Raw genomic sequence first — 1,110,431 nt, 5'->3', positions numbered from 1 at the left:
GGCTTCAAATAATCTCAACTCCAAAATTATATTAAAACCTTAAAGAAAGAAAAAGCTGATCATTCATTTGAAACTGTGCAATATGAAGACCAGCAGCTGAAGCATAAATATTCTTCACCTGTCTTCAGTAACTAGCAAAGTGACTGCTTATTATTTTTCAGTGAGTTATCAGGTCAGTCCATTCCTGGGATACAAGTATACTAGAGCTTTTCATAATGTATCCCAATTTAGGCATATCTTTGGTAGTCATACTTTGACAGGCCCCAAGATGTATTACTTTTTGACATCGGATCTTCAGTATTAAGATATGTTAATTGTGAATTATGCTGGACAGTTACTCTTGTATATTTATTATGTTGAGAATACTTCACGGGGTATCAGTTTTAATGCATAATTTATTACATAAAGGGTTTAAACAATTTCAAGTGCAACATATTTGGAAGAGGTGTGAGTATTCTGCTCAAACCATAGTAAATAAATAAGAATCACCTACAATTACTGCAGATTTAAATTCTGTTGGAGCACCAAAATTTGGAAAGCACTTTGATAGCCCCATATCTTTATAAAGTAGCATTGTTCTGTACAGATTTAATTTCCAATCTTGAAAAACAAGGATTAAAGTTAGAATTTATATATAAATACATATTTTAATAAATGGTCATGAATCTTGCTCAAATTCCTACCTTCCAGGCTCTGACATTACATATTGGCATAAAGCAAAACCTCAACAGTGCCAAGAGTCTTTGAACCATCAGTGGCAGTCAAGATTAACCAATTTTAAAATGTGTTATCTTTTCAGTGGCAAAAGTCAGAGACAGAAATTTGGAAGAGCAACAACATTAAGTTATTAAAACATACGTGGGGCACCTCAAAGGCTCCGTGGGCAAATTGCGCCATATTGGATGGTTCTGTACAAGATATATATTCAAGAAAGATCCCTTAATGCTGATGAGTTAACTGATCTCAGTGAGAATGGTGATGCAGAAGCAGCTGGTCTCCACTTGACATGTTCATATTATGACAGTGAACATCCAAACACAGTGTGTGATAAATTACAGAAGCAAATCATGACCTACAACCCCATGGTGCATTATATGTTGAAGGGAGTCACATTGGGCCATTGTGCACCCTTAGCAGCATCTTAAAGATTGTTAATAAAATGTTAATGCTTTGTAACTTATGCTAAACAGTGTAAAAAGTGTACATAAATACATACACTAACATAGACAATCACTCTAAAACAAAGAAAGAAACTTACTTGTAGCTGAAATGATTGACAGTTTACAGCCATGTCTAAAACCAGGATCAATCCCCATCAGAACCCGACCACGAACAGGATTAATTAAAAGAAGCTGCCGAAGGTTTCTCCCAAACATTGCAATAGATTCCTTCTCAGCATCTGAAGTTAAACGGGATCTTAAAAGAAAAGAGCAGAAAAGTGTTAAATCCATTAGTCACCCAAATAACACAGAATTCACATGAACATGATATTATGCATTTGTTTATAATTAACAGCTCAACGTAATTTCAGTATTTATCTTCATCCATCCAGATAGCGTCCAAAGAATGTCTGCGGGAAGAATTCCAATCACACAAGTACAATTTCAAACACTTTAAAGCAAGCTCTTTTGTTGGTTTAACGGGTAAAGGCATTAAATTGGTTAACACTAGTTGGGTAGCTAGAATTGGTCATTACAAGTTTCAGATTTGCACGAGGGGTTAGGTTTAATGTCACCAGTCCCTCATGTAATCAGACTCTGCATTACTTATGATCAACAATTTAACATTACTGCCCCACAACTAGGCAAACAATAATGTGACCTAGGAATGGTAATAATTAAAACAACTTGGGTAAACTGGTTACTGCACTCTCACATGGGCCCCCATGCACGTTCTTCCCATCCACTGGAAAATGGATTGATAAACACACTGAGGCAAGATACACTATATTTCACGGAAAATGTAGGACTGAACAGAATACAATTTTTAGTGAAATTCAATATCATTTCTATTGTTCCTCATAAAAGTGAAAATAAATTACACCAACAGCCCCATAATAAGCCTAGCTTCACTTTCATAAGTCATCATTCAGGGAGCTAATGTGCTCTAACTCAGTATTTCGGAAGGAGAGGCAGGAAGGAAAAGGAGGTGGTGTAGCTTTGTTAGTAAAGGAAGAGATCAGTGCTGTAGTGAGAAATGATATAGGCACTGGAGATCAAGACATAGAATCAGTTTGGGTAGAAATAAGAAATAGCAAGGGAAAGACCACCCTGGTGGGAGTAATCTATAGGTCCCCAAACAGTAGTTCCGCAGTGGGGCACAGTACATAACAGGAAATACTGGGGGCTTGTAAGAAAGGTACGGCCATAATCATGGGTGATTTAAATATGCATATAGATTGGATTAATCATATTGGCAAGGGTAGCCTCGAGGCAGAGTTCATTGAATGTATTAGAGATTGTTTTTTGGAGCAAGATGTTGTGGAACTAACCAGGGAGCAGGCTATTCTAGATTTGGTATTGTGTAATGAGGTGGGATTAATTAATGATCTCATAGTTAAGGATCCTCTAGGGAACAGTGATCATAGCATGCTCGAATTTCAATTTCAGTTTGAGGGCGAGACACTGGAGTCCCACACTAGCATTCTGGAGTTAAACAAAGGTAATTACATCGGCATGATAACAGATGTGGCCCTTGTGGACTGGGCAGGAAGGCTAAAAGGTAGGACAGTTGATGAGCAGCGGCAGATGTTGAAGGAGATATTCAATACCTCCCAACTAAAATATATTCCAGAGAGGAAGAAAGATTCTAAGAGGGGGAAAGAACATCTACGGCTAAGCAAGGAAGTTAAGGATAACATAAAGACAAAAACTAAGGCGTACCATACTGCAAAGGCCAGTGGCAGGCTGGAAGATTAGGAAACTTTTAAAGATCAACAAAGGGTTACTAAAAAAGTAATAAAAAAAGAGCAAAGGTAAATTATGAAAGAAAACTAGCACAAAATATCAAAATGGATAGCAAAAGCTTCTATAAGTATATTAAAGGGAAGAGAGTAGCTAAAGTGAAGGTTGGTCCCTTTTAGGATGAGACTGGGGAGTTAATTGTGGGGAACACAGAAATGGGGGAGACACTAAATCAGCATTTTGCCTCAGTTTTCACAGTGGAGTACACTAGTACCATCCCAATAGGAACAAGTATTGCAGAGGTTATAGAAAGGGAGGAACTTAGAACAATCATCACTAGGGAAAAAGTACTGAGCAAACTATTGGGATTGAAGGCAGACAAGTCCCCAAGGCCTGATGGCCTACATCCTAGGGTCTTAAAGGAAGTGGCAGAGGAGATAGCGGATCCATTGGTTATAATATTCCAAAATTCCCTGGATGCGGGAAAGGTTCCAGTGGATTGGAAAAATGCTAATATAACACCCTTAATCAAAAAAGGAGGGAGGCAGAAAGTAGGAAACTATAGACCAGATAGTTTAACCTCTGTTGTTGGCAAATTGTTAAAATCCATTATTAAGGAAGCAATAACAGGACATTTAGAAAGTCAAAACGCAATCCATCAGAGTCAGCATGGTTTTATGAAGGATAAATCGTGTTTGACTAATTTGCTAGAGTTCTTCGAAGCTGTAACAAGTAAAGTGGATAATGCGGATCTTGCAGATGTAGTATATCTGGACTTCCAGAAGGCATTCGATAAGCTGCCGCACAAAAGGTTAATACACAAGGTAAGATCACATGGGGTTAGGGGCAATTTATTAGCTTGGATAGAGAATTGGCTAACCAACAGAAAACAGAGAGTTGGGATAAATGAGTCCTTTTCTGGTTGGCAGGATGTAACTAGTGGGGTGCCACACGGTTCGGTCCTCGGGCCCCAACTATATACAATCTATATTAATGACTTGGATGCAGGGATAGAAGGTACTATAACCAAATTTGCAGATAACACTAAAATAGGTGGGATAGTAAGCTGCAATAAAGAAATAAGAAATTTACAAATGGATATGGATAGGTTAGGTGAATGGGCCAAAATTTGGCAGATGGAATTTAACATGGCTAAGTGAGAGGTTATCCATTTTGGTTGGAAGAATAGAAAGGCAAATTATCTAAACGGGGAGAAACTTCAGAGTGCTTCGGTGCAGAGGGATCTGGGTGTCCTTGTGCATGAATTGCAGAAAACTTGTATGCAGGTGCTGCAGGTAAGCAAATGGAAGGCAAATGGAATTTTGGCATTTATTGCTAAAGGAATAGAGTATAAAAGTACAGAAGTGTTGCTGCAACTGTACAAGGCATTAGAGAGACCGCATCAGGAGTATTAGGTACAGTTTTGGTCCCCTTACTTGAGGAGGGATGTAGCTGCATTGGCGGCAGTTCAGAGGAGGTTCACTAGATTGATTCCAGAGATGAGTGGTTTGTCTTATGAAGAGAGATTCAGCAGTTTAGGCCTTTACTCTCTAGAGTTTAGAAGAATGAGAGGAGATCTAATTGAGGTATCTAAGATGATTAAGGGGATTGACAAAGTAGACATAGAGAGGATGTTTCTACTTGTGGGAAATCTAGAATGAGAGGTCATAGTTTTAGGATTAGGGGTAGCAGATTTAAAACAGAGATGAGGAGAAATTACTTCTCTCAAAGGGTCATGAGTCTGGAATTCACTACCCCAGAGTCCGGTGGATGCCAGGACATTGGGTAAATTTGAGGAGATAGACAGATTTTTAATTAGTAATGGGTTGAAGGGTTATGGAGAATGGGCAGGAAAATGGAGTTCGGGCCGAGATGAGATCAGCCATGATCGTATTGAATGGCGGAACAGGCTCGGGGGGCTGAATTGCCTACTCCTGCTCCTAGTACTTATGTTCTAATCTTAAAAAGAGGAATATCACCTCATCTTTGCTTTCACTCCAATTTCCAGTATACTGTGCATGTGCTTGCTGAAATGGACAGGAAGTCAAATGCTTCACCTCTGACCTTCCTCCAATTCTCCATATCCAGGTATTGGCCAGTTAGGCTGTCAATCAGAACTAGTACTTTGGATCAGAAACTTCCCCACACATTGGCACCTGCACATCCATTCAGTTGAGTGAAAAGAGCCAGTCAGATGCAGTGGGTGAAAGTTAATTAAAATGACTTTAAACTTCCATTACCTGGAGCTGTTGTGGTATGTGGGAAGCATAATTTATCCAGCCAGCTGGTCGGGGATCTAATCCTTTTTCACAGAATCATAAAACAATACAGAACAGAAGGAGGCCACCCAATTCATCCCACTCCCCTGCTCTTTCCCCACAGCCCTCCAAATTTTTCCACTTCAAGTATTGAGCCAATTCCTTTCTGAAAGTTGCTATTTAATCTGCTTCCACCACCCTTTCAGGTAGTGCAATCAGATCATAACAACTCCTTGCGTAAAAGATTTTCTCATGTTGCCTCTGGTCCTTTTACCAATTACCTTAAATCTGCATCCTCTGGTTACCAACTCCTATTTCTCCATTACAAGTTTCAAAAGCCTTCATGATTTTGAACACCTCTATCAAATCTTCCCTTAAACTTCTGTGCTACAAGGAGAGCAACCCTAGTTTCTCTGATCTCTCCACGTAACTGAAGTGTTTCATCCCTGATTCCATTCCGGTAAATCTCCTCTGCATCCTCTCTAAGACCTTGACTTCCTTTCTAAAGTGTGCTGCCCAAAACTGATCACAATACTTCAGCTGGGGCTCAGCTAATGTTCCACTAAGCTGCACGGCAGCAAACTGAAAGTTATCACGCAGGCTGTGCACAAACCATCCCTTTCAAGCTCCAACATATGCGGCCATGCAAAATAATTTAAAGGTACAGTACTCTTAAATGAATTGGCTGCGCACAAAGAGATTAGAGGGGACACTGGGCCTAATCAATGTTTTATAAAGGTTAAACATTACTTCTTTGCTTTTGTATTCTCTGCTTCTATTTATAAAGCCAAGGATCCTGTGCACCTTCTAAAAGCCTCCTTTACATGCTGAATACTAATCCACATTCTCAAAAAACAGTATGTTGCGGTTTTAATCTTTAAGCAGAGCTTAACTTAACAGCAAGATCATATAAATTACTCAAAATTACTAAATTAGTCAAAAATACTAAAATATGACATTGCGCTTAGTGTCCATGAGAAAAGAAAATATGGCTAGATTTTCTGCCTGTTAACTCTACAGTGCCTCCTGCTGGAAAATGCATGTGTAGAAGTTAGAGGAGTGCATACTCAGCTTAGCTCTGATTCATTTCCTTACCAAAGGTCTACTGATACTGAAGCAACTCGGTGCACATCTGAAAATTACCTTCAGCAAGGTACCAAAAGGTTGCAAGTGCCGATTACATTGTGCTCAGTAAGATTTAATGTTTTTAGGAAAGAAAAATTGAAAATATTTTTAAAACAGCTGTCACCTGAATTCTCTGCACAGAAGTGGATAAATAAGACGTTTATGTGAATCTTCAGCAGAATCCTTTAAGAGTTTCATGAATTCAGGCCTTGCAAAGTAGCGTGGTCTCCATCTAGATTAGGGTTCAAACATGTAGTTTAGCACAAGCATTTGATAATGATTTTCCTTTCAAATGTTTTATTTTTTTCTCTTGGACAGCAAGGTATGAAATAAAACTGCCAACTTTATGACTCCTTAGTGACGGAGGATATCTGCAGTTCAAGAGACTACTCCATGGAGTTTCAACAGTTTCGATCATGTATCTAGCACTGAAGACAAAGGAATGAAAGTGACGATGAATCTACATTTAGTTTTTGCACCCAATTATAGAACGAATATTGAAGTCATGGAAAAGGTGCAACATGTTCTAAATACAGCATGCTTGGGAAGAAAAAGGTAACTTCAGATCCACAGTTCCCAAAGCTCTCCACAAGGTTCTCCTTGTGTTGTTGCTGGATCTATTGCAGACTGATTGCTTTGATTAGTCAACAACTCCATTAAAATTGTATCATGCGACTATGAGGATGACAGAAGACAAATTCAATCTTGATGGACTTTGGTCTTTCATCAACTAACGATTCCTATGTTCCTGCGTAGATTCACTAGTGGTGACACCAGGGAGGACACCATTGAGTTTTAATAAGAACCTTGAAAAAACTGCAGCTGCATTCACTAGAGCATGTAAGTCTAGAGGAGATACAGCAGAAAAGCTCGCCACTATTCAAGTTTTTCATGAAATTAAATATGGATGTATTACCATAATGGAACACTTAAGCTCAGTCAATTATAACATTTAAGTTGGAATTAGATAAACGCAAAAGTAAAAGTATTTAAAAGGTATGGGAAAAGAGCAAAGGAATGGATTTAAAGACCTCTTGATATGGAGCCCTCTTAGTCTTTTCTTGTTCTAAAATGTCTTTAGAAATCTGCGCCAGGCATAAATGCAAACTTAAAAGATTTCAGTTCAGCTCGTGCACACGACTGTCTCTGCGAGTTTAAACAATTAAGTGTCAATTGTGGCTTAGTTGGTAGCACTCCTGCCCAAGTCAGAAGGTTGTAGTTTCAAGTCCCAATACAGAACTTGAGCACAAAAATCAAGTATTGAGGAAGGGCTGAACTGCTGGAGGTGCCGTCTTTCAGATGAGACATTAAATCTAGGCCCTGCCTGCCCTCTCAGATGGACGTAAAACATCCCACAGCACTACTTTGAAGAGGAGCAGGGAGATATTCCCGGTGTCCTGGCCAAACATCACAAAACAGACTATCTGGTTATCAAATTGCTGTTCATGGGAGCTTGCTGTGCACAAATTGGCAGCTGCATTTTCTACATCATAGCAGTGACTAAACTTCAAAAGTTCTTCATTGGCTGTAAAACGTTTTGGAATGCCCAGTTGTCGTGAAAAGTGCTATAGTGGAATTTATAACAGCAAAGATATCCAAAGGATGAACAAAATGGATTACTGAATTCCTGTTCAGTTTCCAAGAGTGAAATCAATAGCTGGATACATTTTGATACATGTAAGAAAAGTACAGAACTCAATCTTTGGCTGCTGCATTTGGTGTGCGAATGCAGATTCACCCATGTAATTTTCTTATATAATGACTCCCTGTCAACTGCATCCTACAGCAGTATAAGGCACTTCCCAACTGGCAGTTAAGGTAGAAAGAAAAGGTGAATCAATCTGCACACTTACTAGTGCCTGGCATTTGCAGATGCCCAGAAACAAGTCAGGTATACTCACATTCAAAAGACATCTCCTACCTAGCATTTTTTGCGAGCAAGGGGAAAGAGAGAAACAAACTGAAGAGATAACTAATTTCCCAAGGATTGTATACAAAGTACGTTTGAACATTAAGCTTTATTAGCGTATAGACAGACCTTTCATTGACGCACCATCTACAGAACTCATTTTTCACTCTGTCAGGAATGCTGACCTTCACTGTCAGGATCTTCAATTTTTCCCCTCGGTTAATGGCCAGAATCTGAGTGCAAACATAAATAGCATAGACAGATGACACATAAAATACCCAAAAGACAAACTTATCAAGTCTCCTTACATGTGAGCATTCGCTTGATGTTTTATAATAATTGATTATATGCAGTATGATTTAAGAAAGGTACTTTTATGGATAGTTAAGGTCAGAGACATGGACTCGATAGAAATAGATAAGGAAATGGCAAATACAGAAAGGTTGAGCTCAGTCAGCTAGTGCTAAGACAGCTAAATATATTTTAACAGTTGATGCTGCACAACATCCTGTGATAAATTCCACAAATTTATATTCTTATTGCAGAAAGTGTAACTTACTGCCCAAATACCACTATTTTGCATTAAACACTGCAGGGGCAGTAAAAATGCAGTTTTCTTGAGTGCATCTGAGTGATAAACTATTTACTGCCACCAATCACTTATCGAATCATCAAGCATCATGCAAACCTCTGAGATCTTTTAGTTTGTGAGTCAATACTTAACAAATAATACTACAGTGCTATGAAAAATCATCCCACTTTTCCTAACGCCAAAAACAAAGTTATTTGTTCCTAAAAGCTGTCTATTTAGTTACTTTTATATCTGCAATAAAGTACTTGTTTCAAGTTTTAAAAAAACATCTTACAGTAGCACACCCACAACTGACCTGCCCTGCTGGATTTCTGTACTTGCCTTGCGTCAGATATGGCAATGAGCCTGTTCACGCAGTCACTCGCAGATGTTGCCAAAGAACCAGGTCAAGTTGCAAGGCAAGAATCCATAATTGCAACTCCCAATATTGGTTCAGTTGCAAGACAACAATCCTGAAGTGCTACTCAGGGATACAATCGTCTATGTGCAGGACAGGGAACCGGATACCTGCCTCATCAGCTTGGACAAGAAGGTCTTTAACAGAATATCACACGTACATGATGAATGTACTCTCTAAAATGGGGTTTGGGGTGGGAATTCCCAGTTAGATTCAACTGCTCTACATAAACATTAGTATTGCAGTTTCAATCAACGGGTGGGAATCAGAAAGCTTTCTGATCAAATCGGGAGTCAGGGAGGGCTGTCTCCTCTCTCCTGTCTTGGACTTGGATACAGAACACGAGCATCAGGAAGGATGCAGGCTTAAGAGGGGTGCCAATCCCAGGTAGCAGAGGCAGTCAGGTCAAAGCCTCCCTGTACATGGGCAACGTCGCTGTCTTCTGCTCAGATCCGCTGTCAATCCGCAGACTGATGACCATCTGTGACCAGTTCGAACTGGCCTCGGAAGCCAAAGTAAATCACAGCAAGAGCAAGGCCATGTTCTTTGGGAACTGGGCTGACCAACCCTTTGTCCCCTAGACCATCAGGTCAGACTACCTGACGGTGCTGGGGATATGGCTCAGAAGGGCCGGAACATAGGCCAAAAACTGAAAGAAGTGTACAGTCAAGGTGAAACAGAAACTGGGCACGTGGGAGCTATGCTCCCTCTCCATTGCGGGCAAGAACCTGGTCATCAGATGCGAGACACTCTCGGTGTTGCTCTACATGGCACAGTCTGGCCCATATCCCGCTCCTGCACCGTGGCAGTCAACCGAACTATCTTTATTTGGAGATCAAAAATGGACAGTTGCACAGGGATACAATGTTCAAACCTCTAGACAGAGGGGGAAAAACCATACCCAACATCACCCGCATCCTGATGGCCTCAGTATGCAAACACCAAGTGGCACCACGTGTTGAGTTTCTATCTGTCCACGTTGTTGCAAAGGATGGGTCTGGCTATATTGCCACGGAACACTCCATTCAGTTGAACTGTGTTGTACCACCAGTCCCTCGTGAAAAAAGTATTTGAAGAACTCCTTTGATCACAAGTCCATCAGGCCATGGTCCACACATAATATCTTCAAGGCCCTGCCGGATGGTTCCCCGAGCAGAAGGTCAAACTCATTTGGCAGAATGCCTCATCGCCAGAACTTTCAAACAAGCACAAGATGTAGCTTGGTTGGTGGCGAGAAGAGCCCTTCCCCGTTAGATCCTTCCTGCACTTCCGGAGTCTCTCTGCCTCCGCACGCTGCCCTCGAGGCAGCTGCGGTGGGGAACACACCATCGCCACTTCCTTCTGGAATGTGCCTTTGCAATGCAGGTCTGGAAAGAGATGCAGTGGTTTTTGTCGAGGTTCATCCTGAGCAGCGCCATAACAGAGGACTCAGTGCTCTACAGGCTTTTCCCAGGGATGCACACAGAGATAAATATCAACTGCTGCTGGAGGATCATCCACTCAATGAAAGATACGCTTTGGTCTTCCAGTACAAAGAGTTATCGACGACAGAGTGTTGCAGACTGGCACATTCCAAGGTCCAGGACTACGTGCTGAGGGACACACTAAAACTTGGGGCAGCCGCCACAAAGGTTCAATGGGGAAAGAACACTGTCTAAGGCCCTCCCACCATAGTATACCGAAGGGCTAAAAACAATGTAAAAGCCCTCGGGTTGTATGCACCAGAGAATATTTGACAACTGTAAATGTACATTGTAAATATAACCTGTAATGGCAAGTGCAGTGAGGCACCTACTGTACTGTATTGAAAGAAACTGATCTGTATTGTACTTTATGTAATGTCAAATTTGAACTGTTATGTAAAGTACTTTTACAAATTTTATGAAGAAAGTATATTTTTGGAAAAAATAATGATCCTCCTGTAAGAAGTAATTCTCAAATGATGAAAGACATTGAGCTTTTAATATATATAAATATATCTTTTAAAAAAGCCACATCTTTGACAGTCTACATTAAAGTGGTATCTGCTATTTAGTTGACAAATTAATCTTATGGGGACAACCATTTTCATGAAGACCACACATAGGTATAATAAACTGGAGATTTCTTCTCAGTACATCTGCAGTAATGACATCACAATTGTTAATGCTTGTGAATGTCAACACACACTGAAGGCATGGCTTGTACTGACAGATGATGTCTATAGACACAGCCATGTCAGCACAACAACTGAATGAAATCTGCACAAAGGAAATTGAAACATTGGGCTGAATATTACGCCCCCCCCCCACCCCTCCCAAGAGCGGGAAGGTGGCCGGGAGGGGGCGTAAAATTGAGCACGAGGCTCGGGGAGCCCTTCCCGAACCCACTGCCACTTTATGCAGGGTGATGGCGGAGAAAAGCGGCCCACCCGTCCCAGGCCAATCCAGGCCCTCAAGTGGCAAAAGGGCGTCCCAGGCCCGAGAAAAGCCGCCTGACAAAAGCAGGTGGCTTGGACGGCCCGGGGGGAAGCCCTAAAGATCGGGCAACCTGTGCCGATGGAGGGCCACCCCCGGTGCCCCAACCACCCCCAACACCCACCCACCCCCCCCTCCCCGCTCCCCCCAATCGACCACCCTTGCCTCGCCAGGGCTCGACCAATCACCCCCGACGAGGCAACAAAAACCTACCTTGGTTCCGGGGCTCCCCGACATCATCTTCTATAGGCTGGGCTGTGGCCCCAACAGTGGCCACCGCACCTGGTGGCGCTGCTGGGACTTAGAGCTGCCGGCCCGCTGATTGGCGGGACTTCCTGCCTCAAGTGGGTGGAAGTCATGCCTCAGAACGCTTAAAGGCCAGGGACCCGCAAAATACAGGTCGGATCCCCAGTCCAGGCGGAAGCGGGTTCGCCACAGACTTTTCAGTCGGCGGCCGGCTCCTTTCCGCCAAGGGTAAAATCCCGGCCATTAATATATTAAACAAATATCAGGGAGCTATTTCAAGATTCAAATCTAATCTCAAGGACTTGATTTGTATGTTACTCTCGTATCATTGAGGATGCCATCCGACCCTCTTGATGTGACTTGTAATCACTCTTTACTCAGGTTAGGTACATTTACATTATTAAAAAGTAGCACGGTTTAATTGTACAAATATTTACTACATCCAGGCATCCAAATAGCACCTAGCAACAGTATGAATCTAGAATATATTCCCCAAAAGCTAGCACAAATGAATGAAATGTAGCTTAGCGATATCTTAAGTAACCTGTATAAAAGAAAGCAAATGATCAATAACAATTTGCATTCATATAGCACCTTTAAGCTAGTAAAACAAGGCACTTCAAAGAAGCATTAGCAGACAAAATTTGACACCAAGTCACAAAGAGATATCAGAACAGGTGGTCAAAAGCTTGTCAAAGCAGTAGGTTCTAAGAGGCAATTTAAAAGGAGAGAGAAGTGGAGAGATCTAGAGAGCGAATTACAGAGCTTACAGCCTACACAGCTGAAGGCACAGTTGCGATGGTTACGGACATGCGAATTAGGAGCAGGAGTAGGCCACTCAGCCCGTCGGGTCTGCTCCACCATTCAATAAGTTAATGGCTGAACTGATTACTCCACATTTCCACCTACCCTCGATAACCTTCCACCCCCTTGCTTATCAAGAATCTATCTACCTCTGCCTTAAAAATATTAATAGACTCTGCTTCTACTGCCTTTTGAGGAAGAGAATTCCAAAGACTCTCAACCCTCTAAGAGAAAAAAATTCTCATCTGTCTTAAATGGGTGACCCCTTATTTTTAAACAGTGACCCTGAGTTCTAGATTTTCTCACAAAGGGAAACATCCTTTCCACATCCACCCTGTCAAGACCCCTCAGGATCTTATATGTTTATATTTTGTAGGGCAGGAGGAGGTTACAGAGATAGAGAGAGGCTATGCCATGGAGAGATTTGAACAAAAGAATGAGAATGCGCCAGACAGGCAGCCAATGTTGGTCAGTAAACCAAAAGGTGATTGATGAGCGGGACTTTGAGCTAAGCATGTGGGCAGCAGAGCTTTGGATGAGCTTAAGACTACGGAAGGTTTTAAACATGGAGTTGCACAAAAAATGGGCATGGATTTGGAAGGCAATAACATGCTTAAGGACTCTGGAGAAGAAAGGGTGGTTGAAGACAGAGCAGTCATGTGCAAGGACAGAGGGATCAGGTATGGGTTTTATTTTTAAAGAGAATTATTATGATAGCAGGTTTGAAAGGGAGGAGGCAGTACCTTCGGAAAGGGAATCAATAAGAATACCAGCTAACATGGGGTCCAGGAAAGGAAGTTAGGCGGTCAGCAGTTTGGTGGGTCAAGGGTCGAGGGAACAGGTGGTTGATCTCATCTTGTCCATGAGAGAGCATAAGCAGAGATAGGAGAGAAACTAGGAAAAATGGGAGTTCAGGGCTAGGGCAGGGGTAATCTTGAGAGAAATTTAACTTGGTGGGCTAAGGGAAAGGAGCGAATTGGCAGAAGCAGCTGAACGGACGGTTCGAATTGTCGCAGCAAAGAAGTCAATGAGATCCCCGCACTTATTGTTGGAGGTGATGGAGGGGACAGGGAAGATGGGGTTTAAAAGACAGCTGGTAGCGGAGATGACAAGCCAGGGATGACCTTTTCATTCCAGTATGATCCAGAGCGACCACTCTCTGGCATGCTCAAACCAAAGATGAGCTGGGCGAACAGCCAACAAAATCAGAACTCAGCGATGCCACTGATTCTCTAGCCAGTGGAAAAGTTCCTGGAAAGGACGGCATTACCCCTGAAATAATCAAGAGTGCCAAGCCTGCTATACTCTCAGCACTCCATGAACTGCTTTGCCAGTGCTGGGACGAGGGAGCAGTGCCACAGGACATGCGCGATGCCAATATCATCACCCTCTATAAGAACAAGGGTGACCGCGGTGACTGCAATAACTACCGTGGAATTTCCCTGCTCAGCATAGTGGGGAAAGTCTTTGCTCGAGTCGCTTTAACCAGACTCCAGAAGCTGGTTGAGTGTGTCTACCCTGAGGCACAGTGCGGCCTTCGAGCAGAGAGATCCACCATTGACATGCTGTTCTCCCTTCGCCAGCTACAGGAGAAATGCCACGAACGGATGCCCCTCTACGTTGGCTTCATAGATCTCACCAAAGCCTGTGACCTCGTCAGCAGAAGTGGTCTCTTCAGACTACTAGAAAAGATTGGATGCCCACCAAAGCTACTACGTATCATCATCTCAATCCATGACAATATGAAAGGCACAATTCAGCATAGCGGCACCTCATCAGACCCCTTTCCTATCCTGAGTGGCGTGAAACAGAGCTGTGTTCTCACACCTACACTGTTTGGGATCTTCTTCTCACTGCTGCTCTCACATGCGTCCAAGTCTTCAGAAGAAGGAATTTTCCTCCACACAAGATCAGATGGCAGGTTGTTCAACCTTGCCCGTCTTAGAGCGAAGACCAAAGTACAGAAAGTCCTCATCAGGGAACTCCTCTTTGCTGACGATGCTGCATTAACATCGCACATGGAAGAGTATCTGCAGAGACTCATCGACAGGATTGCGGCTGCCTGCAACGAATTTGGCCTAACCATCAGCCTCAAGAAAACGATCATGGGACAGGACGTCAGAAATGCTCCATCCATCAATATCGGCGAGCACAATCTGGAAGTGGTTCAAGAGTTCACCTACCTAGGCTCAACTATCAATGCAGAAATCAACATTGGCATGGAAAAGGCACCTGCTGCTATGTCCAGACTGGCCAAGAGGATGTGGGAAAATGGCATCCTGACACGGAACACAAAAGTCCGCGTATTTCAAGCCTGTGCCCTCAGTACCTTGCTCTACGGCAGCAAGGCCTGGACAACGTAGGTCAGCCAAGAGCGACATCTCAACGCATTCCATCTTTGCTGCCTCCGGAGAATCCGTGGCATCAGGTGGCTGGACCGTACCTCCAACACAGAAGTCCTCGAGGTGGCCAACATCCCCAGCATATACACCCTACTGAGCCAGCGGCGCTTGAGATGGCTTGGCCATGTGAGCCGCATGGAAGATGGCAGGATCTCCAAGGACTCATTGTACAGCGAGCTCGTCACTGGTATCAGACCCACCGGTCGTCCATGTCTCCGCTTTAAAGACATCTGCAAACGCGACATGAAGTCCAGCGACATTGACCACAAGTCGTGGGAGTCAGTTGCCAGCGATCGCCAGAGCTGGCAGACAGCTATAATGGCGGGGCTAAAGAGAGGCAAGTGGAAGAGATTTAGCAGTTGGCAGGAAAAGAGACAGAAGTGTAAGGACAGAGCCAACTGTGTAACAGCCCCGACAACCCATTTTATCTGCAGTGCCTGTGGAAGAGTCTGTCACTCTAGAAATAGCCTTTATAGCCACTCCAGGTGCTGCTCCTCAAACCACTGACCACCTCTAGGCGTTTACCCATTGTATCTCGAGACAAGGAGGCCGAAGGAGGAGGAGGAGGGGGACATGATGATCCTGGAGGAGTGAGGAGTTTTGGCAAAGGATAGCAGGATCTCATAGTACTTTATTTGGTACAACCAGATCTAGCAATGAATAGCTAAACCGGTTGTCTGCCATAAATGTTTAAGTCTGCATTCTTTGGACTTAATGGAATGGAAATGAGGCCCATACCAGGGTAAGAGAGTGAGTAAAGGTTCTACCGCGGACAAGAGTCTCAAAATATGGAGGTCAGAGTGTGATTCAGCAGCAGATCAGTAGCGGCAGAAATTTCAAGGCAAATGGGGGACAAAGAATAGGCATTTGGGAATTTAAAAGTGGCGGTGTGCTGTTGCCAGCACACCAAACTTCATGCATCTAGCTAGATTAACCAACCTTTTTGAAAGCCAAAAGGAACAAAAGTGAACATAAAATAATTCAACCCAACCATGCTAAAACAAATTTCTATTACTGCATGAAGTAACAAAAATTTCAGAAACTCAACTTACATATTTGAAACAAATGATACTCTTCACCTCCAGGTTCTACTAGTACCTGGCATAACATCAAGTGGGTAGAGGACAAAACAGTGCCATAAATACACATGCTGCATATTTCCAGGAAAGAAGTGACAGAAAATAAAAATATTTTAAAAATAGATTTCAGCAGGAAGATAACATTTTAACATGGCCTCTTCAGCTGATTCCTCCAGTCAGGAAGCCATGATTTGTGTAATCGCAAGCTTATTGATTAAGGCAAGCATAGAAAAATGCAACAGAAACAATGTTGCCAGGACTGGAGTTGCTGCAGCACTTGAAAAACTGTGCAAGGCTAAGTTACCGAAACTAAAATGTGATAGTGCTTTTGTTATATACTTTGACTTCTGTTGGTCAAATACCAGAAAGACTGATTTTACAATACTAATGAACCCAGATGTGAAGAAATGCTCATATATTGAAAACTCAATAGCTGAATTAGCTTCAGATGCATGAGTTGTCCTGTAAACGCTGTTTTGCTTTATTTTGGTAAATATAAATAAAATAAATTGGTCCAGAAAAATCATGAATTAAAACACACTTTTCTAGCAATCTATCGTGTAATTCTATCAGAAGACAATCTGACATATGTAAACTACCAAGGCTAGAATCTGGAAAGAGGAATGAATTTTACATATCGAATGTAACCACGCAAAGTTACAATTGTTAGGACGTAGGTCTTAAAGTATCATCAGTAACTTCACAGCAGTTGCTGATAATGTTTGAAAATATCGATATCAATTGTATGCATATGGGAGGGTGGTGGCAGCAGCCTCGGGGGACAGTACTGGAGGTGAGAACACTTCAGAACCTAGTAGAGTCTGCTTTAATTAGAATCAAGTGCTATTTCTAATTTTGGTGAGTACTCTTAGGATAAAAACAGAGGTCATGCAGCTTTAAAAAGCCTTGCCATAAAAAGGAAACATATGGTTTAAATACAACTCATACACGTGTTTTTCAAAGACATGCCTGAATAAGTAATGTTTTCACCAAATGGAGCTTTTGTTTTTACTGCCACAGTACTCAAGTAGGGATTCCATAACTGACTATACAAAATTACAACGTTAAGCTACATCCAATATAGTCAAAAAATGCTTTATAAATGCTTTTAGAAAGGCAGATGACTTAATACACCAAATGCAACTAGTTACATAACAATGCATATTTTGGAGAAAACAAAGATTTCTCCAATTGTTTCGCCAGGTGTGGACTTTTTATTATATAAGAAATTTCTAAAACCTTTAAGTTTGATGCAGCTTTGATGGTAGGCAAAAGTATTGGACAGTCAAGTATGTTTTCAGTATTATTACTCATAACATATGGATCTATCTGCTGCAGATGCGTGAGGAGTTGTGTCTAATTTTCACTTGGCTGCTACATTGCACACCTTATGGAAGTGGAGAATCTTACCCTGAAAGAGATGAAATTGACAGTATGTCTTATCCTTAAAAGAACTGTAACATTTAAGGCAAGGAAAATTGTAATAATGTGCTCTTATTTTGGATTTTTCAACAAAAACTCCATTTTTAAAATACATTATAAATTCAGATTATGGCCATCAAATGGCAGTGATGGTAATATAATTTGATACTGTATTCTTTCTTCTACAGTATAACATATTACACTGTCCGTAGTACAATAGATTCCACTATCCATAATTCCACACGCTATTACTTTGCACTGAAGCCAAAAATATTGCAGTTAACTCTTTCTTGCAGTAACCTATTATTATTTATTGTATTTCCTTCATCAGGTCCAATATGGATTCACATGTTATACAGCACAATCTACAATCATAATGTTATGGAGCAAACATTTTAAATATTATGTTATCAGTTCTTAAAATCTTTGCTCCTAATCTTTAAAAAAAAAAGTTCCAATAGTCTCTGAAAATCAAAATGCTTTGGATTGATTTTTTAATGTTATTGCAAGCTTATAATTTAACACTTAAATATGTAATACTACTTGTACAAGTCAGAAACTAAACATGATGCATGGTTGGAACATAAGATAGGAACAGGAGTAAGCCAGTTTACCATTCTATTAGGTCATGGCTGATCTGTACGTCAACACTATTTACCCACCTTTGCTGCATATCCCTCACCCAACAAGTATCTATTGATCTCAGCTTGAACTGATCCAGCATCCACAGTTTTTTTTTTCCAAGGAGAGACAGTCCAGACTTTCATATTTAACAAATATATTTTCTTGACAACAATAGCCATGTTGTGTGCAAGTTATGGGATCTATAACTCAGGACAGAGTGACTGAACACCTAGAGAAATATGAGCTGATTAAGACAGCCAACATGGATTTGTAAAGGGTAGGTCATGTTCCACAAACCTAAATGAATTTTTTTAAGGAAGCAACTAAAGTAGTAGACACAGAAATGTCTACTGACTTCCAGAAGGCATTTGATAAAATCCCATAAAAGTGCTAAAATTAAAGCTCATGGATTTGAAGACAAATTATTGGCCTGTCAGGAGTTTAGTTAGGTGATAGAAGGCAGAGAGTAGGGATAATGGGTATGCACTCCAATTGGAAAGAAGTGACTAATGATGTCGATACTGGGACTTCAACGAATCACTATATGTACTGATGACTTAGATAACACAATAGGGAGCTGTATCTCCAAGTTTGCCAATGACAATGAGACTGGTGGCATAGTAAATAGTATAGATGGGAGCATAAAATTACAAAGGAACATTGATAGATTGAGTGAGTAAAACTGTGGCAGGTAGATTTCAGTACAGATAAATGTGATGTCATCGATGTGGAACCAAAAAGGATAAAAAGATTTAAAAATGAAAAGCTGGGTCCAACAAGATCTAGGGGTCCATGTGCACAGATCACTAAAATGTAGTAGTCGGGTACAAAAAAAACAAAAAGGCTAATGGAATGTTGACATTAGTTAGAAGGTTAGAATGCATAGGGGAGAAAGTTTTGCTACAGTTGTAGAAAGCCCTGGTTAGACGACATCTGGAGTAGAGTGTACAGTTCTGAGCACTGCACCTTGGAAAGGATATATTGGTCTTGGAAGGAACAGGCTGAAAAGAACAGGGGTAGGCCTATGTTCCATTAAAACTAGTCAAACAAAAGGTTTCAAAAATTTATTTTAAAAATCCGCAGTTGGAGAAAACTGTGTCATACAGCAAGTTAGATCAGGTCTATTATGTAATCTCATCTTGCAGAAACACTCTTTTAATGCAAGTATTATAAATGTAAAAAAGGAAATGGTTAAGAGTACAGTACGTAAAATGATTTCTTCAAACCCTGTGCTTGTAGATTTGACACCCAGCACTGTGAGAATCCACCTGTCACAAACTTGATGAGTTTTGTCCAATCTTCAATTGGCTGCTACATTGCACGCATTATGGAAGTGGAGAATCTCACCTTGAAAGAGGTAAAACTGACAGCGTGTCTCACCCTGCAGCAACCACAATTTCTACTAGCTATTACAGAGAATGACTCGTTCAAGAGGTGAAAACGTTTAGTAAGTGACGGTAATATCAGAATTTTAAAAAAAAAAATACAAATTGAATTGGAAATTAAAAACAAGGTGTTCAAAATATGACCAAGTGAATCTTAGATAAATAAAACTTAAATCTCAACTTTTTTTTGACATCTCTTACTTGTTAGATGCTGAAAGCACTGTCACAACTGCACACACTGTGTCATTAAGACAGCTTTAATTCAATTATAGGCAAACTCAGACATGTCACATATGTTAAACGCAATGGTTTTATATGGCTGCAAGGCACTATACTGATTTACGGACATCAGCATCACCATACCAGTGACAGAAATGGCTTGACATTTTACAGGACAAAAAAGTAACAAAAACAGTTATGTGCATCACATTTAAGTGAACAGAACAGAAAGTACAGCATACTGCCAAAGTAGATGTTTCTCTCGTAAATGTATGGAAAATAAAAGTGACAAAATTCATTATTTGTTCTCTCAGAATCTTCAAAAGGCATTTGGTGCCATGACAGGCAACAACATTGTTAGCCCCACAACTCAGTGCTTTGTGCCTATGACAACACCATGCTGAAGTTTGGACTATGATTGACAAGCTGCCAAATAAGGTCAAAATTGAATGCATGTTTGTTGTCAGTGGTTGAGTTAATATACCAAATTCTGAAGTTGTAAGGAAATTCAACTTCCTTTTGTAGGAAAAAAATCTAGTCCTGCTGAAATACAACCAGAAAGGTTCTTTGATAATCAAAAGTAAACTTTCAATTGTCATAATTATCATACACACCAGTGAGATTCCAAAACCAATTTTGAGCAGTATAAGTGGGCAGTGCCAGATTATCCGGTACCATTCATACATTCTCCATCTAAAAATAAGAGTTATGTGCACATGTATATAAAAACATTTGCAGCTTCCACTAATCTCCAAATAGCAGTTACATTTTTTGTGCAGAGCTAGCTATACCAGCAGCTATTCTTTGAACATTAAAAAAGTCAATTTCACGGACTTCATAGAGTCATAACGGCACAGTAGGAGGTTATTCAGCCCATCATGTCCACGCCAGCTCTCTGCAGAACAATCCAATCAGTCCCATTTGCTGCTGAAACCCTTAGCAAAGCCATGCCTTTATCATCTCCAAACTCAACTATTCCAATGCTCTTTTGGTTGACCTCCCACTCTTCACCCTCCATAAACTTCAGTTCCATCTAAAATCTGCTGCTCAAAAGCTATCCTGTACCATTCTACTTATCTATCACGGCTGTCCTGACTAACCTACATTAGCATGGAAAATCCCTTTGGGGTCTTGTCCCTCCTCATCTTCCCTATTTCTGTGACCTCCAGCAGTCAGACAATGCCTCCATTCCTCAGGCTTGAGTCTCTTGTGCATCCTCCCCCACCACCACCTGCCCCCACCCTGATAACTTCACTCGACAGTTGATGCCCATGCCTTCAGCAGACCAGGCTCCGCACTTTAGAATTCTCTCTTGAACCTCTACACCCATCTCACCTCCTTGAAGATCATCCCTAAAACCCAGATTTTTGTGCAAGCTATTGGTCACCTATGCTTCTTTGACACAGTATCCTTCTTTGTTTCATTACACCTCTGAAACATCTTTAGATGTTTTTCTACAATAAAAGCTCTATATAAATACACATTCTTGTTGTCAAGAAATAATAGATGTCAGTATATTATGTATTTTTGATTCTGAAAACATAAAATACTGAAGTTTGAGCTCAACAAATGCTGTATCAGCAATGGTCATTCAGACGTATCAATTGTGATTCTAGTATTGTGAAGAAAAAAAAATAAAGACTGAGAATTTCTGTGGAGCTGCTCCTGTTTTGGCACTCACTAGAAAACATGGCAGAGACACAGTTTCCATGCATAAATGGGTTTCCGCTGCACTTCCGGTGAAGTTACTAGAACAGAGCAAGAGCAGCTTCATGAAAATTCCAGGGCAAAATTTGAAATCTAAACAATATTTATTAAAATTTGTGATACCATGGTAACATTTCTACTTTATCCAAATAATAAAACTGCTTTGTAAAACTTGACAATATTCCTTACCTGATGATGATGGATGTTTCCGACACTGCTGCTGAAGTTATGGTACAGGCGGAATTTCTCAGTATCTTTTTTGTTTCCATCCTTTTCTTTTGCAGTTGCTTTTGTCAAAGTTGACTGAATAAGAACAATATTTGGTTCACACCTATAAACACACATCAGAATATAAATATCAATTCTTTTTTTTTACAAGCAGGTCAGACTTTATTTCTAATAAATATATACTTTAAGAAAGTATTACTCATTGTCAATAATTTGTAAATTTCAAGGAGAGAAATAGAGGTTTCGAAAATGATGAAAGGAACAGATTCTTTGGGTAGATAGATTATTTGAGCCAGACAGCAACTGGAGAACTAGGGCACACACATAAAATATAAAAGGTTAGATGCAAAAAGTAATTTTTTTTTCAACAAAGCCTGTGAAACAGATTACCAGAACATGCTGCAAGAATGGGCTCACTATAGCCCTTCAAACAGCAATGGATAAGTTCCCAAGAATGGTGAATCTTAAGGTATAGTAGGTACAGAACAAAGAGAAACTTTTGCAGGACGTCTCAAAGCTTTTTCTGGTCAATGAGGTACTTTTGAAATGTAGTCACTGATAAGCAGGCAAATAGAACAGCCTAACTGCAGAGCAAGTGTCCACAAATAGCAATGAGATAAAAGATCAGCTGTCTTTTTTTGGTAGCATTAATTGAGAGATAAACGTTGGCTAGGATACTTCTTCAAATTGTGACATCTTTTACCTCCACTTAGACAGGGAAAAGGGGCCTTGATTTAACATCTCATCTAAAACAGAGTACCTCTGACAATACAGCACACCTTCAATACTGCACTGAAATGTCAGCCTGAATTGTTTATTCATGTCCTGTAGTGGTGAAAGTGTCACCAGTGAGCCAAGCTGACACTTATAAAGGTAGGTGAAGAGTAACAGAGATTATGAGTTCCAGACCTTTTTGAGGTAGTCTGCAATCAATGAAAAAATATATTACATCAACTAAAATAGTCAACGGTGGTGGGGGGAGGATGGGTGCAGAAAGGAGGATTATTCCTTCAGCATTTTTGTGTATTGCATCAAGAATCAAATAAATGTGAGCAATGCATTATCAGAGCAGCAGAGCACCAGGCAGGAGAAAGCAAAAAGGCAAGGCCAGGCATCCCCCCATAGGAAGAGGAAAATCAAAAGGAACATTGGTGATCACTAGGTCATTGTTAAGAGCTGGACTGGAGATGCCCTAAAAAGTGGTCAGGTTGCCACCTTGATGTAACAGTTGAATGGACAAAGAGACCACAAGAGAAAGAACTTGGGTGATTGCAGGGGTGGTCAGGGAGTGGGGGAAGGCGAGATCAGACAGAGAGAATAAAGTAACATGTTCATTCGAAATCAGATTAGATCATCTCCCTTAACTCCTTTTATTAGAGAAGACTTTTTCCCTTGAAAAGAGCCAGTACACCCTTGGGCTTTTGTTGGAAATATGCTAAATGTTCTATCAGTTCATGTAATCTCTGTTGCTAATGGTTCAATAAAGAGTTTTTATTTGGACTAGAACAAAAGTTACTCATGAAAATATAAACAGATTTAAAAATTTGAACTATAATTGTAGAGAGTGTGCTCACTTTCTAAGAACAATATTGGCATAAATCTGGGAGTAGATTGCTGCTTGCCCTTGTATTCCAGAAATGCAGTTGAAGAAATATCCTCTCCTCCCACACTTATACATTTCACACACCAAACAAATGGCACAGCTTCCTATTAAACATATTGAGCAGTGAGAAGAATACAAGAATGTAAGAATGCTCAAAAGGTAGTCCAGGTCAATTGACCTGCAAGAAATACAAAAATGATATGCATGGGAGGAAGGTTTAAAATGGGTTTTCAAAATTGAACAGATTTGAAGCTTTGTTCTGGCCTATTTCAATTTCTTTACGCACTTGCACTGACTCGAGTCCTTAACACCAGCCCTTATTTTTGGTTTTGCTTCTGTGGTAATCGGGTGTTCCTGTTTCCCACTTTTTTTCCAGCTTCAACATATATTGCATTCAGTAATAGCTAATTCTTTACATTCAAGTTAGACTCAAGAAAGCTACTGTATAAATTGCACAATTTTCTCAGTTTACAACCATGGTTCCAAGTTTACAATCTTGTAAAAAACAAGCTGACAGATAAAAATAAATAACCCTCTAAATTGTACATTTTTTCAGTGTACCATTTTACCTAATTAAATATCCAATTTTAAAATCTGCATTAACATGGATTGCAATATTAGTGCAGCTGGTTCAATTGTGTAATAGAGATCAGAAACTTGGAAATGTAATCAGTATTAGGATAAATCAGCCACTTGATTACAATATCCAATTTTGGTCACCAAAGCACAACATTCGGGCCCTGAGACAGTTTAGAAGAACCAGAAGGCTCATTCCCATCACCAAAAAACTGAGATTAGATTAGAAAACTGGGACTGTTCAGCCTTGAAAGGAAATGACTGAGGGTAGGGCCTTGTACACAATATTAAAAAAGTGAAACCCAGAGCATAATCCAAAACAGCAGGACGGGGGGGGGGGGGGGGGGGGGGGTAAGGGGAGGGGTATTAGTTCAAATTGGTGTGTTGTCTGGAAAGTCTTCACACACACAGTAATCAACATTTGGAAAAGGCTTCCGCAAGAGCAGTGGAAGTGAAAAATTAGGGAGTCATTCGAAAGCCCATTAAATGGCATGATGGAGGGATTACAGATTTTTTCCATTTTTGGAAGGAACAGCTAAAACAGGACAAAATGGCTTTTCTTAATCTCAGTTCAATACATCAAATGGCTCCAATGAGTGATGATTATGGTTTAATATTAAACCATAGATCGTTTAGATTAAGGACTAGAGTTAATGCAAGTACTGAAATAAAGCACAACAGACCAAAAAGGAACTTCAAACTTCAATTTTGAAGAGTGATACTAAAAATATGTACAGCAGAGGGTTTGAGTAGCAACAAATAAAATACACATGTGAAATAGGACAAACAACAGAAAGCACCCCCTCCCACACCACCCCCATCACTTAATTAGTCAAAACTGCACTGGCAAAAGATGATCATTGCTCGGGTTTCCACTGCTTCTTCATGTACAACCACAGTACCAGTTATGGCACTGGCTTGCTGACTGTAAAGAATTCAAACCCTTCCAGGTTCAATCATTGAGCCAAACTGGCTGGTCAATCATTAACAATGCCTTGTATTCTGCAGATCTGCATGGTTTAGATACCACATTATCCAGTTTTCAAACATCATCGTGTGTCAACGTGGAGTTAGTTTGACCTCAGAGACCTGATTATGAAAGCTGCGCAGAGCAGTAGTCCGGATGAGGAATAGCTACACTGTGCCAGAGCCAAAACTTTACAGCAGAGATATAATATTTCCACTTACGTAGTGCCGTATTAGGACAAAATATCTTGTTATTCAAACAAATTACTTTTGAAGTGTACTGTTATGGAGACAAACACTTACAGGAGATCTTGTTGGACTGCCACTACCAGTATAAGATTGCAACCAAAGCAAAACCAAAAGGCATTAATATTCCTAAGCCAGACTTCTATGTTTATGACATTGAACAGAATAGCTGATGCAGCTGTATCTTAACATTATATAAAAGTCAGCAAACTACAGCAGTACACCTCACCATATTCCATTCATGCATTACTTTTGTTGTTCGTTAATAACTAGGCCTTCCTCACCTACGGCTGAATTTTAAAGGCCCCCCTGAAACGAGTTCAGAGGCGGGCGGACCATAGAACTGCAATGGGAGGCGGGGAGGCAGAGGGCCCGTCGTCTTCCTGTCGCAATGCAATTTTGTCAGTGTAATAGGCGGGATAGGCTGACAACAGCCTTCCCACCCAGGGGCCAATTGAGGCCCTTAAGTGGCCTTTCATAATCAGGTCTCTGAGGTCAAACTAACTCCACGTTGACACACGATGTTTGAAAACTGGGTAATCTGGTATCTAAACCATGCAGATCTCCTCTGAGAAGAATCTGTGGCTGACGGAGGGCCCCCGCCGGGAAAACCTGCACCAACCTGAACTCCTGTCCCCCTGCACTAAACACGCACCCTCTCCCTCCCTGCCCTGCCCTCACTTACCTTAGATCCAGGATCCAGCACTGGGCCCGTGTCCAAAGCCTCCTGCAGTACCAGCAGTGGCCACCGCTGCCGATACTGCTGAGCTGCCAGCTCTGAGATTGACCGGCAGCTCTTGGAGGCAGGATCCACGATTTTAAAGGGATAGGGATCCCGACACAGAGCTGATAATTGGCCCGGTGCTGTAGAATCACTCCAGCGGGGCTCCAGCTGGCCAAGGCGAGATTCCACCCCCCCCACCCCACCATTTCGGCCCAGTGCCGGGAGCCCCGCCATGGGCGCAAAATTCAGCCCCTAGTGTACATACCCTCCACTTACTATAGAGAGCAGTTTTAAATTAATACTTACAATTTCCGGATACAGTTCAATGTTTCTCTGTCTTTAGACATCATATCTGCTAAAATGTGCTGTATTCCTGTCTCTATTTCTGCCACACTTGAAAGACCTGAGAATTTGCAAGCACAAAGTTAAAATCATTCATTACAATTGACCATTTTCTCTCCTCAACACCACTCCTCCTCTCCTGACTCATTAACTCCTCTTGCTCTGAGATTGAGCACCTCAGTCAAGTGATAACACTCCATGTACAGGCCCAGATAGTGGTTATTAGTTGGCTATTCAATCATGGATGGCACACCAGCCATAACCAATTCTATCTACCTAATATCCACACAATGCAGGGATGACTGAAAAGTGATCAAACTTGAGTACCAAGGGTGCGTTACCCAAGATACTGAGGCTAACTATAGCAACTCTGTCACCTGGATCACATCAGCTAACAGCAAAGATTGAGAAATGAACTTGGGACCTTTGGTCAGTGGCCCTTATCAAGTGAATTACAAATCTTTAGATTTTAAATTTACTGAGTGACCATCACTATTTGAAACAGAAAAGTGATTTTAATTAAAAACCTGTTTTCAGTAATTTGGGTAGAACAAAATAGCATAGCAATTAAGAAAACTAAAGTTCAATAAAATTTATTAATTGCAATGCATTTTCAAGCCCAGAATGGCAAATCTGCCTTATAAATAAAATCCCGTTTCAACACAGTTACATAGTTCTAAAAAAAAAAATCAGTCGGCCAAAAGGCCTCCTTCAGTGTTGTAAACTTATTTTGGTTCATAGGAAGATATATGCCATCAGAATACGTGCAGAACAGTGATTTGGTTTGGAATGCTCGAGCAAAGAGCAGGCACAGACAGGATGGACCAAATGGCCCCCCTCCTGTTATAAATTTGTAATTAACTTATAAATTCAAAATAACAAATCACATTACATAATTCATAATGAAGAAAACTATCTATACTTACTGATAAAAAAAAACAATGATTTATAATTCGCTGTCAAAATAATGGTAAGACTAATGGATATTGCTGTTATTTACGCACAACTGCTTCATGCGAAGACCAGATGGGAGGTTAAATACAGAAATCCAAAAGTTGCTGTCTCAGATGTGCTGTACCAGCATCAGCTACGCAAAAACAGAGCCTTGGCATCTGCTTCATCATTGCAAAGAACTGAATGGTATGAAGTTGCTGTCGTTGCATGGTAGATGCAAACTAAACTCACCACAGAAAATTAAACCTGGTCCATGTTAGTACAAGTACCCATTTAACAAATTGATAAATAGTCATTTGGTAGTACAGAACTTGAGCACTGCTGAAAATAGAGACATGTTGTCGAAACTTTTTGTCTTGCAGTCATCAGGACGATACGCAAGAATAACCAATGTAGGGGAAACCAACAACTTATACTGCATGAGAACAGAGAGTGCTGATTGTTTGGGAAATGAACTCTGATTGGTAGAGGCATTGCCATGGAGAATGTACCAGTTTACAGTGACTGCCAGTTAACTGCCAAGCTTTGTTTGAAATTTAAACCAGGCAGCTTGACTCTAATTGGTCAAGGCATTGCCCTGAGGAATGAAACAGCAAATGGCTGTCACTTATTTTGTTCAGCTGAAACAGGTGCAATGTGTGTACATGTTCTTTTTATCTACAAATACCAGGGCCCCGTGTATTAATACATGTAGCTTCCAATACGCGCAATTGCGCCACACTGAGAGCCCTACTGACAATCTTAAATTGGTGGTCTGCGTAATTCTTAGCACACTTCGGATTATTTAGCAAATGTTGTCCAATCGCGGAATCACATCTAATGTTGGACACTGTGTTTTGAGTTTTGCACGCACAGGGTGGTTGGGTACGGGCTGTACCTTGCCCATTGTGAACAGCGGAAGGGACATGTTGTTTGATACGATCTGCCAATCTTTGAGACATACGGCCTATATACCTAGCATCACACTGGCATTGAAATTCATATATCACATTACTCATTTGTGGGATAGGCAGGACGTCCTTTTGGCTTGACTGCAAAATCCTGTTAGTGGCGAACACCACACGTGTTGCTACTGCATAGTAGCAGCGTGAAACAGCTAGCTTTACCCGTTGCTCAAATTTTTGGTGTACATTACCCTTCCAGGGTAATTTGAGGTAGACTGGGCACTTTTCAGGGCCGAAAATGACGGCCTTAGTTTGCGCTATATACAGCGAGAAATGATCTGATCAGGGTAGCTGTTGTCAAGCAGGATGACTTTAATTCGCCCTATTTCAGCATCAGGTTTGCATGGTGAGCAAATAGCTTGGGCCCTATTTATGGGATTGCCGATAAGGCCAATCTTATAGCGTGTGGAACTGTAAGAATCCCAACGTGTATAATGACCAGTGAAGGAAGGTTTGCAGTAGAGTGTGGTAGAGAACCCCTTAACAGATTTTTCAACTAGTACGTCAAGGAAAAGGAGCTCATTTGACTGCTCCATTTCAAAGGTGAATTTGAGCGCAGGATGGAGCCCATTAAGACATGCAAGGAAATTATTTCATGTAGCTGCGGATTCAAATATAGCAAACGTATCATCTACATATCAGAAATATGCAAGAGGTAGGAGGTTAGGGGGTCATTCCCTCAAAGACACATTTCTCATGGAACCCAACAAAGATGTTTGCGAGAGCTGGGCCTAGAGGGGATCCCATGGCAACACCATCATTTTGGGCATACATGGTGTCATTAAAACTGAACTCAACTGCCCGAGTTGCTGAGTTCACAAGTTCAATGAATTCACGCAATGGTGGTGGGTCTAGATCGCCATGATATAGTGCTGTAGCACAAATATCTATGGCTTCCTTAAGTGGTACATTGGTGAATATGCTAGCAATGTCAAATGAGCACATGGACACGGCATTGCTATCGATATGCAAGTCCTGTATGGTTGTTACAAATTACTCTGGAAGGGTAATGTATCCCAAAAATTTGAGCAACAGGTAAAGCTAGCTGTTTCACGCTGCTACTATGCAGTAGCAACACGTATGGTGTTCGCCACTAACAGGATGCTGCCGTCAAGCCAAAAAGTCCTGCTTATCACACAAATGAGTAATGTGATATATGAATTTCAATGCCAGTGTGATGCTAGGTATATAGGCCGTACGTCCCAAAGACTGGCGGATCGTATCAAACATGTCCCTTCCGCTGTTCACAACGGGCAAGGTACAGGCCGTACCCAACCAGCCCATGCGGGCAAAACTCAAAATACAGCGTCCAACATTAGATGTGATCCGCGATTGGACAGCATTTGCCAAATAATCTGAAGTGTGCTAAGAATTACGCTGACCACCAATTTAAGATCGTCAGTAGGGCTCGCAGTGTGGCGCAATTGTGCGTACTGGAAGCTACATATATTAACACATGGGTCCCTGGTCTTTGTAGATAGAAAGACCATGTACACGCATTGCGCCTATTTCAGCTGAACAAAATAAGTGACAGCCATTCGCTGGTTCATTCCTCAGGGCAATGCCTTGATCAGAGTCAAGCTGCCTGATTTAAATTTCATACAAAGCTTGGCAGTTAACTGGCAGTCACCGTAAACTGGTGCATTCTCTATGGCAACGCCTCTACCAATCAGAGTTCACTTCCGAACCAATCAGCACTCTCTTCTCATGCAGTATAAGTTGTTGGTTTCCCCCACGTTGGTTATTCTTGCGTATTGTCCTGATGAATGCAAGACGAAAAGCTTCAACAACATGTCTCTATTTTCAGCAATTCTCAAATTGATAAGTGTTAATTACTAGCAATCAACACCTCTGGCACTGAAATTTAACAGCATGGAGTCTTATTCTTTCAAGTTTTAATTCGAAATATTTTAATGCAAAATGTTAAAAAATCCTTTTCCTCTCACTGTTAATCCAGTCTCCATTTCCCCCTCCTTCTATACCTGATTTGATATTAAACTCTAATCTACACTTCCTTCCAAGTGCTTGGTTAAGGAGAAATACAGTTGGTTGCCCTGTTCACTCAGGTCCCAGATCTGCTATAAGCTTGCACTTTCAGCAACTTGCCAGGCAAGATTTCTAAAAATCTAAACGTGCAAGGACAAGTCTAACAATCAGCTCCATTAGATGCCCTGCTATAGCAAATTGGGCCCAATGTAGAGTTGTTAATATTCATCAACATTCCTTTTTTTTTAAATCACATTGATATAGATATTAGTTTTCCAGAATTTTTGGAGCAAATAGAAAAGGATAGAATAAAAACATATTTTGATCATGCATTATATTCTGCCGAGAAAAAGCATATGGAGTTAATTTTTTACACACACAAATGCATACACTCTTCAGATCAACCAGATTTTTGTTCCATCTAATGGAGGTAGATATTATGCACTGCACTGTGAACTCTGAAATGGAAATCTACAGGGAGGAAAAAGTTTCACTCAACCATTTTATAGATTGAAATACTAACTGGATATGAAATGCTTAAAAAATGTCCTATGTACATTTAAGTTAATACCACATTGAAACTACCTTCTACTTGGAACATTATACTATGCAAAACAGTTATTGCAAAGGCAAAAAAACAGCATGGACACACAGCTCATTGGTATTCCAACACACTATGTGAAGAAGAAGCAACACATAGATTTACAATGACAAGCACAAAGTAAAATCGTGATGATGCTCCAGAAAGACCAAGTAATTCCCAAAATAATGAAAATTTGGGAGGTTCAGTCACTTTCATACACTGATGCAGGCTAATTAATAGCAGAATCGCAGGGATCAGTTAGAAAGTTCCTTGTCGCCCACCAGCGCCATCACCTTTGATCCCTGCCACAAACTCTGTACCCTTGTCACGGATTCCAAACCCCTTCTAGACTCCGGTCTCAAGTTGAACATTATTGTACACAGCCTCGTCAGCCTATTCAACCCTGAACTCAGCTTTTAATTCTATATGCTCTCTAATACAAAGAATGGCTGCTTCCACCTTCATACCCCGCAATCCCTCCTCCCCACCCTGCATCCACCACTCCCCAGAACACTCTAATCCTCTAAATTTGGAGTTTTTTGTATTTCTCCTTCTTCCTTTAGCCCCAACATTGGAAATGATCAAACCCCACGTTCTATAGTTCTGGCCATAAACCCCTCCACCTCTTTATCCTTTTTAAGCCACCTCTTTGACACTACCTTTGGCTTTATCCATTTTTGTCTAACTGCACCTTCATGAGCACATTGGTATGTTTTTATACGTTAAAGGCACTTTACACACGTATATTATTGTTGCTGGAAAAAAAGTTCATAACAGTGGCGCAGTGGCTAGCACCGCAGCCTCACAGCTCCAGCGACCCGGGTTCAGTTCTGGGTACTGCCTGTGCGGAGTTTGCAAATTCTCCCTGTGTCTGCGTGGGTTTCCGCCGGGTGCTCCGGTTTCCTCCCACAGCCAAAGACTTGCAGGCTGATAGGTAAATTGGCCATTGTAAATTGCCCCTAGTGTAGGTAAGTGGTAGGAGAATGGTGGGGATGTGGGAGAGAATATGGGGTTAATGTAGGATTAGTATAAATGGGTGGTTGTTGGTCAGCACAGACTCAGTGGGCCGAAGGGCCTGCTTCAATGCTGCATCTCTAAATAAATAAATAAAGATAACAGAATAGGAAGCATGGTAGGTCACAAGCAGAAGAGGAAAAAGAATTGCTCTTCTCACAAAGGGAAGTTAAAATATAGCACGTTATATCAGACAAACATTGACCAGATGAGATTGCGAACACTTTTCAGTGCCCGAAGTTGATGGCATTTTTGAGTATTCCAAACAGAATAACACTTTAAGAAACTACAAAACTGCAGCCATTATATTTCCTTGGAATAAATCAATGTCAAAAGAAATACTTTCATCACAGCCTCTGCACTCCGAGATAAACAAACAGTCTAAGTTTTAAATTACTTACTGAAGACAATTGCTCAATTTCAATTATCAAGCTGTTCTGCCTAATTCAAGTTCCCAACTTTTGATGAAACGATGGTAACAACAACTTGGATTTACATACTGCCGTTAACATAGTAAAACATTCCAAGGCGCTGCACAGGAATGCCACAGACTCATAACAGCACAGGAGGCCGCCGCTTGGCCCATCGAGTCCATGCCAGCTGTCTGTAGAGCAATCCAGTCAGTCCCATTCCCTTCTCTATCTCTATAGCCCTGCAAGTTTATTTCCCTCAAGTGCCCATTCAATTTCTTTTTGAAATCATTGAATGTCTCTTCTTCCACCATCCTTGTAGGCAGCAAGATCCAGGTCATTACCACTCACTGCGTAAAAAAGTTCCTCCTCGCATCCACCCTGCATTTCTTGCCCAAAACCTTAAATCTCTGTCCTTTAGACCTTGTACCATCAGCTAATTGGAACAGCTTCTCTTTGTTTACCTTATCTAAACTGTTAATAACCTTGCACACTTCTATGAAATCTCCCCTCAAACTCTTTGCTCCAAGGAGAATATCATCAGTTTCTCCAACCTAACCTTGCAGCTAAAATCCCTCATCCCTGGAACTATTCTGGTAAATTTCTTCTGCACCTTCTCAAGGACCCCCACATCATTCCAAAAGCATGGCAACCAGAACTGGATGCAAAACTCTAGTTGCGGCCTAACCAAAGCTTTACAAAGATTCAGCATAACTTGGCGATTTCGTATCACTACTTCTATTTATGAAGCTCAAAATCCCATAAGCTTTGCTAACTACTCTCTCAATATGTCCTGCCACCTTCAAAGATCTATGCACATGAACCCACAGGTCCCTCTGTCCCTATACACTCTTAAGAACTGTGCCAGTAGGTCTACACTGCCTCTCCCTTCTGCCAAAATGCATCACCTCACACTTCTCTGTATTAAATTCCATCTACGACTTGTCTGCCCATTCTGTTAGCCCATGTTAAAGCCTGGCTACCCAACCCGAACCCGACTCTACTACATGTGTCGGGTTCGGGTCGTGTCGAAATTCCGAGTCCAGCATTCGGGCTTGGGTCGGGTCGGACGGTGCTGCTTCCGAGAAGTCACGGAATCAGGCTTACCCATGATTCCCCACAACTCCAGTTGCAGGAATAGCCTGCTGCCGGAACGGATGAAGGATATTCATGTCGGGTTGGGTCGGGCATGAAGAAAAAATTAAAGGACACAGGCTCAGGTTGGCTGTGGTCATACAGTCATAGAGAGATACAGCACCGAAACAGGCCCTTTGGCCCACCGACTCTGTGCTGACCGTCAACCACCCATTTGTACTAATCCTATATTAATCCCATTTTTCCCTCTCACATCCCCACCTTCCCTCAATTCCCCACCACCTACCTACACTAGGGGCATATTTTTTACAATGACCAATTTACCTATTAAACCGCAAGTCTTTGGCATGTGGGAGGAAACCGGAGCACCCGGAGGAAACCCACGCAGTCACAGGGAGAACTTGCAAACTCCGCACAGGCAGTACCCAGAATTGAACCCGGGTCACTGAAGCTGTGAGGCTGCAGTGCTAGCCACTGCGCCACTGTGTAACTTTATACATGAGCCAGGCTTTAGCCTGTGTCCTGTTGCAGTCGATTGGTATCACACTCATTGTTTGTCACACCTCCAAGTTTGGCATCATCGGTAAATTCTGGAATTTTACTCTATTCCAATATCCAAGTCATTTATATATATCAAATAAAATTTGACTAGAGTCACATAAGACGATATTAGGACAGGTGACCAAAAACTTGGTCTAACAGGTAGGTTTAAGGAGCATCTTAAAAGAAGACAGGTGGACAGGTTTAGGGAGGGAATTCCAAAGCTTAGGGCCTCGGCAGCTGAAGGCATGGCTGCCAAGGGTGGGGCGAGTGAAAAAGGGGCTACACAAGACGCCAGTATTGGAGAGATATCAACAATAACTTTTATTTATGTAGCACCGTTAAAGTAATAGAATGTCACAGTGCACTTCCCAGAGGTATTATGAAACAAAATCTGACACTGAGCCATGTAAGGAGCTATTAGGGCAGATGATCCAAAGCTTGGTCAAAGAGGTAGGTTTTAAGGAGTGTCTTAAAGGAGGAAAGCAAAATGGAGGGGCGTAGAGGTTTCGGGAGGGAATTTCAGAGTTTAGAGTCTAGACAGTTGAAAGCACAGTCACCAATGTTGGAGCGATGAAAATCAGGGATGCCAAGAAGCCTGTGAAGCACCTTAGGATATTTTATGTTAAATTCACGGAGAAGACTCGGAGGGCGGAGTTCCAGACTGGTAAGTATAAAAAAACTTACCTCGGGGATTCGCGGCCTACATTCACGGAGAAGACTCGGAGGGCGGAGTTCCAGACCGGTAAGTATAAAAGTATAAAAAACTTACCTCTAGTAAAAAAAAACTGAAAAGTGACGTCACAGGAAAGCTGTGACCTGATTGGCTGGTAGGGAATTTGTACTGAATTTGAAAATAAAACATTGGTAAAAATTGATTAAAACCCTAATTAACTAATTAATAAGTAGAGTAACTAAACCAGAGGGAGGAGATTACTGTATTTAGTTAGCATTTAATATTTATAGTAGAAATCTAGCACTTGGGACCATATAGTTAATTATAACAATTTAGTAAGGATTTAATAAGTATTTATTTATTTTATATTAATTAACTAATTAGTGCTAGAAATGACAGTTAGAGGGGTGAAGTGCTTCACCTGTGAGATGTGGGAAGTCTGTGACGCTTCCAGCGTTCCGGACGACTACATCTGCAGGAAGTGTACCCAGTTGCAGCTCCTCACAGACCACATGGATCGGTTCGAGTGGCAACTGGATGCACTTAGAAGCATGCAAGTGGCAGAAAGTGGCAGACAGGAGTTTTAGAGAAGTGGTTACACCCAAGGTGCAGGCAGATAGATGGGTGACCACTCAAAGGGGCAGGCAGTCAGTGCAGGAATCCCCTGTGGCTATCCCCCTCTCTAACAAGTATACCGTTTTGGATACTGTTGGGGGGGATGGCCTATCAGGGGAAAACAGCAGCAGCCAGAGCAGTGGCACCACGGTTGGCACTGTTGTTCAGCAGGGAGGGACAAAGCGCAGAAGAGCAATAGTTACAGGGGACCCTACAGTCAGGGGCACAGATAGGCACTTCTGTGGACGTGAAAGAAACTCCAGGATGGTATGTTGCCTTCCTGGTGCCAGGGTCAAGGAGGTCTCTGAACGGACAGGGGTCATTCTGAAGGGGGAGAGTGAACAGCCAGAGGTTGTTGTACACATCGATACCAACGACATAGGCAGGAAGAGTGACGAGGTCCTGCAGGGGGAGTTTAGGGAGTTAGGTAGAAAGTTAAAAAAACAGGACCTCTAGGGTTGTAATCTCGGGATTACTCCCTGTGCCACGTGTCAGTGAAGCTAGAAATAGGAAGATAGTGCAGCTAAATACGTGGCTGAACAGCTGGTGTAGAAGGGAGGGTTTCAGATATCTGGACCATTGGGATCTCTTCAGGGACAGATGGGACCTGTACAAGAAGGACGGGTTGCATCTAAACTGGAGGGGCACAAATATCCTGGCTGCGAGGTTTGCTAGCGTCACTCGGGAGGGTTTAAACAAGTGTGGCAGGGGGGTGGGAACCAGAGCAGTAGGACAGCAAGTGCAATAAATGAAGGGGAACTAGTAAATAAGGCCAGTAAGACTAAGAGGAAGAGCAGGCAGGGAGATGTTGCGGAGAACAGCGGGACTGGTGGTCTGAATTGCATTTGTTTCAATGCAAGAAGTATAACAGGTAAGGCAGATGAACTTAAGAGCTTGGATTAGTACTTGGAACTATGATATTGTTGCTATTACAGAGACTTGGTTGAGGGAAGGACAGGATTGGCAGCTAAATGTTCCAGGATTTAGAAGCTTCAGGCGGGATAGAGGGGGATGTAAAAGGGGTGGGGGAGTTGCATTACTGGTTAAGGAGAATATCACAGCTGTACTGCAGGAGGACACCTCGGAGGGGTCATGCAGCGAGGCAATATGGGTGGAGCTCAGGAATAGGAAGGGTGCAGTCACGATGTTGGGGGTTTACTACAGGCCTCCCAACAGCCAGCAGGAGGTAGAGGAGCAGATATGTAGACAGATTTTGGAAAGATGTAAAGGTAACAGGGTTGTAGTGGTGGGTGATTTTAACTTCCCCTATATTGACTGGGACTCACTTAGTGCTAGGGGCTTGGATGGGGCAGAATTTGTAAGGAGCATCCAGGAGGGCTTCTTGAAACAATACGTAGATAGTCCAACTAGGGATGGGGCCGTACTGGACCTGGTATTGGGAAATGAGCCCGGTCAGGTGGTCGAAGTTTCAGTAGGGAAGCATTTCGGGAACAGTGACCATGATTCCATAAGTTTTAAGGTACTTGAGGATAAGGATAAGAGTGGTCCTCGGGTGAAGGTGCTAAATTGGGGGAAGGCTAATTATAACAATATTAGGCAGGAACTGAAGAATTTAGATTGGGGGTGGCTGTTTGAGGGTAAATCAACATCTGACATGTGGGAGTCTTTCAAACGTCATTGATTAGAATCCAGGACCAGCATGTTCCTGTCAGGAAGAAGGATAAGTTTGGCAAGTTTCGGGAACCTTGGATAACGCGGGATATTGTGAGCCTCGTCAAAAAGAAAAAGGAAGCATTTGTAAGGCCTGGAAGGCTAGGAACAGATGAATCCCTTGAGGAATATAAAGACAGTAGGAAGGAACTTAAGCAAGGAGTCAGGAGGGCTAAAAGGGGTTATGAGAAGTCACTGGCAAACAGGATTAAGGAAAATCCCAAGGCTTTTTATACGTTGATAAAGAGCAAGAGGGTAACCAGGGAAAGGGTTGGCCTACTCAAGGACAGAGATGGGAATCTATGTGTGGAGCCAGAGGAAATGGGCGAGGTGCTAAATGAGTACTTTGCATCAGTATTCACCAAGGAGAAGGACTTGGTGGATTTTGAGCCAAGGGAAGGGAGTGTAGATAGTCTCAGTCATCTCATTATCAAAAAGGAGGTGGTGTTGGGTGTCTTGCAAAGCATTAAGGTAGATAAGTCCCCAGGGCCTGATGGGATCTACCCCAGAATACTGAGGGAGGCAAGGGAAGAAATTACTGGGGCCTTGACAGAAATCTTTGCATCCTCATTGGCGAAAGGTGAGTTCCCAGAGGACTGGAGAATAGCCAATGTTGTTCCTTTGTTTAAGAAGGGTAGCAAGGATAATCCAGGAAATTATAGGCCGGTGAGCCTTATGTCAGTGGTAGGGAAATTATTAGAGAGGATTCTTCGGGACAGGATTTACTCCCATTTGGAAACAAATGGACTTATTAGCGAGAGGCAGCATGGTTTTGTGAAGGGGAGGTCACGTCTCACTAATATGATTGAGTTTTTTGAGGAAGTGACAAAGATGATTGATGAAGGAAGGGCAGTGGATGTTATCTATGTGGACTGCAGTAAAGCCTTTGACAGGGTCCCTCATGGCAGACTGGTACAAAAGGTGAAGTCACATGGGATCAGAGGGGAGCTGGCAAGAGGGATACAGAACTAGCTCGGTCATAGAAAACAGAGGGTAGCAGTGGAAGGGTGCTTTTCTGAATGGAGGGATGTGACTAGTGGTGTTCCGCAGGGATCAGTGCTGGGATCAGTGCTGTTTGTAGTATATATAAATGATTTGGAGGAAAATGTAGCTGGTCTGATTAGTAAGTTTGCGGACGACACAAAGGTTGGTGGAGTTGCGGACAGCGATGAGGATTGTCAGAGGAAATAGCAGGATATAGATCGGTTGGAGACTTGGGCGGAGAAATGGCAGATGGAGTTTAATTCGGACAAATGTGAGGTAATGCATTTTGGAAGGTCTAATGCAGGTGGGAGGTATACAGTAAATGGCAGAACCCTTAGGAGTATTGACAGGCAGAGAGATCTGGGCGTACAGGTCCACAGGTCACTGGAAGTGGCAACACAGGTGGATAAGGTAGTTAAGAAGGCAGACGGCATGCTTGCCTTCATCGGTCGGGGCATAGAGTATAAAAATAGGCAAGTCATGCTGCAGCTGTACAGAACCTTAGTTAGGCCACACTTAGAATATTGCGTGCAATTCTGGTCGCCACACTACCAGAAGAGCGTGGAGGCTTTGGAGAGGGTACAGAAGAGGTTTACCAGGATGTTGCCTGGTCTGGAGGGCATTAGCTATGAGGAGAGGTTGGATAAACTCGGATTGTTTTCACTGGAACGACGGAGGTGGAGGGGCGACATGATAGAGGTTTACAAAGTTATGAGCGGCATGGACAGAGTGGATAGTCAGAAGCTTTTTCCCAGGGTGGAAGAGTCAGTTACTAGGGGACATAAGTTTAAGGTGAGAGGAGCAAAGTTTAGAGGGCATGGGCGAGGCAAGTTCTTTACACAGAGGGTGGTGAGTGCCTGGAACTTGTTGCCGGGGGAGGTGGTGGATGCAGGTACCATAGAGACGTTTAAGAGGCATCTTGACAAATACATGAATAGGATGGGAATCGAGGAATACAGACCCCTGAAGTGCAGAAGGTTTTAGTTTAGGCAGGCATCAAGATCGGCGTAGGCTTGGAGGGCCGAATGGCCTGTTCCTGTGCTGCACTGTTCTTTGATTACATTAATACAAGTTGTTGTTGTTCGAGACCGTGCTTTCCCTAATCTTGGAGATGATTTCCAATACTTTGGAGGTCATTTCTACTACCTCAGAGTGTTGTTCATCTCATCTACACTTCCCATTTGTCAAACATCAGTGCAGCATGGGTGCCGCTTAGGCAGCTTTACCTTGGACCCCAGATGAGTACCAAGACAAGCAGCAGCAGCATCTTCTGTAATGAGGTAGGATTAATAAGAGATCTCGTAGTTAAGGATCCTCGAGGCGGAAGCGATCATAACATGGTAGAATTTCAAATTCAATTTGAGGGCAAGCAACACTGGTCTCAAACCAGTGTCTTCAACTTAAACAAGGGCAATTATAGAGGTATGAAGAAAGAGTTGTCTGAAGTGGGCTGGGAAAATAGATTAAAGGGAAAGTCAGTAGAGGAGCAGTGGCAGACCTTTAAGCAGATACATCATAACACTCAGCAAACATTTATTCCGGTCAGAAGGAAGGCCTCGATGAGAACGATGAACCACCCACGGATAACAAAGGAAGTTAAGGAGAGTATCAAACCAAAAACAAAGGCATACAAAGCGGCGAAAGATAGTGGTAGGCCAGAGGATTGGGAATTTTTTTTAGAAACCAGCAGCGGATGACTAAAAAACTAAGAAGGAGAAAACTGATTCTGAGAGTAAATTGGCAAGAAATATAAAAGCAAACAGTAAGAGCTTCTAAGGGTATATAAAAAGGAAGAGAGTATCTCAAGTAAGTGTGGTACCCTTAGAGGATGAGATTGGGGAATTAATAACAGGGAACAGGGAAATGGCAGATAATTTTGCATCGGTCTTCACGGTGGAGGTCACTATAAACATCTCAACAATAATAGATGAGCAAGGTGTAAATGGAAGGGAGGAACTTGCAATAATCTCTATCATGAGGAAAAAAGTGCTGAACAAACTGATGGAACTAAAGGCAGACAAGTTGCCAGGACCTGATGGCCTGCATCCAAACATTTTAAAAGTGGCTGCAGAGATAATGGAGGCATTAGTCATAATATACCAAGTCTCACTGGATTCCTGTAGGGTACCAGCGGATTGGAAAACCGCTAATGTGACGTCCCCATTCAAGAAAGGAGGGAGACAGAAAGCAGGAAACTATAGACCAGTTAGCTTAACATCTGTCATTGGGAAAATGAAGACAGAAGGCAGAGAGTTGTGATTAATGGGTCTTTTTCAGGTTGGAAAGCCGTAACTAGTGGGGTGCCACAAGGGTCGGTCCTAGGACCTCAACTAATTACTATCTATATTAATGACTTGGAAGAAGGGACAGAGTGCAGTGTATCCAAATTTGCTGACAGTACAAAAATAGGTGTGAAGGCATGTTGTGATGAGGACACAAAGAATTTACAAAGGAATATAGATAGGTTAAGTGAGTGGGCAAAAACTTGGCAGATGGAGTTCAATGTGGGAAAGTGTGAGGTCATCCACTTTAGTAGGAAGAACAAAAAGCAGATTATTTAGATGGAGAAAAACTACAAAATACTGCAGTAAAGAGCGATCTTGGTGTTCTTGCACATGAAACACAAAGTTAGCATGCAGGTGCAGCAAGTAATTAGGAAGGCAAATGAAATTTTGGCCTTTATTGCTAGGGGGTTAGAGTTTAAAAATAGGGAAGTCTTGTTACAACTGTACAGGGTGTTGCTGAGGCCACACCTGGAGTACTGCGTACAGTTTTGGTCCCCGTATTTAAGGAAGGATATACTAGCATTAGAGGCAGTTCAGAAAAGGATCACTAGGCTGATTCCTGGGATGAAGGGGTTTTCTTATCAAGAAAAGCTAAACAGGTTAGGCCTTTATTCATTGGAGTTTAGAAGAATGAGAGGTGATCTTATTGAAACATATAAGATTCTAATGGGCTTGACAGGGTAGAAGTTGAGAATATGTTTCCACTGGTGGGGGAATCTTGAACTAGGGGACATAGTTACAGAATAAGGGGGCACACATTTAAAACTGAGATGCGAAGGAATTTCTTCTCTCAGAGGATGGTGAATCTCTGGAATTCTCTACCTCAGAGAGTTGTAGAGTCTAGGTCACTAAATGTATTTGAGGAGGAGGTAGATAGATTTTTGAAATCTCGGGGAGTCGAAGGTTATGTGGAGCAGGCCCGAAAGAGGAGTCGAGGCCAGGGACAGACTTGAGGGGCTGAATGGCCTACTCCTGCTCCTATTTCTTATGCTATGTTACCCACCCACTGCTTGATAGTAGAGAGAGGATGAGCACAGAGTTCTTGCTCAAAGGAAGCAATATCCCCAAGGTAGAATTTATGGGCAGAGAATCAGCTTCCTGGACATGTCCAAACAATATCATGTCAGGTGGTCACTGACATTTGCAGCCTCCTGGAAAAAGGCCTCCTGCCAAATGGACCAGATGGTGACACATTGTTAATGGCTAGACAGATCCCTTCAACATGCACCAGCCCAGGTATCGAGAATGATAGTGGTGTGCTGCGTCTTGTACGACTGAGCATAGCAGCAAGACCGGAGTTCCAGGGGGAAGAAAGTGCTAAGTGTACTGTCGCTTTGGAGGAGGAGGGACTCGATGTGACAAGGGTACAAGCATCGGTCCACACAGCTGCCCAGGATGGCCGAATTCAGGCATGGTTCCTTAGATTGAAACAGTGAACTCATCTGGCCGCCAAATTCTGAACCCATGTGGTCATCCCCCAACATAAAACAGTCCTACAATCAAGAAAACATCCCGATCATGGACACACATTGTTCATCTTTAACGCTTGTCTTACCATTCATCACAATGAGAAGTGACAAATCAGAGACAATGGAGGAGTTGAAAGGCTGTGGTGAGGTCGAGCTCGGTATCATCAGTGTACACATGGAACCAGACGTTTTCAGATGATGCCACCATAAGGCAGCATATACTGTGATCTATCATGCTGTTTGTCCAATATTCAGTACTAGATGAGCAGAAATTTTCTCCAACTGAACAGAAAGGCCAAAGCCGTTGGTCTTGATCTTAACCATTCAACGCAATGGCAGCAGAAGTTTCAGCAGCAGATTTGTCAGTGGCTTTTTAACCCAGCCAGTACATGAGCATCTGACTTCCAGGTTTCCTGACCAATTAGCATGTAAATGAGTAACAGGAGGGGGCTAAGAATAGATCCTTGAGGGACATCAGAGGTGACAGTTCAGGAGCAGGAAGATAAACCATTGCAGGTGATTCTCTGGCTACATCTGGTTGGATAGAAATGGAACCAAATGATGGCGGTTCCACCCAGCTGGATAATGGAGGAGAGGTTTTTGGAGCAGGATGGTGTAATCAAACATGTCAAAAGCTGCAGACAGGTCGGGAAGGACAAGAGGTGATATCCTATGTGATTCCTACAAAGATAAGTTGTCATCTGCGACTGTGATAAGGGCCATTAGTGCTGTGGCTGGGCGGGAACCTTTTTGGAGGGTTTCAAGCATGAAGTTGTGGGAAAGGTAGTCACGAATGTAATGAGAAAGGGCTAATTAATAACCTTGCTGTAAAGGAGCCATTAGGAAATAGTGACCACAATATGATAATGTAGAATTCTAAGTTTGGAAGAGATAAAGTTCATTCCAAAAGTAGGGTCCTAAGTCTGAAGAAAGGAAACTATGAAGGAATGAGGGGTGAGTTGGCTATGGTGGATTGGGAAAATACATTAAAAGATTTGACAGTAGACAGTCAATGGCTAGTATGTAAAGTGGTATCACATGGTTTACAACAAACATACATTCCTCTGAGACACAAAAACTCAACAGGAAAGGTGAATCAACCGTGGCTAACAAAAGAAGTTAAGGATTGCACTAGGTCACCAGAAAAAGTGGTAAGCCCAAGGATTGGGAGCAATTTAGAGTCCAACAAAGGAGGACCAAGAAACTGATAAAGGGAAAACAAATTATGAATGTAAGCTAACTGGAAACAAAGGTGGACTATAAAAACTTCTTTAGGTATGTGAAAAGGAAACGACTAGCAAGGACGAATGAAGGTCCATTGCAGGCAGACAGGAGAGTTTGTGGTGGAGAATGAGGAAATAGTGGGGTGACTAAACAATTACTTTGTGTCTGTCTTCATGGAGATCTTCCAGAAGATCTTCCAGAAATACAAGGGAACCAAGGAACTTGTAAAAATGAGGAACTGAAAGTAATTAGTATCAATTAAGAGGTAGTACTCAAATTATTAATTGGATAGAAAGTTGAGAAATCCCCTTGACCAGATGAGCTACATCGCAGAGTATTGAAGGAGTTAGCTACAGAGATGGTGGATGCATTGGTGGCTATCTTTCAAAATTCTGTAGATTCTTGAAGGGCTCCTGCAGCCTGGAAAGTAGCAAATGTAACCCCACTATTTAAGAAGGGAGCGAGAGAGAAAACAGAGAACTACAAACCTATTAGTTTGACGTCAGTAGTCAGGAAAATGTTAGAATCTATTATAAAGGATGAGATATTTGGACACAATGACATGACTAGGCTGCGTCAACATGGATTTGTGAAAGGGAAATCATATTTGACAAACCTTTTGGGAATTTGTTGAGGAGGTTACTTACAGCAGAAAGGAGAACCAGTGGATGTGGTGTATTTGGATTTTCAGAAAGCTTTTGATAAGGTCCCACACAGGAGGTTAGTAAAACAATTAGAGCACATGGGATTGGGGATAATATACTGGTATGGATTGAGAATTGGTTAACAGACAGAAAGCAGAGAGTAGGAATAAATGGGTCATTTTCAGGATGGCAGGCTGTTACTAGTGGGGTACTGCATGGATCAGTGCTTAGGCTGCAGCTGTTTACAATCTATATAAATGATTTGGATATGGGGACCAATTGCAATATTTCCAAATTTGACGATGACACAAAACTAGGTGGGAATGTAAGTTGTGAGGAGAATGCAAGGAGGCTTCAAGGGGATTTGGACAGGCTAAGTTTTTTTATTCGTTCATGGGATGTGGCCGTCGCTGACTAGGCCAGCATTTATTGCCTATCCCTAATTGCCTTTGCGAAGGTGGTGGTGAGCTTCCTTCTTGAACTACTGCAGTCCTTGGAGTGTTGGTACATCCACAGTGCTGTTAGGAAGGGAGTTCCAGGGTTTTAACCCAGCGACAGTGAAGGAACGGCGATATAGTTCCAAGTCAGGATGGTGTGCCGCTTGGAGGGGAACTTGCTGGTGGTGGTGTTCCCATGCATCTGCTGCCTTTGTCCTTTTAGATGGTAGAGGTCACGGGTTTGGAAGGTGCTGTCGAAGGAGGCTTGGTGAGTTGCTGCAGTGCATCCTGTAGATGGTACACACTGCTGCCACTGTGCGTCGATGGTGAAGGGAGTGAATGTTTAAAATGGTGGATGGGATGCCGATCAAGCGGGCTGCTTTGTCCTGGATGGTGGCAAGCTTCGACTGTTGTTGGAGCTGCACCCATCCAGGCAAGTGGAGAGTATTCCATCACACTCCTGACGTGTGCCTTGGAGATGGTGCACAGGCATTGGGAAGTCAAGAGGTGGGTTACACACCACAGAATTCCCAGCCTCCGACCTGCTCTTGTAGCCACAGTATTTATGTGGCTGGTCCAGTTCAGTTTCTGGTCAATGGTAACCCCCAGGATGTTGATAATGGGGGATTCATCAATGGTAATACCATTGAACATTAAGGGGAGATGGTTAGATTCTCTCTTGTTTGAGATGGTCATTGCCTGGCACTTGCGTGGCGGAAATGTTACTTGCCACTTATCAGCCCAAGCCGGGATGTTGTCCAGGTCTTGCTGTATCTGGACGCTGGCTGCTTCATTATCAAGGAGTCGTGAGTGGTAAACATTGTGCAATCATAAGCAAACATCCTCACTTCTGACCTTATGATGGAGGGAAGGTCATTGATGAAGCAGCTGAAGATGGTTGGACCTAGGACACTCCCATGAGGAACTCCTGCAGTGATGTCCTGGGACTGAGATGATTGACCTCCAACAACCACAACCATCTTCCTTTGTGCTAGATATGACTCCAATCAGCAGAGAGTTTTCTCCTTGATTCCCATTGCCTCCAGTTTCGCTAGGGTGCCTTGGTCAAATGCTGCCTTGATATCAAGGGCAGTCACTCTCACCTCATCTCGAGTTCAGTCTTTTTCTCCATGTTTGATCAGCCAAGATCTGTTTGAATGGCAAAGCAGGCTCGACGGGCCAAATGGCCTACTCCTGCTTCTACTTCCCATGATTCTATTCCTGGTTAGCACCGCAGCCTCACAGCTCCAGCGACCCGGGTTCAATTCTGGGTACTGCCTGTGTGGAGTTTGCAAGTTCTCCCTGTGTCTGCGTGGGTTTCCTCCAGGTGCTCCGGTTTCCTCCCACATGCCAAAGACTTGCTGGTTGATAGGTTAATTGGACATTATAAATTGCCCCTAGTATAGGTAGGTGGTAGGGAAATATAGGGACAGGTGGGGATGTGGTAGGAATATGGGATTAATATAGGATTAGTATAAATGGTTGGTTGATGGTCGGAACAGACTCGGTGGGCCGAAGGGCCTGTTTCAGTGCTGTATCTCTAAACTAAACTAAACTATGATCCTATGAATCTGGGAAGTAACAACAGGTTCAGGGACTTTGCAGAGGGTAGCGTGGTAAAGCTGTAGGGTGGTAAAGCTGTAAAGACAGAGGGGTCAGGGTCGGTCTTTTGAGGAGGGAACAATGATGGCAGATTTGATGGGGTGGGGGACAGTACCTGATGAGAGGGAACCATTAATATCAGCAACACGGGGCCGGGAAGGTATGGTGGTTAGCAGTTTGGTAGGGAAAGCATCGAGGGAGCAGGAGATGGGTCTCATTGATAAGATGAGCTTGGAGAGTGCATGAGGAGAGATAGGAGAGAAACTAGAGAAAGATATTTCAGGTGCTCTGGCAGGGAATAACTTTAGGGAAAGTGTGGCTTGGTGGGCTAGGGAAGGGAATGAAGCAGCAGAGACAAGCTAACCGAAGGTCTCAGTCTTGACGTCCATAAGCTCCACGCACTTGTTAGAGGTGAGGGTGGAGGAGGCATGGAGGAAGCAGGGCTTAATAAGACAGTTTGTAGTGGAGAAGAAAAGCCAGGGGTTATCTTTGCAATTCAGGATGATCCTGGAATAGTGAGCAATTCTGGCAGACAAGAGCAGAACCACAGCGATTTACATGATCCTGCAAGATCAGCCAATGAATAGCTAAACCAGCTTCCATGTTTGCATTCCTTTGGCCTTTAGGGAGCAGAAGTGAGAGCTGTAGCAGGATGGGCGAGAGTAACGGTTTTAATTAGGACAAGGGCATCAAAGATGTAGATGAGAGTGCGATTGAGCAGTTTGTTGACTTGGGGAGAGTATTTTTTCCCCTGGTGTTGTGTGTGGGGGAAGGCATAGAGGAATAAAGTTAATTTATATTTGAAATAAAAGCTGAAATTGGTCACCAATTGCCTTAACTTAGAAACAGTCCACAGAAGGAGGTGGGTGGAGAAGAATTTTTTTTAAAAGTTGAAGACAAGAACAGAAGTTGCAAAATGTTGCCAATCGGCAATGTTTTAGATCAGGGTATGGGATCAAATTCACAATTCTGCATGTAACAAAAGAGCTTGCAAATACAAAGCAACACCCATCTCCACCACCCCCACCCCAAAAGTAGTTTCAAATTAACTTTTAAAATGTTATTGCACAAAAAGGCAAGTAGCAACTTGTACCAAGCCAAGTCAAACATTCTTCATATACCAAAAGAAATAAACAGAATTCCATTATTTCTCCCCACCAACGTGCTCTTGTGTTATACAGCGGCCAACACATCCCTGTTGATGAAAGAATGGTACTTTTGGAAGGATCCTCACACTCTGTACAGTCACTGTGACAAAATGGCAGCCAAATTTCCATGAACCTGTCTAATTGGATCAATGTATCATGAAAACATTTTTGAAATATCACCTTACCACAACAGACAGTCAAAACTGGGCAGGGTGAACAATCAGTCAAATTCAACTTTAGTACATTTGGCTCATCATAAATAACAGCTGTTCTGAACTACACAGACCTTTATTGGCTCGAGACTGTAATCCTGGCAGTAATGCCAAAGACTAAATTAACTACGTTCAGAGCCAAAAAATCTTTAAATACAAATGCAACTTTGGATATATATCAACTTCCTTTTTCTAAAGTAAGTGTTAATCTTTTCTTCCAAGTCATAAACCTTGACCCCTATTTATGTGCTATTGCATTAGCAAAGTAAATCCTTGAGCTCCTATATTCCCTTATTTTCTTTCACAAATTTTACAGATTAGACCTACAGCTGACTGATAACAGTTAACCTTTATTCTGTGCCTCAACCGGATTTGTTATCCAAGACTGTCCCCTAGAGTGCGAAAAGAGTAACTACATAACAGTAGTTTGAATATGAATTGCTTTAAAATGGACACTAACATCATTATTTCACAAAATAAAAATAACAATCACAGTTGAAATAGCACCAATTGGAGGCACCCACCCAACCACTATATAAGAAACAAGAGGAGTGGGCCATACCTACACCACCGTTCAATACGAAAGAAATATGAAGAAAGCAGGAAGAACTACTTGTATTAGTACTACTACTGATATTTATTTAGCGCATTTAACATAGTAAAACATTCCAAAGCATTTCACAGGAACATTATCAAACAAACTTTGACAGAAGCCACATAAGGCGATATTAGGACAGATGATCAAAAGTTTTGCCCAAGACACAGGTTTTAAGGAATGCCTTAATGGAGGAAAGAGGGGTAGAGAGGCCAACAGGTTCGGGAGGGAACACCAGAGCTTAGAGGCTTGGTAGCTGAAGGCACGGCTGTCAAAGGTGGAGCAATTAACATCTAGGATGCTTAAGAGGCTGGAAATGGAGGAGCACAGATATCTGAGGGTTATAGGGCTGGAGGAGAGAGAGATAGATAGATAGGGGTGAGGCCATGCAGGGATTTGAAAACAAGCTTGAGAATTTTAAAATCGAGCCAGTGTAGATCAGCGAGCACACAGGTGATGGGTGAATGGGATTTGATGCAAGTTAAGACACAGGCATCAGAGTTTTGGATGGCCTCAAGTTTACAGCGGGTAGAACGTGGGATGCAGGAGTACGTTTGAATAATCAAGTCCAGAGGTAACAAAAGCAGGTTGAGGGTTTCAACAGCAGGTAATCTTAGGCAGGGGTGGAGTCAGTTGGTATTACAGAAGTGGAAATATCCTTACCTTAAAATAGTACTTTATCAAATCTCTCAAATGCTCCTAAACCCTTCCTAAACAATGAATGATTTTTGAGCAGTGACTATTGCATTGGCAAATGTAGCAGCCTACTAGTGCAGAGCAAAATCCCAAAAACGTCAATTAGATGGATAATACATAATCTGTTTTTGTTGCCATCTATTGATAAAGGAAGATCAGCCAGGAGAACTCCTCATATTCTTCTTTGAAAAGTGCCTTGGGAATAACATCCATCTCACTCACAAAACAAAATATCCAGTGTTCATGGTGGCATGAATGCGAGATTAGAAACTCATCTCAGGGTTAAATAGGACAGCAAGGCTGCAAAAAGTCTGGTTCAGTCTCCCAGAAGACAGTTGCTTAGGAGAGGGATGGAGTCGGTGGCTAGGGAATGGAGGTTGTGGAGGGGACCGAAGACAATGACTTTGGTTGTCCCAATATTTAGTTGAGGAAATTTCTACTCATTCAGTACTGGATGTCAGGCAAGCAATCTAACAGACAGTGGAAGGATTGAGAGAGGTGGTGGTGGGGTGAGATAAAGCTAGATGTTATCAGCCTCCATGTGGAAATCAAAACTGCATTTTCAGATAATGTTGTCAAGAGGCAGCAACTATATTAGGAGAGGATACCAGAGGTAACAGTGCGGGAGTAGGAGGAGAAGCCATTACAGGTGACTCTCCGGCTACATCTCGATAGACAAGAATGGAACCAGGTGAGTGCAATCCCACCTAGTTAGATGACGATGGAGAGGCATTGGAGGAGGATGGTGTCATCAATCGTGGCAAAGGTTGTTGACAAGTCGCGGAGGATGAGGAGTAATAACTTACCTTTGTCACAATCACATAGGATGTCATCTAAGACCCATTGTGGTACTGTGGCAGGAAAACCTGACTGGGGAGATTCAAACATGGGCATTCCAGGGAAAATGGGCAGAGATTTGGAAGGCGAAAGCATGTTCAAGGATTTGAAAAGGAAAGGGAGGTTGGAGATGGGGGAGGATTTTTTTTGTGAGGTGATGGGTGATAACGGTAGATTTGAAGGAGGGGTAGTCCTTGAGGAGAAAGAACTGTTAACAATATCAGCTAACATGAGAGCCAGGAAGGGAAGTTGGGCCGAGGGAGCAGGAGGGGAGTCTTGTGGACAAGATGAGGTCAGAGAGGGCAAGAGAGGAGATCGGAGAGAAACTGAAAGAAAAATGCGAGTTCAAGGCTAGAGCAAGGGGAACTTTCGGGGACACTTGGCCCAATGGGCTACGGGAAGGGAGGGAATTGACAGCAGCAGCTGCTCAGATGGTCTCAATCTTAAATGACTAAGAAGTCCATGAGCTCCTCACACTTGTTGAAGACGAGGGTGGACAAAAGTGGGGCAAGGGGTTTAAGAAGATGTTTAACAGAAAAGAAGTTGGGGATTATCTTTGCATTCCAAGATGCATTTTCGGCAGACAAGACCAGGGCCCAGTAGTGTTTTTTGTGTCATAGAGAGATACAGCACCGAAACAGGCCCTTCGGCCCAACAAGTCCGTGCCGACAGTCAACCACCCATTTATACTAATCCTACATTAATCCCATTTTCCCTCTCACATCCCCACCTTCTCTCAATTCTCCTACCACCTACCTACACTAGGGGCAATTTTTTTTTTTTTTTACAATGGCCAATTTACCTATCAATCCGCAAGTCTTTGGCATGTGGGAGGAAACCAGAGCACCCGGAGGAAACCCATGCAGTCACAGGGAGAACTTGCAAACTCCGCACAAGCAGTACCCAGAACCGAACCCAGGTCACTGGAGCTGTGAGGCTGAACTACCCTAAACGTTGCTATTTAACTATGAATAAGCAAAATTGAAGGTATTTAATTAAAAATAAGGATTATTAAAATCTTTAAAATCAGGACTACATCCATAGTTTTGGTCCAATTACCCTCACCCTTCAAGCACTACATCTGAGGTACACGTTAGCTCAACTCACTGTGTGTAATGCCATGGGAAATCGACTAGTATACTAAAATGACTTCATAACAAACAACTTTTACACAATTTCCATGCCTGCATTAGAGCTGGAAAAAAATAATGACATTACAATAAGGGTCTATAGATAATCGTTCCTACTATGATTTTTCACTTTTTCTGCCATTCCCCACCCCCAACCCAAAGTGGAAGATAAAATAATAAACACGAATCTGAAGTTGACAACTTACCTTTCACATTTCCCTTTATATAGTTATTTAGATTAAGTTCTCCTGGACGGTCAATCAATAGATTTGCTGCAGGTTCTAGGCCAAGCTGACGTGCCTGCTGAGCTTTTGTCTTCTTACTTCCACTTTTATAAGGAGCAAACTGAAAAGAGTCAAACAATTACTTAGATTACAAATGCAAAAGGTAATCCTTATAAGTAAATTAGAAGCTATGTAAAAGTGTGGAATACTTGGTAACAAACAAAAAATATAAAAAGGCAAATAAAACACAGGGTTGTGTTAGCAGAATACAGAGTACAAACTTAATTGGAGCTATATAATTATATTACACATAAGTATTGATCAGTTCCCATTTGGAGTTCTGACCACAAACTATAGGAAAGTCAAGATTCAGGAATGTAAACTGGGAAAAAAAAGTTATGGAAATTAGGTTTGCAATTTTGGTAGGGTGGCGGGGGTGGGGTGTTGTAGTTTGAGGTGATTTAATTGAAGCACAATTGTAATCAAGCAAATGTAATCCAGCCAAATTGCTTTGATACCAGAGGATAACAAGTTAAAATTAATCAGGAATAACAAAGGAAGTTAGACAAACTTTTATTTCTTACAAGATTATAAACAATATTACTTTAGTAATGTGTGTTAAAAACCAAGCATTTTACTAACCACATGTTCTACTTCTTCTGCAGTCTGGCAATTCAGCAAAGCTGTTTTTAAAAATGGTGTAAGTTTTTCTTCTTTTGCTAGTTTCTGTACGGCAGTGTGTGCTTTCTTTATAACTGTGCTAAAAAGGGAGAAAGAAAAATAAACACCTGGATTATAATTTGTCTTTTAGGACTTCACACAAAGAATATGCTGTGCAATTGATTCCCGCAAAACAAGTGACTTAAAAATAACACAACTTGACCTTACAGTTTTTGGGAGCACAAAAGATTTGCTGTTAATGTTGAAACCCTTAAATGTCCAAGACCTTCAAAATGCTCTGCTGGCAGAAATGGGTTGATCAGATAAATTGGGAGGTCGGGTGTGGGCAGGAGGGTGGTGGAAGAAGGTAAGAGGAAAAAGATTGTGCAGGGTGCCATCTTCTGGCACAAGATGAAACAACTACAGTGCACAGAAAACAGCAGTCAGCTATTAAAGAAGAATGTTAATACTGGATTCATCCTCTGTCTTACGGGTCCTGCCTTCCCTTTCCTCAACATATACTCACTCCCTCAGTTTAATAAAACCAAATGCTTTCAACTTATGATCACAAAGTGTTTTTTATTTAAATTATTTTAGTCAAGTACAAACTACACTTGCATTGTAGGCATCATCAACTCCTATGGATTACGAATACAAATTCTGACTTTGCTAATCATCGTGAATTAAAACAACTTTCATTTAACTTTTTAAATTTTTGTTACGACTGAGGTGGGAGGTCACAACATATATTTTTTTAAATGTTTACCCAGTTACTGATGTAGTCAATCATATACTCTAATCTTTATCCCAGAATGAAATCACCAATCAGGTTTCTTTAATAAACAACAAAATTATCAGTTTATTATAAAACAAGACTTAACCAGTAACAAAGTAAAGCATTAACACACAGATTGAAATATGAAAGTTCCCATTTTTAAACTCCCCACACACAAACTCACACACACACTGAAAAAAATACTAAAATTCTCTCTGCAGAGGTCTGTTTCAAAAAAAGACAATACAGAATACTTTGGCCAAATACTTGCTAATTCTTGAAGAAAATAGTGAAGAGATGGAAAGATGGCAGTTGTCCCTTTTCAGTCTGGCATCCCAAATATGCATAGACAGCCGTCACTGGGATCTTTCTAGAGCAGTTCTATTCAGGCGACGTTTAGGAACAATTTGACAGGCTTTCCAGTTCCAGGAGAAATGTGGCATTCGGAGTATCTGGCAGGTTTTTCAGGAGAAATGCGGCGTCAGTCTCTCTATTTCTTATACTTGATTCTCAGGAAGTTCTCAAAGAGACAGAAGAGGGTAAGCTGATGGCGGCTGCTCTCTTGGCTGGTTTTCTCCAACTGTCTTCAAAGCAGTTAATACCCCAACACACTCTCCAAAGCGAAACCAAAAACAATATCTCAGGAGTCAAGCCTCCTGACCCCTATAAATCTTGACCCCTGTCACTTCTCTGTAAACATCTTCCCAGGTCACCAAGGTTTCTGTTGTTTATTGCTTAAAGCACATGACTTTCAGCAAGGCTCTTTTTAAACAACATCTCAGTGTTCTTTCAATGGACTGTCAATAACAAAGGAAAGTCCAGCTTCTATGAAATCTTCAGCCTTCCAATGAATCCATCTTCACAATTTAAATATAAGACCTCAAAAATAAATATTGAAGCACTTTCGTAACATTTTACAGATCAACCCATCTATCGTAACATACAATTAAAACCAGCAAATACATAATTAATTTACTATGAAAGCATAAGGAAAATGAAGCTAAAAATCAGTTCAGTATTACAACATTTTTACACATAATTAGATCTAAACCTTTACTACTAGCCTATAGTGATAGCTTCATTAGTTCATGTAAACAGAAAGATTGGTGCAAATATATTTCATACTTGTAAACCCATTTAATACCAGCTTTTTCAATTACATCTGCAACTATAGATAACTATATCCCAAACAGTTCTCAGACAAGGCAGCACAGTGGCGCAGTGGTTAGCACCGCAGCCTCACAGCTCCAGCGACCCGGGTTCAATTCTGGGTACTGCCTGTGTGGAGTTTGCAGTTCTCCCTGTGTCTGCGTGGGTTTCCTCCGGGTGCTCCGGTTTCCTCCCACAAGCCAAAAGACTTGCAGGTTGGTAGGTAAATTGGCCATTATAAATTGCCCCTAGTATAGGTAGGTGGTAGGGAAATATAGGGACAGGTGGGGATGTGGTAGGAATATGGGATTAGTGTAGGCTTAGTATAAATGGGTGGTTGATAGTCGGCACAGACTCAGTGGGCCGAAGGGCCTGTTTCAGTGCTGTATCTCTAAACTAAACTAAAACTAAGACGGTTGTTCCATGCAGAATAAAAGATATCAAAGTTTTGCACAAAGGGGGAACATAGTACATTCTTTTTTATTGCTTAGGTTTCTTACGTCAGTTCTTCAAGCGTCTGTTGTACTTCTCGCAAAGTATCAGCATCCATGTTATTGGTAAGTTCCTTTCGATAACGGGCTATAAATGGAATAGTGTTTTCTTCTTTGAAGAGGCGAATGAGGTTGGCACAAGCCCATGCTTCTGTATTCGTCCTCTCAGACAAAACCTACAGGTACAACAGGTTTTATTAAAGCACTTGCAAGGTTGAAGTAACAATGGGATTCACATTTGAACTTTCACTCTTGTTTTCTTAGCTTAAAAAATTATTGAAAACAAAAGAATTTTCCATGGTATTGCTCATGGTAAATTAGAGGAACTCCCCAACCACTTCCACTGCATGCATCTTTCTGGCTCATCCCAAACTCTCTCTCTCCCCCTGGCCCAACTCACCCTCTGACATGAGGACAGCAGTAAAAAAAAAAAAAAACTACCAGTAGCTCAATGGTTAATGAACCAGGTGACATGTACCAAACCCTACAGACTTAAGAAAGTTGAGGGCAGAGTTTGGACGTTTCTTTAAAATGATCGCAAAGGGATTGCCAATAAGAGCACTACACTTGACCCAAACATCCTTATTCTGGAACCACACAAAGCAAGGATTACCGCTCCTAACCACTGTCTAACATGTGGTAGCATACCAGAAACATACAAACTGGGGGCATTGGGAAGAGCTGTGAGAATGCTCTTGAACTGAATAAGCTGCCAAAATTCACTGGGTTTGAATGCACAAGAGACCAGAATTAGAACAAATGAGTTTGGGGGAGATGCAACAGCATATTCACATCACCACAAAGACAGTCTATTTCCACCTCCGTAACATTACCGGACTCCACCCCTGCCTCAGCTCAGCTGCTGCTGAAACCCTCATACATGCCTTTGCTCCCTCTAGACTTGACTATTCCAATGCACTCCTGACCAGCCTCCTACATTCTACTCTCCATACACTTGAGGTCATCCAGAATTCTGCTGCCTGTGTCCTTGCTCATGCCAAGTCCTGTTCACCCATCACCCATGTGAGGTCACTGAACTTCTTGCGAACATGCATCCAGGTCCTTGGGGCTTGGCATTGACCAGCATGGCTATCTGTTCCCACTGCCTTCTGAGAATTTGAATGGAGAGCACTCTAGCTCCGTAGATAACTAAGCACATTTCTCCTCCTTTGCACCTCCCTGATGAAGGCCTCCAGTGCAGCATTGGAAAACCTTAGAGTCTGCTCCCATCCATATTGTGCTATTATTGATTATTTCCTCGGTCAAAATCAGTTGTAAATGACTTCCAGCAAATGATCCAGCCACAAATCACCTCTTCTTTAAGAACTGCAGGCTGCATTACACTAGTGCTAGCATCTCAAGATTTTGGGACCCCACTGAGGTGTTGAGCCACTCACCAGTGCAGTTAGCACTAGCTGCATGCTACAATCCTGTTAATTAGCAGGTATGCCTGATACCTGGATTGGTAGCAACGGGCAAGGATTAATCCAGTATAGTAATCCACTGTAGGAGACGGTGGCATAGCTGCAATGTCACTGGACTAGTAATCCGGAGACCCAGGCTGATACTCTGGGGACAAGGGTTCAAATCCCATCACGGCAGCTGGTGGAATTTAAATTCAATTAATTAATTTTTAAAAATATGGAATCTCCATAATGGTGACCATGAAACTACCATTGATAGAAAAAAAATCCATCTGGTTCACTAATGTCCTTTACGGAAGGAAATCTGCCATCCTTACCTGGTCTGGCCGGCATGTGACACCAGACCCAAAGCAATATGGTCAACTCTTAACTGCCCGCTGAAATAACCTAGTAAGCCATTCAGTTATACAAAACCTCTAAACAAAAGTTGAAAAAGAATAAAACAGGATGGAACATCCAGCATCGACCTAGGCACCAGAAACGACAAAGGCAAACCCAATGCTATCGACCCAGCAAAGTTCTCCTTACTAACATCAGGGGGTTGGTGCCAGAATTGGGAGAGCTGTCCCACAGACTAGTAAAGCAATGGCCTCAGGAACATACTTTACATCCAATGTCCTAGACACGACAATCACCATTCCTGGATGTGTCCTGTCCCACCAGCAGGACAGATTCAACAGAGGTGGCGACACAGTGGTACACAGCTGGGAGGGAGCTGCCCTGGGAGTCTTAACATTGACTCCAGACACCATGAAGTCTCATGGCATCAGGTCAAACATGGGTAGGGAAATCTCCTGATTACCAGCTACCGCCCTCCCTCAGCTAATAAATCAGCACTCCTCCACGTTGAACACCACTTGAAAGAAGCACTGAGGTTGGCAAGGGCACAGAATGTTACTCTAGGTGAGGGACTTCAAAGTCCATCACCAAGAGTGGCTTGGTAGCACCACTACTGGCCAAGCCCTGAAGGCCATATCTGCCAAACTGGGCCTGTGGCAGGTAGTGAGGGAACCAAAAAGGAGGGAAAAACCTACTAGATCTTGTCCTTACCAATCTACCTGTTGCAGGACTGGGTGTTAAATATTCCTGGATACAAGGCGTTCAGGAAAGATAGGAAAAAAGGGGGAGGGGTGGTAGTATTGATTAAGGAGAACATTGCAGTGCTGGAGAGAAAAGATATCCCAGAACAGTCAATGACAGAAATCTATTTGGCTACAGCTATGGAACAAAAAAAACTGCAGTTACATTACTCGTTGTTGTCTATAGGCCACCAACTAGTCAGAAGGATGTAAAGGAACAAATTTGCAAGGAAATTACAGAGGTGCAAAACTATAGGGTAGTTATAATGGGGGACTTTAGTTATCCAAATATAGACTGGGATAGTAGTAGTGTAAAGGGCGGTGAGGGGCAAGAATTCCTAGAGCGTGTTCAAGATAATTTTCTAAGCAGTATGTTCCCAGTCCAACAAGAAAGGAGGCACTGCTAGACCTGGTTCTTGGGAATGAGGTGGGCCAAGTTGATCAAGTGTCAGTAGGAGAACATTTTAGGGAACAGTGCTCATTGTCTTTATCCATAATCAGCCTAAACCTTATGATACAAAGAAGAATCTGGGGGAAAGTCAACTTCAATGGAGTAAGAACAGATCTGGGACAAATAAATTGGAGCCGAAGGTGGCAGGAAAAACGGTAGCTGAACAATGGTGTGCCTTCAAAGAGGAGATATTTCGGGCACGGTCAAGGTATATTTTCTCAAAAGGGAAAAGGTAGGGTAAACAAAACCAGAGCTCCCTGGACAACAAAAGAGATAGAAATTAAGATAAAGAAGAAAAGGTGTGCTTATGACAGATGTCAGGTAGAAAATAGGCTGAATATAGAAGGTTCAGAAGGGAAGTGAAAAAGCAAATAACAGAAACAAAGACAGCGCGTGAAAAGAGACTGACAGCTAATATAAAATGAATCCCAAAGTCTTCTATAGGCATCTTAACAGTAAATGGGTGGCAAGAGGAGGAGTGGGGTTGATTAGGCACCAAAAAGGGGATTTATGCATAGAGGCAGAGGGCATAGCTGAGGTATTAAATGAGCACTTTGCATCTGCCTTTACCAAGCAAGATGCAGCAACCCAGGCAATGGTGACAGAGAAGGCAATTCAGACACTAGAATGGTTTAAAATTGATAAAGGAGGTGGTATTGGATAGGTTGTCTGTACTTAAAAGTGGATAAGATACCAGGACCAGATGAGATGCATCCAAGGATACTGAGCGAAGTGCGAGTGGAAATTGTAGAGGCACTGGCCATAATTTGTCAGTCTTCCTTAGACGCGGGGGTGGTGCCAGAGGACTGGAGAATTGCAAATGCTACACCCTGTTCAAAAAGGGTGTAAAGATAAGCCCAGCAACTACAGGCCAGTCAGTTTAACTTCAGTGGTGGGGAAACTTCTAGAAACAATAATTCGGGACAAAATTCATGGTCACATGGACAAATCGGGTTAATTAAAGAAAGCCAGCATAGATTTCTTCAGGGAAAATCATGTTTAACTAATTTGGAGTTTTTTGAAGGGGTAACAGAGAGGGTTGATGAGGGCAATGCAGTTATTGTGGTGTACATGGACTTCCAAAGGCGCTTGATACACTGCCACACAACAGTCTTGAGTAAAGTTATAGCTCATGGAATAAAAGAGACAGTAACAACATGGATAAGGAATTGGTCAAGGGACAGGAAACAAAGAGTAGTGGTTAATGGATGTTTTTTGGGCTGGAGAAAGGTTTGTAGTGAAGTTCCACAGAGGTCAGTGTTGGGACCCTTGCTTTTTCTGATGCATATTAATGACCTACACCTTGGTGTACAGGGCACAATTTCAAAATTTGTGGATGGTACGGTCATGGTCCTGTAGTTTTTTTTTCGGGAAGATGCGGGTTGCAAAGGATCAGTATTGCTTTAAGAACCAGCAAGCCTCAGGAGTTATAGGAAGGTGCATTTTTGTTGCCTTAGAAACAGCCATTTGGAGACTGCGATTCAAAGGGTGCATTCTCGTTACCATAGATACAGCCACTGGGAGTGAGTATGAAGCGATACATCTGTTACAATTCAATTTTGAACTGGCTTTTTAGCTGAAGACAGTTTGTTCTAACAGAACACAGACACAGAGGACACACAGACAGTTTAGTACCTGAAAAAAAGAGCTCTCAACTATTTAAACTGAAGGAGTTAGACTATGGCCTGTACTACTGTGGAAGAACCTTTTTTCCACATCAGACGACTGTGAGGACTTCAAGCAACATTGGACTGTAAATTTGCAAGGACTCTAATTTTTCTATTTTAAATGTTGTTTATATCTTCATAGTGTTTAAGAATTGATGAAGGAAGAGCAGTGGATGTGGTGTATATGGATTTTAGCAAGGCATTTGATAAGGTTCCCCATGGTAGGCTCATTCAGAAAGTAAGGAGGCATGGGATACAGGGAAAGTTGGCTGTCTGGATACAAAATTGGTTGGCCCATAGAAGTCAGAGGGTGGTAGTAGATGGAAAGTATTCAGCATGGAGCTCGGTGACCAGTGGTGTTCCACAAGGATCTGTTCTGGGACCTCTGCTCTTTGTGATTTTTATAAATGACTTGGATGAGGAAGTGGAAGGCTGGGTTAGCAAGTTTGCCGAAGACACGAAGGTTGCTGGAGTTGTGGATAGTGTGGAAGGCTGTTGTAGGTTGCAACGAGACATTGACAGGATGCAGAGCTGGGCTGAGAAGTGGCAGATGGAGTTCAACCTGGAAAAGTGTGAAGTGATTCATTTTGGAAGGTCGAATTTGAATGCGGAATACAGGCTTAAAGACAGGATTCTTGGTAGCGTGGAGGAACAGAGGGATCTTGGGGTCCATGTCCATAGATCGCTCAAAGTTGCCACCCAAGTTGATAGGGTTGTTAAGAAGGCGTATGGTGTGTTGGCTTTCATTAACAGGGGGATTGAGTTTAAGAGCCGCGAGGTTATGCTGCAGCTCTATAAGGCCCTGGTTCGACCACACTTGGAATATTGTGTTCAGTTCTGGTCGCCTCATTATAGGAAGGATGTGGAAGCTTTAGAGAGGGTGCAGAGGAGGTTTACCAGGATGCTGCCTGGACTGGAGGGCATGTCCTATGAAGAAAGATTGAGGGAGCTCGGGCTTTTCTCATTGGAGCGAAGAAGGATGAGAGGTGACTTGATAGAGGGGTACAAGATGATGAGAAGCATAGAGTGGATAGTCAGAGACTTTTTCCCAGGGTGGAAAGGGCTATCATCAGGGGGCATAATTTTAAGGTGATTGGAGGAAGGTTTCGGGGAGATGTCAGAGATAGGTTCTTTACACAGAGTGGTGGGTGCGTGGAATGCGCTGCCAGCGGTGGTAGTAGAAGCAGATACGTTAGGGGCATTTAAGCGACTCTTGGATAGGTACATGGATGATAGTAGAATGAAGGGTAGGTAGTTAGTTTGATCTTAGAGTAGGTTAAAGGTTCGGCACAACATCGTGGGCCGAAGGGCCTGTACTGTGCTGTACTGTTCTATGTTCTCTAATTAAAGAGTTCATTTTTTGATTTAAAGACACCTTGTTTGGTTAGCCTCATTCAGGGGTTAATAGATGGTACAATTTGGCTGGGTCTTTCTTTAATTTGGAAAGTTTTAAATGATATGTTAGGCGATCTGTGGAGCGATGGGATTGAATTAACAGTGCGTTTCTCCCACCACAATGAGAAGCGTATATTTTGATTGGGGGCTTTGACTGGAGCGGTCGGTCGTAACAATAGAAAGCTTGGAAGCATTGTGAACTGTGAGGAGGATAGTGTAGAACTTCAAAAGGACAGAGACAAGTTGGTGGAATGGGCAGACAGGTGGCAGAAGGAGTGTAATGTGGAGAAATGTGAAGTGATTCATTTTGGTAGGAAGAACATGGAGAGACTATATAAAATAAAGAGTACAACTGTAAAGGGGATGCAGGAGCATGTATATGCGTATGTCTTTTAAAGGTGGCAGGACAGGTTGAGAGAGCAGTTAATAAAGGATACAGCATCCTGGGCTTCATTAATAGGGGCATAGAGTACAAGAGCAAGGAGGTTATGTTGAACTTGTATAAGACACTCGTTCGGTCTCAGCTGGAGTACTGCGTCCAGTTCTGGGCACTGCATTTTAGGAAGGATGTGAAGGCATTGGATAGTGTGCAGGAAAGATTCACAAGAATGGTTCCAGGGATGAGGAACGTCAGTTATGAAGATAGATTGGAGAAGTTAGGACTGTTATCCTTGGAGAAAAGGCAGAGAGGAGATTTGATAGAGGTATTCAAAATCATGAGGGGTCTGGACAGAGTAGATAGAAAGAACCTGTTTCCACTCGTGAAAGGATCGAGAACGGGAGGGCATAGATTTAACATAATTGGTAAAAAAAAAGCTAAAGCTACAGGAAGAAAAATGTTTTCACACAGCGAGTGGTTAAGGTCTAGAATGCACTGCCTGAGAGTGTGGTGGAGGCAAATTCAATTGAAGCATTAAGGGAATTAGACTGTTGTCTGAAAAGGAAGAATGTGCAGGGTTACAGGGATAAAGCAGGAGAATGGCACTAAGTGACATGCTCATTCAGAGAGCCAGTGCAAACATGATGGCTTCCTTCTGCACTGTAACAATTTTGTGGGATGCATCTGTCTTTGACAGTATTGATAGTGTCACGGAACTGTGTCATTTTCTTCTCTGTTTAAAACAGTGTGCCTTTAAGACACTGTCTAATAAGTGTACCTTTAAGACAGAGAGAAGTTTTAGATTTCTGAGAACAGTGTGCCATAGCTGCACCTGTTACCTAGGCTACAGCAGGAGAGAGGTGTCACATGGTGTAATGTTTCTATTTAACTGTGTATAAAAACCAGCTAAAACCAGTTTTGAGAGATACCAGTGAGGCATGCTTGCCTTGAAAGAAGAGAATTCTCTCAGCAGAAATTCTACAATGAGCTGCAGGCTGTGTTAATTACCCAAGGAAAAAAAATCCCTTTTGAAGAGAATATTCGTGTTGCTGGAGGCAGTATTCTGTACTTTAAATCTACGGAGTCTTTGCTTCAAGATTGACTCTCTCTTGACTGATTGTGTTTTCTGAAATTCGCAGTAAAGCTGTGACTGAAATCTTCCAATCTTAAAATTCAAACACAGACCTGTCATTATACCCAGTGTTGAAAGAACTGTTTGATGCCTGCTGCAGCTGAAGTGCTTTGAATGCCTATCCAGAAAAGACTTTCATCAAATTCACGTGGCGGCTTCGAGTGGCATCTGATTATCTTTACACTAGGATACCTCACCCATCAAGAACGTAACCCACAAAGACTTATAACCCAGTTATTTATTTATTCTTAAGAAACAGCTAATTTTTTTAAAAATCATTTCTTTTTTTTTTAAAAAGGTCTATAGTCATAGGTTTATCTTGATGGTGTTTAAGATTTAGTTTTAATAAATAGTTAATTTGTTGTCTAAAGATACCTGGTTTGATTAGTTTTATTCTGGGGGTTACTAGAGTGTTCAATTTGGCTGCTTTCCGGATGGGTGGGAAAACTTTAATGATATGCTGCAATCTGTGGAGTGATGGGACTGAATTGACAGTGTATTGCTTCCACCTAGATTGAAACAATAGGAGTAACCACTGCACAATCCTTGAGAAAGCCAAGGCCCGTCTTCACACTGAATACCCTCCACCGTGTTGTGTGGCAATACCACTGTGCTAAATGGGATAGGTTCAGAACAGATCTGGCAGCTCAAAATTGGGCAGCCGCTGTGGACCATCAGCAACATAATTGTATTCAACCACCATCTGTAACCTCACAATTCAGTATATCCCTCACTCTATCATTACAATCATGCCAAGGGATCAACCCTGGTTCAATAAAGAATGCAGGAGAGCACGCCAGGAACAGCACCAAGCATACCAAAAAATGAGATGTCAACCTGGTGAAGCTACAGCACAGGACTACTTGCATGCCAAAACAGCAGAAACAGCATGCACTGGACAGAGCTAAGTGATCCCACAACCAAAGGATCAGATTCAAGCCCTGCAATCCTGCCACATCCAGTTGTGAATGGCGGTGGACAGTTAAACAACTAACAGAAGGAGGCTGCTTTTCAAATATCACCATCAGTGCAAAAGAAAAGGCTGAAGCATTTGCGACCATCTTCAGTGGCTGAGTGAATGATCCATCTCGGCCTCATCCTGAGCTCTTACATGCCAATTCGATTCATTCCACATGCTATCAAGAAATGACTGAAAGCACTGGATACTGCAAAGTCTATGGGTCCTGACTACATCCCGGCTGTGGTACTGAAAATTTGTGTTGCAGAACTAGCCGCACCCCTTGTAGCTGTACTGGAACAGCTTGACAACACTGATATCTACCCAACAATTGGAAAATTGCCCAGGTATGTCCTGTCCACAAGAAAACAGGAGAAATTCAATCTGGCCAATTATCACCCCATCAGTCTACTCTCGATCATCAGCAAAGTGATGCAAGATGTCAACAGTGCTATCAAGCGCCACTTAAACAGTAACACCCTGCTCACTGATACTCAGTTTGGACTCCACCAGGGATACTCAGCTCCTGACCTCATTACAGCCTTGTTCCAAACATGGATAAAAGAACTGAACTCCAGAGGTGAGGTGAGAGTGTTTGCCCTCGATATCAAGGCAGCATTTGACTGAGTGTGGCAACATGGAACCCTAGCCAAACAGAAGCCACTAGGAATCAAGGGAAAACTCTCCACTGGTTGGAGTCACACCCACCACAAAGGAAGATGGTTGTGGTTGCGATTGTTGGAGACCAATCATCTAGGCAAACGGACATTGCTGCAGGAGTTCCTCAGGGTAGTGCCCTAGCCCCAATCACCTTCAGCTGCTTCATCAATGACCTTCCCTCCATCATAAGGTCAGAAGTGTTATGATGTTCAGCACCATTCGCAACTCCTCACATACTGAAATAAAAACAAGAAATGCTGGAAATACTCAGCAGGTCTGGCAGCATCTGTGGAGAGAGAAGCAGAGTTAACATTTCAGGTCAGTGACCCTTCTTCAGAACCTCACATACTGAAGCAGCTTGTGTTCACGAGCAACAAGACCTGCACAACATTCAGGCTAGGGCTGATAAGTGGCAAGTAACATTCACTCCACACAAGTGCCAGGGAATGACAATCTCCAACAAGGACAGAATCTAACCATCTCTCCTTAATGTTCAATGGCATTACCATTGCTGAACCCCTCACTATCAACATCCTGGGGCTTACCATTGACCAGAAATTGAACTGGACCAGCCACATAAATACTGTGGGAACAAGAGCAGGTCAGAGGCTGGGAATTCTGTGGTGAGTTACCCACCTCCTGACTCCACCAAAGCCGGTCCACCACCCACAAGGCACAAGTCAGGAGTGTGATGGAATACTCTACACTTGCCTAGATGAGCGCGACTCCAACAACACTCAGGAAACCTGACACCATCCAGGACAAAGCAGCCCGCTTGATCAGCACCCCATCCACCACCTTAAACAGTTCCGAAGAAGGGTCACTGACCCGAAACGTTAACTCTGCTTCTCTTTCCACAGATGCTGCCAGACCTGCTGAGTGATTCCAACAATTCTTGTTTTTGTTTCAGATTTCCAGCATCCGCAGTATTTTGCTTTTATTAAACATTCACTCCCTCCACCACCGATGCAGTGCCAGCAGAGTGTACCATATACAAGATGCACGGCAGCAACTCACTATGCCTCCTTCGATCGCACCTTCCAAACCAGTGACCTCTTTCATCCAAAAGGACAAAGGCAGCAGCCACGTGGGATCACCACCATCTGCAAGTTCCCCTCCAAGCCATACACCATTCTGACTTGGAAATGTATCATTGTCCCTTCACAGTCACTGGGTCAAATTCAGTGAACTCCCTCCCTAACAGTACTGTGGGTGTACCTGTACCAGATGGACTGCAGCTGTTCAAGAAAGCAGCTCACCACCACGTGCTCAAGGGCAATTAGAGATGGGCAACAAATGCTGGCCTTGCCACTGACGCCCACATCCCATGAAATTAATTTTTTTTAAAACCCATTTTCGGGGGCTATATTTAGCCCCATATATCTTTAGTCATTAAGGGAGCTCTAGCTTTGGATGTTCCACCTTTCAGCCTCACGAGAATATGTCTACTGCTTCCAATCTACTGAGCCAGATCCTGCCTAGCTTACCTACATTGACTTCCTGTAGCAAGCAACACCTCAGTTTTAAAATTTTTATCCTTGTTTTTAAATCCCTCCAGGGCATCGTCCCCTCCCCATCTCTGTAATTTCCTCCAGCCCCACAGCCTTCCAAGATATCTGTACTCCTTCTCTTGAGCACTCCCAATTTAATTGCTTCACCAATGGTTACCAGGCCTTCGTCTACCTAGGCATCAAGATCTGGAATTCTCTCCCTAAACCTCTCCATTTCTCTAACTCTTTTACCTCCCTCAAGACGTTCCTTAAAACATACCCCTCTGAACAAACTTTTGGCCATCTGAGCTAATATTCCCTTATATGACTTGACCTCCAATTGTGCTTCATAACACTCCTGTGAAGCACCTTGGGACGTTTTATTACATTAAAGGTGCTAAATAAAAGTTGTTGTTGAATGTAGTTCATAACAGAAAGTAAATGAATCACAAGGAAACAGGACCAGGACAGATTAAATTGCAGTAATGAGAAGTACTGTGAGAACCAATACAGAAACAGCGTGGTATAAAGTATGGAAACTTTCACCATTCACGTTTTTTATTGCTGTGTTCACACACAGTGTATACCCAAAATCAGAAATACAAAGAAAAAACACAGGATAAAAAATGTCATATGCAGGAAACATTGGACTGTAATGAGACCACTGAGACAACAAATTTCATTTACATAGTGCCTTTAACCTCAAGAAACATCCCAAGAAATTTCATGTAGGCAAAAATCAAGATGAAAATTGATGCCAAGGCAAAGAACTAAATATTAGGAGTTGTGACCAGAAGTTTGATCAGAGGTGGGTTTAAACAAGGCTCTTAAACGAACAGAGGGAGATGGAGAGGCAGAGGGTTTTAGGAAGGGAATTTCAGTGTGGTGGGCACAAATGTATAAAGAAATGGTCGTTGATGGTAAAGGGAGATGCACAGAAGACCAGAGTCGGACAAAGGGAGAGTTCTGGTAATGTTAGAGGTGAAGTAGAATATGTGGTCAGCAGCTAAGCTAAGGGTTGAAAAGGGCACCAAGGTTACTAATACACTATAATAAAAACAAGAAATGCTGGAAATAGTTAGCAGGTCTGGCAGATCTGTGAGAGAGAAGCAGAGTTAATGTTATCAGGTCACTGACTTGAAACGTTAACTCTGCTTCTCTCTCCACAGATGCTGCCAGACCTGCTGAGTATTTCCAACATTTCTTGTTTTTATTTCAGATTTCCAGCATCTGCAGTATTTTGCTTTTACTAATAGACTAATTCAACCTGTGACAATGGCCAGGGAGGAGGATGGAATCAGTGGCAGGAGTAAGACAACGGCTTCTGTCTTGTTAATGTTCAACTGGACTCCCCCAAGATTGGATATCCAGAAATCAATCTGACAACGCAGAGGCAGTGGAGGGGTTGAGTGAGGTGGTGGAGAGATATGGCTGAGTTTCAGCAACAGAAGTGTGGAAGATTCTCCCATATCTTCAGATGATGCTGCAAAGCGTCAACATGTAGTTGAGAAAGAGGAGTGCACCAAGTAGTGGGGAGCGATGTTGAGGTTAGGCTTGGTGGGCAAGGGGTAAAGCAACACAGACAGCTGAATGGGTGGTCTCACTTTTAATTACACAGACAGAAGTTGATGAGCTCCCCACAAATTACTAGAGGTAAGGGAGTACAAGGCAGGGAGTGTGACCTAAAGAGTTGGTTGGTTGGTTGAAGAAAAAAGGGGGCTATGTGCACTCACCATGGTGATCTAGGAGTAGTAGCCGATTTTGGCAGAGGAGAATGCAGGCCATTATCACTGAGGTGATCCAGGCAGATCTGACAATGGATGGTTAAATCAATTGCATGCCAGATATGCTCAAGTCTCAACACTTTGGATTAGAGATATCAAGTTGAAGGCCATACCGGGGATTGACCAGGATGAGGGAGTAAAGGCTATACTGGGATCAAGGACATCAAAGGTAAAAGCGAATAGGTAGTTGAGTAGATTGGCAGCTGCAAGTATTGTGGCAAATGGAAGGCCATGGATTAGGCAGTAGGCAGCTTAAAAGTGCAATTGTTAGTCATTTGAGGAAGAGGTTTGTTCCCATGTGCAGAAACAGAATGGAGGTAGAATTCACAGGACAGTAGTGTTATGCAGGTGGTGAAGGATACATAGAAATGGTCGGAGATGCCTTGTTTATCAAAACCATGGAGTAGAGGTTATCGGAGATGGCAATATCAAAGGGGGAGCCATCATATAGATAGGAAAGCTTATATGGAGGGAGGACAATGAGAAAACAAATTGAGTTGGGAGAGAGACTGTAGTCACTGAGGACAGGAAGCAGTCAGTGGAGACACTAAAGACGGAGGGAGGATATCTGAGAGAGAAATGAGATAGCGGCTTGGAGAGCAGCGGAGAATGAATATTTTAAAAGGAGGCGAGAAGGGTAGAGAGTGAGGTGCTTGAAGGAGATGATGTAAGTGAGAAAGGAACAGTTGTGGTGACATGAGATCAGGAGCAGAAGCTTGAGGAACCAGTCCAGCAAAGGGTAGGGAAATCATTCTCATTCCAGTATATCCACGGCAATTTGCAGAAAACAAGTTAACACTAGAGAGAAAAAATAGAAATTTTCACAAGCTTACTTGTCCTCTATAGGGTGCATTAAACTGTTGAGTGTACTAGTACAGCAGGCAACTCCTACGCTGCAAAATTTACATTAAATAGCAAAAATATGATGCATGAGGAAAGACTGGAGAAATTTGGGCTTTTAGCCTAGAAGGAAGGACTTTGAGAGGGGTTTTTATACAGGTAAATAAGTTAATGAAGGGACAAGGATAGATAAATTGCAATATGACATTCAAGTGTAAGAGTAGGACAAGGAAATATAACTTCAAATTAGTAAAAGGTAAACTGAGGACCAATATCAGGAAGTTAGTCACAGAGTGATCAACACATGGAATGAACTTCCAAACTGAGTCGTTGAGGCAATGAGGTGACTTTAGGGTCTTCCTGGTTGGATGAGAGGAGATGCAACGAATGGCCTTCCTAATCTTTAATTACCTTATGAATTGATAACACTAAATGCTAAAGAATTTGAGTGCACAAAATAAATTACTGTTATCATTTTTTTTAAATAACCATCTTCAAAACTCAAACTATTTATAACAGTGTTGTATACCACTTAACACAAACACCAATCCTTGTGTGTTGTAACTGAACATAAGAACTAGGAGCAACAGTAGGCTATTCAGTCCTTCAAGCCTGCTCCACCATTTAATAAGATCAAATTAAGAGCACATACTTGGGTTATATTCCAATTCATCTGTGTGTCCCCAATCTCTACACATCCTCTTTGTAGTTTTACTGGTTTCCCATCAGGGTGATTCTCAGTTTTCTGCTTCTTCAAAGCAGGCTCCTCCCATGTAAAACTTATATCCGCTTCCTCCTTGATTTTCCTCTCACTCAAATGTGCGCTTGTTGAGGGTTGTTCAACTTTAACCCCACAATGATCCATTTCTTTCTTTACTTGCAATGCAGTTTGTTGAGGTACTTCTTGTTTCATGTTTCTTAAATTCTGCTCACTTTGTGAAGATAACTTATCTTCATTACTGTTCAAAACTGGTGAGAGTCCCTGTCGGATAAATAGCATTATGATACATGTATATATAAACCAATCATTTTAAAACATTAACTTTTTGGGCTTTTTTCTTCAAATCTTCTGTCAGTTTCACTACTTCCATAGTTAAAATCAAATGGAGCAAAATGACAATTTTAGTTCCATGCATTTAGTTAAGAATGTCAATAATGATTTGCAGCAGTACAAATGACTCCCACTCCCTGTTATTTTACTCTCCCTTGCAATTTCTGACTCAGGAAAGCACTGGTGCATTGTTGGATTTCTAGTCATAATCCAGTACTTCATTCTAGTGCCCATGATTCATGTGTGAGCCTATTCAACTGTGGTGGAAAGGGCATAGGAATATCGCAGTTATCTCCAATCATATTCTCACTCAGCGTCCACATACACCCTTCCAACAGGGATCACTAAGCAGCACTCAGGTGAGGGAATCACACAAATTTTCTCCTTCGTAATCTAGGGTACCGGCTGAGATCAACTAACTTGATGCAGACTGGAAATCAAATCAGGATCGCTATATCACTAACTGGATAAACAGCAAGTCAGTGAGGGAGCTTCCACAAGAACATTATAAAAGATATTCATCAAATTTGCATCATCCTACAATTTGGCTCTCCTCACTCAGCATTCTCACTTGCTCTTCATGTATGAATGGAGCCAATTTTAAATTATAAAAAGGTTTCAAGATTGTGATGCTTTGGAACTTATATCATTTACAAACCATGTTGGGATAGAAAGCTCGGTGCATTATTTAAGCATCAACTGAGTAAAGAAATGACTGAAAGGTGGCCTGGAGGTCTAATATGCTTGTGTGCATACAAACGAACATCATGGGGCAGGATGTCAGAAATGCTCCATCCATCAATATTGGCGACCACGCTCTGGAAGTGGTTCAAGAGTTCACCTACCTAGGCTCAACTATCACCAGTAACCTGTCTCTAGATGCAGAAATCAACAAGCGCATGGGTAAGGCTTCCACTGCTATGTTCAGACTGGCCAAGAGAGTGTGGGAAAATGGCGCACTGACACGGAACACAAAAGTCCGAGTGTATCAGGCCTGTGTCCTCAGTACCTTGCTCTACGGCAGCGAGGCCTGGACAACATATGCCAGCCAAGAGCGACGTCTCAATTCATTCCATCTTCGCTGCCTTCGGAGAATACTTGGCATCAGGTGGCAGGACTATATCTCCAACACAGAAGTCCTTGAAGCGGCCAACATCCCCAGCTTATACACACTACTGAGTCAGCGGCGCTTGAGATGGCTTGGCCATGTGAGCCGCATGGAAGATGGCAGGATCCCCAAAGACACATTGTACAGCGAGCTCGCCACTGGTATCAGACCCACCGGCCGTCCATGTCTCCGTTATAAAGACGTCTGCAAACGCGACATGAAATCGTGTGACATTGATCACAAGTCGTGGGAGTCAGTTGCCAGCATTCGCCAGAGCTGGCGGGCAGCCATAAAGACAGGGCTAAATTGTGGCGAGTCGAAGAGACTTAGTAGTTGGCAGGAAAAAAGACAGAGGCGCAAGGGGAGAGCCAACTGTGCAACAGCCCCAACAAACAAATTTCTCTGCAGCACCTGTGGAAGAGCCTGTCACTCCAGAATTGGCCTTTATAGCCACTCCAGGCGCTGCTTCACAAACCACTGACCACCTCCAGGCGTGTATCCATTGTCTCTCGAGATAAGGAGGCCCAAAAGAAGCATACAAATATCCTGTGGCACATATTTCCCTGAAGAGATAGGCAATGTTAATGCTTAACTTTGCCAGCTTTCTTCTTCAAAATCCATGATGGTTCATTGTTTAGTATTGGACTATATAAACCAGCAGTCAGAGATTTTGATCCTTGGCTGTGTTTGATCAGCCAATTTCGGCAAAAAAATTCTGCATCCCCAAGCTAGTGAAGGAAAAGGAGATGTCGGAGGTAGAGGGGAATACATGTCCAGGGCTCCCAATTATAATTTCTATCCAGCAACTCTGGTATACTGGGTTTAGGCAGCCTGTAATATGACCAATATTTGTTTATTCCACTCACTTTCCCCACACCACCATTATTTCAAGTCTCTTTGCACAAGTCGTTGACCAACAGCTTGGCCTGGTCACCTCAGGCTTAGTGACAGGCATTACGTAGCAAGCTGGTAGGAATTGCATTCAGGAGAGCTGGTCTCAGGTTTTCCCTGTTCTGTCTTTTGTGAGAAGCATCCTCAATCTCTCATAGATGGCACAGCCAAGATGAGAAACTTGGTTGCATATAAACCCACATCTTATTACTCCATGCCACAATAAGTCAGTGCGCCACCATCATCTTCTATACTAAATACTTAGACTATTCTTTTAAAACCGGATCTCGTGCAACTTTCTTACCATTACATTGTGGTCCACAGTGGTCTTTTTTGGTGTTTTTTTACTGTTCTTTTTAACAGCTGTCTTTATTGTAGATCTTTTCACTGATGCTTTTTTTGTTCCAGTATTCTGTGCTTCAGATTTAACTTGCTTTTTTACAGTTACTGGTTTTGCTACAGTCGATTTTTTTGGCTTCCTCGCAATTTTACTTTTTGGAACCCATTCTTCTTCTTCTTCAGAATCAGATTCAGAAGTTCTACACAATGACAATCATAGGCAATTCAATAGAAAATAAAGTAATATAAAAGGATAGTTTCCACTCCATTCTCTTTCTTTACCAAATGCTGTGACTCAAGCTGCAATACAGTTCCATAGACAGCTTCTATATTCTGCTAATGCTCCCTCACGCATGTGACCCATGGCTCTAGAAAGCGACTGTCAGAATTATGAAAGTAGTTACTTGACATCCCTAGACTAGCATTTCCAGCAAGGGTTACTGTATCTGGAACTGAGGCCTTGCCAAAGATTTCCTCTTGATAACCCAGAGTAATCAAGATATTTACTGCCACCTCAGTTGATATTGTCTAAATCAGACAATGAGCCATTGGCAAACAATTTCTTGCTGCCCAGAAAACATGCATATTTATCTTTGAACATGGCTGTGCAACACAATATTGAAAATCTGATTTTTTTCTTCCAAGTAGTATTGGAAAAGGTGCAAAAGAATGAACCTTACATTGATATCAACAGTAATTCTTGGGTAATGCTGCAAAAATTCTACTGCATTCTGGAACTGGACAATCTATCAATCTTCTGATTGCGGCACGCCACCACAACCCAGTTCTTTGGCAGGCAGCAATCCATCTCATTGTCAGGAAGGAGCAAATATGGAAGCTAGTTCAAAGAGTTACGTGCTTCTTTCATTTGGGCTCTACAGGCTGCCACTAATTAATCAGTGCCCAACATGAGCATTCCCAGCCTCTCCAAACTCACAAAGATTGGTCCCAAATTCTGCCAGACAGGCCCTGGGCTTTGACCACCAGCTGGTCCCAATCCGTCACTCTCAAGTCTCTACAAATGTATACTCACAATTTATTTATGTAAGCAGAAGAGACTCCTGTCCGTTAATCCACGTACATGAACTGTCTGTCGCTCAGGACTTAATACTCTACTGCCCGCAATCACCTATCTCCCAGTTTGCCCAGATTGCATTGTTCTGGCGCTGACTTCCCCTCCCCCTTCCTGATCTGTCACTCAACTTCTCATTCCCCACCTTTTCTAGAACATGCCCATTCAATACTATTGTCACATGGAGGGGCTTGGGCATCAAAGTCTCATGGAATCCCTTTCATCCAACTTGGAAAGGAGATGGGGCTTTGGGAGTATTGAGAGGAACGGAGTCATATCAGTTTTGGGGTAGCAGGGTCCAATAGCCTTATGAAAGTAGCCCTGGACAATGGGATCCAAACTGGCCTTTTTCAGACCATCAGATGTCTCAGAGTTCCCAAACATCACCCCACACGTCCAGTCTCTTTTGCACCATCAGGCATCTCTTCTCCTACCACCCCCCAGAAAAACTTTCTTTCCCCTTGAAAGCCAGCTCTGGTCTTAATGTTTCAACTTTAAAACATTAGGACATTAGTAGTGTTTGTTGAATTATATGGGGTGATTTTAACCCCATCCGCCCTGTGGACCGCAGGGTGAGGCTGTCAGGCCAGAGGAGGCTCAAATAGGTACATTGTCTTTTAAATATATATATTCCTGTAGAGCCAGGAGGAGCAAGACTGCCCTGGGCTCTCCATTCCAGCTCATGAGAATCTATTGAACCCATATCCCCACAAATTACCTGACTGCTGGTGACTGTTCCTTTCGTGGCAGCATACTCCCGCCAACCACCAGCCAGATGCTACTTTCTGCCCAGTACAGCAAGCAGTTGACCAGCAATTCAAAGGGGAGACCCAGGAGTTAAAAATTGCCCAGGCCTCACACTGCCAAGCTCAGTGGGAGTGGGGGGAAATGGCACTCACCTTGTCATACCTGTCCCCACCAGCCCAATTCCCATTCCCACGCCTAGTTAAAAACAGGGTTATGTTCTTTGAATTTCTGCAAAATAAAAATGACCTCAAAAATTGATCATTGATGCAACTTCCATATACTTTCGCTAAAAAAATTACCCTTTAAGCACTAAAATGCAGAATAAAAAATGTTCAACTGAAATAAAGGGGAATGGCTTGCCACGACTGATATGAATTACAGCCTATCAGGAGGAATGCAATAACCCTGAATCTTCCAGATGGATTCTACTGGAAAACAAGCTGAAACTGCAAGAAAAATACACGCAAAACAATTTTGGCTTTACTTTTCATCTGTCAATAAACATAGCATAATAGAAAAGGAGCACATATTCAGACTGGTGCTGAATGGGTCTTGTAAATATGTGCAATTCAATTTTGTGATAAAGTAAGGCAAAAGATTTGAATGCACTCAAGATCACAAACGCATCGTAAACTAACAGGAAGAATATTCAGTACTTTTAAAAATTTTAACTGGTTTTGAAGAACTTCACTTACATATTAAGAAATGGATCATCATCATCTTCTGACAATGGTCGTTTTTGACATGATGTTAATTTTGTTATTCCCGACATCTGTAAATTAATTTGAATCAATATCATTTTAATCTTGAAAAAGAAATTCAGTTCACTAGAATAGTGCCTGTTGCCTAACCGACTAGGACTTCACCCACACTCGTCAGTTGTCTAACATCAGCTTGACAATACTCCCAGGAGGAAGCTAAGCAGTAATGTATTAAAGTAGCTGCAAGATGGCAAGCTTTGCAATGAAAGTAAGCAAGTTAACACTCTGTCACAGTAGTACCTGATTAGTAGCTCAATTCCATTTACTTGCCTTTGCTCCAATATATCTTGAAACCTATATCCAACAAAAAGACATTGCTCACATCTGGAAAGTTTCAATTGACAGCATCCAGTCTCAAGAGAAGAGAGTTCCAATTTTCTATTATTGTGTGGGAAAAAAAAATGTTTACCGATTTCACTCCTAAATGGCCTGCCTCTAACTTTGCGATTATTTTCCCCCCTATTCTCTATTCTCCCACCACAGAAATTATTCCTCGATATCTATCCATCAAATCCCTTTATCATATTGAACGACTCAATTGGAACATCCCTCAACATTCCAAAGTCAAGGGAACACAAACTACGTAAATGCAATTTGTTCTTGTAATTAACCCTTTAAGCAGAGGTATCACTCTGATGAATTCACTTCAAAGGTACATCTATGCTGTACCTCCTCTAAGACCAATATACTATGGATTAGATGTAGTGTCCAAAACTGAATGCAGTACACCAAATAAGATCTGACCAAGGCTCTATACAACTGAAGCCCCACTTCCTAATTATACCCTCCTTAAATAAAGACCAACATTCCATTAGGGCTGTTTACTTTTTATAACTGTGCACTAAATTTTAGTGATTTGCATACGTGGACGCCTAAAACTCATTGCTCCTCCAAAGTTCCAATCTCTTACCATTAAGAAAACATTGATTTTTTTTCTGCTCAGATCCAAACTGGATGACCTCACACTTCCCCACATTAAACTCCATATGCCATAGTTTTGTCCACTCACTTAGTCTTCTGATGTTCCTTTGTACTCTCCTCCACCAATCTACACAATTTATAAAGCCTCCTAACTTTGCACCCTCTGCAAACTTACATAGACAACTCCCTATTTCTTCTTTCAAGTCATGAATATATATGGTGAAAAGTCAAGGCTCCAGTACAGATCCTTGGGTAACATAAGATGGCATATCCCTGCCAATCTGAGAATATTGCCTTTATCCTGGGATCACCATGAAGCAGACCGAGATCACCAAAGTGAGAGGGAAAAAATAATCAAATTATGACATCACAGGAAGGCCGTGAGTTGATAAACTGGTGAGTATTGTAGCTTTGTTTCCCTTTCTACAAAGTTAGAAAGTTAGTCAAAGGAGCTAGGAAATTTTTTTGATAAGAGTTAGCTTCCCTATATTTAAGAGACACCAAAAGGAGGGAAGTGAGTAGTTGGAGAATCTTCTCTTATTTTTAAGTAGCAAGGTTTATTAGCAGTAGCAAGGTTTATTACCTAATAGAGGAACTGCAGGGCTGATCCATCTCTCGAGTGCACATCTGCTATGTGGGAACTTTGGAACACTTCTCGTGTCCTGGATAACCATATGTGCAGGAAGCGTCGTCAGTTGCAGCAGTTTGACCTCCAGGTATCAAACCTTGAGCAGCAGCTGGCGTCACTGCAGTGCACCAATGAGATTGAGAACTTTGTAGATAGCATGTTTATAGATGTAGTCATCCCACAGCTTACGAGTACGCAGAGAGATAGGGAATGGGTAGCCACCAGACGGTCAAGAAGAAACAGGCAGGTAGTGCAGGAGTCCCCTGAGTGCATCTCACTCTCCAACTCGTATTCAGGTCTGAATACTGATGAAAATGATGGTTCACCTGGGGAGTGCAGCCAAAGCCAAGTCCATGGCACCACGGTTGGCTCAGCTGCACAGGGGGGACACAAAGAAGACTGGAAGAGCAACAGCGATGAGATTCGATAGGGGAAAAGACAGGCATTTCTGCAGCCACAGACATGAATCCAGGATAGTATGTTCCTCCCTGGTCCCAGAGTCCAGGATGTCACTGAACGGCTGCCGAACACCCCGAGGAGAGAGGGTGAACAGCCAGCAGTCATGGTCCACATTCACATACAACATAAGCAGAAAGAGGGATGTGGTCCAGCAGTCGGAATTTAGGGAGCTAGATAGAAAATTAGCAAACAAGACCTCAAAAGTAGTACTATCCAGATTACTCCCGGTACCACACACGAGTGAGTATACAAATAGGAGGATAACATAGATGAATGCATGGCTGGAGGGAGGGCTTTAAATTCCTGGGACATTGGGTCTAGTTCTGGGGGAGATAGGCCGAACAGGTTGCATCTAAACAGAGCCAGGACCAATTTCCTTGTAGGGCAATCTGCTAGTGCTAGAGGGGAGGGTTTAAACTAATTTGGCAGGGATCTGGGAACCAGGAGGAAATATCAGAGAGAAATACCAAGGTGCACACAATACTGGGAGAGACAGATAGCACTAGAGTAGGAAATAGTAAGTTATTAGGTGAGTTCAGGATTTGGGAGAAAATATTAAATCTAAATTAGGGTTACTACGCATGTATGTGAATGCAAGGAGTGCGGTAAATAATACCAGTGAGTTACAGGCGCAGATTGCCATGTGGAAATATGATCTTGCGGCTATAACAGATACCTGGTTCAAAGGGCAGCACTGGGTATTAAAATATTCCTGGATACAAGGTGCTCAGGATAGATACGAAAGAGGGAGGGGTGGCAGTTTTGATTAAGGAGAACATTGCAGTGCTGGAGAGAGAGGATGTCCCAGAGGGGTTAAGGACAGAATCTATTTGGCTACAGCTAAGGAACAAAATGGGTGCAATTACATTGCTCGGTGAAGTCTATAGGCCACCAATTAGTGGGAAGGATAGAGAGGAACAAATTTGCAAGGAAATTACAGAGAGGTGCAAGAGTTATAGAGTAGTTATAATGGGGGACTTTAATATAGACTGGGATAGTAGTAGTGTAAAGGGCAGAGAGGGTTAAGAGTTCCTAGAATGTGTTCGGGAAAATTTTCTACAGCAGTATGTTTTCAGTCCAACAAGAAAGGAGGCACTGCTGGACCTGGCTCTTGGGAATGAGGTGGGCCAAATGGATCACATGTCAGGAACAGAACAGTTAGGGGATAGTCATTGTCTCATAAGGTTTAGGTTGGCTATGGAAAAGGAGTAGGAACCATCCAGAGTACGAATAATTAACTAGGGGAAAGCCAACTTCAATGGGTTAAGAATGGATCTGACCCAGATAAATTGGAATCAAAGGTTGGCAGGCAAAATGGTAACTGAACAATGGGCTGCCTTTAAAGAAGAAATAGTTCGGGCACAGTCAAGGTATATTCTCATGAAGGGGAAAGGTAGGGCAAACAAATCCAGAGCTCCCTGGATGATAAAAGAGATAAAAAGAAAAAGTGTGCTTATGACGGATGTCAGATGCATAATACAATTGAGAACCAGGATGGATATAGAACGTTTAGAGGGGAAGTGAAAAAGCAAATAAAAGAGACTGGCAGCTAACATAAAAGGGAATCCAAAAGTGTTCTATAGGCATATAAATAGCAAAACGGTGGTAAAAGGAGGAGTGGGACCAATTAGGGACGAAAAATGGGAGGAGGCACAGAGCATGACTGAGGTATTAAATGAATACTTTGCATCTGCCTTTACCAAGGAAGATGCTGCACAGGTCACAGTGAAAGAGCTGGTAATTCATACATTAGAAAGCTTTAAAATTGATAAGGAGGAGTACCGAATGAGATACATCCAAGGATACTGAGGGAAGTGTAAGTGGAAATTGCAGAGGCACTGGCCATAATTTTCCAATCTTCCTTAGATTCAGAGGTGGTACCGGAGGACTGGAGAATTGCAAAGGTTACACATTTGTTCAAAAAAGGGTGTAAAGATAAGCCCAGTAACTACAGGCCAGTCAGTTTAACCTCAATGGTGTGGAAGCTACTAGAAACAATAATTCAGGACAAAATTAATCATTACTTGGGAAAATGTGGGTTAATTAAGGAAAGCCAGCACGGATTTATAAAGGGCAATAAAAACAAAAATGCTGGAAATACTCAGCATGCCTGGCAGCAACTATGGAGAGAGAAACGGAGTTAAAGTTTCAGGTTTCATCAGAACATGAAACATTAACTCTGTTTCTCTCTGCCAGAACGGCTGAGTATTTCCAGCACTTTGTTTTTATTTCAGATTTCCAACATTCACAGTATTTTGCTTTTATTTGTTATGGGCAAATCGTGTTTAACTAACTTGCTGAGATTTTTGATGAGGTAACAGAGAAGGTTGATGAGGATAATGGTGTTGTTGTGTTTTCCATGGTTTCCAAAAGGCATATGATAAGTGCCACACAACAGACTTGTGAGCAAAGTTACAGCTCATGAAATAAAAGGGACAGTAGCGACATGGATAGGAAAGTGGCTGAGTGACAGGAAAGAGAGCCGTGGTTAATGGATGTTTTTCAGACTGGAGGAAGGTTTGTAGTCGAGTTCCCCAGGGGTTGTTGTTAGGACCCTTGTTCTTCCTGATACATATTAATGACCTAGACCTTGGCATACAGGGCACAATTTCAAAATTTGCGGATGATTGTGAACTGTGAGGAGGATAGTGTAGAACTTCAAAAGGACATAGGTTGGTGGAATGGGCGGACAAGTGGCAGATGAAATTTAATGCAGAGAAGTGTGAAGTGATTAATTTTGGTAGGAAGAAGGGAGAGACAATATAAAAATAAAAGTGTACAATTCTAAAGGGGGTGCAGGAGCAGAGGGACCTGGGGGTATGTGCATAAATCATTGAAGGTGGCAGGACAGGTTGAGAGTGGAATTAATAAAGCATACAGCATCCTAGGCTTTATTTTTGGCACATAGAGTGCAAAAACAAGGAAATTATGTTAAACTTGTATAGAACACTGGTTCAGCCTCAACTGGAGTAATGCATCCAGTTCTAGGCGCCACAATTTAGGAAAGATGTGAAAGCATTAGAGAAAGTGCAGAAAAGATTCATGAGAATGGTTTCAGGGAGGAGGAACTTCATTTACGCAGACAGATTGGAAAAGTTTGGAGAAGAGAAGATTGAGAGGAGATTTGATAGAGGTATTCAAAATATTAAGGGGTCTGGAGAGATTAGATAGGGAAAAACCATTCCCATTAGTGGCAGGATTGAGAACAAGGCGGCACAGATTTAAAGGTCATTGGCAAAAGAAACAATTGTGACATGAGGAAAGGTGAGTGGTTAAGATCTTAGAGTGTGGTGGAGGCAGATTCAATCGAGGCATTCAAGAGGGAATTGGATTGTTAACTGAAAAGGAAGAATGTACAGGGCTACGGGGAGAAGGTGGGGGAGTGAGATTAGATTAGATTAGAGATACAGCACTGAGTGGCATTAGGTAAACTGCTCCTTCAGAGAGCCAGCGCAGGCATGACAGGCCGAATGGCCTCCTTCTGTGCTGTAACAATTCTGTCATTCTGATCCCTACTCTCTCTCTCCTACATCCAAACCAGTTGCTAATCCTTGTCACATAGTTATATCTAATTCCACATGCTTTCATTTTTGATGATAATCTCTTGTGCGGAACCTCATATGGACACCTAAAAGGCATTTTGTAAACAACCAGACAATCCCCCACCTATCATGGCACTGTGGCACTGACCTCAAAAAAAATTAGATGGGAAAGAAATGACCACCCCTTCATGAATCCATGCTGAATCTCTGATCGTCTCACACTTGTCCAAATGCAGAATCCATTTCTGATAACAGATGCTAGTAACTTCACAACAACTGACAATTCTGTATTTACCTGGTTTCTCTCCCCCCTCCCTTCTTAAACAATGGAGTGATATCAGCAATTTTCTAATTCAAAGGCACAATTCCTGAATAGCGCACTTAGGAAAAGTATCTGCAATTTCCTCACCTCCACTGAATAGTAGCTGCTTCTCCTCCCATCATTTCCTTGTGTCACTTGCCCAGTTTTTTTTTTAAAGTATCCTTAATATGAATTATGTTAGAAATTACCAAATACAATCACAATCAAGATCAAAATATTAAGTGCAGAGGTAAATTATCAAACTTTTTCCCCAGACACACAGCACTTAATATTTCAGTAATGATTACCCACATTGTTTCCCCTGCAGATCCACTTAGACCATGAACCACTGGCACTGAGGCAGAAAGTGGGTGATGAGCATACCATCAGAATTTTTTTTTTAATTTCAGGGATTTTTTTTAAGCCAATCAGTAAAAGAAAAACTTATAGAGAGAGATGTGAGTTAACCATGGGGACAAGGTAAAATAGCAGGGAGGTGACAATCATATTTTCACCTGCTTACCAGCTCTAAAAGATGGCTGCTGTAGGAGCATTTTCGTGCCAACATTGAGGTGTCAGATTAAAAAGAAAACCTATAGCAAAGTAAATAAATTTACAGGGTGATATGCTAACAGAGCCATATTGTCCAGGATTAATCCTTGCGCAGCACCAAGGTAACTAGCCTCAAACAAGGCAATAGTGATCCAGGGCAGGGGAGCGGGTTCATTTGCTTCAACAAGGAGGGAGAAAAATCAGCAGGCTGGAATATATCAAAATTCAACAGTTCAGTGAATCTGGTGGAACTAAGTGAAGACTGGATGAAATGACGACTCAACTATGACGTCTCCGACCCCTCCTCTGTCACAGTTAAATTGTCTGCCACTACTCAACATCCATGCTTACAGCTGAAGGATGGTCAATGGAGTGAGATACCCAAGAATCAACAACACCCATAGACACCACAGTGAGATATCAACTTCAGAAGGCAAAGAATTGCAGGTAAAAAGGAAAAACATACAATTCTGACAATGTTAATGCTAATGAGATATACATTACACAAAATATCTCCATATTGGAAGAATTCATACATCAAGACTTTTGGTGCTCCCAAATCAGTCGCCTTTGTACTGTTCAGCAAATGGCAGAGCACCAGAAGTCAGATAAATACCTGCACCAGCAACTTTAGTTTCTGACCTGGTTGAGAAAGGTCCACACACACCAGAAGTGCAAGAACTGGACTACTAGCCTATGCAAGCAGGCTGAACACCTCACTCACTCACAATCAAGAAAAAAATTACATGTTAGTATCCATTTAATTTGCCACTCAGAAGGAATAGGAAAGTGCTTCCCACTGCTGGAATCAGTGACAATGCCTCACATACCTTCAGTGTCACCACCAAAAATCAGGAAGCAGCGCAAAATGAGACAATAAGTAGATTCCCAAGCCATCCCATCAGTTGCTAAGAGTTTTATAGTAAATAACATTCATGCACATAAACTGATTTCTAATTTTAACAGATTGACACTCGCTGGCATCCTGTGCAGGTCCTTCCATCTTCTACCAGCATGTTCAATACTGTTATAGCAGAGATAAGGCAGTTGCAACATTGTTACCTAAACTGTATGACAAACAGTATTTTTTTTTAAATTCTTTCATGGATGAGTGTGTTTCTGGCAAGGCCAACATTTACTGCCCATCCCTAATTGCGTTTGAGAAGTACTATTAGGAAGGGAGCTCCAGGATTTTGACTCAGCGACAGTGAAGGAATGGCAATATAGTGCCAAGACAGGATGGCATGTGGCTTGGAGCGGAATGTGGAGGTGGTGGTGTTCCCATGCATCTGCTGCCCTTGTCCTTCTAGGTGGTAGAGGTCGCGGGTTTGGAAGGTGCTGGCGAAGGAGCCTTAAGAGTTGCTACAGTGCATCTTATAGATGGTTCACACTGCTGCCACTGTGCGTCGGTGGTGAAGGGTGTGAATGTTGAACATGCTGGATGGGGTGCCAATCAAGTGGGCTGTTTTGTCCTGGATGGTGTCGAGCTTCGAGTGTTGCTGGAGCTGCACCCATCCAGGCAACTGGAGAGTATTCCATCACACCCCTGACTTGTGACTTGTAGATGCTGGACAGGCTTTGGAGTGTCAGAAGTGCCAGCCTCTTGCAGCCATACTATTTATATGGCCTGTCCAGTTCAGTTTCTGGTCAATGTAATCCTCAGGATGTTGATGGTGTGAGATTCAGTAATTTGAATGACAAGGGGAGATGGTTAGATTCCCTCTTGTTGGAGATGGTCATTGCCTGGCACTTAGGTGACACGAACGTTACTCGCCACTTATCAGCCCAAGCCTGAATGTTATCCAGGTCCTGTTGCCTCCTGTTGTGGGCACGGACTGCTTCAGTATCTGAGGAGTTGTGAATGGTACTGAACACTGTGCAATCATCAGCGAGCATTCCCACTTCTGACCTTATGAGGGAGGGAAGGTCATTGATGAACCAGCTGAAGATGGTTGGGCCGAGGACGCTACCCTGAAGAACTCTTGCAGCAATGTCTGAGGGCTCAGATGTGGTACTGGACCTTAGGACTTATTATTTTTGTAGATAAGTAAACACTGTAACTATTTCTCATTCTGTTTCCTTTCGTGTATTCTTAGTTGTATTCAACTTTTGGCTTGGCAATTTGGACTTGCATACCAACAGGTTTAACTTAACTTCAATTACTTAAATGTTTACTAACTTGTCTAAAATGTCATGTACGTACCATTGTTAAACACTTGAATTCAATGTCTTTCACCACCTTCAATAAAGAGGAAAAAAACTGGGTCAAACATATGCAAGAGTAATTTAGAATAATCTTAACTACAATTGAAGTATTACTGTTATGTTTTTGGGTTTTACGTTAGATATTATAACTAGCTTCAGTGTCACTAACCACTTGTGTACAGCATTTGCCTTTAACTTCCCAATATCTTGGTAAACAACAGCAAGAGCTAGTGATGGACAGACAACCATACTTGTGTGCACCATCTGACTGCATCAAAAAAACTAAGAAATAGAAAAACTGTAAAATTAAATGTTAACAGACATAACTCAAGAAAATTCTTTGCAGGATTACAATCTGCCTGCATCGAGGAAAACAGTGAGATGGAACAACAGGAAAACAAATTCATATCCTCTCTGAAAAACTAGGTAAAAACCTCGACAACTAGCAACTTGATTGTCAACTCACTTGGCAGATCTCCAGATTGAACAAATTCTCCACAGCATCATTCAGATAATTGCAAATTTATTTTTCTGTGGTATAAGTGATAAATTTATTTGAAATTCTAATATTAGGTACTCTATATAATTCAAAGTTATTAAAATAATAGCTCCTCCTCCAAATCAGGACAACAATAACTTTGATTCTATTTGTAGTCTCTGATTTTCCAATTGACTTCAGTAAGGTTCCATTCGTTGGTTCTCAAACCTTAGCAGTGGTTTCAGCATTGGCTACAAACTTTTCTTGCATTTCATACAATACAGACATACTATGCGTGTGTGTGCACCTGTGATTGATTGTGCAAACATACTGCATGTTAACAGTTCATGTTTTAATGCAGTATACTGTATGGAGACACAACACATCGACCATGCATATACAGGCTAACATCAATTATATCCATGTGTAAGAAGGATGTCTACCTTCACCGCTCATTTCTGCATACCCTTGCATCTGCACCAGTGTTCTCACAGAGCATTTCCAGAGCATCTGCGTCCACCATACACACTGATCATACATGACAACCTAGAAAATCAGTAAAAGCCATCCAGCAGCTTTAAAAGAAAACTATTAATCTCCCCAACTCCAAAAAAGGAAGCAACGAAATACTGTGGATGCCGAAAATCTGAAATAAAAACAGAAAGTGACGGAAATACTCAGCAGGTCCGGCAGCATCCGTAGAGAGAGAAACAGAGCCAGCCAATGTTTCGAGTCAAATATAACTCTTCTTCAGAATCGAAGGAAGGTAGAAATGTGATGGGTTTTATGCTGTTGAAACAGTGATGGGGGTGACGGAAGGAAGAAAAAAAGGGAAGGTTTGTGATAGGGTAGAGAGTGGGAGAGATTAAATGACAAAGGTGTCATGGAACAAAAGACAAAGTGTGGTAATAGTTGTAGTAAAAGACAAAGCATTTGTCCAGACATTGTTAATGACAGCTCTAAACAAAACCAAAAACATGAAAAAAAAAGTTTAAGACCAGCACATGATTAAAAAAATCAAATTGGGGGGTCATGGTCTGAAATAGTTGAACTTAACATAATGTTGAGTCCAGAAGACTGTAAATGAGGTGCCGTTCCTTGAGTTTGTGTTGAGCTTCAGTAGAATGCTGCAGTAGGCAAAGGACAGAAATGTGGGCGACAGCAAGATGGTGAATTAAAGTGGCAAGCAACCGGAAGCACGGGGTCATGCCTGCAGACTGAGTGCAGGTATTCCGCAAAGCTGTCACCCAATCTGCGTTTGGTCTCCCCAATGTAGGAGACCGCATTGAGAGCAGCAAATACAGCATACTAAATTGAAAGTAGTACAAGAAAATCGCTGCTTCACCTGGAAGTAGTGTTTGGGGCCTTGGATGGTCAGGAGAGAGGAGGTAAAAGGGGAGGTGTTGCACCTCCTGCGATTGCATGGGTAGGTCCCGTGGGAAGGGGAGGTGTTGGGGATGATGGAGGAATGGACCAAGGTGTTGCAGAGGGAATAGTCCCTTCGGAATGCTGACAGGGGAGGGGAAGATTTGTTTGGTGGTGGCATCATGTTGGAGGTGGCAGAAATGGCACAGGATGATCTTTTGGATATGGAGGCTGGTGGGGTGGAAAGTGAGGGAAAGGGGAACCCTATTATGGTTCTGGGAGGGAGAGGAAGGGGTGAGCGCAGAAATGCAAGAAATGGTCGGACACGGTCGAGGGCCCTGTCTACCACAGTGAGGTGGAATCCTCAGTTGAGGTAAAAAGGAAGACATATCAGAAGTGCTGTTGTAGAAGGTTGCACCATCAGAACAGAGGTGACAGAGATGGAGAAACTGGGAGAGCGGAATGGAGGCCCTGCAGGAGCAGAGTGTGAGTAAGTGAAGTCAAGGTAGCTGTGGGAGTCAGCAGGCCAATAATGAATATTGGTAGTCAGCCTATCCAGGAAGTGCGAGAGATGGACCATGTGGAAAGTAAGAGAAGGGTGGAAACTGGAAGGAAAGTTGATGAACTTTTCCAGTTTCAGCCAGGAGCAGGAAAAGGCACCAGTACAGTCATCAATGTACTGGGGAAAAAAAAAAAAAGAGTTGGGAGAGGTGGCCCAAATAGGACTGGAACAAGGAATGTTCAACATACCCCACAAAAAGACAGACATAACTTGGACCCATGCGAGTACTCATAGCAACACCTTTTATTTGGAGGAAGTGGATGGAGTTGAAGGAGAAGTTGTTCCACATATGAACAAGTTCAGCCAGGCAGAAGAGGGTGGTGGTGGATGGGACTGATTGGGCCTCTGTTCAAGGAAGAAGCAGAGAGCCCTCAGACCATCCTGGTGGGGAATGGAGGTATAGAGAGATTGGACGTTCATAGAAAAGAGGAGGCGGTCAGATCCAGGAAACTGGAAATTGTTGAAATGACGTAGGGCATCAGAAGAGTCATGGATGTACGTGGGAAGAGCTGGATGAGGGGAGGAAAAAAAAGTCAAGAAAGGAAGAAATAACTTCAGTGGGGCAGGAACAGGCTGAAGCAATGGGTCTACCAGGACACCTTGTTTCTCAGCAACTGTCTCCAGCTCAGATTTATACCATGTGGATTCCAACTGAAGTTCCATCCTTCACATTTCGAATCCACCAAGGATTACATGAATTTCCAAGACATACGATGTTCCTCGGACTGCTGTTCTTGCTGCTTTCCGAGATCTACACTCAGTGCCATGAGCTGTCACACGTACACACTCAACTTCTCTCAAGCAGCACCGACTCACCCTATCTCAAAGCTATCCTGCTCTGCAGTTTATTTCATCCTTTGTCTTATCCGACACTTTAACAAAAAACTTTTTCTCTTCTTTTCAGGTGTTAAGGCACACAAGCTCCAACAACTCATGGGTACCAATGCCCCTCCAGATCTTTCTTTCCCTTCACTTCCCTGACCCCATCTCTTCTAATCTCAAGCCTTGCTGTGCATTCACAATACCCTCTGACCTTTTCCTCTCTGACACTGAACGATCTGTACTTAGCAAAGGACTCAGCTTTATCTCCTTACACTCCCACCTCAATTAATTTCACACTCGGCATGACGTTGAGCTCTTCTTCCATTGACTTCACTCCAAGCTCACTTCTTTGGCCAGGACTAGCGGACCCATTCACCCACCTCCAGTATTCTCCTTCCACCTGGAACCCTCCCTCTCGCCTCTTACCCACTCTTGACCTTTTCAGAGAGTACTGTCGGCATAACACGGCCGTCACTCACTCTAACCTGTCTCCCTATGAACGAACTACACTCCATTCTCTCAGATCTAACTCCGACATTGTAATTAAGCCTGCTGACAAGGGTGGTGCTGTTGTCTGACATACCAACCTCTACCTTGCAGAGGCTGAGTGCCAACTCTCTGACACTTCTTGCTACCTCCCCCTAGACCATGACCCCACCACCAAACATCAAGCCACTGTCTCCAGGACTCTCATTGACCTCATCTCCTCTGGAGATCGTCCCTCTCCAGCTTCCCACCTCGTAGTCCCACAATCCCAAACAGCCCACTTCTACTTCCTTCCCAAAATCCACAAATAGGACAGTCCTGTTAGATCCACTATTCCAGCCTGTTCCGCTCCACCATTCAACAAGATCAAGGCTGATCTGATTGTAACCTCAACTCCACATTCCCGCCTATCCCAGATAACCTTTCATCCCCTTGCTTAGCAAGAATCTAACTACTTCTGCCTTAAAAATATTTAAAGACTCTGCTTCCACCGCCTTTCAAGGAAGAGAGGTCCAAAGACTCATGACCTCAAAGAAAAAAAATTTCTCCTCATCCCTTATTTTTAAACAGTGACCCCTAGTTCTAGATTTTCCCAAAAGGGAAACATCCTTTCCACATCCACCCTGTCAAAACTCTTCAGGATCTTGTATGTTTCAATCAAGTCACCTCTTCCTCTTCTAAACTCCAGCAGATACAAGCCTACCCTGTCCAACATTTCTTCATAAGACAACCTGCCCATTCCCGGTATTAGTCTTCTAAACTTCTCTGAACTGCTTCCAACACAGGTGTAGAATTGGAAAACATAAACTTTCCTTCCAGCTTCCACCCTTCTCTTACCTTCACATGGTCCATCTTCAACACTTCCTTCCCCTTCCTCCACTTCTCTGTCTCCAATTCTGGGGTTGGGTTGTCCACTAATATTCATTATAAGCCCACCAATTCCTACAGCTACCTCAAACTGCACCTCCACATACCCTGCTTCCTGCAAGGACTCCATTCCATTTTCCCAGTTTCTCCGTCTCTGTTGCATCTGTTCTGATGATGCAACCTACTACAACAGCACTTCTGATATGTCTTCCTTTTCCTCAACTGAGGATTCCACCCCAATGTGGCTGACAGGGCCCTCGACTGTATCTGACCCATTTCCCGCACTTCTGCTCTCACCCCTTCCCCTCCCTCCCAGAACCATGATAGGGTTGGTTCTCTTGACATCATTTTCCACCCTACCAGCCTCCACATCCAAAGAGTCATCCTATGTCATTTCCATCACCTCCAACATGATACCACCACCACACATCTTCCCTTCCAGTCAGCATTCCGAATGGACTGTTCCCTCCGCAACACCCTGATCCACTCCTCCATCACCCCTGACACCTCATCCCCTTCTCATTCAATCGCAGAAGATGTAACGCCTGCCCTTTTACCTCCTCAGCAGCCAAGCCCCAAACACTCCTTCAAGGTGAAACATTGATTTACTTGTACTTTCAATTTAGTATACTGTACTCATTACTCTCAATGTGGTCTCCTCTACACTGGGGAGACCAAACGCAGATTGGGTTACTGCTTCGCAGAATACCTCCGCTCAGTCTGCAAGCATGACCCCGAGCTTCCTGTTGCTTGCCACTTTAATTCACCACCTTGCTCTCGCCTGCAATTCTGTCCTCGGCCTGCTGCAGCGTTCCAGCGAAGCACCATGCAAACTCGAGGAACAGCCCCTCATTGTCTGATTAGGCACCTTACAGCCTTCTGGACTCAAGTTCAACAGTTACAGACCATGATCCCCATTTTGATTTTTTTTAAAACCAGGTGCGGTCTTAAACTTGTTTTTCATATTTTTGCTTACGACAGAGATGCTCATTATTCTACCATTAACACTCTCTTCGGACAAATGCTTTGTCTTTTACTACAACTATTGCCACTCCTTTTGCCTTTTGTTTCATGACATCTTTGTCATTTAACCTCTCCTACCTGCTATCCTATCACAGGCCTTACCTTTTGTTCTTCCTCCCCCTCCCCTCTTTCAATGGTATAAAACCCATCACATTTCTACCTTCCTTCGGTTCTGAAGAGTCACATCCAACATGAAACGTCAGCTGTTTCTCTCTCTACAGATGCTGCCTGACTTGCTCAGTATTTCCAGCATTTGTGTTTATTCCAAAAACGTTAGCTTATAAACAGCCACTAAACAGAAGCCTTATGACATGTGAAGACATAGAACACACGAGCAGAACTTCAACCATTGGTGGGTTTAAAGCAACAGCGTGTCTGCTGAAGGCATGGGATTTATTTTAAAGGTATTATAGACTCACAACGTGACTTCTGGAAAAGGTTATGACTCACCAACCATTTGAGATTTCGAAGTTGGTGGCTGAAGTTAACTCAGTACACATAGTAAAAACAAGATAAAAGCAAAATACTGCAAATGCTGGAAATCTGAAATAAAAACAAGAAATGCTGGAACCACTCAGCAGGTCTGGCAGCATCTGTGGAAAGGGAAGCAGAGTTAACGTTTCGGGTCAGTGACCCTTCTTCTGAAACATTAACTCTGCTTCCCTTTCGACAGATGCTGCCAGACCTGCTGTGTAGTTCCAGCATTTCTTGTTTTTATTTCAGATTTCCAGCATCCGCAGTATTTTGCTTTTATTTCAGTACACATAGTATACTTGGATTTTCAAAAAGCTTTTGACAAGGTGGTACAAGAACAGCTTGCATTTATATAGTGCCTTTAACAAAGTAAAAGGTCCCAAGGCACTTCAAGGGGACGTTACCAGATACATTTTGACACCGCACCACACAAGGAGCTATTAGGACAGGTGACCAAAAGCTTGGTCAAAGATGTTAAGTTTTAAAGAGGGTCTTAAAAGAGGAGAGGTAGAGAAGAGGAAATGCTTAGGAACGGAATTCCAGAGCTTCGGGCCTAGACAGCTAAGGACCGATGAAATGCAGGATGCAGAAAAGGTCAGAATTGGATGAAAGCAAAGTTCTCCAGAAGTTGTATGGCTGGAGGAGATTAACCGGAGCATAAATGTGGATTTCCTTTAGCGTGGGGAGATGGAGCACGAAGAGGAATTCTTTAGGGAGGATCAGAAGCAGGTGCAACTGCATTGCAGCAGGGCAAAGCAGAAGCAGGCATATATCAGAACTTGTGGGTATAGGGAATAATCAGAGAAGCTAATACCAGGAGGGCAGCAGCCGAATCCTTCAATCCTGCAACCAACCTCTAATTCTCCGTCATTACAAACATGTTGAACACTTATGTCACTGGCTCTTTTCAGGGGGAGCATATACCAAATCACGTATTTTACAGTGCACTTCTGGATGCAGTCAATAGATGAAAGGGCCAACAAATCCATCATTCTACAGCAAACCTCAGTGCCTAACACAATTAAGCTTCATTCTGACAGACCTCCCCATCAGAGACAAAGGAGTCTGCCTCCTTTCAGATCGACCAGGATCAAGTGTCCATCTCTTGAGGCAGACAGAAGAATCCATTTCCCAAAGATATGCCTCAATTAACTGGAGAGGGAGGGACAGAAAAACCTAGCCTCATCTGCACAAAGGACGAGCAGCAACAAAAGCATAGTAGCATTCCTGAAAGTTCAATGTCTTGTTATGTCACCCATGTAGCTATACACACTCCTCCCAACAATGCAATGACATACAGAAACAAAAAGCATCGTGGTTGTCTATGACCATCACTCCACTATACAAGTACTCTGAAAACAGCCAAGATTGATTAATTCATCTTCCCTCAGTCAAACAGTTCCAACTCGATTTCAAGTCTGCTCCATCTGGATAGATTTTGATACCAGTGAGCAATCTCAGAATAGTAAAAAGAAAAAGTAGAGAACTAATTTTCAGTTTGAACACAGGCAGAAAACTGGCAGTTGCTGACAGGCTGACCATTATACACTCTACCCAATTTTGTGTTTCATTGACATCAGTGGGAGGAGCTAGGCCATGCAGGGATTTGAAAACAAGGACATGAATTTTTTAAAAATCCAGGCATTGCATAACCAGGAGCAAATATAGATCAGCAAGGACAGAGTCATAGAGTTATACAGCACAGAAACAGGCCCTTCAGCCCACCGTGTCCATGCTGGCCATCAAACCCATCTATTCTAATCTAATCTAATTCAGAGGTGATAGGTAAATGGGAACTTGGCAAGCATTAGCACACACACAGGTTTAGAGAGTAGAACATGGGAGCCCAGCCAGCAGTGTGTTGTAATAGTCAAATATAGAGGTAACAAAGACACAGATGAGGGTTTCAGCAGCAGATGAGCTGAGGCAAGGCAGAGTCAAGCAATGTTCTGAAGATGGAAATAGGCAGGCTTAATGATGGTGTGGATATGTGGTTGGAAGCTCATCTCAGGGTCAAATAGGACATCAAAGTTGCAGTCTGGTTCAATTTCAGACAGTTGCCAGGAAGAGAGATGGAGTCAATAGCTAATGAATGTAGGTTGCGTCAGGAACCAAAGACAATGGCTTTGGCCTTCCCAATATTCTAAGCAATGGAAATTTATCACATTCAGGATGTCAGGCAGGCAGACTGATAATTTAATTATAGCGGAAGTGAGGTAAAGCTGGGTACCATTCAGCATACATGTGAAAACTGTGTTTTCAGATGCTGGTGCTAAGGAACAGCAAGTAGATCAGAATTATGAAGCAGGGCAAGGATGGATCCTTGGAGTAACAGTGTGGAAGCAGGAAGAGAAGCCACTGCAGCTGATTCTCTGGCTATAAGCATCAATGAAGAATACATGTTGCCGTTGGTTTATGCTGTGGGTTGGTTGGAGTCGGGTTACACAACACCTGAACCATAAACCGCATCCCGACATACACAGGGCTTATGTCTTTGAACACAAGAGAATATTGACCCTCCCCCCCCAAATAGACACCATTACACTCCACCATGTGCTCTTTTACCAGATGCTACCGGTCATTGAAGGAGACACCAGCACATTTCAAATTTACCAAGGATTTTTTTTCCACAAAGCCTCAGTAGCTCCGCGCCGCCGCCTATCGGGACGCTATTCTTCCAGTAGCAGCCGCTCCCTTCAAGCCAGCTCGCGCCACAATGCCGGCTTCCCGTGACGTCACCGCTGTCCACTGGACTGCCTCACCAGCATTCGCAATCAGGGGTGTAATCTGCATTTTATTACAAAACTTTTCGTTTTCTAAAACATACATTGCACATACTCTCTGACAATAACGTATAAAGTATTAATTATTTCTTTACAAAGTTTATTGAACAAAATTTCATTTTGAGCGTTCCTAAAATAAAGAATAAATTCAATCACACCCCCCTCCCTATCCTGCGTGAATTCTTCTGGTGACCTCTCACCCCACCCCGGAAATTGCGCAGGCGCATTGGGGGAGCTGTTTGTTGGTGTTCTGCGGGAGTTATGGAGATTGTGTTCGTTGGTTTCATCTCTGTTTCGCTGCTGTGTAAGAGCACAAATACTCTTCGGGATGACTTGCTGAACTAATTCGCAATTTGACTGTTGCAATGCACTTCTGCCTGGTTTCCCATATGTTATGGTCCCGCAACTTGAGCTCATCTAAAGTTCGGCTGCCTGTGTTTTAATTTGCGTCATGTCCAATTCACCTATTACCGTTGTGCTTGTTGACCTACATTGACTCTGGGTTAAGCATCACTGGATTTTAAAATTCTCAGCTTTGTTTTAAAATCCTTCCATGGCCTCCCCCCTCCCTCCTCCCTATCTCTAATCTATTCCAGCCCATAACCATCTGAGATTTCTGCACTCCAATTCTGGCCTCTTGAGCATCCCCTAGTTTAATTGCTCCAACATTGGTGGCTGTGCCTTCAGCTGCCTAGGCCTTAAACTTTGGAATGCTTTACCTCTTTGACCTAGCTTTTGGTCATCCACTCTAATATTTTCTTTTGTAGCTTCTGTCAAATTTTGTTTGATAATGGCCCTGTGAAGTGCTTTGGAACATTTTACTACATTAAAGGAACATAGGAAGATAGGAACAGGAGTAGGCCGTTCAGCCCTTGAGTCTGTCCCACCATTCAATGAGATCATAGCTGATCTGTGGCCTAACTCCATATACCTCCCTTAATATCTTTGTTTAATGAAAATCTATCTATTCTCAGATTTAAAATTAACAACTGTTCTAGCTTCAACTGCTGTTTGTGGGAGAGAGTTCCAAACCTCTACCACCCTTTGCGTGAAGAAGTGCTTCCTAACATCTCTCCTGAACGGTCTGGCCCTAATTTTTAGACTATGCCCCCTAGTTTTAGAATCTCCAACCAGTGGAAATAGTTTATCTTTATCTAGCCTGTCTTTTCCTGTTAATATCTTGAAGACTTTGATTAGATCACCTCTTAACCTTCTAAATTCTAGTGAAAACATGCCTAACTTGTGTAATCTCTCTTCGTAACTTAACCCCTGTAGTCCAGGTATCATTCTTGTAAACCTATTTTGCACTCCGTCCAAGACCAATATATCCTTCCTAAGGTGTGGTGCCCAGAATTGCTCACAGTACTCCAAGTGGGGTCTAACCAGGGTTTTGTACAGCTGCAGCATAACGTCTGTGTCTTTATACTCCAATCCTCTAGAAGGGCGGCGCAGTGGTTAGCACCGCAGCCTCACAGCTCCAGGGACCCGGGTTCGATTCTGGGTACTGCCTGTGTGGAGTTTGCAAGTTCTCCCTGTGTCTGCGTGGGTTTTCTCCGGGTGCTCCGGTTTCCTCCCACAAGCCAAAAGACTTGCAGGTTGATAGGTAAATTGGCCATTATAAATTGTCACTAGCATAGGTAGGTGGTAGGGAAATATAGGGACAGGTGGGGATGTTTGGTAGGAATATGGGATTAGTGTAGGATTAGTATAAATGGGTGGTTGATGTTCGGCACAGACTCGGTGGGCCGAAGGGCCTGTTTCAGTGCTGTATTTCTAATCTAATCTAATATAAAGGCTAGCATTCCATTACCCTTTTTGATTATTTTCTGCACTTGCTCTTGGCATTTTAAAGATCTATGCACCTGAATCCCCAAGTCTCTTTGGACATCCACTGTACTTAATCTCTTCCCATTTAGAAAGTACCCTGCTCTATCCTTTTTTTGGTCCAAAATGGATAATCTCACGCTTGCCCGCATTGAAATCCATCTGCCACAGTTTTGCCCACTCACCTAGTGTGTCAATATCTCTTTGCAATTTTATGCTATCATCTAGACTGTCTACAATGCCGCCTAACTTTGTATCGTCAGCAAATTTGGATATATGACTTACTATACCATCATCCAAGTCGTTCATGAATAATTGAGGCCCCAACACAGATCCCTGCGGGACACCACTAGTCACATCCTGCCAATCGGAGTACTTACCCATTATCCCCACTCTCTGTCGCCTACCACTCAACCAACTTCCTAACCATGTCAATAATTTACCCTCAACTCCATGGGCTTCTACTTTAGTTAACAGTCTTTTTTGTGGGACTTTATCAAATGCTTTCTGGAAGTCCATATAAATAACATCCATAGACATTCCCCTGTCCACTACCTTAGTCACTTCTTCAAAAAACTCAATGAGATTTGTCAGGCATGACCTTCCCGTCATGAATCCATGCTGACTGTCCCTGATTAACTGAAATTTTTCACAGTGTTCAGCCACCCTATCCTTGATTATAGATTCCAGCAACTTGCCCACCACAGATGTCAGGCTAACAGGTCTGTAATTTCCTTTGTTCCCCCTTTCACCCTTCTTAAAAAGTGGAGCGACATGTGCAACTTTCCAATCCAGAGGGACCACTCCTGAATCTAGGGAACTCTGAAAGACTATAGTTAGTGCATCTACAATGTGCTCCCCTACTTCCTTTAACACCCTTGGATTGAAACCGTCAGGTCCTGGGAATTTCTCTCTCTTTAGTTCCATTAATTTCCTTGTTACTGATGTTTTACTTACGTTAATTGTATTAAGTCCCTGTCCCCTATCGGCTATTAATTTTTTCGGGACTTCTGGCAGGTTACCCTCCTTTTCAACTGTAAATACTGAGGCAAAGTAATTGTTCAACATATTTGCCATTTCCCCATTATCAATGACAATATCTCCATTTTCAGCTTTTAGTGGGCCTACATTGCTCTTGACCACCCGCTTTCCCTTTATGTAAATATAAAATTTCTTCTTATTGATTTTGATGTCCCTTGCAAGTTTCCTTTCATAATCTGTTTTAGTAGCTCTTATAAGCTGCTTTGTGAACCTTTGCTCGTCTTTGTATCAATCCCATTCGGCTGGATCTGTGCTGCGCTTTGCATTTTTGTAAGCCCTTTCTTTTAGTTTTATGCTATCCCTAATCTCTTTAGTTGTCCATGCTGTTTTTTCTGTGAAGTGGAGCTTTTTCCTCTCCAGGGTATATACTCGCTCTATTTTTCATTAAATGTTTCTTTAAATATTCTCCACTGTTCTTCAGTCGTTTGACCCATTAACAGATCTACCCAGTTTACCGTGGACAGTCTCTGTCTCATCCAATAAAGTCAGCCTTACCCAAGTCTAAAATTCAAGTAGCTGATTTGTGCTTTTCACTTTCAAACGCTACCTTGAATTCGATCATGTTGTGATCACTATTTGATAAAAGTTCACACACAGGCTACTAATTAAATTTGGCTCATTACTCAGAACTAAATCTAATATTGCCTGTCCCCTTGTTACATCTAGGACATATTGCTGTCGGAAACTATCCTGGACACATTCCAGAAATTCACTTTCTTTCTGACAGGTGCTAGTCTGCCTCTCCCAATCTCAATCTATGTGTAAGTTAAAATCCCCCATTAGTACTACTCTGCCTTTGTTACACACTTGCCTAATTTGTGCATTTATACAATCTAACACCTCAGAACTACTACCAGGGGGTCTATACACAATACCTTAGATCCTTTTCTGTTCCTCAATTCCACCCACTGGATGCTTTCCCCTCATTATATCCTCCCTCACCAATGAGGTAATATTTCTAATCAGTAAAGCTACTCCACCCCCTCTGCCATTTTCTCTGTCCCTCCTGTAAACTTTATAACCAGGTATATTTAGTTCCCAGTCCCGACCATCCTGCAGCCACGTCTCCGCAATGGCCACCACATCATAATTTTCCATTTGAATTTGCGCCTGCAGCTCATCTAGTTTATTCCTTACACTCCGTGCATTTGTATATAGAACTTTTATTTGGGCTATACCCCCTAACCTGCCCCTCAGCACTGATGCTTTATTCGCCTGTTTATTATTTCTCTCTCCTGGTTTAACCAGTATACTTCTTGCAGTTTGGTAACAATCAGCCTCACCACTAACCTGCACTCCTACCTTCTCCTTTAACTTCCTGTTTTTCCAGGCAACTGAACCCCCCCCCCCCCCCCACTATTTAGTTTAAAGCCCTATCTACAGCCCTGGTTATACGATTCGCCAGGACTCTGGTCCCAGCATGGTTCAGGCAGAGCCCGTCCCATCGGAACAGCTCCCTCCTTCCCCAGTACTGGTGCCAATGTCCCATGAAAACCCATTTCTCCCACACCAATCTTTGAGCCACACACTTACCTCTTTAATCTTATTGACCATTTGCTCGTGGCTCAGTTAGTAATCCGGAGATTATTACCTTTTTCGTTCTGGTTTTTAATTTAGCCCCTAGATGCTCATATTCCCTCAGCAGAACCTCTAACCTCGTTCTATCGATATCTTTGGTGCCTACGTGGACCACGACAACTGGATCTTTCCCCTCCTACTCCAAGTTCCTCTGCAGCCCAGATGAGATATCCTGTCCCAGGTAGGCAATAGAGCCTTCGGGACTCTCGATCCTGGCCACAGAGAACAGTGACTATGCCCTAACTATACTATCCCTGATTACAACTACATTTCTCTTTTCTCCCCCCACTTGAATGGCTCCCTGTACCACAGTGCTGTGGTCAGTTTGCTCATCCTCCTTACAGTCCCTGCTTTCATCCACACAGGGAGCAAGAATCTCGAACCTGTTGGACAAGGACAATGGCTGAGGCTCCTGCAGCACTATCTCCTGGATCCCTCTACCTGCCTAACTCATAGTCACATCCTCCTGTCCCTGGCCACTGGCCGAATTCAAGGTAGTTAATCTAAGGGGTGTGACTGCCTCCTGAAACACAGCTTCCAGGTAACTCTCCCCCTCCCTGATGTGTCGCAGTGTCCAAAGCTCAGACTCCAGCTCATCAACTCTGAGCCGGAGTTCCTCGAGCAGCCAACACTTGCTACAGATGTGTTCACCGGGAGCCACAATGGGGTCCACCAGCTCCCACATCATGCAGGTACAACACATCACCTGGCCCTGCATCTCTAATTCATATAGTTAGATTTTAATTTGTTATTTAAATTTCTGACTGGTCTTTAGTTTTTTTTTAAAACCCCTTTAGTCATTAGTTTATATACTTAAAAATCAATCAAGTCTTACTCTATGTTGATTCAATTAAATTAAATAAAAAACTTACCTGAATACTGACCCCAGCTGCTCTCTGTTTCCCTGCTCTCACTGTTCAATGTGACGTCACTCTGATGTCACTTTTTGATTTTTTTTTTTCCTCCACTCCTCGGGCTCCGCTCCTCTCTGTCTCTCTCCCACACGGATTTTGGCGCGCTTTTTCAAACCTGGTAACAGAACGATGGGTGATTTTTAAGGAGGAGATGATTCAGGTACAGGCTAGGTATATTCCAAAAACAGCAAAAGATAGGAACCAAAGCCAGGACTCCTTGGATGACTGGGGAGATATTGAATATGATGAAACAAAAAGAGTGTATGATGCATGTCAGGTGAATTCTTCAAATGAGAACTAGGCCAAATAAGGGCATCCAGGGCAATTAAGGATGGGCAACAAATACTGGCCTTGCCAGTGATTCCCTCATCCCATGAAATGAATAAAAAAAGTTAACAAAAAAGGTAATCCAAAATTCTTCCACCGGAATGTAAATAGTAAGAGGCAGGGCGGGATCTATTAGGGACAGATAAGGTGATATATGGTTAGAGTCTCAGGACAAGGCAAGAATACTTAAGAGTACTTGTACTGGTGTTTACTAAGGAAGAGGATGCTGATAAAAAGCAATAGAAGTGGAGATGGTAGAGGTAATAGGTGGGGTGAAAACTGATAGGCAGGATGTATTGGAAAAGTCTGGCTATGCTTAGAGTGAATATGTTGCCTGGTCCAGATGGCTTGCATCCCAGGTTGCTAATGGAAGTGGGAGTGGAGATAACAGAAGGGCTTGCCATAATCTTAAATCTTCCCTAGATATGGGGAGTTGCCAGAGGATTGGAGATTGCAAGTGTGACATCCTTATTGAACGAAGGGTGTGAGGACATTCCTAGTAACTACAGGCTGGTCAGTTTAACAGAGTGCTGGGTAAGGTTTTAGAAACAATAAGCAGGGAAAAAATCAACAGGCACTTGAGGATGTTTGAGTAAATTAAGGAGAGCCAGCACGGTTTTGTAAAAGACAGATCATACTTGACTAATCTAATGCATTTTTTGATGAAGTAACAGAGAATATTGATGAAGGGAATGCAATGGATGTTGTTCATATGGATTTTAAGAATATGTTTGACAAAGAACCACATAAAAGGCTGGTTATTAAAATTGAGGCCCATGGAATAGGAGGGTTAGTGTCAGGTTGGATAAAAAATTGACCTAAGGACAGAATACAGCAAGTCGTGGTAAATGGTTGTTTTTCAGAATGGAGGATATTGGACAGTGGTGTTCCCCAAGGTTCAGTGCTAGGACCGCTGCTTTTTTCAATATATATAAATGACTTGGATATTGGGATACAGAGTAAAATGTAAAAATTATCGTTGATACGACAAACAGGATGATACTAATCGACTGCAACAGGATATAAATATGCTAGCAGAATGGGCATACAATTGGTAGATGGAATTTAATACAGAGAAGTGTGATGTAGTGCAATTTGGCAGAAGGGATAGGGAAAGGCAATTTAGACTTAATGGCACAGTTCAAAGGAGTGTGCAGGGACAGAGGGATCTTGGGGTTCATATGCACAGATCCTTGAAAATGGCAGGACATATTGAGAGAGTAGTTAGCAATGCATATGGGATCTTCAGTTTCATAAAGAGAGGTATTAAGTACAAAATCAGGGACGTTATGCTGAACATTTATAAAGCTCTGGTTAGGCCACAACTAGAGTATTATGTCCAGTTCTGTCACCACAATTTAGGAAGGATGTGAGGGTCCTTGAGAGTGTGCAGAGGAGATTTACCAGAATGGTTCCAGAGATGGGGGATTTCAACGACAAGGTTAGGCTGGAGAAGCTGGGATTGTTCTCCTTGGAGCAAAGGAAATTGAGGGGAGATTTGATGGAGGAGTACAAGATTATGACAGGTTTAGATAAGGTAAACAAAGAAAAACTGTTCCCATTAGCTGATAGTACAAGGACTAGAGGACACAGATTTAAGATCTTGGGCAAGAGATGCAGGGGGGATATGAGGAAGAACTTTTTGATGCAGTGAGTGATAATGACCTGGAACTCATTGCCTATGAGGGCAATGAAAGTGTAGATGATCAATGCTTTCAAAAGGAAATTGGATAGGCACTTGAGGGAAATAAACTTGCAGGGCTACAGGAATAGAGTTGGGGAATGGGACTGACTGGACTGCTCTCCAGAGAGCCGGCATGGACTCGATGGCCCGATTGGCCTCCTTCTGTGCCGTAATGATTCCATGACTAATTGGCTTGGTGTGTAAGTATTACATTACTCTCACTTGGTTTTGTAAGATGGTTCAGAGCAAGCTGAATTGGCATCTTTAAAACCTTATGGGGTGGACATTTGTCAGTGTGTGGATTAAGGATGGAGGTGACATTACGGCTAAAATGATTGCCCGAGCCAGGAGGCCCAAGGTTCACCGAAATTGGGCCTTGAGCCTCCGCTAAAAAACATGGGCATGCAACTGGTGTCTGTTGCACCCTTCTGCTGCTTCAAATTTCAGATCACTTGCCATGCTAGCAATGACTGTCAGGTGAGTGCTGGTGGAAGGGGGTTGGAAAGGAAAATGAAAAGGGGACTGATCATGACCCAGCTACTGCCATTTGGAAGATGAGTTGACAGCCTGAGATGAATCTTCCTGGGTGCTTCGAGGGGCCAGTGGCATAGATGTTCAGAGCACTGAACCAGCATGCACAGGCAGCTCAAGGGTTGGCAGGGTGGTAATTCTGGTGGCTCCTCTGCAGAGCCAAGCCAGAAGTTACTTGTTTAATGGAGAAGCAATCACATGGTGTGGATGGGGCCATGGATAGGCCAGCATAGGCTAGGTGGTGTTTGTGGAGCTAGGAGGAGCATGAAAGCTGCTTCTGGTGCCACAAGGATCCTGAACATAACCTTCACTTACCTTTTTCTGGAGCAGCCAGCAGCAGTTCTTTTAAGGATCGCTGCCTAGGCCACTCAACATGAGTTTCACAACTGACGTTGGACCCAAATTTACATATTAAAGTAGGGTCTCACCAAAACAAGTGGGCACCTTGGCCGTCCATTTCCACCATGGATCATAAATGGAGGAGGCTGTATCGGGAGTAGGAATGAGTTAGTAAATGGTGCACTGCCACTTTGGCCCACTTCCATCCCATTCCTGGTGGTTGAAGGTGCTGAAAATTGCTGCCCATGACTTTCAGAAGAAAGCAGAGTTTGGACCAGAAAAACAGTGGGATGACCAAACTACAAAATCTTACATATTGTGTTCTACTAACCGTTGTACAGTTTCACATCTGCTTAGAAATTAACTACAGCTCTGACTAAATTAAACAGCTGTCCTATGTGATTTGTTTCTACCTTGACAAAATTATCAACTTTTTTCTAAGCAAAAAACAATTAGCAATCTCAGACACTAACAAACAGCTAACAAATTCTTAAAAGGCTTTTATTTTATAGTAAATCTTAATGCTTTACAGAAGGAAAATTGCCCAAAGGCAAGATTAATGCAGTTTCCAATGCAATTTACATATATTTCTTGTAATGGTTTACATCATGAGAAATTGTATAACATTTCAGGTATAAACAAGGTACAATTAAAAACTAACTGATTTAATAAAAGCTATTTACACTACAGGGTGAAATGTGAAACCTCACAGTGCAGGTGAGGCCTTGCATACACTCACTTCATGCTGTGCAAGTGGCAGTAATGGAAAATCATAGGCAAAGCTCTTGCAGTACTGAGATTCTTACTGGCTGTGTGCAAGAGGCTGCTAGTGCTGGCATGTTTGTGAAAAATTTACCCCTAAGTTTTGTATTTGTAGTCTTATACGGACACAGGAATAGAGGTTGACTTTATGTGATGTGTAAATTTAGTGATGGCGAGTCAGTAGCATGTTTTAAATTTCTCCATTGGCTTGAAATTGAACAAAATCAAAATCTATCCACTGTCTTATATTTGAGTTTTATAGTTTTCCTTTTTTTTTCTAATTGTGGGAAAAAGTTTTTGTCTTGTGACAAATAGAGAACATTTCTATCATTTATGCCATACTGTTTCAAAAATTATTTTAAAATTGAGTTGCTGCAACCTCCCTTTAAGATATGCATTCACACTTTAAATAGTGGCCCAAGACTCCTGCTTACAATTGCAGTCTAGGTGGGTGGGCAGCCTACTGCAAAACAAAAATCACAGATCCTATTATAATGAGGCCTGCCAATTAAAATCATTCAGGCCACACCTTGTTACTGGCTTCCGGGTGTGGTCTGTGCTTTGAATCCTCCATAAATTTATCCTGCATCCCAGTAAAATCAATCCCATGTTATCTGAGGCAAAGCAGGACATAGTGATTGATCTGGCAATTAAACAACTAAGAGAGCTTTGTTCTAGAAGTTCAAACTGTAAGGCTGGAATTTTATGGCCCCCCAACAAGCGGGCTGGTGGCGGGGGGGCGGCATATAATTGAGTGGGAGGTGGGGAGGGGGTGTTCGCGACCCCTCCCGCTGCAATTTTACGCGGGGTGGCGGCGGCAAAAAATGGCCTGTCCACCCCAGGCCAATCAAGGCCCTTAAGTGGCCAATTAATTGCCACTTAAGAGCCTCCTCCTGCCGCCGTGGGTATTTTACCCAGTTGCCTTGCTAGTCAAATATGCAAAAAAGTACTTGAGAAAGACAGAAAGCTGTCAGAGCTGCTGGAGTTAGCAAGATCACTATCCCTTTCAGAGTCCAGAGCTGCTGAATTTGAGGCTACCAACAGCAACAGTCACACTTCAAGCTCAACTCCTATGAAAAGTGTTCACCGCTCATGTGCCAGGAAACCACCTGCAAAGCAATGACAGCAATCTCGCAAACAGAATCGTGACTTGTCCAAGCAATGCTGCCACTGTGGTGGGTACATATCCACACCAGACATTATGCCCTCCTGCTGGCAAGCAGTGTAAGGCTTGTGGGAAAGTCAATCATTTTGCTTGTGTTTGCTGCTCATTGGCAAAATCGACTGTTAAGACCAATACTACCAAAAGGTTGCCACCTACGCATGCCACACCAAAAGGGTGAGAGAATGTAGCCAGTGTAGAGATAGATGACCCTGAATATACTTTTGTGCTCTCTTCCAGACGTAGCAACCAACCATGTGTGACAGTGAGCATTGGCTGCTCAAATGTAAATGCTTTCATAGATAGAGGAGCATCTGTCAACATTATGGGAGATAAAACATTCAACAAACCTCAGGACTGACTTATCCTTTGCAAACCAGGGAATACAAAAATCTTCCCCCACAACAGTAACTTGGGACTTTTGAAATACCAGACACATTCAAAGACACCAGAATGAATGCTGTATTCTATGTCATATCTGGAAGAAGTGACACGCTCACTACTTTCCACATAGCTCTGCCCATGATTGCAGTTAAATACACAGTTCCTACGCTTACCAACAATGTTCTTGAACTGTATGCTGACCACTTCATGAGTATCAGTAATCTGAAGGGTGTTAAATGCAAGCTGCACGTAGATCCCTAGGTGTGTCCAGTCGTGCGTTAACATGTTCCATGTCAGAAAGCAGAGAAGGAACTTCTCTGGAACTGCTGGACCTGGACATCATTGAGAGTGTTAGGGACGAACCAACCCCTTGGGTCTCACCCATACAAGTTGTCAAGAAATTCAACAGCGAGAACAAGATCAGAATCTGCGTTGATATGCGACCACCAAACCAAGTAATACAATGAGAAAGACATTTGACACTGACAATTAACAATATCATAGAAAAAGTGAATGATGCCAAACATTTTGCCAAACTTGATCTCAATGCAGGCTACCATCAAATCAAGCTTGCAGAATAATCAAGGTATCTTACAGTGTTCTCCAATCACATTGGGCTTTTTCAGTACAAGAGGCTCAAATTTGGGGTCATCTGAGCAGCTGAGATATTTCAGCACATGATTTAGTCTGCACTGCAAGGACTTGATGGCATGCTGAATATCAGCGATGACATTTGCATCTATGGTTGCACTGAAAGTGAACTTGAAACCTGCATACCAACAATGTCTTAGCGAATGCAACCTCAACAACAACATGAAAAAAGACAAGTGCCTGTTCAATTAAAGCAGAATCAAATTCTTTGGTCATGTATTCAGCAGTGGAGGAGTATCACCTGATCCACAGAAAGTCAAAGCCATTGCAAACACTGCAGATCCTATGAACAAGCATGAAGTCTGGAATCTGCTTGGGCTCACACATACTGTAGTCATTTCGTTCCTGACCTTGCTACTCTGCCTGCCCCTTACACAATCTGACAAAAGAGACCACTAAGTGAGAGTGGACTAAATCACACACACAGGCTGTACACCAAATCAAACAACAGTTGTCAGTAAGTTGCACAAATGCCTACTTTGATCCCGAGAAAACTACCCAGCTAGTGGTGGATGCGAGCCCGGTTGGCTGAGGTGCAGTTCTCGTGCAGAAAGACATAGCAGGTCACCCAAGAATCGTTGCGATGGCAAGCAAATTGTTAATGCCCATAGAGCATTGATATTCGCCAACAAAGACGTACTCTCAATCACATGGAGCTTCTCTACTTGTATGGAAGCGTGTTTGAAGTGAAAACTGATCATAGGCCGCTAGTGAGCCTGTTCAAAAATCTGAATAGCAAGCCACCTACCTGAATAGAGCTTTGGATACTCAAACTACAAGAGTACAAGTTCTGTGTTAAGTATCAGCCAGGCAAGCTTAACTCAACAGAGTACCTTTCACCCCATCCTTTGCTGACAATCAGTTCTACTAGTCGCAAAGAACAAACTGCTGAAGTCACTCGTGCTACAAGGTCTTCACAGTGTTCAAAATGAGCTCACATTTGCAACCACTTCTGATCTTGTGTTACATGGCAACTGCATTGTCATTCTACAGTTATTGAGAGAATATGTTGTAGAATTAGCATGTGAGGGTCACCAGGGAAATGTCAAAACCAAGCAACTTCTTCAGGAAAAGGCGGGATTCCCGGGAATTGATCACATAGTGGAGCACAAAATCAATCAGTGTTTGCCATATCAAGCAACCATAATGTCAAATCTTTGTGATCTGAACATGTCTGAGCTACCTGCAGTCCCATGAACTGACGTTAGCACAGACTTTCCAGACTTGCTCACTGACGAACATTTGTTTGTTGCAACTGACGACTACAGGAGATTCCCAGTCATAGAAATACTTACGTCAATCTCAGTGAAAGCAGTTGTCCCAAAGCTTGACCAAATTTTTGCTTTGTTTAGAGTTTCTCAAATGATGAGAAGCAACAATCGACACCCATTCAACAGCAATGAGTTCAGTAAATTCATCAACTACCTGGGCTTCACTCAATGAAAAATCACACCCCTTTTGGCTAATGGAGAAGTTGAGAAATTCATGCGTACCATGAAAAACGTGATCCATACAGTTACTGCTGAAAGCAAATTGTGGAAGCAGGAGTTGTATCGATTTATTACGTAGCAAATCCTCACTTGACCACTGGAAAGCGTCCAGTTATGCTCAGCTTAGCACATCCTATGTGCACACATCTTCCTGAGCTGCCCCACAAAGCTAGTGATCAACACGTACGCGAGCATTTTCGAGGACAGAAAGATTGCATGATAGCAAACACAGAGTGAAACATGAAATTCAGAACTGTACCCCTAAAGCCAGGAGACAAAATGCTTGTGAAACGTGATGGTTATGTTGGAAAGCAAACAACCTCCGATGACATCCAGCTATTTGTTGTGACCAACATAAAAGGATCACTGATCACTGCTAAGTGTGGTTTGCAAATCAGCACACATAGCGTGTTATTCTTCAAAGTGTTATGAACACCATCCGCAAGTGTTGCATCCAATCCAGACATCAACACTTCAGATGAACCACGAGTTAGGTGAGACAACACCTGACGTCACATGTCGATATGCTACTCATGAGCGGAAACGTCTGCCATACTTAAGCGATTATGTTACAAACTGAAGTAATATCCAAACAGAACAATGTAAGCAAATCATTGAAACTCTCATTTACAAAGAAGGGGAGGGATGTAGTGTGTTGTTCATTTATTGTTCATTTGATATGTAGTGATTGGTTCATTTGAGGCCCCGGTACATGCTTGGTGTAGCATGCGCAGTGTGCCATTAAAGGGAGTCGATAATAAAGTTTCAGGTTTACAGCAGCAATCCAGAATGTAGAGCCATGTGTTTCTTCCAGAAATTTACAACAGCAGATCTACAATATGAGATTTTACTCTTCTTCAAATTGTGCCATTTCTTTTATGTCCATCTGAGTGGGCAGACGGGACCTTGGTTTTACATCTCATCTGAGGAGGCACTACCCTCAAAATACTTGTGTGATTGAAAGATTGTTTCATCCAAAAGCCTTTCGATAATAAATGCTGCAAGAAACATTTAAGAAAAAAAGAGCATTTTGACCTATTGCAGACTAATCCTATGGGCTCGATTTCGCAGTCAGTGGTGAATCAATGGCATTCGGTATTGACTTTGAAGAAAACTGCCCACAAAGATCTAGCCACCCCTGTAGCATGGAAATCAAAACAGAAAATGCTGGTAATACTCAGTAGATATTAGCAGCATCTGTGGTGAGAGAAACAGAGTTAATGTTTTAGGTCTCTGTAATACGGTCTTCCCCTTTCCTGGCGTCAATTTGAATCTGCTGCCAAGTCAAGAGACTCACCAGGTGTCCAGCAACAGTGATGCAATCAAGCAGGGTAAAGAGCCAATCACAGGATATAAAAGTCACTGAATCCTTTCACATTTAATCTTTAAATTTACAGATCATGAAATAAATGATTGGGACATACACATGGGATTAAGGTAGAAGCTAAAATATCATAAACTTTTAAAGAAATTGGAGAAGTATGTGGAATTTCTCATTTTATTTTTATTCTTTCATGGGAGGTGAGTATCGCTGGAAAGGCCAGTATTTGTTGCCCATCCCTAGTTGCCCCTGAGATGTTGGTGGGGAGCCACCTTCTTGAACCGCTGCAGGCCATCAGTTGTAGATACACCCACAGAGCTGTTAGGGAGGGAGTTCCAGGTTTTTAACCAAGCGACTGTGAAGGAACGGCGATATAGTTCCATGTCAGGATGGTCTATGTGTGGCTTGGAGGGGAATTTGCAGGTGATGGTGTTCCCAACTGGAGACATTTGACAGTTGACATTCAACAAACATAAAAATACTCTTTCAGGGTCAGTCAGGATCTTTAGCAGTAATTGTGAACTTAGTACACCATTAAAAACCCAGTTATACCTCATTCAATAAGATGTAATTTTCTCAAGGCTTTTTACAGGGAGGCTAAGAGTATTTCTAATTGATTGCATTTACGAGGACTTCAACAGTGCACCCTCTGGAGAACTGCAGAATCACAAATAGCATCTTCCAGATTTCCACATTTAACTGAAAATGTGTGGACTCCAGAAGTTGCTGTCAGTTTCAGAGGAATAATGACAACAAATGCTGACAGCTATGCCATCACTACTACTGCAAAATCCAAGCCAATTTTTATTGTCTTCTGTGGAATTATAATATCCAGAGTGCACCATGGTCAACTGTCTACATGGCAACTGCACAGAAGAATCCTTCAAGTGGGCTGAAAGGTTATAGCTTCTGAGAGCTACATTATGGGAGTTTAGTTACCCCTTGCTCCTCTGGGACTAGAATACCGAGTACACTAAAACACTCCCATGTCACATTACAAATAACTATGAAGTACAAGCAGAATAAAAACATTATACATTAATTAAATTGTCTTCAAACTTTAAGTAACTTAAGTCATTATATAACATGCCTCACCTCAGGTTACTTGCATTTTGTTGTAGCACTTAAGGGATTAATTTTTCACTGGGGCTGGAAAAGAATACTTGTGATATACTTTGATGCTGCGTATGAACATTGCAGCTGGAGTTGAGGTGGGAATATGGGAAATGATTACATGTTCAAGGTACTGATCACCAGAGATTCGATGCAAATGCTGCAAACCCTTCCTGTAAGGTAAGATTTTAAAAAGCTTGCAATGTAAATAACTGAGAAGAAATTCTGGAGAACAAAGTTACTTGTATATTAAGCAAGTTTTGTAAAGTGGGAGGCAAGTATTATAATAGATTATTTTGGTGGAGCTCTATAACCATTCTTCTTCTTTGGCCTCCTTGTCTCGAGAGACAATGGATAAGCGCCTGGAGGTGGTCAGTGGTTTGTGAAGCAGCGCCTGGAGTGGCTATAAAGGCCAATTCTAGAGTGACAGACTCTTCCACAGGTGCTGCAGATAAAATTGATTGTCAGGGCTGTTACACAGTTGGCTCTCCCCTTGCGCTTCTGTCTTTTTTCCTGCCAACTGCGAAGACTCTTCGACTCGTCACACTTTAGCCCCGCCTTTATGGCTGCCCACCAGCTCTGGCAATCACTGGCAACTGACTCCCACGATTTGTGATCAATGTTACAGGACTTCATGTCGCGTTTGCAGATGTCTTTAAAGCGGAGACATGGAAGGCCAGTGGGTCTGATACCAGTGACGAGCTCGCTGTACAATGTGTCCTTGGGGATCCTGCCAGCTTCCATGCGGCTCACATGGCCAAGCCATCTCAAGTGCCGCTGGCTCAGTAGGGTGTATATTCTGGGGATGTTGGCCGCCTCAAGGACTTCTGTGTTGGAGATACGGTTCTGCCACCTGATGCCAAGGATTCTCCGGAGGCAGCAAAGTTGGAATGAATTGAGACGTCGCTCTTGGCTGACATATGTTGTCCAGGCCTCGCTGCTGTAGAGCAAGGTACTGAGGATACAGGCTTGATACACTCGGACTTTTGTGTTCCGTGTCAGTACGCCATTTTGCCACACTCACTTGGCCAGTCTGGACTTAGCAGTGGAAGCCTTTCCCATGCGCTTGTTGATTTCTGCATCGAGGGACAGGTTACTGGTGATAGTTGAGCCTGGGTAGGTGAACACTTGAACAACTTCCAGAGCATGGTCACCGATATTGATGGATGGAGCATTTCTGACGTCCTGTCCCATGATTTATTTTATTTAGAGATACAGCACTGAAACAGACCCTTCGGCCCACCGAGTCTATGCCGACCATCAACCACCCATTATACTAATCCTACATTAATCTCATTTTCCTACCCCATCCCCACCTTCCCTCAATACCCTACCACCTACCTATACTAGGGGCAATTTATAATGGCCAATTTACCTATCAACCTGCAAGTCTTTGGCTGTGGGAGGAAACCGTAGCACCTGGCGAAAACCCATGCGGTCACAGGGAGAACTTGCAAACTCCGCACAGACAGTACCCAGAATTGAACCCGGATCGCTGGAGCTGTGAGGCTGCGGTGGTAACCACTGCGCCACTGTGTTCATTTTCTTGAGGCTGATGGTTAGGCCAAATTTGTTGCAGGCAGCCGCAATCCTGTCGATGAGTCTCTGCAGACACTCTTCAGTGTGAGATGTTAATGCAGCATCGTCAGCAAAGAGGAGTTCCCTGATGAGGACTTTCCGTACTTTGGTCTTTGCTCTTAGACGGGCAAGTTGAACAACCTGCCACCTGATCTTGGGTGGAGGAAAATTCCTTCTTCTGAAGACATGTACGCATGTGAGAGCAGCAGGGAGAAGATCCCAAACACTGTAGGTGTGAGAACACAGCTCTGTTTCACGCCACTCAGGATAAGGAAAGGGGTCTGATGAGGCGCCGCTATGCTAAATTGTGCCTTTCATATTGTCATGGAATGAGTTGATGATATTTAGTAGCTTTGGTGGACATCGATCTTTTCTAGTAGTCTGAAGAGACCATGTCTACTGACGAGGTCAAAGGCTTTGGTGAAATCAATGAAAGCAACATAGAGGGGCATCTGTTGTTCACAGCATTTCTCCTGTAGCTGGTGAAGGGAGAACAGCATGTCAATGGTGGTTCTCTCTGCTCGAAAGCCACACTGTGCCTCAGGATAGACACACTCAGCCAGCATCTGGAGCCTGTTTAAAGCGACTTGAGCGAAGACCTTCCCCACTATGCTGAGCAGGGAGATTCCACGGTAGTTGTTGCAGTCATCGCGGTCACCCTTGTTCTTATAGAGGGTGATGATATTGGCATCACGTATGTCCTGTGGTACTGCTCCCTCGTCCCAGCACAGGCAAAGCAGTTCATAGAGTGCTGAAAGTATAGCAGGCTTGGCACTCTTGATTATTTCAGGGGTAATGCCGTCCTTCCCAGGGGCTTTTCCCAGGAGTACAGTTCCAGATACTGCTCCATCCAGTGGTCCATTTGCTTGCGTTGGTCAGTGATTGTGTGCCCTGATTTAGATTTGAGGGGGGCGATCTTCTTGATGGTTGGCCCAAAAGCTCTCTTAATGCCATCATACATTCCTCTGATGTTTCCAGTGTCGGAGGCCAGCTGAATATGACTGCATAGGTGTTGCTAGTGGTCATTTGCGCAGCGCATGGCTGTTCTTTGTGCAGCGTTTCTGGCTGCTTTAAGTGCGACGGATGTTAACTCGCTGGGGGCTTTCTTGTAGTTCAGCAGTGCAATGTGCTCAGCGGCTATGACAGGTTCCAGCTCTTCAAAGTGAGATTGAAACCTCCCAGCTCACCCCCTTGCACCCCCTTTCCCCCCCCTTCGCACCATCTTCCCCTCGCACCCCCTTCCCCTGCACCCCCTCCCCTACCCCCGGCAGCCCCCTTCCCAGCTCCCCCTCGCACCCCCTTCCTTCCACCCCTTCTCACTGCACCCCTCCCCCTTGCACCCCCTCCCCCTCGCACCCCCTCCCCCCTCGCACCCCCTCCCCCCTCACACTCCCTTCCCCCCAGCTCCTCCCACCAGCATCCACCTATCCCTGAGCAGGGGCCCTAACAACCCCGCTTCCTTGTGGACGTCTCAGGAGAGATCAAGGCTAAGGGAGTAAACCCTAACAGAAAATCCGTAGCGGAACCCCGAATGCGGTCATGTGTCACCTCTGGCATGTTTCCGGCAGTTCCTGCAGCCATACCGGTGCCAAACGTCATGGTCTGCACTCCTTTGGACCCCACCAGGATGGCCGAGAGGGGGGTTTTGATGCTTGGGCAACTCACAACCTCCATACATCCACCCAGGCATGCGCCATGGAGAGGTCACTCCATAGTCACCTCACAGCGACCAAAACAACACGGAAGGCAGCAGTTACGGGTGATAAGTCCAGCTCAATTGGCATAGAGATTGGACACCACAGGTTGCCTTTGTTGGGGGAAGAGGTCATTGCATCTCACTGGATAGCTACTGCCCGCCTCAAACCGGGCAGACCCCGGTCAGTAAGGTTCTGTCCCGCCACAGTCCACCTGCTTCAATGGGTGCTTGGAGCTCAAGGTCATTGCCCAAAAAGTGGACTGCAACACCGCATCAAACAGCACGACCAATAAAAGAAAGAAGGTACCAGCCCTTCGTTTTGCAAGCTGGAACGTCAGAACTATGTGTCCTGGCCTGTCGAAAGACCTTACACAAATCAACAATTCTCGGAAGACCGCCATCATTAACAACGAGCTCAGTAGACTCAAAGTGGACATTGCAGCACTTCACGTGACACGCCTCCCTGCGAGCGGATCTCTAAGAGAGCAAGGCTACACCTTCTTCTGGCAGGGTAGGGATCCTGAAGAACCAAGACAGCACGGAATGGGCTTTGCCATCAGAAACTCTTTGCTCAGCATGGTAGAGCCACCCTCAAATGGCTCGGAACGCATATTGTCCATCCGACTGCTCACCGCCTCTGGTCCAGTACACCTACTCAGCATCTATGCTCCAACACTCTGCTCCCCACCTGAAGATAAAGACCAGTTCTACGAGGAACTCCATAATATCATTAGTAGCATCCCCAATACCGAACATCTGTTCCTGCTGGGGGACTTTAATGCCAGGGTTGGGGCCGACCATGACTCATGGCCCTCCTGCCTTGGGCGCTATGGTATTGGAAGGATGAATGAGAATGGACAGAGACTGCTTGAGTTGTGTACCTATCATAATCTCTGCATCACCAACTCGTTCTTTCATACTAAACCCTGTCACCAGGTTTCTTGGAGGCACCCAAGATCACGTCGTTGGCACCTGCTGGACCTCATCGTCACAAGGCGAGTCTCTTTAAACAGTGTTCAAATCACACGCAGCTTCCACTGTGCGGACTGCGACACCAACCACTCCCTGGTGTGCAGCAAGGTTAGACTCAAACCAAAGAAGCTGCATCACTCCAAGCAGAAGGGCCGCCCGCGCATCAACACTAGCAGAATTTCTTATCCACAGCTGTTACATAAGTTTCTAAGTTCACTTGAAAAAGCCCTTCAAAACACTCCTACAGGGGATGCAGAGACCAAGTGGGCCCACATCAGAGATGCCATCTATGACTCAGCAATGGCCACTTATGGCAAATCTGTGAAGCAGAATGCAGCCTGGTTTATAACCATTAAGTATTGTAATATTACCATTGTTGGCAGGTATGGTCAGTTCCTCCCCTTTTCCACTCTCGTATCACTGTTAGAAACTAAAGGCTTGCTCGGGTCTGTAAAAAACCCCAAGCCCGACCCAGCCCGAGTCCTTCCATTTTTTCCTGCTTCCTACCCGACCCAACCATTAGTTAACTTACCTTCCATTTTTCAATTTGTTGCTGATCTGCACAAGCTTAAAATAAGTGTAACAAAACCACCTTTCTAGTCCAAAAAGTAAATTAACATTGGAACGACTTACCTGTGAGAGAGTGTGTCCGAGCTGACCTGACCCGAGCCCAAATGCCGGACCTGGAAGTGCAACCCGACCCAACCCGCACCCGACACATGTCGTCAGGTCCCGTCGGGTTCGGGTAGGCGGCCTTTATTAGAAACCCCACAAAAACTTATACCTTGTTCAGTTAGGAGCAACTCCGTTTTTAATGGTGATCTGAGTAATAACGATTGCTGCACAACAGTTCTGGCCCTGAAAAAATAATTCTGTATTTGTGGAGTGTTGTTAAATGTCTCCATTATAATTAATTTCTAGATTTTTTGAAGTAAATTTAAAAAAAATATTTTTTCATGTTTTTTCATGGCATTTTAGCTTCTATCTTCACCCCTCGTCTATGTCTGAATTTTTATTTTTCTTTATGTAATTTTTTTTTAAAAGTGACTTGATTTTAGTCTTTTTCATTTCCTGCTTGACTGTCTGTGATAATTCTTTAATGTGATTGGCTGCTTGAGCAGCTTGATGACACCACTGCAGTTCCACACTGGAAATCCCCATTAATGAACGCTACAATTCACTACACAGCAAGAGATGTAAAGCTCTCTTCACGGATATTGCTACATCTCTCAGCAAGGCTTTCTTCGAGGTCAGCGATGAGAGCCCTTCCTTTGCTGCTGATAGCAAAATCCAGGCCAATAACTTTCCATCAGGAAATTTTGTGACCTCCCAACAAGTTTGTAATCTTTATATACTTAAGACTTATTTAAGGTTTAAGTTATACAGTGTGAAATGGATAGTACTTTCCCCCTTTAATACTAGGAATTGCTTGATTATTTTTATATAATTGCATGTTTCTCAATTCCTATTTCTTGCTGCTTTTGCAGACACCGGGGACCTTTTGATCTGGATTGCTGAGCACAACACTGAACTATCAAGAAAGCAGTTCATCAGCAACTTAGCATACTGTGCATGGTAAAACAAACATCAGCTGTGAATTTGCTGTTTAACATAAAGTTTCAATGGCTATGCCTAGCAGGGCTAAGTCAATGTGTGCACAGCAGAATTTACATTGCAGACAGGATATTTTGATTCTGTTCTATGCTGTGGGAAATATATTGAATATTACTACTAAAAGAAATTGTATTTCATGTCCTCAGGATGTGGCAAACTCCTTTACTGCCTATTAATTAGTTTTGAAGTATAATCACTATTTTGTAAACAAACACAGTAGCCAATAAGGTCCCACAAACATCAATGAGATACAAAACTAGTTAAGCTGTTTGATGGTGATCTTTGAGTGATGAAGAGCAGGCAGAACTGCCTGCCATTCTTTAAAAAATACCAGGATTTCTTTTACATCCTAACAGCAATGTGATTAATGTCACATCTGAAAGACAGGTTCTCTGACAATGCAACACTCCTTCATTGAATTTTAGCCTTAGAGTGGGATTGGAACTTACAACCTCATTCAAAGGCGAAAGTATTACTACCATATAGTCTGACATACACTATATAGTTTAATCTGGGATACCCTAGTTAACTTTTCCACCACTCCAATTTCCAGATATCCTTTCCATAGTACTTTCCCATACAACTACAGCACATCCAACACCTGTCCATTTATCTCCTCCCATATGATAGTTCAAGGCTCTAAACCCTTCTTCTGTTACAATGGTGGGAGGTGGAGTATTTCTGGAATCTGACCCTGTGATAATGAAGGAACGGTGATGAATGTCCATCTTAGAATGGTGTGTTATTTGGAGGGGAACTTGGAGACAATAGGTTTTCCCACAGCATTACTATTCTTGCTCTTGGTGGTGGTAGAGATCACAGGAGATGGAAGTGCTGTTGAAATAACCTCGGTGAGTTGTTATATTGAAACCTGTTGATCAAATGTACTACAGCCACAGTGCAAAGGGTGGATACTGGCAGGGGCACAAGGAAACTGCTCCTTTCTGGATGCTGTCAAGATTCTTGATTGTTGCTGCAGTGTTGTCAACGCCAGTCCCACAGCCCGAACATTTCACTGCATTAGAACATCAGGAAAGCGTCCTTGGTCCAATTATCTTCAGCTGCTTTATTAATGACCTTTCCTCCATTATAAGGTCAGGAGTGGGGTTGTTCACTGAGGATTTCAATGTTCACATGCATTCTCAGCTTCTCCAAAAATTAAGCAGCCCATAGCAGCCTACAACGGGACATGGAAAACACCTAGACTTGTCTGACAAGTGACAAGCAACATTCGCACAACTTCAGTGCCAGGTAATGACCATCTCGAAAAACTAAAAGATCAGCCACATATCCTTGAAAGTCCCTGACACCACGTTCACTGAAATCCATTGGGCCAGTCATATCAACATGGCTACACGTGCAGGTCAGAGGCTGGGCACTCAGTGATGAGTGACTTACCACCTTAGCCCTCAAATCCTATCCATCATTCACAAGGCTCAACGCAGGTATATAAAGGAACATCCAAGATTTGACATTTATGGGTGTAGCAGCAGCACTCAAGATGCTCGCTACTGGCCAGAAAAAAAGTTTTCTTGATTTGCACACATCATCAGGCTCAATATCTGCCCCCACCATCACAAGTGCACAGCGGCCGCAGACCATGTGAACCACAGGATGCACTGCACACTGCACAAGATTGCTTTAACAGCACCTCCCTCTCCTGTGATCTGTGCCATCAAAAAGGACAGGAGCAGCAATGTTATAGGAACACCTTCACCTCCATGTTGCACATCATCCCAACTTAAACATATGTCTTTCTAAATCCAGGAATTCCCTAACATCGTGAGAGCCCCAATAAGAAAGAATTTGCCTTTATATAGTGCCTTTCAGGACATCCTAAAGAGCTTTACAGCCAATTAAGTACTTTTGAAGTGTAGACACTATTGTAATGTAAGAAAAGTAACAGCCAATTTTGCACATGGCAAGCTTTCACAAACAGCAATGTGATAATGATGTGTATCTGTTTTTAGTGATTTTTTTGAGGGATAAATATTGGCCAGCACACTGGGGATAACTCTCCTGTTCTTCTTCACAATAATATAATGGGATTTTTTATGCCTACTTGACAGAGCAGACAGGACTTTGGTTTAACATCTTAACAGAAAGACGGTGTAGCACTCCCTCAATACTGCACTGGAATATCAGCCTGGATTTTGTGCTCAAGTCTCTGGAGTCAGAAGTTTCCTTCTGACTCAGATGAGAGTGCCACCAACTGAGCCACAGCTGACAATTATTAGAACACAGCAAGATCCCAGTATCAAATAAATGATCAGATGTGTGTCTCAATTATTCATTAATGACTTGGATGATGGCATAATAAGTCATATATCCAAATTTGCTGATGATACAAAGTTAGGCGGCATTGTAGACAGTCTAGATGATAGCATAAAATTGCAAAGAGATATTGACAGACTCGGTGAGTGGGCAAAACTGTGGCAGATGGATTTCAATACGGGCAAGTGTGAGATTATTCATTTTGGACCAAAAAAGAATAGAGCAGGGTACTTTCTAAATGGGAAGAGGTTAAGTACAGTGGATGACCAAAGAGACTTGGGGGTTTAGGTGCATAGATCTTTAAAATGCCAACAGCAAGTGCAGAAGATAATCAAAAAGGCTAATGGAATGCTAGCTTTTATATCTAGAGGATTGGAGTATAAAGACACAGATGTTATGCTGCAGCTGTACAAAACCCTGGTTAGACCCCACTTGGAGTACTGTGAGCAGTTCTGGAAGGAGTTTTTAGAATTAGAATTAGAATTATAATTTTTTTTTTAGAATTAGAACATTACAGCGCAGTACAGGCCCTTCGGCCCTCGATGTTGCGCCAACCTGTGAAACCATCTGACCTACACTATTCCATTTTCATCCATATGTCTATCCAATGACCACTTAAATGCCCTTAAAGTTGGCGAGTCTACTACTGTTGCAGGCAGGGCGTTCCACGCCCCTACTACTCTCTGAGTAAAGAAACTACCTCTGACATCTGTCCTATATCTATCACCCCTCAACTTAAAGCTATGTCCCCTCGTGTTTGCCATCACCATCCGAGGAAAAAGACTCTCACTATCCACCCTATCCAACCCTCTGATTATCTTATATGTCTCTATTAAGTCACCTCTCCTCCTCCTTCTCTCCAACGAAAACAACCTCAAGTCCCTCAGCCTTTCCTCGTAGGACCTTCCCTCCATACCAGGCAACATCCTAGTAAATCTCCTCTGCACCCTTTCCATAGCTTCCACATCCTTCCTATAATGCGGTGACCAGAATTGCACGCAATACTCCAGGTTTACTCCACAGGCAATAGGCAACTGCAGGCAATACGCCACACAATTTATTTTACATAGCACGTTGCTGTGAACTGGAACGTGCTGCCTGAAAGAGTGGTGGCAGCAGATTCAATAGTAACTTTCAATAGGGAATTGGATAAATACTCGGAAGGGCTATGGGAAGAGAGCAGGGACTAACTGAAAAGATCTTTGAAAGAGCTAGCAATGGGTGGAATGGCCTCCTTCTGTGCTGTGTCATTCTAAACCCCTATAAAACAGCTTTGTCCAACAACACTGAAACGATTTTCACAAAACAGGCAGAGCAGCAGCACCGTGTTTGGACTCAGTACCCTCCTGGGCCCTCACACCCCCGCCGCCTCCAGGGTCTGTTTACAGCGGCCTGACTCTCGTCGGAGTGAGTCCCTCAACCATGAGCCCAGCCAGAGCGATAACTGCCCCTGACCTCGGCCTGGGATATATTGGCCTTGGACGGAGTGCAACGTAGGTTTACAAGAATGATACTTGGACTACAGGGGGTTAGGTTACGTGGAGAGATTACACAACTTAGGCCTGTTTTCACTAGAATTTAGAAAGGTTAAGGAGTGATCTGATCGAAGTCTTCAAGATATTAACAGGAAAAGACAGGCTAGATAAAGATAAACTATTTCCACTGGTTGGAGATTCCAAAACTAGGGGGCATAGTCTAAAAATTAGGACCAGACCGTTCAGGAGAGATGTTAGGAAGCACTTCTTCATGCAAAGGGTGGTAGAGATTTGGAACTCTCTCCCACAAACAGCAGTTGAAGCTAGAACAGTTGTTAATTTTAAATCTGAGATAGATAGATTTTTGTTGAGCAAAGATATTAAGGGATATGGGCCAAAGGCAGGTATATGGAGTTAGGCCATGGATCAGCCATGATCTCATTGAATGGCGGGACAGGCTCGAGGGGCTGAATGGCCTACTCCTGTTCCTACCTTCCTATGTACCATTTTTCCTGTCAGTCTTTGGTTCCAGTGTACCCCGGCTAGATCCCTTCTCATCCCATTGAAGATAGTCCCCTTCCAACTTAGAAGTTATACTTTAGGTTTTTCCTTGCTCTTCTCCATTACTAATTTAAACCTTACAATATGATGATCACTCCTACCCAAGTGTTCCCCTCAAGACACATGGTCCACTGAGCTCACTTCACTTCCCAGCACCAAATTTAGCAATGCCTCCAACCTAGTTGGACTGAAAACATACTGGTCAGGGAAATTCTCCTGAACATATTTCAGAAATTCCTCTCCTTCCTTATCCTTTACTCTAACATTATCCCAATCAATATTTGGGTAATTAAAGTCTCCCAATATCACCAATCTATTTCTACTCTCACTAGTATGTGGCACTGGGGGTAATCCAGAGATTACTTCCTCCAAGGTTCTACTTAACTCTTCCCTAGCTCATGAAAGTCTGACCATAGGACCTCAGTACTTGCCCTCTCTACGTCGTTAGTACCGACATGTATCACAACTCCTAGCTTACTCCCTTCCCCCTGCAGAATGTTCTACATATTCTGTACCCTCTCTTTGATGTCCTTTGCCCTGGCACCAAGGAGGCAACGCACCATACGGGACTCACAATGACAGTTACAGAAATGCCTGTCTGTTCCCCTAACTAGGAAATCTCCGAAAATGACTTAATTCCTACTCTTTGCAGGTGCCTCCTGTGCAGTCCCTTGCCCATTTGCAGACTGCACTCCTTGAAGGAGACGTCATTCCTAGCAGTCTCCAATGCTGAGTACCGGTTTGAGTGTGGCACACAGCCTGAAAACTGCTGCACTTGCAGCTCTTCCTCCTCTTATGGATGGCCACCCATCTACTCTCCTGAACTCTCATTGCCTGTAGAGTGACCACCTCCTGGAACGTATGATCCAGGAAACTGTTACTCTCCCTGATGCTCTGCAGTGACTTCAGCTGCCCCTCAAGCTTGGAAATCCTGAGCATGAGCTGAAGCAGCTGGAGACACTTCCTACAGGCATGGTTCTCCAAGTCACATGATGTGCCCTGAAGTTCCCACATGGCGCTGGAATTGCAAGCAACAATTCTCAGCTGAACAGCCATGGTCTTAAAAAAAAATCTCTATTCCCTCTTTTAGAATCTAGTTAGTACCTTGTTTAAACTATTAATTTTAATTAACTCCTCTGGACCTGCACTGTGCTAACATTGTTATTAATTCACTTACTGTTATACTTACCCCAATTGAAAGTTTTAATTTCCCAGCTCCTAGTTTAAACAAATGCCCTAGAGAAAAAGAGGAATAGTCACAACCAATCACTGAACCTGCTTTCTTGTGATGTCACATTTTGAATTTTATTTTTCTCTTATTTTCGAAAATGCTCACTTTGACTCCTGCTGACTCCCCACCGTCACTTTTTCTTTAGCATAGACCAACAGTACAATCCATGTGAAACAGTTAAATTTCTCTTGCCAGAGTTATCAAAGACAGAGGCACTCACAGACATTATAACTATACTAAATTTAATCACCATCAATGTTAACACAACTAACATTCTCATAAGATAAAACATTGATATTACAACAGATATGAAAGCGAAATACTGCAGATGCTGGAAATCTGAAATAAAAACAAAAAATGCTGGAAATACTATGCAGGTCTGGCAGTATCTGTGGAGAAAGAAGCAAAGTTAACGTTTCAGGTCAGTGACCCTTCATCAGAACTGACAAATATTAGAAATGTAAAATGCTTTAAGCAAGTAAAGCGGGGGTGGGGCAAGAGATAACAAAAGAGGTGTTGATAGTTCTAGTTCCTTTCCACAACTGTGTGTAGATTATAGAAAATCATATATATGCTTATTAGAATGCCTTGTATATTAATTTCATATATAATTGAATTATGCAGGTAGTAATTTCTCATGCTTCACTTTTCGCTGCTTACAATGTAGATTTCATCCTTTGTATTTTAACTAATCTACAACCCTTGTAAACCCTTATCTCATTCATTCTGTTCAGTAATGTGCTTCTGCTTGTAATCTGGGCCAACTGAATGGCAGCTTTTAAAAAAAAAGAGAATTCTTTGAACATTGAAATTCATTGTTCAGGATTGGAGTAACTATGGACAGTTGCCAACATAAGGAGTGGGTGACATAATAAACATGGGAGGACAAAACACAATGTGACAAACAGCAAAGTTCATTATTTCAGAAGTAATACATGCAATACCAAATATCATTCCTTTTCAGTGAACTACTGTTCGTTAACAGAGCTTAAATAAATATTGTATTTGCAATCCAGCATTTCCTGCACAGTCCTATGGCAATTAGAATGATATGTTTATATAATATATATAAATATATATATATATCAGTTTTATACATATATATATAGAATTGAATTGAGAAAATCAGAGGTACAGCATTGCCTAGCTGCTTTTGTGTGCTTTTAGTGGCCAGCTGAAGAACAGAATTGATGGATGTCTGCAGGAAGGTCATCTGTCTAACCTCTGGGCTGCAGGATGTGCATGAAACTGCAAGGCGTTTGCAGGGAGAAAGTCGTTGACAATTGTAGGCAACTTTGCAGCTATTTACAACAATGATTCATCCTTCTAATGATGTTGGCCCATGCATTAGCACAGCTATCTGGCATGGATGGAATGAATGCCTTTACTGCCTAGCAAAGATTATTTTTCTCTTCAGTGTTCAGTAACAAGCATTTAAAATTCCATTTCATTGTAGTATGGCCTCCTGTGTAATTGCTTGCCGGTGATTTTGTGTGTTTCCCAACATCAAGGTACGAGGTAACATCACTGGCATATGTCAAGTGGCTCATTTGTTTTAATGATTGTGGTAACTCCATGTGATGTTAGCTAACATATATATAGCTATCAATTGTAACATTTGACTTTCAGCAGGCAGACTGGCAAAATCCAGGCGAATTGATCAATTTCCGATAAAATAAATACAACTAGTGTCTTCATACCTGGCACAAATAAATTCCACGATACAGCCAGCATGGAGAAGTTTGTTGGATCTCAGAGACATGGAATAGGTTGTGAGGTCTCAAAAATGAGACAGCATATTGAAGGCACAGAAATAAGAACAGGATTTTGAAGTTTTGAGCAAGGAAGACAGGTGATCTCAGTAGTATATTGCAAATGACATGGGGGGGGGCGGGTGGCAGTATGGGCCGTGTGTATAGGTGTCAAATGCCTATTGCAATCGATCCATATAATTCTCAAGCTTCTGAATTATTAAGCTTACTCACACGGAAATGAAAATGAAGGAAAAAAGAAAACTGTAGTTGGACTTGGGCAGATCCTCCACAGTGCTACCTAGAGGCAGGAAATCTGTAACTACATCTTGACAGCAACTGTTTACATAGGGTAATGCTCATTCTAAATGTTTGCATGGGTAGTTTCAATTGTAAATATTAACATTAAAGCATTTTTAGAATCTTGCTGTGCAAAATTGGCTGTTGGACTTGCCTATGTAACACTTCAAGAGTAATCCATTGCTTATACAGCACTGAGAGATCCTGAAGATGTGATAAGTCGATATATCAATGATTTTATTTGCTTTGCAGTGTATTTTTATGAGTAATATGTTTGTTTTGTTACTTGGTTTACACGATGTGTGTCAAGTCTTTTGTGCTATGTGAAATGATTCTCTATAATTTTAAATCAAGATAAAGAAATTTCTGACACGGTCATAATAATTATCTTGATTTTGTTATTCAATCTGTTCAGAATACAGTTGCATCTATCATTTGGGCAGGGGGAGTAGAATTCATAAAGTTAGTGTAGCTGATCTTGTATTTATTTACTGCAGATATACAGGTGCTCAACTTAATGCTATTGAATATAAAGTGCAATGAATATCGATTCTTCAGCTAATAGATTTTGCATATCTGCAATTATCATAATGACGCTGTAGTAAAATTAAAAAATGCTGGGCATATTGTTCTGACGATGAATACCCACCTTAAAACATCAGAATCAATGTTTTTCTGTTACCCTTGGGTTGTTGGTAGCACTATTGTCCCTGAGCCAGTCAATTGTGAGTTCAAGTCCCACTCCTGAGCACATAATCCAAGCTGACACTTCAGTGCAACAGTGAAGGAGTGCTACACTGTTAGAGGTGTTGTCTTTAGGATAAGTTATTAAACTGAAGTGCTGTCTGCCTCTCAAGTGAACATCAAATATCTCATGGCACTGTTTGAAGGAGAGCAGCAGAGTTCTCCTTGTTTTGCTCAACCAAAAACAGATTAGCTGGTCAATTATTTCATTTTTGTTTGTGGGCAGCAAATTAGTGAACATGTTCCCTCATTACAACAGTGACTACACTTCTACTGCACTTTGTTGGTTGTGCAGTGCTTTGGGATGTCATGAAAGGAGCTATTAAGTACAAGTTCTTCTTTTGCCAATAATTATAACAATTAGAAGTTCGGCAAGAAATGCAAGTATTTGGAAGGTTTTTAATAATGTGCATGTAGATATATAAACATAGACTTTTGGTCTGATCTGGTCTTGGTTGAAGCCTACAGTGCGATATGAACGCTGGTTCATTGATTAGTTTAACATGATGGTATTCTAATTCCTATATTGTGTTACAATGTGTTACTTGTAGGACAGTTTAATTAAATATAACTTTTGAACAAGCAGCCCTGAGTAACAGTGTTACTGACTGATGGTGCTGTTTTAGTCACTTCTCCAGAATGCTCATTTTCCTCACTAAAATAAGGACTCTAACATTTTGGAAAATGCACTTAGTAACGCGCCATATTCAAAGTTTTCTGAGACTGTATGTCTGCAGACCTCTCTAGGATGTGAATCCTGTATGTTTAACCCTTGTATCCATCTTCATCAATCTCGAGATCTTCACTGCCCTCAAGTATCTCACCCAAAAGGTCAATTATTATGTGTCGACTTACATATTGATTGTGTCTACTCAACCTGTGGGAATGTGTGGCATCAAAAGGCAGACTAGCCTCCCTGAAAATTCATAGGTACATTTTCCAATAGGGATCACTAAATCATGATTTGAAGCAGAAATGCTAGGTGATTTTTAACCTCCCTTGCCAAAAATGTCAGGATCAACAGCAGACCCCAATACTATCCTGACTGACATCAGCAAATGTATACAGACTGTTTAAAGATTGAATTTGGGGGTAATTCCCATGAAATACTTTAACAGAGGGAATAATCCTAGAATCATACATGAAACAATTGAATGCTGCCATGAAAGGAGTTTAGAGTCTTTTAGAATGGACGAATTAAGATGGACCAGAAGGTCTTCCACATCCTATATTGTGATCACAATTGAGAACAGGCAGCATTGTGGGGAAGAAGTCACATCTAGAACGTATACATACAAACAGTTACTGCAAGAGCCACTGCTAAACACAGCTCACTCTGTCAGGCGAGACCTACTAAAGTCTGGCTCGGGTATAAAATTAAAATCCGACCCGGGCCTGACCCGACAACAGCCAGCCCAAACCCAACCTGGGCCCAAGTCCTTTAATTTTGTTAAATGCCAGATCTGACCCAAAAATAACAAGCATATTAATGAAACAGAAAAAAATCATAGATTAAAACGAAAACAATACGAAACAAAACGGTAAAGACCAGCCCGAACCAACCCGAGCCCGAATGCTGGATGCAGAATACAGACCCGACCTGACCCGAGCCCGACACCTGTGGTTGGATTCTGCAACTTTGCCCTTTTTTCCAAACATAAAAACATATATACAACATACATGTTGTGATTCGGACTAACTATACATGATTAAAACAAAACGTTATTTACAGGTGAGTAAGTTTAACACTCTCTAAAATGTAGAGGAGGCTTGCTTATTCGTCCCGACCTTGTTATCGCAACCTCTTCCGAGAGCTGAGATCATCTTGATGACTCCCATGAGTCATAGAGTTATACAGCACAGAAACGGGCCCTTCGGCCATCATGTCCGTGCTGGCCATCAAGCACCTATCTATTCTAATCCCATTTTCCAGCACTTGGCCTGTAGCCTTGTATGCTATGATGTTTCAAGTGCTCATCTAGATACTTATGAAATGTTGTGAGGGTTCCTGCCTCTACCACCCCTCCAGGCAGTGTGTTCCACATTCCAACCACCCTCTGGGTGAAATTTTTTTTCCTCAAATCCCCTCTAAACCTCCTGCCCCTTACCTTAAATCTATGCCCCTTGGTTATCGACACCTCCGCAAAGGGAAAAAGTTTCTTCCTATCTACCCTATCTCCCCCTCATAATTTTGGATACCTCTATCAGGTCTCCCCTCAGCCTTCTCTGCTCTAAGGAAAACAACCCTAGCCTATCCAGTCTCTCTTCATAACTGAAATGCTCCAGCCCAGGCAACATCCGGTGAAGCTCCACTGCACCCTCTCCAGTGCAATCACATCCTTTCTATAAGTGTGACAACCAGAACTGTACACAGTGCTCCAGCTGTGGCCAAACTAGTGTTTTATACAACCCTATCATAATCTCCCTGCTCTTATATTCTATGCCTTGGCTAATAAAGGCAAGTATCCAATCTGCTTTCCTAACCACCTTATCTAAGAGTGCTGCCTTCAGTGATCTCTGGACAAGGACACCAAGGTCCTTCTGACCCTCTATACTTCCTAGGGTCCTACCACCCATTGTATATTCCCTTGCCTTGTTAGTCCTCCCAAAATGTTGATCATGGCAAATGCCTCCGATTGCATAATTACATTGACATGTTGATCAGGATTATATGTTCACAGAAAAAGTGGCAAGCATAGCTCAAAGTAAAAATTGATACCGGAGCAAGTGCAAATATTCTACCCATCCGTATGCTGAAGAAATGGGAATCTATGGTATGACCCACCACAACTAGGTTGACTGCCTACAATCGTTTTCCCGATCAAGTGCTTTGGAACGATAATCTTGCATTGCAGCTATGGTAGCTCCAAATGGCTACCAGAAATGTTGCCTTTGCCAATAGGTCATAAGCTCAAGCCTATGTACTTGGAAATTTACCTTCACCTTGATTTGCTGCTCCAGGAATGTCCATAGCTTGCTAGGGTCCTTCTGATCCTCAGCTGAAAATCCTGATCTATTGATCCGTTGCAGCCCCTTGTTCCCCAGTGCGATCTTGCTTTTTATAGTTTGTTTCTCAGGTTCACTCACTTCTTGATCCAGGAAACACAGTTTCATTTGCTGGCAAAACTGTTTAAATTCAGACGCAATTTCTGAAGCCCTCCAATCTATAACTGGATGTCTGAAAGCCATTGTCTTAATGACCCTGCTTTTTTATAAATATAGGACTTGTTACAGGTTTTCCTTTTCACAGGCACACTTCCTTTTTCCTTGTTGAGGCAGATTTGTTTTCTGCAGGCCTGCTCCTTTAAGAATGAGACAGCACAGCTGCTTTCTGTTTGCACAGCTTGTTTTTTTTAAACTGTGAGACAGGTTTGTTCTCTGCAGCCAGTTGCACCTTGCAGTACTAGCAGCTACCACAATCATCCTTTCTCACTGTGCTGTGGACCTCCAGTGGCGCTGTTGAATTCTTCCCTCTCTTTTGGTTTAGGCCCCACCCATGAAGCAAAAAATCAGGAAAACTAAAACAGGAATGGCTGTAATTCCTGCTTTTCAAATTTTTCGACCCATTGCCAGACTGGTTGAAAGCTCTAATCCCCTGACAAATTGCCTGCTGTACTCACAGAGTTTCAACATCTCCCAGGGTCCTGTCTGTGGTCCTGGCTTGCTGCATGGTTGTGGGGTCTTCTGCCAGCTGCTCTCCAGGATCTTCAGCCACTCCAGGTAAGCACCCTGCTGCTCTTTGATCTCTTCTGGTGTGTTCTTCAGAAAAAATCAAACATCGCTACAATGTAATTCTTGGTGGTCTCCAGAAAAATATATCCCTAACATTGCCACCATGTAATATTACTTGCTCCTTTGGAATGTGAACTATTGTAACACTCACAGGACTACAATATCCAAAAAAAAAACGTGCATTTTTAATTATACTTTAAACTGAAACATATATATATATATATATATATATTTATATATATACAAATAGTTACTGCACGAGCCACATCTAAACCCATCTCACTCTGTTGGGCTACACCCACAACCCCCTGGTCGTGTGTGACGCGACATCATTTCCTCTGGTGACTTTCACTTACAGCTTTTTAAGTGGTCCTCTTAAGGTTGTCCCACAAGAGTTCCTTCTGAAGAAGGAATTTTCCTCCACACAAGATCAGGGGGCAGGTTGTTCAACCTTGCCCGTCTAAGAGCGAAGTCCAAAGTACGGAAAGTCCTCATCAGAGAACTCCTCTTTGCTGACGATGCTGCTTTAACATCTCACACTGAAGAATGCCTGCAGAGTCTCATCGACAGGTTTGCGTCTGCCTGCAATGAATTTGGCCTAACCATCAGCCTCAAGAAAACGAACATCATGGGGCAGGATGTCAGAAATGCTCCATCCATCAATATTGGCGACCACGCTCTGGAAGTGGTTCAAGAGTTCACCTACCTAGGCTCAACTATCACCAGTAACCTGTCTCTAGATGCAGAAATCAACAAGCGCATGGGTAAGGCTTCCACTGCTATGTCCAGACTGGCCAAGAGAGTGTGGGAAAATGGCGCACTGACACGGAACACAAAAGTCCGAGTGTATCAGGCCTGTGTCCTCAGTACCTTGCTCTATGGCAGCGAGGCCTGGACAACGTATGCCAGCCAAGAGCGACGTCTCAATTCATTCCATCTTCGCTGCCTTCGGAGAATACTTGGCATCAGGTGGCAGGACTATATCTCCAACACAGAAGTCCTTGAAGCGGCCAACACCCCCAGCTTATACACACTACTGAGTCAGCGGCGCTTGAGATGGCTTGGCCATGTGAGCCGCATGGAAGATGGCAGGATCCCCAAAGACACATTGTACAGCGAGCTCGCCACTGGTATCAGACCCACCGGCCGTCCATGTCTCCGTTATAAAGACGTCTGCAAACGCGACATGAAATCGTGTGACATTGATCACAAGTCGTGGGAGTCAGTTGCCAGCATTCGCCAGAGCTGGCGGGCAGCCATAAAGACAGGGCTAAATTGTGGCGAGTCGAAGAGACTTAGTAGTTGGCAGGAAAAAAGACAGAGGCGCAAGGGGAGAGCCAACTGTGCAACAGCCCCAACAAACAAATTTCTCTGCAGCACCTGTGGAAGAGCCTGTCACTCCAGAATTGGCCTTTATAGCCACTCCAGGCGCTGCTTCACAAACCACTGACCACCTCCAGGCGCGTATCCATTGTCTCTCGAGATAAGGAGGCCCAAAAGAAAAAAAAAGAAAAGAAAGAACAAGAGTTGCCATTTCATATCATAATTTGCAGCTAACTTTTATTGTTTAATTTCCTAATGTATATTATAAACAGTAAGGGTCCAAAATTCAGATCCGTAGCACCACTGGAGATGGCATACTGCACCACCAGCTGCATGCGGTGCTGCGTACCCTCTTGAGAAAGGTACTCGTGCAGGCACTCCCTGCATGCACCAGAAGCTTCTGAACTCATCCTATCATGGTGTCACTCAACCCTACCACTGATGTGATGCACAAATGCTAAATTTGGACCACACATGTCCACTGGACGATTTTGTTTGTCACTCACCAAAGATCAAGCCTTCAACTCTAAGAGGGACCCAGCACTAATGTTACCCAAAAGAAAAGAAAGAAGAAGAATTCAACCTGCAGGTAAGGTAATTTTGAGTAACCTCTACTATCACAAAGTCTCTGAGACAACTTTGGAGTGTTTTTGTAGATGTTGTAGTGAGTTCCTGGATTTGACATGGCATGTTGCTGCATCCTCACAGGAGAGCAGAGGACTTAATGACCTGTCCACACAAAGGATGCAACAAGTATGGGCGCTACAGCTGCAGTGTCTCTGAATCTGCGGGATGACAGGGAGATACAGCAGAGGCTGTGGAGAGGGCAAGCTCTGCATGATGCCCTCTGCCAACGTGGCACCGAACACCTCTATGCTCTTTAATAGTGACAGGAGGGCATCCGACAGACCAGTCAATGCATCCAGCATGTCGACATGCATGTCCATCAATGTCTCTCCTGCCCACATCGAGGACCTCATCCAAGTCCTCTGCAGCAGTACTTGTATGCCACCTCACCCTCTGGTGAACTGGCACACTAATCATCCTTTATCACTGGCCTGGCAGGAGCCCAATTGTGCCCAGTGATGCATTGCTTGTTGATCCCAACTCTATTCTAGCCTTTAAGGTAGGTGGCAGCGCCAATATCTGCGCTGATAGTTGTGGGTGCCAGGTCAGTAACAGGGCCTTTTCATCAGTGCAGCACTGTTGTTCTTTGTCCTCCTCCTGGGGCTGTTGAGCCTGGGCAGGTGGCAGTTCCTGAGTGTCTGAAAGCAGAAAAAGTTGAGGGAAGGGGAAATTAAAGGCATGCTCGGTCTGCAAATGAAACCCGACCTGAGCCCAACAGAACCACATCCAACCCGAGCCCGACCCGGCCCGAGTCCTTTCATTTTTTCCCGCGCCCGACCCGACCCGACCACCAGAATAAAGTTGCTTATATTAAAGAGGTTGTGCTCTACTTTCGATGGAATTGCTCACTGCAGACTAACGTGGAATGTTTCCCGCCTTGACATCCTGGCTGTCACTGTGTCCGACCCGACCTGAGCCCAAATGCCGGACCCAGAAGAGCAACCTGACCCGAACCCGACACATGTCATCAGGTCCTGTCGAGTTCAGGTCAGGTAGCCATGCTCCAAGGGGGATGGGGTGGAAAGCACGAGGTCCATGGTCACACCAGCTGCAACTTGCTCATTATGCCAGAGAGCAGGATAAGAGTGAGGTGGGAATTGAGAAGAGGCATAAGGCAGGAAAATACCGGCATCCTGAATGTTTTTAGCAACGTCAGATGCCATGGGCTCTGTCGCAGCCAGCCCCGTGATACGAAGAACATCTCCTCCATAGGGCTCAGGAGATGCAGGCATCCTTGTCCCCCACTGGTTCAGCTCTACTCCCTCCTATTGTGTGCCACTTTTTCTTACCAAAGAGAAAGAAGAAAATTGGTGATTGTATAGCACTGTGTTTGGGTGATGTTCCTGGCATAGCTGAATAGCTGGAGTTATGTGGAAGCAGTAAGAGGTGGGTGTAAGGGTGAAGTGGAGTATCTTGGATGTTATGCATGAGTTCAGAGTGTAAGGGATCAGTTCTGGATAAGTGATGGGGATGTGGTGCATCAAAAAGCATGAGAGGCTGTTGGAGCAGTGGGTAGGAGATATCATGTGAAGGTGCATTCACAGACTTTGACCATCTCTGTGAAGTTGTTAGACTTCTAGTGGCACTACTACCAGGCCATCAGGTCCAGGCACTGGGAATTGACATCCCTGACCACCTGCTCCCAATCCATTTTGAGGGTTGTTCTTGAGAGCCTCCTGACCCCACAGAGCCATGCCATCTCTCCTCCTGTCCACCTCCAGCAATAAGGCCTGCAGGCACCACCTCCGTGGCCCTGGAGCTCTCTCTCTACCCTGGTGTTCCATATTCTTTTTTTTTTTAGAACATTACAGCGCAGTACAGGCCCTTCGGCCCTCGATGTTGCGCCGACCTGTGAAACCATCTGACCTACACTATTCCATTTTCATCCATGTGTCTATCCAATGTCCACTTAAATGCCCTTAAAGTTGGCGAATCTACTATTGCTGCAGGCAGGGCGTTCCACGCCCTTCCTTGTCCAGAATCGTGGCAATAGTATTCAGTAGCAGGCTCCTGTCATTCAGTGCAACTTCCCTTCAAGAGGGAGGGACTGCCTTTAAGAACAGAAGGCTTGCTGCATCACATGCCAGTCGCACATGCTGCTTGGCTCCCTGCTAAGCACAATGGCAGATGCTCGGCCCTGCACTACAATTAGGCAAATGAGGTGGAAGCACCAATCTTGCTTGCTGACAACCTCCACTGGGATTGGTACAGGCAGGTCATTTGCCTAATTGTTGTGCAGGGCCGAGTAACAGATCATTTCTTAGCCCTTTAGATGATGATTACCCATCCTAATTTAATCCTGGTTTAAAGTGTGTCTACTTCAACGCCAGGAGCATCTGGAATAAGGTGGGTGAGCTTGCAGCATGGGTTGGTACCGGGGATCTCGATGTAGTGGCCATTTCGGAGACATGGGTAGAGCAGGGGCAGGAATGGATGTTGCAGGTTCCGGGATTTAGATGTTTCAGTAAGAACAGAGAAGATGGTAAAAGAGGGGGGGGGTGTGGCATTGTTAATCAAGGAGAGTATTACAGCGACAGAAAGGACGTTTGAGGACTCATCTACTGAGGTAGTATGGGCCGAGGTTAGAAACAGGAGAGGAGAGGTCACCCTGTTGGGAGTCTTCTATAGACCTCCGAATAGTTCCAGAGATGTAGAGGAAAGGATAGCGAAGATGATTCTCGACAGGGGCGAGAGTAACAGGGTAGTTGTTATGGGGGACTTTAACTTTCCAAATATTGACTGGAAATACTATAGTTCGAGTACTTTAGATGGGTCAGTTTTTGTCCAGTGTGTGCAAGAGGGTTTTCTGACACAGTATGTAGACAGGCCAACCAGGGGCGATGCCACATTGGATTTGGTACTGGGTAATGAACCCGGCCAGGTGTTAGATTTAGATGTAGGTGAGCACTTTGGTGATAGTGATCACAATTCGGTTAGGTTTACCTTAGCGATGGGCAGGGACAGGTATATACCGCAGGGCAAAAATTATAGCTGGGGGAAAGGAAATTATGATGCGATTAGGCAAGATTTAGGATGCGTAGGATGGGGATGGAAACTGCAGGGGATGGGAACAATCGAAATGTGGAGCTTATTCAAGGAGCAGCTACTGCGTGTCCTTGATAAGTATGTACCTGTGAGGCAGGGAGGAAGTTGTCGAGCGAGGGAGCCGTGGTTTACTAAAGAAGTTGAAGCGCTTGTCAAGAGGAAGAAGGCGGCTTATGTTAGGATGAGACGTGAAGGCTCAGTTAGGGCGCTTGAGAGTTACAAGCTGGCCAGGAAGGATCTAAAGGGAGAGCTAAGAAGAGCAAGGAGAGGACACGAGATAGGATCAGGGAAAACCCTAAGGCTTTCTATAGGTATATCAGGAATAAAAGAATGACTAGAGTTAGATTAGGGCCAATCAAGGATAGTAGTGGGAAGTTGTGTGTGGGATCAGAGGAGATAGGGGAAGTGTTAAATGAATATTTTGCGTCAGTATTTACAGTAGAGAAAGAAAATGTTGTCGAGGAGAATACTGAGATTCAGGCTACTAGGCTAGATGGGATTGAGGTTCACAAGGAGGAGGTGTTATCAATTTTGGAAAGTGTGAAAATAGATAAGTCCCCTGGGCCAGATGGGATTTATCCTAGGATTCTCTGGGAAGCTAGGGAGGAGATTGCAGAGCCTTTGTCCTTGATCTTTATGTCGTCATTGTCGACAGGAATAGTGCCGGAAGACTGGAGGATAGCAAATGTTGTCCCCTTGTTCAAGAAGGGGAGTAGAGACAGCCCTGGTAATTATAGACCTGTGAGCCTTACTTCAGTTGTGGGTAAAATGTTGGAAAAGGTTATAAGAGACAGGATTTATAATCATCTTGAAAAGAATAAGTTCATTAGAGATAGTCAGCACGGTTTTGTGACGGGTAGGTCGTGCCTCACAAACCTTATTGAGTTTTTTGAGAAGGTGACCAAACAGGTGGATGAGGGTAAAGCAGTGGATGTGGTGTATATGGATTTCAGTAAGGCGTTTGATAAGGTTCCCCACGGTAGACTATTGCAGAAAATACGGAAGTATGGGGTTGAAGGTGATTTAGAGCTTTGGATCAGAAATTGGCTAGCTGAAAGAAGACAGAGGGTGGTGGTTGATGGCAAATGTTCATCCTGGAGTTTAGTTACTAGTGGTGTACCGCAAGGATCTGTTTTGGGGCCACTGCTGTTTGTCATTTTTATAAATGACCTGGAAGAGGGTGTAGAAGGGTGGGTTAGTAAATTTGCGGATGACACTAAGGTCAGTGGAGTTGTGGATAGTGCCGAAGGATGTTGTAGGTTACAGAGGGACATAGATAGACTGCAGAGCTGGGCTGAGAGATGGCAAATGGAGTTTAATGCGGAAAAGTGCGAGGTGATTCACTTTGGAAGGAGTAACAGGAATGCAGAGTACTGGGCTAATGGGAAGATTCTTGGTAGTGTAGATGAACAGAGAGATCTTGGTGTCCAGGTGCATAAATCCCTGAAGGTTGCTACCCAGGTTAATAGGGCTGTTAAGAAGGCATATGGTGTGTTAGCTTTTATTAGTAGGGGGATCGAGTTTCGGAGCCACGACCTCATGCTGCAGCTGTACAAAACTCTGGTGAGACTGCACCTGGAGTATTGCGTGCAGTTCTGGTCACCGCATTGTAGGAAGGATGTGGAAGCTATGGAAAGGGTGCAGAGGAGATTTACTAGGATGTTGCCTGGTATGGAGGGAAGGTCTTACGAGGAAAGGCTGAGGGACTTGAGGTTGTTTTCGTTGGAGAGAAGGAGGAGGAGAGGTGACTTAATAGAGACATATAAGATAATCAGAGGGTTAGATAGGGTGGATAGTGAGAGTCTTTTTCCTCGGATGGTGATGGCAAACACGAGGGGACATAGCTTTAAGTTGAGGGGTGATAGATATAGGACAGATGTTAGAGGTAGTTTCTTTACACAGAGAGTAGTAGGGGCGTGGAACGCCCTGCCTGCAACAGTAGTAGACTCGCCAACTTTAAGGGCATTTAAGTGGTCATTGGATAGACATATGGATGAAAATGGAATAGTGTAGGTCAGATGGTTTCACAGGTCGGCGCAACATCGAGGGCCGAAGGGCCTGTGCTGCGCTGTAATGTTCTAATTCTAATTCTAAAACAAATTCTAATTTGGGCTCATGTCGATTTTCTTCTGTGTTTGGGTGATGTGCTTGCCATAGCTGAAAGCTGGAGGTATGTGGAGGCAGCGAGAGGTAGGTGTGAGGGTGGAGTATCTGGATGTGTCCCTACCTTAAATGCACAATACAAATGTAGTTATCTTCCTGCTTAAAACAGGTGCACTGGAAGAATTTATCCGGCTTAGTGTAGTTGTACTTTCGTAAGAATCACTCGAAGGGAATTGCACTTCTCTCGGGAGGGGTAAACATTTTCACAATAAACAACCACCTCGCTAAACAATTGATTTATGTAAGATGATAAGAGAAAATATCGACAAAATCCTAATATACGAGGTCCGGATTTATTCCAGAATTCATACGGTAAAATACTAATCTAATCCTGACTAATTTGGTTCCCATTGTTGGAACCAGAGACACCAGATTTCTGGGGTGTAAGGCTCCCTCTCAAAACTACCAATTCTTCCCTAAGTTTTGGCTCCCTTTTACTGTTGCCCAGAGACAGATCTGCTGAATGCAGTATCAGGTTACTATGTTACTGTGTATCTGTGTCTGTGGCGACCGCATTCATAAAGACCCCGCTTCGCGTTGGAAACCGCTGGTGGGCGCTGCTTATCCACAAACTTCACCAGACTGGGTACCCGGCTCCCGGTCCTGGAAGGACAGACTGTAAATTGTTTATGAACAGAAACCGTTTTCAAACTGAACTGGAAGGATCCGCATTTAGCCACTTTGCTGTGTCCAAGCGTATAATCTTCATGCTTTATATTTCACACTGGTTTGTGAGAGAATTATGTGATTTACAAATAAACGCTGGTGTTCTCAGTAGAGTGGTAAAATATATTTACTAAATCAAACATTATACTTAATTTAAAAAAAAAAGCTCGCATTATATTTTACATCAAATAGTAGATTGAACAATTTGAATATATTCGAATTTGAATATATAAGTTTACAGTCCTTGTTTTGACCCCATGGTATAGTTATAGTCTTGTATATGTGTTTTTTTCTAGTTCACTTTGATATCCCCACTAAACCATGCAATTTTTAAAGAATGTACACTAATCAATTTCCAATGGCGTTGGACTGGACATACGGAATCAAAACCAAGTGTAGTTTTCAAGTCAAATGGGGTCAGCAGCCCCTATAGTAATTACATAGAATTTACAGCATAGAAACAGGCCATTTGGCCCAACTGGTCTATGCTGCTGTTTGTGCTTCACCCGAGCATGTTCATTCTTTATTTTATATTTCCATTATAACTCATATCTCCACATAATGTAAATTGACTATGTAAACTTGACGCTCTGTAAGTACACCCTTCTACCATTGGTGGTGCTCTGACAGCTCTGCTGGGGAGGCAGTGTCAGTTCAGTGTAATAAGTTTACATAGGTAGTTGCCATTATAAATGTGGACGTAGGAATTAGAAATGGGAAAAGTTGGCAGGAAGTTGGCACATATTTACTATATTATGTTCTATGCCCATATCTATAATGGAAATTATCTATGTAAACGTGCCACACCCTAATTCCATCCTCCCACCAATGGAGGCACTGCAGTGCCACCACTGGCAAGAAGCTGTAATGACAGCATGATCCGTTTACATAGTAATTTTCCATTATAAATGTGGACATCGAAACTTGTGAGGGAAATATGAAAGAAAATGAGGACTGTATTACACCTGTGCATCCTGATTCAAGTATCCTATGCCCTTTAACTCTACTTCACCAGAGGTCTACATTTAGTTTTCACTCCTCATGTGCAACACATATCTATATAAAAAGAGATCAATTACACAATGGAGGTGCAATAACTAGGATACAATGAGGTCTGTTGCATTTCTGATGCTGAACATAAACAGCAGCTGAGAAAGTCTCACTTGAAAAATCAAGATTCCCAGCCTGTTGTATTCAAGATCCACTATTCAATCTGGGAATGCCTATTCCTCGCAAAAGTCGGTCTCATCAGTCATCAAAGAACTCACTGCAAAAAAAAATGAAATGACATTCTAGTTGTCTTCAATATTGAACAACGATCGGCAATGACAACAGATGTTTGTACATTTTTAAAGCTTATTGCAAGCCACCCCAAAGAACTAATTTCATTACTTTGGGATGTAATGCTAATGTTAGAGGAGCTCCAAAAATGTGAATTGTTATTCCTTAAATGATTTAAATATTTAACTCGCTGAGTTTTTTCTGGATAAAATTTTAAAACGTCCTGCCTTGAATAAATTCAAGTTGAAATAATTAAGCTTTCTCAATCCCTTCTAGTACATTAGTGAATCAATATATATGTTTATACTAACTACAATGAGCTCACATTGATAGATGTGCAGGGGATGGGGGTAATCAAAAAGAAGCACAACTTCATTAAAAATAAGATTACCAGTGAAACAATAATAACAGTGATTAGTTGCTGAAAAGTGACAAACTCTCAGTATACTCATGTAGAATATCTATTTTGAATTTTAAATTGTTCTTTTGCAACTCTTACTCCCAATGTTGCTGCAAGTAACTGTCATTTCCAGCTTTAAATGTTTACTAAAACAAGTGCAACAAAATATTGTTAAGAAACCTAATGTCTTATTGTCAGTAATAAACTCTAAAGGCTACATATGTCAAAATATTTTTAATCACATAAGCAATTGCTTTCATTTGTGTCAATTAAGTTTAGAAGTGGTTAAATCCTGATGTACATATGCCTCATCGTCTATGATGAAAAAAATGAGTTCTCCAATAGCTCAGTGAGCAAAAACACCACAGGGTGTTATATGACCTATGAAGTCTCAACCCAGGAAGGTGTGGGTAAAAATTCTAGTTCTGTGTCAGGAACATATACCGCAAAACTGCACAACCATAATTGATGATCTAACATCCATTCAAATTAATGGAAGAAAGTCATGCTTTTGGTGTATTCCAGGTGCACAGAAGGGGAAGTTTTACCACATGGTTCCCTGATTTTTGCTTAGTTAGCTGATATCAATAGGAATGGAACTAGCAGTACTACAATCAGTGTTTTTGCTTTTGGTTAGGGAGTGAAAAATCATCCATTGTTCTTGAAGCTATTTGCTATCTAGTCATTCCAACTGGAATTGCAGATGTGTGGATGATGACAGAATTTAGCTTGACTGTCATTCTCCTCCTACTCCCGCCACCCCCCACCCCCCAAACCATTTTATTTCAAGTAACCTGGCAACCCAAACTGCCTAGGCTGAAGTAAAAAGATTAGACACTTGGCAGAAGAACTGATGACTTGTAATACTTTTACAGGTAACCTCAGGAGAGAAGAGGCAATGGAAGAAAAACAGGAAAACTGGAGGAAGAAAAAATGTCTAGTGTAAGAACAGAGTATACATTGGTGTGAAATACTCAATTTATTGTCCGTGATAAAGAAAAAAACTAGATATTCCACATTAATTTATTTTCGCCACCTGCCTTTCTGTGTTTCCACAGTCAGTCTGCTCCAACAATGAAGTGGCTAAGAGAAGACTTCATTGAAGCAAAATGATACAGATAGGCAAACTCAATTGTTTCTTCAATGGTACCAAAGAATATGAATATGAATTAATAAGGATTATACACCAGGGTAATTCTGTTTATTCAATCTGTGATAAATATTTGTATATTGCAGTTATTCATAATACAATTTGATACCCTGATGTTACTATTGTAGCAGGATGAATATTGAAGGTCTGAATGGCCTTTGCTCATCTCTGAATTTTCTTAATTTCTTACACAGTCCATTGCCTACTCAGACTATATAAGAACATAGAAATATAGGGACAGAAGCAGACCATTTAGCACCTCAAGCCTCTTCCACCTAAGTTCATATAGAGTTTGTTGCTTTATCTGCACTTTAACTGAGGAACAAATGAACAGCGAACAGACCAAAATTTTTCTGCATCAGTCTGTAAGTCATAAATGCTCTACTAATACAATGTTATTGCATTTGTATAATGTCAATCTATTCCTTAAAATCCTGCATGTGGATTAAGACCATTTGGGTAGAGTCCACATCTATGTGACTGCCAGCTATTAGGCATTGAATGTGTTTTAATGCTTTCTGCAGCTACATCTTGTACCTAAATCATCCAGGCCTTGGGATGTGAGCTCCTTTTGCACATCCAACTATTAGGCTCTCTCTGTATCCCTGGCAATATGCCACAGTGTCAATGTTATTTTGGGACAGAAATTGACCTTGAAGTGCTGCAAATTTGTACAGGCCATGATCATAATGAACACCAAGGCAACTGTACATCTCCATGCCAGAGATTTTATTGCATTAGAAATTGTTTACCACTATGCTTTGGCTTATGGCAAAAATAATCTTCCATATTGCAACCCTTTCCTCACCAAGTCCTATTATGTCTCACGGATGTAGTGCAAAAACATTATTAAACCTAACATGGCCTGAAGGTGCAATGACAGAGATGCAATCAACCAGCTGAGCTGTGAACTAGGTGCTAGAATTTGTATCTTTTTCTTGCAGTTCCCCACACAGTGACTTCCTGAATTCAGTAAGAGTATGGGTGGAAATGCTTTATGGAGATATTCTTCTACAGGGAGGGATATGGAAGGTATGGCGAGTGACTCAGAACTCTAAAGCATAACTCCTAGCAGCTAGTTACCGAGCGGTCATAGCAGAAATCTTTGAGCAGGTTGCCTTCATACCTCCTTTGTTGATGAAGGGTGATGGTGGTGGTAGATAGAATTTAAAGAAAGAAATTGGTTACAACAATTGTTGTAAATTAAAATAGAAATGTTGATATTTAACCAGAACTTGGATTGTCCAGTCTGCACACATAAATTGCATTCAAAATGTGCTACTGAAACAAATTTATATGGCTATTAAACTTTTACATTTAGAGCATGCAGTTTATGAATCAGCTATATTTCAATTGGTATCTCTATGAGTTGACTTCCTTCCTGCCAATACTGTAAGGAGAATGGGAAATCCCACAAAATATCTTGCACAAAAAAGATCTATCTGCGCCTACCCTCTCAGGAATGCAGTAGGATTTCGACACCAACATAAAAAATGAGATTACAATGCTTGGCTTTATTTCAACAATACTGTGCATGAAGGAATACCCAGTTATTCTCTATATTCCCCAAATGTCCTATATAACACTTAATCTTTAGATAGTATGTATTTCAGATGTTATATATGTAATGCAACATGTACGTAGTTTGTTCGGGAAACTGAAATGATCTTTCGGGCTCCAAAAGAAGAATGTAATTCCTCTGTGCTATCAAAACCAAATCGAAAGGAGGAATTTTTTGCGATAATTTGGTTAATTACTATTTGGCGGGGCGTGGTTTGTACACCTCAATCAAAAACCTAACTGCTGTAAATGTAGTTAGTTACTACTGTTTGCACCATGTAGATACTGAATATATAAACTTGAGTTCATTCACTAAAATTAATGAATATACCCGGAACCGATACAGAAAACGCATCGCTAAGATATGATAGAAGGAAAAGCAGATTAGACTCGCGGTTGTGCGCGATTGTTTAGTTGGCAGACTGTGCCTAGTTGCTGCTTGCTAGTGTAGTAATGGCACAGCACTCTGTTGATCAGCCCTGGAGCCCGGGAGGACTTTCTGACGTCTTTTGCGCATTTCCTGCATCAAGGCCAACAGAGAAGGAGGGGGCGGGGTAGGAAAGGAGAGACACCGACACACTGTGTGTGAGAGAGAGAGAGAGAGAGTAGGAAATCACCGCAGCCACCAAATACAGGCTGTGCAGTTTGGCTCCGCGAGTTGCCAACAGTAGCCAGCAAACAACAACAAAAACAGGTAGTGGCGAGGATCCCATTTCTCTATGTCTCTCTCTCTCTCTTATTCCTGTACTAAAAACCCAAATCGAATTTGTTTTTGACACAAACCAAAAAAAAAGTCGGTTTCCTGCATGAAAATCCCTCATGCCCGGTGTAGCCAGTGTGTGGATCTGATCTCGGCGAAAGGAGGAAGAGACGCTATGCGGACCGCTAGATGAGGAGCGGGAGAGCTTTCATTTGTTTTTATTGGGCTGTTTTAATTAGTTTAAGGAACAATTCTCTCTGCTTTCTCCACCTCCCTTCTCCCCTCATCCTCCCCATTTTCCAACCTCCCTCCAAAGGTTTCACTGAAGAGTTGTTTTGTGCTCAGGGGGGCTGAGTTATCTTTTTGTGTTGCTGTCCCTTTTTCCTGGGTCAAGTTGTGCCGCAGCTCCGGCGAAAGGTTCGCCGCCAAAGAAGTCTGCCGACTGGGTGTCGCGAGAGCAAGAAGAAGGGGATAAAAAAAAACAATCACATCCACTCACACTTACACACATACAAAGATTGCTTTCCTCTCTTTGCCTTTCTGAAGTAAAATAAGGGCAGATCCGTGAGGGAGCGGCTGGCGGGGCTGGATTGTGTGGCGAGCAATCGGCGGATTTTCTTCCTCCTCTGCCTCTGTCTGTCCGCACAGCCGGAGCGATGGTCGTCTTCAATGGATTACTGAAGATCAAGATCACCGAGGCTGTCGATTTGAAACCCACCCCCTGGTCCCTGCGACATGCCGTGGGCTCCAGGCCCCAGACTTTTTTGCTGGACCCTTACATCGCCCTGAACGTTGACGACTCGAGGATCGGACAGACTTCGACCAAGCAGAAAACTAACAGCCCCGCCTGGAACGATGAGTTCGTTACCGACGTGTGCAACGGCAGGAAAATCGAGCTGGCCGTCTTCCACGATTCACCCATCGGTTACGACGATTTTGTGGCCAATTGCACCATTCAGTTCGAGGATCTGTTGCAGAATGGCAGCAGACACTTCGAAGACTGGGTAAGATGCTTCTAATTTATAAACACTTAAAACAGACAAATCATTCCCACCACAGCACAATTTATGTGACCGTCATGCTGCCATGTAGTGTTTTGCTTGTGTTTTTGAGAAGTGCTCCCTTCTCCACATCCCTCTCTGAACAACGTGTGGCCCCAGTCTGTCATTGACAGGAGAGTTGCAGTTTATTGAGCATACAGTGCATGTATACTGTTTTGACCGTTTATTCCCGATCCAGCAATATGTGGGGCAACAGGATGCGGCAAATACTATTTTGCGTCTGTTAACATTCTATAGTATATTATTTGTGGAAGATTTGAATGTTTCTATCCATATTTTATTGTATGAGTGCATTGCAAGTGTGTGTGCATGTTCTCAGTGACACTAATTTCAATTAGTTCACATCTCCAATAACCCGTTAGTTAAACCTAAATACGCATAGAATCTGTGCTAATGCACATTGTATAGATTTCGACACAACTGGTGGTTGAAATGATGATTTTCTTCCTATCTGATTGGAGTGCACTCTGCCTAGTCACTATTGTATTGTCCCCATATAAATAACTCAGCAGTTTTTTTCATTATTATAATAAGCAATCACGATTTCAGACTTTTCAGTGACCTTGACTCTGCATTTATTTTTCGGTGGTGACTTTTCTTCCTTAAAAAACGCTTTCTTAAAATAAAACGCACAAATATAAATAGATATGAATGCAGGTCATGGTTGTGTGAGGAAGATTTGACCTGAGAATGTAGTGAGCATCTTAAGGGAAATAGGAGAAGAAAAAAAATGGGTTAGATACAGAGTAAAGCTCCCTGACACTGTCCCATCAAACACTCCCAGGGCAGGTACAGCACGGGGACCCGGTGCGGTGGGGCTTGGGCCGGGAGGAGGATCTCCTCGTCGGTCTGCTCCTGGGCCTGGCCAAGGTGGCAATTCACAGGTCCAGGTTGCGGGCCGTCGGGGGTTCCGTCCTCCCCGATTGCCTGCCCCTCTTCCGCGGTTACGTTCGCGCCCGGGTGTCCCTGGAAAAGGAGCATGCGGTGTCAGCCGGTACGCTTGAGGCCTTCCGCGACCGGTGGGCACCGCAGGGACTGGAGTGCATCGTCGACGCCGAGAATGGCATTTTAATTTGAGTTTTTTGTTTATTTATCTGTTTTAATAAAGTTATTTTAAAACTGTAAATATGTACATAAAGGGGGCCTGAGGGAAAAAAAAAAAAAAACGGGGACCCGGTGCGGTGGGGCTTGGGCCGGGAGGAGGATCTCCTCGTCGGTCTGCTCCTGGGCCTGGCCAAGGTGGCAATTCACAGGTCCAGGTTGCGGGCCGTCGGGGGGTCCGTCCTCCCCGATTGCCTGCCCCTCTTCCGCGGTAACGTTCGCGCCCGGGTGTCCCTGGAAAAGGAGCATGCGGTGTCCGCCTGTATGCTTGAGGCCTTTCGCGACCGGTGGGCACCGCAGGGACTGGAGTGCATTGTCGACGCCGAGAATGGCATTTTAATTTGAGTTTTTTGTTTATTTATCTGGTTTTAATAGTTATTTTAAAAAGAAAAAAAAAGAGAAAAAAAAAACGGGGTTAGATACAGAGTAAAGCTCCCTCTACACTGTCCCCATCAAACACTCCCAGGACATGTACAGCACGGGGTTAGATACAGAGTAAAGCTCCCTCTACACTGTCCCCATCAAACACTCCCAGGACAGGTACAGCACGGGGTTAGATACAGAGTAAAGCTCCCTCTACACTGTCCCCATCAAACACTCCCAGGACAGGTACAGAAAAAAAAAAAGAAAAAAAACAAAAGATGGGGTTAGATACAGTGTAAAGCTCCCTGAACACTATCCCATCAAACACTCCCAGGGCAGTTACAGCACGGGCCCGGTGTACAGTCAGCCCTGAGAGCTCTGGCTCGATCTGGGATGAAAATTGGCCGAATTGAGGATGTTACTCCCATTCTGTCGGACAGCACTCGCAGAAAGGGAGGTCGCAGAGGTCGTCGTTTGTAAATGTTTTCTGTATGTACCAGTACAACTAATAAAAGAGTTCTACTGAAAAAAAAACGGGGTTAGATACAGAGTAAGGCTCCCTCTACACTCTCCCATCAAACACTCCCAGGACAGGTACAGCACGGGGTTAGATACAGAGTAAAGTGCCATCTACACTGTCCCCATCAATCACTCCCAGGGGAGCTACAGCACAGGGTTAGGAAAGAAAAAAAAACGGGGGTTAGATACAGAGTAAATCTCCCTCTACACTGTCCACATCAAACACTCCCAGGGGAGCTACAGCACAGGGTTAAGAAAGAAGAAAAAAAGAAAAAATAACGGGGGTTAGATACAGAGTAAAGCTCCCTCTACACTCTCCCATCAAACACTCCCAGGTTAGGTACAGCACGAAAAAAAAACTGGGGTTGGCTGTTGCTTAATTGGGACCACTGACCTGGGTGCACAATGAGTCTCAGCTGACTGCTGATGGAGGACTGTGAGTTGGAGACTGTGAAACTGCTGCAGGGAGAGAAAAAAAAAATCAGTGGCAGCATGGGGCAAATTTAAATTTAGACGGTGTACCCTGGCTTTTAAAACATTCTCCATTGTTTATATTGTTTGTTCAAGGTACTAGATATAATGGTGACATGACACAGATATATAATGGTGACATGACACATTATTTTGTAGTATGAATTTGAGTGCAGGTGCAAATGGTTACAGATAATGCAGAGAATGTGTAGCTTTTTAAAAATAAAGTAATAGCTCTTGGATTCTGCAAGATATAAAGTGTGCCATTTTCATAGATATGGGGGGGGGGGGGGGGAGAATTCCTCTGTGTGTTACATGTAACACAATTTTGAGACTGTTTATAAAGAATATGTTTATAGTTTTACTACACATGGTGTACAAAGGAAATCATCTCCCTCCCCACCCTCAATTTTCAGTTTACGCAAAGGACAACAGCATGGATCAGAGCCGTGACCTAGGCCCACAATAGTGTCTGTCATTGAACTAATTTAAGAGTGTGAATTATTCATTTTAATATATTCTCCTCAGTTTTCACTGTGTATTGGGGGGAGGGGGATGATGGAAATGATTTTGACGAATAATGCACCTTAAATGATCATCTTTCCCCAGCAAAGCCATTTGTGTATTAGAATGGATGGATATTGCAGTGAAGCATATAAGTTTTTCAAAGCAGGAATTCCTTCTTTGTCCAAGCTCACTTCTCAGAGTTATTGGAACATGGGAATAGGAGTAAGCCATTTAGCCCCTCTGGCCTGTTCTGCCATTCAGTTAGATCACAGCTGGTCTGTACCTCAACTCCGTTTACCTGCCAATGTTCCATATCCCTTGATACCCTTTGTTAACAAAAATCTAACAACAACCTATATTTATATAGTACCTTTAGAGTAATAAAATGCTCCAAGGCACTTCGCAGGAGCACAATATATGACACTGAGCCACATAAGGATCTATTAGGTCAGATGACCAAAAGCTTGGTCAAAGAGGTCAGATTTAAGGAGTGTCGGAAAGGAGGGTATTCCAGAGCTTAGTTACTAGGCAATTGTAGGCACATCCATCAATGGTAGAGCAATTAAACCTGGGGATGTTCAAGAGGCCAGAATTAGATGAGTGCAGTTAACAAAAAGACAAGACTAAAGGCTCTGTATCTGAATGCATGTAGCATTCATAACAAAGTAGACAACTGATAGCGCACATAAGTAAATAAATATGATCTGATAGCCGTTACAAAGACATGGCTGCAGGATGACAAGGATTGGGTCCTGAATATTGAGGGGTATATGACATTCAAGAAGAATAGGAAGCTAGGTAAAGGTGGAAGAGTAACACTGTTAATCAGGGATGGCATTGGTGCCTTAGGTAGAGATGACCTTGGTTCAGGAGATCAGGATGTAGAATCGATTTGAGTGGAGATGAGGAATAGTAAGGGAAAGAAGTCACTAGTGGGATTAGTCTACAGGCCTCCTAACAGTAACTACAATGTAGGACGAAGTATACATAAAGAAATATTGGGTGCTTGTGATAAAGGGATGGCAATAATCATGGGTGATTTTAATCTACATATAAACTGGAAAAATTTGATTGGCAATAATAGCCTGGATGAGCAGATCATAGAATGCTTTCGAGATAGTTTCTTAGAGCAGCACATTCTGTAACCAACCAGAGAGCAGATTATTTCAGACTTGGCATTGTGTAATGTGACAGGATTAATTAATGACCTCAGAGTAAAGGCACCTCTAGGTAGCAGCAACCAATATATGATTGCATTTTACATCCAGTTTGAAAGAGAGAAGAGTGGGTCTAAGATTAGTATTTTAAACTTAAATAAGGGCAACAATGTGGGCATGAAAGCTGAGTAGCTGAAGTGAACTGGGTTACTAGGCTAGGAGATAGATCAATAGAGAAGCAGTGGCAGACAGATAAGGGGATATTTCAGAATGCTCAGATTAAGTATATTCCTACTATAAAGAAAAATTCTAAGGGGAGGACCCACCATCCATGATTCAATAAAGAAGTTAAGGAAAGCATCAAACTTAAGGAAAAAACAGATGAGTGGCAGGTCAGATAATTAGTCAGAATATAAAGAACGGCAGAGAATAACTAAAAGGTTAAGCAGGAGAAAGAAATTAGAGTATGAGAGGAAGCTAGATACTTATGTAAAAATGGATAGCAAGAGTTTTGACAGGTATTTAAAAAGGAAAAGAGTAAATAAAGTGAGTATTGGTCCTCTAGAGAATGAGAATGGGGAGTTAATAGATAATAAGGAAATGGTGGATGAAATGAACAAATATTTTGCTTCTGTCTTCTCTAAAGAGGGTACAAAAATATTCCAGTAATAGCTGTAAATCAGGAGGTGGAAGGAAGAGAGGAACTTGGTGAAATTCCAATCACCAGGGAAGCGGTACTGAGCAAACTGATTGATGTGTGTTGACAAGTCCACAGATCCTGATGGACTTCATCCAAGGGTCTTAAAAGAGGTGGCTAATGAGGCAGTAGATGTGTTGGTGTTAATTCTTCAAAATTCGCTCGATTTTGGAAAGGTTCCATCAGACTGGAAAGCAGCAAATATAACCTCTCTATTCAAGAAGTGGGGAGACAGAAAACAGGTAGCTATAGGCTTGACATCTGTTGTGGGGAAGATGTTAGAATCAATCCTTAAGGACGTTCTAGCTGGGCACTTAGATAAAATGAAGGTAATGGGGAATATTCAGCATGGTTTTGTGAAAGGGAGATCATGTTTAACCAATTGATTGGCGTTCATTGAAGGAGTAACATGTGCTGTGGATAAAGGGGAGCCCGATGACGTACTGTACTTGGATCTCCAGAAGGCAGTTGACAACGTGCCACATAAAAGGTAATGGCGCAAAGTAGGAGCTCATGGTGTCGGGGGTAACATATTAGCATGGATAGAAGATTGGCTGGCTGGCAGAAAACAGAGTATGTATAAATGGGTCCTTTACTGAATTGAAGGATATGATGAGAGGAGTCCTGCAGGGGTCTGTGATGGGGTTTCAACTTTTTACAATTTATATCAATGACTTAGATGAGGGGAGCGAGAGCATGGTAGCTAAATTTGCAGATAACACAAAGAGAGGTAGGAAAGTATGTTGTGAAGAGGACATAGGAGGTTGCAGTCCAATGAGTGAGTAGGCAAAAATCTGGCAGATGGAGTATAATGTTGGAAAATGTGAAATTGTTCACTTCGGCAGGAAGAATAAAAGAGCAGAGTATTACTTAAATGGAGAACGACTGCAGAATTCTGAGGTGCAGAAGGGTCTAGTTGTTCCACAGCATGAGTCACAAAAAGTTAGTATGCAGGTACAGCAAGTAATAAAGGAGGCTAATAGAATGCTATCCTTTATTATGAGTGGAATTGAAAATAGAAGTAAGGATGTTATGTGTCAGTTATACTGGGCATTGGTGAGACCACATCTCAAATACTGTGTGCAGTTTTGGTGTCTATATTTAAGGAAGGATTTAAATGCATTGGAGGCAGTTCAGAGGAGGTTTACTAGATTGATACCTAGAATGAGCAGGTTGTCTTATGAGGAAAGGTTGGACAGACTAGGCTTGTTTTCGCTGGAGCTTAGAAAAGTGAGGGGAGACTTGATTGAAGTATATAAGATCCTGAATGGTCTTGACAAGGTGGATATGTAAAGGATGTTTTCTCTGGTGGAGACGGAGTTATTGAATATTTGTAAGGCGGAGGTAGATAGATTCTTGTTTGGCAAGGGAATCAAAGGTTATTGGAGGTAGATGGGAGTGTGGAATTCGTGACACAAACACATCCGCCATGATCTTATTAAATGGCGGAGCAGGCTGAAGGGGCCATATGGCCTACTTCTGCTCCTAATTCGTACGTTCGTATGCATGTTCTTGGAGGGTTGTGGGGCAGGAGGAGTTTACAGAGATAGGGAGAGGCTAACAAGATTACAGATTTTTTAGTGTCCTTGACTCTGCATTTATTTTTTGTAGTGATTTTTCTTACTAAAAAATCATTTTTTAAAAAACACATAAGTAATTGTGAATGCAGGTCGATAGTGTGAGGTGACTGGAAGATGTAGTGAACATCTTAAGGGAAACAGAAACATCAGAGGCAGCGTGGGGCAAATTTAAATTTAGACGATGTACTCTGGCTTTTTAAAAATTCTCCACTGTTTATATTGTCTGCTCAAGGTTGTAGATATAATGGTGACATGATACTTATTATCTTGTAGTATTATTTTGAGTGCAGGTGCAAAATGGTTACAGATAATGTGGAGAATGTGCAGCTTTTTAAAAATAAAATAATAACTCTTGGATACTGCAAGATATAAAGTTTGCCATTTTCATAGATATCCTGGGGAAAAAATTCCTCTATGTTACGTGTAACAATTTTGAGGCTGTTTATAAAGAATGTGTTTACAGTTTTACATAATGTACAAAGGAGATGTTGGAAAACAAGGATGAGAATTTTAAAATCAAGACTTTGCTTAACTGGGAGCCAGTGTAGTTCAGCGAGCACTGGGGTGATGGGTGAATGGGCTTGGTGCGAGTTAGGACACGGCAGCAGAGTTTTGGATGGCCTCAAGTTTACAGAGGGTAGAATGTGGGAGACTGGCCAGGAGTGCATTGGAAAAGTCTAAAGGCATGAATGAGGGTTTCAGCAGCAGATGAACTGAGACTGGCAAATTCAGGCAATGTTGCGGAAGTGGAAATAGGCGGTCTTAGTGATGGCGCGAACATGTGCTCCTCTCGGGGTCAAATATGACACCAAGGTTGCGAGCAGCCTGTTTTAGTCTCAGACTGTTGCCAGGGTGAGGGATGGAGTTGGTAGCTAGGGAAGTGAGTGTGGAGCAGGGACCAGTAAATGGAGCGAACGTTGCAGAGATGGAAGCTGTGTGGAAAGTGAGGAGGACGGGGAGGACTTTCCACAGAAGGCAGTATCCACCATTGCTTTCTTCTACCTCCACCATATCAATCTAGGTCTTGAAAGCTTCAAATGACTCAGCATCCACAGCCTCTTGGGAGAGTAAGTTCCAGAATTCTGTGACCCTTTCTGTGAAGAAGTGCTTCCTGATTTCAATCCTGGTTGTCCTGGCTGCAATTTTAAGATCAGGGCTGTGAAACTGGGCTCCGTGGAGCTGCTGATGCTACAGAAGCCCTGAAGGCCTAAAATGGCACTGGCCACTTCAGGAATGGCACCCCATGCTGCGAAGGGCACATGTGCGGGCGTGCAATGTGTGCTCCAGAAGCATTAGAAGAGATCCTTTCGTGAGGTCAAACTGCCATTCCAGATGTTTTGACACCCATTTCACTAACCTGGTCTGCACATGTGCACTGAACGCCTGTATTAGTCACTCACAACTGAACAGGTGTTCAGCAGCACGAAGGAATCCCCCTCCCCTCCCCTCCCCTCCCCACCGCTACCATTATTTAGAGGGCCAGCCAACAACTTGCAGGTGAGGTGCTTTTGACTTACTTTTACTTAAGCAAAGTTCGAGGAAATACTGTGGATTGAGTTTGGAGGTGTTTTGGAGAGCTTCTGCATATATTCAGGGAGGCAACATGATTTGGTGACCCAACTCTGCACGAGGTATGGGGGCTATTGTTGCAGTGCCTCTGCGTTTGCAACGTGACCAGCAAATGCTGCAGAGAGGGTAAGCTCTGCAAAGAGTGAAGAGAAGGAGGAAGAGGGCTCTCCACAGAAGGCTCTACCCATCACCTGTTTTTTGAGACCGCTTTTCCTACCCCCACCTAATCCAGGAGCCAAGCCTGAGGCGACTCAGGTTCAACAAGGAGGTGGTGACGGAACTGTGTCACCTCCTTCAATCTGACCTGGAGCTTTGCAACAGGGCGAGGATGGCACAGCCAGTGGCCATAAAGGTCACAGTGGGATTGAATTTTTATGTGTCGGATCTTTCCAGGCGAGAGCGGGCAACATTTCCAGCATCTTCTGGTATTGTGTCCATCAATGCACTCGGAAGGTGAAGTGGGCCAAATGTGTCAAGAAAGCGGAATACATTGTTTTCTCCCTCAGAATAGAGAAACAGGAAACAGAAGCTTTACCAGAATTGCAGGATTCCTCATGATAAAGGGCACCATTGACTGTACACATATGGCTCTGTGCGCCACCCATACCAACAGGGAGAGGTATAGGAACTGCAAGGACTACCATTCTCTCAACGTGCACAATACATCATGTCAGCGAATACCCCACTCTCCTGGCAGCAGACACAATGCCTTCATCTGTGGCAGTCTCCCACAGCCACCATCTTCGGCCTTTCGTGGAGAACTAGAGGATGGCTGTTTGGGGCAAAGGCTACTGCCTTACAAGTGGCTGATGACCCCCTCCATCACCCGACCAAATGAGGACACTGCGAGAAGCCCTATGCCAAGTTTGAGCCGGACTCCTCCAAGCTCCTTGACAGTAACAAGAGGCTCCGTGGTAGGCTTGCCATTGCACCAGGCATCTCTGTGTGCATGTCCATCAGTGTTCTCCGCCCATCTAAGTCCTCACCTGAGTCCTCTGCAGCAGAACTCGCCTGCGACCTTGTCCTCTGGTGAGCTGGCAGGCAAGCTATCCTTTCCCCCTGACCTGGCTGCAGACCACTTATGTCCGGTGACTCACCATGTGCAGATTCCGACTCGATACTAACCCCTAAAGTTTGCAGTGCCGGTATCTGAGCTGGTGGCTACGAGTGTCAAATCGAGTGATGGTGCTTCTTCCTCGGAGGTCTGATGCAGATCTCTCTCTTCTTCCTGGGGCTGCAGTGGCTGGCACGGCAGCAGTCCATGGGTATCTGAAAACATAAAATCATAATGGGAGGACTAGGGTGTAAAGCAAAAGGTCCATGGTCACACCATCTGCACATCATGTCAGATAGCAGAATGTGGGAATTGAGAAGGGGCATAAGGCAGTAACATGCATTCATCCTGAATGCTCTGGCAATGCCGGATGCAACAGGCTCTGTCATAGCCGGCCCTATGATGCTCAGTGCCATCTCCTCCGTCGGGCTCGGGGAATGACGTCATGCCTGTCTCCCGTTGGTTTTGGCTTTACTCTCTTCTATTGTCCAGCAAGAGAGAGGGCAGAATATCAGTGATTGTGTTGCAATCTGTTTAGTTGATGTGCCTGCCATAGCTGAATATCTGGATTTATGTTGAGGCAGTGAGAGGTGGGTGTGAGGCTGGCAGCACTGGAAGCTGTGCGAGGGTGAAGTGGAATATCTGAATGTTATATGTAAGTCCTGAGTGGTAGGGACTGTTGGTGGGTGAGTGACGGGGGTGTCGTGTATTGAGCAGTGTGAGAGGTTGGTTGTGTGGCGGGCAGGAGCTGCCATGTGAAGATGCATTCACTGGCTTTGACCACCTGCATGAGATCATTGAACCTCTTGCGACACGGCTGCCAGGGACCAGATTCTGAGAGTTGATCCACGGGCCACCTGCTTACATTCCCTTTGCAGGGCAGTCCTTGAGGGCCTCTTGGCACTTGGTAGAAAGAAGGCATCTCTCCTCTTGTTCACTTCCATAACTAAGGCCTCCAGCACTGAATCTGTGAATCCCTGAGCCCTATCTCTGCCCTGGTGTTCCATTTCCATTCTCTCCATTTGCCACAGTGACAGTCAGCAGCATCCTCCTTTCAGTCAGTGCAGCTTCTCTATGAGAGGGATAGACTGCTTGTAAGAGCCGGAGGCTAGTTTGTACATGTGCTAGCCTCGCACGCTGATAGGCCCCCTGTTGTGTGCAGTGAGCCACTAGCGCGTGTTACACCTGACAGCACGTTGGCATCATGGAAATGAGAATGCAGCACGAAGTTTTCATGCTGCCTGCCTCAACGGGAATGGGCACGAGCAGATCGTGAATCACTTGACCCTCATTGCCTGAAAGCGGGCATTAACAAATTTGTGCCCCATGTCCCTTAGTTCTGGATTCCCCTACTGGAGCAAATAGTTTTTGTATCTATCCTTATCCATTCCATTTATCAATTTAAACACCTCAATATTCTATACTCAAATGAATATGAGCCAGGTTTATGCAAACTGTCTTCATAATTTAACCCTTTGAGGCCTAATATCTGAGTCTGCTTCCATCATGCCCTATATATATATAGAAATTAATAGGTTTGACCAATAGCCTTACAGAGACGCGGTTGCAAAATGACCAAGGTTGGGAACTAAATGTTCCAGGATAGTTAACTTTTAGAAGAGGTTGGCAAAATTGAAAAGGAGGAGGGGAAGCCCTGATAATAAAGGATGGGATAACCATAGTAGAGGGAAAGGATCCTAGCTCAGAAAATAAAGAAGTTGAATCAGTTTGGGTGGAGCTAAGAAACAGCAAGGGGCAGAAAACATTGGTGGGATTTGTTTATAGGCCCCCTAACAGTCATTGCAGTTTAGAGCAGAGTACAAATGAGGAAATTAGAGGTGTATGTATTAAGGATAATTATGGGGGACTTTAATCTTCATATAGACTGGGAAAATAAAATTTGCAGTAATAGTATGGAGGACATTCATGGAACATATACACAAGATTTTAAGAAATAGGAGCAGGAGTTGGCCACTTGGCCCCTTGGCTGATCTGATGGTGGCCGAAACTCCGCTTTCCCTCCTTCCCCCCCCATAACCCTTGACTCCCTTGTAGATCAAAAATCTGTCTAACTCAGCCTTGACTATATTCAGTGACCCAGCCTCCATTGCTTTCTGGGTTAGAGAAGTCCAAGTATCAATGACCCTCTGAGAGAAGAATTTTTGTCTCATTTCCATCTTAAATGGGAGACCCCTTATTCTGAAACTGTGCCCCCTAGATCTCGATTCCCCCATGAGGGGAAACATCCTCTCAGCATCTACCCTGTCAAGCCCCCTCAGAATCTTATATGTTTCAATAAGATCACCTCTCATTCTTCTAAACTCTAATGGGTATAGACCCAACCTGCTCAACCTTTTTTCATAAAGACAACCCCTTCATCCCAGGAATCAACCTAGAGAACTTTCTCTGAACTGCCTCCAATACAAATATACCCCTCCTTAATTAACGAGACCAAAACTGTACACAGCACTCAAGGTGTGATCTCACCAACATCCTGTACAGTTGTAGCAAGACTTCTCTACTTTTATACACCATCCCTGTTGCAATAAAGGCTAAAATTCCATTTACCTTCCTAATTACTTGTACCTGCATGTTAACTTTTTGTGATTCATGGACGAGGATAGCTGGATTCCTCTGTATGCAGCGTTCTGTAGTCTCTCTCCATTGAAATAATATTTTGCTTTTCTATTCTTCTTACCAAAGTGGATAACCTCACATTTTCCCACATTATACTCCATCTGCCAAGTCTTTGCTCACTCACTTAACTTTTCTATGTCCCTTTGCAGGCTCATTTTGCCTTCCTCACAACTTGCTTTGTATCATCAGCAAATTTGGCTACAGTAAACTCGGTTCCTTCATCCAAGTCATTAATATAGATTGTAAGTAGTTGAGGCCCCAGCTCTGATCTATGTGGCATCCCACTGGATACAGTTAGCCAATTTGAAAATGACGCATTTATCCCAACTCTCTGTCCAAAAAACAACTGTTCACCACTACTTTCTGTTTCCTCTCACTCAGCTATCTTTGTATCCATGCTGCCACTGTCCCTTTTATTACGTGGGCTTCAGCATTGTTGGCAAGTCTATTATGTGGCACTTCATCAAATGCCTTTGGCAAGTCCATAACCACATCAACCACTTTACCCTCATCAACCCTCTCGGATGGCTCATCAAAAAAACTCAAGCAAGTTAGTTAAACACACTTTTCCATTAAGAATTCCATGCTGGCTTTTCCTAATTAATCTGCATTTGTCGAAGTGTCTGGTCATTTTGCCCCAGATTATTGTCTCTAGAAGCTTTCCCAGCACCAAGGTTAAACTGACTGGCCTGTAGTTTCTGGATTTATCCTTACATCCTTTTTTGAGTAAGGATATAACATTTGCACATCTCCAGTCCTCTGGCTCTGTATCTAAGGAGGATTTGAAGATTATGGCCAGTATCTCCTCAATTTCCAACCTTGCATCCGTCAGCATTTTCAGATGCATCTCATCCGGTCCTGGTGATTTATAACTTTTAAGTACAGCTGGCCTTTCTATCACATGCTCTTTATCAATTTTTAGCCCCTCCAATATCTCAACGTCCTCCTCTTTCACTGTGACTTGGGCAGCATCTTCCTTGGTCAAGACAGATGAAACGTGTTCATTTAATACCCCTGCCATGTCCTCTGCCTCCATGTATAGATCCCCATTTAGGTCTTTAATCGGCCTTAATCCTCCGCTTACTACCTTTTTACTATTTATATACTTATAGAAGACTTTTGGATTCCCTTTTATGCTAGCTGCCAATCTCTTTTCATACTCTCTCTCTTTGTCTCTCTGATTTCCTTTTCCACTTCCCATCTGAACTTTCTATATTCAGCCTGGTTTTCATTTGTATTATCCACCTAACATCTGCTATATGCCCTCTTTTTCTGCTTCATCTTACTCTGTATCTCTCTCGTTATCCAGGGAGTTCTGACTTTGTTTGCCCTACCTTTCCCCTTCACGGGAATGTACCTCAACTGTACCTAAACCATCTCCTCATTAAAGGCAGACCATTATAGTATTGCTTGCCAATCTTTGATTCCAATTTACCTGGGACAGTTCCATTCTCACCTCACTGAAATTGGCCTCTTCCAATCCAGTATGTTTATTTTAGATTGCTCCTTGCCCTTTTCCATGACTAACATAAACGTTATGATTCAATGATCACTGTTGCCTGAAAGTTCCCTGACTGACTCTTGATCCAGTTGACCCACCTCATTCCCCAGAACCAGATCAGCAATGCCATCTTCCTCATTGGGCCGGAAGCATACTGACCAAGAAAATTCTCCTGAACACACTTCAGAAACTCTTCCCGCTCTCTGCCCTTTACACAACTATTATCCCAGTCCATAAGGATAATTGAATTCCCCCATTATCACTATTCTATAGTTTCTGCACCTCTCTATAATTTTCCTGCAAATTTGCCCCATTCTATCTTCCCCACTGTTTGGTTCCCTATAGAATACATCCAGTGGTGTAATGGCACCTCTTTTTTCTTAACCCTAACCAAATAGAGTCATTCAATCCTTGACCCCTCTAGGACATCCTCTCTCTCCAGCACCGTAATATTCTCCTTAATTATTACAGCTACCTCTCCTCCTTTCTTTTCTTCCCTATCTTTACTGAACACTTGTACCCAGGAATATGTAGTACCCAGTCCTGACCTTTTTTGAGCCAGGGTATCCGTGATTGTCATGACATCATATTCTCATGTCTGCTTCTGCAGCTCACCACCCTTATTTACCACACCTCGTGCATTTACATACATGCACTGTAAACCTGCAAGGGGAGAGCCAACTGTGCAACAGCCCCAACAAACAAATTTCTCTGCAGCACCTGTGGAAGAGCCTGTCACTCCAGAATTGGCCTTTATAGCCACTCCAGGCGCTGCTTCACAAACCACTGACCACCTCCAGGCGCGTATCCATTGTCTCTCGAGATAAGGAGGCCCAAAAGAAACTGTAAACCTAATTTAGACCTTATTGCATTACCTCTTACTCTGACCCCACATAATACCTTACAATTTCTCACTCAAATGCTATCTCCTTTTATTTTTAAGGCAGAGGTAGATAGATTCTTGATAAGCAAGGGGGTGCAAGGTTATCGGGGGTAGGTGGAAATGTGGAGTAATCAGCTCAGCCATGAACTTATTGAATGGCGGAGCAGGTTCGAAGGGCCGAGTGGCCTACTCCTGCTCCTAACACAGTCTGGTGTTCATCCATTCCCTCTGTGCTTGCACACCCTTAAGCTGCTTAGGAACCTTCCAGAAATGTGCTATCCATAAAACTCTTGGTCTAGCGAATGCACCGCAGTAAGTTCAGTTGCCACTCAAGCTCCGAAACCCAGAGACCTGACTCTTCCTGCATATGTGCTTGTTCCAGGACACAACAGGATGTGCATCAAACAGGACTGAGGTGCCCTTAGACTCCCAACTAAATTTATGAGAAATAAAACTTAAGACTTTGAGAACAAATTTAAAATTGAAGACCCTGCTAATTTTTCTAGTTCCTTATTTTACATATTAGATCCTTCCCTCAATACTTACCGGCCATACTGAAAAGTAGTTGCGTTCTATAAAAGCTGGTGAATTGTCCACCAGATTATTGCCCAGGTGCTAAAGACAGAAATCTACCCCATTGACTCTATGTGTGATTCCTGCTATAATGTCTTTCTACCAATACATTAAAGAAGTCTCATAGTGACATTGCTAATGCAGTTTTGGCATATTTGTTAATGAAAATTTACAGAACTGTTGTGTTCTCATAGCTGGTATTTTCACATACTTGTAGTGAAATGTAATTCATTATTCATTACAGGGTAGGCGGTGGCGTAGTGGTATTATCACTGGACTTGTAACCCAGAGACCCAGGGTATTCCTCTGGGGACATGGGTTCGAATCCCACCACAGCAGAAGGTGGAATTTGAATTTCATTAATAAATCTGGAATTAAAACTAGTCTAATGATGGCCGTGAAACCATTGTCGATTGTTGTAAAAACCCATCTGGTTCACTAATTTCCTTTAGGGAAGGAAATCTGCTGTCCTTACCTGGTCTGGCCTATATGTGACTCCAGACCCACAGCAATGTGGTTAACTCTTACTTGCCCTCTGAAATGGCCTAGCAAGCCACTCAGTTGTACCTAACCGCTACAAAGTCTATAAAAAGGAATGAAACCAGACGGACCACCCGGCATCGACCAAGGCACTGGAAACGACAACAGCAAACCCAGCCCTGTTGACCCTGCAAAGTCCTCCTCACTAACATCTGGGGGCTTGTGCCAAAGTTGGGAGAGCTGTCCCACAGACTAGTCAAGCAACAGCCTGACATAGTCATACTCACGGAATCATACCTTACAGACAATGTCCCAGACACTGCCATCACCATCCCCGGGTACGTCCTGTCCCACCGGTAGGAGAGACCCAGCAGAGGTGGTGGCACAGTGGTATACAGTAGGGAGGGAGTTGCCCTGGGAGTCCTCAACATCGACTCCAGACCCAATGAAGTCTCATGGCATCAGGTCAAACATGGGCAAGGTAACCTCCTACTGATTACCACCTACCGCCCTCCCTCAGCTGATGACAGTACTCCTCCATGTTGAACATCACTTGGAGGAAGCACTGAGGGTGACAAGGGCACAAGATGTACTCTGGGTGGGGGACTTCAATGTCCACCACCAAGAGTGGCTCGGTAGCACCACTACTGACCAAGCTGGCCGTCCTAAAGGACATGGCTGCTAGACTGGGTCTGCGGCAGGTGGTGGGGGAACCAACACGAGGGAAGAACATACTCGACCTCGTCCTCACCAACCTGCCTGCCGCAGATGCATCTATCCATGACAGTATTGGTAGGAGTGACCACTGCACAGTCCTTGTGGAGACAAAGTCCCGCCTTTACATTGAGGATACCGTCCATCGTGTTGTGTGGCACTATCACCGCGCTGAATGGGATAGATTTCGAACAGATCTAGCAATGCAAAACTGGGCATCCATGAGGCGCTGTGGGCCATCAGCAGCAGCAGAATTGTACTCAACCACAATCTGTAACCTCATGGCCCGGCATATCCCCCAATCTACCATTATCATCAAGCCAGGAGACCAACCCTGGTTCAATGAAGAGTGCAGGAGGGCATGCCAGGAGCAGCACCAGGCATACCTCAAAATGAGGTGTCAACCTGGTGAAGCTACAACCCAGGACTACTTGCATGCCAAACTGTGTAAGCAGCATGCGATAGACAGAGCTAAGCGATCCCATAACCAACGGATCAGATCTAAGCTCTGCAGTCCTGCAATATCCAGTCATGAGTGGTGGTGGACAATTAAACAACTAACTGGAGGGGGTGGCTCCACAAATATCCCCATCCTCAATGATGAGGGAGCCCAGCACATCTGTGTGAAAGATAAGGCTGAAACATTTGCAACAATCTTCAGCCAGAATTGCCGAGTTGATGATCCATCTCGGCCTCCTCCTGAAGTCCCCAGCATCACAGATACCAGACTTCAGCCAATTCTATTCACTCCGCGTGATATCAAGAAACGACTGAAGGCACTGGATACTGCAAAAGCTATGGGCCCTGACAATATTCCGGCAATAGTACTGAAGACCTGTGCTCCAGAACTTGCCGCGCCCCTAGCCAAGCTGTTCCTGTACAGCTACAACACTAGCATCTACCCTGCAATGTGGAAAATTGCCCAGGTATGTCCTGTACACAAAAAGCAGGACAAATCCAACCCGGCCAACTACTGCCCCATTAGCCTACTCTCAATCATCAGTAAAGTGATGGAAGGTGTCATCAACAGTGCCATCAAGCGGCACTTGCTTAGCAACAACCTGCTCAGTGATGCTCAGTTTGGGTTCCGCCAGGGCCACTCAGCTCCTGACCTCATTACAGCCTTGGTTCAAACCTGGACAAAAGAGCTGAACTCAAGAGGTGAGGTGAGAGTGACTGCCCTTGACATCAAGGCAGCATTTGACCGAGTATGACATCAAGGAGCCCGAGCAAAACTGAGGTCAATGGGAATCAGGGGGAAAACCCTCCGCTGGCTGGAGACATACCGAGCACAAAGGAAGATGGTTGTAGTTGTTGGAGGTCAATCATCTGAGCTCCAGGACATCACTGCAGGAGTTCCTCAGGGTAGTGTCCTAGGCCCACCCATCTTCAGCTGCTTCATCAATGACCTTTCTTCAATCATAAGGTCAGAAGTGGGGATGTTCGCTGATGATTGCACAATGTTCAGCACCATTCGTGACTCCTCAGATACTGAAGTAGTCCGTGTAGAAATGCAGCAAGACCTGGACAATATCCAGGCTTGGGCTGATAAGTAGCAAGTAACATTCGCGCCACACAAGTGCCAGGCAATGACCATCTCCAACAGGAGAGAATCTAATCATCTCCCTTGACATTCAAGGGCATAACCATCGCTGAATCCCTCACTATCAACATCCTCAGGGCTACCATTGACCAGAAACTGAACTGGAGTAGCCACATAAATACCGTGGCTGCAAGAGCAGGTCAGAGGTTAGGAATCCTGAGGCCAGTAACTCACCTCCTGACTCCCCAAAGCCTGTCCACCATCTACAAGGCACAAGTCAGGAGTGTGATGGAATACTCTCCACTTGCCTGGATGGGTGCAGTCCAACAACACTCAAGAAGCTCGACACCATCCAGGACAAAGCAGCCCGCTTGATTGGCACCCCATCTACAAACATTCACTCCTCCACCACCGACGCACAGTAGCAGCAGTGTGTACCATCTACAAGATGCACTGCAGCAATGCACCAAGGCTCCTGAGACAGCACCTTCCAAACCTGCAACCTCTACCAACTAGAAGGACAAGGGCAGCACATACATTGGAACACCACCACCTGCAAGTTCCCCTCCAAGTCACACACCATCCTGACTTGGAACTATATCGCCGTTCCTTCACTGTCGCTGGGTCAAAATCCTGGAACTCCCTTCCTAACAGCACTGTGGGGGTACCTACCCCCCCATGGACTGCAGCGGTTCAAGAAGGCAGCTCACCACCACCTTCTCAAGGGCAATTAGGGATGGGCAATAAATGCTGGCCTGGCCAGCGACACCCACATCCCATGAATGAATTTTAAAAAAATTAACAGAAGTAGGGAAGGCTAGTCTTGGGAGGCTAGTGGGCATTGGTGTTCCTTGTGTGATGTAAGCAGGCAGTGGAGCAGAGACTATTTCCAGCTTCTATCACAAAGCACTTAATCTTTACAAAAACAGGTTTCCTATTTAAAAAATACTTAAGTGGAAGACAAAAGAGTAAAAGCAGTCAGCTTTTCCCTGCAGGTGTAGTCAATATAATTATACTGTGTCAATGTAGTCAATCTTGTTATATAAAGTTTGGTTATAAATGGCTTGGTTGCATATCCTGCAATGGGTTTCGCTGTAGGACAACATTTAAACCATTGGCACAGGAACTTCTACACATACCACATGCCCGTTTAAAAAAATTGCTCTACTTTGTGTTACTACAGCTGCATTTGCAACACCATCTCAGTGTTGCTCCTTTGGTAATATATTGTAACTACTCCTGGCAATACATTAAAAAACAATGATGGAGCCGGCACACTGATGAAGTTAAATACTTATTCAGTACAATGTATGCAAGTTAAATGAAATAAATATGGCGCTTTCACCATAACAGCATTGCAATGATTCTTGATTCTTGATGGTGGGGTGGATGTTACACGATTGCAGAATGCATGTGATAGTGAGATACAAGTGAGGATGATCTGATCTGTGTTCTCCCATGAAAATATTTCCGAGTCAGTACGGGTGCAACATTCAAGTGGGTTTTATTCTATACCAGCCAGTGTGAATTTTCTATTCACAGTTGCAAATAAAAAATGCATATGCAAGAAACATTTTTTTGATGGTGTGTAATTTAGTTATGAGGGGGAGATATACTCTCTACACACCTTCCCTCCCCTCCCCTCCACAGCGCCCCCCCCGCTGCCCCAGTTTTCTCCTCACACTCCTTTATATTAGGTCACGTATTTCCTGTAACTGAGAGGACGGGTTATCCAATTTACTGTCAAGCTGGTGCTTTTTGCCAGCTGACAGGAGGCCTAATGGGATTCGCCATCTGCCTTTTTCCCGCAGACAAACCTGGCTTCTGCACAATAACTCACTAAAGAGTACCATGGAGATTGGGAACTGAGAGATAACTTGAGTGGGAGGAGGCTTGTGTGAAGTATAAACAACAGCAATGACCAGTTTGCTGGGAATGGCCTGCTTCTGTGCTATAGATTCTATGTAATTTGGTGTAATAATTGAGGATGGAATCTGCACCCACCACTCTTATGTTGTTCATTGGTGCTCCAAAGCACTTTCCCACTGTGTAGCTTAGCATTTTTGACAGTTGGGGACGGAATGGGAGAAGAAGTGTGTTAACCCACTGGCATGATTTTGTATTCTGACAGTCTATGATAAATGTAAGCTCTTTTTCTGTGAACTATCGAGCTGTTCCCAGATTTACATTGAGATTTACTGAAATTAATGAACAGTATAGGCTTATGTCAAAATGTGCCAGTTTATTCAGTAGTTTGATCTCTGGTGACAAATAACAACTTTCTGTTATCACCCGTAATGCCACCTGACCATGCTTCTTTATCACTAGTTTTCTTGCTTGAACAATTACCTTCCAATAGTGAACATAAGTAATAATTGGGCAGAAATTAAATTACAGGTATGTAATGTGGTCTCCTGTTGTTTTTCTGAACTTGCATGGGCATTCATAACTGCAGTACTGCACCAAACCCAAAATGGGACTGCATTGCTTTCTTTAATTCATCCCATGTTATGTGGTGTTGTATATTTGATGTGCTCTGCAAATACTGTTTTGTAAGAGAATTACTCTTGTGATTTTAATGTTCTGACATCACAGCATGCACAAGAATAAACCTGTAATTTTTGCCATCTTAAGTCATTCATTCACAGTTTTTAATTACAGATGCTGTCACTATGTAGTTGTATGGTTACTTTTATAGTACATTTCTTTTGTGTAGCTGCTTACTTTGACAATCCATTCATGCACTGCATAGAATCATAGAAGGATAAAGTACAGAAGGAGGCCATTCAGCCCAATGTGCCTTTGCTGGTTGTTTGAAAGAGGTATCCAATTAGTCCCACACCCCTGTCCTGTCCTCAAAGCACCGAATTTCAGATCATAACAACTCGCTGTATACATTTCTTCATGCCGCCTCTGATTCTTTTGCCAAATACCTTAAATCTGTGTGTTCTCTGGTTGCTGACCCTTCTGCCACTGGAAACAATTTCTCCTTATTTATTCTATCAAAACCCTTCAAAATTTTGAACACCACTATCAAACTTTTTCTGCTCTAAGGAGAACAACCCCATTTTCTCTAGTCTCTCTATGTAACTGAAGTCTTTAATCCCTGGTACCATTCTGGTAATTATAGTAAATATTCCTCTGTACCTTCTCCAAGGCCATAACAGTCCTCCTAAAGTATGGTGCCTAGACCCAATCATTTATAATGGGTCCATGTCTCTATGACACGAAGGATTGTGTGTGCCATTTTAACAGCATTCTCAGCTTGTCCTGCTATCTTCAAAGACTTGAGTACATACACCCCAGTCTGTCTGTTCCTGCACCCCCTTTGAAATAATACCATTTAATTTATATTGCCTCTTCTCATTCTGGCTACCAAAATGAATTATTTCCCACTTCTCTGTTTCATTTGTCATGTGCCTGCTCATTTCAACAGTCTGACTGTGTGCTACTGAAGTCTGTCACTTTCCTCCTCACTGTTGACTACATTTCTGAGTTTCATGTCATCTTCAAACTTTGAAGTTATGCCTTGTATACCCAAGCCCAGATAATTAATATACATCAAAAAGAGCACTGGTGCTAATACTGATGGTTGCGATATATAACTGCACATTTATTTCCAGTCTACAACACAATCTAACGCTCTTTACATTTTGTCCCTCAGCAAATTTTGTATCTTTTAATCCCATGAGCTTCAATTTTGCTAACATCTCAATAAGACATGACTCTTTGTCAAAATAGATATTTACACATAATAGAAAAAATAACAGTCATAAAATGTGCAAGAAATCTTTTTCCTCCTGTCAATTTTCTACCTCTCCTTCTTTCCTGATGGTGACTGCTTGCAGTTCCACTGTTGGGAGGTGCTCTCCACTGGCTAGCCCAAGTGACTGTTACTCATGCATGAGGCTTGAAAATAAATGTCAACAAGCTACTCAATCAATTGCTCCTCTAAAACCCACAAAAATAATTCAACATTTACTTTTAGCAGGCCTCTTCAACTTCATTGCTAGTGCAGACTCCAAACAGTTCTGACCAAAGATGGCAATTGGAGACCTACTTATGTCATATGACCATGATTTCGATATTAAAAGAGGCCTATGCAGACAGATATTTTGGCTGGTGTTAATGGGGCACGAAGGATTCCGACCCCATTTTGAGGCTGTTGCCACCTCATTCATGCCCTGTGGAAGCTAGTGAAAATTGACTGCAAGGAATCAAGAAGGAGTGCAGTATTCAAGCTAAACAAGCTCAGAAAGCGGGATATAATTGAACTGGACCAAGATGCGGTGGGCTGACAGGGTGTGGGGTGGAGGCAGATGGAAAGGTAGAGGAAAGTTGGGGGGATGAGGAGAGATGTTGAGAGAGGGAAGGAAGAGATGGGGAGAGAAGTGGGTAGAGGGGAAAAAGGAAGGAGTAGAAAGCTGAGGGAAGGCTGTAATCTTTCCGGATCACTAGTGGGGACAGGATGGGTTTAATTCTTGTTTTTGTTGGGAGTTGGGTTGGGGTTAGGATTGGGTTTCCTGCCCTTTGCCAGAATTTCTTTCCACTGGTGATGAATCCATGTCTGACTTGTGATTTTAGATGAACGTTTTTCAATTGCAGGTTTGAAAGATGGTGCAGTCACAATACCTTGTTTTTTTGCCTCAAGATATTTTGGTGTCCTTCTGCAAATCGATATGCGATGATTCTGTCTGTGCTTTTGCCTTTCTGTTGGGGAGCCCATGTCAGTTGAAGCTTTTGGGACAGTGGTTTGTATGATGGGTGCACCAAGTGCTCAGTAGGTGGGGAGGGACGGTGTTGTGGTCCATGTGCACACTTTGATCTGATGTTTTGAGGGACTCTTTTGTCCCTTGTCAGTTTAATTTACATTATGCTAATTAAATATTACATCTACTGTTTAGCACCACTAACAATTTCAGAGAATACATTCTTCACCTCTGGTTCTAAATACAGTTCCTTGTTTCTTGACTGACATTATGTTTCCAGGTGTACATTGATTGGATTTTCAACATTTCTAATGTTTGCAGGGACCACCTTCACAACATTTGTGGAAAGACTCTAACAGAGATGCCTTTGATTTCACACATTTGTTTTCATCCATACATTTATCCTCATAGCTTGTGTTAAATAATTGCCTGCTTGGTTTCTGGAAGACAGCAAACACAGTTTTTGAAGAAAGCAGTACCAGTTGATTGCTGAAGGTTTGGTAGGGGGCTGACAGGTAACATTAGGTGCCATCCTGTTGTTTTCCTTTAATTATATTATGTTATATTCACAGTAAGGAAAAGAAAGGCTGGCATTTATATAGCAGCTTTCATGACCTCAGGTGCTCCAAATCGCTTTACACCCAATGAAGTACTTTTGAAGTGTAGTCACTGTTGTCACATGGGCAACATGGCAGCCAATTTTCTGTTAAGTCCTCCAGAAAAAATTCTCATTAATCATGTTTTTTTGCTGTTCCAGTTTTTCCTCAGCTTTCATCCCTTTCGTGTCCCGTTTTGAAGGTAGTAGTCAGGTCAATTGCCTCAATTACTATTTTTCTGATGTGAGCTTGGATAATAAGAATCAGTGGGACTTTATTGATGAGAGTGTCTTAGCTGAGGCATCCTTCCCTCCGCTGATGTTGATATACGGACATTTTCAACAAGGATGAAAATTATTGATTTTCTTGCCCCCACCTCCCTTCACAACCCAAGGCAGGGATGTTGAGGTAATTTGTAGGCAGGGATGTTCAGGTAATTTGTAGTGCCCTAACTGAACACAGAGCACAAATTGAACTTGATATGTATGGATAAGGATGAGACTATATTTATTCATTGACCATTCTGAGGGAGGGGGTGGGCCCTTTACCTCCGTTTAAAAAAAGCTTCTTCTCCCCTGCTTTAGCTTTCCTTCTCCCATAGCACACGTCACCCCCAGTGTCCTTCGGAAATTCTGCCAGTCACTTCTGAAACAGTTGTACTGCAGTGAGAATGTTCACTTGATTTCAGATTTTCTTTTCCTTTTTGAATTTGAACCATATTGTCACTTCACAATATTTTTCTTCATGATCTAGCCAGAATCAGGAACTCACTGTCAGAGAATAGGACAGAGTAGAGAAAAACCCTAGTCCTACCATTCCTCTAACCTTTGTACTACTAAAGTGTCTTCTGGGAAAAAAACCCAGAATTTTTATGTAATTATATTATAAAATACTCCCTTTTATTTTGATACCCAGAATTACTCTGTATACTGATGAGATATAAAAAAATTGCCATGAATTTCATCTGATCATAAGATAACAGCATAATTTTTACAGAACTGTTGTTCCTTATGCAGACAGTTCAGAATGAGCTGAAATTTTAAACTGAGAGCAGCTGTTTTCTCTTTCATCCCTGTTGCAGAAAATGGTGTTAAACAACCACTGTTCCCTGAGCAACAACATAAGGACCAAAGAGCATGCTGCGAACAGGAGGCCTAAAATGACCGAGGGACACATTCACCGTAGTCAGTCTTAAGAACTGTAGTGGTAATTTTAACCTAACCCGCCCAGTGGGACACCAAAGGAGTTGGATTAGCTATCTTCAATAGAAAGTAAAGTCTGGCGGGGTGTAAATTGGGTGGCCGATCTGATGTCATCAGTTTCTTGCCGTGTGGTTCAGGTTTAAAATTACCCCACATTTCAGTTTGCATTGACATACATCACACGCTGCAGCTACATTACGCCACCTTTAGTTTCATTCATATTTTCTTTCATTCATAGATACTCACTGTTTCTTCTAGTGTTGGTGCTGGCTGCATTCAGAAAAACTAGGTTTTCATGCGGCCTAACAGGCAGTCCTTAAAAGCTGTCACCAAAAAGGTAATTTTGTAAAAATACCTAAATGTGGACTGCAGTTGGCCACCGCCTGCACCTTCTCTGACCTCAACCCTTCTGATCCTCCAGAATCTTCTCCTGGTCGTCTCCACTTTTGGTCGCACTTCTCCCAGTTCCCTTTAAGGACTTACCTGAGGACAGCTGCCAATTAAGCAGTGGCCTGATCTTCAAGGCCTCTTCTTTGGCGAGCCACCAGAGGATGACTATTAGGTATCCACAGCTTGCCAATTTGATGATAATGAGGCCCAAAGCCTAATGTTAGGTACACATCCGACCTATGCATTTATTGTTCCCTGCATGCCCATTTTTGGGCACAAAAGAAGTTTTACCCCATGGTTTAGTTACATAACCGTGTGCAATTGAGCAGAGAGTTGTTGCATAAAAAAATTGTGAAGTACGTGGGAACTTTAGACTTAAATAAATTATGTTGCTAAACATTCTGCAGTGTGAAATATGTAAAGGAAGATTGTATAATTAGCACCTCAAATGATTTTGTTAGTTAAAAGGCAATAAGATACTCTTGTTTTCTTATTTCAATACTTATTTATTGCTCATTGTAGAAAAAATTCATAGCTATCTATTCTGATGATCATTTTTGTTAGGGTTCCCGCATCATACTTATATTATTGACTATTGTTTCACAAAAGCCAAAGGTGACTAAAAGGTATATAAGGTCAGATGTAGAATAACATTAAAATTACACTTATTCTTAACTATACAGAGTAAAATAGAGAAGGTCTATCAGTAGGGCATACCCTCATTGCAGTCATGATGTGTCGTTGACCCCTTTAGAACCAGAAAATCACTCTGCTTAAAAGTCCTAAGGTTGTATAATTTTGTGGATGCTTAGAATTCAATATCTAATAAAAGGTTATGGTCTGTAGAGTCAGGTTTTTATGATCAGATGCTTGCTTTCAGACATGGTAAGATGAAGCACCAGTTCTTGTCTGTCCTGTGCTCATTTGCATAAGGGTAATTTTAATATTTGGAGAAGGTATGTTGAAGTTTTAATGTAGCCACTACAAGGCACAGTGGTGCAGTGGTTAGCACCGCAGCCTCACAGCTCCAGCGAGTTCGATTCTGGGTACTGCCTGTGCGAAGTTTGCAAGTTCTCCCTGTGACTGCGTGGGTTTCCACTGGGTGCTTCGGTTTTCTACCACAGCCGAAGACTTGTAGGTTGATAGGTAAATTGGCCATTGTAAATTACCCCGAGTGTAGGTAGGTGGTAGGAGAATTGTGGGGATGTGGTAGGGAATATGGGATTCATGTAGGATTTAGTATAAATGGGTGGTTGATGGTCGGCACAGACTTGGTGGGCCAAAGGGCCTGTTTCCGTGCTGTATCTCTCTATGACTCTAAGGCAACTCACATGATAGATCAGAATATTGTTACGACTGAGGCAGGAGGAGTGCACTGCCTTTACTAGTTCCACTTTATATGTTAAATGTTGCCCCAGTTACTGATATGGTCAATCATATACTCTATTCTTTATCCCAGAATAAAATACACCAACCAGGTTTCTTGAATAAACAACAAAATTGTCAGTTTATTATAAAATAAGACTTATCCAGTAACGAAGCAAAGCATTAACACACAGATTGAAATATGAAAATTCCCTTTTTAAATACTGCCTCGCACCCTGGAAAAAAAAAAGAAATTCTATCTGCAGAGGTCTTTTACAAAAAAAAAGACAAAAAGAAATACTTTTTCCAAATACATGCTAATTCTTGAAGGAAAAAAGAGATGTGGAAGGATGTGGGTTGTCCCTTTTGGTCTGGCGTCCGGATATATGGAGATGGGTCACTGGGATCTTTTCAGAAGCAGTTCGTTCTGGAGATGTCAAAAAATAGTCTGGTGGGCTTTCCAGGAGAAATGTGGCATCAGGTGTTTCAGTTATCATACTCTGGATTCACAGGGTTTTTTCAAAAAGGTAGGCAAAAAGGAGCTGACACACTGGATTTCTCAGGATCTCTTAGAGAGGTGCAGGAAAGGTGAGGTGGGGTTTCTTTTCAGCAGGCTATAAAACCAACAGCTTTTCAACACTGTCCACACCCCAACTGAACCAAAACAATATCTCAGAAGCAAAACCACCTCTTGACCCTTATAAATCTTGACATGTCACTAATCTGTAAAGATCTCCCCCAGGTCACCAAGGTTTCTGTTGCTTATTGAGCTTAAGGCACGTGGTATCCAGTAAAGGTTGTTTTCAAACAAGACCTCCCAGTGTCCTTTCAGTGAAACCTCAACAAAAAAACAAAGTCCAGCATCTATGAAATCTTCAGTCTTTCAAAATGAAGCCATTTCCACACTTCAAATATGAATCCTCCAAAAATATTTAACAAAAAATGGAAACACTTTCATAACACCTCCATCCTTGGAGGAATGAAATGCCATCTTTAAATGCATTTCATGACAAAGGGTGGAAAAACAGAAGATGAAAAATAAATTAAAACACATTTACACACACATTCACTCTTTACCTGCAGCTAATACAGTTCTGCTTTGTACCATCTTTGCACTCAGATAAGTCAAAACAGATTTAAATCCGAGACAAAACATCTGCAATTACGTTGTGTTGCCCCGCAATGTGGATAATCTTTAAGTGATAAGGTTGCAATAGTAAACTTCATTGGAATAGTCTAGCATTCTGGTTTTTGAATTTTTCCACAAAGGCTTTGGGGTTATAATCTCTCCGTAGTCATGGCAGACATAGACTTCAAAATGATTAAGAGCTAGTAATAAGCCCAGGTTTCTTTTTCCACTGTTGAGTATCTCTTGGTGTCGATTTAGCTTTTTGGAAAAGTATCCCACTGGCCTTTCTATGCCTGATTCATCATCTTGTAACAGGACTGCACTGACCCACAGGTCACTAGCATCAATTGCCACCTTTAAGGGCTTAGTGAAATTTGGGGAAGCCAACACTGGTTCATTAATCAAAATAGTTTTCAGCCTCTAAAAAGATGTTTGGCACTCCCCTGACCACACTACCTTGGTTTTCTTTTTTTGAAGCAAATCCCTCACTGGAGCAGCTATAGTACTAAAATTTGGTAAAAACTGTGGTAGAAACCACACATCCTCAAAAACCTCATGATTTCTCGCTTAGTCTTAGGGATAGGGAACTCCACCAATGCTTGTACTTTTGCTGTTCTGGGCACCACTAGTCCTTGCCCTACTGTATGCCTGAGGTAGGTTACTCTGGCTTTTGCAAATTCACTTTTGGCAAGATTTTCACTAAATCAACCAATTGTAATTTTCTAAACAGAGCTTCTAGTTGTTCCATGTGGTCCTTCCAAGTGTCATTGTATACCAGCACATCATCAAGGTAAACACAATTGGGAATACTGACTACCACTTGGTTTATTAGTTTCTGAAAAGTGGCTGGGGCATTTTATACCGATTGGCATCACATGGCATTGGAAAAGACCGCCTGGTGTGACAAAGGCCGATATTTATTTAGCTCAGGGTGTTAAAGGAACCTGCCAGTATCCCTTTAACAAATCTATTTTTGTAAGAAACGTGGCACTGTCCACTCTGTCAATCCAGTCTTCCAAGTGAGGAATTGGGTGGGAGTCTGCCTTTGTTACTGCATTAACCTGTAGTCCATGCAGAATCTAGTTGAATCCCTAGTGACAAACAAAAGAAATTCTAGCCCTTTATCCCAATCATGGGGATATTCATGACAGTATGCTCTGATCATCGATTTGAGGATCTGATGGTACCTCTCTAAAGTCCCTTGTGTCTGTGGATGGTATGCTTAGGTCTTTAACAGTGTTATACCCAAATTACCATAACGTCCTGAAAGAATTTTATACATAAAATTGGAACCTTGATCCAACTGAATCTCGATCGATAATCCATATCTAGTGAAGAACTGGGTTAATTTCTCTGCCACTACCTTAGCAGAAATTGTTCTCAAGGGAATGACCTCTGGGAACCGAGTAGCCATATCCATGATAGTATATATTGATGTCCCGCTTTTGTTTTTGGTAAGAGTCCTACACAGTCTACCAATACCCTACTAAATGGTTCCCCGAAAACTGGTATGGGAATTAGAGGTGATGGTTTTATGGCAGGTTGCGGTTTTCCCATAATCTGGCACGTATGGCACATTTTACAAAACTGCACCACGTCCTTGGAAAGACCTGGCCAGTAAAAATGTTGACCTATACATGATTGGGTCTTCCGGATCACCACATGTCCCGCCATAGGAATTGCATGCGCTTTCCTTAATATTTCCCGATGATACTTGGGCGGTACCACTCCCTGGTAAACAGCCACCTATTCTTTGTCCGCAGATCTATGAGGAGGTCTCCACTTGCTCATCAGAATCCCATCTTTAATCCCATCTGGAACTCCCTTTGCCTCAGCTTCAGTTAGAGCCGCTTGTCCCACTTTATTTAACTCTGGATCAGCTTGCTGAGCCTTGATCAGAGAAGATTTATTAAACATTTCCTTTGGATTATCCAAATCCCCAAAGCACGTTTCAGATATTCGACTATCTGTGGTGCCAATTTTGCCTCTGACAATGGAACTTGTTTAGCCATTGCTCGGGTCACTACACATGATCCTTTTCCTGCAACTTTTCTGTCTCTTTGACTTCACTTGGTCTTTCCGTGACTACTGGAGAAGCTACTACCTTCGCTGCAGCCAAATCATTCCCCAAAAATAGGTCAACTCTGTCTACAGGCAAACTATGGACAACTCCTATAGTTACCGTTTCAGACATTAGGTCACACTCCAGGTGCATCCGATACAAAGGTACGGGTATATTCTCTCCACCGATACCATTCACTAAAACCTTGGCATTCAGTGCATTCTCTGGTGGAAAGGTTATGCCTTTCCCCAGCAAAAGAGTTTGGGTGGCTCCTGTATCCCTAAATATAACTATAGGTTTACCTGCCTCACTTGAGGTGTAAGGAGTTACTTTTCCTTTTAACAAGAATTCCCTGTAACTGTCAGGTATCTTGTTCACGTTCCCCGCACTCACAGCAGTTTTTGTACTTCACCTTACAGCTGCAGTCAGAGCTACAGCCTGATCTGTCGTACTCTTGGTAAGGGCCCCTTTCTCTATATTGGCTTTGTGTACCTCAATAAGCCTCATGGATTTACCCTGCAACTTCCAGCATTCTGCACTAAGGTGTCCCACCTTGTGGCACTGGTAACACTTAGGCTTGCAGACCTCACTTCCACCCTCAGCATCTTCCTTTCTGACCTGAGGAGGAGATCCCAGGGCATTCCCAGCTGTCCCTCCATGTCCTTGGCTAATTGCCTTCCTTTCACCCTCGCACCTTCTATGCTTCTCGGGTTTGTGCAGTTAACAGTCGAAGTGTTTCGGCTTGTAAACAAGCTTGTAATCATCAGTGATCTGAGCTGCCTGTCTGGCTGTTGAAACCTTCTGGTTCTCTACATGGGTTCGTACTAACGGAGGGAGTGAATTTTTAAATTCTTCCAGGAGAATTATTTCTCGAAGGTTCTCATACGTGGCCTCTACCTTTAGTGCCCACATCCAATGATCAAAATTAATTTGCTTTAACCTCTCAAATTCTCTATAAGTCTGCCCTGGCTGTCTCCAGAGGTTGTGAAATTTCTGCCCGTAAGCTTTAGGGACTAACTCATAAGCAGCAAGAATATCCTTTTCTGCCATTTCATAATCTGCAGAAACCTGCTCAGTAAGCATAGCATAAACTTTCATGAGCTCTGCCTTTCAATCTGCTTTGCATGAGCAGTGTCCAGCTTTCCTACGGCCACTTCATCTGGCTATCTTTTCAGAAGAAATTTAAAATGACTCTACGTCCCTTTCCTCAAATTTCGGGAGGGCTTGCACAAATTTAAACAGCTTTCCACTGGGTCCTGGGCTGGAGTCAGTTCTCTCCTCACCAACATTTTCACTGGAGTCAAGGCCACCCCTTTGTCTTAGTTCCAACTTTTTGAATTTGAATTCCCTTCCTTCTCATTTTCTCTTTCCTTTTCTCATTCTCTTTCCTGCCACTCTGTATGCTCCCTTTGAAATTGTAGTTTAAATTTTTTAAATTTATTTTCCTGTTCAAGCTCAAGTTTTTTCGTTTCTCGTTGCAACTGAATCCTAGCTGATTCAACTGAGCTACCATCTGGATTAAAAACAAAAATTGCTGGAAATACTCAGCAGGTCTGGCAGCATCTGTGGAGAGAGAAGCAAAGTTAATGTTTCAGGTCTGTGACTTTTCATCAGCTCTTTGCTTCTCTTTCCACAGATGCTGCCAGATCTGCTGAGTATTTCCAGCACTTTTTGTTTTTATTTCAGATTTCCAGCATCTGTAGTATTTTGCTTTTACTTCTTTCTTTTTCCAATTTCAAATGCTGTGCTATTACTCCAATTATTTCTGCTTTCTTAGCTCCTGGCTTTAACACTAATGCCAACATTTCTGCCAATTCCTTTAGCCTAGCCTTGCTTAAGTTTGTCAAATCACTTAGGTATAAACCTTTCTTCCCCTGAAAGGTCGTAGCAACAAAGACATTCCGGTAGTGTAAACTTTACTCTAATACACAAGAAAGCTTTTCCCTTTTCAATTATTATTGACCCACTTACAATTACATGTTGTCAGAGAAGATATGGAAGGATGTTAGTTGTCCCCTTTGGTCTGGCGTCTGGGTATACGGAGATGGGTCACTGGGATCTTTTCAGAAGCAGTTCGTTCTGGAGATGTCGAGAAATAGTCTGGTAGGCTTTTCAGGAGAAATGTGGCATCAGGGGTTTCAGTTTTCTCACTCCGGATTCGCAGGGTTTTTTCAAAGATGTAGAGAATGAGGAGCTGACACATTGGATCTCTCAGGGTCTCTTGGAGAGATGCAGGAAAGATGAGGTGGGGTCTCTTTTCAGCAGGCTACAAAACCAATTGCTTTACAACACTGTTTTCACCCCAACTGAACCAAAACAATATCTCAGAAGCGAAACCTCCTCCTGACTCATAAATCTTGACATGTCACTTCTCTGTAAACATCTCCCCCAAGTCACCAAGGTTTCTGTTGAGCTTAAGGCATGTGATATCCATCAAAGGTTGTTTTCAAACAAGACCTCTTAGTGTCCTTTCAGTGAACTTTCAACAAAAAACAAAGTTCAACATCTATGAAATTTTCAGTCTTCCAAAATGAATCCATTTCCATACGTTAAATATGAGTCCTCCAAAAATATTTAACAAAAAATGGAAGCACTTCCACAACAACAGAGATAAAAGAGCAGACTGTTTAAAATTGAATGTATGACTTTTTTTCCTATATTCCTATCCTAATTTCCAGGGTACTCCTGTCTGAGACAGAATTTGTGCAGTTTCCTCCAAAAACAGATTAGGCGACTGCTTTGTTAAACATCTCCATTCCATCCCTCAGTGTGACCCTGAGCTCCCTGTGATTTGCCACTTTACCAGCTCCTCCCAGTCCTATCCCCATCTTTCTTATCTGTGGTCTCCTACAGTGTTCCAGTTAGGCTTAGTGCAAGCTTCTGATTTCTAGCATTTGGAGCCTTTTCATTTTATTTAAGAGCTCAGTCTTTCAGAGCTACAGAACGAACTATTCTAATGCCAACCATTGAAATTTACAGCAATGCTTTTTTAAAGAGACTTCTGCATTCTGCAGGAGATTCATGACTCAGGAATGTGAATAAATTGTTTTGCTGAGTAATTTATTATGGCACATGCCTGTTTTGTTTCTTTCTTCACTTAAAAAAACCAGGAGTGAAATTGTGAAACACTTCACACAAAATGTGGTAGATGTTTGGAACTCTCTTCTGCAACTGATGCTTATTCAATTCTTAATTTTGTTACGACCAAGGCGGGAGGAGTGCACTGTTTATACGAGTTCCACTTCTTCACAGGTCACAACATATTTTTAAATTTTTTCCCACTTACTGATATGGTCAATCTATTCTTATTCCAGAATAAAACACACCAACCAGGTTTCTTTAATAAACAACAAAATTATCAGTTTATTATAAAACAAGTCTTAATCAGTAACGAATCAAAGCATAAACACACAGATCGAATTATAAAAATTCCCTTTTTATCTTAGCTCCTCACACACACAGATAGGGCTGGATTTTACAGACCCCACCCAACGCCGGTGTTCATGGTGGGGGGTGGGTGGAAGGGGAGAAGAAAATGCCTTCAGGAGAGGGCCGCCACGCAGCCTGCGCCAGGAGGGCCTGGCCCGATATTGCTGGTGGCGGCGAGGCCTCGTGGAGGCCCCTATGCTGATCAGCGACAGGACTCCCATTTACATTTTTAAATAAATGGGAATGAATACATTAATCAAACTTACTCCGCTGTCTGTCCCGCTCCGATCTTCCTGCCGCTGGCCGGCACTCCTGCGCCTTTGGATCCCTGTCTAGGGAAATGAGGCAGAACACTTGTGGTGAAGAGGGAGGAGGTAAGTTTCTCAGTGTTTGGGCGGGTGGGGGAGAGCGTGGGAATGGGGGTCACAGTAACATCATTGGTGTAGGGGATGGTGCGAAGGGTTTTAGGTTAAAGTTTATACACTTTGGTGGGGGGGAAAGGTCATGTGGACAAGGTAAGTGTTTTGTGGGGGAGAGGGCAAGTATTTAATTTAATTATTATTGGGGGTGGGAGAGGGGCAAAATAAATGTATGCAACTTTAATTCATTCACTTTAGCTTTAAATATTTAAATTTCATGGTAGGGCTCAAAGCTCTTTAAAAATGGCATCAGCGCCTGCGCACAGGCAGCTGACTCCATTGCTGGGGATGGACAGCCCGCCTCCTACACATGATTGCGGGGGGTGGGGTGGGGGGGGGGGGGGGGGGGGGTGGCCCGTCCCGGCTATTTAAATGAGCCACCGTGCTTAGGATTATGGTGGCTCCACAACGTGTGGCCCGCACAGGCGGGCCACCATCGTTTTTGCCTGCCGCCGATTTCGGTGGCGTGATTGTAAAATTCAGGCAATATACAGGTTAACCAAAAAAAAAAGAGATTTATTCTTTAGAGCTCTATTACAAAAGAACCCAAAAAAGAATATATTGGCCAAAATACTTACGTTGTCTTGTCGGAAAAAAGAGAAAATGTGAAAAGATGTCAGGAGTCCTTTTCTGGTTTGGCATCCCAAACACATACACTGTCACTGGGATCTTCCGGGAACGGTTCTTGACAGGTAACATTGAAGATCAGTTTGGATAGGCTTTCCAGGGAAAATGCAGCAACAGGGTTTTCAGGCAGTTTCTTACACTTGCTTCTCAGCTTCTCAAGAGATGGTAAACTGGCAGGCTTTTTCAAAGAGCTGGAACAGACTGAGCTAGGGTTTTGCTCCCTTGGCAAGTTTTCTGTAACTGTCTTTTCAAACCATTGACCATATCCCAACTCACTGTCCAAAGCGAAACCAAAACCAATGTCACAAGAATCAAACCTCCTGACCCCTTTAAATCTTGACCTGTCATTTCTTTGTAAACACCTTTCCCCAAGTCAAAAACAACCTGACTGGATAATTATTTGAAGACGGGTACCTTCCAGTAACTGATTACAATCCAGACCTCTCAGTGATCCTTGTAAAAAAAAAATCCATGGATTCCTTTTCAGTTTTAAAATGAAAATCTTCAAAATTTAACAAACAAAAATCGATGCACTCGTAACAATTTTAAAACTGAGATTTGATAGGTTTTTGGCATCCAAAGGTATTAAGGGATATGGAGCAAAGGCGGGTATTTGGAGTTAGGTTGCAGATCACCCGTGATCTCATTGAATGGCAGAACAGGCTCGAGGAGCGAAATGACCTACTCCTGTTCCTGCATTCCTATAATCATATATTATTGCAAATTTTGATTCTGAGAATTTTTTTTCTCCAAATGGGGAGGACAATTCAGAATCTTGCATTTTTCTCCACAACTGGCCAACAACAGCTTTGGTGGAGGTCTAAGATCAGGTCTGTTTTCTTGGTTTGAAGACGAAACGAGAAGAATTTGGGAGGATGAAGGTTCATCCTCCACTTAACCATATTCTATATGCCTTATATTTATAATAGGATCCATTGCTATTGTGCTGCTCCCTTACTTGGGGGTGGGGTAAGATTTGCTGCAGAGCATGGACATATCTATTTTGCCTTCAGCCAATAGCAGATATACCTGTAACAAATGTGAGTGCTACTACAAGTGTTGCATTCCCTCAAGATGAAAGTAGTCCATCTGAGATCTAACTTCCTAGAAAACTGCACTGGAATGGTGGTGAAGGCAGTGAATTACATGTAGGGGGCTCTCCAAGTTTGAGTCCAGCACCGTATTGCACAAGATTTCTTTCCTTTATTCTGATCAGCAGCTTTCATCCTAAGCTACTGTCATGTAGACGAGTTCAGAATTTTCACGTTTTGAAATAACTAGCAAGTTTGGGCATTTGTGCAAATACTGCAAAGGAATTAAGGGGTACTAGCAGTTTGTGAGTTACACTGGCTGCTTTGGATATGATTACAGCACTGCTCTGGGCTTAGCAGAGCACCACTTGCTAATGAGATGTTGAACTTTTGGAATTGGAATTCCTGATTAACAGCACTGGCAGCCTTGCTTGTCTTGACTCTACCTCAGTTCAGTATTTCAAAATTTGAGTACAGAAATCTTGCATGCTCCAGTAAGTAATAAAATATTGAATAATATCACAATTGGTGTGGCAAGTTGCACACTGTCTCTTTTTCATAAACGAAGGTGTTGCTCTAATACTGACCTGTTTAAGTATATGTTGCACAACTGGAAGACTGCAGTTATACTGCCAACTGTGCTTCATGTTGAGCTCTGTTTCCCATTGGACCATAAGGCTCTTTTGAAGATGATTTTGACCTGATCTGTAGTTTTATTGTACCCATTGTGAAGTCCAAGTTTAGGGCAGCCACCCAGTTGAGCTGGTCTCAGAGCTTCTGGCTTCAGTGTGCTCAAACTCGAGATGTAAGCTGACTCTCACGTTACATTGCTGCTTTTGCATCAATGCACAGCTGAAATCACTTTGAATTAATGTGAAACTATAAGTAAGTTAAAAATATTTAAAAGGAAAGTAATGAGTCTCTGTGGATAGGTTCTAAAAACGTTGTTGTGAAGCCAATTCTGTTTTTAATATGTAGTTGGAGCTGGCATAGTGTTTCAGGACATTGGAATGCCAGCATGCTGCTCCACAGCATATTAGGGCTTGGACTGGCACCCTTAATCTTCACATTGTTTTTTTATTTAAGATAGATTTAGGTTTTGCTTATTTTTAGAAATTAGGTCCCAAGTGCAGAGTACCAATCTGGGAAATATGGGAGAACAGTGTAGCCTTGTCTTCCTTAGTTAGGGAAAGGATCTCCCCTTTATCAGTACGTCCCCTACATGGTTCTGTGATTATGAGCAAAGTCCTGGAATTATGGGCATGAAGCCATTCCCCAATTACACTGAGCTAACTCTTTGCAAACCCACTAACAGTTTTCAAAAGAGAAGATGTTGTATAATAGACCAGATTGAAAAGTCTTTTATTAAAATTGTTTTACATAAAATGTTAGAGGGAACTGAAGAAATTATTCAATAAGTTAAATAATAAAATTCAAACCAAATCAAGCTTTCTGAGGAAGCAAATTCACTTTTGAAGTTAACATTTTATTTAAAAATTTTATTTGTCTTTTTCTTTTTGATAGTTTGGTATTATAGTTGAGGCAAGACATGTGAAACTGATGCAGTTTCTTTCATAAATGGTTTTTGTTGTCGGTCGTGAGGCAGAACATTGGAGCTATGAACTAGGTTTATATTACAGTTCCAGAATCAAATGTCAAAGGCAGAAACAATAGTGAATACCTTGGGTTGATTAAATAGAGAATAAATGATGGCTGGGAGTATGTTCATTCAAGGCAGACATACATTTGTGAGATTTGTATGATGCCTCCTTAAATCATAGAGATTGAAGCACAAGTGGTTTCTGAATGTGGACCAAACCTCGAGAGTGTTAACAGTATTTCTCACATGCCCAAATGTTGTATCTTTTTCGATATGCACCATTTCCTGTCATTTACCTTTTGGGCAATTTCCAATCTGCGGTTTAGTGTCAAAGTTTATACTTTCTGTTGTGTTATTTCCATTACACTAAAATATGCTTCAATATAATACTGTCTACTGCAGCCATAATAATATTATGCTATGTGAGGCATGTAGGTTATAGTGACAATCGGCTTGGCGGATGTGTCATCTATTTGGACCTCAGTGAGGAGCAATGTGTAAGCAAGTTATGCTTCTCCGACCTGTGTCATTTCCTGGAAACAGACCTGCAGCAATGGAGCAATATCCATGTGACCCGCAGTGAGAGTGAAAATAACAAGTGCTCTCAATTGATGCACCACAAGGTAATTGCAGGCACCAACAGGAGGCATCGCTGAGACAGGTCAGTGTGCAGATCAGCACCGTAGCAATGAGGTAACATGCTTTTCTTCCACTGGAAATAATAATCTTGATAGTCATAATAGATTGAGGGAAGAATGTTTCAGAAGCTCTTATGACTCTATAAGCTGGCCTAATAGAGTAGAAATTGGTAGAGTAATGATCAGAGACCTTCAAACGTGACCTTCAAATGTGACGCTCTCATCAGAGCAGCTGAGCAGAGCATTCTACCTCCTCAGGACCACAAGATGAAAGAAACTGCATAAACAAGAGAGAAATAAAATTATTCTCCTAGCTATAAGTACATCTCCTGTCAAAAACCATTAACAATAGTTATGAGGTAATTAAGAACCTTGACTGCCATAACCATCCTGACTGAGGTAGGTGCATAGTAACTCGTAAGACAACGGATTAAGAAAACTGCAACTTATTTGGATGGCGAATATTGCAGCATTTCCAGGAGACAACTGGTTGGGGATATATCTGTATTGTGAATACAAAATGCCATAAATCACACTTCTATTTACAAAATATACCACGTTAATTAGGGGGACCAGGTAGCTCAGTTGTCTAGCGTGTTGTTCAGAACTGTGTCAACAGCCCGGATTCAATTTCCATTCTGGTCTGAGGAAGGCAACATGAAACCACCTAATCTGCCCTCTTCCCGAGCCATGCTCATCTCTCTTCTGCATGGAGAAAAAGATCAGAAGGAACTACCCTTGGGCAGACCACTGCCACGGCACCACTTTCATTAATCTGTAAAATTTAAAGCTTTTCACATAGTCGGGGAGAAATTGGTAAAGGCCTGTTTGCATGCAAGGTAAGTGGGCCCTGGAGTGCATGGCAGAGGCCAGAAGCTTGTCCCAAATTGGGTCTCGGGTATTATCTGAGTGATTCCAGTGAGATGCAGACGTCAATCAGGCATCCAGTGGCTGCTTGCTGACTTTCTGCAGACCAGTTTGGACCAACTGTGATGGCAGCAGTGGCCCTTAAGTTAGTCCTGGGGAGGGAGATGGACCTAAACTGCAGTGCCTGCAGGATTGTTGTGGAGCCAGGAGGGGCACTCCTGGTGGTCCGAGCCACACATCAAGATGCTAAAAACTAAAAAGTCACCATTTAGTTAACACATTCCAATGGTCCAATTTTGCCTCCAGTATTTCCATTAGGCACCTCAAAGGAAGCAGACTTGAAAAGAGTGCATCACACTTTTTTCATTGTCTCAAATAGGCACTATGCTACGTTAACCATGCTGATTTACTCATGTAGGAAAAGCAAACAGTCAGAAACTAATAAAATACTCAATCAAATGATTCAATCCTTTTTTTTTTGCCAACTTTTCTTCCAAGAGCTGTGAGAAGCCTGTGGATTGTGAGAAACCAGCTGTGACATGCGATTGGGTAGGAGTTTTTTCTGTAATTAATAATTGAGATGTCCTTAAAATAATGTCACTATTGTCAACTGCTCAGTAAGCACCAGGTCTGCTTTTCTGCTATAAGTGTCTGAGGCCTGCAACACCCATTTTCTCCCTTTTGAGATTGGCTTACCAGCATGGGTGGGAATTCTGCCAAGAGCTCAGCAAAATTGAATAAGTGAAGTTGGTGAGAGTCAGAGTTGCAGGCTAATAGGGCGGCACAGTGGCTAGCATCGCAACCTCACAGCTCCAGCGACCCGGGTTCAATTCCGGGTACTGCCTGTGTGGAGTTTGCAAATTCTCCATGTGTCTGCGTGGGTTTCCTCCGGGTGCTCCGGTTTCCTCCCACATGCCAGAGACTTGCAGGTTGATAGGTAAATTGGCCATTAGAAATTGCCCCTAGTATAGGTAGGTGGTAGGGGAAATATAGGGACTGGTGGGGATGTGGTAGGAATATGGAATTAGTGTAGGATTAGTATAAATGGGTGGTTGATGGTCGGCACAGACTCGGTGGGCCGAAGGGCCTGTTTCAGTGATGTATCTCTAAACTAAACTATTTCCATTTTTCTACATCAGAAACAAGGAAACTTTGTGATGTATATGGAGTACCGTATGTGGATCATCATTGGAATATCACTTAATCTAGAGGAAGCAATATTGAAAAATTGAAATTCTGGAGAAGTGGGTTATGGAGTCGAGCAGCAAATGGCCACGTTCCACAACACTGGAGAGGATCAGGGGTTTATAGATTGTTACTCTAGAATGTGGTCACCCAAGAGGCAGTGCTAGACAGTTCAGGATACAGGGATAGTGTTAAAATCAAGAAATGGGTGACCATCTGCAGGGGCAGCAAAGGAATAGGATTCACTGGTGCAAGGAATCCCTGAGTTACTGCAAATGCCCAATAGATACTTTGGGCTGATTTTTACATGAAGCAAGAAAGTCCTGCTGCCGGGACTGAAAGCAGGTCTCAAGCCCATGTGGATGGATGGCGAGACCATGGGAGGGGTTTTACCGGTAACGGTCGATTAAGAGACCGTCACTGAAGCTGCTGGCCTGTCTCTCGAGCTGCCAGCCCATTCAGAGGACTGGCAGCTTGGCAGTCTCGGCAGCACAACCAAAAGAGGTGGCTACTGCTGAACCTGCAGGGTGAAGGAGATGGTGCCTCCATGTTGAGGCGCCCTCGAAGGGCAGTAAGGATTTTTTTTTATGTGCCGGGGGCCTCTCCATGTAGCACCCATGGGAAGCCACCGTTATATATCTGGCTCCCATGTGGCAGGGGCCCAGCCCGACACCGGTAAAATGTCGGTGCGTGCGTAAAGTGGCCCTTAATTGGCAGGTGGCCATGCCCGCTTCTGGGAATATCCTGTGGCAGTGGGAAGATGTCGGTCTTCCCCTCCAGATGCCTTCAACTGCCATTTTATGGGTGCTCTGGCCTCCCAGCCTGTCTGCAGAGGGCTGGTAAAATTTAGCCCTTCGTGTTGCACAGATATGAGGTGGATTGTGACAACAACACTGAGAAGGGTAATCCGAAGGATTACTTTGCCACCATGGAACAAGGGACTATCCAAGGGGATGAGATGCAGGACTGCGAGAATAGAGGATTGGTAGTAGTGGGGATTCAGTAGTTAGGGGTATATAAGTAGCCCTTTTTGCAGTCGTGGCTGGGAGTCCTGGATGTTATGTTGTTTCACTGATGCCAGGGTGAAGGACATCACAAAACAGATGGAAAAACTTCTGCAAAGGGAGTTGAACAGCCAAAAATTATAGTCAGTGATGGAACAAAAAAGAAAGAACTTGGCATTCATAGAGTGCCTCTCACATCCTCAGGATAGCCAAAGTGGGTAACATCCAACGGATTACTGTAGTTTTGTAGGCATTGGCACAGACCGAATATACTTGAGATTTTGCACAGAAGGGTTCAATCTAACCGAGATTGAAAAACAAGACCTCAAGTGTTATAATCTCTTGACCGCTTCCTGTTCCGTGTGCTGGACAGGTTAACATGGGGAGGTTAGAAATGTTGGCATTTTGCTTCAGGAGTGGTGCAGGACGGAAAGGCTCCTATTCGTGGGTCATTGGAGTGAGTTCTGGAAAAAGGGAAGGCGGTACCAAAGAAATGTCCTTAACCTCATGGCACTATTGTCAGCTGCTCAGTTAGCACCTCGCCCTGCTTTGTTGCTACAAGAGTCTGAAGCCTGCACCATCCATTTTCTCCCTCCTGTGGTTGGCTGCTCAGCACAAGTAGGAATCCCACCAGGAGTCCAGCAAAATTATGTAAATTAGGATAACCCCAGAAAATTTGTCAGGATCAGCAGTAGACAAATCGTGCAAGTGCAAACTAACATATCTCCACCAAAGCAGAGAACTCCTCTTCGTGTGTTATATATTATGTCATTTTAAATCTAAAAAGGTCAAATGGAGGGACAATAGCCAATAAATGTCACAGTTCTAATGGTTCCCCTGATGATCTAATGGGTACTGAGCCATACAAGGCTGTTAAGTCCCAAGTTGAGCTTGCTGATCTAAGTTGGGGCAACAAGTTGGTTCAGTGCTCTGAGGCTAGGGAGGTGTTCATAGCTACACTCTTCTACTGTGTTCATAGTTCCCACTTCTGAATGCCATCCATTGAGCTCTGCTAGAAACTGTGTGTGTGTCTGCAATTGGATACCCTGCTGATGCTGTGCAAGCTGAAGAATTAAAGAATGGTTACTTGACTTGAGGTACTGAAGTGTGACTGACAGGCATGGAACTATGCCCAGCAAGATTCATTGCCTTCAGGAGATTAATGGAGAATATGGGACTGGGAAGAAACTTAATTTAATTGTTTCATCATTCAATTGTGGTGAAACCATGTTTGCATATATTTTAAGTCTGATGTACCAATGTGATAACAGAAAGATTTCATTTTTAGACAGTGGCATAATGTAACCCTAGTCAGAGCTGAGATAATGTCAATATTTGCTGGTCTTAATCTAAAAACAGCAGATCCTTGGCCTAGGACCAATGATAGTTTTTTTTGTTACCTCTGGTGGATCTTATTAATACCAAGAAACAATCATAATTACAGAGTTCCTGTTGCTGAAAACTTTAAAAACCTTTATGTAGAGTAGCTTTGAACCATATAAAGCATAAGGAAAGCCATAGTAAGTGATGCTGATTGAAGATTATTGTATTTTTGCATTCATTGTTTTCCAATGTGTTTGTTGTGTCAGACAGGAACAGATGGTAAACTCCTATGGCAGAATTGCATGATGTGGCAAGAGATGATAAAATTATTTACTATTATTTTGCAGGGCAATATCACAGCTTCTGCATATTGTTCTGAAATGAACTTTGCAGCTGAGTGACTGTAATAGAATACTACAGGGGAAACTACCCTACTTCTATGGGTTATCCTGGATCTTATATGCTACTGGTACTTTAATTATGTAGCAAGTATTGTTTAAATTTACAGCATACCATCATCTCTGTCAATTTGTCAATTAAAAATCAGTTTTTCTTTAGTACTTTTGACTAATGAAAAAGCTACAAAAATATTCACAGTTTCATTAATTGTGTAAATCTTTCTCCCAAATAAAAGGAACTTGCTTTATAATTTCACTATACATAGCAATCAGTGGGATTGTCCCCTATTCTCAATCTTAGGTGAGCGTAAAAAAGTATTAACAATCACACCAGAATCACTGCAAAGGTTGACCCTCAAGTATATTACTGAGTGAAACATGAAGTAAATCTGTGGAATATTAAATAAGGAACAATGTTTGGCTATCAAAGCAGATTCTTCACGTTAACTACAGCAACAGATTAGCAATCCATGTGAACTATTGCAGGGCTCCACCATTAAAATAATGATTTAAAATCTAGGAATCCCATGAGTGGTGCATTCCTTGGAGAATTGTGGGAATGATTATCATGCAGCAATCTTCCTGGGAGTTGAGCAGCTTGAGTCAGACATCGGAACCCTGAAATGCAAGTCCAACGATGCTGCTAGCAATAAAAAGAAAAAGTGCTGGAAATACGAAGCAGGTCTGACAGCATCTGTGGAGAGAGAGCAGAGTTAATGCTTCAGGTCTGTGACCTTTCATCAGAACTAGCAATTTGTCTAGGTCTACAATCCAAACTAATGTTTTGATGGAGAGCTGTTCTCAAACAATCTGCCTCTTGGAGTCATGAGATGCAGGTCATCTCATACAATTCCCCACACAATGAGTTCGATCAGTCTATCCATTGATCAAACATTCTGTCTGTCTGTCTTTCCATTTTAATCATGCCTTGTGTAGGACAGCAAAAGTAAACTATAATGTCAAAGAGTTCTGTTTCAGCAGAACACTTTTGAATTATGTATATAGGTGGAGTACAGCCAGAACTCATACCTGTACTATCTATTATTTTCATAATGTACACTGGGGAGTTCATAGCTTTTCAATTTTGCAGCAGTCATTCCGCTGGCTGTGGCATATGTGGTTCCCAATGGTGAGTTTGCTCCATTTGCTCCATACAATTGTAAGGGTATGCCAGGCCCACACCTGAAGCTTCTTCATATTGGGCGGCACAGTGGCCCAGTGGTTAGCACCGTGGCCTCACAGCTCCAGGGACCCGGGTTAGATTCTGGGTACTGCCTGTGCGGAGTTTGTAAGTTCTCCCTGTGACTGCGTGGGTTTTCGCCGGGTGCTCCGGTTTCCTCCCACAGCCAAAGACTTGCAGGTTGGTAGGTAAATTGGCCATTGTAAATTGCCCCTAGTGTAGGTGGCAGGGAATATGGGATTAGTGCAGGGTTAGTATAAATGGCTGGTTGTTGGTCGGCACAGACTCGGTGGGCCGAAGGGCCTGTTTCAGTGCTGTATCTCTAAATAAATAAATATGAAGGCATTGGAGGGGCGTTAAGGAAGCGAGTTCATTGCTACTCTTGGAGAAGGCGACATCTCCTTTCAGTCTGTGGCTGCTGGTCTCAATTTCTGAGATACTGCTGGTCAGTTTCATTACACACTAAATAGTTCCAGTGAAGTCTTGGAAGCTTTGTGCAAGTGTGCTGTCCAGGCTGATCCTCAAGGCATCTAGTGAAACGTTAGCAGCTGCCACACCGACAGTCACCACTGCCCGAAAAGCTCTTCCCTGCTTCTTAGTGCAGCTGAAATCTCCGGGGCTCTCACAATATCTAGTTTGTGAGAAACGTTCTGCAATGTGCTTCATCGTCTGCACCATATACGTGGAAATTGTCTCCACTGCCTCCACATGAGATTGATGCCTCTGAATCATTGTTCTTTGGAAGACTTGAGCCCTGAGATCTGGGTCCCTAGGCTTGTCAGTTCTCTTTGGAATCATAACATGCAATGGTCTCTTTGCTGTGAAGAGATTGCACATTTATTTTCCAGTAATATTTTCCTTCTGACATTGAATTTTGACTTTGTTGAAAACAATCTTTTCCTGTCAAGGATTGAAAAAATCAACACTATAAACATAGCAAATAATAGCTTCAATATAAGAAACATTGTAGCTCGAACACGAAGGCTTTTGTGAAATGCGTAATACAATGCTAGGATTCAGCTGATTTCATAAAGTACTCAGGCTTCAGTGTGGCTATCTTGCATCCTGCAGTTTTGCAGCACACTCTCATCCATTGTTTATTTTCTGCTGGGGTAAAATTGGGCTGCATGATGGCAGTATACTAATCTGTTAACCCATTTGCATGCTATAGTTGCATAGTATCATATTGCTTCATATGCAAAACAAATGTTCATTTTTTAGGCTTTGCGAATGCAAAAGCTGCAGTACCAATTTTTTTCATTATATCTCTTGGATAACTTTCAGATCATTTTACAGGCTAATTAAAATGTTGAATAATTTATGATTTTTTTTTGCTGGAAAAGATGTACTTGCAAAAAGTACATTCAATAAATATTTTAAATTGGTGATCCCATTTGTACAAAACTAGAGAAATGTTGGCCTGATTGGGATTATATCAGGTGAACATCAGAGATCCAATGTGCTGTCAAATCAGTATTTGGATGTGAAAGTTTGAGGGGGCAGTGCTTTAATCCCATTCACCATCGTACCACAAATTTTTCAAGTCTGTCTAATGTAGCTGTTCGTAAATTCTCATTGAAACAGTTGTATATTTGTAAACTATGCCCTATTTTTCTGTTTGGTTATTCAGGTCTAGTTTATAAAATGGTATTTTTAGAAGCTATTGCTAAAATGACTCCCCAAAATGTGTCAGTGTTGACTTTTACCACCCATCCTCTGGTAACCAGTTTGAGGAGTGAAGATGAAGTTGATTGATGATGTGCAGTAATTTTAATTTGTAACTGGTCAAGCCAGGCACCTTGCATCTGTGGGGAAAAAATGATGCCAAAGCATTGGACTTTTGGCACAGTAGGTTAAACAACAGTCATACTGTGTTCTTCTTTACCTATATAAAAACAGTGACTATATTTCAGAAGATACTCCAAAAGAGTTGAAAGATGCAATAAGATCCAGTCCTACAGATATTAGTTTATATACTGGTTTTACATAGGTATATAAAATGAGCTTTACTGTGAAGTCTTGCATCTTAGATGTATAGGATGCTTCCCCAAAGTTGTTTTGACAAGAAAATCTATTCTAAGACTATTTATGTAGGAGGTTTCAATGATCAGTGCTAAATGTTTAGTCTTCTCAAATTGAAAAATCTGGAATGTAAGTAGATTCAAGTAGCTACAGTTGAGCTGAGCAGGCTACAACACAGAGCTGAGGTTTTCTGCTTAATGCAGAGTAACACAATAAATGTGCAGCCTGTATGAACATCAGGAGATGTATGTGCAATGGAAGTAATTTTTGAATGCATGGTGGCGGCAGGAAACTCGGATTGTTTTCACTGGAACGACGGAGGTGGAGGGGCGACATGATAAGAGGTTTACAAAGTTATGAGTGGCATGGACAGAGTGGATAGTCAGAAGCTTTTTCCCAGGGTGAAAGAGTCAGTTACTAGGGGACATAGGTGTGAGGGGCAAAGTTTAGAGGGGATGTGCGAGGCAAGTTCTTTACACACAGGTTGGTGAGTGCCTGGAACTTGCTGCCGGGGGAGGTGGTGGAAGCAGGTATGATAGCGACGTTTAAGAGGCATCTTGACAAATACATGAATAGGATGGGAATAGAGGGATACGGTCCCCGGAAGTGCAGAAGGTTTTAGTTTAGGCAGGCATCAAGATCGGCGCAGGCTTGGAGGGCCGAATGGCCTGTTCCTGTGCTGTACTGTTCTTTGTTCTTTGAAACCTCACCTGCCAGCAGCGTATATTGGAAAATTATTCCACTGTTATGCGTCATGTCCTGTGATATTACAAGTTAAAGCAGAAATTGGAGAACTAATTACTGGTGGTAGAATAATGCTGCTGGAATTAGTGAGGCAGCTTTGTTTAATAAACCTCACTCCACTGCTCCTTTATATAATGGTATATTGATACCATTCTTTCAAGTGGTTTAAACATAAAGAGTGTGAAAATGGTGCTGTTGGAGAAAGTTATGTGAACTTTTGTGTACAAACTTCAACTCAGCTGTCATATCTCACGTACTTATGTAGCTTGTTTGTTTTATTTTAGTAGTTTCTCCCCTTGTCTTCTGAAAATCACGAGTCATGCAGCAGTACATCGACAGGTGCTTGCAGCCCTCCATTGCCTGTCCAAGTAGTGATTCTTTACATGTGGATCTAGTGAACGATATCAGGTTGCTTGATCACTGAGCTGTCACAGCCAAGTCTAATACTATCCTCAGCCAATATTCACACCCACACACTTTTCAGCAGTGATTATTGGACAAAGATCAGGAGTGGAAACATTTGCTGATTTTCTCTAGCTCTTTGAGTAGCATCCCTAACACCACTTTGCTGAGCTCAGCTATCTTAACACTGACTTAGAGCAAATTTGGAACCATCGTGCCCTTCCTGAACCTCCAGGGATTTTGTTTATTTAAAAAAAGAGATTTTTTTAAGCTGCTAGTGTTGTTGGAATAAATTTAAAACAATTGCAATCCTTAAACTTGATCCTGATGGTAGTGCTGAAACTTGTAAAGAAGGTCATAATTGTTAACTTCACCGTTGGCATTCTCAAGGAAAAATGTTTGTACTACAGTTCAGGATATGGCAGTATAGGGGCTCAAAGTTCTTTTCATACTAACCTCAGTATGAACCAGGCAAAATTAAGAAATACCGTTTTGGATACTGTTGGGGGGGACGACTTACCAGGGGTAAGCAATGGGGTGCAGGTCTCTGGCACAGAGTCTGTCCCTGTTGCTCAGAAGGGAAAAGGGAAGAGGAGCAGAGCATTAGTCATTGGGGACTCCATAGTTAGGGGAACAGATAGGAGGTTCTGTGGGAACGAGAGAGACTCACGGTTGGTGTGTTGCCTCCCAGGGGCCAGGGTACGTGATGTCTCCGATCGTGTTTTTGGGATCCTTAAGGGGGAGGGGGAGAACCCCCAAGTCGTGGTCCACATAGGCACCAACGACATAGGTAGGAAGAGAGATGGGGATTTAAGGCAGAAATTCAGGGAGCTAGGGTGGAAGCTTAGAGCGAGAACAACCAGAGTTGTTATCTCTGGGTTGTTGCCTGTGCCACGTGCTAGCGAAGAGAGGAATAGGGAGAGAGAGGAGTTGAACACGTGGCTGCAGGGATGGTGTAGGAGGGAGGGTTTTGGTTTCCTGGATAATTGGGGCTCTTTCTGGGGTAGGTGGGACCTCTACAAACAGGATGGTCTTCACCTGAACCAGAGGGGTACCAATATCCTGGGGGGGAGATTTGTTAGTGCTCTTCGGGGGGGTTTAAACTAAATCAGCAGGGGAATGGGAACCTAAATTGTAGTTCCAGTGTACAGGCTGTTGAGAGTAGTGAGGTAGGGGATAAGGTTACAGGGACGCAAGAGGGCACTGGCAAGCAAGAACTTGGTTTAAAGTGTGTCTACTTCAACGCCAGGAGCATCCGGAATAAGGTGGGTGAGCTTGCAGCATGGGTTGGTACCTGGGATCCTGATGTTGTGGCCATTTCGGAGACATGGGTAGAGCAGGGGCAGAAATGGATGTTGCAGGTTCCGGGATTTAGATGTTTCAGAAAGAACAGAGAAGAGGGTAAAAGAGGGGGGGGTGTGGCATTGTTAATCAAGGAAAGTATTACAGCGGCAGAAAGGACGTTTGAGGACTCGTCTACTGAGGTAGTATGGGCCGAGGTTAGAAACAGGAGAGGAGAGGTCACCCTGTTGGGAGTTTTCTATAGACCTCCGAATAGTTCCAGAGATGTAGAGGAAAGGATAGCGAAGATGATTCTCGACAGGAGCGAGAGTAACAGGGTAGTGGTTATGGGGGACTTTAACTTTCCAAATATTGACTGGAAATACTATAGTTCGAGTACTTTAGATGGGTCTGTTTTTGTCCAGTGTGTGCAGGAGGGTTTTCTGACACAGTATGTGGACAGGCCAACCAGGGGCGATGCCACATTGGATTTGGTACTGGGTAATGAACCCGGCCAGGTGTTTGATTTAGATGTAGGTGAGCACTTTGGCGATAGTGATCACAATTCGGTTAGGTTTACCTTAGCGATGGGCAGGGACAGGTATATACCGCAGGGCAAGAATTATAGCTGGGGGAAAGGAAATTATGACGCGATTAGGCAAGATTTAGGATGTGTAGGATGGGGAAGGAAACTGCAGGGGATGGGCACAAACGAAATGTGGAGCTTATTCAAGGAGCAGCTAATGCGTGTCCTTGATAAGTATGTACCTGTCAGGCAGGGAGGAAGTTGTCGAGCAAGGGAGCCGTGGTTTACTCAAGAAGTTGAAGCGCTTGTCAAGAGGAAGAGGGCGGCTTATGTTAGGATGAGACGTGAAGGCTCAGTTAGGGCGCTTGAGAGTTACAAGCTAGCCAGGAAGGATCTAAAGGGAGGGCTAAGAAGAGCAAGGAGAGGACACGAGAAGTCATTGGCGGATAGGATCAAAGAAAACCCTAAGGCTTTCTATAGGTATATCAGGAATAAACGAATGATAAGAGTTAGAACAGGGCCAATCAAGGATAGTAGTGGGAAGTTGTGTGCGGAATCAGAGGAGATAGGGGAAGCGTTAAATGAATATTTTTCGTCAGTATTTACAGTAGAGAAAGAAAATGTTGCCGAGGAGATTACTGAGATACAGCCTACTAGGCTAGATGGGATTGAGATTCACAAGGAGGAGGTGTTAGCAATTTTGGAAAGAGTGAAAATAGATAAGTCCCCTGGGCCAGATGGGATTTGTCCTAGGATTCTCTGGGAAGCCAGGGAGGAGATTGCAGAGCCGTTGTTGTTGATCTTTAAGTCGTCATTGTCGACAGGAGTAGTGCCGGAGGACTGGAGGATAGCAAATGTTGTCCCCTTGTTCAAGAAGGGGAGTAGAGACAGCCCTGGTAATTATAGACCTGTGAGCCTTACTTCGGTTGTGGGTAAAATGTTGGAAAAGGTTATAAGAGACAGGATTTATAATCATCTTGAAAAGAATAAGTTCATTTGCGATAGTCAGCACGGTTTTGTGAAAGGTAGGTCGTGCCTCACAAACCTTATTGAGTTTTTCGAGAAGGTGACCAAACAGGTGGATGAGGGTAAAGCCGTGGATGTGGTGTATATGGATTTCAGTAAGGCGTTTGATAAGGTTCCCCACGGTAGGCTATTGCAGAAAATACGCAAGTATGGGGTTGAAGGTGATTTAGAGCTTTGGATCAGAAATTGGCTAGCTGAAAGAAGACAGAGGGTGGTGGTTGATGGCAAATGTTCATCCTGGAGTTTACCGCAAGGTTCTGTTTTGGGGCCACTGCTGTTTGTCATTTTTATAAACGACCTGGATGAGGGTGTAGAAGGGTGGGTTAGTAAATTTGCGGATGACACGAAGGTCGGTGGAGTTGTGGATAGTGTCGAAGGGTGTTGTAGGGTACAGAGGGACATAGATAGGCTGCAGAGCTGGGCTGAGAGATGGCAAATGGAGTTTAATGCGGAGAAGTGTGAGGTGATTCACTTTGGAAGGAGTAACAGCAATGCAGAGTACTGGGCTAATGGGAAGATTCTTGGTAGTGTAGATGAGCAGAGAGATCTTGGTATCCAGGTACATAAATCCCTGAAAGTTGCTACCCAGGTTAATAGGGCTGTTAAGAAGGCATATGGTGTGTTAGCCTTTATTAGTAGGGGGATCGAGTTTCAGAGCCACGGGGTCATGATGCAGCTGTACAAAACTCTGGTGAGGCCGCACCTGGAGTATTGCGTGCAGTTCTGGTCACCGCATTATAGGAAGGATGTCGAAGCTTTGGAAAGGGTGCAGAGGAGATTTACTAGGATGTTGCCTGGTATGGAAGGAAGGTCTTACGAGGAAAGGCTGAGGGACTTGGGGTTGTTTTCGTTAGAGAGAAGGAGGAGGAGAGGTGACTTAATAGAGACATACAAGATAATCAGAGGGTTAGATAGGGTGGATAGTGAGAGTCTTTTTCCTCGGATGAGGATGGCAAACACGAGGGGACATAGCTTTAAGTTGAGGGGTGAAAGATATAGGACAGATGTCAGAGGTAGTTTCTTTACGCAGAGAGTAGTAGGGGCGTGGAACGCCCTGCCTGCAACAGTAGTAGACTCGCCAACTTTAAGGGCATTTAAGTGGTCATTGGATAGACATATGGATGTAAATGGAATAGTGTAGGTCAGATGATCGGCGCAACATCGAGGGCCGAAGGGCCTGTACTGCGCTGTAATATTCTAATTCTAATTCTAAAAAAAATGTTGTGTTGTTGGAACATACTATCAATGGATGATTTGTAAATGGTTACTGGTCACCTCAGCATTTGAATTCTTCCAAAAATGAAGTAAGAAAGACTGGGGGTCGGGGGGAGAAGCATTAAATTAGAGTTTACTGTTGTGCAAAATAGTGATAGTGAATGTACAGCTGGTTTTACAAGCTGTTCAATATTGGGCGGGGTGTCAAATGGGCTGCTGATTTTCTGTTACCCCATGTACCCGTGTGCCGTTGTCAACGTCAAATTTCATCCTCTTGTGTACTTTATGAAAGGGAAAATTTTGAAGCATCTGCGCAGTAGTGAAAGAAATGAATAGTCAAGATGAATTTCTGTATTGGGGCATTTATGTATTTGGTGCCATTGATGATTGCTTTTCAGTCAAGCATGAGGAGGAGAGGGATGACTTAGGAGGACCAGGATTTGTAATAAATGTTCCCAAGGTGGCAGATGCACTGCAATAGAGGCAGCTACCTTGAGATAGTTGAGAGAGGACATAAGTCATGGAGCAATACATGAGAGGCTCAGTCTCTCCAAGAAGGCTATGATTAAAGTGTGTCATCTGGGCTGGGAATTGTCAACTATCTGCCACTGAGTGGGGAAGATGATATCTTGTCTCAATGCAAGTGCTATAGGAGCCTTACAATCACCCAGTTTGTTTGCTTTTTAGACAACTGATGCTTTGTTTTTCACACAGTGGAAGTATGACAGACTGCATTGGTTTCCTCTATTTATGTGTGTTCAATAAAAGAGTGTTACTATCAAGACTTGACTGAAGATAGATGGTAGCTTGATGAAAAGGATGAAAATGGGGTCTTTGATGCCATCCGGTCTTTGAAACCACCAGCCTATTACCAGAGAATGTCATGAATGCTTGGAGGACTGCATGCCTGGCATCACCAGCGCTCGTTAGCATAAATGTGTTTTATTAATGCTTGAACTTGTGGAAATGTTTGGGTACTTTTTGGTCATTAAGTTCACTTCTAGACAATAATTTTGTGTACATGTTGATGTAATATATCATGAAAACAAGGAATATGATTAATATGGCACACACCAGTAGTTTTCCTTCCTGACGCTTAAGCTTTCTGCACCTTCCCTCCTGAATAAGTCAGTGATTGTTTCTCCATATGGAGTGAGTTGCTTAATGTTACGGTGTCTACTGCTTGTTTCATGCTGATGCTTCCTGTTATCTGCTAATTTTTCCTTTAAAACTAAGTGCAGTGGAGATTGAAACATTATGTTTTAACTCTTGGAAAGTATCTCCTGTTTTATTATGTAGCTTGCATTCCTTCCTTTTGGCCTCCTTGTCTCAAGAGACAATGGGTAAGCGCCTAGAGGTGGTCAGTGGTTTGTGGAGCAACGCCTGGAGTGGCTATAACGGCCAGTTCTAGAGTGACAGACCCTTCCGTAGGTGCTGCAGGTGAAGTTGGTTGTCGGGGCTGTTACACAGCTGGCTCTCTTCTTACACTTCTGTCTCTTTTCTTACACTTCTGTCTCTTTTCCTGCCAACTGCTGAGTCTCTTCGACTCGCCTCTCTTCAGCCTCGCCTTTATTGCTGTCCGCCAGCTCTGGCGATCGGTGGCAACTGGCTCCCACGACTTATGGTCAATGTCACAAGACGTCGTGTCGCCTTTGGAAATGTCTTTAAAGCGGAGACATGGATGGCTGATGGTCTGATACCAGTGACGAACTCGCTGTACAATATGTCCTAGGGGATCCTTCCATCTTCCGTGCGGCTCACATGGCCAAGCCATCTCAAACGCCACTGGCTCAGTAGGGCATATGTGCTGGGGATAAAAACAAGAAATGCTGGAACAACTCGGCAGGTCTGGCAGCATCTGTGGAAAGAGAAGCAGAGTTAACATTTCAGGTTAGTGACCCTTCTTCGGAACCGAAGTTCCGTGTCAGTGAGCCATTTTCCCACACTCTCTTGGCCAGTCTGGACATAGCAGCAGACGCCTTTCCCATGCGCCTGTTGATTTCTGCATTGAGAGACAGGTTACTGGTAATGGTTGAGCCCAGATAGGTGAACTCTTGAACCACTTCCAGAGTGTGGTCGCCGATATTGATGGATGGACCATTTCTGACGTGATTCTGTGATGTTCGTTTTCTTGAGGCTGATGGTTAGGTAGCTTGCATAATCCTATTATTTTTACTTCTTGTGATTTACCTGCTACGTCATAACTAACAATTCTTAGTCAGTTCATTATTTCTTATCGAAATCTGTAATATCAACTACCAGTCCATGTTACGTTCAGATGTGCCCTGTGCTGCTGCCTTGCAGTTATTTTTATTCCTTATCTTTGTGCTTTTCTTTAAATTGTTTGTTTTCTTGGATCTCCAGCCAGGTCCTCCAGGTTGTCGTGCCAGTGTTCACTCTATCACTCACGTTGCCACACAAAGCACCTTTTTGTATATTTGGAGATTGTCCTCCCCCTTGAAATTTGTGCCAGCATCATTCCATTATTAAGCTTACCAGCACTCGTGCCTTGTTACTCCATTGACTTGTTCTAATTTATGATGCAGACATTTTCACTAACAGTTGTGCACTCCACAGCTGGATTAAAGGAATTCTTGAATTATTTATTGTTAAGTGGCCTTTTAGCTAGTTGAAAAGAATTAAAGGATCGTTATCACTGGTGTGTTATGTAGTGGATGTTATTTTTCGAACAAATCTCATTTTCAATTCTGCAAACCTACATTATTTTAATTCTGCAGAGAAATATACATTTCTATGTTTTCATGAAAAAGGCAGTTTAAGCACCAGTTTGGGATGCTGAATGGAGACCATAGCAAGGGACTGTCAACTTCCGTATTTCTTGAACACTGCTTTCCGACCAACTTAACAGGTGGATTGGTAGAGGCTTTGCAAGTAGGGTGCCTCTGCATTACCTGAGAAGTGCATTTATGCATTGAACAAGAGATAAACCTGTTAAAATGCACGATCAAAATTTGGTGTTACATCAAATTTTATTGTGGCATCCAATGTACCTTGTGATCCTATTTCACAAAAATTAGGATTGAACATTGTCTCTGTCAGTATTAGCACTTCCACTTTCAAATGGTATTGGAAAATTTCAGTTAGCAAACAACTGAAGTGCAATGGTAGAAAATCAATTTAATATTCATCCTTCGCAAAATTTACCTCTGTAGTGCCACTGGAGCAGCTGAAAATGGCAGGCACACTGCTTCCATCCACTTCTGGTGCGGCCTGCTGAGTGTGCCATGCTTGTAAGGAGGCTAGCGTGGGCATGCTGTGCGTGTGCCGGAAGCATGCAGAGTGGGCAGATTATGACTTCAAACAACCTCTAAGACTGAATTGATGCACATTCTGCCATTTTGGATCATGCAGGTCCAGTTAACGCCTTCCCATATTCACTCCCACATGTTTAGCTGCACGGCGGCATCCCCACCCCCCCAACTCCCCACCGCCAACTAGGGTTATTTTAAGGGCAGACATCCAATTTGCAGGTGATTTGCTTTTGACTTGCATTTGCTGTTGCAAAAGTTTGTGGAAGTACTGTGGTGTGTTCCACGAGCAGTTTTGGTAATTTACTGGATTTTGGAGGGAGTGCTGCTTCATCATGACAAGGAGGTCAGAGGAGGTTTCTGCCCTGTCAACAACCCTGCCTGATCGAGTTTGAGGACTATAGTTGCAGTCCCTCTTGGGCTGCGGCAGCAGAGAGGGGAAGCTGCGCGTAGAGGGGGGAGGAGGAAGGTTCTCAATAGAAGGCCATACTCAACAAATGTCTTCAGGGAGCACTTCTCCTGCCTCCTCCTCAGCCAGGGGCAGTGTGCAAGGCACCTAAAATTCACCAAGGAGATGGTCTGTGAACTGTGCCACGTCCTCCAACAAGGCCTACAGCCATATAGCACAGTGAGAATGGTACTGCCAGTGGCCATCAAGGTCACTGTCACCCTCAATTTCTATACAAGAAGTTCCTTCCAGGCAGAAGTAGGCGACATTGTCGACATTTCACATTTCATTCTGCATCAGGGAGATGACAGAGGTCCTGTATGCTGGAGACGGGACTTAGTCATTTTCTCTCATACCAGAGAGAAGCAAGAAGAGAGCACATGGCTTTGCCAGGAAGCGATTGACTGCATGCAGGTGGCTCTGCGGGCCCCAGTGTGCAAACGGGGAAATGTAACGGAACCACAAGGGCTACCACTCTATCAGTGTGATTGTGCAGAGAGCCTCCTGTCGGTGAATGCCCACTATCCTGTCAGCAGCCATGACATCTTCATCCTGAGGCCATTTTTTGGTCACCATGACGAGCCAGAGGCTGGTTGTTAGGTAACAAAGAACACCCGCTGTATACCAGGCTCATGACTCCACTTTGCCACCAACCATGCTGAGACACCACACCTATAATAAGAGCCAAAGGGAACATCGCAGAACAAACCACTGGTGTTCTGAAGCAACTGTTCCAATGCCTGGACCGCTTGGTGAGGGGCCCTCCAGTACTCACCAGAGCAAGTGTCCAAGCTTGTGGTGGTCTGCTGAGTCCTCCACAACCTCGCTATCAGGAGGGTGCAGTCCTTGCCACAAGGCATTTGGAGGCCCCTTCAAGAGGAAGAGGAGTATGGAGGAGGCTTCTGGGACCGCTTTGCTCTGCAGAGGCTGTTTGCGAGCAACTACGGAAACTCCAGTTCCCCTAAGACATCATCCCATCATCACCATTGCTCTACAGTCCCCCACCTTTCCATCCATATGCTACATACCATCTTGAGTCTTATTGGTCAAAATCCTGAAATAAAAGCCACCAGCAAAAAACATTTCCATAACAACTTTGTCCAACAACATATCAATAATACATAAAAAATTGAACTATTCATCCTTGTGCATACCATTGATACTTTTCTTGTGGGTGCCTTTGCCTGTTCTAGTGCTCCTGTGCAGCACTACCCGAGTGGCTGCAGCTTGGCTGGTGGAATGCTGCTGACTTTCGCTGGCGGAGACTGCAGATGTCTTTGCAGGTCCAGCTTGAGTTTTCTGGACCTTGAGGGTCTGGCTTTGGTCTGTGACAGGCAACAGCAGTCTGGGCTGGCTGGCTGAGAGGCAACAACAAAGGTACTGGCGGAGTGGCAGTGGTGTGAGCAGGAATGCTGTCATCCTGAGAGAGGACAGTAGGTTTATGCTCCGTGTGGAGCCACTAATACTCCCCGGGGGCAGTGCCTCAGCAATCCAGTAATCTGTTAGAGGACAGATTGCTGGACTGCTGTGAGAGTCGGCCTGCTGCTTTCAGCACTGAGATCCACAGCCATCCGCAGCAATCTGAGACTGCATGGCAGCAAGCATGGATTCCATGACCTCATTCTGAGCTTCCACTGTAGCACTGAGACGTTCAGTGGCTGCCACCTTTGCTGCAATGGAATCTGAGACACCTGCCACCAGACGCTGCATTACGTTTGGGTCCACAAGTGCTTTCATGGAACTGGACACCATTTCCATGCTGGCAAGGATGGGCTCCAAATTCTGCGTGAAGCCCTGTGCCAAGTTGGAACCAGACTCCTTCAGGCTGCTTGACAGTGACAACAGGCTGTCTGTCATGCCTGCCAAAGTGCCAAGAAACTCAGTGTGCACGCTCATCAGCGTTTCCCTGTATGTCGCATCAGAGTCTGCATCTGAGATCAAATGATGGTGCCTCTTCATCAGAGATATGGTGTAGCTCTTGTCCTTCCTCATGAGGCTGCACTGTCTTGCAAGGCAGCAATTCTTGGGTATAAGAAAGCAGAAATGCAGAAAGGTAGGATTAGTGTGAGGGGGTGCAGTGGAAAACAAGAGGCCCATGATCACACTATCTTCAGCTTTCACCATGCCAATTAGCAGGGTGCGTTGGGATTTGAGAAGGGACTTATGTTAGGAACATACCATCATCCTGAATGTTTTTGTGATGTTGGCTGTGTTGCAGCTGTCCCCATGATGCTGAGCACCATCTCCTCCAGCGGGCTTAGTTGATGCAGGTGTGCCTGTCCCCCTCCAGTTCTGCTCTGCTCCTTCCTGTTATGGGCCACCTTGTCCTGCAAGAGAGAGGGAAGAATTTCAGTGATTGTATTGCAATGTGTTTGGGTGATGTGCCTTCCGTGGTTGACTAGCTGGAGGCATGTGGAAGCAGTGAGAGGTGGGTGTTATTGGTAACATTCTGGTATCAATGGAAGGTATATGAGGGTGAGGTGGAGTATCTGTATATTAGGTCTGAGTCCTGATTGCTAGAGATTGCTGATGGATGAATGATGGGGGTGTGGTGCGTTGGGTAGGAGATGTCATTTAAAGATTCATTCACTGACCTTAACCACTTGCTTGAGGTGATTGAATGTCTTGCAGCACAGCTGCCAGCTCTTCGGGGCCAGACTCTGGGAGTTGATCTGCTGGCTGCCTGCTCCCATTCCCTTCTCAAGATGTGCCTTGAGGGTTCCTTGGCCCCTTGCGGAGGCATTGCTTCTTTCCTCCTTTTCATCTCTCCTCATGCCTTCAGTGCCACATCAGAAGATCTGGGAGCCCTCTCTCTTGCCTTTTGCTTCATTTGGTGTACTTCACCTTGTTGCCAACTCCTCCACAGTCAGTAGTGGCTTCTGGATAGATAATAAGTGCAGCTCCCCACTAACACGTGCTTTTAAGATATGCAGGCTAGCTGAAACATGTGCTAGCCATATACGCTGCTCGGCCCCCTGTCGAACATGCAGCCGTCAGCAGCGTGTTCCTCATTGGGCTGCATGCTGCAATTATTGAAATGAGGTGGCAGCGCGAAGTTTGCACGCTGTCTGCTTCAACAGGATCTCAACCCCCATGCCCGAAAGCAGGCCTAATCCAGTTTCTCCCCGTTTGTCTCAGTAATGGTTAGCAGTAAGAGGCTGGTGTTTCGGCATCTCTGGAAATTGGTTTGAATCCAGCTGAGACTGAGGTTGAATGATTCCTGTTTTGCAAACTGCAAGTATTCTACATTAAATGAGTTTTAGCAGGGTCATTTAACAAAATTATTAGTTCATTATTATGCAATTCTATTTCCCCTCAGGCTTGCTTTCTCCACTCTCACTGACTGTGCCGCCGCTTTTACCTGTTGGCCTCTTGCACTGCTTCCCCTCAGGCTCCCACTCTTTGCTCTTTCTGACTCTCTGCTGCCACTTTTATCCATTGGTCCTTCATACTGTTCCTTCTCAGACCTGCTCTCTCCGCCCTCTCCCTATACTTACCTTGATGTTGACTTGAATTGGTTACAGATGGAGAAATGTTCCATCACTGGCATTGCTCACCCTGATCAGTACAAAACATATTCCCCTCCTCAAATATATATGTGTATAGGTAGGAATAAGTGTGAACTAGTTTAGGAGATGCAGTCTACTCCTGTTTTTTTTATTCTTGGGATGTGAGTATCACTGGCAAGGCCATCATTTATTACCTGTCCCGAATTGCCCTTGAGAATGAGGTGGTGAGCTACCTTCTTGAACCACTGTAGTCCATCTGGTGTAGGTAAACCCACAGTGCTTTCTGTCGTGGTTTGATACAACTGAGTGGCTTGCTAGACCATTTCAGAGGTCAGTTAAGAGTCAGCCACATTGCTGTGAGTCTGGGGTCACGTGTCGGCCAGACCAGGTCAGGACAGCAGATTTCCTTCCCTAAAAGACATTAGTGAACCCGATGGGTTTTTACGACAATCCAGTAGTTTCATTGTCAATATTAATGAGACTAGCATTTATTATTTAGATTTATTAATTGCATTTAAATTCCCCCAGCTACCTTGGTGGGATTTGAACTGGTCTCTGCCTTATTAGTTGAGGCCTCTGGACTACTAGCCCAGTAATATTACCACTATGCTACTGTCCTATAAATTTTAAGTTCCTTTGTTAAAGCTACTGGATAATCTCAATTGTTTTATTGCTTTAAAGAAAACTTCCTAAGTATCATGTTATTTCTATTGCCTATTTCAAATTGCTGGAAATTTCAAATTTTTAGTCCAAAAATGACTTTGAATTATTTGGAATAGCGTGCAATCAATTTTGGGATTAAGACAATGCTCCACAGCTGTGGTTCACAATGTTATATGAACTTTTCGACTGAATTGTCTTGCAGTGAATTTTATATATTACCCTGCTTGTAATCTGGATGATACTTTGAGATATTTGAAATTCAGTTAGCACATTGTGTAGAATAACTTTCACTTTTTCTTCTTGTCACATTATACTCTCTGTCTTAGTTGTCCTACATTATAGTGCCTCTCTCTACCCATGACATGTGCCATTCTATCATTCTGGTGGTCATATTAAGTGATGATGATTGACAATAGAAATTTGATTCCAGAAATGGAAAATTTAAATCCACCAGAGCAAAACTGAAAATAAGAAACCAAACATCCACATTTTACAAGAGAAGCAGAGATTCCAAACCCACACAACAAAATTCAATAGCACAAAATATAAATCCGTGTGACAACACTGCGTGAATATGAAATGGAACAGGAAATTATGTGTATTCTACAGAGAAAATAATGGATATGTGGGAGTGATTATAAGGCAGTAATTATATTGAGAGGTGGAAAGCAAACTTAAGTGGTTTATAACTATCAACTGAAATCGAAAATGAAATTACATCCTTGAAATGACTCCCACATAACTATTTTATTAAATATATGTTAGGTTCCAAAGGCAGTTTTATTAAATTTTTGGTCTTTTTAAATGCTGGTGACAAGTGTTATGGCAGGTGTTGACACCCTCTACACTCCTTGTATTTGTTGCGTGATAATGTTCGCACTTCAGGATTAATGACTGTGATTTAATCACTGAAGTTTCTTCAATATTAGGTGATATCATAGCAGGGTGTGGCTGGAGACAACTGTAAAGAGCACAGACCTCTCACAGAGAACCCCAAGTATTGCACAGGAGGACTTGACAGAATTATACTGGCCGATCAAAGGGCAAATCATAGGTTTCCTGTAATTTAATGCAACCCTGTTTTAGCAAGCAATCATTCAGATTTTCCATATACAAAAGAATTCCAGGTGAATGCCAGGGAAAGAACTGCACAGGCAGGAGAAGTTGTGTTCAATGCTTAATTACTGGACATTCTTTATGGACTATAGCTGCAGTGGCTCTTGTATTCATGGCATCATCGAGGAAGTCTGGCTTTAGTGCTAAAATACATACTGCTCTCGCCATAGTCATGTAGACGGCTGACAGCTCTGCCACATCTGTTTGATTGGATTCAGGTATTGAATAGGCCATTAACATGAAGTCTGCAGTCGACAGCATACCTATTGGTCAATGCTAAGTCAGGTTTCTTATGACTTTTGCCAAACAGGGCCTCAGCGCTCCATCAGTTATGGACTTTGTAGAATACTGAAATTGACAGTAGTGACCAGATTTCCTTTGTGTTCCCATTATTTATAAAGTGGCAATATACTTTGTATAATACAAAAGCTGGAAATGTATGTTAGAGGCTGCAGTGCAGTCTCAGGAATGGAATACTAAACCACTTGTGTTTTGCTTTTGTGGTTTATGGTAGTGTGTTGCTGCTTTTTACTTTAAACAGGGATGCTGTACCCCTATTTAAAAAAAAAAATGCAGCATCAGTCATGAAATTCACTCTGTCAGTTGAATCCATGATAATAGTTTTGTGCTTTAATGTTGAAAACACCCATCCTGCCACATGACATAGAGCAATATGGAACAAGTCAATGGCTATAATGCCGAAGATTAGTGACAGTAATGGAAAGTACCTACTCCAACAGGAAAGCTTCAGCAACTTTATCAAATTTAAACTGGAAACTTGTTCAAAGCTGTTGTGATTTATGATGCCACTTAAACTTTTCAAGTGTCTTAGTGCAGTATAATAAACCCCGAGCTATTGGTTCTTCTGTGAGAAATATGCTGTAGGCTTGGTGTTCTTCAATATTTGTCCTTTAAGAATCATTTGTAGTCTAGATGCACTTCATGCAATGATATTGTTTGATGCACGTTCCTAAGTCTGCCCTGTTTATACTGTGTGCCAGATTTTACAGTACCAGAACAAATGCAATCATGCATGCAATGTTGTTGTCTATCATGGTTTGTGACTTTGTTTTTGGCTGGTCATTGGATGGTATATACTGGTCAGTAAGCAGAAAGCCACATCATTGAGCTGGAAGAGTGTTAGAATAAGTAGCTCAACCTGCCAATGGCAAGAAAAGTTGGCGACCTCTGAATCCAGCAGCAGCATATTGCCAGGAACAACAGTGTTTGCAGAAACACTGGTAAAACGTATAACTTTGTGTGGATCTTAGAGCATAAGAAGCATCAGGGCTATCTTGTTTTCTGCACAGTAGCTGTGATGAAGCAAATGAGACCTTGAGCCATTTCGAACGGTTTGCAGGTTCCATACGAAGAAATCAGAGAAATAAAGTTCTTAAGTTTTAGTTTTTGTTGCTGTTTGATCCAGTGGAACACATAATATATAAACCATAAAAATCCATGGCAATTCCGTTGAACTTCTATCGTAGCTTTGGCGGGATTCCATTGGAAACGAGGCCAGAATCAGATATGCGGGGTCCAAATCTCGTGTCCCAAGTTTCCAGAATGGCCAGTTTAGCATCTCATTTGAAAGACAGCATCCTTCAGTACTGCATTGATGTGTGTCGACTTAGATTATGTGCTCATGTCTTGGAATGGGGCTTGAACCCATGAGTTGCTGACTCAGAGGCAAGAGTACTAACAAGCTGACTCATTAACCACAGGCAAAAGGGGCTGGATTTTTGGTACAGGGGCAGGAAACAGGATCAGGGTCTGGTTTTGGGTGAGAAAACTGTCTCTGGTGGGAAACTGATTCAGGTTCAGATTTTCAAATGGGTCAGCACTTAATTGGTATGGAGATGGATTTCCTGTCCAGTTAGAGCCAATGGGGCTGGGAATGGAGGTGAGTCAGATCAATGTGACAACAATGTGGTTGACTCTTAAATGCCCTCTAGAATGGCCTAGCAAACCACTCAGTTCAAGGGAAATTAGGGATGGGCTATAAATGCTGGCCTAGCCAGTGACACCCACATCCCACAAAATGAATAAAAAGAAGTGTGGGACTCATATAGACTCCCACGGCAGCCATCGCTGAGGCTGCTGGTTTCCCTGAGGGAGAGATCTGCCTTCCACAGCAACAGAGGGAAGCAAGATGGCACAGGGGAGCTGGAGGTCTGGCACTAGGGGCAGGGCAGACCCTTGCTTCATTGATGTCCACCTGGATCTAATGCTGCAGGTCCTAAGGGAGAGGAGGGAGGTTTTCTTCCCAGAGAGTGGCAGGAGGAGGCCAACTTGTCGTGCAGCAGGGGCAGCTCTCTGTTCATTGTTATCCCCTTCCGCCATCTCTTCCTCCTCCTCTCTTACCTCACACTCCTCCCCCGATGAGCTGTCACCTTCCAGGGCCTCACTATCTCCAAGGTCAACATCTCTCTGGAGGGCCATTTTATGAAAAGCACAGCAGACCACCACAGTGACTGAGACCCTTGCAGGAGATCCTTCAAGGCACCGGAATTGTATCTTCAGAAGCCTGATGGCCTGCTCAATGCTAAGCAGGAGGCATTGGTTGTATTGCCTCTGTTCTTCTGTCTTGGGCTCCCATAGAGGGGTCAGTAGCCATCTCTTAAGAGGATTTCCCTTGTCTCCTTGGATCCATCCATGCACTTTGTGCAGAGTGAAGATCTGAGGAAGCCTGGACTGGTGGAGGATGAAGGAGTCATAGCAGCTGCCGGAAAAGCTAGCGTACACATGGAGGAAGCTCTTGTGGTTGCAGACCAGTTGGACGTTGAGGGAGTAGAAGCCCTTCCTGTTGATGGATCTCACTGTCCATGAGAGGGGTGCCTCGATGGCCACATGGGCGCAATCGATGATGCCCCGTACCTGGGGGAACCCCAATGCCTCTGTGCCTGCGCCGTCCCACCTGTGTCAAAGTAGATGTAATCCCCAGTCCTCCTAAATATGGCATCCGTGACTTGTCTGATGGCGTGGTAGCTGCCAACTGCGAGATGCCACCTTTGTCTGCAGCTGATCCCTGGAATGACCTGGTTGCATAGAAATTCAGGCGACGATGATCTTGAGGCTGTAGGTAAGGGACTGCCATGGGGGACGCGAGGCCACAAGCCATTGTGGATCAGAGCACAAAGGTCTGAGACCATCTGCCTGGATAGGTATGGCCTTTCACACCGCTGGTGCTCTGTCATTTGAAGGGAGCTGACTCTAGGGTGTTAGACCCGATGTCTAGGTAGTGCCTTCTTTCCCTTGCAGATCCTGCTGTGCTCCTCTAACTTCCTGCTGTCCAGAAGTTTGTATCTGCTGCAGCTCATCCTGGTTGTTCCGTTTAATGTCAGAGTAGCCTGTTCCCCTATGACCTCCCTCATCTGGGCTTTGTGCATTCACCAGGCCAACCCCAGCTGCTCAAGTGATGCCAACAGGCTCACGTCCTTCACCAGATTCCTACCACTCACCACTAAGAAAAGCAAGTGTTTAAGACATGGTGTTTCCTCCCCCCACCCCCGTATTCTTCCTTGAAAAATTCAAAACTGCTGCTGACAATCCTGTTAATGAGCTCAACAGGAACTTAATTGGAGGTGTGTGGGATTGCCGTTCCTTCCGTCCCTGTGTCCCTTTAAAGGTGCGACTCATTCCAGAGATGGCAGAATGCAGTGCCACCTCCAAGAACGTGATCTTCAAATCGTGCTTGCACCCAGCCCTGCACCCAGTTGGCTTCAAAAATCTGGCGTGCCATGTCTGAAACTCGGCAGGCTGTACAAGTCATGAACACTGTGAGGGGCCATGAGGGCTAAGGGAAGAGCTGATTAAAATAATGCAGAGGCACAAAATAAAGCTCCAAAAGTGCCACAGAGTAGGCATTGCTGCAGCAAGACTTGGTTTTCCTGGTGAGTGGTAGGAATCTGGAGTCTGAACCTTTGTGCTCTGATTCACAATGAAGTGAGTACTCGCGGCCCCCATGGGCCTGCCTTACCTGCATCCGTCAAGGTCACCATCGTCTGCATTTCTATGCAGCCAGGTCGTTCCAGGGATCAGCTACGGACCTAGGCGGCATCCTGCAGTCGACAGCTTATCACGTCGTCAGGCAGGTCATGGATGTCCTTTTCGGGAGGGCAAAGACTGAATTCACTTTGACACAGATGGGCCTGTGCAGGCACAGAGGGCATTGGGCTTCGCTATCATAGCTGGATTCCCCAAGGTGCAGGGCATCATCGATTGCGCCCATGTAGTCATCAAGGCACCCAGTGACAGGCCAGTGAGATCCATCACCAGGAAGGGCTTCCACTTCCTCCACGTCTAACTTGTCGGCGTACTACAATAAGAGCTTCCTCCATGTGTGTGCTTGCTTTCCTGGCAGCTACCATCACTCCAGCAGGCTGCCTCGGATCTTCACTCCATCCTTCAAAGTGCGTGGATGCATCCAAGGGGACAAGGGGAATCCTTTGAAGAGATGGCTACAGATCCCTCTATGGAAGTCCCAGACAGAGGCATAGAGGGAATACAACTAATGCTACCTGCTCAGCAGGCCATCGGGCTTCTGAAGATTCAATTCAGGTGCCTGGACCCACTGGGTGGTGTACCCCAATACCCTTCTACAAGGGTCTTGATCATTGTTGCAGTCTGCTGCATTCTGCATTCATGGTCCTCTTGAGGACAGTGAGGCCCTGGAAGGAGACAGCTCATGGGGGGAGGAGCAGGAGGCAAGAGAGGAGGAGGAAGAAGAGGCAGAGGGTGATAACATTGAACAGAGAGTTGCTGCTGCTGCATGAAGAGGTGGCCTCCTCCGCCACCCTCTGGGAAGAGAACCTCCCTCCTGTCCCTCACAGCATGCAGCATGAGATCCAGGTAGGCATTGATGAAGCGAGCGTCTGCCCTTCCCCCAGTGCCAGGCCTCCAGCTCCCCTGTGATATCTTGCTTCCCTCTGGTGCTGTGGAAGGCAGATCTATCCCTCAAGACAACTAATGAGAATCTACATGAGTCCTACACTTAATCTGACTCACCTCTGTTCTCAGCCCCACTGGCTCTAAGTGGACAAGAAATTTGTCTCCATACCAATTAAGTGTTTACCCATTTGAAAATTTGAACCCGAATCAATTTCCCACTGGAGGCAGGTTTCTGACCCAAAACCAGACCTGAATCCTGTTTCCTGCCTTCGTAACCAAAATCCAGCCTGTGTTTTCCATATTCCCTTCCTTTAAAAATTGTAAACTGCCACTGACAAGCCTGATAATAAGCTCCTCAATGAGCTCAAAAGGCACTTAATTGGAGACTTGTGGGCTTGCTGTTTCCTCCCTCCCTGCGACCCTTTAAAAATGACGTCGCCTTCCAGAGGCGTTGGACCCAGTGCTGACCTCCGAGAATGCAATCTTAAAATTGCGCGCGCACCCACCCCCAGCGAGCTTTTAAAATCCAGGCCCAGATTTCTCAATTTGCAGGAATAGGTTTGTGATGTCAATGCAGCACAAGAATAATATGTTAGAAGATATACAATAGAATGCAATGCATTTAATCTTGATTTCTGGGAAAGATGAATTACAATGGGAGGTGGTGCATTTAGCCTTGATTTCAACACAATGGTGATGTATGAATAAGGGTGGGTGTGCTTAGGACAATGAGGCAAGTTGGGAATTCAGTGACCTCCCTATTGGTAAAACAGAGAAAGTTCAATAAGATTGGGAAGTAGGTTGGAAGCTGCAGCTGAGAGAACCATCTCTCGGATGATTAATGCTTTCTTTTCCAGGAATGTGATGGAAGTCGAAATGGAGCCTTCTCCAGAAATGGGAACAGCATTCAATTCTAGTACTGACTTAGGCTTTAAGAGAATGTAAAGTTATTAAAGGGGAAAGAAGAGGCAAATGAACGTCCTGGAGAGTGCTTCAGAAATAGGGGTTAGAGGAGTTAATGTATGAAAATAATTCACTAGCTGCTCCAGCTGCTGCAACCCTTTCCGAACACAATTATGGATCATTTATGGGTTTAGTATATTGTTGTATTGGTTGTCTGAACGCTAAGTATTCAAACTGTGCAGCTGTTTGATCCAGCTTTTCTAACATATTATTCTTGTGTTGCTCTGACATCACAAACCTGTTCCTGCAGATATTTGTGTTCATTTGTAGTCATTGAGAAATTTGAGGCTGTTGTCTCTGGTTAAACTTGTTTCAATGGGAGCACTCTGCATCTGAAACTCAAGGGCTTGAGCCCCATTCCAAAACTTGAGCATATAATTTAAGCAATATCAATGCAGTACAGAGGGATGCTGTCTTTGAAATGTGATGTTAAACTCAGGCTGCTTCTGCCTGTTTAGGTGATGTAAATGATCCCACAGCTCTCTTTGAAGAAGAGCGGTAAGTTCTTCGAGTGTCCCCGCCAACAAATTCCTCTCAATCAACAGCACCAAAACAGATTCACTGATCATAATTTCATTGTTTTTGGAGGGGCCTAATTATGTGCAAATTGTCTGCTGTGTTTGCCTATGTAAATACAAATGGGGGATCTGACTTCTGTCTAAAATGGGTGTAAAGCCCTTGGATGGCAATGTCACTTGCTGGAAGCCATCATTAGGAGGCCCAAACATTATTGAGTTTGGGCCTCACTGCGTGCTGTTGATGAGCCGTGGGTGCCAAGTGAGTATCTCACTGCAACCCGCCAGTTATGGGAGGGTGGGAAATTGGCTGGCTTCCACTCAGAGCTTAATGTCAGTTTGTCCTTGTGGGTTGAGCGCTCTTGCTGCTCCTGGCCCCACAAAAATTCTGTCAAAAAATTCTTGGCTTTTGCAGCCAACAGCAATCCCTTTATAAAACTCAGGGCAGGCTGCTCACCTCATGGTACAATTAGGGAGAGTGTGCCAGGCATGTGCTTTGCTCAATTATATCTGAAAATTGCAATCAGCATCCAGCAACTGGTGTGGGACCCCAACTTGAATATTCAAGCAGCCTCCTGTGTAAAACAGGCTGATGTAATGCTTGCCCATTTAGGAGCCTTGGGCGTCAATGAAGTAGCCTCAGTGCTCCTTCCCCCTGCCCCCCAATTTCTCCCCCTCCCCCCTCAATTTGCAGCCACTGGCTGCTCAATGTTCAGGTGAGAAACAGGTACTTGATAAAAGTAGTTCATTGGCTGTGAAGCAATTTGGAATGTCCTGAGGGCATGGAAGTTGCAATATAAATGTAAGTTCTTCAAATTTCTAACATTTGTAAAAATCATAATATATTTGAATTACTAAAGGTTTTTTTCTTATATGAGGGTCTTCTGACTTGACTGAGCTTAGGTAACAGGTTTGAATGTATTTATGATATTTTGATTTGCACTAAATGTATAAAATCAAACAAAATCTTTTCCAAAATAGCTTATGGTCATGAATTTATGCAGCAGATCTGTACTTCCTTAAAAGCTTAAGATGTGCAGCACATTTGTTGAACAAAACATTGCTTTTTACTGATAGGAAACTGTCAGATCATAGATCACAACAAAACCCTGCCATCCTACTAATAACGTCTCCACCCACACACATTATAATTCGGAGGAATTTAGCACTGATTTGATTGTTCTTCTGGACATTATACAAAATATCACATTATCCAGCTGAGAACTAACATTGATGGGCATTTTGGAAAATAAAAACAGTTAAAACAAAAATTGTTGAATTTTCATATTTACCAGAGTGAGGGGCGTCTGCTGGGTATGCTATTTTTATCACAAGGTTAGGTCTACAATGGGTTTGATACAGAATAACGCTTTTTTTTGCCCTGTCTGATGATGGGCCTTTACCCCAACTTTACAAGAGCATCTCCTTCTTGTCTAGTATGAATTTTCCAACTGCACACACAAGCCATATTAATAGCCTTTCTAAATTACATTGCCGAGTCACCAAAGTAGCTGAGCGCTCACACTGACTCGGAATGGGGTTGAGAAAGTCTGAAACAGATTTCATTAAGGAGTAAGGAGACTTAATTCTCATAAATGTTGCCTGGCTTCAAACCCAAAGGTGAAAGGGCAATGTGCAAAGCCAGTGTACCACCCTGCTTCTCCCCCAACCATCAACATGTTTTTAATAAAATGGAAGCAGTGCCGTGGAGTTGAAAATGTGAGCGCCTGCTCTTGGCTCTGCTTTCAAATGAAGATTTCGGTGGTAATTTTGTCAAGCCGGCATTTGGAGAGATGTAAAATGGGCGGATGACTTGATGACACCCATTTTACAGTGTTATCTAAAGTCAAAATTACCCCGGTGACTTTTTGAGGTTACTGTTCCTGCTGTGTTGATTTTGAAATTTGGACAAGTAGTCTTCTCTGTGAAATGATCCTGCAGAAATATTATTTTCTAATAGACATTTGTGCTGCTAGAAAACGTGATGCATTTGATTGAAGCAAGAATTAGCAGCACAACAATATTGAGAGGCATGTTTTATAGGTTCATATCCATGCCCATGCTGCTGAGTTGTTATCAGCCGCACCACTGTGAGAAGGAGAAGCCAAATGAAAAATTTCCAATGTACTTCTATTACTCATCTCCGAATATCTGCCTTAATATTGCATTGGTGCCAGTCTGGGAGTAAGATGCTCATTTCTTCCCCCAGCTGCAGGGAATGGATGGCACAATGGATTTGGAAGAACATAGAAATACATGAACTGAAGTAAACCATTCGGCTTCTTGAGCCCGTTCTGCCATTCAGTCGAATCACGGCTGATCTGTGTGCAAACTCCATGTACCAGTCTTTTTAGATTAGAGATACAGCACTGAAACAGGCCCTTCGGCCCACCGAGTCTGTGCCGAACATCAACCACCCATTTATACTAATCCTACACTAATCCCATATTCCTACCAAACATCCCCACCTGTCCCTATATTTCCCTACCACCTACCTATACTAGTGACAATTTATAATGGCCAATTTACCTATCAACCTGCAAGTCTTTTGGCTTGTGGGAGGAAACCGGAGCACTCGGAGAAAACCCACACAGACACAGGGAGAACTTGCAAACTCCACACAAGCAGTACCCGGAATCGAACCCGGGTCCCTGGAGCTATGAGGCTGCGGTGCTAACCACTGCGCCACTGTGACGCAGTTCCATATCTCTTGATATCCTTACAAAACAAAAGTCAATCGATCTTAGTCTTGAAAATTTCACTTGATACAGCATCCATTATGCCCTTGCACAAAATTAAAATAATCTTAAATGTTAGCACGAGGGAATAAAAGTAAAGCAGAAAACAAAGCAATGTTACAATGAGAATTGAAACTCATGGAAATGCACAGTATATAGGCTAGCATCAGAACGATTAACATTTTAGGTGTACTGCTTCATTAGAATTTTTTTCTCTTTAGGTTTATTAATAAAGATTCTTTAAGCATTAAAATAGTTTTTTTCCTTATATATACATTATATAAATAGGAAACTTTACACAGGAACTGAAATGGTCCCAGTGCTGTTGTCACACTTGTACAGTATGTAACAGTACTTCAACATGGTCTGTTTAAATGAACAGAAATTCGGTGAGAGATATTTACAATTTTTTCAGCAATGAAACTCAATCAGAGCTTGCACTTCATTTAAGTAGAATATCCAAGTCTAATCTGTTGCATGGAAACGATTTGTTTTGATTTTCTTTCCATGATATTCTGTTGGAGATAGCTTAGAAGTAATTGGAAAAGCTATATTCCCACCATGACTAAAAGATGCTGAGAGTTGCACTAATCATGACAACGCTACTGGTGCTAATTACATTTTTTGAAAAGCAAACTTTCAAATCTACACCACCTTCCTCCTTGGATGTAGTACTGGATGTATTGGCCTGTTTCATCCTTTCCTTTTTTTATTCATTCCTGGAATGTGAGCATCACTAACAGGGCCAGCATTTGTTGCCCATCCTTAATTGCCCTTGAGAAGGTAGTGGTGAGCCGCCTTCTTGAATCGCTGCAGTCCATGTTACAGAGGGCTGGCACGGACATGACTGGCCGAATGGCCTCCTTTTCTGCTGTAACCATTCTGTGATTCTATGTGGTGCAAGCACACCCACACTGCTGTCAGGGAGGGCGTTCCAGCATGTTGACCCAGCGACAGAGAAGGAAAGTTGATATAGTTCTAAGTTAGGATGGTGTGTGGTTTTGATCAGAGCTTGCAGGTGGTGGTGTTCCCATGTGTCTGCTGCCTTTGTTCTTCTAGGTGGTAGAGGTCACGGGTTTAAAAGGTGCTGTTGAAGGAGACTTGGCGAGTTGCTGCAGTGAATCTCTTATACACTGCTGCCACTGTGCGCCAGTGGTGGAGTGAGTGAATGTTTAATGTGGTAGATGGGGTGCCAATCAAGCGGGGTGCTTTGTTCTGGATGGTGTTGGGATTGAGTGTTGTTGGAGTCGTGCTCATCCAATCAAGTATTCTATCACATTGCTGATTTTTGCCGTGTAGATGGCAGACAGACTTTGGGAATTCAGGAGGTAAGTTACTTGCCACAGAATTTCCAGCCCCTGACCAGTTCTTGTAGCCACAGTATTTATATGACTGGTCCAGTGAAATTTCTGGTCCTGGCAGGCCCCCAGGATGTTGATGGTGGGGGAATCTGCAATGGTTTTTGCTGTTCAACAACAAGGGGAGATGTTGAGATTCTGTTTTTTTGGAGATGGCCATTGCCTGGAACTAGTGTGGCATGAATGTTTCCAGTGCCTAGGTTCATGCAGGGTGCTCTATCTGGCTTTTCTGTAGCTGTTTGGTACAACTGAGTGGCTTGCTAGATTATTTCAGAGGGCAGTTAGGAGTTTTTTTTATTCGTTCATGGGATCTGGGCATCGCTTGCTAGGCCAGCATTTATTGTCCATCCTTGACTGCCCTCGAGAAGGTGGTGGTGAGGTGCCTTCTTGAACTGCTGCAGTCCTTGGGCTGTAGGTACATCCACAGTGTTATTAGGTAGGGAGTTCCAGGATTTTGACCCAGGGACAATGAAGGAACAGCGATATAGTTCCAAGTGAGGATGGTGTGTGGCTTGGAGGGGAACTTGCAACTTGGTGTGTTCCCATGCATCTAATGCCCTTGTCCTTCTAGCTGGCAGAGGTCATGGGTTTTTAGTTTAGAGATACAGCACTGAAACAGGCCCTTCGGCCCACCGAGTCTGTGCCGACCATCAACCACCCATCTATACTAATCCTACACTAATCCCATATTCCTACCACATCCCCACCTGTCCCTATATTCCCCTACCACCTACCTATACTAGGGGCAATTTATGATGGCCAATTAACCTATCAACCTGCAAGTCTTTGGCATGGTGCTGCCGAAGAAGCCTTGGTAATTTGCTGCGGTGAATCTTGTAGATGGTACACACTGCTGCCACTGTGCGTTGGTGGTGGAGAGAGTGAATGTTGAAGGTGGTGGATGGGGTGCCAATCAAGCGGGCTGCATTGTCCTGGATGGTGTCGAGCTTCTTGAGTGTTGTTGGAGCTGCACCCTTCCAGGCAAGTGGAGAGTATTCCATCACACTCCTGACTTGTGCCTTGTGCACAGGCATTGGGGAGTCAGGACATGGATTACTCACTGCAGACTTCCCAGCCTCTGATCTGCTATTGTAGCCACAGTATTTATGTGGCTGGTCCAGTTCAGTTTCTGGTCCAAGGTAACCCCCAGGATGTTGACAGTGGGGGGATTCAACGATGGTAATGCCATTGAACATTAAGGGGAGATGGATTAGATTTTCTCTTGTTTGAGATGGTCATTGTCTGGCACTTATGTGGCGCAAATGTTACTTGCCACTTATCAGTCCAAGCCTGGATGTTGTCCAGGTCTTGCTGCATCTGGACATGGGATGCTTCATTATCTGAGGAGTCACGAATGGTGCTGTACTTTGTGCAATCATCAGTGACCATCCCCACTTCTGACCTTATGATGGAGGGAAGGTCATTGATGAAGCAGCTGAAGATGCTTGGGCCTAGGACACTTCCCTAAGGAACTCCCACAGTGATGTCCTGGGACTGAGTTGATTGACCTCCAACAACCACAACCATCTTCTTTTGTGCTAGATATGACTCCAACCAGCAGAGAGTTTTCCCCCGATTCCCATTGTCTCCAGTTTTTCCAGGGCTTCTTGATGCCACACTCGGTCAAATCCTGCCTTGATATCAAGGGCAGTCACTCTCACCTCACCTCTTGAGTTTAGCTCTTTTGTCTATGTTTGGACAAAGGCTGTAATGAAGTCAGGAGCTGAGTGGCCCTGGCGGAACCCAAACTGAGCATCAGTGAGCAGGGTATTGCTGAGCAAGTGCCACTTGATAGCACTGTCGACGACCCCTTCCATTACTTTGCTGATGATCGGGAGCTAATTAGCTGGGTTGGACTTGTCCTGCTTTTTGTGTACAGGACATGCTTGGGCAATTTTCCACATTGTCAGGTAGATGCAAGTGTTGTAGCTGTACTGGAACGGTTTGACTAGGGGCGCGGCTAGTTCTGGAGCACAAGTCTTCAGTACAATTGCCGGAATGTTGTCAGGGCTCATAGCTGTTGCAGTATCCAGTGTCTTCAGCTGTTCCTTTGTATCACGTGGAGTTAATTGGATTGGCTGAAGACTGGCATCTGTGAGGCTGCGGACTTCAGGAGGAGGCCGAAATAGATCACACATTGAGGATGGGATATTTGTGGAGCCTCCTCCCCCTGTTAGTTATTTAATTGTCCACCACCATTCACGACTGGGTGTGGCAGGACTACAGAGCTTAGATCTGATCCGTTGGTTTTTGGGATTGCTTAGCCTTGTCTATCGCATGCTGCTTCCGTTGTTTGGCTTGCAAGTAGTCCTGTGTTGTAGCTTCATCAGATTGACACCTCATTTTGAGGTATGACTGGTGCTGCTCCTGGCACGCTCTCCTGCACTCTTCATTTAGCCAGGGTTGGTCCCCCAGCTTGATGGTGATGGTAATGGTAGAGTGGGGGATATGCCGCGCCACAAGGTTACAGATTGTGGTTGAATACAGTTCTCCTGCTGCTGATGGCCCACGGCGCCTTATGGAAGCCCAGTTTTGAGTTGCTAGAGTCAGCCACATTACTATGTGTCTGGAATCACATAGGCCAGACCAGGTAAGGATGGCAGATTTCCGTCCCTAAAGGTCATTAGTGAATCAGATGGATTTTTACGACAATCCAGTAATATCGTGGTCACCATTACTAAGACTAGATTTTTATTCCAGGATTATTAATTAATTGAATTTAAATTAATCCAATTACTATGGTGGGATTTGAACTTGTGTCTTTGGAGCATTAGTTGATGCCTATGAATTTCCTAGTCCAGTAACATAACCGCTATGCTACTGTTCGCTTCAGTTGTTAAGTGCATATTTTAGCTCAAACACCTTGAAAAGTTGTTCAGATATTCAAACCCTTGCAGTGGAGTGCTCAACAGGGAATTCTAAGATTCACAGGCACTAATCTGTGAACTCTTGGTTATGCTCACTAAAGTCAAAAAATAACTTTTCTTTGTGTTTGGTACTTTTGAAATGCATTGTGGGTCAACAGAAAGAGTACTTCATGTACTCCTAAAATATGTGGAAAATGTTGACTAACCACTCGAATTATATTTATAATCAAAGATCTGCTTAACAGGCTGAAACTGATAAAAGTTGAAACCAAATATATGCCTTTTATTTTAAGGAAGGAAATGTTTTTGTAATTTTCTATTGAGGTTCAATCAGTAATACTAACAATATAGTGGGATTGTTTCTGTACTTTATGCTAATTATATTTAGTCATCTTGCATTAGGAGTGTTAATATTTGCTTCGATCTGAATGGTAGCTTCACAAGTTTTATGAGTTCCACCAGTCTGGGTAAGCATGATGTTATCTAATCTACTTTAGCATGTTTGCATTCAGATAATAAGTGGCTGGTAAGGAAGATACTACATTTATATAATGCCTTATCATATTCTCAAGATGTTTGAAAATGCTTCACATCCAATGAATTTTTCTTTGAAGTGTAACCACTGTTATTATATGGGCAAGCCAATAAGATGAATGAGCTGTTCATCTGTTTTTGGTGGTTTTGGTTGAGAGGGGAACATTGACCAGGACACGGCAGAGATCCTGTTCTTCCTTCAGTAGTGTAGTGGGATCTTTTACATTTACTTGAAACTGAAGAACAGGCAGACAGAGCATTGGTTTGATGTCCTTTCTGAAAGATGGAGTGAGTTACAAAGGAATAATGTAGTTGAGCTATTCTGATGATGTCATAACTTATGAGTGAGTATCCATCATCATTTATTTGCAGTTTTTTTTATTGACTTTTCTTGAATGCCATGCAGCAGTTGTGGTGAATCTGGCCAAGTCATTTGAAGATCAGTGAAAGATTAATAATAGTAAAAATGTTATTGGCATAGACTTGAATGTATATGGACTAACACATGTCTACAAACCTATACCCTATGTTTTACCTCCTATTTTAAAATTCGTTCCAGGGATGTGAGCATCACTGGCTGGGCCAGCATTTATTGCCCATCCCTAATTGCCCTTGAGAAGGTGGTGGTGAGCTGCCTTCTTGAACCGCTGCAGTCCATATGGAGTAGGTACACCTACAGTACTGTTGGGAAGCTAGTTTCAGGATATTGACCCAGCAACAGTGAAGAAACGGCAATATAGTTCCAAGTCAGGATGGTGTGTGGCTTGGAGAGGAACTTGCAGGTGGTGGTGTTCCCATGCATCTGCTGCTTTGTCCTTCTAGGTGGTAGAGGTCGTGAGTTTGTAAGGTGCTGTCTAAGGAGCCTTTGGCAGTGCATCTTGTAGATGATACATATTGCTACCACTTTGTGTCAGTGGTGGAGGGAGTGAATGTTTGGATGGGGTGCCAATCAAGTGGGCTGCATTGTCCTGGATGGTGTCGAGCTTTTTGAGAGTTGTTGGAGCTGCACTCATCCAGGCAAGTGGAGAGTATTCCATCACACTCCTGACTTGTGCCTTGTAGATGGTGGACAGGCTTTGGGGAGTGAGGAGGTGAGTTACTCGCCGCAGGATTCCTAGCGTCTGACCTGTTCTGGTAGCCACGGTATTTCTATGGCTACTCCAGTTCAGTTTGTAGTCAATGGTAACCCGCAGGATGTTGATAGTAGGGGATTCAGCAATTGTAATGCAATTGACTGTCAAGGGGAGGTGTTACAATATAGTATAGCTAGTAGTTGTGTGAATTATCAGAAATCTTCCTAAATGTGATGTATTCATGTTAACAGCCCTTACACCTGAAGTGGGAGAACTAAATACATTTGAGATTCATGTTCCCGGTGTACCTGTATGCTGCTGCAGATTTGTGACTGCAGTGTATTTTCAAATCATCATTTTCTAAGGCATGTGGCAAAACATGTATAAATGTTTTCTTCAAACCACAATGGGAGTCTCATGGCTGATGTCTCGATCATCCACTCCCTTATGCTATGAACGGAAACAGTTTTCATTTGTATCTCCCAGAGAGGGGACAAAATCACTTAACAGCTTTCCAGTGTCCTAACGTAGTTGGAAAACTAAATGATAACAGGATCATCAGATACTTATAACATTCCCAGGTTATAATGTTTTCCATTTTTACAGATTTTTGCAGTCACAATGCTGTTGGAGAAGGCATACATTTCTGTTAACATTTTGAGGATATGTTCTCTCCCCACACTCAAGAGAATTGGCAGGATAAACAAAATAATTCATGAGCTGTGGTGACAACTCTCTTATAGAGGCTGATAGAAGTGAGTAATTTATTTTACCCATGTGAATTGTAACTGTATGTAGGAAGAGCAATTAGATGGAGATAATGTGCAAATTATCCTTGTATCTAGCTATGTTTGAAATATTTATGCAGTTTTCCATTGTAAGTGGCACATAGTCACTGCTTCCACCATTGCCTGTGGAAAAGCATTTCATGCTGTAACAATCTTCGGTGTAAAGAAATTTCACCTGAACCCTGTCGTCACTTAGTGATGATTTTAAATTGATATCCCCCTGTCAGTGACTCAGTAACCAGAGGGAAAAGTCATTCCCAATTCAATCTATTCAATGTTTTCAAAATTTTAAAAACCCCTATTAACCAGTGGAGGAGGAATTCAACTTGGGTCTAAAATTGGTGTAAAGTCAGTGGAGTGATAGTTCCATGCTGCCTGAGGTCTGAGCCAAATTCATATTTGGACCTCATTTCAATGCTGCCAATGAATTGCAGGCATTAAATGGATATCAATGAGTGTGAAATGGGTGCCCTGCTGGCACTCACTAGTCCGTGAGGGTGGGAAATCATCTGGCTCCTACTTAGAGCGGGCCTGTGGATCGGGCTAGGGGCAGATGGGAGGTAATCCCCTGGAGGGTTTCATATGGGCAACTACAGTGAATTCTCTAAAGTCTCCAGCAGTGATGTTTCAAGCTGGCAGCTGGGATATCTGCAAGACTTTCTGCCACTTTTTGGGCTTCTATTCAATGGCTTTTCACAATGAAACAGCTGAGGTTTGAAACTCAATGGAATGGAAATTTCTATCACAGAGTGCACTCGTGGCAGATGTAATTTCATTCTGTGTTCTATAGTGACTACTGTACTTTGTGAAATTCATTGCTTTGTGGGGAAAGGATATTTGTAAAAGAAGTAATAACATTGATTAAGAGATGATGCTCCTTGAAATGAAACAGAAACATTGCTGCCAGTAAATCATAAACTTTAAATGGTCAATTTACATTTTTTTTTTAACTCTTATAATAAATGATTTACAGTTAGCTCCACTACTTGTCTTGTCAATCAAATTAAGGTGTGTGTTATTACATGTCTGTTCCCTGTGAAGAAGCCTTGGGGAAATTAATAACACATTTTGAAAATCATAAACACCTATGAATATTTGAAGTGGCTTCTAATGGCTTATGGGTAAAAGCACTGATGTACTCCCGAGCTGTAGCTATGCAGACCAGAAGGTCCCACATTTGATTCTCGATCTGTATTAAGTTAACTGATCCCAGCTCTGGTAGCAGCTGAGACCTTACATGTTGGCTGTCAGCATCACTGGACTAGAGAGTGGAAGGAAAAATCAGCAAGTGAAACCTTGTTGAAACATACCCACGTTTGGACCCTGGGTGAGAAGAAAATCAGGCTCGGCTGTGATGCCATCCCCTATCTAGACCTACAAATGATCACTTTGTGAGTAGTAAAGGGTGGAACGTGCCACTGGATTGCAAGATGGAGTAGCAGCCAAGCAGAGGTTTAATCTGAAAAATAGCATAGAAGAGGCAAGCTTAATTTGTTGGCCACGAAACAACACGAACATGTTCCTTGGAAAGTAAGAGTCTAAATGAGGTAGAGGTGCAAAGGGATCTAGGGTCATAGATACACAAATTACTAAAAGTACTGCTGTAGGTTAATAAGGTCTTAAAAAAGCAAACTAAGTACTGAGGGCCGTCCGCCACGTGGCTAATTTCAGCTGCGGCAGGAAGAGGCCCTTAATTGGACTAAATTTTGGTGGAGGCGGGGTGGTGGCGGGACCCCTCCTCCCCCCATCCCGGCCACCATACCAACTGATTTTATGCTCCCCCCACCTCCAAAACCACCGCAGGGGAGATAATAACATTACCCCCATAGGGTCATTGGCAAAGGTGCAAAAAAGATTTACAAGAATGATATCAGAACTGAGAGGTTATTCCTATCAGGAAAGATTGAACAAGCTGGGGCTCTTTTCCCTGGAAAAGGGAAGGCTGAGTACTGACCTGACAGAGGATTTTAAGATTATGGAATATTTGCAAGGGTAGATATAGACAAGTTGTTTCCACTTTTTGGGGAGACCCTAAATATAAGTCGGTCACTAATGAATCTATTAGGGAATTCAGGAGAAACTCTTTACCCAGATATTGATTGGAATATGGAACTTGCTACCACAAGGTATATTTGAGCTGAATAGCCTGAATACTTTTAAGGGGAAGCTGGATAAACACATAAGGGAGAAAGGAATAGAAGTTTGATAGGGTTAGATGAAGAGGGTGGGAGAAGGCTTATTTGGATCATAAACATCAGCATGGACCAGTTGTTCCGAATGGCCTGTCGTTGTATATTCTATGTATTTCTATGTAATATAATTTAAATAGGCCACTTACATGAGAATATGGGGGCAGAGGTAAGAGTTCTTCCAATTGTACATACTACGACTCAGTCTTATGGAAAATGTTACATTTTGGATTGTTCATTTATGTCAGTAAACAGGTGAATTCAGAGAGGATACGTGAGTGCATTGTAGGTTTAGATACATCAGAGGTCATTACTGAGCCCCTTCCTCCAAAACTGAACTTATCAGTACGCTAAACTGGATAGAGTCTGCACTCCACAATACAAAGAGCTAGGAATGATTTGTTTTGATGCAATACTGCACTTAGAAACCTGAATGTTTTTTTTCTGACCGTTTTAAGTATTGTCTACAGTGCTCTGGTTGTTGCATAAGAAAACTGCTTGATGATGAAGAAAAAAATACAAACAGTAAATTTTATTGAGCGATTAAAGCCAAATCTTAACTCATAAATCTTTTGAGTGTTGAATCTTGTAGTACTACTGTCCTTGGAGCTTGCTGATGAGCTATATTTGTATTCAGTTTATTTATGGTCACCAAGGACTTTTCTCTGGCAAGAAGAATAGTATAAACTTTCTTTTTAGTACTTTCCATCCCAGCAAATCACATAAGTTTAATTCCTTAAGGGTTTAAAAGGCACTGTTAAAAGTCCTGTTGCTTCCTATGTAAATATAACTTGCTTAATATGCTTACGTGGACCAAATATGCTTAGTTTTGGTGAGGGAGGGTTGCCATTGTTGATGCTGCAGCTGTCTGCAAAACACTATTGTGGTTATCCACGCAGTTTTGAATTCCATTTGATTCCTGTTCATCTACCTAGATATTTATCTTGATCTATCCAATCAAAATCAGCATCAGTATCCCACTGAGTTGAAAGACAGTGATGGTATAGCTATTTAGATTGTGAGTGAAGAATTCAGAAATATAATGATATGAAAATTACGCCACCGAGGATTGGGTGATGCAATAGGTTAGAACTTTTTTTAAACTCTGGAATGTGAATTTTATTGCAGCTTAGACTAGGGGGATAAAAGTCTTTTTTCTCCAAAGGCCGTGAGATTACAACATGATGTTAATTGTGACAGTCTCAACCCAGTTCCCATTGCTGTCCTTTCTGGTTCAGCTCATCAAATTTTGTTCCAACAGCTTTAGGAGACATAAAACCATTCAATTTGTTCATTAAGTTTCATTTTATCAGAACTATCAGATCCTCAAATTTATGGACTCTAATAACACCACGTTTGTGACAGATGTATCACGTGTTTAAGAATCTCAGAAGCAAGCGAATGAGACATTCGACAGGGAGAGTGTCTGTTTGCCTGATATGATATTCATGCTCTGCTCATAGGGACACGCTTCCATGGAGCTTAGGTGTAAGAGAGGAGCAGGAGTGCCAAGAGTGGGCCAATATCCAAACATGTAAACAATGATTTTAAAGGAAAAAGAACCCTGAAACATTGGTGTTGGATAAAACAGGAGTATGTGATATCAGCTGAAGGATAAATGTTGATAAGGGCAAGCTCTTGGGCTGGTCAGGTGTGGTGGATGGGGATGTGGTGTGCTGGGGGAGGGGAGGTGATGGGAGCGGAGGGAAGGATGTAAATTTTCAGAAGGGGTGGATAACCACAATAGTGTTTTGCAGAAAGCTGCAGCATCAACAATGGCAACCCTCCCTCACCAAAACAAAGACACTGGATAGAATTTTCCCAGCCAGGTGGAGGCAGGTTTCAATGAGTACAGTGTAGAAACTTCCAGAAAATGACGTGCGCCGAGATTCTGATGTGATCCGGCCCTTTCATGGATTTAAAAGCAAAATACTGCAGATTCTGGAAATCTGAAACAAAAAGTGCTGGAAATACTCAGCATGTCCGGCAGCATCTGTGGAGAAAGACGTAAAGTTAACATTTCAGGTCTGTGACCTTTCATCAGAACTAATTCACTGCCACTTCTGTTCCAGGAATGCCTACCTTGAAGAAGTTCTGCTCTTCTCTCCGACGGGATTTTCGTTTCTCTCTTTTAGCCCTTTCATGGATTTCCCCGGGGCAAGTTCTAAGTCTTGCAGGTACCTCCCCTGAGTCTGGCAGGAGGCCAATTGAGGGATTAAAAAGGCAATTAAGAGCCTTTTTAACCATGAATTCCTTCTTTCCTAACAGCCCACAACTTCCACACTGTTTCTGCACAGGTTCACCGAGGCAAGTGCACAGCAGGAAGAGCTTCTTCAGTGTAACTGACAATCTGGAAAGGCTTTGATCAGTTACACTGAAGAACTCAAGCCATGGCCATTGAGACAATGCCGTACAAAGTACTTCTACTCCTAGAGAGTGCTTTCTGTGCTTGAAAAGGCACTTCACCTGTCTCATACCTCACTCACCTTCGGCTGCACTTCTCCGCTGCCAGTCTTCAACATGCAATGGGAGCAGCTAATGTAGCTGTACCTTCCACATCTGCTGAGGGGCAAGGGCAGAAAACACACCACTGCTAACAGCTCCAGCAGCAGCACCAACTGTTTTCTCCTCAGCCTCAACAGGGTAAATGTATGGACACTGAGATCCAGCTGGAAGGAGGCAAGACCCTCAACACAGGGTCTACAGTCAGAGGATCAATGCTTTCGAAATGTCTGAGCACCAGTGCCTTGGGAGGCTCAGGCTCTCATGGCAGGTCACTGCTGACATCTGCAGCCTCCTGGAGCAAGACCTTCTTCCCTGTGGATCAAGTGAGAATACATTGCCAGTGCCTGTCGCTGGAGAGCAACCACCTCACCCCCAAGGTCCTGCCTTTTGCCACGTTGTGTGCCCTGTTTCTCCTGCAGAGAGGTATGAGTGTTCGTAATGGCTTGTGTGGAGAGGAGGGAAGGACACCGTTCATGGAGGGTGACTGTGAGACATGGGTGCGAGAGGACAATAAATAGGATGAGGGTGAGTCTGCATGTTGCTTTTTGGAAATGAGGTGCCTGGAGAGAGAGGAATGAGTGGAACTGCATGTTATATTGTTCTGAGGAGTGCTTAACAGGAGAATGCTGGGCAAGTCAGAGTGTGGGGCTTGGCACCTGAAAGTGTTACCCAGCTCACCTTTCCTGCCCTCCTGAGATCCTGGATCCTCTTGATGCACTGTCTCCAGGTTGGAGGGAGCACACTCCTGTTGCTGACTTCCTCGGCCATTTCCATCCATGCCTGCTTGGTTGGAGAGGTTGTCCTCTACTGCCCGTCCTTGGGAAAGATCACCTCATTGCAGCCCCTTGAATCCTACAGCAGGACCTCCCAGCTAAGAGTGAGAGACCCCAGGAGGAACCTTCCCAGCTCTCCATTTCTGTTGTTGCTGCAGCCTCAAAAATCCAGGTGCTAGTGAGCCCTTGTGGCACATGCCATGGTCCCTTTAATTAGAAATACTTCCTTTGACAGAATGGACACGTCAGTTCCCCCCCCACCCCCAATTGGACAGGGAGCCCGGAGGCGGGATGCTCTGGGAAAGAGTCTTGGCATTTTGGCAGGGAATAACTAGAGGACACCAATTTAAGGCAATTATCAAAAGAACCAGAGGCAACATGAGGAAAAACATTTTTACGCAGCAAGTGGTTAGGTTCTGGAATGCACTGCCTGACAATGTGGAAGAGGCAGATTCAATCATGGCTTCCAAAAGGGAATTGCATAATTAAAGAGAAAGAAATTGCAGGTCAACGGGGAAAAGACAGGGGAATGGGACTAGGTGAGTAGCAGTCACAGAGAGTCAGCATGGACAGAATGGGCCTAATAGCCTCCTTCTGTGCTGTAACCATTCTATGATTCTAAGTGGACAAGATTCCATCCACTGACTCCAAGATTGAAAGAATAGTTTCAGGCCATTTATGTAATCTAAATCAGAGTTGAAGGATAAAGAAACATAGAAATTATGAGCAGAGGGAGTTATTCGGTTCTTCTTAGAACCATAGAAAAATTACAGTACAGAAGGAGGCCATTCAGTCCATCGTGTCTGTGCCGGCCGAACAAACTAGCAGCCCAATCTAATCCCACCTTCCAGCACCTGGTCTGTAGCCTTGCACGTTACAGAACTTCAGCTGCACGTCCAGGTACCTTTTAAAAGAATTGAGGGTTTCTGCCTCCACCACCATTCCTGGCAGTGAATTCCAGACACCCACCACCCTCTGGGTGAAAAAGCTTTTCCTCATGTCCCCGCTAATCCTTCTACCAATCGCCTTAAATCTGTTCCCCCTTGTAATTGACCTCTCTGCTAGGGAAAACAGGTTCTCCCTGTCTACTCTAGGCTGCTCATAACATTGTATACCTCAATTAAATCACCCCTCAGCCTCCTCTGTTCTAAGGAAAACAGCCCTAGCCTATCAAATCTTTCCTCATAGCTGCAACTTTCAAGCACTGGCAACATTTTTGTAAATCTCTTCTGTACTCTCTCCAGACCAATTATGTCCTTCCTGTAACGTGGTTACCAGAACTATACGCAATACTCCAGCTGTGGCCTAACCAGCGTTTTATACAGTTCCAGCATTACATCCCTGCTTTTGTATTCTATACCTCGGCCAATAAAGGAAAGCATTCCATATGCCTTGTTCAGCATGCTATCTACCTGTCCTGCCACCTTCAGGGACCTGTGGACATGCACTCCAAGGTATCTCACTTCTTCTACCCCTCTCAATATCCTCCCGTTTATTGTGTATTCCCTTGCTTTGTTTGCCCTCCCCAAGTGCATTATTCTGGATTGAATTCCATTTGCCATTTTTCTGCCCACTCAACCAAACCATTGATATTCTGGAGTCTACAACTGTCCTCTTCATTATCAACTACATGGCCAATTTTTGTGCCTCCCACATTTAAGTCCAATCATTAATATATACCACAAATAGCAAGGGACCCAACACTGAGCCCTGTGGAACGCCACTGGAAACCGCTTTCCATTCCCAAAAACATCCGTCGACTACTACTCTTTGTTAACTGTCACTGAGCCAATTTTGGGTCCAACCTGCTACATTCCCCTGTATCCCATGGGCTTTCATTTTACTGACCAGTCTGCCATGCAGGACCGTGTCAAATGCATTACAAAAATCCATGTAGACCACATCCACTGCACTACCCTCATCAATCCTCTTGTTACTTCCTCAAAAACTCAATCACGTTAGTAAGACATGACCTTCCTTTAACAAATCCATGCTGAATATCCATGATTAATCCGTGCCTTTCTAAGTGGCAGTTTATCCTGTCCCTCAGATTAGATTAGATTAGAGATACAGCACTGAAACAGGCCCTTCGGCCCACCGAGTCTGTGCCGAACATCAACCACCCATTTATACTAATCCTACACTAATCCCATATTCCTACCAAACATCCCCACCTGTCCCTATATTTCCCTACTACCTACCTATACTAGTGACAATTTATAATGGCCAATTTACCTATCAACCTGCAAGTCTTTTGGCTTGTGGGAGGAAACCGGAGCACCCGGAGAAAACCCACGCAGACACAGGGAGAACTTGCAAACTCCACACAGGCAGTACCCGGAATCGAACCCAGGTCCCTGGAGCTGTGAGGCTGCGGTGCTAACCACTGCGCCACTGTGCCGCCCAGAATTGATTCTAATAATTTACCCACCACCGAGGTGAGACTGACCGACCTATAATAATTTGGCCTATCCCTCACACCCTTTTTAAACAATGGTACAACGCTCGCAGACCTCCAATCGTCAGGTACCTTGCCTTTATCAAGTGAGAATTTGAAGATGATCCTCAACGTATCTGCTATTTCCTCCCTGGCTTCCTTTATCAAACTGGGATGCAATCCATCCGGCCCTGGTGATTTATTCACTTTCAAGGATGTCAGACCCTCTAGTATTTCTTCTCTCATTCTGCTTATCGTATCTAATATTTCACACTCCTCTTTAACTACAATGTCTGCATCAACCCTCTCCTTTGTGAAGACAGAGACAAAAAACTCATTAAGAACCCTGCCCACATCTTCTGCATCCAAGCATAAGTTCCCTTGTACACTTCTGATAGGCCCTACCCTTTCCTTAGTTATCCTCTTGCTCTTAATGTACTGATAAAACATCTTTGGGTTTTCCTTGATTTTACCTGCCAATAATTTTTCATATCCTCTCTTGGCTTTTCTAATTTCCTCTTTTAGTTCACCTCTGCACTTTCTATACTCCTGTAGGCTTTCAAAAGTATTAAATTATCTTGATCGTCATAAGCTTTCTTTTTCTGCTTTATCTTACCATGTATGCTTCTACATAACCAGGGGGCAGTACCACCCCTTTTTTTTTGAGGGACATGTCTACACTGTGCCCGTAGAATCTCGCTTTTGAATGCCTCCCACTGGTTTGCTACTGATTTTCCTTCAAGTAGCTGTATCCACTATCACCAGGTCACCTCTCAGTTTTGTAAAATTTGCCTTCTCCCAATTTAGAACTTTTACTAAAAGCAAAATACTGCGGATGCTGGAAATCTGAAATAAAAACAAGAAATGCCGGAACCGCTCAGCAGGTCTGGCAGCATCTGTGGAAAGAGAAGCAGAGTTAACATTTCGGGTCAGTGACCCTTCTCCGAAACATTAACTCTGCTTCTCTTAGAACTTTTACTCTTGTTTTATCTTTGTCCTTTTCCATGATTATGCTAAAACTAACTGTATTATGGTCACTATCTCCAAAATGGTCACCCACTGTTACTTCATCCACTTGCTCAGCTTCATTACCAAAGACTAAATCTAGAATTGTGCCCCCTCTCGTTGGACTTGTTATGTGCTGGTTAAAAAATTCCTCTTGACTGTAGTTCAAGAATTTTCTGCCCTCTGTGCCCTTCACACTGTTTGTATCCCAATTGATATTGGGATAGTCGAAATTCCCAATTATTATTGCCCTACAGTTTTGCACTAAGAAATTTGCCTACATATTTGTTCTTCTATCTCCCTTTCACTATTTGGGCGTAAAGAGTACACTCCTAGTAGTGTGGCTGCCCTGTTTTTGTTTCTGAGCTCCGCCCATATGGCCTCGTTTGATGATTCATTTAGCATATCATCCCTCCTCAAAGCTGTTAGTGATTCCTTAACTGATAATTCTTGGCTGCACACTATTTGTACTCCTCTCAGAGCTAATTTTGTATAGTGCCCAATTTTCAACCTTCTCCCCGAACAGATCCCATTTTCCCCTATTCCCTTAGACTCCTTTGTATTTCTCTAAGTAATTGCTCATATTCCATTAACACATTGCATGGATAAGTTTCTTCCAATCTCCTCCTTTATGTACCTGGTGCTTATCTTGAGATCATGGTCTGCAGTCTTCAATTTACCAATCATGTATCAATGTTTACCTCGTTTATTGCTTTGATTATCATACATAGTTAACCAGAGGCAGAATTTAACTTCAATCTAGTACTGAAGCAAATGCATTTAATGTTGAGCCTTGCAATGAACGTCTTACAGTGCATCGTTTTTTGTGCCAACTGGAAAAAAAATGAGACAGGACATGTGAGATGTTGCCACACCCTGGCAATTATTCAGCTGCACCGTTTTAGGGCTGTGCATCTGATCAGGGCCCATGCATGTACAGCAGTTTCCTACTCTTGTCAAGCAGTCCTTTGTCTTGAAATAAATGTTGCAACGTCTGTCCACATATTTAAATACAATTGCGTAATATGAGAAAATAAATCTCGGCTAGAGATGTAAGTTTTCCTTAGTCGTTTTATGTTTAGGGAGTAGCTTTTTGTGTAAAGTTTGAAAATATGTTAGTAGAATTATAGAAGGACATCTATTAAAAGTAAATCTGGATCATGTTTTTAGATAACAGGTACACAATATATAAATAGAAAGTCATAAGGTCAAGCAAGGTGATGCAATTTGCAATTTTAATATAAATTTAATGTACTCTCAAGCTCAGTTTGTGCATTTACTGTCCTTAACACTGTCACAATCATTCCAATGCCTGATTCTAAGCACATACTTTGACAGCTTCCAACTGTTTCTATGACTATGTGATTGCACTGGAGAGGGTACAGAGGAGATTCACCAGGATGTTGCCTGGGTTGGAGCATTTCAGCTATGAAGAGAGACTGAAAAGGCTAGGGTTGTTTTCCTTAGAGCAGAAAAGGCTGAGGGGCGATATGATTGAGGTATACAAAATTATGAGGGGCATTGATAGGTTAGATAGGAAGAAACTTTTTCCCTTAGTGGAGGGGTCAATAACCAGGGGGCATAGATTTAAGATAAGGGGCAGGAGGTTTAGAGGGGATTTGAGGAAAATTGTTTTCACCCAGAGGATGGTTGGAATCTGGAACGCACTGCCTGTAGGGGTAGTAGAGGCAGGAACCCTCACAACATTTAAGAAGTATTTAGATGAGCACTTGAAATGCCATAGCATACAAGACTATGGGCCAAGTGCAGGAAAATGGGATTAGAATAGTTAGGTGCTTGATGGCTGGGACAGACATGATCTGACATACATTGTCTGAAAGGGTGGTGGAAGCAGATTCATCATAACTTTCCAAAGGGAATTGGATAAATTCTTCAAGGGGAAATATTTGCAGGGCTATGAGAAAAGCGGTGGGGAAGGGGACTAATTGGATAGCTGTTTCAAAGAGCTGACACAAGCATGATGGGCTGACTAGCCTCCTGTGCTGTATCATTCTGTGATTCTAAGAGTGGGCTCTTTAAAGCATCTGTGATGTCTCTAAAGTAAAAATGGCCTGTCTTTCGTTATTATCTAGGCTGGTAGATAAAGAATGTCTCCTTGAGTGAAGCATTGAAGAACATTCACTGTCCTGCAACTGTATTTCAGGTTCAGTAAGCCTTTTCAGGAGAAGAGAAAATTAAACAAAAAATGAAGGGTTTGTTTCTTTGTGATATTCTGCCCTACACTTTATTGCAGAGTGGAAGCATGTTAGTATGTGCCTGCAATTCCCAGCAAAAGGATTTTCAGTCTCTTTTCATGGTGTTGGGAAGATTTTGAATAGAGATTGTGTAATTATTCTTGCAGAATGCAAAGGATGAGTTGGCTGATAAGTCCCCTTGGTTTGTTCATGCAGCAGCGAATGACATCAGGTGAGAAGTTGGAGCAGGTTTAGGTACTGTCTCTGTGGGTCAGGAACAGTCTGTGCTGCACAGGACCAAAAGAACTGAAAGGAGGGGAGCAAGATAAATAAAACTAGCTTGGCCTGGATAAGGATAGGTAGCGAAAGAGAAACTAAAAAACAAATACTATCAATTTTTATGTGGGCCTTATTTTCACAACAGGCCTTCCATCGCAAAAATTAAGCCATTGATTGTTAATTAAAAACTGGCATCCAGACAGACAGAAATGAAATTAAAGTGTGTTGTTGTGTTCCCTCGTGAAATTATAACCATGTTTAACTTAACCAATTTTCAGTAGTTTTCTGAATACTATTTGTTCTGAAGGCCTAATCACTAATGCTATACTGTATACTGTTGTGAAGCTGGGAAGTGTTTTTTTTATATGATTCAGCACTGACTGCTCTTGTGTCAAGAGGTCTAGATGAACAGGGCAAGAGGATGCAGTAAGCATCTGTGTCTAAAAATAAAGAAATCATGGATACAGAAGGATCTGTTTCCTGTTTGTAACAATAATCCTGAGGCTGCACAGGGATGTGATTTTTTGAGGTTAAGGTTTGGGCTGAGGCAGTGTTAAGAATTTGAACAGCTATGATCACCTTCAGCTCTGATAAAATGCTGAAGTGAATTACATTTTATTGATTGTGACTGTGATTACTGGAGGGCTACTTTAGTTTTTATTGGATCAATTAAAAGACTAATCTTTGTAGTAGTGATATTTCTGCCAATTAAAAAAACATCTTGGCAAAGTAGATAACATAGATATATTACACTGGGGCCAAAAATAGACAGCCCTTCCAGTGTACTCACACTGTAACTCTGACAAGGAGTGTGATAGAAGGGCCACAGATTAGGTTGAGACCCAGATACTACTTCGCCCCTGAGTACCAATTGACCTTTGGGGGCAAAGTCTTCACCTAACCAGATACAAGGCTATTGATCAAGCATATCAGGCCTCAAATACTGGTTGTAGGGCCCACACTAGCGGGGCAGGATCCAGGTTCAGCCCATGGTCTAGACCTCTGAATATGGAGCAAATATTTGTGTGTTTCAGTTCAACAGGAAAGGCGGATGAGGAGGCAAGACTCATTTCTTCCTTGGGAAGGCAGCAGCCAGCAGACTGCACATTTTTGCTGTACTTTCTGGACTTGGGAAAGATGACTACCTGACATGTACCACTAGTGACACAAGACCCCCCAGAGTACCATAGGAAGAGGAGCAGGTCATTGAGCCCATCGAGCCTGTTCTAACATTCACTGAGATCATGGCTTATCTGTGACCTGACTCCATCTGCACCTGCCCCATATCCCTTAATAACTTTGATCAACACAAATCTATCAATCTCAGCTTTAAAATTAACAATTGATCCAGCATCAGCTGCTGTTTGCAGAAGCAAGTTCCCAACTTCTACTAACCTTTGCATGTAGAAGTGTTTGCTAATTTCACACCTGATTTTTAGGATATGTCCACTGGTCCTAGATTCCCCAATCAGAGGAACTAGTTTCACCATGTGGATGAGATGACCTTCCACTGACCCTGAAAACTCCAGCAGGATCAGTGCAGGGTGTCACCAGCAGGCAAGTCCCGACATTTAAACCAGAATGTTTGTCCCTGGGCGCTCAGCTCCATGAACCCTCCAATATACCAAATTTTAAAATTGAATACCTAGATGCAAGTCTTCAGTAGTATCGCTCTTAGACTTATCTTTCACTCCACAGCAATTCAGTAGCATTTGGGAAACAGTTCACTAAATAACCATGCATTAATGGTGGAATACTGCAGCAGTTAGTCTTAATGCTGATAGCAATTTCCAGGCTTAAAATGGATAAATCAGGAAGTAGTGATTAATGATGCTAAGCATACACTTATAAAGTTTGAAGATTGCTGAAGCAGGTGATTAAGGGAAAATAATAAGAGAATAAGCAAAGGTTCTGGTAAACACCTCAGGGTGCTGCACCATCCTTGTGGGCTTTAACTGTCTCAGTGAGAGGTATTGGTGATGCAGATAATCCAAGAGATCCATCAACAATAAACATATATGGGGCAGACATTTGACATTCTGCAGGTGAATTTCCGCAGGGATTTTCCTGCTATTCTGCCGTAACCTTAGCAGCAGAGCTGGCAAAACCCTGGGAAAAGTCACTTTTCTGGGAGTTCAAGAGCCTTTTCACCTAACTTATGGCAGACAAATGAGAAAACTCATGCATAAATTCATGCCTCTGGTGTACAGTTGTAAGAGTTCAGTGGATAACCTTAGTAATTTGTGTCACAGTTTGTTGGATTATGCTGAAATAGTCAAAACCTTATGTTAGTATTAGGGAAGCAATGAATTTTAAGTAAGCTTTGAATTTGTTTTTGAAAATGATAGTGGTAATAGATCTTTAAAAAAAGAGTTACCAGTCCATATTGTATTACCTCTAAACATGTCCTTCAGGCTATCTTGATTAATCTGGCTCCTATGAGGATGCAGTGTATAATGTACCGCTCATGTTCTTTGTGGTGAAAGTATTAGGATTTGGGTTTATACCTGCGATTCCTCACATAGTGATTTTCTGATCTCACTTTCTGTGACTGGATGCCAAGAGCAAGAAAGTCACTCCTGGTGAGTGATTACAGAGCAGCATTGGCAAAGGTATGACATTCGGCCAGCTTCCAATCTGCTATTGGCTAAAAATGTGCTGTAAGAATGGAGGAGGGAGAAAAGAAGAAAAAAGCTTAAAAATCAATTCAAAAAGAAAAGAAACCAAGACTCTGACTTAAAGGAGGAAGTATGTGCTCAGACAGATTTTTGATATGTCTTCTTAGATTACCTAAATATTTCTCCTCATAGCTAGAGGTTTTTTTGTTTTTATTTGAAGGTAACTCCCTTGTGTATTGGCCCTTTTTTCTCTCCTAGTCCCCTTTGACCTATCGCATTTGTATTTGAGGGGTCAGATGGGTGATCTGCTCTTAGGCCTCTGCGAATATCTATCTGAGCTCATTGCTAAAGATGATTTCAGTACCTTTCTGCAATGATCCATTGGCGAAAGGAACGAGAGAGACTGCATTTGTATAAGCGCCTTTCATGCCAACCAATTGTCCCAAAGCACTTTATAGCCAATGAAGTACTTCTGAAGTATAGTCACTGTTGTAATGTCGGAAACAAGGCATTAGTGACATGGTGGAATTAAGTTTGCACAATCCCACTCTTTTTATAACGGCTCCACTGCTTGTACTACTGACCTACATCAGGTGGAATACTTTTGATGGAAAATGTATCCTTTATCAGTTTAATAGTAGGAGGCACTTTTGCTTTGAAAGCATTTCCCCTACAGTACTATTCTCCTTTAAACAGAATTTGTAGCATCACTGTGACAACTAGTGGGTTGCTGAGACACTAGTGAAAGTGAAAGCCTAATAAATAAAATAGAATAAAATCCTGTTAACATCAACAAACTTTTATTGCAAACCTCATGAAGATAAAGCTTTCTCTGGCTTGTATTTTGAATTCAAGAGAACAGCTCAAGCCTTGACAGGATGAGCTGAGATGAAGAGTGACTTTTGACAGGTCCCTTTGGTGTGCAGTAAAGTTATCTACTGTGCCATAAAAGCCTGTCTTTCTTTCCCATTATTCTTTTCAGCCAGAGTTAGCTGCATTAGATGGAACTGATCGTAAACAGCCAGGATGAGTCATTTAAACATAAATGGAGCAAGCATCTCACTTAAGCAGCCTGGAGATTGCTGTATATGCCTGAGTATACAACCAGGTATTGACCTTATGGCTTCACAGTTAATATAAGACTGGATCCTCTCTATCAGCATAAAAGGGACCAGTTGAACGCTGTTTGGCTCTTTTGCCAAAATAAAGCTATCTGATCTTGAAAAAAAATGTTTCCAAAGGCAATATTGCAGCAGTGAAATTGGTGTACACCAGCAGAGCGAAACCAAGCCCGTAATGAATTGGCGCCCAGTTATATAGAGTCATAGACTCGTACCGCATAGAAACAGGCCCTTCGGCCCACCGCGTCCATGCCGATCATAATGCCTATCGATACTAATCCCACCTGCGCTACTGTTCCTGCCTCCACCACCTCCTCTGGCAGCTCATTCCAGATACCCGCTATTCTTTGTGTGAAAAATTTACCCCTTTGATCCCCTTTAAACCTCCTCCCTCTCACCTTAAATCTATGCCCTCTAGTTTTAGTCACCCACATCATGGGAAACAGACTCTGGCTATCTACCCTATCTATGCCTCTCATAATTTTATATACCTCTATCATGTCCCCTCTCAGCCTCCTTCGCTCCAGGGAAAACAGACCCAGCCTATCCAATTTCTGTTTATAACTCAAGCCCTCCAAACCAGGCAACATCCTTGTGAATCTTTTCTGCACCCTCTCTAGCTTAATCACATCTTTCCTGTATTGCGGCGACCAGAACTGCACACAGTACTCCAAATGAGGCCTAACCAACGTTATGTACAACTGAAACATGATGTCCCAACTCTTGTACTCAATGCCTCGGCCGATGAAGGCAAGCATGCCATACGCCTTCTTCACCACCCTGTCCACCGGTGTTGCCACTTTCAGGGAACTATGTACTTGCACCCCAAGGTCTCTCTGGTCAAGAACACTCCCCAGGGCCCTGCCATTCACTGTATATGTCCTGCCCTGGTTTAACTTCCCAAAATGTATCACTTCACACTTGGCTGCGTTAAATTCCATTTGCCACTCCCTTGCCCACTTTCCCAGTTGATCTATATCCTGTTGTAACCTGAGACAACCTTCTTCACTGTCCATTATACCACCATTTTTGGTGTCATCTGCAAACTTACTAATCATGCCCCCTACATTCACATACAAGTCATTAATATATATGACAAACAACACAGGGCCCAGTACCGATCCCTGCGGCACACCACTGGTCACTGGCCTCCAATCTAAAAAACGACCCTCCACTACCACCCTCTGCCTCCTATCACCAAGCCAATCTTGTATCCAATTTGCTAGCTCACCCTGGATCCCATGTGTTCGAACCTTCTGGACCAGCCTACCATGCGGGACCTTGTCAAAGGCCTTGCTAAAGTCCATGTAGACAACGTCCATCGCCCTGCCCTCGTCAATCCTCTTGGTCACCTCCTCGAAAAACTCAATCAAATTCGTGAGACATGAGTTCCCACTCACAAAGCCATGCTGACTATCCCTAATCAGACCATGCCTTTCCAGATGCATATAAATCCTGTCTCTCAGAATCCCTTCCAATAACTTTCCCACCACTGATGTAAGGCTCTCTGGCCTGTGGTTCCCTGGCTTATCCCTGCTGCCCTTCTTAAATAAAGGCACAACATTAGCTATCCTCCAGTCTTCCGGTATCTCACCCATGGCTAACGATGATACAGAAATCTCTGCCAGGGCCCCAGCAATCTCCTCCCTTGCTTCCCATTGCATCCCAGGATACACCTGGTCAGGCCCTGGGGATTTATGCGCTTAATGCGCATCAAAACCTCCTGCACCTGTTTTTATTTGCTGTTGACTTGGAAAATATTTTCAAGGTTTTTAATTTCAAATCAAGTGAAAGCAACAGTGAGACTAGGAAACAAGTCTCCAAAAAGAGTTCTGTAAACTTTAGTGGAAAAAAGATTGGGTACGGTCTAAATTTGGCTGTGAATTCACTACGAACCCATTTCGCACCACTGGCATTGATGAATTCCACCCCCGACATGTTTTTTTTTAGAGATACAGCACTGAAACAGGTCCTTCGGCCCACCGAGTCTGTGCCGACCATCAACCACCCATTTATACTAATCCTATACTAATTCCATATTCCTACCACATCCCCACCAGTCCCTATATTTCCCTACCACCTACCTATCCTAGGGGTAATTTATAATGGCCAATTTACCTATCAACCTGCAAGTCTTTGGCATGCGGGAGGAAACCGGAGCACCCGGAGGAAACCCACGCAGACACAGGGAGAACTTACAAACTCCACACAGGCAGTACCCGGAATTGAACCCGGGTTGCTGGAGCTGTGAGGCTGCGGTGCTAACCACTGTGCCGCCCCACTATTTTGATTTTATTGTGGAATCAACGTTAAAGTGCATTGTGTAGAGAAGATGCCAATCCTATAGTAGCCGCTAATGCTAGTGCTAGAAATAAGGTGGAAGGGTTTAGAGTCAACCTGCAGTATCACATAATATCAGGACCAGAATGGTCAAAATTTGCTACCTTGTAGTGAAATTCAGTGGTCTACTAAGGGAATAGAAACTAAAAGTGCACCCTTGGTATTTTATGTATCTACTGATGTTTGGTGGAGTCTAGTGCTAAAGCCAAACACTGCACATACAGTATGTGTCTGAATATAATGAGCAAGTATTGGCAGTGAAATTAATTCACCGGAGCAGTCATATTTGCACCATCAGTGTCCCATTATTCTGTGTACCAGGCATGCTTACACACATTAAGATTGGTATGTTAGTGATTCAGAGTGACAGGTGCACAACATTTTGTTGTAATTGTGTTTGGAAAATTAAAATCCAATAGCGAGAACAAAAGCAAACCAGCCAATCATGACCCATCTATAATAACACTCCTTTCACACTTCTCAAATAACTCCTTAATGGGTATAAATGGCAAAATATCTGTAATTCAGCTGTGGAAAGCACAAACCTTGAGAACTGACAAGACAAAAATGTAGAAAATCCTGAAGTACCCACAGGAAATTGCAGGTATAAATGACACAATGGGGCGGCGCAGTGGTTAGCACCGCAGCCTCACAGCTCCAGCGACCCGGGTTCAATTCTGGGTACTGCCTGTGTGGAGTTTGCAAGTTCTCCCTGTGTCTGCGTGGGTTTTCTCCGGGTGCTCCGGTTTCCTCCCACAAGCCAAAAGACTTGCAGGTTGGTAGGTAAATTGGCCATTATAAATTGCCCTAGTATAGGTAGGTGGTAGGGAAATATAGGGACAGGTGGGGATGTGGTAGGGAACATGGGATTAGTGTAGGATTAGTATAAATGGGTGGTTGATGGTCGGCACAGACTCGGTGGGCCGAAGGGCCTGTTTCAGTGCTGTATCTCTAAACTAAACTAAACTAAGACACCAGTCATGAAATATTGTGTGGTGCTGATGATGCACATTAAGGGCTGAATTTTGTGGCTCCTAACGCCAGGCCGAAAAGGCGGGGGAATCCCGCCTTGGCTATTTGGAGATTCCCCCCACCTGGCGTGATTCTACGGCGCCAAGCCAATTAACGGCCTGGTGCTGAAATCCCAGCCCCTTTAAAGACAGGGATCCCGCCTCCAAGAGCTGCCGGCCAATCAGAGGGCTGGCAGCTAAATAGTATCAGCAGCGCCACCAGGAGCCACTGTCGGTACTGCACGAGGCATGGAGGAGGCCTCCGCCGTCACCCCCCAAGCCAGCAGGGAGGTCACCTTGTTTACTGGACAACCCTCTCGGTGTGACGGAGGTTCGCCCCCCACCCCCTAAGGGCCTCAGTTGGCCTCTGAGCAGGAAGGCTCTCTTCAGATTATCCTAACCAAATTGTGGTGCGACGGGAAAGCGATGGGCCCTTTGTACCCCCCCCCCCCCATCCCCGCCTCTCGTCACAATTCTATCAGATCCCCCTCCATCTCCTCGCCTGTCCCTGAGGTGCCCATAAAATTCAGCCCCAATAGTACACATTTAATAACTTCAAATCTGCCACAGTAAATACAGCAAGATTTCATATCCTTTTAACATACTTCCTTAGAACTTACTTCTTTGACCAAGCTTTTGGGCACCAGTCGTAATGTTTCTTTTTGTGGCTTTTGATGATCAATAACGCTCCTGTGATGTGCCTTGGGACATTTCACTATGTTAAAGGTGCTATATAATGCAAGTTTTTGTTATAACATAGAAAAAGTCTCAAACTGCTTCACAAAGAGTAAGATACCGTGCAGTAGTTAGAAGGTAGCTTAGGGGAGGTCGGTTTTTAGGAGGCTTTTGAAAGTGTAGAGATTTCTGCTTAGGTGCACCAGTTTGGGAAGAGAGTTTCGTAGTATTGGGCCATGATGATTATAGACTCTGCCACCGAAAATTGTAACATTAGAGTGTGAGCTGAGACATAGGGCGAAAGAGGTAGTGTTGTGTAAGGGTTGGCAGGATTTGCAGACAAGGAGAAATATTTTGAAATTAATTGGCTTAATTTTATCATAGAGTGAAAAGCTGGTGATAGTGAATTAGCCACCCATTTTACACCATGGCTGATTTGCTTTTCCATTGACTTAATTGCAAAAGAATATTGGATGCAGTGTAAAAATGGGCAACCAATTTGCTATTGAGGGTATTTTGCCATGCTATTAAAGTTAAATGACCCCCAATATGCTGAGAGGTGGGAATCTAGTGCATGTTCGCAAGGACTGGTTAATAGCTGAATGGAACTTGGAATGAGATGAAAAGCAGGTCATGGAGTTCTTTATGAGCTGGAGCATTGCTGGACCTTGGGAAGCCAGCAAAGAAAACCTTAGGGAAGTTGAACATGGAGGCAACTAAGTGCTGGATCTGGATTTTGGCAGCAGTGGAAATAAGGCTTTGGCAAAGACCTACAATATTGCAGAGGTGGAAATCAGTGTGTTTGTTGATGGAATGGATGCAAAATTTAAAGCTCAGTTTGGGCTCAGACAGGACAGTGAAGTTAGGCACCTTAGATTCATCGTGAGGAAACAGCTGGGAGCAAGGATAGGATCGAGTGTTGAAATTTGAAGGTTTTCGCAAGGACCAAAGAGGGTTACTTCCGTCATGCCAGTGTTGAGCTGGACAAATGTCCGAATTTTACGATTAAATTATTGTTATGGGAAGACATGGATTGATCATGTAGGGAGATTATGATAGCAGGATTCTATGGTGCAAAATGATCAGAAATATTTGTAAATTCAGTTTTTATTATTACATTCTCAGGATGTAGACATCACTGGCAATCCTAGTTGCTCTGGTAAGGGGATGCTGCACCTTCTTGAACTTCTTGTAAATGGAAGCATAAAATTACAAAGAGATATTAATAGATTTAGTGAGTGTGAATGGACTAATGTGTGGCAAATGGATTTCAGTAGAGGCAAGTATGAGATCATCCAATTTGAACCTAAAAAAAATAGTACTTTCAAAATGGTGAAAAGCAGGAAATAGTGGAGGTCCAAAGATACTTAGAGGTCCACTTACATATATCATTAAAATGTCATGGACAGATGCAAAAAATAATCAAAAACGCCAATGGAATGCTGTCCTTTATATCTAGAGGACAAGGGGTTAGAAATCATGTTTCACCTATACAAAGCTCTGGTTAGACCACACATGGAGAACTGTGTTTATTTCTGGGTCCTGTACCTTAGGAAGTATATATTGACCTTGGAGGGAGTGCAGTGTAGATTTACCAAAATGATACCTGGACTCCAAGGGTTAAAGTACAAGGAGAGATTGCACAAACTAGGGTTGTATGCAACAGCCCCTGTCATTTTTTTTGTTGTTTAGTTTAGAGATACAGCACTGAAACAGGCCCTTCGGCCCACCGAGTCTGTGCCGACCATCAACCACCCATTTATACTAATCCTACACTAATCCCATATTCCTACCACATCCCCACCTGTCCCTATATTTCCCTACCACCTACCTATACTAGGGGCAATTTATAATGGCCAATTAACCTATCAACCTGCAAGTCTTTGGCATGTGGGAGGAAACCGGAGCACCCGGAGGAAACCCACGCAGACACAGGGAGAACTTGCAAACTCCACACAGGCAGTACCTAGAATTGAACCCGGGTCACTGGAGCTGTGAGGCTGCGGTGCTAACCACTGCGCCACTGTGCCACCCCTGTGCCTATTCATTTAAGTCTTTGGGATTTTTAATTTTTTTGCATGGCTGCCCATGCATGGTAACTTAAAGGGGCCAACTTGTGCTTGGCTTCCGTGGAAACTTCTGGATTAGAGGGAGCATTGGAATTTAGAAGGTTAAGGGGTGATTTGATCAAAGTATTGAAGATTTTAGGGGGACAAATAGGGTAGATAGAGAGAAACTGTTTCCACTGGTTGGGAAGTCTAGGACTAGGGGACATTGTCTAAAAATTAAAGCCAGATCTTTAATTGTGATGTTAGGAAGTACTTCTGCATGAAAAGGGTGGTAGAGGTTTTGAACACCCTTCCGCAAATGGCAGTTGGTGCTAGGTCACTTGTTCTGAGATTGATAGATTTCTGTTAACCAAAGACGGTGTTATGGCCAAGTGAAGAGGGTGGTCATCATGCTCTTCCACTTATTTGACCGCAAAGGGGTTTATTTCTTTTAAACAGTTGTCCTTACCACCTCTGTGAGTGTTTTACCTTTGACCTTTACTGTGATCGTGAAAGAACCAATCAGACAGGTTTCCTTGAGTTTAAACCAGAAAGAGGTAAGTTTATTATACTTAAGAATCTAACCCCGATTTGAAAATAATAAAAAATGTTATACATTCACACGAGAATTATACACACACAAATAGATTACAGAGGGAAAATTAGATTTGGTGGTTGGAATAGAGTCCAGAATAAATGGAACTTAAATACACAGTCTGTGAAGTGGATGATCTGGTAGTCTTCCGGATGAAGCTGTATTCTTGAAGTCCTTGGCTGGTCAAAGTGCACTTTGTGGTTGGCTCGCTTGGCTCAACGCTTTCTTGGAGGCAGACTTGTTGTTGGTTCTCTTCCCCTGGTCTCTGTCTGCAGCAACCTGTAGGCTTGGAGGGATTCACAGTCGCAATTTTCAAACTTGTGTTATCTGGGGAAAGAGAGAGAGAGAGGGAGGCATGCAGCCTTTTGCTGCTGCAGCCTGCGTTACTGCTTGTCTCTTTGTCCAGGGGAAAAAAAACAGCTTCCCCTGAGTTGGACAGACGGTCACATGGCTACTTCAGGTTTTCTGGAACCTTCTAATGAAATTCAAGGTTAGGAATTGGCTCCACAGGCCCCAGGAGGCCAATTTACACTTGGAGGGGGTTTTTCTCTTTCAAAGTCAATGTGTTAGAATTGCCTTGACTGCTATGCTAATGAAGCCATTTTAGGTAATTCAATCACTTAGAGTAAGCCATTGTCCTGGGTCCATGCTGCTCAAACCTCTGGCTCCAGGTGGATCTTTTAAATATGAAAATGTGTTTCAGAAGCAGATTGCGGTGGCCATCTTGGCTACCAGTTTTTTTTTTAAAGTTAATTGCAGGGGTTTTCCCATTAAAAGTTTAATGTAAGTTTTCTACTGATGAATTAAAAATTCCTCATTTGGTATATGTGAGAGAAATCTCCAAGCCTGTTTGTGAAGAAGACACTGAGACTAGGATGCTTTGGTGTAGATTGTTTATTGCTTGTCACAGAGCTTACTTCTGCTCTCCAAACAACACCACCAGCAAGTGCTAACTGACTCGTCTTTCTATATACACATGTGAATACAATTAACTAATTAACACCCAACACCTGTTCACCCTGTTCTCTTGAACTACCAGATATTTATCATCCATTAACAGAACTTCAGACCCTAACAGCGGGTATACGGAGTTAGGTTACAGATCAGCCATGATCTCATTGAATGGCAGAACAGGCTTGAGCGGCTAAATGGCCTTCTCCACTTCCTTTGTTAATATATGTTCCTAACCACTGCAGTGTTCTTTGTAGGCTTTTGATATAACTAAGTGCTTTGCTAGGCCATTTCAGAAGACCTGAAAGGTCAAATACGTTGATGTGGAACTCAAGTTGTATAAAGGACATTAGTGAATCAGTTGGGTTTTTGCAACAATCCAATAACTCCATGCCCACTTTTATTTCCAGATTTTTTAATATTAAATTCAAATTCTCAAATGAAACCTTGGACTGTTTATGAAATGTTAGAATCACAGATTTTAATTTGAAGTACTCCAGTGTAATAATGAAAAACACTAAGAGCATAAATTTGACAAACAGAACTGATGGTGTACCTCAATTGTCCAATCCTTCCCCATATTTACTGTTTCCTGCCAGAGTAGCACAAATTCTGTGAATAGGAGGAGCTCTGTAGACAGACTAAACAGAAGGTAAGATTTCTAAAATAACAAGGACAAGTAGGTATTATGAAAGCTGGTAGATTCTTTGAATGAAATTTGAGAATGTAGGATAAGTGGTTGTACTTTCAGTATTAAGAGGGTTCAGCCCATCTGAAAAAGTCAGAAAATAAATTCTGACTGAATGAACTAACAACTTGTGGAATAAGCTGCCACCTGCTGCAGTGAACATGTAACCTGTGGATTTTTATAAATGGAAACTTGACGGATATTTGCTGTAAGAGGTTGTGAGTGCAAGAGACTTAAAGTGAGGCCAATATGACATTAGGTTAGCAAAGACTAAAGCGATAGAGGACCGGAAAATATGATTTAGGATGCACTGTCCAGATTGGACAGAATAAGTTTGTTTGCCTCTTCCTGTTCCACACATTTTCTTTTGTTCATTATATCTTTTACTTCACTTAGAATGTTGTTTTATTCTTACCGAAAAAACCACAAATATTCAGATAATGAAAATGCCACATCTTTTTGCATAGGATTCTTCCCAACATTGTCCTGTTAATAATTTAAGAAAACAATCATACTTGTATATATAGGCTCACCAGAATGTGAAGAGAATAGTTACTGTAACTTCATTTTCTACGAGAATAGCTGCATTTATTTTAATAAAAGAAATTCTTACACAACTATGGGTGTTTGCGACATATGACAGCCTGGCTAGAGATAAAAAGAGTAATGAATGTGGGAAGTCTGATATTAAAGACAGTAAAGGTCAGTCAGCATCTGACAAGATAGGGTAATGTTTCAGATGTGGGAGTGGGGATACAAAACTATACCTTATAAGTCTTTGATATAATTATTGTGAGGTAGAGTTAAATTAATTCCACTAGTTGAGTCAATTTATGTTGAATAATTTAAAAGCTGGATGTGGCATCATATGTAAAATTATTGATGATAGATGGGGTGAAATTGTGCTTGTCAGTTTTCATGTACAAATGTTCAGTAGATTCATGTGAAATTCCTCTTTTGAGTTACTTGTTTAGACCTTAGCCTGTTTACTTTGAATTCCTCTTTGCTACTTGTCACCATGGTTAGAATCATGTCATTCATTGGATAGGACTCCAGTTATTTGAAATTTTGGTAATGGTGAGGGGGTTTGGATGGAGGGGTTATGTGCAACGTTCCCTCTAAGCTGCACTGGTGCGCAGCCACACAGCAGTGTTGTTCCATTCCAGAAAGCCCGGCGGTGAAGGATAGAGTGGGTGCCAATCTTTGCACACTTTTATATGTTTTTATTTACAGAAATACACATTATAAATGTGTACCTTCTAACCCAAAAACCCCAGTTATAGTTGGCTTCTATTTATAGGAGCACAAGTGAATCCCCAGTAAATGCCCACCACCTCCATACAATTAAACACAATTGGTATACAATTAACACATACCGCGCAGGCCGCAGGACTAACAGGCCGCTTGCAAAAAGCAGTCCCTTTAAGACGTGCGACCGCGCAGCAATTTTAAAGGGACTGCACAGTGCAACAAACGAGCTGTGCACAGTGAAGGGAAATTGGAGGGAATATTGGTTCTGTGAATTAGTTAGTATTTCTGGCACAACTTAAAATCACAACAGCTGTTTGGTTTTGGGGAGATGTCCATTTTAGCCTAATAACTGGCGATAGTATGGACTTTTTCTGCTAAAACACTTGAATGGTATTGGGATAACAATGTGTAACTTAAATCATGTTGTTACTGCCAGAAGAAAAAAATCTCTGGAAATCAATGATTAGTCAAAATATTTACCCATATGAACATTTTAATAAGTGGTTATTAACTGAGGATGCTTCACTGATCTTGTCATTCTGATTTTGCTAAATCAGCTCTTTTATACTGTTGGGCTCAGTATTTTATCCTGGCTGAAAACCCAACACCCTGAAAGGCACATCAGAGAGTCTCTAACAAACCTTGCTGAGAAGCACTCTGACCTGCTTTTGATTCCAATGTCAACATTACCCAACTTAAGTCTCAGGCTATTATAGTGCATGAGTGTAATCCAGAACCTAATTGATTTACAGCACTACACATGAGCTCAATTTAGTAACAAATGCAGAGTGCATGGCTCAACTTAATTTTAATGTAATTGGTTTCACTTAACTTATTATTTCATATTTTCTGCTCTCCTCCCTTGTATCCCCGGACCGGTGTAACATTCGCTGACTGAGAAGGCAGGCAGTTGGTGTGCTCCCATCCCTGTAGCAATACTGTTCTGTTATGTGGCACTTTGGGGTGAGTCGGGCTGGCACGATTCTAACTATGAGCAGGTCTTGAGTGAATGGGTAGTGGGGTGAGTTGCATACCCACTTGGTGCTCCAGAGATGAGGCTCAAGCTATTTAAGCCCCTGGCCACATTTAAATCCTGACTTCCCACACAAAATGGCAAAAAATTGGTGGACAACCAATTAACGGGCCACCTCTGCATTTACTGTCTTTAATTGGATGGGGGTAGCAACATAGGGTAGCGCTGGATGGCTGGCAGTCCCACCAGGAGAGGTGGAAACTGCTGAGGCAGGTAGGGGAGCACGAGGGCGCCCCAAAATGGAGATGCTCTTGGATGGCTGTGGAACATTTTAAAAAATGAAGACTCAGAGCTGTTAGGGTCATCAATGTGGAGGGAGAACCTCGCCACAAGAATGATTGTGGCCATGGCTGTGGCTGTTTTATCCTTGCGGCTCTGTCATTGGGGGTTTGAGAGGAGGCTCGTTTGCCCTTCTACCTGCTGCTGGGATACTGCCTCCAAGAAGTTGCTGGGCTCCGGACTCAGCGGGGTGTCCATCTGGCGCAGGGAAAGTTCCTTTGGTGTGGGACAGTAGCCCTTGGTTGGGGCCTTGATTGGATCGATTGGTTGCTCGCCTCCGTGGAGCAGGCTGCTGATTCCCTTGGTAGCCTGCCCCTGGGAAACTGGCCCGGAGGCGGGACAGTGTTGAGGAGTTGTCCCAATGGGGTATTCCGATACTTTCCTGGCTCCCATACCTCAAAAGCCTCCTCCAAGGGGCCATGAAGATTCCACCCAATATGGACTCTGCTGGAAGAGGATGGTTGCTGGGCGGGGGCCAGAGTTGGGTTTATCAATGATCTGTTCAGCCTCACACACGAAGCAGCGAGGCATCCGGAGCAGAAATCAACCTCTTCAGGAGAGAAGGGCCAAGAAAAGATTTGAGGAACAAAATATGTTTCTACTGTGGAAGCCTACAAAGTAGCAGCATTCTGAAACTAACCTTAACTTTCTGCACGCTGCTTCCTCCTCAAGTGCTTGAAAATGTGGTCCCTCCAGCAGCAGCTACAAACACAGATTGACGTAAGATTTACTTGGCTTGATATTTCTGACAAAACTGTAAATGTGTTCTTGATATTGGTTTTTATAATTTTATCACAAGTAGTGAACAGAGGAACTTACCTATGACCTCTTTGAAAATGGCCAATTATTCAGAAGCAGCCTGAACACAGCCACTCTCTACCTTTCTGTTACTTGACCAGTAAGTCCTGGCATTGTTGACCTGGATAGTGCCTGTGATATCCCTCTCCCATCCAACCCCTCCTTGTCTCCTAGCCTGCCACCTGCAATTCAGAAATTGCTTTTTTCTCACATGTAACAAGGCTGTCAGTCTGATCACTGCCTGTAAAGTTAGAGCAAGACTGAGGGAAAGGGAGGATGGAATAAAATAAGTTTATAACGGGCTTGCTTTCCAAGTGAGCACGAAATAGAGCACAAATGAGCTCATATGAGTGGTGGCACGGAGATTACACAGAATCATGGCAGATCCATCTCAGTAGGTAGTTTCTTCCAGTTTATTTTAGGGCAAAAAACTTAATGCACAGTTATATGCTATTCAATCATGATAGCCACATCACCCAGACAAATTGCACCACACTCACTGATACACTTTCCTGTCTCTTGCAGGAAAAGGTGGAGCACTACCAGAGGCAGCAGGAGCTAACCAGAGGAGGACAAGTGTGCCTGCATGTCCTATCCCCCATGGAGGAGATAGCGCTGGCCATTATTGGGATGTCCATTGCTGAGGCCATGGCCAGCAGAGGGGTTGAAGCCATTGAAAAAGAGGGTATCTTCATACCTAATCCTGCTTCTCACATCCGACTTGCCCCTCATTCTGCAGTTGTTTTCTGAGTTACAATCTGTAGATGATGTAAGCGTGCACTTCTTAGTTTCTCCCCCTACCTGTACCACAACCTTACCCTTTACTTTTCCCTTTCAGATAGCCAAGAGGTGTAACCAGGTCATGCAGTGGTGGAGCAGCAAGAAGGGGGTGATGGTGAAGACAAAGCATCATCACTAATTTCACACTCACAACCACCCGCTCAAATACTGACACTGTTCGTATCTTGGAGGATAGATTAGAGGCGGAATCTGTGCATTTTGAGGCACTGGGCATGAGTGCGCTGCAACCAGGCCAGGGAACAAGGATAGTGCAGGTACCAGCTCGCCAGAGGGGAAGGTAGGTCACGGACTCTGCTGCAGAGGGCTCGGATGAGCACTTTGATGTGGAAGCCTACAGAAGAATGCTGATGACAATGCACAATGAAATGCTTGGTGCATTTGGGAACTCTGAGGTCAATGTCAAGGAACATGGAGGAGTCCAGCACCAGCTTGGCAAAGGGCTTTGCGCAGAGCTTGGGAGGCCATCCTTTCCAGCATGGAAGTGGTGGCCAACTCCTTTTGCACATCTGTGTACCTAACAATGATGCAACACCTGATGGCTGATGTCACGGCTGCCATTGTAGCTCAAGCAGCAGCCACCCAATGAATGAGAGCGGGTGTGGAAGCTCAGACTGCTGTCATGCAAGGTTAGATGCTGTCACTGCAAGCTGTGACTTCTACCATCGTAACTGTGGATGACAGTGAGCAAAGGGGGCTTGCAGGATGTCACAGCATCCAGCAATCTGTCCTCCAACAGGTTACTGGGACTGCTGAGGCACCGCCCTAGGGAAGTGGCAGTGGCTCCATGGAGCACGTACCTGCTGTCCTTCTACCCCTGCTACCCTGCCTGTGCCCTTGCTGTTGCCTGTCAGCCAGCTAGCCCAGACTGATGTCATCCGTGCCGAGATGATGCAGATGATAGCCCGGCCTTCTAGGACCAGAGCTCAAGGTTATCCTCCAAGGCTATTTGCAGTCTCCTCCAGTGAAAGACAGCAGATTTCCACCAGCCATACTGCGGCCACTGGGATAGCTCTGTGTGGGAGCACTAGGAGAGGCAAAGGCACATGGAAGCCAGATACTACGGGAAACAAGGATGATTAGTTGACGTTGGTATGAATATGGCATGATTTCATTTACAAATTTGGTTTGGAATCTCTATTTTGTGTCGGCTTTTATTTTTACATAGTGGTCAGTGACAGAGTGAAGGCAAGGTGTGTGGCTGTTGGTGAAAGGGGAATTCGGTTGCATTGCTGATGTCATGCTCAGATGAGTTCTTCATGGACAGTCTAGGCAGAAGGGGGCTGTTTAGGCTGCCTCCTCTTCTTAAGCGTCCTCTACCTTCTCCTGCTCATGTTCCTGCTCCTAAGTTGCTCTCCGTATAGCTGGTGGCAAGGGCAGTATCCTCATGATGGTGAGGTTGTGCAGCACTCACAAAAGATGGACTAAAGAGCTGAACTCCAAAGGTGAGGTGAGAGCGACTGCTCTTGACATCAAGGCAGCATTTGACTGAGTAAGGCATCAAGGAGCCCAAGCAAAACTATCGTCAATGGGAGTCAGGGGGAAATCTCTGCGCTGGCTGGAGTCGTACCTAGCACAAAGGAAGGTGGTTGTGGTTGTTGGAGGTCAATCATCTCAGTCCCAGGACATCACTGCAGGAGTTCCTCTGGGTAGTGTCCTAGGTACAACCATCTTTAGCCGCTTCATCAATGATCTTCCCTCCATCAAAAGGTCAGAAGTGGGTATGTTTGCTGATGATTGCACAATGTTCAGCACCATTCATGACTCCTCAGACAACGAAGCAGTCCATGTCCAGATGCAGCAAGACCTGGACAGCATCCAGCCTTGGGCTGTTAAGTGGCAAGTAACATTCGCGCCACAAGTGCCCGGCAATGACCATCTCAAACGAGATAATCTAACCGTCTCCTCTTGATGTTCAATGGCATTGCCATCACTGAATCCCCCACTACCAACATGCTGGGGGTTACCATTGACCAGAAACTGAACTGGACCAGCCACATAAATGCTGTGGCTACAAGAGCAGGTCAGAGGCTGGGAATTTTGCAGCAAGTAACTCACCTCCTGACTCCCCAAAGCCTGTCCACCATCTACAAGGCACAATCCAGGAGTGTGATGGAATATTCTCCACTTACCTGGATGAGTGCAGTTCCAACAACACTCAAGAAGCTCAACACCATCCAGGACAAAGCAGCCCTCTTGATTGGCACCCCATCCACCACCTTAAACATTCACTCCCTCCACCACCGATGCACAGTGGCAGGAGTGTGTACCATATACAAGCTGCACTGCAGCAATTCACGAAGCCTCCTTTTACAGTACCTTCCAAACCCGTGACCTCTTCCATGTGGAAGGACAAGGGCAGCAAACGCATGGGAACACCACCATCTGCAAATTCCCCTCCAAGCCGCACACCATCCTGAATTGGAAATATATCGCCATTCCTTCACGGACTCTGGATCAACATCTTAGAACTCCCTCCCTAACAGTACTGTGGGTGTACCTGCACTGGATGGACTGCAGAAGTTCAAGAAGGCGGCTCACCACCACCTTCTCAAGGGCGATTAGGGATGGGCAACAAATGCTGGCCTTGCCAGCAACGCCCACATCCCATGAAAGCAAATTAAAAAAAACTGATGGAAGATGTCCCAGGGGATGCCAGAAAACCTGATTATACCACTGCTTATACTATATACTCAGCCTATGAGGAATAAGAAGGAGGTGCAATGGCAGTGGTTGCTAGACAGCTGTGCGACAGACTCAATAATGTTGTGCTAGACCCCCACCTGCCAAAATGAGGCTTATTAATTTCGCCACATGACATTAAATTTCAAATTGTTGCTGGGAAGAAGAGAAGACCTGTTACAAGGGCTGCCAGACACTTGGCTGGAAGACATTTACTTACCAATAGGGACAAGAGAGGTTACTCCCCTTATCCATTTAACCCACAATAGACTTTGAGCACTAAACATTGAAGGCAGGGAAGCACATTCCAGGCCCTGCTAAGATGGTACAATTCACAGAGCCAAGACGTGTTCAGATCAGTTAGTCACATGACTAACCTTGGCAACCTGGGGTTTTCTGAATGGTACAAACAGTTTGAACTCAGGAAGTGTCTGTTTGCTCCTGGACTGAGAAGATCTCTCCGGTCTGCTCCCATCTCTTTCACACAAGCCTCTGAATCCACTGAAGACACATGAACCCCAAGAGAGAAAAGTCTCCTACAGTGAACAAGGTTTAAGAAGAATACTGGGCCCCAACGAAAAGCAAGATTTACCTACAATCAAGGACTTTACAGTGAGTTCAAAGATCCAAAACAAAAACTTTTCAGATATTGCCTCAAATTTTTCCACTTTATTTTTCTTCTGCTCTTTTCTGACGCTATTTGCATGTCTGTATCACATATGCATGCTCGTGTGGGTGTGTCGTGTATCCTAGGCGCCAACTGAATTAGAGTTTAAGTTCAATTTATTTTATTTATTTAGAAATACAGCACTGAAACAGGCCCTTCGGCCCACCGAGTCTGTGCCGACCATCAGCCACCCATTTATACTAATCCTACATTCCTACCACATCCCCACCTATCCCTATATTTCCCTACCATCTACCTATACTAGGGGCAATTTATTATGGCCAATTTACCTACCAACCTGCAGGTCTTTTGGCTGTGGGAGGAAACCGGAGCACCCGGCGAAAACCCACGCAGATACAGGGAGAACTTGCAAACTCCACACAGGCAGTACCCAGAATTGAACCCGGGTCGCTGGAGCTGTGAGGCTGCGGTGCTAACCACTGCACCACTGTGCCGCCCAGCACAGTTTAATAAATTTAAACTTTTCTTCTTTAAACCTAAGAAAACCTGTTTCTGCTGGTTTCTTTGCCTTATAATTGAAAAGCGGTGGACAAGGATTCACCGAGGGGGAGCTAAAAACACGGTGTGTTTAAAATTAAACTCTGTTACGGTAAGACCAGGTGAAGGCTGAGAGGGACCCCTAGACACCTTTCTCACCTGGACGTAACAATAGGCATACCTTCACAGATGAATAGAGTATTATTATTTGGAACCTCAGCTCATCAAAGATTTGTCTCCTCTGGCTAAATGCTCAATGGCCTATGTAAAATGTTGCTCTTCACAGATAGTCATCACATCCTAATACTAAGCCTCAGCATTACCTGTTCCTTACATCCTTATTCCTTATCTGGGCAATCCTTTCGTTAAATAGTCTAGTGACTTTTTGTAGCTATTTATAAATAGTCTGGTGATTCATTGTAACTATTTGCAAAAAACATCATTTGGTTACTTGTAATCAGTGGTAGAGCAGACATCGCAGAATCGGAAAGATCCTTATCGTTTTGGGAAAAAGCCATCTGAAGGTTCTTTGATTCCTCCAAGGTGTTGTTCTTTTAGTTGAAATCTGATTGATAATAGCCTTCCATACTGTCCCCCAAGACTTACAGTCTTTCATTCATGCCTCCACATTGAATTGAGTGACTAGCTTGGATCTCATGTGAAATATGGGGAGGTTTGCAATGAGTCCACTCATAGTGCATTGGAGTCCACTATTAGTCAATTGTCACAAATCTTGGGAGTGCCCTTTTAGAGCCGCCATATGTGTCTGATGCATTGCTAACATCCTTCTCTTCATGGCTGGACCCCGAGATATCAACCTTTTGGTCTGCCTCTAGGAGATCCATATAACTACATTAGGCTCCACTTCAACATCTGCATTCTGTGACTTTCTTCATTCTCTGTGTCTCACTGTGTATCCATTCCCCAGCTACAGGAATTGAATTTCCTTGACTAAGTGGAAAGAGAGGATGAATAATGAGATGGATGAGTGGTCGTCAATATTGCTATCGTAGAGGGACTGCAAGGTCTTGCTGTCCAGCATTGTTCTCTGCTGTCACTTGGGCTTGTGCTTAAGCAGAATTTATCAGCTACTTTGTGAATTTCTTATGAGGCAAATGGTAAAAGTGAAGAGACTGAAGAATGTATAGAAACTTTAAAAATAAAAAGGTTCTTGTGAACCAATTGAAAACAGAAACTTCCACATCTCCACCCCCAACTGCCAGGCTAGAGTGGAAGCCAATTATGGCCATTGATTCCTCTTCACCTGGTGTCTAATGCCTGATGTTGGCACATCCTCCTCTGGTTGTCTAGTGTTAATGGCATTGTATGCTGTTTTCTTTTGCAGGGGTAATGTATAGATCAGGAATTGTGGCATGCATGGTAATAAGGGTAGGTGTCAAGGAGCAAAGACCTAGGCTATGAGACTTCATTGGCTGAGAATGCATTTCGTGATCTGAGACACTTAACCTAAGTGTTGTCGTGACTTTGCTTCTAGGACAAGAGACATAGTGCCATGTAAATAAAAGCAAAATACTACGGATGCTGGAAATCTGAAATAAAAACAAGAAATGCTGGGAATGCTCAGCAGATCTGGCAGCATCTGTGGAGAGAGAAGCAGAGTTAACGTTTCGGGTCAAGAGACCCTTCTTCGGAACCCGGGTTGAGACCTGCTGAGTATTTCCAGCATTTCTTGTTTTTATTTATGGTGCCATGTAATGCAGGTCTCACTCGCGTCTTTCAGATGAAACATTAAACTGAGGCCTCTTCTGCCCTCTCAGGTGGGTGGTAAAATCTCCCATGACACTGTTTGAAGAAGGTTCTCCCAGTGTGGTCGCAAATATTTATCCTTCACATTATCTGATCATTATCTCATAGCTACCTTCTGGGCTGTTCGTGGAACCTTGCTTGTTCAATTTGGCAGTCCCATTTCATACATTATAGCAGTGACTACACTTCAGAAATACTTCATTGACTGTAAATCAGTCTTTAAAGATCATGAAACGCATTATATAAATGCAAGATCTTTTTCTTTAAAATGCAATACTTGACTTGTGTTTAGGGAAAGCCCATGTGTTTCTCTGTGATTCAGTTAGCTGCTCTGTTATTCATCTGGAAATGCTGTTACCTTGCTCACTTATTGTGGTCTTTAAACTTCCTCTGACGCTACGACTGGATCCTTCAAATTATGAAGGTCCCACACATAGTCGCATCTACCTTCTGGGGCAGTATATTCCACATTCTCACAGCCCTTTTAATTAACTTAGCTTGTAATTTGATTTTGTTTCCTTATTTTGGACTCTTTTATAAACGGAAACAGCCATTTGCTATCTATCTGTCTGCTTCCTTCAATATTTTAAATGCCTTGATCAGGTCATCCTTTAACCTCTGCACTTTCTTCCAATATAACAATGATTACACTTTAGAAGCAATAAATTGGCTATGAAGCCCTTTGGAATGTCCTGAGGATGTGAAAGGTGCAATATAAATACAAGTTCTTTCCTTCTTTCTCTATTTTTCTCTCTCTCTCTCTTATTTCTGTGGAATAGAAGTTTATCCAGTCTTTCATCATAAATCAGGACGTTAAGCCCAGCGATCACTGTACTAAATTGTTGATGGACTATCTCCAAGACAGTGTATCCTTCCTAAGGTAGGCTACCCAAAGCTGAACATAATGAGGGAGAAATTCTTTGTGTGCTTCATGCGGCACTATGCAGATAAACATCGTGCAGGTTTCTTCATTAATATACTTGAGTAACACAGTGTGGGCCTTGCAGGTAGGAGCCTGCCTCACTGCTTTGCATTGCGCCAAGCGAAGTGACACTATGCGAACACATTTTTCTCCCAATATTCTAAAAGAGGTCTAAACAACTTTCTACATATTTATAGTAACATTTTCTTAATCTGTAGATTTAATGGCTTGGAAATTCAGCTGCATTTTTCATGCGATATACTCCCTCCTAAGTGACCAACATGTCAGCCAGGAAGCGCATACGAGCCGGAAATACAATACCCGCTGTAAAGGCCAAAAAAATCAGTGTGCGGTGTCGACGCTTGAAACAATTATTAGGCCCTTTGCACTTGCAAATAAGGGACCTAACCCCACTGCAAGAGAGGTTTGCCTTGAGGTAGCTGCACTCAGGAAAACCAGGCCCACATGCACACAACAGATGGTCGTTAAAGGGGCAGCATGTTAGGCCGCAACCAACAAGGTAAGATTTCAAAATATATTTAACCTGAATGTGGAGCCAAGAGCCATGTGCTCCACCTGATCCCATAGTAAAAGAACGCAGGTTGTGGCTGACCATTGGACCCCCACCACCCAGTCACTGCTGCAATCTCCCCACCCAGCCACCACTACCTTCCTTTCTGATGTGATAGTAATGAGCCCCAAGGCCCGAGATCTGGTGGAGTTCCGGCCTAGGGCACACTCATTTTCCAGGCCAACCTTTTTTCCATCCTATGCCAGCCACTTACCTTCTCATCCATTACCTTGTTGAAATCTATACGAAGAATAACGATTTGGGTGTCAGCACCTGTAGAACTGTACTGGAACAACAAACAGCTCCTTCTGGTGACGAGAAAAGGAAAGGGAAAGACAATAACATCTTATTGTTCCTGATGGTGGTTGCAGGAAAAAGCCACTACTGGCACATGAGAGTCGATTTGACAGAAGAGCATTTTGCTCTTTGATTTCAACTGAAAAGGAGAGGGATGTGGTGGTGGGGGGTGAGGGTTCACTTTTTGAGAAGTAGCAGCATTCTTCTAAGACCACCAAAGTTACATCTTCCCTAAATTGCTGAATGGCCCAGAAAGTCTGGAACTAGCTTACTTGTAAGTTATTTTCCCACAGAATCATCTCCCACAACAAAGTGTCTGCTTCTCATCAACATGGGCATCCCTTGAGTCTCATTAAAGGTCATCAGCTCCAGAAGATCTTGGTGTCACTATTCCAAGAAGTGTTCACCCTGTTCATGTGCCTCACACGCAACACATGAAATGTCTGAAGAAGGTGAATTGTAGCTCTTCCAAATAATAATGTTATAATTGTAGGGTTTTGAGTGATAACTGATATACTAAGAGCTCCATCTCTGTAATGTCACTGTCTGTTATTATTCCACAGATAAACATGCAAACACAGAACATATGAATTAGGAGCAGGAGTAGAACACTTGAGCCTACTCCGCCAATCAATAAGATCATGGCTGATCTGATTGTGACCTCAACTCCACATTCCCACCTACCCCAATAACATTTCACCCCCTTGCTTATCAAGAATGTATCTACCTCTGCCTTAAAAATATTTAAAGACTGCCTTTTGAGGAAGAGAATTCCAAAGATTCACAACCCTCAGAGAAAAAATTTCTCACAAGAGGAAACATCCTTTCCACATCCACCCTGTCAAGACCCCTCAGAATCTTATATGTTTCAATCAAGTCGCCTCTTACTCCTCTAAACTCCAGCAGATACAAAGCATAGCCTGTCCAACCTTTCCTCATAAGACAACCTGCCCATTCCCGGTATTAGTCTAGTAAACCTTCTCTGAACTGCTTCCAATGCATTTACATCCTTCCTTAAATAAGGAGACCAATACTGCACATAGTACTCCAGATGGGATCTCACCAATACCCTGTATAACTGAAGCATGAGCTCTCTACTTTTGTATTTGATTCCTGTCACAATGAATGATAACATTCTATTAGCTTTCCTAATTACTTGCTGTACCTGCATACTAACTTTTTGCAATTCATGTACTAGGACACCCATATCCCGGACCCTCTGAATCTCAGAGCTCTGCAATCTCTCACCATTTAGATGGACAATTTCACATCTTCCCACATTATACTCTATTTGCTAGATCTTTGCCCACTCACTTAATGTATCTATATCACTTTGTAGCCTCCTTATGTCCTCTTCACAACTTACTTTCCTACCCATCTTTGTATCATCAGAAAATTTAGCAACCATACCTTCAGTCCCTTCATCCAAGTCATTTATATAAATTGTAAAAAGTTGAGGCCCCGACACTGATCCTTGTGGCACACTACTCATTACATTTTGACCCATTAATGCCTACCCTCTGTTTCCTGTTAGCTAGCCAATCTTCTATCCATGCCAATATGTTACCCCCTACACGATGAGCTTTTATTTTCTGCAATAACATTTGATGTGGCATCATATTAAATGCCTTCTGGAAATCTAAGTACAATACATCTCCTTTATCTACAGCACATGTTACTTCTTTAAAAAACTCCAATAAATTGGTTCAACATGATTTCCCTTTCACAAAACCATGTTGACTCTGCCTGATTACCTTGAATTTTTTTTAAGTGCCCTGCTATAACGTCTTTAATGATAGCTTCTAACATTTTCCCTCTGACAGATGTTAAGTTAACTGGCCTATAGTTTCCTGCTTTCTGTCTCCCTCCATTTTTGAATAAAGGAGTTATATTGGCTATTTTCCAGTCTAATGGAACCTTCCCCGAATCTAGGGAATTTTGGAAAATTAAAACCAACGCATCAACTATCTCACGAGCCACTTCTTTTAACACCCTAGGATGATGTCCATCAGGACCTGGGGACCTGTCAGCCCGCAGCTCCAACAATTTGCTTAGTACCACTTCCCTGGTGATTGTAATTTTCTTGAGTCCCTCCCTCCCTCCCATTTTCTGCTTTACAGCTATTTCTGGAATGTTACTTGTATACTCTGTGGTGAAGACCGATGCAAAATACCTGTTCAATTCATCTTACATCTCCTTATTTTCACTTATTAATTTCCCAGACTCACTTTCTATAGGACTAACGCTCAGTTTGTTAACTCTTTGCTTTTTTAATTATAGAAACTCTTAACATCTGTTTTTGTTTTTATATTTCTCACCAGCTTTCTCTCATACTCTAATTTTTCCCTCTTATTAATCTTTTAGTTGTTCTTTGCTGCTTTTTATATTCTGTGCAATCTTCTGACCAGCCACCCATCTTTGCGCAATTATATGCTTTTTCTTTAAGTTTGATACCATCTTTAACTGTTTTAGTTAACCACGAATGGTGGGTCCTCCCCTTGAAATCTTTCTTTCTCATTGGAATGTATCTATTCTGTGTATTCTGAAATATCCCCTTAAATGTCTGCCACTGCATTTCTATTGACCTATCCCTTAACCTGCTTTGCCAGTTCACCTTTGCTAGCTTTGCTTTCATGCCCTCATAATTGCCCTTATTTATGTTTAAAATACTAGTCTTAGACCCACTCTTCTCTCCCTCAAACTGAATGTAAAATTCAATCATATTATGATCACTGCTGCCGAAGGGCACCTTCACTATGAGGTCGTTAATTAATCCTATCTCATTGCACAATTCCAGGTCTAGTATAGCCTGCTCTCTGGTTAGCTCCAGAATATGCTGTTCTAAGAAACTATCCCAAAAACATTCTATGAACGCCTCATCTAAGATACCTTTGTCCATCTGATGTTATGAGTCTATATGTAGATTAAAATCCCCCATGATTATGGCTGTACCTTTCTGACAAGCACCCATTATTTCTTACTTTATACCCCATCCTACCATGTGGTTACTGTTTGGGGGTCTGTACACCACTCCCACATGTAACTTCTTGCTGTTATCATTTCTCATCTCGACCCAAACTGCTTCTACATCCTGGTTTCCTGAACTTAGGTCATCCCTCTCTACTGTGCTAATATCATCATTAATTAACAGAGGCACCCCTGCACCTTTTCCGAGCTTTCTGTCCTTGCTAAATGTCATGTAGCCTTCAATATTCAAGTCCCACCTAGGTCATCCTGCAGCCATGTCTCTGTAATGGCTGTCAAATCGTACTTATTTATTTCTATTTGCGCTATCAGTTCATCTGTTTTGTTTCGAATGCTACGTGCATAAACAAGAAAATACTTTTGTTAGAAAATACTTATGTTTTAGTTAAATTCTATCTGATCTAGGCGCAGTTAAACTGCTGTCACATGTGACCTCCCTTTCGAGGATTAGACTCTTAAACAGCTAAGTTTGGAATTTTGAAACTACCCAATATGCGTATGAATGTTTTCTGTGCATGTTTACTCAGTTAATTGATGCTTTTCTTGATCCTGATGAAATTGCTTCAGTGCTGCTTTTGTATCGTCAGTCTGCTACCAACAATAGTTGCTGTCAGCGAGTCAAGGTTGCTACCAATGGAGCACCACCAAAAGAGGAGAGTGCCTCTGGTGATAGCAGGCCTTCTGGTATCTGCATAAACTGAGTACATGCTTCCTGCACAATTTTTTGTTTAAAATAGGCCAATGGATGGTTATTTCAATTCGCTCCGTATGGTAGGTATCCACATGTAGGTGTGTTTGCATATATAGGTGCAATTTTATTCTTTTGTTGTAGCATTCCAAAATGTACATGAACAGATGGCCTGAGATGTTTGTGAGAAGACTACAACAGTTTAATGTTTAATAGCAGGTTATGCCTCAGTTAGCTTATTTTATAATTTTCTCGCCTTAGGCTAATACATTCCTGTTTCTTTTACAGCTCCTTATTTTCTGCTTAGTGTCGATTTAGACACTGGCTTATCTTAACTGATTGCTTTGTCAGTTGTTTGCTGTTCAGCAGCTGGAGCCCAGCAGCAGGCCCCATCTGGCTGACAGGACAGAGGCTGTTAACTGAGATCCATTTTTGTCTGTGGCGTCAGAATGCCATGGTTTCAGTGCACTTTGTTTGAATGTCTTCTGCAGAAGTACCTTTTGTTTATTTTTCTTCTGCTTTTCAAGTGTTTTGTGACGTTCTGTTACAACAACCAGGGATATCATTACCGATTGCTAACCAGTGACTGCAAGTAGAAGGTGCATGTGCATGGTCATTCAGTAAGAGCAGGGTCAGGTCTGGCTGTTATGCTCTCCCATGTTTGACTAGCTGGCTGACATTATGACAGCTCATACAGGAAGAAAACCCAGTTAAACAAGGTATCAGAGGGCTGCTGGCGTTAGTGGAAGAAATATTGAAAACTAGATTTGGAAGCAGTGCGTGGTTGAGAAGGATGGGTGGGGGCTGGGGATGTGGGTGGGGGGGGGGTGGGGTGCGGTGGTGGGGGTGGGTTGGCAACGTCCGGCTACTTGATTAGCATTGAGAATTGCTTTTTATTCTGTTCCTTCCTCTCCCCTGCCTCATGTAAGCCGTAAATTTGTACTTCCCTAAATAGCTTCACCAATTAGGGATCTTGGTTGAGAACCCGAGTCCTCTGGTTCCTTCGCAAAACACACTGGTGTTCTTGCTGTCCCATTTTGATGGACAGCTGGAGAAATGTTGTAATTGAGCAAGCTGAAATAGACCTGAATTTTCTAACTATTATAAAAATCCATAAACAGACCATTATTATTTTCATAATTTTGACCACACAGAACTAAATCAGTTTTAGGAAGGGAACATCAAAACTTTTTATCTTCACATTGCTGTAGTCTTCATTATGTCTGCACTGCTCTACAGTTATATTTATTTTCTGTACCTCATGTAAAAACTCTAAAAATATCCTCTACAGAAAGTACACAGTTTAGTCATTCATTCCCTGGATTGCTATTTCTTTGCATTGATTTTGTAAATTAAACTGTATTTAATTGTCTATTGACAGAGCATATAATATTTGGTATGCACCTCTTTGGAAAATAACTGTGGTGAATTATACTTGCATACACTTTCTATTACCCAGTACTGGCATCCTTTATTTTTATGTGCACATTTATCATTTGTTTTTAAAGTAGAATGAAATTGCTAACTGGATTTTAACCAAAAATCATTGGTGAATCCTCTCATTAGATATTACCTGTTGTGTAAAGGAAGCTGGCTATTTCGGTACTGATCATTATTGGCTAAATTACCATGGAGAAGGGAAAACAAAATACATTGTTATAGTTAGAACAAAAAAGACATGAATTCTATAGTATGACAGTGTATGGATTTTTTGCATAGATTTTATATATTTGCTAACAAAAAGCTGAACTGAACTAATGTTACAAATATCTCCTACTCCTGTGTGACTGAAGAATATCTTTCAATGCTGCATGGTGTTAGATCTGTTTGAATCCAGACTGATGGGATAAATATTTCCTTTTTTGCTGGATTTCAATACAGTCGGTTGGGCTTTCTCAAACCAGTATATAATGGGCTGGACTTGCTATATTTGGTATCTTTTTTCTGGTTACACTGTTACACTGTGTGTGCAATTTATAAGATCTGATATGCTCCTGCTTCTCACCATGCAAGAGCTCCCTGAACCACACATTTCTGTGTCCAAGAGGGCAAACAGTCAACTGCATTTAAGTCACGGGCAATTCTGCTCTTAGTTGCAAACAGGGAGATCAGAAATCAGTATGCTCTCTCCAGTTCCCCTTATCCCATAGGGAGCCATTTGTCCTCTGCCTGGTATTGCCAGCATAGCATAACTGAACAAGGGAGGTCAATAACAACTACAATAACAAAAACAGCAACAACAACTTGCTCTTATATAGGCCCAACCCCTGGGGCATTTTGAATGAGGGTGGCGGACAACCAATTAAGGCCAAATATTGTTAATTAAGAGGCCTGTTAATGCCTTGTTCCGGGCAGTCCCCTGGAGGGGTTGCCCCTCCAGGATCATGGCCAGACAGCTGTGGCTTATTGAAAAATAAAATTACCTCCACTTGTCCCTCGCTGTCTGTGTGTTCAAATCGGCAGCTCCCACCTTGGCTTGTGGGGCTGCTGATCTCTGAGTGCCGGAGGGCCTCCCATTGGCCTCTCCAGCGTTGGGAGCCCACCTGCTGTCCCTGATTGGATGGTGAGCTCACTCCCTTCCCTTTAATTGGCTGGAGCATTGATGATTGTGGTGGGCATGCCTAAAGCATGGCATGCGGAATCAGGATCCAAAACTAACCCCCATATCCGATTCGCACCCTGGTTGAAAATCCAGCCCATAGCATCTCTAAAATAGTAAAATATCCCAAGGCGCTTCATAGGAGCATTATGAAACAAAATTTGACATGAGCCACATAAGCAGATATTAGAACAAGTAACTTGGTAAAAGAGGTAGGTTTTAAGGAGTGTCTTAAAGGAGGAGAGGTAGAGAGGTTTAGTTAGGGATTTCCAGAGCTTAGGCCTAGGTAGCTGAAGGTACGGCTACCATTGTTGGAATGTTTAAAATTGAGAATGTGCAAGAAACCAGAATTGGAAGAGTGCAGAGATCTGAGGGTTTCAGGGCTGGAGGAAGTTCCAGCGATAGGGAGGGGTGAAGCCATAGAGGGATTTGAAAACAAGGATGAGAATTTTAAAATTGAGGCATTGTTTGATGTAATGCCAGTGTAGGTCAGCAAGCACAGGGAACTGCATAATTGGAGCTCCAAAACCATGACCCTCTGCCATTGCATATTGATGTTATCTTCCTCGTTTTTCAATAAAGGTGCAGACTCTCACTGGTAGATTGTAAGTGTATTTTCATTTTAACTCCTACTTTGTCACATTCAGATACTTAAAGTAAACCTGATATATCAAAATATATTTATTTATTTAGAGATACAGCACTGAAACTGGCCCTTCGGCCCACCGAGTCTGTGCCGACCAACAACCACCCATTTATACTAACCCTACAGTAATCCCATATTCCCTACCACCTACCTACACCGGGTGCAATTTACAACGGCCAATTTACCTATCACCTGCAAGACTTTGGCTGTGGGAGGAAACCGGAGCACCTGTCGAAAACCCACGCGGTCACAGGGAGAACTTGCAAACTCCGCACAGGCAGTACCCAGAATCGAACCCAGGTCCCTGGAGTGCGCGTGTTCTTAGTTTATCAAAACAGTATTTATAAAAATTTCAAAGGCTTTTTAGAAATATTGTTATATAGGTTGATTCTTTTCAGAAACCTTGCTCACTTTCCTGGTGCAAATACAAAGCTAAACATTGGAAATCTGAAACAAGAAACAAAAAACTGGAGATAGATGGCATGTCAGTCAGTTTCTGTAGAATGATAGGGCAGGTTTGGGCAGGTGTGTAGACCCTTTATCAGAACTGAACATTGAATGAGATAAAAGTTCTTTTGTAGGGTGGAAAAGAAAAGGTAAGTGATGGGTTGGAGGGGCACAGTGGAGAAGAGAGAAAATTGATACTGCAGTCACCGAAAGGAAGTTAATGGATTCAATGATCTCCAAACTGTTAAGTGAAGAAACAGCAACCCGTTAAATGATTTAAAAGATTATCTCAGGCAGGCAATGAAACGACATTGGAAAATATAAAGATACGTAAATAACTCAAGTGGTGCAATGGTCAGGGAAACCTCGTGCAAGGAAAAGTCAAGAAAATGTGAATAATTAAGGCAAAAGTGTGTCTTTAGTTCAGAATTAGGAGAAAAGCCAGTGTAACTTTAACCCCTGAAGAAACCAATTGCTATAGGGATAGCAACACAGGCAGGAAAGGAACAAATAAAACTCCATTTGTCTGGGAATAGTGTAGTGCAGACATGAGGGAAATACCTGGTAATATTGCATAGTAGTTTCGCTTTATTTTACTGCTGTTTTTGATATGCAACCTGTTTGAATTCAGAAATGATAACATTTCAATAAAGCAACAGGGAATGGCATCCTAACATTGTTTTAATATAATCAACAGCTCTCAAGCATGTGTGCAGATGAATGTTACTGTTGCAGCTTGTCATAATTTATTAATCCATAGAAACATTTTAAATGAATTGACGTAAGCTCCCACTAACAACATTGTAATTGCTTTGGCTATTATTTGCCACTTTTGTGGTGTAGTTTCAAATAAGCTAATCCAAAATTAAATGAATTTCTCAGTCTTAAAGTAAAAATAAAATTGAGACTTATTAAATTGACCTTTCAGTAATTCTTGAATTGACTTGTGGTACAAATGGTTTGTAGTTAACTGTGACACTGAGCTAGATGTACTTTTTAACTGTTTTGAGGGTTTCTGCCTCTACCACCTTTTCAGGCAGTGAGTTCCAGATCCCAGCCACCCTCTGGGTGAAAGAATTTCCCCTTGAATCCGCTCTAAACTTCCTACCTCTTACCCTAAATCTATGCTCTCTGGTTATGGACCCCTCAACCTATGGGAATAGGGTATTTCCATGCACTCTGTCTAGACCCCTCATAATTTTATCCACTTCAATTAGGCCTCCCCTCAGCCTTCTGTGTACCAAAGAAAACAACCCTAAGTCTATCCAGTCTTTCTTCATAACAAAAATTCTCCAGTCCAGGCAACATCCTCGTAAATCTCCTCTGTACATTCTCCAATGCAAACGCACCTTTCCTAAAGTACGGTGATCAGAACTAGCCAGTCTCTCATACAATTCCAGCATAATCTCCCTGCTTTTATTTTCTATGTCTCGGCTAACAAAGGCAAGTGTCCCATATGCATTGTCGACCACCATATCTACCTGTCCAGCCACCTTCAGGGATTTGTGGACAAGCACTCCAAGGTCCCTCTGTTCCTCTACACTTCTCAGTATCCTACTGTTTATTGTGTATTCCCTTGCCTTATTAGCCTTCCCCAAATGTATTACCTCACACTTGTCCAGATTGAACTCCATTTGCCACTGTTCCGCCCACCTGACTAGTCCATTGATATCTTGCTGCAATTTAAAGGTTGTTTCTTCATTATCAACCACACAGCAAATTTTTGTAACATCTGCAAACTTCTGAATCATAACCCTTACATTCAAATCCAAATCGTTGATATAAACCACAAAAAGCAAGGGACCTACTACTGAGTCCTACGGAACCCCACTGGAAACAGCCTTCCAGTCATGGAACACCTTTGATTCCTGCCCGTAAACCAATTTTGGACCCAACTTGCCTTGGATCCCGTGGGCTATTACTTTTGTGACCAGTCTGCCATGTGGGACCTTATCAAAAGCCTTGCTAAATTCCATATAGGCTGCATCAATTGCACTACGCTCATCGACCCTTCTTGTTACCTCCTCAAAAATTCAATCATGTTAGTCAGACATGACCTTTCCTTAACAAATCCGTGCTGACTGTCTTTGATGAATCTATGTCTTTCTAAATAAAGACTTTCCTGTCGCTCAGAATTTTTTCCAAAAATTTTCCCACGGCCGAGGTTAGGCTGTAATACTCGGTCTATCCCTTTCTCCCTTTTTAAAGAATGGTACAAGGTTAGCTAACCTCCCATCCTCTAGCATCATGCCTGTAGCCAGAGAGGTTTGGAAAATGATGGTCAGAGCCTCCGTTGTTTCTTCTGTTGCTTCCCTTAAAAGCCTAGGATACATTTCAAAGATGTTAAATCCTTTAATACTGCCTCTCTCACTTTGTTAATTTAATCTACTATTTCACACTCCTCCTCCCTGATTGCAAGGTCTGCATCGTCTGTCTACTTTGTGAAAACAGGTGCCAAGTATTCATTAAGAACCATACCCACGCCCTCTGCCTCCACACACAGATTACCCTTATGGTTCATAATAAGTTCTACTCTTCAGTTATTCTCTTGCTCTTTATGTATTTGTAAAAAATCTTTGGGTTTTCCTTGATTTTACTTGCCAATATTTTTTCATGGCCTCTCTTTGCTTTTGTAATTTCCTTTTTAAATTTCTCTCCTACACTTTTTATACTCCTCTAGTTTTCTGCAGTATTAAGCCCCCAGCCTATCTGTCATAAGCATTCCTTTTTTTTTATCCTCTCCTTTAAGACCCTTGACATCCAGGGTGCTCTGTATTTTAAGTTCCAGCCTTTTTATTTAAGGAACATACTTACTCTGTGTTTGTTAACGCAGTAAGTCCCATTCCCCTATCACCCTTTTGCTTGTTGACCTACATTGGCTCCTGGTCAAGCAATGTCTTGATTTTAAAATTCTCATCTTTGTTTTCAGATCCCTCCATGGCCTCACCCCTCCTTACCTCTGTAATCTCCTCCAGCCCCACGACCCTCCAAAATATCTGCATTCCTCTAATTCTGCCTTTTGTGCATCCCGGATTGCAATTGTTCCATCATTTGTAGCTGCGCCTTCAGTTGCCTAGGCCCAAGCTCCAGAATACCCTCCCTAAATCTCTCCACCTCTCTCCCTCACTTTCCTGGTTTAAGACACTTCTTAAAACCTACCTTTTTCACCAAGCTTTTGGTCATCTGACCTAATATCTCCTTTTTTGGCTCAGTGTCATACTTTGTTTTCTAATGTTCCTGTAAAACACCTTGGGATGTTTTATTACATTAAAGGCACTATATAAATGTAAGCTGTTGTTGTTGAAAACTCACTATCTCTTCCTTGAATGCCTCCAACTGATCTGCCACTGATTTACCTTTAAGTAGCTGTTTCCAATCCACTTTAGCTAAATCACATCTCAGCTCAGTAAAATTAACTTTTCCCCAATTGACAACTTTTATCCCTGGTCTGTCTTGGTCCTTTTCCATAACTACCCCAAATCTAACTGAATTATGATCACTTCCACCAAAGTGCTTCCCAACTGATATCCTTCCACCTGCCCAGCTTCATTTCCTAACACTAAGTTCAGAACCACCCCTTTTCTTGGACTTGCTTCATACTGGCTAAAAAAGTTCTCTTGAATGCTCCCTCCGTGCCTTTCACACTAATTCTATCCTTGTTAGTATTAGGGTAGTTGAAATCCCCCATTATTACTGCCCTATTGTTTTTGCACTTCTCATTGTTTTACTGACATATTTGCTCTTCTATCTTCCTCTGACTCTTTGGGGATCTATAGTACACTCCCAGTAGTGTGATTGCCCCTTTTTTGTTCTTCAGTTCAATCCATATGGCCTCACTTGATGATCCTTCTGTCATATCGTCACTCCTCACAGCTATAATTATTTCTTTCAGCAATATTGTGACCCCCTCCTTTTTTAATTCCCCCTCTCTATCTCATCTGAAAACCCTGTAACCAGGAATGTTGAGCTGCCAATCCTGCCCTTTCAGCCATGTCTCAGTAATAGCTATAATATTAGCTATTTCATATATCAATCTGTGCTCTCAGTTCATCTGCCTTATTCCCTAGACTTCTTGCATTGAATTATATACCATTCAGCACTATTTTCTAGCCTTTGTTTCCTTTGCCTTCCAAACAGATCTACTAATTTTCTGCCTTCCATTTCCAAATTTTTTTTTCTCCCTTCTGAAACTACTCTCAGATTCCCATCCATCTGCCAAACTCATTTAAACCCATTCCAACAGCATTAGCAGAACCTCCTGTGAGGATATTTGTCCCAGCCCTGTTAAGATGCATCCCGTCTGGCTTGTATGGGTCCCACCTCTCGCTGAAGTGGTCACAATGCCTCCGGAGTCTGCAGTCCTTCCACTTGAACCATCACTCCAGCCATGTATCTCCAACTCTATCTTCCTATTTCTGTATTCACTAGCACATGGCATTGGGAGTAATCTACCTTTGAGGTCCTGCTTTTCATTTCCTCTCCTAGCTCTTTAAACTGCCTGCCGGACCTCATCTCTCTTTTTGTCCATGTTATTGGCGCCAATATGGACCATGACCTCTGGCTGTTCACCCTCCCATCTCAGAAAGTCCTGTAGTTGCTTAGTGACATCTTTGACCCTGGCACCAGGGAGGCAATGTAACATCCTGGAGTCACGTCTGCAGCGACAGAAATGCCTGTGATCCCCTCATTATTGAATCTGCTATCACTATTGCTGTTCCTCACCTCTTGTGCAGCTGAGCCACCCATGGTGCTGCGGACCTGGCTCTGCCTGCACTCCCCCGAGGAACCATCGCTCTCACCAGTAATCAGAATACTGGTTGGAGCATGACATGTACTTGGGGGACTCCTGCACTACCTGCCTGGTCCTGCTTACTGTCTGGCAGTCAAACATCCCCTCTCTGCCTGCACTCTCTTAAGCTGCAGGGTGACCACATCCAGAAACATGTAATCCGTGAAACTCTTAACCTTGCGGATGCACCCTAGTGACTCCAGCCACTGCACAAGCTACGAATCCCAGACCCCGAGCTGCTCTTCCTGGTGACACTTGGTCATTCAGGCCATGAGAAACATCCAGGATTTCCCACAAGGCACAGGATGTGCATTCCACGGGGCTAAGGTGTCCTGCCATGCCTTCAGTTTCTAGAATATTAATTGGAGACACTTATAGCTACTCACCATTTATTTGGCTCCTTTCCTGGTTGTGACATCAACTATAGCTGTTTTGCAGATGTTGCTTTTGTTGTTGGTGATATTGCTGGAGGCTCTCTCCCCCACTTTAACTCCTCAGTAGCTGGGCTCATTGCACAGCCGCCCCTGGTGCTCATGAGTCTCTCTCTATTCGCCTGCATAGTCACCAAGAACTTAACGTTCCCTTCTGTTTTGGCAAGTATGAGGGACAGACTATTATTATAACTTGTAGCTCTTTCATTCGCTGCTATTTTGTGTTTCACTTGTTTTGCAAGTTTGTTCAATTCAGCAGTTCTTTGTTTCCATTTTATTTATGCAGGGAAGGAGAGAGTTACCTGGATACTTTGTTCGAGGAGGCAGTCATACTTTAGAGTTGGTCAGTGGTCAGGGACAGGAGCGTGTGACTGTGCGTCAGGCAGGTATGGGGCTCCAAGATGTAGTGATGGAGAATCTATGGCCCTTGACTTTCACCAACAGGTACAAGATACTTGCTAGCTGTGTGGATGAAAACAAAGATTGCAAGGTGGATGGGCAAACTGACTATTGCACCATGATGCAGGAAGCCATTCAAATGGGGGGAGCAAAAAGGAAGGTGGTAGTGATATTGGACAGTATAGTTGGGGGGATAGATATTGTTCTTTGTAATCATGACTGACAGTTCCGAAGGTTGTGTTGCCTGCCTACTGCCAGAGTTAAAGATATTTCCTCGTGGCTGGAGATGAACTTGGAGTGGGAGGGTGAGGATGCAGTCGTTGTGATTCGCGTAGGAACCAATGACATAGGTAATACTAGGAATGATGTTCTGCTGAGAAAGTTTGAAGAGTTAGGGTCCAAATTAAATCGCAGAATCCCAAAGGTAATAATCTCTGGATTGTTATCTGAGCCATGTGCCAATTGTCATAGGGTCAAGCAGATTAGAGAATTAAACATGTGGCTTGGAGAGTCATGTGGGAAGACGGGGTTTCAATTCATGGGGCGCTAGAACCAACTGGGAAAGAGGGTCCTTTGGAATGGGCTTCACTTAAACCAGGCTGGGATCAGTGTTCTGGTGAATTGTATTACCAGGGCTGTGGATAGGGCTTTAAACTAATTGCACAACACCTCAGTCTGGGGCACAATGAATTTTTCCTGCTATCTCATCTCTACATCATTACTCAGTGAGTGCTGGGAGGTCCTAAAGGAGAAAATATTACTTCCAAAACCTGGTTATGATTGTTCTACATTTGTAACCTATCTGAATATTGTTGCCAATACAACTATAATCATCATAAACTTTGTAGTAATCTAACCACAGTGAGTCTTTCTTTGCATATAGATTTTAGTATTGTTGCTCTTTGGAAAGACAACATTGTCAGGGCATTGCGTCATGGTTGCCTGAACCTAAGTACATTGTCAACAGGAAAAAGGCAGCATGTTTAGAAAGAAACAGTTATATAAATTCTTTGATCAAATGCTCAACATACCACAGTCTACAATTGAACTGAAAAATAAACAATATTAACCTGCTTCAGGTTAACGGGCAGCACCTCCTGGGATACATTGGAACCCTGACCTTATGTTGTACTGCCATTAGTTGAAGGAAAGTCATCAACAATTTTGATGCAGCTGCAGTCTGTGGAGTTCAGACTGGTCCACACATCAATTGCAAGTTTCAGCTGGTCATAAATAAAACATAGGCAGGACGTTTAGGAGATTGTAGATTTTTATTAACTGTAAAACTTATTTCCGTCTAAAGGGAAGTGCAAGAGCAGTGATTGGTATTATCATCCTGTCAGCAATCCATTGACTTTAAATTGTGCACTTCATGCACAGGCTAAATACTGAGAATGAAAACCAATAAGTGCTGGTTGATAGTTATCTGGAAAAGACACAGCTGTGGTTTTGTGTGTTTATGGCAGAGAGGGTGGTACATCCATAATTCTTCATATTGGCAGGTTGCTGATATTGACCAGATTTAATGGGGAAGGGAAGAGGCTAAGTAGATGCCATGTGTTTTTCAATATGGAGGAGACCAGTAGGTGAGTTAGCTCTTCACTCAATTGCCGGCATGGACTCGATGAGCTGAATGCCGCCTTCTGTGCTGTAAATGACTACTTGACTACATATTTCCACCTTTACTTTCCTGAATCATGCCACACAACAATTCCAAAGGACAGGAAAGTGAAAAACAAAAGGAATTGCAAATATTGGAAAAACTGAAATAAAAAAGTAAAATCCTGGAAAATGCAACAGATATGGATTTATAATGACCAAAAAAAATTAACATTTCTGGTAGACATCCTTCATCAGAACTGAGTGTCAATCCAAATTCATTAGCTTACGTGTTGTCTTTCAACTGTTGATGGACCTGCTGTTCATTTTCAGTGTCTTCTGCCTTGGTTTGCAATTCCACAGTTGCCAGCTGAGCCTCAGTATCTCAGTCAGACGATCCTTCTTCTGTGTGAGAAAAATAGTTGTTTTAGAGTTTGTAACAGTTTATGCATTACAAAAAACACTTTCATTAATGTTAAAGGAAAAGTCTTGACAGTGGTTTCAGCTGAAGGCACTCAGTCTCCACCCATTTTGCAATATTAATCAATTTTTGTTTTCCCTTCTGAAAATATTGTGGTTTACAACTTCAGCCATACATCTCTTCAGTGTTTGTTTAAACTTGGATGCCGCAATGCTACTGTATAGCTGTACGAATGAACACTGTGCTCAGTGGACAGTCCCATTTGTGTCTGGTTCTCGAAAACCTAAATCCAGCTCTGGGCAGAAATCTGAGCTTGCAACAGTTTCTTTGATCAATAAGTGCATCAACGTCTTCCACTGTTTACCTGAGACAGGATATGTAGGCTATGTCTGTAGAGGGTATTCTGGAAAAGGGACACCCAAAAGACACCACAACAAAGTATTCACAACCCTCATGTTTTAAATTAGCAAATGTGTCGAATCATCTTAATTATTATGAGCTGGAATGTCTCTTCAGAGGGACAATACCAATGTTTGTTAGATACTGAGTTGCACAACAACAAGTTTGTATTCATATAGCACCTTTAACATAATAAACCATCCCAAGGTGTTTCACAGGAGCGTTATGTAGCAAAATTTGATACCGAGCCACATAAGGCGATATTAGGGCCGATGGTCAAAAGCTTGTTAGAAAAAATATGTTTTAAGGAGCGACTTAAAGGAGGAAAGAGATATAAGTGGGAATTTTCCCAGGCAAGGGGTGGTGGGTTTACAATTGCGTGGGGAGTTAACTCCCCTAAAAGTGACTTTGGGTCAGGATCCTGGGGTCATCCCACCCTCTTCTGGCTTTCCCTGGGGCCAGTCGGCAACTCCGTTGGATCTGGTAGGAAATCAATTAAGAAAATTTAAAAGACAATTGAGAGCTTCTTGAACCCTGCATTCTGACTTTCCCAGCCAGTCCACGGGCTCCACGCTGTTTGAAAGTTCCTGCCAGGTTGGAGGAGGCAAGTACACAGCAGGAAGTCATTGGTGACTGAAACTGACCTGCTAGCAACAAGTATAAAGGCTGAAATTGACAAGCCTGTGGTTAGCTACTGTGAAAGGCCAGTGCTGACAGCAGCAGTTCTTTCAACCTTAATTCACTGATTTCTTTGGGAACAACAACTTTGTCCAGTAACTTTCAAGTACCTTGGAATCCACTGAGTTGCATCTCAACTTCTTGCCTGTGAGATTTAACTGCAACATTCTGCAGGAGCTTGGACCTCTGAGGAACTGCAGTTTGCTCCAGCCCAGCAGCCACAGCGACAGGAGCAGCAACTCCAGCAACAACAGGAGCTGCCTTCTCCACAGCCACATGTAGCTCCATGAGACAGAGGGGATGGACACAGAACTGCACCTTGAAGGAGGTGATACCCCCAGCTCAGGGCCTATAAGCCAAGGATCAGCTTCCTGGACTTGTCCGAACAGCAGTTCCGCAGGAGGCTCAGGCTCTCGTGGCAGGTAGTCACAGACATCTGCAGCCTTTCGGAAGAAGATCTCCGCCCACGAGGAGCAGATAGCCACGCATTGCCTGTGGCTGTCAAGGTCACCACAGCCCTTAATTTCTTCACATCCGGCCCCTTCCAGGGATCTGCTGGTGACATCTGCAGGATTTTACCATCTGCTGCCCACAACTGCATCACCCAGGTTGTCGTGTTTGCCAAAGCCGCAAACTGTATTCACTTTAATGTGCATAAGACCAGTCAAACCCAAAAGGCTGTCGATTGTATTTCACTCACACGATTTCCACGGGTCCAGGAGGTGATTGATTGCAATCATCTGGTAATCGAGGCACCATCAGATCAGCCAGGCACGTTTGTTAATCGGAAGAGCTTCCATTCCCTTTATGAGCAACCCGGTCTGTGACGACTGCAAGAACATCATACCAAGTCTGTGACAGATATCCAGTGAGCTGACATGATTCTTTAGTCCTTCGACGGTGTCATGTACCACAGGTCTTCTCCCCACCAAGCCTCGGTGGTTGGCTGCTGGGAGACAAGGGATACCTACTGAAGACCTGACTGCTGACCCAGGGAGGAACTTACCACAGAGGCACAGGAGAGGTACAACAGGAGCCATGTCACTAACAGGGCAACAATAGAGGAAGCCGTTGGCTTGCTCAAGATGAGATTGCATTGCCTTGACAGATCTGGATGCTCCCTTCAATATGCCCCAGCATCCGTCTCCATGATTCCTGTGCCCTTCACAACATGAGACTGCAGAGAGGAATGGAGCTGGCACAAGAGGAAGGTGGAGAATGCCCGGCATCCTCAGAGAAGGAGGAGCCTAATGTGCCATTGGTGCCTGCGGTCGCAGACCTGGCTGCCAGAGTAGCCTGCCACAGACTCATTCAGGCACACTTTACTTGAAAAATATGCTTGCAGCATTTTAAGCTTTACATCAAGACCCCTGTGCAACTTGCTGCTGCCTGCAACAAACCTCCTTCCTACAGTCACCCAGCCAACCATTACAGTCACGCCCTTTCCTACTCATCAAGGCTGATCATTGGAATGAAACTGACCAGGGTCAATGGGGGATGCAACAGAGTCGAGGCCTTGACAATGACAGGTTCACATAAACTCATTCTTTCATTCAAATAAAGAGCATTAATGAAATGGTAACATGTAATAAGCACCTAAGTGAATCAATTTGTGCAACTAACATGTCTTCCTTATGCTTTCTATTCTACATGGTGCTACCCCTGTGGCTTCAGCAGACAGGCTGCTTGTTACCCTGCTCTGACACATGAGATGCCAGTGGTGGACATCCTCTGGGTTTTGGAGCCCATGAAGGCCCCACCAAAGATTCCTCATCTGCACCTGTGCAGCGGCTGACTCAGTCATCGGGGCAGGAGGTAGCTTGTGTGGCTCTGTCTGATGGGGGAGGGCAAGGACCGAGAAGTGGGGGCACCTTTGAGAAGAGCCCCTACTGCCATGAGATCTTTCTCCATCCATCCTCTCAGGGCACCAGTGGTTTCCTGCAAACCAAGAGAAGGAGAGCACTTGGCTGCATGTTAGTGTGGCGTTTAGCGAACAAGGCGATAATTTGCTCGATCCTCTGTAAACTGGCAGCCAGAGTGTGCAGGCCATTGGTGTGGGCCAGCATGCACTCGGTGGCCTGCTGCATCTTATTCGCCTTGAGGTTGGCTACTCTTTCAATGGAGGTGATCATCAGCGCAAATGCCTGAGACATCATGACCCTCATGCAAGAGATGGACCCCGCCATTTCCATGCAAGAGTGTGCACTGCCTCTGGAAATGCTGCCAGAAACACATATGCGTCCTGTTGCTGTTTCACAATGACCCATTTTCATTGATTACCCCCAAGGCTCAGCATCTATGTCCAGCTAAGCAGAGCTTGGATTATCCTACACCCTGCGACATGGACTCCCCCCTGCTGTCCCTGTCTCCAGCACTTGCCCCTGCTCAAATGTTATGTGCTCCTCACCATGTGCCACCCTGTCTAACTATGAGAATGGACCCATCGAAGTGTGTGTATCTGCACTGGTGGAGGGTGCACAGTCATGTGACAGTGCATCCTCAGAGTGCTGATCCTCCTCTGAGGACTCCTCAGGCTCCTCCCTCATCTCCTCCCTCAGGACACGCAGTGCACCTGAGGGAGATGAAAGACATGAGTTAGTGTTGAAAATAGGTGAACTAGGGTTTCCAAGTTAGTACAGTGCAGGTCATGACATTTCATGTATTGGTGCCATCAATTCAACATGAGTGACAGTGCCATGTGACAGTGCTTCATCTACTGTTGTCACCAGGTCTCTGGGCCACCCACATCTCTGCATCTCCAATGGCCAGTACTAATGCCAGCCTTCTGATCTCCAGGGCTTCCTTCTCCATCATGGCCACCCCGAGTTCTCTGCCACTCCCTGGAATTGTGGGCTCTCTATTCCTGCAATGAGAAAAGGCAGAGTTTTGAGGGTAAGGAGTGAACTGATTGCTGAGGATGGAGGGTGAACATTTGAGCGGGGTGATTGTGTGGAATGGGTGCGAGAGGGCAATAGGATGAGGGTGAATTTGAACGTTGTCTGTTAAGATGGAGATTTGAGGAGGATGCTAAAGAGAAATGAATGTGCATGACAGCAAGGTGTGTTGGTCAGAGGAGTACCGTACAGGAGAATGCTAGGAAGGTAAGAGAGTGATGATGCCAGCTGAGAGTTGTAGGACACTCACCTTGATGGACTAAATGAGGTCATTAAACATTTTGCAACACTGGATCAGGTCCCGGGCATCACATGCCTGCTGCTCACTGCCTCTGCTACTTGGTAAGGCAGGCTGTCCTCAGGGAAAAGGACTTCTCTTCTTGTCCTCACGACATTCAACACGACCTCCAGGGATGAATCTGAGAATCGGCAGGTGCCAGCATTTTGTAAATTGTCACAGTCCTTGCAGTGGGGTGGTGAAATTACTAAATTGTTTTATTTTGTCTGCAGAGTATAACTAACTCACTGTGGTAAATTTTTGTCTTTACTTCATGGATGGTAATCTGACAGAGTGGATCGCCTGCCTCTTATAAAACCCATTTAACTTTCATTCCATTGATTAATACTCAGTACAGTGGAGTACAAGTATGGTATATCTTGAATATTATGTCTAGGTTTAGTCACTGAGACACAAGCCCTAGGGGGGTGCAGTGGTAGTGAGCTACAGAGAAGATGCACAAGTCTAATCCTCCACATAAGAAGACTGAATTATGAGCAAATACTGGAGAAATTTGAACATTTAAACCTTAAAAGGAGTGAGTGAAAGAGAACTTGGTTGTGTTGTTTAATATAATGAATGGTACAAAAGAGGGAAAACTGGAACACTGAAATCAAACCACGACAGTAAGAGAAGGAACTTACAGCCTTTCTTTTTAATCAGTGTTGCTTATATTTGGTCGGCTGGCCAGACAGGTTGGAGGACCTCCTGTGGGTCTGTTCCAGGGCTTGGCGTTATCTGCCACACATGGATCCAGGATGGGCAAAATCACTAGGGAGGGTGTCTGTCAGCTAGCCCACGTGGATTATGATAAAGCAGTGTCCTCCAGTTTGCTAGAAGCTTTCCAGGACAGGTGGGCACCACAGGATATTGAATGTTTTAGCAATTCAAATTTCACAGTTGTTGTATAATGTCTTAGTTAATGGATGTCTTGTTTGAAAAGGTTGCCAGGCCTCCCCCTTGCCTTGGTGGTGAAGTGGCTGGTGAGGCGGCAAGGGTGGGGTGGGCAAGGGAGGTGGGTGGGGGGGCAAGTATTTGTATGGTTTTTCAGTGATATTGGGCTTGCCAAATGCCTGTACAAGATAGGAAAGAAGGACAAGAAACACAAGTTCAAGCTAGTACAAGGTAAATGTACAAATTATGTCAGGAGAATGTTCACACAATGAGTGATCAACACTTTCAATGGCCGTCTGGATAAGGTGATGGAAGCAAAAAATGGAATCAGTTCAGAACCTGGTGGATGCTATGATGGGGATGATAGGTGCTGTATTGGTGATTGAGCTAGAATGGCCCATTGGCCTTCCACATCTATATCTCTCTTAAATTCACAGGGCACAAGTTATTTTCTTCAACCTGACAGTCATCATCTCAGTCCAATTCCTCTTGATCTATATCTATACTAAGAAAACAAGCAAGTCTTTAATGAAGCTTCATGCAAATCTCAACAATCCCTAAAATGAGCCAAATTCAGAAGCAAAAGCATCAGCAGCATACCACGTCATGTTATTCCTTGAAAAATAACTTGCAATCATTTGGGGCCAATAAAATATATTTTTTAAAAAACTTGATATTAATTATGCCCAATCTGTAATCAAAGCTACTTACTGGCAAGTTATATCTCAACATTATATTGATATGTTAAATTGCTTCATATTACATACAAATTGTTTAGTTATTTACTGTGCAGCGGTCACACAGTAATTTAAATGCTAGTTGTTAACAAACACTTAACATATGGTACGACAATTCATTGTCTGTAGTTTTAATGCTGACATTAACCTGATTTCTGAATGGCTTGCCACTTCCACTTAGTTAGTGTACAAAGGAATATCATACAAATCTGTCAAGCATTCACCCACTAATACCACCAACTGTAATTTCTTGGCTCACCAGATGTGTTTTTCCCTATGTTGCCAACACAGCACCGTCAACTGTAAACATAAAATGGTGGCTTAACATAATGTGAGATGGCACAGGCATTGCATTGCTTTCCTCATCTAACGTCTGCACTCGCACACTTTATGCTGGATGGATTAGGAGCGTGAAGATGGTTGACTTTTTTTTTACTTAACTTAGGGTTCTGAGGTTAATTATTGTGCCTCCCACCACCCCTGCACCACCCCACACCTGCTGCCCTAGATGAGATCAGCCGCTTCAGTACTGATCTGTGATGAAACATGAGCATTCCTGCTCTTTTTGGCTCAGTTACACACTAGGTGATGACCTAAGCAACTGAGCAAAGAGGGGACTCTTGGATATTTTTAAAAATCTCCTAAGCATTTATAGTAACAAAGAGAAGAGGGATCAGCTGCAGAAGGAAAATATAAATACAAAATCTGGTCCGAATAATGTTTGGATACTTAAACAGTAATAATTCCTTCTGGAGTCTTTTTAGTTTATATTTACAAACTAGAATAGGCAGAGAAATATGGTTAACAATGCAGGTTAATATGATGTCGTCAAGCTTGTCACTTCATTGTCATTTTTATCAATCATTTTACAAAACAATACTGATTAACCTGCATTGGTATGAAAGAAAATAAGTTAAAAAGGAGCACTGACTGGAAACACACCATCTGAGTTGTGGTTGGTTGTTGTAAAAAGTGCTTTTCAAGATAGGGTGGCGCAGTGGTTAGCACCGCAGCCTCACAGCTCCAGCGACCCGGGTTCAATTCTGGGTACTGCCTGTGTGGAGTTTGCAAGTTCTCCCTGTATCTGCGTGGGTTTTCTCCGGGTGCTCCGGTTTCCTCCCACAAGCCAAAAGACTTGCAGGTTGGTAGGTAAATTGGCCATTACAAATTGTCCCTAGTATAGGTAGGTGGTAGGGAAATATAGGGACAGGTGGGGATGTGGTAGGAATATGGGATTACTGTAGGATTAGTATAAATGTGTGGTTGATGGTTGGCACAGACTCGGTGGGCCGAAGGGCCTGTTTCAGTGCTGTATCTCTCTCTCTCATAGGGTCGGTGAAGGAATTCACCTCAGTTTTTTTTGTAAAATCATTGATAAAAAAATGACAATGAAGTGACAAGCTTGACGACATCTGGCAACAGTTTTCACATTCCTTTTGTGATCGCACCAGCCAAATGGAAACATATTAATTTCGTAATATGGGACATTACTGGAACCCTTTTACTGGACATTGCACATAACTTGTTTTAAAAAAAAAACAACAGAGCTAACCAGATGAAAACATGGTTACACATTTGCATTCTCAGAGACAGTTGAATAGAGAGACAATGAGAGTGCTCACTGATTCAATTAACAAGATTGGTCTGGGCAATCATGATAATCAACATTCTTTGTCTGTGTAAGAGCCAGAACTCCACAGCCAACTGAGTGTGTCTGGAAAGTTTTGAAATCAACAACCCTGGCAGAAGATGCTGTCTCAAACAAAGAGATGGTCACATGACTTACCTGCTGGCCAGACTGGGGACTGTTTGAATTGTACCTCACAGAAAGGTAACAGACTGCAAGTTGAGAACCAAGGAGGAAGGTCTCCCTCTCTCTCTCTCTCATCTCAAGCAAAGTCGCAGTGACCATTGGTAGCAGCGTAAGCCTCAAGACAGAGCACCTATTCAGCCTTCTGGTACCAGAGAAGCACGCTTGAAGCTCCAAGACCTCAACTTCAACCAAGGACCTTACATCAAAGATAAAAGACAGTAACTATATTCCATTTGTTGCCAACTCTACTTCACCCCCACCCCCCCCCCACTAATTCTTTCTCCCCCTCTGTATCTATTTGTGTGTGTGTTTCTCTCGCATGCATGCTAGCATGGTTGCATCATGTATTTAGTAGTTTTAATTGAGTTAGAGTGATAAGGCTAATTAACTTATATCTTTTTTGTTTAAACCTGTCTGATTGGTTCATTTGCAATTATAATAAGAGAGCAGTGAGCAAAGACTCACTGAGGTAGTAAGCTAAAAATCACTGTGTTTTAAAAGATAAACCCCGTTATGGCCAATCCAGAAAAGGGGCGAGAGGGGAGCCTGAGACCCCCTCCTCACCCACTCGTAACACTTTGAATACTGTTTTTTTAACCTTTCTTAATCTTTTTTGCTCATTTATGGGATGTGGGCATCGCTAGCTAGGACAGCATTTATTGCCCATCCTTAATTGCCCTTGAGAAGATGCTGGTGAGCCACCTTGAACAGCTGCAGTCCATGTGGGGTAGGTACAGCAGGATTTTGACCCAGCAACGGTGAAGGAATGGCAATATAGTTCCAAGTCAGGATGGTGTGTGGCTTGGAGGGAAACTTGCAGGTGGTGGTGTTCCCATGCATTTGCTGCCCTTGTCCTTTTAGTTGGTAGAGGTCATGGGTTTGGAAGGTGCTGTTGAAGGAGCCTTGGTGAGTTGTTGCAGTGCATCTTGTAGATGGTACCCACTGCTGCCACTGTGTGTCAGTGGTGGAGGGAGCAAATGTTTGTGGATGGGGTGCCAATTAAGCGGGCATTGTCCTGGATGGTATTGAGCTTCTTGAGTGTTATTGGAGCTGCACCCATTCAGGCAAGTGGAGAGTATTCCATTACACTCTTGACTTGTGCCTTGTAGATGGTGGACAGGCTTTGGGGAGTCAGGAGGTGAGTTACCCGCCGCAGAAATCCTAGCCTCTGACCTGCTTTTGTAGCCACGGTATTTATATGGCTACTCCAGTTCAGTTTGTCGTCAATGGTAACCCCCAGGATGTTGATAGTGGGGGATTCAGCAATGGTAATACCATTGAGCATCAAGGGGAGGTGGTTAGATTCTCTCTTGTTGGAGATAGTTATTGCCTGGCACTTGTGTGGTGTGAATGTTACTTGCCACTTATCAGCCCAAACCTGGATATTGTCCAGGTCTTGCTGCATTTCTACACGGACTTCTTCAGTATCTGAGGAGTCGCGAATGGTGCTGAACATTGTGCAATCATCAGCAAACATCCCCATTTCTGACCTTATTTTGGAAGAAAGGTCATTGATGAAACAGCTGAAGATGGTTGGGCCTAGGACATTATGGGATTACATATGTTTCAATGGTTTGTTTTTCTTTCTCTTCATTCAGTCGAACACCAACCATTTGGAAAACTAGGACTAGATTGGAATCTGTAAATGTTATTGAGTATTAATTAGTACTGGGGTTTAAACTGAGGTCAGATTACATGGGACTAAAAGCGCTTGTAACTTCTGACACTGGTCAGTAATGTATAACTAAGACCAATGAAAGTATTTGTATGTGGGAGTAAGTAATTGTATATATTGTACTGTATCTTTTTACATGATTTTCTTGGCTTCACCACTCTTATAAATTACTGTTAGAGTCAGAAGATGAGTTGAGTTTGCTTCCTAATTAGGATTCCAAGAATGTCAGGAAAAAAACCTGCGGATACTGCTGAGCTGCCGGCGCTGTGATTGGCCGGCAGCTCTTGGGGGCGGAATCCCCATCCCTATTAAGTCTTTAAAGGGACAGGGATCCTGCCTCCTTAAAGTTTCACCCCAAAAGATCGGAGGATCACTCCGGGGGACTGAAAAAATGCAGAGGCGGGGTTCACCCCAACTTTTTGACTCGGCGCAGGAAGCCCCACCTCCTTCATAAAAGCCAGCCCTTTATTTCTGTTCACTACACTAGGAAAAGTGTCATTCCCACTTCAAATTATGATGTAATCCTCAGGCAGTTTGAATGTTCTATCAATTGAACTGTGTTTTTTGAAGTATGGCGTATGTTATCAGAATAGTTGATTTTTCATAAGCACTTATTGTCAGCTTGATTTGTAAATATAGCTGTAAAGCTAACTTTATGAAATTGCTGGGTTAGCAGTCACTTGTGGAAACAAACTACTCATGTATGCAATTTGTCATCTGAAGATTCTCACTTTCAGTGAACTCTTCAATAACAAAAGGGAGACAAAAACAATAAAAAAAAGGTGAGGAGATATAGTTCACACTTGAGAGAGGAAGTCTCCAGTAATGAAGTTTAAAAAAATAAGCACCAGCATATTATGGGTGAGTGGAAGGTTAAACTAATCCCTGGCTCCTTTTCTTGAGAATATTTACTGCCTTATCACTCAGGTCCGTTTCATGAAGGGAATGCTGTGGCCTCACACCGCCGGCCTTAATACTATTTGCTGTCAAATTATGATGTAACAATGGTACATAAATATGCTGGTAATTTCCAAAGAGAATTTCCATTATTTGGTAAGAAATAATTCAAACTCTTCCAGTAAGTCCACAGATAATGCCGCGATCTCCCAAATAGACAAAAAGTAACATCATAGTAAAGCCTAAGGATGAAATCTGTGGGACAGTTTCTTTCGCAATCTCAGAGCATGAGGCACCTGTTCCCCCATCCAAAGAAAAACACACTGGAGGAGAAGATTCTGCACCAATAGAGAAAAAAGGAGAGTTTGGGAATCGGTGTCGTCAGATAACAACACAACAGCAGCTCGTATTTATAAAGAACCTTTCTCACAGAAAATAATTTCCAAGGCACTTCACAGGATCATAACCGGACGAAGCTGAAAGCGCCGATTGTGGTTTAAAGGAAATGTAGGGGTTGGGAGGGTGGTGTTTGGGGGGTGGTGGTGGTGCAGGTGGGGACGGTTCAGGGGTTGGACAAGAGTCCAGAGTTGGAGAAACTAAAAAAAAATGGTTTGCACTTTTATGGGAAAGCACTCCTTTAAAATTAGGAGATTACATATAGTTCTTCCTGTTAGAAATTCTTATCAAATTGATTCACACATGAAAACTCCAGACACTAGACTATGAGATACTCATTTATATCACATCCTTCTGTCCCTGACCATGGACCAAATCTGAAGATTTTAACCTAAGTCGTGTGATTACCTCCTGAAACAAAGTGTCCAGATAACGTTCTCGCTCCCTGATGCATCGCAGTGTCCAAAGCTCGGACTCCAGCCCATCAACTCTGAGCTGAAGTTGCTCCAGCTGCATACACTTACTGCAGATGTGGTTGCTGTTGATCACACTAGTGTCCACCAACTCTCACATTCTACAGCTGAAACACATCACCTGCCCTGCCATCTCTACTGTCTTTTGTTTAACTAATTAGGATATCAAGTTTTGAAATATCACTCAATTGTCTATTTATAGTTTTTAATTTGGGTAATAATCTTGTTTAATTTATTGTATTTAGTTATAATCAGGAATCATTTTTCCATACAAGTAGTGGAAATGTGGAATTCTCTCTCCAAAAGGCGTGGATACTGGATTAATTGAATTTACAAGAATGAGATCAACAATTTTTTATTTGGTTAGCATAACAAGGAATTTGGATCAAATATAAGCAAATTAAGTTGAACTACAAATCAGCCATGGTATAACTGAATGGTGGAACAGGGGCTCAAAGAGATGTATGGCCTCCTTCTGTCCCTATATTCTTCTGAGTCATTACCATAGGTCTGTCCTGTTTATCATTTATTGTTCTGCTTTGTGGCAGTTGTTTCATAGCCGAGTATGTTGGTCGCCACTTCAGAGAGCAGAAACTTCAAAAGGAGAAATGCAAACTGTCTATACTGGTAGTCATTCATGCATTATACCCATGAGATTGCAAAGCACTGAACTTAACACAGCTGCTTGCTTTCATACAGACAGTGGAGATAGGTGCAGGACAAAAATTTATGATAAATTTCCTGTTAGTAGTAATGATAAACGTTTACCACGGAGGGTGGCATGACATGTCTGTACCTTGATATTTAAGAGCATAATCCCAGGAAAGAGATTGGAAAACCAGACCTACACAGTTTCAGCCTTTATCTAACTGGGCCTCTGTAAGTCTGGAGACGTCCCAGCTGGGCACACACCACGTCACTATTATCACGGGACCCAACTTTCAAACCAGTCCAGGTTTAGTTTGACTATTACGAAAGTGGGGTGCGGGTGTTGCCGCAATTTATTTTGGGTATCCAAGGAATAGTTGACACCATTGCAGTCAGACTGCAGAACTAAAACCCAACACCAATGGGGGGAGTTGAGAGCAGTAACCAGTTTTTGTGTTTTATCTGCCAGATTGTTTTTGGACTTTTGAGCTGAGTCTGTTGGAATAGTAATCACTTTAAATACAGATCCATAGATTAACTAGTGTGGTGGAGTCTGCTTTGACAATATCTGCTCAGTAATGGAAAAACAACCAATCTTCTGTTAGGTGTTAGAGTACAACAGTTACCACTTTCTCTTACACTTTCTCTAAATGCCAGGGGAGTACCTCAGGGGAACAGATATGTACGGGGCTCATTAGTGGCTCAAAAATAAATTGGAATTGAGGTTAATCTGGTTTGTCTTCCTGCCATAGATACATACATAGGACTGAAAGCATCCTGGATTCACAGTGTGCTTCTTGGAATTACTGCCTGGTGCCCGTCCCTGTTCTGCAAATGTGGATATTAGGCAATTGCTGAGCTACCTGACTATCACTCTTACTGAGTCCCTTTCTTTAACTGTTATCTGCCACTGCTTGCTCTTTTTTTGGCTTCTCTGTTCAAATTAGTGTAAACGCAAATTGTCCATACTCTGTAGTTGTGTTAAAATAGTGACGTTTATAATAAATAATTGATGCTTTCCACAGCATAACTAACACAAAGAGAGCGAGAGAGAATGGATTGAATAGTGATAAGGACAAAGACGAAGGGTAGGATCGTGAGCCACAGTCGGGGTTGGGGACGGAGGTGGGCGGGATCCAAAACTAGCCATGCCAGCTAGTGTGCTGGTTCTCTGGCTCCACCTTGCCTCCTGGCCATTTGTGGGAAAGCAGGCTGGGGGGATGTGTGGGAGTGGTAGGGCTACCTGCCTGCAAGTGGTGGGTAGCCGAAATGGCTTGTAAAGAGCCTATTGATACCAATTAAAGGAAGCCGATTGGGATTTTCCAGTCAGTCTCCAGGTCCCTGCCCGCTGTGGATGCAGTTTAGGTGTCTGAAGGTGGTGTCTGAAGGTGGCCTCCCACTGGCAGACCTGGGGGTCCAGCTCTCCAGCCAGGCCCAAAGGTTCTCCCTGCCTGCCTGGGTGCAGCAGCAGCCACGGGCAGCCCTGTAGAGGGGATTCCCCATGCCCCCCCCCCCAACAGCGGTGGCCTGGCTCAAGTTCCATTTTTCAATCTAAGATGAAGAAAGTTGGAGGGAGGGCGTCTCCATTTTGAAGCACCTTCTCCCTTTGTCCCCTCTATTGCAGCCTGCAGTTCCTTTCAAGCTGGAAAGCCTCTGATTGGCCCTCCAGCTTCGAGCCCGCCCACTGTCATTTTTTGGACAAGGAGCCTGGCTGCAGGCCAATTAAGGGGACGTCCCCGTGAAAATAGGGGCTGGTGACTCTTTCCCCCGGAGGTGGGTTCATGACCGGGAATTGGTCTCGACCTCTGTTTCCTGTCCTTGGAGAGAAATTCCTACCCTAGGGAAGTAGAGTGTGGACCAGTGACTAGTAAGAAGGGAGTAGGAACAGTACTACAATGAGGTCTGTTTTTAGTTTCCTTTATCCAACCCCTAAATACCATTAATGACATAGATATGAAGTGTAAATATTTAGTGGTATGCAAACCTGTCTTTACTGACATCTTTCTCTTTTCCCTTGCTGCTCAGATCCCATCACTCCCATTACAAACTTTGTTCACACTGCTGCTATGCGTGGGCAAAGACAATGCGTGGAACAACATTACTTAAAAGATAACAATGCAGATTTGGCCCATTTTAACTCATCCATGCAGAAAAACCTTGAAGTATCCTTAATTTAAAAAAATTATTCCAGTGTTTTCATTTCCATTACTCTGTCCAAGTATCTAATCCATGTGTTGATCACTCTTTGTAGGAAGAAGAATTTCCCCATATCAGTTTGCCTTTCCCTTTTACTGATAGGAACTTTGCTCCTTGTTGCTCTCGCACTTTAATGTAATTTCCTGTTGCACCTTGTCCATCATGTTTGCTATCTTATTGCCTTTGCAGAGATCATGGCTGGAATTTTACTTTGGGCGAGGGGCACCACCAACCTGCCAAAAAGTCAGGGGCGCGCCCGCCTCCGCCGGACCTGGGGAGCCATGCCAGGATTTTACACTCCCCAGGCCCTTAATTGGCCTTGAGCGGGACTTACACCTCTCTGAGGCAGGATGTTCTGCCTAATGGAGCTGCTGGCCAATCAGTGGGCCAGCAGCTCTCAGTCCTAGCAGCACCACTGGGAGCGGTGGCCACTGCTGGGTCTACAACCCAGCCACAGCAGCAAGAGAGACAATGGCCTCAGAAGACAGGTACGTTTTTGGGGCCTTGCCGGGAACAATTGGCTGGGCCCTGGCAAGGCAAGGGTAGCGGATGTCGGTTGGGGGGAGGGGGACTTTCCTTCAGTGGGGCAGTTGGGGCTTCAGGGGTGGCCCTCCGTGGGGCACAGGGTGCCCGATCCAGCCCACTGGTGGCGTTCTGGGGGCATAAGCCTTCCGCCCGCCGCTGGTAAATAACAGCAGTGGCTGGTGGATGCCCTTAAGCAGCAGCTAATTGGCTGCCTAAGGGCCTTGATTGGCCTGGGGTGGGTGAGCCGTATCTTGCCGCCACCCCCCATAAAATTGCAGTGGGGGTGGGACGATGTCAGGCATGGCACCCCCAGCCTGCCACTCAATTTTATGGCAATCCCCTGCCACCAGCCCACTTCTGTGGGGGTATGTAAAATTCCGGCCCACCTCTTGAGTTGCTCTGTTCAAGGTTGAAAAGCCTAAGATTCTCCAGTGTTTCCTCATAACTCATAGTTTTGACATTAGGGGCAGAATCTCCACTAAATTGACCTGCACACAGCAGGGAAGCCAGTAGCAGGTCGAGAACCCGTTTACAATTGAAGCGGACTTTGCCTTTGCTCTTTAACTCAGCCATGGAATTACCATCTTGCTTCCCAGCCAATCAGAGATGGCACATGGGATGTGCCCCAAATCTATTCAAGGAAGGATTTCTTGTTAGAGACCCCAATATGTGTCAGAATGGCTGAACTGTTTATTGATTCCTGTGGCTTTAGCGGCAACAAGAATGGAAAGGAAACCTGGAAAGACTGACCTCCGGGTCTCAGACTCTTAGCTGGACATCCTGCTGCAGGATCCGAAGGACTGAAGTTGCCAAGGCCACAAGGAAGAGGCCAACCTCTCAGACTAAGCAGACATGGATGGAAGTGGTTGAGGAACTGAACCTGGAGAGAGTGCCCCAAAAGGATCAAGAACCCCAGGAGGGCAGGAAAGGTAAGGGGCATAACACTTTCAGGTGCCAAGCTGACAGTCTGATTCTCCCAGCATTTTCCTGCACAACACTCCTCAGACCAATGCACCTTGCAGCTCCACTCATTCCTCTCTGTCCAGGAACGTCCTCATGTCCCCAACTAAACAGCCAACACTCACACTGAGCCTCATTTTTGTGCCAATTCACATCCATGCCTCTCAGCCACCCTCCACAAGTGTTGTCCTTCTCTCCTCTCCACGCAATCCATTTCTCACATTCACTCTGCTTTCGCTCCTTGCAGAAGAGAGTGCAAAACTCCAGGGAAAGGCAGGGAACCAATAATAGTCACCTTCACGGCCACTGGCTGTGAGTGCCCTTGTGATGCACTGGGATGGTGGTCCTGTTCCAGGAGCCTGCAGATGTCAGCAATGACTTGCTCTGAAAGCCTGAGCCTCATGAGCCGCTGTTGCTCACATATGTCGAGAGTGCTGATCGTTTGCCTGTGGACCCTGTGTTGGAGGTCTCACCTCCTTGGAGCTGGATCTCTGTATGCATCCCCTTTGTCCTGTGTAACAGCATGTGCCTGAGGAGGAGGCAGCTGCTGCTGCTGCTGGTAATGGTCCTGCTGCTCCTGGTCCAGTTGCAGAGGAGTCATTGCTCTTCTTGTTCCTCAACAGAGGTCCAAAGTAGAACTGCATAAACTACTCCAATGCCATGGTGAAGGCTGACAGCAGGGAAGTGCAGAGCAAAGTGAGTGAAGGACAAGATAGGTGAACTGACTTCCAAGAATTTGCAGATCACTTGTCAAGCAATGAAAGCACACTCTCAGAAGAAGTGCTGTGAGCAGCAGTCTCTCACCTGGCCAGGACTGGAGTGCTTCAGTTTCACTGTTCAAAGGCTTCCCAGCCTGTCACTGAAGAAGCACTCCCCACTGTGCACACGCCTTGGTGACCCTGGCGAGTTCCAGACACCTCAGGAAACCTGTGCACTGGCTTTTAAACAGAATGCTGGCTTAAATTCAGAGTTGTTTGCCTGTTTGCATATTGTAATGACTTACCCAGCAGCTGAAAGGGTTTTCCCTGCTTGCCTGCATACCCGCTCAGGTTAAACCTGAAAGTGGGAGAGGTCATGTCAGGTTCCTGATCCAAGGCAGCTTTTCAAGGATTTAATGTCCCACCTGCTCCTGAATCCATCTCCCCTTGGCTGTTAAAATTCTGCCCCTGGGGATCAGTCTCATGGCTCTTTGCAATATCCACCAGAGCTCGACACAATACTCAAGACATAGTCTGACCGCAGCACTATATAGTTTGACTGATTTCTTATGACGTGCATTCAAATGTTTTGGTACATAATTCAATATTCTGTTGGCTTTTTTGATTGCTGCTCTGCATTGGATGGTCTGGTTGAACACTGAGTCTGTCAACTTCATCCTTAGTTATTTCAAAATCATTCATGGAGTTTGGTATCATCTGCAAATATGACAAGTTGAATTGGGTTTTTAAATTTATCACCTCGATTTTAACTCAGGGAATGACTCGAGGGCTGAAGCAGGCAATTCGGCCTTCCAGAGTGTGAGGTCTCTGCCTAAAGCTGGTGGGATGACCTTAACGCTGGGGAGGCAAGAGTCATAATTATGGGGAGCCAAGCCAGCAAGGTCAGTGGAGAGGGGGGTAACCTGGGACAGAGGAGGCCCAAGGTATCCATGTAAAGCCAGAAGGAGAATTCCTGTTCCTCCTGACCCACAAGAAACCTTTAAAAACATTTAAAATTGAACCTGGACCTCCTGTCTGTAGGATGCTGACTGCCGCTAGCTTTTGCTGGATTTGAGAACACACGATCCTTACTCGGGCCCACGGTTAAAATGGCATGCATATCCTTATGAGGTCATCGACATGACTGCCAATTAAATAAGGCCGCTATTGGTCTATACAGGCAGCATTTCCATGCCTGATTTCTGGCTAGTTAAGATAGTGGGGGTGGGAACATGTCATGAACGTGGTACAGATGGCCTCCTTCATCTTAGTTGACATCCTGCACAGTTGCTGACGATTTAAGATTCGCCTTTAAGTCATTGATGTAAATGAGAAACAGTAGTAGTCCCAACACAGATCACTGAGTCACTTCAGTTGTCACTTCTCCATCCTGACAAATCTCATCTAGCAATTACTTGCAGCTTTCTACCCTTCAGCCAATTTGTTACTAATACCCAACATATACCCTGAATCCCCACAGCTTTGAGTTAAGTAATAAATAGCCTTTCATGCTGAACTTTTGTCAAATGTGTTACGGTCAAGTGAGGAAGAGTTGAAGGGCTTCCCTCTTTTCCCTCTCCTTGTTTAACCACAACAGGTTTATATCTTTCTTAAAGTGGATGTACTGGCCAATTCAGTAGGTGTTTGATTACTTACTTACACTGATCAGAACCAGAACCAGTCGGACAAGTTTTCTTGAGTTTAACAAAGAAAGAGGTTAACTTTGTTTTACCTAAACCAAACTAATAAAATAATAAACAATGCGCCAACATTCAGTCAGACGCACACACACACTGAAGGTTTGCACGTGCACAAATAGGTTACAGAGTGAGGAAAGGTAGATTGGTTGAATTAGAGTCCATAGAAAGAAAAAGGTGTTTTCAGTCTGTGGAGTTTGGTGATTTGGCTGGCTTCTTGCTGAATTCAGTGGTCCTGAGGCTTTTAGTTTGAGTTTGAAGAGGTGGATGACAGGTTCGGTGAGTCTCTTGGAGATAGCAATGCAGATGATTTCCTCCAATGGAGTTTCTGATTGTAGCTGGAGTTTGCAAAGGTGGTCAGTCAACAAGCAGGATTTGAAAGCTTTCATGCTGGAATGGAGAAAGAAGGACTGCCACTTCGGGTCTGCTTATGTCAGAGTCCAGTTGCTTCTCCTCTGCTGCAGAGAAAAACACCAGCTTAAAACCACATATAAGTAGGGGCTTGTCACATGACAGTCACTCAGTGATTCAAACATAGCAGTTAGACTATTGCTTCTTGCTAGAGAACCGGTAGTTCTTCTAAATTTCCTGGGTCTTGGATCTTGCTGGGGACTTAGCAGACATTTTGTCTCTCTCCTCACAAGCACTGCATTGTAAGATCTTCTCTTCTTTGGCCTCCTTGTCTCGGGAGGCAATGGGTAAGCACCTGCAGGTGGTCAGTGGTTTGTGGAGCAGCGCCTGGAGTGGCTATAAAGGCCAATACTAGAGTGACAGACTCTTCCACAGGTGCTGCAGATAAAATTGGTTGTCGGGGCTGTTACACAGTTGGCTCTCTCCTGGCGCTTCTGTCTTTTTTCCTGCCAACTGCGAAGTTTCTTAGACTCGCCACACTTTAGCCCTGCCTTTATGGCTGTCCGCCAGCTCTGGTGATCGCTGGCAACTGACTCCCACGACTTGTGATCAATGTCACAGGACTTCATGTTGCGTTTGCAGACGTCTTTAAAGCGGAGACAAGGACGGCTGGTGGGTCTGATACCAGCGGCGAGCTCGCTGTACAATGTGTCCTTGGGGATCCTGCCATCTTCCATGCGGCTCACATGGCCAAGCCATCTCAAGCGCCGCTGACTCAGTAGGGTGTATAAGCTGGGGATGTTGGCCGCCTCGAGGACTTCTGTGTTGGAGATATGGTTCTGCCACCTGATGCCAAGGATTTTCCAGAGGCAGCGAAGATGGAATGAATTGAGACGTCGCTCTTGGCTGACATATGTTGTCCAGGCCTCGCTGCTGTAGAGCAAGGTACTGAGGAGTGCAGCAAACTAGGTGATCATCTTAAGCTGAAAGGATGACTTTGCTGGGAGCTTGTCTTTTTAAAAAAATATAAATTCAGTTCTCCAGTCAGTGGATTAAAGAAAATTATCATTCAACAAAACACATTGGCGTAACAAATGCCTTTTGAAAGTCTTTGTCTAACATTTCATAGAACCATGGTTCACTTAGGATATTATTTCCTCCAAAAAGCTGAGAGGCATGGCTCAATATTATCTTCTTCTGAATCCACATTGACAACTTCAAGGGCCACACTTGAAATGTCTTTTTCTTTGTGCTTGACCTATTTTTTTTTGATAGTTCAAGCATTTACAGCTTTTTAAAAAATCTCTGCTTGGTTATCTTGGTGTTGCACCTAGGTGACAGCGAAGGGCAAGTGACCTAGGGTGCTTGCCTGTGTTGTGGAGTTCTGGGAGGACTGTTCAGCAGCTGGCATCACCAATACCTGTGAATGGACAGCTTGATCTTGTATTTTGTCAACTACATGAGGAGGCACCTGAGGGGGCTACCTAGAAAGATTGAATAAGCTGTACCAGAACAGAAGCCAGAATCATGAGCAGAGTCTGAGCACCCAAGTTGCGCTAAGTCCTGAGTGTTCACTGAGGGCAAACCTGATGGTATCACTTCAATCTTGCAGACCACGAGAAATGTTCCTTTCATTGTTATCACTCAATGCTTGAAGGCACTAACTGGTCTGGACTGCTATCAAATGTGTGGATGTTGATTTTCATCTATCTACTCTCCTTCCCAGGGAGTGCTGCATTTTACTGAATCCTTCCCCAGTATTCACACTGAGGATATCGTTGAACTTTGCTGTCTCCTCCCCATTTCTCTCAGATCTGATCCTCTATGATGGTCCTCAGTACCTCCATGTGAGCATCTTTCTTTTAGAGCAGGACCACTGACACCTCAATCTGTAACCTCAAGATTCTGGACTGACTTTTTCAGAGACTCCACACTTCCTGAGGAAATCTGATACCAATATATTCAAAGTTTTAAGTTTCCAGATAAACTCAAAACTTTAATACCAAGTTTATGGTAATGTATTTTATATGGACGCTTCTACTAATACCATCATCATTGAGTCTCAAACATGTAATAAGTGTTCAACCAATTGTGTAATATGGCTGAACAACTGAAATAAAGAGAGGCAAGCTAAATGATGGCCATAAAATTGGTCTTTTAATAACCCTTTTAAATTTTAAAAGTGCATGGTTATATGGATATCCATGGAACTCCTTTCCTTCCTCAAGACACCCCTTCCTCCTACAAACTTCAGGTTTTTAAAAAACCTAAACATGGCATCACCTAACCACAACTCCTAACCACTACTTCCTGATTTGCTTTGCTTTTTATCCAAATCTTTTCAACCTTGTTGGTGTCCTGCATTGTGGGTCTTGCAATTTGCCTTGATTTCTCAATCTTTTTAAAAAAAAACTTTTTTTTTAACAAATTGAGAAGAAATGTAAGGAAGTAGTGGTTATAAAGTTGAAAAGGGCGATTGTAAGTATGCAGTCGATGGAGCAGATACTGGGTGGTTTGTACAAAACACAAATGAGAAACAAAAATGCCTTGGGTGGAGGTTAAAGAATGATTGTTGTTGTTTATTTTCTTTTGGTTCAAAAAAAATTAAAACATGTGTTGAATGTACTGTAAGAACTTATTGATTTTCCTTCTGTGTTATGTGTTCGCATTTTGGTGTTCCAATGAGACATTTTGCCAGCAGGGAACATTCCCTCTTTGCATTATATGTAGTGAAATCACAAACACATTTATAAATAATGTGGTTATGATTTTGCTGCTGTTAATGCAACAATTAAATCTTGCTTGTAGGATGCTTAATTGCATCTTTGTGAGTGATGCAGAGAGCTGGTTCAGTGATAGCACAGTCCTTAATGATATTTAGAAAGGAGGAAAATGTAATTGAAATTTTTTTGTGGTTTAGAAGGACCAGCAGCATAGTTTATTCTGTGTGATCAATAATTAAAAGTTTTGTATTTGCCAGTTAATAGACAAGTAAACAAAAAACTCAAAAACTGATTTAGTAAAGCTTGAAATGAGGTCTAAGAGGATTTTCATCCTGTCTCTGAATTTGTGTGAGTACAACCATACCTGAGCAAGGGGGTTAACACATTAGCGACCTAAGATAAAGGGAGGAGATTGACAAAAAAAAAGATTCCAGCTGAAATACTGAGCAGAATCATAATCCACAAGGTATTGTAATGGTTAGCTAATTCTTTGCAATGCTTTTTCTTGAATTTTAAAATAGTACTTGCCACATTTTGAATGCAGTTTAGGTTACATTTCAAACTATGAAAATGATGCATTCAAAAGCTGACAACATTATGTTATTTTATGGAATTAAATGCTTGAAGCTTTACTATCAGTACTCCTTTTAAAATAGGCATCTGTTAGAAAAGACACTTTTTCTATCTGTCAGTTATTTTTAATGGACTATTTATATTGAACTGTAACTAATTGGAGATACAGCTATCAAGGAGAAAGATAAATTATCGCAGTAGTGGTAGCAGGATGGGGGAAATGAACATATATTTCTGTAGCTCACAGTTTTATCATCTCCAAACACAGATTTTACGTATTTTATCTACGTTGTGGCTTTCACTAATTTATCTAATTTCACTAACAATCTTCCATTAATTGACACAGTTAATTTTATGTGCTTTCAAGAATTTACATTTATAGCAATATTTTATGAAGTGATTGTACATTTTGAATGCAAACTCTGTGCTAGAGAAGCACACTCAGAATGCCTGGTTGCGAGTAACGCATCTTGAAGGAATTTTAAGCAATTTTGATGGTCCTCAATCTTTGGGTTCATTTGGGTCCTCTGCCAGGCACCAATCCATGGCAGAGATGTGACTAAGTGATCTAATCTTTTCTGTCAGTGCAAAGTATGCAACACCAAAAGGCTTTGACTAACTCATTGAATTTCCTTCCTTCACTTCTAACTGGAAACTCCTGGCCTGCACTTAATGCTGTTTTCTCACCACCACCTGCACCCCACTCCTCCACTTCCATTTTCTCCATTCCACTTCTGAAGGCAAGACTCTACAGTATTTTCTCCAAATGGCCATTCTGCAGTTATGAGTCTACAAAATGACAATCAGGAAACCACATGCTCCCATCACAGCGGAGTCTGATCCTCTACTCAGCTGATGTCAAGAGACACATATGTTCTAGCAAGAATCACATTTTATTACCTCAATTTTGCCTGCAGCCATCCTGAAGACTCTGGCTCTTGTTGACTCACAGTTCAAACAGATGTATCTTGTCCAAGCATTCATGCTTCAAGAATTATCCTAGATCGAGAGTGTTAGCATGAAGGGCATCACAGACAAGCCCCACCTGACTGTCGTCTACCATTCACAAATTCACTTTCCGAGGGTCATTGGAAAGCTATCAGGAGGGGGGAGCACAGATTAATTTCCCCTTCTCCCTACGCCCAGGCCCATTGAGTCCAGTTATAGCATTGGCACGGCTATCTGCTATCTCACACAGAGCAGGAATTTAACTTTGGACATATTTGCTTTATATGGCTCTTTTCTACAGTAAAATCTTCCTTTTTTCTTTTTGTTAAGAACCTGGTGTAGTCCTATTCAACACCAGGACACCTTTCTTCCATCGCTGTGGCATTGCTTACTTCTGGTGTTACCTCAACCCCACTGCCACTGAAACCCTTACCCACACTTTTGTCAGCTCTTGACTCAATGGTGGTAATTTTGGTGACTTTGAGTAATTTGGCTTCAATGGAAATGAAAATGAGAAATGCATAACGGGTAGCTAAATCAATATCATCTATTTTACACAATCACTCATAGTCAGAATTACCACCAGTTTCTCTAATGTCCTTCTTTCTAACTTCACATCCTGCACCTTTCATAAATACCAGCTTGTTGTAACCTTAACTAACTTGCCCTAAGTCTTGCTCACTCATTGCCCCTGCCTACAATGAGCTACATTGGCACCCTATCCTCTAGCACATTGAATTTAAAATCCTCATCCTTGTCTTCAATCATTCCATGGCCTCACTCAGCTCTTACAATTTTCTACATCTTTATTCTCCATCCCACATCTTTCAATCCTGTAGCTCTAGTTTTTTGTGCATCTGCTGCTCCCCTCACCATTGGCGGTAAAGCTTCAAGTGCTTTGGCCCTACTTTCGAGAACTCCCTCGCTAAATCTCTCTGCTTCTCCATTTCCAAAAGCCTTTTCAAAACCTATCGTTTTGACTAAGCTTTCAGTCACCTCTCTGGTCTCGAACTATGGAAAGTATCACTTTCTTTGTCCCCATCTATCTTATTTCCCTGCCCCCGCCTCCCCTCCCCAGTAAAATTCAATGGGATATTTACTACACTGAAGGAACTACCTAAATGCATATTGTTCTTCCTCCTTTACTTCCTGCTCCTTTTTAGTTGTCCAGTCTAGAAAGTGCAAGATTACAGACATCGCTCTTAAAGGTATTTAACTCGAATTACCACAAATTAATTATTATGCCCATGAGTCATTCTTTGTAGTGCCTGGACATGTATTGCAACTTTGGATGTTGCTGGTAACTCTGTTTACCAGTTATTATCATTATTTGAGAGTAATTCGTAAATATAGTGCATGAGAAAAAAAAACCTCTCTCAGCTAATCTGATCTCTCATGCTGCATTATAATTGCATCATGCTTTTCAGTTAGAACATGTTTGATCTTTTTATTGTAGGATACTTGGAAGCACCTTTTTTGGTTAAAATAAGGTTTGATGGATGTGGGACATCCTTGTTTGAAATGATAGTGAACTCTTTAACCTGTCAGTTAAATGAAAAAGCAGCTATGTGTGATTATTATGTACCTGCTGGGATGAAGTAGTGAGGAAGCAGTTATTGGGCCTACTCAGAAACATCACAGTGGCAGATTCTAATACATTTCAGTCTTTTTAAAGATCATTCCAACTCATATAATTAAGTTGCGATAAGTAATGGATCTTATTAATAATATTGTAATGTGCAGTGGTTAAAATCATTAGCAATGGGAAAAGGCTCCTTCATTCATTGATTGAGCTGTTCTGATTACTCCTCGTTCAATTGTTTCTCTCTTCCAGAAATCCACCTAATTGTCTCTTGAATCCATTTATACTCTCCATTTTAATGGCCTTCCCTTAATTTGTACCTGCAGTTTATTGTCCAATTTAAAGTTGCTCATCTGATTATGAGGGTTGAATTTCTGTCATGCTGTTCTGTACAGTCAATGACTTCATCCAGTGGAATAGACATTATAAGAGTTGTGTTCATGTTAATTACAAGAATAAACTTCAAGATCTAACTTCGAAGATTTTAATTAGCTATCGGGATGTTAATAGGTACACACTTAGTTTGGGGATTTACTAAAAATAACTCTAACCTGGAGAGTTTTTATCCTGCATCACAATTTTATCTGATGCCTAGCAACCCTCCCTGATTTGAACACTCATTTGCATCTCGTTATTAAGGAATCTTAAGTTGTAATGAGGTTTTTCAAGGGAATATACAGGAGATAACTTATTAGTTTAGAAGAGGTGTCAATCACAATTCTATCATCCTATCCAAATAAATATGGATTAATTTTTACATTTTCTCGAATTTAAAAACCTGCTTTATAAAAGCTGATGCTGTAACATGTATACTGGCAACTATTCTAAGAGTAGAATCTGCCTCAAAGCTCCATGTGGTGGTAACTTTGAACAGACAGCAGATTTCAGCCGTGTATTTAAATAGCTGACAAAGCACTTAATGTCTCCATCAGCAGATTAATGGTCTCACTAACAGATTCCCAGTTGTGTGGTCACATAGTTTGTTGAAAGTTTATGATCTCCATTAACAAGTTCGGAGATAGGTCTCCATTCTACAGATTGATTTGGAGTGAATAGGAAAACATATAAATCAGAGTCCGTGTGGCGTATGCAGAATTTAATCCTTAATCCAAATTTATTGCCTGTTATCAAATTGTGAGTTCAGGAACTTAATAAACTGTCTACTTGTGTAAGTAGAGCTATGTCCTAAGATGTATGTATGGCAGCAGGATAACTCTGGAGAATCCAGATATTGTAAGAAAATTCAGGCAAAATGTAAATGGTAGTTCGGTAGGTTAATGCAATCTGTCACATGAGACGTACTTGTTCTTAGTGCAGCTAATTGCTGCATTAATTAAAACTGTTAAGAGAGTTAATTTAGCCCCTGCTCAAACCAGCCTTTTCAAGGACTATAATGTGTATTCAGTCGAGATTTTTCCGTGTGCACTTGCCTGCCTGCAGTTCTCCTGCTACTAAAATAAATGAGGAAGTTCAGTGGTTGGCAAGTGAACAAGTTGAAGACCCTGGCTAATACGTATAGATCAATTCTGAGGGAAACTATTGGAGAAAATTCTGAAGGAGAGAATCTATCACCACTTGGGGAGGCAAAATTTGATTAGGAATAGTCAGCATGGCTTTGTCAGGGGGAGGTCATGCCTAACAAATTTGATTGAATTTTTTGAGCATGTGACCAGGTGTGTAGATGAGGGTAGTGCAGTTGATGTAGTTTACATGGATTTCAGCAAAGCATTTGACAAGGTCCCACATGAGAGACTTATCAAGAAAGCAAATGCACATGGGATACAAGGTAACTTGATAAGGTGGATTCAAAATTGGCTTAGCTGTAGGAGACAGAGAGTGATGACAGACGGCTGTTTTAGTGATTGGAAGCCAGTGTCCAGTGGCGTACCACAGGGATCTGTGCTGGGTCCCCTATTGTTTGTCATTTATATAAATGACATAGATGACTATGTGGGGGGTTGGATCAGTAAGTTCGCGGATGACACAAAGATTGGCTGAGTGGTTAACAGTGAGGTGGAGTGTCTTAGGTTACAGGAAGATATAGATGGGATGGTCAAATGGGCAGAAAAGTGGCAGATGGAATTTAACGCTGAAAAGTGTGAGGTGATACACTTTGGAAGGAGTAATATGACACGGAAGTATTCAGTGAATGGCCTGACACTGGGAAGTTCCGAGGAACAAAGGGACCTTGGCGTGTTTGTCCATAGATCTCTGAAGGCAGAAGGGCAGGTTAATAGGGTGGTGAAAAAGGCACCTGTGGAAGAGCCTGTCACTCTAGAATTGGCCTTTATAGCCACTCCAGGCGCTGCTTCACAAACCACTGACCACCTCCAGGCGCTTATCCATTGTCTCTCGAGATAAGGAGGCCAAAGAAGAAGAAAAAGGCATATGGGACACTTGCCTTTATCAATCGAGGCACAGATTACAAAAGCAGGGAGGTCATGTTGGAGTTGTACAGAACTTTGGTAAGGCCACAGCTGGAGTACTGTGTGCAATTCTGGTCGCCACATTATAGGAAGGATGTGATTGCATTGGAGGGGGTGCAGAGGCGATTCACCAGGATGTTGCCTGGGATGGAACATTTAAGCAATGAAGAGAGATTGGATAGGCTTGGGTTGTTTTCACTGGAGCAGAGAAGACTGAGGGGTGACCTGATCGAGGTGTACAAGATTATGAGGGGCATGGACAGGGTGGATAGGGAGCAGCTGTTCCCCTTAGTTGAAGGGTCAGTTACGAGGGGTCACATGTTTAAGGTGAGGGGCGGGAGGTTTAAGGGGGATTTGAGGAAGAACTTTTTTACCCAAAGGAATGCCCTACCTGGGAGGGTGGTAGAGGCAGGTTGCCTCACATACTTTCAAAAGTACCTGGATGAGCACTTGGCACGTCATAACATTCAAGGCTATGGGCCAAGTGCTGGCAAATGGGATTAGGTAGACAGGTCAGGTGTTTTAATGCATCGGTGCAGACTCGATGGGCTGAAGGGCCTCTTCTGCACTGTATTATTCTGTGATTCTGTGAGCTTCTAAAGAAACAAAAGGCAAGGCCTTCCCTTTGTTGTATGATTGCCTTTAAGAGTGATGTCCCTTTAAGATCATAGTGCACGAATGAGCTAAGTACCAGGACACCATCATGTGACTTGGAGCCAGAGTCACTCTGCAACTGTAACACCCCGAGTAAGGTTCTGAAATAGTTAGCTCTGTGTTGTATGTAATAGTCTAGCTGTAATAAACCTGTTTGAGATCTTCAACCAGCTGGAATCCACGCATCTTATTTATGTTGCATCAGACAACATAAAGAACTCATTACATGGTGGCAGCTGTAGTGAGAAGACAAAGTCTGAGGTTGAAGACCACGGTTAAACAGCTCTGAAAACGACCCTTCCTATAGCCAGTAGAGAGAAAGTTCAAGAAAAATACTGGCTCAAACAATGAAAAAAGACCTTACCTCAAGCTATAGAAGACAGAGCACAGAACGACAAGCTGTAAGTAAATAGGGTGAATCATTGTGCCAACGGGTGAGGGATACTGCTTTAAAAAAAAAGTTTTGAAGTCCTTCAAAAGATCTTTTTTTTCAAAAGCTCCGTGTAGAAAAAAAAGACTCGACTCCTTTCCCGAGCTGATCGAGGTTGGCGCCATTACAAGTGGCGTCCATTAGAAAAAAGGTGGGAAATCTCAGATCACTGCAGAGCTCTCATCCATGCAACCAAAGTTTAAAAAACCCATTAAATTACTTGAGCCTGAATAAGAGCTTCCATTCATGAAGCCACAGTAAAAACAACCATTAAAACCACTCGAGTGTGAAGAACATAAAAAAATGTTTAAAACCCATTGAACTGCCTATTGAGCAGCTGTGTAAACAGAACAGGCTTAGCAAGATAAACACACAACACTAGTAAACACCTGCTCCTGTCAATCAAAGCAGCCAGTATAAATAACAAGAGTGTCTCTTAAAGGGGAAACAGTGCAGAGTCATAGAAAAAGTCTTAAAGCTTTAAAGCAAAAGAACAGCAGAAATATGCATACCAAATTTCCCAGTATGAACTGGAAGGCCATGGATATTCTATCCGAGTTCCAACTTTTCAAATAGAGAATGCAGTTATGCTTCACAGACCAGGTAGTTGTAGAACCAGAAAACGAGGCTGTGAAAATCCTAATTGCAGTTGGAAATGAGAATCAATACCTCAGGCTTATGCGAAGAGGGCCAGAAAGATCTTACAAAGATTTTAAAAAGTGCTGCAATATCAACTCTGATTAAGAGTGCATTTTAGAATTCACTGCCTGGAATTGATGTCCAACAGGCAACAGCCACAGGAATCAATAGACCAGTTCATTAGTAGGTGCCGTAGTAAGGGCAACAAATGCAACTTCTCAGAACCTGAGCTGTCAGATGGAATAATGGAGCTAGTGATTGTATCGACACCCATTGAAACTTTTCAGGAAGAGCTCAAGGGAAAAAAGTAAGGTCACAGCATTGATGCACTGCTTGAAGATGGCAGGAAATATGAAGCCATTGTAGCTGGACAGCAGCACCTGGAAGCACTAGGTGCAGCGAACAATATCGGCACCATAACTAGGTCAAAAAGAGTAAGCAAGCTGTGTGGTAAGTGTGGTCTGTGACACCCACAGTGAAATTGCCCTTCGTGTCCTGTGCAAGCCATGTGGTGCAAAAGGACATTGGGGCCCGCCTGTGCAAGAAATCTGGCTCCAAAGACATGGCCAGAAGCCGCAGCAGGGCACAGACTAACAGAAGACAGGCGCGCAACAGGGCAGTAGCAGGAAGGAGAGTGCATGAGACCTGCATAAATGCAAGCTGATACATGAAGTCCACAGCAAAACAGACCTAAGTCAAGACTCAACGAGGAGTAATTCTTAGCCAAAAGATGAACAGGCGTTCCACATTGTGAACCTGACACATCACGTTGATGAAGTCAAACAACTGGAAGCTTTCGCCACGATTAACATCATGTGCCCAAAGAAAGCTGGCAAACTTACACTCAGGGTCAAGATAGACACTGGCGCTAATGCAAGTATCCTACCAGTCCGAATACTCAAAGATATTTACCAGAGTCATTTGGAAATCAATGTTACAACCTACAATTGCCAAGTCATTTACGTACAATGGGTCACCCATTCCTTGCAGTGGCACACTAACAATGCAGTGCAGCTATGGCAAGTCGGCATGAAAACTGCAAACATTCTACCTTGTAGACACGGGTGGACCAGCAACGGCCGGACTACCAGCATGTACGGACCTGAACATCGTGACAATCCATGAGGTCACCAGGGTACTCATTACAGCAGAAGAGACCAACGGTACCTGCATTGAGTCAGTCCACGACCTACAACAGCTGTACCCGGACAAGTTCGACGCCATAGGAGATTTCAAAGACGATGCCCTACTGCACCTCAGAGAGGATGCAATTCCGTCAGTCGACCCCCCCCCCCCCCACCGTCCCCCCTAGAATGTGCATGCTGCACTTACAAGAAAAGCTTAAGTGTGAGTTAGATGACATGGAATGCAATGGCATCATCCGTCGTGTGCATCATCACACAGAATGGTGCAGTTCAATCATGTGCATACTGAAGAAGGATGGAGCAATCAGGATGTGTCTAGATCCGAGGTGTCTAACGCTCTCCCTGAAGAGATGCCCCCACTAGATTCCGACATTAGAGGAATCGAATCCCAAGTTCACAGGATCCAAATGCTTCTCCAAGTTGGATGCTAAACATGTACATTGGTCAGTACATCTAGCTAAGGAATCTCATGAAGTCACCATCTTAGGACACCATTTGGACAATACTGCTACCAGGCACTACCCTTTGGCTTGTCTGTCAGTCAAGATCTATTTCAACAGGAAATGGACAGAATTATAGAAAAGGTGCCTGGCTGCCTTGGCATTGCCGATGATATTGTGGTAATGGGCAAAACCAAAGAACATGATCGAAATCTCCATTCACTGATGCAGTAGCTCGGCATGAAGGGCTCATTTCTAACAGAAAGAAGTGCCAGGTGAATGTAAGTTAGATCAATTTCTTTGGATCCATCTGTTCAGGTTGCGGAATCCATCCTGACCCAGCCAAGTCAAAGATATAAGGCGTACGCTCACCCCACAAGACAAGAAAGACCTCCAGAGATGTCTTGGATTTTTCAACTTTTTGGCACCATGCATTCCAAATTTCTCTGACAAAGCAACATCACTGAGAGAGCTCTTAAAGAAAGACGTACCATTTGTATGGCAGGAGGACCATCAGCATATGTTTGAGTCTCTCAAACAAGCATTGTCAGCAGAAACCTGTACCTTGCAGTACTACTTCCCAAGGAAGAAGATAATCCTGGAAGTCGACGCCTCACAGAAAGGACTAGGAGCGTCATCCTGCAGGATGGCAAACCAATTGCGTTCAGGTCCAAATATTTATCCCCAGCACAATCCAGTTACTCAAACATAGAGTGTGAAACACTTGCTCTGGTGTTTGGGATCATAAGGATCCGCACCTACCTGTTTGGCAAGCATTTCATGGTGGAAACTGACCAGAAACCACTGGAGATGACGTGGCACAAACCATTGACAAGGGCACCACTTCGACTACAGTGGCTCTTAGTGAAAATGCAGGGGTATGACTTCGACGTCTGCTACAAACCGGATACTAAAATGGCCACCTCAGATATGCTGAGCAGATTGCCAAACCCAAGCAAGAATGAAGAAGTTCCACTGGATCTACAAGTGGACAGCATGGACATCGAGGTGGAAAATGTGCTCAAAACCGATTTATTGCATTTTGGTCAGCACAAATGTGACCAACTACGATCAGAAACAGCAAATGACCCACAACTGAAGGTACCGTGGAGTGTCATCATAGAAGGCTGGCCTAACACTAAAAGAGGTGCCAGAAACCCTCTGATGCTTTTGGCCTTATAGAGATGAGCTCGCTATCTCGAGAGGCATCACCTTCAAAGGAAAACAAGTGATTGTACCCAGTGCTGTCCGACAGGACATCTTGTCACAACTTCACCAAGATCATATGTGCATAGAGCGAACGAGATGACTGGTACAAGACACCATTTATTTGCCAGGGAATAACAGTGACATCGAAAGGTTCGTGAGGATGTGCAAGGCATTCCAGAGCCACCAGCCCCAACAACGCAAAGAACCTCTACAGCCTCACGAGATTCCATCAGTGCCTTGGTCCAAAATTGCCACTGACTTGTCTGTTAATAGAGACGGCTTTATCTTAGTCACTGATTATTTCTCCAAATATCCAATTATCAGACAAGTAAAATACACTTCAAGCGTGGTTGTTGCAGACACATTGAGTGTCATATTTAGTCTATTCGATGCACCTGAAGAAATCATTTCAGACAATGAGCCACAGTATACGGGCAACCCTTTCAAGGATATGTGTGCCAAATGGGGCATAAACCACGTGATATCTTCACCACAGTACCCTAGATCTAATGGTCTTGCCGAGTGAATGGTTCACAGTCAAGTCACTTATCCTGAAGTGTAGGACAACGAAACAAGATTTTCGTGTTGCCATGTTACACCTCAGAGCTACACCTATGGATATGGGTTTACCCTCACCAGCAGAGATCATGTTTGGCAGACAAGTACGGACGACTCTGCCAAGCCACCATCTGTCTAAATTCTCTGAGATGCAGGAGACACTGCTCCAAAAACAGGGGAGAGTGAAGATGGGGCATGACCAACACGCAGCTACACGTAGGAGAAAAGGTCAGGGTCATAGCCCCCGCAATGTGAACATGGCTATCCGCAGAGGTGTCCAAAATTTACAGTGAGCCGAGGTCCTACAAGATTACAACACCTAGTGGAGCGGTGTTGAGAAGGAACCGTAGCCAACTGAGAGAAGTGTGAAATACCCCAATTGCGCACAGCAGACTCGAAAGAACACACTCCAACGATGAGGGTGTGATGGACAACAGGACAACAACCAGCACAGTGACAACATGCCTGCAAACCCAAAACAGCCAAGGATGACATCCCCAGAAGGTTATACCATAACCAGATTTGGAAGAGTTGACAAACCACTGGAATGATATGTGGACTATTAAGCTTCTGCACGTGTAAGGTTCATAATCTGTGTAAATAATTTTGATATCTAATTTTATATTGTTTTACTTATAGCATACGAGACTTATCCTTGGAAAGAAGGGGGATGTTGTATGATTGCCTTTACGAGTGATGTCCCTTTAATATTTTAGTATGCTAATAAGCTAAGTATCAGGATGCAATCATGTGAATCAGAGCCAGAGTCACTCTGCAAATGTAACACCTAGAGTAAGGTTCTGTAAATAGTTAGCTCTGTGTATAATAGTCTAGCTGTAATAAACTTGTTTGAGATCTTCAACCAACTAGTCTCCACACATCTCATTTATGTTGCATCAGACAACATAAAGAACTCATTACACTCTTTGCTGCCATTCTGCTTATCATATTTCTGAATTCACAGGTACTATAAATCAGGGTTGTCCAACATATGGCCCACGGGCCAGAATTTGGCTCGTGGATGTAAACTGCACTCGGCCGTTCCTCCTCCTTGTTGCGCGTTTTTTGAACTCGGTTGTTTGCATTCAGCTTCAGGGATAAGAAATTTCTTCCAGCCCGCCAAAGATTTCTATGACTGACAATCCGCCGCCCCAGCTGTTTTCGATGAGTGAGCGCCTGCTGGGAAATGTAGTCCCCCTGCTCCCCAGTCCCTATAGGCAGAACTGTAATCTGGGACTACAACTCCCAGAGAGCACTGAGGGTGATTGGCTGTGGCCCAATGGCGTGACCTCAGAGGTTAATGAGCGGAGCGGGTCATGATGGAGACGGTAGTCGCGGTCAGCCAGAGGAATCGACAACATGCTGGTTAAAGTGAAAGTGAGCCCGAGGCTTGGGGCATCGGCTCAGTGGGAGGGACGGAGAGAGACAGACATAGGGATAGGGATAGAGAAACAGAGACAGAGGGAGGTGGAGAGACAGACACATAGAGAGGGAGACAGACAGTCACTGAGAGAGGGGGGAGAGAGAGACGGAGAGAGACAGACGGAAAGAAGGGGGGAGAGAGAGACAGATAGACAGAGAGAGGTGGTGGAGAGGGACAGACAGAGAGCGGAAGAGAGAGACAGACACATAGAGGGGGAGACAGAGAGAGGGGGGAGAAAGAGAGACAGAGAGAGGGGGGTGAAAGAGAGACAGAGAGAGGGGGGTGAAAGAGAGACAGAGGGGGTTGAAAGAGAGACAGACAGAGAGGGAGGATAGAGATTGACACAGAGGGAGATAGAGACAGACAGAAAGAGGGGGTGAGAGAGAGGGTGAGAGAAAGACAGAGACAGACAAAGAGAAGGGGAGAGGGGGCAAGAGAGAGGCAGACACAAGGAGGGAGAGACAGACAGACAGATAGAAAGAGGGAGAGACAAATAAATAGAGGGGGGAGAGAGACAGTTAGAGAGAGGGGGAGAGAGACAGTTAGAGAGAGGGGGAAAGAGACAGATAGAGAGAGAGAGGGGGAAAGAGACAGATAGAGAGAGAGAGGGGGAAAGTGACAGATATAGAGAGAGGGAAAGAAAGACAGACAGAGAGATGGAGAGAGAGACAAAGAGGGAGAGACAGACAGAGAGGGGGGAGAGAGAGATACAGAAAGAGAGAGGGAGAGAGATACAGAAAGAGAGAGGGGGAGAGATACAGAAAGAGAGAGGGGGAGAGAGAGATACAGAAAGAGAGAGGGGGAGAGAGAGAGGCTGATACAGAGAGGGGGAGAGAGAGTAATTGCGATCACTCCTGACAAATGGACATCAATCTGGAATACTCTGCATTGCTACATCACGTGTGCGGGTAGACATTGAATACTTGTGCAAGCAAAAACATTGCTATGTATCCCATTAAATCAGTGTTTTTTAAAAATTTGTTTGGGGAATGTGGGAGTCGCTGGCTAGGCCAGTGTTTATTGCCCATCCCTATTTGCCCTTGAGAAGGTGGTGGTGAGCTGCCTTCTTGAACCGCTGCTGTCCTTAGGGTGTAGGTACACCCATAGTGCTGTTGGGGGCGGGGGGGGAGGTAGTTCCAGGATTTTGGCCCAGTGACAGTGAAGGAATGGCGATATAGTTCCAAGTCAGGATGGTGTGTGGCTTGGAGGGGAACTTGCAGGTGGTGGTGTTCTCATGCATCTGCTGTCCTTGTTCTTCTAGACGGTAGAGCTTGCAGGTTTGGAAGATGCTGTCGAAAGAGCCTTTGTGAGTTGCTGCAGTGCATCTTGTAGATGGTGGAGAGAATGATTGTTGAAGGTGGTGGATGGGTGCCAATCAAGCGGACTGCTTTGTCCTTGATGGTTTTGAGCTTCTTGAGTGTTGTTGGACCTGCACCCATCCAGGCAAGTGGAGAGTATTCCATCACACTCCTGACTTGTGCCTTGTAGATAGTGGACAGGCTTTGGGGAGTCAGGAGGAGAGTTACTCGCCTCAGGATTCCTAGCCTCTGACCTGCTTTTGTAGCCACAGCATTTATGTGGCTGGTCCAGTTCAGTTTCTGGTCAATGGTAACCCCCAGGATGTTGATCGTGGGGGATTCAGTGATGGTAATGCCATTGAATATCAAGGGGAAATGGTTAGATTCTCTTTGTTTGAGATGGTCATTGCCTGGCACTTCTGTGGCGCGAATGTTACTTTCAAAATAGTAAATTAATAAATTAGTCTTCTCATCTGAAACTTGTTCACAAAAATGCATATTTTTTGTTGTTTTGATTATAAGTAAAATACATTTCTAATGCCTTTATCCTTCTGAAATGTGCTCACTGGCCCCCCATGTACAAAATTTGTAATGTGGCCTCTCACGTGAAAAGGTTGGACACTCCTGCTATAAATCTTCTATTAGGTAGTAACACTAACCTCTGATACTGCACATGCCTTGGCCTTAATATTTTTAACTTGGCTTGGAAATGTTTTTCGGAGCCAACTGTTTCCAGGAAAACCAGTTTGCTTTGAGGGCAGTGGGTGACATCCTCATACACCTTAGAAAATATATTAACATACTTGGACATAGCCTTTCTCATGCTGTGCAATGTTTATCCCAAGCTTAAATACAGATCAAAGATGAGATGCAAAAGAAGCATAACAGAAGAGGAGTGATGGAACAATTTTTTAAAAATCTGAACAAAGGATTAGAGGAAGAAATGATTAAAAACTAATAAAAGAAAAACTATTGAAGGAAAAGGAATTAAAATAGAAGTAAGAAACAAAAGAACTTAATAAAATACACTCATTAAAACATGAAGGAACAAACCAATTCACAAAAACAGAGAAAAGCTTGGAATGAGATGATGAGGCGAAATTAAAAGATCACTGCTCCCCACAGAAACAAACCTGATTCTCAAAACCTCTGTACATCAGCCTCACACACAATTTAAAACTGGAACAACCTGCAGTTTTCATTCTACCCAAATCTTTAGATCTCATTTGGAATTTAATTTTTTACCATGTCCAATTTGAAATTTGAAACTGCTACGTTATTACACGTTTACATTTTACACAAATTTTTGTTATGATTTTAATCACATTTTATGTCAAGTATCACAAATGGTTATGTTTTGAATCTCTGAATCATCAAGTAAATCGTGAAGAAATTGCATAGAGGATAATGTATTTTCCACGAGTGTTCTCAATTAACAAAGTAAAGAGTATTACATTTTTGTAAAAAAAAGCCCCTCTACAGAAAGTGCTGGTTCATGCTGGTATACGATTCCACAAGTGCCACTCACTCTCCACTACTCCATTTAAGTGGGTATTTTTCGTATGTGGGCCCAGGCAATGAGCATTAAAAGGCTCTTCTCTGCAGAGTGCATCACAGTCAGCTTTATCCTGCCCGCAACCAATACCCAGACTCAACACTTTTCAGCAGGAGTCACTGAATAGTAATCTAAAGTGGGATTCCCCTCCCAGAAGGCAATTGAGACAATTGTAGCACCGCACTGTCTCCATACTCAGAATAACTCAGAATAACCAACAAACTCAGAATACATTGAGATTCGAATCTGTGACATTCTAGTATGCTTGACTGAGTTGCATGTTTCCATTGCTAGTTGAGCAAATAAAGTGAATTTGTATGATTTAGTATAGAGCTTTGATCTTTGTGATTGCATTAGGTACTGTGGCTGCCAACCACCTCCTGTTATTCCTTTAGTTTCTCAGCTAAACTAACAGGAACATCTCAGTTGGTTATCACAGCTCAAAGTGTAAAAGAAAAAAGATAACACATGGGCTTACTGAGTACTTGTGATCTGTGGTTGTGGTCAATGTACTGGACTTCCAACCAAAACGTTACAGGTTTGAGCCCCAAGAATTCTGTGACAGAATTTTCCTGTCTCACCCAGGTGAAACCTGTCTCCTTGCTGTTGGGCCGCGGTGTGCAGTGCTCAGCAACAGTGAGAAACTCAATCAGGGTTGGATGGGGAGACAGCGAAGGAGAGAGGGGTGATTGAGGAAAAACTCAGTATAAGTCAACTTATCCTTTTTGAGTCACATCTTGGCCAGTTAATCTTTTGAGTTGCCATAGTGTCCCAGAGAAATTTGTGGTTCAGAATGCTATGTGTGTTGTTTACATTTTTCTTCATGCTTGGCATCTTCTTATACTTTATAGTATATCCTTCCATGCTGAGAGGATGAGTTGGACTTGAATTCAGGCCACAGTTAAGACTGCCCTTCAAGTAGTTGTCAGTAAGCCAGTGAGATGTCCTAAAGGAGGCTGCAGCTGAGATTATAAAGTTCGCTATAAAGTCATGAACATATACTTTGGGTTCTCTGCTTTTTATTTGAAAACATGATGCCTAATACATATTGGATAATGAGGAGATTGGCTGTAATTTAATTAAATTGTATTTATAGTTCTTTTTAATTCATTCATGGGATGTGGGCGACGCTGGCCAGGCCAGCATTTATTGCCCATCCCTGATTGCCCTTGAGAAGGTGGTGGTGAGCTGCCTTCTTGAACCGCTGCAGTCCATTTGGGGTAGGTGTACCCACAGTGCTGTTGGGAAGGGAGTTCCAGGATTTTGACCCAGCGACAGTGAAGGAACAGCGATATAGTTCCAAGTCAGGATGGTGTGTGCCTTAAACTCACTGCAGACCCTCTGTGATTGTTGTAAGAATTTATCACATTGTCAGTTCTTCAGTTTATTTTTGATCTGTTTTTTTGAACTGTGGTAGGGTGCAGTAGAGGCAGTACAGTTTAGGTGAAAGGGTGGCAAATGTTAAAGGAGACAAAGATACTTGGGCATCAGCTGATTTGCACTTTGTGATGTTAGTTTTATTCCTGTAGCAAAACACAGGAAATGCACTGAACATATTGAGCATCATATTTTGTAGGCAAGGAAAGTGGAATTCTATTCTGAGTGTTTTTGTCTTGCTGGGTATATACTAATGTAGCTATTTATATTTGTTTTGGCAGGATTTCTCATTGGCGCGTTAGCGTTATAGTGGGATGACAGGGAAGACGTAACCTGACAAGCACATTAACAAGAATGAGACCCTTTGTTTACCAAGGTGCAGGAATCAAAACCAAAAACCACTAAGTGAATCATCACAGACTTCATGGTCCCAATATGTACTGGGAGACGGGGAGGAAGCCAGGGTGTGTGTCAGCGGCTGGGAAACCCGGAAATCCAAATTTAGCGGTAGGGCCTTTTTAACGGCCTGCTGGCTGCCGGGCAGGAATGCCAGTGGTAGAAGTAAACAGCCAGGGATCGTTAGGGATAGTCTGGGAATCAAGATCAGAGGTCTGTGGGTGGTGGGTGGGAAGGTGTTCAGAATGCAAGACGGAGGGAGAGATTGGATTGTGGGGGAAGGATCGGATTGCAAGAGGGGAGATCAGATCGCTGGTGAGAGATTGGATAGCTGGGGTAGAGATCCGATTGGGGGAGAGAGATCAGATTGCGTGGGGAGGGTTCAGATCGCAGGGGGAGAGAATGTGGCAAGTTTGCAGAAGGGGCCAGGATAAAGCACTCCTGCTCCTTTCTGGCTCACAGACAGTGCTGGAAAAGTACTTAACTGCTAGATCAGGCTAGTTCTTGCCTCCCTTCAGCTGCCGAATTTTCTGAGCCCAGGGAAACATGGCCAGCAGCCGTTAAATTAAGTGGCTGCCAAAATCTGAGGAATACAGCCTCATTAACACATTAAAATCACTGACTTACCTCTCTGGAACAGGTTACTTGGATGTCCCCACACCTGCTGCTGTTAAACCAGAAGTAGGCAATTTCATGGCTGGTTGTGGTCGGGTTTCACAGATCTTCTGATTTAACCACATTGTAGAAAGTAGAATGTTCAACCAGATACTATAAGCATAAAATATTTTACAGAACCATCTGCATTCTTTTTCAATGTTCACTGGGACCCATACCTAAAAACTAACACTAAGCACTGTGTTTAAATAGGAATGTACTTTTAAACAACCAAGTGCTGCCTGGAAATGATGAATGATAAAGGATTGTTTAGTCTGTTCACAGTGTTTATGGCATTCTACATATTATTGAATAATTTTTCAATCTCTCACATGCTATGTAATTCAGAACAAAAGTAGTGATTTCATAACAGATGGGATCAAGTAATGAAATTAAAAGTGTTTCACTTCATTGTCTTCGCCAAGGCTACACACACTCCCACCTTTGTGCTGGGTGGGTTAAAAGGAAGTAGTAATTGCTAGCTGCTTCTCTGGATAGCTGGAGCTATTAGCAGATCACCACTCTAGTTCCTGAATTTGAGATTCAAGATTGTTTGCTCTTTGACTATATGTTTTAACTTGAGATTTTGATTTCCTTTATTCTGCTTTAGTCTATTAAGGTAAACTTAAACTCCATGCATAGGAAAGGTGCCAAGATTCAGAAAATGTTTTTTTCAAATTCATTCACTGGATGTGGGCATCTCTGGTAAAGCCAGCATTTATTGCCCACCACCTCATTGTCCTTGAAAAGGTGGTGGTTAGTCAGCTTCTTGAATACAATTGTGTGGCTTGCTAGACCCTTTCAGAGGGCAGTTAATTGTGTCAACCACATTGTTGTGGGTCTGCAGTCACATATAGACCAGACTGGGTAAGGATAGCAGATTTCCTTCCATAAAGGGCGTTAATGAACCAGACCCACTTGGTCGTTTTATGGTCACCATTACTGATATGAGCCTTTTATTCCAGATTTATTTAATTAATTGAATTAGATTTCCCAATCAGTAATCCAGGTCTCTGGATTATTAATCCGGTAACATAGCCACTATAAGAACATAAAGATATGAGCATAAGAAATAGGAGCAGGAGTAGGCCATTTGACCCCTTGAGCATGCTTGATGATGGCTGATCTGAACTTGATTTCAACTCCACTTTCCTGCCTGTTTCCCGTAACCCTTGACTCCCCGTAGTGCAAAGATCTGCCTATCTCAGCCTTAAATATATTCAATGACTTTGCCTCCACAGCCCTCTGGGGTAAGGAATTCCAAAGATTCAGGCCCCCTTATTCTGAAACAGTGCTCCTTAGTTCAAGATTCCACCACGAGAAGAACTATACTCTCTGCATCTACCCTGTCAATCCCCGGTAGAATCTTATCTGTATCAATAGATCATGCCTCATTCTTCTAAACTCCAGTGAGTATGGGCCCAACCTGGTCCACCTTTCTTCATAAGACAACCCCTTCATTCCAGGAATCAAGTTAGTAAACCTCTGTACTGCCAACAATGCAAGTATATTCCTCTTTAAATAAGGAGACCAAAACTGTATGCAGTACTCTAGGTGTGGTCTCCCAAATGCCTTCTACAGTTGTAGTAAGACTTCCTAACTTTTTTACTCTATCCCCCTTGCAAAAAAGGCCACCATTCCAATTGCCTTCCTAATTACTTGCTGTATCTGCGTGCTAATCTTTTGTGTTTTATATACGAGGACACCCTTATCCCTTTGTACTGCAGCATTCTGTAGTCTCTCGCCATTTAAATAATATTTTGCTTTTCTATTCTTTCTACCAAAGTGAATAACCTTACGTTTTCTCACATTATACTCCATCTGCCAAATTTTTTCCCACTCAGTTAACCTATTTATGTCTCTTTGCAGACTCATTGTGTCCTCTTCACAACTCGTTTTCCTACCTATCTTTGTATCATTAGCAAATTTGGCTACAATACACTCGGTCCCTTCATCCAAGCCATTAATACAGATTGTAAATAGTTGAGGCCCCAGCAGTGGTTCCTGTTGCACCCCACTAGTTACAGTTTGCCAACCTGAAAATGACCCATTTGTCTCGACGCTGTTTCCTGTTAGTGAGCCAATCCTCTATCCATGCTAATATAATACTCCAACAGTCTGCACTCTTGTCTTTTGTAGCAACCTTTTATGCGGCACCTTATCGAATGCCTTTTGGAAATCAAAAAATACACCACATCTACAGGTTCCCCTTTATCCACCCTGCTTATTACATCCTCAAAGAACTCTAATAAATTTGTCAAACACGATTTCCCTTTCATAAACCATGTTGACTCTGCTTGATTCTATTATTATTTTCTAAATGTCTTTCTACTTCTTTTTAATGATGGATTTCAGCATTTTCCCCAAATGACAAATGTTAGGCTAACTGAATTATAGTTTCCTGCTGTCTGTCTGCCTCCTTTCTTGAACAGAGGGATGACATTTGCGGTTTTCCAAATCACGGGGACCTTTCCAGAATCTAGGGAATTTTGGAAGATTACAATCTCTGCAGCTTTTATGACCCTAGGATTCAGGCCGTCAGGTCCAGGGGCTTGTCAGCTTTTAGTCCTATTAGTTTGCCTAGTGCTAATTCTCTGGTGATAGTGATTGTTTTAAGGTCCTCCCTCCCTTTTGCCCTTTCATTATCTACCATTATTGGGATGCTTTTAGTGTCTTCTTCCATGAAGACAGATACAAAATATTTGTTCAAAGTCTCTGCTGTTTCCTTGTTTCCCATTATTAATTCCCCTGTCTCATTCTCTAAGGGCCCAGTGTTTACTTTAGCTACTATTCCAGACAGGTAAGTGATGTGGGTGGTTTCCACTTTTCACCTCTCAACTGATTGCAGATAGTGTTTTGATAAAAATGGTGTGTCAGTCCCTGAATGTTTATTCGGGTCAAATAAACAGACAAATGACAGGTTTTCTCATAGGTTAATAAAAAAGGTTTAATTTTTATTTAAAAGGCAAAACCCGAATTGTTCGCAACCTTCAGCCCCTCACACATTCACACACACATGCATACATAAAGATAGAAAGAAGGGAAGCTGTAAGATGCAATTAAAGGCCCAAGTGATGTAAGAGTTCGTGGTTCACAGAAACATGTTAAATCTTCTTGGAGGAAAGTATTTTCAAAGATGTAGGCCTGGATGTTTGCAGTTGTGAACTTTCTGAGGTGTTGTAGATTTCTGGTGGTTAAAACTTCAGTCAAGAGCTGGTAGTCACCTCTGTTAAGTTCTCTGCTGCACAAGTTATAGCATCAGCAAAAGGGCTTCTTCCTTAGCTGGACCAATCTCACAGCCTTTGGCTGGAGCTGACTTTCTGTGGTCTTTGCTTGATCTCAGCTGTCTCTCCAGAGGGCTACCTTTTTAAGGTAAAAAATCCATCACATTTGAGTCTGTCAGGTGACACAGGGCACTGTCCCTTAGTGTGACCACACAATGGCCCAGGATTGATGAAGAAACAAAAGACAGGAAACAAAAAGGCAAAAGTGGAAAGCATAGAAATTAAGGGCAAGAAACAAATAGGGCCAGAGTGCAAACTAATGCTAAGATGACTAAGAATGTTAAAAAGACCAGCCTAAAGGCATTGTGTCTCAATGCGCGGAGTATTTGCAATAAGGTAGGTGAATTAACTGCGCAAATAGATGTAAATGGATACGATATAGTTGCGATTACAGAGAGTTGGCTGCAGGGTGACCAAGGATGGGAACTGAACATCCAAGAATATTCAGTATTTAGGAAGGACAGGCAAAAAGGGAAAGGAGGTGGAGTAGCATTGTTAGTAAAAGAGAAAATTAATACAATAGTGAGGAAGGATATTAGCTCAGAGATTCCTGATGTGGAATCTGTATGGGTGGAGCTAAGAAACACCAAGGGGCAGAAAACGTTGTTGGGGGTTGTATATCGACCCCTAAACAGCAGTGGCGATGTAGATGATGGCATGAAACAGGAAATTAGAGATGCATGCAATAAGGGTGTAACTGTAATTATGGGTGACTTTAATCTACATATAGATTGGGCAAACCAAATTAGCAATAATACTGTGGAGGAGGAATTCCTGGAGTGCATACTTTGGACCAGTAGGTTGAGGAACCAACTCGAGAACAGGCCAGCCTAGACTGGGTATTGTGTAATGAGAAAGGATTAGTTAACAGTCTTGTTGTGCGGGTCCCTTGGGGAAGAGCGACCATAACATGAGAGAATTCTTCATTAAGATGGAGAGTGAGAGAGTTAGTTCCGAGACTAGGGTCCTGAATCTGAATAAAGCAAACTATGAGGGTATGAGGTGCAAGTCGGCTATGATAGATTGGGGAACGTTATTTAAAGGATTCCATCGCGGAACGGCTCCTCGGCCACAACTTCAAAGCGCCCGCGGGAGATGTGCGGCTCGTAGCGCATCTGCAGCGCAATGTCGACAAATTTCTGCTGATACTGGCGCCCGAGGCTGTCGCCCAACTCCCGGAGGACGCGGATGAGCTGTGACTCCTAGCTGCAAAGTTTTTATGAAGATATGAAACAGGTTGCAAAGCAGACCCCTGTGGGACTCCACTGGTAACATTCTCCCAGGCTGATGACAATTGATGTGCGGCAGTGGTTTTGTGCTGGGTTATGAACCATTCCCCTTTGTCATCTCCATTAGTAATCCTTCTGAGGAATCCTGTTAAACACAGCAGCAACCAACACACCAGGCACAGCGAGGTCTTCTGGGATGGTGGGAACTGATGAAATGTTTTATTACCTGCACCCCCTTCCCCCTCCCCCCTCCCAGCTCCTCCCTCGCAACCTATTCCCCCACCCCCTCCCCCCCTCGCAACCCCTTCCTAGCTCCCCCCCCGCACCATCTTCCCCCCGCACCCCCTTCCCATGCACCCCCCCACCCCCCTGCAGCCCCCTTCCCAGCTCCCCCTCGCACCCCCTTCTCTCCACCCCTCCCCCTCGCACCCCCTCCTCCCACCGGCATCCACCTATGCCTGAGCAGGGGCCCGAACGACCCCACTGCCTTGTGGGCGTCTCGGGAGAGTCCAAGGCTAAGGGAGTAAACCCTAACAGAAAATCCGGAGCGGAACCCTGTAGGCGGTCATCTGTCACCTTTGGTATGTTTCCGGCAGTTCCTGCAGCCATACTGGTGCCAAATGTCGTGCTCTGCACTCCTTTGGACTCCACCAGAAAGGCCGAGAGGGGGGTTTTGACGCTTGAGCAACGCACAACCCCCATACATTCGCCCAGGCATGCGCCATGGAGAGGTCACTCCATAGTCGCCGCACAGCGACCGAAACAACACGGAAGGCAGCAGTTACGCCATAGGGATAGGGCGCCATGGGTTGCCTTTGTCGGTGGGAGAGGTCATCGCACCTCACTGGACAGCTACCGCCCGCCTCAAACTGGGCAGCCCCCGGTCAATAAGGTTCTGTCCCGCCACAGTCCACTTGATTCAATGGGTGCTTGGAGCTCAGGGTCGTTCCCCGAAATGCGGACTGCAACACCGCACCAAACAGCACGATAAAAAAAGGAAAGATGGTACCAGCCCTTCGTTTTGCAAGCTGGACCGTCAGAATTATGTGTCCTGGCCTGTCGGAAGACCTTACACAAATCAACGATTCTCGGAAGACCGCCATCATTAAGTACGAGCTCAGCAGACTCAATGTAGACATTGCAGCACTTCAGGAGACACGACTCCCTGCGAGCGGATCAATAAGAGAGCAAGACTACACCTTCTTCTGGCAGGGTAGGGATCCTGAAGAACCAAGACAGCATGGAGTGGGCTTCGCCATCAGAAACTCTTTGCTCAGCATGATAGAGCCACCTTCAAATGGCTCACAACCCATTTTGTCCATCCGACTGCTCACCGCCTCTGGTCCAGTACACCTCCTCAGCATCTATGCTCCAACAATCTGCTCCCCACCTGAAGCTAAAGACCAGTTCTCCGAGGAACTCCATAATATCATTAGTAGCATCCCCTACATCGAACACCTGTTCCTGCTGGGGGACTTTAATGCCAGGGTTGGGGCCGACCATGACTCATGGCCCTCCTGCCTTGGGCGCTATGGCGTTGGAAGGATGAATGAGAATGGACAGAGACTGCTTGAGTTGTGTACCTATCATAACCTCTGCATCACCAACTCGTTCTTTCACAATAAACCCTGTCACCAGGTTTCTTGGAGGCACCCGAGATCACGTCGTTGGCACCAGCTGGACCTCATTGTCACAAGGCGAGCCTCTTTAAACAGCATTCAAACCACACGCAGCTTCCACAGTGCGGACTGCGACACCGACCACTCCCTGGTGTGCAGCAAGGTTAGACTCAAACCAAAGAAGCTGCATCACTCCATGCAGAAGTGCCACCCGCGCATCAACACGAGCAGAATTTCTTATCCACAGCTGTTACAAAAATTTGTAAATTCACTTGAAAAAGCCCTTCAAAACACTCCCACAGGGGATGCAGAGACCAAGTGGGCCCACATCAGAGATGCCATCTATGAGTCAGCTATGACCACCTATGGCAAACGTGTGAAGTGGAATGCAGACTGGTTTCAATCTCACATTGAAGAGCTGGAACCTGTCATAGCCGCTAAGCGCATTGCACTGCTGAACTACAAGAAAGCCCTAGGCGAGTTAACATCCGTAGCACTTAAAGCAGCCAGAAGCGCTGCACAAAGAACAGCCAGGCGCTGCTCAAATGACTACTGGCACCACCTATGCAGTCATATTCAGCTGGCCTCAGACACCGGAAACATCAGAGGAATATATGATGGCATTAAGAGAGCTTTTGGGCCAACCATTAAGAAGATCGTCCCCCTCAAATCTAAATCAGGGGACACAATCACTGACCAACGCTAGCAAATGGACCGCTGGGTTGAGCACTACCTCGAACTGTATTCCAGGGAGAATATTGTCACTGAGACTGCCCTCAATGCAGCCCAGCCTCTGCCAGTCATGGAAGAGCTGGACGTACAGCCAACAAAATCGGAACTCAGTGATGCCATTGATTCTCTAGCCAGCGGAAAAGCCCCTGGGAAGGACGGCATTACCCCTGAAATAATTAAGAGTGCTAAGCCTGCTATACTCTCAGCACTCTACGAACTGCTTTGCCTGTGCTGGGATGAGGGAGCAGTACCACAGGACATGCGCGATGCCAATATTATCACCCCCTATAAAAACAAAGGTGACCGCGGTGACTGCAACAACTACCGTGGAATCTCCCTGCTCAGCATAGTGGGGAAAGTCTTCGCTCGAGTCGCTTTAAACAGGCTCCAGAAGCTGGCCGAGCATGTCTACCCTGGGGCACAGACTTGAACGCATGTGAGAGCAGCAGGGAGAAGAAAATCCCAAACAGTGTGGGTGCGAGAACACAGCCCTGTTTCACGCCACTCAGGATAGGAAAGGGGTCTGATGAGGTGCCGCTATGCTGAATTGTGCCTTTCATATTGTCATGGAATGAGGTGATGATAGTTAGTAGCTTTGGTGGATATCCGATCTTTTCTAGTAGTCTGAAGAGACCACGTCTGTTGACGAGGTCAAAGGCTTTGGTGAGATCAGTGAAAGCAACGTAGAGGGGCATCTGTTGTTCGCGACATTTCTCCTGTATCTGACGAAGGGAGAACAGCATGTCAATGGTCGATCTCTTTGCACGAAAGCCACACTGTGCCTCAGGGTTGACGCGCTCGGCCAGCTTCTGGAGCCTGTTTAAAGCGACTTGAGCAAAGACTTTCCCCACAATGCTGATCAGGGAGATTCCACGGTAGTTGTTGCAGTCACCGCGGTCACCTTTGTTTTTATAGAGGGTGATGATATTGGCATCGCGCATGCCCTGAGGTACTGCTCCCTCGTCCCAGCACAGGCAAAGCAGTTCATGTAGTGCTGAGAGTATCGCAGGCTTGGCCCTCTTGATTATTTCAGGGGTAATGCTGTCCTTCCCAGGGGCTTTTCCGCTGGCTAGAGAATCAATGGCATCACTGAGTTCCGATTTTGTTGGCTGTACGTCCAGCTCTTCCATGACTGGCAGAGGCTGGGCTGCATTGAGGGCAGTCTCAGTGACAACGTTCTCCCTGGAGTACAGTTCTTGGTCATGCTCAACCCAGCGGTCCATTTGTTTGCGTTGGTCAGTGATTATGTCCCCTGATTTAGATTTGAGGGGGGCGATCTTCTTGATGGTTGGCCCAAAAGCTCTCTTAATGCCATCATACATTCCTCTGATGTTTCCGGTGTCTGAGGCCAGCTGAATATGACTGCATAGGTGTTGCCAGTAGTCATTTGCGCAGCGCCTGGCTGTTCTTTGTGCAGTGCTTCTGGCTGCTTTAAGTGCTACGGATGTTAAATCGCTGGGGGCTTTCTTGTCGTTCAACAGTGCAATGCACTTAGCAGCTATGACAGGTTCCAGCTCTTCAATATGAGATTGAAACCAGTCTGCATTCCTCTTCGCACGTTTGCCATAGGTGGTCAAAGCTGACTCATAGATGGCGTCTCTGATGTGGGCCCACTTGGTCTCAGCATCCCCTGTGGGAGTGTTTTGAAGGGCTTTTACAAGTGAATTTACAAATTTTTGTAACAGCTGTGGATGAGAAATTCTGCTCGTGTTGATGCGCGGGTGGCCCTTCTGCTTGGAGTGATGCAACTTCTTTGGTCTGAGTCTAACCTTGCTGCACACCAGGGAGTGGTCGGTGTCGCAGTCCGCACTGTGGAAGCTGCGTGTGATTTGAACACTGTTGAAGGAGGCTCGCCTTGTGACGATGAGGTCTAGCTGGTGCCAATGACGCGATCTTGGGTGCCTCCATGAAACCTGGTGACAGGGTTTAGTGTGAAAGAACGAGTTGGTGATGCAGAGGTTATGATAGGTACACAACTCATGCAGTCTCTGTCCATTCTCATTCATCCTTCCAATGCCATAGCGCCCAAGGCAGGAGGGCCATGAGTCATGGTCGGCCCCAACCCTGGCATTAAAGTCCCCCAGCAGGAACAGGTGTTCGGTGTTGGGGATGCTACTAATGATATTATGGAGTTCCTCGGAGAACTGGTCTTTAGCTTCAGGTGGGGAGCAGAGTGTTGGAGCATAGATGCTGAGTAGGTGTACTGGACCAGAGGCGGTGAGCAGTCGGATGGACAGTATGCGTTCCGAGCCATTTGAGGGAGGCGCTATCATGCTGAACAAGGAGTTTCTGATGGCGAAGCCCACTCCATGCTGTCTTGGTTCTTCAGGATCCCTACCCTGCCAGAAGAAGGTGTAGGTCTTGCTCTGTTACAGATCCACTCGCAGGGAGTCGTGTCTCCTGAAGTGCTGCAATGTCTGCATTGAGTCTGCTGAGCTCATGCTTAATGATGGCGGTCTTCCGACAATCGTTGATTTGTGTAAGGTGTTCCGACATGCCAGGACACATAGTTCTGACATTCCAGCTTGCAAAGTGAAGGGCTGGTACCTTCTTTCCTTTTTTCATGTTGTTTGGTGCGGTGTTGCAGTCCATTTTTCGGGCAATGACCCTGAGCTCCAAGCACCCATTGAAGCAGGTGGACTGTGGCGGGACAGAACCTTCCTGACCGGGGGCTGCCCGGTTTGAGGCGGGCAGTAGCTGTCCAGTGAGGTGCGATGACCTCTGCCACCGACAAAGGCAACCCGTGGCGCCCAATCTCTACGCCAATTGAGCTGGACTTATAACCCGTAACTGCTGCCTTCCGTGTTGTTTCAGTCGCTGTGAGGCGACTATGGAGTGACCTTTCCATGGCGCATGCCTGGGCGAATGTATGGAGGTTGAGAGTTGCCCAAGTTGCCCAAATGACGCTTGACAAATCTACTAGAATTTTTTGAAGATGTAACTAGTAGAATAGATAAGGGAGAACCAGTGGATGTGGGTGTATTTGGACTTTCAGAAAGCTTTCGATAAAGTCCCACATAAGAGATTAGCACGCAAAATTAAAGCACATGGAATTGGGGGTAAGGTACTGACATGGATAGAGAACTGGTTGGCAGACAGTAAAAAAAAAAGAGTAGGAATAAACGGGTCTTTTCCAAGTGGCAGACAGTGACTAGTGGGGTACCGCATGGATCAGTGCTAGGACCCCAGCTTTTCACAGCATATATTAATGATATAGACGAGAGAATTAAATGTAATATATCCAAGTTTGCAGATGACACAAAGCTGGGTGGGAGTGTGATCTGTGAGGAGGATGCAGAGAAGTTCCAGTGTGATTCGGACAAGTTGAGTGAGTGGGCAAATACATGGCAGATGCAGTATAATGTGGATAAATGTGAAATTATCCACTTTGGTGGCAAAAACAGAAAGGCAGGTTATTATCTGCATGGTGATAGATTGGGAAAGGGGTGGTGCAGTGAGACCTGGGTGCACTTGTGCACCAGTCGCTGAAGGTAAGCATGCAGGTGCTGCAGGCAGTTAAGAAGGCAAATGGTATGTTGGCCATCATAGCGAGAGGATTTGAGTACAGAAGTAGGGATGTCTTGCTGCAATTATACAGAGCCTTGGTGAGGCCACACCTGGAATATTGTTTGCCGTTTTGGTCTCCTTATCTAAGGAAGGATGTTCTTGCTATGGAGGGAGTGCAGCGAAGGTTCACCAGACTGATTCCTGGGATGGCAGGACTGACGTATGAAGAGAGTCAATTAGGCTTGTATTTGCTAGAGTTTAGAAGAATGAGAGGGCATCTTATATAAACAATCTCATACCATTTAAGAAATACTCTGCATTTCTGTTTTTCCAACCAAAGTGATAACTTCACATTTTTCCATATTGTATTCCATCTGCTATGTTCTTGTCCACTCACTTAGCCATTGTTTTCGATTGCGAATAGCTGGGGCCCAAGCACTGATCCTTGCGGTACCCAACTAGTCACAGCTTCCCAATCTGAGAATGACCTGTTTATTCCTACTTTTGGTTTTCTGTCTGTTAACCAATTCTCAATCCATGCAAGTATATTACCTCCAATCCCGTGTGCTCTTACTTTATTTACTAACCTCTTGTGTGGGACCTTATTGAATGCCTTCTGAAAATCCAAATGCACCACATCCACTGGTTCCCTCTTATCTATTCTGCTAGTTATATCCTCAAAAAACTCCAGCAAGTTTGTCAAACATGATTTCCCTCTCATAAATCTATGTTGACTCTACCCAATCCGACCATTATTTTCGAACTGTCCAATTATCACATCCTTTATAATAGATTCTAGCATTTCCCCTGCGATTGATGTGAGGCTAACGGGTTTTTAGTTCCCTGTTTTCTGTCTCTCTCTTCTTAAATAGTGGGGTTACATTGCTTCCTTCCAATCTGCAGGAACTCTTCCAAAATCTATAGAATTTTGGAAGATGATAACCAATGCATCCACTATCTCTGCAGCCAACTCTTTCAACACTCTGGGATGTAGATCATCAGGTCTTCTGGTCTAACACTAATTTTTGCAGAACTGTATGCCTTTCCTTTCAATTTGATACCATCCTTAATTTTCTTAGTCACAGATGGTTCACCTTCTCATAGAGTCTTTCTTTCTCAATGGTATATATTTTTGAGAATTATGAAATATCACCTTACATATTTGCCACAGCTTAATGACCATTTTACTTTTTAATCTGTTTTCCCAGTCCACGTTAGCCAACTCTATCTTCATACCTTTGTAATTTCCTTTATTTAAGTTTAAAACACTAGTTTTAGACCCAAGTTTCTCACCCTCAAACCGAATGTGAAATTAAATTATGTTATGATCACTCTTCCCTAGAGGATCTTCAAGTAAGGCTTCAAAAAAACAGGGGCTGCTCTCACACAGGGCTCTCCCTGCCCACTGCCCTCTGCTCAGCTTCTTCTTCCATCATTGAGACGAATGGCAACCACGGTTATGACAGCTGCTCGCCCTTTAAATCAGGCCCGCAGCTTCCTGTGTCCCACCTCCTTCCTGTGCCCTCTGCCACTAATTGGATGACGAATGCGACTCTGGGCCAATTAAATTGATTTTCAATTAAAATAGGAGTGCAGGTGTGTTGGCGAAGCGGTGCAGGGACCCGGAAATGAATGCAACACTGGGGTCCCGACCCTGGAATTTCCACCCAGTGTGTGGATCAGCATGTGTGTGTGTCTGTGTGTTCTTCTGGCACCTCCATTGTAGATCAGAGTTCAGATCAGTTGAAAGAAGTTTTAAATTGTTTCCTGTGGAGACTGAAAACAAGTCAGATTGTGTCTCATTTTTATTACATGTGTTTGGTCAGCATGCATCGTGAGCAAGTCTGCACTACAGTTCCCCAAACTGTAATCACTTGATCCACACTTACCTCTACAGTCACTTACTGGTCACACTTTTTTTTATTCTTTCATGGGATGTGAGCATCGCTGGCAGGCCAGCCTTTGTTGCCCATCCCTAATTGCCCTTGAACAGAGTGGCTTGCAAGGCCATTTCAGAGGCCGGTCAACCACATTGCTGTGGGTCTGGAGTCGCACGTAAGCCAGACCAGGTAAGGATGGCAGATTTCCTTCCCTAAAGGACATTAATGAACCAGATGGGTTTTTACAGCAATCGATGATAGTTTCATGGCACCATTACTGAGATTAACTTTCATTTCCGGATTTTTATTGAATTTAAATTCCACCAGCTGCCTTGGTGAAATTTAAACCCGTGTCCCCTGGGGATTAACCTGGGCCTCTGGATTACTGGCCCATTGACATTACCACTACGCCACCGTCTCCCCTTATTGTCATGAGTGTGGCATGACAAATTGAAGCAGTGGTGAAGTAATAAATGTGCAAAAGAATTTGAGAGTGTATGTGGAGTTGCATGCGTGAACAGAGGAGCAACATGTAGATGAGTGAGGTAGTGGTCTGTGTAATTGAGGGCGGGATGAGTGTGTGAGCAACTGTGTAGGAAACACTGTACGTGGCACAGCCAATGCACAGACTGGGGGTAATGAGTGGGGGGGGGAGGTTGGGCATTGGGCGAAAAGCTACAATTAAAAAAATGTCAAATCCTACTTGTACACACCCACGTCTGCTTTTAATGGAGGCAGTGTTGGGAGGGCTGAGCGTGAGACCAATCTGCTCTCAGGAAGCCAGTCAGTTGTTAAAACCTTGTAAGGAAGACTGCATGCCTCCATTTAACGATTTTTTATTTCTAACTCATGTTGGCCGGATTTCCCTGATCTTGGAAAACCGGCACGTAAAAGAAGTTAGAAGGGTTGGAACCATAAGCTAAATGCCTTTACAGCACTGCATGTGGGCCTGGAGGAACAGGAGTGCTTCCTCCAGACCAAACAAGGTTCAAATTTGCTAGGGCTCCTTGATGCCACACTCGGTCAAATGCTGCCTTGGTGTCATGGGCAGTCACTCTCACCTCACCTCTGGAATTAAGCTCTTTTATCCATGTTTGGCCCAAGGCTGTCATGAGCTCTGGAGTGGTCCTGATGTAACCCAAACTGAGCATTGGTGAGCAGCTTATTGATGTGCGAGAGCCAATTGATAGCACTGTCAATGACACCTTCCATCACTTTGCTGATGATCGAGAGTTGACTGATGGGGCGGTAACTGGCCGTATTGGATATGTCCTGCTTTTTGTGTACAGGACACACCTGGGTAATTTTCTGCATTGTCTGGTAGATGCCAGTGTTGTAGCTATACTGGAACTTCTTGGCCAGGGGCATGGCTAGTTCTGCAGCACACACCTTCAGCACTGCAGCCAGGATGTTCTGCATCCAGTGTGTTTATCCATTTTTTTGATCTCACTTGCAGTGAATCGAATTGGTAAGGACTGGCATCTGTGATGCTCGGGACTTCAGGAGGAGGCTGAGATGAATCATCCACTCAGCACCTCTGGCTGGAAATAGTTACAAATGCTTCAGCCTTGTTGCACTGATGTGCTAGGCTCCTGCATCACTGAGTAGGGGAATATTTGTGCAGCCTCCTCTTCCTGTTTGTTGTATAATTGCCCATCACTATTTATGACTGGATCTGACAGGACTGCAGAGCTTTGATCTAATCCATTGGTTGTGAGATCACTTAGCTCTCCCCTCATTGCCATCTTCACTCCCCACCATCTGTCCTCTGATCACCATCTCCACGCACCCATACCTCTCCCACTGACCACCATCACCACTGCTCCCATGATTTCTCCCACTTCACACTACTTCGCCCTGAAAGCAATCTCTCCCTACCTGCTCCTCTACTGTGTCCTTCTACTGCAGGCCTTTCCATCTGACAGGCAGACGGCCAGTCAGTCAGGCCGGCTGCAGGGCAGGAGATCTGGAGAAACTGTTTAAAAGATGTCCTGCAGTTGGAAACTGCATTAAGAAGAAAGAAAGACTTGCATTTATATAGCATTTTTCACAACCTCAGGATATCCCAAATTGAAGTCCAGTCACTGTTTTAATATAGGAAATGCAGCAGCCAATTTGTGTATGTTCAGAAAACCTGTACTTCTAGGTTTCCTGTCCATAACTTCTCCTCCTGCCGGCTCCGAATGCCCAGCCCTGTAAATAGCCAGGCCACTGTCTTCCAGTTGCTCGTTTCTCTCATTTCTTTGCTTCATCGTCCATTTTAATTTTCCCTGTTCAATTTCTTCTTGTAATCTTCCATATCTTGTTAATAACCTTTCAGTTTTATTTTGGAGTAGCCTTTTCATGATTTTTTGAACTAAATTTAGCTGATGTTTTCCACATTCCTCTGTTGGACCTTTTTAAAAAATGGAATCTGAAAAAAGATATGAAAAAAAACCTGAATCTGATTTATCAGTTTTACCTTTTCCTTAAGCTTTTTGTTGTAATTGTCTATGCCTGATGGAACATGCCAGCTGATAAGTAGAATACCTCTATATTATATATGTATATATATATCAATGGCAGATTTAGCATGCATTTTGTCTGTAACGTTTATCTGCAAGCAAATTTCTGCATCACAACAGAAATTTAAAAGGTTAATAAAGTCAATCATTTGGAATGCACAGGACAATTACCCAGGAGCAGAAAGTACCTTATTCATACAGGAGGCACAATAGGGGTGATGTTATGCCTGTGCTGCTGGTAGGGAGCCTTATCTGCCAGCAGTGCATATCAGTAATTCATGCATTTTCTGCCCATCATTTTCTGACCATTTATTGACTGTGGCAGCATGGGGTCAGAAAACTGCTGCTAATGTCTGTACCCTCGGACTGACCTTAGCTATTGCATTTTTTTTTTAAAAAGCCAGACATTTTATCCAGGGCTCTGGCCAGAAATTTGCAACAAGCCTCCAGTCTGCCAACTTCCCTCACTAAGGAACAGCTATCTTGGATTAACTTCACTCTGTGTTTACTTAACAGCAAATTAGACTTTGCACCTTAAGGAACACAGTTTCTCATTGGCAACTGAATAAATTGTACATTATGTGGTGCAATACTCCTGTCCTTAGAAAACAGCACCTTATGTTACTTATTGCGAATGTCACAGGAGAACCTTTGGTTTATTTCAAACGTTATACGTCTGTAGTGGAAATTGTGACTGCATTAACTGTCCTTGAATATAATTTTTTGAATGTCTGCCAATTTTCTTTTTCATCGTTGACAAAGTCTTTAATTCTCCCCTCATTAATTGGTTATTTTTGACTTTTCATGTACGTCAACTGTACTGCAGAAAACTTTTCTTCCTCAGATAAATTTCTTCACAATCACAAATTGTAAAAATGACTTGCACTTAAATAGCGTCTTTCATAAGCTCAGGACGTCCCAAAGTGCTTTACAGCCAATGAGGTGCTTTTGTAGTCATTGTTATAATGTAGCAGAAAGATACAGCTGCCATGACAGTTCCTCACTCACCCTATCATGTGCTCATAAATAAGAAATTGTATCATGTAATTTACACACATACAATAATTCAGGATAAGTCACAAACTTACCCAAAAATTGGCCCATAACACTTTCCAATCACCCTGACATGACCTTTCCCCCCACAAGAGCAAAAACGGGAGTGTCAAACCTATGTTCCTTCTTCCTTGCTGGCAGACTGCTAACCCCTGTCTACTCCAGGGCTTAGCTCCATTCAGCTGACATCCTAAGGTTCAATGTGAAGAATACATCCATGTGCAACATACTAAAGGTGTGTAAGTACTGACAACTCTTTCTAACCCTGCCGTCTGGTGCCACTTTGGGTTATACTATGTTCTTCCACGCACACAGTGCAGTGTTGTTACCTTTGGTACTGGAAGGGGCAACAGTTGGCAGAGACTCTTTGGTGGAACAGAGAAAGTATTGGGACAAGTGAGAGAGTAACAGAGGTAAACAGACTGATTAATGGAGACATAATCTAAACATAAGGACAAAAGCTGAGAGTAACAGTGAGAGGAGAGTAGCATGATGGGAGAGGAAAATGTACACCTGATCTTCAAAAATTCTGCAAAGTTCTTGATGTAGCTATGGTGGGTGTCTCCAACATGGACACATAACCGGCAACAACCTACAAATATTCACTGTTCTGCAGACTTCAAGTACTTCACTGAAAGTGTTAGCGGAACCATTTGAACCTCAGTCTATCACAGACCTAACATCTAAACTCAGTTGCTTCCAATCCACTGCTATATATAAAACAAACTCTCAAGATATGACTGCATGATCAATTTGAGAAACAAAGTGGTAACACGAGCAATGCACAGGCAACAAATGCAAAACATCACGTACACAATCTACCTGCAAGCAACGCCACATGAGATTTTGTTAGATTTTATTAATAAATATAAAAACAAATTACTGTAAATGCTAGAAATCTGAAATAAAAACAGAAAATGCTGGAAATACTCAGCAATATATGATGAATAAATATATAATGTGAAATTCAAACTAGAGACACATTTATTTCTTTGTTTCTTTAACATCAGAGGACACCTGCTTCTGGGTGCTATGGTGCAGTTATGTATTGCATTATTCCTGATGTAATGAGCTGCTAATCTCAGCCATCCTGTCAGAATAAGATGCTGAGTAAGGCTTTCCTCCACTGGGGGAGATGGCGAGAAAATCAAATAGTGTCTTTCTGGACTACTCATAAACCTCCTTGTGGCCTTTAACAGAGCTGCAATAACAGGTGTGGAAACTGTTTTTGCTGTTATCAGAAAACAGCATTTGATGTAGACAGAATGAGAAGAGGGTGCTTTAAATTTGTGGGTGAAATGGGGAACACAATACCTATGCAATACAAAATAAAACAAAGTGTTACTGTTAATTCTTTTGAGCTTTAATAAGTAAGATGTACAGTCCTAAAGCAGGGAAATCACATACTAAAGTTGTTTAGTGTACCTTCATCAACTTTAATGGTTGGAATTAAGCATGCAATATGTTTAGACAGCCCTAGCTGAGCAGGAAATCTGACCTTTCCTGGTCGATAACAACAGTTGGATTAAATCCAAAGACATTACTGTTCTGAAATATTTCAAATATTTTACATGTAGTATGGTAATTAGTTGTCAGGAATGTAATCACTGGAAAGAACAGGAGGAATGGATGTAGTTTTTTCCTTTCTGATCTGAGAACATATCATGGCATGTGCCAAGATGATTGTTAATGGAGTTGTAGAAGTGGTCTTCCCAGATATATTAATAATTGTCTTCTGATTGTCATGAAATTGGCTGAATTAAGATTTATTTTTAAAATTTATGTAGAGATACAGCACTGAAACAGGCCCTTCGGCCCACCGAGTCTGTGCCGACCATCAATCACCCATTTATACTAATCCTACATTAATCCCATATTCCTACCCCATCCCCACCTTTCCTCAATTCCCCTGCCACCTACCTATACCAGGGGCAATTTATAATGGCCAATTTACCTGTCAACCTGCAAGTCTTTGGCTGTGCGAGGAAATCGGAGCACCCAGGCGAAAACCCACACGGTCACAGGGAGAACTTGCAAACTCTGCACAGGCAGTACCCAGAATTGAACCCGGGTCGCTGGAGTTGTGAGGCTGCGGTGCTAACCACTGCGCCACGCTATTCCAACAAAATGTAAGGATCAAAAAAGTTCTTCCAACTGCACTTTTTTTCAAAGATGAAAAGTAAAATAAAGCAATGAACAGATAAATAGTTTTCAACTGTGTATGGGTATTTCCCAGTTTACACAGGCCAGAGTTTCAGTTGCCTATTTTTCTGCACAGGAGCATATGGACTCACCAGTTAACCATGTTGTCTGAGCCTCTTATTGTACAGTATTGCTCTTTCACCACCAATTTTAAAAATATGTTAATTTGGGAATGGGTGTAAAGCATTTAATAAAAAGATTTAATCTTTTATAAACATTATAAAGATCCAATTCTTCTTGAAAAATATAGTTTGCTTCTGGTGTGTATTCAATTCCTGTCAGAACTGTATTAACAGCACTAGAAAAATGCAGTTTCCACCTTTTGAGGGACATGGCTTGGTGTAACTGGAGCTTTTTAATCCTCACTGTGTTGAAGGTTGTTGATAGAGTTGTAGCAAATAAGTCATACAAAATGCCCTTTCCACTTTATTCTATTCCTATAACATGCTGCATGTATGACATTATTGACAAGCCTATATATATATTTTTAACATCAGGGTCATCTCTGAAATCAAGTATTGTGCAGGCTTAATTTAAGGTAAATACAGATGCTCGGTCTGTCTATCAGCATCTAGAAAGAAAAAAAAGACGTAAGTGTTTTGGCTAGAGACTGTTAGAACTCAGCCTCTTGCAGATGCTGACAGACCAGCTGTGTATTTCCAGCGTTCTCTATTGCGTTTGCACTTTCAGTCAAAAATTTGAGTTGGCATAGTGTGGAAAGATGCTGGGTAAATGAATAAACCATTTAAGTGAAACATTAAATTATGGTTATTTATAAAACATCCCTTTGGGATTGATAAAAAGCAGGGTTACACTTATGGTGACTGTCAAATTTGTTTTGGTCTGGAAGTATGCAAAAGATGTAAGGAAAATAAATTCAAGAATTATCTAAATTTGAAATCCTATGGTGATAGCTAATTTAAGCAGCAGTTTAAATATGTTGGTGCCTGTTTTAAGCTTGGCATTTCTTTGTAGTCTAGATACTGGTTGGTGCTATACCTAAACACAAAACTTTGATTATAAGACAGTCTATTTTAAACCTAATCTTTTCTAGGGAATCAATGTTCACATTTTAAACACAATAACAAAAGTATAAATTGATAGGATACACAATAGGTTTGAATCCTCTCCTTCACCTCTTATACCTGTTCCTTTGGAGTGTTCCAAATTTCCTAATCAGTCTGATTTGCAAACGTCAATGAAGAGTTTAGTGTTTCGTGAAATGGCGTCAAATCTGTGCAAACCACAGTTGGTTGGTGGTCTGCTGGCAGATTGCAAACAAATTAGGTTCAGTGGCAATGCTGGCCAATTTCTCCATGCTGGTTACAGTCCTTTGCATAAGATATATTTATGTGTTGATGTCCCTTTACATAGGGCGATATTGCCATTCTGTGTGAAGTTCTTATTCTCTTTATTCCGGTAGCTAGATTATGCACATTACAGACGTGCGAGAGTACAGCTGGTAAATGACTGTAAATTAAGCAAATTGATTTGGATGATCTGGGACAAATCTGATTTCCAGATCACCCAATCATAGTCATTATGCTGAGGGATTAAGCTTGCTTTCCGCTCAGCTCAGCCAGATGGAGATGAAAGTTGTGTATCTCTGATGACTATTAAGTGAAGGGAGTTTGGGCGATTTCCATGCACTTCCTAGTGGGTGTGAATTAACACTACAAAACATGCCCATAATTTTCTGCTAATTGGGCAGTCTCATTCAGTGAGGCTATATGGACGGCTGGTGTGATTGACGCAAATTTCACACTGGTGCTTGCTACTTGTCCTGGGGCAGTAACGTGAGAGCTTTTGCTTAAGCAAACCTAACTTTTGTTGTATTTCTAACTATGCAGTGTTTGATTTTATCTTCTCTTCTTTGGCCTCCTTGTCTCGAGAGACAATGGGTAAGCGCCTGGAGGTGGTTAATGGTTTGTGAAGCAGCTATAAAGACCAATTCTAGAGTGACAGACTCTTCCACGGGTGCTGCAGATAAAATTGGTTGTCGGGGCAGTTCCACAGTTTGTTGATTTTATCACCAGGAGGAAAAAGGGGAAGGGACTGATTCCCCACAGTCACTCCACACTTTGAAAAAGTTGCAAAATCCTCAGCGGACCTATTCCCAAAAAAATTCACCCATTCTTTTCTCATTATATATAGCAATATAGCTATATATAGTAATAGCAATATATAGCAATAAAGTGCTGAGGCACTTTAATATGTCATTTTTCTTTCTCTGTATGTGATACACATATTGTATGCTTTATGATCACTGTAGTTGAATAGGGAAGTTGCTTGTATAGTGTGTAAATATTACAAAAACATATTGTAACTATCAAACTAAAAAATGGAATTGTGTTGGAAGGTTTACTTAAAAATCTCCTTTGCATATTTTCTGTGCTATCGGAGATTTGGGCTTATGTCAACAAGCAAATTCTGGAGTCTTGATAAGAGGACTGGGAGTGGACATTCTGTCCCACTTATTTGACAGGGAAATGGTATATGATGAGAATGTTTTTTAAAAATCCTAAAAACAGGTTGGAAAAATGTTTTTTGTTTAATCACAATGAAAATGTCATTTGTGTGTCTTTTTGAAGGTGAAGCACAATGTTAGTCTAAGTAGGTGTGTGTAATACAACATTTTTGTATTGTCAGAAGGATTAACAGTTTGTTGCTAAACAGACTTGAAATGATTTACTGATAGTGTCTGTCAGGTTATATATCATGTTCGTTGTCGTGAATCACTCATGCCTTTCCTATATACAGGAAAAAAAGACCTTGTCTAATCTAATAATGTCCTTGTTATTGTACAGGTGCCGGTGCAAATGAGCCACATTAAACAATGTTGCCCTGCTTGCTCTGGCAGGATTATCTGTACTTCCTTTGAAATTCAGATGTCACTCCGTTTGCAGAGATATGTATGCACTGTTGCATCTTTCTATCAGAGCAGTGCTTAGTGCTGCCTCAAGTGTAAGACATGCACACTTCAAAAGTACCTGTTTTTCAGGGTCATTTGGCACGTGGCCTGCTCACGCTCATTCCGTGCCAGGTACTCGCCACACGCCATATTGGTGTTTGGTCCATTGCTGAGATAACAGTGATCCTCCTCCCACCAACGCCATTTCCAAGTCCTTTACATTGATGCTGTATTTGATTTTGTAACCAGTCTCTTATGATAACTTCAATCCTCAAAAAAGATTGTTGACGTGAAATTGACATTTTCATTGAATTATACTTATCTCGGTTGCACATGCTTGTCCAGTGATCGTGAGAGGGCATTGCTGGTTTTTTAGCTCTATTCCATCCTGTATTGATGAGCTGGATGCTACACCTCTGCTGTATGACATAATTCACACCTAATTTGCATATTGATTAGCTGACAGGTTGGAACTGGTTTAAAGTTGGTATTTCTCCATTCATCATAATGCATTTGTGTAAAATCCCATATTTTGGCCCGATTTGAGAAAGAAGAAATTAATTTGAGACAAATTTGAGAATTTTGAACATTTGGTCTGTCTTATGTGCCTCCATTATATTTGACTCTTGGTTTTATTTATTAATTGCAGATAGACCTGGAGCCAGAAGGAAGAGTGTATGTTGTCATCGATCTCTCAGGGTCATCAAGTGAAGGTAATGTTTCATTAAACAATTAGTCCCAGTATGACATCCACTCTGCTGTATTTGATTTAGCAACTCAAGTATCATTTAGTATTTCCTTTTCACTGTCATCATTAACTTTTCCTCTCAATGACAGTATGTTAGTTGGTTAGCACCCAGAGTACCATGACTTCCTCAAGTATCAATCAGAATAATTGTAAGATAACACACTACTCAGTCATTATTTCATGAAGGTTTAAATGTGTAAAGGTTTAAAGTGTTTTCAGCTGTTCTGATGCAATTCAGATCATTTAAAGTGAGCTGTAAGATCAATGCCTGCTTAAGATCCAACATCTTTATATTGCTTTTTTTTCCTACTCAGCATTTGTGATCAAGCCCTTTACCGTTCTAGCAGATCTCTGAGTGAACAGTCTTCATGGTTGAAAGTGAAGGATCTGAATTTGTAAATGTTTTAATGATTTACACCATATTGTGCAGCTAGTGCTGAGTGTTACTTTGAACTGTGTTTGGATATGGTGCAATTTATCTGTGCTATAAATAAAACACAATTAAGCATAGTGGGATTATGCTTTCTGGGCCATGTATATAAATTTTTAAGATTATGTTAGTAATATTCTTGGAATACTTGTGAACATTTTACTTGGTTGCTTTTATTTCAGGAGCACTGTGCACTGCTTTATTTGCAATTAATTGAAAATATTTGTGGAGGAATAAAAATGAAAATGTACTACATTGCAGATGAAATGAAGTTTGGAGTTGCCAGGGATTAAATCCAGGATCACACATATACTGACTGTGTGTGCTATCACTGAGCTGTATCCCTAAGGCTTTGCATTGCATATGGAGAGAGGTTCTGCTAAAATATACTAAAAGCCACAAATACATAAGCAGTAGCAATGTGGTGTTGTAATGCAGTAGGGTATTTGTCGCTTCTGAGACATGCATGATGAATGTCAGTTTGCACCATACAATGTGTGTAGTTATTCTATTTTTTTAAACAAAACAGCATATGTATTTCTCTTGTGCAATTTTTGAAGTATTAATAGACCTTCTGATATTTGTGTCCTTGTGGAACAATTCTGCTTCAATAAGGGAATAGGGTGGTTTACTGTACCCCTCACTCACATTATTCATATCACCACTGGGAAGGTGTGTTTGCTGCAAGCTTGTGATATTGCAACGTGCTGACTGGAAAGATTTGAAGTTTGAAAGCATTTTAACAATGACTTGAAACAGGCTGGTAAAAACCTGTGGAAAGTAATAATAAACCAAGTTCAAATTGATCTTTAAAAAAAAACCCAGAAGTGTTCTGATGCTGTCCAGCCAGTAAAACATTGCAATAACAAGGCAGAAATCTACTTGCAGGCACAAGCATTTTTAAAACATTTAAACAATATCTCCCCTCCCCTCCCACTTAGTGAGACTCCAACAAATTGGTATAAACTAAGCAGGCCTCTCTGTAGATAAATCTGAAACGATGACCTTACGAGATAAGTGTGTTCACTAATAGCCCTGCAGAGATGCCACGATTTTACTGCCCCCACACCCGGGGCGGGGGGGCAGAATTTAAACATTTAAAATCTCGTAATGAGACTAGCCTGCCAGGTGTGCACCTGCTGCTATTTTTATGGCAATGTGTTGGATGGTGTATCTCTGTCCTGCTCTCGAGAGGTGGACCAGGTCATTAGAAGATTTAAGTCATGTTTCCACACTGCATTTGGCAGCCTGATTTGAACGGAATTCTGGTCGGTTGGGCTTTTCAGGGTTTGGAAAACCTGGTAGCTAAAGGGAGGCAGAAAAGCTGTATCCAGCACAGCTTGTGAGCTAGGAGGAGCAGGAATGCATCACCCCCAGCAAAGCTACCTATGATCTGTCTCTTTCCCTCTGATGTTCCCTCCTCTAAACTAGTTATCTTTCCCTCCCTCCCTCTTTGCTGGCATGCTCTGAGCCCCCTCTACAATGCCCTGATCTTTTCTGAGTGTTGGAGTCCATCTCTGGAGCCAGTCCCTGGCTGCGGCCTTCTACTGCTAGCTTTGCAGCCCAGCAGCTGACCAGCCTCTCTGGCTGGCTGCTAGGTGGGAAATATGAAAAAATAATAATGAGCTCTTGCCATTAAATTCAGCTGGATCTGTGCCCTCTTGGGATTTCTGGGTTCCCCCAAACGCCACAAAATGCCCCTGCTTCTTCACGGCCTCCCTGTAAATATTGGGGCCGGAAACTCTTAAGTTGTCTAATCATCTAAAGTCACAAAAAGGAATCTAAACAAGAGCTTTCAGATTGTCCAAAAATTGTGCAGTGTTTCACTCCAGTCTGATAAGGAAAATAAAATGTACACCGTGTATTTATTGTTATTTTAATTGCAGCTTGAAATGACAGCCATTGCACCAGTGACAAGTGATGTTTTTGAAGAAATCAGCAACCACAGTTGCTCAGACCAGAATATTCTAATCAAGACATAACCAGTAAAATCATTCCTGCGCACTTCTCAAATGTTTTGAAACTATGGACACTGGCATCAGTTAATTAAAAAGGAAGAAAATAAATAGTTTGCTCTTTGAAATGGGTCATTTTGAGCTAATTTTGGATACAATCTGGAGCAGAATGTGTATTAATTAAAAGAATGATATCTGGATCGGGATTTTGCTGGCAGCAATGAAGTCCCAACATTGAAACTTAAAGTGGGTGGTGGAAGTGAGAGTGCGGTATTGTCAGGGTTGTCCAGTTAACAAACGGTAGGTGTGAAAGCTGGCCAGTTAAGAGGCTTGGGCCTGAGGAAGTACTGGTGCTATCTTTAAAAGGCATCCAGCAGTAGTTTTAAAGGCAGCAGCCCTGGAGGAAACTAAGAAGGAGCCCTGGCAACTGGAGTAATCGGGAATTGGCAGAAAGCAAAGCAAGGGTGGCACTCAGGTTTTCTGATGCCTCCTTGGCAGTGCTTATCCAGGCGGCATGGGCTCGGAGTGAAGTCCTTTTCCCTCAGGGCGGGAGGAGGTAACGAAAAGGGCATATCGGAAAAATGGGCATGGATGGAGATAAGGGACAAGGTGAGCAGCCCTGGACCATAGGAACATAGGAGCAGGAGTAGGCTATTCAACCTATCGAGCCTGCTCCGTCATTCAATATGCTCTTGGCTGATCATCCACTTCAATGCCTTTTTCCTACGCTATCCCCATATCCCTTTATGTCATTGGTATTTAGAAATCTGTCAATCTCTGCTTCAAGCATACTCAATGACAACTTCCACAGCTCTCTGGGGTGGAGAATTCCAATGACTCACAACCCTCTGAGTAAAGAAATTTCTCCTCATCTCGGTCCTAAGTGGTGAACCTTCATTGCACTCCCTCTACGGAAATAATATCCTTCCTCAGGCAAGGGGACCAAAACTGTACACAGTACTCCAAGTGCGGTCTAACCAAGGTTTTATACAATTGAAGCAAGACTTCACTACTCCTGTACTCAAATCCTCTTGCGATAGTGGCAAACATACAATTAGCCTTCCTAATTGCTTGCTGCACCTCGATGTTAGCTTTCAGTGACTTATTGACGAGGACACCCAGGTAGGTCCCTTTGTACATCTACACTTTCTAATCTCTTACCATTTAAGAAATACTCTGCATATCTGTACCTCCTACCAAAGTGGATAACCTCACATTTTTCCACATTATATTCCATCTGCCATGTTCTTGTCCATTCAACTAGCCTGTCCAAATCCCCTTGAAGCCACTTTGCATCTTCCTCTTCCTCACAACGCACATTCCCACCTAGTTTTGTGTCATCCGCGACCTTGGAAATATTACATTTGGTCCCCACATCCAAATCATTGATATATATTGTGAACAGCTGAGGCCCAAGTACTGATACTTGCGTTAACCCACTAGTCACAGCCTGTCAACATGAGAATGACCCATTTATTCCTACTGTCTATTTTCTGTCTGTTAACCAATCCTTAATCCATGCCAATATATTACCTCCTATCCCATGTGCTTTAATTTTGCTAACCAACCTCCTGTGGGGGATTTTATCAAAAGTCTTCTGGAAATCCAAGTATACCACATCCACCGACTCCCCTTTGTCAATTCTGTTAGTAACATCCTCAAAAATCTCCAACAAGTTTGTCAAACATGATTTCTCATTCATAAATCCATGTTGGCTATGCCCAATCAGATCATTATTATCCAAGTGTCCATTTATCACATCTTTTAGAATAGATTCTAGCTTTTTCCCTACTACTAACGGGTCTGCAGTTACCTGTTTTCTCTCTCCCTCCCTTCTTAAATATTGGGGTGACATTTGCTACCTTCCAATCTGCAGGAACCATTCCAGAAGCTGGAGAATTTTGGAAAATGTTCACCAATCCATCCACTATCTCCATAGCTACCTCTTTCAACACTCTGGGATGTAGCATATCAGGTCCCGGGGACTTATCAACCTTCAGTCCCATTAATTTCTCCAATACAGCCTTCTTACTAATACTGATTTCCTTCAATTCCTCATTCTCCCTCGTCCCTTGGATCTCTAATTCTGGGAGGTTTCTTGGATCTTACTCAGTGAAGACAAACACAAAGTAATCATTTAGCTTCTCTGCCATTTCTCAATTCCCCATTATAAATCCTTCTGACTCTGCCTGTAATGGACCCACATTTGTCTTAGCCAAACATTTCCTTTTTATGTACTGTCCATTTTAATGTTTTTTGTTAGTTTACATTCATATTCTATTCTCCCTTTATCAGTCTCTTGGTCCTCCTTTGCTGTATTCTAAAATCCTCCCAATCCTCAAGTTTATTACTATTTCTGGCAACTTTGTAGGCCTTTCCTTTTAATCTTATATAATCCTTAACTTCCTTTGTTAGCCATGGTTGACTACCTTCTCTTTTAGGGTTTTTCTGCCTTGAAAAAATGTATAGTTGTTGTAAACTATGTAATTTTTTAAAAAGACTATCCATTGCCTATGGACTATCATTCCTTTTAATGTATTTTCCCAACCCACCCCAATTTGTCCCTCATACCTTCATAATTTCCTTTGTTCAAATTTAACACCCTGGCGTCAGATTGAATTACCTCAATTTCAAACATAATGTAAAATTCTATCATATTATGGTCACTCATCCCTAATGGTTTTTTTACAACAAGATTATTGATTAGCCCTTTCTCATTACATTATATTTGATATAAAATAGCCTGTTCTCCAGTAGGTTTCTCAACACACTGCTCTAGAATACCATCCCTAACACACTCCAGAAACTCGTCCTCCATAGCATTAGTGTTCATTAGGTTTACCCAGTTTATATGCAGATTTAATTCACCCATGATTAGGGTATTACCCATGCTACATGCTTCTCTAATCTCCTGAGTAATACCATGCCCGCACTACCACTACTGTTTGGTAGCCAATAAACAACTCCTACCAATGTTTGCTGCCCCTTGCTGTTTCTTAGCTCCACCCAAACAGACTCCACATTTTGTTCTTCTGATCGGAGACCCTCCCTTACTAATGTACTGATCCCATCCCTTATTATCAGTGCAAACCACCTCCTTTTCCTTTTTGCCTGTCCTTCCTAAATGTTGAATATCCTTGAATATTCAGTTCCCAGTCTTGGTCACCTTGTAGCCACCATTTCCATAATGGCAATTAGATCATACCCAATTACCTCTATATGTGCCTTTAAATCATCTACCTTGTTGCGAATGCTGCATGCATTCAGGTCGAGTGCCCATAACCTTGTCTTCTTGGCATTATTCTGCATTCTAAGCATAGTTGATGCTCGCCTTTGTTTTGCCTGTCTTCTAATGTCGCTTGTTACTTTTCTACCTCCTGTTACCAGCATTACTTCCTTCCAATTTTAGCTACCCCTAAGCTTCCCTTCCCCCGACAAGCTAGTTTAAACCCTCCCCAATAGTACTAGCAAATCTCCCTGCGAGGATAATAGTTCCGCTCCTGTTAGGAGTAGCCTGTCTATCTTGTACAGGTCCCACCTGCCCCAGAACCGGTCCCAATGCCTCAGAATCTGATGCAGTCCCTCCTATACCAGTTCTCCAGCCATGTGTTCAGTCGATCAATCCCCCTATTCCTAGCACGTGGCACTGGGGTAATCCTGGGATTACTGCTGTTGAGGTCCTGCTTTTTAATTTCCTTCCTAACTCCCTAAAATCATCTTTCAGAATCTCATCCCTCTTCCTACCTATGTCATTGGTACCAACGTGGACCATGACTTCTGGCTGTTCACCGTCCCCCAGAAGGGTGTCCTGCAGCCGCTCTGTGACATCCTTGACCCTGGCACGGGGGGCAACACACCTTCCTGGAGTCACGTTTAGTTCCGCAGAAACGCCTGTCTGATCCCCTGACTATCGAATCCCCTATCACTATTGTTCTTCCACTCTTCTTCCTCCCTTCCTGTGCAGCTGAGCCACATGTGGTGCCATGGACTTTGCTCTGGCTGCACTCCCCTGAGGAACTATCATCCTCACCAGTATCCAAAATGGAAAACCGAAGAGCAAGCAAGATTGACTCAGGGGACTCCTACACTGCCTGCCTGGTTCTCTTAGACTGCCTGGCTGTCAGCCATTCCCTCTCTGCCTGCATGCTCCTAACCTGCGTAGTCCTCTGCCTCGTGGATGCAGAACAGGAATCCAGCTGCCGCTCCAGTTCAGAAATCTAGAGCTCAAGCTTCTATAGCCAGTGACACATCCTACAGATGTGCTCGTCGAGGACAGTGGTGTGTCCATGACTTCCACATACCGCAGGATGTACATTCCACTTGGTTGAGCTGACCTGCCATACCGTAACTTTAAAAGCTATTTATTACAATTAGAAAAAGTAGAATAACTGACCAGTTACTCACTAATCAGCTTCTTCCCCTGCACATGGGCGGCACAGTGGCGCAGTGGTTAGCACCGCAGCCTCACAGCTCCAGGGACTCGGGTTCAATTCTGGGTACTGTCTGTGCGGAGTTTGCAAGTTCTCCCTGTGACCGCATGGGTTTTCGCCGGGTGCTCCGGTTTCCTCCCACCGCCAAAGACTTGCAGGTGATAGGTAAATTGCCCCTAGTGTAGGTAGGTGGTAGGGAATATGGGATTACTGTAGGGTTAGTATAAATGGGTGGTTCTTGGTCAGCACAGACTCGGTGGGCTGAAGGGCCTGTTTCAGTGCTGTATCTCTAAATAAATAAAAAGCCAGCTACTGGAGGCTGAAAAAAGATAGGAAAAGAAAGAAAGGAGCCCCTCCCTCACCGAACTCCCTCAACTCGCCAAACTCCCACTTTACACTCTGTGCACTCGAAGCAGAACACGTACGTGGCTGCAGAGTAGAAAGAGGTTCAATGGCCAGGTGCGTTCTGGCAAAGTAAGTGTGCACATAACATTAAGCTCGCAGCCTTAGATGTGACTAAAGATGAGTATGAATTTGGAGAAAGGGGCACCCATCCAGTCAGTGGCAATGCCCAAGCAACAGCATTGGCTGCCACATGCAGGGGAGTGTCTCTGTGAAGGACACTGGTCAGTCAGAGTTAAACCCTGCAATGCCGGTTCTGAATGGTCGCATGCAGGCGGCATCCCTTTGGCACCATGATAGACAATTAGGCTGCCATCAATATGGGCGTGATGCGTGTCTATGATGGGCGAGTAACAATATAAATTTATATGCTTGCAAGCGAAGAGAGCTTACAATGCGCAAGAAAGAGCAAGAACAGGAGACGGCGTTCCGTATCTGGTGATCCTCACACAAATGAAAGAAGAGGCATTAGAGTTGGGAGGCAGGGCAGGCAATTGCTGATGGTGAGACGGGTATGGAGCCCCGAGAGAGTGCGTGACCTAATGCAAGAGACCCTCTGGTGAGCACAAAGCATGGGCTCATGTGTCCACCACTGGACACTTGGAGCTCCAGATGATGAGTAGTCAGAAGCACATGTTGGAACGTGCATTGCCCTCTCATCACTCTTCTCTCTCTCACAGGTCACGTACAAGAACAGACAGCAGCAGAGCCTGTGGGAGGCCTTTCCACCTTTGAGGAGGAGGAGAAAACCTCAGAGAATGCCGTGTTATATCATTCCTCCACCAATGCAGATATTCTCCTGTTGCGGGGTGGGGGAGGCTAGTTGCACGCCATCTGTAAAGGGGTCACAATCTGGTGAGCGCAGATGCGCCCAAGCAGCTGACGGAGACAATGACAGTTGTGGCCACTCACACTTGGAGGACTGTAGGAGAGCATAGTGATGCTCAGCTTCAGGATGATGACATGCCTCTGGAGTACAACAAGATGGCAGATGCTGGAGCTGCAACTTGAGGTAAGTGAACATCTGATGGAGTTTCCTGAGGCTTTGAGCACCCATGCACGAATGACAGAGGATTCCAGCCAGGACTGAGAGTAGCCATGCCTCTGGCATGTGCGCACATGGCATCCTCCATTGAGAGAGTGGCCACCTTCATGGAGAACCACAGCTAGCAAACCACACAATGGATTCTGGAGATGCATGCAGACCTGTGCACCATTGTCTCCTCCATGAACTCTGTGGAGCAATGGCTGGTCGAGAGAGGGGAGAGATGCCTGGAGTCATCAGCAGGTGCTCAAACTCCTCAGTGAGCCGGGAGGGACAAGTGTGTCCTGAAGAGGTAGAAGAGTGGCTCTCTGAAGCACCTGGGAGCTCCTCTCAGGGCAATCCTGGTATGGACAGCAGGTCCTCATCCCCTCTGACGATGACAAATGCCTTAGGAAGCTGCGATGACAGAGGCGGCTCCTCCACCTGTGTAGGAAGCCCCCAATATGTCTGGGCCCTGAAGGCCTCAGGGAACTAGAAGACGATCGCCACAGCCACCAAAAGCCACGGAGCAGAAAAGTCAGCAGCCTGCCTCCAGCGCAGAGGGTGCACCCGCAAGCGCATGAGAAAGTCCACCCAGCTGCACTTGAGTTTCACAGGGTTATATTATGTAGTTTGATGTCACCTTGATGTTGATTTGGTTTAGACGGCATCTGATATGTTCCACCACAAAAAGAATCCTTTACTCATTTATCCACTAGCGGGGCTTTAGTTCTATGGCAGTTGAAAAGGATGTGATGGGAAGGAACACACCACATGAGGTTGTTGCATTTTCCATGCCATGGTGAGATGTCATGATGGGTCCAGTGAGATGGTAAGGGCATTCAAGGAAAGGGCAACAGGACTATAGCAGGTGGAAGATGAATTTGCTGGCATGGGTGTATAAGGAAGGCTCAAGAAAAACATGTCTGTGTTAGTGAGTCGCAAGCATCTCTTCCATATATCTCATTGTGTCTTGCCTGCGCTTCCTCGGGGTCATTATCATAGTCCACCTGGTCAGCAGCCCCCTCTAGATTCTCATCGTTGGAGGAGGCATCATGCTGCAGGATGTCCCCATTGTTCAAAGCTTCTTTCTCTAGCACCATGTTGTGCAGAGCAAAGATCACAACAATATGCAAGTCCCTTGCTGGGCACATTGAAGGGCTCCAGCAGATCTATCAAGGCATCTGTACCGCATCTTCAGAAGCAATATGGCCTGCTCGATGGTTGCTCAAGTCGTCCCATTTGTTAGGACCGGCCGCTCCAGTCAAAGCCCCCAATCAAAATATACGATTTTGATTGTGGTGGGAGAAACGTACTGTTAATTCAATCCTGTCGCTCCACAAATCGCCTAACATATCATTTAAAACTTTCCAAATTAAAGAAAGACCCAGCCAAATTGTACCATCTATTAACCCCCGAATGAGGCTAACCAAACCAGGTGTCTTTAAATCAATAAATTAACTCTTTAATTAGAAGAACTAAATTCTTAAACACTATGAAAATATAAGTCTGAATGTTCTCCAGCTCTTGCTGCATGAGGGCACGGACTGCTTCAGTATCTGAGGAGTTGTGAATGGTACTGAACACTGTGCAATCATCAGTGAACATCCCCACTTCTGACCTTGTGATGGAGAGAAGGTCAAAGCACTGGAGAAATACCACCTCAGGTGCCTCCGCAAGATTCTCCAAATCCAGTGGCAAGAAAGATGGTTCGACAGCAACGTCCTCTCCCAAGCCAACCTGCCCAGCATCAGGGCACTAATCATCCAAAACCAGCTTCCCTGGGTGGGACATGTCGTTCGCATGCCTCAGATCAGAGCAACTCTTCTACTCAGAACTTGGTCGCAGCAGGAAAGTCCCAGGAGGATGGTGGAAACACTTTAGGAATGTGCTCAAAGCATCCTTGAAGAGATCAAACATCTCTGTCGACTAGTGGGAGTCCCTGGCTCGGGACTGTCCTAGATGGAGAAAGCTCATTTGGGAAGGCATCGTCAATGTTGAGGGGCTTCATCGGGAACATGGGGAGGTGAAGTCGAGGCACCAGAGGAAGTGCACATACCTTCAAACTACTTATCTACCTGATCCTTCAAGCACCACCTGCCTCTCATGTGACAGAGTCTGCAGATCACTCATTGGACTTATCAGCCATCTCAGAACCCATCAAACTGGAGTGCAAGCAAGTCATCCTCAGTCCCGAGGGACTGCCTAAGAAGAAGAATTGATGAATCAGCTGAAAATAGTTGGGTCTCGGATGCTGCTCTGAGGAACAACTGCATCGATGTCTTGGGGCTGTGAAGATTGGCCTCCAAGAACCACAGCCATCTTCCTTTGTGCTAGATATGACTCGAGCCAGTAGAGATTTTTTCCCCTGACTCACATTGACTTCAATTTTGCTAGGGTTCCTTGATGCCACATTCGGTCAAATGCTGCCTTGATGACAAGGGCAGTCACTCTCACTTAAATCTGACAATATATTCCTTGTATATGTAAATGAGGCTGCATAATGGCTGTTTTAGGCTCCCTTACGGAAATTGTTCTGTGTCGAATGGGGCACGTGTTGGGCGTGCTCAGGAGTCTTCAGTGGCTGTTGCAGCCTAAGCAGCAGCTGCCAGCTAAAGGCTAGCTTTTTTAAAATTCCAAACATGTTGCTGTAGTGTAGAGCCAGGAGTTCTGCTCGATTTTGTAGTATTTAAGATTTCCCGCTCCCCCGCAATCGCTAACAGGGTGTTGGTGAGGCCACACCTGGAGTACTGCGTACAGTTTTGGTCCCCATATTTAAGGAAGGATACAATAGCATTGGAAGCAGTTCAGAAAAAGTTCACTAGGCTGATTCCTTGGATGAAGGGGTTTTCTTATCAAGAAAGGCTAAACAGGTTAGGCCTTTATTCATTGGAGTTTAGAAGAATGAGAGGTGATCTTATTGAAACATATAAGATTTAGAGGGGGCTTGACAGGGTAGATGTTGAGAATATGTTTCCACTGGTGGGAGAATCTTGAACCAGGGGACATAGTTACAGAATAAGGGGGCACACATTTAAAACTGAGATGTGAAGGAATTTCTTCTCTCAGAAGGTGGTGAATCTCTGGAATTCTCTACCTCAGAGAGTTGTGGAGGCTAGGTCACTAAATGCATTTAAGGAGGAGCTAGATAGATTTTTGAAATCTCAGGGAGTCGAGAGTTATGCGAAGCAGGCCCGAAAGAGGAGTTGATGCCAGGAACTGATCAGCCATGATCTTATTGAATGGCAGCGGGGCAGGCTTGAGAGGCTGAATGGCCTACACCTGCTCCTATTTATTATGTTCTTATAACTCTCCTACCCCGGCAATCACCGACTGCCCCAGTCCAGTGATTTCCAACACCCCCGCCACCATCTCTGACTCCACCCCATACTTGTGATCTTGACAGCCCCCCTTCCCTATCTCCGACCCGCCCCCCCGCCCATCCTCTGACCTCCCCACGATGTCTAACCGCCATGACCCCCGTGATATTGACATCCCCATTCCATTCTCTGACCTCCCCGTGATCTTTGACACTCCCACTCTGTGATGTTCAGACCCCTATCCTGTTGTCTGACGTCCCTGTGATTTCTGACACCCCCATCCCAGCAATGTCCATCATCCCCATCTCGATCTCCGACACCCCCATCCACTGCGATATCCAACACCCCAGCTCGATCTCCAGAACCCCTACCCTGCTCTCTGACACTCCCAACCTGCGACTTCTGACTCTCCTATCCCCATGATCTCGACCACCTCTGGCCCGATCTCCGAACCCCCCCCCCCCACCCGCCCTCAAGCACGCAATCTCCCATTTCCTCTTCCACTATGATCTCGACATCCCCGCCCCAATCTCCAACTCCCACCCCCATCCCTGCGATCTCTGACTCCCCACGCTTACCTGGTGGGGAGTCGGTTCCCCGGCTGCTATCCCACCCAACAGGTATCCAGCTGTCAATCAGCTTGGCTGTCAGGCAGGAAACCTGCTGGAAAATTTGATGCATTGACCTGCAGGTCATTTGGCATATCTTTACTTCTGGGTTTCCCATCCAAAAATCCTCCTCTGCCCCATCGCTCTCTTCACGTAGATATCGGGGCCAGTGTCTTAGGGTAACTAAGTAAACACACTTGAATTTAAACTAGAATAATATCAAGTTATAATGTAAGAATAAGGAACACAGAGAGAGCAAGTGAAATTCCAAATGAAAGTTTTGCTTGAGCCTACAGAGCACAGTGTGTAATTACTCTTGTTTCAGCAGTGATCGTTTGTGATCGTTTGTCACAGAGAAACACTTGAAGATTTTTTTTGTCAGATTAGCATGTCGACATGGATGCTTTAGTGCATGTGAGCACCAGTACAACCTAATTTCTTTTTCTTGTGCATTCCCTGGAAAAGACCCAATGCTATAATTTGTCAAATGCTCAGAAAAAATTGTAGGGTGATGAGACAGTGAAGTGGAATAAAATACCTTTAAAAATTGCCTTTTATATTCAAAATATTGAAAAGATACTAAGAATATTCCAAGATCACTTCAGAACATGCTTCCCATCTGAATACTGCTGTAATTACAGTTGACACAAATTGCAAAGATACCAGTTAAAACTCTGAGAAGACATCTTAATTAAATTGCTGTAATTATTTGCAGAATGTATGACTAAGGTTGAAGCTAACCAGCAAAGGAATAGCAAGGATGAAGACAAACAAACTTTTGTGGTTAGCATCAGCTTAATGCCCATCTAATTATTGTAAACTGGAGGTTTGGTGCAGCAACCCAGCCCATCGATTCCAATTAGGTGACTACTTTGTTTGTACTCTTTATGGCCTTATCAACTTGCATTGTTATTTTTAGCGATTAATGTGTTTATATTCCCAGATCTCTTAGCTCTTCTATCCCATTTAAATTTTTATCTTCCCAGGAATGGGCGGCTTTCTTACACTATCTACAAAAATTAACTATCTCACACATTGCTTTAATGACCTTAATTTCCCATCTATCTCCTGACTTTTCAAGCTTGTTTATGTTTTCCTGTATTTGGGGGCAATCTTGGACATTATTAGCTATAACCCCCACATTATTAGCTATACCCCCAACCCCCACCAATTTGGTATTATCTCTGAGGCTCATTGCTAGAGGAATAGAATGCAAAAGCGGGAAAGTAATGTTAAATTTATATAGAGCCTTGGTTATACCACATTGTGTGCAATTCTGGTCTCCATAAAAAAGTGTGGAGAATAAACATTGGCATAGATCATTTAGGCCAGATGGTTAGTTTCTGTGTTGTAGATTCTATGTAATATCTAATACCATAATACATTTGTATCAAGTTCTTCTCTCTAAATGGAAGCATTAATGTCTTTATTTTAATGGATTAATAATCCATTTAAACAACACAATGTGGGACCCGAGCCCGCAAAGACAGACGACAGGACCCTGGGCAGCATTTTACTAGCGGCAGCCTCTTAATTGGTTGCCACCGGGGCAGCCATACAATTGAGGATGGCGGCCTTCTTCCCAGAGCTGCTGGCCCAATTAGAGCAATGTCAGCCTCGGCAGCGCCACTGATAAAGGTGGTCACTGATGAGGCTGCATGAAGAAGAAGAGAGTGCCTCCATGTTGAGGCACCCTCAAAAGCCAGGTAATTTTTTTAATTTAATGTGCCGGGGCCATCCAGGCAGGCCCCGGCGATCACAGGGGTGCACCCTCCAGTGGTGGCACCATAGTTACAGGGTTAGGGCTAGGGCCATTGGGAGGCCTCGGAGCAGCCATAAATGAGGAACTCCCCGGGAACCCGCTGGTAGGGCGCCACAGCTTATTTGGCTGTTTTCCCACGCCGTGGTGGCCACGCTCAGTAAAATGCTGGCAAGGGTGGAAAGTGGCCGATAATTGACCAATTAATTGCTTTAATTGGCGGCCTGCTTCTGATCGTCAGGTGGCTACACTGCTGAGGTTCCTGCTGTTGAGAGAGTCCCGTAGCAGCACAAAGTCATCGGGCTCCCCTCTGACACTTTCCGCCGCCATTTTATGAGGCCTCCCGTTTCCCAGCTTGTCTCCAGAGAGCTGGTAAAATCCATCCCTAATGGTGAGGCTTGAACACTTTTTGGGCATCGTTTGAACTCTGGCTTTTAACTCACTGTTTGTCCTCTAGAATTTTTATAAATATGTGATATATATTATAGCTTGACTGCTTTACCACAGGAGTGGAGGCTGGAACAATTTTATTTTATAAGGAAGATGCGGATCTATGGGAAAAGAGCAGGACAGTGGGATTAGTTTTGAATTGCTTTAACAAAGAGCTAGCACTGACACAATGAATTGAATGGCCTTATGAACATTTGAATTAGGAGCAGGAGTAGGCCACTCGGCCCTTCGAGCCTGCACCGCCATTCAGTAAGTTCATGGCAGAACTGTTTCCACCTACCCCTGATAACCTTCCACCCCCTTGCTTATCAAGAATCTATCTACCGCTGCCTTAAAAATATTCAAAGACTCTGCTTCCACCGCCTTTTGAGAAAGAGAATTCCAAAGACTCACAACCCTCTGAGAGAAAAAAATTCTCCTCATCTCTGTCTTAAATGGGCAACCCCTTATTTTTAAACAGTGACCCCTAGTTCTAGATTCTCCCACAAAGGGAAACATCCTTTCCACATCCACTCTGTCAAGACATCTCAGGATCTTATATTCAATCAAGTCGCCTCCTACTCTTCTAAATTCCAGCGGATGCATGCCTAGCCTGTGCAATCTTTCCTCGTAAGAAAGCCTGCCTATTCCAGGTATTAGTCCAGTAAACCTTCTCTGCACTGCCTTCAACACATTTACATCCTTCCTTAAATAAGGAGACCAGTACTGTACACAGTACCGCAGATGTGGTCTCACCAATGCCCTGTATGGCTGAAGCATAACCTCCCTACTTTTGTATTCAACTCCCTTTCTTTGCTAGATAGATTGATGGCTCATGGTTCTAATAAAATTGAATAAAAGAGAACTAATCTAAAACTTTCAAGACTCAGGTGTCTTTTTAAAATTCTTTCATGGGATGTGGGAGTCACTGGCAAGGCCAACATTTGTTGCCCATCCCGAATTGCCCTCGAGAAGGTGGTGTTGAGCTGCCTCTTGAACCGCTGCAGTTCATCTGGTGCAAGTACACCCACAGTGTTGTTAGGGAGGGAGTTCCAGGATTTTAATCCAGCAACAGTGAGGGAACAGCGATATGTTTCCAGGATGGTGTGTGGCTTGGGGGGAACTTGCAGATGTTGGTGTTCCCATGCATTTACTGTCCTTGTTCTGCTGGGTGGAAGAGGTCGCGGGTTTGGAAGGTGCTGTCGAAGGAGACGTGCTGAGTTGCTGCAGTGCATCCTGTAGATGGTGCGTACACTGCTGTCACTGTGCGTTGGTGGTGGAGGGAGTGAATGTTGAAGGTTGTGGATGGGGTGCCGATCAAGTGGCTGCTTTGTCCTGGTTGGTATCGAGCATCTTGAGTGTTGTTGGAGCTGCACCCATCCAGGCAAGTGGAGATTATTCTGGCGCATTCCCGTCTTGAGACTTGTAGATGGCGGACAGGGTTTGGGGAGTCAGGAGGTAAAGCGTGGCTACCCGACCCGAACCCGACTAGACCCGACGACATGTGTTGAGTTCGGGTCAGGTTGGGTCTCTCTTCCGAGTCCAGCATTCAGGCTTGGGTTGGGTCGGGCTGGACATGGACAGTGCTGCCCTGCTCCGGGAAGTAATCTTCAATTGAACATTCAGGTCAAGGTGGGAAACATGCAGTCCAGACTCCACACTCTGCAGTGAGCGAGTGAGCATCTCTATGTCATTGTGCTCATGCTGCAGCTTCCATGCATCGAAAAGTGATTCAACACTATAGTGCACTATGGATGCTCGTGTGTGAAAGTTGTGGTGGGGAGGGGGCCTGTCGTTGGTTCCTGTTGACAAGATCAAGCTCAGGTTCCCAACTCCATCTGCACGATTCTGCAAGAATAGTCTGCTGCTGGAATGGATGAACAGGATCACAACATTTGGACAAGCTGGAGCACAATAACCTGTTTGATATCATTAACCTTATTATGGTAGTCGGGTCGGGTCGGTCGCGGAAAAAAGAAATGAAAGGACTCGGGCCTGGGTCAGGTTTGGGTTGGATGTGGTTGGGTCGGGCCCGGGTCGGGTTTCAATTTTATACCTGAGCAGGCCTTTATCAGGAGGTGGGTTACTCGCCGCAGAATTCCCAGCCTCTGACCTGCTCTTGTGGCCACAGCATGGGCGGCACAGTGGCGCTGTGGTTAGCACTGCAGCCTCACAACTCCAGCGACCCGGGTTCAGTTCTGGGTACTGTCTGTGTGGAGTTTGCAAGTTCTCCCTGTGACTGCGTGGGTTTCCGCCAGGTGCTCTGGTTTTCTGCCACAGCCAAAGACTTGCAGGTTGCTAGGTAAATTGGCTATTGTAATTAGCCCTTAGTGTAGGTAGGTGGTAGGAGACTGGTGGGGATGTGGTAGGGAATATGGGATTAATGTAGGATTAGTATAAATGGGTGGTTGTTGGTCGGCACAGACTCGGTGGGCTGAAGGGCCTGTTTCAGTGCTGTATCTCTCTGTGACATCTATCTATGAGTATTTATGTGGCTGTTCCAGTTCAGGATGTTGATAGGATTCAGGATTCAGTGAAAGTAATGCCATTGAATGTCAAGGGGAGATGGTTAGATTCTCTCTTGTTGGAGATGGTCATTGTCTGGCACTTGTGGGGCTTAAATGTTACTTGCCACTTATCGGAACACAAGCTTGAATGTTGTCCAGGTCTTGCTGCATATGGACATGGACTGCTTTAATATCTGAGGAGTTGCGAATTGTACGATGTTCAGTGCCATCATCAGTGAATATCCCCTCTTCTGTCCTTATGATGGAGGGAAGGTCATTGATGAAACAGTGAAGATGATTGCGCCGAGGACACTACCCTGAGGAACTCCTGCAGCAATGTCCTGGGGCTGGAGATGATTGGCCTCCAACAACCACAACCATCTTACTTTGTGCTATGAATAACTCCAACTGGTGGAGAGTTTTCCCTTTGATTCCCAATGACTTCATTTTGGCTAGGGCTCCTTGATGCCACACTCAGTCAAATGCTGCCTTGGTATCCAGGGCAATCACCTTCACCTCAACTCATTGTCTTGGTTCACACATGAAGGGCTATTGTCACACAGGCCAGTGTTATTGAACACCTGAAGGAACCGGGTGGAGAAAATCATTGGGGAAAAAGTACATAAAATTATTTAGCAGCAGCATTGAATGATGATGGAATAGCGAGGGTTCTATTATCCTGCTATTGCAAAATAACATTGTCACATTTATTTAGAGATACATCACTGAAACAGGCCCTTCGGCCCACCGATTCTGTGCCGACCATCAACCACCCATTTATACTAATCCTACATTAATCCCATTACCCTCTCACATCCCCACCTTCCCATACTTGGGGAAATTTATAATGGCCAATTTACCTATCAACCTGCAAGTCTTTGGCTGTGGGAGGAAACCGGAGCACCCGGCAAAAGCCCACAAGGTCACAGGGAGAACTTGCAAACTCCACACAGACAGTACCCAGAATCAAACCCAGGTCACTGGAGCTGTGAGGCTGCGGTGCTAACCACTGCACCACTGTGCCGCCCATGATTCACAGGCCTGCCCAAAAATGGAATTAGTTGCAGTTTTAAATCAGAATTAGACAGAATTGAGAGCTCTAATTTATATTGATAATACTATTGCTTTACTTTAAAAACAGCATGAATACTTATAACCAAATAATGTGACAGAAGAACACTATTGTATCCTTTTTTCCAAATTAACATTTTGTTCAGTAAATAGGGTGTTTGGTAATTTCAACAAACATTGTTTGGTGCTGTTTTGGCAGTCTGCATTGTGTTATATAATTTCAATAGCAACTGAGGACTAAAGAAATATCTTTCTACACTTAAAATCCAGTGAGTAAACTTAAAAGCCTGTCCAGTTGAGATTCTGTGTTGCAAACACCTTTTGCTCTTTGTTACTGGTTTATGCCAACAATAGTCACTATTCTCTGGTGCTAATACAGGTTTTATTTGAGATGGGTTCATTTCCACCCCTCCCTATATTCTTTAAAAGAACTTGGCATAGAAGTTAAAGTTTCAATTTTTGCTGTGTTTCCAAAAGCTCCATTTTAAGTGCCTTTTTCTTTCCTCCTGTTTGGTAGCTCTGTAACACGCACCATTTCCCGACCAATGGGAATGTAACTTTTGACCTGGGTGGTTGGAGGGGGCAAGAGACACAGGAACAGGAGTAGCTCCTCGAGTTTATTATGCTATTCAGTGAGGTCATGGCTGCTCTGTGACCTAACTCCATATACCTGCCTTTGCCTGTGGCTCAGTTGGTAGCACTTGTGCTTCTGAGTCACAATGTTCTAGATTCAAGTCCCACTCTAGGGCTTGAACACACAAATTAATGTTCCTGACACTCCACTGCAGTACTGAGGGAGTTCAGCATTATTGAAGGTGCTGTCTTTTGAATGAGACAATAAACCAAGGTCCCATCTGCCAGCTTGGGTGGATGTAAAAGATCCCATGGCATTATTTCGAAGAAGAGCAGGGGAATTTACCCCGATGTCCTAGCCAATATATATATCCCTCAATAAACATCAGAAAAACAGATTATCTGGTCATTATCACACTGCCGTTTGTGAGAGTTTGCTGTGTCCAAATTGGCTGCCGTGTTTCCTACATTACAGCAGTAACTACACTTCAAAATACTTCATTTGCTGTAAAGTGTTTTGAGACGTACGGTGGTTGTGAAAAGCGCTATATAAATGCAAGTCTTTTTTTCTTTTTATCCCTTAATACCTTTGGTTAATAAAAACCCATCAATCTCAGACTTAAAATTAACAATTGATCTGTTTGCAGAAGAGACTTGCCAACTTCCTGTATTACTGGCACTAGAGGTGACACTAATTGTTAAAGAATCTCTTCCTATGTCTTTGTAATAACAATACTTCATGAAGGAGATTTAATGATGCTTATCACTAACTTATATTGATGAGAAATAACTTGTAATTATGCAGCACCTTTCAATTCCTCAGGCTGTCCCAAAGCACTTCATAGCCAATGAATTGCTTTTGAAGCATAGTCACTTTTGTTATACGAATGTGACAGCCAAATATCAGACAGCAAACAAACAAGTGCGATAAATGACCAGTTCATCTGCTTTTGATATTATTGATAAGGCCTGGACAACGTATGTCAGCCAAGAGCGACGTCTCAATTCATTCCATCTTCGCTGCCTCCGGAGAATCTTTGGCATCAGGTGGCAGGACCGTATCTCCAACGCAGAAGTCCTCGAGGCGGCCAACATCCCCAGCATATACACCCAACTGAGCCAGCGGTGCTTGAGATGGCTTGGCCATGTGAGCCGCATGGAAGTTGGCAGGATCCCCAAGGACACATTGTACAGCGAGCTTGTCACTGTATCAGACCGACCGGCCGTCCATGTCTCCGCTTTAAAGACGTCTGCAAACGCGACATGAAGTCCTGTGACATTGATCACAAGTCGTGGGAGTCAGTTGCCAGTGATCGCCAGAGCTGGTGGACAACCATAAAGGCAGGGCTAAAGTGTGGCGGGTCGAAGAGACTTAGCAGTTGGCAGGAAAAAAGACAGAAGTGCAAGGAGAGAGCCAACTGTGTAACAGCCCCGACAACCAATTTTGTCTGCAGCGCCTGTGGAAGAGTCTGTCACTCTAGAATTGGCCTTCATAGCCACTCCAGGCACTGCTTCACAAACCACTGTTCACCTGCAGGCACACCCATTGTCTCTCGAGACAAGGAGACCAAAGAAGAAGAAGAAAGAAGATGATAAGGCATAAAGGAGGAGAAGCGATAGTCTGCAGCTCTCCCCTCTGAATGGAACTCTTGAGAAGTATTCTCTATTTCTAGGCCTCATTTATTCAAGTTTCTCAATTTTGTTAGGGAAGTGCCTGTTGCCCTTGTTGTGTCTTCTGTTTGTATTGGGGAACTTGCTTCATGCCTGCTCCCTGTTTGAATTAGTCAGGTACTGCTGAATTCTAATCTAGAAGCACTGGTCTATGGCCTTGCGGAGATTAGTAGCCGACCACAGCTCTGTAATAATACATGATGTACAGTGGATTTTAACTGGGAGCAATGTTCAGGTGGGTGGGGACCAGAGCTAGTGTCAAACCCACTTGACATCATCTATTTGAGGTCCGGGCTATTTCAACTCTCAGGCCCCATTTATATCCCACCAACCATCTGCCTGTCCGAAACATGGAAAACAAAGTAACTGACTGGCTTTGACAGGTCAAAACACGCAACTCAGAGGCATCCCACCAGCACAAGATCTAATTGGGGCCGTCTCACAGATGAACCCAAGATTTCCTTGTGCAACCCAGAGGACCACTTGTTGCACTCTTGCTTCTCCTGGCCCCTTTACGGAAGGTTTTCGAAGAGGACAACCTCTCCTCCTCTTAGGTGGCTGTTAAAATGCCATCTTGGTCCTAATTATATCATAGTATCCTGATTTGCATGTATTAATTAGGCTTCCATTTGAAACATGCAGGCGCCTTGGCTGCTTAAAATAAGGGCCCAGGTGGTGGCAGGTGGGAATCAAGTTGGAACAGTGCAGTAGGTTTTTAGAGGCGAGGTAGTTGGAAGTTGAACACTGGGGAAAGCAAGTGGATTTGAAAGAGGATGGGGGATATGGGTGGTGAGCTATACAAGGAAGTAGTGAGGGATGACATGGTCTGTGATCAAAACTATGTCAGTATAGAGGCCTTGGGAGATGTTGAGTGGACGGCCATAAAAGAGTTTACATCGAGGGTGTGGTTTAGAGAGGACAGGAGCATGGTGGAATCAGAGGAGAGGGTAAAGTGAGTTGAAATGGAGTTTGAAATTATCAAATATGAGAAGTCACTCTACAGAGGCTGAGAGATGAAAGAAGGGAAGATTTCTTCAAGAGGAACTTAAGGGGTGGCAAGGCTTGGAAGAGGGTGAAGTGCTGAAAGGAAGAGAAGGTACCAGAGGAGTGAAGGGAAGAAGTCAAGATGTAACTTGATGTTCAGGGTCATATTAGCCAAGGCAGTGGTTTGGGTGGGGCAGGTGGTCTGAAGTATAGACAAATAGGGATGCTTTGGTAAGGGGCATAGTGTCACTAAGTTTGAGTGAAAGCCAGGATATCAGTGCAATCATCTACGATAAAGTTGCTGATAGCAAATGCCTTGATTGCAAGTGTCTGGACATTCAGGAGGGAAATACAGAGAGGGGCAGTGATTGTTGATTTATTAGCAGAGTCCCTGGGAGACAGTGGTGTGTGAGGTGAGCAGGACAGAAGGAGATCAAGAAGGTTAGCCCCTAATGGGTTGCTAGACAGGATGGTCGATGAGAGGAAAGAAAGGGGCAGTTGGGGTTACTGCGTTTTAAGGAGGTAGTGACGGATGGAACAATGGGCCTGTCAAAGAATGCAAAAAGACAGAAAGAGCTGAGAGGGGCTGAAAATACACAGGGGAAAAAAGAAATAATGTATTCGGGAAACAAGAGGAAAGCATTAAGTAGTAAAGTAATGGGAAAATTACTGAGACCCAGCATTTGTTGAATAAGCTGAACACATGCAGCTATTTAAAAAAAAACTGATTTCAACTTGGCCCTTGAATGTTATGGATAATTGACAATCAATATAAAGATATTGTATGTTTGCTTTGTGTATCAAGTCCTCATGTCTGAATAAACAAAAATGAATAAAGAACAATTTAGTGCGTAGGATGTTTGGTGTCAGCCAATATAGACAGGGCTGTCACATCATAACACAGCACAGTTTTGATTATGCTCCTTCCTTCTGCTTCAACCTCCTGTTATTAAATTACAATTGTCAACTCTGCATCTTTATTGGTAATTACCAGCAGCAAATTGCTGGCCTGCCTGCAACAGTTTACAGAGTCAGGCTCAGTGAAGGTTGTAATCCTGCTCTTTGCTTTCATGCATTGTGTTGCAGTCTGTATTTTTGGCTTTTATTTTTAACTTTTTTTTAACCCCAAGAGGGAAAAAGGGATTTCTTTCTCCCCTTTTGTCTTCCGAAGCTATCCACTGTGTTCTGACTTAAGAAGTTAGGCTCCCAAGCTACTGTCGGTGGCCCTTTTCTGAATCCATGAATGCAGGCTGTATTGGCTTATATCTCCTATTTTCTCTTCCTCCACGTATTGAAGCATGTGACTTCTTGAGAGCATGATTGAAATCAGGATAGATTTGGTTTATAGTTATTGATATTTCACTTAAACATTAATAGCTGGGGAATATGAATAAGATAGGAGACTAACACAGACAATGAGGAGAAAGGCAAATTGAAGGAAACTTAAGGAAGAAATATGGACAATGCAAAGCAACTTGTATAACTATGCAATTCTGTGTCATTCTGTACAAAATAAAATGCTGACGCGGCTCGGCTATATTAAACAACCAGACATGTTTACTGTTCTGTTGTGCCCTAATGCTCCTTTTAAGCAAACTGAATTGGATTGTCTTCGTACTGTTATTTAAATCACTCTTATATGTGTAAGAGAGCAGGCCACAATCCGAGTGACTGCCAATAATCATTGCTCTGATTCTGATCAGCTGATTCTTCTATTTGGGTAGTGGCGGAGATAGTTATGTGAATTATTACTTTGTGATGAGAGCTTCCAAAGAGCCTCTTTTTCCTCCCCTGAGCTGTGCACTTCAAAGGAGATGCAGATTTATGAAGATGCCTCTTTCCCCCTTTCCCACCCATACCAAGAATTGGGCTTTTCATCTGAACTTCACAGTGTTGCTATAATCTGATTGAAATATGGTTCATTTTCAAAAGCAGTACAGGGGCAGTTTTAGTCACTTAACTGCCATAGCTTCTGTGATCTTGCATGCAGTTTTCCTTTTCACTGAGCTATGAGGTTTCATTGAAGTAAGTCCATCATTACTATTAACTCTGGAGGTCCATTTTAACCCCCTCTTTCTGAGAGGAGCGGGATGTGCGGTGGTTAAAATAGTGGTAGATTGCTTACCACTGTATTCCCAATGTGCTTTTCCCAACATGCTTTCCCCCACTGCAATTTGAACCATGCATTATTAGGGGCAACCGCGACCAATATTTATTTTGAAATTTAGTTGTTGTGCGCAGCCTTTTTTTTCAGTGTGCGGTCCCTTTAAATTTTTTGGTGTGGCTGTACACAAATTATTTATCACAGAGCAAGGGCTGCGCAGTACCTTCCAGGCCGCTGTGCAGCTGCACTCCTGTGTAGCTTAGTGGGAATGAAGACCGAGACAGCTACCATAGACAGGCATCATAAATATATTTAATTTGGGAGCCTTTGATGCAATTAGAACATTAATGCCATTTTAACACAAAATCACGGAAGAACTGCCATGTGCAGGGCCTGTCACTAAAACACTGAAGCAGTACTTAAAGGGGCACTTACCTACAGCGAATTGACTCATATAATCTTTCTGTTATTTGACTTGCCAGGAAAATTTCTAGTTTCCTGATTGCTCGTGATAGGAAGGAAATACAAGTTTGTTTTGCCTTATTGACCTCAGTAAGCTTGCCCTGCTTTTAATGGTTCTGCGCTTGCTAGTTTCATTTGGATAGAGGTACACTTGGGGAGAGAGAGGAGCAGCAGCTGCCTCAGCAACTACGGCCCCAGCAGCAACTGCACCCATTACATGAGGTTGCTGTTGGTAGTAAGCTGTTCCCAGCAAATAAAATGCCGACGTAGAGGCCAAGCATCACTTTCTTGGATCTATCAGAAGTGCAGAGCACCAGGGGACTGCATTCTGCTGTGCAGATTCCAGCAACAGGACCTGCTGCCTTCTGGACCAGGGGGTGATTCTTTGCCAGTGACTCCTTTCAGTCTGCTTTAGGGGACATCAGTTGCTTATCAAGGTTTGCAATACAAAGCTGCATTAAGCAGTTCACTGGCACGCTGTTCGTCAGTACATCATCTTCGCTATTGACCTCAACAGTAAACATAAGGGAGCTCTGGGATTTGCATGCCCCCACCATACAGAGAAACCTGCATTTTGAGGAGTCGTGCGCACTTGAAAAAAGATGCAGGTTTATGAAGACCTGTCTTTCCCCTTTCACACTCAAACCAAGAAATTGGCCTTTTCATCTAAACTTCACATTGTTGCTATATCAAAGAATCATAGAATAGTACAACACAGAAGGAGGCCTTTTGGCCCATCGAGTCTGTGCAGCCCCTTTTGAAGACTGCTGCTCTGCTCTTTCTCCATATCTCTGCAATATTTTTATACTTTTAGTATTTATCTAATTCCCTTTTGAAAGTTACTATTAAATTTCTATTCACCACACTCAAAGTCATAGGGCTGGATTTTATTTCGACGACGGGGGTCCTGGCAACAGGCCAGAAGGTCCTGCAGACGATCCTGCCTCAGCCCTATATTGGACGCCTGGTGGAATTCAACGGTGGGCATGTAATTAATTGCCCTCCATCAGGAATGTCATCCGCTTTAAGGGACAATAACTGCCGGCCAATTAGAAGGCCAGCAGCTCAGTAGTGCCAGCAGTGCCACCCAGAGCGGTGGCCACTGCTGGTACTGTAGGAGACTTGGAGCAGTGAAGATGGAGGAAGCCCTGAGACCAAGGTAAGTGGGGTCAGGATCACCAGGGCCAGTCAGGCAGGCCCCAGTAAGGGGGTGGAGGAGATGGTGGTTGTTGAGGGCAGGGGGCTCCTTGCTGCGGGGGCAGCCATCACCACTGGTGGTCCCTCTGTGGGCCATGGATTACCCCTAGAAGAGAGCCCCCTGCTCCCCGCCTGTAAGCCCAATAGGAGGCCGCCAGGTCTTACCTGGTGGTGTCTCCAGGTGGCAGTGGGCCTCGCTGACGTTGGCTAAATGCCAACAGAGATGGGAGCTGGCCCTTAACAGGTTACTTGAGTGACTTAATTGGCCTCCCAGCAGCCAAGGTACCCACTTCAAACAAAATGGCATGGGGGCGGGACAACGTCGGGCACGCCGCCAGACACCACCCAATGCTATTTTGCTTGTCCCCCCTGCTTCCAGGCCCCTCTCCAGGGGCTGGATAAAATCCAGCCCATAAAGTCGTAGCATCATAATCTGTAATCTGATTGAAATATGGTTCCTTTTCATAAGCAGTACAGGGGCACTTTTAGTCACTTAACATCCATAGCTCCTGTGATCTTGCATGCAGTTTTCCTTTCACTGAGCTATGAGGTTTCATTGAAATAAGTCCATCATTACTATTAACTCCGGAGACCCATTTTAATCATTCTTTCTGAGAGAAACGGGTTGGGCGGGTGGCTAAAATAGTGGTAATTTCTCACAGCAATCCTCGTTGGAAGAGGAAGACCAGGAGGAAGGTGAGGAAGCAGCAGAAGGAGGAGGAGAACCTCAACATCTTGCAGCAAGACATGTGAGAGCTTGGCTAATTGCTCAGCAGTTTTGCTGATCGGCTCATTCCCTTGCCCTGCAATGTACACAGAGCCCTTCTGTTCCCATGAATGACCCAAATCTCAGGGAAGCCTATTTGTAGTAGTTATAGTGGCTTATTGAGGCTCCTCACTCTATGGAATTGGTCACTGTTTAGTCAGGGCACCACTCATCCAATGTATGTATTTTTGATATGTCAATTTATTATGTGAATTCTTGAGACTATTGGAGCTAATATTCATGTAGTTCTGTGTTTTGCTTAAAAGAAAAAAACCTTAAATAAAAAGTAAAAACAAAATCCCTAGGTAGCTCATAGGTCCTTGTTACAAACTTCGGCACTCCCTTCATCCTGCGCTGAAGAATATTCAAACCATTCACCCAACTTCTATGTCTATGATGTACTGACAATGCAGATTCAGAACCTGCTATTAAATCACACTGCAGATCAAAGTGTGAAAATGTGATAAACATGATTAAAATTTAGTGAGCCTTGGGAGTCAAAATGAGCCAAGCCTCATGCTCAGTATGTCATGGGGACTTGGCACCCACCCCCCAACACGCCCGATTCACGCCCCTAGTTAAAATGGGAGTTTAAAATTTTATAAGTGGGAGATTGAATGAAACGCACATGACCTCCATTTATTAAGCTTTGATATCATTGAAGCCCTTTAAACTGAATGAAAATTGTGCAGAGCTATAATGGTAGAATTAAATCTAGGTCACAGCTGCAGGTATGACAGCTAAATCCATCATACTGAACCTGGGAAGATCGAAATAACTTAATGAAAATGTAGGGCAACAAAAGGAAATTAGTTTTTAAAAAGACCCTTATCTTTCCTCTTTTTAAAATTCCTTTTATGACAGACAAAAATTCAATGTGTAACTTCAAAAGCCATACTTGCTGTTTTAGATTTAAGTGCAAATATCAGTTCTTCCCAATTGGCAGCCAAATAAATTACTGATAAAATGTTAATGGTTCTACCAAGTAGCAGCAGACTCAGCCTGTTGCAGTTATTTTAGTGTGAGCTCACTGACCCAGATCTTGGGGAAGCCTATTTAGAGTAGTTACACTGGCTAATTGAGGCTCCTCACTCTACAGATTTGGTCAGTCTTTAATCAGGGGGCCATTCACACAATGTATGTATTTTTGATATGTCATTTTGATATGTGATTTCTTATTATCATTGGAGTTAATACAGTTATTTGTGTTTTGCTTAAAAGAAAAAAACTTAAATAAAAAGCAAAATAAAACCAAGGTAGTTCAGAAAAATGTATTTAACCTTCTCTAATGCTTCCTTGAAGAGGGAATTCTCATTTTGATTTATACGTTGTACCATTTCTGTGCTCTAAGACTAGGTTTTCATTCATAGGAACATAAGCAAACCATTCAGCCCATTCCGAAGAAGGGTCACTGACCCGAAACGTTAACTCTGCTTCTCTTTCCACAGATGCTGCCAGACCTGCTGAGTGATTCCAGCATTTCTTGTTTTTGTTTCAGATTTCCAGCATCCGCAGTATTTTGCTTTCATTCAGCCCATTGAGCCTGTTCTATTAAATCATGGCTGATTACCTAATAAAAAAGTATCAATCTCAGTCTTGAAAATTTCAATTGAGTCAGCATCCACAGCCTTTTAGAGGAGAGTTCCAGATTTCCACTAAACTCAGTGCTTCCCGATTTCAATCCTAAATGACCTAGCTCTAATTTTCAGATTATGCCCCCTTGTTCTACTTCCTCCATTAGAGGAAGTACTTTCGCTGCAGCTACTTTAATGAACCCCTTTATCATTTTAAAGACCTTGATTAGATTACCCACAATCTTCTAAACTTGAGGGAATACAAACCAAGTTTATGCCTTCATGATTTAACCCTTCAAGCACTGGTATCATTTTGTTGAATCTACGTTGTGCCCCCTTCCATGACAATGCATCCTTTCTGATGTTCAGTGCCCATAACGGAATGCACTTCTCCAAATGGGGTCTGACTACGGGCCTGTACATTTATCATCTTGATGCAGCATTGAAATCTACTCTCACTCTGACAGAAAAAGAGGTAAATTTTATCATCATTTGCAGGGCTATAAGCTGGGGATTGGAATTAATTGAATAGCTCTTTCAAAGAGCAGGCACAGGGACAATGTGCCATAATCATGATCATCCCATATCGATCCTAACCACCACATTCTTGTGATCAGTCAAACTATTACTAACCTGGGACTGTGCTGGGAGGCGAAGAATACTATTGGGTATTTTCTCCCCCCCCCCCCCCCCCTCCCCCTCAATTGGCCTTGGATTTTTTGGTTTGGTTTTTCACCTTTCTCAGGAGGCTAAATGGCAGTAAGGAGTTTCTTAACATGAATTATTAGGCATCACAACTATTTGGGATAATCTAGAAAACCCAGCCGTGTGTTCCTGTCTGATGTTTTTGTGTGTTCTTATGTAAGTATCATGTACTCGAAACACTCTTTTCAATACTGTGGACGATCCAGAGTTAAACCATAAGGGAGTCAACTCAGAATCATTTTACGTACTGGTTAAGGAATGGGTGTTTACCACATTTTTAAAATTGCTGTAAGGGGGATTTGGTTGGTTTAAATTCTGAAAATAAAAATATTTTTTAATATTAAGGCATACATTGTCCAGTTTTTGATAATGTTAGTGGCAATTTAACGTACTTAGCAGTGTGGCTAAATGCATTTTATACATAGAGTAGAATGGCCATTAGTGCCCACTTAATGGATATCGCATATGGTTATTTTGCTACTTTTGCTGTTATTCTCACTAAATCACATTGTAGGATATTAATTAATCATAGGTATAATGCATTACTACATAAGTATTAAACTAACAGTGAAACAAATAATTAAAGGACAGATCTGACTAAAGGAAGACCAATTATTTTAAATTAAACTGTGAGAGTAGAAGAAAAGATCACAGGTTTAAACTAGCAAAATGAGAAGTTTGGATTTATATCAAGAATTCTTTCTTCACTGAAAGAATAAATGATACACATGGCATGGACTTCCAAATAGAGTATTGAAGGTTACAGTCCTGCAATCATTTAAGAACCATATTGATGTTATAGTGGGGGGCTTTAGGGTCATTCTGGATCAATGAGCTGAGATGGACCGAATGGCTTCCCTCATCCATAAATACCTTGTGAAATTATTCTGTATATGAAATATTAGGATTATACACATACTCTTAAAGTTTAAGTGTCAGTTTGGTTCATTTGGTACCACTTTTGCCTTGGGTTTAAGCCCTATTCTAGGATTTCAGTGCGTAATCTAGGTTAACACTTTGGTGCATCACAGAGGGAGTGCTGCACTGTCATTGGTGCCGTCTTTCAGATGAGATGTAAGACAGAGGCCCTGTGTGCCCTCTCAGAGGGATGTAAAATAATCCTTGGCACTATTCAAATGGTGTTCACCAGTGTCCTGACCAACATTCCTATTTCAGCAAACAAAGTATTTGAGATTAATAATGAAGTTGGTGCCATTTCAAGCTCAGCAGAGACCTTCTCTGATTTTAGTTGCTTTACTTTAAATACTGAAGATCACTGCTCCCATGAACTTCTGTGCTCCTGGCTATGTGCAGGCATGAATCATACAAACAACCATGCTTGACTGCACCCATGAGTTTGCTGATTCAGTGATCATGAAATTTTCTTAGTACATTAGCCTAAAACAGAGAGGAATTAACACATATATTATGTATAACTAGTTTTCTAAGGGTAATTTCTGTTGTCAGCTGCACTTGTGGAGATATATTACCAGTATATAATGTCTTTATACCTGTGACGAAGTAGGTGGTTTGTAATGCTCAGAATATCATCACCCATGCCAGGCTCAGTAATGATTCATGCAATCTGTTTCAGTCTGCTGTGCATAAATTTGAGGCAGATGATGGATTACATGGAAAGTTTTTGGTTGGCCTCCAATATGGCATTAAATGACGGCACATAATCTAGATACATAAATCCAGATGGTCATCTCGTTTAAAAAAAAAATTGGAATTCTGAAAATACTTTCAACTAATTGGGGTGCTATTCAGTATTTCTCACAAACTTTTATGCTCTTTATTCCAGTTTGGCCACATCTGCCAAGAAAGAATGCATGTCTTAGCTTTTGAGAGTGCTAAGTTAGCAACTTGTTGATGTAGGTGAGTCAGTTACCATGCCAGAGAAATAAGGGCAAACCTTATCTAGTGATCAGAAAAAAAAAGTAAAATCTGATTTAACTTGGTGGCTTATTTTGCCTTCCATTAGTAATGAGTTATGTTTGGTGATTGAAGATAATGCCACATATTTATTATCTGAGAAGATTTAGGGTTGCAGATAGGGCTACCCAACGAGCAAGTTGAAACTATATGGTCTGGTGACTTTAGCCTTTTGCCATTAATTTCATCATTTACATCTGATTCTGTTTGGCTGATTCCTTGACCAAAAAACCCTGTACAGGGTAGAAGGGATTTTGGGAAATGAATCATTCTTCCCCAATCTGGATCATCGCCTGACACTAATTGTGCTGAAGTATGGCAGGGGTTAGGGATTCGTGTTGGTCAAAGAATGTTAGGAAAACAAGAAAAATAGCAAAAGGCACAGAATAAAGGAAATCTGTAATCCCTATTCTAATCAGTATCTATGGAAGCCTATACTATTCATGAGGTAAACCCCATTGCAAAGTTAGCATCACTGTTAGATGTGCATTTCTTTGGTTGGTGGCAGGACAGTTGTGAAGTAGTTTCACAATGCAATAGATTATCCAGACTGAGAGGGTGGGTAGAACAAATGGGCATTTCCCAAAAGCATTTCTGGTGTTAAGCGTAACAACTCGAAGGATTTTTATCCATAATGTTATAGCTCTATACAGATTTATAATCTGCCCCAAATGGAAGACATTTTGCAACTAGTGGATGGTGGAAAGTCGAAGAATCCCAAAGATGATGTTTCTTGTCTCCCTGTGGCGAAGTTGAATTTCTGGTAGCCATCATTAATGTGTGAATGTTTGCAGGCATCAGTCGATACCACTACTCTGGCCCTTTGTGTGTATTATTTATTGTCAGCACAGATATGATTGGAGACAGGGAGCTGGTTAGTTGTTCACATGGACTGTAAATCCCATCATTTTGAGCACAAGCACCCTCTGGTGGTCAATGACACACACACGATTAAGAAGTAAAAGTCGGAAATGCTGGAAATTACACAAAGTCAGTCAGAAACTTTAAAGGGATAAGAAAAGTTAATCTTTTGGATCTAAACCATTGGCCAGTGAATATTAGTGCTCAACAGTCTATGCCTTCTATCCTTCTCATTACCTGCTGTGTATTTTCAACATGTTCTATTTTTATTTCATATCTGCAGTCTTTCTGTTTATCTTTACATAATTACTTTCGATTTAAATATGCTTGCTAAAATGAGTGTTGTACACTTATGCATGAGGGAAATAACTTATGACCCCTGATCTGCCTCTACCAGCATGTTAACGACAGCTAATACACGTTAGTGAGATAACTTTCATTTGACAAAATAACCACACAGAAGGTTATGGCCTGGTCCCGAGTTAGATACATCTCGGAAGCCTCTCTCATGTTGAATGGTGAAAGAATTTCTACCACTGAAAAAAACTATGTACAGACAATGTAGTTCTTTTTTTCGATTTCATCCCTTTTATATATTAAGCATTCATTATTTCATAGTGTCTTTTGCATTCTGTAATGGCTGCATTTCTTAACCATCTCGGTGCTGGTTAAACTGTCTCATAGGCACATTGAATTGGTTTGTATTACGAAGAGTTTTCCCGTTTTGCAGGAACTATTGACTGATTCTGGGGCCTCTTTCGTGGTTCTGGAACAGCTTACACGTTAATTTCACCTGTTGTAAACAGCATTGGTCAAAAAAATGTCAGAAATTGAGGTGCAATAGTATATCGATTAGTAAAGTTCAACTGGACATGATCTAACTTCATAGAAGCATAGGGGCTTTGTAACTTCAACATATATTCCATCCCTTACATGAGCAATGTATTTCCTCGTGTTTGCAAGAAAAATTCAAAAAGTAAATGCAAGTCAAAGTGCTTTTATTTGAAAAAAAAAATTTGTGCCTGCAAATAGGAAAAATTGACAGTGCTGAATGCATAATTTTCAATGACATTAAAGTTCACAGTGGCATCATGACAGATTGACTGAAGTTCAGCTGTGACAGTCAAAGAGAACAACAAACCCAAGACTGTCTCCGGCTAATACTGATACAGTGAAGTGAAAAGAGCCAGCATTATTACCTCAGGAACAACACACAAGTTGTAGGAAAAGGAACAATAACAAGGGATGGTAATGTATGGGAACCATAATAATGCATTAGGAAAATGAGCAATTAAAAAAGGATGGTAATATATGTGAGCCACAAAGTCGTTGACTGAATAAATAGGAAATGATATCATCAGTCTTTGAAACTGCAAATGAAATAATTACAATTTCAAAGTCTGTTTGTATGAAAAAACATTGGTTGCCATAAAAATCCTTTGATCTTTCATCACCATTGTTTAGTCACTGTGTTTAATTATCAACAGATTGAATATATCAGATTAAAGGATCCAAGGAAACAAACCAAACAATGTTTGAAGAGGTTTCAGAATGATTGCAGTTGAGGGATTCAGTTTAAAGAATATTATGCAAATCATGTAGCAGACTTGTTTCTGGACATATTGGAGGAGAAATTCAGCAATGTCATGTCTGATTTTGGGGGCGTGAAATGAGTGCAGTGGGCCTGAATATTGGGTGGTGGTTTGGCGATGGCAATATTGGACTGACCAACTTTTAGTTGCCCAGATGCCTGCCTGAACGGACTGCTGAGGCAATTAAAAAATATAAATATGTAAATACAAACATACCACAGACAGAATGGAAATGACAGGAAAATAACCCCTGGCCCATCCAGCAGCCTGCCTCACAAAATTGTGATGCGTTATGCATCACAATACATACACTTCCCACCTACCCGGAGGGTTATTAGAGCCTGGAATGCTTTGCCACTGGGGGTAGTTGAAGCAGAGAAAATTGCACCTTTTAAGAGAAAAGTATGCAAACTTTTGAAGATAAAGGGTATGGGCGAGAGAGAGTGCAGTGTAATGGAACTAGTTTTAGATTACTCTGGCAAAGATCCTGCACAGACATGATGGGCCAACTAACAGGTTTTAAGGACTTGCCTACTCTTCCCTATGTTGTGGACCCAATATGGATCAGAATGACTGAATCTTCCCCCTCCCCCTCCCTCTCCAATATCCTTTCAAGCTGGCTTGAGATGTTCCTTACCCTGGCACCAGGTGGACAACATACTATGTGGGACTCTCAATCATGCTTACAAAGGATGCTGTCCGACCCCTAATTATTGAATCCCCGATAATTACCACATTATGCTTCCCCTCCTCCTCCTCCCATTGGACAGCCTCCTGCTCCATGGTGCCATGGTCAGCATTCTGGTTGTCCTTCAGACAGTCTTTCTCCTTTTCTCACAGGTTGCAAGTACATTGTACCTGTTGAATAGGATTAGTTTCTGCAGATCCTCGTTCTCTATCTCACCTGGGATCCCCTTACTCTGTACACTATCGGTCACACCAACCCCATTCAAACCTGCATCTAACAATGAAATATGGCCAAGGTCTGGATCAAACTGTCCAGATACTCCTCCTTGTGTGTCAGAGTGGCTCAGTGACTCTGAGCCAGAGAGATTTGAGGCCAAGACATCTACTGCAGATTTGTTCGCTCCAGACAGTCTTGCTGTCCACAAACTCCCACATACTACAGTCCAGACATCCAACTTGCTCTCCATATCTTAATCTAGATTTTTTATATCATTTAGATTTTCTACTTAGTTTGTTGTAAATTGTTTTCTTTTTCTATAAACTAACTTGCACATTTTTAAATACTTACTGCCTCAAGCTTACACAAACTTTTACAAGTATTGGAGGCAAAAAAAAGCACCTCCTTCCCCCTCTGCACTGAATTTTCACTTTCGCCATATCCTCAACTTTTACATTCTTCTTACAATGCACTCCATTGACGAACACTCTGTACGACCACACTTGTGAACATTTCTGGGCATCACACTTTAGGAAGGATATATTGGCCTCGGAGGGAGTGCAGCGTAGATTTACCAGAATGATAACTGGGTTAAATTACAAGGAGAGATTACACAAACTAGGGTATGTCTTCTTCTTCTTTGGCCTCCTTGTCTCGGGAGACAGTGGGTAAGCGCCTGGAGGTGGTCAGTGGTTTGTGGAGCAGCGCCTGGAGTGGCTATAAAGGCCAATACTAGAGTGACATACTCTTCCACAGGTGCTGCAGATAAAATTGGTTGTCAGGGCTGTTTCGCAGTTGGCTCTCCCCTTGCGCTTCTGTCTTTTTTTCTGCCAACTGCTAAGTCTCTTCAACTCGCCACACTTTAGCCCCGCCTTTATGGCTGCCCGCCAGCTCTGGCGATCACTGGCAACTGACTCCCACGACTTGTGATCAATGTCACAGGACTTCATGTCACGTTTGCAGACGTCTTTAAAGCGGAGACATGGACGGGCGGTGGGTCTGATACCAGTGGCGATCTCGCTGTACAATGTGTCCTTGAGGATCCTGCCATCTTCCATGCGGCTCACATGGCCAAGCCATCTCAAGCGCCGCTGACTCAGTAGGGTGTATAAGCTGGGGATGTTGGCCGCCTCGAGGACTTCTGTGTTGGAGATACGGTCCTGCCACCTGATGCCAAGGATTCTCCAGAGGCAGCGAAGATGGAATGAATTGAGACGTCGCTCTTGACTGACATACGTTGTCCAGGCCTCGCTGCCCTAGAGCAAGGTACTGAGGACACAGGCTTGATACACATGGACTTTTGTGTTCAGGGTATGTAGAGAGGAACTATTTCTGCTGGTTGGGGAGTCTAGGACTAGGGGGTATAGTCTAAAAATAGGAGCTAGATCTTTCAGGAGTGAAATTAGGAAACATTTCTATGCAGAAACTGTGGTAGAAGTTTGGAACTCTTCTGTAAACAGCAGTTGCTGCTAGATCAATTGTTAATTTTAAATCTGAGATTGATAGATTTTTGTGAATCAAAGATATTAATGAATATATGGCAAAGGTGTGCATGTAGAGTTCAGTCGCAGATTAGCCACGATCTCATTGAATGATATATTGAGCTCAAGGGGCAAAATGGCCGACTCTTGTTCCGATGTTCCGAATGGCCTACTTTTGTGCTGTAAATGTTTGGGATTCATTATTCGCACTGTTAGATTATTCATCCATGGTACGTGAATTCAATTGGGCCTGCGCTCTTCTAATGGGAATAAAATCAAGTCTCATTTGCAACTTATAATTAATTGATTTTAATGTATTTAAGGTATATGTAACTTCTCCAAAATTAATTATTTTAGGCTTCAGAGTTAGGATAGACTCCACAAATATTGGTAAGTGCACCAAAAAATTGTGTAAAATGTTTTTTAGAAAAACAAAATTTCACAGGTCATAGCCAAGGTCTTTAGGGGTGAAACTAGTCTTCGGCTATAGCGCAAAATGGGCAATAGAGGATCGGCAGCCACTTTTACACCAGGCTCGATTTTCTTTTCCATCACTGAAGACCAATTCCCTCTCCTTAAGTTCCAATTTTCACTTAAAAATAGGTGAACTGTGAAATTTCATCCTCAAAATAGTGAACTCATATGTAATAAAAACAGAATTTAATTTGTTTTGATATCCTAAAGCAGTGAATTTAGCATCCGAAAATTTTGGAATTTTTAATTTAGGATGCTCCTCTAGAGGAGCAAAGTATTTGAAAAAGCCAACATGGCTTTCAGAAGGGTAGATTGTGGTTTGATGAACCTAATGAAGTTCTTTGAGGAGATGGTGGAGGAGGGAAATGCAGTGATGTGGTGTACACAGACCAGCAAGCCATTGACAGGACAATATTGGAGAAGTTTAAAGAATATGGAATTGGAAGGAGTGACAACTGGGATTAACAATTCGTTATAAGGAAGGAAACAAAGTGGGGGCTAAGGTCAGTTTCCCAGCGTAATTGGACATGGGTAGTGGTATCCAACAGGGTTCTGTTCTGGGACTGTGTCTGTTTACTGTGAAGATCAGTGATTTGGATATAGGGCTAGAGGGAGTGGTGTCCAAATTTGCATGTCATACTAAAATAGGCATAATTAATAATTGGGAGAAGGAAGTTGAAAGGGGATATTGATAAGATGGTGGAATGGGCAAAAAATGTGTTAGATCAAATTTAATGTCAGTAACTATGAACCAGAATCACAGAATTGTTACAGCACAGAAGGAAGCCATTCAGTCATTCGTGTCTGCACTGGCTCTGCGAAACAGCAGTTTTTTCATTCATGGGATGTGGGTGTCGCTGGCCAGGCAGCATTGCCCATCCCTAATTGCCCTTGAGAAGGTGGTGGCGAGCTGCCTTCTTGAACCGCTGCAGTCCATGTGAGGTAGGTACACCCACATGCTGTTAGGAAGGGAGTTCCAGGATTTTGACCCAGCGACAGTGAAGGAACGGCGATATAGTTCCAAGTCAGGATGGTGTGTGACTTGGATGGGAACTTGCAGGTGGTGGTGTTCTCATGCGTCTGTTGCTCTTGTCCTTCGAGGTGGTAGAGGTCGCAGGTTTGGAAGGTGCTGTTGAAGGAGCCTTGGTGCATTGCTGCAGTGCATCTTGTAGATGGTACACACTGCTGCCACTGTGCGTCGGTGGTGGAGGGAGTGAATGTTTGTGGTTGGTGTGCCAATCAAGCGGGCTGCTTTGTGCTGGATGGTGTCGAGCTTCTTGAGTGGTGTTGGAGCTGCACCCATGCAGGCAAGTGGAGAGTATTCCATCACACTCATGACTTGTGACTTGTAGATGGTGGACAGACTTTGGGGAGTCAGGAGGTGAGTTATTCGCCGCAGGATTCCTCGCTTCTGACCTGCTCTTGTAGCCACGGTATTTATATGGCTACTCCAGTTCAGTTTCTGGTCAATGGTAGCCCCTAGGATGTTGATAGTGGGGGATTCAGCGATGGTTAGATTCTCTCTTGTTGGAGATGGTCATTGCCTGGCACTTGTGTGGCGCAAATGTTACTTGCCACTTATCAGCCCAAGCCTGGATATTGTCCAGGTCTTGCTGCATTTCTACACGGACTGCTTCAGTATCTGAGGAATCGCTAATGGTGCTGAACATTGTGCAATCATCAGTGAACATCCCCACTTCTGACCTTCTGATTGATGGAAGGTCATTGATGAAACAGCTGAAGATGGTTGGGCCCAGGACACTACCCTGAGGAACTCCTGCAGTGATGTCCTGGAGCTCAGATGATTGACCTCCAACAACCACAGCCATCTTCCTTTGCGCTAGGTATGACTCCAACCAGCAGAGAGTTTTCCCCCTGATTCCCATTGACCTCAGTTTTGCTAGGGCTCCTTGATGCCATACTCGGTCAAGTGCTGCCTTGATGTCAAGGGCAGTCACTCTCACCTCACCTCTTGAGTTCAGCTCTTTTGTCCATGTTTGAACCAAGGCTGTAATTAGGTCAGGAGCTGAGTGGCCCTGGCGGAACCCAAACTGAGCATCACTGAGCAGGTTATTGCTAATCAAGTGCTGCTTGATGGCACTGTTGATGACACCTTCCATCACTTTACTGATGATTGAGAGTAGGCTGATGGGGCGGTAATTGGTCAGGTTGGATTTGTCCTGCTTTTTGTGTACAGGACATACCTGGGCAATTTTCCACATTGCAGGGTAGATGCCAGTGTTGTAGCTATACTGGAACAGCTTGGCCAGGGGTGCAGCAAGTTCTGGAGCACAGGTCATCAGTAGTATTGCCGGAATATTGTCAGGACCCATAGCCTTTGCAGTATCAGTGCCTTCAGTCGTTTCTTGATATCACGCGAAGTGAATCAAATTGGCTCAAGTCTGGCATCTGTGATGCTGGGGACTTCAGGAGGGGGCCGAGTTGGATCATCAACTCGGCACTTCTGGCTGAAGATTGTTCTAAATGCTTCAGTCTTATCTTTACCTACGCCATTCTCCGACCTTCTCCCCATGGCCCTGCACATTCTTCCTTTTCAGATAACAATCCAATTCCCTCTTGTGTGCCTCGATTGAAACTGCCTCCACCACACTCTCAGGCAGTGCATTCCAGATCTGAACCACTAGCTATGTGAAAAAGCTTTTCCTCATGTCGCTATTGCTTTTTTTTGCCAATCATCTTAAATCTGTTCCCTCTTGTTCTCGATCCCTCCACCAATGGGAACAGTTTTTCCCTATCTACCCTGTCCAGACCCCTCATGCTTTTGAATACCTCTATCAAATCTCCTCTTAACCTCTTCTCCAAAGAAAACAGTCCCAACTTCTCCAATCTATCCATATAACTGAAGTTCCTCATCCCTGGAACCATTCTCGTGAACCTTTTCTGCACTGTCTGCAATGCCTCACATCTTTCCTAAAGTGTGGCACCCAGAACTGGATACAGTACTCCAGTTGAGGCCAAACCAGTGTTCTGTACAAGCTAAACATAACTTCCTTCCTTTTGTACTCTATGTCCCTATTAATGAAGCCTTGTATGCTCTATTGGCCACTCTCTCAGCCTGCCCTGCCACCTTCAATGATTTATGCCCATATAACCCCGGTCTCTCTGCTCATGCACCCCCTTTAGAATTGCACCCTTTATTGCATATCGTCTTTCTGCATTTTTCCTACCAAAACAAATCACACTTCTCTGCATTAAATTTCATCTGCCACTTGTCCGCCCATTCCACCAACTCGTTTCTGTTTTTTGACGTTCTACACGATCCTCCTCACAATTCACAATGTTTCCAAGTTTTGTATCATCAGCACATTTTGAAATTGTGCCCTGTACACCAAGGTCTAGGTCATTTTGGTTAAGAAAAAGTAATAATTATACTTTGAATAGGGAATAGCTGAGTGATGTGGATAAGCAGTGAAATTTTGGGGTTCGGGCTCACAAGAGATTAAAAGCAGAACCTCGAATAGATAGGAGTATAAAAAAGCTAATGGAATATTAGTTTTATAGCAAGAAGTATAGAATATAAAAGTCGAGATGTGTTGGTGAATCTATATAAAATCTTAGTAAAACAGTTGTAGTGTTGTGGGTGGTTTTGGGCTTCACGCGACTAGAAGGAAATGGAGTGCAGTTTCACCAGAATGCTGCCTGGTATAAGGAAATAAAACTACAAAGACTTGGAAAAATTGGGGTTGTTTTCATTAGAACAGAAGAGAAATTGGGTTGATTAATATAGGTGTTTAAAATTATGAATAAATGAGATAGAGCAGATTATTTCCAGTGATTGAGTGGTCACAAGGGACAGATATCAAGTAAGGTTAAATGGAAGAGATTTAGAACAGAAAGGAAGAGATGGTTCTTACAGATGTGGAATGCACTGTTAGAATTAGTGGTTGAAGCAGAGACCAAGAACCACCACCTTCTCAAGGGCAATTAGGGATGGGCAATAAATGCTGGCCCTGGCCAGTGAAGCCCACATCCACATAAAAATGAATTAAAAAATGCCAACATTTAAGGATTAGTTAAATAGGTGGTTGAAGGAAAAATGAATAAAGGGAACAGAGTGGGCATATGGGACTGCTTGTGTGGAGAATGAGCAGCAACATGGTCTGGTTGGGCTGAATGGCCTGTTTCTCTGCAAATACATGTGATAGGTCAAAATTGTGAGTTGCTTTTTGGATAGTCAGCTTTTTTTGAAGCTGTCAGGCAACTTTTGCCAGTTTTCCAGATTGGCATTTATGGAAACCAGCCAGGAATTCAGGAAAGAAAGAAGATTGTACTAGTTAGCTGATTTAGAAACACCGTGAAGGAGTATAAATCAAGCTAATACTGATGTAAAGGTTTTACATGAAATTAGTTTGCATAGTCTCAATCTAGTTCCCAGTAGCACAGACCTAAAGGTACAAAACTGGTCAATTTCACTCAGGTCACATGGGTGGACGTTGTAGGAAATCAAAATGTCACATTATTTCAGTAAAGGAGGGGAATTATTCTGCAGCCTCTATGCTATGACTCACATGGAAATCGTTAATCTTCAATGGGTACATAAAATGGAAAATATATTTCATTCCATAGCATGATAATCCTTGCCCTGGAAAGCACAAAAATTCACCAAAAACAGGGCATATCACTCACTAGTGATATCTCTCCTTCCTGGCAAGGTGCTGACTCTTTTTAAAGTGAGCATAATTAGTAAATATAGACAAAAACCAGGCCATCTAAAATCTTAATAGAAGTACATTTTGACACTTTATAGGAAGGCTTAATCTATAAATGGTACAGGGTTTATAATAAACAGTGGTCGGGGAGAGAATATTACAATTAGGAACAGTCCCAGGTGATTGAAATACTCAAACAACTAACTCAATTTGAGTAGGCTCAAACTCAGCTTCTAGTGAGCACATGTACACATCATAAAGTGGCAGTAAAATTGGCAATCCCACGTAGGTGGCTATTCTGAAAAGTAAAAAGTGTGATCCAAATGGTATGCTTCCAGGTATAGTAAACCATTTCCAATAGGTGGCTATTAGTGTCTATGATTCAATGAAGCCCTTGTACAAAGAACAAAGAACAGTACAGCACAGGAACAGGCCATTCGGCCCTCCAAGCCTGCGCCGATCTTGATGCCTGCCGAAACTAACACCTTCTGCACTTCCGGGGCCCATATCCCTCTATTCCCTTCCTATTCATGTATTTGTCAAGATGTCTGTTAAACGTCGTTATCGTATCTGCTTCCACCACCTCCTCTGGCAGCAAGTTCCAGGCACTCACCACCCTCTGTGTAAAAAACTTGCCTCGCACATCCCCTCTAAACTTTGCCCCTTGCACCTTAAACCTATGTCCCCTAGTAACTGACTCTTCCACCCTGGGAAAAAGCTTCTGACTATCCACTCTGTCCATGCCGCTCATAACTTTGTAAACCTCTATCATGTCACCCCTCCACCTCCGTCGTTCCAGTGAAAACAATCCAAGTGGCGCAGTGGTTAGCACCGCAGCCTCACAGCTCCAGCGACCCGGGTTCAATTCCGGGTACTGCCTGTGTGGAGTTTGCAAGTTCTCCCTGTGTCTGCGTGGGTTTCCTCCGGGTGCTCCGGTTTCCTCCCACATGCCAAAGACTTGCAGGTTGATAGGTAAATTGGCCATTAGACATTGCCCCTAGTATAGGTAGGTGGTAGGGAAAATATAGGGACTGGTGGGGATGTGGTAGGAATATGGGATTAGTATTGGATTAGTATAAATGGGTGGTTGATGGTCGGCACAGACTCGATGGGCCGAAGGGCCTGTTTCAGTGCTGTATCTCTAAACTAAACTAAACTAAACAACCTCTCCTCATAGCTAATGCCCTCCAGACCAGGCAACATCCTGGTAGTTTCTGAGATGTTGCTGGCCAGTCTTTCTTTATTGAAGATTAGTGGTTATTTTATCTTAACTACAGGCTGTTTGATCTGCATTGTTTGGATTCCCATATTGCCCATTTGTTCTTCCTCACTCTCCCTAGTAACTGATCATGCAGTGACATTGGCTGCAATTGGAGCAAGCGACACCATGTCCATCCTCCTGGTATGCTGTCCAGAGGAGAATGTGTAGCATTATGTCTTTTGGGGAAGAAGGGAAATGAAAATTAAAAGCAAAATTGCATGTGTATGAGTCCATTGGTTCTGTGAAGTAACCCTCCTCATATTGTAGGGTAATTCAGACCATCAATGACCGCAATCAAACAAACACACAAGCATGATCTTGGGCACATGCATTCATGATTACATTTGTGGCCACTGACCTTCCCCCAGTGTGGGAACTCATCCCACCCATGATGAAAAAAGTAACAGCTAGCAGCGCTAGTCATTTATGATTTTGTCATTATGTCATTTGTGGTCAGGATATGGCAGAGCTACTTCTTTTATGTCCATCTGAATAGGGAGATGGGCCTCATCCAAAAGACACTCCCTCAGTACTGCATTGAAATGTCAGCCTAATGTTTGCTAAAGTCTGAGGTGGGGGTCACGTTTCAAACACAATGGGGTATTTTGACTTTGGCCGATAGTGTTAAACTGGCAATATCGGCTTGGCCACGCATTGAACATCTCCTCCTACTTTCATTCCCAGTGAATATGATCCACCACCAACCCCCCCCCCCCACCTTGGCCTAGACAGCATATGTAAACATCTGTTTTCTTTCTCCTTGTGAATTGAATTTGAGGGTTTAAAATCAGTCTGTAATTAAGAGAAGTGTCTTATTGTGACTGTGAGAGAAACAGCTACTGATGAGTTTCTGTATGTGAATTAGCAGATGTCTGAAAGAATTGTTTTTGCGTTTTTGCTTGCTAAGCAGATCTTGCATCTTGGGATACTAAGTGGAATTTTATTTATGATGTGAGAGTGGTTCGGCAGGATTTCTGCCAAGATGTTTAACTTTCAAATAACTGAGCTGTCTGTAATTGAACTGACCGTGTTGATGCTGAAGGGAGCCTAGGTTTATATAGTTTAGGGCTTTCAGAACTCAGCCCTACTGTCAACACAGTGAGCATCCAACACATTTGCATGGCTGTTATCCTACATTTAATGGTTTGAGACCAGTACTTGCTTAGATTGTAGTGGAGCCAGCATTACAGAGCTACCTGTTGGCATTCCATCACTCTCTGGAAAGGTAAAGTGAAACTCCCCTCACAGATGTCCATAAGCTAGTAGAAAGCTTAATGTTAGTGAAGGGCCATTGGGTCAGTTTGTTCCTTAAATTCCATCTGAAAACCTTTTAAAGTTTATTTTGCTGCAGTTGAGGTTAAACTTGGCAGAAGTTGTCAGAATTAGATATGTTGTCATTTTAGTGACTTCAGTCCCTAGTTATATTGCAGATATTGTTGGTAGATTTGGTATTATTGTGATCCTGCCATCAAAATTGCCAAATAAAAGTCTATGGGGGAAAAATTTGTTCGTGTGGTGCTGCCTGTAGCGGTGCGACACAGGTTATGTTGATTCTTGGGGGTAGGCAGCACCGCGAGATGCAACATGCGCTGCTCGCAGGGCATTCTTCAATAATATCAATGCATTTACTGGAAGCAGCACTAGGTGAATGTATTTCTGCCCCTATATATGTGATAGGACATCTGAACTGTGCAGTTAGGAGAATTTCTGACCATGAGAGAGGTTGGACAGAGTAGAATCCAGATCACTCTGAGTTGCGTGTGGGGGATTTTGCTGGCTGCGGGGGGAGGTGCTTTTTGGTCTCTTTCTTTTCTGCCTTTTGAGCCTTCATGGTGCAAGGGATAAAGCTGATTGCAAATAACTGATAAGTTATTACACTTATTGCACTAGCAGTAATTGATTGTAAAGCTAAGTAATGGCAGGGCAGCTTGGTCAAGTGGAATGTGCCTCCTGTGGTATGTGGGAAGTTGTGGATGCTCCATGTGTCCTTGACAAACACATCCGCAGGAAGTATCTCCGGCTGCAGAAGCTTGAGCTTCGGGTTTCGGAGCTCGACCGGCGGCTGGAGTCACTGTGGCGCATCTGCGAGGCAGAGGACTACGTGGATAGCATGTTTTAGGAGGTAGTCAACCCAGTGCTTAAGAGAGCACAGTCAGAGAGGAAGTGGATAGCTGCCAGACAGACAAGAAGGTCAGGCCTGGTAGTGCAGGAGTGCCCGGAGGGCATCCCACTTTCTAACCAGTATTCAGTTCTGAGTACCAATGGGAAGTATTCCTCTGTAAAGTGCAGTGAGAGTCATGATTGGAACACCATGGGTGACTCAGCTGTGCAGGGAGGGAGGAAAAAGGACAAGAGAGCAATAATGGTAGGGGATTCTATGGTTAGAGGAACAGATAGGCGTTGTTGTGGTCGCAGATGTGATTCCAGGATGGTATGTTGCCTTCCTGGAGCAAGGGTCATGGATATCACTGAGCGGCTACAGAACATTCTGGAGGGCGAGGGTGAACAGACGGAGGTCGTGGTCCACATTGGTACCAACGATATAGTAAGTAAGAGGGATAGGGTCCTGCAGGATGAGTTTTGGGAGTTAGGAAGGAGATTAGCAAGCAGGACCACAAGGGTAGTAATCTCTGGATCACTCCCAAGGCCATGTGCTAGTGCGTATAGCAATAGGAAAATACACCCGAGGAATGCCTGGCTGGAGAGATGGTGCAGGAGGGAGGGCTTCAGATTTCTGGAACATTGGGACCGATTCTGGCAAGGTGGGACCTGTACTAGCCGGACGGTCTGCACCTGAACAGAACTGGGACAAATATCCTTGCAGGAAGGTTTGCCAGTGCAGTTGGGGATGGTTTAAACTAGATTGGCAGGGGGATGGGAACCTGAGCGCAGTCTTAGATAGGACAATTTCAGGGCAGGGAACAGGGCGCAGAAAATTAGCAAAATTAGCGAGTGACTCTGAAAGGCAGAAGAAGCAGAGGTTAAAACGTGTGCAACACAGGAATTTGGCAGTGTTAAAGGGTATTTATTTAAATGCAAAGAGTATAGTAAATAAAGTCGATGAGTTGAGGGCACAGATAGACAAATGGCAACACAATATCGTTGCTATAACGGAAATTTGGCTTAAAGAGGGGCAAGAATGGCAGCTCAACATCCCTGGATATAGAGTTTTCAGGCGTGATAGAGATGGAGATAAAAAATGAAGTGGTGTAGAATTATTATTTTCTTTTTCTTTTGGGCCTCCTTATCTCGAGAGACAGTGGATACGCGCCTGGAGGTGGTCAGTGGTTTGTGAAGCAGCGCCTGGAGTGGCTATAAAGGCCAATTCTGGAGTGACAGGCTCTTCCACAGGTGCTGCAGAGAAATTTGTTTGTTGGGGCTGTTGCACAGTAGGCTCTCCCCTTGCGCCTCTGTCTTTTTTCCTGCCAACTACTAAGTCTCTTCGACTCGCCACAATTTAGCCCTGTCTTTATGGCTGCCCGCCAGCTCTGGCGAATGCTGGCAACTGACTCCCACGACTTGTGATCAATGTCACACGATTTCATGTCGCGTTTGCAGACGTCTTTATAACGGAGACATGGACGGCCGGTGGGTCTGATACCAGTGGCGAGCTCGCTGTACAATGTGTCTTTGGGGATCCTGCCATCTTCCATGCGGCTCACATGGCCAAGCCATCTCAAGCGCCGCTGACTCAGTAGTGTGTATAAGCTGGGGGTGTTGGCCGCTTCAAGGACTTCTGTGTTGGAGATATAGTCCTGCCACCTGATGCCAAGTATTCTCCGAAGGCAGCGAAGATGGAATGAATTGAGACGTCGCTCTTGGCTGGCATACGTTGTCCAGGCCTCGCTGCCGTAGAGCAAGGTACTGAGGACACAGGCCTGATACACTCGGACTTTTGTGTTCCGTGTCAGTGCGCCATTTTCCCACACTCTCTTGGCCAGTCTGGACATAGCAGTGGAAGCCTTACCCATGCGCTTGTTGATTTCTGCATCTAGAGACAGGTTACTGGTGATAGTTGAGCCTAGGTAGGTGAACTCTTGAACCACTTCCAGAGCGTGGTCGCCAATATTGATGGATGGAGCATTTCTGACATCCTGCCCCATGATGTTCGTTTTCTTGAGGCTGATGGTTAGGCCAAATTCATTGCAGGCAGACGCAAACCTGTCGATGAGACTCTGCAGGCATTCTTCAGTGTGAGATGTTAAAGCAGCATCGTCAGCAAAGAGGAGTTCTCTGATGAGGACTTTCCGTACTTTGGACTTCGCTCTTAGACGGGCAAGGTTGAACAACCTGCCCCCTGATCTTGTGTGGAGGAAAATTCCTTCTTCAGAGGATTTGAACGCATGTGAAAGCAGCAGGGAGAAGAAAATCCCAAAAAGTGTGGGTGCGAGAACACAGCCCTGTTTCACACCACTCAGGATAGGAAAGGGCTCTGATGAGGAGCCACCATGTTGAATTGGAACACCATGGGTGACTCAGCTGTGCAGGGAGGGAGGAAAAAGGACAAGAGAGCAATAATGGTAGGGGATTCTATGGTTAGAGGAACAGATAGGCGTTGTTGTGGTCGCAGATGTGATTCCAGGATGGTATGTTGCCTTCCTGGAGCAAGGGTCATGGATATCACTGAGCGGCTACAGAACATTCTGGAGGGCGAGGGTGAACAGACGGAGGTCGTGGTCCACATTGGTACCAACGATATAGCAAGTAAGAGGGATAGGGTCCTGCAGGATGAGTTTTGGGAGTTAGGAAGGAGATTAGCAAGCAGGACCACAAGGGTAGTAATCTCTGGATCACTCCCAAGGCCATGTGCTAGTGCGTATAGCAATAGGAAAATACACCCGAGGAATGCCTGGCTGGAGAGATGGTGCAGGAGGGAGGGCTTCAGATTTCTGGAACATTGGGACCGATTCTGGCAAGGTGGGACCTGTACTAGCCGGACGGTCTGCACCTGAACAGAACTGGGACAAATATCCTTGCAGGAAGGTTTGCCAGTGCAGTTGGGGATGGTTTAAACTAGATTGGCAGGGGGATGGGAACCTGAGCGCAGTCTTAGATAGGACAATTTCAGGGCAGGGAACAGGGCGCAGAAAATTAGCAAAATTAGCGAGTGACTCTGAAAGGCAGAAGAAGCAGAGGTTAAAACGTGTGCAACACAGGAATTTGGCAGTGTTAAAGGGTATTTATTTAAATGCAAAGAGTATAGTAAATAAAGTCGATGAGTTGAGGGCACAGATAGACAAATGGCAACACAATATCGTTGCTATAACGGAAATTTGGCTTAAAGAGGGGCAAGAATGGCAGCTCAACATCCCTGGATATAGAGTTTTCAGGCGTGATAGAGATGGAGATAAAAAATGAAGTGGTGTAGAATTATTATTTAAGGTATCAATAACAGCTTTGAGGAGGGATGATATGCTAAATGAATCATCAAACGAGGCCATATGCGTGGAGCTCAGAAATAAAAAGGAGGAAGCTACATTACTGGGAGTGTACTATAGTCCCCCAAAGAGTGAGAGGGAGATTGAAGAACAAATATGTAGGCAGATTTCTGAGTGCAAAAACTTTAGGGCATTAACATTTGGGGATTTCAACGACCCCAATATCAACTGGGATACAAACAGTGTGAAGGGCAGAGAAAGCACAAAATTCTTGAACTGCAGTCAAGAGGAATTTTTTAGCTAGCATGTAACAAGTCCAACGAGAGGGGACGCAATTCTAGATTTAGTCTTCAGTGATGCAATTGTAGATTTAGTCTTCGGTGATGAAGTTGGGCAAGTGGATGAAGTAACAGTGGGTGACCATTTTGGAGATAATGACCATAATAGTTAGTTTTAGCATAACCATGGAAAAGGACTAAGATAAAACAGAAGCAAAGATTCTAAATTGGGGGAAGGCAAATTTTATGAACCTGAGAGGTGACCTGGCAAAAGTGGACTGGATACAGCTACTTGAAGGAAAATCCGTGGCAAACCAGTGGGAGACATTCAAGAGCGAGATACTACGGGAACAGTGTAGGCATGTCCCCACAAAAATTAAGGGTGGTACTGCCAAATTTAGAGCCCCCCGGTTATCTAAAAACTTACAGGGTAAGTAAAAGCAAAAAAAGAAAGCTTATGAATCGCAAATATCTTAATACTTTAGAAAGCCTAGGAGAGTATAGAAAGTACAGGGGTGAAGTAAAAAAGGAAATTAGAAAAACAAAGAGAGGATATGAAAAATTATTGGCTGGTAAAATCAAGGAAACCCCGAAGATGTTTTATCAGTACATTAAGAGCAAGAGGATAACTAAGGAAAGGGTAGGGCCTACCAGAGATGTACAGGGGAACTTATGCATGGATGCAGAAGATGTGGGCAGGGTTCTTAATGAGTTTTTGTCTCTGTTTTCACAAAGGAGAGGGTTGATGCAGACATTGTAGTTAAAGAGGAGGAGTGTGAAATATTAGATACAATAAGCATAATGAGAGAGGAAGTGCTTGAGGATCTGACATCCCTGAAAGTGGATAAATCGCCAGGGCCAGATGGATTGCATTCCAGGTTGTTAAGGGAAGCCAGGGAGGAAATAGCAGATGCGCTGAGGGTCATCTTCAAATCCTCTCTTGATACAGGCAAGGTACCAGATGATTGGAGGTCTGTGAATGTTGTACCATTGTTTAAAAAGGGTGTGAGGGATAAGCCAGGTAATTATAGGCCAGTCAGTCTGACCTTGGTCATGGGTAAATTGTTAGAATCTATTCTGAGGGACAGGATAAACTGTCACTTAGAAAGACATGGATTAATCAGGGATAGTCAGCATGGATTTGTTATGGGAAGGTCATGTCCGACTAATTTGATTAAGTTTTTTGAGGAAGTAACAAGGAAGATTGATGAAGGTAGTGCAGTGGATGTGGTTTACATGGATTTTAATAAGGCATTTGACAATGTCCCGCATGGCAGATTAGTCAGTAAAATGAAAGTCCATGGGATACAGTGGAATGTGGCAAGTTGGATCCAGAATTGGCTCAGTGACAGGAAACAAAGGGTAGTAGTCAGCAGATGTTTTTGTGAATGGAAAGCGGTTTCCACTGGTGTTCCACAGGGTTGAGTGTTGGGTCCCTTGCTGTTTGTGGTATATATTAATGATTTGGACTTAAATGTGGGTGGCATGATTGGGAACTTTGCTGATGACACAAAAATTGGCCGTGTAGTTAATAGTGAGGAGGAAAGCCGTGGACTCCAGAAAGATATCAATGTTTTGGTTGAGTAGATGGAAAAGTGGCAAATGGAATTCAATCCAGAGAAGTGTGAGGTATTGCATTTGGGGAGGGCAAATAAAGTGAGGAAATATACAATAATCGGGAGGATATTGCGAGGGATAGAAGAAGTGAGAGACCTTGGAGTGCATGTCCACAGGTCCCAGAAGGTGGCAGGACATGTGGATAGAGTGGTGAAGAAGGCATATGGAATGCTTTCCTTTATTGGCCAAGATATAGAATACAAAAGCAGGGATGTGATGCTGGAACTGTATAGAGCGTTGGTTAGGCCACATCTGGAGTATTGCGCGCAGTTCTAGTCACCACATTACAGAAAGGACATAATTGTTCTGGAGAGAGTACAGAGGAGATTTACAAGAATGTTGCCAGTGCTTGAAAGTTACAGCTATGAGGAAAGATTGAATTGGCTAGGGTTGTTTTCATGAGAACAGAGGAGGCTGAGGGGTGACTTAATTGAGGTGTGCAAAATTATGAGAGGACTAGATAGAGTGGACAGGAAGGACCTGTTTCCCCTGTTGGGGAGGTCAGTTACCAGGGGGCACAGATTTAAGGTGATTGGGGAAGGACTAGAGGGGACATGAGGGGAAACTTTTTCATCCAGAGGGTGGTGGATGTCTGGAATTTGCTGTCAGGAATGATGGTGGAGGCAGAGACCCTCAATTCTTTTAAAAGGTACCTGGACACGTACCTGAGGTGCTATAACCTGCAGAGCTATGGACCAGGTGCTGGAAGGTAGGATTAGTTTCGGCCGGCGCAGACACAATGGGCTAAATGGTCTCCTTCTGTGCTGTACTCTTTCTATGGTTCTGTCCCATTTTTAAGAACATGCCAAATTATAATTGGGGATCGGCAGGCACCTCTTCTGCCCACACCCTTATATTCTGACACCTTTTTAGTTAGATCTGTGTTTGCGGATATCTTTGGTCTACCCTAGCATCCTGCCATACGTGCGCTGATAGACACAGCAATGCCTACTGAGAACCAAATGTAGGTCCCACAAAAAAGAAATTCAATGCTTGCTGGTCTTTTAACTGCCAGTGTGGGATTGGGTCCCTTAGCTTAGAGAGTGAGATGAAAACTCTGAAATTTGTAGGTTCCTATAGATCTTTGGCCTAACTGGCCAGTAGAATCCCTGGATGGTATTTAAAGGGGGCAACGGGGGTTTCGCCCGCCAACGAAAACTGCACGTCGCCTCTTTTTGGGAAGGCCCACTGCATCACATGCCAATCAAGCATGTAAATAGGCAGCAGCGGGCCATAACCGGAATTAAGGACCCTGGCAACAGAAGTCCCGCCCAATGAGCTGTCGGCCAGTCAGAGGCTGGCAGCTGTTTTACTCAGCAGCGCCGCCATGGAGGTGGTGGCTGCTGCCGATAATGCACCCGCTCGAGGCCCAGGATCGTTGATGGACCCAGGCCACAGCTGAGTGATGGCAGGAGGGGTGTCACGGAGAGGGGGTTTTAGTGGTGTCGGCAGCAAGGGTTGGCTCTCAAAGGGACCCTCTTCCCAATGCTAGGACCCTCGATCAGGCACTGAGTGCCTTTAAATGAGGGGCCCCCTCCCCCACCCTCCTCGGGAGCCGGCAAGCAACCTGCACAGATTTTGAACGCCTCTACCAAATCTCTTCTTCATCCCCCTGCTCTAAGGAGAATAACCATTGCTTCTCTAATCTCTTCTCATAACTGCATTCTTTCATCATGTTACCATTCTGGCAAATCTGCTCTGCATCCTCTCCAGGGCTTGGGCATTGTTCCCAAAGTGTGGTGTCCAGAATTTGCCACAATACTCCAGCTGAGGCCTACTGAGTGTTTTATAAAGGTCCTTGCTTTTGTACTCCATGCCTTAATTTATCAAACCATGGATTCCATACTCCTTTTTAGATATGGAAACATGTTTATTTTTGCAATTGATTTAGTCTGACAATAACAGGTTGAGGGTCAGATGTTGGCCATGAAACGGGGAGAATTCCCCAGCTGTTCTTCAAAAAATAATATTAGATGATGGGATCTTTTATGTCAGGCTTCAGTTTAACATCGTATCTGCAGTTTGGCTCTTCTCATGATGTTGTACTCCCTCATTCTGCAGGGAAGTGCAACCTTTTTGTCAATGCTTGCACTCACAAAACTGTTGTATCATTCTCCAAAATGCTTCATTATATTGTATCACAGAATGAAGGAATGTGGGTTAGCACCTGCAATTTCACGTATGGTGAGCTCCGGATTTCAATCATGACATTGTGAGCAATCATCAAGTGGTCCTTTCACTTGTGTTAGGTTAGTTTGATAGTCCTGCCCCTTAATAATACTCCTACATTTTCTCTTACTTGACTGTGAGAGAGAACAGTGCTGAATCACAGGTTACATCATTATCCCACAGCTAAACAGGCTGTGAGGAGAGGCCCAGAGACGTATGTTCAGGTAAGGAGAAGGTAAGCGGTAAGTGACTACCTGACTCTATTATGACTACCATTGATGCAAAGTACAGTGTGAACTACTTATAGCAGACTGATCCTTGCTGACCTGATTTGCTTGAATTACCTAATGTCATTTGTAACCAGGGAAGATCTATTTGGCCTGTAACCCGAAGCAATGCAGTATAAGTATCATTAGTGATGTTTGCAGGCAATAGAAAAAATTAGAGCAAAAAGAGAGTAACCATGAGAAATTGCCAAGATAGTTGCACGCTGACTCCTGCTCCAACTCTACGTGTCTAGGCAGTTAGCTGCCAAATTCTGAGTCTTGCTCATCTGGGATGGGAGAATATTCTAGAGGTTCCTCGAATTGACACGTGTAAGATTGGTAATACCAATAAAATCTTTAATAACATAATATAAAAACAAGAAATGCTGGAAATACTCAGCAAGTCTGACAGCATCTGTGGAGCGAGAAGCAGAGTTAACGTTTCAGGTCAGTGACCCTTCTTTGGAACTCAGGAGATGTGGCTGTGAAAACGAGTTTGGGTAGACACTTTATCAAACACCAGGAGGGAAATAGAAAGAAATGAAGGTGAACAAGGTAAAAGAGACAAACGAAAATCCCGTTGGAGAGAAGTGCAGAACTTCTTCAAGGTAGGCATTCCTGGAAGAGAAGTGGCAGTGAATTAAACACTAAAATAAAAGCAAAATACTGCGGATGCTGGAATTTAATAAATCTTTGCCAGTTTACCGATAATGTTTCAGGCAGCAGTGCTTCATTGATTTTTGCAGTGGTTTGACTCATTAGTTTCCAACTTGTGGCAGTAAATGGTATAGGTTTGCAAGCATACTCCCCAATATAGTAAGGTGAATAGGGAGATGTAACACTTCATCCCAAATTCAGTCTTGCAAAGCAGTGATTGCCAACTCAGGTGCAGCACCAGAAAGGTCTGAGGTTGCGCAATGTGTCTGCTTTCAGCGATCAGCAATGGGGCATAACTTGGGACGATCTAATGAAAAAGACAGAAAATATTTTAAAGGTGGAAGAAGGAGGAAGTTTATTTTGCATTACGTAACTTCACACAGTTAAAATGTTAATGTTGTTGATCTACCTTTACCAGATGCAAATGGGAAAGCAGGAAATCTTTTGATTTACCTCGGTTACCTCATGTTACGTAGCATGCCTTAGTTGTAAAGACTTTGTTTGCCTGTTTTCTTACTTTCAAGCAGTAAAGTGAATGTGTAAATGCTAAGGCAGTGAGGTATTTGGTGATAAAACAGCATGTGCAATGCTGTCAAATCTGCTGTATACCTCCATACTTTCAAGCAGGTTCTTATAATTTGCAAACCTGGGTCTGAGGGTTATGAGCCTGGATTTTTACTTAACTGACTCGCCGGGAATGGGGTGATCAGAAAGGAGTGCTGAATCTGGAAGTCAGGATTCCTCACACACCACAGCAGGTCAGTGATGTCAGCAATCGATCCACCATCTAGAAGACAACCTGACTACAGACTTGACTCCCAGTCAGATGGGAAACTGGTCAGTGAAGGCTGCAGAGCAAGCTAGATTGGCACCCGTGGCAGGTGCGGGGGGGGGGGGGGGGGAAGTGGGGCAATCTTAGGGGAAAGAGGGGTTGATCTGAGGGGTGGGGAGGGGGGGGGAGATGAAGGGGGCCAATTGTTGCGGGGAGGGAGGGTGTTGATCTCGGTGGGGGTTGGTGATGGCTGCTGGTTATGGGGTGGGGAGAGGTTGGAGTCCTGGCGTGGCCGGTGGGGGGGGGGGGGTGCGAGCCGTTGCATCAGAAATCTGGGAAAGAGGTTGGAGGCCCTGGGGTGGTGTGGCCTCAACTGGCCGTTAGCGGGGTAGATGAAAGATGCCTGATTGTGGGTGTTGCCCAGGCAGGCATGCCGCACCCAGCAGGTAGGTGTAAAGGTGCTCACCTCCTGGAAATGGCAACCCTCGCCTGGATGTAGCTGCCGTGTTTCCTGAGGCTCGGAGGACCCGGCTGCTCACAGTTGAAAAGCTGAATAACAATGAGGCTGACAGCCTCATTATAATATTTCAAATGCCAACCCACCTCCTTGGTGTGCGTTGGTCACCCAGCCACCTTCCAACCTCAGTTAAAGCCAGTAGTGTGCAGGTCAGAGGCAGGTTGGGTTGGGAATCTATGTTTTAAGACATTAACCACCTCCCCACCCAAGCCAGACCCACCCTTTTTTTTGGTTAAAACTCCCCCCAGGATTTGAATTTTACTGACTTAAGTTACTAGTGTTAAAATATCCAAATGAATAATGTACTGGATTTTACAATTGACATGTTTTAAAAGGCACTTGTCATTTGATTAGAAGGAATTATATGATAAGTACACTTTCATTTGTGTCAACTTTAATTGGAAGAAGTGAGTCCAAAAAAAAAATGGCTTTGGTATAAACAAAGATCCACTCAGTGGGGGTAGAGAGGAACTGGAACAGACCAGAAAAAATCAGAGGTAGCAGACAGCAGAGAGCGAATGAGTGAGGAGCTGCAAATGGTAACTTGACATGGCTGTGCATTGACTAAGAAGTTTCAGTAAAGGTGGCGGCAGACAGATTAAGTCCAACTTCACATCACAATAAATGCTGTTTTGGACTAATTCAGTAGCTCTTTCTGCGTGATAATCTGTTTAGATGAAGAGTCCATTCAGAGTGGTGTTTATTATAAAATGGCATCTGGAGTCAATCTCTCTGGCATAATGTTTACTGTTGCAAAAATCTGTGCTTCTTTCCTACCATGAACAATAACTGTTGTCAGCTACTGCTCCTCGTGTCTCTTAATCCATAAAGACTGGCTATAATGCAAAATTTTAAGTCCACTGTATTATGAAAAGGAGCATAAACACCGTCATTGAACAGCCGGGCTGAATGGCCTGTTTTTGTGCTGTAAATTGGATACAATATCAGCTAGAAAGTGGCTTAATTCAGTTTGAAAATCCATGAGTTCCATTTTTCTTCTGTTCTCCCCCTCAGTTTTTTTTCACTCCTCTGCTAAAGATGTGGAATATTGTTCCATGATCCGTGGAATCGTTCTTCATATTTTCAGCCTAGATAATGAATGCCGACTGAGGGAATGGAGATCATGGCTGGGCTGAATCTTGACCTCACCGGACATTCACAAGCAGGCTCTTGATAGTAGGGCTCACTGGAGAGCAATCTGTAATGGGAACTCGGCTGATTTTTTTTTTTCCTTCCTGCATCTGTGGACAGTGATGTTAATTGCTCCCACCAATGCCATAGATGAGATCAGCTTACTCAGCATGGGACTTACAGATGAGGTGTTTTTGACTTTCTTTTGCTGCTGCAGAGTTAGTAGAAGTACTGTGATGTTAGCGGTGCTCTCAAAAGTTGTTGGAGTCAGAAAGAAGTGGGGCTGGACTTTTCCGAGGAGTGCAGTGGAGTTTGAAGGGCTAAGAGCAGAAAGCCTATTATTACTCATGGGGGCTATGGTTCCAGCCCCTCTTGGATTGCAGCAGTTAGGGAGATGGAGAACAGGCAGAAGGGGAGAAAACTGTGCCCACTGCTATGACGGTGCTTCTATATTTTTTGTTAAGTATTTTTTATTGACGACTCATGTATTTTAGAATTATGGACATTGTTTTATTTGGGAAAACTGAAAAGGATTCCAATGATGTTTTTCACTGGGATCATCAAAAGAGATCATCGGAAGGTCTTTTGGATTTGGTTTGTAAATGACTCTTACTGGAAGTCACCTGTCTTCAGCAGGGGCTTTTTGACTTGGAGAAGATGTTTACACAGAAGTGGCAGGTCAAGATTTATAGGGGTCAGGAGGATTGACTCTTGAGATATTGTTTTTGGTTTTGCTTTGGACAGTGCCTTGGGTTGTGAACTGTTTTGAAGGCAGTTGAAGAAAACCAGCCAAGAGAGCAATCACTATCAGCACCCTCTGCCATCTCTTTGAGAATCGAGTGTAAGAAATTGATGCTGCTTTCCTCCTGAAAAGCCTGCCAGAAACCCCTGTTGTTGCGTTTCTCCTGGAAAGCCTGTCAAACTGATCTTCAATGTCACCTGAAAAGAATTGTTCTAGAAAGATCCCAGTGGCCGCTGTCTACGTGTATTTGGGACGCCAAACCAAAAAGGGACAACTGACATCTTTCCTCTTTTTTTCAAAAATTAGCAAGTATCTGGCCAAAGAATTATTTTTTTGTCATTTTTTGTAACAGAGCTCTAAAGAGAAAACCTCTTTAAAGAACAAAGAACAGTACAGCACAGGAACAGGCCATTCAGCCCTCCAAGCCTGTGCCGATCTTGATGCCTGCCTAAACTAAAACCTTCTGCACTTCTGGGGACCGTATCCCTCTATTCCCATCCTATTCATGTATTTGTCAAGATGCCTCTTAAACGTCGCTATCGTACCTGCTTCCACCACCTCCCCCGGCCGCAAGTTCCAGGCACTCACCACCCTCTGTGTAAAGAACTTGCCTCGCACATCCCCTCTAAACTTTGCCCCTCTCACCTTAAACCTTTCCATCCCATGCTACAGACTGTTACAATGACCTCTACTCCAAAATCCTGAAATAAAAGATGCCACAAAAAAAACATTACTTTATCAAATAACATTTCCAGTAATACATACAAAAGTGAACTATTCACCCTTGTGCTTTCCCTTCATGCCTGTCTTGTAGGTGACTTTGGCCTAGTGCTCCAGCATGGCTCATGGAAGATTACTGCCATTTATTGGGGAAAGCTGCAGATGGCCTTGCAGGACTCCCTCAAGCAACTCTGAGCCTTGAGGACCTGGCTTTGGACTGCACCATCTTAGTATGGGCGGTGGCAATCTCGACTGGCTGGCTGACACAACAGTAGGGGCATTGGCAGATGAACAGTACTGGGAGCAAAAATAATGTTCTTCTGAGAGACGATACAGGTTTGTGCACCACGGAGCCACTGCCACTCCCCCGGGAGAGCTGGAGCACAAATTGCTAGGCTTCTGGGAGAGCCTGCATGCACCTTTTGAGCAGCAGTCTGGACTTGCATGGCAACAAGCAGAGATCTCATGACCTCAATCTGCTTTTCCACTGCAACACTGAAATATTGGGTGGCTTCTACCTTTGCTTCAATGGAAGTTGAGACAATGACCATGAGATACTGCATCACCATTGGGTCTGCAAGTGCAGTCAGGGAGTTGGTCACCACTTCCATGCTGGAAAGGATGGGCTCCAAGCTCTGCAAGAAGCCTTGTGCCACGTTGAAGCTAGACTCCTCCATGTACCTTGATAGTGCCAACAATTTCTGTAGCAGGCCCGCCAATGCACCAAGCATCCCTGTGTGTGCACCCATCAGCGTTCTCCTGTATGCTGCCCCATTGAAGTCCTAATCTGAGTCCTCTGCAGCAGAACCCATCTGTAACCTTGCCCTTCACTGAGCTGGCACTTGTGCTATCCTTTCCCCTTGGCCTGGTTGCAGCCCACTTGTGCCTGGTGGCTCACCACAAGCTGATCCCGCCTCTATACTACCTTCTAAAGTGCATACAGTGCCAGCATCAGAGCTGGTGGCCCAACTGTCAGATCAATTGATGGTGCTTCTTCATCAGACGTGTGCTCTTGCTCACGCCCTTCATCATGAAGCTGCACTGGTTGGCCATCGGGCAGTTCTAGTGTATCTGAACACATAAATGCAGAAAGAGAGGGTTGGGGTGAAGGAAGCGGGTTTGGGTGGAAAGCAAGAGGTCCATAGTCACAACATCTGCAACTTGCACTCGTGCCACATAGCCAGATGAGTGTGAAGTGGGATTTGAGAACGTGCTTAAAGCAGGAATATGCTGTCATCCTGAATGTTGTTGCAACAGTATTTGCAATGGCCTCAGTTAGTGCTGGCCCAATAATTTGCAGCACCGTTTCCTCCAGGGCGATCAGGAGATGCAGGTGTGCCTGTCTCCAGCCACTTCTCTGCTGCTGCCTCCTTTTATGTGGTAGTGCTGCAAGAGAGAGGGAGGAATATCAATGAATGTGTTGCGAAGGTGTTTGGGTGATGTGCCTGTCATAGCTGAATAACTGGCAGTACGTGGAAACTGAGATGTGGGTGTGAGGCTTGCATTAGTGGTTAAGTGTGTGAGGGTGTTAGGCATGAACCCTGAGTGCTAGAAGTTGTTGATGGGTGAGTGATGGGGATGTGGTTTATTGAGTGCATGTGAGGTTGGTGATGTATGAATAGAAGATGCATTCACTGACCTTGACCACTCATGTGAGGTCATTGAACTTTGAACGTAGGTCCGAAGGGCCACACTCCTTGAATTGAGCTACTGCCTTTAGGGCCTCCTACCCCTCTCTCCTCATTTCCACCTCCTGGACTTAAGGACACCAATATTGTATCAGAGAGCCTTGGATCCTTCTCTCTGACCTGCTGCTGCACTGTTACTCATTTCTTTGCTGAAATAATTTTTGTTACATTTTCACCACCGGAAGCATCCAGAATGCTCTTCCCCTTTAAGAGATGTAGGTTGCTGTTACGTAGTGCAGGCTAGCTGTAACTCACGCTAGCCACGGATGCACCAGGGCCACTTGCTGAGCGTGCAGCCTTTCAGCAGTGTGTTTAGCACTGGGCTAATCATTGAGATGAGTAAGCAGCACGAAGTTTGTGTGCTGCCTGCATCACCTTGACCTGGTGTGGGGTACAACAACAACTTATGTTTATATCACGCATCACAATCCCCACACCCAAAAACTGATGCATGGTCAGATTTTTAGCCCTGAGTTTTTTCCCCAGTGTCCTTGCTGGTATTTATACCTCAGCCAACATGACTTAAAAACGTTATATATAGTTAGTGTCACATTCCTGTTTGTGGAACCTTGCTGTGTACAAGTTGGCTGCCACTTTTCCTACATTGTAACCGTGACTACATGTCAAAAATGTATTCTTAAGTGCTTTATGACACCCTGATATCATGAAAGATGATATATAAATGTAACTCGTTTTCTTTTCTATGGGTAGACTTTGAGGTCATTCTGGATGGATGAACTGAGATGAATTGACAGGCCTCCATAATCCATAATTATCTTGTGATCTTGTGACCTTTACAGGGATAAGTTCTTTACTTGTAGGTTACCTTGCAGGAGGTGAACTTATTACAGAGGCATTCATACCCTGACACAATACTGGAGTGGAACCATTCCAGCACTCAGCTGTCCTTAAGAACCCAAGCACCTGTTAAAATGAGGGCCCTGTCAAGAAAACACTATATGCCAAATGAGAAATATTAATTAATCGGTTGGAAACTTATAATAGACTTTTAATGGAGAAAATCCTACAGTTAACTTTAACAAATAACCAGCAGCCAAGATGGCCACCACAATTTGCATCTGAATACCTCACATTCTGGAACATCGAATTGGAGACACAAGTCTAACAAAAAGCCCAGCCAGGACAATGCTTTGGCTAAATGAGGAGATTATCCGGATCACCTTCGTTGGCGGGACATTCAAAGCCATCTTGAGGCATTCATGAACGGAGATGTCCCTCCAGGGTGTTGCACTGACAATACTACCTGAGAGAGGTTTCGGGCTTTTAGACTTGGAACCTCAATAAAGGCAGAGGGAATTGAGAGAACCATGTCACTGTTTCCCCAGGCTGTGTAAAACTGGAAGTCTGAATCTTCTGTGCCCACCACTGATGTCGAAGAGAACGGTGGACCACCCATGCGGCTGCATGCCGCGGAGCCGCCGCAATCTTCCGTGTGGCGGCTATTTAAACAGCTGGGACGGGCCACCATCACCCCCCCGATCACATGGAGAGGGATGGCTGTCCATCCCTGGCAATGGCATCAGCGCCTCTGTGCAGCCGCTGATGCCATTTTTAAAGCGCAAGTAAATAAAAATAAAGACATTTCTTCTGCACCCTCCCACCCCCCAATCACGATGTAATTAATTATTTGCCCTCTCCCCCCAAAGCACTTACCTTGACCACCTGACTTTCCCCACCCCAAACTGCATAAACTTTGAACTATAACCCTTCCCGCCATCCCCTACACCACTGATGTTACTTCAAATACTATTCTCATATTTATCCTTAGATTAATTGACTGTGTCAGGCTTGTTACACTTTGAGCTTCATTGCAAACTTCAGCTGTCATAATTAATTATAACCACTGTTGATTGAGGCACTGATGATTTTGTGTTATGTACTGAATGACAACTGACAGCTGGTGACTAGCGTACAAATGGTGCTCAAAGGAAATAACAAAATGTGAAAGAAACATTCCCAGTTGTTAGAGAGCAATGAGTAGAGAGGGGAATGTGGGTGGAAGAGAGAACTAACAGTGATAAAGGCCATTGACGTCTGCTTTCAAATGTCATTTCTGCTGTGGAGGTGAGTGTTACATACCAGTGGTAGTGAGTGGCAAAAGAAACAGTTTCTTGTGTAGATGTCAAATCATGCTGAGCTACATTTTACAAGTGCTGACTTGCTTCTAAATCCTCTGAGATATCTGTGTTCCTCTAATTCAGGCCTCTTGAACATCCCTGATTTTAATTGCTCCATCATTGGTGTCCTTGCCTTCATCTGCGTAGGTCCTAAGCTTTGGAATTCCCTCCCTAAACACCTCTGCCTCTCCACCTTGAAGACGCTATTTAAAACCTATGTTTTTGACCCAGCTTTTGGTCATCTTTCCTAATATCTCCTTATGTGGCTAGGTGTCGTATTTTGTTCTATAACGTCTCTGTGAAGTGCCTTGGTACGTTTTATTACATTAAAGGTGCTATATAAATACACAAGTTGTTGTTGTGTGAACCCAAGCAGTAAGTATTAGCAGGCTATTTGACCATGATGAGCATCACAGCTCTGCCTGAGGCTATTCAGCCATGAACAGCATTACGGCTCTGCCTGATCCTGTCGTCAGCTGGCATTTACACATAGACAGCAAGGGTGGAATTCTCCAGTGGGTGTTGGAACCCTGAGACTAGGCCCATATGGCAGTGTGACCAACACTGCAATCTACCGGGAGGCAACCTTTTAATTGGCTGCTTCCGCACTCGCCATCCTATTAAGGATGGTGGGCGGGCTCCTGATGCTACAGGTTCATTCACAGGGCCCGCAGCTCTAGAGCCTCGGCAACCACTCCGGGAGAGGTGGGTGCTGCTGAGGCAGGTTGGGGACCGCTAGGGCACCTCAACATAGAGGTGATCTCAGTAACTTCCCACAGAATACAGAAACTAAAGATTCCCGAAATCGGTAAGGCTATCGGGATGAAGGGGGAACCCCTCTGCAGGATCAGATGGCCCTCCCCCACCCCCCCCCCCCCCCCAAACTGGCCTGCAACAGGGAGGTCACCTCCAAGGAACTGGTGGTCTCTACATGCAGCAGGGGGCCTCTCCGCCCGTGGGAAAACTTCCAGCGACGCCGCAAAATCGCCCCTAATTGGACCCTTAGCCACCCTAATTGTCTGCCCGCCTTTGTTGAGTAGGCAGCCAATTCTGTTATGAGCCTGACCCTGGAAAAGTTCACCAGCAGTGGGAAAGGTGTCATGCAGCCATTCCAACATGGCTTCCCCCTATTTTCCTGCCCATCCCCTGCCCCCACAACTGCCTCCACGGGGCTGGGAATATCCAGCCCTAAAAGTCGTTGAATTGGGAGTATTCAGTGTCTTTCCCTAGCCCAGGAGCATTGAGGAGATTTGTATCACCCCTTTTACGACTCTGACTGAATTTCGGAGATCAAACATGGGAGCTCTCTGGTCTCAGTACCTCCCTAGCTGTTGAAATCTTTTCATAAAGAACTGAGCAGAAAGAATATTCAAGCGACTGGAAGCAGAATTACTGCAAGACAAATTTTTCTTTTGATGATGCTGTTAGCAGCATATAGATTAGCTCTCCATGCATGACAATAGATAAACTAAGTCACAAATGCATTGAAAGATAAACATTAGAGCTCCAGTAGTTGCAACCATAGCAGCCTCTATTATGGTATAGCAAGCAGCAATTATTCAAGTACAACTGATATCAACATGCATTCAAGTCTGGTTATCAGATCGAAATATGTTTCCTTTTTTTTTTGCACAGATACATTATGAAAAGGTTAAGTTTTAATTCTGAACTCAGAGTGCTTAAAATCAGCATTGTATGAGGACAGTCTTTGCCATGACCTTGAAATACTTGCTGTGGGCTAATGACTGGGTCAATTGTTACTCAAATGGGTTGATTTTTCATGAGCATTTCACACTTAATTGCATCAGTTGATCACCATACACACTGTGGCCGGGATTTTATGCTGCCCCAGCGGGTTGGATGGTGGCGTGGGGGCAGCATAAAATTGAGCAGCAGGCTCCGGGAGGCCTACCCACCCCGATTCCACCTCTGGACAAGTTTACCAAGGTCAGGCGGGGGGGGGGGTGGGAAACGGCCCGCCCACCCAAGGCCAATCAAGACCCTTAAGTGGCCACTTAACGGCCACTTTAGGGCCCTCGCCCACCTCCACAGGTATTTTACCATGGCAAGCGGGTGTGCTCGGGACGTGAAAGGCTGCCTAGCGATAGCTGCCGGTCTTTCCGCGCCCCGAGGGGAGGCATGGCAGTCGGGCACAGGATGCCTGATTGAGGTCCGCCCCCGCTTCCCAACCCACCCCAAGGGCCCAAGACACCCCCCCCTCCCTCCAAAGGACCACTCCAGCCTCACCAGGGAAGGACCGATCCCCCTGGTGAGGCATGCCCCTACTTACCTTCCCTCCTCGATCCATGGCGTCAGCTTGGCTGCAGTCCCAGCAGTAGCCACCGCTCCCAGTGACGCTGCTGGGACTAAGCGTGCCGGCCCACTGATTGGCCGGCAGCTCACTGAGGCGGGACCTCCTCCCACAAGTGGGTGGAAGTCCCGCCTCGGGACAATTAAAGCCAGGGCATTCGTAAAATACGGGACAGATCCCCAGGCTAGGCGGAAGCAGGTTCGCCACCGACGTTCACGTCGGAGTCCGGATCCTGTCCATCCACCGTAAAATTCCAGCCTGTGTCAAAGTATTAGAAACCTTTCCTCTGAGGAAGCACCTGGCCACTGTTCAACATCTATCCAGATTGAGGATCATGAGAATAAATATCTATGTCTTTTTGTCCTTATCTCATTGAGAAAGTATCTATTTTATTCCTGTTCCCTGCTGTGTGTCTCCTGGCGAGATGAAGTTGGGAACTCACTGAGAGAAGATTTTGATAATACACAGCGGAAATCCTCTCCCATGTGTGGAGAGCCCAGACACAAAGTGAACTCTGTGAGGCAGCGCATTAGTGCACCAGCACATTGTGCTTTCCTGGTGTTGTTTTGGATTACAAGACTATTAAATATGAGGACGGCAGATCACCACATGCTCGTTCTTCCATCCAGAAGAACCCTTCAATCCTCCTGTGCTGGCAACCAGCTACTTGTTTCCCAGACCTTTGCTTTGACTACCCAAGGCAAAATTCCATTCAAAGTGTTGACCATTTTTTGTGTGAAGAAGATTTTCTTGCCATCCGTGCTCAGTTCATCTTTTACTCGTTTAAAACTGAAGCCCATGTCTTATTATCATAGTTTATTTTGAAGTAATGTTCCAGATCAATCCTTTCTATATCATTTACTGTTTTACATAAGGCCACTTGCCATTTCAAGGATGAAATATTAAGTTTCTCCAGTCTGCCCTCGTAACTCAGCCTTCTGACAAGAGGAATCAGTCTTTGTGGATCTTTGCCTTGGCTCCAGAGGTTGAATGTCTCTCACATGTGTTTCAATGACAAGAACTGGAAAAATTATTCAAGGTGTGGCGTGGTGTAACAACAGCATTATGCGGTTTAAGTATGACTTCCTCCAATCTCCATTCCACAATATTGGCTATACACATTAGCATTCTATTTGCCTTGCTGATTGCTGCTGCACAGTGCCTGGAAATGGAGAGTTGAATGTGCCAAATTCTCTACATCCCCTTCAGTTTCACTTTAACTATTATGACACCATTCATGGAATATGTGGGCCATATTTTTTTAATCCTATGTTTAAAATTTACACTTGTCCATGTTAAGATTCATCTGCCATAAATGGTAAATTTTTTTGCATTGACCAGATTATTGATACTGAAGCTACAGTATTAGAGATCTTCCTGCTAAAAGCATATTCAGGGCTATGGCTCCTTAATTTAATATATTTAAATGAATTAAAGAAAATTTTACGATATGTCAAAGAACAAACTTGACTTACTCCCATTCTCAGATTCTGGTGTCACAATCCCTCATTATGCTTGGAAGTTCACTGAGTGTGAGAATTCAGTGAATATACTTGAAGAGAAACTGGAAAAATCAGCAGTATAACCTTGCAGAAAGAGCATGTACTACACAAAAGGCTGTGCCAACTGTAGCTTTTTGATCACTATCTGACTGCTGATGCTTGGTGACATTATAGTATCTGGAGAGCTGTCTGCCTTGTTTGCCTGTCTGTGCAGTGAAGATTGGCAGATGGAAAAGAAACTACCCAGACAGTTACTGTAATGTAAGCCACTCAGCTGGGTCACCTCAGGGAGCTTTGAGGAACTGTTCTGGTGAATTGAAGCCATGTATCCAGCTGGGTCTGTTAAAATGTAGCATTAACAGATACTTAAAGTTGGGAATTGATTCCATGGATGCTCTCTGAAGAGCTGTAACAAGTATTTGAAATATGATGCACTTTCGCAATGATTTCCAAATCTCAGAGCTTGTCATGAAACATTTAAAAATGTAGACAAGGCACGCTTGAATGAAAACTGTATCCTATTCAACATTTAAAGTCCCCAGGATTTGTGTAACTTGTGGGATATGCAAAATTGCAGGGATGTTTCCCTTTGTTTGATGATCATGTTTCTGGTGCTCTGTCCTGGCCTGCATGGTTCTAATCAAGCTCGATCAATACGTATTCAGCCTTGTGTTATGAACTAGACAAGGGCAGCCATCATCAGTCAGACCAAATTTTAACATGACTTCATCAATTTAGGAGAAAAAATCTAGAATCTAAAATAAAAGCAAAATACTGCAGATGCTGGAAATCTGAAATAAAAACAGAAAGTGCTGGAAATACTCACTTTCTATTTTAATCTAGAATCTAAACTGTCATTGCTTTCAATGCCTCTTACAAAAAAGCAGACACAAATAAGGGTATGTATTAATCCATATCATAATATCTCACAAAGAAAGGCAGAACTTCTTTTTATAAAGCACTTTCATATCCCAAAGTGCCACAGAATAATTTTCAAAGTTTGTTCCATAGACAAGTATGGCAGCCAGTTTGCAAACAGCAATCACCAAGGAGATAAATGACCAGTTAATTTGTTTTAGTAACTTTGTGTGATGGCCAGGATGTAGGAGAATTTTGTGGTCTTCAGTTGGTGCCATGAAATGGTTTACATTCACCAGGACAGGCAGGCAGAGCCTCACTTTAATATCTCAGCTGAAGGAAGGACCTCTGCCAATGCAGTACTCTCTTCAGTACTGTGCCAAAATATCAGCCTAGACTATGTGATCAAATGTATAAGAGGACTTGAAGCCAAAACCTTATTACTGAGAGGCAAGAGGGCTACTAACTGAGATAAACTGATACTGTGGTTGAACTGTGTGCTGCACACAAATACAAACATGGGAAACAATAAAGGGGTTTTGCTGTTCGTATTTAGTTTAAGCAGAGATTATATACAGTGACTATTTTGTCAATTTTAGTTTCTATACCTTTTTTTGGGATACGATAATTATTTACGTCGGTTGCTGTGTTGTAACCTCAAATGAGCATCTGTCCATTTCATTCCAGAATTTTATGTTCATCACTTCAGGGTATGTTGGGACATTTCATGTTGATGGGATTACTGTGGATCTAACTGGATTGGCGGTGGGGGGGGGGGGGGGTGGGGGGTGGCATTGGAGCACTTAAGAGAGGAAGAAAGTAAATTCACATAAAGAAATAAAATAAATGCAGCTCCATTGCCTACATAAGAGAAATGTGGAATTTTTCAAAATTAATTGTTACAGAAGTTGATATAACATCCTCATCCAGAGAGACACAAGACAGGTTCTGGTTATGGAAAAGATGCACTGTGGACTTAGAGTCATGACTTTTTGTTTGTCTGTGATTAATGACTGCACAGTGCTGTTTTGATGTTCACAACACTTTGGCTACTTGGATTTATGCAGCACCATATCATATCTCTCAGAAGCATTTTGCATACAGTGAATTATTTCAAAGTGCAGTGACTGACTGTATTAGTGAGTTTGTTCTAGCCATAGTCCCAATGGGCCATAGGCATCTCTCCCCATTAGAGAGAGACAGTTGGTGATGTATAGCTTGAGGGTCACCACTCCTCAATCATGGGGCAGGGCAAGGCAAGGAGGCAGCCCTTCATGAACTACCAAAGCTGGTTCGGGATCAAACCCACGCTGTTGGTGTCTTTCTGCATCACACTCTAGCCATATGAGCTAACTGACTAACCCCCCCCCCCCCCCCCCCCCCACCCCATTAATGAGTTAGAAGAGCACATTAGTGATTTTCTGATTGATTATCTGTCTCTTTGTCTGGGTCATTTGGGAAAGGGGAAACAAAAAAACCTGCAGTAAATTTCTAAGTTTTCTTGTTGCTGGGCTTGATAACATTTAATAGACCTTAACATCTAATGCGTGTTGACTGTATATTGATGTCAGTCTGTCGTAAGCTAAAATTGCTGGACAGGAACAATTGAGCTGCAAAAGCAGGATCTCATGGGTAATCTTTGTTGTGCTGTCCGCGCCATTTGTGATGTACAGGTCCACAGATAGATTGCATGTTACTTTGTTTTGTCTTACGATATTTTCCTGCCTCATCCTGCACCCCAAAAACAGTGTTGTGCCAACTTATGAGGATTTTGTGTAAAGGTGGGACCTGCTGTGAGACCATGAAAAATGTCATTATAGCTCAACATAAAAATAGAGAGAAAAATTGACAGAGATTTTGAGTCATTGATTCTGGCTTCTTGAATTTTGGAAATATTTTCATTCCTTTTTTTATTCATTCCTGAGGTGTGGATGTCACTGGCAAGGGCGGCATTTATTGCCCATCCCTAATTGCCCTTGAGAAAGTGGTGGTGAACTGCATCTTTGCACCACTGCGGTCTGTAATATTTCCAATTCAGGATGATGTGTGACTTATAGGAGAACTGGCAGGTGGTGGTGTTTCCATGTGTCTGCAACCCTTGTTCTTTGAGTTGGTAGAGGTGACGGGGTTGGGAGGTGTTGAAGAAGAAGCCTTGATGGTTTGCTGCAGTGCATCTTATGGATGCTACCATGGTACACCAGTGGTGAAAGGAGTGAATGTTTAATGTGGTGGATGGGGCTCCAACCAGGTGGTCTGCTTTGTTCTGGATGGTGTCGAGCTTCCTGAGTGGTGTTGTTGGAGCTGCACTCATCCAGGCAAGTGGAGAGTATTCCATCACACTCCTGACTTGTGCCTTGTAGATGGTGAAAAGGCTTTGGGGAGTCAGGAGGTGAGTTACTTGTTGCAGAGTTCCCAGCCTCTGACCTGTGCTTTTAGCCACAGTATTTATGTGGCTGGTCCAGTTAAGTTTCTGGTCAGTGGTGATCCCCAGGATACCGATAGCGGGGGGTTTCAGTGAGGGTATGCTGTTGAATGTCGAGGGCAGGTGGTTAGAATTGCTCTTGTTGGAGATGGTCATTGACTGGCACTTGCGTGGTGCGAATGTTACATGCCGCTTATCTGCCCAAGCCTGGATGTTTTCCAGGTCTCGCTGCATATTTCATGGACTGATTCACTATCTGCTTTATTATCTGAAAAAATGTGAATGGAAAGCAAATACAAAATAAAATCTGTGGTAAATCTACTTTACAAAAAATGAGACCTCTCCCTTGTACAAATGGCATTCAGTCATTTGTATTTCCTATACAAGTAATGATTTTGGAGGTAAACACAGTAACATAAGTGTACTGGAGCTCTACTGCAGTATGTTGTAAAGATGTTGAACAAGGATTCCTTCTTGTGATGCCTCAAATGATGGCTTAACTATTTCAGCCACTCCAAGTAGAGGTTAGGTGCATAATTGCACCTAGAAAATGGGAGCCAGAATCTCGCTGAACTGCTCTTGCATGCCTCCCATTGCCAGTCAGGAACAAAAACAGCATAATTATATACCACGCTAATGTAGTAAAACATCCCAAGGCTCTTTACAGGAGCATTGTCAAACAAAATATAACATTGAGCCACATTAGGAGATATTCTGATAGGAAAGAGGCAGGTTTTAAGGAGCATTTGAAAGGAAGATAGAGGTTTAGGGAGGGAATTTCAGAGCCAAGGGCCTATAGGCAGCTGAAGGCAAAGCCACCAGGGATGGAGTGATTATAATCTGGGATGTGCAGGAGGCCAGAATTGGAAGAGATCTCTAAGGATTGTAGGGCTGTAGGAGGTTACAGATTTAGGGAGGGCCGAGGCCATGGAGGGATTTGAAAACAAGGATGAGATTTCTAAAATTGAAGCTTTCCTGGATCAGGAGCCAATATAGGTCAGTGATCATTGGGATGATGAGTGAACAGGACTTGGTACAAGTTAGGATATGGGCAGCAGAATTTTGAATGAGCTCAAATTTATAAAAGATGCAAGATGGCCAGGAGAGCATTGGTATAGTTGTGTTTAGAGGTAACTAAGACATGGGATGAGGGATTCAGAAGCAGATGAGCTGAGGAAAGCGGCTTTGACAGAGGCCTTAGTCACATAACTGGCACTAAGTTCATTCTTATGGCAGCATATAGTCTGCACACTTAGCTCTTGGCACGCTCACATTTGTCATTTCTGTAAGGGTTGTTTACCAATCCTTTCGAAACCATGCTGCAGGGAAGTGCTGTAAAAAAAAAACACATTTCATTGGAGTAGGCCCAGGACTGGAAAATGATGTGGAAAGCAGGAGGCAATCAGACTGGGAATTGGATGACATGGCTATCTTTTCCTCTCTCCTGTTTGTGCAGTAGGAGAAAGAAATTGAATATATAATCAGACCCTGTTCTTACATAACCTTTTCTGGATTCAGCAAAGGAGTTCCTATTAAAGGTTAAACTTCTAAGTAATGGCGATGCCCAATTTCTGTCATTCTGCACGCTACTTACTTAGAGCATTTTAAAAAAGAAAGGGTCCAGGGAAGATTTGATCCAGCTTACTGTTATCTCTCTTAACTTTTGCCTGCATGACACGTCGGTCACAGCAGGGATAAATTGACGAGTTCCAAAAGTGCTGTGGGGTTTTTTCTTTTGAGCTGAGCTCAATGTCAATTGGCCCAACCTAAATTGTTTGCACAATGTGGTTTAACTTATCTGTTCAACACTTTTCAATGGCTTTTATATTGCCCCCTTATATCTATCAGTTAGGTAACCTAGTGGTTTTGAACTAGCGACTGAGAGGTTGTGAGTTCAAATCCCACCTTAGCAAATAGTGAAATTAAATAAATTATCAGAAAAGAAAGGTTTCATTTCTGAATTAATCCATTCAGTGAAAGGAGCCTGCCACTCCCAAGAAGTCATGGCTTTACATAACTCCAGCCCAATATTATATGGTTGTTATGGGCAGGTGAGGAGGGGGTCACAGGCTCCCCTTTCACCCTTTCTGTTATTTAACCACAACAAGGTTTATTCCTTTTTAAAACAGTGGTTGTGCTTACCACCTCAGTGGGTATTTTTACCTTTTTCCTCCAACGTGATTGCAAAAGAACCAATCGGACAAGTTTTCTTGAGTTTAAACAAGAAAGAGGTAAGTTTATTATACTTACCACTGTAACCCAATTTAGAAATACGCTTCACATTCAGGCACACATGCACACGAGAATCACACACACACAAATAGATTACAGAGGGAAACAGATTTAGTGGTTGGGTTAAAGTCCAGAATAAATGGAACTTTCAATACAGTCTGTGAATCCAGTAGTCCTTGGCTGAAGCTATAGTCTTGAAGTCCTCGCTGGCCAAAGTGCACTTTGGTTGGCTTGCTTTGTTCAAAGCTTTCCTGAAAGCAGAATTGGTAGTTGATTCTCTTCCCCTGGTTGCTGGCTATAGCGGTCTGTAAATCTGGAGGGTCCCCAATCACGGCCCGTTCTTTCCTTGATATTTTCTGGGGAGAGAGAGAGACACACACACACACGGGAGTAGCCACCTGCTTTGTTGCTGTATACTCAGTTACTGCCTGTTTTGCGTGACAAAAATTCCAGTTTCTTCGGAGATGCGCAAGCAGTCACATGATTCTATCAATCCCTTTTGTTTTTAATGAGGTCCAAAGTCTAAAACCCAAAACTCCTCTTGGGTGGGGTTGCCAGTGTATACCCTCTGGAGGGACGTCTCCACTTATGAATGCCTCAGGATGACTTTGAATGGCTCGCTAACGAGGATCATCTGGCTAATCTACTCAGTAAGCCAAAGCATTGTTGTGGCTGAGCTTCTTGTTAGAGTCTTTGTCTCCAGTCCAATCTCCTGGTGTTTTAAATGTAAATTGCAGTGGCCGTGTTGGCTGCTAGTTCTTTTTTAAAGTTAACTTGTAGGATTTTTCCCATTAAAAGTCTAAGGTAAGTTTCCAACTGATGAAATTAATATGTCCTGTTTGGCATATATAGTTTTCCTGATAATGGCCAATGAGAAAACAGTTACTTTGTCTGATTTCTTCCTTATTTTTGAATTTATCAGCAACAACCCAGACACTTGACAATACATCACCCAGTCAACTCTGCAAAGTACTCATGGACATCTGGGTCCTGAGGTTGGGAGGACTATCCCACAGACTAATCCAGCAACAGCCTGTCTGAGTTGTACTCACACAATTATATATGTATCTCAATATTCCAGACTTCAGATCCATCAGCAGTGAGTCCTGAACATTGACTCCCATGAAATCTCTTGTCTGCAGGTCAAATAGGATGAAGGAAACCTCTTGCTAATCAGTACCTTTTACCCACACGACGCTCACTGTTCGATGGCTGTGCCCCACCGCTAGCCACGGTCTCAGCAATGGCAGTCCCAGTAGTAGCCAACACTGCCTCATCCATGGAGGTTAGGACATATAGTCGCCATGTTCCCATCCAGTTAACCCCTGCTGCCTCTGGATGTGTGCCACCTTTTCCTGCAAGAGAGAGGGAAGTATGTCAGTGTGTGTCATGCAATGTTTTTGTGTGATGTGGCTGTCATGGTTGAAAAGCTGGCTGTGTGTGAAAGCTGTGCAACGTGGGCGTGAGGATTGCAGCAGTGCTAAGCGTGTGAGGGTGAGGTGAAGCTATGAATGTCAGATATAAGGCCTGATTGATAAAGATTGTTGGCAGGTGAGTAATGGGAATGTGATGATTTGAGCAGTGTCTGAGTCTGGTGGTGCAGTTGGTAGGATATGGCATTTGAAGATATATTCACCGGCCGTGACAGCTTGTGTGAGGCCATTGAACTTCGTGCAGCATTGCATCCAGGTCCCCAGGGCTTGACTCTGGCATTGACCTCCATGGCTTCTGGGCATATGTCTGGAGTGCTTCCTGGCTCGCTGCCGAGGCAGGGCATTTCTCCTCTTCTCCACCTCATCTACCAAGGTCTCTGGTGCAGAGTCTGAAAACTTTGGAGCCTGCTCTGTCCCATGTTGTGCGATTTTTCAATGTTTCACAGGTCAGATTCACTTCCTGCCTAACTGCCAGTACCTGCTCTAGCCACGATACACCTTCCCTTTAAGAGGTGCAGGCTTGCTTTAATTGGTGCTAGCCTTTCACAACATTGGCCTCTTGCTGATGCATCCAGCCAGTCAGCAGCGCTGACAGGTCACTGAAGTCATTTATATGAACAGGCAGCACAAAGTTTGATACCATTCCTGTGAAGTGCCTTGGGACGTTTTAGAATGTTAAAGGCTCTATATAAATACCAGTTGTCGTTGATTCGGGGGAAGGGGAGAGTGGGGGTGGGGTGTAGGGGGTTGGGCATCATTCATGCTCCTCACAAGATGTAGAAGACCACACAGATTACTATTTAAAACAGATACCTTTTTTTATACTACACTTTGGGTAAAACTCAATGGTGATAGAAAGCCAGCTCAGTCACCACAGTGGGAGTTCCCCATCTCAGGTATACATTTTTTTTATTCGTTCATGAGATGTGGGCGTCGCTGGCCAGGCCAGCATTTATTGCCCATCCCTAATTGCCCTTGAGAAGGTGGTGGTGAGCTGCCTCTTGAGATACACCCACAGTACTGTTAGGAAGGGAACTCCAGGATTTTGACCCAGTGACAATGAAGGAATGGCAATATAGTTGCAAGTCAGGATGGTGTGTGGCTTGGAGGGGAGCTTGCAGATGGTGGTGTTCCCATATGTCTGCTGCCCTTGACCTTCTAGGTGATAGATGTCATGGGTTTGGAGGTTGCTGTCGAAGGAGCCTTGCTGAGATGCTGAAGTGCATCTTGTAGATGGTACACACTGCTGCCACTGTGCGTCATTGGTGAAGGGAGTGAATATTGAAGGTGGTGGATGGGGTGCCAGTCAAGTGGGTTGCTTTATCCTGGATGGTGTCAAGCTTCTTGAGTGTTGTTGGAGCTGCACCCATCCAGGCAAGTGGAGAGTATTCCATCACACTCCTGACTTGTGCCTTGTAGATGGTGGACAGGCATTGGGGAGTCAGGAGGTGAGTTACACGCCGCAGAATTCCCAGCCTCTGATAGCCACAACATTTATGTGGCTGCTCCTGTTCAGTTTGTAGACAATGGTAACCCCAGGATGTTGATAGTGGGGGATTCAGCGATGATAATGCCATTGAACATCAAGGGGTGATGGTTAGATTCTCTCTTGTTTGAGATGATCATTGCCGAGCACTTGTGTGGCACAAATTTTACTTGCCACTTATCAGCCCAAGCCTGAATGTTGTCCAGATCTTGTGCATCTGGACATGGGCTGCTTCAGTGAGGAGTCACGAATGGTACTGAACATTGTGCAATCATCAATGAACATCCCCACTTCTGACCTTATGATGGAGGGAAGGTCATTAATGAAGCAGGTGAATATGGTTGGGCCTAGAACACTATTCTGAGGAACGCCTGCAGTGACATCCTGCGACTGAAATGCGACCTCCAACAACCACACCATCTTCCTTTGTGCTAGGTACAACTCCAACCAGTGGAGAGTTTTCCCCCTGATTCCCATTGACTCCAATTTGGCTAGGGCTCCTTGATGCCATATTGAGTCAAATGTTGTCTTGATGTCAAGGGCAGTCACTCTCACCTCACCTCTGGAGTTCAGCTCTTTTGTCCATGTTTGGACAAAGGCTGTAATGAGGTCAGGAGCCGAGTGGCCCTGGCGGAACCCAAACTGAGAGTAAGTGAGCAGGTTATTACTGAGCAAGTGACACTTGATTACACTGTCGGCGACCCCTTCCATCACTTTGCTTGATATCACGTGGAGTGAATTAGATTTGCTGAAGACAGGCCTCTGTGATGCTGAGGACCTCAGGAGGAGGCCGAGATGGATTATCCACTCGGCACTTCTGGCTGAAGATGGATGAAAATGCTTCAGCCTTGTCTTTTGCACTGATGTGCATTGCCCCCCCCCATCTTTGAGGATGGGGATATTTATGGAGCCTCCTCCTCCTGTTAGTTGTTTTATTGTCCACCAACATTCACGACTGGATGTGGCAGGACTGCAGAGCTTAGACCTGATCCATTGGTTTTGGGATTGCTTAGCTCTGTCTATTGCATGCTGCTTACACTGTTTGACATGCAATTAGTCCTGTGTTGCAGCTTCACCAGGCTGGCACCTCATTTTTAGGTATGCTTGGCGCTGCTCCTAGCATGCCCTACTGTACTCTGTATTGAACCAGGGTTGGTCCCCTGAATTGATGGTAATGGTCGAGTGGGGCATATGCCAGGCCATGAGGTTACAGATTGTGGATGAGGTTGAATACTATACTGCTGTTAGCCCACTACACCTCATGGATGCCTAGTTTTGAGTTGCTAGGTCTATTCGAAATCTTTCTTTTTCTTTATTCTTTCATAGGATGTGGGCGTCGCTGGCAAGGCCAGCATTTGTTGTCTATCCCTAATTGCCCTTGACAACCAAGTGGCATGCTAGGCCACTTCCGAGGACAGTTAAGAGTCAACCAAATTGCTGTGGGTCTGGAGTAACATATAGACCAGACCATGTAAGGACAGCAGATTTCCTTCCCTAAAGGGTATTAGTGAACCAGATGGGTTTTTACAACAATCGACAATGGTTTTGTGGTCACCATTAGACTAGCTTTTTTTTAAATTTCAGATTTATTAATTGAATTCAAATTTCACCATCTGCTGTGGTGGGATTCGAACCCATTTTCCCAGTGCCTTAGCATCTAGATTACTAGTCCAGTGACATTACCACTACCCCACCGCCTCCCCTTTAGCACAGTGGTAGTGCCACACAACACAGTGGGTTTCCTCAATGTGAAGATGGGGCTTCATCTTCACGAGAACTTTGCGGTGGTCACTCCTACCACTACTGTCATGGACAGATGCATCTAAGACAGGTAGATTGGTGAGGACAAGATCAATTAGGTTTTTCCCTCACCACCTGCCGCCCACCCAGTCGAGCAGCTATGTCCTTTAGTGATACTACCGAGCCACTCCTGGTGTTGGACTTTGAGATCCCCCACCCAGAGTACATTCTGTGCCTTGCTAACCTCAGTACCTCTTCCAGTGGTATTCGACATGGAGAAGCACTGATTCATCAGCCGAGGGAAGCGGTAAGTGGTAATCAGTAGGAGGTTTCCTTGCCCGTGTTTGACCTGATGCCATGAGACTTCATGGGGGTCTGGAGTCAATGTTGAGGGCTCCTAGCATAACTCCCTCCCGACTGTATACCACTGTGCCGGTGGAACAGGACATACCCAGGGATGATTCCATGAGTATGACTTTGTCAGGCTGTTGCTTGACTAGTCTGTGGTACAGCTGTCCCAATTTTGGCACAAGCCCCCTAGATGTTTGTAAGGAGGACTTTGCAGGGTTGATAGGGCTGGGTTTGCCGTTCTCATTTCCAGTGCCTAGGTTGATGCCAGGTGGTCCGTCCGATTTCATTCCTTTTATTATTTGTAGCAGTTTGATCCAACTGAGTGGCTTGCTAGGCCATTATCAGGAGTCACATGCAGACCAGGTAAGGACAGCAGATTTCTTTCCCTAAAGGGCATTCGTGAACGAGATGGTTTCCTGACAACAATCGACAATGGTTTCATGGTCACCATTAGACTAGCTTTTTTAATTCCAGATTCATTAATTGAATTCAAATATCACCATCTGCCATGGTGGGATTCAAACCCATGTCCCCAGAACATTAGCCTAGGCCTCTGGTTATTAGTCCAGTGACATTACCACTATACCACCACCTCCCTACTATTAAAAACAAAGAGAAAATGAGGCAGGTGACACAGATATCAGTAAGGCCTGTGAAGCAAGGTTTAAATCATTCACACTGTGAGCACTGAAGCTTTATAAAGACAGTGAATAGGGTGTCCTCGCATGCCTGTTTTACATTCTTCAATGCTAATAGATTCACTTTAACCAATAGTGTAACTTTCTGATGTATTTTTGTGCTCAGCAAAGTGGGGGATGATTGTGCTGGGGAGTGGAACACTTTTCTGCTTTTAGTACCAACTGTCAGCATCAAGCACTTAGGTTATCAGGAGTTAAGAGAGTAAACAGCTCTGCTTATTAATATGCCTTACGTGCTTATAAAACTATGATTTTCGTGCCAAATATATGTCTGTAAATGCCAGTGTAAATGCAACACAAAAATGGTAGTATAAAGCAGATGAATCTTGTTCTAGTTTGGCTTCTTCTTGACTGAGACCCACTGAAGCAGTCCATTCTGTGGTAGGAAGCTCCATGTTGCCTGTTGTCTTATGTTTTTACCAGTTTTTTTCCCCTTTTCCTCTTGATGACACCCAATTTTGCTTTGTCGAGTTCCCCAGGCACCCTCTAGTATCTCATCCAAATAGTTTTTTTATTGTGTCAATATAGTCAGCGTGTTTCAGCATGTTATCCAACTTTTTTTTTATCCATTCATGGGAAGTGGGCGTCACTGGCCAGGCCAGCATTTATTGCCCATCCCTAATTGCCCTTGAGAAGGTGGTGGTGAGCTACCTTCTTGAACCGCAGCAGTCCATGTGGGGTAGGTACACCCACAATGCTGTTAGGAAGGGAATTCCAGGATTTTGACCCAGCGACAGTGAAGGAACGACGATATAGTTCCAAGTCAGGATGGTGTGTGACTTGGACGGGAACTTGCAGGTGGTGATGTTCCCATGCATCTGCTGCTCTTGTCCTTCGAGGTGGTAGAGGTCGCGGGTTTGGAAGGTGCTGTCTAAGGAGCCTTGGTGCGTTGCTGCAGTGCATCTTGCAGATGATACACACTGCTGCCACTGTGTGTCAGTGGTGGAGGGAGTGAATGTTTGTGGATGGTGTGCCAATCAAGTGGGCTGCTTTGTCCTGGATGGTGTCGAGCTTCTTGAGTGTTGTTGGAGCTGCACCCATGCAGGCAAGTGGAGAGTATTCCATCACACTCCTGACTTGTGCCTTGGAGATGGCGGTTAACTCAGCCAAGTCTCGTCCAGTCCTCATTAACACTGCAACCAAACTTAGTTTCTTTGGATAAAATGACAGATGTGTCAACCTACTGTACCCTCCCTCACTGTTCCCAAATGCACTGTACCACCCAGTGTCCAACCTATTGTGCTCCTGTCCTTAACTCTACCGCTCCACTTGGGCCCTGAACCCACTGCACCATTCAGCGCACATTGTTCTGCACTTTGGTGTTTTCCATAAATTGTCAAATGGGGGTGGGAATTTATAGTAACACTCGAGTTAGATTCAGATAATCCAGCAATCTGTCTTTGGCTTTAACATAGTTTCAACATAGAGAATTCATGTAAATCTGTCAATGTTGCTAGGCATCGAATCAAACATAACAGATTTTTAGATAGTGATCTTGTACTTTTTAAGTTGAATGACTTTAACCAACTGGCTTCAAGTTTCAGTTACAAATACTTGGAGTTGTGCTGCATAAGGAATGTCCATTTTGTAAAATATAAAATAACAAAGTACTGAAGATTTTGCATGCTTTGGGATTTCAATCAAAAAAATAATTTCCTACATTGTGTTTTTGACTTACTGAAAAAAACATTTTCCCTACCCCCTTTCCTGAAAAGTAGCTAGCTAGCTACCTACATGTTCATGTAAGGAGACACTGATCATCCGGCCTGCAGACAGAACACACACAGCAGCATGGGCAAGACTTGGACCTGAGTAACGTGTCGAGCTTATACAATGTACCTTCATTCATGGATGCTTGGTATACATTCTCTTACTGCTTTTTCTACCATTTTGTCAATTCTAGGGTACCATATCTTTTCTTGCAGAAGGCTTTTTGTCTTTATGTTTCCTTGATGTGTTGCATGCGTGATCACCCCACATCGATTTAATGCACTGAGGTATAATAGAAGAAAAACAGTAATTTTCTGTTGATTTTTCTGGCCTTGATAACCTGGCCTCTCCACAAGAACAGAAGCCCAAGTGATTTATGAATAGCTTGCCAATTTATAGAAACCTCACTCAACAACTTGCTTACTTCAAGCTTCCTCGCTACAGGACCTGGCCCAAAACTGACTAGCTTGCCTCCCCTGGAGGAAGCAGAAATGAAACATGCTAGCTGAACTTTGTCATTTGAACTATAGCCAGGAGGATAATTATAGCTCTTCGCACCCGTGCAAACTCAATTTGATTAACAATTTTAAGTATAACCCAGTAAATGGCTGTTATCAGTTGTGATGTTATTGCTTAAGGAATATGGAACTGAAGATTGGAGTGGTTTCAGTAAAATGCTGTGCTGGTGAATACAGCAGATGTCAATGATGCAGTAGTTGGCATCACTGATGGCTTAGTGTACACTGCTGGGGCTAATGAATGTAGAGCATTTACTGGGGTGATATACTCGATGACACCCGGTACCTGTGGAACTTCACTCCACAAGAAATAAATATATTGAGGAGTGGAGAAGAACATGACAAAACAAAAAGAATTGATATTACATCCTGCTGAGGTAAAACTCCCAAAGATGGGTGATCGGGGTGGGTGGGAAAGTTAATATTTAAAAATTCTCAAACCCGCCTCTAACCTGCCCACTTCCAGTTTTAACATAGGTGGGTTGCGGGGTGGGGGCGGGGTGTTGGGTGGGCCAATCCGCTGTTACGAAGCAGCTTGGTTACTAAAATATTTTAAAGAGGCTGTCTCTCCATTTTAACTGCATTTTTGTTTTAATTCACAAAGGCCGGATGTCACAGGCCTCGGGAATCCCAGAAGGTAAAAGGAGGAGCAGAAATGTTTTGCCCCCTCCGGCCCGCGAAGCTTACCTCCATGCGATTGGGCGACCCTCCATCCTCCCTTTACCGTGATGTTAGACTTACCTGACACCTGCTGCCCAGCTGCTTGCCTCCTTAGCAGACAGACCAGCTTTCAATCTGGCTGGCTATTGTGTGGGAAATGGAAGGGTTGTGAAGAAACTCATGATAGTATTGAAGGAAACTGATCTCCCTTGCAATGTTTGTATTTTTTGGTGCTGTTTGAAACTGGCAATGTAATTTTTGCAGATTTTTATGAATAAAGTATATTTTGGAAATAAAAAAATTGTGTGGGAAACCTGCTGACAAAAGTTTTAAAACTGTCCTGCTGTTAAATTTGTGCAGGAAATCTATACTTCCAGGTTTTCTATCTGAAAATCCTCCCCTCGCCCTGCTGTCTTCAAAGCCCAGGCTAAATATCAGGGTCAATGTCTCTACTAATATTGCACTCTGTTAGTACACTGACTAGTACAGCTGTGGGCTGGCCCGCTCGCCAGGGTTAGGACCCCTGCTGGACGCCTCCCCCCTTCTCCCCCACAGCACCTTCCCCCCAGTACCCCCTTCCCCCCTCGCACCCCCTTCACCCTCCCCCCTAGAACCGCCTTCCCCTCACCCTGCACCCCCATACCCCTCGCACCCCCTTCTCAGCTCACCCCCCGTACCCCCTTCCAAGCTCCCCCTCGCACCCCCTTCCCAGCTCCCCCCTCGCACCCCCTTCCCCTGCACACCTTCCGCATCGCACCATCTTCCCTTCGCACCCCCTTCCCCTGCACCTTCTCCCCAACCCCTCTGCACCCCCCCCCTTCCCAGCTCCCCCTCACACCCCCTTCCCCCACCCCCTCCCCCCGCACCCCTCCCTGTCATATCCCCTTCCCCCTCGCACCCCTTCCCCCACTTCCTCCCCCTAGCATCCCCCGCACCCCGTCCTCCCTTCCCTCTCCCTCCATGAAATCACAGCTTACTTGTTAGGGCCCTTGCTCAGGGATAGGAGCTAACAACCCCACAGCTTTGTGGGTGTCTCAGGAGATACCAAGGCTAAAAGAGTAAACCCTATCAGAAAATCCGGAGCGGAACCCCAAAGGTTGTCATGTGTCACCTTTGGCATGTTTCCGGTAGTTCCTGCAGCCAAACCGGTGCCAAACGTCATGCTCTGCATTCCTTTGGACCCCACTAGGAAGGTTGAGAGGGGGGTTTTGATGCTTGGGCAACTCACAACCTCCATACATCCACCCAGGCATGCGCCATGGAGAGGTCACTCCATAGTTACCTCACAGCGACCAAAACCACACGGAAGGCAGCTGTTACGGGTTATAAGTCCAGCTCAATTGGCGTAGAGATTGGGCGCCACGGGTTGCCTTTATTGTGGGAGAGGTCATCGCATCTCACTGGACAGCTACCGCCCGCCTCAAACCGGGCAGCCCCCAGTCAGTAAGGTTCTGTCCCGCCACAGTCCACCTGCTTCAATGGGTGCTTGGAGCTTAGGGTGATTGCCCGACAAGTGGACTGTAACATCGCACCAAACAGCATGAAGAAAAAGGAAAGAAGGTACCAGCCCTTCGTTTTGCAAGCTGGAACGTCAGAACTATGTGTCCTGGCTTGTCGGAAGACCTTACACAAATCAACAATTCTCGGAAGACCGCCATCATCAACAACGAGCTCAGTAGAGTCAATGTGGACATTGCAGCACTTCAGGTGACACACCTCCTTGCGAGCGGATCTCTAAGAGAGCAAGACTACACCTTCTTCTGGCAGGGTAGGGATCCTGAAGAACCAAGACAGCATGGAGTGGGCTTTGCCATCAGAAACTCTTTGCTCAGCATGATAGAGCCACCTTCAAATGGCTCAGAATGCATACTGTCCACCCGACTGCTCACCGCCTCTGGTCCAGTACACCTACTCAGCATCTATGCTCCAACACTCTGCTCCCCACCTGAAGCTAAAGACCAGTTCTACGAGGAACTCCATAATATCATTAGTAACATTTCCAATACTGAACATTTGTTCCTGCTGGGGGACTTTAACGCCAAGGTTGGGGCCGACCATGACTCATGGCCCTCCTGCCTTGGGCGCTATGGCATTGGAAGGATGAATGAGAATGGACAAAGACTGATGGAGTTGTGTACCTATCACAACCTCTGCATCATCAACTCGTTCTTTCATACTAAACCCTGTCACCAGGTTTCATGGAGGCACCCAAGATCACGTCGTTGGCACCTGCTGGACCTCATCATCACAAGGCGAGCCTCCATAAACAGTGTCAAAATCGCATGCAGCTTCCACAGTGCGGACTGCGACACCAACCACTCCCTGGTGTGCAGCAAAGTTAGACTCAAACCAAAGAAGCTACATCACTCCATGCAGAAGGGCCGCCCGTGCATCAACACTAACAGAATTTCTTATCCACAGCTTTTACATAAGTTTCTAAATTCACTTGAAAAGGCCCTTCAAAACACTCCTACACGGGATGCAGAGACCAAATGGGCCCACATCAGAGATGCCATCTATGACTCAGTAATGACCACTTATGGCAAATGTGAGAAGCAGAATGCAGACTGGTGTCAATCTCACTTTGAAGAGCTGGAACCTGTCATAACCGCTAAGCGCATTGCACTGTTGAACTACAAGAAAGCCCCCAGTGAGTTAACATCCATAGCACTTAAAAAGTAGCCAGAAGCGCTGCACAAAGAACAGCTAGGCGCTGTGTAAATGACTACTGGCAACACCTATGCAGTTGTATTCAGCTGGCCTCCAACACCAGAAACATCAGAGGAATGTATGATGGCATTAAGAGAGCTTTTGGGCCAACCATCAAGAAGATCGCCCTCCTCAAGTCTAAGTCAGGGGATACGATCACTGACCAACCCAAGCAAATGGACCGCTGGGTGGAGCACTACCTAGAACTGTACTCCAGGGAAAATGTTGTCACTGAGACCGCCCTCAATGCATGGATGAGCTTGATGAACAGCCAACAAAATCGGAACTCAGTGATGCCATTTATTCTCTAGCCAGTGGAAAAGCCCCTGGGAAGGACGGCATTACCCCTGAAATAATCAAGAGTGCCAAGCCTGCTATACTCTCAGCACGCCATGAACTGCTTTGCCTGTGCTGGGATGAGGGAGCAGTACCACAGGACCTGCGCGATGCCAATATCATCACCCTTAAAAGAAGAAGGGTGACTGTGGTGACTGCCACAACTACCGTGGAATCTCCCTGCTCAGCATAGTGGGGAAAGTCTTCGCTCGAGTCGTTTTAAACAGGCTCCAGAAGCTGGCTGAGCGTGTCTACCCTGAGGCACAGTGTGGCTTTCGAGCAGAGAGTTCCACCATTGACCTGCTGTTCTCCCTTCGCCAGCTACAGGAGAAATGCCGCGAACAACAGATGCCCCTCTACATTGCTTTCATTGATCTCACCAAAGCCTTTGACTTTATCAGCAGACGTGGTCTCTTCAGCCTATTAGCAAAGATTGGATGTCCACCAAAGCTACTAAGTATCATCACCTCATTCCATGACAATATGAAAGGCACAATTCAGCATAGCGGTGCCTCATCAGACTCCTTTCCTATCCTGAGTGGCCTGAGACAGGACTGTGTTATCGCACCTACACTGTTTGGGATCTTCTTTTCACTGCTGCTCTCACATGCGTTCAAGTCTTCAGAAGAAGGAATTTTCCTCCACACAAGACCAGATGACAGGTTGTTCAACCTTGCCCGTCTAAGAGCGAAGACCAAAGTACGGAAGGTCCTCATCAGGGAACTCCTCTTTGCTGATGATGCTGCATTAACATCTCACACTGAACAGTATCTGCAGAGACTCATCGACAGGATTGCGGCTGCCTGCAACGAATTTGGCCTAACCATCAGCCTCAAGAAAACGAACATCATGGGACAGGACGTCAGAAATGCTCCATCCATCAATATTGGCGACCACGCTCTGGAAGTAGTTCAAGAGTTCACCTACCTAGGCTCGCCTATCACCAGTAACCTGTCTCTCGATGTAGAAATCAACAAGCGCATGGGAAAGGCGTCCACTGCTATGTCCAGACTGGCCAAGAGAGTGTGGGAAAATGGCGCACTGACACGGAACACAAAAGTCCGAGTGTATCAAGCCTGTGTCCTCAGTACCTTGCTCTACAGCAGCGAGGCCTGGACAACATATGTCAGCCAAGAGCGACGTCTCAATTCATTCCATCTTCGCTGCCTCCGGAGAATACTTGGCATCAGGTGGCAGGACCGTATCTCCAACGCAGAAGTCCTTAAGGCAGCTAACATCCCCAGCATATACACCCTGCTGAGCCAGCGGCGCTTGAAATGGCTTGGCCATGTGAGCCACATGGAAGATGGCAGGATCCCCAAGGACACATTGTACAGCGAACTCGTCGCTGGTGTCAGACCCATCGGCCGTCCATGTCTCTGCTTTAAAGACGTCTGCAAACGCGACGTGAAGTCCTGTGACATTGACCACAAGTCGTGGGAGTCAGTTGCCAGTGATTGCCAGAGCTGGCGGACAGCCATAAAGGCGGGGCTAAAGAGTGACGAGTTGAAGAGACATAGCTGTTGGCAGGAAAAAAGACAGAAGCACAAGGGGAGAGCCAACTGTGTAACAGCCCTGACAGCCAATTTTATCTGCAGCACCTGTGGAAGAGTCTGTCACTCTAGTATTGGCCTTGAAAGCCACTCCAGGCGCTGCTTCACAAACCACTGACCACCTCCAGGCGCTTTCCCATTGTCTCTCGAGATGAGGAGGCGAAAGAAGAGAAGATACTGACTATTAATAGTGCACACAAACTCATAGTGAACTCTGACACTGATGATAGCAGCTGTTGATAGTAGTGATAGCACACACTGACACTGCAAATAGAGCTGATAAGATCGCACACTGATGCTTCTCATCACACATATCGACACTTTTAAGGCATTTTCATAGCTAGCTGTGAAAGCAGCCACTGTGGGCCAAATAATGGACAGTAGTGTGGTATACAGGGTAAAGTGGCAGAGGAGATCATGCTCATCATGCTGCATGGCTATCGAGAGTAGATTGAATTGAGAGTAAACAAATCCTGTTTGTTTTAATTATTTTTATGGACCTTTATAAATCCAGCTAAATGACTCAACTTTGAATAGAGTATGAAACCATGTTTTGAGATAATTTCAAATTGTCCTAAAATGGTTGAAAGATCATTGTGAACTCTTACATGAGCATATAAAAGCTGCATAGTGCACATCAATCAGTTTCCTCTATGGATCAATGTTTATTGATGATTTGTTTCTTTTAAAATATTGATTTATTTTAATAGGTTACATTATCATCGATTTCAAAATAATTTAACTCATTCAACTTTACAGTGACCTTTTTGAGCACTGTATAGGATTAGAATTTTCCAATCTGTTTTCTATAACCCCCATCTTTACGTATATTAATATATATTACAAATCTTTTCTCAAGTATTTTTGTTGTGACCAAAGTTAAAACTGTCCATTCTAAGGATTGCAGCATTTTCCTCCTGTTTACACCCAGTACTAGCATCAGGCACTCAGTAGATGATGAACAGCATGGCCAGCATAGTAGAAAGCTTACTTCACAATGCCTCAAAAATTGGCCTTAACCCGAAGCTCAGCACATACCCTGTACTGTACCTATATGAGTGTTATTGTGTTTCCACACCAATCTTATTTTTGTTTTGGAGACAGAATGCACTGAATTTATACTGTGGTTTGCTGCCTATTTATAACTAGGTTGAGTGTGTTCCAGCTTATCTTACTCAGAGCTGTTACAACTGTAAAGGGAGAGGAAAATTTCAACCACTCAGTCTGTGCTGAACTTGAATTCAGGTTTTGAAAGAACACTGTGGTGAGACTGTATTCCATTCATAGCCTTGATTTTTGTTTTAAGAAGACTCCAAATGTTCGTGGGGTTCGTGAGGGGTGTGTTTGGGGCGGCACAGTGGCGCAGTGGTTAGCACTGCAGCCTCACAGCTCCAGCGACCCGGGTTCAATTCTGGGTACTGCCTGTGTGGAGTTTGCAAGTTCTCCCTGTGTCTGCGTGGGTTTCCTCCGGGTGCTCCGGTTTGCTCCCACAAGCCAAAGGACTTGCAGGTTGGTAGGTAAATTGGCCATTATAAATTGCCCCTAGTATAGGCAGGTGGTAGGGAAATATAGGGACAGGTGGGGATGTGGTAGGAATATGGGATTAGTGTAGGATTAGTATAAATGGGTGGTTGATGGTCGGCACAGACTCGGTGGGCCGAAGGGCCTGTTTCAGTGCTGTATCTCTAAACTAAACTAAACTAAACTTTATCAAATGTTAGACTCTAAGTTAATGTGAGCATCTGCTATTTAATGGAGTTTTAGGGTGTTAGTTGCAATGCATGAGAGCAGGGGAAGATTATATTCTATTTTTTCAAAAGGTCAGAGTAAATTTACCATGTCAAAGTATTTCATGAAAAATAGCATCATGTCACAATGACTCCAGAAACAAGCATGCCTTGCCACAGGATGCCTGTGCTTTGTAAGTAGAAGTGCTCACAGCATTTCACAGAAGAAAAGCAGATAAATGAGTCCCTTTTGTTCTGGATGGTTATCATCTGGAGTCTGTGTTCAACTGAGGTCCTTTTTAAAAACAAATCATTCCCTTAAAGGGATGGCTTTGTTAAAACTCTTGTTTTCACATTGGCATGTTCATGTAGATATTCTCCTTGTACACATTCTGTCCTTAAAGTCATGCTGGGGTGTAGTTCCATGAGCGTCAGCAAACCTTTGATACTGTCCTCCCATTCTTTTTATGTAATATCTTAGGGAAGGAGTCTCAGAGGATATTCAACTATGGATGGAGTGTCATAGCCAAGCTGAATCCTGTCTGCGTCCAATATACGTACACATGCTTTTCCAGCAAGGGTTACTCAATAGTAATCAAGAGCAGAAACTGTGGACAGATTGTTACAGGGGACATTGAAGTCCTGCTGCCAGGGCTGAAAGCGGGAAGCAACCCCGCTCCTGCGGGCAGCGGGACTGTGGGGTGGCATTTTGCCAACAGTGACCAATTAATCAGCCGTCGCCAGGACCGCTGTCCAATTGAGGATAGCGGCCCATTCCCAAGAGCTGCCAGCCCAATCAGAGGGCCAACAACTCAGCCTCAGCAGCGCGACCACTTGCAGTGGTCACTGCTGAGGCTGCACCACCAGGGAGAGGACGCCTTAATAGTTGGTGCCCTCAAAGAGAAGATGAGATTTTGTGGATAAGCCGGGGCCAGGCAGGCAGGCACCAGCGATCAAGGGGGTGGTTGCGGTGCAACGGCAGAGCCATTACTGCAGGGGTGGCCATTGCCACTGTGGGGGGGGGGGGGGGGGGGGTGCATGGGACCCCTCCTTGGGCCATGGAGTGCCCATAAAGGAGGGCGCCCTCTGCCACTGGAACCCGTTGGGAGACTGCCAGGAGATAAAGGGGACCATAATTGACCGCTTAAGTGACTCAATTGGCCGTCCAGTGGGCGGCTGAGCCACTGATCTCCCCACTGTTGGCAATAGGTAATCGTGGCGGGAAGATGGCGGGCTCTCCTCCTAAAGCCATCCTCTCTACTATCCCAGCCCAACCCCAATGGGCTGGGAAAATTCAGCCCTAAAACTGACCCGCTAAGGAACACTGTTCTGGTGATACTGAGAACAATTATAGCACTTGCATCTTTACCAAAGCAGACATGAGCAAATTTGACACAGAGCAGAGCGTACTATACCAAATGGTGCATTTACCTATTGAAGCAACACGAAACTTATTTTTAACATGCCCAGTTAATGATTTTATGCCATCATGTCATGAAAAAGTCTGGTCTTACTGACTTGGCATGAAGTGTTGAAAGATAATTCAAAAGACTCCAATGCTCCTGAATTTCCTGAAAGAAAACACTTTTTTTTAACATATCACTAAATTGGGTAGATGTAATTTAATGCCTAGATTTGGGCCGCAGCCCGCCTTGATTTTTCAGAAGCAAAATAGCTTCATATCCTATTCCAACCTGCCAGGAACTGTTACCTAATTAAGCTGTTTCTATGGAAACAAACATTGCTAAGTAAAAATTTATCCCAAGTAAAATCTCAGGGAAAATTAGGTTACAGCACCATAAACATATCAAGCAGTATATTTATACATGAGTAAATTGAATCCAGAGAGCAGATGGTGGTTACATAATAAGATATGAAGAGAAGAAGAAAATAAATCCAGTTTATGTGAAAAAAAACTCATAATTAGTGCCTACTATATTACAGTATATGTGATCTGAATCCAGCCCCTGGCAAGATCATTTACACTGTAATAGGAAGGGATACAATACTATCTCAAATATATATGTAGTTTTAGATACTGTAAATTGGGAAATTTATACAGGATTAAATATTCACAGTGACTTTGGAGGCAATTATTATGCATTTTAATTTTTGCATCCAGTGTGTTTAGATTATTGATGATTAAACATTCTCGGGCTTTATTCTGCTGACAAATGGGCAGATGTGAAAATAAAGTCTACAAGAAAATAAAGAGTGTACAGTAGAGAGAGGAATTGTTCCTTTTAGGAAAGGCACTACACTGCCAGTACTTTTCTTTTTATCGGGTTGTTCGAATATATTTCTATACACTATATTATTACACATAAAGTATATAAGATGCAGTGTTCATGGCATTGGATTGTCGACTCTTGCAGCGAGGCTTGGCTTACAGATAACTGTGCAGGCCGTCTGTAAGCAATGGTTATCATGTTAGACTGCTCTGCCCAGCTTGCTTGCTGAATCACTTTCTTTTAGGTTTTGAATGTGGTATTGCACTTTGAGTGAGGTGAGGTGAGATAGGTATTATTCAGCCTAGCACTCTTTCATCTCTTTCTAATCCTCAAATGCAGAATGGTGACTTCCTCCCAACTTGTCAGTTTTAAATTATTTTGAGATCTGTGCAAGAACATTGGGATTTCTAGATGAAGAAAGACCAAGGTCCATCTAGTTTGCCTTCTACTATCCTGGTAGTTGTATTATACAATAATATTGGAGTTGTTGATTATTCATAGCAATCATCTCTATCAGCTAGTCTCCAACAGACCCAGATATGAGGTGAAGAGAACCCCAGTGATGAAAAGCTTTGGAACAATGGGGTTCCTCTCAAGTTTACTGCACTTACTGTATGCCATGTGTCAAATTGCTCATTTCCCAAAATGCTATTTCTGAAGTACAATACTGAAGTGCTTAAACATACAATGCATAAATGGCTCAGATTTCCCTGACAAAATAATGGTGAGGCTAATGCTGCTCACCATTATTTATACACATATGGGTCAGCAACTTCAAGCAATGAGCAGATGCGCGATTTAAACTCAAATATCCAAAAGATGCTGCCTCATTGTGCTGCTCCACAGTTAGCTTTGTGAAAACAGCATCTCGTCGTCTGCCTCATCATTGAAATGCATTGAATGACTGTATTTGTTGAAAATTAACAATTACAAGCATGGAGTCTCAATCCTTTAGATTTTAATTATTGTTGGAGATAATAAAAATGTAATTTTTTTTACTCTTTCTTTCTCTCTCATTTTTCTCTCTAATAATCTGAGCTTTCTTTCCATCTCTTTACTTCCCTTTCTGTTCCTGATTTTACATTGAATTCACCTACTCTAATTTATTCTTCCTTCTCAGTCCTTGCTTTGTTAATTTCACAATCTTTCAATCTGATTGGTTAAGGAGATACAATGTTAACTGCTCACTCAGGACTTAGATGCCATGTTTCCCTCACACTTTATTAGCTTGCACTTACAGCAATTTGCCACGTAGAAAAAAACTAAACGTGTAAGGGCATGTCTGACTAGTGGCAGCTACCAATTAGAAGCTCTGCTGCAGAAAAATTTGGTCATTGGGATTTCAGTGTAATGGTTGGGGTGTGAATTTTTCTGTTACGTCAACTTGAGCTATAAAAGTGCCCAGCTCTATAATTATAAGTTTTGTCCTTCCAAACTTGGGCTATACCTGGAGATACTGCCTGAGTCACAGGGTGAAATACTGCTTGCTACCACTTTGTCACTATTGGGTCTAAGTTGAGGTGCTCTGTCAAGAGAATCACATCAAAAAAACAAATATTAAAGACTTAAATATAACTTTCTTTTCTCTGGCATATTACTACTGAAATGCTCAATAGGCCCAGTGAAAAAATTACAATGAAACTGCATAATAATGAACGACAGATTTGTGTTTGAGGGATAATTTCAGTTAGGTGAGCTGATGATGCATTAGATAATAAAATAATGTAGGAATGGTTGAACAAATTAACTGACCATGTGCTTCCAGTGCAAAAGCTATGCTCTAAGCTTTTACAGCTGAGAGATAGGTCTACAACATTGTAGCATTGATTTTCTGACTCACTCTCTTGTTGAACATGGCTCTTTACTCAGAGCATGGGATCAGTACATTTACCTTAAGCCTTGTATTTCTGCAAGAACAATCATAACTACCGGCATGTTCACATTTGGCTTTCCATAGGGAAAGGACACGCTGACATATCACTGCAATCAGCTTATGATTATTGTCTGTCTTCAGCAGCTGCTGACCATAGTTCCAATACATCTTAAACACATCTCTGCAGAATTTTCAACCACATTTGGAGAATGTGCAACAGATGCCTCAATAGATTCTTGTTTAGACATCAGAGTGGTTGGTTGAGTGTTTAAGTTTGTTTGGAGGCTAGCCACTTCTTTGCAAATGTGCTTGGAGCTGTCATGCTTAAATATCACTGACACCCAGTGAGTAATAATGAATATTGTACCATGTGTTGTAATCGCCGGTCACTTTCATCTTGAGGATGTGTGCCACCTGTCACATGCTGTAGCAGCAAATATACTCTCTGTTAACTATAACCTAGTTGTAGAATACAAGCTGTATTGTTCCTCATTATTGTACAATATCATCATTGACAGGGAATTGAAAATGATCTATGTGACTGTTAAGTTGTTTAATTTCATTGTTTGTTTGGATTTAGGATTTCTTTACTCCAATTTTCTCTTTGTTTCTTCGCCCATCCTTGCTGAGATACAGATCCCTATCTGCCAGCAACCCTCAAGACATTGTCTAAATGGCTGTTCTTCAAATGTAAGTCTAAATGGTGTGTGTTGGCAGGCTATTCAACAGGGAGAGTAACAGCTGGATCACCAAACTCGATCCTGCCCCCATGATCCACACAGGTACTTTCTCGTGGTTGTGCTTAGATAACTTTCAGGACAGGGGTTCCTGACTGATTTTCTTCCCCTTCCCTAGGTCTGAAATTAATTGTAGTACCTTAATTGCAGTCCAAAGCCAGATTATCTGACTCAGCATAGATATGGATCAAACCTGATTCATAGGACATTTCAAACATACCACCGATACTTCACGAAAAGTACTAGTGACAATAAAGCCAATTTACAAAGACTTTGACAGTGCTATTTTTTGGTTAAAGAGGTTTATACAAACACAAAAACAAAATACTGCAGATGCTATAAATCAGAAATAAAACCAGAAAATGGTGGAAATATTCAGTAGATCAGGCAGCATCTGTGGAGAGAAAAGCAGAGTTAATGTTTCAGGTTGATTACTTATCGTCAGAACAGTTCTGATGAGAGGCCATCAACCTGAAACATTGGGCTGAATTCTAGCCTTGGGGGGTGGGAAACAGGAGCCAGGACAGTCTCTTTTTGGGAATTTGACCAGCTTGCCCCCTTAATTGGAATGGAGACTGATTCCCTGTCCAATTAAGGGCAGCAGCGGGGCTCTCGAAATGGGAGGGCTGATCAGAAGGCTTCCAGCTTGAGAGGAGCAGCTGGCTGTAATGAATGATAAGTAACTGAGAGGGCGCATCAACATGGAAGTGTCTTATCACCAACCTTCTTAAAAAATCAATTAAAAAAACAGAGAAAGCAGCGAGGCCCCCATTGTGGGCAGGGGGGAAATCCCTCTATAGGGGAGCTTTTGGCTGCACACGCACCCAGGCAGGCAGGGAGGGCCTATAGACCTGCTTGGAGTGCTGGCACCCTGGCCTGTCGCTGGGTGCAGGCCTCCAGGCAATTGAACTGCACTGGAAAATCTTAGTCAGCCTGAGCCAAAATGGCCGACACCAGGAACAGGGTTGGGAAACCGGCAGGCTGGCCAGTGCAGGTATTTCAGGCCCCATCCACCTCCGTCCTGACCTTAGTGAGGCCCAAAAATCCTGCCTATTAACTCTGTTTCTGCTACCTGCTCTGCTGAGTATTTCCAGGTTTAATACAAAACCTAGCATGACCACTTATTAAGTTCTACTAACATTCTCCCAGTCAGCACATATCTGTCGTGATTCTAATGGATTCTTAGTGGTAACTCATCTAAATGCATTGAAAGAAGCAGTGTTAGCAAAGATTTGTGGTTTTGACTTGGAGATACCAATATGCTGCATCGTTACAGCGGGAGAGAAAATGCTCATGGCCACTATTCTCTACACTGTGACGTCCCAATCCCAGCTTCAGCAATGAGGAGAGAAGCATAGCCCCACAGAGATGGAGGGAAGACTGAAGTAAAAGCTCACGAATTTCATCCTTGTGCAATTTTCGGTAAGCAATTAAAATAAGGGAATTGACACAGGATGCTTGTTTGCCGTTTCTGCTAAGGATAATTGCAGCATAATGTTCAGGGAGTGTTGAAACAAATGGCCCAGCAAAATCTTTATTACTACTACTAGAAAACAACTCCAGCTGAGCTAAAGAATGCAACTCATTTGTACCTTGGCGTTCTTGTTTCTAACCATCAAATATTCATCAGTGTTTTTTCAAGCACCTATATGGCTTTATAGAAGCTCCTTAAGGAGATTATGAATTTTAACACAATCATTGTATTATTTCCTGCATTAGACCATTAATAGAACTGGTGTAGGGTTACATTTAATTCAATTAAAGTGGGTGACCTAAAAGGGTTATACATATTTTATTATTCGTAATTGCTTTAGTGACATATTATTGGTTCTGTTAAATGTCTACCCTTAGTAAATAGCTCAGGGTTCTGGATCACAGTTGGAAATCTGGTATATATGCCATCGATATTCTCTCCCTTTTCTGCACTCCTGAATGAAGAGTGGTGGGAGGATGGAATTTTTTGATCCATAGTTGAGGAAATTCCTAATGACTGATCAAACAGGCCCCATAGAACAAGAACTGTTAGAATAGATTGTATCACTGGGACAAGGATAACACCAAAAGAATATACAAGAACAAAAGTGAAACCACACAGAGGCAAGGAAAGGGAGATGGAAAGCATTGTATTGTAAAGAATGCTGTAATCTTATAGACATGAGAAAAATAAATCCAAAGGAAGATATAAAGGAAGGCGGCAAAAAGGAAATCTAAAAATGACTGCAACAGGAAGGAAAGAAAATGAAGAGTGGATTAAAGCCATAATCGAGCTCACGATAAATCAGGACAGTATCATCTAAAGTTACCTTGTCTCTTGATAAAATATGCAACTGCTCATCCAAGTTCATAAATACCGATGTTAAACTGAGACAGTCTTACTTCATTATCATTTACCTTGCTGGCAGTACAAAGGCAATACTGTTTTTTAGGCCTTTACATGAGTCAGTAATGGATAACAGAAGGCTGCCCATTTGAAGTTTTGCTGCAAAGAAAATGTTGGCACTCTTTTAGATAGTGCTCAATACAGAAAGACCACAATTCCATTTGATTTCCAGCCTCAGTAAAATCGTGCTTGCAGCAGGGTGTGCAGTGCTAAACCTTACTACAAACTGCACAAAGTTTTCATTTTTATTCCCTGTACTGCTACTAGGTTTGAAAGAGCTGCTGGGAAGGGAGGGTGTGGGAGAGACTGAATTAAGAAAACAAATTGATTTGATGTGTGTTCAACAGCAAATTCTATTCAGTTCCATTTTTATAGTCATACAAACTTCATTCCAGCTCTGTTAAGGCTACCTTGACAGTATGTTAGCCAAAGACAGAGAAAAACATGAAGAAACCTGATGGGGGAAGTTTACGAGTAGAATTTATGACATTTTCTGTATTTTAATAAGTAAAATCATTCCTTATAAGGGAATAGCTCCTTTAAGGTAGGTCATTGTGCTTCATTTTAATTGGCGATTACTGTACAGAATGGAAAAAACATATTTAAATTTTCATGTGGCACAGCATAGATACAAATCTCCTCACCAAATAGAATGTTTCTTTTTCTATACAATTGTCTAACTAAATTATAGTTGTGTATAGTCTTGCTGTAGGCGGCCATTGTGAAACCTTGTTAATTTACACTTCCCCAACAGAGAGGCCAGCAGAAAGGCAGTATAGAAGTATGCAAATGCTTAGCTATCACAATACACTAACTCAGCCAGTTCAATACAATACACTACACTCACTCCCCACTTAAAGAAAAAGCTTACACTGTAAATTGTAAAATGGTACATGAACATAATTTCCTAGAATACAATAATGATACCCTGAGATCTAACAGGTTGGGTTGCATGCTTGTCTATAATCTGTGTTGCTGTAATCACAACTAAAGCATATATGACCAATATTTCCAGTGTAATTAATTATTTTTCCTCAACACCAGAATGCCTTTTACAAAATATCATAATTTGACAAGGAGTAATGAAAAGAATAACTTATTTCTTCTTCCTTCCTACATAGTTTCAATTAACCTATCTGGCTTCTTTCTCTTTAGAGATACAGCACTGAAACAGGCCCTTTGGCCCACCGAGTCTGAGCCGACCAAGAACCACCCATTTATACTAACCCTACAGTAATCCCACATTCCCTACCACCTACCTATACTAGGGGCAATTTACAATGGCCAATTTACCTATCAGAGCACCCGGCGAAAACCCACGCGGTCACAGGGAAAACTTGCAAACTCCGCACAGGCAGTACCCAGAATTGAACCCGGGTCCCTGGAGCTGTGAGGCTGTGGTGCTAACCACTGCGCCACTGTCTGTGTATCTTCTTCCATTTCCATTAGCTTGACTCTGCTCTCCCAACATCTCAGACTGTGTCAACCCTGAACTTTGACTTTGACTACCAACTCCATTTAATGGTTGGAACTGTGAAATTGATTGATTAGTCTTAATCAAAGACCCTGACTCATCTTGCTGTACAGGTGGATTCTGTGATACTGGCAAACTTTCGGTTTCTTTGTGACTCGCACTTTCATTCTTTCTCTTGGGACTGTAATAATTTGGACTATAGGAGTTTTTTCATGCTGTGCCTTTGACAGATTTCCTTTTTCAAACAAATGATCTACGTGAGATTGATGGAGACTGTCCCCAGTCTTCACTAGATATGTGAATGCACCTATTTTTATAACGGGGTGTCCAACCTTTTCACGTGAGGGGCCACATTACAAATGTTGTCCTACATAGGAGGCCAGTGAGCAAATTTCGGAAGGATAAGGGCATTAGAAATTTATTTTATTATGAATCAAAATCTCTCTCTGTGTCTGTTTCTCTCTCCCTCCTCCTGTGTGTGTGTCTCTCTGTCTCTGTGTCTGTCTCTCTCCTTCCCTCCCGCTGAGCCTAGGCCCCAAGCCTCGGGTTCACCTTCACTTTAGTCATCATGTTGTCGGTTCCTCAGGCTGACTGCAACTACCGTCTCAGTCATGACCCGCTGCGCTCATTAGCCTCTGGGGTCATGCCGCTGGGCTACAGCCCAGTCGCCATGCAGGCACGCGGTGCTCTCTGGGAGATGTAGTGCCAGATTACAGTTCTGTCTATAGGGATCGGGGAGCAGGGGGACTACATTTCCCCGCAGGCGCTCATTCGCCGAAAACAGCAGGGACAGACAATTGTTAATCATAGAAATCTCTGCCGGTCGGATGAAATTTCTCATCCCTGAAGCTGAAAGCAAATGGCCGAGGGCAAAATCCATGGAACAAGGAGGAGCAACGGCTGCGTACAGTTTACATCCACGGGCTGGATGGAAACCTTTGGCAGGCCGGATTCTGGCTCGCAGACCATATGTTGGACAACCTTGTTTTACAAGAACTCCAAACACATACTTTCCTTATCACCTCGGTGGTTTTTCACCATGACCTTCTGACCAGCACTGAACTCTCTAAGTTTCATGCCTCGAGTATCATAACTCATTTTCACTCTGTCTTGCTTTTCTCTTACTTTGCTATTGACGTCAGGCTTAAGCAAGCTAAACCTTGTCCTAGGAGCGTGTTTAAACACGAACTCATCAGGTGAACAACCTGTTGTAGACTGTGGGGTTATTCTATAAGAGAACAGAAAATTGTCTAGCCTATGTCGAAGAGAAACATGGAAATTACTGCCTAGCTTGTCACCTAGCAAAAACCTCTGCAAAGGCCCCTTCGCAAGTTGTACACTTCTTTCTGCAGCACCATTTGATGCTGTGATACAGAGCTATTAGAGTGTGTTTGACTCCATTCTTACTCAGAAATATTTCCAATTCTTTTGATGTAAACTATGGATCATTATCTGACACCAACACCTCTGGCAACCCATAAATTGCAAACCAACTTCTCAAAACCTCGATAGTTTTGGCACTTGTATTATTGGGCATAAACTCAACATTTATCCATTTGCTATAGCTATCGACCAAAAGAAAATACCCTTTACCTTCTACTTCAAAGAAATTGACATGTACTCGTTCCTACAGTTTTCCTGTGTTTGACCATGGAAAGAAAGGAACCTTGGTTGGATCATTTCTCATTCTGAGACACACTTCACAACTTTTCACCAACTCTTCAATATCTCTATCTACCTTTGGATGCCAAAAACATCATCTTGCTACTGCTTTCATGTGGACTATCCCTGTGTGCTCTTGATGAAATTTCTCTAACAATCTCTCTCCTAAACCTTGGCAAAATAATGACTCTTAAACCCAAAAGGAGACAGCCGTGATTTACACTCAGTTCATTTCTATGTGTGAAATACTCCTGCAATTTCTCATCATCACACTCTTTAGACCAGCCATTCATGACATAATTGAGTACTTTATTGACCACCACATCCTTGCGAGTTTCTTCAGAAATTTCTCTGGCAGACACTGGCATGTCATTTGTGTATGTAAAGTAATTCACAGGCAACTCATTGGTTAAAATTGAATCAGTCTTCAGTTCCTCAATATCAGGCATATTCTTACTGATCTCTACTGTAAATAATTTGGCCCAGTTTAACATTAGGGAGATTTTGTTTCCTCCTACTACTACCAAATGGAAAGTAATAGGATGCATCCTATATTCCACCCTAACACTGACTTCACTGAAAACTGGAATATATTTATTGGAATAACTAGTCAGTTTCACACCAGTTTTTGTAAGGGAATGTGACTTAGGAACGTTTTGTATTCTCCTTCCGAGATAACAGACACTGCTGCAGCTGTATCAATGCTGGAAGTAAATTATGAATTCCCCCATTGTCCCAAAATATGTCTTCAGTGCCTTTTATTTCAATTTGTACCGTGCTGCGAAGTACACCCAGAGCAATCTTTCAAATCGCCCAAACTTCCTCAAAATCGCCTTTGGGAGTTACAAAAAGGGTGTCACAATATTTTTCAGACTGTAATGTCTCAAATGAATGTAAAAAAAATGCTACCCATCTTCATTGACATCTTTCTGTTGTGTATTCATTAAGTCAGTCTAAAATGAGTCTTGCTGTTGGCAGCCATTGTGGAACTTTTTTATTTACGCCTCCCCAACAGAGAGGGTGGCAGAGAGGCAGTATAGTAGCTTACAAATGCTTAGCTATCACAATACGCTAACCCAGCCAGTTCAGTACAATACACTACAATTATTATGGGAAAACCCTACCACAGACAGCGGTATTAGAATTCTGTTCACTGTGTACTCTAAAGCATTGTTTGCTTGTGTAACAGACTATGGCGAAATATATCTTCCTAGCTAACAAAAAAGATGTAGCTATTTTAGAATGCAAGCAAACACTATTTCAATATTAGAACCAAGTAACCACAAATGTATTTTAGAAAGCGGCAGGAGCTTATTCCACTCGTACACCTCATCGTCTGTAAGCTGCCAGCATGAAGCAAACCTGGTTTACAATAACTATTGTAATCCAGGGAACATCGAGTGTTCATTGTGCTGGGCAGTACAAATAACAGAAACTGCCTATGGGGCATAATAGTTCTTCTAAATCTGTAATCATTGCTATACAGAGTCTATTGCTGTAAACCGGCTGCTCCGGTTTCCTCCCACAAGCCAAAAGACTTGCAGGTTGGTAGGTAAATTGGCCATTATAAATTGCCCCTAGTATAGGTAGCTGGCAGGGATATATAGGGACAGGTGGGGATGTGGTAGGAATATGGTATTAGTGTAGGATTAGTATAAATGGGTGGTTGATGGTCGGCACAGACTCGGTGGGCTGAAGGGCCTGTTTCAGTGCTGTATCTCTAAACTAAACTAAACTAAATCCAAAATAAAACTAGAAATGTTTTTGATCCACCAGCACTGGAAGACAATTATAGGGCCAAGAATAGTTGATGTTAGCCAGCTGCAATTTAATAATGTAAGAACTTAAGAAATTGGAGCAGGAATAGGCCATATGACCTTTCGAGCTTCCTCCGCCATTCAGTAAGATCATGGCTGAACTTGTCCATCAACTCTGCTTTCCTGCTGTATCTCCATATTCTTTGATTCCCACAAAAATCTATCAATCTCTGTCTTGAATATACTCAACGACTGGGTATCCACAACCCTCTGGAGTAGAGAATTTCGAAGATTCACCACCCTCTGAGTAAAGAAATTTCTCCTCATCTCGGTCTGAAATGGCCAACCCCTTAACCTGAGACTATGACCCCCAGTTCTAGAATCTCCAGCCAGGGGAAACAGCATTTACCCTGTCAAGCCTTCTAAAAATTTTATATGTGTCAATGTGATCGCGTCTCATTCTTCTAAACTCCAGAGATTATAGGCCCATTCTATTCAATTTCTCCTCATGGGACAGCCCAGGATACAGTCTAGTGAAGCTTTGTTGCATCCCCTCTATGGCAAGTCTATCCTTTCTTAGGTAAGAAGACCAAAACTGTACACTCCAGGTGTGGTCTCACCAATGCACTATATAATTGCAGCAATTCAGAAAAATGGCCTGGATTTTGCTGTGATAATGTTGGCTAACTTGTCCGCATCATCACTCCACTGAAACTGACAGCAAATTTGGGAGTCTGCACATGTGCAGAATAATGCGGAAACCCAGAAGTTGCTGTCAGGGTGTCTGCATTCCTCCGTACAGTGCGCTGTTAAGGTTCCAAAAGACTGCAATCATGATCTGACGAGAACTTCCACTTCTGTATTGTTCGCCTTGCTGTAAAAACCTTGAAAAGATTGCACCTTATTGAATGCAGTGTAACTGAGTTTTTAACGGCGTACTAACCAGAATTACTGCTGAACACCCTACTGTCCTTGAAAGGCTAATTTTAAATACTTGTGGATTGGCACATTTCTCCATAATGATAAAATATTGCACATTTAAATTTTTTCTTTTTTTAAGGTTGTTTATCTTTGTTTTAGCTCCTAGTTATTTATTTCACTATCTGAAAATGTAAATTAAAAGTCAAAGAAATTAAATGCTTTTAACTTCCTGATTTGCTGTGTGTGAATACTTCAGCATAATTGGCTCCTTACCTGCTTGCTAACATTACTGCTGCTGCGCAGCACACCAAGACATCCCCTTGACTTGGCGCTGGATTTAAACTGCTGTTGGGCGAGGGGAAAACCATGCAATAAAGATTGCTAGATGCTAGATCCTCTTGGGCAGCAACCTTGTTTCACCGCTGACCGCAAAATCCAGGCCATTATTTTGTACAATACATTGCATTAAACAGTGTTGCCTCTGACTTCAACACAGAAAGAATCTGGGTTAAATGGCATCTTTCAATCCTCAGAATGTCGCAAAGTGCTTCATAGCCAATGGATTACATTTGGAGTATAGTCACTGTTGTTCTGTAGGCAGACACCACAAGTACTTTTTGCTCAGCAATGACCAGTCAATATTTTTGGTTGAAAGAAGAATGTTAAGCATGACACTGAAAGAACTCCCTCCACTGCTTCAGTTAGTGCCATGGGATCTTTTACATTCACTGAACAGGCAGACTGAGCCTTGGTTTGACAGCTGATCTAAAGACAGCATGTCCAACTGTGCTGCACTTCTTCTGCATTGCACTGTATTGTATTGCCAGCCTAGATTATTTGCTCAGCCCTGGATAGAGATAAAGACATGAAATTCACCCTGAAAACACTGGTATATAACTTTAAAGTATGAATAACATAATCTCAAATGAAATAATTTAGTGCATTGATTGCCTAATCAATGTGCATCTAAACTGCAAATATTCAACTTCTGTAAACAATTTGGTGCTAGTTTCTATACAAGTTGTAGTAAACAGATTTTCCCTAACCCCACTAGTATGTACTTTTGTCAATATTTCCATTTACCTTTTACCTCAGTTATTTTTACCACAGTGTAATCAGCTAACAACTGTACCGTGTCTTCCATTAAAAACCCTTTGACCTCGTGATTCGTTTAATTAATTCATGGAAATTTTTATTTCCCATCCCAAATTGCCATTAAGAAGGTTCTTGAGTACAACTGAGTGGCTTGCTAGGCCATGTCAGATGGCAGTTTAGAGTAGCCACACTGCTGTGGTTCTGGAGTCACATGTAGGCCAGACCAGGTGAGGATGGCAGATTTCTTTCTCTAAAGGGCTTTAAGGTCACCTTTACTGAGGCTTTTTAATTCAAGATTTATTTAATTGTATTTAAATTCCCTAGCTATTATGGTGAGATTTGAACTCATGTCTCTGGTTTACTAAGTCAATAACATAACTACTATGCCACCATACCCCCTTAGATTGAACTGCAGTACAACACTGAGACAGTATTTAATGATTAGCTGAATTGACAACAGATTCCCCCGGTTTGCAGCGAAATTGCAATTTCTGAAACCTCTCAGACTAATTTTTAAAAAATAATTTACATATGCATCAAGAAACCATGATAAGAGCAGAGTGTTCTTTATTCTTGTGAACTGCTTACATTGCCCTTCATATTTTTGTTGTAAGCAAGTGTTAAAGATAGAAAGAGTTATCTTGTAGGTTGGCATAAAAGAGCAACTTTGGCAGGTATTCATCTGGTTCTTGAGGGAAAATAGAAATCTACCAACAGTTTATATTGCCTTTCCTCATGCTTCCTGCCAAAATACATGACTTCATACTTCTCGACATTAAATTGCATCTGCCATGTGTCTGCCCATTTCACCAGTCTGTTTATATCCTCCTGAAGTTTATTATCTGCGTCACATTTTACTAGATTTCTAAGTTTCATGTCATCTGTAAACTTTGAAATTATGCCATGTATATCCAAGTCCAGGTTATTAATATAAATCAAAAAGAGCTGTGGTCCTAATACCAACCCCTGGGGAACACCACTCTATACTTTCCTCTAGTCTGAAAACACCCATTCACCACCACTCTCGGCTTCGTGTCGCTTAGCTAATTTCAGATCCATGCTCCACAGCCCTTTTAATCCCAAAGGCTTCAATTTTGCTAATGAGTCAATTACGTGGTACTTTATCAAACATCTTTTGAAAGTCTGTATACAAAAGATCAATCACACTACCTTCATCAAACCTCTCAGTGACTTCATCCAAGAACTCTATAATTTAAACAAACACAATTTGCCTTTAACAAATCTGTTCAGGCTGTCATTTGGTAGCACATATTTTTCCAAGTGACAATTAATTTTGTCTCATTATTATTGTCTTTATGATTAAAATTTATATTGTGAATTTAATTTTATTTCTTTACTTGCAGTATAATAAACATTACTTTGAAAACATTTTTTTGGGAAATACAAGATTTTTATGGTTTACTTTAACCTGTCTCCTTTTCTTCGCTATCACATTTCATCTGGTTATACACAAGGATCCAAATTGGCAGTGCAATCTAGCATGTATCATTGTAGGGCTTCTGGAATCATTTTGTCCCACGTGACCTTTTACATAGGGTCCTGCCATCATTAGCTTAATGATAGAATGCTGATTTGGATTGTACCATTTCACAACCACATAGCTGTTATTGGTTATTGCCATCCTTTCGCAAGGTCAGTTTGCAAAGATCCTTTTTCAATACAATGTAGTGATAATGCTGACAATATTTGTTATAAAATGTTAGCGTTCAACAATATAAAAAAGATTTGTTAGATTATCACCATATTTATTTATAATCGAAAGTAAAATATTACACAAAGTACTTTTTGCAAATATAATGTTGATAATCAGTTAAATTTTATTTGTTCTATCTTGTATATGTTAAAATTGTGGTCTAACTAAACTTAGGCTCAGACCAACAGTTTTTTTGGTATTGTTACGACCAAGGCGGGAGCAATGCACTGTCAATTCAGTCCCATCACTCCACAGGTCGCAGCATATTATTAAGGTTTTCCCACCTAACCGGTAAGCAGCCAAATTAAACACTTTATTAACCCTCAGAATAAAATACACAAAACCAGGTATCTTTAGACAACAACAAATTAACTTTATTAAAAAAAAACTAAATCTTAAAAGCTATTAAGCTAAACCTATGTCTAAAGACCTTATAACTTCTTATTTAACCTAAGCCTCCCATGCACACATACATACATTCAAAAACTTAAAATGGTTAACTGGTTTTTAAAAATAGTGTTTCTTAGGAATAAAATAAGTAGCTGTGATGTAAGTCCTGATAAGTTACGTTCCCGGTTGAAGAGGTGTCCCAGATTAGAATAACCAGATGCCACTCGAAGTCTCCAGGCGAATTTGATGAAACAGTTTTTTAATAGATAGGCATTCAAAGTCTTTCAGCTGGAGCAGGTATCACACAGTTCTTTCAACGAGAAGCACAGCAATAGGTCTACTTGGATTTTAAAATTGGCAGTCTTTTGATAAACTTTTACCGAGAATTCCAGCAAACACAAATAGGTAATAGAGAGAGTTACGTCTGTAGCAGACTTGTTAGCGTTTCGAAGTAAAACGAACCTTACTATCTCCAGTAATGCAAATTGTTATTTTTTCAGGGGTTTTGTTTCTCCTTAGGCAAACACAGTCTGAGCTCAATGTAAGTTTTCTCTGCTGAGAAATAGACAGCTTCTTTTCAGTGTACAGCATGCTTAGTTTGTCTCCAATTCAAACTGGTTTTAGCCAGTTTTTACACACATTTAAAAGTTACAGTACACTTTGTGACCCCTCTCTTGCTGTGGCCTAGGAACAGGTGCAGCTGGCACACTGTGCCCCCCCCCCCCTTAGTTTTTAAAGGCACACTGTTTTTAAACATAGTCTTAAAGGCACACAGTTTTAAACAGAGGATAAACAAACGGTTCCATGACAGTATAGTTAGTTCTAATTCACCGGGCCCTTGGTTAAATTGGATTCGTCTCCCAATAACTGGCTAAAATGATGGATTTGAATGCTGGTCTGGCGAGGATGTTTCTACACAAATAACCATGAAGTAGACAAATTAGACGAGCAGGAATTTAGCCATAATTCAGTTTTCCACTCAAGGCTCGTGCCTTCCAAATTTTAAATAATTTCTATTGAATTAAACTAATATAATAGTATTTCCAGCATTTTCTGTTTTTACTTCAGATTTCCAGCATCTGTGGTATTTTGCTTTTGTACTAAAATATATTCTTAGATTTCTTTTTATATATACGTGTTCAAAGTTTAATCAGCCTTTTAGTAACACAAAGTTCCCAAACAGCTGACTGAATATACTGTGGAGGCAAATCCACAGTAACTCTAAACTCAGCAGGCAAACAACATGTCAAAATCGATTAGTTTTTTTTGGAATCTAATTTGATCATAGAATGATGCAGTACAGATGGAGGCCATTCAGCCCAATGTACCTGTGATGTATGTGTTTCAAAATTAAAAAACAGCTATGTTAATGGGTTTGTAAGCTGTGCCACCTATGCTGATTGTAAAAATGACACTTAATGAGGAGACTTTCCGTTGTTCGCATCAAATGGGTGGGAAGTGGGCAGGGCCCACGCGGCTGTAGCCTAGAGGAGCCTGTGTGGGACCTGTGCGATTTTCAGGGTTGATCCCCATTATTGTGGGGTCAACTAATTTAGCGCCCGATTATTGGTCTTTGTGTGCTGTGATTCAGTCCCCGCTCAGAACAAGGTTGAATCTGTTCAAGCTCACTTCACATAAAATCCTTATGTTAAGATACAGGGGATTTGAATGTTTTACTTTTTTGTGTGCTGTTTTTCTTTTCCAGTTTTCTCTGCCAAGTTTTGATATATTTACTGTTGAAATCAATCCAAGACAATGACAAGATGTGTTTGTGTGAGTGCAGTGCTTTTTGTAACATAGCGACCTTTAATGAACTACAGCATCGGAGTGCAGGACAAGAAGCAAAATACAAGGTCAAGAATTACATGAAAGTTACAATATGGTGTCAGAGTGTACAACCTAACCAGTTCATCCTTCACACCAGCAGTAGTCTTCCTCTTCTGTTCCTGCCTGCAATTTGGGGTTTCTAGTAGAGTCTATCAATTCTTTTTAATAATTTCTAATGGTATTGACACCATCTGAACCTCTTTCTCATGTGCCTCGGTCTCTCTACAACATATATTCCCTTCTTCGCCAATATTGCCACTCCTTTTCCCTCCTTGCAAATTTTTCAGTCCTGGTTACTTAGCAGCCAAGTTTTGAATAGTGCAATTAAATCTATGTTGACCTGTGACATAATTATTTCTAATTCCCCCAGCTTATTTCTTTCACTCTGAGTATTGCAATACTTGAATTTTATCCTTTTTTGGCTCTTTTTTTAAAGGTACTACTTTTTCTGTGATTGTATTTTTGACCAAGCTTACACCTTGTTCCATTATCTCAGTCCTTTCCCTGCTTGTAACTGGTCAATTTGATTTTCCTCATTTTTTATTCATGCTGCTTGCTCCCCCTTTTGCCAACTTCTTTTCCCTTTGAATATTAACCTCATCTATTTTGCCTTATTTCTAATTGTTTTTACTTCCCTGCCCCCACTTTCTAGTTTGCATGACTCTTCACTTCCCTATATATACATTTTGCCAATTCATTAGCTCCCTTCCTGTTCAAATGTAGTCCTTGCTTGTGGATTAACTCCTGTCTTTCTATGAATTAGTGCCAATGGTTCATAAAGTGCAAATCCAGTTCCTGACACCACCTCTTTAACCATGTGTTGGGTTCCCTAATCTTCCTATGCTTCACTATTCTAGTAGAGTAATTCAGAGATGATGCCGCTTGACTTCCTGCTCCTAAGAGATAGTGACGTAGTAGTCACTGGACTAGTAATTCAAAGACCCAGGCTATTACTCTGGGGACATGGGTTCATATCCCACCATGGCAGCTGGTGGAATTTAAATTCAATTAATTAATAATTCAGTTAATTGATTAAATCTGAAATTGAAAGCCAGTCTCAGTAATGGTGACCATGAAACTACTGTCGATTGTTGTAAAAACCCCATCTGGTTCACTAATGTCCTTTAGGGAAGGAAATGCGCTGTCCTTACCTGGTCTGGCCTACATGTGACTCCAGACCCACACCAATGGGGTTGACTCTTAACTACCCTCTGAAATGGCCCAGCAAGCCATTCAGTTGTGCAAAACCCCTACACAAAAGTTGAAGGACTGCAGCGGTTCAAGAAGGCGGCTCACCACCACTTTCTCAAGGGTAGAGATGGCACACATCCCATGAAACGCATGAAAAAACTTGCTATCCAGTTTCCTGAACTCCTTTTGCAGGATCATAAGTCTTTCTGTTCCCTCACTGTTGACTCCCACATGGCCTTGCTCTCCATCCCATTCCATAATCTTTTCCAGTCTTTCGACAATGTCCCTTACCCATACCAAAGATGGATTATCTCTGGTCATTTATCTCATTTGTCATTTACTTTGCTGTGCATAAATTGGCTGCCATGTTTACATGCATAACAATAGTGCTGGCATTGTGGGTGTAATTCAAAATGCTTTGAGGATGTGAAAGATACTATGTAAAATTAAGTACTCCTTTCCTACTGTTTTTCATGGAAAAGTGTTTGGCAAACTTTTCTTTGAGTGTAGTCGTATGAGAAGAGCTGTGTGTCCTTTGTTCTCCTGCGCATGGGATGAAACGGTGATGTGATTGACAGCATCATAACCCACATCTCTAAACAAGTAGAAATAGCTTTATCAAGCTTGTTTTCAAATATATATTCAAGGAGAAATGTCGCTTTGACGTGTTTTGTGTTCAGATTTATGTAAGAAATTTGGGGCCGAATTTTCACTCTTTTTTTATATTCGTTCATGGGTATGTATGTGGGCGTCGCTGGCTAGGCCAGCATTTATTGCCCATCCCTAATTGCCCTTGAGAAGGTGGTGGTGAGCTGCTGCCTTGAACTGCTGCAGTCCATGTGGGGTAGGTACACCCACAGTGCTGTTAGGAAGGGAGTTCCAGGATTTTGACTCAGCAACAGTAAAGGAATGGCGATATAGTTCCAAGTCAGGATGGTATGTGGCTTGGAGGGGAGCTTGCAGGTGGTGGTGATCCCATGCATTTGCTGCCCTTGTCCTTCTAGGTGGTAGAGGTCTTGGGTTTGGAAGGTACTGTCTAAGGAGCTTTGATGCATTGCTGCGGTGCATCTTGTAGATGCCACGTACTGTTGCCACTGTACGTCAGTGGTGGAGAGAGTGAATGTTTGTGGATGGGGTGCCAATCAAGCGGGCTGCTTTGTCCTGGATGGTGTCGAGCTTCATGAATGTTGTTGGAGCTGCACTCATCCAGGCAAGTGGAGAGTATTCCATCACACTCCTGACTTGTGCCTTGTAGATGGTGGGCAGGCTTTGGGGAGTCAGGAGGTGAGTTACTCACTGCAGGATTCCTAGCCTCTGACCTCCTCTTGCAGCCACAGTATTTATATGGCTACTCCAGTTCAGTTTCTGGTGCAAGGTAACCCCCAGGATGTTGATAGTGGGGGATTCAGTGATCGTCATGCCATTGAACATTTAGGGGAGATGGTTAGATTCTCTCTTGTTTGAGATGGTCATTGCCTGTCACTTGTGTGGCGCAAATGTTACTTACCACTCATCAGCCCAAGCCTGGATATTGTCTAGGTCTTTCTGCATTTCTACACAAACTGCTTCAGTATCTGAGGAGTCACGAATGGTGCTGAACGTTGTGCAATCATCAACGAACATCCCTACTTCTGACCTTATGATTGAAGGAAGGTCATTGATGATGCAGCTGAAGATGATTGGGCCTAGGACACTACCCTGAGGAACTCCTGCAGTGATGTCCTGGAGCTGAGATGATTGACCTCCAACAACCACAACTGCTGCCAGGAAGCCACCTCCAGGCAGTTGGCTTGTTCTGGACGCTGCAGGGGAGCCCACAGGATTACTGGAAAATTCCAGTCGCCCTCTGATAATTGGTCTTAATTGGCCTTCGACTTACCTTAATTGGCTACCTGCCACTTCGCGCTAGGTATGACTCCAACCAGTGGAGAGTTTTCCCCCTGATTCCCATTGACTCCAGTTTTGCTAGGGCTCCTTGATGCCATACTCAGTCAAATGCTGCCTTGATGTGAAGGGCAGTCACTTTCACCTCACTTCTGGAATTCGGCTCTTTTGTCCATCTTTGAACCAAGGCTGTAATGAGGTCAGGAGCTGAGTGGCCCTGGCGGAACCCAAACTGAGTATCAGTGAGCAGGTTATTGCTAAGCAAATGCCGCTTGATAGCACTGTCGACGATACCTTCCATCACTTTACTGATGATTGAGAATAGACTGATGGGGTGGTCATTGGACAGACATATGGATGAAAATGGAATAGTGTAGGTCAGATGGTTTCATAGGTCGGCGCAACATCGAGGGCCGAAGGGCCTGTACTGCGCTGTAATGTTCTAATTCTAAAAAAAAAAATTCTAATTCTAATTGACCAGGTTGGATTTGTCCTGCTTTTTGTGTACAGGACATACCTGGGCAATTTTCCACATTGCTCAGCAGATCCAGTGTAGTAGCTGTACTGGAACAGCTTGGCTAGCGGCACGGCAAGTTCTGGAGCACAGGTCTTCAATACTATTGCCGGAATATTGTCAGGGGCCATAGCCTTTGCAGTATCCATTGCCTTCAGTCGTTTCTTAATATCACGTGGAGTAAATTGAATTGGCTGAAGACTGACATCTGTGATGCTGGGGACTTCAGGAGGAGGCCAAGATGGATCATCAACTCGGCACTTCTAGCTGAAGATTGTTGCAATGCTTCAGCCTTATCTTTCGCACTGATGTGCTGGGCTCCCCCATCATTGAGGATGGGGATATTTGTGGAGCCACCTCCAGTTAGTTGTTTAATTGTCCACCACTATTCACGACTGGATGTGGCAGGATTGCAGAGCTTAGATCTGATCTGTTGGTTATGGGATAGCTTAGCTCTGAAATGGGGGCGAGAACAGAGGCTGGCAGGTGCGTAATTTCACACCACCAGCCAACATGCCAGTTTGCCAGCAGCATCCCGCCTACTGCTGGGCAATTTTCCTGGAGGGGGGATTGGGGGCGGATGGGCTACCCATCCACAAGTGGCAGGTAGCCAATTAAGGTAAGTTGAAGGCCAATTATCAGAGGGCGACTGGAATTTTCCAGTAATCCTGTGGGCTCCCCTGCCGCGTCCAGAACAGGCCAACTGCCTGGAGGTGACTTCCTGGCAGCAGACCAAGAGGCCTGTGCTCCAGGCAGGCGTTGAGACCCTCCCTGCCTACCTAACTCCAGCTGCGGCCTTAGGCTCCTTGGGAGTGGTTCTCCCCTCCATAATGGTGGTCTGGCAGCTGTGGCCATTTTTTAAATCCAAAGTTTTGAAAGTGCTGAAAGAGCGCCTCAATTTGGAGCTGCCTTCGGTCTCTCTTACCTGAAACAACAGGCTGCAGCTCCTTCTGTGTCAAAGTGGATGTAGCCCCCTGCCCTCCTGAAAAGGCATTCGTCATCTACTTGAAGGCCTGATGAGCTGCCACCTGAGAAATGCCACCTAGGTCCATAGCTGATCCCTGGAACAACCTGGTTGCATAGAAATTCAGGGGGGTGTTAACCTTGATGGCTGCAGGTAGTGGACTGCCATGGGGGCTGTGAGGCCTCAGGTCATTGTGGATCAGAGCACACAGGACTGAGACCATCTGCCTGGATAGGTGCAGCCTCCTATGGCACTGGCGCTCTGTCATTTGCAGGTAGCTGACTCTTGGGCTGTGCATCCGATATCTTGGGTAGCGCCTTCCTTCCCTTGTGGTCCCCCACTGTGCTTATCTGACCTCTTGCTGTCCAGGAGGTTGCATCTGCTGAAGCTCATCCTAGCTGCTCCATGCAATGTTAGAGTAGCCTGTTCCCCTCTGAAATCCCTCAGCTGGGTTTTGTGTGTTCACCAGCCCTTCCCCTACCACCCCAACATCCCCAAGTGATGCCAGTGGCCTCACATCCCTCTCTTGATTTCTGCAGCAATGGCTACTCTGTGGCACATTTGAAGCAGCTGAGCTTTTTTTGGGGGGGCGTCTGTAGTATTTTAATCAGCCCTTCCCACAGCCCTCATGGTCCCCCATTGTGTTCACGACTTGAACACCCTGTCATGTTCCCCACATGGCATCCTCCACGTTCTCCACCTTTGAAAATTCAAAACTGCTGCTGACAAGCTTGTTAATGAGCTCTTCAAGCAATTAATTGGAGGCGTGCACCTGGGCTGTTCCCTACCTCCTGGTGTCCCTTTAAGAATAGCATCACGTTCTGGAGGCGGCAGTTTACAGTGCCAACCTCCGAGAAAGTGATCTTTAAATCACGTTCACCTCCATACCTGCACTCAATGGGCTTTAAAAATCGAGCCACAAGTTTCACTACGTGTTCAGGTTCCATTTGTCCCCATTGTTGCGAAGGATGTGTCTGGCCATGTTGTCACGGAATGCTCCATTCAGTTGGATCGTACCATATCACATGTTCCTTGTGGAAAAGTTTGTGCGGAAAAACACCTTTGACCACAAGTCCATCGAGCAGTGGTCCACACATAACGTCCTCAAGGCCCTGTGGGAAAAGGAGATGGTGGATCCTGTCGGATGGTTCCCCAAGCAGAACGTCAAAGTCATTTGGCCAAGTTCTTCCATCACCAGAACTTACAAATAAGCACCATGATGTAGCTTGGCTGGCAGTGAGAAGGGCCCTCCCCATCAGATCCTTCTTACATGCCCACAGTCTCACTGCCTCTGCATGCTGCCCTCGAGGTGGCTGCGGTGGGGAAGAGACTGTTGCCCACCTCCTTCTGGAATGTGCCTTTGCAAAGAAGGTCTGGAAAGAGATGCAGTGGTTTTTGTCGAGGTTCATCCGGAGCAGCTCCGTAACACAGGAGTCTGTGCTCCACGGGCTGTTCCCAGGGACAGACACCGAGATAAACATCAGCTGCTGCTGGAGGACGATCAACTTGTGAAAGACCTCTTGGTCTGCCCGAAACTTACTGGTCTTCCAGTGCAAAGAGTTGTCAATGACCAAATGTTGCAGACTAGCACTCCGCAAGATCCAGGACTACATGCTGAGGAACGCAATAAAGTTTGGGGCAGCTGCCGCAAAGATGCAGTGGGGGACAGGCCACTGTCTAAGGTCCTCCCGCCATAGTATGCAGAGGGGCTGGAACCTGTGTAAAACCCCTCGGGCTGTATGTTTGACATGAAATGTACATTGCAAATATAACCTGTAATTATAAGTGTAGTGAGGCACCTCAGAGGGCCACATACTGAATTGAAAGAAATTGATCTGTATTGCACTTAATGTAATGTCAAATTTGAACTGTTATGTAATGTCTTTTTCCATTTTTTTGACTAAAGTATATGTTTAGAAAAAAATTGGCATCTTCTGAGGTTGTGATAGGCACTATATAAATGTAAGTCTTTCTTTCTATGTATATTGTTTCCAAATATTGAAATTGTTTAAACTACAGTCAAAGTAGCGTGAGATACTGTGAAACTGAAACATATTTTAGCACTTCAAAGATGCCGTTGTGAAGATGTATAGATTTGCACTGGCAGTGCTGGGTTGGTGTTTTTTTCAGTTGATGGTTACAATCAGGATAACGTGACTGGTGTAAATTGAGTTGAGCACCTGCTGCAGCAGTTCCATCTAAAGCATCTCAGATGCAAGTGCTAATTAATGTTAATTAGTTTCAATCTTGGAAATGGGAGAGGAGTCATTGAACAGATCGAGAGGATACCTTCTGTTTCATGTTACAAAGGGTTACAAAGAAATACCATGTCACAGTTGACACTGTGTGAAGTCAGACCATGAACCCATGTGGCACAAAGGGAGCCCACAATAGTTTTCCATTCTCTAAATAATTGGTTTGAGTATTCAATTTCAAACATACTCTTTCAGCTATCGCTTTCATTTCATTCTCCTATTGCATCTGACAGTTCCATTAAAGTTATTTTTTTCTGTGGCCAGGAGCTAAAGGAATTAATGTGTGTTATACAGCTTGATCAGAAGGTAATGATGCTCAAGATAAAAAGAAAAAATACAGATGCAGGAAATCTGAAGTAAAAATAGAGGCTACTGATAAGTGCACATGATGTCGCCGTCTGTCCCATGAGGCATTCTTCATGTGCAGGTCTATTCAGTGCACATTGGCTGCTGTTCAACCCTGCAAAGTACTTCACATGGAAACAAAAAATACAGGAAGGGGCTATTACTTAAATGTAAAGAAAATAATAATTGCATGGAAGATGTAAAAGATCTGGGGCGGGGATGTGAGGGATGGTGGTTGTCCTGATTGACAATAAATTGAAGCTATTGCAATAATGCTTGGTATTAGCGAGTAAAGGAAATCAGATGTTGGGATGTCTTAAAAGGTCAATGTTGATCTGAAATAGGGAGGTTAACTAGCCACGTTATAAATCATTGGTGTGACCATACTTAGAAAATGCCTGTACAGTTTAGGTCACCTCAGCACAGAAAGGGTATTTCAACAGAAGAAAGCAACCAGAATGATTGCATGGATAGACTATAAGGAACAAGTATGTAAATTGAGCATGTTGTCACTGGAAGTAAAAAGGTTGGGAGGTGATATGATTGCTGTTGTAGGATAATAAAGGGATTAGATAATGTCATGACAAGCTGTTTCACTTTGTCCAGAACAGAAGGACCAGGGGACATAGCTTGTGCTTGAAGGGAGTTAAATTCTAAATATTATTTCATTGAGTCAACGGTAAATCTATGGGACATATACCTCTGGGAGACGGTGGAAGCTGGTTATTGATTCATTCAAATGCAAATTAGACAGTTTTCTTTTAGAAAATAGTATGTGAGTAATTTGAGACATGGCATGTGGTAAGTGTAGCATGCTTGGGAGGAACAGATTACTTTGAACCTATGGTTCCCAACCTTTCCACCACTGGGGATTTCCTCATCTGATATCTGGATCTGTTGTTGACTAATTGATGGAGACTGATTGCTATAATTAGTCAATAAATCCATTATCATTGTGTCATGAGACTACTGGGGCGGTAGAAGGTGAACTAGATGGATTTTTATCTTTCTTCAGCGAACAATTCTTATGTTCCTATGAGATGTATTTTTAATGCATTCCTGTGTTATGGGTATGCTTTTATATATTGGGAGGAACCTGTAAAGAAAGACAGACACCAATATGGTCGGATCATATGTTTAATGATATCACACATTGGCCATGCTCATAACATAGGAATATATTGCAGTATAACAACTAATCTTGATCATAATATGGTCCAACATCCACCAGATGTCTGTACACACCCAATTCCACCAGAGTTCATTTGTTTTTTTTTCCCTTCCTAGTGCAGGTGCTGAGGCTAATTGTTATGCTGCTACTGTGATCAGTTAAATCAGCAGAGTAGGACATCACTCTTGCTTAATTTTGTTTGATCCACAGGGGAGAAAGGCCCCATATTGACAGCAGCAATCACTCTGTCAGGTCACACATCTTGCCACTTGGACAAGGCACTGAAAGGCTGCCAGAGTACTTGCCTGCAGACATAAGGGGAGAAAATTAGTAGGAGGTAATCTAGGATTACAGTGACTTGAGAGTGCTTTGCTGTCAGAATGCCTGTTACTGCTTGATATTTTGTATCCTGGATGTGCCCATCAATAGTTGGCATTTGCTTGAGTAATGCATGTTTGTACCCAATCTTCTGAGAGTTAAGTAACCTAGACTTGTAGGTATGAAAACTAAAATCAGATGATCAGACTCATTCACACTCACTGTTCTCAAATTGGTTTGGGCAGTGTGGATGTTTGGAGCTGATTTACAGAGTGAAAACAGCTGCTTCTTCCTTCCTTCCAAAGTTAACCATAACAAAGTATGTGCTTTTTGCCTGTGGACAGGCTGATAGCAAAAGATTAGTTACTGAAAATCACAGAGGCCATGAAAGAATAAAGAACTTGCATTTCTGTAGTGCTTTTCATGATTGCAGAATGCCCCAAAGTGCATTACAGCCAATGAAGTGCAATCTTTTAAAGTGCAATCACTGTTGTAATGTAGAACAACATGGCAGCCAATTTGCACAGCAAGCTCCCACAAGCAACAATGTAATAAATTACCAAATAATATTTTTTCGTGATGTTGGTCGATGGATAAATATTGACCAGGACACCGGGAAGAACTTCCCTGCTCCTCTTCGAATAGTGCCATGCGATCTTTTATGTCCACTTTGAGAGGGTAGACGAGATCTTGGTTTGACGTTTCATCCAAAAGTTGCTAATTCCGTCAGTGTAGCACTGGAGTTTCTTTCTGGATTGTGTGTACAATTCTGGAGTGGAACTTGAACCCATGGGCGGAGCAGTGGTTAGCACCGCAGCATCACAGCTACAGGGACCCGGGTTCGATTCTGGGTACTGCCTGTGCGGAGTTTGCCAGTCCTCCCTGTGTCTGCGTGGGTTTTCCCCGGGTGCTCCGGTTTCCTCCCACAGCCAAAAGACTTGCAGGTGATAGGTAAATTGGTCGTTGTAAATTGCCCCTAGTGTAGGTAGGTGATAGGGAATATGGGATTAGTAAAAATGGGTGTTTGTTGGTCGGCATAGACTCGGTGGGCCGAAGGGCCTGTTTCAGTGCTGTATCTCTAAATAAATAAATAATTAACCTTTGGTCATTACCAGTTACCTCGAGTCCAGTTTACTTCTTTGAATATCAAATTTCAAATTTTATTTTGTTGATCCTTGCAGTTTTCTCACCTCTCCTGTAGGTGTTAATTTATGCTGAAATGTAGCTTGCATGCACTACCTACTTTCTAGTGCCTTGCCTAAGTGGGCATTCATAAACTTTCAACCCAGACAGCTGTGGCTGCCACATAAGGCGTCACAGTTGAGCCCAATCTTGTCATCACCCATTGCCTACACATGGGTGCTTTATAGCAGAAGTCACCAGATAAGGATCAAAACCAGGAACCTTGGCTGATTTTTTTCCCCCCCTTTCCCTAGTGCAGTGAACTGGAGGCTAAGTATAGCACATCCACTGCCACTTGAGGTGAGACCAGCTAATGCAGAACAGACTAAAGAATCAACCCCATACTACACAGGACTGCATATTTACCAACTGAGCTATAAAATCACAAAAGGACCATTTTTAATTTCAAGCTGGGTCTATTAGGTCAGGCATATTTTGTCCAGATACAGAATACAGGTTCCGCGATCTTAGACTAGAATGAGATGGTACAAGACAAAGTAGGTGGATCTTGGTCTATTAATTTGCAAATCTTGATGCAATTTCCGTGGCATCTTGCTTATTTTTTGCCTATTACACCAAAGTGACATTTGCTACAGAAACCATTAATGTGGCCTCTTTGAATGGGTTTGCCAATCCATTTTTTTCTGGTAGGTTATTTATTACAAAGCTTAATATCAGAAGGCCATTCAAAGTCCTCTAGACACCTTTTATTGCATGGAAATAACAACAGACTCCTGTGCATAATATCAAATAAGAGTGGAGATGGTAGTTTTAATTCATTGTTCATCAAATATTTAGCCTTTATTTCTATAAGTAACCCAGGCCTTATGTTGACTGAAGTAACAAAGGTGGCATAAACAGCCTCCATGGCATTGGGAACACAATAGGGTGGAAGAGTGGAAATAGATTAAAATATAGTAATGGATTCAGACTGCACATACTAATAATGTGTTGGCACTGCAGGCATTGTATAAATTAGTGTTTGGTTTAAGGAGTACTCATTACTCTGTAATGAATGATTAGCGATTCAGATGCTACGCGACAATTAGTGTGAACGCAAATGATATTCTCCGGTGAAGAGAATATTTCTGCACAATAGAAAGCAACCCTAGGGGATGTAACATACTGTTCTTTACCCACCTGCTTAGTGGGGCTAGATGAGCCCTTATTTGATAAACCTGGTTTCTATCAAAACACACCATGCTATAAATGCACAGTAGTTCAATCAGCATTTGAAAGAGAAGACAGGTTGGCATTTCAGATGTAAACCCTTAATTGTTAATCCATCATTACTCTTTCAGATGCAGCCTGACCAGCTGAGTGTTTTCCAACATTTTCTGTTTTATTACACATTTTTTTCTTTGATGTTCCAAGCCAGTATTATATTTAGTTTAAATTGCTTTTCTTTCGGTGTATTTGTATACAGTCCAGAGTGTCTGCAGCCACGGCATGCGGTAAGTCCATTGAGGTGAAGAAGGAGCTGCGGGACCCGAGAGAAGTCCTGTGAAAAGGTGCCCCGAACACCCAAAACATCCACGAACGGCCCCCACGGCCGCAACTTCAAAGCGCCCGCGGGAGATGGCTCGGAGAGCATCTGCAGCGCACTGTCGGCAATGCTGCATGCCTTTATTTAAACCACTGCAAAAAACCCTTAGCAAATGTAACCACCTCTAAGTCTGCCAAATGATGCTTCACCTCCCGAAGGACGTAGATGAGCTTTCCGGACGTCGATGGTGGGCACTGAGGAAATGGCTTATTACCTGCACCAGATTCCACCCCCCCTCCCCCCCCCTTTACCCCCCTTCCCTGCTCCACCCTCTCAGCTCACCCCCTCACAACCCCGTCCCAGCCCGCCCCCCCCCGCACCATCTTCACCCCGCACCCCCTTCCCCTGCACCCCCCCCCACCCCCTCCCTCTACCCCTCCCTCTACCCCTCCCCCTTGCATCCCCTCCTCCCACCGGCACCATCCTACACCTGTGTAGGGGCCCCAACAACCCCACTGCCTTGTGGGCGTCTCGGGAGAGACCAAGGCTAAGGGAGTAAACCCTAACAGAAAATCCGGAGCGGAACCCCGTAGGCGGTCATGTGTCACCTTTGGCATGTTTCCGGCAGTTCCTGCAGCCATACTGGTGCCAAACGTCGTGTCCTGCACTCCTTTGGACCCCACCAGAAAGGCCGAGAGGGGGGTTTTGACGACTGGGCAACTCTCAACCTCCATAAATTTGCCCAGGCATGCGCCATGGAGAGGTCACTCCATACAAACCACTGACCACCTCCAGGCGCGTATCCATTGTCTCTCGAGATAAGGAGGCCCAAAAGAAAAAGAAAGAAGAAAGAAGAATTTGTATACATATTGATATTTGTATTTGCCTCTTGCTGAAAGAACACAGATAGTATAAGCAAAAAATAGAGTCCGTCACCGCAAACAACAATTAACGGTCAGTGGGGTCAATGTATAAAAAGGAGCGTTTCAAGAACAAGTGGTTTTAAATTGCTTATGGTTAGTATGTGTTAAATAACCTATCAGAAATTTCAGCTGACCAGGCAAAATGCAGAACCAATGTTAGTAATAGAATATTCACTTCTAATGGTGGATTTAGAATTTCTGAAGTGTAATTTTGCTGATTTTCTCTGATTTACTGTGATTTGTACAATTAGTAGAAGCCAGTCACCATATCATTTAGAAGGTGACTGTGCAGTTTGGACTGTAAACCAGGCAGAATTGCAATCTATACTATAACATATCCACTTTAGAGGAATGTCCAATGAAAATGATTCACTTCAAAAGGTACAAATGGCAAGCGTAACAAAAAATGTTTCTGCATTTTCAAATTGTATTGAGCTAACAGAAATTCTTAACTAAGAGCAGCAGACTGCAATATATGTGTGACATACTGTTACTTTGCTTGAAATGGTGGTGTTACTGTTGGCTACAAGGTACACAAAGAATCTGAAAGTTGTTTGAAGACATATGAGCAGATAGGTAAAGCTTTGGGTGATCTACATCACCGTTACAAAATGTGTACTGCAGCCAAATCTGGCTAAACATGATCAACATTGAGAAGCAACTCCAAGAGTAGAGTATTTTTTTTTTATTTCCAAAATATACTTTATTCATAAACATCTGTAAAAATTACATTGCCAAACAGTTTCCAAACAGCACCAAAAAATACAAACATTGCAAGGGAGATCAGTTTCCTTCAATACTCTCATGAGTTTCTTCCCAACCCTTCCGTTTCACAATTGTCATGTCAATTACAGTTTTACATTTAGAGCAATTGAGAATATTAACGATACAGTTCGAGGGGTTTCCCAGTGATCCAGCCCCTCAGTCCAGCTTGGTGGGGGAACCTTACACTGTGGTCTTTCCCCATTGAGCCTTTGCTGCGGCTGCCCCAAGCTTTAGTGCGTCCCTCAGCACGTAGTCCTGGGCCTTGGAATGTGCCAGTCTGCAACATTCGGTGGTGGACAACTCTTTGCGCTGGAAGACCAGCAAGTTTCGGGCAGACCAAAGGGCGTCTTTCACCGAATTGATAGTCCTCCAGCAGCAGTTGATGTTTGTCTCGGTGTGCGTCCCTGGGAACAGCCCGTAGAGCACAGACTCCTGTGTTACAGAGCTGCTTGGGATGAACCTTGACAAAAACCACTGCATCTCTTTCCAGACCTTCTTTGCAAAGGCACATTCCAGAAGGAGCCAGAGTATTTATTAACAGTCCGGTCATGGTTGGAATGTGATTTGGTTGACAGATCATCGGATTTGTTCTCGTGCCTATCAATGCTCCCCACATTACACTTCCACAGGTAAGCTGTCACATGTAACATTTTTACTAAACCACCAACAAACACCTGTGTATATGAAAGATGGATTTTAAATTTCTGCTGGCACTTCAATGATTTTCACTGCAGAGCAGTGCCTCTTTGTCAGCTACATGTTTATATTGGAGCCTAAGTTTTAAATTCGTCGAGCCACCTACTGAACATTAACTAAACTTTGTTTGGCCGAACAGGCAAAAATATGAGGATTGGTGTCTAAATGGTACATTTTGGGATCATTAGGATGTCCTGTTCACAAGCTCAGTTTTTTTCATAATGTTGACTGATAAGGAACATATTAAATTTTCAAGATTTTGTACTTTAAGTGATGCTGACTTATAAATGAACCCAAGATATTGGGCAGAATTTTACACCCCTCCCCCCCCTTCCCAAAGAGCGGGAGGGGGGCTTAAAATAGAGCGGGAGGCTCGGGGGGCCCTTCCTGACCCACTCACGCCGCCACTGTACGCAGGGCGGCAGCAGTGAAAAACGGGCTGCCTGCCCCAGGCCAATCAAAGCCCTTAAGTGGCCAATTAACGGCCACTTAAGGGCCCCCAGTGCAGCCATGGGGATTTTACCCTTCGCCGGTTGGGAGGCATTTTGCTGCCTAGTGCCGCTGACAAAAGTAGGTGGCTTTCTGACGGCCTGGGGGGGGGGTGGCCCTCATGATCAGGTACGCTGTGTCCGACAGAGGGCCACCTCCGATGCCCCAACCACCCTCAACATGTCCCCTGACCCCCCTCAACATGTCCCCTGACCCCCCAATCGCCAACCCTTGCCTTGCCGGGAACCTGACAGATCACCCGCGCCAGGCCCCAAAAACGTAGCTTTTCCCAGGGCCGCTCTTCATCTTACTTCACATGGCTGGGTTGCCATCCCAGCAATAGCTACCGCTCCTGGTGGCGCTGCTGGAACAGTGAGCAGCAGGCCCACTGATTGGCTGGCAGCTCCATTAGGCGGGGCTTCATGCCTCAATGAGGTGGAAGTTCCATCTCAGACCAATTAAAGGCCTGGGAACCGCAAATTGTGGGTCGGATCTCCAGGCCAGGCAGTGACTGGTTCGCCACCAACTTTTCAGTCGGTGGACGGCTCCCGTCCGCCGAGGGTAAAATTCAGCCCATTGTATATTTGCACACATAGTTCTCCACCAGACAAGGTACTAATTTTCAGTGTGATGAGAGGATGGGAGCTGTATGAGATCAGCCCAAGCTGGCTTGTCATGAATTTCCTCCAACTCACTCTGTGTAAGGAACGGCTGATATCTACTTGGCAACTCTGTCTCTGTATCAAGGTTGATATTGTAGGGCTATTTTTCCTCACTACAGGGCCGGTAGTTTAGGCATTAAAGAGCCTCTGAGATGGTCAAGATGGGGCCTTGAGCTGCAGCACCTGATTAGCTGACCTTTAGTGCAAGATGCTATCTTGGTAAAGGAGTTTCAGCATGCCCTAAGAAAGGGCGCTCCAAGGATGCTTATGCCTCTAATGCTCATTAAAAAGGCTCCAAGCCATTTTGCTGCCTAGTGCCGCTATTAATGACCTCTCCTAAAAGCGACTAGCTGAACAAGGCTAAAGAAGTCATTGGTGAGGATTGTGAGCACTACTTAAAGCCATGCTCAGCTTTCACTGTTCACTTGCTGATTGAAATTGACTGACTACACTATGTTTGAAGAGGACTTTTGATACACATTGAGAGACTTTCTGGGACGCTTTGTCAATACTCCACCAACACTATCAACTGTTTTTTTCTGGAAGTTCTCTGTAGATTTCACCTAAAAAGAGTCAGTGCAGTGCTACTGTATCTTATTGGAGACCTTATTGGAGTCACCAGGAGAAAGGAAGATGTTGCTCATGGGGATTTCACTGTGGGCCCACCTTGATCTGGAGGAGGAGGTGAGATGCTTTTTCCTGGCAAGGTGGCACCTGTGGTGTCCCTTCCACATGACATGGCTGCTGGCCACTAGTGGCCAGTGCGTGCGAGTGTGGGGATCCGTGTTCTACCTTAGCCTCTAAGTTGCGCTAGTCTCTGACCTAGTGCCTGCAATGGTGGTAGTGATTAATGTGGTACCTTCCTTGCTCTTCCCCTCTTCCTGTCGAGGTGATTCTTCCTTCTCATCCAGTTCCTCTGGGGGAGGGGACGGTGGTGAGGTGGATCCTGCCTCTAGGACCTGCAATGATAAAGCTAGATGAGTTCAGGTGCAATGCATGTTGCCACTATAAGAGGATGTCTGTGATGAGACACATGCAACTTGTGAGTAAGGATTGGTTTAGGGATCAGGAATAGTTGTGAAAATATTGTCCCTCCTCTGTTAATGGTTTCCATGAATATTACTCTTCATTTTCACTGTTCGATTCCATTGTACTTCAAGTGTAAGCATACAGTAAAATATGTTTGACCTTACTTGGCATCAGCTACGTCCTCTTCATATTAAATGCCTCCTCGTTGTGGCTACACACAAGTTCATCAGCAGTTTCTTGCCTGACTTTCACTCCTAAAGTTTTTATGTGTGTTTTTGTGCTTAAAATTTTGACATATCTAAGTGAAAATCTTAAGGGAAAAATAGGAAGTATTAATCAAGAAAGGGTGACGTTGATGTGAAACGATTGAAAATAAGACAAAAGATTTGATTAGGTGAACTTACCAGTTTAATCATACACTGAACTATGCTGTTGTTACGTATGTATTTCCAGGAAGTAGTGCCTGTGATTGCTACCCTGGTGGTTATAGTAGTCTTGTGTCACAGGCCTATTTGTCATTTGAATCCATCTACCAAACTATGGAATTCTTAAGCAGGCTACTGAAAAGAGTGCCTCATCATTGTAAGTAAATATCCGTATTGCAAATGCAATGACTCATCCATGCCATCTATGCAAGGAATAGCACAAGGAACACAGTGCAGGAAAAGACACTCAGAAGTACTGGGCTGGCAAGCAATTGGACATACTGCAGCTCACCATGGGGCAGGCTGTGCTTGTGTTGTGCAGAAATGCTTGTGAGGCCATTGCAGATTAATGATGGTGGAACCTACACCCTACTAGTCACTCTGTATATTTGCCTGCACCCAATCCAGGAAATGATGGAAACTAGGTGAACCATTTTATTATTTTGAATTTTCCACAGTAGGGGTGTGGGTGGAGGGAAGGGGAACATGGTAACAGGGCAGGACCAGCACTATCCATTGGAAGTGCATTCTTTTTCAATCACAAAGCAGTACCAATGAAAGCTCTTTTGCAAACTGCTCTATCCCTCACTCAGCTGCCCTTCCTGTTAATCGTTTTGGAACAGAATTAACTGAAAGCCGGCATCTTTGACAATGAAGCACTCTCAATATTGCACTGAAGTATCAGCCTAGATTACATGCTCAAATCCTGGAGTGAGGCTTGAAACCACAGCCTTCTGACTCACAAATGAGCCAAACTGACACTTATCAAATGATTGTAGCACATTCATCACTTGTATTTAAGAGGTTAATGTCTATCAGATTAAAATGGGATAGTGTTACTCATGATAGTGCTATTTGTGCAGTTATTTCATGCCATTAAAGTCTTATGGAGCAAAGCTTAATCTGTAGCAGGAGAGACTTTAGTGGGCCTTAATACTTTTTTGTACACACAATTGACAGGTCAGAAATGGGAGCTTTCATCATGATTGAATACAATCTGTAGAGTATATTTAGTGGGAACAGTTATCAAAGAGATGAGTGTTTTGGAAATCCCCAACTGATCTCTAAAATAGAATTGTGGATTTTCTTCTTTTGAAGGAATCAGTTATGTAACGAGCAGGCAAACAACACATTGGCAAACACAAGGGATAAAATGACATGGCAATGTTTAACTACAGTAGATTTTTGAAATATCGGGGAGTTGAGGGCTATGAGGAGCTGGCACGAAAGAGGAGTTGAGGTCTGGGGCAGATCAGCCATGATCTTATTGAATGGCTTGAGGGGCCGAATGGCCTACTCCTCCTGTTTCTTATGTTCTTATGTACAACAACCAATTCAAGATTCTTCTTTTTGGTTACTGTAGTTTAATCTAATGGTCTGAGCATCAGACCAGGTCCAATGGAAAGACTACACAGTATGTGCATCTATTTTTACCTCTTCCTTTTAAAGAGACAATTGAAGAATTGTTGGGCAAACATTTTATTCATTATTTGGAAAGTAAAGTACAGTGCATTAAAATACTGTGCTTGGACTTCTAGAATCTCAGTTTGAATACAGGGTTGATTGATGGGATGAAGTCTCCACACTCTAATGGTTACAAGTGACCTAAATGAAATAAGTATAGGCAGTTCAACACAGGTTTGCATTACAACTGTATCACTGACTTAACATTTGCTATCTGGATTTTATGGGCTGAATTTTAACTCCCAAAAACGGGTGGGTTGTGGTCGTGTCAGAAGTTAAAATGCAAACACTCCTGAACAGGATATGAACCAGACTCAAACCCGGCCACTTGCGGTTCGCATGGACAGAGGCGGGCAAGTAATCCTGTCATAGGAAGCAGTTTTGTGATTGAAATATTATAATCAGGCTCTGTGCCTTCATTTTAACATTCTATTGCTAACCACAGGCAGTCGGGTTTCCTAGGCCACAGGAAACCAAGAAGCTTAAAGAGGGAAGAGAGGGGCTAAATCCATGAAGTAAGTGCCTTTGCAGCACTGCTTGTGGGCAGGAAGTGCAAGAGTGTTTCCTCCAGGTCCAACAACCTACTCAGCAAATTCACTCCGATGATTTCTCTGATCACTATTGACCTTCAACAACCTTTGGACTATCCATGCCCCCCTCCCCGCAATCATGATCCCTGGACCACCATGGAATACCTCCCTGTCCTGCCCCCACGATACAGAGCCCCTCCATCCTTGCAACATGACCACCCCTCCCCTGACGATCTCTCACTCCCCCAGTACATCTACCTGCCCTTGTAGGTTTTGGCCCTTTGAAGTAGTTTCATGTATGAGTGGCCTCCAGCCTATCAGTCAAGCTGCCTGTGAGTGGGAACCCGACAGCAGCCCTGCAGTTAAATTCTTCTGGGCGTCCCAACCTCATGATAGCATCCTTGCACAGAACCTACCTCCAGGTTAAAATCCAGGCCTATGTGACGGTAGTTAAAACCTTAGCAATATTCTTGCGAACAAAGTCCAATAATGGAACAAAGAACAAAGAAAATTACAGCACAGGAACAGGCCCTTCAGCCCTCCAAGCCTGCGCCGATCCAGATCCTCTATCTAAACATGTCGCCTATTTTCTAAGGGTCTGTATCTCTTTGCTTCCTGCCCATTCATGTATCTGCCTAGATACATCTTAAAAGACGCTATCGTGCCCGCGTTCCAGGCACCCACCACCCTCTGCGTAAAGAACTTTCCACGCATATCCCCCCTAAACTTTTCCCCTCTCACTTTGAACTCGTGACCCCTAGTAATTGAATCCCCCACTCTGGGGAAAAAGCTTCTTGCTATCCACCCTGTCTATACCTCTCATGATTTTGTACACCTCAATCAGGTCCCCCCTCAACCTCCGTCTTTCTAATGAAAATAATCCTAATCTACTCAACCTCTCTTCATAGCTAGCGCCCTCCATACCAGGCAACATCCTGGTGAACCTCCTCTGCACCCTCTCCAAAGCATCTACATCCTTTTGGTAATGTGGCGACCAGAACTGCACGCAGTATTCCAAATGTGGCCGAACCAAAGTCTTATACAACTGTAACATGACCTGCAAACCCTTGTACTCAATACCCCGTCCTATGAAGGAAAGCATGCCGTATGCCTTCTTGACCACTCTATTGACCTGCGTTGCAACCTTCAGGGAACAATGGACCTGAACACCCAAATCTCTCTGTACATCAATTTTCCCCAGGACTTTTCCATTTATTGTATAGTTCACTCTTGAATTGGATCTTCCAAAATGCATCACCTCGCATTTGCCCTGATTGAACTCCATCTGCCATTTTTCTGCCCAACTCTCCAATCTATTTATATTCTGCTGTATTCTCTGACAGTCCCCTTCACTATCTGCTACTCCACCAATCTTAGTGTCGTCTGCAAACTTGCTAATCAGACCACCTATACTTTCCTCCAAATCATTTATGTATATCACAAACAACAGTGGTCCCAGCACGGATCCCTGTGGAACACCACTGGTCAAAAGTCTCCATTTTGAGAAACGGAATTCAGGAGAACTTTGTTACCAAGAAAGTGGATAGAATATGGAGCTCGCTACCATCATGGAGGTGAATAGCATAAATGCCTTTAAGGGGAAGCTAGATAAGTACATGAGGGAGGAAGGAATAGAAGGATATGCTGATAGGTTGGCAGGAGGCTTGTGTGGAGTATTAATGTCGGCACAGTCCAGCTGGGACAAATGGCGTGTTTCTTGATCTCAATGAATGTGGACTAGGAGTTTTTTTAAACTAAGAAACAAAATAGTGCAGGACACCACCAAAGTCGAAAGGAATAAAGTAGGTAAATGAGATGATTAGTGGTTTTCTAATGGCAATTTTGTGTTTTAATGCCTGTGGAAAGATGGAAAGGCAGAGAGGAGAGGGTTTTCACTGTTTTGAAAGACTAGGAAAGAAACGTTGATCTCAACACTGAAGATACAGGCAGAAGAAACCGAGTCAGATGGTGAAAACAAAAAACAAGAGGAAACTTTAAAGGATCATTATAGGTGGCAATTAAAAACAACTGCCAGGCAACAGCAAGTGCTGCAGCTAAAGCACTGCATAATTTGCAGCCTCTGGAAAAAAAGGTTTGAAGCCAAATGTCACTATGTCAGGTGATTTTCTTTTTGTAGATGATCAGCTCACTGTGCTGCACTAATACAACTGCAGGCAACTTTATTTAGTTACATTATCCTTTTTTTTAGTCTTGCCCCTTTATCTCTATCACCTTCTTCAGCTCGACAACTCTCCAAGACCTCTGCATTCCTCCTACTCTGGCCTCCTAGGTATCCGCACAAGGAAGGAGAAGGTGAGGTGGGTGGAGGCTGGAGGGGAGAAAATGGTTACCCATCAGGTGATAAACTTTTTTTGTATTTTTACCAGGAGTGTGATAGAGATGCAAGACATGGGAGCTAGAGCATGGCTATCCGATCGGGCCCGACGACGTGTGTCGGGGTCGGGTCGCTCTTCCGGGTCCGGCATTCGGGCTCGGGTCGGGCCGGGTTGGACACAGTGATAGCCAGGATGCCAATGCGGGAAACACTCCGCGTGAGTCTGTAGTGAGCGATTCCATCCAAGGTAGAGCACAACCTATTTAATATAATCAACTTTATTCCAGTGGTTGGTTAGGTCTGGTCGGGCGTGGGAAAAAAATCAAAGGACTCTGGCCGGGTTGGGCTCGGGTCGGATGTGGTTCTGCTGGGCTTGGGTCGGGTTTCATTTGCAGACCCAAGCAGGCCTTTAATGGGAGCAGTGTTCAAGCATTGGGTGTTATTTGGTTAGCCTGTGTTTACAACGTAGATTTATATAGTGCCTTTTACATCGGAAAACATCCCAAGGAAGCATTATCAGGCAAAGATTGACATCGAAACATTGGGGAGTGAGGCGGGGGAGGGAGGGGTGGAGAGGGTGCGGTTGGTGACTAAAAGTTTGATCAGAAAGATAGGTTTCAAGGAGGGTCTTAAGGCACAAGACAGAGTTGGAGAGGCGGAAAGGTCTAAGGAGTGGTTTTGAGAGCTTAGGTCGACTGAAAGCCTGGCTGCCAATTGTGGAGCAAGGAGATTTGCGGATGCCTAGGAGGCCAGAGTAAGAGGAATGCAGCGGTCTTGGAGGGTTGTTGAGCTGGAGAAGGTAATAGAGATAAAGGGGCAAGACTGAAAAAAGGATAATGATACTAAATAAAGTTGCCTGCACTTGTGTTAGTGCAGCACAGTGAGCTGATCACCTTCCAAAAAAAAAATCAGTGTTGCACCTGATATAGTGACATTTGGCTTCAAATCTTTTTTTCCCTGAGGCTGCAAATTACGCAGTGCTTTAGCTGCAGCAGTTGCTGTTGCTTGGCAGTTGTCTTTGTTGCCAGGTGATTATCATATTCTGCATGAGTCAGTAGCAGAAATTAGCACTTTCTTTTTGCATTATGGAGTGCTTTTGAACATACGACTGCTTTATATAGCACTGAGAAACTTAAGAGTTCTGAATCCCCTTTCAAGTAGATGAAACAGTGATGCTTGGTTTGTTGTGTGTGTTTGTTCCACTGATATAAGAATAGTAATGTTTGCGGAATATGTAAACACCTTCATATTTTATCATTTCTTGCACAAGCCACTCAAAATGCTTGATAAACAATAAATAACTTAGCAATGCAGTGATTCTTGTTAAGTAGGCTGATACTGCTGCCATTTGGCACCCAGGACAATCTGACAAGTCACAGAATAAATTACCAGTTAGTGCATCTTTGGTTGAGAGATGAATGTTGGCCAGGACACTAGGAGAGCTCTCTACTTTAATAGTAACAGGGGCTCTGTAAAGTCCAATTGAAAGGCAGACAGGGTCTTTGTTCAGGATTTCATCCGAAAGACAGCATCTCAAACAATACAGTACATCCTCAGTGCTGCACTAGTGTTTTAATATCTCTGTAAACCTGGATTCTGTACTTAAATCATGGATTTAGCATGAAATTTATCTGTCCAGAAACATTCTACAGATGCTATTTTAAATTTCCTGCAAACTTTCGAATGGCAATTGGCCAGCTCTAAAAATAACCTCATAATTTTTTTAAATGGGATGTCAGCATCACTGGCAAGGCCAGCATTTGTTGCCCATCCCTAATTGCCCTTGACAATTGAGTTGCTTGCTAGGCCAGTTCAGAGGGCATTTTAAGAGTCAACCACATTGATATGGGTCTGGAGTCACATGTAAGCTAGACCAAGTAAGGAGAGCAGATTTTCTTCCCTAAAGGCATTAGTGAACCAGATGGGTTTTTAACAACAATCAACAATGGTCACCATTAGACCAGATTTTAATTTTATTAATTGAATTCAAATTTCACCTTCTGCCATGGTAGGCTTTGAACCCATATCCCCAGAGCATTAGTCTGGGCTCTGGATTATTAGCCCAGTGACATTACCACTACGCCACCATCTCTCCTTGTTGCAGCAGCAGGTAGGGGAAGGAATCTATAATGCCCATGTTGAAGATTACTACTAAAATATTCACAGAGGTATGACATTTTACATTAATTATTTTGAATGTGTAATATAGACAGTGGTGTACAAATTTTTAGCCTTGATATTTCTGTAGCATTATTATTCTGCACACTCCTATCAAATTCCTCCCTAACATTTTAACTAATTTATTTTAGTAAAATGGGACCTGTTAGGGACCTTCTTGTGGATGCATTGGGCATAGCTGAGATAATAAATGAGTAATTTGCATCTGTCTTCACTAGAGAAGAGGATGCTACCATTGGAGACAATAATCCTTGACAAAATTAATTGGCATTTAAAAAAGTATGGGCTAATAAATGAATGTCAGCATGGGTTTATTAAAGTCAAATCATATTTGACAAACTTGATCGAGTTCTTTGATGAAGAGATGGAGAGGGTTGGCGAGAATAATGAGTATTATGTTCAGTTCTGGGCTCTTTAGGAAGGATGTCAAGACCTTTGAGCAAGTGCAGAAGAAATTTACTAGAATTGTACCAGGGTTGAAAAACTTCAGTTATGTGGACAGACTGGAGAAGCTGGGGCTGTTCTCCTTTGAGCAGAGAAGGTTATGGGGAGATTTGATAGGGGTGTTCAAAACCATGAAGGGTTTTAATAGTGTAAGCAAGAAGAAACTGTTTCTAGTGACAGAAGGGTCGATACCAAAGGGCACAGATTTAAGCTGATTGGCAAAAGAACCAGAGGGGATATGAGGTAACTAAGTTGTTTGATCTGGAATGCTCTGCCTAAAAGGATGCTGGAAGCAGATTCAATAGGAACATTCAAAAAAGAATTGGATAAATATTTGAAAGGTAAACATTTGCAGGGCTATGGCAAAAGAGGAGTGGGATTAATTGGACAACTCTACAAAAGAGCTGGCCTATGCACAATGGGCCTAATGGCCTCCTTCTGTGCCGTATCATTCTAGGATTCAATGATTTTGTGGGTAATAATGCCATTAAAGTAAAAGAGGAAAATTTTATATCAGTTTATTCAGCATTGCTGACCCATAATTTGTAGGCTTTTATGTCTTTTCATTGACACTTGTATGCACAAAATAGAAGTAAGAAGCAGTTGATAATTTTAGCCTTTTTCAAACTTTATTGATTACTATTTTGAGCTAACAGTGGTTTAACCAGGGAACTGGAGGAAAGAAGCAGCTGAATAAGGGGATATAATGTCAAGTAAGATGTAAACTACTCCTCGGTGGGATCCAAACTGATGGGCTAGCAGGGTGCAATTGTTGGGAATGAATCAAGTGATGCAAAGCAAATTAGTACCACCCTAGGATTAGCTATTGTTTTCTTGATGTTGCAAGTGAGTTAACTGAATAGTTAATACCATTGTACAGTTTCTGTTCATTTTCACTGTAATTATCTGTAGGTTTGTGCTTTGTAATCCCTGTGTGACTGCCTTTCAGGTGATGTACTCAAGCATATTGACATCTGGGGTGTACTGTGATTAATCCCTGCCCTGAATGTTAAGGGTGGTTTCTGTTCTCTGGCAGTCATCTCCTTCCCTTAGGGTTGAACCCACCCTTTTTAATAGTTTCTACCCAGCATGACATGACAGTGCAGGAAATTCATCTCTTGTTAGCGTTATGTCCTTAAATAGGGCTTGTTGAGAAGAGCTGCCATTTTATAGAAAATAAAACCAGTACCTAAAAAAAGATGAGTTCACCTTTAAGCTGGGACACTTGATTAAAACTTATCTGAAAAATTAACAAAAAATTATTTTGTTCAGCTGCTGACTCAGTTACTGTGCAGTTCCAGCAGTTTCAATGTTTCTTCCAGATTTCCAATAGTCATGTTTTTTTCTCTCCTCTTTTATTTAACACAAAATTTCCCCCCAGCACAGTTTTTTAATTTCCATGTGCTTCAAGAACCCACACATATTGTCTACATTTTACATGGCAGTCAGCTCTTGGAGGCCAGTGTCACTGGTATGCACATGCTGAAAATCAGCACTGCCATGTTGTTGATTCAAACAGCCCTTGGCCCACAGAGCTGCCATCGCATGGCTGCTCTGTTCTAAAACATGCTCCCAATGTTGCCACGTGGCTCCCTTGCTGATCATTGCTGGTGTTACATGCATCATTTGTGCAGCTGTGATTGCTGTGGATGAGCTGCACATCAGCTGTCCATTTCGGGGGTGGGTGGTGGGGTGCAGTGGGTGTTCGTGCAATCTTCCATTTTAGTTACACCAGAGGTTTGTGCACAGAGCAGAGTGTGGGGTTTCAGCATTCAGTGAGTTTCTCATTTCCATTTTCCAGAGTATGGGTCAGCAATGGATGAATTTGTATTAAGTGCTATTATTCATTATTGAACAATAATTGGAAGTTAACTAATTTTACTATAGCACTTTTCCAAATTTACGTTGAACGGGTTAGAGGAACTTTGAGACCTAATGAAAACTGTACTCTCCAGCAACTATTTTTGGAACAAATTGTTTTCATGGCCCTGCAACTCAACACTTCATGTAGAAATAGATAGAGTTTGGTGACGAAGGGCACAACAAACTCCTTTTATAAGTGTGTGTTGTAAAAGGTTTCAATTAACAAATCAATATGATGCTGCTGGGGGTTAAATTCTAAATGGGGGGAACAGATCCCTGTACACCTGTACTGAAGTTTGTGCTGGTACTGTATTTTCATATTTAAAATACCTGCAATTCTTTTAGGACTAATCATTATTGGATTGAAAGGTGGCTTACAGTACACACCAAAATACTGGGAAATGAACTAAATAACTATGTAAAAAGCAAATTTTGCTATGGGAAGTTTGATCCTCCAATTTCCCCCAAAATTAATCTCTCATCCCAGCACTCAGATTTTGTTTCAATTACTTCCAAATCCTCCACTGTCAAAACTCACTCTTGCATACTTTATTCCCCTTCCCCCAGCACCCCCACAGTTTAAATAATGGAATTTTGGGTGTATTTGGAACTTGAGTTATAAAAAGTCTGTGTCCCACTGCACTTTCAATGGAACTGATCCTTTTAAAAGAATTCTGGAGGTTTTTTTAAAATAAGGTGGTGATTGGCTTTTAATGGCAAACTATTTTGACCTGTTACGTCAACATGTAGGAAGTTAAGATGTCATGTTATAGAAGATTACACAAAGGATAATGTATACCTGGGAGTAATCACAAAGCAAAAATCTAATGAAGGGGTTTATGTAACATGCATTGAAATGGTTAATAACCGCCAACGCAACCTTGGGATTAGATTACTGCCTTGAAATCACTGCAGGGTATCATTAGTACATTGAATACTGTTATCAGGTTGGTCATATCACTTTGAGGTCCATTTTTGTGCAGCTGTTGATGAGTGTAATTCCTGATACATTTCATGTTATTAGTGTGTGCAGGATTAAAGACTGTCGTCATTACTGCAAGCCTCATCAAAACCTGATTTGTAGCAGATTACTGGGGAATCTGTGACAAGTAAATATAATATATTTTGAAAATGCACAAGCTTGCTAGTATCATAAGTCTGAATCCTAAACAGCATTTTAATGTGGGTCAGAATTGAATGTGTGTTTATCTTTTTATTTATTATTCTTTCATCGGATGTGAGCATTGCTGGCCATTTGTTGCCCATCCCCAATTGCTCTTGAACTGAGTGGCTTGCTAGGCCATTTCAGAAGGCCTTTAAGAGTCAACCACATTGCTGTTGGTCTGGAGTCACACGTAGGCCAGACCAGGTAAGGACGGCAGATTTCCTTCCCGAAAGGACATTAGTGAACCAGATGGGGTGTAATGAGCTGAGGTAATGAGAAGTTTTTTGAATTAGAAAAGGCCATCAGGCCCAACAAACTCACCCTATTTTGATAGATTAACCAAACTTCCCACTCCCCCATCTCTCGCTCAGCTCTTCAGAAGAAACAACTTTATTGAAAACCTTTGTACTGTTTCAATGGCCTTCCATGTTAACTTTTTCCATAACTATTATTTCTTGGGTCAGAAAGTTTCACAAGACTTGGGTTTATGTTAAATTAAAGTTGAGTAATTCAGTACCCATAATATATAAGGTATTACTCAGAATTCAATCATGTAATCTGGCACGTATTTATATCTACATGGTCTTTTAAAATTGAGAAATTTATATGAGGCGCTGAGCTCGCCTTCAGCCCAATTAGTGCATTTACTTTTAAAGATAGCATTGCATGAGTGACACAATGGCAGCACTGGGTCAGGACCCAAAAATTATCCAATGCCACTTTGAAAATCCAGCCCCAAATTTGGATTTTAAATTGACCTGGAGCAGTGTAAAACTAAGAGAGGTAAGATGTTCTACAAGCTGCAGCACTATTTAGATCTTGTACATTAGAAAGGTATAATGGAAAAATAGGTGGGGTGGGGAGAGGAGGTGGTGTTGAATGTAACAGATTCTACTGGTTGCCATGCCAACTAAACAATGCACAGATTTGCTCTGATTACTATTTGTAGTGAAATCATAAACGTGTTCTTCTATATTGCTTTTACTGGAAATAGTAATTGCAAAACTTCCACTGCCTACGATGTGATTGACAGGTAGCAACCAGAGGAAGTCTTCTCCCTGTTCTGTTATTTTAACTGATTGTTTTGAATTTTAAAGACTGCTGATATAAGGTTGATATTCCACCTTTTCTCCTAATTTGGTAGTAATGAAAACACTGATTGTGAATTTAATTCTGAAGGCAGTGTGGGAGCACGTGGGAATGTCTTTCTCTATAGCTATCCATCATGTAACAACAACTTATATATCGCCTTTAACATAATAAAACGTTCCAAGGCGCTTCCCAGGAACATTATAAAACAAAGAATGACACCGAGCCACATAAGGTTTATTAGGTCAGATGACCAAAAGCTTGTCAAAGAGGTAAGTTTTAAGGAGGAAAGCAAGGTAGGGAGGCAGAAAGGTAAAGGGAGGGAATTCCAGAGTTTAGGGTGTAGGCAACTGACGGCAGTCGGTTTATGGTACTGATTATATTCTCATTATTTATCTGCAAACATGAACTTTAGGATTCTCTTGGCAACGCTGTCAGTGGACACAACTTCAAATATCATGTTGCAGAAAAGCCTTTGAAAAGTTGTAATATGACAAATAACTGAAGATGTGTCAGTGAAACTTATTTAATCTCTGGAAATTACTGAACTGATCTGATATGTTTGATGACTAAAATCAGCATCAGCATCAATCTTCCCTATCATTAGTGAAAAGTAAATAAATCCAATGCTATCATGGCTAACTCAACAATACCAATGGTGAGAATTTAAATAATTAAAGTCCATCCAGTTAATACGGTTTTCCAATGGTTCCTGATAAACAAGGTAATTCCACAATTTAAATCCTGTGTGAATAGGATGAGATGCAACATATTGAGGCCAAATGGTCTGCCACTTTGTGGTGAAAACAAGTCATAACACAACCACTGAAAATATATATAGCTATATATATAATATATATATTTCTCACAGTTGTGATGATGGCATTGAGGTCAATATGAACTGTGTATTGTGATAACTTGTACAAATATAGCAATGATTTTCAAGAACTAAATAAATCTCTATATAAACTTTCATGTGTGTACTGTATTCAAGTATCTGTTAGATTACTAAGTTTTAAAATACATATTAAAATATTCGTTGGAATGAAAGCAAAGCTGTTGTTTAGCATCAGTTTTAGGGGAGCTGCTACCCTAATAGGTCAGTTATACTACACATTCTGGATCAATATAAAGCACTTTGGCTTCACTCAATAGTAATTGCTTATGATAAATTTAAATATCAAGTTACCCAGATGATTTTGAAGTAAGAGGTGAGAGACCACCTTCAGGAAGTGACTCCACAACACTTGAACTTCATCTTGGCTGCCATAAACTCCCTGGGAGCTTTTCACCAGTAGCACAGTCTCAAGCAATGGATGGGAATCAGAAAGTTTCCAAATCCAATCTGGAGTCAGACAGGGCTGTCCTCTCTCCCCTGTCTTGTTTGTTTGCTGTATTGAACCCTTGACTGAGTCTGTTAGGAAGGATGCGGGCATAAGAGGGGTGACAATCCCAGGCAGCGGAGGCACTCAGGTTAAAACCTCCCTGTACATGGACGACGTCGCCGTCTTCTGCTCGGATCCACTGTCCGTTCGCAGACTGGTAAGCATCTGTGACAAGTTCGAACTGGCCTCGGGAGCCAAAGTTAACCAAGGCAAGAACGAGGCCATGTTCTTTGGGAACTGGGCTGACCGATCCTTTGTCCCCTTCACCGTCACGTCAGACTATCTGAAGGTACTGGGGATATGGTTCAGAAGGGCCGGGGCGTGCACCAAAACCTGGAAGGAGCGAGTAGACAGGGTACAACATAAGCTGAGCATGTGGGAGCAGCGATCTCTCTCCATTGTGGGTAAGAACCTGGTCATCAGGTGCAAGGCGCTCACGTTGTTGCTGTACGTGGCGCAGGTCTGGCCCATACCCGACACCTGCACTGTGGCGGTCACCCGAGCCATTTTCCACTTCATCTGGGGATCCAAAATGGACCGGATCCGGAGGGACACGATGTTCAAACCTCTGGATAAGGGCGGGAAAAATATACTCAACGTTGCCCTCATCCTGATGACCACCTTCGTGTGTGGCTGCATCAAGATGTGCGTAGAGCCCTGGTATGCAAACACCAAGTGTCAGTACGTGCTGAGGTTCTATCTGTCCCCAGTGTTGCGAAGGATGGGCCTGGTCATATTGCCACGGAACACTCCATCCAGTTGGACCATGCCGTACCACCTATCCTTAGTGGAAAAGTTTCTGCGGAAAAACACCTTTGACCACCAATCCATCAGGCAGTGGTCTGCACGGAATGTCCTCAAGGCCCTACGGGAAAAGGAGATGGTAGATCCTGTCGGATGGTTCCCCGAGCAGACTGCCGAAGTCATTTGGCAGAATGCTTTATCACCAGAGCTTTCAAACAAGCATCAAGATGTAGCTTGGCTGGTGGTGAGAAGGGCCCTCCCCGTCAGATCCTTCCTGCTTGCCCAGAGTCTCACCCCCTCCGCACAATGCCCTCGAGGTGGCTGTGGTGGGGAAGAGACTGTTGCCCACCTCCTTCTGGAATGTGTCTTTGCAAAGCAGGTGTGGAAAGCGATGCAGTGGTTTTTGTCGAGGTTTATCCCAAGCAGCTCTGTAACACAGGAGTCTGTGCTCTACGGGCTTTTCCCAGGGACGCACACCGAGATAAACATCAACTGCTGCTGGAGGACCATCAATTCGGTGAAAGACGCTCTTTGGTCTGCCCGAAACTTGCTGGTCTTCCAGCACAAAGAGTTGTCCACGACTGAGTGTTGCAGTCTGGCACATTCCAAGGTCTAGGACTACGTGCTGAGGGACGCACTAAAGCTTGGGCCAGCCACGGCAAAGGCTTAATGGGGAAAGACCACTGTGTAAGGTTCCCCCAACAAGGTGAACTGACGGGCTGGACCCATGGGAAACCCTCGGGTTGTATCCAGAGAATATGGGTTTGCTGCAAAATGTACATGGCATGTAAAATGAAATGGAAGGGTTATGAGGCAACACTCCTGTATTGAAGGAAACTGATCTCCTCTGCACTCTTTGTATTGTTGACTTGGTGCTGTTTCGAACTGCTTTGTAATGTATTATTTACAGATTTTTATGAATAAAGTATATTTGGGGAAAAAAAGCTTTTCACCTCTTTGCTGTTAGCAGGGAAAGTCAACTGCTAGTATTAAAATGTACATGTATTTGGATGCCACTGAACGCATTCACATTTATACACATTCTGCTTTCCCTGAGCAGAGGGAGAGAGAGACAGAGATGTGGAAATAGCTGTATAACTGTAGTTTGCTGGCTCGCATTGCTCCGAACAGATACTGCTCTCAAATCTGTGCTTTAAGAATCTCACTAAGGCTGTTATAAATATGAACTCATGTACCAACACTTCAGCAATCTCATGGGGCTGATTGGAGTTGGCAGATGGAACGCACCCATTGCCCATCTGTGTTTATTGCAGTGAGATTCAGGCCTCATTTATTCAGTCCAGCGGGTTGCACATGCCAAATCCAGGGAGAAAAGGATTGGGTGGGTACAAGGAGTCAGAAGACAGACAATCCAGCAGCAGGCTGGAGTACTATTGAGAAGCATTCCTGGAACCACAAATATAAAAAATGGAAGAGGTTTTAGGCCATATTTTAAGAGGCCTCAGCCCATTTGTACCTCAGATTGCAATCAGGGCCTTATGTGTGTCATCGGATCCTGATTTGCAGATTACAAGTGGCTTCCTGCCTGAAATGGGGGTGATTTTGGATGTCCATTTAAAGGCCGTTACTAAGACAGCAGCAGCTGGAGTGCTAGAGTGAACAGGTTGGCATGACACCATTCTTGGTCCCTATCTGCCGTTTGGGCAGCTGCAGTTAAACATTGATCTGATATCGTTTTATAAATTGCAATGTCTTAAGTGTTGTGCAGGTTTTAAGAACTGTGTACAATGGTGGTATTATTCTCTGGCAGCGTACAGCAGATGGATCAGATTGCCCTTGGTGTGTTTATGAAAACAACTTGTGAAGTCCAAGAGCAACTCCACTGTAAAGTACATTTTGTGAACTTTGTGAATTAGTAGCCTGCACTAAGGATCTTTACTAAGCTGACAAGTATCCATAGTTAAGAGTTTGAGCAACACTGCATAGTCCACTGTCAATCCCCATGCACACCCTGCATCTCCTGTCAGACTCCACCAATGACCTTGATTAATCTCTTCTGCTGAAATTTTCATCATAGTGAACCAAGTAATTTTGTTTTGAAACCAAATGACTAAATGGAAGGATGACTGCCAACAGGAGAGACTCTTATCGCCTTGTGGTTAATGATATTATACAGCTGGTTGAGATTTTACAGCAAGGTGTTACATTCAAGAAAACAGTGAAAGGTAGTGTCTGGAAAACATTTTTCAAGAAACTTGAGCCAAGGCATAGTCAGAGTCATTTAGATGATGGTAGCTTGAGTTTAAATACTTAAAATTTTATGAACAAAGGACAATTGAGAGGAGTAAGGGGTTCCACAGTCTCGACGTGCTGGGAAGGGAAGGAGTTGAGACTGCTTTTTTTAAGCGGCACTAATCCATTTGTCACGAATAGTTTAACAGTCACTTTAACAATAGTGTACACAGTAAGGTAATATGAGTATAAGTGATGTGACTTTCATCTGTCAGAAGTTCTGCCCTTTGATTTCAATACATAAAGATTTAGAGAGGCGAATAAAGCATAACAGCATACTTGTAGTTTAAGGGAAGCAAGAGAGGAAAGCTCGAAGGAACAATGCCCATATTGATATTGATAAAACAGAGATAACGTTGCAATGGAAGAGGGGTAGAAGTGGGAGAGAGAGAAGCTCCGGTAGAAAGAGCGAGAGAGTTTGGAAGGTTGGAGTGGGAAAGAGGTAGCCTCTAAGTGGTTGGTGGGTAGAGGTGGGAGAGTGATAACCTATCAGACAGCATGGGCCGGATTTTTAAAAATGTGGTTGGAGGTAGCAGGTTGTCAATTCGGTGCTGCAGGCCTCTGTGTGCGATTGCCCCCACGATTCCCAACGAGCAACCAACTGAAGCCAATTATTGCCAGTTAAGATTGGATTGGAATTTCCAATGGGCAATGTGGACAGCCCACTGTGGCCTGGACATGGGCTTTGGTGGGGGAGGGCAATGACTCACGTGAGGGGACATCCACCCCCCCCCCCCTCCACCCCCAACTTATAACGGCCACCAGGCCACAGTTACGGCTAAGGATCATGGCCAGGCAATTTACAAAATCCCCCAAAAAACTTAGCAGGTCTTCTCCTTCTCTCCACCTTCAGATTGGCAGCTCCCACCTTGACCGATGGGGCTGCCGATCGCTGAGTGCTGGAGGGCATCTCATTGACCCTCCAGCATTGGGAGACCGCCCATCATCCCTGATAGGCTGGCGACACCGCTCTCTGGTCTTTAATTGGCTGGCGAGACCACACTCTGGCCTTCAATTGGTTGGCAACACCGCTCTCTGGCTTTTAATTGGCTAGCGAGACCACTCTCTGGTCTTTATTTGGCTGGCGACACCGCTCTCTGGCCTTTTATTGGCTGGCGAGACCACTCTCTGGTCTTTAATTGGCTGGAGAGACCACTCTCTGGCCTTAAATTGGCTGAGATGCCTTTTGGGTCCAGGACCCAGAACCGGCCCCCATTTCCAGTTCCTGACCCCTGATTGAAAATCCAGCTCCAAGTTACTGAACAGTGTTAACAATAAATTTTGAGTAATTACAATAACTAATTCACAAAATAGTTTGTTATTATGTGTATTCCTGTATTATGTGTAATCTGTGGAATTCACTACCCCAGAGTGCGGTGGATGCTGGGACATTGGGTAAATTTAAGGAGGAGATAGACAGATTTTTAATTAGAACTGGGTTGAAGGGTTATGGAGAAACGGCAGGAAAGTGGAGTTGAGGCCAAGATGAGATCAGCGATGATCATATTGAATGGCGGAGCAAGCTCGAGGGGCTGAATTGCCTACTCCTGCTCCGAGTTCTTATGTTCTTATTTCTGATCCCCTTTTGCAAGTATGCTTGCTGGTACTTTATTTCTTTTGATATCGTAACTGTTGTAGTTTTGTATTGTGTCCTATGTATGCGTTTGTAGATCAACCGTCATGCTGTTACCTTTTAATATAGTGAAAATTGCAGTTAAAATCCATGAATTCTATAGTCTGATGATGAATGTATCTAATTTTTAAACTGTGTTCACTTGAACTGTAAAAAGGTACCCAACAGCACAACCATAAATGCTTCCAAATTCGGATTTGTGTCTGGAAAAAGCATATGAAGTGGGGTGAGGTCCTGGTGGCTACTGGTGGCATCTGTGATGAATTAAAACTGAACTTGCATTTATAGAAGAAAGAAAGAACTAGTGTTGTTCATGATCTCAGGGTGCCCTAAAGCAGTTTATAACCAATGGAGAATTTTTTTGACGTGTAGTTACTGATGCAATTTATGTAAAGTCCCACAAACAGCATAAGATAAAGAACCAGATAATCTGTTTTCTTGGTGATGGTGAAGGGATAAATATTGGCCAGGACACTGGGAGAATTCCTTTTGCTCTTCTTCAAATAGTGCCACGGGATAGTTTATGTCCACCCTTTGAAGGCGGATGAGGCTTTGGTTTAATCTTTCATCTGAAAGATGGCACTTCTGACAGCACAGTGCCCCACTCAGTACTGTACTTGAGTATCGGTCTGGATTACGTGCTGCAGCCTCTGGAGCGGTGCTTGAGCCCACAACCTTCTGACTCAGAGGCAAGAACCTCTCAACCAAGGCTGATACCCTTATAAAGTGCCTCATCATGCCATTAGGGCATTCCAAATCACTTTACATTGAATAATTTTTTTTGTTATTTAGTAGCACACAAGAACTGTATTAGCCCAGTGTTAAAGGTTAATGGATTGAGTGCAGGCTTTCCTGTAGTGTACTGGTATGTGCTTAATGGCAACATTGATATGACATAATCATGGAAAATTGCTGTCCATTTCTAGTCATTAGTACATCCAAAGTCTAATCCTGAAAAATAAATTGCTTAAACTGGAACTCCAACAGTATTCTTTACATGGAATAATATAGGCTGATGTTAGTCCAAGAATGTATTAGTGAAAGTGGATCTTTTTGAACATGAGTGCCAAAAACATAAATTTACCTGGTTGTTGAGTGTCAACATCAGTGGCATTTCTGCTCCTGACTATCTCGCCTAGATTTTCCACCCAATGTCATTTTGACGTTGGCATTAACCTGCTTCTTTTCCTCTCTCTTCCCTTGCTGTAGATTCTTTCTCCTCTTGCCAACCTCTACATCTCCAGGCTCTGTGTCTCCCTGTTCCAGGCTGCCTCTCTTCCATACTCTTTACCTCCCAGCTCCAACTGCCTTCCCTTGCTGCAGGTTTTCTCTCCCTGCTCTAGCTTCTGTGTCTTTCCACCCTCTCCCTCCTGCCCTCTTTCCCTTGCTGTCCCTGTGCCTTTCACTCTTACCCATTCCTTCTTCAAGGTTTTCTCCCTGTCTCCCTTTCTGCTCCAAGCTCTTTCCCTCTCACTGCATTCTGGTTCCAGGCTCATTGTGACTTTCTTTATTCCCACTCTTGTCTCACTCATTTCTCCCTGTTCCAGGCTCTTTCTTTCTCCCCCTTTCTGTTCCAGGTTCTTTCTCAGTGCTAGAGACTTTCTCCTCTTCTCTCCTGTTCCTCCAAGCTCTCATCCTTCCTCATCCGGTCTCTGTTAGAAACAACTTGCATTTTTATAAGGCCTTTCGTGACATTCCAAAGAGCTTTAATGCCAAGGAAATGCTAGTCACTGCAGCCAATTTTCATGCAGAAGGGTGCAAACAACAACAATCTGACAATTACCAGATAATTTGTTTTAGTAATGTTGGTTCAAGGATAAATGTTGACTATGACACCAGGGAGAACTCCCCTGTTCCTCTTCATCCACCTGAGAGGGCAGATGTGGTAGGGGGCATGATCAAGAAGGTTGCAGATGACACAAAAATTGGAATACACGATTAATGGGAGAATACTGAGACGTGTAGAGGAAGTGAGGGACCTTGGAGCGAATGTCTGCAGATCCCTGAAGGTAGCAGGACAGGTTGATAAGGTGGTGAAGAAGGCATATGGAGTCCTTTCCTTTATTAGTCGAGGTATAGAGTATAAGAGCAGGGAGGTTATGCTGGATCTGTATAAATAGTTAGTTAAGCCGCAACTTGAGTACTGTGTGCAGTTCAGGTCACCTCATTACAGAAAGGATGTAATTGCATCTAGAAAGGGTACAGAAGAGATTTACAAGGATGTTGCCAGGATTAGAAAAATGCAGCTATGAGTAAAGATTGGATAGGCTGGAGTTGTTCTCCTTGGAACAGAGAAGGCTGAGGGGAGATTTGATTGAAATGTACAAAATTGTGATGGGCCTGGATAGAGTGGATATGAAGGGCCTATTTACCTTAGCAGAGAGGTCAGTGACTAGGGGGCACAGCTTTAAAGTGATTGGTAGAAAGATTAGAGGGAAGATCAGGAAAGATTTTTTCACCCAGAGGGTGGTAGGGGTCTGGAACTCATTGTGTGAAAAGGTAAGTAGAGGCAGAAACCCTCAACTCATTTAAAAGGTGTCTGGATATGCACCTCAAGTGCCGTAACCTGCAGGGCTACAGACAAAATGTTGGAAGGTGGGATTAGGCTGTTTGGCTCTTATTTTTGTTCGGTGCAGACAAGATGGGCCAAGTGGCCTCTTTCTGTGCCGTAAACTTTCTATGATTCTATGGAGCTTCGATTTAATGCCTCATCCAAAAGACAGTACTTCTGACAGCACATCATTCCCTCAGTACTCCACTGAAACATCAGCCTAGATTATGTGCTGAAGACCCTGGAGTGAGCCTTGAATCCACAAAGCTTCTGACTCTAGATGCCATGGCTGACACCTGTTGTTTTTTCTGGCTCTTTTTCAGCTCTCTCGCTCTCCTTTCTGCACTCTCCTACTGTAAAACTCCTCTCCTTGCATGAAATAAACAACACACAAACTTCTAGTGATCATGTTCTAGGATAGACTGCCATCATGGCACAAACTTATTCCAGCTTGTCTTTGAATACTGTCCAAGCTGTTTATGTTCTTTGGTCTCCTTGTCTCGAGAGACAATGGGTAAGCGCCTGGAGGTGGTCAGTGGTTTGTGAAGCAGTGCCTGGAGTGGCTATAAAGGCCAATTCTAGAGTGATAGACCTTCCACAGGTGCTGCAGATAAAATTAGTTGTCGGGGCTGTTACACAGTTGGCTCTCCCCTTGCGCTTCTGTCTTTTTTCCTGCCAACTGCTAAGTCTCTTCAACTCGCCACTCTTTAGCCCCACCTTTATGGCTTTCAGGCCAGCTCTGGCGATCACTGGCAACCGACTGTCACGACTTGTGATCAATGTCACAGGACTTCATGTCGCGTTTGCAGACGTCTTTAAAGCGGAGACATGGATGGCCGGTGGGTCTGATACCAATGACGAGCTCGCTGTACAATGTGTCCTTGGGGATCCTGCCATCTTCTATGCGGCTCACATGACCAAGCCATCTCAAGCGCCGCTGGCTCAGTAGGGTGTATAAGCTGGGGATGTTGGCCGCCTCGAGGACTTCTGCATTGGAGATACGGACCTGCCACCTGTTGCCAAGTATTCTCCGGAGGCAGCGACGATGGAATGAATTGAGACGTCGCTCTTGGCTGACATACGTTGTCCAGGCCTTGCTGCCATAGAGCAAGGTACTGAGGACACAGGCTTGATGCACTCGGACTTTTGTGTTCCGTGTCAGTGCGCCATTTTCCCACACTCTCTTGGCCAGTCTGGACATAGCAGTGGAAGCCTTTCCCATGCGCTTGTTGATTTCTGCATCGAGGGACAGGTTACTGGCGATAGTTGAGCCTAGGTAGGTGAACTCTTGAACCACTTGATGGATGGAGCATTTCTGACGTCCTGTCCCATGATGTTCATTTTCTTGAGGCTGATGGTTAGGCCAAATTCGTTGCAGGCAGCCGCAATCCTGTCGATGAGTCTCTGCAGACACTCTTCAGTGTGGCATGTTAATGCAGCATCATCAGCAAAGACGAGTTCCCTGATGAGGACTTTCCGTACTTTGGTCTTCGCTCTTAGATGGGCAAGGTTGAACAACCTGCCAACTGATCTTGTGTGGAGGAAAATTCCTTCTTGAATACTGTCCAAGCTGTATATGTACTGTGTACTTTTAACTCTATACGAACTAATTTTAGGAATGGTAGTGTGAAATCTTTGCCTCTCCAAAATAAATTCCTGACCAATCCATAGGATTCATGCTTGAAGTTTTCCAGTAACTGCAGCCCCTGTTTTCTCTCCAGTTGCTGTATGTGTTGGTTACAGTTCACTTAAAGGCTACCGACCAACGAGGCTGCAGAAAGGAGCATGTGCTGGAGTTTTAAAATTAAAAACACTTCTCAGTAATTTAATTAGTGCTACTGACTGTAAAGATAGTTAATTAAAAATAGAACCTTTCCTCCCTTGTGGACCATACCAAGAATTATTACATGAAAGTTGTTTGCAGAAAACTGAACTCAAATCTGTTAGCCAAAGGTTCCTGTAATAATTACACATTTACCTACTGTGAATCTGCTGTTGAGCTCGAGGACAAACTGGTATTCGTCATTTCCTCTATTTAAGTACCTCTATTTTCTTCCAGTTTCTCTTTACATGACTAACTCAGAGAAAGCACATCTAGGCAAGCTGCCCCAACCACTCCGTCAGCACTATCCTGGCTACTAGGAGTGTGACTTGTGGGTAATTCTCTTCCCTTTGGAGTAGCTGAAATTGAGAACTTGACATGGTGCTTCTATGTAGCACTGAATATTAGTGCTGAAGAATAAAGTGCTACTATGATGCACACAATGTTCTGTGTTGCTGGGGGTGAATCACCACACACTATATGAAGACAGTGATCAGACCCATCCATTACCCCCAGCCACTAATTCTTGGCCTGACATTTCTAGCAAAGTCCATCAGGCCAAGGAATTTCAAGGAGAACGTTGTTTCCACACTCTTCTTGGGCACGTCCTCATAGCTGCTGAAGTGAGTCATTTAGGGAGTAGGTCAAATGCCTATTATCTCAATGAATGTGGTACATGACTTGGGAATCCTGAGGTGAAAATGGTTTAAAAACAGTAATAGTTTACTCTCAAAATAATATTTTAAAGAAATTAATAGGCCCTGAATGGCATAATTTGAGCTCAAATATTTTAAATTAGGATTTAGTTCTCAAAATGTAATTATGAATATTTTGCAAAGCGGCTTTATTTTATCACTGATTAGGATTAACAAACTTTTGTTAATGCATTCCAATCTCATAGGCTGTTTTTTTTTTTTGCAATAATCCTGTACATTGCAGGAACTTGATTTATATTTTAAAAATGTGATCTTAAAGGGGCTATGGGCTGGATCATGGCAGCCTGTGTTTCCTCATGCACCCAGGCAGGCAGGGAGGGCCTCTAGGCCCGCCAGGAGCACTGGCACCCCCCCCCCCCCCTCCCCCCCCCCTCCTGCCAGGCACCTAAACTGGCCTCCACTGATATGGAAAGCTAGAGGGCAACTGGAAAATTCCATTCGATCTCCTTTAATTGTACATAATAAGGCTCCTAATGAGCCTGATCAGCGACCCTCCACATCTAGTGAGTAGCCCTGCCAGCCCTGATCCCACCTCCGCAAAAATGGATTACAACAGGGAACCAGCACACCGGCCGGCAGGTCAAATTTTTGGCCCTGCCCACCTCGGATCCGGCCCTGGCAGGAGCCGAAAATCTAGCCCTACATGTCAAACTGTCTAATAACATTAGTTGCATGAAAACATACCGGTTTGATTCTGAAGTGGAAAAGCTGAAGACCTGACCTAATTGAAGAACTTGCCTGTTCCTTGTACTTTATTAATTATTTATCTGACCCCAGTTCTGTTACTCTTTCTCATTTTTAGTGATTTGGAACTCCGCTTAAGTGTGGACTTCAGGCCAGAGACTTGTGACCAAAGTGCTGACCAGTGAGACAGTTGCTGTTTAATGTACCAGGGAACCATCCTTTATTGGATTTCAGACATTGTGGGGGTGATCTGTACAATAATTTTTCTCAAGTTCCCTGTTCATTTATGATGTATTTTGCAGTTTATGAAGGATCTGAAAAGCCTTTGCTAGATTGACTTGATTGTAAATTAATATGTAATTTTTCAATATTCCACTCTAATTTAACTTCCTTGCATTAATAACAATAGTTAAAATTCAATATGGTATTCATCAAGGTGACAACTCTGCAAGAAATCTAGATATTTTAAACAAGGAGCATATTCATGTGGGCCTACTTCAATAATCTAAACATCAGCCCATGTGGTTTATGTGTTTGTTGACAAAAGTACTAAAATATTAGAATAACAGTTCTGAAAAGCTTATGGAAGCCATGGCATCGTCAAGCACAGTTAAGGAGCAAATCGGATATGGGCAGGACTTGCACATTTATTTGTATGAAGCTCAACATTCAAGGAGCTTTGACTAGATACAGTGTCTTGAACTGTGGGTGGTCACATTTCCTTCAAGTATCTTCAGATGGCTATTTTCTAGGCAGCACTGGAGTTGTCAAGGCTTTGCTGTTCTTCAGTCTTGTGATGTTTTTGAATTTGGGGAGTGAGTCCACTACCCCTTGTTGGAGTGTTGATTGTTAAGTAATCTATCCTGTGACTTTCTGGGTATTTCCTCAATCCAATTGATATAGTTGGAATGTCAGATCATAAGTTTGATTTAGTAATAGTAGATCACCAGGCTGTCAGTTCTTGTATGAGGACGCAATTCTTGGTGTCACTCCCCAAACTCAAATACATCACAAGATAGAACTATCGGAGGCTGTATAATCATTGACCTTTAGCTTAAGTGAACTTAAGCTTTATTGCCAACTATTAAGAAGCTTTCAGACTATTACCCAGGTAAGGGATTGGAGTCTTTATATATTTATCAATGTGGCCACCAGTGAACTGAGACACAAAGCTATTCACTTAGTGATTGACATACCGATTTTACGTAACTTTTTTTTGATTAATTGCTATCAATCTGACCTCCATAGTGATCTGGCTACATTTCAGAAGCTGTTCTTGGCCTATGTGTAGGCCTCAAGGAAAGCATCAGACTCGGCAAACTCTGTAGGGGTCATTAACAGTTCCATTTTAATGTTGGACCACCCAGGAAACTCTTAAACTTGGCTTTGTACCAGACTGCAGAGACTACCTCCTAGAGATTGTCTCACAGTTCTTGTTTAAGTCAGCTCAAGAGTGAATTTGAACCAGAATTAAATTGTACACATTTGTATTGATGAAAGCAAAAACCATTACACATCAACCCAAACTATGTAGTGTAACTGGCCTACAGGTCTTCAAAGATTCAGTCAGAATACATTCTAGCCATTGTTAGGTCATGTGCAAATTCAAAGGCAGACTCTGATCTACACATCAGATCAAAATCATGCCAGATAACAAGAGAATCAGGTGCAAATGTCTCTGCATGCAGCCTCTCAGTTAATATCACAGCAACCTCTCAGTTAATATCACAGCAACCTCTCAGCCTTCTGCCAATACAACTGTGGATGGTTAAGAATGGGTAATGAGGACAGAATTTAATCTTGGGGGTCAGACTATATTCATAGATCAGGAGAACTTTAATTTTGTAATTCATCAGAACATCTGAACTGTCAATTATATTGTAGCATCATTAATTTTTGCAAACTACCTAGAATTCCATTTGGAATATATCCTGGGTTCCCATTTCTGGTAATCCTGCTTTAAAGCCACAGTAACTGCTTTCTGTGTAACCCGTTCTGTGCATCATCTAATAGTATTATTCTGCAATGATCCCATCACAATAGACACTCACATTCTTCAACCAATACAACAACAGGGCACTTTATAACTCTCAACAACAACAGTGGTTTCTGTAGTGCCTTTAATGTAGTAAAATGTCCAAAGATGCATCGCAGGAGTGTTACTAAGAAAAATCTGACTCCGAGCCACATAAGGAGATATTAGAACGGGGACAGGAAGGTCTTAAAGAGTGCCTAAAAGGAGGAGGAGGAGGTGGAGAGGTTTAGGGAGGGAATTCTAGAGCTTGGGGCCCATGCACCTGAAGGCACACCAGTGGAGGAGCAACGAAAATCAGGGATGCACAAGAGGCCAGAATTGACAGGGTTTTCATTGTTTCCTTCACATGTATTGTACTGGTAGTCTGAGTGCAGTTGCGGATGAAAAGCAATTGAAACAACACAGGTAGGATTCGTACAGACCAGTGTATTTGTTGCCCGTAAAAACACAAGATAAAAGTGCAGATTAAAAGGTAAATTGTGAATGTTGGAATTGTGGGATATAAACAAGATGCTGAAAATTGACAGCAGGCCAGTCAGCCTCAGGAAGAGGAAGAAAAGAGACAGATAAATGCATTGGGCAAGGGTTCTTCGTCAGAGCAGAGCTGATAATGGGCTTCGACCAGAAATGTTAATCTGTCTTTTCTGTTTCAAATGCTGCCTGACCTTCTGCATTTCAGCACCTTGTGCTTTTATATCCCAATAACAAACATTTCTCTTTAAAGATATAAACAACACAGCATATACAAATAAGAGCCCAGATTTATGTTGCGTACATTTCATCTTTCCATGTTATTTCTTGCTACCTCAACCGCTGGTCTGGGATCAGTTACCCTTAGGAGGAAGCTGTTCATCTTAAATGACTTGTTAAGCAAAGTGAGGTGCATTTTAAAATATGTATTATTAATATGTTCAGGACATGCTGGTGTTTCTATCTGCCAAGCAGAACTAGCACAGCTGCTCACCTCAATGTGCAGCTGTTGACAGCCCAGGGATTTACCTCATAAATACAAGAGTTTAGCATTAATTTAATACCCCAGCTCCATTTCCTTCTCACTCTTTCTTTCACAAACACACAGACATATTGGTCCAAATTTTCCCAGGCCGTTGGAGGCGGGTTTGGAATCGAACGGGGTGGGAAAGTCCCGGAAATTTATGCCTGGTCGGGATCCCAATGTGATCCCGGCATCTTCTGGCTTTCTCCAGGGCAGCATTGAATGCGAGTGGAGAACCCCCTTGGATCTGGCAGTTAAGTAATTAAGTTGTTGAGGTTGTTAAACCAATTATGAGCTATGTTACGAGGGTTTCCATTTTTTGTTAAAACTTGGGAATCTATATTTTTAAAAAATGAAAAAGGATTCCATGGATGCTGTAATCTTATGGAAGCTGAACATTGGGTGTTTTCTTAAAAGGAAGGTCAACAGAAGGTTGACCAGTAAACAAATCTTACTGGAAAGCATCTGTTTGCAAAGAACAGAGCAGGGGGTTGTGTTTTGACCTGAAGAGCTATTTGTTTCTTGACAAGTCAGGATTTATGGTTATCAGAGAACTTACTTCTGGAAAAAGTTGGTTTCATTTTGTACTGTTAAAAAAGCCAGTTGGTTTGGCAAAAAACTGGCAGTTGGAGTTTGCTTATTGACCTGCCAGGAGAACAAAAGATTCAACCAGCCCATCTTTCTCTTGAAAGGCCAAATCCTGTGTCAAATGTGGTTCCTGTTGCCTCCTGTATTTGAAGAAATCCTGCATGTTTGCAGAAACCTTGCATATTTGAAGGAACTTTACATCATATGTGTGAGAATTGAAACCTTTGTTGCTGCACACTTGATGTAAGACCTATTTTTAAACTCTAACCCCATAGCAATAAAGGCCAAAATTCCATTTGCCTTCCTAATTACTTGCTGGACCTGCATGCTAACTTTTTCTGTTTCATGTATAGAACACCCAGATCCCTCTGTCTGCAGTATTTTGTAGTCTTTCTCCATCTAAATAATAATCTGCATTTTTATTCTTCCTACCAAAGTGGATGACCTCACACTTTCCCACATTGAACTCCATCTGTCAAGTTTTTGCTCACTCACTTAACCTATCTATATCCCTTTGCAGATTCTTTGTCATCATCACAACATGCCTTCCCACCTATTTTTGTATCATCAACAAATTTGGATACACTACATTCTGTCCCTTCCTCCAAGACATTAATATAGATAGTAAATAGTTGAGGCCCTAGGACCAATCCTTGTGATACCCCACTAGTTATGGCTTTCCAACCTGAAAAAGACCCATTAATCCTGATTGTCTGCCTTCTGTGTGTTAGCCAATCCTCAATCCATGCCAACACATTACCCCCAATACCCTGAGCTCTTATTTTGTGCAATAACCTTTTATGTGGCACCTTATCGAATGCCTTCTGAAAATCCAAATACACTACATCTATCGGTTCCCTTTTATCCACTCTGCTTGTTATAACCTCAAAGAACTCTAACAAATTTGTCAAACATGATTCCCCTTTCATAAAAGCATGTTGACTCTGTTTGATTGCATTATGTTTTTTCTAAATGTCCTGCTATTTCTTCCTTAATAATGGACTCAAGCATTTTCCCAATGACAGATGTTAAGCTAACTGGTCTATAGTTTCCTGCTTTCTGTCTCCCTCCTTTCTTGAATAGGGGTAAGTATGTATGTGTGTGAGGACTAGGCTAAAAGTAAGGAGCTTTAATATTTCAGTTCGCGTGTATGTTTACTTCATTATTGCTTAAATCTTGGTTTATAATAAATGGATAATTTTTTTTGTTTATTAAAGAAACATGGTTGGTGTGCTTTATTCTGGGGAAAAAGAGTATCTCATTGACGGTTTTGGTAAGTAGGAAAATTTAAATATATGTTGTGACCTATGGAAAAGTGGGACTGAATTAACAGTGCACTCCTCCCGCCTCGGTCGTAACAGCTACTTTAGCCCTGAATCCAGGATTTCCCAGCCATGGAACCTGTTTCCCAACCTGTCAGTGACTCACCAGGGTCACTGGGATGAGTGCACAGCAGGAAGAGCTTCTTCAGTGAATTTGAGAAGCTGTGAAGGCTTTGATTACACTGAAGAACTCAGCCATGACCATTGAGAGACTGCTGTTCAAAGTACTTCTTCTCTGAGAGAGTGCTTTCACTGCATGACAGGTGATTGCCAACTTTTTGGAAGGCATTTCACCTTTTGAGCACTGCGCACCTTCAACTGCACTTCCCTGCTGCCAGCCTTCACCACAGCATGGGAGCAGCTTATGCAGCTCTACCTTCCACCTCTGCTGAGGGACGAGCAGAAGCCACACCAGCCCGAGCAGCTCCAAAAGCAGCAGGAGCAACACCAGCTACCTTCTTTTAAGCAGTATGCCTATCCACAGGGCAGATGGGATGGACACTGATACTGCTGGATGGAGCCGAGACCCCAACACTGGGTCTACAGGCAGAGGATCGGCTCTATCTAAGAATCAGTGCCTTGGGAAGCTCAGGCTCTCATGACAGGTCATTGCTGATATCTTCAGCCTCCTGGAATAAGACCTCCTTCCCAGTGGATCAGGTGGGCATGCATTGACAATGGCCAACAATGTGCCTGTAATTGGAGGACCTTCCCCCGCCTCCCCACCCCCACCCTACACCTTCCCCACAATCTCATGGTCTCTGCCTCTCACCAAGTTGTGTGCTTTCTTCTCCTGCAAGGAGAGAAAGTGGAAAGGTGTGCGTGTTTGTAATGGCTTGTCTGGATAGGAGGGAAGAACAACATCTGTGGAGGGTGACTGTGAGGGTGTGAGAGGGCAATAGGCTGAGAGTGAATGAGAGTGTTGGCTGCTTATATAGTGTATAAGGTGAGTGGAGCTGCAAGGTGTGTTGACCTGAGGAGTGCTGTGAAGGAAAATGTTGGGAAAGTCAGAGTATGGGTCTTGGCACATGAAAGTCTTGTGTTACTCACCTGTCGTGCCTTCCTGAGGTCCTGGATCCTTTTGATGCACTGTCTCCAGGTTAGTGGGAGCACACTTTTGCTGCTGACTTCCTCGGCCACTTCCATCCACACCTGCTCGGTTGGAGAGGTTGTTCTCTTCCTCCCATCTTTGGGAAAGATCGCCTCACTGCAGCCCTTCAGTTCCCAAAGGATCAACCCTGGTTGTGAGGACACTGGAGTGCATGCCAGGAGCAGCACCAGGTATACCTCAAAATGAGGTGCCAAACCTGGTGAAGCTACAACACTGGACTACACGCATGCGAAACAGTGAAAGCAGCGTGCAATAGACATAGCTAAGCAATCCTACAAGCAACGGATCAGATCGAAATTCTGCAGTCCTGCCACATCCAGTCGTGAATGGTGATGGACAATTAAAACAAGTAACTGGAGGTGGAGGCTCCACAAACATCCCCATCCTCAATGAGGGGGAGCCAGCTCGTCAGTGCAAAAGACAAGGCTGAAGCATTTGCAATCATCTTCAACCCGAAGTGCCAAGTGGATGATTCATCTTGGCCTTCTCCTGAGATCTCCAGTCTTCAGCCAACTTGATTCACTCCACATGATATCAAGAAATGGCTGAAGGCACTGGATATAGCAGTGACAACATTCCGGCAATAGTACTGAAGGCTTGTGCTCCAGAGCTAGTCGCACTCCTAGCAAAGCTGTTCCAGTACAACTACAACATTGTCATCTCAATGTCCTTCACATCAAGGCAGCATTTAACTGAGTGTGGCATCAAGGAGCCCTATCAAAATTGGAGTCAATGAAAATCAGGGGAAAGACTCTCCACTGGTTGTTGCCATACCTAGCACAAAGGAAGATGGTTGTGGTTCTTGGAGGCTAAATATCTAAGCGCCAGGACATCACTGCAGGAGGTCCTGAGGGTAGTGTCCTAGGCCCAACAATCTTCAGCTGCTTCATAAATGACCTTCCCTCCATCATAACACTAGAAGTGGGGATGTCTGCTCATGATTGCACAGCATTCGGTACCATTTGTGACTCCTCAGATACTGAAGCAGTCCATGTCCGCATGCAGCAAGACCTGGACAACATTCAGTTTGGCCTGATAAGTGGCAAGTAATATTCGTGCCACACAGGTGCCAGGCAATGACCATCTCCAACAAGAGAGAATCTAACCATCTCTCCTTGATGTTCAATGGCATTATCATCGCTGAATCCCCCACTGTCAACATTCTGGGATTTACCAGAAACTGAACTGGACCAACCATAAAAGTACTGTGGCTAAAAGAGCAGGGCTAGGAATTCTGCAGCAAGTAACTCACCTCCTGATCTCCAAAGCCTGTCCAACATCTACAATGCACAAGTCAGGAATGTAGTGGAATATCTCCATTTGCCTGGATGGGTGCAACTCCAGCAACACACAAGAAGCTCAACACCATCCAAGACAAAGCAACCCATTTGATTGGCATCCACCACCTTAAACATTCACTCCCTCCACCACCAGTGCACAGTGGCAGCAGTGTGTATCATATACAAGATGCATTTCAGCAATTTGCCAAGCCTCCTTCGACAGCATCTTCCAAACCCGTGACCTCTACCAATGAGAAGGAAAAAGGCAGCAGACGCATGGGAAAACCATCACCTGCAAGTTCCCCTCCAAGTCACACACCATCCTGACTTTGAACTATATCGCCGTTCCTTCACTGTCGCTGGGTCAGAAACCTGGAAATCCCTTCCTAATGACACTGTGGGTGTGACCGCACTAGATGGACTGCTGCGGATCAAAATGGTGGCTCACCATCTTCTTAAGCACAAGTAGAGATGGACAAAAAAGCTGACCTAGCCAGTGACATTCACATCCCATGAAAAAATGAAGAAAAATCTCCATTGAAGAGTGGGAAACCCAGGAAGCAGCCTTCCCAGGTCTCCTCTCCATTCCTGTGGTTGCTGCAGCCTGAGAAATCCAAGTGCTGGCGAGCTTTACTTTTCTATGTTGTGATCAATTCAATTGGAAATCCTTCTTTTCTACAGTGGTTGCGTCATTCCACCCATCCTCCATGATTGGTTGGGGTCTCAGAGGTCGGATGGCAATTGGTTTGCTTTAGTAAAGAGCAACTGCTGAGTGCACCATTCAGAGAGTCGAGTATTGTTGTAGCGTAAATCGAGTGTTGTCTACAGAGGTCTCAGCGTCTTTATAGGGCTAAGGAACAAATGGGCGGCACAGTGGCGCAGTGGTTAGCACCGCAGCCTCACAGCTCCAGCGACCCGGGTTCAATTCTGGGTACTGCCTGTGAGGAGTTTGCAAGTTCTCCCTGTGTCTGTGTGGGTTTTCTCCGGGTGTTCCGGTTTCCTCCCACAAGCCAAAAGACTTGCAGGTTGGTAGGTAAATTGGCCATTATAAATTGCCCCTAGTATAGGTCGGTGGTAGGGAAATATAGGGACAGGTGGGGATGTGGTAGGAATATGGGATTAGTGTAGGATTAGTATAAATGGGTGGTTGATGGTGGGCCGAAGGGCCTGTTTCAGTGCTGTATCTCTAAACTAAACTAAACTATATACAGATATCACTATTTACACTCTCCACAAGCCTATCTAGCCAGCACACCTCATGGTGTTTCTAGCTTCTTCTTGCTTCTTCTAGCTTCCTAAATACACATGACTATTACATCACTTCAGTGGGAGGGGTTTACTCTCACTGTCTCAAACATCAACCCTTTCAGGCACCCTCCCCCAAGTCTTTGCCCATATATATTCATTAATTTTGACTTTACATACGACCCCATCTCCCCCCAAGTCTCTGTCCCTCACAAATTCAGCCTATCAGGAGGCTTCATGACTCTCCCTGATCGTGTTCTTATCAGGTTTGGAAGATTAGTAGTGTTGCTTGGAAGTCTTTTTGGATGACATGGATGGCCTTGACCAATGTTGTAGTATTATGTTGACTCTGGGTTTCTTTATCATCTGGTTCGTTCAGATAAATGATTGATTGTTACTTCTGTGGAATAGGGATAATGTTTCTCCTATTTCGTTGTATAGTGTCTCTGCCATGCGTACTAGATACTATCTCTGATAATTTTCATCTTTTTAGATGACAACACCTTCTCGTTCTACGTTTCATATCCATACCTTCTTGCCTTCTTTTAGCTGAGGTAAGTTTCTGGTACGAAATCTTTTGTTGTATTTGTGAGCTTGTTGGTTCCTGTAGTACTTCTCTCTATCTTGTACTTTTTAGTGGTCTTTGATGTCAGGTCCTGGAAGTAGTTTTCGAAGCAAAATGGGCAGTTGGGTTTTTATCTTCCTAACCATCAACAGCTCAGAAAGTGATAGTCCTCAGTGGAGTAGAGAGGTAGTTAATTAGTGCAGTTGGAAAATCTTTGTTCTCCTTCAAAAACACCTTTATGGTTCTTACTCCTCTTTCAGCCTCACCGTTCGATTGAGGATATCGTGGTGAACTCATGCAAATTGTGTGAAATATTCATTTGCGAACTGTAGTCCATTCTCTGACACGACTTTGTCAGGGATGCTATGTGTCGCAGAGGTCTCCTACAAATTTCGAATAACAGATTCTGTTGCTGTTGAGTACACCTTTTTCATTTCAATCCATCGTGAGAAATAATCACAATTATTTAGGATTTTCCATTGTGCATAAATAAATCCATCTCCAGCCATTCCCTGGGTCTGGTTGGAAATTTTGATGTAATCAGGTTCTCTCTGCTCTGGTCTATGTATTGCACATACTTGGCAGTTCAGGACCATGTTTTCTATGTCTTTGGATATTCCTGGCAACCACACTGATGACTTAGCCCTTGTTGTACACTTTGTTAGTGCCCATGTGGCCCTGATGTATACGTTCCAAGATATTCTATCTCAGTGAACTCGGAATGACTAGTCTATCATTATACATCAGAAAATCATCGATAATTGTGAAGTGTTTTCTGAATTTGTAGAAAGTTTTCATGATCTTACCACTAGGATATTCTTGAGGCCAACCCTGTATGCAATATAGAAACATAGAAAATAGGAGCAGGAGTAGGCCATTCGGCCCTTCGAGCCTGCTCCGCCATTCATTATGATCATGGCTGGTCATCCAACTCAGTAACCAGTTCCCACTTTCTCCCCATACCCTTTGATCCCTTTAGCCCCAAGAGCTATATCTAACTCCTTCTTGAAAACATACAATGTTTTGGCCTCAACGGCTTTCTGTGGTAGCGAATTCCACAGGCTCACCACTCTCTGGGTGAAGAAATTTCTCCTCATCTCAGTCCTGAAAGGTTTACCCCGTATCCTTAGACTATGACCCCTGGTTCTGGACTCCCCCACCAGCAGGAACATCCTTCCTGCATCTACCCTGTCAAATCCTGTTAGAATTTTATAGGTTTCTGTGAGATCCCCCCTCACTCTTCTGAACTCCTCTCTCAGATCCCACCTCACTCTTCTGAACCCCAGCGAATATAAGCCTAACCGACTCAATCTCTCCTCATACGTCAGTCCCGCCATCCCAGGAATCAGTCTGGTAAACCTTCGCTGCACTCCCTCTATAGCAAGAACATCCTTCCTCAGATAAGGAGACCAAAACTGCACACAATATTCCAGGTGTGGCCTCACCAAGGCCCTGTATAATTGCAGCAAGACATCCCTGCACCTGTACTCAAATCCTCTCGCTATGAAGGCCAACATACCATTTGCCTTTTTTACCGCCTGTTGCACTTTCATGCTTACCTTCAGGAACTGGTGTACGAGAACACCCAGGTCTCGCTGCGTATTCCCCTCTCAGGTTACAGCTGTTCAGATAATAATCTGCCTTCCTGTTTTTGCTACCAAAGTGGATAACCTCACATTGATCCACATTATACTGCATCTGCCATGCATTAGCCCACTCACTCAAATTGTCCAAATCACCCTGAAGCCTCTCTGCATCCTCCTCACAACTCACCCTCCCACCCAGTTTTGTGTCATCTGCAAATTTGGAGATATTACATTTAGTTCTCTCATCTAAATCATGAATATATATTGTGAATAGCTGGGGTCCTAGCACCGATCCCTGCGGTACCCCACTAGTCACTGCCTGCCATTCAGAAAACTACCCATTTATCCCTATTCTTTGTTTCCTGTCTGCCAACCAATTTTCTATCCATCGTACAACACTACCCCCAATCCCATGCGCTTTAATTTTACATGCTAATCTCTTATGTGGGACTTTGTCGAAAGCCTTTTGAAAGTCCAAATAAACCACATCCACTGGTTCCCTCTCATCAACTCCACTAGCTACATCCTTGAAGAATTCTAGTAGATTTGTCAAGCATGATTTCCCTTTCGTAAATCCATGCTGACTCTGCCCGATTCTACCACTGTTCTCTAAGTGCTCTGCTATAAAATCTTTGATAATGGACTGTAGAATTTTCCCCACTACCGACGTCAGGTTGACTGGTCTATAATTTCCTGCTTTCTCTCTACCTCCCTTTTTAAATAGTGGGGTTATATTAGCTACCCTTCAATCTGTCGGAACTGTTCCAGAGTCTATAGAATCTTAGAAGATGCCCACCAATGCATCCAGTATTTCTAGGGCCACTTCCTTAAGTATTCTGGGATGCATACCATCAGGTCCTGGGGATTTATCGGCTTTCAATCCCATCAATTTCCCCAGCACCATTTCTCTTTCTAATACTGATTTGCTTCAGTTCCTCTCTCTCACTAAGCGCTGTGTTCCCCAACATTCCTGGTATGATATTTTTGTCCTCCTTTGTGAAGACAGAACCAAAGTATGCATTTAGTTGGTCAGCCATTTATTTGTTCCCCATAATAAATTCCCCTGTTTCTGACTGTAAGGGACCTACATTTGTCTTCACCAATCTTTTTCTCCTCACATACCTATAGAAACTTTTACAGTCAGTTTTTATGTTCCCCGCAAGCTTGGTCTTGTACTTTATTTTCCCCTTCTTAATCAATCTCTTGGTCCTCCTTTTCTCAATTCTAAACTGCTCCCAATCCTCAGGTCTGTTGTTTTTTCTGGCAGATTTATATACCTCTTCCTTATATCTAATGCTATCTCTAATTTTCCTTGTAAACCATTGTTTGGCCTCCTCCCCGTTTTACTTTTGTGCCAGACAGGGATAAACAATTGTTGCAGTTCATCCATGTGCTCTTTTAATGTTTGCCATTGACTGTCCACTGTCATCACTTTAAGTAACGTTACCCAATCCGTCATAGCCAACTCGCACCTCATACCCTCGTAGTTCCTTTACTAAGATTCAGGACCCTAGTCTCAGAATCAACGACGTCACTCTCCATCTTGATGAAGAATTCTATCATATTATGGTCACTCATCCCCAAGGGGTCTCGCACCACTAGATTGTCGATTATTCCTCCCTCATTACACAATACCCAGTCTAGGATGACCTGTTTTCTAGTTGGTTCCTCAACGTATTGGTCGAGAAAACCATCCCGTATACACTCCAAGAATTCCTCCTCTACGGTATTGTGACTAATTTGATTTGTCCAATCTATATGCAGATTAAAGTCACCCATAATTACAGATGTTCCTTTATCGCATGCGTCTCTAATTTGCTGTTTAATGCCATTCCCAACATCACCACTACAGTTTGAGGGTCTATATACAACCCCCACAAATGTTTTTTGCCCCTTTAATGTTTCCCAGCTCTACCCATACAGATTCCACATCGTCAGAGCTAATATCTTGCCTCACTATTGCGTTAATTTCCTCTTTAACCAGCAATGCAACTCCACCGCCTTTTGCTTTTTGTCTGTCCTTCCTAAATACTGAATACCCCTGGATGTTCATTTCCCATCCCTGGTCAACTTGCAGCCATGTCTCTGTAATCTCGACTATATCATACCCGTTTACATCTATTTGCGCGATTAATTCATCCAATTTATTGCAAATGCTCCGTGTGTTAAGGCACAAAGCCTTAAGGCTTGTCTTTTTAACATTACTTGTCCCCTTCCCACTATTTTTCACTGTGGCCCTGTTTGATTCTGGCCCTTGATTTCCTCTGCCTATCACTTTTCTTATTCCCCTTACTGTCTTTTGTTTTTGTCTTTGCTCCCCCTTCCTCTGACTCCTTGCAAAAGTTCCTATCCCCCTGCCATTTTAGTTTAAACCTTCCCCAACCACTCGAGCAAATACTCCCCCTACGACATCAGTCCCGGTCCTGCCCAGGTGTAACACGTCCAGTTTGTACTGGTCCCACCTCTCCCAGAACCGGTCCCAATGTCCCAGGAATCTAAAACCCTCCCCCTCACACCATCTCTTCAGCCACGTATTCATCCGATATATCCTGCTATTTCTACTCTGACTAGCACATGGCACTGGTAGTAATCCTGAGATCACTACCTTTTGAGGTCCTGCTTTTCAACTTCCTTCCTAGCTCCCTATATTCTGCTTTTAGAACCACATCCTTTTTTTTAAACATATGTCGTTTGTACCAATGTGTACCACGACCACTGGCTGTTCACCCTCCCTCTTCAGAATGTCCTGTAACCGCTCTGAGACATCCTTGGCCCTAGCACCAGGGAGGCAACATACCATCCTGGAGTCTCTTTTGACATCCTGGAGTCTTATTGACATATATGAGTACATTCTTCATCCTGCTTTTTGGGCGTGACAAATTTCTTGCAGTTTCTGTATACCTGCTGGCTACTGTTGTACAGTATATTGTGAATGTGACTCAATCTCGTCCACAAGTTCACGTCCTGTTGAGTCAGATGGTCCACCGTTGCTCTTGATAGCGTGTTAGCAGAAATTTGCATCATACGTTCTGGAACCTCTGAATTCTTGGAGGCATTTTTACGATCTCCTCCTCATCCAGTAAGAAATCTTAACGGTTTGTGATCTGTCGCAATGATGGCTTTCAGTTCCATAATGTAATCAGAGAACTTCTTGCAAGCCCATGTGACAGCAAGCATTTACCGCATATGTGGTCTCTGTCTCGGACAAAGCTCTTGATGCACAATAGATTGGTCATCGACTATCATCAAGCTGTCCTTGGAAAAGGACTGCCTCTAACCCTGTGGATGAGACATCTGCAGCGATCGTTGTTGGTGGTGTCGGGTTATAGTGTGCTAAGATGTCAGGCGATATGAACATTTCTTGAATCTTTCGGAATGCCTGCTCTTGATGTGAACTCCAACACCATGCTGATCTTTCCTCAGGAGTTGCCCTAATGGCTCGGTTACCTGCGCTAGATGAGGTAAAATTTGGCTCATTGATTCACCATTCCAAGAAATCTTTGGAGCTGTTGGACAGGAGTTGGAAACTCATCAATGGCTCTGATCTTCTGTGGATCTGTCATTTATGCGGTTGTTACTTACAATGTGTCCCAAGAAACAGATGGACGTCTTGGAGAATTCTTGGAATTGTTATTAAGCATGAGCCCTTCTTCCTGAAGCCTGGGCGAGAGCATTTCAGCAATGAGGAGAGACTGAAAAGGCTAGGTTTGTTTTCCTTAGAGCAGAGAAGGCTGAGGGGGGGACATGATTGAGGTATACAAAATTGAGGGGCATTGATAGGTTAGATAGGAAGAAACTTTTTCCCTTAGTGGAGGGGTCAATAACCAGGGGGCATAGATTTAAGGTAAGGGGCAGGAGGTTTAGAGGGGATTTGAGGAAAAATATTTTCACCCAGAGGGTGGTCGGAATCTGGAACGCACTGCCTGAAGATGTGGTAGAGGCAGGAACCCTCACAACATTTAAGAAGTATTTAGATGAGCACTTGAAATGCCATAGCATACAAGGTTACGGGCCAAGTGCTGGAAAATGGGATTAGAATAGTTAGGTGCTTGATGGCCAACACAGACACGATGGGCTGAAGGGCCTGTTTCTGTGCTGTAGAACTCTGACCCTATGTCTTAAGACTGCTTTTACTCTCTGGTTATGTTCTTCTATGGAAGCTCCATGCACCAGGATGTCATCCATGTGACTTAACACCTCTTTGAGGCCTTGCAGAATGTTGGTCTTGGTCCTTTGGAAGATTTCAAGTGCGGAAGTTACCCGAACTGGAAGACAATTGAGGCAAAATCTTCCAAATGGTGTGATAAATGTTGAGTATTCTTGACTGCTCATCAAAGGAACCTGCCAAAAGCCACTATTCGTGTCGAGTTTAGTGAACATTATGCTTTTGGATAGCTTTGCGAGGCTTTCGTCTACTGACAACATAGGATGAATTTCCCTTTTCACTGCTTTGTTAAGCTACGTTAAATCCACACAGATGCAGAGAGTACCATTTGGTTTTGGAACTGGAACCATAGGTAAATACCACTCTGTAGATTTTGTGACAGGGGAAATGACTCCCATTCTGGTCATCTCCTCCAGCTGATTTTGTACTTGATTCATCAATGGGTGTGGTATCTTTCTGGCTGTAAAGGTACGTACTGGTCTGGCATCTTCTTATCGTGTAATTCTATACTCTGTCTTCAGCCTCCCTAGACCTGAAAATAGTTTGGGATAGTCTGCTTAAAAGCGACTGTTTGTCTTTTACTGTTTGAGTTCATCCACCTTTTTCAGTAGATGTAGGTCTAAGCATGCTTTTCTGCTTAACAGGGAAAATTCTTGTTTTTTCAAAATGTATAGAGTTTCCATAATCTGTCTTCCTTTATATTGGAGAGTTGCTTGATGCTTACTCTTCACCTTCAGTTGGATCCTTCCTGGACCATGCAACTGTGTGTCCTCTGCTTGTAAGCAATATCTCATCAACCATGGCTCTTAGTCTGACAGAACTGTGACACTTGCACCTGTGTCCAATTTGGAATTAGTAATATGTCCATTGACATAGATGTCTGCTGTCAAAAATCCTTGATTGGGATTGTTAATTTCCCCCAGAAAGTCTCCTGGTTTATCTTCCACTGGAACTTATTCCACCTCATTCACCACTCTGTGTGAAGGCTTTTTTTTTGTAAATTTGTGAGAAGAGGTTTTGCTCTGGCACATCTTCCCGAAATGGCCTGTCTTTTTGCAATTAAAGCATTCTGCTTTATTAACAGGATACTGATCACTTCTGTGGGTCTTTCTGGCTCCACAGCGCTGGCACAGTTTCACAGTGTCTTGCACCCTCTCACCTGTGTGTACTTTCTTATATGGAGATAGCTTTTCCATCCTGGTCTTCAAGAACTGAAACGTTATCAGATTTTTCTGACCGAAAATCTCTCTTCAGGCCTTAGATTAGCTCTGTTTTGTCTTCGGACTTCTGCCTGTTGCACCATCTGAATCGCTTTCTCGAGTGTAAAGTCATCTTTGGACTGCTAGAGGACCTGTCAGCTATTCCCCTACAATTCGGTCCCTGATCAATTCAGACTTCAGTTCTCCGCACTCACATCCCTCAGCCAATCTGTATAAATCATTAATGAAAGCACCACGGATTCATCTATCTTCTGGGCTCTGATTAAATTTTGCTCTTTCCATGATCTTATTACTTCTCAAATTAAAATATTTGTTGAATGCTTGTAACACATAGAGTCATAGTTATACAGCACAGAAACAGGCCCTTCGGCCCAACGTGTCCGCGCCAGCCATCAAGCACCTATATATTCTAATCCCATTTTCCAGCACTTGTCCTGAAGCCTTGTATGCTATGGCGTTTCAAGTACTCATCTAAATACTTCTTAAATGTTGTGAGGGTTCCCGCCTTAACCACCCCCCAGGTAGTGCGTTCCAGATTCCAACCATCTTCTGGGTGAAATATCTTTTCATTAAATCCCCTCTAAACCTCCTGCCCCTTACCTTAAATCAGTGCCCCCTGGTTATTGGCCCCTCCGCTAAGGGAAAAAGTTTCTTCCTATCTACCCTATTATGCCCCTCATAATTTTTTGTATACCTCAGTCAGGTCCCCCCTCAGCCTTCTCTGCTCTAAGGAAATAAACCCTAGCCTTTCCAGTCTGTCTTCATAGCTGAAATGCTCCAGCCCAGGCACCATCCTGGTGAATCTCCTCTGCACCCTCTCCAGTGCAATCACATCCTTCCTATAGTGTGGCGACCAGAACTGTACACAGTACTCCAGCTGTGGCCTAACTAGCATTTTATACAGCTCCATCATAACCTCCGTGCTCTTCTATTCTGTGACTCGGCTAATAAAGGCAAGTATCCCGTATGCCTTCCTAACCACCTTATCTACCTGTGCTGCTGCCTTCAGTGATCGATGGACAAGTACAACAAGGTCCCTCTGACCTTCTGTACTTCCTAGGGTCCTTCCATCCATTGTATATTCCCAGGCCTTGTTAGTCCTCCCAAAATGCATCACCTCACACTTCTTAGGATTAAATTCCATGTGCTACTGCTCTTCCCATCTTACCAGCTCATCTATATCATCCTGTAATCTAAGGCTATCCTCCTCACTATTTACGACACCACCACTTTTTGTGTCATCTGCGAACTTACTGATCATACCTCTTATATTCACGTCTAAATCATTAATGTACACTACAAACAGCAAGGGTCCCAGCACCGATCCCTGTGGTACACCCTGGTTACAGGCTTCCAATCACAAAAGCAACTCTCGACCATCACCCTCTGCCTCCTGCCACTAAGCCAATTTTGGATCCAATCTGCCAAATTGCCCTGGATCCCATGGGCTTTTACCTTCTTGACCAATCTCCCATGTGAGACCTTATCAAAAGCCTTACTGAAGTTCATGTAGATGACATCAACTGCTTTACCCTCATTTACATACCTAGTTAGCTCCTCGAAAAATTAAATCAAATTTGTTAGACATGATCTCCCCCTGACAAAGCCATGCTGACTATCCTTGATTAATCCCTGCCTCTTGAAGTGGAGATTAATCCTGTCCCTCAGAATTTTTTCCTATAGTTTCCCTATCACTGATAGATTCACTGGCCTGTAATTACTTGGTTTATCCCCGCTACCCTTCTTGAATAATGGTACCACATTCGCCATCCTCCAATCCTCTGGTACCTTTCCTGCGGCCAGAGAGGATTTGAAAATTTTTGTCAGAGCCCCTGCCATCTCCTCCCTTGCCTCACATAGCAGCCTGGGATAAATCTCATATGGGCCAGGGGATTTATCCACTTTTAAGCCTGCTAAAACCACTATTACCTCCTTCCTTTCAATGCTGATTTGTTCAAGTATATCCCAATCCCCCTCCCTGATCTCTACACCTACATCGCCCTTCTCCAGAGTGAACACAGAGGAAAAGTAATCATTTAAGAACCTCACCTATGTCCTCCGGTTCCACACACACATTGCCACTTTGGTCCCTAATGGGCCCTGCTCTTTCCCTGGTTATCCTCTTGCCCATCATGTACATGTAAAACTCCTTGGGATTTTCCTTTATCTTGCCTGCCAGTGTTTTTTCATGCCCCCTCTTTGCTCTCCTAATTCCTTTTTTAAGTACCCCCCTACATTTTCTATACTCCTGTAGGGCCTGCGCTGTTTTCAGCGTTCTGAATCTGCCATAAGCCTCCTTTTTTTTCCTTATCCAATCCTCTATATCCCTTGACATTCAGGGTTCCCTGGACTTATTGGTCCTACCCTTCACCTTTACGGGAACATGTTGGCCCTGAACTCTCACTATTTCCTTTTTGAATGACTCCCATTGGTCTGATGTAGACTTTCCTACAAGTAGCTGCTCCCAGTCCACTTGGGCCAAATTTTTCATTTATACCTTGCCTCATGATCATGTCATTAGCATGGACTCACAGGGTATAAAAGAGTACTAATTTGTTCAGCCTCTGATTTAGTGTGTAGCTGAGAATCTATTTGAAATCTTAGAAATCTTTCTCTCCATATTGAACAATTCTGTATCTGATTGGGTTCTTCCCAATTCTGGAAGCTTTCAGGTATCATATGTGTCGAATCCATTCTTTGCTAGACTCTTATTTAATTTATTTTAGGATGTTGACCTTTCTTTAAGAATTTTTTTTTCTTTTTATGCTTGCTTGCTTTAATGGCGGTGTCCCCGTTCTGTTCGGGAGTTCCCGCATACTTTCTGGGATTTCCTGAACTTCTGAAGTTCCTGTGCTTTTTTGGGGGTTCCTGCTCTTCAGTTCCCACACTTTTATCGGGGTTTTCCCACTCTTGGCACTCGTGTTCAGCCTGAATTCAGGATTTGGATTTTCCCCCATTTTTTACTTTCTGTGCTCAATGCCATTCGAAAATTAGTACAACCTTTTCAAAGGGCTTCTTACCCAATCCCTGACTGTCGATGTCGTGACTTGCCCGATCGCTGGATTCTTCATGCAGGCCATCACGCTTCTGTGGTGCAGCCTGTATTTCTGTGCAACGACTCCCTGAATATCTGTGTTGGAGCAGCTCTGGAGTGCTTCACAGTCTCTGCTGCAGGTAAGCAGATTTCTTCAGTCTTCACGTTGTACTGTACCAGCAGATATTTTTCTTTAAATTCTTTGGTTGTTCACCAATGGCACCACTGCCATCATGTTGTGTAATGTAGCATAGATCGAGTGTTGTCTACAGAAGTCTCTTATTGGGCTAAAGAATAACTTTTTATTATCTACAAATATAACTATTTACACTCTCTACAAACCAGTCAAGCCAGCACACCTTGGGTTGCTTCTAGCTCCTTCCCAGCTTTTTACTCATATGACTATCACATCACAGTGGGAGGGGTTTACTCTCACTGTCTAAAACCTTAACCCTTTCAGGCCCTTGTAGTCGAGTCACATCATCCCGCCCCCGTGCTCAGAGGTGGGATGACAATTGCTTTGCTCTGGTAAAGAACAGCTGCTGGGTCCGCCATTCAGAGGGTCGAGTTCCAGACCCGAAAGTGGTCCCCCCAGTCTGGCAGGAACTAAGGCGGTAAGATTCCACCGGTTCAGTTGTTCTTGTTCTTTTCATCTCCATTTTCTCATCTCCTCCTCTCCTCATGTGAAGGTAGAGTCGGTTTTACCATCCCATTTGACTATCCTTCTTGTGTGAGCCCAGACAGCGAGTGTTGACAAGCTGTGGAGAAATCATAGCCACTTTCCAGCTGAGGTCACTGGATAGTAGTCAAGCATAACAATTATGGCTGTTATTTGACATCTCTGACTTGTACTGAAGCCAGTTTCTCCTTGTCTATCTCCATCGCATCTGTTCTAACAATGCCACCTTCTATACCAGTGCTTCCGATGGATCTTCCTTTTTCCTCAACTGAGGATTCCCTTCCACCGTGGTTGACAGAGCCCTTGACTGTGCCTGTTTTATTTCCCACACTTCTGCTCTCCCCCTTCTCTTCTCTCCCAGAACTACAGTAGGGTTCCCCTTATCCTCACTACCTACCTCACCAGCCTCCACATTTAAAGGACCATCTTCTGCCATTTCCATTAGGTCCAGCATGATAGCCCCACCAAACAAATCTTCCCACCCCACCGCCCCCCCACCCCCCTTTCAGGACCATTCCCTCTCCAAAACCCCAGTCCACTTCTCTATTATCCCCAACATCACCTCCCCTTTCCGTAGCACCTTCCTTTGCAAGCGCAGGAGATGGAACACTTGCCCTTATTCCTCCTCCCTTCTCACCATCCAGGGCCCCAAACATTCCTTGCAGGTGAAACAGCGATTTACTTGTACTTCTTTCTTTTTAGAATCCTGTATTTGCTGCTCACGATGTGGTCTCCTTTACATTGGGGAGACCAAACACAGATTGGGTAACTACTTTGCAGAGTACTAGTCCACAAGCTGACCCCGAGCTTCCGGTTGCTTCTCATTTTAATTCTCTGCCCCACACCCAGTTGGTTCTCTCTCTCCTCAACCTCTGACACTGAAGATTAATGTAACCTTTATCATGCAGGCCCCCACCTGCCAAGAATGAGACACATTGGTTTTGTCATATGAACATTGATTTTTAACTGTTGCCGGAGCGAGGAAATGACTTGTTGAACAGATCAGCCGTGGATGGAAAAAACATTTGCATACTAACAGATGGTGATTGTGTAGACAAAGGACCATTCCAACCCACAATGGATGTTGATCACCGGACAGTGAGGGGGTGGGGTGGCGCATTCCAGGACCTACAAGGCCAGGACTGGTTGAACCAGCAGGTCACATGACTAACTGGCTGCTCCAGGGTCTTTTGAACTAGTCACAGAGAATTTGAACTAAAGAAAGACTGTTTGCTCCTGGACTGAGAAGATCTCTCCTGTCTGCTCCCATCTCCTTCTCACAAGCCTCTGAATCCACTGAAGACACATGAACCCCAAGAGAGAAAAGTTTCTTACAGCGATCAAGGTTTAGGAAGAATACTGGGCCCCAGTGAAAAGTAAGATCTACCTACAATCAAGGACTCTATAGTGAGTTCAAAGAACCCTAACAAAAACTCTTCAGATATTGCCTCAAACTTTTCCACTTTATTTTTCTTTTGCTCTTTTCTGTCTTTATTTGCATGTATCGTGTATGCATGCTAGAGTGGGCGCGCCGTGTATCTGAAGGCGTCAACCGAATTAGAGTTCAATTTTAATAAATTTCAACTTTTCTTTTTAAAGCCTAAGAAAACCTGTTTGTGCTGGTTACTTTGCCTTATAATTGGAAAGCAGTAAACAAGAATTCACCAAGGGTGAGCTAAAAACACGGTGTGTTTAAAATTAAACCCTGTTACGGTAAAACCAGGCAAAGGTTGAGAGGGACCCCAAGACCCCTTTCTCACCCGGTCGTAAAAACTTGAAGAACAGCACCTCATCTTTTGATTAGGCACTTTTCATAGCCTTCTGGACTGAACATTGAATTAAACCATTTTGAATCATAACCTCTACCCCCATTTTTTCAGATGACAGCAGTCGGTGATGCTTCTTCTCCCATTTACACCTGTTATACATACGTCTTTTGTTTCTTTACTTGTTCCATTATTGTCACCTTTTGCCTCGCACCATCATCTCTTTTGTCATTTAATCTCTCCCGCCTACCACCCGATCACAGACCTTCCCTTTTGGTCTTCTCCTCACTCCTTTTCCCTGGTTCCGTACTTGCTTAAACTTGTTACGTCTCTAATTTTCCACTTCTGATGAAAGGTTGTCGACCTGAAACATTAACTCTTTTCTTGCTCCACAGATGCTCCCTGCCCAACTATTTCCAGCATTTTCTGTTTTTATTTCAGATTTGCAGCATCTGCAGTATTTTAAAAGGATACTTCATTAACTTGGACAGTCTACCAGTTTGCTTCAAGAGGTGTTCATTTTCTATTTCCAGACATTTGATTGACTAATTGGCTATAGTAATAATGGAAACTTTGTTTTTATGAAAGTTGAAAAGTCTATTTTTTGCAAATTTTCACCAGATTGGCATGAAAAGTCAGGTTGTCAGTCCAGTGCCATTTGGAATAGGTACTCCTAGTTTGAACTCAAACTAGGCACAGTTTTAGCAGTAGGTCTTTTATGTCTAGATTTGTATAGGTGCTTAATACACCCCTCTTCTGATTTCTTTAGTCCAAAAATTAAGCTTAACTCTTATCAGGCAGCTAACTTACTGCGGTCTCACAGGGCAACTTTCTGCAGCACATGAATTTGCAGTGGCAAAGCCTGAGAAATTGTAACATTTACAAGTCTTTAGATTAGACACTTTTTTTTATTTGTTTGAGAGAGTCGCTGGCTAAGCCAGCATTTATTGCCCATCCCTAATTGCCCTTGAAGTGAATGGCTTACTAGGCCATTGCTAACGCACATTGTTGTGGGTCTGGAGTCACATGTAGGCCAGACCAGGTAAGGACAGAAGATTTCCTTCCCGAAAGGGCATTAGTGAACCAGATGGGTTTTTGCAACAGTCGACAATAGTTTCATGGTCACCATTAGACTAGTTTTAATTCCAGATTTATTAATTGAATTTAGACTTCGCGATCTGCTGTGGTGCGATTTGAACCCATGTCCCCAGAGCATTAGCCTGGGCTCTGGATTACTCGTCTCACAACATCACCACTTTGCCACTGCCTCCCTTCTACAAGGGAAGCTAAAGGGGCTCCCCCCACAGTACAATTGGTAAATCCATTGTCAAGAGTGGAGCTGAACCAAACAGACCACAAAAATTCCAGCTTTGATTCCCACTGTATGCTCAACTGAGGACACAACAATTGGTTGTAATGTCTTTACACTAGGAGGGAAAAATCAGTCAAGATTTCTGTCCCTGTTTGCTATCTAGGAATTCCCGACAGCTTATTTAGATTGGCTTTGGTTGTGATGCCTTACATGTTAGAATAGCCTGCCAAAATTTAGTTGACGCTCACATGAGAAGGCTGGTCATTGGTGGAAGTACCAGAGAACTCCTGGCATCTAAGAAATTTTACCCCAGCAAAATGAGGAATGGGGAAAAGAAATTAAACCTATTGACTCAGCATCACCCAAGTCAGTTTCGATTAGTATTATTGTTGAGTGGTGCAGCTACATGCATCCTGTGGCTTGCAAGCCTGAATGTGCAGAGTAGCTTAGACAATCACAGGGGAGGCAGGCCCTGAGTTATTCACCCGACAGCTCATTACTACAATCAGCTGCTCCTTTCTATTGTTTCTTTTTCTCTGGCAGTAATAGTTGATGAATCATTAATCCTAGTAGTGGAACTGTCATGAATAATTTTTAACTAACACAGCAATTTAGTTGTTTTGTGGACTTCTGTTTTCCCTAAGACTGCAGGAGCTGTAACCTGTCTTGCGTTTACTATGCTAAAGCTATGTGTATCAGTGGACCCTTAATGGAGCATGAGCTGGGACTCTCAGTTGATGTGGAGAAGTCATTTAAAATAAAAGCAAGAAATTCATAGAAGTGGGGCTTGAAGAGTATGACTTCTGGTATTAATGCTCTTAATATCTGTACGTTCAGCACTCTGGGTAAAGCCACTGATAATTGGGTATGAAAAGATTAAATCAGTATGGCACAGGAAAGCACTGGTGTTTTACTCTGTTTTGTTCTGAGTGTAGGTTTACAGCTGGAAGGGGAGAAGATAATTGCAAAGTAAAAAGTCAATCATTTTTTCCATTTTATCACTCAAATCGCATTTTGTATTCCGTGTAGATGGGCTACAAAGTAAACTACACATCTGATTTACTCAAACTAATAGGTTTCCATATCACTCTGAACCTTAAGCCTTGTAAATGTCAAACTTGGTGTTACGCAGTAGGAAGCTTGCAAAATTTGTAGTCATGAAATGGCAAACGTTGGGAGTTTTTCCAGATTACACTATACACACTTTTGTGTATGACATCACATAACAGTACCAGGACAGTCATTCTTTCTAGCATAGAGCTCCTTTTAAAGCTGTTGGATCCCACAATAAAAACCTAGCAATGACAGTACAGGAAGAGCACATTCCACCCATCTGATCTGCACTGGTGCTACATCCTCAACTGGAGTCAACAACTATGATCATTTTTACACTGTCTTTTCCCCATAAATGATATGTTTCCTATGCTGCTAGAAGATGAACAATATTTTCTTATCTCCTCAAGTTTCTCTCATTCTCCCATGAAGGTGCAGTTTATGAGAAAAAGAGAAAAAAACTGCAAATGCTGGAAATCAGAAGTAAAAACAGGAAAGTCTAGATTACACCGAAGATAAGTAGGTACCTATAAAAAGAAAAAAAAATGATTTAAAGTTTCAAGTGTGTATATCCTTCATTAAAACAGTTCTGATGAAGAGTACAAACCCAAAATTTAAAGTTGCCTTTTCATGTTTGATATGTGTTTGATATCCAATTTGCATTGCTCAGCTATCCTTTCATTGGGTCCCCAGAGGAGCAGCATTGGTGGCACCTTTTCAGGTGTTCATGGATCTAACCATCCAGACCTCTTGACCAAGAAGCAGTTGTGTGGATTTGCTAATGGAAGATACAGGGTATTCCATGGTAACCTATACAGGGATTGCTTTTGGATGAAATTGATGGAGCTAATTGAAACTTTAAAAGCTCTTCCACTTAACTGAAATTAAAAAAATACAGGAATATCTTTTTCAGGCACCATCTGAATTAGTAGTGATGACACATTCACGGTGTGTTCTGTGACTAACACAATTAAAATTATTGGTAAAATAAAATCAATTCCGCTCTTCATAGCACCAGTTTGCTTAATGTATTATGATTCAAATGAATTGAGAGAGTTTATAATATACTGCCCTCTTGTGGTTTCATTGCAAAGCACTGCAGACTGATGTATGATACATTTGACATGTTTGGTTTCTTAAATGAGCACAAATTACATCAGAATTTGAGATGGATGCAAGTAGCTCTTCAGAAATAATTACTAAACATACTGGAGCTAATAACAAATACCCAATTTTGTATTTCTTTGTTTAATTTGGCATTGATAGTGTGATTCTTATCCAGAATGTATATCTGCACCACGTTTTATGAAAGTATTGCCATAATTTTAAATCTGTCCCTCCATTATTCATTTTACAGAGGTTCCCATGTCTAGTAGGCAAAAGAGCTAAGGCACTGACCAGTGTGTACCAAAGCACACGGACCGGAAGTTGCCAGGTTTGACCACCAGAAACTGTGTTGATTTATCCGATTTCAACCAGAGTGGCAATAAAGGATGCACCAAGTAGCCTCAGTACTTTTGTGCTAGGGAGAGAAGAAAATAAGATGGTGCCATATATATATAACTTATAAATTGGATCACCAAGATTCAGGCATTATGATTTGGGCTGTCAGTACTTTTTAATTCATTCTGACCATGAAAGGCAGCTTCTGTAATGAGCCTCTGCATTCTATGAACTGAAGCTTAACCTTATACGTATGGTATTTATGATATAGCATGCCGGTGGCAAACTATCCTCCATGTTATTGTAAACCTGTTACTGGACAATATCTAGAAATCCACTATGTGTCATCGCTTTAGAAAATGAATATTATTAGGCATCCACTTTTCATTACAGGCTAAACTGCCCTGTACATGTGACTGTCATTGACATAAAGCCACCATTTAACTGAGTGTGGCATCAAGGAGTCCTAGTAAAGTTGACATCATTGGGTATCTGAGGGAAAACTCTTTACTGGTTAGAGTCAACCTAGCATAAAGGAAGAAGGTTGTGATCGTTGGCGGTCAGTCCTCTCTGTCCAGGAAATCACTACTGCAGTGGCCCAGGTCCAATCATCTTCAGCTGCTTCACCAACGACCTTCCCTCCATCATAGTCAGAAGTGGAAATATTCACTCATGATTGCACAGTGTTCAGTACCATTCGCGACTCCTTGGATGTTAAAACAGTCTATGCCCGCATGCAGCAAGACCTGACAGCATTTATGCTTGGGCTGATAAGTGACAAGTAATGTTCGCACCACACAAGCGCCAGGTAATGACCAAAAAAGAGTAAGTCTAACCACCTCCCTTGACATTCAGTGGCATTACTGCCAACAATCTTGTTGGTGGGGTGGTGGTGTGGGGGGAGGCCACCATTGACCAGAAATTGGACTCGAGCGGCCACATAAATACTGTGGCTACAAGAGCAGCTCAAAGGCTAAGTATTCTCTGGCGGGTGGCTCACCTCCTGACTCCCCAAAGCCTTTCTGCTATCTAAAAGGCACAAGTCAGGATTGTGATGGAATACTCTCTACTTGCCTTGATGAGCGCAGCAACAACAACATACAAGAAGTTCAACAGCACCCAGAACAAAACAGCCCACTTGATCAGCACCCCATCCACTATCTGAACATTGACCCCCTCCACCACCAGTGCACAGTGGCTGCAGTTTGTACCATCTACAAGATGCACCGCAGCAGTATGCAAGTCTTCTTTGAAAGCACTTCTCAAACCCACAATGTCTACCACCTATAAGGGCAGGCCAACAGGTGCAAGGGAGCACGACCACCTGCAAGTTCCCTTGCAAGTCACACAGCATCCTGACTTGGAAATATAGCGCTGTTCCTTCATCGTTGCTGTGCCAAAATCCTGGAACTCCCTCCCTACCTAACAGCACATTAGAGTACCTTCACTACACAGACTGCAGCAGTTCAAGAAGATGACTCAATGCCCCCTCCTCTAGGGCAATTAGAGATGGGAAGTAAATGGTTTTTCCAGTGATCACATCCTGCGAATGAAAAAAACTAATAAATGAGCTTATTCATGAATAAAGTATTTTACAGAAAAAGCAGTAACGGAAAGATATTGAATATTCCAAAACAATGTTAGAAGTCTGAAAACAGTTCATAAACTGTTAATCAAACAAACCAGTCAGACAAATCCCTAATTTTTTTTAACTCGTGGTGGAGTATTTCTCCATAAGCTGAAATAAAATCTTGTTTCTTAGTGAAAATGGAATAGAGTGTTTGTTTGAATATTTTTACGTGTAAGCTTGGCAGGTCTATATCATTTATGTCCAGGATTCCATTTTGACCTCAAAGCATTTTCTTTTTAGATAATCGTCAGAAACCCAGCCAGATGTGATTACAGAGCATATTTGCAAACAATCCAAGGTTCCAAGTGGCAAATTCAATTGATCAGTGGCTTGTACGAATAGTTAATAAGAAATATTTGTGCCATTGTTCAATCCTTAAGAAGTTTACAATCGAAACATTAGCATGTCAAAATATTCTGACCCCTTCGAAAAGATTGCCTTAACAGACATCTCATCTACAAGCAGACATGCTTCCTCTAGAAAGTTTCAATGTAAGAGCAGAGTTGCACCATTTTGTTTCTGAGAAAATTCATGTGTGATTGATTTACACTGGTTTTATGCCAAAACATCACTATGCACTATTTTCCTTGATCCTTTGCACTACTGTTGAGTTATACGGGCCAGAAAGCCACTTAGCTCATTAACATAGCTCCCATCCCCATACAAAGACCAGAGAACCTGAATTTCCTATAAGTTTATTACCCAAGTTTTAGGTACAGCAGGACCTGAAGTCACTATTTCTGTTCTTAAAATAGCAATTCTTTTTCTTCTTCCTGAGACTTGCACTGAATTTTCTATATATTTGAATGATATTTTATAATATCACCATCAGTCAGAGCCAGAAAAGCTGTTGAAGTGGACACTATGTAAATGGTTCAAATGGTTGTGGGCTGGGGGAGCTATCTGTCTACTCAACTGTGCACTTTTGTTTACGTCAGCTTTTTACCCTATAATACAACTGATGGAAGATTGGGTATAGCTGAAGCTTAAGTCATGACAAGGTCATGTCTTACTATAAGAAGCTGTTTTTGTACATTAAACGTGGGAGGACTGTGTTTTACTTTTCACGGAAAAACAAACTGAATTGGAAAATGTGATCCACCTATTAAGTTGCCTTGAAGCGTAGGCTTAAGACACGGGCCATTACTCAGGACTGATTTCCAGTTGTATTTGTTTTGTTGAATGGTGTGTGTGGATTTATATAGGATTTTTAATGTGATGGAAATGTTAAGGTTAGTTGTTGAAGTTGTTAAAGGAAAATCAGCTTGTGACTATTTTGGGTGTTGATAAATGCTATTTCATTCTGAAGGATGGTGATATCATGTAATCAATATCACGCTAAGACAAATCATGTACATTCCCGTTGAAGTAATATTGTTACTTATGTTACTTTGCGAGGAAATGTGACTGTTTATGCCGAAGAGAGGGGCTTTATTGTAGACAGGATTGTTCAGTTAGACTCATTACTGATATTGAAATGATTGTTCTTTAGAGCAGTTATTTTGTGCTGTAGAGAATTTTGGGAATTGCTCCCTGCATTGCCTGACTGACCCTTTTCTTTCATAGTGAGTGGTTCCACACATTTATCAAGGTTGTTGTGTTCTGGCAGTCAGTTGAGGGGTAATGAAATAACTGGGCTAACCAGTAAGAGGAAGCTGTGTGTGTGTGTGTTTTCCCCCGATAAGTGTTAAAAAGTGGCACCCAAGAATGAACACAGGATGCTTTACTGCATCCTGTACTGCAGGCTCTCAAATGAATAAGCTGCAGTGGAGGAAGGAAAATAACATCAACGTATCACATTTCCCAGTTATTTAGTGTATTGGTAACACAAGTCAATGCACCCAGTACAGAAAATGAGATTACATAGAATAAGTATTTTTTGATGCTTTCTTCTGTCTTCACCTTCCCAATAAAACAGACAAAAACAAATTAGCTTAAATGTTGATTTGTTTTTCATTGTGCATACTCCAGTTTGATTGTGATTAAAGGACTTGTATCTGCAGCATGTAGTTTACACTTTCATGGTGCCTATATATAACTAGCATTCATACAGCAACTGTTACTACCCCCGAATGTCCCAAAGCACATCACAGCTAATTAATTACTGTTTATGAACTCATTATTACAATGTAGGGAACATGGCAGTCAAACAGCAATGAGATAAATAACCAGATAATCTTGGAGGTGTTGAATATGGGATTAATGTTGCACCTGACACAGGAAATATCAGAGGGATGTATGATGGCATTAAGAGAGCTTTTGGGCCAACCGTCAAGAAGACTGCCCCCCTCAAATCTAAATCAGGGGACACAATCACTGACCAACACAAGCAAATGGACCGCTGGGTGGAACACTACCTAGAACTGTACTCCAGGGAAAGTGTTGTCACTGAGACTGCCCTCAATGCAGCCCATGTCTGCCAGTCACGGATGAGCTGGACGTACAGCCAACAAAATCGGAACTCAGTGATGCCATTGATTCTCTAGCCAGCGGAAAAGCCCCTGGGAAGGACTGAAATCATTACCCCTGAAATCATCAAGAGTGCCATGCCTGCTATACTTTCAGCTCTGCACGAACTGCTTTGCCTGTGCTGGGATGAGGGAGCAGTACCACAGGACATGCGCGATGCCAATATCATCACCCTCTATAAGAACAAGGGTGACCGCGGTGACTGCAACAACTACCGTGGAATCTCCCTGCTCAGCAGAGTGGGGAAAGTCTTTGCTCGTGTCGCTTTAAACAGGCTCCAGAAGCTGGCTGAGTGTGTCTATCCTGAGGCACAGTGTGGCTTTCGAGCAGAGAGATCCACCATTGACATGCTGTTCTCCCTTCACCAGCTACAGGAGAAATGCCGTGAACAACAGATGCCCCTCTACGTTGCTTTCATTGATCTCACCAAAGCCTTTGATCTCGTCAGCAGAAGTGGTCTCTTCAGGCTACTAGAAAAGATTGGATGCCCACCAAAGCTACTAAGTATCATCACCTCATTCCATGACAATATGAAAGGCACAATTCAGCAAAGCGGCGCCTCATCAGACCCCTTTCCAATCCTGAGTGGTGTGAAACAGGGCTGTGTTCTCGCACCTACACTGTTTGGGATCTTCTTCTCCCTGCTGCTCTCACATACATTCAAGTCCTCAGAAGAAGGAATTTTCCTCTACACAAGATCAGGGGGCAGGTTGTTCAACCTTGCCCGTCTAAAAGCGAAGACCAAAGTACGGAAAGTCCTCATCAGGGAACTCCTCTTTGCTGACAATGCTGCATTAACATCTCACAATGAAGAGTGTCTGCAGAGACTCATCGACAGGTTTGCGGCTGCCTGCAATAAATTTGGCCTAACCATCAGCCTGAAGAAAACAAACATCATGGGACAGGACGTCAGAAATGCCCCATCTATCAATATCGGCGACCATACTGTGGAAGTGGTTCAAGAGTTCACGTACCTAGGCTCAACTATCACCAGTAACCTGTCTCTCGATGCAGAATTAAACAAGCACGTGGGAAAGGCTTCCTCTGCTATGTCTAGATTGGCCTAGAGAGTGTGGGAAAATGGCACACTGACACAGAACACAAAGGTCCAAGTGTATCAAGCCTGTGTCCTCAGAACCTTGCTCGACGGCAGTGAGGCCTGGACAACGTATGTCAGCCAAGAGCGACGTCTCAATTCATTCCATCTGCGCTGCCTCCGGAGAATCCTTGGCATCAGGTGGCAGGACCGTATCTCCAACACAGAAGTCCTCGAGGCAGCCACCATCCCCAGTATATACACCCTACTAAGCCAGCGGCGCCTGATATGGCTTGGCCATGTGAGCCGCATGGAAGATGGCAGGGTCCCCAAGGACACATTGTACAGCGAGCTCATCACTGGTATCAGACCCACCGGCCATCCATGCCTCCGCTTTAAAGACGTCTGCAAACGCGACATGAAATCCTGTGACATTGATCACAAGTCGTGGGAGTCAATTGCCAGCGTCCGCCAGAGCCGGCGGGCAGCCATAAAGGCGGGGCTAAAGTGTGGCGAGTCGAAGAGACTGAGCAGTTGGCAGGAAAAAAGACAGAAGCGCAAGGAGAGAGCCAACTGTGTAACAGCCCCGACAAACAAATTTTATCTGCAGCACCTGTGGAAGAGTTTGTCACTCTAAAATTGGCCTTTATAGCCACTCCAGGCGCTGCTGCACAAACCACTGACCACCTCCAGGCGCTTACCCATTGTCTCTCGAGACAAGGAGGCCAAAGAAGAAGAAGGATCTTTTATATCCACCTGAGAGATGCAGATGAGGCCTTGGTTTAACATCTCATCCAAAACAGCATCTTCAACAGTGCAATACTTCCTTAATCCTGCACTGAATTGTCAGCCTAGATTATTTGCTTAAATCCCAGGAGTGGGGCTTGAACACATAACCAGCTGATTCAGAGATAAGAATGCTACCATTAATCTAAGGTTAAATGCACTAGTACAGCTCCCATTGGTATTCGACTTGAGTACTTAAGACCATGTGAAGACTGAAAGTGAAGTGGGTTAGAAGGTGGGGCATAATTTAATGAGGGCATGCAGAGGTAATTCAATGGGAGATGCAAAACAGCACTGCTACTGGTAGGAGGATGTAATTTTTGTAGGCATGCTCAACATAAATATGGACAAATGAAATTATAATAGGTAAAGTTGACACAAAAATGTGACAACAGTAAGAAAGATTTTGGAGAGCCAGGAAATATGCACAGACCCAAAGTTTTAATATGTTTTCCTGAAGGAACAAATAGTTTAATTTTAAAAATAGAGGTTTTCTTCAAGTTTTGCCAACTGTGTTAGTTTGTGTTCAATAAAAATGATTTTTGCTTGACGTTCCTGTTGAACTAATACTGTCTCCGATTGCATATGAAGTTAATAGAAATATGAAGCATAACATGAGTATCAAATACAGTGGATGCACAGAGCTGCCTCCCAAGAAATTTGTAAAATGAGTTTGAGGTGTTTTGAGACTGACAGTCATTCCATGATTATAATTTGAGCAGTAGGGGTTATTTTCACCTTTAGAAGAGTCGGAAATGGGCTGGGTGTATAACAGGCAACCAATCATGACTTTGTACCCCCACCAAGGGTGAAAATCAGTCCTGTCGGCATACAAATCAGTAGACTGCAGAGACATTCTGCTCACTACATACAGTGCATCAGTTCTGCTCCCCCAAAATCTCATGAGGTGGGTTTGAGGATGGGTTTCAATGGCTTGCTGGTCTATTTTCATCTCTCACTTTTCTTATGTTGTTAAATGACCAGGACATGAAGGTATTAAATGTCAGTTCAGTTTAAGACTCATATAAAAGTAGTGTCAGAGTACTCATGAGGTGTCCCAATTTGTCGAATGAAGCTGCTTATAAAAATCATTCAGGCAGTGCTGGCTTTGATCAACACTGCTGCTGTATTACATTATGAAAACTAACTGGGGCCTGACATGACATCATAGTGAAGATGAGAAAACTATAAAGTTCCTGTTTGCCTGCATCATGAGTAATAATTTCTCTGTAGACTAACCAGTTGTTCAATAGATTTGCAAGTTACTGCTGCCCAAAGTGTCATCATGACTGCCTGTTGGCTTTTCCTTCTCTGGCACTTTAAGCAATCGCGTTTAATCTAAATGTAATTATAATTGAAGATTATTTGGTTTTATTTTGTAGTGCGATGCATTCTATTTATTTCTTGAGGGGAAAGAGTCACATGATATGTTGGTGAGCTTCTTGGGCAGATAATGCCTTTTGATTCTTTCAATAATGAGTCAGTCATGCTCTCTATTCATTGATGTATTGGGCCAGATTTTGCTCTCAAAATATCAGAGAGCCTGTTGCCGCACATCGCTATTTATGCGCCAAATGGCACTGAAACTTCAGGTGAGGTGCAGATGCACATTTAAATAGTATTATCCAGAAATTGTGGTCCAAGTTACACCATTCTGCCATCTGCAAAAATGGCATCTCGCTGATGCCTGCTCATTGAAATGCATTGAATGATGTGAAGTTGCTGTACTTAAGTGGTTTATATGAACTAAGCTTGCCACAGAAAGTTAAATCTTCTCTTTACAAGTGTAAGTAATCTCTTAACAACATATTAAGTGTTAATTATTGCCAATAAATCTCTCTGGCACTGAAAATTAACAATGACAAGTGTGGAGTCTCATTCCTTCTGGTTTTGTTGTTGGAGATTTTACTAAATGTGAAATATCCAATGAAACTTTTTTTGATTTTCCTTTATGTCTCGTTTTTTCTCTCTCTCATAACCTAATCTTTCTTTCTCTCATTTTTCTTTCTGTACTGGATTTGATATTTAATTCACCCACCCTGCTTGACACTTCCATCCCAGTTTTTACACTATAATAAAAGCAAAATACTGCAGATGCTGGAAATCTGAAATGAAAACCAGAAATGCTGGAGATACTCAGCAGGTCTGGCAGCATTTGTGGAGAGAGAAGCAGAGTTAATGTTTCAGGTCAGTGACCCTTCAACAGAACTGCAGGCCAGGGATACAGCCTGAACCCCCAATGAAATGCTGGCATTAAAAAAAATCAGATTGGCTTCCTTACACTGGAGGCTGTGGAAGAAATGGCTAAGTTTGGGAGGCAGGAGGTACACCATAGATTGCAACCCTACTCCCTCATAGCAAGTGGTTCTAAGTTTTCTGGTCGCATGACACATGCGGGTATCAGGCTGCCCTCATAGTGACGCTCACACCCGCCTGCCCCATGCAACTGAGGTGCCCTCCCACTGACCTCACAAACTCCAGCTTTGGCTTGATCCTGGCATAACCACTGGGAATTCAAGGCCTGCTTGGGTCTGCAATTGATATCTGACCCGAGCCCGACAGAACCACATCCGACCCGGCCCGAGTCCTTTGATTTTTTTCCGCGCTTGACCCAACCCGACCCGACCACCGGAATGAAGTTGATTATATAAAAGAGGTTGTGCTCTACCTTGGATGGAATTGCTCACTGCAGACTAGTGCAGAGTCCAGATGCACGTTTCCCGCCTTGACGTCCTGGCTGTTCAAATCTGGAAGCTTTTCCCTCCTTGACCAAAAGGCAGCACTGTGTCCAACTCAACCCGAGCTCGAATGCAAGACCCAGCAGAGAGACCCGACCCGACACGTCATCGGGTCTTGTCGGGTTCAGGTCGGGTAGCCATACTCTACTGGGAATGTTACCCAAGGAATTTTCGCCCAATTTTCCCATTTTCTGCAAGGGAATCACGATCCAGCATTCGGGGCTGGTGGAATTGCAGGTGGGAATCTGTCTCTGTGGCATATAGCACTTGATGCCAGAAGCACTTAAAGGAACAGTCTATTTTATATTCATTACTGCACTGTTCATACAGCTGTCCACTACTGTGTGGTTCACATCACTGTGCTCAGCATATAGGCAGTATAGCACCACTGTCCTCACCTAACTTATCAGTACCACCTGATCTGAATACTAATAACTTTGAAACCACCTTGGGAAATAACCAGTTCAGGAAATACATAGCTGCCTTTTCTGTCAGGAAATTAAATGTACATGTGCCGTCAAAGCGCTAAAAAGTAAAAAAAAAAGGACACAATGATTTGATAGAGGTGTACAAGATTATGACAAATTTAGATAAGGTAAACAAAGAAAAGCTGTTCCCATTAGCTGATGGTACAAGGACTAAGGGATGCAGATTTAAGGTTTTGAGCAAGGGATGCAGGGGGTATGTGAGGCAGAACTTTTTTACACAGTGAGTCATAATGGCCTGGAACTCACGACCTACAGGGGTGGTGGAAGTGGAGATGATGAATGATTTCAAAAGGAAGTTGGATAGGCACTTGAGGGAAATAAACTTGCAGGGCTACAGGGATAGAGTTGGGGAATGGCACTGATTGGATTGCTGCACAGAGAGCTGGCATGGACTTGATGGGCCGAATAGCCTCCTTCCATGCTACATTGACTCTCTGTCTCTATAATGACTGACGCTGCACCAGCACACATAGTAGCCATTGAATGGCACAAGACTGAAAACAATGTCCTCCCTAACCCAAGGTGCTGAGTTTTCCCAGAGTAAGATTCCACAAGTAGACAGCTGTCAGTGCCTCACCCAAATAACAACTCTACCCAAGTGGAACTAGACAGAGAACATAAGTAGACATTTCCATTGCAGACTGGGGAGGCCTATCACAGTTCAAATCTAATCCTGTCCTAACCTAACCTCCAGACACAAGCCCTTCCAGCTGGTAATCTGAAGCAATAAGCTACTCAATTTTACGCTCTTTAAACCAGGTGTGGTGAAGGCAATTGTACTGCTCCCTACTGTCATCCCAGTTGAACTCGGCCAACTCAGCAGAGACAGAGGTCAAATGTGGAAACTTTGTGGTCTCTGAGGCTCAGCTACTCCCTCGATAAACACATAGCCATTGTGAGAGTCCTGTTGTCAATTAACTTCATTATGCCAGGAAAATGCATCAAGTAAACTATCAAAAGTCAAACTTTCCAAGTAGGTGAGGGGAATGCCACAGATCTCATGATAAAGTAAATCTCATGCCTTCAGTTCTCACCTCGCCCCCAAATTTTAAAATCTATTATTGCTTCAAAATGTATGTTTGTATGCTTGAGGTTTTGCTCCGTTATAAGAATGATTGAATATTGGACATGCCAGCAGCTTAAGCTATGACTAACTTGGATCTGACTGTGCTTTCAATCTAACTCTCTTTTAAGTGTCATTGGTTAATATTCCAGGACTGTTCTAAAACTGTCAACAACCTTCTTTTGAAATTGGTCATCATGGAAAAAATCATCTGAAGTGAGAATAACAAAAAACCTAGACACGTGAATTGTTAACTTCAAAAAATATACAGAGATTTTAAAATTCAATTCTTAAGAGAAATATTTTCTGCTTTTAGAACTGTTAAAAATGGAAAAGAATGTTGCCATAATTCTGTTACATGTGTCTCAACTACATAAGTATAAAATGTGAAATTGGGGGAACCAAAGTGGACCAAAGCATTCTTGCCTAATATTATGTTCTGTGATAGCATATTGATAATTATGAGGGCTGGATCTTCAGTTAGATTTCTAGTATATCATTGTTTTTTACACTTTTGAAATATGCACAGCTGGTTCAAATTTGTGTCACAAACATCTGTCATACTGCATTAACAAGTTGTTGCATAAAATGTATCATTTTCATTGAACAATCAAATTCTTGTTTTCTGACGCCTTGTGAGACCAGCAACAAACGAGGAAGCTAGCATCTTGATACAAATGTTATTTTATTCCCCCCATTTTAAGTCGATGGCCTCTGTTAGCTGCCTCTTGCTTTCTACATCTTTCTCTAAGTCAAGCAGAGAAGGCCATGGCTTCAATGTCTTTATTAATGTTGCTGTACAAATGATTGGGATTGAAAGCTCAACGATCTTCTATGTGGAATCATGGCTGCTAGTAGGCATTCTACCCCTCCATGATACCTGCTATTCTAATGAATTGTGTCACTAGGTGACTCCATCCAGGACTGAAAGAGCAGAAATTTCCTCCAATTAAACATTTGGAAGACCGAAGCCATTGCCTTCGGACCTGCTACAAACTTGGTTTCCCTGCTACCCCGACTTCATCCCTCTCCCTGGCAACTGTCTGAGACTGAACCAGACTGTTCGCAACCTTGGTGTCATATTTGACCCCAGGATGATCTTCTGACCGCAGATCCATACCATCACTAAGACCTCCTATTTCCACCTCCATAACATCATCCGACTCCATCCCTGCCTCAGCTCATCTGCTGTTGAAACCTCATTCATGCCTTTGCCACTTCTAGACTTGACTATTCCAATACTCTCCTGGCCAGCCTCCCACGTTCTACCTCCATAAACTTGACATCTAAAATTCGGCTGCCTGTATCCTTATCGCTCCAGGTCCTGTTCACCCATCATCCCTGTGCTCGCTGAGCTACATTGGCTCTTGGTCAAGCAACATCTCAATTTTAAAATTCTCATCCTTGTTTTCAAATCCCTCCATGGCCTTGCTCTTCCCTATCTCTGTAATCTCCTCCAGCCCCATAACCTTCCAAAATATCTGCGCTCATCTAAGTCTGGCCACTTGAGCATTCCCAATTTTAATTGTTCCGCCATTGGTGGCTGGGTCTTCAACTGTCTAGACTCTAAGTACTCGAATTCCCTCCCTAAATCTTTCCACCGCTTTGCCTCTCTTTCCTCCTTTAAGATGCACCTACCCCTTTGACCAAGCTTTTGACCACCTGCCCTGATATCGCCTTATGTGGAATGTTGCCTTAAAACACTGCTATGACGTGCCTTGGAACATTTTATTATGTTAAAGGAACTATATGAATACAAGTTGTTGTTGTAGGTCTCTTGTTGTCTTTTCTTATTTTCTTCCAGCCATATAGACTCCTAATTTTCTCTCAAACAATGCCAATTTGCCAAGCAGTCCAGCCAGGAGGACACAGCCATTTTGTTTGTGGTTGCCATCAGTGCTGCTCTGAGATTAGACACCAGACACCAAACACAAGTTGAGTCAGTCATTGCTGGCTATTTCCTCTCCCATTAAGATGGTGCACAGCACCTGTCCACGCATTTTTATCCAGGGATATGGGTGAAAGCCAACTGAACTCAGGTCATTGAGGTAAATGACTTATGGTGGACAAACCTGGATCTCAAACTTGTAACCTTCTGTTTTGAAGTCAAGCAGTTTTTTTATCATCTCAAAGAATTCTCCTTTTTCATGGTATTTGTACAGCTTTCATTTTTCATCATCAGGTTTTTGTAGTACAGACTAAGGGTTGATAACTCTGGTTGAAAGTATTCCATGGAGGGTTTATCACATGATGTATTGGCTTCAAGGATTGAGCTACTCAAAATTCATTTACTATGGAACAGACATTTGACCACAATGGAAAATAAGGACCAGTGTGTGTATCAGATTTTTCATGTGCATGCAAAGTTCAAACACATTACATATATGAACAATATTGAAACATCACCAGTTGTAAAATAATGTGAATTTACTTTTTAAAGGGTGATGGGCTTCAGTATACTTCTTCACAAACCACTGACCACCTCCAGGCACTTACCCATTGTCTCTCAAGACAAGGAGGCCAAAGAAAGAAAGAAAGATGTTTCAGTGCACATTTGCTTTATATGTTGTGAAGAATCACCACTGACATCATCCATTTTGATAATGAATCTGTTTCCTCTGAAAGTGCAAAGTGCTTTTATTGGACACAGGACAGTGTTACATTTGATTGTTATCGTAAAGTGAGATAGTACTGACTTTACAGTAGTGTTGTACATCATAGCACCAGTACAACAATAAGGTGGTTGAGAGAGGGCAAGTGTGAATTACCTTAAAATTTCAAAATCCAACAGGACTATAGTGTATCCAGGAATCTATGAAATCAGTGAGAGGCTTATAACAAGGTACGTTTGATTCATCATTTAATATTAATTTTGAGAATTTGGGTGGCACAGTGGTTAGCACCGCAGCCTCACAGCTCCAGCGTCCCGGGTTCAGTTCTGGGTACTGCCTGTGTGGAGTTTGCAAGTTCTCCCTGTGACCTTGTGGGCTTTTGCCGGGTGCTCCGGCTTCCTCCCACAGCCAAAGACTTGCAGGTTGATAGGTAAATTGGCCATTGTAAATTGCCCCTAGTGTAGGTAGGTGGTAGGAGAATGGTGGGGATGTGGTAGAGAATATGGGGTTAATGTAGGATTAGTATAAATGGGTGGTTGTTGGTCGGCACAGACTCGGTGGGCAGAAGGACCTGTTTCAGTGCTGTATCTCTAAATAAATAAATAAAATAAATTTCCTATGATTTAGCAAAAGAGAGTATCAATGCATATCCATAAGAGCCTGCAATTGTAATAGGGCAAAGTCAGAATTATTTTTTCTGCTTTACAACTGATGGAATGTATCTGCAGTTTAAGATGTGACACACCCATTCCCCACAATACTTTGAATGTACCACGTGTCATAGCCTAGATTTAGGGCTATTTTTGAGCTGTCAGTACTTAGGGGCAGCTTTTGCGACTTTCTCAGATTGGCATGTATGCCAAGAGTAAATTCGCTTTTTGTTTATTCTCTATCCCTTGTCAAATAATTGGTCTTTTTTTAATTCCTTCTTTATTCCCATATTGGCTCCTGGTCTTGATTTTAAAATTCTCATTCTTGTTTTCACATTGCCCCTCCGTATCTTTGTAATTTCCTCCAGCCTCTCAAACCTCAGAGATAGTTGCGCTCCACTAATTCTGGCTTCTTGAGCATCGCTGATGTTAATTGCTCCACCATTGGTCACTGCATCTTCAGTTGCCTAGGCCCCAAGCTCTGAAATACCCCCCGCTACACCTCTCCATCTCTTCACCTCACTTTCCTCCTTTCAGGCACTCCTTAAAACTCTTTGCCTAAGCTTTTGACCATCTGACCTAATATCTCCTTTTGTGGCTCGGTGTCATACTCTGTGAAGCGCCTTAGGATGTTTTAATACATTAAAGCGCTATATAAATGCAAGTTGTTGCTCTTTAGTTAGATATCTCAAAGAGGGTAAGGGCTGGAATCATTACTTACAGCCCAATCAGCCAACTGTGTAACAGCCCCGACAATCAAATTTTTCTGCAGGACCTGTGGAAGAGTCTGTCACTCTAGAATTGGCCTTTATAGCCACTCCAGGCGCTGCTCCACACACCACTGACCACCTCCAGGCGCTTAATTTCGAGATAAGGAGGCCAAAGAAGTCTACCTGTGAACACGAACTCATTATTATAACAAAGACACTGTCGTACTTTTAAGATGACTTCAGTTGTGTGAGACATAAGAACATAAGAAATAGGGGCAGGAGTAGGCATTATAGCCGCTCGAGCCTGCTCTGCCATTCAATGAGATCCTGGCCATTCTTCGATCTCCACTCCATATTCCTGCCCGATCGCCATATTCCCATCTTTCCCTTATGGTCCAAATATCTATCGATCTCAGCCTTGAATATACTCAATGAGCATCCACAGCCTTCTGGAGCAGATGCTTCCAAAGATACATAACCCCCTGAATGAAAAAAATTCTCCTCATCGCAGTCATAATGGTCAACCCCTTTACCTGAGACAATGACACCTTGTTCTAGACTCTGTAGCCTGGGGTAACAGCCTCTCAGCATCTACCCTGTTGAGCTCTCTCAGAATCTTATATGTTTCAATGAGATCACCTCTCATTCTTCTAAACTCAAAGGAGTATCGGCCCATTCTACTCAATCTGTCTTCATTGGCCAACCTTCTCATCCCAAGAATCAATATAGTGGAGCTTCATTGCTCTCCCTCAAAGGCATGTATATCCTTTCTTAGATATGGGGACCAAAACTGTATACAGTACTCCAGGTGGTGTGGTCTCACCAAAGTCTCTACAATTGTAGCAAGTCTTACTTACTCGTGTATTCCAACCCCCATGCAGTAAGGGCCAACATACCATTTGCCTTGCTAATTGCTGTACCTGCATGTTAACTTTCTGTTTCATGTACCAGGACACCCAAATTCCTCTGACCACCAACATTTAATAGTTTCTCACCATTTAAAAAAGTAGTTATTTCTTCCTACCGAAGTAAATAACCTCACATTTTCTCAAAGGCTGCGTTTGCTGACAACACAACCACTAGGCGGCGCAGTACTTGCGCAAATTTTTTTTTTAGAGATACAGCACTGAATCAGGCCCTTCGGCCCACCGAGTCTGTGCCGACCATCAACTACCCATTTATACTAATCCTATACTAATTCCATATTCCTACCACATCCCCACCAGTCCCTATATTTCCCTACCACCTACCTATCCTAGGGGTAATTTATAATAGCCAATTAACCTATCAACCTGCAAGTCTTTGGCATGTGGGAGGAAACCGGAGCACCCGGAGGAAACCCACGCAGACACAGGGAGAACTTGCAAACTCCACACAGGCAGTACCCGGAATTGAACCCGGGTCGCTGGAGCTGTGAGGCTGCGGTGCTAACCACTGCACTACTGTGCCGCCCCAATGCAGGCTCTTCAACTGGAACGTCAGTGTCTGCGACGTTCAGGCAGCTGCCAGGATTAAACATGGCGCTGCTCAATTTATCACAGGAAATGCTTATGGTTAGATCGTTCTAGCAAATTAACCATACATTAAGTTGGATGGAAGCCCAGTAATATGCTATGTAGTTCCAGAATACTAACTGTAATCCTCAGATCCATTTAATATTCCAGTAATCCTGTTAAATACAAAAGGAATTTTATGATTGCATTTCCATTGGAAGACAGTGAATTGGTACCCTGATAGATGGAAAGGAAAATTGGGCAGAGTATAAAATGTACTGCCAATTCATTATTGTGATTCGATTATATGACTGACCAGGACTGATTTCACCCAAATGCAGCCTCTTGCTGCCGCCCCAACGGCCATTCTCCCCCTCTTGGCAACTCACTCCAGACCTCGTTGCTCCCCCTGACTTCCCTGCCCGATTGGTCCCCTCTCCTCGGCACCCCGCTCTCCGGTCGCTTGCTCCCCGCTTCCCCAACATCTCCCTTCACCTCCAGTCGCTAGCTCCATGCCGCACCGCTTCTCTCCTCTTGGCCAGTCTTTCCCACATTTGATCGGTGTCAACACACTGCCCGAAGAAGCAAGGGGTGACGGGGCGACGTAGGAACGAGCAGCCGGGAGGAGGGAAGTGGCGTGGCATGGATCTAGCAGCTGGACTGGGGGTGAGTGCGGGAAAGCGGGGAACGAGCAGCCGGAGAGCAGGGTGGCGCGAAGCAAGAAGTGGGGAACAATCGACCAGGGGAGTGGGGGGAGCAATGAGGTCTGGAACGAGCGGCTGAGGGGACGAAGCATTGAGGCCTGGAGTGAGGGGGGAGAGCTCCAGGTTCAAAGTCTACCATACAGCCGCTCGCTCCAGCCGAGTGGGGGGCTGGATACCCGATGATGCTGTTTCGCGCATGCGCGAAGATGGACCAGGCGCGGATACACGATGCCGTTGGTGATGCGCTGTGACATCATCCCGCGCGTGCGCCACTTAATCCTGGCAAGATGTAGCTGTGCATGTGCGCAACTTGGCACACTCTGAGGATGTCAGTGTGCCGCTGCATTGTCAGGAATCACTTTGTTTCTCAAATTATACTCCATCTGCTGCCTTCTTGCTCACTCACTTAACCTGTTTACATCCATTTGCAGACTCTTTGTGTCCTCCTCAGAGCTTACTTTCCCGCCTAGCTTTGTATCATCAGCAAACTTTGATACATTATACTTGATCCCTCCATCTAAGTCATTAATATAGATTGTAAATAGCTGAGGTCCCAGTACTGATCCATGGGGCACTTCACTAGATACAGCCTTCCAACCTGAAAGTGGTACATTTATTCCCACTCTGTCCTTGTTTTCTGTCCTTTATTCAATCCTCTATCAATGCTAATATATTATCCCCAACCCCACGAGACCTTGTCTTGTGCAACTTAATAATGCGTGGCACTTTATCAAATGCCTTTTGAAAATTCAAATATACAAATCCACTGTTTCCCTTTATCTAACTTGCTAGTTATATTCTCAAAAAACTCAATAGATTTGTCAAACACGATTTCCCTTTCACGAAATCATGTTGACTCTACCTATCATATTATAATTTTCTAAGTGCCGTGTTACCACTTCCTTCATAATGGATTCTAGCATTTCTCCAATGACTGCTGTCAGGCTAACTGGCCTGTGGTTCCTTATTGCTCTCTCCCTCCTTTCTTGAGTAGCGATGTTGCATTTTCTAGTTTCCAATCCACTGGGACCATTCCAAAATCTAGGGACTTTTGGAAGATCACAACCAGTGCACCCACTATCCCTGCAGTTCACCTCATTTAAACCTAGGATATATTATACTGCCTTCTTTGTTGGGGAGGTGTAATCTCCACTGCCCTATCTGTTGGGGAGGTGTTAATAAAGTTTGTTCAATAATGGCTTCTTGCTGAGAGTCCACATGTTAGTCGACTCAGTGCAATACACGATAGAAAGATGACGACAAGATGGCATTGAATTCTTTATTACATTTCATTTGAGAAATTATGGACTGAAGAACATTGTGACTTTCTGGAACTCCCAGAGTTGATTTTGAGGAAGTTTGGGTAATATGAAAGATTGCCCCATGTGTGCACATTGTGTTCAGGCAAAACTCAGTGAGTCAGCACGCATTACGAATGAAGGTTACACATTTGGCTGAAAGCTAATAAAATAGGAGATGGCAATTACTAATATGTTTTCCTCACCATGAAAGGGCCAGATGCTTTTCAGCTGGTGTCTAACCAATGTTGCCCATGAAACCCCAGTACTATGGACAATGCTGAAATTAATGAAATTCTGGACTCATATTATGACATGACTAAGAATGATATTGCACTGCGAGTTACATTCCGTGGAAGGAAACAGTTGCCAAGTGGGACAAGTGCAGATTATATTCTCGAATTAAAGAAACTCTCTCACCACTGAGGGTATGGCGTGAATTTAGAAGTCAACCTTAGAGACATGCTCGTTGGAGGTCTAAAGAACAGTAAAATACAAGCCAAGCTTTTGAATAAAGGCAATAAGCTGACATGGTAGGAGGCCTGCGATGAGGCCACAGCCATGGAAATGGCACATAAAGATAGTTGCAGATTGCAAAGACATTCTTTTCCTGAGCTGGCAGGGGAGGTCTACAGCAGCCAAGTCCACAGATTCAGAGTCAGAAATTTAGATGCTACTGTTGCCATGGTAGTCACCAATCTAAAAGCCCTCATTTCCAGTCAAAGTGCTATGCCTGTGGGAAAGTCAGTTTTAGCTGGACAGCATGCAGGAGTAGAGGAAACAGTAATGCTCCAGAGCATGGTAAAGTTCCAGGTCACAGCAATGCACCAGGTTGTGGTAGACCTAAAGTTAGTTCAGGAGCCTGGAAATCCTCGAGTGTGCACATGATAGCTATGGAAACAGAATTTGATATCAAGCAGGAAGATCAAGAGTTGTACTCAGCCAGAGAGCAAGAAAAACAGGACATGGAAGATGAGAGAAAAAGGGCTGAAGATATAATTCCAGTGCCCACAGTAAAAATGAAAGTCGGAGGTTCACAACTTGTGTTCATTGTTGATACAGCTGCAGCAGTGTCTGTTATATTGGAAGTCAGCACAAGAAGTCCCCAAGTCACATTCCCTTATGCAAAACTGATGTGAAACTGACTTGTTATTACAATAGCAATATTCCAGTGTTTGGTGAAGTTAGTGTTAAGAGTTGAATATGATGATACATCCTCTTACTTGCCATTCGTAGTAGTAGGAGAGAACAAAGTCTGCCTGATGGGAATTAATTGGCTGCAGAAAACTGGGCTGAATTATTTACAGTAGGGATCAGTATGAGTATGTCTGACATTGAGGAAGTGCTAAGAGCACACAAAGTGGTCTTTGAGCACAGAGGACCAAATGATAAAATTAGGTATCAGAAGGCCGAGGTCAAGATAAAGGACAATATACAGCCGACATTTTGCAAAGCTAGGCCAGTGTCTGCCAGAGCAATTAATGAAGAAACTCACAAGGATGTGGTGCTCAATAAAGTACTCAATTATGTCATGAATGGCTGGTCTAAAGCGTGTGATGACGAGAAATTGCAGGAGTATTTCACAAGTAGAAATGAACTGAGTGTAGATCATGGCTGTCTCTGATGGGGTTTAAGAGTCATTATTCCGCTAAGGTTTAGAAAGCGATTGTTAGAGGAACTTCATCAAGAGCACACAGCGACAGTCTGTATGAAAACAGGAGCAAGATGCTATTTTTGGTATACAAAGGTAGATAGAGATATTGAAGAGTTGGTGAAAAGTTGTGAAGTGTGTCTCAGAATGAGAAATGATCCATCCAAGGTTCCTTTCATTCCATGGTCAAACCCAAGAAAATTGTTGGAACAAATACATGTCGATTTCTTTGGAGTAAAAGGGAAAGAGTATTTTGTTTTGCTCGATAGCTGTAGCAAGTAGATAAATGTTGAGTCTATGCCCAATACCACAACTGCCGAAACTATTGAGGTTTTGAGAATTTGGTTCACAGTTTATGGGTTGCCAGATGTGCTGGTGTCAGATCATGGTCCATAGTTTACATCAGAAGAGCTTGAAATATTTCTAAGTACGAATGGAGTCAGCCACACTTTGATACTACCCTGTTATCCAGCGTTGAATGCTGCTGCAGAAAGAAATTGTGAAGACATCTTTGCAGAAGTATTTGCTAGGTGACAAGCTTCTCTTCGACACAGGCTAGACAATTTTCTGTTCTCTTACACAAGAACCACACAATCTACAACAGGTTTCTCACCTTACGAGTTACTGTTTAAACACACTCCTAGGACAAAGTTTAGTTTTCTTAAGCCAGGTGCCAATAGCAAAGTAAGAGAAAAGCAAGACAGAGTGAAGGTGAGTCATGATACACAAGTCATGAAACTTAGAGAGTTCAATGCTGGTCAGAAGAGCTTGGTGAAAAATCACCAAAGTCATAAGGAGAAGTATGTGTTTGGAGTTGTTACAAAAAGACTAGGTGCATTCATATATCTAGTGAAGATTGAAGAGAGATTCTGTCAGTGTCATATAGATCATTTGCTTGAAAGAGGAAATTTGCCGAAGGGACAGTATGGGGAATCTCCTATAGTCCAAGTTCCTACCGTCCCAAGTGAAAGTCAGAAAAAAAGTGAAAGTCACAAAGAAACTGAAATGTTGCCGGTATCACAGAATCCACTGGTAGAGCAAAGGGAGTTAGGGTCTTTGATTAAGACTAATCAATCAATTTCACAGTCCTAACCATTAAGTGGAGTTGGTAGTCAAAGTTCAGGGATGGCATAGTCTGAGCTGTTGAGAGTGTAATACTACTTGTTCCCTTGGTAAGTTAACCGTTGCAAGAGTCACAGGACTGCAAGTAATGTTCAAAGAAAATGTGAGTTTTTATTATAACTTTTTACTAGGACATATATACAAACAGTTACTGCACGAGCCACATCTAAAAACATCTCACTCTGTCAGGCTACACCCACAATTCCCTGGTCATGTGTGTCGCGACATCACTTCCTCCGGTGACCTTCACTTACAGCTTCTTAAGGTGGTCCTCTTAAGGTTATCTCGTAACATCCCCCATTTTTTCCAAAGATAAAAACATATGGACAATAAACAATGATGTTGTGGTTCAGACTAACTATGCATGATAGAAAAAGGTTATTTACAAGGAAGCAAGTTTAACACTCTCTAAAACATAGAGGAGGTTTGCTTATTAGTCCTGATCTTGTTATCAACCTTTCCCCAGAGCTGAGTTCGTCTTGACGACTCCTCTGAGACTTTGGTGGCTCAGAACTTTGGTTGGCATGTTCTTGCTCTGTGCTCATAGCTTCTGTATGTTCATCTTCAGACTTTGTCTTTGAATGTGTGTGTGATGCTGCAGCGTTGTCACACATAGTGTTGTCGTACAATAGACTTCAGTTCTGTTTGAGAATCGCACCATTGTGTGTCTGGTCCTCATATGATCTGGGCTGGTCACATATCCTAGCAGCCTCTGCAGAATACCAAGTTCCTGATGCACGTTTGAGGACACTGACCTTCTGTCCGACTCGGAACCGAACTCATTCTGGTCCTGCTCACCTGTTATGCGATACCTTCATCTTCCCTTGTTTAAAAAAATTAGAAAAATGATGACTGGCAACATCGCCAATCATTGGCAATCCCTCTGGTCTCCGGGTACTTGCTGCAACGAGCTGAAGCTCGAGGAAAGACTCCTGGTCATCTCGCCTCTTCTTGTCAAGACTCCCAGCCTTTATGTTACCTTTTACATGGACCCACCAGATACACAATTTTGATATTTTCTATCATCTTTGGTGTGTTACCTACTTCATGTATTGTGACAATACGTAGACCTCGGTATACTGAAAGTTCTGCGACAGCTGGTCCCGTTGTGCCTACAATAAAAAAAATTTGTGGTAGCCATTTGGAGGTCCCATAGCTGCACTGTAATATTATCGTTCCAATGCACTTGATTGGAGAACTATTGTACACAGTCAGCCTAGCCATGGTGGCCATACCAGAGATTCCCATATCTGTAAGTACATATCCTTCAGTATAGGGATGGGCAGAATATTTGCACTTACTACGGTGTTGATTTTTACTCTGAGCTTATGCTTGCCACTCTTCTGCCGATCATGACAAATGCGTCCGATTGCCTAATAGCAGTGACACATTGATCCAAATTGACTATATGAAATGCTTGCTTGTTGTTAGCGTGAGTGCGTTCTTCATCTGCATCCTCTTGGCAATCTGTCTGCCTGGTGACCTGATGTACCTGTTTCGGCTTTTGTTGTGTGTTGGCATACCTTTTGCTGTGTTTGCCATCCTGTCTCGGAGACGTTCTCTCTGCATGTGATCTGCCACTATTCCTGTGTGCACTTTCTGAGCTCATCATTCTGTACTGCTTTGCCCAATGACCTCGCATGCCACAAGCTTTGCACAGGTCCTGGTACATCAGACAACTGTGAATTGGGTGTGTCAGGCCACAAGGCGATCTTGTCGGACCAATTTGATTGAATTTTTTTTAACAAGTAACAAGGAAGATTGTTGAGGAGGGTGCAGTTGATGTGGTCTACATGTATTTTAGCAATGTTTTTGACAAGGTCCCACATGGCAGACTGGTTAAAAAAAAATAAAAAGCCCATTGGATCCAGGGAAATGTAGCAAGGTGGATACAAAAATTGGCTCAGTGGCAGGAAACAAAGGGTAATTGTTGATGGATGTTTTTGCGACTAGAGGGCTGTTTCCAGTGGCATTCCGCCGGGCTCTGTACTGGATGCCCTGCTTTTATGGTATATATTAACGATTTGGATGTAAATGTAGGGGGACTGATCAAGAAGTTTGCAGATGGCAAAACGGTTGGCTGTATGGTAGATAGCGAGGAGGATAGCTGTCGACTGCAGGAAGATATCAATGGACTGGTCAGGTGGACAGAAAACTGGCAAATGGAATTCAACCTGGAGAAGTGTGAGGTGAGGCATTTGGGGAGGTTAAACAAGGCAAAGGAATACACGATTAATAGGAGAATACGGAGAGGTGTAGAGGAAGTGAGGGACCTTGGAGTGAATGTCCACAGATCCCTGAAGGTAGTAGGACAGGTTGATAAGGTGGTTAAGAAGGCATTTGGAATCAAAGAACAAAGAAAATTACAGCACAAGAACAGGCCCTTCGGCCCTCCAAGCCTGCGCCGATCCAGATCCTGTCGCCTATTTTCTCAGGGTCTGTATCTCTTTGCTTCCTGCCCATTCATGTATCTGTTTAGATACATCTTAAAAGACGCTATCGTGCCCGCGTCTACCACCTCCGCTGACAACGCGTTCCAGGCACCCACCACCCTCTGCGTAAAGAACTTTCCACGCATATCCCCCCTAAACTTTTCCCCTCTCACTTTGAACTCGTGACCCCGAGTAATTGGATCCCCCACTCGGGGGGAAAAAGCTTCTTGCTATCCACCCTGTCTATACCCCTCATGATTTTGTACACCTCAATCAGGTCCCCCCTCAACCTCCGTCTTTCTAATGAAAATAATCCTAATCTACTCAACCTCTCTTCATAGCTAGCGCCCTCCATACCAGGCAACATCCTGGTGAACCTCCTCTGCACCCTCTCCAAAGCATCTACATCCTTTTGGTAATGTGGCGACCAGAACTGCACGCAGTATTCCAAATGTGGCCGAACCAAAGTCTTATACAACTGTAACATGACCTGCCAACTCTTGTACTCAATACCCCGTCCGATGAAGGAAAGCATGCCGTATGCCTTCTTGACCACTCTATTGACCTGCATTGCCACCTTCAGGGAACAATGGACCTGAACACCCAAATCTCTCTGTACATCCAAATCTCTCTGTACATCAATTTTCCCCAGGACTTTTCCATTTATTGTATAGTTCACTCTTGAATTGGATCTTCCAAAATGCATCACCTCACATTTGCCCGGATTGAACTCCATCTGCCATTTCTCTGCCCAACTCTCCAATCTATTTATATTCTGCTGTATTCTCTGACAGTCCCCTTCACTATCTGCTACTCCACCAATCTTAGTGTCGTCTGCAAACTTGCTAATCAGACCACCTATACTTTCCTCCAAATCATTTATGTATATCACAAACAACAGTGGTCCCAGCACGGATCCCTGTGGAACACCACTGATCACACATCTCCATTTGAGAAACTCCCTTCCTCTCTGTCTCCTGTTGCCCAGCCAGTTCTTTATCCATCTAGCTAGTACACCCTGGACCCCAAGTGACTTCACTTTCTCCATCAACCTACCATGGGGAACCTTATCAAATGCCTTACTGAAGTCCATGTATATGACATCTACAGCCCTTCCCTCATCAATCAACTTTGTCACTTCCTCAAAGAATTCTATTAAGTTGGTAAGCCATGACCTTCCCTGCACAAAACCATGTTGCCTATCACTGATAAGCCCATTTTCTTCCAAATGGGAATAGATCCTATCCCTCAGTATCTTCTCCAGCAGCTTCCCTACCACTGACGTCAGGCTCACCGGTCTATAATTACCTGGATTATCCCTGCTACCCTTCTTAAACAAGGGGACAACATTAGCAATTCTCCAGTCCTCCGGGACCTCACCCGTGTTTAAGGGTGCTGCAAAGATATCTGTTAAGGCCCCAGCTATTTCCTCTCTCGCTTCCCTCAGTAACCTGGGATAGATCCCATCCGGACCTGGGGACTTGTCCACCTTAATGCCTTTTAGAATACCCAACACTTCCTCCCTCCTTATGCCGACTTGAACTAGAGTAATCAAACATCTATCCCTAACCTCAACATCCGTCATGTCCCTTTCCTCGGTGAATACCGATGCAAAGTACTCGTTTAGAATCTCGCCCATTTTCTCTGACTCCACGCATAATTTTCCTCCTTTGTCCTTGAGTGGGCCAATCCTTTCTCTAGTTACCCTCTTGCTCCTTATATATGAATAAAAGGCTTTGGGATTTTCCTTAACCCTGTTTGCTAAAGATATTTCATGACCCCTTTTAGCCCTCTTAATTCCTCGTTTCAGATTGGTCCTACATTCCCGATATTCTTCCAAAGCTTCGTCTTTCTTCAGCCGCCTAGACCTTATGTATGTATGAAAATGTATGAAAAGTTTAGGGGGGATATGCGTGGAAAGTTTTTTACGCAGAGGGTGGTGGGTGCCTGGAACGCATTGCCAGCGGAGGTGGTAGACGCGGGCACGATAGCGTCTTTTAAGATGTATCTAGACAGATACATGAATGGACAGGAAGCAAAGAGATACAGACCCTTAGAAAATAGGCGACATGTTTAGATAGAGGATCTGGATCGGCGCAGGCTTGGAGGGCCGAAGGGCCTGTTCCTGTGCTGTAATTTTCTTTGTTCTATGCTTCCTTTTTCCTCTTAGCTAGTTTCACAATTTCACCTGTCATCCATGGTTCCCTAATCTTGCCATTTCTATCCCTCATTTTCACAGGAACATGTCTTTCCTGCACGCTAATCAACCTCTCTTTAAAAGCCTCCCACATATCAAATGTGGATTTATCTTCAAACAGCTGCTGCCAATCTACATTCCCCAGCTCCTGCCGAATTTTGGTATAGTTGGCCTTCCCCCAATTTAGCACTCTTCCTTTAGGACCACTCTCGTCTTTGTCCATGAGTATTCTAAAACTTATGGAATTGTGATCACTATTCCCAAAGTAGTCCCCTACTGAAACTTCAACCACCTGGCCGGGCTCATTCCCCTACACCAGGTCCAGTATGGCCACTTCCCAAGTTGGACGATTTACATACTGCTCTAGAAAACCCTCCTGGATGCTCCTTACAAATTCTGCTCCATCTAGACCTCTAACACTAAGTTAATCCCAGTCAATGTTGGGAAAATTAAAATCTCCTATCACCACCACCCTGTTGCTCCTACATCTTTCCATAATCTGTTTACATATTTATACCTCTATCTCACGCTCACTGTTGGGAGGCCTGTAGTACAGCCCCAACATTGTTACCGCACCCTTCCTATTTCTGAGTTCTGCCCATATTGCCTCACTGCCCGAGTCCTCCATAGTGCCCTCCTTCAGCACAGCTGTGATATCCTCTTTGACCAGTAATGCAACTCCTCCACCCCTTTTACCTCCCTCTCTATCCCGCCTGAAGCATCGATATCCTGGGATATTTAGTTGCCAATCGTGCCCTTCCCTCAACCAAGTCTCAGTAATAGCAATTACATCATACTCCCAGGTACTAATCCAAGCCCTAAGTTCATCTGCCTTACCTACTACACTTCTTGCATTAAAACAAATGCACCTCAGACCACCAGTCCCTTTGCGTTCATCATCTGCTCCCTGCCTACTCTTCCCCTTAGTCACGCTGACTTCATTATCTAGTTCCTTACAGGCTTTAGTTACTACCTCCTTACTGTCCACTGACCTCCTCATTTGGTTCCCATCCCCCTGCCACATTAGTTTAAACCCTCCCCAACAGTGTTAGCAAAAGCACCCCCAAGGACATTGGTTCCAGTCCAGCCCAGGTGTAGACCGTCCAATTAGTAATAGTCCCACCTCCACGAGAACCGGTCCCAATGTCCCAAAAATCTGAACCCCTCCCTCCTGCACCATCTCTCAAGCCACGCATTCATCCTGACTATTCTTTCATTTCTACTCTGACTAGCATGTGGCACTGGTAGCAATCCTGAGATTACTACCTCTGAGGTCCTACTTTTTAACTTGGCTCCTAACTCCCTAAATTCTGCTTGTCGGACCTCATCCTTTCCTTTAATTAGCTGAGGTATAAAATATAAGAGCAGGGAGGTTATTCTGGAACTTTAGAAATCATTGGTTAGACCACAACTTGAGTACTGTGTGCAGTTCTAGTCACCTCATTACCTCAAGGATGTAGTTGCACTAGAGAGAGTACAGAGGAGATTTATGAGGATGTTGCTGGGACTGGAAAAATGCAGCTATTGGAGTTGTTCTCCTTGGAACAGAGAAGGCTGAGGGGAGATCTGATTGAAATGTACAACATTTTGAGTGGTCTGGATAGATTGGATGTGAAGTGAATTAGCAGAGAGGTCGGTGACTAGGGTGCATAGATTTAAAGTGATTGGTAGAAAGATTAGAGCGGAGATGAGGAACATTTTTTTCACCCAGCGGGTGGTGGAGGTGTGGAAATCACTGCCTGAAAGGATAGTAGAGGCAGAAACTCTCAACTCATTTAAAGGGTGCCTGAATATGCACCTCAAGTGCTGTAGGCTGCATGGCTACGTACCAAATGCTGGAAGGTGGGATTAAACAGAGTGGCTCGTTTTTTGGCCAGTGCAGACACAAATGGCCTGATGGCCTCTTTTTGTGCTGTAAACCTTCTATGATTCTAAGGTTTAGCAGACTTCTGAGCGTTGATTACCATACCAATTGTCATAGCTGCCTCCAATGCTTGTAACTGTTGGTGTCCAGCCATGATGGCTTCAAATTTCCTTCCATTCTTGAAATAGTGACCTTTCTTCTTCTTGAGCAGGTCTTCTTGAAAGGCCTCTGGTGGGGTAGATGTGATTACTAGCTCTATAATCAGTTCTGACAATTCGATATCTGCAAAGTCACATTCTTGAGCTTTGTCTTGGCACCTTGCAACAAACTGGCCAATGGGCTCATCTTTCCTTTTCTGGTAGATCATAAGATCAAGCGCATGGACTCAGAAATTTACCTTCACCTTGACTTGTTGCTCCAGGAATGTCCATGGCTTGCTAGGGTCCTTCTGATCTGCAACTGATGAAATGATCCATGGCAGGCCGTTCTAACCCAAAGCGATCTTAATCTTGATGGATTGTTTCCCTGGTTCGCTCACTTCTTGATTCAGCAAACACAGTTCCATTCGCTGTTGAAGCAGTTTAAATTCAGATGCTATATCTGATGCCTTCCAATCTGTAGCTGAATATCTGAAAGCCATTGTCTTAATAATCCTACTTTTTTATAAATATAGAACTTTTTACAGTTTTCGTTTTCACAGGCATACATTTTTCTTGTTTCGACAGATTCGTTTTCTGCATGCTTGCCCCATTAAGCATGAGACGACATATTTTTTAAACAGAGAGCAGTTTTTTGTTTGCACAGCTTGTCTGATTGTTTACACCGCTCATTTTTTTAAACTGTAAGACAGCTTTGTTTATACAGGCTGGTTCGTTTTCTTTTAACTGTGAGCATTTTTTTTAAACCGAGCAGTTTTTTTAGAAGGCTGCAGCTTGCAATACTGGTAGCTGCCACAATCAGGCTTTCTCACTGTGCTGTGAACCTCCAGTGGTGCTGTTGAGTTCTTCCCTCTCTTTTGGCTTATGCCCCCTCCACAAAGCAAAAATAAAAACAGGTAAACTAAAGCAGTAATGGCTTCAGCTACTGCTTTTCAAATTCTTCGACCCCCCACTGCCAAATTAGTTGAAAGCTCTGATCCCCTGGAAAATTGATGACTGTACTCAGAGTTTCAACACCTCCCAGGTCCTGTCTATGGTCCTAGCTCACTGCACTATTGTAGGGTCTTCTACCAGCAACTCTCCAGGATCTTCAGCCACTCCAGATAGGCAATCAGGTGTTCCTTGTTTTCTCTTAGTATGGTCTTCAGGAAAAATAAATATTGCCATGATGTAATATTTGGTGGTCTTCGGAAAAAATAAGTCCCACCCCTGCCACCCTATAATATTACTTGTCCCTTTGGTATGTGTACTATTGTAAGATTCACTGGACAGCAAGTAATATCCAAAGAATCTGTGGGTTTTTATTATAACTTAACTAAAACATATATATATACTTACTGCATGAGCCACATCTGAACACATTTCAGTCTGTTGGGCTGCACCCATAACTCCCTGGTCATGTGTGACACAACATTACTTCCTCTGGTGATCTTCACTTACAGCTTCTTAAAATGGCCATCCCACAGAGCAGAGTCAAGCTAGTGGAAATGGAAGAAAAGAGAAAGAAGCCAGATAGCTTAATTGAAAGTATGTAGAAAAGAAGAAAAAAATAAATTGTTCTTTTCATTACTTCTTTTCAAATGTTATTTTTGTTAAAGACATACTGGTATTAAGGAAAAACAATTTTTTATTTACATGTAAATTACTCTGGAAACATTGGTCATAAATGCTTTAGTTGTGATTACAGTACCAACAAGCAGGCAACACAACCTGTTAAATTTCAGGTATTATTGTATACTGGGAAATTATGTATATGTACCATTTTACATTTTAATGTATAAGTTGTTTTTTTAAAATTGGGGAGCGAGTATATTGCAGTAGCTGAGCATTTTGTTATACTGCCCCCTCTGCTGCCCTCTCTGTTGGGGAGGTGTATACTCTACTGCCCTCTGTTTTGGGGAGGTGGTAATAAAGTTTGTTCAATAATGGCTGCTTGCTGTGAGTCCACATGTTAGCCTACTCAGTGCAATGCACAACACAGACATGTAGTGCAGCTGTGGTTGTTTGATTGCTGTGTCTGTACAAGCTACCACATGCTGCAGTTGTTACACACCATCTGCACTGCCACCCCTATCTAATTTTTAAAAATGTAATTAATTAAAGTTTATGGGCTGAATTTTACACGCCCCAAACAGCAGGATGGCAGCGGGTGGGTAGCGTAAAATGGAGCAGGAGGCTCCGGGAACCCTTCCCGACCTGCTCCCACCTCCACCACCACTTTACGCAGGGCGGCAGCGGTGAAAAACAGCCTGCCCCCCACAGGCCAATCAAAGCCCTTAAGTGGCCACTTAAAGGCCTTTGCCTGCCTCCACAGGGATTTTACCCGTGGCTAGTCGGACGGCCGAGGCCAAAGGGAAGCCGCCTGACAAAAGCAGGCGGTTCTCTGACGGCCCGGCTGGGGGGCCCTCATGATCGAGTACCCTGTGCCTGATGGAGGGCCGCCCCCACTGCTCGAACCACCTCCAACACCCAACACGCACCCCCCCAACCACCTTCGCCTCACTGGGGCCCGACCGATCACTCCCAGTGAGGCAACAAAAACTTACCTTTGTTCTGGGCTCCCCAACATCATCATCTTCAATAAAAGCAAAATACTGCAGATGCTGAAAATCTGAAATAAAAACAAGAAATGCTCGAACCACTCAGCAGGTCTGACAGTACCTTCTGAAAAGGGAAGCAGAGTTAACGTTTCGGGTCAGTGACCCTTCTTCGGAACTGACAAATATTAGAAAAGTCACAGGTTATAAGCAAGTGAGGTGGGGGTGGGGCAAGAGATAACAAAGGAGAAGGTGTAGATTGGACCAGGCCACATAGCTGACCAAAAGGTCATGGAGCAAAGGCAAACAATATGTTAATGGTGTGTTGAAAGACAAAGCATTAGTACAGATTAGGTGTTAACGGACTGAATATTGAACAGCAGCAAGTGCAAACCTGAAAAAAAACAGTGGGTAAGCAAAGTGAACAAACTAAGATGAAATGAAATAACTGCAAAAAAAAAAGATTGTAAAAAATGTAAAAAAGAATGTAAAAAAGAAAAAAAGAAAAAATAACTAAAAATGAAAGTAAAATGGGGGCTGTCATGCTCTGAAATTATTGAACTCAATGTTCAGTCCAACAGGCTGTGGTGTGCCTAATCGGTAGATGAGATGCTGTTCCTCGAGCTTGCGTTGATGTTCACTGGACCACTGCAGCAATCCCAGGACAGAGATGTGAGCATGAGAGCAGGGGGGAGTGTTGAAATGGCAAGCAACCGGAAGTTCAAGGTCCTGCTTGCGGACTGAGCGGAGATGTTCCGCAAAGCGGTCACCCAGTCTGCGCTTGGTCTCCCCAATGTAGAGGAGACCACACTCTGAGCAGCGAATACAGTATACTACATTGAAAGAAGTACAAGTAAATCGCTGCTTCACCTGAAAGGAGTGTTTGGGGCCTGGGATAGTGAGGAGAGAGGAGGTAAATGGGCAGGTATTACACCTCCTGCGATTGCAGGGGAAGGTGCCATGGGACGGGGACGAGGTGGTGGGGGTAATGGAGGAGTGGACCAGGGTGTCGCGGAGGGAATGATCCCTTCGGAATGCTGACAGGGGAAGGGAGGGGAAGATGCGACTGGTAGTGGCACCACGCTGGAGGTGGCGGAAATAGCGGAGGATGATCCTTTGGATATGGAGGCTGATGGGGTGGAAAGTGAGGACAAGGGGAACCCTGTCATCTTCTTCAAGCTGGGCTGTAGTCCCAGCAATGGCCACCACTCCCGGTGGCGCTGCTGGGACAGTTAGCTGCCAGCCCGCTGATTGGCCGGCAGCTCTATTAGGCGGGACATCCTACATTAAGCGGGTGGAAGTCCTGTCTCACATCAATTGAAGCCTGGGGATGCGACCCGTATTTTGCAGGTCCCCAGGCAGAAGCTGGATCGCCACATGTTTTACTTGGTGGCCGGCTCCCGTCTGCCAGGGTTAAATCCTGGATTCCGTATATAATCAACATGGCTTATAATAGTTTATTTTTTATCTAATTACTTGATTTAATTTAAGTTACAGGTAAATTAAATTAATTATTTACCTGTAATGTGAACCACTGCAAGTATCGGAGGCAAAAAGCAGCACCTCCCTCCCCCTCTGCACCAAATTCCCACTCTCACCAATTTCCTAACCTTTACATAATAATCAATGCAAAATACTGCAGATGCTGGAAATCTGAAATAAAAACAAGAAATGCTGAAAATACTCAGCAGGTCTGGCAGCATCTATGAAGAGAGAAGCAGAGTTAGTGTTTCCGGTCAGTGACTCCTTCATCAGAACAGGCAAATGTTGGAAATGTAACTTTTACACTTTGTTATGATGCACTCTGATTACGACCAATCTGTGCATCAGCAGATAAATATTTAATTTTATACACCCCTTCAAACCACACCCAAGTTACAAGTGCTCATTCAGTTTCCTGTTCACAGTGTTACGACCAGGTGAGAAAGGTTTCTAGGGGTGTCTTTCATCCTTCACCTGATCTTATTGTTAACAGGATTTAATTTTTAAACACACTGTGTTTTGAGCTCGCCCTTGGTGAATCCTTGTTCGCCACTTTCCAATTGTAAGGCAAAGAAATGAGCACAAACAGGCTTTCTTAGGTTTAAAGAAGAAAAGTGACATTTATTAAAACTGAAACTTAAATTCTAATTCCGTTAATGCCTAAGGATAAATGCCGCGCCCCGCGCTAGCATGCATACGCGATATGCACATGCAAACAGAGACAGAAAAGAGCAGAAGAAAAATATAAAGTCGAGAGGTTTGAGGCAATATCACAAGAGTTTCTTGTTACTGTGCTTCGAGCTCAATATAGTCCTTTTGTAGGTAGTCTTGCTTTTCGTTGGGGCCCAGTATTCTTCTTAAACCTTGTCCACTGTAGAAGACTTTACTCTCTTGGGGTTCATGTGTCTTCAATGGGTCCTCAGTTCCATGAGAAAGAGATGGGAGCAGACAGGAGAGAGATGTTCTCAGTCCAGGAGCAAATAGCTTTCTGAGTTCAAGTTCTCTGTGGTAAGTTCAAATTTAAAAAGCTCCCAACAACCAGTTAGTCATGTAACTAAACTGGTCTGTTTGTGTATTTGGCCATCTTAGCAGTTAACCTGGAATGCTCGCCTCTCAACCTTCAACGTCTGCTAATCAAAAGTCCATTGTGGATTAAATTGGAGCAGGGAGTGGCCCCTTTGTTCTTTCCAAGTACTGTCTCTTACTATGCAAAAATGTCTTTCCAGTCAAGGGTCTGGTGGTTTTTTTTAAACAACAGGTTCTTTCTTTACTCTAGTAACAGTTTAAAAAATCAATGTTCATGTGACGAAACTAATATGTCTCATTCTTGGCAGGTGGGGGCCTGCATGACAGCAGTAATTAGCCCCTATTCAGGCAGTCACTGATTGACTGTAAGCCATTAGTTGCCATAGGCAGTTTCTGTGAAGTGTTGACTAACTTACAATTTCTTTTACAGTTTTTAAAGTTCTAAGTTAAATTTAAAAAAAAACAAATTTCAGCTTGAAACTACTCACCCAATACTTACCAGAGTTCCACTCTCACCAATTTTCCAACTTCTACATTGTTTATGATACATTCCTTTATGACCATTCTATGCAACCACTCTGTGTATCAGCCGATAATTTAGTTTAGTTTTATACACCTTTTTGAGCCACACCCAAGTTACAAGTGCTCACTCAGCTTCCTGCTCATAGTAATTAGCCCCTATCCAGGCAGTAGGCCCAACACAGGTTTCTTTTGAAAGGGGAATTACTTGAGAACCTGCTTGTTTCCCTCTGGCTTCCTTTTAAGAAAATGTACGTATTAGAAGCCATCAAAATATCTGATGACACCATGCTTACATATTCATTTGTCATCTCAAAATCCATCTTTAACTTTAATTTTTATTCTACAGAGATGATTTTAACTTTTAACTTGGTGTGTCAGCCAGGAATTAGCTGGGAGCAGCCCTAAAATCAGAGTGCTGCAGTTACTGGGTTGATCCTGCTGCCCGCTATTTTGCCCAGGGCCTTTACAATGGCGGGGCTGGCACCCACCTGAATCGAGCAGAAGCCAAATTAAACTATACAAATTGTGGGAGCGCACGTTGGACCCCACTTTCAATTTTAAGATACAAGTGTACAAGTGGGATGACCTAACTAGGAGTTCTTAAAGGGACAGCTGGTGGCTACACACAAAGCAGCCCAGGAAATACCTAATTCCATTCTTTAGATGGGGCCAGGAGAAGCAGGATTGATCCTCCTGGCCCACACCAAACATCTGAGCCCCTAGAAGCACATTTGAGTCCCTACTCCCAACCCCTGGAATCACTTCCCCACCACAGGCTCTAGCTGTTGGCTGGCTCCGCGAATGAGCTAGCCAGTTTCCTCCCCTCCCAGAAGCGGTGAGCTGCAGCAGGACCCCCATTCTAATACCTGGAGCTCACTGGAAGAAGGGAAATGAGAGTCAAGGTTTCTAAGTGGCTTAGGCCTGAGCAAGTTCATGTTGCTGCCTGTTCTACGTCGGTAGTTAAAATTGGGCACTGGCTTCTTTTCAAAATGGGACCATTGGAGAGAATATGTGCAATTGTGCATCTATCTCAGTAATTAAAAAAGTTGTTCGATTAAATTTTAATTACACTTCACTAGTAATTTCCTCTCTTACAACACCACGCTCTTCTTGAGTGTGGGTATATTGCAAACTGTATGTCCATGTAAACATAAACATTGCCTTTTCACCTCAGTAAGTTAAAAAATCTTTTTAGTAGATTTTAACCAAACTTCACAAGTGACTTCCTCTCATCAGGCACAGGTATCCTTTCGAAAATGGGCATGCTGGGAATTGATCCTCTATCTGGTCTCCAAAAATCAGGTAGGGTATTTTTTGTCAAAAGGCACAAACACGTGAAATTTTAAATCTGTTTTATGATTAACAGCCTGTAAAACTAATACATAATTTTACAACTTTGTGATAGTTACACCAGACGCTTCCAAGCTCCTTTAGAATCACCTTTCTTACCTTTCGCAGCTACTGCAAAGCTCCACCTTTTAACTCTTTAAATGACACTTTTGCAACTATTTCAACTCGTCTTTATTGTGACTGATATTCTTATTAGTTTATAACAGACAGAAGAGAAGAAGATAGAAAACTAGAAGGAAATAGTCACAGTGCATCCACTCTGTTGTCAGATACTGATCGTTATTATTGTGCAGTCTTACTGTCCTGAAGTTACGGTTGATATTCTTTTGTATAGAATATTCTAATCTCCTATAAACACCATCTTGATCTAATTTTTTGTTGCTTTGGAAAGTTTCCACAAAATTGTGCATTTGTTGAAAACTTGATGTATTTTCTTCACATGCTACTTGAAGGTATATTCATTGCAATGCTGAGTTGTTGAGACTGATACTTGGAGATGGTGTTGTGCAGTGCCAAAGATGCAATTGTAACCCAGAGGAAAATAAGTGTGGCTTTCACCTGATGGATAATTTCCTTCATGATGCCAGGCAGACTGTTTTCATTGATTAGAGATGAACAGTGTCTTTTTCTTTCTAGAGCAGTGTTTTAGTCCTTTCTTTAGAGAGTTGTAACAAGAAGTTGTTATTCCCGATCCAAAATGTTGGCAGAACAATTGTTTTATGAAGTATATATAGACTTTAAAATGTTGCACTTACTCATCAGCTTCTTTTTATAACATTGTTGATGAATATTCATTTCTGCTCAACATCCCCTCTTTACAGAACTCTTGAAGAGGGCATAGTTTGATTAAAAGTTAACACAATATCAAACCAAACACAAAGATAAGGGCTTCTGGATGTACTGAAAGGGTTAATATTTGTTAAAATCTTCTAATGCATTCATAATCCTCTGTGATACTGAAATGATTCATTTGCCACCCACAGAGGATGTTGTTAAGACATGCAGCTGGAATCGAGGAGGTTGTGATTTTGATCCAGGTTTAACCTGAGACGTTGATAACATGAATTCGAGAGTGTGCTTGCTTGTGCTTTTCAAATGCCTGGCTACTACTGAGCTGCAAGATATCACAGGCTCTATTTAAAAAACTTTTTCTTGACAGTCCAAATACTTTTCTGCTCAGTTCTTTTTCTCTGTTTAGATGTAGCTGGAGCTTGTTTTGTGCCAGTAGCATCTTATTTGTGCCATTTTTGAACAATTCAGATGAATGCCAGTATAAATTGTGGGAGGGATTTGAATGTAAAATTCTGCAGCATCTTATTTTCAGTTGTTTGTGTGGGTGCAAAATGTGGGTTATAATTCAAAATGTATCTGTGTTTAAATTCCCCTTGTTAAATTTGCATTATGAGTCACGCCTTATGCATATTTAAATATCCCATATTATAATGTTGTCTATAAGGCACACCTTTTGTATATTTAAATTCCCCTGATCATAATATGGGCTTTAAGTCATACCTTTAAGTATATTTTGATTCCCCTTATTATAATATGATTTCCAAGTCATACCTTAAGTATATTTAATTCCTCTTATAATGTGGGGTATAAGTCACATCTTGTTCATATTTTCAATTCACCTTATTACAAGTGTATGACTTTATGCGCTGTTGTGAATTACAGTTTGTTTTAATGAGAATCAGGATTACGACATTGGTGCAATTTATAATCTATTTCAACATTAATTTACACCCAAACATCATGCTATGTTTCAAGCAGTGTAACTGTGATGCTAAGCAGAGAAAAAAAAGATTTTAAATTAGCTTTTTTATGTACTAAATTTTAGTATGAAGAAAAGAACTACCCGTTCACTAAATTTTGAGAAAATATACCCCTTAAATCTAACCTTTGGGAATTTTAAAATTTAATTAAAAAAAAATAGATGTAGAATCTGGGGCCTTCAGTTTTTGCGAGTAATGTTTAAATTATAACTTTTGCATATGCTGGGTCTGATTAGGTCTGGCACACTTAGTACAGCTACACATTCCACAACTATGGCATAGAGTATCCAAGCTTTTGAAAATAGGACCTGGTAACCGTAGTATCTCCTGTAAATGTGCGTTCTGAAAGTAGGATTAATTAACTACACTCGAAGTCCTCTTAGAAAGTGCACCAATGAGTTTCTTTCTTTTAGTAATGAATACCTCGTACACCTTTTGAATTATGCATCTTCTTTAATCATGCAGCACTGGCAACATATCATTTCTATACATTTTTATTTCTAATTATATCGTGAAATGAGAATATGGAAAAATTTATCAAGTTGTAGAATATTACTTTGTTCCCTGATTTTTATTGTTCATATTAATTCCATTGTCCCTCCCCATAACCATTTCTCAATATTTTTTCGCCCATTTTTAGTGTATTGCACCCTGTCCTGATTGAGAACAGTCTAAGTAGGCAGTCTAATATGAGGATTCTACCAATTTTTCTTTATAACTAGGGGTAGTTCAAGGCTGCCATGTGTTAACTTGCATTCTCTCTTCCTTTGTGGAAGTCCTCCTCCAAGTGATCCCATTGAGGTCTGTATGAGGAAAGTCAGTGTTTGAGGAATCATGAGTATGAATGTCCAGTCTACCACTCCATGGCGCATTTTGTTCCCAACAGGAAAGTATGAATCGTAAACCTGTACTTTTTAAAAAAAAAATTGGTATAGAAACATTGCTGTGCTTCACCAGAGATAATTGCCAGGAAATTAGGCTTGCGCTAAAGCCCATGTCAACTTTGGCTTATTTAAATGTCATGTGTGAGCTGCAGCTTTCTGACTGGGAAGGGCAGGCAATCAACCAGCACCTTTGCTGAGCAAACCGGACGGTCAAATATGTGGGGTAGGGGAATGAGAAAAGCCCAGGGGAAGGGGGCCTCAAAAGTGCCAGCAGTGGACTGCGTTTTGTTTTGTGGGCCCTATAAAAATAAAAACTGATAATTTCCTCTGCCTCCTTTGAGCAGCCTTGAGCTGCCATTTTAAGGATTTCTGGTTAGACTGCCCTATGCCTGGTGCAACGAGACAGAGCATGCTCTGCCCATTTGTATCTGAATTTCACATTCGGAGTCTTAGAACCAGTGTAGGACCCCAGATGCATATTTAAAGAAGCTAACGCCTGTTTCAGATGGGTGCCCCGGGGCAGGATTTTCAGGCCAGAGCAAGGTCGAGAACAGAGGCGGACAAGGACTGAAAATATCGGCACCAGCCAGTATGCTGGCTTCCCAGTGCCAGCCGTTATGGGGGAGGCCGCTTTGGGGTCCAATAAGGCACAATCAGGCTCATTAACAGCCTTGTTAATGGTAGGTAAGTGAGGCTAAGTGGGAATTTCCAGTCAGCCTCCAGTTTTCCCGACGAGATAGGGGAGGGCAGGCTGGGGAGGGCCAGCACTCCAGGCAGGCCAAGAGGCCCTACCTGCCTCCATGCGTGGGGGTGCAGCCAGAGGCCTCCCTGTAGAGAGGCTGTCCCTCCCGCAGTGCTGGCATAGCTGCTTTTTCTATTTTTTAGTTAATTTTTTTTCAAAATTGCTGAAGTGCCCTATCAGTTAGTTACCCTTTACTACAGCCGGCTACTTGTCTGAAGCTGGTAGGTCTCTGATTGGCCCTCCAGCTTCAAGAGCCCGCCTGCTGCCCTTAGTTGGACAGGGAACCTGTCTCCATGCCAATTAAGTGGGTGCCCTGGTCAAAATCCCACATAGTGTCTGTTTCTCCCTGAGGGCGGGTTTGGGACCCGGAAACTGTCCCAGCTCCTGTTTCCCACCTGCAAAGCGAAAATTCAGCCCAAGACTTTTGAAAAGTTGCCCAAGCCAATATGGTACTGACTCAGTTTGAACACAGCATATCATGACATGACATTTGGAGGGCTTACGCTGATTTTATGCTGGGAAAATGGGCAGCCGTGAGTTGAACTTCTCCCCCTATTTTGTTAGCTCAGTCCTTCTGATTTTTTTCAGTAATCATTTTCTTGGTCTCTGCAGCACCAAAGGAGAATGAAGAACGTGTATTCAGAGAACGAATGCGGCCCAGGAAGAGACAAGGAGCTGTACGGCGCAGGGTCCATCAGGTCAATGGGCACAAGTTTATGGCCACCTACCTTAGACAGCCAACATATTGCTCACATTGCCGGGACTTTATTTGGTAAGAGCAAAAGAGTTGTTAAAGGCAAAAAACAACTATAAAGAATCACTACATTATGTTGCAACTTTTTTGCAGATGACCTGAGGTAATGCTTCTTTATGAGGTGCAAAACCACTAGTGTGAGTTTGTCACTTGAATGAAGACAAACCAACTGAAAAATATATATTCACTGCCCTACAAGCTTACATAGTGTATCGATCCTCAGTGCTGGCTCTGATATTTATCAAACTCTTGTGAACATTCATTATTGACATGGCTTGGTAAAAAGGAAGACTTGAAATCATGTTTTATTAACAGTTTTCACATTTCCAAAGATTGTGCTAAACAACAATGCATGTAAATAGGAGAATTTGATGAATAGTTGTGAAATAATAGTGCAGAGTAAATGGAGTATGTCAGGGAAAGAATGAGAACCTGTAAATATATTTGTAGTGCTATGTTGTAGATTGTATAGATAGCATATCCCAGAGTAAGCATTAGAAGCTTTTGGTTTTATTCTTTGATAAGAAAAGGTGTAATGCTTAAGTCCTCCATGGCAGTGTAATATAAATGACTGCATATAACAATGTTGTGTATTTTCGAACCCTAATTTGTAGTGTGACAGTACTGCAGCCTGTTTCAAAGTGGAGAAATGTTTACTTCAAAGTGAAAATATCAAAGGCCGTAGCCATACATAAATTTATGACTAAGCTGTGCTACATTACAGTTTGAGCATATGATAATGTAATTCATACAAAAGGTTTAGCTCAAAATTTTGGCTTTAAAATTTCATGGGGTGAGCTGTGTCAGATTTATGCCAGTGTGTCAAGAGCTATGCCCACTGATGCTGAACAGAGCTACATCTTCCAAAACCTCACTTTCTTCTTTTATCCACATCTAGTGAAGCATCTCCAGCACAAATCAAATGTAAAATGATAGTAAAGTACTGGGAGTGCTTGCAAATCAAAGTGCAGCCTTTAAAAAACAACAGTTAAGCAGGAAAGGATTTCGGTCACGAAGCTCCCTATTATGTGTCAATTTGCCCAATTTACAACAATGCTTTCCACTGGAGCATCTGGCAGCCAAAAAAGGGTCAAAGGCAATGGAATGTACAGAAGAGCACAAATTGTCATTGAGATTGACCTCCAAACCTATTATAGGAGAGTGAACACAGGAGAAACAGACTGCTGGGTCAGCATGGGAGGAAATGTTAAAAAGTAGTTTCTCGTGTCATACAGAGGGAGCTTGCACTGCCAACTATCTTACTGCCAGGCTTGCAGACGAGTACCATAATAAGTTAAATTACCTGACCAGGACAGGCATGTTAACCCATTGACCACTGTTCCTTTTCTTACTTGGGCACCATGGGCACTGGTACACTCTTCACTCTGTAAAATTAAGAGCTCCACAATTAACCCATCACAGTTATTGGGTTTCTTTTATTTTTTCATGGGATGTGAGTGTCGCTGGCTAGGACAGTATTTGTTGGCCATTCTAAATTGCCCTTGAGAAGGTTATGATGAGCTGCTCTCTTGAACCGCTGCAGTCCATCTGGTATAGACACATCCACAGTACTGTTAGGAAGAGAGTTCCAGGTTTTTGATCCAGTGATGGTGAAGGAATGGTGATGTTGTTCCAAGTGAGGATGCTGTGTGGCTTGGAGGGAAACTTGCAGATGGTGGTATTCCCATGCATCTGCTGCCTTTGGCCTTCTAGGTGGAAGAGATCGTGGGTTTGGAAAGTGCTATCAAAGGAGGCTTGGTGAGTTGCTGCAGTGCATCTCGTAGATGGTACACACTGCTGCCCCTGTACGCCGGGGTGGAGGGAGTGAATGTTTAAGGCAGTGGATGGAGTACCAATCAAGCAGACTGCTTTGTCCTGGATAATATCGAGCTTCTTGAGTGTTGTTGGAGCCACACTCATCCAGGCAAGTGGATAGTATTCCATCACATTCCTGATTTGTGCCTTGTAGATGCTGGACAGGCTTTGGGGAGTCAGAAGATGAGTTACTTACTGCAGAATTCTCAGCCTCTGATCTGCTCTTGTAGCCACAGTATTTATATGGCTGGTCCAGTTCAGTTTCTGGTCAGTGGTAACCCCCAGGAAATTGATGGGGCGGGGGAATTCAGTGATGGTAATGCCATTGAATGGATGAATAGATTCTCTTTTGTTGGAGCTGGTCATTGCCTGGCACTTGTGTAGTGCAAATATTACTCGCCACTTATCAGCCCAAGCCTGAATGTTGTCCAGGTCTCACTGCATGTGGACACAGACTGCTTCCGTTCTTCCACAGAAATCCACCACAGAAATGAACTATGAGGACGATGAAGGTGACAAGGATGATGGTGATGATCATGAGGAGGGAGTGGAATTTTCTGTCAAGCCTACCTATGAGTCCCTAGGCCAAAATAGTGTTCTATGTTCCTCTGCCACAACCACCTCAATTTTGCTGCTTCCGTCATTTTTTTATTTTCACTTCCATGCAGCAGCTCAGTTACTTTCACTTGGGGGTGTCTGGTGTTTAGATAGTATTAGTAAAGATGTGATACTGTATGAATCACAGAGCATAAGATAGCTACATAAGTGGATGAGGATGAGTCAACCTTCCAGTGCAGGATGACAATATGCCACCTTCACAAAATAGGGCAAGGAGACAACTGCCTATTGCTTCAGTGTTATGGAACCTAGTGCTTGAGGAACATTGCACCTACATAATGACTCTAGGGTCAAACTCAGAGGTTAGGGAGAGGGTTCTGTGGGGCAAGAAACGTCAAGATCAACTAGATGTCTTGCACTCCCACAAATAAGCAACAAGTGCAAGGTTGTTTAGGCAGAAAGCAAAAAAAAACTTATTTCCAAAAAGTTGTTCCCAGCTGCAGAAATTGTTAGTGAAACCTTCAGCAATCTTCAGGCTCAAATCTGCTCACTACTGCCTGTCTCAGCTGATCCTATCTACAAGGTAGATAGTAGCTGAAGTAAACATTGGTCCCTTAGAAGCAGAGACAGGAAAAATTATCATGCGGAATGAGGAAATGGCAGAGAGAGTGAACAAATATTTTGTGTCTGTCTTCACAGTAGAAGACACAAGTTGAATACCAGTAATGGAGGGTAACCTAGGGGCTAAAAAGAGTGAAGAAATTAACGTAACTAATATCAGTAGAGAAAAAGTGTTCGAGAAATTCAAGGGGCTAAATTCAGACAAATCCCCAGGACCTGATGGCCTACATCCTAGAGTTCTAAAAGAAATAGCTCCAGAGATAGTGACTGCGCTGGCTATGGTTTTCCAAAGTTCCCTAGACTCTGGAATAGACCCAGTAGATTGGAAGTTAGCAAATATAACACTGCTATTCAAGAAAGGAGGGAGAGAGAAAATGGGGAGCTACAGGCCAATTAACCTGACATCAGTTGTCCGGATGACTTCCTTGGCCACTTCCATCCGCACCTGCTTGGATGGACAGGCTGGCCTCCTCTTCCCATCCTTGTCAAACATTACCTCACTTCAGGTCCTCACATCCTGCAGTAGGACCTCCAGCTAAGATTCTAAGATTTGGGAGTGGGGCAGCCTTCCCAGGTCTCCTTTCCATTCCTGTAGGTGCTGAAACCACAGGGATCAATGTATAGTTCAGCCATTCTGACCCCTGCCTTTGACAGATTTGGCTGTTTCCCTGTTTGCGTGCCATAAAAAGTAGTTGCCCCAATTTTCTACAAAAGTCATGCTGAACACAGTTTGGAATTGTGGGAGCCTTCAGTTTAATGTCTCATTTATTGCAGTACAGTGAATTATTATTAATTTACAAATAAAATTCTATAAGGTTCTATAATATAATGGTTCGGCAGACAAAGATATATAGACAAAAGTACTAAATGTTAAAGTATCTTCTGTGCATACAGCACATGCTACTAAAGTGAAATTGGAGATAAAAAGAATTTCACCACACTTCACCTAAAACAGAATGCACAAAAGTAGTTTTTCGTAACAATTTTCTCTCACTGAAAGTTTTGACTCTTGCTGAGGTACCTTGATCAGGTAACTATTCTTCATCTGTGAATTCTGACACTGAGTTCAGCCATGGAAGGACATCTCATCCAAGCCAAGTCCTGACCAAAAATTCAGAAATACACAATTTCTAGAAGGATCATGATTAGAAATTTGCTTCTTATTTTCTTCTTCCTTGTGTAAGAGCAAACAGCCAATTGTAATGCCACAACTCCCTGACCCAGATGAGTCAGCTAACTTATCTTTTACTTCTAAACTAAGACAGAAGAACTATCACAACTTCTCCCTCTCCCAAGATTATGTATTGGGCCCTTAATTGAAGAGAAAGTCAAGCTGGCTACTAATGCCCTAGTTCCTGTTGTACTTTACTGTGCTGCCAAATGGTTGGATTTTTGTTATCGTGAAGTGTTATCCACAACCTGAAGCAAAAACACCTGAATGATTTTCCATGTGCAATGTCTATCTGCAAAGACAAGTTAAAGGGCTTCAAGGTAATCACTCTCGGAGTAGATTTACATGGCTAAATAACACATTAGTATAAAATTTTGTTCCTTAGTGTCCTCAACCAACCAAACTGTCAGCCATTTCTGATAATTCAAATTGAAAAGCTCAACCTGTCAATGGAAGGTTATAATCCTTGGACCTGTGAGTGTCTGTTGAAGATAGTATCTTTGACCTGTGTTACGACCAGGTGAGAAAGGTGTATAGGGGTATTTGACTGTCTTCACCTGGAAATGAGCATAAACAGGCTTTCTTAGGTTTAAAGAAGAAAGTGAAATTTTATTAAAACTTAAATTCTAATTTGGTCGCATCCCAAGCTAGCGTGCATATGCGATGCACACATGCAAATGGAGACAGAAAAGAGCAGAAGAAAAATAAAGTAAGAAAGTTTGAGGCAATCTCTGAAGAGGGGTTTTTACTGTGCTTCGAGCTTGCTGTAGTGTTTTGGAAACTTTACATCTGTAAAAACGTCATGTCATAGGTATATCTTTGGATAAGTAAAACAGTAAATTCAGTAACACATAAAATATTTGTTGTTACCAAGGTAACAGCTGGTGAACTACTGACACTAAGGCTCAACCTCCTGAGTCTTAATCAACCATTTGACAAGTGAGGGTAAACATCTATCCACATAAGACAGCAGGCACTAGTCATTTCATTAGCGCAAAAGAGCACTTTATTTAGCTGTGGTAGATATACCAATAAGTTTCTTAAATTCCATGCCATCTCTAAAGGGGCTTGATATTATGAGTTTGTTTCCACTGGCTGGAGAATTTAGAACACAGGGACACAGTCTCAGGATAAGAGACTGAGATAAGGAGAAATTTCTTCACTCACAGCATTGGGAATCCTTGGAATTGTCTATCACAAAGGGTTGAGGATGCTCCATTGTTGAGTATGTACCAGGCTGAGATAGATAGATTTTTTGGGGAATCAAGGGATACGGGGAACTGGTGGGGGAAAGTGGAGTTGAAACAGAAGATCAGTCATTATCACATTGAATGGCAGAGCAGGCTCAAGGAGCTGTATGGTCTACTCATGCTCCTTTTTTTATGTTCGATGATCTGTTAATCTTAATTAAAATGGTACTGCTAGCCTCTGCATCTCCTTGTGGGCATGAGTTTGCAGCACAAAGCTGTATAATCATATCAATTGGTAGGTAGAATAAGACAGCCATGAATAAGTAGGATCCCCTTGTTCCCCAAACAACTGAATCCTGGGGGCCAAGAACAATCAGCATTTAAATCTGCATTGCTCTCAATGCAACCTAAGCCTTAATATATCAGTGCTCCTCCAGCAAGCACCATGCAATAAAAGCATGCAGATGCTTGATAAAATATAATGTGAATGTAAACTCTTGAAAGGATAAAAAAATTACTTAAAATACAAATTACGGAGCAGGACAACCAATTCTTGGTGATTTTGTGCTACGTTTTGAGATCTCTACTGACTTTGATATAAAATCCCAGACCAGCAAGATAGATTAATGGGAACCATTCCCACCACTTGGAACATATGAAAATATTGTTTGCACGATACTGAGATGGTGTTTTTGAAAATTAATGCATAAATGGCAATATCCCAATGATCTAATTAACACTTGTTTGTTCTGTGTTATTTTACAGGGGAGTTATAGGTAAACAAGGATACCAGTGTCAGGGTAAGAAATGGGTTTTAAATTTCTATTTTAAAGGTTATTGCCGTAATACACTTACTGTTCTTTACAGTTTCCCTGTTCTATTTCTGTTGACTATGACTTTATGACAGATGCATGCTGAAACAAAACATAAATCAGCTAGTTTACATGGATTTCTGATAGGCTGAGTTTGAATTTGTGAAATTCATCACTATGTCACTTTGATGAGGGACCATGTGGTAACTGTACTTTAATAATACATGAAATAGGCTGCACAGTCTTGAAAGCCCAATTGAAGTGTTTACTTTTGCCAAAAGAACCCTGATTAAATGACAACTATGAATGTCTCTGATGGGCTTTTTTGCTTTTAGCCCATTGCTTGATGGAGTTCTCCTCAGTGCCAACAAAATAACTTCAAGGCATTATTCATAAATGTTTTCAGCATGTATGTTCCTGCTTAACCAAATTGTAAAATTCTCCATCTCTTGAAACTTCCAAATGTGACATTTGCTAATGGAAATTGTTAGTAATAAAGGATATATTGCACCACTAGCGAATTATTCCTGGGTTTGGTTATACAGAGAAATAATCTTGGGAGGTGGAGACAGTGGGGGGTTAAAGATTCTCAATTTAAAATCCTTCAACAGAGAACAATTGAAAAGGTCTCCTGCCTCAGAGGAAATTCTTTACTGTTTTGTGATGGTAGGTGCAATTTTCTGGGGACTTTCCATTTAGGACTTTCTGGCTAAAAAATACTTGCTTGTGTGGCATATTACGGGAGACTGTCAGGAACCACCTGTCATTTTTCTGAGGGGGACATTAGCATTCTTCCTACTGCTGAATGCTATTCTCTGAGAGGAAACATAAATGGAAAACTTGTCACCATGTGGGAATCAGCTCTTTGATGTTGAAAGGAGTTTAATGTTTAGCCATTTGTGGGAATTTTTAAAGTGCAACCAGTTACTCAAGGGTACAGGTAAGAATCAGCTCAGATGGCCCAAGGTAATTCTGCCAAGCCATTGATAGTCATGAAAATACATTAAAAATATTCAAAGAAATAAATGAATTCAGTAACTCAAAGCAAATTAACTGCTTGACATCAGTAAGATTAACGGATTATGGTCACTGTCAGTGGACAGAAGGGATGACAGGTGAATGACAGAGCAGATTCTATTTTACTGAATCTATTTACAGAAGTCTGTTATCAGTCAACTAATCTTCCGTCGACATGCTTTTTGACCTTTTCTGATCGTTTTTTATATTTTAATTAATTAAAAAGTAGGTTGGCAGGGAACGGTTTATTCACTATTCAGTCTTTCACGTTTACATACGATTGTCCAATTAATAAATCAGACATTTCTTTAGAGAGAAAAGAGCCTGCTACTGTTTATAAGGAATCAAGAAATCCAAAGACACTAATTAACAAAGATTGCTTTGTTTCATAGGTTTTTTGGCTTTCTGCATACTATGGATGTTGAGAAATTGACCCTAAATCTGAGATGTGTTGATAAATGTTGACAAACGTTAAGAAATCATTAATTTTACTGACATATTAATGAACTAGTGCAGCAGAGGAGCTCTTTTTCCAATTTGGCTGCCATTGTGATCATTGCACCAACAAGAACATTGGGCATAATTACAGCCTCTCGTCTTTCCCAGGATATATATTGTTTGATGGATTTTAAAATATTTTGATAATATTGAACAAAACTGTTCTTATGTACACAATAATCAGCTTTTTTACAAATTGAAAAGATGAAGGACCAGGTTCAAAAGCAGAGAGTCAAAGTAAATCAGGAGTGAGTGAAAATGGCTAGACTAAATATAATAAACCAGCTATCAGAACATAAAAGATGCAACTCACGCTGCATTGATCCACTCATGATATTAGCTCCTTCAAGTAAGCCAGAAAATGTCAAGGTTCAGAGTGTAAACCTTCTATTCGTGTCAGAGGTCAAAATCCATAAATGTCTCTGGTTTTTAATTTTGCCCACAGACTAGTAATGATACTCATGCAATTTATTAACTTTATATATTAAAAGAAAGAAAATAAACAGCAAAGAGAGCAAATGTAACAAAACCCTGATGACACTTTCAAATGATAGATTTGGTCGCTTGTTTTGGTTTAATGTTGTTACATTTTTGGTTTCTCACTTTGATATTCAGTGATGTTTAAAGCTGATGGTGAACATAAGTTTTTTTTATTTGAATTTACAGTCTGTACTTGTGTGGTGCATAAACGATGTCATGAACTTATCATAACCAAGTGTGCTGGTTTGAAGAAGCAAGAAGCCCAGGATGAGGTATATATTTTGCATGGTGCAATTGAACATTGTTTCCTCGTGACCTTGTCCTTCTCGACCTGTTTGCAGCCTTTGACACAGTTGACCTCTTCCTCCAACACCTCTCAACCATCATCCATTTGGGTGGGACTGCACTTGCCTGGTTCCATTCTTATCTGTCTAATCATAGCCATGGCTTCTCTTAAAAAGTTAAAAACTGAAAGGGGGCAATCACTTTGCTGGGAGTGTACTACAGGCCTCCAAACAGTCAGGGAGAGATAGAGGAGCAGCGGTGAAGGTAAATCTCAAATAATAGGGTAATAATAGAAGGGATTTCAACTTCCCCAATATTAACTGTAATAGTCTAGACCTCATCGTCACAAGGCGAGCCTCCTTAAAATCACACGCAGCTTCCACAGTGCGGACTGCGACACCAACCACTCCCTGGTGTGCAGCAAGGTTAGACTCAGACCAAAGAAGTTGCATCATTCCAAGCAGAAGGGCCGCCTGCGCATCAACACGAGCAGAATTCTCATCCACAGCTGTTACAAAAATTTCTAAATTCACTTGTAACAGCCCTTCAAAACACTCCCACAGGGGATGCTGAGACCAAGTGGGCCCACATCAGAGATGCCATCTCTTCTTTTGGGCCTCCTTATCTCGAGAGACAATGGATACGCGCCTGGAGGTGGTCAGTGGTTTGTGAAGCAGCGCCTGGAGTGGCTATAAAGGCCAATTCTGGAGTGACAGGCTCTTCCACAGGTGCTGCAGAGAAATTTGTTTGTTGGGGCTGTTGCACAGTTGGCTCTCCCCTTGCGCCTCTGTCTTTTTTCCTGCCAACTACTAAGTCTCTTCGACTCGCCACAATTTAGCCCTGTCTTTATGGCTGCCCGCCAGCTCTGGCGAATGCTGGCAACTGACTCCCACGACTTGTGATCAATGTCACACGATTTCATGTCGCGTTTGCAGACGTCTTTATAACGGAGACATGGACGGCTGGTGGGTCTGATACCAGTGGCGAGCTCGCTGTACAATGTGTCTTTGGGGATCCTGCCATCTTCCATGCGGCTCACATGGCCAAGCCATCTCAAGCGCCGCTGACTCAGTAGTGTGTATAAGCTGGGGGTGTTGGCCGCTTCAAGGACTTCTGTGTTGGAGATATAGTCCTGCCACCTGATGCCAAGTATTCTCCGAAGGCAGCGAAGATGGAATGAATTGAGACGTCGCTCTTGGCTGGCATACGTTGTCCAGGCCTCGCTGCCGTAGAGCAAGGTACTGAGGACACAGGCCTGATACACTCGGACTTTTGTGTTCCGTGTCAGTGCGCCATTTTCCCACACTCTCTTGGCCAGTCTGGACATAGCAGTGGAAGCCTTACCCATGCGCTTGTTGATTTCTGCATCTAGAGACAGGTTACTGGTGATAGTTGAGCCTAGGTAGGTGAACTCTTGAACCACTTCCAGAGCGTGGTCGCCAATATTGATGGATGGAGCATTTCTGACATCCTGCCCCATGATGTTCGTTTTCTTGAGGCTGATGGTTAGGCCAAATTCATTGCAGGCAGACGCAAACCTGTCGATGAGACTCTGCAGGCATTCTTCAGTGTGAGATGTTAAAGCAGCATCGTCAGCAAAGAGGAGTTCTCTGATGAGGACTTTCCGTACTTTGGACTTCGCTCTTAGACGGGCAAGGTTGAACAACCTGCCCCCTGATCTTGTGTGGAGGAAAATTCCTTCTTCAGAGGATTTGAACGCATGTGAAAGCAGCAGGGAGAAGAAAATCCCAAAAAGTGTGGGTGCGAGAACACAGCCCTGTTTCACACCACTCAGGATAGGAAAGGGCTCTGATGAGGAGCCACCATGTTGAATTGTGCCTTTCATATTGTCATGGAATGAGGTGATGATACTTAGTAGCTTTGGTGGACATCTATGAGTCAACTTTGACCACCTATGACAAACGTGCGAAGAGAAATGCAGACTGGTTTCAATCTCATAATGAAGAATTGGAATCTGTCATAGCCGCTAAGCGCATTACACTGTTGAACTACAAGAAACCCCCAGCGAGTTAACATCCGCAGCACTTAAAGCAGCCAGAAGCACTGCACAAAGAACAGCCAGGCGCTGCGCAAATGACTACTGGCAACACCTATGCAGTCATATTCAGCTGGCCTCAGACACTGGAAACATCAACAGAATGTATGATGGCACTAAGAGAGCTTTTGGGCCAACCATCAAGAAGATCGCCCCCCTCAAATCTAAATCAGGGGACATAATCTCTGACCAACGCAAACAAATGGACCGCTGGGTTGAGCACTATCTAGAACTGTACTCCAGGGAGAATGTTGTCACTGAGACTGCCCTCAATACAGCCCAGCCTCTACCAGTCATGGATGAGCTGGACATACAGGCAACAAAATCGGAACTCAGTGAGGCCATTGATTCTCTAGCCAGCGGAAAAGCCCCTGGGAAGGACAGCATTACCCCTGAAATAATCAAGAGTGCCAAGCCTGCTATACTCTCAGCACTACATGAACTGCGATACCTGTGCTGGGACGAGGGAGCAGTACCTCAGGGCATGCACGATGCCAATATCATCACCCTCTATAAAAACAAAGGTGACTGCGGTGACTGCAACAACTACCGTGGAATATCCCTGCTCAGCATAGTGGGGAAAGTCTTTGCTCGAGTCACTCTAAACAGGCTCCAGAAGCTGGCCGAGCGCGTCTACCCTGAGGCACAGTGTGGCTTTCGTGCAGAGAGATCGACCGTTGACATGTTGTTCTCCCTTCGTCAGATACAGGAGAAATGCCGCGAACAACAGATGCCCCTCTACATTGCTTTCATTGATCTCACCAAAGCCTTTGACCTCGTCAGCAGACGTGGTCTCTTCAGACTACTAGAAAAGATTGGATGTCCACCAAAGCTACTAAGTATCATCACCTCATTCCATGACAATATGAAAGGCACAATTCAACATGGCGGCACCTCAACAGACCCCTTTCCTATCCTGAGTGGCGTGAAACAGGGCTGTGTTCTCGCACCCACACTTTTTGGGATTTTCTTCTCCCTGCTGCTCTCACATGCGTTCAAGTCTTCTGAAGAAGGAATTTTCCTCCACACAAGATCAGGGGGCAGGTTGTTCAACCTTGCCCGCCTAAGAGCGAAGTCCAAAGTACGGAAAGTCCTCATCAGGGAACTCCTCTTTGCTGACGATGCTGCTTTAACATCTCACACGGAAGAGTGCCTGCAGAGTCTCATCGACAGGTTTGCGGCTGCCTGCAATGAATTTGGCCTAACCAGCAGCCTCAAGAAAATGAACATCATGGGGCAGGATGTCAGAAATGCTCCATCCATCAATATTGGCGACCATGCTCTGGAAGTGGTTCAAGAGTTCACCTACCTAGGCTCAACTATCACCAGTAACCTGTCTCTAGATGCAGAAATCAACAAGCGCATGGGAAAGGCTTCCACTGCTATGTCCAGACTGGCCAAGAGAGTGTGGGAAAATGGCGCACTGACACGGAATAGAAAAGTCCGAGTGTATCAAGCCTGTGTCCTCAGTACCTTGCTCTATGGCAGCGAGGTCTGGACAACGTTTGTCAGCCAAGAGTGACGTCTCAATTCATTCCATCTTCGCTGCCTCCGGAGAATACTTGGCACCAGGTGGCAGGACCGTATCTCCAACACAAAAGTCCTCGAGGCGGCCAACATCCCCAGCTTATACACAGTACTGAGTCAGCGGCGCTTGAGATGGCTTGGCCATGTGAGCCGCATGGAAGATGGCAGGATCCCCAAAGACACATTGTACAGCGAGCTCGCCACTGGTATCAGACCCACCGGCCGTACATGTCTCCACTTTAAAGACGTCTGCAAACGCGACATGAAGTCCTGTGACATTGATCACAAGTCGTGGGAGTCAGTTGCCAGCGTTCGCCAGAGCTGGCCGGCAGCCATAAACGCGGGGCTAATGTGTGGCGAGTCGAAGAGACTTAGCAGTTGGCAGGAAAAAAGACAAAAGCGCAAGGGGAGAGCCAACTGTGTAACAGCCCCAATGAACAAATTTTTCTGCAGCACCAGTGGAAGAGCCTGTCATTCTAGAATTGGCCTTTATAGCCACTCCAGGCGCTGCTCCACACACCACTGACCTCCTCCAGGCGCTTACCCATTGTCTCTCGAGATAAGGAGGCCAAAGAAAATAAAAGTCTTAGTGCAAAAGGCTTAAAGGGTGGGGGGGGAATTCTTAAAGTGCATCCAAGAGAGCTTTTTGAGCCAGCACATAGAAAGTCCTACAAGAGAAGGAGTGGTACTGGACCTAATCTTAGGGAATGAAGCCAGGCAAGTGGTGGAAGTGTCAGTGGGGGAGCATTTCGGGGATAGTGGCCATAAGATTTAAGGAAGTTATGGAAAAAGACAAAGATGGACCGGAAATGAAGGTACTGAATTGGGGGAAGGCCGATTTCAATATGATAAAACAGGATCTGGCCAAAGTCGACTGGGAGCAGCTACTTGTAGGGAAGTCTACATCAGACCAGTGGGAGTCATTCAAAAAGGAAATAGTGAGAGTTCAGGGCCAACATGTTTCCATAAAGGTGAAGGGTAGGACCAACAAGTCCAGGGAACCCTGATGTCAAGGGATATGGAGGATTGGATAAGAAAAAAAAGGAGGCTTATAGCAGATTCAGAGGGCTGATAACAGCGGAGGCCCTAGAGGAGTATAGAAAGTGTAGGGGGGTACTTAAAAAAGTAATTAGGAGAGCAAAGAGGGGGCATGAGAAAACACTGGCAGACAAGATAAGGGAAAATCCCAGGGTGTTTTATAAGTATATTAAGGGCAAGAGGATAGCCAGGGATAGAGTAGGGCCCATTTGGAACCAAAGTGGCAATCTGTGTTTGGAGCCGGAGGACAGTAGGTGAGGTTTTGAATGATTACTTTTCCTCTGTGTTCACTATGGGAGAAGGACAATATAGGTGTGGAGATCAGGGAGCGGGATTGTGATATACTTGAACAAATTAGCATTGAAAGAGAGGAGGTATTAGCGGTTTTAGCGGGCTTAAAAATGGATAATCCCCAGGCCCAGATGAGATGTATCCCAGGCTGCTATGTGAGGCAAGGGAGGAGATAGCAGGAGCTCTGTCACAAATTTTCAAATCCTCTATGGCCGCAGGACAGGTGCCAGAGGACTGGAGGATGGCAAATGTGTTACCATTATTCAAGAAGGGTAGTGGGGTTAAACCAGGTAATTACAGGCCAGTGAGTCTAACATCAGTGGTAGGGAAACTATCGGAAAATATTCTGAGGGACAGGATTAATCTCCATTTGGAGAGGCAGGGATTAATCAGGGATAGTCAACATGGCTTTGTCAGGGGGAGATCATGTCTTACAAATTTGATTGAATTTTTCAAGGAGGTGACTAGGTGTGTAGATGAGGGCAAAGCAGTTGATGTAGTCCACATGGACTTCAGTAAGGCTTTTGATAAGGTCCCGCATGAGAGATTGGTCAAGAAGTTAAGAGCCCATGGGATCCAGGGCAATTTGGCAAATTGGATCCAAAATTGGCTTAGTGGTAGGAGGCAGAGGGTGATGGTTGAGGCTTGTTTTTGCATTGGACCCTTGCTGTTTGTAGTGTCCATTAATGATTTAGATGTGAATACAGGAGGTATGACCAGTCAGTTCGCAGATGACACAAAAATTGGTGGTGTCGTGAGTAGTGAGGAGGAATGCCTTAGATTACAGGACGATATAGATGGGCTGGTAAGATGGGTGGAGCAGTGGCAAATGGAATTTAATCCTGAGAAGTGTGAGGTGATGCATTTTGGGAGGACTAACAAGGCAAGGGAATCTCCAATGGATGGTAGGACCCTAGGAAGTACAGAGGGTCAGAGTGACCTTTGTGTACTTGTCCATAGATCACTGAAGGCAGCAGCACAGATAGATAAGATGGTTAGGAAGGCATACCAGATACTTGCCTTTATTAGCCGAGTCAGAGAATATAAGAGCAGGGAGGTTATGATGGAGCTGTATAAAATGCTAGTTAGCCACAGCTGGAGTACTGTGTACAGTTCTGGGTGCCACACTATAGGAAGGATGTGATTGCACTGGAGAGGGTGCAGAGGAGATGCATCAGGATGTCGCCTGGGCTGGAGCATTTCAGCTAAGAAGAGAGACTGGATAGAGTCATAGAGTCGTACAGCATAGAAACAGGGCCTTTGGCCCACCGCGTCCAAGCCGACCGTAATGCCTATCTATACTAATCCCACCTGCCTGCATTAATTCCATATCCCTCTATGCCTTGCTCATTCAAGTACCTGTCCAGATGCCTCTTAAATGTCGCTACTGTTACCCCCTCCACCACCTCCTCAGGCAGCTCATTCCAGATACCCACTATTCTTTGTGTGAAAAATTTACCCCTTTGATCCCCTTTAAACCTCCTCCCTCTCACCTTAAATATATGCCCTCTAGTTTTAGTTACCCCTACAATGGGAAACAGACTCTGGCTATCTACCCTATCTGTGCCTCTCATAATGTTATATACCTCTTTCATGTCACCTCTCAGCCTCCTTCGCTCCAGGGAAAATTGACCCAGCCTATCCAATCTCTCTTTATAACTCAAGCCCTCCAAACCAGGCAACATCCTTGTAAATCTTTTCTGCACCCTCTCTAGCTTAATCACATCTTTCCTGTAGTGCGGCGACCAGAACTGCACACAGTACTCCAAATGCGGCCTAACCAACTTTATGTCCAACTGTAACATGATGTCCCAACTCTTGTACTCAATGCCTCGGCCGATGAAGGCAAGCATGCCATACGCCTTCTTCACTACCCTGTCTATCTGTGTTGCCACTTTCAGGGAACTATGTACTTGCACCCCAAGGTCTCTTTGCTCAACAACACTCCCCGTTGCCCTGTCATTTACTGTATATGTCCTGCCCTGGTTTAACGTCCCAAAATGCATCACTTCACACTTGTCTGTGTTAAATTCCATTTGCTACTCCCTTGCCCACTTTCCCAGTTGTTTTCCTTAGAGCATAGAAAGCTGAGGGGGAACTTGATTGAGATATACAAAATTATGAGGGGCATAGATAGGGTAGATAGGAAGAAACTTTTTCCCTTAGCGGAGGGGTCAATAACCAGGGGGCATAGATTTAAGGTAAGGGGCAGGAGATTTAGAGGGGATTTGAGGAAAAATCTTTTCACTCAGAGGGTGGTTGGAATCTGGAGCACACTACCTGAAGGGGTGGTAGAGGCAGGAACCATCACAACATTTAAGAAGTATTTAGATGAGCACTTGAAATGCCATAGCATACAAGGCTACGGGCCAAGTGCTGGGAAATGGGATTAGAATAGATAGGTGCCTGATGGCCGGCATGGACACGATGGGCCAAAGGGCCTGTTTCTGTGCTGTAAACTCTATGACTCTTCCTGCTCCTGCAGCATTACCCCAGTGTCACCCAAGGATCTATCCTTGGCTCACTCCTATTTCTCAACTACGTGCTGCCCCTTGGCGACATCATCCAAAAACACATCAATTTCCACATGTAGGCTGACGACACCCAGCTGTACTTCACCATCACCCCTCTCGACCCTTTCACTGTCTTTAAATTGTCCGACAGCTTGTCAATCGTCCAGTACTGGATGAGCAGAAATTTCCTCCAACGAAATATTAGGAAGACCGAAGCTATTTTCCTCGGTCCCTGCCACTAACTCCACTCCCTCACCACCGACTCCATCCCTTTCCCTGGCAGCTCTCTGAGGTTGAACCAGACAGTTCACAACCTTGGTGTCATATTTGAACATGAGATGAGCTTTCAACCATATATCTGCACGTTCACTCACATTGCTTATTTCCACGTCTAACATCGCCCAACTTTACCTCTGCTTCAGCTGCCTTTGTTAACTCTGAACTTGTACTTTTCTGACACCCCCCTGGCCGGCCTCCCACGTTCTACCCTCTGTAAATTTGAAGTCATCCAAAATTCTGTTGTACATCTTCTAACTTACACCAAGTCCCGTTCACCCATCACCCCTATGTTTGCTGACCTACATTGGCTTCCAGTTAAGCAGCGCCTCAATTTTAAACTTCTCATCCTTGCTTCCAAATCCCTCTGCAGCTTTGCCCTTCCCAATCTCTGTAATCTCCTCCAGCCCCACGACCCTTCTATATATCTGTGCACCTCTAATTCAGTCCTCTTGAATATCCCTGATTTTAATCAATCCACTTTTTGTGGATGTACCTTCAGTTGCCTGTGGCTTAAGTTCTGGAATTCCTTCCCTAAATCTCTGCCTCTCTACCTCTCTTTCTTCCTTTAAGACGCTCCTTAAAACCTACCTCTTTGATCAAGATTTTGGTTATCTGCCCTTGTATATCTCCTTATGTGGCTTTGTTCTATAGTACTCCTGTGAAGCAGCTGGGGAAGTTTTCTTACTTTAAAGGTGCTACATAAATATAAGTTGCTGTTGTTATGGCGACATGGAATAGACAACAGCCATACATTTCACTGGGGGAGGGGAATAACACAGAAGGTTGGATTTTATCTCAGAGAAGGGGGTCTTAGCAACGGGCCACAGTATTGGGGGGTGGAAGGGGGGTGCGGAGTGGGGCAAGAGTGCCTGGCCCTTTATGGGACCCCCAGCAAACCTTAACGGCGGGCAGGTAATTAATTGCCCTGCGTCCGGAATGTCATCCCTTTTACGGGACGAGATCCTGCGTCAAGAGCTGCCAGCCAATCAGAGAGCCAGCAGTTCAGCAGTGCCAGCAATTCCACTGGGAGCGGTGGCCACTGCAGGTACTACAGGAGGCCTGGGGCCAGGAGTAGCCATGAAGCCCCGGACTGCAGGTAAATGGGGCAAGCTCACCAGGGCCAGTCAGGGAGGCCCTGGCGGGGGGGAGGGCTTTATTAGAGCAGGGGCAGCCTTTGCCACCGAAGGCCCTCTGTAGGCCACAGGTTGCCCAAGCAGGAGGCCCCCCACCCCCAGGCCACAGGTGTAATGATTTTGGGTGGTCTCCCCACGTGGCGCAGGCCCTCCCCTGCTGCCTCTGATTAAATGCCAGTGGTGCGGGACGAGGCCCTTAAGTGGCCTTTAATTAACGTCCTCAATTGGCCTCTGGGCAGGAGGGCATCTCGACCTTTCTCACCCCTGATAAAACTAAGTGGCGTCAGGAAGGCGATGGGCATTCCGCACCCCACCTGCATTCCCTCACTATTTCCTGTCAGTCCCTAGAGGGCTGATAAATTTCAGCCCAGAATGTCTTTTTTTTGTTACGTTGTCCATAATAAATAGCATGATGACCTTGCTGGCTTCGCAGCCCTGCTGACCTCACTAACTTGCTTTGCCCTTGGTCGAATGCAGTATTTAATACTCACAGTGATAGGGCAAGATAGGGTGAACCTGTTGAGGCTTGATAAAAGTCCAATAAAGTTAACAGAGGGTGCAGCAGAGTGCATCTTTATCCATTATTCTAGACGTTCATGTACTATCTGTCATTGGCTCTGGGTAGCACAGTTCTATTTCAGCTCTGTGTTTCTTATAGCTGTTTTGTGTCTGAAACTGATTTAAACGCTTTGGCTGAAATGGATCTTTTCTGTTTACTTTCGGTGCAGGTGGGCTCCCAGCGCTTCAGTGTCAACATGCCTCATAAGTTTAGCATTCACAATTTCAAAGTTCCCACGTTCTGTGATCACTGTGGCTCTTTACTCTGGGGTTTGATGAAACAGGGGTTACAGTGCAAAGGTAAGAAATCCGTGATCACTTCTCCTTTTAGTGAGTTACCTCATATTGCATGGATTTGGAAAATGTCAGGAATTGCTAATGCTGATCATTTAACAATATTTTCATATAGCATTTTAGCCTTTAAAAAAAAGTATCCACTGATGGACGAAAAGGTCAGTGAGTCTGAAGAAAGAAAGAAAGGTTTGCATTTATATAGCGCCTTCACGACCTCAGGATGTCCCAAACCGTTTTATAGGCAATGTAGTACTTTTCAAGTGTTGTCACAGATGTAATGTAGGAAACACGCAAGCCAATTTGCACACAGCAAGTTCGATGGGCAGTAATGTGATAATGACCATATAATCTGTTTTAGTAGTGTTGGCCAGGACACTGGGGGGAGCTCCCCTGTGCTTCTTCAGAACAGTGCCGTGGGATCTTTTATGTCCACCTGAGAGGGCAGATGGAGCCTCGGTTTGACTTCTCATCAGAAAGATGGATTTTTACTTTGTAAACTAGAAATAAAAAGAATACAGAGCCACATGACAGATGGTATTGCTCATGCTGCCTGGGGATGTGAAATTGGATTTAAGTGCCTAAAAAACAATTTCACCTACACTAAGGCACATGGTAATATATGCTAGCCAGGCACATCAAACAATAACAGGCTTCACTCTCCTTTACCAGAACAAACCCACTGCTCTAGAATCACACTGGAAAGCAAAGACAACCCAAGTTCCTTTCAACATTGCCAACAGTCTCCTTAAAACCCTCTCCCCTACCCGCTCCACTCTCACCTTCAACAAGAAGTGAGCTTTTTTACCAATAAGATTTAGACGATTCTTTCAGCTGCCTCTGCCAAACCTCTCCTCGGACTTCCCTTGCCTTGGTCTTGAATCTGCGTCATCTTTAATTTCTCTCCTAACTACCCTTATGCCCTTTCCAAGCTCACCTTTTCCATGAGACCCACCAGTTGTTTCCTTAACCCCATTCCCACTAAACTTCTGATCACCCATCTTCCCTTCCTGGTCCCCATTTTTGTTGTTATTAACAGTTCCCTCGTCTGAGGTACTGCCCCCCCTTCCTGTCAAATCTACCACCATGAATCCCTTACTCAAAAAACTCACCTTTGACTCCTTTGTTTTTGCAAACTATTGCCCAGAATCCAACCTCCCCTCCTCTCCAAAGTTTCTGATCTCCTAAATTTGTGTATATGTTTCCTGCAACTTCATGTTTGAATCTCTCCAATCAGATTTCCGTCCTAACACAGCATTGAAATGGCCCTACTCAAAGTCACATATTATATCCTCTGTGACTATAACTATGGTGTATTATCCCTTCTTGACTTCTCTAAAACATTTGACATGGGTGACCACACCAATTTCCCCCAATGTTTTTTCTCCTTTGTCTATCTCAGTGGGATTGCCCTTGCCTGGTTTGGCTTTTATCTATCTGACTGTAGCCAGAGCATCTCCAGCAATAGCTTCTTTTCCTATCTTTTCAACATCACCTCTGGATTTCCACAAGCATCTGTCCTTGACCCTCTCAACTTACTTATCAACATACTGTCCCTCGGCAACATCATCCATAGACGTGGAGTCAGCTGTCACATGTACATTGATAACACCCAACTCTACTGATCTACCACCTCTTCCAGTGCCTCTTTGTTGTAGATGAACCACCATTTCCTCCAGCTGAAAATTCAAAAGACTGAAATCATTATAGAAGAAACAAAATATTGCAAATGCTGGAAATCTGAAATAAAATAAGAAAATGTTGTAAATACTCAGCATCTCGGGCAGCATCTGTGGAGAGAAAAAATAGAATTAATGTTTCAGATCAATGACCTTTCAGCAGACTGGCACAGTTAGAGATGTAACAGGTTTTAAGAAAAAATAGAGGCTGGGAAAGGAACAAAATGGAAGGCCTGTGATAGGGTGGAAGGCAGGAGTGAATAAATGGTAAAAGAGATGATGGTGCAATAAAGGCCTGCTCAAGTCACAAAAAAAAACCCGAGCCGAACCACTTCGGACCCGAGCCCGACCCAGCCCGAGTCCCTCCATTTCCCCCCCACCGAGCCCGACCCGACCTGACCACTGCAATGTCCCCTTTACTTACCTTCCGACTCCCAATCTTCAGGAAGCTGCAGCATGAGCTGACATGCTCACTGCACAGACTCAGAGTTTCCCTCTTTGACGTCCCAGATTCCCAGCTCAGGTAAGTTTGCTGTGTGTGTCTGACCCGGACCTGGACCTGGCCTGACCCAGACCCGGCCCGACGTGACCCAAACCCGACACATGTCATCAGGTCCCATCGGGTTCGGGTCGGCTAGTAGGCCTTTACGGTGCAAGGCCATTATCTTCAGCACCTGTCACAAACTCCATTCCCTCACTATAATTTCAACCCCCTGCCCCCCAGCCATTATTTCAGGCTGAAAAAGACCATTTACAATCTTGGTGTCCCATTCACCCCAAGCTGAGATACTGACCCCAGTCTCCATCATAAACATCAACTACCTCGGCCTCCATTACATTGTCCTTGCTGCTCCTACTTCAACCAATCTAATGCGAAAACCCTCATCCTTTATCATTTATAGACTTGACTATTGAAAATGTCTTCTTGCTGTAATCCCATTCTCCACCCTCTGTAAACATCAGCACGTGTAAAATGCTGCTGCCTGTATCCTATTCCACAGTAGTTCCTGCTCACACATCACCCCAGTGCACTTTGACCTGCATTGTCTTTCGGCACACCCCAATGCATTCAATTTAAAATTCTGTCTCATGTTTAAATCCTTTCATGCCCTTGGTGCTCCCTATCTTTGTAACCTCCTCCAGCCAGTTTGTAACATCAACTTACTGCACCAAGCTCTCTACTCCTCTGACTCTGGCCTTTTGTGCAGTACCACCCCCCCACCAACCCCTGCCTTCCCTTCACCCAACCATTGGTGCCATGCTGTCTCGGTCCTACACTCTGGAATTTCTCCCCGAAACCACTTTGCCTCTCCACTTCCTGCTCTTTCTTAAGACCATCCTTAAACCCCATCTTTTTGACCAAGCTTTTGGTAACCCCTCCCAATATCACCTTCTTCGGCTTGGTATCCAGTTTTTCGCAGATTACTCTTGTTGGGAAATTTTTATGTGGTAAAGGTGCTATATAAATGTGAGTAGTTATTGTCACTATTGTCTTCCATTGTGTTGGTGAGTGGACTCTCTGATACACCTACATCTGTATATGTGAATACATTTGCAGCAGATTACTGAGTGAAGCTCACAAATCTGGAAACAAAGTTAACAATGGGCCAAGCTGAACATAAATTCTACTTTGACAATTGTCTTACACCCAGTTAAGGTACCAGAATGGTTCCAGGGATGGAGAATTTTAGTTACAAAGTTAGGTTGGAAAAGCTGAGTTTGTTCTCCTTAGAACAAAGAAGATTGAGGGGAGATTTAATAGAAGTGTGCAAGATTCTAAGTTAGACAAGGAAAAACTGTTTCCATTAACAAATGGTACAAGGACTAGGGGACACAGATTGAAAGTTTTGGGCAAAAGATGCAGTGGAAACATGAGGGAGCACATTTTTATGCAGTGCGTGGTAATGACCTGGAACTTGCTGCCCATAAGGGTGGTGGAAGCAGAGATGATCAATGACTTCAAGAGGAAGTTGGATGGCCACCTGGGAGAAATAGACTAGTAGGGCTACGAGGATCGAGCCAGTGAGTGGGACTGACTGCATAGCTCCATGGAGAACCAGCATGGACTCGATGGGCCAAATGGCCTCCTACAGTGCCGTAAATGACTCTGACTCTAAGTAAATGTAAAAGTAGCAGAAAATTATCTGCTCTATGGTATGAAGTTTTAGGAGCTATAAATTTTAAGTTGATGTTACTGCAAGAAGAAAATTATAAAGGTAATTTTTGCATTGAAGCAATGCCTTGTTTTTCCTGCTGGTGGCAGTGTGTGACACAGTTTACTTGTCTGGTCCGCAAGCAGGACCCTGAGCTTCCGGTTGCTTGCCATTTCAACACTCCCCCCTGCTCTCATGCTCACATCTCTGTCCTGGGATTGCTGCAGTGTTCCAGTGAACATCAACGCAAGACCGAGGAACAGCATCTCATTTACCGATTAGGCACGCTACAGCCTGCCGGACTGAACATTGAGTTCAATAATTTCAGAGCATGACAGCCCCCCATTTTACTTTCATTTTTAGTTATTTTTTCTTCCTTTTTTTTTTCCATTTTTTCCCCCATTTTTTACAATCTTTTTTTTGCATTTATTTCATTTTGCTTACCCACTGTTTTTTTCAGGTTTGCACTTGCTGCTGTTCAATATTCAGTGTATTTACACCTAATCTGTACTGATGCTTTGTCTTTCAACACACCATTAACATATTGTTTGCCTTTGCTCCGTGACCTTTTGGTCAGCTATGTGGCCTGGTCCAATCTAGATCTCCTTTGTTATCTCTTGCCCCACCCCCACCTCACTTGCTTATAACCTGTGACTTTTCTAATATTCGTCAGTTCCGATGAAGGGTCACTGACCCGAAACGTTAACTCTGCTTCTCTTTCCACAGATGCTGCCAGACCTGCTGAGTGGTTCCAGCATTTCTTGTTTTTATTTCAGATTTCCAGCATCCGCAGTATTTTGCTTTTATTACTTGTTTGGTGATTGGTTGCCTTTTGTAGGTAAAGATGCCTCAGAACAAACATACGTTTCCAGATTTGTGAGCTTTGTGCTTTAGTCAGCAAATGCCAATAATTCTGCTGCAGATGTAGTCGTGTGTAAAGGTATTTTGTACCACAAAAGACTACATCATTTTTCACTGGAAGAAAGTTTTTAAGTCTTGAAAGATGAGGTTTCTCCTACCATAGGGAGTTTTCAGCCCAGGCCTTCATCAACACCACTTTTAGTCAACATGTAGGTAGCCTAGGGAGTAGGGACGACTAAGGTTTCAGCCTGGTCCATTACATAACCTCCTTAATGAAGGCAAAACATCTGTGCTTTGAGGCCATTCAGCCTGAAACAATGGCCAGCAAGGGGATGGAATCAAGAGCAAGTGCATGCAGTTTTGTTGGGAGCTGAAAATAATGGTTTCAACCTTTCAAATGTTTAACTGGGCGAAATTGTGGCGCACCCACAATTGGATATCAGGCGCATTATCCCCATGCTCCTTACTATAATCTGGTCATATTATCACCATGATCTTAAGAAGATGACAAATAGCAGCTGGAGTAGGCCATACAGCCCTTCAAGCCTGCTCTGACAGTCAATAAGATCGATCATTAATCTTAATGTCACTTTCCCACCCAATCTCCATATCCCTTGATTACCTTTGATTCCAAGGGCTGGATTTTCAATCAGAGGTCGGGAACCAGAAATTGAATCTGGTTCTGGGTCCTGACCCCACATGGCGCACCTCAGGCAGAGCCACGGGAATTTTCAAATCTTCAGCCAATTAAAAGCCAGGGCCCTCCAGCACTCAGTGATCGGCAGCCCCACCAGCCCAGGTGGGAGCTACCGATCTGAAGATGGAGATTGCAAGGGACAAGCGAAGGTAAGTTTATTTTTATGCTTTAAAAAGCCAAAGCTGCCTGGCCATGATCCGGAATGGGCAGTGGCTGCAGCGGTGGCACGGTGGCAATGTGTCCGGGGGCTGGATCCCTCGTGTGATCCATTGGCCACACCCCCCCACCTCCTGCCCTGAGCCCACCGTGTTGGCCTCAGCATGGTCAAGGTCAATGTTGGCTGCCCACATTGCCGACTGGAGGCACAGGAATGGGACCGTAATTAACAATAATTCGCCTCAACTGGCTGCCTGCCACTTCCTGATGGACAGCTGATCCAAGCCCGAGTTGCCCTCATTCAAAATGGCTTGGGGTCAGAATAGTGGTGGTGAACTAGCAAGGAGGCTGGCAGCGGCAAATTGCATACCCACTGACCTCCAATCCAGACCCCAAACTGTTCTAAAAATCCAGCACCAAGGATCTATTGATCACAATCTTGAATATACTCAATGACTGAGAATCCTCATTGCTCTGAGTTAGAGATTTTCAAAGTTTCGCAACCACCTGAGTGAAGAAAATTGTCCTCATCTCACTCCTAAATGGCCAACCCCTTATTCTGACACAATGTCCCCTAGTTCTAGAATCTCCAGCCAAGGGAAACAGCCTCTTAGTGTATACCCAATCAAGCCCTCTCAGAATCTTCTTATGTCTCAATGTGATCAGCTCTCATCTTCTAAATTCCAGATGGTATAGGCCCAATTTACTCAATCTGTCCTCACAGGATAATCCTCATCCCAGGAATCAATCAAGTAAACCTTTGTTGCACCCCCTCTAAGGCAAGTATATCCTTCCTTAGACACAGAGACCAACACTATAATCTGGACATACTATTACCAGGATCATTACTATAATCGGAACATACTTTCACCATGGTCTCTACTATGATCTGAATGTGCTATCACCATGATCTTTACTATAATCTGGACGTACTGTTACCAGGATCTTTACTATAATCGGAACATACATTCACCCTGATCTTTACTATAATCTGGATGTACTATCACCATGATCTTTACTATAATCTGGATGTACTATCACCATGACCTTTACTATAATCTGGACGTACTATCATCAGGATCTTTACTATAATCGGAACATGCTATCACCGTGATCTTTACTATAAAATGGATGTACTATCATCATGATCTTTACTATAATCGGAACATGCTAGCACCATGATCTTTACTATAATCTGGACATTCTATCACCATGGTCCTTGGTGTAGGATAAACTGTTCTGCAAGTATTTAAGTCCGATATCTGCTCTCCCAGAGAACAGGGGAAATACCAGCTGGACCTTTAAAGCATAAAAATTAGATTCACTGATATCTTCCACCAATGACTGTAAACTTTATTAAACATCCAAATGTTATGATGTGAAAACAGCTGTTAATTATCACTTTAGCCATGCTGTGTTATTGGCAGTTCCCCTCTGCAGGGATCGAACATTTTCATCCCTGTCCCCCGATACACTCTTCATTGTTATATATGTTGGTGCTGTGACCCAGAGCCACACCATGCCATCTGTATGTGTAATTTAACTTTTACTTTACTAGTGTGATATATCTCAGGAAATTACAGCAACGCCCATTGAATATGTTGCCATTGCTGATACATTTACAAATAAAAACTATAGGAGTATTGGTAAAGTAAATACACTCCAGGTGCAACTGGCATTACTGGGTTTGTCATTAAACAAAGTGCAGTTATAAAAATGATGTCACATCTTATGAATGAAGGAATCCAAAGTGTTTTTTTCATCAACAATTTCACTTGGTATGTCACTTTTCTATGACAACAAAGCTAATAGTATATATCACAGCAGAATAAAGAGTTTAGATTAGATTAGAGATACAGCACTGAAACAGGCCCTTCGGCCCACCGAGTCTGTGCCGAACATCAACCACCCACTTATACTAATCCTACACTAATCCCATATTCCTACCAAACACCCCCACCTATCCCTATATTTCCCTACCACCTACCTATACTAGTGACAATTTATAATGGCCAATTTACCTATCAACCTGCAAGTCTTTTGGCTTGTGGGAGGAAACCGGAGCACCCGGAGAAAACCCACACAGACACAGGGAGAACTTGCAAACTCCACACAGGCAGTACCCGGAATCGAACCCGGGTCCCTGGAGCTGTGAGGCTGCAGTGCTAACCACTGCGCCACTGTGTCGCCCTTTAGAATTCCATCTAAGGCTGTCTTCCAGTGTTGCATTTATTTTTAAATAAATAGATGTAATTCTGCATTTAAGGTTTGACCGTGGTCATTTAAGTTTTCTATATTATTTGCTTCAATCAATAAACTATTTTTCTGTTCAATAACTAATAAGCCAAATAACACAGTAATAATGCACATAAATTACATGAGAATAATATATTTATGTACGTGATTGTATTAGCAAGGTACATAGGCCCAAGCTGACTCCCCCAAAAAATGGAGTCTAATTGCCTTATACAAAGAGTCTTGATCAGCTTACTTCTGGTGTCAGTTTGTGTATGGATGCCAGGTTTAGGATGCGTTTACACTCTGATGCAAGCCACATTCCACCAAAGAAATCCACCTGTCTGTTACTCACATAAAGGTGTACATAAAAGCTTTAGAAAATTATCATTTTTTTTTGTAAATATGCTACACTATAATATTACCCATGTCATTCATGTTGGAAAAGTATCACTATTGTGATAATGTTACTTCCATGTGACACCAACAATGAACAGGAAACTTGGCTATGGTACAATGAAATGATCTCATGTAAAATTAATGACAGTCCCGTCTTTAAAACGTTTGAGCTCATAGTGTAAACCTCTCTGACTCTCTATCACTCTTTCCTTCTTTAATATGCTCCTTAAAACCTACTTCTTTGACCAAGCTTTTGGTCACCTGCCTAATCCCTCATGTGGCTTGGTGTCAAATTTTGTCTGATAACGCTCCTGTGAAGTGCCTTGGGACAATTTACTATGTTAAAGGTGCTATATAAATTCAAGTTGTTGTTACTGTTGTACTGATCTTGGTTATTGCAAGAAGGAAGTAAAACTAGGACATAAGAACATAAGAAGTGGGAGCAGGAGCAGGCCCCTTAAGCCTGCTCCGCCATTCAATAAGATCCTGGCTGATTGTCTGCCTCAACTCCACTTTCCCACCCGCTCTCCATATCCCTTGATTTCCTGAGACGCCAAAAATCTCTTTCTTCGCCTTGATATGAACAAGACTGTACCAATGTCTCCCACCAGATGGCAATAAAATGCAGAGCAATCAAATATATGCAGTTTTTTAACCAGAGATTTTCAAGATCATGAGAATTTAAACTTGAATGTAAAAGAGATGTGTTACATTGAGGTAATATTTTGGAGTATATATCTGAGCAGGTAAATGAAGAGTAGTAAAGAAGTAGGAGGAGAAAATAAGTGTATCGCAGGAGAAGCTTAATTTTTTTTTACTAATGGAGGGATTTTAAGAATAATCTTCTGAATTGGATGTGTATGCAGCCAGTTAAAATATGGAGAAAAGTTGGAGATAGGATGGGAATGGAAAGATTTTCAAAAATGAAGCTGTTAACTAAGTGATGTGCCATTACATTTAAAGGCGAATGCAAAACACATTGAATGATCAGCTATGACAACAGAAGAGGAGGTGGCAGAAACAAAGGGCTGAATTTTAAGGAGCTTTTGACATTGGGATCCATGGTGCGGGGAGGAGGGGGCCTGAAGATGGCCCCGGATGAGACCCGCCACGGACCTTGATGCCGGCAGGGCCCGGCTCGATCCTCTCGGCGGTGGCGGGGAATCGTCGTGGCACTCCCTGCCCCCGCCGCTTGGCTACGGGACCATAATCACAATATGCAAGTGAATAAAATGAATAGATTTGCATGTACTTACCCTTAATATTGATGGCCTGTCGCGATCTTTGGCCCGGAGGCTGTCAATCCCGCGCCTTTGGATCCCTGTCCGGGGAAACAAGGCGTCACACTAGTGGGGAGGAGGTAAGTTTATCAGTGTGGTGAGGGGGAGGTGGGAACGGGGTCCAATAAATATCATGAGTGGAGTGAATGGTGGGAAGGGTTGTACTTTAAACTTTATGCAGTTTGTGGAAGCAGATCAGTTGTTATAGGTAAGTGTTTTTAGGGGGGGAAGGGCAAATAGTTAATTGAATTGTTGTTGGAGGTTAGGAGCGAGGGAAAAGAAATGTATTTATTTAATTTTATTCAATCTGTCTTTAAATATTTAAATAAGCTGTTGGGCTGACAGCCTTTTAGAAATGGCGTCAGCGCCTGCGCACAGACAGCTGATGCCATTGCTGGGGACAGACATCCTGCCCCCTTCACATGATTGGGATGGGTGGCCCGCCCCGTCTATTTAAATGAGCCACCGCACTTGAGATTGCGGCAGCTCTTTGGCGTGCGGTCAGCATGGGCAGGTCGCTATTTTTGGAGCTCACCGCCAAGATCAGTGGCGAGCTCATAAAATCCAGCCCATAGTGTGTGGAAATGTTTAACAATTAGGAAAACAAATTAATATTGTTAATTAGCAACTCACGGTGAACAGGTGGATAGAGAGCTGTTGAGGCAAGTAAAAGAGACTGCAGGGTATTATAATATAGAAAGAAAAGCACATGACTTTTGTGTGTTGCAATCAGACCAAAGGCAACCAGAAAGAAGGGGTAAAAGTGCAACTAATTTGGAGTGGCTGCTTCTTAACATGACACTCAAATACTAGAGCATATGTTCTATTAGATTTAGGCCTATGCCATTTGAATCAGGGCTTCTGAAATGGTCCTCAGTGCCTCCATGTGAGTGTTATACTCATTCAGCATCCTTCTTTTTACAACAGGACCCCAGCGATCTGAGCCCGCAGGCTCAGGAGCTAGATGCTGACTTCTGTGGAGCATCTGCTCCCCATTGTGAGATCCCACTTTCACCTCTTGAGTCTTCAGGCATCCTTGTGTGTTGTGTCACCACAGTGAAAAACCCTCCTTGGAAACTATCGACAGCCCCATGGGTGGATTTATCTGGGCTGGTGAGTGAGAGAGAGAAGGGGGCGAATTAAGGAGTACTGAGGATATGGTTGGTTGAGCAGAGGTGCAAGGTCACTTACCTCTTTCTTCCTCCCCCTTAATGCATCTTGCCCTGGATTACGTAGAGGAAAAGAAAATAAAGAGATTCCTGACAGTTCCTCTGTAGCTTTTAGGAACTTAGGAACCCCTCATGTCTGGTCCACCCGTTCTATTACATCATGGCTGATCTGCACCTCAGCTCCATTTACCCAACTTTTCTCCATAACTATTGATGTCATTAAGTAACAAAAATAAATCTATCAACCTCAGTCCTGAAAATTTAAATTGTCCCAACATCCATAACTCTAGGGAGCGAGTTTCAGATTTCCACCACCTTTTGTGTGAAAAAAATGCTTCCTGATTTCACTCCTAAATGGCCTAACTCTTAATTTAAGATTCTGCCCTCTTGTTCTGTATTTCCCTACCAGAGGAAATCATTTATTTGTATCTACCCTATCGAATTCCTTTATCATTTTAAACATCTTGATTTGATTACCCCTCAGCCTTTTAAACTCAAGGGAATACAAAGCAAGTTCATCTAACCTGTCCTTTTAATTTAACCCTGATAGCATATTGGTCAATCTGCATTGTACCCACTCCAAGGCCAACATATCCTTCCGGAGGTATGGCGCCCAAAACTTTTTTTTTTTTAGAACATTACAGCGCAGTACAGGCCCTTCGGCCCTCGATGTTGCGCCGACCTGTGAAACCATCTGACCTACACTATTCCATTTTCATCCATGTGTCTATCCAATGTCCACTTAAATGCCCTTAAAGTTGGCGAATCTACTACTGCTGCAGGCAGGGCGTTCCACACCCTTACTACTCTCTGAGTAAAGAAACTACCTCTCACATCTGTCCTATATCTATCACCCCTCAACTTGAAGCTATGTCCCCTCGTGTTTGCCATCACCATCCGAGGAAAAAGACACTCACTATCCACCCTATCTAACCCTCTGATTATCTTATATGTCTCTATTAAGTCACCTCTCCTCCTCCTTCTCTCCAACGAAAACAACCTCAAGTCCCTCAGCCTTTCCTCGTAAGACCTTCCCTCCATACCAGGCAACATCCTAGTAAATCTCCTCTGCACCCTTTCCATAGCTTCCACATCCTTCCTATAATGCGGTGACCAGAACTGCACGCAATACTCCAGGTGCGGTCTCACCAGAGTTTTGTACAGCTGCAGCATGACCTCGTGGCTCCGAAACTCGACCCCCCTACTAATAAAAGCTAACACACCATATGCCTTCTTAACAGCCCTATTAACCTGGTTAGCAACCTTCAGGGATTTATGCACCTGGACACCAAGATCTCTCTGTTCATCTACACTACCAAGAATCTTCCCATTAGCCCAGTACTCTGCATTCCTGTTACTCCTTCCAAAGTGAATCACCTCACACTTTTCCGCATTAAACTCCATTTGCCATCTCTCAGCCCAGCTCTGCAGCCTATCTATGTCTCTCTGTACCCTACAACATCTTTCGGCACTATCCACAACTCCACCGACCTTCGTGTCATCCGCAAATTTACTAACCCACCCTTCTGCACCCTCTTCCAGGTCATTTATAAAAATGACAAACAGCAGTGGCCCCAAAACAGATCCTTGCGGTACACCACTAGTAACTAAACTCCAGGATGAACATTTGCCATCAACCACCACCCTCTGTCTTCTTTCAGCTAGCCAATTTCTGATCCAAAGCTCTAAATCGCCTTCAACCCCATACTTCCGTATTTTCTGCAATAGCCTACCTTGGGGAACCTTATCAAACGCCTTACTGAAATCCATATACACCACATCCACTGCTTTACCCTCATCCACCTGTTTGGTCACCTTCTCGAAAAACTCAATAAGGTTTGTGAGGCACGACCTACCCGTCACAAAACCGTGCTGACTATCTCTAATGTACTTATTCTTTTCAAGATGATTATAAATCCTGTCTCTTATAACCTTTTCCAACATTTTACCCACAACCGAAGTAAGGCTCACAGGTCTATAATTACCAGGGCTGTCTCTACTCCCCTTCTTGAACAAGGGGACAACATTTGCAATCCTCCAGTCTTCCGGCACTATTCCTGTCGACAATGACGACATAAAGATCAAGGACAAAGGCTCTGCAATCTCCTCCCTAGCTTCCCAGAGAATCCTAGGATAAATCCCATCTGGCCCAGGGGACTTATCTATTTTCACACCTTCCAAAATTGCTAACACCTCCTCCTTGTGAACCTCAATCCCATCTAGCCTCGTAGCCTGAATCTCAGTATTCTCAACAACATTTTCTTTCTCTACTGTAAATACTGACGCAAAATATTCATTTAACACTTCCCCTATCTCCTCTGATTCCACACACAACTTCCCACTACTATCCTTGATTGGCCCTAATCTAACTCTAGTCATTCTTTTATTCCTGATATACCTATAGAAAGCCTTAGGGTTTTCCCTGATCCGATCCACCAATGACTTCTCGTGTCCTCTCCTTGCTCTTCTTAGCTCTCCCTTTAGATCCTTCCTGGCCAGCTTGTAGCTCTCAAGCGCCCTAACTGAGCCTTCACGTCTCATCCTAACATAAGCCTTCTTCTTCCTCTTGACAAGCGCTTCAACTTCTTTAGTAAACCACGGCTCCCTCGCACGACAACTTCCTCCCTGCCTCACAGGTACATACTTATCAAGGACACGCAGTAGCTGCTCCTTGAATAAGCTCCACATTTCGATTGTTCCCATCCCCTGCAGTTTCCTTCCCCCATCCTACGCATCCTAAATCTTGCCTAATCGCATCATAATTTCCTTTCCCCCAGTTATAATTCTTGCCCTGCGGTATATACCTGTCCCTGCCCATCGCTAAGGTAAACCTAACCGAATTGTGATCACTATCGCCAAAGTGCTCACCTACATCTAAATCTAACACCTGGCCGGGTTCATTTCCCAGTACCAAATCCAATGTGGCATCGCCCCTGGTTGGCCTGTCTACATACTGTGTCAGAAAACCCTCCTGCACACACTGGACAAAAACTGACCCATCTAAAGTACTCGAACTATAGTATTTCCAGTCAATATTTGGAAAGTTAAAGTCCCCCATAACCACTACCCTGTTACTCTCGCTCCTGTCGAGAATCATCTTCGCTATCTTTTCCTCTACATCTCTGGAACTATTCGGAGGTCTATAAAAGACTCCCAACAGGGTAACCTCACCTCTCCTGTTTCTAACCTCAGCCCATACTACCTCAGTAGACGAGTCCTCAAACGTCCTTTCTGTCGCTGTAATACTCTCCTTGATTAACAATGCCACACCCCCCCCTCTTTTACCATCTTCTCTGTTCTTACTGAAACATCTAAATCCCGGAATCTGCAACATCCATTCCTGCCCCTGCTCTACCCATGTCTCCGAAATGGCCACTACATCGAGATCCCAGGTACCAACCCATGCTGCAAGCTCACCCACCTTATTCCGGATGCTCCTGGCGTTGAAATAGACACACTTTAAACCAGGTTCTTGCTTGCCAGTGCCCTCTTGCGTCCTTGTAACCATATCCCTGACCTCACTACTCTCAACATCCTGTACACTGGCACTACAATTTAGGTTCCCATTCCCCTGCTGAATTAGTTTAAACCCCCCCGAAGAGCACTAGCAAACCTCCCCCCCAGGATATTGGTACCCCTCTGGTTCAGGTGAAGACCATCCTGTTTGTAGAGGTCCCACCTACCCCAGAAAGAGCCCCAATTATCCAGGAAACCAAAACCCTCCCTCCTGCACCATCCCTGCAGCCACGTGTTCAACTCCTCTCTCTCCCTATTCCTCGCTTCGCTATCACGTGGCACGGGCAACAACCCAGAGATAACAACTCTGTTTGTTCTCGCTCTAAGCTTCCACCCTAGCTCCCTAAATTTCTGTCTTAAATCCCCATCTCTCTTCCTACCTATGTCGTTGGTGCCTATGTGGACCACGACTTGGGGCTGCTCCCCCTCCCCATTAAGGATCCCAAAAACACGATCCGAGACATCACGAACCCTGGCACCTGGGAGGCAACATACCAAACGTGAGTCTCTCTCGTTCCCACAGAACCTCCTATCTGTTCCCCTAACTATGGAGTCCCCAATGACTAATGTTCTGCTCCTCTTCCCCCTTCCCTTCTGAGCAACAGGGACAGACTCTGTGCCAGATATCCGTTGCTTACCCCTGGTAAGTCGTCCCCCGCAACAGTATCCAAAACGGTATACCTGTTGTTGAGGGAAACGGCCACAGGGGATCCCTGCACTGCCTGCTGGTTCCCTCTCCTTCCCCTGACGGTAACCCATCTACCTACTTCTTTTACCTGAGGTGTGACTACCTCCCCATAACTCCTCTCAATAACCTCCTCCGCCTCCCGAATGATCCGAAGTTCATCCAGCTCCAGCTCCAGTTCCCTAACGCGGTTCTCGAGGAGCTGGAGTTGGGTGCACTTCCCACAGATGCAGTCAGCAGGGACACTCTTGGCGACCCTTACCTCCCACATTCTGCAGGAGGAACATACAACTGCCTTAACCTCCATTACCACTATTCCAAATTCCCAACAAATCTACTGAAAAACCAAAAAAAAACAAAAAGTCAAAACTTGTTCGCTTAGCAATCCAACGGACAGAACTTCCTAAATAAAAAGCTTACCTTATCAACACACCAGAGTCCTTTTTTTTGGTTAGAGGAGGAGGGTGGGTGGGAGACACTACACGTGTAGTGTCTCGGGTACAGCCACCACACAAATATATACCTTTTTCCTTACCCAGCAGTCCCCTGGTCCTCCGAAAACAAAAGGGAATTCACTTTTAAACTTACGCTGAAATTGACTTCACAGCTGTAAGCCCGTTCACGCACCTCCGTTGCTATCCAAGCTGCAGTCACCGAAACTAAAAAAAAAACTAAACGCAGTTCTCCAGATGCAGTCTCATCAAGGCTGTGTACAACTGAAGCATCACTTCCTTACCTTTGCATTCTGCTCCTGTTGAGATAAAAGCCAACACTACATTAGCCTTCTGATTGCTATTTGTACTTGTGCACTAGCTTTTAATGGTTTGTGAACATGAACATCAAAATCCTTTTGTGCTTCCACAGCTCCCAGTCTTTTCCCACGAAGAAATATTCAAATTTGTCTTTCTTGGATCTAAAGTGAATGACCTCATACTTCCCCACATACAACATTTTATTACAAAAGCAAAATACTACGGATTCTGGAAATCTGAAATAAAAAAAGAAAATGCTGGAAATACTCAGCGGGTCAGGTAGCATCTGTGGAGAGAGAAACTGGTTGGTGACCTTTCATCAGAATCTGCCAAATCTGCTGAGTATTTCCAGTATTTTATGTTTTTATTGCAACTTTTTATTTCTTTATTTTGACAGTGCAAGTTTCTTGCTACTGTGTTTTCACTCATAAGCCATTATACAGACACGCTGCTGATGGCCGAGGCAAACATCTGCAACCAAAACAGATCAAGCTGCATAGCTCTTCAGGATCTCAAGAGCTTTTTCATGAGGGGTTAGAGGTCTAGTCTCATGGGGACCACCAGCATGGCTCAGAAATTATGAGCCACCCTCTCTTGTAAGAGAAAATCAAAAAGAAGGCATGTCTATAGCAGTGAAGGATTAGCAGAAGCATTTATTGGAGCAGTTTGATCCATAAAGTTATAACAGGAAAAGCAAGATGTTGTAAATAAGGGAGAATTGCTCATACATAGCACACAATGAGTAACAGTGCATTTTTAGGTAGCAGGTAACACAGGATAGAAAAAATCTCCCAAGATTCAGAGTACAGCCCAAAATCACTGAAGTTACTGACGCAAGAGTGCTAGACACAAAGAGACTGCAAAGAAGGGTCATGGGAGCAGGTAACTTACCTTGGCTACTCAAAGGAGGCCTATGTTCCTCAAGAAAATGCATATCTGATGAGACTCCTGCCCCTGACCTCAATTGACCCATCCTTGCCTTTCCACGTGTTCCTCCCCTCCCGCAGGATATCTGAGGAATTGCAGATTGAATTTGCACAAGCCTGCAGGCTTCCCTCCATTTAAACTAGCTGTCCCCAATAGTTATAGCAATGTCAGTGTTGTAAGGTTGTTTGCCTCTTTGCCTCACTTCTGGCAGCTGGAATTTTGGGCTTTCTATCTTCTTGCATGATGTACATGCCTTTAATAATCTTAAATACTTGAATCAGTTCACCTCTATGTTTCTGTCCCTCCAGCAAGTATAAACCTGAGCCATTAAACGGGCGATCTTTACAATTGGGCAGTCAGCCAACAATGTGAGACCTGGTCAATTTTGAGCACCAAACCCAGTTAACATGTCATCCGGTGAGCTGCATTTCCTGAATGGGCATCCTGGTGCAGCTCACTGACTCCAGCCAGCGCAATATTGGACAGCCCAAAGGCCAGCAAAGCATACATTCAGGGAAAGGGAATTGATCGCAGAGGGAGAGAAGCTGTGGATGGTATTGCCCACATTACTATCGTGAAGGCTTGAGGATCATTCCTGCTCCCACTGGCCTCACAAAATTATTTGGACATATTGTTTTGGGGCCTCTTCCTCCTGAGTAGAGTACACACTCTCTAAACTGCATTGGCGTCCTCTGTGTGTCATGGAGCCACAATTTGCCAAAATTAAATTAAAATCTGATTCAGGCAGTATCTTGGTTGTCCAGCAGAAAATCTGAGTTAAAATGACAATGGAGTGGTCAGTAAATCAACCACTTCGATTTCAACTCTGCGACCGCACCATTTCTGCTGGAGGAGGGAAATAAAATCATTCTTTTACTTTTTTGTCATAGCGAAGTGCTTGCAAGCCAGGGATCGCTCTTGTTGCCCTGTTTTGCACTTGCTTTAGTCACAGGGGGTGAAGTTGGTCTTGGATGATGAGGCATAATGGGTGAGAGTGCATTACAGGTATGGTAGTATAGTGGTTATGTTACTGGGCTAGTGATCCGAAGACAATAATTCAAATCTTACCATGGCAGCTACAGATTTTAAATTCAGTTGATTAAATTTAAAAAAAACTGGAATAAAAAGCTAGTATTAGTAATGGTGACCATGAAACAACCGGCTTGTCATAGAAACCCATCTGATTCACTAATGTCCTTTAGGGAAGGAAATCTGCCGTCCTTACCCAGTGTGGCCTATACGTAACTCTCGACCCACAGTATTGTGCTTGACTCTTAACTGCCCTCTGAAATGGCCCAGCAAGCCACTCAGTTGTATTTAACCATCAGACAATGTCTAATAAGAATAAAACTGGAGAGACCCCCACCCAGCAGCGACCTAGACACCAGAAATGAAAAAGGCACACCCAGCCCAGTCAATCCTGGAAAGGCCTCCTCACTAACATCTGGGGACTTGTGCCAAATTAGGGAGAGCTGTCCCACAGACTAGTACAACAACAGCCTGACATTGTCATACTCACCGAATCATGCCTTTCAGCCAACATCCAAACTCCTCCGTCACCATCCCTGGGTACGTCCTGTCCCACCGGCAGGACAGACCAACCGGAGGTGGTGGCACAGTGGCATACAGTCGAAGGAGTGGCCCTGGGGGTCCTCAACGTTGACTCCAGACCCCATGATGTTTCATGGCTTCAGGTCAAACATGGACATGGAAATCTCCTGCGGATAACCAGCTACTGCCCTTCTTCAGCTGATAAATCAGCACACCCCCACGTTGAACACCATTTGGAAGAAGCACCGAGGGTAACAAGGGCATAGAATGTACTCTGTGTGGGGGTCTTCAGTATCCATCACCGAGTGGCTAGGTAGCACCACAACTTCCCGAGCTGACCAAGTCCTGAAGGGCATAGCTGCTAGACTGGGCCCATGGAACCAATGTTCTGAGAAAAGCAAAATGAGGGAAAACCCTACTTGACCTTGTCCTCACTGATCTAGCTGTTGCAGATGCATCTATCCATGAGAGTTTTGGTGGAGTGACTACCACACAGTCCTTGTGGAGACATAGACCCATCTTCACAGTGAGGACAACCTCCATCGTGTTGTCAGGAAATATCAAGATGCCAAATGGAATAGATTCAGGAGAGATGTTGGGCATCAATAGGCCATCAGCAGCAGCAGAATTGTATTCTGCCACAATCTGTAACCTCATGGCCCGGCATATCTCTTACTCTACCATTACCATCAAGCCAGGGGATTAACCCTGATTCAATGAGGAGTGTAAAAGAGCATGCCCGGAGCAGCACCAGGCATACCTAAAAGTGAGGTGCCAAACTGGTGAAACTACAACACAGGACTACATACATGCTACACAGTGGAAGCAGCATGCTACAGACAGAGCTAAACGATCCCACAACCAATGGATTACATCAAAGCCCTGCAGTCCTGCCACACATCCGGTCATGAATGGTGGTGGACAATTAAACAACTAACAGGAGGAGGAGGGTCCATGAATATCCCCATCCTCAATGATAGTGGAACTCAGCACCTGAGTGCAGAGGATAAAGGTGAAGCATTTGAAACCATCTTCAGCCAAAAATGCTGAGTGGACAATCCAACTTGGCCTCCTCTTGAGGTCACAAGCATTACAGAAGGTAGTCTTCAGCCAATTTGGTTCACTCCACCTGATATCAACAAAGAACTGAGCGCAATGGATACACCAATGGCTGCAAGTCCCCGACAATATCCCAGCTGTAGTGCTGAAGACTTGTGCTCCAGAACTAGCTGCGCCACTAGCCAAGCTGGTCCAGTAGCACTATAACAGTGGCATCTACCCAACAAAGTGGAAAATTGCCAAGGTATGTCCTGTGCACAAAACGCAGGATGATTCCAATCCGGCCATTTACCATACCATCAATCTACTCTCAATCATCAGTAAAGTAATGGAAGGTGCTTTCAGTGTTTACTCACAAATAACCTACTCACTGATGCCCACTGATTAAGTTCTGCCAGGACCACTCCACTCTGGACCTCATTACAGCCTCGGTTCAAACATTGGCAAAACAGTTGAATTCCAGAGTTGAGGTGAGAAACATCAAGCAGCCCTCGTAAAACTAAGATCAGTGGGAATGAGGGGGAAAACATTACACTGGTTGGAATCATACTTCACAATGGAAGATAGTGGTGGTTGTTGGACACCAATCATTTCAGCCCCAGGACATTACTACAGGAGTTCCTCAGGGCAGTGCCCTAGGCCCAACCATCTTCAGCTACTTCATCAATGACCTTTCCTCCATCATTAAGGTTAGAAGTGGGGATGTTCGCTGATGATTCCACAGTGTCCATTTCGATTCACAACTTCTGATATACCGAAGCAGTCTGCGCCCACATGCAGCAAGACCTGGACAACATTCAGGCTTGGGCTGATAAGTGGCAATTAACATTCACACCAGACAAGTGCCAGGCAATGACCATCTCCAACAAGAGAGAATCTAACCATCTCCAGTTGACATTTAAGGATATTACCATTGCAGAATTCCCCCAGCATCAGCATTCTAGAGGCATTGCCATAGACTGGAAACTTAACAGGACCAGCTACATAACTACTATGCCTGCAAGGATAGGTCAGAGGCTGGGCATTTTGCAGTGAATAACTCACTTCCTGGTTTCCCAAAGCCTTTCCACCATCTACAAGACACAAGTCAGGAGTGTGATTAACTATTCTCCAGTTGATTGACTGAGCACAGCTTCAACAAAACTCAAGAAGGTCGACCCAGGACAAAGCAGCCCACTTGATTGCCACCCTATCCACCACCTTAAACATTCACTCCCTCCATCACCGGTACACAGTAGCAGCAGTGTGTACTACCTACACGATGCACTGCAGCAACTCACCAAGGCTTCTTCAACAGCACCTTCCAAACCCCTGCAACCACTTCCCCCTAGAGAAACAGGGGCCACAAGCACATGGGAATACCATCACCTGAAAGTTCCCCTCCAAGACACACACCATCTTGACTTGGAAATATATTACCATTCCTTCATCGTCACGGGATCAAAATCCTGGAATTCTCTACCTAACAGCACTGTGGGTGTACCTGCACCACATGTAATGCAGCGATTCACCACCACCTTCTCAAGGGCAGTTAGGAATGGGCAATAAATGCTGGCCTTGCCAGCGATGCCCACATCGCATGAATGAATTAAAAGAAAATTGGCAGCCTGTACTACACAGTGTCCGATTTTCTTTCCATTGAAGTAAATGGGCTGCCGATTTGCTATTGACCATTTTGACCTTCCGCCCATAAACAACTTATATTTAAATCGCACCTTTAACGCCATAAAACGTTCCAAGATGCTCTATAAATATAAAGGTCCCAAGACTAATTGCACCCCCCACAATGTCCTTCTTAAGTTGGGAGAACCAAAACTGCATCATACCAAAGCATGACATAACCCTTTATATTACTGTATTCTTGCAAATGAATGCTCCATGCATTACATCCTACCACTCTTGTTTGCTTTGTGGTACTTTGCAAATGCTCATTTATAGCCTCTGATGCTTTCCTTTGACTTCCCTGCCATTAATGTTGGATTCCTTGGTCTCCAGTTCCAATGATTTGACTTTGGTGCCTTTTTGAGTACAGCTATTGTGTGTGCTTTGCTTGAAACATCTGGTACTACCCCAGTTCTCAGTTAGTTGTTGAAAATATCCACCAGGTCATCACCCAGATCTATGTCATTTCTTTAAGCATCCTGGGAGAAATTAAATCTGGCTCCGGTGTTTATTCTATCTTGAGCTCTTTTAATTTAATGAGAAACATTTATTTGTGACCTGCACAAAAACGAATTGTATTTTAGCCCTGTCCTATCTTTTAGGGAAGAGGCTGATGAAACCTTCTAAAGCATCCGTGCCTTTGTCATCATTTGGAATCCTCTCCAAAACCATACTGCAATGGTCTTATTTGTTTCATAACTGACCATTGGTTCATATCAAAAGCAAAAAAATGTTTTCCCAGTGTTAATGAATGATAATTCTTTATAATTCTTTACTTTATTAAGTGTTACAGATGGTAACACTCTTACTTTGAGCTTTGTAACCCCAAAATCAGATGAGGTAATTTCTAACGTAAGGTGTATAAATTGATTTCATCTTTCAATGCAGAATGAGTATTGTAAATGCAGATTTCAGCAAAATTAGAGGTATTACAAACAGCGATGTTACAGGCGAAGAAAACTATCTTCCACATCATGAGCTTTATGATAATTGATGTGTTGAAATCATGCTAGCACAAGATGTCTCCAGATTCCCAAATTAACTCTTGAAATTTGTGAGCAGCATTTAGGGACTAATTAGACATTAATCTGTTGCATATCCAATGATATTTAGATCTTTAGTGGTGGACTTTGGGAGGTTGTCTTGTACCTTACTGCAATTGTTATCTGGTTCCATATACTGGAGAGTTTGCACAACTGTACTGAACAGCTTCAGTTCTTTTACAGTTTACCAAAGAATCCATTTATAGATACAATTCTCTTTCTGAAAAGATGAATCTCCAAGACACAAAACAGTAATATATTTTATTGTCTATAGTAAAACAATCCAGAGTGTGCATATACTTTTGTCTAATCGCCGCAGAGGCCTAAAATCAGCAGTCATAAGATTACTTGGAGATAAATCTCTTCCCAGTTCTCCAGTTCTGAAATTCAAGAAGATGGTACAGTATATAGGAGTAATCCTAACGACCAATGGAGACTCTTTGATCAATAAAATCATATACAGATGTTGCATGGACCCCTTCCTGAATATTCAAAGGAACCACAAATCCCTTGATGACACATCCAGTCTTGGAAAAAAATTTGAAACTGTATTCATTGACTGTGGAGCATTAACAGGTCTATCAGCATCTGTAAAGAGAAGAAACAGATTAATGTTTCAATGTTTAGTTCCATCATCCGAATTAAAAAGTAGAAGAAAATAGATCTGAAGAAAACAAAAAGAGGAGAAAGAGCTATAAGTCCAAAAAAGCATTTTCCGAAAAGATGAAAATGGGTGAAAACTGTTGGATGATGTATGAGGATTATCTCAAAGGAGCAATGAAAAGGCATGTGTACTAAAAAGGCATGGCTGAGCAAGGCAGTGAAAGACATGGGAAGGAAAACTACAAATGCAGGAAATCTGAGATGAAAAGAGAAAATGCTGACAACACACAGCAAGCTGGCAGCATGCAAAAAGAGAAGAAACTGACCAAGAGCCCCATACCTCCTCCATTAGAACTCTGTTCTGACAAAGGGTTTATATCCATAATACCAGTTCACCTCCCCCTTCAAGATACCAGTAGACCCTGTATACCCACAGCACCTTCCACCAAAAAAATAAAATAGGACCCCTGAGGCCTGAAATTATTCAAGTCAATGTTAAAATCGGAGGAGTGCAGGGTTCTGATACTGTTCCTGAAGATAGTGATTAACTTGGTCAGAACAGAGTTGGAAGCCAAAGACAAAGCAATCTGAGTGGGAACAGGAGGGGAGGTTGAAGTGGTGATCCACAGAGAGGTCACTTATAGACAGAATGGAGATATTCAGCAAAGTGGTTATCATTCCATGTGCATTTTGTCTCCCGATTGAGAAGAGAGCAGACTGTGAGTGACTGTTACAGTTTATAAGATTGGAGGGAGCGCACCTGAAGTTCATGTTTCAACTGGAAAGAAAATTTAAGGCTTTAGACAACAATGTGGTTCAGTGAATGTGCAGTTAGTATACTTATTTCTGCTGCATGGAAAGGTGCCAGGAACGCTAGCTGGAAGTCAGGATGGGGAAATTGTATCCCTGTGGGAAAGTTCCCTCCAGGAAGCAGAGACGGAAAGGGAAGATATGTTAGTGGTGGGATAAAGATGGTTGAAAGTGAACTGCAGTTGAAAAGCTAGTGGGGTGGAAGGTGAGGTTAAGGGGATCCTATCACTCTTATCAAAAGAGGGAGACGAGGTGAGAACAGAGCACAGCAGATGGGGCAATAGTCAACGACCTTGCCAGCTACGGCTGAAAGAAATGGTCAGTTGACAAAAAAAAGTATTAATTCAGAAATCCAACCACAAAAAGTGGAATCTTCAGAGCAAGTATGATAGGGACTGTGAAACTGAGAGAAAGGGAGGAGCCTTACAGGATAAGAGTGTGAAGTATGAGCGTAGGTAATTGCCATTGGATGTATTAAGTGTTTATGAAAAGCCTATCACCAGAAATGGAAAGTGAAAACTACAGGAGCTGAAAAGAAGAGATGAGATTGGGAAGGTGCCCATAAAGGTGAGTGAAGGGTAGAGGCTGGAAGCATATAAAATTTCCAAGGGCATTTTCAGGGCAACAGCATTAAGCAGCACCAACACAGTAAGAATGGAGAGGGCCCTGAGTAGGATTAGAACATATGAATTAGGAGCGAGTAGGCCACTCAACCTTTCAAGCCTGCTCCGCCATTCAATAAGTTCATGGCTGAACTGATTACTCCACATTTCCGCCAACCCATGATAACCTTCCACTCCCTTGCTTATCAAGAATCTATCTACCTCTGCCTTAAAAATATTCAAAGACTCTGTTTCCACTGCTTTTTGAGGATGAGAATTCCAAAGACTCACGACCTTCTGAGAGAAATAATTTCTCCTCATCTCTGTCTTAAATGGGCGACCCCTTATTTTTAAACAGTGACTCCTCGTTCGAGATTCTCCCACAAAGGGAAACATCCTTTCCATGTCCACCCTGTCAAGAACGCTCAGGATCTTATATGATTCAATTAAATTGCCTCATACTCTTCTAAATTCCAGTGGATACATGTTTAGCCTGTCCAACCTTTCCTCATAAGACAACTTACCCATTCCAGGTATTAGTCCAGTAAACCTTCTCTGAACTGCCTCCAATGCATTTACATCCTTCCTTAAATAAGGAGACCAGTACTGTACACAGTATTCCAGATGTGGTCTCACCAATGCCCTGTGTAGCTGAAGCATAACCTCCCTACTTTTGCATTCAATTCTCCTCGCGATAAACAATAACATTCTATTAGCTTTCCTAATTACTTGTTGTACCTGCCTACTAACCTTTTGCGATTCATGCACTAGGACACCCAGATCCCTCTGCATCTCAGAGCTCTGCAATCTCTCACCATTTAGATAATATGCTTTATTTTATTCTTCCTGCCAAAGGGACAATTGCACACTTTTCCACATTTTACTCCATTTGCCAGATCTTTGCCCACTCACTTAACCTATCTATATCCCTTTGTAGCCTCCTTATGTCCTCTTCACAAGTTACTTTCCTACCTATCTTTGTGTCATCAGCAAATTTAGCAACCATGCCTTCGGTTCCTTCTTCTAAGTCATTTATATAAATTGGTCTGATTGCTATGCATAACAAATTTGAAAACGTATTCCATATGAACATGTTACTGACTGCTAGACCTGACACCCTGAATTATTCTTTCCCTTCCCCGTGGATTATCTACTTTTCTAATTCTGTTGATGGTCATTGCTAACAAATATGAATATTTAGCACTGGTCTGCTTTACACCAGTTAAAATTTCCTGCTATAAACAGAAAGAAAATGTCAGAGACAGAAGTGAAGTGTTTAATGGACAGAGTAACTTATTCATGTTGTGGTGTAGATTAAGGGATTCAACACTTTGGAATTTAAAAGATGAAGTGATGATGGGGAAATTTTACCTCAGGTTGGGGTTAGATGCAGTTAAAATGGAGCAGGGGACTTAGACTGGTGGCTTCCTTGTCAGGCTGAACACATTGAGAACGGAATCTATGGCCAGAAGAGATTTTTAAAAATAATTATTTTTAGTTTTCTTGAGAGGCAGGAGGAACAGGAGCAAGATTTTAATCCTCTGTTTCAACCTGATGGTATGATGGAGGTTGGGAATTCCCATTGTGCGGCGACAAATCTTTAACCAAGTCACTCTGTAAAGATTATTCTCATGGTGCATGTTGCAGCTTGAACCACCTGGAATAAGTGGCAAGTTTGTAATTCAGGCTCAGGTCCTCTTTAAAGGGGAATGTAAATCTAAAGAATACTTTTTCTTCAGAGTAGTCACCTGTTTTATATGATAAATAACTTACTGATATCTAGATTGATTTTGTTTAATAAATATTAATTTTTAATAGCCTACCTGCAAAGGTTCACGTATCATATCGTCAATGCGCAGTGTTCCAGCACATTCTAACAGGGCTTTGGCAGTAGAAACTATGATATCAGATTGCTCTGAAAGATGTCCAGAGCCATAATACTGGCTGGGTGCTATCATCCTCAGGTTTCACAGTTCCCAGAGCTCTCAGACGTCAGCCATGATCTTATTGAATGGAAGAGCAGGGTCAAGGGGCCAAATGACCTACTCCTGCTCCTATTTCTTATGTTCTATCTGGCTTCATGCCCACAGTTCTTGATAATGGAGACATTCTGGGATGCATGGAAGCACTTCCCCATGGAATGGATTAAAGGAGGGAGATGCAACCTCGTGCACCTCCTGGCAAATATGAAAGTTGATTTTGTCAACAAAAGTCAATTAAGATTAGTATAAGCAAGTGATTTTCACTGTAGAACGGGCAAGAACTTGATTTTCCATTTTAACGGGAAAGGTATAAAAATATTTTCCAGCACTGATGTGGATTTGTATTCATGAGTTTCTGAGATTAGCGTTTTAGCATCTGTGCTGTCAAATGTCCTTATGGATAAGACTGGTTGAAGTAGCTTAATTAGGCTTTATTGGTGTTGTTGAGGGTTTCATTTATTTATGTTTCTTGCCAAATCCCTGACAGTCAGATCTTTTACAGTGTGACAGAAATTCAAAAAATCAAAAGCAAAGCTTTAAGTAGACTTTGCACTAATTGATTTTTAACTTAGTGACATTTGCAGCTATGCATCTCTTTTGCTTCTCTGACTGCTTCCTGAGTGATGTTCACAAGCTTCTTACTTAATATAAATTTTCTGTTGGGGTGAAACAGTAATTACTTAGTTATTTAGTAGTTACAACAAAGGACATCTTTGCCTAGTAAGTTAGACATTAGCCTTCACAACCCAAGCTGATGGGACCAAAGTCTCCTCTGCTGACTGCAAGAGTCCAATGTGAAATGAATTTGTGTCATCTCAATCAAGTGGCTGGTGGGTGTGGGCCTGCACTACAATTTGGCCAAAATTGACAGTATAACAAAGACTGCTTTGTAAAGGAACTGGGAAAGAAATGCTCCACTAATGGGTCGGGGTCCACTTCTGAGGGTGAAGCTAATCAATGTTGTTGGAACAGAGTATAATGTTTCTTGCCTATGTTACAGCTGACCTGGGAGTGCTTGTTACTGATGCCAGGTGCCCAATATAGAAAGTTTTTTGTTCCACAGCAGTAAGATAAAGAAACCCTGTGACTACTGCCAAACCCAGGGAAATGACTTATCCTTGGGCCAGTCCATTTCCAAGGTTTTGAGCTCACATGCTATGGTATGGGTACAGATGCTTAGGCTCCATTATGGGTGCCTTTGTAGGGGGGATAGGAGGTGGTTGAGGTGGGTGTTCATAGTGACCAGGAAACCCATATGTACAGGTTTTCTGGATACCTTGTCAGATTTAATGGATCTCTTTTATAGTTAGTCATTTAGTAGTACAGAACTTGAGTATTGCTGAAAATAGAGACATGCGGTGACCAGATGTGTAGATGAGGGTAAAGCAGTTGGTGTAGTCTACATGGACTTCAGTAAGGCTTTTGATAAGGTCACGCATGGGAGATTGGTTAAGAAGGTAAGAGCCCATGGGATCCAGGGCAATTTGGAAATTTGGATCCAAAATTGGCTTAGTGGCAGGAGGCAGAGGATGATGGTCGAGGGTTGTTTTTGCGAGTGGAAGCCTGTGACCAATGGTGTACCACAGGCTTCCCTTGCTGTTTGTAGTGTACATTAATGATTTAGATGTGAATACAGGAGGTATGATCAGTAAGTTCGCAGATGACATGAAAATTGGTGGTGTCGTAAATAGTGAGGAGGATAGCCTTAGATTACAGGACGATATAGATGGGCTGATAAGATGGGCGCAGCTGTGGCAAATGGAATTTAATCCTGAGAAGTGTGAGGTGATGCATTTTGGGAGGACTAACAAGGCAAGGGAATATACAATGGATGGTAAGACCCTAGGAAGTACAGAGGGTCAGAGGGGCCTTGGTGTACTTGTCCATAGATCACTGAAGGCAGCAACACAGGTAGATAAGGTGGTTAGGAAGGCATATGGGATACTTGCTTTTATTAGCCGAGTCAGAGAATATAAGAGCAAGGAGGTTATGATGGAGTTGTGTAAAACGCTAGTTAGGCTACAGCTGGAGTACTGTGTACAGTTCTGGGCACCACACTATAGTGCGGATGTGATTGCACTGGAGAGGGTGCAGAGGGGATTCACCAGGATGTTGCCTGGGCTGGAGCATTTCATCTATGAAGAGAGACTGAAAAGGCTATGGTTGTTTTCCTTAGAGCAGAGAAGGCTGATGGGCGATATGATTGAGGTATACAAAATTATGAGGGGCATTGATAGGTTAGATAGGAAGAAACTTTTTCCCTTAGCGGAGGGGTCAATAATCAGGGGGCATAGATTTAAGGTAAGGGCAGGAGGTTTAGAGGGGATTTGAGGAAACATTTTTTCACCCAGAGGGTGGTTGGAATCTGGAACGCATTGCCTGAAGGGGTGGTAGAGGCAGGAACCCTCACAGCATTTAAGAAGTATTTAGATGAGCACTTGAAATGCCATAGCATATAAGGCTATGGGCCAAGTGCTGGAAAATGGGATTAGAATAGTGCTTGATGGCCGGCACAGACACGATGGGCCGAAGGGCCTGTTTCTGTGCTGTATAACTCTATGACTCTATGTTGTCGAAGCTTTTCGTCTTGCACTCATCATGACAGCGCAAGAATAACCAGTGTAAGGGAAAACCACAACTTATACTGCATGAGGAGAGAGTGCTGAATGGTTGGCAAGTGAACTCTGATTGGTACAGGCGTTTCCATGGCGAATGCACCAGTTTACGGTGACTGACATTTAACTGCCAAGCTTTGTTTAAAATTTAAACCAGGCAGCTTGACTCTCGTCAAGGCATTGCCCTGAGGAATGAACCAACGAATGGCTGTCACTTATTTTGTTCAGCTGAAACAGGCGAAATGTTTGTACTTTTTCTTTCTGTCTGCAAAGACCAGGGCCTTGTGTATTAATATATGTAGCTTCCAGTATGTACAGGTGTGCCACACTGCGAGCCCTACTGACAATCTTAAATTGGTCGTCAGCGTAATTCTTAGCACTCTATGGATTATTTAGCAAATGTTGTCCAATCGCGGAATCATGTCTAATGTTGGACACTGTGTTTTGATTTTTGCAAGCACGGGTTGGTTGGATACGACCCATACCTTGCCCGTTGCGAACAGCAGAAGGGACATGTTGATACAATCCGCCTGTCTTTGGGACGTACGGCCTATATACCTAGCATCACACTGGCATTGAAATTCATATATCACATTACTCATTTGTATGATAGGCAGGATATTTAGTTTAGTTTAGAGATACAGCACTGAAACAGGCCCTTCGGCCCACCGAGTCTGTGCCGACCATCAACCACCCATTTATACACTAATCCTACACTAATTCCATATTCCTACCACATCCCCACCCTATCCCTATCACCTACCTATACTAGGGACAATTTATAATGGCCAATTTACCTATCAACCCGCAAGTCTTTGGCATGTGGGAGGAAACCGGAGCACCCGGAGAAAACCCACGCAGACACAGGGAGAACTTGCAAACTCCACACAGACAGTACCCAGAATTGAACCTGGGTCGCTGGAGCTGTGAGGCTGCGGTGCTAACCACTGCGCCACTGTGTATTTTTGACTTGACGGCAGCATCCTGTTAGTGGTGAACACCACACGTGTTGCTACTGCATAGTCGCAGCGTGAAACAGCTAGCTTTACCCGTTGCTCAAATTTTGGGATACATTATGCTCCAGAGTAATTTGAGGTAGACTGGGCACTTTTCAGAGCCGAAAAAGACGGCCTTAGGCCCATTCATAGGTTTGCGCGACATACAGGAAGAAATGATCTGAAATAGGACGAATCAGAGACATCCTGCGTGACAATGGCTACCCAATGCCGTACCCAACCAGCGGAGGCGGGATAGTGGCGGGAACATCCCCGCCACAATCCCACCCAATTTTATGCTCTCCCTGCCTCCAAAGCCACCCTCCAAAAGCATAAAATTCCATCTATAGAGTCATTTACGGCTTAGAAGAAGGCCATTCGTGCCATCGAGTCTGTGCTGGCTCTCCAGGAGCAATCCAGTCAGTCCCACTCCGTCGCTCAATCCCTGCAGCCCTGCAAGTTTATTTCCTTCAAGTGCCCATCCAATTTCCTTTTGATTGCTTCAGCTTCCACCACCCTCCTGGGCAGCGATTTCCAGATCATTGCCACTCGCTGCGTAAAAAGTTCTTCCTCACATTCCCCCTGCATTGCATCTCTTGCCCACAACCTTCAATCTGTGGCCCCCAGTCCTTGTACTGTTCGTTAATGGGAACAGTTTTTCCTTGTCCAATTTATCTAAGCCTGTCATAATCTTGTACACCTCTACCAAATCTCCTGTCAATCTCCTTTGCTCCAAGGAGAACAATCCCAGCTTTGTAACTAAAATCCCTCATCCCTGGAACCATTCTGGTAAATCTCCTCTGCAACTTCTCAAAGACCCTCATATCTTTCCTAAAGTGTGGCGAGCAAAACTGAGCACAATACTCTAGTTGTGGCCTAACCAGAGTTTTATAAAGGATCAGTATAACTTCCCTGCTTTTGTACTCTATGCTTCTATTTATGAAGCCCAAGATCACATAAGCTTTACCAACCACTCTCTCAGTATGTCCTGCCACCTTCCAAGATCAATGCACATGCTCCCCCAGGTCCCCCTGTTCCTGCACACTCTTTAGAACTGTTACATTAAATCTGTATTGCGTCACTGTATCCCTTCTGGCAAAACACATCACCTTACACTTGTCTGCTAGCGGAGGATTGGCAGTAATCCACCTGACAGTAACAGAAAGCTCTTTGGAACCCAATTTTGGAAGGATCAGACTGAATAGTACTTACTATCTTGTTTCACAGATAAAGTTGTCAAAGGGCTGCTAGACCCTGTAGAGCTGTGCTGCTGAGTCATGTTATCTGAAAGTAATGACGTCAAGGCCTAGAAATACAATGGTGCACATCAATTTTACAGGCGCAAGACTGGAGCCTAAACATTCAATATGGAAATGTCTGAAATAGGCGTTGGGTCATATGCATATGCAAAATTGGGCTGTTCTGAACACAGACAACACTGGACCCCCTTTGTTGGGCACCCCCCCACTGACAGGGATACAGTGGCCCAAGACTGAATTATTAATCACCTGTGAGCTGCCTGAGAATGCTCAAAAGGCAAGTGCAGCTAGCCTGTCTCATGTGAATGAGGTCTGAAGTCCAATATTGGGTGTGCTTCAGGCATAACATACAAGGACTGTTCCCTGAACCTAGTTCATACTGGCCAATGTATTTTATGAAATTTAATATAACTTTCCTAACTTTTAATAAACCTGTTGGGGAAAGATTTTCACAATTCACTTTTCTGGTGAACCTTGCCTTTGGTACTTGTCTGATTTTCTACAAATAATGAACAGAGAATATCTTCCCTCTTGTAACATTCTGCTTTACTAACAAATGCCACAGATCAAATTCAATATTTTTTAATCAAAGTCAGAAATGGCTAACAGTTGTTAAAACATTGTTACTAGCAGCTGTTTTGGGACAGAAAGCTTTTTAGCTGTGTTTTGCTTGATTTGGCATTGGCCAGTGGTTCTGACTGTCTCAGTATTTCGTTTGTAATCCTGGGAATCAATTTAAGCAGTTCCAGTTCAGTCCATTTATTTCCCCACCCTCTTTTATAGTCAGTTTCTAGTCGAATGTAGACAGATTTTCAATTTGAGATGTAGTACATAAAGTAACAGTAGTCTTTCCCTTTGAGTCTACTCTACTTTTGAGAAGGGCAAGAAGAGACCAAAAAATTCTGAGTAACAGTAACTTCAATTGCCATGCATATCACAAACCTACCTACTGACAGTTTCAGGATCTTTACACCATTGACATCAAATTTTCAGGAATTTAATTTTACATTAAATAGTTTACTTTTATGAAGATCTATTTGGATAGCTCAACCATCTTTTTATTGCCATTTTTCATAATATATTTCTGATGAATAGGGTTCGGGGTACAATATCCTTCAACTTCTTGGGCTCCCTTGGCCTGAAAACTAGTGATGAGAACAATATGATGAAATGGAAAGGGAGCCAACAATGAAATGGTGTAATATGTTCCATTGACTTGGCTTCCTCTTTCTTGGGGAAGGGCGCTTATTGATAACTGTTTCATTTCTTTTCTTTTGTTTATAAATATTGAACTGTCTCTGCTGTAGAATTGTTGGGTATAATCATAAATACAAATTCAATTTTAGATTTTATCTGTTTCCCTTTTTGTTTTTAATCAAAATTGTTGCTACAGAGGCAGATAAATCCCCTGTTTGCTAATGAAATGTTCCCATCCCTCTACATAGTATGCAAGATGAATGTCCACAGACGCTGTGAGACCAACGTGGCACCAAACTGTGGAGTCGATGCTAGAGGGATAGCTAAAGTGCTAGCAGATCTCGGTGTCACTCCAGATAAGATCACCAACAGTGGACAAAGGAAGAAAAAGGTAGAGTATTAAAAGTGTGAATGAGCAGCTGAATGTGTGACTGAATGAGATATAACGCGCTCTCACACTACAATGCTCTGCTTCCCACAGTCTGACTGAGATCATATATGCCTGAAACATCAAAACCAATGATAGGCTACATACTGGTTGTGGGTTCTCTCCAAGACAGAGCTGTTTGCACACAGATATATGTATATAAATATATGTGCACATGTTTGGCCTCTCTCTAAATTGTTCTCTACATAACTACATGGGAGATGGCAGGATCCCCAAAGACACATTGAACAGCGAGCTAGCCACTGGTATCAGACCCATCAGCTGTCCATGTCTCCGCTTTAAAGACGTCTGCAAACGCGACATGAAATCCTGTGACATTGATCACAAGTCGTGGGAGTCAGTTGCCAGCGTTCGCCAGAACTGGCGGACAGCCATAAAGGCGGGGCTAAAGTGTGGCGAGTCGAAGAGACTTGGCAGTTGGCAGGAAAAAAGACAGAGGCGCAAGGGGAGAGCCAACTGTGTAACAGCCCCGACAATCAAATTTTTCTGCAGCACCTGTGGAAGAGCCTGTCACTCTAGAATTGGCTTTTATAGCCACTCCAGGCGCTGCTCCACACACCACTGACCACCTCCAGGCGCTTACTCATTGTCTCTCGAGATAAGGAGGCCAAAGACATAACTACAATAGCTTAATAGTTTTAAAATACTATGGAGTAAGGAACAAAGCCACACAGACCAGGCAAGTTCCAGATATGATCCCTAATCTGTGCTGACTTAGCCGATTTCATCTGGGGTGGCAATATTAGCCTTGACATTGTCCTCAGCGCGTAGATTTAGGGAAGGGAAAGATCACTCAGGGTTTCAATTTTGGATCATTTTATAGTGACTCCTATTGGTAGGTGTGTGTGTGGACATTAGGTAAGGACAGAATTGACTCTTAACTACGATGCCCTGGATGACCAAATGGAGAGGAGAGAAAAAAAACTATGAGCAGAAAAATATACACAAGAATTGTCAGTTAAAATATTGTTCTTTCTCAATGTAAGGCTCTACAAGCATTGCGCAGACGATTATCTTTTATTTCTAAATGCTGGTTAAATGAAAGGTGCAAATGTTTCCTTTTTGATTTCGCTTCACGTGGGATTGCCAAAAGCTTTGTCCTTGGCAGCCTCCATCATCATCATGTTTTATTGGGGGTGTGTTTCTTAATCTTTACATTCTTAATCTGTTGTTTCCACTGCAGTACAAACTGAGGTGAAAGAATTAAACATAAAATGGAGTTGCTGTTCCATTCACTGTTACCACTGCTAGTAGCCTCTCTACCGAAGCTTATAATCAAATAGGAATATGGTATATAATAAGAGCTGTTTGACCCATCCAGCTGTCATCCTTGCCCTGTGTCAGAACTTGATCCAAACGTTTATTTATTCATGATTTTAAAGTATCTCAGAAGAGGAGTCTTTTTATGAACCTGATAGAATTTACAAAAACAAAAAATGTTCTCTCTTTTTCTTGATCTTTGCAGGGCTACTCATTAACCAGGGCTGAGGATTACATGGTGGGGGGGGGGGGGGGGGGGGCGGTGGTTGGTGAGGTGGGGGGTACAGATCTGTTGCTGGATCTCAAGCAGTGCTCCTGTTTAGACAGTGTGAGAGAGCAACTTGGTGGCCACTTCCTCCTCCCACTATGGGGAACTACCTCCTCCAAAGCAATGAATGAACTTTGTGATCTTTAAGTGAGTGTTGGCATTCATGTACTCTCATCTCAGTGCTCTGTGTTGCTGTGTGTTGGTACACCAGAGTATTGTGCCACTGTGTCAATCATATCTTGCTGCATAGGGTCAACTGCTGTGCCCCACTCAACATTTGAACTATTAACCCAAGTGCAAAAGGAAGTCTCTGGTCAATAAAAAAGTTAAAGACCCAATTTCATTGCAAATTATGATCCAATGAATAAAATGGCAGGGCTGCTAGTTTTGCTGTGAGCTCTGGGCTGATGTTCACTGGAGAAAATCAGCATTAAAGCAGGGGGAAAGGGCTTAAGAATGGGTTTGGCGGCCTTACCCCCCTGTTAACCCTGATGATTGGCCTACTGTAACTTTCACAAAGGCCTAATGCTGGGCAGCTGAGGCACCTGCCTGCAGTAAGCATTTTGGCCTCTTTTCTGTGCAAATTAGGGTCCTAATGACGTATATAGAACTGGGTGATAGAATCCTGGACAACCCATCTACTTGTATATATGTTCACCACTCTGAAGAACTCGCGCATCTCCATTTTGGATGCTTACAGCAAATCTGCACCCTCTTCACTTGCTGGCAACCTATTTCAGAGATTGGCAACGCTGCAAAATTACATACCTCCTAGAATCTAACTAGTTTTATGCTTTCATGACTTATGCTTATGTCCCTGGTCCTATCTAACTCAAATGGGCTATCTACTTGGGCAGAGTGTAATCCTTTCAATATTATAAAGACCTCAACTATATTTGCCTTGAAGTCAATACTTTTCCAAAGTAAAAGGCCCCAGCACTGTTTCCCGTTGATAACTGGGTATGAATCTAGTGGCCCTCCTCTAATTGAATGTGCCAGGACTGTTAGTCATTTTTAAACCTGACTTGAAATTATGCTGGAGCTATGGTCTTATGTGGCAACAAACCCAAGTGGTGAAGAGAAGATCTCTCCAGGAGTCTCACATTGCCTCGATCCAGAGTCAGATCTGATTTTGAATTTGGAATTATACTGACTTTTGCATCGCTGCTTTCTATCTTAAAGTAATTGTGTGATGGAGCCATAGAGAGTAATAATTTTCCAGGTTTGATCCTCAGTCTGTGCTAGCATTTCAGTTGGAGAAAAACAACCCATTTTGAGAGCCATGCAAAATAAATAGGCCAAGCAATGAAGAGTGCCCACATTAGAAGGGCAGGGACACCCTAAAGGAAAAAGCTCAATTTTCTTAAGGGCCTCATCTGATTATAGGGAGAACCTACACTAAACATAAAAGCTGGGGCCTTAATGAGCCTTGCTTATTTTCTACATGTAAGTCCTAGCATGCTACCTGATGTCTGATCCTGGAGATATGATCAGTGAGCATCAACGGTAGAATAGGCTACAGGCCTATGCACTCAATAATATGGTGCTCTGATTCAACATTTTACATCACATTATCAGCCTCATCATCTGCTTGTAATACCACAACAGTTGGTTATGTAAGGTCTTTTTATAAATGGTAATAGTGAACTGGAAGGTCTGCAGCTGTCTTCATTGTACAGTTTCACCTTGTGTCAAAACAGCTTTTATAGTGGTAAATCACCAATATAGACAAGGTCCAGTTATACTTTTAAAGCAATACTGTAGATTGTGTTACTGCCACTTTGGCCCCGATTTTATTGCGGTAAGGGATCATTCTGTGCCAGGGGCCTGGACGAGCAACAAGCACGCATGTTAAAGTCCGGAGAGCTTGCAACCCCCAAGCCTCATCTCTGTATCCAAGCCCCGACTTCCACCTGCACCCAGCAGAAAAGCCTGGCTGGCGAGCAGAAACAAAAATTCTGGTGATAGGAGGCGTGTGAGGAATATCAGGGAAAGGGAGTCCCAAGCAAACGTTTTTTTAAAAATTCTTACGTGCATGGGCCTCTCCTTGCCCATGATCTATTTCCCAGTAGGTTTGCCTGGCAGGGAAGCCATCATTGCACCCCTTCCCCGCCCCCCCCCCCGCCCCCACTCAGGCCTCAATTATGTCAACAGAGCCTGATCTGCAAGTTTAAATATGACACCTCTGGCTTGAGGCAAGTGTCCTTGTTGCCTGCAATTTAAAATTGCAGACAGTCACATTGGAGTAGGTAAATCATCTACTCTATTTTAACTCACTCGCACGCCCCGCTACCACCTGCTTTCCGCCAGGCGTGAGTCAGGTGGGAGGGTTCTTGAAATCTGGTCTTCCATTGGGTATTTGGACAGAATCATTAATAAAGCTTTCATGGATGTACCCTGTTTCTTTTCTGAAATTGGTCTGATGGAGGTGATCCTTAGTATATTGCTCTCTTTATTCCAAAACCATTTTGAGAAACTGTTTCACAGTGTGGCATGGGGCTGCTGGTGTGTTAGACAGCGTATCTTTTGTATTCAGGGGTGGATATTACAGCACTGGATCAAAAGACAAATCACTGTAGACACAGAAGCTTCCTTTCGTGTGGTTGCTTAAAAGTTTTTATTTACAATTGTATTCGGGTAGTTGGGCCTGGAGAGGCCAGCACGGTACAGGCATTCACAACCAGAAAATGTGGCAAAGCATTGCCACTACAGAAAGCACCAGTAAAGATCACAATTTTAAGTGGGCCTCAGCACCTCAGAAATAGCAGCATATATTGAGCATTGGCACTGTGCCAGTGGCAACACTGCAAATAAAGAGGGGCGGTGGTTATAGCATTAGCTTTGTTCCTCCAGTACACAAGGAGTTAACTGAGTTAAAAGCCACAGCTTTAAATGATTTTTTTCCTGTTGTTTTGTATGATCGCTATTTTCCCATGGCCTTGAGGCAGAATGTATTTTGGAGCTCCCTAATCCATTCAGTTTGCTCCTTGTCCTGTGTTTTTTTAGTCTATTTTTGCCAATCTTATAACCTTTTGAATGAAGGCCAATTGTCTTTGCTTCTACATTCAGTTAAATAGATGGAAACAAAAACTCCCATCAGCAGCAGCACTTTGTATGATAAATAAATTAATATTAACTATTATTAAAAAGGCATATGCATTTCGGCAGATGGTAGTGTAATCAGTCATAAAGGATGAAAATGGAACAAGGGTCGGATTTGATAAATGTTACCAATAGAAGTTGTTAGGTTACATCCGAAGATAGAGGTTTGTACGCATTTAGTAAAAGTCAGAGCAATTTACATCTCCTCATGTTCAACAAACTTGACTGTGAAGCTCATGCCTGTATAATAGAATTTCACAAGTGAAGGCAGCAACTTACATTTACACAATTCCTTTAACATTAACATAGAAAACATTTCAAAACAAAATCATGTTTCATGCCTTCTTGGCAGATACCCACTTCTTCCCCTTGCTCCCCAGTACTGCTTCCCAGTGTGTGGTCTCTGGTCTCTGAGTTCAGCAATAACTGTTATCCTGAATATGATATCAAAGTAAATTATTCCTTAGTATAAGTAACCTCATGGACGGACCGTCGTTTTCTTTGATGTCTTTACATTGCTCATCCGTAAGCATCTACTGCATTATTAAGAGCTAATCTACCATTACATCACATACATGGGGCTGGTAACGTACATCAGCTGAAAGTCTGACAACAGGGAGAAATTACAGAACAGAAACATAAACACTCGAGCAAATTTGATGAATGTGAGAAGATTCCTTCAATCATTTTATTTGCATATACCATGGATATGGAGTTCAATTTTGTCACTCCCCGTCACTTACCTTACTGACGTGGATCATTCCCGTGGGCCTCCTGTCGCTGAATTTTTTTGTTTCCGCCTGCCAACCAGGCAGTGATTTCTGCGAGGTTTACATGGGGGTCAGGCCTGAATATTCAGGAGAGACTCTTTTCTGAGTTAATCCTGTTAGAATTTGGGCTTGTAACTCTAAACCAGGCCAGGGCAGAAACCCATGTTTTACAGTGAAGGATTTTTCAGTGGAGAGAGGGCTTCAGCACAGCTCCGATTTGTTCCTTCCACAGGGGTTCCTGGGCTGGGCAGGAATTTCTGATGACTGTGTCCTTGGAAAGTCTCAGGGGAACTCTCACAAACTGAGAGTTAGCAAGAGTCCCATTGAGGCACCAGGAAAGGTTTCAAACCCTCAGCATTCAAAGGTTATTGTTCTTAGAGATGATCAATTATCTTAAGCTCAAGACTCAAAAGCTCCGTTGGGAGCTGAAGGAGGAACAGATCTACTTGTTTGCAGGGCCCTTCATGGGTTTCTCTTCTGCCCTCAAAGTGACAGGACGCTGCAGTGATTTTCCAGGCCAATGTAAGACATGGGCCACCCTCTCCAATTTCCCAAATAATCCTGGCCCCACAGTTTGAACATCGGTGACTGGCAGTTCTGCTCTACCAAACCTCCGCTGCATTCCTGGAATGCCATGCCCATTGGGTAGAAATTGGATCTCCTTGCGCTTGGTTTACAGACGTAAAACTGGTGCAACAAGTCACAATTTCAGGGACCAGTGTTGGGTTGGGCCATTTTTCAGGCATCTCTGGTGTTAGGTCCCTTACATATATAAAGAGTGGCCTAATGCTTGTTCTTGGCCCCCTTACAGAGGTTGTTCTATGAGTGGGGAAGACAGCGAGCATCAATAAGAGGTCGCTTTTTTTTTGCAATTCCAGCTCTGAAACCAGGACGAGCAGAAATGGCCCTGACTACACAGTATTGGCAACTGCCTTCACCCCTTCATCAGTTGCCACAACTCCTGTTCCAAGACTTGCCTTCAGGCCACTGCTGGCAAGGCAAGCTGCCCGCCAATTGCACTGGCAGAACCGTTAACTTTAAGTAGATTAGCCTTCTGTTTAGTTTGTATCTGTGTTGAAATGGGATACAAATGAATTGCTCAAATATGCAGCGTTCTTAATTTCAAGAGAGATGACTAATGGCCATTTTCAACCAGGTATGCAAATATGCAAATTTATATACACCTTTTAAAAATTCTGAAATTAAGTAGTAATAACTGTATAAATGAAGAAGTACTTTACGTTGTGAAGAAAAGACTATGGTCAGCCTACTCTTGATTTCGAATTTCAGATTTTGAACAATACAAAGTAATTGGTTAAATATAGAACACAAATGTCCTTGCAAATAAAATCATCCTGCAAATAATTTTGTAGTGACTTAATCAAGTGCAAATCAAATGTACCTGCTTCCTGTCAAGTACAAGTATACCTGTGTTCTAACATGGTGTAAGTAGAATGTTTCTTTTGGTTATTTTTATGTATATAGTGTGCTTTTTTTTTGTTTAGTTGAGCACAGGTCCTGACCCACAGCAACCAATCCTAGGAGCGGCACCACCTGAGGAAGACCGATCGAAATCAGCACCAACATCCCCGTGTGATCAGGGTAAGATCAAGAAATCGCCAAATCGTAAAACTTGCTTCCTTTCTTTATCATTTATGATTCAGAGCTCTCCCCCACCATCTTTTCTACCTGATTGTGGAAACAAAGGGCCAAATACCCTTGTATTGACAGGCAAGTGCCATGGGCCCAGCGTTCATGGTTTAAGGCAGACCAACACGAGTAATGTTTTTGTTTCCTCTCGCTCCCTCTCTGACTCCAGTCGTGTCATTTCAAGATAGTACTCCACACGTGAGGAAAGACTTTGGTTGTCCACGATTTGCAGCAAAATTGTAAATGCAAATCGTAGAAATCTTCCTTCAGTTGCTGACCTGAGAACGGACCGCACTCCTCCAGCTGAGCACTAGGCAGCTGAAGTATTCCTGGAAGTTCATGCTGGAGTCAAATGCTCAGTAGGGGACACAGATTGAAAGTTTTGGGCAAAACATGCGGGGGGAATATGAGGAAGCACTTTGTTACACAGCGTGTAGTAAAGGCTTAGAACTCGCTGCCCACAAGGGTGGTGAAAGCAGAGACGAACAATGACTTACTTGAGAGAAATAGACTAGCAGGGCTACAGGGATCGAGCTGGGGAGTGGAACTGACTGCAGAGCTCTGTGGAGAGCCGGCATGGGCTCGATGGACAGAATGGCCTCCTTTCGTGCTGTAAATGACTCAATGAAGAACTTTTAGAATTCCCAAGGATGTGAACGGTGCTATATAAATGCAAGTTTTTTCTTTTCTCTCAGTTAGAGAGTCGTGTGGATGCGTGGTGTGAGTTGGGGGATGGGAAGAGTGCAAATAAAGGGAGAATAAAGCGTAAAAAGCTGGAATTTGGTGATAACTGAATACTTATTTGTATAAAATAAATGAACACAAGTTAAGTCCTATGTCAAATGTTCATCTTGTTCCCACAGAACTAAAAGAACTTGAAAACAACATTAGAAAAGCTCTTTCATTTGATAATAGAGGTGATGAACACAAAGGAGCAGGAGCAGATAAACAAGTGCTGACTCCTGGTGAAAATGGTGAAAATGGAGAGCTAAAACAGTTCCAGACCAAGCATTATAACTTAGAAGACTTCTCCTTCATTAAAGTATTAGGGAAGGGCAGCTTTGGCAAGGTGAGTGTTCCACAGTATAGAACCAGCAATGGTGTACAGTATCTGTTTCAACATCATACTTAGCAAGGAGATAGTCAACATTCTGAATGTTTATTACCCCACTTGTGTAATTGCCCCAATGTGATTCCTCTCACCAGTATTTCTTTTGAGGTGAAAGCAGCAAAGTCTGTGGGTTGAATTTTAACTGAAAGAACCAGGCGAGTTTGGTCAAATGGGGGTTTGAAATATCAGAAATCTGTTTTCTGACCCAAACCTGTCTCCAACCTGCCCATTTCTGGCTTTAACTAACGCCTACCCCTTGAATCCAGGTGCCTGCCTGAGAAGCCCCATGATTCGGCATCCTCCCCAACAGCCTTTCCCCACGAGGCACCCGACCACCCCCCACCAGGCCCTGATCTCATCAACATGAGGCCTCCAACTTTCCTCCCATGGGATCAGTGGCACCATCTGTTGCCCATCCCTCCAGTCACAGACCTCTCTCCTTTGGTCAACACCCCTCCTGATCAGGCAACTTGCACCCCCACCCCCACCACACTCCAACTGCTAACCCGCGCCCCCCCCCCCCCCCCCCCAACAGTTTCCAGCACATAATTAACTCTTACTGTGGCTGTCAGTGACTGGCACCCCACCTGACTGAAAGCTGTCAATCAAACTGGGCCTCTAGGCATGGAACTGATGAGTGACATCACTATCACACTGTGGAATTTTGGGGGGGAATCACACTTCATTAGTATGGGAAAGCAGAGATCACTCTGTCAGTATGGGAGAACAAATCCTGCTCTGGGTGCTTAGCTGGGATCATAAAAGTAGTTTAAACATTCAGTCCAGCAGTAAGTGAAGCTAGAATATCAGTAGGATCGGTAACCAAATATAAGGTTTGCTGCAGTTCAGTATTACAATGTTATTCCTGTGCTTTATCCATTCTTTTCTGTGTACAACAGGGAAAGTCATCACAGCCAGAGGGGAATGCTTTAGGCACTTGTCCCATTGGGAACACCAGTAATTGCTTTTTGGTTGTGAGGTTAGAGACATACTTTAACCCAGAATAATTATTTTGACATACAATTTAAAAATATAGAATTCTGCATCAGTAATTCAGACCTACGTTACCTCGCATATAAAATATAAAACAAGTATTATATTCTCTGTAAATCAAGAAGCAGAATATATTTAGAATGGTGAGAGACTAGGAAATGTTTGCATTTAGAGGGACCTGGATGTCCTTGTATATGAATCAGAGAAAGTTAACATACAGATACAGCAAGCAGTTAGGAAAGCAAATAGTATGTTAGCTTTTATAACAAAGGGATTGGAGTATAAGAGTAAAGAAGCCTTACTACAATTATACAGAGCACTGGTGAGGTCACACCTGGAATAATGTGTGCAGTTTTGGTCTCCTTGCCTAAGGAAGGACACACATGCCCTAGAGGGAGTACAACAGAGGTTCACTAGGCTAGACCCTTCTGATGAAGGGTCACTGACCTGAATCGTTAACTCTGCTTCTCTCTCCACAGATGCTGCCAGACCTGCTGAGTATTTCCAGAATTTCCTGTTTTTATTTCACTAGACTAGTTCCTGGGATGAGGGCATTGTTCCATGAGGATAGATAAGTAGACTAGGCCTGTATTCCCGGGAGTTTAGAAGAATGGGAGGTGATCTAATTGAAACATATAAAATACTTAAGGGGCTTGACAGGGTGGATGCTGAGAAAATGTTTTCCCTGGCTGGGGAATCTAGAACATAGGTCACAGTTTCAGAATAAGGAGACAGTCATTTGGGACTGAGATGAGAAATTTCTTCACTCAACAGGTTGGGAAGCTTTGAAATTCTTTACCCCAGCAAGCTGTGTTGCTCAGTCGTTGAGTACATTCAAGACAGAGGTCGATATATTTTTGGATACTAAAGGAATTAAGGGATATGAGGATAGTGTGAGAAGGTGGAGTTAAGGTAGAAGATCAGCCATGATTTTGTTAAATGGTGGAACAGGCTTGAAGGGCTAAATGGCCCACTCTTGCTATTATTTCTTAGGTTCTTTTGTTCTTATATAAGATTAGCTTCTCGTAATAAAATCAGAAAATGCTGTAATCACTCAGCAGAGCAGTGAGGAACTGTGGCGAAAAGAGACAAATTAGCATTTCAGGTGTTGACGCTTTGTGAACACTCACTGCAAGGTCCATCTGAATATCGAGCCTGGATGGGCAGATGCCAGCCTTCCTGTGCTGCCTCTTGCTCTTCACCACTCCACCACCCAACCTCCCCAATCATTCCCTTCCCAGGAACTACCAAGGGCTGCTACCAAGGAGACAGCTGGTCCAACCTTCTCCTCGTGGAACCATTGAGCTACCTTTGGATGTCTGATTGGCATTTGCAGCTTGCTGGAAATTTGCTGACGAGGCCCAATTTCACTTGAGCCTTAGGCCTATGGCTTCTGGCACATGTTGCCAGAGAACAACGTGAAATGAATTTCCACCCCACAGAATTCTGTTTATTTTCCATAAATGACACTTGACAGGTTTGCATTGCCCTATGGGGGAAAATAACCTAGCCCAGCAAGAAACGAACAGAATTAGATTGGCTGCCCATTTTACACCCGTGTCTGAAGTTACTATCCAGTGAATTCATTTACCCCTAGGTTTGTGAAATGTGCTATAGTCATCTAGAACAAAAAATCCTTGTTGCATCTGCTTTGATCTTCAATCCAATATTGCATTTTTGAAAATTAGCCATGGGAATGTGAATGGACTGTTGGGGCAAGATTTTCCCGCAGGCTTCAGGACCCCGTTGTCGGGACAAAATGGGGATCTCCAGCCTGCACTTGCCAGCAGCAGGATTGGTGTTGCACTATTCCCAGAGGCGGCCTCCTAATTAGACACCTTCACGCTCGCTGTCCAATTAAGGATGTCAGACAGGCTGTCAATGTGGCCAGCAGCTCTGGAGCCTCAGCAGCGCCTACTTCTCTCGGTGGGGTAGAAAACCTCGAGGCATCTCAACATGGAGGCATCCTTGGAGGTGTATAGCTAAATTAATATGCAGGACGGGGAAGGTGGAAGGCCCCGCTGGAATGGAGGAGAAGCCCTCCGGGGGATTGTTGAGGCCGTGAGGGCAGATGTTCCTTCCTGAGGCCCCAACGTGGGGCATGGAGCCTCTGGCTCCAATGGCCCCTCCCCTTCTCCCAGCCTGCCGCAAGGAGGCCACCTCCATTGAGCTGGCAGCCTCCCCACTTGTGGGGGCCACTGTGCTGCCAGCAAAATGCTGGCAAGCCCAAAAAATCGCCCTAATTGGGGCCTTAAGTATTTAAATTGGCTGCCCACCTCCATGGAGATGGCAGTCGATCTGCATCCCGGCAGTGGATAAATCCCCAGGCAAATGTCCTCGTTGGTGGAAATGCGTCAGGGAGCCGCCCCGTCATGACTGCCCCACTATTTTCCCGGCCCCCCACCTCCCGCCTCCAAACCTGTCTCCGTGGGACCAGGAAAATTCTGTCCTTGGTTTTTGCATCTCTAGATCCACTGCTTGTGGTCGAGTACAAATGTTACTATTTTTATTTATAAATTCTAGGTCATGTTGGCTGAGCTAAAAGGTACAGATGAGGTCTATGCTGTAAAGGTGTTAAAGAAAGATGTTATTCTCCAAGACGATGATGTGGATTGCACAATGACTGAGAAGAGGATACTGGCATTAGCAAGAAAGCACCCCTACCTGACCCAACTCTTCTGCTGCTTCCAGACAAAGGTATGTGTTTCCAGAGCAACACTTCATCCACCACAGTATGTACGGATGGAAATGAACCTATATTCTGAAAAACTCTATGCAGTATGATTGAGGAGTATTTTCAATGTAAAGCCAGGTATTGTGCAATCAATCATAAGAATAACTTGATGGCTCAGTCATCACCATGCCCCTATGGGTACGTGAACCATCCAGATCCTGGGTTTTATCTCATGTATCTGTGCTGAATTAGCTGATTTCAATTAAGGTAGCAGTAGCTCTTAGTGCCCCTGGATTAAGGAGGGAAGAAGTTGTTCCAGGGTTTCTGCTGGTGATCACTAGCTCTATATCCTATATAGGTTGGCATTGGGTGCGGGCAGGGTTGGCCTTGGTTGTGATGCACATGTAGTCTACTAGCCTGCCATGATTTATTGCTCACACATGAATATGGAGAAGGACAATATAGGAGTAGAGATCAGGGAGGGGGATTGTGATATACTTGAACATATTAGCATTGAAAGGGAGGAAATATTAGCTGTTGTAGCGGGTTTAAAAGTGGATAAATCCCCAGGCGAATGAGATGTATCCCAGGCTGTTATGTGAGGCACGGGAGGAGATAGCAGGGGCTCTGACAAAAAATTTCAAATCCTCTCTGGCCACAGGAGAGGTACCAGAGAATTGGGGGGCAGCGAATGTGGTACCATTGTTCAAGAAGGGTAGCAGGGATAAACCAGGTAATTACAGGCCGGTGAGTCTAACATCAGTGGTAGGGAAATTATTGGAAAAAATTCTGAGGGACAGGATTAATCTCCAGATTGGTTAAGAAGTTAAGAGCCCATGGGATCCAGGGCAATTTGGCAAATTGGATCCAAAATTAGCTTAGTGGCAGGAGGCAGAGGATGATGCTTAGGGTTTGTTTTTGCGAGTGGGAGCCTGTGACCAGTGGTGTACCACAGGGATCGATGCTGGGACCCTTGCTGTTTGTAGTGTACATTAATGATTTAGATGTGCATGTAGGAGGTATGGTCAGTAAGTTCGCAGATGACATGAAAATTGGTGGTGTCGTATATAGCGAGGAGGAAAGCCTTACATTACAGGATGATATAGATGGGCTGGTAAGATGGGCGCAGCTGTGGCAAATGGACTTTAATCCTGAGAAGTGTGAGGTGATGCATTTTGGGAGGACTAACAAAGCAAGGGAATATACAATGGATGGTAGGACCCTAGGAAGTACAGAGGGTCAGAGGGACCTTGGTGTACTTGTCCATCGATCACTGAAGGCAGCAGCACATGTAGATAAGGTGGTTAGGAAGGCATATGGGATACTTGCCTTTATTAGCCGAGTCAGAGAATATAAGAGCAGGGAGGTTATGATGGAGCTGTATAAAACACGGGTTAGGCCACAGCTGGAGTACTGTGTACAGTTCTGGTCACCACACTATAGTGCGGATGTGATTGCACTGGAGAGGGTGCAGAGGAGATTCACCAGGATATTGCCTGGGCTGGAGCATTTCAGTTATGAAGAGAGAAAAAGGCTATGGTTGTTTTCCTTAGAGTACAGAAGGCTGAGGGGGGGACATGATTGAGGTATACAAAATTATGAGGGGCATTGATATATTAGATAGAAAGAGACTTTTTCCCTTAGCGGAGGGGTCAATAACCAAAGGGCAAAGATTTAAGGGAAGGGGCAGGAGGTTTAGAGGGGATTTGAGGAAAAATGTTTTGACCCAGAGGGTGGTTGGAATCTGGAATGCACTGCCTGAAGAGGTGGTAGAGGCAGGAACCCTCACAGCATTTAAGAAGTATTTAGATGAGCACTTGAAATGCCAAGGCTACGGACCAAGTGCTGGAAAATGGGATTAGAATAGTTAGGTGCTTGATGGCCGGCACAGACATGATGGGCCGAAGGGCCTGTTTCTGTGCTGTAAAACTCTATGAATAGTGAGCACTTGGACGAAGTACGTGACGGCACCCGTGGAACCAAACCCCGACAAGGAGTTAACGTGTTTAGGAGCCAAGTGAAAGGGAGGAAATTGACAGAAAAACATGAAAACCTGATTGGAGATAATCTGATTTTTAATCTGCTCTCAAACTCCCACTGTTATTGAATTCTAGTAGCTTCAGCTGCTCCTATACAGGTCTACCCAGATACTGATCTATTGCATTCTCACTGGTGTCATTCACTAAGCTTAGTGGAAAATCTCCCAGGTGTCATCTGGAGCTCTGATATGGAACCTCAGAAAATCTCTGATCCACTTGGAGATTTATTTTAATTTTCTTTTAGAATACTAATCATTATATTGAAAGCACATATTCTACAACAATGTTTCCTTCAAAGTAATTTTCAGGCAACACACCCGTAAATATCAGTGCGCTGTTTTATGATAGATGGTCTGGGGTTGCGTGCTGTAGATTGTCCAAGTCTCTGAAGCATATAGCAGTGCAGGGATCACTGCATCACACCATGACCTTAGTCCCACGTTTGAGGTCCTGGTCCTCAAATAGTCTCTTCTTCAGTCAACCGAAGGCAGAGCTGGCATATTGAAGCCAGTGATGGATTTCATCCTCTATGTCTGACTTTGTTGAGAGGAAACTCCCAAGATATGAAAAATGGCCCACGTTTTCCAGGGTCTTGTCGTGGATTATGATTGACGAAGGATGATGTTTTGCTGCGGGAGTGAGCTGGAAGCGGACCTTAGTTTTCTGAATGTTTAAAGTAAGGCCCATCCTCTCATATGCTTCAGTGAATGAGTCAACGATGACCTGGAGCTCAGTCTCTGAGTGAGCACATCCATAAGCTTTGTCCGCGTACTGAAGCTCTCTGACTGAAGTTGGAGTGACCTTTGTTTTGGGGTGGAGGTGACGAAGGTTGGACGAAGGCACTGGAGAAATGCCACCAACACTGTGTCCACAAAATCCTTCACATTCGTTGGCAGGATAGGTGGTCTAATGTCAGCATCGTCTCCCAAGCCAACATCCCCAACATTGAAGTGCTAATCACCCAAAACCAGCTTCACTGGACGTCACTCGCATGCCTGACCCCAGGCTCCCAACGCGACTGCTCTACTCTGAGCTTCGCCACAGCAAAGGACTACCACGAGTACAGAGGAAACGCTTTAGGGACTTTCTCAAGGCATCTCTGAAGTAATCCAGCATACATACTGACTCATGGGAGTCCCTGTCCATCGACCGCTCAAAGTGGAGAAGGTGCATCTGGGAAGGTACTGAGCACCTTGTGAGATTTCAATGGGAGCACGCGGAAGCCACTTCCAGACAGCGGAAGGAGTGCACAGCCCCCAAAGTAACTCGCCAATCCAACTCTACAGACACCATCTGCCCTGCATGTAGTAGAATCTGCGGTTTGTGCACCGGACTCGTTAGCCATGTTAGAGCTCACTGAACCAGAGTGGAAGCAAGTCATCTTCAATCCCGAGGAGCTTCCTAAGAAGACAAAAGATAGACAGTGTGTGAAGGAGCTGGGCTGTTTTCTTTGTCACATATTCCAGTCTGGTTTGGAGATGGCTTAAGGCAACAAGTGAGCAGGAATGGAAAGCCCCAGCAACAACAGCACTTCACAGGAACACTTCACAACTCTCCACTCTGGCACAGACCTGCCCCCACCCTCCCCCACCCCCCAGTCTTTTTAGTATGCATTAGGAGGGGAGAGACAGTGGTAATTATGTATTATATAAGCTGTTTTTGATATGCTTAATGCATTAGGTAATTCTGTTGTTAATTACTTGAATCAAATCAAACTACCCATTTTCTAGACACACCGTTCTTTTTCCAGTTCTTAAAGTACTGATTCATGCTGCTATACAGTTTTCAGGGTAACAGTAGCCCTCCCATATCTCACCCAAGTGGATCTTGTAAATCCCTTTCTCAGCAGCCTTTCATCTTTCGTGCTCAAGCCACTGGGGGAAGCGCCTCATAGAAGTATGAGAAACGAGATGTAAAAAGGCACTGGATGACTGATACCTGGATGATCATTATTTCATTTTTGTGTTTTTGAACATGATTAAATTGTAGAATCCTTACTTTTTCTGATCTGGTCTACAGTGTGTTTCTGTAGGAGCTGTGAACATGGCAAAGCCAGGTAGGTATATGAATGATGGTCACAGGGGTGGAAGATCTTTACTGGAGGGTGGATGAATTGATTCAAATGATATTCTGAGCAGGAAATGAGGAGGGTATGATGGAGTAGTTTAGGAGAATCCATGTTAATTGAGTTACTGACACACAGCTTTAGCTGTAGGCTAATGTCAGAGATCTCCCACTGCAGCTGCATCCTCCGGTTCATCGGAGTCATCCACTTCATGTGGCAGATGATTCTCTTCATCTGTTAGCAATAGTGGCTCTCCTCATTGCATGACAACATTATGCAGGAGGCAGCACACTACCATGGTCCTCTGCACTCTCTCAGGGCTGTACTGCAGGAAACCCATCCTCCTATAACTCCCAAACAGATCCAGGGAACAGAATCATTGTGTGAGGACCCCTATCAACTGCTCAATGACTGCTCTGGTTGAGTCATAACAATTTTTATATCTGATCTCCACCAGCATTTATTGAGTCATCAGCCAAAGGCTGGAGGGGATATCCCTCATTTTGTAGCCTGTAGCATGTTGCTCCTTATCAAACGAAGGGGGAATGCTGGAGTGATGCAGGATGTAGGCATCATGAGCGCTGCCTGGAAAGCAGATGCACACCTGCAGGAAGCACTGCAGCTGGTCATACCACTGTATATTAAGGGAGTGAAATCTTCTATGGTTCGTGAAGGTGCCAGGCTTGTTGGCGGGGGTCTAGGTGGCCACAGTTGTACAATTGATGGCATCTTGCACTTGTGGGAATCCTTCAATGGCTGCCATTCATGTTGACTCCTATGGTCCATGGAGAATGAGATGAATTCATTAGCCCTGGAAAACAACATGTTTGTGACCTGCTTTATATAGTAACTCAGTCAAGAATATATTACATGTATCTACAGCAACCTGAAATAGCCCTGGTGAAATTGGCACATTAATGTACTTTTATTAAGAGGGCACTGTCAGTGATAAAATGATGTTAGGTAGTATGGTTGCTTTATTGTTTTAAACAAGCATTGCAATTAACCCTTAATAAGAAAATATGAGTGCTTCATTTGCATGGATCATAAAGTTCTCCTCTTGCATTCAACAGTCCTCTTAAAGTGTATATTTTACATCATTTATATGTGCATTAATGCTTATCAGTACATTGTATTGGGAAGTTGCAACCGTTCCTCATTGTGACTGTGTGCAAGTTCTTTTGAATGTGTTTTGTTTTCAGTTCAGTAATTAGAATTTCCAATGTAAAAATTGGTAACTTGACGTCAAAAGAGAGCAAGGAAACTTCAAGTGTAGCGTGGGTGTCCACAGAGTTAAAAGTTTAATTGCAAATACTGTTTGACATGTGGTTTTCATCATCTTCTGTAGTCCTGGGCAAACTAAATGCTTTAAATAAAAAGAAACCAGGAATCTCTTAAAAACTGCATCTGTCGGCTTCTGAACTTTGCTACAGTTTTTAGTAAATGAAAATTTAACTTGGATGACCTGCAGAAAAACTTCCATTTATCAAACTGGAAAGTAATTATAAAAGTCCCTTCCCTACACTTGTACTGATCTCTGCGAAAGATGTACAAATGAGCAAAGAGGAAAGTTTGAGCAGAATATGCGGCTTGTTAAACTAAGCAAAGTTGCCAAATGTTTTGTGGACCAACAAACTCACACTACAAACCTTGCACTCTTATCGCTTCTGCATGTATGCTGAGACATTGCACATACGCAAGAGAGGAGATGTAAGGCATTGTAAGGCAAGTTAAAATGTGCAGGGATCAGTGAGCATTAGGAGCATCACGTAAGTAGCATAAAATGCATATCTCTCACTCAAAAAACAAATGGTTGGCAATTATGAGCTAATTGGGGGAGAAAACAAAAAAAGCAAAATAATGGTTCAGACAGAACCTCCAAATGCTGCTACAAGTCTTATTATAGAGCTCTTTAGATGTGCATCCTAATAGCCCTAGTCACCCTTTGTGGATAAATGTGAGGTTATCCACTTTGGTAGCAAATACAGGAAGGCAGATTATTATCTGAATGGCTATAAACTGAGAGAGGGGAATATGCAGCAAGACCTGGGTGTTCTCGTATACCAGTCGCTGAAGGTAAGCATGCAGGTGCAACAGGCGATAAAAAAGGCAAATGGTATGTTGGCCATCATAGCGAGAGGATTTGAGTACAGAAGTAGGGATGTCTTGCTGCAATTATACAGAGCCTTGGTGAGGCCACACCTGGAATATTGTTTGCCGTTTTGGTCTCCTTATCTGAGGAAGGATGTTCTTGCTATAGAGGGAGTGCAGTGAAGGTTTACCAAGCTGATTCCTGGGATGGCGGGACTGACATATGAGGAGAGATTGAGTCGGTTAGGATTATATTCGCTGGAGTTCAGAAGAATGATAGGGGATCTCATAGAAACCTATAAAATTCTAACAGGACTTGATAGGATAGATGCAGGAAGGATGTTCCCGATGGTGGGGGAGTCCAGAACCAGGGGTCATAGTCTAAGTGTAAACCTTTCAGGTCTGAGATGAGGAGAAACTTCTTCACCCAGAGAGTGGTGAGCCTGTGAAATTCACTACCACAGAAAGCAGTTGAGGCCAAAACATTGTATGTTTTCAAGAAGGAGTTAGATATAGCTCTTGGGTCTAAAGGGATCAAAGGGTATGGGGCGAAAGCTGGAACAGGTTACTGAGTTGGATGATCAGCCATGATCATAATGAATGGCGGAGCAGGCTGGAAGGGCCAAATGGTCTACTCCTGCTCCTATTTTCTATGTTTGGGTGGGCATATGACTGACTATACCAATGAAATCATTGGAAATTTTTTGGACCGTTAATTAAAATAATTGTGGAAATACTTTTATTATATATTAAAGCAAGCAAACAGGTGTTTGCGGTACCAGTGACCTGAAAGTTGGATGGTGTGCTATACAGGTGAAAATCTACCATCACGATGCGCTGAATGGCTTCCTTCTGTGCCATAATGACTCTGTGTCTCGTTTTACTGCACTTTTCTGATTTGATTCAATCAAAAAATGGACCCGATTGTTATCTAATCTGAACTCCAGCACACAAAGCGAAAATTCTGATTTGCACATAAATAAAACATCTTTAAATTGAGACATTTGGAATTTACAGTGACAGATGTTGTGTTCATTCACCTGGCACATTGATCTGCTTTTGATGATTTCCACTGGCTTCTCTGTCAACACTATCCACTTGGGTGAAGGGTGGAACTTTTCAAACCCATTTGCAAATTTCCATCTTCCTGTAGAGTTTTTTGAATGCTATTCCGTAACCAGTCAGCTTACTATGAAAACATTTTTATTAAGTGCCAACTCATCAGATTTCTTATATCTGTACTAAGATTATTTTGCTGAAATTAAACCAGAATTTTAGCTGGTTGTGTAGCTGCAGCCTTGGATTTTAGCTTTAACATATTATTTTGGATTCTAATAGGTATCTGTACTGCTGTTAGTCTCGGATACATTGCTACCATATTGGTTCACATCACAGTTTTGAGGTTTTTAAATACATATCTATTCTGCAAAATGGATTAAATACACAGTAGCTATGGGATTGGGTTGTTTTGCAATATAGTTGGTCTGGTGACATAATAAACTACAAGAACAAAGCTCAAGTGATTTGTGAATATCCTCTGGTTGCCAAGATTGTTATAGCATCACCTCAACACCACTGTTATTTCAATATGCAGCAGTTAAGATGGCTGGAAAGTCTGTCACAAGTCATGGAGGTCTGCTGTTTTCCATTAATCTCACCTATGAGAAGTTGTGACCATTTGTTTTGTTATGTGATATAGCAACAGAATGCAATGACAGTTATGATAAAAGTTCTTCAGTGAGCAACCACATTTGCACATATCTCAGTTTTAACTCAATTTAATTCTGAGTAATCCCTTCAAGTCCCCTTCTTCCCCCTGCCCTCAACCGCACCAACAGTCACTATTTAAACAAAGATATGAATTTGTTTCTTTGTAACAGACTGATTTTTTAAATGTTCGTGCTGATAAAATCCATTTGACAAGATTAAAAATGTAACATCTCTCAACCACTTTCCACAAAAACAACTCCTGAAAAACAACATTTCATTATCTTAAACAACAAACAGACTCTAACAACAGTGTACAACATGGATGCATCTTAACTGGGCATTTTTTGAAACACGTTTTTCATTCCAGAGATTGGTAGTGAGATTTTTGATTGCTTGTGTGAAAGCGTGACAAGGGCTGCCAGTACGTGAGACTCAAGCTATGAAGAACGTTTACAAGAAGTAAAAGTCCACTTTTTTCTGAAGCATCTTTAAACAAGTCTAGTCTCCTTCATTTCTCATGAGGGTGTTGAACATGCACTAGCATTTCCTTTGGTTGGTTTCCTTAATCATGCATCTCGCTAGTGAAGATAGCACATCAGTGAAGAGTTTCACAGATTTTCTCACATCTGTATGAGGAAGTAGAAGAAGCGGAAGTAAAAATGTATATTTTAGGCTTATTGTTCACCGTACGGTGTGGTATTGAGTCATATAGACCAGGAAGATCCAGGCTTGATTTAGTGGGCAGAATCTTACTGCTTTCATTTTTGGTGGAGCGCTGGGACCGTTTATGGGTCAGGAACCCGAACATAAGAATAGTGGGCCTTCCAGTGCCCTTTCCAGAATGCAACCAATTAAGAGCCCATCTCTGGACCCCGAACTAATTAGGGCGGGCAGGTGGGCGGGATGATGCAACCATTTTGTCATAGAGGAAGGATTTCTGCTTAAAGGGACCACAACATGTTGCAGAGAAGCTCACCAACTGTTGGATTTTTTTTCAGGTTTCCTCACCCACAGGAATGGTGAGGAGACCTGTGAAGGCTATCCCCCGGGGCCTGTCACTCTTACCTGGATGCCCAGCTGAGCGGCTGCAGCAAGATGAGCTCTCCCAAGGACAGAAGAAAGAGGACTGCCTCTCCAACCAAGCAGCATGGATGGAAGTGGCCGAGGAAGTCAGCAACAAATTGTGCCCCCTCCAACCTGGGACCACATGCCAAAAGGACCTAGGCCCCAAAGAAGGCACGACAAGAGAGTGGCATAACACCTTCAGGCACCAAACCCCACACTCCTAACTTGCACAGCATTCTCATTTGCAGCACTCCTCAAGTCAACACACCTAGCAGCTCCACTCATTCCCTACAGGAACCTCACATCCCCATCTAGGCAGCCAACACTTGCACTCACCCTTAGCCTATTTCCCTCACACCCATTCCTTACAGTCACTCTCCACAAATCGTCATCTTCACTCCTCTGCACCCAAGCCCTTATGACCACTCACACTTCCCTGCTTTCTCTCCTTGCAGAAGAAGAAAGCACACAGCTTGGCAAGAGGCAGAGATATGGAATGGGGAGAGGTGGGTGTGGTGGTCTTCCAGTAACAGGCACCTTGTCGGCCACTGGCAATGTGTGCCCACCTGGTCCACTGGAAAGGTCTAGTACAATGAGGATGCAGATGTCAGCAGTGATCTGCTGTGAGAACCTGAGCCTCCTGAGACACTGGTGCTCGCACATATTGGGATTGATGGACCTCTGCCTGTAGACCATCTGTTGGGGGTCTCACCTCCTTCCATCTGCATGTCTGTGACTAAAGCCTCTGCCCTGTGGAGGGGCATGTGGCTGAGGAGAAGGCAACTGGTGCTGCTGCTGGTGATGCTGTTGCTACAGCTGCATGTAACAGGGCTAAGACCCCTGCTCTAGATCCTCAGCAGAAAGGGATGGTGGAGCTGCATATTGCTGTGCCACACTGAAGGCTGGCAGCAGGGCAGTTTAGTTGAGGTGCTGGTCAGGTGAACTGCCTTCCAAGCAGCTGGCAATCACCAGTCACTCAGTGATTGCACTCTCTGCAGCTCTTCAGTGTAACTGATCACATTTTTCCCAGCTAGTCAGTTTCACTGAGGAAGTCCCTCTTGCTGTTCTCCCACCTTCTCCAACTTGCCAGATTGGAGATCCAGTTTTGTTTTTCTTTTTTTTTAGGTGGCCTTTATACCCCAGGTCCCTTTTATATATTTCATGTCGAGGGGGCCTTTATTCCTCAGGATCCTTTATATACATATTTTTTAAATAACTTTATTAAAACAGATAAATAAACAAAAAACTCAAATTAAAATGCCATTCTCAGCGTCGACGATGCACTCCAGCCCCTGCAGTGCCCACTGGTCACAGAAAGCCTCAAGCGTACTGGCGGACACCGCATGCTCCTTCTCCAGGGACACCCGGGCGTGAACGTAACCGCGGAAGAGGGGCAGGCAATCAGGGAGGACGGACCCCCCAAATTGGAGATCCAGTGTGGGACTGCTGCTCTGTTGGGAAAGAGGTAATCTATGTGCAAAATTTCGCTCAATTGCCTACTTAATGACTTTAGTTGCCTTCCCACCTCAGCCATGGGGATTCCTGACTTGATTCCCAATCTGGCCCTGGTAAAGACGGAAGGAGGCAGGAGTACATCAGGTTACTGGCCCAATGGCACTTTATGCAACTGTGTCCAGCAGTGTGATAGAAATATCTCCAACCGTGTTTGGAGACACTCTAACCATATCAGGGAGTTCTACAGATATTCCAGCCTCTATCTTCCTTCAACTACCACCACCTAAAAAAAGATGAACTGGCCATTCATTTCATAGATGTTTGTGGGTTGTTATGGGTGCTTTTACCCAAATAGCAAATGCATTCCAAAAGTAATTCATAAAGAATTTTGTAAGGCACAATAGCAAGTAAGGCAAGTATTTTCATGGCTCAAGAACTAGGAGCAGGAGTAGGCCATTCGACCCCTCGAGCCTGCTCCACTATTCAGTAAGATCATGGCTGATCTGACTGTGGCCCTAACTCCATTTTACTGTCTGCCCCCCCATAACCCTTGACTCCCTTGTCAATCAAAAATTTATCTAACTCAGCCTTGAATATATTCAATGACCCAACCTCCACTGCTCTCCAGGGAAGAGAATTCCACAGATTAAAGACCCCATGAGAGAAAAAATTTCTCCTCATCTCAGTCTTAAATGGGAGACCCCTAATTTTTAAACTGTGTCCCGTAGTTCTTGACTAGCCGGTAGACAGCATCCTCCCTGTCAAGCCCCCTCAGGATCTTATATGTTACAATAAGATCACCTCTCATTCTTCAAAATTCCAATGGGTATAGGCCCAACCTGCTCAACCTCTCCTCATAAAGTAACCCCTTCATCCCAGGAGTCAGTCGAGTGAACCTTCTGTGAACTGCTTCTAATGCATTATATTCTTCCTTAAGTAAGGAGACCACAGTACTTCAGGTGTAGTCTAACTAAGGCTCTGTACAGCAGTTGCAACAACTTCCCTACTTTTATACTCAATTTCCCTTGCAATAAACACCAACATTCCATTTGCCTTCCTAATCACTTGCTGTACCTGCATACTAACTTTTTGTGATTCATGTACTAGGACACCCAGATCCCGCTGTACCATAGAGATCTGCAGTCTCTTTCCATTCAGATAATATACTGCTTTTCTATTCTTCCTGCCAAAGTGAACAAGTTCACATTTTCCCACATTATACTCCATCTGTCAGATTTTTGCCAACTCACTTAACCTCTCCAAATCCCTTTGTAGACTCTTTACGTCCTCTTGACAGCTTACTTTACTACCGATCTTTGTGTCATAAGCAAATTTAGCTACCATACATTTGGTCCTTTCATCCAAGTCATTGATACAGATTGTAAATAGTTGAGGCCCCAGCACTTATGCCTATGGAACTCCACTAGTAATGGCTTGCCGACTAGAAAATGACCCATTTATTCCTGCTCTCTGCTTCCTGTTAGTTAACCAATTGTCTATCCATGCTGATATATTGCCCCCTACACCATGAGCTCTTATTTTGTGTAGGACCTTTGATGTGGCACCTTATCAAATGCCTTTTGAAAATCCAAGGACACCATATCTACAGGTTCCCCTTTATCCTCTTTGCTGTTATTTCCTCAAAGAACTCTAATAAATCAGTTAAAAATGATATCCCTTTCACAAAACCATGTTGACTCTGCCTGATTGCATTATGATTTTCTAACAGTCCTGCTATCACCTCCTTAATGGATTCTAGCATTTGCCCTATGACAGATGTTAGGCTAACTGGCCATTAGTTTCCTGCTTGCTGTCCCCCTACATTTGCCATTTTCCAGTCCGCTGGGACCTTTCCAGAATCTAGGGAATTTTGGAAGATCACAACCAATGTATCTACTATCACTGCAGCCACTTCTTTTCAGACCCTAGGATGCAAGCCATCAGGTCCAATGGACTTGTCAGCCTTTAGTTCTAATAGTTTTCCCAGTACCTTTTCCCTAGGATTGTGATTGTTTTAAGTTCCTGCTTCCCTTTTACCTCTTGATTATCAAGTATTCTTGGGATTTTTTTGTGTCTTATACAGTGAAGACAGACACAAAATACCTGTTCAACATTTCTGCCATTTCCTTGTTTCCCACTATTAATTTTCAGTCTCACCCTCTAAGGGACTAATGCTCACTTTATTTACTCTTTTCCTTTTTAAATACTTGCAGAAACTCTTACTATCTGTTTTATATTTCTAGATAGCTTTCTCTCATACTCTAATTTCTCCCTCCTTATTTTTTAAATCATTCTTTGCTGGTTTCTTCAGTGTCTGCCAATGCTTCTCTACTGTCCTACCTTTTAATCTATTGTCACTGTTCACTTTAGCCAACTCTGTCCATTACTGCATTATTCTTGAATCATCCAGTCATCTCAAACTGCACTGCTAATCATCCCATGTCCTCTTGGAATGAACATTCCACCCAAGCCCTTCTCAGCACATTTCCTTGTTCTGTGTTCCACTGGACGCTCTCAGTGTGCTGGTGTTGAGAGCACATTGAGCAGAACAAAGCTGGTTCTTACATCACACATGCAGAAATTATGTAATGGGATTTGCATTAAAAATTAGCTAACCCAACATTCTCCAGAATAAAAACTAAGAGACCTTCTGTATGGCATTCATTTACCACTGAGCCATTGGGTGAATTGAATACTGAATATTCAAGCTATACAGTTAAACCAGTTTGAGGAGCCCTTAATATAACGAGTGACGAGGTGTCAACAACTCCTCCTCATCTTCAGTCATTGGGATTCAAGTTCCCTGACAGGTAATTTTGAAATCTGCAAATGACCATAAAACAATTTAGAGCATCAAATAGTAACAGAAGCTAAGCCTGAATAATAAGGGACTAATTATACTGTACTGTGCCTGTTCCTTCTGATTGACTGCCAGTAGAGTACAGGTGGTCATTCATTATTAAATAATCTGTGCCTCACTAATGATACTTTACCCCATTTGGGATCTGTTAAATGTTGCAGTCCCATTTCATTAGTGCTCCAAATGATGTGCAGGGCTTTAGCCTGCAGTTGTTCATAATTGAAGCAATATGTTGTCCGTATTTGGTGGAAGCAGTTGAACAGGGTGAGACTTCCCTGACTGAAAATGAACATTTGTGGTACAGAGTACCTCCAGTAACACAGCCATATGATAAATAATAGATAAGAAGATGACAAAAATGTAATTGTGTTTTGCAGAAAATAATTATGATTTTAAAGCAAGCATTGCCTTTCCGAAATCTTTCAGCATTTTGCACGTCCCCTGATATGGACCCTGATTACAAGTGAACACTAATGATGTTCCTTTTTTCCCCAAACATTTTGTCCATAGTGTCCTAGCACAATGGGTGGAGAAGTGTTCCTTTTGGGAGACCTGTATTGTGAAAATATTTTTTTTCTCAGATTTTATCATTCTGTACGTGGAAAAGTTATGCATAAACATCAGAAAAAGAAGGAATAAACTGTTTCCCAGCAACATGTTCTGTCACAAATGATTGTTAAGTTTAGTACTGCAAGTTTAAAATAACATTGAGGCATTCAAGGGGACATGACCTAGGACTGAACTTTATAACATTGCTGATAAAAATTACAGATGCCTTTGATAATAGCTACCTGAGCTGTCTGCATTGCTGATGCAGTTATATATATCTATGTGGGTGTGTATATACGTGTGCATATATTTTATATCTGTTTCGTGGAATCCATCTACCAACACTTTCCACTTGCTGATGCCAGAAAGTGTCAGTCAAAGGATTTCATAACAGGGTGGGGATGCCTTTTTCTTTTAAGATTAGTGTTATTTTGCAATATATTATTATGACATAAATTAGTCATCTTTTGAGCTACAACTGCAGCTCTGTAACATTTTTCTCACATCGCTCATACAGACCAGGCCACGTAAACACTTGTGTCACAGAAGTAATGAGAAAGTGAAAATCCTTGTGTTAATTAAAGGGGAACAGTGAGTGACAGTTCACATTAAAGCTAGCATTGCCATTGGGACAGCTGGATGGTGCACTGGCAGGCAAGACACAGGTTTATGCACACAATTTTGCATGGAAGAGGTTCAGCCATCATCTTAGCAGCTCTGTTTATAGGAAACAATGTAACTTATCCACAGGGAGGAATACCTAACGTGATTTCCAAAATGCCTCTGGCAGAGTCCCGACGTCAGGTTGCCTGCCAACCCATCCAGTTGGAAAGTGTTGTTTGACATTGCATGGTGACTAAGATGTATAAGATTACTTTGAGAGAGGAGATGAATCTATTTATTTATTGATTGATTGCTCTTGATCCATTGAATTATCTATCATTCTATGGTCTCATGGAGGAGCTTTATGATTGGTTCACTGTGATCAGTTTCTGTAGTGTAATTTCTGATTGATTTAATCAAGTTCTACCAAAAAAAATTCTATGCAGCACAGATGCCCTGTGAATTCCCTGTGGCCTAGCATGAGATAAAATATTATTTAATTCTACATTTCACTAATATTTACCAATTAACGCACACACATATTCACTGTGTACCACAGCCCATGGGCTGCAAACAAGTCTTTGACATAGATTTAATAGGGATTATCAGAGCAACCCAGAAACACAGCAGGTTCAGTGTTATGCTGTGGCGTGCTACTGGCTGTACAGCGCTTTGGAACTTTCTGAGATTGTGAAAGGCACTGTATAAACACCAGACTTTTTATGTATTTCCTGCATGGTGAGTTTCATATCTCCTCCAGGTCTGACTTAGGAAGGAAAGCACTTTCCATAAAGCAGGGAGGGAGAGTCTGAAGGCAAACTCATGTGCACCTAATTCAAATAGACTACGAAAAAGTTCACCTCAGTGTACTGTCAGGCAAACCCCCTACCTGCCAAGACTGAGGCACACATTATTTCACCACATGCACATTAAAACTTAAAATTGCAAGCCCCTGACTGGAATGACATTTACATAGTAACAGACAGTGTTGGAACAAAGGGACCCAGTCTTTGCTTCCCCAATACACAGAAGTGGTCAGACCAGTTTTAGTTACATGACTAGCTGGCTGTTGGTTTTTTGAACTTGCCACAGATTTGAAATCAGAAGGCTGTTTTCTCCTGGACTGGGAATACCTCTCTCCTGTCTGCTCTCAACTCGCTCTCACCGGCTTCGGAAACCATTAAAGACACATGATCCCCAAGAGAGAAAAGTCTTCCACAGGAAAAGTCTTCTATAGTGAACAAGGTTTAAGAAGAATACTGGGCCCCAATGAAAAGTAAGAGCTGTCTACAATCAAAGACTCTACGGCGAGCTGGAAACACCGAAACAGTAACAGGAAACCCCTTTTAGAGGCTGCCTCAAATCTCTCCATTTTATTTTTCTTCTGCTCTTTTCTGTCCCTATTTGCATGTGTGTATCACTTGTGCATGCTAGCGTGGGCGCATCGTATATCCGTAGGCGTTGACTGTATTAGAGTTTAAGGTTTAATAAATTTCACTTTTCTCCTTTAAACCAAAGAAAGCCTGTTTATGCTCATTTCTTTGCCTTATAATTGGAAAGCTGTGAACAAGGATTCACAAAGGGGGAGCTCAAAACACATTATGTTTAAAATTAAATTAAAATTAAAAATAACGTTATGAAAACAGTGATGAATGAGCATAAGAATAAGGAAAGGAGAAAAATCCATTCGGCCTATCCGGCTCACTCCATTATCCAAGTCCTGATTCAGGCCCTGATTTGACCAATTGTTTTAACTTTTTCTAATAAACTCAGATTCTTGTACTTTCTGCATATTAGTAATCAAACCAACTTTGTTTGCTTTAGTGGACTTAAAGTTTACTGTATCTATTTCAGCACCAACATATCGAGTGACTACTGAACGTAAATCAACAAAACAAATACACTATTGAACTATATAATCAAAACTAAAATACAAGCTGGAGAGTTCCTGCTGAAACCATGCATTTCTCTCTTCAGACCACATCTTGAGCATTGTTTCCATGTGTGTCATAGTGACATTCAAGCCATGGAGGCAGTGTAGAGAATTGTCACAAGACTGTTCATTCGTGTTAAGATGACTTGAGTTACAAAGATTTGGGCTTTTCATCTTTGAAGGGAAGTGACTAAGAGGGGACCTCGTAGAGGTATAGGACACTAAATCCATAAAACATTTTGGACCATCACAGTCAGACAGTTGCAAATTAAGAATAGGTAAATTTAAGACTGAAATCAGGACATCCTTTACACAAAGAGTAATCAGCACATGGAATCCGAGTCCAGGTAAGGTACGGAAGCTAAAAGCCCTGAAAACATTTTTAGAAACAGTATGACTTTTCAGGATGAGCGAGGACTAGGAGGCATAGTCTTAAAATTAGAGCCAGATCTTTCAGGAGTGAAATTAGGAAACACTTCTCCACACAAAGGGATGGATTTTACCAAGCCCCCAACATCGTGATTCGTGGCCCGGTGGGGTTGGGGGTGCGCCTGGGGAATGGGTCCAGAAGAGGCCTGCTACGGACCTCAACGCTGGGAGGGCCCGGCCCGAGCAACCTGGCGTGGCAAGTCTCCATGGCAGCACCCCCGCCGCTGGGCGACGAGACCCGAATTTAAATATTGAAATAATAAAATGAATACTTGAGGGCCTGCCGCGATCTTTGGCGTGGTTGCCAGCACTCCCGCGCCTTCAATTCCCCGTCCAGGGAAAGATGACATGACACGAGTGGGGAAGGGGAGAAATGAAGATTTTTCAATGCAGGAGTGGGGTGGGGGGGGTGGTGGTGGGGGTTGATGGGGTCAAATACACGTAATGGTTGTCAGGGATGGTGGGAAGGGGTGAACTTCAAACTTTGTGCAGTCTTGGGGTGGGAGGGAAGGTCACATTTAAAAGGTAAGTGTTTTGGGGCGGGGTTAAGGGCAAATAGTGAATGTCATTGTTATTGGGGGTTGGGGAAGGGGTGTTAGAAAGTTATTTAATACATTTTGGGGGGATATTTCTTTAAAAGTTTAAATGAGCTGGCAGTACTGGCATTCCTTTAAAAATGGCGCCAGTGCATGTGCACAGGCAGCTGACGCCATTGCCGGGCCCACCCCCTCCACGTGCTTGGGCGGGGGATGGGGGCGAGTCGCCCTGTCTATTTAAATGATCCGCCGCGCAGGAGATCGGTGGCAGGCTGTTATAATCCAGCCCCAAGAGTGGTAAATGTTTGGAACTCTCTTGAAAAAATGGCAATTCATGCTAGATCAATTGTTAATTTTATCTCTGTGATTGATTGATTTTTGTTAATCAAAGGAATTAAGGGATATGGGGCAAAGGTGGGTTTATGGTGTTAGGTTGCAGATCAGCCATGATCTCATTGATTGGCAGAACAGATTTGAGTGGCTAAATGCCTACTCCTGTTCCTATGTTCCTATCTTATCATAAACTTACAACTCAGTAGCTAAAGTATTAATAAATTTTAAACACCACTGGTGGATTTCCATGATGACGGATGTATTATTTTTAATGTGGACCCACAAAATCCTTTCCTCCCAGCAGGGTCAGACATACCCCCATGCAACAGGGTTTCTCTCCTCTATTTCTCACCCAACCATTCAACAAAATGTCTCTTTTCCCTGCACTTCAATAGAATTTTCTCCCTCATCAGATTCTTTCTCAATCCCTCAACAAAATATATATTCTCATCTCCTATTTTACCTTCCCTGTGAATCCTTTGTTATGTAAAGGAAGAAGTGTTCTGCTGTTTATGAATTGGAGCCCCAGCTGTGGAATAAATCTTGGGGGATTATAGTCTTTTTGGTTGTTTATTCCTTGAAGCCTCACGGCATGGTGAGTATGTTAGCCAGGTGAGATAATGTAGAGAGATGTACCTGGGAAACATGTTCAAAGGCCGAGTGGGATGTCCTGTACTGTTTTAGGAAGGGGAGTGGTGGAGGTTGTTCATAGATAGGCTTGTTAATGTTTTATGAGTGTTTAAATGTATTTGTTTTGTGGTAAATTTTATTTGTAGGGTATATAGTGGGCTAAATGAGGAACTATCATAGTGCCTGTACTGCAGAGATTTTTTTTCTCGGACGTGATTATGCAGAGTTTATTTGGTTGAATGTACTTGGGGAGAATATCGAGATTTTGAACATAGGGATAGGAGTAGGCCATTCAGTCCGTCGAGCCTGCTCTGCCATTGAATTAGATCATGGCTGATCATCTACCACAACCCAAATTTCCCACACTATCCCCATATCCCTTGATGTCATTAGTATCCAGATATCTATCAATTTCTATCTTGAACATATTCAATGATTGAGCCTCCACAGCCCTCTAGGGTAGAGAATTCCAAAGATTCACCACCCTCTGAGTGAAGAAATTCTTCCTCATCTCAGTCTTAAATGGCCTATGCCTTATTCTGAGATTATGTCCCCTGGTTCTAGACTCACCAGCCAGGGGAAACATCCTATCTACATCCACCCTGTCACACCCTGTAAGAATTTTATAAGTTTCAATGAGATCACCTCTCATTCTTCTAAACTCTAGAGAATACAGGCCCAGTTTCCTCAATCTTTCCTCGTAAGAATATCCCGCCATCCCAGGGATTAGTCTAGTGAACCTGCCTTACACTTCCTCTATCCTTACTTAGATGAGGAGACCAAAACGGTACACAATACTCCAGGTGCAGTTTCACCAAAGCTCTATACAATTGCAGCAAGACTTCCTTGCACCTGTACTCAAAGCCCCTTGCAATGATGGCCAACATCCCATTTGCCTTCCTAATTGCTTGCTGCACCTGCATGCTAGCTTTTAGTGACTCATGAGCAAGGACACCCAGGTCCATTTGGACATCAGCACTTCCCAACCTCTCACCAGTGGTAGGGAAATTATTAGAGAGGATTCGTCGGGACAGGATTTACTCCCATTTGGGAACAAACAAACTTATTAGCGAGAGGCAGCATGGTTTTGTGAAGGGGAGGTCGTGTCTCACTAATTTGATTGAGTCTTTTGAGGAAGTGACAAAGATGATTGATGAAGGAAGGGCAGTGGATGTTATCTATATGGACTTCAGTAAAGCCTTTGACAAGGTCCCTCATGGCAGACTGGTACAAAAGGTGAAGTCACACGGGATCAGAGGTGAGCTGGCAAGATGGATACAGAACTGGCTCTGTCATAGAAGACAGAGGGTAGCAGTGGAAGGGTGCTTTTCTGAATGGAGGGCTGTGACTAGTGGTGTTCCGCAGGGATCTGTGCTGGGACCTTTGCTCTTTGTAGTATATATAAATGATTCGGAGGAAAATGTAGCTGGTCTGATTAGTAAGTTTGCGGACGACACAAAGGTTGGTGGAGTTGCGGATAGTGATGAGGATTGTCAGAGGATACAGCAGGATATAGATCGGTTGGAGACTTGGGTGGAGAAATGGCAGATGGAGTTTAATCCGGACAAATGTGAGGTAATGCATTTTGGAAGATCTAATGCAGGTGGGATGTATACAGTAAATGGCAGAACCCTTAGGAGTATTGACGGGCAGAGAGATCTGGGTGTACAGGTCCACAGGTCACTGAAAGTGGCAACGCAGGTGGATAAGGTAGTCAAGAAGGCATACGGCATGCTTGCCTTCATCGGTCGGGGCATAGAGTATAAAAATTAGCAAGTCATGCTGCAGCTGTACAGAATTTTAGTTGGGCCACACTTAGAATATTGCATGCAATTCTGGTTGCCACACTACCAGAAGGACGTGGAGGCTTTGGAGTGGGTACAGAAGAAGTTTACCAGGATGTTGCCTTGTCTGAAGGGCATTAGCTATGAGGAGAGGATAAACCCGGATTGTTTTCACTGGAACGACGGAGGTGGAGGGGCGACATGATAGAGGTTTACAAAGTTATGAGTGGCATGGACAGAGTGGATAGTCAGAAGCTTTTTCCCAGGGTGGAAGAGTCAGTTACTAGGGGGCATAGGTTTAAGGTGAGAGGGGCAAAGTTTAGAGGGGATGTGCGAGGCAAGTTCTTTACACAGAGGGTGGTAAGTGCCTGGAACTTGCTGCCGGGGGAGGTGGTGGAAGCAGGTACGATAGCGACGTTTAAGAGACATCTTGACAAATACATGAATAGGATGGGAATAGAGGGATACGGTCCCCGGAAGTGCAGAAGGTTTTAGTTTAGACAGGCATCAAGATCGGCGCAGGCTTGGAGGGCCAAATGGCCTGTTCCTGTGCTGTATTGTTCTTTGTTCTATTTAAGAAATACTCTGCTTTTCTGCTTTTTCTACCAAAGTAGATTGCAATGAAAGGTTTTACATAATGTTATTGGTGAATAGCAAGGCAGAAGCAAACTAATTAGAAAGGAGAAAATTGTCTAAAATTAAACACACAACCAATGTAGAAGAAATTTATTTGGGTTGATGGTCACAAAGTAGGTAACAGACACAAGTTTCAGTTTCTTTGGCAGTGCATTCGTTAGCACATTCACTTGACATTACTTTGTGAGCTATTAAAATGCAACTGGTAACTGGTTTAAAATAATTAATTTGTGTTTTTAATTCACTAGTTAAAATAAGGTTAGCAACTGCCTAAAATTATAAAGGAATTTTATGCAAATACATTAGGCAGTGTTCTACCTGATGAAAATAAGATGGTCTCACATTGTTTTTACAGTATGAAATGTCTCCCTTTTTCTACCTTTTGCTTTGTGTCAGTTTGACCCAGAGGGTACCACTGTCACCTTCAAGTCAGGAACTTGTGAGCTTAAGCTCCATTGCAAACTCAAGCACATAATCCATTTGACACTCCCATGCAGCACTAAGAAATGTTGTTATACTGATGACCAGAAGATGGTTAGCTCATCAGTGTAACAATACGGCCTTGGGTATACAACTTTACATCCTTCCCTGCAAGTGAAATAGAGACTTAAGTTTCCATGCTGATAGAATATGAAGTATAGTCAACCTACGTTTGCTGTCCTTTTCAAATGAACTATTTATATTCCTGTTCTTCAGCTCAGTTTCAAAATGTTCTTCAAAACTTGACCACTGTTTGGTAAGGCAAATAGCAAGTCTGTCAGTAATTTGTATTGTCATGCAGGCCCTCACCTGCCAAGAATGAGGAATATTAATTTTGCCACATGAACTTTAATTTTAAACTGTTACTTGAGTGAAGAAAGAATTGGTTAAAAAAACTCTCAATGGATCCTTGGCTGGAGAGACATTTTTGCATATTAAGAGACTGTATTTGGAAAGGACAAAGGGGCTAATCCCTGCTCCAATTTAATCCACAATGGATTTATGATTACCAGACGTTGAGGGACGAGGAGCTCGCATTCCAGGTTAACTGCTAAAATTGGGAATGCACAAATAGACGTGGTCAGAACAGTTTAGTCACAAGACTAACTGGCTGTTGCAGAGTTTTGAACTGAAAGTTTTAAGTTGGCGAAAACAGTGTTTGAAGGCAGAAGGCTCCTGGATTGAGAACATCTCTCTCCTGTCTGCTTTCATCTCATTCTCACCAGCTTTGGAATCCATTGAAGACGCAGATACCCCAAGAGAGAAAAGTCTCCTACAGTGAACAAGGTTTCAGAAGAATATTGGGCCTCAATGAAAAGCAAGAATTACCTACAAGCAGGGCTTCAACAGTGAGCTTGAAGCACAGTAACAAGAAACTCTTCAAATATTGCCTCAAACCTCTCCACTTTATTTTCCTTCTGCTCTTTTCTGTCACTATTTGCATGTGTGTATTGTGTCTGCGTGCTGGCTTGAGGTGTGGCATGTATCTGTAGGCATTAACCAAATTAGAGTATAAGTTTTAATAAATTTCACTTTTCTTCTTTAAACTTAAGAAAGCATGTTTGTGCTCATTTCTTTACCTTATAATTGGAAAGTGTTGAATAAGGATTCACCAAGGGGGAGCTCAAAACACAGTGTGTTTAAAAATAAAACCCTGTTACAGTAAGACCAGATGAAGGCTGAAAGGAATCCCTAGATACCTTTCTCACCTGGTCGTAACAGTATGTATCAAAGTATTGTCAGGATTGAAAAAAAAACAACTAAAGGACTGCGCGGGAGTCTCAGCCTGGATTATGTGCTTGAGTTTGTAATGAAGCTTAAGGTCACAACTTCCTTACTCAGACGTAACAATGGTACCTACTCGGTCCAGCTGACACAATACTGTGTGAACCACCTCTTGAAGGTAGGATCACTGAAGTCCTGTTCTAGAGGAGCCAGTTTGGAGCCAGAAAGAAGAAAATGTTAGCACCATCCCTGGTCCTGAGAAGTGCAAAATGATAGGATATGATGCCCATTCATCTCGAATTCTCCCATATCACACGTTTTCAGTTGAAGGTGGTCTACAATACATCTGTTTCCAATCTTGGTTCGGCAGCCAAGTGAGAGGCGAGTAAAAATTTGAAAGCCTGTTAACCAGGCTACTGTTATACTACTCTCTTACAAGTATGGCCATTTGTGGAAAACAGAGACTGGCATTCGGTTCCCATCGCATTTAGTAAATTATTTTTGTTCGGTAAGGGTATCAAGGGAGATGGAAGAAATATAGGTAAATGGAACTGAGGTATAGATTGTGCATTTGACATGGACAGGCCTAAGAAAGTGTTGGGGGATGATAGAAAAAACACAATAAAAAGGGAATGTGAATATTTGTATTCCTTAAAATAAGAACTATTAGAATGGGGAAGGAGGAACATTTTTCAACTTCTGGTACCAGTGAACCAGAGTGTCTCCAAGGCCACATATAGAGCAGGAAAGATACTATTCCTTCTATTTTGCCCCAGGTGTGTGCATAAATAGCAACCTCAAAACAGCATCCCTCCCATACTTATAAGGCTGCTAATTGTGAGTCGTATTGATGTGAACTTAATTGCTTGAAACTCAAAGCACATGGAGCACTTACACCCAACAAAAAGAACACTTATCAGTCTAATGTGGATTCAGACCCAGGATGCAAAGGCCAAAGGGCAGTGTACTAACTATCCTACTGGGCTACCCAGACCTCTAATGTGCAATTTTTAATGAAACTATTAGCTAATTGAAAAAATAAAGCATATTAATCAAATTAATTGTTTTTAGTCAAGAAGAAAGACTAAAATCCTGATTCTAACCTAACCAGGTCAACAGGAATGGGACAGGTTCAGGTCAGAACCCCATTTTACACACTGTGTGATTTTACTCTGTGTTGGTTAGCCAAAATGCCAAGCTCACAGCCACAAAGTTATACCGTGGATACGAGCACAGGAATTCATAGGTCCATAGGAATTGCTAGATATAAAAGACAAAGGTCCATCTAGTTTGCCTTCTACCATCCTGAATGAAACAACAATAGTGGAGTTGTTGATTAAAGTTAGCAGTCAATCTCTCTCAATCCTTCCATGTCAGACACAGGCATGATGTGAGGAAAACACCGGTGGTGGAGCGCTTTGGAAAGTATAAGTCAAAGTCACCTGTTCCTCCCAAGCATGCTGCACTTAGTAAATGTCATGCCATAGATTACTCATGTATTGTATCCCAAAGGTTTAATGCATTTATCTGAAATTCCTCTCCACTTTTGTTGAGCTAGGGTTAACCCATTTATTTTGAACATTGATCCCTCTATTAAAATAGTAAAGAGAGCAACTTCAAGTCAATATAATAAGTATTTGTACCCCAAAGTGTGATTTCAGGGACTAAAGCAACTATAGTTTTCCCTGTAAAAGTAAATGGTCAAGTATCTACCAGTAGCCCATTAGATTGCCAACACAATGCAATGTTTGCTTGTGGATATTGAGGTCAACTCAGTTAAAATACTTGTTAGATTTGCAGCACTGGGGGACTAATTCACTGCATGAAACAACAAGCACCAGAAGCAAGGCAGAGTGCACACATTTTCCAATTGAAATAGAAAACCATAATACTTTCTTATTTTCACTCAATGCTGCAGTGACATTTTGCATTTGATCCATCAACCAGAAAAAAAAAATCAAGACCCAGAACTTTAAGCCCACATATCCAAGACTCTAGCACTGGTTGAAAACATGTTAAGTAACAGGAAAAATTATGTTATGGTGTATAAAAAGCAGAGTTCGCAGGTCCTACTGTTGGTAAGGCAAGCCATTTCACAGTATTCCCTCCTCTATCTCTGGTTGGGAATCCTTGCCAAATTTTATCACGGTAATTACAGCTCTGAAATGTAAATAATATTATGCAACCATTTTGGAACATGTTTGTACTTCTTATAGACGTGCTTGCATTGCAAAGAAAATATCTCTCAAATCAGCAGCAATTCAAAATGGGGGGGATTAACAAACACACAATGATAATTTGCTGTGGTCAGCTACAGATAAACAAGTTTTTTTTAAACAAAGTATAGGTTAAGTAACCATAGTATTTATTTTTTTCTGACCTGCAGTCCTGGTTGAATTGTGACTGCAGAGCAACAAAGTGGATAAGCATTCATGTACCCCAACTGTCAAATCCTGATAAATATGCAACTAATTTGCCAAGAAATGTTATGCTGTTTGGTTAAGGATGTCTGTAAGTTTGGAACTGAAATCCTTGCAGCACTGCCCAAATGATGATCTAACCATTCTAGACTTATGGTGGAAGAAAAAGAACCTAAAATAGTACATAGAAATCTATATAGGTGTACAAAATTGATTCGATGAAATATTCCGCTTCTAATGGTAAGACTTGGCAGTAGATTTTAATGAGTTGAGCCATAAAAGCTGAGCTAGGGAGGTGAAGAATCAGCCATTGTTCTTGCTCCTGTCCAGTGTCCCAGCATGGACTCGATGGGCCGAATGGCCTCCTTCTGTGCCATTAATGACTCTATGGCCTCTGCTGGAATGTGAAGATTTGTGCATGTTGGGTGACAGAAAGATTGTGCTTGAATGTGAGGCTCTCTGGATTAAATACTCTGCAGAAAATTGTCATTTAAGCTAATACATGAAGGATGTCCGCTTGGTGAGATACTGGGACTTCTTGCACCTGTAGAACTATGCCTCAGTGTGATCAAGAAGAAGAAGGGAGAAAATTGAAAAAGATGCTGGTTAATCAGGCAAAAAAGTTTTGCTTAGATCAGGAATATCTAATATTTGGAATACCTTGAGATGTTTTGTACATAGGCGTTCTGCATGGCTTCAGTCCATGTAAAGGGCAAGCAGATCATGATGTCAATGAGCATGCAACGCTGATTTCATGCCAGTGCTGCCATTTTGGAACTCCATGTTCCAGCCATGTCCCCCTTATCCTCGCACAGCTGAAAATGCATGAAAGAACTTGAAGGCCCCCTCACTAGCACTATTTAAAGGGATCATCAACTACTTGCAGATTAGTTGATAGTTTCTTTCTTCTGGTATTACTACATTTTTGCATGTTTTTGAAGTTTTCCATTGTTGTTTGAAGTTTCTAAAGTCTACAAGTAATGGTGTGGCAGGTGCTGTAGGACCTTTGGCTGACTTCAAGGCTTCTGCACAAACCAGTTGCTCCCAGATATGGCTGCAGTAGTAGGCCTTCCTCTTGGAATCAAGCATGACTAGGAGAATGAGAAGAGGCCACACAGAGCAGGACAAGCTGCCAGAAGAGGGAGGAGGGGAAGAAGGGCTATCAGCAGGGGCTACATCCATCCCGAGTGTTCAGGGAGCAGCTCTTCTACTTGAACTACAGCAATGACCAATGTTTGAGACCTTTGAACATCACTAAGGAAGTCCTCACTGACATCTGCCAACTTCTGCAGCCGCAATTGCAACCTCAGAGCAGGGCATGGGCCAGATTGACAGCGGCTGTGAAGGTGACAGTGACGATGAACTTCTAAGCATCAGGCTCCTTCCAGGCTGATGCTGGGGCTATTAACAACATCTTGAAATTTGTCATTCACTGTTACATAAGGGAGGTCATCGAGGTCTTTATTCAAAGAGAAATAACTTCATTTCATTTCCTTCTTGCCAGAGACAAGCAAGCAGAGTGAACATGAGGGTTTTTCAAGGTTTTAAGGCTTCAAAATTCAGAAATAAAATCATGCTGCATTGCATACAAACCTTGAACGAATCATCCTTGTGCATTCCCTTACTGCCTGTCTTCCATGTGCTTTTGCCTGGCCTAGTGCTTCAATGCAGTGCTACCCCAGTGGCTGCAGCATGGCTGGTGGAAGGCTGATGACTTTCGGTTGAGGAGGCTGCAGTTAGCATTTGAGGGGGACCTGGAGCAGCTCTGAGACCAGAAGGTCTGGCTTAGGTTACACCATCTTGGCATGGGAGGCAAAAGTCTGGGTTGGCTGACAGTGGTGGAAGGGTGGGGTGAAGCTGTGGAATGTTAGGTATGAAGCCTGATTGAGAGGGATTGTTGGTAAGTGAGTGATGGGGGTGTGGTGAATTGAGCTGTGTCTGAGGCTACTGGTGCAGTTGGCAGGATATGGCATTTGAAGATATATTCATTGACCTTAACCACTTACGTGAGGTCATTAACCTTCTTGTGATATGACAGCCAGGTCCTTGGAGCTGCATTCCTGGCATTGACCTCCACAGCTATCTGCTCCCACTGCCTTATTACTGTGTGTCTGGAGGACTTCCTGGATCCCTGTGGATACAGGATGTCTCTCCTTTCTACCTCTCAGCAAGATATCCAGTGCAGTGTCAGAAAACCTGCTCTCTCCCATATTCAGAAATTTTTCTCTCTTTCCCAGTTCAGATTCAGCTCACCAAGGACTCCTAGCATTTGCTCTATCCATAATGCATGTCCCCTTTAAGAGTGCTGTCTAACTTCAAGTAGTGCAGGCTAGATTTAAGTAGTGCGACCAAGTTATTATTTTGGTGATGCGTGCAGCCAGTCAACAGTGTGATTATTGCTTGCTGCATGTAGAAAAGGTGCTGCCTGCTTTACATTGAATGGGCAGAGGTTAATTGATATTGCAACCTCACGCCAGTGTTTGGGGGCTATCCAATTTAGCCCTCTAGGTAAGAATTTGCAACTTCATAATTTCTTTCCAAGTGCGACAGCTTCTTCAAATAAAAGTTTTCAGTGAACAAAAAGCTGATAAACTAGTAACATTTCTTTTTACTTATCAGTGCATTCAGATAATTATTTTTATGCAGCTTTATATTATCTGCTGTGTGCGGTAATACATGATTTTTAAAAGGAGGAATAATTATTTGTAAATATACATGTCCATCCTGCATGATCCTTAAAAACTTTCATTATGATGTTGATGAAAATGAACATTTCTCAAATATCAGCAGTGAGGAAGAAACAGAAGAAACAACATAAAACCTTACAAGCAACTGTTCACCAGTGCAGATACTTTCACCTTGCTGGATCCTTGCGCATGATTACAGAGTCTGTCACTGGATGAGCAGCATGGCAGTAGTAGGCAGGAGGTGCTGCAGCACAGTGTCTCCCATTGCCAGAGGAGCCAAGGAGGCTGAGGATGGTGAAGGTATCCTGTAAGGGGTGGCACCCTCATCCTCCGCTGCAACCTCCTCAGCCCTTGGCAGGCGCACAAGATATCTGGAGGGCAGCATCAGTTGGTGAACAACTGGCATTGACTCCAAACATATCTGCGCCACTTGCGCCACTGACTGCTCCAGGCTACACATGTGGCATGCATCCAGTGCGCTGCTCCTGCATCCACTCAGGGTGATGCACATATGGCTCTCCATGCGGTTGGCCACTCTCTCAATGGAGGAGCTCATGGGCTCATAGCCCTGTGCCATGGTGGTACACATGAGCTGGATGGACTCCTGCATCCTCAGTCCCTGACCCTAGTCTCGGAAATCAGAAACCTCTGTAGTGCTAAGGCTACCCAATGCAACCCAGTGTTCAGCAGATGTGGTGGATTCCAATGCACCCCCTCTGTAATCACCATCTCCAGCATGATTGCCCATTTCACCAGGGCCAACTTCCTGCTGGTCTGTGATCCTTGCTATTTCCATTGCCGATCCTCCATGGATATTATCAGCTGAAAATTGGGGATACTTACTCCCATTGGCGCCCTCTCCCTCGCATTGTGTGTCTGTTTCTCCTGCAAGGCCGAAAGAGAGCAAGATAAGGCTTTGTTGTCCTGTATGGCCAATGTCATCTGCTCCTATTCATTGGTAGCTACATGTCTCAGTGGTGACAGGTCCTCAGCAGCACTATGGTTCTGAGTCATTCTGAGGGACCATTATGTGCCCTGGGCACACACTGCTTCCATGTTCAGGAGCAGTATGCGACTTCAGCTGGTGTGTCTGCTGGAGGGTGAAGATCCAGAGGTCTGTCCTGAGAGTTGGGGGTGGCACTCACTTTGCCAGAGTGTACGAGGTCATTGAACAGTTTCTGGCACTCAATCCAGGGTTTCCAGGTGACACTTCTTCTGCTCACAATTGCACCGATTTCCTGCCAGGCCTGTTTCGTTAGTGTGGGTGGCCTCCTCATGCCATCCTCAGGGAAGAGAACCTCCCTCGTCTCCCTGATGGCCTCCATCATAGCCTCAAGGTCTGCATTGGAGAAATGAGGGCTGCCCTGCCCTGAGTTCCAGGCCTCTGGCTCTCCTAGGACATCTTGGAAAGGTCAGTAGGTTGATTTAAACAGCAGCCACAGTAATAGCTGCTGTGGTCTGTTTAAATCAGGACTGCATTTTAAAAGTCCCACCTCCTTTCCCACCCCTGCAGTCAGTAATTGGACAGCGAACCCGTCTCCCTGTCAGTTAAGGAGTCGCCCCCCCCAAGAACTGTATTGTGCATCATTTCTATTTCCCTCCAGGGGCGGGCTCGTGACCTGGAAATCATCTCGGCTCACATTGCCCGTCCCCAACATGAAACTTCAGCCTGCTGTGTCAGCCGGAGCTATCAGAGACAGTGCGGAGCAGAAGGCTAACATTTACCTCATTTAAGTTAAAAATTTCCATCAGTTTTCAAAATTGAGTTAATAATCAAGCCACATGACATTTGTTATCAGATCAGTGAACCGGCCGTAAATAAATAAAGCCAACCTTTCTTCAATTGAATGGCATACTACTTCCATACAACTAATTTGGTTGACCTCAGTATCATCCTTAATATGGCTCAATCGCCATTTTCATGGTCTTCATTTCAGTCTTGTTCCTTTCACATAAAATTCTTCAATAATCTGTAATCATTTGTTCTGCTTACGTATCTGAACTAAAGGCCTGCTACCCGACCCGAACCCAACAGGACCCGACGACATGTGTCGGGTTCGGGTCGGGTCGCTCTTCCGGCTACGGCTTTTGGGCTGAGGTCGGGCTGGGTCCAAGTCGGGTCAGTCCAGATCTGGGTCGGACACACACTGCAAGAAGTGTTAAAAGTAAAAAACCTACCTGAGCTGGGAGTCTGGGACGTCAAAGAGAGAAACTCTGAGTCTGCGCAGTGATCAAGTGAGCGTCTCTATGACGTCATCACGCTCATGCTGCAGCTTCCTGCAGATTGGGAGTCAGAAGGTAGGTAAAGGGAATATTCCGGTGGTCGGGTTGGGCTCGGGTCGGGTCGGGCACGGGAAAAAATGGAGGGGCTCTGGCCGGGTCGGGCTCGGGTCTGATGTGGTTCTGTTGGGTTCGGGTCGGGTATTTTTTTCATGACCTGAGCAGGCCTTTAATCTGAACCACCTATATTTTAGTCATTTGACTTAACAACATTTTGCTCAGATGAAGTTTTTTTCAATCTTTTGCCATTTCTGCTTTTCTGAAGTCGAGATATCTAGAGTATATATCAGGCAAGCCATTTCTGCCGCTAACAATCTTTAGTCATCTTCTGTCTCAAGGCAGCATTGCGCTGCCGTGCTGTAAAACCTGAAGTGCCAAAGTTTGATCTTGTTTGGATTGTAAAGAGATATTCCTCGCTTTACATGTCATCATCAACTTACAAAAATTGGCAACTGCCAAAGCTGGTTTTGATTTCATCAGGACATTTCCCTTGTTCTGTAATTCTTTTTGATGGATACACAAATTTGTCACTTTATTTTCTTTTGATGGCAATCTTAGGATTGTTCAATCATCTTTACACAAACAAAACTTTCAACCTTTAATTATATTTAAGCTAAACTGCTCACTTGCTTCATAAATTCTATTTGTTAGCTCTGAAAAGTCAACCCTATTTCCTGATAATGGCCTGGATTTTGTGGTCAGCAGCAAAGGGACAGCACTGGCCACTGACCTCAAAGAAAGCTACCCATAAAGATTTAATGGGCTCTAAAGTGTAGATTTCCTCTATTCTGATATCACTTTGAATTTGGCGGCATTTATAGGGGGTCTGTGACATTCAGCAAAAATGGGCATGTCTGGAAAGGTCAGGCTTTATTGACCATCCCTAATTGCCCTTGAGAAGGTGGTGGTGAGTTGCCGTCTTGAACTAATGCAGTCTATGTGGGGATGGTGCAGCCATAGTGCTGTTAGGTAGGGAGTTGTAGAAATCTGACCTTGTGGCAATGAAGAAACGGCAATATATTTTCAAGTCAGGATATTGTGATTGGAGGAAACTTGGAGGTGGTGTGGTTCTCATGTGCTTGCTGCCCTTGTCCTTTTAGGTAGAAGTTGCGGGTTTGGGAAGTGCTGTCAAAGAAACTTTGGTGAGTTGCATCTCGTAGATGGTACAAACTGCAGCCATAGTGAACCAGCGGTGGAGGAAGTGAATGTTTTAGGTGGTAGATAGGGTGCCAGTTAAGTGGGATGCTTTGTCCTGAATGGTCTTGAGCTTCTTGTGTATAGTGGGAGCTGCACTCATCTAGGAAAGAATATTCCATCACACTCCTGATTTGTGCTCTGTAATGACAAAAAGGCTTTGGGGAGTCAGGAAGTGAACCACTTGCCACAGCCTCTGACCTGCTTTTGTAAGCACTATATGTGGCGGGTCCAGTTAAATTTCTGGTCAGTGGTGACCCCCCCCCCCTGATACTTCTGATTGAACAAGGATAAACATTTGCATTGGTTTTTATAGCAGGAATAGTGCATAAAATGTTGACGTTTGTGTCAAATCAGTGATTGTGTGTTGATTTGCATCTGTGTGAAGGAGCAGAGCATCACTGACAGCAACTTCTGGATTTCTGTAACACCAATCTAATGCTCCTGTGAAGCTCCTTGGGAAGTTTTACTGCTTTAAAGACACAGTATTAATTGTGGTTGAAGATTGACAATTTAGTGCCAATTAGAACTGAATTATGGACAGTTTTATGTTGTTTATTCATGCCACTAGAGCCTGGGTTGAGACTGCATTACACATTTCATGTAGGAAGCTTACAACCAGCAGAGATAGATAATGCTGATCCCATCAAAACCAGATCATATGGAGAAGGAACAGTGCACTAATCAGCTGCACAACCAGTGGTTATTTTTAATTAGTATAGTAATAATTTGTGCATTTTAGTTGTCTGTTTTGCTGTTGACAGGTTATTGTTGTTGTGCTTTTCCTGTGCTTCTGATTGAAATCTCATTTTTTTTGTAAAGGATCCTTTTTTGCAGTAATTTATTACATCAGTGAAAATCAACTCAATTACTAACTGCCTTTTCTCATTGCTGATAAGAAACATGAGAATCCAGGTTGAGTTTCAGGAAAACAAAGTGCAGTTTAATTACGTCTATCCATATTTAGCAGCACAGAGGCTGTTGTGTAACAAGTGACAGCAGCTGTCCCATCTGAGCAATAAGTCGGCTTGTGTTTGTAATCATAAATTATAGTCAAAAGAAATTTAAATGCAGGAATGGATAACTATTAAAGGAAACAGCACATGGTATTCAGATTAAATGATTGCATATAATTTTGAACAGAGTTAGGAAATCCAAATGTCAGAGAGAAAGAAATTGTCTATCAAGATATGAAGAGAAAAGGAAATTAATCAGTAACCTTTGTGTTGATCTAAATTTATGGTTGTGTGGTTGTGACAGTTGAGATAAGCTGGTCTTATTTTCCTATTTGACGAGTGCATTATTTAATTAATGGCCTTTGCAAACTTCTTTGAATTTACCTTATTCAAGAAACATCATCACAATCTGACTCAGTTGTCCGTCATGTGCCGCAAAATTTGGCTCCGTAGCACCTGATTTTTCAGTGCTACGACTGCCATTTTGCCTCCAAAATGTTGTCTGTGCCAGACGCTATTTTGATGAGGGTGTTAGCGGGCACGCAGAGAGCATCCGCAAGTAATACGCAGAGTAGGCAGACAGTGACATGTAACACTGATTTGACACCAGTGCTGTCATTTTGGAGTTCAACGCTCCAGTTAAAGCTTTCTCGTAACCTTACATAGGGGGAGGCGGTGGCGTAGTGGTAATGTCACTGGACTAGTATCCCAGAGGCCCAGGCTAATGCTATGGGGACATGGGTTCGAATCCCACCACGGCAGATGGTGAAATTTGAATTCAATTAAAAAATCTGGAATAAAAAAGCTAGTCTAGTGTGACCATGAAGCCATTGTCGATTGTTGTAAAAACCCATCTGGTTCACGCATGTCCTTTAGGGAAGGAAATCTGCCGTCCTTACCTGGTCTGGCCGACATGTGACTCCAGATCCACAGCAATGTGGTTGACTCTTAAACTGCCCTCTGAAATGGCCACTTAGTTCAAGGGCAAATAGGGATGGGCAATAAATGCTGGCCTAGCCAGCGACGCCCACATCCCATGAACGAATAAAAAAAAACAGTTAAACAAGCATTCAGTAGTGGGAAGGAACCCCCACCAGTGCTATTTAAAGGTATTATTAACTACTTGCATGTTTCTTGCTGATTGATTTCTGCTGGCTGTTTCTGCAATTGTAGAAGGTTTTTGCTGGTTTCTAGAGTTGTTTAAAGTTGCTAAAGTCTATGTGTAAAGATATGGAATCTGCTAAAGGACTTTGACCTGACTTCTAGGGCTGTGCATATCACGAAGGCCAAGCTGCCACACAAAATCCGATAGAGCAGACCATTTGGATGCTTAAACAAAGCTTCCACTACCTGGGGACCACTCTGGAGGAGCCCTGCAGTACTCAGCAGAGTGTGTGTCAGGATTCATGTTGGTCTCTCTTGCAAGTTTCACAACCTCACCCTCATGAGGGTACAATCTTTGCCAACAACTCTGCGGCGACTAGCTGAGGAGCAGGAGCATGAGGAAGGAAGGAGGCAACCAACACAGCTTCTTTCTATTTGGGCCATCCATGAATAACTCATCCAACTGCGATACCAGTAAATGCATTTAGAAACAATAATCTGGGACAAAATTAACAGTCACTTGGACTGATGTGGCTTAATTAAGGAAAGCCAGCATGGCAAATCATGTTTAACTAACTTGTTAAGTTTTTTGATGAGGAAACAGAGAGTTGATGAGTATAATGCAGCTGATATGGTCTACTTGGACTTCAAAAATGTGTTTGATAAAGTGCCACATATTAGGCTTGTCAGCAAAGTTGAAGCCCATGGAATAACAGGGACAATGGCAGCATGGATATGAAGTTGGCTGAGTGACAGGAAACGGAATAAAGGTGAATGGTTGTTTTTTGGACTGAAGGAAGGTATACAGTGGGATTCTTCAGTAGTCGGTTCTAGGACCACTGCTTTTCTTGGGGCTGAATATTACCGGCCCATCGACGTCGTGGTGTGGGGGCCGGTAAGATTCTGCGGGAAGAGGCCCGCCTCAACCTGCGACGTCAAGAAGGGCCTGCCACAAGTTATTGGCGGAGAGGGGACCTCGGTGTGGCCCCCCGCCACATGGCGGTGGCCCCTTAATTGGAATATGTAAAACGATACTTACCTCTGCAGAATATGCAGCCCACCGCCTCTCCTGCACACTTCCTGATTTTACTTTGAACGGGCGGCCATCACGTGCCGTCCCGTTCACAAACAGAAAAGCCGGAGGGTCATCGAAGGCAGAAGGTTTCGTGACAGGAGGTAAGTTCTGTTTTCAGGGGTCCCACTCTGCATTATGGAAGGGAGGAGGGAGGGGGGGGGCTACTCCAGGGTCTCACTCTGCATACTGGAAGGGAGGAGGGAGGGGGGGATACTCCTGGGTCTCACTCTGCATTCTGGAAAGGAGGAGGAAGGGGGGGCTACTCCGGGGTCTCACTCTGCATACTGGAAGGGAGGAGGGAGGGGGGGCTACTCCGGGGTCTCACTGCATACTGGAAGGGAGGAGGGAGGGGGGGATATGCAGACGTCTCACTCTGCATACTGGAAAGGAGGAGGGAGGGGGGGATACTCCTGGGTCTCACTCTGCATACTGGAAGGGAGGAGGGAGGGGGGGCTACTCCTGGGTCTCGCTCTGCATACTGGAAGGGAGGAGGGAGGGGGGGGCTACTCCGGGGTCTCACTCTGCATACTGGAAGGGAGGAGGGAGGGGGAGATACTCCTGGGTCTCACTCTGCATACTGGAAGGGAGGAGGGAGGGGGGGATACTCCTGGGTCTTGCTCTGCATACTGGAAGGGAGGAGGGAGGGGGGGATATGCAGACGTCTCACTCTGCATACTGGAAAGGAGGAGGGAGGGGGGGATACTCCTGGGTCTCACTCTGCATACTGGAAGGGAGGAGGGAGGGGGGGATATGCAGACGTCTCACTCTGCATACTGGAAGGGAGGAGGGAGGGGGGGGCTACTCCGGGGTCTCACTCTGCATACTGGAAGGGAGGAGGGAGGGGGGGATACTCCTGGGTCTCACTCTGCATACTGGAAGGGAGGAGGGAGGGGGGGATACTCCTGGGTCTCGCTCTGCATACTGGAAGGGGGAAGGGAGGAGGGAGGGGGGGATATGCAGAGGTCTCACTCTGCATACTGGAAGGGAGGAGGGAGGGGGGGATACTCCTGGGTCTCGCTCTGCATACTGGAAGGGAGGAGGGAGGGGGGGATATGCAGAGGTCTCACTCTGCATACTGGAAGGGAGGAGGGAGGGGGGGATACTCCTGGGTCTTGCTCTGCATACTGGAAGGGAGGAGGGAGGGGGGGCTACTCCGGGGTCTCACTCTGCATACTGGAAGGGAGGAGGGAGGGGGGGCTACTCTGGGGTCTGACTCTGCATACTGGAAGGGAGGAAGGAGAGGAGGATACTCAGGGGTCTCACTCTGCATGCTGAAAGGGAGGTACTGTAAACTCTGTACCCTCTGCATTTGTTTATGTTTGTGCAGGAGAAACGGCACTCTAGTCACCCTGTGTGTGGGGAGGGTGCCAGAAAGGCTAGGAGCGTTGAGGTTGTAAGGATGGTGGGGGCAATCGATGCAGCTTGTAGGATCTTCATGTGGTCGTGCTGTGCCTCTGTCAGTGTTGACCAAGATGGGCAATGCTATGCCACACCATATAGTTGATCCATATTAGCACCTGGTGTACCCTTCAACACCAATCCCTGCCCTGTTAGGAACCTTTGAATTAATGAAGGATACAACTCCATTTATCACATGGAAATGAGTATGGCACATCCTACAGTGTGTGATCTGCTTCCCCTGAGGATCCAATGCGCCGGAGGCAAGATCAGCAGGCCTCTACTTAGAGGCCCCCCATCGTGAGCTGCAGCCCCCAAGGGGAACTCGCCATAATGGTGGTCGTGCATCTACAGGCCCCAAGACATGCCATTGGATGTCAGAGCACCAGTTTGAGAGGCAATTGCGCATGTAGAGAGGGTGGTTACACGTCTTACAGCTCTGCTCGACGATGACCTGCAGTCCATGGGCTTTGGTGGACATTCTATGCCTGCGGTCCTCATAGTGGCAGCGGCTCTTAAGCTTGGTGCCTGTGCGGCATTTCAGGAGCTCACCAGTGACCTTTGTGGGGTCACACAGTCAGCAGTGCACCGCTGCATCAGAGAGGACACCGTTGCCCTGCACCAGAGGCCCAGTGAGTATGTCTGCTTCAGGACAGACCCTCACAGCCAGGCCCAGAGGGCCATCAGTCTCAGCATCATTGCCAGGGAACCATAGTCCTCAGAGTCCATAGACTGCACCTATGTGGCCATCAGGCCTCCCGCCAGGCTACCATCTGCAGATGTTGTAATTAAAGGAATCCTCTCAATCTAGGTGCAGCTGGTACTTCATTAACAGAGATGCTTCATGCAAATCTGTGACCACTTCTCAGGCAGCTGCCATGACACCTGGGTCCTGCACCAATCCCAGCTGCCATTGCTGTTCACTGAACAGGCTCAGATGGAGGGGTGGCTTCTTGGAGACAAGGGCTGTCCCTTGCAGACATGGCTCCCGACACCAGTGAGAGACCCCACCACTGCTGCAGAGGAAAGAAAAAACGCCATCCACTGAGCTGAAAGATCTACCATTGAGCAGGTGATTTGCATGTTCAAAAAGAAAGAGAGTAGCTAAAGTGAACATGCGACCCTTGGAGAATGCGTCTGGAGGATTGATAATGGGGAACAGGGAAATGGCAGATAATTTAAACCAATATTTTGCATCGGTCTTCACGGTGGAGGACACTATAAACATCCCACAGATATCAGACAAGCAAGGAGCTAATGGGAGGAAAGATCTGTAGCAGTCTCTAACACGAGGGACAAAGTGTTTGACAAACTAATGGGACTAAAGGCAGACAAGTCGCCAAGACCTGATGGCCTGCATCCAAGAGTTTTAAAGGACGTGGCTGCAGAGATAGTGGAGGCATTGGTTGAAATATTCCAGAACTCACTGGATTCTGGGAGGGTCCCAGCGGATTGGAAAACCGCTAATGTGACGCCCCTGTTCAAGAAGGGAAGGAGACAAAAAGCAGGAAACGAAAGGCCAGTCAGCCTAACATCGGTCGTTGGGAAAAGGCTAGAGTCCATTATTAAGGAAGAAATAGCAGGACATTTAGAAAAGCTTAATGCAATCAAACAGCCAGTGTGGTTTTGTGAAAGGGAAATCATGTTTGACAAATTTGCTAGAGTTCTTTGAGGATATAACAAGCAGAGTTGATAAAGGGGAACTGGTAGATGGGTATTTGCATTTCCAGAAGGCATTCGATAAGGTGCCACATAAAAGATTATTACACAAGATAGGAGCTCACGGTATTGGGGGTAATGTATAAGCATGGTTTGAGGATTGGTTAACTCACAGAAGTCAGAGAGTCGGGATTAATGGGTCTTTTTCAGGTTGGAAAGACGTAACTAGTGGAGTGCCACAAGGATCAGTCCGAGTACTCAATTATTTACTATCTATATTAATGACTTGGAGGAGGGGGCAGAGTGTAATATATCCAAATTTGCTGACGATACAGAAATAGATGGGAGGCCATGTTGTGATGAGGACATAAGGAATCTACAAGGGGATATAGATAGGTTGAGTGAGTGGGCAAAAACTTGGCAGATAAAGTTTAATGTAGGAAAGTGTGAGGTCATGCACTTTGGTAGGAAGAATCAAAAGGCAGACTATTATTTAAATGGAGAGAGACGTCAAAAAAGTGCAGCACAGAGGGATCTGGGTATTCTTGTGCATGAAACACAAAAAGTTAGCATACAGGTACAGCAAGTAATTTAGAAGGCAAATGGAATTTTGGCCTTTATTGATAGGGGGTTGGAGTTTAAAAATAGGGAAGTCTTATTACAACTGTACAGGGTGTTGGTGAGGCCGCACCTTTTAGAAATAGCCAATTAGAATATTACAGCGCAGTACAGGCCCTTCGGCCCTCAATGTTGTGCCGACCTGTGAAACCATCTGGCCTACACTATTCCATTTTCATCCATATGTCTATCCAATGACCACTTAAATGCCCTTAAAGTTGGCGGGTCTACTACTGTTGCAGGCAGGGCGTTCCACGCCCCTACTACTCTCTGAGTAAAGAAACTACCTCTAACATCTGTCCTATATCTATCACCCCTCAACTTAAAGCTATGTCCCCTCGTGTTTGCCATCACCATCCGAGGAAAAAGACTCTCACTATCCACCCTATCTAACCCTCTGATTATCTTATATGTCTCTATTAAGTCACCTCTCCTCCTCCTTCTCTCCAACGAAAACAACCTCAAGTCCCTCAGCCTTTCCTCGTAAGACCTTCCCTCCATACCAGGCAACATCCTAGTAAATCTCCTCTGCACCCTTTCCAAAGCTTCCACATCCTTCCTATAATGCGGTGACCAGAACTGCACGCAATACTCCAGGTGCGGTCTCACCAGAGTTTTGTACAGCTGCAGCATGACCTCGTGGCTCTGAAACTCGATCCCCCTACTAATAAAAGCTAACACACCATATGCCTTCTTAACAGCCCTATTAACCTGGGTAGCAACCTTCAGGGATTTATGTACCTGGACGCCAAGATCTCTCTGTTCATCTACACTACCAAGAATCTTCCCATTAGCCCAGTACTCAGCATTCCTGTTACTCCTTCCAAAGTGAATCACCTCACACTTTTCCGCATTAAACTCCATTTGCCATCTCTCAGCCCAGCTCTGCAGCCTATCTATGTCCCTCTGTACCCTACAACATCCTTCGGCACTATCCACAACCCCACTGACCTTAGTGTCATCCGCAAATTTACTAACCCACCCTTCTACACCCTCTTCCAGGTCATTTATAAAAATGACAAACAGCAGTGGCCCCAAAACAGAGGAGTACTGTTTACAGTTTTGATCCCCGTATTTAAGAAAGGATATACTGGCATTGGAGATTCACGAGGCTGATTCCTAGGATGAAGGGGTTGACTTATCAAGAACAGCTAAACAGGTTAGGCCTTTATTCATTAGAGTTTAGAAGAATGAGGGGCGATCTTACTGAAGCGTACAAGATTCTGAGGGGGCTTGACAGGGTAGATGTTGAGAAGATGTTTCCACTAGTGGGGGAATCTCAAATAGGGGGCATAGTTACAGAATAAGGGGACACTCATTTAAAATTGAGATGCAAAGGAATTTCTTCTCTCAGAGGGTAGTGAATATCTGGAATTCTCTACCCCAGAAAGTTGTGGAGGCTAGATCCCTGAAAGTATTTAAAGAGGCGGTCGATAGATTTTTGAAATATCGGGGAGTTGAGGGCTATGAGGAGCTGGCACGAAAGCAGAGTTGAGGTCTGGGGCAGATCAGCCATGATCTTATTGAATGGCGGGGCTGGCTTGAGGGGCTGAATGGCCTACTCCTGCTCCTATTTCTTATATTGTTATGTTCAATGCCTGAATAGATAGGGTGGTGTCCTGTACAACGGGCCAAAAAGGGCATGACCTTTCTTTCCTGCTCGCAGTGGTCTGCACAATTATGCACCCAATCGGGGGCATTATGAGGAGAGACGTCAACTGCAGTCATCCTCAGTCTATGAGGACAATGAGGTCCTATAACAGGAAGGCGCATGGGAGGGCGGATGCCACCCAGGCTCCACATGCAGAGCTAGCAGGGATCTAGGGATGAATGGCAGTGCCTGAGCCGTCAAAGGCTCTCTGCTCCATGTAAGCCAACATGAGCTCTGGAAGCCACACATTGGCCTCACTCACCTGCTGTGTAACAGTCCACATCTGCTGCATGTTGGTGTAAACTATTAGAGGCAGCAACTGACTGAGCCAATTTCCATGTCACTGCATCCGTTGAATTAAGCTGGCATGGCAATGAGTTGATTGCATACATTAGCGTTCCTGGAGGGCCAACGGAGCAATGGATGTGACATTGGCGCTACATGCTGGCACACATCATGTACACAGGAAAACAGGGCACACATATTGGTGAATAAGATTTAGTGCAACGATTATTTACATTGCTGTGTCACCCGTGCATTCCCATTTGTGTTAGTGTGTTCTCTGTAAACACTTGCGAGTGCCCCTTCTTGGTGCAACCTCTGCGCTACCAGCCTGACTGGAGGATGGCTGCTGATCTGATTGCCCTTTGGCTGTGGATGACTTTGGTGCTCATACCCTGTGCGCATGAGGCCTCGAGGGCCCCAGCTGCCCGGGGTAGTGCTCGTTCATCCCCTTCCGGCATTGGACACTTTGATGCCGGATGGCCCCATAGCTCCTCACTTTCTCTGCCATCTCCACAACCTTGCTCAGGCGGGAGGACCTCTTCTTACCATTGCTGGTGAAAAGGACCTTCCGCCTTGCCTGCACAGCCTGGAGGAGAGTGAGCACGGAGGCTTCGCTGCACTGTGGGGTCACCCTAGAGCACCCCTCTGCCATCCTCAGCTTTTGGTGTGGTCCTTTAAATGCAAAGGTGACTCCTCTAACTGCTCTAACTTCTGACTGCAAGGTTTGAAAACCAATGCAGAACTAGTGAGGAAATCTATGCTGTTATCATGGTTTTTCAACTATTACACATCGACACATGTTCATGAACACTTTGCTTCTGCAGCAGCTGATCATATTTATTGGTGTAATATTTCCAGTTGGCAATGCAGCTAGAATATGAACGTATTTTCCTGTTTTTTTAACAAAGATAATTTAATTGCAGTTACATGTATTTTCACATTACAGTTGGCAGAGAAATGAATACAGATTTCAAATGCATATTAATCTGCGGCTTTTCACAGTCAGATGATTAAAAGCCCATAGTATGTAGATATTCTTCAATTATGTTTTATTTCTGTTGTATATTTGCATTTTCTGGTACATTTAAGTTTCACGTCCTGGAATGTGCAAAATTAAGATTATTCACCCAGGTGTGGCACGCCTACAAGCAGCAATGTAACATTTGAGTGGAAGAAGAGGATCATAACTTCACAGGATACTGGGACACAGCAGGGTATGTATGTGGCAGCAAAACAGAAAGTACTGGGGAAACTCAGCAGGTTTGGCAACATCTATGGAGAGAGAAGCAGAGTTAACTTTCAGATCTGTGAACTTGGACAAGTTAACTCTGCTTTTCTCTCCGCAGATGCTGCCTGACCTGCTGAGTTTCTCCAGCACTTTCTGCTTTGCTGCCAGATTGACAGCAGCCCCATTCTTCGGCAGTCAGGTAAGTATTCTTTTACAGCTGTCAGGAAGCAGATGCTGGGGTGCTTAAAATAGGGCCCCAGCACCTGCTGCACAGCTGTCAAAAGGTTCCTCACTGTGCCGGATGTCCCGCCTCTCCCCACTTAATTTGTGGGGGGGGGGTGGGAAGCGGCTTGGCGCAGTGATGCTAATGAACCCCCGTGCGAAATATCACGGGGGCTGTGCGGCAGCCACTAGTTGTGGGCACCTCGCCGAGTTTAAAGGGTGCTGCCACAGAGTGCGGCGCCCAAATAAAATTCAGCCCTTGATCTATATTAATGATCTGTACTTGGGTGTGCAGCCACAGTTTCAAAATTTGCTGATGACACTAAACTTGGAATTATTATGAACTGTGAGGAGGATAGTGATATAAAAATAAAGAATACAGTTCTAAAGGAGGTGCAGGAGCAGAGGGACCTGTGGGTACATGTGCACAAATTTTTGAAGGTGGCAACGCAGGTTGAAAAAGTGGCTAATAAAGTATATGGGATCCTAGGCTTTATAAATAGGGGCACAGAGTACAAAAACAAGAAGTTATGATAAGTCTGTATAAAACACTAGTTTGGCCTCAACTGAAGTATTGTGTCTGGTTCTGGGCACCACATTTTCTTAAGGATGTTAAGGCATTATAGAGGGTGCAGAAAAGTTTCAGAAGATTGGTTCTAGGAATGAGGAACCAGTTACGTGTATAGGTTGGAGAAGCTGGGGCTGTTCTCCTTGGATAAGTGAAGATTTGATAGAGGTGTTCAAAATCATGAACGGTCTGGGCAGAGCAGATAGGGAAATACTGTTCCCACTGGCTGAAGGGTTGAGGACCAGAGGACACCAATTTAAGGAGAATGGCAAAAGAACCAAAAGCAACATGAGGGAAAACTTTTTCATGGATCTGGAATGCACTGCCTGAGAGTGTCGTGGAGGCAGAGTCAAACGTGGCTTTCAAAAGGGAATTGGATAATTATATGAAGAGAAAAATTTGCTGGGCGTTGGGGAAAGGGCTGGGAAATGGGACTAGCTGAGTTGCTCTTGCAGAGAGCCTCCAAGGATACGACGGGCCAAATGGCCTTTTCTGTGCTGTAACCATTCTATGATTCCATGCTTCTAACCGCAATTCCCATTCACCAACAGTCCCACACCTTACCTTCCCTTTGTTACTGATCATGCTATATTACATTCTCTTAGTGCTTGCCTTCCATGTGCCTTTGCCTGTCCTAGTGCTCCTACATAGTCCTATCCCAGTGGCTACAGAAGGATGTTGACTCACTGTGAGGGAGCCTGCAGATGGCCTGGCAGGACAACCTCCAGCAGTTCTGGGCCTTGAGGGCCTAGCTTCAGACTGTACTATCTCCGGAAGGGTGGCAGCAGTCTGGACTGGCTAACTGGAAGCAGCAAAGGCATGGACAGTGAGGATGAATGCTGTCATCCTGAGAGAGGATCGCAGGATTGTGCTCCGTGGAGCCACTGCCCGGGGCTATGCCTCAGCAATCCTAGTAATCTGTTGAAGGGCAAATCGCTGAACTGCTGTGACACCCTGCAAGGCCCCTTGAACTCTGGTATCCACATTTATGATGGCAGCAGTCTGACCGTGCATGATATCAAGCTCAACTTACAGAGAGCAGTCTGAGCTTGCATGATTTCAATCTGAGCTTCCACCGCAGCATACAGATTGTGCTGCACTGTCGCACCTTCCATTGGCCATGAGACACTGCATCATGGTTGGGTCCAGAAGTGTGAGAATGGATTTGGCCACCACTTGCATGCTGGACAGGATGGGCTCCAAGCTCTGCGCAAAACCCAGTGCCAAGTTGGTGCTGGATTCCTCTGTGCACCACCGCTTTGTGACAGGTCTGCCAATGCACCAAGCGGTTTAATTGTGCACACCCATCAGCCTTCTTCTATAGGTGCCCCATTGAAGTCCTCATCTAAGTCCTCTGCGGTAGAACTCAGGTGTACCCTCGCCCTCTGGTGAGCTGGCACCCGCGTTACCCTGTCTCATGTCCTCACTGCAGGCCACTCATGCATGGAGTCTCACCATGTGCAGACCCTTTCTCTAAACTATCCTCTAAAGTATGCGCAGTATCAGTATCTGAGCTGATGGCTGCTAATGTGAGAGTTTCTTCTTCATGACTATCTTCTTGCTCTTCCAACTCTTGCTCTTCCACCGCTGCCAGTTGCAGTTCTTTGGCATCTGAGAGGAGAAAGGCACAGGGTAGAGGTGTGGTGAGGGGACGGGTGGAAAACAAGAGGTGCATACTTTCCCCATTTGCAGCTTGTAAATCAGAAGAGATCGTGCAATGAGGGGGAAGTGGGTTATGAGAAGGAGGATTATTTCTGAGGGCATGTTCGATGTTGCAGCCACACTGCTGGCCACAGCCTCAGCAATGATGGTGAGCACCATCTCCTCCATGGCGGTAAGGACATGTAGCCATGCCTTACCCCACTGTCTAGCTTCTGCTGCCTCCAGTTGTGCGCCACCTTCTCCTACAAGAGAAAGGGAAATGTGCCAGTGAGTGTGGTGCAATGTGTTTGGGTTGTGTGGCTGTCATGGTTGAATAGTTGGCAATGTGTGCAAGCTGAGATGTGGGTGCGAGGCTTGTAGCAGTGCTAAGTGTGTGAGAGTGAGGTAAAGCTTTGAATGTTACGTGTGAGTCCTGATTGATAGAGATTTTTGGTAGATGAGTAATGTGAGCTTATATAATTGAGCAGTGTGTGAGGTTCATGGTGCACTTGGTGGGATATGGTATTTGAAGGTACATTCATTGACCCTAATCACGAGTGTGAGGTAATTGAAATTTTTGCAATTCTACTTCCCTGGCATTGACTGCCATGCATATCTGGTCCCACTGGCATTGTCAAGTTTGTCCAGAGGACTCTTGACTCCATATGGAGTTCTTCATCAAGGCCTCCGGTGCAGCCCTGGAAAATCTTGGAGCCCACTCTCTGCCATGTTGTGCCATTATTGAGTTTTCTCTATGTCAAAATCACTTTTAGAATAACTTCCAGCACCTACTTCAGCCACAATGCACCTTTAAGAGGTGCAGGCTGGCTTTAACAGGTGCTAGCTGTAATTAGTTCTTTTTATGTTGCCCGATGCAACATAAATGAGATGTGTGAAGTTCAGTTGGTTGAAGATCTCAAACAGGTTTATTTACAGCTAAACTATTATAAACAGTTCAGAGCTAACTATTAACAGAACCTGCCTGTAGGTGTTACAGATGCAGAGTGACTCTGTCTCCGAGTCACATGACTACATCCTGGTACTCAGATCATTAGCATACTAAGATCTTAAAGGGATATCAACCTTAAAGGCAATCATACAACATCCCCTTTCTTTCCAAATATAAGTCTTGTATGCTAAAAGTAAAAATACATAAAGTTAGATAACATCAAAATTATTTACAGATGGATAGAGATTGTGAAATTTACAAATATAGAGGCTTAAGAGTCCATATCGTTTTGGTGGTTTGACAACTCTTGCTCAGAGAATTTGTGTCTCATCTGTTGCTGTTTTTTCTGAAGTTTCTCACTCTCTGTATTCAGTTTCTGTTGCTCTGCCTTCAGCCTGCTAACATACTGTGTTGCTTTTCTCAAGATAACCAGCTTTGAGGCCTTATCATTCTTGGAAAGTTCCGGCAGCTCATCTTGAAGAGCCAATAGACAATGCTTCAACTCATTCCTCCTCTGCCTCCTCAGGGCATTGCATGTCCATCACCTCTCCTCATCCTCTGCTTCTGAAGGTCTTGGGCTCAAGGTCGAGGACTTGTTGGGGGAGGGGTACCTGGCCTCATGGCAGTGCCTGTCCATTCTGGCTTGTTTTTGGTGCTGGCAGTTCTCTAGAAAGCAGAGGTGAAAGCGTGGCCTAGTTGTGCTGTTTCTGGATTTCCAGATGCTGGTCAGAGTCTGTAAGTGCATTCCAATCCTTGGAAATTTCCCCTTGGCAATGCTCTTGTGGATGGTTATGATGTTGAGGTCCTTACATGCTGGTAATCCTGCCACTGCTGGTCCATTCGTGTCGACTAGGTAGAATATTTGAGATTTCCATGCCGACTTGCCAGATCTGCATTGCATTGTCAGCGTGCCACTGCAAGGAATGGGTGACCCATTGTATGCAGATAACTTGGCAGTTGTCGGTTGTATCATTGATTTTCAATATCTTTGGTGATTCTGTTGGGTAGGATATTTGCACTAGCATTGGTGTCAATCTTAACCTTGAGTGTATGTTTACCAGCTTTCATTGAGCATGTGATGTTAATAGTGGCAAAAGCTTCCAGTTGTTTGACTTCAGCAACATGATGTGTCAGGTTTGCAATGTGGAACGCTTGTTGATCTTCTTGCTGAGAATTACTTCTCTCTGGTTCTTGTCTCAGGTCTGTTTCGCTGTGGACTTTGTTTGCGCAGGTCTCTGGCACTCTCCTTACTGCTGTTGCCCTGTTGCTGTACCTGTCTTCTGTTTGCTTGTGACTTCTGGCTATATCTTTGGAGCCAGATTTCTTGCATAGGCGGGCCCAGTGTCCTTTTGCACTGCACGCCTTGCACAGGTCATGAAATGCAGGGCAATTTTGCCGTGAGTGGGACAGAGCACACTTACCACACAACATACTTGCACTTTTAGACCTGGTACAAACTGTTGGTTGTACCTAGTGTTTGCACGTGATGTTGTTCAGCTACAATGGCTTCATATTTCCTGCCATCTTCCAGCAGTGCATCAATGCTGTGACCTTTCTTTTTCTCCAAGAGGTCTTTCTGAAAGGCTTCAATGGGTGTTGAAACAATCGCCAGCTCCACTATTCGGTCCGGCAGATCTTTTTCTGAGAAGTTGCATTCATTGGCCTTACTGTGGCATCTACTGATGAACTGGTCTATTGATTTCTTATGGCTGTTGCCAGTAGAACATCAATTCCAGGCGGTGAATTCGAAAATTCACTCTTGATCGGAGCTGCTCTTCTAGCACTTTCTTCTTTGTGGGATCTTTCTGGTCCTCATCAAATAAGCAAGACATATTGATTCTGTACAATTCCTCATTTCCAACTGCTATCAGTATTTTCACAGCCAGTTTTTCTGGTTCTACGATTATTTGGTCTGTGAAGCATAACTGCATTCTTTGTTTGAACAGTTGGAACTCGGATAGGATATTCAAGGCTTTCCGGTTCAGGCTGGGAAATTTGGTATCTATCTTCCTGCTGTTCTTTTGCTTTAAAACTTTCTTGAAGACTTGGTTCTGTGACTCTGCATTGCTTTCCATTAAAAAAAACCTCTCTTGGCTACTTTGATCGACAGGAGCTGGTGTTTAGCAGTGCTTGTCTGTTTATCGAGCTTCCAGCACTCCATTCTGTGGGCTAGATTTTAAAGACTCCCCCAACATCGGGTTTCGTGGCGGGAAGGGGGGCCAGAAAATGCCTCCGGGAGAGGGCTGCCACGCAGAGGCATGTATCGGGTTCAGGTTAGGTCGGGCCCATCTTCCGGGTCCGGCTTTCGGGCTCGGGGTGGGTCGGGCCGAGTGCAGATCGAGTCAGGTTGGGTCGGGCCAGACACACACGGTAAATGCTCTGCTGGTAAGTAATAAAAATAAAAAACTTAGCTGAGTTGGGATTTCGGGACGAAACTCAGTTTGCGCAGTGAGCGAGTGACGTCACTATGACATCTCGCCCACGCGCTGCAGCTTCTTACAGGTTTGATGTCAGGAACATGAGTAGAGGGATGGTTGGGTCGGGCCAACTAGTGGCGGGGTCGGGTCGGGTCGGGCTCGGGGCAAAATCAGAGGGACTCGGGCCGGGTCAGGCTTGGGCCCGCTGTAGTGCGGTCGGGTTCGGGTTGGATTCTTTTTCCCGACCTAAAGCAGGCCTCTACTGCCACACACCCTGATACTGGCTCGGTATTGCTGGCGGTGGCGAGGCCTCATGACGGCGTCCCCACCGTTCGGTGACGGGACCCCTATTTGAATATGTAAATAAATTAAAGTTGATGCATGAATTATACTTACGCCGCCGCCTTCAGTCCCCCTGCAATTTCTGTGCCGCTGTCCGGCGCTCCTGCGCCATCAGATCACCGTCCAAGAAAACGAGGCGGAACGCCAGTGGGGAAGGAGTAGGAGGTAAGTTTCTCAGTGCGTGATGGCGGGGGGGGGGGAACGGGGTCAAAGTAACATCATTGTTGTCGGGGATGGCGGGAAGAGTTTGAGGTTCATGTTTATGCACTTTGGAGAGGGAAGGTCAGGTGCACAAGTAAAGTGTTTTTGGGGAGAAGGCAAGTAATTAATTTTATGGTTATTGGGGGGTGGGAGAGGGGCAAAATACATGCATTTAATTTTTTTCTACTGTATCTCATAGCCCTTTAAAAATGGCATCTGCGCCTGCACACAGGCAGTTGATGCCGTTGCTAAGGATGCACAGCCTGCCCCCTCCACATGATCGGAGGGGGTGGGGGGGGGGGGCCGCCCCGGCTATTTAAATGAGCCGCTACGCTTAAGATTGAGGTGGCTCCGCGACGTGCAGGTGGGCCGCCATTGTTTTCGCAAATCGGTGGTGGCATTACAAAGATCAGCCCTGTCTGTTTACACAGCTGTGCAATAGGCATTTTAAGTGCTCTTTTTTCTGTTAGAATTTGTTTATACAGCCGTTCAATAGGCAATTCCTCACACTTGAGCGGTTTTAATTTTTTTTAAAACTTTGACTATGTGGATGAAGGCTCTGCAGAGATCGGGGTTTTCCCATGCTTTTTCTAACCGATGCCTCCTGTAATGATGCTGACCCGATCAGCCTGGGAGAGGAGTCAGGTCTTCCCCGCATTTTTATTAATCTCCCATTGAGGCTTTGAGAAGAATCGATTTTTTTCAAGCACTTCAAAGCTATTTTTTAAAACAGTATACCTCGACCGTCGGAACAATGATTAACCCTATTTACTTGCAACCTATCGTTCTGAGCTCTGTCTTCTACACATTGGATTAAGTTCTTGTTTTTTACTTATTGCTTCTGAATTTTTTGTACTTTTTCTCCAGTGGCTGTAGGAAAGTCATTTTCAAACCTGTGGTCTTCAAGTTAGACTTTTATTTCATTCACCGCAGCCACCATATAATGGGTTCATTTATGTTGTCTGACGCAACATAAATGAGATGCGTGGAGTCCAGTTGTTTGAAGTTCTCAAAAAGGTTTATTACAGCTAAACTATAATATACAGTACAGAGCTAACTATTTACGGAACCTGCCTCTAGGTGTTACAGTTGCAGCATGTCTCTGTCTCTGAGTCACATGACTATGTCCTGGTACTCATCTCATTAGCGTACTAAGATCTTAAAGAGACATCACTCTTAAAGGCAATCATACAACACTAGTCTCTCAATATTTTGTGCCCCCAGCACAGACCTGCAGCCAGTCAACAGCATGCATAATGTTGGCTGCACACTGCAATCATTTAAATTAGCAGGCAGAACAAAGGTTACATGCTTCCTACATTGGAAGCAACAGGCAGGGGGGTAGGTTAATTCCTCATCCCCATGCCCGTTCTCAGGCCCTGCTCAATTTTTTAGCCATGGTGTTTTCAAGCAGGACGTTGAATCTATCTTTTACTCCTTGTTAAAGTAATTCACTCGCTACTGCTTTACCATTGTCTGCATTTGTGAGTGTTATTGTGTTCATCATATCTATTAAGAAACCTCATCTGCAATTGAAGGGCACATGTACTGCTCAGTGTGAGCCAAAGGAGCCTTAGGGCAAGAGTTAGCAATTATAACTCAACAAGAAACAGCTATTATAATGTAACACAACAGAAATTTCCTTTTCCACATCCTTTGACCCCATGAGCAGACGTGGTCTCTTCAGACTACTAGCAAAGATTGGATGTCCACCAAAGCTACTAAGTGTCATCACCTCATTCCATGACAATATGAAAGGCACAATTCAGCATAGCGGTGCCTCATCAGACCCCTTTCCTATCCTGAGTAGCGTGAAACAGGGCTGTGTTCTTGCACCTACACTGTTTGGGATCTTCTTCTCCCTGCTGCTCTCACAAGCGTTCAAGTCTTCAGAAGAAGGAATTTTTCTCCACACAAGATCTGGTGGCAGGTTGTTCAACCTTGCCCGTCTAAGAGCGAAGACCAAAGTACGGAAAGTCCTCATCAGGGAACACCTCTTTGCTGACGATGCTGCATTAACTTCTCACACTGAAGAATGTCTGCAGAGACTCATCGACAGGATTGCGGCTGCCTGCAACGAATTTGGCCTAACCATCAGCCTCAAGAAAACGAACATCATGGGACAGGACGTCAGAGATGCTCCATCCATCAATATTGGCGACCATGCTCTGGAAGTGCTTCAAGAGTTCACCTACCTAGGCTCAACTATCACCAGTAACCTGTCTCTCGATGCAGAAATCAACAAGCCCATGGGAAAGACTTCCACTGCTATGTCCAGACTGGCCAAGAGAGTGTGGGAAAATGGCGCACTGACACGGAACACAAAAGTCCGAGTGTATCAAGCCTGTGTCCTCAGTACCTTGCTCTACGGCAGCGAGGCCTGGACAACGTATGTCAGCCAAGAGCGACGTCTCAATTCATTCCATCTTTGCTGCCTCTGGAGAATCCTTGGCATCAGTTGGCAGGACCGTATCTCCAACACAGAAGTCCTTGAGGCGGTCAACATCCCCAGCTTATGCACCCTACTGAGCCAGCGGCGCTTGAGATGGCTTGGCCATGTGAGCCACATGGAAGATGGCAGGATCCCCAAGGACACATTGTACAGCGAGCTCATCACTGGTATCAGACCCACTGGCCGTCCATGTCTCCACTTTAAAGACGCCTGCAAACGCGACATGAAGTCCTGTGACATTGATCACAAGTCGTGGGAGTCAGTTGCCAGCGATCGCCAGAGATGGCAGGCAGCCATAAAGGCGGGGCTAAAGTGTGGCGAGTCAAAGAGACTTAGCAGTTGGCAGGAAAAAAGACAAAAGTGCAAGGAGAGAGCCAACTGTGTAACAGCCCCGGCGACCAATTTTATCTGCAGCACCAATGGAAGAGTTTGTCACTCTAGAATTGGCCTTTATAGCCACTCCAGACGCTGCTTCACAAACCACTGACCACCTCCAGGCGCTTACCCATTGTCTCTCGAGACAATGAGGCCAAAAGAAGAAGAAAATTAAATATAGCTTACATAATGGAGAAAAAAATGAGAAGCTGCAAATCTGTAAAGCAGAAAATGCTGGAGATACACTGCAGAACTGTCAGCATCTGAGAGAACAAAAACAGGTTAATATTTCACGTGGAGAACTTTCATCAGAAGCACCACCTGTCGTTTCTCTTTCAGATGCAGTTTCTTCAACTCACAATTAATGATAAGTGCTGTTTATTAACAACAGCATGCTTGCCTTTAATCTCCATTTATGTTGTGCATATTTTGACATTGGTCTGTCTTACATTGATGGCACGGCGAGAACATTTCCTCCGTCTACATAGAGGGTCAGTAGAATTGCAGATGAATTGATATTCCATCGTCCTTTCTTTAGTGCTGGGATAAAGAAGCGGATAAGAAACAGCTAGGGAATTGGAACCGAGGATTTCATTTCATCTTTTGCTGCACTTAGAATGTTTTTTGTTACACTTCCTGAACACCCAGCAGCTGAAATAATCTTTCATTGTTTTGGTCCTTTTCAACAGAGATGTAGGAAGATGTTTATGTTGGCAAAACGATAGGCCTGTCCACCTGACCGGGTTAGTCTCTGCTTTGTAAAAGCTCACTGGGGCTGTGTGAACTGGTGCTCAGTTTGCTTTATTTTTTCCTATTTTTGATTACAGTAGAAAACAGCAGCACCCGTTGAAATTTCTAGTGACCGCATCAAGAGAGAACCTTTTATAAATGCATGGGTAGAAGTTCAAGAGGTCAAGCATATTTCCTCTCTTTTACATTGTTTATGTCTTCCACATAGGAGTGTTCAGTCAAATTAATTTGCAATCCCTCAGCATTGCTCTGTAAAAAAAAAATTACCCTGTGGTAACAAACTGTTCAAGCACAGTTTAATGTGACTGCTGTTGTCTGAAGCTGATGTATTGATGTTTGTACTTTGCACTGTTCAACAAAACTGTACTTTAAGTTACATCTGTGGATAGGACTGGAATCACCATGCTCAAGTCTCATGTCAAGGGTGTTTTTGGTGCTAAATCTTGTGTTCTATTTTGACTGCTCTTTTTTGTAGACTCATGGGTTGGGGGGCAGATTTTCACACCCAAGAATAGGTGGGTTGGAGTCGGGTGGGTAGTAAAAATAAAAGAAAAAAGGAAGTGCGACCACAACCTGGCTCCACGCACCCATTCTTGGGTGTGAAAATCTCCCACCCCTCACAGGTCTACAAAAAGAGCAGTCAAAACGGAACACAAGATTCAGCACCAGAAACACCATTTAATTGTGGCGCATTTGGCTTAATGCAAGTAACCCACTAGCTGGTATCAGCAGGATCATCGGCACTTAACACAGCATTTGACAGCATAATTACATGAAAGTGAGAGGGCTTTCAAATGATTTATCACTCTCTTGCATTTAACGCTTCCAGCACGGCTTTTCAGGGGCTCGTGAAACTTGCCAGTGAAAAGGAGGTGAGTTTCAGGTGCAATAAAAACAGAAAATGCTGGAAGTACTTAGCAGGTCTGGCAGCATCTGTGGAGAGAGAAACAGAGTTAATGTTTCAAGTAGATGATTTTTCATCAGAACTCATGAAGGACTGATGAAATGTGCAACCATGGACGAGGAATTTCTTCTGTCAAGAGTTTCATGTAGTAAACAAGCCTACCTGTTCCAACAGCTAACGCCCATAGCTTTATTTATATAAGTACGAGTTTAAAAATAAGATCATTTTGGTTAGCTGCCTCCACAAGAGGAAGTCCTTAGAACAGTAGCTTCCTGTCCACAACTGTATCAACTAAGCAGGAGAAGGTCAAATTAAGCTGGTTTATTTCTGTGCTTCGGTATAAATTGAGTTTTGGACTAAGAATACCATCTCAGATTCTTTTGGTGTGTTTATTTAAGTTAAGAAATAAAGACGCCTTTGACAATCTCAGGACATCCCAAAGCACTTTTCAGCCATTGAAGTATCTTTGACGTGTTGTTACTTTTGTAATGGAGGAAACTGGCAGCCAGTTTACATGCAGAAAGTCACACAAACCGCAATGTCTCACCTGAACGACGTCACCTCCACCAGTACAGTACTTCTGCCATATTGCACTGAAGCATCAGCCTCAATTATGTTAAAGTTCTCTTGGGAACCTTTTTTTTAAATATTGCTATGGTTTCTCAGGTGGCTGCAGTAGAGTGGCTATGAAGGCACTGCAAGGGATTGCACCTACACTGGCAGAACATCAGGACAGCAGAAATAGCCCAGGACTCTCTCTGTATGGATGCAGTGCACTTCAGGTCCACTGCACCTGTTGGTTGGCCAGCAGAGGCCCAAAGAGGGAATTCTACCCTTCTGTACTCCTTTAATTAATCTCTTTGTCTTGTGTGTTACCTATTCTTTACAATTTTAGCAGCTGGTTTTCAAATAAACCTGCCTGTGCAATTGTATTGCAAAAGATGAGAACTTTGACATTAAAGTGCTAAAAGCATAACAGCAAATTAGTTGAAAGATAACACCTTTGTGTAAGCAAAGCCATTCACTCCACTCTGTCATTCACAGAGCAACAGTTTGAATCAGCTGTGCTATTGCCTATGGTGGTTGGAAATCTTCTGTACAAAATAATTGCGTTTGATTTTATGGAGTAATATGTTCATGTGAGCTTTATACACCCAACTAAAGGGATTCCATTTGAATAGACTTGGTAGGGTAGCACAGCAGAAAGAGCATGGGTGGAAATCCTTTACAGCAGTAAGGGAGAATTAAAGATGTCAAAAACTTGTATTTATATAGTAGTATTAATGTCGGAAAGTGTACCAAGGAGCGTAATCAGACAAAAATGATACCGTCAAAGAAGGACAAATTAGAACAGGTGACAAAAAGCGAAGTTAATAAGTTTTAAGAATGATCTTAAAGAAGGAAAGAGAGGTGGAGCAGTTTAGGAAGGGAATTCTAGAGCTTGGGGCCTATATGGTTGAAAGGATGGCCAACAATGGTGGGGCAAAGGTAGTGGAGGATTCAGAAGAAGCCAGAGTTGGAGGAACACAAAGATTTTGGGGATTTATAGGGCTGGATGAGGTCTCCGAGATAGGGAGGGACAAGGTCATGGTGGGATTTGAATAGGAGGATGAGAATTTCAAAATCAGATATTGGTGGACTGGCAACCAATGTGTGTCAGCAAGCACAGTTGTAAGAGTTAAATGTGGGCTTCCTAGCCAATTCTGTAGTGACCAGTGTTACGACTGAGGCGGGAGGAGTGCACTCTTTATTCTAGTTCCACTTCTCCACCGATCACAAAATATTAAAATTTTCCCACTTACTGATACGGTCAATCATATACTCTTTTTCCCAGAATAAAACACACTAACCAGTTTTTTTAATGAACAAAACCAAAATCTGTTTATTATAAAACAAGCCTTAACCAGTAATAAATTAAAGCATAAGCACACAGATTGACATTTTAAAGTTCTTTTTTTACCTTAGCCCCTCACACACTCTCATACACACACACATACATATACTGGTTAACTGGAAAAATAAAAGGGATTTTTGTTCAGAGCTCTGTTACAGACAAAAAAACTGGGCTGAATACTCGCTCATTTTTGAAGAAAACAGCAGATGAGATATATTGTGTTCCAAAACTAGCATACAGTCTGGCCTTCAATTACACGCAGATGGGTAACTGGGATCTTTTAAGAGCAGTTCTTTACAGGTGGCGTTGAGAATTAATTTAGCAGGCTTTTCTTTAAGCATTCTGAAAGAATCTGGTCTCTTCCTCCGTGACACTTCTTCAGCAGGCTCTAACTTTATTTCATTCCAGAAGGTAAACACTGACACAACGACCAAAAGCTTGTGAGTTTTCTGCTCTCTCACGTGCACTCTGCTGCTCCCGGGCTTTTCCTGCCACTGGGTGCTTGACTGTCTCCTCTGCACACATCTTTCTCAGTTACCAGAGTTTCTGTTCTGTTTTTAACGAGTCATGTGACAACCAGTAATCATTGTTGCCAAACCAGTTCTTTCAGTGTCCTATTGATGACCCTTTGAAAAAAAAACGGTCCAATATTTCTTCAGTTTGACTATGAATTCCTCAAAAAATATTTTTAACAAAAAACAGAAGGATTTTCACAATGCTGGGTGTACTGTAACATCAGCAGGGATCTTTGGAACATGTTGCTGGGAATGGTGCATAAGAGAACTGGCTGCGAGGCAAAAGATAACACACAAAATTGAGTGTAAGGAGTTCAGGAATGTAATGAAGCTAAGCATTTGTCATACTGTGCACTATGTGACCAGCAATGATTTTTTTTTTACTGTTGTACTTCTCTTTTCATAAAATTTGTTGCTTTACAAGCAGAGAATTGACGTTTATAGAGAAACAAGATGGAACAAAGCAACGGTATTGATAAACTAACAAAGGAGCAAGGTACTGAGAAATTCTCGACTCAAGATTTAGACTTCATTTTCTGCTACTTCAAAAAAATAACTCGCAGTGCTGTTTGTGTAATTTTCTCTCTTTTTAAGCAGTGTTAGCTCCATGCAAAAGTGCTTTGTATCCCTAGGTTTATAGCCGCAATGGGAATTATTCACAGCTGGAAACTGTGTTCATTTTTCTGTCTTTTTTCATTGTACTTTTTTTTTTAAATCCACAAATTTTGCATTCAAATGGTTCTCTTGCAAACCGTAGCCAACCAAAATGAAAATCGGGTGGGTTCTATAACAGGCAAGTAATCTGCGCCAGCAGCTTGCCGCCCAAGCATGAATGTGAAAATTACCCTCACGTGTTTACAAGGAAACGTGGGCAGCACAATGGGTAACAAACTGCTAAAACAATGAAATTCTTTGTATTTTTATTGGTAAATCATTGGTAACTTTAACTGCCAACATAATATGGGATTGGGTATGGATAAAGAGATTTAATTTAATTTGAAACCCACTGTAACACAATTTTATTCAGTACTGACAGCAGTCTGGTTTTGTGAAAATGATACAAGCGAAATAATTCTATATTCACCTCATAGAGCTTCGGCAGATTTTACTGTTGAACTCCCTGAGGAGTGAAAAGCTTCAAAGATCACTTTGAATCTGCATTCATCTGAACCGTTCCAGTTCAGAGACATATCTGAATTAATCCAGTTTAGAACGGTTCCCGCTTCAGTTCTCACTTTTTTCATTCCTGGTAATTTAGCAGCATTTGCCGTGATAGATAACATTGAAAACAGACCATAAAACCAAAAAGAATTTGCTGATCAAAAAAAAAGATACAAATATTTGGCAAATCCACATATACCGTTTTCCAATTGAATCTAACAAGATTTATTTGAAAGTAGAAAACTCCAAAATCAAATGATCGGTCCACCTATTGAACAAGAACTATTTTTAAATTAATTCCCATCCTCCTTTGACCTTGTATGTAAATCTGGTATAGCTGGAAACTATGAAGATTACTTGCTTCTGCTAAAAACATAGTAAAACTGTTTGAAAATTGCTTTGTCATTTGTAATCCATGTAAACTATTGTATCATCAACTGCAGTCCAAACAAAATTTGCTTTTCATGTTGGAAATTAAAATATACATATTTGCTCTATGGACCCAAATATAGACTGAATTTGGCAAACAAAAATGAATCAAAACGTTATGTCTGTGTCACCTCATAATCGTACCGATTAAGCATTTGCATAACAAATCATACCTCATGGCCTTTTGTATTGCTAAACATTCTTGCAGTCATTCATGAACCTGGAGGCTGAGCCAAAATGGTTGTCTTATTCATCCTTAGAAAGCTACAGGAGAGTACCTTACTTTTCCTGCTTCGAAGACCATTCCTTCCATAGAGTATAAATCCTATGCTCATTCTGTTTTCTAGAATTCTGCCACATTCTCATCTCTTGGCTGTAGCCATTCAAGGTGGGATATAACTCAGGCTAAACAATAGTTTAGAGTTGAGGTGGCAAAAGGCCAATCAGATGTTCCCCACTTTCTCTCTCTGCGGTTACTACTGCCGAAAAATTTAAATAAAGAGACTTGGAAATAATATGGAAAGATATCTTAGAATTTGAATCATCAGAGATAATCTTGCAGACAGAGTCACTCTAGCCACTGGAAGGTCCACCAGTACTAAATAAAATTGTGTTAGGGAAGGTTTAAAATTAGATTAGATCAAATCAATTTAACTGGAGCAGAGCTGGCTGTTACTCCAGAAGTGAGTGCAGCATATTGGCCATTTTACAGCACATCACTATATATTTTCTGTGATAGGCTGCTACAAAAAACTAAACCAATACAAGTAGCAATCTAGCTTTCTGAGCTGGTGACACTAGTACTAGAGTCCTGCTGGGAGGATGAGCAGGACTGACTGTGTTGTCTGTGTCTGGCTGCCCTCCTGTTATAGAACGTGGGAACACTTCTGACTTACTTGAGATCTGACACCATGGCAAGCATGTTCTCTGACACTGCAGCTCTATTTTAGAAGTACAACCTTTTTCTCACTGAATTACAGTGTACAATGTGAATGTATTTTTATGGTATAGACAAAATTCATAGTGTCACTCATGCATTGTTTCAGAAGAACGTAAGCTCGATAGCTCTCAAAAATGGGTACAGGAATCGCAGTATGGGATTGCCCGTGCCCCTTGCTTCCGATGCAGGCAGCATGCCAATTTTGTGCTGACTGCTAATTTACATGATTGCAGTGTCCAGCCAGGGCTAACTGCTTTGTGAGTGGCTGCATGGTTCAGCAGAGGGCCCAAAATCACGAGAGACGAGCACCATTTAAAGCTAGCCTGCATCTTTTAAAGACGAGGTGTATTGTTGCTGGAGCAGAAGCTGGAAGTCATTCTGCAACTGATTCCAACCTGGGAAAGACACAAGAATGGCACAACATGGGAGAGTGCAGTGTCCAAGATATTCTGATGCTGCACTGGAAGCCTTGGTCAAGGAGGTGCAGAGGAGGAGAGATGTACTCTATCCACAAGGGTCCAGGAGGACCTCCAGACAAACTTTCAGAAGACAGTGAGAGCAGAAAGCCATGGTGATCTATGCCAATAGGCAAGCTCCAAGGACCTGGGTGCAGTGCGTCAAAAAGTTCAATGACGTAACACTAGTGGTCAAGGTCAGTGAATGCATCTTCAAATGCCATATTGCACCAACTATACTACTAGTCTCAGACACTGCTCAATGCCCCATAACCTCATCACTCACCTATCAGCAGTTTTTATCAATCAGCTCTCATACCTAACATTCATAACTTCACCTCACTCTCACACACTTAGCATTGCTGCAATCCTCACACCCACATCTCACAGCCTGCACACACTGCCAGTTATTCAACTATGACAGCCACATCACCCAGCAGATTGCACCGCACTCACCGACACACTTCTCTCTTTTTTTGCAGTAAAGTATGGTACACAGCCAGAGGCAGCAGGTGGTAACCAGCGGAGGACAGGCACACCAGCATGTCCTAACCCATGGAGGAGACAGTGTTAGCCATCATTGGAGTGGCCATTGCTATGGTCGTAGCCAGCATGGGGCTTAAATGATAGAAAATGCGGCATTCTCATACCTAATCCACCTTCTTACATGTCACTACCCTCTCATCCCACAATCTCTTCTGATTTAAAAGCTGCAGATGGGGTAAGCGTGTGCCCCTGACTTCCCATCCCCCACCCTCCTTTCACCACAATCCTACCATTGTGCCTTTCTCCTTTCAGGTACCCAAGAACTGCCAACTGGCCTAGCAATGATGGAAAAGCAAGAGGTGGAAGAGCAAGAAGAGGGTGATGGAGAAGAAATAATGTGACTCAATCTTACACTCTCAGCCACCAGCTCAGATATTAACACTACACATACTTTAGAGGATATCTTAGAGGCAGGATATGCACATGATGAGACTCTCGGCACAAATAGCCTGCCATCAAGGCAAGGGGCATGGAGAGTACAGGAGCCAGTTGCCCGGAGGGTGAGGTCGCTCACGGGTTCTGCTACAGAGGACTCAATTGAAAACTTCAGTAGGGCACTTGACAGAAGAAGGCTGATGGATATGCACAATGTAATACATAGTGCTATGGCAGGCTTGCCAAAAGCCTGTGTGCAATGTCAAGCAGTATGGAGGAATCCGACAGCAATTTAGCACAGAGGTTTGCGCAGAACTTGAAGCCCATTATTTGCAGTATGGAAGGGGCAGTAAAGTCCAACCACGATGCAGGGTCTGATGCTGGTGTTGTGGCTTTCATTGCAGAACAACCAGAGCCACCCAACATCTGGGTGCAGCAGTGGAAGCTCAGACTGATGCCATCCAAGCCCAGGCTGATGCCATCGTGGCTGTGGATAACAGTGTTCAAATAGGCTTGCAGAGTGTCAGAGCAATCCAGCAATCCGTCCTTCAATAGATTACTATGATTGCTGAGGCACTGCCCAGGGAGAGGCAGTGGCTCCATGGAGCATGAACCTGCTGTTGTCTCTCAGGATGACACCAAGCATCCTCCCATCAGTGCCCTTGCTAGTGCCTGTCAGCCAGCCAGCCCCAACTGCTGCCGTCCATGCCAAGCTGGTGCAGTCTGAAGCCTGGTTTTCTACGTCCAGAGATATTTAAGGTAAGTCCATCTGCAGTCTTCTCCACTGAAAGTCAGCAGCCTTTCACCAGCCATGCTGCAGCTATTGGGGTTGCACTCTGTAGTGTTACAACCGAGGCTGGAAGAATGCACTGTCTTTCTCTACTTCCACTTCTCCACGGGTCACAACATATATTTAAATGTTTTACCCTGTTACCAATACAGCCAATTATATACTTTATCTGTTGTAGTTTCAGAATAAAATCCACCAACCAGGTTTCTTAAATAAACAACAAAATTATTAACTTACTATAAAGCAAGACTTATTCAATAACGATGCAAAGCTTATTAACACACAGGTTGAAATATGAAAGCACCCTTCTAAATTTACCCAACACATACACACACACACACACACACACACACACACACACACATTGGTTAAAGAAAAAGTAAAGAAGTTTTCTCTGCAGAGATCTCTTTACAAAAAAAGACAAAAGAAAACTTTGGCAAAATACTTGTTAATTCTTGGAGGAAAAGGATATGGTATGTTCCCAGGTGGTCCCTTATTTTGCCATCCAAATACGGGTAGACAGCTGTCATTGGGATCTTTTTGGAGCAGTTTTTTTCAGGCAACATCAAGGATTGGTCTGGCAGGCTTTCTAGGAGAATCACTACATCAGGGATTTCAGCTATCACACTGGATTCTCAGGGTTTCTCAACGAAATGGAAAAAGGATGATCTGGTAGCTTCCCTCTTAGCAGGCTTACTCCCCACTGCACCAAAACAATATCCAAAAACTAAATCAGCTCTCCACCATAAATCTTGACATGTCACTTCTTTGTAAACAACTCCCCTAGTCATCAAGGCTCCTGCTGTTTATTTAACTTAAGACATGTGGCTTCCAGTAAGGGTTTGTTTTTAAACAAAGCCCCAAGTCCTTTCTGTGACCCTCTTTAAAAAAAAAACAAAGTCCAGCATCTATGGAATCTCTTCAGTCTTTCAAATTAAGCACTTTCATAACAGTAGGAGTACTAGACCAGGCAAAGGTACATGGAAGACAGGCACTATGGGAATACAGAAGGATGATTAGCTCATGTTCATATGTGTTGGTCAGTCACAGAGGGAAGGTAAGGTGTAAAACTGTTGGTGAAGGAGAATTGGTGTTTTGTTTACTGGTATTGTAGTTGGAGGCGTTGTTCACCGATGGCCCAGACAGAAAGGGACTGTGTTGGTTCCCTCCTCCTTTCCTCTTCCCCATCCTTTTCCTCTTCCTGCTCCTCAGCTGTTCGCCATATAGCTAGTGACAAGGGCTGTCCTCTCATGATAGTGAGGCTATGCAGCATACAGTAGCCCACCACAAATCTTGACACATATTCTGCCAAGTATTGCATGGCTCCTCCAGAGCTGTCCAGGCAGAGGAAGCATTGTTTCAGCGTGCCATTGGTTTGCTCTATCAGCATGGCTTTCATTGTACACATGCTGCACAATACACACCATTGTCAGCAGCCATGTGGTAGGCATGCAGCCCTTTTCGCCAAGTGCCGCACTTTGGTTCGCCATGATAGCTCCAATGCAGATGCCACAGCAGACTGCTGCTGGATGAAGGTATCATCACTACTGCCAGGATACTGGGCATTGACCTGCATGATTCACTGCCTATGGTTGCACACCAGCTGGACATTATGGGAGTGGAATCTCTTTTGGCTGCATACGTCTCAAGAGTTGACATGCGGTGCCAGCAAAGCAACGTGTGTGCAGTCAATGGCGCCCTGAATCATGGGAAAGCATGTTTGGTCCACTTGGTGCTCGCTGGCAAGAGAGAATAGAATGTAGTCAGGTCTTTTTGAATAGAGAGCATCAGTGGCCTCCCTTATGCAAGAGTGGATGGCAAACCGCTACTCAGCTCCTGACCTCATTACAGCCTTGGTCCAAACATGAACAAAAAACAAAAGAGCTGAATTCCAGAGGGGAGGTGAAAGTGGGTGCCCTTGACATCAAGACAGCATTTAACTGAGTGAGGCTGCAAAGGGCTCTAGCAAAATTGAAGTTATTGCGAATCAGTAAACTCTCCACTGGTTGGAGTCATACCTAGCACAAAGGAAGATGGTTGTGATTCTTGGAGGCCAGTCATCTCAGCCCCAGGACATTGCTGCAGGGTTCCTCAGGGTAGTTTCCATCTTCAGCTGCTTCATCAATGGCCAACATAAGGTCAGCAGTTGGGATGTTTGCTGATGATTGTACGATCTTCAATACCATTCACAACACCTCAGATACTGAAGCAGTCCGTGCTCACGTGTAGTAAGATCTGGACAACGTTCAGGCTTGGGTTGATAAGTGGCAAGTAACATTCGTGCCACACAATTGCCAGGCAATGACTATCTTCAACAAGAGAGAATCTAACTATCTCCCCTTGATATTCAACGGCATTACCATTGCTGAATCCCTCAGAATCAACATCCTGGGGGTTACCGTTGACCATAAACTTAACTGGACCAACCATATAAATACTGTGGCTACAAGAGCAGGTCAGAGACTGGGAATTCTGCAGCGAGTAACTCAGGTCTTGCCTCCCCAAAGCCTGTCCACCATCTACAAAGCACAAATCAGGAATGCGATGAAATACTCTGCACTTGCCTGGATGAGTAGAGCTCCAACAACACTCAAGAAGCTCACACCATCCAGGACAAAGCAGCCCATTTGAACCTCCTCCCTCTTCTATTAGATTGCCCTGTCCACTGTACCCATTGCTCATTCTCCCAGTCATACTATATTCCAAGGAGAATGTCTATTACTGCACCCATGTTGAGGAGGAACTAATTTGTGCAGAAGTCTTGAAGGCAGGACCAAGTGCCTTCAGCTGCTGTCACACCACTCCCTACAGAGGTTAGCAAATTTAGAAAGTACCAAAGATTTGTACAAACGTAGCAACAGCCAGTAGAAATATACCGCCAACTAACCCAAAAGTAATTGATGATCCTTTTAAATAACACTGGTGAGAGGTCCTCCCTCTGCTAAATGTGTGTTCATCTATGCATGATTAAGAGATGGCGTTAGCTGGAACGTTGAGCATCGAAAACAGCAGCACCAGCACTGCTGTCAAATCTGCATTACGCATTGATTGGCATCATGATCTGCCTACCCTGCATGCTTCTAGTGACACTCACTTGCACACTCTCGCACCCTCACCAATATGGTGGCTGACATGACTCACATCAGAAGTGTGCACATGCTTCACAGACATCATTTTGGACCAGTAAGGCCACTTGTTTCACTGAAAAGACAGGCTCTAAGCTTCCGAATTTTGTGCCGTGTATCATTAGGGAACAAAAACAGTTTTCTGACAAGTTTGCTATTTTTCTATTATATTTGCACTAACATCTGCAGCTTACCTGGTGAAAACTTAGCTCATGCTTTGCCTGCTCTCATTTAACAGGGCCACATTTAGGGATATATGTTACTGTCCCACAATGTGTAGAAATCTTTTTGTGTTTAAGAATTAACTTCAAAATTAAACATCTTAATCACTTTGTTTCTTAGATTTGTCGGAATCAAGGACACTAATGTGCTGGTAGCTTAAAATGGATGTTGCCTTCAGCAGTTTAGGGATTGTCATCCAATTGATTAATTTGAAGAAAAATAGAATATCTGTATCTGTTTTAGTGGTTGGGTACCTATATCTTAATGTAGCTACTTGTCACTTTTTCTATAAAATATATTCATATTTAAACAAAAATCTCTACTGTTGTGCACACAGTTCAGACATCTGTCCTTTGAAAGTTTTACATACTTGCAGGTCAATTTCATCACTGAAGTGATTAGACACAAAGACGTTGCAGGAATGGAAATAGAATTGAGAACCCACCTACACAGGTAGCATGTCATGGGCATTTGCTAGGTGAGGTGCAGATCCATGTGGACAAATTGTGTATCCACGTGTGTGGCGGAAAATATCCAAACAGTTTTAAAAAAAATTGTAATGAGTGAATTTGAGGGAAGTGATCCATCGAATGCTCATAGCTTTCTGTCAGCATTTCCTTCATTTTGATCTCCTTTCTTAGGAAGAGGTTCAGATAACCCTGTACACTCTTGAATTTTACAGTCACAGCATTTATTCTTTCGATCTATATTCTATCCAAGGACCTATCATATTTGACCCTGAGATGAACTTCTGACCACGTGTCCGCACCATCACTAAAATTGCCTATTTCCACCTCCATAACATTGCCCGACTTTGCCCCTGCCTCAGCTCATCTACTGTTGAAACCCTCATTCAAGTCTTTGTTACCTCTAAACTTGACTATTCCAATGCACTCCTGGCTGGCCTCTCACATTCTACCCTCTGTAAACTTGAGGTCATCCAAAACCCTGCTGCTTGTGTCCTTACTCGCACCAAGTCCCATTCACCTATCACCCCTGTGTTTTGTTTTCAGATCCCCCCATGGCCTCGCCCCTCACTATCACTGTAACCTCCTCCAGTCCCACAACCCTCCGAGATATCTGCGTTCATCTAATTCTGGTCTCTTGGGCATCGCCAATTTAATCACTGTACCATTGGTGGCCAGGCCTTCAACTACCTGGGCCCTAAGCTCTAAAATTCCCTCCCTAAATCTCATCAACTCTCTAGCTTTCTTCCTTTAAGACATTCTTTAACTAAACTTTTGGCCATTTGCCCTAATATCACCTTATGTGGCTCGGTGACTAATTTTGCTTTATGACACTGCTGTGAAGTGCCTTGGAATGTTTTATTATGTTAAAGGTGCTACATAAATATAAGTTGTTGTTGGTGTTGTAGACGAGATGTACTCTTTGCCTTTTTTCTCTTCTGTGAGTTTGAATGTGGTTGCTGTCTTGTGTTAATTCAAAAATAGAATTGAGACAGGTTTGAGGTAGTGCAAGAGAGGGATGGTTCAGGGGCCATCTGGTTGCATTTGCTGCTGGTGTTCAATTTGCGTTTTTGTAATCTTCAAAGACAGCCCACTCCAAAATTGGACGTATGGTCCAAAATCCAAGCTTTGGGTTTTCTGATAGTTTTCACATCTTTTGTTATCAGCACCAATTGTTTACTCACTTCTGCTAATCACCATCATCACAGCATTCAAGTCATCATGTTGTGTTTCACAGGAAGCTTTTTTAAAAAAAAAATGTAGGCTTGATATCAGAGCAGCATTCTAATTGCATCATCTGACAAGAATATAATCTTTGACTGCGAAAACAGTACACATTCTCTTTTACTGGGATGTAATATTTCTGTCACATTGTTATGAAAAAAGCAATTGCAGATGTGTTTCACAATCGGTCGCTTGGTATGTCACGGTTGGTCTATTTTAAACTGCTTAGTTGAAAACCAAAGCATTTTGATAACGGCTCAGGTTTAGTATTCTGTGTCTGTCCATCAGATACTGCTGATAAAGCAGTTTGTTTCGGAACTATACCTTTTGCTTATCTTATTTGTCACTATAAAGCATGGCAGCTCTGGATAGTCAGCGATCAAAGATAACTGAACAGAACTGAGTTTTTATTTCAATTCATTATTTAATGTTGGCATTTAGTGCAACAGAGAGGGTATTATACTAAGGATGCTGATGACTGTTACTGAATTATAAGACAATCGAGTGAGTTTTAAATGACATCATAAACCAGGAGAACAAAGCTAGAGTCATTTCTATTTAGTTATCTGACCTTGTAATTAAGTTACTGGCTAACATTCATTGATAGCCATCCAGTATCACTTATAAGACAGTATATCTAACAGACAGTTAAAGAAATCTGTTTTAAAAAGGAACATGCACTACATCAGTGTAGTTATCACCTGGAGGAGAAAGACAGACTAACATTTTGAGTGAGACCATTCATCAGAACTGCCATGGTCAGATGGGAGAAGTCTTTTTATAGTACTGATCAAAACAATATTGTTTTCTTTCTAGTGCTTAATAGCCTGCTTTATTTCCTAGCATCTTGTGATATTTAATCTATGTCTTAGAGCACCACTCAGGCACAACACATTAGACCCAGAAGACCGCATCATATAGTGGTAGGACAGGGGTATGTACCTGCAATGCTCCATAAACTATGGCACCATGCTCACTTTTACATTTGTAGGGAGGTGGACATCAGAATTCAGGTGATTTCCCACAGGGTGGCAGGGAAGATTGGAGGATCAACCTGGGGTGATTTTTCAGACCTTTTTGTGGCTTAAGAATAATAATGGCAGAAGCCTGTTAAATGTATAATTTTGGTCTCTGCTGATTTAATTTATTTAATTTAATTGAGAATTTATGCATGGTATATGGAGGACCAAAAATGCCTTAATATACCTGGGATGATCACTGTGCAGTGTTATCGTACAAATGCTTTAATGTTTGTTTCAAATTCCTCTATCTACTGCTTATCTTAAATAGGTTATTGCCTAGATTAAATTAGCAACAAGAAAATTGATATGACTCTGTCAAGGATTCATACAATAATATTAGAGAAGAGTCAATTCTAAACATATGTATTTTAAGAGTCAATGACATTGGTTTTGCCCTCAGGTTAACCAGCATGATGAAGACTATGAATGGATGGGCCTTTTGTAATATGGAGGACTTTTCTAATTTGAAACTTGATACAGGATGTTTCCATAGATCCACTACATTGCCCTCTCCAATCAGGAACTTGCTGGGCAGTATTTTTTTAAATACATTTCATGGGATGTGAGCGTCACTGGCAAGGCCAGCATTTGTTGCCCATCCCTAATTGCCCTTGAGAAGGTGGTGTTGAACTGTCTTCTTGAACCACTGAAGTCCATCTGGTGCAGGTACACCCACAATGCTGTCAGTGAGGGAGTTCCAGGATTTTGACCCAGCGACAGTGAAGGAGCCGCAATATAGTTCCAAGTCAGGATGGTGTGTGGCTTGGAGGGGAACTTGCAGATGGTGGTGTTCCCATGTGTCTGCTGCCCTTGGCCTTCTAGGTGGTAGAGGTCACTGGTTTGGAAGGTGCTGTCAAAGGAGGCTTGGTGAGTTGCTGCAGTGCATCTTGTATATGGTACACACTGCTGTCGCTGTGTGTCAGTGGTGGAGGGAGTGAATGTTTAAGGTAGTGGATGAAGTGCTGATCAAGTGGGCTGCTTTGTCCTGTATAGTGTCAAGCTTCCTGAGCTGCACTCATCCCTACTTTTCCCTGTTTTTGTTCTCCCTGCTCCATGGAGCATTCCTTGGCTGAGTGAGCAGCTTGGGAACTTTTCGGCCCCGGCAGTGGAACCCCACCAAATCCAGCCCTAAGTTTACACAACTCCCCATTTACTAATGTTCATTATAAGCCCACCGACTACTACAGCTACCTCAACTACACTTCTTCATATCCTACCTCCTGTAAGGACTCCATTCCATTCTCCCAGTTTTTCCATCTCCGACGCATCTGCTGTAATGATGCTCACAATGGGGTCTCCTCTACATCGGGGAGACCAAACGCAGACTGGGTGACCGCTTTGCGGAACACCTCCGCTCAGTCTGAAAGCACGACCCTGAGCTTCTGGTTGCTGGCCATTTCAACACTCCGCCCTGCTCTCATGCTCACATCTCTGTCCTGGGATTGCTGCAGTGTTCCATTGAACATCAACGCAAGCTCGAGGAACAGCATCTCATTTACCGATCAGGCGCGCTACAGCCTGCCAGACTGAACATTGAGTTCAATAATTTCAGAGCATGGCAGGCCCCCCCTTTTTATTTTTAGTTAATTTTTTTTTTCTTTTTTATATGTTTATTTTATTTTAATTTTTTTAGTTTGTTTCTACTGTGCCTACCCACTGTTTTTTTCATGTTTGTGCTTGGGGCCAGGGCTGTTCAGTTTTCTGTCAATTAACACCCTCTCTGTACTAACGCTTTGTCTTTCACCACACCATCAACATACCATTTGCCTTTGCTCCATGACCTTCTGGTCAGTTATTCTCTGTGACCTTGTCCTATCTACACCTTTTTTGTTATCTCTTGCCCCACCCCTGCTTTACTTGCTTAAAACCTATTACATTTCTGGCTCTGCCAGTTCTGAAGAAGGGTCACTGACCTGAAACATTAACTCTGCTTCTCTCTCCACAGATGCTGCCAGACCTGCTGAGTAATTCCAGCATTTCTTGTTTTTATTCCCCATTTATTGGCTTCAATGAGTTTGATGCTGGATGTCTTGATAGCAAATAATTTTAAGGCCCACTTAAAAATATTACTTCCTTTTCCTAAAAACCGCCTCTTCTAAGGATTCACTCCAAACCCATTTCATCAAGATGTCTTTACAATCAGTGCAGAGCATGTGCAACCTCTGAGCCTCCACATTGAGATTCCCTAGTCTGAGCTGAAGAGCTAATGGAGAAGGACTCAAGGCTCTTTTGCCAAAGAGAGGAAATATCAGAGGCAGTTGAATTGAACCACCACATTTAGTCACAGATCAGCATTTGCAGAGTCCTTGGAACAGGTTATTGAGCTCTCGATTTTAGTATGGTGTGGGTGGGGTTGATGGAAGTAATATTCATTGCACAGGAAGGGACAAGTTTATGACTTGTGCTTGGAAACTAGCTTCAGTTTTCTGCTGCTCCAAAGTTACGTTTCTATAAATATCATTGTGTTGCTTTACCCAGTGCTCCAGCCTGGTAATGAATGATATACTGTAGCACAGGTTAGCTCTGTGCACTTTCTTATCGACTCCCCCTTCCCAATGTTAGGGAGGCTGCCTGATGAGGTGGCAAGCAGAGAAAGGGTGAATGAACTAGGTCACTCTCACCATCCAACAGGCAGTTCAAGAATGGTATTGACAGATTGGATGCTTGCCTTCCTGTGGGCCCGCATCCCACAGAAATAGTAATCTAAAAAATCAAGAGAAAATAAAGGAAAAACAAAATTACATTTCTTTCATTGTAAAATTGTTGGGATGCCAGTTCCTGATGTTATAGAATCCCTTCGAAATACAGGTTGGCAGGATTTCAAGATTTTAATGATGAATGTATTGTCAGACAGCTTTCTTGTGACAGGAGACTTCTGCTAGATTATCCTTGTGGTACGTCTCTGTTGGTCATGGAACCAAATAAGGGGTTTAACAGGGCATTCCTCAACATGTCCTCCTCCTGATTTCAGTAGATCCTTCGAGGATTAAATAAAACAGAAATTGAAGAGATAAAAGATTTGAATGAAAACTTTTCTGTACCTTGTCTGTCAACAATTGATGACAGATAAATTAGTTGGCACCATGGAGGCATGAAACTCCACTTGACCTATCCAGAAATGTGTGCAGTGAAGCACTTCGACTCTTCACCCATTGTATTGTGCAAGGCAAATCTTGAGGTAGAAAGAAGCTTAATTTGATAGATGGATTAATGTGTCTACCTAATCCTTTGAAGTCCTTCACAATAAGTTGTGATCCTACAATTGCTAACTGACATTTATAGTTCACCTTACTTCCTGAATTGTGTACTATTGAATGTAGAGAAGAAAAGGAGATTCCAATGTTAATTTGAGCATATCCAAATCCAAACACCAGATTTTGTCACAGCAACTGATTTGGATTTCCATATTGAGTATCTGAATTCTCGTTCTGTCAACTTTAAAAGGCCTTCCAGTGAAAGCATGAATTCAGGAGTGCACTTTGCTCCACTTTTTTTAATGATATATCATGCTAGCCTCATGCTAAGGACATAATGCGTCATGATTCCCCGTCCGTGATATGCCCCCAAATGTACGCTGCAATGAGACTTGTGCCATGGAGCAGCACAAACCTGCTGTGTCGACAGCACGACTCCATCCGAAAAGGCGAGGCTGACGCAGTCAGTGCAGCAACACTTCTGCACCTCATTCTCTATCCGTGATCAGCGCACCTGGAGTTCAATTTGATTTTAAAATAAAGAGGGCAGAATCGGGATGTAGGAGGCCAGCAGGTAAGTCTCCCGTTCCATTTTACCTGCCGTCCACCCGCTTTCCCAATTCAGCGGACCAAATGTAGCCTTTTCTTCCGTGACTGCAGTTCTACCAGTTCAACTAAGCTTGTGATTTGAAGTAATCATTACGTAACAGTGAGACGTGAGTCTGACTTGATACAAATATTCCGCAAGTTGCACCCACATACTTTTTAACGAAATTCTGAAATCATCCTAATCAGTGTTTGAACGTTTTGCACGTCGACTGATATTACGCTGGAAAAGGATGAGCAGACTGCAAACGTTTAAATTCACTGAATATATTAGTTATGTGAAAATGTCAATAATTCATATAAAAACTACAGTGTTTTCTTTTTGACCTGTGCTGTCTCTGATCATAATAAAAACAAGAAATGCTGGAACCACTCAGCAGGTCTGGCAGCATCTGTGAAAAGAGAAGCAGAGTTCTTCGGAACAAAAACAAGAAATGCTGGAATCACTCAGCAGGTCTGGAAGCATCTGTGGAAAGAGAAGCAGAGTTAACGTTTCGGGTCAGTGACCCTTCTTCGGAACTGACAAATATTAGAAAAGTCACAGATTATAAACAAGTGAGGTGGGGGTTGGGCAAGAGATAACAAAGGAGAAGGTGCAGATTGGACCAGGCCACATAGTTGACCAAAAGGTCACGGAGCAAAGGCAAACAATATGTTAATGGTGTGTTGAAAGACAAAGCATTAGTACAGATTAGGTGTGAATATACTGAATATTGAACAGCAGCAAGTGCAAACCTGAAGAAAAACAACCTGAAAAAAACAGTGGGTAAGCAAACTGAACAAACTAAGATGAAATGAAATAAATGCAAAAAAAATTGTAAAAAATGTAAAAAGGAATGTAAAAAAAAAGGAAGAAAAAAGAACTAAAAATGAAAGTAAAGTGGGGGGCTGTCATGCTCTGAAATTATTGAACTCAATGTTCAGTCCGGCAGGCTGTAGTGTGCCTAATCGGTAGATGAGATGCTGTTCCTCGAGCTTGCGTTGATGTTCTTCGGAACTGCTCTCTGTCTCTGATCAAGCTGTAGCGTTAATATTGCAGGTCATTTTCAGCTATGGCCAGGGTGGATAACTAGCAGCAGTCACGGAAAGGCAAATGGAGCGGGATCAATAACGGATGGCCAGTCTACTACCACTCATTTTCCGCCCGCTTCCGAAGTTTTAAATGACTCTTACTGTGTCCAAGACACAAGGAAAACATTCAAGCCTTGGACATAATGGAAGAGCCTCATAGCTGATTCCTGAGTTAGGGGATTTAATGATGAGGAAAGCCTGGTCAAACTTTGATTCTTCCGTTCTGGAAGGAGGTGTTTGACAGAGGGCATAATAGAAGTATATAAGGTAGTAAAGGAAAGGTAAATTTGGAGCACCAATTCAATTTAAGCAAGTTATTCCATGGAAATAGAAAAAAGAGTTTAGGATCAAATTAGTGAAAGGCAAATTTAGGATTCACATCTTCAGGATTGAAGGCCGATAAATCCCCAGGACCTGATGGTATGCATCCCAGAGCACTTAAGGAAGTGGCCCTAGAAATAGTGGATGCATTGGTGGTCATCTTCCAAGATTCTATAGACTCTGGAACAGTTCCTACAGATTGGAGGGTAGCTAATGTAACCCCACTATTTAAAAAGGGAGGTAGAGAGAAAGCAGGAAATTATAGACCAGTCAGCCTGACGTCGGTAGTGGGGACAATTCTAGAGTCCATTATCAAAGATTTTATAGCAGAGCACTTGGAGAACAGTGGTAGAATCGGGCAGAGTCAGCATGAATTTACGAAAGAGAAATCATGCTTGACGAATCTACTAGAATTCTTCGAGAATGTAACTAGTAGAGTTGATGAGGGGGAGCCAGTGGATGTGGTTTATTTGGACTTTTAGAAGGCTTTCGATAAAGTCTCACATAAGAGTAAAATTAAAGTGCATGGGATTGGGGGTAATGTACTGCGAAGGATAGAAAATTGGTTGGCAGACAGGAAACAAAGAGTAGGGATAAATGGGTCTTTTTCGGAAAACAGGCAGTGACTAGTGGGGTACCGCAGGGATCAGTGCTAGGACCCCAGCTATTCACAATATATATTAATGATTTAGATGAGGGAACTAAATATAATATCTCCAAATTTGCAGATGACACAAAACTGGGTGGGAGGGTGAGTTGTGAGGAGGATGCAGAGAGGCTTCACGGTGATTTGGACAAGTTGAGTGAGTGGGCTAATGCATGGCAGATGCAGTATAATGTAGATAAATGTGAGGTTATCCACTTTGGTAGCAAAAACAGGAAGGAAGATTATTATCTGAACAGCTATAAACTGAGAGAGGGGAATATGCAGCGAGACCTGGGTGTTCTCCTACACCAGTCGCTGAAGGTAAGCATGCAGGTCCAATAGGTGATAAAAAGGCAAATGGTATGTTGGCCTTCTTAGCGAGAGGATTTGAGTACAGGAGCAGGGATGTCTTGCTGCAATTATACAGGGCCTTGGTGAGGCCACACCTGGAATATTGTGTGCAGTTTTGGTCTCCTTATCTGAGGAAGGATGTTTTTGCTATAGAGGGAGTGCAGCCAAGGTTTACCAGACTGATTCCTGGGATGGCGGGATTGATATATGAGGAGACATTGATTCGGTTAGGATTATATTCACTGGAGTTCAGAAGAGTGAGGGGCGATCTCATAGAAACCTATAAAATTCTAACAGGACTTGACAGGGTAGATGCAGGAAAGATGTTCCCGATGGTGAGGGAGTCCCAGAACCAGGGGTCATAGTCTAAGGATACGGGGGTAAACATTTCAGGACTGAGATGAGGAGAAATTTATTCACCCAGAGAGTGGTGAGCCTGTGAAATTCGCTACCACAGAAAGCACTTGAGGCCAAAACATTGTATGTTTTCAAGAAGGAGTTGGATATAGCTCTTGGGTCTAAAGGGATCAAAGGGTATGGGGCGAAAGCTGGAACAGGCTACTGAGTTGGATGATCAGCCATGATCATAATGAATGGCGGAACAGGCTCGAATGGCCAAATGGCCTACTCCTGCTCCTATTCTCTGTTTCTATGATTTCCTAAAGTGCTTCATGGGGAGGTGGTGGTGTAGTGGTACTGTCACTAGCTTAGTAACCCAGGCTACTGCTCTGGGGGCATGGCTTTGCATCCCACCATGACAGGTGGTGAAATTTGACATCAAAAGCTGGTTTTTATTCCTTGAATTCACAATCTTTTTATTCAAGCCAAGAGTGGTTTTAGCTGAAACAAAGTGATTTCGCTGGATCTTAGTCTGTTAGGGAGTTTTCTTTTTTCCAAGCAGTCTATGGTCAACATGACGAATAGATTTATAAAGTAATGGAGACAAAACACTGCAGTTACTCACCGAACAGTTAAACGCTGTGGTTGGGAGTGAATTTTTTTCTGAAATTAGATGGATTAAGATTGGCCTAGTCCATATTTGCCTTGTCTTTCTACAAAAACATAACTTTAATAATGTCCATCTGAGGGACTGGCTAGTATTTTAGCACCTTTCACTGGGATCTGAATCTGATCCATACTGATGAGATCAAAGGTGGTCCTGCCTTCTAGTTGAGTTATATCGGAAAGGGAATTGGACAGTCTGTATCTAGTCCTTCTGGACATCGAGTGACAGGAAATAAAAGTGCCTACCTATAAATACAAATTTGCACCCAAATTGGGCTAAAGATACTGTAATGGTGTTGCAAATCGAAATGTCACACAGGCACAGTAGGAGATGCTCATTTGAGGTAGAGATTAACTACATGGTTGGCACAGAGTAGTGTCAGCTTTATTCTACAGCTGACTATGATAGACTTGACCAGGGAGTGCTTGGATATTGATACTTGGAAGTAAAAGTAATAAAATATTTTAATCTCAGGTCAGTCTAATAGGCATAACAATTCCAGCAAAGAATTGAGTTTAAACAAAAAGTATATCTATTAATTGTTTGACTGTTAATGTTTAGTTTGGTTGTTGAATATTTCAATATTGGTGCTGTATTACACATGGGAGGTCATCTGTAGGATCTTTCTCAAGTCAATTGTAACTACCTTCATATCCCATAACAAATATAAAGCATGTCTGTATAAATACAATGTAATGGTAAAGCAGCTATTCATTGTTCACTCCGAACATCGTCAGGAATGAACAAAACACAGTGCAGTCGCCATCTAGACTGAGCCACTTAAAAACAACAGTGGGCCTAAAACTGAATAAAAATCACCCATTGAGAGCATGGGAAATCTTAGGTAGCAATAGCTTCCATCACTTTTATATCAGTTCAAGAATTCCTTTACCATTAATCACAGAGAGAGCTTTTGGCTTATCGGTAATGTTCCCACCTCTAAATTAGAAGGTGCAGAGTTCAAATTCTACTCCAGATAGTCCTGTTAAACATAGCTCTGGCTCAGTTCTGTCATACAAGCTGTAATGCTTGAAATATTATTCATATTTACACTTTTAGTTGAAACAATATTGATGGATCCCTGATGACTTAACAGGTAAAGGCGTCGATCAGTGTAGCATTCATTTATTCAAATCAGAAATCCCAGCTTGAAAAACAGAAAATGCTGGAAATACTCAGCAGGTCAGGGCAGCATCTGTGGAGCGAAAAACAGAGTTGACATTTCAGGTCTGTGTGATCTTGCATCAGATCCCAGCTTCAGTTGATTTATCTGTAGGGATGCTACAACTGGCCTCAGTTCCCAAGAGCTAGGCATGCAAAAGAAAACTGTCAGGCTTCCTCACTGCTAATCATTATCCACTGGAGACCATAGCTGGGTATGGACAGAATTGGCTCAACTGTAAAAATGAATGGCCTGCAGACACTGAACTGAACATATTCACGTGTGAAGCAGTGAACAGATGTTAATGGCTTCAGGAGAGAAGGAGAGAAAATTGGCAGAGAGAAACATTGGTATGCAACATGATTCAGTGGCATTGTGACAATACCTTGGCATGAGGGTGCTATTAGTAAGCTTCGACAAGACATGGGTTATTGATGTTGCATGAGATTTTAATGTTATATAAGCACTCTATTAAGAAGCCATCATGAAGATTTGTGAAAAGAATGCCAAGTGCTTTACAAGTATTGTGTAGAAAGGTTTATTATTATTGTGTGCAGAGTACTTAAATATCAAGGAAATGCCGATCATTATTTTTTATTAATTGCAAAACTGAAATTTTAAGACAGACAATCGCATTTTAACGAGGCATTGGAATTGGTCTTTTGTAGTAAAAATGCTGAATTATTCCTGTCCAAATTAATCAGACGATGCTCCCATAGCAACATGCAAACAAATGTGTCATTCATCTTTCACTTGTGCTCATTTATGCCTGTGTTGTGATCCAGCTCAAAACATTTTGACAAAGGCTACGCAATGCATTGGGAAAAAAAGTTCAGAAGCTAAATCTCAAGAGAAAAGAGAAAAAAACTAAGTCCTGCCACGGAGAGGTCACTGTACTTTTGCATGGTATTAAGCATTGGGATAAACATTCCTGAAGCCAATCTAGGGCCACACAAAATACATTCTGTACTACACTTATAATTGTTTCCTGCTGCATTTTGGTAAAAATCCTGATTACTGAGAAAAGCTTGTTCTACACAGGGAGGACATGTTTTCTAAACAGCCAAGTCAAATTTGCCTCATGCTGCTGAACTAATTAATGGTGCACTGATTATTTGATTAACTTAATTAAGAGTTCATAGCACAAGTAGACTAAATACAGTTTTAGTAAATGGATTGATTTTGCCCTGTTGCATGCCATTTTCTACCATGTGAGTGGGGAGAGGTGGCTGAGTGATCGGGCACTGCTTCTATTGTTTACATTTTCAGTTCATAGGGTCATTGGTGACTTTGTGTATGCGTGAGTTCTTGAATGTTAGCCATCAGCTTAAAATTACCATTTGAAGTAAGTAATAGAGGGGAAAAGTTAAGTGGAAAGGAGCCTCAGTGACTGCTTTTAAAAAGAAGTAATTTTTAACCCATTTGTGAGATTGTAGAATTAAATGGGTGCAAGTTCTGAAATGGTTGGTTGGGTAAATTCACCGCCTAGTGTAATACTGATCACAAAAGAATAACAGCCATAACTTATATTTATGTAGCTCCTTTAACGTAATAAACATCCCAAGGTGCTTCAGAGGAGCATTATAAAATAAAATATGACACCGAGCCGGACAGTGAATCTTCATTGAGTGGCAAGGAGTTATCACCCTCAGCCAGCTTTCCGTTAAGGCCACAATGTCGATGCAATCATCTACAGTAAGTTCATGGGTGGCAAGGGCCCTGTTCACAAGTGAACAGACATTCTGGAGGGAAATGCATAGAGGAATGGTGAGAGCTGATCCACTGTCAGAATCCAAAGGGCCAGCAGAGGGAGGGGCGAGTTGGATAGGAGGTAGACTGGCAAGATTAGATCCTATCAGGGCGCACTGGGCAGCAAGATCAATGAGAAAGTAGGATGTGGGAATTGGGGTTGCTGCTTATAATGAGCCAGCGCTGTGTTCGTCGCTGAGTCCGTTGGCGGATGCCAAGAGAGGCACTGAAGGAAGCTGTAGGCATGTCTAACAGGGAGTTAAGCCTAGGACAAAGGCAAGAGAGCAGGAAGGTTGAGGAGTACTGAAGGGTTAGAGTAGGGAATTGGAAGAGCAGAGTACATGAAAGTGGAGAAGTGAAAGCAGGCATGACAACAGAAGAGAGGGATCTAGTAGTTGTAAAGAGGAAGATCAGAAGGATTCAGATTTGGTTCTGCATCCGTCCTCCATTAGCCACTTTCAACCATGACACCTCTAGGATGCTAAAATTGGGTTTGAGCACCCCTAGAGTAGGAAGGGTGAAATCATCCAGGATTGCTGCTCCTGACACCATCCAGTAATTCATTTTGGAAACTATCATCTGGGTGCGAAGTGAGGACATGTTCAGGTGCAGCTGAGATACCCTTCTCCATACTTGAATAGCTTATTGCCTATGTCATGCAGTCTCCCACCTGCCAAGCATGAGGCATATTAATTTTGCCACATGGACATTACATTTCAAACTGTGTTGAAGTGAAGAAAGGATTTGCTTTAAAAATTTGCCAGACCTTGGCTGGAAAGACATTTGCATAATCAGAGACAATGCTTGGAAAGGAGAAAGGACCATTCCCTGACACATTCAACCCACAATGGACTTTTGATTACCAGACGTTGAAGGTGGGGGAGCTCGCATTCCAGGTTGACTGCTAAGATGGCTAAATACACAAACGGACATGGTCAAACCTGCTAGTCACATGAATAACCTACTGGGCAACCTGAGTTTTTTGAATTTGTACAAATAGTTTGGGGAGAAAGTCTGTTTGCTCCTAAACTGAGAAGATCTCTCCTGTCTGCTCCCATCTCTTTCTCACAAGCCTCTGAATCCACTGAAGACACATGAACCCCAAGAGAGAAAAGTCTCCTACAGCGAACAAGGTTTAAGTAGAGTACTGGGCCCAACAAAAATCAAGATCTACCTGCCATCAAGGATTCTACAGTGAGCTCGAAGAACAGTAACAAAAACTCTTCAGATATTGCCTCAAACTTTCCCACTTTATTTTTCTTCTCTTTTCTGTCTCTACTTGCATGTGTGTATCACATATGCATACTAGTGTGGGCGTGTCGTGTATCCATAGGCATCAACCGAATTAGAGTTTAAATTCAAGTTTAATAAATTTAAATCTTTCTTCTTTAAACCCTGTTTGTGCTGGTTTCTTTGCCTTTTTTTATTTATTTTTTTATTTTTTTTTAGAGATACAGCACTGAAACAGGCCCTTCGGCCCACCGAGTCAGTGCCGACCAACAACCACCCATTTATGCTAATTCTACAGTAATCCCATATTCCCTACCTACACTAGGGGCAATTTATAACAGCCAATTTACCTATCACCTGCAAGTCTTTGGATGTGGGAGGAAACCGGAGCACCCGGAGAAAACCCACGCAGACACAGGGAGAACTTGCAAACTCCGCACAGGCAGTACCCAGAATCGAACCCGGGTCCCTGGAGCTGTGAGGCTGCGGTGCTAACCACTGCACCACTTATAATTGGAAAGTGGTGAACAAGGATTCACCAAGGGGGAACTAAAAACACAGTGTGTTTAAAATGAAACCCTGTTACAGTAAGACCAGGTGAAGGCTGAGAGGGACCTCTAGACACCTGTCTCACCTGGTCGTAACACCTATGTTCACAGATAGGGAGGTAAGCAAAGGTCATCACCTTCAGAAAAGGAGAGGAAAGGAATGGAAAATTCCTGAAAGGGAGCAGGAAGAGGGGGAGTGGTGGTGGTGGTGAGAAGTTATATCTGTATTGGTAATATTTTGGACCTAGCAGGATTTGCCAATACTGAAAATTCAGCTTAAAGTCTGAAGTTGCTCACCAGATTATACAACAACTGCAAAATCTGCTGGAAGACAAACTCCTCATCCCCTTTTGGTCATTAAGTGCCATAGTGCACTTGCTGCGATGAAAGGGCGTGCCGCTCACCTGCTCGCTACGCTTTGGCTGTATCTGGCAAGTGGAAAGTGCACAAGAGCATGTGACTTACTGTTAGTTTTTCCATCCTCATATAGAGAAGCATCTGACCATGGCTTGGCACTTCCCCTTGATCATCAGGAACCAGCAACTCGTGATTTGAGAATTTGTGGTGCAAACCCAAGACATCCACTCCTTTTTTTGCAGCCTGAACTTTTGTAGATTGTGCGTATTAATCTTAATTTTAGTTAAAAAGAATTGTCGCGGTAGATGCAAATAGTATGATTTTTGGTCACAAACCTGCAAGAAATAACCTAATAAATTGAGTGTCTGTTTAATGGATAGCTGAATGGTACAGCAGACCTTTAATACAAAGTCAATCAGGTATGCAGATAATATTTGGCTACCTGGGAATGATTAATCAGCGGTCTTCTAATAATGTCCTAAATCATGAGAGTGAAACATATGGAATTTATAGCTGTCGCTTAAATCCTGAAATTTGATAACTGTCTTGAAAGTATTTCCTGAAACCTGTGCATAGAACAGGAAAACAGAGAATAATCTATTCTGAAGACCGAATACCAAGCGATAGTCTCATTGAGAAGTTTGAATTATGTTATAAGAGCAAAGCTTGGATGGCTGGATCTCAAAAGGGGAATAGCTTCCACTTATCAATCCTATGCATGTATTCATAAGAATATCACTATGTTTTGCAGTTTGATTCTGTTTTGTTGCCTTTTTAGCCCTGAATGACCTAGTGGCTAGGATGGCCATGTTGTTCATGTGTGATGATGTACTCACCAACAGATTAACTATTGTCATGTAATCCTTGTGAGTTCACTGCATTTCACTTGAAGTTGATTACTGATGAGTAGTATAGATAATGTGTATTAAACTATTTATATTCCACATGGAAAGGTCTCCTGATGATTTTGTGGATGCAGCACATGATGTAGTACTAAGCCTTAAAAACCAGAAGGTTCTACATTCAGCTCTAGATTGTGATCTCAGCCAGAGCAATATTTGGGACTCACAATTAACCACAGAGCCATTGGTCCAGAGTGAACACAAGAACACATGAAATAGGAGCAGAAGTGGACCATATGGCCCATTGAGCCTGAACTGCCATTCAATACAATCTTGGGCTTCAATTCCACTTTCCTGCCCACTCCCCAGATCCCTTGATTCCTGCGAGACCAAAAATGTATCTATCCCAGCCTTAAATGTATTCAATGATGGAGCATCCACAACCTTCTTCCTGGCAGCATTCCTATTCCTAGCAATATTTATCCCTCAATCAGCATCACTAAAACAGATTATCTGATCATTATCTAATTGCTATTTGTGAGAGCTTACTATGTGCAAATTGACTACTGCAGTTCCTATATTGCAACAGTCACTGCACTTCAAAAGTACTTCATTGGCTGTAAAGTGCTGTTGGACATCCTGAGGTTGTGAAAGACGCTATATGAGTCTAAGTACTTTTAATTCAGTGACTCCTGCTGAAAAATGTGCATATGTGGATGCATGGATTTTAGTAAGGCATTTGACAAGGTCCCACATGGCAGTCTAATCAGAAAAGTAAAAGCCCATGGGATTCAGGGAAATGTGGCAAGTTCGATCCAAAATTGGCTCAGTGACAGGAAACAAAGGGTAATGGTCGACGGATATTTTTACGAATGGAAAGCGGTTGCCAGCGGCGTTCTACAGGGCTCAGTGTTGGGTCCCTTGCTGTTTGTGGTATAAATGGTTTGGACTTAAATATGGGAGGCATGATTGGGAAATTTGCAAATGACACAAAAATTGGCCATGTAGTTGATAGTGAAGAGGATAGCTGTAGAATCCAGAAAGATATCAATGGTTTGGTTGAGTGGGTGGAAAAGTGCCAAATGGAGTTCAATCCAGAGAAGTGTGAGGTAATGCATTTTGGGAGGGCAAACAAAGCAAGAGAATACACAATAAATGGGAGGATATTGAGGGGTAGAGGAAGTGAGAGACCTTGGAGTGAATGTCCACAGATCCTTGAACAGGACAGGTCAATAAGGTTTTTTAGAAGGCATATGTAATCCTTTCCTTTATTAGCCAAGGTATAGAATATAAGAGCAGGGAGGTTTTGTTGGAACTGTATCAATCATTAGTTAGTCCCCAACTTGGGTACTGTGTGCAGTTCTGGTCACCTCATTACAGAAAGGATGTAATTGCACTACAGATGGTACAGAGGAGATTTACGAGGATGTTGCCAGGGCTGGAAAAATTCAGCTATGAGGAAATATTGGATAGGTTTGGAACAGAGAAGGCTGAGGGGAGATTTGATTGAAACGTACTACATTGTGAAGGGCCTGGATAGAGTGAAGGTGAAGGGCCTATTTACCTTAGCAGAGAGGTTAGTGACTAGGAGTCATAAGTTTAAAGTGATTGGTAGAAAGATTAGAGCGGAGAGGAGGAAAAGTTTTTCACCCAGAGGGTGGTGGGGGTCTGGAACTCACAGTCTGAAAGGGTAGTAGAAGCAGACACCCTCAACTCATTTAAAAGGTGGTTGGATATGCACCTCAAGAGCCGTAACCTGCAGGGCTACGGACCAAATGCTGGAAGGTTGGATTAGGCTGGATGGCTCGTTTTTCAACCGGCGCAGACATGATGGGTCAAGTGACCTCTTTCTGTGCCATAAACATTCTATGATTCTTTGCTTTCCTGATTTCCTTTTTTACTTCACCCCTGCACTTTCTTTACTCCTCTAGGCTTTCCAAAGTATCAAGTTTTTTGTTACTGTCATAAGCTTTTTTTTTCTGCTTTATCTTACCCTGTATGCTTCTACATAACCAGGGGACTCTTGATTTGGCAGTACCACCCTGTTTCTCTGCCTGTAGAATCTCCCACTGGTTTGCCACTGATTTACCTTCAAGTAACTGTATCAAGTCCACTTTCGCCAGATCATCTCTCAGCTTCGTAAAATTTGCCTTCCCCCAATTTAGAACTTTTACAGGTGTTCTATCTTTGTCCTTTTCCATAATGATGTTCACTCTAACTGTATTATGGTCACTAGCTCCAAAATGGTCATTCACTGCTACTTCATCCACTTGCCCAGCTTCATTTCCGAAGACTGAATCTAGAATTGCGCCCATTCTCTTTGGGCTTGTTGCGTGTTGGTTAAAAAGGTTCTCCTGAATGCAGTTCAAGAATTTTGTGCTCTCTGTGCCATTCACACCGTTTGCATCCCAGTTAATATTAGGGTAGTTGAAATCCCCAACTATTATTGCCCTATGGTTTTTGCATTTAGAAATTTGCCTACGTATTTATTCTTCTATCTCCCTCTCAGTATTTGGGGGTCTATAGTACACTCTTAGTAGTGTGGCTGCCCCTTTTATTATTTCTGAGCTCAACCCATATGGCCTCATTTAATGATTCATTAGCATATCATCCCTCTTCACAACTGTAATTGATTCTTTAACCAATAATGCTACACCCCCTCCTTTTTATCCCCCCTCTATCCTGCCTGAAAACTCTATATCCAGGGATGTTGAGCTGCCATTTTTGCCCCTCTTTAAGCAAAGTTTCCATTATAGCAATGATATCATGCTGCCATGTGTCTATCTGTGTCCTCAGCTCATCGGCTTTATTTGCTATACTCCTTGCATTTAAATATATACCTTTCAACACTGCCAAATTCCTGTGCTGCACACTTTTTAATTTTTGCTTCTTCTGTCTTTCAGAGTCACTCGCTAATTTTCTGCCACCCGTTCCCTGCCCTACATTTGTCCTTTCTGAAACTGCTCTCACATTCCCATCCCCCTGTCATTCTAGTTTAAACCATCCCAACAGCACTAGCAAACCTTCCTGCAAGGATAATCGTCCCGGTCCTGTTCAGGTGTAGACCATCTGGCTTGTACAGGTCCCACCTTCCCCAAAAACGGGCACAATGCCCCAGAAATCTGAAGCTGTCCCTCCTGCACCATCTCTCCAGCCATGCATTCAACTGTTGTATTCTCCTATTTCTACGCTCACTAGCACGTGGCCTTAGGAGTAATCCGGAGATTACAATCTTTGAGGTCCTCCTTGCTAATCTCTTTAGTAACTCCCTAAACTCAGCCTGCAGGACTTCATCCTTTTTCTTCCTATATTGTTGGTACCAATGTGGACCACGACCTCTGGCTGTGCACCCTCGCCCTCCAGAATGCTCTGTAGCCACTCGGTGATATCCATGACCCTTGAACCAGGGAGGCAACATACTATCCTGGAATCATATCTTTGACCATAGAAACACCTGTCTGTTCCTCTAACTGTAGAATTACCTACCACTATTGCTGTCCTGTCTTTTCTCCTCCCTCTATGCACAGCTGAGCCACCCATAATGCTCTAGTCATGACTCTCGCTGTACTCTCCAGAGGAACCCTCTCTCCCATCAGCACAGAACTGAATGCTGGTTAGAAAGTGGGATGCCCTCCAGGAACTCCAACACTACCCAGTCCCTCTCTGCCTGCGCTCTCTTAAGCTGCAGGGTGACCAACTCCTGAAACATGCTATCCATGTATCTCTCATCCTCGCGAATGCGCCTCAGTGGCACCAGCTGCTCCTCGAGTTCCAAGATTCGGCACTCGAGTTTTAGCATTTAGTGGCACTTTCTGCACACGTAGCTGTTCAGGACGTGGGTAGGGTCCTGGAGTCCCCACATGGCACAGATGTGCATTTGACAGATATGAGCAGCCCTGCCATGCCTCGAATTATTTATTTACTGCTCTAAAATTGGAAGTTAAATAAACACAATAAAATGGTCAATCCACAATCCTCAGTGAGAGAGATGAAAATATTGAAGGGGAATTCCCCAGACTGCTCTCACCCCTTCCCAGCAGCTGGTTACAGAGTACCATTGATCGACTTCTTAGTAGGTGGGGGTATGTAGCCCAAAGAAACTGTGGAGAGAACAGTTTAATAAAAACATACATGGCACTACTGAATTCATTAGACCATTTGGAAGTTCTGTTTCTTCTTGCTAATACACCATTTTGTCACTGAGAGCTATATCTATTTTACTCAATTATAAAATTCACTAAATTATTAAAATTAGCACAGTTGAATTCATTTCCATGATTTGCTGCTGTGAACAACAAAAGAAACAACAAAGCACACACTAGAAAGTTCTTCATGCATTCAAATTGCTGAATTGTACCACAGCTGAAAGGAAAATGGTGAGGCCAAATGAACTGTGTAAATCTTCCATTATCATTCCATCTCCAGACTTTCTTTCTATTTGATAAGAGCCAAATCTTGTACAATCCTAATTAGAAGGCAGGAAATGTTTATTCAAGTTTTCAGTGGGTGGAGACAGTAGCTGTAATTTTAGGTACATCTAAACAAAATTCGCTTTCATCCTGTTTAAATTCTAGTGAATGATAATAAAATAGCTTTTGAGGCGATATGCATGGAATTCTGGGAACAAAAATAGCTTATATAACACATGGCAGGCTAAATAATGAAGTCATGTTATATGACGCAGGCCATGTGACCACTTGAAAATTGTTTTATAGAACATGTCAGTCTATATTTGAGTTTGTTTTTTTCTAAACCTCATCAAGTATCATTCAGAGAACTTTCCCATTGGCTAAATTGATCAGTGCACTCCCCACTGTAGGACTGAAACTGGGCCACACAAATGCAGAAATTGCCAGGTTAACTGATCTCACTAGACTTGGGAATAATGGTGCAACAGTTGGCATGAGTGCTTCATGTTCTAGAGAGGAGAAAGATAAGTCAGAGTACCTGCTGACTCCCACTGGAAAGGGTGGGAGGAATTTTAACATGGGTGTGCGGGTGGGATTGGGTGCAGGTGGTGGGTAAAATGGGCAGAAATCCCGAGTACATTGGGAACCTGTCTCCAACCCACTGACTTTCGGATTTTACTGAGGTGGGAAAAGGGGCTGGCAGCCAACCCGCTCCCAGGAGGCAGGTTGGAATTTTAAATATGCTAATGAGGCTGGAAGCCTTGGCGATAACCTGCTTTGTAAGTTTAACTGTGGCCAGTTGGGTTTCCTGGGCTTCAGAGAACTTTGAAGTGGCTGTGAGGTGAGGACAGACTTAGAAGAAGGCAAGTGTCTTCACAGCACTTCTTATGGGCCAGGAGGAGCTTCCTCCCAGCTCCACAAGCTCAACCACCACCAGAGCATGCCCCTTCCCCCAATCAGAACCCCCCCACCCCCACTGATTGGGGATCAGACCTGCCTGGTCCTGTGGCCTCTTCCAGAGTGCTCCCTGCCCGACTGGAAGCCAAGCCTGTCAATCAGGCTGACTTCTGGGCAGGTAAGCTGTCAGAGGCAAAAGTCACATTCTGTGGAGTTAAAACTGCACAGCATGCGAGGAAACCAGACCCTGGACTTGTGGGTTTCCCAACCACTACCAGACCCCACCCCCCACCACTGCTAGTGCATTGGTAGGTAGAAAAGCCCCCTGTGGCTGTGTAAGAATCAGGTTTCCCATGGTGAACAGCCTCTGGAAAGGCAATGTCTAGGTTCATACTTGATAAAGATCGCTTGAGCAATGTGTCAGAGGGCAGGTGGGATCTCCAGAGCCATGTCCCAGCCTGAGTCAGCAGGAAAGGGGCAAAGAAACATTAATTCAGCAATTGTACTATCAGTGATTGTACCAATTGTAGATCAGTGAGCAACAAATTTTTGTTTTCATTAATTTAATAGTTTTTTTTTCCAAAATCCTGCCCCTACTAAAAAGGACTTCAGTGGCAATCAGGATCTGTTCCATATAGGTGTACAGATTTGCCTCAGTATACTTTGGAAGGATGCAAGGGGTATCACATCTATGATTCCACTGACGGAAAGTTCCTTATTTTGGCCAAGCAACCAGGCACGATGTCATGTAGGCTTACCCATAGGGAAGGAATGCTATTTGGCAGGCAGATTCTCTTGATCATTCTTATATATTTAGTAGCTGGTGAAGAGCAGTCCTGGGTGAGGCCTGGATCAGGTCTCAGCCTGCCAATGATGCATGACACAGAAGGGTTTTTTTAAAATTGAGAAACATGGGTGAAGGACTGGGCCGATTATGTAGTACACCATTTAAGGTAGGAGGAGCTTGTGAGAAGATGCTGCAAATCAAGAGGTAACAATTAGTAAAAAAAACTCTGGGTTTTAAAAGCTTGTCAATTTAAGGAGGTGGGGAAGACTGAAAAAGGAAAGAAATTCCACCGATTTGAGGTCCTGTCAATGAAAATGAAGAGCTGGGGAACTGGAGAGAGAAAATAATTCAAAAAGCTATAAGAATTTAAGAAGAAGCAGCAAAAAAATTACGTTAACATTACATTGAAAACAATTTCAGTAGCTGTAAGGCCCATAGAAATCTGCACCGTTAGCAGCCATCAGTGCCTGAATGTGGTTATTCCGTAAGTCAGTCAGTTATTTGTCAGTGATTCATGATTATATGGGGAATTAAGAATTGGTAGATTTTCCTTCCCTTCTCATGTAGTTTCTATTATTATGATTTAGTCATGGGCTGGAATTTTCCGGGCCCTTTGGGAGTGGGCTGGAAGGTGGGAAGGCTGGCAAAATGGCGCGGGAAGGAGCCCGACGCCTTCCTGCCGCTGTGCCATTTTCCTAGTGGCGGGAAAGTTGGAAAATCAGCTGCCCGCCAGCAGGCCAATTGAGCCAATTAAGGGCCTCCAAGCGCAATTTGACCACGTTGGGGGGCCTGCCGTCAAGTGGGAAGACCGCCCAGTGAAATTTGGCAGCCTCCCAGCAGGCTCCGGTGGGGGGAAACGGGCGGCCCTCCTTTTTGGGCAGTTCATGGCCCACAGAGGGACCCTCTAGTGGCAATGACTGCCCCCACAGCAATGACACCGCTGCTACTTAACGACCTACCACCCCCCCCCACCCCACCTGCCTGGCCCCGTCATTCCACAACCCACTTAGCCCTCTTCAAGGGCGCACGGCTATTGAGGCACCCTCTCCCTGCAACTGCAGCCTCAACAATGGCCACTGCTAGTGGTGACACTGCTGAGGCAGCTACGCTGTCGGCCTCTGATCAGGCTGGCAGCTCTTGGGGGCAGGCCACCGAGCTTAATTACACTCCTTCTGTACTGTAGTATCAGCCTCTATTACGTGCTAAGGTCCTGGAGCTGGCCTTGGACCAGTACCTTCTGACTTAGGTAAGAATGTTACTAACTGAGACAAATTGATACTGAAGAATATCGGGAGATGGCAATCCTGCTGAGCCTATATCATTTTCAAACTTGTGAACAATTACCTGTAACTTCATAGGAACAGCTGCGTTTTCTCACACCTAGAAAAGATACAATTTTGAGATGGGTTTCTGTACTGCTCACCTCTTCTGAAAGACAGTGGGCTGGATTTTACATTGGGCGGACAGGAGCTGGCCACTGATGTAAAAGTCGGTGGCGAACCCGCTTCTGCCTCACCTGGGGATCTGTCAATCATTTTACGGGTCCCCGGGCTTTAATTGTTCTGAGGTGGGACTTCCACCTGCTTGAGGAAGGAAGTCCCACCTCATTAAGCTGCCGGCCAATCAGCAGTCTGGCAGCTCTTAGTGCCAGCAGCGCCACCGGGAGCGGTGGCTACTGCTGGGACTGCAGCCCAGCCGATGGCAGATGAAGACATGGAGCCAGGATATCAGGTGAGTTTGGTTGCCTTGCCGGGGGTCATCGGTTGGGCCCTGGCGAGGCAAGGGTGGTCTTTGGGGGGAAAGGGGTGTGTTGGGTCCTGGGGGTGGTTGGGGAAGTGGGGGTGGCCCTCAATTGGGCACCCTGTGCCTGATTTCCAGGGCCCACCCCTGGGGCGCTGAGAGGCCGCCAGCTTTTACCTGGCGGCCTTTCCCGACTCCAGGATGCCCGCTTGCCATGCGTAAAATCCGCGTGGAGGCGGGAGAAGGCCCTTAAGTGGCCATTAATTGGAAACATAAGGGCCTTGATTGGCCTGGGGCGGGCAGCCTTTTTGTCGTCCTCCCCCCCCCCGTTGCCCTACATAAAGTGGGGCAGAGGCGGGAGCGGGTCGGGAAGGCCTCCCGGAGCCTCCCGCTCCATTTTACATCCCCCCGCCCCCCCACCACACCCCGCCACTATCCGGCTCATTGGGGTGGCTTAAAATTCCAGCCAGAGAATCTGTAAAAGAACATGCATTGAAGAGGGAGAGTGGATTTTAGAGACTGTGCTTGAGAGAAATGGTATCAACAAGATTATACATTCGAGAGCGCACAGAAAGAGAGTGAATGAGTATCCATGGGATTGTATGTATGTGTGAGAGCGCATGCATCAGATAGGGATATGCTGTTGAGAGATTGCATGAACATGTTCGTGCAATAGTGCATGCATGTGAGTATGTGTACAAGAATGCATAGAATGTAAGGTACATGTACTTTTTATCAGTGTTTACTAAGGAAGAGGATGCTGACAAAATATCGGTAGAAGCGGAGATGGTAGAGATAATAGATGAGGTGAAAATTGATAGGCAGGATGTACTTGAGCGGCTGGCTATCCTCAGAGTGGATAAGTCCCATGGTCTGGTTGGCTTGCATCACAGGTTGCTAAAGGAAGTAGGGATGGAGATAGCGGAAAGGCTTGTCATAATCTTCCAATCGTCCGTAGATACGGGGAGGTGCCAGAGGATTGGGAAGTGGCAAATGTGACACCCTTATTCAAGAAAGGGTGTAAGGACATTCCTAGTAACTACAGACCAGTCAGTTTAACATCAGTAGTGGATAAGGTTTTAGAAATAATCAGGGGAAAAAATAACAGACACCTGGAGAGGTTTGAGTTAATTAAGGAGAGCCAGCACGGATTTGTAAAAGGCAGATCATGTTTGGCTAATCTAATTGAATTTTTTGATGAAATAACAGAGAAGGTTAATGAAGGGAATGCAGTGGATGTTGTCTATATAGATTTTAAGATAGCGTTTGACAAAGTACCACATAGAAGGCTAGTTAACAAAATTGAGGTTCATGGAATAGGATGGTCAGTTTGAGCTTAGATAAATAAATTGCCTTAAGGACAGAAAACAATGAGTTGTGGTAAATGTTTGTTTTTCAGACTGGAGGATCTTAGACCACTGCTTTTTTGATATATATAAATGATTTGGATATTGAAATACAGAGTAAAATTTCAAAATTTGTCAATCATACTAAATTTGGAGGTGTAGTAAATGGTGAGGATGCTACCAATTGACTGTAACAGGACATAGATAGGGCAGCAGAATAGGCAAACAAGTGGCAGATGGAATTTAATACAGAGAAGTGCAAGGTGATGCATTTTGTCACAAGGGATAGGAAGAGGCAATAAAGACTAAATTACACAGTTCTAAAGAGTGTTCAAGGAAAGAGGTGCCTGAGGGTTCATGTGCATAGATCTTTGAAGGTGGTAGGACATATTGAGAGAGTCGTTAGCAAAGCATATAGGATCTTGGGCTCCATAAATAAGGTATTGAGTACAAAAGCATGGAAGTTACGCTGAATCTTTATGAAGCTCTGGTTAGGCCACAACTAGAATATTGTGTCCTGTTCCGGTCACCACACTTTAGGAAGGATGTGTTAAGATTCTTGAGAGGGTGCAGAGGAGATTTACCAGTATGGTTCCAGGGATGAGGGAATTTAGCTACAAGGTTAGGTTGTTAACGTTGCAGTTCTCCTTGGAGCAAAAGAGGTTGAGGGGAGATCTGATAGAGGTGTACAAGATTATGACAGGTTTAGATAAGGTGGACAAAGAAAAGCTGTTCACTATAGCTGATGGTACAAGGACTAGGGGACACGGATTTAAGGTTTTGGGCAAGAGATATAGAGGGGTTGTAAGGAAGAACTTTTTAATGCAGTGAGTGGTAATGACCTGGAACTCGCTGCCTATGAGGGTGGTGGAAGCAGAGATGATGAATGATTTCAAAAGGAAATTGGATGAGCACTTGAGGGAAATAAACTTGCAAGGCCACAGGGAAGAGCGGGAGTGGAACTGACTGGAGTGCTCTACAGAGAGCAGGGATGGTCTTGATGGGCCAAATGGCCTCCTCCTGTTCCGTAATGACGCTACGACGCTCAGAAAAACTGCAAGCATGAGAGAAAGTGCACAGAAGGAAAAATACACATGACAATGCATGCATGAAAAGATGCGAATGTGCTCGTGAAAGAGAAAACGTATGTAAGAGAGTGCATGAGAGTTTGCATGGATAATAATATGAACATTGATTAGAAGATTTCCCATGTTCACTATTTTGAGCAAAATCATAAATGTGTTTACAGAACATTTTCTCCAAATGTGTATGTATGTGAGAGAGAGACACTCGGGTATGGAAGAAGTAAGGTAACTGCTTGGGATCAGATATTTCTTTCTCAATCTTTATATTGTATGTGATATTGAACTTCGCAATAAAAAGATGGGTTAGAATATTACCAATAGCTTTTGGTAAAGGGACCCTATGAGGAAATACTCTCGAGATTTGTGTGATTGCCAAATTCAGCACAATAAACGGAAAACTTGTAGATTTACTAGAGCTTGTAGGTCAATCCAGCTAAAAAGGTTGAAGAATGAAAGCTACTTGGTGAAGTGGTTCATTCAGATGTGCTTTTGAAATTTATTTTTCTTTTGTTGACAGCTAATTGCTGTTTCGATTGATCAGCTTTTGCTGACATCATGAACTCCTTCTCCACAAATGTTTAGTTGTTTGCCCACAACAACAGCTACTTGTATGGCTTTAAGCAATTTAACTGAAAAAGCTCTTTCTTCTTTTATTTAGGACCGCCTTTTCTTCGTCATGGAATACGTAAATGGAGGCGATTTAATGTTTCAGATCCAACGTTCCCGCAAATTTGATGAAGCTCGATCAAGGTTTTATGCGGCAGAGGTCACCTCGGCGCTCATGTTCCTTCACCAAAATGGCGTCATCTACAGGTACTTGCTGAAAAAGAACAGCTCGGGTTCATGACTTGTTTGGCCAGAATGCTTTCATATCTTAGCAACTAGTTTGGGTCAAAGCATACTGCCTCAGTTCTCATGCATGTTGAGACATGGGTCTATGTTGTATTCTTTTTTGTTTGTCATTCAGAATGTTTACATTTGAATCGCACCAGAAGCTGCAATCAGATGCGATGCCAGACTTGTATTATGATGCACTTAGAGCTTTTACAAAATGCTTGGCACAGCCTGACCATCTGCTAACCTGCCAGCAGAGAAACACAATCTCTTTACTTTCTCTCTAAGGCCAGTGCAAACATCTAAAAGGCCTTTCATTTCCACCTCCCCCGCACCCCCCACCTCCAAAAAGAAACGTTCTCCCACTTCCTTTGTTTATTGGTGTTGTCCTCTTGTTGACTGAATAGGGACAGCAGTCACAGTGTCCTTGTTTCTTCTCTCTGTTTCTCAGCATTTGAGTGCGAAATGTGAGTCACTCGCAGGAAGTGGCTGTTAGTGAAGTGTAAAGAAAAGACTCTGTCAGTCACATTATTGAACCAAGAGTCCATGTTTTACCTTCAGAATAAGCAGAACTGACAATATTTTTCTTCTAGGAATTTTTAAATAATCGATGTAAAGTTGCACATTCCCAAAGACAAACTGCTGTTGCTCTAAATCAGAGATGAAAAATTGTTTTTCAAGAGAAAGGAGAGTTGAGGCAAAATATCTTCTGCTCAAGCTACTTGCCCAATGTCTGTCGAGGAAAGACATCAAAATACTTTTACTGTTATTGAAGTATTTGTGGCTCCACGGAGACCAACCATTTCAGATTTTTTTTTCCCTCAGAGCCATTCCCATCATGTCAGCAATGGGAAGGAATTGCCTGTATCCCAGAGCAGCTCCATTCAGTGCAGAAAGGACCACAACTTTGCTGCAGCCTGGGATCAAATTCAGTGCGCCTGACCCCAGGAAATATATTCCTCGCAAAATATGCAAATATGCCCATTTTGTCAGAGCATGAATAGCTAAATACAAGCTGGCAGTCACCTTCCACATTGCTGGATTGTACAGAGCTTCTCCTGCCTATGGATGGAGGACAAATTTGGACTCTCTGAACCCTTCTGCTTTGCCACCACTTCCCACCTTTAAAAATCTCCTGTGACCACAGCCTTGCTAATTCCCCATACATTCTCTCCTATTTCCTGGCCAATGTCATCCAATTTCCAATCAAACATCCTGGAGCATTTGTACGCAAAAGATACTACACAAGTGATGTAAATAACAAAAGTATGTACTGAACGGAAAAAGACTGCCCTAACTTGTGTAATCTCATGGCATAATCATAATAACATTCCATATAGTGTGCACATTCACATGTAGCTGCATGATACCTGTCAAAAATATGTAAAACTCACCAATCAATTCCAGATTTGAATGATTTGGGTCTAGTTGCAAAAACCTGGTGCTCCAAACAATCAAGCTTTAGCTTCTATTTTGGTAAATTCCCTTGTTTTTAGGTGTCATGCATCTGTTGAAGTGAAAATTGAGATTGACGTGCAATCAATCGAAATCGGTTTGTGTGTATGATGGATTCATAAATGCAACATTTAACAATAAGTTTTCATCTCCTTTGTGAGGGAAAAAAATCCTGCATGCACTGTCTGGTTTTACAATTTTGTTGCAGATGAAGCACGGAGAAAATCTTCCACCAGTGTTAGCTAGATTAAACCTAGAACTCAAATTTCAAAAGGCATACACCCTCCCTGCTGTCAAGTCCACTAAAAAGCTCATTTGCATTTTAGGGAAAACAGTAATTTTTTCAGCAAATGTGTTCTTTGTCTGACATTCCTGTTCTGTTAAGCTTTGATAAACAGTACGTTGACCTCCCGATTTATTCATTTCATCGGTTGTTATAATTAATTTCAGTCTGTCATATCAGATTCGGAAAGGATAGTCAGTTAGTCCAGCATAAGCAAGCTGGCCATAGACATTACCAGAGGCAGTTTTATGCTGTTGAGCTTCATCCACTGGGAACTAGGATGCGACGACTTAAAGCCAGTCAGCATAAAGGGAAATAGCAAGGCCTCTGACTCCAACCCAACTAGTTTTTCTGGAATCTACTGCATATGTCCACTTCTTTTTCTTTTTCACTAAACTGTGAGAAAAAAAAGTGTAATCTTATTTGATACTTAAGAGTTTTGTACATGTGTCCTGTAGTCTTGTGCTCATTGTCCATGTCAAATAGTTTGCTTACTTAAGTGCCTCCTCTCAGTCTTTCTCCAGTGAAAATAAGTTTAGTCACTTGAACCCTTCTTCATAACAATTCTCTAAGACTATTTTTGAAATATTTCTAATGCACCATTTTTTGATATAGGGTGACTGCTCTCGATGTATCTGATTTCATCTGAACTCAGAAGCTAACCACAGTCAGGTCTAGTTAATACTTGATTCAGAGACTTCCTGGAAATCCCAGGTGTAACAGGCTTTTCTTGTTAGCAGAGGTTGATTGCATTATTGTACTTTCATGCCTATTTGCAGTGTTTTGGTCCAGTACTGAACATAGGGAACAAAAACTGGGCTTGGTAGTGTCCATTTTTTGAGTGCAACGAGAGCCATTGTACATCCAAAATGGTGTCTGCAGCAGGCGCAAACACTTCTGATGCAAATCGCGCCGGATGCCATCTTGGTGAAAGTGTTAGCACATACGAGGTTAACCTCTGCCAGAAGCATGCAGATCATGATATCAATCAGCATGTAACACTGATTTGACACCAACGCTGTAATTTTGGAGCTCAACGCTGCAGTCAGTGCCGTCTTTTAAACTTGCACAGCTGTACACACGTTAAGCAAAAAGGAGTACCTACCTCTAGTGCTTTTAATGAGATCATTGACTGCTTACAGGTGAGTTGCTGGTTGATTTCCTCTGGCTGTTGCTACAATTCAACAAGCTTGTGGTGCTTTACATAGTTTCTCAAAAGTCTACATGGAGCGGTGTGGAAGGTGAAGAAGTACTTTTTGTTGACTTGCAGACTTCTGTACAAATCAGTTACTACCAGACATGGGTGAACTAGTAGTCCTTCCTCTTGGAATACAGCATGGTGGGAGAATGAGCAGAGGCCATGTAGAGCAGGACAAGCTGTTAGAAGAGGGAGAAGGAAGAGAGAGGGAAGGGCTCTCAACAGAAGGCCATATCCATCCAAGGTGTTCAGGGAGCAGTTCTCCAACCTGAATATCAGCAAGGAGCAGAGAAACATCTGTGCTTTACTAAAGAGGTCCTCAGTGAAATCTGCCAACTGCTCCAACTACAACTGTGGAAGAGGGGAAAGAGGAAGGAGCCTGCAACCTAGATAGCTTCTTTCTGTCCAGGCTGTCCACGAGGAACTAAATTGAGTGTGATACCAGTAACTGCAACCTCAATTTGCCAATCACCAACAGTCCCACACCTTATTTTCCCTCTGTCACTGACCATCATATTGTCCTCACAGCCAAAATACAAAGCTAAAAGCCACCACAAAATAAATATTCCAAATCAAATTTAGAAATGCCATTTTGCATACAAACGTAAACTAATCACGCTTATGCCTTTCCTTACTGCCTTTGCCTGTCCTAATCTCCTATGCAGTGTTACCCCAGTGGCTGCAGCATGGCTGGTGGAAGGCTGCTGACTTGCAGTGCAGGAGACTGCAAGTGGCCTTGGAGGACAACCTCAAGCAGCTCTAGACCTAGAAGGGCCAGCTTCAGACTTCATCATCTCAACATGAACGGCAGCAGTCTGGCCTGGCTGGCTGACTGACAGACACGCAACAGCAAGGGCACTGATGGATTGGCTGGGATGAGAGGATACTTGCTGTCATCCTGAGAGAGAACAGCAGGCTTATGCTCTGAGGAGCCACTGCCACTGCCACTCCCTCAGGGTATTTCCTCAGCAATCCTGGTAATCTGTTGGAGGACAGATTGTGAGACTGCTGTGCCATTCTGCAAGCCCCTTTGAACACTAGTATCTGCAGCCACACTGGTAGCAGTCTGAGCTTGGATGGCTTCAACTGTAATGCTCATACCTTTGGTGGAAGCTGCTTGTTCTGCATTGGAAGCTGAGACATCAGCCATAAGACATCATGGGTGGGCACACAAGTGTTGATGGAGTTGACTACTACTTCCTTGCTGGAAAGGAAGAACTGCCAGCTCTGCGGAAAGCCCTGTGCCAAGTTGGTGCCGGACTCCTCAATGCACCTTGACATTGAACACAGGTTGTCTGGCAGGCTGCCCAATGAAGCAAGCATTATGTTGTGAATACCATGAATGTTCTTCTGTACGTTGCCCCATCAAAGTCCGCATCTGAGTTCTCTTCAGCAGAACTCATGATTGACCTTGCCCCCCACCACACCCCCCCCCCACCCCCAGCAAGCTGGCACCTACACTATCCTTGTCCCTTGTCCTTGCTGCACCTGGTGACTCACCACATGCAAGCCGCACCTCTAATTTATTTTCTAAGGTACGTGCAATGTCAGTATCTGAGCTGGAGACTGCGAATATGTAATCGAGTGGCAGTGCTGTGTTTTCATCATCACTGTCTTCTCATTCTTCTGTCACTGCCTGGCCAGGTTGCACTTCTTGGGTAACTGAAAGGGAAAGGCACAAGGGTAAAGTTATGAAGGGAGAGGAGAAAGTAAGAGTTGCATGCTTACACCATCTTCAGCTTATAAACCAGAAATGATTGTGTGATGAGTAGAAGTGCGACATGAGAAGGAAGTTTAGGTATGAGGACACTCTCATTTTCACTGGTTTCAGCACTGCTGCTGGCCATGGACCCAGCAATGGCCATTCCATTAATGGCCTTCACCATCTCCTCCATGGAGGTTAGAGCATGCAGGTGAGCATCTCCCCCTCTGGTTAGCTCCTGCTGCCTCTGGTTGTGTGCCACCTTCTCCTGTAAGGGAGAGGGAAGCATGTTAGTGAATGTCGAGCAGTATGTTTAGGTGATGTGGTTGTCAAAGTTGAATAGTTGGAAATGTGTGCAAGCTGTGTAGTATGGGTGTGTGGCTTGCAACAGTGCTAAATGTATGAGGGTGCAGTAAAGTATATGCATTTTGGATATGATTTCTGATTGATAGAGATTGGTAATCAGTGAGTGATGGGGTAATTGTTTTTTGTTCATGGAATGTAATTGTTGCTGGCAAGGCTGGCATTTATTGCCCATCCCTATTTGCCCTTGAAGTGGTGCTGAACCACCTTCTTGAACCACAGCACTCTGTGCAGTGTTAGTACACCCACAGTGCTGTTTGGTAAGGAGTTTAAGATTTTGACCCAACGATGATGAAGGAGTGATGATGTATTTCCAAGTCAGGATGGTGTATGACTTGGATGGGTACTTGCAGCTGGTGATGTTCACATGTGCCTGCTGCCCTTATCCTTCTAGGTGATAAAGGTCATGGGTTTGTAAGGTGCTGTGGTTATTTGAGCAGTGGCTGAGGCTTAGTGGTGCATTTGGTAGGATATGGCATTTGAAGATTATTCACTGACCATGACCACTCATTTGAGGTTATTAAACTTCCTGTGGCACTGCATCCAGGTCCTTGGGGCAAGACTCCTGCCATTGTTCTACACGGCTGTCTGGTCCCACTGCCTTTTCGTTGTGGTAGAGCGGGTATCCTGGGCCCCTGTAGATATAGGACAACTCTCCTCCTTTCCACCATCACTGAAGGCAGCAGCACAGGTAGATAAGGTGGTTAGGAACGCATATGGGATATTTGCCTTTATTAGCTGAGGCATAGAATATAAGAGCAGGGAGGTTATGATGGAGTTGTGTAAAACACTAGTTCGGCCACAGCTGGAGTACTGTGTACAGTTCTGGGCACCACACTATAGGAAGGATGTGATTGTACTGGAGAGGGTGCAGAGGAGGTTCACCAGGATGTTGCCTGGGCTGGAGAATTTCAGCTATGAAGAGAGACTGAAAAGGCTAGGGTTGTTTTCCTTAGAACAGAGAAGGATGAGGGGGGACATGATTGAAGTATACAAAATTATGAGGGGCATTGTTAGGATAGATAGGAAGAGACTTTTTCCCTTAGCGGAGGGGTCGATAACCAGGGGGCATAGATTTAAGGAAAGGGGCAGGAGGTTTAGAGGGGATTTGAGGAAAAATTCTTTCACCCAGAGGGTGGTTGGAATCTGGGATGCACTGCCTGAAGAGGTGGTAGAGGCAGGAACCCTCACAACATTTAAGAAGTATTTGGATGAGCACTTGAAACGCCATAGCATACAAGGCTACGGGCCAAGTGGTGGAAAATGGGACTAGAATAGTTAGGTGCTTGATGGCCGGCACAGATTCGATGGGCCGAAGGGCCTGTTTCTGTGCTGTATGACTCTATGACACCTCCACCAAGAACTCCAGTGCAGCGTAGGGAAACCTGGGAGCCACATTCTCCCATGTTAAGCGATTCTTCTGTCTTTCCCTGATCAGAGTTAGCTTCCACAGGACTGCCAACAGTTACTGCAGCCACAATGCACCATCTCTTTAAGAGATGCAGGCTAGCTTTAAGTAGTGCTAGCACGTACTTATTTTGGGCCCCTTGCTGATGCATCCAGCCAGGCAGCAGCAAGTTTAGAGCTGGCTGCACGCAGAAATCATGGTAATGAAGAGGCAGCATGAAGATGTCACGCTGCCTGCATTACATCCAACAGGTGCGGATTGATCATGCATCAGAGTGCCCATTTTTGGAGGCGATCCAATTTAGCCCCCGAACTTTCTCTATCTCATTCACAAATATAGTGAACAACATGGGTCCCAGACAGGAACACCCCTTTAATTACTGAAATGTTGAGTGACGGTTCACAAAATGTTCCTGCCTGCAGGATGCCTCATTGTTCACATTCTGAATTTATTCTTCTGCAGACCCTGGAAACTTTTTGCTGAATGGACACCATTATAGACATCCCCATCTTGACACTCACTCAAAGGCCCTTGTGTTAACAGCTTTCCGTAAAGCCTATTGTTTAATGAAATTCTAAACATTGCAATTAAAAACAAATGTGTTGATGGAAAAGACCTTTTAAAAGAAAAGGTTCATTTAATTTTATTTAGATGCCTTGTTGAACCGGGCAATCCCCTAATCAGCTAAAAGGGGGTTCTGTCAGCAACATGTCAAGATGCTGTTGGTCAGGATTATCGGTAGGATCTGCTAGGTTATACATCCTTGACATAGGAACAGGAAGAGGCCATTCAGCCCCTCAAGCCTGGTCCACCTTCATTTAGATTATGGCTGATCTGTATCTTAACTCCAACTATCCACCTTGGTTTTATAACCTCCAATACGCTCGCCAAGCAAAAATCTGTCAGTCTCAATTTTGAAATTTTCAGTTGACCTAGCCTCAACGGTTTTTTGGGGGAGGGAATTCCAGATTTTCATTACTCTTTGTGTGAAGGAGTGCTTCCTGACAACACCCCTGAACGGCCTAGCTCTAATTTTAAGTTTATGCCCCCTTGTTCTGGATCTTCCACCAGAGGAAATAGTTTCTATCTACTCTATCAAATCATTTAATCATCTTAAACACCTCAATTCGATACTCCCTTAATCTTTTATATTCAAGAGAATACAAGCCTATCTTATGAAATCTGCCCTCATTATTTCAGCCTTTTAGCCGCGTACTATTCCGGTGAATCTACGCTGCAGCCCCTATAAGGCCAGTATGTCCTTCCTGAGGTGCCCAGAAGTAAATGCAGTTCTCCAGATGGAACATAATGCACAGAGGTGTGAGGTGATGCATTTTAACAAAAGGGATAGGTGTTACAACCTCAGTGAGACCGTTAACGTTAAAACATGAGTTATTAACTCCCCAGGCCAATTTAGAGAATTACATGACAAGATTTCACCTTTTAAGACTTATTATAACAACTAAACTAAGAGAAATCCCCGTTAACTAAATAGTGTTCTGTAAGTAGCTGATACCCCAAATTACAGAGAAAGGTATTTTTTTCACTTATTAAGACATATGAAAACCACACACCACACTTATACATTACACAGTCCTCCTTGATGGCAAAATCTTTGCAGTTAAAAGTCCCAAACTCCTCCCAGTTGCAATGGGTTAAATCTCCCAGCCCTTTCTTAAAGTCAGTGTCCTCTTTGCTCACTTCTTCGAGCACTTTCGACTGGACTTCCGTGAATAAGATGATCCCTGGTGATTCCTTTGATCTTTTCCTTCTCCGCATGCCTCAACTTTCAAAACAGGTTCATGTCTTCACAGCCTTTCGCTGCATCAGTCTTCTGAGAGCTGGTGTTCCCTCTCTCTCTCCCTTGAGACTGCTGTCACTGATCTTCTTCCTTATAGCCTGCCTGCCTTCTGAAAATCTGTTGAATTTATCTCAAATCAAAATTCAATAGCAAATTGTCTTTTCCAGTATGCAAAGTCCACAAGTCTGGTATTAGCAGAGCCACCCAGGCTTTCCATTGTTTCCAGGTGTTAGCATCTGCCATTCATTTACATTTTCAGAACCACTGACTCCTTGTTTACAATCTGAAAGTCTGGGAAGGTGAAACCCATTGTTTTTCAGGTGTTATATCCCTAAGTCTCTGCTTTTCAAAAAGCTCTTCGATCTGGGATTTTTGTTGTACTGGTAACCAAGATTCCTGTCTTGTCTTTAGCAGAGTAGATGTGAGGTAGACCTGACTTCTCTGACTCCATCTTAAACTACATTAAAAATCACAGTTTTTAAAAATATGATCATGATACAAAGTCAAGCAATAATAATAATAGGAAAGGCAGTATAGAATAAATGGAACAGTTGACATTTATTGCAAGGGGGATGGATTATAAAAGTAGGAAAGTCTTTCTAGGGCATTGGTGACCTAGAGTGCTGTGTACACTTTTGGCTTCCTTATTTAAGGAGGCATTGGAAGCAGTTCAGAGAAGGTTTACTAGGCTGATTCCTGGGATGAAGGAGTTGTCTTATGAGGAAAGATTGAGCAGGTTGTCTCTAATACTCATTTGAGTTTAGAAGAATGAGAGGTGATCTTATGGAAACATATAAGATTCTGAGGGGGCTTGACAGGGAAGCTGCTGAGAGGATGTTTCCCCTCATGGGGGAATCTAGAAATAGGGGCCACAGTTTCAACATAAGGGGTCTTCTTTAGTTGGACAGATTTTTGATCTGGTGGGGGGGAAGGTAGGAAAGTGGAGTTAAGGCCACAATCAGATCAGCCATGATCTTATGGAATGGCAAAGCAGGCTCAAGGGCCCAAATGGCCTACTCCTGCTCCTGTTTTTTATGTTCTTATGTTCTAAAGAGTGTCCAAGGACAGAGGGATCTGGGGATTACATTGAAGCCCCTCAAGTAAAAATAAAGACATTTTAACAGTAGCAACAATTGTGGCTTCCATTTTAATATCAGTAACCTGGCTTTACGAGAGTTTCACATGAAACAATATAATCTGTACTGAGGGAGTGCTGCATTGTCAGAAATGCTTGCTCAGAGTCATAGAGAGATACAGCACCAAAACAGGCCCTTTGGCCCACCAAGTCTGTGCCAACCATCAACCACCCATTTATACTAATCCTACATTAATCCCATTTTCCCTCTCATATCCCCACCTTCCCTCAATTCTCCTACCTACACTAGGGGCAATTTTTACAATGGACAATTTACTGATCAACCTGCAAGTCTTTGGCATGTGGGAGGAAACCAGAGCACCCAGAGGAAACCCACACGGTCACAGGGAGAACTTGTAAACTTCGCACAGGCAGCACCTAGAACCGAACCCAGGTCGCTGGAGCTGTGAGGCTGCGGTGCTAACCACTGCACCACTATGCTGCCCCAGTGGTTGCCCCAGTTCCCAAACAGAAGGTCATAAACTGTAGCACCATTTGAAGAAGAGCAGGGAATTTGTGAACATTTATCCCTCAATGTACACCACCCAAACAACGTATCTGGTGTTATGGCCACGTGGTGAGGGGTATGGATGGTTCCCACTGTTGAACTCCCACCTGACCGCAGCAAGTGTTTTTATTATTAGAGTTTAACTCCTTTGTGTTGTATTTGTCAAATAAACAGACAGCGACAAGTTTTGTCAGTTTAAAACAGAAAATTAATTAATTTTTGAGCAATATACCTTATGCTGAAGTGTCGCAATTGTTTCCACTCAATGCATTCTCTCATGCAGACACACACAAGAAGAGACAGCTAGAGAAGGAAAGGGGTAAGTGGTTATTAAGTGAGGTAGGGTTTCGGGGTTAACAGAAAATTTGTTGAGTCTTCTCGGAGATCAAGATCTCATTGGTTGAAAGCCTGAGGTGTTTGTCAATTTCTCTGTTGGTTGGAAGTTTAGTTTGAAGAGATCGATCACTTCCAATTCACGGCTGCACAGTTGAATGTGTAGAATTCACAGCAGAGCGCCGTCCCTTTTGGCTTGCTGGATTTTCTCCTACCTCTTAGCTGGACAAGCTTTTGGTGATGCTTCTTTCTGGGGCTCCCCTCTCACTCTTCAGGGTGCTACCTTTAAAGCTCAAAAATGGTTTCACGCCTTTACCCCTGTTGGGAGACAGATTTTCTTACCTGTAGTGACTGACAATGGCCCAGGGTGTGGCTACTTCATACCTTTGTTTCAGAAGAACCGATTCAATTCAAAAATGTCCCTTGATGTGTTTAGGATGGGTGCATTTGACACCTCTTAGCTTTGAAGGTATTCTTTTGTTTGTACTAGCCAGTAGACTGTTTGCATATACAAAGCTAGGTCTTTTAACCTTCGGTGGCCATTTTGGAGCACATTGTTCACTTTATTAAAAGCAAGGCCCATTTTTTATAACTCTTCAGGCTGAGTTCTTGTAGTTTCAATCACTGCACTTTATGTAAGCATCACACTGGTCATTTACCTCATTACCATTTGTGGGACCTTGCTCTATGAAGTTTGCCTTCAAAAGTGGCTGCACTTCAAAATTATCATCAATCATTCAATAATCATTAGCTGTGAAGCATTTTAAGACATCCAAGGGACTTGAAAAGTGCTATATAAATCTTATTTAATTTCTTTTCTTTTATGATTCAAAATAGGTGGCTCCATTTGTATCACATAAGTAGGCTGATGTACGTTTAATGTTCACCACTTATTACATGACAAAGGCTTATTCAGTAAGTTTAGCGTTAAAAAGAAAAGAAACAAGTGATTTGAAGAGCATTAGACACTGTTTATTGTAACACTGAGATCTGTTTCAGTATTTACAATGAATTCCAGAGCTTAGGGCTTAGGCAACTGAAGGCCCAGCCACCAATGGTGGAGCAGTTAAAATTGGGGATGCACAAGAGACCAGAATTAGATGAGCTCAGTTATCTCGGAGGGTTGGGGGGCTGGAGGAGATTAGACATAGGCAGGGACGAGGCAATGGAGTGATTTGAAATCAAGGATGAGAATTTTAAAATCAAGGCGTTGCTTGACAGGTGCCAAGATACGTCAGCGAGCAAGGGGGCGATAGGTGAATAGGACTTGGTGAAAGTTCAGACATGGGCAGCAGAGTTTTGGATGACCTCAAGTTTTCGGAGAGTAGAATGTGGGAGACCAACCAGGAGTACGTTGGAATAGTCAAGTCTAAAGGTAACGCGGGTATGATTAAGGATTTCAGTTGCAGATGAGCTGAAACAGGGGCGAAGTTGGGCAATGTTACGGAGGTGCAAGTAGGTAGTCTTAGTGATGGCAAGAATATGTGGTTGAAAGCACAGAAGCTCATCTCTCAGTCAAATAGGATACCAAGGTTGCGAACATACTGGCTTAATCTCAGACTGTTGCCAGCTAGAGGGACTGTTTCGGTAGCTAGAGAATGGAGTTTAGAGTGGGGACCAAAAACAATGGCTTCGATCTTCCCAATATTTAATTGGAGGAGATTACTGCTCATCTGGTGTTGGATGTTGGATACGCAGTCTGATAATTTAGTAACAATGGAGGAGTTGAGAGAGATAGAGGTGAGGTAGAGCTGGGTGTCAGCATACATGTGAAAACTAACTCTGTGCTTTTGGATGATGTCACTGAGGGGCAGCATATGGATGAGAAATAGGGGTGGACTAAGGATAGATCCTTGGGGACACCAGAGGTAACAGTGCAGAAGCAGGAAGAGAAACCATTGCAAGCGATATTCTGGATACAATTAGATAGATAAGAATGGAACCAGGTGAGAGCAGTCCCACCTAGCTGGATGACAGTGGAGAGGAGGATGGTGTGGTCAACTGTGTCAAAGGCTGCAGACAGGTTGAGAAGGACAAGGAGGGAAAGTTTACCTTTGTCACAGTCACATAGGATGTTATTTGTGACTTTGATAAGAGCTGGTTCGGCACTGTGAGAGAGGCGAAGACCTGCTTGGAGAGATTCAAACATGGAGTTCCGGGAAAGATGATCAGATGGCAGTTAATTGACTACTTAAGGGCCTTAATTGGCCGGGGGCAGGCAGGCTGCTTCTGTCCGCTGCCAACCCGCATAAAATTGCAGTGTGGGTGGGATGGTGACGGGATCGGCAACCCCCCCCCCAGCTCCCATTCAATTTTATGCCGCCACCACCCTCCCCCCACCCCCAGCCCCCACATCCAGATCGCTCCTGTGCGGATGGTGTAAAATTTCGGCCCGAAGATTTTCCCATCAGTTAATCTAGAAGGTGAAGGAAGGGCAATCTGTAAAGAGTAGTGCAAATTGTGATTAATATTCCACAAAGACTATAAAAAAAACGTCCAGATTCATTTTGGTGCCTTGAGAAGTTTGGGGCTCCTTTTAAGTCTACGGAGCTTGGAATAGTTCAAGCAGTAAATCAACTGAGGAAAGAAGTACATTGGTAAAATGAGAAGCAAAATCTTAATTATTTAATAAAAATACACTTCAGTAGGTACCTTGAAAGTTTTTACAGCCGCACATTCTAGTTTAAGCTACATCAGCCTTTATTTCTATCACATTAGAGTGTGCTTTTTTTAAATGATTTATTAGTGATTTTGCTGCATGGGGAAGGGGACAGGTATTTCTGAGACTAACTTTTCTAGTTTCTGTTTGTTGTTTTCCCTGCGGCTTGTTGCAAGAGCATCCCTGAAACTAAATGGTTTGAAAAGTCCTTCCGACAAATAATACAGGCACTGTAAGTCAAATTGAGATATTAAGATACGTGTAAACCTCCAGCATTTTACAACCAGCATTAATTTGTTCTTTTGATGGAAATTGTCTTATTTTGTTTGGATGATTCTACCTTTGATCTTTAAGCTTCTTTAATATCTTATCACAGGGATTTATGTCTCATTGATAAAAAGTTCTGTACTCAGAAAGGTAGAAAAGAAAAGTGCACACTCCTTGTCACTGCTTTGTGTAGAATGTTGGGAGAAGTCTTTGCTTTTCATCTCATCTCATTTAACTTTATTTGACCTTTTCCCGGTGCTTATAATACTGATGTGTAACAGGGAGAAAAAATTGGTTGAAACACTCAACAGTAAACTGTGTTGTTCTTCTTCATCACGTGTTCTCACAAGCATGTTATGGCTTGCAGAGAGATCAGTTAAGAAAATTTGATACAGAACGTATTGTGCTGTGAAGGAAATCTAAATAGCCATTACAGCAAAAGCTTTTTTTTTTGCTGCTCTCATTAACCTCATACTTTCACTGTTAAACTCTAAAACTAATTTAGATTCAATTCAGACGTAACATGCTGTCTGTTCACGTTTGATATGGGGCGGCGCAGTGGTTAGCACCGCAGCCTCACAGCTCCAGCGACCCGGGTTCAATTCTGGGTACTGCCTGTGTGGAGTTTGCAAGTTCTCCGTGTCTGCGTGGGTTTCCTCCGGGTGCTCCGGTTTCCTCCCACATGCCAAAGACTTGCAGGTTGATAGGTAAATTGGCCATTATAAATTGCCCCAGTATAGGTAGGTGGTAGGGAAATATAGGGACAGGTGGGGATGTGGTAGGAATATGGAATTAGTGTAGGATTAGTATAAATGGGTGGTTGATGGTCGGCACAGACTCGGTGGGCCGAAGGGCCTGTTTCAGTGCTGTATCTCTAAACTTCCATGTTGTGGGGGCACTGTCTGTATGCCCACTTCCATGGATGAAAATCAATGTGGAATACTCTCCTCCTCTTTACCCCTTTCTGTCCTCAGTGCCACTCCAGAGCTCCTCCGTTCTGTTATTGTTGTAACTGATTGAACACCATTGTACACTGTGGGAGGAAATCCGACCACCATGTGCAGCAGCATTGCAAAGAGGAGGTAAGATGTTGGAAGTGGGCTGCACTGGTAATGACCCGCAGCTCTACCTGCCCAAAGGGAATTAGCATAAGTCTGCCTAAATTTCTTCCACTGAGTAATATTCATGGGGGTTGAACATTGACAGGATTAATTGAGAGGAGGAAAGATAGTGTCACTGCTAAATAAAGTGGGCAGGGACAGGAGGGAAGGTGAGTGCTACTTATGACTGAAGGGAAGAAGGAGAGTGCCATTATTAACTGGTGGGGGACTTTTCAGGAGAAAAGTGCCAGTATTAAAGAACAAAGAACAAAGATAATTACAGCACAGGAACAGGCCCTTCGGCCCTCCAAGCCTGCGCCGATCCAGATCCTCTCTCTAAACATGTCGCCTATTTTCTAAGGTTCTGTATCTCTTTTCTTCCTGCCCATTCATGTATCTGTCTAGATACATCTTAAAAGACTCCATCGTGCCCGCATCTACCACCTCCGCTGGCAATGCGTTCCAGGTGCCCACCACCCTCTGCGTAAAGAACTTTCCACGCATATCCCCCCTAAACTTTTCCCCTTTCACTTTGAACTCGTGTCCTCTAGTAATTGAAACCCCCACTCTGGGAAAAAGCCTCTTGCTATCCACCCTGTCTATACCTCTCATGATTTTGTACACCTCAATCAGGTCCCCCCTCAACCTCCGTCTTTCTAATGAAAATAATCCTAATCTACTCAACCTCTCTTCATAGCTAGCGCCCTCCATACCAGGCAACATCCTGGTGAACCTCCTCTGCACCCTCTCCAAAGCATCCACATCCTTTTGATAATGTGGCGACCAGAACTGTACGCAGTATTCCAAATGTGGCCGAACCAAAGTCCTATACAACTGTAACATGACCTGCCAACTCTTGTACTCAATGCCCCGTCCGATGAAGGAAAGCATGCCGTATGCCTTCTTGACCACTCTATTTACCTGCGTTGCCACCTTCAGGGAACAGTGGACCTGAACACCCAAATCTCTCTGGACATCAATTTTCCCCAGGACTTTTCCATTTACTGTATAGTTCACTCTTGAATTGGATCTTCCAAAATGCATCACCTCGCATTTGCCCTGATTGAACTCCATCTGCCATTTCTCTGCCCAACTCTCCAATCTATCTATATTCTGCTGTATTCTCTGACAGTCCCCTTCACTATCTGCCACTCCACCAATCTTAGTGTCGTCTGCAAACTTGCTAATCAGTCCACCTATACTTTCCTCCAAATCATTAATGTATATCACAAACAACAGTGGTCCCAGCACGGATCCCTGTGGAACACCACTGGTCACACGTCTCCATTGTGAGAAACTCCCTTCTACTGCTACTCTCTGTCTCCTGTTGCCCAGCCAGTTCTTTATCCATCTAGCTAGTACACCTTGGACCCCAAGCGCCTTCACTTTCTCCATCAGCCTGCCATGGGGAACCTTATCAAACGCCTTACTGAAGTCCATGTATATGACATCGACAGCCCTTCCCTCATCAATTAACTGAGGGTTTTTTCCATGATTACAAGTTTTAAACATACATGTTACCATAAATTTAGCCAGATAGGTGGGATATGTGTACTATTAAATGTCAACTATGGCTCAGCAGATTGTGGGTTCAAGTCCCACTTCAGAGACTTGAGCACAAAAATCTAGGCTGACACTTCAGTGCAGTACAGAGGGAGTGCTGCACTGTCAGTGGTGTTGTCATTCAGTTGAGATATTACTGGTGCCCCACCTGTCTTCTCAGGTTCCATGCCATTTTTCAAAGATTGAAGAGTAGGGGGAGTTTGCCCTAGAGTTCTCAATGTTCCCGGAATGACCGGGAGTTTCCTGGAATCGGGATAATCCTCCCAAACTGTGCATCTAGCAGATGTTGAAATTTCTCACCGTATTGCATTCCCCCCCACCCAGGCTCGGAGGCTTCTGTGGCTGCTGCTGTAAACCTCAGGGTCAATGACATCATGGACCACTGCCACAGAAATCTGCAACAGCATGGGGTCACCAGGAATCCCTAAACTTGTGAAGGCTCTGAAATGTCACGTGATCAAACCTCCAGAAATGTTTCCAACCAGAGTTCGCTCTTGTGTCCTGGCAAATATCTGTCCCTAAACAAACATCACTAAGACAGGTTATCTGGTCATTATCACATTGCTGTTTATGAGATCTTGCTGTGTGCATAATGGCTGCCCCTTTTCCTACATTTCAGCAGTGACTGCACTTCTAAAGTTGACTGTAAAGTGCTTTGGGATGTCCTGATGTTGTGAAAGGCATCATATAAATACAAGTTCTGTCTCTATATATATATATATATATATATATATATATTTCAATAGCATATTTTAACAATCTATAGTTAACATGAAATTGATCCGGATGAAACTGACGAGAACAGCTGCCGATACTTTAATCTCCGATCCTGCTGTCTTCACAGTCCAGAGTGTCTGCAGCCACGGCATGCGGTAAGTCCATTGAGGTGAAGAAGGAGCTGCGGGACCCTAGGGAAGTCTTGAGAAAAGGTGCCCCGATCACCCAAAAAATCCACGAACGGCCCCTCCGGCCGCAACTTCAAAGCGCCCGCGGGAGATGGCTCGGAGAGCATCTGCAACGCACTGTCGGCAATGCTGCATGCCTTTATTTAAACCACTGCAAAAAAAAAACCCCATAGCGAATGTAATCACCTCGAAGTCTGCCAAAAGATGCTTCACCTCCCAAAGGACGTGGATGAGCTTTCCGGACGTCGATGGTGGGCACTGAGGAAATGGCTTATTACCTGCACCAGATTCCACCCCCCTCCCCCCCCCTTTACCCCCCTTCCACCCCCCCCCACCCCCGTCCCCTTCCCTGCTCCACCCTCTCAGCTCACCCCCTCACAACCCCGTCCCAGCCCGCCCCCCCCTCGCACCATCTTCACCCCGCACCCCCTTCCCCTGCACCCCCCCCCCACCCCCTCCCTCTACCCCTCCCCCTTGCATCCCCTCCTCCCACCGGCACCATCCTACACCTGTGTAGGGGCCCCAACAACCCCACTGCCTTGTGGGCGTCTCGGGAGAGACTAAGGCTAAGGGAGTAAACCCTAACAGAAAATCCGGAGCGGAACCCCGTAGGCGGTCATGTGTCACCTTTGGCATGTTTCCGGCAGTTCCTGCAGCCATACTGGTGCCAAACGTCGTGTCCTGCACTCCTTTGGACCCCACCAGAAAGGCCGAGAGGGGGGTTTTGACGACTGGGCAACTCTCAACCTCCATAAATTTGCCCAGGCATGCGCCATGGAGAGGTCACTCCATAGTTGCCTCACAGCGACTGAAACAACACGGAAGGCAGCAGTTACGGGTTATAAGTCCAGATAAATTGGCGTAGAAACTGGGCGCCACGGGTTGCCTTTGTCGGTGGGAGAGGTCATTGCACCTCACTGGACAGCTACCGCCCGCCTCAAACCGGGCAGCCCCCGGTCAATAAGGTTCTGTCCCGCCACAGTCTGCCTGCTTCAATGGGTGCTTGGAGCTCAGGGTCATTGCCCGAAAGGTGGACTGATACACCGCACCAAACAACATGAAAAAAGGAAAGAAGGTACCAGCCCTTCGCTTTGCAAGCTGGAACGTCAGAACTATGTGTCCTGGCCTGTCGGAAGACCTTACACAAATCAACGATTCTCGGAAGACCGCCATCATTAACAACGAGCTCAGTAGACTCAATGTGGACATTGCAGCACTTCAGGAGACTCGCCTCCCCGCGAGTGGCTCTCTAGCAGAGCAAGACTACACCTTCTTCTGGCAGGGCAGGGATCCTGAAGAACCAAGACAGCATGGAGTGGGCTTTGCCATCAGAAACCCCTTGCTCAGCATGATAGAGCCTCCCTCAAATGGCTCGGAACGCATACTGTCCATCCGACTGCTCACCACCTCTGGTCCAGTACACCTACTCAGCATCTATGCTCCAACACTCTGTTCCGCACCTGAAGCTAAAGACCAGTTCTATGAACAACTCCATAACATCATTAGCAGCATCCCCAACACCGAACACCTATTCCTGCTGGGGGACTTTAATGCCAGGGTTGGGGCCGACCATGACTCATGGCCCTCCTGCCTTGGGCGCTATGGCGTTGGAAGGATGAATGAGAATGGGCAGAGACTGCTTGAGTTGTGTACCTATCATAACCTCTGCATCACCAACTCGTTCTTTCACACTAAACCCTGTCACCAGGTTTCATGGAGGCACCCAAGATCACGTCGTTGGCACCAGCTAGACCTCATTGTCACAAGGCGAGCCGCCTTAAACAGTGTTCAAATCACACGCAGCTTCCACAGTGCGGACTGCGACACCGACCACTCCCTGGTGTGCAGCAAGGTTAGACTCAGACCAAAGAAGTTGCATCATTCCAAGCAGAAGGGCCACCCGCGCATCAACACGAGCAGAATTTCTCACCCACAGCTGTTACAAAAATTTCTAAATTCACTTGTAACAGCCCTTCAAAACACTCCCACAGGGGATGCTGAGACCAAGTGGGCCCACATCAGAGACGCCATCTATGAGTCAGCTTTGACCACCTACGGCAAAAGTGCGAAGAGAAATGCAGACTGGTTTCAATCTCATAATGAAGAGCTGGAACCTGTCATAGCCGCTAAGCGCATTGCACTTTTGAACTACAAGAAAGCCCCCAGCGATTTAACATCCGCAGCACTTAAAGCAGCCAGAAGTACTGCACAAAGAACAGCTAGGCGTTGCGCAAACGACTACTGGCAACACCTATGCAGTCATATTCAGCTGGCCTCAGACACCGGAAACATCAGAGGAATGTATGATGGCATGAAGAGAGCTCTTGGGCCAACCATCAAGAAGATCACCCCCCTCAAATCTAAATCGGGGGACATAATCACTGACCAACGCAAACAGATGGACCGCTGGGTTGAGCACTACCTAGAACTGTACTCCAGGGAGAATGCTGTCACTGAGACTGCCCTCAATGCAGCCCAGCCTCTACCAGTCATGGATGAGCTGGACATACAGCCAACCAAATCGGAACTCAGTGATGCCATTGATTCCCTAGCCAGCGGTAAAGCCCCTGGGAAGGACAGCATTACCCCTGAAATAATCAAGAGTGCCAAGCCTGCTATACTCTCAGCACTACATGAACTGCTATGCCTGTGCTGGGACGAGGGAGCAGTACCCCAGGACATGCGCGATGCCAATATCATCACCCTCTATAAAAACAAAGGTGACCGCGGTGACTGCAACAACTACCGTGGAATCTCCCTGCTCAGCATAGTGGGGAAAGTCTTTGCTCGAGTCGCTCTGAACAGGCTCCAGAAGCTGGCCGAGCGCGTCTACCCTGAGGCACAGTGTGGCTTTCGTGCAGAGAGATCGACTATTGACATGCTGTTCTCCCTTCGTCAGATACAGGAGAAATGCCGTGAACAACAGATGCCCCTCTACATTGCTTTCATTGATCTCACCAAAGCCTTTGACCTCGTCAGCAGACGTGGTCTCTTCAGACTACTAGAAAAGATCGGATGTCCACCAAAGCTACTAAGTATCATCACCTCATTCCATGACAATATGAAAGGCACAATTCAACATGGTGGCTCCTCATCAGAGCCCTTTCCTATCCTGAGTGGTGTGAAACAGGGCTGTGTTCTCGCACCCACACTTTTTGGGATTTTCTTCTCCCTGCTGCTTTCACATGCGTTCAAATCCTCTGAAGAAGGAATTTTCCTCCACACAAGATCAGGGGGCAGGTTGTTCAACCTTGCCCGTCTAAGAGCGAAGTCCAAAGTACGGAAAGTCCTCATCAGAGAACTCCTCTTTGCTGACGATGCTGCTTTAACATCTCACACTGAAGAATGCCTGCAGAGTCTCATCGACAGGTTTGCGTCTGCCTGCAATGAATTTGGCCTAACCATCAGCCTCAAGAAAACGAACATCATGGGGCAGGATGTCAGAAATGCTCCATCCATCAATATTGGCGACCACGCTCTGGAAGTGGTTCAAGAGTTCACCTACCTAGGCTCAACTATCACCAGTAACCTGTCTCTAGATGCAGAAATCAACAAGCGCATGGGTAAGGCTTCCACTGCTATGTCCAGACTGGCCAAGAGAGTGTGGGAAAATGGCGCACTGACACGGAACACAAAAGTCCGAGTGTATCAGGCCTGTGTCCTCAGTACCTTGCTCTACGGCAGCGAGGCCTGGACAACGTATGCCAGCCAAGAGCGACGTCTCAATTCATTCCATCTTCGCTGCCTTCGGAGAATACTTGGCATCAGGTGGCAGGACTATATCTCCAACACAGAAGTCCTTGAAGCGGCCAACACCCCCAGCTTATACACACTACTGAGTCAGCGGCGCTTGAGATGGCTTGGCCATGTGAGCCGCATGGAAGATGGCAGGATCCCCAAAGACACATTGTACAGCGAGCTCGCCACTGGTATCAGACCCACCGGCCGTCCATGTCTCCGTTATAAAGACGTCTGCAAACGCGACATGAAATCGTGTGACATTGATCACAAGTCGTGGGAGTCAGTTGCCAGCATTCGCCAGAGCTGGCGGGCAGCCATAAAGACAGGGCTAAATTGTGGCGAGTCGAAGAGACTAAGTAGTTGGCGGGAAAAAAGACAGAGGCGCAAGGGGAGAGCCAACTGTGCAACAGCCCCAACAAACAAATTTCTCTGCAGCACCTGTGGAAGAGCCTGTCACTCCAGAATTGGCCTTTATAGCCACTCCAGGCGCTGCTTCACAAACCACTGACCACCTCCAGGCGCGTATCCATTGTCTCTCGAGATAAGGAGGCCCAAAAGAAAAAGAAAGAGTTAACATGCGTACAAATTTTTACCAACTTGTCGTGAAATGTCACTGTTACCCCACTTTTAAACACTGGTGACAAGTGAACAGTGAAAAATTTGAAGATCATTAATTAGGATTTGATTCATTTCAAATTATAGCCAAAAATCTTGGCTCTGTAGTGTCAGCACTATGGAAGCCCGGAGGCCCAAAAATGGCAGCTGATTCACTTCTGTCATGATCTGCGGGGCATGCCATGCTTGTAAGGGCACAAGCGCGGGCGTGCCATGTATGTGCCAGAGGCATGAAGAGTGGGCAAATCATGACGGGACTCGGCGGCTAATGCTGATTTGGCGCCCAACTTTCCATTTTGGACCTCGCAGGTCCTGTTAATGCCCTCTCTTAAACACTTTCAGCTGAACATGCATTCAGTTGTATGAGGGACCCTTCCCACTAGAGCTATTTAAAGGTATCACCATGGGATTTTCAGGTAAAGTGCTTTTGACCTTTTTTTTGCTGTAGAGTTAGTGGAAGTACTGTGGACTGTGATGTTGGAGGAGTTCTAAAAAGTTGTTGGAGTTAGAAAGGAGTGGGGATGGACTTTTCCAATGAGTGCAGTGGAGTTTGAAGGCCTGTGAGCAGAAAGCCTGCTATCACTCATGGGGGTTATATTTTCAGTGCTTGTTTGGTGCAACATGACAAGGAGTTAGAGCAGAGGCAGCAGAGAACGGAAAGCTGTGGGCAGAGGAAGGAGGAGGAGGGCTCTGAATGGAATGTTTACCCACTTCTTCAGGGAGCACTTCTCCTACCTCCACCTAAGCCAGGAATAGTGTCTTATGTGGCTACAATTCACCAAGGACGTGGTCACTGAACTGTGCTACCTCTTCCAACCAGTACTGCAGCCACACAGCAGGCCAAGGACGGCACTGCCAGTGGTCATCAATGTTACCATCTCCCTGAATTTCGCGCAAGCAGATTCTTCCAGGCTGGGCCTGGTGACGTTACCAACATTTCACAGTTCACCATGCATCGCTGCATCAGGGAAGTGACAGAGGCCCTGTATGGCAGGAGAGGATCTTCATAGTCTTCTCTCTATAGCTTTGCCAGGATAGCTGAATTCCCAATGGTGCAGGGAGCAATTGACTGCACACATGTGGCTTTGCGGGTGCCACATATTAGCCGGGAGATATACCAAAACTGCAAGGGGAACCACTCCCTTAACATGCACTTGGTGTGTGATTATGCAGAGAGCATCATGTCGGTGAATGTCCACTATCCAGGCAGCAGCCATCTTGCTTTCGTGATGCACCAGTCAGCCATATCCACCATATTTCTATCACCACAACAAACCAGAGGTTGGCTGCTTGTTGATAAGGATTACCTGCTCTACATGTGGCTTATGACTCCCCTCTGCCACCTGACCATGTGTGGACAGCACGCGCACAATGAGAGCCATGCTGCCACGAGGAACATGGTGGAGCAAACCATCAGCGTTTAAAACAATGGTTCCGCTGTCTGTGCCTTGACCAGGTGCCAGGTAATCTCAGCCAGGCAAGAGGAAATTGTGCATCACGATCTCCGCACCTGCTGGCAGGCCTTATCAAATTTTTAGCCCTACATTCTTTCCCCCTACCTTTGCCCATGCACAGCAACAGCTAGACTGTGATAAGTGAGATATGCATTACTCTCAAAATTGATCATTCAACATTAGTGTTGTTCCATAATATATAACATTAAGAACTTGCATTATATATTACTGTAGAAAAGCAACCCACGGTGATAAATGGAGGAGGAAAATGAGTAGATACCATGCACTCATGCAAGAGTTAGGAGAGATAAGCAAAATTTTACTCTAAAATTTGGGTTTTGAAAGGTTTTTAAACATGAAGGTAAAAAAAAAAGTAGAAAGAATTAAAAAGGACATATCAGAGAGTACAGCTAAGACAGTGAAGGCTTTGCCATCATTAATGAAGAGTGGCAATGGGTGCACAGGAATGAGAGTCAGAGTACCAGAAAGCAGGGTAGGCTGTTGTGGTACATCTTTAAGACGTGTGATCATGTTATAATGCACACGTGTAAGAGCTGTGATGTAACACACCATGTGACTCCTGGTCTGAGGGCAGTCTGAAGAAAGTACCTGTACAAATGAAGACCTGTGTTTGTATGCAGAACCACCCTAAATAAAGAATCCACGTTTTTGTGTTACTGATCCTGTCTTGAGTGGTCAGTGCCTTGTGTGTAGTAGTCACTAACACAGAGGTTAAGAAAACACAATATGGTGGCAGCTTGTAGGACTTTCAACATCTCAATGTTTTGAGTGCTCTTCCGCAATTTCGAAAAAGTGCTAGCCACAGCCATTGCCAACTTTATGGAACTTCAAGGGCTTGAATATTGGTTCCATTGCTTCATGCAACATCAGCAGTATAGGCAGCAGGGTAGGCTTGTGTGCACTTGGGGCTGCGAGGTTGGGCAGTTACAGACTCCAGTTAGACTCGATATCCATGGAGAACCTGCGGGTCAGATTTCTCGCGTTTGGAGAAACTTGTGAAGGTCTGAATGTGCTGGACACTGTAAAGATTAAACAGACCCCCGAGTGAGAGATGCGTTGAATGGATTAGAGCCATAGCAATAGTGGGCTACCAGGTTGAGCACAAAAATGGGTCAGCTTTAATATTAATAACTCCGCAATCTGACGGTGAGCTGAGGACAGGGTGAGATATAAGGCACGGAATGGAGGAAAAATCGCCATTGTTGTTTCAGGTCTTTGAAATTTTTAGCGCCAAAACCACCCTTCATGGCGGGGCCAAATCAGAAAGCGCACGAATTGGGCGACAGCACCACACCCTCCAAATGGAACTGCAGGCAATTACTGCTGCAGTATTTTTGTCTGCCTATACAGCAGGAGACAGCACCACCCGCTCCAAGTGGAACTGCAGGCGGTTACTGCTGCTTTTTTTCTGTCCACCTGTACAGCAGGAGATTTCTTTTGACTTCACACAGAATAATGGTAGTGAGTCATTACAAGAATGACATCGCAGTTTCCTACCATCATCTGGAAAGCAGCTGACCTGCTGTCAGAATCTCAGCTCTTCAGGCAAAGGGTTGAGCTATGTTTTGTCGATTTAGCAGTCACAGAACTGGAGAAGCAAGCAATGAAAGTATGCATTGCCATTGGCAATGAAGGCTTACATCACCTTAACACTTCTGTTCTCACCAAAGAAGAGCCAAAGGATCCTGCTAAAATCTAGTCCACATTAGAAGATTAACTTTGTGTCGAGATCAATTTTTGGGTCCATCAGCTTGAGTTCATGTCTTTTGAACAGCAGCCAACTGAGTGCATTGACCAGTTTGTCAGTCAGTGTCAAGCTAAGGGTTGTGAGTGTGAATTCACAGAGGGTGAACTGGCAGACCGTATCATCAAGCTAATGATCGCATCCAGAACAGGGTATACAGTGGATGCCTTGCTCAAAGATAGTGATGATGGTGAGAGTCCAAGTCTGAATAGGCGAGAGGAACAGTCATTTCACATTGCCAACATCACTGAACGCACTGATTCGATTACTCCACTGGAGGTGTTGCTGTCTATTCATGTTCTGTGTCCGAAAAAGGAGGGAATGTATGTGCTTTGGATGAAGGTGGACACGGGGGCCAGCACAAATATTTTATCTCTATGAATACTACAGAACATGTATCCAGGTAAATGGCGAGCCATGGTGACACTGATGAACACGTAACTAACCGCATGCAGTGGTTCATTAATTCCGTGTTTCGGGTCCATCAAGATTAATTGCAAATACAACCAATCGGAATGGAAATCCCAACTTTTTTATACCATCCAAAGGCCGGACCTGCTATCGCAGGACTACAGGCATGCAGGGATTTGACCCTGGTAACGATACATGGCATTGGGCATCGCCACGGGAGCGAACCAAACATGAAGGACAAACCAATTCACTCTGTCGAGGATCTCACATTGGTTTACACTGACTGTTTCAACAGAATAGGTAGCTTCAAGGGAGACACAACACCTCACTTTCGGGATGATGTCGCACCCACCCATCGACCCACCCCGAAAATGTAGTGTCTATATCCAAGTCAAACTCAAGACCGGGCTTGATAAGATGGAAGCAGATGGTATCATACAGCACATCCAGAACCACACTGACTGGTACAACTCCCTCACCTGCATTGTAAAAAAGGATAGCAACTTGCATGTATGTTTGGACCCAGCAGGCTGAACAGGGATCTCAAAAGATGTCAGCATAAGATTCCCACCCTTGAAAAGTTCAACTCCAAGTTTGCAGATGCACAGTTCTTTTCAAAGCTGGATGCCAAGAATGGCTATTGGTCAGTACACTTAGCTAAACAATCACAAGAGCTCACCACCTTCCTTTTGCTAGGTACTGCTCTCTTTCGGCGTGTCCATTAGTCAAGATGTGTTCCAGCAACACTTCCTGAGTCAGATGCCAGGGTGTGTGTGTATATTGCCGCCGACATTGCTGTGATGGACCAGAGCAGAGCATGACCGCAACCTACATGCTCTGATGCGTGCGGCATGGAAGGAAGGCCTCTTCTTTAACAGCCGCAAATGTGAAGTACACATTCGACAAATCAGTTTCTTCGGGTCTATATACTCTGCTGTGAGGCCATTCGACCGGACCCAGGCAAGTTGGACGACGTCCACGCAATGCCTGTTTCGCAGGATAAGGAAGACTTCCAGATGGGTTTCACTCAGAAAGTTGGGCCATTGAGAGATCTGCTGAAAAAGGGCACTCCTTTCCATTGGCAGGAAGATCACCAATGTGTCTTCAACCAGTTGAAAACCTCGCTGACAGAAAACACCTTGATTCTTCACTTCTCTGACCCAGAGGAGGTTTGCCATGCTGAAAGTTGATGCCTTGCAGTAGGGTCTGGGTGCCTTTTTGTTACGAAAGGGGCGGTGGTTGGTTTTATGTCCAAAGCTTTGTCACCAGCCCAGGCTGATGACTCAAATATCAAGAGAGAAACCTTGGCTCTCATTTTCAGCGTTACACACTTCCACATACCTCTTCAGTAAACGCTTTGTGTTGGAAACTGACCACAAGTCTCTGGAAATAATCTGGAGGAAACCTTTGATGAGCGTACCACTGTGCCTTCAGCACTTGCTGGTGAAAATACAAGGGTATGATTGTGACGTGAAGTATAAAGCGGCCAAGTTGATGACCATCTCAGACATGCTGAGCTGATTGCTTAACGCAGTGAAGGCCGAAGATGTTTCGGTCGACTGGCAGGTTGACCTTGACTACGTGGAGCTCGAGGATGTACAGCATATCAACTTGATTCACTGGTTCAAATGTGACTGACTAGTAGTCAGTCAAGAACCTGACAAGAAAGCCCCCAGCGATTTAACATCCGCAGCACTTAAAGCAGCCAGAAGTACTGCACAAAGAACAGCTAGGCGTTGCGCAAACGACTACTGGCAACACCTATGCAGTCATATTCAGCTGACCTCAGACACCGGAAACATCAGAGGAATGTATGATGGCATGAAGAGAGCTCTTGGGCCAACCATCAAGAAGATCGCCCCCCTCAAATCTAAATCGGGGGACATAATCACTGACCAACGCAAACAGATGGACCGCTGGGTTGAGCACTACCTAGAACTGTACTCCAGGGAGAATGCTGTCACTGAGACTGCCCTCAATGCAGCCCAGCCTCCACCAGTCATGTATGAGCTGGACATACAGCCAACCAAATCGGAACTCAGTGATGCCATTGATTCCCTAGCCAGCGGAAAAGCCCCTGGGAAGGACAGCATTACCCCTGAAATAATCAAGAGTGCCAAGCCTGCTATACTCTCAGCACTACATGAACTGCTATGCCTGTGCTGGGACGAGGGAGCAGTACCCCAGGACATGCGCGATGCCAACATCATCACCCTCTATAAAAACAAAGGTGACCGCGGTGACTGCAACAACTACCGTGGAATCTCCCTGCTCAGCATAGTGGGGAAAGTCTTTGCTCGAGTCGCTCTGAACAGGCTCCAGAAGCTGGCCGAGCGCGTCTACCCTGAGGCACAGTGTGGCTTTCGTGCAGAGAGATCGACTATTGACATGCTGTTCTCCCTTCGTCAGATACAGGAGAAATGCCGTGAACAACAGATGCCCCTCTACATTGCTTTCATTGATCTCACCAAAGCCTTTGACCTCGTCAGCAGACGTGGTCTCTTCAGACTACTAGAAAAGATCGGATGTCCACCAAAGCTACTAAGTATCATCACCTCATTCCATGACAGTATGAAAGGCACAATTCAACATGGTGGCTCCTCATCAGAGCCCTTTCCTATCCTGAGTGGTGTGAAACAGGGCTGTGTTCTCGCACCCACACTTTTTGGGATTTTCTTCTCCCTGCTGCTTTCACATGCGTTCAAATCCTCTGAAGAAGGAATTTTCCTCCACACAAGATCAGGGGGCAGGTTGTTCAACCTTGCCCGTCTAAGAGCGAAGTCCAAAGTATGGAAAGTCCTCATCAGAGAACTCCTCTTTGCTGACGATGCTGCTTTAACATCTCACACTGAAGAATGCCTGCAGAGTCTCATCGACAGGTTTGCGTCTGCCTGCAATGAATTTGGCCTAACCATCAGCCTCAAGAAAACGAACATCATGGGGCAGGATGTCAGAAATGCTCCATCCATCAATATTGGCGACCACGCTCTGGAAGTGGTTCAAGAGTTCACCTACCTAGGCTCAACTATCACCAGTAACCTGTCTCTAGATGCAGAAATCAACAAGCGCATGGGTAAGGCTTCCACTGCTATGTCCAGACTGGCCAAGAGAGTGTGGGAAAATGGCGCACTGACACGGAACACAAAAGTCCGAGTGTATCAGGCCTGTGTCCTCAGTACCTTGCTCTACGGCAGCGAGGCCTGGACAACGTATGCCAGCCAAGAGCGACGTCTCAATTCATTCCATCTTCGCTGCCTTCGGAGAATACTTGGCATCAGGTGGCAGGACTATATCTCCAACACAGAAGTCCTTGAAGCGGCCAACACCCCCAGCTTATACACACTACTGAGTCAGCGGCGCTTGAGATGGCTTGGCCATGTGAGCCGCATGGAAGATGGCAGGATCCCCAAAGACACATTGTACAGCGAGCTCGCCACTGGTATCAGACCCACCGGCCGTCCATGTCTCCGTTATAAAGACGTCTGCAAACGCGACATGAAATCGTGTGACATTGATCACAAGTCGTGGGAGTCAGTTGCCAGCATTCGCCAGAGCTGGCGGGCAGCCATAAAGACAGGGCTAAATTGTGGCGAGTCGAAGAGACTTAGTAGTTGGCAGGAAAAAAGACAGAGGCGAAAGGGGAGAGCCAACTGTGCAACAGCCCCAACAAACAAATTTCTCTGCAGCACCTGTGGAAGAGCCTGTCACTCCAGAATTGGCCTTTATAGCCACTCCAGGCGCTGCTTCACAAACCACTGACCACCTCCAGGCGCGTATCCATTGTCTCTCGAGATAAGGAGGCCCAAAAGAAAGAAAAGTAGCAGTGACGGCAGCTATCCCACATTCCAGGAGCTATGGAAGACTATAGTGGAAGGTTGGTCAGACTCCATACAAGACATGGCTGAATCCATCAAATCGTTTTCGAACTTCAGAGTTGAGTTTCGAATCGTGCATGGTGTCATTTTTAAGGCAGGCAAGTCCTGAACCCTGAAATAAAAATAAGAAATGCTGGAAATAGTCAGCAGGTCTGGCAGCATCTGTGGAGAGAGAAGCAGAGTTAACGTTTCGGGTCAGTGACCCTTCTTCGGAACACTGAAGTCCTGAACCCTGCCTTGCTACGGGCTGACAACTCCAATAGCTTCACCAATCACATATGCGTATTGACCATACCAGGTGGTTGGCCAGGGAGACTGTACATTGGCCGAGCATCAATGACGATATTGCGACTGTTATTCAGACATGTCAGGCAACCAAGTCAACGTCAGGAACTTCTCATTCCTCATGAGATTCCTGCATTCCCATGGACAAAGATTGCCACTGATGTGTTCCATGTGAATGACTCTGATTACCTCGTTGTCACAGATTATTTTTCAAAGTATCTGATTATCCAACGGCTACATGACACATTGAGTTCTACAGTAGCGAGCACTATCAGTGCTATTTTCAGCTTGTTCAGGGCACCTGAGGAGATGATTTCCAATAATGGGCCTCAGTACACTGGGAAATCGTTTTGTGACATGTGCCAGAAATGGGGTGTTACGCAAACCACATCTTCACCCCATTATCTGGGTTCCAGTGGTCTGGCAGAACTATGATGCACACTGTCAAATTACTGATTATCAAATGCCAGCAGACGGATCCAGACTTGCACATTGCCATGCTCCATGCAGCTCTGAGTTCTACCATTCCATCCCCAGCCGAGCTTATGTTCGGGTGCCAGATCTGTACTGATCTTCCGAGTTTCCATCGTTCCATCTACCCTGAAGTTAGGGACACTCTTTTGGAGCAATGGGGAAAGATGAAATAGGTACACGATAGTCATGCTGGAAGCAAGCTTTCCAAATTAGCGGTAGGACAACAGGTCACAGTACAGAATCCTGTAACTGGCACAACTCTCCAGGGTTCAACCAGAACCATGTTCGTACAAAGGTACTACTTCTACTGATGCAACATTTCATAGGAATAGAGGTCAGATCAGAACATTCCATGATCCCAGATCCATGGAAGACTCTATCACAAACTGGACAAGATCAAAGACGAAGTCTTGGGCAGACATTACACATTCTACTCCCATAGAAAAGAGTCCATGCAAATTTGTTCTGGATTCCAAGAACTGTTCTCCTGTTTCTAGATCAGGCCGTTCGATCAAACCACCTTTACATTATCATGAGTGATGATTTGAACGTATGAACATACAAATTAGGAGCAGAAGTAGGCCATTCGGCCCCTCGAGCCTGCTCCGCCATTCAATAAGATCATGGCTGATCTATTTGTGTTTCAAATTCCACACTCCCATCTACCCCCAATACCCTGCTGAAGGCAACGGAAGCCATGACAGTGTGAATCATAGTTCTGCCAGACCATGCAGATTCTGCATGTCTCTGGTACTGTTTTGTACTATGTATGGTTATCTCCTATTACTGTTGTTGCATTGTATGTAGTTAACTTTTACCTATCTGAGGCAGGCTATGTTTTTATTTGGAAAAGGGGGGATGTTGTGGTACACCTTTGAGACCCATGGTTATGTTATAATGCACAGCAGTGCAAGAGCTATGATGTAACACACCATGTGACTTCTGGTCTGCGGGCAGTCTGAAGAAAGTACCAGTACAGTGAAGATCCATGCAGAACCACCCTTAAATAAAGAGCACACGTTATTGTGTTACTGATCCCGTACTGAGTGGCCAGTGCCTTCTGTGTGGTAGTCACTAACATAGCAGTTAAGAAAACACAAATGGGGAACATAAGGCTTGAGAGAATTGCAAGGGAGGCTGATGCTAACACTCCCAAGAAGCAGGCCTCTGTCTCCCTGCCAGCTTGACCACTGCAATTGGATCAAGTGAAGGTTATCAAATAAACTAAACAACAAGCAAAAAAATAGCATATGTAAGCATGCCCACCTCTCCATCTGAATCCCGTGTAGCTGCTAAAATACAGGAAAGTCACTGCATGAGAGAATGAGACAGTTATCTCAAGGCAACAGCAGGGCAATTCAGTGATAACATCTGAATAACCATGTGAGAGGAAGAAGGTAAGTCCATTTTGTAATTCCACAAGGGTGGACACCCTGTTGCAAATGTGCTTTTTAGTTACTTTCAACACTTTACATGCAAATTTCAAGTTAAACATTTTGCATTAAAATTCTGAAGTACAAGACCATTGTTTTACTTAGGTTTAAGGTTGGTGAGCCACAGTAACTTCACAACAGCTGCAGACTTGCATAATTTGCAACTTAAATAAAAAGCCTATGCTGTTCCTGCCCAGCAACTGTTCCTGTTTGTAATACTGGTGGTCCCTTTCTAGTTACGATGGCTCCCTGCTCCTGTTTGTGATATGGTACCCAGTGCTCCCATTTGTGACACTGCCCCCAGTTCTGTTAATGTTACCACCCCTTCACTCATGCGCCACTTGCTCTTCTCCATCACTTCTGCTCTGTTGCCGCCTGCTGTTGCTATTACTTCAGGCAGTTAAGTGAGAGAAAAATGACTGAAGTGAGTGTTCTTGTGCTGAAGAAATTTGTGAAGAACTTTTGGTGTTCCATGAAGGCCTCATGGCACATTGTAGTTGCTTTTGTCTGTATCACATTAAAGTGGAAAATACAAGAAAACCATTGTCTGAATAAGTAAAGCACAGAAAATGTTTAGCAAATTATTGAAGGGTTTCAAGTTTTTGCGCGCTTCTTAATCTTGTTCAAAATGTTGTGTTTTGCCTAAAGCTGTTTATGCAGCTTGTTTGATTCGACAGTGTAGTCACTTTGATTCTCTGATTCTGCATTTTGAATCCTTAAATCTTTCAGGATACATTCTGATTTTACAAAGATGCTAAAGGTGTTTTCAGCTAGTAAAGTGACCATCAGTCGGAGAAAGCTGTTCCTCGTGATCATTGGCACTTGTGGTGTTTGTTTGTTAGCATTTTAGGCAACCTACAAATCATACAGTTTCTAGCAGCCAAACATAGAAGTCTGACCGAACTAGGGGAGATTGTTTTCTATGTTGATGTTATGTAATGCTGCTTCCAACGGTGGACATACGTGTAACTGAGTCCTGAACAACGGCACATGTAAAATTATAAAAATAAAACCTGAATCTACTGAGGATTTTGCTCTAATAAAATTAGGCGTTTTTACTCCTGTCACACCATTGAATTGATCTGATCTTGGAGCTTGAATTTGAGGGGTCCAGGCCAATACAGAGTTTGAAACCTCACATCATTTAGTTTGCAACACGAATGCAAGAGCTTATAAGATCACAAGATGGTTACAAATGAGGATGAATTTTCAGCTCATCTTAGTTTATCCACCCAGAATGATCTTAAAATCACTCTGTTTCAGCATCCAATTATCTCTTGAACAATTCCAGGGCTTTTGCCTCTATTAATGTTTCCGAAAGTCTGTTCATACATTGAGCACTCTATGTATAAATAATTTTTCTGACATCAGTCCTAAATTTATCTTTATGTAGTTTGACTCTATCTCTTGTTTTAGTGAATTTAACTTATTGTAGTATTGAAGACATTCCTTTCTCATTCACTTAATTATCTGATGTCTTGATAAAATCATGGAATTTTGCTTGGTGGGTCACAATCCCAACGCAACCATAATTCCAGGTTGGGAAACCAGAAGTGGTCATGGCAGGACATCGGCTGCGGCCTTCCTGGAGGTGGCCAATTAAGAAGCCAAGGCACTGGCAGACTGTGCAGTCGGGTGGAGTGGGGGCACTCCAATGGCAGGAAACAGCTTTTGCCTTCGGAAAATAGCCCTTAAGTGGGGCTTTATTTGGCTGCCTGCCTCCATGGAGTGAGCTGCCAACTTTCATCCCAGGCCACCCCTGGGAAATGCCTCTGGAGCCAAGAAGATGCCAGGGAGCCGTCCCAAGTTGGTTTTCCCCTATTTTCCCTGCGCCTCCCCCTCCCCCCTCCAAACCCGTTTCCATGGGACCAGGACAATTCAGCCCCACATCACATATACCTCCTTTCCAAGCTGAAAACACCAGTGTTTCCTCATAACTCAGACCTCTGACACTGAAGATTAGCCTCATGGCTCTTCCTTGCAGTCTCCATGTGTCTCAGTGACTAGAACAAGACACAGTACTCGAGATGTTGTCTGATCAGAACACAACTTGATAACACCTCTTTCTGACTTGTATTATATGATGTTTTGGCTATGTAGTTCAATATTCGGTTGGCATTTTTGATTTCTGCTCTACATTGTTTGGACATGTTGATGTCGTGTCTTTCAATTTCATTCTTTGCTATTTCAGCACCATTCATGGAGTACATGCGTTGCTTATTTTTTTCCTCCAAAGTGCAGTATTTCACATTTGCCTGTTTTAAATTTAATCTTCCATTTTTCTGTCTACTTAAGTATTTTATCAAGCTGGTCTGCCTCCTGCCATTACACCACTCCTTCCAGTTTCATCTGCAAATGTGACACTTTGCATTAAGTTTCTGAATCCAGGTTATTTGTATCAATGAGAAACAATATTGGTCTCAACACTACTCAAGAAACCATAATAATAAAGAACAGAACTATGATTAAAGCTCAGACAGTTGACAACAACATTAAGGAGCAACAGCATGGTAATAGGTGAGCGATGCAGAATGTGCATTGGATTAAAAGGGAAAGGTTACAGGTGCTTGAAGGTCTTCACAAAGAACATTGACCTGAAACATTAACTGTGCTTCTCTCTCCACAGGTGCTGCCTGACCTGCTGGTTATCTCCAACACTTTCTTTTTTATTTCAGATTTCCAGCATTTTCAGTATTTTGCCTTTATTTTAGTTATATGATGGCATTGTCCATGTAAACTGTTGGGTTTAGTTGTATTTGTATTAGCAGTGTTGTAGGGCATTCTAGAGAAAGTCTTAGACTCTGGTAAAGGTTAACTAACAACTATTATTTACAGTTATTATATACACTCTCCACAAGCCACCTAAGCTAGCATCCTTTGTGCTGCTATACTTCTTCGCAAGCCTACCTCATGTGACTGTTACATCATCACTCGTAAATGGGAGGGGTCCCTCTCTCTGTCTTCAGTATTAACCCTTTACAACCTTAGACTACATCTCCCCCCAAGTTTTTATCCAACATTTTTCCAAACGTATACACATTTATGACTTCTCTACTACTGTCTCTCCCCACAAGTCTCTGACTTTATAGATTCAGTCTCATCGAAGGTTTGACAACTCTCCCTGATCTGGTTGTAATCTGTCTGGGACAATCAGTAGTCTTTGTAAGAAGTCTGGGTTGCTGACTTGGTTTTTCCTTTCTACGGATTGTAGTATTGCATTCAGTTTGGATTTGTTCTTATTCATCTGGATCTTTCAGATGGATTACTGGCAGTTGCTTTTGCAGAATGGGAATGATATTCCTCCAATTCCTTCACATATTCCCTTCATTCGTTGTATAACATACCATCGCTGATAGTCCTCATGTTTATGGATTACTGTATTGTTACGACCAGGTGAGAAGGGGTCAAGGAGTTCCCTCTCAGCCTTTGCCTGGTTTAACCGTAACAGGGTTTAATTCTAGAAACACCGTGTTTTTAGCTTCCCCTCAGTGAATCCTTGTTCATTGCTCCGTTTGTAAGGCAAAGAAATCAGACAGTTTCCCTTAGATTTAAACAAGAAAGGTAGAAGTTTATTAATCTTAAACTCTAATCCGGTTAACGACTACGAATATGCAGCGCAACCATGCTAGCATGTATACGCGATAAACACCCGCAGATAGAGACAGAAAAAGTAGAAAGAATAAAGGGGAAAAGTTTGAGCCAATATCTGTTAGTTATTTACTGTCCTTTGAGTTCAGTGTGGAGTCTTTGGTTGCTGGTAAGTCCTGCTATTTGTTGGGGCCCAGTTCACTCTTCAACTTGTTTTGATGTAGGAGTCTTTTTTCTCTTGCAGTTTATGTGTCTTCCGTGAACCCGGTGACTTGGGAGAAAGCAAGAGAGAGACAGCCAGAAGAGCGGCTTCCTTGTTCCAGCTTCAGTTGCAAACTGCCTTCTGACTAACTGGCTTAACTACTCCTGCGTTGTGGATTTCAAAGCTCTCGGTGGAGGGGGCTGGTGGCGGGGTGGGTCATGCTGTCTGTTACCAACAAGATGTGGAACTATTGCTCAGACCAGTCTCTGTTCATTGAATCAGTGAGAAATTCTTTGTCTCTCCAAGCACTGTCTCTTCCGGCCAGGTGTCTGATAATCTTCAAACAAGAAATTTCTTCACTCCAGCAACAGTTTAAAATCAATGTTCAGATGACAAAATTAATATGCCTCATTCTTGGCAGGTGGGGGTCTGCATGACTGTACCTTCTCATTCCAGGTCATGTATCCAAACGTTTTGACCATTGTTTAATTTGGGTAAGCTTCTCACTCAAAATCTCCTATTGTAATTTTAGGTTTGTTTCCTTCTGTAGGAGTTTTCTCTTTCTCAAACTTTCTCATAGTCTTGAGTCTTTAATCCAAGCATTAATTGTTGAGACAATACTGGAAGCTGTGTTCTTAATGTCCTTCCCATTAGTAGTTGTGCTGGTGATAATCTGCACGATAGTGGCATTGAACGATAACTAAGAGTGAGATAGGAATATCTTAATTTATCTTGGAGTAAAGATTTTATGGATCTCACACCTCGTTCTGCCTCACTATTGGACTGTGGATACCTCGGTAAGCTCGTCAGATGCTGAAAGCCTGTCTTTATGGCAAACTGGGCAAAAGATTTATTTGCAAGCTGTGGTCCGTTGTCTGATAATATTTTCTCCGGAATCACATGTCGTAAAGATTTCATAAGGATTCTGATAACTGCCTCGGTGGTTGTAGAATGTAATTGTCAGACTTCTATCCAACTCAAAAAGTAGTCAATAAAGATGATATATGACTTCCCACTAAACATGAATAAAGCCATGCTTAGCCTTTGCCAAGGTCGAGTTGGAAATTGGGTAGTCAACAGCGGTTTGTGCTGTTCTGGCCTCTGTATCAACCATTGTCTGACAGTTGTTGACCATGGTTTCAATATTCTTAGATATCCCAGGCCACTATTCCGAAGATTGTGCCCTCGCTCTGCACTTAGTTTATACCCAAATGGCCTTGGTGTAATCAATCTAAGATATTGGGTCTCATTGAAGTAGAAATAACAATTCTGTCGCTGTAAACTAATAAGTTGTCAATTCTGGTAAAGTATTTCCTATCCTCATGGAACATCTTCATCTTCTCCCTCCTCAACTTTTTTGTGGCCACCCTTTAGTATAATATTGTCTAATGTGAATGCACTCTTCATCATTCTTCTGTGCTTGTTGTATTTCTTGCAACTTCTGTGCGCTTGCTGGCCAAATTTGTGCTGTGTGTTGCGAGTATGACTCTATGTCACATATGAAATTCGTATCTTCCTGTGATGGATGATCTATGGTTACCCTTGATAACTCATCGGCTGATGATTGGAAGGAATTGTTTACCTTTGTTTGCTTGACTTAAGCTACCTTCTCAATCAGCTGCAGTTGTAAGCGTAGATTCCTGCCCAGTTAAGAAAATTCTTGATTGTGTGAGACGTATAAGCTGTCTACCAGTTGTCTTCCTTTATGCTGAAGCGTTGCTTGGAGTTTGCCTTTTACTCGCAGTTGTGTCCTGCCTGGAACATGCAGCTGTATATTTATCAGTTACAGGTAATGTCTCTTCACCCAAAGCTCTTGGTCAGACAATACTGTGATGCAACCCATGTGTCAAGCTTAAAATTCATGGGGTGTCCATTCGCACAGATGTCTGCTGGCCAGCAATCTTGGTCTGGATTACTGATTTCTCCCAAGAACTCTCCTGGTTCTTGCTCTTGTGAGTATTGCTGTATTCACAGCTGTTTGTGTGAAGGACTTCTGCTTTGTACCTTTAAGCAAAGAAATTTTGCTGTGGCACATTTTCCCATTGTGTCCAGTTTTCCCATAATTAAAACACTCAGCTTTGCTTGCTGGGCACTGCTCTCATCTGTGGGTCTTCTTGGCTCCATAACGTTAACAAGGTTTTCCTATTTCATGCGCTTCTCACCTGTATGTTTCTACTGTTCCTCAAAGTGTTTTCCTGGCTTTGGCTTAACCAGTTGGACGGGCATTGGACTCCTTCTCATCCATGCCTTGTCTTCAGCTCGTATGATGTCCCTATTCTGTTTGTGAACTTCAGCCTGTCTTACAATTTGAATGGCCTTTTCCAGTGTAAGGTCTTCCTTGGATTGAAACAGGTCTGTCAAGGATTCATCCACAATGCTGACGACTATCCTTTCTCTGATTAGTTCTGCCCTTTAATTCACGTATTCGCAAACTTCTGCCAATCTATACAGCTTATTAATATAGGAGTCTACAGATTTGCTAATTATCTGAGCCCGCTTATTAAATTTGGCTCTCTCCAAGATTTTATTGGTACGAAGATTAAAATATTTATCAAAAACGTGGAGTACAGCTTCGAATTTATCGGTAGCCTCGTTGATCCCTTGTTGGACAATTACATTGTCCGCAGTCGCCCCTACTGAATATAGAAGGGTGTTCACTTGTTCCACTTCTGATTTTGTATGGAGTTGCGAAGCGATTCAAGGCCTTAGGAACCTTTTTCTCCATACTAGCCAATTTTGAATCTGATTGGGTCCTTCTTGATTCTGGGAACTCTCAGGCATTTCTAATTTTGGATCCATATTGCTTTCTTAAGAGACTTTTTATGGTGTTCCCCTTTAAGAAATTCTGCTTGTTTTTTTTAATCAGGCTCGGTTGCTTTAATGGAGGCATCTCTGCTGTTTTTGAGAGTTTCTCGCTGTTTTAATAGGCTTTTTTAGGGTTTTCCCCTTTGTTTGAGAAATTCACTTTATTTTTTACAGGCTTGCTTGCCTTAATGGAGATGTCCCTGCTGTTTTCGGGGATTTCCTGCATTTTCAGGAGTTCACACACTTTCGGGGGTTTCCCGTTCTTCGCTCTCACATTTATCCCTCGTGAAGGATTGTGCTTTTCCCTGTCTGTTTTTTTTCCCGAGCACAATGCCATAAGAAAATTACTGCAAGCTTTTCAAAGGCTTTTAACGTGAACCCCAACCATCAGTATCGTAACTCACCTGATCGCAGGATTCTACTTGCAGGCCACCACGCTTCTGTTCAGTGATGCAGCCTGTATTTCTGTGCTCTGGCTCACCACAGTTGCGGAGCTCTTCATAGCCTCTTCTGCAGATAAGTAGTTTTCTTACTGTACCAGGCCTGTATTTATCTTTAAATTTCCCTGTTGTTGACCTGGTGTTTCTTCCAAAGGAAAGGAGATCTTCAAATTCTCCAGGTCCCTTTCACTGCTGTTTTACCATTGTTTTCCCGCTGCCACCATATTCGGTTTAGTTGTATTTGTATTAGTAGCGTCGTAGGGCATTCTAGAGAAAGTCTTAGACTCTGTTAAAGATTAACAGCTCCATTATGTACAGTTACTATATACACTCTCCACAAGCCACCTAAGCAATCATCCTTCATGCTGCTATACCTTCTTCTCAAGCCTGTCTCGTGACTGTTATGCATTGGGTTGAAAGGGAAGGGGTACAGGTGCTTGAAGGTCTTCACGAAGAACATTGAAGTACTTATGGAGAAGGGACTTTATGTGATAATATACAAGACAAAGCATTGCTCTTGTTGACATTGCAGAGCATTAGAGCTTCAGGGAGGAAAAGTAGTAGCTAGATGATGGCATTGTCCATGTAAACCACATAAAACAATGCAGTTCACAGGACAGCTGTATGATAACAAGACTCATCTTGTTATCATACAGCTGTCCTGTGAACTGCATTGTGTCCACTCATGGACACAGATAAGTGACAATATAGCACATCAGGAACTAGTTAGAAACTTACGCAGTAGGTGAAAATGTTTGAAGTGAGAACATCATTCAAAAAATGATGCATTCTTACCATGACCAAAAGAACTCATGGAAGGCCCACCATTAATAGTTTTAATTCTTGCCTATTATGTGCACTTCCTTTTAGTGTCACATTACTTCCCGTCACACTTTCCCATTGCACTCTTCCAAATGCCTGTGAGTAGCACAACAACGTCTGCAATTTTTTTATAAAACATAAATGGGTATGGAATTAATTAAGTTGTTCTGTACAATTTAAGGCAGCTGCTGGTTCTATGTTTTCTTGAGCCCTAACCCAGCTCGAGTTCACTCATGTGTAATGGAAAAAAACCTTTGTTTGATATGAGAGAACAGGAAATGCCTTAATTTGCTGCTAATTTTTGATACTTTTTTTCAGCAACAATGGCTTAGATTATCATTAAGCATCTGAGCAGAGTAGCCATGTGGTGTGCATTTTTTTTATTAATAGCATTTTGTGGAAAATGTGGGCATTGCCTGTATTTGCAAACTCAGCATGTATCATATATATTGTCTCATAGTTACGCTTACTGTCCTGTTGTAATGGTCATACACAGAACATCTGAGGGAAAAAATATTAACTGAGATTAAAAGAAAACATATGAAAATGGAAATACACAATGAAAGCAGAAAGTTCACAAAATGCACTATAGGTCAACGACAACTGCAGACAAGACAGACTTAGGTGTCAAATGTAGACCCTTTGTCAGAACTGGAATGATGAACTGTCTGCACCCAAAGCCTCAATCTGCCTTCTTTTTGCAGATGTTGCCAGAACTGTTGTGCAAGTTCAGCATATTCTGTTTTTATTTCACCCAACATTAACCGTCTAATACTGTGTATTAAATTCTGTTTTTTTGGTCATTCGTTGGATGGTTGTTGTCACCATGCCCTTACTGTTTCTCCATTCTTGTTTGATTGGCCACTGGTTGTCTCTTGCCTCAGTAATACCCTGGTATGTTGCCCTCCAGAAATGCCCCAAGCCTTCCCCACCCAAGACTGCAGTACAATGCCTTGTTAAGGGTTTGATCATCTCAGTTTACACCATCAGTACTTTTCTTCAGTCTTCGTTCACATTTTATATTCATGTAACTTCCTCTTGAAGACCAACTTGCATACATTTGGTGCTCCTTACACACAGCAAAATATCACTGAATGCTTACAATACGGAAGAAAGAGCTGTGATGGACATTGAGCATGGGAAAGGAGCAGGTGAATGGAGAAGCTAAGGTGGGGAATATGGTCGATGGTTTTAAAAACAGGAGATGGCAAAGCGGCAAGAACTGGATAAAACATTCCAAAAGACAAGAGAACAGTAGCTTTTAAAGGAGCTTAGAGTGACATATGCAGGGACATATGGCAAGGGTAGCTCACAAAGGTACACCGGAGCAAGGCCATGATGAAATTTGAAAAAAGACAAGAATTTTGATATCAGCATGCTGGGACAGAGGGACCATTAGAGCTTGGAGAGGATGGAGGTGATGTAAATGTGGTAGATGGTGACATTTGGGATGCTGCATCTAGAATAATTTGAAGCTTATTGAGATTTGATGCTGGAAGGTTAGCTGGAAAGACATTGGAGAGTTAAGCCTTGAGGTGATGAAGGCATGGCCCAGAGTTTTAATGACAGAAAGAGAGAGATTTGGAGCAGTGTTACACAAGTGAAAGGAAGCAGTTTTGAGAAAGGAGCAGGTGAGATCTGGGCTGCTGAGGAAGATGAGGTCAGGGATGAACAGAATGCCAAGGATCTGCACTCCCAGACATAACTTGAGATAGCAGCCAGTAATTGTTGTTGGACACAAGGCCAGAAGTTCAGAAGCGTTGACAGAAGCCAAAGAGGATTGCCTTAGAATTACCAACATTCACTTGGAAGAGATTTTTTCTCATCCAGGTCTTCTTAACAAACTTGAGAGTGTAGCACAATGTTTATGTCAATAGAGGAGGCAGTGGGATAGAGCTGGGTGTCATGAACATACAGCATCAATTTTGCTTTGAGTCTGGTTAATGTACCTACCAAAATATTACTCTTCTACTTTTAGTTCTTAGTTGAGGTTTGTTAATTATGAACTTGTGCCTTTTAGTTCTTCACTCAAAGTCAAAATTAATTGTAAATGGTATATGTGTGTTTACATACATTGTCTATAACCTCATTGTTTTCCCAGTGCACTGTTAGCAGTGTGGAGTGAAGGATCACATTTCTTTAAGTGGTCAGCAAGATGACTTCTCATGGCATCTCCACATTTATTTGTGGTGGACAGCAGAACTGCAGGAATGTTCTCCTGCTGCAGTTCAGCTGTAGGTACATTTTTCAATCATGAGTAGTGGTGCTGGAGCTGAATGGGTGTTTGGGGGTCAGAAATTTAATCCTACTGTGCTAATTAAACTGCTGACTAAGCCTTAATGCAGAAGTAAGGGACTCTCGCTGAATGCAAGCAAGAAATTCATTTTAATATGTTATAAGATGCACGCACACAAATTCCAGTTGTTTACTGAGTTCACCCATATAATCCAGGCAATGGGAACAGTCATGCATCGTGGTCACAGGAAATCAGCTGCTGTGTTTTGAAAAGAATATCAGAAAGTACCACCTTTTTTTCAGTTTAGTGCTAAATGGTTTTATCAGTGTTGATTTTTGTCAAGTTATTTTTGAATTTTATTTGAGATTTTGGTCAAGAATTTTCACTGCCAGATTTTTAGTTGCTGAAATTATAGTTCCAATGGGAATACTTTCCTTTTGTGTTACTTGTTCGATGAAGAGGATAATGAAAGCAGGGATGCAGGGCAGGTCAGATTGCATAAGAGGCAGTCCCAAGCCATATCTATGGGCAGCAGCAGACCTGCTTTGGATTATCAGAGGAAAGCTGCTTTTGCTGGCTCCACTTCACAAAGGAAGCACTGATAAAAGCTGTGGCATCTTCTGGATTCTGACCTCCACCACAGGGACTACACTGCCACTGGCCCTCAAGGTTACCAGAGCCCTGAACTTTGGTGCAATTGGCTCATTCGAACCTGCGGCAACAGGTGTCAGCAACATCTTTTAACCTGCTGTTCACAAATGTATTAATCAGATGACCAATGCACTGCTCAGTCAATTTTGTCATTTTTCCCATGAGCTGCCAGCTGCAGAATGAGATGGCTATGAAATTAACTTTTTTCCTCAGATGCTCCCACATTTTCTGGATGTTTGACACTGTATTGACTGGTCGACGCCACTTGGCCTGAACATTCCTTCTGTGAGAATGTCTCTTGAGAGGCCAAAAATGGCAACATTCCTTTGCTGCACTTCATTCAGCAACACCTCCAAACATACCTCAAAGATGGAGGTAGCTGTGCCTTTGTATCAGCCGTTACCCATGTGTACCCAGTAAGAACGAAGCAGCTCTTTTCAATAAATAGCAGCCATTTATCAAAACTGCAGCTCTGCTCTGTTTCTTGTGGCATTGAGCACTTGCAGGTAGACCTAATCTGGCAACTGATTATGAATCTCATAAGCAAATCACAATTTCAATGGATAGTGCACTTGAGCCTTTAAGGTCCCACTGCTTCAGCACCAGGACTGAAAAATTTCCTCAAGGCTTCGAAAAAGGAGGGTATATTAGAGTCCTAGGATTACCTGTCACTTTAACTTTAACTTTTCATCAATTTCATCAATATTGCACATAATGCTGTTTGTGTGGTGGGATGCAGGAGAGGGTCATGAGCCACCTTTGGAGGGTATATCCCTCGTCTTCAAGCTGCCATCCTATCTTGGAGGCTTGAAGACAGTGGAAATTGCTTCCAGCTTAGCAGGCACTCACCAATAAGAATTTCTTCTTGTGGTTGCACACCAACTGCACATTTATCGATTGGTAGCCTTAGCGTTATCGCTCCCCATTGACGTGGGGACCCAGAGAGCCATGTGTGTGCAGTCGATGGTACCCTGCACCATTAGGAAGCCCATAATCCTGGCAAACTCACATGGCCTCTCACTCTGGTCTTCCCTCCTCAGGGAGAGAGGATGAAGTCTCCTCTTCTGTGGAGTACTTCTGTCACCACCCAGATCATTCTGTGGACAGCAAATTGTGAGACATTGCTAATGTCAGCAGCTGCCACCTGGAAGGAACTGATTCCAAGGAAGGAAGGAATGACAGTGATCTTTACTGGCACTGGGAGAGCCGTCCTTGCCCTGGTTTGAGGCTCAAGATCTTCATGAAAGAGGTGACACAACCCCATTACCATCTTCTTAGTAAAGGGAAACCTCCTGAGATACTGCTCCTGGCTCAACCCAACGTAGAAGTGGTGCTCCCAGAAAGACCCTCTTGGGGTATGGCCTTCTAAGGAGATACCTCCTTCTCCTCCCTCCTCGCAGAGGTTCCCCTCTCTGCCTTCTCCTCTGCCCATCTTGCTCAGCCTGCAGAGCAAATGGCACTGCAACTACTGTCCCCATACTTAGCAAAGGCTATATAATTCTCTTAGCCTTACCGTAGTTAGCAGAAACCTTCACACTCCTCCAGAAACTCACCACAATACTTCCAGCAACTTGGCCTGAACACAAATGAGTCAAGAGCACCTCAGATGCAACTTTTTTAGTGGCTTTTAAAATAGCCCGAGAACCTGGCCCATCTTGCTTGCTATCACTTGTTTCAAGATTGAATAAGGAAGGTATTCCCTGCACATTCATTGGCCAGTTTTAGTATTTTTGTGTTGTATCAGCCCGTTGACGTCTGTAACATCATGATCTCACCCTTTCGAGCTCTTTGGGCACATGCAGGGGATGCAGCTGCATACACCATTTTAGCTGTCAGAGTAGCTAGAAGCAGTGCTACACAATTGAATTTCACGCCCACAGAATTTTGAGAACCTACCAGGGCTAAGTTTAATAATTGCAAATAACAAGGAAATACAGAGAAACATAGACATTTCACTCGAATACATTTGAAAATAAATTAATTAATTCTCAGTTCTGTTTGGTTCTCTTAAATGGAATAGCTTTGTTCATTGTATTTATTCAATGGTTTATAGTGATTAGAGGATGTTTAAGGGTGAATAGTAAACAGAACTAAACAATTAGCTGCTTAATTTAAAGTGAAGCGTTTGCAGCAACATTTCTGGTTTGTTGACAGAAAAACCAGATGTAGCTCATTTATTTGAAGTGAATTACTCATTATGTTACTGTAAAAAAAACATATTAACAAATGGAAGGCAACTGGATGGCTCTGGGTTCAACTCTAAGACCTGAGTTTAAATCCAGCCCAGACTGATGAGATGAAAGTCTTTTCTGTTGAATGGTTTAACCTGGTTCCAAGTCAGCGCGAACAAATAGCATAATAAGTTTACAACCTATTAGCACTAAATTTAGGACGGTAAATGCTTTGTTGGCCTTCATTGCAAGGGGATTTGCATACAGGAGTAAAGATGTATTGCTGCAATTGTGTAAAGCCTTGGTGATACCACACCTGAAATATTGTGTACAGTTTTGGTGTCCTTATCTGAGGAAGGATATACTTGCCATAGAGGGAGTGCTACAGAGGTTCACTAGACTAATCCCTGGGATGGCGGGATTGTCTTCTAAGTAGAGATTTCAGAAACTGGGCCTGTATTCTCTAGACTTTTGAAGAACAAGAGGTGATCTTGTTGAAACTTACAAAATTCTTAGGGTGTTTCCTCTGGCTGGTGAGTCTCGAACCAGGGGACACAGTCTCAGAATAAGGGGCAGGCCATTTAAGACTGAGGTGAGGAGGAATTGCTTTACTCAGAGGTGGTGAATCTGTGGAATTGTCTACCCCAGAGGATTATGGAAGCTCAATCATTGAGCACATTCAAGGCAGAAATCAATAGATATCTGGATACTAATGACACCAAGGGATATGGGGATAGTGGGGGAAAATGGCGTAGAGATAGATGATCAGCCATGATCTGTTTGAATGGCAGACCAGGCTCGATGGGCCAAATGGCCTATTGCTGCTCCTATTTCCTATGATCCTATAATTATCAGTATCCCACAGGTTCATTGCTGTGGGAATGGAGGTCTCACACTCTCGCAATCGGGGCTGCTCTTTGTGGATTGCGTTCAGGAAGCATCATGTGAAGTTTATGTTATAGCAGTGCATTGGGATTCTGTTATCAATGAAACAATGGAGAGGATTGATAAGGGTAATGCAGTTGGTGTTGTGTATATGGACTTTCAAAAGGCATTTGATAAAGTACCACATCATAGGCTTGTTAGCAAAGTTGAAGCCCATGGGATAAAAAGGGTGGTGGCTGTGTGGATGTGAAATTGGGAAAGAAAGTAGGGATCATTGGTGAACAATTGTTTTTCAGACGAGAGAATTGTTCAGGGGTCTGCCCCAGGGGTAGGTGTGGCCTTTATGATATATATTCATGACCTTGACTTGGGTGTTCAGGGCATAAGTTTGCAAATGACACAAAACTGAGAAATGTAATAAATGGTGAGGAGGATAGCAACAGTCTTCAGGAGGGCATAGACTGGTGAAATAGGTAGACACATGACAGTTGAAATTTAATGCAGAGAAGTCTGAAGTGATTCATTTTATTAGGAAGAAGGAGGAAACGTAATAAAAACTAAATGGTACAATTTTAAAGGGTGTGTAGGAATAGAGATACCTGGGAAGTGTAGATATTCACATCTATGAAGGTAGCAGAACAAGTTGAGAAAGTTATTTAAATGGCATACAATATCCTTGGCTTTATAAATAGAGTTATAGAGTAAAAAAGCAAGGAAGTTATGCCAAACCTTTGTAAAACTCTAGTTAAGTCTTGGCTGGAGTATTATGGCCGATTCTGGGCACCACACTTTAGGAAGGATGTCAAGGCTTTTGGGAGGATCCAGAGGAGCTTTACCAGAATGGAAACAGGGATGAAACATTTCAGTTGTGTGGCAAGACTGGAGAAACTCGGATTGTTCTCCTGAGAGCAGAGAAGTTTAAGGAATGATTTGATAGAGGTGTTCAAAATTATGAAGGGTTTTGATGGAGTAAATAAGGAGAAACTGTTTCCTGTGGCAGGCGGGTCAGTTACCAGAGGGCACTGATTTAAGGCAATTACAAAAGAACCAGAGGCGACATGAGGGAAAACAAAATTACACAGCAAGTTATTGTAATCTGGATTGCACTGCCTGAAAAGCTGGTAGGAGAAGGTTCAATAATAGCTTTCAAAATGAAATTGGAAAAATACTTGAAGTGAAAAAGTTTGCAGGGGTTTGGGGAAAGAGCAGGAAAGTGGGACTTATTGGATAGCTCCTTCAAAGAACCGGCACAGGCACAGTGAGCCAAATGGGCTCCTTCTGTGCTATATCGTCTTATGATTCAATCATTTTTTTCCAGTTTGTATCCTATCATAGAATCGTGCAGTTTCACAAAGGAAATATGGTGCTGGCCTGCCTGCCTGCTTTGCTGCATTGTACTTCTGTCTTGGCTGCCTTTCAAATGGTTCCCACACTTATCTGTGAATTGACTCCTTTTGTGGAGCAAGAGGAAAAGAAAAGTAGAACTATTTTCATGTAAAACTGCTTTGTTGTTTCACTGTAGCATCAGGTGCCCTGAAATCCATGCTACTATACATTGGAGAGCCTCAGTTCCCCAGCGCATTGCAATATTCCTACAAAGAAAAACTGTTCTGCAATATAAAGGGGGCATAGAACTGATTGAACACCCCAGTAGAGCATCACTATTCTTTCAATTACAAGATGAAGAAGAGGGGGGGCCTTTCTGACATTGCAATATGCTTTGTTGCTAATTATTGACTTTTTCTAACATAGGTACTCTGTCCTTTGTAAAGTAAAAACACAAGGGGCTGGATTTCATAAGAGCTTCAAAAATGGCGGCCTGCCTGTGCGGGCCATGTGCCAAAGAGCCGGTACAATCTCAAGCGGGGTGGCTCAATTAAATAGCCAGGGCGGGCCGCCCCTCCCCCGATTCACGGGGAGGGGCGGGCTGTCCGTCCTTAGAAATGGCATCAGCTGCCTGTGCACAGGTGCTGACTCCATTCTAAAGGGCTGTCAGCCCTCCCGGATTATTTAAATATTTACAGATATAGGAAATAAAATTAAATGAATACTTTTATTCTGCCCCTCTCCCACCCCCGCCCCAATAACAATTAATTTAATTATTTGCCCTTCCCCTCCCAAAACCTTTACCATCTGACCTTCCCCCCACGAAACTGCGCAAAGTTTAAACTACAACACTTCCCACCATCCCCTACTCCCATGATGTTAATTTGACCCCGTTTCCACCCCCCCTGCCCCACACCGCACTGATAAACAGACCTCCTCCCCCCTCCCCACCAGTGTTGTGCCTCGTTTCCCCGGACGGGAATCTGAAGGCGCGGGAGTGCCAGCTGCAGCATCAAAGACTGCAGCGGCCCTCATGATCGCAGGTGAGAATATTTATATTAACTATTTCTCTCACCACAGATGCTGCCAGATCTGCTGAATATTTCTGGCACTTTCTGTTCTCATTTCAGAGTTCTAGCATCTGCAGTATTTTGTTCTTATTTTAGCTTTATTCATTTATTGAAAGTTTCCTCCCACATGCCAAAGACTTGCTGGTTGATAGGTTAATTGGCCGTTATAAAATTGCCCCTAGTATAGGTAGGTGGTAGGGAAATATAGGGACAGTTGGGGATGGGGTAGGAATATGGAATTCGTGTAGGATTAGTACAAATGGGTGGTTGATGGTCGGCACAGACTCGGTGGGCCGAAGGGCCTGTTTCAGTGCTGTATCTTAAAAAAAAAGAAAGTCTTGCCTTCCAGCTCCAGAACACCGTCTTCTCACTAATTATGCAGCTACTGTGACTGAGATAGCCTATGAGCCTCCTCAGTTCTTCCATTGCTATCAGCTTTCATTTCTAACGTTGTAATGATTCTCCCTCCACTTTAAGCTCTTCCTGGAGGGAAGTATCTGTTTTCCACTTGGCCTCTAATCCTAGTAGCATGGCTAATATCAGGAGCTCAATTTAATGTGCATCCCCCCATTCTCTGGCACTATATAGTAGTGCTCCAGTATTCTGTGCCACAGAACTACATAAGACTTTTATTAAACTAAAAGGAAGTTGGGGAGCAAGTGGAGTGGGGTCATCTTTGGTTCAGCTCGGAGTTGAAGGAGGTTTTCTGACATCGTGAGCATCTCTGATGCCAAGTTCAATTGCAGGGCATCAACCATACCAACAGAAACAACTAAGCAAAAGAGCATTGTCTTCATGGAAAAATGTTTGGCAAACTTTTTCTTGAGGAGGCCACAGAGGTGTTCGATCCATGCATTATTTTCAAGGTAGTAGAGGTGCAAAACCACAATCGCATCATATATCCATAGACAAATGGGGAAAGGTTTTCTAATATTGTTTATGAAGACACAGTGGGCGGCACGGTGGCGCAGTGGTTAGCACTGCAGCCTCACAGCTCCAGCGACCCGGGTTCAATTCTGGGTACTGCCTGTGCGGAGTTTGCAAGTTCTCCCTGTGACCGTGTGGGTTTTCGCCGGGTGCTCCAGTTTCCTCCCACAGCCAAAGACTTGCAGGTTGATAAGTAATTGGCCATTATAAATTGCCCCTAGTGTAGGTGGTGAGGGAAGGTGGATGGGGTAGGAATATGGAATTAATGTAGGATTAGTATAAATGGGTGCTTGATGGTCGGCACAGACTCGGTGGGCCGAAGGGCCTGTTTCAGTGCTGTATCTCAAAATAAAACATAAAAATAAAATAGCCAGTACCTCTTTAGGATTATCTGTTACAACCAATTTAAACTTGAAAGCCACAGATCAGTAAAGTAAATAGTAGGTGATTTTATAGTTGCAATAATGTAACAGGTGGTTCTGCATTCTTTCAAATTAACATTGCGATATTTTTATAGCTTGCTGATACTTGTGTTTATTTCCATTAACAGCTGCACCACAAGAACCTCAAGGCCTGTCTCAACCCAGAATTTAGCTTTTTAAAATTTCTCTCAGAGCATATTCAGGGCATTGGAAGCATTCCTGGCAGTTGTTAAAAGAAACCAGCATCGTCAGTAGTCCATACACCAGTATTGAGACGAATGAGTCTGACGAGATTAACCTTTTAACCTTGTGTTTAAACTGTTTGATTTTAATACAGATTTCTCTTACAATATGGTACCTTTGGTTCAATATGCTGTCCCTTCATCCTGCTTCCTTGCTGTTTCAGTCATCTCACTGTCACCTAGTCCAACCCATTGCTTCCTAAAATCCCTGGAAATCCATACCACCCTCAGTCCACCCTTTCCTTACAGTATTCAGACTTTTAAACCCTACACATGACATCACTTAATCACCACTTCTTGACGCATCCTGTCTTCTTTCTAAATCTTTTCAATGAAAGCGGTGTCCTGCACAGTGGAACTTGTGTCTTAATATCAGAGAGCATAAAATAGTTGGTCAGCTACTGTCAAGGCTGGTAACTCTTTTTATGAAATGCTGTTATTAATATAGGGCTAAGATCTAGCACATTTTTTCGAAGTCCGACTAGACGTGACCCTAAATGTAAATTGTACATTTCATTTATTGATTTCAACAAGTGGACTCATTGAAACAAGAAGCTTGCAAAGTAATTGTTCACCTTAGAAGATTCTGTGATTTATTTGTGGATTAATTGATGGTAGAGGAAAGCCTGATTTGATATTGAATACATGAGCAAGAATGCTCTTGAAGAGAGGAAATGTTTATCTCTGAAGGAAACATACCCTCTCCTCAATTAGCTCACTAATTCTTGCACATAATATTGTAAACAGTGTGAAGTTAGGCTTTCAAGACAAGCATGGCCCACTAGCCAATCATCGGTAAAATTGAAGTTAAATAGAAATGGAGCAAAACATGAATATTAGAATCTTTCTTGAGGTCAACATAAGAATAACAATATGCATGTATATCGCACCTTTAATGTAGAAAAATGTCCCAGAGACACTATCAGGCAAAATAGACACTGAGTCAAATAAATATCAAGGGTGCCTAAAAGCTTTATCAAAGAGGTTCATTTTAAGGAGGGCCTTAAAGGAGGAATGCTGCTTATTTTTAACTGGAAAGGGAGATACTGGTGAGGCAGAGATTTAAGCCTGTCATTTTTAGAACATTTTTAGGATGTTGAAAGAAACTGAAAATTGTTTATTGTATTAAACATCAGATACAAGGATAACTCTTGGACCCAACTACAAGAATGTAGAAGATTGTATTCAAGGAATTATTTACAGCATGTCACAGGCAGGATTATCTTCTTCCTCTTATTGGCACTTTACTGGTGTGAATTGGGTAGGAATGGGACCTGTATCACTGGCTCCTGCCCATTTCAAAGGTGGAAGAATTCACTACTGGAAGTAGTAATGGAAGCCCCCCAAAAGATTGCACCGTATTTGTGCAAGTGTATTAAAATTAGGTGATAAGGTTGGAATGTTGTTGCACATCACATTTTCTGTCATTACTGCTCGAGTGATGCTGGCCAGTAAGAACATCTCTGTACAGCAAGCATCAGCATGGCTAGTGCTGACTGAGGTCATTTACCACAGGGTGCAGCCTGTGTCCTTTCCCCCCATTGACAGATTCTGCTTGGATGCTTATAAGCCACACACTGGGCTTGGGGGAGGTGGACGTGATATTGGAAATGGTGAACCATGTGGAATCGCATTTGCTGACAGTGGAACGGAATATCAGGCGGAGTGTAAATCAGGTGACTGATGTGATATCACTTATTTGACCTCCCTTCCCATGTCCAATCTTAGCCCCACTATTTTTGTCGGGGTGGTAGTCAGTCCTTTTGCCACAGTCCTGCAGCAATGGAAGTGAATTTCTGCTCCCAGTGTCCTTCTGTTGCAGATGAAAACCCTGCCAGGAAAACTTAAGTAAACTAATCCTGAGAAATGAGCCCAGCTCAGTGAATCATTTATCAGGCAGGCAAAAGTGACACCCAACAGTCTAACTAATACCAATGTTCTTGCAGAGGTAAATCTAGGTACCACTGTGTGAAAAATGAATCGTCACACAAAGTCAAATTTCAAAGTAGAAACTTTAAATTATATGATGCATTCAAAGAAGTGACAGCTGAGAATTTAAGAGCAACAGTTGTTCATGTAAACAGATTTATTTATGTAACTGGTATTTATTTATTTATTTGCATTGGGTGAAGAAAATATTTTAGGCCGCTTTTGTTTTATGGGCTCTTGACAGGCACAGCACCAGTGAGCTGGTGGCTGCTTGAATTTTTTCTCCTGCAGTCGATTTGCATGGCCCAGTAGAGATGCAGAAATCATCAGAAAGGCTTAGCGAATTGAACTTGCTGAATTAGGGTTGCAGTCATGTGCACTAGGTCATGGAAAATCTATTGTTGGAAAATGTGTTGCCTTTTCATACTCCAATCATGTCTTTATGCTATGCTGCCACCAACCAGTGCAAATCTTTGAGAGATCTGTGCTTGTTGCTGTTGTCTCTGTTTATAACCTGTCACTAATTCCCCTATTATGTACAAAAGCGAAAACATAAAAAGTGAAAAAGTACACTCTAAGGAGGCCCTCAAAAAGGATTCTATCCTACCTGAAAGAGGCCTTCAAATAGATTGATGAAATAAGAGTTGAATATAAGGCTGAAATGCAAAACCTGGCAATACCATTGAGGAGGTGTTGACATTTTTTGTGCAGTCAACCATCAAATTTGATCCAACTGGAATATTCTGGTATCATACTGTCCCTCACCAATTCTTTAGTCTTTCATCAGCCGGTTTTATCTTTTTAGTAGTTTTATATAGTTGATAACAACAGTTGATAACATTTAGGGCACAGTACAGTGTTTGTCATGTGTTTCATTTGGTACTTATGGGCTACACCTGTGGTTTTAACTAACAGGTTTGTGTACTAAAAGAACGATTTGTAAATATTTTCAAACATTTAGCAATATACGTAGTTCCCACTAAATAGATTTAGAGAAAGGGAGGCTTTGTCAAACACCAGAAAGATTCTGGAGAGGAGATTATTGCAGACATGTTTCTGGCTGAGGTACCTGGTACCCTGAAGCACTTACCCAAGTAAATGGCACAGTCAGTTGCTGTCGCTCCCAGGGAGGCCGAGAGCAGTTAAGTGTGCACGCAACAAGTCAAATTGAAGGCAGACCTCTCAATTAAGAATAAGTTAATCACAACATTAGTGTTCCACATTGGGTTTTATGTTCTGACATTTAGAGATTTGTTAAATTTTCCAGGGTTCCAGGGCTGAATAAGCCTTTGCAGGAGCCAAATGGATTGCTTCCTTGGGTTCGCCAACTTTGTGTTGAGTGAACCTGGCATGAACTCTTCTCCAGGATTAGAAGGGTGGAACTTAGTTTCTGCTCAGACATAATATGGAAATCCAGGCTTAGGACAGGATCTGCTGGTGCGATTCCATTAGGATGTCCTCAAACTGACCCTGTTTATTCTGCCCTCACGTGTAGGGTTGGTAACAAGTGTTACATAAAAATGCAAATCACAGTGCTTCGAGTCATGAATGGATTTGTTCTTCTGTGCTTTGGTGTATTTTCTCCGATTATTTTCCTGTGTCGACATGTACCAAAAGCTAGAAAAGTATTGAAGCAGTGAAGTCTTTATTTTTGTCATTTCACTAATGTTACAAGATTTTTTTTGAGTCTAAACCTTTGACATCCTGATTGGGCATCAGGGCTTACGTTTGATGAGTGTTGTAGTTTGGGACAGAACCTATTTCTGTCAGAATGCTGCCATGCTCAATGTCCCATCTTAAATTCAGGTAGTGGGGCAGAAGTCTTCTGCCCCACATGTCTAGCTGGCATGTCTGGGGAGGCCTCAGGCCGCCATGGAAATTTCATCCATGATACGCTTAGAAGTTTCCAACATAACTCTTGCCACTGAATCGAAAGTGTGGGTTCAAAAGGGGCATTGGAAATGCCCAAGAAGCTGTCTGGGCTAAGGTGATCGATCCAAGATCAGATCAACTGCCTTTGAAATAAAACATGCTGGCTCCCTCCTATGGTACTGAAGAATTCTGAGCATACAAACCTAGGAGTGGTAGAGAGGTATAGACAAGCTAATCCACCAAGCCTGTCCCACATCATGTTGGTGTAAACTGAGCTTCCTGCCTCCCATTGGCTCTCACCAAGCAGTTGTCATATGATCTTCTGAGACAGAGAAAAAATTCTAAGCCAATTCAGAAGGTGGCGGGGAAATCTGGGAAGTTAAAAGAAGCCCTTTACCTTCAGCTGTAGGAGGGACCTTCTGGTCCCTCCAGCAGGAGTTTGAGTAACTTTGCGACCCAGAAATCAGAACAGCCGGTAGGTGGATTAGAACAGATGTGGTAGACAAGTCAGATTGAAAGAGTCTGTATGGGGAAGCAGAGGAGGATTATGGTGAATGATGACATACGTCTGTCTAATGTTTGCCTTTAATTTGTGAATGTTGTGAACGATTATAACACTGGGGGTTGAAACACTTTTCTTTTAAAACATGCAGGATAAATTTCTGAATATAATCGCAATAACTGACCAGGGTGTATTTTTGTGAGTAGCAATCCCTCTATTTTCCTATACAATTCCCTTTAAACTTCCCAGATCATGCATCATATATAGCAAAGAGACAGACTGCAACTTGGGATCAAAATAATCCTTTTAACAGAAAAAAGGAGAAAACCTGTTTTCTTTTTGCCCTACCTAATGGCACGCTACGAAAATTGGAGGAAACCATGGTTTCGAAACATACAGGGGGAAATTGTGACTTTAACAGATGGTGTAAAACAAGCCTTATCAAATCAACCGTCTATTAAACATGTCTCCTGATTTTCATTTCCACAATGAAATAAAAATTGGGAGAGATTTTTCTTTTATTCGTTCATGGGATGTGAACATCACTGGTAAGGTCAGCATTTATTGCCCATCCCTAATTGCCCTTGAGAAGGTGGTGGTGAGCTGCCTTCTTAAACTGCTGCAGTATGTGTGGTGTTGCTGCTCCCACAGTGCAATTACAGGTGGGAGGTTCCAGGATTTTGACTCAGAGACAATGAAGGAACAGCGATATAGTTCCAAGTCAGGATGGTGTGTGGCTTGGAGGGGAACCTGCAGGTGGTGGTGTTCCCATGCACCCGCTGACCCTGTTCTTCTAGGTGGTGGAGGTCGTGGGTTTGGAACGTGCTGTCGAGGAAGCCTTGGCAAGTTGCTGCAGTGAATCCATTCACTGGACGGAGTGAATATTTAAGGTGTTGGATGAGGTGCCAATCAAGCAGGCTGCTTTGTCCTGGATGATGTACACTAAGCATGCTGAATTGATATTGCCCGTTTTACACTGCCCCAAAGTTAGAACTACCTTCATAATTATATATTTCCCCTCCCACATCTTCTCCCCCATGATCTCCCCACCACATGCCATTCCCTCTCTGCCTTTGCAGTTCAAGACCAGCCATCTCGAACGTACATGAGCATGATTAGCTTTATCATGCTTTTGTTCAATTTCAGAATTTCTTTGGCTTGCCAGTGCAATGACATGAATTAACATACCCAGCTGAAATCACGATCGTTAAAGCAATGTTAGGTTTTTGAGCCTCGCTGCTGGTGTGGGTTCATCTTCCTTGCTACTAGTTTCAGTTGCACTTATTAACAGAATTGGTTTTCATTATTTAAAAGCTATTTAATTTAGTAATGATATTAATGTTAATCGTTTCTCAACTGTGCTTTTTTTATTTTTGTTTTAAATTAAATTTCATAATGAGATTGCCCTTTAAAAGAAATCAAAAAATGTATTAATTTACTTCTGAGAGTTTGTACTGTCAGTGGAATCTAGCTTTAGATTCAGTTTAGTGTTTTTTTTTATTTATGAACATACCAAATTGCTCTACCTGCCATCCATTCTGTAATTTCCCGGCCTATGTATTAACTGTGGCTAGAATGTGCACAATCACACTTCCAACAATATTGTTCAGTAAGAAACATCTAAGAGGGATGAGGGAAATAATGTGTTATGTGGTTTTTCACTCCACTCAAGGGAGGGCTTCTGATTTCATCCTCGTGCCTATTGATAGCAGCATGGCTGAGATCAGCAATTAGAAAAGGTGGCAAAGTAGGACCTAAACCTGTGCTACATTCATTAGTGCTCCAATTCACTTCACAACATTCAGATTTCTTAGCAGAGCAATTAGTTTTAGAGAAAGCTTCAGGTTAATCCATCATTGCACTTCATAAAGTAAGTCTATTCAACATGTGAAACACCTGATTTTAAATTTAGAATTTAGAGGGAATATGTACACAAATCGTTGAAGGTAGCAGGTCAGGTTGAGAAAGTGGTTAAAAAGGCAGACAGGATCCTCGGCTTTTATAAATAGAGGCATAGAATACAAAAGAAAGGAAGTTATGATCAACCTTTATAAAGCACTGGTTTGGCCTTAGCTGGAGCATTGTGTCCAATTTTGGGCACCGTACTTTAGGAAGGATGTGAAGGCTTTTGAGAGGGGGCAGAAAAGATTTACAAGAATGGTTGCACTGATGAGGGACTTCTGTTACATGGATAGATTGGAGAAGCTGGGATTGTCATTCTTAGAGAAGAGAAGGTTGGGAGGAGATTTAATACAGGTGTTCAAAATCATGAGGGGTCTGGACAGAGCAGATAGACAGAAACTGTTCTCATTGGCAGAAAAGTCAGGAAGCAGACGACACCGATTTAAGGTGATTGACAAAAGAACCAATGAAGACATGAGGAAAAACTGTTTGCGCACACTCTTCCCACAGATACAATTCCACTTATCTAAGTCCAGAGTATTGTCAGTCTATTCGGCCATGGGGAACCCACATCTGGGCTTCTCCAGTGTTAGCACTCTTTGTAGGATGGAGTCACTGAATTGTGAATGCTGTCTGATTTATTCCCCCCTACCCACTTTAGCTGAGGGACAGTAGCACCAATTGTAGTCTCTAATCTGCAAACTTCATAGAAATAGTTTTTTTCCTCCTCGAAAAAGGGTCCTTCATAAATGCGTAACATATTTTCAGTTAAAAGACTGTGAAGTGTCATTCATCTAAAATATTTTGGATCAGAACAGAAATTGTGTGTATTTTAAAAAATTTTCAGGAAACCCAACCTTATTAAACAAATAAATTTAATGATATTTTGACTTTGCCCTATTACCGTTAATTGTAATAAGTGTAAGGTTCACCACACAAATTTGTAATAGAAAAACATAAATTGTAGACTTATTGTGCATGTGAACGTTTCCTAAGCCTATAGAATATGCAGTGACTATGCATACAGTATAATCACTGAACATTCACTTGAAGAGTCAGCAACATTTTCTGTATAATTTGCAAACAATGAGTTCACTAGGGAGCAGAACAATAGGAAAGCAAATGGCAAGAGTTCACAATCCTTTGAAGCCAGGAGCCAGACATTAATGGCCTTTTATAAGTTACTGAAATAGACAGTCCCAATACTTTCATGACTGATCCATTCCTTATTAAAAAATTATGTGCATTGCCTGAAATTTCCAGTTGGAACAGGGTTAGCTGATCTTAGGATGGTGGGGTCACTATAATTGGTTTTCGACTCGTACATGGGGTAACAGTCAGTGAGCATTACCAGTCCTGATCACTGTCCAGTGATCTCTACTGGAAATTGCACATGTATGGTTGTGAGAGGATCACAGTGTGGCTCAGTAGTACCACTTTTGCTTTTGAGTCAAAAGGTTTCTGATTCAAGTCCCACTCCAGGACTTGAACTCAAAAGGCTGACACACCAGTGCATTACTGAGGGAGTGCTTTGTTGTTGGAGGTACTGTCTTTCGAATGAGGCCCAGTCTGCTCTCTCAGGTAGACATAAAAGATTTCATGGCACTATTTCAAATAAAAGCAGGTGAGTTAGCCCTGGTGTCCCGGCCAATATTTATCCCTCAATCAACAGCACAAAAACAGATTATCTGGTCATTATCACATTTCTTAGTTTAGTTTAGACATACAGCATTGAAACAGGCCCTTCGGCCCACCGAGTCTGTGCCGACCATCAACCACCCATTTATACTAATCCGACACTAATTCCATATTCCTACCACATCCCCACCTGTCCCTATATTTCTCTACCACCTACCTATACTAGGGGCAATTTATAATGGCCAATTTACCTATCAACCTGCAAGTCTTTTGGCATGTGGGAGGAAACCGGAGCACCCGGCGAAAACCCACACAGACACAGGGAGAACTTGCAAACTCCACACAGGCAGTACCCAGAATTGAACCCGGGTCGCTGGAGCTGTGAGGCTGCAGTGCTAACCACTGCGCCACTGTGCCGCCCTGTTTGTGGGAGCTTGCTGTGCACAAATTGGCTGCAGTTTCCTACATTACAACAGTGACTACACTTCAAAAATACTTCCTTGGCTGTGAAGTGTTTTGAGACGTACAGTGGTCATGAAAATCTCTCCACATAACTGTAGCCCCTCAGCCCTGGTACCAATATACTCCACATCCTCTCCAAGGTCTTGACATCCTTTCTAAAGTATGGTGCCTAAAAATGGACACAGTGCCCTAGCTGAGGTCTAACCAGTGAGTTATAAAGATTTAGCATAAATTCTTGACTTTTGTACTCTATGGGCTAAAAATTGGATTGCGCCATTATTCGGGTACAGGGATTGCAATTTGTGACCTGCGCACACTGGTTCCAGTGGAGGTGGGCAGCATGCAAATTTGGTAGCATAGGGTAGAGCATCTGCTGGCTGACTCTGTGCTGCAGTTGCTGATAGTATGTGTTGCAGCCAGCCTTCTATTCTTAACGGTAGTCTGTCCCTCTGAAAGAGAAACTGCACTAAATGACAGGAGGCTACTCCTGAATGCTATTGCTGCAACTTTAAATCAGGAAAATGGAACACCAGGGTACAGACAGCACTCCATGATTGCAGATGCAGCACTGGAGACCTTAGTGGTCAATGTGGACAGGAAGAGCAATGCCATGGTTCCAAAGGGAGGCCAGATGGCCCTCAAGGACACTCTCAGAAGTGATTGGGAGCAGGTGGTAGGGCGGTCAATTCCTGACATCTGGAACCAAGGACCTGGCAGTAGTGGCACAGTAAGTCTAATGACTTCACACATGTGGTCACGGTCAGTGAATATATCTTCACGTGGCATCTCATACCCACCACTCCACCAGCCTCTCAAACTGCTCAATGCACCACATTCCCATCACTCAGCCTTGAACAACAGCTGGCACTCAGGATTCACACATATTGTCCACCTCACCCTCACACTGCTACCAGCCTCACACCAACTCTTGCTGCCTCCACATACCTCCAGTCATTCAGGTATGGCTGGCACATCACCTAAGCATGTTAAAACACAATCACTGAAACTCTGCCCTCTGTCTTGCAAGACAAGGTGGCACACAATAGAAGGGAGCAGAGCAGAACAAGCAAGTGACAAGGATCACAGAATTGTCACAGCGCAGAAGGAGGCCATTCGGCCCATCAAGTCCACACCAGCTTTCCGAAAGAGCAATTCACTTAGTGCCAATCCCCTGCCTTCTCCCCCAACCCTGAACATTCTTCCTTTTCAGATAACAGTCTAATTCCCTTTTGAATGCTTCAATTGAACCTGCCTCCACCAGACTCTCAGGCAGCACATTCCAGAATTAAACCACGCGTTGCGTGAAAAAGTTTTTCCTCATGTCACTTTTGCTTCTTTTATCCATTACTTTAAATCTGTGCCCTCTCGTTCTTAATCCTTTCACAAGTGGGAACAGTTTCTCCCTATCTACTGTGTCCAGAGCCCTCATGATTTTGAATACCTCTATCAAATCATCCCTCAGCCTTGTCTTCTCCAAGGAAAACAGTCCTAACTTCTCCGATCTATATTCATAACTGAAGTTCCTCATCCCTGGAACCATTCTCGTGAATCTTTTCCGCACTGTTTCCAATGCCCTCACATCTTTTCTAAAGTGCGGCACCCAGAACTGGACGCAATATCCCAGTTGAGGCCGAACTAGCGTCTTGTATAAGTTCAACAAAACTTGCTTGCTCTTGTACTCTATGCCCATATTAATAAAGCCCAGGATACTGTTTGCTTTATGAACTGCACTCTCATCCTGTCCTGCTACCTTCGGTGACTAATGCACATATACACCCAGGTCCCTCTGCTCCTGCATCCCCTTTAGAATTATACCCTTTATTTTATATTGTCTCTCCTTGTTCTTGAACCACTTCACATTTCTCTGCATTGAACTGCATCTGCCACCTATCCGCCCATTCCACCAACTTGTCTCTATCCTGATGCAGTTCCATACCATCCTCCTCACAGTTCACAATGCTTCCAAGTTTCATATCATCCGCAAACTTTGAAATTGTGCCCTGTACACCAAGGTCTAGGTCATTAATATATGTCAGGAAAAGCAAGGGTCCCAACACTGATCCCTGGGGAACTCCACTACAAATCTTCCTCCAGCCCAAAAAACATCCATTAACTACTACTCTTTGTTTCCTGTCACTCAGCCAATTCCTTATCCATGTTGCTACCATCCCTTTTATTCCATGAGCTATAGCTTTGCTCGCAAGGATGCCTGCATCTTCTGAACCACACGGAGGAGATGGTTCTCCACATAATGGAGCCGGCTGCGACAGAACCTGTGGCATCCAGAGTCACTGAGAACTTTCCGGATGACAGTATGCTCCTGCCTTGTGCTCCTTGTCAACTCCCAGCTCACCCGCATCCTATTTTCTGGCATGATGAACAAGCTGCAGATGGTGTCACCATAGGCATCTTGCTTTCCACCCCACCCCCTTCCCTTACCCCAATCTTCCTCTTTTGATATCCTGCTGTCAGACACCCAAGAACTGCCATCTTCCGAGCCACAGGAGCCCCAGTAGGGGGAGAGAGAGCAACTGCACAGCACTGATGAAGAGGCCCTGTCACTTGACTGCCACTTACAGTTACCACCAGCTCAGATACTGGCACTGCACAAACCTTAAAGACTAGTATAGAGTTGGGATCAGCATGTGGTGAGACAGTGGGCATAAGTGGGCTGCAGCCAAGCCAGGACTAATGGATGGTTCATGTTCCAGCTTTCTGTAGGGCGAGATCACACAAAAGTTCTGCTACTCTGTATTCAGATGAGGGTGATAGGCCAGCATACAGGAGAATGCTGATGAGGATGCACACCGAGATGCCGGGTGCATTGGCTGGTCGGTCAGACAGCCTTCTGGAGCCTGAAGGAGTCTGGCTCCAATTTGGAGAGGGCATCACACAGAGCTTCCCCTCTCCGCAACTTCTGCAATCCTGAAGATCCAGAGGCACTGCCACAGCTGCCCCTCTACCTGTTGCAGCCTTTGTGCAGACAGGTCACCAAATCCTCTGCCCTCCCTTATTCTTCTTAGGCAGTCCCTCAGGGACGACGATGACTTTCTTCCATTCCAGGGTTGTGGATCCTTAGGTGACTGAATCGTCCAATCCTGATATTCCAGGTCCCGAAGTTGATTTGGAGAGGGTGGAAGATGCCTGTGCATGGGTTCTTTTAACGTTGGGTGGCCGTTGCACACTGACTACCACACAGTCCGAGCGAAGCAAGGTCTTTGTCAAATGGCAGGGATGGCCGAGACAATTGGAGACCAGGCTCCGCTACAAGGACAGGGACTAATACACACAAATGGCCAGCATGTCCAGCTGGCGAGCTCGGATGCAGGCTGTGTGGATCTGCGTCAGGGCAAGGGGTAGCTGAAAGCCTGCTCCAAGGGCTCCTGCCCTCCCTGTGAGGATGTGACTCCCTGCCAAATCCAGAAACTTACAAGACCTCCAAAAAACATTCCAAAGTAGGTACAGACAGTTGGCCATTGCAGAAGTTCTTCTTACCTGCAAGATGGGTGCCTGGCCCTTTCTGTAATGCTAGTGCAGGGTCCATCTTGTGGCTTGATCTTTTGTGAGGAGGATCCAGAAGTCCTCGCCTCCCTTTAGCCACTGGATTTCTCAAGGCTCAGAAAGCTTGGCTGGCCAGGCTTAAATTTGAAATGGTGATTAAATATGAGGCACGCAATCTTATTATAATAATTAAAATGCCAACCCACCAGGTTAGTCACCCACCCTCATCCTGCCTCTGTTGTGTTGGGGTTGGCATTCAGATTTTTAACATTTTAACATCCCACCAGCCCATTGCGCCTGTTTTGGGGAGTTGAAATTTCCACCATGTTTTTTATGGTACTGCAATGTATTACACCTGCTGATCACTAAATTTTACAGAATAGAGCAAAATTCAGCCTCTGTAGCAACACTGAAGCAATTATTTAAACATTAAATTGTAGACGCTCCTTTGGATCATAGAAGTTTACAACGCAAAAGGAAGTCAAGCAGCTCATCATGTCTGTTGCGATTTCTTTTTCATGCAATCTAAGGCTAATCTCACTGCTCTGATCTCTCCCCATAGTTCTGTATCTCCCTCTGCTTCAAGTATTTATTACTGTCCCTTGAACATGTAATGATCTGTGCCTCAACCACTGCCTTTGCCAAAACAGCCCGATTTTAGGAAAGATGTCAAAGCTGCAGGGAGGTAAAAAAGATACTGGCTTTTACCTCGAATGAGAGGCTTAAGTTAAGAGGAAATCTGATAGAAGAACAGAAAATGTTATTTAATTCAACAAAGTCAGAACAATCAAACAGTGAGTAGTTTATTTTGTGTAAATAATATTACATTTTCCTGTGATACTCAGGTTCCTTGATCTTTGATACAAGAATAACAATAGAACATGAGGATATCTGGATCAAGAAAAGGCTGTTCAGACCGTATGTCTTGTTTCGTCTGTCGACCAGTGTTGCTTACAGTCCCAATCTATTGTATTCTTTGATTCACCCAGCCCCAGACCAGATTTCCTTCTACCAACATTTGGCACAAGATTTAAGACTTTTATCACGTGACAGAAATCTGCTCAGTTCCCTTTTGAAAGATTCCACAGACCCAGCATTCACTGCACTGGGTGGCAGTTTTTTTCCACATGTTAACAATCCCGTAACAATTCATGTTTAGCTCCTGACTTCAATTACATAGAATTACGTAGAACGTACTACACAGAAGCAGGCCATTCGGCCTATGCTGGTGCTTATGCTCCACATGTGTCATCTCTTACTCCTCCTCACCTAAACCTATCAGCATAACCTTCTATTCCTTTCTCCTTCACGTGCTTATCTAGCTTCCCCTCAACTATTCCGTAATATTGAAAATATTTAATTTTTGCCCTACATTCATAATTCATTAAAAAAAAACTCGTCAGTTTTGAATTCCTCTATTCATGTTGCTGAGAAAACCCTCTCTTCCTTTCGTGGGTTGGTGGCTAAATGCACTATATGATATACTAAGCTATAAGGACCAGAAATATTCCAATTTCGATCCTGGGGCTCTGCTGAGTAGCTGATTTTAGGGAATGGTGGTGGCATTACAAATGGTAACAGTGTTCTCAGACTAACAAGGAGAATATTTTGCCAAGTTTTTCACTGCTAATCACTATGCAGTGATCTCTGTTGAATAGTGCATGTATGGAATGTTAGACAAGGACAGGATCAGACTTGCCTGTCAGGCCCGGGTGGTGGTTAGTCTGCCAGCAAAGGATTGGTATTGAGTAAAGTACTGGAGGGCTTCTGGCCTTGTGGAGCTACAATCCAACAGTAATCACTGTCTTCAAGAGAGGAGAAGAGAAAATGGAAGGTGAGCATTGAGGAAGATAAATCTTGTCATGGCCACTTAAGGACAGCTTGCTGGCTCTGCTCCAATTTTACCAATGTTGGAGCTGCCTCCTAGTGGGCTAGGGGTGCGGATGATGGTCCCTCTTTTGGGGGAAATCCATGGCCCAAGAGCCAAGGATGGTCCCCCCGGTGGTGATGGCTACCTCCCACCCCCTCACCCGAGCCTGCCTGACTGGTCCCGGCGGCCTCGACCCCACTTACCTGCATCCAGGGGTCCCCTCCATCTTCACCATGCAAGGTCTCCTGCAATACTGACAATGGCCACTGCTCCTGGTGGCGCTGTTGGTATTGCAGAGCTGCTGGCCCTCCGATTAGCCAGTTGCTCTCGAGACAGGAGCTTGTCCCTTAAAGATGGTACGTAGTTAATTGGCTGCACACCGTGGAATTCCACTGGGAATCAGAGGGTTGAGTCAGGGTCTCCCCCTGCCTTACAGCCAGCTGCCGGACCCTGTTGCCGGGATAAAATGCAGCCCTAGTTTCCATAACTTGGTGATTTAAGCTCAAGGAAAAGATTTGAAAATACAATTGAACATTGGCAAAGGCCAATAAATAAACAGAAACAGGCAAACCTTGGGCTGTCTTAAACCTTCTAGCAGACAGAACATGGATCTTGCCAGTGTTAGATGCACCATGTGGGAACATCTTGAGAAAAAATATAAATATGCTCCCAATAAATAATACACTTCTTGAGAAATTATGGACTGGGGCAGAGAAATAAATTCTGCAAACACATAACTATCTAAATTTTCTTTGATCAGTTTGATATGCTTTTATTGGTTTTCAAGTATCAGTTGTACTCAGCTGAAACAGTGGAACTAATTGGTTTGCTGTTCAAAATACCTTACCTTTAGAGGGTTTGATTGCGATTGAGGACTGCACGGACTCGAGATGCTGACTGGAAGATATTAACTGTACCAAAACCTGCAGTAGAGCCAATGTGCTGTAAATGCATCATATAGAACCCCATTTATTGGAGTATTTAGACTATGTGACATTTATAGTTCCGTTATTTGATGAGTTGGTAGTTCTTAGGATTAAAAAGGCTTGAGGTTGGAATGTCCAGAATATTCCATTTGTTTCATACTCAGAAGGTGATGGAATGAGTCCCAGCCAGGAAAAGGCCCAAGTTGAAGGCCAAAGCTGAGATTGGGGAGCTGAATGCAAGAGTGACAATGGGTGGATATTTGCCGGAGCTGACAGGAGAGAATCTGTTGGTGAAGTCTTTGCAATGTCCATGACCAGCCTGATTACAGCAATTGTCTGGCTTCACTCTGCACTGCGTTCCAGGCTTTTATGTTACTATCTTACCCCGATTCAGGTCTCTAGCTTAAAATCTCTCGCTAGAAACCTGCTGAGCTCCTGATTTAGCAGATTCTGTATTCACAAGCTGTTGTTTAGTCCATAGATTCACAACTCTACTTTTCTAATTCAAATCTTAATTTTATATTTTCATTAAAATAAAAGCAAAATACTGCAGATGCTGGAAATCTGAAATAAAAACAAGAAATGCTGGAAATACCCAACAGGTCTGGCAGCATCTGTGGAGAGGAAACTGAGTTAACGTTTCAGGTCAGTGACCACAAATAAAAGGACAGTGGAAATAAACAGAACAGAAATAAGCAAGAAAGAAACAACACATTTTGGCTCATTCTTTTCTTTGGCCAGTTTTCTGTGTGCGATCTCAACTTCATTTTGCCTGTAGATTCTACACAGATATGGCAAGAAATTCACCACCAGAGTGGCAGCCATCATTACCAAAGTCAATTTTTAAAACAAATATTTTTCTCCCAAGTTAAAGTTAGGGAAGTTAGGACTGTTCTCAGAACAGAGCAGGTTCAGAGGTGACCTAATAGAGGTTTTCAAGATGATGAGAGGTTTTGATAGAATAGATTGAGAAGAATATTCCCTCTGGCAATAGAATAGATGGAGAAAAATTATTCCCTCTGGCGAGTGAGTCAATAATTAAAGGTCATTTATTCAAATGCACTGACAAAAGATCTAGAGGTCAGATGAAGAGAAGTTTTTTCACTCAAAATTGTCAGGATCTGGAATGCCGTACCTGAAAAGATGGTGGAAGCTGATTCCATCAATAATTTTAAGAGGGAGATGAGGATGAGGAACTTAATGGTTACCGACAAAAAGCAGGGATGTGGAACTAAACACGACTGTTTTTCAAAGTGCCAGCACAGGCAGGATGGGCCAAATGCCCTCCTGTACTACAAGTTCCTATGATTCTATCCATCTCTTCGATTGCCCCTTTGGTCATCTATTGTAACTTTTCTTTCACAGTCTGCTCAGTGTCAGCTGGTTTCCTGTAAAACACCATGGGACATTTGTTGCATAACAGTAACCATACAAATGTAAGTTTGTGTTGCTGAATTGTCCAGCTGATGTACTGTCTTGAGTTCCCCTCATTTCTTATGGATATCCCATTTTTCCTTCGATGTGATTTTAAACTTTACTTGTAGACATAACCCTGGTCTATATCAAGGGTGTAACAAAGTGTTAGGACACCAATGTGCTACACTACCAGCTGCCCTGTTTGCTTCACAGCTACGCATTTGAAACAGGTTTTCCCTCAGTCTTTTTGTTGAACATCTACAAAGGTCTTTAAGCCTTTCTTTCTCGTGCTGCTGCGTAAATCCTGGAATCGCTTTTGGGGGTTTTTTTGGTATCCTTTCCAATTTAGGTGTAAATTTTAATTTGTGAGGTGTCTGTTACCATGGTTGCACTGAACATTACAGTTACAGCATTGACAAATGAGAAAGGAGGGCCCAAGCAGAAGCTGCAGCATCCCTTACAGGAGTGAAGGAAAATAAGATGGGCAAGTCCCACCTGGAAAGTTGTAGAGCGTCATTCGCTCTCCTGACAGCAGGGATAGCGAGCCAGGCAGGGATGATTTACAAATGTTTTAAAAATTGTATTTAAAAAATTAAAAACATACACAATGGGATTTTTTTTAAAGAAGGTTGCATTCTCATCACTCTTATTGTTTGTGTTGTGTGGCCAGAGTTCCTTTACAATCAGAAAAATAATCTAGTTTATTAGCATTCCATTTGGCTCAATGTGAAGCATCCTATTCATTTTCAGGCAGGTATGCATAAAAGACATTTTATTATGCATGATCTGGCCAGTATGACAACGCATACCAGTTAAATTCACGGAAACCTCAAATGTTTGCTGACCTCAATCGCCAACTTGACGACGTTTAGGAACACAGGGGTGACGATAACCGAGATGGAAATGAGGCAGGAATGTATAATGGGCAGCTAATTCATCATCACCCGTTCTACAAGATCTGCAAAATTTAATGACTCCCATCATATCCGAGTGACATTTCACTAAGCATCTGTTATCCAGAAACCTGACTCATAAGTAAGAGCTGTGATCTTCTGTGATGTGAATTTGTGACAAAAAAAGGAATCATACCATTTCTGTGGAGCAGGTTCAATAATCCAATACAGGAGCTAGTTTGCCGATCATACTTTAGGGTTGTCAATGAAAAACCAGCTAGCTTCACTCATTCATGGGACCTGGAGAGATCAACCTGTCACCAGGAGTTGGGATTCTTATCACGTGGTTTTGGGTACAGCTAAACGTTATTGTTCTAATGGATAGGTTGGTCTTAGCTGGGCAAACAGTAAGAATATTGCTAGCACACCATACCGATGGTGTCCACAGTTTTAGCTGCTTCAAATTTAACAGTCCTTTTGGGTCTTGACTCAATTCAACCTGCCTCTTAGTTTCTTTGAGCTCAGATAAGTAGATGCACAGCTACAGGGAGAGAGTATGCATTACCTATCAGGCAATCAGGACCTACTTATGTGGACTTCTCAGTGAGTTGTATTCGGCTGGACACTTATATGCAGGGATATGGGATTCATGCATGTGTGGCACCCTGGCACCTAACTCACTAAATGTACTGAAGCTTTGATGTTAACTGATGGGAAATTGGCACATTCAGCTCTCATGTATTTAGTCAGGTAGTCTAGCCATAGGAAATTCAGAATAAACCAAGCAGAAATTGACACAGTGGGCCATATTTTCCATTTGTTACACTTGCACTTGCCCATAATAAAGAGAAGGAAAGAAAGATTGGATTAAGAGAGAGAGATAAAAGACAGAAAACGTTTTTAAAAAATTAATTTGTTTCAATTCTCCAAAATTAATTAAAATCTGAAGGAATAAGCCTCCACACTTGTTAAAGTCAGATTTCATCGCTAGAGAGTTTTTTTGTAGTAATTACGACTTATCAAGCTGTTAAAAATTTACTTACACTGGAATGAACAAGCCCTAACTTTGTCTTAAGTAAAAACAGAAAGTGCTGGAAATACTCAGCAGGTCTGGCAGCATCTGTGGAGAGAGAAGCAGAGTTAATGTTTCAGGTCTCTGACCTTTCATCAGAACTGGCAAAGGTTAGAAAAGAATTAGATTTTAAGCAAGTGAAGGGGGCAGCTCTGCCCAAAAGCACCTCATGAAAAACAAGCACATGGTTAAAAAATAAAATAATAAAATTGAAAAATATAAAAAAAGCCCAGTTATGCTTTGAAATTGTTGAACTCAATGTTGAGTCTGCAAGAGTGCCTAATCAAAAGATGAGATGCTTCTCCTCGAGCTTGCATTGATTTCACTGGAACACTGGAGCAGGACAAGGATAGAAATGTGGGCATGAGAACAGTGGGGGGTGTTGAAATGGCAAGCAGCCAGAAGCTCGGGTCATGTTTTCAGATTGAGTGGAGGTGTTCCGCAAAGCGGTCACCCAATCTACGTTTGGTCTCCCCAGTGTAGGGGCAACTGCATTGTGAGCAGCGAATACAGTGAGTGTTTGGGGCGTTGGATGGTGAGGAGAAAGGAGGTAAAGGGGCAGGTATTACACCTCCTGCAATTGCATGGGAAGGTGCTGTAGGAAGGGGACATAGAGGAGTAGACCAGGGTGTCGTTGAGGGAACGACAGGGGAGAGGAAGGGAAGATGTGTTTGGTGGTGGCATCACGCTGGAGGTGGCGGAAATGGTGGAGGATAATCCTTTGGATGTGGCGGCTGGTGGGGTGGAAAGTCAGGACAAAGGAATCCTCTTGTGGTTCTCGGAGGAAGGGAAAAGAGTGAAGGCAGAAGTGCGGGAAATGGGTCGAACACAGTTGAGAGCCCTGTCGACCACAGTGGGGGGAGTCCTCGATTGAGAAAAAAGGAAGACATATCAGAAGCGCTGTTGTGAAAGGTTGCATCATCAGAACAGATGCGTTGGAGATGGAGAAACTGGGAGAATGGGATGGAGTCGTTACAGGAAATAGGGGCCGGAATTTTACACCACCCCAGTGAGCTGGATGGTGGCAGGGGGGGTGGTGTGAAATGGTCTGGGAGGCTCTGGCAGGCCTTCTCCACCCGCTCCCACATCCGCCCCACTTTACGTTGAGTACGGGATGGGGGGGGGGGGATAAGTGGGCCACCCGCCCCAGGCCAATCAAGGCCCTTAAGTTGCCAATTAACAGCCACTTAAGGGCCTTCGCCCACCTCCATGGGGATTTTACCCGTGGCAAGCGGGTGTCCTGGAGCTGGGAAAGGCCGCCCAGTGAAAGCTGGTGGCCTCTCAGCACCCCAGGGTGCCCGATGGAGGGTCGCCCCCCCGCTTTCCCAACCACCCCAGGACCCTAGACGCCCCCTTCCCCCCCCCTCCCCCCACCCCAAACGTCCACCTTGCCTCGCCGGGGCCTGACCAATTACCCCCAGTGAGGCAAACAAAACTTACTTGCACTCCTGGCTTCATGTCCTCGGCTGGGCTGCAGTCCCAGCAATGGCCACTGCTCCCGGTGGCGCTGCTGGGACTAAGAGCTGCTGGCCAGATGATTGGCCGGCAGCTCAGTGAGGCAGGACTTGCTCCCTCAAGCGGGTGGAAGTCCCACCTCAGAACAATTAAAGCCTGGGGACCCGTAAAATGCGGGACGGATCCCCAGGCTAGGCGGAAGCGGGTTCGCCACTGACCTTTAGTCGGTTGCCAGCTCCTATCCACCAGACGTAAAATCCAGCCCAGGGCGTGAGGAAGTGTAGTCGAGGTAGCCGTGTGATTCGTTGGGTTTATAATGAATATTAGTGGACAGCCTATCCCCAGCGATAGAGACAGAGAAGTCGAGGAAGGGAAAGGAAGTGTTGGAGATGGACCATGTAAAAGTGGGTGGAAATTGGAACCTAATATTGTCTGGCAAGTTTAATGCTTACTTATCGGGTACGTACTGCAACTTCACTCCATAACTTGTATTTCAATGGCGAGCCTCTCAACATGATACTGCTCTCGCACAGCATCTAGAAGAGCAGGGCATCTCAGACAGCAACTTTGTGATTTACGCATTTGACAGAGCATATGCAGTCACTGTAAGGTACTGTCCTATGTACGCTTTAATAATGGTGAGCACTGTTAGCCTTGCCGTTATCTCTATCGCAAAATTCAGCCCGTTATCAGTTGGGAATAGGAAAATAAATTTTTTAAAGAAGCCATAATTGAGCTTTGAATTTCTAAAACTACTTTAATTTACTCTGTCGTTCCTGGGTGGAAAGAAATATGACCGCAAATACTAATGGCAGCAAGATGAGACACATTCCTCGCTTGAAATCCTGAATAATAGAATATCATTGGAAACATCCACTGATTCCATTAAGAATTCTATAGAAGCTCCTTAATGAGACATTTCTGTAGTGATGCTAGCTCAGATGCTCAAAGTAAGCAATTTGCCTCAGTGGAAATCAAATGCAGATTGGAGAAGAAAATGAAGTCACCTGAAGTCATGTTTTCAATTTCTCTGAAGAGCAAAGCAATAATAAAGATCCTTGTCCCTATTATCTCCAATCTCTCCCCATTTTTTTCTTTCCTGACATAAAATGCTGATTTTTGACCTGGCAAAGTTCACGGTAACTCTCAATACCTCAGCCAAATGACCATTCTTCAAATATGAGCTTAAAAGAGTGGAGGAAATTTTCTTCTGGGCGAAAAGAGAGGTAGCACTCTGAAAATAGCAGAGAAAAATTGCCACCCTGTTCCCTACCTGGCCGATGACACCTGAAAGGAAATTACTGTTGAATGACTGGAGCACTCACCTGTTACAAGCAGAAGGCCCTTTTAAAATCAAAGTTCTATGATGGACATAAGACCGCGATTGCAATTATTGGAGACCACTTGATATGCCATTGACTTTTTACCCCAGTTTTACTGGTCGGTACAGCTGGAGACAACTAAATAAACAAATGTTAAAATTATTTCTGCGGGGCCAGGTAGAGCAGGAGTGCTCCGCAAAAATGTTGTGGGTCTCTTGCAACAGCCACCCACCCTGTCCCGAAACACTGCTGCAGCCAACCCCCCCCCCCCCCCCCCCAACCACCATAACCACTTTGCCCTGATATTGCATCGATCCTGGGCCAGTGAGCTCAAGCAGCAGGGAGCCACGTTGCCATGTTGAGTCGGAGAATCGGGCTCCATTGTTGTGCACCTCTATCTGACCCACAGTCCTTGCAAATGCACCTTCCCTGCTGGGAGCACAGTATCATATGCTGTGTACTGAACTTCTACAGTCACTGTTGTTACTTAAATTGCAGAGATTGTAATAAGATCAACCTCTACAATCTCCTTATCTGTGGTGCCCAACTGATTAAAAATGGTACAATGGCAAGAAAGTGACCTGTTGCCTAATGTCGTTCTACATCTTTGTGGACCAACTTGAACTTCAGCAATACAACATAATAACAGTGCATATAGGACCATAATCCTGGATTCTGGTGGGTAAAACTCTTGTGGAAGCCAGTTCTTGCATTGAAATCCTACTAACAACAACAGCAAAAAAGAAATAATTTTGTGACTTGTAAATGCTAACATTTCTCTACAAATTTCTGTTGTGAGTAATGTAACCAATTAACTTTTACTGCAACTGGTGATCTAAATATGTTTCTTTTGCCATCTGTACAGTCAGGTTGTGAAAAAGCCATCTCACAGGAGGCCCCAGTGGGCATTCTGTATGTAACACTGGGGAATTTCAGGTACACACTGCTGGTAATTAATTTGAATACTGTTGGGGGTGGAGGCTGAATGCTACTATTCACATGGTGACATATGTGAGAAGTCTCATTTTGTTCAGAGTGAAGGTGCAGTGTGAAATTTGCCCACTTTGCTATCTGTAGGAGTGGGATGCTCTCCCCGGTATCTGTTCATGAAAGCAGCATTTTACCAGAGAGGAAATGGACAACTTCAGCAGCCTTTAGTTCCTTCTTGTAGCTGACAGAACAATGAACAAAATTTTTGTGTTCATAAAATATATTCTGTAATTAGAAAATTTGTTCACCTTTCAACATTTTCCATATGAAACTGATCTTTGATGAACACCAGGACTTTTGTTGTTTTTTGCCCCATTTAGTATAGTCAGGGATTTCACAGTATATAGTCTACCATCCCAAAGAATGGATGTATGTGGGCAGGTTAAGGCTGACAATATTATTTTGCCATTGGTGATCCATCATAGCATCATCTGAACCTGTATGCACGAATATGAAAAAGTAAAATCATTTTTCAAATGTAAAATGAAACTCAAGTTCCTTTTTTGATAGTGAATGGATATAAATTTATGGTATGAAATGAACACGGTTTCTGAACATGACAGTTACAGCTCTTTAAGCCTGGTCTGGACTTCAGTAAGATTGAAGTAAGACTTCAATAAGGTAACAGGCCCTTGGCTAAATACAATTAGGTATCCCTGCTGTACAATGTCATCAGAGTCCATAAACATTTTGCCCAATGTCCCCCATAGTATACAGGAAGAAATAAAAGAAAATCAATGTGAGAAATGTTACATTTCATAAATATAAAACAGGTAATGCAAGTCTGCTTTATTTTCTGTAGAATTGTTAATTTTAGCTTGGCGGTGATTTTTCAATCTGCTTTATAAATAATTTAAATCTTTCTCATATCACCAAGCCAAACAGCTAACTAGACCTGTTGAAATGAAGTCGCATGTAGATCACAACTAATAACTAGGATGTTTGTTTGTTACTTGCAGAGATCTTAAACTGGACAATATCTTGCTGGATGCTGAGGGACACTGCAAGTTGGCTGACTTTGGCATGTGCAAAGAAGGCATTCTGAATGGTATCACAACAACTACTTTCTGTGGTACACCCGATTACATTGCTCCTGAGGTATGTTTGTTGTCTCCCATTGATCTTTATATACCAATATACTGTAGCAAATTTGCTCTTAGTGTGAGTGAAACAATTGGTTTTACGTCCTCCTTTATAGTAAGAAGTTAAAAATTATAATTTAAATCTTGCCATAGAATGTTAGATGCCGACAGAAAGTGTGACTTCAAATCCCCAGCTGGATTAACATACACAATTGGATACCCCTCAATTGGTGAGTTTTGTTGGTTCTTGAGTGATCTATTAAAGGAAGCATTATGCCATAGCACAGATGTCCATTTCGAGGAAGCAAAAAATCTGCAGGAAAACCTATCCTTTCCAAAAAAAAATTCCATCTCCTGCCAACCGATATGGAGCAGTGGCCAGCAAAATCAAGTTGGCCATGGAAAAGTCGTCAGGCCAGACTGCCTCAGTTCTCCAGGTGTAGTTTTCAGCTAGTTTTGTTTTAATGGATTTTGTAGTAAGATTTGCAATTTATATATAAATCACCTCTTGTCTCCCTCCGTTCAATTTTTTTCAGTGCTTCTAGTGGCTCCTATCTTTACATCCTCTGCACTCTACACCAGCAAAAAGTGGAGTCTTTGTTATTGATGATTTGTAAACAGCCATTAAGAGTTAGAGAAGACCTTGGGTTGACATCTTCTCCCATGGCCCAGCTGAGATCAAGAAGTCATTATGTTGCAGTTTTTTAAATGTTGTTCATGGGATGTGGGTGTGGCTGGCAAAGCCACATTTATTACCCACCCTATTTTCGAAGGTGTAAAACCTGATCTTAATGCTTCATCACATGGCTAGTACACAAACATGCAGGTCTTTTCTGTCACATAACTTCTCATGGGCGTCATTGTTGCTCTCCGTTGGATGCTAGATATCTAGTAAATAGAAAACTTGCATTTCTATAGTGCCTTTTGTGTCCTCAGAATGTCCCAAGGTGATTTGAAATCAATGTAATGTCCATTAGGGAAGGAAACATGCCATTCTTATCTAGTCTGGCCTACATGTGACTCCAGTCCCACACCAACGTGATAACAATTATATAGTGCTGCCCATCACAAAAAAGATCAGGACCGTAACACTTTTCAGTGCACCCTGAGTGAATCAGTTCTTGCAAAATGCACCGAATACTACACAGTTGCTCTGTTGTTGAACATATTTGTCCCCACCTTTTTGAAAAATGTTTATTTCTTCGGTTTTCCAAATTTCATTGAATAGCTGAGAGAGTCGGCTTCTAACTTTACATTGTAACCTAGACACTGAGGAAATGCGCACAAATTTATTAGCCTCCTAATTTGCCTTCCTTTTCTTTGGGCAAGTATATGCATTGCACATCCTGCAGAAAACCCAGCTAAGATCAGAACCTTTGATGTGACAAATCATCAGCATAAATGTTCATCTCGATTGCTCTGCGGTGCAGCTTGTGAATGAAGCAAAGTTAAGAGCTGTCGTTGTAATGTTATAACTCAAAAATGATCTGATAGAATTTCATTTTCCTCAAATACTGATGTTTGTAAAGTGACTGTTGGATCAAGTTGGATGCTTTACGATGGTTAATCGTAGATTCATTTATGGATACAAATCTGAACTCTGTTACTGAAGTCTTTGTGAAGAATTACAGATGTGCAGTGAAGCCTATTTATGAATCCACAGAAGGATTGTTTTTTAAACTTTTTTACACTGTCAACCTTGGCTCAGTGGTAGCACTTTCACCTTTGAATCAGAAGGTTGTGGTTCAAATCCCTTTCTAGATTCTTGAGCATGTAATTCAGATTGACACAGTACCAAAGGAGTACTGCACTATTGGAGGTGTCACCTTTCAGATGAGATTTTAAACTGAGGTTCCATCTGTCCTTCCAGGTAGATGTAAAAGACCATATGGTGCAATTCAAAGAGGAATGCAGGAGTTCTCCCTGACATCCTGGACAATATTTATCCTGCAACGATCATCACTAAAAGCACATTATTTCATTGCTGTTTGTGGGAGCTTGTGCACAAATTGGCTGCCACATTTCCCTACACTACAACATGACTACATTGCAAAAGTATTTCATCAGCTATAAAGTGCTTTGGGGTGTCCTGAAGTTATGAAAGTCGCTATATAAATGCAAGTTCTTTCTTTACTTCATGAACATTTATCGTTCGAAGTATTGTGAAAGTACAAATTTTGGGGGAGAATTTTGTAATTGTGTGGGCCCTCTACAACACAATGTTCTTCATTACTGAGTTACTTTTAGTAACTTGTGCTTGGTGCAGTTCCGTAAAGATGTGATATTGATCTAAACAAAGTAGTAGGCTGCTATTGTTGTTGTAGCATTCCAAGTTCTACTTCCAATATGTGTTGAGTTAGCTGTTCTTGACTTGGCAGCAGTGAGGGCATTATGGTTGGACTCAAGGTATTCAATCATAAAGTCAGAAGTGGGGATGTTCGCTGATGATTGCACAATATTCAGCACCATTCGCGACTCCTCAGATACTGAAGCAGTCCACGTAGAAATGCAGCAAGACCTGGACAATATCCAGGCTTGGGCTGATAAAGTGGCAAGTAACATTCACGCCACATAGGTGCCAGGCAATGACCATCTCCAACAAGAGAGAATCTAACCATCTCCTCTCGACATTCAATGGCTGAATACCATTGCTGAATCCCCCACTATCAACATCCTAGGGGCTACCATTGACCAGAAACTGAACTGGAGTAGCCATTATAAATACCGTGGCTACAAGAGCAGGTCAGAGGCTAGGAGTCCTGTGGGGAGCAACTCACCTCCTGACTCCCCAAAGCCTGTCCACCATCTACAAGGCACAAGTCAGGAGTGTTATGGAATACTCTCCACTTGCCTGGATGGGTGCAGCTCCAACAACACTCAAGAAGCTTGACATCATCCAGGGCAAAGCAGCCCAATTGATTGGCACCCCATCCACAAACATTCACTCCCTCCACCCACCAACGCACAGTAGCAGCAATGCGTACCCATCTACAAGATGCACTACAGCAGCCACCAAGGCTGCTTAGACAGCACCTTCCAAACCCACGATCTCTACCAACTAGAAGGACAAGGGCAGCAAATGCATGGGAATACCACCACCTGCAAATTCCCCTTCATGTCACACATCATCCTGACTTGGAACTACATCGCCATTCCTTCACTGTCGCTCGGTCAAAATCCTGGAACTCCTTAACAGCACAGTGGGTGTCCCTGCCTCACATGGACTGCAGTGGTTCAAAAAGGCAGCTCACCACCACCTTCTCAAGGGCAATTAAGGATGGGCAATAAATGCTGGCCTGGCCAGCGACGCCCACATCCCATGAATGAATTTTTAGAAAATTCAGATTCGGAAGGCAGACAGACATATCATCCAAGTTTCCCATCTCATCATGATCCACAGACCCTTCCCAGGTAGTGGACATGTATTTGCTTAGATTAGAATAGCAGATAACCTATTGACGTTCACTGTGTATGGCCACTTGAATGGGGTACCTGAGGTTTACTAGTGCCTGGGAAACAATACCTGAGCATGAGTGGTGCCCATTTCTAAAGGATAGGAGCAAGTTGGGGAGGGGTGGGAATAATTAAATACATTTAATGTATACCTGTACATACATTATTTTCAAAGTCTTTCAATTTATAAATTTGCTGAAGTAAAGAAAATATTCCACTTGTAACATTTCACTTACTGTAGGGGGTAAAATTCAACTTTGCCAGTGGTGTAAATGAGCAGGAGCAGATTGGCTGCCCATTCAAGATTCCCTCTCCTCCCCTCCAACTATATTGTCCATTGACTTCAATGAAAGGAAGGCCAGGTGGAGCATATAACAGCAGCTGATTCATTATTCTTCTATTCCTAAAGCCAGTTGGTGAAGGATAGGATTGGAACCAATTTTTACACATTTTTATATTTATTTACAGAGTTACACATTACAAGCATGCACGTCCTAATCCAACAACCACAGTTTTAGTCTGTGTCTATTTTTAGAGGCTCAAATGACTGCCCAGTTAATACCCACTGCCTGCAGACAATTAATCACAGTTAATAAACAATTAACAACTACCATCTGTTTTGCCCAAGTTGAATTTCACCCCCATTATCTGAAAATGTCATTAGTAGTTTCAAGAAGAGTACATTATATGTTAAACAGGTCGAAAGACGTTTAAAACAGTAAATTATAAAAGCTGTCCATTTATGACCATCTTGGAGAATTCATAAGAAATACTGGAGGCTTTGAGTATAAATGTTATGCATCAAGAAAGTAGCTGGAAGGTAAACATTCTCAAAGTCATTGTTTAAAATAAGTAATGAATTGTATCAGGACTGAGCAGCACAGTACATTTGTTTAACATCTGCTTGCCTTTCTGAATAGATCCTACAAGAATTAGAGTATGGCCCTTCAGTGGACTGGTGGGCTTTGGGGGTCCTGATGTACGAGATGATGGCCGGACAGCCACCTTTCGAAGCTGATAATGAAGATGACCTTTTCGAGTCCATTTTGCACGATGACGTATTATACCCAGTCTGGCTCAGTAAGGAAGCAGTCAGCATTCTTAAAGCGGTGGGTTCCACACACCCTCCCCCCCACCCCCATTTTCCCACCCCACTACTTTGCTTTGAATTAGTGGCAATTAAAACTGGATTTATTAACTTTGCGTATTCACCAGTGGGAGTTGAAACATAGTTCATAGTGTCACAGCTAGGACAGGAGGGCTTGGGATAAATTACAGAACTTGTGGGAAAAGGACAGAATGTTTTGTGATGTGTATATGTTTGTACTGGCTTATATTTACACAGCGGAGAAGTTTGTACTTTCCAAACTTATCAAATGCCACAAACATTATCTGTCTTGCTGCCAGCTGGTGTTACAAAGTTTTAATATATTTTGTCTAACTATTCCAATTAATTAGTTACTGCTAACCTGAGCATTGGGGATAATTGTTATTATGACTCCCGGTCATCTGTGAACACTAACCCTCTATCTCAATAATTTAATAATGTAACTCTTGTGATAGAGTAATTTTATTACTTTATTTATGGGCTCAAGTTCAAATTCCAGTTTTCACTCTCTATTCTACCTCAAAGTTGCAAAACAATAGGTAGTTGAAGGGAGAGAGCAGGAAGTGACTTAGAGAAAAAAAGTGGGAGGAGGGAAGAGAAACTAAAATGACACCTTGTCAGTTTTAGCGCACATTTTAAGATAAAGTTCAGGCACAGATTGGGAATGGGTTCCTCATGATTATATTTAAGATAATTGAACAGAAAAACACGGCAACAGCAGGGTTAAAATCAAGGTGGTCAACTTAACAGTCCACAGCCGCTCCCCCTCCATTTCAACTCAGGCCTTCCACTAGACAGCCCAGCGCCTTCTAAATCAGACAGCAGCCTCATTAATCTATGCATGTCAGTGTTCTCTGATGTGAGTAGGAGGACCCTGATGCATTCTAGAGTGCTAGCTGGGTGAAACAGGAGCCTTGAGCGCTCCCCTTAGTAAAACTTGGTGGCTAAGAGGAAGATGCCCCAAAAATACAGGCCACATGTTATTTTTGTGGGGCAAGAAGGAGCAGGACCTACCTTTCTGCCAGCCAGACCAGCCTCCAAACTGCCCGAACATGCACAAGTCCAGAGACAGCAAGCTGCAGCAAGACATCCATGTAGGATATGCATCTCACCAGCGGCATTTTTATGGGGCTCAAAATGAACTGGGTCACCCAAAAATTAAAATTAACTCCAAATCGCTAGTGTCTTAGATCCTGAACCCTTCAGAGAGGTCAAAATCAAGAGATTATAAATCACATATTCAAAAACAACTGAAGCAGCAATGTTTGGTGACTTTCATCCAATGTGTCCTTTACCCATCCAATTGATGCTGCTCTCTCAAGATGAATTCCTAGTCACTCTAAAAGTGGTCAATGTGGCTTAAGTTACCTGGGAAGCCCATTAAAGCAAATAGTATAAATTAGTTCACTGGATAATTAAATACATTTGTGAAGAGAGTGAGGGATATGATAAGAACGTAAAGTGGTGAGATTAAGATCTATGAAGAAAGGATTGCCATTTCAGGTCAATGACCTTTCATCAGAGTTCTGACAAAGGCTCATCGACCGGAAACGTTAACGCTGTTTCTCTCTGCACACATGCTGCCTGATCTTCTGCGTATTTCCAGCATTTTCTATTTATTTAGATTTCCAGTATCTGCAATATTTTGCTTTTGTATCCAACAAGGATGGCTGATTGGGTCAAATGACCTGTCTATGTTCCATATTTGGAGGGAAAAAGGCAATTAATTGTACTTGTCCATGTTAAGATATAAGAATTTGTAGCATTGGCATTCAGGATAATCTGCAATTTTCTATTCCATTTTTCCCTTCACATACATTTCCAACATATTTTGATCTTGATGGCCTGCTCTTCATTGTCTTCTTTCACTTTTCTATGTTTATACTTATTTCCTTAATTTTCTTTTCATTCATTCTTGTCCTTCATTACTTTTTCTTCTATTAAATTACCACCCTCTTGCTCTCTTAAGTGGTTTTCCTATTGTTCATTTAAAGGAGTGACACCTTTCGAAGTCCTAGGTCTTTGGCTCATTTCTCAGACAATCTCAAGCTGATGCAGAGCCAGACACTTGGCTAAAGCTTCCCTGGACTGACCTATCAGCTGCGTTAAGAAGCTCTGATGGTTTCTCACCAAATCAAATGCACAACTTTGTTTTCCCATCGAGTGCAGTATTTAAAATAGATACACTGAAAACTCCTAAAACTGTTGCCTGACACTGCACAATGAATGCTAAGCACCTTCTTGTACCTCTCCTAATTTCCTCTTCTTCAGATTTTGTTGACAGCGCACGCTAGCAGGCTTCTACCTTGGTGGGCATCAGGGCCCATCCTCAGCCAATGTCTTTCCCAATGTACACATGCACACACATAAGTTCCAGCTAGAATTACTGGATAGTGATCAGGAGAAGGAGCCCTTGCTCATTTTTAACCCTCCATAGCTCGGAGGTGTAAAGGTCAATAGAAGTGCCCCTACTACGCCCTCACTGAGATCAGCTTATGCAATACACACTGAACGTTGATCCTGGGACATGCCTGGTCTGTATGGCTCAGTAGCATACACTAAAAAATACATGTTTAAATCTTGACCTTGAAGCAGTGACTTTTCACTAAAATCGATCCTTTACTCCCTGTTGTCAGACTTTGGAGCCCTTTAACAACTGCTTCTGGAAACTACCTGTGCCTCACTGCACAAACATTAGATTATGGCGCAATTATAGGCCAGGGATTTCTGCTCAAAAAGGAAGGTGATTCAGACAAAGAATAATCCATGCACTAATATGCACCTCCTATTGACCAGTTACAGAGCACGAAGTTGACTATCCTCCTCAAAGCTGTGGAATGATGGATAGTTGATGGAAAAGCAACATCTATAGAGTGAGTGAAAAGTGTCTTATTTTTAAAAAGTGGGGAAGAGCAGAGAAGCTACAAGGACAGCTTAGTACCAATACTTTATCATGTTTTCACCAAACTAGCCAAATAAAGCTCACGTTGGCTGTGAAAATTGAATGGTGGGGATGACTTTGCCTCTAATTTTGCTTTTATAAGTGCTGACTAGTTATCTTAATGCCTCAGAAATATTTCATCAAGATATTTGCCAAAATCCAAGAAGGTCACATTAGAGTTGGCTTCTTTACTGTTGAACAATCTCAATTTTTGAGTCTGTAATCAATATCAACTTTACACTGCTGAAGTGCAACATGAAGATTTCATTTTAGCAGGTTACAAACCTACTCCCAGGATCCGCCTTATGGTGTGCATGTATCACTGCTTGTATCATCTGGTTCCACTTGTTTATAGTTATTTGCATGTCGCATTTCTATGACTTTAGGCCTGTTTTTTCCTCTTCATAAAGGCAATAGTAATAATTTTTAGGAAGATATGACCCTTTCCCCTTTCTTATGTGAGATGACATTGTGTCATTCTGGCGACTTTGCAAAAGTTCAGTTGAAGTATCACACTGACAATTTTGTTTGCTTTTACACATAATTCTAAGAGCCAAATGAAACCAAGGTTTGAGTGGATGCTGCACTTTTCATTTCAGTGGCACGTGATTACAATGGTGGTAGTTTCTAATTATCCAACTGAAACTGCTTTCAAAGCAATTTCTAAGGTCTTTATCAATCAGTGCTTTTTTTCATGAGAGCGTTTTCTTGGGAGCATTGCTGGCTTTTACTGTGTCATTAGTAATCCTACAATTAACAAAGTATGAGTTAATATTACGCATAGTAGTTGCCACAGTAACTGCAGAGCGTCGAGTCCCTGTAGCTTTTGTTGTCTAGCTTCTGTCAATTGTATAGGTAGAGAACAGGAAGAGGCACTGGAATTAAGTAGGCAACTGTGGAGATTTATTTTTGTATGCTAGCTGGGGATTTGAATTGGAAGGTTTGGTTTCCTAACATTGTGCAACTTGACATTTGATCTTGGATTACTACACTCAGTGTTGTCTATACTGTCTCCCAATTGCAAAAAGAAGTAGTTATCTTGCTTCTGAATTATTTAACAAACCACAGAACTGACAAGATCATGCTGTTCTAAGAGGTGTAAGTATATTTACTTAGATTTTTAATCCCTATACACAAAAATAAATTACTAGCAATTATAGGTCAGATGCCCAATCGCTGGGTTAGTAGCAGTAGCCATTAAACTAACATACTCAGATGACTGATAGCATGTGTTGGCAAAGTTTAGGCTGTATTTAGTTTAAACAGTAAATGATAAAATCAAATGGTGATTCACCTGCGCCAATATTGACATTTGCTAAGGGTCAGACCAAAGGCAATATTGACAGATGTGAAAGCAGGTTCCATGATGATCCTTTGACTTAAAAGAAAGGATCAGGTAGGCATAGAAAAGAAGAGAAAGATATATTTAAACATTTAAAATGTTATTTTTTTAATTGTTATGAAGTGTTTTAGCCAGTTATCCCCTTTATATTTTTGAATGTTTATTCCTTTTATTTCTTCTACCTGGCTTGATGTCTACAGTGAAGCACCCAGTCTGCAGCCAGTGCCCCCTGTAGTTGACTACCTGGAGACAGTAGGAGTCCACCCTCATTCCTGCTCCAGATAAAACTCTTTTCCAAATTCCACCCCCAACCCCACCATCTGGGAGATACTGCAGCCTCTGCTCAGCATTTAACTCAACTCAGTCAGAAACTGAACTGAGTGGGATTCAAACCTGCATCCATAAAATAATTTCAAGCCACAAACTGTATCATATAAAATGTATTTAAAGTTATGAAAGTTGGATCAGGACAGTTAATCTCGCATAAAAACAACTCTAAACATTGTCTCTGAAAGATTTGGGTATATTTACTATTCTTGAAAAATGACTGAAATTTAACTGAAAACAAAATGACTGACTATTTGTTTAATGCAATTACAATGAAACCGTCAGCTCATCTTCAAAGGCAGCCTTCTAACATGCCTAGTTTAAAACCATCTACGGATCTATACTGGGGCGAAGTGGTCACGTTATACAATTTGAAACAGGTTCTATTGTTAGAGGACTATTGGGTACAAAGGGTAAGTGTGCTTAGCCGTCTCTAATGGAGAGAGATGCCTATGGTCCTTTGGGACTATGGCTAGAACAACAATCTTCCTTTATCCATTAGGACCTGGGATTGAATACAACCCAGGTTGGAGCAATAAAGGTCTCTCTCTACCAGTTGTAAAGGGTCTAATATGAAATTAATTTGAGACTGTTTCAACCAAGCTTTTCGTGGGTTTAAGTCCATAGAATAAAGCTGTGCATTGTTCAAAAATATCTTTGACCCTATCAATACTTGTTATTGGGATTGGAAAATTCACCTTTGTGCAGCAGATGTTATGCTTCTGGGACTAAAACATATTGCTGGCCCAGAGTTGAAGAAGCAAAGTACTTGGCCTAAGCTGCACTTGACCTGCTTGATGTATGCACTTTACCTGGAAAATGCAGTAAAATTAATAATCATTTAGAATGGTTAATTATTGCTTAATTTAGGAATAGCAGTGATGTTCAAGTTAAATGTAGTGACATTCCAAAATGGTCAGCGAAAGGTTTTTATCAGCTAAATAAATGGCCTAAAGCATGCATTATGTTATACATTATTTTCTGAGTGTGTTTATTATGGAGTTAATCCATTCACTTAAGCGAAAAAAGCAAAATGCAGTAATTCACTGTACATAAAGTATTTACAGATATAATATAATTAATTACCATTATATGAATGATTTGGTCATAGGCAAATAGGAAGAATGAAAGAGTTGCAGGAGAATGTAGACAGGTTTGCAGAGTGGGCTGTTAGATGGTAGATGCAATTCAATGCAGAGAATATGAAGTCATCATCTGGGGAAGAAGAACTGACAATAATTCTACCCTAGATGGTAAAATGGGATACTGAGGCCAAATTTTAACTCTGGACCAATTAGGGCAAATGGACAGCAGTGTGAGTTAGATACTCCAGAATTGAGGCCTTGACTGTTTTAATTCTGAGGCCTCCGTTAATTCCTGCCAGTCAACATACCACCAGCTCCAGGAAGGCAGTTGCTGAGAAGCGACAGAAAATCAAGCAACAACAGCCGTGATCGGCTGCTTGCGCCACCCTCTGTGGGAGGGTCTCACAATCAGGAAGTTGGGGGAGAAGGTCTGTGACTCCACAAAGAAAGTAAAAAGCTTACCCAATTAGGCCTCTTCTGGATTCAGATTCTCTTCTGCACTACCTTCTGGGAAAGTCACAGCAACTTTTCACAAAAGCAGCCACCTTAAATTTGGAGTCAGGCCCTGACATGCAAATATATAAAAGGCCACCACAGTCTTTGGGCAGGTATCCTCACCATCTGCTCAGTAGAGCAGGTTAAAATCAGCAACTGGCAACTCCAGGGCTGGTAATTAACCTGGGCCATTCTAACTGGCCACCCACTTGTTTTTCGGCAGATGGGTAGTGTTAAAATTGCACCCCCCAGTTTTTATACACAAGGACATTGAAAGAAAAGCAACAAAATGATGTCATTGTACAATACATTGGTTAGTCTATAGTTGAATACCACTTATAATTAAACATAATTAAAATAATACAAGAGCAAAGTACTATGAATGCTGGAAATCTGAAATTAGCACAGAAAATGCTGGAAATACTCAGCAGGTTTGGCAGCACCAGTGGAGAGAGAAACAGTGGGTGGAATTTTATGCTGTCCCTTGCGGCGGGTTTGGAAGCTGGGAGAGCATAAAATCAGTTGCGATGGTGAGGTGGGGGGGGGTTGCCGCCACCATCCCGCCTCTGCCAAAATTTAGACTGGGGAAAGAAGGCCTGTGAACAGCCTTCCTGCCCCGCCACCAATTGAGGCCCTTAACTGGGCAACTAACCCCCAATTCAGGGACCCTTCCCACTGCAGCCATGATTACCCATGTGGCAGGCGGTCCTGTCGCCGCATGGGAAGCACAGTAGGAAAAACCATGCAGACTGCGTCCTGGCTGCAGGTGGGAGTTGGGGGTGGGGGTGGTTCCCTTGTTCAAAGGCACTTAGTGCCTGAACAAGGGACCCGGCATCAGGAAGGCAGTGGCAACGACTCCCACTCTGACCTACCTGAGGCCTGGCTCCAGCAACACTCCTCAGCCTCAGGTAGGTGCAGCTACAGAAGCAGGCACTGCCTCCACATTGGCACTGCAGCTGCTGGCCTTTGATTGACCAGCAGCTCTGCAAGGGCAGGACTTCCAGCGATGGGGTCCTAAATCCTATGGCAGGCCTGTCGCTGTCCACTTAAGTGCCTGACTGGCACTAAATTCGACGAGCCTTCTGGAAAACAGCCGATGCAGGGACCTCGGCGTCAGTTTCCCCCGACGTCGAGACTCCCCCGCCACCAGCATAAAATTCCCACCCAGCATTAACGTTTCAGATTGGTGACTCTTCGTCAGAACGCCAGGAATGAAAAGCCATTTCTTCATTTTCAAGTATATATATCATTGTGAGATATCACAAACTTTCTTTCAGCCACTCCCAAAGGGAATCATATGACTGTCCAGAAGATCTGAATATTACAACTTACATTATTCAGTCTTAACCCTTTGCCCTCTATTGAACTACATTACCAAAGCAGCAACACTTCAGGAACCACCATGTTTTTTATTTGATAATATTTGATCATCTAAATCTAAACTTAGCCACTTAGCCTTATAAACTTTGATGTCAATCGAACTAAATGTTTATCCAAATCTCTTTTTGAGCAGTTCATTGGGATGACATTAAGTACTATTTTTGAAGTCTATTCCACATATTCATTACTGTTTGGGGAACAAAGATCTTTTCAATTTCTCCACCGCAACTGCCACCAACCCCCCACACCCACAATTCTTCTGAAATCACTAGCTCACTCTGGAGTACAATTTCATGGATGCTAGCAGTTGTCCAGCACCTTATCTGGATGGCCACTCTTTGCTTGTGAGGCTAGTGTGAGTACTGGCAGTCAGTATGAAACAGCATATGAGCCTGTTCTTATCTTCACCCAACATCCATGCTTGCACACTTTTCAGAAGGATCACTAAGTGGAGAACACCCAGAGGTAATTTATCCAGTGAGTTATTTGAGGAGATCAAAAATTGTCTTTTACCCTTGGAATTTTCTTGTGTGTTTTCCTGATCACTGACAACCGTGTTTTTGCCAATCTTCCACTAAAGTTCCACCAACCAATCGGGAGAACACCCAGAGGTAATTCCTGCAGGTAGTTGTTAACATTTCTCAAGACATGCTATTTTTAACCTTGGATTCTCCAAGCTTGTGTTCCACAGTCTAAGTTAAATCATCTGCTTTCCTCTACAGAGGTAATTTCAAGAGTTTTCATAAGATCACACAAATGATTCACATGAAGAAAGTCTTTTGGCCCATTTGATCTCACCCTCTCAGAATACCAAATTTACTACTTTCCCATTACAGCATCAAGTTATTTCCTAAACAAGTCAATTGTGTTGATTTCAATTATGCTTCCTGGCAATCCATTCCAACTGTCGACCACCCTCTATGGAAAGAAATGCTTCCTGGCATCTGTCCTTTGAAGAGTTTCTGGTAGACAAACATTACAAGAGTTGGAAACTCCTGATCTACATTTTCAGAAACCTAAGTGATCGTCAGACTGAACGCAGAGCATACATTTCTCAGAGCAATTTGGATGTATTCTCATTGGAATATTTAAAGTTGGTCTTGGCATCATAAGTCCCGGATAATTAGATCCTATACTGGCAAAATTTCTGACCGCTTAATGGTTAACATCAGCCACTTTTACGATTCCGAAAAAACATATCATGATGTATTCACCCTTAAGTTGATCAAAGATGAAGAAAGTTTCAGATGCCAAGTCTTTTAAGACTTAACTACACCTGCTTCCTGCAGACTTACTGTCCCCAACTGTCCTTTGGATAAGCTGATGAACAGAGAAATCACAGCATTTTATTGCAAACAAAACATCCATGAAGTCTGGCTCAAAGAGATTCTCTTACTCTTGCTGCCTGACCCAAGCCCAACCTAAGGTCGGACCTATATTTTTGGATTGATGCCTCATCCTTACTGTTGTCATTGGCATTTTTAAACTAAAACTTGACATTGACTGTCATGTTTGTTTCAGACTGTGCATCCTGCCTTATTGTATTTCTGTTCATAACTGGGAACTACGTCATTTGTTACTGTTCTGTTGTTACACAACTGAAGATTATTGGGAAATACTCTGCATATTTTCTATGAAATAACTTACAAGTCAAATATCTTATCTTACATTTTACTTTTTTTATTTCAGTTCATGACCAAGAGCCCAAATAAACGCCTGGGTTGTGTTACATCACAAGGTGGGGAGGAGGCCATTAAACAGCATCCGTTTTTCAAGGAAATTGACTGGGTGCTGCTGGAACAGAAGAAAATAAAACCTCCATTTAAACCAAGGATTGTAAGTCCTATCATGCTGCAGCTCATTTACAGGGAAACCCATATGAAACACAATACAAATGTTTTTCTGAATGATTGGGCAACTGTTTATAGATTTGTAATATGCATAAGTTTATTAACACGTGCATAATGTAGTAATGAAACAGCTAGCATGTCAAACACAGGTACAGTTTCCTGCCATCCCAGATAGCAGGAATGCGGTCATTAGCATGGACAAGGTAGGTGCATCACTCCTGTAAGGACATATTAGCAGTTCATACCCCAGTGGAGGGCTGGCATTTTGGAATATCACCCTGCTGCTCTGACACAGCAGAGGAAGCCGAGTAAGGGGACAACAGAAATATACAACAACAACTTATATTTATATACTGCCTTTAATGTAATAAAACATCCCTAGGTGTTTCACAGAAGCATTATAAAGCAAAATTAGACACCGAGCCACATATAGCAATATAAGCAGATAGCCAAAAGCTTTACAGAGTATCTTAAATGAAGAAAGAGAGCTGGAGGGTCGGAAAGGTGTAGGGAGGGAATTCCAGAGCACAGGGCTTAGGCAGCTGAAGGCACGGCCACCAATGGTGGAGCAATTAAAATTGGGGATGCTCAAATGCAAAAATTAAATGAGCACAGATATCTTGGAGGGTTGTAGAGCTGGAGGAGTTTACAGAGCTAGGGAGGGGCGAGATCATGGAGCGATTTGAAAACAAGGATGAGAATTTTAAAATCAAGGCGTTGGTTGATTGGGAGCCATTGTAGCTCAATGAACACAGGGGTGATAGGTGAATGGGTCTTTGTGCAAATAAGGATGCAGAGTTATGGATGACCGCAAGTTTACAGGAGGGTAGAATGTAGGAGAGCAGCCAAGAGTGCGATGGAATAGTCAAGTCTAGAGGTAACAAAGGCATGAATGAGGGTTTCAGCAGCAGATGAAGTGGGGCAATGCTACGGAAGTGGAAATAGGGTTTGTTGTGGTCGGAAGCTTATCAAGGGGTCAAGTAGGTTGCGAACAGTCTGGTTTAGGTGACAGTTGCCAGGGAGAGGGTTGGAGTTGGTAGCTAGGGAATGGAGTTTGTAGCGGGGACCAAAGACAATGGCTTCAGTCTTCCCAATATGTAATTGGAGGAAATTTCTCTCACCAGTACTGGATGTCAAATAAGCAGTCAGATAATTTAGAGAGAGAAGAGTCAGGAGAGGTGGCGAGGTAGAGCTGGGGGTCGTCAGCGTACATGTGAAAACGAATGTGCACTTTTGGATGATGTTGCCGATGGGCAGCACATAGATGAAAAATAGGAAGGGCCAAGGGTAGATCCTTGGGGGACGCCAGGGGTAATACTGTGGGAGCAGTAAGAGAACCCATTGCAAGTGGGTTCTCGCTACGATAGGTAAGAATGGAAACAGTCGAGTGCCGTCCCACCCAGCTGGACAGCAGTGGAGAAGCGTTGGAAGAGAATGATGTGGTCAACTGTGCCAAAGACGGCAGACAGGTCGAGAAGGATGAGAACGGACAGTTTACCTTTGTCACTGCCACATAGGATGTCATTTGTGACTGATAAGAGCTGTATCGGAACTGTGGGAGCGGCAGAAACCTAATTGGAGGGATTCAAAGATGAAGCTCTGGGAAAGATGGGCACAAATTTGGGAGGCAACAACATGTTCAGGGACTTTGGAGAAGAAAAGGAGGTTGAAGATGCAGTGGTAGTTTGCAAGAACGGTGGGATCAAGGGTTAAATTTTTAAGGAGAGGGGTGATGATGGCAGATTTAAAGGAGAGAGGGACAACACCTGAAGAGAGAGAACCGTTAACAATATTAACTTACACAGGGATTAGGAGGGGAAGTTTGGTGGTCAGCAGTTTAGTGGGAATAGTGTCAAGGGTGCAGCAGGTGGGTCTCATGGACAAGATGGGCTCGGAGAGGGAATGAGGGGAGATTGGAGAGAAACTTGAGAAAGATGCGTGTTCGGGGCTAGAGCAGTGGGGATCTTTCAAGGAAGTTTGGCCCAGTGGGCTAGTGGCAGGGAGGGAAGTGGTGGAGGTAGTTGATCGGATGGTCTCGATCTTAGTGACAAAAAGTCCATGAGCTTTCATGTTATTGTTGGAGCTGAGGGTGGAGGACACAGGAGAGAGGGGTTTAAGACGGTTTTCAGTAGAGAAAAGAATCTGGGGGTTATCCTTGCATTCCAGTACAATCCTAGAATAGTGAATAGTTTAGCAGACAAGAGCAGGACCTGATAGTGCATAATGTGCTCCAGCCAGATCTCGTAGTGAATGGCTATACTAGTTGTCTGGCATATCCTTTCAAGTCTGTGTCCATTGAACTTAAAGGAGCAGAGATGAGGACCATAGCAGGGGGAACAGCCATGGTGGGAGTTAGTAATGGTCTTATTGGGGACTAAGGCATGAAAGGTGGAGATGAAGGAGCAGTTGAGAAAATCAGTAGCCGAATCTAGGTGCATAGAATCATTTTGTTATATTTGCTCAATTTTTAAAATGTTGTCCTCAATGAATGTTACTGCATTGATTTTCTGTAAGCTATTTCAGTTTTAGGTGCTAAATTGCAAGTTCAATGTTTTGCTGTATATCAATTGTAACCTAGTCTGGTGTGAACTAATATCCCCCTTCAGTGGTAGTGTTGAAACTAACACACAATGGCAGATTCTTGCAGGTTGCTGAAGAGTTTCATCTTTTGTGTTGTCAAACTATATACTTTTAGCTTCATCTTTAAACAATTTGGGATAATATTTGAAGTTTCAGTATATTTATTTTGGTAAGTTACTGTTTCCCTTCCTGCTGTGGTCTTCTGCCGCTTTCCCAGCTTTCTGACAATGCCCCTCTATAACTGACCAGTAAGGGGTCAGTGGAACTGGGCCTGAGTGACTGGCTATTTAATTTTCCCTCCCTGTTCAGAAATGTGTAGCTCCGGCATGGTGCCTATCCAGAGAGCAGTGCTAGGTTGGAGTAATGCAGTAATACAACTCTGTGCCACATCAGCAACACAAAAATGACAAGTAATGCACTTTACACGCATATACTTTGATCTGTCAAATCGCCCATGTTTTCTATTTTTGTGGAAACAGAAACCTCTTTCTTTTTGCCTCAATATCATAAAATACCCCATTGCCATTTTCCCCTCTGAACCTTATCTCGGAAGCACTGTTTAACTATAAAAATCTTTGCTTTCCACATGAAAATAAAAAGACCAAAGCTGGATCAGTTAGTTGCACTTCTGAGACTGGAGAACAGAAATTTGGGGGAAAAGTGATCCCAGGGTCAAAATGGTGTGCAACACTGTAACCTCCAACTGGGACCCGAATTTTGCAGACCACCTCCTGCCCTGGGAAATCAGGATTTTTGTGTGCTGCTGTAGCAGCAAAGTGTAAAATGTGTCCTTCCTGAATCCTGCACTCACTGATGAACTATGAAATTGAAAGTAAAAATAAAAACTGTCAAACCAAACAGTTGGATAAAAAATACATATGCAAGAAAGGTACTTGCATAAATGTTACCAACATCAAAGAGGGGCAAATCACAAGAATGTAAATACAGCAAACTGAGACATTTTGCATTGTATTGATACTGAGCAATCAGCATTATTCAGTTAACGCGCCTGTTTGCATTTGCAGTGGAATCCAGGAACAGTTTGGCTGGAATTGTATGAGCCCTCCAGCGTCGGGGGTCGTGGCAGGGCACCCAGAAAATTCCTCTGGGAGAAGCCCACCACGACCTCGCACGCCGAGATGGCCCCGCTGCATTTTACCGGCAGCAGTAAGGCCTCGGTGCAGCCCCCCCCACCCCCCAACACTCAGCGGCAGGGACTTCATTTAAATATTAAAATTAATTAAAACAAATGCAAAACAACTCACCTTGACCTGTCAGCTGTTCGGAGTTCCAAGGTGTGACACTGGTGGGGAGGGGAGAGGAGTGAGAATTTCAGGGCCGGGAGGGTGGGAGAGCAGGGAAAACCTCTCTGATTAGGTGTGGGGATGGTGGGAAGGGTTAAGGGTCAAAGATGCTGAAGTTAGTGGGTGAAAGTTCATAATTTTACAAATTGGTTTTCCGGGGAGTGGGGGGGGAGGGTTATTTTATTAATTGATAATTCAGTGCAGGAAGTTGGAAAGGGGAGTGAAAGTATCTCTGAAATTTTATTTGTCATTTCTGGGCGCCTTTAAAAACTTGCTTGTACCTGAAGGGCTTGAAGCCCTTTAACTATAGTGGTGGCACCGGACGCCGTTGCTGGGGACGGAGCGGCTGCCTCCTCTACGTCTTCAGGGGAGGCCGCTCCGTCCCCTCCATTTAAATGAGCCCCTGCGCGAAATATCGCGGGGGAACAGCGACGGCACATCCGCGCCTGAAGACCACCGAGGTCAGAGCGTGCCGCCGCTATGTGCCGCGTGCTAATAAATCTCTGGCCTTTACGTCTGAAATCTGTATGGTGATAAGATTTTACTTGAAAGTTGCAGGCTTGTACTTTGCCTTATTCATCAGCCTGGGATTTAGATTGAAAGACTCTTCACTAATTGGTGCCGTATTGGGGATACTGTTGAGAGTGCTGTAAACAGGTGGCACCAGATATACTGCAAATTGACACTCCATATCAGCAAAAGAAAAGTGCCATATATCTGCATTTAAGGACTTAACAGCTCAGCAACTGTTAGTGAAAGTTCAGTGTGGTGCAACGACTGTGGCATATGAATGCCAAGTATTCAGTATTACTGGCACAGTGGCGCAGTGGTTAGCACCGCAGCCTCACAGCTCCAGCGACCCGGGTTCAATTCCGGGGACTGCCTGTGTGGAGTTTGCAAGTTCTCCCTGTGTCTGCGTGGGTTTCCTCCGGGTGCTCCGGTTTCCTCCCACATGCCAAAGACTTGCAGGTTGATAGGTAAATTGGCCATTATAAATTGCCCCTAGTATAGGTAGGTGGTAGGGAAATATAGGGACAGGTGGGGATGTGGTAGGAATATGGAATTAGTGTAGGATTAGTATAAATGGGTGGTTGATGGTCGGCATAGACTCAGTGGGCCGAAGGGCCTGTTTCAGTGCTGTATCTCTAAACTAAACTAAACATAATGCAACTTAATATTGTATTTCCAAAATTTTTGCAGTAACAGCTTTGATTGACTGTATTCACTGAGGTAAAATAATCGATAATCAATTTAAAAGTGTTAAATCTAGAGGAAACGAATTAGATAGCTCACTTATAGCTCTTAATTAAACAATTGACATTTCGAAACTCATGGTCAGAGTGCAGCAACTAGCCCTGAATACAGAAAACTCGGACCTGTAGAAAACTCAAACAGCACTTAACTGTACTCATGTTACTTCATTGCAACAAAACAATTTGGACATGAGACCTATTGTATCAAGATTTGGTACGAAGGTCCAGACGTGTTTGCTTCAATGAAAAAAATCCAACAAAATTGGAAAACGCTTGATGTGAATTTCAATTGAAAGTGAGGTCAGTTGTGGTCAGGAGTAAGAGAAATTGGATAATATGCATTCTACAAAGAGTAAAGAATCTTGCTGCTATATGTAGATATTTGCAGTGACAATTCTCTTTCTAGGTTACAACATGCTCTACACTATATTAAATCTTCATGAATAATGGTGTAGTCACTAAACTGGTTCATAATTATTTCAGAATTTATGACAACAAGTAAATGAATTTGCATTAGTCATTTTAGCAACTAATACAGTACTAGTGGTAGGTAAGGCCACATTTATTTTAAGTAACCTCATTTAATAATACCTCTGAATGATTACTGAACATTGCATATTTATTAACTGTTGTTAAACCAAAATGCAGTTATAATCAATATAAGTTTCTACAGTAGTGTGGAGCGAGCTTAACAAGAGAGTTTTCCCAGAAGTAATTTAATATTTGAGGAGAGCAATTTTCTTCTCAATTTTCTCTGTTCTTGATGTCAGAGTATGTTTTCACAGATATTGAAAATATTTGGTACTTCAAGACAGAGATCGATAGATTTCTAGATATTAAAGATATCAAGGGATATGGGGATAGTGCGGGAAAATGGCGTTGAGGTAGAAGATCAGCCATGATCTAGTTGAATGGCAGAGCAGGCTCTAGGGGCCAAATGGCCTACTCCTGCTCCTGTTGCCCAGGCTCGATTTTACCGGGCCCTCGATGTCGGGGGTTGCGGAGGGGGAGTCCGGAAAATGCATTCAGGAGAGGCCTGCTATGGGCCTAGACGCCGGGAAGGCCCGGCTCCATATTGCCGGTGGCGGGGAGGCCTCGTGGCGACCCCTCCCCCCCCCCCCCCCCCACCGCTTGGCGATGGGAGCAGGATTTAAATATGTTAATTAAAATTACTGAATTAATGACTTAACCTGCTCCCGCTAGCCATACCGCTGCGATATTGAGGTCGGTTTCTGGGACTCCGTACCTTTGAATCTCCATTCGGAGATCTGAGGAGGAACACTGTTTGGGAGGGGGGGATCAGGTAAGTTTTCAGGGTGGGAGGGGGTGGGTGGGGAAGTGAGGTTAAACGTTTTCGATTGGTCTCGGGGATAGTGGAAAGGGGTAACGTTCCTAGCTTGTAAACTTTTAGTGGGGGAGGAAGGTCAGGATCACAACGTAAGTTTGTTTTGGGGGGTGGAAAGGGCAAGTAATAAATTGCTTAGTCATGGGGGGGTTGGTGGGAGAGAGGCTTGAATCTTTTAAATTTTTAACATTAAATTTATAATGCCTATAGCTTTAAAAATCCAAATTCAATGGAAGGACTTATAGCCCGTTAAAAATGGTGCCGGCACCTGCGTAATGGCGCAAGACGCCATTGCTAGGGACGGAGCACCCGCCCCCTCCACATCATCGGGGGGCAGTCCGCCCCAGCCATGTAAATGAGCTGCCATGTATAATATTGCTACGGCTCCGCGGGATAAAACCCATGCATGTGGGCTGCCATCTTTTTAATTGGCGGCGGCAGAAAAAAATGCAGGTCCCAGTGTTCAGGTTGGGGGGCAGGGGGGGTGTGCGGGTGGTGGACGGTCCACCCTGGCCATTTAAATAAGCCATTGCGTTTAATATCACGGCTGCTCTGCGACGTACGGCCCACGCTTGCGGGCTGCCATTGTTTATCATGGGCGGTGGCACTGTAAAATCTAGCTATTGCCTTCTGCTCTTAACTTATTGGGCAAGATTTTAACTTATTCAAAACCTAACCACTTACACAGAGTTAAAATCAGGCCTGTTATTTCCCAGCAGCTCATACAGTTGCCGTTATTCTTCTCTACCTATAATCACCAGGCTTTTAAAGCTCAAATAAAAACAGAAAATGTGAGAAACATTCCGCCAGTGAGCCAGCATCTGTGGAGAGAGGAGGAGAATTAATGTTTCAGGTCATTGACATTTTATCAGAACTGGAAGTTGTTAAAAATTTAAGAATTTATAAACAAGCACGAAGCCAGGGAAAGTGGAGGCGGTGGTGGTGGAGAAAAGAGCAATGGGAAAGGTCTGTGATCGGGTGGAGGATGGGAGTGATTAAATGACAAATGAGATAATGGTGCAAGGCAAAAGGGGGTTGTAATGGAACAAATAAAGAAACAAAAGATGGTTCCAGCAGAGATCAAAATGACAACAGCAGAATAGCGGAGAGAAGCATGGATAATCTGGCAAAGAGGCGAAGGCTCTGGTGGCTCGTGAATGTGGTGAAGAAAGGTGGGTAGACCCCACTGGTGTGGATCAGTCTGCCTACCCCAAGCACCAGCCACCACCTCCTGCACGCCCAGGGGCTCTGGCGCAGAGATCCTCCACTACTAGCACTTGCTCTCCAAGAAAATGGGAACAGTGGTTAACTTCTAAAGTTATTGAACTCAGTGTTGTGGCCAGCAGGCTGTAAACTGCCTAATAGAAAGATAAGATGCTGTTCCTCGAGCTTGCATTAAGCATCATTGGAATAGTACAGGTAGCCAAGGACAGAGAGTCGGAGTAGGATAGAGAATTAAAGTGGCAAGTGACCAGAAACTCAGGATTGCAGACTGAATGATGGTGTTCAGCAAAGCGATCACCCAATTGGCATTTGGTCTCCCCAACAGCGGCCACATGTTAAGCAGTGAATACTAACGTGGAAGAAGTACAAGTAAATCGCTGTTACACCTGGACAGAGTGTTTGGGGCCCTAGACTGTGGGCAGAGAGGAGGTGAAAGGGCAAGTGTTGCATCTTCGGTGCTTGCACAGAAAGGTGCCATGGGAAGGGGAGGGGTGTTGGGGATGATAGAGGAATGGACCAGGGTGTTGTGGATAGAATGGCCCCTTCAGAATGCTGAATGGAGAGTGCAGAGGAAGCTATGTTTTCTGGTGGCATCAGGTTTGAGGTGGTGAAAATGGCAGAGGATGATCTTTTGAATGTACAGGCTCGTGGGGTGGAAGGTGAGGACAATGGAGACCCTAGTGTGATTCTGGGAGAGAACGGAAGAGGTGAGATTGGAAGTGCAGGAAATGGGAAGGACACGGTCGAGGGCCCGGTCAACCACAGTGGACAGTTTTAAATATCAAGCTTGGAGATGTCTCCCATTACTTCTTGATTTATCTCATTTGCTACTGTTTCCAACTGTACTGGTGTTCTGCAATTAGTGCTTTGGCCCTTCAATTTAACAAAGCATCAGTTGCTCAATTTTTAAAGAAGTAGTTACTGTATTGAAGTTTTACCATTGTTGTTGAATTGTGTCATTGACTGAAATGTACCTGATAGGATGTGCGGGGAAGAAGCTAAAATCATGACAAAGTTCATGTCTGAGGGCAGAGGTCACACTGGTAACCATGAACCATTGGGTACGCAGAATGAATCTTATTTGAAGAAGTTCATATCAAAGGCTGAACAGCTTCTAAGTGTGCACTTTGTGGTTTGGGTGGCTCATCCAACCAGCCTGTGCAGCTTTTCCGTTTCCTGTTAGTCTGATGGTCGGGTGCACACTAATTATAGGACAGTGTATGTCTGGGAGAATCTTGTCTGACATCTGCATTGAGGTTTCAGAGAGGTTCTTGAGAAAGGTGATGAGGAGGGCACTGGTATGTGGTTTAACCACAGTGATCCAGTGCCAGCTTATTCCCCTACAAGTAACCACAACTGTAACTGTCAATTTTTGGTGCCTAACAGTGACCCGAAACCATGAAAAAGGTCATGAACTTTCAGATATGTCTGGCTCTCAGACATATGAATATATATATATTTACACATACAAAAAGTGTTACACTTTAATGTGTGGCCTACTGAACTTATGGGTCAGTAAGAAGGGTAAGAATCTCCTACATATTTAGTTTTACCAAATACTCGACAGAACCTGAAAAAAATGGATGAAAACAGTTTCTAAACAGATTGCTTCCACTAACAACGGAGAGCAGACACAATCCAAAGGGGATCCTTTTTAATATGACCACCCCCAGCATACCAGTCTTGTGTGTGATGTGACTAATGAAAGGGAAAATATACATAGGAGTACTGTAAATATAAATTTTGTTGAAGAAGTTTTTTGTACAAGATACAGAAAAAAAAGTAATTTTTATAAAAATGCGTAATCTGGGTTACTGGTTTGGATTAGTTCCTGAATCCAATAGTTTGAAGGATCGGAGTTAAATTCAGTGGTGGTGCAGTCATTAACCAAGTCTCTGCAGCTGCAGCTCTTCAGGTGTAACCCTCACCATCCCAAATACATTTTTTTTAATAGTACAGTTTTCTTTTTAAACCCGGTTGCATTACTGACACAAACCACGCAAAGGTTGTGAATGAACCATGTCACCTTACAATATCATGTTTTGCCAATTTGGATTATGGTATAGGTTTTCAGTCTGCTTTCGGTACTGGATCACAGGGATTCATCTATAAACTACAATTTTGTATGGTGTGTGTGGCAGTGAAGCTGGTAGATGGTGTATTAATGCATGGTGTTGGCTGTGGTTCAGTGGTAACGTTCTCACCTGTGAGTCAGAAGGTGTAGGTTCAAGTCCTGCTCCAGAGACATGAGCACATAATCTAGGCTAACACTTCAGTGCAGTACTGAGGGAATGCTGCACTGTTGCAGGTGATGCCCTCAAATGAGACATTAAACCCAGCCCTCATATGCCCTTTGAGCTGTTGCACTTACATTCGCATTACAGTGGAGATGAACAGCAAAAGCAGCTCTGATGTTAGCAGCAGTATTAGAATAGAAATGGGGGAGTACTACTACCTGTGTCAGCAGGAAGTATAACCTCAAAATAACAGCAATTTATATTTATATAACACCTTTAACGAATTAAAACTTCATAGGAACATTATTAAGGAAAATTTGACACGAGACTACATAAGGAGATATTGGTGCAGATGACAAAAAGCTTAGTCAAAGAGGTAGGTTTTAAGGAGCATCTTAAAGGATGAAAGGGAGGTGGCGAGGCAGCAAAAATAAATGTTTACCATGTGCCACCCTGAATACTGCCAATCTCTGTCTTTTCTGTCGACAGGGAGCTTGAGGCTCAAAATGGACCTAAAAATTGAGAGTTGTGAGTGTGACGTTTAATCAACCATGCAAGTGCACACTTGCCCCTTTGCTGGTTTTTTTCCAAAAATATGCTTTATCCATAAAATTTGTAAAAGTATATTACATAACAGTTCAAATTTGACATTACATAAAGTACAATACAGATCAGTTTTGTTCAATGCAGTACATGAGTACACTTGCCATTACAGGTTATATTTACAATGTACATTTACATTTCATGTCAAACATTCTCTGGTACATACTTGCCCCTCTGCAGGTACCTACTTTGCTGGTTTGGAATCTGCCCCACAAGATAAAGAGAGTAGTTTTCAGAGCACCAAGATTCAAGACAAAGATAACCACTTCTACCTGAAATTAGACAGGGCACTAAAGAAGGAAAGGAATCATTTTAATTCAATAGAGAGTTTGGAGGTTGAAATATTTGTCACAAAGTCTTATTAAAATCTTCTAATTTCTACTAATTTCTATTTCAAATAATAGGTTAACGCCTTCTTTAGTCAGCATGGACACAATGGGTCGAATGGCCTCCTTCTATGCCATAAATCTTTTTATGTTTCTATGTTTAAGGCAGTGGACAGAGCCATTGCTTGTGGACCTTTTGGGACAATTATTACTCATATTGCAGAGCTTAATTTCAAGCCTTTGAAAACACTTATGCACTGTCTCCTCCAATGCCATTAAATCAACTTTCTTTATGTCTCAGATTTCAATGCTGTCATCATTACCTGCTCTCTGATGTACTTCTCATTGTTTTCCTTTAGAAGACCAAAAGGGATGTGAATAACTTTGACCAAGACTTCACACGTGAGGAACCTGTGTTGACGCTAGTGGATGATGCTATTGTTAAGCAGATAAACCAAGATGAATTTAAAGGTTTCTCCTATTTTGGTGAAGAGTCAATAGCCTAAGACATTATCCTGGTGCTGCCACTACATGCCATTACCATGCAATGGTCTGAGAAACCTAGCAAGTCATTAGGATTGAGTTTTTTTTAGTACTGTGTAGTACCTGCATTTCCCTGCAGTAATAAGTGTTTATGTTTCTACCTTGTTTCAATTTTCTGGTGTCTGTTTAAATTAATGCACTCCAGGGTTTTTGTTTTGTTATTTCTATTTAAAAAATGTTATTTTGCTCGTATTTTCAGCACTCCGCTACAGCGGAGCTTTTCAGAGGAGACTTGTGTGTGTAATGCAAACAGTATTAAATGTACTGTTTTACTTGCAATATTGCAGGTTCATTCATATATAGCAGGAACTCCGGTACAAGGAAGTGGAACAACTGTGCAACAAAGGCACGTGAAGCAGAACTACATACCAGAGCTTGACATAGAAATAGCTTAGGAAAGTCAACCAGTTGGATAGCTTGTCTGGCCAATCAGTTGATTTTTCTTCCAGTATGGAAATTGCTCAGGCGAACAGAAAGGGTTACTTATTTAGTTATTTTATCTTTTTGTGGAGATGTTACACTGTTTTAAGTTGTCACTTTTTTGTGCAATTTCTAGTGAATTAAGGTGTTCAAAATTACATCACACATCTAGGTATTACCCAGCCTAGATGAATACTCAACCTAGTAGATTACAAGTCAGTCATGATTAATGTGCTCACCTAGTTGACTACTCAATTCTTTGGTGACTGTCCTACAGCATACAGTGTAATATTTTACTGTAACTTAGATCTTGAACAAAGCATTGCACTGAATTGTAGGCTTCACAACCAGTGCTTGTCACCAAGATCAGAGTTGTTTTGAGTTATTTGTTTTAGTAGTGTGTTACTTTGGCACATTGCACAAATCCTTGTTTATACTACTGTCCCTCATCTGTACTATATTTTCAAATGTGTACCTTATTTTAACAGAATAGAGACTATGAAATATTGAGTATTATACCAAGACATAATAGAGGACTGACGATCAAATGACACAAAAACTGACAAGATATATGATGGTGTGCATTGCTTGACTTTTTATGAGTGATCCCATGATAAATTGTGACTGTGGTTGAGGAAATGATAATGTGCACACATGATAAAATTTGAGCAGGTCAGGTCTGGTTGTATTCTATTTTAGTGTTTCATATGTGTGTGAATGTGTGAATATGTGTGTATGCATGCGTGTGTGTCCTGAAGTCACTTATAATTTTACTGGACTGGTTTCCCAGTCACTGGGATCCACATTATCTGATGCATCTGGATTGCCAGATGCTCAGAAATACTTGTGAGTAGCAAAGTAGCACTAAAAAGGGCTCTTTGCTTTTTGTACAGGCAAGAAGTTGTAAATACTGTTTGCTGCAAGGCCTGTGGAGTTCATTGAACAGTATCAACTGCTGCATGTTCAGGCGTATTATATATATATTATAAATATATATATATATATATATATATTAGTCATTGAAAAAAGTAATTAATGATAATGTCCATGTGCAATACTCTGTATGTGTATTTGTTCAAGTCGCTGTCTAACAAGTTGAGTTTTTTTTGTCCAACGTCATAACCTTGTATTAAGCTATACTGGACCTCTTTGTACAGTACTTCAAACTGTATTAAGGGTGTTATTAAACATTAGAATGGAAATTAATGCAGACATTTGCAATGTTGTTACAACTGCTCTCTTAAAGCAAGTTTTTTTAGAATGGAGACTCAAGCTGAAGGGCATTTTTGATTATTTATCTAACAAGAGGCCTTTCCGTATGCAAAACATGTAAAAATTAGAGCATTTTTCTTATCCAGAACATTCCTCAAGCTTCGACAGATACATTCTTCAATCTGCTGTGTTAAACATGAGCATTCATAGTAATATTGATATAAATCAGGCCTCAAACTTAAACACAACTTGTGTTTAGTTTGTATAGGATATGACAAGCAAAACAGGTGGTCAGGTTGGTTCAGTGTGAAATCTTTGCATGGACAGGTATTCCTTCATTATCAGCCTTTGCTTGTCTTACCATATATTATTGGTTGACATTCACAGAAAAAACATCTGTTACCTTTTTGCTTGATTGGTGAAAATATTTTCTCTCTTAAATGGTGCATGGTTGCATCGCTTCCCTGTCTGTGATTAGATCTTCCCCTTTCCTGTGTCTGCCTGCTTGGAGAACACAAATGCAAAAAAAGTGACAGAATCTTTGTCTCCTTGCTTCTCCTTCCTCCTTCATCTTTTTTACATAGAAGAAAAGAATTGCATGGCTGCTTTACGGAGAGCGATAAAAGGTTTGTCTCCAAAAACAAGGCTAAAAAAATTACCTCTTTTTAACTTAAACAATGTACAAAACATGAGTCTGGCTGAATCAAAATGTTTTGAGTTTATTTTCTTTTTTTTTTGTGATGCTTTGTTTGTACAAAAGGTATTTTCTTCATGGATGTATTTTAAATTTCCTGCCATCATTAGTGTTATTTCATTGTAAACATTATTACTGTGTGCCAAATGTACTGTATTCAACAGGACGTGAATGTGTAATGTTTGTTTTAAAACCCAATAAAAAAATTACAAGGTTTGTAGATTTCTTCATGAATTATACAACTTATATCAAAATCATTGTATCACTTAATATTTAATTTACTTTGAAAAAGCATACATGTTTAAATGCACTGATATTGTCAACCTGGGAGGTGCTTCATAAGTGATCAATACAAAGCCTTTCTGTTTCTCTCCAGAAAATTGTGTGTCTTGGTTTCCATGCCAACATGCCGTCACAAGAATAAAGAGGTATTTGCCATTCTCAGGTGATTCTGACATGTCAATGGCAGCAAACTTTACTTGATGGATACTGAATGATACTTTGCAAACACGACAGTAATATATATTAATGGCAATTTTTTTTCCATTCTCCTTTTTTGTGAGTTCCTATTACATTGTTTGCTTGCAGGCAATATAATTGTAGTCCAAATGGAAACAGGAAAGTAAGGGAAGAAAACAGGAAGTTTCATCAAGACTTTTGTCGAGAATTGCAACCTCGACTTGTGAAAACAATCACAATGATTTTCCTATTATTGCACCTGGATTGCCTGGGCGCAGTGCATAAAGTAGTGCTGAGAGGATCACACACTCAGAAGGGAGCCCACCCAATCACCTGCCCGTTAATTATAAAATAGGTAGAAAGTTGGACAAACTTTTACTTAATTCTCACTGACAGGAATTTCTGTCCAAGCTCTGTTTTTTTTCTTCATTATCTGGGATGAGCAGACATTTCATCTCCCTCTTCACAGGCCTCGCAATGTAAGATATAGTGTTGCAAATTAGGTGGCCATCTTAAGCTGCTAGCAAAGTCATCTTTTATCTGTTCTTTTTAAAATTTCTTTTAAAAATGTATGAATTCAGATCTCCAGTTAGTGGATTACAGAAAATTACCATTCAACAAAGCAAGTTGGCATGATACTTCCAAGAAGTGAAATAATGACGTTAGTGTATGAATGCTTAAAAGCCCAATTTTGCAGTCAGCGGCGAAGTAATGGCATTCGCCACTAACCTCAAAGAAAGCTGCACACAAAGATCTAGAAATCTCAGTGGCATGGATTTCACCTTTCCCGATGTTAATTTAATTCAGCTGCCAGCTATAGGGGCTTTCTGGCATCCAGCAACAGTGATGTCATCAAGCAGGCTAAGCAGCAATTCTCAGGCATAACCCAGGAAGTAAAAAGCAGGGTTTATCGTTCACTTTTTTAATAATTTTACAGAAAGCACAATAAAGATTGGGAGATAAACATGGAATTAAAGTTGAAGCTGTAATAAAAAGTTTTATAAAAGAATAATTTTATTATTTCAAAAATCTATGGAACTTTTAGCACGAAATGGAGAAATATGACATTCCACAAATATAAGATTAGTTTTTCAGGGCCAGGGAAGTTGTTTAGAAGTAATTATGACTTAGTATGTCATTAAAACCACAGTTACATCTCATACAAGAAGGTGTAACTTTTTGAAGGGTTTTTACAGCGAGACTAATAGCATAAATATGAAAGTTCACATAAATTATTGATTTCAATCTGTGAGGAATTCAACAGTGCACCCTGTGGAGGTGCGGGGATCACTGGCAGCATCTTCTAGATATTTATGTTGAACTGCACATGTGGACACCAAAAGTTATTGACAATTTCACAGAGTAATTATGGCAAACGCTGACAGTTTCGCCATCATTACAACTGCAAAATCTGGGACAACGTGTTTGTATAAAATTCCTTTGTTGTTTTAAAAGAGATAGTAAACTGGTTATTTTAATATGCAGCATGATTCTCCCCCTTGTGGAATTTGCAAAAAAGTGAAGATCCCAGAATTGCAATCTAATATGGCAACCTACAATCTAAACAACTTATGTACATTAAGTGACGTGGAATCAGTCAGAAGGACAAAGTTTCATACAAGCAATTTGTTGACACCTATAAACATAGTCACCGAAGGGAATAAGGAAAGAAATATTTGTACTTTGGACACAGTAGCGAATTATTCAGCACTTTATCACGCAATTGTACTGCACAGATTTGTTCAGACTTGCAGAGAGATTGCTCCTGGTAGAAGGATACATTATCTAATAGTTTAATAATTGAGATGTGTGGAAAATTAGGTTTTATTGCTAAATCATAGAAGTACTGAAGTTTTCTGATGCATCCCTGGAGGTCCTAGTGGACGAGGTGATTCTAAGGAAGGATGTTCTTTTTCCCACAAATTGAAAGAAGATTCCAAAAGCTACATCCCAAATGGCCTGAAGAGAAATCAGTTCAATGACATGACTGGAGTAGCAAGGATGAATACAGATCTTTATTTCTCTATTTATCTGCATTACACCTGGCAACAGCCCTCTCCCTCCATTCCCCATCACGCTTAACACTTGCCTCCCCTGCAACACACTTCTTTATCAATCACAAAGGGCGCACTCATCTCTTGATGCTGCCTTTGCAGTAGGAACTAATAGCATTCTGTTCCCACAAGGTAGCAATTGCAGAACAAGGATGTCTTCTGAAGAATCTTTTCTCACTTCACACTCCAACCATTTTCTTTCCATTGAGCTCCTCTCCATTCTGCTTGCATCTTGTTTCTTCTCATGCTTAGTATATGCAGCATAAGAGGAAGCCACTCACATTCCTATTCCTTTTCAACAGCTACTGAATAATGCTGACCCTCTTGTTCTGCTGGAAAAATTATCTGCCAACACTAGGGAGAGGTACACCACCAATGGAGGACCACGCAACATCCAGGCCCTAAGCAACATAAAGCAAGCAACCCTGGAGATCAGCAAGAATGCAAAGTTTCAGAGATGGTGACGGGGATTAATCGAGCAGGGGTGTGTGCCCTTGTATTCTTTTATTTATCTTAAGTAATTGTATACTCCACCACCTTGACAACATCATCCTACATAGGGAAATCTATCATCAGGTACCATCTAGACAGTCATGCTAATTCCTGTTGCTTTCTTCTTTCTCAGCACGTGGATACTCTCAGAGAGGATTCAGAAGAGAAAAATCCTCCAGAAAAAACACCATCCGTCTTCTATTCCTCACAAGCGCCAGTACAGAGATTGGCACCGCAGATGTGCAGGAGAGTTAAAAGGTTCTGCACTTGGTGAAGTGCTCACCACGAGTAAGCAGGAGCAAAGACTAGTGGAAAGCGCAGCCCAGAGGACAGTTCATCAAAGGGCAAACTGTTCCAAGCCCTGCTGAAGAGGACATAGCTGCTGAATTCAAGGGCCCAGCCTTCAAAAGAAAACTCTTTTCAGCATGCATGTGATACATTCAGAATGATGTTTTGGAAAGTCTGTCAAAGAGCTTCTTTAAAATGTAGAAAGTTTGAAGGACTTCACTTCCAGCTTGTGTGGTGTTCTGCCACAGCATATCAGCATTCTGCAATCTTCCATGGACCGTGTGGTAACCCATAAGAATATTGCAGCTAGGGCCTCACAGCTGGAAGCAATTTTCACTTCTATCACCTGGTAATAATGGGACAGTTCTTTTTTCTTTTGGGCCTCCTTATCTCGAGAGACAATGGATACATAAACACCTCAAAATGGGATGAGTTTCCCTACCATCCCATCAACACCGATAAAGAGGCTGGTAACATTTTAAAAGGAGTTTCCTGCTGAACATCTGAGGCACCTGCCTGTCTCAGACTGTAGGCCTCTTTTAATATGCAAACCGAGGTTCAAGGACCCCATTTGCCATTTTCGGTTGGAACTGGTTGCAGGGTGCACCACACTCCCTCCAACTATTTCCACAGGCAATGGAACCTAAGCGGCCCAGCAAAGGTAAGTTTGGAATTATTTTTGTGGGGCCCGGAGGAGCACACCTTTTTGTATGGTCAAGGTTTACCACAACCTCTTTTCTCCATGCATGTCATCGGTACATCTCTAAACGTGCTTGATTTCGACAACTTCAACCAACTGCTCTGATCCTTTGAAGTTTTGAAAAAAGTGTGACAAGCTGCCCAAGTTACAGATAAAGTTAGCAGGCTCATATGAACCAGAAAAGCAAGATCATATGTTTGTTGGTATAGGTGACTAAGGTTTAGAAAGGAAAACATGAAACGAGCACAGTTCTTGCAGGAAATGCAGATAACCAGTCCACTTTCCTCAACATCAGAATCTGATACAAGTTCCTCTTCACCGTCTGGTCTGGAAGCAAATGATCCTTGTATGGATCCTCAATGCAATTTGATGGCTTAGCAAAACATTTTCAGTACCCTTCTGTAGTTCGAAATACTAGCTGATCAAGTCCTGCAGCTTCCCGAGGGTGTTTGTAGGAGGACTGTACCCACCATTGGCAAGCTTCAGAGCTGCTGTGAAATTCCGTGCAACATATCTGAAAATAACTCCAAGATTTAAGAATCAACTAGTCACACTTGACAAGCGAGGGGAGAAATGTGTTTGCGTAGCTACTTAGACTTAGGTCAATCTCCTGGAGCAGGTAGCATCATGGACCGCTGCCTGTGCAGTCTACACAGCTTTCTACATTGATATTATTAAAGGACACTGTGTGGGGCCGAGCAGATTGTGGCCTGTAGCACTGCATGCCCATAGAGAATCGAGGTAAGTCTGTGTAGCACCTCTAGAAGTGAATTTCTCCCCCATGGTATCTATGATTAGGTTGAAGCTTTCAGTTTGATACTTGTCAATGGCATCTCGTCGAGCTTTGCAACAGACAGTTTCCCTGTGCCTTTCTTTTCTGGCACCACACTTGGCTTTCACAACTACACAGTCAATACCCCAGTCGCCCAAAAATTAATTTGTTTGCTCAACAGAAGCAACGGGATATTCAACAGTTTTCAAAAAATCCCGGTTCCATCTCTGACAGGACTGTTGACCACAATGTGAGCTACCACTTAATTCCGGTCATTTGAAGCTATTTTCATAAAAGAACAGTTACCAACAGTCTGAAATAGGTTTTCACAATCAAAATTGTGTTGTATTTTAAGAGCAAATTCACAATTTCATGAGAGTCTAATCAGGTTTTAGTTGCAAACTCTATCTTCAGAAATATATTTCAGTGCCAAAACAGCATCAATGTAAAGGAAAGTGGATACATATGTGACTCTGCACAAAGCATAGGCTTTCACCATCACTTAATTGCACTAATATCTAGTTCAGCTTTTCAGCTCCAATTTTGGACTCCATCTGTCTGAGCCATACATTCACTCAAGTAAAATGCACAGAAGTTTGCACTGTTGCTTTGAAGGTTAAAAAGATTTGCAGATGCAATAGTTACAGCACTTGTATCGAATGGAACCAGGGTCAGAACATAGCACCAAATAGGAATACGACCTGGGGAAGCTTTCTTTTTAATCAAGCAGTAAAGCCATTGTACAGCTTGGTCATATTAGACCCGGAATCTGTACTTTGCAAGACATACTTGTTTATGTTCTGATGAAAGGCCATCGAGGCACCTGCCTGTCTCAGACTGTAGGTCTCTCTAGGGCATTCCCCCTCCACCATTGCTGCCTGACCAATTGATGATTTCCAGCATTTTCTGTTTTTATTACATATTTCTTTGTCAATCCTAGTCTCCTCAAGGGTTCTCTTAAGGAACTCAAATCCGTTCATTCACCTGATTGGAAGGTTGCAAAAGTGAGAAGCTGCACGCACCTCTCCATTTTTTTACATATCTAAGAATGACAGAGAATTGCTCAGTGTTGGTTATGTCCTGTGCACTGCCGATCTGAACAGAAGCAATGGCTGGGCTAGGAGGCAGGGGTGGGGGTCAGTAAAAAGACAGGGGCCGCATCGAGGCAGCCTCCCAGGATGGAGAGAGCCTTCCTATCCGGAGGCTCCACGGCCCAAGGAGGGCACCCCTGCCACCCCCCAGCAGAAAGTGCTGCTTCCACGACCCTGACACCACAGCTGAAAGGTTCACCCCTCTGATCGCCGAGGCCTGCCTGCCTGGTCCTGGCACATCAATAAATTTCCTACTGGCTCTTTGAGGCTGCCTCAAGATGAAAGTACCCTCTCCTCCTTGCACCCTCAGCAGTGGCCACCTCTCTCTGTGGCATGGCCAAGGCTGCAAAGCTGCCAGCCCTCTGATTGAGCCAGCAGCATGGAGAGCCAGCCATCATCTTTAATTGGATGGCAGTGCCCGGTGGCAACCTCTTAATTGGCCGCCACCGGCAAAATTGCTACCGCAGTCCCGCTGTCCACCTGCATGGCTTGGGACCCACATCCTGAAGTCGGGACTCACCCCGTGCCCGTAAGATCCCAGCCAATGTCTGACTTCATCTGGAACCTAGTTCTGTACCATGTTTATTGGTATCCATAAAATAATTCGTAAATGTTTTGGAAAGGAACATGATTAAAATGTATTTAAAAGCCTTTGGTTAATACGGTTGTTCCTTTTATTTTGCTTTGCTCAACATTTTCAACATGGTTCCTACGAGCATCTTCATATTTTGCAAGCAGTAAAACCAATTCCATTAAGTTCTCATGATCATTATTTGCATCATTGAGTCTGTACGCACCTTCATTCAGATCTGTTCCGTGATAACTCACCCCTCATTTTCTGATCCGTTTAGCTATTTCAAAAATGTGGTCTAAAACCTCACATCATTCAGCGACGGCTACTTTATTCCCAAGCCGTACTGAACTAAGTTAAATTAATAGCAAAATACTGCGGATGCTGGAAATCTGAAATAAAAACAGAAAGTGCTGGAAATACTCAGCAGTCTGGCAGCATCTGTGGAAACAGAAACAGAGTTAACGTTTTAGGTCTGTGACCTTTCATCAGAATTAAGTTTGCAATTTTGCTTCCTAGCAATTTCAGCTTGACACAAACATTCATGTGATTCATGTTGCTGAATCCTAAGATACACATGTTTCCATTTCTTGGTTCTACTGAAAAAAAAATCTGTGTTGGTTTTTCCATGATCCACACAGATTGTACAAAATAACGCCTTCTTCTCAGTTGAGTATGAAAGCCAAACTGGTGAGTTTAAAAACTTTGTCGGGCTTAAATGGAACCTATGAGCTAGGCTGCCTGGGGTGGTAAGAAAGAAAGATTTGCATTTATATAGCACCTTTCACAATCTTAGCACACTCCAAAGCACGTTTGAAGTCACTGTTGTTATGTAGGAAATGCCACAGACTGCACACAATATACTCTCCCAAACAGCAACATGAAAATGACCAGCTAATCTGTCTTTTATAGTGATGTTAGTTGAGGGAGAAATATTGGCCAGGACCGATATTCCCTTTAAAATTTTGTTGATATGCACAGTCAGTTTTCTCAATGCGCCGTACCTTTACATTTTGCAGTGGCCGCATACGTGTGATACTTATCACAGAACAAGGCCTGCAGGGTACCTTCCTGGTTACTGTGTGATCAGACATGTAGCTTAGCTGGAGCATTGACCAGGACACCGAGGGTAACTTACCTTCTTTGAAATAGTGCCATGGGATCTTTTACATCCAACTGAGAGGACAGATAGGGCCTCGGTTTAATCTCTCATTTGAAAGATGACTACTCCAACAGTGCAGCACTCCCTCAATACAGCACTGAAGTGTTAGTCTAGATTATGTGCTCAAGTATCTGGAGCAGGACTTGAAACCATGACCTTCTAACTCAGTGGTGAAAGTGCTGCCCAATGAGTCACAGCTAACAACAAGAAGTTCTGAGACATCTTTAGGGATAGTAAACCTATCTCTTGGACCGTCACTGGATGTGGAACTTTTCAGATATGGCTGTAAGACTAGCATCAGTTGGTCGCCCTGAATTTTCCCTCGCTTGAGGTGAAATTAGGTTAGCTGACTGAGTCTTCTCCGCTTCGAAAGTCGTCTGTATCACTACAAACTTTGTCACATGGCGTGGTTGAGGTCGAGATCTTTGCATCTTTTAAGTTGCTAACTATTTAAAATAGAGAAATATAACAGGGCTATGGAGGGGCAGTGATGCAGTGGGATTAACTTTGGTGTCAGAAACCCTCAGATACTTTTGACCTTATAGAGATGAACTCAGTATGTCAAAAGGCATGACCTTCAAGGGAAAACAACTGATTGTGCCCAAAGCTCTCTGAGAGGACAGGAAAATAAAAGCAAAATACTGCAGATGCTGGAAATCTGAAATAAAATCAAAAGGTGCTGGAAATACTCAGCAGGTCTGGCTGCATCTGTGGAGAGAGAAGCAAAGTTAACGTTTCAGGTCAGTGACCCTTCATCCGGTGATCATCTGATGAGGGGTCAATGACCTGAAACGTGAACTTTGCTTCTGTCTCCACAGATGCAGCCAGACCTGCTAACTATTTCCAGCACTTTTTGTTTTTATCTCCGAGAGGATATCTCGTCACAACTTCACCAAGGCCATTTGGGCATAGAGTGAACAAGACGAATGGCACAAGACACTATTTATTGGCCAGGGATCAACAGTAACGAAAGATTCATGACGATGTGTGAGGCATGCCAGCCACCAGCCACAACAACGCAAAGAACCTCTACACCCTCATGAGATTCCGTCAGTCCCTTGGTCCAAAATCGCCATTGATCTATTTTCTGTGAATGGAGAAGACTTTATCGTAGTCACTGACTATTTCTCCAAATTTCCAATTGTCAGACAATTAAAAGACACTTCAATTGCGGTCATCGCAGACACATTGAGTGCTATATTCAGTCTATTCAGTGCGCCTGAAGAAATCATTTCTGACAATGGGCCACAGTATACAGGGATATGTGTGCCAAATGGGGCGTAAACCATGTGACGTCCTCACCACATTACCCTAGGTCTAATGGTCTTGCCGAGCGCGTGGTTCGCACAATCGTCACTTATCCTAAAGTGCAGGACAAAGAAACAAGATTTTCACGTTGCCATGCTCCACCTCAGAGCTACACCTATGGATATGGGTTTACCGTCACCAGCAGAGATCATGTTTGGCAGATAAGTGCAGACGACTTTGCCAAGCCATCATCTGTCCAAATTCTCCGAGATGCAGGAGACACTGCTCGAGAAACAGGGAGAATGAAGATGACTGACACACAGGGGCAGAGCTACCTCAGATACAAGTAGAACAAAAGGCCAGGGTCATACACCCCACAATGAAAACATGGTTGCCTGCAGAGGTGTCCAGAGTGTGCAGTGAGCCTAGGTCCTATGAAATTACAACATCTAGCAGAGAAGGAACCGAAGCCAACTGAGAGAGGTGTGCAGTATTCTAATTGCACACAGCGGACTCGCGGGAGCACTCTCCGATGGTGGGGGTGCGACAGAACAACAAGACAGCAACCAATGCATCGACAACATGTCTGCAAACCCAGGACAGCCAAGGGTGAAATCCACATCCCCAGAACGTTCTACCATAACCAGACCTGGAAGAATTGTCAAACCACCAAAATGATCTCTGGAATCTTAAGCTTCTGCACGTGTAAATTTCATAATCTCCATACCTGTGTAAATAATTTTGATATTATCTAATGTTATGTTTTGTTTTAGATTATGTTTTAGAGATACAGCACTGAAACAGGCCCTTCGGCCCAACGAGTCTGTGCCGACCATCAACCACCCATTTATACTAATCCTACACTAATCCCATATTCCTACCACATCCCCACCTGTTCCTATATTTCCCTACCACCTACCTATACTGGGGGAAATTTATAATGGCCAATTTACCTACCAACCTGCAAGTCTTTTGGCTTGAGGGAGGAAACCGGAACACCCGGAGAAAACCCACGCAGACACAGGGAGAACTTGCAAACTCCACACAGGCAGTACCCAGAATTGAACCCGGGTTGCTGGAGCTGTGAGGCTACATTGCTAACCACTGTGCCACTGTGTTTTTTACTTTTAGCAAACGAAACTTGTCTTTGGAAAGAAAGGGGATATTGTATGATTGCCTTTAAGAGTGATGTCCCGTTAAGATCTTAGTATGCTAATGAGTTATTTGCCAGGATGCAATCATGTGACTACAACCCTGAGTCACTCTGTAACTGTAACACCTAGAGAAAGGTTCTGTAAATAGTTAGCTCTGTACTGTATATAATAGCTGTTAATAAAACTGTTTGAGATCTTCAACCAACTGGACTCCACGCATCTATTTATGTTGCATCAGATAACATAAAAACAACTCATTACAAAATCCTGGGAAAAGGCTCAGCAGCTTTTTGGGTTCTATCATTTTACTCCAAAACAAAAGTAAGACCATTTAAAGTGCACTCGACAAGATGAATTATTTAAAAAGTCATTTCTGAAAAAAGGTACAACCTCAGCGTTATAATTTACCTCTTTTGCATGATAGACCTTTTGAAATTTCGACATTAATCAATTTTATTTTGCTGCCATCAGCACCTTCTGCGATGTAAAAAGGCAAATGGGTTTGTACACAGCAAACAAAGTGATGAGTAAGTACATTCTGTGCAAGCACAACAATAATGACAGATGGTGAATAAAAGCATATTACTAGCATTCTGACAAGTGACTTTGCAAACTGGTGCACAGCTTTCACAGACTCACATTGAAAAGTCATGTTCAGAGTTAACTGGAATGTCATAGGTGAGGGTAGAAATGCAATGATTTTTGTTTTAAAATATAATTAACACAATTAGCAGTTATTTAAGTTAACCAAAATACATTTCTCAAATTAGATGCTAACTTTCAATCTTAATCACCTTTTATCAATTCAATAGGAAAAACAACCTCAACTGGAACAAAATAAATCCAGTCTTACATTTTTTAAAGTTTATTTTACTTTTTAGAAACAAAGACATTGGAAGCAAACAACTCTTGCTTCAATGCAGAGAATCCAGGAAGTAATCTTAGAATTTGAGCTAAACTAGTTAAAAGCAAAAATGTCTTGACACAAAGGCTTTTGAGAATGTGGAACCCAGTGTCCCAGAAAACCAGAGATGCAAATCCATAAAAGACGTTTAAAAGGAAGATTGATAGTTGCTTGAGAGAAAAAAGAAAGTTAAGAAAGAACTTGCATTTCTACAGCGCCTTTCACAAACTCAAGAAGTCCTAAAACAATTTACAGCCAGTGAAGTATTTTTGAAGTATAGTCGTTGTGGTAATGTTGGAAAAACATTGTAATTAAGGAATATGGAGAAAATGCAGGGAATTGGGATGAAAATGTTAGAACTTCCATGGCTTACAAAAATGGTGGAGCAAGCTCAAGAGGCCAAATGGCCTAGTCTAGTTCCTATTCCTGAAATATGAAAAAAATTAATTGAGCCTCATTTCTCAGTCACTACATTAAGGGAGATAATAGCTGATGTGCAGTGGAGCAGCTCATTGGAATTTGAATGCACTATACCAGTGAGTGCTGGGTCATGGCTTTCAGCTTGCTGTGAGTTCCTAATCTTGGTTGTACCACCAGGAGTAGGAGTTAAGCAAAGGACAGGTGAACGCCGCCATGCAAAGATAAGGAAAATTATTGAGTGGGGCAATTTTAACTGTTGCTTAAGCAGGGAAGCTGTTGTAGCTTTCCCACCAAATGGAGCCAGCAGGAAGAGGATCTAGGAGCAGAAGAGGCCAAGACAAGTAATTTTTTTTTTTAACTTTGCTTGTGGAACCAGGGGTAGCCGGAATGCTCTTTCTGGCCCCACAAGGAGAGTTTAGGCTTCTCCTGCTCTGGGTTCCAACCTTTCCTTCTTCAAGACCATCCCGATAATGCCTTCCTATGACCTACTTCATCGCTAATAACCCTTTCTTTAGTGCTGGCTGTTGGCCTCCTGCCATCTGATATTCCATTCCCACTCATCAGCCAGCTGCTACTTCCTGTTTCTTTTGGGTGGGCAGCTAACTGACAGCATACAGATGAGACCCGGCATTCACACTGCTGAGTTTGGGAAGGGGTTTGGCGCCTGTTAACACCTTCCCCCTACCAGCCTGCCCGCTGCCTGCTCCTGGCGAAAATCAGGGATAATGTTTCAACTTAGTTTGTTATTACACATCTCTTAATGTAACTTTGGAAGAGGCCGAGAAGCAGTTCATTACTTGACCAATTAGAATCATAGAAAGCTTACGGCACAGAAAGAGGCCACTTGGCCCATCGTGTCTGCGCTGGCTGAAAAATGAGCCACCCAGTCTAATCCCACCTTCCAGAATTTTGTCCGTAGCCTTGCAGAATACAGCACTTGAGGTGCATATCCAGACACCTTTTAAATGAATTGAGGGTTTCTGCCTCTACTACCCTTTCAGGCAGTGAGTTCCAGACCCCCACTACCCTCTGGGTGAAGAACCTTTTCCACATCTCCCCTCTAATCTTTCTACCGTTTACTTTAAATCTATGTCCCCTAGCCACTAACCTCTCTCATATGGTAAATAGGCCCTTTACATTCACTCTACCCAGTCCCTTCACAATTTTGTACGTTTCAATCAAATCTCCCCTCAGCCTCCTCTGTCCCAAGGAGAACAACCCCAGCCTATCTAATCTTTCCTCATTGCTGTATTTTTCCAGTCCTGGCAACAACCTCGTAAATCTCCTCTGTACCCTCTCTAGTACAATCACATCCTTACTGTAATGAGGTGACCAGAACTGCACACAGTACTCAGGTTGTGGCCTAGCTAATGATTTATACAGTTTCAGCATAACCTCCCTGCTCTTATGTTCTATACCTCGGCTAATAAAGGAAAGGATTCCACAGCAACAGAATAGTACCAGGCACAAATATATGTAAAGGGGTGTTGAAAATTGAATTTTTAAAAAAGCCTGTAATATAAAAGCAAATTTATAATTGAAATGTTTTAAAACAAATACATCTTAAACAAGAAAAGGAGTATCTCGTAGAAAGCTCTGGAACTTTCTTCTAAGTTTTTAACATTACAGCAAAGTCACAAATACAATCAAATAAAAACTTAAATTCCTCCAAATACTGTGAGGAAGGTTTTGGCCTGAGCCAGTTTTCCAGCCACACGTGCAAGAGCAGGAAACACCCAACTCAAGAGGTTCTGGCCTCAGCAGCTCACCTGAATGAAGATGTCAATGTTGGACTATCTGTTGGGTTGAGGAGGGTGGGTGGCAGAGGGGCAAGATCGTGCCTTCTGTTTTTCTGGCTCCACAGGAATGTTTTTTATGTAAAACATTTTCCACCTACCTGTTGTTGGTGGGCCTGAGATTCACTGAAGAATCCTGAGCGAGGTCGGCCCAATGCCTGTCCTGCTCATTGCCGACAAGTTTCGAAAAGGGGTCCTTCACCTGGCATTAGGCCCCTAATTTAAGTATTTAAGGGAACTAATGCCTGTTTTAGATGTTCATCTAGGTCTGCATGCGCAGATTGGGTGTTGATAGTTCCACTGCTAAATTGGTTAAGCTTTGCATCCTTTTCATATCCGAGAATGGGCACATCGCATAACAATTTATACCCCTGTATTCCTGCTTGTGTCCTGTACTCAACATAAAATGTAACTTGCATTAATTTGCACAAGTGGAGAACAGAACTCATCTAGTCCAACTCCTTGACAATCACCATTACATCATACCCTCCCGCGAACGATCAAAAAGAGAACTCATGAATCAGCAACAAATGACACAAACCCATAAACCCAAACACTTGGACTGCTAACTTGGAGCTGCCAATCAAAGTGCTGATCTGAATTACGAGAGCAACACAATAAAAATTCAACATTATGAGCAGAATTCCGATTTGTGCACATTGCAATGCAAATCTTTCTTCTCTGAAGTTTTCTCCCCACATCTCTGCCCTCTGCTATGCTACATGAGGTTTATGATGTGGATGAAGGCAGTATCAATGTGTCACATGAGGCCACTTCACCAGCATTCAGAAACATCTCAGGCAGCAAACCTGTCAATATCACTATAAAGCTCCAAATCTGAGGGGACAGCTACGAATTATTTTTTACACTTATAAAGAATTTATTACCCTCACGAGGGAGAGATAGACTGACAAAGTAGGTAGATAGCAGTACACCACAAGGCACTCCCAGTACCAACGGAATGGTGACATAAACTAAGTATGTAGTAACTCCTGTGTATTCCTGCCCGGCTTTCTCACATACTCATTCCCTTTCTCTCTCTCTCAGTCACTCCCTCTGTAGCTGGCTTTATCTAATTGTTTGGGGCCTGAGATAATGAGGCTGTCTTTACAAATCTATGCGACCAGCAGAGAAGGCTCCCAGCCTCAAGCACGTATTTGGAAAATGGATCCTGTTGTTTGAGGTCAGGTTCAGTGATACGTAGCTCTGTAACAAGTAGTTTGGCTGCCAGTTACTCAAAGTGCTGCTCAGCATGGAGCTCAAGTACTGATTTGATTCAAATTATTTTGCTGAGTTGTACATACAATGGAGTCTACTGAAGCATACGTGATTTTTTATATATATATAGTTAAGTTTGATTGTAGCATGTGGTCTGCTCTATTCGATAGATAATGGGCAGACGATCAAATTTGTCATGGGTGTCATTTAAATCAATGCAAAGGCAAATCAGGCGGGATGTATAAAGCGTCAGATGATCACCAACGCTGGAAGTTTCATCCTGTGTTTTATCCAACTATGTCCAGCGCTTCATTTATAATTAGTAATTAAAAAGGATGTTGGGTTGACTTGAGAGAGCTGAGCTGTGAGGCCACAAGACTTACAGATTGAAATCAAAATTATTACACTATGGCCAAATAACAGAGTTCATTGATTTTGAATTCTAAATGCATTTTCAGAATATTGCATAGATTGATTTCAACTGTTTCCTCCGCAAGCATCACTAAAGATACCAAACAGGGGTGTCTGGGATAGAAATGCAATACTGTACTAATGTGCCTCCTGGCTTGCCATAGTCATGTGACTTCTACCATGAGGCACTCACTGCAGGCAGCCATCACAAGCTCAGTTCAATAAAAATACAGTACAAGCAAGACTGTTGTCCTGTGAGCTTGTAACGTGGAGCTGAGACTGAGTGTTGTAGAGCTATATAGAAGCACAGCTACTGAAAGAAGAACACAGGAATATTCAGAGCTGCTAAAAGACACAGGGAGGCACAGAATAGGAACTAAGAAGCAGGCCACAGCCGAAAGCACTGGCTAAGACACAATGGCTGCAAGTTTTCCTCTGCCTGCACCATTCGAAATGAAAGGTGATATGAAGCAGAACTAGCAGTTTTTCCACTCGCAATGGCAAAATTACAAAATTGCGACTGATTTAATCAACAAACCAGAGCAATTACGAGTAGGTACACTCTCTTCACTGTTGGGGAGAGACTGTTACAAAATGTATACTACCTTAAATCTCTCAGAAGAACAAAAAAAAAATGGACAGCAGAAATTTTGAAAGCCTTGAGGCACGCTTTAAACCCCAAGTGAATGTAACTTATGAACAGTACGTGTTCAATATTAGGGCCCAAGAGTAAAAAGAGTCCACTGAACAATGTGTGACCGCATTAACACAGCTCACAGAATCTTGTGAATTTGCACAACTAAAACATGATCTAATTAAAGACAGGATTGTATTAGGCATGAGAGATCCTGCAATGAGAGCACGTCTACTGAGGGAAGACAAACTTACTCTCAGGAAAACGATCAACATGTGCAGAAGCGCTGAGGTTGTAAATCAGCAGCCAGAGCATATTCGTGGCAGAACAGACCAGACCTTGCATTATCTGAGAGACATTCCAGGCCAAAAGGGCAGAAAGATCATGGACAAAGGGCATGGTGCAAATACTGCGGAGGATATCACACAAAGGAAAAGAAGGCATATCCAGCGTGGGGAAAGCAGTGTTCTCACTGTAAGAAGCCAAATCATTCTGCATTCAAGTGTTTGCCTTGAAGAAAGCACAACAAGCAGGTACAGATGGACACTGGAGAGATATCAGCTGAAGATTCTGACAAATCACTGTACACCATATAAAAGGTTGGTTCAGTCAGGTTGATTGGTGATAATGGTTTATAACAGTTGGAATGATGACTGCAGAAGGAGAACATCAAGTCAACATTAAGTGTCAAAGAGACACTGTGCATCATGCAACATTATGACCTTCACAGACCTGTGCAAAGTGGATCAACATGGCGATCTAAAAATGAAGCCCTTGAAAGTAAGGTTGAGGCTATATGATGGCACCATACTAGTGCCGAGAGGAAAAATTACTCTGAGAGCCCAATGTGGTGATAAGAACGAAGATCTGGAGTTCCAGATCATAGACGGCAAGCAAAAGCCACTCATCTCAGATGAAGCAAGTCTAAAGCTTGGACAGGTAATCCTCAACGTGCAAAAAGAGATTTACAACGTGTCGCAGCACACTAAACCATTGACTGCAGAACAGATCCTAGAGGAGTACGATTTATTTACAGGTCTAGGATGTCTTCCTGGAGAATATCATCTCGAAGTAGATGACAGGGTAAGACCAATTCAGCATCTGCTGAGGAAAGTTCCAGCTGCCCTCAAGGCCAACCTGAGAGACAAGATAGAAGAGCTGGGAAAAAAGGGAGTAATCAAGAAAGTGACAGACAACCCCACAGAATGGATTAGCAGCATGGTAGCAGTGAAACAACCTGGAAAGCTGACAGTATGCATCGATCCAAAGGATCTAAATAAAGCTCTGAAGAGGTCTCACGACCCCATGCTGACCATCGAAGGAATTTTGCCACAACTTGCAAAAATCTTCAGCACCCTAGATGCGAAGGATGGTTGCTGGCAAGTGAAGCTGGATGAAAGCAGCAGCTTTCTAACCACATTCTGGATGCCATTCAGGAGATACAGATGGTGGCATATGCCATTTGACATTTCCAAGGCTCCAGAGGAGTATCAACGCAGACAGCATGAGATAGTTAGTGATCTTCCCGGAGTGGAAGCTATATTGGATGATCTGCTAGTTTATGGATGCGGAGCCACAATAGAAGAAGCCATTGCTGACCATGATCAAAATCTACTGTGACTGCTGGACAGAGCTCACCAGATGAACCTGAAGCTGAACAAGAAAAAATTGCAATTAAAGATGCCTGAAGTCAAGTACATAGATACATAGGTCACATACAGCAAAAAGTCTTCGCCCGGATCACGAAATGGTGAGAGCGGTAGCAGTGATGCAGCAACAAACAGATGTAAAAGCAGTGCAATGATTTGTTGGATTCGTCAATAATTTAGCAAAATTCTTGCCCAATTTGTCGTTGGAGTATCAACCATTACACCAACTCACTGCCAAGGACGTGCAGTGGTATTGGGGCACAGAAAAAGAAGCAGTGTTCATAAAAATCAAGCAACTAGTGATAACAACACTAGTGCTGAAATACTATCACGTAAATGATGAAGTCACCCTGCAGTATGACGCCAGTGAGACAGGACATGGAGCAACTCTAATGCAGCAAGAACAACCGGTTGCATTTGCATCCAGGGTGTTAACACAAATGGAACGACGCTACGCTCAGATCGAGAAAGAGTGCCTGGCCATTGTCTTTGCTTGTGAACATTTTCATCAATACCTACTTGGAAGAGACAAAGTGACAGTTGAGTCCTACCACAAGCCACTTCAAAGCATTTTCCTCAAGCCTCTACTATCTGCTCCAAAGCATCTGCAAAGGATGTTACTCTAGTTACCGAGATATCATCTGGGTGTGACATACAAGCAAACAGATGTACATCACTGGCATGCTGTCGAGAGCAGCACTCCCTAGGAAGAAAGTAGAGGATGCTACAACAGGGTGTGAAACCTTCCAGATCCAGTGTGAAGCAGCAGTTCTACAGGCTCTGGAAGTCATCAACCCAGCAGGGACACTGAGTCTGACCGACAAGCGCCTTGCTCAAATCAAGTGAACTACCCAACAAGATCCAACTCTCCAAATGTTGCAAGAAGTAGTGATGAAAGGATGGTCTGACAGCATCAAGGACACTCCTGTGGTCACAAGAGCAGATTGAGCACACAGAGATAATTGACAGCCAAAGATGGCATTGTGTACAAAGGAAATAGAGTCATTATCCCTAAGGGGTTGACAGGGGAGATACAAAAGTGCATTCATGCAAGCCACCAAGCAATTGAGTCGCTTCTGAGGAAGGCAAGAGAAGTGCTCTACTGACCAAACATGAGCAATAAAATCAATGACCACCTCAGCCAGTGCAGTGCGTCTAATGAGTACCAAGCTAAGCAAGCTAAAGAGCCACTGATGACACATGTCATCCCAGACAGACCATGGGTGAAGCTGGCAGTAGACCTCTTCATTCTCGCAGGAACTGATTATCTTATCACCGTTCTGAGTACTGGGAGATAGACCAGCTGACTTCAATGACTGTAGAATGCCTGAAAGCACACTTCGGTCGCTACAGCATTTCAGACATTGTGATGACCGACAATGGCCCTCAGTTCACGAGCAAAGAATTCAGCTGCTTTATAAAAGATTGGGAAATTCAACACCATACATCATCTCCAAACTACCCACTAAGGCGGCAGTGAAAACGAAATCTAGCAAATCCAGCACAGATATATACAAGGCAATCCTCAAGTGGAGAAACACACCTACTGAAGGCATGGAAAGTAGTCCAGTACAAAGACTAATGTCATGTTGCACCAAAACTACTCTTCCAATAGCATAAAAACTATTGAAGCCAGAAGTAGTAATAGGTGTGAGTGACAAAATCAAAGTGAAACGGCAGAAAGCCAAACTTCATTTTGACAAAACGGCCAAACCATTGCCAGAATTGAGCATTGGAGAGCCAGTCAGGGTACAAACCTTCAACACTCACAAGAAGCATCAGCCCAAGTGGCAAATGAGATCTGCGTAAAGCAGTTGTCACCTCAATCGTGTGCGGTGGAAGTGAATAATCAGATATAGCATCACAACCGGAGGCACAGACGCACAACTGGAGAAACTATTCCATCATGGCAGGCGACTGATCAGGAAGATGTGAACTCGCCATCTGCGCAGACCACAGATCAACCATCAGTCCCAGAGGTCCACAGCATCCCAACAACGGAAATGGAACAACAACAGTTAGTGCAACAACAAATGATATGGGAATGGCACTCCCCGGAGAAGGAAAATCAAGCAGATGAACAGCCAACGACAATGCGCATGCGCACTGATAAGAGACCGGCAAGATTTAAAGACTATGTGTGCAATGCATGTGCAGAGACTGCCGAGAATAACGACTGCTAATGCATGAGAACAGTTGTGTGCATAGTGGGTAACTTGGGCAACTCACAGTGTAGATGATAATGCATGCAATTTTGTTTGTTTTTTGTATATGAAAAGGGGGATGTTTGGAATAGAAATGAAATACTGTACTAATGTGCCTCCTGGCTTGCCGTATCATGTAACCTCTACCATAAGGCACTCATTGCAGGCAGCCATCACAAGTTCAGTTCAAAAAAGACACAGTACAAGTGTTACAACCCAGTGAGAAAGGGGTCCAGGAGCCCCTCTCAGCCTTCACCTGGTCTTACCGTAACAAGGTTTTTTTTTAAACACACTGTTTTTAGCTTCCCTTTGGTGAATCCTTGTTTACTGCTTTCCAATTATAAAGCAAAGAAACCAGCACAAACAGGTTTTCTTAGGTTTAAAGACGAAAGGTTGCAATTTATTAAACTTAAATTTAAACTCTAATTCGGTTAATGCCTACGGATACACAACATGCCCACACTAGCATGCATAAACGAGACACACATACAGATAGAGACAGAAAAGAGCAGAAGAAAATAAAGTGGAAAAGTTTGAGGCAATCTCTGAAGAGGGTTTTTGATACGGATCTTCGAGCTCACTGTAGAGTCCTTGATTGTAGGTAGAACTTGCTCTCCATTGGGGCCCAGTATTCTTCTTAAACCTTGTTTGCTGCAGGAGAACTTTCTTTCTTGGGGTTCATGTGTCTTCAGTGGATTTGGAATTCCTTGAGAAAGAGATGGGAGCAGACAGGAGAGGCTGTGGCGAGCCAGCCAGGAGAGGTCTTTTCAGTCCAGGAGCAAACAGACACTCTGAGTTCAAACTGTTTGTACAATTCAGAAAAATCCAGGTTGCCAAGCAGGTTAGTCATGTGACTATCTGGTCTGACCACATCTGTTTGTGGATTTTCTGGTCTTAGCCGACCCTGGAATGTCTCTTCTACACACAATACCTGGTGCTCAAAGTCCATTGTGGGTTAAATTGGAGAAGGACTGGCTCCTTTGTCCTTCCAAGCACTGGCTGTTGGTATGCAAAAATGTTTTTCCAGCCAAGGGCCTGCTGATTTTTTAAACAAGTTCTTTCTTCACTTCAGTAACAATTTGTAATTTAATGTCCATATGGCAAAATTAATATACCTCATTCTTGGCAGGTGGGGATCTAGCATGATACCTCCACACCCAGTGGAATGAAATGCGATTTGAGAAAAGTGCATTTCATTAAAAGGATCGAGAGAAAATATGATACAGAAAAAAATGCATTTCTCTCATTCATTCACAAATACTAAAACTTATTAAAATTGCTAATTTCCATGATTGCCTAGGGTCTTTGTTCCTGCTGAGGTCTGAAAATGGGTGGGGGGGGGGGGGTAGATTTAATTAGCCCTGAGTTGGAATTTTTTTTCAGGAGAGTTAGTAGTGCATGGGTCTATCCTGAACTCTCTTTCAGTGCTTTGCTGAGTCATGCAAGGGCTTTTGACTTCAGGGGATGGGTGGTTCTCATTTTTCCTGACTGTGGGGGAGGATTCCTTGCTAATCTCCCCTTTGCCCTCTGGGACACTCCTGCCTGCAGGTATTTGTGCAGACTCTACTGCATGCCCCTGTGGCACTTTGACTAGGTGAAGCATCACCCTCATGGGTTCTCTGCCCCCTAGAGGTCTTTCTTTGCCTCTGCAGGTTCCTGTAACTGCTGTTAGCAACTCTGGTGGGGTGCTTCTTGCGTCTGCATTTACACAGGAGGAAGTAGGGTATAACTTTTCAAATTTTTCGGGATTGGTTGCCCGGACAGTAGGGGTTTTCATCCAGGATTCCTCCCAGACTTCCTTTAACCTGCTCTCTTGGTCGCTTTCTCTCCTTCCCATTCTAAACTTTTGCCAGCCTTGTGCCTGCATGTCCCCTTTTGTTCTCGGCGGGGGTGCCTTACAGTTCACCAGCCCTCGGCTGGAGGGTCCTCCTAACAGTGGTACAGGACTTAGGGGTGCAGGTTTCACTGTAGGTTTGGGTTTCCCCTCAACCTGGCACATGTGGCAACTCCTGCAGTACTCCACCACATCTTTGTGGAGTTTTGGCCAGTCAAATTGCTGCTTATGCAGCTTTTGATATTTTGCATACTGTAGTCTCGTTGGCACTTCTTACTATTTCTCTACAGCACCTCTGCGGCACCACTAGCTGGTGAACCACTGTCCACTCCTTGCTTTCAGATCTGTGAGGAGAACTCCATTTCCTCATCAGTACCATATTCTTTAAATGAGCAATCAGGGACTCCCTCTGCTTCAATTTCAGACTGGGCAGCCTGTGCTAACTCTTGCAATACTGGGTCAGCTCGCTGAGCCTCAGCTAGGGAAAATCCATTTAATTCATTTCCTGGGTCTCCTAATTTCCAAAGAAAGTCTCAGACAGACAGACCTGCTCATCGGCCTGCAGTGCCAATTTAGTCTCCTCTAGGGGAGCTGGTTTGATCATGGCCTGATCCACTACACATTCAGGGAAACTGCAGGGGTCTGTCTCCTGCCACTGCCCTGTCTCTCTGACCTCCTGCGGTCTCTCTTTCACTACTCGGGAAGCTACCACCTTCTTCCCACCAGATCATTACCTAGGAGCAGGTCAACCCCGTCCACAGGCAAACTAGGGACAATCCCTATGGTTACCGGTCCCGAAAATAGGTCACACACCAGGTGCACCCAGTGTACAGGCACTGGCATACACTGCCCTCCAATACCATTCACCACCATTTTGGTGTTCACTGCACTCTCTGGGGGAAAGGTCAGGCCTTTTCCCAGTAAAACGGACCTAGTAGCCCCTGTATCCCTGAGAATTACTATAGGCCTGCTTGCCCCAATCGAGGGGTATGGGGTTACTTTCCCTTCAAACACAAAACCCTGATAGCCTTCAGGAATCCTATTAACTTTTCCTGCACTTGCAGTAGTAAACTTCCTGAGTTGCACTCTTACTGCAGTTAAAGCTACAGCTTGCTCTGCTGTGCTTTCCATCAGGTTCTCTTCTTCACTGAGCAAGTGTGCCCTGATTAACCCTAACGGTTTTCCCTTTCATTTCCAGCAGTCAGCTTTTAAATGCCCTACTTTATTACAATGGAAGCACACAGGTTTCCTGGTCTCACTCCAGCTCACAGCACCTTCCTTTTTGGCTGGAGGAGGGCCCCCTGTGTCTCCTGCTTTTCTTTCTCTCCCAGGACTGCTTGGGCTCCTATCACCTTCCCACCCTTTGTCCTTTTCGGATTTGTGGGGGTGACTAGGAAAGGTTCTCCCCTGGGAAACCAACTTATAAATTAAAGCAAACTCATCAGCCAGAACGGCCACTTGCCAGGATCTCTGAACCCGCTGCTCCTCTACATGGGTCTTTATGGAGAGTGGGAGAGAGTGTTTAAATTCCTCTAACAGAATTACTTCTCTGGGATTCTCATAGCTGAACTGTACTTTAAGAGCCCTCAGCTACAGGTCAAAATCCAGCTGCTTACATCTTTCAAATTCCAGATAAGTTTGATTAGCTTGCTTCTTGAGGGTTCTAAATTTTTGGCGATAGGCTTCAGGTGTTAATTCATATTCCCCGAGGATAGCATTTTTTGTCAGTTCATAATTTGATGAACTCTCATCTGGCAACAGGGAATAAACCTTATGAGCTTTTACAGTTAGCTTGCTTTGTAATAAAAGAGGCCAAGTCTCAGCTGGCCATTTTAGCTGCCTTGCCAGTTTCTCAAAGACACAAAAAATCCTTCTACATCTTCCTCATTGAATTTTGGGATTAGATGAGCTAGTTTTAACAATTCCGTACCCAACCCTGAGTTACGATCCTCCAAATTGGCCATGCTTTCACTGTGGTTACTCTGTCGCCCCTACATAACTCAAGCTGTTTCAGCTCCCTCTCTTCGCATTCCTTCCAGGATATTCTTTCTCCTTCTCTCCCCTGTCTCTCTCTTGCCCTCTCCTCTCCTATTCCTTCCCCGTCTTTCTTTTTCTGCACGTTCCTTCTGAAAGGCTCTTTCTTTCTCCCTCTCCTCCCTCGCTCTCTTTTCCCTTTCCTCAAATTCAAGTTTCCTCTGTTCCAATTGTATCTTTGCTGACAATGCCCTGTCAGAGTCTGCTTCTAACCCTGTTTCTGCTTTTTCAGATTCAAGGGAAAAATGCTTAGCCACGAGTCTTAGGAGTTCAGACTTCCTATCCTTGCCATGTACAGTGATCCCACACTGCTCAGCCATTTTTCTCAACTCCTCCATAGACCAGTGCTTTTAACTTATCCCAAGTTACTTTACTCTGGCTTGGCGAGTTACTAGCTTCAGTTGCAGACATGTTAGTATTCTAGCACACACAACCACAAGAAAACCTGTATTGAAATCTTGCACGTTTTTGATTGGGAACAAATTGGCTTCCCACTTCCAATTTCTCTCGTTTGTCTGTGGGTAAAATCCTGGACGAGCCCCCAAATTTCTGTTATGACCAACTGAGAAAGGGGTCTAGGGAACCCTCTCAGCCTTCAGCTGGTCTTAGCATAACATATTTTATTTTGAACACACCGTGTTTTTAGCTCTCCCTTGGTGAATCCTTGTTCACTGCTTTCCAATTATAAGGCAAAGAAACCAGCCAAACAGGTTTTCTTAGGTTTAAAGAAGAAAGACTGAAATTTATTAATCTTAAATTTAAACTCTAATTGGGTTAACACCAACGGATACATAACGCGCCCACACTAGCATGTATACACGATACACATATGCAGATAGAGACAGAAAAGAGCAGAAGAAAATAAAGTGGAAAAGTTTGAGGCAATCTCTGAAGAGGGTTTTTTGTTACGGGTCTTCAAGCTCACTGCAGGGTCCTTGATTGTAGGTAGACCTTGCTCTTTGTTGGGGCCCAGCATTCTTCTTAAACCTTGTTCGCTGTAGAAGAACTTTCTTTCTTGGGGTTCATGTGTCTTCAGTGGATTTGGAGTTCCGTGAGAAAGAGATGGGAGCAGACTGGAGAGGCTGTGGCGAGCCAGCCAGGAGAGGTCTTTTCAGTCCAGGAGCAAACAGACACTCTGAGTTCAAACTGTTTGTACAATTCAGAAAAATCCAGGTTGCCAAGCAGGTTAGTCATGTGACTAGCTGATCTGACCACGTCTGTTTGTGGATTTGCTGGTCTTAGCTGACCCTGGAATGTCTCTTACACACAATACCTGGTGCTCAAAGTCTATTGTGGGTTAAATTGGAGCGGGACTGGCTCCTTTGTCCTTCCAAGCACTGGCTGTTGGTATGCAAAAATGTTTTTCCAGCCAAGGGCCTGCTGATTTTTTAAACAAGTCCTTTCTTCACTTCACCAACAGTTTGGAATTTAATGTCCATATGGCAAAATTAATATGCCTCATTCTTGGCAGGTGGGGGTCCAGTATGACAACAAGCAAGACTGTTTTCCTGTGAGCTCGCAACAAGGGGGATTACAAATTGTAATGAAGAACTGTTAGCAGAGTGCCAGACACAATTCATTACTGGGAAATGCTTAGTAGTATACCTTGGGAAAAAGAATAGTGAAAGGAAGCGTACCCTAAATGGTAAGGCCCTAGGTGGAGTAGAGGAGCAGAGATGCAGATACAGATAACTGGTGAAATTACAGGTAAAAAAGGTCATAAAATGGCAAATGCAAATTTGGGCTTTATATATAGGGGCATTGAATATTGAAGCAAGGAAGTGAGATTGAATTTGTACAAGATCACAATTAGGCCATAGCTGGAGTATTGCTAGGGTTGTATGGGCTTACTGGGGTGCATTTACTACTCTGAATATATACATATTTTTCCTTTTGGAGGCAAGATTATGCTCCCTTTTTAGCAGCATGTAATCCAAGATATACTCATTATAGCCACTTTTCATTTTTGGAGGCAAACATGCGAAGAATAAAATTCCACAGGAGTGTCCCACTGTTAATGTCAGCAGAAGCCCAGTGAAATGGTCGAAGCAGACATTTCTGTCCTTCCCCACCAAAGTTACAGCAGGAGAAGGGTAAAAATTTAACCACAGTCCTCATCTTACAAAAACACATTAGCCTGAATTTCCTTTGAGTGTCTTTCTCCCTAGCGTGGCAGCTTGGGATATCAGCTCACCACGTTGACCCTGTGGTAACCCCATCCCATTTTTCTGGAGCAGAGCTAATTTAATATTCAGTGAGTGGCTGACAGTGATATCACCACTGCTAATTGGTTGACTAACACTGAAAGGAAGGGCCTGATTTTTAGACCCCGCTGGGAACGGAGATGGGCGGGAGCTGAAAATAGTGGCGCTGGCTGGCGTGCCGGTTTCCTGTTGCTGTTCCCGCCGCCAGCGAGTTTCATCAGGGCAGGGGAAGGCCAGCCCTAAGAATCTGCCTGATCCGTAAATAAGACCAATGAAGCTAGTCAACGAGTTCATTGAGAGCTTGTAGAGGGCCAGCTTGAAATTTTAGTGGAGTGCACAGGCCACACACTGGGTCAGTGTCAGACCAGGTGCGTGGAGGCGGCTATACAACAGGTAGCCAGTTATGGCCAGAGCAAGAAAATAAGTGGGCCCCATAAAAGGGAGAATGGCTAAGAGGGGGAATTCAAACATTGGCACACATGTGCCACCTAGTGTGCACAGGTTGCGGGGAGAGTGTTGACTATGCACTTAAGCAGTGTAGGGGGTTGTCATCCTCCTGGCATCGTGGGGACATAAGAGGAGGGGGAAAGACTTCCAGACACAATTGGGAGTGCACCTGAGCACAAAGAAGGCCGCAGCTGGCAATGGAAGCACGACTCTCAGATTTCAGGTCCAGTCGCGATAAGGAGCAACATCCTCCACAGGAAGGGCAGAGCCCTGAGCATGGGGAGGGCAGCGGATAGGGTCAAGGGGCAGGAAGCCCATGGAGGCCATACCCCAGCATAAAATCTACCACCAAAGAAGGAGCTACCTTGAGGTGACTGAGAACCTGTGCTGCAGGAGACTGCAACTCTCCAGGCAGATGGTCTCAGAGATTTGTGTCCTTGTGGCGGAAGACTTCACACCTCGCAGCATTACACCATGCCCTGCCAGTAGCCGTCAAAGTCACTGTGACCTTGAACTTCCTTGCCACTGGCTCCTTTCAGGGATCAGCTGCGGACATTGGTGGCATCTCGCAAACTGCTGCACACCACTGCATCTTGCAGGTCACTGATGCCCTATTTGCAGAGCTGGACAGTACATTCAATAGCAGACAGATGGGACTTCACAGGCACAGAGGGCAATGGGTTTTGCCTTCATCGCTTGATTCCCCCAGGTGCAGGGTGTAATTGACTGCACCCATGTGCAATCAGGGCATCCAGTGACCTGCCAGTGAGAGCCATCAACAAGAAGCGCTTCCACTCGCTCAACGTTCAGCTGGTCTGCAAACACAACAAGTGCTTCCTCCATGTGTGCACTTGCTTTCCTGGCAGCTGCTATAACTCCTTCATCCTCCAGCAGTCCTAGATGCCGCAGCTCTTCTTACCACCACCCAATCTTTTGGATGGATTCTAGGGAACAAGGGATATCCCTTGAAGGGATGGTCACTCATCCCTTTATGAGAGTCCCAAGATGGAGCCACAGAGGTGCTACAACCAAAGCCATCTACTCACAAGGACTACCTTTGAACAGGCCATTGGGTTTCTGAAGATGCAGTTGTGCTGCCTGGACTGGTTGGGTGGCGCCCTGAAGTACACTCCTATAAGGGTGTATAAGAGGTCCTCACTGTGGAGGTGCCAGTGGGGCACTTCCAGAGGTGGTTGCACTGGCATTAATGCAGGGGCAGCCTCTGTCACTGGGCCCTGCTGCACACATGGTACCTCAGTCAGAGGGCCCAAGGAAGCCAATAATGGCACACTGAGAGGGATGGCACCCTCATCCTCTTCAGTGACTGCCGCAGCCCTTTGCTGACGCTCCAGATGGCTGGAGAAAGCCACCAGTTGCAGCGCAACTGGCATCCACTCCAAACATCTTTGTGCCATCAGTGCCACTGTCTAGTCCATGCTACAAAGAGTGGCATGCATTCTGTGAATGTCAGGCTCAGTTCCTGCATCCACTCCGAGTGCTGCCATATATGGCTGTCCATGAGGTTGGCCACTCTCTCAATGGAGGAGCTCATGCGTCCAAAGCCCTAAGACATGGTGGTGCACATGAGCTGAATGGACTCCTCCATTCTCAGCCCGTGACCCCGCACTGCCTCAGGGAACTTTGAAATGTGAGTACATATCTCACGCTGCTGGTCAAAGTAGATCCACCTTTCTTGACACTCCCGAAGCCCTGCATCTGTGCCCAGCTGTGTCTGTCCTCATCCTGTAAGGGGGACTCCCCACAGCTGCCTCTGCCTCTGTCACCTCCTCCTGTTCACTCATGATGTGCTGATCACCCAGTGCCTCTATGTGTGCATGAGGACCCACCGAGGTAACTGTATCTTGAACTGGTGGAGGGTGTGCTTGTAAGATGTGATGGCGCTTGCTCTGATGTTTCTGCTAGCAATTGCCCTGGTGCAGACACAGGAATATGAACTTGGAGGAGACGCAAGAAGAGATCATGAGAACCAGCCTTGGAGAGCAGAGAAGCCTCTGCAGTGCTGAGGCTTCCTAGTATAGCTGAGTCTTTGGCATGCTGTCAGATGGGGTGGAGTGCAGTGCACCCCCTTCATCTACGCTTTGCAGCATCTATTCAGCCTCTCCACTGGGGATGCCCATCTCATCTTCCCCAACTTGCTCATGGTCAGCTACCCTGACAATCTCCATTACTTCTTCCTCCATGGTGATGATGATGTGTAGGTTGGGCACTCCTCCTTCGGTCTGTGACCTTTTTGGGCATTTTCTCCTGCAAGGACAATAGAGAGATAGATAAAGTACAGCTGACCTCGATGACCAATGCCAGCGGCTCATGGACATAAGAAGCTGCATGTATCAGTGCAGGCAGGTCCTCAACAGCATTATGGCTTGCTGAGGGATCAGTAAGTAACCTGGGCACATATTCCTCCCATGTTCAGGAGCAGCAGGCACCCTCAAGCTCTTCAGCTGGTATGTCTGCTGGAGTTTGAATACCCAGAGGCCTGTCATCAGAGTCTGGCATTGCACTCTGCTTGTCAGAGTGAAGAAGGTCATTGAGTCTTTTCTGGCACTGGGCCCAGTTCCTCCTGACAATACTTCATCTGCTCACAGTCTCCGCCAACTTGATCCAGGGTTGCTTGGTTTGGGAGGGTAGCCTTCTCTTGCCACCCTCTGCAAACAGGACCTCCCTCCTTTCCCTCACTGCCTCAAGGAGGCCCTCCAGGCAGGCACTGCAAAGCAAGGGGCAGCCCTGCCCCGGGTGACAGCCTTCTGCCTCTCTTACAGGATCCCTAGTGCTCGCATCTTTGAAGTCTAATAACCACAGTAATGAATGCCGTGGTCTATTTAAATCAGGCCCACACTCACTCAGTTCCACATCCATTCTTGCCCATGGGGCTGCTAACTGACCACCCATTTCGCCCTCCAGCCAATTAACCAGCCGTCCCCGTCAAAATTGGGGCCTGTGACTACATCCCCCCCAAGGCGGGATTGGGACCCAGAAACGGTCCCAACATCCATTTCCCAACCCCGAAAGGAAAATCAGGCTGAATGTTTCTAAAGCCCTGCTGTTGCTTGCAGCGGTAGATGACTGTTGTCGATTGTGGCAGGACACACGTCAAACTATATCAAGGTCTGAGGAGATGCAGCTTCTGTTACATCAGCAGAAGCAAACCCCAAAATTCACTAATCCCTCTCTGGTAGCTGATCTGACAAAAAAAAAAGACAAGTAGGGATTGACTCCTGAGTGTAGAGAAGAGGAAGATTAAGAAGACAATGCAATGTCAAAGGAAGTGGCAAAGGCAGTCAGTGTCAGCTCTTCCTCATCATCCCAACATCTTCCTGGTGCTCAACATGAGGACTCATCGTACTTTCTCTTCCTCACTCTTCTTTTCTTTTTCTTTTTTGGAAATGAAGGAATGTCGCATTGGTGAAGTGGGGTATATTGTTCTAAGACTGAGGCTGAAGCAAGCTGGGGTAGAGGGACTTTACTCTGGATCTGACTGTACCTGACCTGGGTGTGATTAATGCTGACACTGGGTTCCTGAAATGAGAAGAGTTCCATTCCCTTAAACTAAAAACATTTGTCACCTTGAAAAAAGCAAGTTTGATTTCACTTCTCATCTGAAAGGCATTGCTTTAAACAGCAGAGCATTCCCTGAGGGTTATGCTGAGGTGTCAGCTTAGATGATGTCTTTTAGGCCTGGAGAATAATACTGTTAAAGGGGTGTGTCCTCAAAGAAGACATCTGATGAAACAAACATTTCCCTTGGCCAAATTGGGGGTCTCAACATAGAGCAGAGCAATCTATTCCCTCTCTTTTTCAGACAGTAGTCTGTGGACTTAGAAATTGTGGACATGCATTGGGACACTATTTAACCAAACCTCCTGATTCCAAATATACCAATAAAATCTCGACTTCTTTCTTTATACTGTTTTCTTTTGCAGGCTGACCATTGTGTGGTAGATATGGTTCCGCCCACACTCACCGTGCACATAGAGGGCTAAATGAGCCCGCCACCGGGACTGGCGGCAGGCCTGGAAAAGGGCGCTGTTCCCGTCCATCATGTGGGCGCCCGCTCCACTGCGATTACATGACGGGTGGCAATTTTGCATAGGGAAGGCATGGGTCCCCTCATCATGTGGCAGGGGCAACGCAGGAAGCGAGTTATTGATTATGGCCTCAGATGACTCCAGAGCAGATGTTGGTGCCATATTTAAAGGTCTGCCAGCCCTGCACTCACTCGTGCCTTGGATACATTGTCCCACCTTGGTGCAGCCTACAATGTAGAATGACTGTTTCCTGTGCCACCGCCACCCACCCCCCCGACCCCTCAAGGAGGGCAGAAGATGATGTCCGAGGAAAGACAAGGGGTGTCCTCACTGTTCAGTGATGCCTCCTTGCAGATGCTCCTCCAGGCTTCAAGGGAAAGGCGGGAGGTTTTCTTCCCCCACGATGGCAAAGAGAGGTCCTCCCGCCTGACCAAGCAAGCCTGGGTGGAGATCGCAGAGGAGGTAAGCAGCCATGGGGTCATCCGGTGCAGGAAGAGGGTCAATGAACTCCTGCGTTCTGCCAAGGTGAGGACCCCATACCAGTTGCCCTTTTGAGGATTGCTTGTGCCTATGCGGGAGGCTGCACGACATGGGGAGGATAACAGCGCTGCGGCGTTGGCTGAGTGGCTCAGGTTCTGTCTCTTCATGACAGATGCATGGCTGTCTTTTGGCCACAAGCCACCTTCCTTCAAAGCTCATTCCCTTTAACTCCCCTGACATCAAGTGTCGGCATGAGAGACATCAGATTCCCCAGTCGGGGACGAGGGGCTGAAATGAGTTGAACTGCCATGTTGACCTCTGTGCCATTCTCTACCATTTCCATCCTTCCTCTTGCAGGACAGAAGGGCCCATAATAGGAGGGAGATGTCCCGGACAGGCAGACAGCTCCTGCCACTGGCAAAATCCGGAACTGACATTACGATGCTGGATTTCTGGGCGGACGGTTCTGTTGCGATTCTCTGTCTCCCCCCCCCCCCCCCCCCCCACACAACCATATTCACCCTCGATAGCTGTGTTAAATCCAGCCCTGATAGTACAATCAGCTTTTATTGCTTTATATATTACCTCATGATAGACTTTATTGCTTTATTAAGAAGGAAAGTTCAATGCCTCCTCTGTGTGAAACATTTTGGAAGTTTTATAGCATTCAATGTGAGTACTTACACCTGTTTTGATAATGTATCTCAAGCCTCCTTCCCCCTCTTTGGAACTGTGAGACAACAGCTAAGCAGGTCCAGAAAAAGCCAAGAGAAGTGAAACTGTGAATGAGAACTTCCTGCATCAGGAATTGTGGTCATGAACCTGCATTGTAAATAGCAGTAGTCTCCCCAACAAATGTGATTTAAAAGTTGTTAGCATTTGGCACTGGTAACACTATCATTGTCATAACAGATGAGCAAATTGGTAATGCCAAAAATGTCCCATTTCACTCATGTAGGTAAGCTATTTTTAGGAATTTGCTGTAGAATGTTAAAAGGCTTGCTATTACTGCATATTTCCCTAAGTCATTTACCATTTGTTACCATGCTTTTGTAACTTCAGTCTTTATTATTCTAATGTTCTTCTGGTCAGGCACTTCCCCCTCCATAAATGTGAGTTCATTCAAAACTTGCTGCCCATATCCTTTCTCACACCAAGTCACATTCACCCATCGCCCCTACACTTACTGCAGTTATACAGGGCCTTGGTGAGACCACATCTGGAGTATTGTGTGCAGTTTTGGTCTCTTTATCTGAGGAAGGATGTTCTTGCCATGGAGAGAGTGCAAAGAAGATTTACCAGGCTGATTCCTGGAATGGCAGGATTGATGTATGAGGAGAGATTGGGCCGACTAGGCCTATATTCACTAGAGTTTAGAAGAATGAGAGGGGGTGTCATAGGAACCTATAAAATTCTAACAGGACTAGACAGGCTAGATGCAGGGAGGATGTTCCCGATGGCTGGGGAGTCCAGAACCAGGGTTACAGTCTCAGGATACGGGGTATGCCATTTAGAACCGAGATGGGGAGAAATCTCTTCACTCAGAGGCTGGTGAACCTGTGGAATTCTCTACTGCAAAAGGCAGTGGAGGCCAAAGCATTAAATACATTCAAGAAGGAGATAGATATATTTCTTAATGCCAAAGGGATCAAGGGATATGGGGAGAAAGCAGGAACAGGGTACTGAATTAGACAACCAGCCATGATCTTTTTTGAATGGTGGCGATGGCCTGACGGGCCGAATGGCCTACTCCTGCTCCTAGTTTCTATGTTTCTATCTTTTACTGACTTGTATTGTTTTCTAGTCCACCGACCCCTCAAATTTTATATCCTCATCCTTCTGTTCTGATGCACCCATGTTTTCCTCTGTAAATACCAGGCAACAAACTTTACATAAAGAACTTGGTGTACTTTCTTTCTCAGGATTTTGTGATAAAGCCTTCCCCTGAGTACCAGAAGGCTGTTTGACCATTTGGGCATCACAACTGAGCCTAATTGTGTTCTCACATAAAAATAATTTCCAACACCTTTCACTTGTGATCAGTCAGAAGTGAGAGCCTTTCTAATATCTAAACTGTTGTCACTAGGGCTGACTGTTGTGCCTAACTGCCTAAGTGAAGAAGGGTCACTGACCTGAAACGTTAACTCTGCTTCTCTCTCCACAGATGCTGCCAGACCTGCTGAGTATTTCCAGCATTTCTTGTTTTTATTGCAGATTTCCAGCATCTGCAGTATTTTACTTTTATTTTAGTGCCTAACTGCTGCCCTGGCTGATAAAAGTTTAATTAGCATAGACCAAAGAGTGAACCTCAATCTTCAACTGGTGACAGGTGTGGTAGGATTGTTCTTGCATTGCATAATATGTGGGGCTGCAGAGGTACATGTGCTGTTGTTAGACTCAAGGAGCTGGAATTCATGAATTGTGGGAATTATTTGAATAGCAGGAAAATAAGTGAGTCAAAAGGTTGTTTCAGGAATGTAATTTTGCTTCCTGTGCACTTATTTCCTTGTCTGTATGATTCAGTGCTTCGCTCAGTGATACTGCACCACTAAGGAAATCCCCTTCTAGTTCTAATGTGACACATATGTAAATGACAGTAGAAACCTCAGGGCAGAAATTGCTTTATGGAGGTGGATATTTCAAATTCCCACACTTTGTGAACAATATGACACAAATATGAAGTTTTTGTCACCTTTGGATGCCTTTCAACATTTAATAACTAAAATCACTGACTTTGGCCGGAATTTTATACTCCCCAAAAGAGCGGGCTGGTGGCGGAAGGTGGCATAAAATTGAGTGGGAGGTGGTGTGGGTGGGAGGGGGGCTGCTCCTGATACCCTCCCGCTCCCACTGCAATTTTACAGGGGGTGACGGTGGCGAGAAATGGCCCGCCTGACCCAGGCCAATCATGGCCTTTAAGTAGCCATTTAACTGGCATTTAAGCGCCTCTGCCTGCCACCGCGGGTATTTTACACTTTGCTGGTGGGTGGCTGAGGCCTCAAAAAGCCCACCTGATGAAACCAGGCAGCCTTCTTGCGGGCTGGGGTTGGCCCTCCTGATTGGGCACTCTGTACCCCATGAAGGGCCGCCCCAACTGCTCCCAACGCTCAATACGCCCCCTGCCCTCCTAACTGAATCCCCTTGACTCGCCGGGGCGTGGCCAATTGTCCCCGGCAAGGCGCTAAAAACTTACCTTAATTCCGGGGCCATCCTTCATCTTCCTTGTGATGGCTTGTTGTGTCCCAGGAGTGGCCACTGCTCACGGTGGCGCTGCTGGGACTAAGAGCTGCTGGCCCGCTGATTGGCCGGCTGCTCCATTAGGCGGGACTTCCTGCCTCAAGGAGGTGGAAGTCCCGCCCAAGACCAGTTAAGGGCCTGGGGAGCACAAAATCCTGGTCTATCTCCCCAGGCCCAGCAGAGGGGGGCTCACCGCCTTTACGGCCATCATCAGCAAGCATAGTGAAAGCAACATGTACATATATAGTGTTACAGCCAAGGTGAGGAGGGGGTCACAGTCGACCCCTGCCCAACGAAAAATTCCGGCCTTTGTGACAGTCGATGTATGTTCTTACAACTGAAGAGTTCAAAGGGCAAAAGGAAGACACAGATAAAACCAGTTTCAGTGAGTGAACAGCAGAAGCAGTTCCTTGCAGGGCATCCTGCCAATGTGCAGTATACAGCTGTTCTGCCCTTAATTCAATATTCATGGTGAACACTAACGTAGACACTGAGAGCAAAAAACATAAAATGCAAGACTCTGAATTAAATGAATGATTTGAGGGAAGGAGGTTAAAAATTCACACTATTTCTCACCAATAGAGGGTTTCTGAAAACATGCAGAAACATTATGTATTGCATCCTTGAGGCACTGCAGCATGCTGTGAGGTGAAGGAGGGTTACCCTGGTTGGCACAAGTGCCACTCGCCAGACAGGAATCAGCTGAAATGCCTGCCTGACAAGGGATTGCTGTCTGCAACCCCAAGAGCACCTGCTTGCACATGTGAAAGAAGAGGGCAGACCTGAGGAATGGTGTCAAGATAATGCTCCTATAGAAAGTCTATGTCCCAACTGTGCATGCCGCTGTGTGTATCCTCAGAATCTGTTGGGGACAGGTGTAGCTGGAGGTTTACCTCAGGGCTAATGCCATCCTGCTTTTTCCCCAATGTCATGGTGCCACATGTGGAGATGGAACAGGCCTGATGTAAAGGTCCCCCAGAAATCCTGACAGGTCTACCCGGCAAAGAACCAACAGAAATGACACCAGCAGGATTCCACACTGCCACCTTATTCCCATTCCAGTTTGTTGCTTCAGAGTTCCAATGCCCCATATTACTGTATATTGTGCAGACAACCATCCTTTTATGCTAATGATCATGTCCAGTTTAGCTGGTAAAAGTCATGTCTTGTTGTACTTCCAGCAGCACAGATGTCAAACTGTAATTTCTGGGTTTATATGTTCATGTTCTGGCATGGAACTTGGCCTATAGCCTTCTGAGGCTATCGTGTTATCAAATGTACCAACAAGACAAGCAGTCTATTAGTCAGATCTGATTGCAATAGGCCTAAAGGACACCCGGGGCTGAATTTAGTGAGCTCGCCCCAGGTCCCGGCAGCAGTCCCGGAAATAGTTCCCATTTCTCACGTGGGCAGCCGCCCCACTGCAGTCACGCGGCGGGCAGCCATTAAGCATAATGGATGTACGGGGCCCGCCCAATCATATAGTGGGGGCAGGATTCAAGATTCCGAATACAGCGTCAGATGACTCCCAAGCAGGTGCTGATGCCACATCTAAAGGCCTGCCAGCACTGCTCGCATTGCCGCTACCTGCTCAAAACTGTGACCCGTTTTGCAGTGACTAAGGACCACCGCACCCCACCTCCCCCCACCCGACGACAGACCCCGCAGGATAGCAGAGGTGAGACACAGGGTGGCTTCACTGTTTAGTGATGCCTGATTCTCCCCCAGGCAGCAAAGGAAAGGACCTCTTCCCCAACGATGGCAAGAAGAGGTCCTCCCGCCTGACCAAGCAAGCCTGGATGGAGATTGCTGAGGAGGTCAGCAGCTGTGGGGTCACTCCCCAGACCTCCTTTGTTCTACCAAGGTGAGTGCTCCTCACCTCTCTCCTTTTCAGAAATTGCAAGTGGCTACGCAGGAGGAAGCAGGCCATCGGGAAGGAGGCACCACAAAGACACTGGCAGAGGGGGTTAGGCATCATCTCATCCTGACAGATGCATGGCTGCCCAGCCCCAGGCCACCTTCTTTCACAACTCACTCCCATTAACTCCCCTGAGAGGACAGCATCATAAGTTAAATGTGAAAGCCCAGTAGAGGACAAGGGGCTGACACTAGCAGAACTCTCACGTTGATCTCTCTGAAGTATGACTATCTCCATCTTTCCACTTGCAGGACAAGAGGGCCCACAACAGGAGGGAGACAGCTCGAACTGATGGAGGCATTCCGGATCTTTGGCCTCTCACCACAGCCAAGGAAGAGACATTAGAAATAGCAGGGACACAGGGCAGCCGTGCCATAATCAGATGGAGAGAGTGGAGTCCCTGTGCTAGAGAGGGAGGATTGGCTTCCATTGACATATAGTTCACTTCTGGAGATCCACATCATGTATGGTTGGCATGATGAGATCTACACAGCCTAACCCACACATGTTTGTGTTCTGTCATGCAGGTCGGCGTCCACAGGAGATTCTGGCAGAAGGGGGACAGCCATCAACCTCTAAAGAGGAACCGTAGTCAGAGGATGCAGTCAGACTCTCCTGCACCTTCCACCAGCGCAAATACTCTAACCTCAGGGGGTTTTCCTTTGGCTGTAGAATCAGGGTCACAAGCAGGTGAGAGCACAACACACACCTGAGCAGCTGGCTGAGGCTGAGACAACCGAGGCCTCTGACAGTCAAAGGATTGTGGGTGTCCAGGCCCAAGCTGAGCCCCAGGCTGGTGACGAGCCTCTAGTTTCGACAGCATAGGGCATGCTGGAGTTGCAGAGATAGGTAAGGTAACATCTGGCAGAGATGCCAGAGGCAATGCACAGCCATGAGCGGGCGATGGAGGAGTCCATCTACATTATGAGTGCTGCCATGTCTCAGGCATGTGAGCGCATGGTTTCGTTTATCGAGAGGTTGATGACCCTCATGGAAAGCCAGATCCCAGAAAAATGCACAAATCAGCACCTTGGCTGTGAGCTCAACGTAGCAGTGGCAAGGCATGAAAAGGACAAAGCGCCTGGAGTCTTTTCCGCCTCCTCGTCCTTCTCTGGTGAGCAGAGAGGTTCAAGTGAGCCTTGAAAGGGAGGTGGAGAAGCTGAACTTCATAGCTGGGAGCTCTCCTCAGGGCACTCTAAGTGTGGACACCAGCTCCTCAGCCCCTCTGCCAGTGAGCCCAGCTCCAGTAGCTGCAATGCCTAAGGGGTGTTCTGCACCTGTGCAGGAAACACTCAGACAGCCGGGGCCCTCCAGGCCTAAGGCAGCCAGAGGACGGCCGCTGAATTATAAGCCAAGGGGCAGCCTTATCAGCAGTCTGCCTCCAGCCCAGCTGCTAGCAATGGGTTCACACCTTGTAGAAGCACTCAAAAACTTCTAAAGAAGAGTATGTCGACACACTTGGGTGTTCACAGGTGTTTGATATCTGACATGTGATGCTTCATATAAAGTTATTTCGTTCAAGTCGTTAACATTCATTGTGCAAAAGTGATTATTCTATCATATCTTAATTATGAACTGCTGAAGTCACCCTTCCCCCTCAGTGGATGCCAATCTAAGCACAGCCCTCATTTGAATATAATCTCCCATGGGCACCAGCATGTGTTTAAACTGGGCGCTAGGCACAGAACATAAATGGAAAGGTGACGACAGTCTACATGCATTGAGGTGAGTCTTTATTGTTTTTACTCTGAGAGGCCATCAGGGTGGCTGGAAGCATGGGTAAGCATGAGACTGTCTCTTGCCTCCTTGGCCCATCACTCAATCTGCCTGGCCTCTGGTGCAAGGGCTTCAACCTCCAGTGCTGCCTGCTCATCACTGGAGGAGTGTCGCTCAGGCATCTCATCGTCGTGCAAGGCCTCCCCCCTCTGCAGTGCAAGATCGTGCAGAGCACAGCAGACCACCATGATGCATGAGAATCTCGCTGGGGCGTACTGCAGGGCTCCACTGGATCGATCAAGGCAGAAAAATCTAATCTTCAGTAGCCCAATAATCTGCTTGATGGTCTCTCAGGTGGAGCCGTGGCAGGTGTTGTATCTCTCCTCCACTGCATTGCGAGGATACCTCACAGGTGTGAGTAGCCATGTCTTCAATGGGTAACCCTTATCCCCAAGGATCCATCACTGAAGGAGAGAGAGGGGCCTGAAAAGCTGTGCCACCTGGGACTGTCGAAGTATGTAGGCGTTGTGGCTGCTTCCCGGGAAATGGGCACACATTTGCAGGAAACACTTCCGGTGGTCACAGACCAGTTGAACATTGATGGAATGAAAGCCCTTTCTATTGTTGAAGACGACTGGCTGGTCTGTTGGAGCCTTGATGGCCACATGCGTGCAATCTATCACACCTTGCACCTGTGGGAATCCAGCGATGGCTCCGAATCTGTCAGGGTCAGTCTGGTAGCACAAAATAGTCACCAGACCTCTTGAACAGGGCATTGGTCACCTCCTTGATGCAGCAGTGGACTGCTGCCTGGGAAACCCACATATGTCCCAGGCGGATACTTGGAATGATCCAGATGCATAAAGGTTTAATGCCACTGTGATCTTCAGGGCCACTGGCAGAGGGTGACCCCCAAATCTCATAGGTTGCAACTTGTCCTGCAGCAGGTGCATAAACCAGTGATGGCCTCCCTGGAGATCTATAGTCTTTGCTGACAATACTGCTGAGACATTTGGAGGTAGCTGATTTGAGTCCAGTACACACTCTGGCGCGGGTGGCCCCTTCTTGGCATGGCCGGCTGCTTTTGCTCTCGTCATGGAGCTTCACGGGCAGGCGCAGCTGCCTCCTGGCCCTCCCTCTGTCGAAGGCGCCACATCACAGAATTGTTACAGTGCAGAAGGAGACCATTCGGCCCATCGTGTCTGCACTGGCTCTCCATGAGGGTCCAAAAAGACAGGGTGTATAAGACCCATTCCCAGTGATCAGTGGGCCTCCAGAGCACAGTCAATGCAGAGACGACCCTGCCTTGCCAGTTGTGCCTTTGCCACTACTCCCAGCCGACTTCCTGATGGCCCTCAGTGCCCACCCTTGCTGATGGCCGACCCTCTCATCCAACAATATGGGCAATCAAACATCTCACTCAAAAGTATGGTCACCCGATACAGCCACCCAAACCCAGGCCCCCCACCTTGCAGAGCCCCTGAGACTCCTGCCCTCTTTGCAGAGTTCCCAGTCTCCAACCCCACCCTTGCTGAAACATCAAGATCCAGACCCACCCCACCTCTCTGCAGAGTGCACAGCATTGGAGTCCAAAAATGGCTTCTGCTCCCTCCTCTTCCTTTGTCTAATGCTGGCCATGGCCCTCTACCTGTCGCGGCACTGAAGCCTCACCTCAGTGCCGCCAGCTTTTAACGGTCGTGAACCCGAAGGTGCATGAGGCCAGCCCACCGTCCACTTAATCACAAGCCCCCCCCCATGGAGCTGCGATGAATTAGATGCAAATCCATTAAAATTAACTGCTCAGCAATTTCAAATACATTCCTGTCCCCTTGGTGCTTTCCCGCCACTGACTAAATCTGGAACTGACATCACGACGCTCGATTTCTGGGTGGACGCTTCCGACACGATTCTCCGTCCCCCCGCACCAGCATTCCCGCTTCAAACGGCTGCACAAAATTCTGCCTCAGGTGTGCAACAATTCTTCTTTCTTTTGGGCCTCCTTATCTCGAGAGACAATGGATACGCGCCTGGAGGTGGTCAGTGGTTTGTGAAGCAGCGCCTGGAGTGGCTATAAAGGCCAATTCTGGAGTGACAGGCTCTTCCACAGGTGCTGCAGAGAAATTTGTTTGTTGGGGCTGTTGCACAGTTGGCTCTCCCCTTGCGCCTCTGTCTTTTTTCCTGCCAACTACTAAGTCTCTTCGACTCGCCACAATTTAGCCCTGTCTTTATGGCTGCCCGCCAGCTCTGGCGAATGCTGGCAACTGACTCCCACGACTTGTGATCAATGTCACACGATTTCATGTCGCGTTTGCAGACGTCTTTATAACGGAGACATGGACGGCCGGTGGGTCTGATACCAGTGGCGAGCTCGCTGTACAATGTGTCTTTGGGGATCCTGCCATCTTCCATGCGGATCACATGGCCAAGCCATCTCAAGCGCCGCTGACTCAGTAGTGTGTATAAGCTGGGGATGTTGGCCGCTTCAAGGACTTCTGTGTTGGAGATATAGTCCTGCCACCTGATGCCAAGTATTCTCCGAAGGCAGCGAAGATGGAATGAATTGAGACGTCGCTCTTGGCTGGCATACGTTGTCCAGGCCTCGCTGCCGTAGAGCAAGGTACTGAGGACACAGGCCTGATACACTCGGACTTTTGTGTTCCGTGTCAGTGCGCCATTTTCCCACACTCTCTTGGCCAGTCTGAACATAGCAGTGGAAGCCTTACCCATGCGCTTGTTGATTTCTGCATCTAGAGACAGGTTACTGGTGATAGTTGAGCCTAGGTAGGTGAACTCTTGAACCACTTCCAGAGCGTGGTCGCCAATATTGATGGATGGAGCATTTCTGACATCCTGCCCCATGATGTTCGTTTTCTTGAGGCTGATGGTTAGGCCAAATTCATTGCAGGCAGACGCAAACCTGTCGATGAGACTCTGCAGGCATTCTTCAGTGTGAGATGTTAAAGCAGCATCGTCAGCAAAGAGGAGTTCTCTGATGAGGACTTTCCGTACTTTGGACTTCGCTCTTAGATGGGCAAGGTTGAACAACCTGCCCCCTGATCTTGTGTGGAGGAAAATTCCTTCTTCAGAGGATTTGAACGCATGTGAAAGCAGCAGGGAGAAGAAAATCCCAAAAAGTGTGGGTGCGAGAACACAGCCCTGTTTCACACCACTCAGGATAGGAAAGGGCTCTGATGAGGAGCCACCATGTTGAATTGTGCCTTTCATATTGTCATGGAATGAGGTGATGATACTTAGTAGCTTTGGTGGACATCCGATCTTTTCTAGTAGTCTGAAGAGACCACGTCTGCTGACGAGGTCAAAGGCTTTGGTGAGATCAATGAAAGCAATGTAGAGGGGCATCTGTTGTTCACGGCATTTCTCCTGTATCTGACGAAGGGAGAACAGCATGTCAATAGTCGATCTCTCTGCACGAAAGCCACACTGTGCCTCAGGGTAGACGCGCTCGGCCAGCTTCTGGAGCCTGTTCAGAGCGACTCGAGCAAAGACTTTCCCCACTATGCTGAGCAGGGAGATTCCACGGTAGTTGTTGCAGTCACCGCGGTCACCTTTGTTTTTATAGAGGGTGATGATGTTGGCATCGCGCATGTCCTGGGGTACTGCTCCCTCGTCCCAGCACAGGCATAGCAGTTCATGTAGTGCTGAGAGTATAGCAGGCTTGGCACTCTTGATTATTTCAGGGGTAATGCTGTCCTTCCCAGGGGCTTTTCCGCTGGCTAGGGAATCAATGGCATCACTGAGTTCCGATTTGGTTGGCTGTATGTCCAGCTCATCCATGACTGGTAGAGGCTGGGCTGCATTGAGGGCAGTCTCAGTGACAGCATTCTCCCTGGAGTACAGTTCTAGGTAGTGCTCAACCCAGCGGTCCATCTGTTTGCGTTGGTCAGTGATTATGTCCCCCGATTTAGATTTGAGGGGGGTGATCTTCTTGATGGTTGGCCCAAGAGCTCTCTTCATGCCATCATACATTCCTCTGATGTTTCCGGTGTCTGAGGCCAGCTGAATATGGCTGCATAGGTGTTGCCAGTAGTCGTTTGCGCAACGCCTAGCTGTTCTTTGTGCAGTACTTCTGGCTGCTTTAAGTGCTGCGGATGTTAAATCGCTGGGGGCTTTCTTGTAGTTCAAAAGTGCAATGCGCTTAGCGGCTATGACAGGTTCCAGCTCTTCATTATGAGATTGAAACCAGTCTGCATTTCTCTTCGCACTTTTGCCATAGGTGGTCAAAGCTGACTCATAGATGGCGTCTCTGATGTGGGCCCACTTGGTCTCAGCATCCCCTGTGGGAGTGTTTTGAAGGGCTGTTACAAGTGAATTTAGAAATTTTTGTAACAGCTGTGGGTGAGAAATTCTGCTCGTGTTGATGCGCGGGTGGCCCTTCTGCTTGGAATGATGCAACTTCTTTGGTCTGAGTCTAACCTTGCTGCACACCAGGGAGTGGTCGGTGTCGCAGTCCGCACTGTGGAAGCTGCGTGTGATTTGAACACTGTTTAAGGCGGCTCGCCTTGTGACAATGAGGTCTAGCTGGTGCCAACGACGTGATCTTGGGTGCCTCCATGAAACCTGGTGACAGGGTTTAGTGTGAAAGAACGAGTTGGTGATGCAGAGGTTATGATAGGTACACAACTCAAGCAGTCTCTGCCCGTTCTCATTCATCCTTCCAACGCCATAGCGCCCAAGGCAACAATACCAATTGATTAAAGTTGTATCTCAATTGTTGATTTAGTCAGATGTAAAATTCCACAAAGATAGTTCTACTGTCTACTATTCATTTAAATATAAATATCTGACAGAAAGAAAATGCAATCAGAAAAGAGAGGTAATCTCAGATCTAACAACTATGCAACCCCTTCATATCAGCAAAGTACATCGACAGTGATTTTCAATAGAAATAGTAATCTGGCCCTGGTAAAGCGGTGACTACGTTTACATTAACATGGTACTGATACCAGTGTTATGATTAGCTTGAAATGTAAATTGCATTTTTACGTCACATCTAACTTGTTTAATTTGGTTTCATCTTCTTTGTTGAACTGTTTGTATTAAATAGAGTGTACGCTTAAAAATAAATAAAGCAGCTGTTTGTTCTGTGAGTGAGTTAAATGGAGAGCACCCTGAAGTAAGTAAACGCTGCTATATCCAAATACTGACTGCTGTTCTGTTGAATCATGCTAAGGCTGGAAAATAACCCACTTTCTAATGTGTTTGCGCATTTTAGTAGCTTCTGTGGGCTGTTCCGAGATGAAATAAGTATTAGGGAGAATTTACATGAAGAACTTTTTATATATAGAGGGAAATTAATGACATTGCTCAGGAACACAATTTTTGTCGCTATAAAAGCAAATGCAGTTTTAGTGAAAGTGAATGACAGGAAGAAGCAGTGTTAAAAGGCAAACAACAAATGTAATGACAGAACAAAAGCAAAATACTGCGGATGCTGGAAATCTGAAATAAAAAAAGAAAATGCTCCTCAGCAGGTCTGACAGCATCTGTGGAGAGAGAAACAGTTATCGTTTCAGGTCGATGACCTGGCAGGTTGCCTTGTGGACATTTTGAGTACTGTGTCCAAACTCTTCCTGGAATCTGATGGTGTATAATTCTCAGTGTATCAATGAACATCCAAATATAGAATCAAGGAGGCTTTCCGCCAACTAATTTCCACATACTTTTCCGAATTGAATATTCCTCTCCGACAACAACAAATGATTTACACTAAAACTACAGTATCCACATGCACCTGGAGCAAAGGTTGTCAGGACAGGCTGCACAGCAAGGGAAATGGTCACCTTTATTGAAATAAACTGGCCCAAGCCTTTGAAATCTCTCTGTGATCTCTCTCTCTCTCTCGGTCTGTAGTAGTTTCTCAATCCTGGCTGCAGTCAGTCAGTCTGAAGCAGGCCCAGTCCATTAGATGGTAAACTGAAATAAGTAGGGACCAGGAGTGGGAACAGACTGTCCTTTTCATACATGCAGCAAGTTAGGGTTAAATGTCTGATCTTAATGCTGGAACCAGCATGATTTTTTTTTAAAGGGAAATTGTTGTTTTTCAAAGATTCAAAAGGTATTGCTTTATAAATTCCAAGATACTAGACATTTCTGATCTCAAAGATATCAAACACATTAAAATGCTTAAAGATCTCCCATTCAACCACATTAAAGCATGTTGCTGACAAGTTTAGCTCTGTTGTATTGTTCAGAATGGAGATACTTGACATTCACAAATAATCTTAAACTATTTTCAAATATAATCATCACCACCCACAACTGTACCAATTACATTCGGGAATAAATTATTTTAAGGCAAGTTTATGCAGAGCTGTGAATTATTACTTCATTTTAAAACAGTAAATTGTAAATTTGAGTTTCTGATACTGTCAGTGCAATTTAATTTTTAACCTGGACACTTCTACGTGGTAAAAGAATCATTGGCCTTTTTTTCCTTTTAGCACACATCATGCTTTCTGACCTGCTGAGTATTTCCAGATTTTCATATCTGCAGGATTTTACTCTGTGTTTTCGTGTGGTGTTGTATTTTGTTTTAAATGGTTCAATAGGCAGAAGTGATTAATTGGGTGCTTCATTGTACAAAGTGTCACTCCATCTGTGTCAATGTTTCATAGAAAAATCTAATTGATGAGTTTTATTTTATTTTGTTACAATGAAAACAAAATAAATATATACAGTGACGAAGTAAGGAAGAATATAGAAAAAAATAAAAACAAATGATTGAAAATGCTGAGTTTTCTTAATTAAAAACATTTCTGGTGAGGTATTGCTAAGGAGAAGAATGACACAAATGCCCACTCCCTCTGTTTCTTCCTTAAAGGACCTTTGAGATTTACATGAATAACTTTTGTGTAATTCTATATCGTTCTCACATCAGAACTTGGAAACCCATCTGAACCATTAGGTTCCTTTTGCTGTTCACCCACAGCCTCACGCTTTGCATTTCAGTTCAATACACTCTAAATACACTGGGATTGATTTTCACTGTTGGACAGGAGACTGGTGGAGTGTGCCAATAGCACATCCATCCCAGGCGTATAGAAGCCGCAATCATTTTGAGGCCTGGGCCTCATTTAAATGGAACTGTCAAAGATGTAAGTGCCAAACAGGCACCCAGATGCATCTCATGAGTTTCAGGCTAGCCGAATATCAGTTGGCATGAAGGCTGCTGGATTAGCAGCAAGTAAGTAGGAGTGGGGGCAGAGGGCTGAGGACTGTTGTTGTAATCTCAGAGGTGGGGAGAATCCTGGATGGCACCACTCCAGATTTTTTTTGGGAGGTGCAGAAGAGCTATGTTGGGTATGTGAAGAAGATATGGGGTTTGAAATTCAGGACAACAAAATGGGACATTGTGGTTTGGAAAGACTCAGCCTAAGAAAGTGACTGGGGTTGGGGCTAAATTCATTGGCAAGGATGCAGAGGTTATGTTGGAAGATGACGTGACGGCTTTGGTTATTTCAATGCACAATGAATTGGAATCCTGTTCAACAACCTGAATGGAATTAACTTGAGGAACACGTTTATTTGTCACTGGCCAGAAGCACCTATCAATTATAATAAAAACAAGAAATGCTGGAATCACTCAGCAGGTCTGGCAGCATCTGTGGAAAGAGAAGCAGAGTTAACGTTTCGGGTCAGTGACCCTTCTTCGGAACTGACAAATATTAGAAAAGTCACAGATTATAAGCAAGTGAGGTGGGGGTGGGGCAAGAGATAACAAAGGAGAAGGTGTAGATTGGACCAGGCCACATAGCTGACCAAAATGTCACGGAGCAAAGGCAAACAATATGTTAATGGTGTGTTGAAAGACAAAGCATTAGTACAGATTAGGTGTAAATACACTGAATATTGAACAGCAGCAAGTGCAAACCTGAAAAAAAACAGTGGGTAAGCAAACTGAACAAACTAAGATGAAATGAAATAAATGCAAAAAAAAATTGTAAAAAATGTAAAAAAGAATGTAGAAAAAAGGAAGAAAAAATAACTAAAAATGAAAGTAAAATGGGGAGCTGTCATGCTCTGAAATTATTGAACTCAATGTTCAGTCCGGCAGGCTGTAGTGTGCCTAATCGGTAGATGAGATGCTGTTCCTCGAGCTTGCGTTGATGTTCACTGGAACATTGCAGCAATCCCAGGACAGAGATGTGAGCATGAGAGCAGGGGGGAGTGTTGAAATGGCAAGCAACCGGAAGCTCAGGGTGCACCTACCAATTGTTTTGTTGCCCACTTGCCTGAAACCTTTTGGTGGTAATCTTACAATCAGTAGTCTCCCTTTTAATAACAATAACTCTGCTGGGGCATAAATGTATGAGGTGTGTTAAAATCTATCATGGGTTCTCTATTTCTCCCGAGTTTTCTTTCTGTAACTGTGTTTTTCTTGGCAATATATGGTAAATTTTTCGACATAGCCCTTCCAGTGGCCCCCAGGAAGGGAAAATTGAACACTTGAGAACAGAGGTCAACACAGCTAATTCATGGCCCTTCCAATTGTCTTGTTATTAATTTAAATGACCAAATAAAAACAGAAGGACTCTGAACTGGGCGGTGTACCCAATGCACTTACTTTTCTGATCCGCCCTCCTATTGACTATAGTTCCTCAAATGAAGTACTGACTCATAACTTTTAGCCCAATACTTCAGCTGAAGTGTTTTCTCAGGCTTCCAGGGTCTCCCCCTATTTTCAACTGGTCAAAATTTGCTCTTTCTATTGACTACTGCCCAATTACTCCTTGCTACTCAATTTCTTTACTCTGCCTTGCTTAAGTTATTGCCTTACTGAGGGTTAATTGATAGTGCAACTGTAATCTCTCAGGCAGTCTTTCATTGCATAGACCCACCAGAATATGCTCACAAATTATTGCATTATGTATGGTACCATGACCACAGTGTTCAGTCAGATGCAGCAAGGACACGGTAGGCTCTCAGTGCTCCCTCCCCCCTTCCCGATGCCGGGTCCATCGTTCAGGCACTGAGTTCCTTTTAATGAGGGCCCCCCCCCTCCCCACCACCACCATCCCGGAACTGGCAAGTAACCCCCACAGTTTCTCTTGCTGTGCTTCCCGTGTGGCAACAGGCCTGCCCGCCACTGGGCTAATTGCAGTAGCAGCAGGATGTGGCCCTTATTTGGGCATTAATTGTCCCCAAAAGAGCCTCAATTGGTCGTGGGGCGCAAAGACAGTTCACAGGCCTTCCTGCCCTGGTCTCCCCACCTCCAAACCCACCACAGGTGAGAGCATAAAATTCCCTTCCTCAGAATTCTTTACTTCCTGTGTTCATTGGTTCATTTTCGCTCTTTTGAATATTGAATTCTTTTAAAAAACATTATATTTGTTCATTGGATGTGAGTGTCACTTGCAAGGCCAGCATTTATTACCTATCTCTAATTGCCTTTGAGAAGGTGATGGTGAGCTGCCTTCTTGAACTTCTGCCGTCCTTGGGGTGTAAGTACACCCACAGTGCTGTTGGGAAGGGAGTTCCAGGATTTTGACCCAGCGACAGTGAAGGAATTGTCCAAATTTTTCCAAATAAGCGTGGTGTGTGACCTCAAAGGGATCTTGCAGGTGGTGGTGTTCCCATGTGGCTGCTGCCCTTGTTCTTCTCGGTGTTGGTTTGGAAGGTGCTGTCGAAGGAGCCTTGGTGAGTTGCTGCAGTGCATCTTGTAGATGGTACACACTGCTGCTACTGTATACCAGTCATGCAGGGAGTGAACGTTTAAGGTGGTTGATGGGGTGCCAATCAAGCGGGCTGCCTTGTCCTGCATGGTGTCGAGCTCCTTGAGTCTTGTTGGAGCTGCACTCATCTAGGCCTTGTAATTGTGGGACAGCCTCCAGGAGGTCAGTTACTTGGCACAGAATTCCCAGCCTCTGACCTGCTCTTGTTGCCGCAGTATTTATTTGGCTGCTCCAGTTCAGTTTCTGGTCAATGGTAACCCTCAGGACATTGATGGTGGGAGTTTCAGCAATGGTAATGCTACTGAATGTCAAGGGGAGATTGTTAGATCCTCTCTTGTTGGAGATGGTCATTTCCTGGCACTTGTGTGGTGCGAATGTTACTTGCCACTCATCAGCCCATGCCTGAATGTTGTCCAGGTCTTGCTGGATGAGGGCAAGGACTGATTTAGTATCTGAGGATTTGAAAATGGTACTGAACACTGTGCAATTATCAGCGGACATCCCCACTTCTGACCTTATGTTGAAGGGAAGGTCATTGATGAAGGAGATGAAGAGGATTGGGCCTAGGACTCCTGTCATGATGTCCTCTGGGGCTGGGATGATTGGCCTCCAACAACTACAATCATCTTTTGCTATGCTAGGTATGACTCGACCAGTGGAGAGTTTTCCCCCGATTCCCATTGACCTCAATTTCGCTTGGGCTCTTTGATGCCGCACAGTCAAATGCTGTGTTTGATAATAAAATGAGAGTTGACTACAGCCAATGTTGTAAGCTTGCACTATGAACTTTAAGTACTCTTTTTTCTGTTCTATTTCGATTTCTTAGTAAACTGGCAGCTGATAGTGTGAGGACTGTGACTCAATCCGAACTAAGTCCTTCATCTGTTACATATATATATTATTCATGGAACAGCACGAATTATGGCTACACCTCATAATTATAAGTTGACAGTGAGCTGTGTGTTATGCAAAGGTAATTGACCGTACTCAATTATCAATTAAAGGACTAATCGACAATGTGTATTTAAGATGACATTTAAGGGCAGAAAATTCATCTTGACATGGAGGCCTAGTGGTATTTTGCTGGGGCACCCTGCAACTGCCTGCTGTTTCCTGTGCAGCCCACATGGCAATTCAGCAGGAAAAGGGTGCCTGTGAGTGTACCCCTGTGTGCACTGTGGAAGGCATTTGGATATTTCTTGTATTTTTGTTATGCTGCGAGGCATTTGTTACTATCTCCTGTATTTCTGTTCATAAATAAAATGTAACCAGTTGTGTTTTGGACTAGCGGACTGGGTGGTGACGACGTGGAGGCAAAGGACATCAGAATGAAGGGAGAAGATTTCTGACCGAAGATATTATTGCTGGGGTTCATATTGGACTTCTAAAAAATAAAAGACATTGTAAGTGAACTAGGATATCCACACATGCACACACAGACAGGCGAATCAGGAAATACCACTGAAGTGATAGCCTGGGCTGTTAGAACATCAAACAGCCTGTCTGCAACCACACTCAGGGACAATGGCCTTTTGAAATATGTGTGAATGATTTCCTTCTTGCCTTATCAAGATGCAGATAGCACATCCCTGGGTGGTATGCACCTAAGACCCCTCCCCAACTACCCCTGCTGAAAGTTGGATATGACCACATGCAGGTGGTCTTGCATAGCCAGAGTAGGATAGGTAAAGCACTGAAACCCAATCGGATGACCCAATTCAAAACATTACCTTATATGTCAAGGGACCAGGGTCACAAAGGGGTATAAAACCAAAGCTCACAAGGACATTGTTGCTGCAGCTGGGAAGTGTGACTTGGTCAGTCACAGGAAGTAATGCAGAAGAATTTGATCAGTGGATCTGACCATCCGGGAACGGGTTTCCGGACACGGGTCTACTAAGCAACTGGTGAGTTAATAAAGATGTTCCACATGAAGTGGGAATTTTATCCAAAGCCTGTTTCATGCAATTGATCCTCAGTACGAGGTCAGGACTTTAGAGGGAAGTGAGACCCCCTTTTTAAGAGTCTTACAACCGGAAGGTTGTGAATTGCGCAATCCTGACATCACATGACCCAACCGGCTGATGTGATGCCAGGATACCAAATTTGCATCATCACTCCCCAAAGATCTGCTGCAAGGTGGACCCTGAACCGGGACTATTTAAAGGATCATTCAACAATTTGCAGGTGAGGAACTTTTGACTTTCTTTAACTTAGACTGAGTTTGAGGAAGCACTGTGCTGGGTTTTCAGAGTTGCTTTTTGACCATTGGTGGTTACAGTTAGGGAGGGAAGATGGCAACCTGACCCAGGTATGGGGGCAGTTGTGGCAGTATCTCTTGATCTGCAACGTGACCAGGACATGGAGCAGAGGATGTAGAGAGGGGAAACTTTGTGAGGAGAGAGGAGGCGGAGGGGTCTCCACAGAAGTCCCTACCCACCAAGGATTTTCAGACAGCAGTCATCCTACCTTCCCCGACAAGGATTTAGTCACCGTTCCACCTCCTGCAAACTGACCTGGAGCCTCACACCAGGGTCAGGACGGCCCTGCCACTGGCTATCAAGGTCACCTTCTCCCTCAACATTTACACCTCTGGGTCCTTCCAGGCGGGAACAAAATATATCCCAGTATACCATCCATCGCAGCATCCGTGAGGGGACATCATCATCTACCCACTCAGGAGGGACAAACAGGAGGGCTTCACCAGGAGCGGGATTCCTGATGCTGCAGGGCACCATCGACTGCACGCACATATCTCTGTGGCCCCCCCAAGTCAATGGGGAGTGGGACGGAAACCACAAGGGCTTCCATTCGATAAATGTGCAGTTGGTGTTCGACCCCACACCAAGATCTTCACCTCGGTGAACATCCGCAATCCTGTTAGCAGCCACGATGCATTTATCCTGTGTCAGTCGGCTCTATCCCCAGTCTTCAGTTCTCCTAGAAAAGCCAGAGGCTGGCTGCTCGGGGACAAGGGCTACCCACACTGAACGTGGCTGATGATCCTCTTCCACCATTCCACCACGCGAGCACAATGGGCCTTCAACGAGAGCCACAGAGCCACTCAGAATATCATGGAATAGGCAGTTGGTCTCCTGAAAGAGTTCTGCTGCCTTGACCACTTGGAGGGAGCTGTATGGTACAGTCCATAGAGGGTTTCCGAGTTTGTGGTGGTCTCATGCATCCTCCACAACCTCATCATTATGAAGATGTAGCTATTTCCAGGGAAGGGCCACTTCAGAACAAAGAACAAAGAACAAAGAACAGTACAGCACAGGAACAGGCCATTCGGCCCTCCAAGCCTGCGCCGATCTTGATGCCTGCCTAAACTAAAACCTTCTGCACTTCCGGGGTCCGTATCCCTCTATTCCCATCCTATTCATGTATTTGTCAAGATGCCTCTTAAACATCTCTATGGTACCTGCTTCCACCACCTCCCCCGGCAACAAGTTCCAGGCACTCACTACCCTCTGTGTAAAGAACTTGCCTCGCACATCCCCTCTAAACTTTGCCCCTCTCACCTTAAACCTATGTCCCCTAGTAACTGACTCTTCCACCCTGGGAAAAAGCTTCTGACTATCCACTCTGTCCATGCCGCTTATAACTTTGTAAACCTCTATCATGTCACCCCTCCACCTCCGTCGTTCCAGTGAAAACAATCAAAGTTGATCCAACCTCTCCTCATAGCTAATGCCCTCCAGACCAGGCAACATCCTGGTAAACCTCTTCTGTACCCTCTCCAAAGCCTCCATGTCCTTCTGGTAGTGTTGCGACCAGAATTGCACGCAATATTCTAAGTGTGGCCTAACTAAAGTTCTGTACAGCTGCAGCATGACTTGCCTATTTTTATACTCTATGCCCTGACCGATGAAGGCAAGCATGCCGTATGCCTTCTTGACTACCTTATCCACCTGCGTTGCCACTTTCATTGACCTGTGGACCTGTACGCCCAGATCTCTCTGCCTGTCAATACTCCTAAGGGTTCTGCCATTTACTGTATACATCCCACCTGCATTAGACCTTCCAAAATGCATTACCTCACATTTGTCCGAATTAAACTCCATCTGCTATTTCTCCGCCCAAGTCTCCAACCGATCTATATCCTGCTGTATCCTCTGACAATCCTCATCACTGTCCACAACTCCACCAACCTTTGTGTCGTCCGCAAACTTACTAATCAGACCAGCTACATTTTCCTCCAAATCATTTATATATACTACAAACAGCAAAGGTCCCAGCATTGATCCCTGCGAACACCACTAGTCACATCCCTCCATTCAGAAAAGCACCCTTCCACTGCTACCCTCTGTCTTCTATGACTGAGCCAGTTCTGTATCCATCTTGCCAGCTCACCTCTGATCCCATGTGACTTCACCTTTTGTATCAGTCTGCCATGAGGGACCTTGTCAAAGGCTTTACTGAAGTCCATATAGATAACATCCACTGCCCTTCCTTCATCAATCATCTTCCTCACTTTCTCAAAAAACTCAATCAAATTAGTGAGACACGACCTCCCCTTCACAAAACCATGCTGCCTCTCGCTAATAAGTCCATTTGTTTCCAAATGGGAGCAAATCCTATCCCGAAGAATAATAATAATAATAATTTCCCCACCACTGATGTAAGGCTCACCGGCTTATAATTTCCTGGATTATCCTTGCTACCCTTCTTAAACAAAGGAACAACATTGGCTATTCTCCAGTCCTCTGGGACCTCACCTGTAGCCAATGAGGATGCAAAGATTTCTGTCAAGGCCCCAGCAATTTCTTCCCTTGCCTCCCTCAGTATTCTGGGGTAGATCCCATCAGGCCCTGGGGACCTATCTACCTTAATGCTTTTCAAGACACCCAACACCTCCTCCTTTTTGATAATGAGATGACTGAGACTATCTACACTCCCTTCCCTATGCTCATCATCCACCAAGTCCTTCTCCTTGCTGAATACTGATGCAAAGTATTCATTTAGTACCTCGCCCATTTCCACTGGCTCCACACATAGATTCCCTTCTCTGTCCTTGAGTGGGCCAACCCTTTCCCTAATTACCCTCTTGCTCTTTATATACGTATAAAAAGCCTTGGGATTTTCTTTAATCCTGTTTGCCAATGACTTCTCTTAACCCCTTTTAGCCCTCCTGACTCCTTGCTTAAGTTCCTTCCTACTGTCTTTATATTCCTCAAGGGATTCGTCTGTTCCTAGCTTTCCAGCCCTTACGAATACTTCCTTTTTCTTTTTGACGAGGCTCACAATATCCCGCGTTATCCAAGGTTCCCGAAACTTGCCAAACTTATCCTTCTTCCTCACAGGAACATGCTGATCCTTGATGCTAATTAACTGTCATTTGAAAGACTCCCACATGTCAGATGTTGATCTACTCTCAAACAGCCGTCCCCAATCTAAATTCTTCAGTTCCTGCCTAATATTGTTATAATTAGCCTTCCCCCAATTTAGCACCTTCACCCGAGGACTACTCTTATCCTTATCCACAAGTACCTTAAAACTTATGGAATTATGGTCACTATTCCCGAAATGCTTCCCCACTGAAACTTCGACCACCTGGCCGGGCTCATTCCCCAATACCAGGTCCAGTACGGCCCCATCCCTAGTTGGACTATCTACATACTGTTTCAAGAAGCCCTCCTGGATGCTCCTCACAAATTCTGCCTCATCCAAGCCCCTAGCACTAAGTGAGTCCCAGTCAATATAGGGGAAGTTAAAATCACCCACCACTACAACCCTGTTACCTTTACATCTTTCCAAAATCTGTCTACATATCTGCTCCTCTATCTCCCGCTGGCTGTTGGGAGGCCTGTAGTAAACCCCCAACATCGTGACTGCACCCTTCCTATTCCTGAGCTCCACCCATATTGCCTCGCTGCATGACCCCTCCGAGGTGTCCTCCCGAAGTACAGCTGTGATATTCTCCTTAACCAGTAATGCAACTCCCCCACCCCTTTTACATCCCCCTCTATCCCGCCTGAAGCTTCTAAATCCTAGAACATTTAGCTGCCAATCCTGTCCTTCCCTCAACCAAGTCTCTGTAATAGCAACAACATCATAGTTCCAAATACTAATCCAAGCTCTAAGTTCATCTGCCTTACCTGTTATACTTCTTGCATTGAAACAAATGCACTTCAGACGACCAGTCCCGCTGTTCTCCGCAACATCTCCCTGCCTGCTCTTCCTCTGGCATTATTTTCTAGTTCCCCTTCATTTATTTCACTTGCTGTCCTACTGCTCTGGTTCCCACCCCCCTGCCACACTAGTTTAAACCCTCCCGAGTGACGCTAGCAAACCTCGCAGCCAGGATATTTGTGCCCCTCCAGTTTAGATGCAACCCGTCCTTCTTGTACAGGTCCCATCTGTCCCTGAAGAGAGCCCAATGGTCCAGATATCTGAAGCCCTCCCTTCTACACCAGCTGTTCAGCCACGTGTTTAGCTGCACTATCTTCCTATTTCTAGCCTCACTGGCACGTGGCACAGGGAGTAATCCCGAGATTACAACCCTAGAGGTCCTGTTTTTTAACTATCTACCTAACTCTCTAAACTCCCCCTGCAGGACCTCATCACTCTTCCTGCCTATGTCGTTGGTACCGATGTGTACCACAACCTCTGGCTGTTCACTTTCCCCCTTCAGAATGCCCCCTGTCCATTCAGAGACATCCTTGACCCTGGCATCAGGGAGGCAACATACCTTCCTGGAGTCTCTTTCACGTCCACAGAAGCGCCTATCTGTGCCCCTGACTATAGAGTCCCCTATAACTATTGCTCTTCTGCGCTTTGTCCCTCCCTGCTGAACAACGGTGCCAGCCGTGATGCCACTGCTCTGGCTGCTGCTGTTTTCCCTTGATAGGCCATCCCCTGCAACAGTATCCAAAACGGTATACTTGTTGGAGAGGGGGATAGCCACAGGGGATTCCTGCACTGACTGCCTGCCCCTTCTCGCGGTCACCCATCTATCTGCCTGCACCTTGGATGTAACCACTTCTCTAAAACTCCTGTCTATGACACTTTCTGCCACCTGCATGCTCCTAAGTGCATCCAGTTGCCGCTCCAACCGATCCATGCGGTCTGTGAGGAGCTGCAACTGGGTACACTTCCTGCAGATGTCGTCGCCCGGAACGCTGGAAGCGTCACGGACCTCCCACATCACACAGGTGAATCACTTCACCCCTCTAACTTTCATTTCTAGCACTGATTAGTTAATTAATATAAAATAAATAAATACTTATTAAATCCTTATTAAATTCTTCTTTGACCTCCTTATCGCGAGAGACAATGGATACGCGCCTGGAGGTGGTCAGTGGTTTGTGAAACAGTGCCTGGAGTGGCTATAAAGGCCAATTCTAGAGTGACAGGCTCTTCCACAGGTGCTGCAGAAAAATTTGTTTGTCGGGGCTGTTACACAGTTGGCTCTCCCCTTGCGCCTTTGTCTAAATTTTTACTAAATTATGATGCACTTAACTATATGGTCCCTCGTGCTAGATTTCTACAATAAATACTAAATGCTAACTAAATACAGTAATCTCCTCCCTCTGGTTTAGTTACTCTACTTATTAATTAGTTAATTAGTGTTTTAATCAATTTTTATCAGTTTTATTTTCAAATTCGGTACAGATTCCCTACCAGCCAATCAGGTCACAGCTTTCCTGTCACGTCACTTTTCCAGTTTTTTTTCCCTACCCGAGGTAACTTACCGCTCTGGAACTCCGCCGTCCGAGTCAGCTCCGAGAATCCCCGAGGTAAGTTTTTTATTCTTACCGGTCTGGAACTCCGCCCTCCGAGTCTCAGGAGGAGGAGGAAGAGGAGAAACAGGAACAGGAAGAGGCAGGGAGGAGGCATCCTGGACCCCTCAAAATCGGCAAGGCTGTAAGAGAGGACATTATGAGGCTCCTCTTCCATTGAGAACAAACTTCCCCCGACCAACACTGACCCACCATTCCCTACCATCACATCCATCTCAGGTACCCCATCACAGCATTCCTTTGGCCATCATCCAACAATAAAAGCCACCAACAAAAACTTCCACATGATATCTTTATCCAACAACATATCCAGTTATACAAACAAAAATGAGCTATTTACCTTTGTGCATCCCCTGAGTGCCTATCTTGAGGGTATCCTTGCCAGGCCTCGTGCTCCTACGCAGTGCTACCCCAGTCACTGCAGCATGGCTGATGGAAAGCTGCTGACATTCACTGCAGGAGAATGCAAATGGCCTTACAGGATGCCCTTGTGCAGCCCGTCTTCACACTGCACAACCTTGGCAAGGGTGGCAGCCGTCTGGGCTTGCTGGCTGAGAACGAACAGCAAGGGCACTGGCAGAGTAACAGTGGGGGAGCACAAATACTATCACTCTGCAAGAGGTCAGCAGGATTGTGCTCCATGGTGCTAAAGTCACTCCCACAATGCAGCACCTCAGCAATACTCTTGATCTGCTGGTGGATGTGATTGTCAGATCAAGGGACGATGCATCCTAATCACCGACATGGGTTTGTTCTTCCTCTTCCTTCTGGCTGATCTGCCAATCAAAACCACCAGCTCAGATACTGGCACTGCACGTACCTTAGGTACTAGTATAGAGTTAGGATCTGCATGTGGTGAGTCACCAGGGATGAGTGGGCTGCAGCCAGGCCAGGGAAAAGGGTAGCTCATATGCCAGCTCCCCAGAGGTCAAGGTCGCAGAAGAGTTCTGCTGCTGAGGAGTCAATGAGGACATTGATAAGCTGGCATTCAGGAGAATACTGCTGATGATGCACATCAAGACACTTTGTGCATTGGTAGGCCTGCCAGACAGCCTCCTGTTACCATCAAAGAATATGGAAATGTCCGGCTCTAACGTGGCGGAGGACATCACGCAAAACTTGGAGCCCATCCTTTCCACCATGGAAGTGGTGGTTAACTCCATGGTAACATTTGCAGACCCAACCAATTATGGAGCATCTGGTGGCCAATGTCTCAACTTCCATGCAGTACAGGCAGAAGCAATACCATGTCTCAGTGCTACAGTGGTGCTCAGATGCAGGTCATTGAAGCTGTCCAGGCAGCAGTTCCTGGGTATTTAAGAGCATAAAAGCAGAAGGGCCGGGTTGGTGTGAGGGAAGGGGGGTTGGGGAGGAAAGCAGGAGGTCCATGGTCACACCTTCTGCAGCTTTCACATGGTGCCACATCTCTGGGTGAGGGTGAGCAGTGAGTTGAGAAGGGGCATAAGCCTTATTGTCATCCTCAGTGACACCTGATGCCACGAGCTCTGTTGCTGCTGGGCCCGTGATTTGAAGCACCAACTCCTCAAGGGAGCACAGGGGATGCAGTCATGCCAGCTCCCTGCCACTGGATCTTTGAGTCTCCCTGGTGTTGCTAGCCAACTTCTCCTGCAAGAGAGAGGGCAAAATATCAGTGCTTTTGTTGCACTGTGTTTTTCGATGTGCCATATTGCCATTGCTCAATAGCTGGAGATATGTGGAGACAGCGAGAGGTGGGTGTGAGGTCGGCATGATTGGAAGGTGTATGTGGATGAGGTGGAGTGTGTGAATATTAGGCACAAGTCTTGAGTGTTAGTGAGTGCTGCTGGGTGAGTGATGGATGTGTGGTGCATTGAGCAGCTTGCAAGGTTGGTGCTGTGGTGGATAAGAGACATCATTTGAGGATGCATTCACATACCTTGACTACCCGGGTGAAGTCATTAAACTTCTTGCAGCGCTCTTGCCATGTTCTCAGGGTCAGACACTGGGCATTCACCCACCACCCCCCCACCCCACCCAGCCCCCCAACAACAACAGCAACAACTTATATTTAGCTCCCTGCCCCCCTGGCCTGGTCTCCCTCCTGGACTCCACCTGGGCAACTAATGCCTCCAAGACAGCGTCAGAAAATCTGGGCTCTCTTTTGCATATTGTGCCATTTCTGTGGTTCTTCACTCACCAAAAATTTCTGGCTGCCTTTTATTTAGTGGTGCTGCTTCCCTTTAAGAGGGACAGGCTGCCTTTAAGAGCTGGAGGCTAGCTGCACCATGTGCTAGCCTCGCACGCTGTTCGGCTCCCAAAAGAGTCTGCCCAATCAGCCAGCCAGCAATGCGACAGGCATTTGACCCCACACTACAATCATGCAGATGAGAAGGCAGCACGAAATTTAGGCAAATCATGACACCCAATGTCTCATGTCCATAAACTAGGGTGGATGAATTTTTAGCCCCCAAAATCTGTCAGGAAAATAAGTCGAGCATTACATTAATGACAGTATTTTACTATCTTTCTTTCATTCCTGTGAAAGATAGCCAGTTTGTAATATTCCTCGGTTATGGATTCTTCTTGGTTGTGGGAGAATTATTATAATGGACCATCACAGAGTCATGGAACATTTCAGAACAGAATCACGCCATTTAACCCATCAAGTCTGCGTCACCTCTTTTTTTCTGTATGAGCTTCTTTATCTCATTCCATTCTCTTGTGACTTTATTATTCCTCTTTTTTTTTCAAGCAAATCTAATTCTCTTCTCTTTTGGAAAACAAAATCAGGCCCGGCCAGCATTTGTTGCCCATCCCTAATTGCCCTTAAGAAGATGATAGTGAGCCACCTTCTTGAACCATTGCAGTCCATGTGGGGTCGGTATACCCACAGTGCCTGCCTTACATACTGCTGCAGTTCAATGTTACTTGGTTGACTTTGAATGACCTTGGAACAACTAGGGATTGACAATAAAAGCAGTCAAAGTCCTGTGGGAGTGAACTTTACATGTCATGAGTGCTTAATACATTCCATTATTATAAAGTTATGGTAATGTCTGCTACAGTGGTAGACCTGTTGAGGTTATCAAGTTTCTTTTGGCACGGCAGCCACATCTAATTTGTTATTGATGTTTGTAACCACCGATGTCAGTAGTGATCACCGGCCCCACTGCCTGAGCCACTTGGGTAGTCTCATGGTGCCATACCTCCCTCCTCTAATACACTTGCTCCAGGAACATTGCAACTGGCCTACCTGGAAGCCAGTAGCACAGCAACCTGTGGACATGGTTGGAAATTTGTGCCCGATGACGTTGCAACCAGAAACAGCAATAGCCCTTTAAATAGTTGATGGCAATTCACAGAATCACAGAATTATTACAGAGCAGAAGGAGGCCATTTGGTCCATCGTGTCTGCACCGGCTCTCTGAAAGAGCAATTCACTTAGTGCCATTCCCTGCCTTCTTCCTGTAACCCTGCATATTCTTCCTTTTCATATAAGTCTAATTCCCTTTTGAATGCTTCAATTGAACCTGCCTCCACCACACTCTCAGGCAGCTCATTCCTGACCTTAATCACTCGCTGCATGAAAAAGTTTTTCCTCATGTTTTACTTCTTTTATCCATCACTGTAATCTGTGCCCTCTTGTTCTTGATCCTTTCACGAGTAGGAATAGTTTCTCTCTATCTACTCTGTCCAGACCCTTCATGATTTTGAATACCTCTATCAAATCACCTCTCAGCCTTCTCTTCTCCAAGGAAAACAGTCCCAAATTCTCCAATCTGTCATCATAACTAAAGTTCTTCATCCCTGGAACCATTCTTGTGATTCTTTTCTGCACTCTCGCTTCTTAAAGTGCAGTGCCCCAAACTGGACGCAATACTTCAGCTGAGGCCGAACTAGTGTCTTATATAAGTTCAACATAACTTCCTTGCTCTTGTACTCTATGCCCCTATTAATAAACCCCAGGATACTGTATGCTTTATTAATCGCTCTCTCAATCTGTCCTGCCACCTTCAATGACTTATGCACATGTACACCCAGGTCCCTCGGCTCCTGCACCCTCTTTAGAATTTTACCCTTTATTTCATATTGTCTCGCCTTCTTCTTCCTACCAAAATGAACCACTTCACATTTCTCTGCGTTGAACTGCATCTGCCACCTATCCGCCCATTCCATCAACTTGTCTATGTCCTTTTGCAGTCCCACACCATCCTCCTCACAGTTCACAATGCTTCCAAGTTTTGTATCCTCTGAAAACTTTGAAATTTTGCCCTGTACACCACGTCTAGGTTATTAATATATATCAGGAAAAGCAAGGGTCCCAACACTGATCCCTGGGGAACTCCACAACAAACCTTCCTCCAGCCTGAAAAACATCCATTAACCACTACTCTGTTTCCTGTCAATCAGCCAATTCCTTATCCCTGTTGCTACCATCCCTTTTATTCCATGAGCTATAACTTTGCTCACAAGTCTGTTGTGTGGCACCGTATCAAACGCCTCTTGAAAGTCCATGTACACCACATCAACTGCATTGCCCTCATCAACTCTTTCTGTTACCTCCTCAAAATTCTTCAGCAATTCAAACATGATTTTCACCTAAGAAATCCATGCTGCCTTTCTTTAATTAACCATGTGACTATTAATTTTGTCCCAAATTATTCTTTCCAGATGTTTCCCCACCACCGAAGTTAAACTGACTGGCCTGTAGTTGCTGGGCTTATCTTTACACTCTTTTTTGAACAAAGATGAAATGATTGCAATTCTCCAGTCCTCTGGCACCACCCCCAAGTCTAAGGAAGTCTGAAAAATGTTGGCCAGTGCCTCTGGGATTTCCACCCTCACTTCTCTCAGTATCCTTGGATGCATCTCATGTGGTCCTGGTCCTTCATTCACTTTAAGTACTGACAGCCTATCTCATATGTCCTCCTTATCAATTTTCAATGCCACCAACTGATGGGTAACCATCAGAAGAATTACTGACATTTGAAGTTCAACCACCCAGTGCAAATTAGACTCAGCCTGAAAAAAGAGACTAGTTCAGTGCGCTAATTGTCAGATGCAAACTAACATCGCCTGTCATGCACCTGAATGGAGGCTTCAGACAAAATTCTGGGCTCTCAGCATTCACACATACGTACTAAATATGAGCAGAAAGTTTGGCCAATTTCTCTCTCACTAATCTGAAGCACTGAGGTCAATTGTAATTTCTATTGCTCAGTCACAGATTAACTAATTTAGAGCAGACTGGGACCTTTCTTGGTTTGCACAGCTAAGCCACTCACTGGATAAACTCATTGAACTGTAAAGAAAGCATAATTGAGCTTTGTTTTTGCTTATAGAGCTGGTGATTAGTTTTCACAGTAACGTTGATATTTTCGAGTTGGTTTAGAGATTGTGTTCTCAGAGAGCATCTTTGGATTCAGGATTATGCATTGCTGAATCTGGGTCGACATTCCCCCACCCTGCCCCTACCTGTAAAAAGAATTCTCATTCCACTTTTGCCAGGATCTTTGGATCCAACCAATTAGTGTTTGCATTCTGGAGCAGAGTACAAGTGCTGTATGCTAATAGTAAAACATTGTGTTGTTTTGAAACCAGAGAATAGTAGAGAAATGATCCTCCAAAGTCTTGAGCTGCAGGAATGTGGAAATAATCCTAACATTTTCAGTTTTGCCACCGTCTGTGGTAGCAAGACACATGATGAATAAAGAAAATGTTACACGCAAGAATACCAGGTCAGAAGTACAGGAAAATGGCTTTTGAGAAACACATTTTTCATTTCACCAAGTGCAAGTTAAACTAGTGCTCTGGAGAATGGCCTCTCGTTTAAAATTCAGCCGTATTTGGTTAGAAAACCCTGTTTGTTTGTGGAGATTTACATTTTGTCAGCATGAAGGAAAAGAAATCATCCATTAAATGAAAATCTCGATGATTATGTCAGCTAACTATGTGATACCTCTATAAAAGGTCAAAATAAGCAACCAAACTGAAATCTGGCCAATACAATAAGTACAGCTCCAACAAAAATATTAAAAAATTGGTTAGAATGCCTACTTTGTGCTAATGAATTTTTTAAATAAGTGGACTCATGGCAAGTTTCCTCCTTAAACCACACGCTAAACCTTTGTCTCAAATGTAGCACAGTTAACCCTTGGTAATAGGCATGTGCTGGGTCATTTGTAGTTTCAGAATAATTCTTTAACAACTGCATTTAAAACCCATCCTGACGGAATTTTTTTTTTCCCATCTGGTACATAGTGTCTGCTTTCCTTCACTATATGTTTTCATGCTACATCGAACAGAGCACGTGTTAATGCAGTATCCATGCTTGTAGGGCAAGCATGGCGTGTGCTGAGTTAGCATGTGTACATGTGGAATAATAGACTGAGTAGAGACCTATCTTGGGTCATATATCTTGGCACTGCCTCACCTAGAATTATGATAGACTTCCCGATTATAAACAATTTAACCAACTGCATTTTTCATTAGTTAAATTTTATTAATAATAAATTGAGTGTAATAGGACATTAATCAATTGCTACTTCAGCAACAACTTGTATCTATATAGCACTTTTAATGGAATGAAATGTCCCAAGGCACTCCACAGGAGTGTTATAAAGCAAAATTTGACATCAAGCCACATAAGGCGATATTAGGGCAGATGGCCAGAAAAAGGTAAAAATCGCAAATTAATATTTTTACATTGAGAACTAGCCTTGCATGTAAACTGAAGACATTGCACGTGCAAGAAGTACCCATTTCCATAGGAAGATAGGTTGGTTAGGTAACTGACTAAGGTGGAAGTGTGCAAACATTTTTTTTTGAGGAGATGATAATTCATGGGAGTTGAGTTGGGATGTTGCTTAGATCCTATTGGGGTGTTGAAACTGACAGTAATACTGTGTGTGATTTTAAACCTGGTAGTTTAATTTGGGGAACTGACTACTTTTTAAGATGCTCTGGGCCTGTTTTGAAAAATACGAGCAACTGGTAGAGTGGCAAGCTTGAATAAAAATCTACCTCCAAGCACATTTTCATCAAGTAATAGTTTAAATGTTCTGCTTTTGTATATTGATCATTTTGATATGGTCCAATGTACGTGCAATGTGTTTCATTTATTAATCTATTTTAACTATAGATTATACTTTTTCCCGTTCTTCATAGAGATGGGGAATTGTATAATTGTATAAGCCTTCTTTTTGGAATTCCCCTGCATTTACCTTTTTCTTACTATTTCTTCATTTTAGCAGCATTTTGTTTGTGGTAAAACATTAAAATTGATGTCGAACTCTGTTATTCTTCAGAATTAAAAGTGGGATAATCAGGGACTGGAGACCTAATAGTGTCATGTTAATTTATGGGGCCATGTATAGTGTGTGGCTCACCTTTGAACAAGGTCACCGGTTAATTAGTTAACATCGTCCCAACAGCCAGAACAAATTGGTGGTCTTGATGGCTAAAGCCAGTACTGCTGCTAGTTTGCCTTAGGAGGCAAGAAACAAAAATCACTTGATAAGGTATCACTGTATTACATCTAGAAAAAGGGCTGCTTCTGGAAGCCACACTGTAATATATAGGTTGGGTTCAGGTTCCTGTAGTTAATACTAAAATACATAAAATGAAGAGTTAATGTATGCAAATAAAATATTCAGGGGCTTTTGTTTTGTTAAATATACGGGTAGATCATCTATGTCGTTTCTCAGAGGTATTCTTAGCCGCTGATTGAGGAGTGCAGGGGTCAGGCAAGGAATGCAGGATGGGCCAAGGGAACAGTGTAGAAGTTGGAGTGGGGATAGAATGAGATGAAAGGCCTGAGTTGAAGCATCGATAGAGCTGTATCAGTTTTCTGTTATCTGGCAACTGAAGACATTAAAGTCTAGAATAGGGAGCACACTAGTAGTGTGATTGGAAAATTGATTGTGGGTAAAATTTAAAGGGATGCATACAATTGAAGGAAAATGGCAGAATAGGGGGACTTGAATACGTACATCCTTTGGAAAAGCTCAAGAGGCATCTCAACTCATTGGCAGCCGTTGCAATGGCTGAGAGCGAAAAGCATTCAGAAGTAGTAGGCAAAAAAGTTGAGACAGGAAACCCAAGGTGCCAGTATGAATCCGGAGGCAAATGATGAAGTTGCGGAAGACTAGATAGCTGCTGAACTGGAGGTGGTACTGCATGAGGTGAGTGAGAGAGCTACCCATAGCACTATTCCCATATGTCCACATTGCAAGATGCCTAGAAGGAGGTGGAGGCAGGCTTCAGGCCATAGCTGGCCAGTAATGCTATTGACAGTGCCTGACCTATGACACATGTTAGCAGCAGATAGCACTTCTCTGCATCTAGCTCTCTGCTGACGTAGCCATATAGGTGTGACAATATTTACAAATATGGTTAAAGGCAGATGTGCTCAATCAGGCTTTACTAGCTGATGATCACATTGGCATGGCTTCTTTCATACGGTACCAAAGAGAAATGATACACCTTTATTGAGATGCTTCCGAAGAACCATCATCAAGCCTTCACCCATATCTGCACTATTCAGTCTGTTATCAAAACCTACCCTGAAAGTTGGAACCTCCTTCTGCACTAATCCTTTTGCCAAAGTGAAGATGTAGATGTGGCTAACTATGTACTGATGGTTAGGAATAGAACACCTTTGGCACAGCCTGAAATGCCTGACATCCCTTCTGCTGATTTTCATCTTCATCCTCCAAAAAGCTCATATGGATAGGTAGCTGTAGGTAGAGGTTCTGAACAAAATTGTTGTACTCAATGTTGAGTCTGCAAGTCTGTGGAGTGCCTAATCGCACAGGAGCTATGTACCTGTTATGAAATAAGGCATAAATAAAAGCAAAATACTGCGGATGCTGGAAATCTGAAACAAAAACAAGAAATGCTGGATTCACTCAGCAGGTCTGGCAGCATCTGTGGAAAGAGAAGCAGAGTTAACGTTTCGGGTCAGTGACCCTTCTTCGAAATAAGGCATTCTATTCTATTATAATGGCACCATTTTGCATTGTTTAAAGTAAAGCCAATGAAATTCTATTTGTTGTTCACTTATCACCAGGTTCTGGAGTAGATGCCAATTAATTGCTGGCTTTTATATTAATGCTCACGATCAGGGATCTGTAATGCTGTAAATGTTTCGGTGATGTCCTTAGTGTCTCTCGTTACTAGCTCCCTGGGAGGTGACATAAAGTAGCACCATACACAAAAGATTTTGCATTTATAAACAATGTGATATTATGTTATTGTTCATAATCCTAGTATTTTTTCCACTCCTCACAATGTTGGCTCTTGCTGGGCTACAGTTCCATGGACACAGGCAGCCCTCTGGTACCTCGCTCATGTGGTCATTCGTCATATGTGAGCCAAGCCCGAAACGATAACTGCGGGCAGGCTATATGATTATTAGACACAGTGGTGGGTTATTGGACAGTCACTCAGAATCAGAACCCTGGCTCCATTTACCACTTCGCTAGCCCACGAGCTCTTAGAACAACTGTAGCATCTGCCTGCTGCCTTTATCTCAACACAGACTAGGAATTTGACTCGGGACGTGACCTGGTCTGCATGATTTAAATTTGTATTTGTTCACCCGTTGAGCAACTAGGGAATACCTACAGTATTTAAGTATTTTTGAATCACCCAAATCCTCCAACCATATTATTTAAAGAAAGTCTGGCATTTATATAGCACCTTTCATGACCTCAGGACATCCCATAGTGCTTTACAGCCAATGAAGTACTTTTTGAAGTGTAGTCACTGTTGTAAGGTAGAAAATACGACAGCCACTTTGCACACAGCAAGCTCCCACAACCAGCAATGTAATAATGACCAGATAATGGCAGGAATGTTATGGCCCCCCACAGGAGCGGGCTGGTGGTGGGGTTGGGGGGAGACATAAAATTGAGTGAGAGGCGGGGGGGGGGGGGGGGGGGGGGGGGAGGAGGCGGGGGGTGCCATTCCCGACGCCTTCCCACCCCACTGCTTTTTATGTGGGGCTGCGGAGGTGAGAAACAGCCCGCCCACCTCAGGCCAATGAAGGCCCTTAAGTGGCCAATTAACTGCCACTTAAGGGCCTCCTCCCATCGCCTCGGCCAGGTGGCAAAGACCCTCAGAAGGCCCCCACGGCCCAACCGCCCCCAGTGCACAACACTCTCCACCCCCTCCACTCCTAATCGACCCCCTCTTGCCATGCCAGGGACTGGCCGATTGTCCCTGGTGAGGCCCCGGAAACTTACCTTCTTTCCCGGGCCATCGTCCCTCTCGCAGCCGTTGGCTGGGTGCATGCCCAGCAATGGCAACTGCTCCCAGTGGCATGGCTGGGACTGAGAGCTGCCAGCCCGCTGACTGGCCCGCAGCTCCATTAGGCGGAACTTCTGCCTGGGGAGCAAAAAATCTGGTAGCTACCCAGGCCCAGCAGAGGTGGGCTCACTCCTGACTTTTTGGCCAGTGGGTGAGGCCTCCCACCTAATGTAAAATTCTGGCCAACATGTTTAAGTGATGTTGATTGAGGGATAAATATTGATCAGGGATAATTCTGGGGATAATTCCCATGCGCTTCTTCAAAATAGTGCTATGGATGTTTTACGTCCATGCAAGAGGGCATATGGGGCTCTGTTTAATCTCTCATACTAAAGATAGCACCTCCAACAGTGCAGCACTCCCTCAGCTCTGCACTGGAGTGTGAGTAGATTTTGAGTTCAAGCCTCTGGAGTGGGATTTGAACTCACAACCTTCCAACTCAGAGGTGAGAGTAAGCCGGGGCTGCTACAGCAAAACTTTATACTCTTTCTCAATGCATCTTAAAACAAAATTATATATCATTTTCTGTTACAATTTTAATTGAACATCACACCAGCAATCCAAAAAACTATATATGAATCCCAATCATAAACTATTAGTTGAATGCATAAGTTTAATGTCTGATTAAACATCATAATCACATGCACCACACTAATATATATCGGACGTTTATCATTGCTTCTGCTTTTCTGTTTATAAGTTTGAGTCCCTGACTCATTAGCAAATTTGCGTAATAGTAATTACACGAATTACTGTGGGTGGATCGGGTTACGACATTACAACTCCTAGCAGTGTACCTCATGTCTGCTATCAGAAATGGAACATTTTCACTTCCAAACGTATGCAACTGAAAGAATTTGAATAAAACTAGAAAAAGCAGGTGATTCAGTCTAAACTGCAGAATCTTTCTCCGCATTTCTCAGTTCCCAGACTTTCTCCAACGTACACAAATATACACTCTTTCAGTTTCACTGAGAGAATCATAGAAATTACAACATAGAAAGAAGTTATTGAGTTCATTGCACCTATTTGTATAGGAGTCTTAACTCCTCATTGGAGCTACATACTCTAATGCCTTTGATGGAGTGACTCCTGATGCCCAATCGGAACCGACCCTGCAGTTTTATTCTCACAAAACGTGTCCTATAAAAATTCCCTCCATCCTTAAAGCAAGACGACTTGTGGCACCGAAGCTGCTGATGAGGTCGCAGATAATGACATCACAGACAACAAAACTGTGCACGATCAAGAAGTTTGCCCCCTGCAGTTTCGTTGTCAGGAAATACATACTTTCCTTGTCGTGTAGATTAGTCTGTCACAAGATTGAAGATATTAGCAATATTTATTATAGCATCCTACTTGTAGTACGGTAAGATTTACTTAGTGGAAATGTGAAAAGTTATCTATTCAAAAGACGTTTCTGATAAGTTTTCACAATTTTGAAAATGGGGTGAGGCTGTCTTTAATGTTCCTCCTCCTTCTTGCAGAATGTCTCTGAAAATTATCCATTTTTAAAAATTCATTCATGGGATGTGGGAGTCGCTGGCTAAGACAGCATTTGTTACCCATCCCTAATTGCCCTTGAGAAGATGGTGGTGAGCTGCCTTCTTGAACCGCTGCAGTCCATTTGGGGTAGGTACACCCACAGTGCTGTTAGGAAGGGAGTTCCAGGATTTTGACCCAGCGACAGTGAACGAACCGCGATATAGTTCCAAGTCAGGGTGGTGTGCGACTTGGAGGGGAACTTGCAGGTGGTGGTGTTCCCATGCATTTGCTGCCCTTGTCCTTCTAGTTGGTAGAGATTGCGAGTTTGGAAGGTGCTGTCGAAGGAGCCTTGGTGCGTTGCTGCAGTGCATCTTGTAGATGGTACACACTGCTGCCACTGTGCGTTGGTGGGGAAGGGAGTGAATGTTTGTGGATGGTGTGCCGATCAAGTGGGCTGCTTTATCCTGGATGGTGTCAAGCTTCTTGAGTGTTGTTGGAGCTGCACCCATCCAGGCAAGTGGAGAGTCTTCCATCACACTCCTGTCTTATGCCTTGAGATCGTGGACAGACTTTGGGGAGTCAGGAGGTGAGTTACTCACCGCAGGATTCCTAGCCTCTGACCTGCTCTTGTAGCCATGGTATTTATATGGCTACTCCAGTTCAGTTTCTGGTCAATGGTAACCCCCTAGGATGTTGATAGTGGGGGATTCAGTGATTGTAATGCCATGGAATGTCAAGGGGAGATGGTTAGATTCTCTCTTGTTGGAGATGTTCATTGCCTGGCACTTGTGTGGCGCAAATGTTACTTGTCACTTATCAGCCCAAGCCTGGATATTGTCTAAGTCTTGCTGCATTTCTACACGGACTGCTTCAGTATCTGAGGAGTCACAAATGGTGCTGAACATTATGCAATCATCAGCGAACATCCCCACTTCTGACCTTATGATTGAAGGAAAGTCATTGTTGAAGTAGCTGAAGATGGTTGGGCATAGGACACTACCCTGAGGAACTCTGCAGTGATGTCCTGGAGCTCAGATGATTGACGTCCAACAACCACAACCATCTTCCTTTGCGCCAGGTATGACTCCAACCAGTAGAGAGTTTTCCCCCTGATTCCCATTGACTTCAGTTTTGCTAGGGCTCCTTGATGTCATACTCAGTCAAATGCTGCCTTGATGTCAAGGGCAGTCACTCTCAACTCACATCTTGAGTTCAGCTTTTTTGTCCATGTTTGAACCAATACTGTAATGAGGTCAGGAGCTGAGTGGCCCTGGCAGAACCCAAACTGAGCGTCACTGAGCAGGTTATTCATAAGCAAGCGCCACTTGATAGCAATGTCGCTGACACCTTCCATCACTTTACTGATGATTGAGAGTAGACTGATGGGGTGGTAATTGGCCGGGTTGGACTTGTCCTGCTTTTGTGTACAGGACATACCTGGGCAATTTTCCACATTGCCGGGTAGATGCCAGTGTTGTAGCTGTGCAGGAACAGCTTGGCTAGGAGCGCGGCAAGTTCTGGAGCACAGGTCTTCAGTACTATTGCTGGAATATTGTCAGGGCCCATAGCTTTTGCAGTATCCAGTGCCTTCAGTCATTTCTTGATATCATACGGAGTGAATTGAATTGGCTGAAGTCTAGCATCTGTGATGCTGGAGGCTTCAGAAGGAGGCCGAGATGGATCATCAACTCGGCACTTCTGGCTGAAGATTGTTGCAAATGTTTCAGCCTTATCTTTTGCACTGATGTGCCAGGCTCTCCCATCATTGAGGATGGGATATTAGTGGAGCCACTTCCTCCAGTTAGTTGTTTAATTGTCCACACCATTCATGGCTGGATGTGGCAGGACTTAGATCTGACCTGTTGGTTAGGACTCAGCCAGTCGTGGTGCTACCGAGCTACTGTTGGCAATGGACATTGAAGTCCCCCACCCAGAGTACATTTTGTGCCCTTGCTACCCTCAGTGCTTCCTTCAAGTGGTGTTCAACATGGAGGAGCATCGACTCATCAGCTGAGGGGGTGGGGGGGTGGGCAGTAGGTGGTAATCAGCAAGAGGTTTCCTTGCCCATGTTTGACCTGATGCCATGCGACTTCATGGGGTCCGGAGTCGATGTTTAGGACTCCCAGGGCAACTACCTCCTGACTATATACCACTGTACCGCCACCTCTGCTGGGTTTGTCCTGCCGATGGGACAGGACATACCCGAGGATGGTGATGGCAGTGTCTGGGACATTGTCTGTAAGGTATGATTCCATGAGCATGACTCTGTCATGCTGTTGCTTGACTTGTCTGTGGGACTGTTCTCCCAACTTTGGCACACATCCCCAGATGTTAGTAAGGAGGACTTTACAGGGTTGACCAGGCTGGGTTAGCCATTGTCATTTCAGGTGCCTGGGACGATGCTGGGTGGTCCAAGTGGTTTCTTTCTGTTTTATTGACTTTTCCGTGTGGAGAGGATGCCTTGTAAAACGTGGTGCCTTCCCTGCGGGCTTGTGGGGGGGTTCCCTCCTTCGTGAGCAATTTGTGGATCACAAATGAACCCCACTGGGAACCAATTCACCCTCCCCCCAGGACCGTCCTCACCCTGGACTGAACGACCAACTCCCACCGCCCCCCCACCCCCTCCTTGCCAGGGCCTTCTAGACAGGCCTCGGTGACGCTACCTCACCTACCTCTGTTCCAGGGTTTCACCGCTGGGCCTGGGTCCGAGGCCTCTGCAGTACCAGCAGTGGCCACCACTCCCGGTGACACTGCCAATATTGCTCAGCTGTTGACCCTCTGATTGGCCAGCAGCTCTTGGAGGCAGAATCCCTGTCCCTTTAAAGACTTTTAAAGGGGCACAAAAAGGCAGAGACCGGGATACCCTCACCTTTTTGGCCCAGCACGGGAGCCCCGCGTCCAGCACAAAATCCAGCCCCATGAATGGTTACAAAAAGCTGTCCACAGTCCTGCATACCTATTTATAATGCTAATATACCTTTGATGAATTGTATCTGATTGACATGTGTGACTCTTGTGTTTTTGCATTTCAAAATTTTAGCTTGTTTTCAGTCAGGATAATATTTTTCAGTCTTTTAATCAGGCAAAGAGTAGCATAGATTGTTCCATTTAGTGAAAGAAAAATAAATATCTTCATACACAGTTTGCAAAAGAGACTAGTATGATGCACGGAATGGCTGGGGTGAGTTAGAAGAAAGAGAAATATAGGCCCAAAAATTGCTTTGTCAGGCCAATAAATGGTACCTGCTGTTAGATTTGCCCTTGCTCATTTAATGTAGACAAATATTTTGTCCTGCAAGTTGCTGGAAGTACAAGATGAAAATGGCACGGCACCTTCTACAGGACTATGAAGTTCTGATGAAGGGTCACTGACATGAAACGTTAACTCTGCTCCTCTCTCTCCAGATGCTGCCAGACCTGCTGAGTATTTCCAACATTTCTTGTTTGTGTACCCTCTACAGGGCATCTGGGATCTGAGTGAACAGGGCAAGCAACTGTGTGTCTCCTTAACCAAGCAAACTGAAGGATTGTGAAATGAGCAGCGCAATGGCTGAACGAGGAAGTATAAATTAAAATTGTGAATTCAATGCAAATCTGTTACAGAAAGAGAAATAAAGAGAGGGAAAAAGATTAAATTAAGAGAGAAAGAAGAGACCAATAGAAAAAATATTTTAAATGAAAAAAAAAATTCCAACAACAATTAAAACCTGAAAAAATGGAATTCTGTGCTTGTAATATTAAATGTTCAGTGCCAGAGAGGTCGTTTGGCAGTAATTAACATTTATGACGCTGTTAAAGGTGCGTTTAGACTTAAATGAACATGTCCTAAATTGCTGTGATGTGTTTAGTTCATATTAACTGCACAAGTACAGGTCCAGGCGCGTATCCATTGTCTCTCGAGATAAGGAGGCCCAAAAGAAAAGAAAGAAAGAAAGAAAGAATGGCAGAATGACGCATCTTGGATAGCAACTTCTGGATTTCCATGTTTAATCATGCAAATTCCCTTGCCTGAAGTTGCAGTAGCATTTGCACATAAATAATGGCTAGCTTTATTATGTCGAGTGACCACAGCATGTTTAATTCTTTCTTAAAGTGGATATGCTGGCCAATTCAATAGGTTACTTACTTGATATGATCACAACAAGAACCAATCGGACAGGTTTTCTTGAGTTAACAAAGAAAGAAGTTAACTTTATTGTACCTAAACCGAACTCATGGAAATAATAAACTATGTGCAAACTTTCACACACACATACAGCAGAGGTTTACACACACACAAATAGGTTACAGAATGGGAAAAGGTAGATTGGTTGAGTTAGAGTCCATAGAAAGAAGGGGTATACAATCTGTGAGGTTTGGAGATTCGGCTGGCTTCTAGCTGAATTTAGTGGTCCTGAGGCTTTTAGTTGAAGAGGTAGATGACTGGTTTGGTGGGTCTTTTGGAGAATGCGATATGGATGATTTCCTCCACGGGGTTTCTGATTGCAGCCAGAGTATGCAAAGGTGGTCAGTCAACAGGCAGGATTTGAAGCTTGTAAGCTGAAATGGAGAGCGAGAGAGAGAGAGAGAGAGGAGGACCCCCACTTGGGTCTGCGCGTGAGAGTCCAGAAGCTTCTCCTTGCTCCTCTAGAGAAAGATACGCTGAAAACCACAGATGGGGAGGGGCTTGTCACATGACAGTCACTCAGTCATTCAAACATAGCAGTTAACAGTATTTTTCCTCACTAAAAGAAAAATAACAAGCAGTTCTCTTAAACTTCCTGGGTCTTGGTTCCTGCTGGGGAATGAACAGACATTTCGTCTCCCTCCTCACAGGCCTTGCAATGTAGGATACAGTATTGTAAATTAGGTGGCCATCCTAAGCTGCCAGCAAAGTCATCCTTCATCTTTTCTCTCTTAAATTTCTTCAGTGGATTAAAGAAAATTATCGTTAAACAAAGCAAGTTGGTGTGACAATTAAGTTGGTGTGACAATTAGCATTGCTGTTATTTTGATAGCTCTGTCTAGGCCATTGATTTTCTTGGCTGCATGAAGTGCTTTGGGACACTCTACAGGTCCTCTTGGATCCTGTGTTTGTGTCACCAAGGGTCAGTGTCCTCAAGTAATTCCATAGAGAACAACTGTGACCAGTAGTTCAGATGAATCCCATAGCAATATTCAAAGAAGAGCAGGACTTTTGCAGTGTCCTGTCCAACATTCCTGTCTCAGCCAATACCACTACAAACAGATTGCCCAGGTATGTCCTGTGCACAAATAGCAGGACAAATCCAACCCGCCTGATTAGTGCCCCATCAGTCTACTCTCGATCATCAGTAAAGCGAGGGAAGGTGTCGTCGACAGTGCTACCAAGTGGCACCTGCTTATGAATAACATGCTCAGTGACGCTCAGTTTGGGTTTCGCCAGGGCCACATAGCTCCTGACCTCATTACAGCCTTGGTTCAAACATGGACAAAAGAGCTGAACTCAAGATGTGAGGTGAGAGTGACTGCCCTTGACATCAAGGCAGCATTTGACCGACTATGACATCAAGGAGCCCTAACAATACTGGAGTCAATGGGAATCAGGGGGAAAACACTCGGCTGGTTGAGTCACACCTAGCGCAAAGGAAGATGGTTATAGAGTCATAGCGTCGTACAGCATAGAAACAGGCCCTTCGGCCCACCGTGTCCCTGCTGACCATAATGCCTATCTATACTAATCCCACCTGCCTGCATTAATTCCATATCCCTCTATGCCTTGCTCATTCAAGTACCTGTCCAGATGCCTCTTAAATGTTGCTACTGTTCCTGCCTCCACCACCTCCTCTGGCAGCTCATTCCAGATACCCACTATTCTTTGTGTGAAAAATTTACCCCTTTGATCCCCTTTAAACCTCCTCCCTCTCACCTTAAATATATGCCCTCTAGTTTTAGTCACCCCTACCATGGGAAACAGACTCTGGCTATCTACCCTGTCTATGCCTCTCATAATTTTATATACCTCTATTATTTCCCCTCTCAGCCTCCTTCGATCCAGGGAAGACAGACCCAGCCTATCCAATTTCTCTTTATAACGCAAGCCCTCCAAACCAGGCAACATCCTTGTGAATCTTTTCTGCACCCTCCCTAGCTTAATCACATCTTTCCTGTAGTGCGGCGACCAGAACTGCACACAGTACTCCAAATGCGGCCTAACCAACATTATGTACAACCGTAACATGACGTCCCAACTCTTGTACTCAATGCCTCGGCCAATGAAGGCAAGCATGCCATACACCTTCTTCACCACCCTGTCTACCTGTGTTGCCAGTTTCAGGGAACTATGTACTTGCACCCCAAGGTCTCTCTGCTCAAGAACACTCCCCAGGGCCCTGCCATTCACTGTATATGTCCTGCCCTGGTTTAACTTCCCAAAATGCATCACTTCGCACTTGTCTGCATTAAATTCCATTTGCCAATCCCTTGTCCACTTTCCCAGTTGATCTACATCCTGTTGTAACCTTAGACAACCTTCTTCACTGTCCAGTATACTACCAATTTTGGTGTCATCTGCAAACTTACTAATCATGCCCCCTACATTCACATACAAGTCATTAATATATGTGACAAACAACAGAGGGCCCAGCACCAATCCCTGTGGCACACCACTGGTCACCGACCTCCAATCTGAAAAACAACCCTCCACTATCACCCTCCTATCACCAGGCCAATTTTGTATCCAATTGGCTAGCTCACCCTGGATCCCATGTGTTTGAACCTTCCGGACCAGCCTACCATGCGGGACCTTGTCAAAGGCCTTGCTAAAGTCCAAGTAGACAACGTCCACCGTCCTGCCCTCATCAATCCTCTTGGTCACCTCCTCAAAAAACTCAATCAAATTCATGAGACATGATTTCCCACGCACAAAGCCACACTGACTATCCCTAATCAGACCATGCCTTTCCAGATGCATATAAATCCTGTCTCTCAGAATCCCTTCCAATAACTTTCCCACCACTGATGTAAGGCTCACCGGCCTGTAGTTCCCTGGCTTATCCCTGCTGCCCTTCTTAAATAAAGGCACAACATTAGCTATCCTCCAGTCTTCTGGTATCTCACCCATGGCTAACGATGATACAAAAATCTCTGCCAGGGCCCCAGCAATCTCCTCCCTTGCTTCCCATAGCATCCTAGGATACACCTGGTCAGGCCCTGGGGATTTATCCACCTTAATGCGCTTCAAAACCTCCAACACCTCCTCCTTTGTAATGTTGATATGCTCCAGGATATCGCTGCTCCCTCCCTTGAACTCACTCGCTTCCGTGACTTTCTCCACAGTAAATACAGACGAGAAATATTCATTTAAGACCTTGCCCATTTCCTGTGGCTCCACGCATAGGTTACCACACTGATCCTTAAGGGGACCTACTCTCTCCCTAGCTACCCTTTTACTCTTAGTATACTTGAAGAATCTTTTAGGATTCTCCTTTATCTTATCTGCCAGGGAAATCTCATGGCCCCTTTTCGCCCTCCTAATTTCCTTCTTAAGTGTACTCCTACATCCCCTATACTCCTAGAGGGACTAGCTTGATCCCAGCTGCCTATACCTGACATATGCCTCCTTCTTTGTCCTGACCAGACCCTCAATATCCCTCGTCAACCAAGGTTCCCTAAACTTGCCAGCCTTGCCCTTCAATCTAACAGGAACATGCCGGCCCTGAACTCTTCCTATCTCACTTTTAAAAGCCTCCCATTTGCCAGACGTCCCTTTACCTGTTATCAGCCTCTCCCATTCAACCTTTGAGAGTTCCTGTCTAATGCCATCGAAATTAGCCTTCCCTCAATTTAGGACATCAACTTGAGGACCAGTCCTATCCTTTTCCATAACTATCTTGAAGCTAATACAGTTATGGTCACTGGCCCCAAAGTGCTCCCCCACTGACACATCAACCACCTGCCCAGCCTCACTTCCTAAGTGGAGGTCGAGTGTAGCCCCTTTTCTAGTAGGGCCATCCACATACTGCTTCAGAAAACTATCCTGGACACACTTAACAAATGCTTCCCCATCTGATCCCTGAGCACAAAGGCAGTCCCAGTCAATATTAGGGAAGTTAAAATCACCTACTATTACAATCCTATAATTCCTACACCTATCTGTGATTTCCCTACATATATGCTCCTCCAATTCCCTCTGACTATTGGGGGGCCTATAGTATAATCCCATCAAAGTGATCACCCCTTTCTTATTGCTAAGTTCTACCCATATAAATTAAACTGATAAAAATTGATTAAAACACTAATTAACTAATTAATAAGTAGAGTAACTAAACCAGAGGGAGGAGATTACTGTATTTAGACAACATTTAATATTTATTGTAGAATTCTAGCACTAGGGACCACATCGTGAAGTGTATCATAATTTAGTAAGGATTTAATAAGTATTTATTTATTTTATATCAATTAACTAATTAGTGATAGAAATGACAGTTAGAGGGGTGAAGTGCTTCACCTGTGAGATGTGGGAGGTCCGTGACGCTTCCAGCGTTCTGGGCGACTACATCTGCAGGAGGTGTACCCAGTTGCAGTTCCTCACAGACTGCATGGATCGGTTGGAGCGGCAACTGGATGCACTTAGGAGCATGCAGGTGGCGGAAAGCGTCATAGACAGGAGTTTTAGAGAAGTGGTTACACCCAAGGTGCAGGCAGATAGATGGGTGACCGCTAGAAGGGGCAGGCAGTCAGTGCAGGAATCCCCTGTGGCTATCCCCCTCTCTAACAAGTATGCTGTTTTGGATACTGTTGCAGGGGATGGCCTATCAGGGGAAAACAGCAGCAGCCAGAGAAGTGGCACCACGGCTGGCACTGTTGTTCAGCAGGGAGGGACAAAGCGCAGAAGAGCAATAGTTATAGGGGACTCTATAGTCAGGGGCACAGATAGGTGCTTCTGTGGACGAGAATGAGACTCCAGGAAGGTATGTTGCCTCTCTGGTGCCAGGGTCAAGGATGTCTCTGAACGGACAGAGGGCATTCTGAAGGGGGAGGGTGAACAGCCAGAGGTTGTGGTACACATCGGTACCACTGACATAGGCAGGAAGAGTGATGAGGTCCTGCAGGGGGAGTTTAGGGAGTTAGGTAGTAAGTTAAAAAACAGGACCTCTAGGGTTGTAATCTCTGGATTACTCTCTGTGCCATGTGCCAGTGAGGCTAGAAATAGGAAGATAGTGCAGCTAAACACATGGCTGAGCAGCTGGTGTAGAAGGGAGGGTTTCAGATATCTGGACTATTGGGCTCTCTTCAGGGACAGATGGGACCTGTACAAGAAGGACGGGTTGCATCTAAACTGGAAGGGCACTAATATCCTGGCTGCAAGGTTTGCTAGCGTCACTCGGGAGGGTTTAAACTAGTGTGGCAGGGGGGTGGGAACCAGAGCAGTAGGACAGCTAGTGAAGTAAATGAGGAGGACATAGTAAATAAGGCCAGTAGGACTAAGAGGAAGAGCAGGCAGGGAGATATTGCTGAGCACAGTGGGACTGGTGGTCTGAAGTGCATTTGTTTCAATGCGAGAAGTATAACAGGTAAGGCAGATGAACTTAGAGCTTGGATTAGTACTTGGAAATATGATGTTGTTGCTATTACAGAGACTTGGTTGAGGGAAGGGCAGGATTGGCAGCTAAATGTTCTAGGCTTTAGAAGCTTCAGGCGGGATAGAGGGGGATGTAAAAATGGTGGGGGAGTTGCATTACTGGTTAAGGAGAATATCACAGCTGTACTGCGGGAGGACACCTCAGAGAGGTCATGCAGCGAGGCAATATGGGTGGAGCTCAGGAATAGGAAGGGTGCAGTCACGATGTTTGGGGTTTACTACAGGCTTCCCAACAGCCAGCGGGAGGTAGAGGAGCAGATATGTAGACAGATTTTGGAAAGATGTAAAGGTAACAGGGTTGTAGTGGTGGGTGATTTTAACTTCCCCAATATTGACTGGGACTCACTTAGTGCTAGGGGCTTGGATGAGGCAGGATTTGTGAGGAGTATCCAGGAGGGCTTCTTGAAACAGTATGTAGATAGTCCAACTAGGGATGGGGCCATTCTGGACCTGGTATTGGGGAATGAGCCCGGCCAGGTGGTCGAAGTTTCAGTGGGGGAGCATTTCGGGAACAGTGACCATAATTCCATAATTTTGTGGATAAGGATAAGTCCTCAGGTGAAGGTGCTAAATTGGGGGAAGGCTAATGATAACAATATCAGGCAGGAACTGAAGAATTTAGATTGGGGGCGGCTGTTTGTGGGTAAATCAACATCTGACATGTGGGATTCTTTCAAACGTCAGCTGATTAGAATCCGGGACCAGCATGTTCCTGTGAGGAAGAAAGACAAGTTTGGCAAGTTTCGGGAAGCTTGGATAACACGGGATATTGTGAGCCTAGTCAAAAAGAAAAAGGAAGCATTTGTAAGGGCTGGAAGGCTAGGAACAGATGAAGCACTTGAGGAATATAAAGACAGTAGGAAGGAACTTAAGCAAGGAGTTAGGAGGGCTAAAAGAGGCCATGAAAAGTCATTGGCAAACAGGATTAAGGAAAATCCCAAGGCTTTTATACATATATAAAGAGCAAGAGGGTAACCAGGGAAAGGGTTGGCCCACTCAAGGACAGAGATGGGAATCTATGCGTGGAGCCAGAGTAAATGGGTGAGGTGCTAAATGAGTACTTTGCATCAATATTCACCAAGGAGAAGGACTTGGTGGATGATGAGCCTAGGGAAGGGAGTGCAGATAGTCTCAGTCATCTCATTATCAAAAAGGAGGAGGTGTTGGGTGTCTTGCAAAGCATTAAGGTAGATAAGCACCCAGGGCCTGATGGGATCTACCCTAGAATACTGAGGGAGGCAAGGGAAGAAATTGCTGGGGCCTTGACAGAAATCTTTGCATCCTCATTGGCTACAGGTGAGGTCCCAGAGGACTGGAGAATAGCCAATGTTGTTCCTTTGTTTAAGAAGGGTGGTAAGGATAATCCAGGAAATTATAGGCCGGTGAGCCTTACGTCAGTGGTAGGGAAACTATTAGAGAGGATTCTTCGGGACAGGATTTACTCTCATTTGGAAACAAACGAACTTATTAGCGAGAGACAGCATGGTTTTGTGAAGGGGAGGTCGTGTCTTACTAATTTGATTGAGTTTTTTGAGGAAGTGACGAAAATGATTGATGAGGGAAGGGCGGTGGATGTTATCTATATGGACTTTAGTAAAGCCTTTGACAAGGTCCCGCATGGCAGACTGATACAAAAGGTGAAGTCATACTGGATCAGAGGTGAGCTGGCAAGATGGATACAGAACTGGCTCAGTCACAGAAGACAGAGGGTAACAGTGGATGGGTGTTTTTCTGAATGGAGGGATGTGACTAGTGGTGTTCCGCAGGGATCAGTGCGGGGACCTTTGCTGTTTGTAGTATATATAAATGATTTGGAGGAAAATGTAGCTGGTCTGATTAGTAAGTTTGCGGATGACACAAAGGTTGGCAGGGTTGCAGATAGTGATGAAGATTGTCAGAGGATACAGCAGGATATAGATCGGTTGGAGACTTGGGCGGAGAAATGGCAGATGGAGTTTAATCCGGACAAATGTGAGGTAATGCATTTTGGAAGGTCTAATGCAGGTGGGAGGTATACAGTAAATGGCAGAACCCTTAGGAGTATTGACAGGCGGAGAGATCTGGGCGTACAGGTCCACAGGTCACTGAAAGTGGCAACGCAGGTGGATAAGGTAGTCAAGAAGGCATACGGCATGCTTGCCTTCATCGGTCAGGGCATAGAGTATAAAAATTGGCAAGTCATGTTGCAGCTGTACAGAACCTTAGTTAGGCCACACTTAGAATATTGCGTGCAATTCTGGTCGCCACACTACCAGAAGGACGTGGAGGCTTTGGAGAGGGTACAGAGGAGGTTTACCAGGATGTTGCCTGGTCTGGAGGGCATTAGCTATGAGGAGAGGTTGGATAAACTCGGATTGTTTTCACTGGAACGACGGAGGTGGAGGGGCGACATGATAGAGGTTTACAAAGTTATTAGCGGCATGGACAGAGTGGATAGTCAGAAGCTTTTTCCCAGGGTGGAAGAGTCAATTACTAGGGGACATAGGTTTCAGGTGCGAGGGGCAATGTTTAGAGGGGATGTGCAAGGCAAGTTTTTTACACAGAGGGTAGTGAGTGCCTGGAACTTGCTGCCAGGGGAGGTGGTGGAAGCAGATACGATAGCGACGTTTAAGAGACATCTTGACAAATATATGAATAGGAAGGGAATAGAGGGATATGGGCCCCGGAAGTGCAGAAGGTGTTAGTTTCGGCAGGCATCAAGATCGGCGCAGGCTTGGAGGGCCAAATGGCCTGTTCCTGTGCTGTACTGTTCTTTGTTCTTTGTTTGTTCTTAAATGGTCTCACTGGACGTTCCCCCCGGGATATCCTCCCTAATCAATAATGCAACTCCTCCTCTCTTACCTCCACCTCTGTCACGCCGGAAGCAACGGTACCCCGGAACATTGAGCTGCCAGTCCTGCCCATCCCTCAACCACGTTTCCGTAATTGCTCTAATATCACAATCCCATGTACCAATCCATGCTCTGAGTTCATCTGCCTTACCTGTAAGGCTTCTTGCATTAAAGTAACTGCAGTTTAGCCTACCAGACCTTCCACGCTCCCTGTTCTGCCCCTGCCCGGCCTGCCTACTGGACTATCTTGCTTTAACCTCTACATTTGCCTCAACTATCTCATCGGAGAGACTACTACTTTGGGTCCCACCCCCCCTGCCAGACTAGTTTAAACCCTCCCGAGTAGTACTAGCAAACTTCCCTGCAAGGATATTGGTCCCCTTCCAGTTCAGATGCAACCCGTCCCTCTTGTACAGGTCACCTCTGCACCAGAAGAGATCCCAATGATTCAAGTAGCTGAAGCCCTCCCGCCTACACCAGCTCTTCAGCCACGCATTCATTTGCATTATCCTCCTATTCCTACCCTCACTAGCACGTGGCACAGGGAGTAATCCTGAGATTACATCCCTCGAGGTCCTGCTTTTTAACCTTCTGCCTAACTCCCTATATTCACCTCATCTCTCTTCCTGCCTATGTCGTTAGTACCAATATGGACCACGACCTCTGGCTGCTCACCCTCTCCCTTCAGAATGTCCTGCAGCCGCTCCGAGACATCTTTTACCCTAGCACCAGGGAAGCAACATACCATCCTGGAGCCTCGTTTGCGGCCACAGAAACGCCTATCTGCACCCCTTGTTATAGAATCCCCTATCACTATAGCTCTTGCACCCCTTTTCCTCCCCTGCTGTTCAGCAGAGCCCTCCGTGGTGCCATGAACTTGGCTGTTGCTGCTTTCCCCTGGGAGGTCATCCCCCCAACAGTATCAAAAGCGGTATATCTGTTTGAGAGGGGGATGGCCACAGGGGACTCCTGCACTACCTGCCTGCGCCTACTACTCCGTCTGGTGGTCACCCATCCCTTTTCTGCCTGTGCAGCCATTACCTGCGGTGTGACCACCTCGCTAAACGTGCTATCCACAACTTCCTCAGCATCGCAGATGCTCCACAGTGAATCCTGCAGCTCCAGCTCCATAATGCGAGTAGCCAGTAGCTGCAGATGGATACACTTCCTGCGCACATGGTTATCAGGGACACTGGAAGCATCCCTGATTTCCCACATAGCGCAGGAGGAGCATATCACGGGGCTGAGCTGTCCTGCCATGAATTGCCCTTAGATTAATTGGTTACTCCCTTAATTAAAAAATACTAATTACACTAGGGTCCTTGTTCTACCCACTCCAATCTAAAGTCCTTAATAAGCTACACTGAATTTTAAAAAAACACTCTAGTAGTACTCAGCTTATCACCAGAGGTTTTTTTTTCAACCAACAAGAACAAAAAAAAACTTTCCCCTTATTTTTTAAAGATATTTAAATGTTCTAACAGCAGTGACTCACCAACTACTCACCTTGCAGCTCTCCTCTGAATTCACTGTTGGCTTTTTTTTTCCAAAACTCCAGCGTGCTGGAAGAGCTCAGCTCCGCTCCCGGAAGGTAGGAGACTGGGCCTCGATCCTCGGGCTCGATTTATAGGCTCCGCTCTCGGCGTTCTCCCCACAGGTCTGCTCCGCTCTACTCGCGGAAGGTAAGAGGTTGTGGTTGTTGGAGCTCAATCATCTGAGCTCCAGGACATCGCCGCAAGAGTTCCTCAGGGTAGTGTCCTAGGCCCAACCATCTTCAGCTGCTTCATCAATGATCTTCCTTCAATCATAACTTCAGAAATGGGGATGTTCGCTGATGATTGCACAATGTTCAGCACCATTCACAACTCCTCAGATACTGAAGCAGTCCATGTAGAAATGCAGCAAGACCTGGACAATATCCAGACTTGGGCTGATAAGTGGCAAGTAACATTTTCACCACACAAGTGCCAGGCAATGACCATCTCCAACAAGAGAGAATCCAAACATTTCCCCTTGACATTCAATGTCATTGCAATTGCTGAATCCCCCACTATCAACATCCTGGTGGTTACCATTGACTAGAAACTGAACTGGAATAGCCATATAAATACCATGGCTACAAGAGCAGGTCAGAGGCTAGGAATCCTGCGGCGAGTAACTCACCTCCTGACTCCCCAAAGCCTGTCCACCAAGGTCCAAGTCAGGAGCGTAATGGAATACTCTCCACCTGCCTGGATGGGTGCAGCTCCAACAACACTCAATAAACTCGACACCATCGAGGACAAAGCAGCCTGCTTGATTGGCACCTCACCCACAAATATTCATTCTGTCCATCACTGACGCACAGTGGCAGAAATGTACCAAATCTCCTTAGACAGCACTTTACAAACCCACAACCTCTACCACCTAGAAGGACAAGGGCAGCAGTTTCATGGGAACACCACCACCTGCAAATTCCTCTCCAAGCCACACACCACCCTGACTAGGAACTATATCACCATTCTTTCACTGTCACTTGGTCAAAATCCTGTAACTCCCTTCCTAACAGCACTGTGGGTGTACCTACCCCACATGGACTACCGTGGTTCAAGAAGGCAGCTCACCACCACCTTCTGAAGGGCTATTAGGGATGGGCAATAAATGCTGGCCTGGCCAGCGACGCCCACATCCCATGAATGAATATTAAAAAATTAATCACTCGTATCATTGGGATCTTGCTGTCTACTGAATATCTGCCATGTTTGCCCACATAACAACTTTCCCCGCAACTTCAAAAGTAATTCATGTGTGTGAACAGCTTTGAGATGTTTCTGAGAGACATGTTAAGGTGATATATAAAATCCAATTTTATTATTATTTAAGTTAGTGCTTCACCATGGAGCTAGTACAAGGCCAGGGTCGCAAACAGAAATGAAAATAGTGAGAAAGGAGGGCTTTCAAAACTAGTGGAATATGTTGTTCTGGTATTAGATTATGTCAATAGAAAAGCTCCTATAATGCTGGAAATGACATTAAAATAGTTTGAATAACACAACAGGTAAAATGTATAATGCAGCGATCAGTGCACGATAAACAAAAATTGCATGGCAGCAGTAATTTCTATCATGCAACTGAAGGCAAACTACAGAATAATTAACAAATCTTATCCATCAAAATATCTGGCAACATTTCATACAATGAATTACTTTTTGAGTACAGTGACTGTTATTTCAGATGTAAATAAATGTAAGCAAAACAAAATACATACATGTTATTTTCAATTTTCTAAGAATATCCTTTCACTTTACTTTCTTATTAACTACATGGCATGTCAAAATATACATAAGGTTGGTGGTTATTTTTATATGTAACGTGGATATGGAAAACTGCTCATTTGATCATAGACAAGTTACAAATGCCATATTGTGATGTAAGTAATTAGATACTGGCATGGTCAACGTGGGGTGACGTAAGTTGGAAGTAATGGAGAATAAACTAAGTAGTTGAAAGAGGGCTCAGTTTGGATACTTTTTCAACCCCGAATGAAATGTGACTTGTTTCTCAACCACTGGATCATCAAAAGTGAACAAAAACAAAATTTTGGGTTAAGTGAAAATAACTGGGCAATTTATGCAGTTTATCTGAAATCAACATGGCCCACAAACAAAAAAACTGTTTACTGTTACCCCATCTGCACCTCTTTGGCATAAATAGCATTACTGCATTGTAGATCTATGTTATTCATTAACTTTTTGTTGAAAGCCAAACACCCAACCAATGACATCCTTGAGTGCTACTCTGCAGATTCTACAATTTGGTGCAACATGGAGTTATTGGCCGCTAGTCTGTTACTGATTTTTCCAAAAAGTAAGCTCCTGATTTCAATCAAGATTCTATGGGCAATCGTCAATTGGAAACACTTTCTCACGCAAATAAAAAAAAACTCAAGATCAATCTCATTTTTAATCAGGTTCTGTCATTTGGTGACTGGAAGCTAGAACAATTCTGGGGGAGTTTTCCAGCTGTCAGTATTTTTCATGCTAATTTCCAGCCGTGCAGACTGATCATTGAATGATTTTAATAGCAGCTAAGAAATTACAACATTCCCACAGACTAAAACAATTTCCCAATTATTGAAGAATACAAAGTTTTAAATTATGTGGCATAATTATGAGTCATAATTGAAACAAGTTTGAAAATATATGTTTACAGATTAAAGTTAATACAATTGAAGTCATTTTTCTTTATCTTTGAGAATGTTCTGGATAAAATGAGTGTGCATGCTGTTCCGATTTATGCATGTATGTGAAAGTGTTACAAGTTATGGACGCTGCCTTTCAATGGTTTCGCAGTACTTGCTGTGAGCAGAACTTGTCTCCTACAACATTTGCAATCTACCTGTAATCCTAGGTGTCACACCATTTATTGTAATATTGGATAAATAAAGGTACAGTCTGATTCATAGTGAATGTGAGATGCTGTACAAGAGTGGCCAGTGACACTGAATCTAAGGAAGTTACATTGTCAAAATGTAGCAATTACTCTGGCTGCAATAATTTCCATATTGGACAATTGCATTATAATACCATCCTGTTAGGAAATAGTGGAATAGAATTTGTACAGGTATAAAGTTCCCAAAGTGTAACAGTCAATCTATCTGAAATAATCTCCAGACTGGATAAACTGTAGTCTTGTGTTATAATATAAATAATGCAATAAAATTGCACAGGTTAAAGCAACTAAATATTTATGTACAATTAAACAGAATTATAAGCACATGAATTTCCCCAAAGTATAATTAATACAACATAGAAAAATATGGAGCAAAGCCACAAATTAGCTAATTACTCTTTATCAAGAAATATCCTTGGAAATTAACACATTCTTTGGTAAAATCCACAATATTTGACCTGTCATCAACTTGTGGTCTCAATGTAACTGGACTTGAGTTGTTATATACATACTGCAAGATTTTCATAACAGATTCCTATATTCAGATATCATAACCAACACAAGAATTGTAGCAAATTTCTCTTATCAATTTAATTACTTTTGAATTCAGGTTCTAGCCAAACTTGAGAAGATTAAAGTTCATAGATACAAAAGGATCCATTTGATAATTTGAATATATCCATTTACAACTGCTCCTCAACAAATTTCTCCTGATTCAAACAGCAGGTACACATGGATCTATCAGTGACCATCACTCACAGTGACTATTTCCAGACAAACTAAAACAAGAATCTTTTAACAGAAAAGAATACTAGCTTTACAGAATACGGTAAATTCATGATGTACACATTAATGCAGCCATTAGCAATTTAAAACTATAATCTTATCATCGCATTAATGGGCTCATTGTATTTATTTTTTGAACAATAGGCTCCTTCTAGATTTAAATTTTAACAGCCATACATAAGTCAAAGCATTTGCAATGGATAAATTTTGCATACACTGATGTCCATAAAAATCTATACAAATTTCCTTTTTTCCAAACGTAATAACAACCCTTTATTTAAAATATAATGGTTAGATGTGGATGCATGTGAGCCTGGAGATGTTGGACAAACTAACATTTAAATATATATATATAGTAAATCACACAGGATAAAAGAGAACCACAGCTGACTGGACATTCCAGAACTGTTGCAGTAATACCAGGAAGGGTGAACAGCCAAGGTGCTGAAGAGTCCAGTTAACATATAAACAGGAATTTAAAAAATGGCTAAGGACTGGGAAACGATGATAATACAAACAAGTTAAAAAAGATTCTACAACAACTAGAAAAATATTAAAGGCAAACAAAATCTCAACTGACATCAGTGTAATCATGTTCAATAAAAACTAAGGCAGTAACTATGGACAAATGAATAATGATACTTTAAATATTACAAATATGTTTATGCAATGTGTGCTTCTAATTATAGATTTACAAAGTACTGGCTGCTGAGTTTTGGGAGGTTCGATCTCACTTGGATCTCACACTGGATGCATCTTCCACAGGGTAGTGTCTTGGATCAGGGCCACTGTGGGAACCTGATCACACAGTCCTGAATTACTGTGGACAACACCAATACATATAGAATACCTTCAATATTGCAAATTGTACCAAGGGAATTCACAAGGGGAGGAGGGGGAAAAATACACCAAGCAGGTATTATGAGGAGTGACCAATGGTGTGGTCAAGGGATAGATTTTGAGAAGGCTTCTGAAGACGGAGATGCAACAAGTTGGACAGATTTAGGAAGCAGAGATATTTCGAGGATTTAGAATGTTTCTTAATGGCATCAGCTTGGAACAATGCTGAGAACATTTTTGCCCTTCCGCCAGTGTGACTAGCAGATTTACTGGAGAGTCAGTCTCTGCATGAAATGTGCATAATATTATTCATGGTACCCACAGATCCACATCAAACTGTTCAATTGATAATTAACAAACTAGCTCGGCATTGTAGCTTTTTAAAGCAGGTATATACCCTCCTCCACTACTTCTGAGATAGTGATCAGAGTGTTTAATGATCGGTGTCTAACTTATGCATTTCCAGATCTGGGGGTTAAAATTGGGCAACCTCTGAAAATGGGCGCAGGGATTGTCATGCACGATTAACCTGCGCCTGTTCCTTTCAGTGCAGGCAACATGCAAACTTTGTGCTGACTGCTCATGACCATGATTGCAGCCAGAGTTAAATGCATGTTGAGTGGCTGCACACCTCAGCAGGGAGCCCAAATTCATGTGAGGCCAGCACCACTTAAAGCGAGCCTACACTACTTAAAGTCAACCTACACCTCTTAAAGGGGAGGTGCATTCTGCCTGCAGCAGCTGGTGGAAGTGGTTAGAGAAGAGAGTCTGAGCAGGAAGAACACTGAATAATGTTACAACAGGGGAGAGAGGGTGCTCCAGGTTTCTCCGACGCAGCACTGGAGGCCTTGCTGCAGGAGGTGGACAGAACAGAGGTCCTTCATCCAGAGGGGATCAAGAGGCTCTCATGACAGACATTGCAAAGGCAGTGGGAGCAGATAGCCATTGCAGTCAATGTCTGAGGTGTAGCCCCAAGGACCTGAATGCAGTGCTGCAAGTAATTCAGTGACCTCACACATGTGGTCAAGGTCAGTGAATGCATCTTCAAATGTCATATCCTTACAAATGAACCACTAGCCTCTCACACTGCTCAATTCCCCACTCCTCATTCGCTTACTTACCAACACTCTCTAGCAACCACAATCCGTACCTCAAATTCATAGCTTCACCTCACCCTCACACACTTACCACTGCTGTAAGCTTCACACTAAAGGCTGGCTACCCGACCCAAACCGACGATCCTGAGGACATGTGTTGGGTTCGGGTCGGGTCGGGTTGCACTTCCAGGTCCGGCACTGGGGCTTGGGTCGGGCCGGGTCGGACACGCTCGATCACAGATAAGTGGCTCCAATGTTACTTTAATTTTTGGACTAGAAAGGTGCTTTTGTTACAGTTATTTTAAGCATGTGCAGATCAGCAACAAAGTGAAAAACGGAAGGTAAGTTAACTGATGGTTGGGTCGGGTCGGGTCAGGTCGGGCGCGGGAAAAAATGGAAGGACTCGGGCCGGGTCGGGTTCGGGTCGTATGTGATTCTGTGGGGCTCGGGTCAAGTTTTTATTTGCAGACCCGAGCAGGCCTTTACTTCACACCCACATCTCACAGCTTGCTTTACCAGCTATTCAACCATGATAGGCACATCATCCAAACCAATTGCACCCGCACTCACTGACACACTTCCCTCTCCATTGCAGGACAACGTGCCTTACAACTGCAGGCAACAACACCTAACTGGTGGGAGATAGACAAGGCTACATGTCCTCACCTCAATGAGACATTGAGAGATCATTACAGAGGTCATGACTTAGGCTGTGACCAGTAGTGGGGCTGAAACCATCGCAAATGATTGTTTGCTCATATCTAGTCCTCCTTCTCACATTCCACCTCCCCCCATTCCACAGTCTCTTCGGATTTACGAGCTGCAGATTGGAAAGGATGCACCTCTTGCTTTCCCTTTCTCCCCTCACCACGACCCTACCCTTGTGCTTTTCTCCTTTCAGATACCCAAGAACAGCCACCTCGCCAGGCAGTAGTGCAGGAGCAACAAGTGGAAGAGGAAGAAGAGACTGATGATAAAGAAACACTGTCACTTGAACTCACACACAGCAACCAACTCAGATACTGACACTGTGTGTGTTTTAGAAGGCGGTGCAGTGGTGGGTTCTGCACTCTGGGCGTGAGTGACCTGCAGCCAGTGCTGGGGAACAGTAGCACAGGTGCTAGCTCACCGGAGCATGAGGCCACATGTGAATTCTGCTGAAGAGACCTCAGACAAGCACTTCAATGGGGCGACATACAGAAAACAGCTGATGGGTATGCACGCAGAAATACTGGCACAGAAAATTGTCAAGGGAAATGGACGGGTCCAGCCGCAGTCTTGCACAGGGCATTGCACAGAGTTTGGAGCTCATCCTTTCCAGTGCGGAACTGGTGGCGAACTCCATTACCACGCTTGCAAACCCAACCATGATGCAGCATCCAATGGCCAATGTTTCAGAGTCCATGGTAGCATAAGGAGAACACACCCAATGTCTGAGTCTGACAGTGGAAGCTCAGACTGAAGTCATGCAAGCTTAGCTTGCTGCCATGCAAGCACAGTTTATTGTCACACAAGCTCCGACTGCTGCCATCATGGCTGCAGATACCAGTGCAAAGGGACTTGCAGGGTCTCACAGCAGTTCACCAATCTGTGCCCAAGGATTGCTGAGGCACCACCCTGGGGAGAGCACCAGGGATTCCATGGCGAATGAACCTGTTGTCCTCTCTCAGGATGACAGCATTCATCCTCCCACCACTGCCATTCTGCCAGTATCTTTGCTGGTGCCTGTCAGCCTGCCAGCCCAGACTGCTGCCGCCCATAATAAGGTGGTGCAGTCTAAAGCTGGGTTTTCAGTGGCCAGAGCTGCTCGGGTCATCCTGCAAGGCCATCTGTGGTCTCCCCCACTGAAAGTCAGCAGCCTTCCACCAGCCATGCTGCAGGCACAGGGGTAGCACTGCATAGGAGCACTACAACAAGCAAAGGCACACAGAAGACAGACACTAAGGGAATGCACAAGGGTGATTAGTTGACTTTTCTATGGAAGGATTGATTTATAAAGTCAGTTTGGAATGTTTGCTTAGTGGTGACTTACTATTATGTTCAAGAGGACACTGTGATGGTCAGGAACGGAGGTGAAGAAAGGTATGGGACTGTTGGTGAATGGTGAATTGTAGTTGCGTTGAGTGGTACTGTAGTCAGAAGAATCGATCATGGACAGCTCGGCCAGAAAGGGAATATATTGTTTGCCTTCTCCCTTCTTCCTCCTCTTCCTTAACTACTTGCTATACACCTGGTGACAGGGGCTGTGCCCTCATGATGGCAAGGTTGTTCAGGATGCAGCAAATGACCACAAATCATGGTGTACACTCTAGTGAGTAGGGCTTCCCCAGAATGACCCAGGCAACGGAAGCACTGCTTAAGCACGCCAATGGTCTGCGCAATGACATTTTGTGTGCAGCATGACTCTCATTATATGCATGCCGCCCACACGTGTGTGGGTTGCATGCTGGAATCATGAGCCAGATGATCAGAGGATTGCCCTTGTTGCCCAGTAGCCACCCTCTGGTTTCTCCTGGTGGCTCAAATGCTGATGGTACAGCAGACTGCCACAGAATAAAGACATCATGACTGCTGCCAGGATACTGCGTATTCACCTGCATAATGCACTGGGTATGGTTGCACACCAACTGGATGGTGAGGGACAGTTGCAGTCCATCTCTGAATTTACATGCAGTGCCCACAAAGCAACATCTGTGCAGTTAATGGCACCCCGCACCATGGGAAGCCTGCTATCCTGGCATAAGCAGGTTCTCTCTGGCAAGAGGGAATGAAATGTATTCATTTCTCTTTACACACAGAGCCTCAGTGACCTCCCTCATATTACTGTGGAGGTGAACTGGGAGATGTTGCCTGCTCCAGCCTGAAAGGCGCCTGATGCAAAAGTATTCAGAGCCACCTTCACAGCCATTGGCAATGCTCTGAGGCTGCCTGCAACAGGTGGCAGATTTCAGTGAGTGGCTCCTTAGTGAAGTGGAGTTGTTCTACATTGAGTTTGAGACAGGACAAATTCTCCCTGAAGGCCTTGGGCAGATATGGCCTCCTACTGAGAACCCTTCTCCCTGTCCTCCTCCATTTTCTTTGAGCACCTTGTCCTCTGTGTTGCCTCTGCTCATTCTTCCTGTCATGCCAAGAGGATAGAAGGTACAGCACCAATGACTGGAATGACAGAACCCTTGAAGTCCAAACCAAGGCCTGTACCGTGTGTCACATCACTCCCTGTCGACCTCAGCAACTTTAAATAGCATGCAAACCACTAAACACTTCTACTATCTCAGCAGCAGCCAGTAGAAATCAATCAGCAACAAACCTGAAAGTAGTTGATGATCTCTTTAAATAGCACTGGAAGAGGGTGGTCCTTCCTGCCGCTGAGTGCATGTTCATCTGTGCGAGGTTAAGAGAGAGAATTAACTGGAGTGTTCAGGTTGAAAATAGTATCGCTAAAGTTAAATCAACATTACACGGTCACTACCTGCCTACTCTGCATACTTCTGGCGCGCTTTATGTGCTGTGCTAACGGCCTACCCAAAATGGCATCTAGCGCGGCCCACTCCAGAAGTGTTCATGCACAGCGCAGACACCATTTTGGACCCAAAACAGCACCCATAGTGCTGAAAATATGGGTGCTAGGTAACTGAATTTTGCCTGACTGGTGTTGCAAACCTACTAGTTTGTACAGTACACCCTAGAGGAGTCTTCATAAAGGAGACAACAATGGGTATAGACATTTCCACTGCTTGTGAGCACAGGTTGGTCTCTCTTCTTGGATGTGTGCCAACTGCGGCTGAATAACTAGCACACTTACCTCTGAGTCAGAAGGCTGTGGGCCACTCTAGCGACTTGAGAACTAAAAAAAATCTAGGCTGAGCCTCCAGTGGAGTGCTGCATTGTTGTAAGTGCCATCTTTTGGATGAAATGTTAAACGGAGACCCTGTCTATCCTCTCAGGTGAATGCAAACGATCCCATGGCACTATTTCAAAGAGAGCAGGCGAGTTATCCTTTGGTGTCCATGCCAATATTTATCCTTCAATCACCATCACTAAGAAAAAATTATCTGGTCATTATCACTTTGCGATTAGTGTGCAACTTGGTTGTTGTGTTTTTTACATTACAACAGTGGCTACGCTTCAAAAGTACTTTGTTGGACGTAAAGTGCTTTGGGAAATCTTGAGGTCATGAAGGGTGGTATATAAATGCAAGTCTTTCTTTAATTTTGTTTGTGATTTTTATTCTCCCTCAACCTAGAATTCATTGTCCTCTGTTCCTGAATAGTGGTCACTACTTTCTTCCAAGTTCTCTAAAGCCTTGCGAAAACACAAGAATTCAAGTAACAGGAGAAGTAGATCATCTGGCCCATCGAGCCTGCTCCGCCATTCAATACGATCATGGCTGATCTTGGGCTTCAATTCCACTTTCCTGCCCGCTCCCCATATCCCTTGATTCCCTGCTTCCTCAATCCTCTGGCACTTTTCCCTCCTTTGAGCATCTCACCTTGTTCCAGTCCCCTCACCACTGTTAAAATCCTTGTTTTTTACCACCCACTCAAGTACCATAAATACTCTTACACCAAGATATCTTCACTGTTCTTCTCCCTAAGCCTCTGCACTGAGTGACATCTCATCCTCAGTAATCTCAACCTCCAGCGTAATTCATCATGCTCTCTCTCCTCTAAGTTCACTGCAGTATTCTTCCTTAATCATTCCCTCCATGTAAGCTTCCCAACCCATATTCAGCATCATCCCCTTGATCTTGCCAGCACACATGGCCTTACTAGTCCCTTTGTATCAATAAGTACATCTCTGATCACTTCCTTGTATTGCTCTCCACCCACATTCCCCCATCCCTCCTCCAAACCATTGTGTGTCTGCCCTGGAAATGCACTCTCCCAATTCTCTTCCAATTGCACTTTCAAAATCCCAGCTGTCTACTCTTTTGCTCCTCCAACCCTCTATTCACAATATTTCTGCAGCTACTGATCTGCTCAATCACACCCTCACCTCCACCTTTGATGCCACAGCTACCAGTAAAACGATTACTCACTCTCACCCTGGCTATTCCACATGGTACAGCCTTTATCTCCAACCCACTTAAGTTCAAGAGACACTTGAAAGGATATGGCACACAACTGGTCAACGTCAGAACTGGTTGGACCACAAAAAGCATTCTGGGTCCTGCTCTTATCTGCCAAAATGGCTGACTACTCCAGGATCAACCTGGAAAGCAAAGAAAACCCCTGGCTTTTTTTTCTTCTGCCAATCGCCATCTTCAAACCCTCTCCCCGGGTCTTCTCCACTCATGCCTCCAAGTGTATCTCATAGACTTTTGTAATCAAGATTGAGACCAACCGATCAGTTGCCTCTACCACTTTGCTCTTTTCCCCCTCACCCACAGAACCAGACTTCCTCTAGGTTCCTCCCTCCTCTAGCCCTGAACTCGCATCATTCTCTAGTTTCTGTCCTTTCTCCCTTCATGCCCTCTCAGAGTACAGGCCGACTGGGATCTGCAAATGAAACTCGACCCGAGCCCAACAGAGCCACATCTGACCCAGAGCCTGACCCGGCCCTAGTCCTTCCATTTTTTCCCGCACCCGACCCGACCTGACCATCAGTTAACCTACCTTCCATTTTTCACTTTGTTGTTGATCTACACAAGCTTAAAATAACTGTAACAAAACCACCTTTCTGATCAAAGTGGAGCCACTTACCCGAGATTGTGATAGAGCATGTCCGACCCGGCCCGATCCAACCTGAGCCTGAATGCCGGATCTGTAAGTGTGACCCGACCCGACCCGAAACCAACACATGTCGTCGGGTCCCATCGGGTTCGGGGCGGTTAGCCGGCCTTTATCTCCGAGCTGATCTTGTACATCAGAACCACCTCCTGCTCCCTTGACCCTATTCCCACTAAAAATAGTTGACCACCCAACTTTCCTTCCTGGTTCCAATGTTAGTGACATGGTTAACAGTTTCTCCCTCAGATACCGTTTCTTCCCCCCCACCCCCCAACCCCTTTCAAATCTGCTATCACACATCTGGAAAAGAAAACCCTCGATCCTCCATCCTTAAAAACTATTGCCTCATCTCCAACCTCCTTGAATGTGCTGTTGCCTCCAAATCCATGCCCACTATTCCCAGAACTCCATGTTTGAATCCCTCCAATCAGGCTAACACTGCCACAGTACCAAAGCAGCTCTTAATCAAAGTCACAAATGACATCCTATGAGACTGTGACAAAGGTAAACTATTCCTCATCCTTTACGTCCTGTCTGCAGCCTTTGACACAGTTGACGACATCCTCCTTCAACTTCTCTCTGCCAACCAATTGGGCGGAACTGCACTCGCCTGGCTCCAATTATAGCCAGAGTATCGCTTACAATGGCTTCTCTTCCTGTTTCTGCACCATTATCTCCAGTGCCTCCCCAAGGATCTAAGCTTGGCCCCCTTCTAATTTCATCTACATGCTGCCCTTTGGCAATATCATCCGAAAAAGTGCCAGTTTCCACATATACGCTGACGACACATAGCTCCACCTGACCTCCACCAGACCTCCACCACTTGCGACCCCTCCAGATTGTTTGTCCAACATCCTGTACGGGATGAGCAGAAATTTATTTTAAATATTGGGAATACCGAAGCCATTGCCTTCAGCCCCATCACATCTCCATTCCCTAGCCGACTCCATCCTTCTCCATGGCACATGTCTGAGGCTGAACCTGAATGTTTGCAAACTTGGTGTCATATTTGACCCAGAGATGAGCTTTTGACCATTTATCCATGTCATCACTAAGACCATCTATTGCCACCTTCATAACGCTGCCAGTCTCTGTTCCTGCTTCAGCTGGTCTGCTGCTAAAACCCTCATCCACGCCTTTGTTACCTCTATACTTGATTATTCTAATGCACTTCTGCCTGGCCTCTCACATTCTACATTCTATAAACCTGAGGTCAACCAAAATTGTGCTGCTCAAGTCCTAACTCACACCAAGTCCCGTTTGTCCATCACCCCTGTGCTCACTGACCAACGGGCTCCTGGTTAAGCAATGCCTCAATTTTAAAATTTTCATTGAGTGATTCAACAGAGTTGGGTAACATGACTGATTTGTGGAGGCCTGAAGGATATCATTACATTTAGTACTTTGGACAACAGAAGTCTAGAAATAGGAAAGAACTTTTGAAGAAACCAAGGTGAGAATAACATATGTAATTTGAATACATATGTGGAAAATGCACATTGGACACGTGAATTGGTGACTTTACAAATGTAGCACCAAACCGAAGGAGATATTCTGGGCAAATCTGAACAGTGCTTTGATATTCAAATTTTGGAGAATACATGAGCCATAGGCTTTTGAGAGCTCTGTATCCACGATAGGCAAGGTAGCATAGCTTTAAAAAGTCATTGACCTTAGTTGCCTTCAATCAGAAACAACTCCCACCCTGGAAGGATAAACGACAGGGAAATAGTTCCATTGTAGAGGGCAGTTTGGAGAGGAAAAAACTGAGAATGGAAAGGTGTATGCTGAATAATAATGGTTGGACTAATACCGAGTACAAAGGAAGATGTTTGTGGTTGTTGAAGGTCAATCATCTCAGCCCCAGGAACTCACTCAGGGTAGTGTCCCAGGCCCAACCATCTTCAGTTGCTTCATCAATGACGTTCCCTCCAGCATAAGATTTGAAGTGCGGATGTTTGCTAATAATTGCACCATGTTCAGTGCCATACTGAAGCAGTCTGTGCCCACATGCAACATGACATGGACAACATGCATCCTTGGACTGATGAGAGGCAAGTAACATTCACGCCACACAAGTGCCCGCAATGACCATCTCCAACGAGAGAATCTAACCATCTACCATTGATGTTCAATGGCATTACCATTCCTGAATCCCTCACTACCAACATCTTAGGGTTACCACTAACCAGGAACTGAACTGGACCAGCCACATAAATACTGTGGCTACAAGAGCAGATCAGAAGCTGGGAATCTGCAGCGAGTAATTCATCTCCTGACTCCCCAAAGCCTGTCTACCATCGACAAGGCACAAATCAGGAGTGTGATGGAATACTCTCCACTTTCCTGCATGAGTACAGCTCCATCAGCACTCAAGAAGCTCAACACCATCCAACACAAAGCAACATACTTGATTTGCACCCCATCCACCATCTTAAGCATTCACTCCCTCCACCACTGGCGCACAGTGGCAGCAGTGTGTATCATCTACAAGATGCACTGCAGCAACTCACCAAGACTCCTTCAGCTGCACCTTCCAAACCCACGACTTCTACCACCACAAGCACAAGGGCAGCAGATACATAAGAACATCACCACCTGCAAGTTCCTCTCCAAGTCACTCACTATCCTGATTTGGAACTATATTGCTGTTCTTTCATTGTTGCTGGGTCAAAATTCTAGAACACTCTCCCCAATAGCACTGTGGGAATACCTACACCACATGGAATGCAGCTTACCACCACCTGCTCATGACCAATTAGGGATGGGCAATAAATGCTGGCCTAGCCAACAACACCCACATCCCAAGAATGACTTAAAAAAAAGTCCCTGTCCCTCTCCTGTTCATCACTGCACTTCACAACACAATGCCAAGGTGAATAAAGCTGACTTGTTTAAACCATTAAGCTCTGGTCTGTGTGTCTGATGGACCACTGGGTCCTGCTCCAACTTGTTACGCTGAGTCATATGGTACACATAGATCTGAAGATTTAAGGGATACAAATGTTTCCCAGTCCCTGGATAAATGCATACAATGAACATCAGAATGATGTTCACATCAGACCAATGCATGTATTTAAAGTGAAGTAATATACTTCACTTTAAATGAAGTGAAGTTAGTTACTAGTGGTGTACCGCAAGGATCTGTTTTGGGGCCACTGCTGTTTGTCATTTTTATAAATGACCTGGAAGAGGGTGCAGAAGGGTGGGTTAGTAAATTTGCGGATGACACGAAGGTCGGTGGAGTTGTGGATAGTGCCGAAGGATGTTGTAGGGTACAGAGGGACATAGATAGGCTGCAGAGCTGGGCTGAGAGATGGCAAATGGAGTTTAATGCGGAAAAGTGTGAGGTGATTCACTTTGGAAGGAGTAACAGGAATGCAGAGTACTGGGCTAATGGGAAGATTCTTGGTAGTGTAGATGAACAGAGAGATCTTGGTGTCCAGGTACATAAATCCCTGAAAGTTGCTACCCAGGTTAATAGGGCTGTTAAGAAGGCATATGGTGTGTTAGCTTTTATTAGTAGGGGGATCGAGTTTCGGAGCCACGAGGTCATGCTGCAGCTGTACAAAACTCTGGTGAGACCGCACCTGGAGTATTGCGTGCAGTTCTGGTCACCGCATTATAGGAAGGATGTGGAAGCTTTGGAAAGGGTGCAGAGGAGATTTACTAGGATGTTGCCTAGTATGGAGGGAAGGTCTTACGACGATAGGCTGAGGGACTTGAGGTTGTTTTCGTTGGAGAGAAGGAGGAGGAGAGGTGACTTAATAGAGACATATAAGATAATCAGAGGGTTAGATAGGGTGGATAGTGAGAGTCTTTTTCCTCGGATGGTGATGGCAAACACGAGGGGACATAGCTTTAAGTTGAGGGGTGATAGATATAGGACAGATGTTAGAGGTAGTTTCTTTACTCAGAGAGTAGTAGGGGCGTGGAACGCCCTGCCTGCAACAGTAGTAGACTCGCCAACTTTAAGGACATTTAAATGGTCATTGGATAGACATATGGATGAAAATGGAATAGTGTAGGTCAGATGGTTTCACAGGTCGGCGCAACATCGAGGGCCGAAGGGCCTGTACTGCGCTGTAATGTTCTAATTCTAATGAATACTTCAGTTCAACACACAGGAAGTAACTTTAACTTACAGGGTGGTGCCTTTTTCGGGCCTAACATCCTCATGGCACAGTTAATTCATCCAATGTCTGTTTTACACTCGAACTCTGGAAAATATTTTATATTGCTGCCTGGGAATCTCTTAATTCCTGGCACTTGTTTTCCTTCCACTATAGTGTGCTATGGAATCCCAGAATTGAACTGAGTCCAGAGTTAAATTGCCCCCTTCCCATTGCTGTAAAGCAGAAAACTGTTTCAGTCATCCAAAAGTGGCAGTATAACTGCAGCCTTAACTTTGTGCGAGGAGGCATTAAGATCCTCTAAATAATTATTTGCAATTTTACAATATGCATGATATGTGAAGGCATTTCCCAGCTCATAACTGTTTAACAGTACATTTCTACGGGAACTTTAATATTATGTCCGGTCGCTCAGCTGACAGAATACTGATCCACTTTCAAATATTTACACACTTTCAGGGATCATTTATATATCTTTAACCTTTCTCTTTAATACCCTGCATTTTGATGCACTTCAGTGGACCCCTGGAGTCAAGTCCTTAGATTGCATTGTTTTCGACATCAATGTGGAGAATAACTCCAGCATGGCCTACATTCTCAAAACACTTCAAATTTAGTAACGCAGAGCAAACCTTTGTTCATACTTTTAACCACAAGCTCTCTCTCGGGTAGGAAATACCAACCAGTAGCAGGTAGAATAAATGAAGTAGAACCATGCTGAAACTAATACTACAAAGTAGAAACAAGTGCTAAAGTGTCTGAAGTCCCACAATTTGGGCTATTTCTCTTAAATCTTTTATTTTCAAAGCTGCGGAACATTTGTGTTTACCCAATATCATCATTAACTCATATATTTACGAGAATGGTTCCAGGGATAAGGGACATCAGTTATGTGGATAGATTGGAAAAGCTGGGGCTACTCTTCTTAGAGAAGGTTGAGATGAGATTTGATAGAGGTGTTGAAAATCATGAGGGGTCGAGAACAAGTAGATTGGTGGAAGGGGTGAGCACCAAAGGGCACCAGTTTAAGTTGAATGACAAAGGAACCAACAGCGACATGAGGAAAAACTATTTTATGCAGTGAGTGGTAAGGATCTGGAATGCGTTACCTGAAAGTGTGATGGAGGCAGATTCAATTGGGGCTTTCGAAAGGTAATTGAATAAACAGGGCTATGGGGAAATGGGTGGGGACTGGGACTAGCTGAGTTACTCTTGCAGTGAGCTGGCACAGACACGACGAACCGAATGGCCTCCTTCTGTGCTGTCACCATTCTATGATTTTATGATATTTAAGCACTTAGTTTTGTGCTATTGAATTTTTAACCGTTCCCTACTGACAACATTTTTGGAGTTCTGTTTATTAGTGTCTTTAAACATCTTATCAAATTAAGAAAGAGCTGCACTCGTTGAAGACTCCCTTTGCTCGCAGCAACTGGAATATATGCAAAGACCTGTTGTTTTGACGGGTTTTTTCCCTCCATATATGTGTAGCTGGGCATTTTCGTCACTAGTATTTCTTCAGCAACCATCGCAAAGAACAGAGGGTCTTATCAGACAAGAACTTTTTTTAAAAAGTTGTTATGTAACCAGGACTGGTGCTTCTGGCTGGTCCTCCCATTGGCAGCGGCCAAAGGCTGAAGCAGAGAGGAGAAAAAAAACCCAGTTGACCCAGTTCGGGGGGGCGGGGCCGCGCACTCCTCAGCCTATCACATGTGTAAGATTAATTTACGACCTGTGATCTGGCCCAAGGACAAGAGAGAGAGAGAAAACCCCGCCTCAGCAGAAGCTTGAACCTCCCGCCCGAGTGCAAGTTAAGAGCGAAACTTTTTCTGCAGCCTGTACTCTTTATAATTGGTCTTCGCCTCGGCGTGGCTGTACAATCCTCAGCAGTGTTCTGAGACTGTATGGGTCACCTCCCGTTTCCGGGTTTCTTCATGATGTCAACCATTTGATTCAACTAGACATTTTCTAAAACAACATCAAAAGATAAGAGACTGACAAGCAAAGAGAGAGACAAAAAGAAACAACAAAAAAAGTCCGGCTCTGCGTGTTTGAGAAAGGGGAAAGTGAAAAAAGTCAAGGACAACAAACTATAAATTTGACCATCTATATTGCATTGTAGATTTCAGCTTCAAATTATCAGCAGCAATTCTCGCTCAGTTTTTTTCTATACACGTGAATCGTCCAAACCATGACAGCAGAGAAGGAAAAGAGGTAAGAAATGAGATTGTATTTCTTTTGATAAAGTTAGTAATAATTCATTTCTGATACGGTATAACGCGGGGTTTCTGGGTTTTTTTAGTTAAAAAGTTTTTTTAATTTTAACTCGATGTCTAACCACATACATACACACAGGAGACACGAATAGAATATAATAATCATCATTCTTCTTGCGATTGTTTTGATTTAGTCGGTGGATTTTTGAGGTCAGTACTTCGCTGTCAGCTGCCTGTCTCTCGCTGACGGTCAGCTGTTACCTGCTTGTGGCACTGTGACTCGCTGCGCAGCGCCAGCAGTGTTGGTAATTTGTCCCTCAAACCGTCGCCAAGGGCAAAAAACCAAAAACAAATCCGCTCAAACCCCAGCCACACCAAGCAAAACGGCAACGCTGTTTAATTAATGAATTTATTGATTTCTCCTTCACGTGTTTGCCTTGCCTGTGCTGTTTAGGGTAACTTTAACGCTCGGTGTGTTCTCAACAGACTGGCGAGGCCTGACCCGCGGGTTAGAAGGTGGCAATTGCGTCGGGCACGTCTTCTCTCTGATGGAGAAAACTTTCACTAAACAGCAACCTCGAGAGTTGTTTGGAGATTTGCTGCAAGTTGATAACACTGGGGCTTTCGGACATCTGCCACTTTCTAGAATAAATGTTGACGTTGGTCTCTCTTTCCCCTCCTCCCTTTCTCGTTTTCTCTGCATTTTGGCGAGACTTGCGGATTTAGAAAGCAGGACTAATACTATAACGGTGTGTTATTTGCAAGAAAAATATGCTCATTGAAAACTAGTCAGATTGCAAATGGCTGTAGCCTTCGTCTCGAAGTGGCTAGAGGTCAACTGAGCCTGAACTGACAACCGACCTGAAGGACATGAGCATCAGATAGCTCTGTATTTTGTGGAGTTCACTTTTGGTGAAAGTTCAACATTAGCTAAGCACACAAATAAAGGCACCCAAAAGCTAAAGATTTAAATATCTAACGTTATAAGCTTTTGTTTCCGGGGAGGGGGAGAGAACCATAAGGATGTCATTTCATTCTGAGTGGTGACACCTAACCGATTCCTGTGTCTTATACATTAAAAAATGTTGGTTGTGTGTAGCTATTACAGTGAGAGATTCTGTTGGGAATTGTGTTTTTGGGATCATTTTGCAGAGCGATTTGGCGTCCCGGAGATAGAAAAAGGCTGGCATTGCCAGCAAGTGGCAAACTGCTCCTGATACCACTGCGATTTCAACAGCAATGTTGTCATTAGGGTTTGGGTGAACAGCAGGGACTGCCCTAACTCAAGGTTAGAATCAGAAATGATTTAGAACTTAATTTGAGGTAAGCAGAACGGCCCTTCTGTTTTTAAGTGACTGTCAGATACGATAATCTTGTTTTCGGATTTTTCCCCCCTCCAGAATTACTATCTTGGCTTTGAGCTGGGGCCAGGAATGAGAATCTCTGTTTAGAGAAAGTTTTGCTTTAAGATTGACAGAAGGCTTGTCCCAGACCACTTTCGATCAGAACATACCAAGCGGTATGTTTAAAGAAAGCAGAAATTGGAACATTCAAAATGTTACGTTATCTGGCAAACTCGTGAACTGAAATGATATCGCCACCAAACAAGCATAGTACTCAGGAGGACTGTGATATTGGGCAGTAGTGTCATTCAGTTCTATATACATCTATATACTAACCAAAAGGCGCACAACCCTGTCTGTCCACATATTTCTGTTACAGCTGCACTGATGCTGATGTTTGCTAGGTTATTCCCAGATTTGCAAGGATACATTTGTTTAGCAACGGGTCTTCATTTATTTTACAGTAACTGTTACATTTTGCGTGTGAACTAAAAGATTTCTTCAGAATGGCTGTCTCATCTGCCCATCCCTCAGGAAATTCGGTTTGCTGTCGCGTCTTCACAGACCTGGAACAATCTCTTTGTAAAATCTATTTCAGATGCTTGAGGAAAACATGCTTTCGATTCGTTCTGACGGCCTTTATTCCAAGCTGCTGGTTATTACTAGTTTAAAAGAAATCCGTTGGCTTAAATCGAGAAAATCACTGATTGAGCTAATTTAGAAATGTTCTCACACTAAGAAAGGGCTCTGATTTTTTTTTTTAGCACGTTATCCTTTTATATGACAACCGTTAATGCTTTCAGTCGCCTCGGCAGCAGATGGTTAGTGTTGTATTCTGTTTTATGCCAAACGGACCAAACTCTGCAGTTGCTTCTAAAGACTACTTGTTCAGCGCAAGTTACAACACGCATGCTGACATGAGTGATAGAAGAATTGTAGTTAGAACAGTGGAGGACTGCACGATAAATTGTTTCAAAAGCCAACGATAAAAGGGCCACTATGTCAGTCTTAAACTGAGAAGCATTTCCTGAGAAATTTGAACCCAGTTTAGTTTTATTTTCTCTTCAGATCGTTGCTAAACTTCCAAAGCAGTTGCACTGCAGAAATAAACTAGTTTTTGTATTTATGAATTGAGAGCGAAACGAGCTTGCAGCAAGTGAAATGTAAGAACCTTAGTCACACTCTGGGGCTTTTTCGTACAAATGGCATGAAATAAAAGTAACTAATTTCCATGTTAAAAATCGATGCAGCCAGGGGGAAATAGTTTAATTTACAAATCTCTCCTGGTGGATTCAGGAGCCAGTTTGCTCATTTTGTAACAGTGCTTAATCATATAGCTACTGGAATAGATGTGATTTACTAATGGACATATTGCAACACTCAAAATGGGTTTTAAACCCAGTTTCGAATATTTCACTTTTGAAGACCTTCCAATTCTCTCCCCCCCCCCCCCCCCCACCCCCGGTCTTCTGTTTAATCAACTGTTGGACGATTGGAGTGGCGTCTGAGGAGGGGAGCAAATACAGAGGGGTGGCGACTGCTTTGCGGGGTCCCCATGTAAAGGTTCGGGTTGGGGCACCTGCATATTAATAGACAACGTTAGTATATGCCACCTACTTAATCTGCTATCAAATATGCACATGCACGGTTGTTAAAAAAAGACATGTTTGCAATAGGTAACTAATTAATACATGAAGTCAGGGACAGCTAGCTCATCGGTATGAGTAACCTCTGGAGTGCGGTCCAGAACCGCGCAGTACGGTTCTGCAGTTCTGCAGTACGGACTCGTTTGATTTCAGCGTTTCCAGTCAGCTCGATCGATTCTTTCTCAGTCCCCTTGTTCAAATAATGGTCGAACGTGGTAGCTCCGATAGCTCAAACTGCAACTGAAAATAAAGGTACGGTGCGTGCGATTCCTAAACAGACTCATTAGATTTTTTTAAAGATATGAAAACATGTTTACTGGTGGATGAGATTTCAAACTACTTCACAACTCCTAACTCAGCAAATATGTGACGGAAGACGCACTGTCAGAGCTTCAGAAAAAGATCCGGAACCTATATAACTGACACAAAACGGGTGGTGTTATACGTACATGTGTGTTTAGAAATAAAACAGTGTTGGAAACTAAAATAACAACAGAAGATATTAGAATGCAGAGCAGCATTGGAAAAGAGAGTAACAATGTAGGCTGAAGTTATTTTTACGTTGTCATTCTTTTACATGTATTACTGTGGAGATATTACACACATTTTATCATAGCACAGATTGCATAGAATAATGTGTCTAACATACTGTAGTCTAGATCTATGTTTCTAACTTCTGTCTAAGAATACATCGTTGTGTTCAAACTGACGAATGTTTCACCTGAATAAACACATTCTATAAAGCTGTATTATGGGAAGCAGAATTCAAAGCATATTACAGTTATTTTTTTCAAAAAAATGGTTCTTGGGATATAGGTGGTAGTGTCAAGGCTGCTTTTATTGCACATCCCAAGTTTTCCGATACAACAGAGTGGCTTCTTTGGCACTCCAGAGGGTGTGAAGAGTCAGCCATGTAGCGTATATTAGTCAGACTGGGTTGCGTGGCAGGTTCCCTTCCCTGAAGGACTTAACCACATATTTCGGGACATTTGCTCATGTAAAACTCATAAATGACATACCTATACACGTCATATAAATAAGAAATATGTTTTAGTAACACGTTGCTGCGTGTTATTTCGTGAATTAAGTGAATTAAGCACTGAACTTGCACCCCTAGCTGGAAACTGCATTCAAAGGAAGCAGGAGTCAAGAACTCCCGTTCTGGTGATGTAGCTGCAGCTCCAACCTATGCTGACTTTGAACGAGATTCTCTATTGGCACTAATGAATTTACCCTGTAATATTGAGATTTCATCTTCCCATATTTACAGAAATTCCCAGTATTTTATAGAAAATGTGATCTGAACATAAACAGCAAAGAAAACAAGGAGCCTGATCATCTGCAGTTATGGTGAGGGTGAGAAAGAAGGAAAATAAAAGATAATGGTGATTGCAGATGCAACTCATTGGTTGTGAAGCACTTTCAGACATCCTGAGCAGATGACAAAGTGTTGTACAAAAGTGCTTTCTCGTTTTTGTTCTATAAGACATCTGCTAGGATCCCACTATTAGTTCACCAAACTAACGTAGCTATTTTAAAGCATGGACATACATCAAATAGGCATATCTTCTATGGAGATGTGACCAACACTATAGTAACAACCTTCATTGTGTTGATCGTAAAGCAGAGTGACACTTGGGGGTTAATAGCCTCAGCAATATTTATTTACTACATTTAGCAAAATATCATAATTGTTTCTATTGTTTTCATCCTTATGGTTATACAGGGGAAAGGACTGAGAAATAAACATTGGAAATGCAGGGTAAATTGCATATAGTGTAGAAGCAGAATGTGATTATATTTCACCAATTCAGATGACTGATTTCCAACATTAACATACAATTATGTGTTTGATGCTATGAGGTTCTGTAAAGCCAACTTTCCTCATGAATCAAATAGAGCCATTTTAGTGTTCAGGCGCAACTAGACATTTCAATACTCATTTGAGAAGTCTTTTTTCACAATTCAAAAGAAAAGGTTGCTTGCAGTTTGTTATGTTGATAAATTATAGGACCATTAATTTAGTAAAATGACCCATGGTGATTTGCATAGTAGAAAAAAAGGCACTGAGCAGAGGCCAGAGAAGAATTAGGGGAAGGTGATCAAAGCCAAAGTTGAAGAGGTTGATTTCATAGGGGCTCTTGAAAAAGCAGAAAGAAGTAACTATGTTTATGGAGATAACTCAGGAGTATGGTAGCTAAATGTCATGACCCTGACAGAGGAACAGCAAGAGGGAGAATAGATGGAAAGGAAGACAATGCTCGAAGAACAGAGGGCAAGCCCTGGCAAATAGGGCTGGAGGAGATCCACAGGGCAAGGGATGGGTGTGGCCATGGAGGGATTTAGAGACCAGGATCAAGTTGGAGGCCAATTACTTCTGAACAGATGTACTACAAGTGTGGGACAGGTTATAGGTGTCAGAATTTTAGGTAAGTTAAAGTGTTTGTACTGTGGGAGTTTTATGCAAAACCTATATAGAGTGTGGATTTCCTTTGGTTGGTATTTCTAGTGAAATCATAGAACACATTTTTGAGCACATTTCCAATTTTGCTAGAAATAGCGATAGGAGGGCAAGTCACAGTAAATGATACAGGTGACTGAGGTGGCCAGGCTAGTCAGAACCAACAACAATGGAGTCATTTTTCCCCATCATCACTACTGAGTTGATGGAATGGGATTTAGTAGTAGTGGTAGTAATAGTCCTGATGTGGCTATAAAGTGACCAGAGCAATCTTTACCCCATAAGCAATAGGATCTGATATTTTCTCTTGTATTTATTACGTCTATTGACTTCATAAAATGTAAAAGTAGACTTAATTTTTATGTCTTTAACTTGCAGTAAATTTTATCTTATGCAGTATACCCAGCTGCCTTGCTCATTCAGAAGAAGTTGTCTAATATGAGGTTCAGTTATCAAATATTTGTCATTGCCAAGAATAACAAAAGCATTCCCAGGACATTCTCTGTTTGGGGAGGGGCAAGAAGAGGAAGAGATCTGGGAGCATGCTAAGTTGGACTTCTGTTATTATTATAAGGCAGCTGGAAATGCAATTTTGTTGGTGCTTTAAACACATGAACGTGGGATAAATTATATGATAATGGGAGTGTTGGCAGCTGTGAGCCTCTTGTGTTCTGAATATCTCATATCCCTGTGGAGAGTACTGTTTAAACTCTTCTGAAAGGAATAGTCTCTTTGCCTGTGCTATTTAGGCCTATTCAGGAATTATTGATTTTTTTTGCTAGAAAACAGAGTGATGCCCAAAGTGTGACACAATAAATATGCTGTGACAGACAGGAAATGTAATTGTACAGATAAAAGGAAACACCACAAATGTTGGGCATCTGAAACAAACCTAGAGCATGCAAGAAATGCACAGCAGGGAAGAAGATGGGTAAACCAGCCAGGGTTCTTGTGATTCCTTACAAAAATGCACTTGGATGGACCTTGGGTAACAACAGGATTGCGTTTAGCTGGGATGTCTTAATAACGAAATAGCTCAGTGGTCTCACCTTTTGCGTTCATACATGAAGAAGTTCATACTTGCATTAGAAGCAGCAGGAATCAGGAAAAAAATTCATTTTAAGAACAAAATGAATTAAATGAAAGGCTAGAATGCTTATAGAGTGTTTTTTCCCTGTACTGTGGCACATAGGTAACAACTGCTGCCATTTGGACTTGCATCTTGCAAATACTTGCCAATTAATCAATAGTGGCATTTTTCAGCATTGCCAAATTGAAATCAACTTTCCAGTTCACTTGTTTATGGTCCCAAGTTGTTACATTCCTGTGGCAATTGTTACCAATAAACTCTAGCCACACTTCCACTAGTGGAACGCACAGGTTGAAGCTAACATTAACAGTAAAGATTATGAATTGAGCCAGAAAGTTTAAGCTTGATTTGGACCCTTGTCAATGATAGTAATATAAGTAATAGTCTGACCAGTCTAAAAAATGGATAATAATGGAATTGAAAAGCAGCTATTGTTAAATAGGGTAAGTTAAGAAGTTATGGTTAGGTGGCAAATTGTGTTTTAATAGCATGTAGATAGTAGGAAAAAGGGATGACTGAGGGAGATAAGGAGGATTTCTCAGTTTTGAAGTCCAGGAAACAATGTTAGCGTAGCTGACAGAGCAATGAACTTTACTTTTAATGCTGCAAGGATGCACATGTGGGATGGGGGTAGGAAGAATGAGGGAGGAGAGATGACCACATGATAAAATGGAGGGACATGTAGGTCTTGGCAGAGAGGGAATGACATTGGAGACTTGAGGTAAGTCTGGTTTCAGTAGCATTCTGTTTGTTAACTAACTTCAGAGTAAAAAGAATAAAATAGGAGACTGACAGCAGGAAAATCAACATGGAACGGCCAGATTTACCTCTAACTGTACCATAGTTCACACAATGGCCAAAATATTTGAACTAACATTTCTCTGTATACCTCTGCAAAGATATTATGGGCCATAGTTTGCTGTAGATGTGAATCTAACAGTGTCTGCAGTTAGTTAGCATTGTCCTTACCCATTTAAGTTTTTAAATTTTTTGTATGGCAAGTTGCTGAAAGTACGAGCTGATAACATTGCAGCGAGGGAAACAGGGCAACCTGGGACTTGTGTGAACCAATCAGATTAAGGATTGTGAAATTAACAGCGCAAGGATTGAGAAGCAAGTATAAATTAGAGTGGGTGAATTCAATGTGAAATGAGGTACAGTGAAGAAATAAATAGAGGGAATAAAAGATAGGATTAAGAGACAAAAATAAGAGGCAAAAAGGAGAGTACAAAAATGCAATTTAATGGGACATTTTTAAAATCTCCAACAATTAAGACCTGAAGGAATGAGACTCCACACTTGTAATAGTTAATTTTCAGTGTCAGAGAGCTTGACTGACAGTCATTAAAATTTTTCATGTCATTTCTTCCACAACATCTCCCAAACCTGTGACATCTAGCACCTAGAAGGATAAGGGCCGAAGACATATGGACCACCACCTCCAAGGTAGCCTCCAAGTCACACACCATCCTGACTTGGAAATAAATTGTTGTTCCTTCATCATTGCTGGGTTAAAATCCGGTAACACCCTACCAAATAGCACTGTGGGAGCACCCTCACCACACAGATTACAGTGGTGCAAGAAAGCAGTTCACCACCTCCTTCTTTGGGGTGGGTAATAAATGCTGGCCTTGATAGCGATGTCCAGATCCCGTGAATTAATAAAAAAGGATACTTGAACTGAAATCTGTCACTCATGCTGTTCAATACATTTCAATGGTGAGGTAGACAGTGAGATATTTTTGTGAAATTAATGGTGAAGCGATGAAACTTGGACCACAACTGCTAGAATTTTGACTTAAACTGCATGTTTACCCTCAGCAAAAGTTGCTGTTACTATTGCGCATAAATAACGGTGAGCCTAATTTGAGAGCGAATTATGTGCCATTAAGTTTAAATGAAAGAAACACAGAAATGATTTGTGAGTTGAAGCCTAATTACATGATTACAGTAGCTGGTGTATAACAGAGCAAAGGCTGTATATTCACGACTGTAAAAACTAATTAGATATTTTTACACAAGGAGCAAAGTTGGTTTAGTTGAAATTTTATGTCTGATCTTTAATAAAAGAGGTGCCCTAATTGTGACCTCCCCTATGGTGATTATGTACTTTATATATATGTATGAAGTCAGCATTTTACTTTGATTTGTAGAATGTTTAGGGTGTTCCCATCAAAGGATCTAGACAACAATATTCAGGAGCCTACCGCTGTTTAATTATTCAAGCCTGTGGATAGAGAAGATTGGTATCTGATTCCTGCAGCTTTTTGCATAGCATTTCATTGTGTGTACTAAGCTAGAAATAAAGAATTGGGCAGGTCTTGTTCAATTTCCCCAAGCGTCATTATTTTTTCCCCTGTTGATTAGTGTCACTTTGAGCCTTGGTGTGTTATAAACATTAGATTTTGTACGTTGTTTTTCAAAAAACGAGTGAATTTTTAACCATTGACTGAACGGAGATACTTTATTTTTAAAGGAACCATTTTACAGTTTCAAAATCATTTTTTTTTAAAACTTGGTTAACGTCTTTGTTAAAGTAAATGGCATTGGGAACATCAGTCGCATTTTGTTGTATCTTGATCCAAGCCTAATATGAGGTGAACTGATGAAAAATAAATAAGCATTAAAGGACCTGGCCTGACTGTGGCTTTTGTCGCTTATTATTCAAAGAAATATTACTTTTCTAAACTACTGGACTAAAACAAAAATTCAATTTCAATTAATTTGCATTAATTTTATGATAATTAATAACTTGCTGCCTAAATAGATAACATGCTTACTAGTTTGTGTTACTAACATATAACCTGCATTAACAAAAAAATTGTGACTATTAGTGTCAAACTCATTTGGGTAGAGGTATATCTTAACCCTGTCTCCACTTTTGCTTCCACTTCTCATATAGCACCATGATGGCCAGAAGCAAAATCATGAGCTACATTATTTGTGACTTGACTGTAGTACATTATCCCTCCTTGTTATCTCTGCAACCTTCAACACAGTTGACTGCAGCATCATCCTCCATCTCTCCTCCATTGTCCACTTCCATGGAACTGCCCTCACTGCGTTCCACTTTTACTTATTCAATTGTAGCTGCAGCATCTCTAGCAGTGGCTTCTCTACCCATCCCTGCACAGTTACCTCCCACGATTCATCTTTGGTCTTCTCACCTTCCACATCTGCATGCTGATCCTTTGTGCCATCATCCACACACATGGAGTTAGATTCCTCATGCCCAATGACATCATCCTGACCCTTCCACTGTCTCTGTGCTGTCAGACTGTATCACAGATAGTCTTGGTCTTTTTTGCTTCTTCCAGCTAAACATTGGGAAAATCAAAGCCATCATCTTTGGCTGTCAACACAAGCTCTATTCCTTTGCTTCTGACTCCATCCCCTTTCCCGGCCAGTATTTCAGGCTGAACCAGACTGGCTGCAATCTGAGCATCCTGTTTAACCCTGAGTTGAGTTTCTGATCCCATATCCTTTGATCACAAAGATCACCTACTTCCATCTCTGTAACATTGGTCATGTCCACCCTCCACCCCAGCCTCAACCCATCTGCCACCCAAGCTCTCAGACATGTCTTTGTCACCTCTAGAATTGATTATTTCAACCTTCTTCTGGCAGGGCTCCTATTTTCTACCCTCCATAAACACCAGCTCATTCACAATCCTGCTCAAATTCAACGGCCAGAATTTTACGGTAGGTGGACAGGAGCCAGCCACCGACTGAAAAATTGGTGGCGAACCCGCTTCTGCCTCACATGGGGCTCCGATCCGTATTTTGCGGGTCCCCGGGCTTCAATTGGTGTGAGGCGGGACTGAGGTAGGAAGTCCCGCCTAATAGAGCTGCCGGTTAGTCCCAGCAGTGCCACTGGGAATGGTGGCCACTGCTGGGACTGCAGCCTAGCATGAAGACAAGATGCTTGGGAGCTGGGAGGGAAGGTAGGTTTTGGTTGCCTCACTGGGGGTAATCGGTCAGGCTCCGGTGAGGCAAGGGTGGTCGATTGGGGGAAAGGGGCATGTTGGGTCTTGGCGGTGGTTGGGGTAGCCGGGGTAGCCCTCCATCGGGCACAGGGTGCCCAAACATGAGGGCCACCTTGGGACACTCGGAAGCCACCTGCTTTCGTTAGGCGGCTTCTCCCGGGTCCAGGACACCTGCTTGCCACGGGTAAAATCCGCATGGAGGTGGGCGAAGGCACTTAGGTGATTGGCCTGGGGCGGGCGAGCCGAATTTTTGCCACCACCCGGCATAAAGTGGCAGCAGAGGCGAGTGTGGGTTGGGAAGGTGTTCCGGTGCCTCCAGCTCCATTTTATGCCACCCCCCTGCCACCATCCTGCTTGTCGGAGCGGTGTTAAATTCCAGCCAACATTTTGTCAACTTTTAAATCTCTCCATCATCTTATCTTTCACCCCAACTCCATCACATTCTCCAGCCTTAACCCCACCTGTATCTTTGGCTGCCTAGTCTCACATTCTGGGATTCCCTTGCTACCTCCCTCTCTTTTTAAGACTCCTTAAAACCTACCTCTTCAACCAAGCTTTTCACCAACCCCTCCCGGTATCTCCTTCATTTTTCTTTTTCTTCACACTTCTGGTGAACCACCTTTCGACTTTTTTTTAATGTTAAAGATGTTATATAAAGCCGCAACAACACATTGTTGTTGAGCCAAAAGCAAGCTTACATGTTATTGTAAATTTGCAATTAAACATTGGGTTTATGAACTAAATAGTTTTCCTACTTTCATCGAATCATACAGCACAGAAAGAGGCCATTCAGGCCATTGTCCTTGTGCCAGCTCTTTGTAAGAGCTATCCAATTATTTCTACTCCCTTGCCCTTTCCCATAGCCCTGAAAATGTTTCTTTTTCAAGTACATATCCGATTTCCTTTTGAAAGTTATTATTGAATCTGCTTCTACCACCCTTTCAATCAGCACATTCCAGATCATAACAACTCACTGTTTAAAAAAAGTATCCACGTCTTCCCACCCCCTGTTTCTTTTGCCAGTTATCTTAGATCTGTGTTCTCCAATTACTGACCCTCCTGCTGTAAACAGGTTCTCCCATTCAACTCTATCAAAACCCTCTCCTAATTTTAAACACCTCTATTTAATCTCCTCTTATCCTTCTCTGTTGTAACAATCCTAGCTTCTCCAGTCTCGCCACATATCTGAAGTCCCTCATCCAGTAAATCTCCTCTGCACCCTCTCCAAGGCATTTCCATCCTTCTTAATGTGTGGGGCCCAGAATTGGGCACATTCTGTAGCTAAGGCCTAACCAGTGTGTTACGACCCGGTGAGAAAGAGGTCTAGGGTTCCCTTTCAGCCTTCATCTGGTCTTACTGTAACAGGGTTTAATTTTAAACACATCATGTTTTTAGCTCCCCCTTGGTGAATCCTTGTCCACCGCTTTCCAATTATAAGGCAAAGAAGCCAGCACAAATAGGCTTTCTTAGGTTTAAAGAAGAAAAGTTGAAATTTATTAAACTTAAACTCTAATTCGGTTAACGCCTACGGATACACACCACGCCCCACACTAGCATGCAAACACGATACACACATGCAAATAGAGACAGAAAAGAGCAGAAGAAAAATAAAGTAGAAAGGTTTGAGGCAATATCTGAAGAGTTGTTGTTAAGGTTCTTTGAGCTCACTGTAGAGTCCTTGATTGTAAGTAGATCTTGCTTTTCGTTGGGGCCCAGTATTCTTCTTAAACCTTGTTCGCTGTAGGAGACTTTTCTCTCTTGGGGTTCATGTGGCTTCAGTGGATTCAGAGGCTTGTGAGAAAGAGATGGGAGCAGACAGGAGCGATCTTCTCAGTCCAGGAGCAAACAGACGTTTTGCCCAAACTGTACAAATTCAAAAAACTCACTTTGCCCAGCAGATTAGTCATATGACTAGCTGGTTTGACCATGTCCGTTTGTGTATTCAGCCATCTTAGCAGTCAACCTGGAATGCAAGCTCTGCCACCTTCAAAGTCTGGTGATCAAAAGTCCACTGTGGCTTGAATGTGTCAGGGAATGGCTGCTTTGTCCTTTCAAACACTGTCTCTTAATATGCAAATATCTTTCCAGCCATGGTTGATCGGTTTAGAGTCCTTTCTTCACTTCAGTATCAGTTTAAAATCAATGTTCATGACAAAATTAATGTGCCTCATTCTAGGCAGGTGGGGGCCTAGCATGACAAGTGATTTATAAAGGTTAGCATGGCTTCCTTGCGTTTGTACTCTATGCCTCTATTTATAAAGCCCAGGATCTTCCTGCTCCTTTCGATTTGAAATGAAACAGTGCTGAAATCAGAACATAAATGAATGTAGATTGAAATTAAGAGTTATTATGCAAGCTAATTAGTCTCAGTTTAGAAGCAACAGGTCCCCAATTCATTGTTGAGGAGGAGGGAAAATGGGTGGGAGAATAAAACAATAAAAGTGCATATCTTATCTGGGTATGAAAATGTTGTATTAAATAATTATGCCCTATATATAAGCTAAGGATAGCACCCCTGATTCCAGCACCAGGACTTATGGCAACACCACCACCTTCCCTCCATTATAACGTCAGAAGTGGGGATGTCGCTGATGATTGCACAATGTTCAGCATCATTCGCGACTCCTCAGATGATGAAGATCAAGACCTGGACAACATCCAGGCTTGGGCTGATAAGTGGCAAGTAACATTCGCGTTACACAAGTGTCAGGCATTGACTATCTCAAACAAGAGTGAATCTAACCATCTCCCCTTGATGTTCAACAACATTGCCATCGCTGAATGCCCTACTTTCAACATCCTAGGGGTTACCAATGACCAGAAACTGAAGTGGACCAGCCACATAAATACTGTGGCTACAAGAGCAGGTCAGAGGCTGAGGATTCTGCAGTGAGTAACTCACCTCCTGACTCCCCAATGCCTGTCCACCATCTACAAGGCACAAGTCAGGAGTGTGATGAAATACTCTCCACTTGCCTGGATGGGTGCAATTCCAACAACACTCAAGAAGCTTGACACCATCCAGGACAAAGCAGCCCGCTTGATTGTCACCCCATCCACCACCTTCAACATTCACTCCCTTCACCATCGATGCACAGTGGCAGCAGTGTGCACTATCGACAAGATGCACTGCAGCAACTCACCAAGCCTCCTTCAACAGCACCTTCCAAGCCCACGACCTCTACCACCTAGAAAGGACAAGGGCAGCAGGCGCATGGGAACACCACAACCTGCAAGTTCCCCTCCAAGCCACATTAAAAAAATAATCTCGTTTCTTCTTTTAATTATATATATTAAAAAAAAATATCAATAATGGAATGTCTTCCCATCCTGACTTGGAACTATATCGCTGCTCCTTCACTGTCTCTGGGTCAAAATCCTGGAACTCCCTTCCTAACAGCACTGTGGGTGTACCTACACCACATGGACTGCAGCAGTTCAGGAAGGCAGCTCACCACCACCTTCTCGAGAGCAATTAGGGATGGGCAATAAATGCAGGCCTAACCACCAATGCCCACATCCTACGAACGAATAAAAAAAATTATTTTGAGACAATTAAATACAAAAGAGAAAGATTATTGTAATCATTTCAAGGTACCAGACTCCACAGTTTTCTGAAGATTTATCATGGAAATACTATTTTCAAAATTAATCTGGGCCACTGCTCCTAGCAAAGCAATCCTGATAATCAAACATAACTTCTATCTAAAAGTGTGTGCGTTCGAGACCTGTCCTGCTGTTCAGTGGGTTGTACTAGTAAGGTAAGTTGTTTGTGGTTTTAGGGATCTAACGTAAAAGAAAAACATTTCTCTAATTTTAGCCATTATGTTTCTGAGGAAGGTTGGACAGCTGTACAAGTAAAAAGCAGTACAGTGTATTGGTGCATGAGCTGAGATTCACTTTTAAATAAATGTAGCACCTAAAACAACCTTACATACTCAGAAACACTATCCAAGAAAGGAAAGTTGCATACCGTAAGCCTGATGTCTTTACAGTTGAAGTAATTATGTTGCATGAAGAGTACAGTATCAAGATATTCTAAACAGCATGAATCGTTTCAAATGATCTCTGCAGCACTTAAGGCATCGGTTGTTATGAAGAGTAATTCTAGCCCTCGATACACTATCACCAATGCTGATTTAGCCAAGTTTAATTGTCTAATTCAATTCTACGGCTCCCATGTCCATTCTCATGTTTAGGGAGGATGATGTGATGCTAAGCAACTATGAAGAGGAAAACACGATGAGGAAGACAGTAGAAATGATAGGATTATGCATTTTCTGTGTTGTGTGTTGTTTGGTCAATGTTACAGTAAAGACACTTTCTATGACCATTTCTAGTGCAGGGAAAAAAGTGTATGACCACATCGATAATTCAGAGTCTCCTGTCCAGGAAATGATACTTCATTATAAAATGTTTTATTATAGCGTATTTTAAAAATATCTTCCTTATGCAATCACATCATAATGAATAACGATAATGTCAGATCATTGTGAGTGATAATAATAAAGACTTTGGTAATATAGCTTATTTCCTGTTTTGTTACAGACTCCCTCAGAAGTTTGATGAGTAAATGCACTATTGTGACATTAGCTTATTTAAATAGAAGGTGCCATGTGCTGAGTTAGCTGGTCTCAGTTAGGGTGTTCATCGGTCTGAGTGCCCCTGGGTAGGGAGGAAACAGATCAGCCACACCCCTACTGCTAATCACGACCCTTTGACTCCGAATGGAAAATGATCACTTTTTGATTCAGATTACCAGGGTTTGTGCTCTTCCTTTTTATTTCTTGGTAAATATAGGAATTAATGTTTCCAATATTCCCCCATGGTTGGGTCAGCATACATTCTGCTGTATTACAAGTGCTTTCGGATCATTTATTTGTACCTGATTTACTCCACTGGTGGATCAGTCACTTGCAGCCCAGTTGTTTTCATGGGAGCGACTGGGTATTTGTGAATTCAAGTAATTCTTGACTGTCTGGATTTTGGTGTTGACTGCAAAGTGCAAGGCCTGAGGGCAGAAAAGGAAGAAGAACTACTAGATTTTTCCAGCCATGCTTTTGAATTTGAGGTAGTTTAGATCAGCCTAGGATAAAGGCATCCATGTGAGGGATGCAAAGAATTTTCAAAACATTTTACATCACAGGTCAATCAATGTATCCTTGCTTATGGCTGCTGATCATATCATGATTTGGCATATGGTAACAATAGTAATGCTTCAATTCAGACTACCATATAAAGTAGTTTAGAGACCTATTTTAGTTGTGATTGTAACAGAATTTTTTTCCCCCTATTTCTGGACAGTAATTCCAGTGGAAAGTGCCAATAGTTTTTTTTTTAAACCACAAAATCACTCGGCAGTCTTCCTTTGATAATGATAGAATAGCCCTTCAGAGTTTGTTTCCAATATCCTTGGAAGGTTCTTTTATGTTATCACACCAGCGATGCCACTGTTTAAAGCGAAAAAGTTTGCTATAAGCAATATTGCATTGATATATACTTTAAAAAATTGTTTTTCTATTACAAGCTTTGCAAAATAGGTTTAGAAAAATAATTTGTTTTAGTTTTTGCCTGGCTCATACTGAAAAATCTCCATCAGGCTTTTGTGAAAGGAATAAGAAAGGAACAATATGGCCATTCTTTCCTTCAATTACTTTTTGTGAAAGGGAGGATGGAACACAGAAGTAATGTTTTTGAAAATATAGGTCATAAAAATAATAAAACTAATAGTCATGATACTTGGGACTTCTTAACTACCAATTGTTTGGCAGGCCTGTATCACAGCCAAAGTTAATCAGTATCTCCAAAGGCATTTTTTTGATTTTGAATCCCGTTCCAACTTCTTGAAACCCATTAGGGCATGAGGGAGCATTCAAGTTACAGGGTACTGTGTACAGTTATGGCCTTAGCTTGCATAGAGCACAAATCAAGAAAGCCCCCTTGTAGATACAGATTAGCTGGGTCAGTGATATGTGTCTGACTGGTAATTAGGAAAATGCCAAAATCATCCTGATATGACATATATTCTCACGTAGTTTACTTATTTGTTCTGTTCTCCCTTGTTGTCATTGCCACTTCAGGCCATCCCATGGTGCTTATCAGGCTGGTCCCATATTCTCCATATGGTGTCACACAAAAGTGGCATGAAATTGGCTTCAACTAAGAATCAAGTTAGAATTTGACTTGAGTTATACTGGCTCTGATTGTTGAAAGTTAGATTAGCACCTCTGTGGCACAAGGTGGCAACTTAAATGATTTCTAAATGCTGGATGCAAGGAACACTTAAAAAGTGCATTCCCTGATTTATCACCAATTCTTTTACGAGAAGCTGAAAAGACAGTCCTTAGGAACCACATCATTTTTTACGAAGGAAGCCTTAGAAAGATTGGAGGAATAAGAAAAGCTTGCAGAACTTTCACAAAATATTTGGTCTTGGGAGACTTATGTAGGCCTTGTAAATAAAGATTCCCTGTTCTTTACTAGCAGATAAAGTAGAATGTTCTCACGTAGAATCATCTTGTCCGAAGTTAAAACACTAAAATGAACAGGCCTCAGTACAAATTCTTTAACTAGCCATTCACAAATTGATGAGGAAGTAACGATAGACCTGACCATTATTTTGTTAGCATATAACCATTAATAATAGAAAAAAATCATAGTTGTTTGTGCATATGCACATTTATAGAATCAAATAACCTTGATAAAATGCATCAAAGTTTCCAGTTTTTCTATCGGATAGAAAGTATCGGCCCAGATCCATTGGAATTAGTTTTGAAAAGCTGGGTCCAAAATTCACAGCGCAACTTTACAAGATTGCGCAATAATCCAGTTGCAATGACTGATAATTGTCCAGATTACAAACCCAGTGGAATTTCTGAATAATGAAGCTGACTTTTCGACTTTCTCAGGAGTTGAATTGAAGAACTTTGATGACGAAGAAGCAGCTATAGCTGTTTGTCGTGGGGCACTTGCAGCTAACCATGTTTGGTGTCGGGGCAGTTTTCCCCAATTTTAATTCTGGGGAGAAGGCAGAACTGTGATTCTTAAATTGCCATCACATAAATTGAGTTCTGCAGACAGAAATTCGGTCAAAAGCAGCAACCTGCAAGTAACCGCCTCACAATTTGGGGGTGCAATCATCATGTAGCTACTGAATTCGGTACAGCTGGACGTAACTTGTTTATAGTGCCTGGCTACAAACCGGACACCTAGATCTGGAGAGAATGTGGAGCTGCATTCCTGGTGGGTATATGCTAAATCTTTTGACAGTGACAATGGTTGTGGCAATTTTTCTAAATATTCAAATCAGCTTTGTTTCAATTAATAAAGTGTTCAAGAGGTTCAGGAGACTCCCCGCTACCACTTGTCAAACTGGTTAATACCATACTAGAGGTATTCTCCATATGGGGTCGCATCAAAGTAGTTTGAGATTGGCTTCAACCAGGAGTGAAACTGTCACTTGACTTGAGTTATGCTGGCAACTTTACAATGTCTCGTAACAATATTAAAGCTCAAATACAATAATCATACCTTTGCATAAATTGTTTGAATCAAATGCACTGTAGTAATTCTAGATTTGGTGTTATTCTATATTTAGGTTTTGTGGTTTGTGTACAGATTTCCCCCTTACGTATTGCCTGTGGTATTTTTCACTGTGATGTCTTATGTCCCTTGCTGTATGGCATTGTTGACATATTTAAAATTCCTGCATGATCATTATTTGCAGAGAGATTCAAATTAAAATTGTTGGTGTTGGGAAAATAAGAGTCTATGTTTTAAACACTGAGGATGTTATAATGTTTCACTGAATACACCCTGTCATAATTACTTTTTTACTGTAAAGACTAAAGGACTGGCATCCCAATAATCTGCTGATGCTGCCTGACCTGCTGAGTATTTCCAGCATATTTTGTTTTCATTTCAGATTTCTAGCATTTGCATTATTTTTCCTTTGTCCAAGTGGCTCTAGTAGTAGCAAAATAGACATATATCTTGTAAGTTTTTCATCTTCACTTTTGATTCTTCTATGAAGTTAATTCTTTGAGTTTCATGAGCTCTTTTCTAGGTCTAGAACTGGTGGACCTTCCAAAATTGATGAATAAAAGCAGTTCTTGATTCATAATTGCAGTTCATAATTGATGAATAAAACCATAATTGATGAAGCTGGTGGAAGGTGCAGAGAGGGGAGAATAGGACTGGAATTGCACCTCCTGTCAGCTAATCATTGTCTCATTGATGATCACGTTACAGAACCCCAGGAGGAGGGGAAAGTTATATTTAAGAAACAATAACAGTTAGTCACCCGATTGCATGATACATTGCAATAGCGATATATTGTAATGATTTTGAATAATTATGTTGTTCCGGAATCCACAGTAAGATGGACTGCAGCAAACTCACTGGAGGAGTCATGAGCTTCTGTTATCTTGGAGAACTGATCGGGGGAGTGTGAAAAGTTAAAATCCTTTTTAGAAACCATGGGTTGAATCTTTTGGCAGAGGCTGACGTCCTGCGGCTGGGCTGAAAGCAGGAGCCAACTTCACTCTGGCAGGTGGTGGGACCATGTGGTGGCATTTTGCCACCGGCAGCCAATTAATAGACTGCTGCAAGGCCACCATCCAATTGAGGCTCCCTCTCCGCACCCCCACCAACCCCAGAACTGCAGGCCCAAACAGAGGGCTGGCATCTCAGCAGCAGCACCGCTAGCGGTGGCCATTGCTAAGAATGCAACACCAGGGAAAGGGCACCTCAATAGCAAGGCACCCTTGATGAGAAGGTAGGTTTTAGTGGGGAGCCAGGACCAGGCAGGCAGGCCCCGGCGATCGGAGGTGGGGTCGTGGTGCACCTGTGACGCTATTGCCACAGGGGCTTCCATTGCCACCGTGGGGCTCTTTTGGGGCCATCAAGGAGGGACCCCTTGGGAACCAGCTGGGAGGTCGCCAGTGTTTACCTGACAGTTCCCCCATGTTGCAGTGGGCCCTCCTGACACGAGCAAAATGCCCGCGAGGGAAGGAAGTGGCCCTTAATTGGGCCCTTAAGTGGCCCAATTGCTGCCCATTACTGGGGTGCCCACTGGCAATTAAGCCATAGTGACGGGAAGACATCGGGCTCCCCCCTGATGTCTTCCCCCGCTGTATTGCCTGCCCTCCCGCCTCCCAGCCTGACCCCAATGGGCTGAGATAATTCAGCCCCATGGGGGGAATTTTTCCAGGCTGTTGGAGGCAGGGGTGGCCGTGCCGGGAAAATTGCAAAAAATGCTATCAGGCCAGGATCCCGACATCTTTCCCCGTCCCTCCGGCTTTCCCAGGGCAGGTTGGCAGTGAAGTCGGGAACCCCCATGGGTGAAACATGGAGCCAATTAAGGCAATTAAAATGCTAATAAAGAGCCATTTTATGTCTCCAGTGGCTCTTTCCCAATGGGGTATGGGTCACACATTGTGGTGGCAACTTGGCAAGTTAGGGAAATCATTGAGGGCTGAAACCAATGTGAAATCAGCAGTATAAAAGGGGAAAGCAGCAAGCAGTTTGCAAGCAATCGTCAAAGTCTAGCCCTTGTTCTATTCCGGAAAGCCAGCTGTTGAAGGATAGTACTGGAGCCAATCTTTACTCAGTCTTACATTTATCTACAGATTGAAATATTACAAACATACACCTCCTAACTCAACCACACCAGTTTCAATAAGTGTCTCTTTATTTGTGCTCAAGTGAAACCCCAATTATTGGCCTCCACCTGCATATAGAGTCATAGGGTCATTAATGGCATAGAAGGAGGCCATTCGGCCCATTAAGTCCATGCCGGCTCTCCACGGAGCATTCCAGTCAGTCCCACTCGATCCCCATAGCCCTGCAAGTTTATTTCCTTCAAGTGCCCATCTAATTTCCTTTTGAAAATAATTAAAACAAGTGATATACAATTAACAGCACTGAAGGGACCAATGAGGCAAATATATTGGATAGTTCTCAGCAAAAATTGCCATTTCAATGAGGACACTTGAGCACCTAAATGAGGCTGTATTGACCTTTAAGCCTGTGACATTACACAGGGACATGTACTCTGAAATAGAGTGGACCATTGAGGCAGGAGCAGCAACCGCCAGAGGAGCAGCAGCTGCAGAAAGCAACACAGAGACAGACATCTGCACGCAGCAGAGGGGGGCAACCGAAGGGCTGGACCCAGAAGAAGGCACTATCCTCTGCAAAGGATCTATAGGCCAAGGGTCAGCTTCCTCAACATGTCAGAGCAGTACTGCCTCCAAAGACTGCGGCTCTTGCATAAGGTCAGTGCTGACCTCTACGGCCTCATAGAGGAAGACCACAGGTAAGTAGGAGCAGGAGGCCTTCCCTTGCCCGTGGCAGTCAAGGTGATCATAGCTGTCAACTATTTTGCATCCAGCTCATTCCATGGCAATCACAGAATGGTTATAGCATAGGAGTCCATTCAGCCCATTATGTCTGTGCCAGCTCTCTGCAAGAGCAACTCAGCTAGTCTCACACCCTTGCTCTTTCCCCATAGCCCTGCATATCTTTTCTCTCCTTTTGAAATCCCCGATTGTATCTGCCTCCACCACACTCTCCGACACTGCATTCCAGATCCAAACCACCTGCTGAGTTAAAAAGGTTTTTCCTCATGTTGCTGTTGGTTCTTTTGCCAATCACCTTAAATCAGAGTCCTCTGGTTCTCGACCCTTCCACCAATAGGAACAGTTTCTCTCTGTCTACTCTGTCTAACCCCTCATGATTTTGTACACTTCTATCAAATCTCCTCTCAACCTTCTCGAAGGAGAACAACCTGAACTGAGCTTCTCCAGTCTATCCATGTAACTGAAGTCCCTCATCCCTGGAACCATTCATGTAACCCTGCACCCTCTCTAAAGCCTTCACATCCTTCCTAAAGTGTGGTACCTAGAATTGGATGAAATACTGCAGTTGAGGCCGTACCAGTGCTTTACAAAGGCTCATCATACCATCCTTGCTTTTGCATCTGTAGGATATCACAATCCACAGCTTACAACTGTATCAGTCAGGTGACGGATGTGTTGTTTTGGAGAGAATCACAGTACATAAAGTTTGACACGGATGCAGCCTGTCAAGCTCAGTGCACTATAGGCTTTGCCTGTATGGCAGCATTTCCTCAGGTCCAGGGTGTAATTGACTGCATCCATGTGGTGATCAAGGCTCTATTAGAACAGCCAGGTGTACTTGTAAATTAGAAGGAGTTCCACTCCTTCTATGTGCAGCTGGTATGTGACCACCCCACGAGGATTCTGCAGGTGTGTGGGAAGTTTCCATGGAGCTGCCTTGGTGTCTTAATCCTTTGGCAGTCTCAGGTGCCTCAGCTCTTAGTACTACACCACAGCCTCAGTGGATGGCTCCTGGGTGACAAGGAGTATCCGCTGAAGACTTGGCTGCTCACACCAGTGCGTAACCCTACCACAGAGGTACTCAAGAGATTCAGTATGTGCCTTCTAACAATCAGTGCCACAACAGAGCAAACCACTGACTTGCCTAAAGTGCCTTGACAGCTCTGGGGGCGCCCTAGAATATGGGCCAGCAAGGCTGTCCCGCATGGTGGTGACGTGCTACACACTGCACAACCTGGCACTTCAAAGAAGAGTGGAACTTGCGCCAGAGAAGGGAGCACCCAGCTTCCTTGGAGGAAAGAGGAGGAGGGCCTGGTGGAGCATGACTATCCAGAGATGCCTGTGATGCATCCTGCCATAAACCTGCATGCCAGAGCAGCCCGCGACACTGCCATCCAGGCAAGTTTCAACTGAGGACAGTGCCTGCATCATTGCATTTGTGGCATCCATTGCCCTGCCCCTCACACTGTAAACGCACGTCACCCCGTTCCCGCAAATAAAGCTAACTGCTGCAAGTGATTACATTCTCTGCCTCGTATTGCAATCCAAATGCCACAAACCCTACTTTAACCTACCCATTTTCAATGTGGAATGGGAAATAAGCAACACCATGACACTTCTCAGGGAACAACAACATATGGCTCCTTGAAATAATATTTTAGTATTCATCACATTAGAAGCTGCACCCAAGTGAATCTCTTTGTGCCACTAAGACTGTTTCAGTGACCTCTTCCTCTTACTGCTATGTGGTGCTACCCTGTGGCTGCAGCAGAGCTGGAGGCAGCCAGATTGTTCACAGGCTCTGATGAATTAGATGCCCGTGGCGGTCTCCCCCACCCCCCCACTCCCCAAAGACTGCCCCACCTGCATTTGGTCATGGGGTCAGGAGTCAGGTTTTGTGTCTTTGCCAGAGGGGCCGATGGGAAGGGTGTAACCGGAGATGCCTTGAGGAGACCCCCACCCAATTCTATCATCCCTGTCTAACTCAGGGCCAACCTGTACTTTCCTGCTAACCAAGTGATGGTGATCATTTGGTTGCATTTGAATGTAGTGTTCAGCCATCAAGGTGACTGTTTGATCAGTGCTTCTCTAGGTTGCCTCCACTGTATGGAAGCCATTGTTATGTGTCCGCATCCACACATTGGCCTTCCGCACCTGACTCTCCATGAGGTTGGCCACTCTTTCAATGGAGATGGTCAAGCACTCATATGCCAGAGACATCACTACACTCACAGCCAGGATGGACTTCTCCATCTTCAGCACAAGGGTCCTCATTCTGAATTCTGACAGATGACCACACATTTCTCTTTTCTGCTCCACAAGTACCTGCTTAGTGTATGACCCCTGAGGCTCAGCATATGTTCTTAGCTGAGCATAACTGGATGCTTCCTCAGGCCTCATTTGAGCCAATGAACAACCCACAATGCACACAAATGCTACTGTGGGTGCTTCTCGTGTCCCTTTAAATACTCAGCGTTCATTTGAGCTTCTGACTCATGATCCCACCTGCACCACCTAATTGGACGCCAATTCCAGAGGTGGCCTCTTAATTGCCTGGGCCTCGCGAAAGTCAACCAGAAGGCCTGCTACTCAGTTGGATTGCCAATCCGGAAATAGTCCCACCGTTTCACTAGGGTCTAAGTCAACAAGATTTCACCCCAGGAAGCTAAAAGTAATTTAGTACAATATTCCAAGGCGTAGAGGGCTGTCAGGAGATATCCTCCAGGTCTGATGGAAGACAAAAATTTTACTGTGCATTTTATACTGCAACTTCATTATCACCGCAGAGAGGATTCAATTTCAAAGTGATGCTTATGTTGCAATATAATCCAAGAATTGGATCCCCACCTGACTCAGGAGGAAAGCGACCTGAGGAGATAATCTCATTCCTTCTGAACGCGACAATGTATGGAGCATAACTTCAGTTACAACAGTCGCTTGGTCCGCTTGGTTGTTATTGGTAACTTCTTTAACCCCTGAGGCATTTTAACTATCCACCTGCCTGGTTTATGTTAGACACCTAGGGTTAGATTGTTTTGCCCTACCACCCACCACCCACTCCCCACCCCTTCCCACCGTCCCCCATCCCTAGCCCATTCCAAGACTTTCTTTTTCAGAAAGCATTTACCTTGTTAATTAAGCTGGAATCCCATACAGTTGGCATGAGGAATTTGAACAGAAGCAATTTGAAGCTCATTTCCAATTGTGATTATTTAAACGGACTTTTCCTGAAAATGCTATTTGAATTAAGATAAATGTGATTTTAGGTGTTAATTTTTAAAAAATTAATTCCTGAATGTGGGATTCGCTGGCAAGGCCAGCATTTATCGTCCATGCATCATTGCTCTTGAGAAGGTGGTGCTGCCTTCTTGAACTGATGCAATGCGTGTGGTGAAGGTACTTTCACAGTGCTGTAGTGTAGGGAATTCCAGGATTTTGACCCAGCAATGATGAAAGAACCGCAATATATTTCCAAGTCAGGATGGTGTGTGACTTGGCGGGGAACTTGGAGATGGTGGTGTTCCCATGCGCCTGCTGCCCTTATCCTTCTAGGTGGTAGAGGTCGCAGGTTTGGGAGGTGTTGTCGAAAAAGGCTTGACGAGTTGCAGCAGTGCATCTTGTAGATGGTACACGCTGCAGTAACTGTGCACCGGTGGTGAAAGGAGTGAATGTTTAAGGTGATGGTCAAGCGGGCTACTTTGTATTGAATGGCGTTGAGCTTCTTGAGTGTTGTTGGAGCTGCACTCATCCAGGCAAGTGGAGAGTATTCCATCACACTCCTGACTTGTGCCTTGTAGGTGGTGGACAGGCTTTGTGGAGTCAGGAGTGAGTTATTCGCTGCAGGATTCCCATTCGCTGACCTGCTCCTGCTTTTCTTTTTATTTTACTCTCTTGCTAACGTGTGTTCCATAAATTACAATCTCAAACTATAAAGTAACAGCATTTAAAAAATCGAACATAATTTGAATCCTTTTTTGAATTCAAATTAATAAATTGAGCTGAGTATCACATTTTGCTTGTTGTTATGAAATGTTGCCTGGAAATGCTTTCTCACAATGATTGTGATTTCTTACCATCAAAAAACACATTTCAAAATGTTGCTAAAGGCTGGTGATGAACAATGCTGCAAAAATATGCTCGCAAATTAATAAACGTCAGACCTTTGCACATGGTCGTAGATTGCCAAAACATTTGTGCTAAGTGGTGTTTCATTTGGAAGATTGTCTCCGAAAAAGCAACAAAGCACTTAAAATGTATTTGCAGTGCAAATATATTTGCTTTTTTGATCGAAAAAAGGCAAAGAATAAATAAAAAATTAATTTTAAACAAAAATGGATTCCTTCATCCTTTATCAAGCCATAGTTAAGAAATATATGAAAAAAAGAGTGAATATCATGTGAGTATTCTTGCAATGTAATCTGGAAAGAGGTTAGAAGTTCACTTGATAAACATAACTGACCAGATGCTCTTTTATGTGATAATGTACCCATGGTCACTTAAGTAGTTAATCAGTGTTGTAGTAATGAACAAACACATTAGAATGTAGGAGTAGAGAGGACATACTCCTGTTGATCAAGTACATAAAGTTCTGGATTACAGCCCACATGCTGTATGTATAGCATATTCCCTTCCCGCAGTGGGAATGACTGCCACTGCTTTGGCCCTTGTTGTTGAACTCTTGCTTGTCAGTTGAAGTTCACACAGACTTTTCACCAGGCCTGCCCAGAATACTGTCTCCTCCAACTTCCTGTGGACTTGCATAATATTTCCTTGCATCTTGTGTAACCATGATATTTGGCTGGGTCACTGCCCAAGTCCTATTTGTGAATTACAAAAGCTGTTGTAAAAGTGTAGGCACCAGTAAACAATGAAACATATCACATGGCTATTACACGGCATTAGATTATATTAATATTAAAAAAAACATTCTGGTCATTCTAAATGATGCTGTCTGAATAAAGAATGAAGTTAGATGTAATCCAAGTGGAACGTTAAATTTGACACGTACCATGTTGTTCATTACTGAAGCAATGTTTCAAAGCTAGAAATTAGAGTACGAGCAGTTTGTTGTGTCACTTTTATCTATTATTCAATAATAGCTCTGCAGTATACAAATATGGAGCTTGTATTAAATACACTTTTCACTTTTGGTCTTCTCATTGGTAAAGGTAACAGAAATTATGCAAGTTGTTTTTTACATGATTAAAAAGGGAATAAAATTGAAGCACTGATTCACAGCATCAACGTCTGAATAAAACAGTAGTATAGTATGTTTGAGTCCCATGGTGCAGGTTATTCAAATTTGGTGGTCAGCTGAACTGAATTGAGTAAATTCCTGAATTAACACATGGTGCTGTGATTTGTGACAGTAAAACATTTCACCGTGGTGGTGGGAATGAAAAAGCTAGCATCTTCCATCTCATTCTGATGCAACTATTCCTCTAAGTTGGCTTGTTGTCACATGTCCTTCCCACTGAAGGAGCTCATGATAACCTAAGGAAGAAGAAAATATGAAAATACAACTGTTAGTAGGCAAAATGAAAGTAACAAGTGTGTTGAATTATCTGTAATTAGAAGGTAATATGCCTGGACTGACAATGAGATCTTTGACTATAAAAATAATTATATTCAAAGTACTACAATAGTGCATACAAAAGATATGACTTAAACTTCATACCATTGCACTTTCACTTTTTATCTCTGGTTGTTTGATCACAGAGGTTGTATGTGGTTCTCGACTACAGGCAGGTTACAGCAATGTCAAGTCTATTTCAGCTATAACTGAGGATATTTCCTAAATAATGTATCAAACCTTTTATTGTGTTGCATTAAGTACCCTATTTAATCAGAATTATTATTCATTTTATCTTTGATTTGTTTCTAATATTGCAACCTTTAAATGTAATAATTATATCAGATATTTTGAATGTTCATTGTCTAGTCTGAAAAAGGCACTTTCATTCTATAAGATTTATGGTTACATTAAATATAATGTACATTTTATAAATATTATATTAATTTCCTCCAAAAATGCACCTCCTTATGCTCCAGAATTAGCCAGGCCACTAGCCAAGCTGTCATACCTAGCACAGGGAAGATTGTTGTGGTTGTTGGAGGCCAGTGATCTCAGCCCCACGACATTGCTGCAGGAATTCCTCAGGGCAGTGTCCTAGACCCAACCATCTCCAACTGCTTCATCAATGACCTTCCCTCCATCATAAAGTCAGAAGTGGGGATGTTCACTGATGATTGCACAGTGTTCAGTTCCATTCGCAGATCATCAGATAATGAAACAGTCCTTGCCTGCATGCAGCAAGATCTGGACAGCATTCAGGCTTGGGCTGATAAATGACAAGTAACATTTGGGCTACACCAGTGTCAGGAAGTTACCATCTCCAATACGAGAGAGTCTAAGCTCTGCCCCTTGATATTCATCAGCATTATCATTGTCAAATCTACCACCATCAACATTCTGGGGGTCACCATTGACCAGAAATTTAACTGGACCAGCCATATAAGCACTGTGGCTACAAGAGCAGTTCAGAGGCTGGGTATTCTGCAGTGAGTGACTCAATTCCTGACTCCACCTACAAGGCACAAGTCAGCAGTGTGATGAAACACTCTCCACTTGCCTGGATAAGTGCAGCTGCAACAACGCTCAAGAAGCTTGACACGATGCATGGCAAAGCAGCACCTTGATCAGTACCCCACCCATCGTCTTAAGCATTCATTCCCTCCACCACAGGTGCAACTTGGTTGCAGTGTGTACTGTCTACAAGATGCACTGCAGCAAGTTGTCAAGGCTTCTTCAATAGCACCTCCTAAACCTGTGCCTCTACTACCAAGGGCAGTAGGCAGTACCATCTCCAGGTTGCCCTGAAAGTCACACACCATCTTGACTTGGTACTATATCACCGTTCGTTGTTGATCGGTCATAATCCTGGCACTTTCTACCTAACAGTTCACCATGTGAATGGCAGCGTTTCAAAAAGAGACTTACCATCACATTCTCAAGGACAGTTAGGCATGGGCAATAAATGCTGGCCTTGGCAGTGATGCCCAATCCCATGAATGTATAAATAAAAATAAATTCTTAAGTAATTATGCTTTGGTAAATTTCATTATTATTATGAAAACAATTCCTAAAATATCAATCGTACAACTTTCTGTTGTCAAGCTCCTCCATTTCTGTATTCGGTCAACATCTATTCCATATGCTTTTTAAAATGGTTGGTCATCGGGGCGGCACAGTGGTTAGCACCGCAGCCTCACAGCTCCAGCGACCCGGGTTCAATACTGGGTACTGCCTGTGTGGAGTTTGCAAGTTCTCCCTGTGTCTGCGTGGGTTTCCTCCGGGTGCTCCGGTTTCCTCCCACATGCCAAAGACTTGCAGGTTGATAGGTAAATTGGCCATTATAAATTGCCCCTAGTATAGGTAGGTGGTAGGGAAATATAGGGACAGGTGGGGATGTGGTAGGAATATGGGATTAGTGTAGGATTAGTATAAATGGGTGGTTGATGGTCGGCACAGACTCGGTGGGCCGAAGGGCCTGTTTCAGTGCTGTATCTCTAAACTAAACTAAACATCTGTGTCATGAATTGTGAAATTGAGTGAGTTGATTTCAAAGGTTTTGTCCTCAACTTTTAAATCCTTCTATGGCCTTTGCCCCACTGCAGCTTAGCGTTTTCACTCAGCAGCCCTGTTGACTGATTTTTCCACTCCACCATTGACAGCTGCTCATTCCACCACTAAGGTCCTAATCCTGGATTTCCCTGCCTTCTTCCCTCCACATTACCGCATACCTTCCTCTCTCAGGAAGCTCCTCAAAATAACACCAACAACATATAGCACTTTTAATGTAGAGAAACCTCCCAAGGTGTTTTAGAGGCAAAATCAGACAAAAATGGAAGTATTAGGACTAATGATCAAATTTCTGGTCAAACAGTTGGATTTTAAGGGGGCTTTATAGGAGGAAGGGGTAGCTGGAGATGTGGAGGTGATGAGGGAGGGAAAATTAGAGAGAATGGCATGTTTCAGCTTCCCATTCTAACCCTCACCATTTTCTCTTTCCCTCCATCCTTGGCATCCACTGTTTTTCCTCCATAATGTAAAAGTTCTTTGATGCATTTTCCTGCAGGAGGATCTCAATAGAAATGCAAATGTCTATTGTCTCCATCATAACACTGCAGGAAAATCAATATATTTAATAAAATAGAATCAAATTTTCTCTGAAATTCTGCAGAGGTTCTCCTGGTCTCCCACCATTGGGAGTTACTCACAGAGAATTTCAGACCATTGTACATTAAATGGGTGAATGATCTACCATTTTTGTGGCGAAGAAGCTTTAAACTAATGCAGATTTACTTACCAAAGTATGTTGCCATTATATACATATTTTAATTTAGAAAATGTGTTAAATTAATTTTGAAATGCAGAATATAGAAATAATCTATATGTTTCATTTATGACTTCATTCTGCAACATAATGAAATCAAAGTATATTTGTGCTGCATATGATGACATCAACAGAAATTATGACATGTTGGTCTTTTAAGCAGTGTTAGCCTTGGTGAGTCTATGAGACACCTGGATTGCAAGTGCCAAAATGTTTACAATTATATATAAACAAGCAGGCTACAAAGGTAGAGCCAAACCCTCTGCTGCAAATCCAGCTGTAAAACATTTGCAATTTTAAGAGTTGTTTTTACAGTTTATCCCTCAGTATGCTCACATTAATAATCGTGGGTGATTTTAATCTTCACATCGATTGGACAAATCAAATTGGGAAATGTAGCCTGGAAGATGAGTTCAGAGTGTATTCAGGGCAGTTTCTTAGAACAATACATTCTAGAAGCTACCAGGGACCAGGCTATTATGAACCTTGTAATGTGTAATGAGACAGGATTAATGAAAGACTTCAAAGTAAAGGCTTCTTTAGGCAGGAATGATCATAACATGATAGAATTTCACATTCAGTTTGAGGGTGAGAAATGTGGGTCCATAACTAGTGTCTTAAATTTAAAAGCAATTACAAGGATATGAAGACAGAGTTGGCTAAAGTGGACTGGGAAAATAGGTTGAAAGGTAAGATGGTAGAGAAGCAGTGGCAGACATTTAAGGAGATATTTCATAACTCTCAACAAAGTATATTCCATTGAGGAAGAAAGACTACTGGAAGGATTCACCATCCATGGCTAACTAAGGAAGTTAAGGTGGTATCAAATTGAAAGAATAGGTGTACAATGCTGTGAACTTTAGAAACCAGCAAAAGATGACTAAACAAAAAGGGAGAAATTAAAGTATGAGAGAAAACTAACAAAAAATATAAAAACAGACAGTAAAAACTTCTACAAATATATAAAAAGGAAAAGAGTAGCTAAAGTGACCATTTGTCCCTTAGAGGGTGAGACTGGGGAATTACTTATGGGAAACGAGGAAATAGCAGAGGCTTTGAACAAGTATTTTGTATCCGTCTTCACAGTAGAAAATACAAAAAGCATCCCAAGATTAGTAGAAAATCAGAAGGCAAAGGGAGGGAGGAACTTAAAACAATCACTATCACTAGAGAAAAAGTAATGGGAATACTAATGGGACTAAAGGCTGACAAGTCCCCTGGACCTGATGGCCTGCATCCGAGGGCCTTAAAGGAAGTGGCTGCTGAGATAGTGGATTCATTGGTTGTTATTTTCCAAAATTCCCTAGATTCTAGAAAGGTCCCAGTGGATCAGAAAACCACAAATATAACACCTCTGTTCAAAAAAGGAGGGAGACAGAAAGCAGGAAACTATAGGTCAGTTAGCCTAACGTCTGTTGTTGGCTAGAATCCATTATTAAAGAGGTAGTAGCAGGACATCTAGAGAATCACAATACAATCAGGCAGAGTCAACATGGTTTTGTGAGAGGGAAATAGTGTTTGACAAATTTATTAGATTTCTTTGAGGATGTACCAAGCAGGGTGGATAAAGGGGAACAGTAGATGTAGTGTATTGGGATTTCCAAAAGGCACTCAATAAGGTGCCACATAAAAGGTTACTACTCAAGATAAGAGCTCATGGTGTCCGGGGTGATACATTAGCATGGATAGAGAACTGGCTAACTATCAGGAAACAGAGAGTCGGGATAAATGGACCATATTTAAGGCAAACTGTAACTAGTGGATTGTCACAGGGATCAGTGTTGGGGTCTCAACTATTTTACAATCTATATTAATGACTTGGATGAAGGGACCGACTGTACTTTAGCCAAATATGATGACAATACAAAGATAGGCAGGAAAACAAGTTGTGAGGAGGATACAAAGAGTCTGCAAAGAGTCGGGATAGGTTAACTGAGTGGGCAAAAATTTGGCAGATGGAGTATAATATGGGAAAATGTGAGGTTTGGCAGGAAGAATAGAAAAGTAGAATATTATTTAAATGGAGAGACTACAGAATGCTGTGGTACAGAGGGACCTGGGTGTCTTTGTACATGAATCAGAAAAAGTCAGCATGCAAGTACAGCAAGTTATTAGAAGGCAAATGGAATGTTGGCCTTTATTGTGAGGGGAATGGAGTATAAAAGTAGGTAAATCTTGCTATAACTGTACAGGGCATTGGTGAAACCGCACCTAGAGTACTGCGTACACCTTTTGGTCACCTTATTTAAGGAGGGACATACTTGTATTGAAAGCAGTTCAGAGAAGGTTCAGTAGGCTGATTCATGAGCTCTTGAGGGGTTTGTTTTTTGAGGAAAGGTTGAGAAGGTTGGGTCTATACTCATTGGGGTTTAGAAGATGTATTCAGAGCTGAGATCGACGGATTTTTGATTGACAAAGGAGTCAAGGGTTATGGGGGGAAGGCAGGAAAGTGGAGTTAAGGGCAAATCAAATCATCCAAGGTCTTATTGAGTGGCAGAGCAGGCTCAAGGGGCTGAATGGCCTACTCCTGCTCTATTTTCTTTTGTTCTTACCTTCATTTGCACCTATTTTTAGATAACTGAAACCACTGAAACATCTGAAAGCTGGCACCATCAACAATGCAGCACTCCCTCAATACTGCATTGAAGTGTCAGTCTGAATCATGGAGTGAGGCTTGAATTCACAATCTTCTGATTCAGAATTTGGCACTAGATTTTAATTTTTATATACTTGTATATATGTAACTTCCTGTTGCAACTTTGTTTTTCAATACCGGATGAAAAAAGTCATGAATTAATCATTCCCAAACCATATAAACAGCAGTCTTAGCACTTACCAATCAACATTTGTCAAGCAAGGATAAGATTAGCATTGGTTTATCATTCAACAATAATTTCACAGAAATTTATTTTCTAACCTTGGCAATTTGACAATGATATATATCATGAACTATCATATGGCACTGCAAGTTGCAGTTGGAGTTTTGGAAATTATATTTCCTTATTTTATACTTTTACATATCTCTGACTCTTCTTTGCCTATGAATTATCTTCTGTGTGGAAACTGTGACCCAGAATTTAAATCCAATCCAAGTAGAAACTGCACACCAGAGAAAGAAAGTACATTTAAAATTTCATTCGATGTCCATTAGTCAACAAACATTGGTTTCATTACTATCGTCTCCAGTATCATTGTTTCAGAAAGACAGTTGTATTCTGTCCTTCCACTTTCACTCTTGAGTGTGGAGCAGTAGGATGATATGTGGAGTATGCTGCTACCTATAAAAAGAGCTCTTCCAAATCCCATAAAGGCCAGGGCTTCCCATGCCCCAGACTTCCTGCTCCCCACTGGAATTACTTGTGGAACCTCTGCCCCTCTACACTTACCTGTGCCAGGTTGGGGGAACCATTCCAGCGGGTCCGTGGCGAGGATCTCATGCTGTACTTGCCCACTGCCAACACATCATTGACTCTAGGTTTGAGCAGAAGTCAAGCTCAGCTTATTTAAATGAGGCTCAGGAGTTAAAATGCTCATGCTAGCAAGCCTGGCATTCACTCCACTGGCCCCATAGTTTCCTCTCACCTCCAAGTTGAAATCAGGGCTATAGTCTTTCTCAGTCATTAAAAAAAAAGGTTATAGGTGTGGGTCATGTTACAGAGAAGATCTCTTTCTGTAAATGGGTGAACTGTAAACATACATCAGAGGCTGTAGTGTCCCTGAACGTTTAAATGCTTCTTGTTTACATCAGTCAGTGCAGTAATCTTTACGTGGAATCGTGCATGTCAACCCGAGACAACTACAAGCAGGCCCCTTTTCAAAATCTGATAAGTTCTTTCTAGTGCACTTGTTTACAAACCGATAGGACAATTAGTCCTCTCTTATCTGACGTTGATTGGAATCACTGTAGAACATCTGAGTTAGGCGCCTTCCTTGGATGCACTGCCCTGTAAAATTAAAACCTGGAGCGATGCTCCGCTCTGCCAGAACTGTAGCAGCAGCTGCAAATTAATGTTTGCAGTCAAAGTACTTTTGCTGGATTCTGTGCTGAATACTAAAATATTTTCATTTTAATGGTTTACTTCAATCATTCATTCTTGTATTATATACAGTCCATTATATAGCCAAATGAGACTCTGGGAAAAATGTTCAACTGCGACAGGGACTAGTGATTGCCTTCAGTGGAAAGGTGTCTGAGGCCCCAACCACCATAGGTGCCAGTTTCCAGCAACTAGGATGGGCAATAAATGCAGCTTTGCAGGTATCATCCATATCCTGAGAAGAAAAAAAGTTGTTTTCTGATTTTATAAAATAGTGCCTCCTCTTGTCTATGACCTGGGCCACCTGGAAAACTGGACAACCAAATTATGGCAGCAAGTTGCTATTACACAACACACCATCTCCAACAGAAAACAGTCTTACACAAAAGTCCACTTATTGGATTTGAACATGTAATGTAGACTTCAATGCAATACTGAGGAAGTGCAGCAATGTTGGAGATGCTGAGTGAGAAATTGGGATAGTTTGTGTCCATCTTTTGGGTGCTACAAGTGCTCCAAAATAACGTCCCCATCCTGTGCACACAGTGAATGGTCAGATGCCGTATTGTGAGGGCATTAGTGCAGATGGTGAACGTCCACCATAACTATGTAGACCAGGTAGATTATGGCGTCAATCAGCATGCAAGGCTGATTTAATGCCAGCACTGTCATTTTGGTGCTCAATACTCCAGCTAACGCTCCAACTCACCAAGCCTCCTTTGGCAGCACCTTCCAAACCTGAGACCTCTACCACCTAGAAGCACAAGGGCAGCACATGCATGGGTACACCAGCACCTGCAAGTTCCCCTCCAAGCCACACACCATCCTGACTTGGAACTATATCACCTTTACTTCACTGTCGCTGGGTCAAAATCCTGGAACTCCCTTCATACCTACCCCACATGGACTGCAGCGGTTCAAGAAGGCAGCTCACCACCACCTTCTCAAGGGCAATTAGGGATGGGCAATAAATGTTGGCCTAGCCAGCGATGCCCACATCCCATGAATGAATTAAAAAAAAACTAACGCCCTCTCTTAATCTCGCACAGCTGAACATGTGTTCAGCAGCAGGAAGGACCAATCCACCAGCACTATTTAAAGGAATCATCAGCTACATACAGGTGAGTTGCTGGTTGATTTCTTCAAGCTGTTCTTCCATTCTACAAGTGTTTGGTTCTTTCTTTAGTAATTGAAAGTTGCAAAGATCTACAAAGAGTGTTATGGCAGGTGCTGAACAAGTTTTTGCTGACTTCAAGGCTTCTGCACAAACTGTTTTTTTCCAGACATGAGTGCAGTAGTAGGCCTTCCCCTTAGAAAACAGCAGGACTTGGAGAACGAACAGAGGCCACACAGAGCAGAACAAGCTGCTGGAAGAGGGAGGAGGAGGAGAGGGAGAAGAGTTCTCAGCAGGAGGACATATCTGCCTTGGGTGTTCAATGAGCAAATCCTCTACCTGAACCTCAGAAAGGAACAATGAGTGAGGCTTCTGTGCTTCAGTAACGAGGTCTTCACCGAAATCTGCCACTTACTGCTGCCACAACTGCAACCTCCGACCAGGGCAAAGACTGCATTGCCAGTGGTTGTGAAGGTCACCATGGCAATGAACTTCTATGCAGCAGGCAACTGGAGCTATTTCCACATTTTGCAGTTTGCTGTCCACTGTTGTGTAAGGAAGGCCTCCGACATGTTCAAATCCATTTAGTGAGACAATGAGATCTAACTGCATTTCATTCTCTCTTGCTAGAGAGAAGCAGGCAGAGTGAGAATGCAGCATTGCTAGGTTTACAGGCTTCCCATGGTGCCTCGTGAGTGCCACATGTCAACTGTGCCCTATACCGGAACTGAAAGGGATCCTACTCCCTTGAAGCCCTCAACACTCAGCTGGTATGTGACCATATGCCATGAATCATGCAGGTCAATGCCTGGCAGCAGTCATCATGCCTTAATTCTGCGGCAGTCCACTGTGCCTGCTGCATTTGAACCACCACGACAAATCAAAGGGTACTGGATGATAGGGCTATCCATTCACGACATGATGCATGATTCCAATGTGTAACCCACACACATGCACAGCAGACATACAATGAACCCCATGCTGCCACACAAAATGTGATTGAGCAGACCATTGCCTTGACTGCTCGAGAGGAGCCCTGTGATACTTTGCAGAGCAGGTGTCAAGATTCCTGGTGCTCTGCTGCATGTTGCACAACAGCGCCACTATGAGAGAATAGCCCTTGCCAACAGCTATACGGCAAGTAGCTGAGGAGCAACAGCATGAGGAGGAGGACAAGTAGGAGGAAGAGGAAGGGAGGAGGCAATCTAGACAACCTCCTAGAAGGCTTGGATGCGGACTCCATTGTCTTGGCATGGACGGCAGCAGTCTGTGCTGGCTGACGAATAGGCAATAGCTAGGACACTGGCAAAGCAGCAGGGGTGGGAGGATGAATGCTGTCATCCTGAGAGAGGAAAGGAGGTTTGTGCTCCAAGAAGCCACTGCCACACCTCTCCGGCAGTGGCTCAGCAACCCTGCTAATCTGTGGTAGGTCAGATTGCTGGACTGCTGTGACACCCTTCAAGCCCCTTTGCATAGTGTCAACCACAGTCTGAGCTTGCATGGCAGCATGTGGACGTTGCAAGACAGCAGTCTGAGCTTCCACTGCAGCACTCAGATGTTGGGTAGCTGCTGCTTGTGCTGCACAGGGAGCTGTGACATCGGCCATCAGATGCAGCATCATGGTTGGGTCCACATGAGTGCAAACAGAGTTGACCACCACCTCCATGCTGCAAAGGATCGACTCCAAGCTTTGTGCAAAGCCCTGTGCCAAGTTGGTGCAGGACTCTTCCACGCTCCTTAACATTGACTGCAGGCTTTCTGGCAGGCCTGCCAATGCATTGTGATCATCAGTGATCTTCTGTCGGCTGCTCCATCGAAACACACTTCTGAATCCACTGCAGTAGAATTCGTGTGCGACCTTGCCCTCCAGTGAGCTGGCACCTGCACTGCCCCTTCCCTGGCTGCAGGCCACTCATACCCAGTGTCTCACTATGTTCACATCCCACCTCTAAGTTATCCTCTGAATTAAAGACAGTATTAGTATTTGAACTGGTGGCTACATGTGTGAAATTGAGTGACGGTGCGTCTTCTTCATCACTGTCATCTTGCTGTTCCTCCACTGCCTGGCCAGGTTGCACTTTTTGGTTATCTGAAAGAGTAAATATGTGGTGCAGGGATAGGGGAATGTAAGACATGCATTCTTACACCTTCTGAAGCTTGTAAATCAGAAGATAGTGTGAGATGAAGGGGAGGTGGGATGTCAGAAAGAAGATTGGTTATGAGGATACCATCATCTTCGATGTTTCAGCCCCACTGCTGACCATGGTCTCAGCAATGGCCATCCCAGTAATGGTCAGCACCGTCTCCTCCATGGGGGTGGTTAGGACATGAAGGAGCACCTGTCCCCTCTCTTTAGCTCCTGCTGCCTCCAGCTGTGCTTCACCTTGTCCTACAAGAGAGAGGGAAGTGTGTCAGTGAGTGTCATGTAATTTGTTTGGGTGATGTAGCTATCGTGTTTGATTAGCTAACAGGTGTTCAACAAGTGTGAGGTTTACTGCAGTGCTAAGTGTGTGAGGGTGCAGGGGCGCATATGAATGTCAAGTATAAGTCTTGCTTGATAGAGCATGTTGGTAGGTAAGTGATGGGTGTGTGGTGAATTGAGGCTAGTAAGGCAGTTGGTAGGCTATGGCATTTGAAAATACTGACTTTGACCACTCCTATGAGATCATTGAACTTCTTGTAGCACCGCATCCAGATCCTCGGGGCTTGGACAGCAGGTCAGTGTCTGACGGAAACCTACTGTAACAGTTAAGGTGAGATTCTTTATCAGTTGGGTTGAACTGTCACACCCAAAACAAGAAGTTTTTTTTTCAGATGCTGATCGGCCCACTTACAGTATTTTCTGCTTGTACTTCAGACTTCCTTCTTATCCCAGATATCATAACATTAAAATTTGGAGGCTACATTGACGTTTGTGGAGGAGTATTGTAATTAATTATTGCCCAAGATGGTGGTATAGTTGTAATAACAGTGATAAATTCAATAAAATAAAGGTAGTTACCAATATGTTCATTAAACCACAATACGAGCAGGAAGATTAATTAACTGCAGAGAAATGTTATCATGTGGTTAAAGCCACATTATGCGGTGGATTCCACAATGCATACATCTTTTTGACTCACAGTAAACCTTCAGAAACAGAAGCATTGGGATACACAGACAAGACAGTGTAAATCTACTTTTCAGTTCATAATCTGGGTTCATTAAGAAGCCGTTACAGTTCTTTGAAAATATTTCAAAGAATCATTTTAATCAAAATAGGATAAATTGGATATCACAGTGAAATGTCTTTTTAAGGGAAAATGATTTTGGTATTCTGCCTAGCAGGAATTCTCAGGAAGGACTCAGGGGACTGACAGAGTCCAAGACTTAACCATCTGTTTAGCTTGTTGAGCTGACCATTTACCCTATGGCAAATTATCCCTGAGAAAACTACGAGCAAACTTGATACAGCAAAGGTCAACCTCAAAGAGCCCAACAACTGATTCCCAAAGGATTTGTCTCACTGCCAAGTTTTCATATTTATTTATAAACAATGTTTTCCAATGTACATAAAAACTCACTGTAAATTTATGATGGGGGTCATGGAAATATTGGCTAATTAAAGTAATAGTTGGAACAAACTGTTTCAAGCTGTGGATTGCTGAGAGCTTCCTTCCTGCAATTCTTGATCTGATACATTCTTCTACAGGTTGAGCAATACAATTCAAAGGATGTTCAGCATGCAGCCGTTTTTTAGTCACAGCTATCATAAAATAAGCTTATTTTAGCATATATCAAACAATATGCTGTAGGAAAGGCCAGTTTAGTACTTAAGTCAATATGTTTTAAAGTTTTATAATTCAATGCTTGATTGATTCTCAGTTCACCACCATTGACAGACCTGTAAGCACCAGTATATCAGTCTAGTGTTTACAGATGAAAATGCTCTAACCAGATATAAACTTGGGTTTTGCAACCTTGAAAGGAGGTGATGAAGAGTAGACTTCTAGGGGTATATAAGACAGTTAAAACATAGATCCAGAAAAGTAATTCTGGAACAATAGTTCAAGTTAACAATGACAATAGGACAAAGTGTTGTACCCGCATCAGTGAGCTTTACTGAAACTTCATTGACAACAGTAGTAATGGCTGGATTATGCAGTCAGGGACGAAGTGATGGCACACACCGCTGACCTTGAAGAAAGCTGCCCACAAATATCTAACGATGGATTTCACTTTTCCTGACGTTAATTTGATTCTGGCACCAACTATCAGGGGTTTAAGGTGTACAACAACATTGATATCATTAAGCAGGCTAAGCAACCGATCACATTCAAGAATTCTAACAGACAACAAACCAGGAAGTAAAACATACTAATTATCGTTCACATTGTAAGAGTTTTACAGACAGCAAAATAAAGGTGACACATGTGGAATTATGGTAGAAGCCGAAATAGTAAACAAACTTTAAAGAAAATATTTTTATGAAATTAGAAGCCTATGGATTTTTATGGGCGGCACAGTGGCGCAGTGGTTAGCACCGCAGCCTCACAGCTCCAGCGACCCGGGTTCAATTCTGGGTACTGCCTGTGCGGAGTTTGCAAGTTCTCCCTGTGACTGCGTGGGTTTTCGCCGGGCGCTCCGGTTTCCTCCCACAGCTAAAGACTTGCAGGTTGATAGGTAAATTGCCATTATAAATTGCCCCTAGTATAGGTAGGTGGTAGGGGAATTGTGGGGATGTGGTAGGAATATGGGATTAATGTAGGATTAGTATAAATGGGTGGTTGATGGTCGGCACAGACTCGGTGGGCCGAAGGGCCTGTTTCAGTGCTGTATCTAAAAAATAAAAAAAACAATGGAAAAATCTAGCATTCCACAAAAATACATTTTAATAAATAAAAATAAGAATACCAAATTTCAAAGGGAACAACAATTTATACTGCATGAGAAAATGGTGCTAATTGGTTGGCAAGTTGACTCTGATTGGTCGAAGCGTTGCCAAGGGGAAGCACCTGGGAACTCCTGTCTCTTACACTTTTGTGTAATTCAAAAACGGCACAATGCCTGGACATGTTCCTTTTGCCTGCAGAGGACAGGTCCCTGCGTATGAATATATGTAGCTTCTAGTAAGGATAAGTGAGCCACGTTGCGAGCCTGACTGATAATATTAAATTGGTTGTTAGTGTAAATCTTAGCACACTCGGGACTGTTCAGTTAGTACTGTCCAATTGCGGAACCATATCTAATGTTAGCATTGTGTTCTGAATTTTGCAAGTACGGGCTGGTTGAGTACGGTCAGTACTCTGCCTATTGCGAGTAGCCAAAGGGACGTACTGTTGATATGATCTGCCAGTCTTTGGGATGTACGGACTGCGTACCTGGCATGACATCAGCATTGGAATTCATATACCACGTTACTTATTTGTGTGGTAGGCGGAACGACTTTTTGGCTTGATGGCGGCATTCTGTTAGTGGAAAATACCACTTGTGTTGCTACTGTATAGTAGCAGTGTGAAATGGCTGGCTTCACCTGTTGCTCAAATTTTTGAGATATCTTACCCTTCCAGGGTAATTTGAGGTAGACTGGGCAACCAATCTAAGATTATCAGTTGGGCTCCAATGTGGCTCATTTACCATGCATCAGTCCCGATGAGTGAAAGATGAAAAGCTTTGACAGCATGTCTCTTTTTTTTCAGCAATACTCTAGTTCTCTGCTACCAAGAGACTATTTAAATAAAAATAAAATAAAAAATAAATTCCTGGAATGTCCTACCTAACAGCACAGTGGGTTGTTCTACACCACATGGAATGCAGTGGTTCAAGAAAGCAGCTCACCACCACCTTCTCAAGGGCAAAAGGGATGGGCAATAAATGCTGGTCTTGCCATCAACAGTCACATCCCATGAACGAATAAAAAAAATTAGTTTTTCAGGGCCAGAGAGGTTGTTCAGCAATTACTATGATATTAGTACACTATTAAAAACCTAATTACACCTCATCAACAAGGTATAGCTTTTTCAAGGGTTTTTACAGCGAGAGTAATAGAGTAAAAGTGGAAGTTCACGTCAATTAAAGTGATTTTAAATGATTTCCATCTGTGGGAACTTTTAGCGCAACCCATGGAGGAGTAGGGCATCTCTGACAGCAGCTTCTGGATTTCCGAGTTTACCGGCATATGTGTGAATGCCAGACGTTGCTGTCAGTTTCAGAATTGTAATGGTGCCGAGCACTGACTGTTTGCCAAGATTATAACCGCAACATTTGAGCCAATATCATTTGTTGTGTTTCAAGAGCAAAATACTGCGGCTGCTGGAAATCTGAAATAAAAGCAGAAAATGCTGGAAATACCGAGCAGGTCTGGCAGCACCTTTGGAGAGTGAAGCAGAGTTAACCATCACATTGTACTGTGGGCTTCGGGACACTGACTTCGGAACCTGATGGGAGTCTCGAGCCCTCATGTGCTGGAAGAGGGACTATGATAAATGATAATTTACTGGAGGTGGCCTCCTAATTGGCCACCTCTGAGCTCACCATCAATTAAGGATGGCAGTCGGGATGTAGATGAGCTGGCCCAATCAGCAGGCTAGCAACTCTGAAGCCTCGGCAGCCCCACTGAGAAAGGTGGATGCTGCTGAGGAAGATCAGAGATCAAGGGAGCACTTCAACTTGGAGGTGCCTCGGGAGAGGTAAGTAAAAAATTTAAAATAGAGGGGCCAAGCAGGCAGGCCCTCTGGATGGCCCATTCGGGTCACAGGGGCTGCCTTTCCTACCCATGGCCCCCCTCTTTGGGGCACAGAGACTCTAGCTCCAGTGGCTGCTCCAAATGGCCACAGGGAGCCTGCCTCCATGAAGCTGGCAGCCTCCCTATGCAGCGTGTGGGGGGTTGGGGGGCATCAGGAGGTGTGGTGCACCTGGGAAAAGCACCCTTAATAGGACCTTTTTATTTAAGTTGGCAGCCTGCCTCCATTCGGCAGGTAGTCAATTCGCATCCAGTCCTGTCACTAGGAAACTTCCTCGGCAGCGGGACTGCGTCAGGGAGCTGTCCTAATGTGGCCTCCCCTACCTCCCACCCTGGGGCCTGGAAAATCCTGGCTAAAGTTTCAGATCAGTAACCCTTTGTCAGAACTTGGTGTGCTTAGAGATATAATAATCTTTAAGAAAGGCAGAGAAAGGTGGGGAAGGAAGGAAAGAACAAACTGAAAGGTAAGTGATCAGCTGGAAGCAAGGAGAGATTAAATGACAAAAGGGATGATAGTGCAAGGCAAAAAGCGATGGTACTGAGACAAAGAACAAAATGTGTCCAGAGGAAATATAAATGGTATCAGCAGAATGACCACGAACTGTGCCATCCAAAAAAAGGAGCAGAGGTTATGATCTGAAATTATTGAACTCAGTGTTGAGTCCAGAAGTCTGTAAAAAAAAACCTAGTCGGAAGATGAAGTGCTGTTCCTTGAACTTTCGTTGAGCTTCATTGGAACAGTGTCGGAGGCTGAGGACAGAAAGGTCAGAGTGGGAATGCAGTGGAGAATTAAAATGACAGGCGACCGGACGCTTGCGGACTGAAGAGAGGCTTTGCGCAAAGTGATCAGCCAATCTGCACTAGCTCTCCCCAGTATGGAGGAGACTGCATTCGTGAACAGTGAATACAGTATACTAAAATGAAAGAAGTACACATAAATCGCTGTTTTGGCAAGATCCCACTGGAATAGCTGAAGAACTTTGGTCCTGTGATTTCCTTTAGTTTGATATTAGTTATTTTTAGCTGGAAATATTGTAATGTAGATTTTCTTTGTGGTCGGTTTATTTGCTTGTCAATTTAAAGGCTTATTAGTTAATATCATTTGAATCAAAGCTTCAATGGTATTTCTAGCGTGCTGCCCAAATATAGTATTCAATGGAAGCCCCTTTAAACAACTTGAAAACTGATTTAAAATAGATTGCTTTAGAGCAAAGCTTTTACAAGTCTGATTAGACATGATTAAAATGGAATGAAACTGGTCTTAATAAGAAACAGATTGGTTAAATGTGAGGCTGGTATGTCCCGACTTCCACCTGCTCAGCTCATGATATTCTGATAAGCTTATTTCTTGATACGCTTTTAATGCGATCTATGAATTTTGTGAAAGACCTCAGTGCTGGAAAATGGAATATTTTCCCAAGCCAAGCACTGATAGTCAGTATCAAGCACTCCCAGGGCAATTGTAGCAACAGGTAGATGCAGAGTAAAGTTGCCGGTACTCTGTGTGTTTTATGCATTTTATCTTTATGCTTTATGAATAAGGCCAATGAGGTGCAGCTTTTCCCTCCTTTTTAATCTGACCAATATTAAAAAATGATCTACTTTAACCCATCATTTGCAAAAATACAGGCAGGTTCAAACTTAATTATCTGCTTTATTTTACTACATAAAATATGATTTGCAATGAGACAGCCCTACACATGACTCTCTGTTATGGCTATTGCTACTTGAAGACTACATGATTGATGTGGCTATAAATATTTTCTTTTGTCATTCACTGACAGAAACATCTTTTCTACTGTAACATCAAGTAATAAAACAGGAAGCTTTTATTAGGATGGCTGGTGTGAGAAATGGGAAATGTCACATTGGTGCAGTTGGTACTCTGCCCTAACACCATGCATCTCCACTAACTTCAGAAAGATTAGTTTACAAACTAAGAACAGGAGGATAGTAGAAATGGTGTAGCTTACTTGACAATTAATTTTTGAGGGTGACAACTGAGCAAAAACGAATACACCTGCTACAAACTGAAAATAGTTATGTTTTAGCTCAACTCAGTAGGAAAGGCTAAAAAGACCAGGAATGATTCTTGTGATATTAGTGGACGAATGCTTAATATGTTTGTACAGCATTCTTCTGTCTGGTACTTGAGTGGAGGCTTTGCCCCATCTAATGCCCGCATTACAATAGTGAACAGAGGAACACCATAAGAATGCAGTGCTTGTCCTTTGACATTGTCAACAGTGAGGATGTAATAGGAAATGTACTACAATAATTGCATTCATAAAGCAGTACTTATAATTATGGCTTTCTTGTACATTTCAAAGAATGTACAAGGAAAACATAGATTTGACTGTTTTGGGTAGCACATATTTCTTGATTCTGACAATCATGTGATAATATAGGCCTGTAATAATAAGTACTTTAATTTGCAGTTGCTTTCTGATGCACTCTTGTCATTTTTTTGGAAGAAGTACAAATAGATTCTGTAATTGAATTGAAATGTTGCCTATTCATGCAACATGCACTGCAGGTTTAAAACTCAGAAAATTTAATTAGAAAAGCTTAGTTGATAATGATGTATCTGCAGTTGCTTTCTGTCATGACTTAATTTGTTTACTTTACATTGCATTACTGCTCTGCCTATTACAGATAAAGAAAAATATTTAATGCATTGTACCTTTTAGCAGTGACCTCGTAAAAAGCTTGTGCAGAGCTTAATGCAAACAAGCACTTTTTCTTTGAAGGACAATTATCCTTGGAAAGGACTAAGTCAGTGGTGCAACTTTTGAAAAACAAGTATCTCCTTCCTGCCGGTCTGCAGCAGACAACAATTGTGTCAGTACAGATACTGTTTTCAATGAAAAACCCAAAAATACTTCAGTTTTAAATCCCTGGGAGAAAATACAGATATAACTTCAAGGCCAATCATTACCTTATTTAGTGGATTATTTTATTTTTACTACAGAAATATGTCTCAACCTTTGTAAATGAAATCTGCAAAGCCCAGCACTAGGCACAGAAAAGCTCATCCTACTGTATTTGTAATATAGTCTATTGCTGTAAAACCACGTTAGCAACGCAGTGCTCTGAGACTGGAATCAGACTTTTCCCATATGCTGTAGTTTTCCTATCTTTGTCCTTGATTATTTCCCTCTTTGATTTTTTCTTGTGCATCACAAGTATATAATTTATGGAATTGCTCTGATAATCTGTAAAGAAATACAACCTATTAAGTGTGACCTGAATGCCTTCAGCACTGTTCTATGCAGGGGAATTCTCCCCAGTGTGCTGGCCAACATTTATCCCTCAACCAACATCACAAAACAGATTATCTCATTGCTGTTTGTGGGCGCTTGCTGTCTGCAAATTGGCTGTCACGTTTTCTACACCACAACAGCAACAACTTGGAATTATATGGCACCTAAGGCCATATTTGATACCAAAGGAGATATTAGAGCAGATAACCAAAAGCTTGGTCAGTGAGGTGGGTGAGTATCTTAAAGGAGGAAATCGATGGAGAGAGGTGGAGGGATTTAGGGAGAGAATTCCAGAGCTTTGGGCCTCAGCAGTTGAAGGCAAAGCTGCCAGTGGGGGAGTGATTAAAATCATGGATGCGCAAGAGGCCAAAATTGGAAGAGCACAGTTATCTCGGAGGGTTGTAGGGCTGGAGGAGGTTACAGACATAGGGAGGGGTGAGGCCATGGAGGGATTTGAAAACAAGGATGAGAATTTTAAAAATCGAAATGTCGCTTAACCGGGAGCCAGTGTAGGTCAGCGAACACAGGAGTGATGGTGAATGGGATGTTGTGCGAGTAAGGACTGTAAAGTGCTTTGGGATGTCCATAGACCATGGAAGGTGCTATATAAATTCAAGTTCTTTCTTATACAGAACTACATTGTTTGAAGAAATATAGAACCAACAGATCTTAATGAGGAGGCTATGTGAATAGACCATTGTAGCTTTTAAATTCTACATTATAAAGCAGGTGCAATCATTCCAGTTAGTAAAAGTTTATATTACACAGTTATTACATAGTATTTATAGCTCAGAAACATGCCATTTGGTCCAACAGGTCCATGCCAGTTTTTATGCTCCACACAAGCCTCCTCCCATCCTTCTTTATCTAATGCCATCAACATATTCCTTTCTCCCTCATGTGTTTATCTAGCTTTTCCTTAAATGCATCTATACTATTTGCCTTAACTGGCCCTTGTGGAAACGAGTTCCATATTCGAACTACGCTGTAGGTAAAGAACTTTCTCTTGCGTCCCTTATTGGATTTTATAGTGACTATCTTATATTTATGGCCCCAAGTTCTGGTTTCTCACACAAGTGGAAACATCTTCTCTATGTCCACCCTCTCAAAGTATTTCATATTTTTAAAGACCTCTATCAGGTCTCTAGTCTTTTCTAGAGAAAAGAGCCTCAGCCTAATCAATCTTTCAGGATAGGTATAACCTGCCAGTTCTGGTAGCTTTCTAGTAAATCTTTATTGCATCTTCTCCAATGCCTGTACATCCTTTTTATAATATGGACATCAGAACTGTTACTAGTACTGCAAGTGTGGTCCGACCAATTTACTGTACAAGTTTAACATAACTTCTCTGCTTTTCAGTACTGCCCCTCTAGAAATGATCCCCAATGCTTTTGTTTGCTTTTATTTTGCCCTTATTAACCTGCATCACTACTTTTAGGAGTATGTGGCCTCCTTATACTTGCTACCAAAATCTACCACCTCACTCTTACCTACATTGACGTTAATTTGCCAATTAAGCACCTATTTTATACATTTATTAATGTCCTCCTATATCTTGTTGCAGTCCTCTTCCGTATTAACTACACCCCTAATGTGGTGTCATCCATAAATTTTGAAATTGCACATCTGATTGTTTATGTAAATAATGAACAACAGTGGTCCCAGCACCAATCCTTGTGGAACATCACTTCCAGCCTTTTGCCAGTCTGAGTAACTTCTGACAGTTTTGTGGGGCAATTCTGTTAAGGGAAGGCAAAAAGCTCTGGTCGACTCTAGCTTGTTTTTGACTTCATTGCAATTTGTAATGGCAGAGAAGAAAGTGGCTGCTGCAGTTCCTCACTCTGAATTGCTCAGAACCCGTCAAAGGGATGGTTTTCCAGATTTTAATTTGATTGATTGTGGCGGCAAACGGGAGCCGAATATCCAAATTCTGTAGTCAATTTGGCTGCAGTAGCTATTCTAATCAGCCGGTGACATCTTTTTGAATTTCTGGAGAAGATTTCCTGTGTGCTATGTGAAAAAAAATTAGAAACCCATTTCAAATAATGGATTTATGATTTTGTTGCATGTAGTAAGCAGAGAACTCTTATTCTGAAGTTACCTTAGATTCTGAAAACACCGAGAAGATTTTTTTTTAGAGTTGGGCAAAAATAAATTTTAAGAATGGGATGAAATTGGGTATCATTGAACCCATTGTACAGCTGAAAAACAGGTGCAATCAAGGTCCAATTTTGGGGACCAATGTCCTGCAGCCCAAAGATGTCTGATCTCTGCTCCATTCAACACCATTTAATTTTTGACTGGGGACCTAAAACTAGCATTAGGCCACATATTTACATATGTAAGGGCCTAATGCCTCTTTTAGGTGGCTGCTGAGGTGTCTGAAAAATCTTCCAAAGGAAATTGGGGTTCGATGTATTTCTGGTGCCCTTAGGATATAATGCTCAACAAACAGATTGTAAAAGCAAAAGGAGGACTTGTGGCAACTATAATAAGTGCAATAGCATCAGTATTGTTACCTTTAATAGTTGATTAATAATGTTGTTCAAGGTCTTATGAAGTACATTGCCCTTTGGAGCTATAGTACTATTGGAAAAGCTGTTTGTGTACTTAATATAAAATTTGGTGTGTAAGTCACTTCTGTACATATCTTGTATCCTCTAAATTAATTGGTGCAACTTATAAATGTGATTTATGAGACTCCACTGAAAAACAGTCTTAAAATAGCAAGGTGCAACTTATAGACTGGACTTTGCAACCACCAATGTTTATAATTTGATAATGAAACCAAAGCCAATAAAGTACCAGCACCATATTAGGAAATCTGTTTAATAGTTTACTTTAGACTAACACATGTTAACTGTGCAAACAGATAGACAAAAGGTGTTGGCTTATTCTGTCTTCTCCTGTAAAGCATGAAGCTATGCTCTAACACCAAAAGCCTTAGTTCAAAGTCCAAGACAGATCCTTGAAGCAGCTGAGTTTGGATATACCAAAATTAATGGAATTTGATGATTTTATAAATAATTCAGTGAAATTATTGATTCTAACTGAACAAAAATGGGTGTTCCACACAATTCAAATAGTTAAGAACTGTAACAGAATTGGAGGGACTTCAATAAAACAAATGGAATATATATGAACCATTAGAAAAAGAAAAAAAAAGACTTGCATTTATATAGCGCCTTTCATGACCACCAGACATCTCAAAGTGCTTTACAGCCAATGAAGTACTTTATGAAGTGTAGTCACTGTTGTACTGCAGGAATAGAATTATTAAGTGTGATTGGATTGATGCGAACAGAGAAAAGAAATTGGTTTAGATAGTGATCTAAATTAAGGAAATTGTGTGATGTATCAATCCAATTCCAATAAATTGCTTGACTGATTTATACTAACAGAATATGAAAAACATTAGATTAAATTAGAGCATGAATGTGTGAATATATATTTATATAATTTATATAATATTCCAGAAATCTATAGTGTATTCTAATCAACATAATTATTAGATAATAGATCTATAACGGAAATGATATGAAAATATATTTATATAACATTTTATGTTTCTCAAACATCTCTAAGTACTTGCACACAAGGGATTACTTTGAAATGCAGTGATTCTTGTTGTGTAGGCAAACACTGTGCCATTTTGTACCCAGCAAATCCTACACACAAGTGAGATGAATGAAAGTGTTTTTCAATTGATTGATTGAATAAAGAATGTTGGTCAGGATATGTCTCTATTTATGGGATCTTTATTTATCAGAACAGGCAGACAGGACAGTTTAACATCTCTTGTGAAGGACAGCGCCTTTAACAATTACATTGGGGTATCAGCTCAAGGTCTAAAGTAGGAAATGAATCCACAAACAACTGTCTTGGGGAAGAGCACTACTTACTGAACCAGGATGATGATTTAGATTGTGGTTGATATGTTTATGTAGCATTCCGTAAGGACCAAGGAGTTGCCAAATTTGTGACTAGATTGAATAACCTTATGCAATTTTCCATTGGATAGTATAACAGTCCGAGTAACAGTAACATCACATTGAAACAATTAAACAAGTGGGTAGTACGTTCTAATACTTATGACTGCACTGTATGTTTAAACTTGCTTATGAGAGTCTTCTAAAAATATACATGTATTACACATGAACTCTGACATTCTTAAAATGGATATTTGATCAAGTTTAAGTTTGTGTTTCTAAAAACACATGTATACATTGAAAAAGGACTTTAGAGAATGGTAAACTTATCTTGATTAATACTTTGGTGCTGAGCAGGACATTTCCTTGCCTAATTAATACCCAGATCATGCTAACTCATAAGTTAATGTAGTTTTGTACTTAACTAGCAATGCATACTTGACACCTGGGTTTTCTTAAAATTTCCTCAGCATCTGGAACTAATGTGTTAGTTGACATCTGGAGGTAGTATAGAGCTAGAGACTATCTACCTAAGGCAGGTAATTGTTTTGCATGCACACAGCTATAATCATATTGTTAAGGTTAAGTAGTATTTGAAAAGCAGGGTTGACGTTTAAAACCTATTAGGGGTATTCGTAATTAGATGACAGCATTAGTTTACCTAAATCCTAAATGTCACTTGTACTCACTGTATTGTTATTGTCAAGACTGACTAGATGAACTCAATCTGTAAATTCCTGTGTTACTATGAGAATTCTTCCAAATCCAAATTGTTTATTTGCACCAGATTTTTGATGAACTCTACAATATTCTTTATCTACTCCAGTGGTACCTTTGTCATAACATTTTGCATAATTTCCTCCTAGAATTCAAAATTCAAGATCAAATTAATGAGCATTTAGAGATGCATAGAATAATCAAAGACAATCAGCAGGAATTTGTTAAAGGCAAGATTTCTTTGAAAAGGTGTTTGTGTAGATAAAGTGATGCAGTGGTTTATATGGACTTTCTGAAGGCAGTTCATTAGGCTTCTTAAAAGAGGCTTGGACAAAACAAATGATATAAGAGCAACAGTGGTAGAAATATGTTTGATGGGCAGCAAACAGAAGGTTAGGGTACTGTTTGAATTGGGTCAACATTTATTCTTGATTTTTTTCATATGATAAAGTACCAAAATGGACGGACAGGTAGGAGATGCAATTTCATGTAATGAAGTGTGAGAAAATTTGTTTTAAGATTTTTCACTCAGTTTCAAGCTACTGAAGCGTGTAGAGGGTGAAAATACATTAGATAAAGCTATAAAATAGGCCTGTCACCAATTTGGGTTTTATAAATAGGGGCTTGGATACATGACTAAAGAAGTAATGATATATTTGTACAAAGTAATAGTTAGGTCCACAGTTAGAGTAGTGTGCACAGTTTTGGCACTTCATTACATAATGGACATTAAAGACATCTAGTGTAGATTCACTGGATGGTGTCAGGGATAGCAACAAGGAGAGTTTCCTAGAGAACAGTGGCAGGAGTGAGGGTCAAGGAGAAGTCTGTTATTAATGATCAGAGCAAAGCATAAGGCACAAGGATATCACTAAGCTGGGAGGGGGAGGGGTGGGGCGGAGGGTGGTGTGTTGGGGGCGGGATGCAGCAAGGCCTTGGAAAGATTTGAAAACCAGTTGCATTTTGTGGCATAAGGAGTCAGTGGAGGGTGGAGAGGATGGGATGTATGTAACACTTAGTGCAAATGAGGATGTGGGAGATATAATTTTGCATGAGTTAAAGCTTGTGGAGGGTTGATACAAGGAGGCTAGTCAGAGGGGCATTGCTGAAGTCAGGCCGTGAGATGGGGTGGAGGTAAACAACATTACACAAGTGGAAGAAAATAGTTTTGGTACAGGAGCAGATGTGGAGCAGGAAGCTGGACAGACAGTTGAACAGAATGGCAAGGTCCCATAGTTCCAGGCTTAGCTTGAGATGACAGCAGAAACACTTAAGAATCAGAGCTCTGACAGGAGCCGAAGAGGATAACCTTACTTTTGGCGACATTCACTGCAGGAATTTTTCATTCATCCAAGCCTTGATATCAGACAAGTAGTTTGAGAATGTGCTGACAATCTTTAGGTCAACTAGAAAAGGCTTAAAATTCTCAGACACTTTAAGAGCTCCATTATTCATGCAGTTTTCCTTAGGCCCTCTCCAAACAGGAAAAGGTAAAATATTAAAGCAAACCCATTCTAAATGGACAGTGAGTTATATCATTTAAATGAAGAGAGAGATTCCTCTTGACAAGATCTCTTTTGGATAAATAAAAGGAACGCTGGATAATCAACAGCCAAATTTTCTGGTCTGTCAGTGCCTGATTCTACCACTTGTGCCATCTGCCTTGGCACCTGGAAATTATACACAGCAATCCAGTAGTGTAGCCTGATTGGATACGAATCTCCGATGAAGGACATGGGTTTGCTCCTGTTAGGAGGGTTAAGGTTTTCTATGATGTTGAAAACACAGTGGGACAATTTCCTATGTTTGCTATTTCTAGTAAAATTATATGTGTGTCCTGAGAGATTACAATTCAATTAGAAATAGCAATAAGAGGAAATCTTCCAGTTCTGTTTACAATGTCGCCAACACGTAGTCACAAGAGGAAACCTTTCCCTGTGCTGAGTGGAAGCATGATGCTTCTCTGCAGGGGAGACAGAAATTCAGAGGGCAAGTCAATTGGGGCATTTTCTCGCTCCCATTATTGAAGGCATTAGCAGAGAGTGTAGCAAATTTCCCATCCATACTCATAGCTGGACAATGCTGCATATTATAAACCTGCAATTGGAAGACATTAAAACTAAACACAAAGGTACAACATGTATGTTGGAGGTTATAGTTTAACTGCCATCATGTTAACATAACATTGCCTAGTGTAGATTTATTGTTGATGAGATTTCCTGCCTGATGTGTACAGTTTTTACTTTGCTCCCCAACAAAGTTGTTCAAAGTTTGATCATGTAAGTTATATGTATTGCTAAGTCAAACTGTTCAGCCAAGAGTGTGCCCATGTCAGGAGACTCTATCAGTAAATGTGAGGGAGAGAAGCTTACCTTACAAAGAAATCCTGTTTTACAACGTAATTCTGTTGTTGCTAATAACAACAGCAACTTTTTTTTCCGAAGTTAATTTTATAAACCATTTCATTGCATTCATGTGCTCACTTTAAAGACAGCATTTTCTGGTATGAGTTACATTTACTGGCTTACAATCCATAAACCTAGGATAATTTAAAGTGTAGAAATACCATTTGAATTAGCTGGATGTGAATTGTAATCAATGTAACGGAATGATAGTAAGAGTTGTACAGTCTCGTTGAAGGCACAAGTTTTATTTTGTCCTGAAATTTGATTTCTAAAGCTGTGAAAACACTATTTTCGCTGTGGTAATTGCGAAGTGTGCAGTATTTGCACTGCATGTATTTTTCTTAATTTTATTACAAATGCCGATTAGATGTCTAATAGATGAACGAAGCAAAACTTCCTCAGCTGGAAGGAAAGAAAAGGGGTCAGTCTTTCCTCAGGAAGTGGTAAATTCTTTTACTCAGTGCAAAAATTTCATAAAATAAATTGCACAGAGCTTGTTAGTTCCCTTTCTATTTGTTAAATTTAGTTAATGGTTTCTTTAAAATTACTGGCATTTATTACAGCATTCATATAGTCTAAGTATGCATATTTTTCTACTCTGTTTTCTGTAAAGTTCCCTGCATGATTATGAATGAAAGAGCATCTGTAATAATTGAGCCTTGCTGACTAACCCACCATGGGCCCCTCACATATCTCCATGCTGATTTTCTCATGGTGCACTGATTACTATTGGCACAGCCCAGTTATTTTCTCCTCTGTAATTATGTTCGGGTTTTTCTCTGTGCTTGTGAACTTAGTATGTATTATTGTCAAAAAGGTGGAAATTTGCTCGAGTCATTTTCGATTGAAAGCTCTTTAGATGGTAACTTTCGATTGTGAGTTCGAAATGGCTACTTTTTTGTAAGTGATTTGTTTTCACGATTGAGTGATTGATTGATGGGAAATTGTTAAAGCTGTTTAGCACCCCCACAGATAAGTTTGTATAATGCTCCAATTGATTTATGTAAACTCTGTTAAGTACAACAAAAAGCAAAATACTGTAGATCCTGGAAATTTGAAATAAAAACAGAAAGTGCTGGGAATACTCAGTAGGTCAGGCAGCTAATGTGGAGAGAAGAAGGTAGGCTTGTCATTTCAGGATATTGACCATTTATTGAGAATGTCAGTCTGTGCTGAATTGGTCAATCTCAGCTAAGAGATTTGGCAGGACAAAATCACAAATACAGCAGTCCTCTCAAAGGCAGAGCTCCCAAGTATGTTGGCACTAATCAAACAGAGGCAACTTTGATGGATCAGACTCATCCGCAGGATGGAGTCAGTTGCATACCCAAAAGACCCTCTGTATGGTGAGGTATCTGGGGCCAGATGACAAGTGGGGCACCCAAAACTCCATTTCAAGGATGCTTGCAAATGTAACTTGAAGGCCCTAAATGTCGACTATCGCACCTAGGAGTCACTAGCTGGTGAAAAAGGGAAATGGAAACACATCCTGTGGACAGGTGTGCACTACCATGATGACCAGTTGTTACAGCAGCTTGGCAACAGGCACCAATATCAAAAAAACTCACAGTGTCACTTGGCAGCTTCACATGTGGCTCTTGTGGCAGAACTTGCCTATCAAGGATTGGCCTTCACAGCCATCAGCAAAGGTGCACCAAGAGAAGACACCCCACTTAACTGGATTTTTTGCTGCGTGTCCATCATCTTCTGTGTCAAATGGTTCCTTCTCCTGATAGCTATTCATCAGCCCTTGCTGGAATTGTTATAGTCTAGCATCCATCTTCAATCAGAAGTGCCGAGTGGATGATCCATCTCGGCCTCTGGAAGTAGCTGCGTCCCTAGCAAAGCTGTTCCAGTACAGTGTGGAAAATTGCCAGGTATATCCTGTGCACAAAAAACAGGACAAATCCAACCAGGCTAATTATTGCCCTATCAGTCTACTCCTGATCGTCAACAAACTGATGGAAGGGGTTGTCAACAGAGCTATCAAGTGGCACTTGCTCAGCAATAACCTGCTCACTGACGCTCAGTTTGGGTTCCACCAGGGCCACTCAGCTCCTGACCTCATTACAGCCTTGGTACAAACATGGACAAAAGAGCTGAACTCCAGAGGTGAGGTGAGAGTGACTGCCCTTAACATTAAGGCAGCATTTGACCAAGAATGGAATCAAGGAGCCCTAGCAAAACTGGAGTTAATCGGAATCGGGGGAAAACTCTCCACTGGTTGGAGTCATACCTAGCACAAAGGAAGATGGTTGTGGTTGTTGGAGGTCAATCATCTCAGTTCCAGGAATCACTGCAGATGTTCCTCAGGATAGTGTCTTCGGCCTAACCATCTTCAGCTACTTCATCAATGACCTTCCCTCCATCATAAGGTCATGGGGATGTTGGCTGATAATTGCACAATGTTGAGCACCATTCGCAACGCCTCAGATGCTGAGGCAGCCCATGTCCAGATGCAGTGAGACCTGGATGACATCCAGGCATGGGACAATATGTGGCCAGGCAATGACCATCTCAAACAAGAGAGAATCTAACCATCTCCCCTTGACGTTCAATGGCATTACATTGCTGAATCCCCCACTATCAACATCTTGGGGTCACTATTGACCAGAAACTGATCTGGACGAGCCACATAATTGCTGTGGCTACAAGAGCAGGTCAGAGGCTGGGAATTCTGCGGTGAGTAACTCACCTGCTATCTCTCCAAAGCCTGTCCACCATCTACAAAGCACAAGTCAGGAGTGTGATGGACAAAGCAATTCTAAACCAATACAAAACATTAGTTTGGCCAATTTAGAATATTGTGCCCAGTTTTAAATACCATATTTTAGAAACTGTGATGGAATACTCTCCAGTTGTCTGGATGGGTGCAGCTCCAACAACACTCAAGAAACTCAACACCATCCAGGACAAAGCAGCCCGCTTGATTGGCTCCATCTACAACCTTCAACATTCACTTCCTGCACCACAGACGCATAGTTGCAGCAGTTGTACCATCTACAAGATGCACAGCAGCAACTCACCAAGGCTCTTTCGACAGCACCTTCCAAACCTGGGACCTCTACCACCTAGAAGGACAAGGGCAGCAGATGCATGGGAATGCCACCATCTGCAAGTTCCCCTCCAAGCCACAGCTTCCTGACTTGGAACTATATCGCTGTTCCTTCACTGTTGCTGGGTCAAAATCCTGGAACTCCCTTCCTAACGGCACTGTTGGTGTACCTACACCCCAAGGACTGCAGCCTTTCAAGAAGGCTGCTCACCACCACCTTCTCAAGAGCAATTAGGGATGGGCAATAAATGCTGGCCTAGCCAGCGACACCCGCATCCCCTGAACGAATATAAACCAATTGCATGTTTGTGAATGTTGGCTACAATGACATTCTGTTGACATTCACTGGGTTCCTGTATGAATATTGGTGGCTTTGATGACACTGGAATAGAATAGAGGAATGAAGATAAACTTAACAAGAAAATAAAAATTCATTTGAAAAGATCAGTGAAGGACTTCTTAAAGTCACTGTTCAGTTGTGTGAAGCTCTCAATGATAAACCATAGGCTAGATAGAGAGAGAGAGGGAGGGGTTACATTATATTTATACAAAAGAGACACTGAAGGTACCAGAGGAAATTCATTACAAATGACAACCATTGTTGACTTTGCTGAGCATATTTCTCTGCTGTGTTGTGCTGTGCCAGTAGTACTTGCTGATATGAACAAAATGCCAAAATACAGACAATGACAGTATTCCATTTCCTTCTTTGTTTTCTGGGTGAAACAAAAAGAGTATAGTTCATACCCAAATAACCCTTATACTAACACCATGGTCACATTTGTTACCTGATGATTTTGTAGATACCCAGGCATCCTGTGGTCTTCCTCAGTTTCATTTTCATTCTTTTTGATGTCAGCAGAGAGGCAACAAAACAGTAGTTAACATTAAAATTTAATCAGCATTTGGATGAGCAGAATTCTTACATTTATACAGAGCACTCAGTCTCAACCTCGCACCTGTACAACACTCTCTTTTATACAAAGTCGCCATCCAATACTTAACTACAAAAAATAAATGAAAACAGATAGCATTTGCAAAAGTTCTTTTGTGTATAACCCTTTCTCAACAATAATGCATGATATTTTAAATGCATTACATGCATCATTTTCATAATATCAAGACAAATTTTGAATAAGAACCTATTTGAAGAAATAGAAGTATTCCTTATGAGTAAACTAACCAGAATGTGAGAACCTGTATCATACAGAAATTCCATTTCTTCAGAAAGTAAAAAAAAAGGCAGATTCTGGTAAGTCACCTGATCAGCCAAGTGAACCTTTTATGTTCAGAGGGAGACACTGTGGCCGGGATTTACTTGAAAGGGAGTAAGTCCCAATGTCAGGACCAAATGCAGGTCCGAATCCAGGGTGGGCAGGCAGCGGGACCCCAGCGGCATTCTTCCCAGTGGTGGCCTCTTAACTGACTCTCCACACTCCCAGCTCAATCAGAGGGCTGGCAGCTCTGCAGCCTCGGCAGCGCCATCGAGAGAGAGGTGGCCGCTGCAGAGTCTGCAAGGAGAATAAGAGGGCTCCTCCAAGCAACTGGCGGCCTCTCCACATGGCATGGGAAATTGGCCCTTAATTGGGCCTTTATTTGATTGAATTGGTTGCCCCCCTCTGGTTGGCGGTGGCTGAGCCGCTGCTGTTCCTGCCGCTAGTAAAATGTCCCGGTGGCAGGACTGTATCAGGGAGCCCTCCCAACGCGGCACCCCTGCATTTTACTGGCCCCCCTGACTCCTAGCCCACAACCCGAGGGCCGATGAAATCTCCCCCTGTGGCTCTATTATCTTCTTGAAAATCTAATCACAACCTAGTGCAACATGGAACCTTCCACAGGTGTATTACTGCAGAGAAAACCTGCTTTAGGCATAATCTGTTCTTGAAATAGGTGTTTACTGTCATTAACCAACAGATCTTCGGCAAAAGCTGTGGCGGCCAATCGGGACAGTCCTCAAGGAAATTCCCAGTGCAAATGCTGATGATCTCAGTGTTTTATTTACTTGAAGCAGTGAGCACAAGCATGTGAAGGAGTTGATTTAACACATACACAGTTGAAGTAATGCTGAATTAATGTTTGCATGCCAGTTGATATTTATTCACCTCCCTCACAGCGCCAAACTCAGTGATTTCTCCCAAGCGGTAACCTCTTCCCCATGATACCATTGACACTCAATGTTTAAGCAAAATACTGATGAATGTCTAAGGGCAATGGAGGGAAATACAATCAGCCAAGATCCCTGTTTCAACTTGCTCATCATTATTGAGTGATTCCTTCTGTAAATGTGTGGGGGTGAAAGGAAGGGAGGAGAGAAAACGGGAACAAATTATTTTTCAAAATGAAGATTGAATAAAATAAAATAATGTTGGAATTAGTGTTAACTGTATTTTTGAAATGTATGTTAAAGGTAGATGTGGTTCTTTATGTCCAAAGAAGCCCAGCAGGTAAAGCTGCGTTCACCAATTGATTATAGCCTGCTGTGATTTCAGGGATCAGTTAGGCTCAATTGGTTTAATCCCTCTGAATGCTGTTGTAATGTAATGTCAATAATTAACATTGCAGGTCTTTCATGCATGCTGTAGCTCCCATCTGGCGGTTAGCTGACTCAGCCACATGAAAGTAGTGCAACAAGAGAAGTGCCCAATTCGGATAAAGATTGGGTGATGTGGGCTAGTGTTTTGGGCACAGTGGAGTGCCACTTCTCTTACCACACAATCCACAGCTTCAGTTGGTATTTCCTCCACTGAGTTGAATCACTTGTGGTTAAAGGTTCATAGTTTGCCAGTAGTCGTCAATGTTGTTCTATTCAGTGCCAAGTATTATTCTGGACTTCTGTCAATGATTTAAAGCGTAGCTAAACACCTGAACTTTAAGTCTTGTAATGTAAGCATGCAACCTTGACGTGTAAAACATAACACAGAAAACTGCAGATGCTGGAAATCTGTAACAAAAACAGAAAATGTTGGAAACCTTTAATAGGTCTGTCAGAAAACAGGTGAATGTAGACACATTCCAGAACTGGAAGAAATTATGGATGCAGAGTATTTAAAAAGAAACAGAACAAAGGGAAGGGGTGAAAAACACACACACATATAGGAGGGAAGAAAATGAATGTTTCGTAACGTGCTTAAGTGGGAAACGGAAGATGGTTCTATAGCGAAATTATATTTACATGAGACAATTGGGGCATAATAAGAGAAATAAAAATAATTAAAGACATTTATGAGACACAGAAAACATGTGACCAGGTGAGGCACGGAGTGGGGGTGGGGGGGGGTGGGGGGGGGCGGGGGGTGGTAAGCCCTAAGTAAATTGAGCTCTTAAGTGATTATATGTGTATGTGCGAAAGCAATAAAAATAAAGGAGAGAAAGAAAAAAAATAGCAAAAATAGAACAGGAGAAACATTTGCCCAGATTTCGGAGCCAGTGGCAAAGTGATGGTGTGCACACCTGTCCTGAAGAATGCTGCCCACAGAGATCTAATGACACCCTTTCCCAACATTAGTTTGAATCTTGTGCCAAGGGAATTTCCAAGCGTGCAGCAACACTGGTGTCAGCCAGCAGAGTAAGCAGCCAATCACATTGAAGTATTCTCAGACAGCAAACCAGGAAGTTAACTGCACTGAATTTTTGGTTTGAATTTAAAATTTTACAGAGAGCGGGCGGAGGTGCTCCAGCAGGGGCAGCTTGTACTGCTGGGTACTTCCGGGGGTTGGGGGCTAGAATTCTGGCCTTGATTGACTGCAGGACAAAGCAAACAGTCTGTTTTTGCTTCCTCTGCAATCAAAATATATTTGCAGAAGAATAAAGCTTTGAAGTGATATATTGCATACCAGACAGCAATGTGTATCATCTCCACGTGTAAATTAGCAGTAACCAAATTTAAAATGACTTGACATCTCATAAACAGATAATAAAAAGACTTTCTTATGATTTGAACTGTGACAGAACTACTACTTTCTATTGACATCAAACAATACACATTATGAAATGAACATTTGAGACACAGGTTTGCTAACACAGATGAAATATTTCTTCTGTTATTATTTAGAATAAATCATAAATGTGAGTATAAAACTATGTTTCTAATTTTGCTACAAATAATGAGCAGAGGAAATCTTTCTCTAGTGTGATTAAAGCTGTTATATTAAAAGTGCAGTCCCTGCCACTTAGAGTGAGTGTTTTGGTGTTAATGTGATTTTCGCACTGTACATGGTTGATGGTAAAATCAAAATAAGTAACCAATATATTAAAAAAAACCCACAGGAAATATCATTTAGCAATTAATTGTTATCAATTGCGATCAGAATCTAGAATCTCACCCATTAACGAAATCACACTTCAAGGAGGTGTGAATGGCTGATTGAAACTGCTCAAAACCCTGAATTTGGCTGAAATCAGCAGAGCCTTTTAAATTGGTAAATACAGGTAAGTAATTATTGAATTGCTCAAAATAGCCGGGGTGCTTAATATGTTATAAGCAATGCCTTTGTAATTGACTTCTATGGTAATGATAGATGGTTAGTGCCATTAGTCTGATATATATGGCTGCCCGTGATAAACATGGACAGTGTAAGTGGTGAGGACTGTATTTGAAGTCAGAAACCTTTAAGAAGGAAGTGTAACAAGCGACCTGCATCTGTCACTAGATAGGAACAGCAGTTCTAGGCATGCACATAAGTTTCATTTAAAGGTATCCAAACAACAATTAAATTTTGATCAAATATTAAAGTTAAATGGTTTATTAAAGGTTTGCTTTGCTGTACCTGCAGTGTGAAGTTGAAGCAATGCAGCAATCTCCTCAAGCTGATTTCACACAGACTACCTAAATTCAATAAAAGAAAAATACTGCAGATGCTGGAAATGTGAAATTGAAACAGAAAGTGTTGGAAACACACAGCAGGTCTGGCAGCATCTGTGGAGAAAGAAGCAGAGTTAACGTTTCAGATCTGTGACCTTTCATCAGAACCTGTTTCTCTCTCCACAGAGGCTGCCAGATCTACTGTGTATTTCCAGCACTTTCTGTTGCTACCTAAATTCAATTTAGGCAACAAAAATAGAAAAGGCTGGAAATACTAAGCGCATCCATCACCACCTATGGAGAAAGCAGACAAGTTAACATTTTGGATATAAGCTGTGTCAGAACTGGAAAAAAAATGAACAGCATTTAAATAGGAACAGAAGAAAGAGAAGGGGTAAAAATGAATAAAAACTCATACAAGAGAGAAAGTATGGGCAGAATGACCTGTCGTGTACTTAATAGAAAAAGAGGAGATGGTTAAATAGGATTATTAAGGCAACATCATGTACCAATTGTACCAGACATTTATATCAATATAAAGGCTTAAACCAGTTTACACTGTCACACAGTAATACAACTGGCCTATAAATGGCAAGGTAGCAAGGAACAAATATCAGGCGGTGTCAGAACTCACCATGAACAATGAGCAGATATAGCAAGATATTAAAGGGCGAATTTTAACTTGGCCCACCCGGCAGAATCAAACAAATGAACAGAGTTAAAATAGCTGTGGGGAACTTACCAGCCTATTTCCACCATATTTGTGGGATCTTCTCCTGAGTGGCCCAGAGTGCCCATCTGAATCGGGTGGGAGTCCCATTACTGTAATGCAGATCGAAGGTCTATGACGTATGAAAGATCCTGAATCAATTTTGAGGCACATTCAGCCCAACTGTACTGGGTGGTGAAGAGGATGAGGCCCGAAAAAGATATGTGCCAGGCTCCACAAGAATAATGCAGGTGTTGTCGCCCAGGCTCCCCGAGCCTCTTCCCCAGCCAGAATCAGTGCCCCTCCCCCAGGACCAACCTTCCTGTCTGCTGGGTTGGCCTCTGGTCCTACCAGAATTGGGTTGACCCGCATCATGATAATTGACTGAGCCTCCTGCCAACAGGATTGGCTGACTGGACTGATGTGCTCCACTGGCTGCCCAACTGTTAAATTCTTGTGTATAGCTCACACTTCCTGGATCAACTGTAACACCTGCCCCTTCATATTTAGTTGATAATGATCATATTATTATAAAAAGCTATCTTCCAATTCAGTGTAAGCAACCAAATGTGAGGTCTGCCATTATCTTTGCAAAAATTTTGCATGTCGTGAAAGTGCGTTACACTTCCTAAGTTACACTGAATTATGTTCAAAGTATGAACCGAGGTGGTCATTTTTTGCTAGGTTTTTAACACTGAAGATGTAAGCATCTGTCAATCTTCAAGCTTCCCTCATTGGCAACAATTAACCTCTAATTGATTAATTAAACGCTATAGCCTTAAAGGGACAGACCAAAACTGCCAAGTTTGCAGCAGAATAATCTTTTGGGCCTCCTTATCTCGAGAGACAATGGATACGTGCCTGGAGGTGGTCAGTGGTTTGTGAAGCAGCGCCTGGAGTGGCTATAAAGGCCAATTCTAGAGTGACAGGCTTTTCCACAGGTGCTGCAGAGAAATTTGTTTGTCGGGGCTGTTGCACAGTTGGCTCTCCCCTTGCGCCTCTGTCTTTTTTCCTGCCAACTACTAAGTCTCTTCGACTCGCCACATTTTAGCCCCGTCTTTATGGCTGCCCGCCAGCTCTGGCGAACGCTGGCAACTGACTCCCACGACTTGTGATCAATGTCACAGGATTTCATGTCGCGTTTGCAGACGTCTTTATAGCGGAGACATGGACCGCCGGTGGGTCTGATACCAGTGGCGAGCTCGCTGTACAATGTGTCTTTGGGGATCCTGCCATCTTCCATGCGGCTCACATGGCCAAGCCATCTCAAGCGCCGTTGACTCAGTAGTGTGTACAAGCTGGGGATGTTGGCCGCCTCGAGGACTTCTGTGTTGGAGATACGGTCCTGCCACCTGATGCCAAGTATTCTCCGGAGGCAGCGAAGATGGAATGAATTGAGACGTCGCTCTTGGCTGACATACGTTGTCCAGGCCTCGCTGCCATAGAGCAAGGTACTGAGGACACAGGCCTGATACACTCGGACTTTTGTGTTCCATGTCAGTGCGCTATTTTCCCACACTCTCTTGGCCAGTCTGGACATAGCAGTGGAAGCCTTTCCCATGCGCTTGTTGATTTCTGCATCTGGAGACAGGTTACTGGTGATAGTTGAGCCTAGGTAGGTGAACTCTTGAACCACTTCCAGAGCGTAGTCGCCAATATTGATGGATGGAGCATTTCTGACATCCTGCCCCATGATGTTTGTTTTCTTGAGGCTGATGGTTAGGCCAAATTCATTGCAGGCAGCCGCAAACCTGTCGATGAGACTCTGCAGGCACTCTTCAGTGTGAGATGTTAAAGCAGCATCGTCAGCAAAGAGGAGTTCCCTGATGAGGACTTTCCGTACCTTGGACTTCGCTCTTAGACGGGCAAGGTTGAACAACCTACCCCCTGATCTTGTGTGGAGGAAAATTCCTTCTTCAGAGGACTTGAACGCATGTGAAAGCAGCAGGGAGAAGAAAATCCCAAAAAGCGTGGGTGCGAGAACACAGCCCTGTTTCACGCCACTCAGGATAGGAAAGGGCTCTGAGGAGGAGCCACCATGTTGAATTGTGCCTTTCATATTGTCATGGAATGAGGTGATGATCCTTAGTAGCTTTGGTGGGCATCCAATCTTTTCTAGTAGTCTGAAGAGACCACGTCTGCTGACGAGGTCAAAGGCTTTGGTGAGATCAATGAAAGCAATGTAGAGGGGCATCTGTTGTTCACGGCAGAATAATATCCCATATGTTACATGATATAATGGCCTTGTCATCATAAAATAGGATATCTTTCTTCCAAAGTGAATATAATGGAAGATCTGTTGTTTATGTATGTTGTTAATATTTTAATTGTTTTAATTTTTTAATGTTTCTGATGAATTTTGATTCATCAAGATGAAGGTTGTCAGTGTTAGGAACAAATTGCCTTTCTGTTTGGATACCCAGTGTCACAACCAAGCATACCATATTAGAACTCATATGACTAGCAGCAGATTAAGGTGGCCTTTGCTCTGACCCAATAATATGTCTTCAACCCAACCTCAAAACTTTCACCAATCACCTTTATGGTCTCTGAATGAAGTTTTATGCTGTTTGCACTCACACATTAAAGTATTTGTACATACAAGTAACTATGCTGGAACTCCCCAGATTTATATTACATAGAGGAAAAGCCTCCCCCCAACGACCTCACCATCCCCCCCTCCCCCACCCCTCCACCCCACCACCCCCACAATGTGCAGGACATAGGTGAGACTTTAAACTCTGTTTTTAACTTGGATTCCAATGTAAGTCCTAGAGATGATAGTTCACTGGTGCTAACTATCTGCATCACCCCGTTCCTCTGTTTTTCAATGTTTGAATTCTTGTCTGAACGTGTTTTGCAGTTCATTTAAAAACTTTTCTGCATTATTTTTGGGTATGTTACCAGCAAATGGGTTATTGTCGAGCACCAATTAGCAACTAAATAAAATTATTATATCTGTGCTGCCATGGAGTTGTGACACCTACAACATCAAATTCAGTGTTGCAACAAAAACCATTCCACAGAGTAACCATTGGCTCTCCTATTACTGTGCTGCAGAAGCATAGTTGTTATGTGCAGGTGTACAGTAATGAACTTTATTTTAGTCTATGGATGTGAACATTAATTTCCCACTAAATTATCAAATGAGACAATGTCACCAGTAGAACATAAAGTAGGCTATTTACTTTGGAGCATTGCCTCAGATAGGAAGCTAACCAATGGCAGCATGCATATAACCTAAACATAGCGAGACCAGTGATCTAAGAGGCACCTGACTGCCATTCAGATATTGTTTTGTCTGGCACCTCCAATGGCAGATATAACTGGTTCTACTGGCATCACCAGGTTTGGGATTGCCATTTCGTCTGCCTGTGACAGCCAGCCCAAACATGCTCGCAGTGAAACTTCAGCTTTGCTAAACTGCACCTGCATGGAACTTGTGCATTCAAGATTTTGTCAATTGACTGGAGCAATGGTGCATGGGTGAACCAGTTATCTGGTGTTGTCAAATCCACTGGGCAACAACAGCAACAGGACAAATCGCGATGAAAGCAATTTTGTAATATAAATGTGGTATCGTACATGTGAGGGGAAGTGTGCTTCAGTGAGCTGGTAATTATCAATTACTGAAAAGAGATCTAAGTGAAAGTACTCAGAATGGCAGCTAATACAAAGAGTCAGACATGAACAAGAGGAGGACTCAGAAATTTCATAGCTCTTAACTCCCCTGGAGAAGGCCTGAAAAACTTTGCCAAAACAGCAGCTACAAGGTAAGAGTAGACAAAGCTACATGTCTCCACTAAGTTATCAGCAGGTATTATCCAGTTCTTATGTCTTGCCCTTCTTCTGACTCACTGCCTAACGGTCATATATATACAAACAACACACACAGGTAGGATCTTGTAATGCACGTTCTGTTGGAAGGTGTTTCTTCAAGACAGCATTGTAACATTATTCACTTTTTTGTCACTGTAGGACTGGAACAGCAGCTGGTCAGTACGATCAGTGGTCCAACATGAAACAGGATCTCACAGCATCCCGCATCCCCCTCTTTAATGTTTGTAGGTGCCAGAACAGCTGGGTATATATATCCAAAGATGTAGTTAGTGAGCTTGAGGAGGTAACTTCATGTGTTCACAGGGCACAACTGAGGAGGAACAGGTAGAGGTAGCAGGCAGGGAGTGAGAACCTGTTGTTTGGTCTGCCTGTACTTTGTGAAATGGGGCAGTGCAGTTATATTCGGAAGCTCCTGTTGCGAATCAGCAGGAAAGGATATGAAATAAATGGCTGTACAATTCACTGCATCATCCAGTTGTTGCACACATCTGCAGCCTATTAGTGCAGATGATGCATCTGCTAGACCCAGTGGAGGCACAGGCTAAAAATTGAGTGTGCATGTTACGCTGCCTATCATGGATTGTACCAGCCCTGTTGTGGCAGGTTTCCTTGCAATAGACAGAAAACCTCAACAACTGGTTAGCTTTTTGGATCTAAAATCTGTCTAAGTCAACTTCCATCTTCATTGGCAGGTAGGTGTGTCAGAGCCTGCTGATACTTTGTGTGACACACCCTGAAGTGGTAGGAACATTGGATAGTGGGAGAGTGTTTTTAAGTCCAGGGCTTTAATGACCTCTCACCTCTGAAGAACCCTTGGAAAGAGTTTCCATACAGAATGTTTCGTTGATATTGGTAATAATGATTGTGAGGTACATAAAAAGTTTCTCTGTGAGATTAGTAACAAGAGGCGAGATAGTGGAAATGGGGCAGTAGCAGAGATAAAATCGAGGGGGTTGATTTATTGCCAACTTTCCACTTCACTATCATTTTTCCTGCGGCCTTATGTTGGGTGGTCCAGATGCCTGCCTGATTCAGGGGAACCTGATTAATTATACAAATCAGATTCCTATGATATATATAGTACTCCAATGCAGTTTTGCAGGTATATGGTATTGGATGCTGCATTCAGTAAAACTGATAGTCAAGAGGATTTGCCCCAAAAGGGTAAGTGTAAAGTTAATTTTGTGGGGCCAGGAGGACCAAAAGTGCTCCTGTGAGCTCTACAAGTGGGCTGCTTCCATATTGGCCTCTCCCTCCTGTTACAATTGGTTCCCCCTCTGGAACTAACCTCCTGCTGACCGGTGATCAATCTTATGCTGGCCAGAGTCAGCACACTGCAGTTGGACACTGTTCGAGGTATGTGAATCACCAACATGTTAATGAGGCCTCAATCTCAAAATCGAATGGGCCTCCCAGCAACGTAATTGGACAGCCAGCCTTTCCTGATGGTCAGAACACCCTCTAATGATGCTGTAGCACATAACATTTCTTCCATAATCTGATCTGAAAAAGGCAGGAAAAATGCTTATTTGAACATTTGGAAAACAATTAATTCATATTCCAAACATTAACTAAAAAAAGAAAAAGTTTTTCAAAGAAAATTAACATTATTTGTTTCCTCTGTTCTTTAATTGGGACTTAAATAGCTTTCCTTTAACAAGAAAATTTCCACGCAAAAATCAGAAATACAGGCATGTCTGCTAGAGTACAGACCCAATGAAAACAGGTGCACGCAGGTTTTCAATGGGTACCAGGTGGGATTAATAGCCACATGATTTTCTGGCCTTTGTTCACTTTAAATCCTGTCACACAGAAGCCAAGCAGACCTGAAGAAAATTCTCCTTTTTTTAAAGCATTAACGCACGAGAAGTGGCAAAATATCACTCCACATCAGTGTTTATTTTAATGACATGATATATGTTTTACCTTGAATATTTTGAATATTCATCAAATACAAGCTAAGTTACATATTTCTATATGTAATACTAATTGGATTTTGTTGGTTTCAGTAATTCCACTATAAATAATATGTACAATAAATATGACTTCTATCCATACAGTGTATACTATATAGAATAGATAGTTAGGAATGAGCAGAAGTCATAGCTCTAGTTGATGCCATCTGAACAGACAAGTTTGGTTATATCTTTTAACTCATTCAAATCATTGTTTCATTGTTTGCTGTTTTTGATGAGTACAAATAAACAGAAATGAGCTCCTGTTGACTGTAGTCTTCTGAGTGTTGGTGATGGGCACATGTAGCTTACAAAAGGATATTAAAACCCTTAGAGAGATAATCACTGAAAGATTACACTAGCGTGTTAATGATACAAGGGGTTTAAGAAGTAGTATTCTCTCTGTGCATGGTTATTTATTAAATAAAGCCCAATGGAATTAATTATCCAAAAATTTATACTTTAGGGGAAAAGGGACCAATTTGTTGTGTTAAAAAACCTCAGGCAAACCTTAATCCTACGAATTAAGTAAGAATTGTGTTTGCCTGATTCATTGACATCTGCTAAGTCAAAGTCTTCTGTAATTTTAAATTTGGCATGCTGGCATTACCTCGATTTCCTTTAGTGTTCTTGTAATAGCTGAACAAAATTAGTAAACAGTGCTGTCTTTTGTGAGACTACTTTTAAAATTGAGAGAATATAATTATTTGGGTGTAGGTTTGTGCTCATCAAGGCTCTTGGGATGGAAGGGAAGGCTTTCAGGCTTCTAATGTCACTAGCAAGCGTTCGCAAGTTGGGTACAGCACAGTTTTAAGAGTAAAGAAAAAGTAATGTGATGTAATGGAGGTGAGATCTGACCATCAACATGGGATATTAATATTTAATACATTTGATTGAAAGTCCTCTCTCATGAGGTGTTACCCATTTATTTCAAAGGATAATTTTTGAGATACATTTTTGGAACTAAACTTTATGTGTTCAGAAACACATTGAGGGAAACTAGAACTTGGTAATTTGGTAAATTTCTTAGATAATTGCATTCCAAGATAATCATCCTAAACTGGTATTAACAATTCCATTGATTTAATGCCAAGAATTTGACTGTACAGAGAGTTTGTGGCATTGTCACTTTTAGTTCTTTGACCTGGGCTTAAATCCAACTCAGAAAGATGCCTTTCTCTGGGGATTCTATATATAATGCTTAGCTCGTCTCCTGGTGGGTGAGGACCTACACTACAAAGCTGTTCGTAATCCAGTAGTAACTGGCGCTAAATTGGCAAACTCACTTAGTAAGCTGTAAGGATGGCAGATGTGACAAATGCTTGCATTTAATCATGTGTAATGGCAGGTGCTTTTCACAGGTTGGGGTAAAGCATGGACCAAGACAGAGATGTTTTGCTCTACATCTGACCCTTGGAAGCACTTGAAGCTTACCAAAATGATAAAAGTATTCCAATACTTAGCACTAACTTGCCTTATCTTGTTATAAGTTCTAGTTTGCCACTTGACTTGACCTCGCCTATTGTTAGTGGAAACCAATTGTTTTCTCCAACATTCATAATGCATGATGGAACTAGAAAAATAGAATACATCCTGTGGGAAGATTTGCTCTGTGCACAAGATGCAGGTGTAAATTTTTGTCTTCACCTCCTGTGAGGTAATCTGACTAAATGGATTGCATACCTTTTACAGAGTGCACCTGAGTTTTAAATGAACACCAGTTTCCATAAAAGATGTGGATCTGCCCTGCCAGATTACTGCCCAGGCTGTGAAGATGAAAATCTAGCCCATAGCAAAATCGGAAACCTGTTACTTATGGATGTTTTTATAATAATTTCGTGGATTTAGCACACAGAGAAAAATGTCACAAAAACGTTTTGCTTTGGTTCTTGAGGCAGACCAGCATTATCCTTTTTTTTCAAGTTACAAGGCCATCAAGTAAAAGTTAGAGGGAAATTTTAACTAGTGTGGGTTGTAAGCGGGGGTGGGGAGGGGGGTACGTGATGATGTTAATCCTACCCTCCCCCCAGCCCCTGATGACATCAATTTGAGGACTAGCTTAAGTCCCAGGCCTGTTTTACATCACGTGATGTCTTTGGGCATGCAGCTGGCTAAATGTTGGTAGGTGAAGATTGGATGGCCTGGAGGTACCTGCAGGTATGTTGTTAGGTGTGGATTTCAGAATGAGCTGGCAGTAGATTCTCTCTACAAAACTATATATACCTGGAAATGTTGATTTATGCTATTATGATATTGTGTCGGATTTCTTGATTGAAAACCCTGAATTAAACTTTCAATGTTTGCTTTCAGAAGTAACTCAGAGAGGAGGAAGGAAAAATCGAGGGATGCAGCAAGATGCAGAAGGAGCAAAGAGACAGAGGTGTTTTACGAGCTGGCTCACCAGCTTCCACTGCCACATAACGTCAGTACACACCTGGACAAAGCATCTATCATGCGCCTGACAATTAGTTTCTTACGTACTCGCAAGCTTTTGAGTTCAGGTAAGATTGATAAGAAAAAAGTCTTGGATTAATACAAAGTACAGCTAAGATAATACATGATAAATAAGGTCAAATGGAAACTCCTCTCTGTATCTATTAGTGCAAAAATGTGTTCTGTCACAGATTCCCATCCAAACTAGCTATGCATTATGATCCCAGTTTTATGAAACCATGCTTCTGGTTGGGAAAAGATCTGCAGGGAGCACCATACCTAGGATTCTAGTGCCACTCCACATACTAAATTGAGTGGGCAGAAGATTGGGAGAAGCATGCAATTTTCCCGATACTTGCTGCTGGAGTGAGAGACTGCTCCTCGCCCAATTCCCTATGTGTTGCTGGTGAACGAGGGGCATAAGCACCAAATATGGAAGTACAGGTTGTAAGTAAAGCACATTGGGCAGGATTTTCCCTCGAGGGGCAGGAAACAGAGGTCGGGACTGTTTCCATGTCCTGAACCCACCGTTGGGGGGTAAACAGTCACTAGCTCTGATTTTCACAGGGGCGCCCTCTTAATAGGCCTGCAGACGGCTCGCTGTCCAAATAAGGATGGCGGGTGAGCTCTTGAAGTTAAAGAGCCAATCAGAGGCCTTCCAGCTTGAAAGAAGCAAGCAGCTGCCTGCAATAGAGGGTAAGTAGAGGGTGCTTCAAAATGGAGGGTGGGGGGATGGTGGGTGGGGGAGTGGTCCCGCTACAGGGTGGTCTACAGCTGCTCCTGTGCCCAGCAGGCAGTGAGGGCCTGCAGGCTTGCCTGGAGCTTTGGTCCCCTGGTCTGCCACGGGGAGGCCACCTCCAGGCACCTAAACTGACCTCAAAAGACTCTTACCGAGCTGTGTCCACTTCCCGCATTGTGCAGTTGGGCAGCGCTTCCTCCGCCTCACCCCGATGTACCCCCCAACCTCTGCAAAAATGGCTCAGAGGTGGGATGGAGCCCAGGAACTGGCACTCCAGCCAGCAGGGCTATTTTTATCTTCCACCTACCTCCGTTCCCAGCCTTGGCGGGGGCTCAAAATCCAGCCCACTATTTCATATTTGAATGGTGATACAGAAATCAGGTACATACCACAAGGGTAATATTCCAGCAAAATAATAGTGGTGGAAATTTTCCAATTACACATTGTCAATGGGAACTTTTGTCCACATTAGCATATATTGAAAAAGCACAGATATGCTGCCAGTGATTTTCTTTTCGTTGAAATCACTGGATGGAAGTTTTCAGACAACGTGCGTGCACTTTTCCTGATATGTAGTGCCAGAATGCAAGATTCTTCCCTGCCAGCGCCTACTCCGAAAATACAGAAAATTACTCCCAATAAGAAAACAAATATGTCAGAAAATTACCCTTTACAAGTGATGTATGCAAAATGATTTACAGAAACAATGGTTGGTGCATGTTGTACTGAAAACAACTGTAGTTTTTTTTTAATTCGCGCTCCCTCACCGCCAGCATTATTGTCAAGCTTAGATTAGCAGTTAAAGGTTGTTTTTTGAAATACATCTCGTGTTTTTTCTTTCTTGCATTACCAACATTATGAGGGGTATTTCTTCTTCTTTGGCCTCCTTGTCTCGAGAGACAATGGGTAAGTGCCTGGAGGTGGTCAGTGGTGTGTGGAGCAGCGCCTGGAGTGGCTATAAAGGCCAATTCTAGAGTGACAGACTCTTCCACAGGTGCTGCAGAAAAATTTGTTTGTCGGGGCTGTTACACAGTTGGCTCTCTCCTTGCGCCTCTGTCTTTTTTCCTGCCAACTGCTAAGGGTATTTAATAATGGGAAAACAACAGAAATTTTGCTTTGTTTATAATTCTTGCTCTCTGCAGACAGAAGGGTGCACAAGTTAATGCTAGGCCTCTGATATTCTAAACGGGGCAGCCAGTAATGTGATGGTGGCATGCATGTGATTCTCTCTCTATTTTCACCTCCCTCCCTGTAGGCCTCTACTTAGCACCTTTACACTGGAGTGTGGTTACAATCAATAAATAAGTGTGTAGGAGGATTAGGGCTGCAAAACCAGTCGCAGCACTGCAGTGCAGCATTTTGGTGCTCCAATCTATTGCAAGCTAATAGCTAATTTGAACTTTTTAAAGAAAAATATTGAGATGTCTTATGACTTTTGCTTATAGGTAAATCAGAGAGTTGTAACTTAAATAATACTGCCAGGACTGTAATTAAAAAGTCTCGGCAATTTCCCCGTTGATTCAATTTTTATACCAGTACAAATGCCTCATTTTATTTCCCAGGAGCCTAGAAATCTAATGAAGGTAATGAAAAAGGTTTCAACCCAGGACTTTTTCCAGCCTGGAACTTTGATTTTAAACAGTTCACAATAGACTTATCTCTGAAGGTTTTGAATTCCTTTATGGCATCAAATCAGTAAATAACAAAAGATTTTTTCCCTCTGGCCTGTCTTTGTATATTATTCATAACTTCCAAAAAATAAATATCTTGAATGAAAATGTCTGTATGGTGATACCAGTAATACGCATCCTTTGCTGAGATTTTGCTTCCAATCCACGTGTATACTTACAATCCATCACATTTTTGTTGAAAGTTTTCTCTGTTCCACTTGCTGATCATCTTTGTCCTCCCACACTGTGACACCATGGCCTATGTCTTTTAAAATGTCATTTTGTGTCTGCCCAATAAGGTAGTGAGGTGGTCTGATAATATTTCACAGTAAGAAGTGATAAGGCACAACTTTACACTAGGTATATCTCACATTTTTCTATTTTTCGTGGGGTGTTTTGGGGCAGTGACGTATGAATCAGTAGAGGGAGGAAAAATCAAAGAAATACTTAAATTGCATTGCTTTTATGCCTTTCTGTAGCCTCTGACTGAATCCAGTATATACAGAAACCTGGGGTTAGGTTGCTAGCTTTCCCTCTCAGTTTAGACACCGTGGGAAATTTCAATCCTGAAAAGTAGTTGGGGTCAGCTGGGGAAGTAAAGTGTTTAAAATCTGAATCCTGATCCTGTATGTGTGAAGTTATGCACTTTGGTAGAAAAAACAGAAAGGCAGAGTATTTCTTAAATGTTGAGAGGTTGGGAAGTGTTGATGTCCAAAGAGACCTGGGTGTCCTTGTTCATGAGTCACTAAAAGCTAATATGCAGGTGAAGCAAGCAATTAAGAAGGCAAATGGATGTTGGCCTTCATTGCAAGAGGATTTGAGTACAGGAGTAAAGATGTATTGCTGCAATTGTATAAAACCTTGGTGAGACCGCACCTGGGGTATTGTGTAAAGTTTTGGTCTCCTTACTTGCCATGGAGGGAGAGCAACAGAGGTTCACCAGACTAATCCCTGGGATGGCTGGATTGTCTTATAAAGAGAGATTGCAGAACCTGGGCTTGTATGAATGAGAGGTGATCTCATTGAAACTTACAAAATTCTTACAGGGCGTGACAGGATCGATGTGGATAGGATGTTTCCTCCGGCTGGTGAGTCTGGAACAAGGGGACACAGTCTCAGAATAAGCAGCAGGCCATTTAAGACTGAGATGAGGAAGAAACTTTTTACTCAGAAGGTGGTGAAGCTGTGAAATTCTCTATCCCAGAGGGCTATGGAAGCTCAATCATTGAATATACGAATTAGGAGCAGGAGTAGGCCACTTGGCCCCTTGAGCCTGCTCCGTCATTCGACAAGATCATAGCTGATCTGATTGTAACTTCAACTCCACATTCCCGCTTACCCCAAAAACCTTTCACCCCTTGCTTATCAAGAATCTATCTACCTCTGCCTTAAAAATATTCAAAGACTCTGCTTCCACCGCTTTTTGAGGAAGAGAGTTCCAAAGACTCACGACCCTCTGAGAGAAAAAAATTCTCCTCATCTCTGTCTTAAATGGGCGACCCCTATTTTTTATTTTTAAACAGTGACCCCTAGTTCCAGATTCTCCCACAACGGGAAACATCGTTTCCACATCTATCCTGTCAAAACTCCTCATAATCTTATATTTTTCAATCAAGTCACCTCTTACTCTTCTAAACTCCAGTGGATAAAAGCCTAGCCTGTCCAACCTTTCCTCATAAGACAGCACTCCCATTCCAGGTTTTAGTCTAGTAAACCTTCTCTGAACTGCTTCCAACACATTTATATCCTTCCTTAAATAAAGAGACCAATACTGTACACAGTACTCCAGATGTGGTCTCACCAATGCCCTGTATAACTGAAGCATAACATCCTACTTTTGTATTCAATTCTCCTTGCAATAAATAATATTCTATTAGCTTTCCTAATTACTTGCTGTACCTGCATACAAACCTTTTGCGATTCATGCACTAGGACACCCAGATCCCTCTGTATCTCAGAGCTCTGCAATCTCTCACCATTTAGATTATATGCTTCTTTTTTATTGTTCCTGCCAAAATGGTCAATTCCACATTTTCCCACATTATACTCCATTTGCCAGATCTTTGCCCACTCACTTAACCTATCTATATCCCTTTGTAGCCTCCTTATGTCCTCTTCACAACTTACTTTCCTACTTATCTTTGTATCATCAGAAAATTTAGCAACCATACCTTCAGTCCCTTCATCCAAATCATTGATATAAATTGTAAAATGTTTAGGCCACAACACTGATCCCTGTGGCACACCACTCATTACATCTTGCCAACCAGAAAATGACCCATTTATGCCTACACTCTTTCCTGTTAGCTAGCCAATCTTCTATCCATGCCATGTATTACCGCCTACACCATGAGCTTTTATTTTCTGCAATAACCTTTGATCTGGCACCTTTTCAAATGCCTTCTGGAAATCTAAATACAGTACATCCATCAGTTCCCCTTTATCCACAGCACATGTTACTTCTTCAAAGCACTCCAATAAATTGGTTAAACATGATTTCCCATTCACAACACCATGTTGACTCTGCCAGATTACCTTGAATTTTTCTAAGTACCCTGCTGTAACGTCTTTAATAATAGCTTCTAACATTTTCCCATGACGGATGTTAAGCTAACTGGCCTGTAGTTTCCTGCTTTCTGTCTCTCTCTCTTTTTGAATAAAGGAGTTACATTGGCTATTTTCCAATCTAATGGAACCTTCCTTGAATCTAGGGAATTTTGGAAAATTAAAACCAACGTATCAACTATCTCACTAGTGACTTATTTTAAGACCATGGGATGAAGTCCAGCAAGACCCGGGGACTTGTCAGCCTGCAGCTCCAACAATTTGCTCAGTACCACTTCCCTGGTGATTGTAATTTTCTTGAGTTCCTCCCTCCCTTCCAGTTCCTGATTTACAGCTATTTCTGGGATGTTACTTGTATCCTCTATTGTGAAGACAGTTGCAAAATATCTGTCAATTCATCTGCCATCTCCTTATTTTCCCTTATTGATTCCCCAGACTCACTTTCTATAGATCCATCGCTCACTTTGTCAACCCTTTTCTTTTTAAAATATCTACAGAAATTCTTACTGTCTTTCTTTATAGTTCTAGCCAGCTTTCTCTTGTACTCTAATTTTTCCCTCCTTATTAATCTTTTAGTCATTCTTTGCTGTTTTTTATATTCTTTCCAATCTTCTGACCTGCCACCCACCTTTGCAGAATTATATGCTTTTTCTTTAAGTTTGATACTATCTTTAACTTTTTCAGATAACCATGGATGGTGGGTCCTCCCCTTGGAATTTTGCTTTCTCTTTGGAATGTATCTATTCTGTGTATTCTGAAATATCCCCTTAAATATCTGTCATTGCATCCCTTAACCTAATTTGCCAGTTCACTTTTGCTAGCTCTGCTTTCACGCCCTCATAATTGCCATTATTTAAGTTTAAAATACTAGTCTTAGACCCACTTTCTCTCTCTCAGACTGAATGTAGAATTCAATCATATTATGATCACTGCTGCCTAGGAGCGCCTTCGCTATGAGGTCATTAATTAATCCTTTCTCGTTGCACAGTGCCCGGTCTGGTATAGCCTGCTCTCTGCTTGGCTCCAGAACATGCTGTTCTAAGAAACTATCTCGAAAACATTCTATGAATTCCTCATCCAACCTACCTTTGCCCATCTGATTTTTCCAGTCTATATGTAGATTAAAATCCCCCATGATTATCGCCGTACCTTTCTGACAAGTACCCATTATTTCTTCCTTCATACCCCGTCCTACCATGTGGTTAATGTTAGGAGGCCTCTGCACCACTCACAAGTGACTTCTTGCCTTTATCATTTCTCATCTCTACCCAAACCACTTCTACAACCTGGTTTCCTGAACTTAGGTCATTCCTCTCTATTGTGCTAATACCATCATTAATCAACAGAGCTACCCATCCATCTTTTCCCAGCTTCCTGTCCTCCCTAAATGTCATGTACCCTTCAACATTCAGGTCCCAATCTATGTCTTTTCTTGATAAGCAAGGAGGTGAAAGGTTATTGGGGGTAGGCAGGGCTGTGGAGTTGAGGTTACAATCAGATCAGCCATGATCTTGTTGAATGGCGGAGTAGGCTCAACTGGCCAAGTGGCCTACTCATGCTCCTAATTCGTATGTCCATATGTTCATTTTAATGCCTCATACAAAAGATGGCACCTCCAACAATATAGCACACATTCAGTGCTGCACTCAAATGTCAGCAAAATATAATTTAAAAAAGAATTCTAACATTGAGTTTTAAAACTTCAAATAGGAAGAGTCAGTGTCATCACTGATCTAACTCAAAATTAAAAGTGATATCCTATAAGGACAAAAAGTTAAACTGCAGATGCTGTAAATAAAACATAAAATAGGTAATACACAGCAGATTAAAAGACCTGACAGGTAACGATAGTTTAATGGTTCAGATGTTCATAATCTAGCTTTGTTTTTTTGGATTCTGACCAATTTGGTGTTCATTTCCAGTACTCTTTGTTTTAATGCTCTTTAACTACAAATGGTAAGGATGTTTCTTATAATAATTCATGAAATCAATAGCAAAATGGATGAAGATTTTCACAAATATTAATATTTTGTCGAACAAAAAAAAATGTTATGTTCCCAAAAATGCCTTGTGAAGACAAAACAAAAGAGAATTGAAAGTAAAAGGGAAGGATGATGAACTGGTTCACAAAACCATTCTGCCCATTTCAATGTGAGCATGAGTGAGTGCAGCTGACACCAGGAAAGCCTGTTTATAAAATTGTCTGTGAAATGTTGTTTATGCCTGCACTATTTGTCGTGCACTGTTAATGTTAAGTTGTATAATGAGTTAGGGAACAAAAGGAAATTTGGTTGGATAGTTCCAGGAAACCTAATTCAGTCAACTGTTTGAAATTTTATTCATACATGCTGCAATGTTCTTGATTCAGACTCTTAAATGAGGTAACTTATTAATGTGTGATAGAGGGCTTCCAACAGTTATTCTCCAATGAAATCCAAACATTACCACCAAAGTGTTCATGTATTAGTTTCTACTTTTGACTTTGAAGTAAATCTATTAATGGTATATTTGCTATCCAACTATGCACAAGTTGACATATAACTGTTTATATAGCTTAATAACATGCAAATTAATCCATGATTTCCATGAACTTCTCTAGCAGTGATGTACCAAGAATAGAAAGTGATAGGATAAAATGAACATGTTTTACTGACACGTCATTTTCAGGTGCTCCATTTACTTTACTACTTTAAGGTGAATTATAAACACAGGTGGTTTGCTGTAGCTCCAAACTCCTGCACCATGGAATGCAGGATGTGAGTTCAAGGCTAGTTGAACACAGCAACAAAGCTAGTTGCTGATCTCAACTGTGGAAAGGTGTTGAGCAAGGGACTCTTGCAAGGGAGACACGAATGGACATGTGACAGTGGCTCAAGCTGACTCACCTTCTAATTTTCTCTATCTTTACAGTGATGCGTCTTCAAAATATCCCAACTGAGACAAGCAGCTCCATGTGATGAATCTCATGGTGCAGTACTTCACCAGAATCTTGATACTGAATAATATCTAATTTGGGCTAAAAATGGCAGTTCTTATGACAGCAAATTGGTTAAAAATAGGGAACTAACAGGTTTGCAATATACTTCATTTGGCTGATGAGTTAAGATTGATCCTAATGCGGATCAGAGTCTATTGAAAATGTTGGATTGGTCCTCTGGAAAATTCTGTCATTAAGAATTTCTGTGAATCAATGATAGTTGTGTCCATTTATAAGAGAACTTTTATTTAGGGGCAAGTGGTAATTATTTACCCCAGTAAAAATTTCAGATAAACAGATGTAATTCATTAAAAACAATTTTGTTTAAAATCCAGTTACATGGCTCCAATGCATTCATCCACTTTAATTCAGCAGACAATTTTAAATCATTAGAAAAATTATATAGTTATTGTACCCGTGATTTATGTAGGGACAAATGCTTGCCATTCTGGTACCTGTACTAAAGCTCATGGATCACAAGGTTCCACTCACAGCTTTAAGTCTTGCCCACCAAGATTGAAGAATTCAATTTACATTTCTGTCAGCCATGCTGTCCACTAGTGGAGTTTTCTCACAGGCTGAAAGGTTTGCCGTAACCTTAGGTTATAAACACAACCTAAGTTAAATCAATTATGGGAAAACTTCGTCATAACTAGGTGAACCAATTAACCAGGTGAACTTGACTAAACTTTACTAAGCTAGGTAAAATTTGCCAATGGCAATATACTATTGCTCAAAGCCTAAAGGTATCTCCTTTAGACAGAAGACTGAGGATTCTAGTCTCCAACAAGTTTAGTTTGAATACTGAACTTGAGATCAGCAACAGGAGGGTAATTCTGGCAAGTAGACTGAAAGGTATGTTCTTCCCTGCTAATTTTTTTTTGTTCTTTTCTGAGAGTGTTGACTTATGCTGAAGTACAGTTCTACAAGCCTCAACCAAGTGGCAATGTTTTATATGCAAGCATGCACACTGAGTTTCAGCAGGTTATTATTTAATAGAAGGTATCACTGCCAAGCCTGATTCGGTCTTCACAAGGTATCTGAACATATGCTATTTATATCATGAGTCTTCAGATTGTAATTGGATTGCAATGTAAAGCCTGACTGATTATTTTCTTCTTCAATCTGCAATCTATAGATACTGGGGCCATGCTACAGTTCTTGATAAGAACAGCACAGATGTGTGGATTGAACCTGGCACCTATACTATGTAGGGCTTGATTTCATACTGAATAGTACCTTTACCCACTAAAGCTTTCGGGAAACAAAAGATGTTCTCTTTGTTTAATAACAAATTCACTCTGATTGGGTAATCCTATGTAGTATGATATGAGAATGTGGGGAGGGAAGGAATTCAGTGGAAGGAACTGTGGCTCCTGGATTAGGGACTATATTGAGATTAGTATCGCAGGAAATCAGCTGGAACAATGGTTTTATAATAATACTTCCATGTTCTACACAGAAGGTACATAGTGTAACTGAAAAATGAAGTAGAATGATTTAACGTGCTTGAAGCATAGAGTTCTTCTAAAGATTTTTTGTTTTGTTTTGATTTCCCTTCTCTCTTAATGTTTAACCCCATCTTCTCTGGACTAAAAATACAATTTCCTTTTCATCCAAATTAGCTGTCTTTCAGCATTGATAAGTAAGGGTAAAGAGAAAACAATTATAGTTCAAATGCGATCAGATTAATAAAGATAGAAATGTTTTCTGGAGTTGTTGACATTTATTTCATCACCATATGCAGTAACATCATAGCTTGTTCAAATTCTGTTCTTCGTCAAACACACAACGTCAAAAGTCAAACAAAAAAAACCCGACAAAAACAAGGAGGAAGGAAGGACTATTTGCATTTGCAAATTGGTACACTCCATTTTTGTCAACATTTGTTTTGTTATCACAGCAAGGTCATCGGGTATTGGTAGAACAGAACATCACTGCCAAAGTCAAATGTGTGTACAGCACAATGAGTGCAATGAAAAAAAAACATTTGTAAATGTAATCAAATTCATTTGGCTAACCAGCACAACTGCCTTGGTTAGGATTTTTGCTTTTTACTGCAAAATGTTTCCTTCCAAAAACAACAGACCGATAAGTAACAATGAGATTCGTACTAATGGTAACACCAAGCATTAAGGTTGTAACATGAGGCTGGTGTCACAATAAAATTAAGTATTAGGTGCAAACAATTGAATTTTTGTTTTTATTTATTCCACTGGCCTTTTAGGTCTCCACCTGCCAAAAATTATTTCCCAGACAGACAACCTGCTGCCAGGCCTTTGGAAATAGCTGCTATGCGGTGTGCAGGAATAGTTTGGGATGACTGCACCTCCATTTTCTCTCTCCCTTTGTACATAGAAATCCTTTGGCTTGCACTTTGCAACTATCCTTTTCTGCCAAAATTCGGACATTACCACATGGGGATTTGGAGGGGTATGCCCTTCTCCCAAAATTCCACAGTGTCGGGCACTAGATTAAAACCAGTTGGGCCTTTTCCTAAATTATCTTTTATTTTGAAAGTAACTCACTTTTGAAATGGCTCTTCCATTGAGCCTGGAAGACTATTTAACTGAAAAAGATGGATTTTAGTAATGGTAGCCACAGAACCCACTAAACCTTCATACCTGACTTTCATTTGAGTCTTGCTGGTCCGTTTCGAAACTGATCAGGAGCTGTCTATTTTTATCTCTAACTTGATGTAAACAGAGTTAAAAATAAAGCCCTACTGATTTGCTCTGAAAGCAGAACAGCTATGTGGTAATCAGAGCCTAGTAGGAGATGCATTATGCAAAATTATCCTTAGCTGATATGATGGAGAATTCCCTTTTATGTAAGTGGGCCTCTTTTGATTCTTTGGTCCTCAAGGATTCATGGAGGTGCTTTAAGTGGTATAATGTAGAGCATGGAGAAGAATGAACATTTCACACTGGAAGCATTTAGACCCACGATCACCTTTGCTCTTTTAAGGTGTTATTCTTACGATGCAATTCTGCAATGTTGTGCTCCCAGCTGGAAGCCTTTCCCACAGGTTGAAGATTTGGAACGAAAGTGTTGTAATCATATACCCTTCCCATACTCTGCAAGTTTGGTGCCTCACCAGGGATGTAGATTCTTTCCATTGGAATCATTTTTTCCTCTCTTTGTTAATTTTAACAAAGACATCAGATGGCCACATTGTTCACATTTTTTTTCTCCTCCAAAAGAAATGAAAAGTACAGAGGAAAAATTGCCTGGAAGTGTAAGTGCAGAATCATTGCGAATCAGAGTAGAGTGGGAGGGGTTGATGGTGGCTCAGGACCACAATGGACATAGGACGCTTATGACTCACAGCAGATACGGCCATGGGAACTGGGTGTACTGTGGCACAACAAAACTAAATATTTTACATATTTTAAACATACACTGTCAAAGTTTTGTGAGATCAGCAGCCTAGCAATTTAAGAATATTAGGGATCATAATGACATAATTAGCATGGTAATAGGGAGTGAGGCAGTATTGACATTCATGGTTCCTGTATCATGGTGTTATGGTCAAGTAAGGAGGGGTCGAAGGGCTTCCCTCTTTTCCCCCTCCTTGTTTGACCACAACTGGTTTAATTCTTTCTTAAAGTGGATGTGCTGGCCAATTCGGTAGGTGTCTGATTACTTACTTGCTATGATCATAACAAGAACCAATTTTACAGGTTTTCTTGAGTTAACAAAGAAAAAGGTTAACTTTATTGTGCCTAAACTGAACTAATAAAAATAATAAACAATGTGCCAACTTTCACTCTCATACACACACACACACACAAGCTAGAGGTTTACACACAAATAAATAGGTTACAGAGTGGGGAAAGGTAGATTGGTTGAGTTAGAGTCCATAGAAAAAAGGGTATATAGTCTATGGCGTTTGGTGACTCAGCTGGCTTCTAGCTGAATTCAGTGGTCCTGAGACTTTTAGTTTGAAGAGGTAGATGACTGGTTTGGTGGGTTTCTTGGAGACTACGATGCGGATGATTTCCTTCAATGGGATTTCTGATTGTAGCTGGTGTATGCAAAGGTGGTCAGTCAACAAGCAGGATTTGAAGGCTTTCAAGCTGGAATGGAGAGAGAGAGAGAGAGGGACCCCCACTTAGGGTCTGCTCATGTCAGAGTCCAGTTGCTTCTCCTCTGCTGCAGAGAAAACACCAGCTTAAAACCACAGACGGGTTGGAGCTTGTTATATAACAGTCACCCAGCCATTCAAACATAGCAGTTAGCAATATTTCTGTGCTTGCTGAAAGAACAGGTAGCTCCTTTAAATTTCCCGGGTCTTGGTTCTTGCTGGAAAATGCAGACATTTCATCTCCCTCCGTACGGTCCTTTGCAATGTAGGATACAGTGTTGCGGACTAGATGACATCTTAAGCTGAAAGCATGACTTTGCTGGCAGCTTGTCTTTTAAAAATGTCTTTAAAAAAATATATAAATTCAGATCTCCAGTCAGTGGATTAAACAAAGCACATTGGCGTAACAATGGTTAGATCTTTCTTGTATACAACATACTTTATCTGCATTTCCTTAGTTTTCCTTTCCTTAAACACAGTAATCAGAATGCAACAGTTCTAACATCAGCGATATTGTGAAAGTACTCTAAATAAAACTGAAATATATAAAATGTTTATAATTTGTCTATTTTTCTTTCTTTTTTGACATTTTCCCGTAGTTCTTTCTCTTCCCCTATTTGTCTAAGTTTTTGTCCAACTCCAGTGCAACAGTTTAATCGGTGAGATAGAGCAGAATCTATGGGAACTGTTATCATTTGTGTGTTACTCCCAAAGACATGGAATGTAATAGTGTAACCTTCTGAAAGCTTTATAAAATGAAGTGAAGGCTGTAGTTTTTTTTTAAAGTAGTCATGCACTAAAAACATTTAAAATTTAGCCTTCAGGCCCTGCGGTCTGTGCATGTATCTAAGAATGAATGTGCAGAGCACTCCCATGGCAGCAAGAGTACTGAGTTGCAGTGATCAGTAGCTCTCAGTATAAAAGCAGTGTTGCTGGCTGTGAACCACTTATTGCAGTTATCCATCTCAAACATGTAGCACAACATAAACACAGCATAAGAGCAAGGTCACTCCATTCAGGGTTCATACTTTTCCTAAAGACCAATTCAAATCAACACAGTCAGAAATCTAGGATAAGGTTGGATCTGAACTGGGAATGATACATTATGAGAGAAAAATAAGAGCTGGAGAAACACAAAAGGCATTTGTTTCTAAGTTTTGAATTGAATGTACATTTTTGTCCAGATCTGCACACTATACATGGATGTTTGCCTTTCAACTAAATAACAGCCTTAGCTGCTCCATTAATGCCCTTTCCCCCTAATACAAGGTAAGAGGTGGAGCTGTTTGCTTATGAATGCACAGTTTTCAGCAACATTAGGGGTACGGTAGCAAAGTGGATATGTTACTGGACTAGTAATCTACAGGCTTGGACTAATAATCCAGAGACATGAGCTGGAATCTTACGCCACCCCACCGCACTGGATGATGGTGGGGGGGGGGGGGTGGTGCGGTGACGTAAAATGGAGTGGGAGGCTTTCACGACCCACTCCCGCCTCTGCCCCCCCTTTATGTAGGGCGGGGTGGGGGGGTGCGATAAACGGCCCACCCACCCCAGGCCAAACAAGGCCCTAAAGTGGCCACTTAACGGCCACTTAAGGGCCTTCTCCTGCCTCCACGCGGATTTTATGCGTGGCAAGCGGGCGTCCTGCAGCTAGGAAAAGCCACCTGGGAATAGCAGGCAGCTTCTCAGCGTCCCAGGGTGGCGGGGGGGGGGGGGGCCCTGCTTATCCGACACAGGGTGCCTGATGGAGGGCCACCCCCGCTACCCCAACCACCCCCAGCACCCAAACACGTCCCCCTTCCCCCAACTGACCGCCCTTGCCTCGCGGGGCCCGACCGATTACCCCTGCCGAGGCAACCAAAATCTACCTGTCTTCCTGGCTGCATAACTTCGGCTGCAGTCCCAGCAGTGGCGACCACTCCCGGTGGCACTGCTGGGACTCGGAGCTGCCTGCCCGCTGATTGGCTGGCAGCTCAATGAGGCGGGACTTCCTCCCTCAAGTGGGTGTAAGTCCCGCTTTGGAACAATTAAAGCCTGGGGACCCGGGTCGGATCCCCAGGCGAGACAGAAGCGGTGGCCGGCTCCCGTCCGCCCAACGTGAAATCCAGGCCATGAGCTCAAATCCCATCACAGCAGCTGCGAAAGTTAGTTAAATTCAGCTAAATAAATAAAATCTAGAATTCAGGAAAAACTAGTACCAGTAATGGTAACTGTAAAACTACCGGATTGTTGTAAAAACCTATCTGGTTCACTAATATCCTTTAGGGAAGGAAATCTACTGTCCTCACTCCGTCTGGCCTATATGTGATTCTAGACCCCGAGCAATGTGGTTGACTCTTAACTGCCCTCTGAAATGGCCCAGCAAGCCACTCAGTTGTATCAAACCTCTACAAGAAACAATAAGAATAAAACTGGATGAACCATCCAGTATCTACCTAGGCACTGGACGCTACAAAGGCAGACCCGACCCTGCAAACCCCTCCTTACTAAATCTAGAGACTTATGCCAAACTTGGGAGAGCTGTCTCATAGACAAGTCAAGCAACAGCCTGACATAGTCATACTCACAGAACCATACCTTTCATCCACCGTCCTAGACTCCTCCCTCAACATCTCTGGGTATGTTCTATTCCACTGGCAGGACAGATCCACCAGAGGTGGTGGCACAATGGTATACAATCAAGAGGGAGTGGCCCTGGGAGTACTCAACATTGACTGTGGACCCAGTAAAGTTTTGTGGCATCAGGTCAATCATGAGTAAGGAAACATCCTGCTGATTACCGCTTATTGCCCTGCCTCAGCTGATGAGTCAACACTCCATGTTGAACACTTCTTAGAAGAAGCACAGAGGGTAGCAAGGGCACAAAATGTACTCTGGGTGGGCGACTTCAATGTCCATCACCAAGAGTGACTCGGTGGCACCACTGCATAACGAGCTGGCAGAGTCCTGAAGGACATAGCTGGCAGACTGAGCTTGTGGCACGTGGTGAGAGAACCAACAGGAGGGAAAAAGCTACTTGACCTCATCTTCACAAATCTACCTCTCATAAATGACAGTATTGGCAAGAGTGGCCACCATTCTTTTATCGTCACTGGGCCCAAATCCTGAAATCCCTGTCCTGAAAGCATTGTTGGATCACCGTCATCTTATGGACTGCAGCGATCAGGAAGGCCCACACCATTTTCTTGGGGCATCTAAATGGGCAATAAATACTGGCTTTGTCAGAGATGCCCACATCCCGAGAATGAATTTTTAATAAAAGACTATATTGACTGTGTAAAATGTGCATTAAAATCAGTTCAGCTTAAAACTTTAATGTGTTTAGATTATCACAGATTCCATAAAAGGATGTATTAAGAATAAATAATTGTTATACAACACAGTGTGTCTCGGAGCTTGTCTTCAAAAGGAAACTGGTGGGGGGAGGAGGGGAGCATCCATGAAAAAGTGCTGTAAAACCTCAGCACCATGTACATCCTGTGGAGACAATTAATCAAAATTTGTTTATAGCTGCTATTTTTAAAGGAAGGTTATTATACATAACTGAATGAAAGTTTCAATGCACTTTGAAGACATAAATACAATTGTTTCCCCTAGCAGAATACCAAGAGAGTTCTCTATTGAACCTTATTTCCTTTACTTCAAATAGGGTATTCAACTGCTTAATATGACTTTGTAAAATCAGCGTTATACAAAATCAAATATATATTAAAATATTTATAGAATTCTCTTTAAGTGTACCAAAAGATTAGGTAGATTTGGGAAAATAACCTGGCAGAATTATGAAGTAATTTTAAGTAATGGCAAATTGTTTGCAATTTTTCCATTAATTCAGAGGATTATTATTCCAATATATAATGTTTTTCTACTGCACTTCTTGAAATCCAGTTTATATTATCATACGCTTTGTATTTCCAGCCAGTAACAGTTCCCCAGGGTCCACCAGCTCCAGACAGGTTCTAAGTCATGGACGTTGCTATTTGCTATGAAGTCGCTCCAGATGCACAAGGAAACTCCCCATTGGTGGAGTCAGAGGAGAGTTTGGCTAGCAGAACGGAAGACTCGACAATAAAAGCTTCTGTATAAAATCGGGCAGTACAGTACTTTGTACAAATGTAACCACATTTTAAGTGAGACAAACATTGGAACATCAGCTGATACATTTTTGGGTCTTTTTCACCTTTTTATCCTACACTAATTTTCTTCTTGTATCTTAGTTGCACTCAAAGGTAAGTGCTAACTCCCCTTCTAACCTCATACGGGTCTTCAAAATGTAGAGCATCACATCAGTCATTTTTTTAACATCTGAAATAGCAAGCAAATTCCTTTTACAAAATATAAATAAGCATATTAAGTAATAGCCACATAATGTAGTTTCATAATCACATTAGATAACCTCCATCCAAAATAAAATTGAACTGTAAGAAATAAACTAACTCCTAATTCTTTCTAAGTAGCTTTTAAATAATAGTACTTCTTTTGTTTTCGTTTCTTTCCACTGTGGGTACTTAACTAATCTACGCTATTCCTTGGAACCTCAAATTTTTCTCTCTTTGAGAAGTTTCAAACTAATACTTTTCAAACTAACACTCTTGGAAATAACAACTTTTCAGGTCCAATCAAATTTAAAAAGGAAACAACTCCTGTTGGTCAAGTACAAACTGAATCAATTGCATAACATTTCTTAAGTTGGAATTATTTTTCGGTGCAGACTATAACCAATAATACCTACGACATGTGCTTGCTAGATTCAGCAATGTTCTCCTTGCTGGTCTCCTACCTTGTACCTTTCATAAACCTGAGCTCATCCAAAACTCTGCTGCCCATATGCTTACTCTCACCTTGTCCTGTTCATTCACCATCCCTATGCTCACTGTTTGGCAACACAGCAATTTTAAAATGTTCATTCTTGTTTTCAAGTTCCTCCCTGACCTCGCCTCTCCCTTTCTCTGTAACTTCCTACAACCCTCTATGACTTCTGGGATCCACCAATTCCACCCTCTTGCAGGCATCGATTTTCTTCATTCCACCTTTGGTGGCTGTGCCTTGAGCTGGTTAGGCCCTAAACTCTAGAATTCCCTCCCTAAATCGCTGTGCCTCTCTCTCCTCCTTTAAGATGCTCCTTAAAATCTACCTCTTTGACCAAGCTTTTGATCATTTGTCCTAATATCGCCTTAAGTGGAGCGTTTTGTGACATTTTACGATGTTAAAGGTGCTTTATAAATGCAGTTTGTTGTTATCAGATATTTGAACTATAATTGGTGTTTAAACGTCTTATGGACTGTAACTGGATTTAAAGATACAGCCACTAAATTAAACAACACCATTTGCATTTATATAGCACCTTTAGCGTAGTAAAGCAGCCCACTTAAATTAAAACGAGACAAAAATTCCTAATTTCATCACAAAATATTATGCCAATTTAATCTTTAAACTGTTTCCCAACACAAAGGAGAAACAATGATCTTAATGTTTCACTCTGGTACAGTTCTCACTAGAAGTGAATTAGATAGAATGTCTGCATGCTGATTTGCCCTCACTTTGACACCAGATGAAGCTAATTTAAAAGTTGGGGGTGGGCTGCCAGCAGCACTTCTGGGGCTCTGAGGTCATCTGTCACAAGTGGGGGTTTTGGGAGGGTGGGGTGGTGATGAATGAAAATATCTGCAGTTCTTACTGCAATGTACCAAGGCAAGCAGTGCCAGCTGAAGAAAAGATACCCTTTTATTTCAAAATTATTTTAGCACTCCTGCATTCATAAGGCAGTTATTTCTTTGATTGATTGCATTAGGTAAGATAATCCTTTCATGTTGCAGCCCTCCCATCCCCACCTCCTAATAGGTGCCAAGAATATAGTGGCATTCTAAACATTCAGCATTGGTAAAGCATCAATGACAGGATGATGTATTTCGAACTGCAGCCGACATTTCCCACACCCTAAACCAGGTGGAAAAGAAAAGTGAATGCTTCTCTTTCGTGCCTCATTTCGCACATGAGGCTGAGTAACCAAGTACAATTTATATAATCAATAATTATATTTTATTTAAAAATTATGCTAAATAATTGCAGTAGCAGCATCTGAAGAGGTTCGAGCACTATTTTTGCTGTATGAAGTGATATGATACGGTAATTAATCTAGATTCACCAAACCTTTTAAATGCAACAAAATATTTAAAAGAGGGTGGAGTTGAAGCTAAATAAAGACTTGGATATGTGAGAACAGTTAACAGTTGTGTTATGTTAGTCTATAGTGTGTCCATGCTCATGATGGATTGCCCTTGGGTTGAGGTATGGGCAGGCGCAAGAAGTCGGGTCATTCAGGAGGGCGGAGAGAACATTGATGGGAAAAATAATAAAACTTAAATATTTTATTAGGGTGATGAAAGTGGCAATGGCCAGTGTACTGAGTAAGAATTGTAGTTTCAGTAAGAATGAACTTTTGGGTCTTTGGCTTCAGGTGGCTGAACCAAGCTACTAGCAAAGGGATTTTCTTATAATCAGTTTTCTAAAGAGAAATTAGTATTAGCCTGAAGATTAAGGGGTGAAATCTGAGACATTAAGGAAATAATGTTTCGTGGAACACTCTTATAACAGATGTTTTTGTAGTGGACTTCAGCAAACTGGTTTGAACTGGAAATGATCTGTGCCAATCTACTGAATAATTCATAACAGAACATTTGTACCAAGATCCTGGTTTTGCTTTTTGGTGCAGAGCTCTGCCCCATCAATATATTTATACTAACATTTGCTATTTTTAATATTCCTGTGGAAAGGTAACAATGGGTGGGAAAGGATATTCATTTTCAAAACAATGCATATTTGTAATTCTTCATTCTCATGATAATTCATTCCTACCATCAAAGGCATTCTCTGAAAGGCATTGTGCTGAATCTTCATATCTCACTTTTGGAATTCAAAACAAATACAGTTTCTGCGGAGTTGAAAGGTCAGGGAGATTTAGACTGCTGAGAAGCAGGATACCTTCCGTTTGTCTTGGGCATCAGCCAGTCTCCCAGTAGTTTAGACCAACTGATTATCTTCTCTCAGTAGCATTTTAAGGACTTTGGATTGAACTAACAGCCAAAATTCTTGTGTGAATGTTCTTTGGTTTTGTAATTGCTTCGATTCTTTGGGCTGCATTTTATTACCGCGCCGCGCTTCGCGACGGCATGCTTTGAACTTGGCCACCTTATATTGGACACGATATTTCGCGCGGGGGCTCATTTACATGGAGGGGGTGGAGCAGCTGCCCCCGATGACGTAAGGGGGCGGCTGCCACGTCCCCAGCAATGGCGACAGCCGCCACCACGCAGGTGCCGGTGCCATTTTTCAAGGGCTTCAAGCCCTGAGATGAGATTGTAATATTTAAAGGGGAATTTGTGTCCATTTGTTATTAGCATTTTATTACAACCTGGAGGCCCTTTCAACCTGCACACCACCCCCCCCAACACCAATGTCTGTTTAGAGCCACTGTCTCTGAATAAACTCTATCGCCATCGTGACCTTTCCCCCCCCTCCCCCTCCCAACCTCGTAACATTTGCCCTTCAAACCCTTCCCACCATACCCAGGGTCAATAGAAAGTGTTTTCCCCGCTCCCCCACCCCTCCCACTTTGAAATCTGCATTCCTCCCCCTTCCCCACTAGTATCTCGCCTCAGAACTCTGTTCGGAGTTCCGAAGGCATGCATGCGGCCGGTTTCCGTAATATCACTGTGAGACAGCCGCTTGGTCCAGGTCGTTCATTAACATTTATTTTAATGCATTTTAATATTGAAATGAAGGCCCCGCTGATTGGCGACGGGAGTGGGGGGGGAGGGGTGCCGCACCAAGGCCTTGCCGCCGCCAGTAATATGCAGCAGGGCCTTCTCGGCGTCGGGAGTCATGGTGGGCCACTCCCGCGAGTATTTTACAGGCTCCCCTGCCACAACCTCCGCCGTAGAGGGGCTGGTAAAATTCAGCCCTTTCTGTCAGAAGAGTTATTAGAAATAAAACCTTTTTAAAAAAAAAATGTATCTGAAGACAAATGTTGATATGACGTCCTGAAAATATCTGATTCTAGGAACAGTTGAAAAAATTGTTGCTAAAACTTCGAAAGTTAAGCTCTGATTATTTTGTCATTGCTCATACTTATGGCAAGTGAGGTACCTGCAGTTTTATCACTTCCAAATGTAAGGCATTTTAATCTGTGTGATGCCACTCTTTAGTGTCAGAGTTGATTCCCCCACACTAGAAATTCCTAATCTTGGCAAGGAGTAAGGTGCAGAAAGTGGTAGCTAGACCATTCCCACAACAAGGATGTGAGAATCTAAGAGTGAATCGATCCCTGGCATGTTTCTCAAGGCCTGATGCTGTGTGAACTTGGGAAATGGGAACTTAAACAATTCGTTCATCATAATGTGGCTGGCTGTGTTCAGCTTTGCATCTCCTTCTCTGTCAGGTCATGAAACGGTCTGGCTGCTGCGATTCTTCCATTCGGCTCTTCTTGTCTGCAGTCCTACCATCTTATCGTGGAACTTCTACTTGGTCATTTCTTAGATGGGACACAATTCGTCATTTTTATAAGATAGAGATCTTTAGTCATGAGCTCTGCTTTATGTAAAACATTGAAGGAGTAGAGATGAGACACATTGCATGTATATACTATGTGCATATATAAGGCTGAATTTCATGGCTGCGGCAGTGACCGCAGCCACCAGCTGGAAAGCTGGGGACACCCCCGAAGCGGCCATTTTTGGCTTGCATGGCCTTCAGGCAATTAACTGCTTGGCATCGGGGCTTCTGTCCCTTTAAGGGCAGAGGTCCCACCTCCAAGAACTGCCAGCCAATCGGATGACTGGCAGCTCTTCAGTCCCAGCAGCACCACCGGGAGTGTGGCCACTGCCCTCCACAAACGACTTAAAGGCAATCATCTCTGTTGTGCACCATTGCAATCTTCTTGCTGAAACATATGCTGCTACTGCACGTAACCTACCGCTTTGCATTACTGCAGTGTTTAGAAAAAAGAAAGACTTGCATTTATATAGCACCTTTCACAATCACAGGACATTCCAAAGCACTTTATAGCCACTTACTTTTGAAGTGTAGTCACTGTTGTAGGAAATATGGCAGCCAATTTGCACACAGCAAGCTCCCACAAACAGCAATGTAATAATGACCAGATAAGCTGTTTTTATAAGGTTGATTGAAGAATAAATATTGGCCAGGTCACCAGGGATAACTACCCTGCTCTTCTTCAAAATAGTGCCATGGGATCTTTTATGTTCACCTGTGAGGGCAGGCAGTGCCTCAGTTTAACGTCTCATCCAAAAGATGGCACTTCCAATAGAGCAGCACTCCCTTAGTACTGCACTGGAGTATCAGCCCTGATTTTGTGCTCAAGTCCTGTAGTGGGACTTGAACCCACAAATGTCTGACTCAGAGGCAGATGTACCAACTGACCCTCAGCTGACACTCATTTCTATTAATATAGATGAAATTAGTTGAGTACTTTCAGCTAAATTTTATATAATGTCACACTGTGAAGAACAACAAAGACTACAATTTTGACACAAGGAATTAAGATGAACATAAGCTATTTACTTCTAAAGCCATTTAATTTAGATCAATTTTTGTTTGCTTTTGCCAGAAAAAAGAGCTAACAGCTTTGGAAAGTGTCCTTTATGTTAAAATACATCTGTTGAATCAAGTTCAGCACTAATATCTGTTGGTATGCTATATCCTGCCAATTTGAAGAGAAGATGAATTAGTGAAACAATTTATGAGGTCACGTCCCTGATATTTTTTAGCTTCTCTTCAAATATGGTCGAAAACCACTATAAGTATGAAATTGTTACTGTTACTTCAGTGATACTGGCGGAAATTAGCAGATCTCCCATGCTGTTGCTCCAAGTAGTTTAAGATGTGGAGCATGGTTCTGATGTTCAGCTGCTAACATGGAGCTGTGTTTAATCTGGGATATCCTTTTAAAGTTACCATTCAGTTTACACTCTGTGGTGAAGTAGTTGAAATAGGCAAATTGGGTAACTGTCTCTGCTTATGAAATCCTGAAGGCAACTTGAGTTGCTTATAAGTTTCTGATTTCCTTGTCAGAAGAACCCAGAGTGAAAGATGTACTTTGCTTTTGTTTTTCCTTATGATTGTTCTATTGTTCAGTTTGAAACGTGACATCTGTAGTGTGATGGATGCATGCGAGACACAAGGTCAATTTCTTCAATCAGAAAAGAAAATGAAGTAGTGCTGTTTGTGCTGCTGTACCACCGCATTCCTTGATCCAATGCCATGCTGTTTCTGTGTACGCTGGATCTGGCAGGGTTGGGCCAGTGAGTGCTGTTTAACGTGGAATTGGGCTGGCAAATTTGAAGTGCAGTAGCTATTAAAGGACAGATGCATGTAAAACAAGGTGCAACCCTTTTTGTTGGGTGAAGGTCGACTGTTGCCAAGCAAGAGGTCTTTCCGAATACCAGGAACCTCTCCCTTCAATGAAGGGAGCCTGGAGGTCCTGTTGCAGGAAGTGGCACTGAGGAAAGTGGTCACTTTTGGATTTGAGGAGCACCCTGCTAATAAGAAAATGTACTTTAGCAGTGGCAGGGGGATGTGGTGAACAGTGATTGCAGTCTTCAGTGTTCATAGGAAGAGTGTCAAATTAGGCATGAATAAAGGGCACCCACTGTAAGGAAATGGATAACTGCACTATACATGCACTAAAGACTCAGTCCACGTCATTCTGCTGGACCAGCAAGGCAGCCTCCAAAGCACAGGGCTGACCCTTCACTCTCATGCCCTCTGAGTGGAGGTCCAGCTCCAACTTGGTGACAGCCCAAGGCGAAGGTTTCCTTTGACTCAGATGACGGGTGAAAATTTTAAAAACAATTTTGAGCAATTTGATAGATCCAATTTTTAATTTTGTGATTAGTAGACTGTTGTCATTTTTGTAAGTCTTCTGAGGACAATTACAAATTGTGGAAAAAAGCTTCATTTCCCAGCATTGCAAGGTCATGTCTTGAAGAGCATTAAATGCACAAAAGAACCCGCCAGTGGTTTTACAAACACAGAGTGTTGTTATCTATTACAGGAGGACCAGAGAATGAAACTGAAATTGAAAAGCAGATGGACACGTTGTACCTTAAAGCTCTGGAAGGATTTATCATGATGATCACACAGGATGGAGACATAATTTTCCTATCAGAAAATATTAACAAGTACATGGGTCTTACACAGGTGAGTTCACAGCTAAAACAAACTGTCAGTCTAATAATGCATTTGTAGTACAGGATGAAAATCAGGGTATAAGTCCTACACTTTGTTTTGGAAGGTTTTATGTACTCTTCAGTGGAGTTGGGTGGCGATCAATATATTTAGTCTTATTTCATCCACCATGCTCAACTGTTATTCCTTATCCTTTGTGGATTTTTGTAGCGAGTAAGAGAATGTGAATAATGGCACTGACCAGGTTATACTTTTCCAGGATACAGTTCCTTTCAAATGCAAAACAATATTGTGTTTCTACATTTGTAGCAAGTTTTGTTGGAAGACAGAATCTCCAATGTGAGCAGCCAGTAAAACATGCATTTTATCTATCTAACAGGCTTAGAGGATCAGGCTCAAGTTGGTAGGGGTTTCCAATGCATGTCATGATGTTGCGACATTATGAGATGCATTGGATTCTGTCAAGCAGAAATGTTGGGCCTGATTCTGCAGTCAGTGGTGAAGCAAGGGTGCTCACCACTCTTGCTGAAAGATCTAGTAGTCTCTCTGGGCAGAATTTCAGCTCCAGCGCTGTGCAGTACAACTGATTGCAGTGTTCTTTTCAGGGCATTCCCAGTGTGGAGCAGCAGTCATGTTATCAGCTGTACGAGAAGCCAATCACATCAAAGGATTTTCACAGACATGCCCCCCCTCCCCCAATTCCCCCCCCCCCCCAGACTGGAAACTAAAAGCACTAGATTAAAATCACTTCTAAAAAAATTTCATAGACAATTAAAGATTGGGACATACTCATGGGGTGAAGGTAGAAGCTAAAATATTCTGACAAAACTTTTTTTAAATGATCAAAAAAAATGTAGCTTAAAAATCTACTATTTAGTCATTTAACAGCACTCCACAATTATAAAGTTATTTTTTTAGGGTCAGTTCTGTGGTTCATCAAATGTTATTAAATACATTGCCATCAAAAACCCAGCTACACCTGATTGAACAAGATGTAATTTTATAAGAGGTTTCAAAGTCAACGTGGAGGCGGGAAAGATGAAATTCTCACTAATTTCAGTAATTGCCGGCTCTGAGAGGAGTCATAGCACAGCCTGCGTCGAAACCCTGAGTGACAGACTGCAACTTCAGGATTTCTGCGCTGATCTGCGCATGCCCGAAATCCTAAAGTCTGGTCTGATGAGTTAATGCAAATTTGCCACAAGGCTACTATCTTGGACTGGGCTCAGTAGAAGCAGCACGGGCACAACAGAACGAGATTCAGTGGCTTTCATTGTTACAATTATGACTTGAGAACCTCCTTGGAGCTCCTTCTGCTTTGGAGCTGCAGTTTTGTTGGAAGTGCAGTCGAATCCCTGTTTCCACGTCGATCTTACAGCAGTACAGCAAGCATAGCCCTGAGGTAATTCCGGCCTATGTCACTACAGGATTGAGGTCAGCACAGAAACTATACTTTTGCATGGATGCAAATATCCTTGGAGAAACACGCATACCAGTTTCAGTTCCAAGCAGAAACCTACACAAAGCATAATTGAGCACTTATGCAGCAATTTCTCTCAAAGATCAGAAAGACAAATGGTAAAGGAAATTCTGTACTGGTATAGTGGAATGTACTGTTTGAGGTGAGTGAATATAAGGAGGATTCTAAGCAGCATTGAAGCTATACTGGGCAGTTTGAGAAAGTGGTTAACAAAGCATATGGGGTCCTGGGCTTTTTAAGTAGGGACATAAAGTAGGAAAGCAAGGAAATTATGATAAACCTGTATAAAACACTGGTTCAGAATCAACTGAAGTATTGTGTCCAGTTCTGGACGCCACACTGTCAGAACAATGTGAAGGTATTAGAGAAGGTGCAGAAAAGATTCACAAGAATGGTTCCAGGGAGGAGGAACTTCAGTTACGTGGATAGATTGGAGAAGCTGGGCCTATCCTCCTTGGAGAAGAGACGATTAAGAGGAGATTAGATAGAGGTGTTCAAAATCATGAGGGGCCTGGACAGAGTAGAAAGGGAGAAACTGTTCCGGTTGGCAGAAGGATTAAGAACCAAAGCACACCGATTTAAAGTGATTGGCAAAAGAAGCAACGGCGACATGAGGAAAAATTGTTTTGCGTAGTGAGTGGTTAAGATCTGGAATGCACTGCCTGACAGTGTGGTGGAGGCAGATTCAATTGTGGCTTTCAAAAGGGAAGTCTTTGAATCATAGAATCATAGAATGGTTACAACACAAGGAGGCCATTTGGCCCATCAGGTCCATGCCGACTCTCTACGAGAGCAATTTACCTAGTCGCACTCCCCCACCCTTTCCCCGTGGCCCTGCAAACATTTTTTCCATCAGGTGTTTATCCTGTTCCCTTTTGAAAGCCACAATTGGATCTATCTCCGGTAATGCATTCTAAATCGTAACTGCTCGCTGCCTAAAATATTTTTCCCTCATGTCACTTCTGGTTCTTTTGCCAATTACCTTAAATCTGCTTCGTCTGGTTGGCAACCCTTCCACAAATGAGGAAAGTTTCTCTCTATCTACTATCTGGAACCCTCAACCCTCATAATATTGAACACATCTGGACAATTATCTGAAACAAAAAATTTGCAGATCGAAAGGGAAAAGGCAGGGATGTGGGACTAGGTGAGTTGCTCTTGTAGAGAGCCAGCACAGACATGATGGGCCAAATGGCCTCCTTCTGTGCTGTAATAATTCCATGATTCTATGAAACACAAAAAGGGAGAGGAATTAAATCCGTAGTATGACCATTCCTTATCTTGAACACAAGATTTGTTTTACCACGTTAGATTCAGTGTAATTCATTAGTTTATTTGTGGCATTTAAATTAAAGTTTGCTCTGCACAACTAACCTCAGGATTTGTTTGTAATAGGTGGAGTTGACTGGACACAGCATTTTTGATTTCACCCATCCATGCGACCACGAGGAGATCCGAGAAAACCTGACTGTAAAAAATGGTAAAAAAAATATTATTAGTTTTTGAATAATTAGAATTTCCTCTTTCTATCCTACCACTATATACACATTCACCCCGGTCCCATTTACTATGAATCACATAGATGAGCAAGCAATCATGACCCATGTGTTTGCCAGTCTGTATAGGCCCCTATGGAGCTGGGATTTTATGCTGATGACGGGGGTCTTGACGTCCAGAAAAAGCAACACCGTGAACCCCGCGTTACCTCTTTTGTGGAGGGCCTGCCGAACCTTGTGCCAATTAGGCACTTAAGTGGACAGTGGTGGGCCTTCCACGGGATCAAGGACCCCAGCACCAGATGTTCTGGCCCTCTGAGAGCTACTGGCCAATCAGAGGCTGGCATCTCTTCCATTTTTTTTTTATTTCCAAAATATACTTTATTCATCAAAATCTGTAAAAATTACATTGCCAAACAGTTTCCAAACAGCACCAAAAAATACAAACATTGCAAGGGAGATCAGTTTCCTTCAATACTGTTATGAGTTTCTTCCCAAACCTTCCGTTTCACAATTGTCATGTCAATTACAGTTTTACATTTACAGCAATTCAGAATATTAACGATACAGTTCGAGGGGTTTCCCATGGATCCAGCCCCTCAGTCCAGCTTGGTGGGGGAACCTTGCACTGTGGTCTTTCCCCATTGAGCCTTTGCTGCGGCTGCCCCAAGCTTTAGTGCGTCCCTCAGCACGTAGTCCTGGACCTTGGAATGTGCCAGTCTGCAACATTCGGTGGTGGACAACTCTTTGCACTGGAAGACCAGCAAGTTTCGGGCAGACCAAAGGGCGTCTTTCACCGAATTGATAGTCCTCCAGCAGCAGTTGATGTTTGTCTCGGTGTGCGTCCCTGGGAACAGCCCGTAGAGCACAGACTCCTGTGTTACAGAGCTGCTTGGGATGAACCTTGACAAAAACCACTGCATCTCTTTCCACACCTGCTTTGCAAAGGCACATTCCAGGAGGAGGTGGGCGACCGTCTCTTCCCCACCACAGCCAACGCGGGGGCACTGTGCGGAGGGGGCGAGACTTCGGGTGTGCATGAAGGATCTGACGGGGAGGGCCCTTCTCACCACCAGCCAAGCTACGTCTTGGTGCTTGTTTGAAAGTTCTGGTGATGAGGCATTCCGCCAAATGACTTTGACGGTCTGCTCGGGGAACCATCCGACAGGATCCACCGTTTCCTTTTCCCGTAGGGCCTTGAGGACATTCCGTGCAGACCACTGCCTGATGGACCGGTGGTCAAAGGTGTTTTTCCGCAGAAACTGCTCCACGAAGGATAGGTGGTACGGCGCCGCCCAACTGCATGGTGCGTTCTGCGGCAATGTGACCAGGCCCATCCTTCGCAACACCGGGGACAGATAGAACCTCAGCACGTAGTGACACTTGGAGTTTGCGTACTGGGGATCTACACATAGCTTGATGCAGCCGCACACGAAGGTGGTCATCAGGATGAGGGCCACGTTGGGTACATTTTTCCCGCCCATGTCCAGAGATTTGAACATCGTGTCCCTCCGGACCCGGTCCATTTTAGATCCCCAGACGAAGCGGAAAATGGCTCGGGTGACTACCACGGCGCAGGAGTGGGGTATGGGCCAGACCTGCGCCACGTAGAGCAACAACGTGAGCGCCTCGCACCTGATGACCAGGTTCTTACCCACAATGGAGAGAGATCGCTGCCCCCACATGCCCAACTTTTGTCGTACCTTGGCTACTCGCTCCTCCCATGTTTTGGTGCACGCCCCGGCCCTTCCGAACCATATCCCCAGCACCTTCAGGTAATCTGACCTGACGGTGAAGGGGACAAAGGATCAGTCAGCCCAGTTCCCAAAGAACATGGCCTCGCACTTGCCGTGGTTAACTTTGGCTCCCGAGGCCAGTTCGAACTGGTCGCAGATGCTCATCAGTCTGCGCACGGACAGCGGATCCGAGCAGAAGACGGCGACGTCATCCATGTACAGGGAGGTTTTGACCTGAGTGCCTCCGCTGCCTGGGATTGTCACCCCTCTTATGCTCGCATCCTTCCTAATAGACTCAGCAAAGGGTTCAATACAGCAAACAAACAAGGCCGGGGACAGAGGACAGCCCTGTCTGACTCCAGATTTGATCGGGAAACTTTCAGATTCCCACCCGTTGATTGACACTGCGCTACTGATGTTTGTGTAGAGCAGTTGGATCCAGCAGTGCCACCATGGAGACGGTGACTGCTGCTGGTGGAGCAACTACCCGAGGTCCAGGAGCATCACTGGACCCAGGCCACAGGTAGGTCAGAGCGGGAGGTGTCTCATGGGGTGGGGGTGTTAGGGGGGCTTGTTAGCAAGGGCAGGGTGGTGGCTGTTGTTCAGGCTGCTTAAATCTAGTTTACAGCAGCAGATGAGAGCTGAAACAGAGTACTTTTGCAAGGATACCAATGTCCGAGAAACATTTGCAATTCTGAGTAGAAACCCATGCAAAGCATAATTGAGCACTCATGCAGCAAATTTTCTCAAAGATCAGAAAGACAAAATAAAAGAAATTCTCTATTGGTATATTGAGAGGTACTGTTTGAGGTTAGTGAATATAAGGAGCATTCTAAGCAGCATTGAAGCTGTACTGAAACAACTCGCTACTATATACTATACTATACTAATAGGGGAAAGAATTAAATCCTTGGTATGACCATTTCTCATTTTGAGCACAGGATTAGATTTACCACATTAGATTCAGTGTATTTCATCAGTTTATTGGTGACATTTTGACTCCTCTTAATCGCTGTGAATAATGCAACTCCAGAAAGCCAATTCAAACAAGAGCCATCTTTTTTTGGCTCATTTCAAAGGTCAGAGGCTAAAGAAGGAACTTTGTCTTTGCTTTCCTGCCACATAAACAAGGTTGCCAAATCTACTTGCACACTTGTTCAGGTTTGTATTTCAAATAAAACCAGAGCTCGTCTATGTTATTGTATAATTGACAATGATTTTTTAAAAATTGCATTTGCAGACAGAGTGTATGTGCATGAATAACATGAACAAGGTAGAAGAGTCACTGTGCTGGCATGTTTCCTAGAAACTTTAATTCCAGTACAGCCTAAGAGCAGGTGTGCTTTTTGGGTGCCACAACTTTTTTTAATTTTTTGTGGGATGTGGGCATTGCTGGCTAGGCCAGCATTTGTTGCACATCCCTAATTGCCCTTGAGAAGGTGGTGATGAACTGCCTTCTTGAACCGTCATCCATCCGGTGTAGGGTACACCCACTTTGCTATTAGGAAGGCGGTTACAGGTTTTTGACTCAGCAACAGTGAAGGACTATTTACAAGTCAGGATGAGTGTGACTTGGAGGGGATCTTGCAGGTGGTGGTGTTCCCATGTGTCTGCTACCCTTGTCCTACCAGATGGAAGAGGTTGCGGGTTTGGAAGGTGCTGTTGAAGGAGCCTTGGTGAGTTGCTGCAATGCATCTTGTAGATGGTACCCACTGCTGCCACTGTGCGTCGGTGGTGGAGGGAGTGAATGTTTAAGGTGATGGATGGGGTGCCAATCAAGTAGGCTGCTTTGTTCTGCATGTTGTCAAGCTTCCTGAGTGTTGTCGGAGCTGCACCCATCCAGGCAAGTGGAGAATATTCCACCACACTCCTGATTTGTGCCTTGTAGATGGTGGACAGGCTTTGGAGAGTCAGGAATTGAGTTACTCGCCAAAGAATTCCCAGCCTCTGACCTGCTCTTTTAGCCACAGTAATTACATGGGTGGTCCAGTTAAGTTTCTGGTCAGTGGTATCCCCCAGGATGTTGATGGTGGGGGATTCATTGATGGTAATGCCGTTGAATGTTAAGGAGAGATGGTTATACTCTGTCTTGTTGGAGATGGTCATTGCCTGGCACTTGTGTGGTGCGAATGTCATTGATGAAGCAGCTGAAGATGGTTGAGCCTAGGACAATACCCTGAGGAACCCCTACAGTGATGTCTTGGGGTTGGGATGTTTGGCGTCCAAAAACCACCAACATCTTCCTATGTGCTAGATATGACTGCAACCAGCGGAGAGTTTTCCCCCTGATTCCCATTGACTTCACTTTTGCTATGGATCCCTGATGCCATACTCGGTCAAATGCTGCCTTGATGTCAAGCATAATCACTGTCACCTCATCTCTGGAATTCAGCTGTTTTGTCCATGGTTGGATCAAGGCTGTAATGAGGTCAGGAACTGAATGACCCTGGCAGAACCCAAACTGAATGTCAGTGAGCAGGTTATTGCTGTGTAAGTGCCACTTGTTAGCACTGTTGATGACACCTTCCATCACTTTGCTGATGGTCAAGAGTAGGCTGATGCGGCAGTAATTGGCCAGATTGGATTTGTCCTGCTTTTTGTGGACAGGACGTACCCGTGCAATTTTCCACATTGTCGGGTAGATGCCAGTGTAGTAGCTGTACTGGAACAGGTTGGCTAGGGACGTGGCCAGTTCTGGAGCACAAGTCTTCAGTACTATTGCCGGGATGTTGTCAGGGCCCATGGCCTTTGCTGTATCCGGAGCCTTCAGCTGTTTGTTGCTATCATATGGATTGAATCAAGTTGGCTGAAGGCTGTTATCTGTTACCTGTTACCTTTTACTGAAACTATCTCACTGTAGAAATGGCACTGTTTTATCAGCAGGAGGTCAAGACATTTAGGGCCTCGAATCGCCTTGAAAGCTACAAATCTTAGCTGTGAACATAAGAGTTGCCTTCACTCATTATCAAGATTATTTTGAATTTATCAGATAGCTTGATAATAATAGATGGCTTGATAATCTCAGAATGTTTGATTATTCATTCTCAGGATGTGGGCATTGCTTGCAAGGTCCCTCCAAGATGATGGCAGATTACAAATGCAAGTATTTATAGTGATAGTAACTATACATTAGAAGTTTTGTTTTAGCTTTTGGCTCTATAAATGTGTTGCTGGTAGGGAAAATGCTCGCTTTGAAGAACTTTTCTGACATTCTTTAAGCTGTGCTACATCAGTCATCTGTGCTCTTTTTCCCAGGAAATGGTCCACGTATGTAGTCTTGAGAGTAGCTATAGGCGCATTAGTGACCATCCTTGTCTGTCAGCAGGCTTCAGTGGAGAAGCATTTTTTTATTCATTCATGGGATTTGAGCATCGTTGCCCATCTCTAATTGCCCTTGAGAAGGTGGTGGTGAGCCTCCTTCTTGAACGACTGCAGTCCATGCTGTCCAGGTACACCCACACTACTGTTAGGAAGGGAGTTCCAGATTTTAGACCCAGCAACACTGAAGGAAGAGATGTGTGGCTTGGAGGGGAACTTGCAGGTGGTGGTGTTCCCCTGCATCTGCTGTCCTGTTCTTCTAGGTGGTAGAGGTTGAAAGGTGCTGTCGAAGGAGCCTTGGCGAGTTGCTGCAGTACATCTCATAGATGGTACATACCTCTGCCACTGTGTGCCAGTGATGGAGGAAGTGAATGTTTCGGTAGTGTATGGGGAGGCCATCAAGTCGGCTACTTTGTCCTGGATGGTGTTGAGCATTTTGAGTGTTGTTGGAGTTGCACTCTTCACAGGAGACATACCAATATTTGTATTTGCTCAAAATTGCAATTTGCCCTTATGCTGCCAGCCTATTGCACTAGGACTTCATTGGAGACTGCAGAGACTGCAATTCCTGAAGGAGGCTATCACAAAACTTTGCGCGGCCTGCAGTGAGACTTGGAAACCATTTCGAGTATGAGGTGCTCTAAAGTAGCTGTGAAGGTAACAGCTGCGTTGACTTTCTACACAGAAAGGACATTCCGCGCAATTGCAAGAGATCGCTGTCATACCACCAATCTTCAATGCAGACTTGTATCAAACATATCACCGATGCACCAGTTCCCACAACCAATATTTCTTCGGAAAGCAGCCAACAACATGAAAGAGTTCTCCAGGATTTCCGAGAGCCCAGGACATTGATTGTATTCATGCTGCCATACATGTCTCCAACCCTGAGTGGTACTCTGTTAATGAACAGAAGAAGCCATTACTCCATAAATGGACCATATATGCCACAAATCCATTCAGGAGAGGGTCTAAAACATGTTGTTCTTGTGCTGGGCTTATGAGCAACAGTTTACACCTCCTCCAACTGCACCAACACTTTCTACTCCTCACTAGTGCTCTGTATTTCACTCTGCTGCAACTCTTTAACTGGATCCCATAGTATATACAGAGTCTATGGCAAAACGTAGCATGTCTGTGCATTTGGAAAGTATATAGCAGTTACAGGAAGGTTTGACATTGTCCACCTTTGATGCTGCACCAAGCTTACTTGAAGTGCTTTTGCATTGCATTTGAGATAACTGTTGCATTATGCAAAGTGTGCACACATTTACCTTGGTAACCTTGGATGGGTCGAGCAAATTCTTCCTCACCTGTTCTCAGGTTCAGGCTACAGGTGAGAAAGTATTAACTTTCTCTCTGACTTCCATTCCAGGCTGCACTATTTGACAGGAGAGTGGCCTTGACCTCCAGAAATATTAATCCTTCTGTGCAGAACCTCTTAAAGAAACACCAACAGACTGCACTTTGAAATTGGACTGCTCTGCTTCTGCAAGAAGCCTCCAATGTTTTTTGAAGCTCCAGCTTCTTCTTTTAATCCCACCTTTTAAAATTTGCTGGTCATTGATAACGTGGTCCCTGACCTTTGGTGTTTCGAGAGCATCATCTTCCAAGCAGTGGAACATTGAAACATTATTTAAGTCGCTAACTTCATGTTAAAGTGTGAGGTCAGCTCAGTTGATTGCAGTTCAATTATCACCCACAGCGGACCTGGTGCAGCTGAGCTCTGTTTGCATTATCTGCTCCAGAAAGTTCCAGAATCACAGCTAAAGCAGGCCATCTGGCAGGAAACTGCTCAATTGCTTAAATCACAGATGAAGTTTATAATTAAAAAAAGCCACAACCTGTACAGTCTAACTGCCCTATTAACCTGAATTTGAAACCTCAATGATTTCTTTTCAACTTTTGAATTATGTTTAGGGGGCTTGGAGGAGGGAGAAGTAATGAAAAAAAGAGATGAAAAGAAGTTTGAAAACCATGTTGAAAATAGATATCATGATGGCTAATTGTTCTTGTTTGCTCATAGCCCCAGGCTTTGGAAAGAAACACAGAGATATGAACACAGAACGTGACTTCTTCATGAGAATGAAATGTACTGTGACAAACCGCGGAAGAACTGTCAACCTCAAGTCTGCCACCTGGAAGGTGAGAAACCAGAAGTAGAAGTAGGCTACATTTGGAGGCTTTTTCAATATACTTTTGGGCTCAGAGGTTCATTTCTTATCTAAGAAAATTTTATGAGTCAGTGAAGATTTTTCTAAAGTAATATTTTAATATTCATCAAAGCAAAAGTAATGCTTTAAGATTGCTATATTATTATAATTTGCATTGGACTGTAGGCAAATGAAAGATCCATTGGCAGGTTGAGTAGAAAAGAATCCTATAGTCAGGAACTGGGCAAATGGTTTGATCCCTGCACCTGAACAGGGAGGTCTGAGGTGCACTCGCTATTCGGCCTTAGGTCTCATTTAAATAAGAAAGGCAAGCCGTAAATACTTTCTGGATGTTGGTGAAGAGGCTTTAAATTTCAGGCTGCTGCATCGCTACCTGTGACCTTCAGGTAGATTGCTAAAGGGGACCTGATTGGGATGGTGGCAGCCAGGAGATGGAGGGAGCAATTAGGATATCAGGATGGTGGGGGGAGTGGTGCGGTGAGGAATAAGCAGTGACCGGCAGTGACACGTGGTTTTAATGTGAAGACATGAGGAGGGCTCCTGTACCACCCAGCTCCACATTCAAAAAAGCAATTTTTACAAACGTACCTTGTTGGTTGTGCCCTGCATGGGTCACTTTTAAAGATGCCTGGTTAGGCCTGATGCCAGTCAGATTAACCCAGTTTTGCACAGGGGGCTTAAAACAGGAGTTAGGCCCCTTACCTACACATGCAAAGGCCCTAATGCCTATTTCAGGAGCGGGCATTGTATGCCTGTTTTTTTTTGCCTACACCAATATGGTGGGTGGAGGTGACACAACTCCATCACTATGGCCTTAGTAAAGCGAAGCTCCCAGAAGATCCTCTTGGGGTAGGGCTTTATAAGGAGAGCTTTGCTTCTCCCTCCTCACAGAGGATCCCCTCTCTGCTTCTGCCTGTCCTCCTTATGCTGCAGAGCAAGTGATACTGCAACTACTGCCTCCATACTGATGCCAGACTGTGTAATTCTCTCAGCCTTTCTGTGGTTAGCAGAAATCTTCAAACTCCTCCAGTAACGCCACACTATGCTTCTACCAACTTTGCTGCGTTATGCAGATATACCTCAGTGTTAGTAGTGCGGGAGGCACCGCTGGCCAGTTCCTGCGTAAGCCTCGTGGTGTCAGGTAACCCGAGTGGCATACGCAGGTGTGTCCCCTGCATGCATCCAATGATGTTGAAAGGGTGAGATCATGATGTCACAGATGTCAATGGGCTGATGCAACACAAAAATGCTAAAATTGGCCAGTGAATATGCAGGGAATGTGTTCCTTATTCACCTTTGAAACAACAACTGGTAGCAAGCAAGGTGGGCCCTGTTCTGGGGCTATTTAAAGGGCCACTCAACAAGTTGCATCTGAGGTGCTTTTGTCTCATTTGTGCTCAGACAAAGTTGGTGATGGCCATGGAGGTTGGCTGAGAGCAGCTCGGAGCCTTGAGAGCCTGGCTTCAGACTGTACCACCTTGGCATGATGGCAGCAGTCTGGGCAGGCTGGCTGAGAGGCACCAGCAAGGGCACTTAATGGAGTGGCAGTGGTGGGATAACAAATGCTGTCATCTTGACAGAAGACAGTAGGTTTATGCTCCATGGTGCCACTGCCACCCCTATGGGTGGCACCTCAGCACTGCTTGTCATCTGCTGGAGCACAGATTGCTGAACTGTTATGAAAGCCTACATGTCATGTCGAGTACTGAGATCTGCATCCGCAATGGCAGCTGTCTGTGCCTGGATTGCAGCAGTCTGAGATTTCATGAGCTCTGACTTAGCTTCCACTGCAGTATTGATATATCTGCAGGACTTCACATGAGCTGACTTATCCCCTTGTCCTGGCTGCAGCCCACTCGTGCCTGGTGACTGACCACTTGCAGATTCCGACTGTAAACTAGCATCTAAAGGACGTGCTGTGCCTCTCCTCCGCTTGCCCCTCCCCCTGCTTCTGGAGGGGCTGGGCAACCAGCAGTTCCCAGCTATCCGCAAAACAAAAGCATAATGGGAGGATAAAGGAAGGGCGGGTGGGAGGAAATCAGGATGTCCATGATCATTCCATCTGAAGTTTCTATTTCATGGCACTTTTCAGGATGAGGGTGAGGAGTTAGTGGAGACGTTGCCAAAAGGCAGCAACATATCGTCATCCAGGATGGCTTCCGCTGCACCAGATGACACAGGCTCCTTAGCACTGTTGCTCACAATTCAAAGGACCGTCTCCTCCAGGGGGCTGAGGGGATGTATAAGTCCTGGTCCTCCTCCTCTCCTCTGGCTTTCCCTCCTGTATGCCACCTTCTCCTGCAAGAGAGAGGGCAATTGTGAGTCAATGTGTTTGGGTGATGCCTGCCGTAGCTGAATAGATGGAGGTATGTGAAGGCAGTGAGAGGTGTGCATAAGGCTGGTATGTTTTGAAGGTGTGTGTAGGTGAGGTGCAGTGTAAGGATGTTAGGGGTGAGTCCTCAGTGTCAGGGTGTGGTGCTGGGTGAGTGATGGGGGTGTGGTGCTGGGTGAGTGATGGGGGTGTGGTGCTGGGTGAGTGATGGGGGTGTGGTGCATTGAGCAGTGTGAAAGATGGCTGGTGTGGTGTATGTGAGATGTGATGTGCAGATGCATTCACTCACCTTGACCAACTGAGTGAGGTCATTAAACATTTTTGGGCACAGCTGCCAGGCCCATGATGCTACCCTCTGGATTTGACTACACTTGTCTCATGTTCCCAACTTTCTTCCAGGGTCATTCCGGCGGGCTTCTTTCATGTCCGTGGTTTCTCCAACAAGGAGTTAATACCTTCAGAAGAGGAGAGAAAACAGTGCCAAAATGACACAGTATGGGAAAAGAAATCCAAATCAGTTTTAAATTTTCTATTTTGCTTTGTTAAGGTTTTACACTGCACAGGCCACATCAAAATATACAATGCCTGTCAGGCTCGGACGCTGTGTGGGTACAAGGAGACACCTCTGACTTGCTTGATTATGATGTGTGAGCCGATTCAACATCCATGTAACATAGATGTTCCACTGGACAGCAAGACATTCCTGAGCCGTCACAGCATGGACATGAAATTTACCTACTATGACGAGAGGTACAGTAATATTTAAAATGTTAAAATGAAATCAGTAAATGGCCTTCAGTTCTTAATTGCATTCAGAATGTTTTTTCAAGCAGCTCGGAAAGGTATACTCTGACTCAAACCGATAACAGGTAAATTAATTCACCAGAAAAAAATCTGAAGCAGTGGATCAATGTGATATGGGAATGTTCTCACATAACAGAAATAAGCATCGGCAATGGATCAACGCCAGTTTCAGGCAGATGCCCAGGCCAACCATAGGGCGCTCTAATCATTATGGTGTGCAGACTGAGCATGCACATGCGATATTGGGGTCTGCAGTGCCCATTTTTCACCCGCAAAGTAGCAAAGTGAGTTAAATGTTGGTATATGGCCTAGGCTCAAATCTACCCCAGACCAAAGTGTGAAACTCTTTGCTGTTTTGTGGCTATAAGAGTGGAAGTAAAATGAGTTTGGACAGTCTTAATTTAGTTCCTAGTGGATCCGTGATCACAGCATAAAACTGTCCCAATTTCAGCTCTAAATTGAAAATCTTATTCACAGACATCACATGGTAACTTGTGCGGAAAATGAAAAAGTATCAAACTGAAGAAGTCTGGTAACTCTTTTGACCTTTAGGCACATTGTTGGGCAGTGTCGCACTGCAAATAACCACAGTGAATTTGGATGGGCGATCAAATGGTATCATCTCCAGTACAGCATACCAGGCATGCAACATTATTTTAAAGATAAAGTGGTTTACATTAAACAAAAGCCATGTAAGCATGAAGGACACAGCCAGTAGACAGTTGCAGTAGTAGGAAGAAAAACAAACTTGCAATCTTTGAGATTTACAGATTATGAACTGCCATCTAATAAGCTTGACAATCAGAGATTCATACAATTTAATACCCTGATTGGATGGAAGATTAATAGAACTTGTTTAATCAGCAGATTCAAGCTACACAGAGCAAAATACATCCTCTCCACAACAATTATTGTCTGCTATTGCCAGCTTCCTTAAAATATATTGGTACCCTAACCACTGCTGAAAGCTGACAGCTATAAACAGGGCCTTTAAAAATGTATTGTTTCAAATAACACGTTCCTTAGAAAGGAAACTATTATTAAATCAGTTGTTTTCCTGACGATAATTTTTCAGAGTATGACAGCTCATTTCAGGTAAAGGAGCTTGCCGAGTGTCAAAAAAACTTCTTTACCCAGTTCTGTGCTGACCTTTGCTCCCAGATATTGGCAGGCTGCAGTTTCAATTATAGAGGCTGATATCATCTTTCAGTGCAAAATAGCAAAAGGATTTGACAGGTTTCTGCCAATCACAAGTAGAAGTTTTAAACGAAGTTTATGATTAATAAACATCAGGTAGATCTTATGACTTGGAAACGTGCAGGGTATGATTCATGCCTTTTACTGCCCAGCTGCTTAGCACAAAATCACATGTTATAGATTGGTTTCCAGTCCTTCCAAGCATACCATACACTAATAGTTAATTCTTCAGCCCCTTAATTCCATTTATTCCTTCCTGCCCGCCCCAGCTATGTATTAAATTAAAGAACAAAACTAAGTTAAAAGCTGAAATAAAATCAGAAAGTGCTGGAAGTACTCAGCAGGTCAGGCAGCATATGTGGAGAGAGAAGCAGAGTTAACATTTTAGGTCTGTGACCTTTCATCAGAACACAGACCTGAAACGTTAACTCTCCTTCTGTCTCCACAGATGTTGCCTGACCTGCCGAGTATTTCCAGCACTTTCGGTTTTTATTTCAGATTTCCAGCATCTGCAGTATTTTGCTTTTATTTAAGTTAAAAGCTGCATTTTCTTCTAAAGTTCATATACATTTTGTTCATTAGAAATATTCCTTTCCCCGTTAAAATGGTTATACTGTACAGTATTTTAAAAAACCTCCTTCTCTCTTTAAGTTTCCTTTCAAATATTTACTATGCTTCACTGTGTTTTACAAATAAAATATATAGCAGGTTCTTTTTGGGTTAGATGGAATATTTCTGTACAAATTGTGATAGTTCAACATTTGTTTTACCAGAATTGCAGCACTGATGGGATATTCTCCCGAGGAACTGCTCGGACGTTCAGTTTATGAGTTTTACCATGCACTGGATTCAGATCACATGATTAAAAGTCACCAAAACCGTAAGTGGTCCTTTCAAAGGACTTGTAACTTAATGTGGTAGCATCACATAGAAAGTTAATTAATTACAAGATTATTTTTAAAACTCAACATTAAAAGGCTGTGTTATTGATCTTCATATCTTGACTCCGGTCATTTTGTGATTTTGTTTGCCCCACCCCACCCCCCCCCACCCCCAGTAGTAAGTTTTTGAAACATTCTGGTGATACATTAGTATTAGTACATTATTACTTTTAATTACCTATGGAAACAGCTTACATTAATCCAGCAACTTTCATTCTTCCACTTAAGATATATAATAACGTTTGTAAAGAACCCAATGGAATTCCCAAGACCACTAAGACAAAAAATTTACAAAATAATAAATAATAAATATTAAAGGTGTATCAGTGCAAAAAAAAACTGATAAAATTCCTTCACATCTTTCTTTTGGTGGTGGGAGATGGGATGAATCGTCATTATCTTTCTCCCAATGTGGCTCTCGGTTGGCCATGTGACCAAGAGGGTGTCTCCAGGTCTCCACTGATGCTGCTTTTCCACCAACTAGGAAAAGGCTTGTGGCAGCAGCTTGTCAGCAACTGTCCCTCATATTTTCTCTTGCTCCATGGGGAGGAGCCAAACAGAGGGCCAATGACTCCAAACTGTGACATGGCTAAGATCAGGATCTCATTGGTTTAAGAGGGAGAATAGAACCTGTATCCCTCCACTCTGTGGTGATGTAGCTTGCCCCTCTGACACACTATGTCAACGTCAGATGACTTTCAGATGTTTAAATAGTCAGAACTGCCCAACAGCATTTACAAAACACAAAAACCACAGTTGCATAATTTTCTCATTTCTGAAAACAAACTTGTGTAACCTTTTGCTAAAGGCACATTCTAAATACTCGCTTTTTGTCTAAGGCCTGCTTTTTCACCACTTTGTTACAATTTTTGTACTTTTCTGATTAGATTACCCTCTAAAGCATAATTCTGCAAGGAAAATAATATATAGTAGGTTTTGTTTAAAAAAAAAGTTGGAGTTCAAAGCTGCAGTACTGAAGTAGCAAATCCCATCCTTCCAGTCAGATAATGGAACCAAAGGTTGCAATTACTAGTGCTTTTGGACTGATAACCCACACCTGAAACCATATTATTGTCGGGTACAGTCAGGGAGAAAAGGTCTTCCTGCAGGATTAGTAGTGGTCAGTTGTGGAAATCAGAAAGAAATTACATTAAAAGGTAAAGATGGCAAGATTTTGGTTTAGAGAATAAAACAATTACCGGGTAGAAAGAAAAAACAAAATTAAACACACTCAGACAATGACAATTTGAAAACAATTGAATTGATAGACACACAAAATTTCTACATAGTAAACTTGATTTTCCTTACTTAAAACAGAAATAAAATCCATTAACCTAAGCATGGTGCAACTCCGAATAATATAGTGTGAATGTATCAAGAGAAAACCTGCTTACCACAATAATGTGTCCAAAGAGCCATTTACAGTAGAACAGTGATCATGGGCTTATGCCTCCCCTCTTCTTGTGGGAGTTGCCCCCGGTTGCAAGTTGAATTCACTTCAGCCATACACATACACACGCATACATAAGAGGGACTCAGCCTTGTTCGCAGCAGGTACAAAGTTCTTGCTAACTCTATAAATGAGAACAAAGACTGCAGGGAGGATGGCAAATTGACCATGACACCATGATGCAGGAGTCATTCAAGTGGGGTGGGGGCGGGGGGAGGGTGGGTGTAAAAAGGAATGTGGTAGTGGTAGGGGCTAGTATAGTTAAGGGGATAGATACCAATCTCTGCGGCCAATAACTGGGGTCCTGAACGCAGTGTTGCCTGTCTACTTCTGGAGCTAAGGATATCTCCTCGTGGCTGGAGAAGAGCTTGGTGTGGGAAGAGGAGGAACCAGCTGTCACGGTCCATGTAGGAACCAATGACATAGGTAGAACTAGGAAGGAGATTTTGCTAAGGGAGTTTGAGAAGTTAGGATGCAAATTAAAAAGCAGAACACACCTGAGACATGTACAAATTGGCACAGTGTCAAACAGATCACAGAGTCGTGTGTGTGGCTCAAAGAGCGATGTGGGAGAGAGGGTTTTGATTCCTGGAGCACTAGCAAATCCAGGAATGGGGAAAGAGGGAACTGTTCTGTTGGGACAGGTTCCACTTAAATCACTGAAAGAGGGAACTGTTCTGTTGGGACAGGTTCCACTTAAATCACTGGGACCAACATCCTGGGGAATTGAATAACTAGGGCTGTAGATCACGCTTATGATTCTCCCATGCACACCGGTCCGCAGGATGTGTCGCCATTTCCCTCTATTGCCAGCAGTGACTCCCAGGTGTGATAGTCGACATATAGGGTCTTTATGTCACACTTGCAAACATCCTGGAAGCAGAGCTTTGGGTGCCCTACTGGTCCTGGCTACCTCACCATACAAAAGGTCCTTGGGTATGCGACCATCTTCCATCCTGCGTACGTGTCCGATCCATCAAAGCCGCCTTTGTTTGATTAGTGCCAACACACTTGGGAGCTCTGCCTTTGAGAAGACTGTTGTATATTGATGTCACAATATCATATGTTGTTGATAGCGTAGTTATAGGGTTCTTCACAAAGGTCTTGGAGTCTCTGGCTGGCCAAATAACAACTTTATATTTACATTTACATTCTATTTACACTCTCCATGAGGATCTCTAGCTAACACTTCTAATGGTGCTTCTAGCTCCTTGCAAGCCTACTGCCCATGTGATTATTACCACTTCATTACCACAGTGGAAGGGGTTACTTTCACTGTTTCAACCATTAACCCTTTCATACCCTTATACTACAGACTGCCCTGTATTTATGATTTTGTCCTGCCAGGATATACCCATAATGATGGAAATTATTGAGCTTCTTTTCCTGGTAGCTGTAACTCGCCCATGTTTCACAGCCATACAGTAAGCTGCTGAGAACACAGGACTTATAAACCATGAGCTTGGTCCTAAGGGTCAGCTTGCTGTTATCCCATGTGCGTTTCGCGAGTCAGCCAGAAGTTGTAGCTACTTTCCCTATGCCTGTATCAAGCTCTGCATCAAGGGACAGACTGTCTGTTGCTGTGGACCAAAGGTAGCAGAATTTGCTAACCACTTCCAGTGGGTGTTATTTCATGTGTTCAGCGGCGGAGATGCAACATCTTGTCCCATGACCAGGGTTTTCTTGACGCTTATAGTCGAGGAGAAAAAGTTAATTTGGGTAAAAATAAGCAGAGCATGAATGGAAGGGACATAATTTAGCAGTAATGGTACATCAGTGAATAAGGTCAGATCGGGGAAGATGGTAAAAAGTTAAAATTAAAGGCACTTTATCTGAATATGTGAAGGATTCCTAACAAGACAGATGAAATAATGGCAAATAGAGATAAACGAGTTTGATCTAATAGCCATTACAGAGAATGCATGGTGACCAAGGTTGGAAAGTAAATATTCCAGGGTAACTGACATTTCAAAAGGACAGACAAAGTGGAAAAGGTGTTGGTGAGTAGGCCTGATAATAAAGGATGACTTAAGGACAGTAGTGAGGAAGGATCATGGTATCAGTATGGGTGGAGATAAGAAATGACAAGAAAACACTGGTGGGAGTAGTTTATAGGACCCCTACAATAGCTACACTGTTGGACTGAGTATCAAGAAATAAGAGGAGTTTGTAACAAAGATACTGCAATAATCATGGAATCTTTAGTTCTTCATATAGGCTGGACAAAGCATATCGGCAAAAAGAGCATGGAGGATGCGTTCATGGAATGAATTCAAGTCAGTTTCTTAAAACATTACATTGCAGGACCAACCAGGGAGCAGGCTATTTTAGATCTTGTCTTGTGTAATGAGGTAAAGTTAATTAGTAATCTCATAGTAAGGGATCCTCTGGGGAAGAGCGATCATAAAGTGATAGAATTTCACGTTGAGTTCGAAGATGGCATACTTATGTCCAAAGACAATTACATAGGTATGAGAGGTGAGTTGGCTATGGTAGATTGGGAAATTAGATTAAAATGTATAATGGTAGATAAGCAGTGGTAAACATTTAAAGAAATATTTCACAATTCTCAATGAATATGAATACCATTGAGAAATAACAACTCCACAGAAAAAGTAATCTGCCTATGGCTAAATAAAGAGGTTAAGGATAGTTTAAATTAAAAGAAGAGTCTTATAATGTTGCCAAGAAGAGTAATAAGCAAGAAAATTGGGAGAGTTTTATAAACCAGCAAAGGATGACCAAATTTTGATAGAGGGAGAAAATAGAATATGAGGGTAAACTAGAAAGAAATATAAAAACAGATCGTAAGAGCTTTACAAATATGTAAAAAGAGAGTAGCAAAAGTAATCATAGGTTCCTTAAAGGCTGAGACAGAAAAAATTATAATGTGGTTTAGGAAATGGCAGAGAAGATAAACAAATATTTTGCATCTGTCTTCATGGTAAAAAAACATACAGAAATAGTGGGGAACCAAGGGTCTAATGAGTGTGAGGAAATTAAAGTAATTAATATTAGTAAAGAAAAAATATTGGAGCAATTACTGGGATTAAAAGTGAAGTCTCAAGAGATAGTGGATACATTGTTTGATCAAAAATTCCCTAGCTTCTGGAATGGTCTCAGTGGATTGGAAAGTAGCAGATGTAACATCGCTATTCAAGAAAGGAGTGAGAGAGAAAACAGGGAACTATGGGCTAGTTCGCTTGACATTAGTCATCGGGAAAATGCAGAAATCCTTTACTAAGGTAGTGGTAACAGGGCCCTTAGAAAATCAGAAAATGATTAGGCACTATCAGCATTGTTTTATGAATGGGGAATCATGTTTGACAAATCTATTAGGAGTTTTTTGAGGTTGTAACTAGCAGGGTAGATAAAGGCGAACCAGTGGAAGTAGTATATTTGGACTTTTAAAAGGTATACAATGAGCTGCCACGTGAAGAATTAGTAGACATGTTAGGGCTCATGGGGTTGGTGATAACATATTAGCATGAATAAAGGATGAGTAAAGGACAGAAAACAGAGTGTATGAATAAATGGGTCATTTTTAAGTTGGCAGGCTGTTACTAGTGGGGTGCGGCAATGATCAGTGCTGGGGCTTCAGCTATTTACAATCTACTTTAATGATTAGATGAAGGCACCAATTGTAATGTATCCAAGTTTGCTGACAATACAAAGTTAGGTGGGAAGGTAAGCAGTGCGGAGGACACAAGGGATTGAATTTTGCCAACTTAGAAAGTAAATGGGACACTGCTCACTTCTGCATCGTGCTCGCCAGCTTAATTTTACATGAGGCGACCAATTAGCAGACTGCCTCCGCATTCGCTGTCCAATAATGGATGGTGGGCAGCTCACAGACAGGGGAGGGCCAAACAGAGCGAAGCAAAGTGTGGCTGGTAGCCCCACTGTGAAGGCTGAACTGCAGGGAGCAGAAGATGGCAGCACCGGATGGAGGCGTTATACTGATGATGGGACCAGCAGCCAATCCCTCATACCCTGCACTATCCGTTGGATCCATCTGCAGGTGAAATGCATAGATTTGAAAGCTTTTGCAGGCGGATGGCCTGAGGCTTGCCAATTTGGTTCTTCAAAGTGACCATTGCTTATGCATCTCATGGCGCTCTGACCTCCTGCTGTGCTCTTGCCTCCTGTGAGCAGGCGAGCTGCAGGCACAGCAGGGTTCCCATGAGCCACTGGCAAAATTCAAATCCTTTCTAAAAATGTCTGCTAATTGGCTCAATTATTACTTTCATTGGCTTTCTGCTGCTGCCAAGTGGGTGGCCGTCATCTCCCTGAAGCTGCCTCTGGAAAAATCATGAGGAGGTGGGAACATGTTGGGAAACCAGCCTGATGCTTTTCTCTCTAAATTTCCTGGCACCATCCCCACCCACTGCAAACAGATAGGTTAAATGAATGGGCAAGAAGGTGGCAGATGAGTATAGTTTGAGGAAATGTAAGGTTATTCACTTTGGTAGGAAGAATAGAAAAACAGAATATTTTTAAACACTGAGAAACTATTAAATGTTGGTGTTCAGAGGGATTTGGGTATCCTTGTACATAAAACTGAGAAAGTTAACATGGAGGTACAGTAAGCAATTAGAAAGGCAATTGGTATGTTGGTTTTTATTGCCATGGAAGTCTTGCTGCAATTGTGCACGGCTTTGATGAGACCACAGTTTTGGTCTCCTGACATAAGAAAGGAGATACTTTCCTTAAGAGGCAATGCAGCAAAGGTTCACTAGATTGATTTTTGGGATGAGATGATAAATTGAGTAGAGTGGGTCTATACTTTCTGGAGTTTGGAAGAATGAGAGGTGATTTTACAGAAAATAATAAGATTCTGAGAGGGCTTAACAGGACACAGGCTCAGAGGCTGTTACCCCCTGGCTGGAGATTCTAGAACTAGCAGGCATGGTCTCAAGATAAGGGATTGGCCAGTTAGGCCAATGAGAGATCTCTTCACTCAAAGGGCTGTGAATCTTTGGAATTCTTTACCGTAGAAGGTTGTGGATGTTTAGTCGTTCAGTACAATTAAGACTGAGATCGATAGATTCTTGGAATCTAAAGGAATCAAGGGATATGAGAATCAGATAGAGTCATAGAATTATATAGCACAGAAACAGGCCCTTTGGCCCATCATGTCTGTGCCAGCCATCAAGCATCTATCTATTCTAATCCCATTTTCCAGCACTTGGCCCGTAGCCTTGTATGCTATGGCGTTTCAAACGTGCATCTAAATACTTCTTAAATGTTGTGAGGGTTCCTGTCTCTACCACCCCTTCAGGTAGTGTGTTCCAGATTCCAACCACCCTCTGGGTGATAAAACTTTCCCTCAAATCCCCTCTAAACCTCCTGCCCCTTACCTTAAATCTATGCCGCCTGGTTATTGATTCCTCCGCTAAGGGAAAAAGTTTCTTCCTATCTACCCTATCAATGCCCCTCATAATTTTGTATACCTCAATCAGGTCCCCCCCTCAGCCTTCTCTGCTCTAAGGAAAACAACCATTGCCTATCCAGTCTCTCTTCATAGCTGAAATGCTCCAGCCCAGGCAACATCCTGGTGAATCTCCTCTGTACCCTCTCCAGTGCAATCACATCCTTCCTATAGTGTGGTGCCCAGAACTGTATACAGTACTCCAGCTGTGGCCTAACTAGCATTTTATACAGCTCCATCATAACCTCCCTGCTCTTATATTCTATGCCTCGGCTAATAAAGGCAAGTATCCCATATGCGGTCCTAACCCCTTATCTACCTGTGCTGCTGCCTTCAGTGATCTGTGGACAAATACACCAAGGTCCCTCTGACCCTCTGTACTTCCTTGGGTCCTACCATCCATTGTATATTCCCTTGTCTTGTTAGTCCTCCCAAAATGCATCACCTCACACTTCTCAGGATTAAATTCCATTTGCCACTGCTCCGCCCATTTTACCAGCCCATCTATATTGTCCTGTAATCTAAGGCTTTGCTTCTCACTATTTGCGACACCACCAATTTTCGTGTCATCTGAGAACTTACTGATCATACCTCCTATATTCACATCTAAATCATTAATGTACACTACAAATAGCAAGGGTCCCAGCTCCGATCCCTGCGGTGCATCACTGGTCACAGGCTTCCCGTCATAAAAACAACCCTCGACCATCACCCTCTGCCACTAAGCCAATTTTGGATCCAATTTGCCAAATAGCCCTGGATCCCACGGGCTCATACCTTCTTAACCAATCTCCCGCGCGGGACGTTATCAAAAGCCTTACTGAAGTCCATATAGACTACATCAACTGCCTTATCCTCATCTACACATCTAGTCACCTCCTCGAAAGATTCAATAAAGTTAATAAAAACCATTAAATTCAACATGAAAGCGCTACTTCGACTCCCCCAATTGTCACAAAATAAATTTATTTCCCTCTTCCCCCCCCCCGAGAAACCAGTACTGACCGTCCCGAACTTTAAACCCCAAATTTTGCAGTCTTTGCCCTGCAACCCCCTTCCCATCATCCCCACAGCCAATAAAATTGGTTTTCCCGCTCCTCCACCCCTCCCACCCTGAACATTTTATTACTCCCCCCTCCCCACCAGGTTCTCGCCTTGGAACTCAGTATGGAGTTCCGAAGGTGCATGAGCTGAGTTCGGCAGCGGTAATACTGGTGTGGGACAGCCACCGTCTGCAGGTAAGTTTATTTGCATATCATTTTGGTTCATTTAAATATGCAGATGAAGGGCCCGCTGCCAGGGCGGTGGGCGGTGGGCGGGGTGCACACCGAGGTTCCCCCGCCGCCAGTAATATGCAGCGGGCCCTTCTCGACATTATGGGTCGAGGCGGGACTCTCCCCACAGAATTTTACTGCCCCCCCCGCCGCAACCCACAGCAACAAGGGGCTGGTAAAATTCAGCCTGGTGTGTTTAAAATATATTAATGATTTACCTTCAGTTTTCATTAACACTGATTGTCTGCAGACATTTATAGGATGAGACACAAACTAAGGTTATTAAAGTGTAGTAGGAAATTCCTCATTGCGATTTCTCTAAGTGCACACAAATGCTGTGTGGAAGTTTTTTACACCTTTAAAATAAACAGCCTTGTTCAGTGGAGTACTAATGTGGGCAACTGGAAAAACCAATTCGTGAACTGCAAATTTACCGATCTCATCAACATACAAGCAACAAGTCTCTTGAAACTCCCTTATGCACAATTATGGTATTATTCTCTTATAACTAGCTCATTGATGGCAGAATGCCTGTCTCCTCTCCAACCTTCTTAACAGGAACCATTCTGTTGGGAAAACTGAGGCCAAGACACGAGACATTGAAGAACTAACTCAATGTAGACATTATAATGGAAAATTAATAAGGTGGCATTCTGTGAGGTGAAAGAACTGGGCTCAAAGGTTTTCTTCATCTTGTGATGGTTTCAAGCTGTTACCTTCAACAAGATGTAGTAGATTTTTAGAAAGAGCACTCTCAGGTTTCCATTGTATAACAGTATTCCCATAACCAGTGGCAAATGCTTCATTAAATAATATATTTAAGAATTTATTCATTCCTCAGGAATTGTACAGACTACAACTGGGCAACATCGCTCATGGTGTAGTACCCCTAGGTTCCATAGGGATGGACCCTGAAACCTATCCTCGGGATCTACTGCTAGAAATTTGAGTGGGTCATTGGAAAATGCACATAAATACAGTAGAAACTGTGAATATATACAGCCCATTATATGCCCCAACAATCATTTGCTACCACCTGATAAAATAAAAGCTATAATGAGCTTAATTTAAAAATTATAGGAACAGCCTCATAGATTTAGGAGTGATACTGTTTATTTATTTAGAGATACAGCACTGAAACAAGCCCTTCGGCCCACCAAATCTTTGCCGACCATCAACCACCCATCTATACTAATCCCATATTCCTACCTGTCCCTATATTCCCCTACCACCTACCTATACTAGGGGCAATTTGTAATGGCCAATTTACTTACCAACCTGCAAGTCTTAGGTTGTGGGAAGAAACCAGAGCACCCAGTGAAAACCCACACAGTCACAGGGAGAACTTGCAAACTCCGCACAGGCAGTACCCAGAATTGAACCCAGGTCACTGGAGCTGTGAGGCTGCAGTGCTAACCACTGCACCACTGTGCCACCCATCGTTTATCTTAAAAGGTTCAGGCATTTGACCCCTAATTTTAGCTATCCTAATTGGCCTTGACAGTTTCTGGCATGTTCATAAGACAGCTCACTAGAGGAAGAAGCAAGAAATGACAGGGCCAAACCCACCTACAGGCACACACCTCCTGTTTCCCAGTCAACGTTATTGACAAAGGCCAAAGAGGGATTCATGTATTTAAATTTCCTGTCTTCTTTGATAAATAATAATGATTGAGGGAGGGGGTTGTAGAATATTAAAGTACAAGTGAGGAGAGAGAAAGATGGGAAAACAGCAATTAAGTGAAATTATATCAATTAATGTGGAATGACTTTTAAACCCTATATGATGGATATAATTTGAGGCTTTAATTCAGTCAATTGTCACTATTAATGACCCATGTTCTTCAACTAACCCCCAATGAGTGTAATCTCAAACCTTCTGTTTCTTTCAACTATACACTTCCCCCTTTGTTATCTAATTTAATTTCTTGTCATACAAAGCTTTTATCTTCAAAGTTAATAGAGGCAAATCTTTGAAGTTTCAGTGATGATAAAAGAAAAAAAATCTAATCTCTGAAGTTGACAATTTCTGTTTATTCTGCATCCTTTGTGTCTAATGTAAGTAAGGTGCCCATAAACAACTGTTTGGTAGGTCAGTAGAGGATGAACAGTGTGATCAGCAGTGTCATTTAGCTTTCACATGGCAGTACTTGCGTAATCACTGGCCTATCAGATTGGCAGGTATTCTTCTGGTGACATTGTGTGCAGTTTAAAACAAGATTACAGCAATAACAAGGCCTTCTGGAAAACAAGTAACAGGAGCATGGGCACACATTGAGATTTTATTGATTGTCAGCAATGCAATTATCCTTTTAAAACACAATGATAACTACCAGATTAAGGCAGGCTACCAAAACTCATATTGGATCAAATTACAGTTTAGATTACAAAATAACAGGTTCATAAATACAGCAGTACTTTTGTGATATGAATTAGGTACAGGGAACATTGAAGAGAAAACATCATTCATAAATACTGAATGTAATTTTTCTACTGTTTTTAATCTTTTAAAAGTTTTTACATTGTGTAAGAAGTTGGAAAGTATATTTTAATAAGAACATTTATAAATATAACACGATGAAGCGTAGACATTTTTATTTGGAGCACAAACAAAAAATAGGAAAGAATGTTTCTTCAGTACAGTATAAAGATAATATTGCAATTGTCAATGTTATATAATGAAAAGATCATATATGCATTATGGAGATGAAGTGCAAGATATGGTTTGTATACAGCAATAATCAATACTTTTTGCTAGGTACTAAAAGATTGTTATTAACTGGAGTGAGTTTTTTTGTATTCTTGTGTTAAAAGTGTGCACAAAAGGTCAAGCAGTTACTGGCCAGTACCGGATGCTTGCAAAACACGGTGGATATGTGTGGGTTGAGACCCAAGGGACAGTCATCTACAACAGTCGTAATTCTCAGCCACAGTGCATTGTCTGTGTCAACTATGTACTGAGGTATGTCTGCATTATTATACAATTGATTTCAGAGCCAGGAAACTAGGCACAGGATTTCTGCCTTGAAATCATCGTATTTTGATATTTAAGAGTATGCTATTGTCCTTGACATGTGGATGACATTGGTAAGGATGCATCTATTGCCCAGCCCTAGTTTCTTGAGACGGTGGAAGTGAGCCTTCTGCAGTCCTGGTGGTAAAATGTACTTCTGTAGATGGAATTTACAATGATTCTTGAAGAAAGGACAACAAGCAATTGAAACAAAAATGGAAGGACATAACAAGAAATTACCTCAGCTGTTTTTACATTAAAATCCACCAAATATTTAAAAGTAAAAATATGGAATGGCTCCTGCTTGCACTTGCTTAAGATTAAGTATTCTTCACTGACTAGAGTTTGAATCTATCAGAGTACTGAATGCCATATTATCACCCACTATGTACATTTCACAGCTATTGAATACAGATTTGATGCTAATATTTAAAAGTTACTGGGCTGGATTTTACCTTAGGTGGACGAGAATTTGCCACCGACGTAAAAGTTGGCAGCGAACCCGCTTCTGCCTAGCCCGGGGATCCATCCCATATTTTACGGGTCCCCGGGCTTTAATTGTCCCGAGGCAGGACTTCCACCCGCTTGAGGGAGGAGGTCCCACCTCAATGAGCTGCTGGCCAATCAGCGGGCTGTCAGCTCTTAGTCCCAGTAGCGCCACCAGGAGTGGTGGCCACTGCTGCGACTGCAGCTGATGCCATGGAGCCTGGAGATGAGGTAAATTGGGCTTGCCTCACCAGGAGGATCGGTCCTTCCCTGGTGAGGCTGGAGTGGTCATTTGGGGGGAGGGTGGGCATCTTGGGTCCTGGGGCTGGGTTTGGAGGAAGGGGCGGCCCTCAATCGGGCACCCTGTTCCCGACTGCCATGGCACCCTCCCCCCCCCCCCCCCACCCCGGGGCGCGGAAAGGCCGGCAGCTATTGCTTGGCGGCCTTCCACACCCACTTGCCATGGGTAAAATACCCATGGAGGCGGTGAGGGCCCTTATGTGCCGTTGAGTGGCCACTTAAGGGCCTTGATTGGCCTCAGGCGGGCTGTTCCCCGCCTGACCACCGTAAAGTTGACCTGAGGTGGGAGCGGGGCGGGTAGGCCTCCTGGAGCCTCCCGTTCAATTTTACACTGCCCCCACAACACCATCTGACCCACTGGGGCGGTGTAAAATTCAGCCCACTGTGTTCCAAAACAATGGAAGGGCTACCATTATACATTAGAAGAAACATTGTTTATTCAGTGAAATAAATTTTGTCAGGTGGATTTGGATATCTGAATATGTAGACACGGAAAGAAAAATTAGCTTATCGGATGTACATACACATAAGATTTTGTAGAAATGGTAATAAGGCTATTTTTTTTTGTATATTTCAGTGTGAAATCAACAATTTAGTGACTATGTTGAGGACAGGAAGAAAACTATTGACAGATGAGCAAGTCTCCTGATTGAATACTTACTGTAAATCATTTTGCCAATGGCAACTAATAAGCAGGAGTATTTTAGCCTTAATTCAGTATCCACCTTTGTTAAGATGACAATACACAATCTAAATGGAATGATCAATCATTTCTAAAGCATGGATAAATGGTTTACAATTCAGTTGGGACAGTAAAGATCTCAAACCAGCAGTGGAACATTGGTCTACAGATCCCCCATCGGGGGTCGTGACGGGGGGTGGGGGGGCCAGGAAAATGCCTCTGGCACAGCCCCCCACTGGCCTCCACACTGGGAAGGCCCAGCCCAATATTGCTGGAGTGGTGAGGTCTCATGGCGGGCCCCCACCGCTCGGCGACGGGAGCCAAAGTTAAAATTGCAAAATTAATTTAAATAAAGGAATTAATTACCTTCTTGCCTCTGCCTTCCATCCCTCTACGATATTGGTGCCAGTTGCTGGTAAGTTTTCAGTGCGGGAGGTGGGGGAGCGGGGTCAAACTAATATCATTGGTTTAGGGATGGTGGGAAGGGTTAGAGTTTAAAGTTTATGTAGTTGGGGGGGGCGTAGGTCAGGTGGACAAGGGAAGTGTTTTGGGGGAGAGGGAAAGTAATGAATGTTATGGTTACTGGGGGTGGGGGGGGGGTAGTGTTGGAGAGGGGCAATTTAAATGGATCTAAATTTTTTCATTAAACTTACCTTTAAACATTTAAATTGAAAGTTAGGACTCAAAGCCCTTTAAAAATGGCATCAGCGCCTACACAAAGGCAGCTGACACCATTGCCGGGGACGGTCTGCTGGCCCCCTCCACATCATTTGAATGAGCCGCTGCATTCAATATCGCAGCGACTCCGTGACATGTGGCCCGTGCAGGCAAACTACCATTGTTTGTCTAAATTTCAGATGTAAAAGTATAAATTATAAATTATATAAAGTATAAATTTCAGCCCATTGTCTTCTTGTGTGATCATTCTGTATCAAGGAAAAGCAGCACGCTGACAGACTTTGCAATACCAAAGTTGATTGAAAACAGAACAAAATCTTCACATAAATTTATAATAGTTGTTACTCACCTGTAATTAATATACAGAGCAGGAAAGGAAGTCAGGTAAATGCAATCACGGTTCTCAATGAACACTCAATTTTATTGTAGTGAGAGCCATAGAGAATATTAGACTATTTCAATTGCATGTTTACCACATATGCTAAGAACAAAGGTTCTTTCACTTCACCTGCCCTAGAAATAAAGCTATAATTAGCTTGGATAAACTAAATTTAGACTGTCTAAGGTTTGCAGTTGTTATCTTCATTTTTTTCACCACTAAAATGCCATAACTGTGGAACAGTTTATGAATTAAATAAATACCATAAGTATCAATATGTAATTTTTTAAAAAATTACAAAACTGGTAATTTATAAAACACTACTTTCAGAAATCGCTTCCAAATTTGACTGCCAGCAAATGTTGTTATGCTTACCATTGATAGCTGGAGCAAATTCCAAAGTGCGATGTTGTAAATGATCAAGAATTATGTATAATTGTGTTATTGCAGTGACTATCAGCTTGGCTCAATTGGTAACACTCTCAGAAGGCATGGGTCTTCTGATTTGACCATATTTTATGCTGGATAACAACCCAGTGCAATACTGATTGTTGGAAGTGTTCTCTTTTGGATGAGATGTTCAACCTCAGCTCTGTCTGCTTACTCAGGGGGTCATAAAAATCCCTTGGCACCATTTGTAAATTAGCAAAGAGCTCTCCCAGTATTTGGGCCAATATTCATCCAAACCAGAAACAGAATATTTTTTTCATTCATTCAATTGCTGTGTGTATGGAAGCTTGCTGTGTGCCAAATTGGCTGCAGCGGTTGTCAGCATTACAGTGATTACACTTCAGAAGTAATCTATTGATGATAAAGTGCTTTGGGATGTCCTGAGGATGTGACAAGCTGTTAAATAAATGCACACAGTTTCTTTCTCTTTCATTCTATAGTATTGTTAAAAACATATCTGAAATCGATTGTTTTGCATTTTCAGTGAGATTGAGGAGAACAATGTTGTGTTCTCCATGGACCAGACAGAGTCTCTGTTCAAGCCTTGCCAGGCTGTGAGAAATATGAATGGGAAACACATCAATGGAGCTCCAATGCCAGATGATGGTAATCTGCTGTTCAGTAAACTAAAGGAAGAACCTGAAGAACTAGCACAACTTGCTCCTACACCTGGAGATTCCATAATTTTACTTGATTTTGGTACGCAGTTACAAACTGTTGTAAGTCATTAGAATTTAAAACATTGTGATTTATTTGAACTTTAATGGGTTATAAACAATATTTTCTCTATAATTATTTGACTTTTACCCCAATTTAAAAAAAAAAATTCCATAATTGATAATGTGAAGAATTGTACATTTGAGTACACACTACAATCTCAGTTGTGCACTCTGAGTGAGGCAACCAAGCAGAGACAAGGCACTTCCATGCAAGGAAAGAAAAACAGGAGGAAAAATAACTCAGGCTGCTCTCATGCTCTTTTGAGTACCACCGGTAAATATCTGAGCATGATTTGGGAATGCTGCACTGAGAGTGGAAAACTTAAAAGGGAAACATAAATAAAATAATACACTGGGTAGGGCACCGATAGGTAATGCAAATTGGGCAAATGGTCTCGTTGAGCCTACGTTCCAGAACTATAAGCATTTTCTTGGATGCAATAGAAATGACTCATAGTCAAACAAATTTTCACGCCAATTTGCCCATACCATATAAAGCTGGAAAATGAGTTGCTTAGCAAAGCACAACTGATCAAAATGTGAGGATATAGCAGACCAGGAATTTCAACAAATGTACTGCTCTTTGTCATCTTTACTAGGAAACCAGCAATTCGAGGAAGCCCCTCTTTATAATAAGGCTGTTATGCCACCAAATAAGCTGTGGCCTATGGAAGTTACAAAACCAAATATGAAAGGTCCTGCCGAGTGCAGCAAGCAATCATCGCCTGATCTACACCCATTTACAGTGCCACAGGTCCAATCTGGCAATTCCACTCCACGCACGTGCAGCAGCAACTCCTGCTCTTCAGTAAGTGACCAGTCAAAATTACTGTCTCTGAACTTTAGAACAGCAGCAGCAGTAACATACGTTTATATGAAAGCTTTAGTATAGAACATGCCACAGGGGGAAGTGGGAAGAGGAAGAGAAAATAAATAAATTAAAGGAATGGGCACCGTACTATTGCAGTAGAGTTAAGAGACGTTGACAAAAAATTGATTGAAACAAATGCCCACTTGCACCTCTACCTTACCACCACTTCCCGTAAAAGTCTCATTCACAGCATCATTGTCTCTACATGGGATTTGTGCAAAGCCCTCACAGCCTCCACTCTCTATAAACTTCAAATCATCCAAAACTCTGTCACTTTCATCCTGTCTTGCACTAAGTCCTGCTTGTCCATCAGCCCTATCCTCACTGGCCTGCACTGGATTCTGCCCCCAATAGATTGAATTTGATGTTTATGCCTTCATTTACAAATCCCTCCATTGTCTTGCCCACTCTCCGGCTCTGCATTCCCTTCCATATCCTACCACCCTCTAACGCTGTACATTCCCCTCCCTTTGATTCCCTGCCCCCCACCTTTGCCTCACACTTTAAACCTCCCTACCTAAAACCCAGCCACTCACTTTACCATCTCTTAAAAAGACTTTTCAAAACACATCTCTTCAACCAAGCTTTTTGCTACCTCTTGTAACTCTCCCAAATGCCTTACTTCTCAAATCTTTTGTTGAAAAAATATAATTCCCAGAATGCAAAGGAAGTGCTAGTTCTTATTCTATTTGTAAGAATCACAAGCAATTTTTCAAAAAGTTACTTTTGTAAATGCTGTGTGAAAGAAAAAATGCAACTTTCAAAATAAAAGTCTGTTGGTACCCAAAAAAATTACATTAGCTTTGCTTTTTTTTAGACTTTTAACAGGTCTTTCCTTTAAGACATCACCCATTGCATAGTTTAAAATGTAGAGTAAAAATAACCACATTTGCAGAATTAAAAAGAAAAAAGACTGGTATTTATATAGCACCTTTCACAACCTCAGGATGTCCCAGAATGCTTTATAGACAATTAAATGTAATGAACTCGTAAGTTTTGGCCTTAACTCTGGGGAATGGAAAGAAGATTGAGTAATTTGTGTGGAGGGTTTGGTAAGGTAAGGTTTTCCTTTATTTTTTAAAAATCTCTTTTGTCAATTTAGAGCGGAGGGGATGGAAGCTAGGGCAGTTGCATGCTCCTCTTGCAATATGTGGGAGGTAAGGGTCACCACTTGTGTCCCTGCTGACTTCACCTGTGAGAAGTGCACCCAACTCCAGCTCCTCACAGACCGCGTTAGGGAGCTGGAGCTGGATGAACTTCGGATCATTCAGGAGGCTAAGGGGGTGATAGAGAGCAGTTATAGGGAAGTAGTGACACCTAAGTTACAGGATAAAGGTAGCTGGGTGACCGTCAGGGGAGGGAAAGGGAATAGGCGCACAGTGCAGGGATCCCCTATGGCCGTTCCCCTCAATAATAAGTATACCGTTTTGGATACGGTTGGGGGGGGACGACCTACCAGGGGAAAGCCACAGCGGCCGGGTCTCTGGCACTGAGCCTGGCTCTGTGGCTCATAAGGGAAGGGGAGAGAATAGGAGAGCGATAGTGACAGGAGATTCAATGGTTAGAGGAACAGACAGGCGATTCTGTGGTCGCGGCCGAGACTCCCGGATGGTATGTTGCCTCCCGGGTGCCAGGGTTAGGGATGTCTCGGATCGAGTCTACAGGATTCTGAAGGGGGAGGGGGAGCAGCCAGAAGTCGTGGTACACATCGGTACCAATGACATAGCTAGGAAAAGGGATGAGGACCTGAAAAGCGAATATAGGGAGTTAGGTTGGAAGCTAAAAGGCAGGATGAGCAGAGTAGTAATCTCAGGATTGATACCGGTGCCACGTGCTAGTGAGGCTAGAAACAGAGAGCGAGTGCAGCTGAACACGTGGCTACAGAGCTGGTGTAGGAGGGAGGGCTTCAGATATGTGGATCATTAGGATACCTTCTGGGGAAGGTGGGACCTGTACAAGATGGACTGGTTGCATCTGAACTGGAGGGGCACCAATATCCTGGGCGGGAGGTTTGCTAGCGCTCTTCGGGAGGGTTTAAACTAGTTTGGCAGGGGGATGGGAACCGGAGCTACGGATCAGTGGATGGGGTAGCTGTTGAACAGGCAGATACAGAGTGCAGAGAGTCTGTGAGGAAGTTAGACAGTTGACAGGGCAAAGTTGCAGCCAGTATGATGGGTTGAAGTGTGTCTATTTTCATGCAAGAAGTGTCAGGAATAAGGGTGATGAACTTAGAGCATGGATCAGTACTTGGAGCTACGATGTTGTGACCATTACGGAGACTTGGATATCACAGGTGCAGGAATGGATGTTGGATGTTCCGGGGTTTAGATGTTTCAAAAGGAATAGGGAGGGAGGTAAAAGATGTGGGGGAGTGGCATTGCTAATCAGGGATAGTATCACAGCTGCAGAAAGGGAGGTCGTCGAGGAGGGTTTGTCTACTGAGTCAGTATGGGTGGAAGTCAGAAACAGGACCGGAGCAGTCACTTTATTGGGAGATTTCTATAGACCCCCCCAATAGCAACAGAGACACGGAGGAACAGATTGGGAGGCAGATTTTGGAAAGGTGCAGAAGTAACAGGGTTGTTGGCATGGGTGACTTCAACTTCCCTAATATTGATTGGAACCTCCTTAGTGCAAATAGTTTGGATGGAGCAGATTTTGTCAGGTGTGTCCAGGAAGGTTTCCTGACTCAATATGTAGATAGGCCGACTAGAGGGGAGGCTATGTTGGATTTGGTGCTTGGCAACGAACCAGGCTAGGTGGCAGATCTCTCGGTGGGAGAGCATTTCGGTGATAGTGATCACAACTCCCTGACCTTTACTATAGTCATGGAGAGGGATAGGAGCAGACGGGATGGGAAAATATTTAATTGGGGGAGGGGGAATTACAATGCTATTAGGCTGGCCCATAGAAGACACAGGGTGGTAGTAGATGGAAAGTATTCAGCCTGGAGCTCGGTGACCAGTGGTGTTCCGCAGGGATCTGTTCTGGGACCTCTGCTCTTTGCGATTTTTATAAATGACTTGGATGAGGAAGTGGAAGGCTGGGTTAGTAAGTTTGCCGATGACACGAAGGTTGCTGGAGTTGTGGATAGTGTGGAGGGCTGTTGTAGGTTGCAACGGGACATTGACAGGATGCAGAGCTGGGCTGAGAAGTGGCAGATGGAGTTCAACCTGGAAAAGTGTGAAGTGATTTATTTTGGAAAGTCAAATTTGAATGCAGAATACAGGCTTAAAGACAGGATTCTAGGCAGTGTGGAGGAACAGGGATCTTGGGGTCCACGTCCATAGATCCCTCAAAGTTGCCACCCAAGTTGATAGGGTTGTTAATAAGGCGTATGGGGTGTTGGCTTTCATTAACAGGGGGATTGAGTTTAAGAGCCGCGAGGTTATGCTGCAGGTCTATAAGGCCCTGGTTAGACCACACTTGGAATATTGTGTTCAGTTCTGGTCGCCTCATTATAGGAAGGATGTGGAAGTTTTAGAGAGGGTGCAGAGGAGATTTACCAGGATGCTGCCTGGACTGGAGGGCATGTCTTATGAAGAAAGGTTGAGGGAGCTAGGGCTTTTCTCATTGGAGCGAAGAAGGATGAGAGGTGACTTGATAGAGGTGTACAAGATGATGAGAGGCATCGATAGAGTGGATAGCCAGAGACTTTTTCCCAGGGCGGAAAGGGCTATCACCAGGGGGCATAATTTTAAGGTGATTGGAGGAAGGTTTAGGGGAGATGTCAGAGGTAGGTTCTTTACACAGAGAGTGGTGAGTGCGTGGAATGCGCTGCCAGCGGTGGTAGTGGAAGCAGATACATTAGGGACATTTAAGCGACTCTTGGATAGGTACATGGATGATAGTAGAATGAAGAGTATGTAGGTAGTTTGATCTTAGAGTAGGTTAAAGGGTCGGCACAACATCGTGGGCCGAAGGGCCTGTACTGTGCTGTACTGTTCTATGTTCTATGTTCTATGTTCTAATTTACATCTCTGGAATAAAAACAAAAGGTTAGTAGGCCCATCACCAAAACCGCCTACTTCTACCTCTGTATTATCACCAGCCTCCACCCCTATCTCAGCTATTATCTGTTGAAGTGCTCATCCATGCCTTGATTACCTCCATATTTGACTATTCCAATGCTCTCTTGGCCAGTCACCCACCTTCCACTCCCTGTAAACTTGAGCTCATCTAAAACTCTGCTGCCCATATCCTCACCCGCACCAAGTCTTGTTCACCATTCACCTGTGCTTGCTGACCTACAAATTGCTCCCAGTCTGGCAACGCCTCACATTTAAAATTGTCAATTTGTGTTCAAATCCCTCCATGTCCTTGTCATTCCATGTAAACTCCTCCAACCCTACAACCCTCCAGTCTCTGCACTTGTCCAATTGTTGTCTCAAGCACATCCCCAATTTCCATTTCTCCACAATTAGTGGCTGTGCCATCAACTTCTGAGGCCCTAAGTTTTGGAATTCCCTCCCGAAACCTCTCCGCCTGTGGACCTCTTTGTCTTCCTTTAAAATGCTCATTAAAACCTACCTCTTTGAGCAAGCTTTTGGTCACCTGTCCTAATATCATTTTTATGTGACTTAATGCCAAATTTTGTTTGATAACGTTCCTATGAAGTGCCTTGGGATGTTTTACAGCATTAAAGATGCTATATAAATGCAAGTCGCTGTCGTTGTTGTCTAAGATAATTTTATGTTGCTGGCAAGGACTCTTCTGCAGCAGCAGAACATGTTGAAAATTTAGGTACATGTTGCCTATGATTTTCTGACCATTAATTTATGATGTGATATCGGTGGACAAGGTTCACTGTCAGCATCACATGCTCCTAAATTTATTCCTGTAGTGTGTATGCATTCAAGGGACACTTGAAAAGATCTTATGTGAAATAGTACTGTAAAACAGCAATCGAGTTTATATCTAAAATAATGTTTGTTAAATAAAACTAAGTCTAGTTTATAGAATAGTTGAATCTATACTATGCAGAGTAAGTTTTCTTTAGTGTTCATAGCCACACAAATTAAAATCCTCTGAAATTAAGAGGATTTTATACACTAATGTTATTTTATAGTGTACCATCAAAATGTTCTTTTACTGCTGATGGGATTAAATTTATCTCACGAATCTTACCCATTTTCACAGTCGTCTGAGTTAGTTAGAATTGCACTATCTGACTATTTTGTCTATATATATTGTTTTTTGAAAAACAACAGTACCTTCATTCATTGCATGCAAAAAAGGCTTAGAATCAGACCTGTGACACAGATGTAAGTGAAGCTTGTTACCATTTAGTGATGTACTATTGTAAAGGGATGAATCAGATTATTCATCAGGACAATACATTTTAAAATGTTTCTTTACTTTGCAATTACAGCCAAGCAGCCCTGGAGACTACTACAGTTCCTTGGACAATGATCTCAAGATTGAACTGATTGAGAAGCTTTTTGCTATGGACACCGAGGCAAAAAACCAATGCAGCACTCAGGTTAGTTCATTAAAATAAACACAAAAGTTGTATTCGATCAGAGAGATTCCTTGGAGACAGATATAAAGACAATAGTATCTATTTGATTGAGATATAGCGAAGTGACCTCAGAATTCCTCGAGAATGATGATTACTTTTACTTTGCAACAAAGGTCAGAGAAGTAGACTCACACTTAGGACTGAATTTTGTTCTGCCCTTTGAGGCGGGCACAGAGGCGGTCGGGGGGCAAACAAAATGGCAGGGGGCCCCATTCCCAACATTGACTGTGCCCCTGCCATTTGACTGGGGCGGGGAAGGCCAAGGACGGCATTCTCACTCCAGGCTAACTGACGCCCTTAAGTACCCAATTAGTGGCCATTTAAGGATCTCTTCCTACCTTGACCTCAATTTTATTGAAGGCAGAGGGGTCTGCTGCCATGGGGAGACACTGCCTGGTGGCCTCCGAGCGGGGTCGGGGGTGGGTTCCTCCTTTTAGGGCAACCCAGGGCCCCCAGAGGGCCTCCCCTGATGGCAATTGCCATCCGCTTAGGAAGACCTCCCCCACCACACAACCTCGTTGCTGCAGCCTGCCTGAATGGCCCCAGCAACCCCAACCCCCCACTTACCTCTCCCAGGGTCTTCTCCTCTCTTCGATACTGCAGGGCCTTCAGTAGTGGCCACTGCTCACAGTGGCGCTGCTGGTACTGCAGAACTGCTGGCCTTCTGATTGGCCGGCGGCTCTGGAGGAAGGAGCTTGTCCCTTAAAGGGACGGCGTCCCCAATGGCATGCAGTTAATTGGCTGCACTGTTAAATAGCTACGGGGGTCTGATGGAGAGCCTTCCGGCCCACTGCCGGGACAACTGTTGCCGGAATAAAATCCGACCCATAATTTCTAGTTAATGTATGAACTTATTATATATATATATATATATATATCCTGAGAGCGGCATAGGTATACAGCAATAAACACAGGAAGGCTGGTGCCTCAACTAGTTTCAGTCATTGATGTGTATGTCAAAATGTTAATATTGTTTAAAATTATTCTACCAAATTGAATGCGGTACAGTAATTATTGTTGCTTTGCTTCATCTGGGCAAAAAACGGTCATTTTGCGAAGTAGAAGTTGTAGGGCTGATCTCCCCTCAACAAAACAATGCCAGTAACTCTCAAATATCTTAAAGTGCAGTATACTCAGCATCATTGTGACCACTGATATCGTAGGTTTATAGAAGTGTTATTCAAAGGATTTGAAAAAGCCTGCTCTATAATCTATATCCAAATCCTCTTGTGATGTGCAAGAGTGGCATATAAAACAAACATGTATAATGCCATAAAAACTAATTTGTAAACTTGAATAACAAATGATTTTGAAGCAAAATACACCTTTACTGTATTAGAACTTGTGGAGCACGTAATTAAATCTCCAACCTGATGAATCTGGAACAACAGATCAAGAATATTGACCTGGATTTTGGGGTAGTAATGCAGGTGAAACTGTCAGCAATCACCATCATTATTCCTCTGAAACTCCAACTTCTGGAAGAGAATTTTAACAATCTGACGTTACTGGGAGTGTGTGCAAGGGTGGTCTCGGTAGTGCGTGGGCAACCTGGAAGTCTGCGTTTCCCCACCTGCTGTGGGGTTACACTTCCACAGTGTGTGCCTTTTGTCATTTCACTCAGGGGTCAGCATGATTGACAGGCTTGGCTTCCAGTCAGACCAGTGAACATTCCGGAGGAGGCTGTAGGACCAAATAGGTCTGATTATTGACCACAGGGATGGGGTTACAATTCCTGACCCCAGGAGGACATCCAATCCAGGTGGCTGAATTTTATTAGTGCGCCGCAAATCGCGGCGGAGCGCTTTAAATTCGGCAGCCTTCAGGTGTGGATGCGCCGTGGATATTTCACGCGGGGGCCTCACTTAAATGGAGAGGCGGAGTGGCTGCCCCCAATGACGTAGAGGGGATGGCCGCTCTGTCCTCGGCAATGGCACTACCGCGCAGGCACCGGCACCATTTTTAAAGCCCTTAGAAAAAGTTTGAATTTTTAAAGTGATATTATTGTTCATTTTCTTAAAGAAAATAATTAAAAGCTGGAGGCCCTTTCCCCACCCACCCCTCCCAATGGTTATTTGATTGGCCTATATGTCGAAAATGTATTTTATTCCCAACCCGAACTTTCTCCTCAACCTCGTCACATTTGCCCTTCAACCTCTTCCCACCATCCCCACAGCCAATAAAAAGTGTTTTCCCCGCTCCCCCCCCACCCCCCACCGCACTGATAATGTCACTCCTCCCTGCTCCCCACCAGTGTCTCACCTTAAACCCCAAAACGGGGTTCAGAAGGCGCGAGACTTCCAGCCACTGGCTGCAATATCGACATGGGATGGCCACCCAGTCCAGGTAAGTTCATTAACATTTTTTTGAATAAGTTTGCGTAGGTAAATGTAGGCCCCACCGCTTGGCGGCGGGAAGGCCGCACCGAGGCCATGCCGCCACCAGTAAAATGCGGCGGGACCTTCTTGGTGTTGGGGATCGTGGCGGGTCGCTCCTCGCCACGACCCCCGACGTCAAGGGGCTGGTAAAATTCAATCCAGGGTGTCCGATTCACAATCCCGGAAGTTGGAGGGGGGTGGGTGGTGGTGAGTCTGATGGTGGGGAAGCTTGTGGGGCCAGAAGGAAGCATTGCTGCTCCTCCTGACACACAAGGGGCTGGATTTTGTTCCTAGCCCGACATTGGGTTCCGTGGTAGGGGGCGGGGTGGTGGCGGAGAATCGGAGTGGCAGTGGCCGCCAGAAAACCCCGCAGGAATTGCCATGCCCGATCTTCCAGCCAGCAGGGAAACTCCATGGCGGCCCCTCTGCCACTCTGCAATGGAACCAGGCTTTCCCTATGCTAATTAGATGCCTGTATTAATTTAAATGTAACCTGCAGCAATCTTACCTTCAGTTCCCGATCTTCAACGTGACGTGTGACATTCATGCACCTTCACTATCCTGTCCAGGGGAAGCTGGTGCCACTGAGGTGGGTAAGGGGCCAATTCTGCACGTTGTTAAACTGTCTGCAGGGCTGGCAGCCTTTTAAAAGTGGCACCAGCACCTGCTTCCACATCAGTTGACGCCGTGAATGGCATCACCAATGCTGCCCCCGCCATGTGATTGAGGGTGCGGCCACCGTGAATATGCTAAGTGGCCGCCTGCCATGTACTTTTGGTGGCGCACGTTCCGCACCCGCCGCTGCTCCCAACAGTGGGACCACAAAATCCAGCCAAAGGAGTGCTCCCCAAGGCTGTCTTTACTGCACTGCAGCTGCCTGGTTTCCAAGGCCTGGGAAACACAACTGACCACAGTTAAACCTGCAAAGCAGTTTAAATCTGAGGCTTCTAGCCTCATTAACATATTTAAAATAACAACCCACCTCCTAGGAACGGGTTAGCTGCCCGCCCCATGTCCTGCCTGTCGGCGGGTTGAAGCCAGCTTCCCATCATGGTTCCATTTTGTGCCCATTTAACACCCTCACCCATACCCAATTTCATCCGCTAACCCCTATTAAGAATCCCCCCTCCATTGCCACTGGATTTCGCACATGCGCAGTTAAACGCAGACATCCAGAAGTTGCTGTCAGTGATTCTACACATCTGCATTGGGTGCACTGTTAAAGAACCCGCAGACTGCAATAAATTAGATATCACTGAACCTAACAAGAACTTCCCCTTTTATGCATAATTTTGCTGTTAAAACCCTCAAATAAGTTAAATCTTGTTAATGAGACGTAACTGGGATGTTGCAGTGTACAAAATCATAACTACTGCTGAAGAAGCTCTCTGGTCCTGGAAAAATAATTTATTATTTATTATTATTTACATTTTTCTATTCTGATAAAGATTTCAAATTTTTTAACAAAATTTATTTTAGAAAAGTTTAGGATATTTCAGTTTATAATTTGTATCTTCCTATCATTTATTTCATGCTCTAAAATTCAGTGAAAAGAAAGTCAAGGATAATTGGCACATTTTACTTCTTGGTTAGCTGTCTTTGAGAATACTCCAATGTGATTGTCTGCTTACTCTACTTGATGATGTTACTATGGCTAGACATCTGGAGATCCCCTGACTGGGTGCCAGATTCAAACTAATATCATAAAAAGGTGAAATCGTGCTAAATCTTTGTGGACAGCTTTCCTCGAGGTTAGCCACATGTACCATCACTTCACTGCTGACTATAAAATCTAGGCCATTGAATGTTTGCAGGAGCAGTATGGCAATATCTTCGGTTTGTTGTGGTTTGTAAAATATTACTAATGTCTAGAATAATGAGTTCATTCAAGAATAACAATTAGCTCCCAGGATACTGATTTAAATTAAAATCGATATTACTTTTACAATATCATGGAAACAAGTTCCAGAATTCACTTAACAGTTTGGCATAAATGCAAGAGAATTAGTTGTGCAATATTTAATCTTTTAGGCTAAGAATATGGAAGTTAGTTATTGCACTGGATCATGGTGGTAAAGGCCTACTCAGGTCGGGAAAAAGAACCTGACCCGAACCCGACCGAACCACAGCAGACCCGAGCCCGACCCAGCCAGAGTCCCTCCAATTTTGCCCTGAGCCCGACCCGAGCCGAGCCCGACCCTGACTTGACCTAACCCGACCGTCTGCTTACTTGCCTTCCGACTCGGAACCTCCAGAAAGCTGCAGCATGTGCGTGATGACGTCACAGTGACGTTACTCGCTCACTGCGCAGACTCCCAGCTCAGGTAAGTTTTTTCATTTCAATACTTACCGGCAGAGCACTTACCGTGTGTGTCCGGCCCGACCCAACCCGAGCCCGAAAGCCGGACTCGGAAGAGGGGCCTGACCCGACCTGAACTCGACACATATCATCGGGTCCCGTCAGGTTCGGGTCGCGTAGCATGCCTTTACATGGTGGTGTTTAATGTGCCGAATTTTCAAACACGGCTGAGAGCGGAACGACAGCGTGTGCGATTTGAAGATTGCGTTCTCAGAGGTCGACACTGGGTCCGGCCGCCTCCAGAATGTGATGCAATTTTTCAAAGTGCCGCCAGCAAGGAGGGAACAGGTCGGGTGCTCGCCTCCAATTAAATGCCTGTTGAGCTTATTAAAGAGCTCATTAACAGACTTGTCAGGAGCAGGGAGCTATTTTTAAAGGCTGGGCACGGGGTGAATATGACATGAAGGAAGTAGTGGACCTTGAGGATGGTGAGGCTCTGGAAGGAGACAGCTCATCGGGAGAGGAGCAGGAGGTAAGAGCGGAGAAAGAAGAGAGTCAGTGATGGATAACACTGAATAGAGAAGTGCCCCTGCTGCATGACGTGTCCTCCTCCTGCCACCCTCCGGGAAGGGGAACTCCCTCCTCTTCCTCATGGCCTCCAGCATTAGATGCAGGTGAGCATTGATGAAGCGAGGGTCTGCTCTGCCCTTCGTGCCAGACCTCCAGCTCTCCTGTGACATCCCGCATCCCTCTGGTGCTGCGGAAGGCAGATTTCTTCTTCAGGACAGCCAGAAGCCTCAGTGATGTCTGCCGTGCGAGTCTATATGAGCCCCACAGTTGATCTGATCCACTGCCAATTTCACTCGCACTGACTGTAAGAGGACAGGAAACCCATCTCCATACCAGTTAACGACTTTCCCACTTCAAAATTGCGATCTGAATCAGCTTCCCAGAGGAGGTAGGTTTCAGACCAAAAACAAGGCCAGACTCCTGTTTTCCGCCTCCACTTTGAAAATCCAACCCAATATATCTGTCTGAGCAGAACATTGTTTGAAATTCAGCATTTCCCTTCAATGTATTAATAAGTGTTACAAATATATAGTTAACATCAGACTATGTATGGATTTTTAGAAATGCAACATGACAAAATTGCTGGGATTCAGTTCCAAAGTTTATTCCTGTAAATTTTACCAGTAACCTTTTGAAGCAAATATTTACACAGTTTAAAACTTCAGATAAGCAAGGTCACATATCTATTAAAACAAATGCTTTTAATCAAACATACTTTCATCATGAATTCATCTATCTAGTCTATAGTGGTAGATTTATTTTTAAGCTATATGGGTTCAAATAGTATCCTGTAAAACATTACCAGTTTTAAAACTAGACAATTTTCAATAGATAGCAATGGACAGGGCAACAGGAAAACCCTTTATTCAGCCTTTTTAAGCTAAGACAGCACATCATCTTAGTTTGACCTTTTATAGACAATGTATGCAGATTTCCACTAGCAACTGCAGGGTCAATACGAAATAGTAATGGGGCAAAGTACAGGAAAAATAAGTCTGCGATCTTTAATTTAATGGAATGCAATGAAACTACAAATACTTTTTTAAAAAAAAGGACAGCTTCCTCGCATCAGGAATTTAATGCTCTGGAATGATATGGGAAATAACCTTTATGTAGCCAACTTTTTGTTAAGGGAGCTGCATACTCTTTGAGGAAAGAAATTGAAAGTAAATTCCAGCTTACCATGACTACACCTCAGGGCACTGTTTTTGAATTCATTTAAAAACGTGAGTTTCCTTATTTTGCATGATTGTTGTGGTATTCTCAACCTTTGGCAGTTTCAGTTAACTCTATTCTGCTTCCAGGCAAAATGTACTTCTCTTTAACCCAACTTATTTTTATCTGATTTACTGTTAGGTAGAATCGCCTATGTAACTTTAAAATGTGTAAAGCTAAACAGACTGATATATATTCCGAGTATTCCATACGTAATACCATAGAATTGTATCCTGTACTCTATTCATCATTATCCTTAATTTGTTGTTCTAGGCGGAACTGAGTGATCTAGACCTCGAAACTCTGGCTCCCTACATTCCCATGGATGGGGAGGACTTCCAGTTGAGCCCAATCTGCCATGATGAGCAACCCACTTCTGAGAGCCCATTAAGAACTCGAGATTATTCCACCAACTTGAACAGCATGTTCCAGTCATTTGCTCCAAATTTTGTGACCTCACATAGACAGATGATGCACAACAAGTATAGTCCCCTAATGGCATCCGTAAAGAAGAACAACCCCACCCATATTCCTCCACTGCTGTACAACACTGGAAATGGTGTTTCTCTGCCACCTTACCATGCACCTGTAAGTACTCCAGCATCCTTGATGGGTGGCAGACCAAATATTCAATGGCCGCCAGATCCGCCTTTTAAATATACACCCAGAAAATGGAGACTGATGGATCAGAGGACTGGATCGTTGCCTGATATCCCACCTGGCCAACCGGTGGAAATGCCACTGTATAAGCAAAGGTAAAGGGAAAAATAGGAAATTACTGCATTTTATGTACTTTCAAACAGTAGTGTAAAAGTTGAAGACACTTGTTTTAGGGAGTGGTTCTGAAAGAACACATATTTAGAAATTTAAAGAAATTGCTTCCCCTCCCCTTCAAAATTATAGTCATTGAAGTGCTAAACTGTAACAGTTATACACTGATATTCAGGGCATAATTTCATTCCAACATGCTGATTTATTCATGATTATTTAGCTTCCCTTGTTGATCCACAAGCTCCAATCTTAAAGGCTGGGATTTTATGGGCCCCCTCGAGGCAACATCAGAGACAGAGGGGCACAGAGTATCGCAACGGGTAGCCTAGTAACGGCCAATTAAGGGCCTCTTCCCATCTGCACTGGGATCTTACCAGGGCAGGGGAGGCCTTGTAAAATGAGGCGCCCACCCTGCAAAATGAGGCGCCCGCCCTGCGGGCTTGCGGTGGGGGGTTCCCTCCTCCGTGGGCAATTTGTGGCCCATGGAGGAACCCACCAGGAACAACTTTACCCCTGGGGACCCCCCTCTCCCTGGACTGAACGACCACCCCACCTTGCCAGGGCCTTTCGGACTGGCCCCGGCTTCGCTGCCTCATCTACCTTTGTTCCGGGGTTCCGGTGCTGGGCCTGGGTCTGAGGCCTCTGCAGTACTGGCAGTGACCACTGCTCCCGGTAGCGCTTTCGATACTGCTGAGCTGCTGATGCTCTGATTGGCTGACAGCTCTTGGAAGCAGGATCCCCATCCCTTTAAAGTCTCCTAAAAGTTTGAATCAAAAAGACTGGAGGATTGCTCCGGGGGTGGGGGATGGGCACAAAAAGGCAGAGGCGGGGCTCCCCCCGCCTTTTCGGCCCAGTACTGGAGCCCCTCCTCCAGCACAAAATCCAGCCCAAAGTTGGACTTTCTTCCTTGAATTAAAATATGAACCCTTTTCTGAAAATCTTATCTTCCAATTGAAGCAAATTACTTTTTTTCTGTCCTCTCCCAGTCCTTTATTTTCAACTGAACTCCTGAAGCAAACACTGGGAAGGTGTGTAAATTTAATACAAGACTCAGTATCATCAACTCACAGCATTGCTAAAAGCATCAAGGTGCTATTTTATCCTGAAACCAAAGTAGTGAATGAATTAATAGTAACTATGTGTAAAACAATTAGGATACATAATTATAACATGATTAAAGATTAATGCAGAAAGAAATTAAGGTTATTTAAGCTTTAATCCAATTTGTATAGTTCTATTCTGCAATTGCATGATTGCAACAAAAGATGTAGGAAAGCATGAAGAAATAATCATTACAAATGATATGGAACATATACGTGAGGTTTGGCTGAGCTCCCATTCTCAGCTTCTCCCTCATGATGAGGTCAAGCACTTCCTTATATCGATAGAGGAAGAACAGGAAGAGAGAACTTATCGGTTTGTTCTACTTCATACACCTCCTTGTGGTCAATCTAGCAGCATTGGTTGGGGGTGGTGGGTGGTGTTGGTGGGGGCCTGGAAGTGGGTTGCCTGTTTATACAGCAATGTAGAGAAAGCTTTAGAAGAGGCAGACGGATCACAGAAGAATACAGAAGTCTCAGCTGGTTAAGCCAGTGATTAACTAAGCCGTACAGACTGGCAAAGTCCTTGGTTGAACTGTTAGTCTGTGCTGACTTGCTGGTCTCAGTTGAGGGTGGTAAGGGTGTTATAATTAGCCTTGGCACCCCAGGCTAGGGAAGAAAACTAGCCAAGGTTCCCTCTCCTGATTGCTAGCCAATGCTTCCTGCTCCAAGTGCACAGATGGAATTCAGATAAGGACAGGATCAAGGTTGAATGTAACACCTCCCATGGTCAAATATTCTGCTTGCGCTCACAGCTATGGCACAGTGGCGCAGTGGTTAGCACTGCAGCCTCACAGCTCCAGGACCTGGGTTCAATTCTGGGTACTGCCTGTGTGGAGTTTGTAAGTTCTCCCTGTGTCTGCGTGGGTTTCTTCCGGATGCTCCGGTTTCCACCCACATGCCAAAAGACTTGCTGGTTGATAGGTTAATTGGCCATTATAAATTGCCCCTAGTATAGGTAGGTGGTAGGGAAATATAGGGACAGGTGGGGATGTGGTAGGAATATGGAATTAGTGTAGCATTAGTATAAATGGGTGGTTGATGGTCGGCACAGACTCGGTGGGCCGAAGGGCCTGTTTCAGTGCTGTATCTCTAAACTAAACTAAACTAAACTACCTATGGTTTCATACAGAGAATAGCCACTTTGGCAATGTACCAAATGGTGATCAGCACCCGTGGAACCATACCCTACCGGGTAATCAGTGGGGATGAAATTAGCCCTTGCCAAACTTCAATGGAAATTAAAATTGGGCGCAGTGTAAAACGGGCTGCTATTTCACTATGAGGTCATTATGCGCCACTGGTGAAGACCAATTTCAGCCTCACTGTCTTCAGAAGTGAGGAGGAGAGGGGAGAGTAGAAAAAAAGAGTTTCACACCATATTACTGCTTTGTATTAGGTCTCTGGACAACTTTGAACAATATGGGAAAGACATCAACACGGAAATGACTTTGAGAAACAACTTAAAACGCAAACTGCAGCTGGATTTTGAAGAGCAGATATTCCAACTCTCAGCAGTAGGTTTATTTTCAAATAATCAGTTATGGCACTTTTCTTGATGCTTATATTTTTTTCCTGTGTTTAAATTGGTTGAAGATGATGGTTTAATTACCAAATTTGATACTGGCACTATTGTTTGATTAGAAGCCAGGGTATGATAGAAACAGTGGCGCAGTGGTTAGCACCGCAGCCTCACAGCTCACTGCCTGTGCAGAGTTTGCAAGTTCTCCCTGTGACTGTGTGGGTTTTCGCCCGGTGCTCCGGTTTCCTCCCACAGCCAATGAATTGCAGGTGATAGGTAAATTGGCCATTGTAAATTGCCCCTAGTGTAGGTAGAGAATATGGGAATACTGTAGGGTTAGTATAAATGGGTGGTTGTTGGTCGGCACAGACTCAGTGGGCCGAAGGGCCTGTTTCAGTGCTGTATCTCTAAGTAATAAAATAAAACGAACTCATTTTGTAAACACTAAAGAGTTCTCAATTATTTTCAATAGTTGTATTACCAGCTCCACTCATTTTATACAAAGCAAGAACAAGCTTATCAACATGTACAGCCCTTTCATCCAAAGCAGCAAACTAAAATTAATTTAGTCACACAGAGTGAAAGAATGTGTTCTTGAATCAAATTTGAGTTAGCTCGCTTGAAATTGTTCAACTTGATTTGCACTGAAGTAAGTTTCAAAAAGGAAATACAGTGCAAAGTCTAAAGGTGGAAGATTCATGTGGACCTGACTTGTCTATTTTACTCAATCTCCATTGTAATGAGGCAAATCTGCACTTTGTAGTCTGGTGTAATTTATATTAAATAGGAGGAGGCCAGAAAAATTTAAGCGAGTTAATGTTTCAGGTTTGTGACCTCTCATCAGAACCGTTCTGATGAAAGGTCACAGACCTGAAACGTTAATTTGCTTTTCTCTTCACAGATGCTGCCAGACCTGCTGAGTATTTCCAGCACTTTCTGTTTTTATTTCAGATTTCCAGCATCTGCAATATTTTGCTTTTACATTTAAAGCTATACTGTCTTTTGCTTTAGCTGCAATCTCATCGGCCTTTCTGACTCAGTGATCACTCTGAAAGATGAGTTTTAAAACCATACTACTCATTAATGTGCCGACAGTGAAAAAAGTTACAATAGCTTTTGTTGTATATGATGTGTGTCTTCATAGCCACCAGTGCTATCTGTAGAAACTATCATGGTTACAATCATGGTTACAATTAATTTTGGTGGACAAGGTTGTGTAGACCTCCGAGTTGGGCATTTGCTTAACTGAAGTTCAGTCGTGTGTAAAGAGCCCTCTCTGACTTTCACTGAGCCTGTTTGTATTTCTTGAACCATCCCAATTAACATACCATGGGGAGCTTTCATCAGTGGAAATGCCATCCTTTAGTGGATGGAAAATCTTGTGCTGTTGCAGGATATAAAATCTGCAGCAACTTTAAACAGATGACATTGTAGTTTGACCCAAAAAAATCAGTAAGAATGGTGATCAGAAACCTCAACTTACCTCATGATCATAATACAATTCAATTCCATATTAAGTTGGAGTGCGACGTACTCACATCCAAAACAAGAATCTTAAACTTAAACAAAGCTAATTACATAGGTAGGAGGGGAGAGCTGGCTAAAGTTGATTGAGTAAAGAGACGAAAAGGAATGGCAGTAAATAAACAGTGGGAAACACTTGAAGAAACGATTCAAAATGTCAACAAAAATACATTCCATTAAAAAGCAATAACTCAGCAAGAATGATCCATCCCTGGCTTACTAGGGAAGTTAAGGATTTATTAGATTAAAAGAAGAGGCTTATAATGTTGTGAAGAATCGTATTATAGCTTGAGGACTGGGAGAGTTTTAGAAACCAGCAAAGGGGGACCAAAAATTTGATAGATAGAAAATAGAACAGGAGAGTAAACTAGCCAGAAATATAAAAACAGAGCTTTTACAAGTATATAAAAAGGAGGAGTAGCTAAAGTAAACATTGCTCCCTTAGAGGCAGAGACAGGAGAAATTATCATGGGGAATGAGGAAATGGCAGAAACAGTGAACAAATAATTTTTGCGTCTCTCCACAGTATTTTTAAAAAAAATTTTATTTAGAGATACAGCACTGAAACAGGCCCTTCAGCCCACCGAGTCTGTGCTGACCAACAACCACCCATTTATACTAATCCTACATGAACCCCATATTCTCTACCACATCCCCACCATTCTCCTACCACCTACCTACACTAGGGGCAATTTACAATGGCCAATTTACCTATCAACCTGCAAGTCTTTGGCTGTAGAAGACACAAATTATATATCGGAAATAGAGGGCGACCAAGGGGCTAATATGTGAGGAACGCAAAGTAATTAATAACACCAGAGGAAAAAGTATTAGAGAAACTTAAGGGACTAAAACCCAACAAATCCCCAGGACCTGATGGCCTAAATCCTCGGGTTCTAAGAGGTTGCTGTAGAGATAGTGGATGTACTTGTTATGATTTTCCAAAATTCCCTAGATTCTAGAATGGTTCCAGCAGATTGGAAGTTAGCAAATGTAACACTGCTATTCAAGAAAGGAGGGTACAGGCTAGTTAGCCTGACATCAGTTGTTGGGGAAATGTTGCAAGCTATTATTAAGGAAGCCTTAACAATGCACTTAGAATATCATAGTATGATCAGAGTCAACATGGTTTTACGAAAGGGAAATCGTGTTTGACAAATTCATTCGAGTTTTTTGAGGATGTAACTAGTACAGTAGATAAAGGGGAGTCAGTAGATGCAGTATACTTAGATTTCCAAAAGGCATGTTTGATAAGCTGCCACACAAAACGTTAGTATGCAAGATAACGGCTCGTGGAGTTGGAGGTAATGTATTACTATGGATGGAGGATTGGTTGATGGACAGGAAGCAGAGAGTAGGGATAAACACAGAATTTTCAAATTGGCAGGTTGTAACTAGTGGAGTGCCACAGGATCAATGCTCGGGCTTCAACTATTTACATTCAACATTAATGACTTAGACGAAGAGACCGAGAGTAACGTATCCAAGTTTACTGATGACACAAAGCGAGATGGGAATGTAAGCTGTGAGAACGACACAAAGAGGCTGCAAAAAGATAGAGAGAGGTTAAGTGAGTAGGCAACAAAGGTGGCAGAAGGAGTATAATGTGGAAAATGTGAGGATATTCACTTTGGTAGTAAGAACAGATTTTTTTTTTAAAAGGGGTGAAACTTTTAAATGTTGATATTCAGAGAGACCTAGGTGTACATGTACAAGGAACACAGAAAGTTAGTATGCAGGTACAACAAGCAATTAGGAAGGCAAATGGCATATTAGCCTTTATTGGAAGGGGGTTGGCGTGCAAGAATAAGGAAGTTTTGCTACAATTTTATAGGATTTTGTTGAGAACATACCTGGAGTACGGTCTGCAGTTTTGGTCTCCATATCTAAGGAAGGATATATTTTGCATTGGAGACGGGAGAGCAGGTTCACTAGATTAGTTCCTGGAATGAGAGGGTTGCTCTATAATGAGTAAATTGGGCCATACCTATACTCTGTGGAGTTTAGAACAATCAGAGGTGATCTCATTGAAGCATACAAGATTCTGAAGAGGCTTGACAGGGTAGACACTGAGAGGTTGTTTCCCTGGCTGGGGAATCTAGAACACGGGAGCATAGTCTCAGGATGAGGGGTCGATTATTTAGGATAGAGATGAGAAATTACTTCACTCAGAGGATTGTGAATCTTTGGAATTTATCTACCCCAAAGGGCTGTGTATTCTCCATTGTTGAGCATGTTCAAAATTGAGATAGACAGAGTTTTGGTCTCTCAAGAAATCAAGGGATATGGGAAGCAGGCGGGAAAGTGGAGATGAAGCAGAAGATCAGCCATGATCATATTGAATGGCGGAACAGGCTCAGGGGCTGTATGGTCTACTCCTATTTCTTATGTATTTAGATATCCGTAATGCAAATTGAAAAGTGCAAAGATTATCTTAAAATAACGTAAAATTACAACAGCTCGAATTGTTGTTATTTCAGTCCAATTTCTAATCCATAAATCGACAATGAGCAGGCTTCTTTGATGAACAAAATATCTGGAAGAAATCTAATAGTCCAGAGGATTTCTCTGCTGGGTCAACTGGAGTAGAGCTCGGGGATTCTTTTCAGCTGAGTGCTGCATGATCCCTTCAGTGTCAATGTGAGCTCAACTATGGGCAGTTTTGTACTGTAGGCGCACCTACTCAAAAGTGAATCAAGACTGCCCAAGCTCATTCAAACAGAAACCTGGTAGCCAGCACAGAAAGAGGACTTTATGGGTTAGATTTGAATCTGGGCCTTAATGGTGAAAAAGCACTGGTTAACCCTCTGTCAGAGATTCGCCTGCAATGCATTCTCTTCCTACTCCCTCACAGTTACCTCTGGAGTCCCCCAAGGATTGGCTTACTGTCCATTGGCCACATCATCTGAAAACACAACTTCAAGTTCCAAATGTATGCTGATGACACGCAGCTGTACCTCACCATCACCTCTTGTGATCACTCCATTGTCTCTGATTTGTCACAGCGCTTGTCTGAAATCCATTGTTGGATGAGCGGAAATTTCCTCCAACTAAATATTGCAAAGATCTGAGCCATTGGGGGGTGTTTTAACCTAAAAAAGTGGTTTTGGATTGGGTGGAGAATTAAAGTCTGAGAAATCTGTTTCCTGAGTCAAATCCATCTCCAATCCACCCATTTGCAGCTTTAACTGATGCCAGTTAACCTGCTCCAAGGAGGCGGGTTAGAAACCTGGCAACGTTATCGAGGCGAGGACTTGGCAGATTCAGGAGGTAAGTGCCTTTATGTCTACCTCCTGGATGCAGGTGCCTGCCTGAGGAGCCTCCACGATCAGGCACCTCACACGGTTTTGCCACCCGAGGTGCCCGATCTAACCACCGCCCACCCTCTAAGATCGACTCTCCTCCCCTGCCTTCGAGATTGCCCACCCCTCAGCTTGGACTTAGCTGGCCCTGTGGCCTTCACCGGCCAGCTCCCTGCTCCACTGTAAGCCAGCCTGTTAATCAGGCTAGCTTCTGGACCAGGACTCCACGACTTTCTGCCCCATCTGCTTCCAGCAGGTCAGGTAAGTAAAAGTTCAACTCATTGTCTTCTGTCCCTGCGACAAACTAGCTCCCAACTCCATTGCTCCCCCACCAACTGTCTCAGCCTGAACCAGACCTTTCGCAGCCTTGATGTCATACTTAACCCCGAGATGAACTTCTGATCACATATCCACTTCAACACTAAGACTACCTACACACCTGCATCCACCTCTGTAACATAGTTGACTCCAGGCCATCTCAGTTCATTTGCTGCTGAAACCCTCATCCATGCCTTTGTTTCTCTAGATTTGACTATTTCAATGCTCTCCTAGCTGGTCTCCGATCTTCCATTCTACATACATTTGAACTCATCCAAAACTCTGCTGCCTGTATCCTAACTCACACCAAGTCCCATTCACCTATCATCCTTGTACTCGCTGATCTACATTGGCTACCAGTCTGGAAACAAGTTGATTTTAAAAATTTCATCCTGTTTGTTGAATCGCTCCATGACATCGTCCCTCCCTAATCTATAATGTCCTTCAGAGGATTGGGAGCAATTTAGAGTTCAACAAAGGAGGACCAAGAAACTGGTAAACAAAGGGAAAAGAGATTATGAATGTAAGCTAGCTAGAAACATAAACGCAGACTGTAAAAGCTTCTTTAGGTATGTGAAAAGGAAATGATTAGCAAGGACGAATATGGGTCCATTGCAGGTGGAGACAGGAGAGTTTGTGGTGGAGAATGAGGAAATGGTGGGGTGACTAAACAATTACTTTGTGTCTGTTTTCACAGATGAAGACACAGGAAATCTCCCAGAAATACTGGGGAACCAAGGGACTTGTAAAAATGAAGAACTGAAAGTAATTAGTATCAAAAAAGAACTGGTACTCAAAAACGTAATTGGATTGAAAGTTGATAAATCCCCTGGACCAGATGAGCTACATCCCAGAGTATTGAAGGAGGCGGCTATAGAGATAGTGGATGCATTGGTGTTATTTTTCAAAATTCTGTAAATTCTGGAGGGGTTCCTGCAGACTGGAAAGTAGCAAATGTAGCCCCACTATTTAAGAAGGGAGCAAGGGAGAAATTGGAGAACTACAGACCTGTTAGTTTGACGTCAGTAGTAGGGAAAATGTTAGAATCAATTATAAAGGATGAGACAACTGACACTTGGAAAATAATGATATGATTGGGCAAAATCAACATGGCTTTGTGAAAGGGAAATCATGTTTGACAAACCTGTTGGAATTTTTTGAGGATGTTACTTGTAGCATAGATAAAGGAGAACCAGCCGATGTGGTGTATTTGGATTTTCAGAAGGCTATTGATAAGGTCTCACATAGGAGGTTAGTAAACAAAATTAGAGTACATAGGATTGGGGGTAATATACTGCAATGGATTGAGAATTGGTTAACAGACTGAAAGAAGAGAGCAGGAATGAACGGGTCATTCTCAGGATGACAGGCTATTACTAGTGGGGATCCACAAGGATCAGTGCTTGGGCTACAGCTGTTCACAATCTACATAAATGATTTGGATATGGGGACCAATTGTAATATTTCCAAATTTGCAGATGACGCAAAACTAGGTGGGAGTGTAAGTTGTGAGGAGGATGCAAGGAGGCTTCAAGGGGATTTGGACAGGCTAAGTGAATGGGCAAGAACATGGCAGATGGAATATAATGTAAATAAGTGTGAAGTGATCCACTTTGGTAGAAAAAACAGAAAGGCAGCGTATTTCTTAAATGTTGAGAGGTTGGGAAGTGTTGATGTCCAAAGAGACCTGGGTGTCCTTGTTCATGAGTCACTAAAAGCTAGTATACAGGTGCAGCAAACAATTAAGAAGGCAAATGGTATATTGGCCTTCATTGCAAGGGGATTTGAGTACAGGAGTAAAGATGTCTTGCTGCAATTGTATAAAGCCTTGGTGAGACCGCACCTGGAGTATTGTGCACAGTTTTGGTCTCCTTATCTAAGGAAGGATATACATTCCATAGAGGGAGTGCAACGGAGGTTCACCAGACTAATTCCTGGGATGGCGAGATTATTTTATGAGGAGAGATTGCAGAAACTGGGTCTGTATTCTCTAGAATTTCAAAGAATGAGAGGTGATCTCATTGAAACTTACAAACTTCTTACAGAGCCTGACAGGGTAGATGTGGAGAGGATGTTTCCTCTGGCTGGTGATTCTAGAACCCGGGGACACAGTCTCAGAATAAGGGGCAGGCCATTTAAGACTAAGATGAGGAGGAATTTCTTTACTCAGAGGGTGATGAATCTGTGGAATTCTCTACCCTAGATGGCTGTGGAAGCTCAATTATTGAGCATGTTCATGACAGAAATCGATAGATTTATGGATACTAATGACATCAAGGCATATGGGATAGTGGGGAGAAATGGTGTGGAGGTAGATGATCAGCCATGATCTGTTTAATTGGCAGAACAGGCTCGATGGGCTGAATGGCCTACTCCGGCTCCGATTTCCTATAATCCTAAAATCCGACAATCCTCTGAGGTCTCTGTGCTCCTCCAGTTCTGGCCTCTTGCGCATCCCCCATTTAATTGCTGCATTATTGGCAATCGTGTTTTTAGCTGCCAAGGCCCCAAGCTCTGAAATTCCCTCCCTCAACCTCTTTGCCTCTCTACCTCTCTCTCCTTCTTTAAGACACTCCTTAAAACCTACCTCTTTGATCAAGCTCTGTTCTAATATCTCTTTTATTTGGCTCGGTGTCAAACTTTGTTTGGTAGCACCCCTATGAAGTGCCTAAGGAGGCTTTAATATGTTAAAGATGTTAAATACAAATTGTTGTTGGTATGTCAACCAGTTCCCCCAGCTCATGATACCTAATGACATTAGTTAAGCACAAAATTCTTGTGAATGATATTTCCTCTCTTAGGTCAGCAGTGATATGAAGGAGGTCTGAAAATTATCTGCCATGTGAATCCATCTTATATGGATTGATCACTTCAAAAAGTTATTAGTGCCAAAATAAAGCCATGTCACCCAAAGCTCAGTTGGAATGCAGCATTAAAATACTGTCTGACATGACTACACTTAACCTGGCAGACAGTTTATAACCTTTTCCCAAAAAGGTGGGCGTCAGTACCAAAATCATGGCTGCATCACATCAGTACATCGTATAACCCAATTGACAGTAACAGTACACAACTACAGACTTCCCGATAGCACTTGGACAATCTAAGCCTGGAAGTATTAGTGAGGGAATTTATAACCTGGACATATGCAGCAAGACTTGGACAACATTCAGGCTTGGGCTGATAAGTGGCAAGTAACATTCACACCACACAAGTGCCAGATATTACAACCAAGGCGGGAGGAGTGCACTGTCTTTCTCTAGTTCCACTTCTCCACAGGTTACAACATATATTTAAATGTGTACCCAGTTACTGATGCGCCAATTATATACTCTATTTTAGTTTCAGAATAAAATCCACCAACCAGGTTTCTTTACTAAACAACAAAAGTATTAATTTATTATAAAACAAGGCTTAGTCAATAAAGATGCAAAGCTTTAACGCACAGTTTGAAATATGACCGTAAATATATATATATATATATATATTCCCTTCTAAATATCCAACACACACAAAGGGAAAATAAAGATGCTTTGGCCAAAATACTTGTTAATTCTTGAAGAAAAAGGATGATATGCCATGTTCCAAATGGCATACAGTCTGGTGTCCGAGTAAACATAGGTGGGTCACTGGGATCTTTTCAGAAGCAGTTCGTTTAGGAGATGTCGAGTGGAAGTCTTCCAGAAGCTTCTCAGGAGAAATGCGACATCAGGGGTTTTAGCTATCACACACTGGATTTTGCAGGGTTTCTCAGCGAGGTGGAAAAAAGATGAGCTGGGTATTTCTTTTCGCAGGTTGCAAACCCAACTGACTCAAAACAGTATTAAAAAATGAAACCCACTCTTGAGCACCATAAATCTTGACATCTCACTTCTTTTGTAAACATTCCCATAGTTAGAAGGCACCTGTTGTTTACTTAACTGAAAACATGTGACATCCAGTAAATGTTTTTAAACAGAATCCTTCCCATGACCCTTTTCAAAAAATAGTCCAGTATCTATGGAATAATTTCAGTCCTCCAATGAACCCATCTCCACAATGTTTCAGTGCTGTATCTCTAATCTAATCTAATTCTAAAACACAAGACCTCAAAAAATATTTAAAAATGGAAATACTTTCACAACACAGGCAATGACTATCTCCAACAAGAGAGAATCTAACCATCTCCCCTTGACATTCATTGGCATTACCATCGCTGAATTCCCCACTGCCTGGGAGGGTGGTAGAGGTGGGTTGCCTTACATCCTTTAAAAAGTACCTGGATGAGCACTTGGCACGTCATAACATTCAAGGCTATGGGCCAAGTGCTGGCAAATGGGATTAGATAGACAGGTCAGGTGTCTTTAATGCATCGGTGCAGACACGATGGGCTGAAGGGCCTCTTCTGCACTGTATTATTCTGTGATTCTCTGTGACTATCAACATCCTGGGGTTACCTTGCTCAGAAACTGAACTGGACCAGCCTTATAAATAATGTGGCTACAAGAGCAGGTCAGAGACTCGGAATTCTGAGGAGAGTAACTCACCTCCTGACTCCCCACAGCTAGTCCACCATCTACAAGGCAGAAGCCAGGAGTGTGATGGAATACCGTCCACTTGCCTAGGTGAGTGCAGCTCCAACAACGCTCAGGAAGCTCAACACCATCCAGGACAAAGCAGTCCGGTTGATCAGTACCCCATCCACCTCCTTAAACATTCATTCCCTCCACCACCGATGCACTGCAGCAACTCACCAAGGGTCCATCGACAGCACCTTCCAAACCCGCGACTTCTACCACCTAGAAGGTTAAGGATGGCAGATACATGGGAACAACACCACCTGCAAGTTCCCCTCCAAGCCACACACCATCCTAACTTGGAACTATATCACCGTTCCTTCACTGTTGCTGAGTCAAAATCCTGGAACTCCTCTTCTAACAGCACAGTGGGTAGATCTACACCACATGGACTGCAGCGGTTTAAGAAGGCAGCTCATAACCTTCTCAAGGGCAATTAGGGCTAGGCAACAAATGCTGGCCTTGCTAGTGCCACCCACATCCCATGAAAGAATAAAAAGAATTAAACTTTTACTTCTGTCTTTGTTTAAATTGTTTCTAATGTGCAGCAAAGACTAAAGGATTGGAAAGTTTGAAATTGAGATATCAAGGTTAGATTTTAACTTGGGTGGCCTGGCCCAAAACGACATACTGAATTATTCACACCGGCCCTCAGCCCATCACCATTTTCAAAGGGCCCAACCAATAGGCAGCTAAAACATGCGTCTTGCTTCAGGCAGTATGTTTTTTTAATGCGCAAATCAGGGTCCTGTGATATCCACCCGACCCCAATTACCATTTTAGGACAGAACTTGAGGGTGCAAGCTCTCTCCTGCACAAAAATAAATGGGACAGTTGTCACCCTGGGTTATCCCACTGCGTATAGACACCCACAATGTACCTTTTCGCAGGCCATGTCAGGATGCAGGCCACCTGCTATTGCACGGGCCCATAGTCGCCACAGTGCCCCAGGATACCCGTTCTTCACCTGAAATTTGACAGGTGTCTGGCAATGAGGCACACTCCTCTTAATGGACTAGGCCTCCCATCGGCAATATCTGGTGGTGGCCAACATGCACCACAGGTCAGCTGCCTGATTCGTCAAAATCTGTCCTATTATCTCCAAAATATTGTGTTGTACGGAGCTTTGCTCCCACCAGCTTTTCACAATATGTGAGTTCCATAATCCCCAGAGTGCACTTCACTGGGTTTAAAAATAAAATAAACAAAAATACTGGCTCATTCACCCAGTTACACTCATTGTCAATTTTTTTTAAAAGGTATCTTTTGATCAGGTAGATTGACTGCCAGAATAAAGTTATTGTGAAGTACATGCTGGTTATTGCAATCCATGCAATCATTTGGCATGTTAATTGTGGGCACTGAGGGCATTTATGTCCTAATAAGGACACACGTGTTTAGTGGAGCTGATTACTCGTGGAAGAGTACATTCTTGTAATTAGAAACTGAAGGACGTACAAAATCAGCACAACCTAATGGAGGTTATTAGGCAGGGATGACCAAGGCCCTTCTCCTTTTTGCAATTGCTAAATAAAGGGAATTAATTTCAGTGGGATTACCTGCCATCAGCTCGTCAGGAACCCTGCTAAATCCATTCACAGTAGGTACTTCAAATTGAATTTAACCTCAGCTAAAGATATTGAAGTGTTTTCAAATTGAAGACAGCATCTAAAATATCCATAGCTTGTATAGTCTTATCTGTACTATGTGGTAAAATGGATTTCAATGGACTGACATCCTATTTCTGTTTAAGGAATCTCTATTTGAAGACCCACAAAGCAGTAACGCTTCTTCACAGATGCTTTGGAAGAGAATGAAAAGCATTAAAACTGAAAATGATTCCCCATTAAAACAGAAGAAATCCTGGAGTTCAAGTTCACTTACAGGTAATAATGTAATATTGTGTACTTGCCTGGTCCTTTCCTGTACTCAATTCCTTTTCATTTGCATCACCTTGAATGATTTGTTTCATGTCTTGGAGTATTAAAATATAATTCAACCTAATAGTTTATTAAGCAGAAGTTCAACTACGACATACAAATTTATGTATTGTTATTCTTGACTTTGTTTGCAACTCAAGTTCATTTTTTTTTTGCAAATCCCATCTTAGCGGCTTCCTCCCACTGAAAGTAATGGAAGTAGATAATTGAACTGGCTGCTGAGGTCCAGTCAATCATGACACTTAAGAAAATAAGAAAAATAAGAAGATCAATATTAAAAGGCTGGGGTAGATTTTAACTTTGTGCAATAGTGTTAAACAGGTGAAAGCGAATCCTTTGACTAAAATGGAAATAAAAATCATGAGAGGTGTAAAATGGGATGCTGTCTCACTATTACTCATTTGACACGAACACACAAAGTCAAGATTTACCCTTGTGTGAAAAGAGAACAGAAGTGGGATTATAATAGGTAGTTTTGGGGTAGAGGGTAGGGGAAAGGAAATCACCAGCAGCATAGGTACAATGCCCCCATGGCTGAAGATCTTAATGGGGACAAGTTAAAACTGAATCAGTAAAAGTGATACAGTTAAATCAAGAGATCATATAAAAGCATATTTATGCAGTACAATGGACAACTCTCTGTGCACTGGACAACTTAATATGGATCAAATGATTTCTCAGCTCTAACAACCTGTTGAGCAGCAGGCAATTGCAATCTTGGCAACATCCAGAAAAGGTCAAAAGTGAAAGGTTAGGCTTTTTGGTGAACTTTCAAACTAACCAGGGCACAGCAAATAGCAGAATGACCTCTTTAAATGTCAATGTGGGTTCACTATTTATAATCTTCTGTACTGTAGTTACCATTAAAAAGAATAATTACATAGGAACATAAATGTACAGAATTGAAAAGATCATTGTTTCTCCAACTGTTATTCCCAGTGATTTGGAATATTACATTTCACACTACCTCTTATACCCCGCTATTTTAAATTTTCACCAGGTTGAAATTTGCTGATGTGATCTATCTTCCTTGGCAATCCACTCTATTCATTCACCATCTTGTACAAATTAATTCAAATGAAGAGTACTTCCAGCCTCATCTTCTATGTTTAAGGATATAGCCTGTTGTCGTAGAATCCGTGTAAATGTTAAATATATTGGGCTTCAATTCGACTGCGCAGCGGCTTTTTTTGTGCTGTAACCGGCCTGCTAAGCCCCCAATATGATGGGCAGGAATATGTGCTCATTTCCAGTGGAAGCGTGCTTCCTGCCATATTGGGAAAGAAATTTGTGCTGGCAGCATGAGCACATGCCAGCAACAGTAAAAGTGAAGAATAATTTCTGTAAATTAAGGTCCTGTGCTTCTTGAAGCACCCATTGTAGATTTCACAGCTGATCTCATACAGCACAACCTGGCGCTAACCAACAGGAAGGCCCCATACTAAGCTGAATGTGGAACTGGGGGAGCAGGAGGTCTCTTTCCGACCCCAAATTAAAAAAACGTGGGCCACTCCCATCCTCCTCCCGACCACCAATCTCCCCTGACATGGCCACCAATCCACCCCCGGTCCAGTCACTGATTCCTCTGACCTGAATCCTGATTGCTCCCCCCACAAGTAATGATGGCCCCTCCCTTAGCCGAGTCTTGCTTGCCCACCCTTCCTCACTGATCTGAGGACTGCTGTTGTGCCAGCAGAGGCTTGATTTTCATTGACGATTTGCCAGCAGCTCACCGGCCCCATTGAATTGAGACCTAAGACCCAATATCGGGGTGTCCCGGCCCTCACTGCTCAGGTGCAGGGATTGTGACCTGGTGCACCCCAATATATACCCCATTATGTTTATTTTGTCTCCACCTGTTAAAACATTGGTTTTAAGTATGTCATTCTTTAATTTACACTTTTACAGACTGTATAACCAACAATGTGCATGGTATTCTGAACAGGAAAATTCACACTTCCTACGATAATGTTTGGTTGATAAATATTTCAAAGTAATTATAATCATAATACCAGCATTTCTTTGTCCATTTTTATAACTGTAGGAATGGCAAGCCGCCTTTTGGGTTCATCATTTCTGGCTTATTCCCTGCCTGAGTTGACAAGGTATGATTGTGAAGTAAATGCACCTGTACTGGGAAGCTCAACACTTCTGCACGGACGTGAACTGCTCAGAGCACTCGACCAAGCAACTTAAATGGTTCTGCAATATACCACTAGCCTTAACTGTGATAACTGCTTCAGTTTCTAAAGATATATTTTGCAAGTCGTCTATTATTGACATGTGGTTTAAAGATTCATTTACTTGTTCAACTTGTCCACATCTTCACATAATGACTTTTCTCAGATTAACCTGCGTGTATTATTATTCTTGCCATTATAACATCACATCTGTTCAATCTAATCTTTCTCGATTTTCAACTAAAACATCTTTCATTTTGGGAAACAGTTCTCAATTTCTTTCTGGTAGCATTATGATGTTCTTTCCTACTTCTCAACTTACTTTTCTTTCAATTAAAAAGCAGCTATTTTCTAGTGTTGGAAGGGATGCACTTCAATTTTTTAAAAAGACAATTAAAATGTTCCACTATTTTTTCCTACAGATGATCAGTGAATTAAAATACTAACTGCTAAAAAGTTATTTTAGGAAGCAGATTTATTGTATGTGGACATTTTGTTCAGTTGCACACTGTAGCTTCAATAAGCTTTGTATTTTTGGTGGCTCATTTACTAAATATTAAGCTTTTAAAGATTTATAGATTTTTGGTGTTAATCTTGTACTGGTACTTCAATTAACAGAAACAGAATGGATTTCTACTTGTATTCACAAAATCAAGTTAAAGCATCATTTTATTATTTAGTGCTGGCTTTGCATTCAGTTGGTATTCTGGTCGGTGGTAACCTAGGGGCTTCTTGAAAATGGCAAGCTGCCAACAAGTTAGTATTAATGTTTTATTAAAAAGCTGGAATATTTTACGTATGCAATGGCACAGTAAGAGAATACATCAAAACACAAAAAAAGTTTAAAAAAAAGTAAAAGTATATTTAGTTGTATTTTTCTTTGGTCAGGTATAACACAGTTCTTTTATTCTGTTGACTTGTCATAGATCTTCGTGGGACCCCGCTAAATTGAGGTCAAACCTTTATGCTCTATGTGTGATAAATGAAGCTGTTGCAAGAAATAAAGTATTTTACACTTAACTGTACTAAAAAATCATGCAAAATATTCCCAAAAAGACTCCCAATTGAGGGTTAAAAAGATCAATTCTCATTGTCATTGAAAAACAATGGAGCACCGTGCTTCAATTCTTCTGATTTATACCTTGAGCTCAAATTTCCCTTTATAAGGGCATTCTACAGATGAGTAACATCATTTCCTGATACTTCATCTCCACTGTATATTCAACAGGGCCACACTTACAATCTGTGAAGTTTTGACCTAGATACATATACTCTACAATGATAAAGTTGTTTTTACATTGCTGGAAACCCTTCAAGCGACTCTTTGAACACTGATTTTTTTTCTGAATGAAACATTTAAAGGAAGTACCAAGACTAATTTCTTAAAATCAAAGAAATTGAAGTAAAGGAATCATCTGATATTTTGGCTCAAACGTGTCAATGCATTTGAAGGGTTAGGGTTGCAGGCAAACTTTTGGGTTTTTTTAAGGCTTGGTGCAGTCTCAACATTAAACACACAATGCAAGCATCTTGCTAAAAATATTATGCCTGTGTTTCAATTCTCATATTCACAGCCATAGTTTTTATTACAAGTATTTAATATCAGTATGGCTTGGCTCTTAATACCTTATTCTGTATGGGAAATTTTAATCTAATGAGGTCATGTATTTTTGACACCGGTAGCTTATTAAAGCATAAAAACTTTCATGTCACAAATCTATTTGTTCCTTTACTATGTCTTTTGTCATTCATTTTTTGACTATAAATGCAAAGCTACTATAGAATGCATGATAGGAAATGAAAGGGGATGGACTATAAAGACCAAGACCAGTTTTGCAATCCTGGCAGAGTGAGCCAAAAGCGCAAAGCTGACTCGCAACATTCTAATATCAGCTTACTTGGAAAAATTAGCATCAGCTCCCTCGCATAGCATTTTCCTTCTGCCAGAATTTAGTTTCATGGAACATGTGTAAAATATGGTTCGCAACTCATACTTAAAAAGATGTGCTCACTTTGAGGTAAGTGGCTGCAAATGTGCGTCAATATTTAATAAATGCTCAAGGTGGATTCTGAATTTTCACCTTTGTGCAGGTGGGTAAGGACAAGAGATAGTGCCGGGGAAAAAAAAAACGTCAAGTGAAAAGAAACCCAATGTGGAGGTACCAACTGGAATCTGTGGGTAAGTAAGAAGCAACACAGCATCTGACCTCCATTGAAAAATAGTGCTGGTGAAGTCAGCTTTGCTCTGACACACCCAAGAATTAGTGTTTGGGCCAGTAAATGCAGCCCTGAGCTGTGGAGTTTTACACCCTGCGCAGCCCACCACCGCACCCCACCCCCGGAAGCATAAAATCGGGTGGGATGCAGGGTATGCCGTGCCTATCACCTACCCGCTGCCGCTGGTATTTTACTAGCAGTAGGGACATTGTGGCTGGCCTGCGCACCCTTAGGCCAATTAATCGCCACTTAAGGGCCTCTTTCTGCCACCTCTGGTATTTTACCAGCGGCAGATGGGCACTTCGTCACCTGGGGATGCTGTTAAACCTGACTGGCCCTGGTGAGCCCCGACCCCACTTACCTTCTTCTCCAGTCTCCAGGAATCCCAGTGGGTCCAGGAATCCCGGCGGTGCTGCTTGGATTGCTGCTCTGATTGGCTGGCAGCTCTTGGAGGCGGGACATCCTGCTGCAGAGGGGTGGAAGTCACAACTTCAGGCAAATAATTGCCTGAGCCACGCAAAATAGCGTCCTGGATTCCAGGGCCAGCAGAGGCAGGATTGCCCTCGACCTTCCAGCCTTTGGGTGGGGCCACCGCCTCCTCGTTAAATCCCAGCCCTGGTGTACGTAACGTTTGACATTATAGTTAAACCTGCTTTTGTTTTTCAATCCCTCAAGAACTATTCTTTCTCTTTTAAATGTAGGTGTGCCAATGAAATTCCCAAAGAAATTGCCTTTCTGCAGTTTGTTTGCTGCACGTTATGTAGTAACAACAGCTTGCGTCTATATTGTACCTTTAGAATAAGAAAACACCCCAAGGCAATTCACAGAGGCATTATCAAAGATATGTACAAGGACACCCAGTTCCGTCTGTACTGCAGCATTCTGCAGTCTCTCTCCATTTAAATAATATTCTGCTTTTCTGTTCTTCCTGTCAAAACAACCTCACATTTTCCAACATTATACTCTATCTGCCAAATATTTGCCCACTCACTTAATCTATCTATATCCCTTTGTAAACTCTTTGGGGGGAATTTTATCCTCACACGCCTGGTGGGTTTGGAGGCAGGGAGAATGTATAATCAGGTGGGATGTTGGCGGTGGGGGGAGGATCCCGCCATCTGGCCACCTTCCCGCCTCTGCCAAAATTAAGTCCGGGGCCTGTGAATGGCCTTCCCGCCCTGCTACCAATTGAGGCACTTAAGTGGGCAATTAATGCCCGCTGCCTCCGCAATTAGCCCAGCGGTGGTGGGCCTGTCGCCGCACGGGAAGCACGGCAAGAAAAAACATGGGTTGCTTGCTGGCTGCATGGTTGGCAGCAGGGGGATGTCCCTTGTTAAAAGGCACATGGTGCCTGAATGAGGGACTTGGCATCAGGAAGGGGGGCCCACTGAAAGACACCTACCCACCCCCCCGCCAGCCCTTGCTCCTGAACACCCACACCCCCCTCCCCAACGACCCCCAACTTTTGAAACCCCTCCCGCCATGACCTATCTGTCGCCTGAGTCCAACGGTGCTCCTGGGCCCCAGTAGGTGCTTCACTGGGAGCAGCCACCCCCTCTGCGGAGGTGCTGCTCAGTTAAAGAGCTGTCGGCCTCTGATTGGCTGGTAGCTCTCAGAGGGCGGGACTTCTGCCACCGGGGTCCTTGATCCCATGGAAGGCCCGCCACTGTCCAGTTAACTGCCTAATTGGCACTGGATTCGGCAGGTCTCCCACAGACGATGCGGGGTTCCTGCCGGTGTTTTTGTCAGAGGTCGAGACCCCTGTGGCCTGGATAAAATCCCAGCCACTGTATCCTCCTCACAACTTGCTTTCCTACTTCTCCTCGTATCATCAACCACAATACAGTCGGTCCCTTCATCCACGTTATTAATATAGATTGTAAATAGTTGAGGTCCCAGCACTGATCTTTGTGGCACTCCACTAGTTACAGTTTGCCATCTTGAAAATGACCCATTTACCCTGACTCTCTGTTTCGTGTTAGTTAGACAGCCCTCTATCCATGCTAATATATCGCACCCAACACTATAAGCTCTTATTTGTGTAGTAACTTTTAAAGGGTCCTTATGGAGTGCTCCTCTTGCTATCCATTTGGGTCTCTCCTACCCTGGGGTTGCTGCCCCCACCTCCTACCCCAAACTGTATTTGCCTTACCAGGAACTGTTTCTGTGGATTCCCAGTGCGGCCTCATCGTCCACCAACTTTGACTCCTGGTATCGGGAGTGAACAGCAGAGTAGGATTATAGTAGGGTGGTTCATATGGAGAAAATTACTAGCACAGAGTTGAACTGGCTGGTCTGTTTCTGTGCTGTAATATTCTGCGAATGCCTTTGACACTGATGTAGATCATCAGAATCAGTCACAGATAAGGGTACCTGTACCCCATGCAACTCTCTACTTGACTATGCACCTATCCCCCCATGGTACCACTTTAATCAGGGGAGCACACAGTCGAACAACCTAGAAGCAGAAGCACACAGCAGAAAGCACACATGGCATATGAACGAACATAAATGAATTAGGTATTCCTACAGCTTTCAGCATAGCATGCTTTCATTGTGTGGAGAAGGGAGTACCGGTTGTTTAAAGATCCAACATGCATTTCACTGAGTGCTATATGTCTCCATTGAGAATCTTGAATTGTCAGCTTGTTATACATTGCTGACGAATACTGCACAGCAGCTCCACCCACCAGTTCAGCCTGGCTGGCTTCTCCAGGTTCATCAGCACACCCTCTGTACTTAAATCCATTGGCATGCTAACAGTCAGAGTTTCTTTTATGTAAGTTGCAATGACACTGACTGCTAAGTGCTGACTGGCGATCTCGACTGTTCTTTCTGATTTAGAATGCTCCAAGCCACAATCAGACAGGGCCCCAAAAGCCCAATTAATCAATCTGCACCTACTGCTAACAATTAGTAAATGGAACTGGAAAGAACTGGGCACCAAAAAAACCCACAGCAGCTCCAGTGCCTGCTAGTGACCTTTGGCACTGTACCCATGGGAAAATTCAGGGTCAGAGAGAGGTCAGCTATAATTTTAATGCAGACAGTGGATGCCCACCATACTAAATAGGCCAGGAATCATAGTGGAGGTTTCTGGACTGGGGGAGGAGGGTAGGTCTTAATTCCCACTCATCTTCCCTGCCAAAAGAAAAGGGAAGAGCCCCTTTTGCAAGGGGGCTGGTTGAAAAATTAAAGTTAAATCCCAGGCTTAAATCTTCATGAATCCATGATCCCAAACATTTGCCAACCTGGTACAGCTGGTCTCACTGATGATCTGCCAAGCTTCTGAGAGGCTGGAGATGTGGGAAGCTCCAATATTGTGAGGTTTGTTTGGATTGGACAGATGCTGTGCATCCAGGAGGCCAATTAGAAGCTCCAAGGTTAGGTCGCGCCCTCGCGTATTCCAGGTCCCATCTAATTTGCAGGTTCCGCCAGGAAGACCTGTAGATTATGGCCCCCTTGAAGCTTTTTTCCTTCTTTAGTCTGAATAATGCAAACTATTACTATACATGAGCATCTTCCAAAGTATAACACCAGCCAAACTTAAGTTTTTTTTTCCCCAGGTGCATTAGCTTCACAACAAATCTTGGTACATGTAGCAAACTATACATGTTGCATATTCTGTTTCACACTGGAATTTTAAGGGGTACAGGGGTCTGTTGGCCAACATATGCACTCTGGCTACCCCAAGTAAGCTACAAATGTTAATCAGGCCATCAGCATCAAAAAACTCACAGCAGCTCCAGTGCCTACTTGTGATCTTTGACACTGTACCCACTGGAAAATGCAGGGTCAGAGAGAGGTCACCTGAAGCAATGAAAGCTGTTGCGGCGTTGCAACTATTTGGGAGTGGGCAACATGGCACAGGGAACATAAAACATTAATCTTAGGCTGCACAGCACATCTCACCAGCTGGAGTTACACAAGAACACAAGAAATAGGAGCAGGAGTGGTCCATCGGTCCTGCTCCGCTATTCAGAACGATTATAGCTAATCTTAGGATTCAACTCCACTTTCCTGCCTGCTCCCCATATCTCTTGATTCCCTGAGAGACCAGAAATCTGTCTATCCCAGCCTTAAATGTATTTAATGATGGAGCATCCACAACCCTCTGGGGTAGAGAATTCCAAAGATTCACAACCCTTTGAGTGAAGTCATTTCTCCTCATCTCAGTCCTAAATGATCAGACCCTTGTCCTGAGACTGTGCCCCCACGTTCTAGATTCCCCGACCAGCAGAGATGAGCTCTCAGTGCCTACCCTAACCAGCCCCTTTAGAATCTTGTATGTTTCAATGAGATCACCTTTCATTCTTCTAAACTCCAGAGAGATACTAATGCCTCCCTCAGCAATGCACAAGGTGCTACAAAAGGGATAACAAAACAGAAAAAATACTACAGCTAACACACACAGAGTATGATTTTAAAACTTGCACTATAGGCCATTAAATCTGCTGCAAAATATTTAACAAAACTTATTACATGTTCAGCATTCAAATCAACAACACAAGAGTACTCCCTGCTGCATCACAATGACATTCACCAATCAACTATTCTAAGGTGAATGCGATTGCTACTGTATGATTCACTTCTGGTGAATCATAACTAATACTGCGTTGATAAAACTGGGTTATGGATCTGAGGTAGCGTCACTCCTATGTGGATACCAGGATGAACTATGGGGCACAAGTCTGGGTCTGTTTCCTGGATGTGTGGTGGGAGTGGGTGGAGAAATCTGAAGTAGCTGTTCTTACAGTGGAAGGAAGAAAAAACATTCAGAAGAAGAAATATAAATATTTAAGTCAGCAGAGGAAAAGAGCATGTTAAAAACACAAGTTAAAAGGAATGAGTAATAGAAAGGAATGCTACTGGCAAAGTTAGGAATGCGGTCATGTACATGCAAAATTACTTTGTTTGCCAAAATCACTTGGAAGAGTTTTCTTTGTTGTTGATTTATCTAGTTTTGAGGGCGGAAGTAAAAATCTAACAAGGCAACTCTTGGGAAATCACTGTAAGACTACAATATTTTTGTACTTCCTGCAGCAGTTGCAAGTAGCCCTCAGTTAAAGAATGGATATTGTGAAAAATTACCTTAATTTGTCAAGACATGAAATCAACAAACATGCCAAGTGTAGCTGAGTATTTTACAATATAAATGAATGTAAGATGAATATGTGCTGCCTTTCCTAGGCACATGACCGCAACACACACATGCATGTGTCTTTACGATTTTGTTAATACTGCTATACTTTTCTACTGGAGCTTTAGAAAGTTGAAAAATGCTGTCCAGTGCACCTGCAGGTGGCCAGGGAGGACAATACCCAGAGACTGGCCCCGAGGACATCTTCTACTCACTGCACCACCAACCTCACACTGCTCAATGCACCACAGCCCGATCACTCACCCATCAGCAATTAGGACTCATGCCCAAGATTCAGCGACTTCACCTCACCCTCACACGCTAACCAATGCTGCCAGACTCACACCTACCTCTCACTGCTTCCACATACCTCCAGCTGTTCAGCTATGGCAGGCACATCACCCAAACATAGTGCAACACACTCACTGACATTCTTCCCTCTCTCCCTTGCAGGGCAAGGTGGCACATAACCACAGGGAACAGCAGAGACCCAGCGGGGGACAGATACATCTGCATCTCCTGAGCCTTTTGGAGGAGACGTTACTCCGCATTATGGGGCCGGCTGTATCTTAGGCCATTGAGTCTGACATTGAATCAGAATAACAGTATGTTCCTGCCTTATGCCCCTTCTCAAATCCCACCTCATCCTCATCCTGCCAACTGCCATGAAGTGCAAGCTGCAGATGGTGTGACCATGGACCTCTTGCTTTCCACCCCACCCACTGTCCTTCTGCATTTCTACTTTCATATACACCAGGATTTGCCACCTGGCCAGTCAGTGCAGCCTCATCATGAAGGAACGAGCAGTACCAGACGTCTGATGAAGAATCTGCGACCTGACAATTGCAGCCAACGGCTTAAATATTGGTGCTGCATGTACCTTAGTGGGTAGCATACAGTCGGACTCTGCAAGTGATGAGTCACCTGGCTCAACTGGGCGCAGCCAGGCTAGGAGGATAGTTTGCGTGCCAGCTCACCAGAGAGTGAGGGCGCAGACAAGTTTTGCTGCAGAGGACTTCGATGGGGTGGCGTACAGGAGAACGCTAATGGGCATGCAGATAGAGCTGCTTGGTGCATTGGCAGGTCAACCACAGAGCCTTTTGTCACTATCAAGGAACATGGAAGAATCTGGTTCCAACCTGGCACAGGGCTTCATCTAGAGTGTGGAGCCCATTCTTTTCCAGCGTAAAAGTGGTGGCCAACTGCAAGATGCACCAGTGATGCAGTGTCCTGTGGCAGAGGTCTCAGCTTTTATTGCAGCACAGACAGAGGCTACCTAACATCTCAGTGTTGCAGTGGAAGCTCAGATCCCTGCTTGTTGCCATGCAAGCCCAGCTTGGTGCAATGCAGGCTCAGGCTGCTATAATCACGGCTGCGGAGACCAATACTCAAAGATTCTGGCAGGGACTCACAGCAGATCTGCAATCTGCCCTCAACAGATTACTAGGATTACTGCAGCACCACTTGGGGGAGCAGCAGTGGCTGCACTGTCCATGAACATTCTGTTCTCTCTCAGAAGGACTGTATTTGTGCTCTCACCACTACCTCTCCACCAGTACCCCTGCTGATGCCTTTTAGCCAGATAGGGAATTGTGGAGGAACTGTGATGTAAGGATAAAATCTCAGAGGAGATGGAGTCTGAATACCTGCTCACAGACAGTCCATCCAAGCGAAGGAGTCCTGGATACCTCCTCCCTTCCTCCTCCTTCACCCAAAGTGGCCTCCGAAGGCCTAGTGGCAAGGACTGTGTCCTCTTGTTAGCAAGGTTATGAGGTCGCAGCAGATCCTACCATGAACTTGGAGACACGCTCCAGCGAGTACCAGACCCCCGAGTGGTACAGTTAGCAGAACTGTTTTTAGAAGAATGCCGATGGCTTCCCTAGTGGCTGCGTGGCTCTCATTGTAGGCATGTTGTACACATGTGGTAAGATGGAGGATGGGAGTCATGAGCTGGGGTAGAGTGGGCCTCCCTTGTCACCCTGCAGCCAGTCTCTGGTTCTTCGTGGTGGGCCAAAAATGGCGGGTATGGCTGACTGGGGAAGGATGAAGTTGTCGTGGCTGCTGCTAGAATAGTGGGCATTCACTGACAGGATCTTCTGGGCATGATCGTACACCAACTGCACCTTAATGAAGTGGGAGCACTTTGCGGTTGCGGTACATCTCTCCGTTGACATATTGGGCCCACAGAGCCATGTGTGTCAATTCCACCAAAGGAATCCCATGTTTGTTTGGGCAAACCCAAATTTACATTATGCAGAGCCAAGTGATGCTTTCACATTAAGTTTATTTTAGCAGTCAATTTTCTGTTTTATTTCATTTCCATTATGGAAAGGAGTATTGGGAACTTGTACCTAGGTTTTAAATGAATGAGTTGTACATAGTAGATGTCAAGATATTAAATACTGAAAAATAATACCAAAGGGCAGTTGAGCAGTATGTGTCCCTGGATTTATCTGCTCTCAAACTCTTAATTCCCTGCATGCAAAGACACAACCATCTTTTTATTAGGGCAGTGCACTTGAATGTTACATTTGACAAACTTTGCAAAAATGAGAATAAAGATTCAACTTTGCGCAGATTATGCCTGCGACAGCAAATAATCCCAGGTGCCACTATTTATCATTGCCTGCCAATCAAAGAATGTCCTTTGCACTCCACTGGTCCACCTCCAATCTTTCAACAATCTCCTATCCATGCCATGAGATTGCCATCATTTCAATGTACCTCAATAATAGCAGGCAATCTTTTTCCATTATCTATCAAATGTCTTCTGAAAATACATGCCTTGATCCTCCTTTATCTATCTACCATCCCGAACACTATATCAAAGAAGTCCATCAGTTTATTTTGATGTGATCTACTTTTCACAAAACCACACTTATGTTCTGGTCTACAACACATCCATTAGTATAAACGTGAAGCTATTAGATCTGTGCACTTCCCATCCCATATGTATACTCTCTGCCAAATGGTCTTCCGCCAGATTTATTTTAAGCAAGTTTTGTTATTTTTTTCTTAATTTCCCATCATTCCAAATAATTAATACATGAATGTTGGGTTTCCAGATGTAGGGCAGAAGAATGTAACAAAATATGCTCAGTTAATCAAATACAGCTGATAAATTGTTGAGTCCTTAATCTCTTATAGATCTCGGTGATTATGTTTACTGTGATGCAGCTTACACAGAGCATTCAGAAAACAAAGCTGCTGGTTAAAAATCGATACCACTTTGAACAGAGTGTAAGTCTGGATAGGGGGAATATGGGTCAAGATCATGGCTTTATTGGTCATGAAAAAGGTAGCCCTTCACCAATGTGACCACATAATGCGACACAGAAATAATTGGAAAAATTGGCATTTCTTGTCACATAAAAGATTATCTCACCTTTCCAGAGAGCCCACGCAAAAACAGACCACCCAGCCAAAAACAGAATCGACTCAAGAAGAATTTCAATGATTTCCGCTGTACGTAATGAGAGCCAGCCACGGACTAACTGCCACACAGATCACCCAACCAGTTTCTGCCAGGAATTAAGACCAAACATGGCTTGGCTAGGATCCTTTATAAAACTAATTTCTTTTAGCAACATTTATGATGAAAAGGCTGATTTGCGATTTATGTCCAGGAGTTAATTTTGTGGTGAAATTATAATTTCAGTTCCGTCATCTTTGCATTAAAAAAAAATTCAATTAAAAGGAAGCAATACAGTCAGCAGCTCACAAGAGTAAGCTGCAAATCTGGCAAGATTCACAATTAACAAAATCTTGATATAATATATAGACTAATAGTACAGTATAGTTATTGATGTGAGTAACATTAAAGCTATGGTGCAATGCGGAGAATTTGCACTAGTGTGCAATTGTCCAAGTTTTTTGTGTTCACACTGGGCTGGATTTTGTTTTCAACCTAACGTCAGGTTTCGTGGCGGGGGTGCCAGAGTGGCAGTGGCCACCACGGAACCTGACGCTGGGATTGCCAGGCACAATTTTCCCAGTAGTGCGGAAGCTCCGTGGCGGCCCCTCCGCCGCTCTGCGACGGGACCCTGGTTTAACTATTTAAAATACCTCTCCCATCCATCCCGATCTTCAGCACAATGTGCGGCACTCATGCGCCTTTGCTTTCCCGTCCAGGAGAAGCTGGCGCCGCCAAAGAGGGCAAGAGGTCACTGCTGCATTCTGAGTACAGGTGGGGTGGGGGGTGGGGGAAGGGGTCAACTCTGCAATATTTTGTGGATATGGGGGGGAGGGGGAACAGGGTCAACTCTTCATTATTTAGTATATGGAGTGGGGGGAAGGGGTCAACTATGCATGATTTTGAACTGTTTGCAGGGCTGGCAGTCTTTTCAAAATAGTGCCAGCACCTGCTCTGGCATCAGGTGACGCTGTAAATGGCGTCGCCAATGCTGCCCCCACCACATGATTGGGGGCAGCCGCCATCAACATGTTAAGTGGCCGCCCGCTGCGTAATCCTGGTGATGCGGCAGCACAGCTCCCGTGTGGGGCAACCGCCATTTCCTGCACTGGGACAACAAAGTCCAGCCCACTAATTGTCTACTAATTGCCCACTAATAATACAATTGTCCATTTAACACTCTTGAACTAAGGATAACCAGTTACCCTGCTCGTGCACTATGCTGACACAGTGCTGTTAGGGACAGATCAAGTAGTTCAAGCTAAAAACTATCAGTCAAATTTATTGCAAGATGTAAACTAGCATAGAAACAAGCAGTGAAAGGGACACAAAGCCAGGGCAACATGGAAGGAAGCGGCAGATTTATGGAAGGGGAAATTGTAAGGGAGGATCCAGAGTGTGGGGTGCAACCACCTTGACATTGCTTTTCACTGTATCCCACCACCCTAAAGCTTGTCTGTTCTCCTGGTTGGATCACTGCCTTACTCAGGCTAAAGCCAATAACATGTTGGTCAGATCTCTCCCCCAAACTGAGCTGTACTTCCCACTGACACAAGAAGAAACAGAGGAGGTGGTGAACAGATAGAGAAAAACAAAAGGGAAAGAATCAGACTAGGATAAAAAAAAATAAAAAGGATACAGGTGCAAACAGGAAATAACAGTGATAGAGGCAAAGAGAACCAAGAGAGTAAGGGAGAGAAAACCACAATAACAATCTAGATGGCATGACAAACAACATGCACTACAGCAGCCTTATTTTTCTGCAACAATTCTAATAGCCCTGATTTTGCAGTTAGTGGTGAAGGAACGGCACTCGCCATTTACTTCACTGATAGCTGCCAACAAAGTTTTTACTGCTTTTGAATGGAGACCAGCTCTAATCCAGCACCCAAACCAGCGCAGCATTCAGTGAGAAACAGTCAGGCTCTTCAAACTATCAGATTGAAGAATCCTCACTGAGATACACATGGGGCTAAATTTGATAGGTCCTGAAAACGTGCACAGGGATCGTAATGTGATCCAGGACCATTAATTGCAATGTAGGCAGCACGCCAACTTCATGCTGCCTACTCATTTTAATGTTTTCAGCATCCAGCCAGTGCTAATCCATTGTTGCTGGCTGGACACAACAGCAGGCAGCCAATATCTTGATTGGCTAACACCACTTAAAGCCAGCCTGCACCTATTAAAGGAGGTGCATTGTGTCTGCAGCAGGTGCTAGCAGTCATGCAGAAAGTGGCTTTGACCTGGGAAACATTGAAGAATGGCACAGCAGAGGGGAGAGTATGCTCCAAGATTTTTGGTCGCTGCACTGGAGGCGGGGGAGGGGACGCGTGCCCTTGGTGGGGGAGGTGGAAAGGAGGAGAGATGTCCTGTATCCCAAGAGGGTCAGGAGGACCTCCAGACACCTGGTCAAAAGGCAGTGGGAGCAGATAGCCATGCAGGTCAAGAGTCAAGTCCTGAGGAAATGAATACAGTGCCATAAAAATTTCAATGACCTTACACGAGTGGTCAAGGTCAGTGAATACACGTTCAAATGCCATATCTGATCAATTGCACCACTCGCCTCAGATACTGTTCAAATCACCGCATCCCCATCACTCACCTACCAACAATCTCAATGGGCGTATCTACACCAAATGGACTGCAGCGGTTTAAGAAGGCAGCTCACCATCATCTTCTCAAGGGCATTAAGGGTTGGGCAAAAAAGGCTGACCTTGTCAGCGACACTCGCATCCCAAGAACAAATTTAAAAAATCAGGACCCATACCTGACATTCATATGCTTCAAGGCAACTTCACATGCACAAGGTTGACACATTGCCAATCATGACAGCCACATCACCCGAACAGACTACACAACATTCATTGACACACTTATTGCTCTGTTGCAAGACAAGGTGGCACACAACTGGAGGCTGCAGGAGCTAACTGGAGGAAGACTGGCGCACCTGCATATTCTAACCCCATGGAGGAGATGCTGCTCACCATCCATGGGATGGCCATTGCTGAGGCCATGGCCAGTGATGGGGCTGAAACCATCGAAGATGATGGTATCATGGTATCCTCAAACCTAATCCTCCTTCTCACATCCCACCTCCTCCTCATCCCACACTCCCTTTTGATTTACAAGCTTCAGATGGCGTACGCATATACCTCTTACTTCCTCATGCCACAACCTTACTCTTATGCTTTTCAGATACTCAAGAGGTGCAACTTGGCTAAGCAGTGGAGGAACAGTAAGAAGACAATGATGGTGAAGACACACTGTCACTCAATTTCACACTCACAGCCACCAACTCAGATACTGACATTGTTCATATCTTAGAGGATAGTTGAGAGATGGGATCTGCATGTGGTAAGACACCAGATATGAGTGGTCTGTAGTCAGGACAAGAGACAAGGATAGTGCAGGTACTAGCTCGCCAGAGGGCAAGGTTGCACACGAGTTCTACAGCAGAGGACTCAGATGAGCACTTCGATGGGCCAAGCTACAGAGGAAGACTGATGGGTAAGTACAATGAAATACTTAGTGCATTGGGAAGCCTGCCAGAAAACCTATGGTCAATGCTAAGGAACATGAATCCAGCACCAATTTGGTACAGAGCTTTGCGCAGAGCTTGAAGCCCAACCATTCCAGCATGGAAATGGTGTCCGACTTCATTCCCACCTTTGCGGACCGAACCATGATGTAATGTCCGATGGCTGATGTCGCAGCTTCGATGCAGCACAAGCAGCAGCCACCCAACACCTGAGTGCTGCCGTGGAAGCTCAGACTGCTGTCATGCAAGATCAGCTTGCTACGTTTGGAGTACGAACCTGCTGGTCCCTCTTAGGGAGACTGCATTCATTCTCTCACCCCTGACACTCTGCCAGTGCCCTTGCTGTTACCTGTAAATCAACCAGCCCATGCTGAGGTGGTGCAGTCTACAGCCAGGCCTTCTAGGCCCACAGCTGCTCAATGTCATCCTCCAACGCCATCTGCAGTTTCCTCCACTGAAAGTCAGCAGCTTTCCACCAGCCATGGTGCAGCCACTGGGGTAGCACTGCATAGGAGCAATAACACAGGCAAAGGCACACGGGAGACTAGCACTAAGGGACTGCACCAGGGTGGTTATTCATTTTTGTATGCAATATAGCAGGATTTAATTTATAAATTTGGTTTGGAATGTTTATTTTATGGTGGGTTTTAATTTTACAACTTAGCCAAGTGGAAGCTGTGATGGTCAGTAGAGGGAAGGTAAGATGTGGAACTGTTGATGAATGAGGAATTGGAATTGCAGTTATTGGTAACGCCCTCGGATGAGTTCTTCATCGACAGCCCAGCCAGAAAAGGGCTGTCTATGTTGCCTCCTCCCATACTATTCCTCCTCCTCCCTTTCATGCTCCTGCTGCTCCTCATACTCCTGCTCCTCAGCTGGCAGAAAGGGCTGTCCCTCATGATGGTGAGGTTGTGCAATATGCTGCAGACACACACTCTATCAGTACTGCAGGGCTCCTCCAGGACAGGTCAGGCAGCAGAAGCATTGTTTCAGCACACCCATAGTCTGCTCTAGCACATTTTGTGTGGCAGCATGACTTTCATTGTATGCATGCTGCGCATGTTTGCATGGGTTGCACACCAGAGCCATGAGACATGTCATCAGAGACTAGCCCTTGTCGCCCAGTGGCCACCCTTCGATTTGCTGTGGTGGCTCAAATGATGCAGGCACAACGGACCGCTGCAGAATGATGCATCATGACTGCTGCCAGGATACCAGGCAAAGACCTGGGTGATTTGCTGCCTATAGTCACAAATCAGCTGGACATTGCGAGAGTGACATCCCTTCTGGTTCCGGTTTAGGACAGAATTGACATACAAAGTGATGTGTGTGCAGCCAGTGACACCCTGCACCATGGGGAAGCCTGCAATCCTAGCAAAGCAGCTTGCTCGCTCTCTCTGCTGGTCTCTGGCAAGAGAGATGAAATGTAGTTAGCTCTCAATGAGCCTTAGTGACCTCCCTTACACAACAGTGGACAGCAAACTGCGAGATGTTGCAAATATCTCTAGCTTCAGCCTGCAAGGATCCTGATGCATAAAACTTCATCACGATAGTCACCTTGCCACTGACAATGCTGTTCTCGCACTGCTCTGAGGTTGCAGTTATGCAGTTGTGGCTGCAGCAGGTGGGACATTTCAGTGAAGGTGTCCTTACTAAGGTTCAGATAGGATAATTGCTCTCCAAACACCCTGAGCAGATATGGCCTCCTGCTGAGAGCCCTTGTGCCCCTTTTCCTCCTCCCTCTTCTAATAGCTTGTCCTGCTCTGCATGGCCTCAGTTCCTTATTGTATCATACTGTATTCCAAGGGGAATGCCTACATGTGCAACCATGTCTGGGAGCAATTGGTTTGTGCAGAAGCTTTGAAGTCAGCAACAGCTCCTTCAGCACCTGCCACATTACTCCCTGTAGACAAAATTAAAACTATAGAAAGCACCAAACACTATAGAATCAAAACTAACCTGTTAGTAGTTGATGATCCCTTTAAATAGTGCTGGTGGGGAGGGGAGGAGGGGTCCTTCCTGCTACTGAATGCATGTCCCGCTGTGAGGTCAAGTGAAGGCATTAACTGGAATGTTGAGTTCCAAAATGGCACCGCAGACATCAAATCAGCATTGCACACTGATTGATGTCATGGTCTGCTTACTCTGCACACTTCCAGCGGCTGTTCACTATATGGTTGCTAATGCCATCAACAATATGGTATCTGACGTATTCGCCCCAAAAGTGTGCTACAGATGCCATTTAGGAGCTCTAAGGGCACTCATAGCACCAAAAGACGGAGCAAATGATTAAACTTTCTCATCCACAGAGTCTAAACCTGAATGGTGGAGCAGGCTTGAAGGGCCAAATGGCCTCCTGCTGCTCCTATTTCTTATATTCTTAAGTACAAAGGCTGGGAATTCTGCAGCGAGCAACTCACCTCCTGATTCCCCAAAGTCTGTCCACCAACAACAAGGCACAAATCAGGAGTGCAAATGGAATACTCTCCATTTGCCTGGATGAGTAAAGCTCCAACGACACTCAAGAAGTTCGACACCATCCAGGAAAAAGCAGCTTCTTGATCGGCATGCCATCCATCACCTTAAACATTCACTTCCTCCACCACTGGCACACAGTGGCAGCAGTGTGCACCATCTACAAGATGCACTGAAGCAACTCACTAAAGCTCCTTCAATGGCATTTTCCAAACTTGTGACCGCTACCAAGAACAGCAGATGCATGCGAACACCATCACCTGCAGGTTCCCCTCCAAGCTACACACCACCCTGACTTGGAACCATATCGCTGTTCCTTCACTGTCACTGGGTCAAAAGCCTGGAACTCCCTTCTTAACAGCATGGTGGGTATACCTGCACATAGACTGCAGTAGTTCATGAAGGCAGCTCATCACCCCCGTCTCAAGGGCAATTAAGGACGGGAAATAAATTCTGGTTTCGCCATCGATGCCCATATCCCATGAATGAATAAAAAAAAGCAGCAAGTATAAATTAGGTTTAAAACATGTATATAAAGAAAAATAAAGATTGGAAAAGACAGATGGTATTAAAGAAACAAAGTAAAAACAATGAAATCTCCAACACTAATTATCTTCTGAAGAAATGAATCTCCACGCTTGTAAAAGCTAAATTAAATTAAAAATTTCAGGACCAGAGAGAGGTTGTCTATCAGTAACTATCCCTTACTACGCTGTTAAAAATTCACTTACTCCTGAGTGCACCATCCCTAACTCTTTCTGGTGTATTTAGTGGGTAACTAGTGGGCCAGTACCCCAACTTCACAGCGCTGCATGTATTTCAATATTGACAAGGTTCTGTTATAACACAGCCTGTTAAAGAGCGGGATAAACCAGACTGCAACTTCTGGATTTCCACATTTAACTGCACATGTGCAGACTCTGGAAGTTGCTGTCCGATTTATTCCAGCATAATGGTGAGCAGTGCCAGCCACACTGTTATTATTAATGGAAAATCCAGGCCATTATATCAATTTCTTAATCAGCTAAATAGGTCTCTCTCACTTCAAATTCTGGTCTTCCTTCCAATACCTCTCATCTTTCCAGTACCAACTGATCTCCATCTTCAATCCTTCCCTAACCCATCCTGAGATTTAACAATGGCAACACCACGAAGGATTCTTTAAAATGGAATGACACTTATAAACTCTTAAAATTATGGTAAGCTACTTCATACATTCAATTGTGCATGCATTTCCTCTGGTAGCTCCCTTTCTGAATCAGTTTTCCTGTGATACAATTAGCTGATTAAGGCTACTTCCTCTGAAATCAGGCTTCAGATTACCTTAAATCTATACAACAAAGGTGCATTTCTCCATAAACCACTGTACGCCCTTTGGATGGAATTTCATTTTAGATTTGGAGGCCATCAAGCCTTTTCCTAACTCTCTTGTGCTCTATATATTAAGAGAAGCTAAGGAACGGGTACTTGTCCAGCCCTTTGACTGGACATCCATAAATCTGAGAGGATAACGTTCAAATACATACATTACTCCTGAGAGAAAAATAGAATTGTCCACATTTTCCAGAGGAGTGCGAAGCACAATTTGCACAACACAACATCTAACCCCGGTTTAATTCCTGAGATCTGCTTAATTTAAATTTTTGGAGTGAGGTTCAAACACTAGAAAGTCCATTGCCTGGGAGCTCACTTGATAGGTGACAGGAACTCATGTTGCGTGATTAAAAAGGCCTGTAGAAGCTTAGAGAAACCAACCAGAAGAAAAGAAAAATGCATTATAAACAATGATTTTGTAAGCTCTGAAGGAGGGCAGAATTTCCCCACATTCACTGGAGCAACTGAGGCAGAGCTCCTGGATGAAGTTAGGCATATTAGATCAGAGAGGTCTGGTTTGGATACAGCAATGTAGGCCCTCAAGGAGAGCTTTTCAGTGACAATGGAAAGAGCTGGACAGATAAATAGTGCCAATCCCAACTACCCACACACAGCAACCCAGTATAGAATATGCTTACTACATTCAGGAAAGATAAGACGAGCCATTCTGAGAATTCACTGTATAAAATACGTCTGCTAGTCAGAGTTAACTTCCCTCCTACAGTGTTGAAGTGCTTGAAATGCTTCCATGCCCAAGACTCTTTAAACCCCCAGCCTTCACTTGGAAGTGCTTTTTCATTCACAACCTTTCATGCAATCATCAACTAAGTACCTCATGTGAAAGGTAATTGCATGGTACATGCAAGCAGCCATGAAACTCATTATAGACTACATACTTCTGCACATTGTGGCAACCAAAGGTAATTCGCACTTTTTGTATATTTTTTCAGGGACAACACAGCCTTTAACAGAAGAGAGAGAATTGCAATAGGTGCACATACTCTGAAGTGCAGACAGGGTTGAGTGGACTGATGCCTGGTTCTGCTTTCTCTATGACATCTAGAAGAAGGAGAGAGTTTAGAATGGGCTAATGAGAAGCAACATTTACGTATAACTTTCGGAAGGAGTTCGAATTGCAATTGCAATTGGCTTTTAGTTCTCTCTCCCCTTTCCCCCAAGAAGTGGAAGCTCTCTGAAGTGTCGGGACGGAAGCACTAGAGGGCACACAGGAAAATAGAAGGGAATGTGCCAGTGAAAGGTTTGGGATGACATTCTGTTTCTCCTCCTTCTCATGCTACTTTGTCTCGTATTACCAGTCAGAAAACTCCTTCCGAAAGTTATACGTAAATGTTGCTTCTCATTAGCCCATTCTAAACTCTCTCCTTCTTCTAGATGTCATAGAGAAAGCAGAACCAGGCATCAGTCCACTCAACCCTGTCTGCACTTCAGAGTATGTGCTGTCACTCACACCCTTGCAAGGAATAGACCAGAAACAACTTCCTTGGGGGGAACTAAAAAGTAAATCAGATGGGAGAGTATGAGTGAGCAGGAGCACCTGGTGGTGAAAACTGAGTAAGAAGGTATCTTTGAGTGGAGGGTCATGATGTGTCATCCCTTGACTGTCAGACAGTGTGCTGCAGCTGATGGAGGAGCCCACTCCCATAAGTGCAGTCCCATATTGGATGACTTTGCAGCCATGGAATGTTCCTGCTGTTCCTACTCCTCTTTCCAGCAAAGGGGAATTTCCATTGATAAAACTATTGTGTACAGTCTCATATGGGAGGGGTGGGTGAAGAGAGAATGGCAGCCCCTAGCCATTTAAATTCTTTTCAGCTTTATTTATTGTAGCTTACACACCTGGGTAGGGGATTCTGCCAGAAATGAGAGCAGATAAGGGAGCAGGCATTAAATTAATAGATTTCCAGCATTATAGATGTGAGCTCACTTTCTAACTAACAAACACCACAAAAATAGGGCACAGCCTAACATCTCAAATTCACATTTTGTTTTAATGATTTTTCTCTCCCTACAGGGTACATAAGCAGCTGAAGTGCACCATGAGTGGGAATGCGTGGGAAGGGCTGCCAATCAGGTGAGGATGTGGCTATGAAGGGTTCTGGAATTGTTATGGCATTGAGGGATGGCCTGTTTGGGGACCCTTTCCAAATATGGCCATCATGGAAAGAAGTAGTTGGGTCAAGGACAAAGACTCCCTACATATGATGATGGCACTTTTCCAATCCATAGAACGACCCATAGTTGGGGACAACAGAAATCGGTCTGGTGAGACTAATCAACATAGCATCCTTACAAAGTGGGTGACAGGAGAGCATTTAATCAGGTGGCATGGTGGCGGCGAGTCTGTCACTTTCCCGCCTCCACCCCAAATAAGTCCGTGGCAGGAAGGCCCTTGGATGGCCCACCGCCAATTACATAAGAACATAATAAGAGCATAAGAACTGGGAGCAGGAGTAAGCAATTCAGCCCCTCGAGCCTGCTCCGTCATTCAATATGGCTGTTCTCATCTCGGCCTCAACTCCACTTTCCTGCCCGTTCTCCATAACCCTTCAACCCTTTACTAATTAAAAATCTGTCTATTTTTGGGGTAGTGAATTCCACAGACTCACGACCCTTTGAGAGAAGTAATTTCTCCTCATCTCTGTTTTAAATCTGCTACCCCTTATCCTAAAACTATGACCTCTCGTTCTAGATTGCCCCACCAGAGGAAACATCCTCTCTACGTCTATCCCCTTAATCATCTTATATACCTCAATTAGATCTCCTCTCATTCTTCTAAACTTTAGAGAGTAAAGGCCTAAACTGCTCAATCTCTCTTCATAAGACAAACCTTTCATCGCTGGAATCAATCTAGTGAACCTCCTCTGAACTGCCTTCATTGCAACTACATTCCTCCTCACGTAAGGGGACCAAAACTGTATGCAATCCTCCAGGTGCGGTCTCACTAATGCCTTGTACAGTTGCAGCAACACTTCCCTACTTTTATACTCTATTCCTTTAGTAATAAATGCCAAAATTCCATTTGCCTTCCTTATTACCTGCTGTACCTGCAAACTAGTTTTCTGTGATTCATGTACTAGAACTCCCAGATCCCTCTGCACCGAAGCACTCTGAAGTTTCTCTCCATTTAGATAATAATTTTCCTTTCTATTCTTCCAGCCAAAATGGATAACCTCACACTTATGCATATTAAACTCCATCTGCCAAACTTTGGCCCATTCACCTAACCTATCCATATCCATTTGTAAATTTCTTATTTCTTTATTGCAACTTACTATCCCACCTATTTTAATGTCATCTGAAAATTTGTCTATAGTACCTTCTATCCCTGCATCCAAATCATTCATATAGATTGTATTAATTGAGCCCTTAAGTGGGCAATTAATGCCCATTTAAGGGCATCATCTTGCTGCCACTGGTAATAGCCCAGTTGCCACATGGGGAGTACATCAAGCAAACCCATGCGGATTTCTTGCTGGCTGCCGGCAGGGTGGGTGTGGTGGGGTGGGTGGGGTCCCTCGTTAAAAGGCACTTAGTGCCTGATCGAGAGACCCAACATCGGGAAAGGGAGACCAGTGAGAGCCAGCCCCCTGCCCTTGCTGCCGAACCCCCTACACCCTCTTCCCCCACAAACCCCACCCCGCAAAACCCTCCTGACTCACCTGTGGCCTGAGTCCCTTGCCTCCACTGGGTCCATTACCAGCAGTTAATGCTGCCTCTGCGGTGGAGCCGCTCAGTAAAAGAGCTGCCAGCCTCTGATTGGCCAGCAGCTCTCAGCAGGCAGGATTTCATCGCTGGGGTCCTTAATCCAGGGGAAGGCCTACCGCTGTCCACTTAAATGCCTAATTGGCACGTAATGTGGCAAACCTTTCCCAGAGAAGGTAACGCGGGGCTCTTGCTAGTGCATTAGCCAGTGGCCGAGACCCTTGTCGCCCACATAAAATAACGCCCCCCCCCTCTGCCTCCAGTAGGGTGGTAGACACAGATACAACTGTGGCCTTCAAAAGGGAATTGTGTAAATACTTGAAAGAGAAAAGACTGCAGTGACATGGGGAATGAGTGAAGGTGAGGGACCAACTGGATTGCCCTTTGAAAGAGCTGGCATGGACTTGATTGGGCTGAATGGCCTCCTTCTGTGTTGTACCATTTTATGATTCTTAAACTCAATCCTGATGTCTCCTTACCATATCTTTATTCACCCTTCCTATTCATTTTAACTTTTATTGGTATCATACAGTTTGGGGCTTGATAATTCATCTAGGCTTAAGTTTTTTAATAAAAAGTTTTCAGCGAATATGATAGAAATCTGATATATCACATAGGCGTACTACTTTCTCAGATCTTCACAGTCCATGTGATGTGCCATATTAATCAGCAGATAGGAAGTGGAACCAAACAAATGTCAAATACTTATGGATTCAGCTGTTGTGGTTACTGATCATTAGTACAGACTATTCTCAAGCAAAGGCAACAAATGCTGAAATTAATAAAGTTCACTACAAATTTAATTCTAAGCCACTGTTGTTTATTAAAGTTGTTTATTTAAAGTTGTTTATTTATTTTGAAAATGACTATGTATATTTTTTGCAGGAAAAGGAGGAATTTACAGCAGAAAAATATTTAAGCAACTTCTAAAATGACTTTACTGAATGCTATATAAATGTCACATCTCTCAGCCTACGTGTTTGATTATCTTTTACGACCAAACTAGCTGTGTACTTGCTATGGAGAATGCTGGTCACACAGATAAACTACTACTATGATGGCAATGGCCTTTATCTTTCTTTGGGCAGCAGGGGCGGATAAAGGAGATGAACTAATTTGAATGTATTCCATTTCCGAGTACTATTTTCCTTGTTGTGGTCAGTACACATTTCTACTAAAACCAGGAAAAAAATCATATATGTTAAGCTAAATCCTCCATGTATCAGATGCACTGGGCAGGATTTTCTCGGGATTGAAGGTGGGGAGCACACAAAATGGCAAGGGGTGGCGTGCCCAATGTTGTCTGGGGCCCCCTGCCATTTTGTCTGGGGCGCAAAAGGCCGAGGACGGCCTTCCTGCCCCAGGCCTATCAATTGAGGCTCTTAAGTGCCAAATTAATTGCCACTTAAGGGGCTCTTCCCACTTCTGCTCCGATTTTTTGGAAAACAAAGGTGCCTGCCACTGCTTGGAGACGCTGCCAGGTGAGACCTGGCGGCCTCCTAGTGGGCTCGGGAAGGGGGTACCTCCTTTGGGGGCAGTCCATGGCCCCCGGAGTGCCCCTGCCCCAGCAGTGGTGACTACCACCACCCCCCCAGCAAGAACACCCTCACCAAACCCCCCACCCCACTGCCCATCGCTGGGGCCTGCCTGACTGGCCCCAGTTACCCTGACTCCACTTACCTGCATCCCGGGGTCTCCTCTATCTTTGGTACATCAGACCTCCTGCAGCTCTGGAGGTGGGAGCTCGTCCCTCAGTTGGCTGCCCGCAGTGAAATTACAACAGGGTCTGATGGAGGACTGAGGAGCGGTCTCCCCCCCACCCACCCCCACAACCGTCCGGACTGCTGCTGGGACCCCTGTCGCTGAAATAAAATCCGGCCCACTATCATTTCCACACAGCACCACTGAACTGTAAAGCAGTAATAAATACTCTGCTTACAACAATTAAGCAGGAAAGTGACTGTACTAAACCATGACAAACAAGTATATTTACAAAAATTTAGATGCTCCTTTTTCTAGGTTGCTGAAAATGCAAGATAAAGATGGGTGCAAGAACGGATCTGCCCTCTGAAGGTTATCAGTCTCCAGCTAACTGACTGGAAACGCAGTCACTGTAGTTCAGATACAGAAGCTTGGAAATACTAAAATGTCACAGAGACTTGAAAATAACATACAATTCTGTTTAAGTGCCAACATGGAGAAAAGTCAATAGTACTTTAGCTGTTTTTGCTGGAGATAACAAATTACTAAAATAAAACTGTGAATAATTTCTGATGATTCAGAATTATTTCTGATTAACTAATCAAGGTTTTGTATTCACTCTTGTTTAATTGAGGGATAGAGTTTTGCATTAGGGCAGGAGACCTTGTCATGAAAATGTGACTTTGCATTGATTTTGTTCAGGAATAGAGAAGCGCTTGCTGCATTTTCACTGTGACATGAAAATGTTTTTGCACGCCATATTTCTGATCCTGTCATGCATTTGTACACAAACATTATACGTATGTTTATCGCTAAACAGTCCTCCTCCCCTCACTCCATCTAGTCTGCCTTTAATCTTCAGGACATAGCCATCTGTATTCCTTCAGCCAAGCACACTGATTATGACTGAAACAAAAATGTACATGGAGCAATAAAGGACAATTTTGACAAGCTTTATTATCAATGGTAGCTTAGAGATGCTCATTACAGTTTTGAGTGATGTAAAAAAAAATTAATCACTAGCTCGGGGCCACCAATTGCAAAATTTCCCAATCACTGATTTAATTTCCATTCTAGTTTTATCAGTACCAGAGCATTTTAATTATGTGCAGCATTTTTCCCTGTAGGAGTGAGAGGTTTGAAGTTTTTGACACTCTTTACAATTGTGCTCATTTGAAGGCATTAATTCTGGGTTTGCCCAATTTAGGATACCTGGAAAACAAATGGTGTTTCCATTCAAGCTGCCGTGTGGTCTAACGTGGAATGAATTTTGCACATAATGTGCAATCTCATGTGGCTTGAATTAGTAAAGTGTGGTGCAAGTGCTATTACAGACAGGCAGAAACACAGCAAATGGAGTTTTCTCCTAAATGATATGTCAGTGGTGTGTCCAAAGGGAATACACCGTTTTATAACAAGATGAATGTATATGATGTAACTCAGAATAAATTATTCTAGTAACATATCACTAAGGAAATTAATGTAAAATATATTGGATATAGAAATTGAAATCAAATTGATGTAATTATTTGAAATGTGATTTAAATGTTTACATATAATTGTAGAGGTTTAAGAATGAATGCTAAATAAATGAAAGAATGTAAAATAGATTGAATTATATATGAAAGGGTATTTTTTTTATATAATTATTGCTCAGCACTCCATGAACTGCTTTGACTGTTCTGGGATGAGGGAGCGGTACCACAGGACATGCGCAATGCCAATATCATCACCCTCTATAAGAACAAGGGTGACCGTGGTGACTGCGACAACTACCGTGGATATCTCCCTGCTGAGCATAGTGCAGAAAGCCTTTGCTCGAGTCGTTTTAAACAGGCTCCAGAAGCTGGCTGAGCGTGTCTACCCTGAGGCACAGTGTGGCTTTCGAGCAGAGAGAGATCCACCATTGACATGCTGTTCTCCCTTCGCCAGCTTCAGGAGAAATGCCACGAACAACAGATGCCCCTCCAGGTTGCCTTCATAGATCTCAGCAAAGCCTTTGACCTCGTCAGCAGACGTGGTCTCTTCAGACTACTAGCAAAGATCGGATGTCCACCAAAGCTACTAAGTATCATCACCTCATTCCATGACAATATGAAAGGCACAATTCAGCATAGTGGTGCCTCATAAGACCCCTTTCCTATCCTGAGTGGCGTGAAACAGGGCTGTGTTCTCACACCTACACTGTTTGGGATCTTCTCACTGCTGCTCTCTCACGCATGATCAGATTGTTCAACCGTGCCCCTCTTAGAGCGAAGACCAAAGTACTGAAAGTCCTCATCAGGGAACTCCTCTTTGCTGATGATGCTGCATTAACATCCCACACAGAAGAGTGTCTGCAGAGACTCATCGACAGGCTTGCAGCTGCCTGCAATGAATTTGGACTAGCCATCAGTTTCAAAAAAACGAACATCATGGGACTGGACGTCAGAAATGCTCCATCCATCAATATTGGCGACCACGCTCTGGAAGTGGTCCAAGAGTTCACCTGCCTAGGCTCAACCATCACCAGTAACCCGTCTCTCGATGCAGAAATCAACCAGCGCATGGGAAAGGCACCCTCTGCTATATTCAGACTGGCCAAGAGGGTGTGGGAAAATGGCGCACTGATACAGAACGCAAATGTCTGAGTGTTTCAAGCCTGTGTCCTCAGTACCTTGCTCTACGGCATCGAGGCCTGGACAACGTATGTTAGCCAAGAGCGACGTCTCAACGCATTTCATCTTCGCTGTCTCCGGAGAATCCTTGGCATCAGGTGGCAGGACTGTATCTCCAACACAGAAGTGTCCTCAAGGCAGCCAACATCCCCAGCATGTGCGCCGTACTGATCCAGTGGCACTTGAGATGGCTTGTCCGTGTGAGCCGCATGGAAGATGGCATTGTACAGCAAGTTTGTCACAGCTATCAGACTCACCGGCCGTCTATGTCTCCGCTTTAAAGACATTTGCAAATGCAACATGAAATCCTACGACATTGACCACAAGTCGTGGGAGCCAGTTGCCAGCGATCGCCAGAGCTGGCGGACAGCTATAAAGGTGGGGCTGAAGAGAGGCGACTCGAAGAGACTCAGCAGTTGGCAGGAAGAGAGACAGAGTGTAAGGAGAGAGCCAACTGTGTAATAGCCCGACAACCAACTTTACCTGCAGCACCTGTGGAAGAGTCTGCCACTCTAAAATTATAGCCACTCCAGGTGCTGCTTCACAAACCACTGACCACCTCTAGGCGCTTACCCATTGTCTCTCAAGACAAAGAGGCCAAAAAGGAAAGGTATAAAGCACAAAATATACTTTTATCAGGGCTACTGATTTAGCTGACTCAAAGGGCACATCCGTACCAACTGTCCTATCTTATTTTTGCATCACTTTCCCACTCAGGTTTAATCTCACCAACCTCCTTTCCATCCTGTTCCACCACCGATCACTGTCCCCTAGGGACTCTGCCTATGGATCAACAGTAACCGCCCCTTCCACATTTCTCTCCAGAATGCCCATTCCCCCACAAACAAAACTCTTGCCATCTGCCTTATTGTGGATGACTGCACTGACATCAAGGCTGGTTCTGAAACTTCACTCACATGTGTTGACAACTAGCTCCTTACTGCAGCCTCCTCTCCTGGCTATACTTTCCACCACCTGCCCTGCCCAGACAGCCACAGTGGTCCTTATCACCAAATTGCACCTTGGTCTCTCCCCCAACTCGCTAGCACCTCTACTCCTTTGACAACTTCTCTTTGTTTCATGCCCTGACCTCTCCTTTAAAATCTTTGTTCTCTGATACCCACCAAGCCTCAGTTCAAAATCTTCACCAAGCTATCTTTGCCTCCCACAGCCTCTGCAATGAGCAACTCTTCATTCTCAGTGATTTTCATCTCCCTCTCAACTCATCTTTCCCTCACTCTTCTGACATCATGACCCTCTCTACGCTAAACCTCTCCATCCATATAAACTGCCCTATTCGCATTTAAAGCCATCCCTTCAACCCTGATTCTTTACTAGACAAGGCCATCTCTGACCACTTCCTTGTATTCTGTTCCAACCTGACTTCCTTTTGCATCCACTTATGGAAAACCCTCCTCCTAACCCCACCAAAGTCATTTACAATTGTGCTTTCAAATGCCAACTGCTTGATATTTAGATTTCCATTCACCACTATACTTTTGTAGTTGTTGATCTGCTCAACCACTCCCTCATTCCTGCCTTTACTTTCTCGCATCTTCACTTTCTCAGGACCAAAGTATGCAGACTTGAACGTACCTAGCATACAAATAGCTTATCCATCCATCACGAGATCACATCAAAGGCATTTCCTCTGCCAAAACTCCTCACTGCTCCAGAATCATCCTGGAGAACAATGATAACATTCACTTTCTTTTCTCCACCACCAGCCATTTCTATCAACCCCTTTCCGCTGTCCCCCCCTTACCTCCAACTTCACTTTAACTTCTGTCGCTGTCCTTAGGTGGGTTTGGTTCAGCGGCATGGCATTGCATGTTGTGGCATGTTTTGGTATGGCAGGGAAAGCAGCCACCAATGACTGTAGACTGCATTTTGGGGATGTGGGTTGTGGGGAAAATGTAGCACTCAGTAACCTTCTTCCCAACACATCCCCAGTTCTTGCTGTTTCCCGACCCCCTCTCATTGCGAAGGCCTGTCTCTCTCTCTGTTTTATAAGTAACAGCCATTACAATCCATCTCACAGGGGTAAGCAATTAGAACATTTATCTTTTCTAACTGTTGAACCATACTTGAGATAATTAGCTGGTTCCAAAATTTAACAGTTTTGTTTTCAATTTGAACATGAACAGAGGCAAATTCAACAGATATCTTTGATCATGTTATTGTGAAATACATCATTTTGGGATTTAAAAAAAATTGTTCAAACCTTCTCTTGGATAATTGAAACATCTGTTCAGAGAAAATTTTCATATGATAAACTTCCAGAAAACATTTCAGTTTGTGGGTAAAATATAGCATAGTGTCACCAAGTGGCCAGATTGTATAATTACAGTGTTGTGTTTACATGGGCAGTTCCCCCTATAGAAATTTATAATACCTTTCCCCTTTCATTCCTGTTCTTATGAAAGCAAAGAACCATTGCAGAGTTGTACACGACTGTTATAGCGGTGTGCCACAGGTATGCATGATTTTCTTTCCAAAGGATTTTTCATAGAATCATAGGATGGTTACAGCACTTAAATGAGGCCATACAGCCCTTCATGTCTGTGCTGGCTCTCTGCAAGAGCAACTCACCCTAGTCCCACTTCCTCACCTTTTCCTCATAGCCCTGCAACTTCTTTCTCTTCAGATAATTATCCTATTTTCTTTTGAAGGCCTCGATTGGATCTACCTCCACCACACTCTCAGGCAATGCATTCCAAAATTTGCAGTTGACGCCTAACAGCATTGGAGAAGTACCTTCACTGCACCAACTGAAGACCTGATACCACCTTCTCAAGGGCAACTAGGAATGGTCAATAAATGTCGGCATTAACAGCGACGCCTATATCCCAACAATAATTTTTTGAAAGCAGTATGGACGGGAGCCACACTTAGGTCGGGTAGGGGTGGCAGATCCTCTTTCTGGAAAGATATTACCGGCATTTTTCATGGTTTGTGTTGGTGCCAGGCTACAAATTCTAATCTACTGAATTCAATTTCACAACATGCTATGATTGGACTTGAAAACGTCACTGTAGGGTAGCTAATCCAGTACCATAAGCAATGCACAATGATACCACTGCCAACCCCCGCCAAATAAAAAGCAAACACAGAGAATCCAGAAAACACTCCTCCGAACTCTGTTAATAGGAACTGATTTAGCACCTAAAATATTGATCCCAGTATTTACAGAGAGGTGGGGAGACAGCGGGTGAAAGCTGTCAAGGCCAAGGACGCAGAGCTCTTTATAATTTTTTTTTCTTCCATTTCTTGCCCAGCCACCAGCCAAATTGACAGGCTGGCCAGCTGTAGGACGTGAAAACCAGCGCCAGGAGGCTGCAGCCGGGGATGGTCCCCAGCAATCGGGAGGGGAGCAGGCTCGGAGGGTGGATGTGGGTGGGGTGTCTGGTGTTGAAGGTTACCGATCGTGGCAATGGCTGGAAAAGAGGCTGCAAAAGCAGAAGGAAGACTAAAGGTTTCCATGAGGGGCCTAGCGGAGTATTCCCGCTCCTTCTGGTCCACACCTCTGCAGTCAGCGGCTCCCACCCCCAGTTCACTGCCAGGTTCCCCGAGCCTTGGGAAACCCGGTCGGTAGCAGTTAAATTTAAATTGGGCTCCCATTTTCAAAGAGCCCGTCTGTCCAAGACAAGACACTCGCAAGCTTCCCTACACGCTGGTGTAAAAATGATGACAGGTGCATATGTGACACATTGGAGTCACATTTCAGAATTTTTAGTGTTTAACAGCGTGACTGTGAGTGAGGTGGTGGTGTTCCCATGCACCTGTTGCCTTTGTCCTTCCAGGTGGGAGAGGTGCTGTTGAAGAAGTCTTGATGAGTTGTTGCAGTGTATCTTTGCACTGTTGGTGGAGGGAGTGAATGTTTAGAGTAGTGGATGGGGGGGCCGATTAAGCCATCTGCTTTGTCCTGGGTTGTGTCAAGCTTCTTGAAAGTTGCTGGAGCTGCACTCATCCAGACAGTGGAGAGTATTCCATCACATTTCTGACTTGTGCCTTGTAGATGGTCAAAAGCCTTTGGGGAGTCAGAAGGTGGGTTACTCGTTGCAGAATACCCAGCCATTGACCTGCTCTTGAATTTGTGTGGCTGATCCAGTTATGAATTAGCTTCTGGACAAATTAGTATTTTCTTTGCTGGTGTTCAACCATTTTTGAAGTGGATCATAGCTTGCAAATTGCTAAAGGATCTTTATTGCAGGTGCATTGTGATTGCCATAACAGACTAACAAAATCACATTCTTCAGAAACACATTTCCAAAACTTGCATTCCTGCAAATCTGTTAGCAGCTTGTTTGTATACCTTTGAGTTGTTGGTATATCTAATTATGAGCAATTTAGGGGGAGCAACTGCAGGGAATCAGAATCAATTGATTTAAACATGTACTCCTAGCCCCGGTGCTGCAGCTGTCAATCCTCCACACCAGTCTATAAATGCACATAGCAACTCTGTCTATCTGTATATTGTATGAGTAGAGCTATAGCAAGGTTTCCGTTCGAATTCAATATTCTGACAGAGTTTTATCAGCAAAGATGAACTTCCAATTGAAACACGAGTTTTAATCAATGTTACCATATATAATTTTTATTCTTTGAAATTGAAATTTGCAATTATCAAATGAATAAAAAAGCATTTGGAATGCTAGATTTGTATCACATTAATATTTTCTATCTGATTTAAGGAGTCATCCATAATTATCACTTCATAAGAATACAAAGGGCTAAACTGCTATTGAAATATAATGGCAGTTTAGTTTATAAAATAAACTTTATACATGGAATTAAATATACCCTGAAAGTCATGGTTCCAGGTATATTAATACTCAATAATAACTTTCATACTTCCTTATATTCTACATTGTCCTCCAGCTCTATATCCCTGCATCCCATTCAGACTCCAACATCTTGTGCATCTCTCTTTCCTTCACCTCAACATCGGTGATGAGCCTTCAGCTGGCTGATTCCTACCCTTTGGAATTCTCTGTGTAAACTTCTTTGCTTCTCCATCTCTCTCTGTTTAAAAAATTTCCGTCTTTGACCAAGTTTTTTACTATTATTACGAATATTACTACATCTACATCATCAAGTTAGGCCAGGATCTGGCAAGTGTTTTGGTCCCATGACAAAATAGACAACTAACATTTGCACATGAAAATATGCACTTGGGTTAGGTACCAGAGTGTTACAGATTCCAGTAGTCACTACGTTAGGAAAGAAAAGATAAATGAGAAAAAAATGTTATAATGAATTCTAGCTGGCCCCCAATATACATAAGGTAGACCTTTAAAAAGTGCAGGCACTGTGGCTAATATATTTTAATTTGCATACAGGTTGAGGCCAAGTTTCTCTTGCAGTTTTACCTTTTGACCTCCTCTTCCATGAACTTGTGATTGCAGCCTGACACTGATTGCCGGAAGCCAAGAACATTTATGAATGCTGTCTTTGTCGGTTTTAATGACCATTATTTTACTGATATTTGTGAAAGATTCTAAAAACGCATGTTGTGCTGGTTATGTAAGCATGCCCAATTACTGCCCTCCAAATGTACCGTACAGTTTGAATAGCTATAAAAACATATTATGACTATATCTGTTACAGCTTAATCTGCCATGAACCTTCTTGTCCAAAATGTAGTTCCCACTGTTCTCTGGACTGTGGCCAAAAACATATTAGGGATGAGTGTGACTCCCCAAGGCAAGATGAATAACTAAATGATTTTCCTTCATGCTACACCATGTTATCTCTGATTCCGAAACCCACCAAGAGCCAAGCATGAATATTTTAGGAAATGCAAGTGAACTTCATAAGGAATAGATAGGAAGTCTGCATTTCCTCCATATAATGCAAAACCAGGTTGTAAATTCTAATTAACAACTTCTCATCTAGTGCCAAATATCATACACACAATTTCCCCCATTAACAGTGAAAAGGAGAAAAGATATTGAGATTATGGTAATTACTTTGAATATTACCTTTTAACCTAAATGGGCCACATGGGCTATAACAACATGTTGTTACGAACAAGGCAGGAAGAGTGCACTGTTTTTTCTCGTTCCACTTTTCCACAGGTCACAAGACATATTTTTAAAAATGTTTACCCAGTTATCAATGCAGTCTCTATATTCTACTCTTTATCCCACCAACCAGGTTTCTTTAATGAACAACTAAATTATCAGTTTATTATAAAACAAGACTTAACCAGTAATGAAGCAAAGCATTAATACACAGATTGAAATATGAAAGTTCCCCTCTTTAAGCCCACCACACACAAACTCACACACACACTAGAAATTCTCTCTGCAGAGGTCTGTTGCAAAAAAAAAGACAAAAAATACTTTGGCCAAATACTTGCTAATTCTTGAAGTAAAAAGAGGAGATATGGAAAGATGTCAGTTGTCCCTTTTGGTCTGGTGTCCCAAGTACGGGTAGACAGCTGTCACTGGGATCTTTCTAGAGCAGTTCTTTTCAGGTGACATTGAGGATCAGTTTGGCAGGCTTTCCAGGAGAAATGCAGCATCAGAAATTTCTGACAGGCTTTTCAGGAGAAATGCAGCACCAGTTTCTCGATTTCTTACAAGTGATTCTCAGGAAGTTCTCAAAGAAATGGAAGAGGGTGAGCTGATGGTGGCTGCTCTTTGGTTGGTTTTCTCCAACTGTCTTCAAAACAGTTCACACCCCAACATACTGTCCAAAGCGAAACAATATCTCAAGAGTCAAGCCTGCTGACCCCGATAAATATTGACCTGTCACTTCTCTGTAAACATCTTCCCCAGGTCATCAAGGTTTCTGTTGTTTATTGCTTAAAGCACTTGACTTTCAGCAAGCTGTTTTTAAACAACATCTCAATGTCCTTTGAATGAACTGTCAACAACAAAGCAAAGTCTAGCTTCTATGAAATCTTCAGCCTTCCAAGAATCCATCTTCACAATTTAAACATAAGTCCTCAAAAACATATATTTAACAAAAAATTCCTTGGAGGAATGAAATGCCATTTTTAAAATACATTTCATTACAAAGAGTGAAAAAACAGAAGATGACAAATATTAAAACATATTTGCACACTCATTCTCATTTACTCTCTACCTGTAGGTAATACAGTTCTACTTTGTACCATCTTTGCACTCAGATAACTCAAGGCAATGTTAGATTCTGGACAAAGCATCCGCAAATACATTATTTTTTCCCACAATGTGGATAATCTTTAAGTGATAAGGATCTTTAAGTGATTGGAGTCAAGGTCACCCTTTTGTTTTAGTTCCAGTTTTTAAAATTTTTTAATACCCTTGCTTGCTCTCTTTCTTCTCTTTCTCTTTCTCCCTCCTGTCTCTCTTCTGTTTCCCTTTGAAATGCCCTATCTGTTTCCTTTTCTTTTCTTTGAAGTGCTTCTCTTTCAAGTTCAAGTTTCCTCATTGCCAATTCTCTATCCTGGTCAAGCTGCTTCATCTGCAACTGAATTCTAGCTAATTCAACTGAATTATCATCTGGATTGTGTCATGCAGACCCCAAGCTGCCAAGAATGAGGCATATTCATTTTTTCATATGAACATTGATTTTAAACTGTTGCTGTAGTTAAGAAATGACTTGTTTGAAGATCACCAGACACTGGGCTGGAAGGACATTTGCATACTAAGAGACACTGCTTGTGGAGACAAAGGACTATTCCTAGCTCCAACTAACCTAAATGGATTTTGATCACCAGACATTGAAGGTGTAGGGAAGCGCATTCCAGGCCCTGCTAAGATGATACAATCCACAGAGCCAGGACTGGTTAAACCAGCTGGTCACATGACTAACTGACTGGTCCACGTTTTTTGAACTAGCCACAGGACAGTTTGAATTCAGAAGGCAGTGTGCAAGTGAAGCAGAAACAAGGAAGTCTCTCTCTCGCTCGCTTTCTCCCAAGCCACTGGACCCATGGAAGACATGTAAACCTCAAGAGAGAAAAGACTCCTACATCAGAACAAGTTGAAGCGTGAACTGGGCCTCAATGGTTTGCAAGACTTACCGGCAACCAAAGACTCCACATTGAACTTAAAGAACTGTAACTACCAGATATTGCCTCAAACTTTTCCCCTTTATTCCTTCTACTTTTTCTGTCTCTATCTGCGTATGTGTTTATCGCATATGCATGCTAGCGTGGTCACATCACATATTCATAGTTGTTAACCGGATTAGAGTTTAAGATTAATAAACTTCTACCTTTCTTGTTTAACTCTAAGGAATTTGAGTTCTTTGCCTTACAATTGGAGCAGTGAACAAGGATTCACTAAGGGGGAGCTAAAAACACGGTGTTTTAAAATTAAACCCTGTTACAGTTAAACCAGGCAAAAGCTGAGAGGGAGCCCCTAGACCCCTTCTCACCTGGTCGTAACAATTGCCTTTTTCTTCTTTCAGTTTCAAATGCTGTAGCATTACCTCAATTATGTCTGCTTTCCTAGCCCATGGTTCTAACTCTAACTCCAACTTTTCTGCCAATTCTTTTAGCCTAGACTTGGTTAAGTTTTTCAAATCACTCAGGGAAAAGTCCTCCCTCCCCAGAAAGGTCGTAGCAGCTGTCAAAGCCATCCCGGTAACATAAGATTTGCTCTATTGCACAAGAAACCTGGTGCTTTCCTTTTTCCCTTTTCAGTTATTATTACTCCACTTACAATTGCACTTCATCGGCTTTGGGTTATCCCAGACCAGCCCCCAATTATCTGTTATGACCGAGGCAGGAGGAGTGCACTGTCTTTCTCTAGTTCCACCTTTCCATAGGTTACAACACTGTTATATGTTTTTACTTGTAGCTTACGAGACTTATCTTTGGAAAGAAAAGGGATGTTGTGTAATTGCCTTAAGTGATGCCCCTTTAAGATCTCAGTATGCTAATGAGTTAAGTACCAGGATGTACTCATGTGACTACAAGCCAGGGTTACTCTGCAACTGTAACATCCAGATAAAGGTTCTGTAAATAGTTTGCCCTGTACTGTATTTAATAGTTTTGCTGTTAATAAACCTATTTGAGATCTTCAGTGAACTGGACTCCATGCATCTCATTTATGTTGCATCAGGCAACATAAAGAATCATTACACTATCCTTGTGCCTCTCTCCTCTCAGATAGCCATAAATTGCAACCTGGCCAGGCAACAGTGTGAGATCAAGAGGTGGAAGAGCAGGAAGACAGTGATGAAGAAGAAACACCATCATTTGCTTTCACACCGGTTCAGATACTGACACTGCACATACTCTAGAGATAGCTTAGATGTGGGACCTGCACGGGGTGATACACTGGGCACGAGTGACCTGCACCGATCACCCTTACTGAAACCTCTTCTTTCTACTGCTGTAATTGTGTTTTTTTTAAAATTAATGTTGTTATTTCTCCTCCTTTCACAATTCCTTTATCCTTTCTAAAGATCCTGGAAGCCTGGAATGCTTAGCTTCCAATCATGCCCAGTTTGCAGTCAGATCTCTATAATGGCTGCTGCATCCTACCCTTTAAGCTGAATTTGTGTTTCTAAAGCACTTGTTTTATTTCTTATGCTACGTGTATTTCTGTACGACTCTTATTTCGGTAACTGTTCCCACCCTGCCCGTATGTCCTACTGATCTTTTTTGCACACTACTTCAATTCAGTGTGCATTTCATACAAAAAAGTGTAGAGTACTGCACATAAGAACATAATAACCAACATAAGTATGCCAAGAATGTAGTCAAAACAGCTGAGGATAAAATTTAAAGAGATCTAGGGAATTAGTTGCCTCAATGCTCAGCAGATCCAATCACTGCACAGCAGTAATCAATGAAACAAATTAAATGCTGAACTATACAGCAAAACAGCCAAGCACGTTGGAGGAAGTCGATTGAACAGACCACATTTTGAGTGCTGTATTCTGTTTGTTCTAGTCACAAGACACAAGAGAGAATTCAAAAGCTGGCGACAATCCAAAGCGACACGAGACTACATAGGCAGCAGAAAAGGTCTGAATTATGAGGAAAAGCGAGAGAAAGGTAGCAACTTAGAAGTGAATTTGTAAAGATACACAAGAGATACTAAACATTACTTCAAACTAAATTGCGGCATTAGGTCAAAGCACATGTTTGAGTGAGTCAAAGGCAAAAGTAGGATTATTGCTCAGGAGATCCTTTTCACACCTAGATGAATCAACGCGTGAAATGGGCCTTTGGGTGGGATAGTGAAAATGAAAGCCCAAGAATTATTGAAAAACAACAACTGAATCATACGGACTTTCTGGATGGTTCAGCCATGCTCAGCCGATTACTAATCATTTCTCTCTGCAATGCACACATTTCCCTGCTAAGAGGAACATTTCACTTGCTTCCAGGCTTTTTGCTTTGCTGATCTTGAGCCAGCCACAAGGAGATATGCAAGAAGAGAGTGACTCATTAGTCAATTCCCTTCCCTTCTTGTGTGGATACATTGGTTATCTGCTTCCAACAACATACCTGAAAAAAGAGACCTGCCCCACCATCAAATTTTAAACATTGAGATTCCACATCACATGTTTTACAACTTCTCCTGTTTAAAATTAACATTGCAACTTTAGCATTAAGTTCTTACAGTCAGAAAAAAAGGCCCTCGATCAATGCAGCCATTGAGCGTGTCAGTCATCACGAAGAAGTTACCATAGTTACACATGGTACTGGCAGGTGAGGAGTGAGAGAGCAAAACTCTTTGGATTTATTTTTACAGGCAAAGTTCCAAGCAAATGTACTGGACACGTCACATAAGAAAATAAATGCAATATATATATATAGGAAATAAGTAAGTTTCTCATTGTCCTATTTTGGTCAATTTATGTTAAATAATGAGACATTTCTAATTACTATCATGCCCCATAAACTATGCCTGTACAATCTCACGTTTAACTAGGATTGCATCTAGCTCCCCTTTGAATGATTCAACAAAGTCTAAATTTACCACATTGGATGATAATTTTGTTCTTTGTATGTCACATGGTTCTTTCCTCTCCTACAAATAGACACTTCCCAGCTTCAAACTTATTCAAACACTTAAATTGCTTCTTCTCCTGTTGTATTATGGGGCAAATGCAGTAAGCTGCCAAGCCCCTCCCTCTTATTCAATTCTCTATTATAAATGAGTCAAATCCTTGTGTTATTAACTTGTTTACAACGTCTAGAATATAAATTCCTGATTCACAAACACTTCAAACTGATAAAGAAACCGAAGGATTGCATTAACAGTGAAATAACATGAATTTTTATTTGTAATTTAAGCAACAAACATGAACAAAATTGGGCATGGACATTATTTTAATGCAGTGCAAGCTAACATAGCTCTCAACGTTCTCCCCACAGTGATTGGGTTTGATATATAAATGGTAATATCAGAAAGTCTGGAATATTAATGTATGGGTAGTGACTGTGCTCTGATCTTCTCTTCTAACAAACTCAAGAGCAGCTGGCTATTAGACACATAATTACGGAAACAATATCACGTGCGTCTGAATCAACTGGCGTGGAGCCAATTTAAAGGTACAGCCCTGTAATTGGTTATCAATTCATCCATTTTAAAGCAAAATTGAAGATCAAAATGTTCTTGACAGTAATGTTTCAGCATTTTAAAAATCCTTTCATGGGATGTGGGCGTCACTGGCATTTGTTGCCCATTCCTAATTACTCTTGAACTGAGTGGCCATTTCAGAGGGCAGTTAAGAGTCAACCACTTTGCTGTGGGTCTGGAGTCACATGTAGGCCAGACCAGGTAAGGACAGCAGATTCCCTTCCCTAAAGGACATGAGTAAACCAGATGGGGTTTTTACAACAATCGATGATAGTTTCATTTAATGGCACCATTACAGAGATTAGCTTTCAATTTCAGCTTTTTATTAATTAACTGAATTCTTATTAATCAATTAAATTTAAATTTCACCAGCTGCTGTGGTGGGATTTGAACCCATGACCCCAGGGCATTAGCCTGGGTCTCTGGATTACCAGTCCAGTGACATTACTGCTATGCCACCATCTCCCTAGCAATTTTTTTTGCATCCTGCACTTCACTTTAATTCTCACAGTTCACCAGTAACTTTACATGATGCATATTTAGCTGAAACTCTTGTATACCCTTCAGTAGTTTTTGAAACAATCAACTAATTGCAGCTCATAGTGCCTAATTGCAAGCCAGAAACTCCTTATAATTCCTCTGTGACAATAGGGCTCCCAACACTTCTCAATTCCTAAGAAAGGTCCAATTATTTTCAATAACACTAAGGGAGTACTGCACAGTCGGGGATGCCTTCTTTCTGATGAGACGTTAAACTGGGGCCTTGGCTGCTCTCTCAAATGGAAATTTTTTTAATTCATTCATGTGATGTGGGCACCACTGGCAAGGTCAACATTTATAGCCCATCCGCAATTGCCCTCGAAACAGTGGTGGTGAGCCACCTTCTTGAACCGCTGCTGTCTATGTGGTTAGGAAGGGAGTTCTAGGATTTTGCCCCAGCGACAATGAACAAACAGCAATATATTTCCAAACGTGTGCCTTGCAGGGGAACTTGGAGGTGGTGATGCTCCCTTGCACCTGCTGCCCTCGTCCTTCTAGATGGTAGAGGTTGCGGATTTGGGAGTTGCTGTTGAAATAAATATGAATTTAGCAAATGAGACTCATAAATGATCGCATGGCACTATTCCGAAGAAGAACAACGGAGTTGTCCCCAGAGTCCTGACAAATAGTTATCCCCCAATGAACATCTAAGAATGGATTATGTGGTTTTATCTCTTTTTTATTCGTGAAACCTTATTGTGTGCAAATTAGCACTGCCATGTTTCCCACATTACAACAATGACTACACTTCAATAAACTACTTAATCTGCTGAAAAGTGCTTTGGGAGGTCCTGGGGTCATGAAAGGTGGTATATAAGTGCAAGTTCTTACTTTCTAAATTTCTACATATGTAATGAGGCTCACTAAATTTAGTTACTGCATGGTTAGAATTTCTCATCTGCGTCACTTTTGCTGATTTGTTTTCTACATAGAGAAGGATGTTGCTGTCTAGTATGGAAAATTCCACTTCAAAGGCAAATGAGCATCACCGTCCAAACAGGTGGGTTAATGGGAGTCATTTGCCAAATTCACATTGGTGACAGAATCACTTTACATTATTCACCTGTCTAAAGGAAATGGAGCTAAATTAATTTTAACAGTGATATCATGGGGTCGTGGTAGCAAGGCTCACACAGTTTGCCTTTATACTGCGAACAGACTTGAACAGGCTTCTGAGGCGAAGGCTCTGTTGCTCTGGTGCACATGGTAGAAAGCTCTGTAGCAAGGTTAGAAATTATATACAACTCTCAGTCCTCTTGCAAGACGATATTGGGGCTGTTTGCAGGTGCACTAAAGCAGACTCTGTGATGATTAGACATAACCTCACATATAAGTGATATATTATGGACTCTGATCCAGGTTTAGTATTACTAAAAGAGTTCAAGAAGTGTTGCGTTTTTTTGTTATTTTTATGCCCAAAGAATTGCAAGTTCTGTAATCAATTGAAACCTATATTGATTTTCTGCTACTTTTACTGTTAATAAACTTGATTTCTGGTTTCTCAGTCATGTGACTAGTTAGTCTGTTTATATGAAGATTAAAAGAACACGAGAGGGTTCCTCTCAATAAACTGAGTTAATTATATGAACAACTCCTGAGAAATAGCATTTTATCAAATGTTATATGTTTCATTCACAATCTGGATCACAGGGAGCAAGGGCTCACTTACAGGAGTGATTTTTAATTCCCAGCTGTAATGTATTTGTATAATATGCTAATGATGTGATGATGTGATAACATGATGATGTAAATAAACTTGAACTAGTCATGCTTGGTGTCCAAGTTGTCTGTTAGTTTCACCCAAATATATCAGAGAAAATGGCGACGAAAATGAGATAAATGTCGTTAAATGTAGGCAGCAAACAGCAGCAGGGACCACAATGAATATGTTCAGTCAGCTCCTGATGACCTAGCTGCTCAGATGGCAGAGATTTTGACTGGTTTGTGCAAAGCCTGAGCCTCAGACTGTCTGCTCAGTTGGTTGGGATGCTGCAGGGTCCTAGTGTGCATCGGATTCAAAGTGATCATTTAGGTCAGAGAATATTTTCAACCACCGACTAGACTGGTTTCAGATATCAATCTGACGGACAGCTGCAGTAAAGGGTTTATTGCATAACAGTGAATTTGCAAACAGGACAATCTGGCTGTGCCCACGAGATACATCGTAAGGCTAGGAACGTATGAGAGGGCCTGAGAGCCACTTAGTTCATATTTTGAAAGAAAAGGTATGTTTTTCAGAACTAATAACATTTTTGAACTCGAAGGTGATAGTGAAGAGGTCAAGACTCAGAATAAGGCAATTCTTGAGCACAAGAAAGCAATTTTACTAAGGAAAATTGGCTTGGAAGTGTATGGCACACTAACAACTCTTCTTGCTTCCAACAAGGCAAAGGATGTGCCATTCAAAGCAATCATCACTAAGTTGGAGGAACATTTCAATGCGAAGCCACGAGAGATAGCGGAAAGCTACAAATTTGGGACCAGAAATCAGAAAAGTAATGAAACAGTTGTTGAGTATATTATGGCACTGAAGAACTTATCATTACATTGCAACTTTGGCACATTCTTAGACCATGCATTACGAGACAGATTTGTGTGTAGATTGGTGGATGAAAGAATCCAATCCAAGTTACGAAACACACAAAATCTTACATTTGAGCTCGCACTTAAGATTGCTGTTTCTATAGAGATAGCATCAAAAAATTCTCGGGAATCTTGTCCTGTGCCAGTGACTAGTAACCAGTCTGTTCACAGTCAGAAAGCTTTCGGCAAACCTAAAATGGAGAGACCAGGTCAGAAGAGTGCTGGTGATAGCAGTTTAGCGTATTGTTATCTTGTGCACTCAGCACAAGCATGTCAGTACAGGAATGACAAATGCTTTAATTGCCAAAAGAAGGGTCATATTGCAAGTGCTTGCCCAGCAAAGGCCAAAGCAGGAACGGGACCTCATTCCAGTGGTAATGGAAAACATCAACATCACAAGGGTGGAGTTCACAGTCTTGAAGTGAATCCAGAGTGCCTAAGCAGAGAGGAGCTAGGGCTGTACAGCATTTATGCCACTAGCAATCACTCAGAGACTATTGTACAAAAGTGTTGGTAAATTAACAGCACATCAACATACACATCGATATAGATGCAGATTGCTCTATTATGAGTAGAGACACGTACGAGAGCAAATTCAGTGGCGTGCCTCTAACTGAGAGCACAGTTCAGTTGAAAACCTACTCTGGTCAGGTATTAGAAACATGTGGACAAATGGAGTGCAATATCCAACATAAAGGCAAGTCCCTCAAGTTACTCATTGTTGTAGTGAGATATGCCAACAAACAACGTTAATGGACAAAGACTGGCTTCATCTGCTGAAGTTAGATTGGAAGCATGTTTTCCAAGTTGAGCCAACCAAAAAGCTTGATCAGGTATTGAATAGTTACAGGAAAATTTTCAAGGATAGTTATGAAGGTATAATTGGTATGAAAGCGCACATCCAAATTAGGCTTGATGCAAAACCAGTACATTACAAGGCTAGGCCGGTTCTTTATGCTCTCAAAACCCAGGTTGAAGAGGAACTAAAGAAGCTAGAGAGGAATGGTGTGCTAGTGAAAACTGACCACAGTGACGAGGCAAACCAATTGTAGTAGTGCCCAAGTCAGATAAAACTGTAAGACTACGCGGTGACTACAAAGTCACAATCAATCAGGCAGTAGATGATGAGCAGTATCCACTACAAATCTCTCAAGATTTGTATGCGGAGTAAGCGGGATTCAAGCTATTCACAAAGTTGGGTTTGTCCCATGCTTACACATAGCTCAATGTAGATCAAGAGAATCCGCACTATTTCACAATAAACACACACATGCGGTTATACTCCTACATGAAGCTGTCCTATGGTGTGAAGTCTTCTCCAAAAATCTTCCAAGCTGCAATGGATAGGATTTTGCCAGGAGTGCCACATTGCTTGTGCAATCAGGATGATGTGTTGTTCGTGACTGCAACAGAGGAAGGAATCTTCGAGTGTTGGATGAAATGTTAAATAGGCTCAATGATCACAATGTGAAGTTGAAAAAGAGTAAGTGTACTTTTCTAGGCATGGTCCAATACTACTCATGATTTCTGTCTGAGTTTGCAACAGTGCTAGTTCCACTACATCAGTTGTTGAAAAAGGATGTGAAATGGGAATGGTCTAAAGCACAACAAGATGCTTATGTTGCATGTTAAGAGAAACTTGACAGTGATGCACTACTCCTTCATTATGACACCAATTGTGACCCAAAGCTAGCATGTGATACTTCAAACAATGGTCCCTGTAGCCTACCATTGGAGAGCAGTACAATACAAATTTTCTCTCCAGTTCCTGGTCCCATCATGGAAAGACAGCTTGTAACTCAATGTGGCGCAGATTGAGAATGGAGCAGAGTAGAACTTGTACCTGTGTGTTACTGTGCAGCACCATGCAAAAACTGTCACCTCGCATTTTTAAATAAAATGTTTTCTTCCGCTTGTAAACTTAAGCCTGTAACTAAATCTCGCCAAAAAATCTAAACACTGCAAACTTCCTTCCTGTGCTCACTCATTGGTGAGCCTGGTACTCACACACCATTTGATCTTTCTTTGATTGATTGGTGTTCAAATAAGACATAATGGAGGCTGAATGGCTGGTTCGTGTGGACATACTTATCATCAGCTGTATGACAGGTAACAGGTGTCACAGATAAAATTAGGCATAGAATCACAAAGAGCTTGAATCTAGGTTCTATTGTACTTTGATTTGCTGATAATTAAAAATTCCTTTCCCCTCTTTGTCTTGTACCCCCTTCTCAAGGAACCAGATAAAAGACTAAAGCTGATATATAATAAAGGTTTTTTTTTTGTGCAGCTTTAGTTTTTTTAATGTACCAGCAAATCACATTCAGTTATTTAGTGCTGTTGATTAGGTAACTATTTTAATTTCAACAGGCTGACCGATCACAGAGATAACAAAAAGATTGAAGCACTTTGCTGAAAAATTGGTTGGAGGGATCAACATTTCCTGTCAATATCTTACAACTCTTCGTGTTAGAAAAGTCTAACTGGATTTTTTTTTTAGGAAATAAAGTACCTTGTCTTTACCCTATTGGAAGAAACTGGTTTCACAAATAACACTTTTAAAACCTCAGCTTTACTATGCTATTGTAAGCCTTTGAACCTTTCTTCTCCCTGGTGGGTCCTACAGCATAATGGTAATTTAAATATCTGGTTAAAAAATTAAGTACATCAAGACAAGATTGAAGGCATAGCCCCCTCTGCTTGCCCAAGTATCACTTGTTTCCTCTTTTAAATGGATTCTCATGGGGCACATATTTTTTGAGTTGCAGATCATTCAAAATGTTAAGTCTCTGTACAAAATAAACTATTCCCCAATTTGCATGCATTGTGAAAAGACATGGCTATCTTAAGACGTTTTCCTATCATCTGGGAACAGTCAGTGAGTGTACACAAAATGAGTAGCCTTTTCTTTATTGTATATTCCCATTGTGTTTTCGAGGAACTTGATCAATATATTTACTATTTTATTTGGAATGGCAAGTAATGTGCATCTGTGGACTGGCTGATTAGATATTGTAACATTTTATTGTAACATTAAGGCACTGAGTGTACTGAATGTAACAGTTTGTGATCCATTCAATACAAGACACCTGGAGCAAGGGGGAGGTCCTCCATTTACAAGCAAGCTTCTAATTTCTGCCACGCCAAGTAACCCAAATTCCCTCCATGTCCATTTGTGTGGACATTTTGCTGATGCTTTGGAAACAAGCCCATTAATTATACAATTTTTTTCTCTTAGCTCCTATAGTACCATTCTGTCCAATCTCCTCCCCTTCTATCACCCAGTCAGGCCACCTTTCATTTCCTTTTGGGTACTTTGCTGTATCAATCCCCACACCAAATCATCACTGCTCTTCTTCCTTCTACTCTTACCACCATTCCAGGCCTGAGCCCCTCCCTCCACACATCTACTTTCTGTTCCCCTCTTGGTATTTTCCCAATGCTTCAAATTTTAAATTCTCATCATTCATAACCTCACTCCCTTTATCTCTATAATCTTCCCCCCCCCCCCCCACTGCCCCCACTCCTACCTCACAACAAACTCTCTATTCCTTTGACTCTGGCCACAAAGTTGCTCCTTCCTTTGCCTGCCATTGCATCAGTGCTTCCAATCGCCTTGAACTCTTGGCTTTGGAATTCCATCCCTGACCCCTTCTGTATGTGTAGCTCCCTCTCATACTTTAAGGCACTCCTGAAAAACCGCAGTCATAACCAAGCATTCAGTCCCTGCAACACCCCGTAATATCTTCTCCTTGGTCTCACCATCTGTTTTTGCTTGATTACGTTTCTAAAGTGTCTTGGGACATTTTGCCTATGTTTAAGCTGCAACGTAAATACAGGTTGTTAACCTAACTTTTTAAAAAAAATTCAGGTTCCTTTTTCTCATCTCTATAATTCTGCATGCTTAGTCAAACATGTGTTCCTCTTTCTGTATTTAAGCTTGTTGCCAAGTCACAACTATGGTGCGACCCTGATGAATTCCCTCCACAATGTTGTATCTGGAAGTCTTGTCAGCCGGTCTACGCCATTTCTTTTATGGTTTGAAGAAAGGGGGCGAAATTTTAACTCATTCAAAACCCACACACTTACACAGAGTTAAAACTGGACCCCCCCCCCCTCCCCCATGGGTCTCTATGAAATCTTAATTCTGATCTCCAGTGACATTAATATTTTCTTTATTACCTGATATTGAACACATGATCCCTAAAATAAGCAATAACCAGTTCTGATGAAATGTCATTGATCTGAAACAACTCTGTTTCTCTTTCCACAGATGCCAATTGACCTGGAATATTTCCAGCATTTTCTGTTTTAACAGCACTTGTTTACATCGGAACGTGGAGTGGAAGTAGTTTAACTTAGTAGCTCCATAGTCAGCTCTTAATCCATCAATTTTAAAATAAGAATTAAAACCAATTCTTTATTCAATACAGTAATAAATTACTATTGAATAAGATTAAGGCATGATATCTGAGTGCTATATTTTGTATCTTCAGTCATTCTTGGTGAATAAAAATTGCCAAAATAAGTAAAGTTTTCAAAACTCTGCCAATAAAAACCTGCAAGGAACTAACTGTCACATTCTGCTGGACCTGCTATCCAGACAGACTGATCGTGGCATTTTCTACAGCTGTGCACTTCTCTCCATTTACATTCTGGCTCAGAACTCTGGCCAGCATGTCCTTCAGAGGCAGATAGTAATGCCGGCTAGTTTGCAGATATGCTCCCTCACTTACAAGTGCGGTTTAAAATTAACAAAAGCAAACTCCCAGGAGGAAATAAATATTTTTATTCATTTAAAATATGACATCACTCTAAGAATTGTGAATGACTGCAAGTACAGTGCATTCATACTACAAGTTTAACAATGGGACTGATGTTAAACTTGGTGAGTGTAAATCAGATATCCAGTTTCAACTGACTTCTCTTTGATATGTTGAGCCTTCACTGTACGGTTACATTATAACTGCAGCATTGGTGTGAAGCAAAACTGTGCATAGATGCTGCAGTTGTAATATGTAAGTACTTTTAGACGAGTGGGACTTCTTCTGGAGAACAAGTTTTAGTTTTGGAAACTGAACAATTGCTGCAAAAATGAGTCATGTGAATCACTTTAACAATCCAAAATGGTTATTTTTGTATTGGAATTTAATTTTCAGTTTACCAGCTTGGCTAGCTATCAGTTAATGTTTGAATAGGCCAAAATCTATATCCATATTTTTTTTTAAAAGGACACACATCACAGCAGAACAGTTTATTTTCAAAGCATCCAGGACATGTGACTTGCTCCAAACAGGACTCAAATCAATAAAATGATGCACCATATCCATATTATAGTCCTTAGATAATCCTGAAAAATAGCATTGTAACTGAGTACATATTCAAATAGACTTTGCAAAAAGTGCTGAATAATCTAAAATGTAGGAAATCTACAAAAAGTGCCTGTTGAAGTCAGAATACAAACATTTTCTGACAATATTAAATTAATGCAAACCATCTAGGAGAAAAAAAGTATTGCTTTAGGCAGCTTTTATCATTTATCGCTGTGACCCAGTAGTGACCCATTAACTTTGGTTAACATGCTTCCTGAAGCAGTCATATGCGTAACCAGAACTTGCACCTGCCAAGACAGCCAAGTCCTTATTTTGCTTCAACGGCCTATTCTCTGTGCCTTGTTTACCTCCACTTCATCATACACTGCAAACCTCAACTTCCGCAATAAACCTCAAGAATTACTAAAATGGGTTGTTTCTCGTGGGAAATCTTGCAATCCTCCCTCTATATGCACAGGCTGCATTTCTAGTTATGATTAAGCACCAAAATTTGAGGACACTTTAAAAAATTAATTCAAAATGATATCACACCAAAATTTGGTTTCAACTTCAAGACTTGTTTTTTAGATCCTCATTTTAGCCAGGCATTAAAAAAGGGGTAATTTTTTGTGCTCATTAAACATGAGAGCCAACAATGGTATGGGATGATCCTCAGTTTATATATTAGTTGCACAGCATGCATTTCATAAGGTCAAATATAATGTGAAAATGCTTTCACGCAATCCCAAAAAATGGACATCAAGAATAGTGCCTCTTACTGTAACAGAGTTATAAATGTGTTGCTATTTCTCACATAAATCATCTTAATGGCTTTTCTAATTGCTGTTGCCTAGTCAGTCAAAATTGCCAGACATTTTCTGTGCGACACACAAGGCTCAGATTGGCCCAGATTTGTCTCACCCAACCTTCATGAGCAGTTAATCTGAGCTGGAGGCTGAATTCCAGCTGATGGGACTGTATTCAGATCTCAATTGCTCAGGGATCAAAATCATCAGAAACCTGAGCAGTAAATCAATCTCAGTCCAATTCAAATATCACCATGTTTTTTTTTATCTACAACATACTCCACTTCATATGGCAACATAGTTTGAAACACGGGTAGATGCTATGTTAGGATTGCCAAACTTTCAGGATTGCCCTGGAACCTCCAGTAATTAAAAGACTACTGTTGAGAGCAACTCAAAAGAAAAATCATAGGTGCAATAAAAAATTGTGTTTGTTTACATTTTGTTTGAACACTTATGTTTGATAGTTAGAAAAATAGTTGACATGGAGAAAAGAAAGCCATTTGATTGACAGTCAAGAATTATCCAATAGGGAATGAAGAGTCTGTTCACTTTCCGATTGGCATAGGAAGGCAGTGCACCACAAGGGTGGGCATGTCAGGTGACCAATGGCGAGAGTATGGGGCAAGACAGTTTGAGGTGGGCAAGGGCAAGTAATGAAGCATCCAGGAATATGTCCAACCAGGGTTGGCCACCCTATGCTACATGCAAATAAGCACCATAGGACTTTTTTTGTGAGGCTATACTCCCAGAACCAAGCCTTACTATCGATGTGAAGGAATCATAAAATTGGGTAACGGGCCTGTGTATCCAAAGCACCGCCAAACTGCATTTTGCAATAAAGAGATTTCAAGCTGTCAAAGAGGCTGTATAACAGGCTAAGTGAGGCTTCATCAGATGTGTGAAAATTATGCAAATCACCTCAATGTGCTTTACATTGTTTGGCCAGACTCCCCACTTAGCACTGTGCTTGCCTGTATAAAATAGATATGTGATTAATCCTGTGACCTTGCTTGCTCAAGTAGGGAAAATACTGTTGCTGAATTTGCTTTCTAAGCTTATTTCTTTTTTTCAGTTAACATTCATGTCCCTTTCATGTTGCTTCATGCATTAGCTGTAATTACTAGAGAATGTATCGTATTTGCATTTATTTTGTTTTCTGTTGCACTATTATATCCACATTTATTATTACCTTTACAGACTGAACGCCAACTAGCTTTAATTACCAGGAAGCTTGATTTTGAAAGCAGGCCAATGTTTATCACCTTCTCTTCACAAGAAAGGCTGTTCACAATTATATAGTTGATCACAGTGCTTCCCAAAATGAGACTACAGGAATATACTGCATGCATCTTTAATGGTCCTACAGACCATTAGTGAAAGCTTTTGGAGGGAGGTGAAAGGTGGGAGATGCATTAATGCAGGTTGCCTTGTATTAGTGAAGAAAGTGAGTGCACAGCTGGTTGAGGGAAAATTGGTTTTGCACATGTTGCAAGCATGTCACTGCAGAACATTGTAAAGCAGTAAGTATAGATAGAACTCGCTTATCTTAACATTCTTCAAGCTGTTTCAAGAATTTAACTTGGTAAGTGGGCACATTCCTTTAAATTTGAACTAGCCATTTTGCACACCTCCCATTAACCTAACTTCCAGCCAAAGCTGTACTGGAATTTGTGCTAATTATTCAAATGAGCTAATCTTGCAAAATTGGGCAATCAGTTCAGCGTGCTGTGGATCAGCTTGGCCTTGCCACAGATTTTGCCAGTTTTGCAAAAATCAGGCTTATGTGTGAATATTTTTACAATATATTTTACACAATATGGAATGAATACACATGGGTAATTGCATAGTGAATAGTTTTTATTGGAAAATTGATTTAAATTGAATACGATTTAAAATAGCTCAAAGGAGCCATTATTCCTAGTGCATATGGAGAAACTGCTGAAATTAGCAATGCAAGTGATAGAGGCTCTTCAAACAACATTACACGATTTTAACATGAAGAAGTCCAGCAAATAGGACTACAAAGGCAGGACAAAATGCTCATATGTCCTTCCAAAGCTAGACTCAGTGTAATCCAAAAGAAAAATGGCTCGATTGGAAAACCAGCAGCTGGGTTTGTGTTCTGGCAAAAAACAATCAGCACCATCAATTTTCAAATGCACATCACAGACATGAATCTCTGTTTTTAACTGCAGTATAACTTCTGTGTTTAAGTTCATAATTGAACAAACTAGATAAATTCAATAACCGAGCATTTTACCTCTTTGTGTACATTTTTACTTAGGTTCCGAGTTATTTTAGGTATTATTGTTAGCTGAACGAGATTTTTGTTTCCTTCCTGTGCATGTATAGCAATAATAATGGAGAGATCAGGAATTTAGCTGAATGGGTCTTGTTGCATCTGTACTCTACTTCTGTCCATGACTAAGGTATAATTAGGCAAGGTTGAAGGACATAGACTTGTGGGCTGTTTTAGTTCTCATAGAAGAGTGACAGATGATTGACTTAGAATGAAATAATCGTGACTAATGCCTGCAAAAGTATTACCCGACATAATCAGAGTTCTAAATCATGGACAATCTGTACAATAATGGTGAGGTATCCCATTCAGTTTATCTTTTTCTTTTGGGCCTCCTTATCTCGAGAGACAATGGATACGCGCCTGGAGGTGGTCAGTGGTTTGTTTATTTAAGCCATGAAATTGTGTCTAGGGGGCCAGATGGGTGCAATTAATGTCCAAAATGTAGGGAATCCAGGAATGTGGTGAAATTGTGTAAAATTGTTATTCATAAGAAAGGGAATTAAAATGTTGATACTGAAGAATGCATCAATTAACTGTTTAATATCTTGGATGGCAACACATTGACTGGTCCTACAGATGTCCACTATGCTAAGCTGGAAGGAGCTGCAAGCATGTAAACTGTGCAAGGTGGTGACCTGGAGTGTCACTAGCTATGCTGTCCCTGTGGTGCAGGTTGTCTACAGCGTCCTTTAAGCAGATATCCCAGTTCTATGATGGAGAGGTACCCATGGTCATTGACAGCTGGGCATACCAGGACCTACAGATACACATCACTTAGTGGCAAGTATGGGTAGTTCAGGTTTGCTGTTAGCTGATCTCTCTGGCATGCCTTCTTTGATCATCTAACACAGGAAATATTAAAATTGTGGCTGGGATGTCATATAAACAAGCACCAAACTCAGTGACAAATTACATTGGCCAAAAATACATCCCTTCAAGAGTTCCCTCTCTCACATGGAAAGCTGAATAACAATACACTAATTTAAATACTGAATATATGTAACAGCAATATATGCTAGCAGTAGGGGTGGGGAGTACAGGAGTGGCATGAGTAGATTGCAGACCTAGTAAGTTCCCAAAGGGTCAAGTTTCCACAGAATTTATACCTTAACATGTTCAATCTGAAGACATCTGAAGAACATTTGCTGGCTTACTTTAGATGCAATCTGATAAAGGTAAATTACGGTCCCAAAGTCAGCGGTCAACCAATACCACCCCAAAACGATAATAGTTTGATATTGAATCATAATGGGTAATTTTCAGATTATGTCGTCTGAATTGGCTGGGGGGAAAGTGGGGTTTCATCTCCCATGTGCACATATCATAAATGATTTTCCCACCATGATTTAAACAGTCAGAAAACTATGCACAATGGGCACTGGATTTTCTGATGTGCAGTCCAGGTTGGCAAGGCTGGAGTGCACACCAAAGGACTACGCCTTATGAGTCAATATTAAACTTCGGCTATGAAGAAAGCAAGCTCAGTATTCAATACTCAGTACTCAATGGTTTCTTTGGTTACCCTCAATCCACATCCAGATACCAACCTCAAGGATACCACACTTCAGCATTGCCAGTCAGCAGCTCATTTCCGCCACAAATTTGAGTGCTTTATTGTTCTGGGTACTGATACTATAGCACCCAATATTGAGGTTTGTACAGTATGCATAGAAATCCATGGGATCTAGCACAGACTTCTCATAGAACTTATCAACATGGATAGAGTCAAACAAAATGTCCCCCACCCCACCCTTCATTTTGGTTCCTGGAAAACCACTCAGAATCATAAAATGGTTACAGTACAGGAGGCCATTCAGCCTGTCGTGTCTGTGCCAGCTGTCTGGAAGAGCAACTCACCTTGTCCCACGACCCTGCCTTTTCCCTATAGCCCTGCAAACTTTTTCATTTCAGATAACTATCTAATTCTCTTTTAAAAGCCACAATTGAATCCACCTCCACCACACTCTCAGGCAGTGCATTCCAGATCCTAACCACGCACTGTGTAAAAGATTGTTCCTCAGGTTGCCATTGCTTCTTTTGCCAATCACTTTAAATCGGTGTCCTCTAGTTCTCGACGCTTCTGCCAATGGGAAATATTAAAATTGTGGCTGGGATGTCGTATAAGCAAACTCCAAATTTAGTGACAAATTATATTGGCCAAAAGTACATCTCTTCAAGAGTTCCCTTTCTCACAAGTAAAAATTATTTGACACCTATTTTGAAGGTGTTAATGTTGCATTAACCTCATGTCCCCTCATGATTTTGAACACTTCTATCAAAATTCCGCTCAATCTTCTCTTCTCCCAGGACTACAGCTTCGGCTTCTCCAATCTATCCACGAAAACTGAAGTTCCTCATCCCTGGAACCATTCTCGTGAATCTTTTCTGCACCCTCTTTAATACCTTCACATCCTTCCTGAAGTGTGGTGCCCAGAATTGGAGACAATACTCCAGTTGAGGCTGAACCCGAGTTTTATACAGATTTATCATAAGTTCCTTGCTTTTGTGCTCTATGCCTCTATTTATAAAGTCCAGGGTCCCATATGCGTTATTAATCACTTTCTCAACTCTGCCACCTTCAATGATTTGTACACATTTCCCCCCAGGTCCCTCTGCTCCTGCATCCTCTTTAGAATTGTATCTTTAGTTTATAATGCCTCTCTTCATTCTTCCTAGCAAAATGTATTGCTTCATCACAAGTCCTGAGTAAACTTCCCAGACTCTTTAATCTGAGGGGGACACAGCCAAAAGCTTTGGTGGCATCTTCTTCACTGTAGATGGTGAGTCAATTTAACAACATGAAAATGAGTGCAATGGCTTGGAATTGAGATCAGTAAAGCTCTGCCTCACAATTCTCTCTTACACTTGCTGAAACTAGAGGAACTAGAAGAGTGGGATGGAATATTCTCCACTTGTCTGGATGAGTGCAGCTTCAATTCAAGGAGTTCGACACCGTCCAGGACAAAGCAGCCTGTTTGATTAGCACCCCATCCAACTCCTTAATTATTCGCTGTCTCCACAACCAGCACACAGTGACTGCAGTTTGTACATTAGCAACTCGACAAGGCTCCTTCAACAGCATTTCCCAAACTCACAACCTCTACCATCTAGAAGAACAAGGGCAGCAGGCGCATGGGAACATCACTACCTGCAAGTTCCCCTCTAAGTCGCCCTGGAACTCCCTCCCTAACTGCACTGTGGGTGTACTGACATGACACGGACTGCAGCAGTTCAAGAAGATGTCTCACCAGCACCTTCTCAAGGGCAATTAGGGATGGACAAAAAATGCTGATCTTGCCAGCAATGCCTACATGACAGAAATAAACAAAAAAAAAAGGCAAATGGTTCATCTTCATATGGAACCCGAGGTTTCTAGCAGCAGTCCTTGAGAAAGCATGGAATGCAACTTGACCTTCTAGGCAGCAAGTTCCTGCATCAACTTTAACACCACCCCCAATTTGTTCACACTTTTGTCTCATCCAATGGACTCCCTTCTCTCTAAACTGGTGCAATCATCATGTGCATTCATCTAGCTGCTGCAGCGCTTTAAATCATGCAGCAATGCCTTATTTCTCACACCAACAATGGTATGCTCCTAATGACAAGTGGTTTTTTTTCTGAAGGGAGGTCATTCACATTACATATATGGAGCCAGGAGGCTGTAATTCCTGAACTGCCAATCTTCTGGTTAAGTATATACTAGATCGGAAACCTAGGCTAATATTTCAATCAATTACTCAATCTCCAAGACTAGGTGCACTGTGCAACAGTGCAAAGTTTTGAACTTATCTGAGGATTATTCAGCACAGTAAATATTTAACAAAGACTGTGAAACTCTCCTTTAATTTTCTAATTCATTGTTCACGTGCTACTGATCTGTTTGGGAACTTATTTTCTCAGGTACAATTATCAAACGTCACCGTAAGTATTCCAGAGTTTACATTTGTAAATAATAGAAATAGCTTCAAACACACATTATGAAAGTTAATAACCAAAACATTATTTCAAGAATTATTAAATATTGGTGAGAAATAGGTCATAGTAAATAAGTTGCATAGGATAATTCTGCAACTAAACTGTGTATTATGTGTGTACCTAATCCCTCCTGGTTAAATCGGTTTAAAATCCTTGAACGGACCACTCCAGAGAATGGCACTGTGTCCCTCCCTTAAGTGTTTTTATAGATAATACTTGGACTGGTTTTGATCGCCTCAGGTGGTCAGAGAGGAATTTTCCAGATTATGTTTTTTTCCCTTCTTGGCACTAGGTTTTTTGCCTCTCCCAGGAGATTACATGGCTATGGGTGGGTGGGTGGGAAGAAATGTTTAGTCACATTGGTCTGACCATCACAGTGTAGGGCAGGCTTGATGGATAAATTGATCTTTTCCTGCTGGTTAATTTCGTATGTTTATCTTCCTTCTGGAATCTAAGCAGCCGAGTTTAACCTAATCTGCCCGTCAGGAAACTGACAAGATTGGGTGCAACACTGGTTTTACACCCCATTTGATTTTACTTTCCATTTAAGTCTTCCACCCAAGGAGTAAGGTTAAAAGTAGCCCCCACAATGTATTTGAGACAGGATCTGCATTTGTAGATGTGTGGCCTTCCGCCAGAGGTTTGAATACCAAAGAGTACCACAAATTCTATCCCAGATAAGTCCAGCCAGGGACACAAGGAGCACAATGTCAAGGAACGCTGGCAATAGCCTGATCTTACATGTTTTGTACCATACCAAACAGAGCATTTTATCACAAAGCTATTTTAGAAGTGGTTATCATACTGCATTGAAAACATATTTTTGTGGAAGTAGCAGCAGGCTTAGGGTTCTGTAAAGGACTTGTAGCCACAATTACAAACAGCCTCATGAATGCAAGAGGTTAACATCATTAAGTGGATAAGAGTCCAGTTTTCTAAACACAGTGCTTCTTTATCTGGATTTTACTGGGTCAAAGCAATCTCTCCTCCTTCTGCATGTAAACTCAGGAACCATTTCTCCATTTGATTGGATCAACTGCCATCTAGTGGATGAAATGCAAAGCTTGACATTTCCTGACACTTGGGAATTTCCTGAAGACGTGCTCATATGTAACAAAATGCTACTTCTTACATTCAGCTAAATATGGTTTTGTGTAAACTTTGAATGTGAGGTAATAATTACTGCATTATCACATGTTCATTAGTTTTCCTAAATAAGAGTGACTTTACTTCTCCCTTTCCCCAAATATACACCATCTGATCCCTTGCTGCTGCGTCAAAATTACAATTTCAATGAATCATGAAGTTAGTCAGGAACAATTAAGCTTGCTGAAAGTACTCCGTTTTTTCCCATCTAAAATTAGGAGTAACAAATCTTTCTTGACATTATTTGTGAGAGTTGCCAAATATGCTATATTTACAGGAACATTATACCATGTAACCTAATACTTTTATAATAGTTGCTCACTATAACATTGCTCATGTGAGTTGGAGGTTATTCTATTTTATAATAAGCACTCAAGGGGAAAACTATAGTCTTGGAGGACTCGGGATGTTGGGGATGTGGGAGAGTTGGGAAAATAATGGGGTCTATGAGCAATCAGGGAGGAACACTGCAGAGAGACTGAGAATGCAGTGCTCTTTTTTTTATTCGTTCATGGGATGTGGGTGTCGTTGCATGGCCAGCATTTATTGCCAATCCGTAATTGCTCTTCAGACAGTGGTGGATAGTTATTGCAGTCTATGTGATACACCCAGAGTGCTGTTAGGGAGGGAGCTCCAGGATTTTGACCCAGTGACAGTGAAGGAACAGCGAGATATTTTCAAGTCAGGATGGTGTGTGACTGGTACGGGAACTTTCAGGTGGTGACTGTGCAGCTGAAGATGTCAGAGCGGACTGTAGTTCAGAACCAATGGGGGTGATTGCATCATAGAAGGCCCCACAATGGAGCATGAAAGTACTGGGGACAATTGCACTGGAGGGAAATTAGGTTATGGGAGCAGACAGTACTAAGGTAAATGAGTAATAGAGCATTGAAGAAATAAAATGGGCTCCAGGGGCATTGAGAAGGGAGCTAGCAGAACTAAATAGGTTGAAGCAATCTGAAAATACTAAGTGGGTAGATGAGAACTGGAAGCCATCCAGAACACATGGTTAGGCTATGAGTATAGGATCTAAAGTACGGGCCGAGGTCAGGGAAAGAAGCAAAGGCACTAGGATAGACCACAGTGCCGGGCTGCAGTACAGCAGATCAGACATTGGTGGTGAGAAGCAGAAATGCCAAGCAGCAGGAAAGAAATGCTATAGATAGATTCAACTTGAGTATGTGAAGGTGGTTTTACATGGTGTTACGACCAGGTGAGAAAGGGGTCTAGGGTTCCCTCTCAGCCTTCACCTGGTCTTACTGTAACAGGGTTTAATTTTAAACACACCGTTTTTTAGCTCCCCCTTAGTGAATCCTTGTTCACTAACTTTCAATTATAAGGCAAATAAACTAGACAAACAGGTTTTCTTAGGTTTAAAGAAAAAAGGTTGAACTTTATTAGACTTAAACTCTAATTCAGTTAGTGCCAACGGATACGCGACACGTCCATGCTAGCATGCATACGCAATACACACATGCAGATAGAGACAGAAAAGAGCAGAAGAAATAAAATGGAAAAGTTTGAGGCAATATCTGAAGATGGTTTTGGTTATTGTTCTTTGAGCTCGCTGTAAAGTCCTTGATTGTAGGTAGGTCTTGCTTTTTGTCGGGGCCCAGTATTCTTCTTAAACCTTTTTTGATGTAGGAGACTTTTCTCTCGTGAAGTTCATGTGTCCTCAGTGGGTCCAGAGGCTTGTGAGAAAGAGATGGGAGCAGACAGGAGAGGTCTACTCACTCCAGCAGCAAACAGTCTTTTCGAGTTCAAACTCTTTGTACAATTCAGAAAAACCCAGGTTACCAAGCAAGTTAGTCACGTGACTAGCTGGTCTGACCATGTTTGTGGATTCTCTTGTCTTAGCCGACCCTGGAATGTCTCTTCTTACACACAATACCTGGTCCCCAAAGTCCATTGTGGGTTATATTGGAGCAGGGAACAGCCCCTCTGTCCCTCCAAGCACTGTCTGTTAATATGCAAATGTTTAACAAGTCATTTCCTCACTCCAGCAACAGTTTAAAATCAATGTTCATATGACAACATTAATATGCCTCATTCTTGGCAGGTGGAGGTCTAGCATGACAATGGGGAGAGAGCAAAGGATAATGTGCACAATTAAAATGTGAGCACTGCCCCTCTTGGGAAGGTGCATTATGGGGCAGCCCAATTTTGTTTGAGGAAAATATTTTGATTTTACAATTTTAAGGCGGGGTTACCTTGTAGCTCATTCAAATCAAATTGTCAATCTTTGACAATATATATCACCAAAAATCTATCTTATTTATTAGTTCTCAAATTTCTTGGGTTAGGCCCCAGTGAAATATTCTCACCATCTCATGCCCCAGGGGAGTTATCCCTGATGTGCTGGCCAATATTCATCCTCCAATCAAGATAACAAAAACAGATTATCTGGTCATTATTGCAGTGCTATTTGTGGCAGTTTGCTGTGTGCAAATTGGCTGCTGTGTTTTCTACACATTACAACAGTGACTACACTTCAAAAGTATTTCATTGGCTGTGAAGGGGCTATATAAATGCAAGTCATTCTTTCCTCCGTCATTTTGCACTCAGTTTCCTCCTTTGCTTCTTGCCTTTACCTTCTACAAGCTCTTGCTTTACTTTATCTGTGTTTCTCACTATCTTTTTTATGTTTCAGCAAACCAAGAACATTTGAACAGGCAGCCAAACTAGGAAGCAGTTGTGACTGGGTAAATGATTAGGCGGATCACCAAGCAGGCAGGCTAGACAAACGAACAGTTGCTCTGGGAGGTCAGAGGCAAGAGACGAGGTAGCACTTGTAGTGAGTGGGGAGGGGAGGTGGTTGGGAAGCACTCTGGGCAGTTGGGAGGCACTTGAGGTGGGTAAGTCAGCAAGGACGCAGAACAAATAATTGAGCGGGAAAGTCCTCAACTTGTTGCCGATCCTTTCCAGTGTTTTTTCATCACAGATGAACAATATGGCTGCATTGTTAATCCAGCAAAGTTGTACAGGGAATGGGGACAAAGTGGAAATGTATTCAACTATTCATCAGATTTAACAAGAATGCAAGGAATCAAAGGGTGCCCAATACTTAAACCTGCACAAAAATGTTGAAACTAAACTAGAGTAATATTTCTGAGAAAGAGAGAGAAGCGATTGATTGGGAGAGTGAGATAGTCCATCTCGGGAATAGCAAATAACCACTCAAGTACTGTAACAAAAATTGAGTGAACAACTCCTTTATCATCATTATTATTTACCTAATTTATGAGAGGGGATAAATTTAAGATCAGAAAAAGGACAAAGGAGAGATTAGGAGAATGTTTTAAATGGGGTTTTGGGGATCTGGAATGTTGTACCACATTTCTTACATTTCAGTAGTGGCTACACTTCAAAAAGTACTTCTTAGCTGTAAAATGCTTTGGGATGTGGTGAAAGGCTCTACATAAATGCAAATCTTTCTTTTCTTTATATCTGAAAAAAGAAAATTAAAATGATATAGGGAAAGGGCAAAAGAATGCAATTAAGTGGACAGCATATATGCCAAGCTAGAAAACTTTCAAATGCTGGTAGATAGGTTGACAAAAACTGGCACATCCTGAAAAAGCTGACAGGCCAAAACCAGTCCCTAGGTATAGATCTTTTGACATATGAAGATGAGAAGTTATATTGAAAGTGTAGTGGAAGACAGGCTTGTCATAATTTAAGCAGCAAGTACACTGAACAATCTAACACTATATGGTAGCAGAAAAGACATAAATCTTACAAAAATGCAGTTTGCAGCTGTGGTGTATTTGGAATATACTGAAGGGAGATGGGTGCTGAAGAAATTAGATTTAATTTAGGAATGTAGGAAGATGAGTCGACAATTCAGCCCCTTAAGTCTGTTCCATTCTCCTATAAGATCATGGCTGTTCTGTACCTCAACTCCATTTACCTGCCTTTGTTCTATATCCCTTGATACCATTACCCAACAATAACCTGTCAAACTCAGACTTGACTCTAAGGTAATAAAGGAAACTTCACCAAAAGTATGTGCAAAAAACTCCTGAAAACTACATTCAAAGTTGTAAAATATAAACAAGCATGATAATTCACCTACAAACAGGCCAATTATCTGCATCACACATTATAGTTTACAGTATAGTAAAGTTTTAGGTGCAAGAATCTTCGTGTAATTTTTAAAATTACGCAAAACTGTTCATCACTCCAACACCAATTTATTTCTAAACCATTGAAATTAGGGACATACAGTGACAAGAATTTATTTATTTAGAGATACAGCACTGAAATGGGCCCTTCGGCCCACCAAGTCTGTGCCGACCATCAACCACCCATTTATACTAATCCTACATTAATCCCATATTCCTACCACATCCCCTACCTATGCTAAGGGCAATTTATAATGGCCAATTTACCTTTCAACCTGCAAAAGTCTTTGGCTGTGGGAGGAAACCGGAGCACCCGGCGAAAACCTACACAGTCACAGGGAAAACTTGCAAACTCAGCACAGGCAGTATCCAGGTCGCTGGAGCTGTGAGGCTGCGGTGCTAACCACTGCGCCACTGTGTCGCCCCAAGTGCTCAAATAAAACCACTTAATACATTCACAGCGGGACTATAGAATGATAGAAGCTTACAACACAGAAGGAGGCCATTCAGCACACCGTGGCTGTGCCAGCTCATTGATAGAGCAATCCAAACTATTCTCACTGATCTCCCCCCATAGCCCTCATATCATCCTGCTTTAATCATTCACTGTAGCAAGACTCCATCTGCCAATTCTCTAAAGAAATTACTGCCAACCCCTCTCCTCATTCTGTTAATTTTAAATTGATGAATCATCATCCCTAAATTCACACCAAAATTCACCCTATTCACAAGCAAAACAATGCAAAGCATCTTTTATCTCAACCAAGTGTTTGCAACTTCTTTTGAAGAAAATAAGTCTTTACATAAGACAACCATGAGACCTACTTCAGAATACAAAATTCCAGCTCAAACCAATGCCACAGAATTTTTGGAGCAGATAGGTTGCTTCCCATGACACATCAATTTGGGGTTGGTAACTTTCAAAGACTTGAGCAATTGTTTAGTTTTCTACTACTTACTGGCAACTTTTCTAGCTCACATTTTCCTTATTTTTAATTCGCAAGCTCCCCTACTTCTTCAGTTGTGAGATATTGCTGTTTTATGAATATGAAATTTGAGCCAATTTTGTGCAAGTGATGCGTATCAAGTTCAGTCAGCTATCATCAAATCTGACTGGACCACACCAAGCTTTATTGGGTCTCCTCTGATTCCTGTGTCAATACAGTACTTTCTGCTTCTTTGTACGTGGTAAGTGATTAGCTTTGTACACTTTTGACTGCAGCACAAAATAAACTTTCACACACATGTCAGATGTGATGGATATGACAAGTGCTGATTGTACCATTTTATATACCTTTTAGCAGATCGCCTCGGCATTGTTAATGGTGATAGAGGATATGCTATTGTGTTGGTGGGGGACGGGGGTTGGGGGAGTTGGGGGGGAGGTTGCTGTGATACAGAAGTGGAGGAAGGGTGTTCCAGTGAAATAATTTAGAATTGACCGCAAGGTTGTTGTCCATTTGTCAGCCTCCCTTCTATTCTAGTCCTCCGCAATTATAAAAAATTACTGCAGTGTAAGTAACTGGAATTATCCTTCCGTACAAGACATCAGATCGAGGTAAAGCATTGTTTTCTGAGCTAAGTTTGCTGAAACAAAAATGGTAGTTGACTGTATTCAAGGATTAATTTATTTGGTAAATGCAATTAGTTATATGTGTGACTAAAGAAACCTCAGTGCACTTTGAAATTTGGCATTTATTAATCTTTAGACTGCGTAATGTATCAGAATGGTTAATCAGGTGCATTCCTTTTATTTATTTAGAACAATCAGTGAAAATTCTACAGCCTTACCATTATTCATCCCACCAGGGAATGAAGGATATTTCAATTTGGTCATTGTAACAGCTTACCTTACAACCTCACTCCAGGCTCTGCTTACCACCACTTCAAATCAATCTATAATTTTACACAATGCTGGTGAGTGGAGCGCTTGCTGGCTATACAACCATTCGTTACAGAGACCATCTGGAAACTTCCTTCACTCTTAAGCAGGCTGAGAGGCAGAACTCCAAAACACAATGGTGTTTCAAATAAAAGTGCCGGTGAGAATAGAAGTTAACTCAAGACTACAAGAAAGGCAGTCACCTATCTCATCATCAACCAGGGGCTAACCTGCGGCCTTGCTGGTCTGTATGGTTCAGGGCCACAGCAGGCTAAAAGTATGAAAAGAATTGTAAAATGCCCTTGATTTTAGCCACTTGCACTTCAACTGCGCTCGATTTTCTGCAGTTTCTGCCACACCAAATCACTACTGTTGTACTCTGTCATCATTTTGTTTCCTCAGGTCCGAGTCCTGAATTAATTCTTCAAAATCCAAATTGATAGCTCTGTGCGTCATAAGGCTTAGTTTATTTTCAAAATAAATATTTGGCCTTGGCAATGTTTTTCTTTCGTGAGCAGCAATCCAGAGTTACACAGGTCAGTTAGGAGAAGGTCAGGAATGGGAGAGAACATCATTTTGTTCCCAACCTTGGTATGAACTCCAGCCAACTAGCTGGACATTGAGTAACAAACAGTTTAAATAGCGCTGTGAGGTTGTCAATACGCTCAGATAATAACTTGTGCCGCACATGTGGAGGATAATTCCCCCACTGCTCACTACAGTACAAATAGAGAGTTTATCCCACGACTGAGAAATACTTCAATTATTTTTGACTGATCTCATTGCTGTCCATCAGCCTGCTTCCATGCAGGTCATTGGGCATGTTGTGGGAACAACCAACAACAGGAACATGGCTGGGGTACATAGGGATTAGGCTGCTGTCTCAAAAGGAGATGCCTCTCTGCTCCAGCATTTAATGATAATCAACATGCCAGAAAATGAAGAGGTCCCGCCAACTACCACAGCAGCAGATGTGATGAAACCAGTTGTAGGGCCGTCTTATAAAACAGTACCAGAGGTACAGGGACCAACTTCTAAATGTATTCCTTCCACTGAGGAACACTAGAAAATATGCAAACCATCCACCATCACTAAGGAAGGACCAAGGCAAGAAATGCTGAGTTCTAATATTCATACCACAAATGGGGAAATAAACTGGTTGCGCTTCATTTCAACTTTGTCTGGAGAAATATTTCTGATGGTGCAGAATATGGTAGCAGCACAACAAAGGATGGGAAGCCATGATTATTGAGGCAGTTCAGAGGACAATATTGACGTTAAATGTTCTTTAGGCCACTTTATGTGGACAACGGGGCTGAATCTTCTGTGTCCGCCGCCAACATAAAAATATGGCGGCCCACCCGCGCCGGCCACATGTCGAGGAGCCACCACAATCTTCCATGCGGCGGCTCATTTAAATAGCTAGATCAGGCGGCCCCCACCTCCCCCGATCACATGGAGGGGGTGGGCTTTCCGTTCCCGGCAATGGCGTCAGCTGCGTGTGCGCAGGTGCTGACACCATTTTTAAATGGCTTTGAGCCCTAAAGCGCAAGTAAATAAAAATAGGCAGCGTTTGCTGACAATGCAACCATTGGGTGGCGCAGTACTTGCACATAGAGTCATAGAGTTATACAGCACAGAAACAGGCCCTTTGGCCCATCATGGCTGTGCTGGCCATCAAGCACCTAATTATTCTAATTGCAGGCTCTTCAACTGGAACGTCAGTGTCTGCGAGGTTCAGGCAGCTGCCAGGATTAAAGATGGCACTGCTCAATTTATCACAGGAAATGCTTATGGCCAGATTGTTCTAGCAAACTAACCATATATTAAGTTGGATGGAAGCCCAGTAATATGGTACTATGTAGTTATCGGATACTAACTGTAATCCTCAGATCTATTTAATATTCCAGTAATCCTTTTAAATACAAAAGGAATTTTATGATTGAATTTCCATTGGAAGGCAGTGAATTGTCACCCTGATCGAAAATCAAGCAGTGTATAAAATGTGCTGCCAATTCATTATTGTGATTCGTTTATATGACTGACCAGGACTGATTTCACCTGAACGCAACTACTAGCTCCCGCCCCACTGGCTGCTCTCTCCCCTCGGCAACTCGCTTTCTCCCCATCCTCTCCAAAGGCCACTTCCCCCCCCACCACCCCCCTCCCCCACCCCCCCGCCCCCACTCAGCCGCTCGCTCCAGACCTCGCTGCTCTCCCCCCGCTCCCCTGGCTGATTGTTCCCCGTTTGTGCCACCCGTTCTCTGGTCGCTCGCTCGCACCCCTCCCCCTCTCCAGCCACTAGCTCTAGGCTGCGTCGCTTCCCTCCTCTCGGTCACTCGCTGCTATGTTTGATCAGTCACCACACCCCACTCAAAGAAGCAAAGCGGGCCACAAGGGATGATGTAGGAGCGAGTGCCAAGAGGAGGGAAGCGGCGCGGCCTAGAGCTGATGGCTGGAGAAGTGGGGGGTGAGGATGTTGGGAGGGGCGGGTAAGTGGGGAGTGAGTGGGATGGTGCGAAGCGAGGAACAATCGGCCAGGGGAGTGGGGGAGGGGGGAAGCAGCGAGGTCTGGCGCGAGCAGCTGAGGGGAGGAAGTGTCGAGGCCTGGAGCGAGCTGCCGAGAGGGGAGAGCTCCAGCCTCAAAGCCTCCCATTCGGCCGCTTCCTCCAGCCGAGTGGCGGGGGGGGGTGGTTTGCTGGATAGCCAATGATGCTTTAGTGCGCATGTGCGAAGAGGAGCAGGCGCGGATACGCGATGATGTTGGCATTGTGCAATGACGTCATCCCGCAAACGCGCCACTTGGTCCTGGCAAGATGTAGCCGCGCATGTGCGCAACTTAGCGCACTCTGATGACGTCAGCGGGCCACTGCATTGTCAGGAATCATTTTGATAAAAATAAAGACGTTTCTTCTAACCCTCTCCCACCCCCCCATAACAATTAAACTAATCACTTGCCCTCGCCACCACAAAACACTTAACTTGTCCACCTGAGCTTCCCCCCCACCCAAAGTGCATAAACTTTAACCTCAAAGCCTTCCCACCATCCCGTACAACAATGATGTTACTTTGACCCCATTCCCCCCCACCCCTTGCACTGAGAAACTTACCTCTTCCCCCCTCCCCAGCAGTATAATGCCTCATTTCCCCAGGCGGGGATCCGAAGGCATGGAACTGCCGGCCACCGGGCCAAAGATCGGAGTGGGAACTCAGGCGGGGATGTAAGTATAATCAATGCATTCATTTTCATTTATTTAAATATGCAAATGGAGGTCCCGTGGCCGAGTGGTGGGGGAGCCACCACAAGACCGCTCCACTGCTGGCAATATCGGGCTGGGCCCTCCCGGCTTTGCGGTGTGTGGCGGCCCTCTCCCAGAGGCATCGGCAGGTCCCTCCTGCCACGGACCCAGATGCCTGGGGGAAAACTAAATCCAGCCCATGGATTATAAATAGACAGCTCAGGCATATGGCTGAATGCCTGTTCTATAACATGCGGAGCACTAGTCTTCCTAGCTGCAAAAGTGTTTCAACAGTGAGATCTTCTGTGTCATTCTCTGCGGTGGATTTTAAGTGCTCTTATCTAGTGTTAACAGTTTCAAGATGGGGTTGGGATCCTTAACGGCTCTTTAACACCAGCGATGCAGCTGGTTTCATTTTCAAAGCGGCCTACCGCTGGGTGTCCAAAGCACCCACCTGCTTCAGGCGATAGCAGGATATATCGGATGAATACGTGGCTGAAGAGATGGTGTGAAGGGGAGGGTTTTAGATTCCTGAGGTATTGGGACCGGTTCTGGGGGAGGGAGACCAGTACAAACTGGACGGGTTACACCTGGGCAGGACCGGGACTGATGTCCCACGGGGAGTATTTGCTAGAGTAGTTGGGGAAGGTTTAAACTAAAATGGCAGGGGGATGGGAACCTTTGCAAGGAGTCAGAGGAAGGGGAATCAAAGACAAGAACAAAAGACAGTAAGGGGAATAAGAAAAGTGATAGGCAGAGAAATCAAGGGCCAGAATCAAACAGGGCCACAGTGAAAAATAGTGGGAAGGGGACAAGTAATGTTAAAAAGACAAGCCTTAAGGCTTTGTGCTTTAACACACGGAGCATTCGCAACAAAGTGGATGAATTAATCGCGCAAATAGATGCAAACGGGTATGATATAGTCGGAATTACGGAGACATGGCTGCAAGGTGACCAGGGATGGGAAATGAACATCCAGGGATATTCAGTATTTAGGAACAACAGACAAAAAGCAAAAGGTGGTGGAGTCGCATTGCTGATTAAAGAGGAAATTAATGCAATAGTGAGGAAAGATATTAGCTCTGACGATGTGGAATCTGTATGGGTAGAGCTGAGAAACACTAAGGGGCAAAAAACGTTGGTGGGGGTTGTATATAGACCTCCAAACTGTAGTGGTGATCTTGGGAATGGCATTAGCAGGAAATTAGAGACGCATGTGATAAAGGAACATCTGTAATTATGGATGACTTTAATCTGCATATAGATTGGGCAAAATAAATTAGTCGCAATACCATAGAGGAGGAATTCTTGGAGTGTATATGGGATGGTTTTCTGGACCAATACGTTGAGGAACCAACTAGAGAACAGGCCATCCAAGACTAGGTATTGTGTAATGAGAGAGGAATAATTGACAATCTAGAGGTGCGAACCCCTTGGGGACGAGTGACCATAATATGATAGAATTCTTCATCAAGATGGAGAGTGACGTAGTTGATTCTGAGACAAGGATCCTGAAACTTAGTAAAGGAAACTACAAAGGCATGAGGTGGGAGTTGGTCATGACGAATTGGGAAACGTTACTTAAAGGGATGATGGTGGATAGGCAATGGCAAATATTTAAAGAGCGCATGGATGAACTGCAACAATTGTTTATCCCTGTCTGGCGCAAAAGTAAAACGGGAAAGGTAGCCAAACCATGGCTTACAAGAGAAATTAGAGATAGCATTAGATCCAAGGAAGAGGCATATAAATTTTCCAGGAAAAACAACAGACCTGAGGATTGGGAGCAGTTTAGAATTCAGCAAAGGAGGACCAAGGGATTGATTAAGAAGGGGAAAATAGAGTACGAGAGCAAGCTTGCGGGGAACATAAAAACTGACTGTAAAAGTTTCTATAGGTATGTGAAGAGAAAAAGATTGGTGAAGACAAATGTAGGTCCCTTACAGTCAGAAACAGGGGAATTTATTATGAGGAATAAAGAAATGGCTGACCAATTAAATGCATACTTTGGTTCTGTCTTCACAAAGGAGGACACAAATATCATACCAGAAATGTTGGGGGAACACAGGGCTTAGTGAGAGAGAGGAACTGAATGAAATCAGTATTAGTAGAGAAATGGTGTTGGGGAAATTGATGGGATTGAAGGCCGATAAATCCCCAGGGCCTGATGGTATGCATCCCAGCGTACTTTAGGAAGTGGCCCTTGAAATAGTGGATGCATTGGTGGTCATCTTCCAAGATTCTATAGACTCTGGAACAGTTCCTACAGATTGGAGGGTAGCTAATGTAACCCCACTATTTAAAAAGGGAGGTAGAGAGAAAGCAGGGAATTACAGACCAATCAGCCTGATGTCGGTAGTGGCGAAAATTCTAGCATCCATTATCAAAGATTTTATAGCAGAGCACTTGGAGAACAGCGGTAGAATCGGACAGAGTCAGCATGGATTTACGAAAGGGAAATTATGCTTGACCAATCTACTAGAATTCTTCGAGGATGTAACTAGTAGAGTTGATGAGGGGTGCCAGTGGAGGTGGTTTATTTGGACTTTCAGAAGGCTTTGGACAAAGTCCCACATAAGAGATTAGCATGTAAAATTAAAGCGCATGGGATTGGGGGTAGTGTATTGTGATGGATAGAAAATTGGTTGGCGGACAGGAAAGAAAGAGTAGGGATAAATGGGTCTTTTTCCAAATGGCAGGCAGTGACTAATGGGGTACCGCAGGGATCGGCGCTAGGACCCCAGCTATTCACAATATACATTAATGTTTTAGATGAGGGAACTAAATGTAATATCTCCAAATTTGCAGATGACACAAAACCGGGTGGGAGGGTGAGTTGTGAGGAGGATGCAGAGAGGCTTCAGGGTGATTTGTACATGTTGAGTGAGTGGGCTAATGCATGGCAGATGCAGTATAATGTGGATAAATATGAGGTTATCTACTTTGGGAGCAAAAACAGGAAGGCAGATTATTATCTGAATGGCTATAAACTGAGAGAGGGGAATATGCAGGGAGACCTGGGAGTTCTCGTACACCAGTCACTGAAGGTAAGCATGCAGGTGCAACTGGCAGTAAAAAAGGCAAACGGTATGTTGGTCTTCATAGCGAGAGGATGAGTACAGGAGCAGGGATGTCTTGCTGCAATTATACAGGGCCTTGGTGAGGCCACACCTGGAATATTGTGTGCAGTTTTGGTCTCCTTAACTGAGGAAGGATGTTCTTACTATAGAGGGAGTGCGGCAAAGGTTTACCAGACTGATTCCTGGGATGGCGGGACTGAAGTATGAGGAGAGATTGAGTCAGTTAGGATTATATTCACTGGAGTTCAGAAGAGTGAGGGGGGATCTCATAGAAACCTATAAAATTCTAACAGGACTTGACAGGATAGATGCAGGAAGGATGTTTCTGATGGTGGGGGAGTCCAGAACCAGGGGTCATAGTCTAAGGATACGGGGTAAACCTTTCAGGACTGAGATGAGGAGAAATTTCTTCACTCAGAGAGTTGTGAGCCTGTGGAATTCGCTATCACAGAAAGCAGTTGAGGCCAAAACATTGTATGTTTTCAAGAAGGAGTTAGATATAGCTCTTGGGTTTAAAGGGATCAAAGGGTATGGGGCGAAAGTAGGAACAGGCTACTGAGTTGGATGATCAACCATGATCATAATGAATAGCGGAGCAGGCTCGAAGGGCCAAATAGCCTACTCCTGCTCCTATTTTCTATGTTTCTATGATAGGCCCCTTTTAGTATGCAAATCGGGGGTTTATGATGTAAACAGAACCCCAATAACCATTTTAGGTAGGAATTGGTCAGACGCTGTGCAGTGAAGGATTTGATCAGTTGCATGGAAGAGAAGATGCCCTCTACAGGCAAGGCTTGAACTATTTTCGTGGACCTCAGGAGAAGCAGGAGTGCAGCTTGGGGCCCACAAGAACAATCTGTGCTGGTGATAACTCCAGCCCAATTTCCAATCTGGAGCAACAAATGGTGCCCCGGAGCTGAGTTGGCAATTCAAATAATGTCAAAGCCCCAAAATCTCAGAGGCCAATTCACCACTGGAATAGACGGCTGACTGGTCAGTTGCCCAAAAGTCAAAATCTACCCCTCTTCTGTGCCTTCCTCTAACCTTCCCTGGAGTTGATCCACATCCTCCTCCACCAGCATCCTGGTAGGGCCATTCTGTTTTAGGGTGGATGCACCATACGTTCTGGGACTGTGGGCTGAGGCTTGGGATAGGGATCCCCTGTCAGTATAAAGCAAGCAGGATGGTCTGTATATCTGCTGTCACCTTGCCATACTTTTCTTCCACCGTACTCCCGGGCCACTGGAGTTTTCTCACTATGCCAGATTTTCTTCCCCTCTTGCTATTCTGCTGTAGCCAATGCACATCCCCTGGTCTCGGATACATCTTTTCTTCTCTAATTCCTCTCATTTTTGTCTGCTTTTATCACTTGCGCCATTTAATCATCTCCTGTCCTTCATATAATTACAGATTTATTTTCTTCCCCCTAATCCTTTTCCCTGGCTCTGTTCCTCCCTATAAGTATCGGCCTAAAGCATTAACACAACCTTCCTCTCTTCTCTGTTTGTTCTTCCCTGCCTAAAATTTTTTTGCCTTGAAAATCTGTGGCCCTTCTGATGCAATCCACCTAACCTTTGGTGAGAGTCTACCAGAAGGACAAGAAACTTGGCCAGGGCCTGGTATTCTGTGTCCTGACCTTTCGCCAAACTTTCCAGATGACATCATGGTGGTAGGCAATCCACTGCCCTTTAAAAGGCCAGTAGCAGAGGAAGGGGCAGGGTTAACCTATGTTTGGCATATGGTCAGCAGAGATATGCCTGGTCTAACAGGCATATCTTTCCAACTAGGGACTGAAGTAGGGGCCACCAGCAGGCCAAGACCAAAATTAAGGCTTGCACTGCTGAATAGGTTCAAAATTATTAATCAGGTCTGGCAGCATCTGTGGAGAGAGAAGCATTAAGAGTTAACGCTTCAGGTCTGTGACCTTTCATCAGAACTGGTAAAAGTTAGAAATGTAATGGGCTTTGAGCAAGTGAAGTGGGGGGAGGGGGGTGGTCGGAGGGAACAGGAACAAAGGGACGGCATGTAATAGGACAGAGGGCAAGAGAGATTAACGACAGAGATGTCACAGAACAAAAGGCAAAGTGAGTGCTAATAGTTGTAGTAAAAGACAAAGCATTAGTCCAGACAGAGTGTTAATGGCAGAATAATGAACAGCTCTGTCCAAAAGCAAAAACATGAAAAACAGGTTTATGACACGCTTAAAAAATAAAATAAAATACATTTAAAACATTTAAAAATAATTAAAATGACAGTCATGCTCTGAAATTGTTGAACTCAATGTTGAATCCAGCGGCTGTAAAGTGTCTAATTGGAAGATAAGGTGATGTTCCTCAAGCTTATGTTGAGCTTTATTGCAACACAGTAGCAGGCCAAGGATAGAAATGTGGGCATGTGAGCAGCTTGGTGAATTAAAATGACAGGTGACCGAAAACTCGGGGTCATAACTCTCAGTCCACAAGCATGAACCTGAGACAATACTTTCACACATGGCAGGGCAGTGCAAAGGGACACAGGCTCAGAGTTGTGATGACAAATATAGGACAGACATCAGGAAGTATTGCTGCAGTGTTCTAGTGAACATCAACGCAAGCTTGAGGAACAGCACCTCATTTACCAATTCGGCACGCTATAGCCTGCCGGACTGAACATTAAGTTCAATAATTTAAGAGCATGAGGGCTCCCCTTTTTATTTTTAGTTTTACTTTTTATTTCATTTCATTTTATTTTGTTTCATCATTCAATTATTTTTACGACGTGCCTACTCACAGTTTTTTTCATGTTTGTGTTTTTGGCTAGGGCTTTCATTATTCTGTCGTTTAACACCCTCCCTGCACTAACGCTTTGTCTTTCACCACACTATTAACACACTTTTTGCCTTTGCCCATGACTTCCTTGTCAGTTATTCTCTGTGACCCTCTGTCCTTTCAACACCTTCCCATTTGTTCTCTTTTGCCCCACCCCCACTTTATTTGCTTGAAACCTATTACATTTTTCTAACCGTTGCCAGTTCTGATGAAGGGTCACTGACCTGAAACGTTAACTTTGCTTCTCTCTCCACAGATGCTGCCAGACCTGCTGAGTATTTCCAGCACTTTTTGTTTTTATATCAGGAAGTATTTCTTTTTTCAGGGAGTGACTGACAGCTGGAATAGCCTGCCAGCAAGAATGACTGATGCTGCACTCATTTAAAAATTAGCTAGAGCCAAAGAAAGAAAGGAGGTTTGCTATTCTGAAAGGGAGAGAGCCAATGGGCTGAAGGAAATTCTTCAACAAAATCTATCTTGAAAAGTTAAGAGTTTTGAACCCTGGTGAGCAGAGTTCTCATACTTCGGTATTATGAGGTTCAAAAAAGACAGGAAATTACTTTGTAATACAAATGCCAGTAATATCAGCAGAAAATAAGGTACAATACATAAAGGAAAATGTAATTGCTGTGACCTCAATTTTTTGGGGGCAACCTTGACTTCTTTTGACTGAGTTAAAAATTCCTGGTAAAGCAGAAATATACCCATTAAACAAAGGGGAGAAAATAAGTATTTTTCATGCAGTTGAAAGTTTCCCACTACAAAATCCAAAAAAGGGGTCAGTTTTGTGGTTAGAACAAGCCAGGCTCACAACAGTTTTTGTGGCCGGCATGGACACGACGGGCTGAATGGCCTCCTTCTGTGCCGGAATTTTTCTATGGTTCTAACAGCCGAGCAGGTAGAAGCAAATCTGGCACCAGACAAAGTCAAAATGGAGCAGACTCAGTTCCCAATCCGTCAGGAGTCAACTTCTCAGTTGGGGCCAGGAGGCAAGTCAACTAGTTTGAGCTGAACGACGAGAAAAATAAAGTGAGCAGGAATTTCGCCTGCTGCATGCTCTTGATTAATCCCTACAGGAAAGTGCATATGAACATTGACTTGTGTGTGATGCCTTCCTCAGCAGTAAAAATTGAGGAGAGAAAAATAAGGCCATGCCAGAAATGACAAAGAAAGTTTTAATGGATTGAGACGAAGCATGGTGAATGATTGCACATTCACAAAATCATTCACTCATGTTTAAGTCCAAGCCAAATGTACTGTACTGTAGCAATATAAGGCTGCTGCCACTAGAGGCTCCCAGACACCCATATATTTTCTCCAGTGACTGAAAACTAGCCCTGCGACAGCACTGCACTTTACATCTCGCACTGCTTTATACTGATTTTCTGGGCATGCTTACAATTTATATACATGCAGTATATGGAACAAAAACATATTCAACAGCTCACTTCTCCACAGAAGACACAGAACAGCAGCTCAAGTTTTTAAGCTTACAAACAAGGAGGTAGCAAGCCTTAACCTGCAAAACAAAATCAGGGTCATAAAAGCAAAAAAAAGGAAACGTTAGAGGCAGTTTGTTACTTTGCGTAATGCCATGAATACTTGAATATTTTAATTTTTGTGCTATTATTTGTTTCATTTCTAATAAATGTAATGCCTTCCACAAAATCAAATAAATGGATTTTCAGACATATATATTGTAAACAATTCATTGTATTTTGCTGGGACATAGATTAAAATATAACATGTTAATCCTCCAATTGAGAAATGTGAAAAAGAAATTAAGCATGTTGGATCCATAGTTCCTGTGACTCGTTTCATTTGCTGTTTGTGGGATTTTGTGTGTGCGAAATGACAACCATGTTTGCATGCAAAACAGTCATTACTTACAAAGTAAATCATTAGACGTGAAGAGCTCCATGAAGTTTTTGAAAAATGTAATGATATAAATCTTTATTTATTTTTTATTTAGAGATACAGCACTGAAACAGGCCCTTCGGCCCACCGAGTCTATGCCGACCAACAACCACCCATTTATACTAACCCTACAGTAATCCCATATTCCCTATCACCTCCCTAAACTAGGGGCAATTTACAACAGCCAATTTACCTATCACCTGCAAGTCTTTGGATGTGGGAGGAAACCAGAGCACCCGGCGAAAACCCACGCAGACACAGGGAGAACTTGCAAACTCCGCACAGGCAGTACCCAGAATCGAACCCGGGTCCCTGGAGCTGTGAGGCTGTGGTGCTAACCACTGCGCCATTTTATGCTTGGGAGCGTGTTAAAATTCAAGAATTCTGCTCCAAAGTGAGGACAACAGGAAAGGATTGAAACTTACTTCTAAAGCTGGGATAGTTGAAAGGCACAGGGGGCAGTAAGGGAGTATACAGTTACTGAAGCCCATATTGTAGGCTTTCAGCTATGTGTGTGCTTCTGCCACTGAAAACTTTGAGTGAACTTTACAAATTATACAGCTCCCTCCATTGACTGAAAACATGTACTGTTATATATGAATAGCTTTCCTCTTTCATTTAATAAAAAATTAAAGGCAATTTTTCAGATATTTTAAGACCATCACTTTAAAAAATCTGAGAAATTGTCTTTAATTTTTTACAGACGGATTTTTAAAATGATAATGGTACAAATTCTCAAGTGAAAATTCAATGTGAGAGGGAAAGACCTCAGCACTTTTGCATATGTAGACATTTAGATTTTTTTTTAGTTATTTATATTTTTAAATAGATCTTTTTCTACCGAACAGCAGAAAGAGCAAGTTACAGGCCACAACAGACATGTATTTAATGCATTTCAGGAGACCAACAAAAATTGTAAAATTTCAGGAACTCAAAATAATTCTCAAATTTATCAATATTTTAGGTGAAAATAAATGAGCAACAAATTAGCAATAATTTTAAAATATGGAAATACAATTAAAGGTGTGCGCCTGTATACACAGGGGCTATAAATGGTTATTTTTTAGTTTAGTTTAGAGATACAGCACTGAAACAGGCCCTTCAGCCCACCGAGTCTGTGCTGACCATCAACCACCCATTTATACTAATCCTACACTAATTCCATATTCCTACCACATCCCCACCTGTCCCAATATTTCCCTACCACCTACCTATACTAGGGGCAATTTATAATGGGCAATTTACCTATCAACCTGCAAGTCTTTGGCATGTGGGAGGAAATCAGAGCACCTGGAGGAAACCCATGCAGACACAGGGAGAACTTGCAAACTCCACTCAGGCAGTACCCAGAATTGAACCCAGGTCGCTGGAGCTGTGAGGCTGCAGTGCTAACCACTGTGCCACTGTGCCACCCTTGTGTTATGGAGGGAATATATCTTACAAATTCCTAAGAACAAAATACCTTACATAAAACACACATTGGAATTTTAATTGAGAAGTGCAATGGAGGGTAAGGTCAACATATACAAAACAACAACAGTAAATTACATTTTCTAGCGCCTTTACTGTAATGAAAAATCCCAAGGAAGTTAACAGGAGCATTATTAAACAAAATTTGACACTCAGCTACATAAAATGATATTAAGAGACAGCTGACCAGAAGCTTGGCCAAAGAGGTAGGTTTAAAGGAGGTGAGACAGGGGTAAGGGAGGTGGAGAGGTTTAGGGAGGAAATTCCAGAGCTTTGGGACTTGGCAGCCAATGGTGCAGCAATGAAATTCAGGCCTGTAAAAGAGGCCAGAATCGGGAATGCAGAGATGCAGTGGGTGATAGCAATGATGGAGGTTACCGAGATAGGGAGGAAGCGAGGCCATGGAGGGAGTTGAAAGGAAGAATGGGAATTTTAAAGTTTAGGCATTGCTTAACTGAGAGCCAATGTAGGTTAGCAAGCACAGGGGTGATGGATGAATGGGACTTGGTGCAAGTTAAGATATGGGCGGCAGAGTTTTGGATGAGCTCAAGTTTACACAGGGCCAAAGCTATACAAGGTTGGCCATGTACCAGCCTAAAACATCTGAAAAAAAATCTGTGATTACATGCACAGGATCAATATTACTTTAGTCATTATACACCCTACTTCTATAGCTCCTGATGTGCTGTTCCCTTTCTCAGGCTCCCAATCTGCTAATCCCTCTTTCCAAGGTATGTTTAAAATGCAACTTCCATATACTAAACAGAAAATAAATTGAAAATCAGATTTAATAGCTCTCCAAACATAAGTAGACATTTGCTTTTTGACAATCAGGAGGCAGTTTCTATTGCAAGATATTAGAAGATGTGTCTCCGCCCTGTTTAATAAAGGACAAGAGTTTGAATCAGGTGTGGCTGGGAGGAGCCATTAAACCTCTTTGTATGGGAGTAAGATTGTGTGGAGAAACAGCAAGAGAAAATTTGTTGAAAAGTATAGTGACATGTTGGTTGGACCACTGTTCTTCTCCTGGTGTGCTACTAAAGCTGCCAAATGTACCTTGTGAATCTGTATTTGACCACTGGAAGTGATTCTGCATTCTGCCTCTAGTCAGCAAATGCAGTACGGCCCTGTAGCATGTCCCAGCCCCTTACTGCGGCCAGCAAATCAGGGCACAAACATCCAGTCTTGTACATGAATAGATATGATATTCACATCTTTCTTATTTCCTCCAACCCAAAATGATACAGTGTTCCTTGTGATCCAGTTAGGATTTTACTTCTGCCTCACTGTGAAATAAAAATTACAGTTTGACTTTGGTATCAAGTTCTATTTGGACCAGAAAAATAGAAAAAGGCTGGAAACACTCAGCAGATCAGGCACTATCTATGGAAAAAGGTTATTGTTTCAGATATATAAATCTTTGTCAGAATGAAGGGTTATAAACCTGAAAGGTTAACTTTGCTCCCTTTTTCCACAGATGCTGCCAGACCTGCTGAGTGTTTCCAGCACTTTTCTACTTCTGTTTCAGATTTCCAGCATTTTTATTTTTGCCTCAGTCAGCAGTAGTTGTAAGACCTTTTGGAAGAGCCTCTCCCATGGACAGCACCATATAGTTCCAGCGCTCAGTTATGCTGACCTTAAGAACTCCTTGGTAGTTTAGAAACTGAAGACGGGTTTATTTCAAAGGAGATTAATGTCCCTGTGGACCCATGTTCCCAACACTTTTAAAATTTGCTGCTAGTAGCACAGCTTTGTGCTCTCTCTTGGCTCCAAAAGTCAGAAACGTAGCCAAATTTAGTCAAATGCTAACAATTGCAAATCTATACAGTATACCAATCAGAGCTTGGCAGGCTACAATTTAACCACAACATAAAGTTCACATGCTAAAACCCTGACACATGTGCCCACAAATAAAAGCACACAAACCGAATATAGATTTTGTGCACTGTAAGCATCGGCAAATCTGGTAGAGGGAAACACTCTGTGGCTACATAAAAGAACTTCTCATTCACCTTTCCGTCTAAAAACTATGAATCCAAAAACTCAGGCATAGTACTCTATTTATATGCTGAAACACAACTTTAAACTTTGTAATCTCCTGACAAATCCTTGTTTTCAAATCCCTCCATGCCCTCACCCCACCCTATCTCTCTAATCTCCTCCATACCTACAACCTCTGAGATATCTGCGTTCCTCTATTAACAGCCTCTTGTGTATCCCTGATTTTCATTGTTCCACATGGCGGTCACGCCTTCAGCTGCCTAAGCTCTATGCTCTGGAATCGCCTGTCTAAACCTCTCCATCTTGCTATCTCTTTCTCCTCCTTTAAGATGTTCTTTAAAACCTACCTCTGTGACCAAGCTAATATCTCCTTATGTGGCTTAGTGTCAAATGTTGTTTGATAACTCTCCAATTAAAAGCCTTGGGCCATTTCACTGTGTTAAAGGTGCAACATAAATGCAAGTTGTTATTGCTGTTGTTGTCAGGTGAAGCTATGTACCAATGTCTTGCACCTTTCACTAGCCCACTCCAGCATTTTGTGTGACTTACATTACTCAAGGCTAAAAATGTGTTGATATCCAAATGATTCCATCAAAACCGGACTTTTAAATATTAATGAGGCCTAACCCTGTCTACGGCAGGCGGCACTAATGCTACAGAAAACCCAGCAGTTAAAATGGCGGTGTGCGAGGTAGAAATGCCTGACTACCTATTTAAAGACTCACCCATTCCAATCCCACTTGGAGGGCAGGACCAAAATCAATCCTTACGTTCTTGTATTCTGGACTGCACACACTATGTTATGCTTCTCTATATTAAGTTACTGTCTCATTCAGTTATTGCCTTAGGTACATTTAGCTCTCAGTGTCAGCTGTGGCCCAGTTGGTAGATTTCTTATCTCTGAGGCACAAGGTTGTTTTCTTAAGTCCCACTGCAGGACTTAAGCACAAAAATCAAGGCTAACACTGCAGTACAGTACTGATGTATTGGAGGTGCTGTCTTTCAGATGAAACATTAAACTGAGGCCCTATCAGCTAAATGTAAAAAATCCCCTGGCATTATTTTAAAGAAGAGCAGGGGAGTTATCCCTGGTGTCCTGGCCAATATTTATCCCTCAATCAACATTACAAAAACAGATTATCTGGCCATTATCACATTGTTGCTTGTGGGAGCTTGCTGTGTGCAAATTGGCTGCTACATTTCCCACATTGCAACAGTGACTACACATAGAAAGTACTTCATTGGCTGTGAAGCACTTTGAGAAGTCTGTTGGTTGTGAAAGGCGCTAAATAAATGAAAATCTTTCTTTCTGATTTCATCATTGTTCTTAACAACATCTTATTGATTCAGTTATTGATGTCTTTAAAAAGGTTTGTTTGATACCGATGGACAGAAAATTGCAGGTTATAAAGATATTAATTTGTTTCAAAGAAGGAGGGAAAGGAATTTATTAATCCTTTAAAGTAGGGATCAATAGGTGGCATGAGAGTGGGTGTAGGAGGAGCCACAATTGAACAAACATACAAGGACTCTCAATGGAGCAAACATGAACAATCAAAGGCATTTTCTCATTTTGGACTGCCTTATGTTGTTACTGTTGACCCAATGTTCTCCTTCGAAAATTGAGCATTCAAATTTAATTCAACATTGACAACAGTTTGATGTTATTTAAAAATCCTTTCCGAAATGATTATTACTTTTCTATGTTAGGCGTTTTAGTCTGTCCATTCAGTTACATCATTAACTAGGGCTGAATTTTATTCAGGCGCCACGCTCTGCAGCGGCGCCCTATGAACTCTGCGGGATGCCGGCATTCAGTGCCCACCGCCGAGCCCCCACGATACTATGCGTGGGGGCTCAGTTCATTAGCATCACTGTGCCAAGCTGCCCGCCCCTTAATGCGTGGGGAGAGGTGGGACAGCCGGCGCAGTGAGGAACCTTGTGACAGCTGTGCAGCAGGTACTGGGGCCCTATTTTAAGCATCCTGGCACCTGCTTCCTGACAGCTGTCAAAGAAATACTTACCTGACTGTTGAAGAGTGGGGTTGCTGTCAATGAAGCCATAATGTGCTGTACCTCATAAATCAATGGAAATTGGTGCCTTCATTTTGATCTTTTCCTCTTGTGCTGTATTTATAGTACTTTCTGTTTAGGCAGTTCTATTGTACATCTACCTGTAAACCGGAAGCTCTCCAGATTATAAGTAACAGTATGAATGGCATATTCAATTTTTAAAAGTATTCATTCCAGTGTAGTTACAAGAAATAGTCTGTTGACTGTAATCTTTGTCTTTTGTTGTGCAGTTTACGCTGGCAACCAGATTAATGTGAAGAACCAGAGAATGTGGTGTTGACAGTCTTTAAATTATTAGGAGGGATGAAGCAACTTCAAGCTTAATATGTTCTGCAACTAAACTTGAGCTGGCTGTTTCTGCCAATTTCATCGCACTACCAGTCAGTAAATTGCATTCCATGTTCAGTCAACTGCGTCTCGATCTTGGGGGGAAAGGCAAATGAAATGGAACGATAAGGAAGTACACATTAGTTTGAAAGAGATTTCAATGTTGAGAATATCATTTTATAATAGCTTCAGGCTGGAATGTAATTGTTCAGACATGCTTATATGGATTGCATATTTACTACTTGGAATGTCACATGTGAGTGGAGAGAGAGTGAAGTTTGCTCAGTCGCGGTCTCTGACTTTCCCCCTCCTTGATTGTTTATGCCTATATGTTCTGTGTATAATTCTTATATTTTCATGTGTTTTAAAATGAAATTGATGCATTCTCTATCATCATGTGTTTTGGTACAGATCTCAATATTACAAAACATTTTGGAGTAAGCTGTAAACACGTAGCTGTTCAAGTGTTAAACTGCTTTTCAGGTCTCTGTAGCCTATGGGAATAGAAGTAGCTAATTAATGCAGATGATTCTGGAAATTTCCCAACTCTTGATAACAAGCCGTTTATTTATTTGTGAGGCCCCTGCATATCCCCCCCCCCCCCCGCCTTCCTCCCTTCCAGTATGCAGAGTGAGACCCCTGAAAACTGAACCTACCTTCCCTAGCGAAACCTTCTGTCCCTGATGACCCACCAGCTTTTCTGTTTGGGAATGGGACAGCACATGACGACTGCCCGTTTAATGTAAAATCCGAAAGTGCGGAGCGAGAGGCTGCATAATCTGCAGAGGCAAGAACCATTTACATATTCTAATTGGGGTGCCGCTGCCGACCAGCGGGGGGCTGCACCGAGTCCCCCCGCCGTCGGTAATTTGTGGTGGACCCTTCCCGACGTCACGGGTCGAGGCGGGCCTCGCCCCGCGGAATTTTACCAGCGCCCGCACCGTGACCCCCGATGTCGAGGGGCTGGTACAATTCAGCCCTATAGGTGTAAAATGCAATTCTTACTACCCATAGTCCCTTAGGCATCAGTTATGCCCAGGGCAGTGTTTTGAATTGGGTAAATAGCTTTGCATTTGTGCAAGTTGAGTGCAACTTGTAGGTTTTGATCAGATCAGTAAACAAAAGCTCATTCAGGTTTGAACATTGAACTCTGCCCAATAGAATTTCTACAGACATTATAGGCAAGGACTGGATAAAAATGTTTTCGTGTTGCTGTTTTGCGTGGCATATGTGATGAAGTGAATGTGATTGGTAAAGAATGCTGAATGGTAAAGAATGCTGAATGATAAAGCAGGGGAAAGAAAATTACCAGCCGGGGGAGGCTTTGTCATTAAAACTATAGGTCATGAAATAACTGCCACTTTCTTCCCCCTGATATTTTTTCATACAGATATATGCCCCAAACTCAAAAAATGGAGGACCCCAAAATGGTTCAGCCACTTTCAGAGAGGCCTGCATGGCATGCACTGACTGACAGGTGTTAGCGTTGGCCAGTCAGGGGCTATAGAAGACCCGACCCACCAAAGGTCTTTTGGGAGAATTTCTCCTACCTCCACCTCAGCCAATAGTAGTGTATGAGGCGCCGATGGTTCACCAAGGAGGTCGTCACTGTACTGTGCCACCTCCTGCAACCCAACCTTCAGTTTCACAGCAGGGCAAAGACGGTGGCCATCGAGGTCACCATGTTCTCAATTTCTACGCCAGTGGATCCTTCTAGGTGGGAGCAGACGACATTGGCAATATCTCGCAGTTCGTTTTCCATCACTGCATCAGGGAGGTTACAGAGGCCCTGACCAGGGTACAGCCCGAGGAGAAAGCACATGGATTTGCCAGGCTGGCAAGATACCCAATGGTGCAGAGTGCAATCAACTGCACACACATGACATTGCAGTCCTCACATGTTAATGGGAAGATATTCTGTAACTTTTGGGGCTACCACTCTATTAATTTCCAGTGTATGACCATGCACAGAAGATTCTCTCGGTGAATGCCCGCTATCCCGGCAGTAACCACAATGCACTCAACGTGTACTAGTGAGCTGTACCTGCCATATTTGGCCCACATGAAGAAGCAGAGGTTGGCTGCTGGGCGACAAGGGACACCCACTAGTAACTTCCCTCCACCACCCGACCACGCGAGGACAAAACACCTATATAATGAGAGCTATGCAGCCACCAGGAATGTTGTGGAGCAAACCATCAGCAAGCTGAAGCAATGGTTCTGTTGCTTGACCTGCTCAGCAGGAAGCACTCCAGTATTCACCAGAGCATGTCTTCAAATTTGTGATGGTCTACTGCATCCTCCACAACCTAGCTATCATGAGGATACTGAGGTACCAGTTCCCCTGAGATGTCATTCCCACATCACAGTTGCTCCAAAATTACCACCTTACAATCCATCCGTTACAGACCATCACAGCATCCTCTAAATTGGCCAAAATCCTGAATAATAGCCACCAACAAAAAAACATTCAGTAACAACTTTATTCAACAACACCTTCAATAATACACAGAAAATGGAACTATTCACCCGATGAATTCCCTGTGTCTGTTTTGCGGGTGTCTTTGCCTGGCCTAGTGCTGCACCAGTGGCTGCAGCATGCCTGGTTGAAGGCTGCTGACGTTCACTGGAGGAGACTGCAGATGGCCTTGCAGGGTGATCTTGAGCAGCTCGAGGCCTTGTGGCCCCAGCTTTGGACTGCACCACCTCACATGGTTGGCAGCAGTCTGGACTGGCTGGCTGACTGGCAACAGCAAGGGCACTGGCAGAGTGGCAGTGGTGGGAGCACGAAAAGCATCATCCTGAAAGAGGATATCAGGTTTGTGCTGCATCTCCCCCGTGGTAGTGCCTCAGCAATCTTAGTAATTTGTTGGAGGACAGACTGATGGACTGCTGTGATAGCTTGCATGCCCCTTTGAACACTGGTATCCGCAGCTGTGGTGGCAGCAGTCTGAGCCTGCTTGGCACCAAGCATGGCTCTCATGACCTCAGTCTAAGCTTCATCTGAGACATTCGGTGACTACTGCCTGTGCTGCAGCACAGGGGTTGGCCACCACTTCCACACTGGAAAAGATGGGCTCCAAGCTCTGCGTGAAGCCCTGTGTAAAATTGGAGCCGGATTCCTCCATGCTCCTTGACAGTGACAGGAGACTCTGTGGCAAACCTGCCATTGTACCAAGAATTTCAGTGTGCATGGCCATCAACGTTCTCCTGTACACCGCCCCATCACAGTCCTCATCTGAGTACTCTGCAGCAGAACTCCTCAGCAACCTTGCCCTCCTGCGAGCTGGCACATGAACTATCCTTTCCCTCTGTTATGGCTGCAGCTCACTCGTGCCCAGTGGCTCACTACGCGCTGATCCCTACTCTATACTACTCTCTAAATTTCACACGGTGCCAGTTTCTGAGCTGTTTATGCAAGTGCCAGAGCAAGTGAAACAGTGCTTCTTTATCAGAAGTCTGGTACAGCACTCACCTTGTTGGCCAGGCAGCAGTTCTTGGCTGTCTGAAAGCTGACATGCAGAAGGGGAGGGTTGGGGTGAGGGGCGGAGAATGGGGTGGAAAGCAAGAGGCGCATGGTCATACCATCTGCAGCTTGCACTTCATGTCAGTTGGCAGGATGAGGGTGAGGTCGGAATTGAGAAGGGGTATAAGGCAGGAATATTCTGTCATCCTGAATGTTCTCAGTGACGCCATATGCAATGGCCTGAGACATAGCCAGCCCCACAATGTGGAGCACTGTGCCCTCCAGAGGTTTCAGCCATTGCAGGCCTGCCTGTCCCTCACTGGTTCTCTGCTACTTTGGATCACATTGTCCCGCAACAGAGAGTGAAGAATGTCAGTGAGTGTGTTGCAATGTGTCTGTGTGATGTGCCTGCCATGAGAAGTGTGAGGTGATGCATTTTGGGAGGACTAAAAAGGCAAGGGAATATACAATGGATGGTAGGACCCTAGGAAATACAGAAGGTGAGAGGGACCTTGGGGTATTTGTCCATAGATCACTGAAGGCAGCAGCACAGGTAGATAAGGTGGTTAGGAAAGCATATGGGATACTTGCCTTTATTAGCCGAGGCATAGAATATAAGAGCAGGGAAGTTATAATGGAACTGTATAAAATGTTAGTTAGGCCACAGCTGAAGTACTGTGTACAGTTCTGGGCACCACACTATAGGAAGGATGTGATTGAACTGGAGAGGGCGCAGAGGAGATTCACCAGGATGTTGCCTGGCTGGAGCATTTCAGCTATGAAGAGAGACTGAAAAGGCTAGGGTTATTTTCCTTAAATCAGAGAAGGCTGAGGGGAGATATGATTGAAGTATACAAAATTATGAGGGACATTGATAGGATAGATAGGAAGAGACTTTTTCCCTTTGCGGAGGGATCAATAACCAGGGGGTATAGATTTAAGGTAAGGAGGCTTAGAGGGGATTTGAGGAAAACTTTTTTCACCCAGAGGGTGGTTGGAATCTGGAACACACTGCCTGAAGAGGTGGTAGAGACAGGAACCCTCACAACAGTTAAGAAGTGTTTAGATGAGCACTTGAAACGCCATAGCATATGAGGCTACGGGTCATGTGCTGGAAAATGGGATTAGAATAGTTAGGTGCTTGATGGCCAGCACAGACACAATGGGCCAAAGGGCCTGTTTCTGTGCTGTATAACTCTATGACTCTATGGCTGAATAGTTGTGGAAGCAACGAGATGTGAGCGTGAGGTTGGCAGCATTGGTATGTGTGAGGGTGAGGTGGAGTATCTGAATTTAGGCATGAGTCCTGATTGGTGATGAGTAATGGAGCTGTGGTGCATTGAGCAGTGTGAGATGATGGTGGAATGGTGGGTAGAAGATGTCATGTGATGATGAATTCACTGACCTTGACCACCCATGTGAGGTCATTGAACTTTTTCCAGTACTGCAGCTAGGTCCTTGAGGCCTGGAATTGAACTCCATGGCCACTTGCTCCCATTTCCTTCTCAGGGTGTGCCTCCAGTATCTCCTAGCCCCCTGTGGGAACATGGCGTCTTTCTTCCTTTCCACCTCCATCACTAATGCATCAGGAAACCTGGGAGCCCTCTCCCTTGCCAGTTGTTCCATTTGCTGTGATTCTCCCTCCAGTCCCTATTTGTCTAACGTTCAACTTTCCATAGAGAGGGAACATGATACACTGTTACTACAGCCCAACATCAGCTGAATTTATCAAATCTATGGCAAAATTCTTAAACGCGCCTTGATGGTTTCATTACATCTCCGGATATGCTCACATTATGCACATAACCTATTTTCAAAAATGAGTTTCTCATATTGCTTATAAATCATATATCGTTGTCTATCTCCATATATACTGAATTTGAGGCTCCCAGATTTAAGCTAGTCTCAGCCCTCCCACACCCCAAGAAATTGTATCCAAAAACTCCTTTCATAGCTTTTCCCCCTAACCCTAGCTTGGGCTCTCTCTCTCTTATTCCAATATTAAAGCAAGCTGCTTTCCTCATTTTCTAGTTTTCATTTCACTTGAAGGCAGTGACTCATCTGTAACGTGGCTCTACAGCCATTTTCTGCATAGTTCACATGTGAGCCTACACATTGAGTGCTGGCAGCCTATTTGACTGTGAAAGCCATCACATGAAGCTGATCCTGTCTACACAGGTGCACTTCCAGCACAAACCATTCTCACGGGTTGCCAGCTGCTGCTTCCTGTCACTCCCTGCCAGCTAAAGGATCTGGCCTGGTTTGGGCGGGAGGCAGAGAAAATCTATGGTGATATATTTATGACATTTCAGTTAGGTGCAAGTGCGCTTCTTGTTTCAGGGCTTACGTGCACTGTTCCCGCAACTCCCCCTTTAAAATAGGACCTAGGGGTCACCAAGCTCAGATTTTAAAACTGTAAATTACAAAAAAGATAGACTGATGAAGTTAATGAAGCAAAGCAAGAGGAAGCGGATACATGGAATGTAGCAGCAGCAAAAGTACAGATTGACAATGGGTAATGTCGTGCACTATCAGTGTTCTTTCACCTTTGGAAGCAGCGTTTGAACACATTACAGACTGATGGGATGAAAGGGGTCCAGAATGTTTTGGCACAAATCGTTTAGTTAGGATAACTGCCAAGTGTCACTTCTTAAACACTTATTCTGCTTTAAAAATGTAGCCTGCTTTGATGTGTCAACATGAAAAATAAAACACTGCTTCATGTATTTAAGTACAGCAGACTGCAATTGGTGCCGCTCCTACTTATAGATGACAGGCATGACATTTTACGCGTTGACAGGCTTGGATGTGGGACATGGAAAATTTACACTACTTACAGTAGGGATATTCTCTTGAAGTTGAAGATTAAGAAACAGCTTTCAAACAAAAGTAGAAGGTGCTTTACTTTTCTATCCGGCCACGCCAGGGAGTGTTTGATGCTGATTAGGGATCTCCAAGGTGGAAAATAGCCTTGGATCTGAAAAAGGAATGGATGAGGATTTCAGCAGCAGCTCGACTAAGGCAGCAGCAGAGACAATAATCTGTGCAGTTGGAAGTATATGGGCTGGAATTTTATGGCCCCCCCCCCCCCCACAGGAGCGGGCTGGTGGCAGGGAGGTGGAGCTGTAAAATTGAGTGGGGGGGGGGGGCGGGGGGGGAGGGGGAGAGGGGGCTGTTCCGGATGCCTTCTCGCCCCCGCTACAATTTTACCAGGGGCGACGGCAGCAAGAAATGGCCCATCCGCCCCAGGCCAATCAAGGCCCTTAAGTGGCCAATTAACTGCCACTTAAGAGCCTCCTCCCACCATCGCTGATATTTTACCAGTGGCCAGTGGGTGCCTCAGGCGTTGGGGGCGGGGGGGTGCCCTCCTGATCAGGCACCCCATGTCCCGCGGAGGGCCCTCCCCGAAGCCCCAACTGCCTGCACTGAAATAAATTACTCCCAACAGACGCTCCTTGCCTCGCCGGGGCCCAGCCAATTGTCTCCGGCAAGGCCCAACAGACTTACCTTTCTTCCGGGGCCGGCATCCCTCCTGCTGCTGAAGGGGGCGCAATCCCAGCAATGGCCACTG

At 43.3% G+C, this 1,110,431-nt stretch overlaps 3 protein-coding genes and 2 long non-coding RNA genes across 14 annotated transcripts in view; 3 read left to right on the top strand and 2 right to left on the bottom strand.

Annotated features, from left to right (window-relative positions):
- Positions 1-89,905, bottom strand: part of srbd1 (S1 RNA binding domain 1) — a 332,566-nt gene extending 242,661 nt beyond the window's left edge. Inside the window, exons 1-14 of one of the 3 annotated variants that reach the window (XM_068045198.1) lie at positions 89,790-89,905; positions 81,098-81,133; positions 72,732-72,785; positions 72,426-72,502; positions 69,877-70,111; positions 67,175-67,504; positions 53,273-53,439; positions 50,831-50,948; positions 50,171-50,309; positions 26,178-26,274; positions 21,718-21,859; positions 8,325-8,428; positions 6,411-6,518; positions 1,259-1,416 (exon numbers count right to left, since the gene is read on the bottom strand). In XM_068045198.1, coding sequence (XP_067901299.1) covers positions 1,259-1,416; positions 6,411-6,518; positions 8,325-8,428; positions 21,718-21,859; positions 26,178-26,274; positions 50,171-50,309; positions 50,831-50,948; positions 53,273-53,439; positions 67,175-67,504; positions 69,877-70,111; positions 72,426-72,502 — 1,675 coding nt within the window. In that variant the 5' untranslated portion in view covers positions 72,732-72,785; positions 81,098-81,133; positions 89,790-89,905. The remainder of the gene's footprint in view (positions 1-1,258; positions 1,417-6,410; positions 6,519-8,324; positions 8,429-21,717; positions 21,860-26,177; positions 26,275-50,170; positions 50,310-50,830; positions 50,949-53,272; positions 53,440-67,174; positions 67,505-69,876; positions 70,112-72,425; positions 72,503-72,731; positions 72,786-81,097; positions 81,134-89,789) is intronic. The other 2 variants (XM_068045197.1, XM_068045199.1) reach the window with 2 other exon arrangements.
- A 288-nt stretch (positions 89,906-90,193) lies between these two features.
- LOC137376510 (uncharacterized) lies at positions 90,194-103,429 on the top strand. Its single transcript, XR_010976264.1, has 2 exons — positions 90,194-90,263; positions 100,362-103,429. It is a non-coding gene; the product is annotated as an uncharacterized lncRNA (long non-coding RNA).
- A 32,391-nt stretch (positions 103,430-135,820) lies between these two features.
- On the top strand, positions 135,821-776,293 carry prkcea (protein kinase C, epsilon a). 6 transcript variants are annotated; one of them, XM_068045193.1, is made up of 16 exons: positions 135,821-135,917; positions 321,236-321,299; positions 521,321-521,386; positions 525,445-525,604; positions 531,707-531,741; positions 533,935-534,020; positions 543,599-543,728; positions 575,855-575,997; positions 582,960-583,056; positions 583,968-584,173; positions 587,732-587,905; positions 676,851-677,005; positions 748,256-748,394; positions 752,752-752,940; positions 762,199-762,345; positions 773,591-776,293. In XM_068045193.1, the coding sequence occupies exons 3-16, from the start codon at positions 521,341-521,343 to the stop codon at positions 773,735-773,737; spliced, it is 1,854 nt and encodes a 617-aa protein (XP_067901294.1). In that variant the 5' UTR covers positions 135,821-135,917; positions 321,236-321,299; positions 521,321-521,340; the 3' UTR covers positions 773,738-776,293. The 6 variants fall into 6 exon arrangements, with proteins under 6 accessions (XP_067901294.1, XP_067901291.1, XP_067901292.1 ...); XM_068045190.1 differs by having other exon boundaries at positions 135,821-136,927; XM_068045194.1 differs by lacking the exon at positions 135,821-135,917 and adding an exon at positions 142,240-142,289.
- Positions 776,294-873,677: 97,384 nt separating this feature from the next.
- epas1b (endothelial PAS domain protein 1b) lies at positions 873,678-1,027,747 on the top strand. Of its 2 annotated transcripts, none has more exons than XM_068045188.1 (15): positions 873,678-874,114; positions 942,256-942,446; positions 965,491-965,636; positions 968,500-968,584; positions 975,681-975,799; positions 978,708-978,910; positions 980,935-981,041; positions 992,072-992,219; positions 995,730-995,944; positions 996,564-996,772; positions 1,002,207-1,002,317; positions 1,009,092-1,009,573; positions 1,012,089-1,012,206; positions 1,023,665-1,023,797; positions 1,025,896-1,027,747. In XM_068045188.1, the coding sequence occupies exons 1-15, from the start codon at positions 874,092-874,094 to the stop codon at positions 1,026,045-1,026,047; spliced, it is 2,442 nt and encodes an 813-aa protein (XP_067901289.1). In that variant the 5' UTR covers positions 873,678-874,091; the 3' UTR covers positions 1,026,048-1,027,747. The 2 variants fall into 2 exon arrangements, with proteins under 2 accessions (XP_067901289.1, XP_067901290.1); XM_068045189.1 differs by lacking the exon at positions 873,678-874,114 and adding an exon at positions 877,213-877,357.
- LOC137376507 (uncharacterized) lies at positions 900,026-933,467 on the bottom strand. 2 transcript variants are annotated; one of them, XR_010976263.1, is made up of 3 exons: positions 933,407-933,467; positions 929,429-929,485; positions 900,026-900,496 (listed from the first exon to the last, which is right to left on the bottom strand). It is a non-coding gene; the product is annotated as an uncharacterized lncRNA (long non-coding RNA). The 2 variants fall into 2 exon arrangements; XR_010976262.1 differs by lacking the exon at positions 933,407-933,467 and adding an exon at positions 931,349-931,416.
- Positions 1,027,748-1,110,431: the final 82,684 nt, after the last annotated feature.

Source organism: Heterodontus francisci, chromosome 13 (assembly GCF_036365525.1).
Source record: "Heterodontus francisci isolate sHetFra1 chromosome 13, sHetFra1.hap1, whole genome shotgun sequence".
NCBI classification, from domain to species: domain Eukaryota; kingdom Metazoa; phylum Chordata; class Chondrichthyes; order Heterodontiformes; family Heterodontidae; genus Heterodontus; species Heterodontus francisci.
The sequence above is the reverse complement of the archived record's forward strand: the minus strand, read 5'-3'. Positions and strand labels throughout refer to the sequence as shown.

What these genes read in the sequence shown, in the direction of transcription:
- prkcea (XM_068045190.1), top strand. Translation starts at nt 136,580, where the DNA reads ATGGTCGTCTTCAATGGATTACTGAAGATCAAGATCACCGAGGCTGTC. An exon ending in AGCAAGAAGCCCAGGATGAG is followed by an intron (nt 534,021 to 543,598) that starts GTATATATTTTG and finishes CTTTCGGTGCAG; the next exon opens with GTGGGCTCCCAGCGCTTCAG. An exon ending in GTGGACAAAGGAAGAAAAAG is followed by an intron (nt 575,998 to 582,959) that starts GTAGAGTATTAA and finishes TTTTTTGTTTAG; the next exon opens with TTGAGCACAGGTCCTGACCC.
- epas1b (XM_068045188.1), top strand. Translation starts at nt 874,092, where the DNA reads ATGACAGCAGAGAAGGAAAAGAG. An exon ending in TCAAGTCTGCCACCTGGAAG is followed by an intron (nt 975,800 to 978,707) that starts GTGAGAAACCAG and finishes TGCTTTGTTAAG; the next exon opens with GTTTTACACTGCACAGGCCA. An exon ending in AGATATTCCAACTCTCAGCA is followed by an intron (nt 1,012,207 to 1,023,664) that starts GTAGGTTTATTT and finishes TTTCTGTTTAAG; the next exon opens with GAATCTCTATTTGAAGACCC.